Source organism: Macrotis lagotis, chromosome 2 (assembly GCF_037893015.1).
Source record: "Macrotis lagotis isolate mMagLag1 chromosome 2, bilby.v1.9.chrom.fasta, whole genome shotgun sequence".
Lineage (NCBI taxonomy): Eukaryota > Metazoa > Chordata > Mammalia > Peramelemorphia > Peramelidae > Macrotis > Macrotis lagotis.
In genome coordinates this window covers 111,323,662-112,293,661 of record NC_133659.1, presented here as the reverse complement: position 1 = coordinate 112,293,661, position 970,000 = coordinate 111,323,662, and the positions used below count along the sequence as shown (strand labels likewise).

Below are 970,000 nucleotides of genomic sequence, written 5' to 3'. Positions count from 1 at the left end.
GAAGGACAACACATCAAGTGCTTAATTAGTGATTGTTGAATTGAATTTCTCCCTTGGATTCAACATTCTTCCAGAATAAGGTCAACAATACCAATCTCCTAATTGGCTCTGCTTTCCCATGTAAAGATAAATATCCTGAAATTGCCTATCAGTATAGCATGACTGTCACAAGCAGGACAAGCAGGAGACTGAGAGAAAATTTCTGAATTAATCATATCAATGTAATTCCCTTCTGAAGTGCCAATTGCTTATTAAGGAAACAATGGATTCTGATGCCCAAAATATCACACAGAGTCACATATTCTAAGTAGCAGCTCCAACTCACCTATAACAATCCAAGTCTAGATTCCTCTACAAATCATTAATCTCAACTCATTAGAGGTCTATGGGACCACTACCCTGCCTAATGGTGAGTTACTTCACCCATAAACAAATACCTTGGCAACCAGGAGATAATGCAGAAGAAGAATCAGAGAAGAAACTGATCCTTTTACCCACATTTGTGGTTTCTTTCTTCCTCTTTTGAGACCACATCTTCATTTCTCAAAATAATCACAGCTTGAAAGAAAATTTTAATGGGCATGTGGGAGGTAGGGTGGTCAAATGATCAACCTACTGGATTTGCAATCAAAGGTCCCAGTCCAAATCTCAGCTATGCCACTGAGTAGTTCAGTGACCATGGCTTGAGCAAAGTTTTTAACCTTTCTGAGTTTCAATTTCCTGATCTGGAAAATGAAGGGATGGACTAAAAGATCTCTAAAATTCCTTCCTGCTCTCAGTTTTATGATACTATGATGTTTAAAAAAAAGAGAGAGAGAGAGAAACTAGGACATTTCACCCCCAAGGTTAAAAGCATCCTATTGTTCTGTCCTTAAGAAAGTTCTTTGGTCTTCTTGACAGAATTGTAGGGGTTTCCTTCTATCTTCTGGCAAATTTGCAGTTGTCTTTCATTTTGATACTGTCTGCAAGAAATAAATATATTTAATGTATATATATATATATATATATATATATTATATATATTATATATATAAACACGTACATGAATATGTTTATACACATAGAATTATATACATATATGTATATATGTGTATTTTGTCTTTGTGTACACACATACACACACACACACACACACACACACACACACACACACACACACACACAGAGCTTCCTCTAAGCAAAGTGGCCAAAACAGGGGTTTAAAGAGTGAGGATTTTAAAAGGCCAACTGGAAACAGTGTTATCATTTCAATTCATCTGCGGTTTGTTTTTCATACTTTATGTTTCTTAAGAGACCCTGTTTGTTCATCTTGATGTGTTATATACTCTGCCATAAAACGGGGACTGAGTTACCGAGGCAGGGGCTGGCAAGGTCAGGAAGCTGTAACAAAGGCAACGTCATGCCGAGCCCGCCAAGGTCTGGTTGACACATTCCAGGGGGGCCATCAGCCTATCTGACGTCACTGTGTGGGAGAGTTTGCTGGGAGTGAAGGCTGTGTGATTCTCTGGCCTCTCAGACACAGGGCAGAAGAAACGCTAACTAAGGATCTGACTGGAGGACTGGCCAGAGACTTCAAGGGTCTATGTACAATGGGTTCCTACTCTATAAGGGCCTTCAAGTCCATGCTGAACAGATAAGAAACAAAAGAGGTTTTTTTCCTTCATGTATTTGCTAGATGCCTGCTCAGGTCGCTTCTAAATATGCCATTCTGTGCACTGAATTCTAAGCATTAGGATCATATGTATGCAAGATGATTTCTATTCTTTGGGTCTCTCTGAAAGCTGGGCTCATCTCACATAGTGGAGGCAAGAGCTTCATTACATTACGTGCTATTAGGACACTTCACAGATTTCATCAGAATTTTTGGTAGGAATTGTTAAATCATCAGGGCCAGGCTACTGTCACACTAACTGGAGTAGGAAATGGCAAACCAGGTGAGCATCTTTGGCAAGAAAACCCCAAATGGGGTCATGAAGAATTAGACGTGGTACAACAACACAACTTTAATTCTACAGCAGAAGTAGGATTTGAATTTACTTCTTCTGACTCCAAAACCAGAACTTCCTGAATTTCTGTGGTCCTGGGTCCTCAAAGCTGGAATTAACCACTATTCAGAGTGAGATATTGGCCATAACTGTCTATCAGCTTTGGAAAGATGCTAAAGCTTCTGAGGGGTCTACAAGAGAAGGTAGCAACTAATATTAGGAGTTTTCTTTTCATGGCATTCCCTATATCAGTGAAACCACACACTAGTTACTATCCACTATCCTTAATTAATATTATTATTTATTTAATTATTATTTATATTAACTTAATTAACCTAGAGTATCACGACTTATTCAGTCCCTCCCTCTAGGTGTCCTTTAGGACTTTTTATCTGGTCCTTGATTTCTATGATCATAGCATAAATTCCATACATAGTTTGGGGATTTTTTGTACATATATTACATTATTTCTTAAAGACCTTTCTCCAATTTGTCCATCTAATTGAATGAAAGCACCCCATTACTTTAATGTACTCACAAACTTTACTTAGTTTCTCTGTTTATAAAATGAAAGAATAGGACTGGATGACCTCTGAGATGCCTTCTGGCTCTAAATCTATGATCCAAGCTATTGCAAACCCTCAGGAGAATCTCTGCTGGGTTTGTCAAAAATCCTCATGACATTTCTCATGTGCCATGTCAGCAAGCTTCTAGGTTAATAGATCTCACAAGGGCTTCTGTTTCTAATCTGAAACATCATTCTTTAGTGTCTTAGACATATACACAGTGCATAAGGGTCAGGCTTGAGCATACAGAAAACTGTTAGAGTAGCAAGAGACCACAGAGACCATCTCATCCAATTTCCTCACTTGACAGATCAGACACTGGAGGAACAGAGAGGTGAACAAGGTTTACCCAGGTATGGCAGAGCTAGAATTCAAATTCTCCATCTAGTGATCTTTCCATTGGTCCTCATCTGTGCCACAGATCTAGAAAATAGCCCAACCTTGCTGCATCCATAGATGAGCAGTAGTGTATAGTTTACTGAACTTGGAGTCAAGAAGACCTGAATTCAAATCTCACCTTAACTCATTAATAACTATGTGACCCAGGGTGAGTCACAACCTATTTGATCCTGAACTGTCTGCTCTCATATTTATTTACTTATGCTTTCAGTACATACAACAGATCAAAGAGCAAAATCTACCTTAAAGTGGACGTGACTTTATTATATCCATCTGTAAAAATAATAACAGCACATACCTCAGAAAGCTGCTGTAAGGATCACATTTTACACAGGTACGCTCACAAGCACACATTACACATATGTCTGTCTAGAAAGTGCTTTTACAAACCCTAAAATTCTGTATAAATATTTAGTATGATGATGATTATTGCTCATCTGGACAAGCAAAAGCAGGATAGATGTCATGTAAGCAGTTGGATTTAAAGCTATTTAGGGAAAGTTGTTCCAGAAGAAACAAGTATTATGACCTCAGTACACAGCCATGCCCACTCCTAGATGATGTTCCTAGCAGGGGAACCCAGCAGAGAAGGACTGGGGAACTAGAACTCAGTCTTGGATTCACACATCACTTAAGCAGAGAACAAAGGTGGGCAGGGGTTGGCAACAAAGATAGATTTTAAAATATCTCCTGCATTAGGCATTTAGAAAACACCAACCAGCTGGCCCTGCTCCTTTGGTTCTGTTTGTAACTCTCACTATGCACCTGCTGTCTTTCCAGTAAGATCCAAGCACTATGGTTTTTGGTTTTTGGTTTTTGTTTTAGTTTTTTTCCCCCTAATAAGCCAAAGGGCAGATCACCTTGTCCTGTTACATTCTGTGCTGGTGCTTTTCCTCCAAACCTTGGGTCCCAGCTCATTGATTTTCCTCAAGAACACATGGCAATAGTGTGGCAGTGACTTCCCCCAGCTAATGCTTTAATATTATTCAAGTAACAACTGAGGAAATGAAAGAATGATCATAAATATCAAGATGCAAACCATCTTTTCCTTCTCTATTTTGGGCTTCAGAGAGAGATGGTTGCAAGGGTAAGGTCTTGTTCCTAGATGCATAAGTGTCCTGTTAGGAAAGTCTGGTTGGACTGAACAAAGTAATTGTGAATTGTCAAAGAACAGCAGGAAGAAACAAAGAATCTACCGTGTAACAAGGATATGTATGTATGTATGTATTCATGTAAATGTATATATGTTTTATATTTATGTGTATGAATGGTATTTATATACCTATGTTCATATGTTATTACATTGGTGTGCAAAGTGTATGTCTATGTATTATGTGTGTGCATGTATATGCATTTCTACATATCTGCATGTGTATATTTATGTATCTGTATATTTATATTCATGTATCTATTATGTATCAGGCAGGATGCTAAAGGTTGGAGATATAGTGAAAGGCACGAGACAGTTCTTGCCCTTGAGAAGCAAATAATCTAATGATGGCAGAGCACATACAAACAAGCTGAAAAGGAGGGAAGGGATGAGATATCCAGCAAGGATGTGATAAAGTCCTACAGCCAGGTGAGAAAGGGTCTGATGAAGTGACAGTTTCAGAATTGATTTCATCTTGCCAAGTGATAAGATTCTGGAGATCATGAAGTCCAGGAAAATCCCCAGGTGGAAAATAAATGAAGTGAATTCTCCAAGGAGGTGCTTTTCAATGCCCACATTCTCCAACCAAAGGAAGGGAGGAGCCCTGGTGCAGGAGGTACTGTGGAGTTATGAGTTTCAGAGCTGATTTCATTTTTGCAAGGTGATGAGTTTCTGGAAGTCTTAAAGTCCAGGAAAGTGGCCCAGTGAGAAATGATGAGGAAAATTTCCAGAATAAAGATCTAAAATGTTCCTTAGTAAGAGTAAGTAAAATTCTCCAAAGAAGTATGGACAAATTCCTAAGATACTGGGTCCTTCTATTCTCTTCATCAGGAAAATACAATTAAATTTAATTCAACAACTAATATATGCCGATTCTGTATGGTACTTAGGAAACCCTTCAAATGTAAGTCTTCTGAAATGTACCACAAGTTTGAAGGCAATCTTTGAGCTAGCATCCACTCAAAACTACACTTGACAAGCCTCTACCATTGCTTCTTTTACCAGATCAACCAGAAGACCCACTATTTCAAAGTAAGCAATATTTGAATCATATAGGAACATTCCACCTCCTAGCAAAGAAGCTACAAAAATAACTAAAGAGAATATCTTCAGTACCCATAAAAAGGAGAAAAAGATCTCCAACAACCAGGAGCTATGAATTTGCACTTTACCACATGAGCTCTCTTAAGTTTGAAGGACCTTTACCCTGCACACTGTATATGAACTAACTGGGGAGTGGTACACAGATTTTTGGGGGTAGTGTTTTGTTCCAACTATTCTTAGCTGACTCCCTTAGTAAATATTATCATTCAGTTGTTTTCAGTCATGTCCAACTATTCGTGATCCCATTTGGGTTCACTTAAGTGATTTTCTGTTTCCTTCAAACTTAAAAAACTGAGCAACAGGCTTAAGTCACTTGCCCAGAGTCACACAGCTAGTAAGTATCTGAGGACTGGAACTCAGAAAGATAAATTTTTCATGACTCCAGTCCCAAAACTCTATATGATCTAGTTGCCCAACTTAGTAAATACCCCTTTAAAAAAAGTTAATTGAGGAGCAGTTAGGTGGCTCAGTCCATAAAGCACCAGCCCTGGAGTCAGAAGGACCTGAGTTCAAATTTGACTCCAAACATTTAATAATAACCTACTTGTGTGACCTTGGGCAAGTCACTTAACCCATTGCCTTGCAAACAACCACCCCCCAAAAATGTTAATTGAATCTGGCTGACTAAATGATGTCATTGATAATCATGCCAGCACAAGAGCACTGGAGTGCTATGGTGCCCTCCCTCAAGTCTCAGAAATACCCCCTAAGTCCTCAGGGAATGGAGTAACTCTGCTCTGAAGAACCAATTAGTCAGGGAGACTCTCCTAAGCTTCAAAGCCCTACATTCCTTCATAATGTAAACCTTTAAGCTTCTTTTTCCTTTCCCCCTGAGTATATCTTGGGGAGGGCAAAGACTCCATCTGCCTCATCAGACAGAAGCATTTCTGAGGGCAAGGACTGTCTCTTTCTTCAGAAGAGGAGCTACCTGAAATGAAAGACTTGGATTGGGGCTTCCTGAGGACAGGAACTGTGTGTCTCTCTCCTATCAGATGGAGAAGGAAAGGGAATAAGTAATGCTATAGAATGCACTATGTCCTGAGCACTGTGCTTCTTACCAATATTATCTCATTTGATCTCTTCAAACCCAGTCTCCCCACTGCATACAGACTAAGGCTTTGCAAACAATGAGTTTGTAATGCAGTGGGTGTCCTTCTGACTCAATGATGTGACAGATTCAGTTTTTGCCCTGGTTCTGAGATTCTTGAAAGAGATGATTTCACATTTAATCCAAGCTGGAGGAGTCAGTTTTTCTTTCTGACTCACCTATGATGCAAGAAGAATTGCTTTAGAAAGTCCCTGCTGCTTGAAGGACATATGGTACCCCTCCCCGCTCCCCAAGTCCCAGACTAGGGAGTTTGTCTTTTTCCATCTTACAGTGAGTCATACCCTATTCAGCATTCTACTCATGTCTCTGATGCACCTTGGCTCTGGGTGTAAAGAGGATAAAAATCTATAGCCCCTTCTGGTCTGGCAAAGCTGTGGCTGTTGCAGCAATTTTTTTTAGCAATTCCTTCCATTGTTAGGAAGCAGTCTCCCTAGAAATGAGCCAGGAGGACAGAAGCTCTCCCTAGATCTGAACTAGAGCCAGGAATCAAATATGAATTCTATGACTTGGGACTGCAAAGCTTCCCTTTACACTAACTTTTGAATGGTAGACAAAGGGGTTCTGGATTCTTTAAATCTGCAAAAGAATCTTATACAAATCACTCAAATAAACTCTGGTTGATACAAGTGCACCTCACATTTTTAGGGTTAAAGACTCGTTATATGGTTTCTTTATGGTCTGGAACTCTCAAGGGATGGATTGCCTCTTCTGTCAATATAGGTTGGGTCCTCTGCAACTTAGAGTCTTAGGGATCTGCTTAGAACACTGAGAAATTTAAACTCATCTGAGGTTGCACAGTCATTTTATATCAGAAAACCAACTTTCTATCTAGTTAACAATGCTTTGAGAGCACTCAGGGTATGAAGCAATGTAATAGAGTGGAAAGTGCATTGAATTCTAGAGGCAGCTCTGACCCTTACAGCTGTATAACATTTTAGAAGACTCCTGGCCTGGCTCAGATTTGAGAGCCATTGGCTAGTCAAAGCACTTCGTGTACTAGCTCTATGATCTTGGGGAAAGTCACTTCTCTCAGACACCCAGTTTCCTCATCTGCAAATTGAGGGCAGAAGTGATACTTTCAATGACTGTTTCATAAGCTTGGGCTGAGGAAGGTGCTTTCTAAACCTAAACATTCTATAAAAATGTGAGAAGCTGATTTCTGAGCTTCAGTTTCCTTATCTGTAAGATTGGAATGATAATACCTGTCCTTATTTATTGTGAAGCAAATGAAGCAATATTTGCAAAAATACACTTTGTAAGCTGTCCAGGCTATAAGGAGTAAAGAAAAGGATTTTGACTTAAAATTTAAACTGGCCCTTGTGATAACCAAAAGGGACACTTGAGGAAAGAGGCTGTTTCCTCTGTGAGATGTTCAGATTCTGTGCTCTTGACAGGTATCAGTGCCCTTGTGCCACTGTTCTGAGGGATATTCTGACCCTGGTTGCTGTGCTATCTGCTCCTGGGCCATCCCCGGACAGAAGGAGCTGTGGAGGCAAGCCCTCTGGTTCATGACTCATACTGCAGCCCCAGCTTGCTCAACTTTGAGCAGATGTGAGTAAAGTACATGGTCACACACACACACACACACACACACACACACACACACACACACACAGACTGATTTCATTCTATAAAGTGATTCATTCTATAATGTCAGGCTAAAGTTGAGATAACAGGAACTAAATAGCAGCTGCCCCTCTTCTCCTCCCCTCCCAGGCAGTTCTGGTTAGCACACACCATGGAGTGCTGGGTCTGGCCCCTAGCCAGTTTGGGGGAAAAGTGACTTGATCCTGAAGGCCTGGGATGACGCAGCAAACTCTGGGTGGTCCTAGGCAGTGGCAGGCCTTCAGGGTGCTGCATCACACCAAAGCCCCAGGTCATTTGAGTTAAGAAATACATGCCAAAAAGAAAAAAGAAAAGAAAGAAATACATGCCTGCACTGGACTTCATGGAGTTTTATGCTCTTACCAGAACAAAGTGGGCCTGGGGGTGAGGGGCAAGGGAGGGTACTGCTATTTATGAGGAACTACACCAGTTTAGTAGTCACTCCCTGGGGACCCAATCCTCCTGTACATCTGCAAAATGGGGAAATAGCTCACAGGGAGTGTTGCATGAATAATAATAGATAATAAATACTATTTATAGATCACACATTTGTATAGATAACATCTTGTTTACTCTAGGAGTTAGGTGCCATTATATAATTATTTTCATTTTATAAATGAAGAAAACTGAGACTCAAACAGGTCAAATGACTTAACATAATTGATAATTATTTAAGGAAGAATTCAAACCCAAATCTTTCAAGGTTTTTGCTCTCTATTATACCACATTGCGTCTTTTAAAATTTGTAAGTAAACTCCAAGACCTCATAGGATTAATGAGTAAAGAGACGAAGAAAAATTGGCAAGAATTCCTAATGACTTCAAAGCATGAAGACCAAATCTGTGGTTTCATTGACATAAGGTGATCTCTCTACCAGTTTAGGTTGACACTTTTCTACCATTGATATGATTGATAAGATTGAATTACTTAGCCAGGATCATGCAAGCTAGTATATATTAAAGATAGGACTTGAACCCAAGCTTTTTGACTGTTAAGTACTCTCTCCTTCCAATACTCCAAGATGGTATCTCTTAAGACTATAGGCTGCTTATTTTGGTATTCAAAAGAGGGGTTAACATGTTGGTCAGTCCTCATTACTACAGGCTGTTGAGTCCTTGCTTAGGTTTCCCAACCTGTTGGACTAGGGCATTAAAAATAAAATTTAATTAATTTATCTAAAATGATGTATTATGATATATTTTAATGAAAAATGATTATATTTTATAAAATAAAAAATAGTGAGAAAAATGACATTGTTTTCCATATTTCTGCAAATCTCTTTTAATATCTGCTTTTTTTTCTTAAAAGATGGTTGGATACTCACCTCTGCTTCTGCATGCCATCTGTTACAGTGTATTATTTTGGTTGAAAGAAAATCTGGCCTTTCCCAGATATGCAGTTGGAAAAGGGAGGGGCCTTTTAATAATGCATATAAATTCTTAGTATTACTGTAAAAATACTTTTGATTTCTAGGTCTCCCAGATCTTTCTTGTCTCAGGGAGTCCCAGAGGTCTTCAGACCATATTCAAGAAGTGGTGATATATCAGGGGTGAGGAACCTTTTTTCTGCCAAGGGCCATTTGGATATTTATAACATTTGAGGGTCATACAAGCTTATCAACTTAAAAATTAGCCTGCTATATTTGATCAAACATTCAAACTTAAAAAGCTCCTAGATTTATTGAGTTTCGAGTCCCTTTTGTAGTTGGCTTGGCAGGGCCAAACCAGATGATTTCTTGGTATAATTGAACAGAACTCTGAAAGAGAGTCAGACACCAAGTAATTATAATGATCAATCTTTGTCTATGAGAATTGATAATAAAACACACCTCCCTCCTTTAGATAAAGATGTGTGAGAGGGAGCAGATGGCTCCCCTTGTCACAAATGATCATAGCATCAGTTGGTTTTACTTAAATGTTTTTCTTTGTCACAAGAGAGGACTCACAATGTGAAGTGTTTCTAGAAAGGACTGTGACATAAAGAACAAGAGATCTCAATGAAATTTATTTTTCTAAAATATTCTATTTGTGTTGCATTCTGAAAGCAGACTGGTCCAGTGCATTTGAAGTGTCCAAGCTTTTCCATGTTTCTCATTCATTATTTCCTTTAGTGCAGTAATATTGTGATTTGTTAAGCAATTCTCCCAAACCCACATTATTTTTAGTTTTTGTTACCCCTAAATTGTTGCTATGAATATTTTGGCACAAATGGGGCCCTTCTTTCTATGTTTGACTTTCTTGGGGCATGTATTTGATTAGATAGGATATTTAAACAAGGAACACAGCCTTGATTTGAATTCTTTCCTCTACCACTTATTAGTTTGTGAACTTGGATAAATCATAATCTCTTTAATGTTCAGTTTTCTCAAATATAAAATGCAGATGATGCTATTCAAACTATCTACATTAGAGGTCTTTGTGCAAATAGCTTGTAAATTTTAAAATTAAATATCAATCATTATTATGTAACAATTTAAGCTGTCCAGAAAAGGAATAGACTGCCTTAGAAGAAATAAGCCAATCATATTGAAAGTATTCAAGTAGGGACATGGTCGCCACTTATTGGAAATGTTCTAGCTCAAGGATGGAGAACCTATGGGCCTCAGGACCTATTGATCTGGTGTTGTCAAGGCAACTGTGGGTGAGACTCAAAATTCAATAAATTAGGAGCTTTGATTAAATATTTGACCAAATATAACTCTTGAATTATGTTATAAATATCATGACTTGGCAGAAAAAAGATTCCCCACCCATTTTCTAACTGGAAGTCTTTTTCCTAGGCTCGTGACTCTGTAGTACTTGAATGATTTCATAGAATGATATGACCTCAGAGGTCACCTAGTTCAGCTCATACCTAAGCAAGACTCCCATCTTTAACATAGTCCACCAATTGAAATGTTAACCTTTCCAGTTAGGTCCCAGAAGGAAAACAACAACAGAACTAGGAACAGTAGGTAGAAACTCATTCACTATTACTTGCTATGACCTCTGGTGCTAAGAAGAACACCCTGAAATTTGCTTCCTCATGGGAGTCTTGCAAATACTTAAAGATAGCTATTATGCGTCATCTCCATCCTTCCCAAGCCACTTCTTTTCCTGATGATTACTCCTAGATCCCTAGAGGTAGCCAGATGATGCACCAGATAGCGAGCTGAATTTAGAGTCAAAAAGACCTGAGTTTGAATCCTACCTAGAGATATGAGGCTAGGCAAGTCACTTCACCAACTACAGTCTCAATTTAACAATCTGTAAAATTATGGGAATAACAATAATGGTATCTATCCTGTAGTGTTGTTGTCAGGCACAAATGAAGTAGAATATGTAAAATATTTTGCAGACCTTAAAGCATTCTCTAAATACTATTTTTCATTACTGTTGTCGTTGCTGTTGTTATTGCTATTATTCAGTTGATGTTTAAATGATAGACTTACACGTTTTCATGACCTCATTCTGCCTCCCATGTGAAAAATGAAATAATATAAGATAATGACAAATGATAATAATATTTATTTAGTGCATTAAAATTTACAAAGCACTTTATTAAAAATAATTTCTTCTCACAGAAACCTAGGACATAAGTATTATTATTATCCCCATTTTGTAGATGTGGAATGAAGTTGAGAGAGGTTAAATAATTTGTCCAGTATCATTCAGCTAAGAAACATCTGAGATCAGAATTGAACTCAAATCTTCCTGATTCCAGGTGTATCTCTTTCTACTGGACACCTAACTGTCACAGAGAGACTTCATAAGGTTAAATCTAATTGCCAAAATTATGACAGAAGAAATTATTGCTGTAAGTTTGGAGCAAGGCAAATTCACCATTGACTGGTGAATGAAGTAGAATGAAAAGTAGAATGGGAACCAGCTATCAAAGCTAACTAAGATTTGGATTGATGGGGGGGGGGCAGGGCACGACTAGGTAGCACAGTAGATAGAGCCCCAGTCCTGGAGTCAGGAGTACCTGAGTTCAAATCCGGCCTCAGACACTTAATAATTACCTAGCTGTGTGGCCTTGGGTGAGCCACTTGACCGTGTTGCCTTGCAAAAACTAAAAAAAAAAAAAGATTTGGATTGATGGAAAATAGAAGAGGCATTACAAGGAGGACTTATAAAACTCCTAGAATTTTAGGTTACTATGTGCTGCAGATAAGTGGTGGTATTCATGATCCACAAGCATTCATTTTGTACCTTCTTATTCAAGACAATAAAGGACTCATAGGTAGATGTCTTCCCACCCCCATCTGTGACTATTATAGATTGGAAATTCCTTGCTTTCAGGAAGCAGATAGGAAGAATTCTCCCCTGGATATTATTTACCACAGCACTACACATTGTTATAGAACTAGAAAAAGTCATACAAATGGAAAGGATTATGGAGAGTTTGATGTTAAACACCTTCTCTGTAGCAAAACTGGTCCAGATTGTTAATGTTGTTTATCCTTCACTCTTGAAGAGGAAAGGTGATGTCTTTACTTGCACAGGAATTAGATGGAGTTGGATAGAATGAGTTATCTCCTTTGCCAGAAAGAGTAGTTCAGACAAAAACTGGGATAAAGGCTGAATTGCCAATGCCCAGGTCACCCTCTTATAAGGAATATTATATAGCCTTCTCCAATAGGATAGTTCTAAGCAAAGAAGCTTTCCCACTGTCTGTACTGAAGGAATGTCAGAGCACTAATACAAGGTAACTGATTTCCATCTATGAGTAAAACCTCACATGATACCTGTAATTCAAACATAGCCAGAAGTCTTTATTTCCCAGAGCCATACAGTGTCTTGAACATAGTAGGTACTAAATAAATATTTATTAAATTGAATTACTTTCCACTATTTAAAAGAAGGCAACATGGTAACATGGGAAGAACATTGGACCAACAGTAAAAGACTTGGTTCTAGTATTTAGTTTCTCATTTAGCTGTTTGATAACCATATATTCACTTGGGCACATGGTGTAATGGGTGGTTAAGTGATGATAGATAAAACACAAGCTCTGGTGTCAGGAAGACTCATCATCCTCAGTTCATATCTAGCCTCAGACACTTACTAGTTGCATATCCCTGGGCAAGTCACTTAAATCTATTTGCCTCAGTTTCCTCATCTGTCAAATGGATTGAAGAAGGAAATGGCACTCCAGAATCTTTGCCAAGAAAACTCCAAATGGAATCATGAAGAGTAGGATAGGACTGAAAAATGGAAAGAACCCTGGCCTTGGAGTCAGGAGGATCTGTGTTCAAATTCTACTCCTAATACTAGCCATGTGACAATAGGCTAGTTACTTAACTTATACATGATTTATTTATCTGTAAAAATAGGGATAATAAAGCACCTACCTCACAAGGTTGTTGTGAATCAAAACAGATAATGAATTAAAAGAACTATATAAATGTGAACTAATTTTTAAAATTATTATTAGACATATAATAATAGGTAGGTCACTGTGAGTTTTCTCATCTATAATTAGATTAGACTATCTAATATTTAAATTTTCTCCCAGTTCTAGCATTCTGTGATTCTCTTAAAAAATTTGGGTGGTTTGAAGAAAAGGACCTGTGATAGAAGTGAGGGTAGCCATGCTTTTGGGGGCCGCCATCATCATCCATCTTAAACACCTCCCATGTCATTTTTCCTTGTTGCAGATTGTGTTTCGGAAGATTAGTGATGTGAAGAGGGAAGAAGAAGAGAGAATGAAACGGAAGAATGAGGCCCCTCTGATCCTGCCCCCAGACCATCCGGTCCGGAGGCTTTTTCAAAGATTCCGGCAGCAGAAGGAGGCCAGGCTGGCAGCAGAGAGAGGGGGCCGGGATCTGGATGATCTGGATGTGGAGAAGGGCAACATTCTGTCAGAGCATTCCTCTGCAAACCACACAGTGGTAAAGGCCAGTATTGTCACTGTTCGGGAGAGCCCAGCAACCCCTGTCTCTTTCCAGTCAGCATCTACCTCAGGGGTATCAGACCATGCCAAACTACATGCCCCTGTATCTGAGGGTCTGGGTCCCAAGGGGGGTGGAGGGGATTGTCCCAGACGCAAAGGTTGGGCTCGTTTCAAAGATGCCTGTGGAAAGGGGGAAGACTGGAACAAAGTCTCCAAGGCCGAGTCAATGGAGACACTTCCTGAGAGAACAAAGACACCTGGGGAGACCACCCTGAAGAAAACAGACTCTTGTGATAGTGGCATCACCAAAAGTGACTTACGCTTGGACAATGTTGGTGAGACCAGGAGTCCTCAGGACCGTAGCCCTATCCTTGCAGAGGTCAAGCATTCCTTCTACCCCATCCCTGAGCAAACTCTTCAGGCCACCATGCTGGAGGTGAAGCATGAGCTGAAAGAGGATATTAAGGCTTTGAACAACAAAATGGCAAACATTGAAAAACAGCTCTCTGAGATATTAAGGATATTAACTTCCAGAAGATCTTCTCAGTCCCCCCAGGAGCTGTTTGAACTATCAAGACCCCAGTCCCCAGAATCAGAGAGAGATGTTTTTGGAGCAAGCTGAGGGGCCCATTTATTTAAAAATAAAAATGAAAACATAAACATTGCAACCCCTCTTCCAGAAATATATATGCATAGAGCTAACATCTTCTTCTCAAAATAAGATTTTCTCATTGATAGAAAATCAGTGAGGGACCAGTTGATCCAGCATGCCCCCCCACACTCTGGACAAAGAGGAATTTGCCACCACCCTGCAAGATGGCAGTTACATTGGAAGTATCTTAGCACAAATTTGGAAGAGGGGGTACACTGTTCAAATAGTATATTTCTTTTCTCCTCAGTTTGGACTTTTTTTAAACTTTCACAATATTTGTAAAAAAAAAAAGAAATATAGAGGGGAAAAAAAAGAACCCATCAGCCTTTTGAAGATTGAAGTGGGGTGGCTAGGGATGTGTTCACAATTATGTGACCTTTAGATCCTTTGCCAAGTCCCCAAAGACTCTGAAGGGTATGAGAATCACTCATACCCTTCTGCTGGGCTGCCTTCCTGTACATTTGTACAGCCAGTATCCAGTGTCATACCATATTTTCATATCATAAGAATCATTTGTAACAAACATGGGGAAAAGGAGGGAATAGGTGGGAGGGTAGAATGCCTTTTATCCTTTCATCTGTCATGATCAAGACCAAAAGACAGATGCAAGTTTTGTGCTTCCCACCAAAGGTTGGAATCATAAAGCCATGGAGATTTGCCACTGGGCCTGAAACCCAGTGGGTTACTTGAGGATGTAAAGCCCTCTCTCTTGGTCTGCAACCAGTGACTTGGATTTTTATGGGTCTCCTAACAATTTCTGGGTCCCCAAGGCTATTGAATGCCTGCATAGAATCCTGATCTTTCATTTCAAGAGTTAAGAGTTGAGCCAATTGTTAGAGGTAGGGAGATAGAGTCTCCTTACCCAGGATCATTAACAGGCCAATTTTTTTCCTGGAGATCTCATATGGACACTGGGAGCCTCTGAGTGGTTCCAGGATCCTAATTGACTCCTATCCCTAGGTGCAGTTCTCTTTGCTTTACTCTACCTTTTGAATACATACATACATATATATATGTATGTATGTATAAATGTACAACCCAATAGGAAAGGAATGCCTATGAAGCATTCCTTGGGGTACACTGGAGATGAAAAAAGTATCAAGAAACCAGATTTGACTTTTTAAGGATGATGATATTTTGTGGCATGTATGTTATGTTTTTGATATAATTCTCAATAGAATTGGCCTTTGCTTTACCATTGTCCTTAGTCAGAAATCCTTGTGGAACACTTATAAGTCCCCCAGTTGCAATCTCATAAATGTAAATCCTTAGGTTGACTTATAAGATCTGCTTTAAAAATTAATGGAATACCACATTAAATAATGAGTTCCCCAACACAGGAGGGATTCAAGCAGAAGCTGGATGACCACCAGTTGAAGATAGAAAAGGGGATGCCTTCCTTGGGCTCCCCAAACTCAGTTCAGAGTTGAAGGCCATTGTGGGACACATTTTGGAAATGTCAAACCCCCTGTGTCTTATAATTCTTAACACTAGAAAAAGTACCAGAAAGCAAAGGGGGGATATGTTTTCATATTTAACTGGAAGGATAAAAGGAACTAGCATTTTGAGAACAAGAGTGTTGGAGAGCTAGTTCAGTCTATGCACCAAAAAGGGCCCCACATCCTGGCTCATAAATTATCAATGCAGGAAGGCCCTATCCTACCTAGCCAACAATTGTGATCCTTATCCCATGATTCTTGGGGACTTTCCAAAGCAACTGGAGTGACTTCCCTAAATAGTGATTTTCTCCAGCAATATTTTGGGGTAAAGGGTAAATATCACTTTTAGAACCAGAGATGATTCTGGAAGATGCAAACCTCTGACGCAGGGTAAGGTTGGCAGGAGGTGTGCCCTGCACAAAGGGGACAGGGACTCCAAAAAAAGATTAGACGTTAGAAGTTCAGTATTGAGAGCTTAGCATTAAAAAGCCCATGATTGGAAATGCAGCTGTATCTTAAGCATTGTTGGCCAGCTGGCCAGACCAAGCCTATCAGTGACACTTGAGATTTTCTGCTCCAAGTTTTAATGAAAAGCATCTTCTTGCCTGGACTGGTGGGGGGGGGGGGGGATAATCACAAAGTTGCTACCTTTTGCTTATGCTAGTTAACAACCTGACATCAGTCCTCTTTAGGACTTTGAAGTTATAGTGAGTTGATGTTCCAAAAGCACACAGTGCTTCTGAAAACTTTTTTTGTCAGGTACCATTCCTTTTATATTTCTTCTGCATCCAAAAAGGAAGCACAAATGGGCAACTGGGTGGCCTTGACCTTCCTGTTGCTCCCATGGCCAGCACTGTCAGACTCTCTCTCATTCTACCTAGCTTCAGAGTCCAAGGATATAATCATTCCCAGGATGATGTCAAAAAATGAAGAGTTTTAATTTGAGGATGATGCAGTGGCTCTAACGCTGACTCAGTGTTACTTAAGTCACGGACAGAATCACATATGAGGAGGAGACTTACACTACTGTGAGGACAGATGCTAGTTGTTTTATAAATTGATTAAAGCTTTGCAGAAAGCTGTGCCTTCCTATTTTCTGTCCTACTACCAATTTGATACATTTTTTTTGCCTGTCTGATGTTTAATCAATCTCTCCATAAGCATTTATTAAGCCCTTCTTAAGGACTAGAAATTATACTCAGCATCATGGATAAAAAGACAAAAATGAAATAATCCCTTCCGTCAAGGAACCTCTCTCCTAATTCACCATTTATTCCATTGCACCTCACTTAGAGGAAAGTGAGCAGAGCACACCTGTATCTACATCTCCCAGGTTTCTGAATTCTCTACATGCTTTGGTCATTTTTCTCCTCCTTAGAAATAATGAGAAAGTTGTAAACTATGTCTCTAAAACCTCATGTCCTCCCTTTTCTTAAGCAGGACATATTGCATGAAGAAGAAAAATCTACTTTCAGGAAGTATCTGACTAGAGACTGTACTTGCAACCTTCCAGCTCCATATTTCTTACTTCTTTCTAACACAGTACAAGGATCTAGCCAGAAGCAGTGTTGAGCCAGTAGGTCTAGCCATGAACAGGCCTATAGATTTCTTTTCCCCTTCTCCCATTGCCTGAGAGGCAGTGTGATGCATTTATAAACATTTAGAGTTAGAGGATCTGAGTTTGAATCCTGCTATTTTTAGCTGGGTGACCCTGGGCAAATTAATTCATCACTCCAGATCTCAGTTTCCTGATCCATGAAAAAATAAAAGGATTGAACAAGATGATTTCTAGAACAAGGGTTTTTGACTTGGAGTCCATGGATCTCCCTTGCCCAAAGGTCTAGGGAAAAATTTTTAAGGGGTCTCTAAACTTGAATAAGAAAAATAACCTTATTCTCTAACTGAAATTTAGGATTTAATTTAATTATTTAAAATAATACTCTGAGAAGGGGGTCCGTGGACTTGGTCCAGAGATTGCTAAAGGGGTCCATGGCAAAAAAGGATTAAGCATATCTGTTCCAAGATCTCTTTATACTTGAAATTTATGATCATGTGATCTTACTTCATGACACGGACAAATTTGCCTGTTAAAATGCAATTCAGGGTCAAAATAGGCTTAACCTTTCTTGGCTCAGATACTAGCTCTTGACCTTGTGGAATGATCTTCTTTTTGGGATCATCCTCTGGAGATGATCATTATATTGTCACTGCTCTATGTTCCTAGCCTAGAAATCCCTAGGGAAGTGTTAAACATTTTACAGATGTGCTCTCTGTCCCCCATAAATCTTTCGTCCTAAAGGTGGCTCCCTTAGCTCTCCAACAGCAAAGTCCTACAAAGTCTTAATTTCATAAGATAATAGATTTAGAACTGGCCAGTACTTTAGAGATCATCCAGTTGTCTAATCCCCACTTTTTACTTCAAATCCAGGGTCTCTTCCCCTGCACCATGCTGTAAAGACTAGGGAGCACCCCCACACTATTGCAGAAACCCCTGCCTCATTTGCTGAGTTTTGTATTGGGGAGAAAAGGAAGAAAATTCATTGAGACCAACCTAGAGAAGACAATTCCTTCATCTAACTCTCAGTATCTCAGAGTCTGGATATTGAAGTTCAACTTTGAGTGGGAGCCAAGGTACATCCTGAAGAAGTCTAGGCAGGACATTGTCCATCTCTATGTGTCTTCTGCCTTTCATTTGTCGCCATTGGTGATTTAAAGAGAATTCCATCATTTTTCCCATGAAAAAATATTGAAGGACTTCTTTTTTCCCCCTTCTATTTTTGGGTTTGGGTTTTTTTACATTTTGTATGCATGCCTGGCTTTGGTCTGCCTTTTACTCCAGTCGGTCTTCTGCCAGTCCACTCTGAGTGATCAAGTTCTGTCCAAGTGCTTTAAATAATAGTGAACTGTCTTATTAGCTGCACTCATGGTCAAGGTGAATGTTGATCCCACTGGAAATCAGCTGTGGAGAGATTAGAAAAACAAAACATATTCTCTTTCTTGGAGGACAGTTACCTTTTAGCTACAATAAAACACAAACTTCTCTTTGAAAGTTATTCACAGTGAGGTCTTGCCTGGCAGAATTAAAGGCTCCAACAATCCTGGTAGTCTGGAGGTGAAGGTGGAGATCTTGTCAGAATCTTCACTCCTTCAGCCCTTTGCTGTATGTGTCAACCATGTTTTATTTTATTTAAGCATTGGACTTAGGTCTTAGTCCATGGAGCTAAATAGTCAGCCAAGTGTTAGAGGGAGAGTTTGAATGCAGGTCCTTTACACAGTTAGTGATCTTTTCCCTATTCACTGGGAATTCAGACATAATAATTCTGTTTCCTATGGGGAATGTCCACAGGAAAGAAACTTCCAAAATCCTGTTCTGGAATAGCATTTTGAGTGCCACAGGCACTTTCTAAAAGTGTTCAAACTCTTTGATTTTAGAGTTTTTATACCTAATAAGCTGAAATTAGGGGGTGGGCAACAATGTTTAAATGCAATGTGATCAATACAAGCATCTACAAATTTTCTTTTAAAAGTTTATGAGTGTATCAAACTGTTGGAAATATTTTCTCTTTTTCCTGACCTCTTTCTATGATACCCTTTTCTTGTTCCTACTATCATGTCTGATGGACAAATGTGTTATTTTTTCTGTTATTATTATATTCTCTTAGATATGCTTTGGGGGTAGAGGCTAAAGTGAGACATCAATAAGAGGAAAATGAGTTTTCCATCTTTGGGTCAAAGGGAAAGGAACTAAGTCAAATTACTGAAATCTTGGATGCAGCTGTAGCCTAAGATTGAGAGAAGACAGACATAATCAAGTCTATGTTCCAATTCTCCCCTTTAATCCTAGAAGCCCAGATAGAAAGCACTAGTTCACTTACATTCAGCCTTTGGCAATTAGAACATTTAGCCTTAAGACCCTTGAGTTAAATTTTACTCTGATGAAACTGCCAATTCCCTTTTCTTTAGTACTTGGTAGTACCCAAATTGGAGATCCCACTGATGATTTCTGGGAGAACAAAGGAAATCCTCTCCAGTAGGTAATTAGTCCTATTTTTCCACTTACTGCCTTCTAGTTCATTTCAATAAAAAATGTCCTTTACTGGCCTCTTCTCTCTTTCAGATGGGGAGACAATCATAGAGCCAATGAATACCATCAGACAACTGAACCATCCTTTTATTATAGATGTTAATATTAGGAAAAGGTTCTTTACTTTTGGAGGTTGTTTTTTTTTAAAATCCAAAGATGGTCATAAAGCCCATATATCTAGAGTTAGAAGAGGCCTTGGAGATCATCTAATTAAACTCATCTCATTTTGCACCTGAGGAAGCTGAGGCCCAAGGAGGCTTTGTGATTTACCTAAGGTTGCATAACTTCAACCTAGGTGCTACAGTAAACAGGATCTTGAGCTGGGAAGGGTTTCAGAGGTCCTCTAGTCCTAAACTCTTATTTTACACATGAAGAAACTGAGATCCAAGCATTATATGATTTGCATAAGATCAGAAAGAAATTTGGGGAGGGAAGGAGGAAAGGAAAGGAAATTCTATTGTACACACTGCCTCACCTAAGGAAAGAAGGATCAGGTTAGGATAGGGTTTATGGCAATCATAAAACCAACACCACTAGGCATCAGACATTGGAAGCAATACAAACCCTATAGAGCCCACATGAGTTCACTGGAGTTAATGTGATTTTTCCCATGGTTCAATTTGTTTCAAGTGGAACTAGTATTGCGTGAGTCTCTAAAACATGTTACTCCAGTTACAGCTCTGGAAATGGATCTGCTGGGTTTCTACTCCTCTCGAAAAACTTTTTTCTTAGAGTGAATTTTTTTTTCTTCCCTCATCAATGACCTCTGAGTCATCAAATTCATCTAATGAGGAGGTCAGGAATCCTGTCTCTCATCGAACTGCCTAGATTAAGAAAGATGCCAATTCCTCATGAATGTATTATCTAATTATTCTGACCCTTGGTCAATATTTGTACATCTGTCAAAAAAATGTCCATGTTTGCTATTTCTCTAATGCTGCATGGACCCTTTGGCGTGGGTGCAGCTCCTTCTCCTGGGGCTTCTCCGTATATCACACTTCTTTTAATTCCTTCCTCCACAAAGTTTCCAGGTCCCTTTACCTCCCCCTGTGCATTTGTCACTTTGTTCAAATGGGCATGAATAAAAAAGTCGTGCAAATGAGCAGATACTATTTTTATGGTCAGCCAAGGACGCTGCCAAGAGCTCTCCTGTATTGTATATCTCCAGTTTGGGAATTTTCAGAGGAAAATGCAGGCACCTCCATGAAGAATATTCCCTTCTCAGACATTTTTAAACAAGCACAAATAAGATTTGTAAAGAAGTTTAATTTTATTTATTATAGTAATAAACTATTTTATACATGATGTTTGTTCGTTTTCTTCAACCAGTCTGAAGCCCTGTGTTCACTCTGGGGATCATGGAATGATGTGGGGAGGGCTCTTTCTATTCATTCTCAAATGACAGGTGCCTAGACAGAACTTGAAGGGCCTGGAGAAAACACTGAGTATATAACATATCAATAGAAATCCTTGATCACAGTAATATAGATGTAGAGATGGAGATGGAGGTCATTGGTTGCAAGCTCTCCCCATTTTGCAGATGAGGGATTCAGGCACAAAGAGGTTGAACAAATTTCTCAGTGTCAGAGTTAGCAAAGGTCTGAAGTGGAACTTGAGAGTCTTGTTTTCCGCTCCAAGTTCAGTTCCCTATCCATGAAGCCAAATTCCCCTCATTTTACAAAACAGGCAAAAATCACTAGGTTACGGGGAGAGGCAGACTTGTCACCAGAACCAAAATCTTCTGACTCCAAGTTGTAGGTATTTAGAGCTGAAATGACCTATTTTAGAGATTCATTAGTCCAATCCTCTAATCTTACAGATGAGAATGAGACCCATAAAAGTGAAGGAGTTTTCCCAAAGTTTACATAGACTCCTCCAGGATCAGGATTCTGACCTGCAAATCCAGCAGTCTCCCAATACCCTTTGCTGCCAATCTACTAGTTGTTATTAAAATGGAACTTGAATCTGCTGTTCAGGAAAAAAACAAATGGAAAGTTCTATTGGCACTTATTCTGCAACAGGAGTCTGTATCGGTGAGTTCATTCATGTGGGTAATTCTTTTACAAGGGAAGAATGCAACCCCTCTACATGTTCTCATCCCCTGTCTCATTCATGCTTTCTCATCAATCCCCCATAAAAGATCCATGATGAATCATAAATTCTAGATGCACCACATATTCTTATCAATTCAACTAACACATACAGTGGCCTAGACCTAGCAAGGCACTGCAGCCACAATTTTCATCAACACGAACTGAGATTTTACACTCCCTCTATTTTACCATGCACAGTTCTCCATCTCCTCTTCTATTTTTCTATCGCCTTCTTTCCTCTCCTCTCTTTATGTTGCCATGAAATTAACCTATTATTCACCTTTTTAGAATAGATTCAGTAGTGCCAAATTCTTGTCCTAGAGGATGGGAATAAATATGATTTGGAGAAAAGACCAATAGTTATTTCAAACCAATTTCTGGTGAATAAAATGAGTGATCAAGTAATAGTGTTTTGGGTAAAATCAAAACAAAACAGAATAACAATACCTATCATCTATTCCAGTCTCTCTGTCCCTATGGCCATAACTCAGTTCTCAAAGAGGAATTTCTAAAATGGCAGTATCATTTGCATGTGTATATCCTGTAAGCATCCAATATGAATACAGTATAACTTGATGGCTAATGTGCTTATTATGGAGCCAGCCAAAAGGACCAGAGTTCTAAGGAACTCAGGCCAAGTCCTTTAAACTATATGTGCATCAGGGGACTCCTAGTCTTAGATTTACTACTTATCAAAAGATGGGAGAGAACTCTTCCCCTGGGCTTGCGATTCCAAGCCATTTCCATTACATTTGAAAAGGACAGCAATAATTTGTCAATGAAAACAAGAGTCTTATTCCTTGCACAAAATAGGTTTCAGAATAAATGTTTTTGAATTCAACACTTTGTATTTACAGAATAAAATTGTGTGCTCTGTATTTCTAATTTTAAAAGTCTCTGAATTTAACTTTTTTTTACTCCTTGAAGATAAGAACTAAGTTACTATTTACCTGCTCTAGGCCCTCCATAATTTTTCCTGCGGGTCAGCAGCTCTTAGTAGAACAAAAGGTTCTGAGTCTTGCTTTAAATAGTATTTATGAACATAGCATACTTAGTTGGGAGCTGGGGAGGGTCAGGGAAAGGAGACAAACTGTGAGGCAGCACTGCCCACTGAAGCTCAGACTAAAGCATCTCTGACATCACCATGTACTTCAACTGGGGGAAGAAGATTGGATTTTTTGAAGACTTGTGCTGCATACTTTTTAGTTATAGATCTATTATATCAAGCTAGTGAAAGCTGCATTTGGAGAAGAACTATATCCTGTAAAAATAATATTTATATGGTTCTTGAAGGTTTTCAAAGCATTTAACATATAGGGATGTCAAAAATACACACGTGGATATATAGATACACACATAGATACGTGTATGAATACATGTGTGCATAGATCTATAATTTGAATAGGGCTAGAGGAGAAAAGGTTTGTGATTTCATTGGAAAAGAGAACTTCTACATAAGGAAATTCCCTCCACCAATACCTTTTCTACAATTTAGAGTCATAGTGATTGCCAAAGGGCAAAGCGAGATTATGTGACTTGCCCAAGGTCACACAGTCAGGCTTGAACCCAAGTATTGGGACTTGAGCCCAAATGTTTCTCATTCCAAGGCCATCTGTTACACAGTGCTGACATTTCCCTTTTATCCTCTTGCAACACACCATTCCTCCCCAGCAGAATTACAGTTTGTTTATTCCAGGTTCTACTATATGAAAACACTTCCTGCCACAAATGGAGAATGTCCTAACCCTTTCTGCTCTGCCACTACCTATATTTCTTTGGACTCAGATCTGTGATTTCATTGGTATTTATCCTGTCAGGAAACTGAAAAGATTTAGCATGGCATAAGAGGTAGAAGACTCTCCTCAGAATCAGGATGATCTGGATTCAAGATCTGATCCTTTCACATATTGACTGGGTGACCCTAGGCAAGTCACTTAACTTTTCATCATCACCATCCCCCAGATAATAATCTAAGATTATAATTTGCTTAAGTAGGTAGCAATCTATAGCCCCAGGATACAGCTGGAAATAAAGTAGAGATCATCTAGTCCAATCTCCTTTTACAGATACAAAAACTGAAATCCAGAGATAGGGAACAACTTATCCAAAGCCACACAGATGGCAAGTAGCAATATGAGATCTGAACATGAGTCTTCTGACTTCACACTTTCTACCACACAGCTTGATCCCAATAGGAATAAATCTAAGGGCTGGAACTGACTTCAACAGGTTCTCCAGGCCAACTCCCTAGATTGCCCAAGGCCAATGGGAATGTGACATTTCAGATGTTAAATGTCAGATGCTCTTGCACTGATAGGCTTCTTTTCTCAAGCAACTTAAACTCATTAATTTAAAAAATAAAGAAATCTCAGGGTAGAAGAACAGGGATAAGAATTCTTATCCCCATATTATTCTGAGGAACAATAAGGGAAAGAAGGTAAAGAAAAGGCTCCAGATAATCTAAAGATTCCATCCTCGGCACCTCCCCCAGGTCTCCTCCTCCTCACAGTCAAATAATAATTCTGTAAGGACAAAATATAATTAATTCAATTAACAAATTAGTGACAATGAATTAGAGAATACTTTAAAAATCAATGCAGTACAATTATTTTAATTTTGATGCAGTAACTCCTCCCCTTGGATAACCATGTATTGGTAAGTAGAAACACCAGGGTGCCTATTTCAATCAATCAACATCTTTTAATAAACAGGCATGATTTATAATCAGGCTGAAGATTTCTTATATTTTCCAAAGTACCCCCAAATTCTTTTCTCTTCTAGGTAGGTTAAACATCCTTTTCATCTACAGTTAAAAAATATAAATATCAAAAGTAACTTAAAGCAAAGAAAGGATTTGCTCCAGGAGATCCAGTACATGATTAGAATTCAAGAGTAATTCTTTGTAGATGGTAAGGGGCTTTGATGTGTCTTTTGGAGATTAATTTGTGCTAGTTGGATCAAGTTCTGGATAGATACAACATCAAGAGAGTCTAGAGAAACTCCAAAGAATTTGTCCTGATCATCCAAAGTGAAAAACCCGAGTGGATGCAGAAGACTGCTTGTTCCTGAACTTGTCCACCATTATTATATATTGGACAGACAATATAAATAAACAAAGTGGGTCTAGAATTAAACAGCTGGAGGACAGTGGACTGGATTGCTCTCAGGAAATTGTAAAACTCTTTTTACAATTCCAAACTTCTCATAAAAGCAAATGCCAAATTTTTTTAACATCAAGAATTTATTCTTGGTTCACAGAGGTTTGGTGTTAGCATCCCTAGAGGCTTTACTCACTGGATTTAGTAACTCCATGTGGACTGGCCAGTAGGGGGCGCTGGTTGCTTTTTCTGGAGTGGCTGTGACCTTGATTTGAGGCCCTCTCCCTTGACCTGGAGGTTGTGGTTAAAGCTGCTGAATACTTTTATCTTTGAACAATGGTGGGCTTTGCCCTTAGGGCAAGGTAATTGCTCTCCCTTTTCACAGCTGAAGGAGCTCTGCTGCTCACACCTGAGCCTGGGGCAAACGTGGGCTGTAATTGTGTTTGTTCTGGGAAGAGGCTTCAGCTAAAATGAAGGTATGAACTCTGAGTTCTCTGGATCAGAGCGGCCCAGGGATCAATGTCTGCAACTCTCCAGCACTGGAACTCACCCTCCAGCCCTGCCTGCAAGCTCCAGACCATCTTGCTACCACCAATGCCTCTGCTCCCTAGTTGGCCCATGCCCCAGTGGCACATCAGGCCAGTCCCGTTCTCAGACTCTCAGGTTCTCACCCTGTCCTGTGCTCCCAGCAGAGTCCACCCTCTGCACCTAGGCTCACCCATGATCCCGGAAGAAAAATCTTTAGGTAGATGTTCTAGCTTCTCTTTCTGGGTTTTGTTGTTTAGATTTCTGTTAAGAGGTTTGTTTCATTTTATTTATGAGGGAAGATCAGGAGACTTTAACACAGTGCCTGTCTTCTCTCTGCCATCTTGGCCAGAAGTCCGAGAACAATAATATTCCGTAATATTCATGCACCATAACTTATTTAGCCATTCCCCAATTGATGGCCATCCCCTCAATTTCCAATTCTTTGCCACTACAAAAAGTTGCTAAGAATATTTTGGAACATGTAGGACTTTTCCCTTTTTTATCATTTCTTCTGGAAATAGACCTAGAATGGGAATTGCTAAGTCAGTTTTATTGCTCTTTGGGCATAGTTCCATATTGCACTCCAGAAAGGTTGGATCCATTCACAACTCTACCAGCAATGCATCAATGTCCCAATCCTCCCACAATCTCTCCAACATTAATCATTTTTCCTTTTTCTTATCTTGGCCAGTCTGATAGGTGTGAGATGATACCTCATTGTTGTTTTAAATAGCACTTCCCTAATTAATAATGATTTGGAGCATTTTTTTCATATGGTTATATATAACTTTAATTTCTTCATTTGAAAACTGCCTGTTCATATCCTTTGACTATTTATCAATTGGAGAATGACTTGTGACCTTATAAATTTGATGCATTTCTCTATATATTTTAGAAATGAGACCTTTATCAGAACTAGTTATGAAGATTGTTTCCCAGCTTTCTGCTTTCCTTCTAATTTTGGCAGCATTGATTTTTATTAGAGCAAAACTTTTTAATTTAATCTAGTCAAAATCATTCATTTTGCAATTTATAATGTGCTCTAATTCTTGTTTGGTCATAAATTTATCCTCTTTTCATAGATCTGATAGAGTATTTCTTGGTCTATTAATTTATCTATTATATCACTCTTCATGTCTAAAGCCTTTCCCGTTTTGACATTTTTTTTGGTATATGAGATGTGGATCTATGCCTAGTTTTTGCCATACAATTTTCCAGTTTTTCCAAAAATTTTTGTCAAATAGTGAGTTCTTATCCCAGAAGCTGATGTCTTTGGGTTTATCAAATAGTAGATTGCTATAGTCATTTATTATGACTTCTTTTGAACCTATCTTAATCCAAAGATCCATTATTCCATTTCTTAACCAGTACCAGGTTGTTTTGATGATTGCCACTTTATAATACAATTTTAGATCTGGTCCTTCAATTTCTTTTTCTTTTCTTATTTTATTGGAAGTTATTTCCATTACATATAACATTTGTTGATGTTTTAGAAAGATACTATTTATTTTAAGGAAAATTCCATGTATTCCTAAACTTTCTATTGTTTTTAATAGGAATGGATGTTGTATTTTATCAAAGGTTTTTTCAGCATATATTGAAATAATCATATAATTTCTGTTGGTTTTGCTATTGATATGTTTAATTATGTTGAGTGTTTTCCTAAACTTCCATCACTGCCTACCTGGTATAAATCCTACCTGATCATGGTGTATTATCTTAGCAATAACTTGTTGTAGTCTCATTGCTAAAATATTATTTAAGATGTTTTGCATCAAGCAAATCTTTTTTTATAGGTAAACTGAAATGTATAAGCCCATCCGATCAAAATTACAATTGATTCCCTAATTATCATCATAATACAGAAGATAGAGAATAGACTTGGAAATAAAGGATTCTCCTGACACACATTGGCTATCTGACCCTGTGCAAGTCACTTATGGACTCAACAACCATAGGTAGGCCACTTAAACTCTCTGAGCCTGTTTTCCCATCTATATAATGGAAATAATAATTGCTATAATACTTAATTCAGAGAGTGGTAAGGATTGAATAAGACTGTGTCTCAGTTTCCTCATATGCAGAATGAGGGAGTGGAACCAGATGAGTCTATGAATTCTTCTGAACCTGTCCCATAGATCCTACCAGCTGGAGTAGAGAATCAAGGCTGACTTGATCAATTTGCTCAGGTTTTTAAAAAAAGGATGAGTCAATGCAAATTTTGAACCCATCTGTAATATAAATGTATATATATATATACATATATACATATATAAAATTTATATATATATATATATATATAAACCCACATACATATTTAAGCATCTTTCAGTTTTATTTTTAAAAGAATGTACTTGAGACATAAAAAGCACAAACTGCAAAATTTAAATGGGCTATGAAATTCCATTCCTTTTTTTGTGATTCTTTCTCTTTTTAGGTTTCATGTTCAAGTTGAGCAACCCAATGATATTTAGTACATCTATAATTCCCTGGTAGAAGACTAGAGACCTTCAGTAAGTCAGCCTTTTACAGGGCAGCTCCTTTATCTTACTTTATCAACTTTCAAGTGGGAGACTAAAGATAAAAAATGGCAAAGACCAACAGGATTACTTTGGAGTCATCTCCCCTCGGAATTACCTATACAGTTGACCCATATCAGGAGGACAGAATTAAAGTGACTAAATTTGCTGAGATTTTTCAAAAGAATGAGAAAGCAGGTTTTAAATACCATCTGTACTATACACATACATACTCTCATACATACATATATAATATATATTATATAATATATATTATAAATGTAGCTTTCCATTTCTTTTTCAGAGAAAATAGTTATATTTTTTGTTTCTTCCTTAAGGATGTGATTTCTCTCTCATCACACTCAATTTGGATCAATGTACAACATGGAGACAAAATAAAGACTGACAGATTGCTTTCCATGGGGGGGGGGAGGGAAGTAAGATTGGGAGAAAAATTGTAAAACTCAAATAAAATCTTTAAAAATTAAAAAAAGAAATAAAGTAACAAATAGGAAAGTTTCAAATTAGTGTTTAAAAGTAAGTTTTCTCCTTAATTTTTTTTTCCTTTTGCTGACTTTTCTAAGTTGTTTGCTAAAACTAGAGACTTCATCTGATAGAAAATATTACATTTCCTATCCTTTTTCCCCACTTCTCTAATGAAAGGTGAAGAGCTCCTTTTCAGTATTAATTGTCTGGGACCAAGATTCTCATAATACAACAAACTTGGACTACCCTTTAGGATGTAAAATAGGTGTGCTTTTAAAAATCTACAAACAGCAACACATTTAGTATTGTGACAATTCCTTTATTCTGGTCGGGGGGCGGGGGAGCAACTGTAAACCATTGTGGGAGTTGAAAAAAGCCTACATTGTATTGCTGAAGAGAGCTAAGTTATTCATAAGTTGATCATCACACAATGTTGCCTATTACTGTTTACAATGTTCTCCTCATCCTGCTCATTTCACTTTGTATCTGTTCATATTAAATTTTTTCAGGTTTTCCTGAAATCCACCTGCTCATCATTTTTTTATTGAATACTAGTAGATAAATGGTAAGTCAGATAGATATAGATAGATGAATTTATGAATAGATATGGGCATAGATGAATAGATAGAATAGACAGACATAGATAGTAGATGAAATAGATAGAATAGAGAGACAGATAAAGAAGAGGAAATAGAACAATCCTTTATTAAGTTCTTACTATGTGCCAGAGTCTAGGCAAGATTCTAGGAACACAAACAAAAGAATGCTAGATAGTCTCTGCCCTCAAAAGAATAATATTCTTTTTTTTTCATAGTCACAAAATGATACATGGGTCATTTATTGAGGTCTGATTTGAACATGCTGAATTTGTGAATGAGACATCCAACAGGCACTTGATAGGGCCTTGGGCAAGAGGTTAATGCTTTGGGTATAGATTCAGAATAATCTATGTAGAAATTTCAATTGAATTCTGAGAAGTGAATGCTATCATCAAAAGGAAAGAATGGTGGGTGGCTAGGTGGCTCAATAGACAGAGCACCTGCTCTGGAGTCAGGAGTACCTGAGTTCAAACCAGCCTCAGACACTTAATAACTACCTAGCTGTGTGGCCCTGGGCAAGTCACCCAACCCCATTTGCCTTGCAAAAAGCTAAAAAAAAAAAAGAGAGAGAATGCCCAGGAAGGGGGCAGAGTGGATGAACATATATATATAAATACTCCCATAACAAAACAGACAGGCTTTCTACAATCAGCCCATTTAAGGAAGACAGACCAGGAGAATCAGGTTAAAGTGTTAATAAGTTAATAAGTGTTAAAAATCCTAGCTAAAGGTTTCAAGTAGGAGGAGCAAAGACAGAGGATATTTATAACCTGGGAAAACATAGTTTCAGTTGAACAATGGGATTGAAAGCCTGACTAAAGAAGAGAAAAAAAATTAAAATTAAAAAAATAATAGTAATAATTGTAGGTATGGATGGAGTACAAGCCCTGTAGCCATGAGCACCCAAGCCCACATCTGGCCACGTACACCCAACAATCACCCAGCCATGTGACATGCAAGCCACCCAAACCCCACTGCCCTGCAAAAAATAAACAAAAGAAAAAAAAAGACCAAAAATAATATAAAATAGTAATAATAGTAGGGGTGGCTGGGTGGCAGACAGAGCATTGGCCCTTAAGTCAGGAGCACCCCGGTCTAAATCCAGCCTCAGACACCCAATGATCACCCTGCTATGCGGCCCCAGGCAGGCCACCCAGGCCCATTTGCCCTGCACCCCCCCAAAATAATAATAATAAAATAATATGCTTGAGTTTTTGTTCCAACACCAACAACTCTGTCACAGGTGGATCACATTCTTTATGATAAGTCCATGGCAAAAGTTACTTCCATATTTTTCCACCATTGCCATTGCTGATCGCAGCTCCCTCCTTTGGTATTTCTCCACTACCATGTACTATATTTTCTCTCTCCTCTCACTCTGACTCTGCTGTAGGGTAGCTGAGTGGCTCAGCAGACAGATCCCTGGTCCTGGGGCCAAGAAGCCCTGAGCCCCAATAGCACCCCTTAGGCCAAGCATCCACCTGGCCCTATGGTCCCAGATAGGCCATCCAATCCCAGCCCCTTGCAAGAAGTAAAAGAGAAAATGTGTTATATCTGACCATTCTCCCCCCATGGCCCATTCTCTCCTCCATCATTCACATCCCCCCCTTCCCTCTGCTCCCCCCCTCCTCTTCTTACTCCAGATGCCTGTACCCCATTGAGTAAATGCTGTTTCCTCTCCTAACCACCTCTGATGAGAGTGAAGATTCCCTCATTCCCCCTTGCCTTCCCCCCCTTCCATATCATTGCAATAGCTCATTGTAATAAATAAAAATCTTATTATATGAAATATCTTGGCCTATTCCTCCCTCTCCTTTTTCTTTCTCCCATTACATTTCCCTTTTTTCTATTGACTCCATTTTTACACCATATTTTATCTTCAAATTCAGCTTTCTCCTGTGCTTCAACTATAAAAGCTCCCTCTACCTGCTCTATTAACTGAGAAGGTTCATATGAGTATTATCAGTGTAATTTTTCTTTGCAGGAATACATACAGTTCATCATCATTAAGTCCCTCATATTTTCCCCTTCTCCTCCAATCTCCATGCTTCACCTGAGTCCTGTATCTGAAGATCAAACCTTCTGTTCAGCTCTGGCCATTACAATAGGAACATTTGAAATTCCCCTGGTTCACTGAAAGTCCATTTTTTTTCCCTGGAAGAGGACATTCAGCCTTGCTGGGTAGTTCATTCTTGGCTACATTCTAAGCTCTTTTGCCTTCTGGTATATTATATTCCAAGCCCTACAAGCTTCCAATGTGTTCCTTATGCTAAGTCCTGTGGGATCCTGACTGCAGCTCCACGATATTTGAACTGTGTCCTTCTGGCTGCTTGTAATATTTTCTCTTTTACTTGGGAGTTCTGGAACTTGGCTATAATATTCCTAGGGGTTGGTTTTTTGGGATCTCTTTCTCGGGGGGATTGGTGGATTCTCTCCATTTCTATTTTGCCCTCTGCTTCTAGGATATCAGGGCAATTTTCCCGTGGTAATTCTTTGAAAAATGATGTCAAGGCTCTTTTCCTGATGTCATGATTTTCAGGTATTCCAATACTCTGGAGGCCTGGACTAAACATGTTTACAAACATTGCCTAACGATGCCCCAAGAGGTTCTACTGGTGTGAGACCTGTGCCAGTTTAGGAGGATCATGGTTAAGCCTGGAAGCAAGGAACAAAGGCAAATATAAAACATGGGGTTTTAATATTTTCAAGAGTGGGTTGCTTTCTTCTTGTCTATGTTTTTTATTTCCCTGGACTGGAAAGTTAGGTGAATGGACACAGATTCCAACTGTGAAATTTGGAGATCAATATCCCAGAACCTCCTGTTGGCACCTCCATAGAAGGCCCAGGTGCCCAAGTTTCAGTTCTGGAAACACTTAACTGGAATTAATATTCATTTCTCCTAAGGAGGTTGGGAATGTGTCTACCCCCTATGGAACAGGTAGGAAATAGAATCCCTAAAAAAAGTTTTATTCTCAAAAATGTCCCTAAATGAACATGGCAGACTCTATGGAGTAAACTGAAAGCCTTTCAGAAGCAAAGAGTGAGAAGGACAGGCCAAGAAGAATTACAATAGATTCCAATGCCCTTTTCCTACCTTTCCTGTATGAGCAGTGACTTTCTAACTGGTTTCCCTGCCTCCCTTTCCAGTCTATCCTCCACTGAGCTGCCAAAATAACCTTCTTAAGGCATAGATGTGACCATGACATCCTCACTCTAATCCTTCACTGGCTCCTTATTACCTTTAGGATAAAATGTCAAACAAACTGCTTGGCATGGAAGGTCTGTCATAATTAGATTCCAGCCTAACTTTTCCAACCTTAACTCATTTTACTCCTCTTCAAAATTCTAATCCAGTCAGATTGGACTCAGCATCCCATCTCTAGCTTCAGTGCCTTTGCCCATGTAGATAATGCAGGGACTGTCACTCCTTTCATAGTTGAAGGACTCCCTACAATAGTATGGGGAAGAGATATATTATGTCAATTAGAGGTTAGAATTAGCACAGACTCTCTGATTGGGGCTGCTGTTGAGTTGGGAAGTAGAGTCTCCAAGGCAGCTTCGCAGGGGGACTGAGCTTCCTCAAGCAGCAGTCCACTGACCAGCACCCAGCCAGCTAAAGTGATAAGAAGTCAACATTGCATTCCCTCCTCAACTCTTCTCTCTAAAACCTTACATTTAAAACTCAATATAGATGCCACCTCCTCTATAAGAATTCCTGGAATTCACTCCACCCCCACTACAGTTGCTAATTCTCTCTTCTCAAATCACTTTTTACTTCTCTGTGCACAAATTATACTCATTAGTAGAATATAAGCTCCCTGAGTCAGAGAGGAGTCCAGAAGTGGGGCAGGGACCAAATATATGCATGTTATCTGAGTAAAGTCCTAAGAAGGACAGAGCAGATACAGCAAAAGAACCAGACACAGAGCAAAAGAATGGAGAAGGTAACAAGTTTACCATAGGGCTGATGTTAAAGGAAATTAGAACAAGGAAGTGTGGAGGAATGTGAAGGTAAAGTGAAAGTGCATTTGCCTCCATGGCCTGAGGCAGAAGAAATAAAGAAGTATGTATTATCAAGAAAAGCCTAGGATCACCCCTACAGCACCTAGGGAAGAGATCTCAGTAATATAAAAGGCCATCAAAAAAGCAAAAGATCAGGGAGACAGTTTGATGGATCTAAGAGCTGAGTTTCAGTCATATCCTGTTATTGAGGAGCCAGATCCTTTTAATCCAGGAAACGTTAGGTGAAGACTTAAGCCACTAGATATAAAAGCAGTCAGAGATTTAAAGAAGGCAGTGGGGGAATATGGGGAAGAGGGGCAAGATCACCTTTTGTCCGGCTATAATTGGATACTCTTGCACACTCCATATTAACACCTAATAATTAGAAGCAGATAGAGCATGTTTGTCACCCAGACAATCTATTTTTTGGATGACAGAGTTTATAGAACAATGTAGATGGATGGCTTTGAGGCATGCACAAGCTCCCAATGCCATCACAAATTATGAACAATTAAGTGACACAGGTCAATTTTTCAATAATGCAGACCAACTATATAATGGGTTAGAGACATATGAAAGAATTGCTACCTGTGTAAAGAATGCTTGGGGATGTATTCCAATACAAAATAAGCAATAACCATTTGTACTTATTAGACAAGGAAATGAGGAGGCTTTTGTAGGTTTCTTTGCCTGGTTATAGGAGGCAGTAGGAAGAACTTTAGGAGATAGAGCAGGAATAGATGTATTAATAAAACAAGTAGCATGGGCTAAGAAAATGCTGATTGTCAGAAAGCAATGATTGGCTTAAGAAGGGATGCCACCATTGAGGAAATGATTCAAAGATGTGACAGAGTAGGGGCTCAGGTGTATCATGCAGAATTAATGACAGAGAGGCATTTGCTAATAGGCACATTAGAAATAAAGAGAAATGGAATTGCTTTGTTTGTGGAAAAACTGGACATTTAAAGAAAGATTATTGGAGTGCCCAAGGAGCTAAACTCAGAAAGGTTAGGGCACATCATCCTGCAACCTCTGTGCCCAAAGTGTGAAAAGGCAGGACATTGGGCATCAGAATGTAAACAAGGAAATTTAAACGGAGAAAGGGATCCTCCCCCAGGGGCCCTCAAAAACAATCTTGGGATATGAAAGTTCAGGACCAACAGGAGATGGAATGAAAAACCAGTATACAGCTTTGGCAGCAAACTGACCCATATCAAATTATTGATGGTCAAAAGTGTTGGGAAATTTAGGGTGCCTCCGCATACTTCTACTGAAGTACCTATTCACCCTTTACAATTAATCGATGAGGAGTTTGTAATCATTTTGGCTCCACCTAGAGTATTTAGTAAAGCCCGTGAGTGGGGAAATTTTCTCTGTTGTAATAATGAATGCTAATGATGATGATAGCTACATAAATGAAAACCAATGCATAGCCAAGTTATGTGTTTTTTCAAGATCTGGTATAATTAGGAAGGAAAGTGAGTTGAAAAGGGGGTCAAAAAAGAGAAACCGTAATGAAATTATGTTTACAACTACAATTTCTTCAGAAAAACCTCTTTGTGTGATCCAAATAGAAGGAATTGCTTTCCTAGGCTTGATTGAGTAAATGGGATGGGATAGTGTTCCCCACACAAAACTGGCCACACACTTGGCCTAAGCAAGTTGCTGATACTAACCTAGTAGGCATTGGAGGTAGAGAAGAAACAGAAATTTCTTGTCAACCCTTGAAATGGAGAAAAGATAAAGCAGGGACTGTCACTCCTTTCATAGTTGAAGGACTCCCTATAATAGTAAGGGGAAGAGATATATTATGTCAATTAGAGGTTAGAATTAGCACAGATTCTCTGATTGGGGCTGCTGTTGAGTTGGGAAATAGAGGCAGCTTCGCAGGGGGACCGAGCTTCCTCAAGCAGCCGTCCACTGCCCAGCCAGCTAAAGTGATAAGAAGCCAACATTGAGGAATCAGCCCAAGTGGAATCCCTGAGGCAGAGCTGCAGGGGATGGCTCAGCAGGAGTCTGTACTAGCGCCATGAACTGGATGCAGAGATCCTGCTGGCTGCTCCTTTTGGCTGTGGCTGCTGGCCTGATTGCACTTTGCCTTAAGCGTGATCCAAACCTCTAAACCCACGGGCAACTTTAGAGACTTCTTGTCATTGCCAAAGACCCTGAAGCAGAGCCTGACGTTGAAGCTTCGCTCTGGAAGCCACAAGTTCCACTTTTCCGTGTATAGTCCCGGGCTTCGAGATCGAGATCCTTGCTCCAGCAGCAGAGGGCTGTGAATTGCAGGTTCCTGTGTTGAGAGTGGAAGTGTCACCTGCTGTTGGACAGTTTGTTATGGTGATGGCCACTGTTCACAAGGGCAGCAACTCCAGGGTGTACAGGTGTTAACCTCTTAGGTGATCTCAAATGCTCTCTCTCATTCTCTGCCTTCCCACCCTCTGCATAGGGAGGGGGGAGGGAGAAGGGAAATCCTCTTTTTTGGAACTTCAAAACTCAAGCTTATGTCTCAAATGGAATGCAGGCTTCACTACAAGGACAAGACCCCTCCAAAAAACTTATTTTAGAAATCAAGGACCCCCATGCCTTCTTCCTGGTTCAGGAAGGAAGGAGGGTTGGGCAATGACTATGTTTTTCAATAAGTTATTGATTGGGAAGCTTCGTGGTTCAATTAGTTTAGGAAAAAAAAAGGAAGAAGACTTTTTCTAGAACTGGGAAATTTGGATTTTGTCTTTCAAATACAGTCTGTACCTATGGTTTATATTTCTGTTGACTGGTCTTGATTAGTCATGTATGTATGTGTGTATTTGAACATCTATAGGGCATTTTACATCTCTCCAGTGGCCTGGAGAGGTGGGAGAATGTTTGTATATTCTGAGATCTGGTACTGGCCAGAATATCAGTCTCAGCTTGGTAAATGTGATACAAGAGAGTTGTTTCTCTGTTTGTGTTAGTGTCTTAAACTCGTGTGTGTGTGTGTGTGTGTGTGTGTGTGTGTGTGTGTGTAATTCAGATCTGAAATAGTTAAATGTTACCTGAGTTAAAAGTTGCTCCTTTTAGTTTGAATTTTGAATTTGATTGCTTTGAAAGGTTTTTTTGGTGGCAAAAGAAAAACTTTGTAATCTTTGTTTTTAAGTTGGGGATAAAATGTATTTCAAGGAATTATGGGAATATTGGTTTTACTATTGTTTAATTGACATCTGTACTATTTTTGAACTTTTGTTTACATCTTGTGTAGCATTCATGCAATAATTTTATTTCAAAAACAAGAAGGGGGATATGTTGGGAACTATTGTAAATTATTATTATCATCACCTGGTGCCTTTGAGCATCAGAAGGTTGTTTTCCTAAGTACTATGGGAGTGGGAGTGGATTAGAGACTGGAAAGGTATTTAAGCATTTTTATTCTGATAATAAATGGAGCACTTGGAGATTTTGAGGGAGAAACTTGTCTCCTTTGTCTTTCTTGTCTCCCATCCCTCCAAGGATCACCTGGGAAAGATAAGGGAGTCCAGAAGTAGAACTCCACAATCATCAAATACTTTATCATATCCTGAATTTCAGCATATGAAGTTCTTGCTTGTTCAACCTAATTCTCTCTCTCTTTCCTTGTCCCAGATCCATCTTCGTCTTTTGGAAGAAAGTGAAAGGAAGAAGGGAAAAAGGGAATGAATTTCTAGAGGATTTTGTAATCCCTGCAAAATAGGAGTCCTTAACCTGGGATTCACAGAGGTACTCCTCACCCAAATAAAAAGATTCCACAGAGGGATTACGGGAAGTCTTTGAATTTGGATGGGAAAACAATTACACCTTCACTAACCTCTTTTGTTTTTGTAAGGCAATAGGGTTAAGTGACTTTATTAAATGTCTGAAGTTGAATTTGAACTCAGGTCCTTCTGACTCCAGGGCTAGTGCTTTATCCTTTGCACCCTAGCTGTCTCTCATTAGCCTCTTAAATGTTTCCCTCAATTATTTATACATAGGCAGCCAGATCACACAGTGAATAGTCATAAAGACTTGAATTCGTCTGACCTGAATCACTAGCTGTATCTCCCTGCCTGGCTTGATTTTCTCATGTGCAAACATGGATATAATAATAGTATCAGTCTTTGATGTTGAGGAAAGTAAATGGTATCTGGAAAATGCTTTGCAAATCTTAACATGCTATCTAAATGCTTGCTATTATGGCTATACTGTTATCTTTTAAAATTATTTTTAAAAACACTATTATCAGAAGGGATTCATAGTTTTTATAAGATTACCAAGGAGTCTATGACACAAAAAATGTTATGAAGTCCCAGGCCAAAAGTAAGGGAGAAAAATGATTGTATTTCTCACTGTAATGTAGGAAAAGTCTGCATGTGAACCTACAAGATTTTGCCATGGCATAATCAGATATACTAAAACATTTTATATTAGTGTAGCACTTAAATTACTTCAAAACTATTTTATATCTTTAGTTTTACTTTATCCATGCAATTGCTGTTGGAGTCAATTAAAAAGTGATTATTGTAGTCATCTTATATACCAAGATACTGAAGGTGTGACCTGCCTAAGTGAGTGAGCAGTCGAGTGAGTGAGTGGAGCGGGCAAGCAGTGAAGCTATGACACAAGTGTCATGATGAGGCCATGGCTGCCTTTGGTAAGCTTTCAGTTTAAAGAGGGATATGAGACAAAAATCACACCCACATATCCACACTGGAACAAAAAAAAACAAGCCAGAGAATCATGCTGCCCAATGTGGAAGTTGTTTAGTAGTTTTTCAGTCATGGACAACTCTTCATGATACCATTTGAAGTTTTCTTGGAAACAATACCAAAGCAGTTTGCTGTTTTCTTCTACAGTTCATTTTTTAGATGAAGAAACAAGTAACTTGACCAACATCACATAACTAGTATCTGAGACTGAATTTGAACTCAAGAAGATGAGTATTTGAGCTAAGCATTCACATTCCAGTCATTCCCTTATATCATTCTCATTGTTGATTAACAACATTGATTTTCTTACTTGCACTGAGCCAATGAAATAAACCAGAACCATTTATTTAAATTGGGATGTTGGAGAAATGGTTCTGGGAGCATGATATGGCCTGCTAGGAAGTACATTAGACTATCAGAAACCAGTATTTCAGATGCAGCAGGTTCTGGGGCTTCAGAAAGGTCATTCAATTTCTTCTTGTCTCTGTTTTTTTTTTAATGTAGAAAATAGAGGGAATTGATTCTTGACATGACTATTTCTCTGAAAAGAAAGGGGAAGAGGAAGAAGAGGAGGAAGAAGAAGAAGGAAGAGGAAGAAGAAGAGGAAGAAGGAGAAGGAGAAGGAAAAGATAGAAGGCTAAAGAGGAGTGTACAAGGGAGACCTGGAGCAAGTGTTTCCCTTCTGAAACAATAAGTGCTAATTTTTTTAAGAAACAAAAGTAATATCATTTAGATTAATGGCAGCTAATGGCATAATGGATAGAGTTCTGGCCTAGGAGTTAGGAAGACCTGAGTTAGAATCCTGCCTCAGACACTTACTTGGTGACCCTGGCAAGACATTAGCTTCAGTCTCAGTTTTCTCCTATGTTTACAATGTAAAGAATAATAATAGCACCTACCTCTTACAAGGTTCTTGCAACGATCAGATGAGACTTTGTATGCATGAGCCATTAATTGCTATGACATAGGCCCATTTCATTTGGGGTTACTCGAAACTGTGATTTTTCTGAAATCATGATATGACAATTTTCATGTCAAAGAACATCATCAGGAGAATAATATTGAGAGAACAGAATCTGGATTCTTTATTGGGAGCTTGGGAGCATTGAGTGCAATGTAGCCCACTCTCCACTCAATTCTGGACCCAAACCACTGTCTAGCTGTATCACTAGTCCAAGAGGTAACTAGATAGCTACATAATAAATGAGATCAATTGATCTTTTCAGAGAGATAGGTAGGTCAGGAATTAATTTCTCTATTTTCTAGAGATGTAGAGCAATTGAATGATTCTTCTGATGTGTATATGTGTGTGTGTGTGTGTGTGTGTGTGTACTCAGTCTTTACTAAATACACACATACTATATCTCAACTGGTTTTCCCTTCAACTGCATATTATAAAGTGTGGTGGGTTGAGCTGGGTTTTTTCAACTGACTAAACCTAATCATGAAGACCCTGTAGTATTCTGGGGATGGATGCAATCAGCACAATGTCATCAGCAAGTGGGAGCAACCATAGAACTTTTCTGTTGTCAGGAGATACTGATTTTATTTGGAATTATAGGAAAGGTGTAAATCTAATTGACTATGAAAAAAGGGAGATAAGTTCAGACAAAAAGCAAGGAGACACTGGAGGAAGCAGATGTCACTTTTCATTTTGTTTGAGTAAAATTTAATAGAAGCAAAGCTTCATAAAAGAGGAAACGTGAGGGTTACAATTCAAAGAAAAGGAGAGACTTCAGGAGTCAGAGGCATAGGAGGGAAAGGACACTGAGGCATATAAATGCACATGAACATAGGCATAAGGCAAAGGCAGAGATGGGGAAAGGACAGGAAAATGGGCAATAGTAAAATGTAGAGTATGCAGAAGGAAGGAATATGCTGTAAAATTAGAAAGGTAGTTGAAACCACATTATAAAAGCTTAACTGATAGGACCAGAATTTATACTTTGTTCAGAAATGGGGGAAAGACTGAAGACTTCTGTTGTGGAACAAAGCAATCAGAAGAATGTGAGGAAAATTACCAGGCAGAGGCTATGTATCTGTACAATACAAACTCAGAGCTTTCTCCTAAATGTATCCATATGTGATTATTAATGTTGCTTATGGAAATATCTATCATTTAACTGTCATGTTCCCCTATGTAAACAAGGGGTAGGAACCCACCTCTGTTGGCAAAATAAGGAATCACATGTGATGATTAAATTGGAAAAAAATAAAAGTATTAACTCCTTAGCCTGACATATCATGGAAAAAGTTTTATTCTTCCCTATCCTGCACATTTTGACAGAAATGCATGACTGGCTTTGTTTATTCTCTATTGAAGAAATAAATAAAACGGCACTTAAGACAGCTCTGAAGAATACATGTTAGGACATGAGGAAGGCATCCTTCCTTGAGATATGGTTGAAATGTTACATAAATACACTGGCCAGTAGATTTGATTCAATTCAGTTCAGAAGCATTTATTTAGCACTTGCTTTATTCTTTGTACTACAAATACCAAGACAAAAATGAAAATAGTCTCTGTCCTCAAGGAGCAGAGGAAATAATATTTATTCAGAGGCATAAATATATAATATATACAGAATTATATACAGAACACTAGGAATCAGGGAAGGCTTCCTGTAGGAGCTGGCACTTGAGATAAGCCTTGAAGAGGTAGATGAAGGCTCTTTTGAGTACAACTGATCCACTTTCACTCTCTCTCTCTCCTTCCTCCAGCTCTATTGGGAGTGAGTCTCTCCTTTACAATTATTGAGTATTAGAATTTAAAAATTAGAAGGGAAATTATAGATCTAGTATAACCTAGCTGAGAACATGAATTCTCCCTACAACATTCCTGCCATTTCTTTGCACCTCTTTGATCAACATGGTGGGCCATGTAGCAGAGTTATCTGGTTTTTGTTTATTCTGTATGTATGTGCACTATATTGGTCCATAAATCTCACTCCAAGATAACACGTATAATCCTAGTGTGTTTTTAAATCTCTTCAGTGTTGGTATACAGTAGGCACCAAAGATGTACACAGAATGTGGGCCAAGTGGTATGACACTATATGGGATGAGCATTACCACTGTGACTTCCTTAGGCCCATTGTCCATATTCTATAAATGCTTATTTGGGAATTTAGTGTCCATTGAATGAATGAATGAATGCCTAGGGGAAAAGATTCTCAGGAATGGTAGAATGTTATATTCCCTCGATCAGTAAATGTTGTAGCTTTGAAAAATATTATCAATTTAATAACTATCAAGAAAAAAACACATAAAATCATGGGATGTTCTAGTCACCAATAAGTAAACATGATTGCTTAAAATTGTATTAAACAAAATTACTATCAACAAAAACAAATGAAACAAGAGATAAAAATCATGAAAATGTTAGATTTACCAAAACAGAGCCAAATTAATCAGAAAATAAGCAAAGAAAATGCTTCTGTCCTATGTTTTCTCCTCTCCCTTTTTTCCTCCTCTCTCTTTCTTTCTTGGTTTCCTTTTATATACATATTTTTGTCACTACCTTAAACAAAGAACAATCTCTTGGTGTAGTGGAAAGAACACTGAATATAGGATCAAATAATTTGGGTTTGAATCCCAACTCTGTACTTAGTACATGTGTGATCTTGAGAAAGTTAATTTGTTTCTCCAGGTTTCACATTTCTCCTATGCAAAATGAAGATTTCCAAGAGCCCTTTAAACTCCAAAGACTATGCTCCCATACATGAACTATAAACAGTGGTGTGTGGTAATTATTTAACAACAGGCTCTACAAGGGGAAAAAATATCCACTACACAATTAAGTTTAATCTAAATTATTGACTTTTTCTCCATTACTTTCTCAAATCTAGACAATCAACAAAACAATAAATCTAGGCCTGGTTTGTAGTGGTTCCAGCACATCCCTGCCTCTGTAAGTCTCTTATTACTCTAATTTTTTTTTTAAATATAAAATTCTTCCAGTTTGTAAACCTGTTTTGTGATTTCAAATTCTTAGCCTCAGGTTGGGCTCCTCTGGAGATGTCTTGGACAGGCGCAATGAAGGTGATAGAGAAGATGATTCCTGAGTTCCCTTCATAGAGTAGTCCTTCAAGTCAGAAATCATGATGGAGAGCCCTCTGTGTTGATGGTTTCATTGTCTGAAGTCTCTTCTCATTCCAGTACATTCTCCACTCAGATGTCAGAGAGATCATTCTAAAATAGAGGTCAGACCAGGAGTAGGAGGTAGATAGTATTAATCTCTGGCATAGGTCTGAGACCAGGCAATGCCCACATGGGAGTAGGAATACAGGAATGCCATGACTGAGAGGTTCACCCAGGGCCAACCTGTGAAGAAGAGAAAAAGGGGAGAGTTAGAGGTCCTTGGATTTTAGTTCAGTGTTAATGCTCACACAGGCCTTGCCTCTGTCTTATGAAGAGCCTCAAAGTCCAAAGTTCTTTACCCCAACAGATATGATCATTGCTAATATATGCAATACGGATGATAGAAGATATGTAAATCATCCTTGTCATAATCACCTTCTTTATCACCACCACATAATAAACTGAACTGGAACCAAAACCATTATCACAGGCTGAAATGTTGCCCCAAATCACCCAGACTTAACACTGACCCAGAAAAAAAATCTTAGGAATGACATTTGAAATCTTAGGCAGACATAGCAAATTCTCAATCTCTAAGTAAAATTCAGGGAACTTGAAGAGGAAATACAAATTTTGAGAAAATAGGATGAACTGTATAACATCCCCTGTCTGCTCCTAAAGTTATAAAGAGAAACCTTTCAATGAGTTTATAGAAAACAAAACTATATAAATACTTTTATAAAACTATAAAAAATTTTTGAAAAATCTACCTTTTCAATAATCTTCACAACAATAAACATAAAAGTATATTAAAATAACAACTTATTCCAGGACAGTTTCTATTTGTTGCTATGTGAATGCTCACCAAAAGATTTGAAGAGCTATTATATGATAATAAAAATAAATAAGAAAAATCCTTGTGCCAAAGATGTTTACAGTAAACCTACAGAAGTTGAGTTTACATCCTGTTACTTTTTCAACTACAAAAAGGTTACTATAAACACTTATACAAGAATTCACAGAATATTAAAAATTAAAAAAATAATAGTAGCAAGATAATAACTTGTAATGGAACCATTTCTATGTGTACCCCAAAGGATAAAGTGGGGATGCGTTTTTTTTTTCTAATAATAATGATGATGGTAATAGCAACAGAAACAACTCTAAATTCAACCCATAATGCATGCCATATGGAAGGCAGGAAGGAGGCAGCAAAGTAAGAAAATGCCAGCAAGGATGGTTTATAGAGGAGCAAAGAATCTAGAAATAAAATGGAGATATCTCTTTTTCTTTTTTCTTTTTCATTTATTTATTTTATTTTCATTGATATGCACATATATAATTTTAAGTTACAAAATTTCCTTCCCATCCTCCCCCCTTAATGGTGAACAGTCAGGTTAGCATTGTACATACATATTTTGATAAATATGTTTATAAATTAGCAATTTTTGCTATGAGGATTGAGGGAAAGAGATACATAAGAGATAGTGTTCATCACATTCTGAAGGGTTGGATTTTTTTGTGAGTTTTGTTTTGTTTTGTTTTTCTTCCTCTGGATGGGGATAATATGGTCCATAGTCTAATACAGTTGTTCTAGATCAATGGACTACTGAGAGGAGCTGCTTCCATCAAGATTGTTCATCTCACAATGTGGTTGGTTATGTGCACATTGTTCTCTTGATTCTACTCCCTTCACTCAGCATCAGATACTGTAAGTCATTCCATGCTTCTCTAGAGTCTGACCATTTATGGTTTCTTATAGAACAATAGTATTACATAATATTCATATACCATAACTTATTTAGCCATTCCCCAATTGATGGGCATCCCCTCAATTTCCAATTCTCTGCCACTATAAAAAGAGCTACTATGAATATTTTGGAATAGGACTTTTCCCTTTTTCTATAATTTCTTCTGGATACAGACCTAGAATTGAATTGCTAAATCAAAGGGTATGAACAGTTTTATTGCTCTTTGGGCATAGTTCCATATTGTACTCCAGAAATGTTGGATCCATTCACAACTCCACCAGCAGTGCATCAATGTCCCAATCCTCCCTCAACCTCTCCAACATTAATCATTTTCCCTTTTTCTCATCTTGGCCAATCTGATAGGTGTCATTGTTTTAAATAGCACTTCCCTAATTAATAATGATTTCAAGCATTTTTTCATATGATTATATATAACTTTAATTTCTTCATTTGAAAACTGTCTGTTCATATCCTTTGACTATTTATCAATTGGGGAATGACTTGTGAAATTATAAATTTGATGCAATTTTCTCTATATATTTTAGAAATGAGACCTTTATCAGAACTAGTTATGAAGATTGTTTCCCAGCTTTCTGCTTTCCTTCTAATTTTGGCAGCATTGATTTTATTAGTGCAAAACTTTTTAATTTAATATAGTCAAAATCATTCATTTTGCAGTTTATAATATGTTCTAATTCTTGTTTGGTCATAAATTTATCCCCTTTTCATAGATCTGATAGAGTAGTTCTTTGTCTATTAATTTACCTATGGCATTGCTCTAAATCCTGTACCCGTTTTAACCCTATTTTGGTATAGAGGATATTTCTTTCTCTGTAATTTTTTTTTCTATAGATTTTCAATCCTCTCTCTCAAAACCCAAATATATTGTCATATAATTACAGACATTTCATCACTTTTACTGTCTTAATTTATTACAGTAGTAATAAAGCAAAGATGTAACCAATTACTTACAATTATATTACTAGGATTTGAGTTCACAGCTCCAGTCACCTGTGAAATCACCTCTCCAAAAGCTGGGGACAGATGCATAGAATGGAATACTCTCACCTATGTGACCACTGACTCCTCAACTGGAATAAGCAGGATCTTTCAGGAAGGTAATTAAGCCTAAGGAATCCTATTTATAATCTTTCTTCACAAAATAAGATTTAAGAAGTGTTATTTCAAAATGTTTCCAGATACTTTCTCCATGACAGCTAATTCAGTCTTTCTGGAAAAAAATTGCTCTAATTCCTTTCTGTGCCTCACATCTCTCTCACAATTAATTCACTACAAGTTACAATAAGTTATTAAACAACTTAATTACTTCTTCCCAATCATCATCCTTCTTGACTTTTTTTGGCAGCCTTTGATACTATTGATTCTCTTCTTCTCCTGGATACATTCTTCTCTCTAGGTTTTCCTGAAATTGTTTTCTCCAGATTCTCTTCCTGAGGAGTCTCCTTTGCTGAATTTTCATCGAGATCTTGTCCACTAACAGCATCCCCCAAGACTTTGTCCTAAACTTTATACTATTTCCTAAAATCTCTCCCCACTCAAGACCACTCAAGCTAAGCTTGATCACTTAGCTGTCAAGGTGATTTCCTAAAGTGGAGGTCAGATCAGGTTAACTACTTCTAGCTCATAAATTCTAATGGCTCCCTGTTGCCTCCAGGATTAAATATAAAATCATCTGCTTGAATTTTAAAATTCTTCATAAATTTTGCCCCTATCTTTCTTGTTTTTTTTTTATTTTTACTTCCTGTTCCTCACACAAGATATTCCAGAACCTGATTGAACATTTTCACTGGCTGGTCCCTATGCCTAGAATTTTCTCCCTAATTGTCTCTGTCTCCTGGCTTCCCCTGCTTTCCTTCAAATCTAAACTAAAAAAATCTCATCTTCAACCTCTCCCAGTCTTTATTCATACTGCTTTCTTTTTAGGATTATCTCAATTTATAACAAATTAATATCTAGATATTAATATTTCTAGATTCAAATATATACACATAAATATATATATATATATATATATATATATTTTTTTTTGTACATAGTTGACTGCATGTTATATCTTCTGTTAGATGCTAAGTTCCTTAAGGACAAAGACTGACTTTTCTTTTCTTTATATTTGAAAGTTTTCTTTCAAGGGTTAATAAATAACTAATTCCTAGAATGTAAATGTAATCCTTAAAATATCCTCAAGAGCTCAAGTGGTAAACTGTGGTGGACCTGAATTATTATTATAGACTGAACTGTTGTTTATAATTGTCAAGCATAATATTGATCTATAAGAATAATGTTTTTTAATAGATATAGTCATGCCAAATACTTAAAATTTCTAAAATGTGAGGAAGAAAAAGATTTCAAAATACAGAAACACAATTGAAGAAACTGGCCTCATATGCATGTTGAAAGCACCAATCTCCCAAGGTAGTTATGTTGTTTAAATGAGACAATACTTGTAAAGTGCTTAGCAAAACATCCAACACATAGTGGGCACTTTAATAAAATCTTATTTCCCTTTTTCCTTCTAGACAGGAGTTTGATTTCTTATATATTGTCTCTGCTCCAAGTCACATAGCTGGTAAGTATTTGAATCTGATTTTGAATTCAGGTCTTCCTAACTCCAGGTCCAAACTTTATCCACTGAGCTATCTTAGGAATTTTTCTCTATTGTTATCAGCTATGAAGTTGCATTATGGATGTTTTTAGAGAATCTATAGAAGATGAACACATTCAAATGCTTTTATTCAACTAAAGAAAATAAGCATTTTATCCATCTATTCAATAGCCTGCAGAATAGTAAATATAAAAGAATAATAGCAGGATAGCAACTAATCCTGGTTCCAAATATATATGAACTTCATCAAAGAAATGACAAGAAAAGTGTTTCTAAAATGAGGATTAAGATGAGCTTACTTATCAATATTTTTTCAATTATATAAAGTAATAATTTTATCAATAAAGCAGTATTTATTAAAATACATGCAGGAAGAGTCTGCCAAAAAACATAACAGAACAGCAGGATAGGATACCAACTTGCTGCAGGATTTTTATTTGAATTCCATTGCATAAGATGAAATTTGAATAATAACAATAATTATAATAATAATAGTTCAACTTTGTACAGTGCTTTAAGTAAATACAATTAAACTAAAATCTAATTTACAGTGCACAAAAAGCTTTCCTCAAAAATAGTTACTGTCAGTATCTTACAAATAAGGATATTGAGGGACATTTAGAACAGCATAAATAATAAAGGACAGAGTCAACAATCTAATCTAGGCCTGGAAACCTCACAGATGTCTATGTAAAGTAGAAAGAGAGCATTGGGCCAAGTGTTAAAAGACCTATCTAAACAACTTAACTTTTTGCTCCATGTCTAAATCATAGCCAAGTAATTTATCCTTTCTCTTCCCCAGCTCTTTCAAGAGTCAAATGAGATAGGAGGACTAGATCATCTTTGACATCCCTTCCTTCTCTGAGATTCTATGACTTACTGACTTTTAAGACCCTTCTAGTTTTGGGGGTATTTTTGGCAAGGCAATGGCGTTAAGTGACTTGCCCAGGGTCACACAGCTAGATAATTATTAAATATCTGAGTGTGGATTTGAACTCAGGTCCTCCTGACTCCAGGGCCAGTGCTCTAGCCACTGTACCACCTAGCTGCCTCCCTTCTAGCTGTAATGTGTTGATATTTCTTTCATCTCTGAAAGATTTTTCATTTAAAGCAAATTATTAGACTTATTTTCTCATTGATTTCCATTGGAAATGCATTCTCACAACACAAAGTTGGTCCATATTGAAAATCATATTTAAGAATTCAATAGATCTTTAAGAACTGCATATCTATAAAGGTAAAAAAATTAATTTTCTGGAGAAGACCCACATCAGAGGCCAGAATATAAATACTGTACTAATATTAAGAATGTATTACAGATTGCTTCATTTGTACTAGAGTCACAGAAGCGGGTGTGTCTGGTCATTTATGCTTAATATATGTCTCTCTCTCTCTCTCTCTCTCTCTCTCTCTCTCTCTAAGTCAATGTAAATATATCTTTTAAAAGCATTTAACTATTCATTTTTAAAGAGTTTATCTTGTGTGATTTCTCACATTTGTTTTTTAATAGAGCTTCCCACTGAGTGTTCATCATTTTTCTGGATGTCCTCTGCAAGTTTGTTTATGTCTGTATATCAGACCTTAGTAGGTCCCTTTGGAAATCATTTATGTCATGGTATTGTCAGGGAAATATTTAATGCCTCTAATGATGATGGGGGGAAAACTTCCTTTACCCCAGCAGAATCAGAGAAATGAAAAAGGTGTGAGATGAAACCAATGTTATTTTTCTTTATCTTTTTATTTCTAACTTTCAATTTCTGTCTCATATTGGCACTACCTGAGAGTGCCTGAAGGCATCCTCTGGGCAGATGGAGGAAGGATCCACCCCAGTCTAGCGCTGGGACTTGCTGTCTGCCCATCAGAACATCAGGAGCGCTTTTCCTCTCTGCCAGATGGGCCAATCTTGCCAGTAGCAGTCCCCCACCAGCCAATGCTGAGACACAAACACCCCAGGGCTCTCCCCATCAACAACTGCTCTTCCTTTCCATGCTGCCTCTGGTGGGGGGGAAAGGATTGATGGGGTGTGGGCCAAGGAAGGAAGTCCTCCACACAATCAGCTGTGTTTGTGATGGAGAGGCAGCAGGGTATTTGGTAAACAATATGCCCAGAAACTTGCCAGGGTGGCCAGAGAATGGATGTGTTTAATCCACACAAAGCTGCTACTAGGGTGCTTTTCAACTCCAGGTTTAGGGTTTGTGACAATCAAGGACAAATAACAATGAGCCATCTGGAAGGTTTAATCTAAGACCTCTAAGGAGGGTTCTATTTGGAAAGCAACAGAATGGATTTTTTTTCTTTTTTTTTTCTTTTATGTAGTAGAGGGATGCTAGGAGGGTGAAATCAATTTAATTTCGATTCAGCAAATATTTATTAAGCACCAATCAGCACCATTGCTAAGGCACTAATAGGCCCTAGGGATGTAAAGGCAAATATTAAAATCTTTGCCATGAGACAATCAGGAAAGTATAGTTAGGTGGTGCAGTGGATATAGTGCCTGGTCTGGAGTCAGAAGGACCTGAGCTCAAATCCAGCCTTAGTGACTTACTAGCTACATGACCCTGGGTAAGTCAGTTCACCCTATTTGCTTCAGTTTCCTCATTTTTAAAATGAATTGGAGAAGGAAACAACAAACCATTTTAGTATCTTTTCAAAGAAAACACCAAGTGGGATCATAAAGAATCGGACACAACTAAACAACAAAAGTAAGAAAGAGTTGTAGATCTGGAGTCAGAGGCCCTGGGTTCAAATCCTACTATGGGCACTAAGCAGCTCTGAGATCTTTGTCAATGACTTCATATACTTTACTTTGCTTATCTAAAAAAAATTACCCTTCTTTCTTTGAAAATTCACTACTATTAAATCAAATGGCAGAAATTCAATTAAGTGCAAGAATAAACTGTTGCCTAATGAATGACATTAAACAAGTCATTTTTCAGACCTCCATTTCATCTATTTCCACAAGAGAAACAATGATGCCTTTTCTTCCCTTTTAAGAATGAAGGTAAAAAAATCTAATGGGTGAAGGTGCTTTGAAAAATAACTTTTGCATATATGATATATATGTTTTGTTTGTATAAAGAAGATACACTTGTTCAGATGATTATATATGAAATCATATTCTGGTGAACTTGTCATTTTTAGAGGATATAACTAATGGTTATTTAGGACAACTGGATGGAATAGTGGTTAAAGAGCCAGATCTGAAGTCAGGAAGACGCATCTTTGTCTGGCCATAGTCATTTAACTAAATTGTGACTGTGACCAAATCACTTCACCCCATTGACATCAGTTTTCTAATCCTCAAGGATCTGGAAAAGAAAATGGTAAAACCACTCCAGCATCTTTGCAAAGAAAGCCCCAAATGGGGTTACAAAGAGTTGGATTCAACTGAAAATTACTGAAAAAGAACATTCTATGTATACTTAAATGTATGTCTGTTGCCCTTTCTGACAGAATGGAGGGTTCCTTGAAGGCAGGCATAGTTTCATCTTCATCTTTGGAAGCCTAACACCTAGCATAGTATCTTGGAGTCAGATTCAATTGAAACACCTCAACAACAAGAAGAATCTATGGCTATGGCTGGGGGGGGGGGGTTCAGAAAGTCTGACAAGTAATCTGTGTATACTTTCACCCTCAAATAAACAAGTGAAGATTAAAAAGTAACAAGTCAGTGTTTCCAAGCCAGTCTCCCTATTGGAGAGAGAACTTGCAGGGCTCTTTGGTCTGTGGCTACTGTCTGTAGTGCTAGAATGCAAACTGCTTGCTGGTAAGCATTGCTTCATTCACAGTATCTGCATTCCCAGAATCTAAAAGATACTAATTCTAAGTGTCTGATGAAGGACTGACTAATTCATTGAGTCAGACACACCAGGATTTGATCCCCTGGATTCAAACTTGCACTGAGGATTTCCAATGGTCTGGAACCAATCACTATAACTTAAAGAATTATAAGGGAATTATAATTTATTACAGAACTCAAATACATGAAACCCTTTCCCAGGATTCTGTGCACTCATCAGGACCTGGTTGCTTGTTGATTTATTACTTGATGCCATGACTCTACCCTAAGCTGGATGTCCCATTCCCCATCACTCCATTAGATTCATGATGACATTTTTCACTTGATTAAAATGTGCATTTTAATTTCATTTCATCCCACTACATGGAGCCATGTTATTTTATCCATGTCAAATGGAAGAAACAAGGCGAAGAGGGGGATTGAATCAAAACCTTCCCTCCTAAGCACAAAAGATTCCCCAATTACAGAAGTTGGAAAGAGGCATGTGAGTGTATATAGTGTTAAAAGCTAGTTCTAAGTATACATTATGTAGGTTTGTTTTACAAGGATTTCTGAGCAAAATTCAGACCGTTGTTGAAAGCAGTGATCTGAGGGGGCAGGAATCATGGAATCAAGAATTCATTCTGAACACACCAGCTGTTTGAACCTGAGCAAGAAGTTTCCCTACACTACTCTCTGTTTCCTCACCTGGAAAATGATGTTGGTTCAGATGAATGACCTCTAAGATCTCATATTAATAATTAAAAATTATAACAATAATAGTGTTATGCCCAGAGTCCTAGAGCTTACAAAGTACTTTATCAATATCTCATTTAATTCTCTCACTAACCTTGTGCATTAGGTGCCATTATTATCTCCATTTTAAAGGTGTGGAAACTGAGGCAAACAACATTAAATAATTTGCTCAGGGTCACACAGCTAGTAATTGTCTGAGGTAAGATATGATCCCAAGTTTTCCTGACTCACTTCGCTCAGACATAAAAAAAAAATTCATACAGTCCTATTTAAAATTAAATTTTTTTCAATCAGTAAAAATCTCCTTCATTTCTTCCTTCCAATCCCTAACAGGAAAGAAAAAAGTAAAAAATTTCCATTACAAATATCTATTGTCAAGGAAAACATATTTCTGCAGTGGTTATATTCAAAAGGGTAAATCTATATTCCTGAGTCCATCACTTCTCTGTGAGGATGTAGGTAGCATGCTTCCGTGTGAGTCCTTTGGAATTCTGGTTGGTAATTTTGGTTAAACAGTTCTCCCAAATCTCTGAAAGTTGTTTGTCTTTACAATGTTGTTATCATCTAAGTTGTTCTTTTGATTTTAATTCATATGGTAATGCAAAGTTTATAAAGAACATTGTAATAGAGCATGTCTAAACACTCCACTATGCCATCACTTACTTTCATGTAGCACATTAAGAATTTCAAATGGCATGTCAAAAACAGTTGCCTAAATTATTTTAACAGGGTAGCTAGATGGCATAGTGGATAGAGTGCTGAACCTGGAGTCAGGAAGATCAGATTTTAAATTTGACTCATACTCTACTTCTTGTGTGACCCTGGGAAGTCACTTAACTCTTGACCTCAGTTTCCTCATCTGTAAAATGAGCTGGAAATGACAAACTATTTTAGTATCTTTGCCAATCAAATCTCAAATGGGGTCATGAAGACTTGGACATGATTGAAAATGACTGAATAACAAGAAGAAGCCATTTTGTTCTGTACGTAGAAACTCAGGAGATGGTACTTGCTCACTTGTATTCATAGGCACTGGAAACTTCCTGCCAAAATCTAGCAAAATCTTCCTTTGTCATACCTCTATAGACAATGACTTCTTTTCCATTCTGAAAATAATTAATAAAAAAATGATGCTATTGGTGATAGTAATGATAATAGTACTTCACATCTCTATAGCACTAGGAAGTTTTCAAAACAGTTTAAGACATAATGTCTCATCTGTTTCATATAAAAACCCTGTGAGGAAGGCAGGGTCATACTAATTTTACTGGCAAATTAGGAAACTGAGGCACAGAGTTCAATAATCCTTTAGGTTAAAAAAATCATTCAATAAGCATTTATTAAGGATATGCTACAGGGGCAGCTAGGTGGCGCAGTGGATAGAGCTCTGACCCTGAGGAAGATCTGAGTTCAAATCTGACCTCTTAATAATTGCCTAGCTGTGTGATCTTAGGCAAGTAAACCCATTGCCTTAACTAAATAAAAAAAATTTTTCCAAAAGGATATACTATGAACTATACTAAATACTGGGGGGTGAAAATAAAGGAGAGAAGTCACTATCCTTGCTCTCAAGGAGCTTGTATTTTCATGGGGAAGACATCATACAATTAATTGTACATATATTCCATATCTAACAAAATCTGACAAATTGATGTTAATGGATACCCTCTGGCTACATATCAGGGAGTGTGTCTATGTGTGGGAAAGAGCTAGAGAGGATATAAATATATCAGAATTACAGAATTTCAAAGTAGGGGTGATTTCAGAGGGTCTACTATAGCCTCTGTCTCACACCTGACAAGTTGTCATTCTGTCTTTGTTTGAAGACTTCCATGGGGGTAGGGGATGGAGGAGGGGGAAGGGAGAGATTAATTTTCTTCTTAGACATTCCATTCCCTTTTTTGGGTTTGTTTTGTTGTTGTTGGTAGCAAATGTTTTCTTAGAGAATGCCAAAGGAGGCGGAAGGGTCATATTGGAGCACTATTCTGGAGAAGGGAATCAGGAAAAAATGCTCCTCTAGAAACATTTTGGGGAAATACTTCAAGCTAATGCAGTCCTGTAGATCATCATACAAAGTCTTCAGTGGTAGAACTTCTCTGTTCTATACAATAGGACACATGTTTGATCTCTAGTCTTTTCTGCTATTCTTTTCTTTTCACTTTTTTTCCAATCAGTTTCCTAATCTGCTTTCCTTTCCAAAAATGCTCTTCTTAGAATTAAGATGGCAGCAAAACAAATGTCTCACCAAGAAAAAGTATGAGGATTCTCCTGAACAGGACACTTTAGGTAATTTATTCTCTGGGTCCAGTTCAGACTGGTGAGATGGGAGGAAATATTGTCCAGGGAAAGAAAGCATGATAGAAAGATTTAGGGTAGAATGGCATTTATGTGGATGTACAATAGGGTCAATGCTATGTGGAATTATAGGAAGTTGTTTTGTTTGTTTTTTGTTTTTTAGGTTTTTGCAAGGCAATGGAGTTAAGTGGCTTGCCCAAGGCCACACAGCTAGGTAATTATTAAGTGTCTGAGGCCGCATTTGAACTCAGGTACTTCTGAATCAGGGCCGGTGCTCTAACCACTGCACCACCTATAGGAAGTTTTGAAAGTGGAATAATTAATTTAATTAAAGGAGTCTATGGATACTATATCATAGTATAGGGGCAACAGCACCTAGCTTCAAATTCCTCCTTTGAGATATAGTATCTGGTCACCTAGGGTCAGTCATTAGGCCTTTCTGAGCATTAGCTTCCACATGTATAAAAGTAAGAAGATTGAATAAGATGGGCTCCAAGAACTCTTTCAGGGCACTTAGGTGGCACAGTAAATAGAATTACTGGATCCAGAGTCAGGAAGTGTTGAGTCCCCTTCTGGACTCCCTCAATCTTTCCCCAGGTGAGTGTTGGAGGAGTGGGAGACAAGGAAGACAAGTTTCTCCCTATACACCAAGGTCTCCAAGGTCTCCGTTTATTTACCAAAATACCAGCGCTTAAATACCTCCCCAGTCTCTAATCCACTCTCAAGGACACCTGGTGATGATAATTTACAATGCTCCCACATACAACAGTCCCTAACAAAGAAGATCTGAATTCAAATCCAGCCTCATATATTTTCTAGTTATGTGACCCTGGACAAGTCATTTAAGTTTCCTCATGTATAAAATGGGTTAGTGAAGGAAATGGCAAACCATTCCAGAATCTTTGCCAAGAAACCCCCCAAGTGGGGATTTCAAAAGAACTAAACAAAAATGAAAAATCTCTTTCAGTACAAAATCTATGATCCCTAAAAATAATAATAATAAAAAATTTAAAAGTTAAAAACTAAATCTATGATCCTATGATACTGGCATTTTGTATATCTGAATAACTATAGGTAACAGAAATCAGGTAGATTGTACAATATATAATAGCAGTAGCTAATAGGATTTGGTAGGTGGAACAATAGTGCTAATCAGAAGCTTACATGTAAGTTGTATAGTAATATTGCTAATAAGGTATTGGCTCTGATGAGAGTTAGCTAATTGGATCTGGGTAAGATGGATAGGAAGATGTCTGGAGCTAATAGGAAGTAAATAGTTTCATTGAACTGAAGGCACTTCAGCCGAACAATGCACAGGCAATTACATTAGTCACAGAGGATTTGGAATCCAGACACTAAGGTATTGAAGAAAAACTGTCACCTAGTGTATGGCAGAAGACAAAGGGATATGCTAAATCTATTTTTACTGAGGGTTACAAAAGAATCAGAAGCTCTCTATGAACAGTTTTGCTTAAAAAGGGAAATGATGTACAAATATCAGATTTATATTTACTAGAATATATCTGCATCTATAGCTGATTTATATGATGAATTCCATAGATAAATAAAAATTGTAACAGCTGATATTTATAAAAATGATTTATAGTTTCCAAAGTGCTAGATACAGATATATAAAATGTCATTTGAACCTCATAATCACTCCCAACCTCTCCATCCAGGTGAGGTAGGCATTATAGTTATTTTATCCATTATACAATCAAAGCTTATCGAGGATAAATCATATTGTTTGTAATCACATAGGGTTCCTAAATGTCAGAAAGGAGATAAACCCAGGTTTTTCCTCATGCCTAGTTAAAGTTTTTTCCTTTGTATCATACTACCTCTTGCCAAGAGAAATGAAGATATTAAAATAAAGCATTTCAAAATGTTTTATTATTTCGAAAAGTTTTGGTCTTATAATAGTCATCTAATTTCTGAGTCTGGTGACCTTCCAAGGTCAGAATGTATGAGTGGTCACTGGATTTCATGCTTACTCTCACTCTCATTTTATCCCTATATGATCCATTCTGTTAGATAGTACATGGAGTATAAAAAAAGATCTATTCCCTTAGCAATGAAGCCCAGTTCCTGAAGTGAGGAGGCAGTATGTTCCCTTTCTCATTGCTGATTCCACACAAATCCTCTTCATTAAAAAAGATCAATCCATCCTAATGGGAGTGGATTTAATTGAGTTGCTGAATAGTATATTGGCTATCAATTACCTCATCAGCTGCTGTTGCTGCACAACTTGCATTGGACTCCCAAGTTACTGACTTCAATTTAATTCAGGTTCTGAGGACCATTCTTAGGGCTATAGTAGAGACAGTGATAACCACGACACAATGCCCATTTCTATAGCAACAAGGACTGCCAATTTCAATCTAACCATTAATTACTACACTTTGAGGGGAAAATGACTTAATAAACAACATTTCTTTTATTTCAGTCAATTTTCTCACTGCATGTGCTGATCTTGACCATCTTCACCCAATACAGACTTTTATAGGAATCTCCTCTATGCACAAATGACAATAACATTATGGGCAATAGAGTTGTTGGGGAGGGTGGAGAGATTGGGGAAATGAAATATGTTAGCAGGAATCCAGATTTCCAAATAGCTCTGGACAAATCCAAATGGCTCTCAAGCTCTCTTCCTGTGAGCTCTCTTATTGTCTAACTACTAAGGTAGAACTATCTGCCTTATTCCCCCTCAATGATTTTCACAATTTAAGTACAAATTGCATTGAGTTTTTTTGGTTGTTGTGTGGGGGATTGATCTTTTCCTTCTTAATGAGAGACAGTATGTTTTGGGGACTAGAAGGACCCCCAAGTAAAATATATGCTGTTCAAATGCTTGTCACTAGCCATTATGCCTTCAAAATAATAAGTAATGGTTAGTGTAAGATAGCATTTTTGCTGCAATCTCCACAAAGGAAGAAAATGTATCTTGGTTATCTTTTTTCCATTTATCCATAACATGGGAAGTCAAGCAATGAAGACCTCCCATTTTTGGTGTCAAGGTTCCAGAAGACAGGGTCAAATGCAGAACTAGACAACTGAGTTCCACATAACATAAATTATTGACAAAAATAAAAATGAAGGTATCATACCAAAATCCTTTTACCAAACAAATAATGATTAGAGACAAAGTAGAGAAAGAAAACCAATAACTTTAATGAACATTAATGCAAAAAATTAAATAAAATATTCATAACTGGTCTATACCAACATATCAAAACATTGACAAGTTATCGAGACTGATTTGTTTATTCAATATTAGAAAAATTATGTATATAAAGGACCATATTAATAATTTTAAAATAAAATCATATGACTATTGAAAGATACAGAAAAGGGCTTATGATAAAATAAAAGATCCATTTACATTAAAATCACTGAAAAATATAGAAATAGACTTTTCCTTAATATGACAAATAATATCTATCTAAAACTACAAGTTGTCGTTAATCTCTAATGGAGAAATGTTAGTGATCATTTCAGTAAGATTAGATTTGAAACAAAGATGTCCACTGACACTGTTTTATTTTTGTCTCAGCCTCTATTGTCTCGAAGCATGGCTGTCACATGGTGGGGACTTAGCAGATTCTTGTTGACTGAATGGTTGATTGAACAACTCTGTGAAGTGGGCAGTGCAGGCATTATTATTCCTGCTTTATAAGAAAGGAGACAGAGGCTAAAAAGATGATGTGACTTCTTCATAGTCACAGCTATTAAGTGATAGGATGGGGATTCAAATCCAGGTTTTCTTTTTATAAGTCTCTTAACTCTTATTTATATGAAGAATCATTCCTATTATCATGCCACAAGAAATATTGAGTTGCAATACTCAGAGTAATTTGAGAAGTCTTTTATGAATTTAAGCAGAAAGAAGACAGCATATTCAAGAGAACAAAGAAAACAATGTTAAAATATGCCAGAATACTGGTCTGTTCAATGGACAACTTTAACTTCTGAGGACTGATGGTGAAATATCATTCCCTCATTTTAGTACAGAGGCAATGGACCTTAGGTACAGAATAAAGAATAAGTAGTCAGACAACCAGTTTTTTGGTTGGCTTTGCTTATTAAGTATATGTATTTCACTGTCTGAGGGTGGGTTCTATTATGGGGAGTTCAAAAGTCTCAGTGGAATAAAATAATACAACATTTGCATTTAATATTTTCCCCAATAAACAATTTTTGATATTCCCTTAATTTTGAGCTCTGAATTCTTCCCCTCCTTCCTTTCCCCCTCATTGAGAATGTAGACAATTTGATAAAGACTTTATATATGCACCCATGGAAAACACATTTCCATATTAATCATGTTTTGAAAGAAAACATAGGCAAAAAAAAGACAAAAAAATAAAATACAGTATACTTTGGTCTGCATTCAGATTCCATCACTTCCTTCTCTGGAGGTGTATAGATTTTTCAAGGGCAGCTATGTGGCACAATGGATAGAGCACTGGCTTTAAAGTCAGTAGGACAGGAATTCAAATCCATCCTCAACATTTGCCACTTACTAGCTGTGTGACTTTGGCCAAGTCACTTAACACTGATTGCCTGGCATCAAAGGCCATCTCTAGCATCCCCCCCCATTCAAATCCAATTCATGTTCTTGTTATGACATCACCTCCCTAATGTCATGGTCTTCTTCACGAATGAAAGACTATCATCGTCATATAGATTTTTTTTAATCATAAGTCCTTCAGAATTATCTTAGATAAGTCATTCAGTTGATCACCATAAAATATTGCTATGATTGTGTATAATCTTCCCCCATTTCTGCTCATTTCACTTTGAGTCAGTTCATTTAAGTATTCTCAAGTTTTTGGGAGATTATCTTGCTTATCATTTTTTGTAGAACAAGGGGATTCCATCACAATCATATACTATAACTTGTTCTGGCATTTCCCAGTTGGATGAGCATCATTTCCATGTCCAAATCTCTGTCACCACAAAAAGAGCTGCTATGAATATTTTTGTATAAATTTGTCCTTTCCATTTTTCTTTGGTCTCTTGGGGATAAAAACTAGTAATGGTGTTGCAGAGTCAAAGGGGGATATGTGATTTTTTAAAGTCCTTTGGGCATAGTTTTAAATTGTTCTCCAAAATATTCAAACTAGTTCAAAACAGTACCAACAGTACATTAGAATCCCAATTTTCCCCACACCCCACTCTAACATTTGTCATTTTGCTTTTGATTCCAGTATGCTTTTTTTTGATCACCCCCAATAGGATGACTGTGAATTAGTACCTCACAGCTGTTTTGATTTGCATTTCTCTAATCAATAGTAATTTAGAACATTTTTTCAGATGACTTTTGATAACTGATTACTTCATACAAAAACTGCATGCTCATATCCTTTGACCATTTATCAATTGGGTAATGGTTTTTTCCAAATTTGATTTAGTTCTCTGTGTATTTGAGATATGAGAAATATGCTATAAAATTTCCCAGTTATGATTACAGTATATATCCCTTCACTCTATTTCCCTGTTTTTTCCTCTTCTCTCTCTCCTTTCACCCTGTCCATATTCAAAAGTGGTTTGCTTATGACTATTGTCTCCCCAATCTGTCCATTCTCCTATCAGCACCTCCCCACATTTTTATCCCCTTTGCCTCCCATTTTCCTGAGGGGTAATAGAGATTTCTAAATCCATTTGACTATATGTTATTCCTTCTTTGAGCCAATTCCAATTAGAGTAAAATTCAAGCATTCTCTTTCATCTCCTCATCTTCCCCTCTTCTATAAAAGCTCTTTCTTGCCATTTTATGTGATAATTTATTCCATTCTCCCTCTCCTTTTCCCCTTATCTTATTGCATTCTTCTTCCTCATTCCTTAATTTAATTTTTTTAGATATCCTCCATCATATTCAACTCATCCCTGAGATCTCTATGTACATTTCTTCTAACTGTCCTAATAATGAGAAAGCTTTTTATGAGTTGCAAATATCTTCTCATGTAGGAATGTAAACAGTTTAACTTTACTGGGTTTCTTACGATATCTCTTTCCTGTTTATCTTTTTTTTCACTAACTTTATTCCCTTATTTTTTTCTTTTTGGTCTATTCTTTCACAACTGTGAAATTCAATAATATGGAATTATGTTTTACATGGTAGCATATGTATAACCTATATCAAATTACCTTCCATTTTAGAAAGAGGGCATGGTAGGGATGGAGGAAGAAAAATTTGGAATTCAAATTCTTGTAAAAAATGAATACTAAAAATTATCTTTACATGTATTGGGGAAAATAAAATACTATTTTAAAAAATAAAATCTTAGAAGGATTATATGCTTCTAAGAGTTGAAAGTTTTCTTTCAAAATAACATGATCAGAATATATCTATAATATACACACATATAAAATAAATACATGGAAAGAATGACTAATACAATATGAGTGATAAAAGCAAAATCATCACAGCAGAATATTGCACAATGGTAATAAACAAGTTTGGATACGAAGTTATGAAAAAATATCTCCCTTCTTTGCAAAGTTTGGGGATTGTACAAAAGGAACATCATATATTCTGCAACACTTGACTATACGTATATTAGTTTGTTTAGATTGGTGTTTTTTCATTCCTTTTAAAAATTATTATTTTTATTAAAAGTGTTCTCTTTGTGATCTGGATAGTTATGAGATATACTGAGAAATGAAGATGATGCAAAAATGAAATATCTTGGATATCATCCCTCACTCCACCCCTTTGGGAGCATACTCAGTTGACATTCCTGATCATATGTGCAAATTTAAGACACATAACTGGATGATGTCCTCCTGATCTGTTGCAGATCCAGGACTTCTTGAATATCTAAAGAGCTAATCCCCATTCCCAGCTCTCTGCTTCCTTTCCTGTTGGTTGGTTTTTGGTTGGTTCTTGTCCTTTGTTATTGAAGAAGAGCAAAATGACATCACTATGTTCGAGACAAATTACAATGTGTCCTACTATGGTTGATCAGAATATGAGCTCAGAAAGTTCTCCCACAGGTTGAACACCAATTGCCCATGTGAACATCTGGGGTGGGTACTCTAAACTTACAGATGTCATGTTTCCTTTAAGCTGCTTTAAATCTGCCTTCCTCATAGAATGGAGTACCCTCACACCATGCTGGGTGGTCCTGTGCCAGTGTCTCCCATGCTATACAATCAATTCTAAAGTTCTTCAGTGAGACCTTCAGGGAGTCTCAGTATCACTTCTTCTGACCCCCTTGCGAGTGCTTGCTATGTATGAGTTCTCCATAAAATAGTTTTGTTTTTTTTTAGCAAGCACGCATTTGACATTCCAACAACATGTTCAGCCCATCATAGTTGTACTCTCTGTAGTAATGTTGGAATGCTGTGAAGTTTAGCTAGAGGAAGGACCTCAGTGTCTGCTATCTTCTCTTGCCAGGTGATCTTCAGAATCTTCCTTAAGAAAATTTAAATGATACTGATAGACTGTCCAGGTTTTACAGGCATATAGCAATGAGGTCAGCACAATGGCTCTGTAGACCTTCAGTTTGGTGGTCTTCTCTCCCATACCTCTGATACTTATTAGTTGTGTGACCTTGGGCAAGTCACTTAATCCTGATTGTCCAGCATCCAGGGCCATCTCCATTCATTTTGATTCATATCTGGCCACTGGACCCAGATGACTCTAGAGGAGAAAGTGAGGATGGTGACTTAGCACAGCCCCCCCCCCCCCACTCAAATCCAATTCATGTGCTTGTCATGGCATCACCTCCCTGATGTTGTGATCTTCTTCAAAAATAAAGGGCAAACATTATTCCTTTCTGCCAGGGATGTCACTATAGATATACACTTACATAAGCATTTTTTTTGTCATTAATTATAAAGGACACTCTTTGAGGACAGGGATTTATTTTTTTCTTTCTTTCTATGCTCAGTATGAAGCACAATTCCTTGCATATCACAGGAATTTAATGCATGTTTTTGAATCAAATTGTTCCCTCTTGTAAGTTATATCTTATATGACTTTCTGGCTTCTGATCCTATTTAGTTTTCTATGCTTCTCTTGAGATTTGCATTTGAAAGTAAAATTTTCTATTCAGCTCTGGTCTTTTCATCAGGAATATTAGAAAGCTCTCTATATTATTTAATATTCATTTTTCCCATAAAATATTATACTCAAGTTTGCTGGTGGATGATTTTTGGTTGTAATCTTAACTTCTTTGTCCACCAGAATATCATATTCCAAACTCTATGATACTTTGAGATGGAAACCTGCTAAATCTTGTTATCCTGACTATAGTTCTATAACATTTGGATTCTTTCTGGTTGCTTGCAATACTTTCTCCATGACCTGGGACTGCTAGAAATGTGGCTACAAAATTTCTGGAAATTTTCATTTTGGGAATTACTTTCAGCAGGGCAATTTAGTAGATTCTTTCAATTTTCCCTCTGGTTCAGTGAATATAAGGGAAATTTTCCTTGATAATTTCTTTTTGCTCTATTTTTTTTATTTAAGACAATGGGATCAAGTGACTTGCCCAAGGTCACACAGCTAGGTAATTATTAATGTCTGTGGCTGGATTTGAACTCAGATCCAATGCACCACCTAGCTGATAATTTCTTGAAAGATAATATCTATGTTCAGCGTTGATGTGAAGAGGTGGGAAGGAAGGGTGGTAGAAAAATGTGTAACATAAATATGTAAGTAGATGAATTTTGAAAAATTTTCATAACATGCAATTGGAAAAACAAAATAAAAGTAAAATAAATTACACATCATAGGAAAAAAAGAAGAAATGTGTAGCCTAGATTCCTTTTTTTTACCATAGTTTCCAGGTAGTACAATAATTCTTAAATTATTTCTCCTTAATCTATTTTCCAAGTCAGTTGTTTTTTTTTCAATGAGATAGTTGATATTTTCTTCTATTTTATCATTCTTTTGATGTTCTTTTATTTTTTCTTGATATCTCATGGAATTATTAGCTTATACTTGTCCAATTTTTACTTTTTTAAGAAATTTGCTATTTTAAAAAAAATTTTTATTTAAGGCAATGGGTTTAGGTGACTTGCCAAGGTCACATAGTTAGGCAATTATTAAGTGTCTGAGGCCAGATTTGTGCTCTGGTCCTCCTGGCTCCAGGGCCAGTGCTCTAACCACTGTTCCACCTAGCTGCCCTTAGTCTATTTTCTAATGTGTTATTTTCCTTTTTTTTTTTGAAAGGCAATGGGGTTAAGTGGCTTGCCCAAGGCCACACAGCTAGGTAATTATTAAGTGTCTGAGGTTGGATTTGAACTCAGGTACTCCTGACTCCAGGGCCAGTGCCCTATCCACTGCGCCACCTAACTGCCCCCTAATATGTTATTTTCCAAAGTATTTTTGTGCCTTCTTGACCAATCTATTAACTTCTTAAATCATTTCTTGCAACACTCTCATTTCTTCTCCCAATGTTTCCTCTGACTTTCTTAGCTAATTTTTAAAATCACTTTTGAACTCCTCAAGAAATTTCTTTTGGCCTTAATATCAATTCAGATTTTTCTTTGAGACTTTGTATATAGAAGTTTGACTTTGTTGTCTTCTGAGTGTGTCTTGTTCTTCCCTGTCACCATAGTAACCATCTATGGTCAGGTTTTGTTGTTGCTTTTATTTTCCAGCCTACTTCTTGTCTTTTAACTTTATATTAAAGTTGGATTCTGTTTCTAGGGTGAAGAGGCCACTGTCCAAGCTCAAGATTTTTGTACAGCTGTTTTCACAGCTAGTTTGGGGGGTTTGTAAGTATTCAATTCTTCCAAGGTAGTATGATCTAAGGAAAGGTATGTTTACTATTCTCCTGGCCTATGTTCTAGTCCATGAGCAAACACAAGCTCTCCTTTTTGCACTGGTACTGTGACCAAGGTCCTCAGTCTGATGTAGCAAGTGCTCTGCCTCACACTGGAATGAGACCCATGCATGGGCAATGCAATATGCTCCTATTACTAGTGCCGGCAAAAGGACTCCTGTAATATCCTTCTGATCACTTATCTGACCCTGTTGGGGTTTGAGAATTATGGAAGATACCACTGGTAATTCAGTTGCCCCTAAGATCTGCTGCTATCTTGGTGGGTACTGACTGTGTTAGACTGCACTCCACTCTCACCCCAGTGCAGCAGGCCTTTCCTGCCTACCTTCTACTATATCTTGGTCTGGAAAATTGTTTCATTCCATTCCTGTGTGTTCTGCCAATTAATTTTGAGACATTTAAAAGTGTTTGGAGGGAAATTTGGGAGCTCTCAACTGAGTTCTCAACCATTGCTGGCATCTAATATAATATTTTGTAAAAGAATTATGCATTCTCAAAATCTTTTCCTTCCTTTACTTATATTCTATTCCACTAACTTCTCTGAAAGTAAGTCAGTAGTAACTGTGAGGTCCTATCTGCTCCCATTTCAGTAGAACAAAGAATACAAATGTCATGAAGCCAAAGTCATGATAACAAGATTTGGCAGCTTCCATGTTAAAAGGTTCAGAGAATATTGATATTGGAATATGATATTCTGGTGGACAAAGTAGAGATATATCTCTGGCTCATCTTGCTTTTTAGCTATTCTTCTGAAGCTAGAAATTTTTATTGCTGAGTCTTTTCTTGGTTCCTATTTCCTGGGGATTTCTAATTATTTCTTCAATTCTCCTCCCCTGGACTATGCTGGTGTCTATTGTTTAGAGAGTAGTGGATATGTGTAGACAGTTAAAAATTTTTACCCTTTCTTTCCAGTATAAGATTCCTTTTGATTAGAATTGTAAGACTCCAAACAAATGCTATATGCTCTACATTTTCAAGAGGGGACAGCATATTTGTCTATTTTCTAGTCCTCAAGGTAGGGATATAGGAATATGTATATAGGTGAGTGCTTAACATTAATGACAGTAGATCAGTGTTTCCAGGATTTTGAGTCTGTTCTGGCAGAAAAGATCACAGCTTAACATGAATGACAGCAGATCAGTGTTTCCAGGATTTTGAGTCTCTGTTCTGGCAGAAAGGATCACAGCCATGACTCCATGTCTTCCTGATTCAAAGACTAGACTTCTAGCCACTGGGCTCCCAAATTGTCACTCATACACACACACACACACACACACACACACACACACACACACACACACACATTTACACATAAGTTTTGATCAATGCATACCAAATCAAGAAAATATGAGCGGAATATTTTTAAATAAAATTAATTTTAGATTGCTTTTTAAATAGTTATCCATAATGCTCTATGGTTACTTGACTTATATCATGCATGGAACAACTATTACCCACCCAACCTATCTGCACCTTTTGCTGCTCCTGCTAAAAAGATGAGGAAATGACATAAATGTTCATTTCTTTCTATTTTGAAAAAAAGCAGAAACATAACAAATAATACTATAAATTCTCTCTAACCCTTGAAATCTGCCTTCAGTCCTTACTACTTTAAAAAAATTGTTCTCTAAAGTTCACTATTGATATGATCACCAAAATCCAAGAGTCTTCTTTCAGTCATTACCTCCTTGCCTTTTCTCAATATCTGACAATGCTGACCATCCCATATACTTGTTTCTTCCCTGGCTTAAAAGATATTATGGTTACCTGCATCTCTTATATACTTTTTTTTTTTATCTCTGCTGGGTATTTGTTCCCTTCCTATTTTCTTAAGTTTAGTGTTCCCCAAAGATTTGTTCTCCTCATCCTTTTCTCCTTCTATAGTCTATAGTCTTTTCCCTAATCCTCATCTCTCTACCAAATTCCAGATCCACATCTCCAAATGCTTTAGTATATTTCTATGCAGGTCTCCCACTAACACTTCAAATGCAACATAAGCCTTCCCCCCTTAATAATCTTCCTAAACATGCTCCTCCTTATTACTTCACTGTTTCACTTTGACATATCATCATTCATTCAATTACCCATGTTTAAGATTTAAGGTTAGCTTTGTTCTGTCTCAGCTTTTATATTCTAATACAAATTACCAGCTCCTGTAGATTTTAACCCTACAATATATTTTGCACCAATCTCTTCCTCTATTCTCATTGCCATCCCTATCCCAATATAGGTTCTCAAACTATAAGCCTATATAATAACCTTCTCATAGATATCTCACCTCCATTTTCTCCTGTCATCAACCCATCCTTTATAATACACTACTGACAGATTTTTCTTTCTTACACATAGACCCAGTTAAGTTATCCTTGTGTCACCAAGTATTCAATGATTCCCCATTGATCAATGAGTAAAATTTGATATATGTTGTCTAGAATTCAAACCTATCTATAATTTGGTGATTTCCTGCTTGTTCAGTCTTATCTCATACTACTTACTATCTTTCATATTCTCTATAACCCAGATACACTGTACTATTCTTGGTGGGGCAGATAGGTGGCACAGTGTGGATAGAGCATTGGCCTTGGAGTCAGGAGGACAGGAGTTTGAATTCTATTTCAGACATTTGATTCTTATTAGCTATGTGACCTTGGGCAAGTCCCTTAACCCTGATTGCCGGGCATCCAGGGTCATCTCCAGTTGTCGTGATTCATATCTTGTCATTGGACCCAGGTGGATCTGGAGGAGAGAGTGAGACTGGTGATTTAGCGCAGCCCCCTTCACTCAAATCCAATTCATTAGCTTGTCATGGCATCACCTCCCTGATATGGTCTTCTTCAAAAATGAAGGAGAAACATTATTACTCTTGGTGCTTTTCTGCTTCCAATAATTTAATCAAGCTTTTCTCTCTGCTTAGAATGCCCACCCTTCTGTTCTGAATAACAATAACAACAATATCAATAAATCATATTTGATATGTCTTTTAAGATTTAAACTCAACTCAAAGTTCATTTCTTTCATAACTTTTCATAATTCTCATTTTCCTTACCTAGACCTCACATAGAAATTTTCATTTCCTGCATGAATTAATTAATAATGGATGAATTAAAAACGTTTATTAAGTGTTTATTTATTGTGCTAAGTATCATTAATGGCTGAGTAAAGGATAGTTTGGAGAGGGGAAGACTTGACAGAGAGACAATTTGGAGGCTATTGTAATGGTCAATCTGAGAAATGACAAACTAGGTCAGTGACTGAATAGAGAGAAAGAGATGCATCTCAGAAAAATTGCAGAGAAAGAAAAAATATCTTACAATGATCTAGAAATATGGAGTGAGGTTCAGGGTCAAGGATGATAACTGGGTTTTGACTTTAGATTACTAGAAGAGTAGTTTTGAAAATAATAAGCAAATTTGGAAAAAAAAAGAGTAGCTCTGGGGGGAGAGTAATAAACAACTCTGAGTTTGAGATGTCTGTAGGACATCTACTTTGATAGTTCCATTAGGTAGTTCATAATGTGGTACTGGAACACAGGACCGAAAGTAGCGCTAGATATATAAATCTGGGAATCAACTGCATAAAGATAATCATTGGTATGATTTTGGTAACTGTTGAGGTCACCAAGGAAAAGAGGATCAAAAGAAAAGAGGGCACAGGACACATCCTTATAGGATGTCCAGTTATATTCATGTTACAGTAAGTGTGGCAGAGATAAAGAACCAGTAAAGGAGACTGAAGAGTCCACACAGGTAGAAGGACAGCCAGAAAGAACAATATCATGAAAGTCCAGAAAGGAAATAAAGCAATATGGCTAAAGACTGGGGAGGAAAAGGCCATTAGACTTGGCAAGTAAATCATTAGAAGCTTTGGAGTGACTCCTACTTTAGATACTTAGTAGCTACGTGTCTTTGGGCAAATTACTCAATTTCTTTGAGCCTCAAAGTCTTCAGGAAAATGTAGATCATATCAACCTTGATGGACTCGCTCATTCCATCAGTGCAACAATGAGGGACAATCTTGGGGTATCTGCAATGGAGAATACTATCTGTATCCAAGAGAAAGAATTGTAGAGTTTGAACAAAGACCAAGGGCTATTACCTCTAATTTAGGGGAAAAAAAGTTATATTTTATTGTCTGATCTTGCTAAATCTTTTACTTTATGTTTCTTCTTTAAGGATATGATTTCTCTCTCATCATATTCAATTTGGATCAATGTATACCATGGAAACAATATAAAGACTAGCAAATTGCCTTCTGTGGGAGGGTGGGGGGAGGAAAGTAAGACTGGGGGAAAATTGTAAAACTCAAAATAAATAAAATCTTTTTAAAAAATGTAGATTATAATTGTGCCTATCTTCTGGTGTTGATAAATGGGGCTCTAATAATATAATGTATATCAAATATTTTACAAACATAAAAGTGCTAAAAAAGTGTGGCTTATTATTATTATCATCATTTGTTCCTTAATATTTTTCAGTTCTTTTTATTATTGCATCATTGCTAGAAGAGAAGCCCACCTCCCAAATTTTCTTCAGAGTTTCCCAAAATGAGAAGTAACCTGAGAACTTTTCCTTGCCTCATTAAGTCTCCAAAAATACTAACATGGTCTTATTTCTGGTGACATTTTCCATTTTGAGTCAACCTGAAGATCAATATTTCCTTATTTAGAGGATGTGTTCGTGCATCACAGACACTGACCAGCATATATTGCCCATCCTTGGCCCATTGGGGAGCCTATTCACTGTGGAGAAAACATCTCCTAGCCCTGTCAATTTTTGCTCCATCATATGAAACCCGCTACATTGCCTTCATTTATTATTCAGTTTGCCTTTCTGCACTGCTGGACTCATTAGAGGAACTGGTTACTGACAGCACTTTATTTTTAAAGATGTCAATGTTCAGAGTTGATGGGGGAAATGATAAGGTGCCTCAGTGGCTTTATTTCAATCTTATTTACATCCCTAGTCTCAGCTTTGAGATATCCTTAAGCTATTCATCAAATGGGCCTGAACTTGAAGCTCTTCCTTAGAGGGCTAAATTTAGAGCTTTAACCTTAATAAAGCTGTAGGACAGACATATTTTCCATCAGAGGGCTACCTTTTTTTAAAGAGAACATAGAGGGGAAAGAAGTAATTGTGGCATTTTTTGCTTATTAATTTGCATGCCCTTTTTTAAATACATGGAGAAATGAATAGAACTTTTAAAGGACTGGGATCTAACCATTTTAGAGCTAATTTGAAACAGCAGAGTAAATGAACCATTAGATTTACTACCCTTTGTGCTCCAGAGGGCAAAGCTAGGACAATGGCAGATGTAATAGAGAAACAAATTTCAACACAATACAAGAAAGAACTTTCTAATAATTAGAGCTATTTTAAAAAATGGAATTGGCTTCTTCATAAAACTCCCTTGAGCAAGTGAAGTTCAATGGGAAGGAGGGAAAGATTTCAAATAAAAAAAAAACTTGAGTTTTTCATCCTGCCTCAGACACACCCTAGCTTTGTGATTCTGGGCAAGTCACTTAACTGTGCTGTGGTTTTCTCATCTGTAAAATAGGGATAGTAACTGCATTCACATCACATGCTTTTTGTGAGGATCAAATAGGTTAACATGTAAAGTTTTCTTAATATCTGTTGTATAAAGGTTAATTATTAATATTATTATTATCATGTTAAATTAGAATCTGTCATAAATACTGTATAAGGAAAGAGGTTAAAGACAGAGGGGGAAGTCCCCACATACACAAATATTCATCATAGCAGTTTTTGTAATAGCAAAGAACAAGATGGAAAGTAGATATATAATGATTTAGTAATGGCTAAATGAACACTATAATTAATGTTATTATATTAATATTATGCTGTAGGTCATGACAGGCAGATTTAGGGGAAAATAAGAAAACTTGTAGTGGATACAATTCTAGACTGAGATTAGGAAAATTTGTTCAAATCCTGCCTCTGATACTTATTAACTGCAGGAGCCTATGGACAAAACATTAAACCTTTTTTGTTCTCATTTGTGAAATTAATGGCTTGAACAAAATGATCTCTGTGATCTTTCCCAATTTTAAACCTATGATTGGGGCAACTTACAATTGTGGGTCCAATTCTTTAAGCATGAAGGGGAAAAAGGTTAAATTAACTTTCATAAGTACACCTATCTGAGACATAGGTCTACTCAGAATTGTAAAAGAAAGTTATCCTGACTCAAAGTTCTGAGACTGCAGCTGTTCATTTAGAATGTGATATATTCCAGTTGAACTCATTATTTTTCATCCCAAATCTACCCCTCTTCTCAACTCCTCATTCCCTCTCATCTACCTATATCCAATCTATTGTCAAAACATCGATTTTACCTTTGAAAAAAGAAGTTGAAAAGACATCTTCAGAACATTTTCAGCTAAACTGAAAGCCAGAAAGTAATAGATCATACAGTTACTATTGAGGATTTGTTTAGATGAGAAGAGGAAGAAGTTAGAAGCAGATTATCCAGCAGACAGACCAGTTTAGCTGAGATATCATGCTCAGTCAAGCAAAGTTTGGAACAATCCACCTTATTGGAGAAGCATTTGGTCAACAGAAAGTTATGTTCCTCAAGGAACTTTGATAGGCCATTCATAAGGCAAACAGAGGACACAAAGTTGTAGAGTTCCATATTTATGACATATCCAAAGTACATGTTTCTCTCACTCGTGTTGTATTTCCACTTGTCCCCACAGACACTGAGAGCACTAGTGGGATAGCACAACCCTGGTTTCTTAGGGAAAAGAGATGCTTTTTATTATTTTGCATATGCTTTATTTGGAGAAGGACGTGGCAAACCAATTCAGTAATTTTGCCAAGAAAACCCTAAATAGGGTCACAAAGAGTTGGACATGATTGAAACAATATTGAAACAATAAATATGCTTTGTTATATGAGCACCTGAGAAATTATTATTTCTTTTGTCATTTTGCTAAGTGGCTAGGTTAAAGTATAAATGTGTCATCATTGTGAGTGGTTGCTTTTGTTAAAATGAACTCTATCTGTGGGGGCTCAGAAGATATGTTAATGAGAAGGGGGAAGTATATTATCAAACAATTAAGTTACCTCTAGGTGTTCCCTAGAGCCCTAGAAAAGTTTTAGTGTAAATTGCAAGAGAGTACTTCTCTGGAAATCTCAATTTACCAGTATGCAGAAAGGGTGAAAAAAAATGTGATTTAGTGTCCTGTGTGAGATGTGTGAGGCTGTACTTTGTGGGTAGTGCATGCATTACACTAGAGTTTGTCCTTCCTATTGTATTAGACAGGGGACATTCAGATATTCTCTGACTGGTTCCAAACCAGCACATGGAGGATAAATGAAATTGTATCTGTCAATGAGTGACTGAAGGGTTTGAAATAGATGGTGACAAGGAGTCTCCTGGTTAGTGGAGGAGCCTGAAGGTCAGATAACTCATGAGCTCCTGAGCCAGAACTAAGTGACCTTTGAGCTCCCTTCCTGATCTAGAACTATGATCCTTGTGATCCAAAAATAATTAGATGGCAAAACCAGGACACCAATTCCAACTCGGCATTTCTTCTATACTTTTATTCCCAGGCTAGGGAAAGAACTGGTGTGGCAAGTAGAAGTCATTCCTCCCTTTCTCTTAACTTCCTTCTTACTGTCAAGTAATCCTCCCAGTCCTGCAGGCTCATAACTTAGAAGTCATTCCAGACTCCTCACTAACTCTAGCGTACCACATCCAATCTGTTGTCAAAACCTGTCAAATTGCAACATCTCTTGTAACATCTTTTCTCAGATTCTTCTGACACTTTAGTACAGACCCTCTTGGACTTGGACTACTGCAATTGCCCATTGGTGGCTCTGCCTGCCTCAAGTCTTTCCCCCACTCCAAATTATCTTCCATTCGGCCACCAAAATGATTTTCCTAAAGTGCAGGGCCAACCATGTTATCTCCTCTACTCCACTGATTTCTATTGCCTCCAGGATCAAATACAAAATATTTTCTGTCAAAATCCCTTCATAACCTATCCCCTCCTACTTTTGCAGGTTTCTTATACCTTATTCTCCCCTATGTACTCTCATCAATTACCAATAGCTATATTGCTATTTTGTGAACAAGACACCTTGTCTCATGGCTTTGGGCACCATTTTTAGCAATACCCCAGGTCTGGAAAGCTCTCCTTCTTCATTCCCACCCATTGAATTCTCTGGCTTCCTAAAATCTCATCTCCTCAGAAAGCCTTCCCCGACTCCTTTTAATTCTAGGGCCTTCCCTCAATCATTTCTTATTTGTCTTCTATACAGCTTGTTGGTACATATTTATTTGCTTGTTGTCTCTACCATTAGATTGTAAGATTGTCTTTTCTCTCTTTTTTTATCACCAGAACTTAGTACCTAATAGGTACCATAGTACATAGTAGGCACTTAATAATACTAGTGATGGTCCTTCATTCTTGAAGAAGACCATGACATCAGGAAGTTGATGCCATGACAAGCACATGAATTGGATTTGAATGAGGTGGTGCTGTGCAAGGTCACCAGAATCACTTTCTCTTCCAGAGTCATCTGGGTCCAGTGGCCAGATATGAATCAGGATAACTGGAGATGGCCCTGGATGTGGGGCAATCAGGGTTAAGTAACTTGCCCAAGGTTACACAGCTAGTTAAATGTCAGAGATTAGATTAAAACTCCTGTCCTCATGATTCCAAGACCAATGATCTATCTAATGTGCCATTAATAAATGTTTACTGACTGACAGGAAGCATAAGTGGGAATAGGTCCAAGGTCTGTCATATTGCTAAAGGACATATGTGGCCAGAGACTCCCCTTTAAGTCCTTTAGTTCCCACTATGTGGGGGAATGGGGCTTAGGGTTATGCCTAGAAAACAGTTGGGGGGGGGGTAAACTGGATAGTGTTGGGTCTGGAGTCAAGAGGACTCATCTTCCTGAGTTCAAAGACAACTACAGCTGTGTGATCCTGGGCAAGTCACTTAACTCTTCTTGTCATCAGTTCCTCACCTTTAAAATGAGCTGGAAAAGGCAACAGCAAAGTACTGCAATATCTTTGCTAAGAAAACCCCAAATGGGATTGGACACAACTGAAATGACTCAACAATAACAACTTATGCCCACTTATGCTAAAGCAAGAAGAGTGTTCTACTCTGTGAGCTTTTAAGTTAAAATGAAAAGATGACTTCCAATTTATTTCACGAGGGTCTCTTTGTTGCATCAGTCAATAACTGATTCCCCCTTGAACTTCGAGTAAGATGAAGTAAAGAAAATTTTTTTTTGTTCCCATCAGTGCCTATAACAGTTTGAATTCACAACAAGAATTCCCCTGGAATTCCTAAACTGAACCTCTATTTCCTGTCTGGGAGACAAGCATTTCTGGTCTTAAGAGTTTTTTGTTGAGCTCAAAAGGTCCCAGTGTTGGTGGCCTAGGAAAAGATATTCTCTGCAACTATGATTGTTGTCAAGAAGATGAGACATGCATATCTGGCTGATCTTGTAGTATTACTTATAGCATTATTAATACAGTGGTAATAGGAAGAAGTGGGAGGAGGAGGAGAAGGAGGAGGAAGAGGAGGAAGAAATGGAGGAGGAAGAGAAGGTAGAGGAGAAGGAGGAGCAGGAGCAGCAGCAGCTGCAGCAGCAGTAGTAGATAGGGATAATGCAAACCTGAGATAAATGAGAAACATGTATTCAGTCATCCCACAAGTCTGTTATCTTCTGGGAAATAGAAAAAGAATAATGGACTACTATTTGCTAATATATGCTCACAAGTCTTTTTGTTTTAATAACTTCTTTTGTAGTTAAGAAACTAGATGGCTGTTCTATACCTGAAATGGAACATAATTCTTTTTAAGGGGACCCTACACACATATGTAAGCCTGGAAGACCTGAGTTCTTGTTTCAGAACCTTATCAGCTATATGACTCTGGACAACTTAATTTATCTCAACTTCAGTTTTCTCATCTATAAAGGGTTGATATGAGAATTAACTAAGATAGCATATAAAAAGTGTTTTGCAAATTTTAAAATGCCCAATAAATGTTAGTTATCATTATTATTGTAATACCTAAACTTGAAGAGATTTTTTTTTCAGAACTGGGTGGAACAAATTCCCCCCTCTCTGCCATCTGTTTTCTTTTGAACTGAACCTAGTCTATTTAAGCCCAGTTCTGGGGTCTCTGTATGGGAAAACTTCCCTCATACCTCAAGCTGCAGGAAAATCTCTACAGGGAAAAAATTAGCCTCTGAAACAAACTCTCTGCCTCAAATCTTTCTCCATTCCAATTCATTTTCTACACAGCTGACAATGTGACTTTTCTAAGGGTCTATGTTAGCTCCCTGTTCAATAAACTCCAGTTGCTTTCTATGACCTTGCTAAGTGCCCTTTTCTTCACAAACAAAGCGACCACCCTGGCTCAGTCCCTTATTGCTTTTCCCTTGGACTATTGCAATAGCATCCTAATTGGTCTTCCTGACTCGAATCTCGCCTCACTCCCATCCATCTTCCACAAAGTAATACCCCTAAAGCATAGTTCTCTCTATATCACTCTCTGTTCAATAAATCCCATTGGTTCTCTGTTACCTCAAGGATCAATATAGACTATTTTGTCTGACTTTTAAAATCCTTCATATACCATATCTCCAAACTGCCTTTTCACCTTAGAAATGATTCCTCACCACACTCTCCATGATTTAATTAAGCTGGCCTTCCTGTTGTTCTTCACCCATGCCTTGGTCTACCTTGTCTACCTTGGTACTTCACCCATGCCTTGGTCTACCTTGTCTACTTTGGTACTTTTTATAAAAGTCATGGTCCCTTATGACTGGAATTCTCACTTCTACTTTTTAAAATTCCTAATTTCCTTCTAAGCTCAGTTCAAATATCATCTCTTACATGAGACATTTTTTAAACACTTCTGTTGTTGGTACTTCCTGTCCTCCAAAAAAATTACTTTAATTTATTTTGCATGTATTTTTTATATTGGCAGTTGAGTGATAGAATGTTGCTGGGTCTCATCTACAAGGCTGAATTCAAATCTGGTCTCAGACACTTACTTGCTGTGTGACCCTGAGCAAGTCATATTTAGCCTGAAGAGGAAAAGACTCAGAGAAAAAAGGAAAGTTATTTTCAAGTGTATGAAGGTCTGTCACATGGAATAGGGACAAAATTTGTTCCATTTGGACCTAGTGGAATCCCAGGAGGGATTTGGCAACAGGTACAGAGAGGCAAATTTAGGCTAATGCTGAAGCTAGACACTTATCAGATATGGACTAGTGGAGATTTCTTTTGGGCATATATTAGACTACCAGCAGCTGGGTTCCCTTCCAGTGTTCCATTGTTATGATTCTATGATTCCTGGACAGGCCCAGCTACTTCCAAATGAATCTCCATGTTCACAGTGCTACAGTTGACAGAGGAATAGTATATGTTGTGTTGGGGAAAAGTGCCTATCTCTTTCACTAATTTATAGAGTGATCTATGGCAAATCCTAAGGTTGTTCTCTAACGCAGTGATTTGAAGACCTCCATTAGTAGAGGGAGGGAATTTTGTCATCACATTAAACTAAAAGTTTGTTACTATTTAGACTGTTGGTTACCCATCAATACACACACACACACACACACACACACACACGCGCACACATACATACACACATACTTTTATTTATTCACACACATGTTATTGCTTTGTTATTGAGTCATTTATTTGATGTTTGACTCTGTGATACTATTTAAGGTTTTCTTGGCAGAGATACTGGAGTGATTTGCCATTTTCTTCTCCAGATCATATTATAAATGAGGAGATTGAGGTTAATGTGACTCGTTCAAACAGTTAGTGTCTGGGACCATATTTGAACTCAAGTTCAAAAGACATAATTTCTGGGTCATTAATCATTTTATTAATCATTTCAGCATATAATTAATAAAAGGGGTCAGTGACACTCTCATTTGCCAAAGACCCCTCATAGAACTCACTCAATGCTTATATACCCTTGGAAGAGTGTGCAAGTCAATTCTGGTGGTTTAACAACTAATGAATGAATGGATATTATAATAATGAGATCTTGAGTATGTGAGTGATCACTCAGTCTTGATCAAAGAGACTTACCTATAAACATATCATCTGTTTGACAAAAAGGGAGAACCCTCATTTTCCCAGACCTGTCTGAGTAAAATGCAATGGGCTGGAATCTATCAATTCATCTAAATTCAAACTTTGCCTTTTGAACAGATGTGAGTTCCTCCTCTCATTATCAGTCTTGTACTTCAAAAGGCTACCTGTATGATCTGCAGGGGTTGATTTCTGAATTAGGAGGTAGAAAAGGGGAAAAACCTTGGTTGTTATTCAATAATCATTTATTAATCTAATCATTTCTGTCAAGGCCCAGTACTCTATCCACTGTACCACTTAGCTGCCCTACATGAATAGATATATATGTGTGTGGAGATATATACATATAGATAGACAGATAGATAGATGTATATATATATATATATATACACACATGTGTGTATATTTTAGATGCTACAAATGGATAGTAAACTGGGTTCAAAAATGGAAAGAAGCAAGAAAACAATTTGGATCACATTTGGGAACATATAAAATATTTTCAATAGTTCCAAGTTCCTCACTACCATAAACATTCACTTCTTTAATGCCAATCTTCCTTTTATATTGCATTATAAATAATGGAATGCCACTATAACAAAAAACAAAAAAAATTTTTGTAACCTAGGAAGCAATGGGGAAGTTGCAATATGAGGATAAGCAGGTGAGGAAATTTTATCAAGGACGACTTAGCATGACAAAAGTGGTGTAAGACATCTTACACACTTGACTACCAGTAGAAAAAAGAACCAGAGAAAGTTCTGCAGCATAGATAAAGTCTCTAAGGAGGATGAAAAGAAAAACATTGACAACAATTCTATGGGATTAAATGGTATAGGGGAAAGTGTATGATTTATATCTTTAGAGAGAATTCACATTGATGAGCTCACAGGTTCACCAAAGGAGACCAAAGAGTCACAGGGAATTAGAAAGTACTTAACCTGGAATCCATGATCTTAAAAGAAAAAAAATTTTGACAACTTCTATTTTCAGCTTTCAAAAACATTATTTGGGGAAGGGGTCCATAGGCCTCACCATGCCAAAGGGGTCCATGATATAAACAATTTTAAGAATTCATGCTCAAGTCCAACTTCGTTGCTTTACAAATGAGAAAAAAATTGAGCTCCTGTTAAGTAATTAGTCAAGGTCTTATAGGTATTAACAGATTTCTCCCTCTTTTGTTAGTGTCTTGTTATTTTGCCAAATTTAGGCTTTGAGCAACTTGGCTTTGTGTGTCTGGCAGATTGCTGGTTTTAATGGAAGTAGAAATCATCCCACCAAAATCAGTGATTGATTCCTAGTACTTTCTGCCTGGTTCTAGATACTGTGTGTGTGTGTGTGTGTGTGTGTGTGTGTGTGTGTGTGTGTGTGTGTGTGTGTGTATGGGAGAATGGGATAAGGAGGAGATGGAGAAGAAAGGGACAAATTTAGTACCTGCCCTAGAGGCACATTCAATTTACACTGAATAATCATGGAGGCGTTGTTGGGTGTTATATGTCTAACCTGCACTATCCAGGTCTTAATAAATCACACAGTTTGCAGTCAATTTCACAGTCTGATGAAGCGAGCCAACCCCAGAGCTTGACCCTACTTCTCTGCACTGGCTCCACAGGCAGCATGTCAGGGAAGCATTTTTTTTAAAGTGAAATTATTTTACATGAAAGAGGACAAACCATAAAAGGAGGCCTGAGCCATCAGACATCATTCCACTTCTGCAGCTGATCCAAGGCACTGGAAAAGTCTGTGCCCTTGCTAGCACTTAGGGATGATTATGGGGAATTGCAAGCACAGTACCTTTCATATAGGTGATCAATGACTGGTCAAATGGATGAAGTAATTATAATGAATCACAGAATCATGGAATTGGAGAATTGGAAGGAAGTCTAGTGGTCCTTTGGTACAACTCATATACAAAAGGAATCCCAGTTACAATATACGATCAATAGTCATTAGACCTTCACTTAAAGATATCCAAGGGAAGGGAAGCCTACCACTTCTTGAGGGAGTCCATCTTTTGGATATCTCTGGTTATAAGGAAGTTTGATTTTTGTTATTTTTATTTTCCTTACATCAAGCCAAAACTGGTCTCTTGCTGCATCTCTGTCATGGTTCCTGGTTCTGCCCTCACCCACAAAATATCACAAAGTGATTTGAGGGAGAAGACACTAGCAGCTGGAGTTATCAGGAAAGGTCATGTGGAGGAGGCACTGTCTGAGCTAAGACTTGCATAAAACTGTGTAATGTGAAAGACTCCTGTGAGGAAGGCATGGTGAGAAACTGGTGTAAAGACATAAAGTTGGAGATGGAGGGAGATGGAGTATCTTGTGCAAAGAATAGCAAAAAAGCCAGATTGCTCAGACCTTTGTAAATGTGCACTGATTCATCAGCTACTTGACTGACAGAACGGCTAGAAGGGGAGTCCAACTTCAATGTAAAAGTCTCTGACTTTCAGTGAAAGGCTGCTTCTTAGGCCCTTCCCTAGAACTGTCATGTCTTCTCAGGCTGGGCAGGAATAAATAACAAAAAGTAGACCAAGTTAGGGCCTCATTAACAATGGCTGTTGGATACAAAATGCCAAATCAATTCTACATTCAATGTCCTGGTCCCTGTTTGTTGACTTAAGTGAATTGACCCAATCCCTCAGCATACATCCACTCAAGACCATGAATCCAATCAAATACATATTTATTAAATGTCTGTGATGCATAAAGCATATGTGTAAGGAAGCTAATAGTGACTAGAGTACTAGGCGATGAAGTCAGGAAGACCTAAGTTCAAATTCAGCCTCAGATGAGACTCTCTAGGTGTGTGAGCTGGGCAAGTCACTTAACCCTGTTTGCTTCAGTTTTCTCACCCTCCCCCCCCCCCCACTACCTGTATTGCATAAGGAACATCTGCTGTGTGAATGATGGACACAGATGATCTCTTCATTGTCCTTCTTCACACATTTGCTGGTCTCCTACCTATTCCTACCTCCCTGCTACCATGAAATTTGCTGTTTTTCTCTGTCTTGATTTCAGAATGCCCAGGCTCTGGTCCTAGCCAGGAACTTCCTTGGCAGAATTCTCAAGGTTCTGGAAAGCTTTGGGAAGCAACATGGTGTGGTAAGTAGGGTTTTTGGATTTGAATTCTAAGGATTTCAGTTTCAATCTTGGTTGTGTCACTTACTGAGGCAATTAAGAAACATTTACTCAGTGTCAGTTACGTGGAAGGCTATGTGGATACAAAGAAAGGTAAAAGACATTTCCTCAGGGACATCACACATACACATACTGGGAAGACAGCACACAAATAATGTACTAGCAAGATATATACAAGATAAATTGGAGATAATCAGTGGAAGGAAGACACTAGCATTATGAGGGACTGGAAAGGTTTCCTGGAAAAGGTGAGAGTTTCACTGGGATCTGAAGGAAGTTGGGGAATGAAGGCTATATGACCAGCCCTATGACCTTGGAGAATTCACTTCAGCCCTTCCAGTTTTCTCATTTTCATCTGTAAGAAGACAGGGAGGGTTAGGCAAGCTCTAAAATCTCTTCAAATTTTTAAATTCTATGCCCCCCAAGAGTTTGAAGACCTTATCTGTTTATAGTCCCTGGGTGGTAGGACAGTTTGTTATTCTTTCAAGAAAAATTACGTATCTGTCCACAATGTAATATATTATAATCCTTTCTGGGATCTTTACAAAAAGTTTTCTTTCCCAACACAGCCCTTGAAGGCTACTCCTCTCTCTCTGTTCACAATCTAGATTTAGGCAGTCCTTTCTAGGACTACTGCACATAATTCTCATTCACACATCTTACATTTCAGCCAAATTGGTCTCCATGATGTACTTTATCCATGACTCTCCAGTCTGGCAGTTAACCCCATTTGCCTTGCAAAAACCTTAAAAAAAAATGGGCTTTCTCCCATCTCCATGTTTTTGCAAGCCTAGAAACCTTTCTTGTTTTGCCCTCCTAAGAGTTCCCAGATCCTTTCAAAGCACAGCTGATGTCTCATCTTGCCTTTGTTCATATATCTTAGGTATCAGAATATCTCACACCCCCAGAAATTACTCTGGTTTTACTTTTCCTGTTTTTAACTAACATGTACACAAGTTTTGTCTCTCAGTAGAATATAATTTCCTTGAAGGCAGGGAATGATTGCCTTTTTTTCTTGTAATCCCAGTACCCCAACAGTGTTCTTGTGAGGATAAAATGAAATCATATTGGTCAAACAATTTGAAAACTTTATAGCACTGCATAAAATCTATTCATTTTTCCCCTCTGGACAAACAGGATTATTAATATTATGATAGCAAACACTGGGCTACCTCCTTCAATATTTTTTCTATATAGAGTACTAGTAGTGACATTCCATCCATATTCAGTAAATGCTTGATGTAGTAATATAACTGGGAAAGGGAGCATAGCTGGCGCTGGCTGAAGATATCCGCATGTGCATTCACAATTCATTTTAATAAAATGAAAACTTACGAAGCATCTATTTATGTGAAAGGCCCTATCCTAGGAGCTGGGATTTAAACTTACCCCTCAAAAAAAAAAAAAAAAGGAAAGGGTTGGGCTCTTTGATGCTTCCTTTTCCCCTTGAGGGAATGGGTATAGAAACATGCAGAGAGACTCAGGCAAGTTTGATGTCAGAAAAACAAAGAAGCCAAAAACCTTTCAAACAATAACAACTAGCCCAATAGAGAGTCAGTTACCTGGGGGAGTGGTAGGTTCCACTCCCACGGCCTCCTCAGTGGAGGTCTACAAGAAAGCTCCCTTGTATAGGGTACTTGCGAAAGAGATAAGTTGGACTGGATGGTCCAATCTGAAAATCCTTCCTAGCGCTTCCAGTTTTGGAAATGATGTCAGGATCAGAAGGTGCTCAGAGATTGTTTATTTAACCAAACCCTCTCATTTTAAAGACAAAGCCATAAAGGAGGAGAGGGAAATAGTAGGAAGAACCAAGACTAAGTACAAGCCAGGACTCATATTTTCCAGTATCCCTAAGTTCTCTATGCCCCAGTATCCCAGTTGAAGGTTCTGAAATATCTCCCTGCCAGGGACTAATCACCAATTGCCCCCAGGCCAAGATGCCTTAACTGTGACTTATCTGAAAGGGGCTTATCTGATATGTTCTTTTTCCTAAAGCAATTGTTAGATAAAGTGCCCCAAATTACCTGCCTTGAAATTCTGTGGAAAAGAATAGAGGGGAGGAAAAGAAAGGAAAGCCATGTTCTCAACAATGGCAGTTTTTCTCTCTGGGCTCTTTGAAGAGACAGTGAGTTTGGTATGGCAGCCGCCACTTGGGGTAAGGAAGGAAATATTCTTGCCTGTCAAAAATGTATTTCTCACTTCATTGTTCCTACTCACTGTGTCTGCAAGTCTATTTTACTCATCTCTAGGCTGAGAAATTGGAGCAATTTGATAACTAGAGAGTTATTGTATTTATTGCATAAAAAAGTAGCAGGTAAATGATGAGACATTTAGATTTCAATGAGGTGCCATATTTCCAAGATGAAGTCAACTTTGGGTTCACTGTAGGTCATGCTTTTTGAGTATTTCTCTTTTTTTTTTCCCATCTGAGAGTAGGGAAGAGCTTAAGCTTTCACCTGATCCTTGTGGAGTGTTTCTTCATCAGGTACCTAGGAGATGTAGTAAATAGAACACTGGACTTGCTCAACCTCTTTTCCTCATCTACAAAATGGAAATAATAATAGCACCTTCACATGGATTTTTGTTAAGATCAAATGAGATGGGCTATGAAAATTACTTTGTAAGTCTTAAAGTAGCATCTAAACACAAGAAATGATTATAAATGGTGTTATTCATCATGACCTAATGGATAGAAAATTGGACCACAGGTAGCAAAGTTTGTTGTTATTCAGGTAATTTCAGTCATGTTCTATTCTTTAGGACACCATTTAGGATTTTCTGGAGTAGTTTGCCATCTCTTTCTCCAACTCATTTTCCTGAATTAACAGTTTCCTCAGTTAACAGAGTTATGTGACTTGTTCAAGATCATATAGCTAGTAAGTGTCTGAGGTCAGATTGGAACTCCAAGATGAGTTCTACTAATTCCACATCTGGGGTTCCCTCTACTGTTCCACCTAACTTCATTTAATTTCAAGAATTGAGACATCCTGGCTAAGGGACCATGGGAAAAATTACTTATCAGTGCAGCAGGGACCCCTTTAGGAATACACCTTTTGCCCATCTGCAAATGTGGATAACATTTGCTTATTGGGAATGTGTCAAATGAGAGGCTTATGAAGCTTGAAGTCTTTGGAATGCTTCCTGAACCAGATTAAACTGTAATTAGGAAGTATTTAACAAAATTAATAAATATGCAGCATAACATGAATAATGTTTATTTGTGGTCTTTTAAGGGACCCATTTCTATTTAACACCAATGGTCTACACCAGTGGTCTGAACCCACTAAAAGGGCAGTTTTTAGGCTTCTATGAGAAATGACCTTACCACTTGGACTTTATGAGCCATAGAATCAGTTGAGCAAGTTTGGGGCTTTGTTGCAGTTAGCTTGAACTGTGTTTTCAATGGTGTAGGGAATTCCCAGTGATACAGACTGGGAACTCCTCTGTAACTAATAGTCTTCAAAGTATTACCTGGGGGTCCTCACTTCATTCATACTGGTCACATGGAGACCATACTTTACTAAGCCTTCCTGATTCTAAGGCTGTGTCTCTAAATACATGGCAGCCTTTCTGACTAATTGGTCAGTTGAGGTTGGCAGTCCTACAGACAAATTTACAGTATTTTTTTCTCCTTTTTTCAGGGGTAAAAAAACTGGGTGTCACAAATAGAAGTGTACTTGGGAAATGTGCAGAGCATTTTAGGTAAAGAGAGGGGAGGTCTGTGGAACATCAGTAATTTTAGTAGCCAAATTGCATTATGCACATGTAAGAAGTGTGGGGTCATGAAATGCCCAAAGTCTTCAAACAAGAAGCCTGTACTTGAACCCTACCTCTGGGTCTTTGCAAATTGAGTGTAGGCTTTTCACCTTTACTTAGCCAGAAAATAGGAATAAGATTTAGCCTACCTACCTTGGTTAGCTAATTGGTACAGTGGTTAGAACTCTGGACCTAGAGTCAGAAAGACTAATCTTCCTGAGTTCAAATCTGTCCTCATTCACATACTAGCTGTGTTATGTTACTTAAGTGATTTAAGTTTGTTAAGTGACTTAACTTTGGTTGCCTCAGTTTCTCCATATGTAAAATTATCTGGAGAAGGAAATGGCAAACCACTCCAGTATCTCTGCCAAGAAAACCCCAAATGGGGATATGAACTGTCAGACAACTGAACAACACCAACAAAAAGCTGTGTGACCTTAAGCAAGTCACTTAACCTCTATTTTTCTCAGTTTTCTCAACTAAAAATGGGGATAATAAGAGTCCCTATCTCCCACTTGCTAAGAATTAAATGAGATAAGATTTGTAAAAAGCATAGTACCTGTTACAAAGTTGGTTAATAAATGCTTGCTTTCCTGCCTTCTTCCCTTCCTTCTTGTGGTAAGAAAAAAAAAATGTGTTTGGATTTTTTTTCAATGCTTCACATGAGCAGCTAAATTGTGTAGTAGATAGAGCACTGGCCCTGGAGTCAGGAGGACCGGAGTTCAAATTTGACCTTAGACACTTAATAATTACTTAGCTCAGACCTTGGGCAAGTCACTTAACCCCATTGCCTTGCAAAAACCAAAAAAAAAGATACCATATAAATGTGACATTATTATGTTGACTGTTGGATTATTTGGGACAAAGATAGAAAACTAACTTCCTCCATTTGGTCTCAGTGCCTCTCTCACAATGGGTAGTCATTGGCGGGGAGTAGTAGGATAATCCCAGGGTCTTGGCAACCGTGGGAGCTCTTCAGTACCTCAACCACATCGGCCTTAGTAGTACCATCCCAATTTTAGTGGCCAAATTATACTACCTCAGAACCAAGTGGTCTAGTAGTGTTAAAAGGCACAAGTCAGGGACAGAGGGCTATATCATTGTGCACTCATTCTCTGTTTCAGTCTGTCTCTCTGTCTCTGTCTCTCTCTGTCTCTCTGTCTCTCTGTCTCTCTGTCTCTCTCTCTCTCTCTCTCTGTCTCTCTGTCTCTGTCTCTCTCTCTCTCTCTCTCTCTCTCTCTCTCTCTCTCTCTCTCTTCTTTCTCTGACTGTCTCTGTCTCTGTCTCTTTCTCATTTCCAAATTCCTGAACTGTCTCCACAAGTTTGGCTCCTTCCCAGTAGCCCTGTCTCTCAGAGAGACTCCATAGGGCCATGTGTCATTTAATAGAGAGATTTGTCTTGTCTTAGAATAATAGAATCAGAAGCTACTCACACCATTGAGGGAGAAAGAGGAATAGAAACTATGAAATCAAATCTCAAACCTCTCTTAGCAGGCAGGTTATATATGACATGGTCAGGAAGATCTGAGTTTGAATACTTTCTCAGACACTTACTACTCGATGACCCTACATAAATTGCTTAATCTATCTGCCTCAGTTTCTTCATGTGTAAAATAATTCCAGAATTGTTGGGAGGTTCAAATAAAAGAAATTATGTAAAGGGTTGTGCAAACTTTAACACCCCACATCATAAATGCTATGGGGTTTGATTTGGTCTGGTTTTGAGTTAAGCTTCATTGTTAACATACTAAAAGTTAGTTTACTTCTTTGAGATAAAAATTCTATCTTCATCTGGAACAATGTACTACGGCTAGGGGCTAGACTTGTGATTTCATTGATATAAGGTACTACAGGTTGAGGAAACTCCCTCTGTCAATGTAGGTTGGCACCTTCTCTGCCACTTAAACAGTCTTTGAGTTGTCTAGAGCATTGAAAGCTTCCAAGACTGACCCAGGGTCACAGAATTACATGTGACCAAGACAAGATTTGTGCTCTGCTCTTGATGGTCCTAGGGTCTTCTCTCTGTCCACTGCACCATGACTGCCCCTATGTGTTTAAGTTGTATATATATGTTAAGTCAGAAACAACCACCTAAGTTATATACAAAAACTAAATGATCTTATCTATTACTGAGAGTTGTTAGAAATATTTGGGAACACTATGCTGCTCTGAGAAACTCCTTCAAGAAGACACAAATAGCATGAGACTCTTCTTAGGACTTATTCCAACTTGTGGAGAAAGAACTTAGAAGTTGCAGACATGGGGGCGGCTAGGTGGCGCAGTGGATAAAGCACCAGCCCTGGAGTCAGGAGTACTTGGGTTCAAATCCGGTCTCAGACACTTAATAATTACCTAGCTGTGTGGCCTTTGGCAAGCCACTTAACTCCATTTGCCTTGCAAAAACCTAAAAAAAAAACCCTAAAAAAAAAAAACAAGAAGCTGCAGACATTAAGGGGAAGTTGGCTTCTCAATATGTCCCCAATTTCCTGATTGCCTCTCTAGAAACTTTCAGGGAATTTTCCCTTAGGTGAGATTTGGAGCTCTTCCTTGGTTTCAATGGAGAAATCTCACTACCCATTGGAGAGTTTGCTCACTCTATTTTCTGATATGTGATAATTTGTAAAACTTCTATGGATTCTGTTTGATTTGTTGGATAAAAAAGTTTATTCATCGTTCACTATTTCTAATGGTCTTTTATGTAACCAGTATTTGTAACCAGTATTGGTGGAAAGAGGTAAACCTTTGGTTATAAACTTGGGCAACTTCTCCTTCCCCCTCTCTACATCCATGCCTCTTAAGGGATAGTGGCCAAGGAATTAGCTTTCTGTTTTGAACAAACAGATCATCAATATTTAGGGGATAAGGTAATACAGATATAATTCCAATCTAGTATCTCAGAGACTGGAGGAAAGAGTGCCTGGTCTTATTTCATTCTATGCCATTTCTCCCACCTCCAACCCCCATCTCAAGGAAAGAATTACAAACTCTCTCTTAGGACCAAGATACTAGAAATATCAGTAGTTTGTGTATAAATACCTTATATGGGTAGTTACAGCCAATCCTATAGACACATAAACTCATCTTTTTACTTTCTTTGACCCAGGTACCAGAGAAAACAGTCTCCCTGCCTTGAAGTCTCTCATTCTAAAGGTCTGGTAGGGAAGGTCAGTTTTACTGTATAGTTTGGGCTGAGTAAACAAAATCCATTTGACCCTTTGAGAGTAAGGCCTATCTTAAGCAGAAAAGTGGAGAGAACCTTTCTGTCTTCCTCATTAACTCTGAAAATCTAGATTTCCTGGCATTTCCAAAAAGTCTCTGCAATAGGCAGACATTTATGAGCCCAGAAAACAATAAATGTACAGGAACTCTTTTTCTTTGTCTGAGGAGTCACTAGAAGATGAAAAACTTGGAACAATTCTCCACTAGGGAACAGGGATATGACAGCACATTGTCTGAAGCTTGGTAGAAAAGAAGCAAATCATACACAATCTAAGTCTAGCTCTGTGCTCTAAATTAATTCATGGCCTTGTATTCCTCAGGCTCTGGAATACAAATGCCAAACTGTAATCTGTCTGATAGGAATTCTTTTCTATATTTCCTGAAATGACAGTACTGTAACCAAAAGATACCACTGGGACTAGACTCCAGGGCATAAACCACTGCCCTTCTCAGGAATATGGTCTCCTCTTCCAGACCATAAAGCAATAATTCAAATGAGAACACCTGACTCAGCTCTCCTCCAAAAAACACACATTTAATAAGAAATTATCGCCAGGTACTCTGTTAGGTTGAGAGGGTGAAAGATGGATGAAAAAGTACATAGTCTCTGTCCTCAAATCATTTATAATTTAATGGGAGGAATATGATATGTATATGAATGAGCAGAATACAAAGTTGAATTTGTCTTAGTGGGTGTCACGGAATTACTGACACTAAAGTTAGATCCTGGATCTAAGCTCAGTACTTCCTCAAAGATTCTAGGATCTAATATTTAGTTTGGAATTTCAAGCTCTTCAGAAACCAGCTCCAGTTTACCTGACTAGCCTTATTACCCATAACCTCTTTTCATGCACAGTTGACTGAGACGAACTTCCTAAAATGGAAATCTATATATGGTAATCCATTTCCCACTTCTGACCCTTTTTATTGGCTGACCCCATGTCTGGAATGCAATTACTCTTAGTTTTGCTTTTTAGAAACCCTAGTTCTTTAGGCTCACTTGATGCCTTTTCTGATTCTCAAAGCTGTGAGTGCTCCCCTCCTCCACCATCAAAATGATTTTGTGTCTATTTTGCATAGATCTACGTAAATACATTTATGTCAATGCATTCTTGTCTCCCCTAACTGACTATAAGCATCTTGAGAGCAGGGACTTTCACTTTTGTCTTTTTAGCCATAGTATAATGTCATATAACCTGATAAAATGCTTGCTGATCACAGCCTGAACAAATGAGGGACAGAAAATAGGAAAGCAGTGTTGATTTGTCTTTTTTGGCTAGCACATATAAATGGAGTGATGATGACATATACTGCACAATCAAATTGATTGTGATTATTCACTGCAGAGGAAGCAGATATTCTAACACCTGGCCTGGTTTTACAAATAACAAATAAGGAGAGCAACCAGGAAGGGAACATCTCCAAATTTGGAAGAAACCTCCTTGCAATATGGGGGTGAGGAAGGGGCAGATTGAAAACCATTTATTAATTTTAAAAATGCAAGTTAGGCTTGCTTTGGACTTTATCTTAACTTAAATATGAAGAGACAAACCAACTTTTTCATGTACTTTTGTTCTATGAGAGCTACGTTCCTTTGGACAAGTTTCTCTCTCTGGACCTCAGTTTCTTTATGAGAGTAATAAAATTAAACAATATCTAGGGTCTCTTCCATTCCTACCATTCTACAATTCCATGAAAACCATATGAGAAATAGTGTCTAAATCACTGCAAATCTCTAATTTTTACTAGGACAAAAGATCAGAGGTTATTCATCTTGCAACATAAGGAACCAATAGTGTTACATTTGTATTTGTATATCAATTAATGACATATAGAGGATCAAATGGTACGGTTAGGTAGTGTTTCAGCCGCCCCAGCTGATAAGGTATCAACCTAATGTCTGTTAGCTCTTATCAAAGTGACAGCGGAGGTTGTTATGGGGAAGGAAAGGCCCACAAAGCTTGTTCTGAGATGATGTAAAGAAAACAAAAACACAAAAAAGGGAATCAGAATTGGACCAAGATAGAAGTCAAGACAATGTAGTATATACAGATAAAGGGAAATGGCATAATAGTGTAGGAAGCCTATACTTGTTATTCCCCAGTAATTAGACAGGACATAGTGAGTTTCCCTATGAAGACCCACAACCCAGTACTTATTGGTGTAATGAAGAGCAGTTATCAGCAAAGCTATAACATCGGGAACTGGTAAGGACCTTAAAAACCATAATAGCTGAGCCTAGAGTTGAGTGGCTAATGGCACAATGTTACAGTACAATGGGACAGCAGTGAGAAGAAAATATTTGCATCTAATCAAGGAAACTGTGTTTCTTTAACCTCCTGAAGAAAGGGAATTGCTTTTGGACTATTTGTTTTTATTAGACATGGTCCCCAGTTCATGTAATGGCTGTTGGAATATATTTGGTTTTATTTCATTTTTCATTTTAGTTATGAATAAAGAACTAGTTATATTTAAACCATACCACAGTGATAAATTCTACTGAAATGAAGCCATGAAAGGAAAAGAGCAGTTTTCTCTCCCAGTAAGTAGAATCATGCTAAATATTAAGAACCAATTAGTATCTAATTAGAGACTCACACTCTAGTAACATGAGCACTCTAATCTACAGCAGTCAAGGATAGAGGTAAACAGCTTTCTGAGAACCAGTGAGAGTTTGATATGTCCCTAGAGTACTAGTAATACTAAGAGTAGAGGATAACTACTCGGACAAGCAAGAAACTGTGAACCCTTGGTGTCATCATCCAGAAAGGTTAGACACTTGGTCATCACTGCCCTCTGGTGGTTAGACTAAGATGATCAAGCAACATTTTAATGTAAAATTAGAAACCAAATGGGAGATAACTCACTAGAGTAGAAATATAGGACAAAACTGAAAATATCCTTAATTGAAAAATAAGGCAAAGTATTGAGGGGAGAGTGATGGTTTGCTATACTCCATCATATCCAGAGAATGGAATTCAGTGCTTAGTACTATGCTTTAGTAAGGGAATTAACAAATGAAGTTATTTTTATTATTGAATAAGGAGTCCAGAGAGGGTGAGTCTAAAAAGTTTTAATGCTAAGATAATATGAGAAAAGCCAAAGAGAGAAAATCAAAATTCAACCCAGATACCCACACAGAAGAGGAAGGAATAATGCTTTTTATATGATAAACTACAATATGATATATGATATGGATATGAGAAGGCGATTGGAGGCATGTTATTTGAAGACTCATTGAAGAAATAGTATAGAGATAGCTTGGGGGAATTGAAAAGAAAGTGGAAGGACAAGATCACCATCTTTGGATGTCTGAAAGACTATCATATAGAGAAAGGATACTATTAGTTCTGCCTCACTTCAGAGAGTAAGATGGGGAGGTTTTAAAAACTGTCTCAAAAGACAAATGGAGGGGCAGCTAGGTGGTACAGTAGATAGAGCACCGGCCCTGGAGTCAGGAGGACCTGGTTCAAATCCAGCCTCACACACTTAATAATGATCTAGTTGTGTGGCCATGGGCAAGCTACTTAACCCCATTACCTTGCAAACACCTAAAAAAAAAAAGACAACTGGACTACCCTGGAAAGTAGTTGGTTGTTCCTCAATGAAAGTCTTTAGGTGAAGGTTTCTTGAACCCTTGGCAAGTGTGGATTCCTATTCAGGGCTGGACCAAATAGCTTCTGAAGCTCCTCTCAACTCTGAGAATATGTGATTCTAATAGAACTGAGTTAATGGAGTAAGGTCTTAACTTACACAATAATTACATTTATCAACTACTGGAAACTTTTATCTTTCTAGGTTTCTGTAAAATTTCTCTCTAGGTTCTCATATCCATCCAGCTATTCCCCAGTCTTGTTTGCTGACTTTTTCTCCAGGCCTATGCCAACTAACTACAGATATCTTCCAAGGCTCTGTGGGGGGCCCTCTTTTCTTTTTATTCTATATTATCACCATTGGTCCAATGAATTAAATTATCTCTATGACATCTAAATTCCTAAGCACCTAGGTGGTACAGTCAATTGAATGTTGAACCCAGAAGACCTGAATTTAAATCCAGCCTCAGTCACTCCCTAATTATGTAACCCTGGTCAAGTCATTTCATCTATATATGTCTCATTTATTTCACTTATTAAATGGGAAAATAACAATATTTACCTCCCAGGAATATTGTGAGGATAAACTGAGATAATGTTTGTAAAGCACTCTGCAAAGTTTAAGGTGCTATATAAAGGTTAGCTATCATCATCATCTATCCAGCCATAGTGTCTTTCTTGATCTCTAGTAATGTATACATCTCTGGCTTATTCTTGGACATCTCAAACAATATCCTATAAGTATCTCAAAAACAAAATGTCCAAAACAAACTACTTTTTCTTTCCCTTCTCTTCCCTTTTAAATTTCCCTAGGTAAAATCATATGTCCAGTCATTCAGGACTGAAAACACATTATCATCTTTGACTCATTCTCACTCACCCCACATAGTTAAACAATCTTTCCCTTCATAACATCTCTCTGGAAGTGTGGGGTGATTTTATTCAGTCCCACTGGACTCAAAGTGATAAGAGGCTGATTAATCTTCAATTATTGACCTTAGATTAAGTGGGGAAAGACCTTAAAACTACAATGAGGTTGTACAACACTGGTATTCTGAGAAGTTGAGGAAATCTGGCTTTGCCCCATGGATCATCAATTTAATTGAGAAGAGAATGAATTCAGAAAATGGAGCGGGCAGCTAGGTGGCGCAGTGGATAAAGCACTGGCCCTGGAGTCAGGAGTACCTGAGTTCAAATCCGACCTCAGACACTTAATAATTACCTAGCTGTGTGGCCTTGGACAAGCCACTTAACCCCATTTGCCTTACAAAAACCTAAAAAAAAAAATGCAAGTATGGCATTCAAGCACATATCCTAGAGGAGCAAAGGTAGTATTTACCAGGGTAGAGAAAAGACCTATCAAGGAAAGCCAGTAGCTCTATAAATATCTTAAGAGTAGAAAGACATGGGCAGAGGATAATCCCAAGAAAAGGTTTCCTTAATTTCCTCTAAACTTATCTATTCATCTGTCTAAAACATAATTTTCTGTTCTCTTACTCAAGCATTTCTAGTAAACTGAATTCTTCCTCAACCACAAAGAAGCCAGGGTTAACTAAAACCCTACCTAAATGTTAGGCATTCTCCTAATTAGGGGCTCAAAATGATCATAACTGAACTCAGAACTCTTTGTTTAAAATAAACTCTAAAGCTCAAGAGGAGGAACCAGTATATTGCCTCCTAGGTTTAAACAAGCTCATTATTGTAAGAGGATGTTACAGCTCATTTATGTTCCCTTGCCTGTGCTCACACAGTCACAAAACTAGATCATGCCCTCAACATCTCTCATGTGGACCATTGCAATAGTTTTCCAAATGGTCTCCCTGCCTCGTGTGCCTCCCCATTCCTATTCATCTCTCACCCAGTAGCCAAGGTAATTTTTCTATATTATAGATTTAGTCATGTGCCCCAGTTCCTCAGTGAGTTGCAATGGCTCTTTATTACCTCCAATCTCACCTTAAAACCTTCTCACTCTGGATCATTCATCCTCCCCTGTTGTCTTCTTAACCCTGGAACATCTCTCTACCATGCTGGCTCTCTTCTTCCATTGGTGAGTTCTTCCTAAGGTCATCATTTGGAGAGACACTTAGGCTGGTCAACCAACATTCTCCACCTAGTTGTTCTTCTGACTTTCTGGACTTCAGCATTATGTCCTTAAGTGGCTCCTTCATCACTTTCTCACCTTTTGAGTTCCCTCTTGTGTTGTCTTCCTTGGTAAGGCCCTTGAGGTTTGGTACTGTCTCTTTGCAACCCTAGTATTTATCACAGTGACAGGAACATAAGCTCTTAATAAATACTTATTGCCTAGAGAGGATGATGTCAAGGGTAAAGTCGATTAGGACTGTCTAACTTCCTCCAATTCAGGGAGAGAGAATGTAACCTCTGATGGGTTCAAAGAAATGAGCAAAGCATGGTACTCTTCAAGTCCATGACCATGCCTGACAACCAGTTTTATGACCATCTTATAAAAAAGTCAAATAGTTATAGCAACTAAAATAATAGCAGGTATTTATGTAGTATTTAAAGATTTACAAATCTTTTCACAAACAACTCTTCCAATTTTCACAACACTGTGAGGTAGAAATTGTTATATATTGTTATAGATTAAGAAACCAAGGCACAGAGAATTAAGTGGCTTGTCAATAGTCATTTTGCTAGTGATAAATGGTGCTGGTGGTAAAATTTGAACACAGGTTTTTTTACTAATTCAAAGTCCACTGTCCTTTTACCTACACCATAATGACACAGGATGAAATAAATGACTTGCTTCCAGAGTCATTGTTTATAATTAAAATGGAATCCATTAAAGGCCCCAGGCAGGTTTTCACTCAACACTATACTGAAAGCCACCCAGAAAAAGATAGCAATGACAGTTTTACTTTCCCAGTTACCATAATGACCCCATTTGCACATTCCTGGAAGTTTCGAGAAGTGCCAAGACTTCAAATATAACTTTAATTACCTTTTCCTCAAAGAGCCCCATAAAAATGACAAACAGGAATAAGTTTCTTGCACATGCATGTCTCCTGGGCTGATGTATAGATACAGGGATCATCATTTCATTCTGCAGGGGGCCGAAGTGCAATTTATTTGGAGCATGAAGCAATCAAACTGGCATTCAGAAACCTCCCTTTCTCTTCAGTCATGGGTGCAGAGGATTGGTTCTTTCAGCACTGAATGGGTAATGCCAACTTGCCTCTTGACAGTTACTGTGCCTCTGATCACAGCAATCTAACATGCAACCTTCACATTCTCCTTGTTCCCTTCTCCCTGAAGTGGGAATATTTTTGGATCCCTATTTTCTTTTATCTGTGTTGTAGTTTAACACATTTTGAAAAAATAAATTTATCCTAGCCCAACTTGAAGAAGGGATTACCATAGTCAATTATCAATTATTAGCTAGGTCCTAACCTTGATGGATCCCTATTCTCCCCATCATGGATGCTCCTGCCTGTGATGAAGGTAGTCATTCATTTGTAACCTCTGTGTCAATATTCTCCTATAAATTCTCTATTAGGACCTACCCAACCTAGGAAAGACTCTTCTAAATCTTTTAAATATTGTGAAAAACAAGGTAGTGCTTATAAATTGCAAAAGAAGCATCATAGTATAGTGGAAAAAAGTGCTGGCTTTGGAATCAGACACCTGGATTCAAATCCTGCCTCTGATACATAGGCAAATCATTTAACCTCCTTGGACATCAGTTTCCTCATTGGTGAAATGAGGGTGTTGGTTCTCTGAGATCCCTTGTAGCCCTAGATCTAGGATCTCTTTCCTAGATTCCAGATCCCTAAGTTTTCTTGCTCACCCCGTAACTGGTTCACTTCCTTTTTTAATTGAACTCTTCCTGGATTAGGTCTTTCATACCCATTTTTTCATGGCATCATCATTAGTCATATGCTGTAGTCTATTCAAAATTACCATGTGTCTTTCCATTGAACTCTGGTTCATGCACAAGTGTAATTCCTTGGTCAATATAGATAAATAGATTCTTCAGAGATCTGATTTTAAAAATTATTTAGGATTTATCATCATCTAGCCTCACCATGACAATATTGTTTTCTAAGAAATTAACATATTAATATTGATTAATCATCTTTCTGCTTATGGGTCTGTTTTGCCCATTTTACAATGAAATCCCCTAGAGGTCAGAGAAAGGATGGAAGGCCTGTTTCCTAGAACCCAGCACACTGCCTCTATGAGCACAAGAAAGTATTCCAGAAATGTTAGTGATTGATGATAATGATAGTGATTCGTTTATTAGTTTCTGGAACATTAGAATGTAACATAAACATGAGTTATCATTATTATAATCTCAAGGACCAGATGAGGGTAAGGTCCTATTAGAATGTGTCAGGACTGACTAAAATAATACCCCTAGGATCTCGGGTAGATGGGTAGAGAAAGAGAATTTTAAAGTGGAAAGAAGGAAAATACTAAAGTCATTTGTTCATTTTGTTTTCAAAGAGATGGAGGAAGGAGGCTAAGGTCAGGTAACTATTCCGATTCCTCTCTATATTTCAAGGCCTGTTTGTTAGGATATAAAGCAGAACTGGTCACTGTGGATACTCTCTCTGCTAGCTCAAGAAAACTTCAGCATAACAGGTTACCAACTCCCAAAATGACCCAAGATAATCAGAGTATCTGGATGGGAGGCTGCTATTCAAGTAACATGTTATTCAGTCAGAAATTGAAATTGGTAAGTGACTTCCCTTGAGGCTAGCTGCTAACAGCTTAGAGGAGTTTCTAAAGGGATCACAACAAAACTTGAGGCCTGAGGTCATCTCTGCTCCTGAACAGGAAGCACAGAAGAGACAGATGCTGGACAATGCCAGTGTTTCCCAGGAGGAAACAGGTGGTAGAAATTATCTGTGGCCTGAGGCTAAGAAGACATAAGGGATATGGCATTTTAAGTCTGAAAGTTCACATTGTTATATAGCACTTTCAGTTAGACCCCACTGGAAACAGCCTAGACCCCCAAACCTAAGAGTTTTGGGAATAGCACTTCTTTCTAGCTCAGTGTACATCAAGAGAACATGACAGCCTTGATTCAATATTAACTTGCCTTTTGGAAAAGGGATAAAATATAGGGATGGTGGGATAGGGTAAGTATGAGAAGGATGCTGATATTCAGATCTCACAGAGCTTTAATCCAATTACTATTCTACTTAACAATACTAACTAGAATTTCTATAGTATTTTTAAAGTTTGCAAAACATTTTACACAATCTCAATGAATCCCCTAATAGACCTATGAACCTGAGTATCACAGGCATTATTTTGATAAATATAGGAGTCCTCTGAATGATAGGACCCCTAAGACTCAAGTGACTCAAATCATGCTTTCATCCTTTACAGCAATTATCTAGAAGGACACCTCCTGTGGAAAAGATAGCCATCCCCACCAACTACCATCCTTGAGGCAAGCCAGTTTAACTGAATGTCCAAGACACCCTATAGGAGAGACAGGAGACAGCTACTTCCAAGCCAGTCAAATCACCAATATCTGTTTAACCACCATCTTCAGTAAGACCCCACTGGAAACAGCCTAGACCCTCAAACCTAAGAGTTTTGGGAATAGTATTTCTTGTAGCTCAGTGACCTCAAGCAACATCTTAGGAAGCAACTCTTGTGAAGATGTAGTCTGGCAACTGCTCTTTTAGGATTACTAGTCACAGCCACTGAAGACTCTCCAAAAATGTTAGTGTGACCAAAGTCAATGTCAAATGATTCCACATTGGAAACAAATATGACATAAAAATCAAGTCATTTACTTTACCACTGTATCCTAAGGACTGTGGGGCCTTTCCATCTGACTTTAAGTTGAAATCTTCCAGATATGTTATCTACCTCATTAGAATATGAATTCCTTGAGAATATAGACTGTTTTATTTTTTTTAATTTATTTATTTTCAATTTTACGGTTTTCCCTCTAATCTCACTTCCCCCCCACCCCCCACAGAAAGCAGTCTCTTAGTCTTTGCATTGTTTCCATGCTATTCATTGATCTAAGTTGAATGTGATGAGAGAAAAATTGTTTCTTTAAGGAAAAAAATAAAGTATAAGAGGCAGCAAAACTACATAATGAAATAATTTTTTTTTAAATTAAAGGTAATAGTCTTTGGTCTTTGTGGTATTTTTTGTAAGGCAATGGGGTTGAGTGACTTTTCCAAGGTCACACAGCTAGGTAATTGATAAGTGTCTGAGCCCACATTTGAACTCAGGTATTCCTGACTCCAGGGCCAATGCTATCTCCACTGTGCTACCTAGCTGCCCCTTGGTCTTTGTTTCAACTCCACAATTCTTTCTCTGGATACAGATGGTATTCTCCATCACAGGTACCTCAACATTGTGCCTTATTGTTGTACTGATTGAATGAGCAAATACATTAAGGTTGATCATCACCCCCATATTGCTGTTAGGGTGTACAATGTTTTTCTGGTTTCGCTCATCTTGCTCAGCATCAGTTCATGAAAATCCTTTCAGTTGCTAATAGAACAATAATGTTCCATCACATACATATTCCACAGTTTATTAAACCATTCTCCAATTGGTAAACATTCACTCAATTTCCAATTCTTTGCCACCACAAAAGGGCTTCTATGGATATTTTTGTACAAGTTGATGTTTTTACCCTTTTCCATCATCTCTTCAGGGTATAGACCCAGTAGTGGTATTGCTGGATCAAAGGGTATGCACATTTTTGTTGCCCTTTGGGCATAATTCTAAATTGCTCTCTGGAAAGGATGGATGAGCTCACAGCTCCACCAACAATTTATTAGTGTCCAAGATTTCCCACATCCCTTACAACACTGATCATTGTCTTTTCTCGTCATATTAGCCTTTGACTGTTTTACTTTTGACGTTTTTATTCCTGGCCCTTAGAACAGTGCTTTGTATGCAGTAAGTGAATAATAAAAATACTTCAATTATTCATGCCCATTTTACAGATGAGGAGACTAAGGTTCAGAGAGGCCTTCAGATTTGCCCTTGATGACTGAGTGTCAACTAGGGGATCTCAACCCAGGTCTTTGCTGATTCCAAATCCAATGCTCTTTCTACTATATCATTTTGCCTTTTGAGAGGGTAAAGATGAGCAGACCTGAAACTCAGCATGAAACCTGACTTACTAGAACTAACAACTGAAGTTTTAGGTATTCTGAACACTTTAAGAGAGGCGAGAGGGAGTAGGGTGGAGGGTAGGAGGTGGGGAAAGGAGATGGGGAGGAGGAAGCAGAGAGGAAAAGAGAGACAGAGATAAAAGAGACAGAGAAAGACCGCTATCCAAAGATGGACCATATTTCGGACTCAAAGACAACATGTTTTGTCAATAATTCATTGATTCTCTGAGGCTGTTCTCAATGAGCAAATCATCCCTGAGCTGTCTGACAAGCCAGGAGCTGGGATTTCTAACTAAGAGGCCCACTGTCCTACTCTCTCCTAGACTCTGACTTTTTATTGTTTCTCTTAGTCACTATTAAGTAAAGGCTTGGTAACAGGTCTTCACCATAAATGAACCAAAGCTTTGTTTAAGTCACTCCAGATTTGAACAGAATGGAAAAGACTGTTATTTATTTGTTTGTTTGCCCTAAATGGCTCTTTGTGTAAAGAAGGGAGGGAGAGAGAGGAGAAGGGATTCATCTTGTTCCACCACAGTAGTTATCATTACCAATTCTCTGGCTTCTTATCAGAAAACCTTTCAGCAAGGTGTATAGCTTTCATTAGACAGTACTTTTTAAGCATTCTCAAATTCAGGCTTGGGAAAAAAAGTGGTGTTTCCCTCTGAGTATGGGGATACAATACTCCAGAGGAGATGGGCTAGAAATGGAACAGGGCTGATAGGAAGAGAAACCAAAGTGCAGCATTTAAGGAAGCAGAACATGAAAGTGGTTGTACCCAAGACACTCAAACAGGGGAGAACAAAAAAAGGATCATTCCAATCCAGCAAACTAAACAAATTTCTATACTAAGTACTGGGTGGGGATTTAAAAGATAAACAAGTTTTATTTTCTATTCTCAAGTAGGAGAGGGAGAAAGTTATGATTCCTTGGTACATACTCAACTTCTGAGACAAATATGAATTATTTCCACCTTTTAGCCAACACTCTGACAGGTATTCAAAAGATACATGGGGCATCACTAACCAAGGAGAGGGGGAACTGTAAATAGTAAGTAAACTGTCTCTAAGTGATATTAAACATTCACTTGAAAAATCATTTAAAAAATTCAGATAAATGAATCCATCATCTATACCAGATGAAGTTTCTAGATATTTGAAAAATCTGCAAGTTTACTGAGATTTTCAGTTGTTATATATGGGTATCTAGCACAGTAGAAATAGGGTGAGCTTCCCACTACAAAGGCAAAGGATTTTCCTCCATCTCTAATCTATATGAATTCTCTCTGTCTCTGTTTGTTTCTGTCTCTTTTCCTCCCTATCTCTCATTCCTCTCTTCTTCTGTCTTTCTGTCTTTGCCTCTGCCTCTCTCTCTGTCTCTGTGACTGTCTGTCTGTCTGTCCCTCTTGTGAAATACAATTCCAAAGCAAAACAGAAAGTTAATAGGGTGGGTGTGAAATCAATGATTCATGGGGTTGCATAGGCCACAGTTTCATCTATAAAACCAATGTGGTTAGAAGATGATTTCTAAAGCTCCTTTAACTGATCCACCCAGAAGATTTGGAAATGTAAACAGCCCATATGTATAATGCAGTCTGAGTCTGTTCCATTTGGGGCAAAGCCTGATTTTTTTAAATAGTCTTACACTATCTCTGAATTAGCTTTCAGAGCTTCAGTCCAGAGAACATTTCAACATCAGCAAAGTCAGCCTGAGTATTTGACTAAGGCAGAAAAATGGGAGCTCTTTGTTCAAGTTACAGACGTGTAGCATTGATCGGTCTGACTGCATGGTTCCCAGAAAAGGAATAACTAAAGAAAAGAGTAAAGACTGTAAATAGCTATAAAAGGCACATGGGACTCCTTAAGGATAACCAGTGAACTGCTACATTCCCTTCATTATAATATCTGTAGAAGATGCTCTAACATCAGAATCCTAGAATGATACACTAAAGGCAAAAGCAAGAAATTTTGTTTTATTTTTCTATCCTGGTGCTGGGGATGACTTTTATTTGGGTGAACAGACTTGAAAACATGGCAGACTAAGTAAGGATGTCTCTTCATCTGTTCACTTCCCAACAAACACATTCATAAGAGTACTAAGAAGCTATTCACTAAAATCCAAACCTCTTCCAATATTCCCTATTTCTTAGGTGGGTGACACTATCCTTCCAATCCCAGATTAATAAATTTAGATTCATCCTTCATTCTCCCCTCTCACCTCCATATCCAGTTGTCAATTCTAGACTCCACTTCCATAGCATTTCTTATAGTTATCCCATTCTCTTAACTCAGCCACCACCGTTGTTTAGGTCCTCACCACCTTTTCCTCAGTTTGTGGCAAGAATCCCCAAATTGGTATTTCCCTCTCCCCCCACTTTAAGTGGGTATTTCCCTCTCCTCCCCACCTTAAGTCTCTTCCCTCTCTAAGCCATCCTCTACATCTGCTCTAAAGATTTTTCTAAAGTTCTGAACTGACCATGTATCAAATCTGTTTAAAAAAGTTCCAGGAGCTCCTGTATCCAGTGAAAATATTATAAAGGTAAACTGAGGTAAGTTTTCTGGGCAAGATAATAGTTATTGTCAATGAGATGCATAACTTAATGAGATGGGTGAACTATTCACTGAGGTCAGTGATCCCATGGGAGTGAAAAGACTATATTTATTCAAACCTTAGAAAAGGGAATAGGGGTTTGGGTATTAAAAAAACACCCTATCATAAGCTACAGCTTGGTAAAGTAGACTGACCTACAGGAGCATGCCCCCTCTTTGACAGGAAAGAAATGCTAATTACTTTATGAGACTCAGCTGCCTCTTCTAATCTTCCTTAGAAAACTATTAGAAAACTTCCTTAGAAAACCCTAACCAATATCCCCTCCCAGCCTTAGCTTTCCTTTGGAGATTAGGCATCACTAACTTTGAGGAGAAAAAGGACAAGAGAACTATCCCTGGGGAGAGACTTAGCTCAAGCTGGTCCTTCTATTTATAAGTAAAGGTCCCACCTTGAAATGGAGAGTGAACATTGGTAGCTTCAGGGGCTAAGAATGTTCACATCTGCCTCTAGTTTTAGTTCTCATTTTGAGCTAATTTGAGAAATAAGGTTTGACAAAATGAGGAATAACTGGGTTGAAGATTAATATTGGTTATTAAATAACAACATAATATTAATTATTCTTGTTTGGCAATGACTCCAGATGGTTTAAACAGACATCTCCACTATTACCTCCACTATTTCTCCTCTTTCTTCTCTTCCTCCTCCTCCTCCTTTACCTCAATATCATTTTTTAAAACTTCCTTTTGTCAGCCTTGATTTTTTGCCAGCCTCAATATATTTTGGGATTTTTTTTTTACCCTCCCTTAAGTGCTCTTGTTTCCTTCTATTGTTACATACACTTACCTAGATCTCTGTTTATGCCCTTAGAATTTCATTTTGAAGAGATTCCCATTGCTCCTGGCCTAACCATCTCTATAGGATGTTAGGCATGAAGTTTTATTTATCATTTCTCTCAAAGTCTGTCCTTCGAAATCTATTTGCAAAATGTTAGGTTGCATATCAGATTATGTCCACTTTTCCTCTGCTGCTGCATCAAAAATTCTTAAATGAAGTGGTCATTTCCACCCAAGCTTTCCATCATTTCCATACCATCAACCAGTTACTCAGTAAAAAAAAAAAAATCAGGTCCAGAATATAAGAATTCCTCCCCTGTTGGATTCTCTTAACTTCTGAAGGATGAATTCATTAGCTGTTCTAACTTTGGCAGCAAGAAAACTATAGCAGATGTCCAGATAGCCAGTCCTCCATCTCTACTAAAGCATGCTCCTTTCCAAGATTATCATCTGTCTCCTGAATGCCTTATCTATTTCCTCTTTCTGTCCAGGTGGTCTATCATATATTCTGATGAAAATATTGCTTCTGTTTCTGCTTTTGTATTCTTCACCCAAATGTTCTTTTCCATGCTTTCCTCCCTATGCTTCCAGAATCTTATATGTGTATATTTTCTTAACAGACAATGCTGTTTCATTTACCTATACTCATATTTAAATGTTCCTTAATAATCATTTTGTCTTAATTTATTTAAAGAATTTTTATTTTATTTATTTATTTTATTTTATTATTATTTATTTTATTTATTTATTTGGAAAAAAACTAGTATCTTGACTGATTTAGTGATACTGTTATTCTTTGGCCAAATGGAGTACACTTTGTATACTCTATTGTTCAATGGGGATTCACTTTAGAAAGGTCAATGAGAGGTCCAGAGAAGAGTGATCACAATAATGAGGAATGTCATATGATAACAGAGGCAGTTAGGGATTAACAAAAAAGCCCAGAAATAAGACTTTGGTAAAGCATGATTTGCTGACTTCAAGTATCTATGTGGCCATGAAACAGAAGATGGTTTGGACTTCCTTTTTCTGAGATGCAAATGGAAGAACTAAGGATAATAACTATTGTAGAGAGGCAGATTTAGACTTGATATAAGGAAAAACAACAATTATAGGGAATTGAAAAAAATAAATTTTGTAGGTGGTGGGTAGTTCTTTAAACAAAGGCTGAATTATCAATTCTCAAGAATTTAGGGTCAGGTTATCAGAGAAGAATTTTGAGAATCCTTCCAATTCTAAATTTTATTACAGCTTAGACTCATTTCTTTTCTTCAGTGAGATATCTAAGCATAGTTGTAGAAGTCAGCTGCTCATATTTTCAAAGTAAAATTTTTATTTAATTTATTTATTTTATTTAATTTAATTATTTAAGCTACCTTGCTTTATTAAAACAGTGACAAATATATAAACAATATGTTCATTTCCATACATTTGTACCCAACATGGTAGTATTTGACAGAAGATACCCAGTCTTAACCAAGAATAATACCTACAATGCAAGTTTTTTCATTGCTTCAATTTCTTCTTTGAAGGTACCTTCTTTTTTAGATCTACATATGTACATATTGTTTCTTCTATTAGAATGTAAGGTCCTTGAAGACAGATACTATTTTGCTTTTCTCTTTATATGCTCACTGCTTAGCATAGTGCTTGTACATAGCAGGTGCTTAACTTATTGATTCAACAAAAATGTTCCTTAACATAAAAATAGAACACTAATTCATTAATTTATTGACTGTCTTAAAGAGAAAACAGTATATATTCAAGGGGAACCATCTGTAGAAGGTCTTAGCACAAATTTTTTTTAGGGCTAATTTCCTCCCCCAAAACCCCACTCCTTGTATTAACTCTGGGCATTTGTATACTGGCTATCCCTCATGCTTGGAGTTCTCTCCTTCATTCCCACTTCCTAGTTTACCTGGTTTCCTTCAAATCTTAGGAAAATTCTACATTTTTCAAGGAGTGTTTTCTGGTCCCACTACTCTTATAGCCTTGCCTCTGAAATTATCTCCAATTCTTCTTGTTCATATCTTGTTTATACACAAGATTTGAGAGCAAGGACTATTACTGCCTCTTTTTTGGTGGGGGGTTCCTAGTACTTCCCATAGAGCCTGGAATATTGTAGCTGTATGCTACTTGGTGTTGCCTTGGTGGAATATGCAGTGCCATTATAAATGGAAGTAAAGATAGTGGGGTCAGGTGGACACAAGAGAGATCAACAATTTTAACATTCATCTAGTAACAGATGCTGTGCAAATTATTTTTATAAGATACTGTTCTATGAGATAGTGTGATTTAATAGGAAGTCTACTGGATTTTGAATAAGGAGATAAGAGTTCCAATTCTGACAGCTTTGTCAGCATGAGCAAGTCCCTTAATCTCTTTGTATCTCAGTTTCCTAAAATGTAAAATGAAGGAAAACATTACATTACTGAGGAGCCTGAAGTTCAGATGTGGAAATCCTGGCAGGTTTCAGACTACAGCTACAGGGCATGGAATGTGCTAATTGACCTTCTGTTTCTCTCTTTTTCCCCCCATTGATCAATGTCAAAGACAAATACCACCTTTAATTTATCTGAAAATTAGCAAACCAAGCAGAGCTCTCTCAGCACCATGGTCAGAGACAAGTATGTGCTGATAAGCATTTTTTTCTCTCTTGCAGACCTTGTGCTGAGCATTCCTCCTCCTAGAATGTAGTAGAGATATATATAGAGTCCTCATATCATGACATTTAATCAGAGAAATTTCATTCTTTTCCTCAAGAATTTATAATGTGACAATATATTTTACATGGCATTTCCCTGTGAAGTCCCTGAAAGAGCAGCCCAAACCAAAAAAAAAAAACAAGTTAACAAGTACATTAAAAAAAGAAGAGGGCAGGGATATATCTTTCCTGGAAGAAGGGAAGCTAAGCAGAACTAAAAGTAATGTGGAGCAGTTTCGAGCATGCAGGAGAGGAGTATGGAAAATCCAAGTTACATCCTGTCTAACAATGTGAGGTTCTGGGAAATGCTTAAGAATTTCACTATCATTATGCTCAACATACCAGTTGGAATCAGTAAGAGAAAGTGCCTACTCACCTTGAGGCAGGCTCCTCCTTATTTATGTATATCTGAGAAGATAAATTAAGTCTAATTGCCTGTGGGGCATGGAGGTGAGCACATTTTACTTTAGCATTCATCAGAGAGGACACTGAGAGGTAGGGATAGAGCTATTTTTTAAAATTATTTTTAGAAGAATGTAAAGTATCATTGTGTCCTTGACCTCATTTGTCCCAAGAGAGAGAGAAGAAAAGGTTCAAAGTCTAACTTTAAAGATGATTCCTAGCAATCTAGGGATAGTCAGTTAAATTAGGAAGGACTCAAGCACAGGTTGCATTTGGGGGTTGGGGGCGGGGAAAGGCAGAAGAGTGCCTGAAGGCATTTCATTGTGTATGCATTTAAATGAATTTTGCAGCCTAGTCTTCAGAATTTCAAAAGGATAGCTTTCAGAATTGTGCTTCCCGGTGTCACACAGAAAAGTTTACTGAACTGAACCTTTAACAATTTTTATTATTGTTATTTTTATTCAATCATTTTCAGTTGTGTCCAATTCTTTGTAACACCATTTGAGGTATTATTGGCAGACACTAAAGTAGTTTGCCATTTTCTTCTCAAGCTCATTTTACAGGTGAAGAAATTGAAGCAAACAGGATTAATTGATTTGTGGAGGGTCATACAGCTAGTTAAGTATCTGAGGCGGTAAACAAACTGAGACAGGGGAAAGGCCTTAGTTTTAAAAAGCCAACATCTCTCACTGCTTTGGGGCCATCACCAGTTATCTTGACCCACTTCTTGTTGCTGGATTCTGATCAGTGACTCTGGAGGAGAGAGTGAGGCCAATGACTTCGCACAGCTCTGTCTCACTTAAATCCTATTTACTTGTATGTCATGGTATCACCTCCCTGATGTTACAGTCTTCTTCAAGAACAAAGAACAAACATCATAGTCATCATCTTCGTCACTGTAAGTCAGAACATCACCCTCCTGATGTCACTGATCCTCTTCCAGAACCAAAAACTAATAACAGCAATAGGCTGAGTGCAGAGTTGAACTTAGGTCTTCCTGATTCCAAGTCCACCACTCTATCTACTTTGCTTTTGTCACCTAGTCTTCCCTAAATTTAATATTATTATTATTATTATTATTTTATAATAACCTCTACAATTTAACTCAAACTTTACAAACAGCAAAGTGGAAGCAAAAAATTTTTAAAAAAGCAATGTTGTGCTCCTCTCCTGTTTTCTCAGTGTCTACTTTATGGAGGTACAAGAGACAAAGGATATTATAAGGCAAAAATCTCAAAAGAATATAGCACAGAAATGAACCTGCTGGTTTGGAAGAGTTCCTAGAGGTCATCAATTAAATCCCAGTATTATATAACTTCTTTGAAAAAAGAGGTTATTTTTTTTAATGTTGTCTATTACCTAAGGCAATACTTTTAAACATTTAAAACATGTTTGTTGACTAAATGTTTGCCTTGAATTTACTTTTTAGTGTCAAAAACAATGAGTCAGGAGACTTAGGTTCAAATGCTGGCTATGCAATTGACTAGCTGTTAGAGCCTTGAACAAGTCACTTAATTTTTCTGGGTCCCTGTACCACAAAAAGAGAGCTATACTAAATGGTCACTGAGGTTCCTTCCAGCCCAACTTTTATGATCCCAAGAATCACCTAGGCAGCTAGAAACTAAGTAGTTCAATGGATAAAGTGAAGAACATACCTTAGATACTAGTTAGTATGACTTCTGCCTCAATTTCTTCATTTGCAAAGTAGGGATAATAGTATCTACTTTCCAGGGTTGTTCTAAGATCAAATAAGATATTTATAAAATGCTTTTCAAAACAAAATGCTATATAATTCATCTTCCTCATTCTCATTATCACCTTGTCCATTGGGAGGCCTATACCTCAATCCTAGCCAGCCAATTCATTCTTTTCTATAAGGGAAAGTGGGCAAAAATAAGAGGGAATACACACACACACACACATACACACATAGATTTATGTATCTCTGTGTATACATTCATATATGCACATATATATTATATATATGCACACACAGAATATAATATTAAAATGATTCTAAATGTGTATTTAATTGTGTATTTAGTATGTATTTAGAATCACTTTAATATTATATTCTGGAAAATCATGAAAATCAATCTAAAGTTTCCTTGCCTCTTACTTTTTTACTATAGCAAAATAAATTCATTTCTACAACTAAGATAATGGGAAAGAAGAAAAAAAGAGAAACAGTTCTCTTTATATGGAGGATCTAATCACTTTCCTTTGCAGAAGTTTGTTAAGGTCTACTCTTCCTCAAGTTTGTGATAAGCAGTTTTAATCAGCCTCAAAGATCTGACTTTACTTTGAGAGGCCAAGATCAGGAGCTCAAGGTAAAAGAGAGAAAATGACTCCTCTTAACTGGTCCTCATTACTGGAATAAAAATGACTCAAAAGTGACATTCCCTTGCTGGTGGATTAGCAGCAACATTTTCACACCCCAAAGGACAACATATTGTGGCCATAGAGCATTTGCCTAGATTACCTAACTGAAAAGGTGCTAACCAGGGTCCTAATCTTATTTAGTCAGTGATATTCTTAGCACTAAATTTTGGAGACTGTTGCCCCTTCCAGGTTAATGAGAAGAGGAGTGTTCCACAGATGATCTAATCTTTATAGAATATTTCTCTGCTAACAATTCAGTGTGTCCCAATTTTGGGGTGATTCACCACCTAAGCTTTCCTTACAATTTAAGATAAAGAATATACATTTCTTGTCTCTAGGATGACTAGAATGGAGCTAACAAACTTTCTGATTGGCAGAACTCTTACTAAGGCAGAGAGAGAGATTTAGATTTTGCCTGAGGGTAAAGAAATTTAGAGGGTGCTAGAAGCTTTTTGTACTCTTTTAGCAAGTATAAATAACTGAGTTTAGCATCTAAATAGCAACAATAACCAGTCAGTTAAAATAGGAAACTATTCCCAGCTCTTCTACTACCAGTATTTCAAATGAAAGTCTCCTTGGTCAGGTCAGCAACCTGCCTCTACTTCTGGTAGTGACACTCCCTAATACTCACTTCCTAGTATCCTAAGGACCACAGTCCAAAGGGTTATTGTCATGGGGATGGAATTTCAGTCTCCCAAGCTTAGGAGGACAATGCCTTGTTCTCTCCCCCTACATGACCTTAGGCCCCAGTGACTGAAATATGTCTCCAAATTCTTCATTGCCAATAACTGCATTTGTCTTAAACCATCCTGAGGGCCAGCTAGGTGGCTCAATGGATAGAGCACCGGCCATGGAGTCAGGAGGACCTGAGTTCAAATCCAACCTCAGACATTTAATAAGTACCTAGCTGTGTGACCTTGGGCAAGTCACTTAACTCCATTGCCTTGCAAAAAAATATTTTTTTTTAAGCCAATATGAGGGATTTCTTGTTCCAGGTCCCTAAGATTGCTAGTTCTAATTCTATCATACTCTGTCTCCATTTTGCATCTGCAGTTCTGCTTGGCTTCAATTCTACGGAACAAAAATGCTCTTCCCAGGATAAGCTCATCACTTCTACATTTGCCCCTTGATGCTAAACTAAGACTTGGTTGTCCCCACTTCTTCTGCCTCTAGTCCTCTTAGTATGACTTTAGGTAGAAGGTGGAGTACCACACTCTTCCTTATGCATTCCTTTATAGAGGATAGACTGGACTTTCAGATCCTTCAACTCTGATCTGCAGTTCTGCCTGGTTTCAGTTCCTCAAAATAAGAAGTCCTCTGGTGACCTGCTCTTTCCTCCCTCCCCACTTTTTTTTTGTGCTCCTTTGTATGTTATCTTTCCCTTTAGATTATAATCTCCTTGCTGTCTGGGACTATCTTTTTGCTAATTGAAATGGGCATTTAATAAGTGTTTGTTGAATTGGATTGAAACTGGGCTAGTTTAAGGTCAATATTTTCTGTTAGTATTTAAGAGACTTCATAACCTGATCCTTCCTTTCTAAGTCTTCTACTTTACTCACCTCCAAACACTCAATTATCCAGTGTCCTTGGTCTTTTGGCTGCTGCTTACATTCCAAGCATTTGTGGGCTGTCCCCATAAGTGGCATCTTCTCTCTGCTTATCTCTGAGTTTTCAAGACTCAGCTCAAATCCTACCTTCTATAGGAGACCTTGGCTACCATACTCCTCCACTAGTCCTTCTTCTCTTAGGTAACCTTCCATTTGTACTATATGTCCTATATGTATAGTTGTTTGCATTCTGTCTCCACTATGAGAATATGAGCTGATAGAGCATAAGAATCATGTTTTTACCACTTTCTATATCACCAATGCATACTTAGCCCAGAGTCTGGCATACAGTAAGTACTTACTAAATACTTGCTTTTTGACTGACCATGGAGGGTTCAAAGTGGCTAATTTCCATACAAGTACCTGAGAGCTATAAACCAAAAGTTATGTAAAATGCCCCTTTTACCCATTTTAAACCATTTGACTGAAGTTGGAATTATATAGTTGGGTTGGTTCCAAGAATCTAAATTACTGGAATCCGTTTTCATATACACCAATTGAGTTATTTAACACAAAACTCAAGTGTGCTGGATGTCTGAGTCTGAATAAATTATATAATCATTATGCTAGGAACGGCCTGTTTCTAAAAGGCTTGGTCCCAATGTCACTTTAACTAAACCATAAATTTCCTCAGTATTTCTGCATGCAGGCATGTGAACTCATAAGAACTCAGTACATTCAGTCTTCATGTTTTGCATAATGCAGGTTCAAGGCTTCATTCTATTTAAAAATGTATCCTGTATTATGTGTTCACGTGTGTGGCATATATATTCTCTTATTTCTCTGGAGAGAAAACAAATATGCACCAGGAGCAATAATTAACTGCAAGAGAAAGCATATGGCACAGTACATAATAAATCAGCTCTTTAAGCTTTAAAGCTAAGTGTATATGGATTTAGGGTCTCTGGGTAATAACTGAATGCCACTGAATAATCAGATCAAATATTGGGAGAAGATTGAAAAATCTGTGGGTGAGAGTAATAGACTTGGAGGAGGCAGAAGTAACCTGAAAACAAGCATACTTTCTTCATGACTAGAGGGACCCCCCCCCCCATGCTCCCCAGACAACCCCAATCTATTGACCAGAAGGGAGAAGACTACCTAATATTTAACTAAGACATTTTCTCATTTCTCCTGGAAATAGACTTTGCTATGATGAATCTTGCAGGACCGGCAAATTAATCCTATATTTATTTCCTTCCCTGTATATTCTCACCTGCCACTTGGGGGGGGGAGAAAAAAATTGATTTTCTTACATAATTTTATAAAGGGCAGGGTAGGATTTTGCCAAAACCTAGGAGTACACTATGTACAACTCTTTAAGAGTCTCAGTTCCTAATCTGTAACTTTCTTTTCCAGACTTCCAGAGAACAATGCCTGTCTACAAATTCTATGTTCTAGACAAACTGGACTGCATTTCCTGAACTAGATATTCCATCCATCACACCTCTGAGAGCTGTCCTTCATGTATGTAATGAATTCCATTCTCATTTTTACCTTTAAGAATCCCTGCTTTCAGGATGGTTCAATATTAGGAAAACTGTTAGTATACTCAATTATATCAATAACAAACCTATCAGAAATCATATGATCATATCAATAGATGCTGAAAAAGCTTTTGACAAAATACAGCATCCATTCCTATTAAAAACACTAGAAAGTATAGGAATAAATGGACTGTTCCTTAAAATAATTAGCAAGTATCTATCTGAAATCATCAACAAGCATTATATTCAATGGGGAGAGGCTAGAGGCATTCCCAATAAGATCAGGGGTCAAACAAGGGTGCCCATTATCACCACTACTATTCAATATTGTATTAGAAATGTTAGCATCAGCAATTAGAGAAGAAAAAGAAATTGAAGGAATTAGAATTGGGAAGGAAGAGACAAAACTCTCACTCTTCACAGATGACATGATGGTCTACCTACAGAATCCCAATCATCTAAAAAACTACTGGAAACAATTACCAATTTTAGCAAAGTTGCAGGTTATAAAATAAACCCCCATAAATCCTCAACTTTTCTATATATGTCTAGCAAGAAACAGCAGGAAGAGCTAGAAAGAGAAATCCCATTCAAAGTAACCTCAGACAGTGTAAAATATTTGGGAGTCTATTTGCCAAGACAGATTCAGAATCTTTTTGAAAACAATTATAAAACACTTCTCACACAAATTAAATCAGATTTAAATAACTGGGCAAATATCAACTGCTCATGGATAGGGAAAGCTAATATAATAAAAATGACAGTTCTACCAAAAGTAAACTATCTTTTTAGTGCCCTACCAATCAAAATTGAAAAAAATTACTTTAATGAGCTAGAAAAAATTGTAAGTAAATTCATATGGAGAAATAAAAAGTCAAGAATTGCCAGGTGCTTAATGAAAAAAAGAGCAAACGAAGGTGGCTTAGCACTACCCGATCTAAAATTATATTATAAAGCATCAGTCATCAAAACTGTTTGGTATTGGCTAAGAAATAGAGTGGTGGACCAGTGGAATAGACTAGGTGTAAAAGCAGGAGATGATTACAGTAATCTGCTGTTTGATAAACCCAAAGAGTCCGGCCATTGGGATAAAAACTCCCTCTGATAAAAATTGCTGGGATAATTGGAACTTAGTATGGAAGAAACTTAGATTAGATCAACACCTCACATCCTTTACCAAGATAAGATCCAAATGGTTACAGGACTTAGACATAAAAACAATACTATAAGCAAATTAGAAGATCAAGGATTAGTTTGACAGATCTGTCAATAGATCTTTCCACCGATCTGTTAGATCTATGGAAAGGGGAGTAGTTTATGACTAAGAAAGAGTTGGAGAACATCACCAAAAACCAATTAGATGATTTCGATTACATTAAATTAAAAAGCTTTTGCACAGATAAAACCAATGTAATCAAGATCAAAAGAAAAGTAGGAAATTGGGAAACAAATCTTTACAATTAATGATTCTGACAAAGGACTCATTTCTAAAATATACAGAGAGCTGCGTCATATTTTTAAAACAAAAAGCCATTCCCCCAATTGACAAATGGTCAAAGGATATGCAAAGGCAATTTACAGATGAGGAGAGCAAAGCAATCCATAGCCATATGAAAAAATGTTCTAAATCATTAATTATTAAAGAAATGCAAATTAAAGCTTCTCTGAGCTACCACCTCACACCTCTCAGATTGGCCAATATGACCAGGAAGGATAATGATCATTGTTGGAAGGGTTGTGGGAAATCTGGGACACTATTACACTGTTGGTGGAGCTGTGAACTCATTCAACCCTTCTGGAGAGCTATTTGGAACTATGCCCAAAGGGCAACAAAAATGTGCATACCCTTTGACCCAGCAATACCACTACTGGGTCTATACCCTGAAGAGATGAGGTAAAAGGGTAAAAACATTACTTGTACAAAAATATTTATAGCAGCCCTGTTTGTAGTGGCAAAGAATTGGAAATCCAGTAAATGTCCTTCAATTGCGGAATGGCTTAGCAAACTGTGGTATATGTATGTCATGGAACACTATTGTTCTATTAGAAACCAGGAGGGATGGGATTTCAGGGAAGCCTGGAGGGATTTGCATGAACTGATGCTGAGTGAGATGAGCAGAACCAGAAAAACACTGTACACCCTAACAGCAACATGGGAGTGATGTTCAACCTTGAAGGACTTGCTCATTCCATCAGTGAAACAATTGGGAACAATTTTGGGCTGTCTGCAAAGGAGAGTACCATCTGTATCCAGATAAGGAGCTGTGGAGTTTGAACAAAGTACAAGGACTATTCCCTTTAATTTGGAAAAAAAAAAAACAGATATCTTATTGTCTGATCTGGGTACTTCTGAGAATTCTGTTCTCTTTAAGGATATGATTTCTCTCTCATCACACCCAATTTGGATCAAGGTACAACATGGAAACAAAGTAAAGACTGACGGAGTGCTATCTGTGGGGTGGGGGTGGGGAGAGAGAAGCAAGATTGGGAGAAAATTGTAAAACTCAAATAATATCTTTAATAAAAAAAAAGAAAAAAGACTCCCTGCTTTCCTTTAAAAAAATGAGTTACGGTGGATTCTCCTCTGTGAATCTTTCCTTAATCCCCTCCAACAAGAGACTTCTTTTCAAATTTACCTAGTAAACTTATTGTTGAGTCATTTCAGTCATGTCCAACTCTCCATGATCCATTGGCAAAGATCCTGAAGTGGTTTACCATTTCTTTCTCCAGTTAATTTTACAGATGAGGAGCTGAGGCAAGTAGAGTTAAACGACTTGGCCAGGGCCATATAAATATCTGAAGTTTGGTTTGAACTTAAGTCCTCCTGACTCCAGATCTGTCACTCTAGCCATTGTGCCACCTGGCTGCCTAGCGTATTATATTTATTTATACATTATAAGATCCTTGAGGGCAGACAGTGTTTTATTTTTATTTTTAACACTTAGAACTGTGCTTTACACATAATAAGCTCTTAATATTTAAAGATTGAGCAATCTCATTTCACAAATGAGAAAATTGAGGTATAGAGACAATAAGTGACTTGCTCAAGCTCACATACATCTAGCAAGTGGTAAAATGAGGATATGAATCCAGGATCTAATCTAAGACCACTCTTATACAATAAGAACTAATGACTTTCTAGTATCTTTTTTATTTTAAATTAACAAAAGCCTTTTTAGATAAATGTGAGGGGAAGAACCTTTGGTCCAGTAGTACATGAGTTTCTTTTCCTCATGGTTGGAAGTGTTTGGAGAGTTTCAGGTAAAGTGATTTTACACCCTGGAATTGCTGCCACAACCCTGCATCAAAAGAATCTTGCCATCCAGCTGTAGAGGGAAAGCAATTATGACTTGGTCAGTCAGAGGCTAGGAAAAATTGAAGTACAGAAGACCAAAGACACCACACCAGAATCTATTACGTACAGCTGTATGTATATGGTCCCACAAGTAAGTGACTTAGAGAGATCTGGACTATAATTGTTAGCTGCTAATTCTCTTTCTTCTTCCTCTATCCTCATTTATATAATGAAACTATCAGAAGAAAGTTGTAAGGAATTACTAAGCACATATAATCTTAACATTTCATAAGAATGAACATGTTTATTTGGCAGAGGAAGACCCAGAGCAAAAGCTCATCTGTCCCTGCTAGCAAATGCAGATATGGGGAATTAAGATTGAAAAAAATGTCCATTATAGGTAAAACTAAGGGCATATGCTGAGAACATAATCTTGCCACCAGATGGCAATCTCTACTAATTGGTGAACTCCTGCCCAGGTCATTCTCCCCTTGCCCAAGACAGGAATGAGTCTCTTTTCAAAGATCTGGTGGAATGGACAGTTCTAACAGCATAGTCTGGAATTCAGAAATAACTAAGAAAGAGACATACAACACCACTACTCATATCAAATTAAGCAGAGATGCACTGTCGGGCTGTGGGAGAGTGATGGGTACCATAGTCCATCCACCCCATCAACAAGAGTAGAGGCAAAGTGATGAGGGGAAGGTAGACTAGATGACACATTTTGTCTGGATGAATCAACAGCATAGATCGAACTCTCTCCATGGGAGCTATGTGGAACTAGACAAAGGGGGAAATGCAATGAAATATGAACATCTCTTATTTAAAAAAACCAGAATCTAAAAAAAAAAGCCCTACTTGGAAAATTAAGAAGCTGATTAAAATATTTGCCAGTGTCATTGATCTACCTAGTTTATATCTTCTCAGTTTTAAGAATAAGATATTGGAATCATCTTTTAAAATAATCTCCTGAACTCTCACTATAGTGGGTTACTTTTCAAGAACATCAGTTCTGGACTATTCAAAACTTTTAAAAAGTAGCTGCAAAGGTGTAAGTTCTGGTTAGTTATACCCTTTTTTGCTGAACTTAAATGGAAGAAGTTGAACAGACTGTTCAACTATCTAGCCTTCTGATGTTTCATTGAACATGTTGCTGATCTTGGTGTCAGGGAGTAGATTCTATTATATTCTGTATCCAGTTTTCAACATTTTGTTACTTGAATGAAAGCCTTGCTGACATGCTTCTCAAATAGGATGATGACATAAAATGAAGAAGTTTGGATAGCAAGTTGGAGAGCAGTTGGGATCCCAAGAGATCTCTGACAAGGTGTTCTGACAAGTTAATAAAGTGTTCTGACAAGTTAACAAGGTGAATTTAGTTGTGATGCAATGTAAGGTCCTCTACTTAGATTCAAAAATTGCACTATACAATTTGGAAAAGGAAAGGAACAATGCATCTAGAAAGCAGTTCATGTGGAAAAAAAAACACTTAGTATTTCTAGAGAACTACAAGCTTAGTGAGTCTGTAGTTTGATGTTACAGATGAAAGAGGTGAGATCTTGGCTATTTTGAGAGAGAACTGTGTGATATTCCCTGTATAATGTTCCTTAACCAGACAATGCAGTTGGAATATTGTGTCCAGACCACATTTTAGAAGAGACAGTGACAAGTTGTTTCATAGATCAATAAAGAGGCTCTTATTCATGGAAGCCACTGAGCTGAATGAATCAGGGTCAAAAATATAGCCAGGCGCAAATTATCAATATTTTTGAATTGGTCTTCAGATACCACTATTTAAAGTTATAATTATGAAAATGTGGTCATTAATCCTTGCCCAAAGGAAATATGTTGTGTAAATATGAATAATAAAAACCAGGGAATTCTTTATTTACACTAATTATGACCTACAAGACTTTTTCAATGAGATCTAACTGTTCCAGGTCAGAAATTCTTACCCTAGGGTCTATGAACTTTTTTTCATACTTGATAACTGTATTGTCAATATATTTGATTTTACTTGTAATCTTAGAGTTTTATTTTATGCATTAAAATACTATTTTGGAAAAAAGTCTATAGTTTTATTAGACTGTCAAAGGGGTCCATGACCCATTAAAAAGATTAAGAATTCTTGCTTTAAGGAGATTAACCAAATCATCCACATAAAAAAAAAAGTGTGAATGAAGAATACATTTTTTTCGAGATTGTGACATTATACCCACTGATTGGACACATCAGTTTAGGTATCTTGGATATCACTGAAGGTGAATAATGAATTGGACCCAGATATGACTGGGCTAGGAAGTGTTTAGGAATCTGCACAGTATCTGGGCATGTTTCTGCAAGAACCATCTTAAGAACCTTACTATTCTGCTCCTGATCCTATATAGTGTGAACTATGAATCAGAATAGAATTTAAAAAGCCAAATAATAGGAATCTTAAAGAGAATTAGAAAGGTGCATACATGGAGAATGTATAACAACTGTAATATATTACCAATAATATTTGATGAGGGTGATGTTTCATTTCTCAGTCTTGTCTAACTCTTTATGACCTCATTTGGGGTTTTCTTGGCAAATGGTTTGCCAGTTCCTTCTCCAGCTCATTTTAATGATAAGAAACTGAGGTTGGAGCGGCTAGGTGGCTTAGTGGATAAAGCACCGGCCTTGGAATCAGGAGTACCTGGGTTCAAATCCAGTCTCAGACACTTAATAATTACCTAGCTGTGTGGCCTTGGGCAAGCCACTTAACCCCATTTGCCTTGCAAAAAAACCTAAAAAAAAAGAAACTGAGGTAAAGAGGATTAAGTCAGGGTCACATGTTAGTAAATGTCTGAGGTCAAATTTGAACTCAGGAAGATGTCTTCCCAGCTCCTAACCAGGTACTCTATCCACCATGCCAACTAGTTGTCCCATTACTAATAATTCATATTTCCAATGATTTGAGAAACAGAATAACTGACATGATTAAAAGAATGGATCTACCATGAAATGATAATCCCTCTACATGGAGGATATTCAATAGTGCAGAAGTAGAACACTTGAAAGCATGACTTGTTATTCTCACCTTATTATACTATCATTTTCACAAGATTAGCAACCTTCTGGGGTGGCTAGGTGGCACAATGGATAGAGCACTAGCCCTGGAGTCAGGAGTACCTGAGTTCAAATCCGGCTTCAGATACTTAATAATTACCTAGCTGTGTGGTCTTGGGCAAGCCATTTAACCCCATTGCCTTTTAAAAACCTAAAAAATTAAAATTAAAAAATTAAAAAATAAAAAAGATTAGCAACCTTCTTTGCTTATGATGATTTTTCTCTTGTTGAATTTTGAGCAAAAGACTAGTGAATTTGTTCATGATCTCCTAAACAGACTTTGAAAGGGCATAGTGATACAATGGAGAGCTTGTTATGGAGTGCTGGCTTGAATTTCAGTCTAGTATATTTTACTTTTGTGTCACTAGACTCAGGAAGACCTTTCTTAGTCTTATAATCTTAGCATTTGACTCTGGGCAGGTTACTTAACTTTAGTTTGTCTCAGTTTGTTCAATTATAAAATGGAAATAACGATAGCACCTACCTCCCAGGAACAGTTAGGTGGTGCAATGAATGGAGTGCTGGATCTGGGGTCAGGAAAATAGACATTTACTAACTGGGTGATCCTGGGCAAGTCACTTAATGCTGTTTGTCTGAGTTGCTTCATCTGTAAAATAAACTGGGGAAGGAAATGGCAAACCACTCCAGTATCTTTCCCAAGTAAACCCCAGATAGCATCATGGAGAGTGAGACATGACTGGCAATGAGTGAACAACAATAACACCTCTCAGTATTGCTGTGAGGATCAAATAAGCTAATATTTGTTAAATGCTTAGCACACTGCCCGGACCAAATTGGACACTTAATAAATACTTGTTTTTCTTCCTCACTCTTCCCTTCCTTAGGCAAATCATTTAACACCCCTGGGCCTCAGTTTCCTCAACTATAAATTGGGAATAATTTCTGTGTTTGCTATCTCATATATCTGCTCTAAAGAAAGCACTTTATAAACCTTAAAGCACTATATAAATGTGAATCATTATTATTGTCAGCTATGATTCTTTTGAGTCCTCATAAAAACAACAAAGAAAAATACCTTGTCCATATCTTGACTTTCAAGTTTGTATAAATTACATATTTCTATGTCTAATATCCAATTCTAATCCAAACATCACTGGGCAATCTGCATTACCACCCAGTCCCTTGGTACATGGTGTTTCTAGAATCTTTTGCAATTAGCTCTGATTTATTTAGATTCTGTCAGCTAAATCCAGTAAGCTGTTCCCTCTTCTTTTTCCAATAAAGCTGTCTGGCAGTGCACACTAATAAAACTAATGAAGGACAACAAGAAAACCATCCCTTTAGGCAGCAATGATTCTCATTCTCTCTCTCTCTCTCTCTCTCTCTCTCTCTCTCTCTCTCTCTCTCTCTCTCTCTCTCTCTCTCTCTCTCTCATTCTCTCTCTCAAAATGATTCACTCCCCAAAGTAAAATGTGCTTCTCTTGCCTTCAAGCTTTGCACCTCTATCCTTAACACATTCACTGATATTGGTTCTTTATAAGGCAGCAACCTTAGCTGATTTGCATTACTACAGGCAGTTTTCTATTGAAAGTTCTCAACACTGAAAACATCACATTTCTGGACCACAAAAAGAAAAACAATACTGAAAACAAGAGAACTTCCTTTTACAGAATCAATATTTCTCCAAAACTTCAAGCACAAATCATTTTGTTTTGATCAATCATATCCCATTTTCATACTCATTTATGAATTTAATTAATAAATCATTGGTATTAGACTTGCCCTTTGCTTTTAAAGTTCTCTGTGCACACTTGTCCCATTCCCAAGGTCTATAGAAAGGAGTATAGGAACTATAAACTAATCCATTTCCTAAATGGATTTAGGAAGTTGGTTATATAAAGGAATCTTTATAAAGTGAAGACTATAGTCATCTTCATAATGTCAACATTTTCCTGGAATTTTTATGCTGTTTCAAATCTGGGGGTTTTTGATGCCTTTTTAAGGCAAGAGATTAATTTATAAATAGCTTGGTATCTATCAATCCCTGCTTCCTTCAGGGAGAAGGCACAATCACAAAAGCATGGACTACGTACAAAGTGATGAGTATAGTAAACCATCCGTTGGCCAAGTTCACTAGGAAAGAGCAACATAGTGTCCCCTTGGGCAGCAGGAGGACTTGGGTTGAATCAAAAAGAACTTTACAAGTCATCCAATCCAAAGATCTCATTTTATAGATGGAGTTACTGAAACCTAGACAGGTTAAGTTACTTTCCCAAAGTCAAAAAAGGAAATAAACAGAACTGAAATTTGAACCCAGATTCTCTGACTTCAAATCATGATTCTTCTGGTGATAGTGTGCTAGAGCACTGGACCTGGAGTAAGTAAGACCTGAAACTTTACTAGTAGTAGGGTGCTGGGCAAGTCACATGATCTCAGTTTCCTGCTCTTTAAAACAGGAATAATAATAACACTCGCATCCCAAGATTTTTTGAGAATAAAATGAGAAAATATTAGTAGAGTGTTTTGCAAGTCTTTAAATTCTATATAAATGCTAATTGATATTATTAGAATTATATTTTATATTTTATATACACAATGATAGTAATAATTAATAATTATTCATTATTATATGTTACCATGAAGGAAAGTAGCCAATAAACAAGGGACAGGACTTAGAATTGAAGGGATTGAGTGATTTTCAAAAAGGTAATAATATAAATATAAAACTATAAGAACTTTAGATATCACCTCATTTGATTTCCTTACATTTTACTGATCAGTAAACTAAGGCCCAAAGAGTTACACTGTTTAAAGTAAAACTCTAGCTAGTGGCAGAACCTATGCTAGAGCACGAGTCTCAAGACTCATTCCTAGTCCCATGATCTTTCCACTTAACTTCATTGCCTCTAGGACAATCAGATTAGGCAAGATGTCAGATTTGAAAAAAGCTGTTACCATTTTTTGAAAACCAAAATTACATTTCTGAAAATTATGAGTCCTCCAGAACACTGATTGGACCATATAGAGGAAAGAGAAAGAGAGAATGGCTTTCCATGGGTGGATTAACTATTGAAATAGCTATCCCCCTGTTCTTCACCTACCAAACTCATTTACTCTCAACATAGCTATCACACAAATTTTTTCTCTATTATCCATTTTTAAAAATTTCACTTACAATAACTGACTTGAGGAAATCTCTTTGGATTTTCTAACTTGAGGTAAATGAATGACTAGCAGTATTTCTTAGCATGGTACTTTGTATAATAAGTACAACTGAATGAAGGAAAGGAAAAAAATCCAAGATATTTTATACACATATTACCTATTGAAAATGTCCAGTGATGGAAATGCTATGGAGGAAGAGCCATTTATATCTGCATTCCCCATGATGTGTATCCTTACATTCATCCCCCTTTTCCATTACTTTCTCTGAGAATTAGAATCAAGTCATTGTAACCATCGCCACTGAAGAGGGTATTTTTTTAATGGATTGTTCCATTGCGCCACCAACTATATTTGTGACTTCTGAGAATAGAACTCTCTTCCCTAACTATTTCTGTCCTATATGTTGTTTCCCCCATTAGGGAATGTAAATAGGGTGGAATGAAAAGAAGCTGAAGGCAGAACATAATCTTTCTTTTGTTTTGGTATTCTTACAGGTTACATGGCGCTTGGCACAAAATAGGGCCAAGATAAATGCTTTTCATTCATTCAGTCAGTCAATCAATAGGTCATTCCCTTCATACAAATTAAAGTGTTTGATTCCTCCACTCATGAAATTCTTCTACATGTTTAAATATAGGCTATCCTGCTTTAACACCTAGTTCTTCCACATCAATATTGTCTTAGATTTTAAGTTCCTAATAGGCAGGGACAGTATTTTTTTTTAATTTCCAAGTTCAGGTCACAGATTTGCTGCATTTGGAAGGCTATGCTCAGAGATAATATTTTAATCACGATGGTGTTGAAGATGACTAGATATACTATGCCAGCAATTTAATGACTTCAGATCCCAGCATTAAATAAACACATCAATTCTGCATCTTAACTTGGGGGCAGCCTGAGTTTGGGCATTATTTTGTATTCTTCTAAATATTAATCACCCTCAAATTACCTATGTATAGGTCAATTTTAATTCCATCATCTGGTATTTTTCTGAAGAACTACTTTCAATGTCTTGTCAGTATAGGTTTCAGAAATAAAAAGATATTTCTGATATCTGTCTAGACTAAACGTAATTGGGGGATTATGGAATACAGCTGCTTTAAATATAGTTACAGAATGTACTCCAAAGTCAAATGGATTATTCACTGTTATTGAATTACATGTTTGCATACATATATATATATATGTACATATATATATATGTATGTTTGTGCACCTGTATACATACACATAAGCACTTTATTATTTGTCTCAATTAAGGTAGAGGTAATTGTTAAACTAGAAAGATCACTGTTCTTGGAATCAAAGAATGTACACTAAAATCCCAGACTTTCAACAAGTATGGCATTGAGTAAATCACTTACATCTCTGGACTTGTACTTCTAATGCCTTTCCCAATACTAAACCCATTGTCTATCAACACCATTATTGTTCAAAATTACAAGGAAGCAAAACATTGGTTGCCATTTTCAACTCTGCTCTTAGCAATGCAATGAGAGAGAAGAGGAGTAATAGATCACAGGATCACAGATTGGAAGGAATCTTGGGAGGTCATCTAATTCACTCACAAATTGTATAAGTAACCAGATGGAAGCCCTGAGAGATCAAGTATATTTTCTTTATCATATACAAAATAAATGACAGAATCAAATTTCAATCTAGGTTCTCTGATTTCATCTTCAGCAATCTTTCCACTATACCACAAATGGAGTGTTGTACTCATCTGATGATATAGTTAAAATACCGATGGGACTGGTTATAAAGGTCAGCTACCTTCTCAGCCAAAGGCAAGTTGCCAATAACATCCAAAATGCTGAAATCTCAGGTCTCTCTATATAGAAACCCAAGTCTGAACTAGAGAATCTGAGAAGAGATAAAGGAGGAGAAAAGGACATTAGCTAAGATAGGCAAGAGGTGTTAACGAATATCACCTGCATGCCAGACATAGAGGGGAAAAGAGACACCAGCAGACATTGTGCTAATCAACAGAGACATGAAAAAGACTGATTTGATTAACATAGCTGAATCAGATCAGGCCAACCTTGAAATCATCCAACGCAGTTTAATAATGAGGAACACAGTTACCAGGTGTCAGCCCTGTGGTGAACAAGGATGGTAGACATGAAGAACATGTCACCATGTCACATTTTCTTAAAATTCTGTTTTTTTTAAGGAAGGAAACAAAAAATAGAAAACCCCCTAATGTGTCATTTTGCCTATATATCAGAAAGGAGGTGAGATCCAGGTGCTCTTGCCACTCTGAGCTCTCCCAGTTCTCCATGGGCCCCTTATATTTATTCATATGCTTAATGGATTTCCACAGTTTTTTCTCTGGGGAGTTCCATAATCAGCCGTTTCAAAGTATGACAACATAAGACATACCAGAGAGAGCAATCAATAGTCCTTTAGTTCAATACTCTCCCATTTGACAGGCAGCAAGGGACTCTGGGGGATAATATAGGGCACACTCTCCATGATACAGACCTAAGAGATTAGGAGTATAATAAAAATATCATTAATATGCCTATAATTGCATCCTTTGAATTTATTGCTCATAGATTTCATAGTTTCCCAAAAGTCTTAGTGTAGTTTAACTAAAAAACTTAAGACTTTTGGGACACCCTGAATAAACCCATTTATATATCTTTTAAGCATATTACTTTCAGATACAGACAGTTCTTCCCTTTTCATAAGGAGACCTTGGTATCTCTATGTAAAGTGATTTTTTTCATAATGCAAATTTGCTCACACATGTGGGGAAGGGAGGAAAGGGAAGAATCAGGAAAGGTGCCACAGGCCCAGGAAGAGAGTAAGTCAGCACATGGTTCATAGACATGTAGGGTTGAGGACAGATATGCAGGCTGATGGACAAAACTGTGCAAAGGGTCTTTTCTTGGTGTAAGAGGTGAATCCATCCATCACTGGGTGCTTTTTAAAAAGATTTTTGGTGGTGGAATGCTGAGTCAAGCGGCAAGAACAGAGAAAGAGGTAGCACAGTGCTGTATAGTGAATATTGGGAGTTTTTTTTGAATGCCAATTTCTTTCATAATTCATAAAGCTGGATTTGCATATTGCAAATTTACATAAAAGAAATACTGTCAGCATAGGCTCTTATATTACATATCCCCCAAGGGAGTAAACCTATTGATATTAGGGGTTCAAACTGACATTCTTTAAACTTTAGGAGATGTACCCCTTGATTAGTGTTCAGGGATCAAATGCTTACTCTATCTTCACATTCCATGATTTTGATCACAGTCTAAGTGATCCTAATTTCTTTTTTGCTTCAAACTCCTTTATAAGCACAAGGTCAGCCAAACAAATAAAAGAAGGGGGATGTGAACCTCACAATGCAGAACATTGAGAAAATGCAGCATCTGATCTATAGCAAACCCACTAAAAAAGAAATGGAAATAAAAATGGAAAAAAAAAATTCAGCTTCTCAGTAATCCCATTATTTGATTTTTTTTTGACCTTCATCCCACTTACAAGAGTTTACTGCTGATCAGTCCTCTCCAGAAATGGGATAAGGGAAGTGAGTTCTACTATGAGAATTAGCTGGATAGTTCTAGAATGATTTAGAAACAGCAGCTTTTTCATGCTTTACCTCCCAACCCCAACCCCCATTCAGTAGCATCTGAGCTCTGGAACAGCAGAAAATTATAACTCTAAACCCAAGGACACCTAAAGATACCATAAAAAGGGAAAACTTAAGCTATACTTTGGGCACACCTCTGAACTATTCCCCCAGCTTCACTTAACTTCTAAGCTAATCACATTTAGGCTAGTTTAAACAAAGAAATATCTATAGTTGTATCTACACTAGTCTGCTTCCCTTAAATACTCTGGTTAACTATAACTTTGGTGACAACCAAAACAGAATCAGCTTCTATTTCCCCCACTCCTTCTTCTCTATTTCACTAAATCCTAGCACACAAGAGTATCCTAGAGGAGTCTACTAAGTTCTATCGTGATACACCTCTGTCCTGCCTGTGCTCCTCTCGGCTCCACTAGACTGACAAGGGTCCATGGGCTTGTGCTTATTTTTCACACAAAATTTGAACTTCTGTTGCAGCTTAATCAACAAAGAAGTGGCAGTTTAACCCATCAAATAGCATTTATTAGATGCTTTCTGTGTGCCAGGCTTTGTTTATGGTGCTGAGGGTTACAAATGAATGAAGTAATTCAAGGAGTTTTCAGTCTAATGAGGGAGATATACACATACATACATACATATATATATATATATATATATATATATTACACATATTTATATGTATTATTTGTGTTATTTTATATAATATTAACTATAAATATATACAAAATAATTATGACATTGTTTAGAACACTCACCTACAGGGGGAGAGAACCAGAAAAGTTACATGTAGAAGATATTGCTTGAGTTACATGTTAAAGAAAGATAGAAACTCTCTGAGGCAGAGGCCAGGAGCAAGTACATTCCATGCATGGGATGATGGCCAGTGCTAAAACAAGGAAATCAGAGTGAAGAAGAGAAAGAAGATCTTTGTGCCTGGAATGCAAAATGCAAGGGAGGGAGTAATTTCCATTGAAGTTGGAAAGATAGGTTTGGGCCAAGTTGTGAAGGGCTTTAAAATGTAAATTCAGGAATTTGTATTTTATGCTAGAGAGAATAGGGAATCTCTGAGGCTGAGCAAGAGATTGAGATGGTCAGATCTTTTTGGACTGGAGCAATAAGAGACTTAGAGCCAGGAGACCAATGAAGAGGCTGCTGTAATAATCTAGGTCAGAGGTAATGAGGGATTAAACTAAATTGACAGCTGTATGAGTGGTGAGAAAGAGTCAGGTGTGAGAGATGTAGAGAAGTAGGGATGGCAAAGTCTAGCCACTGACTACATATGAGCTTTGAAGAGGAATCTAGCATAATACTAAGGCTATGAACCTGAGAAGGCTGGGAGTGCTTTCAACAGAAATAGGAAAAGTCTGGGTGAAAAGATAATGAGTTTATTTTTGGACATGTTGAATTAGAAATCACTCTAGGACATTCAATTAAGAATGTCCTTTAAGGAACTGGCAATGTGGAACTGAGGCTCAGGGGAGACACAGGGTTAGGAATCATTTAAATAGAGATGATGGTTTAACCTATTCTCTTTCTTCCTCTGTACAATTTCTCAAGGTGATGTTACCTTGAGAAACTGTACAGAGGGAAAAGAGAATAGGACAGAATAAAGAACAAGGAATAGTACCTGTCAGATTGATGGGAAGAGGAAGAACTCATGACCAAATGAGAGATCGAGAGTCTAATGAAATGCCAAATCGGTTATTTTGGTTATATTAAATTAAAAAGCTTTTGAATAAACAAAAGCAAAGCAACTATGAAGGAAAGTAGAAAGCTGGGAAGCAATATTTACATCAAGTGTCTCTGTTAAAGGACTTATTTCTCAAATATATAGAAAAGTGAGTCAAATTTATAAAAATACAAGTCATTTCCCGACTGATAAATGGTCAAAGGATATGAATCAAAGCAATATATAGGCATATAAGATGGGCTCTAAATTACTTTTGATTAGAGAAATGCAAATTAAAATAAGTATGAGATACCACCTCATATATGACAAAAAAGAAAAATGATAAATTTGGAGAGGGTTTGGGACACTTACTGTGGAAAATTGGTGGAGCTCTGAGGCAATCAAACTGTACATGCCCTTTGATTCAGCAATACCACTAATAAGTCTGTATCCCAAAGGTATCATGAAAAGTGGAAAAGACCTACATATGTAGAATTATATAGCAGCTCTTTTTGTAGTGGCAAAGAATTGGAAATTGAGGGGATGCCTATCAACTGGGAAATAGAAAAACAAATTATAGTATATGGATATGATAGAGTATTATCATGCTATAAGAAATCATGAATGGATGGACTTCAGATAAGCCTAGAAAGACTGAGTTAAGTGAGCAGGACCAGGAGAACACTGTATACATTAAAAGTAATATTGTGTGAGATGGTCAACTATGATTGACTGAACTTCTTTCAGCAGTTCAATGGGCAAGGGCGATTCTAAAAGACTTGTGATGGAAAATGCCATCCACATTCAGAGAAGAACTATGGAATCTGAATGCAGACCAAAAAATGCTATTTTCACTTTTTAAAACTTGTTTAAAAACTTTTTTTCTTTTCCCCTTTAGTTTTTTTTTTTAGGTTTTTTTTTTGCAAGGCAAACGGGGTTAAGTGGCTTGCCCAAGGCCACACAGCTAGGTAATTACTAAGTGTCTGAGACAGGATTTGAACCCAGGTACTCCTGACTCCAGGGCTGGTGCTTTATCCACTATGCCACCTAGCCACCCCTCCCCTTTAGTTTTGATTCTTCTTTCACCATATAACTAATATAGAAATATGCTAAACATGATTGTTCAATTTCTTGCTGTCATGAGGAGGAAAGGGACAGTGGTAGAAAAATGAGAAACTCAGAAGTTCACAAAAGATGAATGATGACTATCTTTACATGTAGCTGAAAAAATAAAATAATGTTTTAGGGGAAAATAAGTAAATAAAAGGACCTGCATGTGCAAATATATTTATAGCAACACTTTTCATGGTGGCAAAAATTGAAAATTGAGGGGATACCCATCAATTGTGGAGTGACTGAACAAAAGTGTAATAGAATTTTATTTTGCAATAAGGAATGAACAGATAAATTTCAGAAAAATCTGGAAAGATATATATGAACTAATGCAAAGTAAAATAAGTAGAACCAAGAAAACACTGTACATAGTAGCAGCAATACTGTGTGATGAACAACTATTAATGACTCAGCTCTTCTCAGTAACACAATGATTCAAGAAAAGTACAAAGGACTAATAGAAGAAACTGCTATGCATATCCAGATAACTAATTGATAGACTCTGAATGCAGATCAAAGCATACTTTTTTCAATTATTTTATTCTTATTCATGGTTTTTTTCTTTTGATTTGTTTCTTCTCCAACTGAGACTAATATGGAACTATGTTCTACATGATAGTACATATATAAACTATATCAAACTGCTTACATTTTCATAAGGAGGGAGAAAAAAATTGGATTTCGAAATCTTGTAAAATTGAATGCTAAAAATTTTCTTGATATATTATAGAGGAAAAAATAAAATAAAAAAAGAACTTTGGGGAACATCTGCAGTTAGGGAACATGGTAAAGATGATGAACTAGGAAAAGACATTGAGAAGCAAAGATGAGACAAGTAGCAGGAGAACCAGGAAAGTAGTATCAAAAAAAAAAAACAGAGGAAAAAATATCTAGGAGAAATTGATCAGTAGTGTCAAATGAAGTACTTCAGTTAAGAAGGCAGAAATTCAAGGAAATGCCACCATGTAGGTCAATTAAGAGATTGTAGATAACTTAAAAGTTTAAGGGGAGAAAGAATAAATATGCCTTTAAATATAAACTAGAATATAAATACCTTTAGGGCAGGAATTTTGTTTTGGTTTTATAACCATGTAATCAAGTACAGTACTTTACACTTAATTGATTATTAACTAGTCAACAAACATTATATGCTTACTATTACTACTATATAACTAAATAAATGTACTGTATAAATGCTAAGTAGCATTTATTTATATAGTGTTTTAAGGTTTGAAAGTACTTTACAAATATTATCTTATTTGATCCTCATGACAATCCTGGGAAGTAGGTGCTATTATTTTAGAAATGTGGAAACTGAGACAAATAGAGGTTAAATAACTAGCTTAGATCATACACTAAGTGTATGTATTTGTCTGTGGATGGATTTGATCCCAGTTCTTATCAACTTCAATCTATCCACTATATCACCTAGCTGTCTCTAATAATAAGCTCCAAAATAATGAGAAATAAAGTATTATAGCTTGCATTTTTTGAAGGGGAGGGAACTCAATGTCTAAGTACTTATCATACTTCTGGAGTCATAAATAATGAAGGTCTGATGATAGATTCAGTTTTGAATGTCTCAAGGGAGAGAGGGAAGAAGGAAGGGGAAGGGAAGGAGAGAGAGGAAAGGGAGGAAGGGAAAGACATATGGAAGGGAGGGAGGAAAAGGAAGTGGAAAGAGAAAAGGAGGGGAGGGAGAGAAGGAGAGAGGAAAGGAGTCAGAGAAGTAAAGTATGGAAGGAGGAGTGGGCGAAGGAGGGAGAGATAGTAGGAATGTGGTGAGAAGAGGGAAGGGAATAATAGAAGAGAAAGAAAGAAAGAAAGAAAGAAAGAAGGATAAGAGGGAAAGAAGGATAAGAGGGAAAGAAAGGAGGGTAAGAGGGAAAGAAAGGAGAGAATAATAATAATAATAATAATAATAATAATAATAATAATGTTTGTCATCATTCATTTTTTTTTTAGGTTTTTGCAAGGCAAACAGGGTTAAGTGGCTTGCCCAAGGCCACACAACTAGGTAATTATTAAGTGTCTGAGACCAGATTTGAACCCAGGTACTCCTGACTCCAGGGCCGGTGCTTTATCCACTACACCACCTAGCTGCCCCTTGTCATTCATTTTTGAAGAAGACCATGACATCAGGGAGGTGATGCTATGACAAGCATATGAATTGGATTTGAGTGATGGGCTGCTGTGTTAAGTCACCAGCCTCACTTTCTCCTTCAGAACAATTTCAGTCCACTGGCCAGATATACATCAAAAAACTGGAGCTAATCCTAGATGTGAGGTGATCAGGGTTAAGTGACTTGCCCAAGGTCACACAGCTAGTAAGAGTCAAATGTCTAAGGCCACATTGGAACTCCTGTCCTGCTGACTCTATCCACTGTACCACCTAACTGCCCTTAGAAGGGAAGAAGGGAAGGAAGGAAAGAAGGAAACATTTACTAGGTACTATTTACTGACTACAATGTGTCAGATATTGTGGGAGATAGGTGCTTGTAAGGTTTATTATGAAGAGGATTCCTTTTCAGACAAAGATTAGATGAGTTGGCCTCTGAGATCCCTGCAAACGCAATACAGAAATTCTGTGATTCTGAGTAAAGGTCAAACTTTGCCTGACATTCAAGGGCTTAAATAATCTGATACCATTATATCTTTCTCCTACTCTTTCAATTTTTCCATATTATGCCAAAGTGAACTGCTATCTCCTAAACAGACAACATACTTGCCCACTTCCATGTCTCTGGTCAGACTGTTCCCTATCCCTGGAATGAACTCCCCATCCCATCTTTGCTGAATTTCAGAACATCCTTAAAAGTAAAATTCAAATGCTATCTCTTCAACCATCCTTTTCTTGGTATCATCCTGTGGTAATATCCTCCTTTATAGAACTCAAACAAATTTTTTACTTGATACCTCTCTTCCCTTAATTGTTAAGAGAACATAATAACTTGTTCATGAGTCTTTGCTCCCTACTGGACAGTATACTCTTTGAGGACAATAACCTTGTCTCATCTAAATAACACCCTGTCTGCACCTATCACCTATACTAACTACTTTTTTTTTCAAAAAATTAATTTGAGTTGACTATTTTCTTAACCTTTCTGGCTTGTATCTTGTGCATCCCAGACTCGCTTCAGAATTTCTTTACTGGAGCTGATGTTTTCTCAAGTGCCCTCTTCAGTTATCCATCCTATCAGGTTGGTGGCTTTAGAAGAGAGAAAAGTTCCCAAGAAGTCAGCTTCAGATGCTGGAAAGGAATATTATAAGAAACTGCAAACAAATTGGATCTAAAGCTGGATCTTTAAGTGGAACAGTTTTAATGCCTCTCAGACCAATCAGATTCCTTCTAGCATTGCTTGAGAGAAATCCTCTGCTCTTGGCACCATGTTGCTCTGTGAATTGTAGGTGATTGGTCACTGGCTGAAGCTTGACAATTTGTTTAGTTATCCACACATAAACTCCACACCTCTGATTGCTTAAGGGATTGAGAGGTGCCTGAGCTCCAACCCTAACTACCATGTGATTCCACAAACTTTCCTAAAATTTTACCTGGAGGCAGAGACAGACAGACCTGTGTCCGTTACTCTCAAATTAAAGTGATGAGAAAACAAAGAAGTTCAATGAGAGAGAAAAATGCATTTTTGTTGCTTTTATTTTTAAGCAGATATGAAGAAACATTTATATTTAAATGTAAACTGATTTTGGGGGTGGGGTGGGATAGTTTTCCCCAAGAATGCTAAATGACTTCTGATAGTCTACTAGGTGATTTCTAATTTCTCCCTACTTCCCCCAAAGGATCAAAGGTACCCCCTATAACATTAGCCCATATACAGTTTCCATTTGGATATTTATTGCCTGGTTAGAATCTAGTAATTTTTAACATAAAAGGGGCAATCTATATGTGTCTGTGTATAGCTGTATCACACATATACATATGTATGTATGTATGTATGTATATATTTATGGGTATTCACAGGTATGTGTGTAAATGCATGTGTCTATGTATGTATTCACATATATCTTTATATATTATCATATATTCTTTTATATACATTCATGGGTATAATGTTTTTATATATATGTATATGTATAATATGAATTATCACTTTCTCTGCTTTTTTTTTGATAGCTTCTGGAAAATCCACAAGCAGTAGGTGAGTGTCACTAATGCCTATCAAGGTCACAAGCAAATGAAGCAGTAACTATCCAGATTTGTGCTGCTTTGAGACCCAAATAGAACTAAAAATAGCAAATGCTTCCTTCCCAGGGCAGGAGTGGGCAGCAGCTGTAGGATTAGGAGAATAAAGCAATGAGGGGCCATGTAGGCTACACAGCCTGTCAGGATGTGGTCTGGGAGACAGAAGTGGGCCCTGCCTCTCAGTGAAGCCAACAGCACAGCTGCTCTGGGGAGAGAGAAAGCCTTGCATCTTCTGGGTTTGAATGTGTTTGGCATGCAGGTCCTGACCAGGAACTTAAGTGACTTTGACCAGGAATTTAAGTGACTTGCCCAAAGTCATAGAGATAGTAGACACAGAACTTGGGTCTTCTGAATGCAGTCAGCTCTCTTTCTATTATAAATATCACCTCCAAGAGAGGTGACATTTTATAGCTTAAGAAACTGAAACTAAAGTAGATAGAGCAAATTTCTTAGAGTCAAAGAGGTAGCATCAATGTCATAGATGGAGTTCAAAGCAATTCTGAGCCAAAGTCCAATGTTCTTTCCACTAAACCCAGAAAAGAAAGTAAGACTACAGTTTAGGACACTTCAGATACAGTGGTAAATGCTCTCAGTCTCCTTGCCTGTTGTCCTTCATTTTAGAAAAGTTGGGTAACATACAAACTTCCATTCCAGTTTACTATTTTTCTATTTAATCTGTCTCTCATCTTAAAGCAAGTCCTATTCCTTCAGCTTCTGTGATCTGGCCTATATGAACCTAGAATTTCCAAGACTGTTTTCCCCTTTGTTTCCTATTAAAATCATGTATTCATGTTGCCTTCAACCCCAAATATACATGCCCTTGATCTGATTATAAAGAGAGTTGTCTGAGGACACTTGAGTAGTTAAATGACCTGCCTATGGTCAGATGTGACAAGACATTGGATTTGAACCCAAGACTTCTTGACTCTAGCACTGGTTAGTCTTCCACCTGGGGCTGCTGTTCAGGCAAAATTATGGAGGAATAGTCAATATTCATCTTTGGAGAAAGTTTCCTCACTAGGAATTCCCTCCGCCCCCCCCCCCCCCCCCAAGCCCAGGTCACTAGTTACACAAAAAGTTAATGCTAGTTAGCTATATAATGTTTTCACTTTGTCACATGTATCTCTCATATTACTCAGAATAAATTAGTCATTCACAGTTACTTTTCAAACAAAATTGGTATTACTATATACAATATTCTCTTGGTTCGACTTAACCTTGCTCTTCATTATCTCATGTCTCTTCATGTTTTTTCTAAAATCAGCCCCCTTATCCTTTCTTAAAGCTCAGTAGTATCTCATTAAATCATATTCTACACTTGTTTAGCCAATCCCCAATTGATTGGCATCCCCTTAATTTCCAGTTCTTTGGTCAGAGCTCCTAGAAGAAGAAGTTTTAGTAATGTGTGGCTTTTAATGTCTAAAGATAACCCATTAGTAATAGAAGAAATGGCAGGCAGTTGTGTCATCATGGAAAAGACACAACGAGACAACAAGAGAGATCTAGATTCTAGTCCTGACTCTGTGATGAACTTATATTTCAACCTTCTCCTCTAGAAAATGAAAAAAAGTCTCTATGACTTGGAAGATCTCCCTCAACTCTGACATTCTGGGAGTTTTGAATATAGTGTGGATTGTTTCTTTTTCACCATCCTGGTATTTGTCTTCTTGTGCTCCAAGTAGGCACTTAATAAATGTTTATTGCTTGGTTGGCTGATTGATTGACTGACTCTTTCTCTCAACTCCTAAGGGCACTACTAGTTCAGGCCCTCATCACCTTTTGCCTGACTACTGCAATAGCCTGCTAATTAGTATCCTTGACTCTAATCCCTCCCTTTTCCCATTCATTTTCCACAAAGCTACCAAGCTGATTTTCTAAAGCACTGACTGGTTGGGTCATGTCACTACCCTCGTGCTTCTAAGAACAAGTATGAATTTCTGTTTGCCATTTAAAACTCCCTACAATCTAACCCAAACATAACCTATACAACTTGAATACACACTACTACTCTTCACATATTCCAGTCCAGCCAAAATTGGCAATCTATCTTCCATCTCTGCTTTTTGTATACCGCAATTTGCCTGGAATGTATTCCCTCACCTCTCCTCCTAGAAGCTCTAGTTTCTTTCAAGGCTTAGTTAGCTCAAGAACCCTCTCCTATATAAAGTCCTTTCTGACCTCTTCAGATGCTATGCTAGGATCTTTCTCTTAAAATTATCCAGTATCTGCTTTATAACTAGTTTGTTAATAGATGTATATATGTACATATTATCTCCATTAGCTGGCATGTAAACCCCTGTGTGCACATTATGTTTCATTTCACTACCTTCACAACCTGTTAGTTGACTATTTTTCATTTTTTTCTTTTTTTTTTTTTTTTTAGGTTTTTTGCAAGGCAAAAGGGGTTAAGTGGCTTGCCCAAGGCCACACAGCTAGGTAATTATTAAGTGTCTGAGACCGGATTTGAACCCAGGTACTCCTGACTCCAAGGCCTGTGCTTTATCCACTGCGCCACCTAGCTGCCCCTAGTTGACTATTTTTCAAGTAGCAAAGATGCATTACTTCAAATCGTGCCTATATTTTCTCACCAAATTCTCCTCAAGACCAACAATATGCAATTGACTTGGAACAAGGCTTAGAATTTTAAAATTTATTACAAAGCTAAATGAAGCATGTGAAGTTCCAGCTCTATTAACATTTAAATTTAACCAGGTGAGTTACTAACACCATGCAGAAACCAGATGGAAGGTAACATGGAGTAATTAGATTTGAAGTTAAGCCAGGAAGATTTGAGTCCAAATATCACTTCTAATAGCTCTGTGTGACCATGGACAAGATAGTTTATATAACTGAGACACAATTTTCACCTATAAAATGAGGGTGGATGATACTTGTTGAACCTAACTCTCCATGTTGCTGTTATATAAAGACTTAAATGAGGTTATATAAGTAAAATGCAAAAAATTTAAAAACATCATTTAACTTTTTGTTATTACTAGGCATAGTGGATAAATTACTGGACTTTTGATTCAAGACGATGTGAATCCAAATCTCAACTCAGTCACTACCTAGCTGAATGACCTGAGCAAATGAGTTCAGTTGTTTCCTTTATATCTGTTTCTTCATGACTTCACTTGGGGTTTTCTTGGCAAAGACACTGGAGTGGTTTACCATTTTCTTCTCCAGTTTCTTTTTTTTTTTTTAGGCTTTTGCAAGGCAAGGGGGTTAAGTGGCTTGCCCAAGGCTACACAGCTAGGTAAATATTAATAAGTATCTGAGGCCGGATTTGAACTCAGGGACTCCAGACTCCAGGGCCGGTGCTCTATCCACTGCACCACTTAGCCACCCCCTCCAGCTTATTTTCAAATGAGGAACTGAGTCAAACAGGATTAAGTGAGCTGTCCAGGGTCACACAGCTAGTAAGTGTTGGATGCCAGATTTGAACTTAGGTAGATGAGTCTTCCTGACTCCAGGCCTAGCATTCTATCCAGTAGGCCATGTAGCTGCTCAGCAAGTTGTTTCACCTTTCTATAAGAGAACTCTCTAAGTCTTATTTCTTCATCAAAAATGGCAATTATGGCAAAACTAAGTTTAATAGTAATAATAATAATTCAAGGTTTGTTGTGATGATCAAAATGACATAATATAGTGTTTTATAAGCTTAAAGCACTTATACACACACACACATATAAAATTTTTATTGTTTAATAATATTGGGTGTGGAATGAGAAAGATCTGTGCTTGAAGCTCAATTTAGATGCCTCCTTGCTGTTGGATTCTGGTCAAGTCACTTAACTTCACTCCATTTTAGTTTCTTCATCTGTAATATGGAGATAATGATAGCATCTATCTTCCAGAGTTGTCATAAGGATCAAATGAGATAATATGTATAAAATATTTTGCAAACATTATTAAGTCCTCTGCAAATGCTAGATATTAGTAATAATTAATTCCTTCTTTATTGCAGATATTGCAACTATTTTAACCAGTTTTAATTGGTTTGACTCTATAGGAGTTGCCTCAAATTCAGCAGCCAAGGAGATAAGACCGATTTGCAAATCAGCGTAAAACTGAAATGGTGTATCCTCCCTGTGCCTATCACAAATAGAGCTCTGCACAGTGGGTGCAGAATCCTGGCCTAACAATGAAATCTTGAGCAGTCAATAAACATTAAGACCCTACTATGAACAGTTACTATGCAGAGACAATAATGAAATATTTCCTGTGCTTATTAAGTAGTTTATAGTCTATCGTGGGAAAGCTTCTCTAGAATCCAACAACTATATTTTAGTTCACGGAACCAGAATCAATCCTCAGAAATACATATACTGTGTTTCACCTCTGTCCAATCTAATACACTTCATTTATATTTCTTTGACTCTCAAATATTCAGGAGCAGATAATTTCTTTTTATTGGTGATTCAAAAGATGTGGAAAGGAAAAAAATACAGTTTTTATTCTTCTAGCAGCTTTCTTGGTTGTCTGAGAGCATGATTATATTGGAAAAAAAGAATTTTAAGCAGTCTAATAAAACTCAAGCACAAACCAGAAAGGAAGAAAATCATCAGCCAAATGTTATTATTACACAAGAATGTCTGCCATAGCTCGGAGATCTGATTTATCGGGTTAGCAGGGGCTCGCTACGTGTGGGCTGAGAGAACTACAAATAAATGGAGTCCTGCATGTGCTAGCCCAGACAGTAGCTAAACAAAACTGTCAACTCAAGGGTTCTCATATTAACCTGTAGGTCAGAAAGAAGTGAGCTGTCTCATCATCCAGCTCTTCCTGAAACTCCCTAGCCTAGGAACCTTGGCAATTTCCTCTTGCATCAGTCAGGTTGATGGTCACCAACACAGTATTTTGTAACTGACTGAGGCATAGGAAACAATCCCTAAGATGTTCTAACATCTCATTTATGGATGGATTTATCATTGATTAACTGACCTTCATCCCACTTCAATTCATTTCAACAATATTTGAGTGGCCACTTTTTATCCACTCCCAAGAAGCTTAGAATTTAGTAGGATTTGAGAGGAAACAAAGTTTTATTTATATTCTCATCTTGTGGCCTAATTCTCCACTTACAGCAATGAATTTCATGTGTTTATTCTCTAAAGAATTAGAATAGGGGTGGCTAGGGGTGGCATAGTAGATAGAGCACCGGTCCTGGAGTCAGGAATACCTGAGTTCAAATCCGGCCTTAGATACTTAATAATTACCTAGCTGTCTGGCTTTGGGCAAGCCACTCAACCCCACTGTCTTGCAAAAAAAAAAAAAAAAACCTAAAAAAAACAATTAGAATGACTTTCTTTTTTCAGGAAGGACATCTCAAACTCCACATGTCCAACCAAAATTCATCTATTTCCTAAAACCTACCCTCTTCTGAACTTCTTTCTACCACCATTTTTTGAGCCATCTGAGTCTACAACCTTAGTCTTTTATTACCTGTCTTTCACCCTCACCCAGTCTGCAATAAGCTGCCAAGTTTTGATAATTCTACCTTCACAACAACTCCTGAGTTAACAAGGTGGAGTAGTAGATGAAGCACTGGACCTGGAGTCAAGAAGTCCCAACTTCCAATTCATCCCCAGACACTTTTACTAGCACCTCTTTATTTCTTGGTTTCCCTCCATTGTAAATAAGGATAATAATAGCACTTGCCTCCTAGGACTGTGGTGAGGATCAAAAGATATAATGTTTTTCAAGTCCTTAGCACAGTGCAGGCACAGAACAGGCACCATGTAATAATATATACTCAGTCTCTTCTCCCTTCTTCCCTGACTCCCATTACATCTGTTCCCTTCTCTCTACACTTACAAAATCATTGCCTAATCCAGGTCCTCATGACCTCCTGTTTCTTATCTAGTCCACTGTCTAGACTATTCCAGTAGCTTTCAAATTGATTTCCTTTATCCTACTTTTCTCCTCTCCAAAAAATCCTCCATTCAGCTGCCAAAATGATCTTCTTTCTACCTCTGACAGGTATGACAATATCACACTCTGCTCAGAAAGCTCCAATTGCCTCCAGGATCAAATACAAATTCCTTCTCAATTTGGCATTTTGTCTTTTACCATCTGGTGCCTACCTAACCTTTCCAGGCTTACTTCACATTACTTTCTTTTACTTATTCTATGATCTAATCAAACTCTTCTACTTACTGTTTCTCAGGCTATTGCCCATCTTTGGTCCCCCATCCCTCCTCTGTGCCTCTTATAATCTCTAACTTGTACCTTGAGTACCTTGTACTCAAAGCATTTCCTTTTACCTCCAATTGTTAGTACCTTTCTACTTCCCCACCATAAAATTATACTCTATTTTTGTTTTGTATTTATATACATATACATTTATATGTATATATGCATATTATTTTCCTGATGGAATTAAACTGTAAGCTCCTTGAGAGTAGGGGCAGGTTTTTTTCCTACTACCACTGCTCAGCAGAGTGTCTGAAACATAGTAGAGGCTTAATGTCTAGTTATCGATTGATTAGGAAATAATCTCCTTTACTTGATGGCTGTATTTTTTCTCTGAATGTCTACAGCCTCAAATAGTGACTGGGACATAGTAGATATCGGTAACGATTTGATTGATAAGAAAACCACTTTAGCAAACTTGATGGAGCGCTAGAATTGCTATGTCACAGCCAAACTTCTTTAAAACATATTCCTAATGCCATTGTGGACAAAAAAGGTATATTGAATTGTTTACAGGCTCACTTAAAACAGGCTCAGCAAACACTTGTATTTAGGTGAGGCAGTATGATGAAACAGAAAAAGCACTGGACCAGGAGCCAAGAGAGGCCTGGATTGAAATCCTACCTCTTAAATTTAGGATTACTGAGAAATGGAAATATTGTCAGAAAAAAATGAGACTTTTTTTCTTTTTCCTTGTCTTTATCCCTTCTCTTACAACTGTATACTGTTATTATTGTTGTTGTTCACTTGTTTTAGTCTGTCTAATGCTTCAAGACCCCAATTGGGATTTTTTTGGCAGAGATACCTGAGCAGTTTGCCATTTCCTTTTCCAACTCATTTTACAGATGAGAAAACTGAGGCAAATAGTTAAGTGACTTGCCCAAGGTTATACAGTTAGTGCCTGAGGACAGATTTGAACCCAGGAGGACAAATCTTTTTGACTCAAGGGACTCTATCTACTACACCAGCCAGCTGACTTATGTAATGGACTACGATGTCATTGATTTTTAAAAACCTAAAGCCTTTTCACCTAGCTTTAGACTTTCCTTATTTCTAATGAAATCTAATGAAATCTCAAAACACGTTATAAATATGTACTCATTAGTCAGGAAAAGGCAGAGGTCTCACTTCTTACAGTGTGAAGGAATGCCCAGGGTCGAGTCTGAAAGGGCTTTCCAGGTGAGGGCAGCTGTATTATTTAGGATGCTACCATATCAAAATTCCACAAGCAATTCAACAACCAAGTGTGATGTACCACCTACAGCAAGGCACTGCATTAGGCACTGGCAGCACAAAGACAAAAATGAAAGGATCCTTGCCCACAAGGAGCTTTTATTCTTCTGGGGAAATAACACTAACACAGATAAGTAAATACAGAACAAACAAGTTTCTGTTGATAAGTGAATCAGAAAAAAAAATCTCATGTAGGAATTGGTACTTGAACTGAGTCTTAAAGGAAGCTAGGATTTCAAAGACGCAGAAATGAAGAAGAGAGAGCATTCCACACTGCTAAAGAGCTACCCTAGAAAGATTCCAATTTATTTATTGTCATAAATAAAACTTACATAAAACAATGGGCCTTTACCATTCATAGGACTCTTCTTAAGACAATAAAAGCTGGCATTTATGCTTTTATTTGTACTATTTTCTTTTGATCCTCACAAAAGCCCCAAGATGTAAGATAATCATTTTAAGATGAAAGAATGGAGAGACAGAAAAGAAGTTAAGTGAGGTGCCCATAATCACCAGTAAATGTAGGAGGCAATTTTTGAACCCAGATTGCTTCACCTCCAAGTCCAATGTCTTTTTCTACTTCATCCTTCTACTTCATCATTCTAACTATAAAATGGGGTTAAATGGTCACTACTTGTTCCTGCTCACTCCCATGGGTGGTTTGACATGCAAAATTCTGTAACACTGCTGTGAGTCAAAGAAAAGAAAAAAGCATTATCTAGAAGGAAGGGATTATAATGATGGAGTAAGGAGGAGAAGCTTAACATGAGCATTTCTTCTCTCTTCAAAATAAAATTCTGGTCCCAAAAAGTGAGGTGTGAAAAGGGGGAGAATACATTTTAAGCCATCACAATCCTCCAGACGAAGTGCAATGTCCCAGCTGAGTTTTAAATAAAATGCCTGTCCTGTGTTATTTAGCTCAGAAGGCAGCTGAATGGCCCAGATAGGCTGGTAATCTGGGGGGAGGGTGGTAGGAGAGAACGGGAATTCTTCCCCAGCTAGAAATGGCATGCTAATACAGGGTCATTAAAGATTCTGCCCTCTAGAGGAAAATTGTTGGTTTCTCTTTTAATGAAGTCTTGGAAGGGGAAATAACAAATTCCCCTTTGACTTGGCACTAGGCCAACCAAGTTCAAGCTCCTGTTCAATAGGAAACTTTGGTGTTGAGTTGAATCTTCTAAATAAACCCCTGTAATAAGTGTGGGGAGAGCAAGTCTTCTGCATATATACTGGTATGCAAACAGACATGAGACTTAGAGGTGTGTGGAAAATGTAGCAAGAACAGGATATTTGAAGTCAGAGAGACAGCAGTCGAGGTTCACAGTGGTTAGAGCTCTGAGTCTCAGGAAGACCTGAGTTCACATTCAGATCCAGACACTGATTAGTTGAATGACCCTGTACAAGTGATTTAATCTCTACCTTACTTAATTTCCTCAGCTGATAAAAGGGGATAATTGCAAGGATTGTTGTTAGGATCAAATGAGTTATTTGCAATATGCCTGGCATAGTGTCTGGCACATAAAGGAGCTCTCATTCTCTCTTCCTTCTTCCTTTCCTCCCTCCCTTTCTTCCTAAACTCCCTTCCTCCTTCCCTCCTTCCCTCCCTTTCTTCCCTTCCTCCTTCCTTCCTCTCTTCCCTCATGTGACCTTGGATAGATCACTTTTTATCTTGGACCTTCAGTTTCCTTATCTCTAAATGAGACATTTAAATAACTTTTCAGAACCCTTCTAGATTGTGACATACTGCACATGAACAAGACCATGTTTTATTTAATTTAAATAGAATCAAGTATCTAGAACAATATGGTGTTTTGTGTTTGCTAGATGGCTGCTTCATGAATGAATGTCCCCAGGTATCAGGGCAATAACATTTATACTTGGGCTTTACCCCAATGACAGAAATAATACCTAGGGAAAGGATCATTGAATTCATTTACTAATTGGGAGTAGGGGAAGGTATCCTCTGATTCTAAACTCAATGTTCTTTATGATACATATTTTCTCTTCATGTTATTTCCATGAGGTAGGTAAAATATGAATAATAACCCCTGTTTCTAAAAGTGAGGAAACTGCTACCTAGAGAAGTATCATAGCTTATTTAAAAGACACAAAGATTTCCAGTGTTCTTTCTACTACATGAATTTTTCTTCCATATATTTCATGTTGTACCAATGAATCAGTACCACTGTCTTACAGATGAAGAAACTGAGAACCAGAGGTTAAGTAACTTCCCTGAGATTACATAAACATATATGAGAATAAAACCCCAAACTCTTGACTCCTATGCCAAATTTGTTTTCCTTGGAGCAAGGGAAGGAATGACTTCTAAGAACCCAAAGGAGAGTTAGTGAGTTTCAGTGATTCTCCAGTCCTGGGCTTATACCTGCCTAGATAGTCACAGAAATAGAGAGCAGAGGGCTCCATTGGAATTTCCTCCTGTGCTCTGATTTCATAATGTAATCAGGAAATGTTGTTCCAGATAATGTTGTCATAGGAAGATGGGCTCCTGCTGGGTGATAAACTCTGAGGTAGTCTCTGGATATTAGTGAAAACAAACATGGATTAAAGCCTCACATTTTCTGCCAATGCAAGAAATTATCTCTCCACAGTTTACTTTATATACTGAGAACATGTCTATGTGTCCAATGCCAGTTGGCCTTGAGGGTTCCTGGATGTCAGGAATGGAAGCTGAATTGAAAAAGGGCAGCTGTTCACTTGGCCAATAGTAAAAAATGGAAGTACTAGTGCTTACAGATAAGCCATCAATCCTGGAGTGGGAACCAACTTGCTGCATCTATGCCTATGGCAACATTCTCATCTGGGCGGAATAGACAATGGGTCAAATTAAAAAATTATATATACATATATATACACACACACATATATACATGTATGTATATATACATGTATGTATATATACATGTATGTATATATGTATATATACATATATGTGTGTGTGTGTATATATATATATATATATATATATATATATATATATATATATATATATATATATATACATGGTATAGGAAATTATACCCAAGATAAGTAGATCTAAGAAAGATGATTTTGGGGGTTTTGGGGGGGGGGAGGAAAGTGAATCAGGAGACAGATACAAAGAAACTGCTTAACTGAAGTGAATGTTAATTCTACGGCTGTCCAAATTAAAGAAGCTACCACAATTTCAACTGGTCCTTCATTAAAATCAGGTAATTGTTCTATTCTTTCTTAATCAATTCTCAGTCCTACCTGCAGCGCTATGAATATTTCCTGCTACAAATGAATTCCAGAAAAAATAAAGTATTCAGCTCCATTTAGTGGCTTAGGGTAAACCCTTCAAGATTTAGCATCTTTCTCTTCTACTCCTCACTTCAACTGATATCTCTCTTCTCTCTCTCTCTCTCTCTCTCTCTCTCTCTCTCTCTCTCTCTCTTTCTCTCTCTCTCTCACACACACACACACAATCTCTTTCTTCCCCTCTCATTACCTCTTTTACTTTCCAGATTTATATATAGTTATCAACATATACATCCATATACACATATGTGTGTATATATGAATATGTATGCATAGATACCTGTATATATGTGTATAAATATACATGTGTGCATATGTGTGAATCTTGAATTTATCTGGCTATTTACATTTTATTCAACCATTAGAATGTGAGCTCCTTAAATACAGGGATTAGCTTTTGCCTTTCTTTGTATCTCCACTGCTTAGCACAGTGCCTGATCCATAGTAGAAACTTAATAAATATTTGTTAACTGGTTAAGAAACCAGAATCATAGGACCATAGATTTAGGGCTGAAAATGTCAATTATCATCTAGTCCAAACTAATCATTTTTATCAATGAAGAAACTGAAGCATAGGAAGAGTAATGATTTGCACAATATAATTGTTTTAGATATTGAGAAGATAAATTACACTTCCCTAAGATCATACAATCAATATATGACAGGGGCGGGGCTTCTCAGAGTCATAAATCTAGAGCTAGAAGGGACCTTAAAATTCATCTGATCCTCTCCCACCCCATGTTACATTCAATTTAGGTCTTTGAGACTCAGAAGTCAGCTCTCTATCCACTATTCCTTGCAGCCTCTCTTATCAAGATTAACTTTACTATTAGCTACTGGTGTAGACTTTTACAATATAAGGTAACGAATATGGAGTAACTAAGATGAATTTTCATATTACTTTCTAGTCATCACTCACATTATTTTGAATGGCAAATATTGAGAGAGGAATAAAACACAAAGATGTATGCTAGCCCAAGAAAATGTCACTGTCGTGGAGATTTCATGTGTATGGTCGAAAAAAGAAAGAAAAAGTCTCTAAATAGGAGGGTCGCCAGATGGTCATATTTATGGATGACATTAAAATGATTGGATTATGCCTCAGTATACTATAGGATATGCATAGTGAGATTAAAAATCACTTTAAGACTAGTCCCAATAGCCATCTCAAGCAGGTAAAGAATGCTTGTTGTTCAGATTATGAGATGAAGGTGGTGGTGTCCTCTCTATCAGAACATTTATTTTGGATAGGTATCACAAATTGATAATGAGCATGGCCCAGAATTGAAGAGGAGAAAGAGTATAGAAAATTTCAAGACATCTTCAATAATTTCTCCTTGACATAAAAACTCATCCTTTTCTGTGTTACCTTGTCTAAATTTCTTAACCTCTTTGAGGGTGTTGGGCTTAGATGATCTTACAACTCTAAACCTATGAATTTATTATGACTTTTTAATTGAGCATTTGTTTAATCATTCTGGACAGAAATAAGAAGTTAAGAGAAGAAAGTAACTAACATGACTATAACTTCTAGCCCAAAGATCCCATTCTTAACAGCATCCCATGTATTCCAAATACATCAAGTGCCCCATCTACAGCAAAATATTTATCAGGGTATTTTTTTGAAGTAGGAAAGAACTGGAAACTAAGAAGATGTACATCAATTCCAAAATGACTTGATAGATTATGAAACCTAATGAATGAACCTAATAGAATATCAATTTATTGCAAGAAACTACAAATATAAAGAATATAGTAAAGTGTGGGAAGACATATGAATTGCTACAAAGTGAAATAAGTAGAACTAGAAAAGCAATTTATATGATTACAAAGCAATCAAAACTGAATGATGTGAAATTCATAAGAACCAAAAAAGTATATATGGCTATTTTAACATATTTTATTATTTTAAGAAGGTACTTTTTTCCCCCTTTCACAAAGAATAGGACTATTACTATCAAATAATGCATTTAATGTTTAACTTAGTTGATATACTGTTAATTCCATAGTTGATATGTTATATTAGTCAACTTTCCCGAACTATTTTTTCTATTCGTTTTTGTAAGAGCTGGCTCTTTGGGAAGGGAGGGCAGAAAGAGTGCTATATTAGACAATGTAAAAATAAAAATTCAACTTTTTAACCAATATAATAACTATTAAAGTGATTTTCTTTAAGTACAGGCCTGATCGTGTCACACAAAGTCTTCCACTCACTCAGTAAATTCCAGTAGGGAATTTTTGTCTCTAGGAACAACAATAACAAAATACGACATATGGCATTCAAAGATATTCATAACCTAGCACCTTCCTATTTTTCCAGTCTTCTTATACCTTACTCTTCAGTCCTCTGACACTGGTCTCCTGGTCAACCTCTGCTGGGAAAATGCCTTCCCTCTATTAATTAGTTCTTATTCATCCAGTATATAGTTTACTCTTTTCTATGTGTTCACAGGTGGTCTCTCCATAGTTTGTACGTTCCTGGAGGACAGAGACTATCTTTTGCCTCTTTTTTTTACCTCTAATACTTAGCACAGTGCCAGATGTGTAGTAGGTGCTTAATAAATATTTATTAATTGATTAACTGAAAACATGGAATATGATTTAATCATGTAATTTTCATATAGCATATCTGGCTAGTGGTTGCCCAACCCCCCCTCTGGAGATGGATCGCTCCATTTTTAGATAGCTCTAATTGTAGGATGCCAAGTTTAAATAGGCCTCCTTGCAACTTCTATCCAGTGCTCCCAATTTTTTTTGCCCCCTTTAATCTCTCTCTCTCTCTCTCTCTCTCTCTCTCTCTCTCTCTCTCTCTCTCTCTCTCTCCCCACACACACACATATTATAGTCCTTCAACTATGGAAGACAACTCTAATGTTCTTTGATTCTTCTCTTTGTCTATATTAAATATACCTTGTTGTTTTAACCTTTCCTCATAAGACTCAAGGCTCTTTGCCATCCTTGTTTCCCTTCTCTGGTTATCAATGTCCTTAACTTGTAGTATCTAGAACTGAACAGGTTTCAGGATAAGGACAGAGAACAGTGGGAGCACTATGTACCCATTCCTAGAAGTCATGTCCTTCCTAATACAGTCCATGATTACATTAAATATCAAAATCATTACACAAAAGGCAATGGAAGTATGCATGGTGAGTAAAAGAATAAAGAAGCATTATGAATGGTTTCTTGCAAGCAGGAAGAAATGTAAAAATTTAATCAAGGGAATGAATAATTGAAAAAGGAAATGTACAGTCATATAGTGAGTATGAGATAACAGAAACAGAGGTATATATTGATAGTCATAAAACATCAAAAAAACTAAAACAAAGAATTTACAAGAAGATATGAGTAAGAATCCCACAGAATGAACAAGGCGAGGTGGGGGTTAAGACCACCAACAGTGGATGAAATATTTACATGAATAAGATCACAGATCTATCAAAGTATACAAAAGTGGGAGCTCAGCTGTTCATTCAACTCTTCAATAAGATGAAATACACAATGAGTGACACCACCTTGAGTCATCCAAGGAAGCCTATTACTTTTCTTTACAGGATTCTGATGTAAAGGGGTACACAGTTGGGAAAGGATTGTAAGTATACATTCTTTGAGAGTAAAAGATCTTTCTGATCCTATTTCCAGCTCTATGTAATGCTTTTAAGTTCTTTTAAAGATAGGTCTTAAGAATGTATTTTTGTAGTTATGATCCAACCATTCTAGAGTACAATTAGAAACTACACCCGAGGATCATAAAACTGTATGTATTCTTTGACCCAGCAATACCCCACTATTAGGTCTATATCCCAAAGAGATCATAAAAAAAGGAAAAGGATCCACATGTACAAAAATATTTATAGCAGCTCTTTTTGTGATGGCAAAGAATCGGAAATTGAGGGGATGTGCACCAATTGGGAAATGGCTGAAAAAGTTGTGGTATATTAATGTGATGGAATATTACTGTGCTATAAGAAATGACAAGCAATGATTTCAAACAAAAACCTGGGAAGACTTATATGAACTCATGCAAAATGAAGTAATCTAGCAGATCTAGTTGAACCTGCAACACGGTTAACAGCAATATTTTATGAATATTTACTATTAATGACTTCCTATTCTTTGCAATACAATGATCTAAAAGAATTTCCAAGGATTTATGATGAAAAATACTATCCACCTTCAACGAAAGAACTAATGAACGGAATCCAGACTGAAACATGCTTTTTAAATTTTTTTTTTTATTTTTGCAAGGCAATGGGATTAAGTAAATTGCCCAAGCTCACACAGCTGGGTAATTATTAAGTGTCTGAGTCTGCATTTGAACTCAAGTCTTCCTGACTCTAGGGCTGGTACTCTATCCACTGTGTCACCTAGCTGCCCAATTTTTTAAACTTTTAAAAAAATTTCTTAGTTTTTTTGGGGGAAGTGTCTGTGTTGTTTGTTTTGTTTTATTTTTTAGCAACAAGGCTAATTCAGAAATAGAATTTTGGTGACTGCACTTGTATAATCTATATCAAATTGCTTGCCTTCTCAATTAGGGCAGTGAGAAGGAGAAAGGAGAAAAATTGGAACTCAAAATTTAGGAAAAACTTAAAAATTGAAAAAAAGTTATTTGTCTTTATGACATTCATTTCATACTGGCATTCCTCAAAGGATCATAGGTTTAGTCCTGAGATCATAAGATTAAACCCTTAATTTTAGAGATGAGAAATTTGAGACACAGAAAGTGACTTTTCTAAAGTCATATGGCTAGTAAATGTATAAGATGGTATTTAATCCTGGTCTTTCTTGCTCTCAGAGTAGAACACTATCCACTATACTAGATATAGTAAATAACTAATACAAATGTATAAAGCTATTTTTTGAAGGGAAGGAGAGGACACAATGTGTGATTTCACTGGTAAAGAAATTTCCTCTATCCATGTAGATAAGTATTAACTCTGCAATTTATAATCTTAGAGAGCTGTCTGATGTACCAAGAGGTTTGGGGATTTGCCTAGAGACACATAGCAAGTAACAGAATAGGAGTATGAACCCAGCTTTCTCTGATGAATAGGCCAGCTCTCTATCCAGTACTCATACTCCATGGCAACAAAAATCAGGGAACAGATAATGCCACTGGTTGTATTATCCTTTCTGGAAGGAATTAAGCTTCCCTTTTCCAATTGTAGGAGCTGAGGCAATGCTGACTGATTAAGAACCATTTACAAAAATGACACCTTAGAACCCCAGATAGAAATTCTGCCTTTTCCTCAAGGGTGTCTTAGATATGGACAGATTCAATTCAATATATAGTTATTGGACTAATAACTGAGGAAGATAACAAAGTCCTGATAAGACAAAGTCCTGCCCACACCAATTTTCAATCCTTTTCTCAGGAAGATGAGGAACCTGAGTCCTGAGAAGTGAAATCACAAATCACACACTAGTTAAAGTCATTTCTGGGACTAAGACCCAGGTCTACTTATGTTGAGTTTACTAAAATCAGGTGAGGTGAAGTACTCTTTCCACTGTACCATGCCAACTTCTCTAGGGATAGATGGTAGAAAATTGAAAAAAAAGTCTGCTTCATATTAAAAAAAAAGCCCAGTAAAACCCTATAGAAAATAGAATAGAGACTTTTAAAAACACCACTTTTGCAGTTAAAATAGAAGAAAAGTAAAACCTGTGATTAAAACCCTGAACTGAAAGAGATAAGCCTATGTCATTTCCTTTGGTGCTTATGGGATATTATTGGAGGCTTCTGTCCATGGAAATATCTGAATCCTTAATACCTCACTTTTTTTCTCTGCAAATATCTACCTTTCATTCACAGCAGGGCTTGCAAGTCTCCCAAATGAGGCTTTGTTTTCCAGGTCAGCTTGTAATCAAATCCTAAGGCCTTCATTGTGGTGAAATTTTATTCACATTCCCAGGGTGAACTGGGAAACACAGAACTGATGCTCAGTTTTAATTCTGAAAACTGTAAAATTATAATGATCGTGCTTCGTCCTAAAAAAGATCTGAGAATGCACCTTCCTCCCCACTCCCATGACTGACTTCTTTGCAGAGGAGAGGAACTATGAGTATAGAACTCTACATATAATAATTGACTTCTCTGGTATATTGGTTAGTTTTAATGAACTTCTTTTTTTTTCCTATTTTTAATTCTTTGTTAGAAGAAATTGTTCTCTGGGAGGAGGAAGAGAAATATATCAGAAAATGTAGGTGGTATCAAAACAAAAGATATTAATATAAATTACTTTTTAAAATTTAAATTCTCTGAATCTAGAAGGAAAGAAAGAGGTATCTAGCATTGTTTCTTTCCTCATCTTCAAATTATGTGATCTTTTTGTGTGTTACATCTTTTGGTCAAGGAATCAGTAATGTAAATGAGTTTTTGGGGGTAGAAGTGAATTTAGGTTAGTCCACCTCAAGAATTTCTTAAGCACCTACTATGTCTAAGGCATTTATTAAATACTAGAAAATGAAATAGTCCCTTCCCTTAAGTAACTTATGTTCTGTTTAAGGAAAACAACATATAAACACATAATAAAAAATCTTTATATAAAGTTAATAAATCTATATATAAAGTATATAAATCTATATTTAAAGTAAATAAAAACAATTTGGATAAAAGTAAAAAAAATATATTGGGATGAAGCACTAACAGTTGGGAGAAGTTAAAAAAAAGATTTTCTATAGAAAGCACTGCCTGAGATGGGTCTTAAAAAGAGCTGAAGATTCTAAAAGGTAGTGGTGAGGATTCTAGGTATGAGCATTCCAGGTATGAGGGATACCTTATATAAAAACTCAAAGACAGAGTTTGAAATTTAGTATATGAGAAAAAATAAATAAGCAATTGTTTTCCCTCCTTTATTGAATTTTCAATTTTTTATTTCCATTCTAAATTCTCTTCTTCTTTCAACCCACTCTCACCCAATGGGAAGTCAAACAATATACCAAATTATATATATATATGTATATATATATATATGAAGTCATACAAAACATATTGCCATTTTATAGAGAAAAAAGCAAGAAAAATTAGGAGAAAAATTTTTATTCAGGGTATAACTCATAGTCTATTCAGTTCTCTTTCTAGAAGTGGATTGTATTTTACATCATGAGACAAGAAGACAAGTTTGGGTTGGAACATAGTGGTTGTGCTAGGAACTGGACATATCATTTCACTTCTATATAAGCAGGCTGATCATTTCCTTTGCAACTCAGTCTTACAGAGTTGTCTAAAGCATTGTCCTTCCTTACTTCCCCTTCCTTCCTTCCCTTCCTTTGCTCTCTTCCTTCCCTTTGCTTCCTTCTTTCCTTCCTTCCTCTTCCTCCTCTCCCTCCTCTCCCTCCTTTTCTTCTGTTCATATACGGAAATCATATCCTTAACTGTGGGTACTCTGCCCAAAGGAATATAAATTTTGATCACTAAAACCTCAAAAGATATCTAGGGTTTACAGGATACATATTTTTTTCTTCCCTACTTATTTATTCTATAATTTTTAAAAACAATGCTTTAAATTCAAATCACTCTAACTCTCGCTGATTGGCCCACAGATCCTAACCCAAGTCTCATTTGGTCATTATTTGACTCAGAATGAGTATAAATAGAAATTGCTTCTGGTTTGGGCCAGAAATATTGAGGTTCTTTCCCTCCTGGATTGACTTTTTTTTTTTGACTAGTTAAAAGAGGCCATTTTTTTGCCTTATTTCTTACCAAGTATTAATCAATGAATTGGCACTTTCCCTCAGTCTGACTTTTAAAAGGTCAAACTCTCCTACTGCATCTGGGGTCAACCCCAATCATCTTGCTCTTTATCTTGACAACTGGACCCAGATGACTCCATCAGGAGACTCTCATCAGAGAGAGGTACCTTTGCACAGCTCTGCCTCACTTAAATCCAGTACACATGCAAATCAAGACATCACCTTCCTAATATCATTGTTCTTCCTGAAGAACGAAGGACAAACTACAACAATAATAAAGCATCAAGAAATTAGGTGACCTGCCCAAGGTCACACAAGCCAGTACTCAGCTTTTTCTGACCTCAACATCAGTTTTCTATTATGTTATGTAACTATCATCATATGAAATTAGTTTGGTAAGATGAATCCTCAGTAATTAGTACAGTGTCCATCACATGATATCTCTTTAATAATTTCATTAATTGGTTGATTGATGATAGATTAAGTCTTCAGAAGAGTTTGATCTGATATCAGATTTCACTCTCCAGGCTGAAGTACCAGAGACCCATAGGGAAACCCTAGGGCATCCACAAGGACACAGTACCAGGCCAGGTCTGTTGACATGTTTAGTCTTGGACTATTTCTAACTCTCACCTGGTGGCAGGACTGCTGGAATTTTTGAGTCCTGATCTTACTTTAGTGGCTTTATATGTGGAAGAGAATAGAGAGTATCTGATAAACCATGCTTTGATTTTGCCAAATGAGAAACTTGGATGAGATTTGTGATGGCCAGAACATATAGTAATTGAAGAATAATGGAAGAACTCGGGAATTGGTTGTTCTCTATTGGGGTATAAGAAACGATCCTTCCCATTTCTCCTCCAAACCTATGCACTTATTCCCTCTATTAAAATTTCTATTAAAGCTTTTTTCAAAAGAACCATGAATACCTGATAGTCAAAAGATCATTCTCCCACTCACCAAGAGTTAATTATGGAAGTAAGATGGAGAGATGAAGGCAGAGCAAGAATGTGCTAACAGAACTGCCTATTCTAAAGATCAGTATTGATCCTGCAGCCCTAACTGCATTATTTATTTCTGTTTGGAACACAGCAAGATACATCTGGCTCTCTGGGAACCTGGGAAAGAAAGGAGTAGTAGACCAAGTATACCCAACCTAAGAATACCCTCACCAATCAAAACCAACAGGCAACAGGCTATAGCACTGGAGATGGAAAGGTTAGCAACCAAGAAAGTCAATCAATTCTCTTAAAAATTTGGGAAATTGGGCAAAATAGCACCATGTCTGAATGGTTCTAATTCCCTCAGGGAGCTGGTGTAACTATTAGTCACAGCTCAGAGAAGAAATCTTGACTATAAATAAATGATAATCAACGAATGATATGATTTTCTCAGCAGAACTTCCAAGTAGACACCTCCCTTCTGTCAGCACACAGCTGCCCACTTCATTTAACTGGAGTTGTTGAAGTGATCCATTTAATGTACAGTTAACTAAGAGCCCCAGCCAAACAGATTTTTATTAATTGAAAAAAGTTAAATTTTTTAAAAGAAATTAAACTTTAGGTTAAAAGTAATATTAAATTGGATCTATGGGGGCAGGTAGAGATGGTGATCTTTGAACCTTTATACTGGAAATGAGAATCAATTGATAGCAGTGATTCTAGGGGTCTCCCAGAACCCCAAAAGGATTTTCAAGTAACTAAAAGGAGCAAAGATAGAGTCATTAGTGTAGACTAGGCTACTCATACACTGAAGTAGCTTGGGAGAGAAAAAGGAAATTAGAAAAATACTAACAAAGATAGGAGAAGTGGTATGAAAACATATAAGGCTTTGAGAATCTATTGAGATACTATTTGACATTAAAATAAAAGGATCATAGATTTAGAGCCAGAAGATACTTCAGAAATCACCTAACAGAACATCTTCATTTTGGAAAGAAATTGAGGCCAAGGAAGGCTAAATGATTTGCCCATGATTACCCATCAATAATAGTTCTTCACAAACACTTTCTCTTTTTTTGCTTGTGACAAAAGTTGGAGGAAAGTGCTTTTGTTATCGTCCACTTTATGGATGAGAAAACTGAGTCAGAGAGATATTAAGTGACTTGCTCAGGAACGGACAGGTACTAATTATCTGTGGCTGAATTTGAACTAAGGTCTTCCTGACTCAGTCCCACATTTTAGCTACTGCATCATCTAGATGCTTAGATCAAGTATCCAGGAAGTGGCAAGATCAAAATTTTCATGTAGCTCCTCTGACTCCAAATCCATCACCTTTTCCACTATACCATATTTCTACTTCATTAGATGAAAACATCTAATAGACTCATGAAAATTGGTTTCCCTCCCTAGTGAATGGCATGCATGTTTAATGATGCTCAAAGGACTAACAATGGTACTGTTGTATTTCTTGAATGCAAGGCACACAAACTAGAACACTGGACTCTAGATCAAGAAGACCTAGGGTCAAATCACATTTCTGACTGTTAATGGTAACATGACCATAGACAAGTCACTTAGGAGTATTGGGGCACAAGCAAAGGGAATTCCAACCCCAACCAAATATATGACATGGGCATCATGAATTTGACAATATAGCATTGGATCCCATTCTAGATCCTTGATGATGGTTTGGCTTAGAGATTGAAGAGTGAACCCTATCCAAATTTGCAAAGCCACTTCACTTACCTTGTAAGAAGATTCTGTTCCAGTAGATTTTCCCAATGTCATTCCCTCCAAGAAATACCAGGTTAGACAGAATCAGCATCGATGTGGAAGCACCAGCTAGGATGGCATGCAGTCGACGGCAAGTTTGTGGAGAGAGATGCTGGACCTGTCCCAAAACAACCAGGGAAATATTTATTACTAAAGGCTAAAATTGCTAAAATCCAAGAGTACTAGATTTTTCAATGAGGAAAGTTGAGTTGAAATTCTGATTTAGCACAGGGTAGTGAAGACTGAGCACTGGTCACAGAGTCAACAAGATCTGGGTTTGAATCTCACCTCAGACACTTGCTAGCTCCATGATGCTGGGGAAGACTCATTACCTCCATCATTCTGTTTCTCCATCTTTGATAATAGTGCCTTTCTTTATAATAGGGCAATTATGAAGATGGAACAAGATCAGGTAAATCTTAAAGTGATGTGTCAGTTTTAAAGAAAGCATTATTATTTATTAGAGCAGCTATTATTTATAGGTGGTACAGTGGATAAAGCACTAGTCTTGGGAGTCAGGAGAACAGTAATTCGAATCTAGCCTGAGATACTTGTCATTTACTAGTTAAGTGACCTTGTGCAAATCACATACCTCTAATTGCCTCACATGGTAATTTTCAGTTGTCCTGATTCATATCTGGTCACTAGACCCAGATGGCTCTAGAGAAGAAAGTGAGGCTAGTGACTTAGCACAGCACCCCCTCACTCACATCCAATTCATGTGCTTGTCATGGCATCACCATCCTGATCATCGCCTTCTTCGAGAATGAAGGACAAACATCACCATTATTATTTATTACATGGCAATTTTTATTTTTTTCAATGAAGGATCTAGATTTATTGATTTTATATTATTATAAGAATTTTATTATAAGAGTAAACATAAACGCCCCTCTCCACCAAGAAGATGAGAAACCTCAAGAACAGTGAGAGAGGGAAAAAAATATAGTTCAGTCTGTGTTCAGATTGCAGTGGTTCTGTCTCTGGGGTGAGTTGCTTTCTTTATCATAAGTCAACCAGACAAGTTGCATCAATATTTTTCCCACAGTTGTTATTACTAGCTGTATTTCCCTCCACTCTATTCCTCCCTACTCTCATTTATTCTATTCTCTCTCTCCTTTCATCCTGGCTCTGTCCAAAAATGTGTTGTAACTGAGTATTCCCTCCCACAATCTTCCCTCTTTTCTATCCACTATTCCCCCCTTCCCTCCCCCCATTCCCCCTTATCCCCATCCTTTTCTTTTTGTTTTTCTTTAGGGTAAGATAGATTTCCTCACCCTATTAAGTGTGTATGTTATTTCCTCTCTGAGCCATTTCTGATGAGAATGAAGGCTCACTCATTCTCCCTTACCAACTTACCCTGTTCCACTACATTGAAAAAGTCTTCTCTTGCCTCCTATGTGAAATTTCTTGGCTTATTCTTCATCTCCTTTCCCTTCCTCCCAGGACTTTCCTTTATTACCCATTGACTCTACCTTTTTACTATATTATACCATTATATTCTATTCTTTCCTATGCCCTGTCTATATATGCTCCTTCTAACAGCTCTTATAAATGAGAACGTTCAAATGAATTATCAATATCTTATTCCCATGTAGGAATACAATCAGTTCAATATCATTAAGTTCCTCATAGTTAGTCCTTCTCATTCACCCCCGCTATAGTTCATCAGAGTCCTGTACTTACAGATCAAACTTTCTGTTCATTTCTGGTTATTTCAATAGCAAGGTTTGAAAGTCCCCTGTTTCATTGAAAGTACAGCTTTTTCCCCTGAAAGACAATAGTCAGTTTTGCTGGGTAGTTGATTCTCATTTGTAAGTCAAGATCTTTTGCCTTCAGGAATATCATATTCCAATACCTACGAGCCCTTAATGTGGATGCTGCCAGATCCTATATAGTCCTGAATATGGAATGTCAGTAGTTGAATTGTTTGTTTATGGCAGCTTTTAGAATTTTCTCTTTGATTTGGGAGTTTTGGAATTTGGCTATAATATTCCAGGAAGTTTTTCTTTTGGGATCTCTTTCAGGAGGTGACCAGTGAATTCCCTCAATTTCTATTTTACCTTCTACTTCTAGGATCTCAGGGCAATGTTGCTGTATTATTTTTTGAAGAATGAAGTCTAGGGGGCAGCTAGATGGTGCGGTGGATAGAGCACTGGCCATGGAGTTAGGAATACCTGAGTTCAAATCCAGCCTCAGACACTTAATAAATACCTAGCTGTGTGACCTTGGGCAAGCTTCTTAACCCCATTGCCTTGCAAAAAAAACCCTAAAAAAAAAAAGAAAAATGAAGTCTAGGCTCTTTTGCTGGTTGTGCCTTTCAGATAGCCCAATAATTTTAAGTTATTTCTTCGGGATCTGTTTTAGAGATCAGTTGTTTTTCCAGTGAGACATTTCACATTTTCTTCTAATTTTTGGCTTTTTTGGAAGAGTTTTATTTCTTCCTGATTTCTTGCAAAGTCATCAGCTTCCTTTAGTTCCATTCTGCATTTGAAGGAGCTATTTTCTTCAGAGAGCTTTTTTATCTCCTTTTCCAGCTGGCCAATTCTGCTTTTTAAGGCTTTCTTCTCCTTGTTGCTTTTTGTTTTGCTTTTTTCCATTTGGCCTAAACTGATTTTTAACATATTATTTTCTTCAGTATTTTTTTTTGTATTTTTTGACCAAGCTTTTGATTTGGTTTTCATGATTTTTTCTGCATCATACTCATTTCCTTAGCCCGAGACTAATTTATAGCACTTTCAAGATATTGGGAGTTTTTTGGGAACACCCCACTGGGACCTTTATTCTTCTAAGGTTTTATGCTCTCTTGCCTGTGCTCTGATATGAAGATGACCACAGCACTCCCCTCTGTCCTGGAGCTTTAAGGAGGAGCCCTGCTCGGCTAGCTTAGTATGGAAGCCCAAACTGCAACCTGGATCTATGACAACCGGCAGAGTCCTGCCCCCAGGGACAGTAGAGAAACTTCTGCGGTCTCCCCTGACCCCCTTATCATCTGTGGGCTGTGCTCTAGAGGTGCAGGCTGGTTTATCCTGATTCTTGTTACAGGTTCTGTGGCTGGTGTTCCTCATTACACACTTTCTGGTGCATCAGAATTCTCTCACCACCCCTTCAAGCTATTCCCAGGTTGTGTTGCAACTGGGGCTTTTTCCCAACTCCCAGTCCTGATGAAACACACATTTCCTGTGGAAATTCTAAGTTATCTTGAACTGGGAAAATGTATCAGTCTTTCTGTGGGTTTTGCCCCTCTAAATTTTGGCTAGAGTCATAATTTGACTGCTTTTGGAGTTTTTTGGGGAAGGAGTTCCTGGGAAATGCTGCCTTCATGTTACCATCTTGTCTCTGTCCCACATGGCAATTTTTAGCAATTCATTTTAACTCCCTTAGACTCAGTTTCTTATTTATAAGACTAGATTCCTCAGAATCCTTCAAGCTCTCAATTTCATGATCCTCTATCAATAGAACTTTTCTTTAAAAAAAAATTTGTACTAGGGGCGGCTAGGTGGTGCAGTGGATAAAGCACCGGCCCTGGAGTCCAGAGTACCTGGGTTCAAATCTGGTCTCAGACACTCAATAATTACCTAGCTGTGTGGCCTTGGGCAAGCCACGTAACCTCATTTGCTTTGCAAAAACCTAAAAAATATTGTACTGGCATCTTTTGTTTTTACATTGTCTGATTTTCCCTATTTTTCTTCTCTTCTCTGACTCAAACATAATAGAATTTTTTTTAAAGAAAATCAAAGGGAAAAAATCTTTAAAATCAATCAATATATTGAAAAAAAGCAAATTTTGAGGTTATAAATCATGGATAGCAAGCTGAATCTGGAGTCAGGAAGACCTGAGTTCAAATTTTAGCCTGACCCTGGGCTAGCCATTTAACTATCGTCTCCTTGAGTTTCCTCAACAGTTAAGACAGTATAATAACAGAATCAAATTTCCAGGGTTCTTGTGAGGATTGAATGTGACAGTATTTTTAAAACATTTAACACAGATCCAGATACCTAGACATTTACAATAACAATGTTATAACAATTATAATAATATAATTTTTAATAAGTATTACATAATAAATATTAATAATGATAAATGTTTGTTCTTTTCTCACCCTCCTGGAAGAGCCCTCTCACTTCTGCAGAGGGTTAGGGTATTCTATCTTCTGTCTATTCTTTGGGGTCAAGAAAGCATCTTAAAGTGAAATTCAAACCCAAGCCTTGATTCTTAGACAGGTGCTCAATGTTCACTATCCTGTGCAACTTCATTGAAAATCTAGTGCTCTCAGGTTTTATTTAGTTTCAATTGTTTGTGATAGTTGCTCCCTTCCTTTGTTTTGTTTTTGTGGGGCAATGGTGTTAAGTGATTTGCCTAAGTTCACACAGTAAGTATCAAGTTATCTGATTCTAGATTTGAACTCAGGTCCTCTTGACTCCAGGTTCAGTGCTCTATCCACTGCACTACTTAGCTGCCCCTCTTTTATATTATTGTAGTCACTGTCTACTGTTTTCCTGATTCTTTACTTTATTCATTAGTTCTTATAAATCTTTATATGTTTCATTCTATTCATCACATTGATCATTTCTCATAGCAAAGTAATATTTGTTACCTTTGAATGCCACAATTTGTTTAAGTCATTTCCTAATTGATGAGTACCTAAATGTTAATAATTCCTTGCAGATTTTTTTCTCTTAATATGTATAAGCTCTTTGGAATGTTACTACTCTCAGAGCAGTCATCCAATTCAAATGGCTATTAAAATGCCTCCCTCCTGCAATAAACCTTCTGGAATTTATCTGGGGAGCAGAGATAATGTCTCCAAATTCACTACCCCAATGCTCTCCTAAAAATGCACTTACCTTTGCCACATACAAACTAAATATTTTGACTGTCTATTATTTAAGCCCCCCCACCACATACACACTATGTTTCTAGATTCTCTGTATGTTTGAGTCTAATTTCAAATTCTGGGGAACCAAAATTGTATTGATCAATTTTTCTCTACAGAACCTAGCAAAACCCCATGTAATCCATGTTAGTTGGCTCATTGGGTGAGAATATGTGCTAATGATGTCAAAATCAGAAGTTTGATCAACTCTATTGTTTATTCTCCAGTTCATTCTAAGTTCAGTCATGTCTCCTGGATGTATGAGACATAAATCTCATGGGGAACATATGAGAGAAGATGGTTTTTATTCCCACTATCAGAAAAAAGTCTCAGAGAACATGTCAAATTCAAATACAAGAAATACTATATGGAAGGTTATGTACAAACATTAATAAATGAGTTTTTTCCTAATTTATAAGTAATTCAGTTTGTTATTACATTTAATAACTGGCCTTGATATACATAAACATATCAAGTATCTGTGGTTTTTAATCAATGTTAGATAGTTTTGATATAGGAACTCTCCGCTAACATACACTGCAACCTATTTATGACTTACAATGCCATTCCTAAGCAATTACACCAAGGTTTTCTGACTCCAAGTTCAAGATTTTGTATTTGGAAATTTGTGAAGCACTGTACATGTATTATTTCATTTGAGCCATTCCCCTATGACTATAGATGTCACAAGAGCACAAATTTAGAGTAGATTTGAATCCACTTAGACTCCCATATTATGCAGATGAAGAAACTGAGGCCTATAGAAGTTAAATAGTTTTTCCAAGGTCCCATTGATAGTAAATGGTAAAAATATGATTTAAATTTGGGTCCTCCTCCTCCAGAACTTTTCATTACACATGATGCCCCTGATACTGATATTCTCCTTTTAGCAAAAGAAAATGAGGCCTCAAGTGGGGAGTGGGGGGGGAGTGACTTGCCAATGATCATCCAGCTAGTAAATATCAGAAGTTATATTTGAGCTCAGATCTTCTTGATTCTAAGGAGAGAACCCTATTTCCCAGGCTAGCCTGTCTCCTTCCCCTGCATTAAAGCCCTACTCCAATGTTTTAGCATCGAATGAAGAATCCTGCAGCAGAGCATAAATAGGGGGCAATTCTTCAAACCTGGTAAAGTTTTAAGTATAGGCCCAATGACTGAACTGCCACCAGAGAAGTAGCCTAGGTAAGTTTGGAGATGTCTATCTATACAACACTATAATCATTCTAAATCCAAGAGGAATTGCATCAGCAAACTCACCAGAACTTAAAGTAATGAAGATATCCTTACTACAATTCACTCTTTCCCCTCCCTTCCTCCTCTTACATTATTCATCAGAACTTACAAAAAAAAAAGCCAAGTTTTTATTTCTAAGCACCAGCTGTTCTGGCCACAGGTGCCACATGTGTAATCACTAAATGTAAACAGAGGCTATTAGGATGCATCTGTGACAGTGTCACTCCACCTGGCCTAGCCATGCTTTAGAATTTCATGTCTAGCATAAGGAATTCATATGATTCAGCCCCCAGATGCCTCAGTCCTCATGCTTTCTCCAAATATGCCAAATTAATCCAGATCCCTGATAAATAAAAGAAAGGAAAGAGGAAAATATACAATATAAAGCTATGGTAGAATCTGTTTATATCTTGCCACCTATTATGCAACAATGTAGAAGCCTGTCATGCTACTCAGATGGAAAACCATGGGTCAAGACTCCTCAAATGGTCTTTGTATGGAGGTGTCTGATAATCCTTCCTTATTTTTCAGAGTTAAAAACTGAATCATAGCTGGAGGGACTTTGAAAGATCATCTAATTCAACTCTCATTACACCAGTAAGAAACAGAAGTGGAGTGACTTGACTAAGCTCTCATAACCAGTAAATGCACAACCAAGCATGGAACCCAGGTTGTTTGCCTCCAATACCAATGTTTCATTAAATCATCCTCATCTATACTTTATTTGTCATTGATTCCTCAGTTAAATGATCAATAACCTCATGTAATTAGCTATATGTAGAAAGGGTTCTCCATCAGAATTCCCCAAAGCAATATGCTACCTTTTGCTAGGGTCAACCCTGACTCTCCAAACTTTTTTCTCCATCATTTCCCAGAAGTTTTCTCACCCTGGAAGATTCCCTCTCCAGCCCCTTCTTCTGTTGGTCAGGTCATCCCAGAACCTCCATGTTTAAAAAGTGTTCAAGCCAGTCAAGTTCACCTCATTCATCTCCCAGCTCTGCTACTGCCTCTCTGAACCTTTTTTTTAATGCCATACTCTATTCATGTGCTTTACCAAAAACCCTTTCAGATTTCTCTTAGGTTATCTTTTTTTCATTAGAATGTAAGCTCCACGAAAGCAGGTCCTATCATTTTTCTTTGCTATTTTTTGTATTTGTACCACTGGTGCTTAGCAACATAGCTTGTAAGAACTTAATAGGGGTGGCTAGGTGGTACAGTTAATAGAGCACTGGCCCTGGAGTCAGGAGTACCTGAGTTCAAATCTGTCCTTGGACACTTAATAATTACCTAGCTGTGTGGCCTTGGGAAAGATACTTAACCCCACTGCCTTGCAAAAAAAAAAAAAACAACTAAAAATTGTTTTGGGCAGCTAGGTGGCGCAGTGGATAAAGCACCGGCGCTGGAGTACCTGGGTTCAAATCCAGTCTCAGACACTTAATAATTACCTAGCTGTGTGGTCTTGGGCAAGCCACTTAACCCCATTTGCCTTGCAAAATAAAAAAAAAACCCTAAAAAAAAGAACTTAATAAATATTTACTAACTTGAGTTGCCTTCTATAAGAGGCTTTTCCTTCATTCTTTCTTTCTTAGCACTTCTCTCCCCCTCCTAATCCTCCTCTCAAAATGGGTTTGTGTTTATTTAGTATATTTAAAAATATTTACCTATCTGAATACCTGTTGTTTTTCCTAAGAAGAATGAAAGGCCCCTTAAGACTGAGGACTATTTAATTTTTGCCCTTGAAGACCCCCGGTGCCTAGCATAATGTTTAGTACACAGGTGTTTAATTAATACTTGTTAAACTGCATTCAATCCAAATAAGAAAACAAGGCTCTTAAGAAAGTTTTCATTGTAGCTAATTCTCCTATGCATCATCTGCTGTAAATGCAAGCTCTGTTGGTTTCCCCTTAAAAAAAATAGCTTCTGTATCCTGAATCCATACCACCTGGGTAGGGGGAGGTGATTGTAAACTATATGAAATATGAGAGGTAACCTGTCTGAGATTACCAATAGCTAATATTTATGAAGGGATTTAAGATTTGCAAAATGCTTTATGGATGCTTTCTCAGATGATCATAAACCCTTAGGAAGTAGGTACTATTGTTATCCCCATTTTGTAGATGAGGAAACTGAGGCTAAAAGAAGTTAAGTGACCTGAGCAGAGTCACATGGTTATTACATGACTAAGATAGGATTTGAACTTAGGTTTTCCTGACTCCCAAGTCCAACCCTCTATCTAGTGTACCACATAACTGCCTCGTTTACTGAGGAAAAGAGACAAAATGCAAAATTCACACACATTTATTTGAGAAGTGATCGTATTTCATATGATCACAGATTCATAGATCATTACCTGACAGAGACCTCAGAGATATTTAATTCAACTCCCTCATTTGACAGATGAAGCTACTCAGGCATAAAGAATTCCCCCAAGATCACACAGCTAGTATATATCTGCGGTGGGACCAAGAGTTCCTTAAGAATACAGATAAGAAACAAGAAACTGGTTTAAAAAAAAGAAGCTTCTCTGATAAAGGTCATTCCTTAGTTGATAAATGGTCAATGGATATGAATAGGCAGCTTTCAGAAGTTATTAACAGTCATATAAAAAATGCTCTAAATCACAACTGATGAGAAAAATATAAAATTAAAACAACTCTGAAATAGTACCTCAAACCTACCACATTGACTAATATAATGAAAAATGACAAATGCTAGAGGGGATCTGGAAAAACTGGAACACTAGTGCACTGGTGGTAGAGTTGTGAACGACTCCAACTATTCTGAAAGTAAATTTGTAACTGTCCAAAGGGCTATATAACTGCACATACCTTTAGTTAAGGCAATATGACTATTACCTCTGTATCCCAAAGAAATGAGAGAAATGGGGGAAAAACTATTCATAAAAATGTATTCATTGCAACTCTTTTTGTGGAGGTAAAGAATTGAAAATGGATGAACATATGATTGTGATGGAACATTATTGTGTTATAAGAAATGGTGATTTCAGAAAACCTGGGGAGACATGAACATATGTAAAGTGAGGTGAGCAGAACCAGAAGAACATTAAGTAACAGCAGTATTGTAATGACGAACAAGTGTGAAAAACTTAGTTTCTCTGATCAAGGCAACAATCTAGTTGAATTCCAAAGGACTCATGTTGAAAAATATCCACTTTGACAGACAGTACTGATGAACTCAGAATGCATAATGATACATTTTTTAAAAACTTAATTTTTAGTGTTTTTGTATTTTCTTTTGAAAAATGGTTAAAATGAAAATATGTTTTGCATGACTTCAGATGTATAAGCTATATCAAATTGCTTGCCTTTCAAAAGGAAAAAATTGTGTAAATGAAAAGAGAATTTGTTTAAAAAACTTGCATGTGATTGGGAGATATTTAACAAAATAAGTTAAAAAGATTAAAAAAATAAAAATAGGAAAAGCTGTGAACCTTCTGATGCTATAAATTACAGTAAAGTATGCATGGTTAACTCCTACTAATGTCTTCCATGGATTCCTTACTGTGGCAGGAAAATTAACCCTAGGTTTTTGAAAATTTTACTGATGAAACACAGGTCATAATTCTGTCAGGTACTGTCAATCTGAAAAGTCTTCAAGTATATCCCTGGAGAGGAGCTGTCTGGCTCTTATGTGAGAACTAGCCTAATTAAGTCCATGGAGTCTCATTACTAGAAAGCTGGCTTTTTATCTTTTTTTTTTTTTTACTGACCACATCAACCCATGAAAAATGATCTCATATAGCAAAGCATCTTATTTTGGTGTCTATAAACATCTTTTAAAATATTTTGATAACTATATTTCAATATACTTACTTTCCTTTGTTATCCTTGAATTTTATTTTATGCATTTAAAAACACTGCTCTGAGAATGGAAGGGTCCATGGGCCTCACCAGACTTCTAAAAGAGACCAGGTCAAAAAGGGGATTAAGACCCCTGGCCTAAGGCAGCATGTAATAGAAAACATCCATGAAGAAGTGTTCATTTTCTTGAAGGGTCACATTTCATTCCATTTCCTGAAGACTAAAAGTGTCTGCTGAACATACAAGTCAATGCTTCTTTTAGAGGAATTAAAACTCAACCACCCAACTGGGTTGGATGTGATGTTGCCATGGTTTAGAAAAGGGTAATGAAAAGAAAAGGCTTGAAGTATTGATAGCTTGTAGCCATAGTTCATTTTTTTTCAGTAATGTCTGATAGAAACCTCATTTGGGGATATTCTTGGCAAAGAGAATGGAATGGTTTATCATTTCCTTCTCTAACTTATTTTACAGATAAGGAAACTGAGACAAAGAGGGTTAAATGATTAGCCCAGTCAGTCAGCTAGTAACCACTGCTCCTCTATACATAGCCCTTAGAAATGAGAAATTTCCAATCTACCAGTCTACTTTAGCAAAGATACCTCTGGGCATCATGGATTAGCAGAAACTGTCTGGAAAAGAGTTAGGGAAAGAATGTTATTCAAGGTGGCATTGTAATTTTCAGGAGAGAATATGCAAGAAACTTCCCCTTGGAGATCTCCAGGAAGGAGCTATATATGCAGGAAACTCTTAGAGACTTCTTAATAGCTTTCATTCTCTGCTTGATTGTAAGATCATAAATTTAGAGCTGGAAGTGACTTAGATGATATCTGATCCAATCACTTCATTTTAAAGGTGAGGAAACTGAGGTCCAAAGGGGTGACTTGGCCAAAGTCACACTGGTAAAAGTGGCAGGGATGAGATTCAAGTCAGGACTGGAATGACAAGGTTTTGTGGCTGTAAATCCTGTTTATCACATTCCCTGAATGCATTATTGAGAAATATTATATTTCCTTTCAATATTTTCTGAGGTAAACATGTACTGCTTTCTTTACTGTTGTCAGTAATGCAGTGTAGAAACATGGGAAGAAAACTAAGTCTGAAAAAAAGTCATATTTCAAATCTCAGCTCTGCTGTTTGGTATCTATGTGACCTTGGGCAAACCATTTAACATCTCTGGATGTTACTGTCTTGCTTTGTAAAAGTACTGGATTGGATTAGGAAGATCTCTAAGGACTCTTGTACATCTAAAGCTATGGTCTTATATATGTAGCAATATGACTTAAAGTCCCCAAACACCCTCCTTTTATATGAGGAAAAGAGCAGTTTGTAAGAGACAGTTGAAACCAGCTACAACATCCTCTAATCTATAAAACTGAAAGGAGGGCAGTCACAATTTTTGGGTTTTTTTGGTACTGGAATGATGAAATGCTAGCCAATTTTTATCAGTAGCAACTGAGTATGCTGATTTAAAAGAAAAAAAAGAAAAAAGAACAATAGTGCTGAAGCCAAAAAAGCTGCAAAAAAAAGTGAACAAGATTTAAAATAGAAACCAAGAAACATATAGCCAATTCTCAGTTAATAGATTCTAAAGGGGGATAAAGAATGTCATGATACATGAAATCTACAGGAACTCCAAACTCCAAAGACCTCATTTTAGCCAAGAGGTTCATCTATCTCCCCATCAAAACTATATCTGCTAATATGGAGTAAAATTAGAATTTTAGAACTCTTATTTTTCCATTAATACAAAACATAGGAAGAATTCAGCTACAAGGAAGTTCTAGTCACACTGGCAGAAGAACCATGGTCAAGGTCAAAACTCAGTAAGGTGACCAGGACTTTGCCCTAGGCTATCAAATGTAGAAGGCATTGATAGAACACTTTTAGTCCTTCAGTAACAGAAATCAAAGAGCTTAGCAACTAGTTAGCAAGAATTATTGATTAAAATAGAAAAAAACTTTGAAATGGTAGATTGATGTGAGATCCTCCCCAGCTCTGCTCCCACCTGAGGAAGGCTTACACCATTGAATTAATGATTGTTGACTCATTTCCTTAGGTGGTATTATCCTCCCCCTCACCCTGCACTGAGGATACATCAGTTGCTTGTCATAGCTGAAGTTTATGTAGTTTACTTTAGGTACAAAAACATCTTAATTTACATTATACCTAAAGTCACATACAGCTGTCCCTGACTCTACTGAATAGATGTATTCTGAGAAACTTGTGTTCACATTGAAATTTTGTAAAGAGAATCCTATTTTTTTTTATCAACTCACTTGGTTATGGTGATTGTTTATTTTCAGATCATATGTTTTTCATAAAGTACAGAGTGGTTTTTAATATTTTAGCTTTTTAGTTTCTTTACCTTCTTCCTCTTCAATTGAACTTGCAGTTCATATAAATACTTAAGTCCACCAAGGGAGCTAACTATATATATTTATTTTAAGTAAGTTTTACTGGTGCCTTTTCCTTTGTTTTGTTTTACATACTTTTTTTTAGGTTTTTGCAAGGCAAATGGGGTTAAGTGGCTTGCCAAAAGCCACACAGCTAGGTAATTATTAAGTGTCTGAGACTGGATTTGAACCCAGATACTCCTGACTCCAGGGCCGGTGCTTTATCCACTGCGCCACCTAGTTGCCCCAAATATACATGTTAACATATATGTGTAATATTCATGTGTATATATCTATATCCATAGACAGATGATAGATAATGTTTGCCCCCAATACTGTCCTCACTTTACTCCCAGAGCTAAGTTCTCCCCTATAACAAGGACAGTAAAAACAATTGAAAGAATGTGATACTATATGGAATGTTCTGTATGCTTCATTATCTTTTCTCTGTACTTGTATTCATTTTTCAATGGAGGCATTTTTGTATGATTTTTATATGTCTATTTAGGCTCAAGTTCTCTCTTTGATTAAAATATAAATTCCTTGAGAGTCAAGACTATTTCTTTTCTTTTTGTCTTTGTATCCCCAGACCTTATTTAGTACCCATTGTCAAACATAGTAGACCTTAACAAAAGCTTAGCTATTGACTGACCCAATGAATGACTGTCTTACTTTTTTAAGGGACTTTTATATTTTTATAGTCAATGAGAACATCTTCTTTTGGCTCTGCTTTTTTTACTCTATCAGTTTATGCAAATCCTCTCATATTTCTTTGCATTTCTTCTTACTGAAAATAATGTTCATTCATTTACTACTGTTTATATAGTTCTGTCATTACCCAACTGATAAATAGCTACTTTTTTTCTAGTTCTTTACTAACATTAAAATTGGGGGGCGGAGCCAAGATGGCCACAAGAGAAGAACTCTCCTAGGCGCTCTCTCATAAAAAAACTATAAACTAAGGACTCTAACTAAATTTTTGAGAGACAGAACCCACAGAGGGACGCAGTGAGGCAGTACTCCTACTCAAGGTAACCTGGAAAAGAGCAGAAAGGCTCTGCTCCTAGGGGTTGGAGGGGCAGCCCGCCAGAGGGGTGACCTCCCCAGAGTGAAAGAACTTCAGCCTCCCGGAGGCAGCCCCAGGGTGCTGGGAGCCGTGGCTCACAGCAGCAGGGGAGTTTCCTGAGCTATGCCCCGGGGAGCACCAGGCACAAATTGGGGGAACAGCGGGGGACCTCTGCCAGAGCGAGCACATGAAGCTCAGCCCGCAGGGCACATAGCAAGCAGCATGGCTTCAGCAGGGCAGATAATGGGAGATAATGGCAGAGCCGGTAAGCAGGAGCCCCCAGGGCATGAGCCCACTGAACCTAGGGAAGGGAGTGAAGAAAGAGACTGCCGAGCTCTGTCCCTGGAACAGGACTCTGGGGTTCTGACCACATTCAGATCCTGATCACAGTCTAGCCCCCACCCATAGAACAGCAGCCCCCCCCACCTCAGCTCCATTGCAGAGGGGGGCACATATGGTCATTCACAGACCAAGAGGGAGGACAGAGCCTCACACACTGAGATCCTTGTGGATCAGGAAGCACCCCCAAAACAGGCTAAGGCTGGGAAAATGAGCAAGCAGAGAAACAGGAGGAACATCATTGAGAAATATTTTGCATATGAGCCCAAGAAGGATCAAAACACTCAGTCTAAAGATGAGGAAGCACAAGCTCCCGCATCTAAGGACTCCAAGAAAAACAGAAATTGGGCTCAGGCTATGACAGAGCTCAAAAAAGACTTTGAAAATCAAAAGAGGGGGTTAGAAGAAAAACTGGGAAAAGAAATGAGAGAGATGCAGGAAAAACATGAAAATGAAGTCAGCAGCTTAGTCAAGGAAATAAAAAAAAATGCTGAAGAAAATAGCATGCTAAAAACAACTTAGGTCAAATGGATAAAACAGTTCAAAAAGTTATTGAGGAAAAGAATGCATTGGCCAGATGGAAAAAAGAGACAAGAAAACTCTGAGGAAAACAAATCCTTCAGACAAAGAATAGAACTCAAGGAGACTGCTGAATTTATGAGAAATCAGGAATCAATACTTCAAAGCCAAAAAATGAAAAATTAGAAGAAAATGTGAAACATTTCATTGACAAAACAACTGATATGGAAAACAGACTTAGGAAAGATAATTTAAAAATTATTGGAATACCTGAAAGTCATGATCAGGAAAAGAGCCTTGACATCATTTTCAAAGAATTACTACAGGAAAACTGCCCTGATATCCTAAAATCAGAGGGCAAAATAGAATTGGAGAGAATCCACAGATCCCCCAAGAAAGCGATGCCAAAAAACCAACCCCCTAGGAATATTATAGCCAAGTTCCAGAACTCCCAAATCAAAGAGAAAATATTACAAGCAGCCAGAAGGACACAATTCAAATATAATGGAGCTGCAGTCAGGATCACACAGGACTTAGCAGCAACTCCATTAAAAGCTCGTAGGGCTTGGAATATAATATACAGGAAGGCAAAAGAGCTTAGAATGCAACTGAGAATCAACTACCCAGCAAGGCTGAATGTCCTCTCCAGGGGAAAAAAGATGGACTTTCAATAAACCAGGGGAATTTCAAATGTTCCTGTTGGGATGGCCAGAGCTGAACAGAAGGTTTGATCTTCAAATACAGGACTCAGGTGAAGTATAGAGAGTGGAGGAGAAGGGAAAATATGAGGGACTTAATGATGATGAACTACATGTATTCCTGTATAGAAAAATGACACTGATAATACTCATATGAACCTTCTCAGTTAATAGAGCAGGTAGAAGGAGCTTTTTTTTATTAGAAGCACAGGAGAAAGCTGAATTTGAAGATAAAATATGGTGTAAAAATGGAATCAATAGAAAAAAAGGGAAATGTAATGGGAGAAAGAAAAAGGAGAGGGGGAGTAGGCCAAGATATTTCATATAGTAAGATTTTCCTTTATTACAATGAGCTATTGTAATGATATGGAAGGGGGGAAGGCAAGGGGGAATGAGGGAATCTTCACTCTCATCAGAGGTGGCTAGGAGAGGAAACAGCATATATACTCAATGGGGTATAGGCATCTGCAGTAAGAAGAAAAGGGGGGGACAGGGGGAAAGGGGGAATGTGAATGATGGAGGAGAGGATGGGCTATGGGGGAAGAGTGGTCAGATATTACACATTTTCTTTTTTACTTCTTGCAAGGGGCTAGGATTGGATGGCCTGTCTGGGACCATAGGGCCAGGTGGATGCTGGGCCTAAGGGGTGGTACAGGGGCTCAGGGCCTTGTGGCCCCAGGGCCAGGGATCTGTCTGCTGCACCACTCAATTCCCCTACAGCAGAGTCAGATTGAAAGGAGAGAGAAAATATAGTATGGTAGTGGAGAAATACAAGAGGAGGGATTTGCGATCAGCAATGGCAACAGTGGAAAAATATGGAAGTAACTTTTGCGATGGACTTATCATAAAGAATGCGATCCATCCGCGACAGAGTTGTTGGTGTTGGAACAAAGACTGAAGCACATTTTTCATTATTATTATTATTATTATTATTTGGGGGGGTGCAGAGCAAATGGGGCTGTGTGGCCTGCCTGGGGCCATATAAGCAGGGTGATCATTGGGTGTCTGAGGCTGGATTTAGACCCAGGGGTTCCTGGCTCAAGGGCCAATGCTCTGTCTGCCACCCAGTCACCCCTACTATTATTATTATTTTATTATACTTTGGGTCTTTTTTTCCCTTTTTTTTGGTTTTTTGCAGGGCAGTGGGGTTGGGGTGGCTTGCATGTCAGAGCTGGGTGATTGTTGCGTGTACAGTGCCAGACATGGGCTCAGGTGCTTCTGGCTCCAGGGCTGGTCCCCCGTCCATTGCACCACCTGGTCATACCTACAATTTTTACTATTTTTTTTCTTTTTAATTTCAATTTTTTCTCTCCCCTTTACTTTATCGCTTAAGCAAATCTACATTTTTTGAGGGCAGGGGTATTTAGTTTACTCTTACACAACAATATTTTATTAATGTATAAAAATCTTTATTTGTACAAAATGAGAATAAATAAATATTAAATACAAAAAAAAAGAAATCAAGAGTGATGGGATTTCAGAAAAGCCTGGAAGTATTTGCATTAACTGACTTTGAGTGAGATGAGCAGAACTAGAAGAACATTGTACACCCTAACAGCAACATGGGGGTGAGGATCAACCTTGATGGATTTGCTCATTCCATCAATGCAAAAATCAGGGACAATTTTAGAGCACCTGCAATGGAGAACACCACCTGTATCCAAAGAAACCTGTGAAATTTAAGCAAAGACCAAAGTCTATTACTTTCAATTTTTTAAAAAAGTGTCTTATGTACAACATAACTTTGCTATCTCTAATATTTTATTTTCTTCTCAAGGATATGATTTCCTCTCAACACATCTAATTTAGATCAATGCATAGCATGGAAACAATATAAAGATTATCAGACTGCCTTCTGTTGGGCGATGAGGGGAGTGAAGGGAGGGTGGGGAATAATTGTCAAATTCAAAACCTTACAGAAAAATGATAGGTATATTATTGGAAAAGTATAAAATATTAAGAAAACAAAAAACTAATATTAAAATTGCTGTGGGGGGGAAGGAGGGAAAGGGGGGGGGAATTGTAAAATTCAAAAGCTTACCAAAAAATAACAGATAGAAACTACTATTTCATATAATTGGAAAACAAATAAAATATTTATATAATAAAAAATTTTTAGAGAACAGGAAGTAGTTAAAATGGAGTCACTGATTAATGGGGCAATTTAACACTGACATGATGAGTTTGTTATTGGTATACTTTTTTTTTTTAGTTTTTTCTTTTACAAGTCAGTGGGGTCACACAGCTAGGTAATTATTTTGTGTCTGAGATCAAATTTGAACTCAGGTCTTCCTGACTCCAGGGCTGGTGTCTATCCACTGCACCACCTAGCTGTCCCAATTATGCTTTATAAAGTATACTTTAAAAAAAAACAAGCTTTATGACATGAATATTCAGTCCTTTTTGTTCTTTGTATTAGGCAATGTTGATACAGAAAATAAAATTTTTTAAATAGGGAAAAAAATTGCTGCCTTGAATAGTTTGGTGAATTATAGATCATTTTTCCTATCTTTGATTTCCTTGGAGTTTATGACCAGGAATGTGGCTAGATGCTAGCTATTTAGAAACTTGAAAATATGAGCTTGTAAAGAGAGCAGTAAGGAGGACAAGGAGAAAAATTTATACATTAATGACAGTATTTTAAAGACAACTTTGAAATAACTAAGAACACTGATCAATGCAATAACCCAATATAAATCCAGAGAACTCATACATTTACCCATCTTCTGAAAAAAAAGAAAAATGACTCATGGTGCAGAATGATACAAATATTTTGGGGCATGACCAGTGTGGAAATTGTTTTGCTTGACTATGCATATTTTACAAAGATTTTGTTTTTTTATCGAGGGTTGGATGGGAGAGAAAGAAAAAACATTAAATTACAAAATTAAGTAATCCTATGTGAACACTTTTGTGACAAAAATTAATAACAAATAGTGAGCACTAGCTAGGTGCAATACAATGGGAGAGGAATTACATGGCATACAAGGATACAAAAGACATGATCCTTACCCTGAAGTAACTGTATCCCATATGATTGGAGAGACAAGATAAAACAAAATAAAAAGGTGACTAAAAATATAAATAATAGCCTATAACTGCCACTACTATTATATACTGTATACTATTATATTCAAATGAGTTGTATGTATCACAAGTGCTAAGAGTTCAGAAGTTCAAAAAAAAGAGAATGAAAAGAAATCATAGTCACAGATCTAGAGGTGGTGACCTCAGAGGTCAACTAATTCAATTTCTTCATTTTACTTAATGAGGAAACTGAAACCCAGGGAGATTAAGTAAATTGTCTATGCTTACCCAGGTATTGTCCATTAGTATTTGAACAAAGAATTCATGTTCTTTCCTCATCAAAATTTTCCCTTTTCTGAACTTCTCTAATATTGGGTTCTTTTTTTATCTTAAAGATACTTTAATGTCATTAAATATTTCCCAATTACATGTAAAACAATTTTAACATCATTTTTGACAATGAGTTCCAAATATTCTCTATCCTTCCATAATTCTTCTCTCCTTGAGAAGGAAAGCAATTTAATATAGACTATACATGTAAAGTCATGCAAAACATATTTCCAATTTAGTCATTTTGCAATAGAAACAGAAAAAAAATCCCAAGAAAAATGAAGTTTAAAAAGTATCCTTCATTCTTCTTTCATAGTTCATCAGCTCTCTCTCTCTCTCTCTCTCTCTCTCTCTCTCTCTCTCTTCTCTGGAATTGGATGCATAGCATTTTTCAACATGGGTCCTTTGGAACAAAATAGCTGTCTTTAACAGTGAGTTATCCTTAAAGTATAGCGTTTATGTACAATATTTTCCTGGTTCTACTTACTTCATTTTGAATGAGTTCACATAAATCTTCTTATGTTTTTCTAAAACCAAATTATTTATCATTTCTTATTTTTTTTAATATTTTATGCTTTTATTTTTAAATTTATTTTTCCAGTTACATGTAAAAATAATTTTAACATTTTTAAAATTTTGATGTCCAAATTCTCTTCTTCATTTCCCTCATTGAGAAAGCAAGTAATTTGATATAGGTCATACTTGTGCAGTTGTACAAAACATTTCCATATTAGTCATATTGGTGAAAGAAAAAACCAGACCAAAGAAAGAAAAATAAGAAATTTTTTAAAAGCATGCTTCAATCTGCATTGTGACTCAATCCAGTCTTTCTCCAGAAGTAGATAGCATTTTTCATCATTCAGTCCTTTGGAATTGTCTTGGATCATTGTATTGCTGAGAATAGTTATTATTCAAAATTGATCATCATATATTATTGCAATTATTGTGTATAATGCTATTGTATATTCAATATTGCTATTGTACCGTGTACATTGTTCTCCTAGTTCTGCTCATTTCTTTTTGATCAGCTCGTGTAAGTCTCTCCAGGATTTTCTTAAAGCAAATTGTTCACCATTTTTATAGGACAATACCATTCCATCACAATCATATACCACAACTTGTTTAGCCATTCCCCAATAGAAAGGCATCCTCTTGATTTCTAATTTTTGTCAAAAAGAGCTACTATAGATATTTTTTGAACATAAAAGTTCTTTTCTTTTTTAAAAAAAACCTCTTTGGGACATAAACCCAAGTATGGTATTGCTTAGTCAACAGGTATGCATAGTTTTATATAATTTAGTAGAGCTTATTTTTTTCAAATAATTTATATAGTATTGGAATTAATTGTTCAATGAATGTTTGGTAGAATTCATTTATAAATTCATCTTTTCCTGCTTCTCTATTATTTTTGGTGACACCAGTATCCTTCCAGTCACATAGGCTACATCCTCAGAGTCCTCTCACTCAATATATCAAATCTGTTACCAATTCTTGTCTCTTTCTAAACATTTCCTATATTGGTACCTCTTCACTCACACAGCCACCATCCTCATATAGGCTCTCACTATTTCGCTTCTCAACTACAGCAAAAGCTGACTGCTTGGTATCCCTTCCTTAAAGATCAGACCATGGCACTTCCCACCCCCACTCAACCAAATCCAATGACTCCCTATTGCTTCCAGAATCAAAAAGTAAACCCTCAGAATGGCACTTAGATCCCCTTACAACTTGACCTCTTCTTATCTTGCTAGTATTCTTACACTTTATTCCCTTCTAGTCTTCTTGCTATTTCTCATACAACTGCATTATTTTCCAAATCTGTGCACAGATCTGTCTCTACCTCCTGGCTTCACTGGCTTCCTTCAAGATTTGGCTAAAATTTAGTTTTCTTCAGAAGAACACCTTTTCCTGGTCCCACCCACTTACCTTACACACACACACACACACACACACACACACACACACACACACACACAGACACAGAGACACAGACGGACATACAGAATTTTCCTTCTGAAATTACCTTCCATCAATTCTGCACACAACTTACGTATACATACTAATTTACATATTGTCTCTCCCATGAGAATGTGAACTCCTTGAGTGAAAGGACCATTTTTTTTTGCCTTTAACTATCATCAGAACCTAGCAAAGTGCCTGCCACTAAGCATTTGATAAATATCTCCTGATCCACAGATCCTAGAATCTAGTCATTGATCTTTCCCTTAAACCTCACTGCCTCCCTAAAAGGACTTTTTCACCAGAGACTCAGAGATGGGGTTGAAGAAGGGAAGGACTTGTTCCACGTAAAGGAGGGGCATTTGAGTTTGACATTTGAAATAAAAAACTGACATTGGTGTCAACATGGCCAGAAGGACTCAATCTCCAGTATTTAATGACCTGGAGACCAGTCAAAATAGTGCCCTTAATCACTATCTCCTCTTCCCACTTTTCTTTCTCTCCTGCCACTCAATGTGTGATTGACTAGTTATGGGTGCTGTTATCAGCATGGTAAGAACCCTGATCAAATGATTCCTCTCCTATGTAATAATTGGAAAATTTACCACCTCTCAGTAAGGCAGCTAGGTGGCACAGTGGATACAGCATTGGGTCTCAAGTCTCGAAGGCCAGCATTCATATCCAGCCTCAGACACTCACTATGTGCCTATAGGCAGGTCATTTAACTTCTCTTTGTGGGTTTCCTCAGTTGTAAAATGGGGATAATAGTATCTAACTCAGAGGACTGTTTTGAGGATCAAAAGAGATAATATTTGTAAAGTTTTTAGGACAGTATTCGGAACATAGTAAATTCTAGATAAATTCTTTTCCCCTTCCCCTCCCCCTCCTTTAGCTCCCATATCCCTATGTTCAAACACAGGCCCTCCAAGACAAAGATTCTTTTCTTCTGTTGTCTCTCTCTGCATGCCTTCCATAACCACTTCAATCATTTTTGTTGTTGCTGCTTAATTATTTCATTTATGTCTGATTCTCTGTGATCCCATTTGAAAAACATACTAAAGTGACTTGTCATTTCCTTCTCCAGTTCATTTTATTGAAAAGAGACTGAGACAAATGAGGTTAAATGATTTGCCCAAGGTCACACAGTTAATGTCTGAGACTGGATTTGAACTCAGGAAGAGGAGTCTTACTGATTTCAAGTCCTGTACTCTTTGTACTGCATCACCTAGATGTCATCAGTCATACATGTCTACAATCCTCCTCCTTCCCAGTACCCACCCCCTAACCTCAGTCCCTTGTAGCTTTTAAAATCTCTATTCTATAAAAAAGAAGCTCCCCATCATACTAGATCTCCTTGCTTCCCGTTTTCCACAAGCAATCTATTTTCTAGTGCTTAATAATGTTGTCCTTCATTTTCACAGAAGTCCACGATGACAAAGAGATGATGCCAGGGCAAGCACATGAATTGGAAATGAATGAATGAATGAGGGGGAGCTAGCTAAGTCACCAGCCTCACTTTCTCCTCCAGAGCCATCTGGAATGACCAGATAAGGATCAAGATGACCTGATCTATCTGCCCTGGATGTGAGGCAATCAGTTTTAAGTGACTTGCCCAAGGTCACATAGCTAGTTAGTGTCTAAGGTCAAATTTGAACTCAGTCCTCCTGACTTGAGAGCTGGTGCTCTACAGAAACCTGGTTCTCTCCAGAAGACCTTATCACCCTGGTTCTTGAAGGCAGGCAGCTCCTTCTCTCAAGAGCTCCAACACAATGGCCAAGAAGAAGAGTGAGCCTATTTCTTGCTCCCCTTGACCACTTTCATTTCCTTTGATTCAATAGCTGAAGAAGAGGAGGCCCTTCTCCTTTTCAAAGTCAAGCCCTACTATTTTTTCCTTAATCTCATTCCTTTAGGAGTCTGCCTCTTCTAATATCCCTTTCTACTGATCCTTTCCTAGTTCATTAAATAGACTTCACTGAAATATCTTACTTGATAGCTCATGTCCTCCTCATTGCCAAGCACCTAGAAAAAGAGTTGTCTGTTCTCTTTCATTCTATTCTTACACCACTCAAACTCCTTAAATGTACTGACTTCAAGATTTGATTGAAAAACATTCTTTCCAAAGGCAGTGGGGTGAAGTGGCTTGCCCAAGGCCATACAGCTAGATAATTTTTTAGTGTCTGAGGCCATATTTGTACTCAGGTACTCCTGACTCCAAGGGCCCACCCTCTATCCACTGTGCCACCTAGCTGCCCTGGTTTTGGTATTGTTAAGAAATACCCTCTCATGCATTTTCTTCTCCTCTGATTTCTGTATCACTACTTCCTACTTTCAGTTTCTTCTCTATCATTTCCTAAATTCAGGTATTCTTCAAGGCTCTGAGTCCTCTTTTCTTCTCTCTCTTTATGTTCTACTTTGATTATCTCATCAGTTCCTATCCATTCAATTATAATCTTACTTTCTCTTTGCTTTAATTTCCACATTCAGCTATGCCCTATAAGGTCACCTTTGGCTCAAAATCTATAACCCTAAGAATGAATTAATGAATGTATTCTGCACCTTTGTATTTTTACCATTTGCCACAGTGCTTTGCACATACTAGTCACTTAAAAATGTTCATTCATTGAAACCAATCCAATTCAATTAAATCTATATAAAAAGGACAAAGGACCCACAAGAGTGGTTTAAGTTCATTGCTCTGAGAATGAGTCTCAAACTCCATTTTTAGCAAGAAAAATCTTTAGATGTCTGTGAGGCCATGGCATTATGGATAGAAAACTGACATTAAAAGTCAGGAAGAACAGGGTTCAAGCCCTACCTCTGTCATATAGTACCTTAATGACTGGGCAAGTCATTAGCCTCTCAATGTCTCAGGTAATTCTAAAATTATGTTTCAGAATAAGTGCCAATTTGCTTTCAGAGAGGAACTTCCCATACAAGACTCCCCAAAATGGAAGAAACCACATGTTTGGCCATAAGAATAGCTAGAGACATATACAAATTGTTCCAATTGTCCAAGAACCAATACTGGTTCTATATTCTGCAGGGAACTAAAAACAGTACTAATAAATTTCTGCCTTTAGTCAGTCATATAATTTCCCTAGGCCAACAGACTGCCTCTAATAAAGATGGACATATTCTTGGAGCTGGTGGATAGGATCCTTAGTTGTTCACTATGATATGCCCTTTATGAGTTGAGAATGTTAAAAATATACCCTGATCATCCCTAAATAAAGATTCAGAATAATTAAGTGCTATAACAAGAAGGGATAACCCTATCTAAGACACAACTGGAAATAATGGAAAGAGAATCAAGAGACCTGGGTTTGAAACTTACCTTAGACAATTGTTAGCTATTTGACCATGGGTGAGTCACATTCTCAGAATCTCTATTTCCTCATTTGGTATATGAAAAATCATATTTGCACTACCCACATCACAGGGTTGGCATGATGGAAATGATTTTCAACCCCAAAGTGGCAAATAAAATTGAGTAACTGAGTCTAACATCCTCAATTTATACTTGAGGAAGCCAAGGTGAAATTTCTTGTGGAAGAACATGTGGCTAGTTAGAAGTCAAGTAAACATTCTATACTATCTATGTCTTCTGACTCCAAGCTAATATATTCCTACTTCAGGGACCCTTTCAGAATCCTTTCTGAACTATGTGGTTTTTCACCTGTGTAACCATTCTGGAGTTCCATGTTCAACTCTTTCTAACCCCAAAACTCAGATTTCTGGTTTACTGTTCAATGTCATGTCCCTGGAAAGCATCAAATTGGCCAGGGGTGAGTAACCCTGGGTCATTGTATTTGGAATCAGGGTCAAAAGTAAAGTGGAATTTTGAAGAGAAAGCAGGGGTGGAATGGCAGATGGGATGCTAGGGCCTGGGAGAAGCCTGTTAGGAGCAATTCTACTGATTCTCCACAGGGACGATTGGATGTGGGGATGGGGCAGGGATGAAGGGACTGGGATGAGCATCTGGGAGAACAGATGGACTAGAGGAAAGGATGCTGGAGATGACAAAGGTTTGGCAAGAGGGACCCAATTCTGTTTATTTTTAAGTGGGGGAAGAAAACTAAAAATAGAAACTGGGTGGGTTTGAGCAGCTGGACAGAGTTCTTCCATATAATTACCAAAGTGTTTATTTTTCTATTGAAGGCAGAATGCAAATAGCTAGGAAATGACAAGAGAAAAGACTGGTAAAGACTAGGGTCAATGAGCAACTCAAAGAGGCCACAGTGCCTGTCATTGTGACTATCAAAGGCTAGGTCCTGATCCAGAACAGGTGGAGGGAGAGACCATAACTTCAACAAAAGATTCTGGTGGCTATCTTTCCTCTGTGAAGCTTTCTTGAACTAACTCTCTACTAATCACAAACCTGCCACAGTAGCCATGTCCAATAGCTTTTCCTATTCTATGATAAAATAGAAATGTCTCTTTGGGTTTCAAGATCCTTTAAACCTGGCCTCAACTTATCCCTGCAACTTCAATGGAAACTATGCCCCTTCTCACTGTAATCTAACCAACTGGTTTTCTCTGTTTTGATAATAATCAACACTCCATGTCCCATCTCCGTGCTTTTTTCACTGGCAGCTTCCAGTGCCTCAAAGGCACTCTCTTCCCTTCTGCCTCTAAGAAACTTTCTTTTCCTTCAAGATGCTACTTAAACACTGCAGTTTCATATAGATGGTTTTCTATATAAAGCCTTTCCAGATTCCCTGAAATATGTGTCCTTTCTTTCCAAATTAGCTTAGATTTAACTTTGAATTTGTTTCTATTTCTTCTGTACATATATTTAATATGTTTTTGTTGTCTCCACAATTAGGCTGCAAACTCCTTATGAGTAAAGATTATTTTATTTATTGCAGTTGTCTTCTTAGCACCCAGTAAAGAACCTGGCATTTAGCTTCGTGACCAACTGATTTCTTTTCTCGAGGAAGTGTTATTACTATTTATGGGTATAATTCTAATTCCTTCAATTTCTTTTTCTTCTCTTATTGCTGAAGCCAGCATTTCTAAAATAATATTGTGGTGATAATGGGCATCCTTGTTTCACCCCTGATCTTATTGGAAATATTGCTAGCTTATCCCCATTGCATATAATGCTCGCTGATGGTTTCAGATAGATACTGCTTATTCTAAAGAACAATCCATTTATTCTTATGCTTTCTAGAGGTTTTAGTGGGAATGGGTGCTGTATTTTGTCAAAGGCTTTTTCAACATCTATTGAGATAATCATATATAGTTAATTATACTAACGGTTTATATATAGGTTATAGTATATCCTACTGATAACTTGCTGTAATCACTTTGCTAAAATTTTATTTAAGATTTTTGCAACCATATTCATTAGAGGAATTGGTCTATAATTTTCTTTCTCTATTTTGACTCTTCCTGGTTTAGGTATCAGCACCATATTGGTTTCATAGAAAGAGGCAAAGTTCCATCTTCACCTATTTTTCCAAAGAGTTTATATAGAATTGGAACCAATTGTTCCTTAAAGTTTTGATAGAATTCACTTGTGAATCCATCTGGACCTGGATATTTTTTCTTAGGGAGTTCAATAATGGCTTGTTGAATTTCTTTTTCTGAAAATGGGTTATTTAGGTATTTAATTTCCTCTTCATTTAACCTGGGCAACCTATGGTTTTGTAAATATTCATCCATTTCACTTAGATTATCAAATTTATTGGCATACAGTTGGGCAATATAGTTCTGGATTATTACTTTAATTTCCTCCTCATTGATGATGAGTTCACCTTTTCCATTTTTAGTATTAGTAATTTGGTTTTCTTTTTTAATCAAATTAACCAAATGTTTATCAATTTTATTGTTTTTCTCGTAGAACTAATTCTTGATTTTGTTTATTAGTTCGATAGTTTTCTTGCTTTCAATTTTATTAATTTCTCCTTTACTTTTTAGAATTTCTTTTCTTTTTAAATATGTAAGGCAATGAGGTTAAGTGACTTATCCAAGATCACATAGCTAGGCAAATATTATGAGTCTGAGGCTGCATTTGAACTCAGGTCTTCCTGACTCCCAGGATGGTGCTCTATCCATTATGCAACCTAGCTGCCCTAGAATTTCTAATTTGGAATTTAATTGGGGATTTTTAAATTGTTCTTTCTCTAATTTTTTTTTCAGTTGCATGCTTAGTTCATTGATTTCCTCTTTCTCTATTTTACTCATATAAACATTTAAAGATATAATATATCCCCAAATAACTGCCTTGGCTGTATTGGTATGTTGTCTCATTTTTGATATTATCTAGGATAAAATTATTAATTCTATCTATAATTTGTTGTTTGATCCACTCAGGCTTTAAAATGAGGTTATTTTGGGGGTTTTTTGTACGGCAATGGGGTTAAGTGGCTTGCCCAAGGCCACAGTGAGGTAATTATTAAGTGTCTGAGGCCGGATTTGAACCCAGGTACTCCTGACTCCAGGGCCAGTGCTCTATCCACTGCGCCACCAAGCCACCATGGTTATTTAGTTTCTAATTAGTTTTAGGTCTGTCTCTCTATGACCCATTATTACAAGTGATTTTTATTGCATCATGATCTGAGGAAGTATTCCCTATTGCTACCTTTCTGCATTGATTATGAGGTTTTTTAATGCCCAAGTACATGCTCAATTTTTGTGTAAGTGCCATGTACTGCAGAAAAAAAGTATATGTCTTTCTATTCCCATTCAATTGTTTCGAAAGGTCTATCATGTTTATGTTTTCTAATATTCTATTTACCTCCTTAACTTTTTTCTTGTTTATTTTATGGTTAGATTTATCTAAATCTGAAAGAGAAAGATTGAGGTCTCCCACCAGTAAAATTTTGCTGTCTATGTATTTCTGTAACTCATTCAGCTTCTCCTTTAAGAATCTGGATACTAGATCACTTGGTGCATACATATTTAGTATTGAAATTGCTTCATTGGGGGGGGGGTGGCTAGGTGGTGCAGTGGATAGAGCACTGGCCCTGGAGTCAGGTGTACCTGGGTTCAAATCCGGCCTCAGTCACTTAATAATTACCTAGCTGTGTGGACTTGGGGAAGCCACTTAACCCCATTACCTTGCAAAAAACTAAAAAAAAAAAAAAAGAAATTCTTCATTGTCTATAGTACTTTTAGGAAGATATAGTTTCCTTCCTTATCTCTTTTGAGATCTATTTTTCCAGCTGCTTTGTTTGAGATAAAGATTGCTACCCCTGCCTTTTTCACTTCAGCTGAAGCAAAATATATTCAGCTCCAACCTTTTACCTTTATACTCTCTCTCTCTCTCTCTCTCTCTCTCTCTGTATGTATGTATACACACACACACACACACACACACACACACACACACACATGCTTTTAATGAATTTCTTTTAAGTAGCATTATGGGTATATTTCTAATAATTGGTTTTTTCTTTTCTCCTCTATTAGATTATAAGCCCCTGGAGTGAAGGAACATCTTTTAATAAATGTATGCTAAGATTCACAAATCCTGTATGTGCTCCTGATAAATGTTTGTTAATTAACTTGTCTGTTCTCTCCCCATTTTTCTTAGAACAAGTTATAAAGATCATACATGGGGAGGCTAGGTGGAGCAGTGGATAAAGCCCTGGCCTTGGAGTCAGGACAATCTGGGTTCAAATACAGGCTCAGACACTTAATAATTACCTAGCTGTGTGGCCTTGGGCAAGCCATTTAACCCCATTTGCCTCGTAAAATCCTAAAAAAAATAAAATAAAAAAAATAAAGATCATGCACCTTGACCCTGCCAAATTACCACAAAAATACACACATGAAGGTCAATCTTCTGCAGAGATAGAGTAAATCTAATAAGGAACAGAAATTGGACATATGCCTAGAGACATGTGAATCTTAACAAGAAGACTTTAAATGGAAAAATAAAGGAGGAAAACTGCTCAACTGACAACTAAGTGAAGTATTACAGAGGGTACTAGATATGAAACAGAGGAAAAAGGAGTCCTAAAGATGTCTAATAATTCACAGGAGATAATATCTAGGAAGAGGAGCAGTAATAATAATCTAAATAACAGAGATAAATATTAAGCAAAGTGAATTAGAGATCTCGCATGGCTATAAATAATGACTTCAAAAGTATCATTGAGGCTGTGAGATGTAACATATGACTGAAATATGGTAATGGAAGAGTATACCTTATTCAAGAGATCTAAGCTAAATAAAAAGGATGGTGAGATAGTTATGTCTTCAAAAAATACAGAGATCTGAGAAATGGAAGGAGAAAGTATAGTAGAAAATAAATTAATAATGGTAAGACAAAGAGAAACAAAAGTAAGAATGCAGTGGGACTTTGAAGTAGACTTCCAAAATACGAGGAAATGGATGTTAAGTTCCAAAAACTGAGAAAGAGAAATATTTTTGGAATTAATGAGTTACATGCACCTGCTAGAAGTATTGTCTTTGCTTAAGCTGATCAGTAAATAAAATCCTAACTTGCCTTAAGAAATTTCAACTATCAAAAAGGTATAGGAGATGATCAAGAAAAAATGTTTCAGGTCTGATTCTGACTAGGAGCACTTGGTAACTAAAATAAAAATTATGGTAACTTAAGGAAAAGTAACCATGCCTTCTGAAATTTATATCTGTGAAAAAGGATTTTAGAGAAATGATAGGTAGGATTCTTTGATTTAAGATTGCTTTTTTTCTTCCAACTATAATTTAAGATTGTACATGGGTAATCTGCTCCAGGGAGTTGGAAGGTAATTAAGAAGAAAATTCTAATGTCATAGATAATCCTAAAGGGAGAAGCTGCCTAAAATAAGACCCCTCTGGATTCACAAAGAAATAACTGAACCACTTGGAATTTTGAAAGGCATGTTCAGAAGGGAAAGGCAAAGTCAAGTAACTGAATATAAATGCTAGAGTGCAATGGTTCAGTAGGAACAATGTCAAAAAAGACTAAACTTCAGGAAAAAACGTCATGCATGAGCTGAATTCTAAGAATGAAATCGTTTAGGGTTATTTGGGGGCAGGGATGGCAAAAGGAGATCAAGGAAAGGATAGTGCCATAGCTCAGGGTAGAAGGAACAAAAATAATGTACCAAGAAAAGAAGATAGAACTGCCTAACTCCTTTTTTGCTTCTATTTTCTCTACCAAGGAAAAAAAGTGTTTTTGGCAGGGAGAAAATGAAGAAAAATGGTTAAAAGGCTACTGAAATCCAGCATAAGAAGAGTTTGAGAACTTCTCACTGTCTTCACTAAGTTCAAATCCCTAGCACAGATGAAGTTGATTTCATATTAGAAGATGATGTAAGGTTTGTTAAAGTGCTAAATCAAGAAAACTGAGAACAGAAAAGATAAAGACAAATTTTCTATTTTCAAAGAGTAAGATGTAAGGTGGACTTTTCAAACTATAGAGTCTCTAGACCATTGAACCTGATTTGAATTTTCAGTTCAATTCTAGAACTATTATTTAAGGAGGGGAAGCAGCAAAGTATGGTGAACATAATGAGATCTGGGTTCAAATCCCACCTCTAATGCTTACTAACTGAGTGGTACAGAGAAATCAATTGATCTCTATATGCTTCAGATAACTTTTTGTTTTTAGAATTTAACAATTGGATGGTTGCAATCTGTGAGAAAGAGGGAGTTTCTACATTGAGATATTCTCATTCTGATGAAATGATAATGTATCTTTCCTGAATTTATTCAGGTATTAGTAAAGGAATAGTTAATGAACATTTAGGAAAGAAAATGGTGGTCAAAATGTGAGTTAATCTAAAAAAAGAAAACCCATTAGACTAAACTGATTTCTTTTTCCCAAAAGATTAATAGGTCTGACTGACAAGTAGAATACCTCAAACACAATATACTTGAGTTTTAGAACAGTGTACCACGATTTATTAGGGGATGTGGAGGGAAACAGACAAGTAAAGGAGGAAAGATATTGAAGTACTTGAGTATGTGGCTAGGAATACACTGTTTAGGGAAACCAAGTTTATAAGATGGGTAAGTGAATGGAAGGAGTTGGAGAGGAAAAATGGTCTAAATTCAAGGCAAAGAACAGGAAAACAAAAAGGGAGGTTAGGGTTGGATAGAGCTTTGGGATTTATCAATATCCTTCTTTCTTTTTTTGTAATTTAATATTTGTTTATTCTCATTTTGTACAAACAATGTTTTTTTATACATTAATAAAATATTTTTGTTTAAGTGTAAACAAAGTACCCCTCCCCCAAAAAATATAGACTCACTTGACTGATAAAGTAAAGGGGAGAGAAAAAAATTAAATTAAAATAAAAAATAGTAATAATTGTATGGCCAGATGGCGCAGTGGATGGAGCACCAGCCCTAGAGCCAGGAGCACCCGAGCCCATATCCAGCCCCATACACCCAACAATCACCTAGCTGTGTGGCATGCAGGCCACCCCAACCTAGTGCCCTGCATAAACCAAAAAAAGAAAATAAAAAGACCTAAAATAAAATAAAATAGTAATAATATTAGGGGCAGCTGGGTGGCAGACAGAGCACTGGCCCTTGAGCCAGGAGCACCCGGGTCCGAATCCAGCCTCAGACACCCAATGAACACCCTGCTATGTGGCCCCAGGCAGGCCACACAGCCCCGTTTGCCCTGCAACCCCCACAAAATAATAATGAAAAAATGTGCTTCAGTCTGTGTTCCAGCACCACCAACTCTGTCATGGGTAGATCTCATTCTTTATGATAAGTCCATCACAAAAGTTACTTCCATATTTTTCCACCATTGCCATTGCTGATCGCAATACCCTACTTTTGTATTTCTCCACTACCATATACTATATTTTCTCTCTCCTTCCACTCTGACTCTGCTGTAGGGTAGCTGATGCAGCAGAAAGATCCCTGGTTCTAGGGTCAAGAAGCCCCGAGCCCCCATACCACACCTTAGGCCCAGCATCCACCTTGCCCTATGGTCCCAGACAGGCCATCCAATCCCAGCCCCTTGCAGAAAGTAAGAAAGAAAATGTGTTATATCTGACCACTATCCTGCCATGGTCCATACTCTCCTCCATCACTCACATTCCCCCTTTCCTCCTGTCCCCCCCTTTTCTTCTTACTCCAGATGTCTATACCCTATTGAGTATATATGCTGTTTCCTCTCCTAGCCACCTCTGATGAGAGCGAAGATTCCCTCATTCCCCCTTGCCTTCCCCCCTTCCATATCATTACAATAGCTCATTGTAATAAAGGAAAATCTTACTATATGAAATATCTTGGCCTACTCCTCCTCTCCTTTTTCTTTCTCCCATTACATTTCCCTTTTTTTTTCAATTGATTCCATTTTTACACCATATTTTATCTTCAAATTCAGCTTTCTCCTGTGCTTCTAATAAAAAAAAGCTCCTTCTACCTGCTCTATTAACTGAAAAGGTTCATATGAGTATTATCAATGTCATTTTTCTATGCAGGAATACATGCAGTTCATCATCAAATCCCTCATATTTTCCCCTTTTCCTCCTATCTCTATGCTTCACCTGAGTCCTGTATTTGAAGATCAAACCTTCTGTTCAGCTCTGGCCATTCCAACAGGAACATTTGAAATTCCCCTCGTTCATTGAAAGTCCATCTTTTTCCCTGGAGGAGGACATTGAGTTTTGCTGGGTAGTTGATTCTCAGTTGCATTCTAAGCTCTTGTGCCTTCCTGTATATTATATTCCAAGCCCTATTCCAAGCCCTATGATCTTTTAATATAGTTGCTGCTAAATCCTGTGAGATCCTGATTGCAGCTCCATGGTATTTGAATTGTGTCCTTCTGGCTGCTTGTAATATTTTCTCTTTGATTTGGGAGTTCTGGAACTTGTCTATAATATTCCTGGGTGTTGGTTTTTTGAGACCTCTTTCTCAGGGGTATCTGTGGATTCTCTCCATTTCTACTTTTCCCTCTGCTTCTAGGATATCAGGGCAATTTTCCTGTAGTAAGTCTTTGAAAATGATGTCAAGCCTCTTTTCCTGATCATGACTTTCAGGTATTCCAATAATTTTTAAATTATCTTTCTAAATCTGTTTTCCATATCAGTTGTTTTTTTCAATGAGATGTTTCACATTTTCTTCTAATTTTTCATTCTTTTGGTTTTGAAGTATTGATTCCTGATTTCTTGTAAATTCAGCAATCTCCCTGAGTTCTATTCTTTGTCTGAAGGATTTGTTTTCTTCAGAGAGCTTTCTTATCCCTTTTTCCATCTGGCCAGTTTTGCTTTTTAAAGCATTCTTCTCCTCATTAACTTCTTGAGCTGTTTTATCCATTTGACCTAAGCTGGTTTTTAGCATGCTATTTTTCTTCAGCATTTTTTTTGGATTTCTTTGACTAAGCTGCTGACTTCATTTTCATGATTTTCCTGCATCTCTCTCATTTCTTTTCCCAGTTTTTCTTCTAACTCCCTCATTTGATTTTCAAAGTCTTTTTTGAGCTCTTTTGATTTTCAAAGTCTTTTTTGAGCTCTGTCATAGCCGGAGTCCAATTTCTGTTTTTCTTGGAGTCTTTAGATGCAGGAGCTTGTGCTTCCTCATCTTCAGACTGAGTGTTTTGATCCTTCTTGGGCTCATATGCAAAATATTTCTCAATGATGTCCCTCTGTTTCTCTGCTTGCTCATTTCCCCAGCCTTAGCCTGTTTTGGAGGTGCTTCCTGAGCTTTGGGGACACTCCCACAAGGATCTCAATGTGTGAGGCTCTGTCCTCCCTCTTGGTCTGTGAATGACCATATGCGCCCCCCTCTGCCATGGAGCTGAGGTGGGGGGGCCCTGCTGTTCTGTGGGGGGGCCTAGACTGCGATCAGGATCTAAATGTGGTCAGAACCCCAGAGTCCTGTTCCAGGGGCAGAGCTCAGCAGTCTCTTTCTTCACTCCCCTCCTTAGGTTCAATGGGCTCATGTGCTGGGGGATCCTAATTACTGCTCTGCCTGCTTTTTTTTCTGGGTCTGCCCTGCTGAGGCCATGCTACTTGCTGTGTGCCCTGAGGGCTGGACTTCATGTGCTCACTTTGGCAGAGGTCCCCTGCTGTTCCCCCAATTTGTGCCTGTTGTTCCCCAGGGTGTGAGTTAGGAAACTGCCCCCCCCCCCCCCACTGCTGTGAGCTGCGGCTCCCAGTGCTCTGGGGCTGCCTCCGGGAGGTTAAAGTTCTTTTGCTCTTGGCAGGCCATCCCTCTGGAGGGCCGCCCCTCCAACCCCTGGGAGCAGAGCCTTTCTGCTCTTTTCCAGGTTACCTTGAGTAGGAGAATTGCCTCACTGGGTTCTTCTGTGGGTTCTGTCTCTTGGAAATTTAGTTAGAGTCCTTAGTTTAGAAGTTTTATGAGAGAGTGCCCAAGACATGATCCGCTCTTGTCACCATCTTGGCTCCGCCCCAAAATAACATCCTTCTTTCTTTCTCTGCTCTGCTCTCTGGGCAAGGAATAACTCTTCTTTTGCTAAGGTTATCTCCTCTATTTGTGTCTGTGATCCTAACCTCTCATATTTTCCAGATAGTTTTTCTTCATTACACATATGAGGAAACAGGTACAGAAAGGTTAGTTTAGTGACTTGCCCAGAGTCATGAAGCTAGTAAATAACTGAGGCAGGATTCAAATTTTAGTCTTCCTTTGTTCTGTCTGAGATCTCTAGACAAAAGGTAGAGATGCCAAGAGCTTCAATTTAATTTATAGTTGAAGATTGGACCCCTCTCTGGATTTTGACTTCTGGACTTCCAGCCAAGATTGCAGAGAAAAGACAGGCACACTACTAAATGTCTCCTGATCTTCCCTCATATAGAATATGAAACATACTTCTTAACAGAAATCTGATCTACAAAACCCAGAAAGAAAAGTCAGGAGAAGAATATCTACCTCAGGATCTGTCTTCCAAGAACATGGGTGAGTCCCAGCACAGAGGGTGGATTCTGCCAGGAGCAGGGAACACAGTGAGACTGGGAGCCTGGATTAGCCTTGGATTAGCCTGATCAGTATCAGGGCAGTAACCTGTGAGCCTGAGGGCCTGAGGAGCACCAGCTTGATCTGCAGCTCTAGCCTGGTCAGCCAAAGGGACACTGGCCAACTAGGGAGTAGAGGCATTGGTTGTGGCGCTGACCATCTGGAGCTTGTGGGCAGGGCTGGAGGGAAAGTTCCAGTGCAGGAGAGGTACAGACTTCAATCCCTTGGATCCTCTGGTCCAGAGGAATTCAGAGTCCTTACCTTCATTTCAGCTGAAGCCTCTTCCCAGAACAAACACAATTACAACCCACCTTCAACTGAGCAGCAGAACCAGCTCAGCTGTGAATAGGGAGAACGATGACCCCATCCCAGGGTACAGGACACCACTGATCAAAGATAAAAATATTCAACAGTTTCAATCACTCCCTCCAGGTCAAGGGAGAGGGCCTCAATCAAGGTCACAGAAACTCTAGAGAAAGTAACCAGCACACCCCTACTGGCCAGCTGGAGATATTACACTCAGTGAGTAAAAGCCTCTAGGGATCCTAACACCAAACCTCTGTGAGCCAGCCCCTCCCCAACACAAGGTCTTAGGATAATGAAGAAAGGAAAGCACAAAGGAGGGTCCATAGAAAAATTCTTGGAAGGAAAAGACACTAACTTGGACAGACCTAGACTCTCTGAGGAGAATATGACCTACTCTCCAGCACAGAAAGACTTCCTTGAAGAAATAAAGGAGTTTAAAAATGAATTGGAAAAATTTGGGAGAGAAAATTAACACTTTGCAACAAGAAAACAATTTTCTCAAAAGTTAAATTAGTCAAATGGAAAACTCTTACAAAAATAGAATTGACCAATTGGAAAAGGAGTTGCAACTCGGAAATGAAGAAATTCTTCTCTAAAAAAGAATGGAGGCTGTGGAAACTAATGATTTCATGAGACAGCAAGAATTTGTAAAAAAAAATAAAACAAAAAAAAAATCGAAAAAATGGAATAAAATGTAAAATACCTCATCAGCAAAACCACTGACCTCGAGAATAGATCGAGGAGGGACAACCTGAGAATTATAGGCCTTCCTGAAAACATCAAAGAGAAAAAAAAGCCTGGACTTAATATTACAGAATTTAATGATAGAAAACTGCCCTTATATCATGGAACCAGAGGACAAAATAGTTACTGAAAGAATACATTGGCCAGTCCGGGAGCAGCTAGCCGCCTCGCGTCCGGGGTACCCCTCCGCATCCTCACCAGCCACCTCGCTTCCAGCCCAGATTCACACCAAAATGGAAACTTATGTCAAGGATCAGCTTATTTTGAATGTCTTAAAGGAAGGCCAGGTCCCCCATAACAAGATCACTGTTGTGGGGGTTGGTGCCATTGGCATGGCATGCGCTATCAGTATCTTGATGAAGGACTTGGCTGATGAACTTGCCCTAGTTGATGTCATAGAAGATAAGCTAAAGGGAGAGATGATGGATCTCCAACATGGCAGCCTTTTCCTCAAAATACCAAAGATTGTTTCTGGCAAAGACTACAGTGTAACTGCAAACTCAAAACTGGTTGTTTTTACTGCTGGGGCACATCAACAGGAGGGAGAAAGTCGTCTTAACTTGGTCCAGCGAAATGTGAATATTTTTAAATTCATCATTCCCAATATTGTTAAATACAGCCCTAATTGCAAGCTGCTTATTGTTTCCAACCCGGTGGATATTTTGACATATGTGGCCTGGAAGCTGAGTGGCTTTCCTAAAAATCGTGTTATTGGAAGTGGTTGCAATCTGGATTCTGCCCGTTTCCGTTACCTAATGGGGGAGAGACTTGGTATCCATTCTTCAAGTTGTCATGGATGGATTCTTGGGGAACATGGAGACTCCAGTGTTCCTGTGTGGAGTGGTGTGAATGTTGCCGGTGCATCTCTAAAGAATCTTTATCCTGCTTTGGGAACTGATAGTGATTCAGAAAATTGGAAGCAAGTTCACAAACAGGTGGTTGACAGTGCTTATGAAGTCATCAAGCTGAAGAGCTACACCTCTTGGGCCATTGGCTTGTCTGTGGCAGATCTGGCAGACAGCATTATGAAAAATCTTAGGAGAGTGCATCCAATTTCCATCATGATTAAGGGTCTATATGGCATTAATGAAGATGTCTTCCTTAGTGTCCCTTGTGTCTTGGGGCAGAATGGTATTTCTGATGTGGTGATGGTAAATCTGACTCCGGAGGAGGAAGCCCGTTTAAAGAAGAGTGCAGAAACTCTTTGGGGAATCCAGAAGGAGCTGCAATTTTAAAATTTTAAATGTGCTTCCATTTTACTGTCTTGAGAACATGACAGTGATTAAGGGATTGTGTATGATGTGCTATGATCAAATTGTTCCTCTGATTTAGTAATTGAACACCAGAAATGTAAAACTTAAGAACACACTCTAGACTCTAGACTTCCTAAAGTTAGAAACGGGGAATACAATGTGACTGTTTGTTAAACCCTGTTATTTGCAAAGTGATGCTGGATCAGACTTGTACAGTCATAAACATAGTTACTGTCAAGCAGAACCACAGGTTATGTCACTGCCTATTTTGTAGGTGCTAGTTTCCAAAAGGTCCATAACATTCTTGGACACAACACCATACATACTAATAAAGTAGCAATACTTTATTGATACATTTTATCCTTCCATCCATTAGAGCTCTTTAGCATGGCCCCATGAATCACCTTTCCAGAGGACCTGATTTTGTCTACTTATATATACTATTTCAATAGTTGTAAATTTCAATATTATATAAAGATCTATGTATGCACAACGATGCAACCAATTCAACAAGTGTCATACTAACCCAAATACTGAATAAACAACAAAATAACTGGAAAAAAAAGAAAGAATATATTGATCCCCTCTGGAAAGAGATCCTAAAATGAAAACACCAAGGAATGTTATGACCAAATTCCAGAACTATCAGATAAAAGAGAAAAATACTGCAAGTAGCCAGAAAGAAACAATTTAAATACCAAGGAGCCACAGTAAGGATTATTCAGGACCTGGCTGCATCAACATTAAGGGATTGAAGGGCCTGGAATGAGATATTCTGAAGAGCAAGGGATCCTGGAATGCAGCCAAGAATCTACTACCCAAAAAAGCTGAGCCTTCTCTTCCAGGGGAAAAGTTGGACTTTTAATGAAATGGGACACTTCCAACAATTCCTGATGAAAAGACTAGAGCTAAAGAGAAAATTTGTACATGAAACAGGAGGTACAAAAGACACATGAAAGAGTTAAAAAAAAAGAATAAAGAGGAAAAAAAAAGAACTGCTATCCAATAAGATGAAAATGGCTATAACCCAGTAGGAAAAAGATTCTCATAACTCTTGAGAAATGTAACTCTATCAGAGAGAAAACACTTAGCCAGAAGGAATGGACACTCATGACTTATCCATGGGACTGCTGTCCAATGGGAAGCATTGGATATCCCTATTTGGGAGAAAGACTAACTTGTAACTATTAGAGAGAGAATATGCTTAGCCAGAAGTGATGGATAGTCATGATTTTCTGAGACTCAGAATGATTTAAAAACAATATCTCCTTAAAAGGGGGGACAGGAAGGAGATGGGAGGATGGAGGAGACTGAATGGGGTAAATCTCATTACATAAAGTGGTACAAAAGACCTATTGTAATAGAGAGGGGAAGAAGGGAGAAGATGGGAAACACCTGAATCTTCCTCTCATCAGACTTGGCTTAAAGTTAACTTACACACACTCAGTTAACCTTTCAAGTATTAAAAGGGGAAAAGGGGAGGGGGGACGGAGACAGGGAGGGGAAGAAAAAGGGGAACTAACAGAAGGAAGAGAAGGAAAAAGGGAAAGGGAAAAGAAAGGGGAGGGGGAGGATATAGGAGGGCAAATGCACTGAAGGTAGTGGTATTCAGAAACAAAATACTGGGGAATATTGATAATGTGAAAAAGGGGGGAAAATACAATCAGAGGGAAGATAACTTAGAGGGCAATAAAGAGTTAGTAATTTTAACTTTGAATGTGAATGTAAGCAAATAAATGTAAGCAAATAGCAGAGTGGATTAAAAACCATAATCCTACAATATGCTGCTTACAAGAAACTCATTTGAAGCAGAAAGATACATATAAAGTAAAGGTAAAAGGTTGGAGCAAAATACATTTTGCTTCAGCTGAAGTGAAAAAAAGCAGGGGTAACAATCCTTATCTCAGTCAAAGCAGCTGCCAAAAATAGCTTTAAAAGACATAAGGAAGGAAACTATATCCTCCTAAAAGGTATCATAGACAATAAAATGATTTCAATATTGAATATGTATGCACTCAATGGGATAGCATTCAAATTCTTAGAGGAGAGGCTGAAAGAGCTACAGGAAGACATAGACAGCAAAACTCTACTGGGGGAGACCTCAACCTCCCACTCTCATATTTAGATACATTTAATCATAAAATAAACAAGAAAGAAGTTAAGGAGGTAAATAGATTGTTAGAAAACCTAGATATAATATACTTATGAAGGATATTGAATGGGGAGAGAAAGGAATACACTTTTTTTCTGCAGTACATGGAATTTACACAAAAATTCACCATGTACTAGGGCATAAAAACCTAATGATCAACTGCAGAATGGCAAAAATAGTTAATATATCTTTCTCAGATCATAATGCAATAAAAATCATATGCAGTATTGGGCCAAGGAGATATAGACCCAAAACTAATTGGAAACTAAATAACTTCATTTTAAAAAATGAGTGGATCAAATAACAAATTATAGAATGAATTAATTATTTCATCATAGATAACGACAATAATGAAACAACATACCAAAACCTATGGGATTCACTCAAAGCAGCTGTCAGGGGATATATTATATCTTTAATGCTTATATGAATAAATTAGAGAAAAAAGAAATCAATGAACTAAATATGCAACTAAAAAATTAGGGAAAGAACAAATTAAAAATCCCCAAGTAAATACCAAATTAGAAATTCTAAAAATTAAAGGAGAAATTAATAAAATTGAAAGCAAAAAACTATTGAATTATTAAATAAAACCAATAGTTGGTTTTATGAAAAAAACAATTAAATTAAATTAAATTAAATTAAATTAAAAACAATAAAAATTAAAAAAAAAAACCTTTGGTCAATTTGATAATTGATCATGCAATAATTCAACATTATGTACCAGACACAGGATACAGTCCTTGCCCTCAAGAAGTTTACTTTTGACAGAGTAAAACAACTTGTAAGGCAAATAAAGTAAACCAGTTATACAGGGAGCTAGCCCCACTTGTATATTAGTGTGAAAATAATTCTTTGTTTGAGAAAGGGTCTCTTTCTATACCTCAATTTTACTTCTCGTCCTTCTCAAAGAAACAAGCAAAAAAATGATTTGCTGTTGTCTACTGGTTCAGACATTGACTATCCCCCAAATGTTAGGAAGACTCCAGAGGCAGACTCCAGAAGCAAAAGAAAACTCGGTGTCAATTTGGGTACTTCATCACTTGATGCTAATTACCAGAATGACACTGATATAAATCCAGTGCATATGAATTGAGTCCAGCAGCTGCTTGCTATGCTTTTTAAAGCAGATTTTATTTCTAGGACCTTAGAAAAATGTGAAACACTTTGGAAGACCTATATGCCTCTTCTTTCACAAAGTCTTTACATATGCATATGGATGTACATATATTTACTATGAATATATGTGTGCATAGGTTTATACTTGGTATTTCTTGATAATTACATTTGCAGAAAAAGGGAAGTGCTAGCCTCTTCCAAGGATTGGTGAGACTACTACTGTGTTACTTCCATTTAGTAAGAGAGAATAAACTAGGTTTTCATAATGCAAAATCCCAAGAGTGGATATGGTGCATATCTGCTTACCTCAAAGGTTGTGGGTTTTTGGGGGGGGGCAAGGCAATGGGGTTAAGTGACTTGCCCAAGGTCACACAGTTAGTATTGTCTGAGGGCAAATTTGAACTCAGGTTTTCCCTGACTCCAGGGTCAGTGCTCTATTCCCTCAGAGTTCTGTTACATACAAATGTTGTACTCTCTGCTCTGGCAAACTTCATCTAGAATCATCAGCTGCTGGCTATAGGTTTGAGGCAAGACCAAAAATCACTGGATTTAGAGTCAGATGCCAACTCTGCTATGTCTCAGCTGCCTAATAATAGGAAAATTATTACCTTTCTGGAATACAGATGCTTCATCTATAAAATGGGGTAATAATATTTACATTCTACACCTCCAAGGATAAGAGGAAATCCTTTCTAAACCTTAAATCATTGCAGAAATGAGTCAATAGTTTCCTTAAAATTTGTAATGGAACAATGCAGGATCCCTTAAATTTATATAACAAATATATTCCTATGAAGTTTTCATTATCATTGTAGTATCAATTGCAATAAAAGTTATTGAAATAATAAAACATATTGCAAAGTAAATTCTTTTTTTCACATTGACTTCCAACATAAAGCCAATCAAACAAGCATTTATTAAGTTCTTACTAAGGGCTAGGCAAAATTATATGTTATTTTCAGGGAATAGTAAGTAAACTCTACATAGAATAATATGGAATCAGCCTAGTAAGATAACTTGAGGCCAGATTGTAAAGGGATTTAAATGTCAGACATAGGAATTTACATATTGTCCTAGAGGCAATGAGTAAACACTGATGCTTTTTTGAGGAGGGAATATATATGGTCAGATATATATTTGTACTTTGGCGGGGGGAAACTGGTTGCTATGTGAAGAATGAATTTGGGGGAAGAGAAATAATGGAGGTCAGAACAGCAATTACCTGGCTATTTTAATTACTGTTAATTACAACTAGAGACCCTGAGGGCCTGAATTAGAGTAGTGGATATGTGAATGGAGCAGGGAGAGATCTACTAAGACTAAGAAACTTATTGGATATAAGGGGTAAGGGGGAGGAAAGACTCAAGGGTGATTCTGGATGATAATTGGAAAGAGGGTAGGCAATACTTTCATTAGAAATAAGGAAGTTGGAAAGGAGTTGGCTCTGAGAGGGAAGAATAATGAATTATCTTTTTAGTATGTTGAATTTTGGTTGGAGATGTCAAATAGGCAAGAATTAATGAAGCATTAGAGTTCAGGAGAGATGAGAGCTGAATAAGCCATTTTGGGAAAACATGATCTGGATATAATCATTGATCCCAGGGGAGCTAATGAAGTCATTTACCAATAGACAATGTAGAAAAGATTCCTTTACATTATATAAGCAACAAGATGGCAGACTTGGCCTTTTTCCAGTTTCCACTCTCAAAACAAGTGGGTCTAGCTCCCTGTATAAAGTATAAGTAAAGTATAAGAATTATTGGCCAGAGCTGTAATGATTACACTTGAATCTATAGTAAAATATAAGAAAGTAAGAAGTAACAAGGTATCAACAGCCTTGAGAAATAACCAAGTAGAACACTGATCCTTAATGTGCTCACTTAACACTCCACTCCCACCAGGCTCCATACCTCTGCTGTGAACAAACCAATCTCCCAGACTTGTACTTTGGGACCCCCCATCCTGGGGGATTTCACTCCTGTTGCAAGGACTCTGTGGACAAATCCCAAAGTCTGTCCATCTCCCCCACCTGTTACAATAAGAAGCAGACACCGATTCTGCCTAGCCTGGGCAGAATGTGAGACTGTAGGAGTGTGTTTGGGCTAGGGTAGGTGGGATAGAGAAGGGAGAGAAGGGTTCATTACCCTTTTCAATAGTTCTAGAAGTTCTAGAATAGATCAGAAGAAAAGCCAAGAGGCTTTTCATAATTCCTTCTGAGTCTAGACAAGTTAAAGATGTTAATCATCAATCAATCAGCAAACATTTATTAAGCACCCAGTATGTGCAAAGCACTAAGGATGCAAAGATAAAAGTGAAAATACTTCCTGCCCTCAAGGGGAAAGGGGGGAAGATACACTACTACCTGATATTAACTGATTCATATTCTTCCAGTTGCTCTGAGATTTTTAACCTCAAACTAGACACTTAATTTGCCCTTATTACCCATATCCAATCAGCTGCCTAATTACCTCAGACCCATCTGCCCCTTTTTCTTTGTTGACACAGCCATTACTTTAATTCAGGACCTAACATGAACTTATTGAAAAAAGTCTCCTAAATGGTCTGTTTGCTTTCAGTCAATTTTTCTTGCTAATTTATCCTTCCCAATAGCTCCCAAATAATCTTCCTAGAGAAACCACACCACTCCCTAGTTTAAAAAACTTCTAGTGGCTCCCTACTGTATTAGGGATAAAATACAATCTGGCTCCAGCTTTCATTTCAAATTTATTTTATACATATGACCTCTATATTCCAACCATTTGTTGTCCTCCAAACTGTCTTCAATCTCCTTGTGTTCCATACCTGAGAAATATTCTGGTTTTATTTCTTATTCTTAGGATCCTTAATTTTCTTCAAGACTCTTCTCATGTTTTACTTCTTCCTGAAAGCCTTTCCTGATTTCCCTCCTCATACCATCTGACCTTTATTTATTTGGGTACATAGTATATCCATCCAGGAAGAATGCAAGTTTGGTAAGGGGAGGCACTGGGTTTTTTTGTTTATTTTCTCTTTGTGTTGTCAGGGACTAGTGCATTGCCTTGGCACATAGTAGGCACTATAAATACTGGTTGAATTGAATTGGACAAAACTTGCAGCTCCTGAAAAACAAAGATGGCCTGCTTTACAAAATACTCACCACCAGCTATTCTATTAAATTGATGGATAGTTTCAAAGGAATGCCAAAAATGCCTTTGCCACAGTGACTGTGTTTCAACTAATGTGTGGAATTGTTGTCAGAATTCCATCTCTGAGACTAGGCAGGTTAAGACACTGACTCTGGATCCCTACAGAGAAGAAAATGTACATCCAGTGAATGCCACAGTATGCCTCCTGCATCATTAATGATCATTATGAGCAGGGCATACTAAAGTAGGGTTCCAAAGGGTCATAATCAGCATTGGAACAAACTGTTCACAACAAAATATGTTGTTTTTCAGATGCAGAAAATCAGACCTTAGAGGTTTATCTGAGCTCTGGGGAGATGGGGTAATGGACTAATTTTGTGCATAGGGCTATTATGTTAACTAAATACTACCATGTTTGGCTAAGTGGATTATATTTCTATCCTTCAGACAGGCATTCACGATCCTGCATAATCTGATTCTCCCCTTCCCAAAATTGAGACGACAACAACAACAACAACAACAATAATAATACTAAATTGTATGGGGATGATTTGGAGAACTTTAAAGGGTTTAGACTTCTGATTTCAGAGCCATGGGGAATTTCTGGTGTTGAAACTCCCTTCAAGGGGCACATATCTACATTTTACAATCTTAAGAGAATTCCTGGGGTATAAAGAGGTTAAGTGGCTTGCTCACAATCCCACAGCTAGGATCTGAATTTAAGACTTCCTGACTCCTAAACTGATCCTCAATTTACTAAGTGGTGTTACGTCTTTCATTGATGAAGAAACTGAATAATAGAGATGAGGTAACTTGCCAAAGGTCATACAACTACAGTCAGGGTTAAGATTTGAATCTAAATTCCAAAGGTCTTTTTACTATATCACAGATTGTGGGAAACCATAAATACAGATTAAGAAATATAAAAATACAGTTATACATACTTTAGGACACAAATCCTTCACTCCAGTCAATCTTCTCTCACTATCATACTCATTCACTGCCATGGAAGAAGACTTGAATGCCATAATCCTTCTGGGTTTAACCTAAGTTCCACCTTCTCCAGAAGATATTATTGGGAGTGCTCTAGCTTTCATTGATCTCCTATTTCTCTCTAACAAATACTCTTATGTAATATTGTCTTTCCCACTTATTTTTAAAAAAATTTAGCAGATACATGTCTTGAATTTTACTTAACTGTTATTTGTGTGTTCCAGATGGTTCGTATATATTAAAGGAGTTCTAATCCAAGTATACATTGGCTAAGATGGCCACTGAGATCTTTTTAAAGGCCTGAAATTCTTTCATTTTCTAATCTCCCCCAAACTGTACTGTACTTCCCTAGAGGGAAGAAATTAATGTTTGGATTCCTTATCTCTAAAATAAAAAAAAAATCCCTACCCCACCAATATTACAGGTTTATGATGAAGAACAAATAAAATAACATGCTAAAATGTCTTTGGGCCTATGTTTCATAAATATTAGCTATAATCATCATTTCCATCCTCCTTATAAATAAGTTGCTCCAAAGTGAAAGAATTCAGGAATCAAATTAATAAAAAAAAAATTAGTGAATGCTCACTATTCCCCCAGACCTGACAAAGAAGCTGCAAACAAGTGCAAAGAATATAGAAGCTACAGATCCTCCTTGGAGGAAGCAATTTATCTGTAGATAAACATAGAAAGTTCAGATCGCAAATGAAAAGCTGCATGCAGACATGGTGGAACATGCCTCTGGATTGATAATACTAGGGAGGCTGAGGTCTGTGCTCAGGAGTTCTAAGTGGTAACATAGTTAAAGCTTATCAGGTATCCCCACTGTCCAGAATCACCATGGTCAGTCCCTGTCATCAGGGGACCATCAGACTCTACCTAAGACTCCAGATCTGAAAAACAAAGAGGTCAAATTTCCTGTGCTGATCTTATGTTTTAGTGGTCCATGCATTCCCAGATATGGCAAGGGAAGAAGGAAGGGAGGGAAAGAAGGAAGGGAAGGGAAGGAAGGAAAGATATAGATAGGAAGAGACATAGAAGAGAAAGGGATGGAGAGGGAGGGAGGGAGAGAGGGAGAGGGGAGAGAGATAAAACACAGTTCTCTCAGAAGAAATTTTAAAAGAAAAAGAAACAAGATATAAATCTTTTCCAAAATGAAAATGGCTTTACAAACAAGTTGCCTTTCTCACAGAACAAGTTAAACTAGGGATATAGGTGCTACCTTCCACATTTCAATTGAACATGGTTTTCTGACCAGGTCATCTTGACATTCTCAGTGCCAGTCTCAACATACCTGCCAAACTGAATGATGAGTTATGATTTCATGACATGACATACCTATAAGTGGGCTCTATGTTACTCATCTTACAGGGAACTATATATTAACAGGAAATGGTCTCTGAAATTCAGTGGATTTGCTTTCTAAATCCTCACAGTCACACTAATAATTTCAACTAATAAGGCACAACTGATCTGAATGAGACAGCATGGTAGAGCATGAGTCAGAATTACAGTGTCAGAATTGAGTTGGAAGGGACCTTTAAGAGATTTACTAGTTCTGAGCCATAATTAGGAATTACTGAACCTGGGACTTATGTAATTAAGTAGGTTGAAAGAGAACATGTCTGGGGAGGGACATGGGGATGCAAGGTTATGATCCCAAGACTGTCCCATGGTAGGGAAATAGATTCCCAGATATTTCTATTCAGCATAAACTCCAAATATTCTTTCTGGGGAGGTGACTGGAGGAAAATCAGGCCAAGTCATAGAAAACTCAGATGGAGCATGAGAAAGTCTTCAGATTTCAGCTTGGCTGACAAACAAATTGCCCTGCATAGACATTAATGCTTGGTGTCTCCAAATGGAAAGTGAGATACTGGTTCCTAAGCTTGACAGCATTATATAAGCCACAGAAAATATCTACCCTAATTGCTAACATTTGCACTGCTATCTAAATGACAGTAAAGGAAAACTCAAGATTGAGGTTCATATCTCTTTGGAAAGTACTTACTAGGGGGCGGCTAGGTGGTGCAGTGGATAAAGCACCAGCCTTGGAGTCAGGAGTATCTGGTCTCAAACACTTAATAATTGCCTAGCTGTGTGGCCTTGGGCAAGCCACTTAACCCATTTGCCTTGCAAAAACCTAAAAACATTTTTAAAAAAGTACTTACTAGTGACCTGAATATATTTGCCTATAAAGGAGAGTCTGAGTCAAAAAAAAAAAAGATTTCACCCATAAAAGCCCTGTCAATAATGGCATGGGTGATGATTTTTATCACTAACCCCCTAAAAGGAATTGAGGGGTATATTAATGGTAAAAAGTGAGCCTAAGAGAGGGAAGGTGTCCCAGGAGGAGGCATGGGAACAGAATGCTTACAAGGTAAATGTAGTGCCTGAAAGGCATAGCAAGGAAATATAGGCCCTCCCCAGATGTGCCCTGCCACAAAACCATAGTCATACCCACTCTAGCTATGTTCAAAAACCTTAACCGGGAAGATAAGAAAATGTAATCCCTCTAAAAATAAAATAGACTCTACTGATCACTGGAACATTAATTTATTTTCTAGCCTTATTGTACTGGCTCACTTTCAATTCCATTGGGTGGTTCCCAAGTCAGCAGTGTCATGGTGCAGCTGAAAGTTCTTAGATAGCTTTAGAGTCAGATTTATTCTCATAACTAGACACATGCCCATTCTAACTATGTGCAAGTCACAGCCTTTCAAAGAATCTATTCCCCGCATTTGTAAAATGGTGATAACACACTACTTCATAAGATTATTTTGAAGAAAGCACTTTGCAAAACTAAAAATACTATATAAATGTGGGCTGCTTCCTTCATTAGCTCTATAAATAGAAATGGTCTTTGCCCAAAAACCATATTAATGGGATCCACCTGAGGGCAAGAGATAAGTGCTAGGTGATAAGGGGAGGAGTAGTCATATAAATTTGAAATTACTCAAGGAGGTGGAATTATTCCCCTTCACACACTCTATGCTCAAGTCATTATAGCCTTCTTGCTATACTGCTTATACAAAATTCCATCTCTGACTTTCATGTCTTTACAGAGGCTGCCTCCCATGGCTAGAATGCTCTTGTTCACATCTCTCTTGGAACCCCCAAACTCCTCAGATTAAGTGGTATCATATTTTCTTCAAGAATCTTTTCCTGATCCCCTAATTATTAATTTCTACCCTCAAAATAATTTTCTATTAATTTTATACTTATCCTGAACTGATATATCTGTGAACATAGTATTATGGATTAGACATTGAACTTGGGAATCAGAGAGTCCTGGATTTAAATCCATCCTAAAACTCTTTCTAGATGTGTGATTCTGCGAAGGTCAATTAATTTTTTAATGCCTCAATTTCTTTATCATCTCATCAGGGGAGGCTTCTTTGGTCTCTGAAGTCACTTACAGCTCTAATCGATGATTCTATGAAGAAATTGCAGCCCCACTCAGGGACAGGAACCAACTCACTTTTATATTTATATCCTAGGCATAAGATAAATATCAATCAATTTATTAGTAAGTATTTCTGCACTGAGTATTGCTGAAACACAAGTACAGAGAATGAATGAAGGAATTTCTATTTGTAGTAGTCATTTAATAAAGGCTTAGTGATTGATTGGAAACTTGGGGAGAATATCTAACTGGCAATAAAGCAAAGCTCAAGTTTGAGGTTTCTCTCTGCAGGAAGTATTTACTAGTGACCTGAATATACTGAATATATCTGCTTATAAAGGAAAACTCAAGTCAAAAAGAGTTGCCAAGAGCCCATGTTCCTACATTGATCTTTAAATGTATCTTCACTATCAAAAATTTTCAGTACAGAATAAATTCTAGCTACCCTGGGGATAGCAAGAACAGAGGAAACAAAAGCTGTTCATTCTTCAGTAATTTTGCTAGCCCCACCTAACTCATGAGTGCTCTGAAAATGTCTTTTGTCAGTTTCCTACAGATTTGCTCTTCAGTGAGTCACGACTAATAGTCTCAACTCATAGAACTATTGGGTACCATGAGGGTTATTTCCTTTCTAATTCCTTCTTCTCTATATCCATTTTCTTCCAAGAGCTTCAAAAGAGAATCCTAGCTTTGCTGGACCGTTTAGAATCTAACCTACTAAATAAGAAAAAAAGTCCAGAGAAAGAGATCCAACAACCTCTGGTCTTCTGTGCTTATAGTTGAACATCTCAGTAAAGAGTTTCTTAACCTAATTTCTCAGCTGCAGCATGAGTCAATTTCTTTTTCTTTTGCTTTCAGTAAAGACAGAAAATAAGTTCCCTCTGTGTGTTTTGGCATAGACTTACAGAAGACATTTGTTCAGGTGGAGCCAAGATAGCAGCAGGAGAAGAGGCTCTCCTAGGTGCTCTCTGCAAAATATTTCAAAAATCTTAAAATTATGACTCTAACTAAATTTTTGAGAGACAGAGCCCACAGAAGTGAGGCAATTCTCCAGCCCAAGGTAACTTGGAAAATAATGGAAAAACTCTGTCCAACAGGGTTAGAGTGACAGCCCACCAGAGTAAAGAAACTTCAGCCTCCCAGGAATAGCCCCAGAGTGCCTGGGAGCCATGGCTCTCAGCAGCAGAAGCAGTCTCCTGACTTGCACCCTGGGGAGCACCGGCCACAACTTGGAGGATCAGCAAGGAGACCTCTGCCAGAGTGAGCCCAAAGCCCAGACCCTCAGGCAGTTGTGGTAGTCAGCATGGTCAGCACACAGCAATCAGCATGCCCAGATCCAGGAAACAGAAGCAGGAATCAGCAAGCAGGAGCCCCCAAGCAGCCCACCGAAGGTAGGAGAGTGGAGGGAGACTTCTGAGGTCTATCTTCTGTCCCTGGAACAGGACTCTGGGGCTCTGACCACATTCAGATCCTGGTTGTATTCTAGGACCCCCCCTCCCATAGAATAGGGACCCCCTCCCAGCTCTGTGGGAGAGGGGTGCGCTTGTGGTCATTCACTGACAGAGCCTCATACAATGAGATCCTTGTGTGGGGGGTGTCCCAATAATACTCAAAAGCTCAGGAAGAACCCCCCAAACCAGGTACAGGTTGGGGAAATGAATAAAGAGAGAAAAGAAAGGAAGCAGACCATTGACAAATACTTTGTCTATGATCCCAAGGAGGATCAAAATACTCAATCTGAAGATGAGGAAGTACAAGCTTCTGCATCTAAAGACTCCAAGAAAAATGGAAGTTGGACTCAGGCTATAACAGAAATCAAAAAAAGAGTTTGAAAATCAAGTAAGGGAGATAGAAGAAAAATTGGGAAAAGAAATGAAAGAGATACAAAAAAAAACATGAAAACGAAGTCAGAAACTTAGTCAAGGAGATCCAAAATAAAATGCTGAAGAAAATAACATGTTAAAAACCAGCATAGGTCAAATGGATAAAACAGTTCAAAAAATTATTGAGGAGAAGAATGCTTTAAAAAGCAGAATTGGGAGGCAGCTAGGTGGTGCAGTGGATAGAGCACCAGTCCTGGAGTCAGGAAACCTGAGTTCAAATCCAGCCTCAGACACTTAATAATTACCTAGCTGTATGGTCTTGGGCAAGTCACTTAACTCCATTGCCTTGCCAAAAAAACCTAAAGAAATAAAAGCAGAATTGGCCAGATGGAAAAGGAAATAAAATAAGTTTTCCTCTCTAAGTAAAACAAATCCTTCAGATGTGAGCATGGAGCAAAAGGAAACTGACGACTTTATGAGAAATCAAGACACAATAATTCAACACCAAAAGAATGAAAAATTAGAAGAAAATGTAAAATATCTCACTGAAAAAAACAACTGATCTGGAAAACAGATTCAGAAAAGATAATTTAAAAATTTGGGATACCTGAAAGTTATAATCAAGAAAAGAGCCTTGACCTTGTTTTTGAAGCATTCCTACAGGAAAATTGCCTAATATCCTAGAAGCAGAGGGCAAAATAGAAATTCAGAGAATTCACTGATCTCCCCCAAAAAGAGATCCAAAAAAAAAAAAAACACCCAGGAATATTTAGCCAAGTTCCAGAACTCCCAAGTCAAACAAGCAGCCAGAAGGGCACAATTCAAATATCATGGAGCTGCAGTCAGGATCACACAGGATTTAGTAGCAACTACATTAAGGGTTTGTAGGGCTTGGAATATAATATTCCAGAAGGCAAAAGAGCTTGGAAAGCAATTGAGAATCAACTGTCCAGCAAAACTGAACATCCTCTTCCAGGGGAAAAGATGGACTTCCAATGAAACAGGGGAATTCCAAATGTTCCTGCTGAAAATGACCAAAGCTGAACAGAAAGTTTGACCTTCAAATACAAGACTCAGGTGGAGCATAGAGAGAGGAGAAGAGTAAATTATGAGGGACTTAATGATGATGAACTGCATGTATTACTACATAAAAAAAAATGATGCTGATATTGCTCTTATGAGGCTCCTCATTTGGTAGAGTAGGTAGAAGAAGCTTTAATAGATGAAGCACAGGAGAGAGCTGAATTTGAAGATATAATATATTATAAAAATGGAGTAAAGGGAACTACACTGGGAATAAGAGAAAGGAGAGGTGGAATAGGTTAAGATACTTCATATAAAAGTCATTTTTTTTTTTTGCAATGATATGGAAAGGAGGGAAAGTGAGGGGGAATGAGGGAAACTTCACTCTTATCAGAAGTGTCTCGGAGAGGAAACAGCATACACATCCAATAGGGTATAGAAATCTGGAGTAAATAGGAGAGAAGGGGAACAGAGGGAAGGGGGGGATGTGAGTGATAGAGGAGAGGGTAGATCATGGGAGAGAATAGTCTGATATAATGCATTATCTTTTTTACTTTTTGCAAGGTGCTGGGATTGGGTGGCCTGTCCGGGACCAAGGGGCTGGGTGCTTGCTGGGTCTCTGGGATGGTATTTGGGCTTGGGGGCTTCTTGACCCCAGGGCTTGTGCTTTGTCTGTTGTGCCACTTGGCTGACCTACAGCACATTTTGGAAGAGGGACAGAGTGAAGGGAGAGAGAGAGAATATAGTATATGGTAGTAGGGAGGAATGGATGGAGGGAGTTACAGTCAGTGGCGGCAACTGTGGAAAAGTCTGGAGGTGGCTTCTGTGATGGATTAAGAAAGACAGAGCTGATAGTATCAGAACACAGACGAAACACATTTTGTTCTCTTTTACTTTATTTCTCATGAAGTTCTCATGTGAGGGAGGGGGTATTATGTTTGCTCTTAAACAAGAATACTTTAGCAATGTATAAAGAATTGTGGAGTTTGAACAGAGACCAAAGACCTTTAGGATATGATTTCTCTCACATCAAATTCAACTTGGATAAATGTATACCGTGGAAACAATGCAAAGACTAGGACTACCTTCTGTGGGGGGTGGGGGGGGGAAGCAAGATTGGGGAAAAGGTTGTGGAACTCAAAATAAATAAATAAATATAAAAAACATTAAAAAGAAGACATTTGTTCAGTTTTGCAAGTACACTAAGTGGACAGAATGCTTTAAGAGTCAGAGTTCTGGTTTTGATAGTCAGAGGACACAGGTTCAAATCCTGACACTGTTACTCAATGCATATATGATCTTAGGTAAGTCATGTAACTTTTCTGGCACTTAATTTTCTCATCTTACATGAAAGAGTTGAACTGGATAACCTCTAAATTTTCTTCTGATTCTAAATCTATGCCACTTTGATCCTAGAAACAAACAGATGGAAAGGAAAAATATTCTAAATCTTTTGAATGCTTTCCTGAAATTAGAGATTGGTTTCTGGTCATATCCTCTTGTATACTGTGCCCACATTAGACCTGTTCATGGGATAAGGGATTAAGAGACAACCATATGACTAGATATTATAGAGAAGGTACAGAAAAAAGCAGGAGATGCCTGCATTAAATTGAGGAAGTTCCCATTTGGAAGTCTAAGTCACATTAAGGAATAATAGACAAAAGTTTAGTAGTAACTAGAAAATCTTTATTCCATATATACATACAACTGGAAACCACTGCATGTTTGAAAGAAAGAAAATGTTAATTAAAAAAAAGAAATTTCAGGAAGATAATTCTTGCTTTATAATTGTTCAGTGAATAGTTGTTTCAATTCAGTAGCTATGGGATATGTATTCACATGGGGAAAAAATCAAATGGTTGAAAAATGCAAACCAATAGGTAGACAATGAAATTTAGTTATACAGGCAATCCACATTGGGCATCAGTACTACAATCATGAGAAAATGGGCAGTAAACTGAACCCACAATAGAATAAAAGAAAAAGAAGAGGATGAATTGGGAAATTTCTTCAGTTTCCATGATCTTAAACTTCTTTCTGGCCTCAAATCCATATTTTTTAAAATATTCTTTCAGTGATACTTTGGGATTATGGATCATGGAACACCACAATTTCTAAAGACTCAAAATTTTGAATGATACAGTACAATAAAGAAATGGATGATGAGTAAAATGGCTGAATCATATTTTCACTGATGACTGATGTGTAGTAGTATATACAATGTCATCCAGGAAATGCATTATTGGAAGAGAAAATGGACAAGTCATACAGTGAATACAAAAGATCATCAGTTACAAATGAAAGGGTCATGTGTTATGTTGATAGTCATGAAATGTAAAAAGCCTCTAGCATATTGACAGATCTTCAAAGAATATTTGCAAACAGGTGTCACACAACCATTAAAATACAAATGTCATCCTTACTTTTACTCAGTTGGCACTCTTATTATGTCTCTGATCAAATATAAACTTCTTTGTCATATAAAGTATTTTACAACATACCTCCTTTCTACTGTTCCAGTCTCCTTTTACATTACTACCCTCAATACACTCTAAGGTTCACCCATATTTGTGTACTCAACATGGTACTTCATCTCTGTGCTTTATTATTCTGTGCTTGGAATGTTCTCCCTCCTCACTTCTGATTCTTGGGGTTCCTGACTTCCTTAGATTTTTTTCCTGTTCCTTCTATGAATGTTGCCTTTCCATGTAGTTTGACAGCTATACCCTTTTATCTCTGTATACCTTAACACTTGTCATAGTTCTAGGAACATAAAAATGAATACTTGTGGATTGATTGATCAAAGACATGAATAGGTAAAAATGGATTGTCCATGTGATCATGAATCCAATGCCATGTACCTGCTATGTGCAAGAGATTGTGCTAGATTCTGGGGATTCACAGATGAGCAGTACACAATCTGAGAGAGAAGCCTTGTTAGGACCTTGTTGGGAACTCTAGTTATGGGTGGGAAGTACTATCTAGGAGATTTTTTAAAAGCTTAAGGCTAGGTTCAAGGAACCAGTGCCTAGAGGGAGGAGGCATATGAGAGAGATAGGAGGGATAAACTGCCCTTTAAGATGATGGTTGAATTCAATAACTAAAAGTAGTGTATGGTTTTTAGTATCCACTGACCTGAGAGCATGGCTAATAGCTTAGAGAAAGGAATTAGAGACAAGACAATATGAGTGGGGAAAGCTTTCAGGAGGCAAAAGAGTAGTCTGGGTGGAGACACTGTGTTAGGAACACCATTGGAAAGCTAGGTTCAGAAAGAAGAAAGATGAAAAGCTAGCCCCTTGGTCACAGGGTAAAAGAGATGTAAATGTAACGTGCAATTTCATTGCCAAGGACAGAATCAGCCACTATAATCTGGCAAGGGAATTTAATTCAGGCAGATCAATTAGAAATATAAATGAAATCCTGGGGGGGAGGCAGGGCGTGTAGAGAGAGACGGTGGAGAAAAGCAGCTTTGGGAGAGAAAAGGATACAAAAAGAAAAAGAAAAGTAACACATAGGAAATAAAAGCACATAGGCCCAGAACATTGAGTTATCTAGCAGAATGTGATGAACATACAATGCCTAAAAGGGAAAGCACAGTTCTAAAAAGTAATTGATCCTAGGAGGTTAGGAATACTGTTTGTTGCTCCAGGTTCACAGCCAAAAATTATGGGAAATATAGGCAATACAAAGTCCAGGAAGTGTTCTAGGAAACTCACAAAAGTGGACTTGATTGCGAAGTGCTGCAGTACCCTGGGCTCCCAATACTGCAGCTAAACATTGTAGAAGTAGGCAAAAACACTAAAGAAGTTTTTAAATAAATAAAAAATCATTGGAAAGATTCTATCAAGCTGGAAGGGTTTTGTCTTGGGGATCAATGATAAACTGCCCATCTGCTATCTGAGAACCAGCTCAGTGATGTTCAGAGTTGTTTAATCACCAAAAAAGAAAGTTATTGGGCAATGAATTTTTTGAGCTATGGCAACCCATAAATACTATGCACTAAAAAATGCAGGAACTCTGATACACATCATTGGAGGGGGGCATCTCACAGTGATGAAATGTCAAATCCAAAAATTACTTAACTGCAATCCTTTTGTATATATTTTCTTTAATGTTTAGCAATGAATTCTTTATTAAAAAAGAGTTTATTAAAAAACAGCATAGAGTCATATAATCTTTTCAGGGAATATATCCTAAGAGAGAAAGGAAAATGACTGAAATGAAATCTATAATCCAAGAAGTAGAAGTAATTCAGTTTATAAATAAGAGATAGAGCAATAAATATGAGTAACACACAGACACAGACACAAACACACACAGACACAAATACACACATACACACACACACACACACACACACACCCTCTCAAACACAAAAGAGGGAGGGTGCCAACAAAGCAAGATTTCTGTCTTGCTGAGTAGATGACGAAAGAAAAAAATGGCACCCCATGGAATCTCAGTGGTCCTTGAAACTTGTGGAATCATAAAAGGAGATAAGACAATCTGACAAATAACAAAATAAAAAAAGTAGAAAGTGATAAGTGAACCAGGAAGCTACAATAGCTATAAGAGTTAAAAGGTGAGAAATTATGTTTTATAGAAGATGTAGCATCTGAGCTGGCACTTGAAAAATGGAAAGGATTTCGTCAGAGAAAGTGACTGAAAGGAAATGGATTTTAGCTATGGCAGAAAAGCATAAACAAAAATACAACATCAGGAGAGGGTAGGATGTGTTGCTGATATATTTAGTTCCTGAAAGGGCTGTGTGAGATAAGGTAGTAATGGTAGCAAAGGAAAAATTGGGGAAGGCCTTGAATATTAGGCTGAGGTATCTAAACATTTTGGTGTGCTGGAACCAGCTTTATTTAACCTGTTTGTGAGAACCGATTGTTAAAATTTAAAGGTGAGCATTTATATCTCAGAAATCAGCAACTGGTACAGATAAGAGCATGCTTTATTCTTTTATCTAGATTTAAAAAAGTGTTATCAATACAGATTAAACAAAAAAGCATGTATGCATACATTGGGGGTGGGTGGGAGGTGAGGTGCTATTAAACATTTACTGACACATCCCTGTATTGTTCTAAAAATATTGCTTGAACTCAGCAGGCATAATAGTAAAATGCTCAGGGAATGAAATCATCACCATACTGGAGGTCTCATGACTAGAGGCACAACAACAACGAAGACAACAATAACAGCCACAACTGGCATTTATATCATTTTTTTAAGATTTGCAAAGTATTTTAACTCATTATCTCATCTGAGCCTCACAAGAGCCCTGCCTATTTCCCTGAAATTATATTTTATTTAATTATATGGTGAACATTTTGGAAGTTTCTTTTGTGTTAATGTTGTTTTTTTATCTCTAGTACCTAATGGGGGGCAGCTAGGTGGCACAGTGAATAGAGCACCAGCCCTGGAGTTAGGAGGACCTGAGTTCAAATTTGACCTCAGACACTTAATAATTGTCTAGCTGTGTGACCTTGGGCAAGTCACTTAACCCTACAGCCTTAAATAAATAAAAAATTTTTAAAGTACCTAATGAATATCTGCTGATGGGTTTCCTGATGCTGCTCCTCCCATAAAATGTAAGCCACCTGAAGAGACTATTTCATTTTCATATTTGCATCTATTTGTATCCTTAGAGGGATTTAATAGGTCCCTGTTGATTGATTATATTCAAGATATCATTTGTCCAGGCTTGCCTCTGATAATATGAGGTCCTGTGCACCAAAATCTTTGAGAAAGGAGAAGGATTTCATCAGAGAAAGAGGCAGTGAAAAAGAAGGAATTCTAGCTATGACAGAAAAGCATAAACAAAATACAAAATCAGGAGAGGGTAGGATGTGTTCAAAGGATGATGAACAGGACTGATAGGACTAAAAGGTTTCATTAGAAGGTGTCAAGGAAGCCCAGTGCCTCAGAACCATCTCACAATCAGTCTTCCCCCCTCCTGCCTAGCCTGCCCAGCTATTATGCCAAGACACAATGCTCACCAAACTGGCATGAATGAAGGGAACTGAAAGAAGCTTCCGGACTCCATTCTCCATTGTTACTCCTACCCAGTTCAGCGCGGCCCAGCACCACAGATAGTCATGCCCTCCATGCCAATAACTCACAAACACAAAAGTCATCGCTGTAGAAAACAGCATTCCCAGCATTCCCCTACGGGAGCCTCCCATCGGAATATAGATGTATCTGTGAAAAAAAGAGAAGGAGGAATATATATATCTTCATTCATTAATACCTTTTACATTCAACACCTAGGTAACAGGTTGTTTTTTAAATGTTGAGGCAGCTGACTCAGTGGATAGAGCACTGGATCTGGAGTCAGGAAGACCTCAGACACTTCTTAGATGGACAAGTCAATAAACCTCTGATTGTCTAACAAAGGAATCAGCTAAAGAAGGAAATATCAAACTACTCCAGGATCTTTGCCATGGATCACAAAGAGTTTTAAATGTTGTCTGGCTGCATTAAATATTAAATTGCAGTTCAATTCAACATCATGATTCTGTAGCAAAGGAACTAACCAAAAAGAAATTCCTATTGAAAGACCATGAGGCTATACTCTAACATAGTCACGAAAGCTCAAAGTATCCTTAGAATTTTGACAAGGAGCTGCTAAGAACCTAGGGGCTCCAAGAAGTTGTCATCATCATCATCTTTCCAGAAGTCATCTCAACTCTCCAATTTGGATTTTGTGGCCAATTTCTAACCACCATTATCAAACTTGTCAATAGCTCTCTGTTGTCCCTTCCTGATATACTGTCATGTCTCTACAGTTTGGGTTGGCTAAATCCCTTACAGTCAAGAGAGAATACAGTCCTCTCAAAAATGATTATATTTCTGATATGGAGAAAATTTTAAAAAGGGTTCCTATCATTTTCTTCTTTCCAAAGAAAGAATATTCTGAAAAAAATCTATATAAATATCTAATGACCAATTATGTTTGAGTCCAAAGCTAACCTCAATCACTGAGTAGTTTGTGTGACCCCTGAGCAAGTACTTTCTTTTGGACTCAGTTTCCTCATGTGTAAAGTAAAGATAATAATAGCACCAACCTCCCAAGGTTTTTGTGTGGATAAAATGAATTAATATTTGTAAAATGTATTATAAACACTATATAAGTGCTAATTATTATTATAAATAAATAAAATACATATTTATAAAGGAAACATATATTTAAACACAGTTATCAAAATATTTTCATAAAACAAGTTCACAGATTCCTAATAAAAAAAACTGCCTTAAAAAAGTACTCTATTGTCCTTTTCCCACCCAATTTCTCTGATTTAAAATTCAGACTCTTGTGTATCCATTTCTTTAAAAAAAACCATTTAATTAATTAATTTAGCTTCACATTGCTACAATGGTCTTATTGTAAAAGTAAATGAAACCCCCTCCTCCCCTTACAAAGATAGAGAAATCTCAAGAAAAATAAAGTAAGGGGAAAAAATGTACTTCAATCTGTGTTCAGATATCATCGGTTCTGTCTCTAGGATGGATTGCATTCCATTTCTTTTAAAGTAAGGCATACTTTAAAGTGTTAAAGTTATTCATATAATCATACCTGCTATGTCACTGGTGCACGCAGTTTGGCTCAATTCCCCAAAGGGGGCATGGTGGTGAAGAAGAATCTGATAGCCCCATGCCATCTATTTTAGGTATCTCTAGATAGTGTAGCTCTCTCATTCTCTCTTCTATATGATACCTTACAGAAATCTCAGAAAATTTCTTTTATTCTAGCAACTAATCAATAAAAATTTTCTAGGAAGACTGAGGTATATTGATTTAAAGTCTAAAGAGTGACCTAATCCCCAACCTAAAGATGATCATCCATCTGACTTTTCTCAACCTCTAGAAGGTAGCAAGCACAACAGAAGACCTGTGAAGGTCATCAATAAATTGATAAGTTTATGTTATAAATGCTTCCAAGTCTGGGGTCAATAGAAACAGTAACACACCTTTTCATGAATATGTGCAAATTGGGAGGGGTGAAAGTCCTTCCAGTTGAATTTTCTCCTGGAAATTCCTAAGACTTAAATGAAAAGTACAGTGGAATAATCCTTGTAGTTAAAAGAACTTTTGGTTTCAATGGCAGTTCTGCCATCTACTAGCTATGGGACCTTGGACAAGTCTCTCCATCTCTTTGGGACTTATTTCTCTTGTCTGTAAAATTAGAGGGTTGAATCAATGATGTCTAAGGGAAACTTCTCTCAATTCATTATCTTAATTTTACAACAGAACCAAACATAACAATGGTACAACTTTCCACATAAAAACAAAATAAACATATTTCTAATTATCAATGATTGGGTAACTTTAAAGTTTGAAATATTGGCACTCAGGGTAAGCTTCACTAAACTCACCAAGTGAAAGTAGCATGAAATAACTCTTGAATCATATTTTTTTTAGTTTTTTGCAAGGCAATGGGGTTAAGTGTCTTGCCCAAGGCCACACAGCTAGGTAATTATTAAGTGTCTGAGACCAGATCTGAACCCAGGCACTTCTGACTCCAAGGCCAGTGCTTTATCTACTATGCCACCTAGCCACCCTAATTTCAAGTACAAAGTCACTCTAAGTGGCACCCAAAAATCCTCTGATATCTGGAGAAAGTAATACCCTATCATTTATTAGTAGGAAAAGATTCAAGCAGAGAAATGCACGCTCTTCTCCTTGATACCTTCGTATCTTGAAGTTTTTATGACTGTTCTCTCCTAATTCTTCTCCTATCTATCTGACTCCTCTTCCTCAGTGTTCTTTGTTGGCTATTCATCTAGGTCAAATATGCTAATTGTAAGAGACCTCCAAGACTCTGCCCTTGGCTCCCTTTCTTCCCTATTCATACTATTTCATAACAAAAATCTCAGAAAATTCCTTTTATTCTAGGATCTAATCAAAGACAATTTCCCCTAACTCTGAAATGTGCTAAGTATAGAATTTGAAGATGGGTCTAATCCCTAACTGAAAGATGAATGTCCATCTGCCTTTATTTAAACTCTGAAACATCGCAAACACAATAGAATATCTGATAATGATAATATATCAACTCCCATGGATTCAATTACGATAATTTTAGAAATCTACTTATTCAGTCCTAAGCTCTTTCCTGACCTCTTCAGCTGCCTACTGGACATCTTGAACTGGATCCTTTGCAAACATCTTAAACTCAACATGTCCAAAATTGAACTCATTTTCTCCCCATCCTGACCAAACTCTCCCCTTTTCCTATCTCTAGTTACTACAGAAGGTATCATTATCTTCCTAGTCAATTAGCCTTGAAACCTAAATGGATCCTCAACTCCTCCATCTCACTACTTCTACTTCTACAACATTTCTCATCTATGCCCCCTTCTCCACTTTGACACTGCTGCTGTCTTGGTGCAGGTTCTCACTTCTTCCTACCTGGAAATAGATAAATGGCTTCTTGGTTAGTCTCTCCAACTGAAATCTCTTCCTATTCTTAATCCAGTCCCTGTTCAGTTATTAATCTTTCTGAAGTGCAAGTGTGACCATGTCACTCCCCTATTTGATTAATTCTGTTGATTCCTGTTGCATTAGGATCAAACATAAAATCCTCTTTTTTGGCTTATATAACCTTCCTTAACCTGATCCCTTCCTACCTATTTGGTCTTTGTAATCCTAACTCCTTTCCACTCCTACAGGCTCTTAAAATCCAGTGACACTGGCCTCCTTGGTGTTTCTCAAAAGGGACACTCCATCTGTCAACTCTTGAGTGCTTTCACTGACTTGCTCACAAGTCTGGAATTCTCTCTCACATCATCTCTGCTGTCTACCTTCTTTGAATTCCTTCAACTCTGCACTAAAATAACACCTTCTGCATGAAATTTCCCTATTTTCCTTTAATGGGAGTGCTGTCCTTCTGTTGTTTATCTCCATTTTATCCTGTCTATATCTTATTTGTACATAGTTACTTACTCATTGTTTACCCCATTAGACTTAACACCTTAGAACAGGGCTTATCTTTTACACTTTCTTGCATTCCCAGCACTTTGAACAGTGAGGTGCTCATTAAATGCTAGTTGACTGACCTCACAATTTACTGAGCCATTAGGGCTAATTAGAAATTGGCAAGAATACTGGACCAAGATGGAATTAATACCTCTGAATCACAGGGTGTTAAAGCTGAAAGGAACCAGAGAGATCATCTAATTCAACTTGCTTATTTTATAGACTGAAATAATTGAAGTCCAGGGAGTTGAAATGATATACCTCCCCCACACACAAGAATTAAAGACTCATCTGCCAAAGCCCTAAGAATTATAGAATTAAAGAACTATCTCTTTCCCTACAATCCTAGACTTTACCTCACCTATTAGGGACATTTCCTGAGGGCTAATTGGTTGGTGTTCAGTGCTCAAATTCTACCTCCTAACTTAACATAATCTAAATAATCTTCCTCATCTAATCATGTAGGGAGTGGTTAAAAAAGTATCCTAAGAGTGATTAATGAAGTTCTTCCCATAACATAGAAAAAGTGTCATTCAACCCAAGGTCCAGTTCACAAGAAGAAACCTTTCTTCAAAGTGACTCCTTCTGGGTAGTTAGTTAATAGGAACTCAATTTTACAATTCAGTCAGTATTTATTAATCATTACTATGTTCAAGGAACTGGAGACAATAAGACCAACTTACTTCTTGTCTTCAAGGACCTTACACCTATTCTGAATTCCTCTAGGCAAAATTGCTATTTCATTTATAAGCTCTATATTGCTAGTTGCCATTTCCCCTTGCTGCTGGTACTACGGGAAGGGAAATAGGCATTTGTTTTTTCTTTAAAACTGACATCAGATTAATCTTTGTGGAGATGCCCCTTCTGCTTTTCCAAAATTCAAGACAGAATTATGGCTTAAGATACTTGTACTTGGCAAAGGAAATAAGGCAAAACACCAATCTTTCAAGCATACAGAATCACTGAGTTGCAGAGCTTAAGAATTCTCCTGAAAAAAAATCTCTCAGACAAAACTAATCCCTATTCTCATCTTATTAGCACCTGCCATTGTCTTCACATGGTTGATCCTGGAGACCCTTACAGTTCTAAATCTGTGATCCTGTGTTCTGTCATTTTGTCTGGGAAGAAATCTTCACCTATGTCTACCAGTTAGCTTAGTGAACACTTGGCTTTCAGTGCTTTTTCTCCTGGGTCTTGAGATGCTACTGTTTTCTCCCACTTTTAGAAATCATGATATTATAAATATTTTCCACAAATCTCTTAAATACAGAATACACCTCCCATTTTGTCTTCCCTACCCTTCAGGAACAATAATATATAAAGAAAATATATTGAATCTCTTTTCATCTGTTTCCTTTTTATTTTTGGCAAGGCAATGGGGTTAAGTGGCTTGGCCAAGGCCACACAGCTAGGTAATTATTAAGTGTCTGAGGCCAGATTTGAACTCAGGTCCTCCTGACTCCAGGGTTGGTGCTCCATCCATTCCATCACCTAGCTGCCTCAATTGAATCTTATTAATACATAATTCCTATCTCAAAATGTGAGAGTTCATTTCTTTTTACTTTGTTTGACATAGTATCAACAATTATTAGTATCCAAACTGGATAAAAAAAATAAAGACTACAGGCTTCAACATTTGTAAAGGGAAGACCTAATCTCAGAGTTATTATATAAAAACCTTTAAGTTAGCAATGTGGTAACATCTGGTTTTCTATTTTATTTTGGGAGCTCTCCGAGGTACTGACCAAGCTATCCTAAATCCAGAATGAAGGTTCAGTGACTTGATACTGGTTTGACTGTAATTTGTTTTTGGGTTGCCTTAGTTTCAAACCTACATCTGATCTGTTACACAAATATACAATCCAGTATACATCTTTGGATAGCAGACTAGACATTGCCTAATCTCTCATTCTTAGGAAAAAAGCCACAGATAAACTTACAACCAGTTGTTAGTGGGGAAGGGAAAAGGACCAGGGGACCAAGGGTAGGAAAGCATGTAATATGCTCTTAACATCAAGTTGGCTTCATGTATCCCATAAAGGGATTTTAATAAGTATAGCCAGCAGTTGGTTAATTGGAGTCTGTAATTTTTATAGTCTCTAGGAGACCATGAGGGGTCGGCTTTCAAAGATTTGGTACATTTTGCACTGTGTAATCCTCAGTCCCTTTAGTGAAAAATGCAGGATGTGAGTCTTGTATTCCACTTTGAAAAATTGCCTATTAAAAATACTGTGTCCTACTTGGCAAACATAGTGATGTGAAATTTGCAAAACAGAAATTAAACTCTAACTATACTTAAAATATCTAAGCTTCTAAGCTCATTTAATCAAATGTCAACATTAAAAGATCAGATCATATGTCTCCATTATTCATGGCTGGTGGATCAGTTGATGCCTGGTGTTGAGGTTATTTCAAGATCAAGCCCCTTTTAAATCAAGCAATTTTGCACAAGAATAACAATATTTTTCCAACCTCACTCTCAAAGTCAGCCATCTTTTAGGATATAGTGTGAGGCTAAGGAATAGGGTTTTTCAAATATATGACTCTTTTTTTTACATGAAGGACAAGAAAAAGGGGTGAAGAGTTTGGGTAGGTAACATCATTCAGTTGCTACAAATGTCAAGAGAACAAAACAAAATAACCAAAACCATATATTTCATTTCACATACCATCTTTAATTACCATCTTCCTACACAAGGTATATCAAAATTCTGTCACTAACCATCAAGTTTTCTGGATAGGATTCATTCATACACCAAAAGCAGGGCTTTAGCGGGGGGGGGGATATTAGGTGATTTGACTTGTTTTTCTAGAGAAGTTCTATCACATAAAAATATTAAACTTGAAACTTTTGCCATGTTGAACTTGGATTTCTTTCAAGTAGTAAGTACTTCCTCCCATGTGCACTGTGCTAATCAATGGATATAGCAAGACAGATTTTTTTTAAAAGGCTATAATCTCATGGAGCTTACTTCTCCAGAGGAATATAAAATGTAAGTAAATGGAAGCTAACTTGAGAAGGGAGAAAGGATTAATAGTTGTGAGATTAGGACAGGTTTCATGAAGGAGATAACACCTGAGCTGAAATTTAACAGAAGCTAGGCATTCTTAGCAGAGCTAAGGAGGAGGTGTGTTCCAAATCTGGAACTCAGCTTGTATAAAAACAGAGAGGCAGAAGATAAGAATACTGTTTCTTGAATGTAACAAACAGATTAATTTGGCTGTAATATTTTCTATAGAAATGAAGTTTCATGTATGGTTTGACTCAATTGGTCTCTGGGGTCCTTTATAGCTCCAAGACTCAACTTATATATATCCCAGTGATTTAGCTCAGTTGGATAATGCTAAGGAGGAAAAGGCAATTCAACTTAACAAATATTTATTAATGTCTACTATTATAAGGCATGACACAAGTGCTAGAGATAAAAGGACAAAAACCACAAAATAGTCCTTCATTTCAAGAAGCTTTAGGAAATTAGTTAGACTCTGGTCTAATGTCAAAACTGCCAACCCGTATCACTTCAGAAACTCACTGCTTTCTAGGATCATAAAGGAAGTAAAGAAAGAGAAAAATGGGATCTATCTTGGAAGTAATTTCATTTTGTTTCTTTGGTTTCAAAAGAGAATAGAAATAAGAGGGAATTAGAATATACCAAAGAAGAAATGAGGAAGGAGAAGGAATTTACTATTTCTCATAACTAGAATGAGCCTGAAGAAGAACAAAAGAAGGTAGAAATGTGGGGGAAGGAAAGGTGGGTTGAACAAAAGGACAGAAACACATCTAGAGTATTGGGGAGGAAATTATCACAAGTAAAATCTGCTTCAGAAATCAATAATAAAAAGGAATTAAAAGGAGAGAGAAAGGAAATGTAAAAAGTAATCATTAAACTCTGGTCTGATTGGAAAGAGGAGGATCAGAACAAGGAGATCAGAACACATTCCTTTTCTTTCATTTTCTTCTTAAATAAATATGAGAGCAGAGATGAGACAAAGAGAACAAAGATATAATTAGATATGGTGGAAGGAAAAATACAGCTAAGGTTTGTAAAACATTTTATATACATGTTCTCATGTATATAACCATCCCATTTAAAAAAACAAGAAAAATGAGGTGGAGAGAGAGGTTAATATCTACTAGCTAAATATAGCTAAAATAGCTACATATATCTAAAAAAATAGCTAAATACCTGAAGTGTTAATAAACACAGTTCTTCCAAATTTGAAGTCTGGGTCTCTATTTGCTTTATCAAGTCCACTATCAACATCAACATTTAATATAAATGTATGCATATACATTTATATACACACACATAAACTTGCATGTAAGAGAGTAGGTACTTAGTGGCAAAGTTATTAAATACTTAAAGGAAAAATTAATTGAATTATATAGTTAAATTTAATGTTATCTCTTTCAGACCCAGATGAATATGACAAAAAAAGCAAGAAAGAAGTTAAGGATCTGAAGAGAATTTTAGAAAAGTAAGCTATGACAGATCTCATATGATTATTTAATGGGAAACAGAAAGAATATACATATTTCTTAGTTTGGTATATATTTCTTAGTTTTGTTCTGACAAAAAATGATCATGTTCTAGGACATAAGAATCTCATAAACAAAGAGAACATTTTATTAATGACAATACAATAAAATAATTTTGAAAATTGCAAACTTAATTGGAGATTAAATAGCATAATTTAAAGGAATATGTGGACCAAATAAATAATTGGTCCAAAGAAATTCAAAGGATGTCTACTATCACCAATAACATTTAATATAGTTCTAGAAATGTTAGATACAGTAATAAAACAAGAAAAGGAATTTAAGAGAATAAGAAAAAGAAAATTAAGACAATAAAACTAAGCAAATAAGAAAAATGATTGCTTTTAGAAAATTATGTAATTGATTATTAGAGAAGCATAGTTCAATTAAAGTTAATAGAAACAAAAACTTTATCAAAGTAGCAGTATTTAAATAAACTAAAAAAAAATTAGTCTTTCTGCTTATTTTTTTTTTAGGTTTTTACAAGGCAAATTGGGTTAAGTGGCTTGCCCAAGGCCACACAGCTAGGTAATTATCAAGTGTCTGAGGCCAGATTTGAACTCAGGCACTCTTGACTCCACGGCCTGTGCTCTATCCACTGTGTCACCTAACCGCCCCCTTAAAATAAACTTTTGATAAAAGCTATACACAAGAGGTTCTGTTTTACATATAGCTCTGTTTTTCCTGTGATTTGAATATGGAAATTTGTTGATGTTTGTCCAGAATAAAAAAGAAATTTATAAAGTGATCATTTAAAGACTTGTACTTATTCACTGTTAAAATAAACTTTCATAATCAAATTATCAAATACTATTATTATAGCTGTGCTAAGCAGAACTCCGTCAGTCTGATTTTTTATTTGAGTAGTATTTTTTCTTTAAATAATCACAACCTTCCCACCACTGCAAAGATTATTGTTTTAACAAGTTTTGTCCCCAGAATAAATTTCAAAATTGGCCTTCAATTACTCTCCAAAAAGGATACTCTATTCTAGGAAGGCAGAGATGTAAGAGAGAGGTAGTATCATAATAATATTCCACTTCTATTGTCTTTCTAACTTATCTTCTATGAGGAGATCAGGTCTCTGCTCTCAGGGAACTTGGATTTTATTTTATTTTCTACTTTTTTTCTATATACAATTTTATTTTTCCAGTTAGATATAAAAACAGTTTTTTTTTAAGGTTTTTGCAAGGCAAACGGGGTTAAATGGCTTGCCCAAGGCCACACAGCTAGGTAATTATTAGGTGTCTGAGAGTGGATTTGAACCCAGGTCCTACTGACTCCAGGGCCGGTGCTTTATCCACTGTGCCACCTAGCCGCCCCTAAAAATGGTTTTAAACATTAGTTTAAGTTCCAAATTCTCTCCCTTTCACCCTCCTGAATTGAGAAGGCTAGCAATTTGATATAGTTTATACATGTACAGTCAAGTAAAACTTTTCCATAATAGTCCATGTTATGAAAGAAAACAAAGATAAAAATAAAAACCTCAAGAAAAATAAAGGAAAAAAGTATGCTTCAATCTGTATTCAGATGCCATCAGTTCTTTCTTTGGGGATGGATAGCATTTTTCATCATAAGTATGTCAAAGTTATAACTTGAGTCCCTATATTGCTGAGAATAGATCGCTAAATTATTCACAGTAGATCATTTTAAAATATTGCTGTTACTTTGTATATAGTACATTTCACTTTGCATCAACTCATGTAAGTCTTTCCAGGTTTTTCTGTTTATCATATCCCAGAGCAGAAGAGTATTCCAATACAATTATATAGAACAATTTGCTCAGCTATTCCCCAATTGTTGAGCATCCACTCAAATTCCAACTCCCTGACACGAGAAAAAAAGTGGCTCTAAATATTTTTGTAGCTCCATTTCCTCTTTTTTTATCTTTTTGGAATACAGACCTAGTAATGTTATTTCATTATACATATTTTCTTATGCATGTTTCACAGCCCTTTCGGCATAGAGCCAAAACTGTTCTACAAAATGGTTGAATCAGTTCACAATTATAGCAATAGTGCATTAATATCGCATTTCCTATATCCCCTCCAAAATATATCATTTTTTCTTTTCTGTCCTATTAGTCAGTACCTCACAATTATTTTAATCTGCATTTCTCCAATCAATAGTGAATTAGAGCATTTTTCATATTCTTATCAATAACTTCATTTACTTTATCTGAAAACTTCATATATTTTGATCATCTAGCAATTAGGGAGTAGGTCTTATTTTTATAAATCTGACTTCAAATGTGTTTGAAAAATGAGAACTTTTTTGGAGAAATCTGCCTCAATATTTTTTCCACAGTTATTTGTTAACTGTATTTCTCTCCATATTATTTCTACCCCATTTATTCTTCTCTCTCTCTCTCTCTCTCTCTCTCTCTCTCTCTCTCTCTCTCTCTCTCTCTCTCTCTCCTTTCACCCTGTCCCTCCTCAAAAAAGTATTTTGTGTTTTGCTTCTGACTATCCTTTCCCCTAACTTGTCATCCCTTCTGTCACGGTCCCCCTTTTCTTTTATCCCCTTCCCCTTCTACCTTCCTACATGGTAAGATAGATTTCTATATCCATTTGGCTGTGTGTTATTCCCACCTTAAATCAATTCTGATGAATAAGGTTCACTTCATTCCCCTTCATCTTCGAGCCCCTTCTCTTCCACTGTAAAAATTATTTTTGCCTCTTTCATGTTACATAATTTGTTTCATTCTACTTTCCCTTTCTCATAGTACATTTCTCTCTTACCCCTGAATTTTATTTTTTTAGATCTCATCCCCACATATTCAACTCAGACCTATGCTCTCTTCTTATATATACTCCTTCTAACTGCCCTAATAATGAGAGTTTTTATGAGTTACAAGTATTATCTTCCTATGTAGGAATGTGAAACATTTAACCTTATTGAATCCATACATTTTTCTTTTCTGTTTACCTTTTTTGCTTCTCTTGAATTTTGAATTGAAAGTCAAATGTTCTGTTCATTTCTGGTCTTTTCATCAGAAAAGGTTGAAAGTCAAGTTCCCTATTTCATTGAACGTCCATCTTTTTCCCTGAAAGAGTATACTCAGTTTTGCTGAGTAGTTGATTCTTGATTGTAATCTAAGCTCTTTTGTGTTTTGGAATATCATATTCCAAATCCTTCAATGTAGAAGCTGCTAAATCTTGTGCTAAATCTTAATGTTTTGCATGATATGAATTGATGCTGAGTGAGATGAGCAGACAATTTGGGGCTGTTTGTAATGGAGAATACCATCTGTATACAGAGAAATAACTGTGGAGTTTGAACAAAGACCAAGAACTAATACCTTTTTTTTTTTTTTTTTTTTTAGTTTTTGCAAGGCAAATGGGGTTAAGTGGCTTGCCCAAGGCCACACAGCTAAGTAATTATTACGTGTCTGAGACCGGATTTGAACCCAGGTACTCCTGACTCCAAGGCCGGTGCTTTATCCACTATGCCACCTAGCTGCCCCATGACTATTACCTTTAATTTAGGGGAAAAAAAAACTGTTATCTTTTGTTTTTATTAAAGACGTTATTTATTTTGAGTTTTATAATTTTTCAACCTTGATGGACTCACTCATCCCTTCAGGGCAACAACCAGGGACAATTTTGGGCTATCTGCAGTGGAGAATATCATCTGTATCCAGAGACAGAAATGTGGACTTTGAACAAAGACCAAAGACTATTACCTTCAATTTAGAAAAAAATGTTATATTCTTATGTAATTTTGCTATCATTTATACTTTATTTTTCTCCATTAAGGATATGATTTCTCTCTCATAACATTCAACTGAGATCAATGTATACCATGGAAACAATGTAAAGACTAACAGAATGCCTTCTGTGGGGGGTGGGGGAGGGAAGCAAGAATGGGGGAAAAATTGTAAAACTCAAAATAAATAAAATCTTTCTTTAAAAAATGTTCCCCATGATACTTAAAATGTTTCTTTCCGGCTGCCTGTAATATTTTCTCCTTGACCTGGGAGTTCTAGAATTTCATTTTATAATCCTGAGAGTTTTCATTTTGGGATTTCTTTCAGGAGGTGATGATCAGTGTATATTCTTTCAATTTCTATTTTACCCTCTGGTTCAAGAATATGAGGGACAACAATTTCTTGAAAGATGATGTCTAGATTCTTTTTTTTTTTGATCATCGTTATCAGAAAGGCCAATAATTTTTTAATTATTTCTCCAGATTTATTTTCCAGGTTAGTTATTTTTCCAATGAGACATTTTACATTGTTTTCTGTTGTTTTTTTTCATTCATTTGGTTTTTATTGTTTCTTGATTTCTCATAATATTAGCTTCCATTTGCTCAATTCTAATTTTTTGAGGGATATTCATTTTATTTTTTATTCTCATTTTGTACAAATGGTATTTTTTACATTAATAAAATATTCTTGTTTAAGAGTAAATGCAATACCCCCTCCCCCCATGAATATAGACTTGCTTGAGCGATAAAGTAAAGGGGAGAGAAAAAAATTAAAATAAAAAAATAGTACTAATTGTAGGTATGGCCAGGTGGCGCAATGGACAAAGCACCAGCCCTGGAGCCACGAGCACCCGAGCCCACATCCAGCTCCGTAGACACAACAATCACTCAGACATGTAACATGCAAGCCACCCGATCCCCACTGCCCTGCAAAAACCAAAAAGAAGGGGAAAAAAAGACCCCAAATAAAGTAAAATAGTAATAATAGTAAGGGTGGCTGGGTGGCAGACAGAGCATTGGCCCTTGAGCCAGGAGCACCCAGGTCCAAATCCGCCTCAGACACCCAAAGATCACCCTACTATGTGGCCCCAGGCAGGCCACCCAGCCCCATTTGCCCTGCACCCTCCCCCAAACAATAATAATAATACAAAATGTGCTTCAGTCTTTGTTCCAACACCAAAAACTCTGTCATGGGTGGATTGCATTCTTTATGGTTAGTCCATTGCAAAAGTTACTTCCATATTTTTCCAACGTTGCCATTGCTGATCGCAACTCCCTCCTTTCTTATTTCTCCACTACCATGTACTCTATTTTCTCTCTCCTTTCACTCTGACTCTGCTCTAGGGTCACTGAGTAGCACAGCAGACAGATCCCTGGTCCTGGGGCCAAGAGGCCCTGAGCCCCCATACCACCCCTTAGGCCCAGAATCCACCTGGCCCTATGGTCCTGGACAGGCCTTCCTATCCCAGCCCCTTGCAAGAAGTAGAAAAGAAAATGTGTTATATCTGACCACTCTCCCCCCATGGTCCATCCTCTCCTCCTTTATTCACATCCCCACCCCTTCCCCCTGCTCCCCCTCCTTCTTACTCCAGATGTCTATACCCCATTGTGTATATATGCTGTTTCCTCTCCTAGCCACCTCTGATGAGAGCAAAGGTTCCCTCGTTCCCCCTTGCCTCTCCCCTTCCGTATCATTGCAATAGCTCATTGTAATAAAGAAAAATCTTATTATATGAAATATCTTGGCCTATTCCCCCTCTCTTTTTTTCTTTCTCCCATTACATTTCCTTTTTTTTCTATTGACTCCATTTTTATACCATATTTTATCTTCAAATTCAGCTTTCTCCTGTGCTTCAACTACAAAAGCTCCCTCTACCTGCTCTATTAACTGAAAACGTTCATATGAGTATTATCAGTGTCATTTTTCTATGCAGGAATACATGCAGTTCATCATCATCATCATTAAGTCCCTCATATTTTCCCCCTCTCCTCCAATCTCCATGTTTCACCTGAGTCCTGTATCTGAAGACCAAACCTTCTGTTCAGCTCTGGCCATTCCAAAAGGAACATTTGAAATTCCCCTGGTTCATTTAAAGTCCATCTTTTTTTCCCTGGAAGAGGACATTCATCCTTGCTGGGTAGTTCATTCTTGGCTGCATTCTAAGCTCTTTTGCCTTCCAGTATATTATATTCCAAGCCCTATGAGCTTCCAATGTAGTTGCTGCTAAGTCCTGTGAGATCCTGACTGCAGCTCCACAATATTTGAACTGTGTCCTTCTGGCTGCTTGTTATATTTTCTCTTTGACTTGGGAGTTCTGGAACTTGGCTAAATTATTCCTAGGGGTTGGTTTTTTGGGATCTCTTTCTCGGGGGGATTGGTGGATTCTCTCCATTTCTATTTTGCCCTCTGCTTCTGGAATTTCAGGGCAATTTTCCTGTAGTAATTCTTTGAAAATGATGTCAAGCCTCTTTTCCTGATCATGACTTTCAGGTATCCCAATCATTTTAAAATTATCTTTCCTAAGTCTGTTTTCCATATCAGTTTTTTTTTCAATGAGATACTTCACTTTTTCTTCTAATTTTTCATTTTTTTTGGTTTTGAAGTATTGATTCCTGATTTCTGTTAAATTCATCAATCTCCCTGAATTCTGTTCTTTGTCTGAAAGATTTTTTCTCCTCAGAGAGTTTTCTTATCTCTTTTTCCATCTGGCCAATTTTGCTTTTTAAAGCATTCTTCTCCTCAATAACTTTTTGAACTGTTTTATCCATTTGACCTAAGCTGGTTTTTAGCATACTTTTTTCCTTCAGCATTGTTTTTGGATTTCTTTGACTAGGCTGCTGACTTCATTTTCATGTTTTTCCTGCATCTCTCTCCTTTCTTTTCCCAGTTTTTCTTCCAACTCCCTCATTTGATTTTCAAAGTCTTTTTTGAGCTCTGTCATAGCCTGAGCCCAATTTCTGTTTTTCTTGGAGTCTTTAGATGCAGGAGCTTGTGCTTCCTCATCTTCAGACTGAGTATTTTGATCCTTCTTGGGCTCCTATGCAAAATATTTCTCAATGGTCTTCCTCTTATTTCTCTGCTTGCTCATTTTCCCAGCCTGGGCCTGGTTTTGGGGTGCTTCCTGAGCTTTGGGATACTCCCACAAGAGTCTCAGTGTGTGAGTCTCTGTCCTCCCTCCTGGTCTGTGAATGACCATATGCACCCCCTTCTGCCACGGGGCTGAGGTTGGGGGGGCCTGCTGTTCTGTGGGTGGGCCTAGACTGCAATCAGGATCTGAATGTGGTCAGACCCCCAGAGTCCTGTTCCAGAGGCAGAGCTCTGCAGTCTCTCTCTTCACTCCCCTCCCTTGGTTCAATGGGCTCATGCCCTGGAGGCTCCTGCTTATGGGCTCTGCCTGGTTCTGTTTCTGGATCTGGGCTGCTGAAAGACCATGCCCGGGATGCTGAAGTTCTCTCACTCTGGCGGGCCACCCCTCTGGCTGCAGCCCCTCCGACCCCAGGGAGCAGAGCCTTTCTGCTCTTTTCCAGGTTACCTTGAGTAGTAAAACTGCTTCTCTGGGTCCCTTTGTGGGTTCTGTCTCTCGAAAATTTATTTAGAGTCCTTAGCTTATGAGTTTTATCAGAGAGCACCCAAGACTCGATCCTTTCTTGTTGCCATCTTGGCTCCGCCCTTCAATTCTAATTTTTAAGGAATCATTTTCCTCTGAGGTTTTATTTTTTGGTTCCTCTTTTTTCCATTTGGCCAATTTTTCTTTTTAAGGCATTCTTCTCCTCATTGGCTTTTTTGTACTTCTTATCTTTTGGCCTATTCTGTTTTTTAAGGTGCTATTTTCTTCAGTATTTTTTTGTGTCTCCAAGTTGCTGACTAATATTTTTTTCTGATTTTCTTGCATCATTCCCATTTCTTTTCCCAATTTTCCCTCTATTTCGCTTTCAAAATTCTTTCTGAGCTCTTCCATAGTCTGAGACCAATTCATATTTTTCTCAGAGGCTTTGGATGTAGAAGCTTTGACTTTGACTTCTACTAAACATGTATTTTATTCTTACTTGTCACCACAGTAACATTCTAAGGACATAATTTTTTTTTTCTGTTTGTTCATTTTCTCAGTCATTACCCCATATTTCAACTCTGTTTAGTATGGCTCTGTTTCCAGGATAGAGGAAGCAGTCCCAAGTTTCATGAGTTTTGTGCAGCTGTTTTCATAGATACTTCTAGGAATCTGTAAGTATTCAATTTTTCTAAGATGGTATGATCTCATGAGAAGTGTTTACTACTCTCCTGGCCCATTCTCTGGTCTGTAAATGAACAGAAGCACTCTTTTCTGCTTTGTAACTGTGGGCACAGACTCTGATGTTCTAATGCTCCTCCTTCTCCTGGGACCACTAAGACTGTGATACAGATCTCAGTATGGGCAAAGTGACAGAATCCTGATTCAATGCTAGCCAAGAAACCCTTAGTAATCTCCTTCTGACCAGTTGTTTGACCCGCTTATTGTCTGTGTCAGCTCCAGAAACAGTTGCTGCCCGTGCTGATTCAGTGGTTCCCACATTCTGCTCCTGGTTTGCTGGGGCTGGGTTTGCACTGGCAGGGCTGATGCTGTACTACATTTCTCTCTCATCCTGGTGCAACAGACTTTTCTTGCTATCTTCTCAGTTGTCATGGGATGGAAAATTATTTCATGCCATCCTTTTTTGTGTTTCTACCACTCTAGAATTTGTATAGTCATTTTTAAAAAGTTTTTGGAGGGATTTGGGGGAGAGCTCAGATGAATCCCTATCTTTACTGCTTTAGCCAGTCCTTTTCTACAGACCCTGAGTGACTAGTCATTCTCTCTTTTCCAAACTTAATTGTAGAATAATCTAACTCCAACAAAATACTTACAACTTGACTTTCCTGCTTGGGAATCTATGTTGACTCCTGACTGAATCCAAAATTCAGACCCTTTAACCTTAACTTTCCAAAATCCCCCATCAACTCCCCTCTTTCTCATTCTCTCTATCTTAAGTTCAACATTTGATTTATCTCAATACTGACTTTCTGCTCCAGTCAGTCAATAAACATTTATTAAGCACTTAATATATCCTAAGTCCTGGTGATACAATTAATATAAAAACAGTCTTTGTCCTTGGGGAATTTATAACCCAAAAGGAGAAAATAACATATAAAAGTAAAAATGAAAAGTAGATGAAGAGGTACCCAGCAAGGGAGAAAAATGGAAAAACCCAAGGAAGTTCAAAAGCAGTATACTTTGTGGGAAATGGGAAAAAAGTCTCGTTTGAGCATCAACCTTAAATAAAAGTCCCAGAGCCCATGCCCTGACTTCTAAACAATAAAATCTGATCATTACTTCCTACAGGCAGTTCATTCTTTCCCTCCTTAGGGTCTAGTTTGCTTAGCAGGCTTGAATGGCTTTGTGGGAAGCAGAGTCATATAGTAGAAAGAGCACTGAATTCGAAGTCAGAAACTCTCAAATTGAACCTAAGTTCTATTATTTGTGATTTGTGTAACCCTGGATGATTTGCTTTCCTTCTATGATCTTCTATGATATGAAATTCAGGATGATTTCTAAAAAAAACAAATTGCTTGCCCCATGGATTTTGGGAAGGATTAAATGAAATCCTGTATGTGAGGCAATTTATAAATGTAAGGATGCCATATAAATTTCAGTCAATCAGTCATTTGATAACTGTTTATTCAGTGCTTTCTTTGTATCAAAGTATTAATCCCTGGGTAAACAAAGAAAAGCAACCTTCCTCTCCCAACTTCCCACAATGTCTGCCCTCAAGAAGCTCCCACTCTAATGGAGGAGATAATATGCAAACCACTAGATACAAACTACACAAACAGAAGATAAATAGAAGATAATCTCAGAGGGAAGGCACCCAGCAGGAAGAGATACCAGGAAAATCCTCTTGCTTTAGATTGTGTATGAGCTGAGATCCAAAAGAAACCAGGATGCAGAGGCAAGGGAGAGCATTCTTTCATTCTTATCTCTTGAGTATGTAGGGAATCAATTAATGAAAAGGCAAAAATCCAGAGATAAAGTATTATGTGTAAGAAACAGGATGTAAAGGATCACTGGATCATAGACCACATGAAAAGAAGGGGAGTGTGAGAAGAATGAAAAGGAAGGAAGGAAGGAAGGAAGAAAGCTGGCTATAAAGGTCTTTAAACGTTAAAAAAGAAAGGATTTTATATTTGAGGCAGGAGGTAACTGGAAGTCACTTCACCTTATTGAATAGAGAGATGAATGACATGTTAGACTAAGAATTTAGGAAGATCACTTTGACAGTTGAATGGAGGATGCTCTAGAGTGGGAAGAGACTTGTGGTCAAGAAATATGAACCAGAATGCTGCTGAACATGAGGAAATGAAGCCTTGAATCAGGGTGTTGCCTATGTGACTGTAGAGAAGGGGGGGGGGGGGGGTTAAACAAAGAATTATTACAAAGTTAAAATCAGCAGTACTGATCGGATCTGCCTAAGTGTCATTGGTAAAGAAAACCATATTTGGGGGGGAGAGAGGGGGAATAAGCAGAGAAAGGGGTCCCAACTTAGGACACATCTGAATCAAGATTCAAGCAAATGCAAAACAAAAGTCAGATGAGGTCACCAGTGATTTTTCAGTGCCATAACTCAAGGAGCTGAGAAGGAAGATAGAAACTAATTCTAAGTGTCAAAAGTTCCAACTATACAAATAAACTACTGTTTTTATATACTACTTTTATGTGTGTGTTGGGGGAGACAATGAAAAAAACCTTCAGGGTTTGCCATATTTTCTAAAATGCCAAGTCTTTTTTTAGTGAGCCACCAGATAAACATTTCTAATGGGTGAGTAGAACTAGGAAGAGTGGCTCTAAGGAAACTCCATGACTTTTGGGGAGGAGGAAGGGTATAACCTCCATACATTTAGATGAGTCAGGATAGAAGAAGCAGAAGAAGCAGCAGATAGAAGGAGAATAAGGAAAAATCAAAAGATAAAGATAAAAAGAGAAGAGAATATCAAGGGAGAAGGGATCTTAAAGTACTGCCTAGTTTACCAATTGTTAGCACCATCATTTTTGTTTTGAAGAAATTGCATAAATCAGGTATAGTTCTATCAAAAATATCATACTAATGATGAAAACATCATGGGTCAAATTTTTGTAAAAATCATTTAATTTTTACTTCTCAGATGAAATCTGGGTAATGACTTGATTTCTAAACTTAGAATGCAATTTTGCAAATATTTATTAGCTGATTACAAGAGCAAATGGGCAAAAGAATATGGATATTATAACATAGCAAGAAGAGACAATGGAGAGTGCTGGACTTGTCCTCAGGGAAACCAGAGCTTAAAATCCTGCCTGAGAAATGTGCTGGCTGTGAGACAGTGAGTAAGTCACTTTAGCCCCTCTGCATCAGTTTCTGCATCTGTAAAGTGAGGATTTTTTTATTCATTGTATTTTTGCATTCATTGAGCTGCTGTAAAGATCAGATGAGTTAATATATACCAAATTTTCAAAGCTTAAAATACTATATAAATATTATCTTTTTTTATTATTTATCATTATTACAATACATCCTTACTTTTAAAGTCATTGATAGCAAGTTTCAAGTTAGAAACTTGAAGTTCAGTCAAAAAAGCAAATGACATCCTTCACTCCTATGGTCACTGTGTCCTCTTACAGGTTTAAAGAGTAATATTTTCAAAGTCAGGTTAAAGGACCTGCTCCAAAGATCAGGTCCTGGATAGAATGCTGGAAGCTGGAAGGGGATTAGAGTTAGACTGATCATAGGTGTAAAAGCTAGATGCTTTACTACCTCAAGCAGCAACTCCCCTCTTCCCCCGCCCCTGCAAACATGCTTTAAGGGAAGAAGAATCCCGAACCTACCCTAATACCAGCAAATAAACTCATCATTTTGTCATTTGACTGTAGAAAGATGGATGTGGGGAAGGCTGACATGATCAAAGCACAAGCAAATGTGAGGGAGGGAGATTATATCTTGGTAGTGGGTTTGGCACCTCACAGATGATAGAAAGCACAAAACAAGTTGGTGATAAGAGCCCAATGCTTACATCCCTTTGTAAAGAAGAGATCACAGATTCAGAAACTGGGACCATGGGTTTAGAGGAAAGCTAAGAATTCAAAGAAAACATGTTAATTATGCATAGGACCAAGGATGTTCAAACAAGAAATCAGGGATATTCAGCAAAGACCACAACTACGGAATTTGTGTGTTGAAATGGAAGTTAAAAAGACAAGTGGGTAAAGAATCTGTATGAGAAATGAAGCCAAGAACGAAAAGTCATACTGGTCTTTGTAGTCTAGGACTTCTGATGCATAAGCACCTCAATGAATACAAAAATATGCTCTTAGAAAGTTGGGATAAAACAAATCTTTGTAAACCAAATCTTATTTTCTCCCTATAGCCATAGCAGAGCTATAGATTTATTGAACTGATTCTCCAGCTATCAGAATGCTTAAAATTTTAGCTTTATATTTCACACATTCTTCCTACCCTCTGTCAAGAAGTTAAGACCTATATAATATACATATATGTATGAGTTTATTGATATATATTATAGACAATGATAGCTGGTAGAAGCTACACATCATATATATTATTTCTCTGGATCCTCAAGAGCCCTGTGAGGTATATGTGAGAAGTAGTAGCCCTTCTGGATAGATGGGTAAACTGAAGCTTAGACAGACTAACTGACTTGCCAGTGGTTACACAGTTAGTTAGAGTGAGAGGTTGTCTTTGAATATAGGATTCTACTGATTCCAAATCTGGTCATATTTCCACTATACTACATTGTCTCACTAAATAAGGATTAACTATGGATTAGGTAAAATTAGATTTAAAGCAAATTTATAGTAAAAAGGAGCAAGGAGAGGAAATTGCAAAGAATCAAGTTTAGGCTAACAACTCCCTTATATCTTTAGTGTGCAAGAAGATGCCTTGAGATGTAGAAGCATTTAAGTAGAGACTGGATAACTACTGGTTAAGTAGTTTATAGTGGTACAGAGCCTATGTCAAATCATGCCCATTTTACCTGGGTATAGAATTGGTATAGAGGGCTGAAGTCTCTTCTTACTCCAAAATTCTGTGAAATGCAAAAATCTTTCTTGTAATGAAATGAAATGAAATGTTCTCTTCCCTACCAACTTATCTATGCTTAGATTATATATATATATATATATATATATATATATATATATATATATGTATATATAATTTTATCAAGTGAAGTAAATTGGAGCTTCAGGATAATCAAACGGTTCTTTGGAGAGTCCAAGTAATTTTAATGCTGACAAAAGAAAAGGAGGAGAAAATGTCAGTGAGTGCCATCTGGGGGCACTCTTTCAAAACTCTGCCCTTCAAATGTGTCTCTCTGTATGAAGGCAAAAACAATGCCAAAGCTAAAATGAATTTGGGAAAATAAACCAAGTGAAATTTCTTGCTGGCTGAATTGATGAGGGAGCTCTTTCCACAGATTGAAATCGGGGCTATGACAAATCAGCTTTGACAAGTCTGTTTCAAGAGGCTCTCGTTTATCATAATTATGATACATCATCTCTATCAGAGACAGCACCTTTTAAGAATAGGCACTGGAAGGGAAAGCAGATAATGCTCTGGTCTGAGCTTGAATGACAATAATTCTGCAAAAGTGTACAATATAAATAAGCCAATACAACATTTACAGAAACATAAAACAAGGACATTATCACAGTCTCAGGTACACGCAATCCCATTCTAAGCTCTCATACTTCAGTGCAGGGAAATACACCTAGATGATACTTATTCAAAAATCTTTTGGCATTTGAATAAACCTCTCCTGAGTGAATATTAGGGATTAATATTTTAAGGGCTGGCATTTTCCAGAGGCAATCTAAGGAGGCTAGGAAATGGGGAACATAAAAGATAGAATCTTCTTCAGATTAAAATGTCACCATCTATGAAAGTACAAATGATAACTATCTCACAGACAATAGCTATAAAACAAAATATCCATTCATCCAGCCTGGCAAATAGTTTCCTCTCACGAGCAGGGCAGAGAATGAAACCATGTTGATGTGATAGCATTATATTTTATAGCCTGGGTGGAATTTCTCTCAAGTAAGGGAGTGTTGAGGTGGATGGTCTATGGGTTGGTAAATATGAGACCATTATTTTCCTATTTAGGGACAGGAACTGAAATTATTATTTTATTATTATAGAGTTCCTGGGTGAGGAAACCTCCTCTACCAATTCATACCACCTTCTTCTCTGAAACTTAGCCTTAAGACCCAAGTTATCTTGAACATTTAAGTTTAGGTGGCATGCACAGGATTACATAGCCAGTATGTCAGAGGCACATCTTCCTGGCTTTCCAGCCAGTTATATATATATATATATTTCCTCCCTTTACTCTACACATTGTATCTTTTATTCAGAAAAACTAGGGATGGCTAAGAGAACTTTTCTTACACTCAAGCAAATGGGAAATCAATCTCTGTTCATGGTCAATGCAATTACAGAAGTAGTCTCTTTGGAATTGGGGAAAGAGGTGGAGAAAGGGAAGGCTGAGAAGAAAAAGAGAAACAGATTCCATTTGGGATTTAAATGAAAATTGCATTAATGCCAATAAAAGTATTGGCCCAGTATTCAGGTGTTGCTACCTTCAAGACACAGAAATAGAAAGACTTATCCCTTTACTAATTGAAAGAATGAAAAATTAAGGAAGAAATTTTAGGAGATAAGAGAAATGAATTTTCATTTCAAGAAATATTTCAAAGTTTCACTCAGTAATGTCCTCAAGTTTCACTTAGTGATGCTCAAATATTAAGTTTCCACAAGGGAGATGGGTAGACACGTTTTTCAGGAACATATGACATATGGGATATAACAGCTTTTCTCTATGTACATTCATCTGTGAAACAGTAGAGATATTAAGGTTTTAAAATAGTTTAAAATATGAAGCTTGATAGAAAGAACCAGTAAGGGTAGGTGTCAGGAGCTCTGGGTTCTAGTTAAGTAAACCTAAAAAAATTATTTACCCTCTTTGAGGTTTAGTTTCTCTTTCTGGGAAGTATTAGCATACCAACTATATCTTTCAGGATAAAAGATAAGGATCAAATGAGTTGAGATGAAAAAAAAATTTAAGTAAAATATTACTCAAAAAAAGAAATATATTAAATGCTTAGTTACTAATTTTAATCAGGAAATGGGGTTTCTAGTTAATTATATTATTTTAGTTAATAAATGTATCATAATATCACTTATCACTTTTAAAAATTAGAATATAAAGAATAGACTTAAAAATAAAAGCACAAATAAAACAAGAGATCCTTCTACATGTTTCAATTATCTTGGGAGGATTATTATGAATCTTTATCGTACCTGAACCAGACAAGAATGGATGTGCCAGAGAATACAGAATACTCACAGAGTGATGGATAATGTATGAAAAGGTTTTATTTAATACTTCCTATGTGCTAAGATTTAGACATACAAATTACAAAAAGTGTTTACTGCAGTGACTATAACCTATCCAGTGAAGATTTATTATAATGAGCTTGGCCAGTTTTACTCATATATCGTTCTAAGAAGTAGTGGGGTATGGTAAATAGAGAGCTGGCCTCAGAACCAGGAAGCTTCAGTTCCAACTCTAAAATAACCTGGTTATATGACTCTAGACAAATCATTTAACTTTTCTTTGCTGCAGTTTTCCATCACAATAAAATGAGGGGACTGAATTCAGTGACTTCTAAAATTTACATTACATATTGACAGATGATATGATGATATAAAAATTCTCACTTGAGCAAAGTGGAAATCTCAAAACTACCCAAACATAGTTTTCAACATTCCTATGGATTCCTACAAGCCTGGCCAGAATGGAAACTGAGCAATGTTGAACTGATTCTCGCCAGCTCTATAAACACCAAATTATTTTTTAATGTTTCATAAACTAAATAATAAAAGCAGAATTAAAACTCATGAAAGTCATTTGTCAGTCCAGAATCAAAATATAACACAGCATCTTTTACCCTGCTGGTAATCAATTTCTGTGTACTCAGGTTAAGATTTATAATTTATTGATAACTCATAGATTCCTGGATATTAGAAAAGTATCTTAGAGTTAATTTTAAGTTGAACTTCTTCACAATGAACTAAGAGGAAACAGAGAAGGGATAACATTGGAAGATCATGTAGCTAGTCAGCAATAGAGACAGTTAGAAAACCCAAAGTCTCCCTATTCACAAGCCAACCAATTTTTCCTCTATACTGTGATGGAGGGGATGGAACTGAATCTGTGATTCCTCTGGTCAATAAACTGTCTATTAATGTAGATCATAACTTCTCTGCAATTTATTGACAGAGTTGCCTAAAACTTTCAGAGGGTCAGTCACCTGCTCATTATCACAGAGCAAGAAAGTATCTGAAGAAGGCCCTGAACCCATGTCTTCCTGACTCCAAAGATAGTTTTACATCCACTATCCCAAGCTACCTCTTAAAACAAAAAGAATCATCCCAAATTGGGGGGGGGGGGTGCTATTCAATAAAATTCAGCCTCTTCTAAGAATTAGACGAAGAAGATTATAGGTAAGATACTTAGCCCTCTTATTTGAGAATTTAAGGGACATTAAAAAGACCTCCAGAACTAAAAATAGCTTTTCTATGACAAGGAACCTATAATTCCTACTACTAGGTACTTTTTTCTATTTTGATAACAAAGGCCTCTGCTTAAATGAATTTTTGAAAAAAGCAACTGAGCTGCCATTACCAAAAAAAGAAACAGGTTAATTTGACAGTTAACTTGACAGTACTGTTTAGATAGTGTTTTAACAAATATTTGTTTGAGCTAATAGGATAGCTGAGAAGGTAATAAGGGGAGAAGTATATGGTTGAAATCTTGGTAAGAATCATGGATACAAATGGAACAAGAAAGTCCAAGGTACTTTTAATAGAGCAACTTCAAAGAAGAGAAGAACAAAGAAGGCTAAATAGAAGACAGAAGGGAATAAAACACTGACAATTTCACAATTTTAGGAGAGAGAAAGTACTAATATTCTACCCTCCAGAAGTCTCCTGAACACCTGAAGCAGAATTTAATGACCATTCTGGGATTTCACTGACAATTGTATTCAGGTATGAAGTTGTAGGCTCTTGGCTCAGACCTATTTCTTCAACCTTGGCCCATGAGTTCCCATTTGTCTGAGACTGGCCTTCTACAAAATCATAAGGACCTTTACAGTGATTTCTCCAGGATTTCTTTCCAGAATAACCTCATGTGGCTGGAATCTTCCCAGTTTAACCCTAAATACATATTCTAAATACAATCCATGTTCTCTGACCCAACTTTCTCCTATAACATAAAGCAAGTAATTAAATTTTCTGTTTCCCTGTTTTGTTTCTGTTTTAGATCAGAACAGAAATTCTAATCTCCATTGATATCTTTTATTTTTTACTAAACTTTTTTTCTGTTTTGTATTTATCACAAAAGAAAATAAAAATGTGCAAATGAGAAATGAAATAAAATGATTAAATATTCTTTCTTCTCCAAGAACATATCAACACTCTGTAATTTCATTGATTGGAAATAAATTCAAATTTTCTAGAATATCTTATTGGGATAATATGGTCACTTACCAAATAGTCATACACATTCCAAAACAAACTTAACCCCAATCATATCCCACACCTGGGTAAATATACAGACCATTCTCTATTCAATAAATGCTACTGCTTCCTAATTGGTTCCAAAATCAAATATAGAATCTTCTGTTTGATTTTTAAACATGACCCCTTACTACCTTTCCAATCTTCTTATATCTTTTTATTTTCTATGTATTCCACACAAATGGTTTTGAACTCAAATAGAAACAGAGCTACTAAACTATATATACATATATATATATATATATATATATATACATATATAATGATCCTTGTTGACCATAAATTAACATAGAAAATCACATGCAAACATTATCTGTGTTCCATTATATTTTTATTTTGTTAAATATTTACCAGTTATATTTTAATCTGATTTGGATGGCATTCAGAAATATTGTGGGTCACAATTTGGCCCCAGGCCATTATCTCTGCTTAACAATCTGTTGTTCCTCACAAAGAACATTCTGATATCTGATTCTGGGTATTTTTATTGACTATCCCTCATCTCTGACACGTTCTCCCTCATTTCCAAATCCTGACTTCCTTCATTTCTCAAAGTTCATATCCTACCTTCTCTAAGAATCCTTTCCTGACCCCCCTTAATCTTAGTATAATTATCTTAAATTTGTCTCTAGACATAGATATATATTACTTGACCATAATTATTTGCATGCTGTCTCTCCCATTTGGCTTGTGAGTTCCTTGAAGACAGTGAGATGAATGAAAAGACTGAGAGACAGAGTTTCTGGGTAATTAATAATCAATTTGTTGATTGGACTAGCTGATAATCGAGGGTCACTGGTTTTTCTCAGTAACTAAAGACCTCTAATGGAGACACTGAATACCTTCAAATACTTTTAGAAAAGGTGCCCTGAGAGATGAATAATTAATGAGGGATTAGGCATATTAATGAATTATATAGGCTAAAAGTCTTCAACCCTCCTGCTGAGAATGTGGCTTGATCATGAGACACAGATGCCTCCAGCAATCTGGACAAAGAAATCCATCTCTATACAGACCACTCTGTTCAATTTTCTCTCACATGAATTAGGTTACCCTAAACATCAATGGGGGTGCAAGGACATGGGTTTAATGCTTTGGAGCTAAAATTCACTTAGATTAGATTCTGTTTACACTCTAAATAGAAGTTAGGTCTCCTAGTTGAGTGATCCCAAGAACAAGGAGCATGTTACAAGAGGATTTGCATTATCTTACCTAATAGCAAAGTCCTTCAGAGACTGACTTTTAGGGGTTGGTTCTTGAATAAGGAAATAGAGAGAAAAATCCTTAAACCTAATAATTTAATAATTGATTATTAATATAACAGAAAATAATTTTCCTCAGCAGGAATCTTTTTTTATCATTCTTTATATTTCTAACACCTGTAAAGTACAAGGATTGCTTAGATGAGCTCTAATGTCCCTTTCATTTCTAAAATCTATGATTGACTCTAATATCAGCAGAAACATACAAGACTGGGCAATATAAGAGATCCCTAGTTCTTTTTGCAAAGCCTTTCCCTCTTTACACCTGTAGGAACTTTGTACTGCACCTTCCATCCTCCTCCCTCCATCTTTGGTAACTGTTTTTAAATGAATTTCTCTGAAATTATGAACTCTTCCTTATAAACACCCTCATCTTCTTTAATAAGCTGGGTAAGTGTTTTCCCTCCCACCCCAACTCCTTTCCAATGTCAACAACGTAGATTGGAAAAATACACATTGCTTCCCAAGTACCTACTCTAATTAGAGATCGTGTGATTTGCATTGCTAATATATTTCTTGTTATTAGGTGTTCTAGAAATAAACCCCCTATTTTCTAAATGCTCAATGGCTACTAAAAAGCATGTATCATAATTCTGTAATTAAGGTTCCATCAATAATATCCATTCAAGTTCTCTAGAAAAAGCAATAGAATAGGGAGTTTTAACTGAATCCCTGATCATATAACGTTATAATATGTTGCATATTTCCCTTTGTATATGAAAGGGAATATTTTAATGGTATTTTAATATGTCTATATGGAAGATTCTGTGTATTGGAAAACTTTTGGTGCATTTACTCTAAGTGCATAATCAATCAATATCAATAAAATAACTTTAATATGCCAGATACCAAGTAGATCATGGGGTAGGGGAAAGGGGCAAAGGGAGCATATGTGATGCCTATGTTCAAGGAGCTAATTGCAGTTAAGGAGACAAGAAGTGCATATGTAACAAGAGATTATTATGTAAAGTGATAATGCCATAACAATTTGCTGTGCCTAAACTGAAACTGCAATTACAGTAATCTTTAATAATCATGGGGCATGCCTGACACTAATTATTATAATTCTTTAAAAGAAAATCTTAACCTCATGAATTAGTCTTTTTTTCTGAAATTGCAGTTGTGAATGATCACTATCATAAAATATTAACAATCTAAGTTCAGATCATAGATTTGCTACTTATTACCTGTTTGATCCTGGTTAAAAAAAATCATTTCTCTGAACCTCAATTTCCACATCTGCAAAATGGGCCTTGGATTATATTTCCTTTAAGATCCCTTTCAGTTCTATATCGATGAATATTATAGTTTCACAGAACCATGGAATGTTTAAGTTGAAAAAAATGTTTAAGTTGAAAAAAAATACCCTTCACTAGAATGTAAGCTCTTTGAAGGCAGGTATTATTTTAATTTCTGGATTATGGATAAACCAAGGAGTTTTCAGAAAAAAAAATTTCTGCTTCAATGATTACACTAAAGTCTTTGACTAGGTACATTATAACAAAATGTGACAAGTCTTTTTAAGAGATATCTTCTGGGAAAAAAATTGTATGCAGGCAAGAAGCAACAGTTAGAAATAAACATGGAATAACTGATTGTTTTAAAATTGGAAAAGAAGGACAACAGGTTGCATATTGTCACCTTATTTATCTTAGATGCAAAGTACATCATGAGAAATACCAGACTGGATCAATCAAAAGATCAAATTAAGGTTGCCAGGAGAAATAGCAACAATCTCAGATATGCAGACATCTCATGGCAGAAAGTAAAGAGGAATTAGGAAGTCTTTTGATGAGGGTGGAAGTGGAGACTATAAAGCCTAGTTTGAAACTAAACATAAAACAAACAAAAAATAACTAAAATCTTGGCAATTGGTCCCTTCTCTTCCTGGCAAATAGAGGGAAAAATAGAAGCAGTGTCAGATTTTATATCTTGGACTCAAAGATAGGCAGCAATATCAGCCATGAAATTAAAAGATGTTTACTCTTTGGAAGGAAAGCAATGGCAAATCTAGGGAGTATGCTAAAAATCAGAGACATCACTTTACTGACAAAGATGTGTGTAATCAAAGCTATGGTTTTTCCAATAGTATGTCTGTGAGATTTGGACTATAAGGAAAGTTGAGCATCGCAGAATCATCACTTTTGAATTATGGTCCTGGAGAAGACTTTTGATTCATTTGGGTAGTCAGGAGGTCAAATCAGTCAATTACTTAAGGAAATTAATTTAGATTATTCATTGAAATGTCAAATACTAAAGGTGAACTTTAAATACTTTGGACACATAATGAGAAGTTGGAACTTATTGGAAAAGCTACTAATGTTAGGAAAGATTAAAGGTAAAAGGAAAAAGGGGACAACAGGGGATAAAATGAAAACAATAAATATTCAAAAGATAGTGGAGGGGGCAACTAGGTGGCACAGTGAATAAAGCACCAGCCCTGGACTTAGGAGGACCCAAGTTCAAATGTGACCTCAGACATTTAATAATGGCCTAGTTGTGTGATCTTGGGCAAGTTACTTAACATCATTGCCTTAAATAAATTTAAAAAATATAGTGGTAGGGGCAGCTAGGTGGCATAGTGGATAAACCACCAGCCTTGGAGTCAGGAGTACCTGGGTTCAAATCTGGTCTCAGACACTTAATAATTACAGAGCTGTGTGGCCTTGGGCAAGCCACTTAACCCCATTTGCCTTGCAAAAACCTAAAAAAAAAAATATAGTGGAGGAAAAAAAGTGTGTGCTAAGGTCCATAAAGTCACCAACAGTCAACATGACTAAATAACTGAACCACAATAACCATCTCAGCATTTGGCACATAGAAAGTCTTTAATAAATACTATTCATTCGTTCATTCATTCATTCATTCATTCCTGCTTCCTTATGCCTGTAGGCAGGTACAGCTGCCAGTAGGGATTGTTTCATTCTTTGTAGATGTATTTCCACACCGGGAACATCATAAATACTTGTTAATTGATTAATTGACACAGCAGTTTTCCAAGAGGTCTAATCTAACTCTAAATCTATGATCCTATTAATCTATACTATAATTTATTATACTATTATAATGGAAGAAAGTCGTAAAATACTTGTATATTAGTAGGTTTTAATTCAGTTCAATTACACTAAACTCATTATTTATTAAGGACTTACTTCATATAAGATATTAGGTCAGATGCTGGTGAATAAATATAAAAGCATTTTTAATCACTTAGCATGTGGCAAGTACTGTGTGAGAGCTGAGATACAGACAGATCAGGGAAATGGTCCCTGCTATCACGAGTTCACACTCTAACTGGAGAATTTAAATTAGCAATAATCATTGGTTCATAGAGTTTCTAGTCTAATTTGACAGGAATGTACACAAATGTACACAAATAGAATCTAGATCTAGAGCTGGAAAGAGTCTCTGAGATAAGCTTATCTGTCTTATCTTCCAAATAAGGAAATTGAAATCTAAAGAGGAAAAGATCCAAGAGTTCATGGGCAGATTTGGATTTGAATCTAGATTATCTGATGACAAGTAGAGAATTCTTTCTACTATATTCAAAATCCAGGGGATCTCAATTCCTATAAAATCAAATACAGACATTTGTGTCAAGCAGTTAAAACTCTTTATAATTTGTTGTCTTTCCAACCTTCCCCTACATTCTCTTCTTCCTGCACAGTTCAGTGAACTACCACACTTCACCTAAACTGTCATTCTTGCTGCTCCTCAAACAAAAGACTCTATGGTCTGAAACTTCCTCTTCATGTTTGCTATTTAGATCCCTAGTTTTAAAGCTTCTATCTTCTATATGTAATCTGTTCTTATCCCAACTAGCTATGAGTGCCTCCTCCCCCAAAATATTACCTTGAAATTGTTATGTATATATACAAGGTTGTGCTGATAAATATTTAATATCTGGTTCTCCTACAACACTTTTTTAAATTAAATGTGATCTCTATCATTTTCTCCATTAAATTCTGAAGTCTGGACAATTGACAAAGCAATGAATCATGACCTAATCTGTATTCTTTGCCAATTCTGGAGTTGTAAATGCTTGTTCTGAAAATTTAGCAATGGGCTCTCCTGAACCAATTCCAGGAAGCTCTAGAACATTCCAGAAATATGTGTTCTTCAAAGGATTTTTGATGCACAGATGTAGAGAGTGGACATCAGTACTAAAAGGTTTGTTAAATGACTCGGTCAAGTTTACAAGGTCAATTATGTGTTAGAGATGGGACCTGATCCCAGATTTCTTGTCCTACCAAAGCTGGCTTTTTATTCATTAGTCAGTCTGCCTCTCAGTCAACAACTAAGTATAAAATTAGAAACTGGAAATGACAAAAATTCAAACTTAAAGATGAAAGATTTTGTTTTTACTGAATGCCTTAGAAAATTACTTTCAATAAGAGATATACCAATGAATTCTACTAATGAGTAGAATGATAAGTTAATAGATGACAATGACAATGAAGATGAAATGGTTAGAATCAGAGGGAAGAAAGAAATGGTGATAAGAAAAGAAGATACTCCTACAAAATAGCTGGGATTCCTACCACTACCACCACCACCACCACCACCACCACCACACACACACACACACACACACACACACACACACACACACACAAACACACACACACACACACAAACACACACATCTTCAAGTGAATTCATAGCAGCAGCAGGTACAGAAGCAGATATCTGCATTGTTTTAAATCAACTTTTGCAAAGTGTCTAACACTGATTCTAATGATGGAATAGAAAGATAACTCCATCCATAGGGATATGTGGCACCAGAGTTTTGATGATCAGGTGCATTTTAAAATGCTTAGCACAGGGTAGCCCTACTAAAACAACAGAATAAAAAAAAATGGGGTTAGCCATTTAGAAAAATGTAGCCACTTCCTCACAGAAATTCAGAGTTGGAAGCAATCAAGATCATCCGATCTAAAAAAACTGAAGAACAGGAAAGAGAATAAACTCAGTGCAGGTTTTATTATAACCATATCTTCTTCATATTTAACTACTTGGGTTATTTTTACAATCCTATAGCTGTCCATGCCTATATCTGTTTTTCTCAACAAAGAGTATCACATATCACATGATTGCAACAAAAGAGTATGAGTGTAGTCAGGAGGAAAAAAAAATAGTCAACTTGAAGTCAGGTGAATTGATTCAAGTCAAAATCTCAGCTCTAATACCTACTGGTTCTGAGACCTTGGGCAAGACAACAACTCTCTCCCTATCTGTAAACTGAGAATTATACTACTTTGACTGCAGTACCTATTTCATGGGGTTATTTTTTTAAAAAGCATTTTGTAAATCTAGAAGCATGATACAGATATTGTACTTGTAAAGCTCTACTTTGTTTTATCATTGTAGTGCTGAAGTGACAGAGTCAACAAAGACTATATTTACAGAATACAAGCTCAGCAGGTTCTATTAAGTTCATAACCTGTACAGTTAATAGTGGTATCTTCATGGATGAAATAATGGATTCTTGAATTACTCATGTATGTTAATGTTAATGTGAGTTATTATTAGTGTTAAATCAGGATAGGATCGTTGATAACTATTTGCAACACTTCTTTTTCTGTTTTGTTTGTTTTAAAAGGCAATGAGATTGAAGTCACTTGCCCAAGATCACACAGCTAAGTAATTATTAAATGTCTGAGGTCAGATTTGAACTCAGGTGCTCCTGACTCCAGGGATGTGTCACCTAGCTGCCCAGCAACACTTCTTTGATTCACATGGACAACATTCAAAGAATGTGCATGTTTGAAGAGGTATTAACAGACAAATATGAAAAGTCCAATCCAAGGAATGTGAAAGGAATCCCTGTTATTACATATCCTATAAATAGTTGTATGCCTTTGCTGGAAGATCTCTAAGGAAAGAGAATCTGTCACCTTTTAAAGCAATTCTTATCATTTTGAAATAGCTCTTATTATTAGGAAGTTTTTCCTCATATCAAGTCTAAATTTATCCCATTGCTACTGGGTTCTATCCATTAAGGTCAAACAAAAAAAAAAAACAATTCTCATTTCCTTTTTTTGATGTTACTATGCCAGTTAATCAGAGAAGTTGTTATAGATTTGTTAACTTAGATTGTAGCAAAACATTTGAAAAAGTCTCTCAAATTATTTCTGTGGAAAACAGAAAAGATGTCAGTTAAACTAGAGAGAGCACAGTTGGGTAAATATGAAACTACTTGAATAAATTGATATGAAAAAGAATAGGCCTGTGTCAATTTGATAGGTTCTCCCTATCACAGTGCACCAGTAACTCCACAAGATCATGGAGTCTCCTTCTTGGGAAAACCCCAGATTCCCTCTGGAGGGGGCCCTAATATCTTTAGGAGTCTATATTTCTATATGCAAGAGTTTGTTACATTTCTTGTTTTCCATGCCTGAAACATCTTTTCCCATAACCTCTATTGACATGAAATCACTTGCTAATCTTTAGTCTCATTTTTTTCAACAACACTACAGGTATAACCACTCTACTGGCACCATATTATCTCCAGGATCAAACCAAAATACTCTAGCATTCAAAGCCCTTAATAACCTGGCATTCTCCTCCCTTTTCAGTCTTCTTATATCTTACTCACATAATATACTCTTCAACCCAGTGACATTGACCGTTTTGCAATTTCTCACATATGCCACCACATCTTTCAACTCGAATCATTTCCTTGGATATCCCTCATGCCTAGAATTCTTTCCTTCCTCATCCCTATCTCCTGGCTTCTTTGGCTTCCTTCAAATTCCAGATAAAAATCCAAAAATTTTACAGGAAGTCTTTTCTGATTCTCACTTAATGTTAGTGCTTTCCTTCTGTGGATTTTCTCATTTATCCTGTATATAGTTGTATTTATGTGATCTCTCCCATTTAACTCTGAGTTTCTTGAGAACAGAAACATATCATTTTGCCTTTCTAAGCATTGCAGTTCCAGTGTATAACACAATGTTTGGCATATACTAGATGCTTAATAAATGATTGTTGAATTGAATGTTCTTGCTTTGACTAGTCAAGTTGATGTTAAATCAAATGAGGGGGGGGATGGAATAGTAGATAAGAATGCTTCTATTCCTGTTTTAGAAACAATTAAAGTAACAGAAAGATCAAGGGATCAGAAATCAAGAATTCTGGTGCTGGTGCCACCTCTAATTTTTTGTGTGTGTGACACTGAATATTGTCACTTCCAACCTCTGAGCCTGTTTTCTCATCTCTAAAATAACAGAGAGCAAGCAGATGATCTCTAAAGTCTCACCCAGCCTTGACCCTCATATGTGTGTGTATGTGTATGTGTATACACACACACACACACACACACACACACACACACACACATATATATATAATTATATATGACTTGTATTTCTCAAAAATTGAAGGGGAAAAAACCTAGGAACAATAACATAAAAAAAGTTTTGAGGTGTTGAATTTGGAATCAAAGGACTTGGATCTTAGTTCTGACACTTGCTATCAATGGCTCTTTATTTAAAATCATTCATTTATCTGACCCTTAGTTTCTTCATGCCTGAAATTAGGTGTAGGAAAAAAATGGTCTTCCTAAGGTTCCTTGCATCTCAAAATCTATAAGACTATGAATGAGAGAACACTGAACTTACTCATCTACAATATGAAGATCATAATCTATGCTATACCTACCTCACAGGACTGCTTGAAGAAAACACTATGAAAAACCTTAAAGTATTATGGAAAAGTGAGTTTTAGCTCCTATATCCATCCAGTGAGGAATTATATCCATCTTCCCCTGGTGAAGCTAAGAGAATGTTGCTATTTATATTACTCTGAGGAGATAGCAATAAAATGATTAACTGTGATCCTCCTTAACTTCTGTGTATCACTGATGATTACTACCACCTTCTTCTAGATACATTTCTCTCCTGGTTCTCATAATAGTAATGACTTTTTTTTATTTTTATTTTTTTGCAAGGCAATGGGGTTAAGTGGTTTGCCCAAGGCCACACAGCTAGGTAATTATTAAGTGTCTAAGGCCGGATTTAAACTCAGGTACTTCTGACTCCAGGGCGGGTGTTTTATCCACTGCGCCACCTAGCCGCCCCCAATAATATTGACTTTCAATTCTCCTTTCTTTCTTTCTCAGAATCATTCTTGGTTCTTCATCCATATCACACCAACTAATCACAGATCCCCTAAGTTTTATGTGGAGCTTCCTTCCCTTTTCACTCTGTGCTTTCTCATTTGGTATTATCAACAGATCCCATGGGTTCAGTTATTTTCTCTAAGAAGATTATTCACAGATTAATATATCCATCCATACTTTCCTTGCTGAGCTACAGTCACACATTTCCATTTGGACATCTCAAAGTAGTTTCTCAAATTAAATATGTCAAAAATAGAATTTAGTCATCTTCTCCCCACCTTCCACCATCATGCCACTTTGCAAGCCTTTCCCTGTTCTGAACTTTCTATTATTATTATTAATGAGGGTACCAGTAACCCTACCCAGGTTCACAACCTCCATGTCATTCCAACTCCTCAATAAGATACCTAAAATATCCATTCCATAACCAAATTTTGTCACTTCTCTATCCACAGTATGTCTCATGATTATCCCCTTCTCTCCATTCATATAGCAGTAATTCTAGTTTAGCTTTTCATCACCTCTCAATAGACTTCTAGCTGGTCTCAATACCACAAGGGTCTCCCCACTTGTATACATCTTCTACTCAGATATTAATGTGCCTCCCTCACTAGAACAGATACTCCTTGAAAGAAGACAGCCTTCCTTTGACTCCCCAAAGCATAGTGTTGTGCTTGGTAAAATCATACCAAGTTCTTAACAAATGTTTATTGACTGACCAGCAGTCTGACTTATAAGACTATGGACTTGCAAGAACAAAGGAGATTTCAGTGGAACTCAAGTGGTTTGTTTGATCTCTTGTGCTACTGCACTTTGCTAGTCAAGATGAATAATAGTTTTCCAACATTTGCCAAGTGGCTTTATTTCAGTTCTGAACCCAAACAGAGCTGTCAATACTTTGGAGCAAAGGACTGAGTCCAGAAATTCTAATTATACACAGTGAGAATTCAGCAGCACAAAGCAACAGGTAGAAAACAAAGCCAAAAGTGGGAGGTGGAAAGAGGGGGGGGGGAAGGAGGAAAGCATACAACAGAAGGAAAGAAAAAGAAAGGAAGAAAGAAAGGGAGGAAGGAAGGAAGGAAGGAAGGGAGAGAGAGAGAGAGAGAGAGAGAGAGAGAGAGAGAGAGAGAGAGAGAGAGAGAGAGAGAGAAGAGAGAAAGGAAGGAAGGAAGGAAGGAAGGAAGGAAGGAAGGAAGGAAGGAAGGAAGGAAGGAAGAAAGACTATACTGAAAAGAGCTACTTGAAAGACAACTGACTAGGGGTTCAGGAGACCAGAGTTCTAATCCTGGATCAACTATATAACAGACAAAGAAGTTTGTATAAATCAGTTTTTGGGGGTCATAGCTTCTTTATCTATTAAAAATGGAAGGATGAGATAAGGAGTTCTAAAACCATCTTTGCTCCTAACATAGTTCTATTCTTTGCCATGCAGAATTAGGCTGACTATAGGACAGTACAGGAATTAGATATGTGATATAAAGTCTAAGTTCCATATAATTTATATCACTTCTAGCAAAACTCCTGGCTAATCTTTTGAAAATTACTGAACTATATTATCAGTAAGGTTCATCTCTTCTGTCTATAATATTCTATAATCATAAACTGCCCAAAGTTTTTCCATCCATGAGCTCCTAAAATGGCCTGAAAAGCCCAAGATAAAAGGTAATTCAACAATCCATCTACCTTTGAGAAACTTGTGGGCTTTTTCCCTTACTAATTCCTTCTCTACCCAACATTCTTATCCAAAATCAATAGGCAACTAACAAATAGTTCAGGTCTACCAAGCAACAGATTAGAGCTAAAGTTGGCTCTTGGCAGGTGACAAATAAGTGACATTTAAGACAAATACCTTTGTTTCTGTGCTAAGTATCAGAGCAATTGAAAAGAGTAACAGTCAAACAGGAGATTTGGGTTCCTAATGAAGCTTTCTAAAAGAAATTTAATGCGGGCGGCTAGGTGGCGCAGTGGATAAAGTTACCAGCCCTGGAGTCAGGAGTACCTGGGTTCAAATCCGGTCTCAGACACTTAATAATTACCTAGCTGTGTGGCCTTGGTCAAGCCATTTAACCCCACTTGCCTTGCAAAAAAAATCTAAGAGAAAGAAAAAGAAATTTAATGGTCTCATATTTGGGACCTCACCATCTTTATCCTTCTTTCTACAATTCTTGAAGAGGCAGAAAACCCCATGCTTCCTTAAGTTATTCACCTTTAACTGACATCAGTTTAAAATGCCCATGGTTAGTTCCTATTATAATGTCTTCCATAAGCCCTACTCTGGAACAAGAATTACTTTCTCTTTCTTCTCTCTTCAGAGACAAGGTCACTAAATATTGTATTCATGAGTTCAGGTCATTTGTTGATAGAAAAGTGACAAACTGTTACCCCCATAGGAATTACCCAGGAAAAAGTCTCAATGTCCTTTAGAAAACTCCATCTGCCCATCCCCATTCAAACTCCTGGATATTTAGCTTTTACTACCAATAGTGGCCCTCACTTACTACACAAAGAAATAAAGGGAAATTCATGGAGACATTTCACAAGATAACCATAAAGTTATCTTACTCATTGAAAAAATATGAAGCTTAGGGCTCAGGAAATAGGCTTGACTTGGTCCACCACATCCTTGAGGATAAAATGAGCAAATGGGGGCGGGGTGGCTAGATTGCACAGTGGATAGAGCACCAGCCCTGGAGTCAGGAGTATCCAAGTTCAAATGGACCTCGGATACTTAATAATTACCTAGCCGTGTGGCCTTGGGCAAGACACTCAATCCCATTTGCCTTGCAAAAACCTTTAAAAAAAGGGGGGGGGGTAAATGGGAACCATCTGTATAAAGCCCAATTGTAGCTTAAATTTTTTTTCAACTAGCAAATTCTCCTTCTTAAGGAAAAATATGTCTCCTACTGCTCAAGAAGTTCCTGTGTCAAAGCAACATGGCTATTTGGGTGTGGAAGAGAGGGGAAAAAAAAACTCCCCTTCCCAGCCCCACTCTGATATCTGGTAGAGGCAATCACATTTCCTTCCCATATGCCTTGAATTCAGGAACACTCTCAAAGCTTTGCTATTTATATGTCAAAATTTTGCTCTATCAAGTTAGATTGCTCCATTTTAATTAAGTCAGAGAAATATATTCCTATTTCATAAAGAGGTCACCAAATGTGACTCCATTAACACTTTATGGTCTTTCTAGGTTGAAGGTAAGAACTGTTGAAAAACTAATTCTCCTACACATTTGAATTTCACATTAGCCCCATGAAGCAAGTGTTCTATATTTTTATCTTAGTGCTAAGTATATGATGATGATGATGATAATAATAATAATAATAATACCATTTTACAGAAGAGAAAAATGAGTCTAAGCCAAATTAGGTGATTTTAAGATCACATAGTTACTAAGTGTGAGGGGAAAACATTCAAACCCAGGACTTTTCAAGGCCAAATTCAGAACTCTATTGGGTTATACTGTTACTGTAGAATTAGTTGTAGGCAGAGCTAAACAAATACATTTTCTGAAGTCCAAGTTGCAATGATTGGAAAGCTTTCTGAAATTAATACTGTCCTTTCCTTTTTAAAAAACAGAGACAAATAAGATGGCTTCTCTTATCAAAACAGGGACCCAAAACATCACTCTTAATAAGCACATTTATTAGTGGGAAGAAATTTCAATCAATATTAATCAGACTCGGCTGGCTCACTTTCCTTTACAAGGTTTAATAAAGATTCCTATCCCTTCTCTGATTGCAGTTCATATACACATACTAATGAGGTAACTAACCAAGCTGTAGAAAAATCCATTCTCTTGGTCTTTTTAGGGGTACCAACTGGCATTATTTCTGTCTCTCTTACCTCCTTCATCATTTAATGGAGGCTATGAGATCTAAGATCTGAGGTGAGGATGTAAGGTGGATAAGGCTAGGATTTGAGTCCAATTAATCCTACACAAAGAAAAAGAATAGTCACAGATCATGTTAATATTCTTATTGTTCCCTGTATAAAGCTAAAATTGATAGTTCATATTTACAAAGGGCAGAGTGTCAGGTCTAGAGTTAGGAAGATGAGTTCAAATCTGGCCTCAAATTTTACTAGCTATATGACCCTGGACAAGTCACTTAACCCTGCTTGCCTCAGTTTCCTCATTTGTAAAATGAGCTGGAGAATGAAATGGCAAACTATTCCAGGATCTCTGCTAAGACAAATGGGAGTACAAAGAATTGAATACAACTGAAAAAAGTCTCAACAACAATTTCCTAACAAAAGTGGCAGTGCAACGTAGGTCATATCAATGTTTTGTCAGTGTGGGAAGTCCATCCACCATCTAGGACTTAGAGAGTTGAGAGAATTTAAATGTCTTGCCAGTAGGCACTAGATAAGCCAGAGATAGAGACTGAAACTAATTTTTTTCCTGACTCCAAGTCCACTCTGCCTTACTGAAACTGGAAATCATATGATGTTATTTTGCAGACTAGGCAAGGGAAGTTCAGGGAAGTTAAATTGCTTGCCCAGAATTACAGAACTGATAAAGTGTAGAGCTAGAAATCAAATTCATATCTTTTGATTTCAGGTACAGCATTCTTTCTCTTGACTCAAGGGAACAGTGTTTAATGGCTTGTTCACAAAGGAAGCTTCATAAAAACTATGAATGGTGCAGGACAAACCTGCTTGCCCCCATTATTAGAAACTAATAATAGAAAAGACACAGGTAAGATTGACAGGCTTCCACAATATGCTAGTTACCTCAATTTCTGGCACATATTATGAACTTAATAAATGTTTACTGACAGTCAAAGGCAGTGATCAGGGATCTAGTTTTTGAGGATAGAGCCAACTGAAATTGAATCTCCTCTTTGGAATAATAATAACTTTCATTTATAATGTTTTAAGGTTTACCAAGAGCCTTCTTCACAACAGAGTAAAGAGTAAACCCATTTTGCAGATAAAGACACTCAGTGGGATCAACCAATTTGCCCAGGGTCACATAGTGATGATGTACACTGCCTAGCACATAGTAGGCTCTTAATATTTATTGACTGACAAAAACCAGACCTTCTGATTTCTAATATTAGTCAACTCCAGTAGCAACTTATCATCTCTAAGATCAAGTATAAAATCCTCTTTTTGACATGTAAAAAAGTTTTATAATATGATTAGTCTTCTTATACCTTTTTCTCACCCACTTCCCCCATTCCCCATACTCTTAGCTTCAGTGACATTGTGGGTTTTATCATTTCTCACATGAAACATTCTAGGTCCTGATTCTGAGCATTTTTCACAGATTTTCCCCATGCTTGGAATTCTATTCCTCTTCATCTCCATCTTTGACTTTGAGCTCCCAAAAAATCATTGATTGTTTTAGTCTTTCTTTGTATCCCCAACTTTTAGCAGAATTCCTGGGTATTTAATAAATGCTTGGAAATCAACTCCTAAGAGCATATAGCCTGATCCAAGATGTGCTTGAGTGATAACAGCTCTACTTTCAAAGATTTCATAACTGTAAGCTCAGACTTCAACTCCGGTAATTTAAGATAAAGAAATTCTGTCTATCCCCCAGAAATTATCTGAAAATCATAAGACTTCAATTTGCTTATAGATGTGGTCATAAAATTCTTCACCCAATCTGGCTTTATTTGCAGTCAAAATATTGCTGGGGGTGGCAATGCTTAGGGTGATGCACTGTAGGCAAAGAAGAACAGCTACATTTATCTACAAAAGCAAATATTCCCTTCCTTAAGATGTATGTTTCTGAGGATTAGACAATCACCCTCTGAGAAAATACTTGTCAAGAAAATAACTATAAATGGTCATTGTTTCTCTCTCCTAACACACTGCTTAGCCTCCTAAATTAGACTGTCTTTGAATGGACCAAGGTATGCAGTACCCTGATGATGTATGGCTATAAAAATGAAGCCTGCTACAGAAGAAAAATTTTCAGTAAAAATACAGATCTAAATGATGAATATTTTATCTGAGGCAAAAAAAACAATTTCAGAGACATTTTTAATAATATGTCAACCTCAAAGAGTAGTGGAGAGGGAGATTACAGAGAAATGAAACATAGTCATATGCCTCAGTCTCAAAAAAAGAGAAGTGTAACCTTGCATTTAGGATGAAGGGATGGGGAAGTAGAGTGAAGATGGCAAGAAGAATAAGGGTTCTTCAGCAAGTAGTAATACTACTTATACTTAGTGTTTATGTAATATAGTTTAAATGCTTTTAATCTGTCCTATCTTGTCCTACAATCCTTGAATGTCAACCTCTACTGAAAATAGGGAAGGAAACCTTCAAAGTTGTTACTGAGGATGCAGCTATTGTTGACATTGTGACATGGAATCCCTATCACCCAGTTCTCAGTATGTACTGGGCCCAAGACCTATGGCAACATGCAGTACTGTCTGGTGCAAAAGATTTCCCACAGAATATACTCAATACAGGAGAATAAATACAAAGGTTATCTATGATATCATAACTCCAAAAGTCATACTATTCTGGCACAGAGAAATTTTGCTAGGTACTTTTGCTTTCTTTCCTATTATGATTATTAGCTTTTTATCTACATAATAAAATCATTTTAGGAAGACCAACCCAGAGATTCCAGGTCTGTCTTCCTTATTGTTATCTTCTGTCAAAATATAGCATCATAGTGGAAAAGAGTTCACCAAAGGACCTGCTAGACACATCCTTATTCATATGATGAATTTGGGGACCAGAGGAACTTTTTATAATGTTATTTTTCCAATTACATGCAAAGACAGTTTTCAACATTTATCTTTTTGTATGCTTCTGAGTTCCATTTTTCTACTTCCCTCCCTTCCCATCTCCTTCCCCATGACAGCAAGTAATCTTATATAATTTATACATAAACAATCAAGTTTAACATGTTTCCATATTCATCATTGTTAAAGAAGAATCAAAACTAAAAGAAAAAAACAAGAAAAAGAAAAAACATAAGTTTTAGAAAAGTGAAAATAGTATGCTTTGGTGTGTCTCCATAGCTTTTTCTCTGGACGTGGATGGCATTTTCCATCACAAGCCTTTTAGAATTGTCTTTAATCACAGAACTGCTGAGAGGAGCTAAGTCCATCGCGGTTGATCATCACACAAAGTTGTGGTTAATATGTACAATGTTCTCTTGGTTCTGCTTCAGAACTCTTAAAAGAACCTCCTCTGTAAAGTTCTAGGAACTGGAAGTTCTGCTCACACTTGCCCCCAAGCCGTGTTTTGGAACTCCCAATCTCCCAACTCCTGCTTATTTATTAATTAATTCTGGAGTCATACAAGTTCTGCATCCCAAAGAGATAATACAAAAGGGAAAAAAAACTTATAAGTACCAAAAAAATATTTATACCAGATTTTTTTGTGTGTTAGAAATGGAGAGGATACTTAGCAATTAGGAGAATGGCTAAACAAGTTGTAGTAGATGAATGTAATGAAATACTATTGTGCTATAAGAAATAACAAACAGGAGGAATTCAGAAAAACATGGAAGGACTTAAATAAATTTGATGCAAAGTGAAGTAAGCAGAACCAAGGAAACATTGTACACAGTAACAGCAACATTGTGGCATGATCAATTGTGATTGACCTAGCTCTTCTCAGTTATATAATAATCCAGGGCAATTCCAAAGGACTTATGTTGGAAAATGCCATCCACCTCCAGGGAAAGAACTTGTGGCAGCTTGATCCCCCCATATTTTGCTCAAATTTCTTTTCTTTTGGCCTGTTTCTTCTTCCACAATATAATATGGAAATATTTTACATGATTGCACATGTCAAATTGCTTACTGTCTGAGGGAGGGGGTAGTAAGGGAAGGAAGAAAAGAGAAAATTGGGAACTAAAAAGAAAAAAATATTAAAAGATTCTGGAACCAAAATATTATCCATCTGCAACAAACACATTTAAGTTTTCATTCATATATGTATGTGTATATATACATATATATATATATATATATACATACATATACACACATATGAAATGGGAAGTAGTAGACTTGTGATTTCACTGGTGTGAGAAACTCCTCAGTGATAAGACATGGAAATATATTCTTTAATGTCCAGGATCTTAGAGAACTTCAGTGACTTAATCAGGGTCCCCTCATGTATTTTAGAGGTAAGACTTGAAGCTAGATCATTCTGACTCCAAGGCTAACTATTTAATACAGTATTCTATCCACATATATATATATATACATAAATATGCACAGGTATGCACATGTGATAGACATGATACTTATCATACATTATATTATACATATGTGTATATGTATATGTAGATATTATACAAGAACTGTTTATCTGTCAAATAAGGGAATGGAATTGATGACCTAGAAGAACTCTGCCAGCTTAAGATTTCTTCCAACTCTGACTCCTATGGTTTTTGTATGCTTTTGAATTCCATGTTTCTACTGTCCTTCCTTCCCTCCCCTTTCCCCATGACAGCAACTGGACTGCATAACACAATACATAATAAAAATTCAAGGTTATGACAATACTTGAGATAACACATCCTATCCCTCAGGATCCTCCTCATGTGTATCTTAGTTGTTCTGCTTTAGATTATCAATCCTTTGAGAGTTGGGATTGTGTCATATATGCACAAGTGTGTGCTGGATTTTGCTCTTACTGCTCAGGAAACCCAACTATTAAGTGTGAACACTTAGACTTCAAAACTGGTAAACTCTACAGATCAGGATTTGATTTATTGTTTTGTGATTTTTTAGAGACTAAGGCTCAGCAAATTTTCACCCACATCCAAATTCAGCCCTGAGCCTATTTTGAAAAGGCTAATGATGTCTTTTTACATTTTTATAATAAAATAAAATTTTATTTTTATTAAAATGTTAAAAATGACCTAAAATGTAAAAAAATTAATCATTCTTAATTCACTTGGAAACAAATGGTAGTTTCTAGACTTAAGAAAATGATAAATAAAATGTTAGTGATTCAGATTTTAAACTCAAAATGTGTCAAGGATACTTTTTTTTTTCCAGAATACTGATTGTTAAACATTTATCAGCACACCCTTAGGCTAATGTCTTTACATCCCCAAGTTGCAATGCTTATTGTATCCGTGTAATACACATTCACTGAATACAACTTACTATCCATCCACAATCTAGTTGGTATTCAATTAATAAAGCAATCATTTGTATTGTTGTTCAATTGTTGAGACACGTTCAGCTATTTGCGACTTGCATGGTGTTTTCTTGGCAAAGATACTGGAGTGGCGCCATTTCCTCCTCCAGTAAAGTAGAGCAAACACGCCCACATATTGAGTATTGGAAGTCAAATTGTAACTCAATTCTACTTGACTCCAGCCATCATTCTATCTACTATCACCTAACTGCCTCCAAAAAAAATCAATAGTTTCCTTTAATAGTAAGTTAAAACTAATTATACTTTTTTAGTGTCACTATTTTAAAGTCATTTTAAAAACTCAATGAAAACTGAATAATTTCAGACATGTTCATGACAACTTCATTTTTTTTTATCCTCCTTTTAGCCTTTTTTTCCCCCATCCTTGGCCAGGTCACATGAATTGAAGTTCACTTAGAACAAATTCAATTATTCTTAAGCACATTATCTCCTCAAGCTGAAACAATACACCACTACCAGTATTGGAATATAAGTGACTACTCTGGACCCCCACTGCATGAAGGCTAGAGATATTATATTTCACCCATCCCCCAGAGTTCTCCAGTATTCTCAAGGTGTTGGAGAAAGATTAGTCTCTGTCATTGACTAAAGCTACCACTGCTCAATTTGGGGAGATTCCTAGCACCTCCAGTTCCATCTAATTTTGATTAAGCATTTCCTTATGATAAATAAACTATCAGATTAGCTTTCAAAGGAATCTTTACTTTAAAAGACCTCACCCCACCCCCCAACAGTTGGGAATATAATCCCACCCATACTCCCTCAATCTCTATTAAAGACAGAGGGATTAGGTTCACAGTTTAATTCCACAGATGATAGATCAATAGATAGATAAAGATATATAACCTCAATTCTACCAAGTTCCAAATCTTAAGTGACTCTGAACTTGGGTCTGAGCACCTGATTTCTCTCAGGGTTTTTCTGTTGTATAGCAATATTTTGCCTAGAATCCTGGCTCCAAAATTTCCATGACTTAAGTTCTTACATCTTAAAACTCTAACGTTTGAGTTTAGAACTATAAAGAACAAATAATATAGATCAAAACTGCAAGGTCATTTCTTTGTATCACAGGGCCCCACAGAGAAAGAGAAGATAATTCTTTTCCCATTCAGCATTAGAGGAAGAGGATTGGAGAAGAGAGAGAGAAAGACAGAGTGAAGAAGAGAAAGGAAAGAGGAAAAAAAGAAGGAAGAGGAGGAAAAGAAGTAAGGAGAGAAAGAGGAGAAGAAGAGGAAGAGAAAAAAAGGGGAAAGAAGAGAGAAGGAGAAGGAAAGAAAAAAAGGAGAGATGAAAAAGGGAGGGAGAGATCTTTATGTTGTCTTGAAATATCCTATGTAAGGAACAGTTATAGATGTAGAGCTCGAAGGGACCACAGTAGCCATGTAACATGACCCTTTCATTTTACCCAGAGAGGCAAAGTGAAGGCCATAGGTAGTAATTAGAAGTACTTAAATTTGAACTCAGGTCCTCTGGTTCCTCTTCAGAGTTCTTTCTACTGTGCAAGCAAAGACACTTAAGAAAGACACTTAAGAAAGACACCAGGGAGGAAAATTAATTAAATACATAAGTCATTAATAACATAACTCATACATAAGTTCAATAAGACATGCTATTATGAAAGACACAGACTTTTTCCCAAAATGCTCTCAAAAATGAAAAGTTTCTTGAAAAAGGAGCTATGGGAACTGAAGATTTTTCCTGTAGCCTAATACTGCTACTACCTGTTGACTTTATATATCAACCTTGCCCTTCTCAGCTCAGTTTACTAATACAAACAAAATGATCTCCCTGTCATCAGTTAGAATAAAAGTGAGGAGAAAGCTGTCCTCAAGATCATCAATAATGGTTCTGGGTCTGCATTACAGTTTAAAAAACTATTTTCTTCTAGTCATAGATTATGAAGTTGAATGAAAGGAAAAATTGCAGGTTAAATGGCAGCAAGAAGAGGATGTTTTTCTGTCAGAGCCTATTTTGCCACATTTTATGGAAAACTCTACATCAGGCATCCCTGAAATTATCATGGAAGTCAATAGGAAGATGAGATTTATTTCACAAAACTGCAAATTATATAAAACTTTTCAAGAACATACTCTTTTCTTTTTAAATTATTGTTTGTCCATTTAAATACCCAAAATATCCATTTTTCCAAAGCAGATTGAGAGCTGATAAAACAATGTTTTCTCCTCAATAAACTGCTCATTAATGTTGCTATGACATTTAAAGTTTTAAATGGTTTTATGACTTGAGATTAAAAAAGAATTGTGCCAATAAATTTATTATAACTGTGAGGATTCCTGGCATTTTGATTAAGCAGTTTCTTATGATAATAAAGTTTTATTTTGAATAATGAAGGGAGGAGAAAGCATTTATCACTTTAAAAGTCACTATTGACTGGTCTCTGGAGCCAACAACCCAGCTGCTTCTCCTTAGGGATTACTGGAATATTATTTTAAATATAATACCAATCCTAGGGCACAGTTGGAGTTTTCTATGTAATTACTAAATCTGGACTGTTGCTTTAAATGGTGCAGAGTCATCAGAATCACTCTGAACAATGCAGAGCTTTCTCCTTCCATCTACCACAAGAGGATGGCTATGAATTTTTGGTTAGATTGCTGCCAACATGTTCATTATTCACAGTGGTAAATTTGCAGAGAATTTGCAGGAGGATCTCTACCATGACCATTTAATGCAATCAAATAGCACAAAGAACACTCAGTTTCTGACTTATTAATAAAAATGTTATTGCTAAAATAAAGATCTATGACTAATGGTAGATTCTCAAAAATCATCTTATCCTTTGGCTAAATGTCCACCCTTTAAACCTAATTAAAGTTGCAGTTTAGAAAACCATTATTTCTATGAATTAGGGGTAATGACAAGAAATAGCAAAAGGATCATGAGCATCTCTGTCCTTATTGCCACTGTGCTTTCCTCATCTTCAGTGACTCCTTCTATAATCCTGAAAAATCTCTTTATCTCATTCATATAGCCATTGTATGTTCCCAATAAGAAATATCAGATATATTTCCTGCCCCAAAGAAGCTTAAGATATAATATAGTTGAGAGGAAAGTGAAGGGATAGAGTTTCTAATTAGCTCAGTATGGGGTAGAGAGGATTGCTGCTATTTGTCCTTCATTCTTGAAGACTGTGACATCAGGGATGTGATGCCATGACATACAAGTGAATTGGATTTGAATGAGGGAGTGCTGTGCTAAGTCATCAGCTTCACTTTCTCCTCTGGAGTGATCTGAGTCTAGTGGTCAGATATGGATCAAGATGATTGGAGATAGCCCTGGGAGGATAAGACTACAAAGAAAAATGTATGCATAAGATGGAGATTTTACATTAAAGAACAAAAGGAGATGAAGATAACTTGGTAGGTTCACTTCAAATCATGAAGGACTTGAAAGCCTGACCAAGTGTGAGCAGATTGCTGGGCCTTAGCAAAGAGGACCTCCATCTTTGACCACTGATTGACCCATCTACACATCAAGAAATTCTTACATACCAAATAATCAGTTTATTAGTTCCATTTAGGCAATAAATGCAAGGGGTCTCTTGATCATAATCTAGCAAACTTCAGCCAACCCAAGCAGGCCACGTTAGTAAACTTTTCTAATCACAATATCCTTATAGTCAATGGGGTTGGAGGGGAGAGGGAGATGCTACAGTCTAGGTCAACTGTTAATTCATCTAAGGTACCTCTCTTGCTCAGTCCCTGTGAAGCCCAACAATAACAATTAAATACAAGGGCAGAGATCCAGGACTATAGGCTCTCCACAAGGGTATGTAGTTTTAAATTTTAGTTAATTTTAATTATGAGATAATATAAGCATTTCTCTAACAGCGTTCAATAAAAAAGCTGATTGTACATGAAACTACAAATCTACTATGCACAACTTGTGATTCTTTTCAAATATTCAACAAAATTATCATATACATTTCTTTTTTCCCCCCTTCTTCACCTCTTCCCTAGGGATGACTACCATTAAAAACAGAGATAGATAGATAACACAAATATATGTAAAATTATTTTATACATTCTTTCTCTGGATGCAGAGAGCATTTTATCATATGTCTTTTCTAGCTAATTTGGTTATTTATAATAGAAAACATCCACTCAAAGTCATTCTTTGAACAATATTACTATTTCTGTATACAGTGTTCTCTTGGTTCTACTCATTTTGCTCTTCATTATTTTATTTTATTTTATTTTATTTTTTGCAAGGCAAACGGGATTAAGTGGCTTGCCCAAGGCCACACGTTAGGTAATTATTAAGTATCTGAGACCAGATTTGAACCCAGGTACTCCTGACTCCAGGGCTGGTGCTTTATCCACTATGCCACCTAGCTGCCCTCTTCATTATTTTATACAGCTCTTTCCATGTTTTTTCTAAAATCACTGAACTCATCATTTCTTAGAGCAAGTATTATTCTATCCCAATGTTATGCTACAACTTGTTCAGCCATTCTCAAATTTCCATTTCTTTGCCACCACAAAGAGAACTACTATAAACATTTTAGAAAATATAGGTTCTTTTCCTTTTTCCTTAATCATGCAAAGAGACCAAAATGGTGGTACTGCTGGGTCAAAGGATATAGACTATTTGGGCACAATTTCAGATTGCATTCCAAAATGGTTGGACAAGTTCACAATTCTACCAGCAAAGAATTAGTGTCCCAATTTTTCCATATCTCCTCCAATATCTGTCATTTCCCCCATCTATCATTAGTCAATCTGTTAGGTACAAATGGTAACTCAAGGTTATTTTAATTTGCATTTTTCTAATCAATAATGATTTAGAGCTTTTTTCATGTGACTATAAATTGTTTGGATTTCCTCACTGGAAAACTGCCTGTTCATATCCTTTTACCATTTATCAACTGGGTAAGTATTACACTGTATGTCTGCTGTTGTCCAAGCTTGCAACAATTGAAATAACTGATTTATGATTCTTTTATCACTTTGTTTTGCTCCGCATCTTACCGGTGATCACCTAATACAAAATCAGCTGTTAATAGAGTAGTTTGGTGTAATAGATAATGGAGTCAGTTCAGGTTCTTAGGAAGAATGGTAATATGAATGTGTTTTATGACCTCTCTACTTTACCACCCACAAAATATCCTTTCCCCATTGCCCCAATTCTCTCTACCCCTATCAATAACTAATTCCTGATTTTAGACACCATAAAACACAAACATACACACACACACACACACACACACACACACACACACACACACACACACACACACAATTTCCTGGATGTTCCTATTCCTGATGAGATGTGTCAATCTGCTCCTATACAGACTCATTTACCATCTTTCACAACTACCCTTTTAGATCACCACTTCCCTTGTTGGATGTTTCTCCCTCTAGAATTTAAACTGAGGGCTGGGACTATCTCTACATTTTGTATCTCCAGAATCCAATGTTTGGCATATAGTAAACATTAAATAATTATTTTTATTCATATATTCATAAATTTGGCATTAGTGTGCAAGAACACACTGAAGGGAAAAGCTAGAATTCAGTGAGATGAACTAAGAAACTTCTTTAGAATTTCAATTTAATAAAATGAGTATTAATTAAAAATCTATGAATCAGGTACTATGTGTTAGGTAATGAGAACATAAAGATAAAAAGAAAATTATTCCTTGCCTTCAAATACTTTACATTCTATTGGGAGAGCTAACATTTTATCTAAGCAACAGGAAAAGAAGGTCTTGATCAGAATAGTAGCAATGAGAATAGAGAAGGAAAGGACACAAGTGACATTTCAAAGGAAGAAACAAGTCTTGGACACAGATTAGCTACAGTAGATGATACAAAAGGGCACTTCTAATGCCAGCTGAGGAGACAGGAAGAAAAACATAAAAATAATAAATTCAAATGATATACTTCCTCATTCTCCTTATCCTTTCTCCTTACATTTTTAACTCTTAGTCATAGACTACTGGATATTGATTTCCTATATGGTCAATGGCAAATCAATATTCAAAATCAATAGGAGTCAGTTTGAGTGTACTGTGCCTCCTAACCTCTTCATCAATCAGAGTCAATTATCAACCTTTATTGGGCATCAACTTCTTTGAAGATTTAGCGTCACCTCCTATATGAGGCATTTCCTGATCTCTTCAATAATGGTGCTCTTTCACCTCCAAAATTGCTTGCTGTTTATTTTATATATTTTTATGTACACATATGCATCTGTGCTGTTTCCTCTAAAAGAACATAAGCTTTTTAAGGACACAGACTATTTCACTAGTCTAATCAGTAAGAATTCATTAAGTGACTACCAATTATTTGCAAAGTCCTGTGGGAAGTGCTGAGAATACAAAGGAAGGCAAAAGACAATCCCTCCTCTAAATGTCTAATAGGGAGACAGAAGACAACCAACCACTGGTAAACAAGATATATACAGGATGAATTGGATATAGTCAACATAGGAGAAAAACAGAATTAAAGAAGATTAGAAAAGGTGGTATTGCAGAAGGTGGTATTTTAGCTTCTGGATACAACTTAATAAATATGCCTTGACTAATCAATAAATGATGGATAAATGGAACTAATGAAGAAAGAATGACAATTTTTAACAATAGTTTTATAGGATTTGCTCAGGATCACTAAATATCTATCAGTGTATCTATATAACAGGAAGAGGGACAATAAAATCTTAGCTTTAGAGATGGGAGAGACTTTAGAAAATTGTATAGTTCAAAGCTTTATTTTTCAAACAAGGAACCTGAAGGGAAAAATTATTTGTCTAATAAAATAATGATAGCAACAATAATATTAATGAAATTGTAGGTATATTTATATGGTGATTTTTCCCCTTTGCAAAAGCACTTTACAAGTATGATCTTGTTTTATCCTTACCCTTGGAGGTAAATACTCTTATTATCTCCATTTTATAGTTGAAGAAACTGAGACATAGAAATTGAGTTACTTGTCCAGGGTCACACAGCTAATAAATGTTTAAAGACATATTTGAACTCAGGTCTTCCTGATTCCAGGTCCAGCCTCACCACCTAGGTGCCTCCTATCATGTTGAAGGAATGAAAGTAAGGATTCATTCTGGTCCTCTAAAATCCAAAACTAGCACTCTTTCTGTAAAACCTTATTGATCAGGGGGCAGCTAGGTGGTGTAGTGGATAAAGCACCGGCCTTGGAGTCAGGAGTACCTGGGTTCAAATCTGGTCTCAGACACTTAATAATCACCTAGCTGTGTGGCCTTGGGCAAGCCACTTAACCCCATCTGCCTTGCAAAAAAAAACCCTTATAATAATTTTGACATCAATGAAACTGACTAGAGATCAATATGGACACATGGTTTAGCAAGGATCATATCCAATGTTGACTCATTACATGGTATTTTCCCCAAAATGCAGATGGATGGGTTGATTAATAATAAGAAAAAAGTTTGAGCCATATGAGGTTAGGGGAAGAGATAAAGAAAGGAACATACCCTGTTCTACTTCAGGAAGTTTATATACCTTAAGAAAACAAAAATCTATCCCTTGCTCTGTACAGAATTACCAACAATCTCTTAATGATCAAAAATAATTTTTTTCTGATTATTTTTGCTTCTGATTTCTTCACTGAATTTGACCCTGTGGATTACTCTCTCCTGAAGGAGGAAAAAGCTCTGATTATATGACTAACTTGAGATAATCCTAGAATCCTGGAGCTGCCCATGTCATCTATAATACAGTTTAATGAGCCTCAGTGGGAAGGGACACTAGCTTATAAGAAAGTGCATCAGTAATAAAGCTTCTTTTCTTCAAGGACTATAGCTCAAGAACACTTCCTTGGTGTTACCAAGCTTTGGGCAGGCTTGCCCAAACAACTGAACCCAACACAGAAAGGATGAATAAGAAGAAAGGATCAACTGATGATGATGATGGTCTACTGTTGACAAAGGTAGAGTTGATGTCTGGAGAGGAGTGGAACATTTTGGGATGGTGCATGAATATTTCAACACCAGAGAGAAAACATCAAATGGAAAAGTGCTACAAAAATGTACATCAGGATTTCTTCCAGAGACACATTGTCTCTGGATCATATCTATATTCTTCTGTATTTTACTTTATTAAACTTTTCCCAATTACATTTTAATCTGGTTCTCCAGGGGGAAAAAAAAAACACCAGTTAACTGTGTATTTGACAACTCTGCTCTACACTTTCTACCTGGCTTCCATCAGTAAGATGAAAGATTCAAGTTGAGGATGAGGAAGCCAAACAGAGATTGTCTCTGAGCAAAGTTTACTCTCATGTTAGGCTTCTACCTTGGAATGCCCTGTTAGTACCATATTCTCATAACAGCACCATATGGTGGGCATGCTGGAATATATGAGCTCAATAGTTTTGAAGTGTTATTCTCGATTGTTCATTGTAAAGTTTGATCCTTACCTATTCAGTCTACCACTAAAGGCCTTTGAATTAAAAAATTAATTTTTTTAGTTTTTGCAAGGCAATAGGGTTAAGTGGCTTACCCAAGGTCACACAGCTAGGTAATTATTAAATGTCTGAGGCTGGATTTGAACTCAGGTACTCCTGACTCCAGGACCAGTGCTCTATACACTGCTCCACCTAGCTGCCCCTAAAAATTTTAAATTAATCTTTATCAAGACAAAAAAAGTAGAGTATAGAAAAAGGTACTACTTTCTCAACATAAACTCAGTAATGTAATTTGCAGTCAGTCAGTGTAAAATGAGCAAAGGCTAACATTGGAATCAACAACCTAACAGCTGTTCTTCCATACAGAGATCAAACATCTGAACCTGGAGCAGATACTGTAAAACAATGTCAAAAGTATAAAGCAGGTATCTCAGTTGGTAATTAATTAATGAGTATTAATGCACTGTTAGTAAGTTAGTTGGTCTAGTCATTCTGAAAAACAACGTGGAACTATATTCAAAATCTCATTGGTCCAGTAATACAACTATTAGATCTATAGTTAAAAGGATCAAAAAAGAGGAAAAGGTCCCAAAAATATTTAATAGCAGTTTCTTAGAAGAAGTAAAAACAAAGAAAACTAATGGAATGTTTATCAATTGGGAAATGGCTGCACAAATTTTGGGTATTATTATGTTTTAAAATTTATTTATAATCTAAATTATTTTATTATTTTCTATTAAGCATAGATGGATTATAGTAATTATATGTCCAGCCACTTCCCAATTGATGGGAATTATTATTTTATAATAGTATTTATATAATGCTTTAAACTGGCAAGGTTTACAAATTTTATATCATTTGATAATCATAAGAAGGCTGTGAAGTAGGTGCTATTATTACACTCATTTTACAGATGAAAAAACTTAATACTAAGAGACATTAAAAGACTTTCCTGGAATCATATAGCTAATAAAAGTCTAAGGCTAGATTTGTCCATATTCCTAATTCAGCATTTACCACTTTACTGCCTATAAATGTAGTGGAATAATACTGTTCAATAGAAAAGTCAAAAAAGGTCAGTTTCGGAGAAATCTAGCAAGTCTTATATGAACTGATGAAGAGTAAAGTGAGCAGAGCAAGAACAATTTATTTATTTTTTATTTTTTTGGATTTTTTTAAAAAACAATATTTTTATGTATTTGCTTTTTCAATTTCATACAATGGTTGTTTTTACCAATCATTTTTTGTAAGGTTTTGAGTTTTACATTTTCCTCCCTCCCTCTCTTCCCTCTCCCCTCCCCCTGATAGAAAGCCATCTGATTTAGGCTCTACATTTATAAGCAAGCTATACATAGATCCATATTGATCATGTTGTGAGAGAAGAATCAAATCCAAATGGAAGAGAGAAAACATTAGAGAGAAAAAACCAGCATAATAAATAAGACAAATTTTAAAACAAGATAATAAACTTTAGTTTTCATTTAAACTCCACAGTTCCTAAGTCTTTTAAAATTGTCTTTGATTATTTACTGCTGAAATGATTAAGTTCATCATCCTCCTTGATCATTACCCCATATTGTTGGTGTATAATGTTCAAGAAGAACAATTTATACTAAACAACATGTTAATAAACAAACAATCATTAAAGACTTTAAGAACTATGATTTATTCAATGATCAACCAGAACTCCATGCTACCCATCTCCTGGCACAGAAGTGATGAACTCAAGACACCAAAGAAGATATACATTTTTGAACATCACTAATATGGGGGTTTATTTGCTTCCTCATGCATATTTGTTACATAGGTTATGTGGGAGATTAGAGAGTAAGAGGTAGAAGGAAGCTGGTGATAGGATTTCCGAGAACAATCATCAAAAAAGGAAAAGAGTCATTGAAGCATTTTTATGCACAGAAAGAAACAAAAGGGAAATCAGAATAATTCACAAAAATTCATTATGAATTTAAAAAGAAAAGCAAGTTCCAAATAATAGATATTTGTAATCTAATATACAATACTCCTATTATGTTTATGGTTCATTTGATTTACTACTGAAATTCAAATAAAAATAATAAAATTTCAGGAGGAAAAAAGAGGATTATTTTTTTACTAAGAGATAAGAATAAAGGAGACAATGAAGGATAATGTGTGGGATTATGAGGTATAGAACACAGGAGAAAAGAGACATGCTTAATATATTAGATAAAATTTGAGGGGAGTTCCCCTGATGAAAGAGGAAGAGAGAGTTGTATCAATGACTTGAGAACAAAAGATAGGGATACTATGGTGAGTGACATAAGGAGTAAGTGAAAGAAGAGTTAAATGATTGCCATAAAGCATGAGCTCCAAATTGAGGCTGTATTGTGTAAATTTAGAGAATTACTTTATATAACTAGAAAAAAATAATAAAATTCATCTGAAAGAACAAAAGGTCAAAATACCAAGGGAATCAATGAACAAAAATGTGAAGGAAGGCAGTTTAGCAGTACCAGATTTCAAACTAGATTACAAAACAGTAATCATTAAAACAATTTGATGCTGGAAAGGAAATGATAATACATGAGTGGTGTATCAATGGAATAGATTAAGGTACACAATATACGGGAGGTAATGATCATAGTAATCCAGCATAAGTGGGGTAAAAACTTATAACAAAAATCCATTGGGATAATTTGGAAAAGTTTGACAGAAACTAGGCAGGGACAACATTCACAACTATATACCAAGATAAGGTCAAAATGGATAAATGTTTTAGATATAAAGGATAATGCCCTAAGTAATTTAGGGGACCATGAAAAAATATACCTATCAGATCTGTGGACAGGGAGTTTATGACCAAACAAGAAATAGAGATAATGATTAAAAATAAAATTGATAATCTTGATTATAGTATATATATTTTGCATAAACAAAATGAATGCAGCCAAAATTTGAAGGAAAACAAGAAATTGGGGAAAATTTTACAGTACATTTTTCTGAAGAAGCCCTTATTTTTCAAATATAGAGGGAACTGAGACAAACATAAAAATAAGAGCTCATTCCCCAGCTGATAAATGATAAAAGAATATGAACGGGCAGTTTTCAGGAAAAAAAATCAAAGCTATCAATAGTCACATGAAAAAATGCTCAGAATCATTACCTATTAGAGAAGTTCAAATTAAAACAACCCTTAGGTACTGCACCACAGCCATCAGATTAGTTAACATGATGAAAATGACAAATGTGGGACAGAATTTGGAAAAATTGAGACACTAATGCACTACCAGCAGAGTTGTGACCTAGTCCAACCAGTCTATAGAACAATTTGAAATTACATCAAAAAGGCTGTTAAAATTGTGCTACCCCTTTGACGCAGCAGTATCTGAATCTCAAAAAGAACAAAAAAAAAAGGAAAAAATACTTATTTGTATAAAAATATTTATAACAGTTCTTCCTATGGTAGCAAAAAAAAAAAATGGAAATCAAGGGGATGCCCATCAATAAAGGGAAAAAGATGATTAAGTAGTGGCATATGATTGTGATGAAATACTATCATAGATACTTCGATTGAGACAATTGATTCAGGATGAAAAATGCTATCTAATTCCAGAGAGAAAGCTGATATACTCTGAATGCAAATTGAGGCTTACTTTATTACTTTAATTTTCTTGAAGTTTTATTTTGTCTATATTTTCTTTTGCAACATAGCTAATATAGAAATATTTTGCACAACCTTACCTGTATAACTGCTATAGATTGCTTGCCTTTTTTTTTTAGTTTTTTTTGAAAGGCAAATGGAGTTAAGTGGCTTGCCCAAGGCCACACAGCTAGGTAATTATTAAGTGTCTGAGACTGGATTTGAACCCAGGTACTCCTGACTCCAAGGCCAGTGCTTTATCCACTACACCACCTAGCCGCCCCTGATTGCTTGCCTTCTTAAGGAGCAAGGAGGGGTTAGAGGGAGGGAGAGAATTTGGAACTCAAATTTTTTTTTTCTATTTCTTTTTCTTCTATTTAATTTTTCATATTACTTCAATCATCATATTGTAGAAGTAAACATAATCCCATAATATACACATACACAAAGAAAGAGAAACTTCAAGAAAAATAAAGTGAGAGAGGAAAAAAGTGTGTTTCTGTCTGTATTCAAATACCATCAGTTCTGTCTTTGGGATGCATAGCATTCTTCATCCTAAGTCCATCAGAAAAATTGCTTCAATGTTTTTTCCCACAGTTGCTATTGCTAGCTATATTTACCTCCATCCTATTCCCCCAGTGCCATTTATTTTATTCTCTCTCTTACTTTTCACCATGTCCATGCTCAAAAGTTTGTTGAATCTGACTATATTCTCCCATAATCTTCCCGTTCTTCTATCACCTACAGCCCCCTCTTCTCCCTCCTCTCCCCTGTCCTCTTTTTCTCATCCTTTACCTTTGCTATGTTCCTCTGGGGTAAGATAGATTTCTATACCCAACTGAGTGTGTATGTTATTATTCTCTCTGAGCCACTACCAATGAGAGTGAAGGTTCACTCGTTCCTCCTCACCTTCCCCCTCTTCCACTCCATTGCAAAAGTTTCTTCTTGCCTCTTCTGCCTCTTCTTTCCGTTTCTCTTGGCACATTTCTTTCTCACCCATTAACTCTATCTTTATAATATATAATACTTTCATATTCAGTTCCCTCCTGTGCATACATATATTATATATATATATAATATATAATATATTCCTTCTAATTGCCCTAATAAATGAGAAGATTCATATGAATCATCAATATTGTCTTCCCATGCAAGAATACAAGGAGTCCAACATCATTAAATCCCTCATACATTGCCCTTCCCGTCTACCTTCGCTATGCCTCACCTGAGTCCTGTACTTGAAGATCAAACTTTCTGTTCAGCTCTGGTCATTTCAACAAAAAAGTTTGAATATCCATTGAATATCCATTCATTGAATATCCATATTTTACTCTGAAAGAGGATGTTCAGTTTTGCTGGGTAATAGGATGTAATCCAAGCTCTTTTGCCTTCGGGAATATCATATTCCAAGTCCTATGATCCCTTAATGTAGAAGCTACTAAATCCTATGTTATCCTGGTAGATTTTTGAATTGTTTCTTTCTGGCCTCTTAAGGGCAGTTAGGTGGCACAATGATAGAGCAATGACTCTAGGAATCAGGAGGATAGGAGGTTGAATCCACCTCAGGCACTTGATACTTATTACCTGTGTGACTTTGGGCAAGTCACTTAACACTGCCTCACATACCAGGGCCATCTCCAGTCATCCTGATTCATATTTGGTCATAGGACCCAAAGGAGGAGAAAGTGAGGCTGGTGACTTAACACAGCACCCTCTCACTCAAATCCAATTCATGAGTTTGCCATGGCATCACCTCCCTGATATCATGATCTTCTTTGAGAACAAAGGACAAACAATATTCTGACTGTGTGTAATATCTTCTCCTTAACTTGGAACTTCTTGAATTTGGCTGTAATATTCCTGGGAGCTTGCATTTTGGGATCTCTATCAGGAGGTGATTGGTGGATTCCCTTAATTTCTATTTTTACCCTCTGCTTCTAGGCTATTTGAGCAATTTTCCTAGATTACTTCTTTCTAAAATGAAGTCAAGGCTCTTTTTCTGGTCATGCCTTTTAGGTAGCCCAATAATTTTTAAATTATCATTTCTGAATCTATTTTCCAGTTTAGTTGTTTTTCCAATGAAATATTTCACATTTTGTTCTAATTTTTAATTCTTTGGTTTTGGTTTTATTGTTTCTTGATTTCTCACAGTCATCAGCTTCCCTTAGCTCCATTCTACATTTGAAGGAATTATTTTCATCAGAGAGCTTTTGTATCTCCTTTTCCATGTGGTCAATTCTGCTTTTTTTAAGGGCATTCTTATCCTCATTGGCCTTTTGGACTGCTTCTTTCATTTGACTTGAACTTTTTGTTTGTTTATTTGTTTGTTTTGCAAGGCAATGGGATGAAGTGACTTACCCAAGGTCACACAGCTAGGTAATAAGCGTTTGAGGCCATATGTGAACTCGGGTCTCCTGACTGCAGGACCATTGTTCTACTCATTGCACCACCTAGCTTGCCCTCCTGAACTGGTTTTTAAGATTTTATTTTCTTCAGTACTTTTTTGTATCTCCTTCACCAAGGGTCTGACTTTTGTTTTCATGATTTTCCCACATCACTCTCATTTCTCTTCCCAATTTCTCTTCTACCTCCCTTACTTGATTTTCAAAATCCTTTTAGAGCTCTTCCATAGCCTGAGACCAATTAGCATTTTTCTTAGAGGCTTTGGACGTAGCAGATTTGACTTTGTTATCTTCTGAGTGTGCATTTTGACCCTCCATAGGGCCAAAATAATTGTCTATGGTCAGATTTTTTTTCCTTCTGTTGTTTGCTCATTTCTCCACACTATAACTTGATTTTCAACTCTTTGTTAAGGTGGGACTCTGTTGTCCCAAGGTTTTGATAGTTTTTGCTGCTGTTTTCGGGACAGCCCCTGCCCCCAGGAACCTTAATTTCTTCAAGTTCTTATGAGAGGCTCTAAATGCTCTCCTGGCTTGTGAATGACCACAAGCACTTCCCTCTGCCCTGGAACTGTGAAGAGCATCTCTGCTCCACTAAGACAGTAAAGCTCCATTTCCTTAGCCTGGGGATCCATCCAGATTGCAACTTGGATCTGAGTATAGACAAAGCCACAAAGTCTACCTCAGACATAGCAGAGAGACCTCTGCAATCTTTCCCAAATCCCTTATCTTACATGTGCTGAGCGCTCAGGCAACAGCTGCCAGATGATTCCCTACTCCTGGCTCCTGGGGCTGAGTTTGCACTGGACTGAGCTCTGCATTTACTATGATGCAACAGAATTTCCTCACTGACCTTCCAAGTTGTCCTTGGCAATCCCTAGGCTAAAAGATCTGGAAATTGACACTGCTTCCATGGATCCAGGCACCCCCAGGAACCCAGGTAAACCAAGGGACCAGGTGCCTCTTGGGCTGTTTCTGGATGACAGGAGCCAGTTTGCTCTGGTGACCCATGTGGCCCTTTCCAAAATTGTGTAATAGACCCTTCCCGTGGATCTTCCAAGTTGTCTTGGGCTGGAAAATTATTTCACTAAGTCTTTCTGTGGGTTCTACCAATTTAGAATTTGGTTAGAGTCATTATTTAATCTTATTTAATCTTCCAGGAATTCCTGCCTTCACTCTGCCATCTTGGCTCCACCCTCAAATTCTTTTTAAAAAATTTCTTTGGTATTTTATTTTCCCCAAGTTATATGTTAAAAACAACTTTTAACCTTATTTTTCAAAACTTTGAGTTCCAAATTGTCTCCCTTTCTCCCTTCCCCCCAACTCCCACTCCTCCAATCCCCAATTGAGAAGGCTATTATTTTGACATAGCTTATATGTATGGTCAAACAAAACAATTCCATGATAGTCATGTTATGGAAGAAGACAGATAAAAATAAAAAACCTCAAGAAAAATAAAGTAAAAAAAGTATGCTTCAATCTGTATTCAGACACCATCAGTTCTCTCTCTGGGGATGCTGATTGGGATCATTGCACTGCTGAAAACAGGCAAGTCACTGACAGCCAATCATATTACAATACTATTGTTACTTTGTACACAGTACATTTCACTTTGCTTCAGCTCATGTAAGTCTTTTCAGGTTTTTCTGAGAGTATCATTTCCCATAGCAAAACAGTATTCCAATCCAATCACATGTGACAACTTGTTTAGTCATTCTCCAACTGATAGACATCCATCTCCCCCCCCCCCATTTCCAACTCCCTGCCACCAGAAAAGAGCTGCCATGAATATCATTGTACATATAATTCATTTTCCTTTTTTTTATCTTTTTTTTTTAGGGCATACATGGCTTCATAGTCCTTTGGGTATAATAGAACTCAAAATCTTAAAAAACATAAATGTTCAGAAATTTATGCATAATTAGAAAATATTTAATGAAACAAAATTTTTTTAAAAAAGTAGAATTCTCTAATTGATAAATTGGGAAAGGATATGAACAGGCTGTTCTCAAATGAAGAAATTAAAGATATTTTTAGTCATATGAAAAAATGCTCTGTCATTAATGATTAGAAAAATGCAAATTAAAACAACTCTAAGGTGCTGCTTCACACCTATCAGATTGGCCAATATGGCAAAAAAAAAAAAACAACGAAAAATGATCTATGTAGGAAGGGATGTGGGAAAACTGGGACACTAATGCATTGTTGGTAGAGTTGTGAACTGTTGTCAACCTTTCTGGAGAAAAACTGGAAACTAAACAATTTGGAAGTATGTCCAAAGGACAATAAATGTGTATACCCTTTGATTCCTTATACCTCTGCTTCAGCACAATCACTGCCCATAACTTACAATATCTGACTCCTGGGAACCTCTAGGTAATTACTTGTCCTAGGTACTAAACTTCTGGTATACTATCTCTTTCAATATCAATAATAGAAGAAATGTTTGCACTGAAAGCCTTGTATACTCAGTATAGAGGACAGATTACTTCCACCAATCAGAAAGTCTTCTGTAACTTATGGTCTTAGGGAGCAACAGTGAACTTAGAAGGACAAAGCCTTGACTACAGTCATATGGCCAAAAAGCATCAGAAGCCAAACTTGAACCCAACTCTTCCTGACTCAGAAACTGTCCCATTTTGCTCCACTGCCTTTCAGCAGATATCACCATTGTCATTCACAATGACCAGTGTTGACAATACAAGACCAGTTAGGAGTGACTGGAATTTGGGCTTTGGCCCAAATGCATTTATACATTTGTAATGACTACTGATTGTTTTTATGTGGATTACCTGGATATTTCCTGCCCTTTTTAAAAACTCATTAACCCTTTGAAGGTCTCACCTCCTTTACTAATTTCATTTTTATAGCCTATAGATCAGAAGATAAACAAGCTCATCACCTTTGGGGGGGGAGATATTCAATTATCAATTTTGTTTATCTCCCTAGGAAAGAAATGTGATCAAAAGTATTCTCTCAGTGTGCCCCTAAATAATGGGGTCCCTATTCACTCTCATCATTAGGATAACTTTGCAATATCACTAGCCAGAGGATATGGCTTTTTCTTATAAATATAGTCAAAAGTTCTCCATATATTTCCCTTTCCCTTCCCCATCATGTTGTTATAAAAATACACTATTTCACTGAGGTGTGAAGGGAGAAGAGGTAAGTTTTATCAAACTTTGGTAAGTTACATATACAAATGGTCTGTTACTCAAAGCACAGGTTCATACATAAATTCATCTGTCACCTTAACATATCTATTTCTATCTCCCTCTCCATCAACTGAATAATATTTTCTGCTTCTGTTTCTTTTTTTCATAATTCTTCTCGAAGCATGATGAGCATATTTATAGTGCTTAATATATGCTAGTTGGTATGTATTATCTCATTTGATCCACATAACAGCACTTGGTTAGTGCTATTAATATCTCCATTTTAAACACTTTGAACAAAATGAAGCAAATAGAGGTTAAGTGACTTGTCTAGTGTCATATAAGTATTTGAAGTTATATTTGAACTCAGGTCTTTCCTGACTAAAAACTCAGAACTTTATGCATTATACCAACTAATTACTTCTAAAGAATTATACCTTTTCTGACTAGTTCCTAGATATCCCTCAACTCTAGATAGAAACAGTTCTCTAAACAGATGAACCACAGCTCAGTGGATACTCTAGATTCTATCTATAAACTTAAAGTGAAATAAACTTCCCCTTCTCCAAGTTTCCTTACACCTCTGCTTCAGCACAATCACCATCTATAACTTCCAACATCTGACTCTTGGGAAACTCTAGGCAATTACTTGTCCCAGGTACTCAACTTTTGGTGTACTATCTCTTTCAGTATCAATAATAGAAGAAATGTTTGCACCGAAAGCTTGAAAGCTTTGGAAACTCTGACCATAGCAAAAACACAATTGCTTTCAGTCGACCTAGTATGGTGGAATTTTCCCACCAATTGTGAGCTTGCTAGTCAGAAATATTAAAGAGCAAAACAGGTCAATTCCAGCTGGAGCATTGTATCTACCTGAGAGCTTTCTGTTCATTCTCAACATCAGAGGGCAAATGGAGAGAAGCTGGGGTGGCAACAGGACAAAGAAACTAGAAGATTCTCAACTACTCTCACATTTGGAATTCAACACAACTTCACTATTTAGTTTGAAATATGAATCATAATATCAAATATACCTAGATTCTGATTTTTTATGTTCCATGTTTCCATTTCCCTCCATCAGTGGAGATAATAAAAAAAATTTGTTCCATTCAATGTGTAAAAATTCAGATCTAGGACAGACCACTCAAAACTAGTTAAAATCTTGTACATAAAATTTACTAGCCCTATTAACCTACATGACAACCATCTTCTCTCCCAATAGATGTCCACAATACTTCTTTCATAATTATAAGGAAAAATAAAACTTACAAGTCATAGAGCATGGTTTCATGTGATTTTTATTTCATCCAATGCATACTTTGGTTTAATTTATAGGTATGACTATAGAGATAACTATTCTGATCATTAATGCTTCTTCATTCTCCTTTAAGTATAACCTAAAAATCATAAGAACAGGAAATTAAACTCTACAAAATGGACAAGTCATTGGACAAAATCCAGCCCCTAAGTCTTAACAAACAGTAGGGCATTGAACTTTTAATGAGCACTGTATATGCATGTCAGAAGAAAGAAACTGACCCCCTACATCCAGAGAGGGTAAAAACTGGAAAGTTGATATGTTATAATACAATAAAAATAACTTTTTGCACAGATCTTTGCATACTTTTTCAAGTTTTCCATTGAATCTGTAGCTTCATAAAAACTGTAAGATAAGTTGCAGAAATTATTCTTGTTTTATAGATAAGAAAACTGAAGCTTTAATGGGTTAAAAAACTAGTAAGAGGGTTAAAGAGTAAATTAACAGTCCAGTCAAGAATGAAAGAAAGAACTTCCAGTATGTAAGGGAGTACTCTCTAAACATCATTAACTGTAAAATCTTATCAGAAATTTTTTTCCACTGCTGAGTATGCTGAGGAATTGGAGGTGATTTTTCCTAACAATATCTGCTGCTGGGGTGAAGAGTAGGTTATAATTTCCATTTGGGGGGGGGGGGTCAGTGCCTAGCTCAGAAAGGGAAAGACTGGGAGCTTGCACAATTTTGAAAGGGGATAAAATGGTTGAGTATTGGGCTGTAGAGAATGAAGCATAGATATAATTGTGTTGGAGAAAAGTCCAATGATTGGTTTTGTAAGGGGGTGGGGTGAGGGTAATGGGTGCAATTTATATTTTTAGTCTCTAATTGGTTGATCACAAATCCTTTGGGATTATACTATGAAACCCTAAGAAAGTCTCAGACTAGGGTTTTCTTTCCACTAAAATATAACATTTCCCAAGAGCTTTGTATGCATATAGCCAATATCAAAGAAAACATGTATTTAGTAATTAATAAGCATCTGTCAATACAATGCCTATTTTGTCAATAGAACCAAACAAGTCAAATTTCCCATCACTCAGAAATTTATAATCTAAGATAGATAAAATGAGTAAAGATCTTGGGAATGGGAAATGATGAGTTTTCTTCCTAACAAGTTAATACAAAAAAGTTGAGGATAAAAGTGTGTACTAGATGTCTAAGAAGAGTTTGGGGAGCTTTGTAAAAAGAGGTTGAATGGGTCAAAATAACTCAAATACCAAGAGGACAGTGCTAAGCTTCCACACTGCATATCTTGGATTCTGTGGTTTTAACGTCAGCTCCTTCCATTACCCTGTTCTCAAAACAATATTATTTGGTTAATATTTAATGTGCGGCTCATCAAAAAGTACATTGTGATGATGGGTAAAGCAGGGTAGTTAATCCATGTGTGAAGCAAAGACTAGAATCAATCAATCTATCAAAGCAATAGCTGATATTCTTGGGGTTGGTCCACTGGCACAAAATCAGGGATTTATTTTGATCAATTTTGGAGCCCGGAAGACCTATCTAAAGACATTGGTATAAAAACTTGCCAGTGGAAGGAGGTACAGCAACTTTGGAAATGTACTTATTATCATGGTGATTATAGGGCCTATCTAAAAGAGTCCCTTGGAAGTAAGGAGGTGATCTGGGAGTTGTTCTCTAGACTTAAGGGCCTACTCAGAAATTTGAAGATATCTCATCAAAATAAAAGAGGAGGGATTGAATGCAATAAAGTCTGAGATTTCTTCAGTAGAATAATATAGATTAGACTGTGTCTCTTCTGCCCCTCTTCCCCTGACAAACAACTTTTGGGATATCAGTGAATGTTATTAGGACCTGAATGTAAAGACCAAACTGATTTTTGTTTCTTATCTACTGAATCTTCAGGAAGGAGACAATTGTCTCAGATTGGATTAATTAAATTAGTTTAAGGGTTTAGATTGTAAAGGCCACATTCTTAACTAATGAGAATGGGTCTTTGGCTGGAGGGGGGGGGTTGCTTTAGGATACAAATGATTCTTGGATCTTTTGCCTTTGCCTCAGTCTCTCTCTAATTGACTGGGGTCATTTCCTCAAGAAACCAATAACACTTTCTCTTCATATCTTTAAAAAAACAATACCTGAAACAGAAAAGTTTATGTTTACAATGCACTTTACATACATTATCTCTTTGGGAGTTGGGACAAACCTGTGAATTAGGATACAAGTATTATATGTCCTCTTGTAGAGATGAGAAACTGAAAGAAGGTCTGAGAAATCAAGTAATTTGTAATGTGATATAAACACAACTCAGACTCAGATTCAGCTCTTCTGACTCCAGGACCAGTGTTCTTTCTTCTAGACCATATGACTGCCAATCAACTGTCAGACACAAATTTCTCAAAGATCTACTATAAGCAAAGTAGACATTATAAAGAAACAATCAATTGACACCCACATATTTTTAAAGGTCTTTTATATGGAAAATAAACACCTAAAATTTCTGTTACTTTTCAAATGTATCCTTTACCACCATCTTTAAAGTCAAGTCTTCCTCACTGGGCTATTTCATTGGTGGTAGTAATAATAATAATAATAATAATAATAATAATAATAATAATAATAATAATAATGACAAATCTCACTTATATAGTACTTGGTATTGCTAGGAACTGTCCTAATCACTGTATCATTATTATCTCATTTGATGTTCACTACAGTCCTTCAAGGTAGGTGCTGTTATGATATGCATTTTATAAATAAGATAGCATCTTCAACCTTACAAATTATAGCTAATAAATACCACGAACCTTGATTAAACAGCTACTGTGTTCAAGGTACCACGATATGTGCTGGAGACACAAAGACAAGAATGAAACCAGCTCTGCCTTCAAGGAGCTTATATTCTAATTAGAGGACCCAATTGGTACACTGATTGAAGATAGGGAGAATGCTGGCTAAAATAAGTAGAAGACCTGAGTTTGAATCCTGAATGATTCAGGCCAGAAGCATTTAAAGTGTCTCAATCTCAATTTCCTCATATGTAAAATGGGGATAATAATAGTTGGCTGAAGTAAGCCAGACATTTCCTTACAATCTTGTTTTATGCTATAACTGTGCTTTGCAAATTAAAAAGAATTTGTATTATTTTATTTTGTAAATACCTCAATAGTACTCTCTCTTAAAAAATGAGCAATTAACCAAAATTATCTGAAACAATGACAGAGTATATAATACTCTACACTTGTAGTCCATCACCTCTCTACAAAGAAAAGTCTATTCTGGCATGTATCAACTGAGAGCAACACTAGTCATTGTAGTTGATCTAAATTCTATTCAATTATATTAATCTTCTCATTACATACATAGTTCCCTTGATCCTGATTTCTTTACTCTAAATCCAATCATATGTCTTTCCACTTTAAATTCTTTGAATTTTCTTTGAAGCCTTCATATTTTTTTTTACAGTACAATAACATAACATCATATTCATATGCTAAATTACTTTAGCCATTTCTTTGATGGATACATATTTTGCTTACAGTTTTTTAACAGGATTAAAAGTACCACTATGAATATGTATGGTATATATATATATATATATATTTAAGTCTATCATTGACTTCCTTGGGATATATTCCCATAGTTGTATTGCTTATTTAGCATATTGACATTTACTAAATTTTTCCTTATAACAAACTGTTTTCCAGAATAATTAACTACCTTATAGTTGTAAGAACAACATATTAATATGCCAGTCTTCTCAAAGTCCCTCCATCACTGGATATTTTGGAGAGAGATATATAAGGGGGTAATCATTGCAAAAGAATTCTTCTTTTCACAGTTACTGCTAAGGTAAAATATTCTTCAATAGTTATTAAATTATAAACTGCCCATTCTTTACTTGACCTACTGATCATAAACTATGAGATACCCCTTCCTCCACCACAATTTCAAGTCATCCACCAAGGCAATTCCCCCTTTACATAAATAAGAACCTAATGGAAGGGTCCAAAGAATATTTCTATCATTCCCCTTTAATGAAATTACATAACTATTTTAGACTAGATATCACAGGTACATTTTCCCTCTGGTTGGAAGTAATTCATAATGGAAGCAATTCACACCTATTCCCTCCTAACTCCTACCCATGCACTCAAAGGACTAGAAGCACCTTGTGATGCAGTGACAATCAAGGTCTTGCTTTACTTGCAACATAGTTTGTTACTTTGAGCAATCTCAACTATATCCTTTGAAAATGCCCTTCTAATATCAATGACTAAAATAATTACCTTATAATCTTCTGAATGTTTATCTACCCCCTAAGTAAGGCATTTTTACTTCTTCATTTTCATTAATTGTTCTAATCTGTCCCAAAATGCAACCATAAAAGGAGGCCCCAATTTTCCCACCTGAGGATTTTAAGATATGTAGCATAAATAATGAAACAGTATTCATTTGAGACTGACTATTCTATTTTGTTATTGAGTAGAAAACTTGTTCCATATGTAGGGGGAAACAATTTATTAAAGAAGCAAATAAATAACCCAATCCAATGCAACCCAGCAAGGATTTCATGGGGCCTACTGGGTACAAGGCACTGTGTTAGGTACTCAGGATACAATACAACTTCTAACCTTGAGTAATGTACACTCTACTAGAGGATGATAAGCTATTGTTCTAGTTCTTTATTTTACCAGTATAAGTAACTTCTGGATATGTTTACAAATCATTCTTAGCAAATCACCAAAATAAGGCCTCTATGAGATAATACTTTGTAAGTATGTCATTTCTTTAAAAATTATTCTTGGGCGGCTAGGTGGCACAGTGGATAAAGCACTGGCCCTGGAGTCAGGAGTACCTGGGTTCAAATCCGGTCTCAGACACTTACTAATTACCTAGCTGTGTGGCCTTGGGCAAGCCACTTAACCCCATTTGCCTTGCAAAATCCTAAAAAAAAATTATTCTTAAGACAAACTTACTAAAACAAACTAGCCCCTAGTCTATACCCCAATTAACCCACACTCATAAAATTTAACTGTTTCTTTTCTTCAGGACATATTTGCTTTCCAAAAAACAGTCTGTCTAGTTTTGCTACTAGACTACAAGAATCTACCTAATAAAATCATACCATCTATCCTAAGCTGGGAGATGAGATAATCAAACTGTTTCTTATAGATGGTTACTTCAAGTCCACAGGCACAATATTTTCTTATGCTACCAGATAGCAACATTGCCATGTTAACCCATCATTGTCTCCTGGAGGCTTCAGAACAGAAAGCCCAATCTTTTCACAAATGAAAAAGCAATTGGGGTTCAAGATGATATTGATTCATCTAAATAAAACACCAAGGCAGCAAACAGAGCTTCGGGATTTTATTAATTTTTTGAACCAAAGATGGAAAAATAAACAAAAGAAATTCCTCAGAAAATAGCTACTGCACATGCTGGAGCAGGTCAGAAATTAAAATACATTTTTCAAATGTCAGAAACACCAGAGATATAGAACTGTGATTAATATACTATTGTTGGGACCAAGGTTTAATCCCCTTAGGTCAGGGAAGGGTCAGAGGAAATAAAATAAAAGTGGGGTAGGGAAGAAGGCATTTCATGGACCATCTCATTTGATCCTTACCAAAACTCTATGCTACAAGTAGTACAAATAGTTTGATTCTCATTTTACAGGTACGGGATCTAGCCTCAGAAATGAAATGATTTCTGATAACCCAAACAATACACTATTACTCTATTCTTTCATATACTGCATAAGTTGTGGAGCAAGGAGAAATTGTTAGGATGGACATGGATAAATGAATTTCCAAGGAAACCAAAATTTCCCTTTTAATCAGTAATTCTAAAGCCAGACGCTATCCAGTCTGTCTATTAGAACTGTTTATAACACCTACGCAAAAACTGACCATATACTAAGACATAAAAACCTCATCATCGATTGTAGAAAAGCAGAAATAATGAATATTTCCTTTTCAGACCATAATGAAATAAAAATCACGTGCAATAGTGGGACATGGAGAGACAGACCTAAAACTAATTGGAAACTAATTAATCTCAATTTTAAAAAAGGAGTGGCTCAAACAACAAATTATAGTTAGAATTAATGAATTCATCCTAGACAATGACAATAATGAGACAACATACCAAAACTTACGGGATACAGCCAAGGCAGTTAGTACTGGATATGTTATATCTTTAACTACTTACATGAATAATATAGAGAAAGAAGAAATCAATGAAATAAGAATGCAACTAAAAAAATTAGAGAAAGAACAAATCAAAAACCTCAATTAAATACCAAATTAGTAATTCTAAAAATTAAAGGAGAAATTAATAAAACAGAAAGCAAGAAAACTAGTGAACTGATAAATAAAACCAAGAGTTGGTTTTATTGAAAAAAAAACAATAAAATAGATAAACTTTTGGTTAATTGATTAAAAAAAGGACAGAAGAAAACCAAATTACTAGTATTATAAACGGAAAAGGTGAACTCAGCACCAGTGAGGAGGAAATTAAAGTAATAACTTGGAATTATTTTGCCCAACTGTATGCCAATAAATTTGATAATCTAAGTGAAATAGATGAATATTTACAAAAAATACAAGTTGCCCAGGTTAAATGAAGAGGAAATTAAATACCTAAATAACTTGATATCCAAAATAGAAATTCAACAAGCCATGAATGAACTCCCTAAGAAAAAATCTCCAGGACCAGTTGGATTCACAAATGAATTCTATTAAATATTTAAGGAACAATTGGCTCCAATTCTATATAAACTCTTTGGAAAAACAAGTGAAGACAGAACTCTGCCTTACTCCTTCTATGATACCAATATGGTGCTGATACCTAAACTAGGAAGAGTCAAAACAGAGAAAGAAAATTATAGACCAATTTCCCTAATGAATATAGATGCCAAAATCTTTTTTAAAAATCTTAGCAAAGTGATTACACCTAAGTTATCACTAGGATAATACACTATTACCAAGCAGGATTTATCCCAGGAATGCAGGGTTGGTTCACTATTACAAAAACTGTCAGTATAATTTATTATATCAATAACAAACCTAACAGAAATCATATGATTATCTCAATAGATGCTGAAAAAGTCTTTGACAAAATGCAGCACCCATTCCTACTAAAAACACTAGAGAGGGTAGGAATAAATGGATTTTTCCTTAAAATGATAAGCAGCATCTGTCTAAAAACCAGCAACAAGCATTATACACAATGGGAATAAGCTAGAGGCATTCCCAATAAGATCAGGGGTGAAACAAGGATGCCTGTTATCACCACTACTATTTAATATTATGTTAGAAATGTTAGCTTCAAGATGATGAAAAAGGGTAAAACATCACTTGTACAAAAATATTCATAGCAGCCCTGTTCGTGATGGCAAAGAATTCTAAATAAAGTAAATGTCCTTCAATTGGAGAATGGCTTAACAAACTGTGGTATATGTATGTCATGGAACACTATTGGTCTATTAGAAACCAGGAGGGATGGGAATTCAGAGTAGCCTGCAAAAGACTTGCATGAACTGATGCTGAGTGAGATGAGCAGAACTAGAACATTGTACACCCTAACAGCAACACGGAGGTGATGATCAACCTTAAGAAACTTGCTCATTCCATCAGTGCAATAATCAGGGACAATTGTAGGGTAACTGTGACAGAGAATACTACCTGTATCCAGAGAAAGAACTGTGGAGTTTAAACAAAGAACAAAGACTATTAACTTCAATTAAAAAAAGTTGTCTTATTTGCTATCTCTAATATTTTACTTTTCCCTCAAGGATATGTTTTTTTCCCCTCTCAACACATTACATTTTTGATCAATGCATAGCATGGAAACAATGTAAAGATTATCAGACTGCCTTCTTCTGTGGGGGGTGGGGGAGGGAAGGGAGATTGGGGGAAAAAGTGTAAAATTCAAAACCTTACCAAAAATGAAAGATAGAAACTACAATTGTATATAATTGGAAAAAAAATAAAATATTTATATAATAAAAAAGAGAATGGCTTATAAGAAACAAAATGGATGAAGTTGAGTTTAGCCTTCTTTCATCTCCCCTCTCAGTTGACCCTGCCATCATTTTTCACCTCCCTTTCCCCAATCCCTGTCTCTCAGTTAACATCAATGCTAGAATTGAAATAAGTTACAAGTCAGGGCAAGAGGAAGAAGGGAGAGGTTGTTCCCAGATCATCAGCCACTGAATTAAATACTGAACTTATTCATTCAGTGGTTTTGGAACTCCTAAGAACAATAGTAAGAATAAAGAGTGGCTGACAGAGATGGATTTCTGAAATTCTTTTTAGCTCTAACATCCTGTAGTTCTAGAATCCCTTCTCAGAGGGCCCCAGAATCTCCTATTTGGAAAGGATCTCACAAATCATCTAATCTAATCCATACCTGAACAAGAATCCCCAATATAAGATCCTCAAGTGGTTAGTGGACCTTGGATTGGAATGTATCGGTGATGACTAACAGGATTTCCTATAACATCCCATTTTACTTTGGGACTGTGGTCATGCAAGGGTATACAGATTAGATTTTTTTTTAAGGTAGTAGAGTAACGAGTATATAAACTCATAGAAGAGTAATGACAAGAACTGAGAGAGCATTTGAGTATTTGAATAAGTAATCATTGAAAGGAGATATTTTGTAATGGTGACATTCTATTTTTGTTGTTGTTGTTGTTACTCAGTTATTGCATTTATGCCCAATTCTTCATTTAGGGTTTTCTTGGCAAAGATATTCTCATTAGCCATTGAAATTTAAGTTCATTTTCTCCTGATTTCTACTCAAAGGTCACCAAGAACAGCTATTTCTCCATTTAATTTATACTTCAAATACAAAAAAAGATGTCACTCTTTAGGATTCTTCTTCTTCTTTATGCTAACATTTAATTTCTCAGAGAATTTATTTGGAGTCAGAGGATGGAGGCTCCAACACTAGGCCTGTCATTTAGTATGTGAAGGCAATTCACTTACCCTGCCTCATACTGTTTCCTCATGTGTAAAATGAAGAGGTTAAACTAGAGTCCCTAAGATCCACCTCCATCTCTGGAATCTGCGATCCCATGACTCTAAGAGACTAAGAGTCCTAAAGAAAATAATATGGGAATTGAATCATAGAATGTGGAAGGGTCTTTATAGCATTTAGTCCAATCTTTGTGAAAATGAAATGAAATGATCATTGTAAAACTACTTACTACAGGGTCTGATAAATAGTAAGCCCTATATAATTGTTCACTATTACTCCTGCTACTACTACTACTATAAATAATTATAATTATCATATTATTTTCTACAAATTAAAAACCTAGTAGTAGTGGTGATGGTGATAGTAGTAATTTTTATTATAATCATGTTATCGTTTACAAATTAAAAAACTACAGTTTAGGCAAAATAATATAAGATCATACAATTGATAGTTATAGAATCAAGATTAAAACTGAAGCATCTCTATTTCTAGAACAAGAGGATAAGAGGAACAATTCCATCAAAGAATTTTTTCCCTAAAATTCAAGTTACATGTTATAGTATTCAGTTTGAGATCCATTATGACCAGAGGAACCTACTCAGTTACTATTGAAAATGGATAGCTATTCCCTATCTTTGTTTCTTTCTCATTCCATAGAACATATTAATTTTATGGAAGAATGAATTGCTTGTAAGTTCTCTGACTCTGGAATGTAACCAGTTAGCAATTCCTCAAATGTGAGACTCAATAGAAACTAACTCTACTGGACTGGATACATATAGAGAAGAAATAACAGCAGGATCCCCAAATCACTAAAGAGTACAAGATTTATTTCATCTGACAATGCAAAGAAGCAAATGGGTGACTCTGAAACACAACTTCAAACAACACTGGACAGATCTGCCCTGTCTGCAACTATAAAGAAAAGGAATGTGATTTAGTTTGAACTAAAGCTTTAAGTTGACTGAAAGTCTTATTACTACCTAGATAAAATAATCCTTAAACATTTTAGAAGAAATCAGAAAAAAGAATAATAGAGTCAGTGATGCTTGGTGTTCATTAAGACTTCCTAAACCCTTTTCTTAAGAATGGAGAATTCAATCATCCTGAGACTGCCACTCTGATCAGTATTTTTTCTGATCTATAACTGGTCAGAAGCTAGATAGATTTAGCAAACTCTAATGGGTGTAGTTCTTGGTTAAAAAAATAAAAGATTTTATTTTAATCACTGTTTTGTTTTCAGTAGTTCCTGACTCTTCATGACCCCATTTTAAATCTTCTACTACAGCTGCAAAGAAAGTGCTTCATTCAACAATCTACATCTGCCCAGAGATGTTTGTAGAGCTATTTGAATTGTAGCCATTTTAAGTTGGCTCAAAAATGACATGTCTTTTTTTTTTCCATGAGAAGTTAATATGTCTTTAAGAGCCCAATACCCATTCCTACACAAATGCTTACAGGGTTTATTCATGAGGAAACATTGATCTAATTCTCCCTTTAAGAGAATCGATGTGACAAACATAACCTGATTATGCAGTTCACAATATGCCTATTTTATTTTGCTTTTTCATTTCCCCCTCCCCCCCCAAAGTATGATACGATTAATGCTCTCATTCCACTTTCTTCTGGCACTGATGATTCTTTTGGCTTCTCTCTGTATTACTAGAGTCTTAGCTTACCCTTCTTCCTGAATTCATTATTCACATATCGAATTCTGTAAATGATCATAAACATATTACCTCACTCTTGGTAATAAAATACTGATAGTCGTTAAAAGATTTTTTTATTGTTATCAATAACAAATGTGAACTGTTTAAAGAAAAAAAATAAATTTTCTACTAGATACTAGAAATATTTCTCATTTTCTTCTCCAAGCCATTTTTTCATTGATATTTTATTTTATTTTTCCAATTGCATGCTATGAAATTTTTTCAGCATTCATCCATTTGCATGTTTGTAAGTTACACATTTTTCTATCACCCTCTCTTTCCACCCACCTCCCCTCAGTGGCAAAGTCTAGAAAAAGTAGAACATGTTTGTTTAATATTTTTACATATTAAATAATTTGTGTATGAGGAATTAGGACTGAGGGAAAAGAAAGAAAACCATGGGCTAAGAAAGAAAAACATAAGAAAAGGTTTTTTTTTAAAGTGAACATAATATCCATTCAGATTCTGTGAGGTTTTTATTGTTACTGTTTTTTCCCTCTGCACATGGATGGCATCATCCATAACAGGTCTCCTAGGGTGGTCCTAGATCTCTAAACTGCTGAGAGGAGCCCCATCCATCATAGTTGATCAACTCACAATATTATTGTTATTATAAACAATGTTCTCTTGCTTCTGCTCCCTTTGCTCAGCATCAAATCATTTAATTTTTTCCATGCTAGTCTAAAGTCTGACCATTCATGGTTTCTTATAGAACTATACTACTCTATAACATTCATATACCATAACTTGTTCAGTCATTCTCCAATTGATGGACATCCCCTCAATTTCTACTTTTTTTGGCATTACAAAAAAGAGCTGGGACTTTTTCCATTTTTTATGATTTCTTTTGGGTGAAGTGACTTGCCCAGGATCATACAGCTAGTTAGTGTCAGTTACTGAGGTCAGATTTAAACTCTGGTCCTCCTGACTCCAAGGCCAGTATTCTGTACACTGCACTATCTAGATGATACAGTGAATAGAACACTGGCCTTAGAATCAAGAAGATGGGAATTCGAATCCAGCCTTTGACATTTACTAGCTGTGTGACCTTCAGCAAATTACTTAACCCTTTTTGCCCGGCACCCAGGACCATCTCCAATCATCCTGATCCATTTTAGGCCACTGGACCCAGATGGCTCTAGAAGAGAAAGTGAAGTTGATGACTTTGCACCCTCTCACTCAAATACAATTTATGTGCTTGTCATGGCATCACTTCCCTGATGTCATGGACTTCTTTGAGAATGAATAACAAATGTTGTTGTTGTTGCTGCTGTTGTTAGTACCATATAGGTATCATAAAAGGAATTTGGCCGAACTTTTATTTTTTTAAATAGTTAATGTAGAATTGGAATTGATTATACCTTAAATGTTTAGCAGAATTCACTTGTAAATCCAACTGGACCTGGAGACTTTTTCTTAGGGAGTTTATTGATGTTTTTTTCAATTTTTTTTTTCTGAAATGGAGTTAAGTATTTTATTTCCTCTTCTGTTGATCTTGGTAGTTTATATTTTTCTAACCATTCATTCATTTCACTCAGGTTGTCAAATTTATTGGCATACATTTAGGCAAAATGTCTCCAAATTATCACTTTAATTTCCTCCTCATTAGTGACAAGTTCTCCTTTGGATTTTTGATTCAGTAATTTTGTATTCTTCTTTCTTTTTTTAAATAAGATTAGCTAAAGTTTATCTATTAGTTTTTTCATAAAAACCAATTCATAGTTTTATTTATTAGATCAACTATTTTCTTGCTTTCAATTTTATTAATCTCTCCTTTGATTCTCAGAACTTCTAATTTGGTAATTATTTGGGGATCTTTAATTTGTTTTTTTTCCCTAGCTTTTTTAGTTGCATGCTCAATTCATTGATTTTATCTTTATTTCATTCATATTAGCATAAGAGGTGTAAAATTTCCCCTAAAAACATCTTCGGCTGCATTTCATAAATTTTGGTATAATGCCTCATTGCTATCATTTTCTTGAATAAAATGGTTAACTATTTCTATGACTTTTTGTTTGATATAACTCATTCTTTAAAAAAATTAGTTTTTTCCAGTTAATTTCTGTTTTTTTCTTTCCATGACCTTTATTTCATGTAATTTTTGTTATATCATAATCTGAAAAACAAGCGTTTATTATTTCCACCTTTATGCATTTGATTGTAAGAATTTTTTGCCCTTGTATATTCTCCAGTCCATTTTACTGATTAAAAACTGAGGTAAACAGGGCTAAGTGCTCAAGGTCACAGCTAGTAAATGTCTGAGGTAGAATCTGAACTCACAAAGAGTAGTATTCCTGACTTCAAGACCAGCATTCTATCCACTGTGCCACCTAACTGCCCTGAAAAGTTATTTAATCGACATAGGAATCCTGTAAACCAAAGTCCAGTAACAATAATATGAGTAGTTCATATTTATTTAGCACTTCTTGGTAAAAAAAGTATTTTCACATTCAAACATTCACTATTCATTTTCTAAATAGAGGTTAATCACATTTGGTATGCAAAGCATTTTGGTTAAGAATTGGAGTTGTCGGTTTCTGACTTTGCAGAATTTATAGTATAAAAAGATAATATGATAGAAATACAGAAAATTATATACAAACAGGTCTATGATCTCATGAATATGGATCACAGTTCATCCATACCTTTCATCCTCTACAATTTTTATTCAAGTTCACTGAAGGAATTTTGCCCAATATACTAGAGTTGTTCTTTTTTGCTAGCATTACGAAGATAGCATTGAGGTACATAGCTAGCTATACCAGTTATCCCTCATTCTTATCATGACCAGTCCAATTTTTTTAAAATTTACATTCAATTGATGACATCTTCTACTTAGTTTTTCTTCTCAGTTCCTTATTTTTATTCATTAAACCCTTTCATACCCACTATAAATCTATCCATTGCCCTCTGAGGCAATGGCATTCTTTTGAATTCTTTGAAGTCTCTCATGTTCCATGATGTATTCCACATTATCTACATCTATGAAATATTGGTATTTAAAATGATGGATCTTTGCTTCTAAGAAAAGTATGAGGATCATTAAAAGAATTTTACTACTTCTTTAAGGCAATCTTAAGTGAATTGCTTCCATTTAAATTGTCTTAGGAAGATTCTGAAGATCACCTGGCGGGAAAAGATTCCAGACACTGAGGTCCTTCTTCAGGCTAAACTGCCAGTCATTCCAACATTACTAAAGAGAGTGCAACTACAATGGGCTGGACACATTGTTAGAATGCCAGACATACACTTGCCAAAAAATCTTTTTTTTTAAGGAAAACTCTCAGGCACTCACAAGGAAGTCAGAAGAGATACTGAGATATCCTGAAGATCTCATTGAAGAACTTTAGAATTGATTGTTACAGCATGGGAGACACTGCTGCAGAACCACCCAGAGTGGCGTGTCCTCATGAGTGAGGGTGCTGCACTCTATAAGGAAGGCAGAATGGAAGCAGCTCAAAAGAAATGTGACATTCGTAAGTTTAGAGTATCCATCCCAGGTGTTCACATGGACTATTTGTGACCAACCTGTGGTAAAGCATTTTCAGTTTGCATTGGCCTGATCAGTCATAGTCGGACACACTGTAACTTGTCTCAAACATAGTGATGTCATTTTGGTCTTCTTTGATAAAGGATGACAAGAACCAACCAACCAACCAACCAAGGTAATCTACCCTTTTGTTTAATTCAGAAATCAGATCACTTTACAGTTAAACTGTTGGTATAAATAAACACACATATATAAACTATATATATATATATATATATATATATACATATGTGTATGCAAATATATGTTTATACATGCAGATGTGTATAACATGTCCTAAAGCTCCATTGATATAGGATTCTCTTCTCATTGGCAGACATAAATGCCCCAAGTCGATATGAGGGGTAGGGTGGATTTGATAAGAGCAGGAAAGAATTCATTTTATTTGATCTATTCAGTTTCTTCTGACTTCCATCCTTGAAAGAAAAGATTTAAACTACTCCTCAGGACACTGGGAAAGGAGAATAGTTCTGGGAATAAGTCAGCATGAGAAGAGCATGACTCTATTATGTCCTATCCCCACTTTTCTGCATTAGAGACTTGAGGGAAATTTTCTTCTTAGGTGAGGCTGGGGATGCTTTTTCTCTGTTGAGCTGAGATATCTTGCTCTTAATGGGAGAGTCCCTTTAATCCATATTGGCTGATATAAATTCTCTGGTGTATACTTCTCTGGTTAATTGGGCTATAGATTTGGATAAATAGACTTTTCTGATATTTGTTATGTGTGCCTATTGAATAGGAAGGAAGTCACCTTGAGGTCCTCCTTTTTCATCAGCAATCAGGAGTATAACTTGCACTAAAATTTATATCATGTAAACTAATAATATTTAAGGGAACACATAGTTCTAATCTAGTACTCTCTTTCACCTAAGTTTCTGGTACCAAACTCCTGCTTCCCTTCTTCATAGGAATCAAAATCTCCTTTTGGAGGAGGGGGTAAGGAGAAAAAAGATACTAGAGATTTCTATTTTAGCATCCCTATGAGCCACATATTCAATATCCCACTCTACAATGCAAGTATGTACACACACACACTCACATATACATACATATTGTTATATCACATATTATGGTATATATGTATATATGCATATACCTATGTATATATGGTATATATGTGTGTATGAGTATAGACAGTTTCTATGGGTATATCAAGATTTAAACAGAAGATAAATCTTTTTCCATTTAATCTTTTCCATATGGATGGTTAAGCCAAACTCTTTTGAGTGGTTATAGATCTCTGCTATGATGTTCTGCAATGTTAATGCATACAAGATGAAGAGAATATAATAATACTATGCTGATTTTTTAAAAATTTTTATTTGATCAGTAAAGAAACTAGTATTTGCTCAGATGAAGCTTCTTTCCCCTCTGCCCCCAATAGCATATGTTAGACCCAGGTCCTTCCTTCTTCCCCTCTTTTGAAAGGGGTTAGCATTTTCTAAAAGGAGTTGAAACTGTCCCTAGTACCTCACTGGATCCAGTTTCCCCAAGTCAACTTCCTGATCATCTAAAGGCATAAGAGGTCAAGTCACAGATAGTTGGGGACCCTCCATCTTGGTGGATTTATGAAAATCATACAAGTCACCATGTCTTTTACCATACTTTATCCTGATGACCAGACTTCTTTCCAGATAGAGACATGGGAGAGACCAGGTCCAGAAGCTAAGTGCCACTAAATGTCTTTCTTGAGTACAAAGGAGACTTCCTTTGTTAACTGTTTAATGACTGACAAGCTTCATTTAGTTGCAAACTCTAAACTGAACTAAGAGAGTATTGGTGTTGGAGTCACCTCTGACAACTTTCTTTTTTTTTAAATGCCACATTTTTATTTCATTTATTTATTTAATTTATTATGAATTTTACCATTTTCCTCTAATCTCGTTTCCTTCCCCCACCCCTCCCCAGAAGGTAGTCTGTTAGTTTTTACATTGTTTCCATAGTATACATCGATCTAAGTTAACTGTGATGAGAGAGAAATTATATCTATAAGAAAAAAAATAAAGTATAAGAGATAACAAAATTACATAATAAGATAACTTTAAAAAAATTAAAGGTAATAGTTTTTGGTCTTTGTTCAAACTCCACAATTTTTTCTTTGGGTGCAGATGGTATTCTCCATTACAGATAGCCCCAAATTGTGCCTAATTGTTGCACTGATGGAGTAAGCAAGTCCATCAAGGCTGATCATCACCCCCATGTTGCTGTTAGGGTGTACAGCATTGTTCTGGTTCTGCTCATATCGCTCAGCATCAATTTATGCAAATCCTTCCAGGCTTCCCTGAATTTCCATCCCTCCTGGTTTCTAAGAGAACAATAGTGTTCCATAATGTATATATACCACAATTTGTTCAGCCATTCCCCAATTGAAGGACATTCACTTAATTTCCAATTCTTTGCCACCACAAACAGGGCTGCTATGAATATCTTTGTACAAGTGATGTTTTTAACCTTTTTCATGATCTCTTCAGGATATAGACCCAGTAGTGGTATTGCTGGGTCAAAGGGTATGCATATTTTTGTTGTCCTTTGGACGTAATTCCAAATTGCTCTCCAAAAACGTTGGATGAGTTCACAGCTCCACCAACAATATATTAGTGTACCAGATTTCCTATATCCCTTCCTACATTGATCATTGTCCTTTCTGGTCATATTGGCCAGTCTTAGAGGTGTGAAGTAGTACCTCAGAGATGCTTTAATTTGCACTTCACTAATAAGTAGTGATTTAGAGCAATTTTTCATATGACTGTGGATTGATTTGATTTCCTCATCTGTAAATTGCCTTTGTATATCCTTTGGACATTTGTCAATTGAGGAATGGCTTGTTTTTTTTTAAATTGATTCAGTTCTCTATATATTTTAGAAATGAGTCCTTTGCCAGAAATACTAGTTGTAAAAATTGTTTCTCAATTTACTACGTTTCTTTTGATCTTAGTTATAGTGAATTTGTTTGACCACTTTGGTTTTGTTGTTGTTGTTGTTGTTGTTGCTGTTTTTTGCAAGGCAATGGGGTTAAGTGGCTTGCCCAAGGCCACACAGCTAGGTAATTATTAAATGTCTGAGATAAGATTTGAACTCAGATCCTCCTGACTCCAGGGCCAGTGTTCTATCCACTGTGCCATCTAGCCACCCTAACCACTTTCTTAATGGTTCCCTTCCAACAAGGTATCTCTCACTGATACATCTAAATCATTCAAGATTGATCAAAAATATTAGAACAGAATACTATATGCACAGATATGGTCCTTTCAGACTTCAACAAATTTCTAGGTTGTAAAGACAATGAGCTATAAGGGCTGTTTCCCACTCAAACTGCATTTGCAAGTTGTGGAATGGGGGCTCATTTCTATGCCACATTGAGACTGCATTTTCATCTAGAAGTGGAAGAGTCTCTTTTAGATGTTAGTGAATCATCCTGAGCTTCATGAAATTTGTAAGACCTTGAGAAACTTATTGGTAAATCTTTGACACTGGGTATGTAAGATTTTAAGGAAATCATTCACTGTCCCTGGACCTCCATTTCCTCAATGTTAAAATTAAGTAACTGGGTTTTTTTTTGGGGGGGGGGTTAGTTTTTGCAAGGCAATGGGGTTAAATGGCTTGCCCAAAGCCACACAGCTAGGTAATTATTAAGTGTCTGAGGCCAGATTTGAACTCAGGTACTCCTGACTTCAAGGCCAGTGCTCCATCGACTGCACAACCTAGACACCCTAAGTAACTGTTTTTGATGGTCATTGAGGTTCCTTCTAGCTCCAAACCTATGATCTCATGAAAGCCATATGGTTCTTTTTTCTATTAGAAGAACATATCTGAAAAATTGCTGACCAATAATGAAAGAAAGATTTAGCATTTAGTAAATACCCATTATGTACTAGATAGAGTGTAAAGTACTTGATTATTATTTCATTTGATCCTTACAACAAACTTGGGTGGTTCCTGCTATTATGACTACCATTTTTGCAGTTGAGGAACTTGAGGCAGAGATTGATTAAATGACTTGCCCAAAGTCAGGCCAAATTTAAATCACGTCTTCCTAATTTCTGCCACCAGGGAAGAAGAAAGAGAAGAAATGGACTGAGAAATAGTGTAACTTGGGGAGTGTGGTATCAGTTTGGGGAGTAAACATAAAATCCAAAATCCAGGGTGGGAAAGGCAGACCAAAACTGCAAAAGGCCATTGGTGCCCTTTTAGAAGTTGCAGCATAGTGGAGAGAATGAAAGCTCTTTTGGAAAATGTTGATAGAATAGATAGTGAGGAAGAAAATACATTTAATGTAAAAGACTTCTCACTTAATGTTGATCAATATGGGAAGGAAAGAGGCAGGACAAAGGATGAAGGGGCAAAAGAAGTTTATGTTAGGATTAGGGAGATTAGACTATGGTGGCAAGCAGAGGACTGAAACAGCAGCAAAGGGTAGATTGAAAAGCCAGGAAGTGATAGAAATAACTCATATCAATTTCTTAGGATAAAAGAACAGAGTGATTCCCCAACAGGGAAGTGATTTGCCCATCATGACAAAGAAATTAAATAGAAGAGCAGAGAGATTGAGAGAGTATTATTATTCTCACATAATAACTGAGACTCTGCAAAGTTTGTAAAAGCTTTATTATAATTTTATATATGTGACCCAGAACAAGTCACTTAACCTCTCAGTGGCTCACACAATTCTCTAAAATGATTAAATTGTAGAGAAAATGCTACTTTGTATTAGTAGAATAATTCTGGAGAAGAAAATGGCATACTACTCCACTATCTCCACCAAGAAAACCTCAAATGGAATCATGAAGTATCAGACACAACTGATAATGATTAAACCACCACAACAACAAATTCCTCATTGGTAGAGTTCCTTAAAATAAAATCATTGATCTAATCCAGTTTTTTTTAATTTTTACATTAAAAAAGGGAATGCAGCTAGGCTAGGATAAAAAGCTATAGAGTGGGTAAAATAACAGCAACAACTTATCTCTGATAAAGATCTGATATGCAAAATATATAGAGAATTTGTATAAGTACAGAGTGTCTCAAAGGTTTTACTGACATTTTAAGCTATTAAAACTTAAAATAGACTAGAACTTTTGGAAACCCTCACATAAATTCAAAAGTCATTCCCCAACAGACAAATATCCAAACAGTAATAGGCAGTTTCCAGAAAGAAGGGCAACTGATCAACAACTATATATGACAGGATTTTCCAAATAACTAATAAGAGAAATTAACATTAAAATTACTCTGTTATGTCACTAATCTGATTGGTAGAGATGACAAAAAATGAAAATACAAACTGAAAACTGAGGAACTGCCCATCAATTGGAAAACAGCTAAATATGATTGTGATAGAACACTACTGTGCTGTAAAAAATGGAAAACATGGAAAGACTTATATGAACTAATGAAGGGTGAAATGAGCAGAACTAAGAGAATGTTGCACACACTAATATAGCAATATTGTTCAAAGAGTAAATGTGAATGACTAAGCTAGTATGAGTTATATGAATATTCAAATCAACTACAAAGGACTTATGAAAGAAAATGCTATCCACCTCCAGAAAAAAATGTTAAATGAAACTATGTATTGTATATTTTCACATGTGTGTATAAAATATTGACCTACAAAAATAAATATTTAAAATGTTTGAAAAATAGAAATAATAACTGTGGAGGGTATGAGAAGACAAGTTTATCAAGGCACTACTGATAGAGTTGTAAAATTGGTCCAACAATTCTTGAAAAAAAGTTTAAAAGTATATTAGACAATAATTAAACTCTGATCGAGCATATAATCATTCTAGAGGAAATAATCCAAGGTGATCAAAATCAAAAAGAAAGATATGCCAAAAAAAAAAGTTACAGGAGCAATGAATGCAAAGTATGAGAATGTCCACAATTTGAGGAGTTCTAGAACAAATTGCTGTTGGTGAACATTATGAAATACTATGGTGTCATAAGAAAAAACAATATGAAAAATTTAGATGAAATGTGTGTGAAGTGATGCTCAAGAAAATAACCAGAAACAGGAAACCAATTTACATAACTGTAAATAATTTACATTACATAATGACTATAATAACATAAAGGAAAACAATACTGAAAGATATCTGAGCTGTGATATATCTCATCTTGATTTCAGGGAGTTGGTGGTAAAGCATGCCTTTCCCCTCTTGCATGAGAGGTAACAGATTATGAGATCATAGATTTAGAACTCAATAGGACCTCAAAAACCATCTAGTCCAGTCCTCTCATTTTACAAATGAGGAAAATGAGGCCCTGGTAGATAAAGGGACTTACTCCATAGATAGTTGTCAGAGTGTGAAGCCAGCTCCTCTGGTTACAGAGTCAATACTATTTTCACTGTACAGGATGTGTACATACCTTGTGTTTGCCTACACTAGAGCATGGCATTGACTAACTTAAATGTGAATCTAAGTCATGGCACCCAAATTAACTCAGGTTTCCAGAGAAGGGGGAAATGTACACTCATTAAGCACCTACTATGTGCTAAGTATTATGCTAGGCATAATTTTCATTTGATCCTTACAACAACCCTGTGAGATTGGTACTGTGATAATTTCCATTTAACACTTAAAAAAACTAAGGCAAAAAGACATTAAGCAATTCGCCTAGGGTCACATAGCCAGTCATTTAACTGCCTCTAGGTGAGAAAATGATCTCTTCTTGGCTTTCAAGACTTTTATAGGGGCAGCTAGGTGGTGCAGTGGATAGAACACCTGGAGTCAGGAGTACCTGAGTTCAAATCTAGCCTCAGACACTTAATAATTACCTAGCCATGTGACCTTGGGCAAGTCACTTAAACCCACTGCCTTACAAAAACTAAGAAAATAAAAAATATATAAAAAAAAAACTTTATATTTGGGTTTTTTTCAGTTATTACCTAACACAAAACCTCCACTCTAGTTATGCCAGTCTCTTTAATCTCTCAGAAATATGTTCATGTTCTTAGTGTTTCTCTAACCCACAAGGCTCACATAATTGAGAATTCAATAATGTAATTATTTTCCGCTTCAGCTGTTAATTTCCCATTGATTAGTTTTGCTTTGGCCGACTAGACTGAAAGGTCCTTGATGTCACTGGCCATATCTTATGTTTCTTTTTCATATTTCCCATAAGAAATTACAAGATAAAACATGGCTGTTCAATAATGGATGTTCAATAAATATTTTTTGGTTTATGTATTGGTAAATTCTGAGTCTAGGAAAAGAGAAAGAACTTTAAAACCTGTGAATGGTTGCAAAGGTCATTCAGTCCTTTGATATGGTTGTTCACTTAAGGACTGACTTCTTTCATATATTTGGTATAATGGGGAAAGCACTGAATTTGGTGTTCCTGGATTTGAGTCCAAATTCTACAACTAGCTATATGACTTGAGAAAATTTCTCTCACCTCCTTAAGCTTCAGTTTCCTTATTTATAAAATGAGAATAAAATACTTGTAATAGAGTGCTGTTATGATCAAAGGGTTATTATATCATATATCCTGTGGTTTTGGGGTTCTTGCTCCCCTAATCCTACTCCAAGTTTAATTGTCACATAATTTTAGTGATGAAAGGTACCTTATTTAGGTCATGGCTTAGGATGCGTCTCCAAATTCATATAATCAATTCCTCCCTCTCAGTTACTATACAGAGATAGGATTGCCTTTAAAAATTTTCATTTGACAAATGGTCAAAAGATATGAGGAAGCAGTTTTCAGATGAGGAAATCAAAGTTAGTCTTAAAGGAAAAAAAAATGCTCAAAATCACTATGGCACCACTGTTATGGTTCCAGAAGATCACTCTTTGTTCCTTGGGTCATGGATGCTGGGCTACCTGTAAAATCCAGCCTAGGATTCTGAGACACTCATTAATCCTCTGGAATCCATGGAACATGGAGATACTGAAACCAGATGGGCATCTTTTGAACCTCACAAAGTTGAGAGCAAAAGGAGTCTATCCTTTCACCTAGACAAGAATAAACAGAGAGTTTAAAGATCAAGGCCTGTGGCCTTGGGCAAGCCACTTAACCCCATTGCCTTGAAAAAAAAATCTAAAAAAAAAACCCCAAACAAACAAACAAAAAAGATCAAGGCCTGTTTCTTGGGAAACCTGATCTCAGAGGGGAAAAGGCCCTAAGACTTTTGTTCTTTTAATCAGGATCTCTCACAAGGCATGATTAGCAAAAGAAATCACCAAATGAAGCAAAGAGAGACTTGTCATATGTATTTTTTTTGAAGTCCTAAAAAGGAGTAATTTTATTATATTTTATTTGGGAGATATGATATATTATATTTTATTTTTTCCAATTACTTATGAAAATAACTTTCAACATTCTTTATAAAAAATTTTTGAATTCGAAATTCTCTCTTTTCCTCCTTCCTCTCCCCCTCATTGAGAAGAAGATAAACAATTTGATGCTGCAAATTGTTTTGCTGAGTTTTGAGCCTACTTTTCCTACAGAGTGAGGGTGACTACTGAAGAGGTGAGTTTGACCACAAAGTATTGGAGAAATTATCTGTACTTTGTTCTTGCTCTATCTGTAAAGCAAATGTTTTTATAGAGACTTTTTTTAAAAAAAGAAAAAATGCATCAAATGACAAAATTCAGACTATTGAGAAGAATTTCTTTGCAATGGAAAAAGTCAGCTTCTCTAAGATAAGCAGTAGAGCTTAGGGTGACTATAATTTCAAAATAGATGGGAACAGTACACATTTTCAAATTAAATTATCACATGACCAAGAGAGCCTACTCCCTGATAGTATATTAGTAAGGTCAAAAGATCTAGATTAATATTTGATTCAAGTGCATGGGAGTCAAAACAAGTCAACCAAAGATCATGTACTTCTCCTGAGATAAACACATCATGAATAACAGAAAAATGTCCATGCTACAGACATGTGACAGCCTATCTAGTTCCTCTAGATTCAGGATATTAACTGTGTACTAAACACACCAAACACTTCTAATTCATCCAATACAGGCCTAGTGGATTTTTTAAAACTATATTTTATTTTGTTGCTGTAGTTGTTGTTGTTGATTCATGGTTTATCTTTGGAGAGGAAAGAACATTTATTTGCAATAGTATCTGTATTAGTAAATTATATATATATATATAAATATATCATAGAATTTAAGGGAGAGAACATTAAATGATAGCCATCTATCATTCCCTCATTCTCCCCAAATCAGGGCTCCTTCAGTAAGCCAAGGACAGCCTTGGTATTAGGAAGTCAAGTACAGAGGACAGTAGAATCATAGAATGTCAGAACTGGCAAGGATCTTAAAAATCATCCAGTTCAAACTCTTCATTGCACAGATGGGGAAACTGGGGCTGAGGGAAAGAGACAAATCCAAAGTCATCAACCCTATTAAGTAATATCCACATGGCAAAATGGAGGGGAAAACTAAACCTATTTGGTTTTATTTGGACCTATTTGGAAAGAACTAAATTCAAATCTGACTTCAGGCTCTTACTAGCTATGTGACCCTAGATCCTGAATTAGCATCAGACAAATGCAGTAAAAAGAACAATATGTCATATGAAAGAGGAAAGACAAGAAGAAGGAAGGAAAGAAGGGAGGGAGGGAAGGAGAGAAGCTTAACAAGAAATCAAAGGGGAACAAAAGGAAAAAACAAAGAAAGGAAGAAAGAAAAAAGATAAAGGAAAGAAGGGAAAAAGAAAGGAAGGAAGATGAATCTTGTCAATTCTCCCCTCCTCAAGATACCCAAGATACTTTCTTTCGCTTTCCTAAAGCACAAATATAACAATGGCACCATTTTACTTATGATCCTTTTAGGACTTTAGTATAAAATGCTATTGCCTTTATCTGGCATTTATTTAAAGTCCTTCACAATAAAGCTCTAATCTCAGTTTTTAGGTAGACACTCCTTATCATACACCCTATGTTTCAGCCCAAGTATTCTGCTTGTTTTTCCTCCTAGAAAAGACTCTCTCTTCCATTTCTTTGCCTTTGAACAGAGTATCTCACATGTCTAGAATATACTCTATTCTAATCTTTGCCTCATAGAAATTAGGCTTCTTCTTTTAGATTGCAGCTCAAATATCACTTTCTTAAGGAAACCCCCACTTGCTAACCTCAGTGCCCTACCTTCAAAAAATTCAAAGGTTTTTTTTTTTATTTTAAAGTTAGTTTGTTTTGTAGATCCTATTTCCTCCTAATAGAATATAATGTCCTTGAGGGCAAGGACTATTTTATTTTTTTGTTCTTGTATTACCTGTGCTTGATCAATAATAAAGATTTACTATGAGATCCATTAATTACATTTCATTGTTTTAACAGAATATATTTTTAAACTGTGAAGTTCTGTGATTTCATCATTGTGATTATTCCCTTCATCCACAGAAATTCAAACACTTCTCTACTTTAGTAAGATCATAGAATCATAAAGGCTAGAAGGGACATTTCAAATATTTGAGTTCACTCTCCTAATTCTGCAAATGAGGAAATTGAAGCCCAGAGTGATAAAGTGACTTGTCCAAAGCCACAAAAGTACTAAAAGGAGCAAAATTAATATTTTAAGTCCATCCTATGATTTGAAATTAATTTGTTTTTCTACTATACTATGCTTCCTCTCATCTTCATGAGCTGCTATTGCTGGTATGGCTCCCATACCTGGTAAAAAGATTTCTACATTTAGCTAAGCTTCAATTAAAGACACATAATTCATTCCCAAACCTCTGCCAGAAGATTTTCCATCAAGATAGAAACTTCCACAATTTTACTCAATTAGCACTGTCTTTGAGAACCCATGGTAACACAATACTGAGAAGAGTATTGGAGGAAGGATTTGGGGAAGAAACAGAATACACACACACACACACACATATACATATATATATATATATATATATATATATATATATATATATATATAAACTTAATGGAAAAACATAAAACAAAATGGAATGATATCTATTAACAAAGACTTGTTGATGGCTAACCATCTATTCAAGACTGTAGTTTGGAGGAAAGTCTAATAAGGAAACGTGTAATCAGGTAAGCCTTCATGAAGGAGGTAGGGCATCCTCTTTTGCAGAATGAATTAATTAGACCAAATGTTTGCTAAAATTCTTTTCAGACATAATATACTATGCATAAGTTGTAATAGACCTTAGATGATCATTGACCCAAAGCAAACCTATAATAATCTATAAAACCTTTTCTACTAAAGGTAATTACATCAAAAAAAAACTTTTATATCTTCTCATCATCATACTTTTCTCTTTATCTTATTCCTTTTCTCTTTCCTTCTCTCTGGTTTTGGACTGTATACTCTAAGCTTCCAAAAGCCCTATCTGTGACAAGTAAAGCTGTCCAAGGTACAATTTAGAGTGTATGGAGTAATGACAGTGAGAATCTAGTGATGGGGGGAGGTTGAGCTGAAAGATAATATTAATATTGGATTAAATGTAGGAAGTATAAAAGAATGAGTAGTAGAAACTCAAGAGTTGAAAGCAACATCAGAAGTTGTTTTATTTTTTTAATTTACTTATTTTTTCACTTTACTGGTTGGTTGGTTCTTTTCCTTGATTATCAAAGAAGACCAAAATAACATCACTATGTTTGAGAAAAATTACAATGTGGCCAATTGTGGCTGATCAGACCAATATGAGTTCAAAATACTCTACCACAAGTTGGGCATAAATAGTCCATATGAACACCTGGGGTAGGTACTCTAAACTTACATGTGTCACATTTCCTTTGAGCTGCTTCTCTTCTGCCTTCCCCAAAGAGTGAAGCACCCTCACTGATAAGGGCACACCATGTGGGGTGATCCTGTGCCAGTTTCTCCTAAGTTGTACAGTCAATTCTAATGTTCTTAAATGAGAAGGGTATTTCTGTATCACTTCTTCTGATCCCCTTGTGAGGGCTTGCCCTGTGTGAGTTCTCCATAAAAAAGTTTTTGTGGCAAGTATACATCTGACATTCTAACAACATGTCCAGCCCATCATACTTGCACTCCCTGTAGTAATGTTGGAATTCTAGGCAGTTTAACTCGAAAAAGGACCTCAGTGTCTGATATCTTCTCCTGCCAGGTGTTTTTCAGAATCTTCCTAAGACAATTTAAATGGAAGTGATTCAGTTTCCTGACATGGTGCTGATAGACTGTCCAGTTTTCATAGGCATATAGCAATGAGGTCAACAGAACAGCTCTGAACAGCTTCAGTCTAATACTTTTTCTCTCCCATACTTTCAGAGCCTCCCAAATACTGAACTAGTTCTGGCAATGTGAGCGTCCACCTTATTGTCATGGGTACTTCCTTAGAAAGGACACTTCCAAGGCAAGTGAACTTTTCCATAGTACTCAAAACTTCTCCATTTACTGTAATTGATGGTTACACAAATGGATGATGTGGTGCTGGCTGATGGTGTTAATTGTCAGACCAAAATTAGCACGAGCAGCAAAGAATCAATCCATACTTTGCTGTATCTCAGCTTCAGAGACTGTTATTAAATGCACAATCATCTGCAAACAGACAAGCATGCACCAACACTCCCTCCACTTTGGTCTTGGCTTGTAACCTTTACAAGTTAAAGAATTTGCCCTCAGTGTGGTAGCTGACTTTGAGGTTATGTTCATCCTCATTGAAGGTATTTGATAACATGGCTGAAAACATCATGCTAAAAAGTATGGGAGCAAGGACATATCCTTGTTTAACTCAATTGATGACTGGGAAATTTTGAGAGCATCGTCTGCTATCCAGAAACCCGGGCATATATGCCATCATGATACTGACGTACAATATTGATGAACTTTTCCAGGCAACCAAATTTTGATATAATTTTCCATAAACCCTCATGACAGATGGTATCAAAGGCCTTGGTTAGATCTACAAATGATGTTTATAGACCTCTGTTCTGTTCCTGGCATTTTTCCTGGAGTTGTTGGGCAGCAAACACCATATCGACTATTCCTCCACCATTTCTGAAGTCATATTTAGCTCTCAGGAAGGTGAACAACTTTCAGGTGAAGGATCAGTCTATTGAGGACTCTGGAAAAAATCTTACCAGCAATTATTAAAAGAGAAATAACCCTGTGATTGTCACAGGACAATCTATTCCCTTTACCTTTATAGAGATGGATGATGGAGACATCCCTGAATTCTTGGGGGATAACCTCTTCATGCCATATTACCTGGAAAATTTCAGTCAGTTTTTGGATGGGCAATGGACCCCCCACCTTGTAGATCTCAGCTGGAATGGAATCAGCACCAGGTGCTTTGCCACTTGAAAGGAGCCTAATAATATTCAAAACCTCTTCTTCAGTGCTCAGCCCATCTCTTTAGGATCAAGTCCCTACAGTTAATCAATGTGGATCCATCAGCACTGAGTAGTTGAGATGCACCATGTGTCTTTGGTCCATAAATAGCTTTCAGGGTATCATAAAAGCATTTTGTTTTGTTACTGTCTGCATAAAACTGCATTTCATTTATCTTATTTCTGAAACAAGAGTCTTGCATTTCTCTAAGCTTTGCTTGGACTTTACTTCTAATGGAATTAAAAGCTGCCTTCTTAGAAATGGATGAACTGTCATGCTGGCAAACTCTGTGGAGTTCTCATTTTTCATTTAGCAGTGTCTGTATTTTTCCATCATTTTCATCAACCAGTCTTGATGTTTGAGAATGGTCTAGCCAGATGTAAAAGTAGATATAATCCCCCCTCCCCCCACAAAGATAGAGAATCCCAGAAGCCATTTTAGTTACCATATTCCTGAACAAGAAGCCCCATTTCAACATCTTGGTAAGTGGTCATAAAGACATTTATCTAAAAACTCCAATAATGGGGATCTCTCTACGATTATTGTCTCATAAAGTTGTCTTGGAGTCACTAGCTTCTTTTTTGGGTCGATTCTAATTTCATGAAGTCCATTACTTGGGTAAGGTGTTATACTTCTTATGCTAAGCTGTCCTCTAAATCTCCCTATTTCTATTGATACTGCTTCCATACTCCCAGTTACCCAGACATAATCTAAATGTCATTTTTACTAGCTCCTTTTTCATACTACCCACATCAAATCAGTTGTCAACTTCAACTGATTTTTCCTCAGCAAGGTCTTTTACATCAATCCCAATGCTATAGCCTTAGATTAGGTTTACACTAGTGTAAGAACCTCCTAAATAGTTTTTTTAAATCTCTGGTGTCTCTCTTCTCTAATCCATTCTTAATATCACTATCAAAATGATATATCATATTCATAGTTTTCATCATGTTTCTCCCCTGGCCAAAAATTTCCAGCGGCTTCATACTTCCCTCACTATGAAAATGAATATGAAATTTCACTGATATGGGTACTTCCTTCAATGATGTAGATTATCAAGTCATTCCATGTGTCTCATCCATGTTCTTCCATGGAACCTAACCCAATATGCAGAGGCCTTCTACCTAAATTTTTTTTAACATTTCAGTGGCAAAAGTAGAACACTTATGCTGGGATCTGTTACTCTTTCCCTCATTCCTATTATCCAACCCTCTACCACTCAATAAAGCAGTGATTATACATTTCTCACAGTAAAAAAATATAAACTTTTTAGTCTAAAATTCAATGTTTTCTATAATTTGATTAAAATTTTTAATCCCAAGACATTTAAAATGGAACTCATCATCATTTTCCCCCAAATCATCTCCTCTTCCAAAGATCTCTGTTACTGTCAATGGCACCAGCTCTCTCTGTCACATAGATTGATAACTACTATGTCATTCTCAAACTCCTCACTCTCACTCATCTCACATATCCAGTTACTTGCAAAATCTTGTCATTTCTATTTAAATCATCTCTTCCACCCCCATTTCATCCTGTTTCTCCCATCTTTGTGAATTTTTAAAGATGTTTCCCCATGCCTAGAACAAACTCTTTCCATTATCTTACTTGATCAACTCCTTTTCTTTATTCAAGATACATATTCAGATATCTCAGATACCTCTTCTTCAGTTCATAAAGACTTTCCTGACCCTCATTCACATCTAGAATAAATGAATTCTTTCTTCTCAAATCACTTACAGTCAGCACTTTGGCTTTTGGTATTTATCACACTCTACCTGTATTCCTGATGCACATTTCTTAATTCCCTATTAGATTTTTTTTCTATGCAAAAAGTCATTCTTTGATTCAATTCTTTCTTATATCCCTTAATCACAGAATGGGTTTTGCCTCAGTCAAACTGAGACATGATAAAGACCTTAGCTTAAAAAGATCAAATTCTTCCCCTGCAACTAGGGTCATCTCTGATCATTCTGATTTATCTTTGGGCACTAGGACTAGATGGTTTCAGAGAAGAAATTGAGGCACAATCCTCCCTTACTTAATTCCAATTCATTTGCATTTCATGGCATTACCTCCCTGATGTCATGGTCCTCTTCAAGAATGTAGGACATGGGCAGCTAGCTGGCACAGTCAATAGAGCATTGGCCCTGCAGTCGGGAGGACCTGAATTCAAATTCATCCTCAGACACTTAATATTTACTTAGCTGTGTGACTTTTGGCATATCACTTAACCCCATTTCCTTGCAAAAAAAAAGAAAAGAAAAAAAGAATGAAGAACAAACAATCACCATAACCCACTACGAGAGAAAAGGCATTTTCATCTTTGTAATCCTAGTACCACAAAGAAGATAATTGATTCAACACAGTCCTTGGTCTCAAGGAATTTGCTTTCTAGGGGAAGGTGTTAAAAAAGTATAAAAATAACTAGAATATAAATAGAATATACTAAGAGTGAAAATAGAAGATAATGGGTCTTCAATACTAGGGGTCTTTGAGCAGAGGTTATGTCAAGGATCTTGTAGAAAAGAAGCCCTGTTCAGATGTGGGTTAGACTGACAAAACCTTTAGATCACTTTGATTTCTGAGCTTCTGTGATGTAGGAGCAACAAAATGTGATACAGATATCAAATTATATAGGGGGTGGTGGCAGAGGTAAAGGCATCTGAATCATGTAAGACTTTATAAAGAAGGTGGCATTTGAGTTGTGCCTTGAAGGGAAGAGGTAGGATTTCAGGGAGCAAAGATTAGATAGGGAGCACTGAAGATAAAGACAATAGTGTTAATGAAGGCATGAAAGCCTTAGGCATGTATGAGGATCAGGGAATTGTCCAATTTTGTTATAAGATAGTGTATATGCAGGAAAACAGTACATGATAGGGAAAAATGAATTAAGACCATATGAAGTTCCTAGAATTCTAAGCATTTTTTTGTTCATGTCATTACTTCTAAATTCTTTATCACTACTATTTTTCTGAGTCCAACATTTATGTTCCAATTTTGCTTTCCTCTGCAAATTATTGAACCCTAAAAACAATACTGTATTGCTTGGAAGGCGGAGGTATTTCTGCTTGTTCCAGTGGTTGTGGGGTTTGTTTGATTTTTTTTTTTTTTGCTTGTTTGTTCATATACAAACACTGTTCTCCAGTGGATCTGGTTTTGTGAAAAAGAAACAACTGCAATATTTGAATAACCATGTAAGGGAAAGAAAAGCCAGATAATACCATTTTTCCTCACTTCAGAATTCAATAATTGATACCTTATCAACCCAGCAGATGTTTTGTTATTAAAAACCTGTACCCATTCCAGAAGCTCAGAGACATTCCAGACCCTTGGGAGGTCCCTGAGCCAATTCACAGAATAAGAACAGAAGTTCCTACAAGAGACAGTCATCTCAATGTAACCCTTCTATCCCAAGAATAAAACCAAGTTTCAAAAGAGCAAAATCAAATAAAAGTGTAAATGTTAGTGGCAGTTCCCATTTTTTTACTTTCTCAAATGTGTTTCTATATAGGTAGGATCTGTGTTCACTAGGAGGTACATGCCTTGCAAACAGTAAATTCAATTCAGAAATCTTCTTGGCCAAGACTAAATACAGTGATCTGTTCCTGAACTTTCTACTTCCACTGTCCATGCTAGGATCTCTAGAAAAAGGTCTCCTTGGCAAAGCTGCCCTAACTATAAATATTACCAAATCTACTGTAAGATTTAGTTCAGCCCAACTCTCTGGATAAGACAAAAAGGGTTCATGTAGGTATGAGGGTAAGGTAAGCAAAACATCCTGCCCAAAGCAGATTCTAGGAAGGAGATCCAGGGAATTACTTCCCACACTATCAAGAAAACTCCCTATAACTCAATAAAGTTAAGCCCACTCAGAGCAGGTGAGGAGAAAATTCTGAAAAGGAAAGTGGATTAGGCACTGTTTGTTCATTGCCAATAGAGACAACTGCAATGGTTAAGTAAATAAGAAAGATATTACCGAACAGGCTGTGTATGATGTTAAAAACTTTTCCTAAAAATCGTAAACAAACTATGGTTCCCCATTCAACATAAAACACTAACAATACTTTGCCCAGAGAAACAAAATGGAATTATGGCAGGGGGTCAGGGATTAAGGAAAGGAAGGAATTTAATTAGAAGATCTGGATTCAAATCCTGTATTGTTTACTTACTAGTTGTATTACAGTAGACTCTGGACCATCTATTTTTACCTTTTAGAGACCATTTCCTTATCTGTCAGCGAAAGGGTTAAATTAGAGAATGTCTAAATTCCTTTCTCATTCCATATCTTATGATTTACTATATTTTGTATGATTCTTTAAAAATTTTCAAAACATATGCTCCTTACCGCTGTCTGATAGAATTTCTTTCAAGACACAGCTCAAGCATAAAATCTCTTGTGATTTCTATAAATTACAATGTCTGCCCTTCCTTCCTCCCAAAATATCTTTTACTTATTTGTGTTTATTTGTATTTATTCTCTTTTTATTTATTCTATATATACTTACTTATCTTACCCATTTACTTTGCTTTTCTTTCCCATTAGAATGTAGTAAATTCTTGGTGAAAAAGGATTATTTGATTAATTTTATTTGTAGACCTATAATGATTCCCAGAATACAGAAATCACGCAATAAATATTTGTTGATTTATTGGTGTGTGTACATATATGTATATATGTGTATATATATATATATAATATATACACATATATATGCTTAAAGTGTATCTACTTGTGTTCATCTTGACCAACATAATTTTGCAACAACTGTTAATATATTATCTAAAACTATTTCTGATATGAAAGAGGTTTATAAAATGATTTTTACCTGACGGAGTTTTATACATTATATTATCCTCCATAGTTTTGGGAGGAAAAACCCACTGTCACTTCATTCCATTGGTTGTCCATTGTTTTATGGAACCACTTGCATATTTCAACAAATACACTGTTTTATCAAGACCAAATAATGATGTTAAGATAGAGAATGTCTGTAATCCAAAATTAATTTATCATTTCATTTTATCTTAATGATAATTTTTCCACAGAGGTAGTGTAGATAACAACCTCCCCATTTCAGAGGTATGGAAATTGATATTCATAAAGGTTAAGTGATTTTTATCTGTTAATCTATAGAAAGTCTTGGATTAGAACTCAGGCTTTTCAGATTCCCAGTCCATGCTTTTTCTCATTAATAAGAAACATAAAACTTAGAAGTTCTTGTGGATGCCTAAGATGTTATCTAAGTAATTATATGAGTCAAGTAAACTTATTTTCCTCAGCATAAAGTTTGATTCCTTTTAGTCATACCTCTATCTAAAGCTATTCAAACCAAACATTCATCTTTTAAATGAAACACTGGATGATTCATCCACTCATGTTAGTTAAGATTCATGAAGTCCTTTATAAATGATTCAGTGACCCTAATCCCTCCTTTTCATTTTATTTTGGTTAAGCTTTCCTAGAAATCTAACACCATGGGAATATTATTTTTTTGCAAGGCAATGGGGTTAAGTGGCTTGCCCAAGGCCACACAGCTAGGTAATTATTAAGTATCTGAGGCCAGATTTAAATTTAGGTACTCCTAACTCCAGGTGCTCTATCCACTGTGCCACCTAGCCGTCCACCATGGGAATATTTTAAGGAAAAATGATTGCCAACTGCTTTTCTCCTGATAGTCAGTGTTTAATACAAGATTAAATGTAGGTATTTTCTCCATTCCTTTTTATTCTATGTGATTCTAATCTGTTTTCTCATTAAATCCAACAAAGTAAATCCATTCAATATACTAAGAGCCCTTTTATTGTTTTCTTGAGGATGGTGGTGTTATCCTAATTCAACTTGACAAATAATTATTAAGTACCCACTAAGGAAACAGTATCCTTCTAGGTTCTGGGGACATAAGGATGAAAACTTTTATAGTTACTGACCAAATAAGAATTCAGAATCTAATTAACCTCAGGGATACTATTCAGGCTGAACATCTATGTTGTCCCATTCTTGCTATATGACTGATTTTTCTCTTTTTCCAGCCATAAGTTCTTCATAATTTATATGTATTTCTACATATTTTACATGTATTTCATCTTTAAGTAAGGTAGATGAATCAAGTGAACTAATCTGCCTATCCCATTCTACCTCAAGTAAATGATAAAAGGCAACACTTTTGCATCTTAACTAGTTGCTAATGGTTGCAATGGAATAAAATCAAAGACCTGTGAAAACACCTTGATTAATTTAGATGCTTCTGATGGCTACTGGTAGAACTGTAAGTGATGTTGCTCAAGAAAAGTGTTTGGGTTGGCTGAGGAAACTTGAACATTCCCTCAATGGTCTTCTATAAAATACTGAATCATTTTGGGTGGTGAGAGATTTGAAATGAGGACAATGTGATCCAGTTAATCTTCCTGAGAAGGAATTGCAGGAATGTGGGAGGGAAGGAGAGGAAACTTTTGAACTTTGGCTTCAACCTTGGTCCGAGGGAGACCTTGTGAGTTTAGAAGGGTCTCAGGAGTTTGGGCTCCGCTTTTCATTAGCAACCTATCTCCCCAATATGGAAGCTTCTGACAATAGTGTGCACATCAGAAACCATGAAGAGCTAGACACATTCACAGCTCTATGAAGAATCTAGCAAAGAATCCATAGCATATTTCTTGAATACTTCATGGAAGGAAGAACAGGACTTCTAGCAATGAGGATCTGTGAATGACCCTTGACTCCATAAGTTTTTTCTTTTAATGTTTTTGCAAGGCAAATGGGGTTAAGTGGCTTGCCTAAGGCCACACAGCTAGGTAATTATTAAGTGTCTGAGACTGGATTTGGACCCAGGTACTCCTGACTCCAAGGTCCGGTCCGTGCTTTATCCGCTACACCACCTAGCCAACCGGAATCCATAAGTTTTTAGACTTAATTTCACTCTGCTGAACTATATGTGTATTGATGAAAGAGTGTGTCATAATTTGGGGGTGGGAAGGGAGGAGAGGACAGTTACACCAATTCTTCTTACTATAGCACTTCATTTAAAAAATACCTAACAAATTGATGACACATGAGCTATATAGCATTAGAAAACTATAATCCTAACCCACTCAGGGCTAAGTATAGAATACTGAAGGTACAGTGCATATTCTGGGAGTACTGTTGATTTGTGTGAGTAGATTTTGAGATAATAACCTCAAAGCATTAGCTACACATCAGAGAGAGAGTGAGAGAGAGAGACTACTTCCTCTACTGATACAATCCTCTAAAATTTAGCAGGCGGTCTTTGTTTTTTCCTATGGCCAAAAATTTCATTACACTTTAGTCAATCTGGTAATAATTTAGATAAGTTTAGCTATTCATATCATCGTCTAAAAATATGCAAGTCTGTCCCCCACATTCAAAGCCTTATCAGCTTGGAAGACCTACCACAAATCAACTTAAAAGATACCTTAGTTTTAGAGAACATGGAGTCATTTCTACAACACAATGGGACACTGTGGAAGAAAACTTTAAGGGAGGACATGCTCTTTCCAAACACATTTAAACAGAACTTCTATACTTAAAGGGAAAAAAATAAAGAATGGGAATGGTTTGGATTATTATTTTTTGAGGCAAATAAAAGAATGGTGGAAGTTGTGTAGTGCCTCAACTGGAAAAAAAACAAAGAAATGGGTTCACTGAATCAACAGTTTATATGAGAAGAAAAGGAAGCAGTATGGCTGCTTAAAAAAAAAACTGAGGGAAAGCAATGATGGAAGTCAGAACCAAGTGAAAGGGTGGGCTGGTGCAAATTTGTTGCCAGAATGAAAATAGTTGTGGACTGCATGAATTGAACCAAAAATATAATACTATTGCTTCCTTCTCTGACAAGAATTTGAGCTATATTAATAAAATAAAAAAGCCATCTTGTTTCTTATAGCACACTGAAGCTGCTTTATTTTTAATCGCTTCTTTCTATTTTTCCCTTCTGGTCTCATATCAAGTTCTGTAGTCAACTATATTCTTTAAAGAGATTCTTTGAGGAGACTCCCTGAATAACTTTGCTTTGATTTATACCAAACTCAGGAGATGAGAGTACATTGATTTTTCCCACAGTCATCATAAACTAAACACCATACACAACTTCAATACTAAAAATGCTAATTTTTCTTTAAATGTGACAGCTCCCTCTTTACAACCCAGCCCTGCTGAAAAAAATAAAAAGATAAAATCAACTTAAGTGGAAGCACATCTTAACTGAATAGTGTGCTTTGCAAAGATCCTTAAGAGAACCTGGCTTGGTTATAATTTATGCCAATTTAGATAGATCCTATCCATCAAAGCAAAAGACATTGCTGATTAAGTTTAAGTAGGCTGAAGTTATATTTATGCTTAAAAAAAACAAACATTCAATAAGTCGTCACTTAGTCAAACATAAAAGCCTCTGCATACTAGGAAAGCATCCTCTCTTCCTTGTGCAAAGGAGGAATATACTTTTTTTTTTGTCCATAGGATCACAAGATCATAGATTTAGATCATAAAGTGATGGAAGGAGACTGTAGATGAAGTACTAAGAAGAACATAAGTGCTCAAAAGATCACAAGACAGGCAATTTATTTACAGGCATGTAAGCATGTAGCTCCCCAGACCTACATTCCCATGAGCAGCGTAGAATACTGTGGAATGTGTACCCCAATTGAGAATCCAAATCTCCAGGTTTCAGTCCTTAAAATAAATTTTTGTTTCATAGGGACTCTGGGGCAATCATCAAGTGATCTGGACTGCAACCTTTCCTTACAAAGGCAATGGTTAAGAACATTTGTTAACCTTTGCACACTTGGATTAGTTAAAGTTTGTTGAAGTTTATTTGAAATCAGCAGAGCTTTGGATTCCTTGAATAAATATAGCTGACTATACTAGTCTAGGGTACGAAGAAACATCCTGGTACATAAGTGGATCAATTACCAGTCAAACACTGAATCACATCTATCACATACAGTCTAGCAAAAAGTCAATCCTTCAGTGACCTTAAATACCATCTAATTCATTTCATTTTGCCTCATTTTGCAGTCATTCAACAAACATGTATTAAGCACTTACTCAAACAGGTTTTTTACTAAGCTGGGGAATACAAAGAAAAGAAGAAAGTTTGCATGCTCCTGAGCAACACATCTTGTAAAATTATAGGTACAAACAATATTACAGTTAGGGGAAAATGTGATCTCAGTGGAGAAATCAGAAACAACTGGTGCAACTAGGGAAGATTTCTACAAAAAAGTGAGATTTTAAAATAAGTCTTGAAGGAAGATGGGAAGAAGTGAGGCAGAAGTGAGGAAAGAGGGAGCACTGGTGGCCCAAGGGGGTTGTGCTATAGGAGGTAAGCATCTGAGTTTTCCAATTCCTCCATAAAGATTTCCCCTGGATTAATGAGAGTAGACTTGATCACTTCTCCTACCAAGTTTAACCATGAAATGCCCTTGAACATCTTTATGGATCTCGATCCTATGCTTTTTCATCCTTGTCTTCACTCTGCATAGACTGTGCATACAGTTTTATTGTACTTTCCATATACCCATTCTGTGAACATGCATACTATCAACTGTTGACTATATAACTTCATCTCTACCTTTTAGAATTCCACCTTTCCTTCAAAAGGCAGTTCAAGTGTCAACTCCAACACAAAGCATTTTTTCCTTCATATTACTCATTTTTCTCCATCTAGAAATCACACTGGCAATATTTTGCATGTACTTTGTATTTCATAATTTATGTATATATTGTGTTTCCCTAGTAGATTATAATATCTGAGAACGGAAATTGTTTTGTTTTTATTTCTCAACAATTAGCAAGCATATATTAAGCATCTACTACATTCCAACCACTGTGATTAGTGCTAGAAATTACAAAGGCAAAAGAGAAAAAGTCCTGCCCTTTAAGGACCTTAAATTTTAATGCAAGATGCATCAGATATAAACTGTACAACACATATGCAAATTAAATACTAGGTAACCATGAAGGGACTAAGGTAACTTTGAAGTATACATTGTAGACATTTATTAAATACTTATTGAAGGAAATTGTCTTGATTATAAGTTTCTTGAGAGTACCTCAGGTGTTTTTTTTTTCATCTGAAAAGAACCCTGAACAGCATCACATTCAATTAGGAATTAAGCAAATATTCTTTGAGAACAATAATGATGAACACTCTTTAGAAACCCATTCAATTATATAAGAGAGACTAAGATTCTGGAAGAGACACCTGAGCAACTACTTTCTACAACCTAAACCACATTTCATTATTAACTGCTGTGTACACTTCTTTAGCTGAGATTCCTGCCTTCAAAGCACTGTTTAATGAACAATTTTGAACCATTTTAATTTAGGCACTATTCATTAAGCATTCAGAATAGCTGATAGTTGCAGAAAGCAGGCAACTTTGTAGGATCTAAAGAAGCTGAGCAATCTTGCTTACAGTTTTTTGATTAAACAAAATAATTTCTCTAGTTTATTTGTATCAGATCTTGAGTCTAAACCATCCTTGATGAAACCATCTCAGACCTTCTCAAACATGTAAGGATAGTAAAAGGAACTGGGACTGTGATTTGAATGCCATTAAAAACTTCCAGTTGAGAAAATTCCCTCTATGCAGGTGAGTGAACCAGAACTTTAAGGACTAGCCCAGTCACTTGCCAAGTCAGGATGCTTTAGAGGTTCATTTTCCTAACCTTATGGACAGCACTCTATTCACTATAGCCAATAGTATAAAAAAAATGGACATCTCCCATTATATTAACTTGAAAAAAATCACAAGTTAACATTACCTATGCTGCTGTGCTGTTATTTATTTTGTTAAACATTTCCCAATTACATTTTAATCTAGTTGGGCAGTTCTCAGGAGTGCTGGGGGATACAAGTGACCTACAGGTTGTAAATCTATCACCTCTGTAACACATCATGTGGCCTTTTTCAAATGTGTAGCTCTATTTTTTAAAACAGTATTTGCTTTTTTTTCAATTACATATAAACACATTTTTCAACATTCATTTTTTAAGATCCTGAGTTCCAAACTTTTCTTTTTCTGTTCCTTTTCCCCTCTCCAAGAGAGCAAGAAATCTCATATAGGTTGTATATGGGCAATCATGTAAAACATATTTCCATTTTAATTAACACATGAATATTCTTAACCTTAAGGCTTTATCTGTCAGTGTGAACACCAAAATTATCGGATTTCATTAAAACATCATTTAATTCAATGTGGAGAAAAATGCTAAAACAATTGATTGATGTTTCAATCCAAGCTGATAGAATTATTCACTCTCAACTAGCTGTTGTAACATCTGTATTAACATCTATATAAAAACATTAATGGACTACACTTATGGGGAATGATAATATAGGATATGTACACCTTTTTTAAAAGAATGTCTTTTCATTACTTGCATGAAAAACTAATGATAGAATTGATTCTTTGAGCCACAAGAAGAATAGTGCTATTTATGTTTCTGAAAAATGCATTGTTGGTAGTCTTTCAAAATGTTTAAGCAAGAGAAAAAATACTGCAAATTGCTATGAGCAAAGAACTGTTCACAGATAAAATTAACATCTTACCGGATTAGGAAATTATGGAGCCCAACATCAAAATACCTGCAAGAAACAGAAAAGGACACACATGTCAATAAAAAGTCCTATCTGTGAAGACTAACATGACAAATAAAAAAGGAAAGGGCTAGAGAGTGTAGGAATAAATGGACTGTTCCTTAAAATAATTAGCAGTATCTATCTGAAATCATCAACAAGCATTATATTCAATGGGGAGAGGCTAGAGGAATTCCCAGTAAGATCAGGGGTCAAACAAGGGTGCCCATTATCACCACTACTATTCCATATTGTATTAGAAATGTTAGCATCAGCAATTAGAGAAGAAAAAGAAATTGAAAATTAGAATTGGGCAGGAAGAGACAAAACTCTCACTCTTTGCAGATGACATGATGGTCTACCTAGAGAATCCCAAGAAATCATCCAAAAAACTACTGGAAACAATTAGCAATTTTAGCAAAGTTGCAAGTTATAAAATAAACCCTCATAAATCCTCAACTTTTCTTTATATGTCTAGCAAGATACAGCAGGAAGAGCTAGAAAGAGAAATCCCAGTCAAAGTAACCTCAGACAATATAAAATACTTGGGAGTCTGTTTGCCAAGACAGACTCAGAATCTTTTTGAAAACAATTATAAAACACTTCTCACACAAATTAAATCAGATTTAAAAAACTGGGCAAATATTAACTGCTCATGGATAGGGAAAGCTAATATAATAAAAATGACAATTCTACCAAAACTAAACTATCTGTTTAGTGCCCTACCAATCAAAATTGCAAAAAATTACTTTAATGAGTTAGAAAAAATTGCAAGTAAATTCATATGGAGAAATAAAAAGTCAAGAATTGCCAGGAGCTTAATGAAAAAAAAAGTATAAAAGAAGGTGGCTTAGCCCTACCTGATCTAAAATTATATTATAAAGCATCAGTCATCAAAACTGTTTGGTATTGGCTAAGAAATAGAATGGTAGACCAGTGGAATAGACTAGGTGTAAAAGCAGGAGATGATTACAGTAATCTGCTGTTTGATAAACCCAAAGAGTCCGGCCATTGGGATAAAAACTCCCTCTGATAAAAATTGCTGGGATAATTGGAACTTAGTATGGAAGAAACTTAGATTAGACCAACACCTCACATCCTTTACCAAGATAACATCCAAATGGTTACAGGACTTAGACATAAAAACAATACTATAAGCAAATTAGAAGATCAAGGATTAGTTTGACAGATCTGTCAATAGATCTTTCCACAGATCTGTTAGATCTATGGAAAGGGGAGTAGTTTATGACTAAGAAAGAGTTGGAGAACATCACCAAAAACCAATTAGATGATTTCGATTACATTAAATTAAAAAGCTTTTGCACAGATAAAACCAATGTAAGCAAGATCAAAAGAAGTGTAGTAAATTGGGAAACAATCTTTACAACTAGTGATTCTGACAAAGGACTCATTTCTAAAATATAAAGAGAGCTGCGTCATATTTTTAAAACAAAAAGCCATTCCTCCAATTGACAAATGGTCAAAGGATATGCAAAGGCAATTTACAGATGAGGAGAGCAAAGCAATCCATAGCCATATGAAAAAATGTTCTAAATCATTAATTATTAAAGAAATGCAAATTAAAGCTTCTCTGAGCTACCACCTCACACCTCTCAGATTGGCCAATATGACCAGGAAGGATAATGATCATTGTTGGAAGGGTTGTGGGAAATCTGGGACACTATTACACTGTTGGTGGAGCTGTGAACTCATTCAACCCTTCTGGAGAGCTATTTGGAACTATGCCCAAAGGGCAACAAAAATGTGCATACCCTTTGACCCAGCAATACCACTACTGGGTCTATACCCTGAAGAGATGAGGTAAAAGGGTAAAAACATTACTTGTACAAAAATATTTATAGCAGCCCTGTTTGTAGTGGCAAAGAATTGGAAATCCAGTAAATGTCCTTCAATTGCGGAATGGCTTAGCAAACTGTGGTATATGTATGTCATGGAACACTATTGTTCTATTAGAAACCAGGAGGGATGGGATTTCAGGGAAGCCTGGAGGGATTTGCATGAACTGATGCTGAGTGAGATGAGCAGAACCAGAAAAACACTGTACACCCTAACAGCAACATGGGAGTGATGATCAACCTTGAAGGACTCGCTCATTCCATCAGTGCAACAATCAGGAACAATTTTGGGCTGTCTGCAAAGGAGAGTGCCAGCTGTATCCAGATAAGGAGCTGTGGAGTTTGAGCAAAGTTCAAGGACTATTCCCTTTAATTTAGAAAAAAAAAACAGATATCTTATTGTCTGATCTTGTCACCTCTTAAACTTCTCTTCTTTAAGGATATGATTTCTCTCTCATCACACCCAATTTGGATCAAGGTACAACATGGCAACAAAGTAAAGACTGACAGAGTGCTTTCTGTGGGGGTGGGTGGGGGAGAGGGAAGCAAAATGGGGGGAAATTGTAAAACTCAAATAATATCTTTAATAAAAATTAATTTAAAAAAAGGGAAACGGAAGAGAAAGGAACACTCATTTATTAATTGCTTACTATCTTTCAAGTACTTGCTACGTGTTTTGCAACTATCTCAGTTAATGTTTGCATCAAGCCTGTGAGGTAAGTTCTGTTAAGAACATCATTTTGCAATTGAGAAAACTGAAGCAGACAAAGGTTAAGTGATTTGCCCAAAGTCACATGGCCTGTAAGTGTCTAAGGCTGGATTTAGATTCATGTCTTCTGGAAACTACTCTTTCATCATTTATTTGATGGTAGTTTAAATCTTTTAACTATCCTAAGAATTAAATCTATTCTATGAATAATAGTAATTAAGAAAAGAAAAATAAAAAAGGAAGATTACAGAAAATATAAAATCCCAGAGAAGGAAAAGATGAATCTCCCTGTGTTCACATGTGTGTCAATGTCTTCTGAATTCCTTTAATAAAACTAGTCTGCTATAAGGATGAAGTAATCTGTTTATCAAGACATTTTATTACCTTCTTTACAAAATGCATAAAGCAAGGGATGGGGAAAAAGGAAGTTTAAGAGGGATTCTCTAATTCCCTCCCCAGGTTTAATGCATTTTGATTAATTTATGTGGTGAGGTAAAGAGCTGCCCTCCTAGAATTCTAAGGAACATTGTTCTTTCTTATTTTATATTTTCAATTCCATGTAAATAATTAACATTCTTTTTAATTTTTAATTTTTAAATTTTAAATTATTTTTTTAATTACAATTTAATTTTTTTTCTAAATTCTCTCCCTTCTTTCCTCCCTCTCTCCTTGAAAAGGCTAGTGTGAAATGATCAAAGCTAATATTATCTCTGACTTCTACCAAAATGATTTTTATAATCAAGTTAGTTTATGCCTGAACTCACCTCCTCAAGAAAGTAGTTTTTCTTCTGAGTTAGTTTAAAGGTGTGGTTGAAAAGAAAAGGCAATATCATTCATGCCATTAAGCCCTGAGGCACTGTTTGTAGTCTTTAAGTTCCAACCTGCTTAACCTAGTGCCACCCTCCAAAAAACATGTTCTTTGTCCTTGCCTGGCCTTATTCTATAAAGGGAGGTTTGATCTCCCCGCAAGGGGACAGCAAACTAGATAGTATTGCTCTCCTAGTCAGGAGTTAAAGAGGTAGAAGATTCCCATTAAAAATAATGAATTTTCAGAGAGGGGAATCATTAGTTGTACCTGACAGTCAACCCACTTTTCCTATAACCATTTTAATATTCCCAAACTGCCCAGACCCTCCTCCTTTTCTTCATGTCAATAAAAAGACCCTCCCTTCTCATTTGGGTTTTTTTTGGCTGAAGTTGTCAACCACTTTGGTAACCGATATACACAACACTGTTAACAAACTTATCTTGCTCAGAGTATATACCTAATTCTATTTTCATTGAATTTACACACAGAAGAAGCAATTTGATAAAGGTTATACATGAGCAGTCCTGCAAAATATATTTCCATATTATCCAGGTTGTGAAAGAAAATACAGAATAAAAAAAAGTAAAAAGTAAATATGATTTGATCTACATTCAAACTCTATCAATTCTTTCTCTGGAGGTAGATAGCATTTTTCATCATAAGTCCTTTAGAGTTGTCTTAGATCACTGTATTGTTGAGAATAGCTAAGTCATTCACAGCTGATCATTGTATAATATTACTATTACTGTGTACAATGTTCTCCTGGTTCTGCCAATTTCACTTTGTATCAGTCTAGCTAAGTCTTCCCAAGATTTTCTGTAATTATTCTGCTTGCCATTTCTTAGAGTATAATAGAATTCCATCACAATAATATATAATTTGTTAGTTCATTCCCCAATTGGTGGATGTTTCATTCAATTTCTAATTCTTTGCCATCACAAAAAAAAGTTGCAATAAATATCACTAAACCTGGAATCAGGAATACCTGAGTTCAAATCCAGTGTCAGACATTTATTAGCTGGGCAAGTCACTTAACCCTCAGTGACTTGCCTCAGTTTCATCATCTGTAAAATTAGCTAGAGAAGAAAATGACAAACTTTTCCAGCATCTTTGCCAAGAAAATCTCAAATGGGGTTAGAAAGAGTCAGACATGGCTGAAACCATTGAAGAACAACAAAAATATCCTTTTCCTTTGACCTCTTAGGAATACAGACCTAGAAGTGGTATTGTCAGGTCAGAGGCTTTATATAGTTTTATAGCCCTTTGGGTATAGTTCTGAATTGCCCTCAAACATGCAACATTTGCCTTGCTGTCTGACAGGAGGGAAGTGATATCTAAGAGTTATATTAATTTGCTTTTCTCTAATCAATAGTATTTTAAAGCATTTTTTGGATTATTTCAGACTATTGATAACCTTGATTTCTTCTTCTAAAAATTGTCTTTTCATACCCTTTGGTCATTTTTCAAATGGGTAAAAACTTGAATTTGGATAAGTTTGACTTAGTTCTCTATACAGTTAAAGCCTTTATCAGAAAAAAAGAACTTGCTGTAAATTTCCCCCCAGGTTGCTGCTTTCCCTTCAATCTTGTCATCTTGAATTTTGTTTCTGTAAAACCTTTTAAATTTAATGCAATCAGAATTATCCATTTCACATCTCACCATGTTCCTTATCTCCTATTTAGACTTAACTTCTTCTATAACCATTTTTTTCTAATCCTTAGGAACCCTTCCTTCTTTTCCAATTCATAACCCTTCCCACCTTCAAAAGTAAATTCTTCTAGAAATCTTTCCAAGATTAGACTCTATCCATTATCTTCAGACCTAAAGTAGAAGTCAATTAGAAATGTGCTATCGACGCATAACTGCTCACAATTTTCCTTTCTTTTTAAGTATTATTATATATTATTTATATCTGTACCTCTGTAGTGGATGTTACATTACAGTGTAAATAGCATCTCTTGTTTCGATTGTCCATAGTATATTATTAGAAACATGGCTGACACTCAACAAATTTTACTTATAGTTAATGTAGTACCCAGCTAACAAATGTTTATGGAGGTTTGATTTAATCAGGAAGACCTGGGTACAACCAACCAGTCCTGCCTGTGATCACACATTAGTTAAGTCACTTAAACTCTCATCGACATAGTAAAATCTGTAAAATATAAGCTCTAACAGGAATTGCATTAGTGAAGGGAGTTTCTATAATGGGATTTCAAACAATATTAATGCTGAAATCACAGCGGCACTTTGAACAACTGTGGAAAATCCACAGTAATATAAGTACTGATATCTTTGGTCTGAATCAAAAAACATACATACCCAATATCCTTTGTTTTTTCCATTAGTAAGATATGCTCCTCAAATTCCTGCTACCTATATGACATAGTACTATGCACCACGATCCAAGTCACATTGCACTCCCATCTTAGAATTATTTACAAGCCTAAGTAATGCAGATAGTTGTGAAAGAGCTGGCATAAATAGGAACCAGAGCGTCAGCTGGTGAGGGGAAGGGTAACAAAGGAGTAAAGGGAGTATTAATATAGCAGTTTTGAAGCTAGGGGTGAAAAGCTTAGTCATGTAGAGTCCAGTGTTTAGGAATCATTTAGAGATGGGTCCTAGTCACCAAAGCAATGTCTCACTTTGCCTACGCAACTTCTTGAGAAAGTATCATGAATGCCTTGATAATATGCCCAAAACACACATGAAGGAAAAGGAGAAATCAAGATGTGAGGATCTGGGGGGAAGGCAATGGAGAAGACATAAGCACATCCCAGAGATAGCTAAAAGGGAAAGAGCTCAATATGGTGGAAAAGTGTCTACCTAAAAACTTTGTGCAAGTACCTGAGTCTTGTTCACAAATCCCCAAATGTGAGAATGAAGATAAACCTGATCTCTGGAGAATCTAAGCTGTGATCGAAGTAGGTAGAACCAAGGAGGAAGGAAATAAATGATAAACAACCAAAAATAAAGTGGAAAAATTTCAAGACTCAAAAAAGAATGAGTGAGATAGCTTATACAAAAACAAGGTCACAAGCAAACAAATGAATAGAAAAAAATTTTATGATGGAAAATAAGTTAAATAAACAAAAATTACATAACAAAATGAATAGGTCCTATACTAGGAAAGAAAATAAATTAATATTCCCATAGAGAATCCCATACTACTCTAGAGATCATGGAAGGATAACAAGAAACTCTAGAATAGTTCAAAAGAGAAATAAAACTTTTTAAATGAAGTATTCTAAATGAAATTAGGTCAGAAATCATAGGTCTCAATGTATAATTTTAAAAGACAAATTGGAAGAATAAAGTAATTAAAAGACATAGTAGAGATTTTCTCCAAAAGAACAGTCTCTGAAAGATAATTATATATTTGAAAAAAAATAAAGAACTGGAAGAAAATTTGGCAAAAAGGCAGCAAAAGGCAAAAACTACATTAAAAAAAAGAATTCTATAAAAGTCAAAGTAACTGAACTTGAAGAATATATGCACAAGATAAGTTAAGAATTATAGATTTCTCAGAAGAAAATGACAAGGGGTAGCTAGGTGGCACAGTGGATAAAGCACTGGCCCTGGAGTCAGGAGTACCTGGGTTCAAATCCGGTCTCAGACACTTAATAATTACCTAGCTGTGTGTCCTTGGGCAAGCCACTTAACCCCATTTGCCTTGCAAAAACCTATAAAAAAATGACAAATAATACTTGAATAGTAGGAATACTATTCTGAATACTGAATAGCAGGAAATAATACAAATAAACTTCCTGGAACTTTTGAATAGAAACAAGAAAGCACTAATCAATCAAATTCACAGATTGCTACCAGAGATAAAAAAAAACCCACACACAAATCTCCAAGGCACATAGTAGTTAAATTTTACAATTTCTCTAACAATCAACTAATCTTGTAATTATCCACAAGAAAGACCTTTATTTATTATTATTGAAGAAACATCAAATAGTAAAATAAAATTCAAGCTTATTCCATGGTCATAAGAAATCAAGAAAAAAAAGTTAAATACTATATTCCAAATAAAGTATAGAATATCAAATTGAACCTAAAATAATAAAACAGCCATTCAATCAACAAGAATTTGCTGAGAAAGGGGAAGGTAGTGAATATGTAAGAAAAGAAGAGAGAATTTTGAACAAGTACAATGGAGAAGGAATCAATCAGGCCATAGTAAAAGGATGTAGTAATGAGTGTCCCTTGGAATTAGATAATGTAAATTAGTAAAATCTAATCAGCATTTTTCTTGACTTTCTCCAGTAGTATTCAGCAGCATGTGATTAGGGCAGAAAAGGCAGATAGTGGGTAAAGCCTAGCTTTGGGGATGTAGAAAGATGTGGGAACACAGGCTATTCTAACAGCCACAACACAAATCATTTCCAAGTAAACCGCCACCTGGACAACCTCAGGAGCTGGTATGCTGTCCTGAGAGATAAGGTGTGTCGGAGTCCTTGGGAGCTGGTCATTCCACCCCACAGCCCAAGGGCACAGGACACAGCTGTGTTTTACCACTTCCCTCCAACATACCCCCTTATCCTGTAACACAAGATGCTGCACGTACACCGCTTGTATACCTCCATTCCCTCATTTTCTTTGTTCTACCCTGGAAGATCTAACAGTATATATGTAGAAGCTAAGCAGTAATAAATTTGAGCTGGAGGCATAAGGCAGTGGTGGCTTGAATCCTTATTCTCAGCTCCCCTCTGGGAGGGAGGTTGTTGCTGTGGGCCCCAAGTTGAAGCAAGCCACAAGAGAAAGAAATGAGTTATAGGGAGTAAGGTGGTTCAAGGGAGAACACAATATGAAGTTGGACTAGTTAAGTGTAGAAAGAAAAGCAAGACCAGGGAAGTGTTGATAGACTGAGAAAGGAGAAAAGGGTGCAATGACTAGAAGTTATGGTGAAGACAAAAGATAGGTTTAAGAGGGTTAGGGAACAGGGTGTTTGGGTTACTTAAAATGAGACTAGTTTGAATCATACCAATACTGCTATACTCACTAGAATCATAACTCCTTAGAAGGAAACATTTGGGAGTAAGAAAGGTGGGCCATGAATTCATCTGTCTCTGTCCTATTCTTCCACTATTTCTGACCTTTGAGTCAATTGTATCACTTCCCATTTTTCTCCTCACCACTTGTTTTTCTATGATAAATCTAGTCTCAACTGAAAACCCTGGCATCCTCCCTCTGAGTGACTAAAGGTCTGAACACATTCCAAATTGCATCTGGATTAAAAAAAACGCAATCTCAGAGTCCAAATTGTTTATGTCTTGTTTGAGGAACTTTAACTACTGCTGTAGATACTGAATTTTCAATTCCCAAGTGACTGATATTGCATTACCTGGGTTATTTATCATTTATGGCTTCACATGCCAGGTAGAGAGATATTTCCCTGCAAATCATGTTATTGAGCTTTTTTTAAAAATCCCAAATGATCCTGGTGTGTGAATTGTAGCAAGGGAAATCAACAAATCATCCACGTAGTTACCAGTGCCATCCTAACCAACACTTATCAAGTCCTTATAAACTTGAAAATCTTATTGAAAATGCAGTAATTTTCCAATGATTCGGCAGGAGAATATTCACTTCTTATACCACCATTCTCTAAAATGAACTTGATTTTCCCTAAAGAATTCAGAGAGGGAACCTCTCTCCTGAGAATCTTCTTGCCTGGGGTCCATCCCTTGGCATATGACTATTATTTGGTAAGGGAATGTATAAAACAGATAGCTCAGCTTGTTTCTCTTCATCTTTTCCAGCACTAAGGATGAAGAACAATATGTGGATCACATTTAAATCCTCTCTAAATGAGGAAAGAAGACTTGACCCTTTTTGAGAGATTAACATTATAACAGAACATTGACAAAAATTTTTTATTAGGTGATCCAGAGATACAGAAGTATTTTCAAGCTAAAAAAGGATGTAGGGTAACCCAGATCATAGATTTAGAGTTGAAAGAGACTTTTCAAAATATTTAATCCAATCCCCTTAATTTAAAGATTAGAAAAGTCTTAGGAAGCTTGAGATTTACCCAAATTCAGACAAAAAGCAAGAGATCCAAGGCAGGATTATTGGAGTAACCAAACCCAAAACTCTTTTCCATTATGCCACACTTACTATGAGGGGAATTGTTCTTTTCTCTATTTATTTTTATTTTACCATATGCAAAGCAAACAAGTGCCTACATTATGAGGAAAATTAAAAGATGCCATGGTTTCTGCCTTCAAAGAGAATGTTCAATGCTGCTGCATTGAACGATGCTCACATAACAACTTACAAATAATTACAATGCAACATAAATATCATAACACCACAAGAAAGAAGACAGGCTGTATACTAATTATACTGTGCCTTCCCTGCAAGTCAGGGGTAGGTGGAAGTTGCAATCCCAGTAAGTCAACATATGTCAAAGGCTCTCTTTCTGACTTCTCTGCAGGTTAGAAGCTCAAATTCTTTTCCTTCCTTTACTCTTCCTAACTCAAATATCCTGTCCTCCTAACCTTTACCTCTCTGTTTCTTCCCAGATCTTAATCAACATAACCTCAGTCTGAAAACGTGATCCACACTCCTAGTGTTCCCTTTATTTAATTACTCACATTGATGTTCTTGATTCTGGGCTGTACCCTGACTTTGATCAACCTATCTTTAGTGATTTGGTCATATTTCTTGAAGGAAACATACAGATTAAAAAAACGATCATTTTAATAGCTAGCATTTATAAAAGGTTTTAAAGTTTTCAAAGTGTCTTATTCATGTTATCTCACCTGACTCTCACAACTACCCTACCAGATAGTGGGGTATTTGTATAGGTCAGGAATTTGAGGCTGAGAGAGCTTAGTGGCTTGCCCAGGTAAGTAATTTTTTTTTTTTAGGTTTTTGCAAGGCAAATGGGATTAAGTGGCTTGCCCAAGGCCACACAGCTAGGTAATTATTAAGTGTCTGAGACCGGATTTGAACCCAGGTACTCCTGATTCCAGGGCCAGTGCTTTATCCACTGCGCCACCTAGCTGCTCCCAGATAAGTAATTCTTAAAGGAAAGATTTGAACTTCTAGAATATAATCTTGTAGAAAAAAATGATTTCCTGGGGAATATCAACTTTGATCAACCAGCAGTGCAGCAGATCAGCAGTATAGGTCCCAAGCTCAGCTCAGAAGACAAAATTAAAGTCCTGGGAACTCTGGTGCAAAGAACTAGTCCAGACAGGGCTAGATTGGGTTACCCTAAAACAGGGAACAGACATGAAAGTCCATAGGCAAGCAGTAAGCCAGGGGCCTCCAATTCCAACAAAAAAAAGCTTGGGACTATTTCTCTTTGCCCTAGGAGCAGAGCTCAATTGTCAAAATGAGCAAAAAAGCCCCCAAAAGTGCTAACTATAAAACGTTATTATTCTGATAGGGACAATAAAAATGTCATCTCAGAGGAGGAAAGCAGTGACAAAATGCCTGCATGTGAAAGCTTCAAAGAGGTTTTTGAATTGGTCTCAAATTCAAAAAGATTTCTTGGAGGAGCTCAAAAAGGATTTGAAAAACCAAAGAAGAGAGGAAAAAGAAAACTGGAGAAAAGAGAGTCATGCAGAAGTTATGAAAAATTGGCCACATGGAAAAAAGAAATCAACTCTTCTAAAAAAAATTAACTAACTGGAAAAAGGAATGAAAACAAATGGAAGAAAACAAAACCCTAAAAATTAGAATTTGACTTTGATATACTCCAAGATTCCACCAAACAAAAGAAAAAGTTGAAAAAATAGCAGAAAATGTAATGGACCTCATAGAAAAAAATAACTGATTTGGAAAATAGGTCTGAGAAAATTTATGAATTATTGGTCTACCTGAATGCTTCAACCAGAAAAAAGAACCTGGAAAAAATCATGTAGAAAACTGTCATGGAAAACTGTTCTAACATCCTAGAATGAGGATTAGGGTTTTTTTTAAGTACTTAAAAGAAGGACTAAATCCTTCATCAATCATCCCTAGAAAGAAATCCCCAAATAAAAACTCCAAGGAATATTGTAGCCAAATTTCAGAATTCTCAGTAAAGGATGAAGCTGATAAGTCCTGTGTAATATAGTATTCCAGACGTCAAAGGAGCTTGGATTATAACCACGAACCAACTACACTTAAAAATTCAGCATATTCTTTCAGGGGAAAAGATTATTATTGTTATTATCATTTTTTTTTAGTTCTTGCAAAATAATGAGGTTAAGTGGCTTGCCCAAGGCCACACAGGTAATTATTAAGTGCCTGAGGCCAGATTTGAATTCAGGTACTCCTAACTCCAGGGCTGGTGCTCTATCCATTGAGCTATCTAGCCACCCCCAGAAAAGATTAATTTTCAAAAAAAGAATAGAGAACTTTCAAATTTACCTATTAAAAAGGCCCAAAACTGAACAGAAAATTTGATCTTCAAATACAAGACTCAATAAGACTAAGAAAAAAGTTAAGACTAAATGGGCAGACAATACCTGTAACTCTGGATAATTATATTTCTCTTAAGGACAGTTAAAAGAAACATTAGATAGAGGGGAGGATTTACTTGAACCTATGAGGGTTGCAATTCAATTGGGACAGTTGGGAGAGGGCACTCAGAAGGTGTAGTTATAAATTGATCATGATGGTAATAATACTTATAGTTCTTAAGAATTATGCTTCTATCAGAATAGTTAAAAGGAGTATACTTTGACAAAGGGTGGAGTTACAAGATGGGTATAAAAAATTAAGATGTAAAAAAAGGATTAAAGTAGGAGAAGGAGGTATAGACATTAGACAATAATTATCACTGTGTGAACAGGAACAAAGAAGCTATTATAATAGATATAAAGAAGGGAGAGTATAAGTACCAAGTAAATCTTATTCTCAACATATTTGACTTAAAGAGAGAGAATGCTATAGAGGCCCAATGGAGTTTAGAAATTTATTCTGCCCTATAGGGAAGGGGGGGAAGGGAGACAGAAAAGGACAGGGTGAGGCTATAGGCAATCAGAAGCAAATCATTGGTGAGGAGAGATAAGGAGAAATAAGAAAGAAAATAGTGGGAAGATAGGATGGAGGTAAATGTTTTTTGATATGATTTCTTTCTCTTTCATCTTTTTTTCCCCTTAGTTCTAATTCTTCTATCACAACATGCCTAAGATGTTGTGAAATATGTTAAAAATGATTGTTAACAACCTATATCAGATTATCCACCTCCATGGGGAGGGTGGGTGGGAATAGAAAAAAAATGTGGAATTCAAAAGTTTGCAAAAAGATGAATGTTAAAAACTGCATACAATTAGAAAAAAAAAGAAAGAAAAAAGAAAAAAATGGAAAATTTAACATAAACTGATGCAAAATGAAATGAACAGAAGCAGGAGAACATCATACATAGAAATAGTAATATTGTAAGAGATCTACTATGAATAACTTGGCTATTCTCAGCAATACAGTAAAAACCTTGGTTTATGAGTAACCTAGTTTCCCCAGACAAGGAAAAATTTCTCACAAAATTTGTCCTGCAGGACAAACAAAAATTTTCATTATGAACATCATGTTTGGACTTGAACAATTTGAGAAGGGATGACAATCAATTAGGGAATTTTTTTTTTTACTTTCATATGTCAAACACCTCAGGTCAATATACTTTCCAATTGATCTCATTCAGCACTGACTCTTTGTGAAAGCAGCATCACTTGCTCTTAACAGTACTATTACAAGTGTGTTCTACAACAAATTGTATTTTTAACGATAGTGCAATGCTAAATTTCCATGACATTCTGAAAAAACATCACAAACATGTGTCATTAAATAGATTCCTAGTCAGAAGCAAATGTAAAGAAAAAAAAATCAGTAAGTCAAAACATGAAAGTGTTTCTAAAAATCAAAAAATAAGTGAAGGCAGTTATGTTAGTTTAGTGAACGTACCATAAGAGAAAACACCCCAGATGTTGAAATCCCTAATGTTCTCATGAAAGGAGATTCTCCTCCAAGCAATAACCCTTCCTCCTCCTCCCTCTCATTTCCCTCATGACAGTCATGACTCTTCTTTTTTTATTTTTTTAAATTAAGGCAATGGAGTTAAATGACTTGCCCAAAGTCACAAAGCTAAGCAATTATTGTGCCTGAGGTTGGATTTGAATTTAGGTCCTCCTCACTCTAGGGCCAGTGTTCTATTCACTGCACCACCTGGCTGCCCCCAAGTCATGATTCTTCTCAAAGGTAAAGTGCAAGTACTAACTGTTACTATTTTATTTCAGGTGCATTAGTGACCAAAAACTTACTTAAAATTATAATTATTTTTATATTAATATTTTTGAGACTGTGGTACCAATCATCTGACTTTACATTATTTCCTATGGGAAAATTCGCTTTGCAATATGAATAAATCGTATACTTATCACAATATGAACAAGAACAAAGAAGTTATTATAGTAGATGTAAAGAAGGGAGATTATAAACACTGAGCAAATCTTCTTTTCAATAGATTTGACTTAAAGAGGGATGTGAACTGATATAGATAGCCAATTGAATTTAGAAATTTATCCTGCCTTACAGGGAAGTGGGAGGGGGAGGGGACAGGAAAAAGATAGTGTGAGGCTGTCAGCAATCAGAAGCAAAATATTGGTGAGGAGGGATAGAATCTTGGAACAAATTAAATTCGTAAACTGAGGTTCTACTGTACAATGATCCAAAAAAATTCTGAAGGATTTATGTTGAAAGGTGCTATCCATCTCCAGTGAAAGAACTGATAGAGTCTAAATGTATATACTTTTCTTAACTTTTTTTCTCAGAAATTTTAAGTCTGTGATTTTCTTTCACAGAATCAATATATAGAAATATATGATCTATGTTAAATTGTTTGCTTTTTCAATGGGGGAGGAAAGGAAGAGAGAAAATTTAGAACTCAAAATTTTAAAAAATATTAATATTAAATTGGTTTTTACATGTTATTTAGAAAAAATATTAAGCTCTTTTTTAAAAAAAGTATATGAACATGAAATTGGAAAACTTGTGGGTAATGAAAAATAAAGGGAATGACAATCTGTATGTAGCTTAAGGTGGGATGATAAATGAGTGAATTGAGGAACTTCCAGGTAGAGTGGCTAAGGGAGTCAAGTTGCAAGTTGAAGTCTTCCTAGAGCAGGGCAAGTGTTGGTGAGGAGATGCTGACAGATGGTGAACAAGGTACAGAATTTCTCGAGGAAGGAAAGGAAGTATCCTGAAGGTTGGGAGACCTTCAGCTACCAGAATTTAATTGACTGAGTGAACCTTCTACTATAAAAGTTTACTGGGTGATGATGGCAGAGAGTGAGCTTGGAGGTGGCCACAGGGAGCAAGTATTATTTCAACTTCCCCACCTCTCCCAAAGAGGGGAGATGAGAATGACTGACAGTACAACCAGTGCTTGAAAGGGTATCCAGGGAAGATGAGTCATCAGAAGTGATCCAAATCTCTTTGGGAGCAATAAAATGAAAGGAGTGGGAAAGGAAAAGATTTAAAATATAAACAAGCTTGTTATCTATGTAACAAACATTCCAGAGAACACCAGAGAGTTGTAGATAGCTTTAGAATGAAAAACTAGACAAGTTGAGTTGAAGAGAATGAGAATAAAGAATTTTGCAGTGAGGGACAGAGAATTGGGTTTCAATATTGATAGCTAGAAGTTCTTGGTCACTGGGATAGAGAGAGTATGACTATATTGGAATCTGTAAATCATTGGGGAATAAATTAAGATGGACATTCTTAAGGGTGTGGCCTCAGCATGATGTCCTCTGAGATTGCTAGATAGTTCAGAAAAGAGGAGCAATGAAGAGGGAAAGCTGATGAAGTGGCTTTTCTCACTTTATTGGAAGAGAGCTGAATGGAATCAGGATCTTCATCTCTTTCATGGAGTTGTCAAAACTTAAATCCTATCTTTAGGGATGACCTTTGTTACTTTTTCCAATCACCTGGTGACTTCCCCTCTTTTAAATATTTTCAAAATCAATCTATCAATTTTCTCAAAACTGTCACCTTCTACATGGAACTCCATTGTATATACTAAAATGAATCCATTTGTTTTTTTCTCTCATTTTTTATTTAAGCTATTTATACTTCCTCCCATAGCATAGTGGTGACTATCCAAAAGGCTGACTCTACTGTCACTGATGAAAATGTTTGTTGTGGAAATTTTACAAATTTTTCCTCAGTTTTTAATATGAATACTATTCTGATTCTAATGCTGTCCTTAAATATTCTCAGAATTATCTGATTTGAGTTTCATGTCAAATGTGCATGGGGTCATAGATTTAGAGCCTAAATGTAGCTTGAAAATCATCCCAACCAATCACTTCATCGGGGGGGGGGGGAATTAAGTCAGAGAGAGAAAAATCAAATGCCCAAGGCTTTTTCCTCAATTTTCAGTTCTCATATTTAAGTTTTATTTTCACCTTGGTCTCTTTTGTTTTTTATAAAAGAATTATCTTAAAGGTACTTCATAATATGTATATATAGTTTGGGAGGGTAGGTAGAAATGCTTCAAATAGCTTTTATTGGACATCCATCTTTTTTTTTCATTGGTTATTTGGTTCAATTTTAAAGGATGTGTCACATGGGGATACATCTTAAACATCTTGGCTATTCAGAAAACAACATCCTATTTCATTCTGAAGTTTCAGGTGATATTAAATAATCTTGTATTATTCATATTTCCTTTTCTTTATATTGAAAGTCTTTCTATTGATCACTTGCATAACTATTCATTTATACTTGGAATTGTTAAATCTACCTACTATGTATCTCAGGATTTGCAATATAGAGATTTTTCTGAAGACAATCTACGAATTATTTTGATACTTTCTTTTCTTTGGTGAGAAATTCTTAGCAATTTTCTAATATTATTTCTTATATTATAGTATTCAGGTTTCTTATTTTCTTCTGAGAGACAAATAATCCTTAAAATAATTCTATCTATTCTGTCTCTGATTATCAAAATGTTTTACTTGTATAGAGATAGTTTTCTTGTAGCACATCTATTTTTTTTCTTCCTCTAGATTGCCCTTTATTTTAGGGTATTTGTAATCCTAATTAATTGTTCTCCCTTTTGTTTCTTTGATAAGTCTCAATATCACGATTCAGGTTTTTCTTTCCTGCTTATTACTTCTGCTATCCAGGTCATAAATTCTGCTTTCAAAATTCTTATTTATCTCTAAAAACTTTTGGGAACACTCTGCTGTGGTTCCATGCTCTCTTGGAAATCCACACAGTACTGTCTCATAAAGTATTGCTTCATTTTCCTTCATTTTGCAATATTTATTCATAGGTGTCTGGACTCACTTATATGATCTGAAGATTAATATATTATCTGTTATGACCATATTCCATAATGGTTTTTTGGCTTGTACTCAAGGCTTTTAACTGAATTCTCTTCCTCCTGAGGTAATTTTGTAATTTAAATCTTTTTCCTCCTTATTCCCCCACCACCACCATTCTCCATTGATGGAATTTCTGACAAAGGCAGTATCTCAAAATTGTCTCAGCCTCCTCACACCTTGAGAAATTTACTTTTCACTGGCTTCAGTCTTCTCTCCTCAAATGACTTTTAAGAAGACAAATCTGGTCTCAGCTGGATGCCAATCTCCTTTCTTTTAGATTTGATATAATCACATACACAATCTGGTATCCTATCCCAGCTCCCTGTGTTACTTAGTTCTCTAGCTAAATGGTACTACATATCAGGGTATATGCTGCTACCCAGCAAGTGTATGCTTCTACTTTTCCCTGCCTTCACATCTTTCTCTCAGGATGGGGTGAGAGGGGCAGAGTTGGGTTTTATTTTGAGTTCCTGCAGAAGAGTGGGGTGATTCCAACAAGGGTAAGTTAGACAAAAATTACAGGAGAAGCAAGGGAATAAATGAGTGAATCTTCACATAAACCCATGGATTCTACTGTGTAGCCATGCCTAAGCAAGGAAACTATTGGGAGACGGAATGACGAATGAGGAGGCCATTAGGAATTAGAGAGTAACCTTCTCTGCTATTAATTTATCAGATTGTTACTTTTTTGAGGTTCTTGGTGTCTTAGTCTTTTGAGGTAGATCTAATTGCTTTCTCTCTCACATATAATTTTTATTTTGGAGGTTTGAGAGGTCATGAGAAACAGAAACTGTCTAGTCCTCATCTCATTGGTCATATAATACAGCAATTACATGATACATTAAACATGATTAAAAATGCATTTTATTTAAATCAAATCCATACAGTTCTAAAAAAGAATCAAAAAAATCAAAAGAAATGGGCCACAGTAAAATAAAACACTCAATTTGATCTTATATGGATAATTCAAAGTAGTAGGAGTGAAATTCTCTGAAATACTCCTATGTAAATAAGCTCTGAAAGATGGAACAGGTTTAAGCATAAAAAATGAAAATGGCAGATGTTTCTGTTGCTAGATAAAGTGACTTCTCATCAAATCTACAAAGTGATTCCCAATAAATTGATCTGATAAGAATGTTAATTCTTATCTTAGCCAGACCAACATATTTCATATTCTATCATCTATGAAGACCAGAATAAATGCTATGCTATCAAATTCCCTGTCTGTTTTCAAAACTGAAAATGAGCCTCCATCACTGAAGTAGAAGTTCAGTCTACAGGTCTACAATTCAGTAAGAATAGATCAGAACATAGCTAAATACACCAAACGAGCCAAAATGTCCCTAAATTATGTTTCTCTTGTGATGTCATTCTAGTACGGGGTATGAGAGTTAAAAGAGACCTTTGACATGATCCTGCTACTCTCCTGCTTTTACAGATGAAGGGAACATAGACTCAGAGAGATTAAATAACTTGTCTACTATCACATAATATCAGAGCCAGGATTTGAACCCAGATCTTCTCATTCTATACCAGTGAGCATTCCACAAGTTAAAATCAAAGCAAAACAATTATACCTCATTCTTTTAGAAAACAGCCTTTTTAATACCTATATTATGGATTCCTGCTGTGCTAAAGCATACTAATTTTATGCCTGTTATAGCCTGTGATCCTCACAGGAAAAATAGATAGAAAATACATCCTTTTGGGGGTAAGCAAAATTCTTGTTGTCTGAGAAACAGCTGCAAAGAGTTTCGTGTTCTATACTCCACACCTGGCTCTGCCAACAGCTATAACTGTCACAAGTCACAGGGTGATTCAGTAGTGCTGGCACACAAATGTAGCATTGCCTTTGGTAGGTCTCTAGATCCATACAAAGATATGAGAGTTCTGGTTGGCTCTTTCATACAGCAAAGGTGGAGAAGATGATCCCAGCTGTAGACCACATCTTGCTCAACTAAGTATGGAGAAGGCACGTAGTCAATTTGTAATGAATTCTTTGTCCATGGATAAACATGAAACCAACTAATTCATTATCAATAGCAATGCACAACCCAGTATTGATTTATTTAAATCAGCTCCTTTTCCATATCTAAAGGATATGATTTTAAAGGATGGCTGTTACTCTTATTTGGACCTTAAAGCATGCCAAAATGAGCTTAACAAAATATTTTGTCCTTGTGTTCATTTCTTTCCAATAGCCTGCCAATTTGTTCTCCCTGCCTCAAGTCTCTTCACACTACAATCCATCATCCACTTAGTTTTAAAATCAATCTTCCTGAAGTAAAGATGTGAACAATTAATCCCCCTACTCAAGAAACTCCAGCGGTTTCCTATAACCTCCAGGATTAAATATAAAATCCTCTCCTTTTAGCATTCAAAGTTCTTGGCCCCTTCTGCAGTAGAGTGCTAGGGTCAGTTAAGAAGATCTTAGCTCAAATCCATCCTCACAGATGCCAGAGGAGCCAAGAGCCAAGGTGTTCAGGAGGCAGGAGAGGATCAGAAAAAAAGTCAGTGATATGTGTGAGGACTAGCAAAGAAACCAATGCCACCGAATTGTAGAGCTCATAGAGAAGTAATATATATAACAAGAAATATATAATATATATGTAAATATATAAGTATATAAGTAAATATATAATATATAAGTAGTATATAAGCAATATATAAGAAAAAAAGGAAAAAGGGAAGGAAACAAAATATTTATTAAGCACCTACTATGGGCCAGAAACCATGTTAACTCCTTTACAAATGTTCTCTCATTTGATCCAATAGGCCTGGGAAGAAGGTTCTATGATCATGTTCACTTTACAGATGAAGAAATTTAGACAAGTCTTAAGCGACTTGCCCAGAATCACAGACAATGTCTGAGGTCATATCTGAACTTAAGTAACTTCCTGACTCCAGATCCAATCCTTTATTCATTGATCCTCCCCTCACTGTCTCAGAATACAAATGGATCAACTTGAGTAAATTCTAGGCTAAGCTAGGAAAGGTTTTGAGCATATAAAAAGTAAGAGACTATATGTCTTTTCTAGAAAAGAAAACCCTAGCTCTTTTCATTTGCAGACATTCCTCCCAAGAATGGTTATAGATTGAAATGTTTTTCATCCACATTTTAGGAAGCATGCCTATACCACCCCTCCAGGAAGGATTTCCAAACTTCTAAACTACAGGACTATAGGCTAGATTAAGGGCTAGCATTCAACAAGCTCATCCCCATTAACTTGCTCACCTCTGTCAGTATTAGTTGGCTGCTGTAGTCTCTTTCCTGTCACATATACATAAGAAGGCTATGCATTTCTTTACTTAGAAGCTGGTTACTTGGAGGACACACTAAATCAAATCACTGAGTTATAGTAAAGTTCAATCATGGTGCCCAATACAAGTACTTAACTGCAGAATTTAATAACAGGAAGAAACTTTATTCTCTTCCACTGCTATCAAAGAAAAAGTACATGATTGTTTTAAGTCTGTAGCATTCACCATCTAAATTTCTCCATACAGATATCCATTAAATTCATTGTGTATTATTGTGAAGAAAGAACCACAAATGGCTGCAATTTATTTTCCCAAATATACAACCAAAAATAGGATCATTCATACAATCTCCCATGGACAAGTCAACCAGCAAAAAATACAAAGGAAAAGTGATTTTCCCTCCTATGGTAAGCTACAAAGAAAGTCAGAAAATAATCCAGGTTTCCTAATTCATAATCTATTACATGAGCAAAATTGATAAGTCGGACTAATTCAATTCAACAGTCATTTATAGAAAAACCTACTATGTTCCAGAAACTATGGGAAGCACTGAGGATAAAATGACAAAAACAAAATAGATCCTTCCCTCAAAAAATTTATATTCTACTGGGGGGTTGTAGGAGGATCGATGTACCCCAAAACATATATTAAAATAGATATGGTTTACTAATAGGATCACAGACAAATGAGGAAATCAATAAAGGTCTTTGGAGGGAGCTGTAGGTTCTAGGAGTGGAAGCAAAAAGGGAAGATATAGATATATAGATATAGATATAGATATAGATATAGACATAGACATAGACATAGACATAGACATAGATATAGATATAGATATAGAGATGGAGATATAGATGGAGATGGAGATGGAGATAGAGAGATATATAGACATATAGATATATATAGATATACACATATATATTAGACATATTTTCTACAGGTGTAGAAATAGGAAATTATATTTAATAGAAAATATAAGATAGGCCATTTTGGGTAAAACACAAGTAAGCATGAGGTAGAATTGTATTTAAACAGCCTAGATATATGTATATTTTTTTCAGAGTAATAATGTGAAGAATTTTAAATGCCAAAAAGAGAAGTTTTTTTTTTTTTTAATTCATGAGGCAAAGGAGAGTCATTAATTTTTCTTGGGCAAGGAAATGATGTGGTCAAACCTGTACTTTAGGAATGTTAATTTGGCCATTATAAGGATAGGAAAGAGAGCTTGAATGCAGAAGAGAGACCAATCAAGAAGTTACATATTAAATTTGGCAAGAGGAAATAGACTAGGCTGAAGATCATGGAAATGGAGACATAGATATAGATGCAAGAGACTGAAGAGAGAATCAATAAGATTTGACAAATGAATGGACATAGGTGATGTGGAAGATGAAAGAGCTGAAGATGCTAATTTGCTAAGAAAAATAACAGACCTTCAGTGTCCAAATTGCAGGTACATCTCCAACCAGAGTTGTCCTTTTTCACATTCTGGTTGGTCACATGATTTCAGCACAATCTAGAACATATCTGATCTTCGTCATGTCTATCCATTACAAATCTCATTTTTCCCCTGTTCTTTCCTCATCTGGCAGTGTACATGCTGTAACCAAAGTGGCATCACAGTCAACTGACCCCCACAACTAAATCTCGCTGAGAGAGAGAGAGAGAGAGAGAGAGAGAGAGAGAGAGAGAGAACCCACTTGAGGAAACAGGTAGAAAAAGATGAGAAAGTACATGGGAAGTTTAGACCCTAGCTGGCAGCAAGAACATATTCAGTGAAGTGCCCCAACTGTCAAGTCCAATAAAGAAATGGGAAATTAGTATTTTTGTCCCCATGAAGAGAATCAGTATAAGCCTGAAAAATAGAAACAGGGAAAGCAGATTATCATACTGGAGGCTCATCGAGGCCATCAGGTGAATCTATCTGTCTTAGAAGTAATATGAGGAAATGTCCAGGAATATGTAAATCATTCTGTATGTGTGTGTCTGTGTATGTGTCTGTGTATGTGTGATAGGAAGACAGAATGCAGAACTTAAGAGCTTAAAACTTTAGGACAATTTTATAAGGAAGACCCAGAGGCTCAGAGAATTGACTACAGGTCATATAACTGGTACCTACAGAGTTTAGGCATTGTCAACCCTAGGTCCTGTGTTCTTTCCATTATAGGATAATGCTAGCTAACTATAACATTCTATATGCAAAGAACATTTCTAGCCAAGCCTCTTTTTTGTTCCCTACTTTCCTTTATACCCTCTGACTGATTCTACTTGGCTCTCTTCCAGGCTGCAGCCTCACCACCTTCACCACTGGGATAAATTCATTCTGGCTCACTGCCTGAGTTCCATCCTCCTCTCTCCTTCCCAAAGGAGTTAGTGGAAAAAACAGAATGTATTCTTTCCAATGTAGCCTGAGTTAGTCTGAGGTCAAGAAAGACACTTCCCCCAAGAAGCCTTCAATCACAGTCTACTCTGTGCAACTCAGAGAATCACAGAATGTAGTAGATAAAGTATGGGCTCTGGAGTCAGGAGAACCCCAGTTCATATCCAACCTAAGACACTTATTAGTTGTGTGACCTGGGCAAGTCACTTCACTCTGTTTGCCTCAGTTTCCTCATCTGTAAAATAAGCTATAGAAGGAAATGGCAAATGACTCTAGTGTCTTTGCAAAGAAAACCCTAAATGGGGTCATGAAGAGCCGTACACCACTGAAACAACTGAACAACAAACAATCCTATAAAATTCAAGGTTTTGTTCCTGAGATTTTTCATTTAAAAGATTTAATAAATTTTGCTCCACCTTGATTTACAATGTACTATTACTTTAAGTACTTAGGTACTCTGCAACTTTTTGGGATATGGAAAGGGCCACTTACCTCCCTCCTGTTCTTCCTTCCCTCCCACCTAGAGGAAGCTAGTTGGCACAGTGAATAAAATGAATAGGGCCTAGAATCAGGAAGACCTGAATTCAAATATGACCTCAGCCACTTAATAGTTACATGACCCTAGGGAAGTCATTGTCTCAGTTTCCTCATTTGTAAACTGGGGATAATAGAGCCCATCTCCCATGGTTGTTGTGAGGATCAAATGAGAGAATAATTGTAAAGTGCTTAAGCCCAGTGCGATATCAGTTATTATCATTATGTAATCTGGGTTGCATAGGGGTATTCTGCCTACAACTACTTAAGTAAGATTCCACATTCGTGGAGAGAATGATTACTCACTTGCTTATGTGAGGGAAGACTTAGATAGAGAGTTTTGGTGAGATTGGATACATTCTTCTATTGATGTTTCAAGATAAGACACCAATTCCATACTTCATCAACCCAGGGAGAGATAATGGATTCTGAAATACAGACATATAGCAGCAGATTCCTCAACATGGTCTAGCTTGCTTCCCAAACCCTTCAGGAAATTCCTCTTTAGGTAAGATCCAGGACTCTTCTCTCAGCTGAACTAAAATATCTGATTTCTAATGGGAGAGTTCACTCTGTGTATTTTTTGACATATTCTAATCTTGAAAATTTCTGACTTTTCTGCTCTCTTCTTGGTTGCATATTGTCCTTATCATCATTAATTATGATGATACTTTGTGCAACTAGCATTTATTTGGTGGGGAAAGAACAATCCTGTGAATGTAAACCTTTATCCTCTTTCCCTTTAAGGGAATATAGCCAGGAATCTAATAAAAATCTAGTGAATCCAATAAAAATCGTTTCCCTGGACCAGAAATTTTGAGGGGGAGAAAGAGGCAGAGAGAAAGAATTCTAGCCCGGTATTTGTTTTCTCTCTCAGAGAATTGATCCAGCTCAGATTTAATGATCAATTTTACTAAATTTCTGTTTTCTTCCTTCTTTCTGTTGTTGCTGTTGTTATTAGGAATGCCTCTCTAGCAGAAGAAAGGAAAAACTTATCATATAAAAACAAATCATATAAAATGTATAAATATATATATATAAAATACATAAAAAACAAATCATATAAAATCATATAAAAACAAAAAACTTATCATATAAAAACAAATCATATAAAAACAAAAACCATCAATGCATTAGAAAGAACAAAATAAAATAAATAAAATTGATAGATAAAAGGAATATTTGATTAAGACAATTTAATTTAAGCCCTAACTTTGCCATTTCAAAATTGTAAGATTTTGAGCAGCTTTTCTTGGTCTTACCTATACAATGGAGATAACAAGATCTGCAGCACTTAGAACAGATTGGTTGTGAAATTTAAATGAAATCTTTCATTTCCCCACTTTTATAAACCCCTTCATTTTACATCTACCATCCAGTGACACTGGCTTCCTGGCTATTTCCCAAATAAAACACTCCCTCTCTAGGTTCCAGGAATTTTCTCTTTCTGTCCCCATAACTGGAATGCTCTCTCTCCTCATCTCTGAATCCTGCCTTCTACCAAGTCCTACCAAAAAACCAACCTTCTAAAGGAAACTTTTCCCAATCCCTCTAAATTCTAGTGCCTTCCCTTGGTGGATCATTTCTTTTTTATCCTACACATTGTCTGTTCATATTAGTTTGCATGCTGTCTCTCACATTGGACAATAAGTTCCTTGAGGACAGGGATTGTCTTTCTTTCTACCACCAGCACTTAATGCAGTGCTTGGTCAGAGTAGACGCAATAAATGTTTCTTGACTCTAAATATGACACTATGTACCCACCCATTTTACATCTGATTTGCAGCTAATTCCTCCTATGGATGTTGTTTCCCTCTTTGTCATCAGGTGGCAACCAGATCTCAGTGAGTGCAAGGAGATGGAAGCAATAAGAAAATGAAGTCAAATTTGGAAATTATTGAGTTTATATTCTAAATGGCATAGAGAAAGGTGTGGGTAAATCTGCAGTGGGACATAAGGGGACAGATTAAGGTTGAGGGAAAAGGAGCAGCAGACAATTCAGGTTAAAGGGAAGAGTTGTTCTTCAAGTAGATGGAGACTCAATATCATAGAAATGGGAAAAGGTTATGAACATAGGAGTACACTAAACATTGGGGACTGAGGCAAGGCAGGTAACAATAAAAGCCTGCTGATGAATGCAGGTATTCAGAAGAGTTGAGGACAATGATCTTTCAACTACATGACCTACAGTGTTGTTATGACTCAGCAAAAGTTGTTAGTACTATAGCCTGAGCCTCATTGTCTATTGGGGAAATCCAGCAAGGATAAAAAAATTATCAGTCCTTCTGAAATCCCACATAGCAGAGGCTGGCCCTGTTGTATCTTCCAAAGGATCAAGAGGTCTGTGAACAATTAGAAAGTGAAGGAGTGATCATTATAATCTAAAATAGGTTCATCAGGCATCAATGCTAATCTCATTTCCTTAAAAAATGATTTGTACATTTTGGGAATGCTATAAAATATACACTATGTGGATTTCATCAATGAATCAGAAAAAACATCTTTAACAGTATCCATATAGATTGAATGATGACATACTTGGGGTAGCTGTGGAATTTAGTTGACTGAACAGACCAAAAGATTACTGATTCAATATCAAACAGGAAAAGAAAATATATAGTTTTATAGTTAAATTACAATAAAACCAAGAATGAAAACCATAAAACAATATATCTAATGAAAATTGACACAATTTAATAAAATGTTAACATTATTTAGAACTGCAAGTGATATCAGAGATCATCTGTTTCAATTCCTTCTTCTCTACTAAAGTGGCCCAGGACTCCATTTTTGGACCTACTGTGCTCAGTTTTTTTTTAACCAGTGAATTTGATGTGAGCAAATACAACATGTTTACCAAATCTATGGATGTTACAAAGCCAAGATGGAAAATTACCATACCAGTCAGGAGAATCAGGATCTAAAAGAAGGACAAGTTGAGCTGGCTGCATTGAATCCAGATGCAATTGAATACAGATAAATTAAAAATCTTATATGTGGATTTTTTAAAAAAAATATTCTTTATGTTGAACAGGACCAAACATAAATGGCTAGAGAATTGTTCACTTCAAAAAAAATATCTATTGCTTTTTAAACACTACAAGCTGGATGGGAGTCATCAATATGATTTAGCAGACCCAAATGTAATATGATCTTAGACTATATTCCATAAATTCAGCAACAACTTCAAACAATATTTGTTAAACAAAAACTGAGAGCTAAACAATGAAGAAAGCAGAAAACCTAAATACAAATTTGCTGTCCTTCACCCAGATCATAATCTACTAGGAAAATATGACCTTTCCAGGATCTGTAATTCCTTCTTCATGCTCTTCACCAACACAGATCATGATTGCTCTATTTAGTTAAGTCATGTCAACATTATTAAGTGTTGACTTGGTGGCAGGCACTGTGTATTTAAGCACTGGAAACAGAAGAAAGCCAAAAACAGTCAGTGCTCTACAAGGCTGAGACAAAGTATCTGGTAACATATCTTCTTTAATGATATTTCCACTGATTAAGCCATAACTATCTTTGATGTGGAGTCATTTGACAGGACCAAGGACTTCTGTGTTTGAGAACTTTCATTTCAGGGTTTTTGAGAGGAAATAGGACTGTAGCATCTGTGGCAGTAGTTGCCAGTCTCATCTCCATTGGGTGATTCCACTAAGAATTGGGCTAAAGACAAAGCCAGTGGTCTGAGGTAGCACTGTTCAGCCCTGGGCTCTTGGGCTCAGAATCTTCCATCTAGGAGTTTATGGGAGCTGGGGCTCAAGGTGGTGCTGATGGTTTGACTTGTCTGGCATGTGTTGATTCCTGTTTCTCTCCCTCATGGTGACTTACTGCTTTGGCTTGACTGACTTGTCTGTCCCTTGTGTGGCAGATGGAGATGGCTGGATCCATCTCCTGGGCCAGATGATGGCTAGGGGACTGAGGGAGAGAAAGGGAAGGCAGCAGGCCCTTCATAAAGAGAGACTTGTAAAAGGATCTGTCACTCAGATTTTTCTTTTAAAAGATTTAACAGACATCATTTTAACTATTATCATATGCAATCTTTTGGGATATGGAAAATGCCCTTTCTTCCCACCTTCTTTTCCTCCTTCCATCCTTCTTTCCATCTACCAGAAGATAGATGGTACAGTAACTAGAGTTTCAGGGTTTTGTGTCAGTAAGACTTGAGTTCAGAACCAAACTCTTACTTTATAGAGTTACTTGACTTGATACCCTGTACAAGTCATTTAACCTCTATCATTTCATTTCCCAACCTCTAAAATAGAGATGAGAATAGCACCTACTTCATAGGAAGGATTATCATGAGATAATACCTGGAAAGCACTCGGTGTAGAGTAGATATGGTTACATAGTAGGAACTTAAGGTTTTTTCCCTTAATCTTCCCCATTTCTTTTAACAAGATCTTAGCTAAATATAATTTAATTTTGTTCCTAGATTCTGTTGCTAATGTTAATGGTATTAATGTTTTGTCCCCACTGATGAGCTTATGAGTGGTTTAAAAACAAAGGCTCAGGCAGCTGTGCTTGGAAATGATGATTGCAGGTATTTATATAATATTTTCAGGTTGAAGAAATGTTTCATATCTATTACCTAATATAGTTCTAACAAAAACCCAAGGAGGTGAGTTTACATTTTTTGTAGTGGTGCTTGCTCTGCCCTCCCTCCAATTCTTTTGCATTTGTGTTCTGTAGATTTTGAATGTAAACTTTTTTCATTTTATTTATTTTTAATTAACTTATTTTTCCACTACATGTTGAGCCAATTTTAAAAAATCATTTCTGATAAGGTTTTGAGTTTACAAATGTAATCTTTTTGATAGAAGGGACTTTCTATTTTTACCTCTAGATCCTTAGCACTCAGCACAGTATCTGACATACTAGAGGCAATCAAGCAACCTTATTGAATTGAGTCCCTGTAATAATTAACATTTATAAAATCTATGACAGTTATGGCTGAGGAAACAGTCTCAGTGAGTATAAGTGACTTAATCCATGGTTATATAATAAGCTAGCTCTAAAAGTAATTCACCAAAGGCTGGATGACCACTTGTTGGACAGGATGGAGGAAAGGGATTCTTGTTCAGGTACAGATTGGGTCAAATGGCTTAGAGGCAGTTTGGTGATGCAGTGGATAGAGCACCCTTCTTGGAGTCTGAACAAGTCACTTAATCCTGATTACCTTAGCTATCTCCAAGTGTCCTGTTCCATAACAGACCACTGGCCCCAGATGGCTCTGGAGGAGAAAGTGAAACTGGTGACTTAGCACAACACCCCTCACTCAAATCCAATTCAAGTGCTTGTCGTGGCATCACTTCCCTGATGTCATGGTCATCTTTGAGAATGAAGGAAAAACAACAATAACTGTGACATCCTGGGCATTGACAGAGGCAGGATTTAATTTAACCTCAGGTCTCTCCTGATTTCATGTCCTACTCTCTTTTCCACCACAGCATCCTGTCTCCAAAAGTTTGCAAAATTCTATTCATTGCATATATTGGAAAAGAATAAGACAAGATTGTATGGAAAATTAGTCCAGAAATTCTCTCTGTATCACACCAAGATAGTGTAAGCTACAATAAAGAAAAACCAAAATGAGAGTTATAAGAGAGACGATAAAATATGATACACACAACAAATGCGATAAAACCTGAGAAATGTCCTTGGGGAAAACTCAAGAAAATATAAAAGGTACAGTGTAATGTACATGAACAATACATTTTATTTTACTCCAATAAGGCACGTTTAAGGCTGGTATAATGTAAAGAACTTTTGACAGCCTTCATATTTTTTCTTTCAAGTGGCATTGATTTTTCCTTCTCCAGCAGCTACATTTTATTGTATTGAATGGGGGGGGGGGGAAGGCAGCCTCCACCAAACTCTACTGCATTGCAGATAATTTAGGTAGCAGAATCAGCCTTTGAAGGAAAGATTCAGTATGAGGAAATGACATATAAGAGCTCAAATTTACCTTTAAAATGTCAATAGCTAAATTGACATGCTTCTATACATAAAAGGAATCTCTGATATCACTTAGACCTTAACTTGTATCTTTCTGATTAACTCATTCTTATATGAATACTGTATAAATAGCATTTTAGTGGGTACTATTGTGGTGACATGCAGAAATTTGTCCATTTGCAGAGAGGTAAATAGTCTTCTTGGAAGAAGTCAAATGACACAGTCTAAGAGAAATACTTAAGGTCATTCTAAAAACATCAAAATTACAAAGAACTTTTAATTAGGGGAGTTTTAATGGAAATATCAACTTGTTTCTCATTTGAGTTAAATAGAATAAACAAAGCAATGAACTTTATGAAATATTTAGCCCTTATATATTTTAATATAAGGACCTAAACACAGAGAAACTAAGTTCAGTGACAGTTCATTTCTCTAACATTTGGAAATAAAATATCCTACATAAGTTAATTTTGCAGATGATTAAAACTTCTCCCTTTAAATGACAAACTTCACACAGTTACGGTCTCAAAAATCAATTAGTTGTTGGATCTAGTCTAATTCATACCTTACCAAGAATTCCCCAAACAAAAACCCCAACAAGTGGTCACCTGACCTTTATTTGAGTACTTACATTGATGGGAAACCATTCTATGAGGCAACCCATTTTAGTTTTGGACAACACTAGTTGTAAGATTTTCTTTATAAGAGTGAGTTCAAATGTGCCTCCTTTCAACTTTCATCCAGCGTTCCTAGTTCCTCTCTCTGCAGTCAAGCAGAAAAGTCTAATTATTCTTCAGTGGAATCCTTCATTTATGTTTATTATAATCATATCTCTCCTTTACAAGTTTTTTCTTCAAATTAAGTTTCCTTAATTCTCTTAGTTGATATGTTCTCACCATCTTTTTTGACACTCTTCTGGCTACTATCCAGCTTTTCAATGGTTTTCCTAAATATAATATTCAGAACAGAACATAATACTCCACCAGTCTTCACCAAGTCCTCCAAATTAAAAAAGGTTGGTATTGTCTTAGTCTATTCTCTTGCCCCATGTCTTTTTTGTCTCATCAGTTATCAGTCAATTATTCTCCCATCTTAGTATCTCATGTCTGTTCCCTTCTTTTTATTCCTATTGTATCCATCCTGGTGCCTACACACAATTTAAACTACTCAGTCTCATATTCAAGGGCACCATTATATTTTTTCCAGCTTTGTCTCATAATCTTTCCTTACTTAAATTGAACTGAACTATTTATTTCCCTCTATCATGCTTAATCTATTACTGCTTCCATGCCTTTTTCAGTACTGTTTTCCTGCCTGGAATTTCTCCCACTACATCTACTGAATTCTCTTTTATTTAAGGACAAAATTGGGCACCACTTCCTCTATTAAGTCCTCCCCACATATACATTTTCTTTCTTCCTGTGATATCACCTAGACCTTAACTTGCATCTGATTAATTTATTTTATTACTTTGCATCAAAATTAATTATATTCTCTCCTAAAATATTCCAGTTCCTTGGGGCATGGAGGTGACTGGATCTTTGAGGGATATGTCAATGGAATGTGGGTTCTGACAGGTCAAGTGTTATCCTCGAATTTAATTTGGTGTTGTTGGTTCAGTTGTTTCCAGTCATGACTGACATTTTACGACCTTATTTAGGATTTTCTTGGAAGATACAGAAGTTATTTGCCATTTCTTTCCCCAGGTAGTTTTACAGAAGAGGCAACCAAGGCAAACAGAATAAAGAGACTTGCCCTGGGTCATACAACTAGTGTTTGAGACCAGATTTAAACACGTGAACATGAGTCTTCTTGATCCCAGGCTCTATCCCTGAGCCATCTAGGTGCTCACATGTCCTACCTACCTCCTTGAAAATAACAGTGAGCATTTACATAGCACTTTAAAGTTTGCAAAGCATTTTATATATGTTAACTTATTTGATCCTTACAAGACCATGAGAAAGTTATTATGCCTATTTTTCAAATAAGAAAACAGAAACTAACATAGGTTGAGTGACTTGCCAAGGGTCACACAGTTATTAAGTATCTGAAGCAGGATTCAAATTCAGATGTTTCTGACTCCAAGTCTTTGGCTCTATCCCCTGAACTATCTATCTGCCCTTTAAGTTAGAAAACCTTTGAATATAGATTCAGTGGTGAACTCAAGGATCAGCGGTGCTAAGTGATTATCATTAAGTGATTCCAGGATGCCTCATTAAGACTATCTCTTTCCCTTACCCCAGTAGTAGATTGGTGATACAATTGATAGCACAGGCATAAAATCAGTAAGACCCCAGTTCAAATCAAGCCTCAGACACTAACTAGTTGTGCAGCCTTAAGAAACCTCAATTCATCTCTCTTTCCCCAGTTTCTACAATAGTAAAATGGGAATAATAATAGCCCCTTTCTCCCAGGATTGTTGTGAAGATCAAAAAGGATAATACTCTAAAACCCAAAGTACAGTGTCTAACACACAGTAATCACTATGTATATGTATATGTACGTGTACATGTATGTATATGTATATGTACATGTACATGTATAGGTATATGCTAGCTATTGTCACCACAATAAGTAATCACAGCATTTCAACTCTGCCCTATATCTCTCACATCTGATCCATTCTCTCCACTCCCACGGTCACCCTCCTCGTTCATCATGTTCAGCCTCTTAATTGGTCTCTTTGCCTCAGATTTCTCCTAGACTCCGATCTGTCCAGAAAGGAGCACATTGCAGAAGGACAGCTTTGAAAGCTACAAGTTGAAATTATGACATACTTAAAAATTAAGCAGACTGTACATAAGAGAAACCTGCATTTCATTACACAAAGAATAGGCATGAGTAGGTCACTTCCATCAATAAACAGATAGTTCCCTATTATCTCTATGATCACATTCAAACTCTTCTGTTTAAAACTTAAAATCATTTGTACATAACCTGGCTCCAACCTACCTTTACAAGCTTAGAAAGATTAGATTCCATTCATGGTCCCTTCAGAGCAACCACACCCAGAGCATCCAAGACAACACTCAGAACATGTCAAGTACTCAATATTTGTTCTTAGTTACTAATCATCTACTCTTACACTTTTAATTGTCAACTTTACTTTGACTTCTTAATGCCCACCCACAACTTCTATAGAGGTCATAGCACCTTGGCTGCACTGCTACAAACCATGTCCCCTAGAACCAAACTTCTCTCAACTTAACAAATTTATTCTAAACTTAACAAACAATTCTAAACTTACTAAACAATAGTAAGTGAGCATTTCCTACAGAGAACAGAAAAAGAAAGACTATGTAAAATGGCAGGTCCCTGCTTTTCTTTTTAAGTCATAATTTCAACTTGTAGCTTTCAAAACTGTCTTGCTACACTGTGCTCCTTTCTGGACTTGCTTCTGTGCTTTTCTCTGCATTAAAAAAAGATGACTCAATGACTCTTTTCTGTTTTCTTTCTCTCTTATCCTATCACCCTACCATCCATTTCCATTGGAAAAATAAAGGAAATGTATTTGTGAGATGTAATAATGACATGTAATAAGGACACAAAATCAAGTACAACAAATCTTTACTTCTCCAGAGAGACATCTCATAAATACATTTCCCAGCCAAAGGAAACATCCCCAGAAAACATATGGATGGCCCTTTGGCAAAGCTGGTACTATAAAGCACTTTGTAGTGTGAAAAAATACATTCTTCAAAGCCAGAGAAGGGAATAGGCAATGAAAATATTATTATGCAGATTTTACAGAGGCAGAAATAAGATAGAGGATAAAGGGAGATGGTACACAACTAGTAATTTAAACTTAATGGAAAAAACACCTGCCCACTCTGGAGTCATGACACCGTAGATCTAGAATTGATAAGGATCTTAGAGACTATTAGCATCAAGTATACCCCTCTCTTTTTCAGATGAGGAAATTGAGGCAGAGAGGTTAAATGACCTGCCCAATATCATAAAACTAGTAAATCTAAGGCAGTATTTGACCCCAGGTCATAGATTTAAAACTAAAGTGGACCATCAAGGCCATCGAGTCCAACCTTCCCCATTTTGTACAAGAGTCTAAGTCCACAAAAGGGGCAAAGAATTTGAGGCAGGTTTTGAATTTAATTCATCTGCATAAACCCTGCTCTACTAGACATCTTTTGTCAGGCAGTCTAGCATTAGTAGACAAGGTAATGGGCTTGGAGTGAAGAGGAAAAAGGTTCAAATCTCACCTCCAACACATTTTATTTGTTTTACCTCAATTTTCACAGCTGTATCTCAGTTTTTACATTTAAAAGGTTATCCCTTCTAGTGCCAGAGATGTGATCAAATTCAATACTTGATCACAAAAACCTTCTCCCATCCCTACTAGGAGGGAAAAAATGCCCAAAGTCTGTTCGATCAATAGTCATCAAAGTCAAATTTGTAAAGTATTTAGCAGAGTGCCAGATATATTCTTGTTTCCTTCCCTTCCTCCCCTAGTAGTACACAACCCTATGAGAAAGTTGCCCTATTTATCATTATTATTTAATTCACATAATTGAGAAGGTCTCTGCAGGAAAGATCATTTAAAGATTGCCTATGCTACATCATGGAGGTCTCAGCTCACCACTGCAATCAAGGAAGGACATAGGAAATTCTGATTAGGGAAAAAATGTCCCCAAAGTACCCTAAGTTTCTTATTTTGATTGTTGTTAGTCATGGCTAGCAGACAATATTAAGTCTAGGTTTTGCATTTACCCCATCTTTGACCATGGATTTCCTCATTAATGCAATGCATCTACCAGTATCAGTGGCTAATTGAAACCTCCTAGACAAAAAAAAGGCCTGGAATGAACATTATAATCCAAACGGGAGGGCAGCGAGAATGAGGAAGGCAGGGTTTGGGAGAAAGAGCATCAAAGAAAGGCATGGCAAATGCAGATGAGAACAGTTGTTGCAATGGCCACTTTAAAGAGGTAGAGTCCCAAACAGGTGAGGTGTGGGATTGAAACTTGATTTAAAAAGCAACGAGCTCTGAACTTTAACAAATCATGAGGAAATAAATTGCCTCCACGAGTCTCCCAGACATTCCAGCTGCCAGCAGTTCCCCAGGCAGGCACAAGGATCATAAATTTGAATGAAACAAGTCATTTCTCTTTTAACTACCTGTCTGCACCTCCAAATCACCTCCTTGGGTCACCTTCCATTTTGAACTGAAATGGTTAGTCTGGGTTCCCAGGTGAATCCTTTAGAAAAGTTTCAATGAGGCCAACATGAAATAAAGAAACCAGAGAAATAAAACCACATAAGAGTCCAGCTAGCCCCAAAATCTCAGCAAACAGGCCAGGTTTTAGTCTCTAACCAAAGACTAGTTAGTTCACTTAGTCAATGTAAACATTTTCATTAAGTGAACATTGTCTTCTCATGCCCAAGCTCCTGCTACAGTGTGGGATAGATTTAGAGAAAGCAATCTCTGGAGTTATTGCTGGAGGGTATCCACCATTATTACTGTTTCCAGTCCCCCCCAGCATGAATTTGCATGAAATGTAACAAGACCCTACTGTTATCCCTTTGTCCCAGAAAGAGGTAGGTGTAGAATCAGGATTTAATAGAAACTAGAAGGCAGTATAAATAACACAATAGAAATGTGAAACTTAAAGTAAAGAGACCTGGGTTCAAATCCCTTCCTCACTCCTTACTTTCTTAATTCACCACCTTTGAGCCTCAGTTGCCTCATCTACAAAATAAGAAGACTACACTATATGACCACTAAGATCCCTAGGAGATCTCTAAATCTAAGACCATAGTTCAGTCAGAAACCTTCCTGAAATGTGGGAGATCAGCAAAGACCTTATAATCAGGATATTCTGGTATAGGCCATGACATATGAGCAAGAACAGAATTATATTCTTTGCATGAAACCTCCCTTTGTGTTGTCAGACTAAAAGTTCATGATTAAGTCTATAACTGTCCAGCAAACAAACTCTTAGAATGCAAGAAAAAACAGTTTATCTTTATCTAGAGAGAAAATCTTCTATAAGGAAGAAAAATTTATTCAAGTGGCTACTATGTCCTAGGGACTATGCTAAGTGTTTACAAATATCTCATTATAAGTATACACACTGCAAACAAACAAGGTTTAAAGAGAGCAAGTCCTTAAGAACAAACAGTATTAATTCAACCACCAGGGAGGGGAGAGGAAGACCATGTCGCAATAGCAGTATTGCAAGCACAGGCAAAACAATAGCAAAATTCTATCCACTCTATAAGTGGGTCAGTGAGCTAGACAAGACCCTAAATGCTTAGGATTATATTCACTTTGGGGTGGCAAAATCCTTCACTTGGAATCAGCTAGTAGCAAATTCAGCTCCTTTGGTTCCTTTTCTCCCCTTAAAGCTCAAAATTTCTTTTTACTCCTCCAGTGCAGCTTTTCCTTCATGCCCTCATTACAGCTGGGAAAAAACTATATTTCCTTGACAAGAGGGACTATGCAGAAGCAGAAGCTGGGAACAGAAGGCTTGAAATGGAAAAAAGTCTTTCAAAATTTTTTTTCCTGCCCTTCAACACCATATAGTTCAAATTGTACTTGAATGAAATACCCACTGCAACATCCCCAACAAACAAACAAACAAACAACAACAAAAAACAAAAAGGGTTGCAGGAAGGAAGGAAGGGAGAGAGGAGAGGGAGGGGATGAGGGGAGGGAGGAAAGAAAGAGGGAGGAAGGGGAGGAAGGGAGAGAGAGGTGGGAGGGGAGGAAGGGGGAGAAGTAAGGGAGGGAGAGGAGGGTGAAGGAAGGAAGGAAGGAAGGAAGGAAGGAAGGAAGGAAGGAAGGAAGGAAGGAAAGGAGGGAGGGAGGAAGAGGGAGAGAAAGGAGGGAGAAGAATATCACTGAAACATCTTTTTTAAAAATTGCACAGAAGAGAACAGAAAGGAAGAAAAAATCAGAGACAAACAGGACACCTTTGAATGCTACAAGTTGGATTTACATATTAATAAAGAAACAAACTTACAAATTGAGATTCAGTTTCATGTACACTTTTTTTTTCTGTTCTACCATGTAAATAAAAATACCTTTTGATTTGCTTTTTGTTTTTTTTTAAAAAAACAGATGCGGCTGAGAGTGGTGGCATACTCCTATACAGTCCTTGTTACTAGCTAGGCTGAGGTTGTCAGAACATTTGAGCTTGGGAGTTGTAAGTTACAGTAGGTCTAAAGCTGATCTTATTTGATACTAATATGAACAGCCTTCAGGATAAAGGGACCACCAGGCTTCCTAAATGGGGAAAAGGAGAAGGGGAAGGGGAAGGGGAAGTGGAAGGAGTAGGGAAAGGGAAAAGGAAAGGGAAAAGGAAAGGGAATGAAGCCATAGCAAGGTCTAAATTAGAAGCCAAAATTATTAATTAAACTGGTCCTGTCTAAAGACACAGCCCTGTTCAAAACAAGAAGCTCAAGTTAAGGGATCCAATGCACAACAGGATCAAAGGATGAGAAATTAAAGACTTGACAGTGAGTGAACAATAAAGTACTAGACTAAACCAGTAAAATTCCAATATGTCACATGAACTTTTCATGCCAAGCCATGCATGGTTAAGCCTCACCTTCAGATTTTCTGAATTCCCTTTAGCCAGAGAACTCTCAGTTCTGCCAAAACTCTCATTAACTTCCATGGCAACCTTGGAATACAGAAGCAACAATCGTCCATCCATGTCTTTTGGTCTAGAGCTTGACCTTTTCCCATTATGCTAGTGGCCATTCAACTAGAAAGTATACTTATCAGATGTGCCAGTTATATGCATCAAACCTGGAGAGAGGGAGGCCAGTCAGCAGGCACCATAGTTCACTCAAACCTTCTTAAAGATTTAGCACCAATTCCTGCCAACCCTGAACATTCTAAAAATAAATTAAAATGCACCCAAAACTACATTCATAATCCTGCTGACCCCAAGGATTTCTTTCCTCCCAAAATTACTTTGTATCTATTTTTTAATTTTTTTCCCTATACTTTTGAAAGAAGGGACCTTCAACACCATATAGTTCAAACTGTACTTGATTGGAATCCCCACCACAACACCCCCAACAAACATCCAGCCAGCCTTTATTTGAAAACCTCCAAAGAGAGGAAACCTGCTACTCACTGAGGTAGACCATTCCATTTTGGAATAGCTCAAGTTGTTAGTGAGCTTTGGATCACAGAAAAATCTAAATTTTGTGCCTTTTCAACTCTCATCCATTGCTCCTGTCTGGGTCTTCTGAGGTCAAATGGAACAAGTCTAATTCCCCACATGACACTCCTTCAAATATCTTTTGCCAAATACAATAAAACAAAAATTTTCTCTTCTTGTTGAAAATATCCCCGATATCTTCAACCAATCTTCATAAAAAGGACATCTCCTTATCTTATGGTCACAGAGGCCAAAATTCTCCTAATGTTATTCCTCAAAGTTAGATAATCAGAAGTGAACATAATTTTATATAAGAGACATGATCAAGGACTCCAATAACTGCCTTCATTTAAATCTCAGCTAAAAAAAAATTGATGTAACTTTAGGGTGCTTCAAGAAAGGTTTGGTCTCCAGGAATAATAAAATAATAATTCTTTAAACTTTGCTGTTCTCAGACCATATTTCAAGTGCTATATTCAATTCTAAGTGCCAAAATTTCAAAAGGATACTGATAAACTAGAGAGTATCCTTAGAAGAGTAACCAGGATGGTAAGGCCAGGCTATTTGGCTGAAGGAACCTAGAGAAGAGAAATTCAGAAGTCACAGGACAGCTACCTTTAAGTATCTGAATAGCAGGCATGTGGAAGACAGAGTAGACTTGTTCTTTTTGGTCCCAAAGGGTAAAGCCAGGAACAATGGGTGGAGGCTACAAAGAAATAAATTGAAGTTTCATGTGAACCCCCCCCCCAAATTCTAACTATTAGGAGATAACTGCTTTAGGAAATACTGGGATTCCCTTTACTTGAAGTCTTCAAGCAGATCTCTACCATTTATTTATAGCAGAGATTCATTTCAGGCATGAGTTGGACTAGTCAGTCAATAAATAAACTGTGGTATATATGTATGACATGGAACACTATTGTTCTATTAGAAACCAGGAGGGATGGGAATTCAAGGAAGCCTGGAGGGATTTGTATGAACTGATGCTGAACGAGAACCAGAAGAACATTGTACACTCTAACAGCAACATGGGGGCAATGATAACCTTGATGGACTTGCTCATACCAACAGGGCAACAATCAGCACAATTTTGGGCTATCTTCAATGGAGAATTAACATCTGTATCCAGAGAAAGACTGTGGAGTTTGAACAAAGACCAAAGATTATTTATCTTTAATTTTTTAAAAATGTTATCTTACTATGTAATTATTATTATTATTATTATTATTATTTTATTATTATTATTATTATTAATTCTGCTATATCTCATCCTTTATGTTTCTTCCTTAACGATATGATTTCTCTCTATTACATTCAACTTAGATCAATGCATACCATGGAAACAATATAAAGACTAACCAACTGCCTTCTGTGGGGGGTGGGGGAGGGAAGCAAGATTGGGGGAAAACTGTAAAATTCAAAATAAATGAACTATTTCAAAAATAAAAAAATAAAAAATAAACATTAATTAAGTCCCTGACTATGTTCCAGGCATGATGACAAGTACCAGGGAATTCCAAAAGAGGCAAAAGACAGTCCTTGCTCTCAAGACAGTCACAATCTATTGACTAAGTGGCCACTGAGGTATCAACTCAAAAAGTCTATGTTCTCTCTGAAATCTAAAAAACTGAATGGCTAGTTCTATGAGAATATACCAACAACTTTCTTTCTAGCTGCATAACTAAAGTATAAGCCTAATCAGCTAGCCTTGGGACAACAGTTTTTCATAGACATAGGACAATGGAAATCTGGAGAGAAATCTGCCATGCTGCACTTGTTTCCAAGATGTTTTCCATTTTTATGACCACTGATCGCTAAACTCTCCCCATTATATTACCTATTAATCTTAATTCAATCTTCTAGAGCAGGAGCGCTTAACTTTTTTCTTGTCACCAACTCCTTTAGGCAGTTTAATAAAGCCTGTGGACCACTTCTTAGGAAAATAATTTGTTGCCAACATTTATGATTCATGATCAAATGAAATGATCAACTTGATTTAGAAGCTACTGAAATAAAGATGTAATTTTGTCTCAATCAAGATCACAATCCTCCCAAAAATCTATCCATGGGTCATTTGGGTGTCCATGAACTCTAGGTTAAGAAACCCTGCTCTAGAGTAATACAGGAAAAAAAAATAAGCTCTTATTCCTGTCTTGTTTTCTCTCTTTCAGGTAAATTGTTTTTCTTAGGTGAAGACAAAGATTAATAGTGGAGAGAGCTTAGTGATCAGATGGAAAACATCTTAGAAACAATTGCAGTATGGCAGACTTCTCTAATGTTTTTTGCAAGGCAAAGGGTTAAGTGACTTGCCCAAGGTCACATGGCTAATTATTAAGTGTCTAAGGTTGAATTTGAGCTCAGGTCCTCCTGAATCCAGGGCTGTCACCTAGCTGCCCCAGGTCATGGTTTTTAGACTCTTTTGGATTCTAGCCATCTCCCTCAAGTCATTCTGTAACTTTTTAGAATCTCAGCTTGTTTCTAGAACTTCATGCATATAATATTCCTGATGATCTCTGCTCAGAAAAAAAGGAGAGAATGATATCCTTGATCTGAACTCTATATTTCAATTAATTCAGTCTCTATTTATAGCACTGATAGCAGATAGTCTCAAAATCAGGAAGACCTGAGTTCAAGGATGGCCATTGGCATGCACTAGGCATATGAAGTTAAATAAGATGACTTCCCTCTCAAAGGCCCTCAGGTAACTCTCTAAGATGACAAGTCAAAAAGCAATTTACACTGTGAAGAGGAGATCCCTCAACCAATAAAATCAAATACCTTGTCTAAAAAATATATTGCAGTCTTAGAGTTTTTTTAATTATTTATTTATTTTATATAGTTTGTCACATTGGTGGGTCATATTAACATTTGGTCAATGAAGATACTTAGACTTTCTTGACACAGACTACTGTCAAGTCAAATTTACCCTATATTGCAATTGTGAAACCTTACTTCCTTAACCTCAAATACATTTATCCTTATTCAATTTGGTCAATTTGTTGATTTACTGAGAACCTTTAAAATTCTGATTTTGTCATCCGATGCCCTCTTAGGTTCAACTCCAAATTTTGTGTCATTTGGCAATCTGATAAATAAATCTGTCATCACCTTAGTCAATTAAGAGAAAAAACTAAATAGGACAAAGACCAGAATAGAACTTTCTATTTATGTTGCCACTGATATACCAATTAAATCACTTTAGGTAGTTTGACAACTAATGCATTAAGTTAGGGGAACACTGTATCATACTATCATCAGGCAGTATTATTGTCTCTTGATCACAAGGTTATCATGACAGAACATCAAATACCTTGCTGAAATAAAATAAAAATATACTAGAAGCAAAACATTTCCTTTGTTATCAACTAGCAATCCTTTTAAAGAAAAGGGAAATGAGGTCATTTAGGTGTGATTTGCTCAGAATGAATTTAGTCATCAATACTGTTTTAGAAAAATTTTCACCAATAATTGGTTTTGGAATTTTTTCCACAAAATCACAGGCTCTAAGTGTTGGAAGGGGACTTTGAAGGTCTGATGGACCTACTGCCTATTAACCAAAAGGAAACACACCCACCAACAAGTTGTCATTTAGACCCTGCTTAAACAGCTTCAGAGGAAGGGAACATAGTATATCTCAAAGCAGTGCATTCTCCTTTCCAATATCTCTATGGATTAGAAGGGCAGCTGGGTGGAAAGAGCACTGGAGCTAGAGACAGGAAGCTGAAGTTCAAATCCAGCTTCAGATACTAGCTGAGTGACCCTGAACAAGTCATTTGATTTCTGTCTGGCTCAGTTTGCTCATCTGCAAAATGGGGATAACAGCACCAAGCTTATTAATAGCTTGTTGTAAGGATCAAATATGATAATAATCATAAAGAACTCTGCAAACCTTAAAGTGGTGCTTGCTCCCTACAACTTCCACCCATAGGCCCTAGTCTGTCCTCTGAGGTCAAACAAGACAAGTTCTCCATATTACAAGTACTTGAAAATAACAATGCATCCCCGTCTACTTCGAACATCCTTTCTTCTTTCAAATAACCTTCACAGGGCACATACTCCAGTCCTCTCACTATGTTGGTCCCCTTTGGAGATCAACATTAGGTTTTATCAGTGCATGGTTTCTATGAGTTCTTTTCCTCTTTTTTTGAAAATCAGAATCATTTATACCCAACCTCAATCCTTTGGCAGGTCTTCCATCATTTTGGAGGATAGCTACAGAGCATAAAGTATCATTTTTATTTCATGTCTCTTTGGCTCTAAGCAGGTGGAAGAAGAAGCCAACATTTCCCATTGGGCTCTCTATGCATGATTCCTTGCCATTTTCTCCTACATAGTTATTCCCTGGCATCCCACTGAGATCACTTGTGAGGACAAACTTTTTCTCAAAGGCCAGAATACTCCTAGAGCTCTTTTGTCTTGACCAAGGGACTCCCTATATCTAGCTGTGACACAATGACAAGCAAAGAATCCCACTCTGCAACACTTCTACCAACATGTCAATTCATTAGAACTTTCCTATGCCATCTTCACATTGATCCCTTGAAGTTCCCATGTCTCCCTCAGTCAACTATCCAAGTTCCTTTCTCTCCAACCTCATGCAGAGCTTCCTTTGATACTTCCAGGCAGGAGAACAAGGGTATGAGTGGGGGGAACCAAACTCAATTCCAGGCAGTTTCTCATGTTATTTAGTGTAGAAGGGTAGTGGGGAAGAGGAAGCCTTCTCATTTCCCCTATTTCAAAGTTCCTCTCACTAATGGAACTAGAGAGAGATTGAGAAATTTCAAATCTTAGGGAACAGGAAAAATTTTAAACCTAAAGATTTAGGTTTAAACATAAAGATGGAGAGAGAAAAACATTCCAGAGAAAACAACAGGCAAATGAGAAGACTGAAATACAGAAGTCAAGACACAAAACCACAAAGAATCAGGAGAAAGTGATAGAAAGGTAGGTTACAAAAATGGTCAAGTTATAAGGAAGATCAGTTTGTATATTCCCACTTTTTTATATTTGTTTGATTCACAGAATATCAAGGTATGACCACACTTGGTCTCAGAATGGGGAGACCTGAGTGCACATCTGGCCTTAGACATTAGCTATTTGATCCTGTGTATGTCACTTCAGCCTGCCTCAGTTTCCTCAACTGTAAAGTGGGGCTGATCATAGCACCTACCTCAAAGAGGCAGGTGAGATATATTTGAGATATATTAGTAAATAACTTACAACCTGGCACATAATAGCACCTAATAAATATTTGTTCCATCCCTCTTTAATAAGGACCAGTCACATCAATTGACAAAAACATCATTTAATAATAAATATTTTTCTCAATATGTTCCTTATAAATTTGCAAATGTATGAATGTTGAAAAACTACCATAGCATGTAATTGAAAAAATAAAATAAAATATCAACTAAAATTAAATAAATATTTTCTCCCTTAAAGTACATTATGCAAATGCACATTAAATACAAATAATTACAAGCAAATATTATTACTTTAATTTGAAATAAAACTTTTCATCTGACTACTAAGTAAAACAGCATGGTTCAAGGTTTTCTTAAATTCTAGCTCTTATAGAATTAAACAGCAACTATATTGTACCAAGCCAAGCTCCAAGCAAGAGAGTCAGGGCTTTATGTGAGGCAAAATTAACTTCAATTGCAATGAACCACATTGGTAAGATTCCTCAGTTTCAAATAATTGACATCCTGACATCCCCTCACAATGCAGTCAAGTTTAGTGGTTCAGACTTCCTATGTGAATATGACCAAAACTGACAGGTTTGGGGACATATGACACCACTGAGGAATTAGAGGATGGAGGAGATCAAGACCCAGGAAATATTTTTTAATGGAGAAATTCCTCCTTTTTTCCCACTAAAGCTGGAACAAATTCTGATTCAAGAAAAGAACAAAGATAGAAAAAGTTCAGCATTCATCTCCAGAATTCTCAAGATATTAAAATTACAGAATAAAGTCTTTTTTTCCCTCTATTTTTTCTAGTGTATCTGGGAAGCTTACCCAAAGAAGAGCATATATTATCGGTATAATATATATCACATACACTAGCTTTATTGGTATATAGTATATAGATATAAACTAGCACTATTGGTATATTTTAACACACACACACATACACTATTGGTATATTATTTATATATATATACAAATATTTATATACATTAGCTCTATTGATATATTTCACATACACACTTATGTACATATATATATGTATATATATATATACCTATATCTATATATCTATATCTATATATACAGGTGTGTATGTATGTATATATACTCTCAGTTCTTCAGTGTGAATGTAGGAAGTTTAGGGGCTAAACTCAACTTAGCAAGTATGAGGACTTGCAACAGATGAGGAAGCCAGGAGTACCCTGGGTATGGCTGATTAGAAAGTGGCAGTGGCAGGTAAAGATTTTAGTTGTTAGTGCTAAGAGCTGAGGATCTTGAACCAAGTGAAAAGCACATAATTTCTGTATATACTGGCAGGGAGAAGAGGAATAGGCTGGGCTGGCTGAGGACAGAGTACAGGATTAATGGGACATCAGTTAAAGGGGCCCAGCCAAGAACATACCTAGAAATAAGAAATTGGGTTTGGGCTATAATAAACTAAATGGAAAGAAGAAAAAGCCTGGGAAGCTGAAAGCTTCAGTCAAAATCATCATGAATAAGCTAGAAAAACGTGGACAATCACAGAGAAGAAACTGTCCATTTGTAAGATTCCAATGTTTATAAATTGAGTACAGAGATTAGAGTCAAGAAGCCCTGAGTTCAAATCCTGTGTCAGATACTAATTTATGATCCTGAGGAAATCTTTTAAATTCTCCTGGATTAAGATCTCATATCTATAATGTAAGGGGATAGACTCAAGGCTCTCTAAGCTTCCTTCTAGCACCAAACCTATGACACTGTGATTGTGCATATCAATTAGATACCATGCCCTAGCATTTTACAGTACAAACCAGGACCTATATACATGTCACTCTTTTATTCTGAACTAGACTACAGACTGCCTAGAATATTCAATGTTATTCTAAGTCTTATCTATAATATCTGCTGATGATCTCTGAGGATCCCATAAGTCTCTAACACTTGAAGGAATAGAGAAAGGTCATTACTTTCTAGCCTTTCACATTTGAATCCTATAAATCAGTTTTACAAGCAAGCCCCAAACCCTCAAGGTATAGCACCCCTCCTCACTGTGGCCTCTTTTTCACTGATCACTTACCACTCCACAAAGAAGATTTGACATTTAACATCTGGTGAGCTAGACTGTTGAATGAATGAAGGCCATAGATTCAAGTGACAGGTAGGGAAAGTAGCCAAAAGGAAGCAATTTAAAATAATTATATGGCTTCCAGTCTAGAGGGATGGCAGACTGCATTATTGCTTCTTTTCATATTCTATGGAGATTGATTTTTTCGTTATTAAAGAGAATTCAAAAGGCTTTCAATGACTTAAATATAATTAGTAAATCATTTTATTTCCTAAAGATTATCAGAACCTCATAGCTACTGGTTTTAATGACCCTAGGAGCAGCTCTTCTGCCTGTTGTGGATGCCAATGAAACAATGACTATGCAACCCTAAGCCAAACTATTTGTAGAACACAGACAACTTGTCATCCTTTGAGTCAAATGTTTTCCTTTGTAAAACAAAGTCAGAAGTTTCTGACATTCTGAATCTGCAAAGACTTAGAAAAAAAATTTTTAATTAAACAGATTTTTGTTTTCCATCTTGTTAACACATTCTTTTTAGTCTTCTCAGGCAAGAAATCTATATAATTAAATCCCTATTATATGAAGGAAACAATGTGTGTGTAGGTTGGGTCAATCAGTAATGACTGGATCATATATGCCTGAAAATTGTCTTAAATTCACAGTCTTAGGAAAGCTATTTTGCTCTGTCTCAACATGCTGCCTGTCAATTCAAACTGAAGCCTACTTAAGTCTCCCCTTGCCAATTTGTTCAGGAAGAAAAAATGCCTAATGATGGCAAAAGGCTAGGACTATTGTGACCACTGAAAAAAATGTCCAGTTTCTAGGTGAAAGCCTAAAATTATCAGTAACATGAATAGCCCTTTCATTGTTTGTGCAATACATTCCCTTACCTCAAAATGCCTGAGGAAAAGAAATAAAGAGCAGATTAGAGAGATTTCATTATTAATATATGCTAACTCATAACAGCCTTAGGTGAGGTGTACAACAGTACACTCACTTTATCAGAATTCAAGTAGCACTCCTCTTGAATTGATCAGCCAGCCCAATCTGCTTATCTATGGAACAGTTAAAGAGGAAACTCAAGCACAGAAAAACAATTAACAAATGGATTCATTAGGGTCCTCTTTCCACATCTGCTAAGGCAAGGCAAGATTTTTTTTTTAGTTTTAAAAAGGACCATTAATGACCACAAGTACAAATGTGTTTAAGCTTCAGTTATCTTGAATTGTGTAACCAGGCCCTTGACTTGGTCAATACTTTCCCATATTGATACTGTGATCTGCCTGGGTCTAGGGCTGGTCAGACAGACATTTCTGCATAAGGCAGGGACATCATTAGCATATAGCTATAAAAACTTCTCTCAATCAGAGACTAGGTACCACAAGCTTATTAGAGATAGCTAAATACTGACTTCCTCCCTTGACTTCTTTGGCTTTTCCCTCTAGTGAACTCCTCTTAACCCTTTTGGAATAGGCTCTTTTGTTTACCCCAAAGCATTCTACCTGCCTTACCTGCCTTACTCAGATAGACCTTCTCCAAGACAACCTGACCTGATTAGCACACTACTTATACACTAACAAATACTCATTCTTCATAAAACATAAAAGGAACTATAATTCATAAATTTCTTTTTTATTTTACATATTTATATAATAAAGAATTTCTATAACAGTACAATAAAAAGATGATTGCACATGAAACTACAAATCTACTTTGCATGACTTGCTCTTCAGCATACAACAAAATTGTCATGTAAATTTTTTTTCTTCTTCTCTCCCTTCTACCCACCATAGAAACAGCTTCCAGTAGACAAAAATAGGAATAGATAGATAGATAGATAGATAGATAGAAAGATAGATAGATAGAAAGATAATAGATAGATAGATAGATAGATAGATAGATAGATAGATAGATAGATAGATAGATATAGGCATATAAATATATATGGGTATGTAGCATCCCTGAAATTTCCAATTCTTTCCTACCACAAAGAGAACTGCTATAAATCTTTTAGAACATAAAAGTTATTTTCTTTTTCCTCTAATCATCTTCAAAAAGATAACAAGTAATGGTATTGTTGGATCAAAGGGTAGAGGTAGATTAATAACTCTTTGGGCATAATTCCAGATTGCTTTCCAAAATGGTTGGATCATTTTACAATTATACTTACAATGAATTAGTGTCCTAATTTTTCCACATTCTCTCCAACATATATCACTTTCCCCTTCTATCATTTTTAATATGTCAATCTGGAAGTTGTAAAATGAAATCTCAAGGTTGTTTAATCTGCCTTTCTCTAATAAATAATGATCTAGGACATTTTTATAAGATTAAATTATTTTGATTTCTTCATGGGAAAACTGCTTAATTACATCCTTTGACATTTATCAATTGCGGAATGACTCATATTCTTATAGATTTGTCAAAGTTCCTTTTATATTTTAGGTATGAAACCTTTATCTATAAACTATCTTTAAAATATTTTCCAAATTTTCTGCTTTCCTTCTAATCTTGGCTATATGTTTTTATTTGAACAAAACCTTTTTTTAGCTTAACGTAATCAAAATTATCCATTTTGCTCTCATTTCCTAATTTATAATTTATAAAACTCCTTCATTACTTGAGACATCATAGAATCCTACAGCCAAAAAAAGTCTCAGGTCTTCTAGTTCAGCTATTTTATTTTATAGATAAGGAAACAGAGGCCAAAGAGACTATGATCTATACAAAGATCAAGGAGATTATATTACAAAAAAAAAGGAAGGTGAGATGAGCAAAATAAGTCCCAGAGAAGTACAATTAAATGAAAGACTGAAAGGTCAACTATACTACCAAGAGTAAAGACTAAACTAACCTCTCATATGGGGAAGCTGGAATTGCAAGGCAATGTCTCTACAATTATTTGCTTGACTTGAACATTTGGAAGAGGACGTGAATTAGAAGGGAATAATAACTGAAAGGGATTTGTAGCAGTAAGATTATGTTGAACAATCAAAATGATACTTTGGAAGAAAAAGGAAGAGAAAAAAAGAGTAGAAAAGAACAAGAAAAACTAAAACTAGAATTAGAAGAAATTATATTAATCTTGGTATATATTCTATGCTGGATCCCATCCACTTGGATGAGGGTGGAAACAATTATCAGGAGAAGAGAGAGTCAGTTGTAATAAGAGAATATATATAAGTCAGTTGTAATAAGAGAGTATATAAATAAGCTCCCAAGACTCAATGGCCATTTCTGATTTCACCAAGGGAGTAATCCTAGGAGATCAAAAGTCATACAGAGCTATGTTCAGAGTCAATACTGGTAGAAGGTTCTAGAAAAAGAATAAAAGCACAAGTAAAGCAAGAGACAATTTTGATTAGAACATGCCAATATCCATGAAGATAATAAAATTAAAATCCATCAGGGTAATATATATGATGTCTACAACAATGTAAATGGAATGAACAAATAATCCAGAAGAACTGAAATATTGCAAAATTACAATAAAAAAGTATAGGTTTTCCTCCCAAAAAAAGAGACATTAGAATATATTTCCTTCCACTCATTGACCAAAGTGGGAGGTCTATGGATAAGACACGTTGTCTTTATTTTTTCAGATTTTTTTAATGTTACTAATTGAGTTTGTTGATTTTTTCTTTTTATTTAAAAATACTTTTTTCTTATATAGAATGGCTCTCTGGAAATGGATAGGAGTACTGGGAGAAAATTAGGTGATTTCAAAATAAAAATACCAATAAAATTGCTTTCTAAAAATAAAATAAATTAAAGATAATCAATTAAAAATAAAAATTACCCTTGTCTAAAGATTTTGAACTAATCTGAAAGAATAGCTACTTCTGCTATCAATTCTAAAATAATATATTAATCTCTATTTTTCTGATCAGTCCAGGAAGGATTTCTCCATTTAAGTAATTAGGGTAGACAAAGTACAAAGGGAAAGGCTCCTTGATTGATCCACCTAAAAGCAGCAGCTTCTTTTCATATTTCCTAAAGAGATTATAATATTGATCAAAGGAAAGAGGTCTCTGATTATTTCAAGACACCAGTGATCAGCTGAATAGGAAAGGGGAATCAGCAAAGAAGAAGAAGCCCTTGACAGGGAGCTTTCAAAGTGGGACTGACTGGTTTTAGGAAAATGATTCTCCATGATTAAGTGACATTGTAAATATCCTTCCTAAAACCCCTATAGACATTACTTCAAACTACCTTTATGGGGAAGATATGTGTGAGGGCATGAGAAAACTCTTAACTGTTAGGACCTTTTTCCCTCTCAAACAAAACAATACAGGATTTTGGAATAAAAACAAATTAGTAGTATTTCTACAGATTTTTATTTATAATGCAGAGCACAATGCTAATTGCTTTTCTTTAACGTAAGACATCCAAAAAAGAAGGTAACTTTGAGGTTACAGAGTTAATCATCAAATCAGTATTGTGGCTTTAGTCTGAATGAAGAATTAATATAATTGGTTACATACCTCCTGAACTCAATTTCCCCCATAATATATAAAAATAGTTTGCATACCAGGAAAAAATTTAGAGGCTTGGTCTAAGTTTAATAATAATAATAACAACAACAACAATAATAATAATAACAGTAACAACAGCAATAATGCATTTATATGTAACACTCTACATTTTGAAAAGGACTTTCTAAAATCCTGGGAGGTGGGTACTCTTATCCTCATTTTACAAAAGAGGAAACTGAAAACGGAAGTGAAGTGAACTGCCTGGGGTCACAAAGTTAGTCAGTATCTGAGGTTCAGTTTGAACTCAGGTCTTCATTATCTGCTTAGCAGTGCAAGAGAACTAAATTTGGAGTTAGAGACATTACTTTCTAGGTATGTGTTCTAGAGCAAGTTAGTTAACCCCTAAGTGCCTCAGTTACCTTATAAATAAGATGAAGGTGTTGTGCAATTCTAAATTCTAAGATCTTTTCTAGCTTTTGATCTGTGAATCATTATCATCAAGCAACCATTAGTGGCATGGTATTTATATTGTTATGACTTAAAGGTTTTAGCAAGGAATGTGAAGTGTATTTGAGGCTCAAGTTCACTCTTTGGGAAACTGAGGAAGAAAAAAAAAACCAAAGTATCATGCTTTTCTCAATATATTCTTTCCAGTATCAATTCAATTCACTACTTCAATAGAGGATAAGCTGGAGAAGGCCAAAGCAGAAAGGGGAATAATTAACTATTAGCATTAAGTGTAGAACAGTTTGTGTTTTTGTATTCTTACCAAAAGACTGGGTATCCACTGGCGTAGAAAGAACTCTGAAACCTGGAAATTTCTCAGAAGAAAACTACTAAAATGCAGCATATATATATATTGATGAAGGGATATAGCCCAAGGGAACCTATTAGAAGGTTAGAAGGGCAGAGCCTTCTTACCATAGAGGAAACAACTGTTAACAACCATAGTTATACTTTGACATAAGACCATGGTGTCAAGGGAACTAGACACTTAGCAGTAGGATGGGCTCTGCTGGGAATTTCCACTCTTCTAAGAGAGAAATAACTGTGGTACCCAAAACTACAATTTGTCATGCCCCAGGGGAATCATGAGCTTAACAAGAACTCCTTAGTAAATATGAGCCTGACCTCATTCTCTGGAAACAAAAGAAGGAATTGGGAACCAGGAACACTAATCCTCAGTTATAATTTTTCCCTCCAATTCAATTCAAACCATTTAAACAAACATTTATTAAACAATTACTATATGCAAAACACTACCCTCTCTAGATATGTCTCTTGATATACTGTTACTTTTTCAGACTCCCCTTCATCACAACTCTTGGCTCTGGTTGATTTTTTGGTAAGTATATTTCTACAAACATAAACATCATCAGAAATACTTAAAAGTATAATGGTAGGGGAGGCTAGGTGGCATAGTGGATAAAGCACCGGCCCTGGAGTCAGGAGTACCTGGGTTCAAATCCAGTCTCAGACACTTAATAATTACCTAGCTGTGTGGCCTTGGGCAAGCCACTTAACCCCGTTCGCCTTGCAAAAAAAAAAAAGTATAATGGTGTCTGGGATTAAGAATGGAGCCTAGATAATCCATGACTATGGATAATTCACAAGTGGATAATCAAGCAATATTTTGATTCATTCAATTGCACAAATATTAAACATTAGTTCTCTAAGAAATTTCAAAAAACATCCCCAACACCCATATTAACATAGAATTTCACAGTCTGAAGAAATGACCTACTCTATGCTTGCCCACCCCAGTTCCAAGTCTCAATTTGGGGAAAGTGAGAGATTATTATCCCCATTTTACATGAGTCAATATATGCAAATAAGTTCATTTATTGGACTAGACAGAGATGGAGTAGTTGAGGAAGAATTTCAACAATATTCTGCTTGCCATTATGGTAGTAATGCTACAAGCCTCAAGCAAATCTGATTTGTCATTAGACCTGCTTTTTAGTGTTCTAATTCATCTTTCAAACTATTTATTATATACACACACACACACACACACACACACACACACATATATATATATATATACATATATATATATATATATATATATATATATATATATGAGATTTTGCTTTGCCTATTTGAAAAATCCCAGCACTTCAGTCACCACAAAAAAAAGATCATTTTGTGGGCTTTGTGCTAGAACAATAAGAGAGACAATGGACATCAGATGTTGCAATATTGTCCCTGAGACAAATTCCTGAGTGGTAAATTCATGTGATATATATTCAGCTCCTTATGAACAATGACCATCCTCCCCCACCAATCTAAACTGCCCTACACATAAGCAATTGCTTCATTTATGATTCAGACTCTCATTGGAAAATGAACTCTTACATCTGATCTCCAGAATGAAAGTAGATCTGGATATAGGCAGAGACAAAGAGAAGGAAAGTGACAAAAAGCCTCTGTCACGAGCATACTACACTTTTTAAACAGTTAAAAATTCATTTAACAAACTGATTGAAAGTCCATATCTAATTAAATCTAAAAGAGGTATCAACCTGAAATTCAAATGAGTTGACACTTAAATTGTATACAAGGAAGCTTTTCCATGCATGTCTTTAATAATGTATTACCTACAATGTTCTCTGTATTCATTAATGCTTTCCAAGCAAACGTGACTGGAATTCTTTCCATGCTGTTTCATATACAAATATACTGATGAAAGTAATTTGTTGAGTCACATTTTTCCTTCCTCCTATAAGATACAGTTCTCAAGGGCTAGCACTCTAGCTATGTATAAGGTGAAAATGAATTAAATAGAAATATCTATTATTGAAAGATATTGAACCCTATAAATTATAGTTATCCCTCATTTCAAGAAAATTCATTTTTTCCAAATTAAACTTAAAAAACAGAAATAGAATATTTCATTAATTCATTTAAAAGGCTAAGAATTAAATAATTATTGACAAGTACTTATCACTCAAATAAAATATCCCACATAAGATAAATGTAGGGATAATATCTCATACTATCTTATGAAAAAATGGAGAAATATAGGCTGGTTATGCTACAGTTATTGCAGCTAGGTATCACAATGAATAAAAACCAGACCTAGAGTCAGGAAAATGAGTCAAATACAGTCAGATAACACTTACTAGTTGTGTGACCCTGGGGAGGTCACACAATTACTCTGTTCAAAATTTCCTCATTGGTAAAATGAGACTAAAAAAGAGAACAAAATGAGATAATATTTGTGAAGAAAACTTTTTATAAACTCTTAAGCACTACAGAAATGTTTGTTGCTGTTGTCCTTGTTGTAGTTGCTTAGTGGCATTCACAATTGGTTGAAGAGTCATCTGCAATTTGATATCAAGTGCAAAAGTCTAAGATAAAGGGATTCGTGCTTGGTCCAATATTATTTAACATTATGTTCTTAACCATGACTTAGGAAAAGGCATGGATGACATGCTTATTATCAAGTTTTCAGATGACACAGAATTGGAAGGGAATTCTGACAAGAGTTAGATGCAAACAGACCTTGGCAGGCCAAAACATTAGTCTGAATACAATACAATATCAATACAATTCAATACAATGAAATTTAATAGAGATAAACCTAAAGTCTTATGCTTGCATACAAAAGATCAACTTCATCAGCACAGGTGGTTGGAGGCACAGGTAGAAAACATTTTGCTTGTAACAAGATTTGAGGGATTTAGTGAACTGTAAACTCAATATGAATCAGCAATAAGATACAGCAGATAAAAAATGCTAATGCCAACATGGGCTGCATTATGGAAGACAGAGCTTCCAGGAATAGGGAAGAAAAAGTCATGCTGTATTACTGCTCTGACTCTATCTAGAATGTTGAATTGAATTCTAGAGATGAAAATTCTAGAAGGGCACTGATAAGTTGAAGAACAGAGGGGTACTGCTCTTGTAGCAAAGGGCCTGGAGTCCATGCCATATGAGAAATGGTTGAAAGAACTGATAATGTGTAGCCCGGAGAACAGAAGAGGTAAGAAAACTTAAGAGTTGATGTCAAGTACTTGATGGGATTTTATGGGGAAGATAGAAAGAGGACTTGGATTAGTGTTATTTGACCCCAGAGAAAAGAACCAGAAACAGAAAATAGAAGTTGAAAAATATCAAAGTTTAAACTTTATGCCAGGGAAAATTTTCTAACAATGAGAAGTGACTCAAGGTGAAATGTAGTGCCTCAGGTGGTAATGGACTTCCCCCTCACTGGAGGTCTTTAAGCAGAAACTGGATATCCCTTTGTGAGGGATGTTATAGTGGGAATTCTTTTTTTATACTATGGGTTTTACTAGATGCCTGCAACTCTAAATTCTATGAATCTGTGATTAACTAGTTCCTGGATGGCTCCACAGTACAAAGAGCACCCAGCCTGGAGTCAGGTAGACATCTTTCTATATTCAAATCTGGCCTCAAATACTTATTACAGTTTTGTGACCCTGGGCTAATCATCTAAACTGTTTGCCTCAATTTCCTCATCTGTAAAAATGAGCTGGAGAAGGAAATGATAAACCATTTCAGTATCTTTGCCAAGAAAATTCCAAATGGGGCCACAAAGAATTAGATATGATTGAAAAAAAAGACTAAACAATAACAACAAAGCAAAAATACTGGTAAAATAAGAGGTTTCAACCCAGTCTCTATTAGGCTTTTATAAATAATCAGACAGAAGAAGAAGGAAGAGAGTTAAAAATAGAATCTATTTTGATGCTATTTAAAGCTAAAGATTTAATCTAAAGAAAGAAAATCTAAACATTTTCAAGTTGTGAGTAGATGATTAGGATCCATGAGCAGACAACATTACCTGAACAACAAATTATAGCTATTACACTATTTAACTGCATAAAGACTCTGAAACTATGAAGATTGAGTATAGGTGAACACCACAGTTTGTGGTTCAGGAAGAAAGCTAGTTAAGCTTGCAACTTGGCTGTTCCCCAAGACCCAAATTCCTTATTTTAACAGGACTCATTCAAGACATTCAGGATCAGAATGGGGACTGGAAATGGCTTTCTAGTGTTGGTTCAAACAAGACAGTCTTTAGGGTCCATATCCAGTAGAAGCAGAAAATGAGTGATAAGGCTACTTTGAGAAAGAAGCAGAGGGATAGAGAGGGGGCAAATGGCAGAGGAGGCAGAAAGTCAATTTCAAGAATTCAGATTAGGAGAATGTTTTTTAAGCCAATTGAAGAAAAGATCAAGGGAAATCAAACCAGGCAAGAGGCTGCCTCAGGTCTATCCGGATACCCCTGATACCACAATCAAGGTTTCAGATGACCAAATATCCCCACTCTTCCCAGAAGAAATCTTTTACAGCACTGAATATACCAGTATCTAGGTCCATTGACTAAAAGGTGAGCTTAGGATGTTGAAAAGTTCAAGAAAAAGGTAAATATGAGTAAGTATGATCCTGTGGCCTAAAACATTAAAAAAAGAAAGGGGCATGGGAAGCTTTGGAGACTGAAATTCTAAAGATGTCATCAATAATGAACTTAGTGAGAAAAGAAAAGGGAATAAAGAAATTTATAATACTTGCAGAGGGACCTTTTCAACAAGCTTAGTTTTTAAAAGTACACTTGTGAAGATGGGAATTAGGGAATTTAATTGAAGACAAAAATAAAATTTTTTCAAGAAAAGTGTCAGAAAATTCAGAATGAGTTGAGTCTTTTCGCAAATGCAAAAAGCAGCAAGGGGAGATGTTTTAGCTATGTTGAGGGCAAATACAGGAATGAAGGAATAGATGTGCTACTTAGAATGAATGTGATTATAATAATGGATGAGAGATGGAAAGTGGAATTGCTCAGGTCCTATTCTGTTTTTCTATATCCAAGAAAATTATTCAGCTCAAAAAGAATGAAGTAGGTGGTGCAGGGTAATTTGGGTAGTGCAGTTGATCCTGGATAGGTCTAGAAATCAGGAAGTGAGCTCAAATCCTACTTATAGATACTTTACTAGCCATGTGACCCTGAGCAAGTCACTCTCAGCCAAGAAAACAGATTAAACTCTAAGTGCAGATGGAACATATTTTATTTATTTTAGAGCGTCTTTTTGTGTGTATGTATTTTTTTTGCAACATGTCTAATATGGAAGTATGTTTCGCATGGAAAAAATTTCTTTGTTGCAGTTGCTTCATTTTTATAGTTAACATATTATTCTCAATTACCTCAAATGTCCCTTCTAGCTCCAAATCTACTATCTTAGCAAAATGGCTGACTGAACATTAAAATTCTATATTATAGTTGAAAAAGCAAGCAATTACCCTAAAAATGTTCAAATTATGTGATTTAGACAATATTTGTACTAGAAATGTCTCTGTATGATTTCTGAACCAATACCAATGACCTCTGAAACGCTGCAGAGAACAGGATAGATTCCATAGAAACAGGGCAAATGATATGGTTATAATTTTCAAAAGGGAATAGAAGGCAGGATTTCAAATGATAGATCAATGACATCAACTCTTGAATGAAAGCAAAGACTATGGCTATAGACCTTTACTGGAGCAGACAAAATAGGTGGGCACAGGAAAGGTCATAGATAATAGGCAAAATTGGCAGGCAGGACAAACAGAATATTTAGATAATGAGCCAATTAAGATCAGACAAGTTAGAAAAAGGGGACACAGAGACCCAGACTAAGTTATAAAAAATCTCATAGAACTCTCTCAAGAGGACAAGATGTAGATGAGATTTCACATTATGTTCAATTTTTTTTAATAGAATGCTCAACCTAGAGAAGGAAAAAAGGAGTTTCTCTGAAATGAAGGTTTTTAAACTGATTAACAGATTTAGTTAGATAACTAACTAAAACTTAAATCATTATTTTCATAAATCTGAAACTGAAATTTTTCATTTCCTTAGATTAGAATTTTTTTTAAAATAGGAACAGAGACTTTCCCAGACTGTGTCAAAGGGACTGATAGTACAAAAAGGTGAAGAATTTTAATAGCTCTGGATCTATTAGAATTATAAGAGACTTTCTTCCCAAGACAAGAGCCTCTGGATCAAATGAGATAATATATAAAATGCCCTTGGCAAACCTTAGAGTGCTAAATAAATGTTAACTGCTAATTGTAAGGTGACAATCAGCAGGTGGCAGCAGTTGGAATGAGAAGGTATGCCATGGTGCACAAGACAAGCAAATATAAAGAAGGATTTCCCAGCTCAAGAGAGAAACAACATTTCAAGTCCTGAAGTTTATCATTGGCCAATTTATTCCCCATCCAAAAGAGGTGAAAAGGAAATAAGAAAAAGCAATAATGGGGTTTTGCCTTCTCACCTGTCACATGGAGCAAGAGAAAAGATGTCCTTCCTTCTAGCTCTAAAATATGCATTATTCCTATCCCATTTGAAAAATTACCCCCCCCTTTTTTTTTCCAAAATAGCTTAAGGAGCGAATTCTTTAGAATGGTGGTCCATAGCCTAGGGATAGTTGATTTCCTGATACGTCAACAATTAGTTGAAATGACATATGGCAGACAAGGGGTATAAGAGGGGATGATTTTGGTCCTGGCTGTCTGTGTTCACACATCACATAATGTGGACAGGAGTAGAACACAAGGACAATGAAAAATAGAAACTGTATTAATTGGATCAAATGATAGAAGAGGAAAAACTTTACACATTGTTAAGGAGGAAAAGCTAAAGTCCTGACCAAAGGTACTTTCAGAGAAGGAGGAAAAAGATGAGGAGAAAAAGGAGGAGGAAGAAGAAAAGAAGAAGAACACAACGAAGAAATTGGAAACTACTTAACTGTATAATAATAAATAGTTGAACAAATTGTGATATATAAAGGCATACAACCAGCCTTTAGGAAACAATAAATATGCAGAATTAAGAGAAATATGGAAAGACATAAAATGATGAATAACAAACAAGTATAACTAAAATAATGATGAATGAGGAATTTAAGAAAATATGAGAAGACTTGCAGAACTTTATACCTTGGTTATGATCATGCAAATTTAAAAAGCACTAAAAGAAAAGAACTTTGATGAATTGCAATGACCAGTCTCACTGCTAGAGAACAGATGACAATACTCTCTTCACTCTGAGGTAGAAGACAATGGACAAAGTAAATAGACCATATCTTTCAATGTCATCTCTGTAAAGGTTTATTTTCCTTAGTTATTTTTCCCTATTATAAAGCATGATTCAATGGTGGAGGAAGGGAAATCATTAGGAAAATGACTGTCAAGGAGAAACAACTGGTATCAATACATATTTTTAAGGCTATCACCCTTAGCTAAAGGAGTGAGATATTAATAGATCTTTTGAGGAAGATAATTGGGTACATGCGCTGCTTCAGTTTTCCAGTAACTCTGAACCAATAGGGAACAAAAATTCCACTTCTCTGACAATTAAATGTCTGAAACCCAATTATGATAGCTACAACATATTTATTTCTCAATGGTGAAACATTATAAGAATCAGATCCAAAAAAAAAAGATGTAAGTGGAAGAACATTGTAATTTTCTTTGTTTTATTATCTCCCAGTAAAGAAAGACCTCATTTAAATTGCTTTTCAATGAAACAACTTTTTTCATTTATCTCCCTACTACCAATGGAGCTGGATTCATTTCCTCTTGGTAACCATTTCTTAATACAGCAGCATTTTTAGTGCATTATGATTTTAAACTAATTGTTACTAAAACATTAAGGAATATTGTATTAAATAAGCAAGATGAGATTGTTGAGCCTTTGGACCCATTAAATATTTTGCATTAACACAGGGTTCATGTTCTGGATGGTGAATTATGGTGCCAAAACTCCTACAAGTAACAATCTGAACATTTAAGTTGTAGCAACATTCTACAGTATCTTAGGCTAGAACCTTAAGCTTCACAATAGTTTGAAACTAACTTTAACAGGAATTCTTCATATCATTACCTCCTTTCTAACCTTAAAAGGAATTCATATCATCACTTCTTTTCTTTTCCAGAAGACTGTAATCTCCTACCAACCCTTCTCTAAGCTTCAATTCCTTCATATCCAGTTGCTGCTATCATCAGTCCAAAAACATGATTATTTCCCCCATTCTTAATAAACCCTCACTAGATTTCAACATTTCTGCAAGCTGTTATCTTGTAACTCTTCTCCCTTTCTCAGCAAAATCTATCATTTGAAGGTTGAATAAAACTGTCTACATTCAATGCCTCTACTTCCTTTCTTTTCTCTCTGAAACACTCTGGAATCTGACTTCATTATTCAATTGAAACTACCATCTCCAATGTGACAAGTGATCTCTTTTTACCAAGTCTGTTTGCCTTTTCTGAACTATTTTCCTTCTTGAGCCCTCTGTTGCATTTGATGCTGTTGACTCCTTCTCCTAGTTCTACATTCCGAGTTTTCATTAGACCCTCCAGCCTGACTATTCCTTCTCAAACTCTTTTTCTTGATCTTCAACAAATGCCTTCATATATCTTCATATCTGTGGGTATCCCCCAGGAATTTCTCCTTGTCTTTTTTCTCTGTCCCCTATCACATTGAGATCATATAGATTCAAGATATCATCAATATATCAATCCCTAGTCTCTTTCCTGAACTTCAATTCCACATTATGCACTGTAATGTGGACATTCTAAAATGAGTAGGACCAATCAACTAACACTTATTAAGTGCCAGCCAATATGCTAGATATTGGGGCTCTCATGATAAAAATGAAACAATCTCTTACTTCCAAGAGTTTATGTTCAACTCAATGTAAACATTTGGCAGAAAATATTAACAACACTCCTGAAAACCTGTAGCCCAATATCAAAGCACAAAATTCAGAGAACATCACTCATAACTACCCACTATAAATTCCACCTTTTTTTCTAAAAACAAAATAAAACAACTATTTAATAGAAAAGGCAAACTGACTCACATATTCTAGAAAACTTAGGTCTAACAGTCAAGAGCAACAAAAGGAAATGTAATGATACAGTTTAGTCATAATGGATAAGAATGATATCTCGTCCAAGATAAACACTATACTGAGAGTTTAACTGCCATAATTTTTCTTGCTAATTAAGAGAACCATCCACTACATTGTGGATATCTTCTAATTAGAATTATAGTCCCTATTTCAAAGACCTCTGCTACCGAAGTTATAGCTATAGATACTATAGTTTTATGAGTCAATTAAATGTTTAGGATTTGGCATTTGGAACTGAAACTTTTTGAAAAATAGAGAATTAATGGATATGGCTTGAGAAAAACTGTGGATAAAACAGAGAGAGAAAGAGGACAAGGGAAAACTTTCTTGAAAATACTGGTAAATGTTATCTTATAAAGAAACAAAGAGAATGTTATGAGGGACGAGTCTTGAGAGAGAAAAGTAAGAACAAGAATTAGTGTGACATGGAAAAGATTGGTTTCCTGGTATAACAGGAAAGAAACAGGAGTAGTCAGAGAGAAAAAGGAAAATGGAGGGAATCTTCTTTATGAAATCACTGTAATCTTTATCTTTCAAATATTGCAAAGGGATTTTATTTAGTATTATAAATTAATGGAATAGTATGGTATTCTATTTTCAGAAGTGAAGAAAAGCAATCTGTATTCACATTGATGGTTTAAGGTGACTCTATGATCTTTCTCATAGCTAAAATAACATAATTATTTATCTGGCACTGACTTCCTTACTGTTACTCATATAAGATACTAGATCTCTGAACACTAGGTATTTTCTTTTTTATCTTTATAATATGACCTTTATCTTTTTTTGGTTTTTATTTATTTTTCAATGATATATAAAGATAATTTTTGACATTTACTTTTGTAAAGTTTTCCCCCTCCCATCTTTCTCCTCCCTCTACCCTAGGATAACAAGTGACCTGAAATGGGTTATACATGTACAGGTGTGTTACACATACTTCCATTTTAGTCATGCTATATAAGAAAAATCAGAACAAAAAGGGAAAAATCATTAGAAGAAAAAAAGCAAAAGACAAATTTTAAAAAGTGGAAATAGTATGCTTTTATCTGAATTCAGATTCCATAGTTCTTTCTCTGGATTTGAATGTCATTTTCCATCATAGATTTTTTAAAACTATCTTTGATCACTGTATTGCTGAGAATAGTTAAAGTCTAGGATAGTTGATCATCACACAATATTGTACACTGTTCTATTGGTTCTGCTCGCTTTACTCAGCATCAGTTCATATACGTCTTTCCAGGTCTTTTGAAATCTGCCTGCTCCTCATTTCTTATGGAACAATAATATTCCACAACATTTCTAAACCATAACTTGTTAAGTCATTCCCCAATTGATGAGCATTCCCTAAGTTTCCAATTCTTTGCTACCACATAAGGAGTTGCTACAAATATTTTTGTACATGTGGGTCATTTTTCCTTTTTTATGATCTCTCTGGGACACAGACCTGACACTAGGTATTTTCAATAGCTGTTGCATTGTCTCGAATTCTCTTGCTGATTTTTGCCTCCTGTCTTCCCTGGCTTTCATCAAATTCCAAATAAAATTCTACTATATACAAGAAGTCTTCCCCCAAATTCTAGCTAGGTGAGTTAGAATCTATTCTGCTTATATCTTGTTGATAAATAGCTGCTGGATATTGTCATTTCCCCCCACCCCCATCAGAATGTGAGTTCCTTGAGGCTTTGGGGTTTGTTTGTTTTTTTGGCCTTTCCTTATAATTTTAGTAGCACAGTGTCTGAAGTATAACAGGTTCTTAATAAAATAGACTTGTAGAATTGTAGGTTTGACTCGACTAGACTTTTCCATCTTTAATTCATTGGTTGTAAATCAAAAATTCAGAACTTTCATATTTATTTTCCTAGGATATTAAGAGTTTTGATGGCTAGAGATATAAATAACTACTTATCAGAAAGAATGGTTTTTCAGTTTATTAAATATATTTTATTTGATCCAAGCCAATACTTGATGGAATGGGGTAGGGGTTCTGAATTTAATTGGCTGAAAAACATTTTGAATTTTTATTTCTAAATGAGGAAGTATCTAAATATACTCTTGAATTAGCCTAGAATTCAGGCATTCTCAGTTCTATAACACTTTAAGTCTCCATAAAACTAACCTACAAGATAGGCACTGCATTTATTATTATCCCCATTTTCCAAATAAGGAAATAAAGGATCAGAGAAGTTATAAGCATATTCAACATTCCAAAGTTAGTAGTGCCAAAATGGGATTACAGTTGAACAATGCAAGTGTTATTGGGAAATATGTAATTCTAGTCTCCACAATCCCCTCAGAATTCTCCTAAGATGCTCTAAAGGCTCTCCAGTACCATCTGAAGATCTCTGATTAGACTAAAGGAAGTGACTTATCCCAACCTCCACTAACTCACCAACAAATCATAGTGATGCTGGCACCTTGACAATGCCTCTAATATATATTTTTAATTAATTTTAAAAAAATCATTCCAAACACTACCACTAGCAACATTTCCCAGAAATACAATTGCATTTTCTTTTCCAACAACTGAATTTCAAACACTAAGTTCATTTCCTTGGGCATGCTTGTCCAATAATTTGGAGAATCTATATCTCTTGAAGATCTCCATATGACTACTTGTACAAGACCAGTTACATTTATATACTGCCTGACCAAGGAATAAGCAATAAATCAGCAAAATACTGCCCTTTGAAACCATTAGAAATTAGCCAGATGTCTGTTATCAGTCCCTATCAGAAGCTTAGAGTCATTCCTAGAAGGAAGACTCAACAGTTTTATATGTTCTGAGCAAATGGAGAATGTTGTATGCTTTATGAGAACAAGAATTCTAACAAGAAATGGGGAATGCAGACAAAGAAATACAAGGAAGTGGAGAATTTCATAGACAGGATAAAGGTCAAGAAATGAACCTTGTGGTCTATAAATGGGCTACTTATTTGTGTTGTATTTCTGCAGTTGTAAGGATACTTAGATTAGAATACGTAGTTAGATAGGCCATCCACCAAGTTATCCCATCACAGTATATTTATGTATACTCAGATATGAGTGTGTATACACATACATAGATACATACATATATCAGATGGATCAGGGAACCATGATACAACAGAAAAGGTGCTGAACTTAGGGTCAAGGAGTCTGTATTCAAATTCTGTCTCTATTGTCCGTGTGACTTTGGGCAAATCACTTACCCTTTTGGGGTCTCAGTTTCATCATTGCCAAAATGAGGCAATTGGATAATTTCTTGGTTGCTTTCTGGTTCTAAATCTCATCTCCAGATGCTCGTTCTAAGAGTCACCAGATTTTGGGAAAGGAGAGAGGGAGGGTAGGAAAGGGAAGGGAAGGAGAAGGAAAGGACTGGGGAAGGGGGAGGGGAAAAGTAGAGGGAGGGAGGGGAGGGGAAGGGGAGGGGGAGGGGAGGAAGAAAGGAAGGAAGAAAGAAAGAAGGAAGAGAGGAAGGAAGGGAGGGAAGGGGAAAGAAGAAAGGAAGAGAAGGAGGCAGGGAAGAGAGAGAGAGAGAGAGAGAGAGAGAGAGAGAGAGAGAGAGAGAGAGAGAGAGCCAAAGAATCAACTCTTATAGAGAAGGAAGCAGACAAACCCATCAATTGCCAACCAACTACCACATATAGGGAAGACAGTCACCCTACTTAAGACACCCAAGGTAACCTGAGGAAGAGAGAAGAGACAGAAGAAGCATATGTCAGATAAATCAAATCACTGTCCTCCCTTTGACCACCATTTCCTCTCTCTTACACTGACATTACCTCTGTTTTAGACCTTCAGCACCTTATTCTGATACTACTTCAATAGTCTAAAGTCAAGAAAACTCATCTCCCCAAGTCCAAATCTCGTCTCAGATACTCACCAGCTATGTGACCCTGGGCAAATCACTTAACCCTTTCTGCTTCAATTCCTCAAGTGTAAAATGAACTGGAGAAAGAAATGGCACATCACTCTAGTATCTTTGCCAAGAAAACCTCAAAATTGGATGATGAAGATTGAACACTACTGACAATCTCAACAATACTAGTTGGCCTCACTACTTCAATTATCTCCCCATTCTTGTCCATCCTCTACCCAACCGTCAAATCAACACTCTCAAAGTAGAGGTCTGATAACTCCCGCCCCCCCCCCCCCAACAACCCCACCATTCAATAAACTCCAATGGTCTAGGTGGATAGATGGCAGGCCTTTCACCTCCCAGATCAAATATAAAATACTATTTGAACCTCAAAGTTCTTTATAACTTGGTCCTCCTTTGACCTTTCCAAACTTGTTATACTTTATTCACTTCTCCCCCCGTCACCCTCCACTAGATACTCTGCCTTCCAATGACATTGGTCTCCTTTATGTTCCTCATACAAGATACTCCACTTTTCAACTTCAGGCACTTGTATTGGATGTCCCCTCCTCTTCTCTGCCTTTTGGCTTCTTGGGCCCTTTAAGTTCAATTGAAATCTCTCCTACCCCACTAAAGCCAATACCTTCCTTCTGTAATATATCTTGGATTAGCTTGTTTGCACACAATTGTTTTTATGTTTCATAATAGTTTTCATGATTAGATTGTGGCCTCCTTAAGAGAGAATTTTTGCTATTCTTTGTATTCTCAACACTTAGTTCTTAACACACAATAGGAGCTTCATTAATGCTTCCTGACTTAGTTTAGTTAGTCTCTTTCCTTACCTAATCCAAGGAGACAAAATTTCATTCCCTATAGCTTTTTCTTTTCAAAGAAAAATAAGAAATCTTGTTTCAGACCTTTCCTCTATGAGAAATCTCCCTCCTCAGAGATATATAGCTGTCAAACATAATTGTCATACTAGATTCTGAACTGAATCTCTTTTATTCCTTCAAATTTGTGGCATTCTCCTTGGTCTGACTTAGGGGAAGATCTTCAATATGTGATAATGATAGTAATTAAATAACATGAAAGAACATGTATTTCTTACTCTATAATCCTTATAGGACATTTCAATCTCATTGAAATTGTGGGAAGACACAATATTTTGACAAGCTGCCCACTAATAGCCAGGAATAGATGTGCAAAGAAAAGAGTACAGACAGGTAGAATTGCCCCAACATGGTACATTGCTCTGGCTGTCATTATATACCAAGGGACAAGAAGCCAGAGTGACAGTGGTGATCAAAATTTCAGAAAAGTCAGATGATTTTCATCTGTGTCCAGGACAATTCCCAATTGTACTCAGTCATAAATGCAACTATTGCCTGGCAGCAAGAGACAAAATAGATGAGGCAATGAGGACTTATATTCTTCAGTTCCTTCCTACCCAAGGAAGTCTATTATAAGTCTCTGAGTAGTAAGCAGAGTTGTTTTTCCTAAATTGAGGTACAAAAATGGTTTTGGAGAATGTCAATATTGAGTGAGACAAAGATTGAAAGGCAATAGAACAGATAAACACATATAGTAAAATCAGCTACAGATGTGGCTCTGGGACAGAATATGGAATCAATACAAGGTATATATGTAACACAAAGCTTGGAGAGATTTTTAATCCATTAGAAAGGGAACAAGAATTTATTAAGCCCCTATCACTTTGATAAATACTTTACAAATAACTCATTTGAACATCAAAACAATCTGTTGAGGTTGATACTCTTATTATTACAGAATAATTGAGGAAATGAGTCAAAGAAATTGAACATCTTAATTCAGTCAAAGAAACTAAGTCACTTCATTCAGATTAAGTGATGTGCTTAGAGTCAAAGAGCTAAGGATTTGACCTCATGCCTTCCTGAGTCTAGGTCTAGAGCTGTATCTACCACATCAGCTAACCACCATGCAGAAATTGGTATCATAGCAGAATGTGTCTTGGAGTCATAGAGTTCTGGAATATCAGATGAAGATGAGAAGGAAATTCAGGGGAAATTTGGTCCAATAATCTTATTTCCCAGAAAATGAAAATGAATACTAACAAAAATAAAGTAAGTTGACCAAGGGTACATAGGAGTAGTTGGATTTTTCAAGAGAGAAAAGATCAATGAATAAACAAGTATTATGGAGAGATTTCCAGGGCAGAATTAAGATGTTAATGAAAAACTAGCAGGCTCCCAGAGCTTTTCCCTGAACAACATCAAATGAAGCCTCTACACAGATGTTAAAGCTACACATCCAATAAAACAAAAAAGATCCAATTGTAGACATCATGGAGATCTTCAGTGACAGTCTGTTTCAGGGGGAAAGGGGAAGTAATGCCCAGCTAGGCAGGAGAGCAGGAAAGCCAGTGGGAGACTTTTACCACAGTGTAGCCCAAATCCTGGCAGCTAGACAGCAACACATGTACTGGCAGGTAGCTAGCAAGTCAGTAGGGAGGGTCCTAACCCCAGCCAAAATCTGAACCCTGGGAACACTGAGGCAAAAGACAAACCATACATAGGCAGAACCTGGATATTTAGGAGGAAACAAACCTCATACATAGCTTCAGTGATGTGCTATGTCTGTCTGCTACTTAAGGAATGTATATGTAGGTATGGAAAGTTCTTTTCCTTGGGTAGCCCAGAGGAAACTGAATGCTTGGCTTGGGCAACTCACCAAATAAATCTATGATAAAAAGAAAACTGCAAAATATCCCTCGATTATGTGAAGTCTGTTTCCAATGCCATAATGTCAGAGGGCATATTAGGCCATAGAAGGAGTTAAAAATTATTCCTTTCAATCCAACTATAGTCATTAATTTAATTCCATGTATTTCAAATATAAAAAGTCAACCATCAACTAATGAGTTGGCAGACTGTTAGAATAACTGAACCACAAATTAAAGTAGAATATCCTTTTTTTTCTTTATTATAAGGGAAGGTTCACCAGGGTAGAGAAGAGGCAGGAAGCATATCCAGAAAAGACTGGCTTAATTTAAACAAAAAGCATCAATAACAAATTTAAAAATAATAAATTAATTAAGAAGAACAACCAAGGAAACTAACTAAATGGAAATATAGCTCTCACAGTGAAGAAGAAAATGAAAGATCTGACATTTTATATCCACAACAGGAAACATCATTTGATGGGACACTTGATCTTCATATCTCACAGTGTTCATTCTGAGCATAACCTAAAACAACCAGAATGAAATCTGTATATCTAATGTAGAAAATAATCTAGGCAGGACTCAATGAGAGAGTCCAAACTGCTGCATGATCAGTCCAGTACTCTAGAGTATCCTCCACAGAGGAACTAAGGCCTTCCATGAATATGAAACTGTCCCTAGAGGGGGATTATCTTTGCTGAGTCCCTCTTATCATGCTCTTCCTCAAATTCCCACTGGCAAGTTGATCCTCCAAGAAGTGACTATCCCAAGGCTCAATACATTTTGTGGATCTTAATCCCTAAAACTATGATTTACAAACCTCCACCAGAGCACTAAACTTTAATAGTCAGTTAGTGGATTCAACTATCTATATGACCCTGGTCAAGTCACTTAATCTTGTTTCCCTCATTTTCCTCAACTCAATTCCTCAAAGTCAGCAGCTTCACTCTTTTAGAGTGGGCAAGTCACTTAACCCCCCATTGCCTTGCAAAAAGCAAATAAACACTGGTCTTGGAGTCAGGAGGACCTGAGTTCAGATCTGACCTCAGACATTTAATAATTGCCTAGTTCTGTGACCTTGGGTAAGTCATTTAACCCAACTGCCATAAATAAATGAATGAATGAATGAATGAATGAATGAACAAACAAATAAATAAAAACTTTAAAAATGGAGTCAGAATGCAGATTAAAGCACACTAGGGGCAGCTAGGTAGCATAGTGCATAGAGCACTGGTCCTGGAGTCAGGAGGACCTGAGTTTAAATCCAATCTCAGACACATAATACTTATCCAGCTATGTGACCTTAGGCAAGTCACTTAACCCCATTGCCTTGGCAGAACCAAAGTCAAAATGACTGGCAATGGCTCAGGATACAGTGGATAACCTTGGCATCTTTGATGTCTGACCAAGTTCTCAGAGATCCACCATGCCTGCTTCAGCTGTCTTCATGGTCACTGGAACAAAGTTCTCATCTGTCCATTCCAAGAGGGTATTCCCATGCTTGGGGTAGATATCTCCCTAACTCATCAGTGGATTTGAGGCCTGTGGGTTTCCCTCAACCTGACCTGTCTGAGAAGATAATTTTACCAGGGTGTGACTGCTACAGATGCTACAACTTCTTGGAGCCAAAGGCTAGAGTTGGATGAAAGGTGGACACCAAAGGTGGATGAATATCCCTGAAAACACATGGTAAACACTCACATCAGAGGTGCTAGTCTTCCTGGAACCTGCCATACACCCAAAGTGTCACTGGTAAGACAAAGGAGCAAAGGGGAAACCAAGGGGACACAGGTGAACAAGGCTACTCATATCTCTTGCACTTCAGGGCTTCGTGTGGTATCTTCATGCTGCTATCCCTGAGCACAATGTCTCTGCTCAGCTGGGCTCTCTGGACCTGTTCTCTTTGCAGCTCCACTCCAAAAGCTAAATTCCTCAAAGTGGTCTTCTGCTTCAACAGACAAATGATGCTCTTCTGGCTGGAACAGGGTCTTCTACCACTAGATGCCAAGAGCAACAGATGCAAAGGAGCAGAGACAGAACCCTGTGTGTGAGGGACAGAAAGGGTAAGTTTGTCTGGACCACAGAGTGCAGTGAAGTAAGGAAGGGAGCTTATGACTTTATGAATGATTTCAAAGTCAAACAGAATAGCTTGTATTTTATCCTAGAAGCAACAGGAAGTGACCAGAGTGTATTGAATAGGAGAGTAATGTGACCAGATCCCTGTTTAAAGGATGAATTGACTTGGGAGGAGTACAACTTGAGTTGGAGAGACAGGAAGACCAATTAAGACACCACTAAAGGTAGAGGTTCTAGGACTATCAAACTTATCTCTTTTTTATTTTATTCTTTGGAGAGGAAAACTATATCTATGGCCTGATACTCATCGCCTAGCTGAAAGAAAGGAGATGGGATCCTGCCCGTTATTCCCCTGAGGTGGAGTAAAACACCAGAGAACCTAATCATTCAGGAAATGCAGAGGGCAGGTTGCATGAGATAACAGAGACAACCAAACTACCACTCTGCACTTCATTTTTATAGCTAGAAATCAAATAAGACAGGATGTCTTATGTGAAAACTCAGCCACATAGTATCATCTTTATTGGCTCTGGCAAAGAACACTTAAAACAGGTCTCACCCAAAATTAAAATATGTGCATGGAAAAAAGCAGAAAATCTACAGTTTTTCAGGTTTTTATAAGGCCAAAGAAATACTAAGCTGATAGAAACACACATATGTGCACTCACTCTTCATTTTCCATCAGCTGTTCTGCTAAGTTCTGACTCCACGAACATCATTCCCCTAAGATAACCCCAACTCATCATCATGCAGATCAACTCAACTTGGAGACTCAACAACTTCTCAGTCCCCTCCACTGCCTCTCCCCTCTGATTGGAAAGCTAGAAGATAGAGCAACAAAGTCCTCTCAAAGTCTTCTTTATAAGGGGCAACTAGGTGGTTGCAGTGGATACAGCACCAGCACTGGAGTCAGGAGAACCTGAGTTCAAATCTGAACTCAGACACAAATCCAGCCTCAGACATTTAATAATTCCTTAACTGTGTGATCTTAGGCAAGTTACTTAATCCCATTGCCTTCCCCCCCCAAAAAAAATTCTTTATGGAGAGTCTAGAATGTTCCAAATAATTGTTCATCTTTCATTGTCAGCTATACCCTAGGCTGGATACCCACCCTTTTCAGTTTTCTTTTGTGAATTGTCTTCCAGTTGTCTTATTTGTATCCCAAACATTAACTGAGAGATGATGCTATGAGACACTTGATGCCGGATTTCTTCTATTCCATGATCTTGTTTTTAGGCTTTTCTGGTTAATATGCGACATGGGTAGAAATGACTCTTCTTTCCTTTAAGTCTCTTTTTCCTGTCAAAGCTATCTGACAGGTGGCTGCCATCAATCAATGTATTGCTCAAATGCATAAGGATCCTTCTCTTCAAAAAAAAAGGGAAGCTGAAGGGGAAGAATTTGGATCTCAAAGTTTTAAAAATGAATATTAAAAACCATTTTATATGTAATTGGGGAAAAATTACTAAATTTTTTTGAAAAAAGGAAAACTGAAATTTTGATTACTAGTATCAATTAAAAGTCAAACCTAGCAGGGTAACTTTTTTTTTTGCAAGGCAATGGGATTAAATGACTTGCTCAAAGTCACACAGCTAGGTGATTATTAAGTATCTGAGGTCAAATTTGAACTCAGGTCCTCCTGACTCCAGGGTCAGTGCTCTAAGCTGCCCCCACAAGATAACTTTTAAGTAATCTTTGAATGTCTTTTGAAAATTCTTTCCTCCATCCTATTTTTTCCTTCTATGAATAAATTAATGAAGTGAGACAAAAGAGTCAGGGAAAAGAACCCTGACCTGAACATCTTTGTTTGAATCCTACATCTAACACCTACTTGCTCTGTGACTGGGGTCAAATTATTTTACACTTCTCTTAGTCTCAATTTCCTTATCTGCCAAAGAATGCAAGGAGAGTTAAACCACCCCCCTCAATAGCGCAATTACTAAATCCTGGTCATTCAATACACTGTCATCACTCTCTCTGTAGAGCTCTGGATTTAGGGGTTTAATGTAAGGAGACACAGGAAAGGAAGGCAGTGTAGTCAAAGTTATTTATAAGGTTAAGAGAAGAGGGAATAAGAGGAAAGTTTGCCTTGATAAAGGGTAAGACCATTTTGGTTCATCCTTTAATGTGTTAGAGTGGTGCAGGAGAAAATGTCATCCCTTCTGCAGGTCATCTTGTCCTTCTCTCTCTCTCTAAAGTAATTTCATCATTGCTTTACCTTCCTGTTCATACCTTTCTGTGTGGATCTTAACTCACTTCTCATGCAACAATTTAAAAATGAAATGACATTTCAAAGAAATTTGGGGAGAAAAGCAATTCCTTGCTAAGCAGTGGTGCTGATCAGGTTGGATAAAATTCCAATCATGGAGATGACAGATTTTCTCTCCATCTCTGTGGCATAAATAATTATCCAACTGAAGGTACTTGGGCGGGGTGGGGGGAATTAGTGAGTATCCTGAACTAATGAACTCCATGAGGTGAAATGCTTCATGTAACAAGAAAACCAGCCACATCTGGAAAGGTCACTCAAGAAAGTACAAGAAACCAAGAGGCCAGACTGAGCTACTGGGCTGGGTACTGTGTTTGGTCCTTTGTCATCTTGTCTGATAAAGGAGGACCAGGTGAGTGTTAAGGTTCTTTTCAGCTGCAGTATTCCATTACTGCATTCCACTATTTTTTTTTTTTTATCATGTCATGGATGATTCTGAAAGTCAGATGAAACCTTTGGATCCCTTCTCAGAATAATGTGCTTTGAGGCATTAAAAAAACACAAGAAATCAATTACAATGAAAACACTAATATATATAGAGAGATATAGATATATAGATATAGATATAGCTATATAAATATATATTTAAAGTTCACAGATCCCAAAGTAAATTTAGAAATCTGAAGATTTGTATGTCTTCCATCTTTAAAATGAGAACCACAATGTTGCTGCCTTCCTGTGTCAAAAATTTCATTAGAAAGTTAAGTTTTCAGCCTGTATACTCTTACATGGGTTGTGGAGTTGGATCTCATAGATTCTCTAGATTAAATTATTCATTTTAGATATAAGAAAACCAAGATGCACAGAAGAGGAAATTATATACACAATGACACAGCATTAAATGGCAGAGCCAGTAATCTTTGTACAAGTTTCTCCAAACAATGCTGTCAAGGGGGTTGCAATTTCTAGTTTTTAAAAAAATGACCTTGGTGAATATTCTTCATCTTTTCAGCCAAAACAAAGAAATACTCATGAACAAGCTGAGTTAGGGCAAAGGAAATGAATTTTTTTATCATAAGTGACTAGGGACTATATGGAATTTATTCTATCCAAGAATTTAGCCAGATTTAATTATGAATAAATTCAAAAGATATTTACATAAACTGATGATGACAAGGATCAAAATGTGTTGCTAAAGAAAGCTAAGAGGTTAGAATGGAAGAAAGCAAGAATTAAGTACCTATTATAGTACAGGCACTCTGGTAAGCACTTTACAAATATTTAATTTATTCCTCACAACAACCCTGGAAGCAGGTGCTATTATTATTCTCACTTTACAGTTTAGGAAATTGAGGCAGTCTGAGGCAAGGTTTAAATTCAAGTCTTTCAAACTCCATACAAAGGAATTGTCTACTATATTATCCCTTTAGGATATGAGACATCCCCGATTCGATTCAATTTGGTTCAGTTAATTTCAATTTGACAAATGTTTATAAAACACCACAGGGAGGTGATGCCATGACAAGCACATGAATTGGATTTGAGTGAGGGGATGCCACACTAAGTTACCAACCTAGGTAACTTAACCCTGATTGCCTCCCACCCAGGACCATCTCCAGTCATCCTGATTCATATCTGGTCACTGGATCCAGATGACTCTGGAGAAGAAAGTGAGGCTGGTGACTTAGGCACAGCCTCCCCCCCCCCCACCCTACTCAAATCCAATTCATGTGCTTGTCATGGCATCACCTCCCTGATGTCATGGTCTTCTTTGAGAATGAAGTACAAACATTATTATTATTGTAAAGCACTTAGATGATCCTCTGTCAGATGTTAGCAATAATGATATAATAACAAAAATAATAACAAAAAAGTTTTGTGCCCTTACTGAGCTTACATTCTATTGGGGAGGCTATAATGTATACTCAGATAAGTAAATTTCCCTTAATTCTCTGAGCTCCTTAACAGCAGTGATTGGTTTTGAGTTTTTTGGAGGGAGGTTGCCTTTCATTTATTTTTTAATTAATATTTTATTTGTTTTCCAATATATACAATAGTAGTTTCTACCTATCATTTTTGTACGGTTTTAAATTTTAAAATTTTGCCCCCACCCTCCCTTCCCTTCCCCACCCCACCCCCACAGAAGGCAATCTGATATTCTTTACATTGTTTCCATGCAAAACATTGATTGAAATTGAATGTGTTGAGAGAGAAATCATAAACTTAAGGAGAAAATAAAAATATTAGAGATAGCAAAATTATATAGTACATTAAGATACTTTTTAAAAAATTGAAGGCAATAGACTTTGGTCTTTGTTTAAACTCCACAGTTTGCCATCTGGACACAGATGGTATTCCCCCCATCGCAGGTGCTCTAAAATTATGCCTGTTTATTATATTGATGGAATGAACAAGTCATTAAGGTTGATCATCACCCCCATGTTGCTGTTACAGTGAACAATATTCTATTGGTTCTGGCTGACTTTCTTTTATATGCAGTGCTAAGCACAACATTTAATACCAAATAATTGCTAATTGACGGACTGACTAAATATAAAATATATAAAATTATAAAAACTAATTTCTAGAAGATAATTCTTAAAAACCAGAAGGGGATCAAGAAATTCACATGTAAATGATCCCATCTTCAAAATATGTTTTGCAAAAATTTAAAGCTTCTAAGAGATGGAAATGAAGAGGAGGGAATTTCAGACATGCAAAACCACTTAGGTAAAGGCATGGAGATAAAAACAGAATGCATGCACAAAGAATGCATGAAAGGGGGCAATATGAAATGAGACTAGAAAAGTAGAGGGCAGGTGCAGAATGCTGAGAGTTTAAATATCAGATGACAGAGTTTGCATTTTGTCCTAGTTATAATAGGTAACTACTGGAGATTTTAAAGGAGGCAAATGATACAGTCAAATCTGACTAAGGAATATCAATTTGACAGCTGCATGAAGGATGGGTTGGAGAGGGTAGAAATGCAAGAGAGGCATAAGATAAGCTAGTTCATGCTAGAAGTGGCAAGGACTTGAACCTAGGTAGAGGAATGTGAGTGGAAAGAGAGAGAGATGTGACAGAAATGCTGGGAGATAGAATTAATAAGATGTGAAAACTGATTGGATCTGGGTATGTTTGGAAAGTGGGAAGGATCAAGAAATAACCATGAGGTTTCAGTACTGGGTGACTGGAAGGACAATAGTGCCCTCAATGGAAACGGGCAAGTTTGGAAAATCAATGGATTTAGTGGAAAACTAAGTTCTACATTGATCATGAATGAATGAATGAATGAATGAATGAATGAATGAAGTACTTATTAAACATGCTGTGACAAATTCTATGCTTATCTATGTGGTTGTTCAGTCATTTTTCATCATGTCTGATTCTTTAGGGTCCCCTTTTGGAGTCTTCTTGGCAAAAATGCTAGAGGGGTTTTTCTATTTCCTTTGCCACTTCATTTTGTAGTTGAGGAAAATGAGGCAAACTGGATAAAGAGACTTACCCAGGGCCACATAGCTAGTGACTGAGGTCAGATTCGAACTCAAAAAGATGAATCTTCCTGACTCTAGGTCTGGTGCTCTTTTCTTTGCTTAAACTGCTGCCCAATTCATGGAGACACAAATACAAAGAGGATGCAGTCTACAGCCTAAGCCCAACCTATGGAGTAATCTGATAGTGACACTCTCTACCAATAAAACAAAACAAAACTCCAGGGAGACTATGCATTCGAGATTACAGTGATCAATGCTGCAAAAAATTATTTCTATCATAAACCCCAAAGAGCCTTTTTCTCTGTAGAGGTATAAGAGTGAGGTGATGGGAAATTTTTTAACTACATTTTTCCATACATAAGCACAAAACATTATAATAATGTTTCATCAACTATGTGGAATGACAAGATAATATCTGATACCACAGGGAAATTTCTATTTTATAAGACTCCATTGAATTTATAAGCACTTCTTTTTCTTTTTAAAGAGTTTTCTCACCTATCTCCACAACTTTATAATATACCACAGAGGGATATGTACCAAGGAAAATTATCCATTTACTTTAGACAGATGAATAAAGTAAAGCAGAGAATGGGCAAGGAAACGGCCCAAGTTCTTAAAGGGAATTATCTGGTGAAGAAAGAGCTAGAATTAAATTTTCCAAACTGCCATCCTGGGGTTTTTCCCATCATACAATCACAAGGCACTTCAAGAAAACATAACTAACCTCCACATTCCAGTGAAGCTGTACATTGTGCTAACACATCGGGGAAGGGCAGGAGGTTGAAGTCCATCCAACTGCATAGCCAAGGCAGGAACACCAAAAAGGACCAAGTACTTCACATAAAAAAAGAGTACTTGAGCTAATGCTAATCCCCCTAAAAGACAAAGAAAGTCATTAAAAACACCTGATGGTCCCCTCTATTGGCAATAATATTCTAACAGAAATATAACACCACCATTCCCATCTTCACTTCCAATCTGCCCATTACAAAAGCCAAAACAAAAAGCATTTTCAAAAATCTCTTAGTGAATCATCACTCTTTGTTCTATGAATAATCTGAGTTAGCAGGGATCAAATATTTAAATCATCTTTATTAATGGTGTCAGGGAACAAACTATCACCACATTTTAGATAATATGTCCCTTAGCATTCCTATTTCAAATGCACAAAGGAAGTTCATTCTTTAAAATAATTCCAATGAATCCTTTTGTCTAATAAAGAGATTTTTAAAATATAAATCATTGCACCCTAAATTTTTATTGCAAGGCTTTATACATAAGGCCAATTGTAATGGCTGTGTAATGCTATAGTTATCTCCCACACTTATTTATTTTTACTACTACATGTAGCTTGTATTCTCTTTAAAATATGTGATCAACAATTAACAGACCAAGAGATACACTATCTTTCAGATCTATGGAAAGGGGAGAAAATTTATCACTAATATTTATTGCCAAATTTATCACCAAAAAATAGAGTACAGAATGAATGATTTTGACTATATTAAATTAAAAAGGGTTTGTACTAATAAAACCAATACTGCCAAAATTGGAAGGAAAACAGAAAGGTGGGAAATAATTTTGACAGCTAGGGATTTTTATAAAATCTTCTAAAATATATAGAGAATTGCATCAAATTTATAAGGTTACAAGTAATTCCCCAAAAGATAAATGGTCAAAGGATATGGACAGTTTCCAGTTAAGAAATTAAAGCTATATATAATCATATGAAAAAAATGCTCCAAATCCTTATTGATTAGAGAAATACAAACTAAAACTAATATGAGGTATTACCTCACATCCATCAGATTGGTTAAGATGACAAAAAGGGAAATCATTTGGTATCATTAGTACTAGCTCCCTCTCTCCCTCTCAAACTTTATCATAATTAAAAAATTCTCCTTTTTACAAATAGACATAATTAAGCAGGATAAATTAAGCATTGGTCACATCTGAAAATGGTTATCAAATTTTGCACCTCTTATTCTTGGATGTCAAAAAGGGAATATTATTGTTACAATATTCTGTTAGTATGCGTCCTCTGGAATCAGGATTGGTCATTAAATTTTTTTCAGAGTTTTTATGTCTTTCACAGTTTTTTTATAATGTTTCAGTTATTATATAAACTTCATTCTGGTTCTATTCATTTCACTCCACATCACTTCATGCTACTCTTCTCATTCCCTTTCATCAATTCTTATAGCACTAAAATATTCCTTTACATTCATATATTTTAATTTGTTCAACCATTCAATGGACACCTCTAATTTTGAGGACTTTTTCCTACAGCAAAAATACTACTATGAATATTTTTGTAGATATATCCTTTCTCTATTTATTTGATCTCTTTAGGATATGCATCCAGTAGACATATTGCTGGATCCAAAGATTATATATAGCATAGTGACATTTTGGGTTGTAATTCCAAATTGCTTTCCAGAAAGGCTAGACCAATTCATAGCTCTACCACCGATGCATTAGTGGGCTTATCCTTTCATAAGACTTCCAACAACTGTCATCTCAGGAAATCTTATCAGTGTGCACTGAAAATTCAGTTTTAATTTGAATATTCATCTTATCATTAGTGACTTGTAATATATTTTCATATAGTTGTGGATCCTGTGGTTTTCTTTCCTTGGGAAGCACCTGTTCATATTTCAAGACCAAAGAAATGAATGTGATCTTTAAATATTTGGATCAGTTCCTTATATATTTTGGTTAAGGTACCTTTATCAGAAAAATGTTTCAAATTTTTTTTCCAGTGTTTACTTTCTAATTTTAGCTTTACTCACTTTATTTTACAAAATATTTTTGAATTCTGTAACCAAAATTATCTACTTTATTGCTGTTGATCCACTTTATCCCTTGTTCAATCAAGAATTCTTTCCCTATATATCACGGCAACAAAAAAATAAAATCTCCTTATAAAGTAGTTCCAGAATTCTGCTATAAAAGATCGAAATAAGTCTGTTTCTTATCTTCACATGAAGAAAAGCTTAAAGAATTAAAGCTAAATCAAGAAGTTTTATTAAACACTTGCAGAGTCGCAGTAATTGTGCTAGATGTTAATGATACTTAAGAAATGAATAAGTTGGAGAAAGTGAAGATGGCAAAGTTAATCAACATTTTTATAATACTTTCCCAACACACTTCTTCCACAACTAAAAAAAGTGTCAAGAAAACTGACAATTATAAGGTAATTATTAAATATGTACAAAAATATGAATATAAAAGAACATAAAATATAATATTTTAAAATCTCTATATTTGAAAGAGAAATTTAAAAGTCCATAAATTTATTCTCTAAGAGGAAAAAAACAGGAAGCAAATGAAATTTTATCAAATATTACAGAAGTTGTTTAAAAAAAGTAGCACAAGAATCCTACCAAATTCTACATATTCTACCATATCATATATAATGTTTATATATCATATGCATATAATCTACCATCTTCTATAATATAAATACGGTCTTGATACCGAAATAAGGGAAAGGCAAAACAGGGAAAGGGAACTATAAATAAATTTTCCTAATGAGTGACTGATACAAAAAATGTTAAATAAAATAACTAGGAGATTACAGAAATATAGCACGAAGATTTTATATATCATGACCAAGCTAGAGTTATATTAGGATGCAGGGATTGCTCATTATTAGGAAAACTATAAGCATAATTGTCCATATTAACAATAAGAACAAAATATATGATAATTTCAACAAATAGGAAAAAAGACCTTTTGACAAAATATATCATGTCTTTCCTATTTAAAAATACTAGAAAACAATAACAAATGTATGTTTTCTTAAAATGATTAGTAGTCTCTATCTAAAACCAAGAGCAATCATTATCTGTAGTGGTAATAAGTGAGAAGCCTTTTCAAGAAGATCAGGGATAAAGCTAACATCCCATGCTGTTGTTGCTGTTTTTGCTTAGATGTTTTCATTCGTGTCTGACTCTTCATGACTCCACTTTGGGTTTTCTCAGCAGATATACTGGAGTAGTTTGTCACTTCCTTCTCCAGCTCATTTGACAGATGAGGAAACTGAAGCAAACAGGGTTAAGTGACTTTCCCAGGATCACACAGCTAATAAAGGTCTGAGACCAGATTTGAACTCAATCTTCCTTAATCCAAGTCCAACATTTTATCTATTATGCTACCTATAATAGATACTTACTAATAGTTGAAACATGGATCTCCATTGTCACCATTATTATTCAATATTGTACTGAGAATGCTAGGTATAGCAATAAGATAAGAAAATGATATTGAAGGAATAAACACCATAGGGATAGGGGAACTATCTTATTGTAGATGATATGTAGAAAGTCCTAGAGAGTCAACTAAAAACCAGTCAAAACAACAACTTCAGCAATGTTTCAGGATATAAAATAAATCATATAAATCATCAAAATTTCCACATATTACCAACAAAACCCAATAGGAAGAAATAAAAAGAAAAACTGAATTTAGAATAACTACAATATAAATATTTTCTATTTGAAGGCATATCTGCCAAGGCATACACAAGAACTATATAAACACAATTACAAAATACTCTACACAAATAAAGATACAATCAGAAAAAAAAATATTGTTTATGGGTAGCTCTGACAATGAAAAAGGCAAAACTACTTAATTTAGTTTACATATTAAGGGTCATACTGAACAAACCACCAAAGAATTACTTTATAGAATTAGAAAAATTTTAACAAAATTCATCTGGAAGAACAAAAGATCAAGAATATCAAGGGAATCAATGGAGGCAACAAAAAAAGGAAAGAGACCTAGTAATAGCAGATATCAAACTATGCTACAAACCTGTATTCACTGAAACATTTGGTACTAAATAAGAAATAGGTTGATCAGTGAAATAGAATATACAGATATACATAGAAATAGATATATACAGAATAGAAATAGATATACAGAAGCAGATGAGCTTAGTAACTTACAGTTTGAAAAACCCAAAGATTTCAACTACTGGGGCAAGAACAAAACTTGAGGACAAAAACCATGGAAAACACTGGAAAGTAGTCTGGCAAAAACTAAGCCTAAACCAACATTTCACATAATATAACAAGGTATGAAGTAAGTTCAAGGAAGCTCAAAATAGGTGTATAATTTAGACATATTCCATTAGCTCAATATATATACAGCATCTATGATTGTTCAGAGCAGTTCAGTAAAAATAAAAGCATAGAAAACCACCTGCAAAAAAGTTAAAAGTGATCAGCAATGAGGCTTCTTGGGGTCTTAGGAGATTCCCCACCTAAGTCCTAAAAACATATTCTTCTTGATTAAAGGTTCTGAGCTCCTGAGTTCTCTAGGACTGACTTACAGATTAATACACCTGAGATAAAGTTAACTTCAAGTGGCTCAAATCAGCACTACTTCCTTGCTGATAATAATGTTGTGTGCGTGTTTGTGTGTGTGAGACTCTGCATTTGTCTGAGTGAATGTATGTGTATGTGTGTCTGTGTGTGTCTCTAGAGAGAACTGCTTCCTCAGTTCTAACGGTATCCTGGATCACAATATAAAAGATGCCTCTGGTTAGGGGAAGAAAAAATAATATATTCAGTAATAAAAATAATGTAAAAACAAAAAATAGCAAAATTAAATAAAAAATATGACCTCTCAGAATTCAAAGAAATTTTAGATAAAGGCAAGTAGATAAGGTTTAGAAAACAATAGCCAACATTTATGAAGTTTTTTATGTACTTTTTTCATTTGAGACTTAGTGTAGTCCAGTAAGGTCGTAACTGCAGAAGAATTGTAAATTAATGAGATGCCCATCAGTTGGGGAATGGCTGAATAAGTTATGATCTATGAATGATATGGAGTACTATTGTTCTATAAGAAACCATCAATGGTCAAACTCTAGAGAAGCATGGAATGAATTACAGGAACTGATGCTGAGCAAAGGAAGCAGAACCAAGAGAACATTGTATACATTAACAATAACATTGTGAGATGATCAGTCTTGATGGATGGCAGCTTCCCTCAGCAGTCCACAGAGCTAGGACAACACTAGGTGACCTGCTATGGACAATGTTATCCACATTCAGAAGAAAAAATAAATAAAAAAATAAAAAAATAAGAAAACAAAACCAAAAAACCCTATAGAATCTGAATGAACACTAAGTTCACTTTAGAAATTTTTCTCTTAAGGTTTTTTTCTTTCTTATCTAATGGTTTTCTTTCTTTTCCCTCAATCCTAATAATATAATATATATATTATATAATATAATATATTTATATATTATATTATGTATTATATTTGTTATATATATATATATATAATAATCCTAATAATTCATACAGAAAATGAATAATCTGTGAACATGTTAAAGAGAAATGTGTATGCACAATATTCACCAGACTGTTCACCGCTGAGGGGAGTGGGGTGGGAAGGGAGGTTGGAAGGAAATTATGTAACTTAAAAATATTCATAGGCATTTAGATGAATGTTGAAAAACTTTCACAATATGTAATTGGAAAAATAAAATAAAATATCAATTGGGAACAAGGTAGGTCCTGAAGGTATTAACACCCCCATTTTACAAATGATGAAACTGAGATTCAGAGGATTAAGTGACTTGCTCAGGGTCACACAGTTGGGTTAATGTCTAAAGGAAGAATTCAAATGCAAGTCTTCCTGATTTCAAGGCTTTTTCTCTAGGCATCAACTCAACAAGCATTTATTAAATGTCTACTCAGTGTTGGTATGCTGAACACTGAGTAGACAATGAAAGGAAAAGAACTACCCATGTTTTCAAGGTGCTCAGTCTAAAAGAGGAAAACATTCCAGCAAAGGGACAAAACCAGTGAAAATACCAAGGCAGAAAATGGAGAATTATAGAACAGCATAGTGGACAGTGTCACTGGATCACAGAAAACATAGAAGAGAGTGAAATGCAAGAAGATTAGAAAGTCACACTGTACTGGTATTTAGTCGCACTGTACTGGTATTTAGGAAGCTCTTAGGTCAAATCTGGCTCTGATACTTGCTATTCGTGTGATCCTGGGCAAGACACCAAAGCTTTTCCCAACCTCAGCCCTATTCTTTGTAAAATAAGGATAATGATACCATAGTATTTATCTCATAGGGATGTTTATGAGGCTCAAATGGAAATAACAACCAAAAAAAACCCCACCAAGGGTTTTGAAAATGTTAAAACACTACGTAAATGTTAGTTATTATTACACCAAATGACTATTCCACATCTTGTTTTTTTCTGTTGTTTTGGTCATGTTCAGCTCTTCAGGACCCCATTTGGAATTTTCTTAGCAAACGTACTGGAGTGGTTTACCAAAATGGTAAATTCATTTTATAGATGAGGATGCTGAGGCAAACAGGGTTAAATGATTTGTCCATGTTCACACAGCTAGTAAATGTCTGAGGCCAGACTGAACTCAGGTCTTCCTGAATTCCACAACATGCTTTAGTTTAATCAATCTCAAATATTTATTAAAACAATAGGATTTTCTATCATTCTGATCTTTTCCTTTTCTTTCAGTTCTTTCCCCAAAGTTCTTCTACCCTTAAGTAATACAGCTAACCAATCCTTCCTAAGTTTCATGAAATAATGAAACAAAATTTTTAAAAATGAGCCAAAAACAGTAGAGAAAACTTAGTCTTTCTTTTTTTCCCTTTGGCAGCTACAACCTACCTGGACCTTTTCTTTTCTAGATGTAGAACATCAGGAGTGGTCAGGGTTCAGATTATGTTGAGCCCTTTAAGTGAAAGAACTATTGATCCTAAATATAAAAATTTGTAGATTAAAAATCTAAGAACTCTAGATAATCCCCAGGTAACAGTTTTAGTCTCTTCTCCTAACCACCAAACCAAGGCAATATGACACAAAAAAGGCAGAGCAGGCAAGAACAATGGATTTGGAATCCAAGGGCCTGGGTTCAAACCCTGCCTCTACTACTTAAATACTTATATTGTTTAAACTTCTCTGGATCTCAATTTCCTTATCTATAAAATGGAAGGGAATGGATTAAAATGCCCTCTAAAGCACCTTCAACTTCTAAGTTCTCTGATCTGCCTAGCCTGGAAGTTTAAGAGGAAAAAATAGCCCCACCTCAATATAACTTCATTTCCTTTATTCAGTCTCTACCCAGCAGACTTATAAGCAAGGGGATATGGGATAGGAAGGAAGGGAATGGAATAAAACAGACATTTTGGAAGAAGAGAATTATAGAAAAAAGAGGAAGAAACAAAATTTCAAGATAAATCCACAACCTCACTAATGAGCTTCTGAATTATTAAAAATTGACTGAGCATGAATAAATATTTCCTGTTTGGAAAAAAAAAAACATGGACCCTTCTGACTTAAAATGCCTTCCCATAAAAATCTGTTTATAATAATAATAATACAATGAACCTTCCAACAAAATGTTAAAAATCAGTTGTGACATTTTATCACCATGTTATCCAAAAGGGAACATGCAGGGAATTCAAAGAAAAATACAGTACCACATAATTTAATCTTTCATTTTTACCAGCAAAAGAGCATAGAGATTTTGTACAATGACAACTTGACTCATTAAGAAATACTGCTTTGTTAGCTTCAGGAAAGATTAGTAGTTACTGAGTCCCCTGATTTTAGTGCCCAGTTCTTATATGAAAATCAAGCCCTAAGCTAGGAAATGCAAAGAATGCTGCTAAAATAAAGAATTCAGTGAAATGCACTGGAAGGCATTTTTATTTAAGAGTAAAAAAATAAAATAAATAAATGAACCAGCCTGAAGTACAAGGATATTCAATAATTCCTCCTACTGCAAATCCACATCTAATTCACAAATTTACCAGCATTCATTCTGAAACCGTCAAAGTGATTAGAAAGTGTTTGCATATTTTATCTACTTGTTTATTCTGTAGGTTTATCATAAACTGCTCCCACACCAATATTGTTTTGGGACTCAAGGTTTATGAAAGTAATTAAAAATGCAAGAGATTTCCAGTGCCAAGATGGCGGATTAAAGAAGAAACCCACTGAAGCCCACCCAAATTCCCCTCCAAACAACTATTAAACTGCCTCGAAATTGATCTAGAGAAGAGAAGATGTTTACCAGTCTACCAAAAAGAATGGTTTCACTAGGGTGGAGGGGAGTAAGGTTCAAGAGCAACAGCAACAGCCAACCTCACAAGGGACCTAAGGAAGGTTTCACGTCTAGCCAATCTACCAGTGAAGTCTTGCCCTCCTACAAGCTAGTAGTTCCCAGGACAGTGAGTAGTCTGTATAAAACAGTAAGACCCAATACCAATCACCCCACCTCCTGCACAATCCACCAGTAAGGTTTTGACCCCATTACTGACCAGTACCAAAATTTTACATCACAACTGACCAATGGCAAGATCCCACCCCTAGAATGGACCAGTAGTGATGCCCTGTTTCCATAGCTACCCAGCAGTAGAACCTCACTGCTGGGGTGGACCAACAACAAAATCCCTCCTTCAGGGCCAGGTACCAGAAAGTAAATTATCCCACATAAAAGAGGCATGAATTATAATGAATGGGAAATTGGTGGCAAAGCTTAAAACATACTCTCATCAAAATTGGCTCAAAGAAGGAACAACATAAACCGTTGGTTATAGAAATCTATCTTATTTTATTAAGAAGTTAAACAGGATGGGGATAATAGTAGAGGAAGAAAGGACTCAAAAAAGGAGAAGGTAGATTGGGGAAGGTGGTAATCAGAAGTAAAACATTTATGAGGAGGGAAAGGGTAAGAAGGGAGATTAACAAGCAAAAAATAGCATGGACAGTGCAACAATCAGGGACAATTTTAGGATATCTGCAATGGAGAACACCATCTGTATCCAAAGAAAGAATTGTGCAGTTTAAACCAAGACCAAAGACTATTACTTTGAATTTTTAAAAAAGTTATCTTATATAATTTTGCTATCTCTTATATTTTATTTTTCCCTTTAGGATATGATTTTTCTCTCAACACATTCAATTTTGATCAATGTATAGCTTAGAAACAATATAAAGACTATCAGACTGCCTTCTGTGGGAGGTGGGGGGGAGGGAAGCGAGAGTAAGGGAAAATTGTAAAATGCAATAAAAAAAATAGCATGGAGTTTCACTGTTATAACTATAAATATAACTATACTATAAATTATCATAACATCACAACCATACAAAATTAGTTATCATAACTATAAATGTGAATAGGATAAAATCACTCATAAAACTAAAGTGGATAACAGAATAGATTAAATACCAGAATCCTACAATATATGGTTTATAAGAAACACATCTGAAGCTGAGAAATACACACAGAGTAAAGGTAAGGGACTAGAATAGAATCTATTATGCTTCAAATAAAGCAAATAAAAAACCCCAGGGGTAGTAATAAACAAAAAAAAGCAAAATATGGAGTTAATCAAAACAGATAAAGAAGGAAACTAGATCCTGCTTAAAGGTACCATGGACAATGAAGTCATTTCAATACTAAAAATATAGACAACAAATGGTGCAGCATCTAAATTTTTGAAGAAGTTGAATGAGTTACTAGAGAAAATAGATAATAAAACTATAATAGTAGGACACCTCAATGTTCCTCTCTCACAACTGGATAAATCTAACCAAAGGTAAACAATAAAGAAGGTAAAGAGGTGAATAAATTCTAAAAAAAGTTAAATATGATAGATCTCTGGAGAAAATTGAATGGGAACAGAAAAGAATAATACCTTTTTCTCAGGAGTTAATATAATTTACATAAAAACTGACCATGTATTAGAACATAAAATCTTCAAAACAAAATGTAGAAAAGCAGAAATAGTAAACTCATCCTTTTTAGATTATAATGCAGTAAGAATCACATCAAGTAATAGACAATGGAAAGAAAAATTAAAGTTAATTGGTAATTAAATAAACTAATCTTAAAAATAAGTAAGTAAAAGAACAAATCATGGAAATAATCATTTCAACAATGAGATAACAATACCAAAATTTATGGGATGTAGAAAAAGCAATATTTAGGAGAAATTTTACCTCTCTAATTGCTTATGTCAATAAAATCAAGAAAAAGAAGATTGATGAACTGGGTATGCGACTAAAAAAAACTAGAAAAAAGACCAAATTTAAAAATACCAATTAAACATCAAATTGGAATTCCTGAAAATCAAAGGAAAGATAAATTAAATTGAAAATAAGAAAGCCATTTAACTAATAAATAAAACTGGAAGCTGATTTTAGGGGAAAAAAACAATAAAATAGATAAACCATTGATTAATTTCATTTAAAGAAAAAGGAAAGAAGAAAATCAAATCACTAGTATCAAACATGAAAGGGTGAGTTCATCACCAATGAAGAGAAAATTGAGACAATTGTTAGGAGCTATTTTGTCCAATTATATGTCAATAAATTGGAAAATCTAAATTAAATGGAATGTTTACAAAAATATAAATCAACAGAAGAGGAAATAGAATTGTTAAATAACACAATCTTAGAAAAAGAAATTGAACAAACTATCAATGAATTTCCTAAGAAATAATCCCCAGGATCAGAGGGATGAACAAGCAAATTCTAGCAAAATATTAAACAATTTTACAAAAAGTGCTGGGAAAATTAGAAAACTATATTAAGAAACTAAGTACAAATTAAGGGCAACTAGGTATCACAGTGGACAGAGCACTGGTCCTGGAGTCGGGAAGACCTTGGTTCAAAGCCAGTCTCAGTCACTTTAATCCTATTGCCTTGCAAAAACAAACAAACAAAAAAGACTAAGTACAGATCAACATCTCACATCACATATCACCATAAGGTCAAAATAGATATATGATTTATACATAATGGGTGATATAAGCAAATTAAGAGAGCAAGGAATAATTTATTTGTAAATTTAGAACCAAAGAAGATATAGAAAGCATTACAAAATGGAAAATGGATCATTTTGATTACATAAAATTTAAAAGTTTTTGCAAACAAAACCAATAACCCAAATTAAAGGAAAGCAGATAACGGGGGGGGGGGGGGGGGGGGGGGGGGCAGGGAAGGGGGGAATTTGTAACAAGTATCTCAGATAAAGGCCTCATTTCCCAAATATATATATATAAAGACCTGTGTTGGATTTCTAAAAATACAATTCATATCCCCTCAGGATATTAAAAAGACAAAGAAATCAAAGTTATCTATAGTCAGATAAAAAAGTACTTTCAATCACTATTGATCAAATTAAATTGAGCTAATTAAAACAACTGAGGTACTACCTTATATCTTTCAGAATGGCTAATATGACAAAAAAAGAAAAATGTTGAATGCTGGAGGGAAAGGAGGAAAACAGATATTAATACACTGTTGGTAGCACTGTGAATTGATCCAAACATTCTAGAAAGCAAATTGGAACTATGTCCAAAGGATACAAAATTGTTTAAACCCTTGATTCAGTAATAGCATTGCTTAGGCCATATCCTAAAGACATTCAAAAAAAGGGGAAAGTACATATTTGTACAAAAATATTTGTAGCAGTTCTTTCTGTGGTGGCTAAGAATTGGAAATCAAAGGCCTGCCAACTGAGGGAATAGCTAAAAAGTTATGGTATATGAATATAATGGAAATATTATTTTGCTATAAAAATGATAAGCAGGATAATTTAAGAAAATCCAGGAAAGATTTATATGGAATAATGCATAGTGATGTGAACAGAACCAGAAGGATATTATACACAGTAATGGCAATGTAGCTCAATGAAGAACTTGTGAAAGACTTAATTATTCTTAGCATTATAATAATCCAAAATAATCCCAAAGGATTAATGATGAAACATACTATCTACTTCCACATAAAGAACTGATATTGAATGATTCAGCCTGAAGGATGTTGTTTTTAACTTTCATTTGATTCTTCTTGTATAAAATGACTTAAATAGAAATACTTTCCATAATTACACATATATAACCAAATCTGATCCCTTACCATCTCAGGGAAGGAGGAAGAAGGGGTAGAATTTGAAACTCAAAATTTTAAATGAAAATGTTTAAAAACTGGAAAAATGAATGGATTAAAAATGCAACGATGATCTTTAAAGAATTCTTCAGGATAATAAAATGGCAAACTCTGCATTTACTTTAACTTTCCATAGTATCTCATTTGGAGAAAAGTAATGTTTTATCCAGAAAGTGAAAAACTTTATCCCTTGATAAAATTAAGTTCCTTGACGTTATGGACCATTTTATTTTGGTTCTTCTAAATATGTACAATGATTGGCATAATATGAAGTCTTCATAAGATGCCTGTTGAGCTGAAATAAATTACAGACTTGAGTTTTCTGAAATAGTAAAAAGTAGGATATCAGAAATATATAATGATCTTGACTTTGTCAAAAATCACATCATAATGTTTTCAAATTGTGGTGCTGGAGAAAACTCTTTTTTTTAGGTTTTTGCAGAGCAAATGGGGTGAAGTGCCTTGCCTAAGGCCACACAGCTAGGTAATTATTAAGTGTCTGAGGCTGGATTTGAACTCAGGTACTCCTGACTCCAGGGCCGGTGCTCTATCCACTACACCACCTAGCTGCCCCTTGGAAAAGACTCTTTTGAGAATCCCTTGGCCAGAAAAGAGATCAAATCAGTCAATTCTGAAAGAAACTGATTCATTGGAAGTACAAATACTGAAGCTGAATCTTAAATACTTTGGCCACTTAATGAGAAGAAAGGACTTATTGCAAAAAAACACCTATATTAGGAAAGACTGAAGGCAAAAGAAGTGAACAGTAAGGAAGAGATTTAGTCATGGAAAACTGCAGAACACACAGAACAACAAATATGAGCTTGGATGGTGTTTGGGATATAGTGGAGGATAGGAGGGCATGGCATCTTATAGTCCAAGAGTCACGAAGAGTTGGATACAACTGAATGATGGAACAACAATAATAATAAATAACAAAAACAGAAATAAAACATCACACCATAATAGCATGGTATGATAAAGCTAAAATGGCCCTAGAAGGTTTTGCCCAGTCCAACCATTTTAATAGGCAGGGAAAATGAAACTCTGATGAAGGAAGTTGCTTCAAGTCACAATTAGTTAGTGGCAGAGCAAGGACTAGAAGTCAGGTTCCTTGATTCATTGTCCAACACATCTGTGCTTAACAGAATTTTAAGAGTTTTAAAGTGGAAAATGAATCAAGAATCCATACACAATATTGGTCTGCCTTCAATATTGGTCTATCGTCCCTCCTAAGCATACTAAAAGCCTTTAGGGTTTGGGTTTGGTTTAGGAAGAGAGTAGCAACTTAATACATTCTCTGAGTACTTGAAGCTTTTTAAAAAATAATTTAGTGGATAAATAATTATCTATAGTCACAGAGTGTTGAATAAGATTCAAGTGCAAACTGCAAAAATTCTCCTTGACCACTGAAAAGACCTTCTTGTCCACTAGCATAATAGCATATGACTTATTTCCTGGAGAAAGTCATTTTGAGTCACCTACCATCATCCACATCACTCCCTTTTCTCAGAGATTTTCACACAGAGAAGAAGAACATCAATTTTGAAAGCTTTCAACATTAACAGGTGTCAAGGCAGGGACCTGGAGCAGATTCTTTCTCAAGATTACTTCCAATTTAAGGATGAGACCATGATGTTTATCACTATTCCCAGTGGTGCTGGGCTGGACTAGGATGATGACAAGTGAGTTACTGTTCTCTTCTCAGGTCAGAACAATAAGAAATGGGCTTACACTGACCAGGGATGGAGTTAAATTAGCTAGAAAGGAGAATTTTGCATTAAAGCATTCTGTTGGTTTCTGAAATATGGTGCTGAGACTCCTGTATCTCCCTACATTCAGATGAATATTCACCTGTCTGGAAGAGTAGAATGTTATTCTATTACTGAAGCACATTATATACAATGAACTCTGGCCATCTTCAGAGAGGCCAAATTTATATGAAATAAATCATTCAAGAGGAAGCAATGCATATTGCTTAGACAGCCTTCCACACTACCTCTGCCACCTGTATGACTTTGGACAAGTTATTTAAACTCCTCAGAGCCCAGATAACTCTCTAAGACCAATAACTATAAAAGTTATTGGTCTGCATTAGTAAATGTTGTTTCCTCATTCAGAATCTAGAACTAGTTCAAAAATACAATAAATTTGAAGTTTTAAACTAGATTCATAACTCTGACAGAAATTCCACTGATTTTCAATCCATGGTTCACCAATACTTTTGAAATTGCCATATCTTATAAGCAACAGCTTTTTTAAATTCATATTTCAAAGGAAAGTTCCACTCCTCTTTAAAAATCTTATATGTTATATGTTTAATTTTAAAATGCAAGAAAACTAATTTTGCCTTGAGAATTCGGGGAGATGCTTTTAATAGCTTCCTGAGTGAGCTAGAAACACACAAGAATGTCACAAAATCAGGACTGGGTAAGACTGCCTTAGACAATCCATTTCTGGTCACTAAAAGAACCTCCTAGTATTCCTGGGTAGGCTCAGGAAAGGACTAAAGGAGACTAGTCAAATAATGTCTCCTTTGAATTTTTCAAATGTCTCTTGAGTATTTACTGCCACCTGCTGACCCTTTGGTGTATTTCTACCAAGAAATGATGGCACAAATCTCTGGGTTTGGTTGTTTTTTTAACCAGATATCACTGACTTATCTTTTTTGTGATTGAGAATTTTTTTTCTGCTTTTAATTTTCCAAAGAAATTAAGAATGGTGAGAATAAATAAGATAGAATGCTGAGCATATAAACTGACAACTGAGAATAGTGAAAATCCCTAAAAGTCTAAAGGAGAAGAGTATATAAGAGAGAAAGTTTGCAAATAAGGTTTCAAAACCAGCCAGAAGAACTTTAAACAGCAAAGATTCTACAAGTTTGCTTCTGGAGTACTATGAAATCATCTGTTTCCTATGTCACTGAAGAAATACCCCTCTAGGATATACCAACCCTTTACATCCCAAAGTTCTGAAGTTCATAACATAAAATATATGACCTCTTCCCTACTATTTTTTATAATTATAGATTCCTCCCCCGAAAAAAAACCCAAAACCTAGATGCTCAAATACCTCAAAACACAAAAACATTTTGCAGGAAGTAAAATAGTTACTTATCATCTGAAAAACCCAACACAGGTAAAAATCAGATGCAAAAAGAGATTGTCTAGGCAAGTCTCAAGTAGTAAAAATCTTTCCTTTAGAATGTTAAGTTCAGATTTTTCTGAGCTGACATTTATGACAGTTTTTCTCACTGTAGATTTAGAAATATAATCTTATTCGAGCCCAGAGAAAGGATCTGATGAGCTGATTATCTGCAAAGCTTTGCTATAAAGATTGCATGCTGGCCATTTTAAGAGTGAGTGTGTGTGTGTGTGTGTGTGTGTGTGCGTGCACGCTATATGAGCATATATGTACACATATATATATTCATACACATATAAGTACACACATATGCTACTTGGTATCATCATATGGATATAGCACATATGATAAACACATGTCTATTGATGTGCGTACCATATGTACCTATAAACACAAGCACATGCATGCACACACATGTTGCACCCAAGTCCACATAATACACACGTGTGTCTGTATATCATACATGTGTCATATTATTCACACATGTGTATGTTGTGGACTTGTGCATGCTGCAACAGGCATTGTGTTGTTTGTATTGTGTAGACATGTGGTGCACATGTACACATATGGTGTAATGATAATTTACATATTTTATATCCATGATATTATGAGTACATAATTTATAAGTACATATTTTATATTCATGATTATATTAAAACAATTGTCTATTAATTCATAATTATATATTTATATCATATTTTAAATTCTCATTAAAAGTTACCTTCCCTTTTTATTATCAACAGGCTGTATTGGTTTATTTGCTTAAATACTGGCAGAGTGGAATGTTATCTGAAGCACATTACAGACAATGAACTCTGGCCACTTTTAGAGAGGCCAAATTTCTATAAAATAGTCATTGAAGAGGAAACCAAACATATTGCTTAGAGAGCCTTCCAGACAACCTCTGCTACTTGTATGACTTTGGGCAAGCTACTTAAACTCCTCAGAACCCAGGTAACTCTCTAAGACCAGTAGCTATAGAAGTTATTGATCTGCATTAGTAAATGTAGTTTCCTTTGCTAAATACTATAGCAAACACAAAGTATGAGCAACCACAAACAAAAGAATATGTTTCTTGCCCTCTAGGTATTTATAATCTAAGAAAAAAAATCCAATATGTAAGTTGAATACAATATTCTTTCAAAGATTTAGAAAAGATTTTTTTTTAATCTAACTGGTGGAGGGTGAAAGGGTGTGCTGAACTTCTTGATTCAAGGATGGGTGATTGCTGCTGTACTCCACACTAAGCAATGTGAGATTCCAGAAGGAGATTTGAGTTGAATTTCTATGAAAGTGATTAAGGTGATTGGGCAGATGAGAAAGGAGTTAGGGTGAGGCTGGTTTTTCCAGTCACTACAGAAGAAAACAGGTAGGACTCAGAACGGGGGTTCTTAATTTGGGATTCATAAACATGTTTTTTTTAAAAACATTTTTCTATAATTTCAATACAATTAGTTTCTTTTGGAATATTAAAAATATATTCTAAGGAGGAGCTGATAAGTTTCACCAGCTTGCCAAAAATGTCCACAACATATAAAGATTAGAAAGTTCTGATTTAAAGGAATATTTCAATTCAGTAAACATTTATTAAGCTCTTCTTGTATTCTAGGCATTGAAATAGGAGTTAGGGTAACAAAGACAAAAAACCAACTAAAGAACTGGGTAGGAAGAAGAGGTATGGGGTTGGGGAAGTTACCACTATAACATGAATATAGATCAGTGAATATGAAATGCATACTAAATAATTTGGGAGAAGTCAGATGATCAGAAATTGGGGAAGGGTCCTTACACAAGATCCTTTCTGATCCCCCACCCCCCGAGTTCTTGGTTTTGGGGAGGTTTTTGTTTTTTATTTTGTAACCTTAATACCCAGATCAATACAGGCCAAACTAGAAAGGGCTCAATAAATGTTTGTTAACTAACTGAAAAAGTCACCCCCTTTAGCTGACAAAGATTCAAAGGTTTATTTCATCATTTTTGAAGAGCACAGCCAAAGCCAAAGAGGAAGGAACAAAACCAATGAAGAAGGCTGACTTGAGGGGAGAATGGGGATGGAGGAGCAGCAAAGAAGAGCTGGAGGAAGACAGCAGGGACTCATTTTTGCAGTAAGGTATGGGATTGCTCTTATCATGCAAAAACAATCACTGAGCTGCCCACTGAGCACTCCACATCGAGTAGGTTTCCAATTTAGCTACCCAGGAGGCCTCATTTACTGATTCTTAGGCAATTCAACAACAAACTCCAAAGATTTGGGGGAAAAAACACAATGTTGCTCTTAAAGAAATCTGGCTTCAGCGCCTCTCCTCTGAGAGCTCCTGGCCCCTGAGGCTTGTTTCTTATGTGCTATCCAAATGCCACAAAAGCTCCAGTTCCCAGCTATCTCCTGGCGGGTCCTGTTTCCTGATGCTGGGTGAGTAGAGGTCCTCTAACTCAAGTATCGGTTATGTTCATTTCTATGCACTTCACAGAAGGGAAGATGCCAATAGGGACCGTACACCAAAGACAAATGAGACTGATGATTTTGTAACTCTCAGTAGCAGCCACAGGACACTGTGGGAGCCATAATTAGCCAAATGAGAAGCAGAGTGGTGTCACAGAAGGCATACTGGGCTGTCAATCAGGAGGCCTGGGTGCTCTGCCACTAACACCATATGACCTTGGGTTACTCCTTGGGCTTCTGCAAAATAAGGTAGTTAACCCAGGAAGAAGCCACAAGATTTTATAATTCCAATTCTTCTGCAGAATCTCATGGGGTTCCAAGTACTCACTTGGAACCTGGGAAAAGGAATGCACAATGCATCAGCAGTACCAAAGAAACCTATTTTACAATCAACGTTTATGGGAAGATTTCATTTGTGAATACCAGACCCTGCAGAGGTATTAGAAACAAGTATTTTTATTCCTTTCTAGCAAATAATTTTCTTTGATACCTTGACCATGCAAAAGTCATTGCCTAAAATTACTGAAGCATTACTTCTTATGAAATTCTGATCCATGTTATTTAAAAGAGACACAGACCTTGTCCCTAAAATCCCTGGCTATAATTTCATTTTAAAAAGTAGCACTGCAATTGCTACAAGACTGTCTTACTTGGGCAGATAAGACAAGTTCAAATCCAGGAAGCAGATAATGTCCAAGAAGAAAAAACAAGGTTATTGATTGCATTTGTTTTCTTAACCTCACACTAAGTTTATTTAATTCTCTGTAACTGAAGTCTCAGGATACCACTACAAAAAACACCAAAACTCATACAATTATAATTTATCACTAGAGTTCAAAAAACATGTTTATATAGAATTGGTCTTAATACACACAGGAGCATTAGTAAGAGGAATACTGGTTCTAGAGAGAGAGTACCTACATTACAATTCCACCTGCAATGCTTACATTAGGCAAATAATTTAACCTCTTTAGGTCTGGGTTTGTATAACCTGACAGCTAGGTGGAGTACAGTGGTTAGACAGAGCTATACCTGGATTCAGCAAGACCTGAGTTTAAATCCTACCTCAGACACTTACTAGCCACATGACTTTGGGTAAGTCATTTAACTTCCCTCTGCTTCAGTTTCCTCATTTGTAAAATGGGGTGACATCACCTACCTCCTAGAGTTGCTGTAAGGATCAAATGAGATAATATTGTAAAACACTTAGCACAGTATCTGTCCATAGTAGGCAATTCATCAATATTACTTATTACTTTACTCTCCTGTTGTGAAGAACCAATGAGATAACAGATAAAATTATTTTGCAAACCAAGTACTACACAAATGTTAGCTATCATCATCATCATCATTATTATTATCTATTAAACCAGGAAACTGGATTATTTGGCCTTTGAGGTTCTTTCTAGCTTGAGATCTGTGAAAAGTACCAACAAAAGAACATGCTACCCATCTGCAGATCACTGATGATTTTAGTCAAAGCAATATAAATTCAGCCACCTCATTATAGCTGCCTATCACATAAGATATGACCATGTGTAACACATGGGAACTTTCTCACTCATCAGAGTCTAACTGGGTAAACCAGATTCTAGGTTCTTTGTAGGTCAGAATCTTCTCTAAACCATTTGTAGCTCATTCACCTCGTTAACTCCAACCTGCATGTTTATTTATCCTAGTAAGGCAAAGGACATGTGGTTCACTACAAAGGTATATAAAAGGCAATTATAATAACAATAAACAAGAGAATATTCCTCCACAAATCTTAAGCTTGTTCTACCACAAATCCACAAGCATACACTCTTTGGAAAGAAGACTTGTACAGTATACACATTCACACACATTGACAATTGGTTACTAAGCTACAATGGCCAGGGGAGATCATCAGAGGGCATCTCCTGTAGAGGAACAGACCCAGCAGAATAATGTGATGGCATCACAAGAAGACTAAGGTCATTATTTGGTCTGCCATATCAGTGTTCTACATATATCCTTTCCTTGTTTGTGCAGCTTCCATAAAGCTGCTGTAGATATACATATATATATATATTCACTGTAAGTATATATTTGTGGGAAAGTGAATTCAAGATAACTTTTCAGCATATTCTATTCTTACTAAGCTATTTCACAAAATGCCTTTGTGTAAACTGAAAGATTAGTAAAAGTAAAACACATGGAGAATGGCTTGTGAGCCATGTGAAGAGGGTTAATTAACCAAAGAGTACCTAAGAACCTGGGATGCTAACTGGGGGTCCTTACATACGTTTCACTCTGATTGCCACAAACAGCATGATAGGAGGGAATCACTTGTTCTGTATATTGTGGAAAGTAGTGAAGTATTAGTTTTATTGTCCAGAATGGACTGTATACTCTACGACTCTTGAGTTGGAAGGAGTCCCTTCCAATTCTTGAGACATAAGTTGGATTCTAAAGGCCCAAAGTGAAATCAAGTCATAGAGAAGAAGCAAGGAATGGACCAAGGAAAAAAAGATGAAAAACTTTTCCATAGTTCACATTAAACCCCATGTTATCACTGAATTTAAAAGTCTCAAAATTCAGTATTACAAATGTCAACCTTTACACAGAAGCTAAAACCGCACATCATACTGCTAAGCAACAGAGTTAACTCTATGGAGAAAAGAACATGATTCATCCCATATATGGGTTTCTGCACCCCCCCACACACATACACTTTACAAAGAGAAATAGGATGCCTCCCCCTAAAAATGACCAAAGAATCACAAAGGTTTTGCAAGCATTAATTTTAAAAATATCAAAGAACTCATGGGTTTATCACAACTACAGTTAATTCTAAAAAATAAAATAAAATATGAATAAAACCAAAGAGATAACAAATATTATATGCATACAATCTTTTTTCTATTTCATTAGAGGAGAAAAAACTAGAAACATGTGCCCGAGTCTCCTCTAGTAGGAGATCAATATTAGTATGGGCAAATCTCAATACTTATGAGGCATCATGCAAATAAGAGGTGACAGCAAAAATGAGACAAATTTGATTCATAGCAAGATTTCATGACTGGAATGTGAGCACTACAGGTACTGATTCAAGCTCAGAGGAAACTTGGTGCTGGCATGAAACAATTCTGGGATTTTGCCATGGCTGAGTTCTTCTAGAGGGTGAGCACAAAGGATTGTGGTTACATTAAGTCTGAGGCACAGCTTGTTTCCTGGAAAACAACTCAGGAAAACAGGGTGTCCCCTAATAGCAAACAGGAGTAAAAAAAAAGAGATGGGTGCTTTTGATAGTAGGAATTAGATAAAAGTCAGAAATTAGATATCAGAAATCATTATGAGTACAGAAACATAAGTTGGAATCAGACTTTTTTTTGGGGGGGGGGTTGCAAAGCAATGGGGTTAAGTGACTTGCCTGAGCTCACATTGCTAGGTAATTATTAAGTATCTAAGGCAGAATTTGAACTCAGGTCCCCCCCCTGACTCCAGAGCCAGTGCTCTTAAACATTGTGCCACCTAGCTGCCCATTGGAATCAGACTCTTGATCCCCAACAACTTCTTAAGGGTCAAGTAAGCAATGATATTTTCAAATCACAACTTGTTAATGCAAGAACTAAGAAGATTAATCTGGATATAACAAAGCCCCAGGGAGGGCACTAGATGAGGTCAGGCTTCTTTCAAAAGTGATTAAACCAGCTGGCTAAATAGTATGACTCTTCAACAGTCAAAGTTTGCCTAACCTCCAGATCTCAATAGTAACATATGTTCCGTGGACAGTCTTGTTCAGTCTCACACTTATGTTCCAACTTAGTGCTTTCTTTCAAAGGAAACACAAAGGGAAGGAATACTGTTGGTTGTACAACTCTGGAGGTCTATGGTACTCCAGGTCCAACGTGGGGTGTTTGGGATAATCACTGATCACAAAATATGTGTCAAGCCACAATCCAATTCACTACCAGCAAACAAGGCAGGAATAGTAAATCAAATAATAATGCATTTAAGTAAGGTAAAGTGCAAGAAACCTAACAAGGTAAAATAAATTCATAAGATCTTTCTCTGCACTCCCCCTCCCCAAAAGAGAAAGAACAAATTCTTAGTCTGATGGGAAAGGGACTATTACTTCAGACAACTCATGATCCTGAGGTTATATTCAAATATATCTTGCAGCTCTATCTCTTCAGGTTTAAAGAAACTCCAGAGCTCAAATAGAGCAACAAATAGACCAGACAGGTAAGACAGAGAATGTTCTCTACAATATCCTCCCCTAAAAATATCTAGTAACCTACACATTAAAATCTCCAGGAAAGAAGAATACAATACCTGTTGAGTTAACCCATCCTACTTTTGAATGGCTCTTAAATGCCAGTATTTTTTTTTCTTTTTTGAACTGAAATCTTCCACTACCCAACTAGCACTCTGAATGAGTCAGGTGGAATCAATCTAATATACAGGAAAAATTATAAGTAATTAAACTAATCTTTCCAGTTTCTCCTAAGTCTTCTCTGCTTCAAGATAAGCATCTCTAGGTTCTACAATTTATCCTGTCACAGCATGGTCTCCAGTCTCCTCACTATCCTGGTCCATCTCCTCAAAGTTCTAGTTTGTCAGTGTCTTTCCTTGAATATGATGACCAGAAATAAACTTAACAAAAATATAGGCTGATCAGGGCAGGGTGCAGTGAAAACTATAATTTCCTTTTTTCAGGACACCATGATCTCTCTTGCCTAGGATAGTACAGGTTTTTCTGTTTTCCAGAGAAGATGTTGACTCATTCTGATACAATTTCCATTACCCCACACACACACACACCTTCCACCCCGATCTTTTTTTTCACATCAAATATTGTCTAGTAACATCTTGACCAATTGCTTTTTGGACATATACTAGATGTTCCAAATACAATTCAAATTCAACGATTCCCAAACAACTCATCCTCACCCCCAAGCTTACCCTCTTCCAAACTTTCCCATTATTGTTGGGAACACACAATCAATCTTCCCATTCACCCAGGCCAGAAATTTCCTATCATCCCCTATTCTTGACTCATATACACTCCTCCAGATAGCTAATCTATTGTTAGATCTTGACAATTCTATTTTCACATTTGTCAAATACATGCCCTTCTCTCAACTGAGATTATATCTGAACAGTGCTTAGCAGAGTCTCTGGTTTAATAAACACTATTATTATTATTATTATTATTATTATTATTATTATTATTATTATTATTATTATTATTTTATTCTCTTCCATACACAATGTGATCCAGCAACTGGGTCCAACTTGCAGTCTCTAGAATATAACATTCCATTTCCTATCTCCATGCCATTTCACTGACTATCCCTCACATCTAGTGTTCTATCTTATATCTCTATCTCTTGGTTTCCCTGGTTTCTTTCAGATTATTTTTACACAACTACTTGTATGCATTCTCTCCAATTAGATCATGAGATTCTAGACACCAGGGACTATCATTTTCTTTTCTTTGTACTCTTTGTATTCCCAATTTACCCAGCAAATGTACTTAATAAATGCCTGTTGACTTGATGGCTATTATAATTGTCCTTGATGAAGACATGAGAATGGAAATGGGGAAGCTTTCACAAATGATATTCTATAGCAGAATACATTTTTATGATCATGCAGTTGACCAAAAGATGTTGAAAAGATATGATTCCACTATTCTTGTTGTTACTGTTGTTTGCTCCAGACCTATAATTTCATCAGTGTAGGAAATTCCCAGTTTACAAAGTCCTTTCACCAATGTCAAGCAGCAGCAACCCAAGTAATTTATGGACTTAGAAGAGAGTTGCCTGAGGCATTGAGAATTTAATGGTCTCACAGTTACTATGTGTCAGATGCAGATATGAACCCAGGGCTTTGTGATTCCAGAGGCTAGCCTCTCTCTCTGCTACACTACATTGCTTCTCTATTGTTCATTGAGTATACAAATCACTTGTTTCAGCAGAACAATAACCTATTTGAAAGCTTTTTAAGCAGTTATATTCTAGGAAATGTTAAAAATAAAACAAAATTCCTTGAAAAATACAACAGAAATAAAGTATAACTAAGGGTCCATCTCCCACACAAAGTCTTTCCTAATCTCTCTAAAAGTTAATGCCTTTCTCTATCCCCTAACCCAAATTACTTGCATGTATTCCACATTTATGATATAGATATATAGAAACAGTACACTCACACACATATATGTATATACAAATATGTATATAAGTATGCACACATACATGTTGCTTCCCTCTAATACAATGAAAGCTCCTTGAAGGGAGAAATTATTTCATGTCTGTTTTAGCAGATTGTCTGCCTGATACAAAATAGGAAGTCAATGCATTCTAATTGAACTGAACTGAACTTTCCTGGAGTCAGGAATAACTGAATTCAAATCCCATCTCAGACACTAGCTCTGTGATTTTAGGCAACTAACTTAACTTCTTTTTGCCTCAGTTACTTCATCTATAAAATGGTGAAGAGAGGGTTAATAATAACACCTCCCAAGCTTGCAAGGATCAAATGTAATAATTATTGTAAAACACTTAGTACAGGGTCTGCCACATGTAAGTGCTATATAAATGTTAACTATCATTATTAATTACTGATATCAGGCAAGCAAGACATAGATTTGCCAAAAGTGTTGACCTTAATAAAACATGTCCACTTTAGAGTCCAAGTGAAAACAATATTCCCTAAAGATGACAAGGTCCTTCAGATGCTTTGCTTGTGGATGACACTGTGTTACTTATGTCAGTTCTCAATGAGAATAACAATCATCTAAAGAGTTTAGTCCAACCCTTCACCCAGGAACAACAGAAAAGTAGAAATGAAGAATGCCCATTGTCTAAAATAGATTCTACTACACAGTAGGATTGACTATCCATACAGTTGGTCCACGATGAAATATATCTGAGGCATAGTACATAAGCAATGATGTGGGATCAGAAAAAAGAGAAAAGACTAAATTGCTTTTACGTAACTGTATAGTACTCTTAATGACTTCAAGCTTCTTGCTGAAACAAAGACATTTTGAGCAGCAGTATTATTTCAGTGGTGTACAGCTACAATGAAATATGTAATGAAATATCATAGTCTCTAAGGAATTAAACTTTCTAGTCCTTCAAAGGGCAATGGTAAAACAAATGACGGGCATGAGAAAACTGTAATTTATTACCAATGAGGAACCACACAGGAGGTAATTTGAAAGAAATATTCGTGGAAAAAGCAGGTCACCCAGTTTTGAAAGGAGGACAAAGGAGTAAACAATAGACATAAATTCAGAGAATACTGGAAAGTTTTTTATGAACTCTTACAGAATAAAATAAACAGAACCACAAAACACAATGACCACAAGGAACTCCTCTATGTTGCAGGATCAATTCAGTCTTAGAATTCACACTTCATCAATACCTCCCTGGCCCAGGGCCTCGGTCTCACTGGGATTGGAGGGAAAGCAGACAACTCCTACCAGAGTCTCCACTTGAGGTGGGTACCCAGACCAGCCCATCTTCATTTCCTTCCTCATCTGGAACTTATTCATCATGTCCTTCCCCTCTCCCCATTTTCCTTCCTCATCCCCCCTTTCAGTTTCCCTTCCTCTGTAACCTTAAACTATTAAATTGTAAACACTTTAAGGTACTCTTAAGTGACTGACTTTTGCCTTTCTTTGTATCACTAGAACATAACACTGTGCTTGTAACATAGTATTTGACTGATAATGTAAAGTAAAACAATTCTGGGAGCTGCTAGGTGGCATGATGGATAGAACGCTGGCCCTGGAGTCAGGAGGACCTGAGTTCAAATGCGACCTCAAATATTTAATTACTTAGCTGTGTGACCAAGGGCAAATCAGTTAACCCCCACTGCCTTGCAAAAAAAAGTTCATTACCATTCTCCATAAGGTTACACTCAGCTTTACAGAGTAAGTTATTAAAAAGAACAAAAACAAACAAAAAACCAATTCTGAAAAAGGTTTTCTGTTTTATGTGTGTATGTATTATGTCTACCTAAAAATATACAACTATTTATAGCAATTCTTCTTGTAGTAGCAAAGAACTGAAGACTAAGCAGTGTCCATCAATTGGGGAATGGTTAAACAATGTGATATATTAATGTAATGGAATATTATTGTACTTAAAGAAATAATGAAAGATTATTTCAGAGAAATTTGAGAAGACTGTCATGAATGAATGCAAAGTTAAATGAGAAGAAAGGGAAAACATTTCTACTATAATGTCAATGTCATAAAAACAATTTTGAAGGACTCAAAATCTTATTAATACAATGATCATTCAAGATTCTAAAGGACCCTTGATGAAGCATGATCCACCTCTGGGCACAGAGAGGTAATGATGCACTAATGTACTGAATAAGATGAACATTTTAGACATGACCAATACACAAATTCATTACACTTAATGACAGTTATTTGTTACAAGATTTTTTGTTTTGTTTTTTGCTTTGATTTTGCTTTTTATTTAAGAGAAAAAATAAATGCTTGACAACTGAAAAAAGAAAACTAATTTGAAAAAGAAAAACCATTGAGCACTGATCAAAGTAAGATGAATCATCATGACTTCAAATGATGGATGAAGTAGATGATCCATCTCTTGTTGACAAAAAGCTGATGGAACATAAGTGAAGAGAAAGTTTACTATTTTGAGCATGACCATTGTACTGAGTATTTTGTTGACTATACTTGTTTGCTGGCAGAGGAAACAGTAAGTGGGTATGTACAGGGAAGTAGAAAAAGAAATAAACAAAACAGTTTTAGCAATAACTTTAAAAGTACACAAAAGAAATAAAGAGTTCAAAAGGAAATAGAAATAGGGCATTTTTATTACTATCATATTATAGTTGAAATATGCTTAAAAAACAAGTCCATTTTTATACAATCTTCTTTTTTCTCTTACTTTGTACAGAAAATATTCATATTTGTTGAAAATTGTTAAGTTTATAATGAAGAAAACTTAAAATTTAAAAAAATAACCAATGAACATTCCATGAAATCCACTCATGAATTGCTGAGAGGGGTGGAAGAAAAGAACCTATAAGATCCTACTATGTGTCAGCCATTGTTCTAAGCATACAAATATTATCTCAAATGATCAAGTTCAAGGGAATTAAAGATAGGTGACAACACACTGGGTGGACCTCTCATGCAGGAGTTATTTTTTAGGGGTTTTTTTGGCAAGGCAAATGGGATTAAGTGGCTTGCCCAAGGCCACACAGCTAGGTAATTATTAAGTGTCTGAGACCACATTTGAACCCTGGTACTCCTGACTCCAGGGTTGGTGCTTATCCATTGCACCACCTAGCCGCCCCTCATGCAGGAGTTATAAGAGAAAAAGTACACAACAAAGATATATTCACATTGATGAGATCACAAATTCACTGAGCTATAACTGTAGTTTTTTAAATATAGTATAATATCAGATTATTTGGGATTTTTCTGGCAAAGATACTAGAGTGATTTGGCACTTCATTCTCCAATTCATTTGACAGATGATGAAACAGACAAAAGTTAGGTGACTTACCCAGGATCTAATAAATTTCTGGGGTCAAATTGGAATTCAGGTCCTCCTGGCTCCAGAGTTAACACTCTATCCACTGTCACCTAGCTTCCATAATATCAATCATGTTCCAATTATGAATCCAACCCCATCAAGTCTCAGAAATAGTATGTAAAATTGTTCTCCTTGCATTAAGTTCTCTTGTTCACAGAAAGGTGTTTCCTTCAGCCCTTTTAACTGTTACCCTAGGATGGAAACTAACTTGTATTTTATACACATGTAGCTATCATTTTGGTACTGGGAGAAATACAGTCTACTTTCTGTAGGTCACTGAAAAAATTACCTTGCCCACTATACCTATTTGAAACATGATCTTCAAATCCTTTGTCATTCTTATTTGATCTCATAGTTAATCTATTATGTTTTGATGTTTAAGTCACTAGAAATTCCCTTTTAAAAAAGTTTAATTTATATATGTTAGACTTACCAACTTTTTCTAATAAGAGTATATCTCTTTGAATGGCAAAAATGACATTCCTACTAAGTCCTACTACAAACAAAATCAGTTTAAGGCTGGGTACAGTACACAAACAAAAACCTAATTACCAGTCAAATACTTTCTAATTAAATCTAATGAAGTATTTCCTTCTCCTCCCACTGAAGTTGCAGATAACTATTTGCACTTCCCTCACTACTTTGTGGTCTTTGAGCACTGTTTTTATTCTAGTTTTATCATGAAGGGAAATTGTTAGTTTAAATAAAGCTTTAGGTCTCAATTAGATCTGTTCTACAAATACTGGAATGAGGATTTATTGGGCTCCATTTATCCACACCAGTTTTGAAGTGATACAAGAGTACAATTCACACATGGTTTTTAAAGTCAAATGTATCTTCTCTTATATATCATCATGATTGTTCCAAAAACAACAACAACCTAAAAAACCCTCTGGCCAACAAAAAAATATCATAAGGGATGAAATTATTCTATATATGTGTGTATGTATGCATGTATATATGTGTGTATATATATGCATATGTATATAGATAGATGATATCTTTAGATAGATGGATAGATAAAGATATCTATGTGGGATGGATGGATGGATGAAGGTAAAACCTTATTCAATTAATTTTTTAGTGATTATTCCCTGATTGGCCAAGCAAATTTAGTGTTTGGTAAGTGTGTGTGTGTGTGTGTGTGTGTGTGTGTGTGTGTGTGTGTAGACAAAGGAGACAGTAACTTAAAAGGATGCACCTGACAGTATTTTTATGTATGAAAAATATGTCTCATCTATTGGTCTGTGCTTGTTTACATCCCATCTCTTATACTTAGCATCAATGAAACTTGGACCAAATCACTTCATTTTCTGCTTCAATAAAATAAGGGGATTGGATTCAGTGATCACCTATGGCTCTACCAGCTTCTAAACATATACTTCTAGTAACTTGTTGCAAGTATAAGTTATCCTTAGGTCAGTGTCTCTCAACTCCTTCTCAGAGCAACCCTCTTCAATTACTTGATAGGATGAAGAATTAATGATCATCCCCATCACTGAACTCCATGCCTAAATGTATCTTCAACTAAGAGAAGGCAATCAGCTTTTATTATTGGTAGCAACTGATTATCTGAACAATCTTAGATAATCTGTCTTATTTTCCTGAAAACTTTCAAGGACAGAAAAGAGTAGAATTATGCTATCAATAGAGTTAAGCTATCACACCTTTCATATTACCAGGGAAAGCAAGTTACCTAAGGGTATTATGTATTTGTATCCTTAGTGCTTAGCACAATGCCTTGCATGTGGTATGTGTGTGTGTGTATTTGTATATACATGTATATACATGTATACATACATGTGTGTACATACATACACCCACATATATATAATTTTATTTCATTCATTAATTTTATGTATTATTCATTTATTACCTGAATTGCATCTGTCCAATTAAAATCTCTTATGATGCCATCTAAACTTATTTAATTTGTTGGGTCTTCTAAAAACTAAACAATAGCCATTCAGCATCAGGGTCCTAAAAATCTTTTCTATAACTACAGATAAATAAGTTAAATCACCTCTTAGCTTTCTCCTTTCCATGCTTAAAAACACCATTGACCCCTCTCACTTCTTGGAAACCTATTTCTTTTAGTCCATTTTCTCAAGTCACTGTCCAGCTTCTCCAAACTGTGACACAAACTGGACAATCTACTCTGAAGAGGACTTGCCTAACACATCAGATGGTGGATTTTCTGTGGTTAGCTGAATAACTGCAATGCTACTTTGGGGAGTAATAGCTGAGCGACTAGTAAGACAGTGACATGGGACCTAAAGTGTTCACTCTCCACTCAAAACCATAGCCATTCAATGTGGGTCTACCAGCTTCTTCTCAAGTCTTACCTCTCTCTGTCTGGGAGTCTGGGCTCTGAGCTTCACTGGAAATTGAGTCAGAGGATGGGAGAGTAAAGACAAACACCATTTTCCAAACCAAGAAAGAATAAAAATAAACTAGAAGAAATTTTACTTTGAAGTCTCCAGGAGAGTATTAAAAAGACTGAAAGGAAAACAAATGCAACCCTGTTGCTATGGCACCCCTAATATCCTCTTAATTACAGTCGGGAGAACACACATTAACAGATAGGCCAGTTTTACTGTTACTTTTTCCAGTTCTATATATAAAAGGATTTAATATCATCCACATAGAGTTTATGATCATTCTTCTCACCTGAATAACTGTTCTGCATGAACCCCTGAAAAAAATGTCCCAATTTCCCATCGATCTGAATTAACTGTGCAGTCACTATTCTTGAAGTAATAAGGAATTAAATTCAATTGATTTGAACAAACATTTATTAAATGCCTGCTGTGTGTGAGGTGCTGTTATGAGGTAGAATAAAGATAAAGTTTGGGTAATATACATTTCCCACCCTCATTGATCAAGAATATGGATGATATAGTCTTGGAAGAGGGTAAGACAGAAACAGATAAGCATATAATCTTACAAGGCAAGCACATTACAGAGATAAACGAAGGAAATATTCAATGAGATACAAGGTAAAAAAGTTGTGTTTTTTTCTGACAGGGGAAATGAGAAAAGGCTTAATGAAAAGGATGGAAGGTATATGAGCTTGATTTAAAGGAAAAGGGGGTGAGAGGGAAAGAGAGAAAAATATAGGGTATGTTCATGGCACAAGGGAAATGGAAGGGTACATTCTGAATTACTATTGAAGTGGGGAGGGGGGGGATGAGTGAAAGTTGGGTTTAAGAAGACTAGAAATGTAGAAGGGAACTAGGTTATGAAGAGTTTTAAACACCAGAGGTCACAGAGATGATAAGAAGTCACTGGCGCTGATTTAATTGGAAATGGGGGGGGGGAGACACAGTCATAACTGCATTTAGAAAAATCACTCTGCTAGCCAAGTGGAGAGTGGACTGGAGTCAAAAGTGGCTTAAGGCAATAAGATCAACCAGAAAGTGAATGTAATAGGGCAGAGATAAAGTTAAAAGTCTGCAATTGGGTAGTGGTATTGTCAAAGGAGAGAAAAGAGCATATGGGAAAATTTAGATTGGGACATATTGAGTTTACATTATCCAGTTTGGGATGTCCTAGAGGAAACAGTAGACATGAAACTGGAGCTCAGGAGGGAAGCTGGAGGTATACAAATACATTTGAGAAACACCTGCATAAAGATTATCATTGAGTCCATGGTAACTAATGAGATCAACCAGCAAAATAGTATAGAATAAGGAAAGAGGAAAAATAGGACAGAACCTTGGGAAATGTTTAGCAAATGTGACCTAGATGAAGATATATCAAAGGAGACTGATGAATGGTCAGACAAGTAAAGGGAGTACTAGGAAAGAACAATGTCACATGAACCTAAAGAGAAGAGAATACCAAGGAGAATGGTTGATAAGGATAAAGATTGAGGAAAAGTCATTAGATTTGGTAATTAAGAGATCACTGGTAATTTTGGAGAGGGGGAATTTCAGTTGAATAATGAGGTTGGTAGAATGCAAAGTTAAGAAGAGAGTGAAAGGAAAATAAGTGGAAGTACCTTCTGTAGATGATCTTCTCAAGGAGTTTAGTCAAATCAGGGAAGATAGATATAGGAAAATGACTAGTTAGGGTTGATGAATCAAGTTAAAAGTTTTTATTGAAGATGGGGGAAATATAGGGGTTAGGATGTAGTCAGCAAGAAAGCAACAAACAGAAAGAAAGAAATTCAAGATTAGTGGGAGGGTATATTAGAAGGCAAGCTGGTAATCTGCTGTAGAAGATAGGATGCGAAAGATTCATTTGTTTTTATAGATGGGTTTGCCTTAGCAAGGATAATGACTACCTCTACATGGGAGACAGTGAAGGAGATTGACAGAATGCATCAGGGTAATGTGACATAAGGAGATAATGTGAACAGGGATAAAAAGGCTTAGACAATCTACTATAAGTGTGAGACTAATTGATAAGAAAAGTGTAAAAGGATTGCCTTGCTGCAGTGAGGGACCAGTTGAGATCATATAATATAATTTCATAGTGGGTATAGCCAACACAATTTTATTATTCTCTAGCCTCATTCAGCAAAATATGAAAAGGAATAATGGGAGAAGAAGATGGTAGGAATAATCCAGGCTGAGGCTTAGTAGGGCAAGACCTGCAAAAGAAGAAGGGGACAAGAGACTAGAAAGAAAATAATGAAGAGGTAAACTGAATTTCTAAAGGATCAAGTTATAGAAGGGAGGAGAATAGGTAAGACAAGCATAATGGCTTCAGAAGAACTGGAGGATAAAGGAATTGGAGGTTATAGGGAAGACAAAGAATATAGTTAAAGTTAATAAAACAAAAGAAAAGATAGAATGACAAGAGTCTATGATAAGATAAAGAAATTTTAGAGTTCACAAACATAGAAATGGTGCATTTTGAGGTGATGGCAAGATCAAGGGTTTCTGGAGTTGTGGTAAGGTACAGTAGGTCATGGGAAATGAGTAAGATGAGTAAGGAAGTGGGAAATTAGGTTATTTGAGTGAGTATCAATATGTTTGTTAAAGTCCCCTAATAAAAGGACATGAATTATGGAGGAAAGGAGGTGTAAGAGCCAGTCATTGAATGAAGGCAAATGTCCTGAAGTCAGTAGATAGCAGCTATCAGAATCTTTATTGAGTTAAAAACTCAATATTTTTGAATGAACTTCAAAACAAAAATGGTTACCGAATTATGGTGAAAGAGATAGAGTCTGAAAGTGGCAATGGAGAACAGAGCATTCTCAACTCCCTACAGTGAGCAGCATCAGTGTGTGAGTAAAAGTGCAAGCAAAATTGAAAAGTTGTGTTATCAGAAGGGAGTCAAGTCTTAGTGAGCATAAGAAGAAAGGAGTGAGAAAGGAAAAGTTTTAAGATGAAAGCAAATTTGTTTCATATGAAGCAGCTATTCCAGAGAACATAGTAGAATGAACAGGGAGGTCTTAAGTAAGAGGGTCAGGCTGAGAGAGATAGAATAAAGAAGCTAGTAGTGGAGTGTACAGAGTAAATTGAACAGAAACGAGAAGAAATTATACAATAACATTATAAAGAAAAACTTGAGAAGAAAAGACTTGAGAAATCAATGGCAAAGCAAAATCAATGGCAAAGGACAAAATATGATGAAGCATGGTAACAATCCCCTGACAAAGATGAAAATAACCTTAAAATGCAGAATAGGATATAGTCTTGGACATGTTCAAGGGTTTTAATATTTATTTTTCTTGTTGTTCAGTTAGGTGGAGAAGTGGAAGGAAAGAAAAAAGAGATATGTATTCATTGAAAAAATAAAATAAATTATGAATAATGAAGGGATCATTAGGTGGCTTCTGAGATCTCTTCCATTTCTATGTCTCTCATCCTACCTCACCTGAGATAAACCTACAAATTTAACTAACATCTCTAAGCAAATAACTCAAAAATGTATATTGTATATATCTATGCCTCCAGCTCTAGCTTCTTCCCTGAATTTCAGTTGTACTGGACATTTCAAACTGTATATCCTGTTTTTTAGACAAGTTCAACATGTCCAAAACTAAATTCATTATTTTTCCCTTTCTAAATAATTCCCTCTTCCAAACTTCCTACTTCTTTCAAAAGCAGCATCATTGGGGCTGCTAGGTGGTGCAGTGGATAGAGCACTGGCCCTGGAGTCAGGAGGAACTGAGTTCAAATGCAGCCTCAGACACTTAATAATTACCTAATGTGTGACCATGGGCAAGTCACTTAACCCCATTGCCCTGCAAAAAAAATTTTTTTTTAAAAAGCAACATCATCTTTTTGGTATCACAGGTTTATAACCTCAGAATTATGTCCTACTCCTTACTCTCCCTCCCCACACATATGCAATCAATGGCTAATCTTATCATATCTACCTCTATTACATTTCTGGCACTTGACCCCTTCTCTCTACTCACAAAACTATCATTTCAGTTCAAGTCTTTTTAACTTCTCATCTAGACTAAGTTTCACCTTTCCAACATATCCTATACACTACTGCCAATGTAATTTTCCTTCAGCACTGATCTCACCATGTGACTTTCTTATTTAATCAATTCTAGTGAATCCCTAAAAGTAAATCCTCTATTTAGTTTTTATAACTCTTCACTAACTGACCCTAACTTGCTTTTCCAGTCTCACTGGACATTACCCCCTCTCACACTTCTTGCTCCAAACAACCTGATCTTCTCTCTGTTTCTCACAAATGAAACTCTTGTTCTCAAAAAAAAATGTATATTTTACCAGGGGAACAAAATATTCACAAGGAATTGTAAATGTGTAATTTAAAAAAGAAGAAAGCATTCATAGCTGAGGCAAATCAAGAAAGTCTTTATTCAGGATTAAGTCTTTATTTGGGATTTGGTATGTCTGAGCTGGACTTTGAAAGATGATAAGGATTGCTGAGAGATGGAGATGAGAAAGGAGTAAGTATACTGCAAAAATAGAGAACTGCTTGTATAACTATACAAGCATCGGGGCAGGGATCAAATGTTGAGTTTAGAGAGCAGCTGGTGGTGCAGGTTAGCTGAATTATAGGATATATGAAGGGGAACATGTTTGATAAAACTAGAAAGGTAGGTCAGAATCAAATTAACTTAAATACCAGGCTAGAAAGGCTTGTATTGGGTGCTACAGTAAACAGGAAAACAGTAAAGGGTTTTTGAGCATGGAAATTGTTGTGCCTATCACTCCCTAGCCTTTCACTGAAAGCCCTCTAGTATCTAATCATATCTTATACTTCTCTCCTTTCTGTACTACTTGCTCAAACAAAACTGAAGTCTTCTGTTGCCCATACACAATGTGCATTTCCCTGCTTTCATGCCTCTGCATGAAGCATTTTCTAGAACAATACCTCCTGTTAAAATCCTCATCTTTCAAAGACCAATGGAAGAGTAAATTCTTCCATGAATCCTATCATATTATAGAAGTGATCTCTTTCCTCAAAGTAGTTTGTTAATAGTTTCCTTATGCATTTATAGTATTTTGTTTTATAATCATCTGTGTTCATATCTGTTACAAGATCTTTGAAGGCAGGAAACATGTATTATTTATCTTTATGTTTCACCCACTATTTCTTATAAAGTATCACATATTCCATAGGCACAAATCAATTATAATAGCACTTTTTCATAGTGGCAATTAAAAATAATTATAGCCCCATCCATTTGGGGAATAGCTCAGCAATTTGTGGTTTATGACTTCCAATATAAGAAATGATGGAAATAACAAATACAGAGAATCCTGAGAAGTGTTGTGAACTAATAGAAAGCAAATTAAGCAGAACCAGGAAAACAATATACAGTGTCTATACAATAAAAAATGGACAGAACAACAAAATAATCAAAACTGAATGCTGTAAAATGAAAATAACCAAGTTTGGTCACAAAACAGTTTTCCTCCCCCCTTTTTTTTTATAAAAGTGACAGGACTATGGATATGCAATAATAACAGTCCTGGATAATGTCTTTAATTTTGCTGATTATTTTTTTCTCTTTTTTAGACTTTGTTATCAGGGGTGACTTTCTGGTAGAGATAGAGGAAAGATGTTAGGAAAAGTATGTGACATAAAAATAAAATATAGCAATAAAATCACTTTTAAAAATAAATATGCCATTCAGTTTATTTAAACAAGAAACCTAAAATGCAAAGTAATATTGTATAGCCCAAGTATTTAATCATTAATAATAAAAAGGAAAATTCAGAGTTAATCACAGAATCCTATAAATAGATTTTTTAATAAGAATGGGATTAGGTGTTTTTAGGAAGGTTATAGTTAACTACAAAAGAGTTAAAAGTGGAACAGAATGCCAATTTAATAATAAAAATATCATCTACTTGTTTTTTTGGCTGTATCTTAAAGTTTTTTAAAATGTTATATGTATATGTTATTTAGATTGATGAATACTGTTTTTTTATTTTATTTTATTTTTCTTGAGGTTTCTTTTTTCTTGGGGGAGTTGTATTTACAACATTTACAACATATCTATTGTGGTAAAGTTAAAAATATACTATATACAAAATCTAAGGAAGAAGTACCAAGACCTCATGTTTTGTTTCTTTGTTTTGAGTTTTGTTTTGCTTTGCTTTCCTTTTTGCATTTTGTTCCTTAATTGTAGGTACTACATTTTTCACAAACTAGTTGATTTGACTTAGCATATAATCCTTAATCCTATCAGGCTGTTTGATTTTTAAATCATATACTTCTTTTAAAAAAACAACAGCCACATATGAATTAATTCGAAGAGTTTTGCTTAGAAAAAGAAATACAAAAAAAAAGTTCGGTATCTGTAAGGTTAAGAGCTTTTGTCCTTCAAAATATATTACTAGCAATATTCAGTTAAGTATCAGTCATGTACAACAGCACAATACTAGGCACTCATTTTACAAATACAAAAATGAAATTGTCTCTGCCTTCAAGGAGTTTGAACCCAGATGTTCTTGGCCTTGGGACCATCCCTTTACCAATAATTCTATGATGCCTATGGCATATAGTAAGCCTTATGAAATACTTATTAAATTGAACACATAAGTATTTTAAGGAAAAAAGGATACCAATGTCTTAGGGACTCAGGAGAGACCTGTAATAGAAGTGAACATCTAAATGGAGTTTTGAAGGAAGCTAGGGGATGCTGAGATGCTAAGAAGTAAGAAGAACATGCATACAGGTATTAGGGTCACCCTATTCAAAAGCACAGATATAGAAATTTAGAAGATATGCCTAAATCATTTCTATTCTTTTTAAAAAATAAAAATGAAAAGAGATTGAAATATCTGTAAGATGATGAAAAGTAACAGAATGGTGATGGTAAATTGCTCAGGAGACAACACATTTCCAATTGGCTTAAAGCCTCAAGTTTAGAGTAATGGACAGAATACATAAAAATATTTAGCTATATTGGGCTAACTTGGGCATCATTTTTTGATACAGATAATAAATGTAGAATGACTTAGATATAATTTTAGTGTAAAAATAAGGGGAAGTGTGAGAATTTTTCCCCATTGGTAGTTTTTAGGAGTAAACCTGCTCAAAAGTATTGGGATGGTTTTAGAACTTAATGAAAAGAATTAGGAGGCCCCTATTTTATTTATCCCTCTCCATCTCCAACCCTAGATCAAATATCTCATTATGATTCAACTGTACAGAATCAACTATACAGAACTTTACCATCTTAAATGAAATATAGAATTTCCCCCAAGAACTTTCTTACTTCCATCAGTTAAAGTCAGTAAAGATCTTAGTTTGCTTCAAAAGACAATGTTGGTCACTCTGCGCAGCTAAAGACCATTATCACATTTGGTTAGAGCATTAAATAATTAATATAGTTAGAAGTTTAGGGTGTGAACCCTCTATAGGTTTGCTAGCTTGTTTCTGGTCTCCAGACACACATCATAGCTTTATAGGACTGGAGTCAGCCATCTAGGAAATATGTGTCACAAAACTGGGCAGTTAAGTGGTACATTGGATAGAGTACAGGGTCAGGGAATCAGGAGGACCTGAGTTCAAATTTGACCTAGGGCCAATATGATCTTGGGCAAATCATTTAATCCTGTTTGCTTCAATTTCTTCAAATGAGGTGGAGAAAGAAATAACAAACCCCTCTAGTATTTTTTGCCAAAAATAAAACCCCAAATGGAGTCATGAAGAGTTGAACATGACTGAAACAACTAAACAAAAGTCACAAGATGGATGGGAAAGAAAGAGTATGGATAGAGGAGTTTTTATTGGTGGAAAAACTACATAGTCACTGGGAAGAGTAAATGATATGAAAAAATCAATAAGATATTTGTCAAAAGAAAAAAAAGCAAATTATTTTTACTTACCTAAGGCCCAAGAAGGTACAGCTTCCAGAAGGAAACTACTACTGTAGAGAGCATGCATGTACATTAAATGAATCATTAGTTCAGCCAACCACCACCAGCAGAGAAGGCGGCTTACTCCCAGAACAAAAATGCAAAGATTGCCCTTTAAGGAATAAGATTCTTGATTCTGCATCTAAAAAAGGAAATGAAAGAAGAAATTAGACTATGTATTTTTAAAAGAGCACATCAAGTATTTTCTCTAATAACTTTTTAATTAGACATTCAGACAAGTATTTTTACTGTTTTCCCAATAAAAGACTATTTTGGTTGCTCTGGGCTTGTCTTTTTTTCTTTTTTATATTTTTTCAATACAGTGGAGATAGGTGACTTGCCAAGGTCACACAGCTAAATAAGAATTAAGTGTCTAAGTTCAGATTTAAACTCAGGTCCTCCTGACTTTAGGGCTAGTGCTCTATCTACTGTGCCACCTACCTGTTCAAGAGAGATTATGTTCGAGGTGGCTAGTGTGGGGTGGCTAGGTGGCACAGTGGATAGAGCACCGGCCCTGGAGTCAGGAGTACCTGGGTTCAAATCCGGTCTCAGACACTTAATAATGACCTAGCTGTGTGGCCTTGGGCAAGCCACTTGACCCCATTTGCCTTGCAAAAAAAAAGCAACTAAGAAAGCTTATGTTCTACTAGCACAGCCATCAATTATCTATATGCACATCAAAGAAGCATCAAAGAAAAAAATATAGTGGAGAAATGAAATAATATTACAAACCAAACCAAAATGACCCAAACTGGTATTTCCCTACATTCTACTGAATTCATATTTACACTGTTATCAATGCAAGAAGGAAAAACTCTACTAAAATGGTTTTGTTCAGAATTCTGCAAGTAATAGGATGATGGTTTTCTAAATGGTGGGGATACACATAAGAGAAGAAACCACAGATTCTGAAAACCATTGTGAGGTTTGATGCAAAATCTCTTGGCATTTCTATTGGGAAGAAATACAACCCTGCCTACACCACAAACACATACATACATACACACACAAACACACACACACACACACATATACATCTTCTGTTCTCTGAATTTTACAAAGATGACAAGATTTCATTAAACTAATGGTTGTCTTGAAGGGCAGAGGCGGAGCTAATGAATAAATGATGAAGTTGAGTCTCTGAAGATATTAAATGGTGCAGGAATAAAGGATAAGATCTAGCATTTCATAATTAGGGCTTAAGACATTAAATAAAACAATGAAAAAGTACAAGTTTCTAGGGAACTGAAGTCTAAAGGCAATTTATTTCTTTTTCCCTAAAGCATTCAGGGGATTGGCTCCTCAATTGCAATGGGGGTGAGTGATACTGCCCACAGAGGGGAAGGTGAGCTCTTGAAGCTAGTACATTTATTTTTCTTCCATTTAAAAATGTGCACATTCAATCATTTTCTCAAATTGTCCTCCCACAGAGAGATGCCTGGCTAAGTCATCTTGGCTAGATAAGTGACATTACAATAACCTTAACAAATAGCTTTCTACCTTTTTTCATCAGCTTTGTTAATTGTGCTAAAGAAAGCTCTTTGCCTTTACCTTTTCTTTAAAAAGAAGTTAAAAAATATGAATTCATAAAACTATTGAAAGAAAATAGTTTTTAAAAGAAATAAATTCACTTTTTTTCTCCCATTTAGTTTACCTTGATTCACCTCAGGTGGAGATTTTAAAAAGCAATTGCATAGGAGGTTCTACAATTGTCTGAAAAATAGAGACCACATTGCAGAAGTAATCTTATGGACATCTGTTGTGGTTCACCTCATACCTGACCAATATGTCCTTTCAATAAATTGTAGAAATAGAGGTCATGTAGTTTTTACTTGGACATTTCTAATGTAAGAAAACCCATGATCTCCCTAAGAAACCCATGCCACTTTTAGAAAATCCTCATTGTTAGAAGATTCTTCCTTACATCAAGTCTAAATCGATCTCCCTGAAATTTGAGCCATACTAAAGGAGCTTGATTCTTCTTCCACTCTTTAGTTCTTCAAATACCTGAAAATTTCAGTCTTGGTTGACCCCCACCCCAATATGTTCTCTTTTATTTTCTGACCGATGTTTTTTCAAGGTTCTTTCAAACAATCCACACGTACCATATTCTCTCATTTGAGTATTTCTCATTTGCTTCTTTCAACCATCCTAGTTACTTTCCTTCAAGATTTGCTCTAGGCTAGGGTGCTAATGTCTTTTCTAAAATGTAGCTCCCTGAATTTAACAGTACAGTACATCCATTAACTCTCTCATATTAGATCCTATGTCTGGTATGTCTCATTATAACTAAGGATAGCACTAATTTTTTTTTGACTGTCATTCCACACTACTGACTAAAATTGAGCTCATATTCCATTAAAACCCTCGATTTTATCCACAATCAATATCCAAAAAATATTGTTGTCTAACTTTATATTCAAACTTTACCAATTTGTAAAATGGCTTTTTTTGTACCCAAAATAAATTTCATCATATTCAATTTTCCCCATCATTCTAGCCTGATCTTGGATCCTCGTAGCTCTCATTAAAAGTATTCCACTGTTCTCCCTAGCTTCCTATTACCTGATGGAGGTAGGAAGGACATGCACTCTAGGTCTTGATTAATAAGAATGTTGACTAAAGCAAAGCACAGATCTCTGAGACATGGTACAACAATCTGCCTCCTTCAAAGTTGGCAATGACACATTTAATCATTTAATTCTTTGGATTGGTTACTTCAACCAATTCCAGATTCACCTGGTAGTACTATTAACTATCCCAAATCTCTCTTTTATACAAAAGTATAGAATGAGAGCATGGGCAGCTAGGTGGCACAGTGAATAGACTATTGGACCTAGTGTGAAGGAGATTAAAATCAGGACTCAGATGCCAATTAGGTGTGTGACCCTAAACAGGTCACTTAACCCTGTTTGTTTCATTTTTCACATCTATAAAATTATCTGGAAAAGGAAATGGCAAACCATGCCATTATCTTTGCCAAGAAAACCTCAAATGGATAACAAAGAATTGGACATCATTTAAAAAAACAACTAAACCAAAAGATAGCATGAGAGATTTTGTCAAATACTTTACTGAAATTGAAATATATATTATGTCTGTGATCCATTATCAGCCTAGTTATTATTGTTGTTAGTTTTGATGGAGGAGAATCGGTGATTTCAATAGTGTTAAGAGTTCTCCATGGAAGAAACTTCCACTGCCAATACTGATCAGCAGCAATTTATAATCACAGAGAATAAGTGTCTCATCCAAGGTCACACACCTGTTGTGTCAGAAGTAGGACCTGATTGACTTCTACCCACTGGGCAATGCTGCCTCTCTGTTATTCTAGATACACTGAAAAAAAGAAAATGAGATTAACCTGACAAAGATCTGTCCTTGATCAATCCATACTGACTTTAATGACCACTGCCTCCTTTTCTAAGTGCTCACAAATCAAACCCTTAATATCATATTCTAGAATTTTGCCCAGAACAGAATTCAAGTTCATTGGTCAATTGTGTCCATACTACATCCTCTTCCTTTTCTGAAAATTAGGACAACATTGTCCTGTGATACTTCTCTTATTCTTCAAAATATTTCAAAAATCATGGAAGAAAGCCTTATCATCATATCTACTAGTCTTTTCATGCCTCCAGGAAGCAGTGATTTGAATTTATTGTCTTTCTGTCTTGTCATTAATCTCTTTTCCCCTCCATGTTAACCACATTTCTTTCATAATTCCTTCCAAGGGTTGTTACACAACATTTGTCATCACTGTTATTTTTTCCACTACATCCTTTTGCACACTATACCAAATTTTGATTTATTCAGGAAGTAAGCCTGACATGTTTTCATGGCTTGCCAAGTCAGAATCATTTTGACTGTACAACTGTAAACAAAACCTATCATGGAATGATCAAGGACAAACTAGTCATTAGGCTAAGAGGCTATAAATATGTCACCAATAGAGATTGATGCTCAAGGAACTGGCATAAGTAAGATGGGGGAGAAGAATCTCCAGAGGACATGTGATCCAATATCTCACTTTGCCTGCAATAAGATCACTTGAGATCAATAAAATGGTATATCTTGGCCTTCAAAATCTAGATTTGGACTCAAAGAATTCTAATTACAAGCTCTTCTATCTATCACCCACATAATTTTGGTCAAATCACTTGACCTCTTGAAGATTCAACTGGACCAGATGATCTTTTAAGTCCCCTCTAGGTCTAAATCCTATGATTTTGGAAAATCAAAAATGCTCTACTTAAAAGGTCAAGGCCAGAGGAAAATGATGGAATGAATTCTCCTTAACCAAAGCATTTCTCAGATTTCTAAATAAGCAGTCATCACAGGGATTTGGGGACCCTGAAGGGGTACTTACACATCAACCACCCAGGAATGAGAGTGTCATTATGGCATTCATCCAAAGAAAAGATGGCATCTGCCTCTGACATGAGCTGTGATAGCAATACAGTATAAAATGGTCCATTCATTCTTCTAGCAATACATCTGTACATCCCTGATGCTTCTCCATTCCAGTCAATCAAATACCAAGCCTTTGCCAAAGGACTACCCTCCACACTCCCTACCAATCCTGCTGGTTTAAAGAGTACAAGCAAATGTAATTAAAATGAGACCTTGGAGCATGCTCTGTAGCTGATTAGTTTCCCAATAATGACTTTTCCAATTCCCCACCTCAGGCAGAATTTTCCTACCATGTTTAATAAGGCATAAGCATATGTCACATATGAAAGGAGTTGGATTTCTCACCAGAACACTCTGAATGCTTTCTTATTTAGAAAGGCAAAAACGAGTGTTCTTTAATCACATAAATCACAACCTGATAAAGTAAACAATTTAATGTTCCATTCTCTTGCCTTAAAAAAGGAAGGTAATTCTGCCTTTATGCTACTAAAATTACTGAGGTGTACTTATACCTTCAATCTAGTCAACTCCCTTTTATTTTTAAAATTCGGTATTATTCCTTGTCAAGCCTGCAGGAAGAATAAACAGGCAGAGCACAGTTCACCTAATGAGCCCTGCTGTTCTCCCGCCTGCATGCACAATGTTCTATTTGAGATATTCCACTGTGGGGAGGGAGTAGAGGGGGAAGAGAGTCGATCTTAAAACTGTTTGAAAATGTCATCAATGTGAATTTCTGGTTAGGGCTAAACCAAAAACTACACACTGACTCATATGCAAAGTGCATTTTAAAGCACATTATAATAAAAAAATCTCATTTCTTGTAAATTGCTTAAAAAGGAATATCTAGGCCCCTTACTCTCTGCATGATGTCCTGCTGATTAAGAAAGACAGATCTCAAAGATGAAAAGCCCTTCCCTTTTACATTCATACACAGAGCACTAACAAGAGATTTCTGTCCTAGTCAAGGTTGAACTGGATTATAGGCATCAAATACCCAGTCCAACAACTACAATTCTCCTGAATGTTGCAGAGCATAGATAATGTCTGTATGCAGTCAGAAAAGCTTAGTGTTAACTAGTTTTAAAAGATGAACTAGTTAACTTCTGAAGATCCCCTGAACCCTTGGGATTCTATAAGTCTATGTTTCTCTATGAGATAAACATTTGGGAAAACAGAACTAGAATGGATAATCCAGATCTGTCTCTAAACTGCACCATTCCATGACCTCTTATTCAACTTCTCTTTTGGATACTTGAGAGTAAATGAATGAATGAGTGAATAATGGATGAATGGAGTGTGGGAATAGAGTGTGAGGAAAAAGAAGACTCGTGTGATTGAATTGTCAAATGTGTGAAGGTGAATAAATGGATAGATAGATGGATGGATGGATAAATAAATAAAAGTTATATAGTGTGTTAAGGGTTTCAAATCACCTTAAATGTAACTTCCAATGGTATTCACAACATCCCTATGAAGTACCTGTTATTACTATTCTCTATTTGAAAATAAGGAAACTGAGTTTGAAAGGATGTGTAACTTGCCCAGAGTTACACACTAAGTAGGTATCTGAGGAAACATTTTAATTCAAATCTCCCTTACTTCAAGGCTGGCACTCTATTGATGGTGCCACCTAGCTGCCATAGAAAAATACAATAAGAAATATTATTTCTTTGACTTGACTGACAGTCAGTCAATAAATATTTATTAGTCATCCACTTTGTACTAGAAACTCAGCTGCAAGTAGGATACAAAAATAAAACACTGTCTCTGCCCTCAAGGAACTAACAGTTCAATGAGTGACAGAGACAACTTACACTTACATACAAACAAGTTACACAGAAGATAAATAAGGAGAGAAAAACCAACAAATGGAAGGCACTAGAATAGAAAGTCATTCAGGAAACCAGACTCATCAAAATTACACTGTTTCATCTTTCTTTTCTCCTCTCCTGTACAACAACCCTACAGTCACAGGAAAAAAGAAGAACAGTTTTTAGGAAACCCCAGAATAAAGATCTAAACTCCTTACACTATAGGATACATATTTGTATCTTCATACCAGGAAAAAGACTAGTGTTCTCATTTTGGTTTTGAGAAATAACAGCTACTTTCCAATTCCCATAACTTAAATGCCTTGCCTCCCTAATTGTATTAATATAGATTTTTTTTTGTAGGATTACTTTCAGGCCAAAGATTCTATGACAATAAGTACTGAGCAAAAATCTCACCCTTCTGCCAGCGAGAAAATTTAAGCCATGTATTCCCACTGATGGTGATTCACAGAATAAGAAATGATAAAAATACCCAAGAAGAAACTGTCATCGAGGCTGGGGGTCTTCAACACTGTTTTGTCATGGATTCCTTTGGCAATCTAATAAAATGTATGGACTTCTCAGAATAATGTTGTCAAATACATAAAGTAAAATACATGTTTTCCTCAAACTGTGCTGTCTTGTATCTTACTTTTTTGTCTATACTCATTCAGCTACAACCTTAATTCAAACCTCATCCACCTATTGTAATTACTTTTTAATTGGTTTCTCCATCTCATCTTTCTCCATTGTAAGTCTTCCTCCACACATCTATGAAAGCAACTTTCCTTAAGGACAGATCTAATCCACTACTCAATTCAAGTGACTCCCTATTGCTTCTTATCCCTTTAGATAAAATATCTCTTTGCTTGGCTTTTAAAGTGTTTTACAAACTGACCAGAAGCTAGTTTTCCAGCTTCATTATACATTATCTCTGTCATACATTTAACAGTCCATTCACATAAGCCTTCTCCTTGTTCCTCACACTCCTCCTATTACCATGGCCATTACTCCATGGCTGGAATTTGCTTCTGCCTCCCCTCTGTCTTATAGTATTCCCCACTTCCTTCATTCCCACAAGTGCTATTAATCTTCTTCCCTAACTTTTATTTAACTACTTTGCATTTAATTTATATTTAATCAGTTCATATTTATTTTACACAAACATATCTTTTCTCCTAATGTCTCCTTGAGATTACGAATTATTTCATTTTCTGTATCTCTAGGACCTAACATAATCTAGCATATAGCAAATGTTTAATAAATGTTTCTTAAATGATGGACTGAAGAGCTATCTTATATTTTATATGAATCATTTTTAAAAGATGCAAGAAAGTTTGACTCCAATCTCTACATATTTACATAGTTATATAATTTAAACTTGTAAATACAACATAATAAGAATATGTATGGACCTATGATATATTGGTAAGGAGAACTCCTGGATCAGGAAATTCCTTCCACCAATGTACCTTCTAATCATAGAGAGTTGTCTAGAGTATAGAGTAGATTGACTTTGCCTCTGGCCAAACAGGGACTTCTATATGTGTGAATCAGTTCTTCCTGAATTTGAGGTCAGCTCTCTGTCACATTCCCATCAGAGTAGAAAGACAAAACTATAATTATTTTTTGTCTCCAAAGTACATTTGGGTTTTTTTGCATTTTTTATTATATAAATATTTTATTTGTTTTCCAATTATATACAATAGTAGTTTCTACCAATCTTTTTTTGGCAAGGTTTCGAATTTTTCAATTTTTCCCCCTCCCTCCCTTCCCTCCCTCCTCCCCCCCCAATAGAAGGCAATCTAATAGTCTTTACATTGTTTCCATGATTTTCATAGATCAATATTGAATGTGTTGAGAGAAAAAAATATATCCTTAAAGAAGAAAAAAATATTAAGGATAGCAAAATTATGCAATACTTAAGACAACTTTTTTTTAAATTGAGGATAATCATCTTTGGTCTTCATTCAAACTCCACTGATCTTTCTTTGGATACTGATGATATTCTCCATCACATATTGCCCCCAAATTGTCTTTGATTATTGCACTGATGGAGTGCACCACATGTTGTTGTTAAGGTGTACAATGTTCTACTGGTTCTGCTCCACTCATTCAGCATCAATTTATGCAAGTCTTTCCAAGCTTCTCTGAAATCCCATCCCTCATGATTTCTAATAAAACAATAGTGTTCTATCACAATATGTTTAGCATTCCCAAATTGATGGACATCACCTAGATTTCCAACTTTTTCCATTATAAAGCTGCTATCAATATTTTTGTACATGTGAGGTTTTTACCCTTTTTCATGATCTCTTCAGGATATAGATCCAGTAGTGATATTGCTGGATCAAAGGGCATGTACATTTTTATTGCCCTTTGTGCATAATTCCAGATTACTCTTCAGAAAGGTTGGATCAGTTCACAGCTCCACCAACAATGCATTAGTGTCCCAGATTTCCCACATCCCTTCCAATATTGATCATTATTATTTCTGGTCATATTGGCCAATCTGAGAGGTGTGAGGTGGTGCCTCGAGTTGGTTTAATTTGCATTTCTCTAATCATTGCATAATCTCTAATTTAGAGCAATTTTTCATATTACTATACATAGCTTTGATTTATTTGTCTAAAAATTGCCTTGGCACATTCTTTGGTGATTTATCAATTGGGGAATGGCCTTTTTTGTTTTATAAATTTGACTCAGTTCTTGATATATTTTACAAATGAGTCATTTGTCAGAAACACTAGTTATAAAAATTGTTTCCCAATTTTCTACATCTCTTTTGATCTTGGTTAGAACAGTTTTGCTTGTGCAAAGGTTTTTTAAATTAATATAATCAAAATTATCCAGTTTGTTTTTTATAATGTTGTCTATCTCTTCCTTGGTCATAACCTGCCCCACTTTACCATAGATCTGACAGGGGAATTACTCCTTTTTCTCCTAATTTGCTTATAATATTGTCTTTTATGTCTAAATTTTGCACCTATTTGGTTTTATTTGGTGTAGGGTGTAAGATGTTGTTCTAATCCTAGTTTCTGCTATACTATCTTACAGTTTTCCCAGCATTTTTATCAAAGAGTGAGTTCTTAGCCCAGAAGCTGGATTCTTTGGGTTTACTAAAAAGCAGATTACTATAATCATTTCCTGCTGTCTCTTTGGCACCTAATCTATTCCACTGATCCACCACTATATTTCTTAGTCAGTACCAGACAGTTTTTATGACTGATGCTTTATAATATCATTTTAGATCTGGTAAGGCTAAGCCACCTTCTTTTGCATTTTTTTTATTAAATCCCTGGATATCCTTGACTTGTTTCTCCATACAAATTTACAGTTTTTTTCTAGCTCACAAAAGTAATTTTTGGAAGCTTGATTGGTATGGCAGTAAATAAATAGTTTAATTCAGATAGAATTGTCATTTTTATTATATTGGCTTGGCCTATTCATGACCAGTTGATATTTGCCATTATTTAGATCTGATTTTATTTGTGTGAAAAGTGTTTTAAGGGTGTTTTCATAGAGTTTCTGAGCCTGCCTTGGCAGGTAGACTACCAAGTATTTTATGTTGTCTGAAGTTATTTTAAATGGGATTTCTCTAACCTGCTGCTGTATCTTTTTAGTAATATATAGAAATGCTGAGGATTTATGTGGGTTTATTTTCTGTCCTGTGACTTTGCTAAAGTTGTTAATTGTTTCCAGTAGTTTTTTAGATGATTTTGGGGGTTCTCATCTGTAAAGCGTGAGTCTTGTTTCTTCCCTCCCAATTCTAATTCCTTCAATTTTTTTTTCTCTTCTCTTATTGATGAAGCTAACATTTCTAATACAATATTGAATAGTAGTGGTGATAACAGGCAATCTTGTTTCTTGCTAGGAATGCTTCTAGCTTATCCCCATTGCATATAATGATTGCTGATGGTTTCTATTAGATACTACTTATCCTCTTAAGGAACAATCCACTTATTCCTATTTCCTCTAGTGTCTTAGTAGGAATGGGTGCTGTATTTTGTCAAAGGCTTTTTCATCATTTGTTGGTCTTGTTATTGATATAGTAAATTATGCTTGACAGTTTTCCTAATATTGAAACAACCCTGCATTTCTATAAGTTCTGTTTGGTCATAGTGTATTATCCTAGTGATACCTAGCTGTAATAGCTTTGCTAATATTTTATTTAAGACTTATTTTTTTTAATTTATTTTTTATTCTCATTTTGTACAAATGTTTTTTTACAATAACAAAATATTCTTGTTTACAAGTAAACAAAATACCCCTCTTCCCCCATGAATATAGATAGACTTGCTTGGGAGAAAAAAGTAAAGGGGAGAGAAAAAAATTAAAATTAAAAAAAAATAATAGTAATAATTGTAGATATGGACAGGTGGCGCAATGGACGAAGCACCAGCCCTGGAGCCACGAGCTCCCAAGCCCATATCCAGCCTCGTAAACCCAACAATCACCCAGCCGTGTGACATGCAAGCTCCCCGATCCCCACTGCCCTGCAAAAACCAAAAAGAAGGGGAAAAAAAAGACCCAAAATAAAAAAAATAGTAATAATAGTAGGGGTGGCTGGGTGGCAGACAGAGCATTGGCCCTTGAGCCAGGAGCACCTGGGTCCAAATCCGGCCCCAGACACCCAAAGATCACCCTGCTATGTGGCCCCAGGCAGGCCATTCAGCCCCATTTGCCCTGCACCCTCCCCCAAATAATAATAACAAAAAATGTGTTTGAGTCTTTGTTCCAACACCAACAACTCTGTCATGGGTGGATCTCATTCTTTATGATAAGTCCATCACAAAAGTTACTTCCATATTTTTCCACCATTGCCATTGCTGATCGCAACTCCTTCCTTTCTTATTTCTCCACTACCATGTACTCTATTTTCTCTCTCCTTTCACTCTGACTCTGCTGTAGGGTCGTTGACTGGCTCAGCAGATAGATCCCTGGTCCTGGGGCCAAGAAGCCCTGAGCCCCCATACCACCCCTTAGGCCCAGAATCCACCTGGCCTCATGGTCCCGGACAGGCCATCCAATCCCAGCCCCTTGCAAGAAGTAAAAAAGAAAATGTGTTATATCTGACCAGTCTCCCCCCATGGTCCATCCTCTCCTCCTTTATTCACAACTCCACCCCTTCCCCCTGCTCCCCCCCTCCTTCTTACTCCAGATGTCTATACCCCATTGCGTATATATGCTGTTTCCTCTCCTAGCCACCTCTGATGAGAGCAAAGATTCCCTCATTCCCCCTTGCCTCCCCGCTTCCATATCATTACAATAGCTCATTGTAATAAAAAAAAATCTTATGTGAAATATCTTGGACTATTCCCCCTCTCCTTTTTCTTTCTCCCATTCCATTTCCCCTTTTTTCCTATTGACTCCATTTTTACACCATATTTTATCTTCAAATTCAGCTTTCTCCTGTGCTTCAGCTATAAAAGCTCTCTCTACCTGCTCTATTAACTGATAAGGTTCATATGAGTATTATCAGTGTCATCTTTCTATGCAGGAATACATGCAGTTCAGCCTCATTAAGTCCCTCATGTTTCCCCCCTCTCCTCCAATCTCCATGCTTCACCTGAGTCCTATATCTGAAGATCAAACCTTCTGTTCAGCTCTGGCCATTCCAAAAGGAACCTTTGAAATTCCCCTGGTTCATTGAAAATCCATCTTTTTCCCTGGAAGAGGACATTCAGCCTTGCTAGGTAGTTCATTCTTGGCTGCATTCTAAGCTCTTTTGCCTTCCGGTATATTGTATTCCAAGCCCTACGAGCTTCCAATGTAGCTGCTGCTAAGTCCTGTATGATCCTGACTGTAGCTCCACGATATTTGAACTGTGTCCTTCTGGCTGCTTGTAATATTTTCTCTTTTACTTGGGAATTCTGGAACTTGGCTATAATATTCCTAGGGTTTGGTTTTTTGGGATCTCTTTCTCTGGGGGGGATCGGTGGATTCTCTCCATTTCCATTTTGCCCTCTGCTTCTAGAATATCAGGGCAATTTTCCTGTAGTAATTCTTTGAAAATGATGTCAAGGCTCTTTTCCTGGTCATGACTTTCAGGTATTCTAATAATTTTTAAATTATCTTTCCTAAGTCTGTTTTCCATATCAGTTGTTTTTTCAATGAGATATCTCACATTTTCTTCTAATTTTTCATTTTTTTGGTTTTGAAGTATTGATTCCTGATTTCTGGTAAATTCATCAATCTCCCTGAATTCTATTCTTTGTCTGAAGGATTTGTTTTCCTCAGAGAGTTTTCTTATATCTTTTTCCATCTGGCCAATTTTGCTTTTTAAAGCATTCTTCTCCTCAATAACTTTTTGAACTGTTTTGTCCATTTGACCTAAGCTGGTTTTTAGCGTGCTATTTTCTTTAGCATTTTTTTTGGATTTCCTTGACTAAGCTGCTGACTTCATTTTCATGTTTTTCCTGCATCTCTCTCCTTTCTTTTCCCAGTTTTTCTTCCAACTCCCTCATTTGATTTTCAAAGTCTTTTTTGAGTTCTGTCATAGCCTGAGCCCAATTTCTGTTTTTCTTGGAGTCTTTAGATGCAGGAGCTTGTGCTTCCTCATCTTCAGACTGAGTATTTTGATCCTTCTTGGGCTCATTTGCAAAATATTTCTCAATAGTCTTCCTTTTGTTTCTCTGCTTGCTCATTTTCCCAGCCTGGGCCTGGTTTGGGGTGCTTCCTGAGCTTTTGGGACACTCCCACAAGGGTCTCAGTGTGTGAGGCTCTGTCCTCCCTCCTGATCTGTGAATGACCATAAGCACCTCCCTCTGCCACGGGGCTGAGGTGTGTGTGTGTGGGGGGGGGCTGCTGTTCTTTGGTGGGGCCTAGACTGCGATCAGGATCTGAATGTGGTCAGAGCCCCAGAGTCCTGTTCCAGGGGCTGAGGACAGAGCTGGGCAGTCTCTCTTCACTCCCCTCCCTCAGCTCAATGGGCTCATGCCCTGGGGGCTCCTGCTTACTGGCTCTGCCTGCTTCTGTTTCCTGGTCTGAGGGAATGACCAAGCTGCTGGCTGTGTGCCCCGAGGGCTGGGCTCCACGTGCTTGCTCTGGCAGAGGTCCCCCACTGTTCCCCCACTTTGTGCCCAGTGCTACTCGGGGTGCAGCTCAGGAGACTGCCCCGCTGCTGTGAGCTGTGACTCCCAGCACCCTGGGGATGCCTCCGGGAGGCTGAAGTTCTTTCGCTCTGGCAGGCCACCCCTCTGGTGGGCCGCCCCTCCAACCCCGGGGAGTAAAGCCTTTCTGTTCTTTTCCAGGTTACCTTGAGTAGGAGAACTGCCTCACTGGGTCCCTTTGTGGGTTCTGTCTCTCGAAAGTTTAGTTAGAATCCTTAGCTGATGAGTTTTATCAGAGAGCTCCTAAGACTCGATCCCTTCTTGTCCTATTTAAGACTTTTAAATCCATATTCATTAGGGAAATTAGTCTATAATTTTCTTTCTCTGTTTTGACTCTTCCCAGTTAAGGTATCATCACTATACTGGTGTCATAGATGGAATTAGGCAGTGTTCTGTCTTCATCTATTTTTCCAAAAAGTTTGTATAGAATTGGAACCAATTGTTCCTTTAATGTTTGATAGAATTCACAGGAGATTTTTTTCCCTAGGGAATTCACTGATGATAAGGCTATTTAGGTATTTAATATCCTTTTATTTACCCTGGGTAATTTATAATTTTGTAAATATTCATACATTTCACTTGGATCATCAAATTTATTGGCATACAGATGGGCAATACAGTTCCAAATTATTACTTAAATTTTCTCCTCATTGGTGGTGAGTTTACCTTTTTTCATTTTTGATACTAGTAATTTGGTTTTCTTCTTTTTTTAAAATCAAATTAACCAAAGGTTTATGTATTTTAGTGTTTTATTCATAAAAACCAACTCTTGGTTTTATTTATAAGTTCAATAGTTTTCTTGCTTTCTGTTTTATTAATTTCTCCTTTAATTTTTAGAATTTCTAATTTGGTATTTAATGGGGGATTTTAATTTGTTCTTTCTCTAACTTTTTTAGTTGAATGTTTGGTTCATTGATTTCCTCTTTCTCTATTTTATTCATGTAAAATTTAGAAAAATAATACATCCCCAAATAATTGCTTTGGCTGTATCCTTTAAGTTTTAGTATGTTGTCTCTTTATTGTCATTGACTTGGATAAAATCATTAGTTCTTTCTATGATTTGTTGTTTGATCCACTCATTCTTTAAAATGAGGTTATTGTAGTTTCCAATTAGTTTAAGGTCTATCTCTCCATGGCCCACTATTGCACATTATTTTTATTGTATTATGGTCTGAAAGTTAACTATTCAATTCCTTTCAATGAGATTTTTATGTCCTAGTACATGTTAATTTTTATGTAGGTGCCATATACTGCAGAAAAAAGTGGTATATTCCTTTCTATCTCTGTTCAGTTTTCTCCAAAGGTCTATATTGCCTAAATTTTCTAACATTCTGTTGACCTCCTTAGCTTCCTCCCTGTTTATTTTATGCTTAGATTTCTCTAATTCTGAGAGAGGGAGGTTGAGGTATCCCACCAGTAAAGTTTTGCTGTTTCTGTCTTCCTATAACACATTCAACTTCTCCTCTAAGAATTTGGATTCTATACCTCATGGTGCATACATATTTACTATTGAAATTGCTTCATTATCTATGGTATCTTTTAGGAGGACATAGTTTCCTTCCTTATCTCTTTTAATGAGATTTATTTTTGCAGCTGCTTTGAGTGAGATAAAGATTGTTACCCCTGCCTTTTTTACACTTCAGCTGAAGCATAACATATTCTGCTCTGGCCTTTTACCTTTACTCTGCATGCATCTTACTGCTTCAAATGCATTTCTTGTAAACAACATGCTGTAGGATTCTGGTTTTTTAATCCACTCTATTAACTGCTTCCATTTATGGGAGAGCTTGTCCCATTCACATTCAAAGCTATAATTACTAACTCTTTATTGCCCTCCATGCTATCTCTCCTCATGTATTTTTCCCCCTTTTGTCACCTTATCCCTAATCCCCAATATTTGGCTTCTGAATACCACCTCCTTCGGTAGTTTACCCCCTTCTTTACAACCCCTCAACTTTTTCCCCCTTTTTCTTTGCCCCTTCTTCCTTCCCTTCTTTCTGTCAGTTCCTCTTTTTGTCCCTGCCTTCCCCTTTCCCCTCTTAATACCAAAGTACATTTATTATAGTTGGCTAATTGTTTGGTTGGTTAATTAGTTCTTGTCCTTCATTACTAAAGAAGATCAAAATGACATCAACTATGTTTGAGACTAAATTAAAGTATAACCTGTGTTAGAGCATGCTGATAAGACCAAAATGAGTTCAGAATGCTCTAACACAGGTTGGGCACAAATAGTCCATGTGAACACCTGGAGTGTTTACTCAGAACTTACATATATCATGGTTCCTTTGAGCTATCTTCAATCCTACCTTCCTCGCCAAGTACAGCACCCTTACTAATGAGGGCACACCATGTTTGGCAGTCCTGTGCCAGTGTCTCCCATGCTGCACAATCAATTCTAAAGTTCTTCAAAGAGAACTTCAGCATTTCTGGTGTCACTTATGATCCCCTCATGAGTGCTTGCCCTATGTAAGCTCTCCATAAAATAGTCTTTTTGGCAAGTACATATCTGGCCTTCTAACAATGTACCCAGTCTATCATTGTTGCTCTCTCTGTGGTAATGATGGAATGCTTGACATAAACTGTCTCAAGAAAGGAAAAAGAAAAAAAAGAAAAGACTTCAGTATCTTCTCCTGCCAGGTGATCTTCAGAATCTTCCTAAGACGATTTAAATGGAAGTGATTCAGTTTCCTGACATGATACTGATAGAATGATAGTCCAGGTTTCACAGGCATACAATAATGAGGGCAGTACAATGGCTCTGTAGAGTTTCAGTCTGGTAGTCAGTCTAATACCTCTTCTTTCCCACACTTTTCTTTCAAAGTCTCCCAAATACTGAGCCTCTGGCAATGTGAGGAATGGTAAAAAGGTATGGGTAATGTCTTTTGATTCATGCTTAAATTGGATTTAAGTGAGACAGAGTCACACAAAGTCATTGGCTTCCACTCAGAATCCATCTAGTGAAATCTTGTCATTCCAATCATTAAGAAACTGAGACCAAGGAGAGTGACTGATTTGGTCAAGATCACACTGTTCTTTTTCCAACCCTAAGGTCTTGAAATTCTATACTCATACTTGCCTAAACAAAACAAAAACTAGGGAGGGCATTCTCACTGATACAATATGGAGAAAGAAATTATTTACAAAAAAAGGGAAGATTTCCATTCCAAGATTTACATTAACCCCCTCAATGATTTAAAAATTAATATTTTTGCCAAAACAGATTTTAAGGTGGAATATTCTGACAGAAAAAAAAGGGGGCAGGGAGGTGGCACAGGAGTCAGGAGTACCTGGGTTCAAATCCAGCCTCAGACACTTAATAATTACCTAGCTATGTGGCTTTGGGCAAGCCACTTAACCCCATTGCCTTGCAAAAAAAAAAAAAAAAGAAATAGATATCTCCTGAAAACTACCTACCAATACAAATACTCAAATAGATATTTAATTCAGGCAACAGCAGTACCCATGTGTCATTACCTGTTTGACAAACTCTAAAAAGTTGATGATGGGACCATTGTGCAAGACTGGATAGTAAAAGACATAAGCCAGTAGCCAGAAGAAGGAGGAGGGGGAACCCTTAGGGTGCTCTTCTTGCCAGCAGAATTCAAGGCTGAAGCTGGTGTAGTACAGGCATCGAACCGTCAGGGTGAATTGAAGTAAGTAATACTCATTCTCCGTTTTATACCATCCTCTCTGTAACATCCAAGCAAAGAAGAGGGGAAAGACTTTTAACACTAATATCAACAACAACAGTAACCACAATAATAATATTTAAACAGTATTCTATGGGTTACAAAGCATCTCTCATACATTGTCTTCTAAGATCATATAACAACACCATCAGGGCAGGAAGTGATACAAATGTTCACCAAACTAGGACATTGGTTTTTTTTAATTAATTGACTAATTAATTTTCCAATTGTATGTAAAGATAGTTTTTAGCATTCGTTTCTGTAAAAATTTCTCCCTCTTACCTCTTACCCCTGCCCACCCTAGGATAGTAAGTAATCTGATATAAGTTAATCATATATAATTATGTTACACATAGTTTCATATTAGTTTCACTAGGAAGAAAAATTAGAACAAAAAGGGGAAAAATCACAAGAAGGAAAAACAAATTTAAAAAATGAAAATAATGTGCTTTGATCTATATTCCGATTCCATAATTCTTTCTCTGGATGTGGATGGTATTTTCCATTGCAGGTCTTTTAGAATTGTTTTAGATCACTGTATTAGTGAGAAGAGCTAAGTCTATCATAGTTGATCAACACACAATGTTGCTGTTAATGTGTACAAGAACATTGTGTTTTATTGCCATCATGAGCTTCATTTTATATGTCCATTTGGAGACTAGCAAAAATAATCAAATGAAGAAAACCGTATGCATGATATGAATCAAGGGTAGACTCAGTATTCTTACAGAAAATTTCTAAAAGGAGACATTGCTATGGAAAAATATAATCTTAAATTGAATTATCACACTCAACCAATTCAATTTCATAATTTCATTTATTAATCACTTACTATAATTAGGCACTGTACTAAGTACTGGGGCACCATTGTGAAAAGGTGAGGGAGAGAATACTACTGTGTATAGGGAGCAGTTAACAGTCCAGATTAACTGGAATGGGGAGAATGGGAAAAGGACTGATATGTCTAAGTGAAAGAGAGTAAAATAATACTAGAAAGTTAAGCAGGAACCATACTGTAAAAGACAGAGTGAAGAGCTTGCATTTTATTGTAAGGTAATAATGAGCCACTGAATTTTTTTGTTATGGGAAAACATGATCATATCTCTATTTGAAGAAAGTCAATTTTCTAATTATATGGTTAAGAATTGCAGGGGGCAGCTAGGTGGCGTAGTGGATAAATCACCGGCCCTGGGGTCAGGAGTACCTGGGTTCAAATCTGGTCTCAGACACTTAATAATTACCTAGCTGTGTGGCCTTGGGCAAGCCATTTAACCCTGTTTGCCTTGCAAAAACCTAAAAAAAAAAAAAAAGAATTGCGGGATTGTAGGGGGGGGGGGTAGCTAGGTGGTGCAGTGGATAGAGTACCAGCCCTGGAGTTAGGAGGACCTGAGTCCAAATCTCATCTCAGGCACTTAATAAATGGCCTAGCTGTGTGACCTTGGGCAAGTCACTTAACCTCATTGCCTTAAATAAAAAAAATAAAAAAAATTAATTAGAGACGGGAAGAACCTGGAACCAAGAAAAGAAATTAGAAAGCTAATTCAAAAATCTTGGCAACAGGAAATAAGGACCTGAACTAAGATTATATGAATGGAGAAGGGAAAAGAGACATGTGGGAAAGAACTGACAAGCTTCAGTAATTAACTGGTAATGCAAATTGAGGGAGAAAAAAAATCAAGGATAATTTCAACAGAGTGAACTTGAGTGACTAGAAAGATATCGTACCCTTGTTAGGAATGGGGAAATTTAGAGAAGGGGAGATGCCTATCCTCTGAATATATAGCAAGAATCATAGAATCACAAACTCCCATGTTTGAAACAGACCTCAGGAACCAGATATTCCAAGTTAGAATCGAAGTAAAAATACTATCTAGAACTACTTCTTTGATCTGGTAATCTAGAAACTACTTCAAAAGCTCCAGTGATGGGTACTACTCTGCCTCGCATTCTGCTTTAGTCAAATTGAATCACTGGGAAATTTTTCTTCCATTGACACTTCTTAAGTGCGAGCTATATGCAAGGCACTATGCCAGATATTAATTCTCAGAGTTTCTAAGGCAGTAAGTTATTGATATTGTCAACATACAATGCATTGTAAAGGGTCTTACTTCATCATGATTTCCCTCCTTTCCTCATCTGTAAAATGAGGAGGGAGGAGTCAAAGACTTTCTAATTCTAAGTTGATGATGCAGTGGACTATGAAAAAAGACACCTTCAATCATTAATAATTTCAATACAAATGATAACAACTTTGAAATATTATGTCTTATTCTTCAAAGTGATAAAAATTATGAAAGAGAAATAGTCAATTGCTAGAGTAGTTATAGATAGAGAGAAGTGCAAAAATGCTGTTGATGGGGCTTTTGACTTGGTTCAACTGTTCTGTAAAACAATGTAAAATGTAACCAATTCATACTCCTTGATTTGGAAATACAACTATTGAAGGACCAAAGGACGCAAAAAATAGAAAGACCAAATATACACTAAATTACTCACAGCAGAATTTTTGCTATGGTAACAAAAAATTGGAAACAAAGTAGATATTCACTGATTAGGAATGACTGAACAAATGCAACAAATGGATTTGATGGAATTCTGTTACACCACAAAAAAAGGATAGATATAAAGAATTAGTTGTAACCTGGCAGAACTTACATTAAGCATACAGAACAACATAAACAGAACGGAGAGAACAATATGCATAATGACTACAACAATGTAAAAGATGACATTATAACACTGGCAAACTCTGATTGACTACAATAATCAATCCCAGAGAAATGATAAGACAAATGCCCTTTCTCTCAATATGGTAGTGTAGTCCTAAATGCAGACTGTGCTCTATGCTGTCAGAAACTACATGTAGCCATGTCAGTTAGTTTTTATTGAATGTTCTTCTGTGTTATATATCCAGTGGGGGAGAGGAGTGGTGATTTAAGAAGATGTGACTGCATTATTAAAATAATAATAATTTTAAATGTTAATGTCAACTTGGAGATCATATTCTACCATACAAAGAAGAAGGGAAGGAAAAGCAGAGGAAGAAGAAAGCCAGTCTGATGGGTCCTGAAATACTCACTCAAGCCATTAGGTGAGATCTAGGCTAAGCAGATGACTGGGTGACAGTCAAAAGTATCAGTGAGTTAATAGATAAATCATCCCAAGAGGGTTTCACTTATTAGCACAATCAGCTCATACTTTTAGACTTAAGGAGGTTTCCCCAGCTTCCCAGCATATTTCTGGATCATTATAATCCAGTGTGGTCAATTGAGATGTGCTAACAAAATGCAAACTCATTTTAAAAGCTGGACTGAAGGGAAAAAAATTGGAAAGGGGACCTTCTGGTAAAATAAAATTATCTAATATATCCAAAGTAATCATTTTTAGTTATACATACCATTGCCATTCCATTAGCAAGGACACTTTGGGGATCCCAAGAGAGAAAGTTTAATGCAATGCCTGACCCTGTACCACTGAACATTCCTTTAATTGCAGACCAAATGAACTTACTTTACCTGCTGAATGTGTTTGGGGTCTATCAGAAATCCTCCCTGGATAAAAAGTACCTCTTGGATGCCTTCTTAACTTATTTAGCATTCCCCTCACAGGGTTAGTGTGAGATCTGGAGTGATAAACATAGGTAAACTTATCTGCAAACCACAAAGGGCCATATACAGGCTAGTCATTTTTTTTTAGTTTTTTCAAGGCAATGGGGTTAAGTGGCTTGCCCAAGGCCACACAGCTAGGTGATTATTAAGTGTCTGAGGCCGCATTTGAACTCAGGCACTACTGACTCCGGGGCCGGTGCTCTATCCACTGTGCCACCTAGCATGTGGCTAGCATATGCTAGTCATTATTAAAGAGAAAACCACATGGTACAGTGAATAAAACGTTGGACTTTGACCATGATGTGAGTTCAAATCCTGCCTCATATCTTAACGAGCTCTATGACCCTCACAATCTCTGTCTGCTTCCAATTCGTCAACTACAAAACAGGAATAACAATAGCTCCTATCTCCCATGTTTGCTGTGTGAATTCAACAAGAAAGTATATATAAAACTCCTAGGACAATGACTGGCATTTAATAGGTTATTAATAAATGTTCCCCTTCCCTTTTAAACAAACATATTTAAAAATATGAAAAAATAAATAAAATTATTTTAAAAATAATATCTGTTAACAGTCATGGTACTTATTATCTCTGTGAACTTGGGCAAATCATCTAACTTGTGTTGGCTATGTAGAAAAAAGGAGTTCACAGATCAGAAAACCACTAGTGTCTGATCCAACTCAATCATTTGATATAACAAATTAAACTGTACAAAAGACAAGGAGTACGTTCTCCCTTTCCTCTCCCTATTCCCTTAGATTCCTCTACTTCTAGGGCCAGTTAAAGTCTAACCAGTACTTGAAAGATACTCTGTACCAGATTCAGGAAAATCTCCAAGAATACACTGTAATCTATGAGAAAACAAGTCTTTAGCAGAGGTATGCAAAGTTGGGAAAAGTGTAGCTCCCAGCTCAGGATGCACTTTGTATAAATTGACACTAGAGGGAGCTCCTGGAAGGTTTATGGATAGCAAATCCTGCTCTTGGCTCCAGGCTCCAAATGTTTAGAAAACTCCCAGAGGAGAAGGCTGAATTCACATTTACCAAAAGGTTCAGAAATCCCATCTATTAGCATGGGTAACAGTAAGCATCCTAGGCCAAAAACTAATATTAAATCTCAATGAGCCTGCCAATGAGCCCTTGCCTTCTTCTCTTGTGGTCAAGACTTTGCTTTGGATGCCAGGTCCAGTAAACTACCCTTCCTATTTTTGTCAGGCCCAAGTCCCTGCCTTAGTTCTCTGACTGGACCAAGAGTCATACAAGGGCCTGAAGCTCACCTATTGCTTACCTATAGTTCCATCCACTGCCTCCTGGCACAATAGTTGACATGGCTAAGACTTCAGTTTACTGCCTACTTTCAAACCTAAAAGTCAAGTGCCTGCTTGCCTGGCCTGCTTACATTCTTGTCTGGCGTAAAACCATCAGGTTTGCCCATCCCATCCCCACAAATTGGTCTTTTTTTCTGGATCTCAGTCATCCATTATCTATCACCTTCCAACATTAATGAAATACTTGTTCTGACCCACTGCTTTTGCATCAAGGACAGGTGCAAACAGGCCTTTTCCTTAGAGACCTATCACCCTTTAATCCAAGTAGTCACACTATTCCTCTTTGCAAACCTTTAATAAAACCCTCATTGAAGTTAACCACACTAGAGCTTATGAATAGAGTATATTAATTGGTTTGGTATATATATATACACTTAGTAGGCTGCCAATTCACCTATAAAAGAGAAATATGGTCAAATATCACTCACTGAAAATGAATGAATGAATCAATGAAGGGGGTGGAGGCACACTATCTGTATTAGGGGAAACTCTAACCAAAGAAGAGGATAAGAATAAGAGTTTGAAGGAATTGTACTATCTTACAGTTTAATGGCCTTATTTTACAAAGGGATTTTTTAGAGATATACCATAGTATCATAGTATCTTTGATTTAGAGCTAAAATGGTTTTGAAAGGTCACCCAGTCTAACCATCTCATTTTACAAATGAGAAAAGGAAGACCAAGAGAAAATTAACATTTCCAAAGTCAATCAAACAAGTAGTAAATGGTAGAGTCCTAGTTTAAACCCAGATATTTGGGCTCCAAGGTCAGTACCCTTTTACCTTTTTTTTCTTTTTCCATTCTTTGGAACAAATTATTTCATTATGGCTTAGAGTTTTCTCCAGGATCATGGATACATCTGATGGCACCATGAATAGTTCATGGATGGAGTCAGGAAGACCTGAGTTCAAATTTTACCTCAGAAACTTACTAGTTGTGTTACTTTGGACAAGTTATTATTTACCTCAATTCCCTCATCTATAAAATGGGAGGAAAATAAGCATAAGCATTTGTATAAGACCTGTACTGTAAGAAACATTTGGACAAATTCTGAATGAGAGAATTCTTTTTTTTTTTTAAAAAAAGAGTATTAATCAAAAACAAAGGTTGAAGATATATCAAAAGAATCTTTAAATTCTTGAGACTTGCATGTAAAAGGATTCCCTCCATTTCTCTGTGTACACTATTAACTCATTTGATCCTCACATTAGCTCTGCAAGGGAGGTGCTATTATAGCAATTTGACCAGTTGAGGAAACTGAGGCAAAGGGAAGTTAAGTGACTTGCCAAGGTCTCAGAGTCAGTAAGGCCACCTTTGAACTCAGGTCTTCCTGACTCTAAGCCCAGGGCTCTATACCAAGCTGCCTAGGTAGAAAATAGGATAATAATATCCCTACTTTCTAGGGCTGCAGTGAGGATAAAATGAAATATTTATAAATCACTTTGTAAAGCTTAAAATGTTATATTAACATTACTACTATTATTAATACAGCTATTATTAATATTAAAGCTTTTAGTAGAAGAGCCAGGAATTAAACTAACATTTTTGGACTCAAAAACTCAGCATTCAATATTATTATTTGAAATATTCAAGTATTGGGGTGGAGCCAAGATGGAGGCATAAAGGCAGCATTTCCCAGGAACTCCTTCCCCCCAAAACTTCAAAGTCCAACAAATTATGACTAGCCAAAATTTAGAGGGGCAGAAGCCACAGACAGAGTGATACATTTTCCCAGTCCAAGATAACTTAGAAGTTCTGTGGGAAAGGTGTGTTTCACCAGGACCCGGAGCTGGAAGAAGCCCTGGTCGCAGCTCAGCCCTGGAACAGCTTGAAGGGGCGGGGAGAGAATTCTGCTATACCAGAATGAGTGGCCACAGAAGCTACAAAGAGAAACTGGAAAAAGTAGCCTACACCCTCAGAGACATTAAGGGGGTCAGGGAAGACTGCAGAGATTTATCTTCTCTCCCTCGGGGTAGGACTCTGCTGTTTGTCTACACTCAGATCCAGGTTGCAGTTTTGGCTTCCATACTAAGGTAGCCAAGCAGGACTCCTCTTTACAGCTCCAGGGCAGAGGGAAGTGCAAGGGTCAACTACATATCAAAGCACAGGCAAGAGAGCATAAGACCTTGGAGTAATAAAGGTCCCAGTGGGGTGACCCCCCAAAAAAAACCCAAAATCTTGGAAATGCTGTGGATTGGTCCTTAGACTGAGGAAATGAGCAAATGACAGAAAAAGAATCTGACCATAGAGAATTACTATAATCCCATGGAAGATCAAAACACATACTCAGATGATGACAAAATCAAAGCTTCCAAATCTAAAACCTCCAAGGGAAACAGAAAATGAGCTCATACTATGGATTAGCTAAAAAGAAGACTTTGAAAAGCAATTAAAGGAGGTGGAGGAAAAATTGGGAGGAGAAATAAGAGCAATACAAAGAAATCATGAACAGCAAATAAACAGCTTGGTGAAAGAAATACAAAAAAATACTGAAGAAAATAACATGTTAAAAACCAGTTTTGGCCTAATGGAAAAAACAAAACAAAAGGCAAATGAGGAAAGGAATGCCTTAAAAAGGAGAATTGGGGGTGGCTAGGTGGCACAGTGGATAGAGCACCAGCCCTGGAGTTAGGAGTACCTGAGTTCAAATCCTGCCTCAGACGCTAAATAATTACCTAGCTGTGTCGCCTTGGGCAAGCCACTTAACTCCATTTGCCTTGCAAAAACCTAAAAAAAAAGCAGAATTGGCCAGCTGGAAAAGGCCAGCTCTCAAGAAAATAACTCCTTCAAATGTAGAATGGAACTAAATGAAGCTGATGACTTTGTAAGAAATCAAGAAGAAATAAAATTCTACCGAAAAAGCCAAAAATTAGAAGAAAATGTGAAATATCTCATTGGAAAAACAACTGATCTTGAAAACATATCCAGAAGAAATAATTTAAAAATTACTGGGCTATCTGAAAGCCACAATCAGGAAAAGAGCCTAGACTTCATTTTTCAAGAAATAATACAGTAAAATTGCCCTGAGATCCTAGAAGCAGAGGATAAAATAGAAATTGAGGAAATTCACTGGTCACCTCCTGAAAGAGATCCCAAAAGAAATAAATTCCAGGTATTAGAGCCAAATTCCATAACTCCCAAATCAAAGAGAAAATTCTAAAAGCTGCCAGAAACAAATAATTCAACTACTAAGGTTCCACAGTCAGTATTACACAGGATCTGGCAGCATCTACATTAAGGGCTTGTAGGGAGTGGAATACGATATTCCAGAAGGCAAAAGATCTTGGTTTACAAGCAAGAATCAACTACTCAGTAAAACTGGACATCCTCTTTCAGGAGAAAAGATGGGCTTTCAGTGAAACAGGGGACTTTCAAACTTTCCTATTGAAACAACCAGAGCTGAACAGAAAGTTTCATCTCCAAGTACAGGACTCTGGTAAACCATAGAGGGGGTAGATGAGGACTAACCATGAGGAACTTAATGATATTGAACTGTTTGTATTCCTGCATGAGAAGAAGATATTGATAACTCCTATGAACTTTCTCATTTATAAGAGCTGTTAGAAGGAGCATATATAGACAAGGTACAGGAAGGAGCAGAATATAATGGTATAATATAGTAAAAAGATGGAGTCAGTGGGTGATAAAGGAAAGTACTGGGAGGAAGGGAAAGGAGATGATGAAGAAGCTAAGGAATTTCACATAAGAGTCAAGAAAAAGCTTTTTCAATGGAGTGGAAAGGGGGAAGGCAAGGGGGAATGAGTGAGCCTTCATTCTCATCAGAAATGGCTCAGAGAGGAAATAACATACACAATAAGGTAAGGAAATCTATCTTACCCTAGAGAAAAATGAGAAGAAAGGGATGGGATAAGGGGGAATGGAGGGAGGGAAGGGAGGAATAGGTGATAGAATAGAGGGAAGATTGAGGGAAAGGGTACTCAGATACAACACACTTTTAGACAGGGCCAGGATGAAGGGCAAGAGTGAATAGAATAAATGAAAGTGGGGAGGAATAGAGTGGAGGTACAGCTAGTAATAGCAACTGTGGGAAAAATATTGAAGCAACTTCTCTGGTGGACTTAGGACAAAGAAAGCAACTCACTCCAGTGACAGAGCCATTAGAATCTAAACACAGACTGAAGTACATTTTTTTCTCTCTCTTACTATTCTTGAGGTTTCTCATTTTCTTGGGGGGAATGGGGATTTATGTTTTCTCTTATAAAAAAATTATTGTAATAAAAGTAATAATAAATTAAAGTTTACTTGTGAACAAAAAAGGAAAGAAACCAGGAGGGATGGGAATTCAGGGAAGCCTAGAAAGATTTGCATGAACTGATGCTGAGCAAGATGAGCAGAACTAGAAAAACACTGTACACCCTAATGGCAACATGGGGGTGATAACCAACTTTGATGGGCTTGCTCATTCCATCAGTGCAATAGTCAGGGACAATTTTGGGGGGTATCTGTGATAGAGAATGCCATCTGGATTCAGAGAAAGAATCATGGAGCTTGAAAAAAAAGACCAAAGATTATTACCTTTAATTTAGGGGGGGGGGGAACCAATTATCTTACTATATAATTCTGCTATCTCTTATACTTTATTTTTCCCCCTTAAAGATACGATTTTTCTCTTATCACATTCAACTTAGATCAGTATATACCATGGAAACATTGTGAAGACTAACAAAGTGCCTTTTGTGGGGCGGGGGGGGGAAGATTAGGGGAAAAATTGTAAAACCCAAATAAAATAAATTAAAAAATAAATATTCAAATCTTTACTACTTATCAAAGTACAAGTTATATACAGCATCAAGGTAATGAAAAACTGCAATCCTTGAGATCAAAAGAAACTCTAAATGTGAAAATCCTCTAAAAAACCGAGAATATTACTTGAAAACAAAAAGGTTGAAGATACACCAAAAGAAGCCTTGATTCTTTGTGACTTGTGTGTAAAATGATTCCCTTTATGCTTCTGTTCACTTTTACACTAGATTTCTCCTTCTCAGAAATACCCTGACAATCCACAAAAGAGGTTGTTTTAAACTTTCTATTCAAGAATGACCTTATCTTTACAGTCATCTGATTACTGAAATTTTCCATAATTTGTCTAATTGCTAAATCCAAATCCATGTCTTGGAAGGGAGACACCGAGGGAGGAGACCAGAAGACATGAAGGTTATAGTTGTACATTACCTTAACATCTTCCAGAGCTTGAACCTGCAGTGTGGAAAGTAGCAACAAGGAACACAGCCATGACAAGAGCACGGACCGGAACTGAGCCACGGAGAAGGAAATGATGGTATGGAGGAAAATCATTGCCAGGCCATGAGCTCCCAGCAGGTACCAGCAGACACCCATTCCATAGATCATGAGAAACCAAGGTCTGTGCTGAAAAGTGACAGCAAGGAGGAGAGAGGAAAAGGTGGGGGGAGGGGGAGGGAGGGAGGGAGGGAGGGAGAGAGAGAGAGAGAGAAGAAGAAGAAGAAGAAGAAGAAGAAGAAGAAGAAGAAGAAGAAGAAGAAGGAGGAGGAGGAGGAGGAGGAGGAGGAGGAGGAGGAGGAGGAGGAGGAGGAGGAGGAGGGAGGAGGGGGAGGGGGAGGGGGAGGAGAGGAAAGCAAGAAAGCATATATTAAGAGACCAGGAGAAACAGGAACATGGAAAGGGAGAGAGTGTTGAAAAGAAAAAGGAGTTAAAGGAAAAGGGAAAGAAGAGAGAAAAGCACAAAATGATAAGATTGGAAAGACAGAGAAGCAGGGAGGGAGAAACAGAAAAAAGAGAGAGAGAGAGAAAATAAAGACAAAGAGGAAGGAGAAAGATAAACAAAAAGAAGGGAAAAGGAAAAAGGAAAAAAAGATGGGGGAGGGAAAGAAAGAGAAAAAGGCATTAGTGACTTCTGCTAACAAATATGATACAAGTAAAATATATTTTTCGGTGACATGAACCAAATCTGGCACATGATAATCTATGAATCAAACTGTAACCCATACAAGCGTTATATTCATAGGGACTGTCTACATTAATTCTGGAAGAGGGCACTGGTTTTCAAATAATGCTGAGTCCAAGTGGAAGTTAATTCTAGAAGCAACTGGATTCTGATGTCTTCTTCCCCTCCAGATTCCTCAAGAACTATCCAGGAACTTAATTATCACTGCCTAATAACTACAGAGCAGGTAGGTGCCAGGCCTAGAATCAGGAACACATGAGTTCAAATCCAGCCTCAGACACTTACTTGATGTAAGACCCTGGGGAAGTCACTTAATACTATTTGCCTCAGTTTCTTCATATGTAAAATGAGCTAGAGGAGGAAATGGCAAACCACTTCAGCATCTCTGCGAGAAAGAAATCTTAAATGGGGCTATGGAGAGTAGGACACAGTTGAACAACAATAATTACTCGCAGAGTGTCTTCTGTACAATTCTGGGACCTGCCTCATTAAGATTTTTTTATTTTTTGAAAAAAGAGGGTCATAGATCTTCGCCTAAAAGGTTTATAATTTCATATCATAGACAAAGGGAAAATACTTTAAATAATCATTCAACAAACATTTAAATTTCTATTTTGTGCCAGAAACCTGTGGTAAACATTGAACTAAATACCTCTTCCATGAATTCCTTACTCATACAATCTCTCTCTCTCTCTCTCTCTCTCTCTCTCTCTCTCTCTCTCTCTCTCTCACTCAACAAGTAAGCATTTTTGATTCCTGTGTCATACTGTTAACTGCCCCAGCTTTCTTTTCCTCTCTTCTTTTGTGTGTTGTACTTAACCATTAAATTGTAAGCTTGAGGGCAGGAAATGTCTTTCTTTTTTGTATTTGTATCTCTAGTGCATAATAAGAGTTTATTGAATATTGACTCACTTTAAGTCTGAAGTCCACTAAAACTCCTAGACATCTTATTTGCCCAAACAGCTGTCTTATCATGCCTATTCTACTATATTCTTGTGAAGCTAATTTTCTGAAACTTTATATTTATTTTTATTTCATTTCATCCTATTAAACATAATCCATCATTCTAGTTTGTCAGAATTTTTTGGCACCTTGAACATCAAAAATTGTTTTAGTTATTGATTTGAACTTTGGATCATCTTCAGATTTGACAAGGATGTCTTATATAATATCATCCAAGACACTGATTAAAATCAAGTTAAAACTCACAAACAACACCAAGTCAATGACATTCCATTAGAGACCTCTCTTCATGATTAACACTGACCCATGAATGATATATTGTTCTTTGGATTAAGTCATTTAACCAGTTTTGAATCCAAGAAAATGTCTCTTCAAGTTGTACATAAGGATTTCAAAAAAGACTTTGTCAAATGTGTTGCTGAACTCCAGTTAAATTATAACTAAGGTATACTCTTCATCTAGCAGTCTAGTAATTCTGTCCAAAAAAAAAATCTATGAGATAAATCCTGTCTTAGACCACTGGGTCATTATAAGAATTATGGGAGACAAAGGGCAACAAAAATGTGCATACCCTTTGATCTAGCAATACCACTACAGGGTCGATACCCTGAAGAAATGATGAAAAAGGGTAAAAACATCACTTGTACAAAAATATTCATACAGCCCTGTTTGTGGTGGTAAAGAATTGGAAATCAAGTAAATGTCCTTCAACTGGGGAATGGCTTAACAAACTGTGGTATATGTATGTCATGGAATATTATTGTTCCATTAGAAACCAGGAGGGATGAGAATTCAGGGAAGCTTGGAGGGATTTGCATGAACTGATTCTGAGTGAGATGAGCAGAACCAGAAAAACACTGTATACCCTAACAGCAGCATGGGGGTGATGATCACCCTTGATGGACTTGCTCATTCCATCAGTACAACAATCAGGGACAATATGGGGCTGTCTGCAATGGAGAATACCATCAGTATCCAGAGAAAGAACTGTGGAGTTCGAACAAAGACCAAGGACTATTAACTTTGATTTAGAAAAAAAAACTGATATTGTCTGATCTTGCTATCTCTTATACTTTGTTTCTTTCTCAAGGATATGATTTCTCTCTCATCACATTCAATTTAGATCAGTGTATACCATGGAAACAATGTAAAGACTGGCAAATTGCCTTCTGTTGGGGGTGGGTGGAGGAAGTAAGATGGGGGGATTGTAAAACTCAAAATAAATAAAATATTTTTAAAAAAGGATTATGGGAGATAAAATTTAGGATATCAGAGGGAGGTGGGAGGGAAAGAATGAGGATTTGAAAAATCAAAGTAAATGTAATTTAAAATTTTGAAAAAATTATGAGAGATATTAGGTTAAAATACTTTGAAAAAGCTTTAAAAAAACATAAAAAAGCATTAGGGAGAAGTGGGAGGGGGACAGAAAGAGATTGTTGTTATTTCATTAGTATAAGGAACTCCCAGATAGAAAAATCATTACCGATGGAGATCAGCTACAAGTCTATAAATAGTCACTTTAAAAAAGGCCATATATCCAGTATCTGTTGGCTCCAAGTATTCCTGATTCTAGTGGATGGCTAATTATTCATTTTACTAACATACCTCATATACATACATGCTATCCCAAAAATGTTAGCATGGTTTTAAGCTATTTAAGTAGATGTCTATGTATGAAGATATATAAAAAGACAGATTTATGGGTATCAATATATTTATTTCTTTTCTTTTTTTAGGGTTTTTTTTAGATTTTTTTTCAAGGCAACGGGGTTAAGTGGCTTGCCCAAAGGCCACACGGCTAGGTAATTATTGTCTGAGGTCGGATTTGAACCCAGGTACTCCTGACTCCAAGGCTGGTTCTCTATCTGCTGCACCACCTAACCGCCCCTTTTTTAAGGTTTTTTGCAAGGTAATGGTGTCAAGTGGCTTGCCCAAGGTCACACAGCTAGGTAATTATTAAGTGTCTGAGGTCAGATCTGAAGTCAAGTACTCCTGACTCCACGGTTGGTGCTCTATCCACTGTGCCACCTAGCCACCCCCTCAATATCTTTATTTCTAAACATTTAAAGATGTATACATATATATATATATACATGTATATATATTACATATTTATGTATATATATAATGTGTATGTATGAATATATCTCTCTAATATGTAGAGTCTCAAAGTTATTTTAACTCATATATCTACTCAGATATACTTATGATAAAGCATATATATTTATGTGTATATATACACTTATATATGTATACATGATTTATAAGTACACATGGATAAATATACAGAATTATAACTTTGAGAATCATCCTAATGTCTCATCATGATGGGAGACTAGCCTAAACTATGAAAAACTATACCAGTGTGGTCCAGTTTTTTGGCAAATCTTATGCTAATTTGAAAAGACTTCAAGTATAGGTTCAGCAACAAACTGTAGTTCTATTATTGATGGTTTGAGCTCAGAGAGACTTGGCAAACACAATCTCAGTCTCAGGTAATAAATTATTTCAGCCACAGCATCTCATTCCACTAGTCAACTAAGGCATGGATTGGTGTTGCATTCCATATTACTTGAGGGAATGACCATACCAATACAATCATGGGTCCAAAGTTCCAGAAACATAATCCCACAGAATATGAAGAGATTGACTATTTTGGTCCTCAAGTAGACACACACACACACACACACACACACACACACACACACACACACACACATCTTTAGACCCACATGAGTGCAGACAAATAAAACTCCCATTATAAAGTCCACTGGCAAACATTAATGATTCACTCATAAATATTATCTAAATTGCTCACATTTTCCATACCTAAACTCCACCCCAAGACACAACATTTAAAGAAGCAAGAGCCAAACCAGATATGCCCTTTTTAAGTTTCAGGGGAACTAAAAAAGTAGGCTCATTTTCTTAATATATTTTTCCGTCCCACTACCCACAAAAAACAGTCACATGAATCTGCTTCAAAGTTTCCCCTAAACACTCACTTCTGGGAAAAGACCAAGGATAGGAAATCAGGCAGCCAAAGACTATTTTTGGAAAGAGTTATTAACAACTAAAACAAGAAGGTACTTCTTTAATATGACCTACCGCATTTGACACTTAGAATTCTTCTCTGTGTATGCACAGCTTCACCCATAGAGAGCTAATTACTTTTATTAAATACAGTTCCCATTAAATTAGAAAAAAGGATCTATTTGTTGAGATTTGATTGGTAATTTGCCATAACCTGAAGCTGCCTCAGTCTGGGAAAGACTGAAACAAAATGTAGGAAAATTTCCATGGTGCTGAGCCATCACCATCTGCTTGAGTGGCGATCTGGATTTTAACACATGTTCTTACAGTGTGTTCTTGAACACCGCACACACCCTATCCCTGCCATCACCACAAAAAAAGTGATTAAATGCTAAAAACAGGAGCAGATGGCATTTAAAGCTCCTTGTCACTGATTACACAAAAGATATCCCTTCACCTAACCTGAATCAACTCACTCAATCCCTTTAATTAGCATAAGCCATTCCCAACCATATAAGCTAATGATGAAGAAGAGAAAAGGAGGAAAAAATATGACTAATGCAAAAACAAGAGGTAAAAATGTGATTATTTTTTCGCTCACATTTCTGTAGCTTTACACAGAGTCTATAAAATGTTTTTCTCACAACAGCTGAGTAAGGGAGAGTTTAAATATTATCATCCCCATTGTACAGTTGAGAAAACTTAAGCTTCAAAAGTTTAAATGACCTGTCTGGACGTACACAGCTTAATAACTCTTAGAAATCAGTGCTCAAACCCAGGATTAACTCCTAATACTGAGCTCTCTTCTAGTCAACCATGGCTGTTGTCCTACAAAAACAGATTCTAGAATATGAATGGTAATAAAAGCTATGAGCATTTATAAAGCCTGTTATGGTTTGCAAAATACTTTACAAACATCAGATTTCATCTCTAAAATGATGCTCATTTTACAAATGAGGAAACTGATGCAGAGAGGGGTTAAGTGACTTGCCCAGGGTCATACGACTAATAAGTATCTGAAGCCAGATTTAAATTCAGGTCTTCCTGACTCCAAATCCAGAACCCTATCAACCATACTGCCCCAATGACAAAGAGTATACTAATGTCTAATGATAAATATGCCACAGTCACATGAATTATTACATATTATATATAAAACATCATTATGTGCACTCATATCCTCAGACACATAAGTATATATGATAAAATCTTGTACAGAATCAGCATTCTATAATGCTTCTATCTGATCTGTCCTCTGAAATAGCTGCAAAAGGGGCTACTAAATATACTTGGCACTGGAATACAGAAATATTCACTAGAAAATGATCACTGGGTTGTACCCAAACATTTAAACAGTCATCCTTTCTGCTCTCATCCCTGACCCATTTCCTGGCTCTTTCTTCCTGACAGTAACCCAAGATCAAGCCAAGCAGTGGAGAAAATTTGGTCTGAGAACAGACATGATATATTGCTTAATGGTGCAAAAAGTAAGACAGAAAGACAGCTCTCTTGGGGAACTGCCTTGACTTTTCTCTATGTGTTTCCTGGAGACATCCATGGACCAGAAGTTTACTGACTGACTAAGCCATCCCCCCTCAACTGACATCATCAGTTTAATGAAACTTTATCTACCTATTAAAAATATCTTAAAAACCATGTATTCAGAAGCCCTCACTGTAATAATAATAATAATCACAAATACTTCCATATTTTTTAAATGAAGTTAAAAATAAATATAACCAACATACTTCCATATACAAAGATTATACTGACTCACCTTCAACAAAGTTCAAGCTTTACAGAGATAACATAATGTAGTGGGAAGAGTATTAAAGTGGGAATCAGAAGAAATAGGTTCGAAATATACCCCGATAGTAAATGTGGAACTTTGACAATCAATTGATCAATAACATGAATTTACTAAGTGCCTAATGTGTTAGGGCTAGATTAAAAAAAAAAGAGGGAAATTTTAGTTTCTGGTCTCCACATGCTTAATTGAGAAAAACAAAATGCAATTTACAAAGTATTGCAAAATAATATAGGGAAAAGTCATTGGAAGCTGGAAAAATCAGAAAAGTTTCATGTGGAAGAAGATACTTGAACTGAATCTTGAATTAAGTAGAGATTCTAAGAGGTGGAAATGAGGAAGACCATTCCAGGTGAGGAGGAAAGGCATGAATGCTAGGACTGAAACACCAATATAACTGGACTAGTAAGAATTTAAGAAGAATTTATTTAGAGCCAACTATGTCCCAGACTATACTAAGCATTAAGGACATATAGAAAGATTAAAACCAAAAGGGGTTACTAAATATACTTGGCACTTGAATAGAGGGATATTCATTAGAAAATGGTCACTTTCTGCCACTGCCACTTTTTTTTAGGTTTTTTTTTTGGGGGGGGGTTGCAAGGCAGATGGAGTTAAGTGCCTTGCCTAAGGCCACACAGCTAAATAATTATTAAATGTCTGAGGCCGGATTTGAACTCAGGCACTCCTGACTCCAGGGCCAGTGCTCTATCCACTGCACCACCTAGCTGCCCCTCACTGCCACTATCAAAGAACATCAAAGTCTAATAGGGAAATAAGATGACAACAATTACATATACTCAAGATATATATGTGTATATGTATATATATATATGTACATATATATATATACATACATATATATATTAAATTGGAGTCTCAGAGGGAAAGCACTAAGATTAAGGAATATATAGAAAAACTTTTCTGCAGAAGATCAAACTTTATTTAAACATGGAAGAAGCCAGGGTAGCCAAGAAGTAGAGAGGAAAAAGTAAGAGAGTTCCAGGTATGGGAAACAGCTATGAGAATTCCGGAATGGGAGGTCAAGTGTTGTAGATTAGTGTTACTGGATTGCAAAGAAAATAGGGAAAGTAATGTACACAAAACCTGGAAAGGAAAAAAGTCAAGTTTTGTGTTCCTTTAAAAGTAAAGGATTTTTAATTTGATCTGGAAGTATTAAGTACCCACTGGAGTTTACTGAATAAGGGGATGACAAGGACAAACTTGTATTTTAGGAGGATCATTTTGACAGATGAATGTAGGATGGACTGGAGGTGGGGGTGGGGAGAGATGGAATCAGGAAGGTCCACCAACAGGCTACTAAATAATTCAGGTGTATGGTGATGAGGATTTGGACCAGAATGGTGGTAAGGAGAGGGGAGGAAAGAAAAGAAGGGGGAGGAGAGGAAAGTAGAAAGGAGAGACGAGAAGAAAAGGAGTATATTTGAGAGATGTTACAAAGAAAGTAAAAATGATAGGATCTCACAACTGATTGATAAAGGGGAGTGAGAACGATATCAATGATGACAGCTAAATTGCAAATTTGGGTCACCTGGAGGATTGTAACAGAGAAAATAAGAAGAGGGGTAGGTTTAGGAGAAAAGATGAATGCAGTTTTGACTTTAAGATGTCTTCAAAACATTCTCTTGAGTATTTCTAAACAGTAACAGATGCAAACTTGGGAGTTAGGAGAGTGGTTAAGACTTGACAAATAGAAGATGACAACAGGAGAAGAGCCCCTCTTAGGTGCTCTCTCTGTATAATATTTTAAAACTTATAAAATAAGGACTCTAACTAAATTTTTGAGAGACAGAACCCACAGAGGGATCCAGTGAGGCAGTTCTCCAGCCCAAGGTAACCTGTAAAACAGTAGAAAGGCTCCACTCCACTGAGTTAGAGGGGCAGCCTGCCAGAGTGAAGGAACTTCAGCCTCCAAGACACAGTTCCAATGTGCTGGGAGCCCTGGCTCAGGGCAGCAGGTGGTACAGTTTCCTGACCTACACCCAGAGGAACATCAGGCTCAACTTGGAAGATCAGCATTTGTGATGGGGGGACCTCTTCCGGGGTGAGCACGTGAAGCCCAGCCCTCAGGGCACTCAGCAAGCAGCATGGCTGTGACAGCCCAGATCCAGGAACCAGTAGTAGGTGGAGCAGGTAAGCAGGAGTCCCCAGGCAACTGAGCCTTGAGTGCTCAGCCTAGGTAGGGGAGTGGACAGAGACTTCTGAGATTTGTCCTCTGCACCTGGAACAGGACTCTGGGGCTCTGACCACATTCAGATCCTGATCAGTCTAGGCCCCACATAAAATAGCAGCCCCCCCCCCCAACCTCAGCTTCATGGCAGAGGGGTGCATTTGTGGTCATTAACAAACCAGAAGAGAAGACAGAGCTTCACATACTGAAATCCTTGTGTGTGTGGGGGGGGTGTCCCAATAATATTCAAAAGCTCAGGAAGCACCCTAAGACCAGGCACAGGCTGGGGAAATGAGTAAACAGAGAAAAAAGAGGAACACCTTTGAGAAATACATTGTCTATGATTCCAAGAAGGATCAAAATACTCAGTCTGAAGATAAGAAAGTACAAGCTTCTGCATCTAAAGATTGCAAGAAAAACAAATTGGGCTCAGGCTATGACAACGCTCAAAAAAGATTTTGAAAATTAAGTGAGGGAGATAGAAGAAAAATTGGGAAAAGAAATGAGAGAGATGCAGGAAAAATATGAATAAGAAGTCAGCATCTTAGTCAAGGAGATCCAAAAAAAAAAATGCTGAAGAAAATAACATGTTAAAAACCAGCTCAGGTCAAATGGATAAAACAGTTCAAAAAGTTGTTGAGGAGAAGAATGCTTTAAAAAGCAGAACTGGCCAGATGGAAAAAAAGATAAGAAAGCTCTCTGAGGAAAACAAATCCTTCAGAAGTAGAATGGAACTAAAGGAAACTGCTGACTTTATGAGAAGTCAAGACACAATACTTTAAAACCAAAAGAATGAAGAATTAGAAGAAAATGTGAAATAGCTCATTGAAAGAAACAACTAATCTGGAAAACAGATTCAGGAAAGATAATGTAAAAATTATTGGGATGCCTAAAAGTCATGATCAGGAAAAGAGCCTTGACATCATTTTTAAAGAATTCCTACAGGAAAATTGTCCAGATATCCTAGAAGCAGAGAGCAAAAACAGAAACTAAGAGAATCCACCAATCTCCCCCAGAAAGAGATCCAAAAAAACCCCAGGAATATTATAGCCAAGTTCCAGAACTCCCAAATCAGCATTTCTTTAAGCATCTCTTTTCACCATTAATTCTAATAATAGCACTACATCCAGATTATAATAACTCAATTTCCAGTTTGTTATATGAGGAACTAGTAGTAGTAGTAGTAGTAGTAGTAGTAGTAATGTAGTAGTAGTAGTAGTAGTAGTAGTAGTTGGTGGTAGTGGTGGTAGTGATAGTAGTAGTAGTAGTAATAGCAGCAGTATCATATTATAAAGCAATCTCAATACAGCAAATAGAAAATATATATGTGTGTGTGTGTGTGTGTGTGTGTAAATTATTTTTAAAAGGCAAAGAAAAAGGTAGTAATGGCTATGGAACCATATGTCTACTTTCTCTTCTCTAAGAAATCTTTGATGAGAAAGATCAATAGCTATATTAAAGATATCCTTTAAAAAAACTGAGGAGGGAACAAACAACTTTCTGAAGGAAAGGAACAACAAGTTTCCCACAGCAGACTAAATCTGTATTTTCACACAAATAACAGGAAGGTACACTGATTAGATGGTCCTATTGTGTCAGCTGAATGACTGGGGGGAAAGCACTTGACTCCTTGGAGCAAACTGAAGTCTTAATTGCTCTTCTCCTAAAATTATATTTTCATAACATTAAGAGCATTTAAGATTCTTGATAAATGTTACCACAGAGAAAGATTCTGGTCACCAACTCTCTGGTGATTAGCATCATGGAAGGCATAAAACAAGGAGAGATGTTTGTCAGAAATGTTTGTTATTCTTTTGTTGTTATTGTTCATCCTTCATTCTTTTTTTTTTGCAAGGCAATGGGGTTAAGTGGCTTGCCCAAGGCCACACAGCTAAGTAATTATTAAGTGTCTGAGGCTGGATTTGAACTCAAGTATTCCTGATTCCAGGGCCGATGCTCTATCCACTGCACCACCTAGCTGCCCTTCATCCTTCATTCTTGAAGAATACCAATGATACCAGGAAGATGATGTCTTGATTTGCATGTGAACTGGATTTAAGTGAGGCAGAGCTGTGAAAAGTCATCACTTTCTCAATCACAAGGAATTTGAGATGACAAAGGGAAGGAATTTGAAATGAAATTGATACCCCCTTTCTAATAAACAGAGATGATTGGTTACAGCAGATGAAGCCATGTGGCCTTCCTAAGAAATAGTTCTTAACTTCCTTTCTTTTGCTATTTGAGATTAATTCTCACTATTCATATTCATATGGGGTCAAACAAAAATTAATTCAACTCTTACTAGCTATGTAACCATGGATAAGTCACTTAGCCCTGTTTGTCTCAGCTTCCTCATCTGGAAAATGAGCTGGAGAAGAAAATGGAAAACTACTCTAGTATCTTTGCCAAAAAAAATTCAGATGAGGTCAGGAAGATTTGGACATGATTGAAACAAATGAACAACAACCAATTAAAGCAAAAATTACACACATACACACATATACATATATATGTATATATTTCCACCCCATTTCTTCTCAACCTGAGTTGCTTGGCATCCATTTTTTACACTAGTTTCTGGGATCTGGGTGATAGCAAGAAGTGCCTGAGTGACAACTTCGTCACTGGTTTGCTACTAGGAAGGAAAAAAAAGGGAAAACAATATTGGCTAGAACGTTTCTTGGCAACAGTTTTCAGATTTAGCTATGTGGATTAATTCTTTTTTGTATGTCTGCCCAGAAACTACTTAACGGGTGCATTGTCTGCGAAATGCAAAAAGTGAGTCGACTGACAATTTTCATGGATGGTATAATTTATTATGCCACTCTCTAATCAATTGCAGCTGCAAGCAAACACACACACACATGACACATTTGTCCCTCATCAGCTATATTATCAAAGTTTGGTTTTATAGGGAGCAAAGGCCTCTGAGAACAAACAAAGGAAATTTTAGGCCAAGCTTAAAAATACAGTGCTACAGCAGGTTTGGAAATGTTGGTCCAAGAAAATAATTAACATTTAAGACCTCAAGCAAATTAAATAGACTCTTCTAACTTTCAGGAGACTAGTGAGTAAATTCTCTCTTTGGTTCTCTGCTGACTTTGACAGATGAGTTTGCTCACCTTCACTATAACTAAATGAAAAGTCCATTAATCTTATCGATGCTTCAAACCAAGTTAGCTGAGTTAGTTTGGGCATGGTGCTAACTGACAGTTATAGAGAGATTTAAACTTTGAAAAGTAATGTATTTACATGATCTTTACATCATCTCATTTGAGTCTTCCAGCAAGGATGTATGTGAATGTGTGTGTTTGTGTGTGTGTGTGTGTGTGTGTGTGTGTGTGTGCATGTGTGTTGGGGAGGAAGAGGGTTACACAACTAGCAAAGATCTAAGGCTGGATTCCAACTAAGGTTTTCTTGACTTCAGGCCCAGTGTTCTATCCAATGTATCTCCTAACTGCTTCTGTAATGGTACTAGAGATATCCCATTTTACAGCTGAGTAAACTGAGTCATCAAGAGGGCAAATCATTCATCTATGGTCACAAAAAAGTGTCAGTAGCAGGATTTGAATCATTTCTTCCTGATCCCATTTCTAAAACTCTATTCTTTGTGCTACATTAATGATGATTATCTATTGAGTCAGTTAGTTTGCACAAAAATTTCTATTCCATGGTCATATTCTATTCCAGGCTCCTTCTTATCCTACCCGCAACTAGGTAGCTTGAAAAAAAAAATCACATTCGAGATTATTTTTAGTTTAGTAAGGATAAATGTTCCAGGTGGTGCTAAGGTAATTAGATTATGATTTTCAAAATGCAAAGCAATTATCTAAGCTTGCCCAATACGCAATCCAATAATAAGTTATTTTTCAGAATTTAAAGCCATCACTTAGTCTCCATTTCTGTAGGGAGATATTGGGAAACATCTAAGGAAAATGTCATTTAATTCCATTCATAAGGGCTGGGAAATCTCAGTGGTAAGTTTGAATTCTATACTAATTGCACAACTAAAAAGAGAAAAATTCAACCTTCCCAACAGACTGCCTTACCAAATGCATGTGAGAAAACATGTAAAGAAGAGAGAAGAGGGAGCTAGAGAGAGTAAGAGCCTATAGAAATCTAAGAAGCTACAGACAGATATTCTGAACTACTGAGTCTCCATCCTATCCCCCCCCCCCAGTTGTCCACTCTTATTTGGAAAGAGAAGTCACATTAAACATCTGTGCCTCCTGGGCTTGGGACCAGGAAGCTCAACTGGCTAAAATGTTCAACTAATTAGCATCATATCAGGGTTCAGTATTCTTAAGGGACAATAACTTCACACAGAGGAAGATGTATTTCTCAGATTCAGACTGTACCCCTAACCTTATCTAACCCATTCATAAATATATTTAACTGACAGAAAAGAAGACCAGATTTCAGGATGGGGTATAGTTGATAAAAGTATGACTATATAGTTCCATGTTAATGCTACTTCATTCTTGGAAAAAATAACTCAAGCAAATTTCTTATTAATAATAATATTTGTCCTTCATTTTTGAGAAGAACACAACATCAGGAAGTGATGCCATAACAAAGGATGTTATGCTAAGTCTCCAGCTTCACTTTCTCCTCCAGAGTTATCTGGGTCCATCAACCAGATATGAATCAGGATGACCGAGAGGGTCCTGGATATAAGGCAATGAGGATTAAGTGACTTGCCCAAGGTCACACAGGTAGTGTCTGAGCTTGAATTCAAACTTCTGTTCTCCTGACTCCAAGGCCAGTGCTCTATCAACTGTGACACCTAACCACCCTAAATAACCTATTAACATCAATGTCAAATGCTATAAAAATGAATAAAAATGTAAAAAAGACAGCATATTAAGAGAGATAACTGAAAGATCCAGGAATGTTAGCCTGAAGTAGACTTAAAACTTACAGCAGTTTTCAAACACAGGACTATACTATGGAAAAAGAATCAGATTGATTGCATGTAGCTCCCAAGGTCAAAACTTAACAGAATGGGTGAAAGTTAAGAGATTTCGAGTTAGCATAAGGAGGGACTTTAAAACAATTAGAACTTATAAAAACCAGTGGATTTTTTCATTAAGAACTTTTCTGTGCCTTCAAGGAACTTACAACTTAGCAAACGAGAGAAGACATGCACAAATGCAGTTTTGCCAACTGCTCAAAACTAATTTATATGGTTTTCCTTAATATAGACCTCCCAGTGTAGAATATTCCTCCACTTATGAATATTGGCCAAGAGTCAATGAAAGGTTAAGTGACTTGTCTGTGTTCACACAGCTATTATATTAGAGTCTATGCTCAAACCCAGGTCTTCCTGATTTAGCATCAGGATGAAGGCTAGCCCTTCCTTCATTATAAAATGTTGCCTTCCAAAGTTATAAGCTAGAAAAGCCACACATTATTCTAACCATTTGACAGGCATGGAAAGTGAGATGCTTATCAAGGTCACACAATAGCAGCAGCTGTGCTAAAATTTCCACAGAGTTTCAAGTTATGAAGGGAGAAGGGAAAAGGGAAAAAAACTCACAAGCAATGAGAATTTTTTTTTAGCTTCAAAAAAGTTGAGGAGAAGAGCATAGAAACCTGAGAAAAATCAAAACATAAACTTTTTAGAAATGTCTTTACTTTTTTGGTCAAAAAACACAAAAATATTTGGTGTTCAACTTTGCTCAAAATTATGGAATTTGGTATGTGATATTCAATTACATTTTTACTCATTTGGTTTTCTCTTAAGTTCTTTCTTCATTTTCATTACAGATGAAGTTTTAAACTACTGAACATTAGGTAGTCTTCCCCAACACTTTTTTTTTTAGTTTTTGCAAGGCAAATGGGGTTAAGTGGCTTGCCCAAGGCCACACAGCTAGGTAATTATTAAGTGTCTGAGTCCGGATTTGAACTCAGGCCCTCCTAACTCCAGGGCCAGTGCTCTATCCACTGTGTAGTCTTGCACGCTCTCTTTGCTTTAGCAGTTTATAAAAGCAGGCAAAAAATAATTGAAAACAGAAGAAACTATCTGCATTGTGGGATTTCACATAAGGAGTTCCCAGTGACAAAATTCCCTAGTAGTTGACAGTCCTAGAGAATTGCCTAGGCCACAGAGAAGGTAAGTGTTTTTCCCAGAGTTACACTTACAAATGCAAGACTCTGGCGTGCAAGGCTGCCTCTCTATCCATCACTATAAGTGTCATCTGTATACTTTTATAGAAAGCTACAAACTTTATGAAGCACTTTATGCTCATTATCTAACTAACTTTATCCTCACAATCAACCTTAGGAGATCTTCCTGAAGGTGATAGCTTGAAACTCCAAGGCAGGCTAATCACTTCTCACTCCCCCTTCCTTGGAGAAAGCCCTTGGATATTTTACTTTTCAAGTAACTGCTTCATGACCTCTAATAATGACACTTACATATCAACTTAATGATGACAAAACACCATGCTAGACTCTTGGGATACAAAAAATGAAATCATATCAACCCTCAAGTAACTAATCATGTACTAAGAAATGGTTCACAAACAAGTATGATGAACATAAATGAAAAATCTAAATGCTGTAGGAAAATTTGAGGAGGAAGAGACCCTTTTCAGCTAGAGGGATCAGAGAACACCTCTCAAAGAGAAGACACCTAAATTGAGCCCTCAAGAGAGAGAGAAGAAATGTTAAGAAGTAGAAATTTTCACCTGAAATCTCATCACCAAGCTGATCGACTCAGTTTTTGATACTCAGTACCTACTGAACTCCCTCAGTTGCCTCTCCACTCTGACTGGAGGGAGCACTAAAGTCTTCTCAAACTCTCCAGGAACTCTTCATTTTCCATTAGCAGGTCTATTTGGCTTAGATTCAATGGAACATCTTGCCTCCATGCCAGGTGCCACATCCCCTGAAGGGCAGCTTATTTTTGTGTGATGTACCCCCCCCAACCTCTCATTAGACTGTAAACTCCTTAAGGACAGGGGTTGTCTTTTTTCTTATTTGTATTTCCAGTGCTTAAAAAATATCTGGCACATAGTAGGCACTTAATAAATGTTTTCTGAATTGAAGATAAGGAAGGAACTAATCATAGCTCAAAGGACAGACATCAGGAGGGCAAGAAAAAGAAAAGAAAAAAGGATATTTTGAGGTTCTTCTATTCTGTTTTTCAGACTCAGAGGCCTAAATTTACTTTTAATTTGGAGCATGATAAGGTTTTTGGATAAAAGGAGAGATGGATAAATTTCTCCTATCCATGTTTCCCAACATATAGCAACAACTTTCTAAATGGCTGGATTTGTGGGAAGCAGAAGCAACAGCAGAGAAATTAAATAAAGTTTATCCATGCATGTACCTTAATGAGGTTTACTGAAGCATATTCTTTTTTTAAAGTTAATCTTAGCTCCAAGGTCAGAGTAGGAGAGCAAGGAAAGGGATAGAGACAGGATATTTTGTGGTGCTTTCAGTCTGCTTCCACTTCAGGTGGACATCAGAACTCACAAAAGCCATCTGGATCCCATAGGCATCTGCTGTTTCATTTCAGCTAGTTGGCATGACTACACTTAAAGTGCCCACACACACACACAACTTTTCCTTTTTATGTAGAAAAACTCCTATCTTTGATGTTTTTCTCCAGTTTTTCCTAGCTTCCCAGGAGCTCTAGGGTAATTATTGTCTCTAAGAAAGGGTAATAATTGTCTCTAAGAAAGACGAAGTATTAAGTGCTACCTCTATACCCAGAATTAATATTCAGAGTCTCTGATCACTGTAATTGTTGGGGGGACAAGTTTCAAAGAATAGTAAAAGCTAAAATATAAACATTATCTCTAGGGAACTGAAGTAAAGTGAACTCCCAGAATTTGGGGTGATTTATGAACTGTGAGACAAGATTTTTCTCAGAAGTCATCAACTTGAGTACCAAAGTGATGGCTATAGACTGGGATGAAGAATAAAACTATGAGAAGGTGACTTGAAAATAGAGGAAAATTAACCAAGACGACAATAAATGGTAGCAATAAAGATGTGGACAAGGTAATTTGGACTATACTTCCAAAGAGCAAAGGAATTTATAAGACAATAGAAGAAAGAGGCTCTGACAGTGGGTCAGAGAGCAAGAGAGAAACAATAACATACTGTAAGAGGAAAGAAGACTGTTCTTTCATAAGAATGTCGACTTTCAGCTAGTGTCAGGAGTGTAATAAATGTAAAAGGAAAAAAGAACAAGGACCAAAAAAGAGCTTGCTATCACCAGAGCAGAGGTTATCCAGAATGGCAGAAGGGGAAGAGGTTAGAAAGGGGGATCACTGAATGGCATAGTGATGAGAGGCCAGGGGGGAAGAAAGCAGAAGAGAAAGATTCAAAACCATGAAGTGAACAATTCTGAAACACAGGGATATTAGAAGAGGAAAGAAATTAATTCCCACACTTATGATTCCTGAAGAAAGAAGAAAACTCCAGGCACAGGGATTGTTCAAATCACTGAATGTGCTAAATTATCTGACACTAGCCTAAATAAGCTGTTCCCCCACCACCGTCATTCAGGCAAAACAGAGCACCCAGCAAGAAAAGTCCAGAGGACTCAGAGTTGTACCAACATTTAGAGAAACTAGCAGATAAATAATTGTTAGGGAAATATTTTCAGTTAAGTTACCTAAAGGGACCACTGCACATGCACACAAAAAAATCAGACAACAAGCCCTATGTTTCAGACACTGTGATAAGTGTTGGGAGAAGAGGCGAAAAAACAGTCCCTTCCTTCAAGGAGTTCACAGTCTAATGAGGAAATGATACAGAAACAACTGTGTACAAACAAGACAGATAAAATACACTGGAAATAATCTCAAAGAAAAGACATTCACTTTAGGGAGGATCGGGAAAGACTTCTAGCGGAAGGTGGGGGTTTTACTTGAGATTCGAAAGACAAGGAAACCAGAAGGTGGAAATGAGGAAGGAGCGGTTTCCAGGCTTGGAGAACAATCCGATAAATTCCAAGAAGTTGGGAAGTGGAGCTTGTAGGAGGAGATGCAGAAAAAGGATCAACACCACTGGATCATAAAGTATGTGTGGGTGTAGTTACTGAAAGATTTAGAATTCTTAATGGACTGTGCAAGAATAACAAAGAAGGAATTTAAAAGAGAGGGTTCAAAAAAGGAAAGGACAGATTTTCAGGAGATGTATTTGTAATAAATTATTTGGATTTCTCCATCATGTTCCAGGAACCTTTTCATTTTGGAAGATCACCTCAACCTTAGAATTCACACTTCATCAGGACCCTCAGGTCCCATGGTTCTTCCCTCTGATTGAAGAATGGAAAGCATCTCCCAAAATTTTCATTTCCCACCAGAATTCTCTATCATGAACTCTATAGGTTACCTTCCTCTCTACCTCTACTCCCAGAATTATTATTTGGAATCTCTGATCACTGTAATTTTGGGGGGACAAGTTTCAAAGAATAGTAAAATCTAAAATATAAACATTATCTCTGGGGAACTGAAGTAAAGTGAACTCCCAGAATTTGGGGTGATTTAGTAACTATGAGACAAGATTTTTCTAAGAAGTTTCCCCTCCACACACACTCACTAGAATGTAAGCTCTTTGGGAGCAGACAGTGTCTTGATTTTTTTTTCTTGCATTTATATTGCCAGCACATAACATAGTAGCTAGCATAAAACACATAACAGATAATGGAGAGAAGGGAATGTTATTAATATCCTATATCTAGATTTTACCAAACCATTCATCAAAGTCTCTCATGGCAAAATACAGCATCCATTCCTATTAAAAAAACATTAGAGAGTGTAGGAAGAAATGGACTGTTCCTTAAAATAATTAGCAGTATCTATCTGAAACCATCAACAAGCATTATATTCAATGGGGAGAGGCTAGAGGCATTCCCAATAAGATCAGGGGTCAAACAAGGGTGCCCATTATCACCACTACAATATTGTATTAGAAATGTTATCATCAGCAATTAGAGAAGAAAAAGAAATTGAAGGAATGAGAATTGGGAAGGAAGAGACAAAACTCTCATTCTTTGCAGATGACATGATGGTCTACCTAGAGAATCCCAAGAAATCATGCAAAAAGCTACTGGAAACAATTAGCAATTTTAGCAAAGTTGCAGGTTATAAAATAAACCCTCATAAATCCTCAACTTTTCTATATATGTCTAGCAAGAAACAGCAGGAAGAGCTAGAAAGAGAAATCCCATTCAAAGCAACCTCAGACAATATAAAATATTGGGGAGTCTATCTGCCAAGACAGACTCAGAATCTTTTTGAAAACAATTATAAAACACTTCTCACACGAATGAAATCAGATTTAAATAACTGGGCAAATATCAACTGCTCATGGATAGGGAGAGCTAATATAATAAAAATGACAATTCTACCAAAACTAAACTATCTGTTTAGTGCCCTACCAATCAAAATTCCAAAAAATTGCTTTAACGAGTTAGAAAAAATTGTAAGTAAATTCATATGGAGAAATAAAAAGTCAAGAATTGCCAGGAGCTTAATGAAAAAAGAGCAAAAGAAGGTGGCTTAGCACTACCCGATCTAAAATTATACTATAAAGCATCAGTCATCAAAACTGTTTGGTATTGGCTAAGAAATAGAGTGGTGGACCAGTAGAATAGACTAGGTGTAAAAGCAGGAGAGGATTATAGTAATCTGCTGTTTGATAAACCCAAAGAGTCTGGCCATTGGGATAAAAACTCCCTCTTTGATAAAAATTCCTGGGATAATTGGAAGTTGGTATGGAAGAAACTTAGATTAGACCAACACCTCACACCCTTTACCAAGATAAGATCCAAATGCTTACAGGACTTAGACATAAAAAAACAATACTATAAGCAAATTAGAAGATCAAGGACTAGTCTACCTGTCAGATCTATGGAAAGGGGAGCAGTTTATGACTTAAGGAAGAGTTGGAGAACATCACCAAAAACCAATTAGATGATTTCGATTACATTAAATTAAAAAGCTTTTGCACAGATAAAACCAATGTAACCAAGATCAAAAGAAAAGCAGTAAATTGGGAAACAATCTTTACAACTAATGATTCTGACAAAGGACTCATTTCTAAAATATACAGAGAACTGAGTCATATTTTTAAAACAAAAAGCCATTCCCCAATTGACAAATGGTCAAAGGATATGCTAAGGCAATTTACAGATGAGGAGATCAAAGTAATCCATAGTCATATGAAAAATGCTCTAAATCATTAATTATTAGAGAAATGCAAATTAAAGCTTCTCTGAGGTACGACCTCACACTTCTCAGATTGGCCAGTATGACCAGGAAGGATAATGATCATTGTTGGAAGGGTTGTGGGAAATCTGGGACACTATTACACTGTTGGTGGAGCTGTGAACTCCTCCAACCCTTCTGAACTATGCCCAAAGGGCAACAAAAATGTGCATACCCTTTGACCCAGAAATACCACTACTGGGTCTATACTCTGAAGAGAAGATGAAAACGGGTAAAAACATTACTTATACAAAAATATTTATAGCAGCCCTGTTTGTGGTGGCAAAGAATTGGAAATCAAGTAAATGTCCTTCAATTGTGGAATGGCTTAGCAAACTGTGGTATATGTATGTCATGGAACACTATTGTTCTATTAGTAACCAGGAGGGATGGGAATTCAGGGAAGCCTGGAGGGATTTGCATGAACTGATGCTGAGTGAGATGAGCAGAACCAGAAAAACACTGGATACCCTAACAGCAACATGGGAGTGATGTTCAAACTTGAAGGACTTGCTCATTCCATCAGTGCAACAATCGGGAACAATTTTGGGCTGTCTGCAAAGGAGAGTGCCATCTGTATCCAGATAAGGAGCTGTGCAGTTTGAACAAAGTGAAAGGACTTTTCCCTTTAATTTAGAAAAAAATAGATATCTTATTGTCTGATCTTGTTACCTCTTAGACTTCTCTTCTCTTCTTTAAGGATATGATTTCTGTCTCATCACACCCAATTTGGATCAAGGTACAACATGGAAACAAAGTAAAGACTGACAGAATGCTTTCTGTGGGGGGGGGGGGGAAGCAAGATTGAGGGAAAATTGTAAAACTCAAATAATATCTTTAATAAAAATAAATTTAAAAAAACAAAAAAAAAACCAAAGTCTCTCATGGTCTTTTTCAGCCTTCTTATTATACTGGCCTCCTTCAAGACTTATCACATCTATAAGAGACTTTTCCTGGTCCCTTCTATTCTGCTTCTAGCCCCTTCCACTGTCACTTTATATGGTGGTGCATATAATTATCTAGGTGTCTCCTTCATGGGAATGTGAGCTTCTTGAAGGTAGTCTCTCTTTTGAGTAACATAGCACTCGACATAAATCAAATACTTAACAAATGCTTGACTATTTTTGTGGAAAAGTGGAGGAGGGTAGTATTATTTGATGGATTCGGAACTGGGAAAATGGCTAATGTCAACTTGAAAGAAGGTTCCTAATGGAAGGTCCTGGAATTTGTGCTTATCCCTATACTATTATGAGTCTCTTTAATGACGTGAAAATGGAGGGGTTTGGGGAACAAGCATTTATGAAGTTTCTACTATTAACTAAGCTCAGTGCTAAGCACTTTATAAATTTGATCTTATTTGACCCAAAGATGGCATGCTGATCAGATCTGCAGATGAAGCAAGATGAAGAGGGATGGCTAGCAAATGATCCAAAATGATCTTGGCAGGCTAGTACACTGTCTACTAAAGCAGTAGTTGTTACAGAGAGAATGATTTAGGCTTAACCAGAAAGAAAATTAGAATGGGTTGCCTTAAGTGGCAGTGAATTTCTGACCCCAACTCTTTACCAGCTCTTATCTTCATTTACAAAATGGAGATCAGAGAATTATAGATTTAGGAATGAAAGGACCCCAGAGATCAACAAGTTCCAACACTCTCCTTTTATAGATAATGAAACTGAGGTACAAAGTAGCTGATTGATTAGCCTAGCATCACACAGCCATTAAGTGTCTGAGGCAGGGTTTGAATTCAGTTTATCCACTGTACCACCTAGAACTCTCTGCCCTTCACAGGGCTATTGTGAGAATCAAAAAAAAATGTATATAAACTTCTAAGCAAACCAAATTGATAAATGAATGTCAACTATAATTATATTTTTATAGGAGGTTCTACTTTTATTCTAGCTTCTCTCTGCTATTGTTAACATATTAAAAACTGGGTAAAAGAAATAATAAGGGATGCTACAAGGGCACAAGAGAATCAGCCACTCTAGCATCTGCCATAATTGATATTATTGTTAAACATTTCAAACCTCTTATTTTGCAGTTGAGGAAAAAAAATAAGAACCAGAAAGGTATGATTTACCCAAAATCAAAAATCTAGCCAGTGTATAATCTTGCTTTCCTGGTTCCCAGTTTCCAGTCCCTACCCACAACCCTCACCCCAGGATTCATTCTGATATACAAAGTACAGTTTCATGAAAACAGTTGATTCTACCTGGGCCATTTGGTACACAGCATCTGATTGTGAACTTTCTGATTCAGATATAGTTATATAAAACAAAGAAATGTTTTGGGGGGATATAGGCCAAGTGATAGTAACTGAATTCAATTTAATTTCAGTTCAACAAGCAATTATTAAGCATTTACTATATGCCTGCATTGTGCTAGTGCTTCAGATTTAAATACAATGGGGGGCAGCTAGGTGGCACAGTGGATGGAGCACTGGCCCTGGAGTCAGGAGGGCCTGAATTCAAATCCTACCTCAGACACTTGGGTAAGCCACTTAACCCCATTGCCTTGCAAAACAAACAAACAAAAAAAAAGGTTTAAATACAAGGTACCTATTAAGGGTTTTATTTATAGTTCCAAAATAAAATTTACGAACTAAATCCCTATAATTTTTAAAAGGGGAGAGTTAGAAAGGTTATAGGAGTAACCAAAAAAAAAAAAAGGTTTTTCCATCTTAGTTTAGACAAATTTTTTCCCTAAACTATCTCTTCTCTAGCCAGTGCTACTTCTAAAATCCAACTTAAAACTCATTTCACCAAGGGGGAGGCAAGGCAGAGAGGTTTGTCAAAAGTTCCCTATGGGGGCGGCTAGGTGGCACATTGGATAGAGCACCAGCCCTGGAGTCAGGAGTACTTGAGTTCAAATCCGGCCTCAGACACTTAATAATTACCAAGCTGTGTGGCCTTGGACAAGCCACTTAACTCCATTTGCCTTGCAAAAAAAAAAGCTTTCCTAAACAATCAACTTTTTTCTTTTCTAACAACAAAAATATTTTCATATAGGAAAAAAAAAAGATTGAACAAGGCAGTAAGAAAATTGTCTGGTTTATATCCTTCCCTGAATTTCTTTGTATTTTCTCCTGTGTTAATTTAATTATTTAACTTAACGTAACAAAATGTTTTCCTCCTTACCTTTCCCATGAGTAGTATGGCAACTTGAGATATAATTACATGGCCAAGAAAAAGCCAGACCAGTTCCTTCTTCCCCCATTCCATCCAGAAACTCCATTCAAAGTCAGTAGAGTCCTAAAATGCGTCAACAGGAATTTATTAGATGGTTACTCAGGGCATCTGAGCAATAGTATTGAAGAAAAGCAAGACTCAAATATTACAGTTATTCTCCTAATAAACATATTTTGTATGGCACTTTTACATAAATTATTTCATTAGGTCCTTACATAAACCTAGGGGAAAAGGTTATATTGTAAGTAGTTAGTACTGAGTCAGGGTATCAAATGGGACCTAAGTCTCATGTTCTTTTTATTGTACCATGATATATTACACTAGAAGAATAAGCAAAACATGAACCAATTCTTGCCCATCCTCTACTCAACTGTCAAAGCTATTTTCCTAAAGTATAAAGTTGACCACATCATCCCTCTCCCTCCCCATTCAATAAATTCTGGAGTTACCCTATCACCTCTGGAATGAAATGTAAAATCTCACAGTCTGCATATACCTTACATCCCTCCATCCTATCTACTCTGATTTCCTGACCTCTATTTTGTATCCCCAGAATGCTGTCCCTTTGCTCATCTACCTCATGGCTTCCCAAGCTCCCTGAAATCCCACCTAACACCCTACCTTCTGTAGGAAGCCTTTCCTTATCCTTATTAATTCTAGTGCTTTCCTTCTGTGAATGACCTCCAATTTATTCTCTATATAACTTGTTTGCACGTGTCTCCTCCATTACATTGAATATTCTTTGTAAGCAGATTGTCTTTTGCCTTTCTTATGTCCTTAGTATGCTTATATCCTTGGTAAGCTTGCTTTATTATCTGGCATATAGTAGGTACCTTAATAAATTTTTATTGTCTTACTCACTGCTAATAATAAAACACTATCAATAATGGTCCTGCTGAGCCCTTTAATGGATATATTTCCATTTCCATCACTAAGAACTGATTTCTCATGCCTCTGAATAGATGCAATACTTTATATCTCTCTTATTGTACCTCATAGTTGTCCACTTATATTCAACCTCATTTTCTATCTTACATTGTTCTTACTTATATAATGTCTTATTAAAATCAGTCTGGCAGAGTGGATGAAATATCAAGCTCTAATCCTATCTCAAATCCTGTCTTGAATATTTACCAGTTACTCTGAAAATCACTCAACAAACCTGTGTCAGGTAACTCCCCTGATTTATTTTCTAAGGACAGACATTTAGTTTAAGTCATAGATGGCCCACATTACAAATGAAGAAACTGAGGCTCAGAGCATAAATTCTCAAATGTAGGGAGTGTAGGGTCATAGACTCAAATATAAGGTAAATATCAGCAAATTAATTCAGAGATTCTTCTAATGTCTCCTTCTCCCAACTGTACCATCACTCTAGGTTCAAGATTCTATCTTCTTATATTTTGAACCCCACTCATGCTAATGGACAAACATACTAGAAACAGCTTTGTGAAATGCATTCATTAAGATATTTCTTCTCAGTTCTGCCAACAGTTCTCCCCCAAGCACCCCTTCTCAACTAATGCAAATACATGACCACATTTCTTAGTCTATTGGAATTGACTTCCTGTCTGATTTCCTTTCTCTTCATCTACTAGCTTTCAAAGACTTTTCTAGGGAGCTTTTCCCCTACACAAAACTAAATGAAGACTCCACCCAGAATTAAAGCTATGGATCCCACCAAAAAAAAAGACAAGACCCAAAGAAGTTTTCAGTGGTAGACATCATGAAGGATCTTCAGTAAAAGATCTGTCTCTTTGGGGGGAAAGGGGATGTAAAGCCCCACTAGATGGGAGAACAGGAAAGCCAGTGAGAGGCTTATAGTCAGTGCAGTCCAGGTCCAGATAGCTTGACAACAGCATAAGTCCCTGCCATTAGATAGCAAGCCAGCAGGGAGGATCCCAACCTCAAACAAAGTCTGAACCCTGGGAAGACCAGGGCAAAAGATAGGACTGAATTGGGAACAAATCACTGCATAGACAGAACCTGGACATAAAGGAAGAAACAAAACTCAGCCTAGATTGCATAGGCAACATCTTGGTCATCAACAAGCTAGGGATTAGATCTCAGCCCCAGCATAAAAAGCTTGGGTCTATACTCCCTATGCCCCAGGATTTAGAGTTCATACATTTCAAGATGGGTCAGAAAGCTAAAAGAGTGCTCACTATAGAAAGCTACTATGCAGATAAAGATGATAACAATGCCACTTCGGAAGAAAAAAAAACAGTGAAAAATTACCCACAGGGGAAGTCTCAAAAGAATCTATGAATTGTACTCAAATCCAAAAGTTCATAGAAGAACTTAAAAAAGAATTTAAAACCCAAAGAAAAGAAGAAGAAAAATGGAAGAAAGAAATGAAAGTCATGCAGGAAAATTATGAAAAAATTAACCACAGAAATCAACCCCCTTTAAAAGTAAAAATAATCAACTGGACAAAAGAATATATCTCTTCAAAAAATAAAATCAACCAACTAGAAAAGGAAACACAAAAGCTAACTGAAGAAAATAAAACCCTAAAAATTAGAATTGGACAAATAGAAACCAATGAATCTATGAGACTAAAAATCCATCAAAGTAAAAAGGCTGAAAAAAATTGAAGAAAACATAAAGTACCTTTTAGTAAAAACCATCAACCTAGAAAATAGATACAGAAGAGATAATTTACATATTACTAAACTACTAGAAAACCCAAATCCAAAAAAAGAAAAGAACTTGGAAAACATCTTGTAAGAAATTTTCAGGGAAAACTGTCCAAATCTGCTAGAGCAAGAAGACAAAAAAGGCATTGAAAGAATATATAGAATTCCTCCAAGAGAAAAAGCCAAATTCCAGAATATTCAAATAAAGGAGAAAATAATGCAAGCAGCAAAAAGGAAGCAATTTAAATAAAATAGAAACACAATCAGACTTCAACATTGAAGGACCAGATTACTTGAAATACCATATATCAAAGGGCAAAGGACCTTAGATTACAACCTAGAATTTACTACCCTGCAAAATTCAGAATATTCTGTCAGTAGAAAAGATAGATGTTTAACAAAATAGAGGACTTCCAAAATTTCCTGATAAAAAGATCAGAACTGAACAGAAAATTCAATCTCCAAATACATGACTCAAGAGATGCATAAAAAGCCTCCTAAACATTGAGCTAACTAAGTGTGTACCTCCCTGGAAAGGATATTGTCAAGGTATGTGAACTTGTCCAAAGTACTCAAAACTTTGACATACATAAAGACCTTTGAAAGAAACTCATCAATGGGAGAAGAGAACTAACATGGTAGAGAATTGTTTCAGAGTGTAAAGGCTCCAGGTATTGAGGGAAATTCCAGAGTGGGAAGACAGTTAAATCAAGTTGGTCATCAGATGATCAGAGGCACAGCTAGAAGGGGTCATCTGTTCAAGACACTCAAAATCAAGTTTCATATATAATCTTATTTTGTTCTTATTTTGGGTACAGAAGAATTTGTGTGAATGATTCCCAAGTTCCTAATTTAAAAAAAAAAACTTAAAGAAAGACTTTTCTGGGGCAGCTAGGTAGCACAGTAGATAGAACACTGGTCCTGGAGTCAAGAGTACCTGAGTTCAAGTCCAGCTTCAGACATTTAATAATTGTCTAATTGTGTGGCATTGGGTAAGTCACTTAACCCCATTGCCTTAAGTTAGTAAAATAAAATAATTTTTTTTTAAATAAAATATCCCACTCACCACACCTAAAGCCCTTAGTTTTTTAATATAGTATTTTTCTAATTACATATAGAGATTCTTTTCAAGATTTCTTTTTGTAAAATTTTCTCCCTCCCTTCCCTCCCCCCAAGACTGAAAGAGATCTTATATAGGTTATATATGCACAATCATTTTTAACATATTTCCATACTTGACTGTGAAAGAAAAATTAGATCAAAAGGGAAAAACCATGAGAATGAAAACAAAAAACAAATTTTTAAAATGAAAATAGTATACTTTGATCTATATTCAGACTCCAGAGTTCTTTCTTTGGTTGTTAATCGTATTTTCAATTACAAGTTAGAATTGTCTTTGATCACTGTATTGCTGATAGACTTAGATTATTATGTACAATATTCTCCTAAACTCTTAAGTTTTACAATCACTCTCTAGTGAACCAAAGGGATATCAAGCATCATTTTAAAAATTTAATTTACTTTTAATTTATGGAATGGAACAAGCATTTCTAAAACATAGTATAATAAAAACATGATTGTGCATGAAACTGCAAATCTAGTTTACACAACTTGCTATTCCTTTCAAATATACAGCAAAAGTATCATGTAAATTTTTTTCTTCCCTTTCCCCTATAAGTATCATTTGAATGTAGAGAGAAAGTTACACAGTAAGCATCCTGCAAAGCTTCAGAAACATAAGTTATAGAGTCCTCTCAGAGCCTTGGGAAACTGCGGTAAGGTCTCATTAATAGGAAGCCAGTAAACCTGGCATCAAAAATACTGGGCTTATGAAAGTTAATTTACCTCTGTGAGCCTCAGTTTTCCCCTCTGTATAATGAGGGGGGATGAATGTAATGATCTTTAAGGTTTCTTTCATCTTTTACATCCTGTCTAACAGAGCAGATTCTTACAGACCTTAGAGTCTTGCTTGCATAACTGATTCATTGTATGACAAAAAAAGGATCCATCTAAAGGAAAAACTTTGCTCTCCAAACTTCAAGTTTTTCCATTTAAAATATTTACTTCAAGGAAACTGTCTGCCTAAAAAAGCGAAGTCAACAAGTATAAGAAAAGAGATTCAGGTAAATTGAATTGGACTATAAAAATATTGACAGACTTTCCTCTCTGAGCAAAAGTTCCATGGACTTCACATTTTATTTCCTCCATTAAGGTAGAAGAAGGGGGCCTTGCCCATCCATGTTCAGGGGCAAAGTATGGGGCCACTTTCCTGATATGTTTCTCATACATATAAACCTAGAAAGTACTGCAGAAGTCATCTCTCTGGTCCAATTCCTCTCATATTTTAGGGGAAGATTCCAAGGATCAAAGAGTTTAAATATTAAATACTCAAGGTCATACAACTTGTCAGTTAACAGAGTCAAGAACTGATCCCAAGTTCTTAGACTCCATATATAGGATTCTTTCTTCCATACCATTGCCTCTCAGTGACAAGTCTATACTTCTTAGTCTATACTATGAGAGCTCAGGAGCATACACCAAGTGAGTATATTCTAGCCAGAAAACATGGAAATGTCAGGGAAAGATTTATTCTGTGGAGAAACACCTTCTTGAAAGTCCCTCCACAAGGCAGCTAGGTGGTACAGTGAATTTAGAGCACTGGCCCTGGAGTCAGGGGGATCTGAGCTGAAATGCAGCCTCAGAGGCTTAATAATTACCTAGCTGTGTGACCTTGGGCAAGTTATTTAACCTCATTGCCTTGCCAAAAATAAAAGAAAGCCCCTCCACAACATTAATTATGCTGAGGTTTAATATAATCAATCAATGAGCAAACATTTATTCAGCATCTAAATGTTAGGTACTGAAAATGAAAAAACTTTAGTATTTTAATAAAATAGCTCTGGCCTTCTAGGAGCTTTTCTTCATGCACAGAGCATTAATTGAGGAACTACTATAGCAATTAATGTGAAAGAGGTATATGTTGGACTTGTAATTGAGATCTGGGTTCAAATCCTGTCAGTCGACATAGTTCTGCAAATATAGATAAATCTCTTTACCTCTCTGAGTCTAATTTTCTCATCTATAAATTGAGAATGTTTATGCCTTTATTACCTACATCACAAATTTGTGATGAAACAAAATGTGATGAAAGAAAAATGAGTCCTATATCACTGTCAATTACTATTACTAGGTCCAACAAAAAAAATGGTCCTTGATTTCAAGGATTATATAGTCTAGAAAGAAAGAGAGGCACACAAATAATGTAATGAGAGGGTGGAATTGATTGTTTTTACTTAACCCTGCCATATTTGAAATGATGACAATCAATCAGTCAAGCCTTAAACAAAAAAAAAAAAATGGGCAAGCCTAGAAGTCAGTTCCAATTCGCTAAGAGACTTGATCACATCCTAAAAGTCCCATGTAAAAATGTCAAGTTATATGGAATGAGAGAATTGCAGAAACTGAACAATGTTCTAGTGAAAATGTATGAAAAGGAACCAATTAAACCAATAAAGAGGGGAAAAGTGAGGGAAGAAGAGCGGTCTCAGCTTTGATCTTTGATCTAAATACATGTCTAAATACCCACACCCAGACAGACAAACACACATTTTGGTCAGAGGAGGACTTTGAGATCTATAAAGAGTGCCAAAGATGTGAGACTTCTCATCTTCCTATCAGTGTCCCAGTGGCATCCCTAGATTAGCCAATAGCTGAAACAATGTATATATTTGGGGCCAAGGGTAGATTAGGCATAAATTCATACCTCTATAAGGAAACCACCACACCATTTACCCCAATAAAGGAAAAGGGGCGGCTAGGTGGCACAGTGGATAGAGCACCGGCCCTGGAGTTAGGAGTACCTGAGTTCAAATTTGGCCTCAGACACTTAATAATTACCTACCTGTGGCCTTGGGCAAAGCCACTTAACCCTGTTTGCCTTGCAAAAAAAAAACCAATAAAGGAAGAAAAAGAATTTCAGCAAACAGGAGCTAACTTTTTATATATGTTCTTTAGAGCCCACTTTCCCCTGGACTCTGTAAGTTATTGATCATATCATAGAATTTTGAGGGTGTTTTATACCAACTGATTTTATCCTTAAGCTATTTAAGGTCACCCAACTAAACTAATTCTTAACTGATAAACTTGGGAAAAAGAGAGGACTCACCAATTGGGGTTTGAACCAACTGTATTAAAGAATCACTCCTGTCTCCTCAGGGATAACTTTAGAGCCCTGAGAGGTGGATGAAGTCTTGTTCCAGGATCTGATTCATCTGTGAGAATGGGAGTTGGGGAGAAAAATCGCCTGATATTCCATGAGCTACAGTAGAATGTAACTGTCAAAAGACTTACAATGGACTCTGGGAGGAGATTACTTCCATCCTGAGGTCAGGGAAGGTTTCCTAAGAAGCAGGCATTTTGAGCTAGAGTTTCACTCAAATCTAATGCAATTCAAGGCTGTCCCATAGTTTAGTCCAAATACTGTCTTCCCAGACCATGGGTTTCATTAGAACAGATACCATGTTTTCACTAAATTCTGCATCTCTAGCATACAACACAGAACTCTGCCTATGGTATATATGGAATAAATAATTTGATAAACTGAATTTTTAACATGGAGCAGCTCACATTTACAAAGTAATTTACCAGTGAAGAGATTTCACATGGATTCCCTCATTTGATTCTCACAATCATTCTGAAATAGGCAGGGCAACAAATCCTATCCCTATTCTTCCCAAAAGAAAGTCACAGAAGGTTAAGTGATTTACCCAAGGTTGCATAACTAGAAAGTGGTTAGTTGGGGAAAGGAACTTGGGATTCCTAGCTGAGTCTAACACTTAGATTTGTGTCACTATCATCAAAATACTTATGCTTTTGTTTTTAAGAGACACTATGTTGGGTATTGTGCAAAATTACAAACATGACCCCAATTTCTAGGAACTTACACTCTCATTACAGACCTTCTGAATCATGAAAGACATGAAAGTAATTGGCAAAGGATATTACTCAACTCCAATGCATGTCTCCCAATAACTGCCATCTACCTCATTTTGCAAATAGGAAGTTGAAGGTGGATCCTAAAAGGTTTGATGCCTATTAACTTCAATAGTTCCTGCTTTCCCTACAAATTAGCATCAAAAAAATATTCAAGTGGAAACTAGGTGGCACAGTGGATAGAGCATCTGCCCTGGAGTCGGGAGTATCTGAGTTCAAATCTGGCCTCAGACACTTAATAATTACCTAGCTGTGTGGCCTTGGGCAAGCCACTTAACCCTATTGCCTTGCAAAAAAAAAAATAAAATAATAGTTTAGATATGGAAATCTAAAACATAATAGACAGAAAAAATGAAGACATAATTATGAAGTAACTCATTTAAGTTCTTTAAATACAGTCTCTCATTAGAGCCTCACAAGAATCCTGTGATGTGGTCATTTCTCACTTCTCACATATTATCACATAGTATCATACCCATTTTCTAGATGAAGAAACTGAGGTAAAGGGAATAAATTCTCAGAGTCTAGGGCACAACAATGGAATCTCTGTCTCTGTGTCCATGTCTATGTGTATCTCTGTCTCTTTCTGTCTCTGTCATTCAGTCTGTGTCTCTGTCTCTCTCTCTCTGTCTCTGAGTAATAAACTTAGTTAAGAAAGTCTTTTAGTGAATGCCCAGAAATTAATAGGACCCTATATTCAGAGTCCGAGCAGACCCTATAGATCATCCTGTCCACTTTCATCATTGTTCAGATGAGGTAACTGGGGACAAGAGAGAAGTGATTCACCCATTGACATACAAGTAGTAAGTTAATGAACCCCGTCTTCTGCCTATAAATTAATTGTTCTTTTCACTGTATCAGGCTGCCTGGAATATCTCTTCCTATTTTCCCAAGGCTACTAAAAGTAGGTAAAAGAGTTATAAAGAATTTCCCCTCAACAGACAGTCCTAACTTAGACAACGTTCTGGTTTCAGCAATGTCTTGACTTGCTACCACCTCCCAACTAATGTATTTGTTTTCTAGCTGCTATCCCTGCTTCTAGAGTTTCTCATCTTCAGTCCATCCTGGACACTGCCTTCAGGACTGTTCTCAACACATTAATCACCTGTTCCCTTCAGAAACTTTTAGGGGGTCCCCACTAGCTAACTAAACTCCAATTGGATATTCTAAACTTCCACAATTTCACCCCTAGCTATCATTCTGAGGTTATATCCTATCACCCCAATAAACAAGAACTCTGCTCCCACTACAATGACACTCCAAAAGCAAGCTGCACAAGCTCCAAACTCTTGCTTGTGTTCCGCACCACCACCTGAAACACTCTCCATCCTTTCAATCTAGCTTAAGCTCCCAAATTTCAAAGGCTCTGTAACTTGCTGTGCCTACCATGATGATCACAGGTAACAGAGAATCAAGGTTTGATTCTAGAGAGGGAGCCTGAGAAGCAACTATCATATCCAAGAAAGGCAGCAGGCACACAAATTATCCACTCCCAACCCAAGGAAGTAGTGGTGAAAAATAACAATACAGGACTCCTTCAAGACTGTAATTAGAATGAGTACATTTTAAATCCTTTAATGAGGATCTATTTAAAAGCAATGCAGTGCTAGGAGCATAGTAATTCCAGCTACAATAATGTATATTAAAGTTGTTGCAATTATAAAACTCATAATTGGATCTTGAAATCAAGCTAGTGGTCCAGTGCTAGATGAGACATCACCTGTCCCAGCCCCTACTTCACAGCACTCCTTTGATGCTCTTTGATGAATGGCCTGCAGGGCAGAAGCATTATTTTGAAAAAAAATTAGAGTCTTCAAAGAAGGCCCAAGTCACTTGGATACCCAAGCTAAGAATAATGGAATAGGACCCTGGTTCTGTTTTGTTGGTTTTTGGACCAGAAGCAAAAGCATTTGCCAAAAATGTTTTCATTAATCAAGAATGAGACTCAGGAGTTTGAAAATGATCAGATACTATTGTAGTTCACATAAATGATCTGACTAGTAATCCAATGACATTATTCCCATAACCTGCCAGGCTCCTTCTGGGAAACCAAAGTCTTTGGGTTTGGGATGGGGGGAAGAGGGGGAGTGTTTCATGTTGCCATCAATTTGTCAGCAGAAAATCATAAACTGGCACTTTGCCTGGTGTTGCTGGAGTTCCATGGTGCCTCAATGATATGGGAGGGCTCCACATCCATAAGGCTAAGGACTTTCACAGCAACCAGTCCCTCACTAGAAGTGCTGTTTTCTATTAAATCAGTGTATGGGGTATTAATGGTTCTGGAAAAGGCAGTGAGAAGGATGTCTCAGTACATTCCCCTCACTATAATCAACATAATATGCATATCATGGCATCACTCATTGATATCATGGTCTTCTTCAAATATGAAGGACAACAATCATCATCAAAGACTCAGTTCAAATCCCTTCAGGCCTTCTCAAATCATTCCTGAATCAAGTTCTCTAATCAAATTCTTTGTTTTCTAACATTTATTTTTTACAAGATTATGAATTCCAAATTTTTTCCTTCCTCCCTCTCCAGGTTGGCAAGCAATCTGATATATGTTATATATACAAAATTATGTAAAACATATTCCCATCTCTTACCAAAATTATTAAGAAACTTGCTCTCTTAGACTTCTCATTTGACATTTATTGCCTTTTACATGTCTATCTGTGAATTTAGTAACCTTTTTTTGTGTTTCCCCTCAACTTGGTTGTAAACTTTTCAAGACTAAGACCTTATATCTAAGTCTGTACCAATACTATGCACATTGTAAGTGTTCCTATATGATGACTGATAATAAAACCTCAGGGCAGCCTAAAGTCATTTGGATTCTTTGTGACTTACCCATAAAAAAGATTATTTAATTAAGTTTAAATTTTAATTGTTTAATTTTTTTAGGGTTTTTTTGCAAGGCAATGGGGTTAAGTGGCTTGCCCAAGGCCACACAGCTAGGTGATTATTAAGTGTCTGAGACTGCATTTGAACCCAGGTACTCCTGACTCCAGGGCCAATGCTTTATCCACTGCACCACCTAGCCACCCCTAATTGTTTAAAATTTCATAAAAGTTTATTTTTTAAAACTTTTTTAAATGTTCCCAACATGATAGCCCCACATTTAATGTTTTTAACTGCATTTCCATATTCTACAACCCCTAAGAAGGGTAATCATTTTTCAAAGGAATGACTCAAAATCCATATTGGTACTTTGCAAAGGGGTAAGGTACTTTGTGAAGGACAGAGGGAGGATTAGAGGTAGAAAATTCCTATAAAAATAAGATTCCGTAAAGAAAGCCTGAAAGGAGCTGGAGAGTAAAAATCTATGCTTAAAAAAATCCACTTATCTAGGACTCTACACTAATTATAACAAACAGGACCCAAAAGGTACCAGTCCTATTCCTTGAACTGTGTGTAAAACTAGTGAGCTTTGGGTCTGTCATTTACTATTATTATAATTCTAACAACAATAATACATACATACAGGGTATTCCAAAAGTCTTAGATAAGTTTAAGCCATTGAGCTTAAGATACTGAAGTCAAAAACTACACTAAGACTTTTGGAATACCCTATGTGTTAGCCAGTATTATTGTTGTTAGAATTGTTAGAGACTTTTGGAACATTCTCAGCAGCCCTTTACAATTGAAAAGCACTTTGCATGTTATCTCATCTGATTCTTACAACAATCCTATGAGTTAGATCCCATTTTTATATGCATTTTATAGATTTATATACATGTTACACAGCAAATTGAGGCTTAAAAAAGTTAAGTAATATGCCCAGAGTAATCAAGTTGATAAATGGCAAAATCAGTCTTCAAACGCAGGTCTTCCTGACTCCAAATCCAGCACTTGATATGTTATGTCATCTAGCTGCTTCAATGAACAATTTTATTTATTTCACCAGAGTCCTTCTCTAATGTCTCATCATGGCATGGAAATGACCCTGGATCCTCAAAGGTTATGCCCGCAGGAGGAAAGGTACTAAGGTGAATCATAATGATGAGTGAATATAAGGTTAACAGAAGTAAGTAGTTATATAAGAAGAGGAAGACTATGAGTTGGAAAAGATCCTGTTCTGCAATTAAAAGACCTGAGTTCAAATTCTCATTAGTTTTTTACTAGCTAGGTAACTCTGAAAAAAAAGTTACTTAACCTCCCAGTTTTTTTTTCCAATCTGGAAAATGAAGTTAGACCAGATGGTTCCAGAAATCTCTTCCAACTCTAAATCTTACAACTGTATCTTATGACTGTAGTTCTGCTATCCAGAGTCTAGCATGGCTAAATTTGAAGAGCATCATTAGAATGGCAATAAGTTAATGAATTTTTCAACCACAGTAAATCTCCAATTCTACCTCCTAAATTAGTTTTTTCCTAATTTTTTTCCTAAATTAGGAGTTACAATCTGCATAGAAATAAGGTCTAAATGACTGAAGGTTGAAAATCCAATTAATATTCAGTGAGAAATGAGAAATTCATTTCTCCAAGTGAAAGAAGGGAGAAGCCTAGAGTCTACTCAAATCACTAATAAGAATTTCTTGAGCCAGTCATTAAATCTAAAAGGCTCCTTCCAGCTCTGAAAAGATGATTTCATGATCCGGAGAGATCCCTGAAGTAATAATGTTGCCATTCTCGTAATCTTTATTGATAAAATATTACAACTCATGTATTTGTTAAACTTTGAAGCTTCCAAAAAGTTTCTGTCTACAACAACCCTGTAAGATAGATAGCAGAAGAGAAAGTTCAGCTCCAAGAGGTTTTAGGGATACTATTGTGTTTCAGAATCTTGTCTCCAATCTAGTACTTGTAAATCCAAAATCAGGGCCCTTCCCATTATTCCATAAATATGGAGAGAAGTGATATTAAACAGGCAAAAAGGAAGAAATCAGAAAGAGTTTTAACCTTTAAGTTTAAACACATTTTTTCTCAGTTGGAAGAAAGCCTGAAATGACTAAGGCCAGGTCAGTGGAATGAAGAAGGCTATTACCACATCATGGCAAAAACCCAAGGCAGCTACTGAAACTACCCATATGAAACAGAGACATCTATCCTGCAGCTGTGGCCAATTATACCAGTTGTGCTGCTCATTTTAAAGAACCAGATTCTCCCAGGGCCAAAGTTAACCATTCATGAGTTCCTGATCACCACAGAAACTATAGTATGGTGTCCAAAATAGCTATGGTGGTATAGCAGAAATGATTAGAACTGAAATGTAATAATTTGTGGGAATTTAATGGGAAAGAAACTCTACTTTGTGACTACCAGATGAAGGGAGGGGTAACTATGAAGGCTCAAGTCTATGGCAGTTGCTAACAAGACTGTTACAAGAAACATTGACAGCCAAATTTGTAAATGAGACTTTTGACTAGCCTGAAGTTCTCTCTTTTCCTGGTTTGTGTACATAGACAGTTTTAAGGCTGGTTAGATTGATCCATTTTATCCTAAAACAAAACTAAAGAGAGTAAAAAAGATGTTTTATGTCTTCTTAAAAAGGAGTTCAATTCTATCATTATGTACTAATTCTGCTGATCTTAATCACTAAATTAGGTCATTCTTGAGGTTGGCTCAAATTCATCATCTCTACATCATCAATTTTATAAGCATATACTGGATTATTTAATGATGTTTGTTCTCCAAATTTATGATATGATATCAAATAGAGTTAGGGCCTGGAAGGCTTTGTTTGATAGCAAACAATGTGATCCCACTAATCTTATGCTCAAGGAATCAGAGTTCAGAAACTTGGGATCCCAATTTCAAAATCCTAATTAATGCCAAGATCTAAAGACTTGGCACTGAATTTATAATAGCAATATGCTAAGTATAATCACTCCCTATTATTTGAAATTTTCTGAGTTACAAGAGAAAATGCTGCAAATGCTAGCAAATTCTCAGAAAGATCAAAAGAATTTCAATCAATCATCAATTGATTATTAAAGCTACTATACAGGGAAAACTTTGCTAAAAGCTGGAGTTTCAACAAAAAGCAAAATAGTTCCTGCCCTCAAAAAGCTTACCTTCTTCCTCTGCAACAGGCATTAGCACATAAGTTACAATTATCTTTATTAAGCTAGGATTTAGTTGGGAGAACCTTTTGCCTTCCCTTGCCAGGAAACAACCCTTCATGTCACTTCCTACAGTATCCTTATCAATCAATCAGTCAATAAATAAACATTGACTAAGCACCTAATATATTCCAGAAACTATGTTTAGCTCTGGGGGATACAAAAAGAGGCAAAAGACAGGCCAGGCCCTGCCCTCAAGGAATTTACAATGTAATAGGATCCCCAATCACTTCTGCCCTCATCCTACTTCCAACACCCCTTTATGTGTTGTCTTATCCCATCATTACATTAAGTTCCTTGAGATCAGGTACTATCTTGCTTTTTGTTTGAATCATTTTCCTAGCACTTAATACAATGCTGGGAAAATGCTTAATAAATTCTTTATCAATCTCTCTCTCTCTCTCTCTCTCTCTCTATATATATATATATATATATATATATATGTATATATATATATATATATATATATATATACATATATATATATCAATTGACAACCTGGATAAATTTGACCTTTATAAAGAATTAAACTAAACGTCATGTTAATCTTCAGAGTTTATTCTAATAAGGGACAAATGTTAGCCTCCAGAATTTAGTCTCAAGAAAGAACAAACAGAATTAGATTAACGTACATGTTTATTAGATTTCTGCAAGTTAGCCGATTACACATACATGTGTGGGTCTGGAGAGAAAACCAGATCTTCAAAATGGAGTTTTGGTGAGGGATTCTTATACAATTCCACTAAAAGAAGGCCAGATCTATTAGAGTTGATTCTGAGCCTGTCCATCAAGGGAGTGGACTCAGGAGAGAGCTCCATATCAGAAATTCCATTAGGTTAAAAGGAATGCCTCCTCCCAACTCCAGGATCTTTGTACCTTCTCAGTTTTGTTAAAGAATTCCACAAAACATATAAATCTTTCCCCTCCAGGATATCAGTACCATCCAGTGACTGTTGATACAAAAGGGAGATTCATATTTGTAATTAGAGAGAAAGAAAAAGCAGACAAATTTTATATTTATTTTTAGGTGTTGTCAACACTATTCATAAGTATCCTACGATTTTATCACAGTTTAAGAAAGTATACTTGTTCTCTCACAGCTGAACATGTGATGTCTTATGATCTATAACTTATTATATCCAAAAGTGACCACAATTTTTATTCAAAAATAGACAACTAGGGTACCATCTCTATCAAGATGATCCTGGTCACCAAGGCCCAGAATCTTATAGAGATCTTTGGTACACACTGTCACCAGTGTAATCTTTCTATAAATCACTTTCATTGAGTCGCTATCCTACTCAAAAAAAATAATAGCTTTCCTTGTGAACAAGGTAAAATCTAAGCATCTTGGTTTGTCATTCTCCATAGATTTTCCCCACTCTACTTTCCCAGATGTACTCCTTCCATGGTTGGTTTATTTGGACATAATAGATTGCTGGACATGAGGCGGGAAAAGATCTGACAATTACTAGCAATGTAATTCGGGGCAAGTTATGGACCACCATTTTCTTTATTTACAAAAAGGATAATAAAGCTTGTGTTATTTACCTCAAAGATTTGTGGAGAAGCCCAAATAAGATAATGCTATGTAAAATATTGCAAACTTTAAAGAGTTTTATAAATACCATCTATTACTAAAGTTATTAGTACTCTAATCAGACTGGGAAGTTAGTGCTCACAGTCAGGTTAACAATTAAGTGTCTATTCTAATCCAGGCACTATACTAATTGGTCATTCATACATGCAGGAATGCCAATTCATACTGATGGAAGCTGAAAATCAATCCAAGTACTCTTGAAAACAATGTGGAATTGTAAATTGTAGTTGTACAAATGTAAATGTACAATTGTAATTGTAAAATTGTAATTATAATGGTACAATTAGGAAATTGAACATAGAATATTATTTATTCTATGATTAAATTGTTATTCATATAATATTATTAAATTAAAAGGAAATAAATTTATGATGATTAAAAAGTCAAAACATCAATAAAATCTTATTAAATGAACAATTATTATTTATATTATTTGATCCAGAGATTCTACTACTGGATTGATTGACCATAGTAGGTGACAAAGTAAGAAAAGCTTCAGTTCACAAAAATATTTGGAACAGTGCTATTTATAACAAGAAAAAGTTCTGTCCAAGGCAAAAACAAACAAACTGTGGCACATGAATATCCTGAGTTACTATTATGCACAGCAAATGACGAATATGAATGATTCTGAGAAACATGGCAAGATCTATGCAAAGTACTGCCCCCTGGAAACATTGAAATGAAATGATGCTGATTGAAGAAAATGATAAAAAAGAAAAATAAACACAAGGATTGTAACAATGTTAATGAAGATAATACTTCTATAAGTAAATGAAACTACTCTCAGTCCCAATCATGTTATTATTATAATTATTTTATTAATAAGAAATTCATGTTTATATTAATACTAATTATTTATTATAAACTATCTGTATACTTATTCATGATGCTATAGCATCAAAAGAAATCAATAAAATATATTAAAATACTACCAATTAGCATTTACAAAGTTCCTTAAAGTTTATAGAACACTTTATATGTGTTAGGTCATTTGATCCTTACAGTAATCCTGGAAGGTAGTTAATATTATTATTCCAACTTTACTGATGAGGAACCTGTAAGAAGGAACTAATGATTAGGGAGCCAAACTTAGGCTTGTAAACTAAGCCAAGAGAACAATTTACACAATAACAACAAAATTGGAAAAGCAAAAAACTTTGAAAAACTTAATAACTGGCCAATATAATGACCAACTATGATTCCAGAGGATTTGTGACAGACTCTCTTGGCAGAGAAGAAATGGATTAAGGATGACTTGAGACATAGCATTTTTATATAGGCCAATATAGGAATTTGTTCTGCTTGACTAGCTATAATTGCTACTATGGTTTTTCCTTTTCTATTTCAATTGGAAGTTGGAAGAAGGCAGAAGAAAACAGAATTTTATTAACTGAAAAGAATTAATTTGATTTTTTAAAAGAAAAAATATTTTCAAAGGACACTAGCAATTGAGAGGAGGAAAAGTCTTCATACAAAAGATGGGGTTTGGACTGTATTGAGAGGAAGAGACAGACTGTAAGTGAGAGGCATAATAGACATGAGGGATATTCAGTCCAGAGTCATGAAGATGGGAGATGGTGTTTTCTGTGAGAAACAGAAAGCCCTGCTTGACTGAATTGCAGAATGAAAGAAGAGAAATTATGGACAGTGGGAATGAAAAAGCTAGGGTGGGACCAGAAACATTTCTTATCTCTCTGCTTATATAAATATTTCCCTTCTTTGAAGACTCAGTTCAGGTGTTACCTGCTCCATCATGCCTCCCCTGATGCTTAAATTGAGGGGTAACCTCTCTCTCTTTCCTTAAATTTTCTTAGTCTTTGTATCTCTTTTTCATTATTATATTATTCCTTATATCATACTTACTATAACACCTCCTTATTAGATTGCAAGTTCCATAAAGCCAAAATTGGGGGGGGGGGTAGTGGGGAGGGAGAGAGGTTCCACTTTTTGTATTAGCACTACCTTAGTACAGGGCATTGCATATAGTAAGCATTTTTTTAAAAACTTCTCAAGATATTCCAGGAAAGGATCTGGATGTACTAGCAAAGGATCTGGATGTATCAGTTGTTGCATAGGGATTATTGTACTTCATATCACTTCCTTGGAGCTATAGTTGGTCCTCCACAAGAAGTGAAAACACATAAGTCTTGGGTTTTATTTATTTAGTCACATATTAAGTTTTTGGTGTATAGACAGTATAATACTAAAGACCAGAGATGGGGGTAGGAGGTAGAAAATACAAAAAAGAAATCTACAAGGGTTTTACAAATATATCAAAAACCACAAATGCAATTACTGGGTGTCATCCCCAGTACAGCAATCCCTCCTTTAACATAGATGCAATCTATGAGATTTTTTTTAACAGAATGAACAAGAAATCACTTTGATTCAACTTTCAAGACCTGAATACAATAAATAAAAAGACTTTTTCAATCAAATGAATAGCAGATCTAGTAGCATATTCTCATGAAACTTGAAATGCCTGTTCCAATAAACTAGATAAGAAAAGGAGGACAAGCAGGAGAATGAGGAAACAGAAATTCTTACAGGCTGGAAGGAAAAGTAAGAAAAGAAGCATTTATTAACTACCTACTATGTATTAGGCATCGTACTAAGTAAACACTTTTGAATTATTATTTCACTAGTTCCTCATAACAACCCTGGGAAGTTGCTATGTTGTTGTTGTTCAGTTGTTTCATTTGTGTCCAACTCTTCATAACCATATTTGGGATTTTCTTGGCAGAAATACTAGATTGGTTTGCCATTTCCTTCTCCAGTTCATTCCATTTTCCAGCTCCACCAATGAGGAAACTAAAGTAAATAAGGATAAGTGATTTGCCCAAGGTCACACAATAATAAGTGCCTGAGGCCAGATTTGAACCCTGGAAAATGAGTCTTCCTGATTCTAAGTCCAGTGTACCCTCTAGCTTTCGCCAGGTACTATTATTTTCCTGATTTCATAATCTCCATTTATCCTCAGTTGAAGAAACTGAGGCAGACAGAAGTTAAGTGATTTATGTAACCAGAATCACACAGCTAGTAAATGTCTGAGACTGATTTGAAACACAGTCTTCCTGAATTCAGTCCTAGCACTCTGTCCACTGTGCTACCTACTTCATAAGTAGAACAGCAGAAATTATATACAAATCCCTTCTGATGTGACATTTATCAGTGTGCTATAATGTCAGATATGCCATGGAAATATTGCCATATTAACCCTTTTCTCACCAACTCAGTTTACTTTATTAGGGGATTTTTTTTTCCTTCCACAGCAATGAAACTCTAAGTATAGAATGGAACTCAATGGAAAAAATAAGATTCATTTTATAGGCCACTTTGCTAGAATACACCAATTCCAAAATGTGACAGAAGTCTTTATTACTTTCTGGTCAATCTCACACAAAAACAGCAAACTAGAGGAACTACAATATGGAAGGGTCACAGGTGTCTGTCCAAGGTGATGGATGTGAGTAAGCTTTTAAGGCACTATGCAGTGTTGTAAGCCCTCCTGGAAGATCTCCCTTAATGCTCATGGGAAGCAAACGCAACCTCCAGAGGAGGAAATAGGTTAATTTTACATTGAGGAGGAGCTTTTCTCTGGATGAACTCTGACTAATGAGTCATTTAGCAATTATTGGAAGGATTTTCTTTTTCTTTTATAGATGCTTTGCTGTTTCTAAAAATAATCTGAACTAAATAAATTAACTGCAAATGATTTCGAGAGACAAAATTCTCTTCCCATCTAACACTTTCTCTGTAACTTCATTTAAAAGTATTTAGTTGAAATTTTCTTATTTGCAGGGAAGAGAATGCCAACATTAGTGGAGGTCAAAGGCAATGATAATGGAACAACATTACTGAGACCAGTGCAAACTGAATAAGGCATACCCATTCTCTCCTTTATATCCCTCAAACATATAAACTGAATCAGGTGGCAAGGGTTACAGTTCCGAAGGGAATGGAAAATGATGGGAGGAAAAGAAGTGACATCTCAAGAGAATGAAACTATTGGCTAACAATGGCCAACAATCTCTAAATTAGTAAGCATTATTTCTAAATAAGAAATGACTTTCTAAAACTATTTACAGAAATTCCTAGCTACAAAGAACAGTTGTAGGCCCACTACCTACTCCTAAATCTTCCTGGATTACACAAGTTCTTCATAGTGTACTTAAATTAACAAATCAACAAGTATGAATTGAGCACCTAAAAAGGTGGGTATGGAGGATGCAAATACAAGAAATGAAATAATGCATATATGTACATATATACATATATATGTGTATATATATTTATATGTATATATAAAATCCCTACCCTACCCATACAGGGTTTTCATTCAAATGTATCTGTAATCTATATTCTATCTATTTCCTTTCTTAATGGTTTATTGTTCAATTTTGTAAATCCACATGATTGTTGCTTCCCGAGTGATATCTCCCACCATAGAAACTTCCCTTGTATCAAAGAAATCGATAAGCAAAACGAACTAACTCAGTGACTATGTCTGGCAGCACATGCAACATCAAGAGTCTATCATCTCTCTGCCAAACAGGAGAAAAAGATATTCATCATCACTCTGTGAAATCAAGATTTCTCCTATTCTTCTGGACTGCACTGAAATTTCATTTTCCTATTTTTTCAGCAGTATCACTGAATGTGGAAATTCCAAATATGAGAGTTGGACAGAAGTGTGGTGGTCACTTCATTCAAGCCATACCTGAAAGAGTAGTCCTTCTACACCAGCTCATCAGATGTTCAGAAAGCCTGCTACTACCAAAGGATCTCCAGTAATGGGGAACTCACTACCTCCCAGGGTAGTTCATTCCATTTCTAGATAATTGTTGGAAACAATTTTTATATATTTAGCTTCCATATGCCTCCCTGCAACCCTTTCCCCCTGCTCTCAGTTCTGTTCTCTAGAGGTAAAAATAACAATCTATAAAATCAGGACAATGTAATGAACTGCTAACAAGCCCTATGTAACCAAAACAGTCATAACTGTAGGATTAACTGACTCATAGAAGATGTTATTACATAGACAACCTTAGGGTGGTCATAATAGTTAAATCCAAGCAATAAAGAGTAGCCTAGAGACAAAAGAGCTGAGGATATGAAGGAGCTACTGGGTTCAAATTAAACCCACAAATTGCTGGGAAATGTCAGTTATCTCTTGACATGAAGTCCTGTGCTTCCTGTATTATGAACAACTGGAGCTTTACAAAATGCTTAATGATATTAATAATAGTTAAGTAAATGAAGGTTGCTCAGTTCACACAATTACTGTCAGAGGCCAGATTTGAACTCAGGTTGTTCTGACTCCAGGTCTAATTCTCTATCTACTGCACCACTTAGCACTTAATATATATATTATATCTTTCAACACTAAAAAATACTCCAGGCTTTATATATAGATGAGGGACTCAAGGATGTCAGTGATGTGACCACTGTCACACAGCTGCATAAACAAAAAATGAAGGAACAGGTGAGTACATGCGCAAGACCAGCTCAACCCTTAACTAAGATGGCTCAACTTTTTCACATAATTAACACCATACATTCTCACAGACCACAGGAATTTGTTTCTTTGGTTTTTAACAAAAAGATATGCATATAGGAATTAGGATCTTTATTTTAAAACATTATATGGAGCTTCCAGCCAAGATAGCAGGGAAAAGACAGACACTGTGCTAAGGTCTCCTGGCTTTTCCTGATAAATGATATGAAACAAAGCTCTTAACAGAAATTCGATCAAAATCACATTACATAAAGAGGTACAAAAGGACCTATTGCAATAGTGGGAGAAGGGAGGAAGTGAGAACCACCTGAATCTTACTCTCATCAAATTTGGCTTAAAGTTAACATAAACATACTTGGTAAAGTTAAGAAACTTATCTTACCTTTCAAATATTAAAAGGGGAAAGGGGGAGGAGAAGAGGAAAAAGAGGAACTAACAGAAGGAAGGGAAGGAAGAAGGGGAAAAGGGAAAAGGGAAAGAATGGGGAGGAGGGTTGGATATAAGGGGGCAAGCACACTGAAGGTGGTGCTATTCAGAAACAAAATACTAGGGAATATGGATAAGAGGTAAAGGGGGAAAATACAAACAGAGGGAACATAGCATAGAAGGCCATAAAGAGTCAGTAATTATAATTTTGAATGTAAATGGGATGAACTCTCCCATAAAACTTAAGCAAATAGCAGACTGGATTAAAAATCAGAATTCTACAATAAGCTGCTTAGAAGAAACTCGTTTGAAGCAAAGAGATACATAAAGAGTAAAGGTAAAAGGTTGGAGCAAAATATATTATGCTTCAGCTGAAGTGAAAAAAGCAGGGGTAGCAATTCTTATTTCAGACAAAGCAGCTGCAAAAACAGATCTCATTAAAAGAGATAAGGAAACTATATCTTCCTAAAAGGTATCATAGACAATGAAGCAATTTCTTTTTTTTCTTTAAAGTTTTTATTTATTTTGAGTTTTAAATTTTTCCCCCAATTTCACTTCCTTCCCCCACCTCCCCCCACAGAAAGCACCTTGTCAGTCTTTACATTGTTTCCATGTTGTACATTGATCCAAATTGAGTGTGTTGAGAGAGAAATTATATCCTTAAAGAAGAAACATAAAATATAAGAGATAGCAAGATCAGACAATAAGATAGCAGTTTTTTTTCCTAAATTAAAGGGAATAGTCCTTGAACTTTGTTCAACCTCCACCGTTCTTTATCTGGATACAGATGGTATTCTCCATTGCAGAGAGCCCCAAATTGTCCCTGACTGTTGCACTGATGGAATGAGCGAGTCCGTCAAGGTTGATCATCACCCCCATGTTGCTGTTAGGGTGTACAGTGTTTTTCTGGTTCTGCTCATCTCGCTCAGCATCAGGTCATGCAAATCCCTCCAGGCTTCCCTGAATACCCATCTCTTCTGGTTTCTAATAGAACAATAGTGTTCCATGACATACATATACCACAGTTTGCTAAGCCATTCCCCAATTGAAGGACATTTACTTGATTTCCAATTCTTTGCCACCACAAACAGGGCTGCTATGAATATTTTTGTACAAGTGATGTTTTTACCCTTTTGCATCATCTCTTCAGGGTATATATACCTAGTAGTGGTACTGCTGGATCAAAGGGTATGCACAGACAATGAAGCAATTTCAATACTAAATATGCACCAAGTGGTATAGCATCCAAATTCTTATAAAAGAAGTTGAATGAGTTACAGGATGACATAGACAGCAAAAACTCTACTGGTGGGAGACCCCAATCTCCCGCTCTCAGATTTAGATAAATCTAACCAGAAAATAAACAAGAAGGAAGTTAAGGAGGTAAATAGAATGTAGAAAACCTAGGCATGATAGACCTTTGGAGAAAAGTACATGGCACACAAAAACTGACCATGTACTAGGGCATAAAAACCTAATAAGCAAATGCAGAAAGGCAAAAATAGTGAATACTTTCTTCTCAGATCATAATGCAATAAAAATCACATGGAATAGTGGGCCAGGGAGAGATAGACTTAAAACAAATTGGAAACTAAATAATCTCATTTTTAAACAATGAGTGGATCAAACAACAAATCATAGAAAGAATTAATGATTTCATCCTAGATAATGACAATAATAAAATAACATATGGAAACTTATAGGATACAACCAAGGCAGTTATCAGGGGATATAGTATATCTTTAAATGCTTACATGAATAAATTAGAGAAAGAGGAAATCAATGAACTAAACATGTAACTAAAAAAATTAGACAAAGAACAAATTAAAATTAAATATCAAATTAGAAATTCTAAAAATTAAAGGAGAAATTAATAAAATCAAGAGCAAGAAAACTATTAAACTAATAAATAAAACCAAGAGTTAGTTTTATGAAAAAGACCAATAAAATTTATAAACTCCTGGTTAATTTGATTTAAAAAAGAAAGAAGAAAACCAAAGTTCTAGTATCATAAATGAAAAAGGTGAACTCACCACCAATGTGGAGGAAATTAAAGTAATAATTCAGAATTATTTTTCCCAATTGTATGCCAATAAATTTGATAATCTAAGTGAAATGGATGAATATTTACAAAATTAATGAAGAGGAAATTAAATACCAAAATAACCCTATCTCAGAAAAAGAAATTCAACATTATCAAACTCCCTAGAAAAAATCTCCAGGGCCAGATGGATTCACAAATGAATTCTATAAAACATTTAAGGAAAATTGTTTCCAATTCTATATAAAATTTGGCAAAATAAGGAAAGATGGAATTCTGCCTCTTTCTATGACACCAATATGGTGCTGATACCTAAACCAGGAAGAGTCAAAACAGAGAAAGAAAATTATAGGCCTATCTTCCTAATGAATATAGATGCAAAAATCTTAAATAAAATCTTAGCAAAACTATTACAGCAAGTTATCACTAGGATAATACACTATGACCAAGTAGGATTTATCCCAGGAATGCAGAGTTGGTTCAATATTAGGAAAACTGTTAGTATAATTAACTATATCAATAATAAACCTATCAGAAATCATATGATTATCTCAATAGACACTGAAAAAGCCTTTGACAAAATACAGCACCCATTCCTACTAAAAACACTAGAGAGCATAGGGATAAATGGATTGTTCCTTGCCTGGTACTGGCTAAGAAACAGAGTGTGGATCAGTGGAATAGACTAGGTGCAAAAGAGCAGGAAATTATTATAGCAATCTGCTGTCTGATGAACCCAAAGAGTCTAGCTTTTGGGATAAAAATTTTCTCTTCAATAAAAACTGTTGGGAAAATTAGAAATTAGAGTAGTAAAAACTTGGATTAGACCAACAACTCACATCCTATACCAAGATAAGATCAAAATGGATATACAATTTAGACATAAAAGACAATAATATAAGCAAACTAGGAGATCAAGGAATAGTTTACCTGCCAGATCTATGGAAAAGAAAGCAGTTTGTGATCAAGGAAGAGGTGGAGAACATCATTAAAAACAAACTGGATTCTGGGGCGGGGAGTAAGATTGGGGGGAAAATTATAAAACTCAAAATAAATAAAATCTTTAATAGAAAAGAAAAAAACAAACTAGATAATTTTGATTACATTAAATTAAAAAGCTTTTGCACACTGGGGCAGCTAGGTGGTGCAGCGGGTAGAGAACTAGCCTTGGAGTCAGGAGTACCTGGGTTCAAATCCGACCTGAGACACTTAATAGCCGTGTGGCCTTGGGCAAACCACTTAACCCCATTGCCTTGAAAAGTCTTTAAAAAAAAGCTTTTGCATAGACAAAACCACTGTAACCAAGATCAAAAGAAATGTAGCAAACTGGGAAATAATTTTTACAACTAGTATTTCTGACAAAGGACTCACTTCTAAAATATATAGAGAACTGAGTCAAATTTATAAAAAAAAGGCATTCCCCAATTGATAAATAATCAAAGGATATGCAAAAGAAGATGAGTCATATGAAAAATTGTTCTAAATCATTAATTATTAGAGAAATGAAAATTAAAGCACCTCATACTTCTCAGACTGGCCAATATGACCAGAAAGGACAATAATCAATGTTGGAAGGGATGTGGGAAATCTAGGACACTAATACATTGTTGGTGGAGTTGTGAACTCCAGAAAGGTTTTTCTGGAGAGCAATTTGGAATTAAGCCTAAAGGGCAATAAATATGTGCATACCCTTTGATCCAGCAATAACACTACTGGGTGTATACCCTGAAGAGAGCATGAAAAAGGGTAAAAACATTACTTGTACAAAAATATTCATAGCAGTTCTGCTTGTGATGGCAAAGAATTAGAAATTGAGTGAATATCCATCAACTGGGGAGAAACTAAACAAATTATGGAATATGTTCGTTATAGAACTCTATTGTTCTGTTAGAAACCAGGATGGATGGGAACTCAGAGAAGCCTGGAAGGACTTACATGAACTGATGCTGAACGAGACGAGCAGAACCAGAAAAATATTGTACACCCTAACAACAACACGGATCAATCTTAATGGACTTGCTCATTCCATCAGTGCAACAATGAGGGACAATTTGGGGGTATCTGCAATGAAGAATACCATCTGTATCCAGAGAAAAAATTGTGGAGTTTAGACAAAGACCAAAGATTATTACCTTTAATTTAAAAAAAGAGTTATCTTATGTAATTTTGCTATCTCTTAGATTTTATTTTTTTCCTTAAGAATATGATTTCTCTCTCATCATGTTCAACTTAGATCAATGTATAGCATGGAAGCAATGTAAAGACTATCATACTGCCTTCTGTGGGGGGTGGGGGGGGAAGGAAATGAGATTAAGGGGAAAACTATAAAATTAAAGTAAATAAATTTTTAAAACATATGATCCATTGTATTATACTTTATTATATCTTATTATATGTTATTACATCCCTATATTTTATTATTATATTATTGGAAAAATGGATTACAATGCAGCCACAAATAAACATTAAGTTCTATATGCAGCCCTTGACAAGTTTTTGTTGGGTGATGTGGCCCCGAAGATCTAAAAGGTTGAATAACCAGGCTCTCTCTGTAGGAGAGAATAACCATGCTCTCTCTAGATAGAAAAGTCAGAATCCTGGCCATTGCTGAATGGCATCTGCATGAAAGGTCACATCAGAGCAAAATCCAATTTTTCTGCTAATAACACAAATTAAAAATTCAAACAATTTCTTAATCTTTTCTCTGTTTAGACAACAATAATAGCTAAAATAGGAAAGCTGGAATAATCTTTGAGGACACAGAACAAAAGGAACAGTGGGTCTCAGTTTCCACTGCTCCATCAGATACTCATTATAATCTTTTTGGGGAGAGAGCACACTTTCCTGCTTCAGGGGTGGAGCCAGACTTATCCCTATAAGAAAACAAACATTTCTTTTGAGGACATCATCATTATCATAAGTTAGCATTAGTGTAGCTCTTTAGGTTCCTCAAAATGTTTTTATTCTAATGAGCCTGTGAGGTGAAAATAAGAAGTATCATTCCCATTTTACAGATGAGGAAATTGATGATCTGAAAAGGAAACCACTTGTCCATCCATAGTCATACAACCAATAAGATCTGTACCCAAGTATATCAATCTAAATCATCAGTCTTTCCATTTAACCCATGTTGTTATTCTAATGATTCCTTGCATCCTAAGCTTGAAGACCTTTCAGGTATATAATAAATGAATTTTGTCTGATTTCTTAACTGACTGGAAATTGCAGTAAGAGCAGCACATCTTTTAGAAAGCCATTCACCCCCATCACCACCTCTACCACCTCCAAAGAAATAATGTATAAATGGCACTTTGTGGTATGCTACAGCACATGAGTTCTATAGTTGGTCTTCAAGGTACACAAGAAAGAGTTCTGCATTTGGAATCGGAGGTCCTAGATTCAAAACTCAACTTTACCATTTACTACCTGTGTGATCCTGTGCCTCGGTTTTCTTGTCTCTAAAATGAAGGCACTGAGTTAAATAATCCTTAAGGCCCATTCCAGTCCTGTTGTTGTTAAGTCTTTTTCAGTCCTGTATGACTCTTTATGACCTCCTTTGGGAGTATTCTAGGCAAAAATATTGGAGTGATTTGCCATATATTTCCCCAGTTCATTTTACAAATGAGGAAACTGAGGCAAACAAGATGAAGTAGCTTTGCTCAGGTTCATACAGATAGTGTCTGAGACCAGATTTGAACTAAGAAGGATATCTTCCTGACTTCATGACCAGAACATCCACTGCACCAAAAAGCTGCCCTCTTCTAGCTCTAAATCTATGATGATAATTAATGATGATGATGATGATGATGATGAAGATGATGATGGTGATGGTGATGTGATGATGATAAAGAAAACAACCTGAGTATGTGGTCATTTAATAAAACATATCAAATAAAACTTCAGAGGGGTTGGGAAATGTAAGAGAATCCAAGGATTTCCATGAGGAAAATGTAAGAAGATCCAAGAATGATAGAAGAAAACTAGGACAATTGATTCTACATTTTGTCTCCATCTCTGGGTTTCCTTAACCACCTAAAAATCCACAAGAGGTCAGTCTCTACCTACCAAGACAGTGCCTTTGGCATCTCAGCTTCCCTTGTCCCATATTCTATTCTCTCAAAATTCCAAGCTAAATGGAATGTATTTTTAACAATATGGTAAGGAATTTCAGGGCGTAGTTATTCAGAATTTTGATTGGTACTAGTTAGATAAAATCACCTGGAATCTTGAACCATATTAAACAAGGAAATACTTATAAAAGCATAAATCAGTCTCACAGGGCAGTGTTTCTCTATACAACAAAGGTCCACTCCTAAGTATAGTCCCAAGTTATCACTTTCCTGGAAGTATTCCCCCCAACATCTGATCTCTGAAAAAAAGGGTTCTTGCCTACTCCTTGGGCTCTATCACTTATATTTTAGCACATTGAGACTTCACTCACATTATAATCACAGAGATCTGACTCTTAATACCTCTGTGACCTTGGACAAGTCGCTTAACAATGTTTCTTCATGGTAAAAAGCAGGGTCTGTGATAGATAGCTTCTGAGATTCATGCCAGCTCCGGATCTAAAATTATATGAACTCCTAAGACATTCTTTGTTCTTCTTGTTCCTGAGCTCAGATGGAAAATATTTTAAAGTCAAAATTTAACTGATACCATAGCAATTTCCTAATTATAAGGAAGGGTTTTTACCTCCTAGAAAATTATATCTCCCCTCTTTTCTATGTACCAGTCCTAGACCTCTCCTTTAGTCAAATTCAGATGTTCATTTTGCTTTACTTATAACCCAACATTAATGCAAGTCTTGAACATGCCTATAATCCCTGCAACTGGGGAAGATAAGGCTATTAGATCACTTGAGTCCTAAATCTATCATCAAGGAGCCCCAAAAATGTTAGGGTGGGAGGAGATATTAGGCTGCCTAAGAGGTAAATTGATCAAGGTTAGAAATAGAGCAAGTCAAAATTCCCATGCTTATAAGTATTAGGATAGAGCCCATGAGGGCTTATTGTACTTCCTACCAGAACCAGATAAAGAGACCTAGTCTCCAAAAAAAGTAGTTGATATAAGTGACTCCAAGTAGACTATATTACTAAGATATCACACTTTGGTTTATTCTGGAATTGTTAATCAAGGTAAATCCCATGCCGACATTTTCTTCCAATATTTCATCAAGGTGATACTGGATTCTCAAAGAATTTACCAACAGAACACAAGACAGTAGATAGATCCTAAACAGGAAAGGTTCCAAATACCAGCTTTGAAAGAGACTATATATGCCTATTGTCCAAACCCAGTCTAAGTTCAAAGAGGATCAGTTTTAATGTGGGATGATGAATTTTTTGCTACTCAAAAAAAATTTCCTATAATGCAAAGAGGATAAAGTTAGGAGGGTTAGAAGAGAATATCCATCTATCAAATCAAATATCTCTGAAGTGACGTATACAAGTAGTTGTTGAATAGCAGGGGATGAGAAATATTCACTAAAAAATAAAATAAAAAAAGGAAACAAATTGGGTGGCTTCCCAAAGGAAGAATTTTGTCAAAACATGCACAGAAATCAGGATTAAAGGAAATGAATAGAGATGTGATCTCCATTAGTGGAAGATCTACTATGTATACAAGGAAACACTGATTAATCTATAGAATAAGGATAATAATACATTCTTTGCTTAAAGATTGTGGGCTAGGTATCCTTCAAGGTCCCTTCCAGGTAAATGTTCTGTGATACTAGAGCTATTCTGCCTGGCTTCCTCCTTTTTTTCCTTCAGACTCAATCACTCTTTGGGTCTCCATATAGTTGTCCTCCATTCCTATGGCAACTATTTATTTTCTGGACAATACATGTGATTTCATTGGTAAAGGAAAATCATATTGCACCTGCTTTGCAACTTAAAATCCTAGAGGGCTGCTAACAGCATTGAGTCCTCAAAGCACAGTACAGGGACTGATACAAAGCTTAATAAATACTTGTTAAATGATTGATTTGAGACTGGATCATCCCTCATCTTCTACAGAACTCTACAAATAGTCATAGTACTTAGGAAGCCCCAGGTATCAAAAAATTCAAAGTCCCACAATTTGGGGATAAGTACAGCAAATTTTATCCTCTGAAATGGAAACCAACAAGTTAATAAGAACCAATATAAACGGATGAGATTAGTCAGCTCCAGAAATGATACAATCTAAGAAAATAAATGTGTTGCAGATGAGAATAGGGTATCTCCCAAGCTGGAATCTCAGGATTTGGAACCTAACTCAGCAATGGGATCCCAAAGGGGTATTTAAACCAAATAAACAAATGAATTGATACCTTTAAATTAAATCAATTCATTAGCAAAAAAAATGTTTATATACTAAGAAAAATAAATACTCAATCCCAAAAGGGAGCAGGACTCAGTTCTACTCCAGGGAGTTGTTATATCACTCCTCACTGCCCAATGCATACAGCCTCTTAGTGGATGATCCCATTTGGATTTCTCTCTTTTTTAGTACTTCCCATGCTGCAGTTTGCTAGCTATCACCCCTAGGCTTCTATTATTCTCTCATTTATTTATTCAACAAATATCTATTAAATACCTGCCATGTGAAAAAGGTGCTTGATATACAAAGAAAAAAGCAAGTTCTCAAGAGTTTTCCTTCTATAGAGAAATAGCATGTATAAGACTCAAGTTAAAGTAAATACAAATATTGAGAAAATAATTCTACCATAGAGTCCTAGGAAAAGGAGAAAACTTTATAATGGGGCAATTTAAAAAGGTCTTCTAAGAGCATGTTGTCTAAGCAATGTGTAAGAAGACTGACAAGGAAGGAGTTAAGGTTAAGAATGACTGTGAATGCCATACAGAGTATTTTGTTGTTGTATGATTAAATGGAAAGTTTAGTAAAAACTAACCTGTAAAATTGTTACATAAAAATGAAATATTTTCACCTAGCCCATCAGTTTACACATCGAAGGTGATAAATAAACATTTAATGAGGGCATTACTTCCATAAGAAGTAACTTGGGGGCTAAGTATTCAAGGATATTTAAGGTTCCAAGATGGAAGGAAGGAAGGAAGACATCCCAGGCATGGAAGAAAGCCTATAAAAAGGAATTAATTTGTCTAAAAGACAGAGTAGTGGAGAGCATGCTCTGTGAACTCAAGCAAGTCACTTGCCCTACTCTGAGGCTCAGTTTCTTCATCTCTAAAATGAGAGATGGGATTAAGATCATAGAAGGTAGAATTAAGAAGGGGCTTTAGATATATACCATCAAACTGAATCATTTTATTTTACAGATGAGGAAACTGAGGTTGAAAATGAGTGATTTAATCAAGATCTCCATCATTGTTAAGTGATAGAGCTAGAATCAAATTTCCAAATTTGGATTTTAGAGAGCACTGAGCCTGGAGTTAGGAAGATCTGGATTTATATTCAACCTCAGACATTTGCTAGTTGTGTGAACCTGGAAAAGTTACTTAACATCTATTTACCTCAGTTTTCTCAACTGTAAAATAGAGATAATAATAGTCCCCTCCCTCCCAGGGTTGTGGGAATCAAATGAGACAATATTTTCAAAGTCCTTAGCACAGTGTCTAACTTGTTTGTTGGTTTCCTTTCTTGCTTCCTTAACTGAGATACTTTAGATGGTCATTCATTTATTTGCAGAAATGGATATAATGACTGTTTCCTTCCCTAAAGCTTCGAGATATAAATTATCTCTACTTAGTGAAGGGAAAGAATAATTTGATAGGTGGTCCCCAAGTCTAACCTGAACTGAACTGCACAGAGGATGCCATCATTCTTGGATAACTTAATAGAGGAAGGAAAGATTCAAGAACAGAGATACCCCTTGGCAAGTGAAAAAAGAATATGTCAGGTTTTGGAACAGGTTCAAAGGCAGGAATAGAACAAGTGGATACAGCACAAGTGATTTGGAGCAATTGTGCCTTAGAGGAACAGAAAGGTGGGCGAGGGCACAAGGGAGTGGGCTGAGGAATCCAAAGTAGTCCAGGGCAACCTAGGGAAGGGCTTTGAAGTTAGGGTGAGGATCCTGGACTCGATTCACAGGGCATGAGTAAAGTTTATTTAGTTATTCTCATGGAGGTAGGCTATCCACAAGTTGTGCCTTTTATCTGAGGGTAGCTCTCCTGGGGATCTCAAAAAATAAAAAAAAAAATACCACCACTTCTTCTTATCTTCAAAGAATAAAACCAAATTGAAGACTTGGCAGCACTCTAATATGAAACTCTCATTACTGCCTTAACTTGCCCCTTAATACTGTGGAGGCACTCAAACCTTGGAAGCTTAGTGTAACTTATTGTGGCCTGTCTAGAGGTAGAAAATCATCACTTCTTAGAGCCATAGAACAAGATAATATACCAACTAACAACAAGCAAATTTGAGTTTCCTGAACTAGGAAAGATTACATGAAGGGATCTTATTCAGGTAACCTGAATTTTAACAGCTTAAAAAAGTATACTTTCCATTCAAAGAAATGACTTTATCCCACTGAATCACAAGGGAATGCCTTTTATTCTCTGGAGTCTAGAAAGCTCTAATTAAAGCAACTCTAAGATACCTTTCAGATTGGCTAACATGACAAAAAAGGAAAATGACATCATGCTGGGGTGGATGTGGAAAAAAAGTGGAACACTAATGTACTGTTGGTGGAGTTGTGAATTAGTCTAACCATTCTGAAGAATAATTTGGGTGAAGAACACAGAAAGAGCTATAAAACTGGGCATATCTTTTAACCCAGCAATATAACTACTGAGTCTATATCCCAAAAAAAAGCAAAGGGAAAATAAACCTATTTGAACAAAAATATTTATAGCAACTCTTTTTATGGTTGGAAAGAATTGGAAACTGAGGGATGCCATAAATTTGATTGTCATGGAATACTATTGTGATAAAAAAAATGATTAACAGGGGAGCTAGATGGCACTGGCCCTCAATTCAGGGGAACCTAAGTTCAAATATAATCTCAGATACTTATTAATTACTTAGCTGTATGACCTTGGGGAAGTCACTTACTCCTTTACCTTGCAAAAACAAATCAAAAACAAACAAAATAACTGAAGTGAAGGAACCTTTCAGAAAAACCTGGGAAGACTTAATGAACTCATGAAAAGTGAAGTGAGCAGATCCAGAGGAACATTGTACACAGTATCAGCAATATTATAAGGATACTCAACTATGATACTAATCAAGACAATGATCCAGACAATTCCAAAGCACCTATTATGAAAATGCTATTCACCTTCAGAGAAAGAAGTGGCAAACTCTTGAGTATAGATTAAAACACATTTTTAACTTTCTTTTTCTTGGGGTTTGTGTGCATGTTTTCTTTTGCAACATGACTAATATAGAAATAGGTTTTGCATTACTTCCCATGGTTAATCAATATCCTATTGCTTGCCTTCTCAAAGGGGAGGGGAGGGACAAATAGGTGGAATATAATTTGGAACTTAAATTTTAAATGAATGTTTAAAAATTTCACACTATTGATTAATTTTTCAAACAATAGAAAATAAAGAACAATTTCAATTATATTAGTAGAAAAATTGCTCTGTGTACAAAATACAAGCTACTACAGGAAAATTTAGGGGTTTTTTTAGGTTTTTGTAAGGCAAACAGGGTTAAGTGGCTTGCCCAAGGCCACACAGCTAGGTAATTATTAAGTGTCTGAGACCAGATTTGAACCCAGGTACTCCTGACTCCAGGGCCGGTGCTTTATCCACTGCACCACCTAGCTGCCCCAATTTAGGTTTTAAAAAAGATAAATTAGGAGCTCATTATTTGTATTACTCAATTCTATAGTTTACAATAAACTTTAAAAAGGTCTTTAAATAGCAGCCTCCAGAGGCATTAAAATGTTTGTTTATACTCCATTAATTCTTGCCTCCTAGGGATGCTGTGTAACACAGTGGAAAAGAACTCTTGATCTGATGTCCAAAGATGCTCCATTATTTTACAACCTTTATGAATTTCAGCAAGTCTTTTACTTTTTCTATGCCCTAGTTTCTTCATGTGTAAAATAAGAGGATTAGACTTAATAACCTCAAAAGACTCCTTCCAGTTTTAAATCTGATGATCCTTGAAACAGAAAGATCAGAGAAACATAAAAGTTCAAGAGGTAGTGTCACTAAAGGTCACTGAAGTTGAATCAAAAAATTAGAATAACATTTTTGCAGCAGAGAAGATCTATGTTCAAATTCTAGCATTATTACTTACTTCCTGTATGACCTTGGAATTCAATCTGTCTTTCTGTACTCCATTTTCTCATCTGTCAAATGGAGGGGAGTGAAGAGTGGAGTAGTTGACTTCTGAGGTACCTTTGGGCTCTAGCCATGATCCTATGACCTCTAATACAAAGCTGGAGAACAGCTTCAGTATACAAGAGTTCAGTTTAGAGACAACTTTTCCCACAATGAAAGGTAGGCCCCTTATAAATGAATAAATTTATTTCATAAAGCAAGATATATGTGTTTAAAATTTTCCATCAAGAGAAGAGCTTCTCCTCTGTGGTTTCAATAGTCAGGAGAGAGAAGGGAAGATGCCAGGCATGAAAGCAGTTGATGACATGAATCAGAAAAGGCATCTGGCTCACACCATTCCAGACACTACCCATCCTCACCCCCCCCCTTAACATAATGCACCTTCCAGAAAACACCACAGCTCCAGGATGCTGCCAGAAGCCTGGGGTACAAAGTGTTTGCCCTCATGAGGCCTTAAAAAAAGCAGATGTTGGGAAAAAATGAATAAACTAGATGTGGAACCCAAGTCATATTACATCCAAATATCAGTGTCTTGATATCTCTCCCAGCTACTCAAGTTCCCCTGTCACACACAGCTTTCTCGGCAAGGATAGTCATCCTTAGCTCCTCAAAACCACCAGACTCAAATATGGGAGATATTTCCTGGACTGCAACATATTCTCTCAAAATCATGTTCCCCAAAAGCAGGACCATTTGCCAGGGAGTAGAGAGGAAGGTTGTTGGCCCCAATCTACCTTTGCCCTACAAAAACTCTACTTCAGCTGATCTTGCTTTACTGTTCCCAGAAAGCCCTTCTGGGAGTCAGACTTTATACTTTGCTCATCTTTTTCTCCTCTAGAATGCCCCCTGCCTATCCAAATCCCCACCCATTTTTCAAGGTTCAGTTCATCCTCTGTCTTCTGTGAAGCTTCCTGATGAGTCCAGCACACAGTAATCTCTTTCTCCTCTGCACTCACATGGTATTTTTCTTCTACATTATAGACATAAACATACCAACTTGGGACATTGCTTATATTCTTGTCTATGTAATTAAACAACCTTTTAAAGGTGACAATGGATCTCTGCCTATATCTCTTTGAACACATACAGCACACAATACAGTGTTGTATCATAAATAATCTCAAAGACTATTTGGTGAGTGGAAGGATGGATGGATGGAAGAACAGCTAGGTGGTACAGTGTATAGAGCATTGACCTTGAAGTCAGGAGGATGGGAGTTTGAATCTGAATTCTTACTAGCTGTGTGACCTTGGGTAAGTCACTCAACCCTGATTGTCTCATATCCAGAACTATCTCCAGTAGTTCAGATTCATATCTGGCCACTGAACCCAGGTGGTTCTGAAGGAGAAAGTGAGGGTAGTGACTTAGCACAGCCTCCCCCTCACTCAAATCCAATTCCTGTGCTTATCATGTTATCACCCATCTGATGATATCTCTCCTAGCTACTCAAGTTTCCTGTCACACACAGCTTCTGCAAAAATGGTCTTCTGCAAAAAAAGACAGAGAAACATTATGGATGGATGAGTGAATGAATGAGTGGCAATCATAATGAAGCAAGTGTTTGGGATCCATGAAACAGTTATTTTTCCACAAAGACACAAAGCACTAATGATATGAGCTTTAGGACCCTCTATCCAAAGAATTGATATTGCAGCATCACATTATGAAGTCATCCCATTCTGGACAGGTTCTTTGATGAAAAGCTACAGAGTGAGAGCTGAGAATTGGCAGTATTTCAGGAGGCACATTCCTCTGTCCTGAGGCAACAGGACAAAGTAGTGCCCAAGCCTATTAACTTGAAAATGGAATCAGTGGTAGTTTCCAGAACTTGTTGGATCCTGACCTTCTCCTCTCCTAAATCAAGATTCTCACAACATGCTCAAAAGTGTTTCTTTTCAGATGAAAGTCTCATAATCTAGTCAACCTAAAAAGAGGGTTGTTTTGTTTCTTCCACTGGAAAATGTGATGAAATCTTCTATAACATTTCTGAGTTATGACACCAATTTTTTCTGTTGAATAAAAATAAGCACACACTCAAACTTGTGTTGCTAAGGCAAATGGTTTAAGCCACAGTACCTGAGGGCTTTGTGGTATATTTGCTGCTCAATTTCTATTTTTTAAAAAAAGAAGGTACATGCCAGGCAAATCAAACCAATACCTTACACCAGGCCCCAGTGGAAATAGCTCAAGAACCTGAATCCAAGAGCATTGGGAATAGTAGCACCTCTGACCCTGCTTCCAGTCTAGACCCAGAAGACATTACTAAAAGAAGAATCACTAAGAGAAAGGGAACCCATGTTCCTAGCAACCACCCCCACCAATTGTGGACTAATTGCAATCAATTGTCATAAAGCCCAAGAGCCCCAAAAGGAGCTGTCCTTCCCACACCAACAGATACCCAGTCCAGTTTCTATTATCCCTTCAAGTAACCTCTGTTGAGATGTAACCTAGTAATTATTTCTGTTAGTGCTAAAGCCCCTGCCTTCTCAGCAACAGAACTACTAAAGACTTGGAGAAGAAAGTCCTCACCATCAAATTCCTTGACTTTTTTTGTCAAATGATTCAATATCAGAAACAGATAGAATTTTAGCAATAAAAATGGTATTAAAGAAGAATTACCATCTGCTTTGCCACCAGATCCTAAGGATTATGAGATCTTTCCAGATTGACCTGCAGCTGAAACCTCTCATTGTCTCCTCCATTTGCCTGTGATATTCGTAAGAGCTATTGTATTCCCTAGGACTTAGAAAAGTAATTTCCACACTATGGAATTGCTTTTCTTTTGTTTTTTTTTTAATTCATCATTCATTTTAAATGCCTGTAAAAAGCAGGTAAATGTAATATTTAGACCCAGAGATGTCTAGTTTGGCAGAGGAGTGTTCCACAAAATAACAAAAATATTAAATTAAGGGGCATTTGATTGTATTACAAATAATTTCTTTTCTAGAAAGATTCAAAGCATGGAATCTTTAAGTAGAGAGAACTTAAAATGTATTCACAGAATTTCAATCTACACTTAACTTGTCATGAGAATATTCATAGGATACAGTCAAATGTGCCTTAATGAAAAATCCAAGAGTTCAGAAATACTCTCATGTAAATGTGACCCTTACTTCACTATTATGCAATGAAAAGAGCCCTGGTTGGAAAACAAAGGATTAAACCCCACTTCTGGACCTATTTATCTGTTCACTGGGTTGTTTCTTCCCCAGTTCCCACCACAGAATATACTTCTGGGTACGTATGGAGAGTTTCATTGTTTGTATTTGTATACTGGGCACCAGAGTAGGTTTTAATAAATGACTGCTGATTGACCTATGTAACCCTGGGTAACTTCCCTTCGGTAGGTTTAGCTTCCTCATCTATAAAATTAGTTTGTTGTACTAGATGACCTCCAAGTCACTTCTAGCTCAGGCTCTATGGTTCTATTATCTAATTATACTACATAATAATTTGGTATGAAAAAAGATTAGTAAAGAAGAGAAAGGGATTGCATGTAAATAACTTATAGTAATATTTCTTCAGCATACGTAGTCCCTCTCCCATCACAGAAAACAACACCTCTGTGATAGATACAATAAATGTCAATGATCTGCAGTTCACATAATGATGAGTCTCTCTGCACTTAATTAGAATAACCTCAGACAACAGATTTATATTTGGCCCTAAATCAAGCTTCCTAAATGGCTTTCCTGAAAACCATTTCCTTGGTAGGACTTATCTGAAGATCTGCACCCTGGAATAATCTTTAAGAGCACAGGTACATCTTTATCCCACAAAAACACAGCAAAAGTGGTACTTCTATGGGGCAGCTAGGTGGCACAGTGAATAGAGCACCTGCCCTGTAGTCAGCAACACCTGAGTTCAAATCTGGCCTCAGAAACTTAATAATTACCTAGCTGTATGGCTTTGGGCAAGCCACTTAACCCCATTGCCTAGCAAAAAAAAAAAAAAAAAGAAGAAAAAACTAAAAAAAGTGGTACTTCTAAAAAAGTAAATCATAACTAGATCAATTTCAACCTCTTTCCCAAAAATGGAAACCAACCTATATTTGTTATGATTCAAAGTAGGATTTTTCAATTCTCAAAAGCTGAAAATATCAGAACATTCTTCTTTAGCATTTTTGAAAAGACATGTTATTAGGGTAGATATTTCCATCACCAAAAGAGACTGAAAGAACTCCACATATGAAAAGTTTTTCTTCCCCCAAACAAAAGATTCTGCGACCAAAATAAAACCCCAAGCGATAGACTAGATCGATCTGTGAAAACTATATTCACAGCATCTAGGCAAGGGAAAGGATAATCTCAGTGATATACACAGAAGTATATCTTCAGGCTATATAAAAAACTATTTATTAAATAGTGATGATGCTTGAACAAGCAGCACTAAGTGGCCAACCTTATGGAGAAAAGTTTCTGTAAAATTAATTAGGCTGATCTTCTTACAAGTCAAGAAGCATTTATTTTTAATATTGTTTATTTATTTTGTTAAATAATTCCTAATTACATATAAAAAATCAACATTTTCAAAAATTCTGAGTCTCTCCCACTCCTCCCTTGCCCCTTTAAAAAGCAAGAAATATATCAGACATGTGAAGTCATGCAAAATATATTTCCATATTAGCTATGTTAACAAGAAAAAACATCAAAAAAAGAAGGAAAAAAGAAAGAAAAGAAAAAAATCTAAAGTATGCTTCAACCTGCATTCAGAGGTCATCACTTCTCTCTCCCTGGAAATAGATAACATTTTTAATCATGAGCCCTATGTAACTATCTTGGATCATTGTTTTGATCTGAGTAACTAAGTCTGTTTGCAGTTGGGAATTCTTACATTACTTTTGTTACTATGTACAATATTCTGGGTCTGCTCACTTCTATCATGGGTTTATATGAGACTTCTCAGATTTTTCTAAAATTATCCTGCTCATCATTCCTTATAGTATTCCAGCACAGTCATATATCCATGGCTTCTTCAGCCATTCCACAATTTATGGGAATTCCCTCAATTCCAATTTTTTTCCTACCATGAAAAAAGCTGTTATATTTTTGTACAAATATGTCTATTCTCCCTTTTCTTTGATCTTTGAGATAAAAACCCAGTAGTGGCATTGCTTGGTCAAAAGTGTAGACAGTTTTATTGGGTGAAGTTCCAAATTGTTCTCCAGAATAGTTAGACTAGTTCCCAACTCTACCAACAATACTCATGTCCTAATTTTTTCCATATCCCCTCCAACATTTCTCAATTTCCTTTTCTATTATGTTAGCTAATCTATTGGGAGTTGGGTAGTATCTCAGAGTTGTTTTAATTTGTATTTCTCTAAACAGGAATGATTTAGAGGATTTTTTTCAAGTGACTAATGAGAGCTTTAATTTCTTCTGCTAACTATCTCCTTTGACTATCAACTGGGGAATGATGCTTATTTTTATAAATTGGGCTCAGTTTCCTGTATATTTGAGAAAAGAGACCTTTTTCAGGAAACACTGTAAAAAATTTCCCAGTTTCCCATTTCCTTCTAATTTTGGTTGCACGTTTTGTTTGTACAAAAGTTTTTTTTTTTTTTTATTTCATGTAATTGAAATTACTTGTTTTACTTCCTGTGGTCTTCCCTATCTCCTTTTTTATCATAAACTCTTCCCTCTAGAAGAATCCCATGCTCCTCAAATTTACTTATAACATTACCTTTTATATCTAAATCATTTATTCACTTTGATCCTATCTTGGTATATGGTGTGCAATGCTGATCCCTACTAGTTTCTGCCAAACTCCTTTCCAGTTTTCCCAGAAGTTTTTGTCAAATGAAGAGTTCTTACCCCAAGAAGCATTTATTATTTGCATTATATGCCAGACATTATGTTAAGTACTGGGAATACACATAAAAGCAAAAAGGAAATCATGTCTTAGAACTTACCTTCTAATGGAAGATGACAGCACATAAAAAGGAAATTGAAAAATAAAATAGGAGGAGGAAAGGAAAATTACATTGAAGAAAGAATAAAGAAAGTCTGGAAGAATGAAGACAACAGCCTGGAGAGGAATTGAAGACATGGGCCTGAGTCTTTTTCTTAAAATAGTGGCCCTAGGAAAAGTCAGTTAACCAGAGGAAGAAGCCAAAGGGCTAAGGATGCTTCCAATAAGTCCAGACAAATATTTTGCTACTGGTACCATATCTTACACTTTTCCAGACTGGTAGATCCATAAGAATTCAGGGCTCATTAATACAGTCTTGAATGAACATAGGTAAACTGCACATGATGATATACCAGGAATGAGAAATTTTAACAGAACTATAAATATTTTATAATAGTTGGAAAAAATATTGGGGCCATTGTGTAGCAAAAAAATAGGAGACCAAGAACATGACTCTCTACACAAAGGTAACAAAAGGTGGGCTGACAAGAAATACTGGAAACATAATAAAGGAGCATTTCTTTCTCTATATATTTCCAGTCTTCTTGCATGTTATTCTCCTCTATGTATTCTGTGATTTGATATCACTATCCTCCTTTCTGCTACTCATACAGGACCTTCTATTTCCCAACTTCAGGAATTTTTTTCCCTCCATTCCTGGAACTTTCTCTCTTTCCATATCAGCCTCCTTCCTTGCCTTCAAGTCATAGCTAAAATCTCACCTTCTACAGGAAGCTTTTCCTGATCCCCCTCAATAGTTAGTGCCTTTCTACTAGAGTTAGTTCCAACTTATCCTGTGTATATCTTGCATCCTGTAAATCATCCTGTAATTATTTGCATGCTGTCTTCCCCATTAGACTGTGAGCTTCTTTATATTTTTAGAGCTTAGCATGGTATCTATCACATAACAGATGCTTAATTTGTAGATTTGACTCTCATGCAACAAAAGGGACATTTCATTCTTAATATTGAACAATACACTAATAATAATAATATGGGAAACAAAGGAGATGCAATATATTCAACCAAGAATACAAAGAGAGAATAACAGCCATTCATACATCTCTTACCTTCTTTAATCCTCCAAATAAAGCATCTGTCTCCAGTCCAAACTCTTGGTCCAGTGCCTTTTCATGTTCTGGTAAAAAAGAACATCCATTAATCAGATAACTGGTTAAAGGGAGACAGGTTCAACTTGCCTTGGATGAGCAGAACCTGCTCTATGTTGCTATGTATGTGTGTACATGCGTGCATAAATAAGCATAAATTCTTGCCTGGGTTCAAAAAGTAATTTCAGTAGTATAACATAAGGGAGGCTTGGCTATGCAAAAGTTCACCTGAGGGGCGGCTAGGTGGCACAGTAGACAAAGCTGGAGTCAGGAGTACCTGAATTCAAATGCAGCCTCAGACACTTAATAATTACCTAGCTGTGTGGCCTTGGGCAAGTCACTTAACCCCCTTTGCCTTGCAAAAAAAACCTTAAAAAAAAAAAGTTCACCTGAAACAGAGCCAGGAGTTTTTAATGGACTCCATACCCGACATGAGTCAAGACAAAAGGTTACTGCCAACTTAATACTAAATTCACAATGCATTCAGAACAAGGAAGAAGACAATCCCACTGAACTCTGCTCTTATCAGACCATATCAATCTATAGTCATTTGTTAAATATCTACAATGTGAGGGGCATTGTAGCAGACACTGGGGATAGACACAAAAGTGAATTCATACATATAGAAGTAGATAAAGAATAAATGCAAGAGTTAGAAAACTCTGCATACCTTTTGACTCAGTAATAACACTACTACTAACACTACTGTATCCCAAAGAGATTTTTTTAAGGGGAAAGGTGGGATGGGAAGTTTAAACTAAAGGATTAAACTACTTAGTTTTCCCTAATCTGGAACCACACAGTCATTCAGAGATAGAAGGGACCTCAGTTTCCAGGAGTGATTGGCATATTGTAGCAGGTAATTTGAGAATGGATCATAGAATTATGATTAAGGTCTGTTAAAGGTCATCCTGGTCCAATCTTATTTTACAGATGAGGAAACTGAGTATAAAAGTAGATTGCCCAAGATCAAACAGATTGTAGGTAATAGAACCAGACTTCAAATTCAGGTTTTTCCACTTTGATAACTCCAGAATTTCCTTCCTCTAAAACAGGACTACCTGACTAATCTTACAAAAAAAAAAAAAAAAAAAAAAAAAAAAAAAACAACATCATGGCATTTCCTTCTTCAATTGCCTTAAAGAGTTCCCTACTGTTTCTCAATGCTTGGAAACTAGGTGGTACAATGGACAGACTACCAGACCTGGAATCAGGAAGACTCATCATGAGTTCAAATCTAGCTTTAAACACTTTCTAGCTGTGTGATCCTGGGCAAGTCATTTCACTCTATTTGCCTCAGTCTTCTCATCTCTAAATTGCAGATTGTTCCCAGATTGCATCTCCACCCAGATTACTGCCTGAGAGTATGACTGTATAATTTGAGTCAGAAGTTTTGCTTTTCCAAATTTCCAAGCTTCTGGGTCCTATGCTCATTCCATTAGAGGCTGAAGGAAAGAGATGGTCAAGATGGTGATGATGGTGGTGGTGGTGGTGGTGGTGATCTTAACTGTTTGCCACTTATTGCCTTTTCCCTCTCCATCAGAGTACACTTCAGCTTCAGCTAGGAGAAAATGGCTTGCCTTCCCTAAGAGGTAGCAGTTAGCTATTAAAGGGATTGACTCCCTCTTCACAGGAATGGCTTCGCTGGAAGGGAAGGTTGTGGTTATGAGGGTTGTGGTGATCTGGGTAGTGTAGCAACTTCTCATGGCTCTTGTGCCCAAATGCCTGTTGATGGCAGTTGGTCAGAAACTATTGATGATGGTGATGAGAAAGGTAAGCCCCTTCTCCACACTGAATGAATAAATAAATACCTAGCATGGAATAGAGTTAGTATAGGGGATGGAAAGAGGCAGTTAAGATGATAAAATTAGACTCTATTCCAGTACCTGAGTCAGCAGGCTTCTTTGTTTGAAGCTTTATGAATCCCTAGAACATGAGACACACCCATATTCAAACAAGAGAGCAAAGGCACATTCCAAAGCCAAACAGAAGTTATGTTTGGATTATTGCCAAAGCTTTCCCCTCCAGGAGCAAAGGTTAACACCAAGCTAGACTAACTGTTGAGAATACCACAGAATATAATCTGTCATTTACTGGGGTAAAGCCCTCATTCTTCTAAGGAAAGTAGGGATGAGGGTCAGAAGACATTTTCACAGGGAAGTTTAGAATGTATCCTTCCATATAAACTTGAACCATCTTCTTTCTCAAATGTACATCCCAGACATCTGGGCTAGACATCTCAAAAAAATGGTACTCGGTGATAGCAGAGGTCCAACCCCTAGAAAATCCTTGTCTAAAAACTACACCAAAATAAAATATTTTGTGAAAATAAGTCTCCACCTTCTTCCTAGAGTTTCTCTTCCTAGAGTTTATCTCTTTTCCCTACAAATTCACAGATTTTAGAGCCAAAGCCTCAAATGAAATAAGCTGAACCAGCTCACAAAATCCAATTATTAAATTACCTATGTGAGCATTTATACTTTTATACAAATGCTACAAATCAAGGTCTGATTTATTGTTTTGCTGATTGTCTAGACTTAAGAAGGTCATTAAGAAAATGTTAATAATGCAGATTAAACTAAAAAATATATTATGGGGTTTCCCTGTAAGCCCATTGTTAAATATTTACTAGTATGCTCTCAAGTCCAAGGAATAACACTTTCTATTTAAAAAACAAACAACTTTCGTTTGTGTACACCTTTGATAGTCTGGTGAAACCTATGGACTCCTTTATAGAAACATGTGTTATTAGTTTTTAAAATTTATTTTTTCCAATTACATACAAAGATAGTTTTCTACATTCATCCTTTTGCAAGTTTTTAAATTCCACAATTTTTCTACCATCCTCCCTTTCCTCTCCCCTTTCCATAGCAGCAAACAATCTTATATAGGCTGTGCATGTAAAATCATGTTCAACATATTTCCATATTAGTCACGTAAAAGAAGAATTAGAACTGGGAGGGGGAGAGTGAAAGTCATGAGAAAGGAAAAAAAACATAAATTAAAAAGAAATTTTTAAAAAGTGAACATAGTATGCTTTTCTCTTCATTCAAACTCCATAGTTTGTTTTTTTCCTCTGAATGTGGATGGCATTTTCCAGAGCAGGTCTCTCAGGATTGTCCTTGATCACTAAACTGCTACCTTCATCATGGTTGATATTTCATAATGTTGTTGTCCATATGCATAAAGTTCTTCTGATTCTACTCACTCTATTCAGCATCAGCTCATCCAAGTCTTTCCATGCTTTTCCAAAATCCAGTCACTCATGATTTCTTACAGAACAATAGAATTCCATCAAATTCAAATATCATAACTTTTTCAGTCACCCCTTCAATTGATGGGTATCTCCTCAGTTTCCAATTCTTTGCCACCACAAAAAAAAGCTATAAATATTTTTGTACATGTGGATCTCCCCCCCCCCACATTTTATAGTAGCTTTTGGATACAGAGCTGGTAGTGGTATATGCAGTTTGATTGTCCTTCGGTCATAGTTTCAAATTGCTCTCCAGAATGATTGGATCAGTTTACAACTTCATCACAGTGCATTAGTGTCCCAGTTTTCCACATCTTCTCTAACACTGATCATTTCCCTTTTTTGTTATTTTAGACAAACTGATAGATACGATGTGGTATCTTGGAGTTATTTTAATTTACATTTCTCTAACCAAAAATTATTTAGAGATTTTTCCTGACTATAGATATCCTTAATTTCTTAATCTAAAAATTGTCTGATCATATTCTTTGACTATTTATCAATTGAAAAATGAATTGTACTCTTATAAATTTGACTCAGTTCACTGTAGAAATGAGTCCTTTATCAGAAACACTAGATGTGAAAATTATTTCCCAATTTTCTGCATTCCTTCTGGTCTTGGTTACATTGGTTTTGTTTGTGCAAAACCTTTTTAATTTAATGTAGTCAAAATTGTTTGGTCATAAACTCCTTCCCTTTCCTTAGATCTTCCAGATAAACTATTCCCTGTACTCCTAATTGGCTATGGGATTACCCTTTATATCTAAATCCTGTACCCATTTCGACCTTAACTTGGTATATAGGATATGAGATCAGAAACAAGTTTTTAATGCCCACAGTTAATAAGGTGACAAAATGGTTATCCCTGGGTCTGGAGTCAAGAAGAAGAGAGTTCAAATCCTGCTTTAGACACACTGTTAAGTCATGTGACCCTGGACAAATCAATTAAATTCTCTGTTTCTTCAGTTGTAAAATAAAGATAATATTAGCATTTTCGACCTAGGACTGTTGTGAGAATCAAATGAGATCATTGTAAAGTGGTCAGCAGAATATCTGATGCATAGTTAAAGTTTGATAAATGCTTTCTCCCCTTTCTAAATACATTAAAGACATAGGACAACAAAGGAAACATTTATATTAAAATATAGTTATATTGGTTTATTAAAACACAACTGAAAATATTTAACAGCTAACTAGAATTTACATAGCATTTTAAGGTCAGCAACATGCTTTGCAAATATCTCTTTATCCTAATGATAACTTTGGGAGGTAGGTACTATTATTTCCATTTTACAGACAAGGAAACCAAGGTAGTTAGAGTTAAGTGATTTGCCCAAGGTCACACGAGCTAGAAAGTGTCCTGGATCCCAGGTGAAGAACTCTTACCTAGTCCCACCCCTCATTTTATATAGGGGTAAACTGAGACCAACAAAAGAGAAAGTGACATAGGTATCAAGTAACAGAGCCAAGATCAAGTCTTCTGATTCCAAATCCAGTGCTCTCCAAAGTACCCTGCTGCCCTCCCCTAGATGCAGCATCCACAATGTGCCAGTGTCTGTATCCAATTAATACAAGGTTATGATGATAGCAAACATCAAATATATAGTGCAATCATAACTTATAGAATCGTGTTATTGTTTTTTAAATTTATTTTTAAATTTATTTTTTCCAATTACATAAAAATAGTTTTCTACATTCATCCTTTTGCAAGCTTTTTATATCTGGGACTACAGCTAATTAGAAGAGTTTGAATAATTTCAATTTAGGTTTTCAAAATCCAGATTTGCCCAAATTGTTATTAGAGGAATGTTCATAAATTGGCACACATTCTTTGATGCAACACATTTTGGGGAGATACTATATAATATATACTATATAATACCACCATTCCCTTTCTTTCCCTAAAACATTCAAACATCAAAAAAGCAAGAGAATTATCAACACTCTAAAGAAAAAAACTATGACATCATAAAGAAAAACAAATCTGACCAATGCCATTACCAACCATGCCTCCAGAAGACCAATGATAAACATGTTTTTCAGTTCTTAGTGGAGAAAGAAATTTGATACATAAGACATACATTTTTAATATGGTTAATGCATGGATTTGTTTATCCTGACAACATGCATTTGTTAGAAGAATTTTTCCCTAATTTTTTGAAATCAGAGTTTTTGATGCTTTTTTTTTGAAAGTCACTTTTTTGAAACACTTTTTTGAAAGTTTCTATATACTTAGTTTCTATATACTAAGCAGTATGATAAGTACTAGAGTTTATATTCTAATGATAAAGAAAACACATGAAAAGAAGCCAAAAAAGGTGGGTAGGAGAGAGAGAGGGGGAAATAAGAAGGTACTTCCTTAGGAGCATGGTTAAGGAAAAAATTCTAAGAGAAGCAGATCCAAGAGAAAAATGAAGGATGCATAGAAAAGAAACAAGGGCACTTCAGAGACATACCCAGACAAGCACAGTTTATAACTGTGTTGAAACTTTGAAACAAATGGCTTTAAAAAAAAAACATACAAACTATACATTTCACATGAAAAATTTTCAATTTATTCCTAATCCTTAAAGGCATAGCAAAGAATCCAAAGACATCTTAAAAGGAAAATGGAAAGACCTAAGGGAGCCCTAACTTCTAACTAAAGATCCAGCAAGTAGTCTACAGGATGAGTCTGGAACGTATCCTCTGTATCTGCAATGCCCATAGAGGGCAGCATTCCATAAATATCTCTAGTTAATTGGTTAAACAGCCACCTCCTGTCAAGTGTCTTCCATTCTATTTAATGATGATACAAATATAGTCAATTCAATGTTTTTAATTGGTTCCCAAAAAACTAGAATTAGAAAAAGAAAAGGTTTCCTGGAAGAGAAAGTGGTATTGAGTCTATACCCTGAAGAGATGATGAAAAAGGGTAAAAAACATCACTTGTACAAAAATATTCATAGCAGCCCTGTTTGTGGTGGCAAAGAATTGGAAATCAAGTAAATGTCCTTTAATTGGGGAATGGCTTAACAAACTGTGGTATATGTATGTCATGGAACATTATTATTCTATTAGAAACCAGGAGGGACAGGAATTCAGGGAAGCCTGGAGGGATTTGTATGAACTGAACAAGATGAGCAGAACCAGAAAAACATTGTAATATCAACATGGGGGTGGATGATCAACCCTGATGGACTTGCTCATTCCATCAATGCAACAATCAGGGACAATTTGGGGCTGTCTGCAATAGAGAATACCATCTATAGCCAGAGAAGGAACTGTGGAGTTTGAACAAAGACCAAGGACTATTAACTTTAATTTAGAAAAAAAAAACTGTTATCTTATTGTCTGATCTTGCTATATCTTATCTTTCTTCCCTAAGGATATGAGTTCTCTCTCATCACATTCAATTTGGATCAATGTATATCATGGAAACAATATAAAGACTGGCAAATTGTCTTCTGTGGGGGGCAAGGGGAGGGAAGTAAGAGTAGGGGAACAATTGTAAAAACAAAAATAAATAAAATCTTTAAAAAAAAAAAGAAGAAAGGGGCAGCTAGGGTTGCATAGTGGATAAAGCACCAGCCCTGGAGTCAGGAGTACCTGAGTTCAAATCCGGCCTCAGACACTTAATAATGACCTAGCTGTGTGGCCCATAAAAAAATAAAAAATAAAAAAGGAAGAAAAAGTGATAAATCTTATACAAAAAATAAAATCCTTGAACACTGAAAATATTGAACAGAAATCAATGATTTCAAGTCAGGAAACCCTGAGAAGACAGATTATCTTTGACACTTGTTAAATTTATATTAAAATCACTTCTCTGAGCCTTAGCCAACTCTAGAACAGAGTATAACAGATTCTCATAAAGAAGGAATCTGAAGATCCTTGACATATAATATTACATTTCTTTCTTTCTTCTCTTTTTTAATGTTATTTTATTTTTTCCAATTACATGCAAAGATAATTTTCAACATTCATCTTTTTGTAAGCTTTTGAGTTCCATTTTTCTACCTCCCTCCCTTCCCCTCTCCTCATGATGTCAAATAATCCAATATAGGTTATACATGTACAATCGGTATAATAACTTTTTTTTTAGGTTTTTGCAAGACAAATGGGGTTAAGTGGCTTGCCCAAGGCCACACAGCTAGGTCATTATTAAGTGTCTGAGGCTGGATTTGAACCCAGGTACTCCTGACTCCAAGGACTGTGCCTTATCCACTTTCTCCACTTTATCCACTACACCACCTAGCCACCCCTTTTCAATGATCAATGAGTTACTATTCTACTAAAGAAAATGAACGTTAGTTTGAGTATTCTTTTTATAAATAAAGTCAGAAGACATTCTAAAATAGTTTTGGCTAGGGGAGCTAAGTGCTGTAATGGATAAAGCACCAGCCCTGGAGTCAGGAGTACCTGGGTTCAAATCCAGCCTCAGACACTTAATAATGACCTAGCTGTGTGGCCTAGGGCAAGCCACTTTAACCCCGTTTGCCTTACAAAAACCTAAAAAAAATAAAAAAATAAAAAATAGCTTTGGCTAAACAGAACATTGAGTTCTCCTTGTAGAGATCAGAAAAGGGAGCTGGCAAGGACCTAAGCCACAAGAAATAATTTCATGGGCATTTGATCATCTCACTGGCAAGAAGACTGTCAAAGAAATAACTACTTGGGAGCAAGAATTACCTTTTACCTTTCTTTGTATTCCCAGAACATATTAGGTGCTTAATAAACCATCAGAATATTCAAGTATGAAACTTCTAAATAGTACTTTCATCAATAAAAACATCGGAATTCTGAGCAAGTGGATAACATCACAAAAATTAAACCTGACTATCTACATAGATAGACACTAACAGTTTACTCCCATTTGGGGAGTAGCTGTCATCTGTGAGCAGGTGGATCACTAAGTGGTTAAAAGAAAATTCAATATCAATTTCAAATTAAAATAAATGATTAAGATGAGAAGACACTCTGTCAGATTGCAGCAGTGTTTAATTAAGCCATCAACTCTGAAAAAAATGACAAATACACAAAGACCAAGATTCTACCATCATTTCTTAGAGAGTTCTAACCCATGCAAAACAACAGTGAGAAACTGTTTTAGACACATATATTTAATGTAGTTTCCAAACAGAATGATAGGGCAACTAAGGTCCACATTGCTTTAGAATATGTTCTCAAAAGCAAAGTAAAAATACTGAAGGGCAAGGCACAGATTGTAAGCAGTGTTACCTTATAAAATAGCACAAAGTAACTCTGGGTTGAGGGACAGCTACTTGGCACAATGGATAAAGTTGCTGAGCCTGGAATTAGGAAGGGTAAGTTTAGATCTAACTTCAGACATTTACTGGCTGTATGACCCTGGGCAAGTCACTTAACTCTGTTTGCCTCAGTTTCCTCATTCTTAAAATGAGTTAGAGATGGAAATTGCAAACTCCTCCAATAGCTTTGCCAAGAAAATCCCAGATGGGGTCACCAACAATCAGATATAACTGGAAATGACTGAACAACAATAAGAGTCAAAGTGGTTCAATATCAACTAAATCAGATCTTTTTAAGAGTAATTATAGACGAAACAACAAATAAATGTGAAATGGCATAAATCTGGTGACATTTCTACAGCAATCTCTCACCAGAGATAAGAGTAGAGCCCTCTCTGTCACTACCCTGACCACTGAACTGTGTGAGTGGAAATTAATTTTAATGCTGTATTATTTGATTATTTTAAAAAGTGTAAGAGTCACTGTTCTGTAAAAAGGTTAACTTAAAGAGAAGCCCCTCACCTACTATGGGATATCAAAAAAAGATTCCAGCTCTGCTCAAAACACCTGGGCAGGACCCCACTCAACTAGGAAATTTGATTCTATTTAGGGTATGAAAGGGGTCCAGTCTGGGTGTGTTCTCTCTCTCTTTAGTGAAAGAACTCCTATCATTGATCCCCTTTGTTAGAGCTTAGGGGGATCCAGTCCACATAGAAGAAACCAAATAGGAAAGAACCTGGTTGGGGTACACAATTGTTAGGGAGCTCAAAACTCATGATATTCTCAGTTGACCTCCCATCCCCTCAACAATGTGATCATGGGAAAGAATTTCTAGCCCATCTCCTCATTAAATACCCACCAATCAGAGTTCACTTTCATTTTTCAGAAGAGTTCTCTGTCAAAAGACACAGATTTGATTTAAGATATTCAGAGTCTCCCTTGTCATCTTTTACCAAGAGAAACCATCAACCATGAATGTCTTGATTATTGGCTAGTCTAATAGATTATTAATAACTGGAAACTTTATCTCTTGGGGGTTTTATTTGTAAGAGTAATCAATAATAGTACTTAGGAAAATAAGTTCAACCTGTGAACAAGGTGGAACTATAGGCTAATGTCATTATGTAATTAGGTGGATTCAGAACTAGCTAACCTGTCTCAAAAAGTGATCTCTAATAGTTCAATTTGGAGAAAGCTCACTAGGAAAAGACCCTAACTTTTTTAATCAATGATCTGGCTAAGGCAAAAAAAATAAAAATATCTTACAATTTACATCAGGTTTTAAGGTTCACAAAGCCTAGGTCTTCCTGACATAGAGTTTAACATCTCATTCACTATACCATGTCACCTCTCTCATTCAGTAAATGGATGACATTCTTACAAATTTGTTGATGACACAACAGTGAGAGGGAAAGATTATACGACAAATGATTCAGGATCTAAAACTATCTTGACAGACCAGAATGTTGAATGTCAGGTCAAAAGTGATCAGATGAAATTCAATAAAAATGAATGGAAAGTCTTGGGCCTGGGTTTCATGATTCACTCACTGTACAAGACAGGAGAAGCAGAATTAGATGGCAGTTCATCTGAAAGAACATGGGAATTTTAATTGACTTTATAAGTCAACAGTGTAATGTAGCAATCTTAAGCTCAATTAAGAGGAGCACAGCAGTCAGAACTAGATAGATGATGTTTTTGCTGACTGAATATGAAGACTATACACATATATATATATTTATATATATATACATATTTATATATATATATGTATGTATGTATGTATAGTGTCATTTTTAGGACAGCACTGACAAACTAGTCATGGGCTACAAGCAGGACAACTGGAATGGTGAGGAGACTTAAGGTCATGTGTCATAAGAGGATCAATTTAAAAACTAGTTAGCCCAAAGACAGAAAGACTTAAAAGGAAAAGCATAAAAGAAGTCTTCAAGTAACTGATAGGCTGACCTGTAGCAAAGAGATTAGATCTAAGTTTCAGAGAAAGAAAGGATTTCAAAAGCTTTCTAATCCAATATGTTCAATTTATAATTGATGAAACTGAAGTAGGGAAAGGTTAAGTTACTGGCCCAACATCAGAGGTAGGATCTGAACTTAGGTCCTCTGACTCTGAATCCATCTCCCTTGGTCCCCCAAGGCAGAACTAGAAAAATAAGGTTAAGATGAAGAGAGGTAGGTTGAGATGGAAGAAAAAAAATTCCTAACCATTAGAGTTTCCTAAGTGGAGTGGATAAACTTGAGAAAAAAGTAGTGAGTTTCAGGCTTCACTTGCAGACTTTAAGTAAGAGAGATGATCACTTGCCCCATATGTGGCAGAGGGGATTTTTATTAGGGTACAGGCTGAACTCCATGGCTTTTTAGTTCCCTTCCAATTCTGAAACTGTGAGTTGAGTCAGTGATTCTCACTCTGGGAAAATAACTGGATCTGACCAAATAACACACAGGATCTATGCTCGGAGTGAAACAATTTTAAAAGGATTCAAGAATCACGTTTCAATATATTTCAAAAGAAGAAGGGGACAGGGCAGCAAGATGGTGCAGGAGATAGAGCACCAGTCTTAGAGTCAGGAGAACGCGAGTTTATATCTGGTCTCAGACACTTAAAACTTATTTAGCTATGTGACCTTAACCCCATTGCCTTACAAAATTTTTTTTAAAAAGACAGAGAAGGGGATTCCAGAAAAGTGGAAAATATCACAAACAATATATTCTGTTTAAAAAATAATTAAAAAGACATTAGCAAACATTAAATTGTCAGCTTCTTCATCTTTAGAAAATCTTTATGAGGTTCATCTGTATGTGCATCAAGGGTTTTTCTTCATAAAAAAAACATAGAAGGAACAGCCATCTTTTACGTCAACAATTTTCTATAGCAGACCTCATCTTCACAGTCACTCATATGATTGTGAGTATCATTTATATAGGACTGAATGGTATATAAACTGTCATTTATAGATCCCATAATTTCAATTTTTCATGCATTTGACTTGGCAGAATAAAATGCAGCTTAAAGGTTACTCATAAGCAATGTATTTCCCATCCATATACATATATATATATATACATATATATATATATATATATATATATATATACATATTACCACTACTGGGTCTATACCCTGAAGAGATGGTGAAAAGGGGTAAAAACATCACTTGTACAAAAATATTCATAACAGCTCTGTTTGTGGTGGCAAAGAATTAGAATTAGAACATCAATTAGAATTAGAAATAAAGTAAATGTCCTTGTCAAGTAAATGAGGGATGGCTTAGTAAACTGTGGCATATATATGTCATGGAACACTATTGTTCTATTAGAAACCAGGAGGGATGGGAATTCAGGGAAGCCTGGAAGGATTTGCATGAACTGATGCTGAGCAAGATGAGCAGAACCAGAAAATCACTGTATACCCTAACAGCAACATGGGGGTGATGATCAACCTTGATGGACTCGTTCATTCCATCAGTGCAACAATCAGGGACGATTTGGGGCTGTCTGCAATGGAGAATACCATCTGTATCCAGAGAATGAACTGTGGAGTTTGAACAAAGACCAAGGACTATTAACTTTAATTTAGAAAGAAAAACTGATATCTTATTGTCTGATCTTGCTATCACTTATACTTTGTTTCTTCCTTAAGGATATGATTTCTCTCTCATCATATTCAATTTGGATCAGTGTATACCATGGAAACAATGTAAAGACTGGCAAATTGCCTTATGTGGGGGGGGGAAGTAAGATTAGGGGAAAAATTGTAAAACTCAAAATAAATAAAATCTTTAAAATATATATATTTGAGTTCTATGCAAGATTTGGTGTCAGAATAAAAATTTTATAAGAGCAAAGATTTAAGTCTGGAAGGAGCTCAAAAGATCATGTACTTCAAACTATTCATTTTACAACTTGGGAAAAGGGAACCATCTTAGGTAAAATGACTTGCCCAAGGTCATAACAGGTAGCAAGGTACAGAGGAAGAATATGCCCAGTTAATTAACTTTGCTGAACAAGCTACTACATATTAGCCACAAGTGAAGTATAAAACAGGGCTTTGTATGTTTATCTCCACTGTTTCCCAATGTCATGTAGAACCATCCTTCACAAAGTCAAATAGAAAATTATTCCCCTAGCTATGGAAAGGAAAGTGTTTCTGCTTTACAGGTGACATTTGTGCTATAACATTTCCTCAATAAAATCAATTGCAATCAGAAGAGATCAGTCTTTATCTTTGCTAAAAACAAATTTGATAAAAATTCTCAAATCGCAACACAGTTTGTACTAAATCACTAAATCAATCCACCAGAGTCTGAATATCTAGCAATATATGTATTTTGTGCAATAAGCTAAACCCAAAATTGAATACAAAGAGAGCAGCATGGACTTTATTTATGAAACTATCTCCCAGTGCTTTCATTGTTCCCAGGCAATGTTCCCAAAAGACAATCTTCTTAATATATAAATACCTTTCTGGTGATACCATATAGTTGAACATCATGGAACAAACACTATGACCTCTAAAAAGTCAAACTGCAAGAGACCCAGGAAGCAATGATGAACCACAATAGATGTAATCATACAGTATATGAATAATGATGACCTGAACATGAGACAAGACATAGGAAATGCATCATTCCATGTGCATCAGAAAATAAGAATGAGGAATAAAAACAGACAGAATCCATTACTCTATATGTCATAGCCAACCAAATTCAATAAAAAAGCTATCTACATTCACCGCCTCCAACTTCTGCTTTCTCTCTCTCTCTCATTATGGTTTGGCCTTCCAACCTCATCTTTCAACTGAAACTTGTTTATCCTGCTTCCCACCCTCTCCTCCTGGATACATTCTCCTCTCTGAATTTTCTTGATATTACATTCTCCCAGTTCTCCTCTACCTCCTTCTCATTCTCCTTTGCCCTATCATCATTAATATCCTATCTCTTAATTATGGGTATATGCCAAAGTTGTGTCCTGGGTCCTCTTTTCTCTATATAATCTCTTTTGCTGACTTCATCAGTTTCCATGGATGCAATTATCACAACTGATTCCAAGATCCATTTCTTTGTCTCTAGCCTGACTAGTCTATCCACTGAACCACCTAATTACCCAAGGGAAAAATAGATAACAGAAACTGTTACTCTAGTAAAAAGTAGTAAAACACTTAATGACCTCAATAAGTTCAAATCACAGGCCCAGATGTGGGCCTCTAATTTGTTTGTTAGATGATGTAGGAGTCACTACTGGGCCACTATGATCTTTAAAAAACTGTGGTTATAGGGGAGGCTAGGTGGTGTAGTGGATAAAGCACCAGCCTTGGAGTCAGGAGTACCTGGGTTCAAATCTGGTCTCAGACACTTAATAAGTACCTAGCTGTGTGGCCTTGAGCAAGCCACTTAACCCCATCTGCCTTGCAAAAATCTAAAAAAACAAACAAACAAACAAAAACTGTGGTTATGGGGGGGCGGAGCCAAGATGGCGACAGGAAAGGACTGTCTCTTATGTGTTCTCACTCAAAACTTATAAACTAAGGACTCTAAATTTTTGAGAGACAGAATCCACAGAGGGATGCAGTGAGGCAGTTCTCCAACCCAAGGTAACCTGGAAAAGAGCACAAAAGGCTCCACTCCTCGGGGTTGGAGGGCTGGCCGGCCACCAGAGCGAAAGAACTTCAACCTTCCAGAGGCAGCCCCAGGGCACTGGGAGCCTCAGCTCACAGCAGGGAGGGCAGTTTCCTGATCTACACCCCAGGAAGCACCAGACACAACTTGGGGGGATCAGTAGGGGAACCTCTGTCAGAGCTAGCACGTGAAGCCCAGCCTTCAGGGTACACAGCGAGCATCATGGCCCAGGCAACCCAGATCCACAAATCGGAAGAAGCGGTAAGCAAGAGCCCCCAGGGCATGAGTGCTGAGCCTAGGGAGGGGAGTGGAGAGAGACTGCTGAGGTCTGTCCTCTGTCCCTGGAACAGGACTATGGGGTTCTGACCACATTCTGATCCTGATTGCAGTCTAGGACCCCCAAAGAACAGCAGGGCCCCTCCCACCTCAGCCCTGTGGCAGAGGGGTATGCTTATGGTCATTCACAGACCAAGAGGGAAGACAGAGCCTCACACACAGAGATCCTTGTCCCACTAATACTCAAAAGTTCAGGAAGCACCCCAAAAACAGGCACAGGCTGGAGAAATGAGTAAACAGAGAAAAAAGAGGAACACAATTGAGAAATACTTTGCCTATGATGCCAAGAAGGACCAAAACACTCAATCTAAAGATGAGGAAGTACAAGCTCCTGCATCTAAAGATTCCAAGAAAAACAGGAATTGGGCTCAGGCTATGACAGAGCTCAAAAAAGACTTTGAAAATCAAGTAAGAAGAAGAAAAACTGGGAAAAGAAATGAGAGAGATGCAGGAAAAACATGAAAAAATGAAATCAGCATGTTAGTCAAGGAGATCCAAAAAAAAAGCTGAAGAAAATAACATGTTAAAAACCAGTATAGGTCAAGTGGATAAAATGATTCAAAAAGTTATTGAGAAGAAAACTTTAAAAAGCAGAATTGGTCAGATGGAAAAAGAGATAAGAAAGCTCTCTGAGGAAAACAAATCCTTCAGACAAAGAATAGAACTGAGGGAGGTTGATGATTTTACAAGAAATCAGGACACAATACTTCAAAACCAAAATAATGAAAAATTAGAAGAAAATGTGAAACATCTCATTGAAAAAACAACTGATATGGAAAACAGATTTAGGAAAGATAATTTAAAAATTATTGGAATACCTGAAAGTCATGATCAGAAAAAGAGCCTTGACATCATTTTCAAAGAATTACTAGAGGAAAATTGCCCTGATATTCTAGAAGCAGAGGGCAAAATAGAAATTGAGAGAATCCACCAATCTCCCTGAGAAAGAGATCCCCCCAAAAAAAAAACAACTCCCAGGAATATTATAGCCAAGTTCCAGAACTCCCAAGTCAAAGTGAAAATATTACAAGCAGCCCAAAGGACACAATTCAAATATTGTGGAGCTGCAGTCAGGATCACACAGGACTTAGCAGCAACTACATTAAAAGCTCATAGGGCTTGGAATATAATATTCCAGAAGGCAAAAGAGCTTAGAATGCAACCGAAAATCAGCTACCCAGCAAAATTGAACATCCTCTTCCAGGGAAAAAGATGGACTTTCAATGAACTAGGGGAATTTCAAATGTTCCTGTTTGAATGGCCAGAGCTGAACAGGAGGTTTTATCTTCAAATACAGGACTCATGTGAAACATAGAAAGTGCAGGAGGGCAGCTAGGTGGCACAGTGGATAAAGCACTGGCCCTGGAGTCAGGAGTACCCGGGTTCAAATCCATTCTCAGATGCTTAATAATTACCTAGCTGTGTGGCCTTGGGCAAGCCACTTAACCCCATTTGTCTTGCAAAAACCTAAAAAAAAGTGCAGGAGAAGGGGAAAATATGAAGGACTTAATGGTGATGAACTACATGTATTCCTGTATAGAAAAATGATACTGAAAATACTCATATGAACCTTCTCATTTAATAGAGCAGGTAGAAGGAGCTTTTATAGATGAAGCACAGGAGAAAACTGAATTTGAAGATATGTGGTGTAAAAATGGAGTCAATAGATATAAGGGAAATGTAATGGGAGAAAGAAAAAGGAGAGGTGGAATAGGCTAAGATATTTCATATAATAAGATTTTTCTTTATTACAATGAGCTATTGCAATGATATGGAAGTGGGAGAAGGCAGGGGGAATGAGGGAATCTTTGCTCCCATCAGTGGTAGCTAGGAGAGGAAACAGCATATATACTCAATGGGGTATAGACATTTGGAGTAAGAAGGAGAGAAGGGGGACAGGCAGAAGGAGGAGGCATAATGTGAGTGATGGAGGAAAAGATGGACCATGAGGGGAGAGTGGTCAGATATAACACATTTTCTTTTTTACTTCTTGCAAGGGGCTGGGATTAGATGGCTTGTCCCAGACGCTAGGCCTAAGGTATGGGGGCTCTAGGCCTCTTGGCCTCAAGGCCGGAGATCTGTCTGCTGTGCCACTTAGCTACCCTACAGCAGAGACAGATTGAAAGGAGAGAGAAAATATAGTACATGATAGTAGAGAAGTACGAATGGAGGGAGTTGTGATCACCAATGGCAATGGTGGAAAAATATGGAAGTAACTTTTGAGATGGACTTATCATAAATAATGTGATCCACCCACGACAGAGCTAGTGGTGTTGGAACACAGCCTGAAGCACATTTATTATTATTATTATTATTATTATTATTATTATTATTATTATTATTTGGGGGGGTTGCTGGGCAAATGGGACTGGGTGGCCTGCCTGGGGCTGCACAGCTGGCTGATTGTTGGGTGTCTGAGGCCAAATTTAGACCCAGATGCTCCTGGCTCAAGGGCCAGTGCTCTGTCTGCCACCCGGCCAGCCCTACTATTATTATTACTATTTTGTTTTATTTTGGGTCTTTTTTTTTTGTTTTTTTAGGGCAAGGGGTTGGGGTGGCTTGCACGGGGTCACACAGCTGGGTGATTGCTGGGTGTCTGGGCCCGGATTTGGGCTCAGGTGCTCCTGGCTCCAGGGCTGATGCTCTGTCCACTGCGCCACCTAGCCATACCTACAATTATTTTTTTTATTATTATTATTATTATTATTATTATTATTAATTTTAATTTTTTTCTCTCCCCTTTACTTTATCGCTGATGTGGGTCTGTATTTTTGGGGGGAAGGAGGTATTATGTTTACTCTTAAACAAGAATATTTTAGTAATGTATAAAAAAACATTATTTGTACAAAATAAGAATAAATAAATAAATAAATGAGAAAAAGAAAAAGAAAAAAAAAAACTATGGTTATTACTCCCCTTCAACTATATCATAGCCCAGCAACCAGATCTTCTTGCTGTCACACGTCCTCCTGGTATCTGTGTGAAGGTACAGGCTTGTCCTCTCTCTGGAATGCAATCCTTCACTACTTCCCACCTCCCTACGCCCCAAAGAATTCCTAGCTTTTGCTAAAGCTTAGTTTAAATGTTTCCATTCTAGACAATAAGCGCCTTGAGATTAGACATGATTTCATTCATGTCTTTGCATACCCAGTGCTTGGAATTCAGTAAGTATTTAATAAATACTTATTGGTTGAATGCAGCACTGTTTACTCAAGAATAATCAAAAGAACAGAGAAAGGTCTCTACCTCAATGAGAGGCTCCTTCTAGAAAGGATGTACAGAAAGATAAAGGATATGAGAAAGAATGATCTAGACAGGCAAATAAGTATCTATACCAGTGAAGTGATAGATGTCCACCAAGGTATTATAGAATATACAAAGCATTTTCAATTGCATTACCTTATCTGATCCTCATAAGAAAGACAGGGAAGATACTGTTATCATCACTTTATCAAGGAGGAAAGACTGCTAACAAGATTATATAACTGTCCAAGGTCACAGGGCTAGAAAGTGGAGGCAACACTTAGGATCCAGGTGTTTTGGTTCCTATCTAGTGATTTTTCCACTGAATAACTGCTTTACTCTTAAAAAGGAGAAAAGCCATATTTATTATTATGGGGCTATTTCGAGGGCATCTAGGGGAATCAAAAAAATGTAAATGGCAATCTGCCACAGAAGGGGCAAGCTTCATGACACAGAGTTCTTGGCCTGTAGTCAGGAAAAGTTAATTTAACCCTGCTTACCTCAGTTTCCTCATTCATAAAATGAGCTGGAGAAAGAAATGGCAAACCACTCCAGTAGTTTTGCCAAGAAAACCCCCTGGGGTCATGAAGAGTCAAACATAAATGGAAACAACTGAAACATATCAGTGAGTTGAGTTTAAACTCAATATCTCTGGGTCTCAGTTTCTTCATCTATAAAATGATGGAGTGGAAAAAGACAGTCTCTAAGGTGCCTTCCAACCCTCAATCTATGACCCTTTGCTAGACAATGGATCCTCTGAACAAGGAGGGACAACTGTTCACATGCCACCAGGTAGCCAAGCCCAGCCCAACCTCTCTGTTCTTTTTTCCTACTCAAGTACACCCTAAGGGTCTATTTCTAGACAAATTATTTTGTTTCATGAGAATACTAGCTTCTGTTTCTTCACAACAGTAAAAGCCCAACCCATAACAACAATGCAAGCTCTGCAACCCAACCAAGGTCATAAGTTTAATCCTTTCCTGGAAGATTTTAATAATACATCTGTCCCTTTCCCCCAGGCTTGCTCCTTATGATCCTCCTCAATGCTCTCTGTCTCCATCTCTTCTCTGCTACCCCAGTCATCCACTTAAGCTGATAGAGAAGGGGTAAGAAAAAGGTACCAGGGATTTAGTAGTTTGTACTCCAGCTGATAGCAATCTACAGCAGAAAATTTACACAATGTAAATTAAAAGCAATAGGAAAAGCATAAGTACTTTACAGATATTTTTCTCATTTGATCCTCACAACACCCCCTGAGAAGTAAGTGCTATTATTTTCATTTTACAGTTGACTAAACTGAGGCAACTAGCAGTTAAGTAATTTGCCCAGTACTCTACAACTATTAAGTTTCTGAGTCTGAATTTGAACTCAAATGTTCTGGACTCCAAGCCCAGCACTCTATCCATTACATTACCTATCTGCATTTCAAAGCACTCTGAATCCACTCTCTGAGACTTTTTTAAATTGGGGGAAAGCAGCATTACAATAGAAAAAGCAGTGGATTTAGAATCAGGGATTTGGGTTCAAATCCTCCCCTGATGACATCTGTGAGAACCTGACTGGTTAGGTTACTCCCTGCTCAAGGATTCAGTTTCCTTCTCTGTAAAGTGGAGTCAGGCTAGACTTTAAGTCCCTCCCAGTTCAAAAGTATGAGATTATAATAATAAGATAGCAACAATAATAGCTAACATTTCTATAGTGTTTACTCTGTGCTAAGTACTTCATAATTAGCTCAATTTCATTTGAGCTTCACAACAACCCAGGGAAGAAGGTACTTTTACTATACTATACTTTTACAGATGAGAAAATGGAGACAAACAAGTTAGAGTTACACAGGCAGCACATATCCAAGACTGGATTTGAACTTAGATATTCCTACCTACAGACCAGGTACTTTATCACTGCTCTGCCTAGCCACCTATCATACATTGTGTTCTTGTAAACTTCCATTTCTTCAACAAATCCAGGAAGTCATTCTGCCTAGAAACCCTTCCTCACAAATGAATCTCAGCTCTGTTGGGGATGAGGCAAAAGATATACCTATGTTGATATTTTTTGAGGACAGGATTAAGCCTGAGGGTTAAAAGAGAATAGCATAGGCTGAGACAAAAATGAGGGAAGGATTAATGCAAAAGCCATTTGAAAACCTTTTCTGCCTAATTTTTCAAAAACAATTTGTAGTACCTGTGTCATTTGCATATCATAATTACACATCCTATGTTGAGAAGCAGGTTGATAAGGAATGAGGGGTTCTTAATGTGGGGTCTATGAATGTTAAAAAGGAAGAAGGATTCTGATATCTCTATTCCAATATAATTGGCTTCCTTTGCAATCTATTCATTTCCTTTTATGTATTTCCAAACATTGTTCAAAAAAGCTAGGATAAAGCACTGATCCTAGAGTCAGAAGGACCTGAATTCTAATCGGATCTCAGACACCCAATAATTGCCTAGCTGTGTGACCTTGAGCAAGTCACTTAACCCCATTGCCTTAAATAAATAAAAAAAATTTAAAAATGAAAGACCCCTAAGCTTCACCAGATTCCTTGAAGGGTCTACCACACAAAATAAGATTAAGAACATCTGGTACAGATGTTGACAATTGATCTTGTTGTCACTCAGATGTGGGTTCAAACCCTGGTTCTTATACAAAGTAGTTCTATGTCCAGTCAAGTTTTCTAGTATTCCTAGTACCTTTTTAAAACTTTTGCTATTTTCACATTGTGAACTCTCTCATATCAATGAAACCAGCAGTCTAAACTGAAAATAGCAAGCATAGGTATATTGATATGCTAATGAAAAACATGACTGAGTGAAAATAAAATGACTGGTTCTAAAGAAATCAAAGAATCAGACCTGGAATCATAGATTTTGAGGTGACAAAGAACATTAAAAGATAATCGATTCCCTTTTTTTTACAGATGAGGAAACTGAGACCCACAGAGCTACTGAAGTTCTGGTTGTATAAATTGGAGTTGACAAGGCAATGCCCTTATTAGTCATTGAGTAGGAAGAGTCACTGACTCAAATGCACCTTTAAATTGGAAGCAACTCCAACCTTTACTCTGTTTTCTTGACTTCTCACTATGATGCTGAACATTAATCTCTAGCTTGAGGACCACCTTGTGAGTCTGAGATATTTGGAGAGCTAGCACTTATTGGTTGCAGCTCACAGGTGATAGGGAAGAAGACAACTGAAAAAAAAAAGCAACCTAAGCCCTAGACTTACTAAAAACAGTGGTTGGAAATTCTACCTAGCATCCCTTGTGATGAATTTTTCTTTGAGTTTTCTTTGGGGGATTTAACATATTTTAATATCCATTTCATTTAAGCCTGAGTGACTTTCCATACAACAATGGAACAAGAAAACTTCCTACCCCATTACGATAAAAATACTCTCCCTATTTTTCCTAGGCTAAAAGTCTACCTTCAATTTATCCCATATATATCTTGTACATCCCTAGTTTTTTTTTTTTTTTTTGCATGTTGTCTCCTCCATTAGAAGGTAAGTTCTTTGAGGGCAGAGACTGTGTTTTGCTTTTCTTTGTATCCCCCAATATTTAGCACAGTGGTTAGCCCCCATGCAGTGTGACAAGGACAGTTATTTGTACCTAATTACTTCTTTTTATAGCAGCATAGCAAAGCAATCACTACCAGCAATTGCAAACATTTCTGAAAAATGCAAGATGTTTCTCCCTTCCCCATTTCTTCCCCTCTCCCATATACCATTAAGTTAGGAACCATTAATAAAATGGTCCTCAGGGTCTCATTAGGAGCAGACCAGACTTCTCCCTGTGCCAGCATGATTCTCCCATTTTCAGTAAAATTCAGAGCTGCAGTTCACACAGTCTTGAGATTGAGGGAAAGGGCAGGCAAGCAAACACATCTGTTTCCACCTAATGAATGAGTAATAAGCTATGGAGTCTTAATTTCATCAAATTGGAAGTGTTCCTCCCTTGTTACTAGCCCCTGATCAATTTTCACTTTCATAAAAAGTCTGGTGAAGCAGGATTATGTCAAATGGAAAACAAATGGGGAGTCAGAGCTTTAGCTTTTTGGGTTTTGTTGGTTTTTGATAAATTGAAGAAAAACATAGAGATCAACCAAACTTTCTTCAGTTGGGCTAGAGCTCCCTCTAATGGAGAATAATAATTCATAATCATAAAACAAGCTTCTCCCCTTGGAGAGTCCAAGAGTGGTAGGAGGGTTGGATGTTGATTGTCAATCACTACAGAATTTTTACAGTTCCAGAAGTGAGAAAAGAGTGAAGACTGCCAGGCAGACATATGAAACTGAGGATCCTTTCAAGTAGATTAACAGCACTTAGCACTTCTCTGATGACAACCTTCTTACATGAGAATTAGATTGATATGGAAACGTAGATCAAGAGATAGGTTTAGAGTCAGAAGGACACAGATTCAAATCCCATTTCTGACATTAGTTAAGTGACCAAAGAAAAGTCACTTTTCTGAGCCTCAGTTTCCCTAACATGATAAGGTGAGGTTTATGAATTTTCACCATAAAACAAGGTTGTCATATGTCATCAAGAGATTCATTTGCCTAATCAACACTCAACAAACAAGTGACGGAACCCACTCTTATTTTAAGAAAAAATTCAGAGAAAGTCCCTTGCTCTTCTTTTTGCTGTTGTTGTTTTTGCAAGGCAATGGGGTTAAGTGACTTGCTCAAGGTCACACAGCTAAGTAATTATTAAGTGTTTGAGGCCAGATTTGAACTCAGGTACTACTGACTCCAGGGCCAGTGTTCTATCCACTGCACCACCTAGTTGCTCCTTGTCCCTTGCTCTTCTAAAGCAGTCTGCCTATCTTCTGAAAGAACTGACTCAACTTTCACTGGCTCCTCTTTCCTAAATGTTTAAGTTTTGTTAACTGCTTAAGAACGTGGGGGGGAATTAAAAAAAAAGAATATGGGGGAGACATTTCTGTAAAGGAATTGTCACTGTAACTGTAGTTACTACCATCACCAACAATAACTTTCCCAGTTAAAGAAATGACCCAGCAAAGTAATGATTCACCAATTGGAGGGAAAAATGTATATAATTTAAACACTGACAGTGGACTGGGGTAGAAAACCATTAGATGAAAAAAATATTAAACCTATTTCACTTAATAATTACAGTCAAATTAGAAGGAAAGAGAAGGTATCTAGGGAGAAGGGAAAAATAAATCATTCAAGGAGAGTATAATTTCCAATATATAAATCTGTCTCACTGTTTATAATCATTGGAAAAAAATTCAATAAGCTCAAGCTAATATATTTTTTCAGGGAAATATTGGAGAAGGGGGTATTGGGAAGGGTAAAAATAAAATGGGATTGGTTAAATGGAAATTCGTGAAGAGAGATCAAAGAAAAGCCAAGCTGTGACTTGAAGTTAGGGGACAAAGGTCATTAGGCTTGTACCCCTTTTCCAATCACCCTTGCCCCAGTAATCAGAATAGAACATAAGAACATAGAGTGAAGGAATAAAAGCTATCTCCCCACTACAATATCACTCATTTCCTTGTCTGTTTGAGGAAACAGTCTAGGGAATATTTGAAGAATTAAAAAGAGTTTCCAATCATAATTGAGGATAAGGGAAGGGAAGACAGAGGAGAGAATAGTTCAAACAGCAGACATCAACTCAATTTAAGAGTAGTTTGACTGAAGAGAAAAGCAAAAACTCTCCTCTGGAGGAAAAAGAAAAACTTTTACTAACAACAGTAGATTCCCAACACTATATCCAACAACCCAGGAGAAAGTGCATGGATCTGAAAAGCCAGGTGACAACTGTGAAAACTCTCCCACAAAGAGTGGCTTGATAACCACAGTATCCAAAATGTGCTACAAGTAAACCATTAAGTTTCTCTAAAAATAGAGGAATATCTAAAACATAATTGGAGTGCTAAATTGGGAACAAATACAGAATAAAAATTTTTTTGGAAGATGATAATAATGAATGATATGGTGAACCTGAAGTCAAAGATTCAAATTATATCATGAGCATTTACTAGCTGTGTGATCCTGGACAAGGTACTTAACTTATTATAACCTTAATTTTCTCATCTATAAAATGGGAATAACAATAATAATAATAATAATTATTATTATTATTATACATATTATACATTATTATACATTGCCATAGGGTTAAAAATTAACTTGTAAAAATGTCTTTGTTTTGAAAAATATGTGAAGCATTATTATTCAAATGAATGAATTTATGCCTTCATTGATTTAGGAGGGTCCCTCCAAGTGATGTACATCCTATGTCTTATCCATGTCCTCCCATAGGTTCAGGATGGGGGTCTACCTAAAATGGAGGAAGCCTTATTTCCTTTCTCCTGACACTGTACCTTGCTTAGCCACTTGTCATCCCTTGCCTTTACCACATGAATAACTCTTTCTTTTCCTAGCATACATTTCCTTTATATCTTTTACTCTTATTCTGAACAGGTTACATATTGCAGCCTGCTCACCATTCTGTACCTGCCCAGATACTGTATAGCAGTAAGATATATTACTGTCAAATCCCAACTATGACACTTACTAGTTCTGAAACTTTACATAAACAATTTACACTCCTCAAAATTCAGCTTCCTCATTTGAAAATATAGAAAATAAGAGTGCATATATTAGAGAGCTGCAAAGAGAGTCAAATGAGATAAGGTTTGTTAAATGCTTTGTAAGCCATAAAGTGACTTGTAAATGTTAGCTACTACTACTACTACTACTACTACTATTATTATTATTATTATTATCATTATTATTACTAGTAGTACTTAATATTAAATTTATCACCACTATCAAAAGTAATTGTCTTCATTTTGGGAAATAAAGAAAAAATCTTGCTGTTGTGGTTTAGTTTTGTAGGACTGTTTATGATCCTCTTTGGGGTTTTCTCAGCAGAGATACTGAAGTGGTCTACTATTTCTTTTTTCAGCTCATTTTACAGATGAGAAACTGAGACAAACAAAGTTAAATGACTTGCCAGGGTAACACAGTTAGTAACTGTCAGAGACCAAATTTGAACTATGAAGATGAGTCTTTCTGACTTCTATCCACTGTATCACTTAGTTGCCCACAGTTGAGGATTACTGAGGCTATGAACCTGAGAAGCTCTAAAGATAGGCATTTATTAACATCTCTTATAGATTCTTTGCAGATATGATCAAGACATAAAAGCTGATCAATAAGTGACTGGCTTAGAAATGATTAAATGACAAAAGCAAAAGGTGGCACTTGATGGAGTAATGCCAAATAAGTGGGAGGTCTTTAGTAGAGTGCCTTGGGGGGGCCCCCCCTTCTCTTCACCATGAGAGGGGATGAGAGGAAGGTCAATCCTGTTCTGTTCAGTCAATCAGTCAGCAAACATTCATTTAGCACCTACTGCTGGGGATACAAAAAGAAGCAAAAATAGTTCCTGCCCTTAGGGAGCTGACTGCGTAAAAAGGAGGATAATATGCGAAGAATTATGTACAGGCAAGATATGTACTGGAGATAATCAAGAGATATTAGTAATAAGAGAAATTGAGATAGACTTCTTGTAGAAGATGGGATTTTAACTAGGACTTGAAGAAAGTCAGGAAAAGGGAAAGAATTTCAAGCATGAAGGACAATCAGTGAAAATACCTAGCAACAGGAGATAAGGCATTGCTCTGGGGTGGGGGGCATTGAGGAATAAGAAGGTATAAGAAAACTGGAAATGTGAGGAAGAGGCCAGTTGTGAAGAGTTTCTCTCCTGAAATCAAAAGGGTATGAGATAGTTGTGTATCTGAGGCTGCATTTGAACTAAGATCTTCCTGACTCTCTAGGTATTTATTTACAACTCCAAATATGTACAGGATCATATATCCATCTTCAACCATCCTTCATAAAGCATTGGTCCAACTGTGTCACCATTGTATGTAATAAACTCCAGAGACTCCCTATCACCTCAGGATCAAATATAAAATATTTTCTGGTTGGCAATCCAAATGATCTACCCAAACGCTCCAAATCATCAGAGATGGAGCCAAGTTTCCCAGAAGAAAGTCTGCATTTTCCAGTAAAGTCTTGAAATTCAAGTCTCAGGTTTTCTGAGCCATCGGATCTCTTGGCTAAACAAGCTTTAGGGAAGTCTAGGAGATTTAGCATCAGCTAACTTAAGTAGCTAGTGCATTAATAGATGAAGAGTTGGTTATAGAAGGCATATTTCTTCTGCACTGCTCATGAAAAATCATAACTAACCAGCACTAACATAAACTGGAATTATGGAATAGACTGTAAGAGAGAAGATCCCATCACTCTCTCTGGATTAGAAGATGCATTTCTTTTTTTAATTTATGGAATAAAACAAGAATTTCCATAACCCAAGTTATAATAAAAAAAAAGTGAATGCATATACAACTGCAAATTCACTATGTATATTTTGCTATTACTTTTAAATATATAATAAAGTTATCCTGTAAATTCCTGTAAATAGCCATCTCTAGATGTAGACACAAATATGTATCATATATATACATGTAAATTTATATACATTTATATAAATTTATGTACATATATATTATATATATACATGTATGTGAAATCATTCTTTGCATACTGCTCTTTATCAATTCTTTCTCTGGATGCAAATAGTTTCTTCCTTCATATGCCCTTTGTAGTTAATTTGGGTATTTATTAAATGTATTTCTAAAAGATTCTGTACTAAAAACAGTGGGAAGCATCTTTCCAAAGGAAAGTTAATATTCCAGCATGAACCAAATGGATTCTAAGCATTAAAATGATGCTTCTGTTCAGAAATAGCAATGTTATGGAAAATAACATATTTCTAAAGAAGACAGGGGATGAGACATGGCAACAGATATATCACTGAGAAAATATATGATTAAAAAGAGATTGCCCAAATGCAGGAATGTATTTTCCTTGATTATGCATATTTGCTACAAAGATTTTATTGGGGTTTTTTCCCCAGTCAGGAAGAGGTGAAAGAGAGAAAAAAATATAAAACTGATAGTTGGAAAAAAATGGTTAAGGGAACTAGGGTTGTAGCCTGGTAAAGAGAAGTTTTAGTGGTATCCATCTTCAAGACCATCCTCCATAAAGCACTGGTTCAACCATGTCACTGCTGTGCATAATAAACTCCAGAGTCTCCCTGTCACCTTCAGGATCATATACAAAATTTTCTCTTTGGCATTCAAATATCTTCATAATGTAATCAACTCCTATAAACAGAATATTATTGTAATGAAAAAAATGGTAACTATAAAGAATTCAGAGAAACTTGAGAAGATGTATATAAACTAATGCCGAGTGAAGTAAGCAAAACCAAGAGAACAATATACACAACAATGTAATGGAGGACATCACTGAAAGACATAAGGACTTTGATTAATGCAGTGATAAAACATGACTTCTATGGCCTGATGGTGAAACATACCTCACCTCTTAGGAGAAATGAGGTAGACTACAGGTGCTGAAATGGAGCAGACCGTCAAACAGGGCAAATGTGCTCACTTGTTTTGTTTTATTGTACTATTTTATTGCAAGGAAGGTTTCTATTCTGAGGAATTTAGGAAGTTGTCTGGAAAGAAAAAAAATACAGTGATGCTAAGGAATAGCATAGGTAGAGGAAGCTACTTACTCTTCAAGTGTTTTAACACAACTGTGAGAGTATCCCTTGGGGAATATTTTAATTGTCCAGTTGTTTCTGCAAGCAAGTATGATATACAATGTTCTAAATCTGCCACTCATATATCACTGCTATTTTACCTTAAAATCACTTCCTTCTCTTTCTAATAAACGTCCACAAATCTACTTTGTTAGGAAAGGACAAGACACAAAGTACAGCAACTAGATGCAATTTAACTACTTATCCAAACTGTTAAATTCAGCTTGGTCTGTGTGATAGGAAAGGGTATGGGAAATAGCTTTGTGGAATGCATTAATATCCAAGCAGTTTTCATCTTGAGGGAAGGGGAGAAGACTATTCATTCATTAAACAAGAACGATAAATTGCATTTACTTTCCATGTGTTTTCCTGACATATTTCCAGTGTACTGCAGACACCCTCCCTCCTTGCTGTTCATGGTGTTTCTATTTCAGTGGGGATGGCCTCCTATCCAGATCATCGTTTCTCTTCAATACTGAACCCACAAGCAAATATTCTAACTTTGAACATCTGGGAGGCAGAGCCCAGAAGAGCAGCCTCCCTAAGAAACCAGAGGTGAGAAAAAGTAGGGTAGATTGACAAGAGCTAAGGTTTCATTTGAACACTTACAGAAAGGAGTCAATTGTCATGCCCAAAACAAAAATGCAGAGCTAGGAGAGTATAACGGATAGAGTACTGAACTTGAAGTCTGGAAGACTCAAGTTCAAATCATCCCAAAATACTGTGTGACTTTGGGCAAGTCACTTAACCTCTCAGTCTCAGTTTCCTCATCTATAAAATAAGGATAATAATAGCACTTACCTTGCAGAGTGGTTGTGATACTAAATGAGATAACCTATATAAGGAACTTAGTCATAAAAGCTGTATTAAATAAAATATCATATATATTATATATTAACATAAACACAACACTAACATTACTAGATAGCAAACCATGAACTCATATAAAGGATCTGCACAGACAACCTTATGAGAATAAATAGACTTAATGCTTGGAAATTGGCATGAACTCTTCTCTTTATTCAATTATTACCTAAATAAATAGCAATTAAATGTCTACTAGGTATTAAGGCATTTGCCAGACTCTAAAGTTATAAAATTAAATAAAATATGAGCTCTTCCCTCAAGAAGTTTACAACCTAGTTAGAAAGGGAAGACAAGAGTGATTATAATAAAAAAACAGAAGGCTACTGAGCACATAGAGGGGTATGAACAAAGTCTATGAAGTACTAGGAAGGAGAGATCACTTCTTCTATGGGACATGAGAGAATACATCATGGAGAAGGAAATATCTTCAAGGTAACTAAAGGTAGTAAAACTGCTTTCATTTAAAATGCTATGGCATTTTAAGGCAGTAATTATATGTATGTGCTATATAAATATAATATTACATATTATATGTATATCACAATAGACAACTAGGTGGCATAATCAATAGAGCACTGGATCTGAAGTTAGGGAGACTCCTTTTCCTGAGTTCAAATCTGGCTTTCAATACTTACTAACTGTGTGACTTTGGGCAAGTCACTTAAACCTATTTGCCTCAGTTTCCTCATCTATAAAATGAGTTGGAGAAGGAAATGATAAACTACTCCAGTAACTTTGCCAAGGAAACCCCAAATGTTGACATGAAGAATTTGAAAAGACTGAACAAGGACAAAATATAAACATATATATATATATATATATATATATATTTATATATATGTGCATATATGTGTGTATATGTGTTTGTGTATGTATCTTATATTAAATACATACACACACACATGCAAACATGCACATAACCAACTTCCAACACCCTCTTCTTCCCTTCCAGAAAAGGCAAGAAAGCAAATGACCTTACCTCTAGAGACTTTGTAGACTTCATAGAAGGAATAAAAGTGGAAACTCAGAGAAATGATCAGGTAGAGAAATAATTCCCAAGTGGGTAGCATTGCTATTTATTGCAGGATCCTGGAGAAATCCATAAAGTGTTCCTAAAACTAAAAAAAAAAATTGAAGTTATCTGCTAAAGAAGTAGAGACAGGGAGAAACCATTCCCAGTAATGAAAAATATAAGGCCTTATATGCTTGATTTCCACATGAAATTCAAACACAGATTATCAAAAGAATGACTTCTTAGAACTTAGAAAGAGAAAAAAAGGGAACTATTAACTGTCATGAGTGTATATATTCAGAATATCTGGATTTCAACAAGGCATTTGGTTGGTACTCTCATGGAATATTCTCAAGATGGAGAAATATGACCTAGGGCAACTAGGTAGCACAGTGGATAGAGCACTGGCCCTTGAATCAGGAGAAATATGACCTGGATAATAATAAAATTAAGTATGTTTGAAACTGTTTAACTGACAAGATACTGAGTGAATTCATTCAAGCTACTGTGTGAATGGTTAATTCCATATCACCCACAGAAGTTGCAGATATCATTCTGTGATTACCTCAGATCTATCATTTTACATTTATATTTGCACTAAAGGTGTCTTTTATATAGAACAATTAATAAATTGTTATTGTTTATTATTTTAAATTGAACCTGGAGAGAAGTATCTATTAAAAGGTCCTAGGGCTCTGTCCTTGGTCCTGCTCCATTTCTCATTTTTATCAGTAAATTGGCTAAATGATAGAGAGAAAGCAATTTTATAAAACTCATCCACAATGATGAATAAATTTATTGTTAAACCCTTTCCACCACCACAATTTTCTTTCATTTTTAGGAGAGAATACTTACAAACTCAAAACCTTACTTCACTGTACCCAATCTATAGGTTTGATCTGAGAAAATCTGATTCACCTTCTCTTCTAGGTCTATTCTCACTGGTTAGGAGATGCTGAAGCAACTTGTGCTTGCATTTTTATCAAGTTGCTGTTAAAAATGTATCAGTGAGTACCTTACTGTCTTCTCAATTCTGATTACTTTAACCAATACTTTTCCATTGAACTATCATCTTTCACAATCACCTCTGCATATTTCTAATCAAATATTATTAGTAAAATATCTGTCATCACTTAGACATCCTGTAGCATTTTTTTAATCATCTGTGTAATTTATGTCCTTTAAATTCCATACCAGCTGCAGAGACTTATGGAAACCAATAAAAAGAAATAGAATCTAAAAAATCAATATATACAATGACTACAATCATGTAAAAATGGGGGAAAGGAACTAAAAAAAACTAACATGAATATAGGTAGTATGTAATTTTAATGACTTAGCATAGTTGTAAAAATGAGTTAAGAAAATACACCTCTCTTCTTTACACATGTGGGAGTTGAAGAATTTGCATCAATTCATACATTGTCTTACTATGGAGATGTTGATTACTTCTGTTAAACTTTTTTTCCTTTCTTTTTTTTACTATGTCCTTTCTATTTTTTTTTAGTTTTGTTTTTACATATTTACAGACTATGCTCACTCTCTGAAAGGTCTCATAACAAAGCAAAACAATTTGGCAAAAGTAATAACATGACTGTTATAAAAAGTAATAACATGTACTCTTCTAAAAGTACAATGCAACATTCCCCATCTATAGCACCCTCTTCCACTTCTCTATTTTTAATTTTTTCAATAAATATAAATCTATTTTTCTCCTTCTCATCTCCTACCTCATTCGAAATATGAAAGGGAAAAATTCCTTGTAACAATAGGCATAGTTAAGCAAAACAAATTCCCCAAAATAAAGATGTTTCATTCTCCGTACTAAATCTATAGCCTCTCTGTCAGGAAGTATGTTTCATTTTTTAAATCTTTGTTATAAGGATAGCTCTCATAGAGGGTTTAGATATGTTCAGAAATGATGGTGACAGTAATAATAAAAGATATCAATAAAATATTTTTAAAAGAGAAAAAAATGAGAGAAATTGAAAGTTCAGTTTTATAATTTACCAGAGTTATTATCCAAGGATCATAAATTTAGAGCTGAAAAGGTTCTTAAATAACCTAAGTCAATGTCTTCAAATCAGAAGAAATTCCCAAGAGAAGGAAAGGAGAGGGAAGGAAGGAAGGAGGGAGGGAGGGAGAGGGAGTGAGGAAGAAGGGAGAGAGAGGGAGAGGGGGGGGAGGGAGAGAGGGGGAGGGAGAGAGGGGGAGGGAGAGGGAGGGGGGGGAGAGAGAGAGAGAGAGAGAGAGAGAGAGAGAGAGAGAGAGAGAGAGAGAGAGAGAGAGAGAATGAAAGAAGAGAAAAGAAGGAAGAGGAAAAGAAAAAAACTGAATCAAGACATTTTATCCTTCTTCCTCAGGAATTTCCCCTACTAATTAATTGTAAATCTCATAATATGATATGAACATTCATTCTAGATCAATAAAATGCTAAAAGGCAGCATAATGAACTACCCTTGTGTAGACAGTTGTTCACAATCACATCTGCCAAAAGACAGAATTTTTAGCCTATAGTTCTCACAATACAGAAGGTCATAACAACTTACATTAGTATTGTGTCTTATGCTACCCAAAGAAAATCCACAAATGCTAATAGGATTAAGTGTAAGATTGTTATCAATTTTATCCCTTCTTGGTGACTAGTATCATTTGGAGATGAGGACACTGAGGCTCAGAATGAGAAGTGGCATGTTCAATAGCACATCACTCATCAGTTGCAGAGCCAGGAGCAGAACTCAGCTTCTCTGGGTTCCTAATTGAAGGTTCCATCCACTGCACCGCAGGTAGACTATGAAGAACACAAGAAAACATTCCCAATTTCTATCTATTATAGCAACTACATCTCACTTTACCATAGAAGAGATTTAGAAGGTACTTAATAAATATTTACTAATTGACTGATTCATTTAATCTATGCCCACATTCTGATAAATATATAAATCTAATATATATTAGGTTCTAGTCAATTTTTCATTTCATTTCAGAGGCATTTTATTTTCATAGTTTTCCTGAAAACAAAACACACTAATGCCATATATCTAACATTTGCTGGTTTCAATTTTTTTCAGAAAAAAATTTTAACAGTCCAATTTAACTGATTAAACATGAAACCAAAGAAAACATGTAAATGTGATTTTTTTTAAAAATCATAGCATTTAGGGATACCCTCCTAGAAAATTAATTTTAAAGTCAATCTAATGTAATCAAAACACGTAGTCAAAAAATAATAATCAAAAACACATACCAAGAAAATGACCTACCTATTTAATGTATTTAATGTTTAAATAAGGCAAAGGCCTAGCTACACTTCCTATCTGGCTACAACCAAAAAGAAATAACTCAGCAGTTCAATAAAGATAAGAACTCAAGAGAAAGCAAAAGTGTTTTCAAATTAGGAAGATATTAGGAATATGAAGACCACAGCAAAACAATAAAAGTAAGGGGTGCATATGACCCTCTAGATTAAAACTGCAGGGATAATAACTCTGTAAGATGTTTCCAAAGAAAATGAGGACAAGGAACCCACATCCCAGAAAAGACTGTATGGATGGATTCTATTCCAGGTTGCAACCTAATGACAAATAGCACAGAGGCTTGATTTTCTGAATAAGCATAAGGATACAAAGAATCTATGTAAAGTTATCCTATCCTCCAAGAGAATAGAGACCATATTTCAAAAGACTAAGGTTTCCACATATGAGAGGTCTTCCAGTTTCCCACCTTTATTATATTTTAGCTGACCTGTTGTCTTTGGGAGGAGGAGATACAGGCATGCACTGATAACCTTCCTATTTCTGAATGCTATTTGTAGATCAAGAGATGAGAGAAGCCAGACTGATCGGGAAAAAAAAACAAAAAAATTAAGGATGGTGTTGTGATAACAATTTACATTCAGATAGACCTGAGTTCAAATCCAACCTCTAGTCTTCAACACATATTGGTTGTGTGACCCTGGCCAAGTCATTAGACCTTATTTCAACTGTTCAAGACACAGAGAGAATGTATGGGATGGAAACAACATGTTCTCCCTTTTGACACAGAGTCTGTGATTCTATGAAAGGCACAGTAAGTAATGAGTATTATTAATGTTCAGATTTTTACTAGCCCACCTCACTGAATTATAGTGAGGATCAAAATAGTAAGGTACTCTATAAAGTGGGCTATACTCATTTTTGACAATAGATTCTAATATCATCAAACTCCTCTCAGCAATACAAAGACCTAAGACAAGTCCAAAGGACTTAGGATGAAAAATGTTAGCCCCTTAACAGAAAAAGAGGGGCAGCTAGGTGGCACAGTGGATAGAGTACCAGCCCTGGAGTCAGGAGTAGCTGAGTTCACATCTGGCCTCAGACATTTGGGAAAGTCACTTAAACCCATTGCCTTAAATAAATAAAATTTTAAAAAAGAGAGAAAGAGAAGTCTGAATGCAAGTTGAAGCACATTTCATTTTACTTTCTTTTTTCTTAGAGTCTTTTTTTAATCTATGTTTTCTTTCACAACATGACCAATATGAAAATGTTTTGTATGATATACATGTATAATCCATATGAAATTGCTTGCTTTTTCAATGAGGAAGAAAATGTGAAACTCAAAATTTTTTTAAATGTAAAAAATTACTTTCACTTGTATTTGGAAAATATCAAAATATAAGTAAAACCTGTGACGAATGAAATTGAATTGTTACTGTTAACAAACTGAAATCTAAGAAGCAAACAGAAGAAACACAGAAAGAAGAAAAGAACTTGAATATCACACCCTCTATTGGGTGAAAGGCAAAGTGAACAATAATGCAAAAGTCATTTGGGTTTTAAGAAAGGTCAACCCCAGAGGCGGCTAGGTGGCTCAGTGGATAGAGCAACGGCCCTGGCCTCAGACACTTAATAATAACCTAGCTGTATGGCCTTGGGCAAGCCACTTAACCCCTTCTGCCTTGCAAAAACCTAAAAAAAAAAAAGTCAACCCCAGGGAATGGAAAGTCGGATCTGCAGTCAGGAAGACCCATCTTCCTGAGTTCAAATGTGACCTCAAGTCAAGTCAGATGTGACTTACTAGCTTACTAGTGTGATCCTAGGCAAGTCACTTAGTCCCTGTAAAATGAACGGGAGAAGGAAACGGTAAACCATTTCAGTATCTTTGTCAAGATGGACAGATGAAATGACTAACAACACCTCCAATCTTCAATACCCAAGGTTTGCTATAGTTGTCCATAGATAGGATGAATAGTCTCAGCAGAGTTCTGGCTCAAAGGAGATCTTGGAGTAGAGCCTGGATGATCAGTTGTCAGGGATGGCCTCTGTGCTCCCTTTCCAACTCTGCAGTTCTGTAATTATCGCTATTATCAACAGTACCTAAAAGTGGTAAGTCATCACCATTATCACCACTATGCAAAAGTGATAAAAGTCCTTTTAAGGGATTTCTTTTTCCTTACAAGGCCAAGTAATCCAAATTGGGAATTAAAAAACTCCCCACCCAGGGCCTGTTCACTGAATTTCCCTCCCAAGGTGATCCTCTCTTATTGGCTCAATTTAATTCTTAAAATCCAAACAAATTATGGGAATGAAGAGAGGAAATAAAAGGAGAAAGAAAGAGAAGAATAAGGTAAGAGGAAGAGAGGTCGGAGAAAGTGAATCCCTACTCTATGCAAGCAACACCAAAAAAAAAGGGATGGGGACGGGACCCAGAAAATGTATTTCCCCTCCACCATTTCTGAGGTTCCAGGACTGACAAGATGTTGTTATTGTTTAAAACATCCTAGAAATAGAACTGAAAAGAACCTTAGAAACCATCTATTCCAATCCTCTCGTTTTAAAAACGAGGAAACTGAGGCCTTCGGGAACCTGAATCCAGTTCTTTGGACTCCCTCCCCGCCCGCTCTTCACTCATTAATTCGCAGCACGGACGTCTGGAAACATTAACCAGCCAAGCAACACTTTGCTACAGTCGCGCTCTGCAGTAATGATACAATGTGTCGGATTAAGGTTCGCCCAGGTTGGATACAATGAATCCCCGGAAAAGCCAAGGGGGGGGGGCAGCTCTTTCTGAGCTGCCTTTGAAGTTGTGGCCTGGGCCGGGCGTGCAGGGAGGCCGAGGGCGCCGGGGAGGCCGAGGGCGCCGGGGAGGCGGCCGCAACCTTCTGGGAAGCGCCGGGGCAGCCCGGACCTTCAGCCAGTCCCCGGGGCGGAGACCACAAGTTGGGAAGATAAAGAGGAGTGCGCGCGCGCGCGGCGAGGACGCGCCGCCTGGGGCCTGCTAGGAGCGCCCCCCCAGCCGCGGGGTCGCGGCTTTCGTTCCCCGAGCTCCGGAGCGGGCTCTGGAGGCCCCGGCGCCGCTCTCGCCTGCCTCCCCACTTTTCTCCCTTCTTGCCCAGCCCCCCTCCCACCTGCACCCACCCCCATCCACTTTCCTGGGTTGGGGGGACCCAGGCGCGGGGCTCGGGCAGGGATGCTTTCTGCCCCCAGTCCTCGGGTACGTGAGGAGATGTCAGGTGGGAGGTGGAGGTCAGCAAGGGGAGGTCTCTCTAGCTACAAAGTAAAGCGGAGCAATTTTTTTGAAAAAAATGGCAAAAACCAAAACACCTCAGGGAGCCCCCCGGTCACCGGCTACCAACCTCCGGGCTGTCCCGGGCGGCTGCAGAGACGTGCTCAACCACCCTCTCTCTGCACTTCCGAGTCCAGGCGGGCCCAGTCGGCTTGCAACTCTCCCGGCCCTCCCTCCTTCCCTCCCCCGCTGCCCTTTGGCAGCGCGCCGCCGACCCCTGGCCCGGGAGCTCCGAGCGCGCGCCCCCGCCCGTCCCCCAGCACTACTGCGTGCGGAGAGCGCGCCGCCGCACTGGGGCGAGGGGAGGGGAATGAATGGGGAGGGGGGTGGGGGATAGGCAGCTTCAGGAGCGCGCGGCGGCCTGCCCAGATTTAGGGGTTCTTGATGAGTGGGGAGGGGCACAGCAGCGGGGCGGTGCCAGCGACCCAGGAGTCGGAGATGCTATAAAAAAAGGCCGCTGTTGAAGAATGTCCACGCATCCCCTACTGGCCGGTTAGTGATTGGCCAGTAGGCCAGCTGGCCAGTGGGTAGTGTAGTCTGCACCATCTGCTTTCCACCTCACCTCACCGTGTCCTAGCCTTTCTTTCGGTTTCCCCACCCCCATGTCTACTAAAGCTACCTAGACACTCGTCTCTGCGTTGTCTTTTGGACCCGGCTATGGGTTCAAAAGGAGGGGAGTTCACCAGTGATCCTAAAAATGCAAGGTCTTTCTTCATTCATAACAGATAAATATCATTCAGATGAAAGTTTCTTTTAAAAATTAGTATTCTCACTGCCACTGAACGGGCCTTCATTTTCTCTAACTGGGATTCCAGTAATCGCCTTTTTAATCCAGGAAGGGTCACTAGATTCATAGATTTAGGGACTGAGATCACTCTAGTCAAAACACTTCCTGTTATAGATGTGAACCTGACACCCGGAGAGGTGAATTGGCTTGGTATCTTACATTTCAAGCAGAGAGAGATATAGGGGCCATCTAGTCTAATCATCATAATCATCATAATATAATGATGAGGAAATTGGAGCACAGGTCATAAGTAGCAAGACTACCCAGATCCTTTGATGCTTTTTTAAAAATTTAAGGCAATGGCATTAAGTGACTTACCCAAGGTCACACAGCTAGGGAATTTTTAAGTGTCTGAGGTCAGATTTGAACTCAGTTACTCCTGACTCCAGGGCCAGTGCTCTATGCTCTGTGTCACCTAGCTGCCCTACATCCTTTGATTCTTTTTTTTTAGGTTTTTGCAAGGCAATGGGGTTAAATGGCTTGCCCAAGCCCACACAGCTAAGTAATTATTAAGTGTCTGAGGGCCCATGCTCTATCACTACACCACCTAGCCACCCCAGATCCTTTGATTCTTAAAAAAAATCTCCAAAAAATCCACTGACCTTTCCACTACACTAAAAGTTAATCTAAATTTTGTACCCACCCCCATCACCTAACATGAGACTTTGCCCTAAGTCACTTCATTATCTAACTTGGGGCACTTGAAATGGCTGTCTCTCAAGTCTGGAGTTCTCTCCCTCTTCATCTCCACTTCCCTGCCTTCTCTGTCTTCCTGCCATTGTTAGCTAAATTCAAACCTTCTGCAAGAAGCCTTTCCCACCCTATCTTCCAAGGGCCTTCCCTTTGAGATTATCTTCTTTCTATCCTACATATGTCCTTTTTTTTGCCAATAAAGTTTTCATATTTTCATCCCCTGGTCTTGGCTTTGGAAGAAGAAAATGGAGATGACAAATATGATTTGAGATATGTTAAGAAAACATCCTACCCAAACATGGTAGACAACTTTCCAGCTCCTCATTCTGACTTTTCAAGCAAAATGGAGATGCCTAAATGTCCTTTTGTAAGTGAATTCTTATGATTCTATTGCTGCCACTCAATCAAAGAAATAGCATCAAGCCCTGTGCTATGTGCTAGGATTACAAAGAAAGGCAAAAAAGACAGTCCCTGCTCTCAAGGAGCTCAGTCTGAGAGACCAGGGAAGCAAATAGAACACAAAAGGGGCATGATGTATGAGGATCAGTTGAAAGAACTAGGGATGTTTCACCTAAAGAAGAAGAGACTCAGGGAAATCAAATAAATGCTTGAAGGTGAGTAATATTACTATTAGAAATGATTGTTTTGACCTGGCCCAGAAGGCTGGGCAAATCAAAATGCATGCAAGTATAAGGAATATATATAATAACAATAATGATGATGATGATAAATTCCTGCCAGAAAAATGGATATTTTTTTTACTCTACATGACTGAAATGTTGCAGTTTGTGAAAAGGAAATAAGCATTTATATAGGCATAGGCATACTAGACCCTGGATTAAGCACTTTTACAAATATTACTTCTTTTGAGCTTCACCACAACTCTAGAAGGTTGATGGTATTAATATATCCCCATTTTAGAGCTGAAGAATCAGTCAAAAACAGAGTTTTAGTGACTTGCCCAGGGTCACAGAACTAGAAAAGTGCCTGAGATTCGATTTGAACAAGTCTTCCTAACTCCAAGTCTAGTATTCTATCTACTTTACCAGCTCTAAGAGGAAATTCCTGTTCAGCTACAGATACCCTAGATGGTCTCTGGGGTCCTTCCCATCTCTGAGGTTCTGAGATTCTATGAAATGGTTGTTGAAAGCCTAGGTTAAAAAGATAACTTCAATTCTCTGAGTTTATTTTTCTCCTCTACAAAATAAGGGGGATTTGGAATAGATGGTTTCTAATATCCTTTTCTGGGCAACTAGGTGGCACAGTGGGGCCTGGGATCAGGAAGACTCATCTTCAGTTCAAATCTGGCCTCAGATATTTACTGGCTATATGACCCTAGGCATGTCACTTAACCCTGATGGTCCCAGTTTCCTCATCTGTAAAATGAGCTGGAGAAGGAAATGGCAAACCACTCAGTATCCTTGCCAAGAAAATCCCAAAAGGGGTCACAGAGTCGAAGATGACTGAAAACAACTGAACAAAAAAAAATTCCATTTCTAACTTCTATTGAAAATGAGTGAATTAATTAATAAATGGTGAAAGGTGCAGGATAATTGTGGCAATGTTTATATGCAGTTTTGGTGACCAACTATGGATACAAAATATTAGCAAAAGAAAAATGTAACAACTTCAAGGTGAAATTGCTAACAGTACCAAGTTCTACAAATGACAGCTGTGGACCATGGGAAAAATATTATGTATCAGTCCTTTCAACTGTATACACAAAGATTGTTGTCTTGTAAAGAAGGAGAATAACTTTAATATTTCTATTGAATCTGCTACCCAGAATCAGATGCAGCAGATCTGTTTACAGAAATCCAATGGATTTAATTGCAAATGTGAGACTACATGGGTTCAAGGGTACCCCAAAGAAGAAGGGAGTCAGAAATTGTCTAAGGTCAAAAAAAGTCTGAGTTTTAAGTACACAGAGCAAGCCAATTTGTTGTGCTACAGCTGATTTATACTTTTCATGTGTCTCTTCATTGATCTTTCTGGTCATCTGAATTGTTGATTCTTCTGAGATTATAATGCTTAAAAATTTACAGTCTTGTTGAATCACAGGAAGAATACTATTATTTAAGCAATGAGTTTGGGTGGCAAGGAGCAACTCAGAATGGTTTGCATTACAAAGCTTTCTAAAAGTGGTACTATCTGCCTTCTTTCCTGTTCAATCCTGGGTCCAGTTTAATTGTCCATTTGCAATGTCTTTCTGGGATATATGTGCACATGGGCTAACTCAATGGATTGCCCATCCAAATTCATCTTTTTTCCCCCTGGATAATACACACTCTTATTGCATTTTTCCTTTGTGAATTACTAGGCTTATCAATTTTGAAGGGCCATGGATTTTATTAAGAAAATTATTTCAAGTTAATAAAAATCAACAAAATGTTGCTCACAAACAGGAGTTCTTTGTTGAAGGCAATTAAGTACTCTTTTGAGAAAAGAAAAGCATACTCTGCCATCTCCCTTTTAGATAAAGGCCCAATGGTCTTCAAATACAACCTTTTTAGAAATGCTGAGGACTTTCACCTAGTAAACAGACTAAGAAGAAAAGGTCTTAGTGTTTTTTACCTGATAAGAAGAAACTGACTTGCTCTTTTCAGGATGTTTGACTTTTTTTTTTAAGTTTTTTCTCTATCAAAAAAAAAATCCTTATTCCAGAAACCAAACTAGGAAGAAAGAAGAATCCCAGCTAACTTGTACCCACAGGTTAGTCTTTGTTTTTTTTTTCACCTCAACTTCCTTTTACATTAAGGTCAAGGATCTGTGTCAGAATAACAGCTTGCACAATCACTAGAATGTCTATGCATTAAGGTTTAAAAGCACTTTGAATAAATGTTATCTCATTTGATCCTAACAATATCCCCTTGGGGTAAGTGCTTGATTCAGGCTTAGGGTTAATAGTATCTTTTGATTCTTTGCTTAACATCAGCACATGTTTATAATCTGCCCTTCCAACAAACTAGCAAGGGTTCAAAGCCTATTCAACTTTCTCAATTCTTTTGATATCTCATGCAAACAAATTTGAAGGAGTATTGGAGGGCCAATATCTGAAAGCCCAACCCTACTTTTTCTTTAAAAACTTTAGGGGCAGCCAGGTGGCACAGTAGGGGCAGCTAAGTGCTGCAATGGAGCAGGTAGGTGAAGCAGTGCATAGAACACCTGCCCTGGAGTCAGGAGAACCTGAGTTCAAATGCGACCTCAGACATTTAATAGTTACCTAGTTGTGTGACCTTGGGCAAGTCACTCTTAACTTCATTGCCTTGAATAAAAAATTAAAAATAAAACTTTAGTCATTTTTCAATCATATCTCACTCTTCATGACCCTCTGGGGTTTTCTTGGCAAAGGTATTTGGATGATTTGCTATTTCATTTTCCAGCTCATTTTACAAATGAGGAAACTGAAGCAATGGAGTTAAGTGGCTTGCCCAGCTAGTAAATATCCAAGGCCAGATCTGAACTCAGGAAGATGAGTCTTCCTGACTCTAGGTCCAGTACTATATCCACTGCACCACCTAGCTTACTCCTTAAAAGGTATTGAGACAATTAACACAAAAGTCTGATTTGAACTCGGTAACCTTGTGTCCTGAAATCAAGTTGCAATATGAGGAGTAATCTTCTAACTGATCAACCAACATGATCAACACTGAGGCAAGAAAACTATAGTTAACTGAACTAATGTTCCATCCTTGCTAAGTATGCTTTCCATACTATGGCTATGTAAATTTGCTTTTGTTAAATGGTATATCATAGGCAAATATGTCATTTCACTCCAGTTCCAAAGCAGAAGCCCAAGACCTGCCTAAATTAGGCCAGCCTACAACAATGTAATTACACTAGAATGAAATCAGTATAGTAGGAAAAGCATTGCCTCTGGAGTAAGAGGATCTGGGTTTAAATGCTGCTTCTTATGCTTATTACCTATATGATCATGGGCAAGTCACTTAGTTTTTCTCAGCCTCAGTTTCCTGTTATGTAAAATGAAGGAACAAGCTTGATGGTTGCCAAGGTCTCTTACCACTCAAGATCCTATGAAAATTAAAGTGAAGGAGCAAATTCATTCTCTTTCTCCTGTTTTTAATATACATATGTAACCAGAAATGAATTGGGGGTTTTTTATACAAAGACAGCTGGTGCCTCATAAATAGAGCACTGAGTTTAGAATCATGAAGACCTGAGTTCAAATCCAACTTCAGAAATTTACTACTTACATAACCCTGGATAAAGCACTTCATCTCTGTTTGCCTCTATTACTTAAATGTAAAGAGGCCTGACTCCAGGCCTGGTGTTCTAGTCAAACATCCTGAAAAGAGCAAGTCAGTCTCTTATGAGATAAAAACTACCAAGACCTTTTCATCTTAGTCTGTTTACTAGGTGAACAAACCCCATAGGTTTATTTAACTAGATAATATTTGTTAAAAAAAAAATACTTAGTAAAGTGTCTGGCACATAATGGGTAAAATATAAATGCTTATTTTCTTCTCTTTCCATTATTATACAATGCTTATATGCCACATTTTATTGAAATCTATCTTTTATCTTCTTTGAAAAGGCTTCTTTGTTATCTCATCTTTTGAATTATGCCTCTTTCTGTATATTTAGTGTTTAGCACATAGTAGGAGCTTAATAAACACTTAAAAGACCACTTTTCTTTTATCTAAACCTATATTTTTTTAATCTATGGGAGAAACAGCATGACATCATGAAAAGAACATTGGGCTAAATTGAGACATAGGTTCTAGTCACAGACCTGCCTCTAACTTACTATGTGTGACCTCGATTAAGTTTCTTATTGTCTTATGGTCTCATTCCTACAACAAGGGGACAGAACTATATAATCCAGAGTCTTAAAGTTCTATAACTTCAAAGTCAATGTTTAGACACAGAGTAGATAAAAAGAAATGAAGAGCATAGAAAAGAGCAAATAATAGCCAGCCTCCTCTGGGTAACTGAATCTTTATTGGAAAATGAGAATCACTGACTTTGGACAAAAAAAACTCAGTGAAAAACAATATAATAAGAGTTTCTCACTCTTTCAGTTTAGAGATAGAAGGTAGTGTGAACCAAAAAAAGACTAAAAGTATTTTGGATTTTTCTTTTTTGGTGAAGTAATTAGAGTTAAGCAACTTGCCCAAGACCACACAGCTAAGAAAATTTCTGAGACTGAATTGGAACTCAGATGTTCCTGACTCCAGGCCTGGTGTTCTATCCACTGAAGAGATCTAGGGGGGTGGGGGGAGGTTTGAAAGGAATTGGGGGTTAAGTGACTTGCCTAAGGTCATACAGCTTGTAAGTATCAAGTGTCTGAGGCTAGATTTGAACTCAGGTTCTCCTGACTACAGGGCCAGTGCTCTTTCCACTGTACCACCTAGCTGCCTCCATTGAAAGAATTTTTAAAGGGCCAAGCTACAGAACAGAAGAAACTAATTTGAGAATCTAAACTCCCCTTATAAATATCAATGAGGGCATTTAGAAGGTGGTCATCTAAAACCTGGAAAAAAAACAGATGAAACTGAGAGCTCTTTCACTGCTAGGGTCCTTGTGAGCAGGTAGGAGAAACAAGCTTCTAAAAATCTTTGCCTCAGTAGAAGCCAGGGGCTTTCTATCTCAAAATCAGACTTGCTTTGAAATACATCCAGAATACAACTGAAACCTAGTATCACCAGAAGGTTTTAGATCACATTAGTGAAGTGAGAGAAATGATTTGGAGGGAACCAAAAATAAACTCTAGTCTAGAATAAGTTAAGTGGAAATTGATAACAATTGACTAATATTAGAATGAGGGTACCAACCTCTTCCTAGATGATTATATTCTTTTATAAATCTAAATGCAAGTGATATTTTCACCTGAGGTCAATATAAAAATACAGATATAAACCATAAACTGGTATTTTTAGTTAAATACCTTTTTATAGAAAGTCTTATCAAAAAAATAGAACCTATATATTTTTTCATTCTATCTACCTGTTCATTTGCAGCCCTCTACCTCTTAAAAGAATATAGCTATGTGCAATATAGCTTAAAAGAATATAGCTTTGTGCAATAAACAATACAAATGATAGTATCTTCACAGAATTGTGCCAGGCACTGAAATAAAGAGATGCTTAAAATATGAGCCCTGACCTCAAATGAATTACAATTCAGCTGGAGAATAGGATATATATATATACATATATACATAAAAAGATGATTATTATGTATATATAATTATAATATACTATATATTCCTATTATATATGTTACATAATATATATACATATTCTATTCTATTCTATTATACACATTATACATGCCAGTATGTGCTAAGGATCAAATAAAGAGGACAAACTCTAAGAGTTCAAAGTAAGGATAGATTGCTGTGAGCTGAGAGTCAGAAGTCTGTAGAATTTTAAAACAGGATATTGTAGCTACCAATGATTTAACCCGTTTAATATTTGCCAAGCACTCTATATACATAATGGTGCCTGGCCCATGGGATGTATTTTGCTAAATAAATGTTTACTGATTGTTTGGACCCTCATTAGAACTCTGTGAGATGGATACCATAGGAACTATTATCTCTCATTTATAGATAAAATATTCTCAAGATTTAGAAAAGTTGCCCAGGATCACAAAACTAACAAGTATGAGAGGTGGAAGAGGTGGCACAGTGAACAGAATGCCAGACCTGAAGTCAGGAAGACCTGAGTTAAATCTGGACTCAGACAATTACTAACTGTGGGACCCTGGGTAAGTCACTAACCCTGTTTGCCTCAGTTTTCCATATTTGTCAAATGAGCTAAGGAAATGACACATTTTTTTCAGTATCTTTGCCAAGAAAACCCCAAATGCAGTCAAGAAAGGACAGATAGAACTGATAAAACAACAACCAGAGGTGGAATTTGGCCCTAAAATTCTCTTGGTTCCAAGCCCATCATGTATTCTGCTATATCACAGTGTTTCTTAAAAGAAAGTTGAAATGATAGAAAAGTGGAAGCAGCGAATATAGACTGCTGCTTAGAGAGTCTGGCTATAAAGGGCTGAACTTTGCAAGTGGAGGAGGGGAGAAGACAGTCCAGTCAAGGTTGTCCAGTGAGAAGTGATTCCTTTAACTTCATGATCTCTCAGAGAAGATGGCCTCTTTAAGGAAGATGTTTCTTCTGAAAGGACTAAGAAAGCCCAAATCCTTTTTTTTCCTAGCTTGCTCTTCACCCACCTCAAGAAAACATTTGGGGCTGCTTAATAATTCTGATTTTCTAAACACTAAAGATACCTCTGAACTTATGAATAAAACCAACTTTAGAGTTCAAAATAGAGGAAAGAGCCTCTTCAGAACAGATTTAACACAGCCTCAATTTTCTAGAACAACGAACTTTTTGTCCCATGTTTAAGACTGTGTTTTCTTACCTTGCCCTGTCAATGGCATCATTGAGAAGAGAGTAGTGACATTACATCCATCTGTCCCCTCCCTCCCCCATTCTATGCAGGTCACAATTACATTAATTGGATAGGGCATTTGATAGCTGATGACTGGGGAAAGTAAGGAAATGGTCAGAAATATGAAAACCATCTTTAGCATCCCTTCCTTCTTTTCTCTGTTTCTCCTATACCTGAACATTTCAGGTCATTTCAAATTGGGGGGGGGGGGGCAGATTGGTATACTTGGTAATGAATCACAGTTTATCATATAGAAAATGAGAAAGCTAGACTGGATGTTCTCTAAGGTCCATAAATCCTATGATTCCTTAAACCTATATAATAACCAGGGCCTACTTTCTGTAGGAATCTAGAGTTGCTGCAGGAAGAAAATGAATCCTCTAGATGGCTGCAAAGGATTGGCTGATAAGCCAGAGTTGCTTTGTAGGTTTGACAAAGAAAGCAGAAAACCCTAATAGAATCAGAATCAGACAGAAGCTTCCAGGCCTATTCTTTCTAGTGGGCCACTATTTATAGAAGGGTAGAGACAAAAGACTTTTGTTTAAAAAGGGGGTGCTTCTATTTAAGAAAATTCAACTTAGGAAAAAAATCCTATTTAGAAAAGTTAGCATAAAGCGATTTTTCCTATTCTCAACAGATTTAAGTAGCAGTTTCTCATATTTTTAATCTTTCATTCATAGATGACTGCTTTCTTAACAGGACCAGAAAAATTTTAAATGGAAAGTGATGGGAGTCTTTGCCTATAAAAGATAAGTCAGAAGTAAAATTTAAAGCATGACTAAAGTAAGTATTGAAATCAATTGGAATAACAGAATTCATTTTGTCAAAATAAGATCTACACACTATATTTTCTGAAAGGCTCATGTCCATTGCCTAGAGTGAGGTACACTTATAAATATGGAGTTCCCAGAGAAATGAACCAATCAACAAGTTTTTATTAAGCACCTATTTTGATTCTACATACTGGGAACAGGAAAAACAAATTTCAGTTTTCAAGGAGCTTACATTATATTCTCTTACATATGATCATTTAACTATGGGGTTTTCCTGAGATATTATTTTAGTGGAATTATGAGGCCTCCCCACCCATCCCCTGGATAATATATAACATCTTGGGAAAGAGTGATGAAGAAGAAAGCAAAAGAAAGGGAATTGAAGATTAGAGGCTAATGTATTTCATTGATAAAAGAGAGGTATCTGTGTTCCACTGAAGTGGTTTGCCATTTCCTTTTCCAACTCATTTTACAGATGAGGAAACTGAGGCAAATAGTGATAAGTGACTTGCTCAGGATCACATAGCTTGTAAGTGTCTGAGGTCAGATTCTTGACTCATCAGGAAGATGATTTTTCCTAACTTCAAGCCTTGCACTCTATCTACTGTGCCATCTAGCTGCCTGACCTATAACTATACCGACACCATAGTGGAACACAGACACCAGGATAGGAAGGACCTTTGTACAAAATCCCAGAAGTGCTCTTGGACAGGGATATAAGCAAACATTAAACGATACAGGTAGTCAGAACCAGAACAAAATTTTTTGTGCCCTTTGTACCCTTAGACTATGATGGTACACTCACCTGGCCTAGGTTTGGGTATGAGCAGTAAGCTTATTTCAGTAGAATACTTGTAGACTCCTTTCTGGCCTAGAATTCCTTCCTTAGTTACTTCTCTGCAGGCCAGATTGGAGGCTGGAGCTAAAACCTAACTGCTCCTATTGTGCAAGTCACCTAGCTACTGTTCTCTGAACTTAAACCTCTCTGACTTTTGTAAACATACACACACACACACACATACACACACACACACACACACACACACACACACACACACACTTACATTTCTTTTCCATTTCTTGTTCTCATACTGGGAATAGTAAGTAGTGATCAAATCAGTGTTAGAATTGCTTTTGGATAGGGGAGGTTATCTATAGCTTCATTCTTGCTCCACTCACCATCCTTGTGACTCCCCAAAAGTGACTCCTGGCCTCCATGTTCCTCTATATTCTAGATCTTCATTTAAAAGGAAGTTTACAATAGTTTTTCACCTTAAAATGCCAACCATAGCCAAGTTTCCCTGGATTCTGTATGTCAGAAACAAAACTACCAGTTAGCATCTGTTTCTAATCCTTACACATGTTTTAGCCTCTCTCTGCTGGATCTGGAAGCTCTTCCTGCCTGGCACACAGCCTCTCCCTTAACTGAAGCACTCTGAGTGGTATACTCTTGCCCAGACCCTATCCCCAGTGTCCTGAGGCATTTGTCTGTGCCAACATGGACTGAAAAAATGATTCACCATAATTTTTTCCTTGGATTTTCCAATCAGGATTCAATCTGGTATGTTTTCTTTATTTATTTGGAAAAGATAGGATTTGGTTTTTTTAGTTGCTGTTGTTCTTGGGAGGGAGAGGTTGATGGAAGGTTAGGTACAATTGCTGTATTTCTTCCTGCTCCTCTGCCATCTTGGCTCTCAAATCACAATGGTGTTCTAAAATGCATAAAATAAGATTATTACATTGCCTCCACCTCCGCTGACCCATACGGAGAATGCTATCTATCCTTCCCATCTCCATTTACTGATTTACAAGATCTCCTTTAAAACTCAGCTGAAATGTCATCCTCAATCCAAGTGTGGCAGATTAAAAAGTAATTGAGAAATGTTTAACAAAATAAATAAAAATACAATAAAAGATAGACAATCTCACATTTTAAAACTCCAAGGATCATCATTATGTATGCTTTAATGGGCTCATTTCTATTTGGCTTTGATACCTCTGTTCTCCAGGAAGTTTTTTCCAACCTCTCCTAATTCTAGAGCCTTCCCTTTCTTAATCATTTCCTATTTATCCCATGTATAGCTTGGTTGATCATATTAATTGGCTTATTATCTCTCCTATTAGACTATGTGCTCCTTGAGGGCAGAGATTCTCTTTTGATTCTTTTTTGTATCTCCTGCTTAATCCAGGTCATATAAGTAGGTGCTTAATAAATGTTTATTGACAGGAAACCAGTTTAATAAAAATAAAAATGTATATTTTTTGGCTTTCACATTCATGGATCCCAAAATTAGAAGGTCTCTAAGGTCCCACCCAAGTCTCAAAGGCTCAAAGAATCTGAGAGTTGGAAGGGACCATCTAGTACAACCAATACCTGAACTAAAATCCCACCTACAATTACAGTCTATAAATGGCTTCCTGGTCTAGATATACTTCCTTTACTTTATTCTTGGGAAGTTGACTTTGGAACCCAATTTAAGTCTTTATATTTTTTTTTCTGTTAAATTTCATTTCCTTAGATTTGATCCAGTGTCCTAGCTTTTTAAGATCGTTTTGAATTCCAATTCTTTCATCTCTCTCCCAGCTTTTCTTCTTTCCTAAATCCTATTGTCTTATAAATTTTCCTTTCCTCTGAACTTTAACAAATATCCAAATTGTGGAAAATAACCACCATTTGAGGGGAAGTCCAATCTGGGTTTCCAGAGTGGTTATGAGAAGTTTGATAAAGAGTGGAAATCATAGTTACAGAGTACATTAAAATGTTCACAATGAGGGATTTCCTTTAATGGGAGAGATCTTTCCAACAATGTCACTGTCTGGACGATCTGCCCATCAATATAAAATCAGCCAGTAATGATTTTAATTCACTACTTTAACATTTGGATTGGCATAATTCTGATTGCCAGGTGGAAATGGAAGGCTGGAGTTTTCCTCCATCTCTTCTTCCCTTCTGTTAATTCAACAGAAGAAAATTCCTTTTAGAGACATTTGATCCTGAATCAAATATTAGCTCTGCTACTTACTATCTGACCTGAGACAAATCACTTAATTTCTGTGTGCCTCAGTTTCTTTTTCCTGTTAAATGGGAACAGTAATCTGTAAATTACATGCCTTGTCATAATTATGAACAAAAAGATTTTTAAATGTGGAACAACAGGGAAAAAAATCACATAGTTTCAGTTACAAGTCCTGGGTTTGAATCTCAGATTTGTCATTTATTAGTTCATGTGACTTTGGACAAGTCATGACACGTTTGGTTCCTCATCTACTAAAAAAGAGAGAGAGAGATTGGACTAGATAACCTCTTAAATCACTTCTAATCCTAAATTCTTTGATCTTATAGTCCAATAAAATGTCCAAGCAAAGTCACTGGAGAATAAAGAAGGTTAGAGAGGTGCCTTCTAGCTGGAACCAAAGCTTTCCCAAATGGATTCATGCTTCCAAATGACTCTACAGTGTTTATGGTTCTGCCTTCCACTATAGCTGAAAAACACATGGCCCCCTCCAGTTTAAACGTTCTCTATCAAGGCAACAATAATGAAAAACAACTCCCTCTAAAGTAGAGCTGGCTCTGGGATAGCTAAGGAGCAACCTTGGAGGTTTGTTTATTTATTTTCCCTTCTCTGGCAAATGCTATCAAAATGGCAGCCACTACTTGGATTCCCTGTTGCCAGTGCCAGAGAGCTATTGAAGATGTTTAGTGGCCAGAGGATATCTCTCTGGCTAATTATAGCAATTTGAAGCCTAGGCTTACATACTTGTGGCTTAAAGAGGTTGACAAAATCATTCTAGTCTGGAAATCCTACCCTTCCAAGTAAAGCAGGAAAGTTGATACCATAATGAGAAGCAGTATTAAGCCCATCCCTTTAGGGCACCCTTGTCTAACACAGGGCCCTGTGACATTGTTGGCTTTCAATAAAGGTTTGTTGATTGACAAGTCCAACCAACTGGTTGACATTTATTCAGAAAGTAAGAATCTCATTGATTTAACAATACTTGACTAGAAGCTATAAAAATTTGTTCAATTAGATCATACATGTAACATGGAGTCCAGGGTCTCCAAAGAGGATCAGTCTCTTTCTTTGATTCACTTCCAACACATTCATTCAATATTCCAGGAAAATCTTTATATAACATAGTTCTTATTCTCAAATGGGGAACCTAGTAGAGCCCCTTATTCTCATTTAGGCATTCAATGTGTAGATTTGGGAATCTTCTATTATGTATCTCCACATTAAAAACATACAAAGGAATCATAAAAGTTCATTAAAATGGTACAGAATCAATTAATCAGTAAGTATATATTAAGCACCCACCCTGAACCAAGTACTAGACATCAGTGAAACAAAATAAAAAATGAAACAGTCTCTGCCTTCCAGGACCTTAAAATATATGCAGAAATATTAATCAATTAACAGACATTTATTAAGCATCTAATATATGCCAAGCATCATGATAAAGTACTTATAGCTCATTAAGCTACTCTCCCCTGGAAAATAAACACACTTTGGGATAGCGGGGGAAGTTTCTAGGGAAGCCCCATCTCCAATGGTCTGCATTGTCTGAGTATCGCAACAATTTGATCATGAAGGGACAACTAGGTGGCACTATGGATAGAGCACTGGCCCTTATGAAATTTGGACAGTATTTGAATTATCTTAGCAAGATTCTGAAGATTACCTGATGGGATAAGGTACCAGACACCGAAGTTCTTTCTTAAACTAAACTTCCAATCATTCAAACATTCCAATCATTCTACCACTAAGAGTACAAACTATTATGATAAGACACTGTACAAAGACAAGGAGTTTACATTCTTATCCTCAAGGTGTTTGCATTTTTTTTTTTAGTTTTTGCAAGGCAAACGGGGTAAGTGGCTTGCCTAAAGCCACACAGCTAGGTAATCATTAAGTGTCTGAGGCCGGATTTGAACTCAGATACTTCTGACTCCAGGGCCTATACTCTATCCACTGTGCCACCTAGCTGCCCCTAGGTGTTTACATTTTAAAGAAGATATAGCACATAAAGGAGACTGGAGGCCAGAAAATGGGATTTTCTTCTGAAGAGTCACAGGAATGATGTGGAGCTCTAGTGAGGCTATGGTGAGGCTTTTGCTTCCTGAATCTGGAGGACCTGAGTTCAAATCCACCCTCAGACACTTACTAGCTGTATGACTCTGGACAAGTCACTTAAGCCTGATTGCCTTGCATTCAGGGCCATCTCTTAGTGGTCTATATCTGGCCATTGGACCCAGATGGCTCTGGAGAAGAAAGTGAGGTTGGTGACTTAGTGCAGCACCCCCTCACTCAAATCCAATTCACATGCATGTTATGGCACCACCTCCCCTGAGGTCATGGTATTCTTTGAGAACAAAGGACAAACAACAATTCAACAGCATCAGGGTTGCCAAAGTCTAAACCTCTTACCATTTCCCTCTCTTCTTTTTGCCTTCCCCAAACACTCCTTCTCCCATTACTGTAGGGTAATACTCTATTAATGAGCTTCCTACTTCTTCAAGGAATATATTATTAAGGAAATTATCTCCCTATAGGAGGCTGGTATTTGAGCTCTCAAATTCAATTACTCTTGACTGGGTTACATACAAAGCAATTCCCAAAGTTGGTAGTGCCCAAGAAAACTCCCTTCTTTAGCTAGACATAGAAAATTTTACATCAGACTTGTAGTTCAAGAGCAATGTCCTTGAACTCAGGCCACATCCAAGTATGTTTTAATCACTGCATGTATTTCTGCTGCAAGTCACAACCCCCTGCTTCTGGTAGAAGGAAAGGAAAAATTTCTCTCTTCTTTTTTCATTTCCCCCCCTCCAAAAAGGATGATGATGTTTTTTGCTACACAATAGTCTAGAGGTCCAAGAAAGAGAGCATACTCAAAAGTTTGAGCTCATGGGTCAACTGATATTGCTATACCTTAGGGTAGGGGCAGCTTCTCTAATAAGCTGCCAGCACCACTGACTCTCCTTTACCAATCTTCTTTTTTGTTTCTTTGTTTTTGCAAGGCAATGGGGTTAAGTGACTTGCCCCAGGTCACAGGGCTAGGTAATTATTAAGTGTCTGAGATCAGATATGAACTCAGGTCCTCCTGACTCCAGACCCCATGCTCTATTCACTGTGCCACCTAGCTTCCCCCTTTACCAATCTTCTTAAGGATACTCTCAGTCCCTCGGAATCAATCAAAAGAGTTCTCTGCTTTCTTTTATCAGTGGAAACATGTACATTCCCAGCTCCCTGGAAGATGCCCTCCAGACAAAAGGCTATGCTCTTTGATCATGCTCCATAATCATCTCAGCACATTAGTTGGAGAACTCAACAAAATTATTAGGGGCTCCCCACTAGGAGACCAAAACTCATCCCTCTTATATAAGTTTAGAGTTGGGATGCTTGAGATACCATTTAATCCACCTCTCATTTTTAAAAATTATATAAATATTATATTTGTTTTCCAATTATATACAATGGTAGTTTCTATCAATCATTTTTTGCAAGGTTTTTGAATTTTTCTCCCTCCCTCCCTTCCCTCCCCCTCCCCCAACAGAAGGCATCTGATATAGTCTTTACATTTATTTCCATGATAGATCCAAATTGAATGCTGAGAGAAGAAACAGATCCAAAAGGAAGAAAGGAAACAGAGATAGCAAAATTATGTAATACATATGGCAGCTTTTAAAAATTGAAGATAATAGGGGAAGCTAGGTGGCGCAGTGGATAGAGCAACGACCCTGGAGTCAGGAGTACCTGAATTCAAATCTGACCTCAGACACTTAATAATTACCTAGCTGTGAGGCCTTGGGCAAGCCACTTAACCCCATTTGCCTTGCAAAAACCTAAAAAAAAATTGAAGATAATAATCTTTGGTCATCATTTAAACTCCACAGTTCCTTCTTTGGATACAGATGGTATTCTCCACCACAGATTCCCTAAAATTGTCCCTAATTATTGCAATGAAGAAGTGAGCAAGACCATCATGGTTGATCATCACCTCATGTTGGGTTAAGATGTATAATGTTCTTCTGATTCTACTCATCTCACTCAGCATCAATTCATGTAAGTCTTTCCAGGTTTATATATACCACAATTTGTTCAGCCATTTCACAATTGATATGTGTTCCCTCAATTTCCTGTTCTTTCCCACTACAAACAGAACTGATATGAATATTTTTGTACATGAGGATTTTACTCCTTTTCATGATCTCTTCAGTATACAGACCCTGTTGTGATATTGCTGGATCAAATGCAGTAGTGTCCCAGATTTCCCAAATCCTCTCCAATATTGATCATTATCCTTTCTGGTCATATTGGTCAATCTGCAAGGTGTGAGGTGGTATCTCAGAAATGCTTTATGCATTTCTCTAATCAATAATGATTTTTCACATCACTATAGGTAGCTTTGATTTCCATGTCCGAGAATTACTTTTGCATATCCTTTGACCGTTTGTCAATTGGGGAATGACTTGTTTCTTTTACAAATTTGACTCAGTTCTCTCTATATTTTACAAATAAATCCTCTGGGCCACTCACTAAATCTTTCAGAACTTCAGTTGCTCCATCTGTAAACTACTAACCTCAGGAAGTTGTACATGAGATAAATTATGTGAAAAAGCTTTTTTAAAAAAAATTGTGACTATTTAAATAAAGGCTTCTTTCATGCATAGTATCTCACTGAAATGCCATCTAACCTTGCCTAAAATAAACAAACAAACCAAAAACAGAAACTTAAGTAAAAATTAAAACAGCCCATGTCACATAATATGCATGTACCTGAAAAGAAATTATGTGGAAATATCTATCACTAATACATATTATTTTTACATTTATTAGATGCCACTGTATGTATGTGCGATCCAACTGTAGTACAGAAGAACAATTACTATTTTCATAAATCGTGGTTTTTTAACTTATATAACTAACTGGATATCAGTTCAAATAAAAGATGTGCTTTGATTGATGACCATTAATTTGTAAATTAAAAATATTTGGATTTTGCATGTAGTTTCCAATATCTTGAGTCTTATATTTTATACTAGCAAGCCAAACTAAGTATTTTTTCCTATGGCAACATTTCTGATCAAGGCAGAAGGTTTTAATTAAATAAGAAACCAGCCTTAGAAACATTTATAATTAACAGAGTTGCTGGTTGTTTTTCCCTGCTATGTTTTATGATGTTTGTAGATTTGCACACCAACCTTGTACTTAGCTCCACAAGGCCATTTGGAATAGTTTAAGGCCACTCTAAATTTTGATAGAATCATCACCATACCTCGCAAAGGTGCTGATACTAAAATAAATCTAAATAGAGTAAGCAAAATAATAAAACCTATAAGAAAATACTTTATTAGGTTTAGTAGCTCAGACTTCAGCTATTGATCATTGGTGTGTAATAGAAGGAAGGGTAGGGTTCCCTTATTCCCTTCAATCAATCATATAGTGCTCTCATCAATATAACCAAAACTCCACTCAAAGATATATAACTATCAGAGGTCCGAAAACATTATATAGGTCTATACTCTTAAACTATAAATCATGAACCCCAACCAGTGAGCTCACTTCTAATAGCTAGTGGATTATCTCAAAGCAAAAGCATTTACTAAAACACTATTTCTCCAATAAATCTGAAATACTCTCCAACAAATACACACTGCATCTATGAAGAGAGTGGCCACAAGCTCAGAATGAATTGGCAATTAGGCATCCATATGTCCATGGAATCTCACATCTCTGAAACTTCTCTTTTTGTAGAGTCCTTCTACAGCTACCCCCTGGGCACAATATCTCTGCTGGATAGATGGGTCTTCTTATTTCTGCAGATCAACTCCCAGCTGTAAGGGCTAGTTCTCTCTTGAATCCAATGTCAGTTATTTTCTCTCCTACTAGGAGGTTGAGAGAACTAAAATGAAAACATCATTAAAACTGCTTTTCAGTCTGTAAAGAGTGTGTCTGACCCTAACTTGAATTATTTGGTTCTATGAACTCCAAATCAGGCCTCAGACACTGACCACTTACTAGCTGTGTGACCTTGGGTAAGTCACTTAAGTCTGATTGCCCCATATCCAGGGCCACCTCCAGCTGGCCTGATTCATATCTGGCCGTGGACTCAGATGGCTCTGGAGAAAATGAGGCTGGTGACTTAGTATACCATCCCCCTCACTCAAATCCAATTCATGTGCTTGTCATGGTATCACCTCCCTGACATCATGAAGGACAAACATTATCATTATTATTATTATTATTATTGTTGTTGTTGTTGTTGTTGTTATCTTAAATTACTTGGTTCTATGAACTCTAAGATACAGCATATTTTACTGAATGAATAAATTTGTTGCCATAGCCATTGATGGGGGGGGTGGGAAAGATCTCCTTCCCCTAATGACTTATGATAAAGAAAAGAAGTCATATTGTATAGAACTGCTTACTACATTTAATATCCTTCAGGGCATGGCAAACTTAGCTTTCAAAACAGGTGACTTGAATATTGCCATTCTTCACCCAGACACTGGCCTGATTCCATTCCATATCATTCAGAAGTTTTTCACATTTTGTAAAGAGATGATAGAATGTAAACAAGTGCTTTGTTAGTTTAATATTACCTCTGTTAACTGTTCCTTATTTACTGTGATTCCATAATCTAACTAGAGGTGAGATTGAATTCCTTTCCCCTCTACCCAGAAGAACAATTTATATTTGTATGCCCTATGATTTAAAAAAAGCACTTTATACATTTGGGATCAAGCTAGAGCCAGAACACAACTTTTTACAGGTTGTATGATCCAGACATCTCACTCTATAGATTACGAAATTGACATTCAGAAAAGTTAGGTCCTGGGCAGCTAGGTGGCGCAGTGGATAGAGCACTGGCCCTGGAGTCAGGAGTACCTGAGTTCAAATGTGGTCTCAGACACTTAATAATTACCTAGCTGTGTGGCCTTGGGCAAGCCACTTAAACCCATTGCCTAGTGAAAGAAAGAAAGAAAGAAAGAAAGAAAGAAAGAAAGAAAGAAAGAAAGAAAGAAAGAAAGAAAGAAAGAAAGAAAGAAAGAAAGGAAGGAAGGAAGGAAGGAAGGAAGGAAGGAAGGAAGGAAGGAAGGAAGGAAGAAAGAAAGAAAGAAAGAAAGGAAGGAAGGAAGGAAGGAAGGAAGGAAGGAAGGAAGGAAGGAAGGAAGGAAGGAAGGAAGAAAGAAAGAAAGAAAGAAAGAAAGAAAGAAAGGGAAAGAAAAGAAAAGTTAGGTCCTTTGCCTAAGGTAATAGGAAAAGGAGTGATGTAGTTGAAGATAAACAGCTAAGATTTCAACTGATGTTTTCTAATTCCAAAGTCACTTTGCTCTTCAGTAGATCACACTCTCATTTAGACTTAATGACAACCTTGTGGGTAGAGAAATACAAATATGATTTTCCTTATGGAATAGATGAACAAAATAAGACTCAGAGAAATTAAATTGCATACCTAAGGCTCCACAGTCAGTAAGTGGGAGAGCTGGAGTCCTGATCTATTATATTACAAAGATCTTGTCCAGACCATTAAACATATTCAGAACCGATGATCAACCTTGATGGACTCGTTCATTCCATCAGTGCAACGATCAGGGACAATTTGGGGCTCTCTGCAATGGAGAATACTATTTGTATCCAGAGAAAGAACTGTGGAGATTGAACAAAGACCAAGGACTATCAACTTTAACTTAGGAAAAAAAACCTGCTATCTTATTGTCTGATCTTGTTATCTCTTATACTTTATGTTTCTTCCTTAAGGATATGATTTCTCTCTCATCACATTCAATTTGGATCAATGTATACCATGGAAACAATGTAAAGACTGGCAAATTGCCTTTGTGGGGGGTGAGGGGAAGGGAAGTAAGATTAGGGGAAAAATTGTAAAACTCAAAATAAATAAAATCTTTAAGTATAAAAAAATGAAAAAACATATTCAGAACCATCAGCTATGTCTTTGGTAAAACTAACAGCTTAGGTAACCATCAGTTGTTTCTTAGGAGACAATTTCTATATTCTGTTTTACCTAAGACATAGCTGGTAGTTCTGAATTTGTTTAATGGCCTGAACACGATCTCTATAATTCGGTGAGGAGGGAAGGGGAAAGCATGGGATTTGCTCGTGTACCTAGTTATGTGTTATCTCCCCAATAGAATGTGAGCTCCTTATGAGCAGGGACTGGTTTTGTCTTTCTTGGTATCCCCAGCACTTACCCCAGGGCCAGGCACATACATAGCAGGTACTTATTAACTGCTTGTTGACTGACTGATTGACATGTCTCCAATACAAAGAACATCTATACCAGCTCTTCCATCTATGCTATTCTCTAGAGTATGCATCTTCACCGATAACCCAAGATAACATTTTTTTCTGGCTCAATTTCCCAGACATAAGTGAATTATTTATGTGCATAGTTTAAATGCAAACAAGCTCTATGAAGAATTCCTGAATCCTTTGGAAAAATATGAGAGTGTAACTGTGACTATCCTATTTTGTTTAACTTTGGGTATTTTCTCTACCCTGAACACATCAGGATTTGACTTTGAGCTGGTACATTTCCCAGAACATTTTTCCCCAAACTATTAAGAAGAAAGAATATTTTGATGTATATGCAAATGGGTATTTACATTTACTAGATTTTTTTAACCTTTCTAAAGTACTTCCCCATCATTCTTTTAACTTTTACTCCAGAAGCTCATCTGAGGGCCCTAAGTCTACAGCAAGTACATTTCACTGTCTGGAACCAGTTTCTATCATTCCACATTGCCCCTCTGCTAGATTAGTAAGAATTGCTTTCAACTTAATACTCACAGCTGTTTGGAATTCCACATTTCTGGTCTGTTGACTAGCAAAGCCCAACTGGGCAAGCTGTACAGTAAACAAAGGAATTTCTGCCAGGGCTGGCATCTAACAGTACTATGATTTGCAAACATGTTGAATTGCTACTTTATACAATAAACCAAGCACACAATAGAAAATAGATTGTAAAATCATATTAAACTTATTTATCCCCTTGTAGTGAATGTGTAACACTATTGCATTTTACCTATGGAGGAATCACTATCAAAAATGAGCAGGCAGAGTAACGACCAGTCAAATTATGACTCTACAGGTTCTTACTACCTAACCTTACTCATTGAGATGAAAGGACTTGGCCAACATCATTCAATGAGTGTCAGAGTAGGGAGTCGAACCTAGCTAGGTCTTTCTAATTTGAAGACTACAGGTGCACAGGCATACACATACACAAACACACACAAAGTACATGGATGATATACTAAGTGCTAATTGAAATGTAAATTTAAAAAATTACCCAACACTAGGTCCATAAACAACACACCTATATAATTATAGTTATATTCTCATTTCTACATTTTTGGGCTATACCTTTATGATTATTTTTGGTTCTTTCCTGACTTTAAGGCAAAGGAAGTGATATCTTTCCCATCATACTGGGAGATCTCTCATGGCCAGAGCTATAATCCCTCACCCCAAATCACAGAAAGATGCAATTTGCTAAGAAGATGGAGAAAACATGTTGGCATAAATCTTAGATATATGATATGCTATATTACTTGCTTCCAAATATTGAGCCATTTTCACATTTCTACTATAATGTAAGCTCCAGGAGGGCATGCATGACTTAACTAAACATGGCATCTCCCTTAAGACTAAATTTTATTGGAATGGACTCCATTGGAATGGATTTCAAGGAATTTCATTGGTTCAGAGAACTCCTAAGTGAAGAAATTCACCTTACTAATGCAGGCAAGTTTACCTTCTCTGCAACTTAGAGTCTTGGAGAGTTGTTTAGAACATTGAGATGAAGTGACTTGTCCAACATCACACAGAGTACAGACTTGAATCTAGGTCTTTCTAGTTTTGAAGACTACAGGCACACAATACATAGGCATACACATACATACACATATAGTCTATAGAGGAGGACTTACTAAGTCCTGCTTGAAATATAAATGAAAAAAATAATAGGACAATCAAAACCAAATGACAAGAAATTACAATGGGGGGAGTCTGAACACCTTACGCCTCTGATCCAAAGAAAAGATGGAGAGAGCACCTCATCTCTACTTTGCAGAAGTGGAGAACTGAGTGTGGAACACTGAACATTGTGTCAAGATTTTTTATTGTGTTAGCTTTGTTGTGTTAGTCTTCTTTGGTTCTTTTTATGGAAAATGACTCTCTAGGAGGGATCAAAAGAAGGCATATTTTGGGAAAAATCAGGAATACCAACAAAAATACCAACAGAATTTAATTTGTTTAAATTAGTGTTGATTGGAATGTAATGGAGTTTACAATGCATGTGGTCAGATGAGCAGGAGATGGAGACAGAACAAAAAGTGATTAAGAGACAGGAGACATCAGAAGTAAAGGTGGTGGATAGATAATTTGCCCATATGACTGCAACAATTTTTGGAGCATTTTTTCCACCCTGAATTTATGTGCAATTCAAGGGTAACTATTCCATAGGCAAATATAGTGGGTTATTTTTCAGAAGGAGAAATTGTAAAAGAATATGTCGCCCCTTCTTTTTTTTTGCCTCCTGAAAGTAGATAATCTCCATCTAGGTGTCTATTTACACTGCTTTTCAGCAATAAAGTGTAACATTACCTTAATAACCTGCTCATCTGAAGCAGAGAAGACATTTATGTTATCGTGATGAGAGGCATTTACTCCAAGGCACCTTCCCCAAACAGCAGAAGATCGACACCACTCTCTCAGAAGACTTTTTGAACTTCTAAAAATATTCCCAGCTGTGGCATGTGATCTAATACAGTGGCAAACTCAGTTCACTCTTTCTGTAGTTTTTACATTTTTAAAAACAGTGAAACTTTATTTTAAAATTTAAAAACAATTGAGCCATATGAAAAGAGGTAGGAGGCCCACCCTTGATTTATACTTGATTTATTCTTCCCTGACACTGTCACCATTTTCAAACTTAAAAAAAAACCCACTTTCTATAAGAAAGGATTCAGTTTCTAGCTATCAACACCTTCCATGCCTTCCCAAGAAAGAGAAATAAAATAGACTTCACTGGGAAGAAAGTTTGCCTGGAAAGAAAAACTCATCTGGGGTAGAACATGATTTGGTAATATTATCTTAGTGCTTACAATCAGCACATCTGATAAAGGATCAGTGGATTTAGAGTCAGAAAGATCTAAGGAGATCTTTTAGTTCATTTTATTCATTACAAAGAAGAGGAAACAGGTCCAGTTTGGCAAAGGAAAGATTGGCAAAGGTCACACAGGAGGTGCTTTGCTGAGCTGAGATTCAAACCTAGGTCATCTGCCTTTAAATACAATGGTCATTTTCCTGAACCACAAATGTTCCTGCTCCTAAGAGAGAACAGTTCATCCAGTTTTCTAGTTGATCTCATTCTTTCCAAAATGACCTCTTTGTATTGTTCTGATTAAGTCACTGCTGGAGAAGGAGCAATGAGGACGTTTCCAAATGTGCCCCCTCCATTTCTTTTTTCTTTTTTCTTTTGACACCTGTTCAAAAATCTGACTTTATTTAAAGTTAGTGTTCAAGATGAGCCATGCCCACAACCACAGGGCATTGTTCTTGGTTCCAGCGACTAGGAAGCTGTGTCTCAACGTGTCCATAAAAAGGAAAGAGAGCCAATCAAAGAAACAAACAAAAAGAATTGTAGACAGACTTAGGAGTGATTTTTTTTTCATAGCCATGGCCTGGGGCATACAGTGCTTTTGTCATCAGCAGCCAGTATGGTATAATCATGATGAATGCAAGCAGATGCCTTCCTTTTGACTGTCAGCAACAGGCAGAGGCATGAGGTATTCAGACTGCTGGGAACAAGATGGAGGGAACAGCATGCAGGTGCTATCTCTAGGGAGCGACACCTGGAAATCCTGTTCAAGCAGAAGCGATAATTAACCAAGGGACACACAGAGGCATTTTTGAGCCTGGAAAGGCTGCTGTTGATCCAGAACTGGCCAGCACCATCCCCTCAAAGGAAGAGAGAGGGAAGTATTGTACATTGCTGGTACATGTAAAAGTGAAAAGGGATCTCTGAGTCAGAGAACCGAAATCATGGTGGTCTCAGAGGCATTTTAAGGTTTTGTTCCTTGTGTTTGAGTTCTCTGCAGCTCTCTGAGGTAGATTCTTCATTTGAGAGGTGTTTTAATACAATCTTAGAAAGTATATAGTACAAAGAAACATGGTACTCAAAACAAGACTATGAAACAAGTCAGTTTTATTAAGATGATACTCAGAAAATAAAGGCACAGTCAGGGAGGATGAATGGACTCAAGACAGATGCACTAATGCAGCCTTGGAGAGAATGACTATGGACCTCAGTCAAACTAGCAAAATTTTTTTGGGTGGGGAGGAGTTGGTTTAGACCATCAGGGTTAAGTGTCTTACCCAGAGTCTCAAAGCTACTTAGGTATCAAGCAACTGAGGTCAAATTTGAACTCAGATTCTCCTGACTCCAGGGCTGGTGCTGTATCCATTGCACCACCTAGTTGCCCCCTAAACTAATAAAAATCTAATAGTGCTTTTTTCTGGATCTATCAGAACAAGATATTGGGGAAAGAAAGTGAAGAACCTGAACCTAGTCATCTAGTGTGGGGAAGAAAGAATCCTGAAGAGCTGGAGGCTAGCTTATATTCAAACTCTCCATTGATGGGGAAAAAAAGGTGTTTTAAGCCCATTATTACCAATATTATTCTGAGAGAGTTACTCAGCTTCCCTGTAAAGGGGTTTTGAACTTTCCTGAGACTTCTTTATTTGTTGGGATTAGGAGGAATTACAAGAGAACACCCAAAAGGTTTGTTTCATAAATGAGTTTCTCAAGGAAAATGGCCTTCAGAGGGACCCTCATCTTGTCAGTCTTAAGTTGGAGAACACCCTAGCAACATTGCAACCAGATTCATATGTCACCCAGGCAGAGAAACCAGTGATGAGGCAGCTGCCTGCCTGAAGCTTCCAATTGAAGCCTTGTCATTTTCTCTGAGATTGTGAAAAACCTTTTTTACTGATCCTTCCCTGCGCCCCCTACCCATTCACCTAATCACTTTTATGTTTAGACATGACAGCTAGGGAAATCACTTGTGTATATAATACAAAACTTCCCTAATGACTCCATTTGACAGTGGTTAGACTAAAGTTTATCTTTAAAGAGTTTCAATTTATTCATTTTTAAGTAATTTGAGGATGTAAACAAGATTGGAGAGGACCTATTCAATAAATTTAAGAGGGAGAAAAACATTTTAAGATATTGTATTTTAGAAATGTGTGCTGTTAATTATGAAAAGCCAGACTGGGTGAGTCATCAAGAACAGGTCATGTCATACCGACCTTATTTCATTCCTCTCCTCCCCCAAAGGTTACTAAATCAAGGGAATTCTCTAAGAGTAAACTAGCATTTCACTAAAGCATTTGACAAGGCTTCTTTTTTTCCTTTTTTTTGCAAGGCAGTGGGGTTAAATGATTTGCCCAAGGTCACATAGCTAGGCAATTATGAAGTGTCTGAGGTCATATTTAAACTCAGGTCCTCCTGACTCCAGGGCCATTGCTCTATGCCCCATGGAAAGGCTACTCATGATATATCCTTGTGGACAAGATGGTAAAATATAGACTAGGATTAGAGTACAGTTAAGTAGATTCAGAAGTATTTGAGTGACTAGACCTAAAGAATAGATGAAAATCAACCTTAAACACATAATTTGATCTGTTGGGGCACTAAATTTCCCAAGTTTTAAATGATGGGATTAGACTAGAAGACTTCAATATGTCTTCCATCTCTAAAAATTCTATGATTGTCATAGGAATTGTTTTCTCTCTCCTACATCCCCCTCTCTAGCACCAGGATTTTTGAATTGCCTTTGCCAAATGTGTGTATTACATGTCCCACTACTATTGTAGTTAGAGTCAACTCTTCACACGGACACCTTGCCTATTTATGAAAGAGTGAGTCCCACTTTTATTAGGGAATGTTTTGAATCTAATATTCTTACTATGCCATTTGAGTAAATAGCTTTGCTACAAGCTACTTGTTTCTCCTGGCCTATTGCTAATGGGAACTACACTGGTGGGACCTCATGAGCTATTGTAGTATAAGGAATGTATCTTTAGAATCTGAGACAGTAGCCACTGTTTATTTAACTTACCCTGAATAGCCTAGGGTGAAAGCTCCACTAAGAGATAACTTATAGCTTTGGATTTTGGTTGATTGATAGTTTCTCATATTTCTTGGCTTGAGGAACATTTAGAAGAAATGTCAACACATAATAAACTCAGAGGTTTTTAAATAACCAAAAATAAATTGATTCTCCCCAGGGTAAGAGACCTGTCTCTTTTCTCCACAAAGTCTAACTCAGATCACCCAGAAATAATCTGCATTTGAAATATCCTCACTAATCTGGTTCAGGTCTCCTGTCATACTGCCCTACTTCATATATAATTTTGCTTTTTGATTTCTTCTTTTTACTTGTTTTATTCAATTTCTTCCATACAAGTTCCTTCTCCATGGTCAAGATCAGTAGTACCCTGGGTATTCTGCACTCAGGTCAAATTTAAAAATCTTAAGGTTTTAGGATTGTGCTTTCTACCACTGAACAACCAACACCAACCCCCTTCTCTCTTTGTTCCTTTTTCAGCCTTTGGGGGGAACTCACAAGGTGAGTGTTTTATTGATTCCGAGTCATCTTCCATGATGTCAAGAATGTACCTTGCTCATTTCCAGCGTTCTTAGAATCAAGTGACTTCCAGTGATGCATGTGGTGAAGTGCTTGCATGAACAGAGACTCTTGTCTGGCATGACGAATTAGCTGTGACAAGAAAATTGGCAACTGGGCGGGAATAGCTGTCCACTCAGCAAACTTAAAAATATGTAGGCTTTAAAAGGAGAAGTTGTGCTAATGTACCATCTTTCTCTGTGTTGGAAATATTAGGATTCTTAGATCTCTCTCTCTCTCTCTCTCTCTCTCTCTCTCTCTCTCTTTCTCTCTCTCTGAAATCTCAGATTTCCCTCCCACATTACCCACAGCATCTGTGGTCAGCAATCAATATGTAGTATGTAACCACATGTGCTGACTTTGACAAGTTTGAGTATGGACTTCAAGTCTCCAGATGCCCTTTCTGCTTTGTGGTCTTTCTCTCAGCACAGTAGTCCTGGGAGAGGTCATTATAGTTTTGGAGACAACTTCATGATTTCCATTGTGGGACTGGGAGCTGGTTGAAGAAGAGAAACAACTCAGAAGAGATGATCACCACCAGGAGAAAGAGCCAAAGCTATGCCCTAGCTTGGTAGAAAACGTGAACCTCGAGTAAGTTGCTTGAATAGTACCTATTCAGCAGCAAGATCTTTGTGCTGTTTCTTTTTTTTTTTAATCTTTATTTAAGGCAACTGGGTTAAGTGACTTGCCCAAGGTCAAGTAAATGCCAAGCTAGGCAATTATTAAAGGTCTGAGATCACATTTGAACTCAGGTCCTTCTGACTCCAGGGTTGGTGCTCTATCCACTGTGCCACCTAGCTGCCCCTGTACTCTATTTCAGTGCTTTAGCAACCTCACATGGAGGAGAGATTGCTCTGTTGTGTTCTAGATAAATGTCAATGAGCACCTACAAGTCTTTTGCATTTTAAATATCTGTGGTTGAAGAAATAAATGGTTGTTCTATGACTAAAACATTTTGTATTTTGGATTTCTTTCTAGAAGGGAGTCTATTAATAATCCCTTTAAGGGAGTCCCTAGATATAACCCAAATCTCAGTATTCTTAGAGATATTTTACTGAGGAGCAAAGCATTATGGAAATATTGTGACCCTCTCTTTGGGGTCAGATTTCCCTTGAATATGAAATCAGTCTGTAAGATTCTAGAGCTGGAAATGGGGTGAGTACCTTGGTCTTTAGGTCTTTGTGTCTATATTGGGTCCCCTGGCAAAATGTGAACTCTTTGTGAACAAAGACTGTTTCATTTTTATCTTTGTATTTCCTAGCATAAGATGTTGGCTGTCTCTTTTTATGATGGCTGACATAGTAGATACTTAATAGATTGATTTACAATAATCATTTGTGAAATGATCAGAAAGGAATGCCCAAGGAATTACATATTCTGGAGATTCCCAGAGAATCCTGGGAAAATCTCACTGGCATAAAACTGAGGAAGTTGGCTTTACTATTTATTAAACTAACCAGCCAAGGCTGAAATAGTAATTAGAATAACTGTAATTTATGTAGTACTTCAGGGTTTTATCAATTCATTTTTCCCCCAAAAAAGACAAGCTTCTTCAGTGATGAGATCTCAGAGCAGTTAATCTTTGAGATAGCACAGGAAAGTGGAATTCTATTTCCAGGTCAACTACTGACTGGTCCACATACATGGCCAGTCATTTTTGTCTCTGTGGGTCTCAGTTCCTTATCTACAAGATGAAGGGGTTGGACTAAAAGAGCTCAGACTAAAAAAATCTCTTTTATGAGATTTCAGTGACAGGGTTAGGCATTTAGGATTAAAATTAAGATTAAAGTTAGGGTTAGGATTCAGATGAATGTCTGAAAAGCATTGCCCCACTGTCTGCTGTGCTTTAATTAGTCATTGGTTATTTCAGTTATTAGTAGCTGTGGATATTCTAGATTTTTCCTGACCAAAAAAAGAAGGTACACACAGCATATTACATGATCTGAATGCACATATTGTAATTATCAGGTGAGGAACACCTGGTCAGAGGGACCCAGTGGCTTTGGTTCCTTTGGATCGGGGTAACTGAATAAAGCTCTCCTTTGATAGTCTCTATCCAAAGCCCCATTTACTGCTCTAAGGATGTACCAGCTAGTACAGTTTTCTCTGGAGTGACCTACTCAGTCAAGATGGCTTCCTTCTTTTATACTCTGGAACAAATGACTGTCATGCAGCTACAGAGAGAATCTGGATATATCTTTTTATATTTTTAAGAATTAATTTGAGGGGGGTGGCTAGGTGGCACAGTGGATAAAGCACCGGCCCTGGAGTCAGGAGTACCTGGGTTCAAATCCGGTCTGAAACACCTGGCTGTGTGGCCCTAGACAAGCCACTTAACCCCATTTCCTTGCAAAAAACCTAAAAAAAGATTAATTTACTGGGGCAGCTAGGTGGCACAGTGGATAGAAAACTGGCCCTGGAATCAGAAGGACCTGAGTTCAAATGGGGTCTCAGACAATACTTAGCTGTATGACCTTAGGCAAGTCACTTAACCCCCTTTCATTGTAAAACAAACAAAAAAAAGAATTAATTTACCTCACAAATCATTACAGAATAATCATGTGGAAAAGTCACAAGATAAGATGTCAGTCTACCTTCATATCATATTCACAGGGATACATGCTATATGAAGGCACATACATACATAGACACACGTATGACTGCTTTTGATGTCTTTCCATTGGATTCTTCCTACAAATTTCCTTCATCATCCTCTTCCCCTACAAATATACAAATATGCTATTCCCAGTCAGGATAGGCTCCCTGATATCATGGTCTTCTTTGAAAAATGAAGAACAAACACCATTCCGAATACCAGTTCCTACTCTAAAAACAGAAGGCCAATTAGAAGTAGCTATAGATATGTTCCCTCTACAATAACTGGTCAACAACCCCTCTAACACTCAAAATGACCCATACAATATCAGAGCACCACTGAACCAACACAGGGGCAGTTCATAGAGGAGGCATCTGGTCCTCCCAAGCAAATCTACAGAGAGCCTCCCTTTATATTCGTCCTTAGACCACTAAACAATTGCAGGGTAAAGAATGGAGAGGGATGATCCCTAGAATGTTATTTGCTCTTTTTCAAGGCACCATATGTGAATGGCAGCCAATCTATTTTATGGAGAGCATACAAGTCCTCATCAAAGCAAATTTCTATATTTTTTATTTTAATTAATTAATTAATTAAATTAATTTTAATTGCCAGGATAGATATTAGAACAGTATTGGGAAGAAGGAAGAAGTGGAAGTCTAGATTGGTATCTCCCACTTTAAATATTATGACAAAAAGAAAACACTCTAGCACCCTGAGAGAATAGAAAGAGCACTGCCCTGAGAGGCAGATTATCAAGGCTCAGTTCCTACAAATGCAAATTGGGTAGTCTTCTCTTTACTGAATCAAGGTTCTAGTTCAGGTTACTTACCTGCAAAGAGGGTTAGTCCAGAAGGTCACAAGAGTCTTTTCCAACTCTTTAAGACTATAATGGTGTGATTACTAAAATCTTCTCTGGAAATCTTCCCATGAATTAAAAATGCTCAAACCTGAAAAAAAAATCAACCTCTAATTACAAAGCTAGAAGAAATGGACTTATTTGCTGTTGCACTTATTCATATTACTTTTCCATTTCTTTGGACTAACTTTCCATCTTAACACCAACAGCTCTATTTATTTAACACCAACAGCTCAAATAAATAGATAGATATAAATGAATGACTGGATAGATAAATAAGTGAATGAATGAATGATTTGATAAATGAATAAACTGATCGATGAATAAATAAACAAAAAACCAAATAATGATATTCAAACACAGAAAACAACTTGGCGGGGCCTTGTGCCCCAGGCAACCTGGGTTTAGCCTTATTTCTGGGTGCTGCTAGAACTGCTGACATTTCCATCATCAGAGATCAGTGTTGAGAAGCTCCTCTTGATGGGCAGAGGCATCTTTCTGGATTTTAATGAGTTCATTTATTGACTCTTTGCTGTGACGAAGATTATAAATGTGATGGGTGAAATATAAAAAATAATTAGTCCCAGAGGTGAATCCATCCCCTATAATACATCTTTTCTTTCCCTCAGTCTGCTGAAAAGTTTACTGCTTCCAGATGTGTCTGATTCCAGTAACAGAAGGAGCTGGGTCCTTGTGAGATGTAAACTTGTTGGGGAAAAACCTCTGTTCTGAGGCACTCACTATTCCAAGAAGTCATTTTTGAAGGGAAGGGGTCCAGAGCTCCCTCCTATCACATCCTTCCTGTCTCTCCCTGGGGCCTAATACTCCACAACCTGATAATTGAAAGGCCTATGGCAGCTCCTGACAGGCCCTTCACATTAATCATCTATTAATTGATCACTGCTAATTCAGAGACAGGTAACCTCACTTTTTTATGGAGGCTGTTGGAGATCAAACAGAGAGAGAGAGAGAGAGAGAGAGAGAGAGAGAGATCAGGGCTTCTCCACATTAACCATGCTCTGGAATGGACAGCACATCTCCTCCACTTATCAAGATGGATCAGCTTCCCCAATATATTTGTGAGCCAACAGTGTGTCAGTGGTGCCTTACCCAACTAATACATTGTCAGTCAGCAAGCATTTATTAATGTCCTCGAGGAGCTTATATTCTAATGGGGGAGATCACATAAAAATAACGATGTACATATAAGGTGTCCCCACTGAGACTTCTGGTACATCTTGTATATAGGATAAATGGGAGGTAAATTCAGAGTAAGGCACAAGCAGGGGACCAGATAGAAAAGGCCTCTTCTTGAGCTTCATGAGTCATCAGGGACTGGGCTTTTTGCTATTACTGCATCTCTTCCGGCTTCTAAGGTATTGTTCTATACACAAGAGGTGCAAAATAAATATCTGTTGTTTCTATTATCAGCTGGGAAAGATGATACTCAAAGGCCAGATTTTCTTCATTGGGAACCCCTAATTTCAGGGCTAGGAAAATCCTCAGAAGAGATCAGGGCTATTTACTGTTGCTCACGGCCAATACTACTTTTCCAAGATCTTGGATTGGTTTTCCTTCTCTACCTAGAATGCACCTCCATTCTCTTATTGACTTCTTAGAATCCTTAGCTTCTTTTCCAAGCTCAGATCTTACAAGAGGCTTTTTTATATCCTTCCAGAAGCAACTGTGGGCACTTTCAACCCCAGTATCTGTTCCCAGAAAATATTAGTCCTTGAGGGCAAGGACTGAACCTGCTATGTTTAATAAAAGTTTCCTAGCCTTCAGTCAGCTAGGCAGCCTTGAGGAAAAAGTGCTGGGCCTGGAGTTAGGAAGTCAATCCAGTTAGAATCCTACCTTGAACATTTCTCAACTCTATAAATCTGGAAAAGTCATTTTAACCTCTTTCAGTCTCAGTTTCTTCCTCTTTAAAACGGTGCTCATCATAGCCCTATTTCACAGGGTTGCTGTAAGGATCATATAACACATACAAAATTGAAATGCCAGTTAATAGCACTATTAGAACAGCCAAAACATTTTCCCCAAGTAGCTCACTCCAGTGTTTTGATACTTATTAATGATATCTTGAATGTCTAAAATCTTCCATACCCAGGATCTGCCAAATGCAAAATTGTTAAGTAGACAAAATGACGTCTACTTTGGTGATCATCACTCCTCCTTTCCAGTTCGCCTTTTCCCATTCTTGGAGCCCTTGCTGTCCCTAGGCTCCTATCCCTTGTCCCTAGGTAATTGTTCTTGCCTAGCTCTCAACTAGTTCTTACCATGGTATAAACTTCAGCCTAAGCTAAGTGGAGTTATGTAGATGGGGAGCCAAGAGGGAAAGAGGAGTTCTTCATTCTGATTCCATATCTGCCACTAATTAGTTCTCAGATCTTACACAATACACTCTACCTTTTCAGGTCCTCAGCTTTCTTCTTTACTAAGCAAAATATAAGTATTCCTCCCAGGGAAACTTGCCTTTAACCACTCAAGATTTAATAAAATTAAAGAGTTACAAAATCAAAAATATAAGGAAATAAATTTCTGAATTTTTAGCCACCATGGAGAACACCTCTGTCATCACATGATGCAAGCAAATGCTTAAATTCAGTCTCACTCTAACCATGTTTACTAAATACAAGCTTCCTGCTTTAATTTAAACTCATTCTCTGAACAAATGGCAAACAAATTATCAGTACCTCCTTACTACATCCTTTGAAGTTTTTTAACTCTGCCAGAGGAAAGGGTCTGGTGGTAGTAAAAGTCAAGGGAATCAAAATGGAAGATGGAGTGTTAAAAACAAATGAACTGAAGATAACTGGGCAATATAGTGTGATGGAAAGGATACAGGATTTAGAATGTGGCCCAGGTTGGAAATCCAATTCTGCTAAATATCAATCCGCCAGCATAAATATGACAAGACCTTCAATGCTATAGCTGGAGAGTGCTTTGAAGATCTAGTCCAGATGGGTCTTAACCTTATTGTGTCATGGACTCCTTTGTAGCATTCTGGTGAAATCTTGATGCTTCAATGAATAGAACACTGGTCTTGACGTTAAGAGAAGGAGAGCTCAAATCTGGCCTCAGGCACTTGCCACTTACTACTTGTGTGACCTTTGGCAAGTCATTTAACCCTGACTGCTGGCATCCAGGGCCATTTCCACTCATCCTTATTCATATCTGACCATTGGACCCAGATGACTCTGGAGAAAAGCTAAACTTGACTAGAGGAGCTTCTAATATAGGTCCAGTAGCTAAAGTCAGAGAAGCTCATTTACAAAGGATTGGGTGCCAGGTGATGAATATTTTGGCCATGACAACTCATGAAGACACAGAGCAATCTTGTGGTTTGTATGGGTGGAAGAAATAGGCATCAGTGAAATCAGAGATCCTTAATATATTGAAGCAGATAATGAATCACACAATGACTGTCAGACCCCTGGGGGGCCAAATATATGATTATAACATGAAGCAAACATGCATATGATTGATAGACAGGGAGACAGATAAATGATAGTCATTCTAAACTCTATACATTGCTTAATGTCCATTAATGATAAGAAAATTTGTAGACTTGATAGTAATACTTCTATTCACAACCAAATAATTTGTTTATTTAGCTGATGGCCTCCAGTAAAGATAGTTGCTATACCAAAAGAGTATTTGCTGATTGGACTTTGTTGATACTTTTAAATCATAAACTGAATTGTTGGTATTTTCAACCTTTTTACCAAACTAACAGACTCTAATGAGGATTGGAGTTGACTGGCACAGAAATGTCAACACAGGTACAGTCGAGTACTATGTAGTTATTGATTGACATTAGCCAAGTCAGATGTCACTTTCTGGAGGAGATTGTAGCATACCAAAGTTTCAGATTGCAGGCATTGTGACAACCCTGATAGTGTGATTAGAAAATTGAACGGAAAGTTGCACCAGAAAGGGAAAGGAGCTGCTAAAAGAGGATACAGTTTCTGAGCAACATGGGCATAGTTATCCCAGGAGGGAAAGGGGAGAAGGTGAGACAGATTGGAATGAAGACACCTTCACAGAACTGACTGGGCAGGGGGACTGTAAAAGGAGACCAGTTATCTCTCTTGGGTCCTGAACAGAAGGTGACTCCTTCTCTTTTTATAAGCCCCATCTCCAAATCTCAGCTCAGACAGAATAACAGAATTGAAGGAGGAATTCCCATCTAATTTGTGTGTCTGTGTGTGTCTGTGTGTGTGTGTTTGTGTGTGTCAGAGACAAAGAGATGGGAAGGGAAGAGAAGAGAAGAGGGGGACAGAGAGAGAGAAAGGGAGAGAGAGAGACAGAGACAGACACACACACACACACACACACACACAGAGAGAGACAGAGAGAAGAGAAAAGAGAAGAGAAGAGAAGAGAAGAGAAGAGAAGAGAAGAGAAGAGAAGAGAAGAGAAGAGAAGAGAAGAGAAGAGAAGAGAAGAGAAGAGAAGAGAAGAGAAGAGAAGAGAAGAGAAGAAAAGAGAAGAGAAGAGAAGAGGAGGGGAGGGGAGGGGAGGGGAGGGGAGGGGAGGGAAGAGGAGGGGAGGGAAGAGGAGGAGAGGGAAGGGAGAGAAAGGGAATGGGATAAGGAGGAGAAAGAAGGCTGGCATGCCTGCCTAAAAACACTCCAGGATAAACCTCAGGCCACTTAGAAAGTCTCTAGGGACTTGGGCCACAACTGCTACCTCCTTTCAGGGAAAGTCCAATCTTTCCTACATTACCTATATGTAAACCCTTCTTAAAAACCTGGCAAATTGCCCACTGTATAACTCTGACACTTTTCTTTATCAGTCATCAAAAAGGATTATTTTGAATCACAAAAAAGCTGGGAATGGAAGCTCCAGCTGGCAAGGAAAGGGAAGAGTGAGACCCAACTTCCTGATATGCTCATGTCACCCATGCTGGGGGTAGATTTGGAGCTGAAAGAGCTATCCCTGAGGTCCCAGGTGGGAACACATTCCATTTGAATGAATGAAAAAGCATTTCTTAAGTGCTATCACTGAATATACAAATAGAAAAGACAGTCTGTTCTCAAGGAGCTCACATTCTAAAAGGGACAAAAAGATACAAATTGGAAAGGTCCCAGGGTCTTTAGGATGCAGCAGCATAATGCATCTTCTTTAATGTCATTTCTATTACAATATACAATTATATTGCATAGTATACATTATGTGTACATATACATAAATATACATATGTGTAGTATTTTATATGCACACAAATATATATAATTTAGATGAACTATTTGACAGTGCCAAGAATTTAAAGAATTTCATTTTCTAGTCTTCAATAAGTGTGACTACTGAAAAGGTGAGAGCTATATCACCTGCAGAGGAAGTTGCTAGGTTACAGTCTGTAAGCATTGCTGCCCTAAACTAGATTGGAAACAGGGTTGGTGGTCTGGGGAATCCTGCTCATTCCCAGGGTTCTTTGGCTTCCCAATGGTAATGTTCTTGGTGGTAATGGAGATTTTGGGTCCCTTGTTAAAAGCTCCTTTCCGTAATGTCTGCAGGATCTCTCATTGAGTAGATGCACAATAAATGTTTGTTGATCAACTATTGGGATTGAGGCAGAATCAGAACTAGTGGTATGGGAGGCATTGCCATTCCGAGAGCTCTTGGGTTCAGGGTCCATGGTTATTGCCACCAGTGAGAAGTAGAAATGCCTAACTTTTTTGTGTCATACACACAAATACTGCTTAACTTTTTTGTGTCATACGCACATACTTTCCATCTTCTCAATAAATTTAAGACTCATATCCTATTCTACCTAGCTGTTAAGAAATGGTTATAACCCTGATCTTACCATTACCTACAAGTGTTCCACATTCATCTTAATTTTGAAATTCCTTTATCTGATCATAATCTTTTATGATTCCATCTTTCCCTCTACTTTATGACCCTTTGTCCCTCATTTTTACCATTATATCTAATCCCTCTACTACTCTATTCTATCACCCTGATATTGGCTATATTTACTCTTTTTCACACTATCTCTTAGAGAATTACCTGAATATCCACATGTATAAGATGCACCTTAATTTGAGGGCCCCAAATTTGAAAAAAAATGTTTATAACATAAAGTTATTGAACTCAAGTTTTATTCATCATGAAATTCAAGGACCTTCTCCTCATAACTTTCAGGTATCTTTGGGGCAAGTCTGGTGCATGGATGCATGCTTAGTCCATTCCATTTCATGAACCTGAAGCACCAATTGTGTCCTCCTTTGAAATCAGTCTCTTCTTTTTCATCAGCAATTCTTTTTTTTTTTAAGATTTTTGCAAGGCAAATGGGATTAAGTGGCTTGCCAAGGCCACACAGCTAGGTACTTATTAAGTGTCTGAGGTCAGATTTGAACTAAAGTACTCCTGACTACAGGGCAGGTGCTCTATCCACTGCACCACCTAGCTGCCCTTCATCAGTAATTCTTTTGGGCCTCCTGCTGAACCATCTTTATAGACACAGGAATTCCAATGGTCCTTTGCTCTTCCACCCATCTCTTCAATTCCCTCTCTAACTCAGACCATTTGGCTGACTTGTCTCTCTTGGCCTTCTTCTGCCAGGGCATTTTTCAGTAGGGTTTCTTCTTCCTGTAGTCAGTCTCAGATTGTTTTCTCAGTTGAAGGAGGACCAAACTGCCATTCAGCAGCATGATTTCTATTCACTTTTGCAGACTAGATCACTTTGAACTTGAATCCAGCACTGTACAAAAATTTTTTCTGAGTCTTTCTGGGAAGAATGTGGCAAAATGTAACCTAATATAGCAATAGCAAATGCAAAACAATGAGCACAAAGTAAACAAGCATGAAAAAGTGGGAAATGCAAGTAAAAAAAAATCTACAATCATTGTGTAAGATGCTCCCAGTTTTTAGACCCCAATTCTTTTTGAAGAAGTGTGTTTTTTATACATAGGGAAATACAGTAGGTCAATGCTTTATTCTACTCTGCCCTTAAATTCCTTGCCTTCTATTTATAGAACTTTTTGCTATGCTCTAACCCTGGATTACTTCTGATATGTACCTCCTTCATCCCTTTTTTTGTCTTTTGAGGGGACATTGGGGTTAAGTTACTTGTTCAAGGTCACAAAATTAGTGTCTGAAGTCAAATTTAAACTTAGATCCTCCTAACACCAGGGCCAATACTGTAGTCAGTGTCATCCAGTTACCCCAACCTCCAAGGTTCCTAAACACATGCTCCTGAATGGAGCTGGAGCAAATGATGAAACTGGATCCATTTCAAATTTACATCATCAAATCTCCATCAGGCTCTTGCCTCTTTTCAGACATTAGTGAAAAATAAGGATGTAGTTTTTTCCCCATACATATTCACAAACACCCTGAAATCCATATGTGGAGTCCAGGTGAAGAACCCCTCCTCTTACAGGAGAGGGTGATTGAAGTATTTCAGCCATACTGACAAATAATGCTTCATCTCTCTTCCTCAGAGTGTCTTGTTGCTTCAGCTAGGCTGATTAACCAACTCCCTCAGTGGCAGCTGGTTGGCAGGCAGGTGGAGGTGGTAGTGTCAGGGATAGTGAGACTTTCCACAATAGTTGCTCCCTTGGAGTTAGATCAGGTTGGAGTCAGGACTGTTAATCTAAGGGCCACTGTTCTTAAAGGATTTTGGGGTTTATCAGCCTATGGGTGACAACTCAATCCATTGAGAAAAAAATGCACTTACTTGTATCTTTCAAAGACTTGTAATTTCACTGATACAGAAATAAGCAACCAGACCCAAATCAGTACCCTAATACACATTGTTTATTACCTGATGCCAATTGAGAAATGCACACACACACACACACACACACACACACACACACACACACACGAGACCTCAAAGTGCCATAGACATAGAAAAAGTCTTTGATCATGATAATCATATTCCTCTCCCCCATATATTCTGGGGCACTGGTGTCTAATTCAAAAAGAATAGGGGCCACACTGAAAGATCCTTTTTTTGCTTGTTTTTTTTGAAGGCATTGGGATAAGTGACTTGCCCAAGTAATTATTAAGTGTCTGAGGATGTGGAGAGCAATAGGTAACTATGCCCAAAGAGCAATAAAAATGTTCATTCCCTTTGACCAAGCAATTCCAATTCTAGGTCTTTATTCAGAAGAAATCAGGGGCAGCTAAGTGGCACAGTGGATAAAACACCGGCCCTGGAGTCAGGAGTACCTGAGTTCAAATCTGGTCTCAGACACTTAATAATTACCTAGCTGTGTGGCCTTGGACAAGCCACTTAACCCCGTTTGCCTTGCAAAAAAAAACAAAAAAAAAGAAGAAATAATAAAAAAAAATGGGGTAAAGTCCCACATGTTCCAAAAATATGCATAGCAAACACTTTTTATATTGGCAAAGAATTGGACAATGAGGGGATGCCTATCGATTGGGGAATGGCTAAACAAGTTATGGTACATGAATACTATGGAATACTATTGTTCTTTAAAAAACCATAAATGATCAGACTCTAGAGAAGCATGGAATGAGTTACAGGATCTGATGCTGAATCAAGGGAGCAGAACCAAGAAAACAATGGATATGTCAACAACAGCAATGTGAGATGATCAACCTTGATGGAAGCAGCTCCTCTCAGCAGTTCAGAGAGCTAGGACAACTGTATTAGATAGGCTGTGGATAATATTATCCTCATCTAGAGGAAAACAAAACAAAAACCTTTCAGAATCTGATGAACACTTTATAAAAATTATCTCTTATATGTCTCTTTCCCTTAATCCTAAATCCTCATACCAAAAATGACTAATCTGGAAATATGTTTATCAAAAATATGTATGTACAGTGTTAACTTGACTGTTCACCACTGAGGGGAGGGCTTGGGAAGGGAGGGTGGAAAGAAATTTTGTCACTTAAAAAATATACATATGCATATAGATGAATGCTAAAAAATAAAAAAAAAGATTAACTTAAAAAAAATGTCTGAATACAGATTTGAATTCAGGTCCTCCTGAATCCAGGTCTAGTGCTGTATCCACTGAGCCACCTAGCTACATCCTTATGAGTTACAACACAGTTTAAAAAGGTCATCTATATTTTATTATGTTTTGAATGTTTTGTTAAATATTTCTTAATGATATTTTAGTCTTGCTTGAGCTGCTTACAGTAGACTGGCCTGCAATATCTCCTCTCTATGGTATGACCATATTAGCTTAAATTGCCTTTCCTCATTTATGACTCTCTGACTTCTGTCTCTGAGTCTTCAAAATAGCTGTATTCCATCCCATTCCTGGAATGTACCCTCTCATTGTTTCTTTGACTTAGAATCCTTTATTTCCTACAAAAATCAGCTCAAATACCGCCTTCTGCAAAGAACTTTTCTGGTCTCTTCTGTTATTGGTGTCTCCCCCTTTAAGGTTTTTTTGTTTGTTTTTGTCAATTAGTCATTTCTGACTCTTCTCAAACTCAATTGGGGGTTTTCTTGACAAATATATTAGAGTGGTTTGCTATTTCCTTCTCCAGGTCATTTTACATGTGAGGAAACTGAAGCAGACAGGGTTAAATGATTTGCCCTGGTAGCCAATAAGTATCTGAGGTTGGATTTGAACTCAGGACCTCCTGACTCTAGGGCTGGCACTCTGTGCACTATACCACCTAGCTGCCCTACTTTAAAATTACCTTTCATCTAATATATATATGATATCTCCTCCCATTACTCCTTGAAGGCAGGGGTTTTTTGCTTTTTTTGATTTTTCTTTGCATCTCCAGGACTTAACACATATAGTAAACACTTAATGTTTGCTAGTTGCTTTAATCGATGACCACACACCTTTATTTATAGAACATAAAGCATTTTCTCTAGTTACTTCATTTTTTTTTAATTCTTGGAAGAGAGAAAAGAGAATATGATGCTTTTCATTTTACATGGGGTAGAAAAAGTCTCAGAGAAAGGAAGGGATGAACTTAATACTTCATAGAGCTGTCTCTGCTTGCCATCTGATTAGTCAGTGCAGAAGATAGCTTGCATACTATGATGTCTCAGGGGAACTCTAAGAGTTACATAATGCACAATGTCAGAGTTGGAAAAGACCTTAATGACAATCTAGTCCAATAAGAATCTTCTCTGAATTATACTTGAAAAGTAGTTTTCCAGCTTCTGCTTAAAGATATCCAGCAAGGGGAAAACCCATGACTTCCCAAGACATCCCATTCTATTATTGGTAGTTTTAATTATTTTTTTCTTGACAGCAAGACTAAAGTTGCTTCTTTACTATATCCACTCATTGCTTTGTTTTGTACTCTAAAGCCAAAGCAAAGCCTCTTCCATATGAAAGACCTTCAAACATATGAAAAAAACTATTGTACCCCATTTTAAATCTTCTCTAGGTTAAATATCCCCAGTTACTTCAAATGATCCTTATGTAAAATTATTTCTAGTTCCTTCACCATATCAGTTGCCTTCCTTTGGAAGCTTTATAGTTTATCAATGTCCTTTCTAAGATGCAACACCTAGAAATAAATAGAATACAACAAATTGATCTGACAAGAGCAAAATTCAATGGAAGTATCACCTCACTATTTCTGGAAGCTCTGAGCCTCTCAATGGAAAACTGATCACATTAGCTTTTTCAGCTGCCATATTATTCTGTTAATCCATTGTTCTTGTTTTTGTTGTTTTGCTGTTGTTCAGTTGTGTCTGACTCTTTGTGACCCCATTTGGATTTTCTTGGCAGAGAAAGTGGTTTTCTATTTACTTCTCCAGTTCATTTTATAGAGGAAGAACTGAGACAGACAGGGCTAAAGGGCTTGCCCAAGGTCATACAGCTGATAAATATCAGATGATGGATTTGAATTCATGAAGATAAGTATTCCTGATTTCAAACTCACTACAACACCTAACTATCCCAACTGAGCCAAAATTCCTAAATCCTTTTTCAAATGAACTATAGTTTAGCCATACTTTTCCTATCTTGTTCTTTTGAAGTCAATTTCTCAGTCATATGATTTTGTTTTATTAAGTTTTATCTTATATTTAGCTCAATATTGAGTCTATCAAGTTTCTCTTTTAATCTTGATATCCAGCATGTTAGCTATGCTTTCTAGTTTTAAGCCACATGCAAGTTTGATAAGTATAGCAAAGTATAGCAAATCTAATATTTGCTTTTATCCAAGACAATGATGAAAATGTTAAACAAGAATAGAAAAGGGGTGGCTAGGTGGCACAGTAGGGCGACTAGGTGGCACAGTGGATAGAGCACCAGGCCTGGAGTCAGGAGTACCTGAATTCAAATCTGACCTCAGATACTTAATTACCTAGCTGTGTGGCCTTAGGAAAGCCACTTAGCTCCATTGCTTTGCAAAAAAAAAACAAACCCTAAAAAAAATGAATAGATACCTGAGGCACACCACTGGAGACCTCCTTCCAAATTGCCATGATTACTCGGACACTTAACAAATTCTAATTCTATCTTGTATTATCATCATTTATTTCCTCTACCTTTTCTACCAGAATAGCATAATAAACTTTAACTATAACTATTGCTTTATAAAAATGTAAGAGTAATTCCTCCAAAAATAGAAATAGAGTTTGTCTGACATAATCTGCTTTTAATGAAACCATTTTGGTTCTTTGTGATAATCATTTCTTTATTTAGATATTCATTAATCATTTCCTTAATAGAATTTTATACAATTTTCTTGGGAATTGAATTTAAGCTCACTGACTTATAGGTTGCAGATTCTTTCCCTTTCCTTTTAATAGGCAATGTGGTATAATGGAAAATGGGCTAGATTTGGAATCTGAACCTGAGTTCACTGCCATTTAACATCTCTATGACTTTGGTCAAGCCAGTCTCTCAGTTTCCTTAATCTATAAAATGAGATGTGTCCTTTCCATTTTTAAATTTATGAGTCTTATTTTTGAAAATCAGGACATATTTCCTTTTCCAGCATTCTATACTCTGAAATTTTACTGATAGAGGTTAAGTAATCACATCTGTCAGTTCTTTCTCTACCCAATAATATAGTGAACCTGGTGACTTAAAGGGAAGTTCTACCCTATCCTACCATCTCTTTGCTTATCTTGAGTATCAACTCCCCAAGGGAAATTTGTGTTCTGTTCTTTTCAGTTGAAGAGTCATTGTTCATAGTAGAGAAAAACAAAACAAAATAAGTTATTTCTTCCATTTTCAGTCACTTTCTATTTATAATATATCCCATCTTTGATCTTTTTCCTTCCCCTAGTTTTCTAAGTCCCTAGTGTTTCTTTTTTAAAAAAAATTTTTCTAATTAATGTAAAAACAATTTTAAACTTTCATTTTTAAAAATATTGAGTTCCAAATTCTCTTCCTTTCTCCTTCAGCCCTCCCCCCCTCAATGAGAAGGCATGTAATTTGATATAGGTTATTATGCATATAGTCATGTAAAACATTTCCATATTTGTCATGTTGTTAAAGAAAACACAAGACCAAAAACAACAACCAAACAACAATAACAAAAGAAAGAAAAAAATAGATTAAATTTTTTAAAAACATGCTTTGATCTCTGCATTTAGAATTCTTAGAAGGTAAGTTAAGAATTGTCTCAATTATTGTATTGCTGAGAATAGCTAAATCTTTCACAGTTGATCATCACACAATATTCCTTTTGCTATATATATATATATATATATATATATATATATATATATATATATATGTAATGCTCACCTGGATCTTGTCACTTTGTATCAGTTCATATTAGCCTTTTTCAGGTTTTTCTGAAAGGATCCTACTTGTCACATATGGAATGGAATCACAATCATATATTACAACTTTTTCAGCTGTTCCTCAACTGGTGGGCATCTCCTCGGTTTCCAGTACTTTGACATCACAAAAGAGCTGCTATAATTTTTTTTACAAGTAAGTTATTTTTCCTTTTCTTTGAGATACAGATCTAATATTTTTCCCTAGTCTAGCTCATAAGCCTCAGTTCATTCTAAACTTTATCACTCCTGTCACTATTGTTATAGCATTATAACATACTCTTATAGCCCCCTCTTTTAGGGTTTTTTTTTTTTTGCAAGGCAATGGGGTTAAGTGGCTTACCCAAGGCCACACAATTATTAAGCATCTGAGGCTGGATTTGGAGTCATGTACTCCTGACTCCAGGGCTGGTGCACTGCGCCACCTAGCTACCCTCTTATAGTCTTTTTACATTATCTGCTCTTGTAACCATCTTTTTTACCTATCCTTTTAAAAACTAAGTTGGTCTGTGAGTTCTCTGATCTCTTCAAACATCACCCATTTTTCCTCCTTGATGTGAATTGTTGTCTTTTGAGTCTTCAGATTCATACTTGAAAATTTAATCGTCCTCATTTTATTTCCCTATAGAATTTCAATCTACCAGCTCTTTCCTCCTTCTTTTGGATCCCTTAAAAAAAATCTGCTCTCCAAAAATCTAAGGTGAATAACAGTATAACTGGCTTTCCTCTCCTCAATCACAAACTCTAGGAGTCACTTGTCTTCAGAGTTCCCATCATCTTTGCCCCTGCAATTAGCTCTGCTCTATTGGTAACAATCAGATCCAGAATAGAATTCCTCCTTATTTGATCCTCCATCTTTTGAAGGGTGCAATTATTATAAAAGCAAATCAAAAGGTCATGTGCTTTGACAAAGAGAGCGTTCCAAGAAATATCTTGAATATTTGAAAACCCACTTCTGTAATGTTACACTTCCGTTTCAAACTTGCAATGTTTCCTAAATGCTTCAACTATTTCCTCTTTCTGTCCAGGTAGTGTATAATATATACTTCAATAACAAAATCAGTTCTACTTCCCCCTTAACATTATCCACTTCCCTCCTCTGGTTCCTGGATTTGCTCACAAATATAGTTTTGTGTCTTTTTAATGCACAATGTTACTCCATTCCCCCACCCTGTTTATCTTCTTGTATCTTTTGGATAATTGATAGTCAACCAGAGACTCACAAAGAATGAATTTCATCCTACTAGGTTCCAATGATGCCTATAAGGTCACATACTCTCCTTGTTAGAATCTCTTTCAACTACAATTCTATTCCCTCTCTTTCTCTAATTTGATTCTTTCCAAAATTTCCTCTCCCCAATTCAATGTATGGCCCCCATAATACCCCCAAATTCCAAAATCATCTTCCCATTTAGCTTAAATTGTTCTCTATCTCCTTCTCCTACATTATTTTTTTCTCCATGAAGAGAGAGTCCAGGCCCAAACTTCTGAACCACCATGGTTTCTGTTTTACAAGGTAGTCTACTTTACAATGAGCTTTGTTCCCTCCAAGACAAAATGGTCTAAACCTGCCAAGGCCATACTACATTAAGCTCTGAGGTATGGAAAGATCCTTTTGAGACCCTAGGAGAGTAATTATTTCTGATTACCAGATAGAGCAATCTGTCTTGCAGGCTCTCCCACATGAATTCTGAGAGTAGTAGAGGGGACTACTCAGAAAAGAAATCTCTGAAAATCTTTCTTCTCCCTATAGTAAATACACACATAAATATACACACATGACCACAGACTGAACTAATGTCTGAAGCAGGGAAGAACAATCAGAAAATGTATGTATGCAACATGTGTTGACATCTCTAGGCTCAAAGCAGGGCTTACAGACTCAGTATTAGATCCCGATGTCCTCACTTATTAGATGAGGTACCTGAAGCCCAGGGAGATTTAAGAGATCTTGGCAAGGTTATAGAGATGGTATGGACAGCTTGGTGACATCATAGTGCCTAGAGTGTTAGGCATGGAATCAGGAAAACTCATCTTCCTGAGTTCAAATCCACTTCAGACATTTACCACCGTGTGACCCTGGGCAAGTCACTTATCCCTGTTTGCTCAGTTTCCCCATCTGTAAAATGAGGCTATAGAAGACAATGACAGAATACTCCATTATCTTTGCCAAGAAAACTCCAAATGGTGTCATGAGGAGTCGAACCATACTGAAAAATAACTGAGGAACAATAATAGCAATTAATATACAATTAATAACATCAATATAATTTTTATTGTGTCCATGCACCCTGGTAAGCACTTTACAATAATTATTTCATATGATCCCCAAAACAACCCTGAAAATGTGCTATTATTAGTAGTAGTAGTATTATTATACCATTTTACAAATAAGGAAACTGAAGCAAATACTGGCTTAATAACTTATCCAGGGTCATACTGCTAGTAAGTAACTGAGGCTGGATTGGAACTCAGATCTTCTTGACTGCAACCTGGAAGCTGCCTCAACATGGAGTTAGCCATGAGAATGGAAGCCAAGGGAGGCAATGTGGTAGAGTAAAAGTATTGTAGGATGAATTTTTTGTGAATTTGGAGACAGATTACCTAAGTTTGAATTCTGACTTTGCCACTTACTATTGAATAACTGAGCAAATCATTGAACTTTTTTGTACTTTAGTTTCCTTCTCTGTAAATCAAAGAGTGGACTAGATCAGGGTTATCAAACCTGCATACTAGATTAAAATATAATTAGGAAATAGTAACAAACCATATAAAAGTACAATAAAACATTAATAACTTATATTTTATGGAAATTTATTGACATTGAAGGAACATCTATCAATGGAGGAATGGCTGAAGAAAATTATGGTACATGATGATGAAGGTAGATTTCAGAAAACCCCAGAAGGATTTATATAAAATAATGCTGAGTGAAGTGAGCAGAACCAGGAAAAGATTAAACACAGTAATAACAACATTGTGTGATGATCAACTGTGATACACTTAGTTCCTCTTAGAAATACAATGATCCAAGACAATTTCAACAGATTCATGATGGAGAATGTCATTCATATCCAGAGAAAGAACAATGGAGTCTGAATATAGATCGATGCACTTTCTTTTCACTCTTGTTTTTTGTTTTTTTCTTCCTTGTGGTTTTTCCCTTTTTTGTTATAATTCTTCTTTCGCAATATGACTAATATGCAAATACATTTAACATGATTGTATATGTATAACCTAAATCAGATTGCTTCTTCTTTTGGGAAGGGAGAAGGGAAAGGGAGAAAGGGAGAAAAATTTAGAATTCAAAATCTACAGAAACAGATGTTGAGAATTATTTTTACATATAATTGGAAAAAATAAAATGCTATTAAGTGGGGAAAATTCATGATTTTTTTCCAAACTAAATCAATATTCTGCCTGCAGATATCCTTACTTATGGATTAGTGATCCCATTTCTAATCTATCTAATCCAGTGGCACCACTGGTTTGGATGAACCATCTATGATCCTATATGCAAAGATAAGTACATTTTATCTAATTTACTAATCTCTAAATCTTGCACTGTCCTTGATTTTGTTGTTGACATCCTGTGATATTCATAATCTAAGGCATTAGACTAGAATTAATTTTCTTGACTGCAGTAGGAGCATGTGGGTGGAAGAAGATTGAAAAGCACAGCCTCTGGAATATATTTTTAAATTGATCAGCAAGCATTTCCTGAGTGCTAATGTGCCCAGTCTTGTGTTAGGTATTGTGAAAAGTACAAAAGTGTAAGACACAGTAAGGAGCTCACACAGTCTAGAGGGTGAAACAAGGCTTACATATGTCACACAATTAGAGAAAAATGTCCAACAGCATTTAAGGAAACACTAATCCACATGCTCCATTCTTTATGTGCATCAGGAGTTCAAAGAATGGGAATACCATAAGTGGGATACTCATAAAGGCTTTGTGGAAGAGAAGTATCTTAGCAGATTTGGAGAACTGGATAAAAGGGGAGGTGCAGAAGACATTCTAAGAGCATCATAGTATATTCTCAATCTAGCAATACATATTAACAAAGTACCTACTCTATTTCAGGTATCATGCTAAACAATAATGATGCACAAGCAATAAAAAGAGGAAACAATTCCTACTATGTACATATAAGGATGTATAGAATAAATACAAAATAGAAAATTCTTAGGGAGGGCAGTAATAATGGAGTGGGTCAGGGAAAATGCTTGAGTGGCATTTCAAGGAAGTTAGAATGAGTAGGAGTTGAAGAAGAAGGACACACCAAGCATGGAGGAGGAGACATAGGAATATAGAGGCCAGTCTGACTGAATCCTAGTATAAGATGGGGAATCATGAACAATGACACTGGAAACAAAGCTTGAGGCCAGGTTGTGAAGGGCTTTTAAAGTCAAAAAGAAGAGCTTGAATGACATGGAGATATATTAGAGGTCATATAGTCCACCAGCACCCACCTCATTTACAAGTGAGAAAACAAAGGCCTAGAACAGTTAAAGGACTCATTCTAAATCACAGAGTAAATAAAACATAGCTGGAACTGAGTTCCTCAGACTCCAAAACCATTATAAATTTCATTTTACTCTAGGCATCTGCATGAAAGTACCTAGATAAGAGAATTTCTTTCACTTTCTCTCTGGGCTCTCTTTTTTCTTGGGAATATTATAGGAACCAGGGAGAAGAAAAGCATCATGCATGTGCCTGTTATGTATGAGATGTATTGCTATACCAGAAATTTAGATTTAAAGCAGTACATTTTACTAATTTTACAGATGAGGAAAAAGGGTGGGAGGGAGAACCACCAGGAGATTAAATGATTTGTCACACTGGGAAAGAGGTGGTAGAGACAGATTTGTACCCCACCCTGCATTAGTTAGGGAAACTGAGATGGATGCCACAGAACAGAAATATCCTATTCCACACAGGAGGTCTGGCTTAGGCATCCTCATGACAGACTTGCAGAGTCCTAGTCTGGGTAATCAGCTTGCATTTCTGACTTTATTCTTTGGTTCCTTCCTCCAGATTTTCAAGGGAGAATGGCTTCATGCCTTTCAATCAAAGAAAGGGTTGGAATTTATCCCAAAGGAACTGTTGGGTGAGCACTAGAGATTAATAGGTACTCCAAAGAGAGATGTGATGAGAAGCCAACCAGAACCAGTCAATTCTCTATTATCAATGGATGGGTTAACCACTTTGTGAAGCATCTTTGTTATAACCAAGTTTTGGGGACTAAGCTGGGGAGATGGGAGGAAGTTTCCACAACTAAACTGCATGGACTTCTGGGAATTGTAGTCCTATTGGACAGGGCAAGTTCCCCTTGACCTGGAGAGAAGGATTGTGAGAACTCAGGAAGGAGAGGATTGATGCAGGCAGTCTGTTTTCAGTGTTTTTGCTAAGAGGGTAAGCCTAGCTGCTGAAGCATAATGTCACATTGAAGAGTGACAGTTAAAACACAAACAAGAGAAAGATATTTTTTCTGTCAGGATTTGTCAAAGTGAGATTGGGACTGTGGAATCATAGCATTCTCATTCTCTCTCTCTCTCTCTCTCTCTCTCTCTCTCTCTCTCTCTCTCTCTCTCTCTCTCTCTCTCTCTCTCTCCCACCTCCCCCACCCCGTGTCCTCAGATCCCATCTTTTCAACCCTCAACATGCAGGCTGGAACGTGCAGGATCTTCAAAAAGATAATGCAATGCCTGGAGACATTAGGATAATGTAATGCCTGTAGACATTAGACATTTATTCCAAAATTTTTCTGTTCTGTAAACTCATTTTTTATTTTCAAATCAACTTAATAACTCATGCCAATAATATAAAACCATGATCGATCATAACTGCTTTATGATGTGTGTATGTTCTTAATTTTGAACAAGGTGGCTTCAATGGAAAGAGTCAGTAAATGACTTGTGCTTAGATACAGAGAGAGAGAGAGAGAGAGAGAGAGAGAGAGAGAGAGAGAGAGAGAGAGAGAGAGAAAGAGAGGGAGGGACAGAGAACAAAAGATCTGAGTGACCAGGACAGAAAGAAAAGAATTTTCCCTGTACTCATTCAAGGACCTGAATCATATGAAAGGGACTCTGGTGGATTATGATTTAAAAATAAATTCTTATAATCTCCTCCACAGTTTATTAAACCATGTGATTGGGCCCATTTACCCTAAGCTAGGCAGAAGTCATGAATAAACAAGAATATAAGCATTCAAACTCTGCAGCAGGGAATGCAATTCCCAATGGGCTGCTTGGTCCTGTTGTTCAAATGTCAAATGCACATTTGCCTAAAGACTATTTTTATGGAGAATTCACAAGGCAAATATTCACATGGAGGTCAGAAGAAGCAATACAAGGACATCCTAAAGGTCTCTTAAGAAGTTTTTGGCACAGGATAACCCTTCATGGTATGTCAAAAAAGGCTATGGGCAAAAGCAGAATTGAGGTATCTCAAAAGAAAAGTGAGACATCACCATTCCCAATGTTCATATGAACTATTTTAACCCAACCTGTGGTAGGGTCTTCAAAGCTTATTATTATTCTGATTCATCACAATCAGATACCCCATATGTATATTGACTGATGTCATTTTGGTCCTCCAAGTAAAAATGCCAACTACATAAGGAGCCTTGATAAAAACAAAATTTTCTCAGAGGTAACTAACCTGACAACTTCACTCTCACTGTCTTTTATTTTTTTTATTTTTATGCTTGACAGTCCTAGGTGAAAGGGAGGTTTGATGGTAAGGAAAGTACCACCCATCAAGCTAAGGGAGGCTTTGGGAGTAAACATGCTCACAACAAAAGGGCAAGGCACCTTGAGCAGGACCTGTAGAACCAACTTTGTGTATCAGGAACACTTTGGGTACATCACAAAAATATGGATCCCAAACTGGCTTCCCTTCTGCCCCCAAGGCCTCCGTTAGGCCAACTTCCTAGAAATAGTGTCTACTCCAAAGCTGCCAACTCATTTTAACAACAGCATAGTCCAAATATTGAAACAGAAGATTTGTGACTGCTGGGCCTCAGTTTCTTCACCTGTGAAATGAATCAAGGAAGTTTATAAATTCATTCTAGGGAAACTGCAACTAATGATAATGAAAAGAAATCACTTGTGTTTCTAAGGTACTTCAAGGTTTAAAAATCACTTTCCTAACATCCCTGTAGGGGATGTAGAGGGGTAATTTATTTCTAAGAAGAGAAAATTCTCTACTTATGCAGAGATCCCCATTTGCCCTACAAATAGTCTTGCTTGAGGAACTAAGAGTTAAATGACTTGACCATTGTGAAACAGCCAGTATGTCAGAATCAAGAGGCTGGCTCTCTATCTAGCACCCCAAGCTAGTAGTGGTTGTCCTCCTGTATTGAAGAAGATCATGACATCAGAAAATATGACTTGCATATAAGATTGATTAAAGTGAAAGTATGTCAGAGCAGCTAGGTGGTGCAGTGGATAGAGCACTAGCCCTAGAGTCAGGAGGACATGAGTTCAAATCTGAACTTAGACACTGCCTAGTTGTGTGACCTTGGGCAAGTCACTTAAACCCCATTGCATTGTAGAAACCAAAAAAAAGCACACAAAAAGTGAAAGTGTTGTGCAAAGATGCCCAGTGGTCTGATAAAGTCTGAAATCAATAAGGTTGATGATCAATGGGAGAATTAGATCTTTCCCCTATCATCTAGCCTCTTCCAAGGTACATAGTCAGGCTACAAACTTTTCTCTCAATGGTCTAAGCTAGAACTCACTTTCCCAACCCCTTCTGGATGGTCCTGTCCTTCACCTCAACCTACCTCAGTGTATGTATTCTTAACTCCATTTCTCATTCTCCTGAGGAAAAAACAAATTCAGTGACTTGCCTTAGGGTTGCGGATTAGCAACAAACAAGCTAATGTATGTACTCTGCAGAATTCCTGTGCTCCAGAAATATAATATTATTTTATAAGGAAGCTTGGAGTTCATCTAGCTTCTTGGAATTCATCTAGCTTCATGCCCACATTTTATAGATTAGGAATTATTTAGGCCAGTGAATCCAAGACAAACGAGTCATATAGACCAAGATCAAACAATCAGGAAAAGAGCTAAGGTTTAAACTCAAATCTCTTAAACCTCAAGTCTTTCCTTTCCCTTAAGCTAGGCCTGTTTTAACCCAACTAGTAAGTGGCAAGGCTAGGGTTTGAATACCGGTCTCTCTGCTGAATTGAAAATCAGTGCTCCCACTCTTTCCACTATGGTCAGATGCACCCCAAAGCCAGTTATTGGTTCTTCTTGCGTTGTTATCCTCTCTCAGAGGTCAGATGAGCTACTGGTTGCTTCACTTTGGGTGCAGCTCAGAGTCGACACCATCACCAGATTTCTAACCCTCTGACACAACTGGCCAGTTAAGCCTGAATTGAACTGGGACATTTACCTTTTAACCCATGTATGGGTCAAAAGCCGCCAATTTCTGGTGCACGGAGATGGTCGGGGGCCAGGGACACCACCATCCTCCCCAACAGCTGTGGGGAGACACAGGGAAGGTCCCACCACGGCGCAGTTCCCCGGGGCCGGTGGAAGCTCCCTAATTGGGCTTTAGGATGAAGCCATCACAGGAGACACCTCGGCCACGAAGACTGGAAGCATAGGGGAGAACGCGGAGACCGAACCCCCCGCGTGATTCTGAGCCGAGGCCCAGCCCCGCTCCCCGGGGCTGCTGGCCCAGGGTCTGGCCCGGCTCCTGTTCCGGGAAACCTGGCCTCCACCATCTCACCTCCTCCCCCAGGGGCCCTGGTTAGCCCGAGCCCACGAACCCGCCCTCCCGCTGAATCGCAGTGGCGGAGAGACTGGGGTTCGGGCAGGGGCGGGGGCGCGGCTGCAGCCGGCTGGCCTGGGCTCCGGGGTCCGCGCCCCGCGTGTGCACACAGGGGCCCGCGGAAGGACGCCCAGCGCGCTCGGGAACCGCTGCCCTTTGTCTCCCAGGACGAGGGAGAAAAGGAGGAGGCGGAGACAAGAAGCCCAGGGCCCCCAGAGGCTGGGAGGGTGGGGAGGGGGAGCAGAAGGTGTCACCTGACCACCTCGCGGGAGACCTTCCTCCACAGCTGGGGAGGTGGTCCTGCTAATCCCCTTCCTGAGAGCTGGCTAATTGCTGCCGCCGTAGACTGCGGGATGAAAGGGAGCGGGGCCGTACGCCCACGACGCCTGGAGTCATGTTATTTGCTGCTAAATTAATATAATTATATTACCTAATGCAGAAACCACGTTAGAAACTCCATCTCTGTGCCCCAACCAGGAGCAACCTTTAATGGGTTAAAGGCAACATATTGGTTTAATTCCCCGACCTCCACCCCTCCCCTTCTTCTTCTCCCACAATCCCAACCTCCCTTGCAAATGTCAGAAAGAAGTGATCTAAACCAGATGGATGATTTGGGGTCCGCATTTTCGGGCGGCTCTGCTTTCACAGATGTTTTGTATTAATAATGTACAGTTGTGACAGGAAATATGGTTTAGAGTCCTGGAAAAACATGAAAGCTAATTCCATTACCCCTTTTCATGGTAACCTATTTCTTCTCAAATACTCAACTGGTTTGGATTACAGTGAAACCAGAAGACGAATAATTTGGCCCCAAGCATTAACCTATCAGTACTTTCTCGATCTCACAGTGACTAGGATTCTGAGACCTTCCCCCTGCTACCTGCAAAGGAATCTTGGGGACAAGATGGGGATGGGGGTGGGATGGGACGGGGATGGGGGGAGGTCAGGAGAACACGTTAGAAAGTGACCAGCTACATCAAGTAGTAGATTATCCAAATTGATTAAAATTCAAATAATAAGTAAGTCGGTGCAAGGCACTCACCCCTCCATAGAGATTTTATCCATTTGACCATTTTATGAATTTTGTGTTTTAAAGCTTGAAGGAACCATGAGGATCAACTAGTCTAAAGCCTTCATTTTTTCCCCCAGATACAGAGCCTAATAATGTGTGTCCTTCATTTTAGAAGAAGACCATGACTTCAGGGAGGTGATGGCATGATAAGCAGGTGATTGGCTTTGAGTGAGGGGATGCTGTGCCTCACTTTCTCCTCCAGAGCTATCTGGGGCCTGTGGCCAGATATGAATCATGACAACTGGAGATGACCCCTGGATACAGAGACAGGATCCCAAATAAATACAGTGACTTGTTCAAAGTCACACAGGTGATATGATTCAGAGCCAAACTCTGAATTAAACCAATTCTTTTGGCTTTCTAACCACACTTTTTTTTAACATCCCACAGCCATAGTCATGTTTATTAGATCAAATGGAAACTGATTCCTTCTTTTATCTCCTACCTGGGACACTACCTCCCAAACTTCTCTCTAGCCTTTATCCTCCTTTTAGAACAATTTTTTTTTTTAGATTTTTCAAGGCAGTGGGGTTAAGTGGCTTGCCCAAGGCTATATGGCTAGGTAATTATTAAGTGTCTGAGCTCAGATTTGAACCCAGGTACTCCTGACTTGAAGGCCGAAGGCCGGTGCTCTATCCACTGCGGCACCTAGCCGCCCCTAGAACAAAATTTAAAAAAAAAAAACACTTTTATACCCTAAGAACCAGATAAATCCTGGTAATTGATCTCTGGAGAGAGATTATTAAGGAGTTAAGTGCAACACTTTCCAGAACCATGGCATAATAAGCTTGAAGTTAAACAAATGCACAATTTGTTATCTGTATTTCATCACTTGATGCAATTCAAGCAACTGGTTCCAAAATGGCTTTACTCCAGAAGAGGAGAAAAACAGACCCTGGCAGATTACTAAAATAGCTCTAACACGTCCACTGACAGTTATACCCTGTTACTGAAAAATTTATACACACTCCATGTCCTCTTGCATACACACACATGCATTTACACATTGAGGAGACCTGCTTGCATTCTTCTTAATGAACAGGATTCCACTCAACTGGTCTGTGTACAATGCAAACCAAAGAGAACATGCCAATGAAATGGCAAAGACAGGCTGTTGACAGCCTAATTGGCTCAGCCAGAAAAATAACAATCAGAAAGTTGATAAGAAAGGGATCTCCCTAAGTAGAAAAAGAGGAAGCAAGGTGGGGGGAGGGGGGAGGAATACTCCTCACCTTCTTCTCTTTCAGGTATGTGGAGAAGACAAGTGAAACTTTATTTACTCATCCTTATTGCGGAGGATATGCATTAATGAAAAGCCCAGATTTTATTTCAGTTGGAAGGAAAATACAATTTGGTTATTTGGAGGCATGTGTGGAGGAGAAAACTAGACTCTAGAAAAAAAATAAAGGTATGTATGGGGAGGGTGAGGGGAGAAGGGCAAAAGCCTTGGAATCAGGAGGACCTGAGATCAATTGTGAGCTCAGATACTCACCAACTGTGTGACCCAGTCCAGATCATTTAACCATGAAAGAAAGAAAGAAAGAAGAAAGAAAGAAAGAAAGAAAGAAAGAAAGAAAGAAAGAAAGAAAGAAAGGAAGGAAGGAAGGACAGGGAGGAGGGAGGGAAGGAAGGAAGGAAGGAAGGAAGGAAGGAAGGAAGGAAGGAAGGAAGGAAGGAAGGAAGGAAGGAAGGAAGGAAGGAAGGAAGGAAAAGATACAGATGGTTTAGAGGTAGAAGGCCTGGATTTGATCCTGCCTCCATACTAGCTATTTACTTCTTCTGTATATCAGCTTCCAAAATCTTACCTAGAGCTAAGTTCAGTGATCCACAGGATAAGATTACCAAGTAGAATCTTGCTTTAATGTAGAAGTAGAATGGAATTGTGGAAGAAGTCAGGGCAACAAGCAATTATTAAGCACCTTTAATAGGTCAAGCACCTAGAACTCTGGGAAACAAAGAGGTGAAAATAGTCCCAGTTTTCAAGGATCTCATAGTCTAATGAGGGAGACAAATGCAAATAATTATGTACAAATTGTGTACAGGATAGAATAGAGGCAATTTTAGACAATACACTTTGCAGAAGTGGATACTTTAGTTGAGACTTGAGGGTAGCTAGGAGACTGAGAAATAGGAGAGAGTTCCAGGCATGGGAGACAGGTCCAGACATGGGAGACAGTAAAAATAACTAATCAGTAAATAAAAGTGTCATTTTGAGAAGCAGCAAGTTCAGTTTCCTTGGATTCCAGAATATGAAAAGAAGAGAAAAATATGAGATTAGAAAGGTAGGGAGGGGCCAGGTTAGAAAAGTGTTCCATCACTAATTAGTTGGGCAGTCAATTCACAGAATCATGTAGGTTTAGATCTGGAGGTCATCTGGTGCAAGCCCTCATTTAACAGATGAGAGAACTGACACATGTAAAGAGAGGTTAGGTGATTTACCTGAGGTCAAATAAATATTAAAGAAACAGAACTAAGATTTGAGCCAGATGCTTCCCACCCCCATCCTCACCTCAGTCCAAATTCAACTTTCTTTTCCCTGAGTTACATTGCTTCTCACAAGTCTTAGTTTCCTCTTCTGTAAAATGAGTCTACTAATATCTACCCTACATATTTATAAATCGTGAGGATGAAATGAGATAATAGTATTTTTATGTAGCCTAGCTATCTGGAGTTAGCCATACCCATAAAGCTTCACAGCTGATCCCGAGGAAGAAGTGGTGTAAGATGAGGGTTATATTGGCAGTTTTCAAGGAGAAAAGACAGAAAGAAAGAAGATGGTAATTGGCAGAGAGCCTGCTCTCTTCTGGCCCTGCTGGGGCTGTACCCTTTGAATATGAACAAGCTCAGTGGCAGACAATGAGTTTATATGGCAGTGAGAAACAGGGAGAGGTGAGGTGTTATGAAAAGGAATGGCATCTAGAAATGCCTAGCTTAATCAAGGAACCTCAATGAGTAGCTGGTGCCTTTTTCTCCCTGCAGGTTTTAATCTAAACCCCTCAACTGTGTTTCTTTGAACTTTGGTTTAGGACTGATTTGGGGAAGCTAGAAGGAGAAGCCCATGGTGGTTGATTTAATGTATTTGGTTTTATTACTTTTCCTTTTGTTATAATCAAAGAACTGTGTACCATCACTCTGTGCTTTTGTGAATCAATTCTATTAAAACAGCAGAGACAAGAGTTTCTTTTCCTGTAGTAGAAATGGAAGCTTTGAGTCAAGAATCTGATTAGACTAATCCACACTAAATTCTTAAGACTAAGGAGATAAGAACTGTCATCTACAAGTGGGGCAGACTATGAAGAGTAAAGTAACCTAGTCTTGAGAGCCAAAGGGAGTAAGATATCCCAAGAGAGCTGTCTTGTGTTGAATGGAGTACATAAATGCTAGGGATAAGCTTATAATTGATTATATCTTATCTTATCTTATTACTTAAACAAGATCAGGCAACAGGCCAGCAGCACCTCCTGGTGGTTAAATACCTGCTTTAAAATACTGTGCTCCTTAGAACTAGAAGAATATTGTACACTTTAACAACATTGTTGGATGATCAACTATGATAGACTCAGCTCCTCTCAGCAATACAATATGAAAGACAATTCTAAAAGACCTGAGATGGAAAATGCCATCCACATCTAGAGAAGGAACTATGGAATCTGAATACAGACTGAAGCATACTAATTCCACTTCTTAAAATTTGTTTTTTGCTTTTTGTCTTCTCAAAGTTTTTTCCCTTTTATTCTGATTGTTCTTGCACAGCATAACTAATATGAAAATTTGTGTAACACGATCGTACATGTATGACCTATTTCAGATGATCTGTTATCCTAAGCTGAGGGGAGGGAAGACCTGGTAAGGAGAAAACTTTAAAAAATGAATGTTAGGGCAGCTAGGTGGTGCTGTTCTAGAGTCCAGAGGACCTAAATTCAAATCAGACCTCTGACACGTAATAATTGCCCCGCTGTGTGACCTTGGGCAAGTCATTTAGCCCCATTGCCATAAATAAATAAAAAAAATTAAATGAATGTAGAAAACTTTCTTTTAATATAATTCAAAAGAATAAAATTACAATTAAAAATATCTTGGACTCCTTAATTAATTTCAGTTTCCCCCCTTGAAGTTGTTTATTGTAATCTTCTTGAGGGTAAGGACTGTCTTCTATCTCTTTTTCTATCTCCAGTGCTTAACACAGTGTCTGACACATGGTAAGTATTTAATAAATGTTTATTGATTGGTCAATAAATCCTCTAAGCATTGATGATACATTAATGAACTTCTAGCTAAACTTTACTGTAATTAACACAAATTCTGAATGAATGAAATCCATTGCCTCCTCTTTCCCATCCCCTATTCTTTCCTCTTTATAAAGAGGAAAGTACTAGCAACTGACAGACTATGAATCTGATGAGATAAAATATTCCTTTATATGTTTATTTTTAAGTGAAGGAAGATGTAACTTGGTGAGATGGATTACCTGAAGGCACTTTGGAGAATCAAGGCCAGTTGGAAACTCAATCTGTCATAATCTGGGCAGGACACTGATGACTTCTATTGGTTAAATAGTAAGGGCTCAGAGTTTTCACAACTGAACTAGAGGAAGAAGTGATGTAGGATGAGGCTAGGTTGAGGATTTTAAGGAGAAAGAGAAGATGGTAACTGGCAGAGAGCCCACTCTCTCCTGGCCCTGCTGGGTCTGTGCCCTTTGGACATGAACAAACTCAGAAATCAGAAAGAAGGATGGGGTAGCACACTGGTGAGAAATACTGAAAAAGTAGAACAAGTTCAATAATTAGGAAATTTAGGAAATCAGTGAAATAGGGAAAATTTCTGAGTTGCTACATGCAGTAGAAAGGATCTAAAAACGTGTTGTTACTGTTATTGTTTCATTTCCATGATATTTGATTCTGTGATCCCATTTGGGGTTCTCTTGGAAAAGATACTAGAGTAGTTTTGCTATTTCCTTCCTCAGCTTATTTTCCAGATGAGAAAACTGAAGTAAACAGAATTAAGTGACTTACCCAGGGTCACAGAACTAGGAAGTCTGAGGCCAGATTTTGAACACCATGCCAACTAGCTGTCCTCTAAACATTTAGCATGGTACAATGAAACAGACACTAGATTTGGAATCTGATCAATCTGATAATAGACCATTCCTTAGAATGCCTCCTAATTCAATAATACTCTGTAACATCACTCCTCTCCTACTCCTTAAACCCCCCCACACACACACACAACCTGCATCACAGTAGCGAGTTAGGGTCCTAGAAAATCAGCTGATACTATTTTCAAGATTCTAGGCATAACCTTGTGAGTATACCCCTAACACTATTTCATGAGCTCTTATGTGCTTCCATGAAACATCATCCTGAAACTTCAGTATGTTCTTTAGCAAAGGCATTTAAATGGAATAGCAAGAACAATTTCCCCCCCAAACTAGGAGCATATTTTCCTCCACACATACTCATTGTCTATGGTGGGAAAATGGGCTTAAAGTATAATTCTGCAATATACAACTTCAGAACTGCAAAGTTTTGATATGATTCTTTTTTTCTTGAGAAGATTCTCATGCAATTTCTTGCAGAGTGGTATTCAAAATGCTTTGATGCTCAGTTAGACTGCTTCCTTATAAGTCTTGGTGTCTTGGTTGGGCAGGTCATTTCTGCTTCTGGGCTGGCTGAGAGGCAAGTCACTTGGCTGCAGTGTTGACTCCTCACTGGGCTCAGCTGCCTTGGGGCTGATCCAGATAGATCATTCAGATGCTTCCCAGCTGCCAGACTGAGCCAGAAAGGTTGCTTTGCTTCTGGCAGATGCTACCCATCTGGTACTACTGCTCAATCATTGGATTCTTCTCAGGACATGGCCTCTCTGTGGAACAGGTCAATCTAACTCTTCAGTGAGCAACTGCAGTCTTTCTAAAACTCTACCACTGTCTTGACAGGAACAGTTTTATAGTGCTTTTGTCAGATGGAGTGGCATAATGTTCTTTCAACTAGAAAATGACCCTAAAGCTAGGACTGGCATTCTTAAGTTGCAGCTCTGAGGCTTATCAGGCAAGAAGCAGGAAAGGTCCAGCCTCCTCAATTTAACTTCCTCCCCCATTCAAAAAATCCTTTCCTAAGTAAAGATTTAAAAACACACACACACACATACACACAACTGACATGTGGATGACTGGTCTCAATTAAGTCAATTATACTTCCCTTGCTGCTTTTGTGATATTACAGGGCAGCTAGGGACAAAGGTATAAATTTAGACATTCCCCTCATTGGCAATTTAACTATTCAACCTTAAGACCCTTTCAAAGGGGAGAAGAGTCTGTTTTTTCATACTTCCTTTTTGAAGAGGACCAATGACATCAGGGATGAAGTCTTGACTTGTCTGTGAATTGGACTGAAGTGAGACAAGTTGCACAAAGTTGTCAGCTTCATTCTCTCTTCTACAGTCATGGTAATCCAATGGTAGGAAATCAGGCAGAACTGGCCTTTAAACTTTTTCACTGAACACTGTCTCAGCTTAAAAAAAATGAGCATACTCTTCCACTATGTGTACATTTACTAACAATTATGCACAATGCAAGAGTTTTGCATCTATGTAGATTGCTTAGATTTAATTTATAGTAGTCATTGAGACATAGGATCTAAAGTTTGGACTGAGTCCTGAGGAGAGGAGAACCAGTATGAGAACTGGTTGGAGGAGGTAATGAGAAAAGGGGAAAGTAAGTCTTTGGAAAACACTAGGCTAGGTGATCTTACCATTGGGATTCAAGGAGATACTAGGTTAGGATTATAGCTAAATACTCCTTTCTCCTTCTCCTCATCCTCTGCCCTCACCAACTATTATTAGTATATTGTTCCAGTAGGTGTCTCTTAAGTAGAAGTAGCACTTAAACTTAGCAGTTTGACTCCCTAGCACCAAGTACTAATAAGACAAAATTCTATCATGAAGTGTGACTAGCAAATAAACCCATTTATCCAAGCAAATAGAAATTGGACACATATAGATCAAAACATACCCGAACATACACAGAGTGAATGAGCTCTTCCATTAGAATTGATGTCTCAGCTCAAACCAAGAGAAAAAGACTTCGATTTCACTGCTTCCTTCTAAATCTCTAGAGAGATAAGGTAGAAAACAGGGAAATGTTAAGCAACCTACTTGACTGTAGTTTTCAAAGTCTTTCCAGCTGGCTGGGGTTGGTTTCAAAGTGAGTGCCAATATATCTACAATAAACCAATACTCAGCTACTTTTTTCTGATGTTATCTGCACAGACCATGGACTATAATAAGGGATAAGAATAAAAACTGTGTTTGTGATTTTGTTAGTGTAGGAACTGTCAGATTAGGCAATTATCTCTACCAATGCAGATGGGCACATCCTCTGCAATCCCATTTTGGGTTTTCATGGCAAAGATATTCAAGTAGTTTTGACATTTTCTTCTCCAGCTCATTTTTACAGATAAGGAAACTGAGGCAAACAAGGTTAAGTGACTTGCCCATACAGTAAATGCCAGGAGTCAGATTTGAATTCAGAAACATGAGTACTCCTGACTCCTCACATAGCACTCTGTGCACTATGGCACCATCTAGCAGTCCTTTTAGTTTTTAGAGAATTGCTAAAAATAATAAGTGGTTAAATGACTTTCTGAGGATCACACATCCAGAATGCAACAATCTTGATTTGAACATTCATTACATCACACAGCCTCTTTCAGCAAAGTAAATTTCTTAAGACATGATTTTTGATTCACTTTTTCATTCATTTAACTAATGGTTGCTACTGTAGGTATCTCCATGACTTTCAATACATTGGTACATCTTCCATCTTATACTTCCAGAACATAAATCCTTTGAGGACTAGAAGTGGGTCTTCATTTCCTTGGTGTTTCTCAACACAAAGCCTTGCACAAAATAGTTGGAGCTTACCAACTTTGAATTGAATTTTTTTCCAAAGGGATAATCACTATGATTATTTCTTCTACTCTCATTTTGCTCTCGGGATACTGGATCCTTGACTCAAATTTCCTCCTACTTTGGGATCTTGGGGGATGAATCAGGTTAAGGGAAAGTATTTTGGTATGTGATCTAGTGGAAGCCGGGGATACGGGAGCTCCTTGAGCCATTGTAGTCCAGATATTATCCATACCATGACCACATACTGTCTGTTCCAAATAACCTATCTACCTACCAAGTAACCTACGTAAATTATTCATGTGTTGGAAGGCCTGGCAATTGCAATGAGAGAGGAAAAAGAAATAGAATGAATCAGAGTAGGGAATGAGGTAATAAAATTATCTTTTTTTTTTGCAGATGATATACTTGGAAAATCCCTAAGACTCAACTAAAAAGACAGTGAAATAACTGATACATTGAGCAAAGGATAAATCGTTACCATTCTTATATATCACAACAGAACCCTGTAAGAAGAAATAGTGAGAGATATTCAATTTAAAATAAATCTAGACAGTGTCAAATAATTGAGTACATCTGCCAAAACAAATCCAGAAACAATATAAAAAAATAATACAAATAAAATTAGATTTAAATAATTAAAGTAATGGTTTCTAGTAGTAGCAAACATTATTCCTGGGGATCCCACTATGCTGTAACAACTTAGGGCAATCTTCCCCCAAACTGGCATGTGCCACCCCAACAGAAAAATGTAGGTAGTACAATTCCCCAAGGTCTTGGAATTGATCAGAGATTACAAATGTCTGCTCTGAATCCAGACCCTAAGCAAAAACTCCTTCAAAAGGGACAAAGAAATCAGTCTTTTCCATTTCCTTAGTATTTCTTTTGATGACTTCAGTGGTCTCTCTTTCTCCTGAGGGTTGCTGTTTACATAACTGTAGCCCAGAGGACCAGAGGCCCTCACTGGAAGAACTGGTTCTAGAGAACCCCACATTGCTCTTTTTCAGGGTAGTCTTTTCCATTCACAGGTATTCCTGTGATTCTAACACAGAGATCTTTGTCATTACTGGACTAAGTAATTAGGGAACTCAAATGCAAAGAAAAGTTCAAGATAAATCTAGCTCTTGAGTCTCTTTGGAGAAACTCTGGCATTTCAAGATCTGGTTTATTTTATTCTTAAAAGACCTTCTAATTGGTAAAACCCTTACATGAGCAGCTGCAATGGGAAGTGTACTGTATACAAAATAACAGCAATATTGCAGGATGATCAGCTGTGAATGACCTACCTTTTCTGGCAATGCTGTGACTCAAGAGAGAGCTAAAGGACTTATGATAAAGAATACTATCCATCCCAAAGGCAGAGCTGATGGCATATGAATACAGATTGAAGCATGCTTTTTTTTTTTTTTCACTTTATTTTTCCTTAAGGTTTCTCTTCTTTTAGCCAGGATGGGGTAGGGGGTATGTTCATTTTTACAGCATGACTACTGTAGTACTCTTGCTTTGTCAATGATGGGGAGTGGAGTGGGAGGGAGAGAATTTGGAACTCAAGATTTTGGAAGTGAATATAGAAATTTGTTTTTGCACGTAACCGAAGGGCAAAAATAAAATAAAAATAAAATTTTAAAAAAGACCTTCTGCTCCCTTGCAAGCATTCTAGCTGCCAAGATAACAAATATAGAAAATTTAATTTTAATTTGACAAAAAATTGTGGAAAGGGCTGGTATATCTTGAAATTACCTCAAAGATCATTTATTCTAGTCTTTTTAAATTTTTTAGCCTAGGAAACTGAAGTCCATGAAATTAAATGACTTGTCCATAGTTACATGGGTTGTTGTTTTTTGTTCTTCATTCTGAAAAAGGATCTATGACATCACAAGAGGACTGATGACTTGTTTGCTAAATTGATTTTAGTGAGTCAGAATTATATAGAATCAGCCTCGATCTTTCCTCCAGTCATTGAAGTCCAGGAATAAGACAAAAGTCAAGAAAACTGGCAAGTGTTAGAGGAAGAACATGAACCCAGAGTCAGTGCTCTTTTTCTTTTACTGTGTTGACTATTTGCTTAAATAAGTGGGGAAAAAAAAATCTTTTTTCCCCTTTCCAAAGGGCATCAAGTATGACTCCTCTATAATGGGTCCCAGTTTCCCAGGGTTCTATAAATGCCAGATGACTCATAATATCCATGAGAATGAGCTCTACAGTTTTGCTCCTCCTTGTCATAACTCTGGACTTCATCATTCTTTGGGACATGTAGCTTCTTGTTACACTGGTCTCTCTTTCTCTGTCCCAACTCTCAATCAGGTTATTCTCACAAAAATTCTGTCTCCTTTTCCCCTTTCTCTTTTTGAGGATTTCATAATACAGACTCCATAAGCCAGGTCTTTGTGCAGTATTGTTTCTCTGAAATATCCCCTGACATTTGGAGTACAGCTACATCTCAGTCAGACTTGGTCTCCTCATCTGCATGGTTTCATGCATCCATCTGGATCTTTCCTCAGAAGTCTGCATAATCTCTCCTACATGAAGGTTGCATCTTTCTTAGGCACATACAAAAAACATGGGAATCTTCCATGCACAGTGTCTTATCTGACCCACTACTCATGTGCCTATTAAAGACTGTCCTCCCTGTATTTCCACATGATTGTTAGTACCTGTTTTCCACTTATAAAAGGAATATATCCAAATAACCAGAAATCTCATATTAAAATGCTGATAGCTCCCCAGCAGAGGGCTCCCCTCCTCCACTGGAGGAACTGTCCAATGCAGGATGACCCCCCTCAACACCCCAATTTATCCACAATAGAGAGATCTGTTGGATTTGTTTGAAAAGGCCTCCAAAAAGACTAGCTCATACTTGCTGGAGGTGACGAGTCCACTGTTTATTTTCCCTACCTCTAGATACTAACAGAGAAACAATAGGAGGCTTGTGAACCTGCAAATCTTCTGAAGCCAGAAGCTTGGTGTAGACATAATAGGACTCTCTTATTGTCCAAGTCAATTACTTCCTGATGCTTCTTTGGTTGGGCAGCTATGTGGTAAAGTGGATAGAATGCCAAGCCTGGAGTCAGGAAAATTCATCTTCCTGAGTCCAAATCTGATCTCAGATACTTATTATCTGAGTGACCCTGGACAAGTCACAATTCTCTTTGCCTCAATTTCCTCACTATAAGACAGACTGAAGAAGGAAATGGCAAACCACTCTAGCATATTTGCCAAGAAAACCCCAAAAAGGGATCATGAAGAGTTGGATACAATTGAACAAGTTCCTTTGGCTAATTTCAGTAGATTGACTCTAGTTTGGAGTGTGGGAGAAAGGGCAGATTTCCTAATCTGGGGCTAAAATTGAGACTCTTTGATTGATTGGTTCCTAAGGTCCTATTTTAGAAAGCATTATCAAGGAAAAAGAAGTCCTTGGCCTTATGAAACAGAGAAGTAACCACCCGTTCTTTGGTTTAAGACATCAAACATCTCAGCAAGAGGGCGGACTTTCCTAGGGATTAACAAAGCCTAGTGTAACACAAGCACAAACACTCAGAGAAAGCTTCCCAAGACTTAAGACTCCCCCCAAACCTCCCTGTTATGCCTGGCTCTTTTACTCTAATCTTCTTTACAACACTATTTACTGCTGCATATCCAAAGAATGAAGATTAATTTAGGAATATTTACCAAAAAGGCTTGGGCTTTCCTTGCCTTTATATGCTTACAGAAAAAGTCTGAATACTCTGCTTCCCTAACTATGGTAGTAAGAGTTTGTTGAAGGAAAGGGGCAGGGGGAGAAATTTGCATTTTAAATGAAAAATTCTAGTTGCTTGGTTAACCTTATATTGATTTAATTGTGTTCCAGACTATTCCAGATAATTGGAAAATCAAATTCAACAATAGTGTATTAAAAACCCACCATGGGTAGACTCCAATACTAAGAAATTTGGATGTGATAAATAGGAAGGAAGAGATGTTACCCTCATTAAATTAATTCCATTCAATTCTACAAGGTCTAACTACTATACTCAAAGCTCTTTGCCAAACTATGAAGAGATACAAAGTTTAGGTAAGATAGGATCTTGCTCTCAAAGAGTTTTGTTCAGTAGCGTCCAACTCTTTGTGATACCATTTGGGGTTTTCTTGGCAAAGTTATTGGACTGGCTTAATTCCTTCCCCAATTTATTTGACAAATGAGGAAACTGAGGCAAAAAAGGGTTAAGGGACTTGCCCAGGGTCACCCAGCTAGTAAAAATGTAGGTCAGATTTGATCTCAAGAAGAGTCTTCCTGACCCCAGGGCTGGCATTCTGTTCACTTTGCTACTTCCCCTTCCAGGAGTTTAATCTAACAACTGATAGTATACTAGACTTGGGTATCCAGCAGTTAGGTAAGGAAGACCTGAATTCAAATTTGACCTCAGACACTAACTGGCTGTGACACCAGGCAAATCTTGTTTGCCTTGTTTGCCTCAGTTTCTTCTTCTCTCTTTGGAGAAGGAAATGGCAAATCACTCCAGTATCTTTGCTAAGAAAGCCCTAAATGGGGTCAGGAAGAGTTGGACACGACTAAACAAAGATATAAACAGCAACTAATAGGGAGATATAATACAAAACAATGAGACTTTTATAAGGATTGTAAAATTTGCAAAGCACTTTGCCTTTTGTGAACTCATTTGAGGTCCAAGGGAGGAAAGGTCAGAACAGACAGAAATGCTCCCAGGCTGTGGGGGACATGCTATATCCCCCTTGGAGAGCTTTCAGAGATCACAGCTTGGGGGTAGGCTGCATTCTACTAGCCAGAGCCACTCTATTCTGATGCAAAACTTTGAAAGGAAAAAAAAAAACAAAACAAGTTAAACAGAGACAGGCCAGGGGATGAGGCAAGCGGAAGGAATGGTACAGAGGGGGCCCTTTGTGGGGGAAAACAACATTTTAAAAGAATCAAAAAAAAATTTGAGCCAACAACCCCTCACTTACTGCAACAGTCTCAGCCATATAATTAGATGTGCTGGGGATGGGGAGGAGGAGAGAAAAAATGTGAATTACCACAGAACACCTGGCAGAGTCATTTCCAACAGCTGCAGAGAGAAGCCTGCTGGTTTCCAGGGGAGCCAAGAGGTCAAGCAGAAGTTCCCCCCCCCCACTCCCTCCATCTCTGTGAATTCCCTGCTTAACACTTGACAGAATTCTTTTTCAGCAATGGATGGAGCTAGGCTGAACTCTGGGACACAGACTCAGGTTCTGATGACAGGGGGATCCCAGGGGATTCTCCAAGACCAAGACGGACCTGACCTTCAGAATGGAGAGCCACACAGACAAAGACACAGAGAGACAGAGACAGAGAAGGAGCACTAAGTAGTCAAAAGAACAAGATCATCAATTTCTTAAACAATTAGAGAAGGTATCATGGCATGGTGGAGAGCACTTGATTTAGAATAAAAGGATCTGTGTTCAATTCCTGCCTCAGTCTCTCTTGCTGTGTGTGTGTGTGTGTGTGTGTGTGTGTGTGTGTGTACATATATACTAGTTAGGGCAATTTTCTTTAACTCTCAGTTTCTTTAGCTATAAAAGAAGAAAGACTAGATTATCTCTAAGATTCCTTGAAGTTTGAAAATCCTGTGAAAAAGCAAGGTTGGGCTGAAGGCCCAAGGGTGGAGGGCAGAGAGAGTAAAGGAAAGGTAACATGAGATACAAGGCCAAGGCAAATCCAAGATAATCATTCAACCTAGACTCATCTTGAGCATATGCAACATAATTCCCAAGCAATCACCTCTGCTGATTGTCTGAGTCATCTCCACATTTCTCAATAAATCTTACTGAATTGTTCAAAGAGATGCCTATTTCCTCTCATTCTTTCCTGGAAGATGCCACTATCCTTACTAATGATCCTTCTAATACCTTTTCTGTCCCCCTCCCCTCTTCTTTTCTTCACTACAACTACCCTTGGTCAGGGGTCACATCCTGGGATCTTATCATCCCTTGGAGTTCTTTCACTTCCAAGGTTATAATGATAAATACTAGAGTTGGCAAAATTCTTTTGTTGATTAGGGGTTTGACTTAATGAGTTCATCAGTCAATCTAGGTCTTACTGCCTGTAGTCCCCTTTCTACCCTCTGGAAGAAGGAACCTAGTTTGACTAGACTGTATCAGTTGACATCCTCTCATACCTTAGATGGGCCCCTATTTCTGCTTAACATTCATTTCAGTCAGAACTATAATTAAATGGAGCAGTAAGGGCTCTTCTCTAAGGACCTACATGATGAGGGTGGGGAGGGGGAAGAGAGGCTAGAAACTTCATTTTGGCTGGACAGTTAGGAAGCCAATTAAAAATTAATATGAGCAGTAGGTAACTAGGTATTTTTTTTTGGTGGTGCTAAACTAAACAATGGAGAACTTGACTACCTTCCCTATTTGACTCCACCTCCCATTTTGTCTTGAGATTCTCAGCTAGTCTAAGCTATGCAGACCTTTCTTACCTTCAGGGCTAGGCGTGAGGGTGAACCAACCTATCTGGTCTCAGAAAGTCTACTGGACCTTGAATTGCCCCCTTTCTGAAGGCAACTCAATGTCTATAAAAAAATTTTCCCCCTAATTAGAACAGAGTAGGAGGCTCCAGGATATTGAAGTTTCCCCTAAGATTTCCCCCATAGTAGTACATATTTTCCTTGTTACCATAAGATCTGTTCCAGCTCCCTATTATGTTCTCAAAATGTTATATAACATATGGGGATGGCAAAGAGACCCCCCCCCCCAAAAGGGGAAAAGACCTACTAATGCAAAGACATTTATAGCAGTTCTTTTTATTGAGGCAAAAATTGGGAATTGAGAGGATTCCCATCAATTGGGGCATCCTAGGGGCAATGAGGTAGCTTAATGGATAGAGAGCCAGGCCTGGCTGTGTGACCCTGGACAAATCACTTAATCCTGGTTACCTCAATTTCCACATCTGTCAAATGAGCTAGAGAAGGAAATAGCAACCTACTCCAGCATCTTTTCCAAGAAAAGCCGAAATGGAGTTCCAAAGAGTCAGATAGGACTTAAATGATTCAATGATGACAACAATGACCATCGATTGAGGAATGGCTGAACAAATTATATGGTATATGATTGTGATAGAATACTACTGTGCTAAAAGAAATGACAGGCAGGTTGGTTTCAAAAAAGACTTAGAAAATCTTGGATGAACTAATACACAGTGAAGTGAGCAGAGCCAGTTGAACATTATATACAGCCACAGCAATATTGTAACAATATTCGACTGTAAAAGACTTGGCTATTATCTACAAGACAAAATGAAACAATTCCAAAAGACACATGATGAAAAAATGTTATCCACCTCCAGAGAGAGAGAGAAGTGATGAACTCTGATTGAATGAAACATACTTTTTTCTTTATTTTTCTTTTGTCTGTGTAGATATGTATGCTTTCTACTGCAACAGGACTAATATGGAAATATTTTGCATGGCTTTGCATTTCTAATTGATATCATATTGTTTGCTTTCTCAAAGGAAAAGGGAAAGATAGCAGGGAGGAAGAAAATTTGAAACTCAAAATTTCTAAAAATGAATGTTAACTGGCCCTGAAGTCAGGAGGACCTGAGTTCAAATGTGACCTCAGACACTTAATAATTGGGCAAGTCACTTAACACTACTAACCTTGCAAAAACAAAAAAAGAACAAAAATGAATGTTAACAAAAATTTTAATCTAATTTGGAAATAGTTAAGAAACAAATAAAAATGTGTTTTAAAAAGTATGGGGATAGAAGTCAGCACCTCTATCGTTTTATCCATGGGAATAAATATTTAGCTACCCACTACTTGTATTCATTTCTCTATGTCTCCCAACTGCTTTCCTTACAGAGTGACTGTTGCAGACTTTTTTTCCATTCTGCTCTCTACTTAGCCCATCTTATTCTCAGCAGATGACTTTGTCCACTACTTCACTGAAAAGATCTTTCTACCTCTAGCCCTTCTTCTTCACATATGTCTCAGCAGACTTACTTTTCCTCTTTTATAAGGCTATTTGAACTCTTGATCCCATCCCCTCCCACTTCCTTTGGGACTCCATCAATTATTTCCTCTTTCTTGCATCTGGAATCTGATTCTTTCCCTGCTGCTTTCAGACTCATATCTTTCCAGCCAACCAAAAGAAATTCCCTTGGTCCTGCTCTCCCTTATCTTTCAGTGCTCAATATCTAAAAATATACTCCCTAACCCCTTGCCAAGATAACTCCTATCCATAGCAATATACTATTTGCTTTACTAAAGATTACAAGTGATTCAATGCTAGATTCTTTCTTTTCATAGTCCACATTATCTTTGACTCTGTTTCATTTGATTCTGATTATTATTTCCTCCTTTAATATCTCCCCTCTTTTGGTTTCAGTGACACTGAAGGTTCAGGTTCTCCTACTTCTCTCAGTTTCCTACTATTAACATCTAAATATAGGTGTGTCTCAAATTTCCATCTTTGTCTCTTCCCTCCATTTCTGATCATTCCTTTCTTGGTGGTGTCATCTACTTTCACCACTTCATTTGCAGATAAATCCCACAGAATCAAAGAATTTTAGACTTTTACAGTTGGAAACAACTTCAGAAGTCATCTATTTCAGCCTATAAATGAATAGAAATCTCTGTAGCATCCCTAACCATATGTATTAGTTGAACATTTCATTAGTATATTTTTTAAAAGAGAATATTTGTTGAATATTCAATTACAAAGCAAATTTTTTGTCATCAAATTAAAGTAACAAAAATTTAATTACACTTAATTTTTATGATTAATAGATATACTATTAAACTATACTTGTAGTTTCAAAGTCATAAACTTAAGCAAAAATGACAGTTTTTTCAGACTTTACTATGGAGCTGAGTATATTCTGCACATTCTATATCCACATTTATATCCCTACTATGTGGTCATTCAGGCTAGAGAGAAGGAGTTTACTACCTCCAGAAGCTGCCCCACTGCACTTTGAGATGGTTCTAATTGTTCGGAAGCTTGCCCTTAATAAGTTCACATTAATTGATCTCTTTGATTTTTACAAAGCATTTTCCTCATCACAACTGGGTGAATGATATAGACAAATAGCATTTTTGTTTTGGTCTAGAACATGAATGGACTTAGAGGAAATTTTCTCTACCAATCCAAGTCTATAATTTTTCTGCAACTTATACTCCTAAAGAGTGTCCTGGATCACTGAGACACTAAGTAACTTGAAAGGTCACAATTCATATGTGTCAGCAGTGAGACTTGAATACACATCTTCCAGAGGTCAGGCCTATCACCCCTTCATCTCTCAGATAATATTATATCCATCTTACAGATGAGGAAATCAAGGCTCAGGGATATTAAATGAAAATGCAATTATTAAGCACTCTATTTTAGGCATTGTGCTAAGTGCTGGGGATAAAACTGCCCTGAAGAAGCTTCTATTTTTTTTTTTTAGGTTTTTGCAAGGCAGATGAAGTTAAGTAGCTTGCCCAAGGCCACACGGCTAGGTAATTATTAAGCGTCTGAGACCGAATTTGAACCCAGGTACTCCTGACTTCAGGGCCGGTGCTTTTTCCACTGCGCCACCTAGCCATCCCTTAAAATCTAATCTTTTTTTTTTTTTTTAGGTTTTTTTGCAAGGCAAACAGGGTTAAGTGGCTTGCCCAAGGCCACACAGCTAGGTAATTATTAAGTGTCTGAGGCCGGATTTGAACCCAGGTACTCCTGACTCCAAGGCCAGTGCTTTATCCACTATGCCACCTAGCCACCCTAGAAGCCTCTATTTTTAATGGGAGAAAATCACAAAAGAAGGGGAGCTTGAAGGTATGGTTTGGAAATGATGGGGAAGTGGTATGTGGGGCCTGATTCTGAGGACCTCAGGGTGGAAAGTCCTTTATCAGAACACAGGGTTCCTAGGGCAAAATCCAAATTCTGGTAGGATAGGAATGAGGCAGATGACCAGAAAACAAGCAACAGGGTTTGAAAATGGCAAGTAATTATTTTTTTCTGAGGTCAGAAATAGTAAATCCTGGAGTCAGGATGCAAATTCAGGTTTCTACGGAGTCCACATTTAGTATTCTTTCTACTAGGTAATAACTGCTTCCTTCCATCCTCACATCTGTATTTCTAACTCCTATCTTTCTCAAACGCTCCAGACTCACTTTTTTTAGGTTTTTTTTTTTTGTAAGGCAAATGGGGTTAAGTGGCTTGCCCAAGGCCACATAGCTAGGTAATTATTAAGTGTCTGAGACCAGATTTGAACTCAGGTACTCCTGACTCCAGGGCTGGTGCTTTATCCACTGTGCCACCTAGCCGCCCCAGACTCACTTTTTAAAACCTCATTCTGGATTCTTCCACATGGATAATCCATGATAGATAGATGAATAGATAAATATATAAGGAGAAATAGAGAGATATAGATAGATATAAATTGCTAGACAAATAGATGATAGAGAAGTAGACAGAGATAGAAATATAGATAATGGAGATGCATAGATCTAGATAGAAATGACTAGAAATAAATGATAGATATACAGATGGAGAAACAGAGATAGATAAGAAATAGATATATATAGTTATAAAATGATAGAGATAGATGACATACAGACATAGGAATAGACATAGATAGTAGATGATAGATATGGAGATAGATAGATGGATGGACAGATGGATAGATAGATCTATCAGGCATTATGCTAAAGGCTAGGTATGCAAATAAAAGCAAATAAGATAGCTAACAAACTCACATTGACATCCCTTCATATTCCAATCCCAACCTATTTTGACTTTTCTCCTGTCACTGGTCTTCTTTGATTCTGTGGGAAAGAGTAGGATTGGCAACTTTAGCACTTCTCTTCCCTTAAATGTCACCCTGTGAGGTCATTGGTCCTATTCAAGGTTGAAGGAACAATAACAGCAATTTTTTTCAGACTTATTTCCCAATGCTCCTTCTTCAAGCATGTAATAGTCTAGCCAAACTTGAGCGCTTACCATTCCTGCTTCTATCAGTATGTTTATGCTACCTCTTGATGTCTTCTCCCCTAAACAATGAAAAGAATATTGACTATATAGTAAAAAAAAAAAAACCACCATGAATTTAAATCATGCCTCTGGTGCTTAATATGTATGACATTGGGCAAATCACTTCAGATCCCAGTGCTCAGTTTCTTTATCTGTAAAATCAAAGGGTTGGATTAGATGCCCTCTTAGGTTCCTTCTATCTCCAGATCTATGTTCCTGAAATCTTCACATATTGAATTCAAAGTCCATTTCATATCTCATTTCTTACACAAAATTGTCTTTTCTCTGGCCAGCTAGCCAAGCTAGTTGAACCAACTAGATCTAAATTTCTCCTCTGAGTTTCCATTGAAATTTGTACTTTGATAACATTTGGTAGTGGGCAAAACTATAGATTTACTAAGGAGATCTGGATTTGAATCCTGAATGTCACTAATTATGTGTCCTTAGCCAAGTAGCTTAATGGATCTGAACTTTAGTTCCCTTAGCTACAAAATGGAAATAATACATTACTTACTTACCTCACAGGGTTGATATAAGAAAGGTGTTTTGTGAATTTTAAAATACTATATAAATATGAACTAGCATATATTTGTTCCTCTCTTATGACACATACTATATTTTGGTATTACAGCATGAAAAACTTAGAAAAATGCTTTGCTAAAATCTATATGTTATATTTATACTATTACTCCTCTGTATCATTCAATCCTATTAAGAAAGGAAGTTAAGCTAGTCTACAATGTTTGGTTCTTGGAAAAAAATCATACTTTCTCAAATGAATGAATGAATGAAAAATATTTATTAAAGACTTTCTATGTGCCAAGCCCTATGTGAAATATTCAGGATACAAGACAAAGCAATACTGACTTTACCTTATGAACATCACATTTTGAAGATAATATATGAAGGGGTGGCCAAAGAAGGGAGATTTCATCTGGGGAGGCCTAAAGATGCTGAGTGGAATAACAGGGCAAACAGTTGACATTTCCTTTCCAGAGGTAATGGCAATGGTGATTTTATTAAAGTTCTCAAAGCAGAAAGTAAGAAGGAGTCAGATGAGAGAGTAGAGGTCATGTGGTAGAACAGAAAATGGCAAGGTGAAAAAGCTATATAGTCTCAAGGAGTGATTTAGCAACTTTCAACTATAGTTCTGGAAATTCCATTTCATTTGAGGAGTAGAGAGCAGTAGGTGACAAAGTAGAAAATGTCCAGATTAAGAGGAAGCTGCATGTTTAATAACTATCCCATTCATATTTAATATTTTATGATTTTTCCAGGAATAAAAGTCAATCTTATTGAATTATAATCTTCAGACTCTAATCCCTTTCCTCTTTGAAAAATCATGTCATCACCCAAAGAGCAACAAAAATGAACATACCTTTTGATCCAGCAATACCACTACTGGGTCTATACCCTGAAGAGATGATGAAAAAGGGTAAAAACATCACTTGTACAAAAATATTCATAGCAGCCCTGTTTGTGGTGGCAAAGAATTGGAAATCAAGTAAATGTTCTTCAATTGTGGAATGGCTTAGCAGACTGTGGTATATGTATGTCATGGAACACTATTGTTCTATTAGAAACCAGGAGGGATGGGAATTCAGGGAAACCTGGAGGGATTTGCATGAACTGATGCTGAGTGAGATAAGCAGAACCAGAAAAACACTGTACACCTTAACAGCAACATGGGGGTGATGATCAACCTTGGTGGACTCGCTCATTCCATCAGTGCAACAATCAGGGACAATTTTGGGCTGTCTGCAAAGGAGAGTGCCATCTGTATCCAGATAAAGAGCTGTGGAGTCTGAACAAAGTTCAAGGACTATTCCCTTTAATTTAGGGAAAAAAACAGATATCTTATTGGCTGATCTTGTTATCTCTTAGACTTTTTCTTTCTTCCTTGAGGATATGATTTCTCTCTCATGACACTCAATTTGAATCAATGTACAACATGGAAACAAAGTAAAGACTGACAGATTGCTTTTTGTGGAGGGTGGGGGGAGGGGAGTAAGATGGGGGAAACATTGTAAAACTCAAATAAAATCTTTAATAAAAGGAAAAAAAAAGAAAAATCATGTCATCATTTGACCTTCTTCAGTCCTGTGGTATCTTTGCTTTTCTCCAGAGCAAAAGTACCCAACAGGGGGTCAGTAGGCACATATGACATTTCATTCAGGATCTTGGGCTGTAGTTCTTTTGGACCTAAGAACAAGAACTCATCAATGTACTCTCTTATTATTTATCTTTCTATGTATCATTGGTTTCAATTCCCTATACACCCTATTAGGATAGAGATATCACTTCTGACTGGAGGAGGGAAGGGTAAAGAAAGGAGTAGAGAAAAAGAGAAAAGGGAAGATATTAAAAGAGCAGAGAATTGAATAATGTGTCTGAGTGTATATGTATATCTCATACACATAAAGTAACATCATAGCATTAGAAGGGCCATGAAACTGTCTGGAAAGGCAGTAAGTTGTAACAACAGCAATGAATTTGGTGCAAGAGAGCATTTTGGTTTTGCTTTCCTGTGTGTTAAGGACTTAATAGGTAAATCACTTCCCTTTGGGTCTATTTTCTCTTATCAAATGAACTGAGCTGTATGATTTCTAAGGTCAATTCCAGTGCTAATTCTTATGAATGTAATCTAACCTTTTCATTCAGTGATAAAGATATTTGGGTACAGAAAGGAAAGAAACTTGCCCTAAGTCACATAACTACTTAATGACAAAGGTGACACCAGACTCTTATCTTCTCACTCCCTGACCAGTATTTTCACCATCCCTTTAAACTTTTTAATTAAGTATTCTCTCAGTTTCATAAAAAAATGTGCATATATCTCTAATATATGTATATTTACTAACAATAATGCATAATGCAAGAGAATTACATTTGATATGCGATTTGAACTGCCCCTAAAGAGAGGAGAATCAGAATGAGAACTGGATGGTGGGGAGAGGATGAGAAAAGGGGAAGGCAAGCTCCTGGAGAACACCAGGCTGGAAGATCTTACCTCCAGTATGTAAGGAGGTACCAATTTAGAATTATAATTCAATATTCCTCTCTCTTTCCTCCTATTCTCCTATTTTTCCAGTAGGTACAAAGTTAAAAACATTTTCCTAGCCTACTCTTATATGAAGAGAATATCCCTTAACTAGACTCGACAGTCTGATTTCTTTGCACCAAGCACTAGAAACACAAAAGTCTATCATGAAGAGTGTATAGCAATAAATCCATTTATTCAAGTAAACAGCAAATAGAAAATGGACAAGTATAGACCAGAATATACCAAATAACACACAGAGTGAATGAGTTCTTCTATATGTCTCAGCTCAAACCAAGAGAGATTTCCATTTCACTCATGGGAAAGTTCCCCCCAAATCTCTAAAGAGATAATCAGGAGCAGGTTAACCTGCAAGATTCTCTTGCTTGTCTGCAGCTTCCAGAGTCTTTCCTCTTTCTTTTCATCTATCTGGAGTTGATTTCAAAGTGAGCGAAACTACATGTGTTCTCCCGAAAATGAATATCTTCTCTCTTCCCAAAAGCTTTCATGCCAACTCGGTCCTTCACAAAGGTTTGTAGAATTATACTGTCCATAAAATAAGAGTCTCCTTATACATATGTAGCTTTATACAAAACATCCTAGGCTTGGAAACCAGTGTTATATACAATTATGAAATTTATATAAAAATGCAAATAAAAAGGATATGTTAAAGATGCATGTAATAATATTTTATCTAGGAGTAAATAGTGAGCCACTGGAATTTATTGAATTGGGATTAGGGAGTGAAATGGTCAGATCTGCTCTTTGGAAAAATTACTTTGGCAGCTGTGCAGTAAATTTCAGCAGAGCAATAAACTCCTCCCAAAGCCTCCCTTTATAGAGGGCTCAGAATTTTCCAGTTAACTCCATTTCCCATCAGCTACTTTACTTGATTTCAATTCCATAAGCATCATTCCCCCCTCCCCAGCTTTCCGCTGGCATCTTCCCTTTCCTTCTCCCCCTTTTTAGTTTCATTTTTGTATAATATATTCCACCATTGGAGGAATTAGAACAGGAACTGTCTTATAGTAGGCATTTCACAATTGTTTATTGACTAATTTACTGACTATGGGTAGGATGGATTGGATTGAGGAGAGGTTTGAAGCCAGGGAATTTATTTAGAAGCCATTGTAATACTACAAATAAGAGATGAAAAGAGCCTGAACTGGAGTAGTGGGTGAATGGGAAGAAAGAAGGGAATAGGTACAAGGGAAAAGTTGTATAAGTAGAAACAAGATTTGCAAGTGATTGAATATATGGTTCGCAGGAAAGTGATGAGACAAAGATGGCACCAGGATTTTGAATCTGAATGACCAAAGGATAATGGTACTTTGGATAGAAACAGGAAAGTATAGAAGAGGGATGTGATAGAGGTATAAAGGGTACATAGAAAGATATGACAGTAGTTTCCAAACACTGGTTTGTGAACATAAGTTTGCAACAAGGGTCAAAGGAGTTTATAATAAAAATTCTATAATGTCTCCTTAAGCTGAAAATAATTGCTCAATAAAGTTACAAATATATATTTCCTCTGTAAAAACAGGCAAGTGCATGTTTAAAGCATTATAAATTTGTTTCCACAGCAATATGAAACCATCGTTATTCTGCATACAACGATCATGGTGTTTACATAGTGATTACATCAAACCATGACCACTTCTGACTAAGCGCTATGTGTTCTTGCAGTTTCTCAACCTATCATCAAATTGTTTCCAAGCCACCACAAGGATTTGACATTTGAGCCCAAACTGAGTCCCAACGGATGGCTGGCTGCCTGCAGATATGTCATTTGTGTTCTGTACCGAACCAGAGTAGCCCCTATTCCCTCCCCCCATCACTCTGAATTGTACCTCATCAGCTGTGTAGTCATGTGATCAAGATGTTACAAACATTTTCATTCTTGCAGCATATATGTCAGACTGTGATTGAAACCACAAAAATCTATGATATCTGAGCATCTTGAAACCATCACAAACCATCTATAGACTCAACTCTTAATGTTGCCTCTCATTATAGTATTAAGGTTATAGGGAATTTAAACAAATTCTATTAATTGAGATATTAAGAGATCAGAGATAACTGGGGCCATGGCCAGTCATCTTGACCTTTGTCTTGCCTCTGTACTTTAATAATTTTGGAGGAGAGAGTGAGGTTGATAACTGTGATGCTCTACTTCATTTAATCCAATTCATTTGAAAGTCAAGACATCACCCTCATGATGTTATCTGTCCTTTTAAAAACAGAGGACAACCAACAGCAACAATACTCCACTTACATTACTATAATTGAACTGGTTGGTAACACTGGTCATTGTTCAGCAGAGTTTCTATGATAATGTAGCCAATAGTAAAAGAGAATGAAGTTATGTCTTGAAAGAAATCTCTCTTTATAAAGTTTACTTTATATACATTGTTTAAAATGAAGCAATATATTCAAATGAATTTTAAGCTCATTTAGTCATTTAATATAGTAAATATGAGAGAAGTAAATGTTTTATGTCATTACTAATCATTTATTTTCATCAGTTGATTAGGTGGCTGTTTTTTTAAATGAATTTCCATTTCTTAAAAAGAGAGTTTGTAAAATTCTCTTTCCATTTTTCACCACATTTGTGTGAGCAAACATTCTCATTGTTTTCTTATTTTTACATCAAAATACTGACATAAACTCAGTGAAGAATCATGTTTAAGACTTTGGCATTGAATCAAATTTTATAAGCCTTTGTTCAAATAAAAAATTAACACCAAAATTAAGTTTACATGTGATTATTATATTGTGTACACTTCTTCAAAGTTGTAACTTATTTTATTTAAAATGTTATATTCAACATCATTTGTAAAATAAAGAAATTTATATGGAGTCATGCAGACTCAAGAGTAGCCATATGAGATCTTGTTGGATTACTCTTTCTTTCTTTCTTTCTTTCTTTCTTTCTTTCTTTCTTTCTTTCTTTCTTTCTTTCTTTCTTTCTTTCTTCCTTCCTTCTTTCCTTCCTTCCTTCCTTCCTTCCTTCCTTCCTTCCTTCCTTCCTTCCTTCCTTCCTTCCTTCCTTCCTTCCTTTCTTTCTTTCTTTCTGGCAAATGGGTTAAGTGACTTGCCCTAGGTCACACAGCTAGGCAATTATGTGTCTGTGGTCATATTTGAACTCGGGGCCTCCTGACTCCAGGGCCACTGAGCCACCTAGCTGCCCCCTTGTATTACTTTCAATTCCTTCAGGATGTCCCACAAAAAATATCCAAAATTGTTTTATAACTGGAGTTTCATAAAGCACTATCATAGCCACCTAAACTTACAAAGGAGTATAATTGTTCATTCCTTATTTTTTCTCTCTTCCCTCCCACCCTGTATCTAATCTGTTATTCTCCACTGATCCTATCACCACTGTGGAATAGGCTCTCATCACCTCACATCTGGACTACTGCAATAGCCTTCTGGTTAATCAACCTGCCATAAGTCTCACTCCACTCCAGTTCATCCTCCACTGAACTGTTACATGGATCTTCCTAAAGCATAGATCTGACATGCTATCCTCCTGTTCAATTAACTCCAGTTAATTGTCTTTCTTGTGTGCAGGATTATATGTCTATTTATCTATCTACCCACCTATCTAGCTAGTCTCTCTCACTCTCTCTCTCTCTCTCTCTCTCTCTCTCTCTCTCTCTCTCTCTCTCTCTTTCTCTCTCGCTTCCTATCTGCCTGTCTATCTTTCTATCTGTCTCTATCTATCTATGATGTTGGGGTGGAATAGGAATGAAGGAATACATGAAAAACATATGACTTGGTAATATAGGAAGCCATAAAGACTGGTATAGCTGAGAACCAGGTTGTTAGGTAGAATCAGGGACCAAGAGGTATTTTTTTATATTAACACGTTCTTCATTTCCACATTTTTTAAAAATAGATGCCTTTTGAGTTGGACTTTTTTATTTTTGCATTTAAAAGACCTTAGTTCTTTTATTATATTCCCAATCTCCCCACCTGTATTTCCATAGACATATTCCTTGTGAAAAGAAAAGGCAGCTGAACAAAACCAAAGGGCAAAGCAGGGACATCTCATTCTATTCACAACATCCCAATTTGGCTCTCCCCACCTTATTACCAAGAGGTAGCTCTTCAAGATTTCTGAAGACATTTTGAAACATTCATCAGAGCAAGGTAATTTTTGACTGGCATCCCAGACACCAGCACAAAGGTGTTGGATATGGAACTTGCAAACAACAGTTTTACCATTTCCTAAACCCAAAGAAGCTTATAACTTTATTACTGTTAATGGGAAAAATTTGAATGGACTAATTCCATTACAAAAGAAATATTACAAGGAAAATTAAATCAAAAGCTTTGGAAAGTCAAACAAACTATTCTCCTCTTGTCTGCTTCCATTCATTGCCATTGAGATTTATTAAGCAGCTTAGCTTTTCTGAAAAAGAATTGCCAGATGATAGAACATACCAATTCTTTGAATTAAAAAAAGTTTGACAAATATCAACCCCTGATCATTATTGCATCTCAAGACATTCTCTTTTTTTGATTTACCATTTATCCTTATATAATTTTATAGGTATTATCCTGCTTTTCCAGAGCTAGAAGTGATCTAGATCATCTGATCCAATCCTTCCAGGTAACAAAACTGTAGCTTAGGAAGGGAAAATGTTCTAGCCTCAGTCATCCAGATAATGGCAGGGCTCAGACCAGAACTCAAGTCTCTTGACTCCATCTATGCTCTTTCCACTAGCTCTTTCAGAATTGGTATTAACTCAAGAAGTCATGTTAACATAATAGGGGATACAGTTCTACAAATATATCCCTAAGGAAAAGTTTCTAGATTAACCTTATCTTTCTCTGACCAATCCCTTGCTCTCTGTCCTACAATCTACATTGATGTATATTTGTGCTGTTTCATTATAATGGAAAAAACCTTTAAAATTAAAGTAAAGAAGTCTCAATTTAAATCCTGCTATTTATTACCATTATAATCTTGAGAACATCACTTTACTTTTGGGTACCTCAGTTTCCTTATTTATGAAATGAGGGTGTTGGATTAAATGACCTCTAAAGTCTCTTCCAAATCTAACTTTCTATCATTGTGCATTTTTGCATTTATTAATATATTGCCATTTAATTGTTCTTCAATTACTTCACAAGATATTCATCTTGATATTTCACTTCCTATAACTGAATACTACATATTCTTATTATGAATAATCCTTTTTATGCTCTAGTTCGAGACGCTATACAAAGAGCACTAGGTTCTGTGGATTTAGCTTGCCTCTTCTATAATCCTAAATAGAAGAAATGAGGTTTATAATCCAAAGAAGAAATTTCTTGGGAATTTGATAACAATACACCAGTTTTCTCCATGATTAAGAATGAGGATACAAGAAGTTCCTGGCCAATTAATCAAAGAAGCTTCAAGACACTTAAAAAGAGAACCTAACAGGGTACAACTTAGAGGACACTGGGACATTAGATATTACCCACCCTTCAGCCTCTTCCACACTCTAAAATAAGCTAAGTGGCTCAATGACTAGAGAGCTGGGCTTGGAGTTGAAAAAACAAATCCAGATCTGACTTCAGACACCTACTAGTTATGTGAGTCTGGGCAAGTCACTTAACCTGTGCTGGCCTCAGTTTCCTAAACTATAAAATGGATAATAGCACATACCTCCCAGGACTGTGGTGGGCAAATGAAATAATATTTGTAAAACACTTAGCAGATTGTCTGCCACCTGCTAATAAATTATATGTAATGCATAATAATAGTGCTTAATAAATTCCTGTTCCCTTACTCTTTCCCCCCTTCCCACAATCACTAGTTCTTAAAATTTTGCTTTCCCAGAGTCCTGACACCTCTGATGAGAATTCAAAAAGCCTGCTATTAAAATACAAATACCTCATTGATAGACACAGACCCTGCCTATTCTGGCAATCTAAGAATTAAGAATTTTCACAAAGGAGTCTGATGGGCTAGTAATGTAGAAAGTAATGGACTTATAATAGGGTGTGTTTATACAAGGGAAAGTCCAAGATCTAAAACAATCTACCTGAAGTGAAAGCATAGGGAAAGGATACAACCAAACCTCAGACATTTTCATGATCTTCAGGTCATGGTAAGAGGAAAGAGGTATAAACAAGTCCTAAAAAGAGGCTTCTGTTTCATCAGCTATCATTCAGTCTTGACTTAATGGGGAGGGCCATGGGTTTGATAGAAAGGTTCATGTCTAATTGGTCACAGATCTCTTCTATCACAAGTAAGGTGATCCTAGGTATTACTAAGAAAATGCTCCCTATTTAAGCATGGAACATGGAAACTTCCAATATGAGTATTGCATGGCAACTGGTTCACCACTCCAAGTTCCATCTACAAACAAACAGCCAAGACTTAGCAATTTTCTTTTCTGCCTTTCACAACTTCCTTAGCATAGTCCTGGAGCTACTGACCAGGATGGCCAAAGTCCCTAGCCCTCATGTGTTAGAAACATTTGAGACATATTTCTTTCTTTGGGTGTCCTTTACACCTTGTAGTGTAAAGTTCACTGATATTTTTATTAGATACTTTCGTAAACTTTTTTTTAATTACAGCCTCATAATACATCAAAGACTTCCATAAACGATGGTGTTTATAGTACAAAGTGAGATATGAGCAAAATATGCTGCTCTATGTGGGTTTCAATATATGTATTTGTCTTGTATTTGTACAATATCTTGGCTTGAGAATATGCTCCATAATAGATCCTGTATCTATACAATCATTTCTCTTGCAAGGTCCAGCATATAGTAAGGACTCCATACATTTTACTACACTGTTCCCAGATTACAAGTTATCTGTATGTGTTCCTTGACTCAAAGATGATATGATAACCTATTTAAAGGGCAAGAGGAAAAGGAATCAGTAAAGGATAAAGAAGTTTAGACAGAGACTAGATGAAGATCCATAGATGAAGCTATTGTGGGGGGAGGGAAAGAGTAGAGAGTCATATCTAGAAGGTAGGGTTTGTCCACAATGTCAAAGAAGGATGAAGACAGAAAAGATTTTTCAATAAGCAGTCATCATTAGTGACCTTGGATAGATCTGTTTCTTTTGCTTTTTGTCTTAGAGATATTAACATGAATGACAGCAAAAAATCAAATTATTAAATCATTCTCTTCCTCTTCATTTATAAATGGGTGCAGACTCCCCTACTTGTGGTGAAAGGGAACTCCCAATCCAAGATGAGAAAGGATTTTTTAGTGAGTCAGTCTCTAGTTTGTGTTTTCATGGCTCAGTATATGGGTAGCTGACCCTTGTCTCTTTTTTTTCTTCCTCTCATACCTCTGCATTTACTGAAGCTCCTACTCAGATTATGGGCTAGGACTGACTCAAACTGACTCAATTGGCATTTAGAATGAAATGATGTAGAACATCTCCATCTACAGCCACAATTATTTAAAAATAATTTACTTAGCCATAGCATGGAAAGGATATTCAGCAAGTATATATTATTTTGTTTGGCACAACTTCTCTGCCTTTGCCTTTGCCAAGATGGTTTAGCAGCTCCTGCTGTTTTGTACCTAGACCACTCTTTCAAAGGTTCCATCTTCAGTCCCTATATTTAATTAAGTCACAAAGATAGTTTCATTCACTTTTTTTAGGTTTTTGCAAGGCAAATGGGGTTAAGTGACTTGCCCAAGGCCACACAGCTAGGCAATTATTAAGTGTCTGAGACCGGATTTGAACCCAGGTACTCCTGACTCCAAGGCCAGTGCTTTATCCACTATGCCACCTAGCCACCCTCATTCACTTTTTAAGGAAAAGCTTAATTAGCCTACATGGGAATAGGGTCTTAGGATAAATTATTTTGGCCCATATGGCATGGACCCTACTCTTCATTGTTCCGATCATAACCTTCTGCCTCTACTATCCACCTCTGATGTTGCTGCTTACTGATCTCCACTGCAAACCTGCTAAAACTGTCATCTGTTGAGGGAATGTGTTGCTTTTTTCAATATGATACCATACCCATATCAACATGCCTTAGGGATAAATCAAGATATTTTCAGGGTTCTATTATTGTTGTTAGCTCTACACCCAACTAATCTAGAGGAAAGGGGCTTTCAAGACTTTGCTTTTGCACTCCCCCCCCCCAATGAAAGATAATTTAAGCTTAATGAATTCCATTTACCTCTTCCCTGTCACGGGTTGAAGTCTTTTGTCTTCTTACCATTGGCCTCCATCTACACTGAAAGAACCTCCATGAGGCTGGAGATACTCCTTTTCACTTCTACTTTAAACTAAGATCATGTTCCTTGCTGCTAGCCTTGGAGCCTTCTTTGATGATCAAATCAGACCACAGGGCGAAATTGTTCTGGAAAAGGCAAGGATGAAAGATGTCTTTGCATAACATACCCCTCATTATATAAACATAATATTCAAGTTTTTTTTGTTTTTTGTTTTTTGTTTGATTTTTACAAGGCAATGGGGTTAAGACCATACCATTAACCTGGTTGGTGTGGTCTTCAAAATCTAAGGACAATTATTACTAGTAGTAGTAGTAGTAGTAGTAGTAGTAGTAGTAGTAGTAGTAGTATTTTTTGCAAAGCCATGAGGTTAAGTGACTTGCCAAGATCACACAGCTAACCAAGTATCATGAGTCTGAGGTCAAATTTGAACTCAGGTCCTCCTGACTCCAGGGCCAGTGCTTGATTTATTCCACCATCTGACTGCCTCCTAACTATTATGATGATGATGATGAGCCCCAAATGCAATGCTGCATTCTTTCACCAGGCAAAGGTATTTGCCTTTCTTATATGAGAAAGCTTCCTTCTAGCCTTAGTTTTTTTCCTATGAATTCTTTCTCAAATTTTCTTTCCATTTTACATACACTTGTTTGGATTTTCGCAGGTGTCCCAATTTCATTCTTTTTCTTCTTTTTTTCCTTATAATTTAATATTTTTCCCAATGACATGGAAAAACAATTTAATACTTTTTGCAAATTTTGAGTTCCAAATTCCCTCCCTCCCTCTCCCCCTCTTGAGAAGGCAAGCAATTTGACATAGGTTATACTTGTGTAATCATGCAAAAGGAGAGATCTGCCTCAATAAGAGAAGTGAGGGTAGCAGGCAGATTGCTAGGAGGCCACGAGTGGGTGGTGAGGAAGTGGAAGCAGAGAGTACAGACTTCTCTTTCTAGAGGATTGGCAATGAAAGGTAACAGAAAGATAAGAAATTAGCTTGAAGGAATGTCAGGGTTATCTTCCCAAAATATCCAGTGCTCTTTTTAGACCACACAGATTCTTCCAGGAACAATCAGGGGACAGGTCTCAAGAGAGAGTTCATGCTCATCCATCTGTGCAGACAGCATGAGAGCAAAGACAGAGAAAAAGAGATAAGATGGTCTTAGGATCCATAAATCTAGAATTGAAAGGGACATGAAGATTATCTTGTCCAAACCCTTCAGTTTACTATGAGGGAAACTGAGATTCAAAAAAGTTAAGTGACACTTCCAGGTCACACATTTAAATTATAGAAGAAACACTGGAAGTAAGGTTTCATAATTCTAAATTCAGTGATTTTTCCATCATGTTACCATGATAAATAGCTCCAGAGAGAGAGAGAGAGAGAGAGAGAGAGAGAGAGAGAGCTAAATTGAGAGATAGAGACAGAGACAGAAACACAGAGAGACAGAAAGACAGACTGAGATAAACAGAATCAGAGAAAGACGCCAGCTAGAAACAATCAGTTCAGAGAAAAATGTGTCTGTGGACAACAAAGAAGAGGGAAGAAGGGAAGGAAGAAGAGAGAAATTGAAAGGGAAGACCAGATGAAGTTAAAGAGAGATAGAGTCCCAGAATCAGACAGACAGAGGAGGGAGATGAAATCAAATACGTCTGCCTCTTCTGAGCAGCTTGGCCAGAATATGCTGTTGGGTTCCTCCTCCCCCTGCCTCCCAGCCTGCCCTGCACTAATAGAAATCAGACGGGAAACTCTATCCTCGCTTGCATCACTGCCCTCCCAGCTCCTGGAGGATGCCTGGCTTTGGGCTACTGTGTAGGATGGGAGTGGGAGGTGATGGCGAGAGACTTTGACTGAAGATCTCCACCTCACACAGGAGAGAACCCCTCTCAGATGCTCTTCCCTTAGGCATCCATTGTTATGGTGGTGGCTGTTGTAGTTGTTGAGGCTTAAAAAAAAGTGACTGCTTGCTTCCACGCCCCCAGGGCCATCTGGACAGGATGCCTGGAGAGAAAGTGTTTGTGCCTCAGGAGTTTTAGGAATGAAAAAGCTAATCAACCCCATATGTAAAGAAAACCTCCTCTCTTCCTTCACATCCCCCCCCCCCCAGAACCACCAACTTAAGTTGGGCCACCTCCATTTTCTATTGCCTCTAAATCCAGCTCCATTAACACCTGAAAGGACATTCTTACATTCTTGCCTCCTGTCTTTCATGAGAAGACCTAAGTCTTATAACATTTAATTTTGCCCCATAGGAAAATTTCTGCATGACAGAGAGACTGAGGAGGGGGGTGAGGGTGGGTCCATGTTTTCTTGACATGCCCCTGCTTATGACTGAGGACTTGGAAGAAACTCTCTGACTCTCTCTCTCTCTCTCTCTCTCTCTCTCTCTCTCTCTCTCTCTCTCTCTCTCTCTCTCTCCTCTCCCTCCTCTCTGTCTCTCTCTTCTCTCTGACTCTCTTTCTCTGTCTCTCTCTCTGACTGTCTTTATCTTTCTGTCTTTCCCCATGTCTCTCTGTCTTTGACTTTGTTTCTATCTTTCTCTCTGTCTCTCTGTCTCAGTCTGTTTCTCTCTGTCTCTTTGTCTATCTCTCTGTCACTCTCTGTCTCTGACTGTCTCTTTCTCTCTGTCTCTCTCTTTCCATGTCTCTCTGTCTCTGACTCTGTTTTTCTCTTTGCCTCTCAATCTGTCTGTCTGTATCTCTGTCTCTGTCTCAGTCTCAAACTCTCTCCAACTCAAGTCCCCAGGGCTTGAATATAATCCCAGAGCCTTTGCCTACATCCCGTCCTTCCCCTACACGGAAGCAATATAGGAAAAAACCCTCCTAAATCCAAGTTAGATCATACAACTAATAATACCATGCACTAACTATGGATGAGCAGCAGCAGGTAGAGAAATGGTGGGAAAATTCAATCCTTAACCTCAGGGAACTTCCAATGATAGGAAGTTCCAATCTGATAAGGAGTCAGAGTACACATACATGAAGTAAACAAGAGACAAATATAACAAAAACTTAATAACAAGGAAATAAGTAGCAGCTGGACAGAGCTATAACTAGGAGTTATGATTCATTGTTGTAGTGCTCTCTCTGAAAGAAGAGAATGTGTGTAGGGATGTGTGAAATTTCTTTCTGGCTTTTTCACTAGATTATGCTGGGAAGCATAGACTACTCTACTGCTATTATCCCCTTCACTCCCTGCTACCACCATGTCCTTCCCCTCCCTTTATAGTAACACTATTGCAAAACCAAATTCTTTGATTTTTCCAAAACCAGCTCATAGCTTACTTCCTCTTCAGAAAGCATTTGACAGGTAACTGGACTCAATTCCAATTCTCCCTTAACTCTGTAGAATCCCTAAGTATGTGGACAAACACAGTTTAAATCATTATTCATTTGAAATTGATTATATATTTTATATGCCCTAGATTGGGAATTTTCAAAGGGGTAAAAACCTGATCTTCTCCTCTCTCCACTGAACCCTAAACTCTCAAGGACAGGAGTCCTGTAGTTTTCCTTTTTTCACATTCCCCCTGAAGCCCACTCTAGGGTTGGGTAGCCAACTAAGTAATCAATCAGTCAATCAAACAACCCTCTTGGAGAATCCTCATCCTCAGCAATCACCTATGCTGAGATCTTCTGCTCTGGCTGCTTCAGGATGTTGCTGTTGCCATGGAAAGAGAGCAAATGAAACCCAGGGGAAGTAGCAGGGAAATCTCTCCAGCCTCAGTTCTGTCACATGCAAAACAAATGGTTTGTATTCCATAATCGCTAAGATCCTTTCTGGCTCTAAATCCTTATCCTATAACCCTAGGGCAATGAGCAAATCAATCAACAAGTATTGATTTAGAACTGTGGGAAATAGGGGAGGGAAGTGTTAAGACACAGTCCCTAGGATGGAAAATGGAAAATTGATATGACCAAGGGATGTGGACTCAGAGATCCTAAATTCAAATCATGATTTTTTTCCCACTCACTACCTGAATGATCTTGGTACTTAATCTCTTTGAGTCTCAGTTTCCTTACCTGTAAAATGAGGACAACGGTTGGACAAGACAATTTTTCAGATCTTTTCTAGCTCAAAACAACCCACACCCACCCCACACACACACCACACACACACACACACACACACACACATACATACACTCTCACACACTCTCATACTCACATTCACAAATTTGTATAAAACTGGATTGTGATGATAATGTACAATCATGTATCAGGTAGGGGCTGGATATTCAGAGTCCTTTCTACCATCAAAATTCTATGGTGAAAAGAAGAAAGATGAACATCTTTGCAGAGACTAGGCACATTGGCTGTAGAATATTAAGTTTAATGCTAGATTTGGTTAACTTTTGGGAGGATCTTTGTTATTGTTATCATTGTTTTTGTTTTGGCCTCTTTACCCCCCAAATTTAACACAGTATCTTAGTAAAATTCTTTTTGATTTAATATTTTTCTTTCTTTCTCTTTTAAAAAATTTATGAGGGCAGTGGATAGAGCACGGACCCTGGAGTCAGGAGTACCTGAGTTCAAATCCAGCCTCAGACACTTAATAATTACCTAGCTGTGTGGCCTTGGGCAAGCCACTTAACCCCACTGCCTTGCAAAAAGCTAAAAAAAATTATGAGGAATGGATCTCTAGAAGGGGGTAAGTAGAGCAATATCATGAAAAATATTCATGATATAAAAACAGAAAGATATCAATAAAACCTATTTTAAAAAATAAAAGATTCTATGGTGAACTAAAATGGCGCAGTAGTTGGAGGGCTGAATTTGAAGTCAAGAAGATAATGGGTTTGAATTATTAATGAGCAAGTTATTCTACGTTATGAAAGCTCCCTGTCCCCATTTTTGAAATGGGAATGATAATAACTGAACCACCTTCCTCATAAGTTTGTTGTGAGGCTCAAGTTAAACGATGCATATAAACCTCTTTACAAACTTTAATATACTATATAAATGTCAGTGATCATTATGACAATAGTTAATAATAATGGCTAACATTTATGGGGAACTTACTATAGGCTTAGTGCTTTACAATTATTATCTCATTTGATCTTCATAACAAACCTAGGAAGTAGATGTTTTTATTATTCCTATTTTATAGATGAAGAAAGTGAGTCAGTCAGTAGTAAAGTGATTTACCCAGGATCACATAGCTGGTAAATGTCTGGGGCTGGTTTTGAACTCAGATCTTCCCGACTCCAAGGCCACAGTTCTATCCACTGTACCCCCTAGTGGCCCATTTTAGATAGCTCTATGATTCAATTGGAATAGCTTTTCTCATTCCAAGCTCCTATGGAGACTCTGTGATTTACAGCATCATCCAGGATATGCCCATTGATTCAAGGTTCTCCAAAGGAACATGCATTCCCAAGTCTTTCCTGTAAACCTCTCCTCTAGCCTGTTTTCCTGGCTTTTGTTCTCCTTTTGCTCTTTCCCACTCTCCAGTCTAGTCATATCAATGTGGTGGAAAGTTGTGATATTAGAAGCAGCTTTGTGGCACCATGAAGAGTCTTGGCCTAGAGTCACAAAGTCCCCGAGTTCAAGTTCAATCTCAGGTACTTACTAGTGACCCTGGGGCGAGGTACTTCATCTGTCTCCCTCAGTTTCCTCAACTGCAAACCCAAAATGGAAATAGCAGTGCCTATCTACAAGGTCTGATGCGAAATTCAATTAGGTGATATTTATAAAGTACTTTGCAAACCTTAAAATATTAAATAAATGCTATTATTATTGTTGTATGGATTCAGTCCCCTTACGTGATAAAAATGATTTTATTATCTGCATGAGGATATCATCCATGAGATCAGAGCAGCACTGATCTTTCCCAAATCTCATCTCCCTTTCTTCTCCCCCAAACCACCCAACACCAGTGCCCTTAGACCATGGGATAACCCTCAGGACTCTGGTTGAAGTCCTGAACTTGAAACAGTCAAAAGAAACTCTACCCTATACTTTACTTGAAAAAAAGCTAGTAATACTGGCCTGACAGCTCATGTGTCTATTAGCATGTTAATAGAACCTCGTTAAATCAGACCCCACAGATTCAGAGCTGGCAACAAACACTGCTGGCAAGAGATGAGCTAAAGTTTGCCTTTGCCCTTTTTTTGTGAAAAAGGAGGTTTACTGAGCCAGTGAATAACTCAGATTGGGGAATTGTAGGATTCAAAAAAGAGATTATAGAGATCCTTGGGGATACCCTCTTATTCCACTGATGGGAAAAGAGGAGCCCAGAAAAGTGAACTTAATTGATTTGTTCAACTAAAGTTGCAGAGCTTCGATTTGCAGCCAGGCTCCAAAATCAAAGGATCTCTTCAGCACAATCCACTACCCCACACTGCCTCCCTCCTAACCTTGCTAAGAAAAAAGAAGAAAACTATTTCCAACTACTTTAGCTTCTTTAGCCCCATTGGTCTCTTACTGTTTATTGTTCAGTTATGTCAACGTTTTGTGACCCTATATGAGATTTCTTGGCAAAGATACCGGAGGAGTTTGTCATTTCCTTCTCCAATTCATTTGATGGATGAGGAAAATGAAGCAAGGTTAAGTGGTTTGCCCAGGATCACACAGATAGTAAGTGTCTGAGGCCAGATTTGATCCCAAAAAAGAGTCTTTCCCAGAAATATCTACTTCACTACCCCTTCAAAGAGTTTACAGTCTACAAGGGACAAACAACAGTGAGGATTTGAACTCCAAGTCCTGAAGCTATCCATCATCCTTCTACCCAGGCAGTTAGCAAGATATTACAAATGATCCTTATCTATTCATTAAAGGAACCCCAGCAGGGTTTCTACTTGCAAATGCCTCTTAGACCATTTCCAATTATTGCATGCACTTGAAAGTATTACAGCTGTACATTTTTTTAAAAAAAAATGTACAAGTAAGACCTTCACTAAGTCATCTTAGCCTTCCTTGCCACCCCCCCCCCACACACACACATCAACTGGTTTGAATTATGTATATTTGCCTGAATCTATTTTTAAGGGGGGGGGGAAAGCAACAAGAACTCAGGAGGGACGCCTCCAAGAATCACACCAAGGAGACTTTGATAAAGCCAACGTACACACATATCCTTCTCCACGTGGGGAAGGGTGCCCACTGACACACACTGTCAGGAAGGGGCTTGGGAAGAAAAGAGAAAAATTCAGCAGCTGCTTCAAACATCTCTGAGCTAAAGGGATCGAGAGCAGGAGAGAGGAAGGGGAGTCGAGTGGGAGGAGGGGAGAGGAGAGGACAGAGAGGGAACCTTTCCAAGCACAACATAAAAGGTCTCGCCCGACGACTCTGGATTTCCTCTTTGGTACTTTCAAAGAACGTGTCTCTGGTTCTGTTTGGCTCAGTGACCAGCAGTTGTGGGGTGTGGTTGTGGGCTCCTTTTCCCTCTTCACAGTAACTCTATTGTTTAAAACTGCAGCCAATTTATGGAAAGAGGTGGAATGTTTATGTAACTGACTCTGCTTTAGACAAGACGTTTCAAAGGGAGGGGAAAAAAATGACTGATGGAAGGAGGCCAGTCCAAACAGGATTTTTCTTCCTTTCTGGACACAGATGTTGGAAAAAGGAGAAGAGACAGAGACAGACACACATAGACACATACACACAGAAATGCACATACCCACAAGGACACAGATAGAGATAGATCCTGTGGAGGTGGGCTGAGCCAGCAATACCCCCATGCACATCCACCAGTGGCTGCATTTGGGAAACTGCTGTTTTAATTAACTAGGTCAGCCCACTCCAAAGGCCAGGCCTGGTGTGTGCTTCTGGCTCCTGTTAGCTAGAAGTGGGTGGGGTGGAGAAGGAGGAGGAGGAGGAATGGATCCCCTGGAGAGGGATGGAGGAATGGCTCACCCCAGAGCCAGGCCAGAGGCAGCCAGAGCTGCCAAGAAGGCCAGACTGCAGATGGGGAATATTTTGCTAAGCACAATGCCCCACTGCCTGCAGGACCAGACAGCTGCTTGAAAAAAACAGCCCCATCCAGGAGGGTTGGCAGGGTTTTCTCTCCCTTCCTCAACCCAGCCACAGGGAGTATCAAGTTAGGGGGTGATTAGTCACGCCTCTGTACTCAGTGCCCCAGGAAACAGAGCTCTGACCTCTTCGTTGAACACTTATTGGGGGCGGGGTGGGGGAGAATTGGAGGGGAAAGATAGCTTTTTGTTTAATGAGAGCCACTGTCCCTGCCCTGCCCTCAGAAAACTCCCAATCTAAGGAGGGGGAGAAAGCCTTCCTAGGCAGAAGAGCTCCAAGGCTGTCTTTTAAGTATCCTATGGTTACAAAACTGAGGTGGAAGGAATCTTAGAGGTTGCCTACAAGGGCTTCTGAACCACAGTTCCCTTTGGAAGTCTGGTGAAGACTTGGAATATTTTTTTTCAGAATCATGTTTTTTAAATAAAATACAGAGTTTGGCAAAGAAAACCAATTATGTGGAAATGCAGCTGTCAAAATATATATAAAAAAGCCAAGTTTCCAGATTCTAGATTAAATACTTCTGATAGATGAGGAAACTGAGGCTCAGAAATGACTTTCCTAAGGTCACACAGATGTTGTTGGTATAATAGCATCTGACTCCAACATTCTCCCTCCTCACCTCTACCTCCTAGCTAGAGCTTCCGTGGTTTTCTTTAAGACTCACCTCAAAAATCTCAATAGGGGACCAGTTTCTCCCAACTGTTAATACCTTTCCTCTTTCAAATTATCTTTATTCTTTATAGGGCTTCATAAGTGTAGTTTGGTGGGGAAGTAAATGGATCTAAAGACTATTTGCTAAATTCAAATCTAGCCTCAGACACTAACTGTGTGACCCTTGGGCAAGTCACTTCACCCTCTTTGCCTCAGTTTCCTCATCTGTAAAATGAGCTGGAGAAGGAAATGTCAAAACTATTCCAGTTTCTTTGCCAAGAAAACCCTATTTAGGATTATGGAAAAGAAGAAATAACTGAACATCAACAACTTTTTTTCCCCTGTATGTAGGTACTTATTTTTATATTGTCTCCTCCTTTAGGATGTATTCTTCTTCAGAGGGAAGACTCTTTTTTGCCTAACTTTGAACACCCAGAGTGTAGCACAGTTCAGTTTTAATATTAATACTCATTTACTGACTGTATCACATGAAGACATTATTCTCCCCATCAGAGAGGATATGGGGACAGAGAAGAAAGAGGGAGAAGGTGCTCACTTACACGGGGCAGAGTACTGGATGAGGAGGCAGACACGTGTAAATCCTGCTTCGACCACTTACTATGTGGCTTTGGGTTAATCTCTTTATTACTCTGGGTTTGTTTCTTCATCAATAAAAGGAAGGAATTGAAATAAACTTAAGGATTAGTTTACCTGATTGGAGTAGCAACCAGAAAGATTTTATGGTTCATAAGGTATTGTGGGAAAAGAATTTTTAACTGCTTGCCTTACCTGCCAGGAATCACTCTGACCAAGGTAGGGATTTTTTAAAGCAAAAGGTTTGAAGAGGTGTTAATCTTGGCATGAATCAATGTCTAAATCCCACTCTTCCCCCTTCACATTAATCCAAAGATCTTGAAGGTTCTTTCTGGTTCTTAAATCTATGATCCTGTGAAATTAAATAGACTTCAGATCCTTAGAATAATGCCATGAAAACTCAGGTGAATGAGCATTGTGTGAGCTGAGTGAGTGGATCCCAAAGGGGGTGCAAAATAAAGGTTTGATCTGATTAGGGGGTAACTAATTAGGAAAAGCTTCCTGGAAGATATTCTGAGCAGTGGTCAGAAGGAAAGTATGGATATGGATTGACAGAGGAAAGGCAGGAAAGGCAGGTCAGTGTCAGGGACTCCTTTGTCAATATAATAGACTCAAGATGATGAGAGTAATTTTCACTCACCTGTGGGAGAGTCATGCTGTCCCCACAATGGGATAATAGTGCCCCGGGCTGAGCTGCATCCAAAAGTAGAGCAGAATCAAATGGTCCTCTTTACTTTCCTCTCGACAATCTCTCATTCCAGCTCCCATGTGTTCAATTATCACAGCTATGCAGTTGACTCTCAGGTCTCTCCTTTTAGTCGCCATCCATATATTGAATTATTGTCTGTTTTAGAGATCTATCACCCTAGTCTCCCTACTCATTCATAATCAACTGCCAATTGGACATTTTATTTTATTATTTTATTTTTAGGTTTTTGCAAGGCAAATGAGGTTAAGTGGCTTGCCCAAAACCACACAGCTAGGTAATTATTGTCTGAGGCTAGATTTGAACTCACATACTCCTGACTCCAGGGCTGGTACTCTATCCACTGCACCACCTAGCCACCCCAAATTGGACATTTTAAACAGATAGGCCTCTCAAATTAAACATATTCAAAACAGAACTTATTATCTCTTCCCCTGCTCCACCTGCTCTTCTGTGAGCCTTCTCTATTTCTGGTGAGGACACAAACATCTTTATAGTCACCCACAGTCACAACTTTGGAACCAGCTTTAATTCTTTATTCTAACTCACACCAAATATCCAATCTATTGCTATTTCTTGTTTCTACCTCCAGTCTGTTCTCCTTCCCACTCCCACAGCCACCACCTTTATTCAGGATGTTTTCATCTCTTAGTTGGTCTCTTACAATGGCTTCTAGTCTGATGAACCTATGGTTCAATTGTCTCTCTCCCCCCAGTCTCTCTGAAATCCAATTTATCCTCCACACAGCTGCTGAAACAATTTTCCTAAAGCTGAGGTCTGATTATGTTTATTCCTCCACTCAACAAACTCCTGTGACTCTCAGTTGATTCAAGAATCAGATGTTATCTCCTATCTGACTTTCAAAAGTCATCATTCACTATCAAGTCCCAATCTATCTTTTCAGGCTCAATACACATTATTCTCCTTCACAAACACTGCAATTCAGTCAAATTAGTCTTCCTACTGTTCTTTCTATGTGACACCCCATTTCTCATCTCTTTGCCTTCATATTGGCTGCCCTACATTCCAGGAATTTACTCCCTCCTCATGTCTACTCTTAGAATCCTTAGTTTCCATCAATGCTAAGCTCAAATGACTCTTTATATTTGCAGGGTTTCCCAGTTCTTTTATCTACTGGTGTTTTCTCCACAAAATTACTCTTCCACATCTGTCCTTGTATTTCTTTGTACCTTTTGGCACTGAAGATGCTTAAAAACTTTTTTTTAACAAATATTTTATTTATTTTTCCATCTATATTCAATGATAATTTTTACCAATCACTTTTTTTGGCAAGAGTTTGAATTTCAAAATTTTTCTTCCTCCCTCCCTCCTATCCCTCCCTCCTGGCCCCCAATAGAAAATAGTAATCTGGTATAGGCTTTAAATTTGTAACCATGCTATAAACATCGATCAAAATTGAATGTATTATGAGAGAAGAATCAAATTCAAATGGAAGAAAGAAAATATTAGAGATAAAAAAATTACATAATATATAAGGCAACTTTTAAAAAATTTAGGATGATAAAGTTTGGACTTCATTTAAACTCCACAGCTCCTTCTCTGGATATAGATGGTATTTTCCATCACAAGTCCCTTAAAATTGTCTTTGATTATTGTACTGCTGAAATGTTGTTAGGGTGTATAATGTTCTTCTGGCTCTGCTCATCTTACTCAGTATCAATTCATGCAAGGTTTTCTAGGCTTTTCTGAAATCCAATCCCTTAAGATTTCTTACAGAACAATAGTGGTCCATCACATACATATACCACAGTTTGTTCAGCTATTCCCCAAATAAATGCACATCTCCTCAATTACCAATTCTTTTCCACTATGAAAAAAAATTGCTATGAATATTTCTGTATATGTGGGATTTTTACCCTTTTTCATGATGTCTTCAGACCCTGTTGCGGTATTGTTGAACAAAGGGAATGCACATTTTTATTGCTCTTTGGGCATAATTCCAAATTGCCCTCCAGAAAGATTGAATCAGTACACAGTTCTACTATCAATGCAGTAGAGCCCCAGTTTTTTTCACATCCCTCCAACACTAGTCATTATCCTTTCTAGTCATATGATGATGTGAGGTGGTACCTCAGCAATGCTTTAATTTGCATTTCTCTAATCAATAATGATTTAGAGCAATTTTGCATATGATTATAGATAGTGTTGATTTCTTTGTCTGAGAATTGCCTTTCCATATCCTTTGATTTTAATTTTTGAAGTTGAGGGTTGATCCAGAGAGGTTCAATGTGGATAATTCTCCAAGACCTGAAGAATGGAAGGTTCATTTGAGACAGACACAATGGTGTGTTCTCAGAGAGTATGAGGGGACTGTCAACTGGGCTCAAGGAATGCTGCAAAAATCCATTTTAGATTACTGACCATTTTGGAAATGGGCTCAGAAGACTGACCTCCCTGAGCTAGAAGATCTTAGGAACTATCTAAAAGAGCTGTTCACTACCAATGCTGTCATCAGAGTCTCACAGTCTTAATCACCCTAAATAGCAGTAGTACATCGAAAAACTACGGATATGTGTTGCCCATTGGACTTGGAAAGTGAACTGAAATAGAGCAATAAACCACGATGCAAGTTCAAGATGTTTATAGATGCCTGACCTGCTAGCCTGGCAGTTAGCTGGCTTCAGTGCTATACCTGAAGAGGGATTGCTGCCCAAATCCCCATGGCCAAAGAAGACAAAGAGTTTGTACAGCCAGATTCTACTTATATGAACAAGGGACCTAAGGGATCTTGGGAACAGCTGCCACATTTCAAGGACTAACAGAGAAGCCCTTTGGAGGCATGAACTGCTACCTAGAGGCATTGGTATATCTGAATGACTTCATTGTATTTGGGAATACAATTGAAAGGAATGGGAAAAGCCTTTATTAAGCCTAGAGTAAATGCCAAACACTGTGGTAAATGCTAGGAATACAAATGGAAAAGGGAGACAGTTCCACTTTTAAAAAACTCACATTTTAATTAAAGGAGATAATACAGAAGAAAAGTCCAGCTGCAGGGAAGATGGCAAAGTCCAGGGGTCCACAGGAAGCACTGTTGCCAAGAATAGAACTTGGTGGGATTTAGTGGTGAAGATCATCTTTGGGGACTTGGGGACTGGGCTAAGGGAATTAGACAATCAAGTCCCACCGTTGGGAAGGCTTTGAAAGGACTCAACCAGAGATCATTCCAGATGATTGGCAAAGATTGTGAGCTGCTTTCAGAGAGCTTTGTCTGACCTTAGAAGGGGCCATAGATGAGGAGGAGGTATCCATATTGCTTAATGTATTAGGGCTTATTATTTTTACTTCTTGCAATGAATAAGGGACTATGTATGTTTATGCCATCCTTATGCAATTAAACTCTTGAAATATATATATATATATATATATATATATATATATATATATATACATAATGTATAGTGGATATCAATCTAGGTTAGGAATTAAGAAAATTTGAGTGACTTCTTAATATCTGTCTCTGGGTAAGTTCCAGCTGCCTGCCTCAGTTTCCTCAAGTGTAAAATGGAAATAGTAATAACATCTACTTCTCAGGGCTATTGTGAGGACCAAATGAAATAATATTTGTAGTGTTTAGGTCAATACCTAGCAAATGGTAGAACCTTAATAAAAACTTGTCCTTCACCAGACTTTTAACCAGTAAGTGGGGGTTAAGTGAGAGTTCATTTGACTAAATTCATTCTCAGCCCTAATGAGACTAATTTCAACCTAAAAGAATCAGAAGAGAAACAGAGAGAGAGAGAGAGAGAGAGAGAGACAGAGAGACAGAGACAGAGACAGAGACAAAGAGACAGAGAGACAAAGAGAGACAGAGAGTGAGACAGAGACACAGAGAGAGACAGAGACAGAGAAACAGAGAGATAGAGACAGAGACCGAGAGAGAGAATATGAGAGAGAAATAATTTAAATCTTTGAGAACTAAATATTACCCTAAAGCTCTCTGTGGTATTAGGAAGAGGGCACAACCCTGGGATGAACATGTGATTGACAGCACTTGGCTCTTATTACTGTTTAGGATTAGGAAAGTGGTCAGTAATACCTTTGGTATTTAAATACAAACTTGTAGCTTTATTCAAATTTTGAAGACACAACTGTGCCCTCTCTAAATCTTCTCCAATCCAGTTTAAACATGTCTAGTAACTTACATCATCATCAATAATAATGATGATGATGATGATGATGATTTACAATGTTTTAATGCTTAATGGTTAACATTACCTATCTTTACAACCATTCTCTGAGGCAAACGGTATGAATATAATTAATTCCATTTTACAGATGATGCTAAAAGAAATTAGGTGATTTGGCCATGGTCACCTAGCTAGTAATCATCAGAAGCAGCTGATTCTACTTCACCATACTGCTACTGGTCTTTAATTTTCTCCCTGTATTGGTCACTTTTGGGCATCAGCTTACGCAATGATATTCAGCACCAGGAATGTGAAGACAATTAAACTGTAGCACTTGACTAAATCAGTTTTCTGAACATTCCTCAGTTTTCCCACAGAATTTGTCTGGTCAGTCTGCTTTTAATGTTAAGTGACTCATTATTTGATACAGAAGGCCGGAGTCATTTGTGGACAAATGTTGAGAGGGAGAAAGAAAGCCCTGGCAGATACCAGTGAGATGCATTGGGGATATAACTAAAGAAACTGAATGTCACTAAAGCTGGTACTCCTGCTCCTCCTGACATTGTGAGACTCTGTAACACAATAGCAGAATACACAGAGCGAATGACACTGACCTCTGACTGCTCTTTAACTTTCGATTCTGCATTCCCAGGCCTCATTAACCCTTCCATTTCTGTAGTCCTCTCACACTTCATGGAAAGTGAGGATAGGTAAGAATGATTCTCTGCCTTTCCTAGGCAAGAAAAGAAAAAAGACACCTAGAGAAAGATAATGAAGGCTAGTCCATAGGTCTTTCCTAGTAGGACTGAGACAAGAAGCCAGATCTCTTAACTCCTAGTCATGGGTTCTCTCTACTGGATCCTGTTGTCCCTGTTATAAAGACAATTGTCCCCCTCCTCCATTTGAGGTTCCCTCCCTCAAACTGAGATTTCCACAAAGAGGAATAAGATATTTATCTCATGTTTCCATTACATCCCCCTTTCTCTCCATTCTTTGCCTTTCTGTAATGGGGGAGGCAACAGTTACTTGCTTCTAGCATTAAACATGGTTAGCCTATGGGTATCTAACTTGAATATAGAACTAGGAACAAACCTTAGGAGTCATCTAATCAAAACTTTCATTTTGATGATGAATAAACTGAGATATAGGGAAAGGAAGGGACTCATCTAAGCTTAGAAACTTGAATCCAGGTCTTTTAACTCCAAGTCTATTGCTTTTTCCACTATACAAAGCTTCACTGCCTTCTGAATCTCTATGGAACTCTTATCTCTGCATTTCCTGCCTTCTCTGCCCCCACCACAGATATTATATATATATATATATGCCTTACAAATAGAGACTTATATGCTTTTCCTTTCCCTCTCAGCATATTTCTGTGTCTATCTTCCCTATCATCTTTTCCATGTTTCTCCCTATGTATTTCTTCCAAATATACTCTTCTTCTGTTTCTAGCCCATGAAATACAGTCATTAGGGGTGGCTAGGTGGTGTAGTGGATAAAGCACCGGCCCTGGAGTCAGGAGTACCTGGGTTCAAATCTGGTCTCAGACACTTAATAATTATCTAGCTGTGTGGCCTTGGGCAAGCCATTTAACCCCGTTTGCCTTACAAAAAAACCTAAAAAAACACAAAACAAGAAATAAAGTCATTATATGTCAATGTTCCTTCCTCAGATGACTTTACCTCTCTATAGTACATGCTCCTTATCCAGTCCCTCTGCTCCTATCTGGAATATATTTATAGGGATGACCAAAAAGATCCAGTCCACTTGAAAAAATTACATGGCATTGATCTTTGTCAGAAAGGGGTGCCTTCCTTGAAGTTGGATATATGTAATTATATTCTTTCTGAAGAACATATGATTTAATGAAATGCTGGAGAAAGTCTTGAGTGGTCTCAATGTCTAGATGCCATCTTGAAAAAGGTAGACAACTGATTATCTCTAAGAATTATGGCAATGACTATGTCTTATTGTTTTTGACCTCTCATTTGAGGCTCTCAGAATTTTCAGATTTCCTGTAAGATTAAAAAAGAGATTTCTCTCTGCCACTCCAGTAGCAGTGGTAGAAATGTTTGCTGGTTTAAGCAAGGTAAAGGACCTAGTCTTCTATTTTCTATTTTTTTTCTCTGAGCATAGGCTATCCGTCAATTATCTTGGAAAAAAGACAGTGCCAATAGCAATTTCCTGGATTAAGAGTTCCACACTGGAACATCAGTCAAGTAGAGGAAAATCTCTCTTGGAGGGATACTTCTTGGAGATGATCACCATCAAAGGAACCTTGTGGCTAAAGGTTTGAAAAGAAGCATGCCCCTGCTTATCAGATATCTGGACCTTGTAAGTGCAGATTTGAAGTGAAAGTGAATTATCTGTTCTGCAGTTCCACAAAGTTATGTTTACCTTTTGAGAATAATAATGGACTAATTGAGATATTTCATGGTTTCTTTTGTATTTCAACACACATTTAAGGTCTTTTCTGTCTTTAGTATTTTCTATGGTAGAAGTAAATAACTGTTCTTTACCTGATACCAATATCGTATTGGAGAACTTTTTCTAGAATGGGCTCTACCCACAATTTGGGAATACTCTAGTCTTGAGTTTTATCTAAGTTTTATTTTATTATTCTCTTATAGTTACTCAAGGTTTATAGCAATGAACCAAAAAACCCCCCCAAAAAACTCAAAAGAGACCTGCCTCACCTCATTGGGATGAGGCTCCAAGCAAGACAATTGAGATCTGAATGGAGCTGGGAACTGGATCTCCCTGGCAGGAGTTACCTCCCGGGTCACCTGAACCACAGTCAATTCCATTGCTGACTATGAGTCAGGTTCTAAAAATCCACTTTATTCAATCACCTTCCTTTGCCTCTGAACCTTCTCCAAATCCCCAGTCTCTTCTCAGGTCACTAGAGTTTCCATACATTTATTAGGTTTTTTTTGTTTTTTTTTTTTAACAAACACTCACTGTTTATAGAGCCTTAAAACCAGGCAGGTCTGAGGGTGCTCCAAGTGTGATGCTACCTAGTTAAACAAAGTGGGGTGGAGCTTAGCTATCCATAGGAAAATGTCTCTGCCTCTTAATAGTTGGCTTGAATCAACTTTCAGCATTCATGTGCTACATCAAAGGAGGGGGAATGATGGAGTCCATGATTATTCCAGGTCTGTGCCTCCCCTCCCTGTCAGTTATTTTCCTGTGACAAGACCTCACTTGCCTTCCACATTCTCCCTCTCTGAGTAACCAAGACAATGAAAGGGCCTCGGCTCTGTTCCCAACAAAGTCCTTCACCCTAGCAGCCTTTGCCAGCTCCAGGCTCCCACCCCTGGCCTCCCAAATCCCCATCCTAGCACTCTTTGCTTCCTACTATCTCTTTACTTATGGACAGAAAGAAATGGGATGGACAGGGCTTGGAGACAGCAAAGCTCTCCCAGAAGGGCTGATTGGTGTTTTCCCATAGATTTCTTCTTAAGTGGAAAGCATCAAAATTAAACATCCATTGAAATAAATCCAGAACTCACCTCTTCAGAGGATGCTAACTGTACATGAATAGAGAATCAGTGTTCTAACAAAGAAATGTTACCATTGGCAAAGCTAACACTTGGGACCCACAGTGCAAAAGAGATGATGATGATGATGTAAGTAAATGTACACAATAGTTTGCAAATCACTATCTTCTTAACAATTCTATGCCCTATGTATTGCAAGTTATTATCCCCATTTTGTAAATGGGAAGACTGAACTTCAGGTTGAGATTATTTGCTCACAATGAAGGCTTGAACTCAAGGCTTCTCAATGGTAAGAACAGGGCTCTTTCTACTATATTATTTTTCTTCTCAAAGATGTATTATCTTAAATCTCCCAAAATCAGAAATAATTCAAAACATGATCTGCTGATGCCTTTTCTTCAATAGATCTCCAGGCTAGTCCCCATTGCTAGACCCTTGATCATGATGCTTCCGGAACTCAGGAACCCACAGTTCTTTTTCCCCCCAGAAAATTTAGAATACAATAATTCTTTGACACAGATCCCATTGTGTTTAATGGTTTTCACTGTTCCTCTGTATTGGAGTTAGATAGAAGGGGAGGGAATGCCAGGCATCTCTCTTTGCATAATGCCCTGATATTTGGTGCAGAGTTTTAAAAATTTGAAGCACTTTATATTCATTATTTCTGAGCCTTATGCAACTCCATGAGGTAGAGAATGTATATCTAGAATAAATTCTCTAAGGATCTACATTGCCAACAAGTGATTATTGCTCACCGTTCTCCAATAAATTGGAGAAGAGCTTTTTTCAATGAAGTCCACTGCCTATTTCTGGTGTCATAAATGGCAAATTTCAACACTGACCCAGCCAGGGGCTACCTCAGAGAGCAGTGAGACATCTGTCTGGAGGGACTTGTCACTGCCTGCTCAGGTTGGCTTCTAGTAACATAAGAAACATAATCCTTAACTTACCTCCCAGTGAGGTGAGCTGTGATCATGTACAGGCTGAGGCAAGACACTCAGAAAATTAAAAACACAATGCAAATGTGAGTGAATGTTAAGAATTTTTATTTGCTTATTAACCCTAGGAAGGCTTGTCCACTCTGATCTTTTGGTTTGAAAATTGGGCCCAATGCCAAATCAAATTATAAAGGGGCTTGATGAGGAACAGTATTGGTTCCTACCACAGGGGTCCTAGGAGGTTTCACTATCTTGCCTTTAGAAATGACACTGTTGTTACATAAAATTGTGCTTTATTAAAAACATAGCCAGATAGCAACAGTCTTATAGCAAGTCCTATGAATATTAAAAAGAACACTTTATTTGATAAGCTGAATATATATATATATATATATATATATATTACATATTTACACATATATATGAATGACAGGCCCTTACCTACTGCTCACCTAAGGAAAGTTCTGTGCTTAATTATGTGAAAGCTTCTATCTTAGTAAGAGACAGGATTTTTGCTATTCAGTATTCACTTGAATATGATAGATTTATACTTCATACTCTATAGCAGGACTTTACAAATGATTTAATGTGCTAATAGCTGTAATCAAGGCAGAAAACCTTAAGCAATGATCCTTGAGGATAAAAAATTGTAAAGTAGCACTCATGAATTTGATAATTATTCTTCCTTTATAGGCATGTTTAGTGGCTTTCATGTCCTTAGGAATAATAGGAATAATAGAAACAACATAGTTCAAGGTATCACGTACCTGTTTAAAAAAAGAGTCTATAGATAATTGTTGAAATTGCCATATAAACTGCCATATAAACAGCAAATGCTGCTCATTGCCCCCCACTATAAATATAGGTTCAGCTTTTCCCCCATCCGGAAATCTCCAGATAAAAATTTAAATTTTTAAAAATAGATCACTTAGGCCAAGAGTATTCAAATTATAAAAAAGTCCTTACTTTGAAAAATTCTCCTTTAAATATCCAAGATCTCCAAGTTAAAAAAAAAGTGTTCTTTTAGAGATCTTCAGTTATTTGACAGGGGGTTCCTGGATTGGGCAAAGAGCAAACTGTCCCAAATGTCTTAGTGTAGTTTTAAGCTTTAGTAGCTTAAATTAAGGGCCAATGTCTCTTTATTAGGAACCATTGTCTCTAATGGGGAATGAAGAGAAATCATTTTTAGCATTATAACATGTTAATGAGGGAAAAATAGGAATTCTACTTACAAAAATTTTTAATAAGCAAGCATCAGGATAGCAGTTACAGAATGAATTGCAGTATACTTGCAAGCTACTCTAGAAGAAGGAAGTAATATACGGGAAATACAATCTTGACTTTGGGTTCCAACATTCCTTTCATTCCAAAGTACCTCCTTAGTACTAAAAAATAGAACTATGATACTCGACTTTGTTTATATGTTTTTGCTCACAACTTGGTCCTTTGTGGTGTACTTGCATGCATTTATGAAGTACCATCTGCATATTGAATCTCATAATGGGCCCTTTAGGGAGCAAAGAAAAAGAATCCACAAAAGTAGAGAAAATATGGGTCCTCTCTTGAAATTGCTAACTATCAATTTAGTTGAAAAGAACACCCACAAACATTCATACCTAGGCTGGTCCATAGAAGAACAAGGATGAAATACTAAAGATGGGATATCTAAGTATAGAGCAGCCAGAGTGAGGGAGTGGTTAATAGATTAATGGGAGGAAGCTTTCTGGAGGCCATGAGTCTTGAGTTGGATCTTGAAGGAGATGACACACACATAGTTTGGCAAAGAAGGTGTAGGAGGACAAAGGCAAGAGATGAGAACATACATGTCCTATGGGAGTGAGAAAGTCAAAAGTAAGGGACATAAAATAAGAGTGGAAATGTAATTAGAACTTTATTTTCCTCATTGCTTTATAATACTTTTATCTTATTTGATACTCATTGAAACCCTGGGATGTGGGGGTGAATTTTTCATCCATTCATTTATCTTTTGTCTTTCTATCAGACAGCTATCTCTCTATTATATATTTATTTATTCATAAATATAGGTAGGTAGTTAATTAGTCTATTGGATTTGCTATTTCATTAATAGCGGCAGCTCTCTGAGGATACAGTTATTCCTTCCACATTGTGATTTTTCCCATCTCAGTTGTGATATATCACAGGTATGCATAGGAAATTAAATGGGAATTTTTAGGAAGTTTTTTTGGCAAGGCAATGGGGTTAAGTGACTTGTCCAAGGTCACACAGTTGGGCAATTATTAAGTGTCTGAGATTGGATTTGAACTCAGGTCCTCCTAACTCCAGGACTCTATCCACTGTACCATCTACTTCCTGACTTCTAGCTTCCCCTTTTTAGGAAGTTTTGCAGAAGCTGTAGACAACACAGAAAAAGCTTAGAAACTCAGAAATAGGTAAGCTATATGTATAGAATTGTATAATATCAGCATATTTTATCTTTTAATACCATAACAATTCAGACTTCTCTGATAGATATGAAGGGAGAGTCAAAACATTTTATTCTGATTTTTCAAATCATCTAGGAAGGATGGGGGGGAAATACATGCCCCCAACCCCCATGATATGAAAGATATAACAATAATTTACACTGAATTACCTGAGGGCACTGAAAGATTAAGTTCTTTCTGTTAGGGTCATATAAGCCCATATGTAACACAGTTCTGAGGCTTGCTGTTATTCACCATACTTTTTCTCAAGGGTTAATATTATCCCTATTTTATAGAAGAGAAAGATGAGGAAGATAAGGGTTAGATGGCTTGTCCAGAAGTTACACAACCATTAAGTAACTGAGGTAGGATTTGAATTCAGATCTTCTTGAATCTAATTCTAGTACTCTATTCACCATGGAATGTGATGAAAATCACCTTAGAGAAACATATAAGACTAAGAGTTACCAAAAGACAAGGGAACTTTTTGTCTTGCTTCCTTTATATCTTTCTCTAGTTCCTTGAGTCCTGTGTATACAGTCCTGAGTGAAAGACTTGAACAAAATCCAAATTTTGACTCATTTTGACATGCAAGGAAAACTCCACAATTTAGTTGTTACCAAACCCTGAAGGTAACCTTTCCTGGATCAGATCCAGGGCAATCCTATTCCCTCTCAAATTCTCAACCCTATTGCTTAAAGACAAAAGCCTACCATATGACCCTCACTCCCTTTCCCCAGACCCTAGCCCCAAGTCCCAACCTTAAGTCAACTCAATCACACAACTAGCCCCAGGGTTCTGTCCCATCTCATTCAACCATGACTAAGATCCATGGCTTTTCATTGCACCCTTTGAAGACAGATCTGCTGGGAAAATACTTTTTTCCTCCACCCAAAACAGTCCTTCATTACTGACATGTCATGTTGCCCTGCCCTACAGGACTGGACTCGCTGGGCCCTAGAGGTTAGCATGCAGGTGGCTGCCCACCTTCCGGCTTCTCTTGCCTGTCCAAGTTCATAGGGAGCTTGTGGGCAACACTGGCAGTTACATGGGGTGGATTTAATTCCATTAATCATGGCATAGTTAAAATCACATATTGAGAATTTTGGGGGTGGTTAGCTGAAGGAAGTTCTACAAGGAATTGGAATCAGATAGGATGAGCAATAGGGAGCTTCTGAAGGTCCTTTATTAAAAAAAAGTTGCACAAATGATAAGTTTATTTTTATTTCTAGATCTAGAAAGGGACTTTAAAAAATCACATTATCACATACTGGCAGAGATGAGGCAGTTGAAACTTGGGGTTAGAAATGGCTCACCCAAGGTCATTCAGGACAGAATAGAAAGTATTTATATTTGCACTTTTAGTTTTTCAAAGCTCTTGATATATGCTAGTTTATGTGATCTCACAAAACTCAGAGATGTTATTAATCTCCATTGTATAGATGAGGAAATTGAGACTGAAGGAAATTAAGAGACTTGCCCAGCATCACTTGGTTGGTAAATATCTAAGGCAGAATTTGAACTCAGGTTGTTCTGACTCCACATACAAAATTGTTTCACCTAGTTGGTTCAGTTAGTTTTTGAAAAGGGAAGACCAGAGGCAGCATGAATTCAGAAGAAACTAGGTTCAAATCTTGAGTTAGACAATTTGTTAGGTGTGTGAACCTGGGCAAGTTCCTTAGTCACAGTCAATTCATTTATAAACTGAATAATGATGACCTCTAAGGTCTGTTACAGTTATCAACTGACAATTCTATGACCCTAAATTCATAAATAGCAACAGCATTCTATATGGCAAAACCCCAAATCTATGTAGGTGTTTTTGGCTGCTGTATTAAGCAGTTAATTCTTTAAGCTAGCTGGACTGCTGCCTAGCCATTCTTCTCCAATTGTTTGCTTATTCAGTTGAATTTTGGACCCCAAAAGTAAGGTCTTACTTTGATTCATATTTGTTGTTGTTCAGTTATAATTTGTATCCGATTCTTGGACACAGTGGTGGAAAAACCACCATTTTGAGTCTTTTTGGCAAGATAGCTGAGGGGTTTTCTTCTCTTTCTCTAGCTCATTTTACAGATAAGGCAAACAGGATTAAATGACTTGCCTAGGGTCACAGTTAGTGTCCACAGCTAGATTTGAACTCAAAAAGAGGAATCCAGCCCCAGGTACACTATCCATTTTACCACCTAGCTTCCTTGATTCCCTATTATACATCCAATAAGATTTGACCTTGATGTTCCAAATTTTTGGTTCCTGACTTTCTCCTCCAATATTAGTGAGGATCTCTCCTAGCTTTGTAACACCTACAAGCTTGATAAGCCTTTCAGAATATAAGGTCCTTAAAGGCCTGGCCTGTTTCATTTTTTATTTTTGTAGCCTCAACTTTTAGCACAATGCTAGATATACCATAGGTACTTAATAAATGCTTGCTAATTTATCCATAACTTTATCCAATTCATTGAAAATGAAACTATTTAACAGCACAGCTCCTGAGACACCAATTTCAAATTGACATGGAAATCATTAATAACTACTTTTTGTCTGGTGTTTGAACCAGTTTTGAATTCAATTAAAGTACTCTCATCTGGCTGACCCCTCCTTCCCATTTTTTTCTCCATAGAAATAACATGAGGAACTTTGGCCAATGTTTTCCTAAAATCAAGGTAAGCTACATTTAACAGCATTCTTCTGAGCTACAAAACCAGCAATGCTGGCAAAAAAAAAGGAAAGAAAGAAAAATGCTGTTAGTCTGGTCTAACCTGTGCTTGATGAAGTCATGTTGGCTTTGTGAGTTGGCCACTTCATTTTTTAGAAGCTCATTATATATCCTTTTAATAAAACATTCTAAGATATTGCCAGGAATGAGAGTCAAATTGGCCTTCTGTTAGCGGTTTCTTCTGTTCCTCTTAAAAGGGGCTTTTTGGTCCCCTAATGCATCAGCACCTTTTCAACATTTGATCTGTCAAGGAACACTGGCAGTGCTTCAGTAATCACATCTGTTAATTCATTTAGTGCTCTGGGATTTAGGTCTTTTGGGCCAGGTGACTTGACCAAATCAAAGGCCATTAAGCACTCTTTCTAACTAGATTGCTACCTTTCTGAAGTATCAACTCCTAATCAATGGCCTTTTTTTCCTTCTATCCTTTCCAGTTCAAAGATCATTTTCCTTGCTAGGAAAAAATGACAGAACAAGATAGAGTCAACTTAGTAAAGAGGAATGGAGTTGGAGAGCCTGTGTTTGAATCCCAACCATTCCATTTATCAACTGTGTGACCTTGGACAAATCACAGCCTTTCAGTCCCTCAATTTTTCATCTGTAAAATGAAGGGATTGGAGTAGATGACCTTCTAGATCTATTAAGATAAAAGAATACTGTCTGTTCAGTCCTCATTCCATTCACCACGAAGAGTGGCCCTATTCTGCATCCCAAAGCAATCATCAAAAAGGGGAAAAGATCCATATGGACAAGAATATTCATAGCAACAAAGAACTGGAAATTGAGAGGATACTCATCGATTGGGGAATGGTCGAACAAGTTGTAATATATGAATATAATGGAAAGTTTTTTTTAAAGAAATGATGAGCAGGCAGATTAAAAAAAACCTGGAAAGAATTACATGAATTGATGCTGAGTGAAGTGAGAAAAACCAGAACATTGTAGACCTTATTAGCAACATTGTGCAATGATCAACTATGATAGACTTTTCTTCTCAGCAATACAGAGATCAAAGACAATTCTAAAAGACCTGAGATGGAAAATGCCATCTTCATCCAGAGGAAAAACAATTGAATTTGAAAGTTGTATACTGTTTTTACTTTTTAAAATTTGTTTTTTTTTTTGTATTTTCCTTCTCATATGGTTTTCTCCTTTTTGTTCTGATTCTTCATTCACAGTATGACTAATATGGAAATATAGTTAACACAATTGTACATGTATAACCTATATCAGATTATTTGTTATACTAGGGTGGGAAGGAGAAAGCTTTACAAAAATGAATGTTGAAAATTAACTTCATATATAATTGGAAAAAATAAATTTATAAAGAGTGACCTTGTCCTTTAATCCTTTTTTACCCAACTTGCTTAACAAAGTTAGCCCTCTTTTTACTGTCACTAGGTTTCCTTACTAGCAATTCGATTCTGAGTTTTAGCAAACCTAATATAATTTTATAGGATCATAATATACTTTTATTTTTATTTTCCATTTCTTACTTTCATATCCAGATTTTGTATATGTCTTTTAAAATTTTAATTTGGATGCTGAGCTCCTCATGCATCTACACTAATCCCTTTAAAACTCTTCTCTTCTTCCTCATTAGAATTGTTTTTATTGTTATTTCAGAATTTATAGGACCATAGATTTAAAACTGCAAGGTAAATTAGAAGTCATTGAAATCAAAATCTTTCATTTTATAGTTGGAGTAGAGGACTAAAGATCATCTGGGACTCAGAGAAGATAAGTGACTTGTCAAAGATCACGCAGATGTAGTTGTATTTTAGTTGTGACTCTTCATGTTCCCATTTGTGGTTTTCTTGGCAAAGGTACCTAAAATGGTTTGCCATTTGTAGTTCATTTTATAGATAAGGAAATTGAGGAAAAGGATTAACAGGACTTGCCCAGGGTTGCATAGTAAGTGCCTGAAGTCACATTTGAATTCAGTTCCTCCTAAGTCCAAGGTTAACATTCTGTTCACTGTGCCGATCTAGCTCCCATAGATAGTAAATGGCAAACTTGAGACTCAAACAAAAGTCCTTTGATTAAATCCAGTACTCTTTCCCCTGACCTGATCTTGGAAGGTTCCTTTCTCTTTAGAGGTGACTTTTTAAAATAGTATTTTAATTCATGGGATCTTAACTTTCCTTCTAAACCTTTTGAAATCTGATCTTCTGAAATCTAGGGTTCATGTTAGATAATATTTGACTTTCTCCTCTTCTATAACATATATTAATATAGTAGCATCCGTGAGCTCATGCCTCCAATTCACACTTATCCTAGCAGGCTACCTTGGGAACTAGGAGTAACCCTATGGTAACCACCAATACTGTAACTCACAAGCCCCCGGGATGTTTCCCATTCCTATTCCCCCAATGTTTCCCATTAAAAATCAGTCAATAGAATCTCTTAGAAAAAGCATTTACTCAAATGGCATGGCATGGCATGGCAAAAAGAATAGTTATACATGGTTATTTATACATGTAAAACCTATATTAGATTGCTTTCTGCTAGAGGAAGGAGGGAGGGAGAAAAATGTGAAACTGAAAACCTTGCCAGAAAATGATTGTTGAGAACTATGCTTTCCCATAAACACACAGAGTCTATGAGGCTGGGGAGAGAGTGGAAAAAACTGTATGGATAAAGGTAGGAAACACAATGAAATTCACAGCCGTGACTGTAAGGAGCTTCTTCAGAAATTTTCCGGATGGGTTAGATCTTGGTGAGATGACTCATTCCATCTCTCAACTGGACTTACTCCTCAAAGAGCACATCTTTGGGAATAACCTGGTCCAGGCCAGACATGCCACTCAGCTGTTTGACTGGTTCATTATCAATTTATTACTACTGCCAGGATTGAACAACAGATTACTTTGGAGGCCGAGCATTGGTTGCCATTAGGCTGAATAAAAGGGAATGAGTTTGATTCCTTGGATTTATTTCTTAATAGGTACTTGTAGTCCCCACCACCTCGCACTCTCCACTGAATCTCTGGTTCAGCTTAATATTATCATAGCTAGAGTCATTTGGTATTCTTTCATAAAAGGGAAAACCTTTATCCTAGGATTGACAGAAGTCCTTCTGTTTTAAATTTCTTGGGCATCTGAGCCTTGTCATCTCCCAGGAAAAACTGGAAGAAGTATAGTCTCTCTTGTTTAATAATTCTTTCTGGTTCAAAGATATATTACTACAATGCAGGACCCCACCCTTACATATGGTGACCAGTTACATTTCCCAGATGTCTGTTGGGGTCCTCTTGCAAATAAATGTCTTGGGGAAAAGATAGTAAGATAGTTTGTGATCTGTGACTCCCTCATTGTCTTTCTTGGGCTTTTCAGATACAACTGAGCTACTCAAAGTCTAGACCATTCCAAGAAATGGAATACTTCATTTAGACCTAAAAATCCCTCTTTTTATTTCATTAATGTTGCCCTTCACAATCTTTCAAGTCTGCTAAAATCTAAATAGTGTAACGTTTAAATTGCCCTAACACAAAGATGGAGTGGTCATCTCTCCCAAAGGGACCACTTTTATCCCAATTTCCAATTCCTTCTTTCTGGTAAAAATTGGACCCAGATTAGAATTTCTCCTAGTTGAATTTTCCATCTTTTGAAGAATGAAATTGTCATTTAAATATTAGGTGATCGATCTGCTTTGACAAATAAGAGTTCTATCAGATGTCTAAATTATTTCATGCCCCAATATCAGTTTGTGAACTGTTTCTCAACATTTTCATCTTTCTTCTTTCTGTGTTAATGGTCTGAAAGATATTCCAGATGCTATTACTTCTGTTTCTGCCCCCATTTATCTTTGGCCACATCCAAACTTGTCTCCTCCATCACGATCTTTGTTTCATATCGATTACTAACTTTATTTTGTGTATTTGTGTTTGGGTATCTAAGGAAAGGTGTTCTATCTTTTCTTGGATTTTGTCTTCTGTAAATTTCCAAAGGAGTTTTTTTTTCCCTTCTGATATTGTAGCTATTTTCCATAGCACTTACCTTGGTGACTTGAAATAGGAACTTTTCCCTTTCTGTTTTCAGCTTTTTTTAAAAATTAGAATGGAGTACCCCCCACATTGCAACAGAAGCCAGTGTGGCAATTATACTTCAGTACCAAATGTCATACAAACCTATATACTGCCTTAGGACTTAGATCCAGCTAGAAAATTTAGAAAATATGTGATCTCTATATATTTATATATGTCTGTGTGTGTATATATATTCATATATGTGTATATATATTTCATTTCTAATAATGGTTAAAATGTAGATAATGATAAAAAAATAAAAACAATCCCTTCCTTTAAGGAGTTAATGATCTATTTGCAGAACTACAACTGAGCAATGGTGGGGGAGGGGAGATGGAAGAGAGAGTATTCAGAATTGAAAATAAAACCGAATTTTAAAAAATTAGAAAAAGAAATGACAGTGACCAATAAAAAAGAGTATATAAATAGATAATTAATTGCATGTAATAAAGAAGAAGGAGGTGTTTTCATGCTGCCTCCCCCATTAGACTGTGCTTTGAGAGAAGAGATTTCTTTTTGCCTTTCATTACTTAGTAAATGCTTGTTAATTGACTTTTAGCTCTAAGTAATAATAGCTACCAGTTAGAGAATACTTTAGTTTGGAAAGTGCTGTGCTTTTTTATCTCTTTTCATCTTCACAACAAGCCTTCAGGGGAGGTGCTAAAATTATCTCCATTTTACAGATAGGGAAAATGAGGTTGAGAAATGAGTAGCTTTTTCAGGGTCACACAGGTAGTTAGTATCCGAGGTAGAATTTGAACTTGGGATGTCCAGTGCTCTTAACCTCTGTAACAACTAGAAGAATAAGAGTAGTTGCAAAAGTCCTCATAGGAGAAGTGAAATTTGAGCTAGATCTTGATGAATGACCAGAATTTAGATAAGAGAAGGCACTTTAAAAGTAGGACTTTCCTTGTGAGTAGGTAACAAGGCAAATCTAAGAGGGGCAAAGGGTGAGCTGAGATGAGGGAAGACCTGTATCATCCTTCTGTATTTGTCTTCCTCCAATATCTAGGTAGCCAAGGTTACATATAATAATGGATCAGGTTTATGGCTATAGAAATGAAAGTAAGCACTGAAGAGGGCTTTTGAGAAGAAAGAATAAAATTTGGTAAATGATTCTGAATTGAGAACATGAATCTTCACCATTTTGACAATCTTTTCCCTCTCCTCACTGAGTTCCAAGAGTTTAGGATGGGTGCAACTCCTTGGTATTTTGAGCCATACCCTCTCCTATCATCCCCTATATATCTAAATATGTAAAAATATAGATGTGTGTATATAATATACATAAATGTACATATATACATATATATTTATACACATAGTTTATACAGATCACATATTTTCTAATATCAAAATCCATAGTCATTTCTTTTTTTTTTTAGTTTTTTTTGCAAGGCAATGGGGTTAAGTGGCTTGCCCAAGGCCACACAGCTAGATAATTTTTAAGTGTCTGAGGTCAGATTTGAATTCAGGTACTCCTGACTCCAGGGCTGGTGCTCTATCCATTGTGCCACCTAGCCTCCCCGTATAAAGTTATTTCTTAACCACTGTTACCACTCCCTATAAAAACATGGTAAGGCCTGGAAACAGTACTCCACATCATTTAACTTCCAAACCATGATGCTACATAGGAACGCCCCTTTCCATCTTTCTCATCTCTTTTAGGTATTATTTTCTCTTATTAGAATGTAATTTCTGGGGCAGCTAGGTGGCGTAGTGGATAAAGCACCAACCTTGGAGTCAGGAGTACCTGGGTTCAAATCTGATCTCAGACACTTACTAATTACCTAGCTGTGTGGCCTTGGGCAAGCCACTTAACCCCATTTGCCTTGCAAAAACCTTAAAAAAAAAAGAATGTAATTTCTTTGAGGACAGGGACTGTCTTGCTTACTTGTATTTTTTTCCAACATAGTTTCATACATAGCCTGGTATGTAGCATAATAAATACTTTATTATCCATCTATTGGTCTCTCCATTCATTCACCCCACTCCTCCAATCATAATTCTATCTGACTTCTCTGACTTCTTCTCTGACCAAAACCATTCCTCTTCATATGTTATCTTCTTCTGTTAGAATGTAAGTTTTTTAAGGAGACGATGGACTATCTTGCTTGCTTGTATCTCCTTCAATTAGTAAGAACTTAATTCCTTCATTCATTTACACATAGTAAAACTAGATCTTACATATACTCATTATCCATTTACAATCCTTCTAAATCCAGATACTGCTTTGAGCCAGGATATATATTTGGACTGTCCCAATCCATAGGCAGATCCCAAATCAAGAGCCTTAGTATCATCCCTCTATATTAGTCTTCCTCTAATATCTGGGTAGCCAGTTTTACACATAATAATTCATACAAAATACACATAATAATTTGCAATTATATAATTCTTTTAGGCTCACACTTCTTGCCTTGGTTCTTTCAAGGGTGTTGTCACAACATGAACTATTATTGCAAAAAGTTTAAGAAAAAATAATCTAGCTTGCTCAGGCCCCCAAAATATAATCCATATGTAAGAGGTGGTCCCCCCATAACATGGAGGGTCCAAGTCATTTACAGTATCTCCCTGGTTTATTTGTGTCTACTCAGGCACCACCTATGGAGTGTCAATCTATAGCACAACTCCTTTTCAAGAATGATCATCAGATTTAGCTCTTCTCAGCAGTTTGGTGATCAAGAACAATTCTAAAAGATTGTAATGGAAAATGCCATCCACGTCCAGAGGAAAAAACTATGGAGTTTGAATGAGACCAAAGAATATACTATGTTCATTTTTTAAAACTTGTTTTTAAAAAAATATCATTCCCATTCATTATAATCCTTCTCTCACAACAACAGGACTAATATGTAAATATGGTAAACATGAGAATACATGTACAATCTATATCAGATTACTCACTGCCATGGGGAGGGAAGGAAGGTAAGGTGGTAAAAAATGTGGAACTCAAAAGCTTATAAAAGCTAAATGCTGAAAACTATTTTTACATGTATTTGGAAAAAATAAAATAGAATAACAAAAAAAAAATAACCAGTTGCCCCCTTAAAAGCAATCATGTTCACAAGGTATTACACATGCAACATTTTATTTTATTTACATAAAAAGAACATAGAAAGGACTCATCCCTGAGTCCAGAGACAGTCAAAAAATTTACTTACCTTTCCTCTTGGCCTTAATCTCCCCTTATAGAACCATATAATTTCATAGTATTACTTGGGCTGGGAATTCACAGAAGAAAGGACTCAAGGTTTCCTTCATCCTGTTAAGGTTCTGCATATTTTGGCTTCATTTGCTGTTCTCCAAAAGATAGTCTTTTGCTGATTATCTCTCTGCTTGTGACTCCTTTGCTAGCCTCTCTCCTCTTGGCCTTATATCACTCCACTGTGATTGTCATTTGTTCCCAGCAACCAGCAAGGTTACCATTGCTTGTCCCTCACAGGTGTATCCTTAAGGTTTCTCCTTCTCCTTCAGGGATAGTACCAGTTTTCCAGTAATACAACTGTTGCACGTGCCTAGGATCTGAATACCCCTGGGTTAATTGAAACTTTTCAGCTCTTTTAGACTCATGGTTAGAATGACTTCAGGTTATTTAAAACTTAATGTTCCTTCACCTGCATCCAATAGCTTTGTCCCTGAAAGTATCCCCTCCCACCACCAACTCATACAAAGAGTCTCCTTAATTGGCTATAGGAATATAGTGTTGTTTCCCTCTAAGATAACTGTATTTTCCACTCAGGTATAGTCTTGGTGATTCCATCTGACAACTCCTCTATCCCTTAGCTTAGTTAGCATCTCCCATTGAATCTTGGAGTTTAGTGGGTCTCTTACACTTCCTCTACCCACTTTTCTTCCCATCGCCACTCATCTTCAGCAGCTTAGGTCAACTCTTCTAGAGTCTTTTGGAGGGGAGGCTTGTTGGAGGTACCTGTTACTGTTTTTGGAGGGGATGAACTTGGACAGTGACAAAGATTCATACCCTGGCTATATCTGGATGGGGGTAGAATAAAAAGGATTAAAGTCAAAGAAAATGGTAGAATGATGCTGCCAATGAAAAAGAAAAACCTTCTAGTAGTCTTCCACCATGAACCTCTTATGTCTGCATACACCTGCCCTTGGGTTTTTATTCTCATTTAGTCATTCAGTTGTGTCAGACTCTTCAAGAACCCATTTGGGCTTTTCTTGGCACAGATACTGGAGTGGTTTGCCTTTTCCTTCTCCAGCTCATTTTACAGATGAGGAATTTAGGCAAGTAGAATTAAGTGACTTGCCCAGGGTCACATAGCTAGTAGCATCTGAGGCCAGAAGATGAGTCTTCCTGACTCCAAGCCCAGTAGTCTATCCACTGCACCACCCAGATGGCCTGGGCACCCTTCAATTTATGGGCCCCTCTTCCACTCTGAACAAAAGACTCAGTCATCACCCATTTGTCTTTCCCTTTTTTCTACTTTTGTGAAAAATAAGATTCCCAAATTGCCTTTAATTAGCTTTAATAAGTCTACTTTTTTGCTAATTAAAACAATTATTTTTCAAAAACCACATTTATTGAAAATGAACAGAGTTGTTCAGATTTAAAAGTCAGCATTTTAAAAACACCCACTACCATCATTCAGACTTAACCCATTCAGATGTCTTGCTCTTAGGTCAAACCTTAGCCAGATAGAAGACTAAACTACAAATAGCTACCTATTTCCCAAGAAATATCAAGTGACTGGTACGATCCTCAAACTCTAGCTCCTTTTCTGCTCAGGACAAGCAAGGAGGACATAAAATTGCCTATTTCCTTTTTTTCCTGGCTCTCTCAGTTAGAATCAGCTCAAATCTGGTTTCAGACGCTTACAAATTGTGTGACCCTGGGCAAGTCATGTAACTCCATTTGCCTCAATTCCTCATTTCAGATGGGAAGATGCAAAAAATGAAAACACCCCTGCCCTCAGGGAACTTATAGTCTAGCTGAGAGAGACAAGAATAAATATAGATATATAAAATAGCTTGAGGGAAAGGCATTAATAATGGAGGTTGGGGGGAAGGATCAGGAAAGATCTTAAGTGTAAGTTGTACTTGAGTTGCACTTACAGGAAACTAGGGATTCTGAGAGACTGAGGTGAAAAGGGAATAGATTCTAGGAATAGGAGACAGTCATTAAAAAGACAAAAGTTGGAGTATCATGTAGGAGGAACAGTAAGGAGGGCAATTTGATTCCACTGCAGTGTATGTGGAAGGAAAGGTTGTAAAAGACTTTCAATGCCAAAGAGAAAAATATACATTTATGCACACACACACACACACACACACACATACACACACAGTAGTTGTGTGACCCTGGGAAAGTCATTTAACTCTCTTTGCCTCAAACAGCTGCAGAAGGAAATGGCAAACCAATCTAGTATCTTTGCCAAGAAAACCCAAAAATGGGGTAAGGAGAATCAGACACAATGGAAATGACTGAACAAAAGAAATTTAGTTTGGGCAACTATGGAAAGGATGGATTAGGGAGGGGAGACTTAAAACAAATTAGGAAGTTATTATAATGGATCAAGGGAGAAGTGATAAGAGTTTGATTTAGGATAGAGGCTGTGAGGAGAGAGAAGGGAAAGCATGGGGTTGATGTTGTGGAGGTAGAAACAACAAAATTTGGTAACTGCTTAGTATGTGAGGGGAGTGAAAGCGAGAAACTGAGGATGAAACCAAGTTTCTGAACCTGGATGACTGGGATTGGAGAAACCTTCCACATAAACAGGGAAGCTGGTTTTGGGGGGAAAGATAACATCATTGTGGGACAAACTAAGTTTGAGATGTGGATGAGACATCTGATTTTAAATGTTCTAGTAGGCAGGCGATGGGCTGGAAATATAGATTCTGGTAACAATAAGTGATCGGATGGAGCCAGCTGGAGCTCTCTGCATTTGTTAGAAAAGCCATTAAACCAACAATCTCCCATCTTTTGTCTCTTATTTCCCTGTACCTTTCATCTATGGTCATGGATTAACTGTCTTAAAATGAGCCTGTTTTTAAGAGCCTTCACATGAAGAAGCCAGGACTTGGGTCAGCGAGAAGAAGCAAAACAAAATCCCTTCTCTAACCCACTTTCTGCAGACGGTGCTTTCTGCCAGCATTGTCCCCACCAACTTCTCATGAAAAGAACCCTCTATTGTCTCCTGCACTAGACGGGGGGCGACAGCTGCCTAGGCCCCCTCTTGGCTTCCTCCTCTGAGCCCAGTGCCATGCACCCTCCCGCCCCATTCACCCTCCAAGGAGCAGGATGGGGAGAAGGGATTGGCACTTCCTAGGTGCAGGGATCTTCAGGCCTGGGAAGCTCTCTACCTGCAGTGCCCAGTTGGAAGTCTGCTTCACTGCCTGACAGAACCAGGAGAGGGAGAGCCCCAGGGCCCTTATGCAGAGCTTCAAACTGTACAGGGCCATGCTGTACTGTGGCTCTTTGTTATGCTAATGATTCCTTCCCAGCTGGTGCCAGCTGCTTGCACAATGATAGCCCGGAGTCAGAGCCAGTCCGAGCCAACCCAGAGAAATGAGGGGGGCAACCTTGCCTGCTACCTTTGATCCCTTGGCCAGCTACTCTCCAGAGCCCAAATCCTCAGTCCTGACCCAACCAGGAACAGCTTGATAAATGCCACTGAGAACATTGGGAAGGCACTGTGCCCATCAGGTGCCCTCAGGGTGCTGATTGATTCCTTACGACTGCCCAGTTTGTCCGACCTTCAGGTGCCAGGGCTGGACAAAAAAGGAAAACCTAACTCCACGGTTTCCACACCATGCCCATGAAAGAGAAACAGCCTCCTCCCAGACCACACAGCTAATCCTCCCATAAACCTAGAGCAAATAAGGGGAGAGGAAGAACAGGCTGACTACAGATGTGGTATGCAGCCTCGGGGGATCCCCAAATTAAAACTCGTGCAGTGAAAGAGTTTGGACCACCACCAAATGACACTAATTGGGTTATGGGACCATAATCTCGACTCATTCCAAAAAAAAAAAGAAACTCAGAGTCACAGCTGCAAGTTGGAGGATTATCTTCATAAAAAGAAGGGAGGGGGGACGCTTGCTATTTTATTACTCATAAACACAAGAGAGAAGGGGGTCCGCTGATCATCTCCATGGTACAAACTGATTGTCTGAACTGGGAAATGATCTTGTGACAGTATGAGCTGTTTTATGTCTGGTTGGTTGTGTGTGTGTGTGTGTGTGTGTGTGTGTGTGTGTGTATTTTTTTTAATCATATTAAGACACCATGGGGGAGGACAGCCTATCTGGAGGAATGGATTACAGACATGACAATAACAGCCATATGTGGGAAAAAAAAAAGAATAATTTCAGACAGAAAAACCTAGTGTTTGGTTTGGGAAGAGAAATTTGGAGGAAGTTCTTATAATTTAATTGGAAAAGAGAATTTCTGGGGAAGGGAAGATAGAAAAACTGAATAGTATATAGAAGAAGAAAAAAGCACTGAAGAAATATTTCCTCAGAAAGCATCACATTGATCTGTAGAATAATGGGATTTTAGAGAAGTGGAAGAGGCATTAGAGATCTTTTATTCAGATGCTTTCAGAATAATGGAGGACCAGAGTGAGGTGACTTGTCCAAGATCACATAGCTAGTTTATGGAACAGCCAGGACTAGAATCCAAGTCTCCTGACTTGCAATCTAATACTAGTTCCACTTATTTGGTTACATTTTCATGATTAAATAAGAGCAATTTAAATAGGTCTTATGTAGTGAACAAATTATTGCCCATATCATTTGAGTTTGACAATCATTTACTCAGCTCCTAGTATGTGTAAAAAGACACTATGAGGGCAGTGTGGAAGCTATAGAAATAATTAAGCTATGATCCCTGCATTTAAAGAATTTTACAGGAAAAAATAATAGAAAATGAAAATATTGAAATTATGCCAAAATCATCTGAACTATGGGCACTCTTCCTTTATAGGATATATATATATATATATGTATGTATGTATACATAAATAATACACATATCAATACAAGTTCACAGAATCTCATAATTAGAAAGGGTCTCAAAGACCTCTGGTTCAGGGGTTCTTAACGATTTTGGGGTCATGTCCCTCTGGTGATCTAGTGAAACCTTCGACCCCCTTTTCATAATATTTTTAATACAAAAAACAAAATGCACAGGATTACAAAGAAAGCCTATTAAATTGAAATGTTATAAAATATTTTTGTAAGCTAATTAAACCCCAATAATACTACTCTGATCCAAACCCATACTTTCTGATTTTTCTCCATAACATCCCTGAAAAATTGCCATTCAACCCATGTCTGAATCACCCTCCAACCCTTTCATAAACCTACTGCATTGCATTCTTCATCTTGAAACTTCTCTGTTTGGTTCCCTAGGCCCATACTGTAGCCCTAGCTTGGGACAGGATAGTTTTGTAGTGTTAGCTATCTTCCCCCTAAGTGGAGGATTGGTATGCGGTCCTGATCAGGGAAAAAATATTTCCCAAACTAATTAAGGGGAGTAATCTGAGAGGAGAAACTGGGAATGCCCAAAATGAGCAGCCTCCCCTCCCTCCAGTTTGTGCCCTTTTGTCTCACGTCTTCCCTTGTGTAAGTGAAAAATAATAAGGAGTTTTGCTTTCAGATCATGGGCTGGTCTGCTTCAGATCCTAACCCCCCCCCCAAAAAAAGTTATTGCAACAGACTGGCTCTGGCTTTAACTAATTATTCAATTGATTTAAAATAAACAAGCAAGCAAACAAAAAATTCTCAAGCAAGATAAAGACAAGCAGAGATTCCTTGAACAATGCACTTGAAGCATTAAACTATCAATGACTACTCTGAATTTGGTCACTCAACTAGTTCCAAATTTATGTCACTATTATCATCTATCTTATCTCCTCTTTGGCTTTTTCACCATGAGTATCATTCCTTTGATTGTGAATCTAGCAATGAAGACAAAAGAGAAATGAGATTAAAGAAGTCTCTTGTTGAAGTCATTCTGATCCTTCATGATCATTAGTTTCTTTTCTGGATATTCATTAAACCATCTTCTTAATAATTCATTTGAGCATTTTGCCAAGAAACACTATCCAGCTCAGTAACCTATAGTTTTCAGGCACTACCTCCCATTTCCCTACTTTTTTTTTTGAAAACTAGAATATCATTTATTCTTCTATTAATTCAGGACCTCTTTTTATTTTCTATGGCCTTTTATTGATAATACTCTGGAATCTTTCCTGCTTATGCCACTATCCATCTTACTGCTACCCTCCAAGACAGGCCACCAGAGAGAATGACCCCTGGAAAGAGGCAAGCCCCAAAGTTCTGGGCTCTTAAGATTTCTTTTCCACCCTCCCCATTTTTACCTCATGCTCTAGTCAAGAACCAATATAATTGCCCTCTGGAAAGTGTTCTTCAATGGACTTCTCTATTGTTCCAGTCACCATTCCTATGACTCACCAGCCCAAAACACCTTTCTCTGGTTATCATTCCCCCAAAAGTTTTATCTCCAAATAGAGAATCTGCACCTGGAAGGTAGAGGGAGCTTGGCTTTTGTTATTTGTATTTCCATTAATTTAAAATGGGGATTAGCATATAATCAACGGGCTTTCCTTCTGGTCTGTCAACCTGCCTGCCTTCCTTCCTTCATCACTAAGAGTGGCCCTATAAATATCCACATCGATCCTATGAGATTGGAAGATGCCTTAAGGATTCATTCGTTTAATCAGTGAACCCTTATTAAGTGCCTAATATGTGGAACATATTGTATACAGCTTTTATTCTCATTTTAGACAAAGATCCCAAGACCTTAATTGATTTGCCTATAGTTCATGCTAAAAAGCTGTAGTGTGGAGAAACTCTTCATCTAGTGAATCCATTAGTCCTCTCTCAACATATTGTTATAAAATAAAAATAAAAACCCTAGAATTATAAAAGAAACCAATTCTATTGTATATACATATATATATATACTATTTATGTATAATATATACATGTTACATACATACTTCCAAGAACCCTTATGTCTAGCTCATGTAATCTAATTCTTCACCTGAATACAACAGGACCCCCTGAATTATTGTTGCTAGATTTTAAAAGTAATATCTGAGACAAGTTAAAAAAAGTTTTCAATGAATCGGACCACAGAAGTTATGCCTTCTTAAAGAAGTACAATTTCCAGAGATAGTATATCTTCTAGATATTAAAAAAAAGTTGACTATTATCACCTAGGCTATACTGAGGCAATGACTGGGTAAAAAAAATCTCATTTATTTCTATAACTAATTGGTATCCCACTTTCTAGAAATAGTAGTTGCATGAAGTATAAGCATCATAGAAAAGGGTTTAGAAGAAAAAAAGACTAAGTCACATATGTTTGGAGTTCTTAGAACCTGGGGTCCACAGACTCTTTTCAGGAGTGAATAGATAGATTTCAGGAGAGGCTATGAATTTGGATGGGGGAAGGAAATTGTATATGTTTGCATGTATGGATTTATGCATATACACATACCATATATAACTGAATATTACATCCTTTGTAATTCTATGTACTTTCTTTTATGCACTTAAAAGGAAGTTTCCCAAGACCTTGTTTCATTTGACCCTCAATGCTTTTTAGTGTCAAAAGACTAAGAGTTTCCAGTTAGTGGGTATGGTAAATTTTTGCTAGTCTGCAAAGATAACAAAATTCTTTCTTTAAAACTATAATTTTTAAAAAATCTGACATCTAATTCCCTCCTTTTTTCTGGTTTTCATTTCCTACATCCCAAGAGCATATCCTCAAAGCTCTGGAGGGAATGGCAATTCTCAATTAATGGTAGAAAAATTTAAATACTTTACTATTCCAAAGTCTAGTTTGGATTAGGGAAAAAATGGCCTAGCCCCAGTGATCCAAATAGGATAGGATGAAAACTCACTGCTTTTCATGGTCTAATTTACTCTTGAAAATTTATATGTATGCTTAATTTTTGTAAACAATTCTATTTTAATTATATGAATACTCATAACTTAAAGGAACCTTGCAGTGAATAGTTTTTTTGGTAATGAATATAATTCCTTTTTTCATGAATTTGGATTGCTATATAACAAATTTTCTTAAGAATAGGTTACATCTGTCTTCTCATCCTTATAGTTGGGCTACATTTACAAAGTCACAATTATTCCAGGAACACTGATTTGGTCTATCTTATTTATTAACAGGGTCAAACCTGGGGAGGGTATTTTGACCAATTTGACCAATGTATCCACATTGTTGCTCAAATCCTGATGGGTTAGCAGACATTCAGCTCCAAATTTGAATTAAGTCCCTACGTAATTATGTGTTGGTTGTATTGTCTGCTGAATACAGTTGGCAAATATTCCATCTGTAGAGTACTTAAAAATAAAGGAGTCTTGGGGTGGCTAGGTAGCACAGTGGATAGAGCATTGGCCCTGGAGTCAGGGGTACCTGAGTTCAAATTTGACCTCAGATACTTAATAATTACCTAGCTGTGTGGCCTTGGGCAAGTCACTTAACTCCATTTGCCTTGCAAAAAAAACCTAAAAAAAAAAAGAAAACAAAACAAAAAAGTAAAGGAGTCTTAGGTATTGATTAGTCTAGCTCATCATAGAGGCTAACTCAGTGAAGAGTCAGTGTTCATCCCCAAACAAAACTTGAAAAAAATTACCTATGTTTGAGTTAATGACAGTTAGCTTTCCTTTGTTTCTCAAAACCCAGGATTATATTTATCCTGGCCATTAAAATCTAAGAAATACTTAAAACCCATAGCAATTTTGGATCTTGATAGACTGGCTAACATAGCACTGAATGGTGTTTTTGTTTTTGCTGTTCTTAGACTTAATCCAAGATCCTTATTGCCACCATCAATTCCCCAAGAAAATCAAAAGGAGGGCTCTTCACAAATATAAAAAATGGCAAAAATAAAATAAAACATATTCTTACTTTGCTTCTTTTTAACCACAGTACAAAACAATGGAATTGTTTTCTAATAATGAATCTTCAGATCTCCACTTTTTTTTTCTTGAATTTTAAGACAAATGATGGTTCTTCACTATTTTTCTTCCTCTTTATGAACTCATCCGTGTGCAGCGTTTTATAGAAAATGAGACATGTTAGTACAGTTCCAGGTGGCATTTCAGAGGGCTCTCTCTACTGACCTTTTGATTAAACCTCTCCACAAGGGTATGCTTTATAGTTGGGGTACGTCTGCACTAGTCTGTGAAGATTGCCCAACTTCTCTCTTCTTTTCAGTGGTGTCTGCAGAGGAAGACAACATATCTTACAATCTATCTTCAGGACTGAACTGAGATCCTGGGAAGGAGGGAGTAGCTGCAGACCCCACATCTGGTGCTTGGATTCAGTTGCTCCTCTGTAATGACTTGGTTAGAGACAGAAATGACTTGGTAGTCTATGCTATCACACTCCTGGGCTACTCACCACCTTAGGCTGCTTCTAATTCTCACATACTAATATCATTGCTTGTCCCCATTTCTTAGGAATCTTGAATAAATGTGGCTTCTCTTTATCAAAGAGCTACCAACTTATTTCATGGACAAAGGCAGATGGCTCTGAATGCTATAAATGATCTTTTTTTTTCAGACTCAGAATTGCCTTTTAGAATTATAGAACCTCAGAGGACATCCAGTCCAATCTTTACCTAAATCATAATTCCTCCTATAACCTGAGTGGTCATCTGCTAAGAGGTAATCTTGCTTTCCAAGGCAACTCATTTTATTTTTGGCCTGCTTTGATTAGGAAGTTTCTCCTTACGTCCAGCCCAAATAGTCTATTAATTAACACATTACTTAATAACTTCCATTGCTCCTAGCTCTGCCAAACAGAACAAGTTTCCTCTTCCCCATGACAACCTTTCAAATATCTAAAACATCCACCATTTCCCTCCTAATTTGTTCCCTGTTCCATGACAAACCTCTCTGACTGCCTTCAAATAATTTACATATGGCATGCTCTTGAGGCCCCTTACTAAACTGATTAAACTGATTGCTCTCCTATGCTTGCCCTGCAATTTGCCAACATCCTTCCGAGAATGTGGAATGTAAACAGAAGATGATAATACAGATGTGGTCTGTCTGACCAATACAGAGTATGGTGGGATTAACACCTCCCCTGAACAGGAGGATATCATACCTGCTAATGGGTGGAAGATTATATTAGCTTTTTGGGTTGACACATCACGTTGTTTGGACACATTGACCTTGAATTCCATGAAAACCCTAAGGATCCTTTTCATGTGAACTGTTGTTCAGACAAATTACTTAAACTGGATTAACTGCAAAAAAAAGGTTATGGATAGTGACAGAGGGCTGTTTATCTTCAAGAAGATGGACTTCATGGAAATGGTGTGCAAATGATGCTAGACTAGTTTGTGCAATTCTTAGTTTAGTCATCGCTCAGTCTGTCACAGACACTGAAGTGATATGCAGAAACAGGAAATTACAGACTATTTTAAACAGCATGTTTTATTAAACTTACTTGCTGATGCATTCTATGGTAGGATGCTAGGTTTCAAGTGTTCATCACCTACATCTCTGCAAAAGCTTTTCTCTAAGTACAATCATCTGCCTAATATATGGCATGTATACTAGGATGGAAAAATCTCTACTGTGGTTACTATTTCACCCCAGGTCATGTAGCTATTTTACATAAAAAGAATAATTTATAGCTCTACTGAAGGGAATACACCTTACTGGAAGAAGTCTCTCATGCACTGTATAATCCTAGGAAAGCAATAGAAATGCCTCACAGAGACTTTAAAGTTCCCGAAAGTCTTTATTCTGAATCCCAAGTCAAAACAAAGCAATCTTAAAAGGAATACCAGTTAAGTGTACTTAGAAATAGCCTCATCACCTTATTTTCCATTTCAAACTATATATCTTTCATCAAACCAATACTTCTACCCCCCCCCCCCTTGGATAGTTTTGTAGCTTTAGACATTTATGATCACTTTTGTCCTGAATCTTTGTTTTTTTTTCAAGGCCTGTTAAAGCTAGAAAATATAGGATATAACAATGAGCTAATTTTAAAATAAGGGAACAGGAATGAGAACAATTTAACAAGATGGGAGGAGATAAGTTGAAAAGTAATCAACATTAACAGAAAGGGGAAAGTGGGTATTTTTAATCTAACTCAAATTTGGTTTCAAGGCTACATTTTTGTTAGGAAGGGATTAAGACTCTGGTTTCATCGTAAAAAAAATTCTTAACACTATCTTTTAAATTTACTCTAAGGGGGATACCAGACAAAAGACTCTTCTTCTGTGCTTGGTTCTTGCTACAAATATCAACATTTCAAAAGATGTACAATTTCATTGGTCAGTCCAGTGACACAAACAATGACAACTACCCACATTTATAGATATTCTTCATCAGGTCACGTTACCACTTCTGCTTCCATTTACCCCATTTTTAGTGGCAGACTTTCAAATGAATCTACTGCATGGCTTGGATTCACAAAGGTTTTCCAGCTTAGAACAATCTATCAATACTTGTACTCAATGGACTAACTACTTTGGAGAACTAAAGCCAAACGATGATGATGTAAGCAAGCATCATAGGGACTTTACTGGAGACCATAATAGAATTATTAAAAAAATAAAACCATTCCTTGAAACAAAAAAAAATGCTACGTTCTAACAATAGACTCATACATTGATCTTACTTTACATAACTGATGTGCTCCTCAAAAGTTGCATGCAATAAGACCCTAAATTCCCAGGTCTAAAAAAAAATGCTTTCTGTTCATTTTTGAATGATTATCAATAAGTAAGTGGAACATCAAAGTTTTTCTGCCCTTTTTTTCTCATCCTACCTTTTTCTCATCCTACCATTCATACCTGTTAAGAATCACAGAGAACATAGATTTACAACTGAAAAAGGTTTTAGAGATTATTTAATTCAATCTCCTCTTTTTAGAATGAAGCTGTGGTCCAGAGAAGGCAGGTGACTTACTTTCATCAATTAAAGGAGCCCTTGGGAAAGGGTTTGGGAAAATAATCTGTGATTCCTTTACAATAGGTTTTTAAAAAAAATAAAAGGATGAATTGATTTTTTACTGGGTCACGTATAGCCTATGAAAAGCAACCCGAGTATTGAAAATGACAGTGTTCCTGCATTCTAAAGTATAGGGTCACAAGACTACTCTTAAAGAAAGCAGTTATAGCTGGTTATAGAATGCAAACATGCTGATGCCCAGTTTGAAAATATATGATTCACTTTATATAAAGTTTATTGTAAAGAATGTGGTTCTGGAAAAATCAATAAGCAGGCCTTTTTTTCTTTAATCTTTGGTTAGAAAGGGAAAAAAATCACTTGATTAGCCTTTTTCATATTTAAATTATGTTATTGTTATAAACATGTTACATTTGATAGATCAAGTTTCAACTAACTTTCCCTCTCCTTAACAAATGAATATAAAATTAGGCTTTAATTTATATCTGAATTTTTGATTTTAAAAAATTGGAAAAAATAATATTATTTAAAATGTTAGATATTTAACATTTTCCTAAAGTCCGCATGTTATAATGGAAACAGATATTATGAGAAACTTAAGGTTTCATATATTTTTTTAATGGATAAGATTTTTCAAACCAACAAAACTTACTTGAAAATGCCAGAAGTCTGCCAGATAAGTTATTTAAAACACTGTACTACACCTTATATAAAACAAACTTCTTTGGTTACTATCCACTTCTTCTAGGCATTTGTCAGTACTGTGGTGGTGGTGGTGAGAAAGAAAAGGGGGAGAGAAATATATATCCAATACCCATTAAAGATATAAAATCTTAATGAATTTTGGTCATTTTAATAAATATATACCAAGGAAAACCTCACTTTACTACAATAACACGTTGGTATACAGGCATCTAATATCTAACATCAAATGTTTATCAAATATTGAAAGTAAAGAACAGACATTATTAGACTACTCAGCTATAACACAAGAACATGTTTAAAAAAATTGGTCCTTGTGGACAATTGTCCAAATGATGATCCTACTCATACACTGTATGAATGAGACCTATATTTAATATTAATAGCAATAATTTTTTTAAAAAGCTTTTATCTTGGAGAAATTGGGAAGGGTGGAGGAAACAGAACATATTTATTTCAATCATTTGCTATCTAATTCCTGTGAAGTGCTGTTAAGAATGTCCAAGTCAATTCCCAATCTTGTAAATGGAAATATACTTTAACTAGAAGGCCGGTTAGGGGATAGAGAAGAGTAAGAAGGATAGATAATTTGGACACTTGAAAATGTATCTGCTTAAGTTAAGAGATGAAAATGAAGAATTTTGATCAAATCTATTTTAACCACTGTAAAGTCAAGTCCCATTTCTCCAAAATAACTTTTCAGAAACTAAAATCTTTACATTCAAGATAGAACCTTATTGATCGCCACATCATTTATTAAGATTGTGCTTCTTAATTAACAGCAAAAGTCATATATAAAAAAACCACATGCTTTTTTTTATAATCTAAAGGAGTGAAATTATGCGAAACAGATTGAAGTATAAAGCATGCCACTGGTTCATGAACTTCATTATACAAAAAAACATAAACAAACAAACAAAAAAAAAACAACAAACCCCAGCAACAGACTGTTGCCATAGAAATGCACAAGCAGCTAGTGCTGGTTTATAACAGATCTCTCTATTGTTTCCTCAATCCCTTTCTAAAAATGCCAAATCCAAAAGCAACTGGGCATTGAAAAAAGGAAGAATAGAGATGTCGAATAAAAAGTTGAACTCAATATTTCAAATGTAACAGTTTTCGAACAATATTGATCCACCCTGTGTGTTATTTTCTGTTTGTTAAATCCCTGCTGTAACTCTGATTTTTATCCTTAATTTTCACAATGGCAAAAATTAAGATAAAGTAAGGCACCAAAAAACGCCCTGTATGACAACAGACCTCCAAAAACCTCTTTACTCATCACAGGCAAGCTAGAGACTTGCACGTGATTACACTCCATGTCGTTTGTTTTTTATTATGGTTCCATAAACAGGTATGTTTCTTTATGTTTCATCCCAATTTCTTCTTCAGTCACCCAATACTGTTAAATTTCAATATTTAACAGTGTCTATACCAGAGTGTGAAGCCAGCTCACCTAGGTTCACTATATTCAGTCCATTACTCAGAATAAATACTGTTTAGTATAGATGAAGCAGATAACCCTAGCTGGAAATATTTGGATGTGCTTACCAAATAACTAGCTAATCAATTGGCAGACTTGATGACCTTTCTTAGTCAGTCACAGACTCCTTGCAAGGCAAGGGACATATAAAAGGGCTCCTTATCCCCACTCTGATCTACTGGTCTTTTTTCTGTTACAAAACTAAGATATACTTGTAAGCAGTAATTCAACTGTTTTCTCTGTGAAATCTCCATATTTATAAGTAGCTCACTGATGCAGATTGTACAGATGTTTTATGCAATCTGCTCTCCAGGCATTAAAACTACACGACATGTTCATGGCATAATTGTATCAGTTGTACAAAACTATAAAATCCATTCAAAATAAAATTTATGATAGCTAATTGATCATGCTGTGCATGCTTCAAAGTTACAGCAAAAAGATGGCTCATATTTTACTTCCTTTGCTGCAGCACAGTTTATTACTCGGTAAAGATTCCTTTTTCCTTAAGGATTTTTTCCAAGATTCACTTACATTGCTTTTTTCATTACACTCAGTCTCAAAATAATCATAAAATTTGCCTTTACATTCAAGAGCATGGTCGCCTCTCATCGGTTCCCGACTTAGGGTTATACCATCTCTCTCAGTTTCGTTACTTGCTTTCTCATCATTTAATTTGGCCTTTTCCTGAATGCTGGGAGACCTGGCATTAGTAATGAATATTTCATTGGCAGGTATCTGGTCATCACTTCTGTAAAGAGGTGCACTGCTTATGCCGTAATCCACCTGGTGGGAACAGCTTGGCAAAGACATAGGGGTAGAAGAGGAGGAGGAAGAGGAGGGTGAGGCAGAAGAATTTCCCCCATGAGCACTAACAGAGAAAGGTAAATTTAGGTAGTGACCACCACATTCTTGGTAGAAGCAGCAGGCATGAAACTTCTCACAGTCCTCTTTTGTCATCCGGATCCGTTTTCGATAAGGACAGTCTTGGGCCATGAACCACTCCTGCGCAGAGGCCCCACCAAACGAGCAGGCAGAAAAGCACCAGTTATTCTGCATGATAATTTCTCCATGGATCCTTTTCATTAAGTTATTTATAAGCACAGATCTTCGGAGATATACTTCGGGGTCGTCGATAAACTTCAGTTTTTCTAAGGACATGTAAAGGATGTGAGCTCGTTCCTCAAAGATAGAGATGGTCTAAAATCAAACAGGACAAGAAGGGGAGAAGGTTTAGAAGCTGACCAGGCCAAATTTGGACAACCAACCCAATACAATGCCTTCTCTATCTACAGGTATGTAGATTTTGTGGATTTATTTTTACAATCCCCATCCCCACAGAAGGCCTCTGTTCACCCCTCAGCATACAGATTGCCCTGCTCTATAGTGATCCCTCAAGATGACCAAGCAAATTAGCAGCCCATCTCTCTTTTTCCAAATATACCTCAGAAGGGAGGGAAATTTAGGCTTCTTACTGCCCCAGGATTTTATGACTGGGGAAAATTATTAAGATGCAAAGATGCAGCTAATAAGGAAATTTCAAGAGTGTTTCAAATCTAAACTTTCAGGAGGCCTCTTACTCCAAGTCTAGTCAGTTGAGACTAGGAAATTATGGCTTTAAACCTTTCCTTCTTTTTAATCCTTTCTGCCTCATGCTTGCAATTAGACAACAATCAGCTAGGAGGATCTACCACTTGAAGTGGACACTAGGAATTGGGGAGAAATGAAGGAGAAATCAGAGGGCCTATTATTTTATTGAGTGATTTATCAATGGACACCTAAACCTTCTACTATTGAAGATCCAATGTAGCTATAAAAAAGTCATTAAAAAACTGAAAGTTTTTTTAATAATAAGTAAATAAATAATGAATAAATAAATAAAATTGATTAACCTATTCTCACATTTTTATGGGAAAATTCTTTCAGTTATCAAGAAAGGTAAACTTGTAAGTTAGCATGTTAAACCGTGAACTAAGTCAGTCTATGCAAACTAAGGGCTATGAATATATATAGTGATCACATACATATCATATATGTATGCGATGTATCAATGAAACATCTTCATAATGACAAAAAAATCAAAATAATCAGGAGAGAAATTAAATTTACAAATTTCTCTCTATATATCATATCTCTGATGAATTCAGTAGACATTTTAAAAGAAGGAAATCTTTAAATTTCCAGTTTCAAAAGTTCTTTGCTATCCCTTGTTTTCCATCTTTCCACTAAATAAATTCCAACACAGACACACACAGAGAGATCTGCTTCTATGTCCATGGGAGGTTTGGGCACACTTATTCAGGAACACCTGTCCTATATGTTTGGATATAGCACTGATCACAATGGAAGCTACAGGCAGATAAAGAATCAAAATGTCTATTGTGACTGGAAAGTCTGGAGAGTAATCCCAACCTATAGTTAACACTAAAACAATGAAACCATAAGAAAAATTATCATTCCTTAAGATTATTTCATTCTGTTATTTCTAGTGAAAGGAATCCCCACCTCTTTTTTTCTGAAATTACCTCTGAAAATTAAACATCTCCTTGCAAAGTAACAATTAATGTGGCCTAGAACTGAATCATTTTCATTGCTTGGGTGGAACAATTTAATTTCTGGAACGGCATCAAGCAACTCTTCCTAAGTATCTTAAACTCTTAATAAAAATGTCTATTTAAAAAAAAGCATACTTTATGGTTACAGCTGCTGAGTGGTGGGTGAAAATCCTCTTCTTCCACATACTTCCTCTTAAAGTATGTGATCTTGGATGTTGTGATAGGATTTGAAATTCCCCTGTAATGTGATCCTGTGGTAATAAATCAGATATGACAAATGACATGCGGTTTGCCAGAGGTTCTCCAAACAAAACACTTTCCTTTCCTTTCCTACTACAGGATAACTCTGCTCCATATTTGTCTGTACATGTGGTGATTAAAAATAAACATTTGTCATAATAGTAACTATCTCACAGAATCCTAGGCCCTGAGTCTTTTTCTAAGTCAATGTCAGTGAAAATAGTTTGCTGAAGCACAGCCTTGAACACTTGCCTTGATATTTTCAATTGGAAAATTTTCACTCTTTATTTACAGGCAAACAGCAGAATTAGTGGAAAGAATCCAAAAGCTCTGAGTTATAGTAGTTTTATTTTCAAAACACTTAATAAAACCCATGAGCCTATTGAAATGGTAACAGCAGTGTACCCAAGTACATCTCATTGTATCTGTGTACATAGGTTGTTTCTCTTTCCCTCCAGCAACCTCATCTGAGCAGGGCCACAAAGTCTACAGTAAGATAGTAAGGTAACTATTATTTACATAGAATGGTTACCCTTCCTGAAGGGTAACCCTAAGCATGTGGCCCTAAGCATGTAAACAAATCTGTAAGACTGTGTAACTTTGTATTTCAAAAACTTACTTTTCTTACATACAAGGTTCAAATGAGCACAGGTCTATGTATTTTATCCATAAAATAGATTTTGATAAAAATGAATAAGGATATTTTAAAAATGCAACTTCATGAGATCAAATTCTGTACCCTTTTAACTGATTTTAAGATTGTCTTACATTTCATGTTTTACATAATTTATATTTCAGTAATAATTCAAAAAAAATTACTTTATAAGAGCAAGAGAGACAGCTATAAGCAGGAGAAACAAACTGTTATTTTGTGGCATTAAAAAAAATGCTCTAACATTCTTTGTAAAGCCAATCACATGCTCAGCCGAAAAGAAAGAGCTCAGAACTGCTAGCCAAAAGTACCATTTCTTTTTATTCCATTGGATAAAGATTTCATTGTCAAGCCCACCAAGGGCTAATGTAACTCTAAGAAAACCATATGCTTCTATAGAGGGTGAAATTAAAACCAAAATGTTTGCCCCAGGTTTTTTCCAGGTTAGGTTTTTTACATATTAATTAAAAAAAAAAACCCAACAACAGAACCAGATGCAAGACCTATACAAGCCATACTAGTCCATGGTGATAGAGTTACACTACATCCAGTTCTTTCCCAGTAAAGTCAACATATAGCCCTTCAGGAGCATCCCAGTAGCATCCATTCTGGCCATCCAAAAGGAAGCCCCAGAGGCACCCGGTTGGAGCTTGCCCCCCTCAGCCCCTAGTCTGGCTTCAGAATGAAGCAGGTGAAAGGGAGGGACAGTACCTGCCAGAGAGTGGCAAGCCCCCCTGTCCCCCGGTGGGGGAGCCTGGAGAGGACTTGAGGGGCTGGAGGGGCTGTAGCAGTCGGATTCCCATAGTGTCTGGTACTCTGCAATTTCGGCAGCTCCTTCCGAAACAATAGGATCACAGAATCTATTCATGGACAGAACCAGAGTCATCTCTGACAACCTTAAATCTGGAAAAAGAAAAATAACCTTAATCAAAATCAAACTAGAGGCTCGTGGTGGCATTATCTTTCATTCCTTTGCTTTAATCTCTAGACTTTCCTTCAGTTTCTTAAATATTTTCTATTTCCAAAAGAAAAGGGTAAGAGCCCAGAGCTAAACTCTCTTGGCAAGCTTTTCTTTAGTTCAGCCCCTCGTTCAGCAATCTGCATTTCATGGGCGGATCTTTAAAACCCCATTTCTTATTGTTCTCCAGATTCCCTTCAAGCCCTCTCAGAGAGCTGCCTGGCCTCCTTCACACATTTTCCTCAGGACCTTCCCACAGAAAACTCACTACTGAGAAGCCAAAAGCCTGCATTTTCCTTCTATTAATAATGGAAAATCAATTTTCAAGACAGTCCCTAGAGGTTTTCCTTTAATGAAATCCGTTAATCAATCATCAAAGAAAAAAAAAAGCAAGCCCCCTAGTACGATACCAACTGATGCTCACAGGTCTACAAATCAGTTCAGTTGTTTTCCACTCTCCTCGAATTTCCAGAAATGCTGCTTCCTCTATAACATCGTGGGGTGCCCCCCTCCCTTTTCTTATCCAAAAATGAAGCAGACAGAGACACTTGGTAGTTGTTTCCACTAGCCCTGATCGGACTGAACTGGATCTGCCTCCAGTCAAAACACTGTGAGATTAAGACAGAAAATTGGCTCCAGTTTCAAGCCGTGAGTTGCAATCCCATAGGAGCCAAGCACAACATCAACTGAGCAGGCAGAATATTAAACAGGAGCCAGGGCTTCAGGGCCAGAGGCAGCCCACGACTTCTCACATTGCAAAACCTAGACACAAGAAGAAAACTTTCCGAAGAGACTTCTACAGGGCCAGTGGCTTTTTCTCTAGCTCATTCCTTTAGTACAGAAATAAATGCAGTCAGGACAGGGAGTCTGGGTTCCTACATATCCCTGTAGGTTATCCCCAACCTCTCTCCTCCTTAATCCAAAAAGTCCCTACTATTTCCCTAAGGAGAAGGCCATAGCAAACCACTCAAGTATCTTTTCCAAAAAAACTCCATGGACAGTACTGGCATGGTATGGTCCAAAGGGTCAAAAAGAGTCAGACATGAGTGAACAACAATGATCTCCCCAAGGAGAAATTTCTCTGCTTAATTCTTGAATAGGTTTGGGGGAGGGAGGATCTTGGCTTAAAATTAAAATTTTTTTTAAAGTTTCCACAGTAAAACTGTGAATGATATTGGCTTGCTCAGTGCACCAAAATAAGGTATAGCTAAGTCCCAATTAGGGCAAATCAGGAATCTCCTCAAATGGCTTCATTATTCAAATTTGCACTAAATATTTCCATCAGGCTGGAACCAGTTCCCTTATTTCACATAATTTTATATCTTTGCATAGGGCAAACTTTGAGAGACATTTATCCACTTTATGAATATAAATATAGGTATACAATTGGCACTAATCGGGACTTCACACCATCTTGTCTCAGGTAGGATATCAACTGCTTGATTTCAGAGAAGACAAAGCTTCTTCCATCCCAGGACCTAGTTTAAAGGATTGTCAAAGAGAATGATGACAAGCTTACATTCTTTTTAACACTGACTGTCTTTCACAACTTTCAAATAGAAAGGAGAGGTCCAATTTATGCTTTCCTCTTCAAATGTGCAAACTGGAATTCTCTTAGGAAAGGAAGAGATCTACAGAAGGATGACTGTCTGATTAAATATTCTCACATATCTGAATGTTCTCTAGAGGTCCTATTTAAGATAAAGAAAATGCAATCAAAAGAAATAGAACAACTAAAATGATATTGGTTTTTGAACCTCAAAGCACTTGACCCACACTGCTGTTAACTCCACACCTTGCTATTATTTCTCAGACTCAATTAATTCTGGAGATAAAGCAAAGCTAAGAGGTCAAGGCAGCTTCCTCGAGGTAATTTCAGTCCTGAGTTTGGCTTTGAGATCATTCATGTTTCTAAAGGAGTCATTTAGAATGATCAAGGAACCTCACTGACAAATCCTGCAGCATTTACTCTTAAGAAGTTGAAGCAATGCTTTAAAAGAAAGAGGTTGTGGCACATGCCATCTCTCTTGCTTACAGTCATCACCCAAAAAATTTGGCCTGAAGAGATTGAACAAAGGAAGTCATCCTGTCTTCCCTTCCAACTCAGCACCCTGTGGTCAAATCTCAAATGACAAGTTCCCTGGGTGACATTCATATATATACCTAAGTCTATCTATTCTACTAGACAGCTAGATGCGGACTGCTAGGACCAACGAGTTCATAGTTTTTCACCTGTCAGCAGATTTCCCTCCCTCTCTGACTGGAGCAATGTTTTCCATAATATTTATCTTTCCATTTGATTCAAACAATCAGGTCCACACAGACTTGCTTGCATAATACATACAACTAGAGACAAGTCATAACTTCCAATTTTCAACACATTATAGCAGTTATTTTATTAAAATGAGCCTATGCTTATACCTAAAAAAAAGGAAGCAAATGATCTCTAGGTATTTCTATACGACAGCATTGTATTTCTGTCACTTTGAATTTTAATTTGACTAGAGTTTGTTAGTGTATATATATTTTTTAGGTTTTTTTTAAACCTTAACAAGTTTTCCATTTTGAATTAGAAATTTAATCACAATCAAGTATACACTGGGGAAACTCAGTACTACAAGTGGTTTTTCACAGCTTCCTGAAAATAGAAAAGAACAAAAATTTGAAGGTTTTTTTTTGGGGGGGGGTGTTGTCGACACGGAGGGAGTGGGAGGAAGCTGTAAGGAGGCTTTTGCAATTACTGAGTCTTTTATGGGTCAATATTTCACTTTTACTATTGAATTAATAAAGTAATGGGTACATTACTGAACTATTATGAAAGACTATTTGCTTATGTCAGCTCCTTGCCGTAAGTATCAATGATTTACACGATTTCATTCAAAATATCTTTGAGTGAGGTAACATTTCCAATGAGATTTATATTTTAATTCTTCCACTGGATTAAGAGGATTAGGCCTCTGCAGATGCTATTACAGAATACAACCATCAAAGTTGGCATTTAAGGCAGGATTCTTTTTAAAGAGAGGAGAATTTGAGGCTTAAAAGGACGTTAAGTGAGTGGAATGACACCTACTGGCATCCTCAGAAAGTTTAGGGTTAGAATGTCAAGCCTTGGCAGCCTCGGTTCCGAGTAGTTCCCATTTTCTGTTTTTCCCCCCCTCTAAAGCCATTATAACGTTAATTGGAGTACATCCACAACCTCACGAGTAATGATACCTAGGAAACTGAGAAAGGGACCTTTAAGCCCGGATTTTAGCAAAATTTTGAAAAAGAGGGGAAATTCAATGAAAAATCTCAGATTTCTTTCCTTGAAAGCAAGGAAATCGTCTTTTAATTCTCTAGGGAGCTTTGCACTCCGGGGCTGCCGCCCCTTCAATGCTGTGACCAAAGCAAAGGAAGGGATGAGGCACCACTTTCGGCCCCAAGCCCCGGGGCCAGGGTCAAGGCCACAGCCAAGGGGCAGCTCGCCCGCAGGTGAACACCCCGGAGCGGGGAACAAAGGGCGAGCTGCCGGCGCGGCCGCCCCCCGAGGCCGGCGCTCCCGCCCCCCGAGGCCGGCGCTCCCCGCCAGCTTCCTTCTAAGGGAAACAAGCACCAAGGTGGGAGGATTCCGAGGCCGTGAGTCAGGGCGGCGCAGGCCCGGCCCGGCCCGGCCCGGCCCGGCCCGGCCCGACCCGCGCGGGGAGGCCCCCGGGCGGGGAGGCCCCCGGGCGGGCGGGGCTGCGCCGGCGCCCGCCTCCCGCAGCGGCCCCCGCGGCCGGCCCCGCGCCCCGCGCCCCGCGCCCCGCGCCCCGCGCTCCGCCAAGTTGCCGGGGCCCCGGGAGGCGGCCGCGGCGGCGGAGGCGTGGACGCCGCGGGCGGCAGCCGGGCCCCGCCGAGGTGAGCTGAGGACAGAGCGGCCGCCGCCTCCCGCCAAGCCCGCGGCCCGGAGGAGGGCGCGGGGCGGGGGCCGGGGGGGCCGCTCAGGGATTTCTTCTTTTTCTGGCAAAAGCGCGCTCTGCCGCCCACGCGCCTCCTCCTCCTCCTCCTCCTCCTCCTCCCGCGGGCGGGGGGCCAGCCTGCAGCCGGGGGAGGGGAGGAAGTGGCGGCGGGAAGGGGCTCCCGCCCCCCGGGGAGCACGAGCCCGCGCTCCTCCCCTCCCCCGGCCGCCCGCCGCGGGAAGGGCCGGCTGGCATTGTGTGGGTGCCCCCACCCCCCGGGGGCAGCGGGCAGCGCCCCCCGGCCCGGGCCGGCTCTTACCGCGGGTCAGCCGGGAGCGGCCCTGGGCGCCGCCGCTCCTCCTCCTCCTCCTGGTCTCGCTTGCCCGCTCCGGAGCCCGGGCGGCTGGGCTGGGCCGGGCTGGGCCGGGCCGGGCTGGGCTGGGCTGGGCTGGGCCCGGTTCGGCTGGGCCCCGGGCCGGAGCGCGAGGTGGGCGGCTGCTGCCCCTGTGAGCCGCCGCCGCCGCCGCCGCCGCCGCTCCAGACACTTATGATAATGAGCGGCGCAGCCGGGCGCGGAGCGTGTGAAACCCGTCCAGCCTGTTTCCCATTTCCCCGCGGGTCTCGGAGGAGCGGGTTTCAGGATGCCCCCAGGGCGAGAGCGCGAGCATGACAGGCGCGCCTTCCTCGCGCCCTCCCTCCTCCTCCTCCTCCTCCTTTACCTCCTCCTCCCGCCGCCGCCGCTCCTCGGCTGCACACGGGGCGCCTTCCCTTCCCCCTCACCCCCACCCCTGCCCGCCCCCTGCCTCCTTCCCTCGCTCCCCCCGCCCCCCACTCCCGCTCCGACTCCCGCCGCCGGGGCCCGGGAACGCGCGGGCCGGGCTCCAGGCCGCCGCGGCCCGCCGACCCCGCGCGCTCCCAGGCTCCCGCCCTCGCCCCGGGGCCCCGGCGTCTCGGGGCCCCGGCGTCGCGGGGGCCCGGCGGGGGCCGTGCGATCCCCTTGCATCCTTCCGAGATGCCCCCCCACTCCCTCCCTTTCGGGGGCAGTTCTGCCGCGGTTTTGCTTTTTTTTAAATCAGTGCCTTTCCCACCCTCTGCAAGACTTTCCTCTCTTGCCACGGCAAAGGGAGATGAGAAACAGATGTCTCGCAGGGCCAGGCAGCCAGAGTTTCCCTCCTCTTTTTCTCTTCCCTTTACCCCCCAGCTGCACATGCACAAAATAGCGTTTGTGGTCCCACTGCACTTGGATCGGCATCTTCTCTCGTGAGGATGAGGGAATAACGGGGGAAAAATCAGAAAAAAGAAAACCTAACCCTAACCCTTAGAATCACCATATTTTTGCAAACTTATTTTACCCTTAAAATAGGCCTAACTGGCGTTTGTTTTTTAAAGCATGAAATCCACAACTTCTGCCAAGGGACTCCCTCCCTAGTCGAGATGGGTCATTTCAGGTGTAATGGAGGCAAACCCTAAGCCTTTTTGCAGGTAGAGAGACACCCTAGCAGAACTGCACCTGCACCAATGTGCTACAAAGACCATAATGTTTGTTTACCGCTACTCTGCCAGATGTGCTAAATATAACGCTTCTTTAAGGCAGTGATCCTCAGCCTGCGAACACCCAGCCTCTTACTGCCTGCCTGGCACCCTAGGAATCAGGGAGATGCTCCTCCGCTGAAAATCAGGGAGGGAAAGAAGGAGATCAAGGACGGGGATTAGCATTTGCAAATTGAACTCTATCTAATTTGCATGTTTATTTCTTAGAATTGTAATTAAATTTGTGTAATAAATGTTTTCCATTTCATTTATAGACTTAAAATTTGGGTGACTGACGTGTTGTTAAGTGAATTTATTTTTTTAATGCACACATAGTTTATTCAATAAGACTGCAAGCATTATAAATGTTAAACGTAATTAAAACTAATTTGTTTTGAAGACTTTTGTTGAACTTCCGTACTTTAAAGAATCTCAGTGGTTTTTAAGTGCATTAGAAAGCTGAGAGGAGGGAAATTATGCTGAAAAGAGAACAACTCAACAAACTATTTCAGGAGCTAGACTTCATTTTTCCAAATGGTGTTCCAGGGCTGCCTGTCGAAAACCTTGAATTGGGCACCCAACTTGCATACACTCAAGGCCATATTAAATTGCATTGGCACATGCACGATTTAGGCCATTATGATGGTAATTTGAGAACGGCAATGATGCCATATTGTGCTATCAATGGGAGTTCCATGCCCAGATTAAGGGGAGGCTATAATTTTCAATGGGGGGTGGGGGTGGGTCGAGGGTGGGTGAGGAGTGGGAAGAAAGGGCATTTAAAGCAGTGTTAGTACTTGCCTATCTAAATCAGTATCTAAAACTAGAGAGTGCCTAACTCAAATAAAGACTAAATGTGAGGGCTTGAAGGCATGGCTTATTATTGTTTTTATCTCCCTGTATTAAAGTTTTATAGCATTTAAAGGACCGTGGGGAAAACCCTACACACACTTGGCTGTATTGAAATACATAAAACGAAAAGGAGCAAATTAAGCATAAAATTGAGAAATAACATAAAAATAAGTATCAGCCACGGGTTGCACGCACACCTCTGGAGCTTTGGCTGAGAGGAAGGAGCCTTTCGGGAAGCTGGCATGCTCGGGGGGCGGGGCGGGGAGGGCAGGGCCGAGGGGCTCTGCCGCCGAAATGCTGCAACGGAATGACATCACGACACAAGCATCGCATCATTGTAGGGCACCGCTCTTTCTTGTGGGGCTGGAGCATGAACTTGACCCTGTCCCGTCCTGTTCAGATCCGTCCGCATGCTTTTGCTGTCAGCTCTCCCGGCCCCACTCGTAATCTCAAGCTGAATTCCCTTTCTGAAACTCGATGCCCAAACGCTGACAGCCCGGGACGTGTGTCTGCATGCACTAAAAGGCAATAAAACGTCCACTGAGGAAGAATCGCCCTTTCTAATGATGAGGTGGCTACACGGAGGTGACCGCAACACTGTGGCTAGTCATGAAACATTCACAGTGAAGTGAGTGTCCTTTGTGAAGGGAACAAGGTTCCCTCTTTGAGTTGCTGTGGTTTTGAAGTAACTCTCCTGTGGTTTGACAGGCTGACCCTCCTCACTTCCACTTTTTCCCCTAGCTTTCTTCAAGTCTCCACTCAAATCTCACTTGTTTTTGCTTTTTTTTTTTTTTTTGCTTGCTTGTTTGTTTTTCAGGAGGCCTTCCTCGGTCTCCCCAGCTGCTCCTGCCTTTCAGTCTCAGATTTTCTCCCATCTTCTCAGGAGGCATGTTGCATGAACCTAGCTCCAGCTCCTTGAGAGACCATGGGTTGTTTTTAAAGTTTCTCTCTCCAGAGTTTAGCACCCTGCCTGATCCGATTAATAAATTCATTTTGGGGGCGGCTAGGTGGCCTAGTGGATAGAGCACCGGCCCTGGAGTCGGGAGTACCTGAGTTTAAATCCGACCTTAGACACTTATTACCTAGCTGTGTGGCCTTGGGCAAGCCACTTAACCCCATTTGTCTTGCAAAAACAAAAACAAAAACCTAAAAAAATCATTTTGGTTAATCACTTGATACTCGATTTAAAGCCATAATGCTATTTATCTTCCTTTATAAGGTTTCTATTCAGAGCTTAAAGAAATTTGGAGATTATCCATTCCAATCCTCAAATATTTATAGATGAGGAAACAAGGCTGGGGCCGGGAGAGAATCTTGCCCAAGGTGCGAGGACCTGTCTGGTCCTCAGACACTTGACACTTGCTGCTAGTTGTGTAACCCTGGTTAAGTTATTTAACTCTGATTGCCTCATCCAGGACCATGGCCAGTCCTGATTCATATCTGGTCACTGGACCCAGATGGCTCTGTAGGAGAAGGTGAAGTTGGTGATTTAGCAAGCTCCCCCACCCCCTCACTCCAATCCAATTCAGCTGCTTGTCATGGCATCACCTCCCTGATGTCAGGGTCTTCTTCAAGAATGAAGGAAAAACATTTTATACTCCCCCTACCCCCTATTAATAAAACCACAAATACCTTCAGATGTGTAATGTCACAGAAGGAAGTAATTATTTTTTTTCAATTAGCAATAAGAATGGGAGGCCTGAAATGCTGGAAATCATTTCACTGAGAACTTGACCATCCTTGGAATAGAGAATCTTTCTCTGGTTGTCTTTGTTATTTCTCTTCCCTTCTTGCCTATTCTAGACTTTCATTCTTTGATTCATGGCCCTGGTACTTATTAATTCCTTCTGTAGTCTCTGTATTCTTCATGTAATTAAAGCTTCTAAGGTACCTATTTTAAGTTCTCTCTTCTAAACAGTTTCTATGTTATTGTCTTGCCCCTTTCTCCCCCCACCTTTTCTTTTGTGCACCAGAAATATGCAGGAGAGAGAGAGAGAGGATATAAATATTGCCCCATGTTAGGAATTTTCCTGTGTCTGTGATTGTGTGGTTCATTAAACTATCCCCATGATTATTATTATTATTTCATTGGCCATGAAATCTCCTCTCTGGGTCCATATCCTCTCACTCTCTGAGTGTTTGTGGCCCCCAGGAATTCTCTGATTTCCTCTCCTCCTGAGGCAGCCTGCAGTCCATGGAGGCTCAACAATCAGTGGAAGACTAGTGCTTACATTCTCTAATGTAGACCATATCCATTATAAAGTCCCCATCTTCCAATACAGAATATCTCTCTTTCCCATGAGAGTGTTCTTCAGGGGAAGCCCTTCCTGCCAGTGAACTGAGATTTTCCCTCTCTTTCTGTTTCAGTCCCTTCCTATCCTTCCCTGTTTCCTATAGGTTCTCAAAGGGAGAATCTTAGGAAATCTTGATTTAGAATTGCAGAGAAATTCAGATTCAATAATACCAATCTAAATGAATAAAAATTCAGTTTTAGAATATTTTAAAATCATGTTTATTTATACTTTCTAATGCATACAGAGATTAGATAGGCAAAGTACAGGTTGTTAGGGTAGGTAGAGCTGCAAAAACATTTTTTTAGAGCTTTAAGGTTTAATTAAAAAAAAAACCCAAGCACTTTACATACCACCAATGTGAGGTGAGGAGGACAAAAAATTATCACTCCAATTTTATAAGCGAGGAAATGAATACTCATAGTGGTTAAATGGACTTGTCCTAGGCATTTCTCCCACGGCCTCATGGGTTCCAAATCCAGTGTTTTTTTTAATACCACCACATCTGCCTTTCCCAGACAGAACTGCAAAGGGGACAACATTCCTAATAACCTGTCTCGTAGTCCACTCCTCTTCATTGGCCTTCTAGCCTAACCAAAACGTATTCCTCACAATGTCTTCTGCTCTATCCATTACCTTCTCAAGAACCCAAGATGCACCCAGATCTGCTGTCAGTACTGAGTTGTCCAGACCCATGCTCTCCTGTGTAATCCAGCAAAATAACTGAGGCTGTCCTGTTAGCTCCAAGCCAGCCTTCAGCATTAGCACCACCCATGGACACAATTGTGAAATTCCCTTTGAGCATTGCTAGCCTCCCTTTTCTGAAATGTAAGTTCTGTTACCATCCAACTGTTCTTCCTTTAAAAGCCACTCAGGAAAGATTCTGTCAAACTTATCTAAAATGAGGTATGAGTGTGTTGTCTCTAATAGGAGTATCTACATTTTGACATAATATAAACCTGTACTGGTTGGAGCCAAAAAAAATGAAGCTTTAATTGTGAAATTTCAGGTATTTTGGAGGATGAAGTGAAGGATTTTTAGGGGCAGGGAAGGCCCTTCTAGAATTCCAAAAATCACAAGAAATAAGTGTATGCTTAAGTCACCCAGTCACATAATATTAATATTCAAATAACCATCTAAGTTAAGTGACCAGATAAAGAAATTCTGGAGAGGGAAGGTATTCCTGCTGCTATTTTGCTGAGTAGAACACTAGAGGTTAAGTGTCTTGCTCAGGGTCACACAGCTGTTATATGTGCACCATGACCTGGACAGAGGTGTGTTGCTGGCTAAGACCAGCTCTCTATCTATTGTAGCACATAATTAACCTGTTACTTCTTCCCATGAGTATTTGCATTTTAAAGCACTCTTGAATAACACAGTATTTTAGCCCAAGAGAATTAATCTCTATTGGTGGAATTTCAGGCATTATGGCAGGCTTCTGAGTTACTTAGCAGGAGACTCTTTTCCTCAAATCATACAAGTAGGCAGCTGCCACCTATACACAATAACAGCCTACGATTAGGATCTCTTCTTTAAAAATAGATAAGAAGGATTTTTAGTTAACATATCAATTGTATGCAAAATAGCTGCTACTCAAGTGATTTTTAAAAATTGTTCTCTCAAATATTCCATATCTTCATAAAATATTACCTAAGGGCCATGAAGAAAGACACATCCAGGCTTTGTCTGCACCAAGTTGTGAAGAATGTGCAGGGTTTGGATAGGTGGGAAGAACCAGAGAGGGTAGTCAGGGAAGAGCCGCCATGAACATCACAGCATTGATATGGGGTTACTCAGAGGAGGAAGGGGGCTGAGTGAATTGAAGATTGTCACCTTTCATGCCTCGTTGACTGTAAATGCTGGGTCCATTGACAAAAACAGGGAAATGAGGTAGGAAACCTGGTATGGGGGTGGGAAGTGGGAATGGCAGTGAAGGAATAGTTTAGTTTTTATACCTGTTGCATTGACCTAAATAACCTAGATAATATTATCTTTGGGAACATTCCCACTCTTTGCCTACCTTTCTCCCAAGAGAAAAACAAAACTACCTAATAAAAGCAAACAAAAACCCTCTCCTTCCTTTCCATGGTCTACCAAACCAAAGAGCCAAATAGTCATGCCAAAAGTGTCCATACAAACTGCATTGTTTAAGGGATGTTCATTGTTGAATACAACACAAGTGCTATGTTTCATTTAGAAAGGGCCTGCTGGAGAGAGATTGCAGTTTGTAAGGAGATTCAAAGTAGATATCTAATTATCGTTATCACAAAATAACCAAATGAATCTAACCAAATTCCTAGTCTTTAAAAAGACACAAGATAAGGGAAGAAAAAGATTACAAAGAAAGGCCATCTTTGTGGGGATAGTATCTCTACCACTAATAAGCTTTTACAATTCTTTTTTTCTGGTTCTCTTATTTTTTTTTGAATTTTATTTTTATTTAAGGCAATTAGGGTTAAGTGACTTGGCTAAGGTCACACAGCTAGGCAATTATTAAGTGTCTAAGGTCAGATTTGAACTCAGGTACTCCTGACTCAGGGCCAGTGCTCTATCCACTGTGCTACCTGGCTGCCCCTGATTCTTTTTCCATAGTTAATAATGCAAATCAATCAGTCAACAAGTATTTTTAAAATAATATGTTAAGCACTGGAGAAACAAAGAAAGGCCACAGACAGTCCCTGCTCACAACTAACTCACAGTCCAATGTAAACAACTATGTAAAGAGATATAACATGATAAATTGGATATAATCAGTACAGGCAAAGCAATTGCATTAAATGGGGTCAGGAAAGACTTTTCATGGAAGATGCGATTTTTGTAGTTAAGAATCAAGGGAAGCCTAAGAGGTAGAGATGAAGAGGGGGGCTTAGTAGGAGACAGCCAGTAAAAATACTTAGAATCTTGTGCAAAGAACAGCAAGGAGACCAGTTACACCAGGGATCACAAATGTGTAAAGGGGGTAAAATGTAAGAAGATTAGAAAGGAAGGAGGGATCAGAATTTATTGAATTGGAGGATGTAGGGTAGAGGGTAGACATAGACGCGTGACTTCAGAAGATCACTTTGGTAACTAAGTGGCAGTTGGATTGGAAAAGGGAGAGGGACCTGAGGCAGGGAGACCAAGCAGGCAGTTATTATCATAGTCCAGTCCAGATGAAAGAGAGCCTTCTTCAAAAGTTCTGTAATCACTAAAATGGTCACATTAAGGGAAATGTAGGCATCGTAGCATGACTTTATGTGATTGTCCTCAAAGTGTGGTTCAGGGACCTTTTAGGGTCTTCAGGGTAAAAAAAAAATCATAATAATATTAATACATAATAATACTAAGGTCCTCCCTTTTCTAACTTCATGTCAAGGTGAGACTGGGTTTTTTCCTTATACTTCAACTAAAATGATAGGGAAACAGATGGAATACAGAAGCCAGAGAATCTAGTTGTTTTCTAATAATTAAATTATATAAAATAAGGCCATTCTCATTAATTATTTTATTTGTTCATTTATAAAATACAATTATTTTTCATAAAATATTTTTGTCTGTGAACATGTAATAGTTTATTATTATCTTTAAATGACATTAAAATTTTATTTTTCAATATCTAATATGGTAATATTAATAAATATAACTCACATAAACAAAAACTCCCCGGGATCCTCAAAAATTGTAAGTGTGGATCTTAAGACCAAAAAATTTGGAAACCGCCAATCTAGTGAAAAATCAAGTCAGAAAACTGTTTTCAAACACCTTTTCACATACTTCCATAGTCATCATATAACCTCTTGGATCTTTTTCCCCCCTTATTTGTAAAATGTAGATAATAATACTTGCATAAACAATCTCACAAATGGAGAGTCATTTGCAAACTCAAAGGCACTATATCATTGTAAGTCCTTATTGATCAGTGGTTTCTACTTTTTGATCATATCACCATCAAAAAGATTTATTGAACAATTATTTGATTTATTAGGTACTGTTCAGAATCATTCAATCTTACATGAAAGCAAACATCTCTTCCAGAGGTTTCTTTGTACCTATACTGTTTGCTTATTTTATTTTTTACCTTTAGTATGCTTTTTAAGGTGATGGAAACAAAGAAGTTTTAGTGGCCTTCAAGGGGCAATATTTTTAGCAGAAGCAAAATGCTAGGTGGCATAAAACATACAACAGTAATAATTAGGTTAATATTTATATTTCTTTTGTCAAGTGTAATCATTTCCACATTTTACACAAATTGCCTTGTTTTGTAATTGCTTTTGAAGTCATTAATTCCCATGAGTAAGTGATTATACTTGAATTTCACAAGCATATTTGAATATCCTATGTCTTTATCTCCTAGCAGGGACCCTATCTAATTCTTTATAGCTAAGTAAGGTATAAGCTCTTAATTCAGATAACAAATTAATATCCTTTTCAGTCAAACTATAGGGAGTACCCTGGTTGTGAATTTGCTAACTTCTATGGACATTGACTACTGTTTGGATTTTTATTTTGAAGATCATACAAAAGTGTGTATGCATATGTAAATATGCATATTACATATATGTGTGTATGCATAAAGTATATATAAAAACTGAACTGACACTATTAGCAGTAGGTGTCAGAGGAAGAGAAGTGTGGAATCATGTTCTCTAAGGAGTTGCCTGAAAAAAAAACAAATTGATTTTCAAGCATTTTACTTTGCATCCTACTTTCTCAGTAGTTTTAAAGTGTGTGGGCATATCAAGACACATAACAAAAACGGCTTATGCCATTAGGAAGATTTATTCATTTCCAACAATGTAAAGGGAAAAGCATACAATTGTGGGTGAGAGGAAAGGAAAGAGACCTGAAGCAGACATCACCTGAGTGGGAAATTACACATCACACACATACAGAGAGAATACTGCTCTGACAATTTAATTGTTTAATGGGAGGACTAACAAGGAATCCTTTCTAAAGTAATGGAACATAAAGGCTTTCTAGAGAAGTTAATATTCTGACTGCATTTGATGGGTGTTTCCCATTTGTGCTGTTCTGCCCTAACAGGCTCCTGGTGATTTGATGGGGGTGCGGTTACTGTATCTCTAATAACCATATCTGGAGAATGCCTTAGCCTGTGACCTCAGCCAATAAAGCAGTAAATCCCAGGTCAAAATTGGCACCAGAGCAGCTGCTGACATCAGCTGGAATGCTGGCAAGTTGAGGACCTTTCTCGGGGTGGGGGGGGCTGGAGGCTGGGTGCTCAGGGTCAGAGGCCCCTAGACTACCTTATCTCTTTTCTCTGATGGTTCCCTAGGCCAGGTTGTGGTAGTATTTGTGCTGAGAGGGGTGGCCTTTCAATGGGACCAGACTTCTTGCTAATAAAATGCACACTGTTTCAGATGATATCTTGTGAATTGCCATCTTGAGGTAGCAGTCGTTTCTCTTCATATTTCCTTATCTCTCTACCTTACTCCTTCTTTTGCTTTAATTGGATCTGGACATTTGTTGTCTGCCTTTTGGTGGTAGCACCCTCCACAATGCATACTACTCATAAAAATCAACATTTCCAGGGATTCCAAAAATGTTCAAATGGATCTCAAAAATGGTTCCATTTTCTGAGTTTCCATACTAAAATAAAGATTTTTCTCTTCATTACTGCTATTATTTGGCTCTCTGAATCGTGTTTCCCTGACTCACATACCCCAAAGGGGGCCAATGACTTGGAGTTCAGTTCCCTTTCTTGTGGGATGCGGGTTCCTTTTGGCTTCAGTCTCTGGGGCTCCCACTTGTGAAAGGAGATTTGTGTCTTTCAGTTGGGGAAAAGGCTTAGTCAACAGAATTCAAAACAACAGACTATTTTTAACACAAGCTTTATGTTCCACAGTTGTAGTTCCCACTTCTATTATCATTACTTATTCATAGGGATTTAGTCCCACATAACACAACCCTTCTTTACAGGAACAGGCTCAGCAAAACAAACGAACACATGCAAACGCAAGCTCTGTCCTAACATTGGGAGACAATAACCCTGCTCTCTCCTTGCTCTGTGTGGCATTAGAATTAGTACCTGTGGGACCATCATCATTGAGAGGTAGGTTACCTCTGTTTCAGAAATGCCAGTGTAACAGGATGAGATTTGGCAGCTTGGGAAAGGCATATGAGACACAGGCGGCTGAACTGAAGAGGCAGGAGATGTATGATCTATGAAAAAGAAGGTAAAAAAGGAGGGGGATGGAGGAGGATGGAAAAGACAAAGGCAGATTTCAAAGCTTTTATTCCCTGAAACTCAGAACCATACAGGATCCCCCATTTAAACCATCCCCCCTTACTTGGACAGTATAGCCCTTTTAAAAAGGCAGGCCCTAATTTTAAAATGCTATATCTGTGGTTAGGATACACACACACACACACACACACACACACACACACACACATACACAAACACATATATGTATATGGCTCAAAGTAGATTCTGAATAAATATGAGTTGATTGATGAATCTATAGAATACCAGTCCTCAAGGAATTCATGCTGCTTTCACTGCAGAATCTTTTTTCCTTTACACCTTAGCAGATGAGGTAGCCATGTATTGAGGAAGGTTTAAGGTACAGTCAGAGGGATCATCATAGATCTCAAGTTGAAAGGGACCACAGGTCATTTAGTCCAGCCCTCTTCTTTTAAACATGAGGAAACCAAGACCTAGAAACCTGGAATGACTTGCCTAAGGATGTAATTTCTGAAGCAACCTCAGAAGCCATTTAGTTCATGTCCTTACCTGAATAAGATCCCTACTACACAATAAACTGACAAGTAGTCTTTGCCAGAAGACCAGCTAGAGGCTGCCCATTTAATTTTGGAATAGTTGTAATGGGTAGGAAGTTTATTTTTACATCACACCTAATTTTACCTCTTTGTGATTTTTACCAATTATTCTTCATTCTGTCTCTGGGATTAAATCAAACAAATCTAAATATTCTTCTATATAGCAAATCAACAAAACTATATTATCAGTTATCATGTCTATTTGGTTCTTTAATTCAGTTATCATGTGGTATAAATTTTGAAATCCTTCTCTATCCTCAAAACTTATCTATGGATACTCCCCAGATAAGCAGTGTCCTTTCTAAAATGTGATAAACAAAACTCCAGAGGTGCTATGACAAATGCAGAGGACACAAGGACTATCAGTGTGGGAGAGTTGGGGAGAACACTGGATTGGAATCTCACCTCAGAAACTTCCTCACTGTGTGATCCTAGGTAAAGAATCTGGGTCTCTGCACCTCCGTTTCTTCACCTGCAAAATGTGCTTGGTAATCCCTAAGATCCCTTTTCAGCTTTAAATCTATGATCCTATGACTTCCTTATTATTGGATATCATGTCTTTCAGTGTACCCTAAACTACTTTCACTTTCTTAGCTTCTAGAACAAGCTTTTGGGGCAACTTAGGTGGCTCCATAGAGTGCCCACCCCTCAGTTCTAAAGACTCATCTTTCTGAAGTCAAATTCATCTTCAGACAAAAAAAATCACTTTAGCCTGTTTGCCTCAGTTTCCTCATCTGGAAAATGATCTGGAGAAGGAAAGGACAAACCACTCCCAATAGCTTTACCAAGAAAACCCCAAATAGGGTCACAAAGTGTTGGCCACAACTGAATAGAGCCTACTGCTTATTCATATTAAGCTTAAAATCTATTGTCTTCTGCACTAGTCTTTCTGCACTTGGACTGTTGTGTTAATTTATGTGTATCACATTTTAAGAAGGACACTGGTCATCTGGAGAGTGTCCAGAGAGAAATGCTGAGGATAAAGAAGGGCTTCAAATTTATACCACATGAAAACCTGATTAAAGAACTAGGGATGTTTAGTGTGGAGAAAAAATTTAGAAGGGACATGTTTTTAATGATCTATTATTTAGAAGAATATTTAGATTAAGATCCCCAGATTTTTTCCAGATAAATTTTTGACTATTTGTCCTACATATCTTGTACATGAGAAATGCTATATATAATTATAGAATAAAGAATTATGGTTAGAACTGGGATTCAACTTTAAATATTGTTTATCCAGTCGATGAGCTATCCTTTCCAAGACTGTTTCATCTGGGAGACTGATCAATCAGAAGCTGTTCTTTTATCTAAGTCATTTGTAAAAAAAAAAAAAATGTTAAAAACAGCACAGAAGCAAACACATTACATTCCCCTTGAAATCTACTTTCAAATTGATTTTGGTCCATCAATACCTACTTTTTCGGTTTGATCACTTAATTCCTTCCAAATTCACCTAATTTTTCTATTGCCCAGTCCATATCTCTACCTTATTTACATTAGAAAAGATGCCCCCAAACATAAAAGACCATCAGTTGCTTTTTAGAATCCCTTCTCATAACATGATTTTATAAAGGATTAGATTATCATTATTACTGAGATTATTTCCTAATTAATTTGTAATGGAAAAACAAAGTGACTGAAAAATATATCATAATATATATGTCTCTATACAAGGTAGCATGTCACATTAATCCATTAACTAGGACATCTTAGACAAATACTGCAGATAGATCATGGAGCAAGCTAAGAAATGAGCAAGAGAAAAAGAATGGAATGGGTTGCATCTGAGAATTTTGCAGTGTCTTTAATGATCCTAAACTACTCATTGCAGAAGTGTTTATCTCTTGAATACCAGTATTCTTATAGTGATGCTATTGGGTTGCAAATAATGGATAACCATGATTGCAGAAGAATTACAATGACAAATAAATTGAGAAGATGAATGGGAGGCATAAGTTAATTGTCACATGTCATTAATGCTGAAAAAAAAAGGGATAGAAAAGACATTCCAGAGAATATTTATGACTAGAAAGGAAGTGGGCCTATCATAGGGCAAGAACAAAAAACAAAAGATGAAAAGCCAGAATAAGACTCATTTATTAAAGACAAAAATAAGTCTTCTAGTTCAAGGGGCAGAAGTTTTATGGGAGGATTTGTGGGAAAACATAGAAAAGAATAATAGAAAATGAGAAGACATTCTGATCTGAATTGATAGAAGGAATATATCCACACATCCTGAAATGATAGTCAACAAAATATTGAAGTATAAAAGTAAAAGAGAATCAGAGAAAGTAAAATGACTTAATGTGCTAAGAGAGCCAATGTTGAATCCAGTGCTTTCAGTGAGTTTGTATTCATCTTGTAGGCAGAAATATCTAATGGCCTGACCCTTGCAAGAAGTGCTTAAGAAGGTTTGGGCAGGGGCAGCTAGGTGTCGCAATAGATAGAGCATTGACTCTGGAGTCAGGAGGACCCGAGGTTGAATGTGACCTCAGACACTTAATAACTACCTAGCTGTATATCCTTAGGTGAGTCACTTTAACCTCATTGCCCTGCAAAAAAATTAAAAAAAAAAGTTTGGGCAGATGCTATGTGATAAACATTGGTGATACACTTCATTCACCTGTGGTCCACCACCTGCTCCAGACCATGTACTCTCACTCTTTGTTTATTGATCACTAGGCAGACCTCTCCCAGATCTAGTTCAGTTCCACTGAATATCATTGAGTCTCTTAAGTCACCATCTCATGACCAATTCAAAACATCTGAATTCAGTTCTAGATACTTTGGAGTTATCATTTAATTCCTTTTTTTTTTTTTGACTTTTTACAAGGCAGTGGGGGTAAGTGACTTGCCCAAGGTCACAGAGTTAGATTAATTATTAAGTGTCTGAGATCAAATTCAAACTCAGGCCCTCTTGACTCCGGGGATGGTGCTTTATCCACTGCGTCACCTTAACTTCCCCATTTGATTCCTTTTGATAATAATTTTGTTGTTCAATTATTTCATTCACATCTGACTCTTCATGACCCCATCTGGGATTTTCTTGGCAAAGATACTATAATGGTTTACCATTTCCTTCTTCAGCTCATCTTACGGATGAGGAAAGTAAGGCAAATGGGGTTAAATGACTCACCCAGGGTCACATAGCTAGGAAATGTTGGATTTATGCATAATAATTTCTAGTTCTTATATAGAACTCTAAAATTTACAAAGCACTTTACAGACATTATCTCTCTCAACACAATAAACCCAAAAAGGTAGATGCAGTTATTATCCTCAAAGTCACTTGACCTAACCCATATTACACAGATAGTGAGTACGGAAGGGAGGATTTGAAGTGGGTCATCTGGACTCTAAGACCAACACTCATGTTGGGCTCTGAAGAGAAGACAAATATAAAATAACTTGAAACATATTTTCCATTATAAGACACCATAAACATGCTTTGGTAACTTCCTAGAGCTAATTTATTTTTTAAATTTTTATTAAGCAAAAACATGATGAGTGAAAAGGGAACTAGGCTAGGGATCAGAAGAATTGTCTCTCATTTTGACCAGTCTTGATTCCTTGGATTATACATTTATTCCTCGAAGTGGTTCCTCATTTGTAAAGGGTTGCTTATGTTTGTTTTCCTAACTCAAGAGATTTCTTGGTGGCAATTTGGATATAGCCAGAACTCAGGAGTCAGAAAGATCCAAGTTCAAATCCTGCCTCAAATTCTTACTATGTAATCCCTGGGCAGGTCACTCACTCAGCCTCATTCTCTTCATCTGTAAATAATAAGAGCCCCTACTCCCAAAGGGCTGTTGTGAGGGTCAGATAAGATAATACACTTCAAGTGTGGTGCAGATTTTAAAGCACTATATCTTTTGAGCTATGATTGTTTGGATCAAATGATATAATGGATTCAAAAGCAGTTTGCAAACTATAAAGGATTATATAAATGTAATTTTTATTATTGATTTGTTTATCCAAGGATAAATAATCAAAAGTATCACATCAGCCTATAAATGCTCTTCCATCAGTGTATGGCCTCTCCTTGGAGCATACGCTGAGAAACCTAGTCGAGAGGCAAATGAGTGGGGAACTCATGTGCCAGGGTAATGATAATTCTGAACTGCTGACCATTTTCCTGGTCCTTTCAGAAACAATATACATCATGTGGAATGACTTCTCTGCCACAGTTGCTTAACTGCTGGTCCTCACTCTTCTCTTGCTGGTCAAAGCAAGTAAAAAAAAATGTTCCTTTTTCGCTCTTGAGCCAAGGAAACAGTGATAAGATCATTTGTTTCTCTAGTGACCTTTACAGGTACTAGGAGAAAGTCTTATGCTCTTGCAGTGACAAGTAGTTCTATTTAAGTTGGGGAACTGCCAAGCTCCTGGGACCTACCAAGAGTAAGGGATACTGCTCCTCCAAGCTGCAGGAAAGCACAACTCACAGCAGACCAGAAGAAAAACCTGCCTTTCCTCCTGGGTTACTCAGAGAACAGCCCAAGTTGTAGACCTCTAATATTTCTTCACACAGCTGCAGAATTCTGTTCTTTTTCCACTACTGCCTATCAGAAAGGTGATGACCCTCTTCCAAGTTCTCCCCAAAACTGCTAAAGAGTCAACTAAATCATCTGGAAGTTTATGTGTTTATTCCTGACTTCTGCGAACTCTCTGGAGCTCAGTTTACTATTCTGATTTTTTTTAAATCTGTCTCTTCCAGTACTTTCTTCTCTTGGTGGCTTCTCATAGCTTCCACTCTGTCTTAAATCAAAACTTCACTTATCATGAGGTAAAACTCAGAAATCCATCTTTCATCCAAGTATGAATCTAATAGTCCTTATACAAGCTTATCAAGATCTCTAGGAATTTGTTTGTCAGTTATAATCCTTAAAACTCTAAAAACAGTCACATGCAGATGATGGACCTCCGTGCTTCACAATCAGGTCCTCTCACATTCATGTGAAACCATTCTCATCTGGGGCTCAGAACATTGTTTACAGAACTTGCTATTGGCAGAACTGAGCTGGCAGTCTACTATTATCAGTCTCTTCACATTTTATCTGGGAGATTGTTGTGATTTTCATAATTTTTTATACAAATGTATTGTGATTTTCATAATTTTTTTATACAAATGTATTTTCATCTGCTCTATCAGTAACAAAAGGGCAAGTACCTTAGAGAGATGATGAGACTCTAGGAAAGGTGATCATCATTGTTTAATCTATTTGCCCTCCATTGGTATCTCTCATTCATTCATTTGATAATGATGATAATGATTAAGTCTCTCATTCTAAAATCCTTACCACTGAATTTTTTTTTAGGTTTTTGCAAGGCAAATGGGCTTAAGTGGCTTGCTCAAGGCCACACAGCTAGGTAGTTATTAAGTGTCTGAGACCAGATTTGAACCCAGGCACTCCTGACTTTATCCACTGTGCCACCTAGTCGCCCACCACTGAATTTGATAATAATGTGTTATTGAAAAATACTTAGGGAGATTTTTGAAAAATTTTCCATGACATGTAGGGGGTTTGGTTTTCTTTAAATATCTAAATTCATGCCAAATTATTTAACTTCTCCATTTTTTCAGCCACTTAGCTTTTATCATTATTATTGCCCCTTTAAGAAGCTCAAACTGGATTTTTCTTGATGAATTACCAGTGAAATTAGGCATAATGGGGGATACAGGGGATAACTGTTGACTTAGTGTGGGAGTATTTTGAAACTTCTAATTCCTAAAATCTCCCTTTAGCTTTCCTTAGAATGACATCCCCCTGTTGAAAATCAGCTAACTAGTTTACTTGTGCTTTGCTACAAGCATCCAAATAATGCTGAAATGCATTCATTCTATTGATAAAACATAAAACCTAAAGCTGCCATGAAGGGATTTGAAGACTTCAATTAATTAGAATACAAGTGAAACATCTTCTATTGACCACTTTAATCATACCCAATGGAGAATGCAGCAGCAGATTCACAGAAGCAATCATAATCTTATTATGGAAAAAATAATAACAGTAGTTAGAATGTATGACTCTTTATGGTTTGCAAGTATTTTGCAGAAATGAATTCATTTGATCCTCTCAACAACCCTGTGAATTAGGTACTATTATTAACCCTATATGACAGATGAGGAAACTGAGGCACATAGCGGTGAAGTGATTTGCCCAGCATCACAAGTTAGTAAATCTCTGAGGTAAGATTTGAACTCAGGATCAGTGCTTTATGCACTGAGCCATCTAGCTGCCTATTATATGAAAGAAGGCCTTAAATTTCTGACATCATTATCCCCTCACCTCTTGTTGGAGATCGTGTATAGTTATGGGTTAAACAAGACTGCCTCTGGGGTCACTTACAACTTTGAAATTTTTTGACTCCTATTGATCTTGAAACTCATGGAATTTTTATCTATAAGATCATCAAAATATGGTAAGATATATCAAAATAACTGTCTACATTTTATTGATATAATGCATTTTAGAAATATGCAGCTCCCATGTACAACTTTTGCCAGATTGGTCTCTGCCATGGGGAAGGGGGAGGGAGAGTGGTAGAAAAATGCAGGACTCATAAAGTTGCAAATGGATGAATGTTGAAAAACCAGCTTTGCATGTAATTGGAAAAAAAATTAAAATTAAAAAAGATATATGCAACCTAGATTGAGATCCATGTTCAAATTTAAGAAGTAACTTTCTTGTATATCTCTTCTATCAATTTTTTTTCAAAGATAGAAGAATTAAGGAAAAATTCCCCTTTTTAGTCCAGTGAGGTTGATCTTAACTTTGTCTTTCCTAAGTGCATTACTGGGAGACTAGAGGCTGGAATCGAGATCCCCAGTGCAGAAAGCCTTTTTTTTTTTTTAAATTTCTTTTCTTCAGAAAGACTTTAAAAGCATTGGCAATGACTTGTCTGATAAATTTATTGTACTGAAATATTTTTAAAAAGAATATTTGCCCAAATTAGCAGAAATCAGAATATCCCATTATTAAAAATATTTGTAGAATATTCCATATCTAAAAGGGTAGGGTTTGGAAAAAGTAATGCCCTTGATGAATCTAAACTAATTTAAGATCTAAATTATTCATAGAAGAGAAAATTAGATCATTTATTTATTCTTTCTTCAATATTTCCATGAACAGAGAATTCTCTCTTCCATTGGTCACTTAGTTTTCAAAGAAAAGAGGAAAAAGGAAGGTTGGGTAGACAAGCAAAAGGGGAAGGTAGAATAAAAACTACAGAGCATATTCAGCTGGACATTTGTGTCCATTGCTCCAAAATTGTTTACATTTTTCCTTTCATTAGCTATTTCCTTTCTGTTATTTGAATATTGCATTTTTATTCTGTCCTCTAAGTGAAATGCAGTGATTTCCCTTGAAGATGAAGCTTTTTGATACAAAACCAGTCAGTAAAAAAGAAATGAATCTTCAGAAGTCTGGGGAAGCAGACCTATGTTTACATGGCAACACTTCCATACACAGCTTCACTTTTCCTCTTTTGGCCAGCGGTAAGTAATTATTCAGGGCAAATCCTAGAGAAGACTAATATTTTCAAAGCTGTTTTTGTTTTTCAGTTTCTTTTTTTTTTTTCAGCCTTCTGCTCATACTCCATTGCCATTCTTTCCTCAATCAAAAAAACCTCAAACAACAGCAACCCTCCAAAACCAAAAATCTCATCTTGTTAGGCTCCTCATGCCCCTCTGCTTTCTCACCACTTTATCCGTCAGGCTAGGGAAGGACCTGCTAATCAGTCATTTTTACCCTCAGTAATAGATTATTGTTTGTCAAGTTAATCTACCAAATGCACATTCACATTAATGAACTGGAATACCCAGATAGATTTCAGGAGGTCTGGGAACTGGGGAAGAAAAAAAATACAGCTATCCCTCTCATATGGGGGGGAGGTGTTAGGGACTCCTTCCCTCTTCCCCCACCTCCTCCACTCCCATCCCTGCAATCTAGAAAAATCCTTGTCAAAATTTTTGGCTCTCCCTTTGTACCAGAGAAGAATTTTTCCTCTTTCTTTTATGGAGTGTTTACAGTACTTTTTTGTAAAATTTGGGTTAAGTATTTGGTCATAAGCTCTGTATTGTCTAGTGGCCTTTTATTTGTTGTCTGCAGCTTCCATAAAACTTCCCCAAAATTCTCATTTAATTTCTTATAACAATATATCAGAACCACAATGGGGAAAAGTCATGATGTGGAAGGGAGAAGTGTATTGCATCTTTGCTTTCTCAAGCCTCTGAGAGATAGGCAGACCATTATTCTGGGAAGAGGCCCACCAGCTTTATCAGCCTACAAAACAGGGCCTGAACACTAAACGCCTCAAGTGGGCTCAATTCAATAGATCAGTTTGAGCCATATCTAGCATCTTCCACACAGAAAACTGGTGAGACTGCTGAGCCATCCATCCTTTACCCTTCATTCAAACCTTTCCCTTTCCCACCTCTGCCCCAAGTCTCCGAAATATATGTCTAGGATGTATTTTGGCATTTTTGACAACTGGTTTTAGTGGATATTCAATGATTTGTCATACTAACTCTATTCCATCTCCCTACAGACTTCTTTTTAATATTATTATTCTGTAGTTGTTCTTATTTTACTTACATGATTTCTTCCTCTGATTATGAAGTTTTTTAATTCATCTCTAGCTTAAAGAAAGCATCCACATTAGAAAGCCCCTTAGTGACTGACAAGAGGTGTTTGAGGCTTAGGCAGCTGTTACCTGGCTATTGCTTCCTCTAAAAGTAGAGGTAGTAGAGGTAGCCAGTAGACTCCTGACTTCTACTCCCAGCTCTGCCACTGGTTCCTGGGGTAACTTTGCTGAAATCACCTTTCTTCTCTGGCCCATGATTTCCTTATCTATAAAATAATGCCAAAGGTCTCTTTTGTTCTAAATGCTATGAATGATTCTGCTTTTCCTTTCGGTAATAATAATTTCCAGCAAAGATAGGGAAGTAGCTTTCTTTCATTCTCTCTCTGTCTCTGTCTCTCTGTGACACACACACACACACACACACACACACACACACACACACACACACACACACACACAAACAAATAGAGCTTTTCCCTAGCACAGTGGCTCTGTCAAAAGGCTTCCTTCCTACTGTTGTTACTTTCACAGTCAGATTGATTTATCTCAACATATTGCCTACTCTAATTAGGAAACCCAAGTTTATGATCAACAGAACAAAACTGGTTTGGTGACCCAGCAAGAAAACCAGGCCTTAACTGAGATGCCTAGGAACTGGAGTCAGAAAATCTGACTTTGAGATTCAGATCCAGCACCTAAACTTAAGGTAAGAAGTAGTAGAAGAAAAGGGGAAAAGAGAAGCCATTTTAGTAAATAAATGAACTACTTAATAAGAGTCATTTAAGTTCATTTTCCTCATTTGCAAAAGAAAAGTAATACTCTCCATCTTGCAACATTGGGGAATAAATGAAATAATAGATGTAAATAATTATATAAATGTCAGCTATTTATTAATTTGATTTAATAAACAATGATAGTGGCAGTGAACTAGGGCCCAGGTTAGGTAAATTTTTTTTTAATTAATGGCTCATTTTACGAATGAATGGCTTATTTACATTAGTCAATTTATATTATATCAATTCTATTATTCTGACTGGAATTTTTTAGTTCTATTTTTGTTTTGCTTTTTTTTTGTTGCTTTGGGGTGGGGGAGGGCAGGGGAGAGAAAGCAGAACTATGATATCACCTGTATTGAGAAATCCAGGTATGGAGATGCCCTCTACCAGAGGTAAAAATAAAAAACAAAAAAAATGAAAAAACTCACCTGCAATTTATAATCTCAGGGAGTTACCTGGGAAGTGATGATTAAAAAAAAAAAAAGATTTGCTCATAGGCACACAACTAGCAAATATCAGAAATAGGATTTGAACTCAGGTCTTTCTGATCAAGGCTTTCCATTTATCTATCTAGGACTATCATGCTAATTCTCAGATACTGATTATTCACATTTAATATACTGCAGAGTCTAATGTCCTAGGAATTTAAGTGACTTATCCATACTTTGTAGAATTGCTATGTTTGAATACAGTCTAGGGCTCTTTAAGTTACCCTGAACTATTTTGTTAATGAAACACTAACTGAATTTCCATGTTCCTCCTTTCATCTTTACGGTCATGGTGAAAGGGTATTTTATTCTTTCTTGAACTAGTTATTATGTACTAAACATAAGAGGAGAGAAGATTGCCCAAATGAGCTTGTACCAGAAAAGCTAACAATGGTTGAGCATCAAATGCTTGTGGGAAAGGCTGTCTAGTCACATTGATAGGTACATTGGTGTTATTCTTACCTCCCTAATAGAGCTGTTATGAACATGGAATCCTTCCATTTTCCATTTCAACTCTAGGCATTGATATTCCATGAGCTCCAGTGTGCATGCAGTGTAAATGCTTTTGCATCATTTTAAAGCCTTTGTTGTTTTTGACTGCAGCCTTTGCAAATCATATTTAATTTTGTTTATCTAGAATGACAATGAAATGTTTAAAAAAATATATTCTGTTCACACTTCACACTCTTATAGTAACAGACGAGCCTTATGTACTTCTGTCCTCTGAGGAAGCTTATGGTGAAACAGGAGAAACATTATGAATAATTAAAAATGATAGTATTTACTCCAAGAGAAAAATAAATCTTTTAGAAATCTCTGCCTGAAGAAAGCTTTACAATCAGGTATCATATCTCCTTATAAATTAATTGCAAGTCTTCTCAAGTAAGGAGGGATTGCATTTAGTTAGACATTAATGAGATCGATATGCTCTATTAATGAGATCAATAAATCATTTGATTATAAAGGTGGGAAGACTGTGGTTTTGGTCACTTTTTGATAATATTTTGCTTTGATAATATTTTTCCCCTCTTCCTTTAGTGAGCTAACAAGTTAGTACTCAGTGTCACTTGGTTGCATGGAATTGTGCTAAGAACTGTTGTATAAACAAGAGGCAGCGTCTATGCCCTTGGCTTCTCTTTGTCTGGCATCAGCAAGGCATGGCACCATGGCACACTGCCAAGGCTGGGCAATGTGACATCTGGTGACAGAATGTGACAACTGATACATCCTAACCTGTATCTCAATGGACTGATGGTCAGTCTGACCTTTTCCCCCAGATCTTTCACCTTTGTTTCTGCAAGGCAATGGGATTAAGTGGCTTGCCCAAGGTCATACAGCTAGGTAATTATTAAGTGTCTGAGGCCAGATTTGAACTCAGGTACTCCTGACTCCAGGGCCAGTGTTCTATCCACTGCACCACCTAGCTGTCCCCTAGACCTTCCACTTTTGATATGATCGCCACCAGCTTTAACACCAGGACTGAGTCAGCTGGCCATTCATGGACATTTGCTTTACTCTGTTGGTACTCTCCCCAGCTCACCGGACCCTGTTCTCTAAGGCATAGGCTCCTCTTAGGGCAAACCCATCCTAGAGTAGCCCTGGTCCTTCACAAAGAAAAGAGAACTCTCTGGGTTCCTGTCATCACCTAGCAGTGTCTGTCTCACCCTCCATAGTTGGGGATCTGAACCCGACTCCCTTTTGATTGTCCAAGGTAATGGAGGCTATTGCCCATCCCTTTGGAACAGCCCTCACCTGAATCTTGGGACTGACTCACATAGAAGCCTTCTCCACTCTGGCCTTCAGAGGAAAGCCTGTGAGGAAAGGTCCATCGAGAGACAGGTTAGGATATATCAAGTTGTTCCATTTTCTTGCCAGATCACATGCTGGTGCCTGCCTGGCACTGGTGGTGTGCCCTGGTGACTCACTGAAATGGGAAGAAGTGAAACCTATTCAGGGCCAAGAGACTCCTGTGGCAGTCAATCAATACTGGTAGTCCTGTTTCCTATCAATCAGGTCATGGGTGGAATGGTTCAGGTAGAGGTGTGTGAGGAGCCTTACACAGCATGCCACTCATTTTAATAAACATAATTGTGCAACAGATGCCACCAAGCATTTGGTTGGTTAGGGTGGTCCTCTTCAATACCAAAGTCAGCTAGTTATATCTACCTTCATGGAGTTTAAACAAAGAAATTCCACTCTGAACTGCAGAATATAGGAAATTTACTTTAAAATTGTTTTGTTAGAGAAAGATGAGAAGTGTTGACAACTTGACATCTACTTTATTTTTTGGTTTTCTTCTAAACCTTCCTTAAGTGAAAGAGATATCATATGATACAGTGGAAAGAATGATGGACTTGAGTTTGAAATCTGACTCTCTTATTGTGTGTGTGACCTTGTGACAATTTTCTGTAAAATGAGAGAGTTGGATTAAATGGCTTCTTGGGCCTTTCTTTGTCCAAATCAATGAATTTATGGTTCAGGAATGATGTGTTACAATAGCTTACATTCCAGAGGTGAATCAGATGGTCCCTCTAAGTTCCCTGACAAAGAGAAAGTGGCAACAGGCAAATGTCAAAGTATCTATATTATTTAATAATAATAGTTAGCATTCATATGGAATTTTTTTTGCAAGGCAAATGGGGTTAAGTGGCTTGCCCAAGGCCACACAGCTAGGTAATTATTAAGTGTTTGAGGCCAGATTTGAACTCAGGTACTCCTGACTCCAGGGCCGGTGCTCTATCCACTGTACCACCTAGCCGCCCCCAATTCATATGGAATTTTAAGGTTTGCAAAGTATTTTACAAAGAATATCTCATTTTATCCTCACAACAATCCTGGGAGGTAGGTGCTGTTATTAGTCCCATTTTTCAGATGATGAACAGGAGGCAGGCAGGGGTTGTGACTTCTCCAAGGTCCCACAGCTCCTAAAGAAGTTGGGCCAGAAGGGAACTTAGGTCACTATTGGGCTACTTACCTAAATCTGATAATATGTAGACTCTATGTCAGCTTAATGTCACAAAATCTCAGAGTTGGAAGCCAATGCAGAAATATATTGGGGTTATTAGTGTTTTCATGTAAAAACTTCAATATTTTGTTGGACTGTGGCCTTTGTAATGTGGGTATTTCCTCTAGTGGAAAAGCCAACAATCCATCTAGATCTTCTAATTCTGTGCCAGCTCTTCTCTGTCTTCCCAGCTCAATCAACTTGAAATATTCTCAATGAATAGCCTTGTTGAGTATTCTTCTCCTGCTATAGTTCAGTAAATCTCATTTTTCTCACTGTTGAATGAAATATGAGATCTTACTTTGCTCCAGTAGTGAACACAAATTATCAGGAAGCTGGCATAAGTCAGGCCCAATCCAGAACACTTGGTTTTGGTATAGCCTGGAGAGATAAAGTTCTAGGAAATGTTCTGGACAGTCAACATAAATTAGGGTAAGATCTTTCATCAAAGGGACCCCATCCTGAACAAGGAAGTATGGGTTAAAGGAGGCTATATGTCTATTCTCCCATATCTTCTCCAGGAGATGATAAACCTTAAAGCCAAGGCCCTCAATGAGCAGAACTTGGAAATTCTACATATTCTAAGTTAAGCATTTCTTCTTCTTCTAAAAGAGCATCCTAGTGCCCCAGGCAAGGACTGCAGCTGAACCTGAAGCTGGAGATGGTAGTAACTTTAGCTGCTCACTGAGATGTGAGCCCCAAGGGTCCTGCAGATAGATCCATCCAGGAGAGATACCGTGACCTCCCTCCCTTTTTTTCTTTCCTCCCTCCCTTACTTTCTTCTTTCCTCTCTCCCTTCTTTCTCTTCCTTAGGCATACTGGTGATCCCAAATCCCCCAGGCTTACCTGGGCACCCACTTGCCTTAGCCTCTCCCACCATGTTTTGCCCTTTGGCTCTTTCAGTTGATCTCTGGTTCTGGCTCAGTAGCAGGTACTTCTTTTCACCTACTCTCACTAATTATGGCTAAATTTATAGTGGAGAGGTTAATATAGTATATAGATTATTGCCTATTAATTTTGCTACTTGGTGAGATTGTACATGTCATCTTTTAGCTGCTTGTTTGAAGACTGTATCAGACTAAAATCTGCCTCCCTATGACTTTCAGAGACGAAAAGTCCAATGAAAACTGGAAAAGCCACCCTTCCATACAACATACCCAATAAGTGGTCATCCAGCTTTCCTCTATCATTTCTATCTATCTATCTATCTATCTATCTATCTATCTATCTATCTATCTATCTATCTATCATATCCTGCTCATTTATCCCTAGTTTTGCTCTGTAAACTTCACAGTATAATGAGCTAATCCCTTTTAAACATGACAGCATCTTTACATGTTTAGAGATACTGATCATGGTTCCCCAAATCATCTATTTTCTAGGATAAATTGGGTTTTTTGTTTTGTATTGTTCCTCATGTAATATGGTTTCGAATTTCAGTTTGTTCCCATTACTCTAAACATGTGGCACCCAGAATTAAATATGATACTCCAGACGTAGTTTGATCAGTTCTGAGTAGAATGAGACTTGGTCTGAACCCTTTTCTTCTTTTAATGAATTCTAAAATCACATTGGCATTTTTGTTGGCCACATCAAAGTGTTGGCTTACAGTTAACTAAAATCTCTTTTTTTACGAATAACTTTCTAATCAAACTTCTTCCATCCTGTTCTTGTATCGCTAATCTTTTGAACTTAAGTACTAGAACTAAAATTCATCCTTATTAAATTTCATCTCATTGGATTTGGTCCATGATTCTGGCTTGCCAGAATCTTTTTTTGGATTTTGATTCTGCCACCCACTATTTAGCAATAAAGACCATCTATGCCTCTTTCTCAGGTCACTCATTAAATAGTGATACAGGAAAGGATCAAGAACAGTGGGACTAGAGACCTTTTTTCAGAATGCTACCAAATACACGAATACACTAATCATTTCAATCTCTATAAATCTAACTAAGCTATTATCTAGACCACATTTTTCTATCTTTTCCTCAAAGATAAACGATATTAAATTAGGATGTAGTACCATATATAGCATCCCTCTGATTTATTCATTTAACAACTCTATCAGAAAAGGAAATGTAGTTTCTTTGGTGCAATGTGTTACAGATAAACTGCATCTTCATAATCATTCCTTCCCATCTAATTCCATTCAATGATCCATTCTATATTTTTTGAGGGGAAGGAGAGGGAAGGAATAATGGTCTTTGGTTAGACAGAGCCTATCTCCCTCCTGCCTCCTTTTTTAAAATTGGGATATCTTTCAACCTTCCTTTTCTAGTATTTCTCTCTTTCTTTGAAGGTTCTCAGAGATTATCCACAGGGTTTGAGCAATCAGATTTATAAATTCCTTTTTAAGAGCCCAAGGATGTAATTTATCTGGGTCTAGAGACTTGAACTCATTTAGAATAAACTACTATATGTTATTTATTTTTATTTCATTTAGTTAGTTTTACTCACTTTGATTTTGAATTCCTTTTAACCTTTGTTCTATTCTCTTTGGTCTGAAAATTCCTTGTCAGAGAAAACAGAAGTAAAACAACAATTGACTTTTATCCATTTCTCATCCAGAAACATGATAGCAGGTCTTTTCTTATTCCAAATATATTTTAAATACGTTTTATTGTCTTTAGCATCTTTTCCTCCAATGATCAGCTCATTTTGGATGCTAACTTTCCTCATATTACTTAAAGGTCTGAGACACTCTTGTATTGTTCCTTTGTGTCTTTCTTTCCTTCTTTGAATATATCATTTTTCAGGCCTGAGTTCACCTGAAGGTACCCTTGGTGATCATTTTTTTCTCTTTAGGTGTCTTTTGCTTTTCTTTTTTCTTGAGATTATTTACTCTCAGAATTTTACCTTTGGAAGCCTTATGAACCTCTTGAGTCAAATTTACTTTTAGAATCTCAGGCCAGGAGATGATAGCAGCTAGTGCTAAGCCTTTTCCTACAGGCCTATTTGTTCAATTGTTTTGTGACCCCACTTGCGACTTCTGTGACAAAGATACTGGAGTGGTTTGCCATTTGCTTCTTCAGTTCATTTGACAGATGAGGAAACTGAGGCAAATAGGGTTAAGTAACTTGCCCAATGTCTGAGGCCTTATTTCAACATTAGATCTTCCTAACTCGAGGTCCAGTACTTTATCCATTGTGTTACCAAGCTGCTCCCATCTAGATAACAAGAGCCTTGAAATTAGAAGTTTTCTAAGGCTAAAATTAAATCTCTTTTTCATCTAATCTAGTTTTGATTCAAAGTTAATATTCATAGATAACTATTAGTGATTGGGTTAGAAATTTTTGATAATTTCTTTTTGAATTCCTGATAGGGATACTGAGCCCCATAAACACATTTCAGACTCTCAACAAAAGATCCCAAAGAAGCATTGTAGAGGTTAAGAGTTATTCACTCCATTCCTAAGATTCTCCTTAATAATAATAACATACAAATGAAGTTGACCCAAAACAAAAATTAGGTGAAAACCCAAGCTGGTTGCCCTTTTCATTTCATGTCCAGAGTCCTGACTTAATTTTGAATACCGGCTATCAACCAATCCAAAAACTTTTCTGTCTTTCTATATACCAAGTTTCTACCAAACTCCCATTAGGATCAGTTGGTTTCAAAACCAACATAAAAGTAAAAATGATGAATATTGTAAAAAATCATGAACTAGGATTATATGAATTTGGAATTGGTGAGTACATAAGTAACATCTGGGTTTCCTACTGTCTTAAATGCAAAGGGATTAGTTTACTAGGAAAATAAAAAGTGTAACCAGTTGGCATTGCTGTGGAGAACTCATGCTTCTTGTTACCTCTTCTCAAAAGGCTCTTTCTTCTAAGAACATGCCCATGTCCTCTCACTAGGCCAGGTTTGGGGCTTACCCTTACCTTTGACCACCACCTTGTCACTTAACCCTTTCTCCTCTCTACATCAGAGTCTGAAGTTTTTTGTCTCTTAGCTAAGCTTGAAGCAAATAGATCATAGTGGACAATGAGCTAGGGGTCTCATTGGTGCTCAGGTCCATGTGGGTCCCTTTCTTGGATGCTCTAGATAGCTTATTAATGTGTTGTTTTTTTTTTAAATAAGAATCATTACAACTTCAGATCCTTTAGAACCTTCAGATCCAATTTGAAGTAGGATCACTAGGATAGGGTAAGTCCCTTACCCTACTTATGTCTGTGAGCCACAGACAGCCCCTTGCCCATTTACACTATCTGTAGGCAATTAAAGATAAATCCAACTCAAAAGTAATTTTATCTTTATCTAGACATAGCTGGCTTTAAAGTACTATTGAAAACAACAAAGACTGGAAAAGTACAGAAAACTCTTTATTATATTAGCCATGCTTTCAGACTGAAAAGGAGAGGAGAAAAATTGGAGATAGACCATTTTTTCCATCTCTCTCTCTTCAGTTTTTAAAGGGACTGTCATACATGGTAGGTTCACTTGATGTTCCATAAATGGAGGCTTGCCTTTGACTCTTCAGTCATAGCTGCCAGTCTTCTCTTCCGTCTTCATTGCTGTCTTCTTCTTAGTGGTTGGGGGCTGGGGTGGATTGGAGAGAGGTGAGAGGGAGGAAGAGCTATTACTGACCAATCAGTACTTCCACAGAATAATTTAAAATTATTGTTGTTCAGTTACATCTATCTCTTTGTGATCCCATTTGGAGGCTTCCCAGCTGAGATACTAGAGTGATTTTCCATTTCCTTTTCCAGCTCATTTGACAGATGAGGAAACCTGGGTAAACAGGGTTAAGTGACTTGCCCAGGATCACACAGTATCACAGACTGGATTTGAACTCAGATCTTCCTAACTCCAGGCCTGGTGCTGTATCCACTGTATCACTTAGCTGCCCCCATATATTAATCCTCACACATTCCTTCCACTCCTTAAAAGCAGGTCCAGAGATTTCTGCTTGGCAAAAATTCACCCCACTAAGTCTATTGTTATGAAGATCAAATCAGATATTTGAAAATCTCTTAGTTTACACATAGGAAAGTTGTCAGTAAATACTGGTTCCCTTCCCTTTCCCTGTGTATAGGCCAAAGTGTTAAAAAAATTCAATTAACTATTTTATAGTTAATTTTCTAATTCACACCTCTTCCCCACTTTGTTTAATTTAGTAAAGTTTTACTGAATACAGAACCACAAGCCCATGAGGAGCTCCACCAAGTAGCTTTGAATTTAGGTCCTTTTAGAGTGTTCTGCATCTTATTGGACATCCTCAAAATCTTAGGGCAGTTAGAAGGTCTTCAAGCATAGTCTTACTGCTGTCTTAAGCACTTAGAGCAGAAAAGTACTCCAAGACTTTTGAGACACCCTGTATTTTTAGATGATGAGGGAAATGGAAGTATTTAATAAACAATAAAGGATTAAGTAGACATGTAGCAGAGCTCTCAGGTCCCAGTGACATTCAGGAAATTTTCTGATAAACTTAATGTGAGTCTAGAATTATAGAATGGAAGCATAGCTTTTTTTTCAGTGTTCTTGGGTGACTGAGCTGCTAATTGACACAGAGATGTTCTAGGGCAGGAAATGCTATTTTCTTTGGGCATCTATACATCATCAGATATCTAGAAGGTATCATGAGTCCATTGGGGGATGGGAGTACCCAAGATCCGTTGTGGTTTTAAGTGAAGCCTTGGAGATGATTTGGGGATCCAAACTGGAGGTTCATTGAGATAGAAAGAAGCATGTCCAATATGAGCTATAAGAAACCTAATAGGAGTTAACAGGAATTTCAGATCATAACTCAAATAAGTGTTTAAATTAGGGAGCCAAGAAGTATCAAAAAAAGGAATTCAAAAGACAGACCTAAAAATGCCTAGGTAAGAGAGGCAGTATGGTGAAGTCTATGGACCTATTCTCAGAATAATGTCATTAAATGCATAAAATATATAGGGCAATTATATTGAAATAGTTATCAAAATATCTATTTAGAAAAAAACAAACAAGTCAGGTTGAGAATATCTATAGACTTTTGTCCTACTTTTCACTAACAACCAAAATCTCTAGACACACTAAAAAGAATAATTTAGAAAATTCTGGTATTGGATGGTTCTGTATGATATATTAACTCATAATTATCTTACCTAAATATATAATTTCTGAATTTGTATATATCCTTTTTTATATTTGTAGTTATTCTTTCCCCTTGTGAATACATTTTCCCTAGAAATGCTTTCTTGTAGTCTGGAGTTTTTGGCAGATACAAACAAAGAAGGAAGTTATTAGTGTTAGGATTCTACCTGAGTTCTTAGGGAGAGAAGAAGGGAGCTGAAGAATGGGAAAAGGTAATAAAGCAGTCTCAGGAACCAGGGATGTTACATGGGTTTGGAATTTCAAGGATCAGGAAAGTTTAGAAAATAGTAAACAAGGAAACCTTGGAGCTTAAGGGCAAGCTTGTCAGAACTGGCTTTGAGAAGGTGCTGGCATCCTTGGAAAACCCAAGTCCAAGACTATGAACATAGAAGGGGCTTAATTATTATTTACTAATGGACTGATGAAACAATGGTATCAGAGAGGGAAGCAGGAAACCTAGAGAGATGCCTTCACTAGGTCAGTTTGGTGCTAGCTACACTTTCCTGTATTCTTGATTCCTAACACCTGATGTTACTTTGACAGACTATGTAAGAAACTAAGACTTACCTGAGCCCAGACTGTGATAGAGAGAGTGCCCAGCACCTCCTCCATTTCCCACCTTCCTCCTTTTCCTCCCTAACCTCCTTAAAGTTTCCTTAGTTAAGAAAAAGTCAACACATGACTAATTCTAATTTTAAAATATAAAAACAAGTTACTCATTTTAGATAGTACTTTCAGGTTTATAAAACATTGTCTTCACAAAGTACAAATATGATTATTCCATTTTATGAGGCTGAGAGGTTAAGTGACTTGTCTAGAGCTAGTAAATGTTGAGGGAAAGACTTGAACTCAAATCTTCCTCCCTCCAAGTCTAAACTGCTGTGCGGTACTTCTCTGTGACTCTGGGCAAGTCACTTCTTCCTGCATCAATGTCCTCATTTGTAAAATGGGGATAATAAGAATACTTATCTGTTAGGGCTGTCCAGAGGATTAAATGAGTTTTGATTTGTAAAGTGTTTTGCAAACCTAAAACTTCATTCAAAAGCTGACTATTATTATTAAAGGCCAGGGAAATCCATTGGTCACTCAATGATTTCAATGTGGTTATGGGTATGGGCCTGGAAATCTTATCTAAACCATAAACTATGAAAAACCATAGAACTATTAACAATTAATTCAGGACACACAGCTTCCCTCGTGGTCTCCTGGTTGCATGTGTGATAGTATCAGAGAGGTGCTCCTAGGTGGGAATCCAGGAATCCCAGGGATAGAGCTTACTCCTTAGGAAATCTGCTAGAACTGGTCATAGGGGCTTGGGATCCATTGCTGTTGGTCCTTCAGTTGCCCTATCTGCTCCTGATACCCCTTGGGTGAAGGATAATGCAGAAAACGTTTACTGTCTCCTGGGTGTCTAGGGAAGAGAGACTGATCAGATTCCAAGTGACTTTTAGGCACAATGAACCATGCACGTTTTATTACATTTATTCAATTGAGTCATACTCGTAAATGGAATATTTATAAGAAATAGTGTCAAAAGTTTTGACAAATATAGTTCTTAACCCATTGCCCGGAAACTGTTTAGTCCCAACACAGATTTTAAATATTCAAAGATATGGCTGTTACTAAACTTTAAATATGCATGTACTGGTGATAACATGTACTTTATGAGCTGGCTTTCTATTATTAATAGGATGAGATGCAAGGCTTCTAATTAGGCATGAAACAAGCCACTGTAAACTTAGCACATTGCACATAATCTTTTTAGAGTTACTGCAATTCTAAATTATTTTTCTAATACCCCCATGATTTATTAGAGGATCTCCGTGGATGCATCTTATTGCTTCATACTGGAGCTTCGAGTCTGGCCTATCTTAATGTGGATGATGACCCTTTTGGGTTTTGTAAAATATTATCTAAAAATTCTAAATGACTCATCACACTATGCATGTAATACCATCAGGTTCATCTGTATTGTCTCCTTTAAAGCTATATTACCCAATTATCTATCTATTCTTATAAGAATTTGTATATGAATTTGTTGTGCTCAAAGTTACATCTAGAGAAACTTGGTAGGCAAGGGAAAAGGGAAAGAAGCTAAGGATGTTAACTTGATTGGTGATCCAGTATTCCTATAGTTGGGAGTTGTTTTCTTGCTTTATAATATGCTTTATTTTCCTCTTCTCTTGGCCTCTGCATTCTCTGCTCATAATTAGTTTTCACAACTGCATCTGACTTCAGCTGGTTGTATGACTTTGGACAAGTCTTAATCTCTTACTTAATCTCTTACATCTATACAATGAAGGCTTTAGCTGAGGTGATAGGGAAAGTTGCTTCTGGCTATATAACATCTAGAGTTTATACTGTGACCTCAAGACCTGAAAAAATACTTGTTACATTACTTATATAACTGTAGTTTTGTGTAGAGTTTCTGAAGGGAATGTCTTTCTTTCTCTATTCTATCTCCTCCCAGTAATTCACCTCTAAGTGGCATAGTGGATAAGGAGCTAGAGCAGAGTTAAGAGGAGCCAAGTTTAAATTCTGCCTCATTAGCTGTGTTACTCCTAAACTCATTTAACTCGTCTCAGCCTCAGCTTCCTCATCTATAAAAAAAAGAATAATAACAGCTCCTGCCTTAGAGGGTGATTATAAGGATTAAATAAGATAATACATGTAAAAATGCTTTGTAGATACTAAAGCACTATATTAATGCTAGCTATAGTATTAATACCTCTGTACTTCCATATATGTTTTTTTCTTGTTATAAGTATTCTCTTCTTTGGGGTGTGGGGTGTATTCAAGGAAGACTAATACCTCTGGTGTGAGGGCTGCTGAGCCCTTTTCAGGAGGTCTACCTGAGCCACCTACCTCTTTTTGTTTTTTTTTAGATTTTTTGCAAGGCAATGGGGTCAAGTGGCTTGCCCAAGGCCACATGGCTAGGTAATTATTAAGTGTCTGAGGTCAGATTTGAACTCAGATACTCCTTACTCCAGGGCCCGTACTCTATCCACTGCACCACCTAGCCACCCCCACCTACCTCTTACCTGTAGCTCCAAGAAGTTGTAGCATGCACAGTGGCCATACCCTGGTAAACTGTTTTGGCAGGTGGGCTAAACAAGGTTGAGGGTAACTGAGGGGTAACTCAAATCCATTGGTGAATTAGGAAAGGTGTCTACCCCAAGCATGTGAAGTCTTCCACAGGTGGAATGGACAGATGAGAATACTTGTTCCAATAGTGTTGTAGGCAGTGAAGAAGGTGCCATAGAATGCTTAGACAGCAAAGACACCAAGGTCATACATTGCATCTAGAGCTATCACCAGTTGTCTTGACTCTGTCTTGCCACACTGGAGCATGATGACTTTGGGAGAGAGCAAGGTCGATGACTTCATGCAACCCTACCTCACTTAAATCTAATTTATGGCACACATCAAAAGAATACACAAGGTGTCCCAGGTCAGACAGTTGTTTCCCCTTGAAAGCAGCAGTGAGATTCAGCTGCCCCTTAGGTGACTGAACAGCTCTTTTGAGAATCACACTGCTCACCTCCTGCTGGGAGGAAGGGACTAGAAAAAGGTGCCCTAAAAATTGTCTGCTTACCCAACCCTCGTCTGACTACCTACTGCAGGTGGGGGGATCCCACAGTGAGTTCAAGACACAAAAAAATCTACAAAAACTTCTTCAAAAAAAGATTCTACTCTATCGGTGCATGGAATGTGCACACCCTCATAGACAACACATGATCCAATAGACCTGAAAGATGAGAACTCAGCAGGTGTCATATCTAACTAACAGCTCTGAATGAAACAAGGCTGGCAAATGAAGGCCAGCTGACTAAAGTCAGAGCTGGATACACATTTTTATGGAGTGGCAGAGCATCGTGAAGCTGGGGTAGGTTTGCAATCAAAATTAATGTAGTCAACATTCTTGAATGTCTACCAAAAGGAGTGAATAACAGGCTCATGGCAATGAGATTGCCACTTTCAGAAAAACACCATGCCACCATCATCAGTGCCTATGCTCCCACCATTATGGACACTGATGAAGTCAAAAAAATTTTTGTGAAGTCCTGGAGACCCTTATCATCAATGTGCCAAAAGAGCAAAAGCTTATAATTTGGGGGGACTTTAATGCTAGAGGAGGCTCAGATTACCAGACATGGCAGGGAGTCCTTGGAGGGAATGGAGTTAGAAACAGCAACAGTTGTGATCACCTACTACTGAATACTTGAGCATCTCATAACCTTCTTATCACAAACACAAACACTTCCTGGATGTATCCTCGTAGCAAACATTGGCATCTAATAGACTATGTGATATTAAAGAGAACAGACAGACAGGATGTGAGAGTGACAAAGGCAATGTGGGGTGCAGTGCTGGACTGATCACAGACTCATCCTCTCTAAGCTAAATATTTACATTCAACCCAAGTGGAAGCCCCAAGGAAAAAGGACCACTATAAAAATTAATATTAGGAGTTTAGAATGTCTCTCTGAGTGGAAATGGTTTATTGCTAACTTGGGAGGGAAAACTGAACCCACACATACTTGGCAAGAGAGTGGGCAGCTTTCAGAGATCTGGTGTATGGCACTGCATCTGCTCATCTTGGGCCAGAACACTCACAAACATCAAGACTGGTTTGATGAAAATGAAGTTCCAACTGAAGAAGAGATTTTTGATTCTATTAGGTTCCTTTCAAGTTGCAAAGCACTTGGTGCTAATTCTATTCTAGCTGAGATCTACAAGGTGGTGATGGTGGTGGGGGTCCATTTCTCATCCAGAAGTTGACTGAAATTTTCCAGGTTATGCAGCATAAAGAGATTATCCCCCAAGAATTCAAGTATGCCTCCATCGTCCACCTCTATAAAGGTAAAGCAAATAGTTTGTCCTATGACAATCACAGGGGTTTTTCTCTTTTAGTCATTCAACCCAAGTGGAAGATGATCACCTCCCTGAGAGCCAGTGTGGCTTCAGAAAGAGTCAAGGAATAGTGGATATGATGTTTGCTGTCTGATAACTCCAGGAAAAATGCCAGGAACATAACAGAGGTATGTATAAAACATTTGTAGATCCCACCAAAGCCTCTGATAGGGTCAGCTGAGAGGGTTTATGGAAAATTATGTCAAAATTTGTTTGCCCAGAGAAGTTCATCAGTATTGTGGGTCAATCTCATTGACAGCATGCTTGCCTGGGTTTTGGGTAGTAGATGATGCTCTTGTGATTTCCCAGTCACCATTGGAGTGAAACAAGACTGTGTCCTTGCTCCCATACTTTTTAGCATGATGTTTTCAGCCATGTTATCAAACACCTTCACTGTGGAGGAATATGGCCTTAAGGTCAGCTAATGCATTGATGATAACTCCAATTTGAAAAGGCTACAAGCCAAGACCAAAGTGGAGAAAGTGTTGCTTCATGATCTTCTGTTTGCTAATGCTTATGTGTTGGGAACTATTGTGCATTGGGAATACTGTAAATTATTATCACCTGATACCTTTGAACATCAGAACCTTGTTTGGTTAAGTACCATGGGAGTGGGAGTGGATTAGAGACTGGAAAGGTATTTAACCACTTTTATTCTGGTAAATAAATGGAGCACTTGGAGATCTTGATGAAGTACTTGTCTCCCAGCCCTCAAGAAAACAGGTGCTCCATCAGCCTGCACCACACCATCCAACAATTATAGCAAATGGATAATTTTGAATACTATGGATAAGTTCATTTACCTTGGCAGTGTCAGGAAACTGAATTGCTTCCATTTAAATTGTCTTAGGAAGATTCTGAAGATCACCTGGCAGAAGATACCAGATACTGAGGTCCTTTCTCGAGCTAAACTGCCAAGCAATCCAACATTACTATAGTGAGCATATCTACAATGGACTGGGCATGTTATAAGAATGCCAAAAACACTTTTATGGAAAACTCACACAGGGCAAGCACTCACAAGGGGGTGAGAAGCAGCAATATTGAGAAACCTGAAGGTTTCCTCTTAAGAAATTTAGAATTTATTGTGAAGCATGGGAGACACTGGGCACAAGACCATCCAGAATGATGTACCCTCCTTAGAGAGGGTGCTGCTTTCTGAGGAAGGCAAAATTGAAGTGACTCAAAGGGAAATATGACATATGTAAATTTAGAGTAAGCACCCCAGTTGTTCACATGGAGTATTTGTGCCTGACCTATGGTAGAGAATTCTGAGCTTGTATTGGTCTAATCAGTCACAGATATACTCTAATTTGTTTCAATCATATTGTCATTTTGGTCTTCTTTGATAATGAAGGACAAGAACCATTCTCTTTTTTGGTGCAGACCATAACTCACACTTGTGATTTTGTTCTGTATGATTCTCATTTATGTTTCCCCACGGATGCTGCACCAAGGATCTAGGGACCAACCCCCATGTGCTGGAGATCTTCCCTTAAATTTTTTTTAGGCTTTTTTTTTGCAAGGCAAATGGGGTGAAGTGGTTTGCCCAAGGTCACACAGCTAGGTAATTATTAAGTGTCAGAGACTGGATTTGAACCCAGGTACTCCTGACTCCAGGGCCAGTGCTTTATCCACTGTGCCTAGCTGCCTGGATCTTCCCTTAAATTTTATAGGGAGCAGTGCTCTTTGTCTCTTTGTATTCCCCTTTCTTTTTGTTTTACATTTTATTTATTTAAGGCAATGGGGTTAAGTGATTAACCCAAGGTCACACAGCTAGGTAAGAATATTAAGTGTCTGAGGCTGTATTTGAACTCAGGTCCTCCTGACTCCAGGACTGCTGTTCCATCCACTGCACCACTTAACTGCCCCCATATATCCCTTTTTCTTACTATATGACCAACCTACCTGTTCGTACAGTTACGTGTTTCCTCTTGTTGCTTGCATAAATTATCATTGATAATATATTGCAATGTACCCTTATATTTTCATTGACTTTAGGGTTACCCACACTTAACATATAGCATCATCAGGAGATCATTTGTGTTTAAAAAAGTTTTTGTGCATAGGATCATGGCTTAAAAGTTTAGAATTGCAGGGTGGCTAGGTGGCACAGTGGATGGAGCACCCACCCTGGAGTCAGGAGTACCTGAGTTCACATCTGGCCTCAGACACTTAATAATTACCTAGCTGTGTGGCCTTGGGCAAGCCACTTAACCCCATTTGCCTTAAAAAAAAAACTAAAAAAAAAGTTTAGAATTGAAAAAGACCTCAGCAATCAAACCCATCCCCTCATTTTACAGATGAGAAAATTAAGGCAAAGAGAAGTTCAGCAGTCTATAGTTTTCTGACATTGTCAAATATGTATTCATAATCACATTGAAATCAAAGCATGGCTACTGAGGTTTCTTGCTGAAATATTACAGCAAAGCAGATAGAGCACTAGACTTGAAGTGAGGAAGATCTTTCCTCCAACACTTATGAACTGTGGGCAAATCATTTAGCCTTAGTTTGTAAAATGGAATAATCATACATGCAATACCAATCTTACAGGATTTAGATGAAGAAAGTAGTTTATAAATCTTAAAGTACTATATACATGTGAGTTTTACTATTTTGTTTTAAAATGTTTGCCAAGCTTGTGTTGCTCCTTTGTCAATGGAGGAAATTTCAAGAAGGTTGAAGGAGTTGGGCAGGAGGGAAGGAAGGAAGGAATATAACTTGGAAAATGGATTGGCCCAGAATCTCATAGATAGTATCTGAAGCAGTACTTGAATCCAAGTCTTCCTGATTCCAAATCCAGTGCTTATGCCTAATTAGCTTGGGGTAGTGAAAGTAGTAACTTAAAAGTCTAGCCTTTTCTCTTCCTTTTCTTTCTTTTTCTTTTTTCAAGGCAATGGGGTTAAGTGGCTATACAGGCCACACAGCTAGGTAATTATTAAGTGTCTGAGGTCGGATTTGAACCCAGGTACTCCTGACTCCAAGACTGGTGCTCTATCCACTGCACCACCTAGCCGCCCTCTTCCTTTTCTTTCAAATCAGCCTAGCTCACTGGCAAACTTCAGGAATTCTCCCAAATATAAGCACTAATGAACTGGCCATCCCATTGTATATCATAGGCTACTCAAGAGACAGTTTTCATTTATTCATTGTTTCATTTGAGAGAAATGATTATTTAATACATCAATAACTAATAATTGAATTAGGGTTAAGGATTTTTTTCACTTCCTCTTCCAGAAATCAACTACTATGGGAAATCTTGGGAAAGACTTACCCAGCTTGAAGGCCAGTATCTAATCAAAGCGAGTAAGGAAATTCTAAGTTTAGGTAAATTGTGGATTCCTGCTGTGTTTACTCAGACAGTTGATACTCATAAGTCTCTTTGACCAAGAATGAATGTTCAGTATCACCAAGACCCTCACTGAAATAAGTCTGCTTCTCATTATAATATTCATTCTTCTCATTACTTAATGATCAATCAGAGTTGATTTCCATCCTCTGGTAAAACCCTTCCAAAGACCTTAAAATCAGTATTGAAGATTTCACAGGTTAATAGATTTTGATCTAAGAGAGAAGAGCAAATGACGATCCTTTCAGTAATAATATGCTAGCATTATAAATAAAATGATTAATTACCCAGAAACTCTCTTAAAATTCTTATATGTCACCCATTTTTGAGTAAGCATGGATTTCAATGAGAAGACTCTAGAATATTCTAATATTTCATACAATCAGTATTATGTCATCTGCAAACACCTGCAATTGGAGTATCTGGACAAACTTGCCATCTATATATATAGATCATCTTTTGGTTTGAACATTGCTTCAAATATCCTCCCTGATAGTGGTAAACATGTCTGGTAAGCTTACATGCATCTCCCTGATTTATGAATTGACTTGACTTTAATTATCAAAGGAGTAATGAATAGAATTCTTTCAATCTTTGCATCTGACAAAGAATCTTGTATTATATTTATATTTGCACAAGTCTTCTTCCTGCAGAACAAGAGGATATTTAGTATTATCAAATCTAATGATTTGTGTAATCAACAAACAGGATCATGGATTCACTCTCTTTTTTAGTCAATTATGAGACTATAAACATGTAATCTGCTATAGAAAATAGTTTTTGAAAGTCTGCCTATCTTCTCATAGTTTCATCAAGGATACCTCAGGACATATAGACCATTTCTGTATAGATTCTGTAAAATTGAAAAATGGGGTCTTTTAATATGTAGAATTAGTTATTTCACTTGATTTTTAGATAATCATTAAAGTTTTCCCCAAAATCTTATTCTGATGCTTCTCTATGATGTTGAGGTGAGCCTGAGCTCTTAAGGACTAATCCAGAGGATAGAATGCTCTGACAGATTCTTCTAATTCTGGAAAAGCTTTTGAGTTCATTTTTGGCACCAAAACAAATCTGCTTTCGGAGATCCCTTCTAGCCATCATCATCATGTAGGCTCATCATCAGTAGGCTAGTCACATGATAATGAAGTCTTTGACCAGTGAAATCCATGAAAGAAAGAAAAATACAAAATGGAGCTTAGTTTTGTTATCCACTGTGCCACTTAGCAGCCCAACTCTAGGTAGTCTAAATGTGGGATCCTTTTTCTAGTAACCCATTGAGTGAGAGGATTGAATTATATCAATACTGATATTCTTGTAGGAGATAAAATCAGATCACTCAAGCAACTAAACAAGAATGATTTTACAGGTTCTCCTGGGGAAATCAGTAAGAGAGATGACAGCAACCAAATTCAACAAGAAAAAATTTCATACAACATCTAGTCATCTCTCATTGCAATGCTTATGATCAACATCTGTAAAAATAACCATAAGGAAAATAATTGCATCTAAATTCAACAAAAGGCTTGCTAAAATACTCCCAATCAAATTAACTGACATGGCTTTAGAACAGAAGTGAATACTTACCAGGCAACTAGGTAGCACAGTGCATATATAGAGTACTGGTCTTGGAGTCCGGAGATGAGTTTTCCTTAGTTCAAATCCAACTTTAGACACTCAGCAGCTGCATGACCCTGGGGAAGTCATTTAAGCCTGTTTGTGTCAATTTTCTCATTTGTAAAATCAGCTGGAGAAGGAAATGGCAACCCACTGCAATATCTTTGCCAACAAAAGACCCAAATAGGGTCACAAAGAATCAGACACAATTGAAAAATGGCTGAATAACAAAATTTACTTATTGACTTTAGATATTTAATGACTTTAGAACAGAAGTGGATCATAGAAAGAACATCAAGAAATAAATTGGTAAACATGGTTGAAGAATAATATAAGAACCAATGATGAAGTATGTTGCTTTCCTGCTGATAGGGAGGTCATAATGAACTCAGGGTGTAAAATGAGACATTTCTGGGATATAGTCAATAGTATTTTTCCATTTCCTTCTCCAGCTGATTCCACAAATGAGGAAATTAATACAAACAGGCTTAAGTAACTTCCCCAGGGTCATGCAGCTGCTGAGTGTCTAAAGTTGGATTTGAACTCAGGAAGACTCATCTTCCTGACTCTAAGACTCTATATGCACGGTGCTACCTAGTTGCCTGGTAAGTATTCACTTCTGTTCTAAAGCCATGGAAGTTAATTTGATTGGAGTGTTTTAGCAAGTATTTTGTTGAATTTTGATGCAATTTCTTTTGCTTAAATATGTAGATTTATTACAAGGATTTTTTTCCCCAGTAGGAACAAAGAGGAGGGAGAGAAAATAGATTTTGGTTAATTAAGATAATTTAACAAAAATAAAAATAAATGAATAAGAAATGAGAGACCAAGTGCTTATAGATAATACAGAAAAATCACATGTATAAATCACAATCACTTTCTTTGAAAAGAGAGTCTAGTCTGGTAGTGCTGGGCAAAAATCAAATAACTTCATAAAAAATTAAACAGTATATTTTTATGGACAAGAAACATAATGTGTTAAAATTCAGAATCAAAACCAAAGAAAGAATTTTAAAAATGATAAAATGTTATTCTAACTTGAACTATTTAAACAAGTTGTTGATGCAAAAAACTGGGAAAATGAATAATGCATAGATGATCATTATTGCCTAAGGAAATTTAACTGGTAGAAATCAATTGCTACAATGGGGAGACTGAAAGAACCAAGAAACTATTTCAGTCAATTAACTGTTTCCTTACTAAGAAGAGAGATACACAGCCAAGGCAGCACTATTTTAGAATATATAAACTTTTTTTTGTAAAATCTTATAGAGGATGGTAGAAAATTAAGATCTGTTTACTTTATAAAGCATTAAGAGGCAGTGAAAGGAAATATAATTATACAGAAAGACCAAATTGAGGCAGAGCATTCTGAAATCATTTATGGATGAAACTGGAAGAAAGACAATGAACAATAATGGAATATTATGCTCTGTCTGTCCAACCACATCCATATTATTGTATTCAGGTACTGGTGCCAATGCTTAATAAAGTCACTGATGAACTGGCATTCACCCAAAGAAGGGCACCCTACACTGTAAAGGACTTTTGAGTATATATAAAGGTCAATTACAAAACTAAGGATAATTAGAACATAAGAATATTATGTCTTTAAATATCTGAAGGACTGTTATGCAAAAAGTGGGCTAGCAAAACATTTCCATAAAATTTCTTATGCAAATGTCAAAATCAGACAAGATTCCTTGAAAGATATACCCACAGAGGTAATGCTGTTTGGCAGCTCTCTCATTATTAACATCAAGTGTGGCATAAAATATAAGAGTGCTATGCTTGTCAAATGCTGTTCTCAACTGCTATGAAGGATGTCTACCATAAAGACCAACTAAAGGATCCTTTATACACCCTCCAGATGTTTCTGTCTCCATATGGTATTATGCTGATTACATCAAGTTCTGGAACACTGAAGATTCTTGTCATTGAGATCCATAATCACTCAAGAGTTTTGTCTAACTGTCTACTTGAGGGGAAAAAAAAGTAGATGAAGAATGTTTATTTCCAGATTATGGTATACAGTTTAGAGACAACCTACAGAGCAGACATACACACATACACTTGTTATCTCTCTCTCTCTCTCTCTCTCTCTCTCTCTCTCTCTCTGTATATTTATGTATGTATATATATATATATATATATATATATATATATATATATATATATATATATATCTTGTATCAACACTAAAGGTCACTAATAACTAGATTAGCTTGGGGAAATTATAAAATGTTTTTAATCACTCTAAACTTCTCCCTGAAACAAAGATTCATATTTTACAACATCAATATTCTTCTGGTGATACTATATGGCTATTTATTATGGAATATCCAAACTTCCAAATAATTAAAGGTGAGTTACCCAGAGAAGCTCATGATAGTTGTGAATGGTTTGCACCATATTTTCAATGTAGAATTACAAAAGAGAGGTAAATATTTCTTCAAGAAGGTTGGCCAGTCAAAAGATGAGAACAAGAGGTAACCCAAGGACAGTGTATGATCCATTGTTATCTGCTTAGTGTCAAGAGATATCTAGGGAGGAAGCAGTTTGTAGATTGGATTCCAATATGGAGCACTTGGGGAAAGACATGGGAAAGATGTGTAGGAAGAGAAAGAGTGGAGGAGTTAGCATGAATTATTAGAGGGAGTCTTACACTGATGAGATCACAGATCTATTTAATATTAGCAAATATAATGACGTAATTTCTAAATAATGTACTCCACAGAGCAAATGCAGTTAATTCTCAAAAAAAAGTTAAAGTCTATAAATACACAGCAAACCAGCTGAAAGTGGCAGGGGTTGGATTAGATTATTAAGTCACTTATAGCTGAATCATTATGACAATATTAATAGCTTGCTCATGTATAATGCTTTAAGGTTTTAGCAGAGTTTTACAATATTATCTCATTTCATCCTCACAACAACCCTATGTGGTGGGTGCTATCATTATCATCACCATTTTATAGAGGATGAAACTGAGGCAGAGAGATATTAAGTGGTTTGCCCAGGTTCAAGGAGTGGGAGCATGACTAAGGTTGAAGCTCATCTTGATTCTATGTCCTATAGTCTATCCACTGAGCCACTATTAACATTTAGATGAAGACCTATTCCACATTAGGACCTACAATTGAAACCTCTTTTTTTTTTCAGAGAAAAAACACAGGAACAAAATGTTATCACTGAAAGACAAAGGACAATTCAGATGGATAAAACCATGCCAAAATGTGGGCCAATGCAAACAAATGACAAAAGAGAAAGGTGACAATGTTATCTAGATAGCTTCAGAATGCTCCAAAAGCACACATTCCTTACTGAAATCCCAATAGCCAATCATCTAAAAGAGGGATTCTTCACTTGAGGTCCATGGAATTTAAAAACATTCTTTTGGAAATTGCATTTCAATGCAAATGATTTCTGTTGTAATTCTCTAAAAACATCCATCCTAAGAATGCTATTCTAAGAAGGTCCATCAGCTTTTCTAGACTGACAAGAAGATACAGACTTCAAAAAAAGCTTAAAGCCTCCAGATCTAAACTTAGAAAAAAGGTAAAGAGGAAAAAACTATGAAGGCACTTAATGTTTATTGATTGATTGGTTAAAGACACAAATAATCATGGATTTAAAGCTGGAAGGGACTCTAAAGGTTATTGAATCCAATCCCCTATGTCTATAGATGTGGGAAATGGAAACCTAGAGAAGTTAGAAACCTTTCCCAAGGTCCACTAGGAAATGATATTGGGAAGGGATTCAAACTTAGGGCTCCTGACTTCACAGGCAGCAGCATATCTTACATGGCACAAAATAATTCACTGGCCCACTTTAAACTCCAAATTATACAGTTATGAATAGGAATTTTAAAAAATATATATACATTTATTTATAGGAATTTGTTTAATTAAATTAAAAATTAAAATTATTTAAAAATTAATTTTTTTAAAAAAATTTAAAATTTTAAAAATTTTAAAAAATTTGTTTAAAAAAATCAAAGAAGCTGCACTCCCACCACAAAGCTATTTTTCTTACAGTAGGATAAAAGAAGCATTTTTGTAAAACCAACTAACTATGTGCTGGTCAAAGGACTTTGACAAAGATCTTATTTGATGTCCACAACAACTCTGTGAGGGAGTTGCTGTTAATTATCTTCATTTTGCAGTTAAGAAGACTGAGGCAAACAAAATTACTGACCTGAACCATGGTTGATAAGTGTCTGAGGCTATATTTGAACTCAGGTCTTGCTAACTCCAGGTTCAGCAATCTTATCTGTTTTACTACCAGTTGCCTATAGGATTTTAGCACTCATTAATTTTAGCATGATGTAAGTCAAAATAAGCTGAGAATATAATATGTACTTAATAAAATTTGTTGAATTTTTTTACCAAAAAACGTACCAGAATACATTCTTCTTTTAAAGTTAATAATTTTAAAAGAAGAATGTATTCTGGTACTTTTTTTTTGGTAAAAAAAATTCCCTACTTTTAAAAATAATACAAGAGGAGGGCAGCTAGGTGGCGCAGTGGATAGGGCACTGACCCCAGAGCCAGGAGGATCTGAGTTCAAATTTGGTCTTAGACACTTAATTACTTAGTTGTGTGACCCTGGACAAGTTACTTAATCCCATTGGCTTGCAAAAAAAAACCCCAAACCCAAAAAATAATCCAAGAGGGATAAAGATATTAGATCAGAAGGAGTAATTCTTATTAATATTTCAAAACATCTACTGTTCCATCAACATGGGAAGTCCTTCCTCTCTACCCAGAGCAGATTTAAACCCCCTCTCGGCCTTTGTAGAGGGTCTTCATGTGAAACTGTGACCAAAGATATTCATTGACGAGTTCAACCTTGGGGTATGGGCTGGATCTCAGGTGATGATGGGCTCCTAGGAATCAGGCCTCATGTTTATAGGATTCCCCAGTGCTGATTAAGCCTTCAATCTCTACACTATAAAAAGTGTTGGAGTAATTGTTCTTATAGAGGAATACATGAAAAAGTATCTATTGGGCATTAACTCTATGCCAAGAACTATCCCTAAATGACATTTAAAATAATGGTGAAATATAATAGAAACACAGACAATGCATATTCTTACCTTGGGGCAGAGGAGGAGGTGTCTCCTACAAGATTAGGAGAGTTGGCCATCTTCCTACAGGGAAGGGGCTATGGAAGGACTAAACATTCTCAACACAAGTTCTTCCCTGCTGAGGCCATACAGCCTTAGTCAGCAGCCCCAATGGCACAATCAGTTTTGGCATCTCTCTAGAGAGGGATAGGAGAGAGAGATTTGGAGAGTAAGCAGCTGTTGGAGCTGCAACAGAAACAGATGTTGGGTTGGAGGGTATTGGATGAGAAATAATTTTTATTGCCCTCTCTCCTCAGGGACTCCCCATTGAGGGTCCACTCAGGCTGTGATCTTCTCTTAAGGTTTCTACTCCCAATCTAATCTCCAGAATTGGAGAAAACCCAATTGCTCCCACTACAATGTAGCCAGTCTGCAAGGAGCCGATGAGAGTGGTTGCTGGGGGTTTGTTGTTGTTGCATTATGTCTAAATCTTCATGACCCCATTTGGACTTTTCTTGGTAAAAGTATCAGAGTGATTTGCTATTTCCTTCTCCAGCTCATTGATTGAGAAAATGGAGGTAAACAGGGTGAAGTGACGTGCCCAGGGTCATGCAGCTAGTAATCTGAGAAGCTCTATCTGAGGCAGTTATTACAAGACTCATTTTCCTGAGTCCAGACCTGGTGCTCTATCCACTGGACCACATACTTGCCTTGCTGAGGATTTTAGTATTAAGGCAAAGGACTTAGTTCCACTGGTTTCATTTTCTTCTGAGAAGCAGAAAGCTTAAAAATAAAGATTACAAATAAAATTCATAAAATGCTCTGAGCTCCCAAGCAATCTGTTGATTATGGATATTGGAAAGAAAATTTCTCAGCTAGGGGAATTTGTTGTAATCAGTTATGCACAGGTCTACTTTTGTTAAATTCTCTATAGAAAGATTTCTTAACCTTTTTGGTATCATGGACCCCTTTGAGAGAGAAGCCTATGGACTCCTTAAAATGATGTTTTTAAATGCATAAAACAGAATATATAAGTTTACAAGGAAAATCAATCAAATTGAAATAGTTATTAAAATGTTTTAAAATGAAAAAAAACAAATTAATAGGCCTTAGGTTTAGAATGCCTGATTTACAACAACAACAAAAAAAGTAATACCAATTTGGGATTTAATTAAAATAATCATTTTTTAAATCTTGAAAAGCAGTGCTTAAAAATTCAAATAACCATGAAATATAATGGTAGGGGTAGATTTCACCATTATACTCTCAACTAATTAAACATTTGTTATGCCCAACAAAATCAAACTGAAATGCAAAGTCCAAAGCTTTAAATTCTGTATACCTCTGGAGTTATTTAGGGAAGTTCAGCCTAATCCTTTGTTGCATACCTTCCTAAAATCTTGTGCTAAAGAGTCTTAAGGAAAGATTATCTCAGAAAAATCTGGAAATTAACATTCTTCCAAACTTCCGAAAACATGGTGATAACCAGCAGATTTCACTTAACAGCTCTTAATTTTCTATCTGTCTTTGTGCCTTACAACATTGTACCTAAAGAAGAAAATGAAAAGCTAATGCCTCCTCTCTGAGAAAAAGTCTGGTTCTCGCAGAATTCCCAGAGTTAGAATGGGAGCTCTGCCCATAAGGATTAGGTATCTGTAGGTTGCTAGAAGTCATTCTTACCCTTAGGTGAAAAACCAAAATATCCTGTATCAACAGATTTTAAGTATTCTTAGGCATTCCTAACATAGGTCCACACATAAATTTCCTCTGAGTCCTTGTTCTATGGGACATCTAAAATTTTCCCAACAGACCTTGTCAATGAATTACTTACCCTTCACTGTAAAGCCCCAGAGAAACAATGGACTTACAAAGAAAGATCAGGCACTTGGGGTGATTAATCAGGTTTTTAAGACTCGAAGGCAAATCTTATTCTATCCTAATCATAGGAATCTCACTCAAATTGTCTTGATTCATGTCAAAAATCAGAAAAGGAATCCAGTCTCCCTAAATGTATAAAAGAAATACTAAACATTTATGAGCTATGAAAATGTGATCTTCGTGAATTGCTTGGCACCAGTATTTTAGGGATTTGAACTTTTATATAGCTCCTAGGTTTCATCTCTATAAGGATATGGTAATACAACAGATATTAATACTTAAGCATTCAAACAAGCAAAGGTTATTACAAAGAAACTGGTCTGACTTGTAAAGAAACACAATGGAAACAGAAGGTATAATTATGCTGTAAAGCAATAATAGAAAAAATGCTAATTTTTCTCTATTGGATCCCTAACAGTAAAACTAAGGTATCAAGAACAAAAGTCCCAGATGGAGAATCTCTCTGCAAATGGGAGGGACTCAAATTATCCTGGTTAAAGCCTGTAACATCCCTTCTGGCAATTTCCCCAACTTACACTTGAATTGATAGGTCTGGTTCTTAGAAGTGGTTGACACCCATTTCCTCATGGATTCTAAAGATAACCTTGTGAGCAGTTTTGAAGAATATGTATATATGTATATATATATATATATATATATACATATATATTATATATATATATAATAGATATATATATATATCAAAAGCCTTCATTAATATTCTTCCCAATGATTATCATCTAGGACTTCCAATTAATTAAAGACAATTAAAAAAATCTCCCCAAACAGGGAGCACACTCACATCTTATACACATAAAGGACTTAGGGAGAATGGGACGATCTCCAAACATTCTGTGGTCATATCTGGCCACTGGACTCAAATGACTTCAGAGGAAAGATTGAGGCTGGTGACTGCACAGCACCCTCTCACTTAAATCTAACGTGCAAGTTATGACATCACCTTCTTGATATCATGGTCCTCTTTAAGAATGAAGGACAATTGCTCTTTGCTTTGCTCCAAGGTTTAAAAGCTACCTTTCCTCAGTGTGTTAGTTTGTCCTGAGTATGTTTTTTAGATTACAAGGCAGATTTTCCATCAGCCACCACCTCTCCAAGTACACTGCTACCAGCTCCAGTGGACATTGCTACTGATGCCAGTGCCAACTCTAGATTTTGCAATCATTTGAAATTCATAGGATCAATGGTACTGGGATGGGAGGGGGAAATAGGAAAGAGGTAGAGAAAATACTTTCCTTCCCCTACACCAAGGAATTCTTCACTGTTTGGATTCAACCACCATCCAACCAGAGACACTAATTTTTCTGGTGTCTCGAAATAGGCATAATTCAATCACTCCTTTCTGGATTAATGAGCCAACTGGTGAGCCATGGAAAGGAAAAACATGTATAAAGCTTAGAGGCATTCTCCTGGAAAGTGTGTTCCATCTGCTGGTGCTGTCCTAAGTCACTTTCACCAACTCTGTCCCTCTCCAGAGAAATTTCAAAACTGCCTAGTAGAGGAAAAACTTCTCCCTTCAGTTCTGATACTGATAGCTTTTTTTCCTTCTGACATTGGAAGAAATATAACTTGGAGTTTATAGAGACTTGGGTCCCCTTGCAAAACAGCTCATTCATGCCTCGCCTCAGAATAACTAATATAGCAGGAAAATAAGCAACTGTATTGGGTAAGAGGAAGGAGATGGAGATAATAAGACATTGCTTCCAGACTCCAATCTTCATCCTAAATCACTTTCTCAAAAAAGTCTAAACAAAGTTTAAACCTTTCAAGACCTGCTGAATGAGCCTAGTGCTATTGGGGGGTGGGGGTCTTCTCTCCCCACAAATGTTTCATTCCTTACTGAAAATCCCTTTAATAGGCAGAAAATGTCTTTCCTTCATTCATGAGAGGAATAAAGACTTTAAAAGGCAAGTATTTGAGAGTGAACACTTCAGTATGAATGAGGCTTCACTGACGCTGGTCAAGAAGTTTATGAGTTATCACCTGTTTATCAGTCCTTGCTTCAGACAAATTTTAGGTGCCTGGAGGAGGGACAGGGGACCCTGCCCAGGAAAAGTGTGAAAAAAAGGGATTTTGAAGTTGAAAAACGAACCATATCTATGCATAGCAGCTGAAAGGCAGCAAGAGGAAGGAAACAGACATTCATATAAAAATTTCTATATGGTAGGTGGTTCAGGGGATAGAGTCCCAGCCTGGAGTCAGGAGGACCTGAGACCAAATCTAACCTCAGTCACTTACTTGCTTATGTGACCTTGGGTAAGTCATTTAACCCTGATTGTCTCTCATCCAGGGTCATCTCCAGTCATCTTGAAATATATCTGGCCACTGGACCCAAATGGCTCTGGAGAAGAAACTGAGGCTAGCGGTCTAACACAGTACTCCCTTGCTCAAATCCAGTTCACTTACTTGTCATGACATCACCTCCCTGGATGTCATGGTCTTCTTTGAGAATGAAAGGCAAATAACAACAGCTATATAGCAGACACTGTGCTAAGCACTTTGCAAATAAAATCTCATTTGATTCTTACAATATGGGAAGTTCTGTTATATTCTCTTCTTTTAGCTGAGGCAACTGAGGCAAAAAGTTTAAATGACTTGCCCAGGTAGTAAGTGTCTGAAGTTGGAATTGAACTCAGGTCTTCTGACTAAGGTCAGCAACCTATTCACTGCACCATCTAGCTGCCTTTAGAACTGAAAACTGGACACTGGGTCTGGAGTCAGTCTATAATTGTATAATGGAGCTTCTCTTAACTAAGTTTTTACTATTCCTTATAATAGGCCATCCTAACCAGATCAACAATGCTGCACTGTTTGTTGGAGGTCATCTGGAGGTATTTACGATGAACTCTGACAAGCATGCTCTCTTAGACTTCTTATTGTCCAGGCATCTGAGCATGTTATAGAAATATAGAAGTCAGACATTAAAAATTATCTAACTAGGCAGCTAAATGGTACAGCGGATAGAGTACTGGCCCTAGAGTCAGGAGGACCTGAGTTCAAATCTGGATTCAGACACTTAATACTTAGCTGTGGGACTTCGGGCAAGTCACTTAATTCCACTGCCTTGCCAAAAAAAAAAATCTAAGGCAATTTTTTTTCACTTTATGGATAAGATGGAGTCCTAGACAGGTGAGGGGAATTTCTTGAGACCAGACAGCCCAAATCTCTTGATTTCTAGGTTAGCGCTCCCTTCATCAATCACCACTTCATTCCTAAATCCTTGGCTGCTTGTAGACATGAGTACTGAAAAAAACATTTTGACCAAAATATTTGTTTTGGTATAGAAAAAGGAGGTTGCAGACGATTTTGATCCAAACACAGGATTTCCATCTGTGGAGCACTAGTAATTGCTTTTGTGCAAATACACCTAGCATCATAGTTTGCGTAATGTCTATTAATGGCATACTGCGATGTTGAAATATTCACATGACTGTGAACTCAGTCGGCATTCCACTCAAGTGAAGAGTTCAGCTTAGGTAGCAATACCCCTTCTTTGGATTTCCTTTGTTACTTAAGATAATAGTTTGTTCCTATCCCCCCAAAATGCACTTTAGTTTTAATTGTAAGAAATAGGGGGCCAAGAAGTGGGCTGTTCCATGGGAATCCTGAATAATATTCTATAACACTTCAGGTTTCTGAAGTCAAGAGTCGGGAAGAACTGTTAGTTATTAATTATCATTGGGCATCATAGGAATGTGTTTGCAGAGGCAATAAAGCAAAGACCATGACCTACTGATAGCTTTCTAGGACACAGCTAAAAGTTTTGAAACTTTAAAAAATATGAATAAATTCATTGTTCCTTTTTAAGGCTTTCTCTTCACTTTGGGGCACACCTATGGGAGAGGGAGGAAGATTTCTTTGTTAAATTTACAAAATAGAGAAGTGGAAAAAAAAAAGAAACTGAAGAGGAAATTAGAAGTATGTTTATATTCAAGAAGAATACATTGAACACTGCTTTCAAGACTTCAACCATAATGAATTATTGGTGGGAGGGTAAAATATCATATCCAGGAAGAAAATAGTCTTCCTAACACATGTTCACTCAATTTTTGCAATGAAACACATTGTAAAGTTACTAGAGTTGCTTAATATTTTCATATTTACATGTTAAGCCTTCAAAAATGCTGTTAATTTCCTTTTAGCCTCTCTGAAGTAACCAGTTACCACACAGTAATCTTAAACTTAGCAGTATGGTTGAACCTGTGTCCTAATGCTGCTCCTGGAAAAGTTTATTTATTTATTTCCCGGAAAGGAAATAAGTACACCCCCCCCACCCGTTTGTGAAAGAATAAAGAATCGATTACGACAGCTAAGCTTAAAATGCAATTGACTAAAAATAACTTAAAACTGTGTTTGGAGAAAAGTCGATAGATATAATTTTGCATCTTTTCACTCATTTTAAAATCATCACTAATTCCATTGACTAACCTTATTTGATAGATTTTGTATAAAATTATCTTGTACAATTTGCCTTATTTGGAGGTAAAAGTTTTTTTGCAGGGTGTAAGATGCTCTGAGGCTTTTGAAGCTCCACTTAGCATCAAAACCCTTCCAAAGTCAGTGTCTTAAATTCCCTTAGCAAGTTAGACCATTTTTTTTCTCATTGTTCTTAATCAGAGGAAAAGTTTGAACTTGCTTTACTCATTCTTTCCTAATCTTATCTTGCTTTTTCGCTATGCATGGCAGAAGTTGAAAGAAACACATTTTTTCACATGAGTAAAAAGCCTGCTCCTTCAGAACTTTCTCTTTTCAATCAGGGAATAATTTACTACTCACAACTTCAAGAAAGGTTCCTGCTCTACCTGACAGTTTTTTTTAAAGGTTTTTGCAAGGCAATAGGGTTAAGTGGCTTGCCCAAGGCCAAACAGCTAGGTAATTATTAAGTGTCTGAGACTGGATTTGAACTCAGGTACTCCTGACTCCAGGGCAGGTGATCTATTCACTGTGCCACTTAGCCACCCCTACCTGACACTCTTTTAACTTCAGTTAGGTAATATGTGAAGTTGAAATCAAATAGTAAGGTATGCTATATAATTAAAATACTTCCCAGCTAATTGCCTTATCAATGTTTCAAACTTTTAGAGCCTGCCTTGGGGACAAGGGGGACGTTAGAGGAGCATATTGAAGTTTACAAAGTCCAAAGCACAGCTGTGGAAAGGAAAAAATGTTGACCAGGTTGGAAGGAATTCACCAATGGTAGAAGGGGGCCTAGTTGGTGCAGTGCAGTTCTAGGGTGAGGAAGCTCAAGGTGAGGCTGTTGCTAACCCAGTGCTGAAATACTGAAAGTCAGAATCAGAGCTGGGTGAAGAGGAAGAAAGAACCAACTCAAAAAGACAAAGGCCCTAGGCCTGTTTTGACTGGCCACATTTTAGTCTCAGATGGGAGATCTGCAGCAAAAGACCTATACTGTCACTTTTTCTACCTTTCTCAGTGACTATAGGGTCATGTACTCTCAGCTTCATAGTGGTTTAAAGAATTATAGGCTTTCCGTCATTCTCCCCAACTCACCTTGTATTTATTTTGAATATGCTTATATTCACATTGCCTCCTTTAACAGAAAGTATTTCTTTGTAGTTTAATTAAATTTTATTTCATTTTCATTTTTTAAAAATTTCTATCTTTGATGCTTAGTATTTAATACATAGTAAGTTCTTAATAAATGGTTATTGCTTGCCCCATTGGCATGGCTTCTTATTATGACAAAAATAGATTTTTTTCCAGTCAAATATGTACAGGAGGGCTTTTACATAATTTTTTGTGCACAAGTCACTGCTGTCGATGTCCTATAGCTCAGTTAGGTCATTTCCATTGCCTTTTAGGCTAGATGTAATTTTGAGCAGCTTAGGATCCCTCAAAGTATTATTTACTAACCCAGCTGATGTGCCTGCCTAGGATACATATATGGAGGGACAATTCAATGAGTTATTTTTCCAATTAAAGGCCATACTATGGTAAATAAATATTTTTTCTTCAAATAGTTTTTCAAGCAATTGGCCAGGCTAATCTCCTTTTGGATTATCCAGGAAGACAGTGAAGATGATATGACATCTTTTGGGGCTTGATGCAAATAAAGCAGTGTCACAGATGAGGGAACATTTTCATCATTAGGGAGTCCTTCTTTAGTTTGGACTCTATTCAGGACATTTTCTCACGGTGAATATTGTCAGGTGAGTGGGTGAATGAGTGAATGTGTATGTGTGTCCGTCCCTGGGCAAGTGAGCAAGAGAGACAAGAGACAGAGAGCTCCCAACTAGCCATTGCTTTCCACCCTCACATCCCTTCACTTCTGTTTTTAATCTCCTTTACACCTTGTCAAGTCAATCTTCTCTCTCCTCTCACTTTCCTTCCCCCTCTGCTCTCTTCATCCCTACAGCTGAACGCCAATGGAGAAATAACACAGTGTGCCAACTCAGTTCACTGCAAATTCTAACATTAAAATTTCATAGACATTCACTGCCACGTGGAAGTTATTTGGAAATCAACTAAATTTCTCCCTCTTTTTGTCACCTTTGTCACCCTCACCTTTCTGACTGGTCCACTAAAATTTTATGTGGGTACCCAATGGTGGCAAGGCAATTCTTTTATACCTCCTCCTAATTGAATCATTACTTTCTCTCTTCCTTCCTTCTCTTTTTTCCTCTTCCCATATAAGAAAACATACTCTTGCCTGTGGGTATTCTGTCCAAAGGAATATAAATTTTGATAGCTGAAAGCTCACAAAATATAGTGAGGTTTACCGGTTAGATTTCTTTTTTAAGGACATGCCTTAAATCCAAATCACTCTGGCCCTCACTGATTGGTCTCAGCCCAAGTCTCAATGGGTCATAGTTTGGGTTGTGTTGGTGCAGAGTGATTGTAAATAGCAATTGTTGCAATTTGGGACAGAAACCCTGAGGGTCTTTCCTTCCATATTGATTTGTTTTGTTTTTGACTGGGTAAAAGAGGTCATTTTTGGCCTCACTTATTACCTAGCATTAATCACTGATGGTTATTGCCTCAGACAAACTGAAACTTGGAAAAGACCTTAGCTTAAAAAAGGCCAAAGTCTCCCACTGAATCCAGGGCCACCTCCAGTTTTTCCTATTTATATCTGGGTACTAGGCCTAAATGGTTCCTGAAGAGTGAATGAGCCTGGTGATTTTGCATAAGCTTGCTTTACCTAAATCCAGTTCAATTGCAAATCATGACATCATCTTCCTGAAATCCTGGTCCTCTTTGAGAATGAAAGATAAACAATCACCTTCACTTCCAAGATACTTTTCAATACATTTTTGAGAAACTGCTATCTCCAGGTTCTCCTACTTCACTGAGCACTCCTCAGTCTCCTTGACAGGATGTTCATCTAGGGCATCCTTAGCCCCCACAGGTACCATACTATGGACAATTGCTTAGGCAACCAACTACCACCACAGGGCAGGCATGCCAGCCTAACTTAAGCAATAAGAGAGAAATGAGGCAGCATGTTCCAAACAGGTTAAATCACCACCATTTGAATACTATCTCCCCTTGGACTCTTTAGAAGACCAATACTTCTACTCCAGACTCACATAATTTAACATGTGAAACTGATATGATTTTCTCAGGGGAAATGGCATTATAGAAGAAGAATTAACTTGTCACTGTGGTAGCCTAAGGACCATGAAATCCTTCTATTTGACCTGCAGCTGAAACCTTCCTATGTGTTGTCTCTCTCATTGAAATGTAAACTCATTCATAGAAGGGAATATTTTACATTTGCTTTTTGTGTGTCCAACACTTGGGGGTGGGGGGAGTGTCTACCCCAAGCATGTGAAGTCTTCCACTGGTGGAATGGGCGGATGAGAAAACTTCATTCCAATGGCCATGAAAGCAGCTGACTCAGGAGCTGTGGAGCACTTAGAAACTGGTTAGACATCAAAGACACAAGGTCACTGAGAGTCATTACCAGTTATTTGACTCTGTCTTGTCACTGCATTATAATGACTTTGGAAGAGAGTGTGAGGCCAATGACTTTGTACAACTATGCCTCATTTAAATCCAATTTATGCATGAATAAAAATCACTCATACCACCTTACCATTCCTATTGGGGAACTCACACAGGGCAAGTGCTCACAAGGGGGGCAGAAGTGAAAGCTGGAAAGGTCTCTCTTAAGAACTGATTATGCAGCATAGGACCACCCAGCATGGTATACCCTCATCAGAGACAGGGCTACGCTCTATGAGCAAGGCAGAATTGAAGCAGCTCAAAGGAAAAGTGAAATACATAAGTTTAGAGAACCTACCCCAGTTATTTATATGAACTATTTGTGCCCAAACCCTAGTGGAGCATTCTGGGCTCGTATTGATTTGATCAGTCACAGTTGGACACACTGTAATTTGTCTCTAACACATGTCATTTTGGTCTTCTTTGATAACAAAGGGCAAGAACCAACCAACACTTAAGACAGTTTCTGGCACATAATAAGAACAGTATACTTTATTCATCCATTTACTCTCCCTGAGGATCTTTCCTTTCTCTTCTCCCTCAATACTAATTTGCCTGCTAATCTCATCAGCTACTACGGATAAAATTATCATCATCTAGCCCTAACTGGAAACTGACTTCCAGACCCACAGCTACAAATCCTTAACAATTTGTCCCATATACAACATGTCCAAAACTGAACTCATTATCTCTTCCTTTTTCCCAAATCTTCCCTTTTAAATTTTTATTAAAGATATTGAGTTTTACAGTTTTCCCCCCAATCTTGCTTCCTTCCCCCCCCCCCCCCCACAGAAGGCACTCTGTCAGTCTTTACTTTGTTTCCATGTTGTACCTCCATCCAAATTGGGTGTGATGAGAGAGAAATCATATCCTTAAAGAGAACAGAATTCTCAGAGGTAACCAGATCAAACCATAAGACATCTGGGGTTTTTTTTTTCCGAATTAAAGGGAATAGTCCTTGTACTTTGTTCAAACTCCACAGCTCCTTATCTGGATACAGATGGTACTCTCCTTTGCAGACAGCCAAAAATTGTTCCCAATTGTTGCGCTGATGGAATGAGCAAGTCCTTCAAGGTTGAACATCACTCCCATGTTGCTGTTAGGTTGTACAGTGTTTTTCTGGTTCTGCTCCTCTTACTCAGCATCAGTTCATGCAAATCCCTCCAGGTTTCCCTGAAATCCCGTCCCTCCTGGTTTCTAATAGAACAATAGTGTTCCATGACATACATATACCACAGTTTGCTACACCATTCCCCAATTGAAGGACATTTACTAGACTTCCAATTCTTTGCCAACACAAACAGGGCTGCTATAAATATTTTTGCACAAGTAATGTTTTTACCCTTTTTCCTCATCTCTTCAGGGTATAGACCCAGTAGTGGTATTGCTGGGTCAAAGGGTATGCACATTTTTGTTGCCCTTTGGGCATAGTTCCAAATAGCTCTCCAGAAGGGTTGGATGAGTTCACAGCTCCACCAACAGTGTAATAGTGTCCCAGATTTCCCACATCCCTTCCAACAATGATCATTATCCTTCCTGGTCATACTGGCCAATGTGAGAGGTGTGAGGTGGTACCTCAGTGAAGTTTTAATTTGCATTTCTCTAATAATTAATGATTTAGAGCATTTTTTCATATGGCTATGAATTGCTTTGATCTCCTCATTTGTAAATTGCCTTTTGCATATCCTTTGACCATTTGTCAATTGGGGAATGGCTTTTTGTTTTAAAAATATGACTCAGTTCTCTGTATATTTTAGAAATGAGTCCTTTGTCAGAATCATTAGTTGTAAAGATTGTTTCCCAATTTACTACTTTTCTTTTGATCTTGATTACATTGGTTTTATCTGTGCAAAACCTTTTTAATTTAATGTAATCGAAATCATCTAATTGGTTTTTAGTGATGTTCTCCAACTCTTCCTTAGTCATAAACTGTTCCCCTTTCCATAGATCTGACAGGTAGACTAGTCCTTGATCTTCTAATTTGCTTATAGTATTTTTTTTTTATGTCTATGTCCTGTAACCATTTGGATCTTATCTTGGTAAAGGGTGTGAGGTGTTGGTCTAATCTAAGTTTGTTCCATACTAACTTCCAATTATCCCAGCAGTTTTTATCAAAGAAGGGGTTTTTATCCCCGTGGCCTGACTCTTTGGGTTTATCAAACAGCAGATTACTATAATCCTCTCCTGCTTTTACACCTAGTCTATTCTACTGGTCCACCACTCTATTTCTTAGCCAATACCAAACAGTTTTGATGACTGATGCTTTAGAATATAATTTTAGATTGGGTAGTGCTAAGGCTCCTTCATTTGCATTTTTTTTTCATTAAGCTCCTGGCAATTCTTGACTTTTTATTTCTCCATATGAATTTACTTACAATTTTTTCTAGCTCATTAATTTTTTGGAATTTTGATTGGTAGGGCACTAAACAAATAGTTTAGTTTTGGTAGAATTGTCATTTTTATTATATTAGCTCTCCCTATCCATGAGCAGTTGATATTTGCCCAGTTATTTAAATCTGATTTAATTTGTGTGAGAAGTGTTTTATAATTGTTTTCAAAAAGATTCTGAGTCTGTCTTGGCAAATAGACTCCCAAGTATTTTACACTGTCTGAGGTTACTTTGAATGGAATTTCTCTTTCTAGTTCTTCCTGCTGTTTCTTGCTAGTTATATATAGGAAAGTTGAGGATATATGGGGATTTATTTCATAACCTGCAACTTTGCTAAAATTGCTAATTGTTTCCAGTAGTTTTTAGATGATTTCTTGGGGTTCTCTAGGTAGGCCATCATGTCATCTGTGAATAGTGAGAGTTTTGTCTCTTCCTTCCCAATTCTAATTCCTTTAATTTCTTTTTCTTCTCTAATTGCTGATGCTAACATTTCTAATACAATATTGAATAGTAGTGGTGATAATGGGCACCCTTGTTTGACCCCTGATCTTATAGGGAATGCCTCTAGCCTCTCCCCATTGAGTATAATGCTTGTTGTTGGTTTCAGATAGATACTGCTAATTATTTTAAGGAATAGTCCATTTATTCCTACACTCTCTAGTGTTTTTAATAGGAATGGATGCTGTATTTTGTCAAAAGCTTTTTCAGCATCTATTGATATGATCATATGATTTCTGATAGGTTTGTTATTGATATAATTGAGTATACTAACAGTTTTCCTAATATTGAACCAACCCTGCATTCCTGGAATAAATCCTACTTGATCATAATGTATTATCCTAGTGATGATTGTTGTAGTCGTTTTGCTAAGATTTTATTTAGGATTTTTGCATCTATATTCATCAGGGAAATAGGTCTATAATTTTCTTTCTCTGTTTTAACTCTTCCTGGTTTAGGTAGCAGTACCATATTGGTTTCATAGAAAGAGTTAGGCAGAGTTCCATCTTTCCCTATTTTTCCAAAGAGTTTATATAGGATTGGAGCCAATTGTTCCTTAAATGTTTGGTAGAATTCACTTGTGAATCCATCAGGCCCTGGAGATTTTTTTTAGGGAGTTCATTTAATGGCTTGTTGAATTTCTTTTTCTGAGATAGGGTTGTTCAGGTATTTAATCTCTTCTTCATTTAACCTGGGCAACTTATATTTTTATAAATATTCATCCATTTCACTTAGATTATCAAATTTATTGGCATAAAGTTGGGCAAAATAATTTCAAATTATTATTTTAACTTCCTCCTCATTGGTGGTGAGTTCACCTTTTTCATTTATAATACTAGCAATTTGGTTTTCTTCTTTCTTTTTTTTAATCAAATTGACCAGAGGTTTATCAATTTTATTGGTTTTTTTCATAATACCAACTTTTGGTTTTATTTATTAATTCAATAGTTTTTTTTGCTTTCAATTTTATTAATTTCTCCTTTGATTTTTAAAATTTCTAATTTGGTATTTGATTGGGGATTTTTGATTTATTCTTTCTCTAATTTTTTTAGTTGCATGTTTAGTTCATTGATTTCTGCTTTCTCCAATTTATTCATATAAGCATTTAGAGCTATAATATATCCCCTGAGAGTTGCTTTGAATGAATCCAATAGGTTTTGGTATGTTGTTTCATTATTATCATTATCTAGGATAAAATGGTTAATTCTTTCTATAATTTGTTTTTTGGTTCACTCATTTTTTAAGATGAGGTTATTCAATTTCCAATTTGCTCTGGGTCTATATCTCCTTGGCCCAGTATTGCATATGACTTTTATTGCATTGTGATCTGAGAAAGATGTATTCACTATTTCTGCCTTTCTTCAGTTGATCATTAGGTTTTTATGTCCTAGTACGGTCAATTTTTGTATAAGTTCCATGTACTGCAGAGAAAAAGGTATATTCCTTCCTATCCCCATTCAGTTTTCTCCATAAGTCTACCATATCTAATTTTTCTAACAATCTATTTACCTCCCTAATTTCTTTCTTGTTTTATGATTTGATTTATCTAGATGTGATAGCGGGAGGTTGAAGTCTCCTACTAGTAGAGTTTTGCTGTCTATGTCTTCCTGTAATTCTTTCAGCTTCTCCTCTAAGAATTTGGGTGGTGTCCCACTGGGTGCATATATATTCAATATTGAAATGACTTTATTGTCTATGGTACCTTTTAGGAGGATAAAGTTTCCTTCCTTATCTCTTTTAAAGCTATCTATTTTTGCTGCTGCTTTGTCTGAGATAAGGATTGCTACCCCTGCTTTTTTTACTTCAGCTGAAGCAAAATATATTTTGCTCCAACCTTTTACCTTTACTCTATATGTATCGCTCTGCTTCAAATGAGTTTCTTGTAAGCAGCATATTGTAGGATTCTGGTTTTTAATCCACTCTGCTATTTGCTTATGTTTTAAGGGAGAGTTCATCCCATTCACATTCAAGGTTATGATTACTAATTCTTTATTGCCCTCTGTGCTATCTTCCCTCTGTTTGTATTTTTCCCCCTTTCCCCCCTTTTAACCATATTCCCCAGTATTTTGTTTTTGAATACCACCCCCCTTTAGTGTGTTTGCCCTCCTATATCACACCCTCCCCTTTCTTTCCCCTTTCCCTGTTCCCTTCCCTTCCTTTTGTTATTTCCCCTTATTTCCTCCACTCCCCTTCCCTTTCTCTGTCTCCCCTCCCCTTTTCCCCCTTTTACTTCTTGAAAGGTTAGATGTTTTATAAGTTAACTGAGTATGTGTAGGTTGACTTTAAGCCAAGTCTGATAAGAAGAAGATTCAGGTGTTTCTCCTCTACTCCCTTCTTCCCCTCTATTACCATAGGTTTTTTGTACTTCTTAGTATAATGAGATTTGTCCCATTCAATCCCCTCCCTCCTCCCGTCTCTTTCCTGTCCCCCTTTTTAGGGAGGTAGTGTATGTTTTTTTTAGATCACTCTAAGTCATAGAAAATTCTGAGTGTCTGTCCCTTCTAGTTCAGTATATTCTGTTGAATAGAGTCCAAATTCCTGAGAGTTATTAGAGTCTTTCTCCCCAGTGGAGTTAAAGCCAGTTACATCCCATTAGATATCAGTCTCATGGATAGGTCATGGATGTCCATCATTTCTGGCTAGGTATATTCTCTCTGTTATTACATTTCTCAGGATTTCTGAGAGTCTCTACCCCCCCCCCCATGCTGGGATATAGCCAGTTTCAACTTGCTGGATTGCATTTTTTTCCTTTTACTGCCCCCCCCCCCCTTTTTTTACCTTTTCATGTGTCTCTTGAACCTCCTGTTTGATATGATATCAGAATTTTTTGTTTAGCTCTGGTCTTTTCATCAGAAATTTTTGGAATTCTTCCATTTCGTTAAATGTCCATCTTTTTCCCTGGAAGAGAAGGCTCAGCTTTGCAGGAAAGTAGATTCTTGGCTGTATTCCAAGCTCCCATGCTCTTCGAAATATCTCGTTCAAGGCCCTTCGTTCCCTTAAAGTTGATGCAGCCAGGTCCTGTGTGATCCTTACTGTGGCTCCTTGACATTTAAATTGTTTCTTTCTGGCTGCTTGCAGGATTTTCTCTTTTATCTGATAGTTCTGGAGTTTGGCCACAACATTCCTTGGTGTTTTCCTTTTAGGATCTTTTTCTGGTGGGGATCGATGTACTCTTTCAATAACTACTTTGCCCTCCGATTCCATGATGTCAGGGCAGTTTTCCATCACTAGATCCTGTAATATTAAGTCCAGGCTTTTTTTCTCTTCAATGTTTTCAGGAAGTCCTATAATTTTCAGGTTTCCCCTCCTCGATCTATTCTCAAGGTCAGTGGTTTTGTTGATGAGGTATTTCACATTTGCTTCTATTTTTTTCTATTTTTTTATTTTGTTTAACTGACTCTTGCTGTCTCGTGGAGTCATTAGTTTCTGTAGACTCCATTATTTTTTGGGGGGAGGAGTTTTCTTCATTAACCTTTTCCAATTGGTCAATTCTACTTTTGAAAGAGCTTTCCATTTGACCAATTGAGGTTTTGAGAGAATTAATTTCTTTTTGCATTTGCTCATTTGAGGATCTGAGAAAATTGTTCTCATTTTGTAATTGTCCAATTCTACTTTCTAAGGTTTTGTTTTCTTGTTGCAAGGTATTAATTGTCTCCCCCAAATTTTCCAGTTGATTTTTAAACTCCTTCCTTATTTCTTCAAGGAAGTCTTTCTGCGCTGGAGACCAGATTGTATTCTCCTAAGATGTTCCAGGTCTCTCTGGGTTGGGGTATTTCGCTTCCAGGAATTTTTCTATGGATCCACCTTTCAGCTGACCCTTCTTCATTATGCTAAGACCTTGAGTTGGGTGGGGCTGGTTCACCTGGGCTTGGGATCTCTAAAGGCTTTACTGAGTGCAGTTTCTCTGGCTGGCCAGTAGGAGGTGCTGGTTGCCCTCTCTGGGGTGTCTGTGACCTTGGTTTCGAGGCCTTCTTCCTTTGCTTGAGGGAGGGATTTGGAGCTATTGAATTCTTTTGCCTTCAATCAATGGTGGGCTTTACCCTGGCCTGAGGTGATTCCTCAGCTGGGCAGGTTCTTTTGCTCACACACCTGGGCCTGAGGCAGAAATAATTTGCATTTGTTTGGGAGGAGGCCTCAGTGCAATGGAGGCATGGGCTCAGAGTTTCTCAGACCAGAGGAGCCCAGGGATGGTGTCCGCAGCTCTCCTGCACCAGACCTCTCCAGGCAGCTCCTTCCCCAAGCTCCAGGGGGACAGCACCAACACCAGTGCCTCTGCTTCCCCGCGGACCCAAGCCCCCTTTGTCCAGCCCCACCACTGATCCAGCAGGTCCGGCTCTCAGGCCCTCAGACTCCCAGTTCCGATTCAGCTGTTGGTCTGGCTGATCTTCCCTGGGAGCTCAGACTCACCTGCCAGTACTCAGCCAAGGCTGCTGCGGGAGACAAATCCTGAGGTAGATTTTCCTCTCCTGGCTTTTCTTTCTGGGTTTCCTGGTTCGGATTTCTTTTAAGAGGTTTGTTTCATGTGATAGATGGGGAAGAGATCAGGAGACTTTAGAACTGTGCCTGTCTTCTCTCCGCCATCTTGGCCGGAAGTCCTCACTTGGCCAGAAGTCCTCCCCCTTTTCTTAACTATTACTTTGGAGAACATTACCATCCACCTAGTTGCCCAGGTTTACAACTGAATTGTCATCTTCAATTCTCTCAGCCTCCCTCCATCCCCTTTAAAAATTCTTCATATAAGTTTACAGGGTAACAATATTTCAAAAGAAATATGTACTCACTGTGATTATTTGGGTCATTATATACAATAAGTTCTAAAATTTTTCCCTTACATTTCAGAGTGTAGTGAGATGTAGAAAATGAGAGAGTATGCAGGAGAGAAAGGAGAAAAAAGAATGGGAGCTATTTTGAAAGACTTGCAAAGGATACTTATTAAAAATTCATATTGGCCCATCACCTCAATGCTTAATCTCTACTTGGTTCAAAGAATGTGAGTATATTTAACATAGAATGCAAATAGCACTTTGTGTCAAAACATGCTAGATCCATCTAGTCCATTATTTTGTCTCTGACAAGTGGTAATGAAGTCTAAGTTGTGAGGGGGTACATCATTATCCTCTAAGATAGAACCCTTAAGGGGTTAGGGTAGTCCTACAAACAATTCAGTTTCTTTTACTATTAATTCATCTTTCAATGATAAATTTGGAGGGGAGTGGAAAAATAGGAGACACTAATGGATTGTTGGTAGAGTTGTGAATTGGTTCAACTCTTCTGGAAAGGAATTTGGAAATATGCTTCCAAAGCTATTAAATGGTACATGCCCTTTGACAAGAAATATCACATTAGCTTTATTAGATATGCTATTAAGTATTTTAGGTAATAAGCCAAAGAGATAAAAGATAAGGAAGATGATCACTATGTACAAAAATATAGTAGCTCTTTTTGTAGTAGAAAAAAAATTGGAAATTGAAGGCATACCCATCAATGGGGGAATGGCTGAACAAGTTGTGGTATAAGATTGTGATGGAATATTATTGTAATATAAGAAATGAGAAACAAGATGGTTTCAGAAAAACCTGGGAAGATTTGTATTAATTGAAGCACAATGAAGTTAGCAGAAGCAGGACACAATAACAGCAATATTGTAATGATGATCAACTTTGAAAGACTATTCTAGTAAAAACAATTCTAAAAGGACTTGGATGAAAAATGCTATCTTAACTCCAGAAAGAAAACTGATTAACTTTGAGTGCTGACTGAAGGATACTTTTTCCTTTTTTCTCTTTTGCAGCATGAATAATTTCAAAATGTTTAGCATGACTTCACATGTATAATTGTCATATTGCTCACCTTTCCACAGATGGAAAGAGTTGGGAGGGATGATGAGAATCTAGAACTAAAAATTTTTAAAAATGAATATTCAAGGGGCATCTAGGTGGCACAGTGGATAGAGCACTGACCCTGGAGTCAGGAGTACCTGAGTTCAAATGTGGCCTCAGACACTTAAGAATTGCCTAGCTGTGTGACCTTGGGCAAGTCATTTAACCCCATTGCCTTAAATATTTTTTTTAAAAAAAATGAATGTTCAAAATAATTAAAAACATTAATTCATTTTGAATAAATTTAAATCCTTACAGAACCTATTATCAAAACTATCCTTTGAATTTATAGAGTTCTGAAAGTTTACAAAGTAAATATCAAACAAAAATCATAGTAAAGTTGCACAACTAGTTGACCTTTGAGGTACCTATCAATTGACATCTCATGATGTTGTTTACTACACTTGGTAAAGTAATACTTTCTTTAGTTGGTTCTAACATTTGCTTTTGTATTTTTCAAAGATACCCTCCTTCCTTTAATTCTAATGTTAGGTGAATTTGCTCAATAAGACCACATTTACTTTATCATATTTTCATGATTACAAACCTTTGATCATATCCCTGCTCTCAAAATGTTTTACCTTTTTTTAATAAAGAAATTAAATGGTTTGGTTTGGTTTTGAATCTTTATCTAGCAGGCTCTCCATTTTTTTTTTTTTAGGTTTTTGCAAGGCAATTGGGTTTAAGTGGCTTGCCCAAGGCCACACAGTTCGGTAATTCTTAAGTGTCTGAGGCCAGATTTGAACCCAGGTACTCCTGACTCCAGGGCCGGGACTCTATCCACTGTGCCACCTAGCCACCCCCAGGCGATCGCGATCTCTCTCTCTCTCTCTCTCTCTCTCTCTCTCTCTCTCTCTCTCTCTCTCTCTATATATATATATATATATATATATATATATATATATATATATATATATATGTTTGTTTTATTTATCACAGTTTTGCAGAGGGAGAGAATAAGATTTCATAATTCCCCCCATAATATTTAATTACAGTGACCAGAAAATTTTAATTTGGGAGCCAATGATAATATATTGGCCTGATGTCTTTGAAGAATTCTCTATTTACCTAGGTCCCTTTCTTAAGGAGCAACCTGTCATAATGGAGAGCACTTGTCTGTAAAACATGAGTTTGAACACTAACTTGGGATCTTACTCAGGCAAGACATTTAGGCACTTTGGCCTTAGTTTCTTTATTTGTAATCTGTGATATTAACAGTACCCAGCTCTCAAGGATGACCTCAGAATCAAATGGGACAATCTATGTAAAGCACTTTTCAAATCTAATTAGATATATGTTGGCCATTGTTGGAATGTAATAATGTTATTTTAAAGTGAGGTTTTGAAGATTTCTCCTTAAATGCATTCTTTTTTTTTACTTTTCTCATGCAGAAGCTCATTCGTTTTATTTCAACCTACTATTTCAGGTTAGTTGGGATTTTCATCCTTACTTGCTAGGCATTTATTTTATTTTTTGGTGGGGATTCAGCATTAGGCAGAGGATTGGTTAAGATGGTCTTCTGGGTACTACTAAATTCTAAGATTCTGTGGCCTATAGGTTTTTGAATCTAATGTACTATTAGATTTTGGTATTTTTTTATTATTATAAAACAACTGGCAAAATATATTTGCTAAATACATGAAGACGCTTTAAATTGGGAATGACTTTATTTTCAGATGAAAAAAGAAAAAAGTTACTAACAGTAAATATTTTGCATATTGGAGATTCTTAGATATGACAGTATAGTTTTAACAAGTAATTTCTGACAACAATCTCAAATACAATGATATGACATGACATTTAACTGCATGAACTCCCTCTGAAAGCACCACCTAGTTCGAAACATACCATACAATGTACATATATACCAATAAACCACTTTTTTTTGCTGACTATAAAACTAAATAAAATTATTTTGGTGAATATTTGTGAACAAATTTATTATTTCTGCTTTTTTTCAGCTTAAAATGTAATAATGGATACTCATAATATCTGATGAAATGGAAAAAAATTCAGTGGTGAGTAAAGGATAAGATATTAGCCTTCTGTCTTATAGCTGAAAGATAAAATCAATTTAGTTTTTAAACAGAACAATTTCATGCATTTCATTGCTAGTATCAGCAGAAAGCAATAATGATTTCTAAAGAAAAAAACAAACATGATAACTGAGCATCAGTATTCTATTTCAAAAAATTAATTGGGATGGCTTCTGGTTAATTTATGGGACTAGGGATTTTAAAGACAGTTGGTAACTTAATAATAATGTGATGACTTTAATTTCTGTCAACTTTCTAGAACCTGAGTTAAAATTCTTTTTCATGTGAGAGAGAATGCTGGCAAACATGGTCTTTTCAAAAATGATTCTACTGATATAAAATCTTTATTAATGAAAACAGAATGGGCAAGAAAATGAAAAATGAAAATATTTTAACCAATTATTTAATTGAGATAACTAGCCAGCAAAGTTAATGAAAGAATTAAACAATTAAAACTGGTAGAGATGATTTTTATTATGCAAAATCTTAAAGTGACAACACTGACAAATTCATATTAAGTGTGGTGCTAGAAAAAAGTATATATTATATAGAATAGAGTTCATTATACTATTATCAAATTGGACTTAAAATTAGAGAGATTCCTTTGAAGATGTTTAGTTTTTAATCTTGGTTATTTATGAACTATGTAGAACAATAATAAAATTTTAAAAAATATATCTATAAATAATTCTTTTTGGGGTCCAGAGTTAAGTCACAACTTAAAGATACAATGGAAATTTTTTGCTAATAATAATATGTGACCAGATTAAATGAGAGTCTTTCATTCTCAACAGTGATTTATAATATGCTTATATATTTGTTCATGGAATGCAAAATAATTATTATGTAAAAGCCAAATGAAAAAGTCGTTTTTCATCGAATAAGAATAAGGGTTATTCTTTGTGTAACACCATAGGACAAAAGTCAGAGACTTCCTTATTAGATTTCTCATAAAGCACATTTTTTTTAAAGTAAGAAGAGGGAGGCAAGTAACTTTTAACCCACCAAGTAAATTTGTAGTCTATTATGAAAAACTAAACTGCCACTTAAGACCTCCTTAGACTAATCAATTGAAGATATTTCTCAAATACATTGACACTGTTTACACACCAGGACATCAATTTGTCTACATAATACAATTTTACAAAAGAACAAAGAACCGAAAGAATCGGTGCTATACAGGCATATAAAAGTAGGTATATGAATACAATTTTAAATATAGCACATTTCAATAGACAAACTCAAACTAAAGTCATTAGATATGTACTATTCTACAGAATGGACTGCTTCACACACCCATATATTTATATCTTTTAATGAAAACGTGAATTAAAATGTGACAAAAAACATTTCAACAACATTGCTGATAACAGCACAAACACTTGTATTTACTAATGAGATCAGTTATTGGTTTAGACTCACCAGCAAACAAGTTGGAAATAATTAAAGACCAAGACTTTAATCAGCAGTATATTTCCTTAGGATAAGATATAATTTTGCTCATGGAGCATTTAAACTTTATACTATTAGATCCACTGTTACAAAAATAGATAAGAAAGCTCTGTAAGAAAGTACACATATCAAGGAGAAGTTGCTCCTCAAAAAAAGCAAATTAAGGGAAATTCGAATAAAAGATTTCACTAATTTAAGTTTTTCATGAAAACTGCATTAAAAATACTTTTGAGAAATGAAACAGTATTAAGCATTAATGCACCTTATTATTTACAGAAAAGAGGAGTGGCCCCAGTGACAATCACAGGCCTAATCAATCATAAAATGACCAAGGACCACTCCTGGTCCCCCCTGATAAATTTAACTAAAAGGTAACATTTAGAAATTTTATTTCAAAATTCTAGTAAAAACTTAGCCAAAGTTTAGCTGTCTCCTCTTCTGACAGCCATGAAAATTCTTCCAAACATGGTGCTACAGTAGTATTCCCATCTTGAATGAGGTGGAAGGAACTGGTGTAGGGTGGGGGGAGGAGAATGGGTAGACACAGTAAAAAAAAGTCAAAAATATTTGCAGTATAATTTTGCAAGCTAAGCAGTTGTTGGAATTTGTTTAGGAACAAATTTGAAATTACTTAAAAAACAAAATGGCCAGTCAGTTGGATTTCATTCCATTCTAACACATACATATCATCCAAAGCTACTGTGGCTGTCTCATGAGATATAGTGGACAGTGGCACACAGTTATGTTTCAAATGCTCAAAAAAGACTACAAATAACCTGTATTATAAAGCCCTGATTTTAGTTCTCTGCTTTTTGGAATTGCATGGTTAAATGGATGTTTGGAATTATTTCAAAATTTTTATTCACTAAGCATATACTTCAGATAAAATATAAATGTGCAAGCTGGGGGAAAATGCAAACCAATAAGAAAGAAAGAAGGAAGATTTACATACTTAAAATTCTTGATCCAGTTCTTGGCTTCTACCCCATTTATAATTGAAATCACATTTAGTTGTATTGCAGGCGCCATTCTCTATCAGTCCTCTGATCTGCTGATCCTGTTACACTTTGGGGGTCTTGTCTCCTGTTGGGTGCTTGTGTATTACTTTCACCAGTATTAATGGGTATCATGCATAGGCATCACAGGAAGACTGACCCCCTTAGGGTATAAAAGGTCTGGTTGTTAATGAAAATTACAGCATGAGGAGGAGGAGGAAGGTTACCTACTCAGAAAATGACAAATGAAATGCTGTTAAGAAGCTCCCAGCAATCCTTTCAAACAGATGTGAAAGACAAAGGAAAAACAATAAGTCTTAGAGATCATAAGGGAAAGCCGGTTCCTCATTAAACAATGTATTCATATTTAATATCAAGTGCTAAGTACCATGGTAATAAGCATTTTAGCAATAACTAAATATATAAACCAATTTCAGAAAATTATTATTTTTTCAAGGCATAATGTGGCATTATATTTCATCTATTGGGTATTCATTTTAAACACAATATGTGTCAGGTGAGAGATCACATGCTAAAAGAATAAACTGAATGGTGTTTAGGGTTTTTCTTTTTTAAAGGAATCTTGAATATTCGGGAAGACAAACTCAAATAACAAGCAGAACAAGCTAGGTTTACTGATAACTAGAAGAGTAAAGAAGCTGATGGGAGAAAGGGTCCCTAAGTAGTAAGACAACTCAAGATATAGATTATCAAATTGACAATGGAGAAATGTCAAACTCTTGCATAACTGCCATGGCAGTGATTTTCTTCTAATAATTAATTATTTAGGAATCACCACAAATTTTGTGTGCTAAAATCAAAATGCAGTAGTCCAGCACAAAAATTATGGTAAACTTTTTGGTGGATTTACAATTAAGTCCCTTCCCAAATCACCTGATTTTTCTTTTATGTACTATTTCAAGACAAATGGATTTAGTTTTAAGGCTTCTAAGTGAAAAGAGTTGGAGCTGGGGTGCTTCTCCTCTTCCTGCTAATCTCCCACCTCTAACCCCAAGAGGGCAAAATGTTTATAAAGGCTTGGTTTCACTGGCTTTTGAAATGTCTTAAGGTCAAATGGTAGACCTTCTGAGTCCTCTTATTGGCTAAACAATATGACTGGGAAAATGTTAGGATGCCCCTATTATATTCAGATTATGAATCAATGTGGCCGCGATAAACTTACCTCTGTCTTATAAATTCCAAAGGCACTGAGGAAGTGGTCAGGGGACAAGAATGGAAAATTAAAATGGAAAAACAAAAACTTTGCCCATTTTTATACTAGTGTAAACATTAAAATATGAGAGAAGTTTTCTAATTCATTTTGGCCACCAGATTAACATATTCAGTCAAACACAATAGTATTATGATTCTATTTATTTGCTATTCTCCTCAAGATAAGTCCAGATTATTGATAAATACACAGAGAAAAAGGGCCTAATCATATTTTCAACTCTTTGTGATGGATAACTAGATTAATTTACATCTCCTAATAATCTTATTTGTCCCTGGATCTATGAGTAGAAGGCTCAGCCTTTCAGGAAAAAAAAAATCCTCCAATGAGCACCTGCAAACATGCATTCAAAACAAGCAGCTTCTTCAGGAGAGAAGGAAGAATGGTCAGATTTGAAAATAAGGGAAAACAGAAGCTGAGACAGTGTCTTATCTATTTCATCTTTTTAAGAAGAAGAGGAGGAGGAACCTGGGGTCTTGATTTAATATGTCACTTAAAACCAAGACTGTAACAGAGAACAAAGCCATGGAAGAGACAGAGCTTGGAGAGGAGCTGCCAGGAATGATATTGTTTCTAGTAAAGAATTCAGAAGTGCCATATCCCATGGGGTATGTTGAAGCTGGTGCCAATAATCAAGGTGTGTGCTGCCCATAGCTTCTCCCAAACATTTGCTCATTTTTTTGGATGGTAGGAGGTTAAGAATTGCAATTGTGGATTCAAATGCTATAACCCTCACTGGCCACTAACTTGTCCAACACGTGACTGAAATCCCTTTATAATTTTGCCAGTTTTTTGTTTTATTAGCTCATTTCAAAGACTCTTAAAGTAAAAGGGGAAGCCAAGGAGGATCTACTATTACTTTAAGTAGCCCTGAGTAGCTCAGGGAACCCCAGATCTTATTTTTCCACGGTGGATGGAGCTTTGGAAGAATGGGGACTCTTGAAATTAATCAATAAATATGTCATGAGATCTTACTATGTGCCTAGAACTTTTGAAACAATAATGTTTAAAATGTTTGAAACAATAATGTTTAATCTTGCCCTCAAAGCATCATGGAATATTAGAACTGGGAAGGGCTTTAACCAAGTCTTTCTACAAATGAGTTGGCATATGAGGTATATGTACTCAGGGAAAGGAAAACTGAAAGTCTTCTATATTGGTGAGAAATCCTTATTCAGTTTTGTGCAGCTCCTGACCTTGGCTTCCCTCAATCTCTTCTTCCAAGTCACTATTTAGAGAATTAAAAGCAAAGTTCTTCTTGAAAGGATGGAGCCACAATCATATGAACTACTTTTAGATGTTGAGGACCCAGGGTCTTCACCCCTGAAGAAAAGAAAACAGTGCTTAGAAAAAGATGTTGTGAGATATTTGTTTTGGGTGCATATTTAAAGTTACATGACAAATAAGCAGTGTACATAAAAAAAACCCTTTAATCTCATTTAATAAATTTGATTTGAATCCAAGGATTGGTAAAGGATATTAAAACCAAAATCAAAAGTTTTCAGTGAGAAATTACATAAAATGAATATATTCTGTTATGGAACAGAGATGAGATTATGGCCTAAACCAAGAGTCAGTGCAGTATTTTCACTATTCTACAAGCATAGGTGGAAAGAGGAAGAATTTCTCAAGATAGGATTCTCAGACTCAGAGCCTTTCCTTGACAAGCACAGCAATCTCCAGATGGCACAAAAGATAAGGGCAGGAGGTCTTGCTACTATTTAATTTTTTAAAAGACTATTACAAGCCTCCTACTTAAAAGGTCAACCTTGTTACTCTGCATGGTAAAAAAGGAATGATGTGGTTTGTTATGAAAATAGTTTTCAGAATGATTTTCCTGCTGTTTCTACACCATGAAAAATGTGACCTTGTCTTGAAACTTCCTTTTAGATAAATATCTTTTGAGATCCTTTCTTTGCCTCATATTTATCATCTTAAGAGCAGCACAGTGAAGAAATATTTGAACAATAATCTAAAGATAACTTTCAAGATCCATAAATCCCACCATAATAGGGTTCATTTATAGTCATTTCTTGACAAAGGTTTATGTTGAATTAGGGTAGTTCTCCAAAGCAAACAGGTTCCCAAATTAAATTCCTCTCCTTTTTTTCTCCCTCTTTTTTTAAATAAAGGAGAAAAAAATCCTAATACTACTAAACCTCATACAATTTCACACATAAAACTTCTTTCACTAAAATGCTAACCTAATGCCATTGAAGCAATTTTATTCTTAATCAGTAAATTTTTCTCTTTAGAGAAATTCAATTCTGCCCTTCACACTTGGGCAATGAATTTTTTTTTTTTGGAGAGTAAGGGGGAGAGGGAAGGACAGTAATGTATATTCCATGGACTCAAAGGGAAAAATGCCTATTTCTTAATCCTTCCAAGGCTTTACCCTGAAAATATAGGATTCTGCTAGCAGGCAATTGGTCTTTTCTTGTGTACATGTTTTTGCGCAAGCAGAAAAAAAGGATGAAGGACAGAATGCACTCTATAAAACATTAGAACAGGGAGATAGCCATTCCAATTGTAGTCCCTTCAGGACATGGTCAATAGAGATTCTTCCCTGTATATTAAAAGTTATTCTCTGCCCATCTTTCCTGCTTAATCCCAATGTTGGTTTAGCTTAAAGACTGGTTCTCCTTTCTATGGGGAAGAAAATCTGAGATTATAAAGTTGATAAAAATCTTAGATACCTAAATCTTAGATATTTAAAAAAACCTTAGATACTTAAAGTGTTGTAGAGAAATGTGTAGAAATACTACACATTTGCAATACAAACTAGTAAGAGTAAATTAAAGAGAAACTCTAATACTCTCATACCTCTAACTTTTATTCCTTAGCTTTTTTTTTTCTGTTCATATGCAGTGCTGATATACTAATGAATTATTTTATAACCTGGAACACAGGGATCATTTGAGACAGCAAACACTCCTGGTTTTCATCCTTGGTTTGCAAACCTTTTCCTGGTTCTATGTATTTCTCTAATGTCTCCTTATTTTGGTGGAAGGAAATTCAATGGTGGAAATAAATGTCACCTGTTTTATGCCCACATTTGGTACCTATGATTTTGATTGTTATAAATTGCTATGTTTTAAAAATTCATATCTTACAATGTTCAATATCACACTTAATCTTGTGTTCAGAAATGTTTCCTGGTGATGATAACAATTATTACACCTATATCAGTGTAGCTGATCTATTTTAAAGTTAGAAGTGATAGATGACAAAGAAAGTAAGATGAGGAAAGGAATCAAAAAAATTACAATAGAACAATAACAGAGTTTCAACTTGGAAACTGCCTGAAGATAGACTAACCCTATGTAGTCATATGTCAACTAAATGCAAAGATATTTTTGGCCCTTCTATTCATATCATATACCATGTAGTTGTAGAGAAACTTTCTAGATATGACTGTTCTTACAGCATCTGAAATTCAGAACCACTAATTGTCTTTCTATATAATAGTTCACATGTTTCCAGGATCATGCATAAGACCCAAATATTAATGTGCTTTTTTCTCAAGTCTTCTGTTTTCCTTTTGACTTATTTCTAACTCTATTTATTCTTCCTATACTGGAGATGAAATCACCTAGTAATCATTTTTATTTCCAATTTACTAAAAATGTTTTGAATATTTACAAAAAAAGGGTCATAAGAATTTAAGTTCTACAAGCTTGGTTCCAGAATAAAAATTAACCAAAGGTACAGTTCTCATCAATTTAATTACCCATCTATCTGGTGAATGTTTTACATGGACTGGCATTTTAGCTATTTTTTAATACTATGAAACATAAGTTATTTTTGTTACCATGGTAGTATTTGAATGCCTAATGGACTAAAATATAACATGCAAATAAAATTTCATGGGAAATATGCACTAAAGCACTAAGAAACAAGGTTAGGCAAGAAGACTTTTGAAAGACAAGAAGAATCACTATTGGCCCAATGTTCTCTACTGATTTGAAGTGTACCTTCTGTTTCCTGGGCAGTGAGAAAACCCTGTGTCTTGGAGCTCATTTGGTTGATGAATAAAGGCTGGAATGGCAGGAGCAGGAGCTTACATGCCACTTAATTGCCATATACGATCTTTCTCCTTTTATTGCAAAACTTAGGGGTTTTTAACAAAACAATAAGAAACTGAGTTTTCTATTTCAAATTTCTAAATCCATACCATACTGCACACCAGTGGGCCTCTGTAGTTGCTGTAATTACTAGGATATAAAAATTTGCCTTAAAGCTTCATGAAAATTAAAGCACAAAAAAAACCCAGCAATACTATCTTGATATATTAAATCTGGTAGAATAAAAGGGGTCTCTTGAGTCCTATTTAAGCCTTTTTTTCTAACAGAAAAGAGAATCTTTTAGAAGTAATTACTCTGAGAACCAATACTATTTTTGTCAATCCACAGTATAAGATATGTATTTTGCTATATGTATGTATGTGCACGTGTGTATCTTTATTTGAGGAAGAAAAGAAGTAGGTATGGAGTCATATTTAGAATCTAAGCCAAAAGTTAATTCTGAGTTAAGGAAGCAGAGAAGAAACAGAATTCACTAGGTTGAACATTTCCAGCATTCTGATACCCTCACTCTTTCAGAATCTAGAGATGGAGTTTATGTTAACTTTTTGAACATAAAGGAATAGGGGTCTTATTTAAAAATTTTCACTTTCTTATTTTTTAGATCTACAAGTTTCTGATTAGAAGTTGTCTGGGAGATCCTGGACACATACATACCTCTCTTGAGATTTGTCTGAAAAAAAGGCAAATTTAACTAACAGTTGGCTAGTGGATTGTTCACTCAAAGGTAAAATAACAAGGATATCATATGTCTGAGTAAGGCTTATTATGGTTACAAATAAGGCTGATACTTCCTTTTATTGGGGATATTCTAATGAACATTAAGTCAATCTTTACAATGTCAAAATTCTAGTTGTGATTTCTAAGTAAAGATTCCTAATTTCTTTCAAAACCTCCTTCTACACTGTTGCTGACCTTGCTTAAATTATGTCTTGTGATTCACAGATGATTGTAGACTAACTCATTTATAAAAATCCCGGAAAAAGCTCACTATTTTAATGAAAGAATGAATTTTCCCATTATTGAATTATTATGAATATGCATTCATAAACTGCAATTTAACCTAATAATAATTTTTCTTATAATTCATATGGAAGAATGAATTGACCTGTCATCACTAAACTGTTAACTTATTGAACTAAAAGGTAATCAAGGTTTACTGAATTTTAGGGATTTACTTGCATGATCCTTCTATAAACTCAAATTCAAACGAAATTTTCTCTGAGGATGTTCTGCTAACATATGTTTGTACCTTAGAGTACACTAAGAATCTCTTGAAAAACCATACGGTATTTTTCAGTATTTGCTAAACACATTTGTTCTAATTGGCCCTGAAAGGAGAAAGGGCAAAGGAAAGGAACTGTGTACATAACTAAAAGTGACAATATTTAAGAGCAGAGTTATAGACAGCCAACAGGAGAAGAAGCAAAATAGGACAATACTTAATGCTACTTCCAACCAAGTTTTTCGACTTTAAGAAAACAACCCAAATGAAACACCTTTGTCATTTAAAAAATTAGCACATAATATACAACTTTACATAGTTCAGAGGAAAAAAAAGATCTCATCACACTGTTCTGAGGAATCCTTATGTTTATAAAAATTGAAGGCCTAATTTTGCAAATACAGCTTTCTCAAGTTGTATGAGCAAATTTAACAGACATGAAAGGCACAGGATGATGTTACTTTGAAGAACGTATTTGTAAATTTCATAAAAATTAGTCACATCACGAGAACCATCAGGAGTCTCAGAGCTGTCTTTAACCTGAGTTTGGGACTGAATCTGAGACAGGGATAGTCTTTGCATCACAGGTTAATATCTGAGGGTAAGACTGAACACTTAGAGAGAAGCTTCTTTTTTAATATGAATACTTATTTTGCTAAAAATAATGTTCATTACTAAATGCTAGTACCAGACAGTTAAAACTTCATCACACTGGATTGTGGTTTTTTTTCAGCAGCTAACTTACTATAGTTCATTGATTTTAAAAATATATTCTTCACAATACTGGCATTTAAAATAAATTAATAATCAATTATTGAAAGAATTTTAAAAGTCAAGTCCTGCTCTATGAGCTTCCTATGTTGGAATACATGACTATAGGAAGTACTTTCAACAGAAAGTTACATAATTCTACAGTACAACCTGTCTAAGAAGGCTTGCAAGGGACCAGTACAGTGACTTGGTCTCTTTGGGTTAAGCAGAAGCAGAGGCAAGGGGGAAAATGACTTGTGTTCAAGTGGAGCTTGTCCCCATGACATGCTGAAGAAATATCTTCTTTTTGTCAAAGTATACCTGCTTCCACTTAGATGTAATGCTACTGTGATGTTTAACAGAGAAATGAAGCATAATAACATACGCAAAGAGAAAAAAAAAATCTAAAATCAAATGATTTTTCAATGGGATTAAATTTCTTCTATTAAAATTGATTTAGATTTCTTTCAAATTGAACGCAAATTTCTCATCACTAATACTGGGTGTCGGCTGGTCAAAAAAATATTTTATGGAGAACTTTTAGAACAGTGCCAATATTCTTACAGTACTGAAACCAAAATTCTCCATTTTTAATTCATTGAAAATTCTAGTTTTTAATAAAATAGCTAGCTCTCTAGTAGCTAAAGTGAAATTATTATTGTAAAAACCCAACATCATATGTTTAAACCTCTGGAGAGTTGTTAGCTTGATCATGACCATGTAAGTTTCTCATATTCCATGAAAATTTCCACCAGAGAAATGGAAAATCAATGAAGAGATGATGTATTAGCTGTTCTGTTCCATAGCACTTTGTGCATATTTTAAGGTGGAATGTTGAATCTGATACTTCTGTGAACTGCTCTTCTAGTAGTGGCTAAGTAAAAACAATCTTTTGGAGCCAGAAACAAGGCTATATTGAGTCGCAATTGCCCTTTGCTCTGTCCATTACGACTCTAATAATGAGTGCCATCTACATACTTGTTGTCCTTTGGATTCCTTCATTTCAGTCCAATGATTGAGTTCTTCTTCTCCTGAGCTGTTGAGACCCAGGGAAATCCAACCTATCATCTCTTTTCGTTTCATGCTGCGTTTGTTATACACGGACAGTATAAGGGTCACATCTGAAAGTTGAAATAGTGCCACTTGAAAAACAAATGTTTCCTTGTATATGGGATTTGGCTGTCCTCTGCGGATGGATGTCTTGCATTTGGACATCTCTTGACCCATGGAATTCAGAAGAGTTAACTTAACATAAGTATCTACAGGGGGGGGAAACCAGAAACAACATTTTTGGAACATTAAGTAAAAATAACAAATTTTAAGATATGCTAAGATGACTATGTATTAACATTCTCTAAGGATATGGTGTATACCATGTTAACTGAAGAAAGTTCAGTCTATTCTACATTAATACAATTATTGTATAGTGTGAATATAAAGTGAAGAGGAAACTGAGAAGGTAAAATAGTTTTGGTAAAATGATAATATAACCTCAATATTTCTACATGATTATAGTGGTACCCTAAGTTAGAAATTTTACTCAAAGGTATACTTCATAATCCTTTCTCTTAGCCTCACATTCCGACCACCACCCCTGCCACCTCTGCCACCCCCATTTAGCTTTACTAAAGCAGAATTTCATAGCATTATTAAACATTTAGCAAGCTCCAATTAGCCACAACACTATAAAGCATTCCACTGTGCTTTTAGAGAATAGGAATAAATAAACAAGTGGGAATGAAGGCAACTGATGAAAAGGAGGAGAGTAACACATAAATGCAAAGGAGACATCAAAACAGCTTAGGATGAAATGCCAAAAAAATCTCTGCATGGATGTGGTTTTTTTTTAATATTTTTTACAAAACATTTAAAGACCAAAATGAAGCCAAATGCATTAGGTGCTCAAAGTTTAGAAAACCAAGTAAAATGTTCTCTTCTCTATTTTCATGCAAGAGTACATTTAATGTGCTTTTTGGGGAAAATAAAATAATGCTATAGGATTCTTTTCACAACTGAATGTGAAATTTTGTGATGTCAGCTAATATTTTTATGAAATATAAAAAAATGGATGCAATGTATAGTGTATAAAATGAATTTTACTTATGCATTGCTTTCTATTACTTGGGTGATAAACCTTCTCTTTGAAACTTATGTTCTAGTTCTTTTGACCCATGCAAATGGTATATAGCATATTGTTTCATCATATATATGTGTATATATATATATATATATATTTCATGATAGAATTTCAATTAACATAGAAGGAAATTGACATGCTTCTAAATAAAAAGATCAAACTTTATTTCTGCTGTATGAATCAAAATAAAGTTATTAAAACATTAAAATTATTTACAAACTTCGGAAAAAGAAGCTCTTTATATATTTGTAACTTTGTAGGTGCTCTGAATACCATCATCCATAATCAGAGATAAGTCTACAGTTAGTTGTACTTAAAAGTACCACAGATAATAATGTGCATTTTCTGGAAACCAACATGGTGGACAGCTTCACTGCTGGCAAATTTTAGGGTTTGCTTTTTTTTTTTTTTGCATGAAAAGACAACATCCAATTAGCCTCTACAGGAACTCACCTCGGATTATATAAACCTGTCCACCTATCAAGTGTTTTAGACAACAGAACAGTCCATCTGACAACAGGGGGTGGAAAGCAGTAAAAGAAATAATGACCAGATGTCAATCGTTGGGTGAGAGAGGGTCAAAGGTTAAAGTTAAAGAGGAAACACTGTTTACTGGAGTGGAAGAACACAAAGTTTTAGCAGTTTAGTTCAGATAGAGGATTGAACGAAAGGGCTGTTGGGTAAATTTCATGGAATGAAAAAATTTTAAAGGCCATTGTGTAATCTTTAGAAAAAAATTACACTTTTAAAAGGGGACATCTTTGTAACATTAGCTATGTGATCTAAAGCACATTGAACATAGAAAGAATCATGCAAATGATCAGGCTATAATAGACTGAAGAAGGGCAATATAGAATACTTTTTGGTAATTTTATTCAACCTTAAGTTTATTCATGCAAAATCTAGCATAAAAATCTAGCATAAAAGTACATTATTCCCAATATAAAATAGAAGTAAATTGTTTAAAATGAAAATGATTCAAAGTTAAACATCAATTCTAATATAATTTTTGTTTTAAATAGTTATTTTAGATATAATTTGATCATTCCAAACATAATTTAATCTAGCCTTTGGTCTAATTATTTACAGAATGCCTATATATTTTTGGAAATTGTAGAGAATATACTCAGAAAAAGCAAAACTTTTAGTTAAATTATAACCCAAATTTGCATCTTTAACAAATGACAAATTGTATTTGGCTTACCAGTTTACTGTCAATAATCATTATCAATCAATTCTAAAAAAATGATCTAATTCTAAAATAAGAGTAATGTAACATACTTCTTATTAACTTGAAAATTCTGTCCTGTCTATATTTTACATTTTTATTAATGATTAAGTATAGGCGACTATTTTCATCAATAAATACAAATTGTAATCAACTACTGATTATTTAAGGAGTTATTGTCTATTCTGTGTATTAGATAATCTAGTTACTTTTTTATCTTTTGGTCCCTTGGTTTTAGGCTGTTGCACAGCTTTTCAGTCAAAGAGTAGTTAATGGAACAACAGGAAGGTCAATCCACGGAATGAGTTTATTCTCCTGCAGGATATAGCACACCTAATTAAAGACTTATTTGTCAAAGACATGAAACTGTAAACTTAGAATATAGATTTCATTTATCATGCTTTTTCCCCAAATTATATTAATATCAAAATTAAAGGTTAATTAACTACTATATGAAGTATTTACTCATGTAATTTCCTCCTTGTTCCTTGACATTTTCACTGTAAAATATGAAGGAGAAAGGTTTAAAAAAAATAAAGGAAAAAGATATTAATGAAAGCATCTTGGTTCTTAACACTACTGCTGATGCTGACAAACCTCATTCATCTTTTTTTTTTTTTTTTTTTTTTTGGTTTTTGCAAGGCAATGGGGTTAAGTGGCTTGCCCAAGGCCACACAGCTAGGTAATTAATTATTAAGTGTCTGAGACCGGATTTGAACCCAGGTACTCCTGACTCCAGGGCCGGTGCTTTATTCACTACACCACCTAGCAGCCCCCTAATTCATCTTTTTTTTTTTTTTTTTAAGGCAATGGGGTTAAGTGAATTGCCCAAAGTCAAACAGCTAGGCAATTATTAATTTCTGAGGCCGGGTGTGAACTCAGGTTCTCCTGACTCTAGGGCTGATGCTCTATCCACTGCATCACCTACCTGCCCTTTTCATCTTTAAGATTTTTTCATTCCCATTTACTAATGAATAACAACATTCATAATTACATCTTAATTTGTTGCAAAGTTAATTGAAATCTATATCAAATATTTATGAAATATTTCCAAGTGATTCAACAGTTGATTACATTTTAAGATTTTAAGTTTTATTTAGAGGTTTAGAACATTTTGGCCAAGGAAAGAATGACCAGTTAGTCCCTCAAGCTCTACTTCACTGCTTATGATTTTCAGTAGTTTCAAGCGCACTTATAAGACCAGAAAAGTCCTTCCCTCCCAAGATCCCAGTCTAGGACAGTTGGATGGGGAAATACAGATAAAGGTGGCAAGGAAGGAGGGGCAGTGAGGCAGGGACAGGGGTAGGGGCAGAGAAATAGCAACTAGTATTGAAAAGAAGACTTTTAACTTTATCTTCCCAAGGATAAAGAACATGTACCTTAGAGAAGTTTCTGCTGACAGCTATTTAAGAGTAGAAAAAAATGTAAATGGAGAATTACCTGGGGAAAATAATCTCTTCTCAAAATGTAGTAGTAAAAGAACATAAAGAGAAAATACATGAGTAAATACTATGGCTTATAATAGTATACTCAGAGAAACACAAGGATATCAACCTTTTATGTAAGAACAAAAGTTTTATATAGGTCTATTAACTAATATACTTTAAAATGCTTTATTTTTTCCTTTCTGGCATTAATAGTTAAACATTATGATAAAGATAATTTATTCAATTCACCATAAAAAATTAAGTCTGTCAACTCATAACTAATATTTTGAATTTCAGATTCATTTCCCAAATGATTAGAAATGGAAAACATGAAACAGATTAGTTGATGATTGTACCATTTCATTTTTATTGGGTAGGTCTAAATGATAGGATTGAAGTCCCTAACACTTAGAGAGTCCCAGAAGTATAAAAAGTATTAGGATTAAAAAAAATTTTTTTTAAAAAGATTTTCACTCACTGGGTGGTCTGTTTGCTGCCAAGTTTTTGAAGTGGCTGCCTTTTATCACTTCAGCTGATAATCTGCCAGTTGTGGCATTATAAAGCAGGCCAATGAGGATTTCTGGAGTTGAGCCATGTTCGAGAGACTGACAAGAAGATGTACTTTCACTACAGGACATTTCTGACATGCTCATCTGGGAGCCACAGCCCTAGAATCATAAAGAAAACTTTTAGAAGTATTTTGTGGAAAAGACAATTTAAGGAATGCATTGTTAATATTGTACTTGCTGTTAAATATGTAAATACGTAACTCTCAAGAACAGGCATTATAAGGACAATTTTCATAGCATCAGGCTAGAAAAGAGGTTACCAGTATATTTTGGGTTCTCTTTGGTTTCATAAAAGCTAGAAGTAAAAAAGAGATGAGATAATAAAAGATTCAGTAAATTCTCTCTCTTATACACACACACACACACAAACACACACACACACACAAACACACAAAGAGCTATCTTGCATATGACAGGTAATCAGAGCTTATTACTAACTGTCCTTTTCAAATGGGATCAGGGTCAAAATCTACAGAATGATTCTTTCTGTATCCCAGATGTTAATAATAATTAATAGTAATTTATGTTACAATAAAATGCTGCAATGATATACTTTTATATATATTCTCTGAGTTATGAACTTATTAACATGCAAATTTTCATTGAGATAAAACAAAATCCAAACACTCATTAAGATTCTAAATGAGCATTTCATGAGAAGAAACTATGTCAGGATGTTATATTTTGATTTTTGAAGACCCCAGTGAAGTAAAATCTAACAAAATTATAAGCAGGTTTTTCTATATTATTTATCTTTCTCTTCCCATGGATGAAAAATTTCTATTTTTCTTCTGAAACTCAGTAGTTATGAAGAATCTAGTGCTTCTAAGTTGATATCTATTGTTACTTATCCTTGCATATCAAATAATGTCTAATTGGTAATTGAATTGATCCACTGGATTCATTTTAATAAAACTGTAAGAATAGCTTCTGCAACTTTAAAACTTGACCATAGACTAGAAAGCCAATAGATTTTCTATATATTTCACGAAGCAACGTACAAGATATTGAACATTTTATATTCCCAAATCACTGGGCACTTGGAGACACTTTCATCTCTTTGGCTTGATATATATTTATGAATGTAAAAAAAATGGAGAGAGATACAGTTCAGCTATCATATTTCATCACATATATTATGGGGTCAAATTATGGGGTCTGTATAGTTGATGTGTTTTCTATGCTGGGCAGCATCTATTAGGACATTAAAAAATTTATTTTCCATGTAGTGTTTCCTAGTTAACCTAGAATCAGATAACAGAAAAACAACAGTTCACATTTATATAGGCCCTTCTCATTTACAAGTAACTTTCTTTCCAACTGTGAGATGCAATTATTATCATCATCATTTTGCAGATTAGGAAACTGAATTCAGAGGGATAAATAATAACTTGTCAATGGCAGAGACTGTTAGTAAGTGACCAAGTTTTCTGACTCCCATGGAATGTTTTGCATTAATACAGATGATATAAGGCTGTATTTTAGCAATATGATGATTTTTGAAAAGGGTTATGCAAAAGGCTTTGGGAATTCAATAGAAGTATGGTTGATTCCTGTTCCCCCTCAACTAGCCAATTGGGAAATTTCCCTTCTTTTCCTTCCGTTGTCTGCCCCCAAAAGTATCTTTGAAAGTTCTGCAGGATCTCAAGATCCACAGAAGTTTAGGAAGATTTGTGAAAAAGAATGGTAAAAGAGTGTCATTCTAACAGGTTTCATTCTGTTTCAGCCATGGGGGAAAAAAGAACTAAACTGGATCACCTGACTTTTCCAGAGAAGTCAAAGTAACTATCTCCCCATGGCTGGCACAGTGGTACCTCTACTACAACAAAAACTACATAGAAATAGAATGATTGTAGTAAAAGCAAATTAAATATGGATACTGTATACTCAAGTGGTTTCTCTCCTCGGAATATTCCTCAGGGCATGCTGCTCAATTCGGGGTATATCCAGAGATCTCTACCCACTCTTTCTACAGCTCCCATCATTAATTTATAACTGGGGCTTGCCTAGGTAGCAATAGCTGTTGGTGATTAACCCACCGTCAAACAAATTCCAGTCATTACTACATCTACTTAAAGGAGCAGTCCTACAGGCAAATAACAGTAAAAGTATCACTTTTTCCCAAACCTACCCAACATAGTATCCTGTTCCTTTCTAGCACTTTCCCTCAAGGGTGAAAGGGTTATAAGACATTCTATGAAGGTAGAAAAAAATTTTTTTTTCATCAGGGAGAAGCCAAAGAATAAACTGCATATATTGTCTCACCATGTTAGAATTAATTATGCCCATATTTCTATAAGTGATGCCAATATGTCAAAAATTAAATGAGAAGTTTAAAAACCATGAATTCCTCAAACAAAAGGCACAAAAACTTTTTAAAAAATAAGTATAGAAGCTGTACTATTATTTCTGCTTTTACATTATAAACACAAACTGGTTTCAATTTGCCCATAAACCTCTCATATTTAACAATTCCTTTGGAATTCAAAGCACTGTCAATTATTGTAAATTTTAAGATTTTAATGTTAAGTGAGTTTATTTTCATTGTCTCTAAAAGATATCTTGGATGTAATTCTATTTGAATCATATGCACAAGCTGTCCTTCATGTTTTTCTGAGGTTAGGGTGAGGTGGAAGGGGAATCAAATAATGTTGAAATATTAAAAAAGGCAGGGGGTGGGGATAATTCCCATTCCCATGCCAGAACTGCCACCTCCAGTGAGCTTTACTTCCTATAATGTTGCCTCTTCCTCGGGGCTTTCTCCATGCCCCAGGGAAGTGAACATTTGGAAACTTGGCTTGGAGAAGATTGCTGGAGGCAAAGGTTGGAAGAATCTGAGCAGCAGGGGCAGCCAATAGCTGCAGTCCCAAAGAAACCCAGCAAGAAGGCCCAGGCTATTGAATCTCCTAGTGAGGTAAAAGCCCTGGAAAGCCTGGGGGAAGAAAACTCTGCAGAGGGCTAAGCCTTGCTCCAGTTAAGACCAGAATAAGTAGCACAACTTTACCTGGTTCAAGTGCTGTGGGCAGCAGCTGGCTCCTTTGATTTGGGCTCTCTTCCCCTTGGCTTTGGACAAAACTTTTCCTCTTAAACCATGCACTTTGTATATGTAAAATGAGGGATCTTCATTAGCTGAACTCTGGTGGTCCCTTCCAGCTCTGTACTATAATCTAGAATTCTACTGTGCAAATTGAATTAATGGAGGAGAGACATGCACTGTGGGAAACCTTTGGTTGTCTTTCAGCTCAGTACATTTTTTTTTCCCTTTGAACGATTTTATTTATTTTGAGTTTTACATTTCCCCCCCTAATCTTGCTTCTCTATCCCCATTCCCCCCAGATGGCAATTTGTCAGTCTTTACATCGTTTCCATGGTATACACTGATCCAAATTGAATGTTATGAGAGAGGAATCATATACTTAAGGAAGAAAAATAAATATAAGAGATAGCATGATTACATAATGAGATATCAGTCCCCCCCCCCCCAAATTAAAGGTAATAGTCCTTGGTCTTTGTTCAAACTCCACAATTCTTTCTCTGGATACAGATGGTATTCTCCATCTAGGATAGCCCCAAATTGTCCCAGATTGTTGCACTGATGGAATGAGCAAGTCCATCAAGGTTGATCATCACCCCCATGTTGCTGTTAGGGTGTACAGTGTTTTTCTGGTTCTGCTCATTTAGTTCAACATCAGTTCATGCAAATCCCTCCAGGCTTCCCTGAATTCCCATCCCTCCTGGTTTCTAATAGAACAATAGTGTTCCATGACATACATATGCCACAGTTTGCTAAGCCATTCCCCAATTGAAGGACATTTATTTGATTTCCAATTCTTTGCCACCACAAATAAGGCTGCTATGAATATTTTTGAACAAGTGATTTTTTTACCCTTTTTCATCATCTTTTCAGGGTATAGAACCAGTAATGGTATTGCTGGATCAAAGGGTATGCACATTTTTGTTGCCCTTTGGGCATAATTCCAACTTGCTCTCCAGAAAAGTTGGATGAGTTCACAGCTCCACCAACAATGTATTAGTGTCCCAGATTTCCCATGTCCCTTCCAACATTCATCATTATCCTTTATGGTCATATTGGCCAGTCTGAGAGGTGTGAGGTGGTACCTCAGAGATGTTTTAATTTGTATTTCTCTAATAAGTAATGATTTAGAGCAATTTTTCATATGACTGGATCACTTTGATTTTCTCATCTGTAAATTGCTTTTGCATATCCTTTGACAATTTGTCAATTGAGAAATGACTTTTTTATTTTAAATTTGACTCAGTTCTCTGTATATTTTAGAAATGAGTCCTTTGTCAGAAATACTAGTTGTAAAGATTGTTTCCCAGTTTACTACATTTCTTTTGATCTTGGTTATAGTGGTTTTGTCTGTGCAAAAGTTTTTTTAATTTAATTTAACCAAATCATCTAGTTTGTTTTTAGTGATGTTCTCCATCTCTTCCTTGGTCATAAACTGCTTCCTATTCCATAGATCTGACAGGTAAACTACTCCTTCATCTTCTAGTTTGCTTATAATATTGTTTTTTATGTCTTAATCTTGTATCCATTTGGATCTTATCTTGGTATAGGGTGTGTGAGGTGTTGGTCTAATTGAAATTTCTTCCATACTAACTTCCAATTTTCCCAGCAGTTTTTATCAAAGAGTTTTTATCCCAACAGCTGGACACTTTGGATTTATCAAACAGCAGACTATTATAATCATTTCCTGCTATTGGACCTAGTCTATTCCACTGGTCCACCACTCTATATTTTTTTAGCCAATACCAGATGGTTTTAATGACTGATGTTTTATAATATAATTTTAGATCTGGTAGGGCTAAACCACCTTCTTTTGCACTTTTTTTTCATTCAATCCCTGGAAATTCTTGACTTCTTATTTCTCCATATGAATTTACTTACAACTTTTTCTAATTCGTTAAGGTAATTTTTTGGAATTTTGATTGGTAGGGCACTAAACAGGTAGTTTAGTTTTTGTAGAATTCTCATTTTTATTATATTAGCTTGACCTATCCGTGAGCAGTTGATGTTTGCCCAGTTATTTAAATCTGATTCTATTTGTGTGAGAAGTGTGCTGTAATTGTTTTCAAAAAGTTTATGCCTTGGCAAATAGACTCCCAGGTATTTTATACTGTCTACAGTTACTTTGAATGAGATTTCTCTTTCTATTTCTTCCTCAGCATAGGTCTCTTCCTCTCCATAGGTCTGATTTAGCACTTTAAACTGAGCGAAATATGTATTACATAACAGCAATACTAATAGGCAAGGGAATAGTCAGGCTCATTTAAGATCCCAGTTCTTTTGACCAACTCTTTTTCTCTCATTTGATGTTTGTTCTTCATTCTCAAAGAAGATCATGACATCAGGAATGTAATGCCTTGACAAACACATGAATTAGATTTGACTGAGGGGGTGCTATGCTAAGTTGCCAGCCTCACTTTCTCTTCCAGAGCCAACTGGGTCCAGTGGTCAGATATGAATCAAGATAACTGGAGATGACCCTGGATACCAGTCAATCAGGGTGAAGTGACTTGCCCAATGTCACATAGTTAGCAAGTGTCTAAGGCTGGATTCGAACTCCTGTCCTCCTGACTACAAAGCCAGTGCTCTAAGGGACAAACAGGAATTAAAAATGACATCATAATGATAGTGAAAAGAATTAACAAAGAATTTGGGGGGAGTTGCAAGGTAAATCTTAGCAAGATTTTGTTGTTCAATTGTTTCCAACTCTTCATGACCCCATCTATGGTTTTCTTGACAAAGAACTGGAGTGATTTCCCATTTACTTTTCCTGATGAAGAAACAGGCAAATGGGTTAAGTGACTTACCCAAGTTCACACAGCTAGTGTTTGAGGTTGGATTTGAATTTATGAAGATGAGTCTTCCTGGTTAAAATATCGGAACATTACAATTAAGATAAACTGATAGTAGGGACAGTACCTGGGAACTGATCTACATAGAGAAAGAAGGGCTGATCAGAGGAATAATCAGTAGCCAAAAACCATTTATTTAGTACCTACTATGTATCAAACATTATGGTAAGCATTGGCTACAAAGGAAGAAGACAGTTTAGGCTCTCAAGAAACTCAGAATCTAATGGGATAATACATAAAAAGAAACTAAAAAGGGTGGTGGCAGGGATTGGGGGGGTTGGGAGTTGGGGTTGGTGAGGGAGGTTTGTAGCCAGCATAGCCAGGGTGGGAAATTATCTGAGAAAGAGGGATTTTTATCTTGCAGGCTGATTTTCTGGGAACCCTTCTCAAATGGGGGATCTGGGAAGAGCTCCTTTCAAAGGCCTTATTGAGCAAAGGGCATCTGACAGCCAAAGAGGCTGAAGGAAGTTCTTTAAAAAAAAAAAGAGATGAAAGCTGTGGGCAAGACCTAAAGTCAATGTATCATAGTCTTAAGCCAGAGGTAAGAAGTTTCCTTAGGATAGTACCAGATTACTTTCAGAAAACAAATACAAATATGGGGAGTCTGGGTCAATAATTGGTGGCCTTATAATTTGAATACTTTAGTGAGTTAATTTTGGATTGGGACAGGCTTTAAAGACAGCTTGTTTGGAACTGAGCAGTTGGATGTTGCAGTGTATCCACCAAGCCTGGAGTTCGGGGAAGACCCTGTTCAAATTCAGTCTCAGTCACTAGCTCTGAGACTGGGCAAGTCACTTAACCTCATTTGCCTTAATTTTCTCATCTATAAAATGATCTGGAGAAGGAAATTCCAAACCATTCTAGTGTCTTTGCCAAGAAAACACTAAATGGGTACATAAAGAGTGGGACAAGACTGAACAACAAAGTCTGGAACTACAATGCAAAAAAACACAAAAATTAAAGGTGTCTTTTGGGTGTCAGTAAAATGTCATGATAAGGAGCAGCTAGGTGGCTCAGTGGATAGAGCACCTGCCCTGGAGTCAGGAGTACCTGAGTTCAAATCTGGCCTCAGACACTTAATAATTACCTAGCTGTGTGGCCTTGGGCAAGCCACTTAACCCCATTGGCCTTGCCAAAAACCTAAAAAGAAAAAAGTCATGATAACTATATGATTTCCTTGTTAAGACTACAACTTATAAATTACCTAGGAAATAACTCCCTATAGAATTCAGGGATGCCTGGAAGGATTTGCATGAACTGATGCTGAGTGAGATGAGCAGAACCAGAAGAATATTGTACACCCTAACAAGCAACATGGGGGTGATGATCAATCTTAATGGATTTGCTCATTCCATCAGTGCAACGAACAGGCACAATTTTGGGGTATCTGCGATGGAGAATACCATATGTATTCAGAGAAAAGAATAGTGGAGCTTAAACAAAAATCAAAGACTATTACCTTTAACTAAAAAAAAAACCTCAGTTATCTTATGTAATTTTGCTATCTCTTATACTTTATTTTTTCCCCTTAAAGATATGATTTCTGTCTCATCACATTCAACTTAGATCAATTTATACTGTGGAAACAACGTAAAGACTAACAGACTGCCTTCTGTGGGGGGGGGGGGTGAGGGGAGGGAAACGGGATTAGGGGAAAATTGTAAAATTCAAAGTAAATAAATAAAAGAAATAACTTCCTATATAAGAAAATCTGCTTGGAAAACTGGAAACTAGTATGGTAGAAATTATGCTTAGACCAACACCTTAGTCCATATTCCAAAATTAATTCAAAATAGATATGTGGATATTAAAAACTATGACAAAAGATTAGAAGAGAGGCAGATCATATGTCTTTTATAGCTATGGGAAGGTGATGAATTCTTAACCAAAATAAAAACAGAGGAAATCATAAAAGGTAAAATAAATAATTTTGATTATATGAAACTGAAAACCTTTTTTGCATGAATAAAATTAACTCTCCTAGGATAAGATAAGAGGTCAACAATGCCAAATATCTCTGATAAAGGTTGGTATCTAAAATGTGTAGACAACTAACAGAAATATGTCATCAAAAGCCATTCCCCAATGGAAGAGCAGTCAACATATGAACACATAAACAAATGATTCTCAAAAGGATAACTGCAAATTATTTACCAACATACGAAAGAATGTTTCAAATCTCTAATAAGAAAAATTCAAATAAAATAAACCTGAAGTTTTACTTCACAACCAAAAATTGACCAAGATAACAAAATGTGGGAATAATCAATGTTGGGATGTTTCAAGAAAGATAAGTATACTAATGCAATTTCTAGGAATTGATGCAACAATTTTGGGAAGCAATTTGGAAATAGAGAAAGTGATTAAAATTTTTGATGCATTAATTTCACTGCTAAGCACATACCCCAAATGAAAGCACCCCAAAGAGAAAGATCCCATGACATACCAAAATATTTATAGCAGTATTTTTTGAGGTAGCAAAGAGCTGGAAGTAGATGCCTGTCCATTGATTGGAGCATGGCCAAACAAATTGTGGTCCTTAAATGAATGAAACTTCATTGGCTAAACAAATTGTGGTCTATGATTGAACAGGACTTTATTATACTGTAAGAAACAATATACTTAAATGAAGAGGCATGGAAAGACTTAAAGAGATGCAAAGTGAACTAAGCTGAACCAGAAAAACAAAATACATAAAAACTAGAATTGTAAATGGATAGAAAAACAATATATTAAAACTAATGACTGCAAAATTCTAATGACCATGCTTAGCTCAAAGGTAATACCTTAAAAGACATCTTTCCTCCACTCCTTTGCTATCTTTTGGCAGACTTCTTTGATATCATGCTTAGTTTTATGGAAATTTTTTCCCTTTCCCTTGTTTTCATAGTTTTTTTTTTTAATAAGGGATAACTTTCTGAGAGCTGGAGAAGGAAAAATATATAAATAAAAACAAAAGATGTCAATAAAAATTTATTTTAAAAAATGTAAGCTGCTTGAGAATAGTTGTTTCATTTTTTTATCTGTGCTTCTAGTACCTAGTCTAGTTCCAGGCACATAATAGAGGTTAAATAAAATGTTCACCAACTGAAGTCACAATCAACAGAAGGAAGATTGTTTTATTTTACAAAAAAGGAACACAGTGGAAATAAAAGCAAAAAAGGCTTAACCATTTAGTCATGATATATATTTAAATTCTGATGCCTCAACAAAAATTTTGTAGAACTCTCCTCCATAGGTCAACTTCTAATGGGTCACCAAAACCAGAACCTTCTGGATAATAATTGTACCTGCTCAATTTAGTTATATTTCAAAAGAGCAACATTTTTCTTTGATTTAACCAAGATATTTATAGTTTTGAATACAATTATTTTAAATGTTATTTTAAATATAAATGGAAAAGTTTTTAGTAATATTTTTACTGGAAAATGTATGGAATAATAATTAACAAATCCTGAACACTCAATATCTTTTAAAATATCCTCTAAGTTTTTGGGTTAGTTTTTATTGTCTACTGAACAATGGTGATATCCTTTTATTCCTAAAAAACTAAATTTCTTTTTTTAAAGATAGTGCTGCCCCCTGGTGCTCCTCGTTTCTTCTGTATATAATATATATAATAATTCTGAATTCCTTTGTTTAATATTGAAGTTAGAAGCATCTATATTCCAGACTAGAAAAATGATGCTCTTCCAGGCATATAACACAAAGATGTGTTTTATATATTATGTAAAATTACTTAGGATCGTTTAAGAACTATACAAAATACAAAAAAATTAAATACTTTACTTCCCCGAAGTTCAATATTGGGGAATTTGGATATTTTATTTAAAATTATTATTTTATCTCCTTGTTCATTAAGTTTTAAAGTATTGCTGACACCTTGTGGAAGCTTTTGAAAAAAATTTGCTCTAACTCCATTTTTAAGAAATAATTACTTAGGTTGTTTTTAATGTTTGGAACTTTAGTTTATTTTAATTTTTCAATTACATGCTTTTTGTTAAGCGTTTGAGTTCTACATTTTCTACCTCTTTCCCTTCCCTCCCCTCCCCTCTCCCTATGACAGCAAGTAATCTGAGATAGGCTATACATGTACAATCATGTCTAATTCCACTTTTAATCAATCATTTTTTAAATTTTTTTTCCCTTATTGCAGCACATCTTCATGAAAATCAGATTTTTTTTAACTCACCCTACTGATGTTGCATCTCCTAAATTCAAATAGTATTTATACTATTGTTGTTTACTGTAAATTTTCTACCTCACATAAAATCATGAGAGTAAATTAACAGTCAAATGTGTTTCTATCTACTTACTAGACATATGCTACCTTAGCTTTATCTCAAGCCCAACATATTCAAAACCAAATTTATAATTTCCCTCCCCTAATATTGCCATTAATTCCTGATTTCCCATCCCTATCAATGCACTTTAATTATTTTAACATCAAGGTTTGAAACTTTGCAGTTGTCTTTGATAAAACTTTCTTTATCCCCAAGATCCAATTAGGTATGTGTCTGCCAATCTTTCCTTCAAAATGTGTCCTGTATCTGCTATTTCCACTATCACCACAACTGTCAAAATACTGCTGGAATACTACATTAATCTCCTTCTGGTCTCTTTGACTCCAGCCTCTTATCCCTCCAATCCAAGCTGCAATACTGTTGCTCGATTAGTCTTCCTTAAAAACCACCTTTGTCATGTTATTTCCCTGCTAAAGCATTTTAAATGGTTGCTGATTTCCCAGCATACCAAGTTTAAATTTCTCCAATGATTTATTTTTCAAGGTCTATGATTTCTTCCCATTCTATTTGCTTAACTTTTCTTATTATCCCCCTCACCAAAATTAGTTTTGCCACAAAAGCTTCCCAAATAATCCTGTCTGTGACTTTGCTGTTTCTTTTTGCTATGTTTTCCTTCTTTTTTGATCTATGCTATCCATTCTAACCAAGACCTCTTCAATCTCTACCTTCTCAGAAAATCTCCTTTAATAAGCTTATTTCTGATTGATCTTTCCTTTTTTATAAATATTTTGTTTTCCAATTACATACAATGATAGTTTCTACCAATCATTTTTGCAAGGTTTTGAATTTTACAATTCCCCCTCTCCTTCCCTTCACCTTCCCCCAACAGAAGACAATCTGATATAGTCTTTACATTTGCTTCCAAGATATGGATAGATCAAATTTGAATGTGTTGAGATCCATATGGAAGAAAGAAAAGAAAACCATTAGAGACAATAAAATTATGCAGTATATAAGACAACTTTTTAAAAATTGAAGATAACAATCTTTGTTCTTTGTTTAAACTCTGGATACAGTTGGTATTCTCCATCATGGATCCCCTCAAGTTGTCCCTGATTATTGCACTGATGGAATGAGCAAATCCATCAAAGTTGATCTTCACCCCATGCTGTTGTTGGTGTGTACAATGTTGTTCTGGTTCTACTCACCTCACTCAGCACCAGTTCATCCAAGTCTTTTCAGCTTTCTCCTGAAATCCCATCCCTCCTGGTTTCTTATAGAACAATAGTATTCCAACATATACATAGACCATAATTTGTTCAGCCATTCCCCAATTGATGGACATCCCCTCGACTTCCGACTCTTTGTCACCACAGACAGAGCTGCTGTGAACAGTTTTGTACATGTGGGTTTTTTACCCTTTGTTCATGATCTCTTCAGTATGCAGACCTAGTAAGTGATATTACTGGATCAAGGGGATGCACAGATTTATTGCCCTTTGGGGATAATTCCAAATTGCTCTCCAGAAAGGTTGGTTCAATTCACAGTTGAGCATCCCTTTCTCTGAATTCTAAGAACACTTGTAATCTGTATGAAAGTGGGGATTGAGCAAACTTATTTGTGGTGATTGTTTATAAGGCAATGAAAACATATATACCCACATGGGGATTTGAAATTAGAGGTCCTGTGTTTGAATCCTAGGTTCTACTATTTACTGCCTATGTTACCAATGGCAAGTTACTTAAATTCTCTGGGCCTCCATTACCCTGTCTTTACAATGAGTGGTTAGACTAAATACTCATTTCCTTCTTCAAAATTCTAATATATGCACACTTAAACCATACAAAGAGAATCCATATACTTCTAAAATATCATGCATGTGCCTCTTTAGTAAACTTAAAAAAATGAAACCATTTTTTTCTTCTGGATGGATTTGAAATAAGTCTAGAATGTAGCACCTGAGGTTTGTTAGAAAAAATAATTTGTTATCTTATGTAATTTTGCTATCTCTTGTATTTTATTTTTTCCTTAAGGATATGATTTGTTTCTCAACACATTCAATTTTGATCAATGTATATAGCATGGAAACAATGTAAAGACTATCAGACTACCTTCTGTTGGGGGTTGGGGGAGGGAAGCGAGATTGTGGGAAAGATTGTAAAATTCAAAAAACAATCAAAAAAGAAAATCAATTCCTAACAAGCACAGATTAAAACAACAACAACAACAACAACAACAACAACAACAACAACACTAAACTACAGTGTCAGTTCCCAGAAGCTGAGAATTCTAAGTCCTTTGTCCCACCAAAAGACTTTATCAAATGAGCCAAAAAAGTCAAGTAGGAAAGAGGAATTAGTAAATGGTTGGTTTTGTTTTTTTTAAGTCAGTTTAGGATTAGAGGGTAAATTGAGAGTACAGAGGTTTTAGGAACTACTAAAGAACATGTTGGAAAGGATAGGAATAAAAAAATTATATTTCCTATGGGTATCTCTTAAAACTCAAAAGACTAGGTCTCCAGAGTTGACATCCTCTAGTTTCTAGGTATTCTGTGGGTCTACATTCCTAAAACTGGACCTCATGAGGCTCAACAGTGGGTTGACCTTTAATAGTCAGCAAGTAGACACAATTAATCAAAGGCAAAGGTTTTAATGAGTAGCTACCAAAGAACAGTAGCTACCAAACATACTCTATATATTCCTTGGAAACATACTCCTACAATTCCAAGCCACATCAGTGTGAAGAGTAGGCACATCTCGAGAATACAAGTAGAATACCAAACTTAGTGAGTACATAGAACCAAAGAAACTCATGCTTTGGCATTGTCTCAGTGTTGTTAACCTCATGGTGTCCTCCTATTACACTTGCTAGGCACATCTTTTCTGGATATGACATCTGAATGGGTCTACTATCTTATAGATGGCCTGTTTCCTACTAAATTAGCAGCTATACTACAAAATGTCCCAACCAATGTGTGGGGAAGGTAGAAATCTCTCCTTTTATAAAGGTCAAATTACTATTCCTATCAAGGAATGGCTGGATTTTTCCTATAGCTGACTTTCTTCTTTGGTACCAGGGATTCTTCAGGGATTGTTTTTTTTTTGGCTTCACCTAGTTCTTAGGAAAAGTGCTTTGCTTTTTAAAGGGCCAGAGTCAAAACTATTCCTTGGCTAGCCATAGTTTGACTTTTCATGCCATCAGCATAGTTTAACTGCCAGAGCTGAAGATGGCAAACGTTCCCCCCTTCATTTCAAAGTTTTTGTTATGTATCCTACACATTGATGATGTAAAATTTGTTAAAAAACAAAAACTTAATAGACATTTTCCTTATCTTTTCTGCATATTGTCCTTTTATTTTATCTTTAAATGACTTCAGGATGCCCTTGCTTATTTGGAACTTTTTTAAAAATTGGTTTTACTTTCTACTTTTTATTTCCATTTTATAAATTCACACTGTTCACATTCTTCCTTCATCCAGTTAATATTCTAAGCAATGCTACTTTTGCAGCTGTACTTGTCCATTTGATGAGTAAAATATTTGCTGTAATTTTAGGCTTTCTCCTAGCAATTTATATCTTTAAATTTCTATATGAAGTTACTGAGGTCATTATCTACATTCTTCTACCCATAACCATTTTTTCAATAATTTATTAAAATACAAAAGATTTAAAGGTTAAAATTTCTAGCCTTGTTTTCCCTCCATTTCTTTTCAGTATTTTATGAGAAAAAATAACTCAATGAGAACATAATTTTTAAAATGATGGTACATAGAAAAGCTGATTCCAGGGAGATGATTATGTCAATAATGAGTTATTTTTATTTGTTAAAATGATTGTCATTTTGTGATGTTATTAGGTATATACCATGTTTAACATAATCTGACTTTTCTTAAAGAAAATATTCATGATTTATAAGTATGAAACTTCTATGTAGGTCTACAATTTTTTGATTTCTCTTTTTTCTTTTTTTTTGCAAGGCAAACGGGGTTAAGTGGCTTGCCCAAGGCCACACAGCTAGGTAATTATTAAGTGTCTGAGACCAGATTTGAACCCAGGTACTCCTGACTCCAGGGCTGGTGCTTTATCCACTACTCCACCTAGCCACCCTGATTTCTCTTATTCTTGATCCAGATTTTCTGTTTTTTTTAATTTACATTTTTATTTATTTAGACATTACTAAAATAGTCTTGTTGAAAGAGTAAACATAATCACCCATCCCCCCACAAAAATAAAAACCTTACAAGAAATGAAGTGAAAAAAAGAGGAAAAACTGTGCTTCAGTCTGTGTTCAGATACTATAAGCTCTTTCTCTGGGGAGGACCACATTCTTTATCATAACTTCATCAGAGAAGTTACTTCCATATTTTTCCATAGTTGCTGTTGCTGATTGTAATGCCCTCCATTCATTCATCCCCACTACCATTTATTATATTTTCCTTTCTCCTCTTCAAAAGTGTTCTGTGGGGCAGTTGAGTGGTGCAGTAGACAGAGGTCTGGTCCTGGGGTCAGGAGACACCAAACCTACATCCCACCCCTGAGACCCAGGAACCATGCAGCCTGGTGGTTCCAGATAGGACACCCAATCCCAGCACTTTGCAAAAAGTAAAAAAAAGAAAATGTCTTACATCTGACTATCCTCACTTCTATCACCCACATTCACTCCCCCTTCCCCTGCTTTCCTCTTTTTCCTTTAGATTTCTATGCCCTGTATGTATGTATGTTGTTTCCTCTCAGCCATTTCCAATGAGAATGAAGGATCCCTCTTCCCCTCACCTTCCCCACTTCCAGACCATTGCAAAAGCTTTTTGACTCTTTTACATGAAATAGTTTAGTTTATTCTACCTCTCCTTTTCCTTTCCCCCCGTACATTTTCCTTTCACCTACTGACTCCATATTTTACCTTTAAATTCAGCTCTCTCCTATGCCTCATCTATAAAAGCTCCTTCTAACTGCTCTATTAAATGAGAAGGTTTATATGAGTATTATCAGTATCATCTTCCCATGAAGGAATATGGACAGTTCATCATCAAAGACACTCATAATTTACTCCTTTTGTCCACTATCTATGCTTCACCTGGGTTCAGCTCTGGCTGTTTCAACAGGAACATTTGAAATTCTCCTATTTCATTGAAATCCCATTTTTCCCCCCTGGAAGAGGATGTTCAGTTTTACCAGGTAGTGGATTCTCAGTTGCACTCCAAGCTCTTTTGTCTTTTATATTCCAGGCCCTACGAGCCCTTAATGTGGATGCTACTATGTCCTGTGTGATCCTGACTGTAGCTCCATGATATTTGAATTGTTTCCTTCTGGCTGTTTGTAATATTTCTTTTTGACTTGGGAGTTCTGGAACTCTGGCTATAATATTCCTGGGGGTTAGTTTTTTTTGGATTTCTTTCAGGAGGAGATTTGGTGGATTCTCTCATTTTCCATTTTGCCTTCTGCTTCTAGGAAATCAGGATGATTTTCCTGTAGAAATTCTTTAAAAATTAAGTCAAGGCTCTTTCCCTGGTTGTAAATTTCAGGTAGCCCAATACTTTTTAATTTGTCTCTCCTGGACCTGTTTTCCATATCAGTTGTTTTTCCAATGAGATATTTCACATATTCTTCTAGAGTCTTCATTCTTTTGGTATTATTTTATTGTTTCTTGATTTCTCACAAAGTCATCAGCTTTCTTTAGCTTCATTCTACATTTGAAGAAGGTGTTTTCTTCAGAGAGCTTTCTTATCTCCTTTCTCATCTGGCCAATTCTGCTTTTTACGGCATTCTTCTCCTCATTTGCCTTTTGAACTGCTTTTTTCATTTGATCTAAACTCGTTTTTTAACATATTGTTTGCTGCAGCATTTTTTGGATCTCCTTGACTAAGCTACTGACTTAGTTTTCATGTTTTTCCTGCTTTTCCCTCATTTTTCTTCCCAATTTTTCCTCAACCTCCCTTACTTGATTTTCAAAATCTTTTTTGAGCTCTGTCATGGCCTGAGCCCAATCCTGTATTTCTTGGAGGCTTTGATTACAGAAGCTTGGACTTTGTCATCTTCTGAGTGTGTGTTTTGATGCTCCATGGGACCAAAGTAATTGTCTATGGTCAGGTTCCTTTTTTTGTTTACTTATTTCCCCAGTCTGTGCCCTGGTTTTGGGAGTCTTCCCGAGCTTTTGAGTATTATTGGGACACCCCCCACAAGGACCTCAGTTCTTTTTAAGGTGTTATGGGAGGCTCTGGTCTGTGGATGACCACAAGCATACCCCTCTGCCCTGGAACTGTGAGGAGGGTTTCTGCAATGGCAATGGGGGGCCCCGACTGAGACCAGGATCGTAATGTCAACAAAACCCCAGAGTCCTGTCCCAGGGACAGAAGAGAGACCTTGAAAGTTTCCCCTTCATCCCCTTACCTTCCATGGTCTGAGTGTTCTGGGAGCAGCTGCCAGGTGGCTCCTGTTGGGTGGCTCTATGGGCCTGCTTCTGTGTCCTGGGCTGCACTGGGCCAGGCTGGCCTGGCCTCTGTGCTCACTCTGGCAGAGGTTTGCCCTCTGATCTTCCAAGTTGGGTGTTCCCTGGCTTGGCAGGTCAGAAAACAGAACAACTTCTGCTGCCAGGGTGCTCCAGGGACCCAGGTGCCCTGGGGCTGCTCCCAGAAGGCTGGACCTCCTGTCCAATGATCCCCCTCCAACCCTGTGGAATACAGCCTTCCAACAATCTTCCAGGTTATCTTGGGCTGGAGAATTGCCTCACTGGATCTTTCTGTGGATTCTGTCTCTCAAAAATTTAGTCATAATTTTTAAAGAGTTTTGAAATATTTTGGAGAGAGCTCCTGGACCCCCATCCATATTTTCTAGCAAAATTTCTGACTTTAATCCTTTCTTTTGCACTGGATCAACTGGATTTAATTTTTTATTCACCAAGTTAAAAACAATTTTATTGATTTCCTTTTTCTTTATATCATAGTCATTTCAAAACTTCCCTCCAGAATGAATTTTCCTTGGTGACAAATCAAAACAATTTTAAAAATCTGATAGTGACATATGACAAAGTGTAATTGTTCTTATAATTATAATTATAATTCAGTTTTGTAGTTGTCTCACTTTTTCCCCCTTTCTTTTCTTCTTTTTGCTGTGCAGGGGAAGGAAGCTTTTATTATCTCTGTAAGAATTCAACTTTCTTTTATATATTTTTTTTTCATCTGTATACCTGTATATTTTTCTATTTGCAGTGCTTCTTTTTTACTTTTTTTTTTCATATCAGTTCATACAACTCTGCCCATGTTTCACTGAATTCTTCATATTCAGCATTTCCTACTACACAATAATATCCCTGTCATGTTCTTCTGGGAGACCTATGATCCTTACAATATTTCTACTCATCCCTGTCTTCAAGATCAGTATGTTTTGCCTGAATAGTTAAGCACATTTTCTTTTAGTATCATTGTTTTATTTCCTTCTGTTCTTCTAGCTTGTCCTTCATGACTGTATATTTGCATTCCCAGTCTATTGTTCTCTTGTTTCTTTGGTTAGATGTGCCATTGCAGACTCCAGCTTTTCTATTTTGACATTATTTTTATTGTGTAGGTCACAAATTCTGCTCTAGTATTTTTCATTTCTGTTTTGAATCTCTCAGGGACAACTTGGTTTTCCATGTTCTCATGCCCATGGGGTCTTCTGTTTCATCAAGTCCTGGATCATTTTTTTGGTATGTTTTGCAGTATTTATTCAGAGATGCTTGAATTCATTTACTAAATCTAGATGTCATATTTCATTCTGTTATGAATGTTTTCCCTGCTCATTTATCTGTTTATGTGCAAGGTCTCTGAGTTTTCTTTTTTACTGAGATCTTTGGTAATTTCATTCCCACCTTCCCATCTATCCCCATTCTCTTTCTGAAATCTGCCCCCCCATGATGGTTTTCTTAGGGCTGGACCTTGAAGCGTTCCAACCTCCTTCCATGTTGGGCAAGTTCACCAGCTTACATCTGCCCTGAATGACTTTTCGGGAACTACGACTGGTCCCAGTGGATACTGTGGTTTTTCCCCTCAGTTTAAATGGAATGGTACACTGTTGTCCACCTTCCCTAACACACACACACACACACACACACACACACACACACACATACACACAAAACACACAAACAAGAGTAAACTGTCTTCATATTTTGTCCTCCCCCCATTCTTCAGTACAAATATACACAAACATACACACACTTACACAGAGTGTGTCTTCCTATCTTGCCCTCCTCCCTCCATTCCTCTGTTCTCTAGCTCAACAACACCAGTTCAGAGAGCTGCTGCACTGCTACTGCAGGGTGATTCACTTTGGTATTTGCAGTTCAGAACTTTGCAGTATTTGTGTGATGGGGTCAGAGTCCCCTGATGGGCTGGGCTCTGAATGTACATCACAGTCAGAGCAAAATTCTGCAGCTGGAAGATGCTAGAACTGTTGGGAAAAGTGAAAAGTCACCAGAGCAGAAATCAGGTTTCTACCAATGGAGAGAAAATATAATGTCTATAGTCTTATAGATTGAGTGCTAGATGTCAAAGAAGAGCAAGATTTGAATTAGACACTATCTATGGGACCCAAGGCAATGATACTCGAAATATAAAACTGCCTTTATTACTTATATTCCTTCCCTGTTCAACTCAGTTCAAAAGTCTTCCTTCCACAAGAAGCCTTTCTTGGTTCTCCATCTCTTCCCTTCCCTCTGAGATTATCTTCTATTGGCATTTTATGGTGAGTAAAATGTAGCAATGGAAACTGAGGCACTTTTCCTGAGCAATGTATCAATAGTGACACGTGGTTGTAAATAAAGTAGGTCAAGTGATTTGCATGAGGAGAAAAGGAGTAATTCTGGGTGATTAAGGTATCTTACAATTGGTTACAGTTGGGAAAAGTAGGTTGTTTTCAAGTGTGGATGATCATTTCCCTCTCAACAATTAAATGACTGTTAATTGTTTTATAGGATTCATCTAACTTTTGTAATCTTGGCTAGGAGACCAGAACACCCAACTTGATTTCTACGAAGAGGGTAAGGTGGTGGGGAATCAAACCTCCTCTAATTTTACAAGGAGAGAGAAGGATAGAATTGTCTTTTGGGAAGGGCTCCAGTTTAAGCTGATTCTGGTGTAAAGACACCAAAGAGATGACTCAGGTTAAACTGGTTAACAAGCAAAAGCCCCAGGGGCTAGTTCTAGGAGTGATAAGGTCATTTCCTGTCAATCATACCTTTAAGCCAATTCAGGAGCGAGTATAATTCAGAAGTGAGGGGAGGATTAGCATCTCCAGAGAGAAGGCTTTCCAAGTCATTTTCAGGGATGAGCATCCACTTTCAGTGTCCACTTGTCAACCACCTGTCAAGTGTCTCACCTGTGGTTCCAAGAAATTGAGGCATGCACAGTGGTCCCACCCTGGTAAACCCTCTTGGCAGACAGGCTAAAACCAGAATTAAAGTAACCAACAGGCCTCAAATCTGTCAGTCAGTTTGGAAGATGTCTACCCCAAGCATGTGAAGACTTCCCCTGGTGGAATGGGTGAATGATAAGAATTTGTTCCAGTGGACATGAAAATAACTGAAGCAGGTGCTGTAGGGTACTTAGAGCTTGGTCAGACAGACCTTGAAGCTCCTAAGGTCATCTACTGGATTTTGATGACTTTGGAAGACAAAGTGAAGCTGTTGACTTTGAGCAACTTTGCCTCACTTAAACTCAAATCAAGTCATCATCTATCATTGGTCTGATTTAAAATGAAGGATGAAAAACAAGTCATTTCAGAGTAGGAAAGCTTAACTGAGAAGTGAGACTTGACAAAATGGGAATAGGGCCAATTACAGTTTAGAATCAAAACAGAACAAAATTTTAATTTCCTCAACTATAAATATATGTGATATAGATAGTCATTTACATGTTATTCCTCCCATTAGGCTGAAAGTTTCTTGAAAACAGTAATTGAATTTTGGACTTTCTCTGTTTTTCTCACGGTTTAGTAAAAGTATCACATGGTTAAGGTTTAATAAAGGCTTGTTGAATAAAAAACAATAATCAATGTTTTGGGACTACATTTTTTACTTGTCAATTCTGTTGTACTTACCTGTTTTCAACTAATATAAAAGTTTTCATAATTACAATTTAGTGGTCTCAATCTACATCTTAGTAGGAAGAAAACAACCAGTTAAAATATTAGACTACTAGTGTTCAGATATACCACAAATTTTGAAAACAAATGCCAGATCAATACCATACTAAAAAAACAGATTAATATGAGATATAAAACACAATTTTAACAGCTTTAACCTAAGCTACCTAATGAAATGAGAAAAGGATTTGTAAAAAAAAAACCCAATGGATTATTTTGATTTCTTTTAGTACTTTAAAGAGATGTAAATTTCATAAATCTGCCAAAAGATCACCAAATACCTGATCTTCCCTCCAAGTGGACACAAATGATAGGCATGAGTAACACTGGCTTGCACATTAATTCATTTGCAATACCTTGAAGAAGAGAATAGGAGATTATGAGTTGTGTTACCCATAAAACAATAAAAAGCAAAGGAAGAAATAAAGAAATGCATTCTTTGAATAACTGATGTGAGTTACTGTCTCCTCTTTATGTCATCCATGATAAAAAAAAATCTTATGTCTCTCATCCTTGGATGTGCCACTTGCATTTTCATACAGGAGTAAAAATAAGAACCTCTCCTTTTTGGTCAATGAAAATACAGGGAGGAAGGAAGCAGAGAAAAAGAAAGGGCTAAAAGAACCAATTATATTGGATCATCCTCAAAGTATTTACATATAAAAACTAGAATGAGGACATGATAAAAATGGAGCAGTTTTCAACCATTCTGTAATTGCTTTTATTAATGAAGACAGTGGAACCAAAGACTTGATTTAGTACTTGGTGTGCTACATAAGGAAGTAGAAATGGTACAAAAGAAAACAAAAACTGGAAGACACGTTGAACCAAATGCAGTATTCAAAGAAGAAATTGTACTGGAGATGACCAAGTTTAAAATGTCATGAAAAAATTTTCTCAAGATATTTAAAAGATACCTGTTCTCTTCTTGGGGGGATATATGGGAGAGTAATTGGGAGAAAAACATCATACATGGTATTAATACCCAGAAATGGTGAACAAAGGTGACTAATGATCCATATACTTATTTTGTGATGTCTACAAATTCACGAGAATGATCTAAACATATATCAAATGTATCCTTAAGAAAGAGTAGTTTCAGCTGAATGAGGAAGTCCAAGGCAGATTGAGGAGTTGTGAATGATGTCTAAATTACCAAATATTGCCTTTTCTCAATCCTCATTCTTGCTGATCGTTCTAAAGCCTTAGCCACTACCAATCCAATTCTTCTTCTTGATATTCTCTTTTTCTTTAGGTTACTATCTGCTGGATCCTGTCTGACTTTCTCAGTCTCTTTCATCTAGGTTCCACCTAACTGTGGAGATTAGAGCATCATAGAGTATGTGGAGGGAAGTAGAATGTAAGACTGGAAAGGTAGGAGAAGGGCAAGGTTATGGAGGGACTTTAAAAAAAAGGATTATATAATTAATCTTGAAGGTAACATGGAATCACTGGGGTTTATTTTTCAGACCTAGATTTGACATGGGCTTTAGAAAGCTTACTTTGGTAGTGAATGGAGCACAGACAAAGAGATTTAAGGCAGAAAGGGCCAACCAGACAGCTATTGCTGTTGTCCAGCAGAGAGTTAATGAAAGCCTGAATGATAATAGTGGCAGTGTCAGAGGAGTTAAAGTATTAATCAGTAAGATTTGCTTTTGACTGGATTTGGTGGGGGCGGGGTGCAGTAGAGGGGTGGGGAGTAACAGTGAAGAGACTAGTTTTAGATATGAAGTTTAAGATGCCTATAGAACATCCACTTTGACATATCCAATGATCAACTGGAGTGTTTATTGCTTTTTTGATGAGGAGCAAAATTCAACCATATAAACTTTCTAAATGAGTGTCTCCCACATGATTTCTTAATCATCAGTATCAAAAAATGTATAATATTTTAGTCATTTACTTGCCAAAAAGGTTTGCTACTCTTCTTTGAGGATGCCTAGCATAGAATCAAATGGAAATAGGAATGGTGATAGTTGTAAATGGCTGTGTTCATCACAAACCCATCAGAATACTACGCAACTCCTTAATGAGATCTAATCACTTAAAAGTTTGGTTTAACAATCTATCGAGGAAATAAATAAGTGGACAAAGAATGACTATTATCCAGACTATGATATGAAGTTATATGGATGGACAAAAGATCCATGTCCAACAGTGCTTATATTTTGGACACAGACTGAAGATGGACATTATACTAAATATGAGAGAGACAATAGCTTGCATTTGAAAAACTTTTCTTTTAATGATCTTAAGCTGCTCCTATCCCATCTTTTTTAACAGCAGCCTGTATTCTGATACCATGCTATGGCTGGACAGAGTGGTATGAAAAGGGATCTATTTGGGACATAATGCATTTGTTACTTTGGGCAAGCCATCTACTCTTTTGATGCTTAGTGTTTCTATCTGTTGGGAGTTGGACAAGATGACCTTTGAAGTTCTCTCACTTTAATATAGATCCCATAATGATAAATCATAGAAGAACATAATTTCTAAAGAATTTAAAACTTTAAGTGACTCAAACAACAATGGGGAGAAGTATGGGTGGTCATAAAGAGGCTGCAATATACTGAGAATAATGATTTATGTGCAAGAAGAGGTACAAAATTATATTTTAGAAAATATAGGACTGGAAAAGGAGGTGACTGGTCATACAGTAATTATAAAGTATAATAGATGGACTGCTCATGTACTTAATGTTAGATAATTAGAAACGTAAAGATGGGATCAGGATGTACCCTTTACAGAAGGAAACAGACTGGATATGGATGGCTTATGATTTGCATCGTTAGATCATTCATAAACTGATTGCTGTAATAATTCCTGGCTAAAAATACTAAAAAACAAAATATAACAAACATCCTATATGTTACTTTACATTTCCTACTTCTATCAAGTGCCACAAGTCTTAAAATGCTGTATCAATTAAAATTAAAAGCTAATATTTTATAACAATGTAAATTTATTATAAAATTGAATATACTTATATTTTTCTTTGATATTAACAAGAGTTATTAAAATAGAAATGCCCTTTAGTGTTAATTAAACTATCCAAATAAAATGGGGCATTCTTCTAAAAATATTAATATATTTTCACAAGATTAAAATTCAGTCATGAAGATAAAACTACCAAAGATGAGTCAAGAAATTTTGCTTGCTGTTTTTGAAGAACCAGGTTATGTGCTGCAGTAATTAATAAGCTCATTTGTGAAAATACTGAATAAAAATAGAAAAAATCTTGAACTTAATGTTAATTTATAGTCAGCATTTTAGTATAAATTTATATAGTTGCATTTAGCATTTTTAAGTGATAGTAACACTTTTCTCAGGTCATAAAATAGACCATTAGAATATTAGTTTCCTTTCAAACTTCAGATGTCATAAGTAATTTAGTCATGAAATGCAACAGAAAAATATGATTTATGTATTCATAAAACTCTGAATATTGAATTTTGGAGATCATTTGTGCAACTTCATTGCAAATTCCCTGGCTGAGTTATTTTACACAATGTTGATATTACTGCTGTTTGTGTTAGTCTCCTAATAGAGATTTCAAAACAAGTCCCAAGAAAGGAAATGTTAATATTCACAGAAATAGTAATGTTTTTTTATTTCATTTGGTCATAATGTACATTTGTTTGAAATAAAATCTGTAAATGAAATCTTTGTTCATTCCATCATTTTTAAGTATGAATTTTAGAACATTCCAAGTGGGGATATAGCATAAAGATGGCCTTGAGTGCTATGAATGGGCCACTTGGTATATCTTGACAAGATTCATGCTCCTTAAAGACCAAACACAGGAAATGTTGTATATGTCAATTTTTGAAAATTTAGTTCTAATGACTTCCAGTGTTGCAATAAACTTTCATTAAAGAGGCTGAATCTAAGACAAATCTCATTTAAAATATGCCAGCTTACTCTTAAAAAGCAATAATTAAATAGTTAAAAAAATTTTAAATGACTATATATATATGTGTGTGTGTGTATATATATATATATATATATATATATATGTTTTTGCAAGGCAATGGGGTTAAGTGGCTTGCCCAAGGCCACACAGCTAGGTAATAATTAAGGTCTGAGGCCAGATATGAACTCAGGTACTCCTGACTCCAAAGCCAGTGCTCTATCCACTGTGCCACCTAGCTGCCACAAATGACCATATATTTTTGTTGTTCAGTTGTTTCAGTCATGTCTGACCCTTCCTGATCCCACTTGGGGTTTTATTGGGAAAGATAATGGAGTGGTTTTCTCTTTCTGTCTCCTAATCATTTTACAAATGAGGAAACTGAGACAAATGGTGACTTGCCTAGGGTCATACAACTAGTAAATGTATGAGGCTGAATTTGAAATCAGATCTTCCTGATTCCTGGGATCCCCTGGTACCATCTAGTTGTTCTTACTGTATTTTATATCATTATGTATTTATATTAATAAAAATTATTATTACTATAGCTAACAATATATAGTACCTTAAGGTTTAGAAGGGGGGTGCCATTATTAGCCCCATTTTGTTCTTGAGGAAACTGAGGCAGACAGAGGTTGGGCCTTTATCAGGAATCTCCAGATAGTAGTTGTTAAGGTTAGATTTGAATTCAAGTCTTCCTGACTCCAGGCCCAGCACTCTATCCAATGTGCTATTTAACTGCCTTTAATTTCACTTAATCATTAAATATTTTTCTTTCTCCACTCTTGAAAAATATGATTACATAAGCTAATCAATTAAATATATCAAACAGATTTAAAAAATAATGTAAAACATAAAGCTCAATATTAAAAAAGCAAACTCCAGTGACGAATAAGTGGATTAACTTACCAGCACAATAATAATAATATCATCTTATATATAATTCTATATAATAGGTTTCTGGCTTTAAAAAATGTTTCCATAAACATTACCTTTTCTCTCTTCTTCTACACTATCTCCTTTTCTTACTCAGAAGAGGAATTACCTTCTCTTGTTCTTTAAAAAAAGTGGTCACCTTATAAAAGTTCCCTTTTCTCTCTTCTACACTTCAAATCCTTCATCTCTCCCCTCTCCCTATTTTTTTTTAATTTTAAAAATTTTTTATTTAAAGCAATGGGGTTAAGTGACTTGCCTAGGTCACACAGCTAGGTAATTATTAAGTTTCTGAGGCTGCATCTGAACTCAGGTCCTCCTGACTCCAGGCCGGAGCTCTAACCACTGTGCAACCTAGCTTCCCCTCCCCTCCCCTCTCCCTATTGATATATCACTCTCTTTGCATCAGTTTCCTTTTTTTTTAGGTTTTTGCAAGGCAAATGGGGTTAAGTGGCTTGCCCAAGGCCACACAGCTAGGTTATTGTTAAGTGTCTGAGATCAAATTTGAACCCAGGTACTCCTGACTCCAGGGCCGGTGCTTTATCCACTACGCCACCTAGCCGCCCCTTTGCATCAGTTTCTAATGACTCTTCTCCTTAGCAAATTTCTAATGAGTCTTCTCCTTAGTAAGGATGCTTCCATTTGTATTTAAGATCCTATCTCCTTCACCTCCTACCCCTAACCATCTCCTGGAGAAGATCATCTCTTGGTTATTACTTCTCTTATTCTTATTTTCAATTTCTTCTCATCAGATATAAATGTAATCTGCTTCACTAAAGAGACATGTTCATGCTGCTCATCCTTAAAGAACCTTCATTTATCCTCTCCTGAAATTATCATACTCTATCTACTATTTCTTTCATAGTATATGAAATAATAATTCTATCTTTCTACTTCCATTTCCTGAGTTCTCACTCAAGTGTTAGTAATCAGAATTCCAAACCCGTCACTAGACTGAAACTCTTTTCTCCAATGTCACCAGTGATTCTTTAACTGATAAATCATTCCTAAATCCTCATTCTTTTTGCAATTTTTGGAAGCTGTAGCCACCTTTAACCACTCACATTTTTGATATCAACACTATATCTCCATTTATCCAGGTTCATGACGAGCACTTAAATAAAATCACTTTGGCAATAGTAGAGGGTAGACTAGAATAGGGGAGAGAATCAAAGTAAGGGCTATGAATTGGAAGGAGTTGGTATAGAACTAAGGTAGTAATTGTGGAAGTATAAAGGAAACTCAGGTGAGAGATGTGGACATAGATGTGGCAAAGTTTGACAACTGAATGAATATATGAGAATAAATGCTGAGGTATTAACTTAGGAGTCTGGTGATGCTTTTTCACAGAAACAGTGAAATTTGGAAGAGGGGTGTGTTTAAGGTGAAAGAGTTCTTTTGGGCATGTTGGATTTGCAATATCTCCAGAACATCTATTTTAAATGTTAAAGAGACAACTAATGAGCAAAGTTAAAAGTTCAATGGTTGCATTTGTTTTATATATAGAGAGGAGGTAACTCTCATTTCATGCCACCCCCTGCCATAAAAGATCATAGATGATCTCTTCACTGTGATTTGGAAGAAGGTAATGCTGCATAGAGAGTAACACAAATGCAGGAGACTTTAATGCCCCTCTATCAAAGCTTGAAAATCTAACAGAAAGACAAATAAAAAATAAAAAAAATGAACAAATTCCTGAACAGATGTGACTTGGGAAATATATGTGTTTCTCAGCATCATTTGATTCCTTTAGAAAAATAAACTAATTACTGAGTGCATAAATATATGCAAAAGAGCAGAAATACTAAACCTACAGTAAAAATAGTACTTAATACAAGGAATCCCTAGAAGCAAAAGAGAAAGATCTAAAAGGAAACTTAATAATGTTCATTTGAATAAATTAATCAACAAAAAATCATAGAAACAATAAAAATGCAATATGATAATGAAATGATTTCAAAACATATGGGATGCAGATATAGTCCTGAGAACAATTTTATCTCTGAAAACATATATAAGCAAAATAGAAAGAGATTTATTCATTATATATATACAATCCAAAAAATAAAACATCAATAAACCCAAAATACACAGAAAAAAAGAAATTACAAAAACCAGGAAAAAATGGAAAAATTACTGTTAAAATGATAAAAAAAACCCCAAAAACCTAAAAGCTGGTTCTTTGAAAGGACTAACAAAATTTATACTCTTGGTTAATATGACCGAAAGGGAGAAAAAAAAATTGTGATAGAAATGAATGGGCAAAATTTTGAGAATAACAACACTTAGCAGATCTTATTAAATGTAAATACAGGTTAACTGCATATTTAGAAAAAATGAGCAACTAGAAAAATCTAATGTAATAACATATGAAATATAATACCCTTAAATCTTAAATATATCTTATATGCCCCAATCTCAGAAAAAAACTGAACAAGACATAAAGGGTCCACCAAAAGAGGGAAAAACACATCTAGTTAACAAAAATTCACAGGAGAATATCACATCCATTGGAGAAATTCACATGTAAATATCAATTAATGCTTTTATTAAATTTGAGAAAGAAAACCTAAGTTAAATATCCTTAACACTAAGTTAAATATCCTTTAAAACTATTCTCACATAGTAAAATATCAAATCTCTATGGTATTTAACATTATGACACTTTCTCATTGGTGCTTACCAGTTTATCAATGTCCTTAATATACTTTTTTTTTTTTTTAGTTTTTGCTAGGCAATGGGGTTAAGTGGCTTACCCAAGGCCACACAGCTAGGTAATGATTAAGTGTCTGAGGCCTGATTTGAACTCAGGTACTCCTGACTCCAGGGCCAGTGCTCTATCCACTGTGCCACCTAGCTGCCCCCTTAATATACTCTTTTCTTTTTATTTCACTTTTATTTGCACTCTAATGTCATATTTACTCTAGTGCCATAAGCTTTTGTTTCTTCAGTTTCTTCTGGGATATCTTTTTCTTTTGAGCAACTTCCTCTTCTGGTTTAGGAACAATTTGTTCTTTTTCAGTAAGTATCATCTCAATATGGCAAGGAGAACTCATGTATGGGTTGATTCGACCATGAGATCTGTAAGTATGCCATCTCATTTTGGGAGCCTTGTTAACCTGGATATGCTCAATGACAAGAGAATCCACAACCAAACCCTTTAATTCAGCGGTGCTCTTTGCATTTTTAAGCATATGCAGCAAGAACTCAGTGATCTTTTTTGGTCAACAACCCTGTGTCCAACCCCACTGCTTAGCCTGGGCACACCTGCCAACTCCACCATTATATCGACAGAATGGAACACATTGTTTCTTCAATGTGACATCTTTCAAATACTTGGTAGCTTTTTGGATGTGCATACCCTTGATGGCTTGAGCTGTTTCACAGGTGTTCTTGAAGTGGACCTGGAGATTTGAACCCCTTGCATGATTTTGTGGGGTTCTCTGGATCAAGAGAATACCTCACCATTTTAAATGATTACCTAGGACGGCTCAAGGGAAGAGGAAGAGCAAAGGATTTCGGGATACTTGATCCTTAATATACTCTTAAATAAAATCAGTTTTGGTTTGATCAAGGAAGAGAACTGGCAGATTATCCATAAACTATATTTATTTTAACAAAGCCTAAGATTATATTACCTTTTTTGGATGGCATAGTAGAGAATTGATTCATATGGGATAGTAAGTCTACCAAAACCACATTTTTCTGATAAAACACTATTTTTAAAGTTGATTCAATGAATACGTTAGCCACTCAGACTTTGTACAAAAACAAAAAACAAAAAAATCCAAAAACAAAAACCCTAACTCTCACTATCTCAAGATGAGATGGATAACATGTTTTTATCATGAATTCTTTGGAATTGTGGTTGGTTATTGAATCAAAAAGTTATTATGTCTTTCAAAGTTCACTATCTTGAGGATATTGTTATTATTGGATAAACTGTCCTCTTGATTCTGCTCAGTTCATTTTGCATTAGTTCATATAAATCTTCTCGGATTTTTCATCATTTCTTACAGAACAAAAATATTCCATCACATTCATATATTATAACTTTTTCATTCCAAAATTTATGGACATTTCAGTTTCCAATTCATTACAAGCACAAAATAAAGATATAAACTAGTTCATAGCTCCACTAACAAGTCTTCCTACTTTCTGACAGTCTTTCAGCACTATTTTGTCATCTTTACCCATCTTCCTCTAAAAACTGCTTATTTATGTCTACTGATAATTTATTAATTAAGAAAAAATGACTCAGTATGTATTTAACTTAGTTCACTATGTACATTCATCAAAGAAATTTGCAACAAAGATTTTTCTCCCCAGTTTCCTGTTTTTCTTCTAATTTTAGTTTATTTTACCTCTCATGAACCATTCTCTCTCTTATTTGGTCATGATCTTACCCTATACATAGATCTGATAGGTAATTTCTTCTTTTTTCATGAATCTGCTTATGATATCATTCACCATGTCAAAGAGCTAGCTTTTGCCCCAATTGCTGGGACCTTTGCGTTTATCAAACATTAAGTTAATGAACTCATTTGCTTCTGTAAATTGTATGCCTAATTAATTCCGCTTATCAACTTATCTACTGCCTACCTAGCACCAAATTGCTTTGGATTTAGTTTAGGTTGATATCTGGTTTGGGGCAGGAGGGTGGAGGTGATATACAGAAGCAACTGGGCTGGAGTCAATAAGACTGTCTAAATTCAACTTTGGCCTCAGATATTAGCTGGGTGCCCCTGGGCAAATCAGTAAACCCTGCTTGCTTCATTTTCTTCATTTATAAAATGAGCTGGGACTTCCAGCATTGTTTTAATTTCTCCTGGCTTTTCTTCAGAAGCAACATTAACCAAGCCTTCATGGGAGGAGTGTGGATGTACCCAAAGCAGAGAATAGAGACCCAGCACAACAACAGCAGGGTAAGGTGGGGAGGACTAACTGACTCCCTTGGCTGTGGGAGTAGATGTAGGTGGACTGGGAAAGCTCCAGTGCAGCTAGCCCAAACCACAATAGCCTGGTATTTCCCAGTGCAAACAGCACAAAAATAGCCTCAGGTGTTTACACCTTTCCCAAAGACCCAGTGTGTGGGCAGTGGACATCTACAGTAAAAGTATCCAGAGAGAACCTCTGATTTTTCCAGCCCCAATGGACAGCCCAGACACAGCCCCAGGCAAAGGGAGTAGGTGGCTGACTTCCTTAATACAAACAATCCAGATAGAGCTTCTGGTGTTTCTTACTGGTTGGTCCACTGGGTAACCCTAAGGAGTTCCTAACATCTAAGGTCCCAGGCCAGTAAGCCAACCTCAACACTGAAGGTCTTCGAGCAAGCTCTCTTTCCCCTATCCCTTGAGATGAATATTATATCCCCAAATGCCTTTTTTTTTGGTTTGTTTGTTTTTGCAAGGCAGAGGGTTTAAGTGATTTGTCCAAGGTCACACAGGTAATTATCAAGTGTCTGAAGTCACATTTGAACTTAGGTCCTCCTGACTCCGGGGACGGGCTCTATCTACTGTGTCACCTAGCTGCAACATATCCCAAAATGAATAAGAAAGACTAAAGAAAAGCAGAGTCTGTTGAATATTACCTTGGAGATAAGGATACCACTTAGAAAAGGAGGACAGAAAGGATGCTATATAAGAAACTTCAGAGGAAAATATGAATTGGTTTCCATCCAAGAAAGACTTTTTTTTTTTTAGGTTTTTGCAAGGCAAACGGGGTTAAGTGGCTTGCCCAAGGCCACACTGCTAGGTAATTATTAAGTGTCTGAGACCGGATTTGAACTCAGGCACTCCTGACTCCAGGGCTGGTGCTTTATCCACTAAGCTACCTAGCCGCTAGCAGAAAGACTTTTTAGAAGAGTTCAGAAAGGAGTTTAAAAATCAAATGGAAAATCTGGAAAAATAATGCAAAAGAAAATTAACATCTTGCAACAAAAAATGACAGAAGAAAACAATTGGACAAAAATGCAAAAAATACAATTGGACAAATTCAAAAATTCTCTCAAAAACACAATTAGGGGGGCGGAGCCAAGATGGCAACACGAAGGGATCCAATCTTAGGAGCTCTCTGATAAAAACTCATAAACTAAGGATTCTAACTAAACTTTCGAGAGACAGAACCCACAAAGGGACTCAGAGCAGAAAGGCTCTGCTCCCCTGGGTCAGAGGGGCGGCTGCCGGAGGGGTGGCCTGCCAGAGTGAAAGAACTTCAGCCTCCCGAAGGCAGCCCCAGGGTGCTGGGAGCTGCGGCTCACAGCAGCAGGGGAGTCTCCTGAGCTGCACCCCAAGGAGCACTGGGCACAAAGTGGGGGAACAGCCTGGGACCTCTTCCAGAGCGAGCAGGTGGAGCCCAGCCCTCAGGACACACAGCTAGCAGCTAGGTCTTTCCCCAGCCCAGACCAGGAAACAGAAGCAGGCTGAGCTGGTAAGCAGGAGCCCCCAGGGCATGGGCCCATTGAGCTGAGGGCGGGGAGTGAAGAGAGACTGCCTAGCTCTGTCCTCTGCCCCTGGAGCTGGACTCTGGGGCTCTGACCACATTCAGATCCTGATTGCAGTCTAGGCCCCCCCATAGAACAGCAGCGGCCCCCCCACCTCAGCCTGGTGGCAGAGGGGGGCACTTATGGTCATTCACAGACCAGGAGGGAGGACAGATCCTCACACACTGAGACCCTTGTGGGAGTGTCCCAAAAGCTCAGGAAGCACTCCAAAAAACAGGCTTAGGCTGAGAAAATGAGCAAGCAAAGAAACAAGAGGAAGACCATTGAGAAATATTTTGCAAATGAGCCCAAGAAGGATCAAAATACTCAGTCTGAAGATGAGGAAGCACAAGCTCCTACATCTAAAGACTCCGAGGAAAACAGAAATTGGGCTCAGGCTATGACAGAGCTCAAAAAAGACTTTGAAAATCAAATGAGGGAGTTGGAAGAAAAACTGGGAAAAGAAAGGAGATGCAGGAAAAACATGAAAATGAAGTCAGCAGCTTAGTCAAGGAAATCTAAAACAATGCTGAAGAAAATAGCATGCTAAAACCCAGCTTAGGTCAAATGGATAAAACAGTTCAAAAAGTTATCGAGGAGAAGAATGCTTTAAAAAGCAAAATTGACCAGATGGAAAAAGAGATAAGAAAACTCTCTGAGGAGAACAAATCCTTCAGACAAAGAATAGAATTCAGGGAGATTGATGAATTTACCAGAAATTAGGAATCAATACTTCAAAACCAAAAAATTGAAAAATTAGAAGAAAATGTGAAATATTTCATTGAAAAAATAACTGATATGGAAAACAGACTTAGGAAAGATAATTTAAAAATTATTGGAATACCTGAAAGTCATGATCAGGAAAAGAGCCTTGACATCACTCTTGAAAAATATTAAAAACCCATGTTTGATATTTGCCTTTGTTCCTTGCTTCCAGGCTTAACCATGATCCTCCTAAACTAGCACAGGTCTCGCACCAGTAGAACCTCTTGGGGCATCATTAGGCAATGTTTGTAAACATGTTTAGTCCAAGCCTCCAGAGTATTGGAATACCAGAAAATCATGACATCAAGAAAAGAGCCTTGACATCATTTTTCAAAGAATTACCACAGGAAAATTGCCCTGATATCCTAGAAGCAGAGGGCAAAATAGAAATGGAGAGAATCCACCGATCCCCCCAAGAAAGAGATCCCAAAAAACCAATCCCTAGGAATATTATAGCCAAATTCCAGAACTCCCAAGTCAAAGAGAAAATATTACAAGCAGCCAGAAGGACACAGTTCAAATATCATGGAGCTACAGTCAGGATCACACAGGACTTAGCATAAGCAACTACATTGGAAGCTCGTAGGGCTTGGAATATAATATACCAGAAGGCAAAAGAGCTTAGAATGCAGCCAGGAATCAACTGCCCAACAAGGCTGAATGTCCTCTTCCAGGGAAAAAGATGGACTTTCAGTGAACCAGGGGAATTTCAAATGTTCCTTTTGGAATGGCCAGAGCTGAACAGAAGGTTTGATCTTCAGATACAGGATTCAGGTGAAGCATGGAGATTGGAGGAGAGGGGGGAAATATGAGGGACTTAATGAGGATGAACTGCATGTATAGAAAAATGATACTGATAATATTCATATGAACCATCTCAGTTAATAGAGCAGGTAGAGGGAGCTTTTATAGTTGAAGCACAGGAGAAAGCTGAATTCGAAGATAAAATATGGTGTAAAAATGGAGTCAGAGAAAAAAAGGGAAATGGAATGGGAGAAAGAAAAAGGAGAGGGGGAATAGTCCAAGATATTTCACATAATACAATTTTTTTTATTACAATGAGCTATTGCAATGATATGGAAGGGGGGAGGCAAGGGGGAATGAGGGAACCTTTGCTCTCATCAGAGATAGCTAGGAGAGGAAACAGCATATATACTCAATGGGGTATAGACATCTGGAGTAAGAAGGAGGGGGGAGCAGGGGGAAGGGGTAGGGATGTGAATAAAGGAGAGGATGGACCATGGGGGGAGAGTGGTCAGATATAACACATTTTCTTTCTTACTTCTTGCAAGGGGCTGGGATTGGAAGGCCTGTCCGGGACCATAGGGCCAGGTGGATTCTGGGCCTAAGGGGTGGTATGGGGGCTCAGGGCTTCTTGGCTCCAGGACCAGGGATCTGTCTGCTGAGCCAGTCAACAACCCTACAGCAAAGTCAGAGTGAAAGGAGAAAGAAAATATAGTACATGATAGTGGAGAAATAAGAAAGGAGGGAGTTGCAATCAGCAATGGCAACGCTGGAAAAATATGGAAGTAACTTTTGTGATGGACTTATCATAAAGAATGTGATCCACCCATGACAGAGTTGTTGGTGTTGGAACAAAAACTGAAGCACATTTTTATTATTATTATTTGGGGGAGGGTGCAGGGCAAGTGGGGCTGGGTGGCCTGCCTGGGGCCACATAGCAGGGTGATCTTTGGGTGTCTGGGGCCAGATTAGGACCCAGGTGCTCCTGGCTCAAGGGCCAATGCTCTGTCTGCCACCCAGCCACCCCTACTATTATTACTATTTTATTTTATTTTGGGTCTTTTTTTTTCTTCTTTTTGGTTTTTGCAGGGCAGTGGGGATCGGGTGGCTTGCATGTCACATGGCTGGGTGATTATTGGGTTTACGAGGCTGGATATGGACTCGGGTGCTCGTGGCTCCAGGGCTGGTGCTTCATCCATTGTGCCACCTGGCCAAACCTACAATTATTGCTATTATATTTTTTAATTTTAATTTTTTTCTCTCCCCTTTACTTTTTCACCCAAGCAAGTCTATCTATATTCATGAGGGGAGGGGTATTTTGTTTACATGTAAACAAGAATATTTTATTAATGTAAAAAAATTTGTACAAAATGAGAATAAAAAATAAATTAAAAAAACAATTAAAAAAAAAAGAAAATCCAGGTGCAAGAGAAAAAAAAACACAATTAGAATGAGAAAAACATAACAACTCCTTTAAAATAGAATTGAGCAACTGGAAAAGGAAACGAAAAAGCTAAATGGAGAAAATACTTCCCTGAAAAATAGACTAGGGCTGGTGGAAGTTCATGACTTCATGAGATACCAAGAATCTGTCAAAAAAATTAAAAAAAATGAAACAAAAAGAAAATGTAAAATACATTATTGGTAAAACAAATGAACTGGAAAATAGGTCCAGGAGAGATAATCTAAGAATCATAGGATTTACTTGAAAAACCATGATCAAAAAAAGGACCAAGAGAGGTTGCATTCTTCAGAAAATAGTTAAAGAGATTGCTCTGGTATCCTAAACTATATGGTAAAATAGTAATTGAAAGAATCCATCCATCCCCACCTGAAAGGGATCCCCAAATGAAAACTCCAAAGAAAATTGTAGCCAAACTTCAGAACTATCAGATCATAGAGATAATCCTGCAAATGGCCAAAAAGAAGGAATTCAAATACTGAGGAATCATGGAAAGGATTACACAGGACCTGGCTGCATCAACTTTATAGAATTGAAGGGCCTGGAATATCATATTCTAGAGAGCAAGGAAGCTTGGATTACGACCAAGAATCAACTATCCAGCAAAACTGGCCTTCTTTTTCAAGGGGAAAGATGGATATTTAACAAAACAGATGACTTTTAAACTTTCCTAAAGAAAAGACCACAGCTGAAAACAATTTGATTTTCAAACAGGAGATTCAACTTGAAAAGGTAAACAGGGGAAAAGAAAAAGAATGCTATTCAATAAGATTAAACTGGTTACATCCCTATCTGGGAGGAAAATTCTCATAATTGTTGAGAATTATAATTCCATTTAGAAGGAATACACTTAGGCTGAAGGTATGGCCATCCATGGTATGTCCCTGACTTTGATGGAATGATTTTTTTAAAAAATTAAGACTTTAAAAAAGGGAGGGCCTAGAAAGAGATGGGAGGAAGGGGTGCATGAAGAGATGCAAAGGACCTATTAAAATATAGGGAAAGAAGAGGAGTGAGAACTGCCTGAATCTTACTTTCATTGGATTTGGCTCAAAGAGAGATTAACACACACACACACACACACACACACACACACACTCAGTTGAGTTCAGAAATTTATTTTACCTTTCAAGTATTAAGAGGGGAAAGGGGAAGCAAAGAGAAGGAGGGATTGATAGAAGGGAAGGAAGAAGGGACAAAAGGAAAGGTGAAAGAAAAGTGAGAATGGTGGACAGAAGGGAAGACACATTGAGGGAGGTGGTATTCAGAAGCAAAACACTGGGGAGGAGGGATAAGGTCAAAGGAGAGGAAAATGGAGGGGACATAGCATGGAGGGTAAGAAAGTAAATAATTCTAACTGTGAGTGTGAATGGGATGAACTTGCCTATAAAATGGAAGTAGATAGCAGAGTGGATTAAAAACCAAAATTTTACAATATGTCACTTACAAGAAACATATTTGAAGCATAGTATTACATACTCAGAATAAAGGTAAAAGGGTTGAGTAGGTACACCTTAGTTTTGGGGCCTGAAATTTGAAAAAAAATGTATTACATAAAGTTACTGAACTCAAGTTTTATTCATCATGAAATTCAAGAACCTTCTGCTCATAGACTTCAGGCATCTTTTGGGCAAGCCACATGCTTAATTCATTCTATTTCATGAACCTGAAGCACAAATCAGTTATTTCTTTTTCATCAGCAATGCTTCCAGTCTCCTGCTGAACCATCTTTGTGGACACAGGAATTCCAATGGCCCTTTGCTCTTCCATCCCTCTCTTCAATTCCCTCTCTAACTCAGGCCATTTTGCTGATTTGTCTCTCATGGCCTTCTTCTGCCCTGGCATTTTCAGCAGGGTTTCCTCTTCCTGCAGGCAATCTTGTATTGTTTTCTCAGTTGGAGGAAGACCAAACTGATGTTCAACAGCATGATTTCTATTCACTTTTGCAAACTAGGATCACTTTTAACTTGAACTTAGAACTGGATGAAAATCTTTTTTGAGCCATTTCTGGGAAGAATGCGGCAAAATGAAACCTAATATACTGGTAACAAATGTGAAACAATGAGCACAAAGACAACGATCACAAAAAAGTGGGAAATGCAAGTTAAAAAAAATCTACAATCACTGTACAAGAGGCTCCCAGCTTTTAGACCCCAAATTTTTTGAAAAAAGAATGCATCTTGCACATGGGGAAATACATTATGTATACACACACACACACACACACACACACACACATATATACATACATGCTTCAGCTGAAGTGAAAAAAGCAGAGATAGCAATACTTATCTCTGACAAAACAGCTGCAAAAACAGACCTTATTAAAAGAGATAAGGAACGAAACTACATCCTTCTAAAAGGTACCATAGACAATGAAGTAATTTCAATACTAAATATATATGCATCAAGTGGTATAGCATCCAAATTCCTGGAAGTGAAGATAAATGAGTTATAGGAAGACATAGATAGACAGTAAAACTCTACTGGTAGGGGACCTCAAACTCCCTCTCTCAGAATTATATAAATCTAGCCATAAAATAAACAAGAAGGAATTTAAGGAGGTGAACAGAAGGTTAGAAAATTTAGGTATGATAGACCTCTGGAAAAAATTAAATGGGAATAGAAAGGACTATAACCTTCTTTCTGTTCTACAAGGCACCTACACAAAAACTGACCATGTGTTAGGGCATAAAAACCTCATAATCAAATGCAAAAAGACAGAAATATGGCATGCATCATTTTCAGATCATGAGGCAGTAAAAATCACATGCAATAATGGGCCATGGAAAGATAGAACTAAAGTTAGTTGGAAACTAAATAAGGTAATTTTAAAAAAATGAGTGGATCAAACAATAATTCAAAGGAATATTTAATAATTTCATGTAAGACAATGACAACAAGGAGACAACATGCCAAAATTTATGCAATACAGTCAAAGCAGTTATTAGGGGAAAATTTCTATCCCTAAATGCTTACAGGAATAAAATAGAGAAAGAAGAGATCAACGAATTAGGCATGCAACTAAAAAAGTCTCAGAAAGAACAAATTAAAGATCCCCAATTAAATACCAAATTAGAAATTCTGAAAATTAAAGGTGAAATTAATAAAATCAAAAGCAAGAAAATGATTGAACACAAATAAAATTGAGTTGATTTTGTGAAAAAAAATAGATAAATCTTTGGTTAATTTGATTAAAAAAGGAAGAAAATCAAATTACCAGGATCAAAAATGAAAAAGGTGAATTCACCTCCAATGAGGAAGAAATTAAAGTAATATTTTGGAGCTATTTCGCCTGAACTATATGCCAATAAATTTGACAATATAAGCAAAATGGATAATATTTACAAAAATATAAACTGTCCAGGTTAAAAGAAGAGGAATTAATTAACCCCATCTCAGAAAAGGCCATCAATGAATTTCCTAAGGAAAAAAATCTCCAAGGCTAGATGGATTCACAAGTGAATTCGATCAAACATTCAAGGAACAATTAGTTTCAATTCTATATACTATTTGAAAAAATAGGTGAAGAAGAAGCTTTGCCAAATTCCTTCTATGATTCCAATATGATGCTGAAACCTAAATCAGGAAGAGTCAAAATAGAGAAAGAAAATTATAGACCAATTTCCCTAATGAATATGGATGCAGAAATTTTAAATAAAATATCATCTAAGTGATTATAGCAAGTTAGCACTAGGCTAATACACTATGATCAAGTGGAATTTATACCAGGAATGCAGGGTTGTATCAATATTAGGAAAACTATCAACAACAAATAAAACAGAAATCATGTTAATCTCAATAGATGATGGAAAAGTTTTTGACAAAATACCTCAGCCATTCCTATTAAAAAAAACACTGGAGAGAATAAGAATAAGTGGAATGATACTTAAAAAAATAAGCAGTATCTTTTTTCTTTTTTTTTGCTTTTTGTAAGGCAATGGGGTTAAGTGACTTGCTCAAGGTCACACAGCTAGGTAATTATTAAGTATCTGAGGCTGGATTTGAACTCAGGTCCTCCTGACTCCAGGGCCAGTGCTCTATCCATTATGCCACCTAGCTGCTCCAAGTAGTATCTATTTAAACCCACCAATAAGCATTATATGTAATACAGATAAGCTAAGAAGCATTCCCAGTAAGATCAAGGATGAACACTTAACTCCATTTGCCTTGCAAAAACCTAGAAAAAAAAAGATCAGAGATGAAACAAGGATGCCATTATCACCATTATTATTATTCAATTTTATATTATAACTGTTAGTTTTAGCAATAAGATAAGAAGAAGAATTTGAAGGAATTAGAATAGGTAATTAAAAACAAAACAAAACTCTCACTCTTTGCAGATGATATGACAGCATACCTAGAGAACCCTAAAAATCATCTAAAAACTACTGGAAACAATTAGCAAAGTTGCAGGATATAAAAATAGTCACATAAATCATCAGCATTTATATGTGTGTGTGTATGTATGTATGTATGTATGTATGTATGTATAACCAACAAGACACAGAAGCAAGAGGTAGGAAAAAGAAATTCCGTTTAAATTAGCTGCAGGCAAAATAAAATACTTGGGAGTCTACCTGCCAAGGCAGACTCAGAAACTATATGAAAATAACTATAAAATATTTTACACACAAATAAAATCAGAACTAAATAACTAGGCAAATGTCAACTGCTCATGGGTAGGCCGAGCTAATTTAATACAAATGACAATCCTATCTAAATTAAATGACTTATTCAGAGCCCTATCAATCAAACTTCCAAAAAATACTTTATGAGCTAGGAAAAATCATCTAAATTCATAAGGAATAAAAGGTCAAAGATATCAAGGGAACTGATTAAAAAATGCAAAAGAAGGTGGCCTAGGCATACCAGATATAAAATTATATATAAAGCATCAGTCATCAGAACTGTTTAGTACTGAAATGGATTAGGTGCAAAAGGAACAGTAGAGAATGACCACATGTAATTTGCTGTATAAACCCAAAGATTCCAGCTTCTGGGATAAGAACTCACTCTGATAAAAAATGCTGGGAAAACTAAAGATAGTGTGGCAGAAACTAGGCATAGATCAATATATCATACCATAAGCCAAGATAAGGTCATAATGGGTATGGAATTTAGTCATAAAAGGTGATACCATAAGTCAATTAAGAGAACAAAGAATATTTTATCAGATTTAGGGAAAGGAAAGCAGTTTATGACCAAAGGAGAGATGGAGAACATTAAGAAAAACAAAATGATTAATTTTGATAACATTAAATTGAAAAGTCTTTCTACAAATAAAACCAATGCAACCAAGAGCAAAAGGAGTGCAGTAAACTGGGAAACAATTTTTACGACTAGTAATTCTGACAAAAATTCATTTCTAAAATATAAAGAGAACTATGTCATTCCTCAATTGATAAATGGTCAAAGGATATGAAAAGGCAATTCTTGGACAAAGAAATCAAAGTTATCTATAGTCATATTAAAAAATTGCTCTCAATCATTATTGATTAGAGAAATGCAAATTAAAATATCTCTGAGATATAACCTCAACCTCTCAGATTGGCCAATATGACTAAAAAGGAAAAATAATCTATGTTGGAGGGAATGTGGGAAATCTGGAACACTAATGGCTTGTTGGTAGAGTTGTGAACTGATCCAACCATTCTGGAGAGCCATTTGGAATTAAGCCCAAAGGGCAATAAAACTATGAATACTCTTTGATTCAGTAATATCACTCCTGGGTCTATATCCCAAAGTGATTATCAGAAAGGGTAAAAAAATACTTGTAGCAGTTCTTTTCATAGAAGTGGCAAAGAATTGGAAAGTGAAGGAATGCTCATCAATTGAAGAATGGCATATGAATGTGATTGAACATTATCATTTAATAAGAAATCATGAGGGAAAGGACTTCAGAATAACATGGAAAGATCTGCTTGAACTAATGCTGAGTTAAATGAGCAGAACCAGAAGAACATTATATAGACTATCAGCAATATGGGGTGATCAGCTATGATGAACTAGATCATTTCTGCAGTATAATAATCAGACAATTTTGAAAGACATGGGGCAGCTAGGTGGTGCAGTGGATAGAGCACTAGCCCTGGAATCAGGAGGACATGAATTCAAATCCAGCCTCAGACACTTAATAATTACCTAGCTATATGACCTTGGACAAGTCACTTAAAACCCCATTGGCTTGCAAAAAAAACTCTCCAAAATCACAAGACAAATAAACAAACAAAAAAGAGAGATGGAGAACACAAGGAACTGTGGAATTTCAATGCACACCAAAGTTTACTATCTTCAATTCTTTTTAAAAAGTTGTCATATTGTCATTTTTTTCTAATTTTTTTCTCTTCCACTTAGATGTGATTCTTTTTTCACAACACGAATAATATGAATCTATGTTTATAGCTGTATAGGGTGTAGATTGCTTTCTGTCAGAAGGAGGGAGGAAGGTGGTGGGAAGAGAGAAAAATGTAAAAAAATATTTGTTGGAAACTACCTTTACATGTAGTTGGAAAAAATAAAACATTAAAAAAAGTTCAATAAAGAAATGGCAAACCTCTCCAGTATCTCTGCCAAGAAACATTTGATGGGGTCAGGCAGAATTGGATATGAATAGAAAATGACTCAACAATTGTTAGGTTCCCTATCTTCCCATTTTTCCCCATTGATTCCCTTATATTGACTTTTTATTCCTCCTCATGAATTTTATTTTTTTTTCAAGCTCTAAAAAGCAATTTTTTCATAGTTTGATTAGTAGGATACTGAATAAGTAAATCAATTTTGATAGTATTATCATTTTAATAATATGTGCTTGGTCTATCCACAAGAAATTTTTATTTATCTAATTACTTAGATATGTATCAAATTTGTGTGAAAGGTGTTTTGTAATTGTTTCCATATAGTTCCTGTATAAATTTTGGCTGGTAGAATCTCAAATATTATATACTGTCTAGTTATATTTATTGGAATTTCCCCTTTCAATCTCTTCTTACTGAATTTTGTTAATAAAATACAGAAATGTTAATGATTTCTATGGTTTTGTTTTATTCCTGGTAACTTCCTGAAGTGTTACTTATTTTGATCGATTCTGGGTTCCCTAAGTAAAACATCACATAATATGCAAAAACTTGCATGATTTACTTGTTGCTTGTGTTTATTCCTTCAGTTTCTTTTTTCTTATCTTAATGCTAACATTTCTGGTATAATATTGAATGATGATGATGATGATGATGATGATGATGATGATGTTTGCCCTTCATTCTTGAAAAAGACCACAACCTCGGGGAGGTGACACCATGACAAGCACATGAATTGGATCTGAGTGGGGGGAACTGTTTTTAAGTCACCAGGCTCATTTTCTCCTCCAGAGTCATCTGGGTCCAGATATGAATTGGGATAACTGGTGATGGTCCTGGATGAGAGGCAATCAGGGTTAAGGGACTTGTCCAGGGCCAAACAGTTAGCAAGTGGTAAGGGTCTGAGGCTAGATTTGAACTTCTGTTCTGATTCCAAGGTCAGAGCTCTATTCACTGCACCACCTAGCTGCCTAGACATCCTTGTTTTATACTTCACTGGAAAACCTTCTAGCTTGCTCTTGACTTTAGACATTTTTATTTTATAGAAAGAGCCATTTATTCCTCTGTTTTATAGGAATGGATGCTATATTTTGTGAAAATTTTTATTGGCACATATTGAAATATCGTGATCTTTATTAGCTTTATGCTTTAGTTTTCTAATCATCGAGTCAGGTTTACATTGCTTATATAAATCCAGTCTAGTCCTAATGGATGATCCTTTTAATGTATTGTTGTAGTCTCCTTTTTAATATATTTTAAAAAATTTGCATCAATATCCATTAGAGAAACTAGTCTAAAATCTTCCTTCCCTGTTTTGGCTCTTCCTGGTTTTGGTATCAAGGCCATATTTGTGTCATAAAAGCAAACCCTTTTTGTCTATTTTTTTGTCTGTTTTTTTCAAATAGTTTACCTTCTGTTAGACTTGTTATATAAACAGTTGACTGATTTCCCTTGAGATCCATTTGGTTCTGGGGTTTTGATTTAGGGTGTTCATGTCTGGATTGTTTGATTTTTTTTCTAAAATAGTATTATTTAAGTTCTCACTTCCCTTTCAATTTGGACAATTTATATTTTTGGAAATATTAATCCTTTTCAGCTAGACTACATGCATGTAAGTGTTCTATTTCATTAAATATCCCCCCATCCCCATGTTTTTTCCTCTGAAGGATCATACTGGGTAGGTTATTTTTGCTTATAAGCCTAGGTCCTTTGCATTTTGGAACAAATTTCAAGCTCTTTACTCTTATAAAGATGTGTTTAATAAATTTTGTGTTATCTGGACTGTGGTTCTTTGGCATTTGAATGATTTCTTTTTGACTGTTTGCAATATTTTCTCTTTGATCTGGGAGTTATGGATTTTGGCTATAATACTCCTGAGAGGTTTCATTTTAAATTCTTTCAGGAAATAACTAGTGTGTTCTTTCAATTTCTACTTTGTCCTCTGGTTTTAGAAAGTGATTTCTTGAAATGTGATGTCTAGAATTTTTTCCCTCTTGACTTAGAGATAGTTTAATAATTCTTAAATTATCTCTTCTCAATATGTTTTCCAGGACAGGAGTTTTCCTATGTGAGATTTTCTTTTCCTATTTTTGGGGGGGATCTTTTGGTTTTTTTGTTTTATTATTTCTTGATGTCTCATGGGGTAATTACCCTTCTTATGACCAATTCTAATCAGTAAGAAATTATTTTCTTTATTAAGCTTTTGTATTTCTTTTTCTGGGTAAATTATCTTTTCATATCTTTTTCCCCCCCCTTAGTTCTTGTCTCTTTTCCTATTTTTTTCCTCTACTGCTCTTAATTGGTTTTAAGATGATTTTCAACTCCTTTAACTCTTGCTTTAACTCCTCTAGGAATTCTTATCAAATTTGAGTCGCAGCTGCATTTTTCCTTTTGAGGTTTTGTTGTAGATGTTTTCAAACCATTCTCTCCTTCAGTGTTTGTGTCTTGAGCTTCTCTCTCATCATCAATAATTCTTTACAGATGGAGGTTTTTTTTTTTTGCTTGTCTTTGTTTATTTGCATATCCTTCTATCCTACTTCTTGATTGTGGACTTTGGCTTTGCACACTTCTGGCAGAGGGGCAGGGGTTTTGTGTTGAGCTTCTGTCCTCTTATATCCTTCTGCTGCTTTCACAGATCTGGCTGGTAGCCTGTAAGCTATCAGAGCTCCCAAAGTAGTGTGGTACAGGATAAAGTCTTTTCATTGACCTAAGGTCTACAAGGTTCTGATTTACATTTGGTTCTGTTGGCTTATTTCTGGTTGGAAGTTTTAGTAGACTGCTTTTTGATTCAGCACATCTAAACTGCTGAGTTCAAACCCTTGGGACTGAGATGCTGTGAGCTGATTTGGGGACCAGAGCCATATGGCCCACATTTAGTTCTCTAAAATTGTTCCTAGGGCCAAAGCTTATGACTCCTCTTTCCATGCCGGATTTATAGGGGATAGGTGTAAGAAATGCTAAATAGCACTTAGTCCTGCAACCAGTGCTTGTGAAGATACTGGGATTTCCCTCAAGATCCCCGGTTCAGCCTTTACTTAGGCTGGTGCTGGGTGCTGGCATGCTCTCTGCCAGCACTGCTGCTGAACCAGATGTTCCTGGCAGATGCCCACCCCAGGGTATTTGACCTGTTTTTGTTTTTTTGCAAGGCAATGGGATTAAATGACCTGTCCAAGGTGACAAAGCTAGGTCATAATTGAGTGTCTGAGGCCGGATTTGAACTCAGTTCCTCCTAACTCCAAGGCTGGTGCTGTATCCACTGCACTACCTAGCTGCCCCATATCTGATCTTTTTGACCTCTCTATACTGCCCTGAGCTAGAAAAATGGCTTACTATGACTCCTGCTGTCCTGATTAAAACTCAACCTAGCACATTCTTTCGATGCTTATTAAGAAGATAAGGAGGAAGAGTGACTTTCTTGACTCCACTCTCTTAATTTTATATCCCCCTTGTCACAGTGGAACTTTCAAACTTCTGCTTCTTTCTTCAAATTTCTCGTACTAGGTGGGGTGGAGCCAAGATAGGTGGCATGGAGGCAGGAAAACCCAGAAGTTCTTCCCTAGACCACCCCAAATACCTCAAAATTATGACTCTAAATAAATTCTAGAGGGGGGACCCACAGAAAGACCAAGTGAAACAATTTTCTGTCCCAAGACAACTTGGAAGATCTGTGGGAAGTGTCTGATGTGGGGGTTGGAAAGAGCTGCAGCACAGCAGGGGCCACACTGTGCTAGGATAAACCAGCTTCAGTCTTTCAGGAACTGCCAATGGGGCACCTGGGACCCTGGAGACACTTGGATCTGGGGTAGCAGGAGTTGTTTCCAGACTTCTCAGCCCAATGATTGCCAAAGACAAATTGGAAGGTCAGTGGGAAAACTAGTACACCAGAGTGAGCATGGAGCCAAGGCCTGCACAGGTCTCAGTACCCTGAAAATGTGCAGAGTCGCAGCTTCTTCCAGAATTTTCAGCCTATAGATGGTAAGGGGATAGGGGAAACTGTAGAAGTCTCTGCTGTCTCTGGGGCAGGGCTCTGCTATTTGCCCAAATTCACACCCAGGTCGCAGTCTGGGCCCCATGCTACAATAGCCCAGCAGGGACCCTCCTCACAGCTCCAGGCGGGGGGTAGGGGAGGAGTGCTGATGTCATCCACAGACCAGAGTACAGGCAAGAGCCTCTCCTAAGACATGGGAGGAATCAAGGTCTCTGGGGAGGTGTCCCAAAATACCTCAAAAGTTTGGATCACAAATTAGGTTACCAACGGAGGAAATGAGTAAACAACAGAAGAAAAAGAATCTAACCATAAACAATTACTTTGGTCCCATGGAGGATCAAAATACATATTCAGAAGATGACAAAGTTAAAGTTTCTGCAATTAAAGCCTCCAAGAAAAATAGGAATTGGTCTCAGGTTATGGAAGAGCTCAAAAAAGATTTTGAAAATCAAGTAAGAGAGGTACAGGAAAAATTGGGAAGAGAAATGAGAGAGATGCAGGAAACTGAAAACAAGTCAGCAGCTTAGTGAAGGAGATACAAAAAATGCTGAAGAAAATAACATTAAAAACCAGTTTAGGGGCGGCTAGGTGGCGCAGTGGATAAAGCACCGGCCCTGGAGTCAGGAGTACCTGGGTTCAAATCCGGTCTCAGACACTTAATAATTACTTATCTGTGTGGCCTTGGGCAAGTCACTTAACCCCATTGCCTAGCAAAAAGCTAAAAAAAACCCCCAACCCTCCCCCCAAAAAAACAGTTTAGGTCAAATGGAAAGGCAAATGAGGAGAATGAAGCCTTAAAAAGCAGAAATGGCCAGATGGAAAAGGAGATACAAATTCTCTCTGAAGAGAATAATTCCTTAAAATGTAGAATGAAGTTGAGAGAAGCTGATGACTTTGTAAGAAATCAAGAAACAATAAAACAATACCAAAAGGATGAAAAACTAGAAGAAAATGTGAAATATCTCACTGGAAAAAACAACTGACCTGGAAAATAGGTCTAGAAGAGATAATTTAAAAATTGTTGGGCTACCTGAAAGTCATGACCAGAAAAAGAGCCTGGACTTCATTTTTAAAGAAATTCTTCATGAAAATTGTCCTGAGATCCTAGAAGCAGAAGGCAAAATAGAAATTGAGAGAATCTACTGATCACCTCCTGAAAGAGATCCCAAAATAAAAATCCCCTGGAATATTATAGCCAAATTCCAGAACTCCCAAGTCAAAGAGAAAATATTACTAGCAACCAGAAAGAAACAATTCAAATATCATGGAGCTATAGTCAGGATTACACAGGATTTAGCAGCATCTACATTAAGGGTTCCTAGGGCTTGGAATATATAATCCGTGAGGTAAAAGCTTGAATTACAACTGAGAATTAGCTATCCATACCCAGAAAAACTAAACATCCTCTTTCAGGGGGAAAGATGCACATGCAATGAAATAAATAGGGGACTTTCAAACTTTCCTGTTGAAATGACCAAAGCTGAACAGAAAGTTTGAGCTCCAAGGATTTAAGTGAAGCATAATGAGGATGGACCATAAGGACTAATTATGAGGGATTTAATGATGTTGAACTGTGTCTATTCCTGCATAGGAAGAAGATATTCATATGAACCTTCTCATTTAAAAGAGCAGTTAGAAGGACCATATATAAGGCACAAGAGGGAATTGAATATAATGGTCTAATATAGTATAAAGATGAAGTCAACGGGTGAGAAAAAATGTACTGGGAGAAAGGAAAAGGAGAGGTAGACTGGTCTAAGACAAAAGAGGCAAGGAAAAGCTTTTGCAATGGATTGGAAGGGGGAAGGTGAGGGGGAATGAGTGAGACTTCATTTTCATTGGAAGTGACTTAGTGAAGAAATAACATACATAATCAATAGTTTACAGAAATCTATTTTACCCTAGAGAAAAATGAGAGGAAAGGGATGGATAATGGGGGAGACAGGGGAGGGAAGGGGGAGTAGGTGAGAGAAGAGAGGGAAAATTGTGGGAGAGGGTAGTCAGATACAATACACTTTTGAGGAGGGACATGATGAAAGGGGAGAGAGAATAGAACAATTAAGGCTGGGGAGGAATAGGATGGAGGGAAATATAGCTAGCAATAGTAACTATAGATTTTTGAAAGGTAATATGGTTAAGTGACTTGTCCAAGGCCACATAGCTAGGTAATTAAGTGCCTGAGCCCGGATTTGAACTCAGGTGCTCCTGATTCCAGGGTCGGTACTCTATCCATTGTGCCACCTAGCTGCCTCCAATAGCATTTGTAGGGAAAAAAATTGAAGCAACTTCTTTGATGGACTTATGATCAAAGAATGTGATCCATCCCAGAGGCAAAGATAATGGTATCTGAACACAGACTGAAATACACTTTTTTTCTCACTTTATTTTTTGTGAGGTATTTCTATCTTGGGGGGGGGGGGAGATTTTATGCTTATTTTTACAATGACTATTGTAGTAATGTGAAATAAATAAATTATATGTAAAAAAAAATTCTCACACTTTTCCCTTTCCCCACCATCTCTGGTGATAGACTCCTCTTAAATTTCATTGCTATCTATATGCTCCCTTTCTCCCAGCAGTCTTCCTACATCATCTCCACCCATCTCTTCTTCCACTCCAGTATCTGAAGAGGTAGCTCTTTCCCTGGCCAAGCCTAAATCCTGTACATGCACACTTAATCCTTATCCTTTTCTTCTTCCCCAGAAAACTTCCCTTTCTCATTACTTATTATATCTTTACTCTCCTTATGAGCTAAACTCTTTGAAAAATCCAGTTATTGTTCAATTCCTCTACATCCTCTCCTTTCAGCTTTTTAAACTCCCGGAAAATACGGCTTCTGACCTTATCAAATTCAAGGGAAAGTGTTCTCTCTAAAGCTGCCATTGATTTCTTAACTATTCAATCTAATGGTCTTTTCTCAATCCTCTTGACCTCCCTGCATCATCTGACACTGTTGATCACTAAATAGATACTGTCTTTTTTCTTGCTAATCTCTCTAGTTCAGGGCCTTTTTATTCTCCCCGGGTTACTATGATAAACTAATTGGTTGTCTCTGCCTAGTTTCTCTCTATTTCAAACATTTTCCACACAGTTGTCAAAATGATTTTCCTCAAGTACACACCTGACCATATCATTTCCTTTTTCAGGAAAGTTCATAGTCCCTATTACCTGTAGTATCAAATATAGACTCTGTTTTTCAAAACCCAAGTTCTTTCTACTTTTCTAGTTTTCATCTACATTACTCCTCTCCATTCACTATGAAGTGACCTCTTTTGTTGTTCAGTTGTTTCCAGGTACATCTATTTCTTTATGACCCTATTTGGGGATTTCTTGGTAAAGATACAGAAGTGGTTTGCCATTTCCTTCTCCAGCTTATTTTATAAATGAAGAAACTGAGGCAAAAGGAGTTAAATGATTTGCCCAGGGCCACATAGCTAATGTCTGGGGTCAGATTTGAACTCAGGAAAATGAGTCTTCCTGACTCCAAGTCTAGCACTCCATCCACTATGCCACCCAGTTACCCCATGGTCTAGCCCTATCAGCCTACATATTTCTCAGACTTGTGCTTCATCTCTCATCTCTAAGCAAAGAATGCTCTTGTTTCACCCATGTTTCTTAGAATCCTTGATTCCTTCAAGACTCAGCCCAAACACTGATTTCTGCAGGATGCCTTGCCAGACCTCAGTTTCTAGTGCTTTCCTCTAAGGTTAATTTGTATGTAATTTATATGCCTATACATGTAGATGTTGTCACCTTCATTATCACATAAACTTCCTGAGAACTGAAATTAAATCAGATTCAGGATTGAAACTCAATGCAAACTCATGAACCATGTGACATTCAATAAAAAAAAATTCAATAAGGATTCAGGTGGACACAGACATGGTTTTACTCTCACCTGCATTTGTCACAACAAGATCAGGTCAGAAACATGTGTTATCTTTCAGAGTTGTGGGAATTTCAGCAAGCTTCTCCATTGCCCCCCTTTTCATCTGCCACTTGGTTTCATCTCCATGGAACAAGATGGCCCTGTACCAGTTAGCCCCTTCTCCCCACTGCACCTCCCCGATCCAGCTTCATTTTTTTTTAGGTTTTTGCAAGGCAAATGGGGTTAAGTGGCTTGCCCAAGGCCACACAGCTAGGTAATTATTAAGTGTCTGAGACCAGATTTGAACCCAGGTACTCCTGACTCCAAGGTCAGTGCTTTATCCACTATGCCACCTAGCCACCACGATCCAGCTTCTTCTTGTGCTGTCTTCCCCCATTAGATCCTGTCTTTCTCTTTCAGTGCTTAATACATAGTAGGTGCTTAATAAATGTGAGGAACAAGGACTACTCCTAAATTGGGTCTTCTATATCCAAAGATGCCTGGAAACCATCCTCATGGCCCTGTCTTTCAGATCAATCAAGTTTTAAGAATGCTTTCCTTCACCCTTTAGGAGATGAACAATTAAACAACTAAAAGAAATACAGTAAAGCTTAATAAATTCCTGTTGACTGCTAAGTATAGCAGGATTGATTTTGCTCTGACTTCACATAACCCTATCCAAAATGGAAATGAGGTTAGTCTAGCCAGACTGTTCTCTATTGAACTAGGCCCATTGTCTTCCATAACATTTTAGAATTTTGCCTTTACTTAACGTTAGGCTCACTGACCTGGAGTTGATCCATTCTATTCTTTAAGCAGAGACAGGGTGCCATGGATAGTCTGATAGAGCTAGTTAGAGTCAAAGGGAAGTGGGTTCAAAATTTGCCTCTGATATTTGCTAGCTATAATGATATGACTAAGTTACTTAACATCTCTGGGTTTTAATTTCCTCATCTGTAAAATGGAGATAATGCTTCTAGTATCTACCCTATAAGGTTAGGACAAAACTCAAGACAGTGTGTAAAACCCTTTGCCAGTTTTAAAATGCTACATAAAGTCAGTTATTATTATTATTATTAATTATTATTATTTTCTCCTTTCCAGTCCTGTGGGATCTTTACAAGATCTTTCAAAGACATGATTTTAACAATCATTCCTGATAATTTGCTGACTTATCATGGGATATGATGCATTTGGACTTGGTGACTTTTAAATCATCAGCTAGGCCTTCTCATCTTTCTACTCATCTTGTATTTCAACTGTTTGTTAGTTAAAAGTTCATTATTCATGTATAGAGTAAACAAAGTAGAAGCAAGTTGAGCAATTTAGCAATTTTGTTTTCTGTCCTTTTTGTTGCCATCTTTCTGTGGGCATCAAATAAAGGTCCTCCACCAAATGGGAGAAATTTAAAAATCAAAACTCAAGACTTTTTACCATTCTTAGTAAGCCTTACCTGACTCAGCTCACAGTAAGTTTTGGTAATGCTGACAATATTCTTAACTGAGTTGTTCTACACATCCTTTGCTGTCATCACTTCTGCTTTCTGTACATGTGTTTTGGAGACATAAGTTGGTTGATAATTATTCTGCATACCACACTGATCTCTTTAATTTTCTTCCTCTTCTTCATTTCCCTTGCAGAATTTCAGTCTATGGGATTAAACATTTCTTTTATTTGAACATTATGAAAGAGTCTCCTGACTTCTACATGTAAGATTTTTGCCTAGATCTTCTCTCATTGTAACAAATTCAAAGTTGGGGCAAACACTTTTCTCCAAGGCTCCCCTTCATTTCCACTCCAGTCATTCTTTCCTTTTTGCCAATCAGAATCAGAAGAACCCAGAATATAAATTCTTTGTAATTTCTTCTAAAACTTGAAGGATGAAATTGCTATTAAGGCAAGCTGAGAAATTAAAAGTTGCTCTGTTTTTTGTTTTTGTTTTGCAGAGAGTGAGCTCTGAGAGATGGTTAATTAATCCACAGGGATTATATTAAGCTCCCACTATGTTCCAGGCACTATTCTAGGCACAAAGATGTAAACAGTCAGAAAAATGATATTCCTGATGACCACGAAACAAGTTAAATGAAATAAGCAAAATCAGGGAAATAATATAGACAATAACTATAACAACATCAATGGATAGAAAAGCCAATGGTAAAAATGGTAAAATATGAATGTCATAAAACTATAAAAGAACAAGCTTGGCCCCCAAAAAGAGATAAGAATTCATTTGCAGAGGTGAGATACAGTGTGGTACATAGAAGATGATTATAGAATATTGGTAACATTAGGTTTTTAAAATATATATTAAATATATATTAGTTTTACTGAATTTCTTTTTTTTATTTTTTAAAAATTCCTTTGCTAGAAGGAATTCTTCTCTAAGAGGGAGGAAGAGAAAGGATAAGAGGGGAAATCCAGGATGTAAAAACAAAGGCTATAATCTTTTATTAAAATCTATGTTCTTAAAAAGTGAAATATACTAAGAAATTTACAATCCATTGGGTTTAGGGAGAAAACGTGTGTATATATAGATAGATATATGCATGTGTGTACACTATATATATATATATATATATATGTGTGTGTGTGTGTGTATGTATGTATGTTTGCATGTGTACATCTACAAGCATATTTCTGAGGTATGGTGGGTTTGGTTCCAGGGCACCTCAATCAAGCAAATACTGTAATAATATGAGTCACAGAAAGTTTTTGGTTTCCCAAAGCATATAAAAGTTGTGTTTACATTATCCTAATGTTAATCTATTAAAAGTATACATTCGGGGTGGCTAGGTAGTGCAGTGGATAGAGCACCGGCCCTGGAGTCAGGAGTACCTGAGTTCAAGTCTGGTCTCAGACACTTAATAATTCCCTAGCTGTGTGGCCTTGGGTAAGCCACTTAACCCCAACAACAACAACAAAAAAAACCCCTAAAAGTGTACATTGTATTATACTAAAAAATCCAATGTACATTCCTAATTAAAAATATGTTACTGCTAAAAGATGCTAACTATCATCTGAGCCTTCAACAAATCACACTCTTTTTGATGGTGGAGGGTCTTGCCATGAAGTTGATGACTTGCTGACCAATTAGGGTGGTGATTGCTGAAGGGTAGGGTTGCTGTGTCTTAAAATAAGGCAACAATGAAATTTGCTGCATTTATTTATTATTATCTTCTTTTAACCTTAATACTTAGAAGCTATTATAGAGTCATAAAATAGTCTAACTTCAGTATTATCGTGTCTGGAGGGAGAGAGAGAGAGAGAGAGAGAGAGAGATACTCGGGCATGACTGGCAAGAGAAGTCAGAACACACAGCATATTGATTAGATTGTTAACCATCTTACCTGGGCCCCAAAACAATTACTATAGTAACATCAAAGATCACTGATTACAGATTACCAAAACTGATATTATAATCATAATAATGAAAAGGTTTGAAATATTGTGATTAATTACCAAAAGGTGACACACACACAGACACAATGTAAGCACATGGTGTCAGAAAAATTATGCTGACAGACTTATTCTTGGCAGGGTAATCACAAATCTTCAATTTTATAAAAAAAAAAAAACCCAAACAATAACAGTGCCCCACAATACCTGTGAAGCACAATGAAATGGGTTTTGCTTGTATTGAAAAACAGATGTAAACTAAAAGGGACCTAGCAGCTGAGGAGGTGAAGGTGGAGAGAGGCAAAAGCTTCAAGTAAAATAAATGTCTCATGTGAGCTGAGTGTTAAAGAAAACTAGAGATTCTAAGTAGTGAATTTCAGGCATAGGAGGTTGTGTATAAAGACATGAACATCAAGATGGAATGGTGTTTATGATAAATAGTAAGAATGTCAATTTTCCTGGATTGTAGTATGTGTGAAGCAGAGTAATGAATAATAATAAGTCTAGAAAGGTAGAATAGAGTCAGGTTATGGAGGGCTTTAAATACCAAAAAAAGGGGAATTTATAATTACTTACTCCTAAAAGTAAAAAGAATTCATTTTAATTTATCTGCTGATTAATCACCAGACTTAATAATTCATTAGGGAATGAAATGGTTACATTTGTGCTCTAGGAAAATCTCTTTGGCAGCTGTGTGAAGAAAGATTGGAATGCATATGGATCAAGATGGGAAGAACAATTAGCAAACTACTGAAATACTCTAAATAAGAACTGTCTGAACTACAATAGTAGCCAGAATGACAGATGAAGGTAAGAGATACTTCAGCAGTAGAAATAATGATAATTTAAAATCCATACCATATTCCTATAGCAAGTTGGCAATCTGCTATTTGAATTCTTAATTATCCCTTCAGCCCTGATTTTCCTGTAGCATACTCTGGAGACAGTATCACTTCTGTTTCTGTCTCTATGACCTTCAACCAAATGTACTCCATATTAAGCCCTTCTCTCTATTCCTGGATTTGCGCAGAATAAGAAATTTTTATTCTATATTGTTTCTTTTTTGAACAACTAAGTTCTTTATAGTGACCTATTCTACATATGAATGTCATCCTGTCATATTTCAGAGATAGATATGAAGTCAAATTTGCTAAAAAAATTTTAACAAGATTTTCCATGTTTTGAACCTTATATATTTCATTTTCTCAGGCTTGAAGTAGTTCTTATTCAATGCTACTACTTCTGCCCTTTAGGGCTAAATAAACCAAGTTTAATCGCTCTTACCAATAGCATATATAAAAACCTATATACTTTCAGATTAAAGACATCTTTCATGTCATCCATTCTCTCCTTATCCCCAGCTTCAATTTAGTATTTTATTTGTTAGGTTAAAAGTCTTTGTTTCTTTAAGTGATTCACTGATGCAATTTCCAGTTCCTATATCATCTTGGTCACCTTCCTATTAATGTATCATAGCTTGTCAATGTTCTTTTTGTTTTTTTATTTTTCAATTTTTTTTTTAGGTTTTTTGCAAGGCAATGGGGTTAAGTGGCTTACCCAGGCCACACAGCTAGGTAATTATTATTAAGTGTCTGAGGCCAAATTTGAACTCAGGTACTTCTGACTCCAAGGGCTACTCCATCAACTGTACCACCTAGCTAGCCCTCAATGTTCTTTTAAAAATGTGATAATTAGGAAGTGGAGTCAAGAAGGCAGAATCAAGATAGTTAAGCAAGAAGCAATAATTTTATCTTGGGGGCAGCTAGGTGGCACAATGGATAGAGTACAGGTCCTGGAGTCAGGAGTACCTGAGTTCAAATCCGGCCTCAGGCACTTAATAATTGCCTAGCTGTGTGACCTTGGGCAAGTCACTTAAACCCATTGGCAAATCAAAATTAAAAAAAAATTTATCTTAGCTCTTCTACTGCCTCCTCCTCAGGAAAAGTGAACCAAAGTTAATTCTAATTGATAAAGCCAAGAAAATATCATAGTCAATAATTTTCATAGCACAGAGCAACTAAAGGAGATAGACAAAGAGGTCTATAAACACTGAGACTGGAGAAGTGAGAGCAGTGTGGCAGCAGGTGAAAGCAAAAGTTAAATGAGTTACAAGAGGAAATTGTAAAACTATGACAATGGAAGACCCCAATATGCCATCTTTCATACCTAGATTAATCTAATTATAAAAAAAGAAAAAAGTTAAGGAGATGAATAGAATTTTATTATTTTTATTTTTTTAGGCTTTTTTTTTTTGCAACATGATGGGCTTAAGTGGCTTGCCCAAGGCCACACAGCTAGGCAATTATTGTCTGAGGCCGGATTTGAACTCAGGTACTCCTGACTCCAGGGCTGGTGCTCTATGTACTGCACCACCTAGCTGTCCCTCTCTTGGTAGATGAATGGAATTTTAGAAATGTCAGATATGATAGATCTCTAAAGATTACTGAACAGTAATAGAAAGAATTATACCTATTTTTAAGATGTGCATAGTCATACCTTCACAAAAACTGACCCTGTATTTTGGCATTAAAAACTTCACATACAAATGAAGAAAAGCAAAAATAATGAACACATATTCCCTGAATAATAAATAACAAAAAAGGTCTTCAAAGCACAGAATAAAAGAAAGACATCAACAAATTGAGAATATAACAATAACAAAAAGCCCTTTAGAAAACAAAATTTAAAATTCCCAATTAAATACTAAAATAGAAATACTGAAAATCAAAGCTGAGCCCCAAAAAATTGAAAATAAAAGCAAAACAAAACACCACTGAACCAATAAGTAAAGCTAGGAGCTGTTGTTATTTTTTTTAAAACAATGAAATGAGTAGTTAATTAGCTAATGATCAAGGAAAAAGAAGAAAATCAAATTTTTAGTATCAAAATTGAAAAGGATGAATTTACAACCAATGGAAATAAAATAAGAATGATTATTAGGAGTTATTTTGTCTAACTATATGTTAATAAAATGGGGACACTAAATGAAAAAGAAGAAAATTTATGGAAACATCTATCTAAATATAAATGATTAATATTGGGGTTTTTTTTGCAAGGCAATGGGTTTAAGTGACTTGCCCATGGAGGTCACACAGCTAGATTAATTATTAAATGTCTGAGGCTGGATTTGAACACAGGTCCTCCTGACTCCAGGGTGGACGTTCTATCTACTGCACCATTTAGTTGCCCCAATATAAATGTAAATTCACAGAAGATTAATAGATGAGGAAAAAAACAGTAACTGCTCTATCTTAAAAAAAATAAATCGAACAAGTCATAAATGAGCTTCCTTAAAAAAAAAAACCCAAAACCAGAATCAGATAAATTCTAATTCTAAAATTAGAATTATCTAGAATTTACTTAGAAGCTTAAATAGGAACAGAAAAGAATTACTTAGGATCAACCCAAATGCTCAGATCACAATTTTTTTTTTTTTTTTTTTTTTTTTTAGTTTTTGCAAGGCAATGGGATTAAGTGGCTTACCAGCAGCCACACAGCTAGGCAATTATTAAGTGTCTGAGTCTGGATTTGAACTCAGGTACTCCTGACTCCAAGTCCAGTGCTCTATCCACTGCACCACCTAGCTGCCCCCAGATCACAATTTTCTAAGTAAATTCTAAGATTCAAAAATAAATAATTCAAATATTTAACTGCTTAAAAAATAGGCAAAGTAGAATTTCTACCAAATTCCCCTCTGTGACATAAATAAGATCTTGACACCTAAATCAGGGACAGTTAAAACAAAGTATAAAATTATAGTTTCATTTCCCTAATGAATGTTGATGAAAAATTTGAAAAATACGAACAAGAAGATTATAGCAATTCATCATAAAGATAATACATCATATGGGCTGAATTTATATCAGGAATGCAGAGCTGATTCAGTATTAGGAAAACCATGAGAATATATGACCATATCAATAACAAAAATAATATTTCAATACAGGCAGAAGAAAAGCTTTTTACAACATACAACACCTAATCTTGTTAAAAATACTAGAAAGAATAGGAATAAATGGAACTTTTCTTAAAACGATAAATAGTATTTATCTACAACAAAGAGAAAACATTGTCTATAACAGAGATAAACTAGAACTCAAGTTTTCCTGCCTACAGCTAGATGGCTCAGTGGATAGACCACTGGGCTTGGAGTCAGGAAGACCTAAGTTCAAATTCAGCCTCAGGCACTTTCTAGCAAGTAACAACTTTGGTGTGCCTTAATCCATTTTAGAAGAAAATGGCAAATCACCCCAGTATCTTTGCCAAGAAAACACAAAGTCAAACATGACTAAATAACCATACAACAAAAACAAAAACTTCCTGACTCCAAATATAAACTCTATCCCAAATTGTGCTACCTAGGTGGTTATTCATTTATTCAGAGCTGGTATTTGAGGCAACCTCCTAACCTAATATAAGGAAAGGGAGAGGAGCCAATAGTGTCTCAAGAGAAGGCTCTTATCTCAAGTCAAGTCTTGCTTGGAGATAGTATGGAAGCCAAGGTAGAAACAGGTTGGTATGGAAGAAATCAGGGCTAACCCCTGCTAGAAGGGATATTTCCCACAGAAATTCCTACTGGCTACAAACAGAAACAATAAAAAGAAAATCCCTAATTTCAAAATAAAAATGCAGGGAGTCAAAAATGGCCTCAACTTTGGCCTTTGTATTAGATTTGTTCTCTTTGATTTATATAGGTTTTGAAAATTGTGATCTGAGCATTTGGGTTGATCCTAAGTAATTATTTTCTGTTCTATTTAAGCTTCTAAGGTAGTAGTTCCCTAACAAAATCTTATATTTAAAAAAAAATGGCCAGGTTGTGAAAGTACTCTATGCTGCTGGGCAACAGAACTAAAGAACAGAAGGACCAGGGGTAGGACATGAAGTTGGGGGACTGTGTGGTACTCCACCAAGCCTGAAAGAAAGAGCCTAATACCCAAAAGACAGTTTTTTCTGTCCCAAAGGAACCTTAGGGCATAGACCAAGGTTGTTTAACCATAAATTGTCCAGCCTGAGAGGAAGTTGAGAAGCTTGGCAATCTAGCTACTAGTGAAATTGCCATCAAAGGAGAGGAAGTCAAAAATGTAGGTAACAGAGGAAATAGGGGAAAAATTCTGAAAATACCAAAGATCCAGGAGGAAGAAAATTAAAAAAAAAAACAACCTTGAGTTTAAATAGATAAAGTGTTTAAGTGGTACAAAGGGTAGAGAGCCAGGCCTGGAGTCAGGAAAACTTGAGTTCAAATTTTGTTTCAGACACTTACTGGCTGTGTGACTCTGGGCAAGTCACTTAATTCTATTTTCCTTAGTTCCTCATCTGTAAAATAAGCTGGAGAAGGAAATGGTAAATCATTCCAAAAACTCTGCCAAGAAAACCCAAAATAGCATCATAAAGAGTCAGACATGATTGAAATAACTGAATAACAACAACAAGTTAAGACGGAGAAGACATTAATAGCTTCTAGGTTAAGTAAAAGAGTTGAGACATCTATGATTAAGTGTTCTAAGACAAAGGTAAAATGAATGGTTCAACTTTTAATGAGGCAAAGGATTCTACTTTGAAGACAGAATGAAATGACTGTACAGTATTTCTGAATGACTTAAAAAGAGAAATAAGAATTGAGAGTAGAATTTTTGGCCTCTATAGCAGAAATAATCGACAAAATAGAAAAAAAGTTCAAATGCATAGTAGCAAGTTGGAATAAACAAACAAAAGACAGAATAACTGATTGTGAATATAAATATATGGAAGTGAATGAAGCATAATCTGGAAGAAGACAACCAAAAGCAATAGTATTTTAAAAAATATGATCTCCATGCAAGCAAAACAAGATGATTTTGAAGGCTATATATGTAAATATAAACTAAGGATTATAAATCATACAGAACATTACACAGCAAAAAACAAAAACCAAAAAAAAGTGACCATGACAGTACAAGAAATAATACAAGAAAACTATCCAGAATATTTGAATATAGAAAATAAAATGCCAGCTGAAAGGATTCACAGATCACCTCCAAAAATCAAAGCAAAACAAAACAAAAATGCTAGGCTGAAAATTCTAAAACAAATTAGCCAAATTGAACAATTCTAATAACAGACAACAAAATCTGTAAGCCATCAGGAGATTTTCAAATATAAAAGAAAGGAATTCTGAAAAATATAAACTATTCTGTACCCATCAAAAACTGAAGGAGAAAACTGAATTATGCATTACAAAGAGCACTGATCTCAAGATACAGATGAACCTAATCATAAGTGAAAAAAATATGAACTTTCCATTAAAAGCTTTTGAGACTTTCCTACAAAGAAAACCAGACCTGATGACATTATTTGTCCTTAAATACCTCCCACAAGAGAGAAAACGAGCTCAGCAAACAAAAAGTAATGAAGGATGACAAAACAACAACAAAATAACAAATAATTTAATTTTTTTCTAAATATATACATATAGAACACACAAATGAAAGTAGAAGGCAAGTAGAAGCAGAAACAAAGACTTAAAATATTGCCATCCATGGATGAATGCATGTTTGTTGTAGGACTAACTTACCATATACGAGGGGTGAATAAAAAAAGAGGAGAGGAGGAAAAAGGTGGAGAGAATGATATGATGCACCCTAATCATGTCAAAGGCTAACAATGAAAAGAAAATACTCCTATAGTTTTTCAGCATTAAGAGAATGGTGGGAAAATACAACCATTAATGAATGCTTCTATGAGAGACTAGAGATAGTCTAGAAAGGGAAATGGAGGCTTTACAAAGGTTATCTTCAGGAATTTGGTACTTAGAGAGACTACTCATTCCACCATGAGGGAAGGGGAATCAAGATTCCTTTAGACACCTGACTTCCTGAAGAATGGAAGAACATAGAACCAGGGAACAGATTTTTGAGGCAAATAGGAAAAAAAAGATCAAGGAGAAGACAAAGGTCAATATTGAAATGCATAATCAAAGTCATAGCTTCAAAGATTCTTAAGAATAGGTAGGGCAGGATCCTCTCACCTGAAGTAATTGGTATCTTTCTAAAAGTGAGGCACAACAACAACAACAAAAAGAGGGGATAATAGGGGGCAAGATGTGCAAGGAAATAACAGAGTTGAGAAGAGGGAACCCCAAAGAGGTACCTTCAAAGATTTAATTCCATGAAAAATAAGGAGAATAAAGAATAAGAGTGAAGAATCAAGTAATAAAAGTCTAGAATAGACAGAAAGGTATGATAAATGATGATGATGAGAATAAGGGAAGGAAATCTTTCTGAGGAAAAGACATAGAAAATGAAAGGTAAAAAACTAAAAAAATTAAAGGGAGAAAGAGGAAAGTATTTTATATAATTCCTTATCTGAGAAGATAATAGAATGGAGCAATAGGTATAGGAAAAATTCTTTATCAAATTTCTTTAATAAAAATTTGAAAAGAAACAATGCATTGATACTTTATGCACATTATATATGCATGTGTACGTACTCATACCTTCTCCCCATTAAGTACTTGATAATACAACTTAATTTTTATTCCCTCCTAAAAGCACTTGTCTTTAAAGAGAGGTCTCTTGAAAAACTAATAAATTATTAATAGCTTTAAGTAATTTAACTTACAAATTCAGTTTTAAGTCCATAGTAACTTATGTACTAAAATCCTAGATTACCCCAATCTTTGTATCCTATCATATAGCTTTAAAATATGTATATGGAAATTATTTTTATAGGTTAAGCACAGTACAGTGGGATAGTATCCTTTTTTGGGGGCCAAAACAGTCTTTAAAATAACATAATAATAGTAATACTGGACAAGAAGATCTGTGCTGTTATTTAGAGATTCTAGCTAGTTCAAAATGTGTTCATAGTTCAGACTGTTTTCCATAAGTTAAAACTACATCCTCTCCCCAAATGTGCAAAGTGAGCTAGTCTAATGTGTTTCTATAAAGCTATAAAGTTTTGGAATGTGAAAAGAAATTATTCCCTACAAGTAAACTATATCAGAGAAAATCTAAAACAAAAAAGAAAACTTTGTATATTAAGGCTTATCAAATCAGTTTACACTAGAGAAAAGTTTAATTTAGCCTCATTGTAATAATTATGTGTCCAAAACTGTCAGACTGGAAAAAGAAAACCATGCTAATAGCTAAGATGCAGACTATAAAAATAATTCTAGCTCTAAGAGGTAAAGTCAACAATCATTATGTATCTATAACAATACCTCAAACTTTTAAAGGAAAAAAATAATAATAAAGTAGTTTAGGCATTTAATTAAGAAATTCTAGGGGGAAGATTCTTTCATTTAAAAAAATCATTCCATCTCAGGATGCATTAATTACATCAATTACACTTTTGAGTGAAAAATTACTTTTTGCATGAAGATATCTCTATGAATGCTCAAAATCTAAAATTGTATAGTTACTTTATCATTATTATTCAAAGCCAAAATTCTAGGGAAGCCCACAATATGAAGTAGCTAGAGAAACACACTTTTTAAAAGACAGAAACAATTTTGATCTGGTTGCATGACACATTCAGAACCAGAATTATATTTTGGCCCAAATTGTTTCTTACTTTGAATAAAAGAAAAATGTCATAAAATAAAAATAAACATAAAACAAAATGTTGATAAAGAATAATAATTTTTGTCTCCTAAATGTTGACAGATTTTATAACAAAGTTAGATATGTCAAGAAGGGAATATGCTTTATAAGACTTTTTTTTCAATTTAAAGTTTTTTTTTCTAAAATTATACTAGGGTTTACATTTGTATTCTTTGAATAAAATGAATATATGAATATTATTCTAAATTTTACTGAAAATTTTTTAATTCTGAACTTAAATACCAACAAAAAGGTATTTCAATATACATAGTAGGAAAAAAGAATTCCATATGAAAACATGAAACTGCATTTCATATGACTCAATTCTTTTCAAGTATATAATAGACTACACATTTCTTTCAAAAATTAGAACATTAGTACTGCATCATCTCTACTTTCACTTAGCACACTTCATCATCACACATACATTTGTTCAAACTTCCCTTTCTAGCTTTCTCTGTTGTTTTATGTTTACTCTTTGAACAGAAATATTTCAAAATTCTCTATTCTTTGGGAAGACCAATTTTCCTCTCAGTACATTTATACCCAACATTGTAGGCTGATATTTTTTTTGGTTGTATACTTTTCTCTTTTTAATAGTATATGTAAAGATCTATCATTTTTTGGGGGGGTGGAGAGTATCAGATTTTGTGTGATCCTGATTGTGAGCCCTTTTAGAACATGAACTATTTCTTTTGGGCTTCTGGGAGGACTTTAATGTGACAGCTATGGAGTTTGCATATGACATTTCTGGGAATTTTCCTTTTAGTGTTTCAAGTGATCAGTAGATTTTTCTATTTTTATTTTGCCCTCTAGTTTTAATAGAGCTAGGCACTTTTCATTTATGATTTCTTGATAAATAATGCCTAGATTTTTTTGGGGGGAAAGATGGTTTTCTTGGAGTTTGATAATCTCTCCTTCAAATGTTTTCCAGGTAGTTGTTTTTTTTTAAATATCAGAGCTTACATTTTTTCTGTTTTTTTTTTAAGTTCTAGTATTTCTTGCTATCTTATTATTCTATTGATTTCTGATCATTATATTCCAGTTTTCAGGAAATTTGTACTTGGTTGTTGTTGTTTTGAGACTGGTACTTCCTCTCTCATACAGGCTGGAAGGGCAGGGACCCCTCAGGGGTTTGCTCTGCATGGGAGCTCTAACCTATTTCATTTCTGACTTGGGACAGTTTGCCCCTTCTTAAGCTGCTCAGTGGCTCCCTTGATATAATTGGTGGGGAATTTAGTCCAGACATCCAAATGATTTAGCCCCCTGCAGTTCAGAGTCCTGGGTTACATATATGTCTTTGGGGAGATTTTGGGGTGGGAGGCCAAAAACAAGGAACTGGATGTGGGGTACAGGGAATTGTGTTACCTATCTGATCTATATCTGTGTCTGTCTATCTATATTTGCACACAGAAAGGGAAGAGGAAAGATAACACAATTCTGGGCACAACATCCATCTGTCTCAGCAGGATCTCTCCTCCTACATCTCCTGCAAGATCCTCCTGAGCTCTAGCCTCTGAGGGAAAGGTGGGACATTACATTTGACCCGATGCTTTCCTTCTTTATGTATGTCCTCTCAGGGAAGAGAAAAAGACCTCCAAGGGCAGGACCAATCTTCCTCCTCATACAGAACACACCACTGGCTCTCTTCTGGGAAGAGAGGAGGATTCTTTCACATCATGATTCACACACTCACACTTGTTCCTGTCCCACACATTTGATGATTTTGAAATCCTGAAGGACATCATCCAAATTTAATTACTGACTTCTCAATTCCTCATTCTCAGAGTCCTACCCTGAAATCTCAACCAAAGTCTACTAACTCATTTCACTGAGTTTTCTGGAATGTCTGTTCCACAGGCAACAAACTTGCTTTCCTTTCCTCTTTCACTTCTTTCATCTTTTGTCAATTTGTAGAGATGTCCCTCTTAGCTGCACTGGGTGAGGTGGTAGAGTTGAAGAGTTGGAATACTCCTAGCTATCTTTTGCTATTTCCAGGTTCTTCTATTTCCATCACTGAGTAATGTTCCTCTTTTGGAGTCCATATAATTCACATCTTTCACCCAATCAAAATACTGGTAGTTGATGTCAACACACTTCTAGGACAATCTCTTTCCTTTCACACACAAAGAATTAAGTATTTGGGCTCAATCTTTATCTCTTCCCCAATTCTGCCTTCATAAAAGGAGAACTGAACATATACAAGTTATACTCCCTCAGATACTCTTAATTTCCCAGTTCCTCAACCAAGTCACTGCCCATGATCTACTCTCTCTTACTGACTCAAACCAATCACAATGATGGTCATACATGTGACTGTGCTACTACCTACAAATATGCCACACTTCCATGTTCAAGAACTCTGAAATTCCCTTATCTGATCACAAATCTCTACTTTTCTATATCAAACTCTACTCTTATCTACCCTCTGACCTATATGCCCTCAGTTCTCTTCCCCTATACTAGTCACTTTTCCTCCTCTCCCTATCTTGATCCCTTCAGATGAACTCTGCTCTGTCCTCTCTTCTTGAGCCCCTTGCTCCATTATAATACTGTAGATTGCACCCTGTGAAGTCGTAGTCTTAAATTACCTCCACCAGGTACTGTTTTCCCTCTTAAACACACACACTGTTGAATGAAGGTGGAGAAAAATGATTCAAATATTCTGATTGGGTTCACTAGAGATGCGGTCAAATTCCTTTCACAGCTTCCTTATTAACTTACTATATTATTCTCCATAGCAGTTCTACCAAACCTTTATTCCCTCTTCAAAAGTTCCCACAGCTCCTCTCTATCTATCTTCTCAGCTGCGAACCTCATCTCATGTTATTGAAAAAACTGAGGCCATTTGCCGTAAATTCCTTTTTCCTCATCCTATTTCACTCAGATGCCTTCTGGATACACAGTTTAAGGATATTGCTATTCATTCATTTCTTTATATTCACATTCAGTGGTAGGATAAGAAGCCTCATACAAACGTATACATGCTCTCTCTGCCTTTCTCTCTTCCCAGGTAGTATATATCTGTAGTTACTTTCATTGTATTTCTATAAAGGAGAGCATTATTTGAATCCTTTTTGTTTCAATGTTTCTTAAGTTGTCCCAATTATAGGGTCTGCTACTCAGATCCAAATTTACCCTTGTCACAATCCTTAGCTGTACCCCCAAATTATCAACTAGTCTTCTCTTTCCACTTAATTCTTAATTTCTTTCCTCAGGGAAAACTGAGTGTTAAAATCAGTATCTTGTAAAAGTAAATTATATAAAAGATAATGGAATATAACAATATGAAATTTTTTCTCTCCTTTTCCTCCTTTGCAGTGAATTACTTGACTAAAGACTTACTATGATTTAGTTTATGTATGTCTAGGTTACCTGAAATCTCAATTTTGCCTCCGGTATTTTAGCTTTTGCCAAACAAATTTTCTGTATGATATAATCATCTTAAGATCTGATATTTAAACTTTCCTTTCAGTCCCTAATGGATTAAAAACTTTAAGTCAGATAAAGACAAAAGGTTCCTCCTTTTTCCCCTGCAAGATTGTCTGAAAGCAGTTCTTCAGATAATTATTAATCCTTTTTGTCTGGAATATATGCTTATTTACTTTTTTTCTTTGAATAATGATCCATAACAGGTTTGTAATGGCTTAATTTTATCTTGAAAATAGGCATGTCTAATGTTACTGATTATCTAGGGAGTTGAATTACCCATACATGGCATTTTTCTTCATATGGCAATCTTTAGGTATGAGGAAAGTTCATGATGAACTATTATTTTAAACTACTTCATTCTGAATGTCACAATTTGAAAAATATAGACATTAACAGAAGTAGTCATAAGAAACTAACAATAAGTAACATGAAATAAGCACATACATGTATTATAAGCACATATTATGAATCTGAAGAGGAACACATATTTCAATTATAGGCCTCAAGTAAAAATGAATATAACTGAAAAAAGAATCATATTTTCAATACACTAACCTACAAAATCATGCTACTTTTGAGTCACTGTCAATCAGTCAGGCAGTGAACATTTGCTAAGTTCCCGCCATGTGCCAGGCATTATGGTAAGCTCTGGCAATACAAAGAAAGACATCCCTGCCTGTCCTGGAGGAGTTCACAATCTAGTAAAGGAATACAAAGCAAGAAGGGGAAAATTGCAGCCTCCTTATCTTTAAGATCCTCCAAGCCTCCACGAGATCTAAGCTTCCACAATTAAGTTTGTATTTAAAAGTTCCTTTGAGAGTTCTTTTCAAATGACCAGTCAATTATGTATTTTGTGGTGCTTGTCCAGAATGCTTGCATTTTTAAACTCTAAATAAATCAGTATCCTGAAAATCAAATCACTAATATGACCAATTCATTTGCAGTATGTGTCTCTCCAAATCAATTTTTTTTCTTCAGAATTTGATTACATGAATAAAAGAAGATCACACAATATATTTTTGAAGTGCAAGATACCTGAAGTGGCCTATGGATTTTATGATTCATGGTTTTGACAAGAAATGCTGCAACAAATGACATACAGAAAAACAACAAAGTTCATATTTCTTGATAAAGGCAGGGTTTGAACTGGAATTTGAATGATGGATAAGATTTGGATAAGTGGAAAAGAAGGTTGAGAACATTTCAACATGGGCAAAGGTATGGAAAGAGGAATAAATTTTATTCTAAAGATATTGGTAAGTCATTGAAAGGATGATAAAAATGGTATTTTTGGTAAATTAATCTTGTTGGAATTTATAAGAAGGAGGACTAGAAAGATGAAAAAGCTGGAGGTAGATACGTTAGAGTTACAGGCAAAAATAATATGCAAAAATGTATTACAAAAAATGTAAATTAAATTTTTGTAAATCATAGCAATCAAGAGAGGCTTATTTAAAACAGACAAAATTTTAAGGTGAATAATCTATAAATTAACTTATGAAAATACTTTGCTATATAATAGGAAATTGTGATATCATCTGTGTGGGTATACTCTTAATTGAAACAAAATTGCAATTACTTCATGTCTCATTAGTTGGTTTAAATAATAGGCTTAAAGAGTTACTGTGGCCAAAAGAAAAACAAATCATCACCTGATGGTCAGACTGCTGAATTAAGCTATTTTAATTCTCAGATAACAGATATAATCTGTTGCTGGATTCATAATCAAAACCTTTCCAATTGCCAAAAGTCTTGACTTGTTCAGCCCGCTGCATTTTCCATTTAGAATCCTTTCAATTCTCCTGATCATTTTTCAGTCTTTTTTTAATCTCTGAAGATCACTGTCTAATCTAAGCATATACATCATAGATCTATATGCAGTCAGTAATCCTTCAATGTTCATGTTTTGATGAGGCTCTGGAGGAGGACTTTAGTGGATTTTATATGAAAATATGCTTTTTACAGAAATTAGATAATTTACTAGGTTAGCCTAAGTTTAAATGAGATCCTATCATCTTCATAAATTTTTAATCTTAGATTATCTAAGGGGTCTCAAAACTCAAAATTTAAATGTACTGAGTGAAAAAATCAGTAAAATGGTATTTATTCAGTGTCATATATACAAAACAACAGTGAAAGAAAATTTTCCCATTTTTAGTTAGTGGCTGTGGCATATGGCTTAAGAATTACATTTATAAGGAAGCTGGAGAATGTCCAAAGAAAGTCAATTAAAATACTCAAGAAGATTGAGAGGGCACTGGCATCTTCTGATCAGTTTAAGATTTTAAGTCTAAAAATATGAAAGGATATGATAGAGGTCTATAAAATCATGAAGGGTAAAGGTAAGGTAAAGGTGAAGTTTTTTCCAATTTTTCAAAGATTTGAATGAAAGAGACAGTTCTTGAAGTCTGAAAGAGCTAAGTTTTCAAAAGTAAACGTGGATTATAGGAACAGCATAGCTTGTAGATCTGGGTAGACAAGGATGTTCTAGTTAGAGTACATGCCCTCTAACTAGAAAATTTGCATAATTCTTAGGCAAATTCTAAGTCACATGATTATTTTAACTCTAAACCAAATCACACACACAGTTTTAAAAAACACCTTATCTAAGTAGAAAAACAGGAACATTGAATTATGGTAGAACTGTAAATTTCAACTATTTTGTAAAGTAAATTAGAATTAGGTTAAGAAAATGACTTAAGAAGTCCATTCCCTTTCACCTAGAAGTTCTCCTGCCATGTATAATATGTAACTCAATGACAAAAAAAGTCTTGAATGCTTATTATGTGACACAGTACTGTTTTGCATTTTGAATTAGAAGACATTCATAATAGCATTTTTACAGTGGTAAAGAACTAGAAACAAAGATGAATGGGGAATGGATAAACATGTTGTAGTAGATGAATGTAATGGAACATTACTTTGCTTTAGGAAACAATACAATAAATAGAGAAGTAGAAGATTTTGATGAATCGATGTTACCTAAAGTAAACAGAATCAGAAAAATAATGTACACTCAGGCTACAATAATTTAAATGTGAAGAATAACATAGCACTTGAAACAGAATGCTAAAAAATGTTAATGATGAAGGTCTGACCCTAAAGAAGAGATACATGAAGTAACTTTCCTTCCTTTAAAGCAGAGGAAAACTATGAGTGTGAAAAACTAAAGGTAATGTGAAACTTTTGACATGGTAGCCTTTCTTTCTCTTTCTTATATATTAAGGGATGATTCTGTGACTCTGAGAGAAATGATATAAGATACACTGAGAAATGTAGGAGTTGTAAAAACAAAAGATAGCAATACAATTCATTAAAAATTCCATTCCTGGTGGTTGGTTAATCTCTTTAATGGCACTTTTTTGTGTGTGGGTTAATGGGGTTAAGTGACTTGCCCAAGGTCATACAGGTAATTATTAAGTGCATGAGGCTGGATTTGAATTCAGATTCTCCTGTTCTATCCAGTGCACCACCTTGGTTCTCCTAATGACAATTTTTTTTTTAGGTTTTTGCTAGGCAATGGGGTTAAGTGGCTTGCCCAAGGCCACACAGCTAGGTAATTATTAAGTGTCTGAGATCTGATTTGAACCCAGATACTCCTGACTCCACCACCTAGCCGCCCCTAAATAGTTCTACTTGTTAAGAAGTTTGTTCTTAATTCTAAACTTATTTCTAGGCAGCTTCTCTCCCATTGCTCTGATTTTTTCCATATAAAGTCAGCCAGAACAAATCAAATCATATTTAAAATTACTCTCTGCAAATACTTGAATCCTAGGGTTCTCCACTTCTCCAGATTAAATATCCCCTATTCATTTTACTAATCCTAACATGAGATGAATTCCAGGACTTTCCTTTTTTATTATAAGTATTCTTTCTACCTAATGCAGCACCCTGAATTACTCTACTTTAGATATATGACAAGGGCAGAATGTAGCTGAATGATCCCATAAGTTCTCTTAACGGTTTTTTTTTTTGCTTGTTTAAACTGTTATGCCACAATATTGATTCAATGAGCTTGAAATTCACTTAAAACTCCAGGTTTTTCTTCAAACTTGTGGATCCTAGCACTTTTTCCTCCATTGCAGAGGTATAATGGAGGGCCTTTGAGATTAGTACTTTTAACCCCCAAAGATGAAGATTAGTACAGGACTCCAAAGGACCTAGAGTGAAACCAAGTAGTGCTGACCTCATCCTTCTCCCCCAACAAATACACACAATTATAGAAAAAAGTATTGATTCAGGAACCAATCTGGATGAGTAACCAAAAGAAAACACAAAATGGTACAAAATTTACTGGACATCTAAAGATCTCATAAAAGAAGTAAAAAATAGCTCTATAACAATTGCAAGCTATAGACTCAAAGGAAAAAAAAAATTGGATTTCCCTAAGTAAAAATGAAAAAGACAAAAAAACCGAAAATCTCTGGAAGGATAATTGAAAGGAGAATAAAGAACTTAAAAGAGAAAATGGTAAACATCTCAGAAGAAATAGACTTTCTGTAAATAGAATAGACAAAACAGAAATCAACAACAGTATGACAAAACAATAGTAGAACAAAACGAATTGGAAAACAAATCAAGGAAAGAGAATTTAAGAATCATTAGATTCCATATATAGAACGGTCCCTCCAAATAAAAGTTTAGAAACTATATTTGAAGAAATCATAAATAAAAATTGTCCAGCTCTATTAAAACCAGAGGGCAAAGAAGGAAAGAAACACAATCACCCCCTGAAAGAAAATTCAACAAGTTAAGTCCCAAGAACATTACAGGAAAAATCTAGAACTCATCAAATTGGATTTTTTAAAAAAAAGAAATTTTGTTTAAGACAATGGAGTTAAGTGACTTGCCCAAGGTCACATAGTTAGGCAATTATTAAGTGTCTAAGATTACATTTGAACTCAGGTCCCCCTGACTCCAGGGCTAGTGCTCTATCCACTGTGCTACCTAGCTGCTCCCCAAATCCTGGAACTCTTATGTAAAGAAAAAAATCCCCTCAAGCTTCTAGAAACTAGTTCAAGTACCAAAAAACCATAGGCAGCATTGCACAAGATTTGGACACTTCTAGCATAAATAAAAGGAGATCTTGAAATGATATTCCAAAAGGCAATAGATATAGGCTTACATACAAGGATAACTTCACTTGATAAGTTCAGTATAATGGGGGGGGGGAATAGGGGTGTAGAAAAAATGGACTTTTAATGGAACAAAGACTTTTTAAGCATTTCTGATAAAATGGTAATTGCTGAGGAATTATGAAATACAAAAACATTGAAGAATGCAGAGAAACACAGAAAAGTGAGCAAAGGCAGGTGTTGTATGATGATATAGTGCTAACACTCTGATAAAGAAAGAAAAAACAAGAACTCTTGTAGAACTTTAATACCTTCAAATGATATGGAAAGAGTTAAAGAAGAAAAACAGTCACTGGGAGTAGCATGAATTGGTTCTGCTTTAAGGTTCTTAAGAGAAGAAAGAAAGGGAGGGTAAAATGAGGATTTTATTAGTTTAGAAGGGAGGCAAAATGTTGGATGCAATTTGTAATTGATGTGCTTGAAGAGAGTATACAAACATGAAGAAGAGTGAGCATCAGCTGAACCTCATTTTCATCCAAAATGGACAAAGCAGAGTAATACATACACATATATAGAGTCTGATGAAGAAATATATTAAATTCAACAGAGGAAGAACAGGCATAAGCAACAGGGCTAAAAGCCCCTTCTCTATAGAGAAGTCAGCAGTGCAGTCTGCAGAAGGAAAATAAAAACCGGAGAGATGGTCCTCAACTATTTGTGCTCCAAATTCTTTGGCAATTATGAAATCTGGGATCACATATATTTCAGAATTTTTTCCCTCTTTTCTTCTCTTAATCAAGTTGTTTACCCTGACTCTTATTTTTATATTGAATTTGACCACAATCTCTTTTAGTAGCTCTGGTATTTACACTCAAACCAAGGTTATTCTCTTTAACTGAAAACTTTTTCCTCTTGTTTTAATGCATGTATGAAATCTTAACTGTTACCTTTGGCTCTTCCTTCAAGTCCTACATATGCAATATCTGCAATATTCATATTTTTACCTTGCTTCTTTCTACTTGCCACTATCCTGCTTCAGGCCTCTTTACTGTCTAGAAAAGCATTCTTACTAGTTTCTTCACTTCTATATTCATCCTACTCCCCATTTCTTTTTCACAATTTACAGATATGACCACAGCACTACACTATTTTAAAAAAATCTTCAATAGCTCACTATTTCCTGTCCAAATTCCTTGGCCAGTCAAAGAGTCGACAAGAATGTATTAGGTGTTTATAATGTGCTTGGGAATTCAAGGTCCTCTTTATAAACTGTCTTCCAACTGCACTTGTGCACCTCTATTTTCTCTCATCCACCATCTTTTCTAGCACTTTATTCTGTAATCAGCCTGAAGCACTTAACTGTTCCAGGAACACATCTCAGGATTTTTTGCCATTGTCCTGGAGGACAATGCCTCTTCATTTCTACTTGTTGAAATTCAACTCACCCTCAGATGACTCACTAGTTCAGGTGCCACTTATGTCTTGAAATCTTCCCTGATCCTCCAGGATGGAAATAGAATCCTCTTCAAAATTCTAATTACATTTGATTTCTATTAGATTTATCCCTCCTTCATCCCCTTGCAGCTGCACTGCCAGTTCATCTCCCTCAGGATTTCTCTTCCATACCACTGACATGATTTTACCATGAAAACTTCCTCTAGTGCCTGGCTATTTCTCCACCAGAGGCCTCTGCCACACCATCTGACAGGCTGACTTCTCCAAGGGGCTGCAGGTTGAGGAGTTGGCCCAGGACAAAGACATCTTCAATGTCTTTCTCTGCCCTCCAGCCCCTCTCCAGATCCCTTTAGTTGCCGTCTTTCCCCTTGGCTCCCTTGAGAACAGACGACTTTCTCTCTGGTTCTTGTCTTCCCAGAACTGCACAGCTTCTTACACAAGGAGGAGCCTAATAAAGGCTTACACTCCGTTCTACATGATGGTTTATCTGTCACCTCTTCTGGAATGAAATCTTGAGGGGAAGATGCCTGTTTGTAAACTACTGGAGCCAGATGGAACCTGAGAGAGGCTGAGAGAACCAAGACTCAGAAGTGACACAATTATTAAAATTACTCATCTAATAAAAACTGGGGCCATAACCTGGCTCTCAGGATTCCCAATTCCAGGGCAATTTCTGCCATCTTAAGCTGCCTTTACCACCATACTGTCAAACTTATCTCTGTGTTTCCTTCACCACTGGGTCTCATGATCCCCTCATATTAGACATTTGAATGGGGAAGACGGTATGAAATCACCCACAATGACTTCCAAAAGGGAAAGAGAATTCTATAGAGAAGTTACAGTGCAGTCTGCAGAAGGATGAACAACACTGGCCAGGGCCACCTCCAAAATCCTGAAGAACCCTTTTTGATATTACTTTTTTTTTTTTATAAAGACATATTAACACGATATAAGTCTACTCTCCATGAATGAATATATCATTTTGTAGGGCAGTCAGGTAGAGTAGTGGACAGAGCACTGACCTTGGAGTAAGGAAAATGGGAGTTCAAATCTGCCTTCAGACAGACTTACTACTTACTTGCTGTGTGACATTGGACAAAGTCACTTAGCCCTGATTGCCTTGCATCTAGGACCATCTCTAGTCATCCTGATTCCTATCTGGCCACTGGACCCAGATGACTGTGGAGGAGAAAGTGAGGCTGGTGACTTAGCCCAGCAGCCCCCTCACTCCAATCCAATTCATGTAATTGTCATGGCATCACCGCTCTGATGTTGTGGTCTTCTTCCAGAACGTAGGACAAACATTATTTTGTGAAGTAAAGTAAGTGTCAAATGGTATCATGAAGGTTCAAATCTTGACAGAACTTATTGCCCAGAGGATGCAATTTTTAAAACTGGTGAGAGGCATGAAAATGCTCTATCTTTGTCCATGTAGGTTAGTTAACAAGTATTTACTGGGTATTTCTGAAAAAGATCTTTTTATGACCAGTTAAAACTTTCAGCTGCTTTAACTTAAGCCCAAACTTTCTCCTTTTTCTGTCACAGACATGGAGAATTGATTTATACCTCTTTTAAAATATCCCTTTGAATAATTCAATAATCTGTCAATGTGAAAAAAAACAAAGTCCCCATCTCTGATAGAGATGAAGACATATGCTAACATGGTTTGCCAATTCTAGGGTTTTGCCAGGAAATGCCAAAATTTTAAAATAAAATTACTGAGAACTATGTCAGCTGTAGTTTACACATTAATTTGCAAAACTTTAAAAAAATATGCCTCTTCGTTTTAAAAAACACCATCACCACAAATTGATTAGACATTATAATATTCTTTAATTAATATGAATCAGGTTCAAATATCTTTCTAGTTTATAAAATTTGAAAATGCAAAAAATAAAAGATCCAAAATAATAACAATAAAGCAAACTAGGGAAAGACCAATTAGAATTGAAAAATAGTTGTTCCTAATGACCTGGAACTTTGAAATTATAAAATAAAAGAGAATATTTTACAATATGATCACCACCATGTGGAAAACAGGTTAAAAAAAAAGATGGGCTGCATATGCATTCATATTTCATATGTTAATTAGTCAAGGACATGTGATTTTTTTTCAGGATAGAAATCCCTTCAGCTAATGCAAATTTTAAGCTATCTATAAACTATCTTAGAAATTTCCTAAGGTTTATAGAGGTTAGTTTACTCATGGTCACACAGTTGATAAGGCAGAATTTTAACTCAGACCATCTGAACCACCAAGTCCAGTCTTTATTTATTATATTAGTCTACCTATGACATAAAATATATACTTTGTTTTATATGTGTATATTATACATTTAAGGCAGTATTCATATATATTGTAGATACATATACACATGTATATGTATATGTATGTGTCTGCACATGCAGACACATACCCTCTTCAGAGGCTATTTTGTTAGATACTTACAGAAAGACTGTATGAAGGTTCCAGAATGACAGGTAATGACATCTTTCCTTGAAGATTCAATTTTGTTAAATAAAAAATTTTCTCCCCCACAATCTTTTCTTTTTTCATGCGACGTACACCATATAGTCTAAACCGAACTGCATAATTTCCAATCATTTCAGATTCGACATGGTTAAACTTGAATGTTTCTGTGAAGACAGGGCACGGCCCCCGCTGGACACTTGTTTTGGCTCTCTGTTTCTTTATGGGCAGAAGAACAAGATGCACTTGCCAGCAGTTGCTGCCGGTCCTGTTATATGTTGGGATGTCTGTGACAGCTGTCACTGTTACTAGGAGCTTCTGTTCTTGTGAATCATAGTCAAAAGTCACATCCAGGGTGCCATATTTAGCTTCTGGCTCAGGATCAAAAGGTTTAGGAAGTTGTGAAGACGATCCTTGAGCTGACACATCCTAAGAAAAAGAAATTTAAATGTCAGTTCTTAAGTCCTACTATTAATCTATTAGAGAAGCATATACCTGACCTTTCTTTAAGTTCTGTGTTGTTAACATGACTTTAATTCATTTGTTCAGAACAAAAAAAGGACAAAAGGATATATCTATGAGGTTAAGGTAGTTCATCTAAGGAGTGAAACTACCCCCAAAATATTAATCTTTTTAAAAAATCACAGAATTTCCTATTTCACAACTTTGATTTTCAAAAAGGAAGAGGGGAATAATCTTTGTAAACAGAAATTTATAAAATTTAGAAAACTTCCAATGTTTACTTTCAAAATTACGAACATGTTTATTAGCCTATTATTGAGTTGAATTGCAAATCTTGTGAAATTTGTGGAACTATTTTCCAGGACTACTCTGAAATATCATTACTAATGATGAAAAAAATTCCTAAGGCTTGAAAACTAAAGGAGATTTAATTGGAAAATATAAACATTATGATCTCAGAAAATCTTCCTCCAAACACTCTACAATGCAGATTATATTTACACCCCATTTTCATAAGCAATTGTTAAAAATAAATGACTTCATAAATTCTTTACTGATAGATATTTTTGGAATTCATAAAATTCTTAAGAAAAAATTCAGTTTTATAAAGTTGCAATAAAAAAATGAAACAAGCTTTTGGGTTTTTTTTTTGCAAGGCAATGGGGTTAAGTGGTTTGTTCAAGGACACACAGTTATTATTAAGTGACTGAGGTCAGATTTGAACTCAGATAGATACTCCTGACACCACGGCTGGTGCTCTATCCACTGCGCCACCTAGCTGCCCCCTGAAACAAGTTTTGTAAGTAAACAGAAAATCTTCCTGTTATTATATCCATTCTTCTCTTGAAGACTATCAATTACCAGCCATTCCAACCACTGTGGGCAACCCAGGAATGTCAGACAGAACTGCCTACCTTTCATGATTTTCCTCTATCAACATCTACAGAAGAGCATCCTGTCAGGCTTGACAGAAGTGGATGAGACTTCTTAGGAAAGGATATCAAAATAAGATATACCATTATGTCCTTTTGTAAGGGTCCTGTGACTGTTGACTGCCAGAGCTCCATAACTTCTGACCCAGGTGCATCTGAATAAGGACTCAAAATTCTATTTTATACTCTTATTTAATATTTTGCTTTTCTTCAAATTACATTAGGCTTTTTTAAAAGTTTGAGATCTAATTTTGTCCCTCCTATCTCCTTTATTGAGAAGGCAATTTGACACAGTGTGTGTATGTGTATATATATATATATATATATATATATATATATATATATATATATATATACACACATACACACATACACATATATATCATGTTGTGAAAGAAAATACAGACCAAAAAACCCCTAAGAAAAATGATGAAATAAAAAAATGTTTCAGTCTACATTCAGATTCAATCATTTTTTTCCTTTGAAGAAGAATAATAGCCTTTGCTAAGAATAGCTAAGTCATTCACAGAAAACTATCATAAAATATTGCTGATTACTGTGTACAAAGTTTTTGTGGTTCCACTCATTTTACTTTACATCAATTCGTGTCTTTCCAAGTTTTTATGAGAGTATCCTATTTATTATTTCTTGTAATACAAAAGTATTCCATCACAATAATATACCACAATTTGTTTAATTATTTCTCAAATTATGGGCATTTTCTTAATTTCCAATTCCTTGCCACCACTAAAAGAGCTGCCAAATATATTTTTGTACATAAAAGAAACTTTTTCTTTTTGTTTTTTTTTTTTCATTTCTTCAGGATACAGGCATAGTAGTGTATTGCTTGGACCAAAGGGTATACAAAGTTTTACAGACCCCCTTTGGGTGCTGTTCCAGAGTTCTCTCCAGAATGGCTGAATCTGTTCACAAATCTCCCAACATTGCCTTTGTGGCTCAATTCTTCCCACTTCGCTCTAACATTTGTCATTTTCCTTTTCTATCACGTTAGTCAATCTGGTAGGTGATAAGTATGGAGTGGTAACTCAGAATTGTTTTGATTTGCATTTCTCTAATCAATAGTAACTGAGAGCATTTTTCATATGACTATAGATAACTGAAGTTACTTTATCTGTCTGTCCATATCCTTCGACCATTTGTCCACTGGGGAATGGCACTTAATTTTATAAATTTGACTCAATTCTCTAAATGTTTGAAAATTGAGGGCTCGATGAGAGAAATCTGCTATAGTCTTTCAGTTATGATTACTGTGTATTTCCCTCCATGCTATTTTTCCCATTTATCCTCTCCTCTCTCTCTCCTTTCATCCTGTCCATCTTCAAAATTATTTTACTTCTGACTAGCATCACTAATTCACTCTTCTATCAGTCTCTTTCTTCTTTTCCCCTTTCCTTTCTACTTCTCTCTTATGTGAGATTTTTTATACTATTCTACCTTTCTTTTCTCCTAGTTTATTCCTTCCTCACTTCTAAATTTTATTTTTTAGATATCATACCACCATAATCAACTCACACATATGCCCTCTGTCTATGTATACTTCTCCTGCCTGCCTGAATAATGATAGTTCTTAGAAGTTACAAATACCATAATCCCATGTAGGTAGGTAAACTGTTTAACCTTATTGAGTCCTTTGTTTTATTTTTCCTATCTACCTTTTTTTTCAGGTTTTTTGCAAGGGAAATGGAGTTAAGTGGCTTGCCCAGGGCCACACAGCTAGGTAATTATTAAGTGTCTGAGGCTGGATTTGAATTCTGGTACTCCTGACTCCAAGGGCCGGTGCTCTATCCACTGCGCCACCTAGCCCCCCCCCATCTACCTTTCTAATGCTTCTCTTGAATTTTGTATTTGAAAATCAAATTTCCTATTGGCTCTGGTCTTTTCATCAAGAATGTTTGAAAGTCCTCTTTTAATTTAATTTAATTTCTCCCTTTGAAGACTTATAGTCAGTTTTACTGGGAAGATGTTTTTTTTTTTTTGGTGGGAAGACGATTATTAGATGTAATCCAGAATATCACATTCCAAACCTGCCTATCCTTTAATGTAGAAGATGTTAAATCCTGTGTTATCTTGTGGCTCTACAGTATTTTAATTGTTTCTTAATGGCTACTTAAAATAGTTTGTCTTTGTCCTGGGATTCGGCTCTAACATTCCTGAGAGTTTTAATTTTGGGTTTTCTTTCAGGAATTAATTAGTGGATTATTTCAATTTCTATTTTTCTCTCTGATTTTAAAATATCCGGGCATTTTCCCTTGATTTCTTGAAAATTATGTTTTTTTCCATTATGGTTTTCAGAAGGTTAAATAATTCTTAAATTGTCTCTCCTCTACTGATTTTCCAGTTTAGTTGCTTTTCCAATGTGATACTTCACATTTTCCTCTATTTTTTCATTCTTTGGATTTTGTTTTATTGCTCCTGCTGTCTCACGTATTAATTAGTTTCCACTTGTCCAATTCTAATTTTTATGGGTTTATTTTCTTCCGAGAGTTTTTGTACCTTCTTTTTCATTTGTCCAGTTCTGTTTTTTTTTTTTTTAAGGCGTTCTCTTCAGTGGATTTTTGTGTCTTTGTTAAATACCATTTGGGCTATTCGTTTTTTAAGATGTTATTTTCTTTAGTAATTTTTGTGCCTCCTTTACCAAGCTGTTGACTCTTTTTTTTCATGATTTTTTGGTATCACTTTTATTTCTATTCACTATTCTTTCCTCTACTTCTCTTATTTGAATTTAAGAAGCAATTTTGAGTTCTTCTAGGAATTCACATTTTTCATTGAGGCTTTGCATTAGCAGTTTTGACTTTGTTGATTTCTTGACTTTCTATAGTCAGGGTATTTTTTTCTTTTTTTCTTTTTGCTTTTTCCCCCAGTCATTTCTTGACTTTTAGCTGCATATTAAAGTTGAGCTGTGTTCCAAAGGGTGGATGGGGTACTGTCCCAAGCTTTAGCTCTTTTTCTGTAATTGCTTTGAGAGTTAGTTCTGGGAATCACTAAGTTTTCAATTCTTTTATATATGTATATAATCTAAAGGAGGAGTGTTTACTTCTCTCCTGGCCTGTGCTTAGGTCTGTGAGTGACCACAAGCACTCTTTTCCACCCTGAAACTTTGACCAGGATCTCTACTCCCTTGTTGCCATAAGCTCTAGTGTCCCAGTGATCTTCCTCACAGTGGAACGACGACCCAGATCCACTTAAGGGGAATACAACAGAATCCTGTCCCTAGTGCCAGCAAAAGGAATTCTTTAATCTCCTTCTATCCACCTGTCCAACCCCTTAGCATGTGCAAGTCATAGCTTCAGCAGCCATCACAGCAAGTTCAGTAACCCTAAAACTTGCTGCTAGTTTTCTGGAGTCTACCATTCTCACCCAGCTATAACAAATCTTGCCTGCTGAACTTATAAGTTGTTTTAGCCTGGGAATTGTTTCACCCCATCCTTTTTTGTGTATTCTACCATTCCAGAATTGATTTTTGAGGTGTTATTTAAAGTTTTATGAAGGGGAATGAGAGAGCAAAGGTGAATTCCAATCACTTCTCCACCATCCTGGATCTAACACACTCATAAGGTCTTAGCAAAAATGTAGCTTTTGAAACTGTTATTTATTTTGTGACATAAGAGTTGTTGTTGTTGTTGCTATTGTTATTCAGTCATTTTCAGTTGTATTTAGTCTCTTCATGAACCCGTTTGGGATTTTCTTACATACAGGAATGGTTTGCCATATCCTTCTTTTAGCTGATTGTATAGATGAGGAAACTAAGGCAAACATGATGAAGTAACTTGCCCAGAGTCAGACAGCTAATAAAGTCTTGGGCTGGATTTGAACTCAGAAATATAAGTCTTCTTGACCTCAGGCTCGGTACTCTAGTCAACAACTCAGCTACCTGTGTCATTTATATAGAGTATTCATTACCAAGAGCTTTGATAAACTTGGCCTAAAACTAAGCAGACTACGACACAATCCAAAGCACAAAAAACATAATCACAACACAAGAAAACTGACACAGATTCCTGAAAACTATATTAGTTTATCACTATATATATATATATATATATACACACACAGTCAACAATCACAGTATAAATCCATCAATCTAGAGACCCGATCCCTCTGCAATTTTATATGGGGTCTATATTATTGGGGGGCAGAGTATCGTTCTCTGGAGTCTTGAAAAGAGATGTCTTTTTGGCTTCCAGAGCTCAGTTGTTCTGCCTCCTTAGCTTCATATGAATCTGAGAAATGATTCTATGAATAACAGTAGCAGCCAGAACTAAGGTAGGTGCGTGTATAATGAATGAAGTGAGTGTTAATTCTAAATAGGTGCTTTCACAGAGATTTCAGTTTTATATCAGATTTTTTATATCAGATTTTCTTCCTCACTAGTTTAGAACTTTTATTCAGTCAGTTATCTGGTATAGTAGAAAAACTACCTTCTCTTTGATCTTAAAATTAGTAGGTCATGATACTATAGATTTAGAACTAAAAAGTTCCTCAGGACAAATTAAGATTTCCCAACTCTCATTTTTTACATATGAGGAAATTGAGAAGTGAGGTGGCTTACTCAGGTTACACAGAGGAAGAGGTAGGATCTAAAGTCTTGCCAAGAATTCAAAGCAAGTGATTTTCCCACTCTAGTAGCCTGTCCTTTTTTTTTTTTTTTTGGCAAATGGGGTTAAGTGACTTGCCCAAGGCCATACAGCTAGGCAATTATTAAGTGTCTGAGACTGGATTTGAACCCAGGTACTCCTGACTCCAAGGCCGGTGTTTTATCCACTACTCCACCCCGGTGTTTTATCCACTACGCCACCTAGCCGCCCTTAACCTGTCCCTTTATATCAAGCTGCCCTTGGGTTGGCTACACTATAAAGTTCAGCTATTGCAAGACTAAGTTCTTGAAAGTTTAGTTTCAAAGCAGAAAATCTGTCTCATACACATATATACATGATACAAATATATACACATATATATCATATGCATATATGATATATATGTGTATGAATATATATACAATAAAAACATTTTAGCTTTTATTATTTCTTAAAAAGTCTGAGTCTTATCATTCTTGGTACACTGTACTTTCTTTCCTTCAAAGGATATTTTTCATTTATTTAGAAATTCATTTTCTAAATATTAGTAGTCATCAAGGTCCACAATGGAATAGTTTTAAATTGTAATGATAAATTATCAATTTAAGACAAGAAAAGGAAAAAATATCAATTTTTTTTCCCAAGAGTCTCAAAAATTTATATGAGCACCCTACCTGTTCTGTCTCACTTTGGTCTGAAAAATAAAACAAACACTGAAATATCCCCAAATCAAATTTTACTATAAATTCAAACCTTATAAGGGAAATAAAGAGAATTAAATCCATTTATGTTTAAGTAAAAAATAAAACTTTTATTTCAGGCATATTAAGTTCTTGTTGTCTATCTTGAGCTAGAAATATAATTCCCCCAAAAGGAAAAAAAAAGCAATTACTCTAGATGATATCAATGTTACCAAAATTCATTATATCAAAGGACTGACATTCCTATTTTAAAGTTAAAGCCATAATGGTGGCAAGTCTATTTGTATATAAAATCTTGTCTTTTTTGCCTATTTATTCTCTTTTCAGCATTCTAAAATACCAGAAGAGTAGGACTCCCAGATATGACATTAAGTGGCTTTTGTCAAGAATGTAAAGGCTACATTAAGGATGCAAATTGGGACAACAAAATACCACAGACAAGGTCAAATATATCCACAGTGCTGCACTGTTAACCAAAAAAAAATTATGTACCCTTTACTTACTTCTGGGCTAAGAACGGCAGTACTGTCACTGGGCACATCCTCTTCATAGCCTTTATTATGAAAACTTTCTATTTCATGCCCTGTACTTCCTTCGCTTGGGCATTTATTGTATGAACATCTTGGGCTGTTGCTACAGTGAGAAAATTCACATTTACTGTCCCCAATTTCTGAAGGTGTACATGAGAGATGTGGAGAGCCACTATCATCCTGATATGGTGGTGGCTGCAATTCATCCAGTGGAGGTGTTCTTCTCATTCTTTGAATGCAGTTTGCTGTGAATGAGTGAGAATTCTTGTTATACTTTAATTAGAGCTTTAATTTTTTTATATAATATGTGGTAGACTTATATGATCAAAAGATTTCATTGAAAATTTCACATCATTTTTGGACTACAATATTTATAGATATAATTTCTCTTCCGTTAATTCTGAGAAATAAAATCATTTCCCTTCTAAATCCTTTAAGCCTGTAAAACAGGGAAGTGATAAAGTATTTTTTGTTCCATTGAAAAAGACAAAATTAAGGACAAAATTAATTAAGGACAAAATCAATGCTGAACCAACATAGAGACCACCCAAGGAAACTCAGTATTACTAGTCAAAACTGCTTTTTTTCCCTCTTTAAGGCTAAAAAAACTCCTATTCTAACTCACATGTACTTCACATCTATAACGTTATTTTCATGCAAAACCATGTGAGCAGCATCCTGACTCACACCCTATGATCTTCAATCTTGTTTTATCTGAGGATTTCCTCAACGATCCTTCAATAAGCACTTATTAATCACTTTCTATGTGCCAGGTACTGTGTTAAGATCTAGAAGTACAAAAAAATGCAAAAGTACAGTTACTGCCATTAAGAAACGCCAATTCTACAGGGGCATACAACACATCAGTAACCAGGAATTTGAGTTGAGTTGTGAGAGAAGCCTCCAATTGAAGGTGAAATAGCAGAGAATCCAGGATGAGGAAGAAGGCAGTCTGATCAAAAGAGTAGGCTATCAAAGGAAGCAGTGGGCTAGAATTGAGGGTTATCCTTGATGAGGATATGAGCAATGAATAAAATAAGTGATATTCAACATTGGACCACATCTTTATCACTTCACAATTAACTGAATATTTAGAAAATATAAGATTCCATTGTGTTTATTATTTGTTCATTAGGAGGAAGTATTTGATCTGCAAGAATAAATGCCACTTTATGGCTTTTTTTTACAGGAATATTTTATCATTTATATCAGAATCACTTAAGATTTCCTGGAAGATATAACAATAGAATTAACCATGCAAAATAATTTTCTGGTGATAAACATGAGGTGAGACATGAAACAGGGATATATATGTTCACCAAATATATCCACCACTGTGAAGGAGAAGATGCAGCACAAAGTTCAAGTCAAAGGGAGGATGCCTGTGGAATGTGAAGTCTTTCAGATGCTCCTAGTTGTAGATGACATGCTGTGGATTTCATTTTATTCCAGAAAACATCAGAAGAACCTCTTGGAAGAGACCTGTAACTACTCAAAGGAGTAAGTCTTGTCTAACCACACAAGGAAGTAGATTGAAAATGTATAAGGCACAGCTTGCAATATGCATTTTTTTTAAAAAATGTATTTATTTAAGGCAATGGGTTAAGTGACTTGCTCAAGGTCACACAGCTGGGCGATTATTAAGTGTCTGAGGCTAAATCTGAACTCAGATCCTCCTGATTCCAGAGTCAGTGCTCTATGCATTATGCATTTGAATGAATGCCCTATCAAACCTGAATACATATCTGGGTCAGATAAGACATATAGACAATAAATTAAGCCTACTATTGAATAGGTAAAAGTGACTGGTTTGGATTGTCTTTACTGATCCTAATCTCACGATAGAAAAGGTTCATCTTTTTTATACTAATATTCTAATTACTTATCCAATGTGTTGTCAATTCTTGATACTAAATGATAGCAAAATATGGAATACAAATGCCCATCACATTGAGGCTAAGTACTAGGCATGTGACTGTATGAGCAGGTTACAGCACGGAACCAGTGAGAAACTCTGAAGATGTGTAGGACCTGACTAAAGGATAGTATGACAGGAAAAAAAAAAAAGATGGACTGGTTCTAGAACAAGAATGAGGGATGACAGGGATCTTGCCAGAGGTGTTCCCCTGGTATAAATAAAGAGTTAAGAATAAGTGCTGAAGACCTTTAGCATGAGGAAGGCTTTCTGGCAAGAACTTATGGCATATATTCCACAGAATGAACAGATACAGAATGAAGTCTGCATAACTGGAGGGAACCTTCAAATCAGTGAGATCTCAGATCCATTTCAATACTCTAATCATCATATAAATATTTCTCCAGGCTCTGCTAACATATTATTCTGTATTAGTGAATACAAGTCTTCCCAGGCTTCTCTGAATTCATTTCTTTTGTCATTTCTTACATTACAATAACATTCACGTACTACAACTTTTTCAGTCATTCATCAATTGTGAATTCTTTAAAGTTCTTTATTACAAAAAAACTCTGCTTTGAATATTTTTGCATATTTGGGTTCTTTCCCTCTCTCTCTCTCTGATATCCTTATAGTGTATATCTAGTAGTGTTATCGGCTAGCCAAAGAGCTTGTAAATAAAAATATTATTATTAATAATGATGATGATAATGATAGCTGTCATTTATATAGTCCTTACAATGAACGAGGCAGATATTGTACTAAGGGCTTTATCATTATTGTCTCATTTGATCTCCAAAATGCTAATGGTGGGGGGGGGCAGGTAATAGGATTTATCCTTATTTCATGTATAATCAGATCGAAGCAGACAGAGGTTAGGGGACATGCTGATTTATACTCAGGAACTGCTGGCCACAGGCTGACCCTCTCTCCACAGTATCACTTGGCTGCCCCATAAAGTATAGTGCCTCTGGGTATAGCTCCAAATTATTTTCCAGAATGGTTGGAACAATTCACAGCTCCATCTCCAGTCCACTAGGACACCTCCCTGGCCTCAGTAAGAGTACCCCCTCACTTGTTCCTGTAACCTAAAGCAGTGGAAACAGATTTGTGGTTTTGCCTTTTATGTCATATTGCTGGTTCAGGATGCCATTTTCTTTATCAATCTGATAGGTATGAAATGAAATCTAAGAGAAATTTTAATTTGAATGTCTATCATTATTGATTTTTTTCATTCCATTTTTTTGCAAGGCAATGGGGCTAAATGACTTGCCCAAGGTCACCCAGCTAGGTAATTATTAAGTGTCTGAGGCTGGATTTGACTTCAGATCCTCCTGACACCAGGGCTGGTGCTCTATTCAATGCGCCACCTAGCTGCCCCCATTCCATTTTTTTTTTTAGGTTTTTGCAAGGCAAATGGGGTTAAGTGGCTTGCCCAAGGCCACACAGCTAGGTAATTATTAAGTGTCTGAGACCGGATTTGAACCCAGGTACTCCTGACTCCAGCACAGGTGCTTTATCCACTGAGCCACCTAGCTACCCCTCCATTTTTTTCAATGAATATTTTACTTTCCCTTACAATCTAGAAACTGAAAAGATTCTCCTGAGCCCTTTTACCTTCTCTTTTAGGAGAAATACTAGCCTATAACTAAGTTTTGAGTAGAGATGATGTCATGTAGCCATAACAGAAACAAATGCTGTGCATTCTCTAAAAGTGACTATAAAGATCTATACAATGGTTGGAAATGAGTCCTTCATCACACTTGCCATTGACTCTTGTGGAAAACTCCCTTGGCTATCTGCTCACTGGTTTTATACTTTAAAAATAACAATCTTCTCATTTTTCTTATAAAAACAACTAGCTGATATTTCTTGGATGGAGCTAAGATGATGGCATAAAGCCAGGACTCTATGAACTTTTCCCGCAACAACTTTAATGAAACCTCTAAACAGACCCTAAAGTGACAGAACCCACAAAAAACCAAGTGAAACAAGTTCTCAATACAAGATATCTTGGAGGAACCTCAGAAAAGGTCTCACATGGGTAAAGGGGAATGAAGTTCGGTATAAGTGGAAGAGTTGGGAAACCAATGAGAAGCTCTTAGCCATAGCACAGCTCAGGTCCAGGTTCAGCAGGCCAGTGGTAAAGCAGGAAGGCAAATTCAAGTCCAGGAAGGCTAGTGTAGCAGATGGGACTGGGTCAGGCTACTCTAATGCAGGGAATAAACAGAAAGCACCTGAGATGCCCAAGATGAAAGCCAGGTCCCTGGGCCCTAGCACAAAAAACTTGGGATTATACCCCAAGAGAAAAAAATGAGAGAAAAAAACAAAAAGAGTGTTAACCATAGAAATCTACTGTTCTGATAGAGACCATCTCAGAAGAGGAAAGCATTGACAAAATACCCCATGTGAAGTCTCAAAGGGGTTTATGAACTGGTCTCAAATCCAAAAAGACCTCTTGGAAGAGCTCAAAAAGGATTTTGAAAGCTAAGAAGAAAAATGGAGAAAAAGAAGTAAGAGTCATGGAAGAACTTATAAAACCTCTCAGATTGGCCAAAGTGACCAGAAAGGATTAACTGGGACACTAATGCATTGTTGGAGGAGTTGTGAGCTGATTCAATTTTTCCGGAGAGCAATTTGGAATTATGTCCAAAGGGCAACAAAGTGGTGCATACCCTTTGATCCAGCAATACACCACTACAGGATCTGTATCCTGAAGAGATCATGAAAAAGAGTAAAAATTCCACATGTTACAAAAATATTCATAGTAACTCTTTTTTGTAGTGTCAAAGAATTGGAAATTTAAGAGGATGTCTATCATTTGGGGAATGGCTGAACAAACTGTGGTAAATGTATGTGATGGAACACTATTGTTCTATAAGAAGTCATGAAGGATGGGATTTCAGAAAAACCTGAAAGACTTGCATGAATTAATACTGAAGTGAGTAGAACCAGAAGAACATTATGCACACTAACAACAGCATTGTCTTTGATGGACTTGTTTATTTCAGCAGCACAGTAATCAAAGCCAATTCTGAAAGACTTGTGATAGAAAATACCATCCAAATCCACAGAAAGAACTGTGGAGTTTAAGTGAAGTCCTAAACTTACTATCTTCCATTTTTTAAAAATTGTCTTATGTCTTATGTTATTTTGTTATCTCTAATGTTTTCTTTATTCCATTTGTATCTGATTCATCTCTCACAACACATTCAATTTCAATCTACGCTTAGCATGGTTACAAATGTAAAGCCTGTATTGGATTGCTTTTTGTTGGGGGCAGAAGGGAGGGAAGAAAGGAGGGAAGTAAAAAAATTGTAAAACTGAAAAACTTACAAAAATAGATTGGTTAAAAACTACCATTGTAGGGGGCAGCTAGGTGGTGTAGTGGATAAAGCACCGGCCCTGGAGTCAGGAGTACCTGGATTCAAATCCGGTCTCAGACACTAAATAATTACCTAGCTGTGTGGCCTTTGGCAAGCCACTTAACCCTGCTTGCCTTGCAAAATAAAAAAATTATCTAGCTGTGTGGCCTTGGGCAAGCCACTTAACCCCATTTGCCTTGCAAAAACAAACAACAACAACAACAACAACAACAAAACTACCATTGTATGTAGTTGGAAAAATAAATAATACATTTATTTAGAGTCATGGAGAAGAATTATGCAAAATTGATTGAAGAAAACAATAACTTTAATAGTAAAATTGATCAACTGGAAAAGGAAACACAAAAGCAAATGGAAGAAAATACAACACTACAAATTAGAATTGGACAAATGGAAATTAATGATTATGAGAGACCAAGATTCCATCAAACAAAACTAAAAGACTGAAAAAATAGATGAAAATATAAAGTACCTCTAAGGAAAAACAACTGACCTGGAAAATAGATGCAGGAGAGATAATTTACAATTACTGGTTTACCTGAAAGCTGATGAGGCTGAAACTCCTTGAAGCCTATTACTTTAATTTTGGAAAAACATGTTTTGAACAACTTGTTTAGAAGTACTGAACATCCTAAAACAAAGATGTTTTCATTTCATAACTATGACTCAGGATCTCATTATAATAGTCAAAGAAGTAAGTAGGCTTCCATTTTGAAAAAGTAGCAACTAAAATACACTGTAAACAGTCTCCTTAGGATAACAAAATGCCTACAAGCAGTATAAAATGAGATAATAATTAACTGTGTAGCTATATTCCACTTTACACCTTTCTACAAAAAAGATTGGAAGATACAAAAATGATTTCCTCTGGTAATCTCTATGTAATTTAGAAGAATCTAAGTGTCCAACTATCAGCATCATTTTGGCTTAACTGAGTAAATAAAATAATTCTATGACTTTTTTACTTTGATAAACTCCATTATATGTTGCCATGGGAAACTTCATAAGGGTTGTGTGACAGTAAAGGGGCTCTTATAGTCGATCATCTCCATCACCAACTAGAGTGATTTACAAATGTCAGAACAGCAGAAATATCTATGGAACTTTTTAACTATACCCTTTTAGAAAGCTTACCTCTAAAAAACCTTAATATTAAACTATATTTAAATGCAGATATTAAAAAATCATGTATACAAAGTCGAGTCACATTCTTCTCCATAATCAAGAAAACAATATCAACATAATATAAAACTCATCATTATTTAATATAAATAATAGTTTTTGGAATTATAATAAGTGTTAGCCAATATACACTCTACTTTTTTAATATTAAGAAGTACCTAATATTCTGCAACTCTCTTTACACTAAAGTATAAGTTATTTATGCAAATAATAAAAGAATGAACTGCATATAAAAATGAGAAATGCCATCCATTACTTCATATTTTGATTGAAAAATAAAGACTAACAGAGGTATAACTTTAAAAGTTGATTTATCTCTAATGTTCAATATGATCAATGCCATTTGAGCACAGTATCAACACTTTAACCAACACTGGACAAACAATGATCTTGTCTAGAGTGGCAGCTCTGAAGTTTCCTTCTGACTTGGTTCAATCTACTATGGCTGCTTGATCTTAGCTTTGCAATCAGAAAGTCACCAACACTGCTCTCTCTTGACATATCTAACCCAGGATCCCACCTCTACTACTCTAAAGCCTGAATAACAGTGAAATATTTTGGCTTACATTTGGCAACATTTTAACTCCAAATGCTCTATGGCAATTTGCATAAGGGCTTACCTCTCCATGACCCATGGCAACAAACATCTAGGCCTAATCATTTTTCAGACCTGACCTGACCCTCCCCAAACCCAATCAGTAGTAGTTGTCAAGTTGGGGTTTGATATATACCAGTTACAAATCCTCCTAGAAAAACAGATTTTTTTAAGTGGAAGGAATTAGGACTTTGCTATATGTGTGTGTGTGTGTGTGTGTGTGTGTGTGTGTGTGTGTGTGTGTGTTTCTGTCTGTCTATATGTGTGTGTGTGGATAGTCTGTGTGTGTGTTTTTCTGTCTGTCTATATGTGTGTGTGACAGACAGAAACACACACACACACACACACACACACACACACACACACACACACACACGAACTATCCAGAGAGGTGCAATATCTTTATTTATATAGTTACATTTATATATGCAGTTTAATATATATGTAACTATATACATGTATAGTTACATATATATGTATTTCTCCTTCTGGATTACCTCTCTAACTCCAACTTCCACTCATGGGTTGAATCCTCATAGATCAACTATCTCCAGATCAAAGGGGTTTTGTTGGTCCTCATGGTGGGTAAACTCCCTGAGGTCATCTACATTCTCTTCTCTCAGTCTTCTTAACGCTGTATGATATGGTTTTCTACCTCATTATTCAACCAAAATTACTCTGCCAAAAGTTATAAATGAAATTCTAATTTCCAAATCTGATGCTTTTCCTCAATCTTCACTCTTCTTGACCTCTCTGCAGCCTATGATACTGTAAAATCACCTTCTCCTTGATAATATCCTTTCTCTAGGTTTTTGGGAAACCTACAACTCTCTCCTATGCTTATCTACCCAGATGACTGCTCCTTTTTCCAGTTTCTTTTTCTGGATTTTCAGTCATGTCCAGGAAGAAAAAAGGAAAAGCCTTGGTGCCTTCTTCCTTTTGCCTTTTATACTGTTTCACTAGATGGTCTCATCAACTCCCATGGATTTAATTACCAACTCAATGCTGACTAGTGTCAAATTTACTTATTCAGACCTAATTGTAGATGACCTCTGATCTTGCACAGTCTTCCAAACATCTGGAACTGGATGTCTAGTAGATTATCTTAAACTCATCAGGTCCAAAATTGAATTCATTACCTTTTCCACTGAATATTCTTCCCTTCCAAACTTCCCTATTCATGTACACACAATTGAAGGCATAACCATCCAGTCTCCCAACATAACAACATAGACATCATCAACTCTTCTTTATCTCACTCAAAGAATAAAGGTTAAACACCACATCACAGTATTCCTAACTCACAGGAAATCAATGGTCAGAAAAATTAGAAAATTTAAAATGGACTATCTCATCACAGTAGAATTTCCTAATACAAAAAAAAAATGAAAATAAGGCTACAAAAAAAGTATGTTTCCAGGTGGCTTATTTGTTAGCCAAGAATGAAAGCTGTTTACAGATGGTGAAGTAATTAAATCATTTTAGATTACATCAGTCAAGGAAACATGTCCAGAGAAAATAAACTTGTTTAAGACTCTGTCTTTGGCTCAATTAAAATCATATGTTCATTGATTGAAATAAGTATTTAGTGGTAGCTATCTGTGGGAAACAATTTCCAAAGATGAAATATATAAAATTTCATTACCAATCAACATTAACAACAGATTAACATTAACAGATAAACATTTTCAATCAGTTTTGACAATAGGGAGCACTAACTTTGTTATTAAGTGAAATACTATGTCCCAAAACAGAATTCTATTCTTATTAGTAGAGTGTTAACAAAACAAACAAGTATAATCAATTATTATAGTTTGAATTTCATCAACAAAATATTGGTTGAAATTTGTTTTATTTTTTGCAAGATAAGTACTTATATAAAATATCTTCAATTTTGCCTCTTGGCCCACAAAGCTTGAAATATTTACCATCTGGACTTTTACAGATTCCTGATCTAGAAAAAATAAATCATTTTAAAATGGAATCTAAGGACTCTCTAACAACAACAATAAAATGAATACCTAATTTGGTTTGTTTTAAAAAACTAAATAAAATTAGGTGGGGGGGAAGTGCCAGCTATTTGCAAGAGACAAAGTAGAGGGAAAAAACCAATTTTTTTCACAATTTGGTTAAAATAGATTTTCATTTTCTCTGAGACAGGGAAAAGCCTCCAAGAACCTAAATGGTATGCCTCAAAAACTAAGAATCAATAGCAGCCACTTCTCTTCAAGACAGAAAGTCATCAACAAGACCTGGAATGGATTCAAAGGAAATGGTAGTGGGGCAGCTAGGAGGCACAGTGGCTAGAGCACCGGACTGGGAGTCAGGAAGACCTGAGTTCAAATCCAGCCTTAGACACTTAATAATTACCTAGCTGTATGACCTTGGGCAAGTCACTTAATCCCACTCTCCTGCAAACCCCCCCCAAAAGAAAAAAGAAACAGTAGCTAAATATTGTTATCTTTTGGTTGTTGAGATGGATGACAATAAAAATGTTTGTTTTTCATCTTTTATCTATGTCCATTTATATGTGGTTAAATTTGTTGAGTAAAAAGGGAAAAAGCGACCATGATAAAATTAGAGTTACACATACAAATATCATCTCACACACACACACACACACACACACACACACACACACACACACACATCCCCTTCTCTTTATTTGCAACTATCATCCTAATTCAGGCCATCATTATCTTTTGCCTCAACTATTGCAACAACTCTTTTTTTTTTTTTAGTTTTTGGGGTTAAGTACAACAACTCTTAACAGTCTCCCTAAAGTAATCCATTAAGTGGCTAAAGTGATTTTCTTAAAGAAGTGCAAGTCTAATTGGCTTACTCAGAATGTTCTCATCTCCCAAAAGCATGGTGGATGGTGTCATGGAACTATACTGATCTGGTGATCAGACATTTCCTAGCTTCATTCATTACACTTATCTAGCACTGGGTGACTAAGCTGTTTCAGAATATGTAGCAAACTAGGCTCAGTATTGAACTATGGTGCCTGGGCAAGGAAAAGTGGATTTCTTGAGCAGAAAAGAACATGGGTCTGGATTTTCAGTAGATAAAAGGGAAATCGATAAGTAGCCACTTGGCACCTTACTATAGAAATGTCTCAACTGCTCTTTATCTAGATCTCCAAAAATTGAACCCTACCAACTTTTAGTGGTCAACTATTAGTGGGGTCATTTTATCAGTGGTCCTAATTTTCCATCTGACATTTAGATTAACCTCAGGCAAAAGACAAGTATACCAGGAGCTCCTCAAAATTGGGAACCAGTTCACTGTTGTCCTAAGAGATCCAGCCTAGGTAGAATAAGGACGTGGAAAAAGGATATGTGTGTAAGCCCAAACACAAATATCCATACCCCAAAAGTTGTTACAAATTAATTCAAATGCTTAATGAGCACAAACCTTTAGAAGATTGTGGAAGAGTAGAATAGTCCTCATTAAAGCTACTCTGCTGGAGTCCTATATATTATTAGTGGGACAAGTACATTAGAAGTCCCTTGATTTGCCCAAACCATTCTACAATTAATACCAAATAGAACTGCATCACAAAAAGATTTAAGGAAACAGTTATTATATTAAAAACATATACACATACACATATGTTTACATATGGGCATATATATATGGACAAAGATCCATACATATATGTGTGTGTATATATACTCAGATACACACTAAATAATACTTTAAAGACTACAATGTGTTAAAAAAATTTATTCAATGAAGGGTCTCTGAAGAAGTTAGAGAATAAATAATTTAACCCTAAAGAATTGGTGAGTCAAAGAACAAATCAAGGAAGCAATAGATGATTTCATTAAAGAAAAAGGCTCTAGAAAAGCACTAAAACAATTATCTACCTCCCCAATCAACTAAACACTGATGTAGAAATTCTGAAAATCAAAGAGATCAACAAATTTAAAGCAAAAAACAAAAATAACCCCCCAACTTAGTAAACTGATAAATACAACTATAGCACTTTTAAAAAAACTAATAAAAATTGATTAATGGTTCATTGACTTAAAAAAAAAGAGGAAAACCAAATTATAAAAAAAAATAAAAGCAGAATTCCAAAGAAACGAAGAGAAAATAAAGGAAACTATTGGAAATTATTGTGCCCAATTATATACTAACAAAATTAGAAAAGAATGGATAATCAAGAAAAATATGAAGTACTTAAATTAATAAAAAAAAGAAATAATTGTTTTTTTTCAAATAACCAAATTCAGAAAAAAGATATTGAGTAAGACATAAATGACTAACCAAAGAAATCACTTTCAGGACAAGAAGGCTTTGCAAGTGATTTTTATAAAACACTTAAAGAACAATTAATTTGAATACTACATAAATTGCTTTTTATACTACATAAATTGTTTTTTAAAATTGGAAAAGAAGGATCCTTTCTGAAGCCTTTCTATGATACAAATATGGACTTGATAACTAAAATAGGGAAAGACAATGTATAGGAAAAAAGTATAGACCAATACCCTGTATGAGTTCTAATATAAAATTTTTAAATAAAGTATTAGCAAATAACGACAACATATCAAAACGATTATACACTATGAAGAGACTGAATTTATACCAGGAATGCATAGTTTGTTCAACATAAACAAAACTATAAGAGAAATTATAAACAGTAGAAACAGATTTTTAACATGGTATATAATGTATTTTTGCACTGCTTTGGATTTCCTTATTGAAGTTCTATGGGGGGGGCGGTTAAAAAATTGATTTTCTGCAATATCAGAGAGTTGGTTCCTCACATAGTCATTACAAGAAGAAGCATGATATGAATTGTTTTTACAGGATGGTATTTTAGAGTAAAGGCAAGGGGTTCTTGGGCCCTGGTCCCCCAGTTATCCTTCCAGGCTAGCAGGGTAAGGGTGGGTGACGTATCATATTTATATGGCTGTGTATGCCAGAATAGGGGTGAGTTTTGAGGAAGATGAAAAAAGTGCCTTCTAGGTCTTAGTTATCCTGCTAGATGGGAACTAAGATAGAAGAGGGTATTTGGTAGCCCTCTGGACAGGGTTCCTGATTGGAGAATGTGATAGTCCCAGTTGTCAACAAAACATAAAGATTCTAGATTATACATGAAGAAAACAAGATAAAGAGATTCTGTGCGAAGTCTTATGTTACATAGCAACATTAGACAATATTGTATAGGATCCATTTCATCCCATCTCTCTTACACAATCAAATGGTATCTGGAAAAGGATGGCTCCATGTCAACTTTGCTTTCTTTCCTTACACTAAATGCTCAGCCCCTTATAATCTGTCTCATAAATTTAGCACTTAACTGAAAGTAGTCTCTCTTCCAAGTTACTAGGGATTTCTTTCTTGTCAAATCCAAAGGTCTTTTCTCATTCATTATGTTTCACAATGCTAAATGCACTCTCCTCCAGAATCCTTTTTTCTGGACTTCTTTGACATTGCTTTCTCTTCATTAGCCTCCCACCTCTCTTGTTATTTCTTCCATATCTTCTTTTACAGATTCAAGTACTACCACCAATTGTGGGTGTACTTCAAATCTGGGGACATTACGTGACTAAGATGTTGACTAAGATGTTGGTAAGCTCCAAGAGACACTCCACATTTAGGAAAAGGGGAAAGTCAGAAGGGGGGGGGGGCAAGGGGGAGAGACAATACATTTTGTTTTGATTGGACATCAGTTTTGGTTATATCCACTGATGATGATGTCTGTACACCAGTTCCATTTTGATTCTCTGTTTGGTAGTTTTTCCTCAGTTTCTATGGGTTCAATTATTATCACTAACTCCTAGGTGCTTCTCTCTTGAACTCTAGTCCCAAATCAACAACTACTTAGTGGATCAGAGATAGTGCTGGATGTGAGGCAATCAGGATTAAGTGACTTGTCCAAGGTCACACAGCTAGTTAGTGTGTGAGGCTGGATTTGAATTCAAGTTCTCCTGTCCTCAGAGTTAGCACTTTACCCATTGCACCATCTACTTCCCTCAATTGTTGTCCTGATTCATATCAGCTACTGGACCCAGGTGGCTCTGGAGGAGAAAGAGAGGCTGGAGATTTAGCATGGCACCCCTCACTCAAATCCAATTCATGCACTTGTCATGGCATCATCTCCCTGATACCTTGGTCTTGAGTAGGAAGGCTAAACATCATCATCAGTGGATATAACCAAAATTGATGTCCAATCAAAACAAAATTCATTGTTTTTCCTCCCCCTGCCCCCATTTCTGACTTTCCCCTTTTCCTAATTGTGGAGTGTCTCGAGTTAACCATTATCTTAGTCACAAAATGTCCCCAGATTTAAATTCTTGCTACTCTTAAAACTACTATCCTTCATTGGCTGTTGTAATAATCTAACAGTTCTAACCAGTCTCTGTCTCAAATATAAATTCCCTCCAATTCTTAACTACTAAGGTAATATTCCTGAAGCATATGTCTAACATGTCATTTTCCTCTACCTAATTAACTCAATGGCTCCATATTCACTCAAAGTAAAATAAAAACTCCTCTGACATTTAAAGTCCTTTAGAATTTGACTTTAGGCTATCTTTCTGGATTTACTGTACAAAAATGCTCCCTTTAATATACTCTTTATGTTCCTCACAAATGATATTCCTATTCCATCTCAAACCTCCAGCTGACCCTCCTGCTTAGAATGGGCCCCTTTCTCAGTTATGCCTTTAGAACCCACCCCACTTGTTCCAAGCTTGGCTCAAATGCCACCTCCACTCACTCGGGCTGCCTCACATTTATTGATGAGGTCCATGTATGTAGGCTCCTTAAGCGGAGGAAGTATCTGATCCTTTGTGTCTCTCTGCCAGACCCCCAGTTAGTCCTGACTGAGTCTGAGGAAGGCTCCACAACCTAACCTCCTACTCAATACATCAGTCATGGTGATGACTCAAAGGCACTGCTCTCTCTGGATGGAGGAACATCCTCACCTGACAATGTGACTCATGTAAGCACTGTTGAGTGCCTAGGTGTTCATGTCAACTGAAGGATTCCTCTTTTCACAAAATGAACAAATAATACACTGTTCATGAAGTTGTTTAATATTTGATATTATCACAATGTGATAAATCTATGACTTGACACTTCCAAACCAAAAAACTTAAAGCCTTTATAAAAATTATAACAAACATTTTACTATTTGAAGGGAAGACTATCAGTCAATAAATATTGATTAAGTGCCCATTTTGTGTCAGGTACTGTCCTAAGCCCTAGGGTACAAATACAAATAAAAAACTGCCCCGAAGGAGTTTACAATCTAATAGAGGTAGTGAACACCCAAATAGAAGCTGGAAAACAGACAGGAAGGGAAGGAGAGGGGAGGGGAGCACCTGGGGGCAGAGATGCAAAGGAAATTCAAGATGTTCAAGCACCGAGATGCCATCTTGTCTCCCTCATCTCCTTAACTGGAAGTTTAGGGAGGGGGAAGTTAGGTTATGAAGGGCTTTGAATGACAAATAGAGAATTTCATTTTCCATCAGAGAGATGACAGAGAGCCAATGGAATTTATTGAAAAGAGAGGGAAAGGGAATAAACATTTATGTAGTATCTACTATGTTCCAGGCACTGTGCTAAGTACTTAATATATTATCCTTAATATAACAGAAAAAATAACTAAAGGGAAAATATATAAGTAAACAAATTGCTGAAAGGAAAACTGAGTGATCAACATAAGGTGTCTTATAAATGGAAAGCTAAAGTATGTATATTTTTTCTTCAGAACTGCACAGAAATTTTATTAAATTGACTGTATTTTTAGAGCACAGATTGTACACATAAATGTAAAAAGTAATAATCAATTCATTATTTATAGGACATATCATAAAAATAGTGATCCAGAACCACATACAAAAGACAATTCTAAATGATTACACCAAAGAACAAATCATAGAAATAATTATGTGAAAGAAAATGAAAACAATGAACATACTAAAATTATTAGGGTTCAGTTAAAGTAGTATACAGATAATTAATGAACTGAATATGCATTTTAAAAATCAGAAAAAACAAATAAGTAAACCAAAAATATACACAAGATAGGAAATATTTTAAAAATCAAAGGAGAAATTTGAAAAACTAGAAACTAAAGATTATATAAATGATAAATTAAAAGCTAGTTATTTTCAAAAAAAGACCAATAAAATTTAGGAACATTTAGAAATTCTGATGAAAAAGAGAGCAGAAAATAAATAAACAGAATAGGAATAGGATGAAATCACAACAAAAGGAGAGTAAAAAGAATAATCCAATTCTATTTCTGAATAATCAGGAACAGTTATGCTAACAAAACTGAGAACACAAAAAGGAATACAATGAAAATTTAAATTACTCTAACAGAATACCAAATAGAGATCTTATATAATGCAATCTCAGAAAGGTAACAGAACTAGCTAAAAAACACCAAAATAATAATAATAATGATAAAGATAAAACCCCTGGTCCTAATTGATACACAGGAGAATCCTATCAAACATTTAAAGAACCATAACACACAAATTACTTCTAAAAAATTGAGCAAGAAAGCACTTTAGCAGAGTCTTTTATAAGCAAAATATAATTCTGTTACCTAAACCAGGGAAAGATAAAACACAGGAAAACTACAAACCAACATCATTAATGAATATTTATTCAAAAATGTTAATAAAATCCTTTCAAATAGATTATAGTAATTTGTCTAAGAAATAATCCATTATATCAAGATGTATTTATATCAACAACAAAAGGATGATTCAACATAAAGACAATCATAATAATCATATTAAAAACCATATGTCTATTTCAATAGAAAAAACTTCTGACAAAATGCTAAAACAAAAATAAAAAACCCTACAAAGTATAGACATAGAAAGTCCTTTATTATTATTATTATCAAAAGTGTATATTTTATGCAATGGGAATACTAAAACATTTCTCAATAAATATGGAGTAAAAGAAGGATATATATTTTTCCTACTGTTATCTGATACAGTTCTGGAGATGTTATCAACAGCAATAAAACAAGAAAACAAAATTAAAAGCATAAAAAGTAGAAGTCATCAAAACCATCCAGTATTGGTTAAAAAAAAATGAGTGATCAATAGAACAAACTAGACATGAGAGAATTAGAAATACTTTAACTCAATAATCCAGTGTTCCATGAATTGAAAAATTTATGGAAAAACTGGAAAGGAATCTGGCAGAAACTAGGTTCAGAGCAGCTCCTTATACCACAGACCACAAAATGCTCTAAATGGATACATAATATTCAGTATTAAAAATTATTAGCTCTCTTTAAAAGTTAGAAGAAAAGCAGATTGTGTACTTCCCATGTGGCCTAGGTAAGAAATGCATTCTCAAAGTAGAGAGGCAATTATAAAAGATACAATAAATAATTGATTAGATGAATTGAAAAAGTTTTGCACTGACAAAATTCATACATAAATATAGATAAATATATGGTATTTCCCAAAAGATGAGCAGTCCAATGATAAGAATTTAGAGTTCTGAAAAAGAATTTCAAATTATTAATAACCATGTGAAAAATGTACTAGATCATTAACAATAAGAGAAATGTAAATCAAAACAACTGTGAGGTTTCATCTCTCAACCCTGTAAAATGATGAAAATGAAAATGAAAAAAAAGATAGCAATAGTTAAGAAGGATGAATTGTGGGAAGACAGGCACACAGATGTATTGTTGGTAGAGATCAACAGTCACTTTGGAAAGCAATTTGAATTTATACAAATAAATTCACTAAAACATTTATTTCCTTATGATTAGAGATTCCATTACTAGTTTATACCCCACCAAGGGGGCCACTGAGAAGAAAGTTCCTATATAGACTATTTATAGCAATACTTTTTTTGTGATAGCAAAGAATTGGAAATAAAGTCAATGCCCACCAATTAAAGAATGGCTATACAAATTGTGGCAAATAAATGCAAATGGAATATGAGTATGCTGTAAGAAATGATGAGTACAATGACCATGTAAAGATCTACATGAACTGATACGGAATTAAGCAAGCAGAGTAAAAAAAAAAATATACACACACAATGACTAAAATAATATAAAACTTACCCTACTCCCCTCAATCAAAAGTGACTATTGCAAAAATTATAAAGAAGACCCATGTCTTAAAAGATAATATACATTTTTAGAAAAATTGTATGTAATAGAGACTCATAGTTTTTAAACACAATATTATTTCTATATTTCATATTATGCTGAAATGTTCATGTTTCCTGACATCTATTAAGTTCATAATAATTTTTATAAAGACTTATTTGGACCAAATTATAATGGATCTTAAACACAAAGTATATCTTTGCAAGTATATATTTGATCCTGAAGGTAACATGAATTTATTTTAGTGAACTGAATGACATGAACCCACATTTTCAAAAAATTTCTCTGGCAGCTGAAAGATTGAAAAGGGAAAGAGAGCTGAGGCAGGAAAACTAATGAGAAAGGTATTGCAATAATCCAAGGGAGAGGGTTTGATAAGGGCCTGAACTAAAGTACTATGTGGGTAGAAAGAAAAGCAAAGATCCTGGATATATTGTTGAAGGAAAAACAACAAAGTTTGATAACCAAATGAAAACATTTCACTTTATGTAAAAGATGTGTATCTGAGTTACAACTCCCAATTTTCTGAGTTTAATCATATTTTCCTCTCACATTAGTCCATATGACATACTCTACATTCCTGCTAAACTCACATACTTGCTGTTGACCATATATAACAGTCCACCTCCTTACTTATTTCTTTGCACATGCCTACCCCACCTCACTTCTGTTCTTGGAATTCCTAGTTCTCTCAACTAAATCTTCACCTTCTAGAAAATAATCTTACTGCTTTTCATAGTTAATACTTTTTTCACCCCCAAAACATTTTGTTTGTAATTTGCCTATATTTACTTATAGATAACATGAAAATGTTGTTTTTCTCCCTAGTAGAATATAGATTGCTTCAGGGCAGAAAATTTTGCCTTTGAATCCCCAACATTTGGCACATCAAGAATATTTAATAACTATCAGTTGAATTTAACTTAACTGTCAAGCACAAAGTATTAAATAAAAATAAATAATTGTATGCCTACTTTGAACAGATAGCTCATTTTTTTCTTTATGACAAGGATGAAGGAGGAGATAGTGGTAGAAGGCATCTGACTAATGTGCGATGAGGAGATTAAGAAAGAATGCTTGTTGAATGGGTTCAGTTTTTTGTGGGGTGGGATGGGACAGAATATGAGGCAAGATTCTTAACCAAAAGTGTAGGAAGAGGGGAACCATTGAAGGCTTAAGGAAAGATTAAAAATTTTTGAAAAGCTTCAGTGCTAGGTGAGACAGTGAATCAATTAGGGATATAAGAAAGGACTCACTTGCTACAAAGAGGATGCAGTTGGAATCTATATTTGTAGTTGCCATAGTACAGTTTCATAATTTCATCCAGCTTTAGTCAAGAGCATAATAGCAGCATAGACAATGGATGAGAGAATAATCCAAGGCTGAGGTTGACAGGGCCAGTTCAGCAAAAGAATAAGGAGACCAGGAAGTCCAGAGAAGGCAATGGGGAGCTGAACCTGGCATCAGGATGATGCAGTAAAAGCCTATTCAATAATAATGTCTTGAGAAAGAATTGAAACAGGAGGGATCGTAGGTTGAAGTGAGGACTTGAGTCAAGGTTTGAGGTTGCAAGACATGGAGAGGAGGGTGACAACAGATAGTTAAGGGAATGTCAGAGTTTGGGAATATCAAAGTGACACATCTGAAAATAATGTTGAGATCAAAAGTATGACTATCTGTGTGCTGCTGAAATGCAATAGAGAAGGAGGTCTTGAGAAATGAGTAAGCTGAGGAACTCTAAGGTTAACTTATAGGTATAAGTATCAATTTATATGTTAAAGTACAAGGGCAGGAGTCAAGAGGAAAGAAAAGACTGTGCCAGGCACTGAATAATATGTTCCTTCTAAACAGGGTGAGTGTGTGTGTGAGTGTGTGTGTGTGTGTGTGTGTGTATATATACTCTGTCAGCGTTGTATTAGTTAATAATCACATTCTACCAAGTCAATGATATGCTGATGATCAAGTCCAAGATTAATAAGAAAAATTACAAATACAAATTACAACTTTGAGGGTACTTTACATTGATAAAAATAATTGTCAACAAAACTAAAATCAACTTATCTAGTGCTGTCCTTTATTCAGTCTTCTACTCTCACATCATCAACTGAATGTCATAAAATGGATATTCCAAAGATACCTTAAACTCAACATTCCCCAAACCGACTCACAAGCTTAGTGTCATTCTTAATTCTTCACTGTTCTCTTCCCTATCCAATTTGATGTGAAGATTTGTTTCTTGCAGATGTCCTCATATCTCTTCTGTGGCCTAACATAGGCCCTCAGTGCCTAGACTATTGCCTCATTTCCCCATTCCTGTCCATCTTCTACTCAGATGCCAAAGTAATCTTCCCAAGGCAAAGGTCTGGCCATTTCACTCCTCTATTCAATATGCTCCAATAACTTTCTTTTATCAAAAGGTTAAAACATAAAATCCTTGTTGGGTCCTTCAAAATTTGAACCCTTCCCTTGTCAATCTTCCTACACTCTACTTTCTCTTCCCTTACTCTACAATTCAGTAGCACTGGCCTTTTCAACTACTTTTTTTTTGCTATTCCTCAAATATAACATTTCTGCTCAACACTCAGATCAAATGCCACTTTATTCAATTAGCCTTTTCCAGTTTCACTCCCCACTGCTAGTGCCTTCCATATGAGATGACTTCCAATTTACCCCCTTTAAATAATATCTTTTACATACATAGTTGTTTGTATGTTGCCTTCCCCATTAGAATACCAGTTGCTTAAGGGTAATGACTATATTTGCCTTTCTTTGTATTCTGAGCACTGATGCATGGCATCTCACATATAATAAATAGCTAATAAATATTATAGCAGCTAAATAATAATAATACTACAAAATATTATGAAAACAGCTTTAAATATTTGTGCTTCTGGGGGTTTTATTTTTCTGTATTTTTTTGCTATTTTTCAATCAAATAAAAAAATGTCTATTGAGAGATACTATGGTATATTAGAGAACGTCCTGGAAAAACAATTGGAAGCATGGAAACCAGATCATGGTTCTAATACTTAGGAGTTGTACAACCATAGCCAAGTTTTCTCATTTGCTATGGACCTCATTTTCATCATTTAATCAGGCCTGCACTGCCTATATCATTATCTGACCTGTGACTTTCATCAGAGGAAATTCCTAGTGAGAAGCTTCCTCTACCCAAAGCATATCTTACCTTCCTTGATAATTACCTGGGGCATTTGAGACATTAGTTTGCCCAAAGTCACTATTACTTTTTATGCTAGGAAGGATTTAAACCCACATTTTCCTAAGGACAATATTCTAGTTTATAAGGTTTTATGTGCCTTATGTACCTTCTTCACTGAGCAAGAAAATTTAGTTGGATCCATACAATAATGCTTTCTCTTTTGTAATATCAGGGTTCAAAAAACAGTTACTGAAATCTTTTAAACTTATGAATCATATAGTATATCCAATTAAATTAGCACATAAAGAAAAGTCTATATGAATGATTCTAAATAGAATGATCTGAGGGTCTTATCTTTCACTCAATATTCACTGAAAAGGCAAAATTAACTTCCATGTGTAAATTTAGGATAACTTAGTTTGGTGTTTTAAAGTGAAACATGAAATTTAGGATTAAAAAATCAGGCCATTATAGAATAATTTTGTGTTTGGGGGGGGAGAACTTATTCATGAGAACTCTTTTCTTTTAATAACTATCATACAAAAACCTACTTTTGGAGTAATAATTAAATGAATTAAATTATTTGGGGGGGGAGTCTAGTCAAAATTAATATAGATTACCTCTTGTATATAGTAATGCTACAGAGTCTCATAAAATGAACAAATTTTCCAATTTATCACCCCAAAGATCTTCTATGCCTTTAAGACTTTCAAAGGTACCACCTATTTTCCTATCATTAAGATGTCCTACACTAATGGTTCCTTCAAATTTTGTTTCTTGGAAGGATCCTATTAGAACCATAAATTTGCATGAGAACTGAAAAACTATTCTATGGCTAGACAAATCATCTTGAGGTGTTTGTGAGTATTTTTAGCCTCTTCCTTCCTTACTACATTACCTTACTGATCTAACTATGAACCACGTCATTTAGAATGAACTATTATTACATGAAAGATCTTATAAGAAAGCTGACTATATGTGTACTATATAAACCCTTCTATATCATTGCAATATAGTTCATATAATTTTGAATATTTTTGTTTCTGAAATTAAGTTCAAAGTCAAATATTAAGTAGAATGTGCACAAAACTTGTCTGCTAAGCTGAAAAGTGTCATTTTCTGATGACAGCAAACTTTTAAAAAGATAAATTTTTGAAACAGCAAAATACACTCCTCCTTTGATATTTTATTAACAAGTAATACATATGATAGAAAAGAGACTGCATATAGACAGGGTGATCTATCACCTTAGTTCAAAAGAAATCATAAATGGTGTTTTTGAATGACATTGACTATCAAGAGACACTTGTAACAATAAAGAAGATGATTTCCTGTAATACAAGAGAGAAACAGCTGGGGAAAAGCTATTTCATACTTAACCACTTAGTTCAGTGGTTAATTTAGCAGGGCAAATATGCTTTGTATCCATACACATCACAATTATATAGGCTTCACACAGGAAGAACTGATGCAATGAAATAAACAGAACCAAAACCAAGAAAAAATAGCACTGAAAGACATTAGAACTCTTAACAATTCAATGAAAAAATTAATTCTGAAGATTAATTAGAAGTTATGAAAGATTATATAAAATAATTCTAGCCTCATAAGGGGTGTGGTTATCTGAAAATACTTTTAAAGAGTCATCAATAAAATATTTCTAAAAATGAATTATTTGCTGTAATGAATTTTCACTTAAAAATTTGAAATTCTAAATCAGAATATGAATTATATGTATAACATTTCAATTATAACAGATACTAATATAATTTTATTGATTTTATTGTCTACAACATGAAATATAATTTTTAATATAAAATTATTAATTATAATTCTTAGTGGCCTTTTATAAATAACAAACAGAAAAATTTAGGAGTTTTTTTCCTCTTTTTTTATTTCTTGGAACCAAATCACTTATCTAAGAATAAAATCTATTAATGAAGCCAAGTTCAATATGTAACAATATAACAAATACTATATGTCATAAAATTAGTAATAAAACAATACATAATACAAATTTAATTTGTTAAAAATGTTTAGAGACAGAGTATGATGATGATGATGATGTTAACAATTTGTTATTTTGGCAGTTCATGGCATGAAATTAAAGAATAAACTAACTAGAATTTACTTAAGACAAACAGGCAAGGGGAGTGATTTTAGTTTTATCAGAATAAAATATTTTCTTTACCATTCAGTAATACTCCAACTAAAATTTCTAAGGAATTTTATTATTTTAGTTTTATACAATTTCATTTAGCCAGATGCTTCAGAAACTAATTTGAATTAGCAATGGTTAGGATCATCAAACAGTACACATTTCATATTTGATGTCATATCGCAATTATGGACCTTGTAATTCAGAAAAAAAAGCTTTGTTTTGTTTTGTTTTCAATCAAATTGAAGCTATACACAAGAATGCTTGATTAAAATAAAGACTAAAAAATGAAAATCTATTCTTTCAATGATATTTTGGCCACTGTCATAAATTTATCATTGATGAACTTTATTATTTTTAATGAAAAATGAAATGACACTATAAGAAAAGGGTAGTATGCTAGAATTTTGATTAGCAATCACAGCTGCAGCAGAATTAGTTTCTATAGCAACAGGGAAGAAATAATGCTTTGAATTGAAATGCAATACAAGATTATTCTTTACAAACCTTAATTTCAGAAGAAAACTTTTCATAAGAGAGATTTATAAAAGAATTTACTTCTTATAAGTTTTTCCTTATTAAATTATTTTATTCACTATGAATCTATAATGGAAAATATTAATTATTTGTTTACTTTTCTGAATTCGGATTTTATTCAAGTTCACCACTTTCCAAAAAAGAAATGAAAATTATATATATATATATATATATATATATATATATATATATATATATATATATATATCTGCAATGTAAGAATCTGACCTCATTCTCATTTGAATTTCAAACTTTGAGTGTATTAATCTTATCTACTGTATGTAGACAAGTATATACCTTAGGAACAAGTGTAAGATACAAAGGAAGGTTTTAGAGATGTAATTTTAAAGAAATTGCCTAAGTACAGGAATTAAAACTGATCTGAAAATTCTCAAACTTATGATCTTATGAAATTGAGTATTGTTGTCTCTTTTAATCAATATGTACTTGTGTGATTATTTTTAAAAATGGCATCCTATTAGTATGTGCAGAATGTGTACACTTCTCATATTGGCAAGATTAAAAAAAGACTTTCAGGTTAGCCCATCTTGAAATTTTAAGTGTTGTCCGTGATATTTCTAACAGAATGAAATATTGTATATATCTTCTCTAGTTCTAGTTATTTTAGTAACTAATTAAAAGGTATATACCTGAACCTTTTATGTATTTTTGCCCTTATAATGAGACCTATTACTGTGGCTCACTCTATCCCTCTGAGTTCCAAAGTATCTTTGCAGTTACCATGGATACCAGTGACATGCTTTCTTTCACAACTGCTTTTATGTGCCTTATCAAACACCGGAAAACTGACACAGTAGGAATCTGATCCATCTATACAGCATGAATTTCTAATTTCTTGGTAACACTTCTTGAGTTATATTTTTAAGAATTAGAATATAGTATATATATCTTTAAAAATAGTTTCCTAAATTAAGCAAAACCCCACATTATTTGCAACTTTAAACAGCTTGCTTTAGTAAGAGGAAAAATTAAACATAAAAGTGAAAGAATTGTTACAAAACCAAAGTTCAAGGCAAGATGACAGGCCACTGAAATCTTGGAGAAGAGATAGATTTTAAAGTAATCCTAGGTTTCAAGATATTCATTGATAAAATACTGGCAATATTAAAAAAAGGATAATGGGCCATTGTTCTATGAATACAACAAGAAATTTGACAAAGTATCCATGAACTCATAAACAAGTAGCATACTTTTGTATTATATAATGGCTGTAAGATAAATGCCACAAAAACATTTTAAAATGGAAAACTGAAAGTTAATAAATGTACTCTGATACAATGATCAGTTACAGTTGTAATCGTCTGTTATGATATCAGCTCTAAGACATTTTCTTTACCATATTTTCCCATTTTTGTATTAATCTTGGATTCCTTAATTTTTATCTCTTTCCTGTCAATAACATTTTTTCTTTGTTTTAAATGGAACTTGAACTCCTTTACCTACATACCCACAAAGGTCCATTTTTCAGCTCCTCTTTCCATGTTGGAAGTTGTATGTGGAAAGATATTAAAATAATAATTCTCTCCAAATAAAGTACAAATTGACTTTTTTTTTGAGAAATAGCAAGAGTTGTTTCATTTTGTCAAAAGGATACAACACAAATATAAGATATTATCAGACTATATGTGGCCATATTTGATTTATCCCTATAAAATTATATAATGTTCAGCTACGAACAAATCATATAATATTTGTCAGCTATATATTGCTCCTTCCATCACTTTTTGATAGGAAGATTAAAAATAAAAGCTTTGTAGCAGATAAAATTCAAGCACACTTTTTATAAAGTCGACAAGACTGGCTTAATATATTAAGTTTTGTTAAGGATGGAGCCAGAATCATGGTGTAACACAGTTTATAAAATGAAGTTCAAGAGTTAATATTTATTGCCTGTGCTCAGTTTATTTGTTCCTGCCAATGGAGTGGTCAAAAAATGGTTTAACTGGTGAATAAAGTACCCTTGAACAAGTACCAGCTTAGATCTACAACCTCTGGTAGTAGGAAGTTGTAAGATTTGTTATTCTAGTGTCTCCTTAGGGAATATGAAAAATTCTAAGAATTAATGACTGAGACAGACAAAATATATAAGAAGGAAACAGATAAGAATGAAGATGAATTATTGCTCTTGCTAAAAAAAGGTATAAAAGAACAACAACCAAGTCTTCTTGTCTATATTACTCTAAAACCCCAATATCTGGAATATGGGTTCAAGAGGACTTAAGTATATGCTTTTATTCTTGTTTGTTTTTTAGGTTTTTGCAAGGCAAATGGGGTTAAGTGGCTTGCCCAAGGCCGCACAGCTAGGTAATTATTAAGTGTCTGAGGCCAGATTTGAACTCAGGTACTCCTGACTCCAGGGCTGGTGCTCTATCTACTGTATGCCACCTAGCTGCCCCTATGCTTTTATTCTTGATTGCATTCATTTGGCCTACTCATCAACTTCTCTATTTTCTACAGTCAGAAAGTTCCCACTGACAATCTCAGTATTTTCCTTAGCAAAAGCAAATCTAAATGGTATCAGATTCATAACCGCTAAAAATTTTCATCTTTAAATGATTCTAATTTAGTAACAAGAGTGCTGAAAATGCGTGCTTGTCTTTCTAAAATTCAAGAACATGATTCTATGTGATAGATAGGTACATACATAGTCAATGGGGTAGAAAGTGGTTGACTTAAAGATGGGGAGGCACGATCCCAGGTAGCACAGAACTGAGTAGTTCAGAATATTTTATAGAAGATGGCAACAAAAAGCATACTAAAGAAAATGAAGAGCAAAAAATAGCAAAATAGCTGTCTAATGAGATTGTATAAATAGCTGAGGAAAGAAGGAAAGTGAAAAGAGAAAGGGAAAGATATACCCAACTGAATGTAGAAAGGTAAGTTTTCTTAAATGAACCATATGAAGAAATAGAAGAAAATAACAGAATGGGAAAGCAAGAAAATTAGATATATCAAGGGAGTGTTTCATGCAAAAATGGGCAAGATAAAATACAAAAATGGAGAAGATTAATAAGAAGAGACAAGAATACATAAAAATCATGTAAGAAAAATCTTAATATTACCAATAATCATGATGGTATGGAGAACAAAGTCAAATAGTCCTTAGAATGCACTCCTAACAATAAGGTTAGCAGAAGTGATGGAATTCAACTGAGTTATTTAAAATCCTAAAAGAAAAAGCTGCACTTGATATGCCAGCAAATTTAGAAAACTCAATAGTAGCCACTGAATTGGAAAAGAAGGACAATGCAAAGGAATGTTCAAATTACTTAACAATTGTACTCATTTCATATGCTTGCGAGGTAAAGCTTGAGATTCTGCAAGTTAGTCTTCAAAAATATGTGGTCTAAGAATTACCAGACAGCAGGCTGATTTTCAAAAGAGGCAGAGGAACTAGGGGCCAAATTGCCAGTATTTTCTGGATTATAGAGAAAAGGAGTTCCAAAAAAACATCTCATGTGTTTCATTGACTTTATTAAAACCATTGGTTATGTAGATCACAAGAAAATGTGGCAAATCCTCAAAGATATCAGAGTACCAGATTATCCTGACTGATTTAAGACTGGGAAAGGAGTATGACAAGGCTGTATATTGTCATTATATTTGTTTGGTTTAGATGTAGATTAAATCATATAAAATGCCAGGATACATGAATCAAAAGTCAGAATTAAGGTTGTTAGGAGAAATAATAACCTCACATATGCAGATGATACTACTCTGATGGCATAAAGTGAAGAAGAATCAAGAAGTCTCTTGATGAGGGTCAAAGATGAAAGTCCAGAAGCTGACTTAAAGCTTAACATTAAAAAACTAAGATCTTGGCAATGTCCATCACTTCCTGGCAAACAGAGATAGAAGAAATGGAAACAATGTCAGATTTAGATTTGTGGGTTCAAATATCATTGTGGCAGTAAATGCAGTCATAAAATTAAAAGATGTATTCTCCTTGGAAGGAAAAGTATGGCAAATCTGGATAGCATACTAAAAAGCAGAGACATCACCTTGCCAACAAAGGTTCATTTAGTCAAAGCAGTAATGTATGGCTGTGAGAACTGCACTACAAAGAAAGCTGAGCACAGCACAATTAATACTTTGAATTGTGAGATGGGAAAAGCCTTTGAAAGTCCCTTGGATAATAAGGAGATCAAATCAGTCAATACTTAAAGAAATTAATTCTGACTACTCATTTGAAGGACAAATATTGAGGTTGAAAGCCTAAATGCTTTGACCACATATGAAGACATGTCTTATTGGAAAGATTTTGGAAAGATTGAATGCAAAAGGGGACAGGATTGGCAAAGGATGAGATGGATAGATAGTGTCATGGAAGCAATGAACATGAGCTTGAAAACCTTTGGTAGATAGTGGAAGAACAACATGAGAATCACGAGGAGTTGGATACAACTGAATGAATAAGCAACACAAAAAAGTTCAACTTACTCTCCTGACATCTCTACTTCCTCACCAAACACCTTCCCATCCTGGAAAAATTTCTTGCTCTCTGACTGGTCATAGATCACCATTTCAGGAGGAGACCCACACCTGATCATTTCTTTGATTTATTTTTTATATTATTACAATAATCTTGTTGTGAAAATAACCCTAACCCTAACCCCCTCCCCCCAAAAAGAGAGAAACTCAAGAGAAGTGAAATAAGAGGGAGGGAAAAGTATACTTCAGTCTGTGTTCAGATTCCATAAGCTCTGTCTCCGAGATGAGTTGCCTTCTTTATAAGTCCACCAGAGTAATTGCTTTGATATCTTTTTGCATAATTACTATTACTAACTCTATTTCCTTCCATTCTAATCCTCTCCTCTCTCATCTATTCCATTCTCTCTCTCCTTTCACCCTGCCCCTGATCAGAAGTGTGTTGTATTTGTGTACCCTCTCCCATGATCTTCCCTCTCTTCTATCACCTATTCCACTTCCCTCCCCTCAATTCCCCCTTATTCCATCCATTTCCTCTCATTTTTCTCTAGGGTAAGATAGATTTCTATACCCTATTCAGTGCATATGTTATTTCCTCTCTGCGCCATTTCTGATGAGAATGAAGGCTCACTCATTCCCCCTCGCCTTCTCCCATTCCGCTCCATTGTAAAAACTTTTTCTTGACTCTTATGTGAAATATCTGAGCCCCTTCTTCCCCTCCTTTCTGTTCTTCCCAGTACTTTCCTTTCTCACCCATTGACTCCATCTTTATACTATGTTATACCATTATATTCAATTCCATCCTGTGCCTTATATATGTTCCTTTTAACTGCTCTTATAATTAAGTTCATAGGAGTTATCAGTATCTTCTTCCCATGTGGGAATACAAGCAGTTCAACACCATTAACTTCCTCATAGTTAGTCCTTCTTGTCCAACTCCTCTATGGTTCACCTGAGTCCTATACTTGGAGATCAAACTTTCTGTTCAGCTCTGGTTGTCTGAATAGGAAAGTTTGAAAGTCTCGTTTCATTGAAAAAAATCCATCTTTTCCTCTGAAAAGGGATATTCATTTTTGCTGGGCAGTTGATTCTCAGTTATAAACCAAACTCTTTTGCCTTCCAGAATATGATATTCCAAGCCCTATGAGCCTTAATGTAGATGCTGCCAGATCCTGTGTAATCCTGACTATAGAGCCATGGTAGTTGAATTGTTTGTTTCTGACAGCTTTTAGTATTTTCTCTTTGACTTGGGAGTTTGGGAATTTATAATATTCCTGGAAGGTTTTCTTTTGGGATCTCTTTCAAGAGGTGATTGGTGAGTTCCCTCAATTTCTATTTTCTAGCATCTCAGGGCATTTTTGCTGCATTATTTCTTGAAAAAATGAAGCTTGGGGGAGGGGGGCAGAGCCAGGATGGCAGCATGAAGGCAGGAATTCCCAGAAATTCATTCCACCCCAAAACTCCAAAAGCCACCAAATTATGACTCTAGTCAAAATCTAGTGGGGCAGAACCCATAGAAAGATTGAATGGCACAATTTCCAAGTCCAAGACAACTAAGAAGATCTCTAGGACAAGTCTGTTCCACCGGGACAGAGGACTGGGAAAAGCTGCAGCGCAGTCACAGCCACAGAGCAGCTCAGCCAGGCTGGACACCTGAGTCTGTGGCATAGGGGGTTGTTTAATCATCAGGAATAGCTGGAATGGGTGGTGAGAGATCTCTGCCATGCCAGAGTGAGCACAAAACAGAGCTACCCAGCAAGTCCAGAGCTCTCAGCCCATAGATGGTAAGGGGATCAGGGGAGCCTGCAGAGGTCACTCTGCTCTCCCTGTAGTAGGACTCAGCTGTTTGCCCACACTCAGATCCAGGTTGTAGTATGGGCCCCACAACACCACCATAGTGGAGCACGTTCTCTCCTCACAGTTCCAGAGCAGAGGGGAGGGCCTGAACACAGGCAAGAGAGCAGTCAGAGCCTCTCATAATATCTTGGAGGAATTAAGGTCCCTGTGGGGTTTCCCAAAAACACCCCAAAGCATTGGAAGTATAGTTAATCGGTCATAGGCTGAGGAAATGAGCAAACAGCAGATAAAGAAGAATTGGACCATAGAAAAATTACTTTGGTCCCAAGGAGGACCAAAACACATACTCAGATGATGACAAAAATAAAAGCTTCTGTATACAAAACCTCCAAGAGAAATAGAAAATGGTCTCAGGCTATGGATGAACTCAAAAAAAAAAGACTTTGAAAAGCAATTAAGGGAGATAGAGAAAAATTAGGAAGAGAAATGAGAACGATGCAAATCAATCATGAAAACCAAGTCAACAAACTTGGTGAAAGAAATACAAAAAATACTGAAGAAAATAATGTTAAAAACTAATTTAGGTGTGGTGGCTAGGTGGCGCAGTGGATAGAGCACCAGCCCTGGAGTCAGGAGTACCTGAGTTCAAATCCGGCCTCAGGCACTTAATAATTTCCTAGTTGTGTGGCCTTGGGCAAGCCACTTAACCCCATTGCCTTGCAAAAATCTTAAAAAAAAAAAAGCTAGTTTAGGTCAAATGGAAAAAGCAAAACAAAAGGCAAATGAGAAGAAAGCTTTAAAAAGCAGAATTGGCCAACTGTAAAAGGAGACAAAAAAGCTCTCTGAAGAAAATAACTCCTTGAAATGCAGAATGGAACTAAAGGAAGCTGATGACTTTGTGAGAACTCAGGAAGAAATAAAACTGTACCAAAAAAAATTAGAAGAAAATGTGAAATATCTCATTGGAAAAACAACTGATCTTGAAAACAGATGCAGAAGAGAGAATCTAAAAATTATTGGACTACCTGAAAGTCACAACCTGGAAAAGAGCCTAGATTTCATGTTTCTTTTTTTTAAGAAAGATTTTATTTATTTTGAATTTTATAATTTTTCTCCTAATCTTGCTTCCTTCCCCCCCCCCCCACAGAAGGCAGTCTGTTAGTCTTTACATTGTTTCCCTGGTATACATTGATCTAAGTTGAATGTGATGAGAGAAAAAACATATCCTTAAGGAAGAAACGAAGTATAAGAAATAACAAATTTACATAATAAGGTAACAATTTTGATTTTTTTTAAATTAAAGGTAACATATACTTCATTTTTCAAGAAACAATACAGCAAAATTTCCATGAGATCATAAAAGCAGAGAGGAAACTAGAAATTGAGAGAATTCACCGATCTCTTCCTGAAAGAGATCCTAAAAGAAAAAATTTCAGGAATATTATATAGACAAACTCCAAAACTCCCAAGTCAAAGAGAAAATACTAAAAGCTGCCAGAAACATGCAATTCAACTACCATGACTCTATAGTCAGTATTACACAGGATCTGGCAGCATCTACATTAAGGCTTATAGGATTGAAATATGATATTCCAGAAGGCAAAAGAGTTAGGTTTACAACCGATAATCGATTTCCCAGCAAAAATGAATATCTTTTTTCAGGGGAAAAGATGGATTTTCAATGAAAGAGGGGACTTTCAAACTTTCCTATTCAAACTACCAGAACTGAACAGAAAGTTTGATCTCCTAGTACAGCACTCAGGTGAACCACAGATGGGGTGGACGAGAAGGACTAACTATGAGGAAACTGATGTTGAACTGATTATATTCCTGCATGGGAAGAAGATACTGATTAACTCCTATGAACTTTCTCATTTATAAGAGCAGTTAAAAGGAACATATATATGGCAAGGAGGGAATTGAATATAATGGTATAACATAGTATAAAGATGGAGTCAATGAGTGAGAAAGGAAAGTACTGGGAGGAACAGAAAGGAGAGGAAGAAGGGGCTAAGATATTTCACATAAGAATCAAGAAAAAGCAGCTTTTACAATGGAGTGGAATGGGGGAAGGTGAGGGGTATGAATGAGCCTTCATTCTCATCAGAAATGGCTCCGAGAAGAAATAAAATACACACTTAATAGGGTATAGAAATCTATCTTACCTAGAGAAAAATGGAAATGGATGGGATAAGGGGGAATGGGGGGAGTAGGTGATAGAAGAGAGGGAAGATCTTGGGGGAGGGTTCTCCAATACATCATACTTCTGATCAGGGGCAGGGTGAAAGGAGAGAGAGAGAGAGAGAGAGAGAGAGAGAGAGAGAGAGAGAGAGAGAGAGAGAGAGAATGAGAATGGAATACATGAGAGAGGAGAGGATTAGAATGGAAGGGAATAGAGTTAGTAATAGTGATTATGCAAAAAGATATCAAAAGATATCTGGTGGACTTATGATAAAGAAAGCAACTCATCCCAGAGACCAGAGACATTGGAATCTGAACACAGACTGAAGTACCCCCTTTTTTCTCTCCCTCTGTTCTTGAGGTTTCCCATTTCTCACAAGATTATTTTAATAATATAAAATTCTAAAAAAGATTTTTTAAAAGATTTAGGGATAGAAGGAACCTAAAAAACAAAACAAAAAAAGAGAAATGAAGTCTTGGCGCTTTTCCTGATCATGACTTTCAGTTAGCCCAATAATTTCTAAATTATCTCTTCTGGATCTGTTTTCTAGGTCAGTTGTTTTTCCAATGAGGTATTTCACATTTTCTTCTAGTTTTTTCATTCTTTTGGTATTGTTTTATTGTTTCTTGATTTCTCGTAAAGTCTTCAGCTTCCTATACTTCCATTCTACATTTGAAGGTGTTATTTCCTTCGGAGAGCTTGTTTATCTCCTTTTCCAGCTGGCCAATTCTGCTTTTAAGGCATTTTCCTCATTTGCCTTTTAGACCACTTTTTCCCATATGTCCTAAACTGGTTTCCAATATATTATTTTCTTCATTTTTTTCTCTCATTTTTGGTATTTCTTTCACCAAGCTGCTGACTTAGTTTTCATGATTTTCTTGCATTGCTCTTATTTCTCTTCCCAATTTTTCCTCTACCTCCCTTAACTGTTTTTCAAAGTCATTTTTGAGCTCATTCACAGCCTGAGTCCATTTCCTATATCTTTTGTAGGTTATAGATACAGAAACTTTGACTTTGTCATCTTCTGAGTGTGTATTTTGATCCTGCATGGGACCAAAGTAATTTTCTATGGTCAGGTTCTTTTTCTGTTGTTTACACCTTCAGTCTATGACTGATTTATTGAACTTCTAAGGCTTTGGGGAATTTTTGGGATGCCCCACAGGAACCTTAATATCTCCAAGATCTTAAGAGAGGCCCTGACTGCTCTCCAGTTTGTGGATTATCACAGGTCCTCTCCTCTTGCCCTGGAGCTGAGGATGATCCGTATCTTGGCTATGTTAGTATGGGGGGCCCAAACTGCAACCTAGATCTGAGTGTGGACAAACAGTAGTGTCCTGCTCCAGGGAGAGCAGAGAGACCTCTGCAGTCTCTCCTGATCCCCTTACCATCTGTGGGCTGCATGCTCTGGAAGAATTTCCAGTTTTCTGTTGCAGGTTCCCATCACAGGGCTGCTCTGGGGTGGGTAGTGACCAGGGCTCCACTTTCACTCTGGTGCTGCAGATTTCTCTCACCGTGCCTTCAAGCCATCTCTGGCAATCCCTGGGCCAAGAAGATTGGAAACTGCTCCCTCTGCTATGGACCCAGTTGCTTCCAGGGACTGCAGCTCTTTCCAACCCCTAGTCCTGGTGATACAGACCTGGACTGGGAAATTATATCACTCAGTTTTTCTGTGGGTTCTGCCCCACTAAATTTTGGTAAGAGTCATAATTTGACAGCTTTTGGAGGTTTCCAGGAATTCCTGCTCTCATGTGGCCATCTTGGTTCCAATCCCCCATACCTGATCATTGCATAACCAACTCAACTCACTTTACAGATTTTTTTTATGAATTCCTTATGAGTTGGAGCTGCTTTGTTCCAGTATAGGTACTGTGTGGAAGAGTTCCTGGTAAAGTCCTCTCTGGGTTAAGAAATGTTTTTTTCAAGAAAACCTTGCATTCTAAGGGACCCAGGACACCCTGTTTTTGCAATAAGAGTACCCCATGAAACCCAGTCAATGGGCTAAAAGGGAAGGAAGGTTAGAGTGGCAGAATTGTGATTAGAATCTTTATAAACCAAGCTTATTATGCTTTTGAATGGGGCTCTCTGAGAGACACTATCTTGGTGTGCCTGAGAGTCTGCCCTTTTTCTCAAGAAAAGTAAATAAAAAAACTTTCCTTTGCTCAAACAAGCCGCTGAAAATTCCTTTTAGTGTATTTTTAATCACACAAAGTACCCTTTCTCCCCACAGCTCAACCCTTCTACTTTCTAGCTACTTTCAATGTATTGTTTTACTTCATTAGAATGCAAGCTCTGAGGGTAGGGACAGTTTTTTTTCTTTTACTTATACCTCCCTTAGCAAACATCTAGTATTTAGAATCTATTCATATCCTCTATTTTCCTCCTTTTTAACACTTCCTCTGTCACCCTCCCTTAATCTCCCCCTATTTTTCCTACTTAAGATCATCCTGTACACTAGATTAATTTTCCGGAAATACTACCATCATCATGTTGCTCCCCAGGAAAAAAATAATTGCATCTTGTTAGAGTCTTCCCATTGTTCTAGCCTGTTGGGATATTTTTTGTGTACTGTATTTGTTATATAACATATTATTCTCTCCAGCTTTATGTCATCTAAAATGTGGTAAATATACCACCTACATCTTTATCTAAATCATTCATAAAAATAGTGAATAGGAAGAAGAGTTACTGAAAATTGTATGTTATAGCATGAAAAGGATTAAGAAAGAAATTTTAAGTTGGCTTTACTGTGGTGACAGCACAATTATCTTTATTCCTAAAAAAAGGTATAAACCAAAGATACTGAATGACAAAAGAAAGAAAGAAGAATAGGAAAGAAAATATATATACAATTCTGCCTAGGTTAATGTTTTGTTTCTCTCTGAGATAATTCCTTTACTGGAGGAAAGAGGTATGTGGAGGTGTAATTGAATAACAACCTGAAGTTTTTGGGTTCTTCTTGAGTTGCATATTCATAGTTTGGTTTTATTATTTATTTTAAAATATTGTGAATTTACTATTCAAACATACTATATTAAAGCATTAAAACATATTCCAAAGCTTGGAGAAGTTTGTTTTTTTCCTAATTTGGCAAATAGACTGAGAGGGAGTGGCTATCATTAGAACTTCTGACATTTTGTTGTAGTTGTTTCAGTTGTGTCTAAATTCTTGGTGAGATACTGGAGTAGTCTGCCATTTTCTTCTCCAATTAATTTTCAAGATGAAGAAACTGAGGAAAAAGTAATTTGCCCAGGGATATACAGCTAGTACCTGACAAATCTGAACTCTGGTCTTCCTGATTCCAGGCTTTAGTACTCTACATACTGTGCCAACTAATTGTTCACTAATAATCAGAAAAAATATACATTAAAGCAATGGCAAATTTCTACCTTGAATCTATCAGACTTGCAAGATGACAAAAAAGGTAAATGACAATTGTTGGAGGAGCTGTAGGTTAACAGGCATTTTAATTCATTGTGGGTATAGTTGTAAATTGCTTTAGACATTCTGGAAAGCAAACTACAAGCACACCCAAAACTTTACTAAACTTTTAACACAATAATACTATTATTAGACTGATAACCTCATGGAGATCAAAGAAAGTGAGAAAGGATCTAAATACAAAATTATTCATTGCAACTTTTTTTTGCAGTAGCAAAGAATTGTAAATTAAAGGGTTATCCAACAATTGGGCAATGGCTGAGCAAATTATAGTACTTGAATATAATATAATACCAAAAGAATTAGGGAGAAAGGACTTCAGAGAAATGTGGGAAGATTTGCTGACAGAGTGAAGTGAGGAAATTAAGTGAATGTCTTTCAATTGAAGAATGGCTTATCAAACTGTGGTATATGTATGTCATGGAATACTATTGTTCTATCAGAAACTAGGAGGGATGGGAATTCAGGGAAGCCTGGAGAGATTTGCATGAACTGATGCTAAGTGAAATGAACAGAACCAGAAAAATGTTGTACACCCTAGCAGCAACAGGGGGTGATGATCAACCTTGATGGACTTGCTCATCCCTTTAGTGAAACAACCAGGGACAATTTTGGGCTATCTGCAATGGAAAATATCATCTGTATCTAGAGAAAGAATTATGTACTATGAACAAAGACCAAAGACTATTACCATCAAATTAGGAAAAAGAACCATAATATTATTATGTAATTTTACTATCTCATACTTTATTTTTCTTCCTTAAGGATATGATTTCTCTATCATCATGTTCAACTGGAATCAATATATAACATGGAACCAATGTAAATACTTTTGTGGGGGGATGGGGAGGGAAGCAAAAATAGGGAAAAATTATAAAACTCAAAGTAAATAAAATCTTACTTAAAAAGATCAATGTTAAGAGTGAAATGAGCAGAATAAAGAGAAAAATGAATACAATAGAATCAATATTATAAAAACAAACAACTCTGGAAGATTTAAGAATTCTTACTAATGCAATGACCTGCCAAGATTCCACAGTACTAACAATGAATAATTCTACCCATCTCCTGACAGAAGAAATGAGATATTTACCTTTTTATGCATTTCTTACTGTTGCATTTTTATTTCAAAGTTTTTATTTAGCTTTGGCTTTTTCAACAGTATTTCTTAGAAGTACTCTATTTAGGGGCAGCTAGGTGGCACAGTGGATAGAGCACTGGCCCTGGAGTCAGGAGGACCTGAGTTTAAATTCTGCCTCAGACATTTAATTACCTAGTTGTGTGATCTTGGGCACATCACTTAACCCCAATGCCTTGAAAAAACCAAAAAAATAAAATAAAATAAATAAAAACAGAAGTCCTCTATTTAATGTCCATTTCCTCCTTCTTCCCTCTCCTTTTATTTTCTATTCAAGTTTGCTGGGTAAGTTATTCTTCAATATAAGCTTATATGGTGGGTGGAGCCAATGGGATGATGGTGCAAAGCTAAGAAGCTCCAGGAGCTTTTCCAAAAAAGAGCTTTAAATGAAGCCTCTATGCACACCCTTAAGATACAGATCCCACAAAAAAAAGAGTGAAATAAGTTTTCAACTTAAGATACTGTGGTAGAACTTCAGGAAAGCTCTATCTGACCAGGGGAAAATGGAAGTATAGCCAAGTGTATACCAGCATAGGCCAACCTAGAAGACAAAGTTCAAGCCCAGGAATGCTGGTGATTGGGCTACCCTAATGTAGGTATGCTTCATAGACAATGCCAATAGGCAAGCAGAAAGCCAGAGCTACCTAAAGGACAAAACAAACCACTGCATAGGCAATGTCACCAGTGAACAATAAGTTAGGGAACAGATCCTGACCCCAACACAAAAAGCTTGGGATTGTATTCCCTGGGCTTCAGGAGCAGAGTTATCAAAATGAGCCCAAAAAAGTGCAAATCACAGATAGATACTAATCTGAAAGGGATGATAAAAATGCCATCTCAGAAAAGTAGTGACAAATTCCTATCTGTGAAGCCTCAAAACAATTAATGAATTGCTCTTAAATCCAAAAAGACCGCTTAGAAGACCTCAAAAAGAATTTTAAAAGCCAATGAAAGGAGGAAGAATGGAAAAAAAGAAATGAGAACCATGCAGGAGAATTATTAAAAATTGACAGAAGAAATCAACTTCTTTAAAATGTAAATCAACTAAATAGAAAAAAGAAATCAACACCTTTAAAATTAAAAGTGACCAACTGGTGGAAACAAAGTAAAGACTGACAGAGTGCTTTCTGGGGGGGGGGGGGAAGCAAGATTGGAGGAAAATTGTAAAACTCAAATAATATCTTTAATGAAAATAAATTTTAAAAAAACAAAACTGACCAAATGGAAAAGGAAAGAAACTCATCTAAAAGTAAAATTAATTGACTGGAAAAAGGAAACACAAAAGCTAACTGAAATTAGCTAAAAATTAGAATTAGACAAATAGAAACTAATGATTCTATGAGACACCAAGATTCTATCAAACTAAAAAAGACTGAAAAATAGAAAAAAATATAAAATATGTCTTAGGAAAAGTGACTGACCTGGAAAATTGATCCAGGAGAGATAATTTGTGAATTATTGGTTTAACCTGAAGGCCTCAATCAAAAAAAGATTCTGGAAAATATCTTTCAGGAAATTCTTATGAAAAACTGTATCCTAGAACAAGAAGACAAAATAGTCCTTGAAAAAAATCGAACAATCACCTCTAAAAAGATTCCAGAATAAAAACACCAAAGAATATAATGGCTAAGTTTTAGAATTCTCTCAGCTAAAGGAAAAAATACTGAAAGTAGCCAAAAGAATAAACAAAAATAACAAGGAATAGTCAGAATTACACAGGACTTATCAGTTTCAACATCAAAGAATCAGAGCACCTAGAATGATATTCCAGAGGCCAAAGGTCCTGGGATTACAACCAAGAATCAACTATCATGCAAAATTTAGCATACTCTTTCATTGGAAAATATGGATTTTCAACAAAATGGAGGACTTTCAAACTTATCTGATAAAAATACCAGAACTGAACAGAAAATTTGATCTTCAAATACAAGACTCAAGAAATGTATAAAAATGTAATTGGAAAGGGGAAAAACATCAATAACATTAAACTGTATAAATCCCTACACAGAAAGGTGATACTTTTAACTCTTGAGAATTGTATTTCTCTTAGAATTGTTGAGAAGCATACTTAGAGAGAGGGTATGGATTTAGATCGATTATGAAAGTAATGATGCTCTTATATTTTAGCTCATAAGAATTGAATATAGTTGGAGGGAGTATAGTTGGAGGGAGTATACTTTGAGGGTATGGGGATAAATGGATTTTGAAGTCATTTTGATTTAAATGATACTTTAGCTACAGTTAGAGGGAGTATACTTAGAAAGGGTGGGTATAAATGGATCATTAAATGATTTAGAGATCATGAGAACTGTATTTCTATAGAGGTTATTTATAAAGAGGGTGCAGAATAAAATGATTATAATTTGATGATACTTATGGCTCTTGAAAATTGTATTTCTAATAGGCAAGTTGAGGGGAGTGTACCTCGATCGATATAGGCTAGGTATGAAGTGTCTATGAGATAATGAAGTTTATAAATCAATCAACTCTTGGGATTTGTACTTCTATCAGAACAGATAAAAGGAGTTTATTGTGACAGAGGTTGTGGGTATAAGATGGGTTTAAAACAATTAAGATATGAAAAGAAGGATTTCATGAAAGGAAGGCAAGGTATTAGAGGATAAATAACAGCACATGAAGAGGCACAGAGATCTATAGTGGGAAAGAAGGGAGGGTGCAAGCACTAAGTAAATTTTACTCTCAACAGATATGGCCAAAGGAATAACATACATGCTCAATTGGTTTAAAAATTTATTCAACTCTAGAGGGTGAGGGAGGGGAAAGAGGGGAAGAAGGGACTGATAAAAGGGAGAATAAAAGTAAAAGTAAAGGTAAAGTAAAAATTAAAAAGAAAAGTTAAAGCAGAAACAAAGAAGAAAAGGGAAAAGGCTTTTAGAAAGAAGAACTGGTCAAAAGCAAGCAATTAGAAGCAAAACATTGATATAGAGGGATAAGGGGAAAGCAAAGAGTAAAGTACAAATGAGAGAAGATAGCATGAAAGGAAATACAGACGCAATGATCATAATTGTAAATGTGAATGGAATAAACTCTCCTTTCAAACAAAAGAGAATAGCAACAGAGTGGATTAAAAACAGAATCCTACAACATGCTGTTTACAAGAAACAAACTTGAAGTAGCAAGAGTCATACAAAGTAAAGGTAAAAGACTGGAACAGAACATATTATACTTCAGGTAAAACCAAAAAAAAAAAAAGAGTAGCAATCCAGATCTCAGACAAAGTAAAAGCAAAACAGATTTAATTAAAAGGGAAAAGGAAGGAAACTACAACTTCCTAAAAGATACCATAAAGGCAGCTAGGTGACACAGTAGATAGAGCACCAGGTCTGGAATTCAAGAAGATCTGGGTTGCAATTCGGCCTCAAACACTTGATACTTATTGTGTGACCTTGGGCAAGTCATTTAACACCATTGCCTCAACAACAACAACAAAAAATAGACAAAGTACCATATACAATTAATCAAATATTAAATATCAATATCAAAATTAAACATGTGCCAATTGGTATAGCATCCAAATCCTTAAAAAAATTTTTTGTTTTTGCTTTTTGTAAGGCAATGGAGTTAAATGTCTTTCCCAAGGGCACATAGTTAGGTAATTATTAAGTGGCTGAAGCTGGATTTGAACTCAAGTCTTCCTGACCCTAGGACTTGTGCTCTAGCCACTTCACTACCTAGTTTCCCTGAGCATCCAAATTTTTAGAAGAGAAACTAAATGAGCTATAGGAAGATATAGTTGGCAAAACTATATTATTAGGGGATCTCAATCCCCCCTCTAGAATTATATAAATCTAACACAAAATAAACAAGAAAGAAGTAAAGAAGATGAATAGATTTTTAGAAAAAAAGTTAGATATAACAGATCTCTGGAGAAAAGTGAATAGAAATACAAAGGAATATACATTCTCCCGTGGTACAAGGCACCTACACAAAAACTGACCATGTACCAGGCCATAAACACTTCACAATCAAATGCAGAAAGCAGAAATATTAAATGCATCCTTTCCAGATCATGATTACATGTAATAAAAGGTCATGGAAAGATAAAGTAAAATTTAATTAGAAATGGAATAACCTAAATTTAAAGAAAGAGTAGATTAAACAACAAATCATAGAAATAATAAATAATTTCATCCAAGATTACAACAGTGATGAGATTATCTTAACAAAATTTGTGGGATACACACAAAGCACTTATTAGCAGAAATTTTATATCTTTAAATGCTTATATGGATAAAATATAGAAAAAGGGGTCAATGAATGGGGCATGCCACTAAAAAATCCAGAAAAAAGACAAATTTAAAATTTCCAATTAAATACCAAGTTAGAAATTCTGAAAATCAAAGGTGAAATTAATAAAATTAAAAGTAAGAAAATTATTGAACTAATAAATAAAACTAAGAGTTGGTTTTAAGAAAAAATAAATAGATAAACATTTGGTTAATCTGATTTAAAAAAAGAAAAAAGAAAATTACTAGATTCAAAAATGAAAAAGGTAAACTTACCACCAATGAAGAAAAATTAAAGTAATAATTTGTAGTTATTTTGTTCTAAATGTATTCCAACAAATTTAACAAATAAATGAAATGGATGAGTATTTACAAAAATACAAGCTAAAGAAGAGGAAATAAAATATTTAAACTCATTTAAGAAAAAGAAATTAAAGAAACTAGCAATAAACTCCCTAAGAAAAATCTCCAGGACCAGATAGATTTACAAATAAATACTAACAAACATTTATGGAACAATTAATTCCAACACGATATAAACTGTTTGAAAAATAGATAAAGTTCTGTCAAATTCCTTTTACGACACCAATATAGTACTGATACCTAAATCAGGTAGAGCCAAAACAAAAAATTGTAGAACAATATTGATGCAAATTTTTAAGTTAAATTTTAGCAAAGAGATTATAATAAATTATTATTAGAATAATACATGCTAATCAGATATGATTTATACCAGCTAGGAAGGATGGTTCAATATTAGGAAAATAAGCAATATAACTGAACATATAAGTCACAAAATTAGCAGATATTATATGATTATCTCAATAAATGTTGAAAAAGTCTTTCACAAAATACAGCATCCATTCCTATTAAAAACACTAGAAAGTATAGGAATGGAGTTTTTCTTAAAGTAATAAGCAATATCTATCTAAAACCATCAGCAAGCATTACATGTAAGAGGGATAAACTAGCAGCATTCCCAATAAGATCAGAGATGAAACAAAATGCCCATTATCATCACTATTATTTAATATCATATTATAAATGTTAGCTTTAGCAATAAGAGAAGAAAAACACTGAAGGAATTAGAATAGTCAATGAGGAAACAAGATGTTCACTCTTTGCAGATGATATGATAGTATATTTATAGAACCCTAGAAAATCAACTAAAAAAACAGTTGAAACAATTAACAACTCACTTTAGCAAAGTAGCATGATAAAAAATGAACCCACATAAATGACCAACATTTCTTTATATGACCAATAAAGCCCAAGAGCAAGAGGTAAAAAGAGAAACTCCATTTAAAGTTAAGTGTAAGGACAGCTAGGTGCGCAGTGGATAGAGCACTAGCCTTGGGACAGGAGGGCCTGAATTCAAATGCAACTTCAGACAATAATTACCTAGCTGTGTGACCTTGGGCAAGTTACTTAACCCCATTTCCCTGCAAAAAAACAAAAACAGGCACAATTTTGGGCTATCTTCGACAGAGAAGGCCATCTGTATCCTGAGAAAGAATTGTGGAGTTTGAACAAAAGACCAAAGACCTTTAATTTCTTTTAATTTTTTGCAAGGCAAATGGGGTTAAGTGGCTTGCCCAAGGCCACACAGCTAAGTAATTATTAAGTGTCTGAGACCGGATTTGAACCCAGGTACTCCTGACTCCAAGGCCGGTGCTTTATCCACTACGCCACCTAGCCACCCTGTACCTTTAATTTTTTTAAAAAAATCTTATCTTATTATGTAATTCTGCTATATCCTATACTTTATGTTTCATCGTTAAGGATATGATTTTTTTCTCATCACATTCAGCTTAGATAAGGGCATACCCTGGAAACAATGTAAAGACTAACAGACTGCCTTCTGTGGGGGGTGGGGGAGGGAAACAAGATAGGGGGAAAAATTATAAAATTCAAAATAAATAAAATCTTTCAAAAAACCAAAAACAAAACAATAAAGTGTAGACTATAAATACTTGAGAATATATAAATAAAGTTGGGGAAAACTCATGTAAATAAAGATCTAAACAATTGGAAAAATGTCAATTGTTCATGGGTAGATCAAACAAATATTATAAACATTATAATTCTATCCAAATTAAATTACTTATTCAGTAGAATACCAAAAACAATTTAACAGATCTGGGGAAAATAGTAACAAAATTCATCTGAATTTACAAAAGGTAGGGAAATTATCAAGGGAAATTGAAAAAAAAAAAGTGAAGCAAGATATCTTGGTCCTAGCTGCACCAGATCTAAAACTATATTATAAAGTGACAGTCATCACAACTATCTGGCATAAGTAAGAAATAGAGAAATGGGGGACAGCTAGGTGGTGCAGTGGATAGAGTACCAGCTCTGGAGTCAGAAGGACCTGAGTTCAAATCCAGCCTCAAACACTTAATAATTGTCTGTGTGGCCTTGGGCAAGTCACTTAACCCCATTGCCTTAAATAAATGAAATAATGAAATAACATAAAGCAAGATATAGAGAAACGGATCAGTGGATTAGATTAGGTAGTAAATGACTATAATAATCTACTATCTGATAAACTCGAAATTAGCTTATGGGATAAAATCTCACTATTTGATAAAAACTACTAGGAAAACTGGAGAATAGTATAGTAAAAACTAGGCATAGACCCACATCTCACATTTGATACCAAAGTAAGGTCAAATTGAGTACAGAATTTCTACATAAAGGGTGATAACCACTGACCAATTAAGAGATCAAAAAATACTCCATCAGATCTCTGGAGAGTGGAGTCATTTATAAGTAAACAGGTGATAGAGTATATTATAAGTTGTAAAATGGATAATTTTGATTATATTAAATTAAAAGTTTTTGCACAAATAAAACCAATGTAGCCAAGATTGGGAGGAATGCAGAAAGCTGGAAAATAATTTTCACAGGTAGTCTTTCTGATAAAGGACTCATTTCTAAAGTATAAAGAACTGAATTAAATCTATTAGAATACAAGTTATTCTCCAATTGATAATTGGTCAAAGGACATGAACAGGCAGTTTTCAGAAATTAAAGCAATTTAAAGTATTATGAAAAATGATCCAAATTATTTATGATTAGAAAAATGCACATTTAAAACAACTCTGAAGGTACAACCTTACTCACCCCTATTATTTTGGCTAAAATGTCAAAAAAGGAAAATCATTAATATTGCAGAGGATGCAGGAAAATTGGGACATTTAATGTGGAGTTGTGAACTAATTCAACCATTCTTAAGACTAATTTAGAACTATGCCAAAGGGCAATAAAATTGATTCTACAATACCACTACTAGGTCTATATCCCAGAAAGATCATAAAAAAAAACAGGAAAAGTCTCACATGTTCAGAAATATTTATAGCAACTTTTTTGTAGTGGCAAAGAATTGGAAATCAAAGGGATGTCCATCAAATGGGGAATGGCTGAACAAGTTATGGTATGTGAATGTTATGGTGTACTCTAAATCATTTTCCAACTTATTTCCAGTTGATTTTAGAGAAGCATGGAAAGACTTGCATAAACTGATGCTAAATGAAGTAAGCAGAGTCAAGAGAACATTATATATATATATTAACAACATTGTGAGATGATCAACTATGATGGATACAACCCTCTCAGCAGTTCAGTAATCAAAGACAATTCTGAGAGACTTGTTATGGAAAACACGATCCACATCCAAAGGAATAATACAGAGTAAAGTATACTATTTTCACTTTTTAAAACTTCTTTTATATTTTTTCTTTCTCATGGCTTTTTCCCCTTAATTCTAATTCCTCTTTTACAACATGACTAATATTGAAATATGTTAGACACAATTGTACAGGTAGAGCTTTTACCAAATGTCCACCACCATGGAGAGCAGGGAGAGAAGGAAGAGTAGTAGAAAAATGTGGAACTCAAACTTGCAAATGGATGAGTGCTGAAAACTCCCTTTCCATATAATTGGAAAAATAAAATAAAATGATAAATACTAAAAAATCGGCTTATATGTTTTTGTCTTGTACAATATCTTATTTCAAGTTCTTCATTCCTTTAAAACAAGGGCTGTTAAATTGTGCATGGTCCTGACTGAACATCTTTGGTACTTGAATTCTTTCTTTCTGGCTGCTTGCAATACTTTTTTTTTTTGACCTAGAAGCTCTGATTTTTTTGTTCCAGATTTTTTTTTTGGAGTTTTCAATCTGGGGTCTCTTCCACGAAGTGATTACTAAATTCTGTTGTTACTTTGTCCTCTGGTTCTAGGAAATCTAGATAGTTGTCTTTCTTCCATGATTTCTTGAATTTGATGTTTAGGGGGTTTTTTTGGACATAGGTTTCAGGTAGTCTAATGATTTTAACTTTTCTCTACTTGTTCTGATTTTTAAGTCAGTTTTTTTTTTGCTTTGATATAACTTATACTTTCTTCTACTTTTTTCAGTCTTTTGACTTTTGCTTTTAGTACTTATTGTTGTCTCATGGATTTAATAACTTTCTTTGGACTAATTTAATGTTCAAAGAGTCATTTGCTTAGGTAAGCCAGTGTGCCTCTTGTGCAAATGTGAGTACTACAGAATAAGCTTTAATTCTCTTTCCAGGTGCACAAAACTATAATTTTTAAAATTTTTTTCTTTGATGCCCTCATTTATTATATTATTTTAAACTCTTGCTTCATTTCTTAGAGGAATTCTAGTTGAACTTGTGTCCAAATTATGTTTTTTCTTTGAGGTTTTCCTTGAAAATGTTTTTAAGTGTTGCTGTCTTCTGCATTTATGTCTTTGGTGACTCTCTCACTATAATAATGCCTTATAGAGGGGATTTTTCAATTTTAATTCATTTTTCCAGCTTTCTTACCAAATTGAGTCTTTGTGTGAGGACCAGGTCATGTGAACTTTTGGAGGAAATGTCTAGATTCTTATTTGTATTCTCCTGGGTCTTGCTGCTGTTTTCTGTAAGTACTGAGTTCTGTGTTCTTCAAGAATCTCTGGGGCAAAATAAATCTTCAAACACACACACACACACACACACACACACACACACACACAAATAGCTAGTTGGGCTAAAAATATCAGAAGGGCAAAATTTAGAGTTTTAATGGATGTTTTCAAAATTAAATTTACCTGTCATCTTTAAAAAAAAAAAAAGAATCTCTGGGGCAGTTCAAGATTGGGACCTGGACCTGACTCTTGCAGTGATACCAAAGCTATCTGTTTCAGGGTACAATGTGAATCTGCCCCCTGGATCTGAGCTTAAGAAGCACCTGAACTCAGTTTGGGACTAAGCCACACTACAGTGGGCTTGCCCTTTTTCGGAGCTTCAGCAGACTGCAGCTAGATCCCATCACTCTCAGCTAGCTGGAAGCCTCCTTCTGTGAGTTGGGGGCTAGATCTGAGATCCTGTTCTACTTTAGAGTGAGAACCACAAGGCTGCTGATAATTCTTCTGTTCTTGCTTCTTGAAAGGTACACAATCTCAGGCCTGTGACCACTCTTTGCTTTAGTCTACCATTCCTAGACAAAGGGCCCTTCTTAGCTTGCAGTGGATCTGAAACTTGATTGTGGAATATGAATGAAAGAATTGCCAGTTGGCATCTGTTCCTGCTCTCTATAGTCCCCTTTGGGCTAAATTATGGTCCTCCTCTTGCCCTAATGCTTAGTTCCAGTCTCATTTAGTCCTTACACTGGAAAGCTCAGTCCTCTTGGCTAGATCTAGTCACCAGTGTTCACAGTCTGTTTCTAATGTTAACCTGGGTTGGAAAAAGATTCAATGTTATTTTTCTCCTTAAATGTACTAATCTAAACTTGAGCTAGTACATTTTCTAAATCTTCATAGAACAGCTCTGGGGGAAAGGACAGTCTGTACTGCTTTTTTCCTTTCTTCACCAGACTGTCTAGTCTGAAGTGATGGACTCAATATGTAAAATGAGAAGCATTTTTGGAAATGGGGAATGTGGAATTTCTTCTACTTTATGTATATTTATTACAAGAATGTTGTTTTCTTTTTTAATAAAGAAGGAAGGAGGAAAAAAATGAATACTTGCCAATTTTTAAAAGTAAATGTGTTAATTGAGGAGAGGGATACTACTTGAATCAGGAGAGTCCCCATGTAAGAGGTGGTCCTTGAACTGAGCACTGAAGGAAGCTAAGGATTCCAAGTTGGAGGTTGGATCTGGGAGACAGAGAGGGAGAGTCAGCACTTTATATCCACGCTTTAACAAAGAGACTGAGAAATCAATTGAATATTCAATATAATATTCCTACAATGAAGATATCCAATGATTATATATATATACTAGAGTTTCACTAATGTTTCCTCATGAACTTGATGCAAAAATGCCTTTTAATTCAGACTATCTTATCAGAGATCTTTTAAAACTAATTAATAAACCCTTTTATAATCCTTAGGCTGAAATACTGTGTTTAAACCAAAAAAAAAAAAAAAATACAACAAAGATCCACTATATTATTTCAGAAAAAAAGATTTTAAAAATCAGAAAACTAATGTATAGAGAACTCCTAAATAAATAAATGAATGAATGAATGAATGAATGAATGAAAATCACTGACTTAAAGGTCAAATCCAAAGAACACTCTGTTTGCTATCTGAAAGAATACATTTCTTTTATCCAAATCGAGACTAAGTTAGCACCCCAGTCTTTTAGCCCAAGATGCCTGGCAAGCTGAGTGAAGAACATTGTCAAAGGCTCCCAAAACCAGTACTTCCCCTGTTTGGTCCTGTACACTCACATATCTTCTCACTGTTGACTTGTCACTTCTTACGGAGACACAAGTTTAGCCTAAACCTTTCTCCAACAATATTTACTTCACTGAGGTGAGATTCTGCTGGGCAGAAGAGTCAAAGCTTTTTGACTGGACCCTAAACTGTGATTTATTTTTTTATGGGACAGTATTTGTCTCTGCTCTTGTAATATAGAATAGTGTTCTTCTCTCTTCCCCAAATGTTCCCCTCCCCCACCTTATGGAATGGGGCTGGATATGACAGGGTATATTTTTCTGCTCAAGAAACTTCATTTGCTTTAGGATAAAACATAAACTCTTTTGTTTGACATTTACATTTCTTCACAATCTGGCTCCAACATATCTTTCCACACAAATTTCACATTACTTTTTGCCTTGTGTATATACTTTGCTGGGCTAGCCTACTTGGTGTTCCTCAACACAATAACCCATTTCCCACCCCCTTGCTTGTTATGTTTTCTCTCATTTCTACCTCTTCGCAGTCCTAGCTCTCTTCAAGGTTATGTCCTTCAAAATGCCTTTGCCAATTTCCTCAGGTGTTATGTCCTGTCCCCCACCACTATCGACTACACACACACACACAAACCCTACGCCCATAGTATGTATATGCATCTGATATTGTTGTTCACTAAAAAATAATCTGTAAAATGAGGGGAACAGACTTGAAAGTATTCTAAGGACCCTTCCAGCTCTAACTCAAATCCATGAGAATAGGAACTACCTTGCTTTTTATTCATATCCCCAGATCCTGGCTCACACCATGATTGATTCTCTTGTTCTCTTTTAATAACATTCATCAATAACCTATATATTTTAGGCAGGGGTCAATGTCCATTTCTTTGGAACTTTTTAGTTAGGACTTCATTTATACTGTCTAGATGTTGTGATGCTCCACACTGACAACTCAGGTTCTCATGGTAATGTAGGGATTCACTGCACATTTGACTCTATATGCCCATTTAGGATGCCCTATGTGTTACCTGATCCACTGGGCAAGTTTTAGATAATTTAGAAATTTTCACCTAGGAGAGTTTCATTTTTCATCTGAATTAAAAGCCATTAGGTCTCTCTGGGTAGTGGAATCAATATGAAACACTTTTAATGCAGGCCATTTAATATTTAAAGGCAACATTTTCAAAAACAAGGGGAAGTAGTAAAGGCCCTCTTGAAAAAGAGCAATGATGATTTTAGGAAGAGAAGTTTCATTACTGGAGTGAAGCTGAGGAACTAGAAAATGCAAGTATAGGCTATTTTTTTCTTTGATTTTTGCAAGGCAATAGTGTTAAGTGACTTGCCTAAGGTCACACAGTTAAGTAATTATTAAGTGTCTGAGGCCACAATTGAACTCAGGTCTTCCTGACTCCGGGGCCAGTGCTCTACCTACTATATCACCTAGCTGTCCCTAGGCTACTCTTTTTGTGAAGACTGGTAGTAAAAGTTAGGAGGGCATAATAGAAAGTTTGAGAGAAAAGTTTTAGGCTAATAAGTATGTTAGTAGATGGACTGAAGGGAAATAGTGGAGTGGAAACTAAAGTGAAAGAAGGTAAAGTAGTAAGAAAAAAACATCGTAGAATGTGACAAAGAGCACATGTAGAAAGGTTAGTCTTATAAGGAGATGGAATGAGTAAAGCAAGAGTAGAAAACTTTTTTCTGCCAAGGACCAAAACTTAAAAATTAGCTTGCTATACTTGGTAAAATATTTAATTAATTCACCCCTAAAAAGTTGCTATATTGATTGAATTTCAAGCCCCACTTGCAGTTGCCTTGGCAGCACCAGACCAAATAATTTTGAGGGCCTTTATATGGTCCATAGGACAGACCTTCTCAGCCCCTGGAGCAAAGGGTGACTGAAGAGAAAAAAAAAAAACATTTATGAGATGAAGAAGCAGGAAACTGATGGAACTTAAACTTATTTTTAAATGTAAAGTATATAAAATATTAATTGTCCCCCCAAAATAGAGTTGTTCTTATTAAGTGACATTATTGGATTAGAAATGTAGAGACATTTGAAATGGCATATTAAGTAAATCATTATTATTAATATCACATTATTTCCATATGATGTTTTTGCATCCTTCATTTTCAAAGTAGACCATGACCTCAAGGAGGTAATGCCAAAACATGCACAAGAATTGGATTTATGTGAGGGATTGCTATGCTAAGTCATCAATCTCATTTTTCTCCTTTAGAGCCATCAGGGTCCAATGGCCAGATATGAATCAAGATGAGTGGAGAGGGTCCTGGATGTAAAGTAATCAGGGTTAAGTGACTTGCACAAGATCTCACAGTTAAGTAAGTGTCATGTGTCTGAGGCCAGATTCGAACTGAAGTCCTCCTGACTCCAGGGCTAGTGCTTGATCCACATGGCACCACTGAACTGCCACCAATAATTGTGGTAAACTCCATTAGTCTGTAATTGGATTAAACTTGATTTGAAACAGAGTGGAGATTTGTGAAATAAACAATAAAATACCAAAACAAAAACAAAACAAAACAAAATAAATGCACAAAAAAACACACAAACCCTTCTCAGCTGCAAAAAGCTACCCTGTACTTTACTTTGCAGGAGACAGGGAGACACCCAGAGGATAGATTATTATGTATAAAAATAAAGTGTCAGATTTGGAAGCAAGCAGTTAGTGCAAAGTAACAAAAAAGTAGGAAAAGGAAGACAATACAGTCTAGGGTTACTTATCTAGCAGCAACTATCTGTATTTTAGCACAAAGTGTTATTACTAATTACCAAAAGTTAAAAATATCAAGAAAAGGTTAAATTATATGTACTCTTTGAGGTTCTGTATCAGTAAAAAATGAAGTAATGTTTTAAGAAACTCTAAACAATTCATTTTTGAAAAATGTCCATGAAAATTGCTTATAATGAAAAGTTTTGTCCCATAAAATTTTAGATGATTTAATTGTCATTTAAACATAACATTATCTGTAGGAGGCAGTGAGATACAACAGTAAGCATACTGACTGCGTATCAGAGGACAAAGGTTCGATTTGTCGTCAATTTGTGAAGCCATTTTAAAATTTTAGAAAACATATAAATTTAAAGTAAGAATCTTCTGAATGTAATTACAATTGCCAGTAGTCACTGTTAACACTTACCATAAATATTACCCTGGACCTTAGTTTTCTCACCTGTAAATGAAGGGTATAGATTGGGAGCCTTTGAGGTACAGGTTGGAATTCCTGGTTTAGGAAGTTCTCCTTACCAACAGACACAAGCACTTTCTGTGTTATTTAGAATCAAAAAGGATTTGTTTAAGGTCACAGAGCCCTCGATTTAGAAGCAGGATTTGATCCTATCAAGGTTTTCCTGGCTCTGAGGGCAATTCTATATCCATCACACCATGCTGTCTCCAAATTACATACTGAAAAACAGCTTATTTTAAATCCACAGGTTTCTAGGGATTTTAAAAAAGGCATCATCAATTGATAAAATACTGAACATTTATTTTAAAATTGTAGTAGGGAATGTTCTTTAGAAAATTATAGCCAATCATGCCCACAGATTGTGTTCTCTAGGACAAAAAAAAAAATGACAGAAATAAGATGGATAGATGGAAGGAAGGGAGGGAAGGAAGAAGGAAAAAAGGGGGGGAAAGGAAGAAAGGAAATAAGCATTCAGTGAGGGCCTTTTATGTGCTAAGTGCTTTAAATATTGTCTCATTTGATCCTCAAAACAATCCTGGAATTGAGTTTTCAAGAGAAGGTTTGGTGCTATTATTAACCCCATTTTAGAGACAATGAAAATTAAGCAAACAGAGGTTTAAGTGACTTGCCTAGGATCATGCAGCTATTAAGTTTCTGAAGCTGTATGTAATTCAAGTCTTCCTGGCTCTGGGCCCCATGTTCTATCCACTGTGCCATCTAGCTGCCTCTGAAGGGATAAAGTCCCATTCATCTTTCTGTCACACACACACACACACACACACACACACACACACACACACACATCAACGGATCATGCAGAAATGCTTAAAATATATGGCAAGTCATAGATAAATATCCAAATAATATTAATGGAGAGGAATATTAGTAAATTAACAGTCTATTTTTGTTTCTCTTGTCAAGAATAAATCCATCAACATTGACTGATTCCATTACTTATCTGTACTTCTGATACTTCAAATAGCTGATATTTCATTGATTAACTCCTACTGACACCAATTGTAACCTTGCTATATCTTAGCAGAAGATCTGAAAAAAAATTACTCTTCAGTCAATCTTGAGATCAATTTCTCTGCACCTAGCTAACCAAAGATGCCAAGATTAAATGAAAATGATGGAATGTCACATATATTTAACAAAAAAACAACAACATACCTTGGTAAATATTTTCATAACCTTTATTTACAATATCTTACCATTCCTCATCCTAAATGACTCAAGTCCACATTCTTATAAATTCTTCATACTCTACCCAATACCTTGGACTCTTTATTCTTAGTTTCAACTGTTTCAGGAGTACTAATTTACAATTTAATCTTTTCATCTACACTTTATCATTTTTGCAGAATATACATATATATACATATATATATACATACACACACACACACACACACACACACATATTCTCCTATCTTATATACAACTTCTGGAATGCAAGCCGTCATTTGCTGCAGTCCCTTTACACACATCATGCATCTTTCAAATTGACCTTTGGGTCATGCTGTAATCATAGTGTTAGATAATTTGTGGCCATAGAGCATTATCAGGAGAAAAATGATGCTAAAAAGATGAATTTCTGTGACAATGAGCAGTTTGGAAGATGTGAAAGGAGAGCACAATCTCTCAAATGTAATCAGCCAGAAAAATTACTCCTATGCAGGAATTAAATTAAGGAATTATCCTCTACAACAGAAATGTAAAATTAACTCAAACATATAAAATTTTAATAGTCCTTCCATGGTACAAACATGAAAAATATAAAAGACATGTGTAAAAGACATATGTAAAGACATATGCACTAAAGACATAACCACTAACTACACTGAACAGCATTTAATATGCCTATGGAATCAAGAGATACCATGGCACAATAGAGCTGCCTATGGGATAAAAAAGTGCCTGGTTGCAAGCCTTGCCTCAAATACATACAACTTATGTTACCTTGGACAAGTTATTTAATCTCTGTGACCCCAGACACTTCTCTAAGACTTTAAGTTGAAAAGCCTCTTTCCAATTACAGTGGTAGAGAGAGTTTTCTCATCCTGTTCCCTACCCCAATGAAATTGCAAAGCATGCATGCCTCTCTATCTCCATGGAACATTTTCAAAATAATACTATATATTCAGTGGATCCAATATGAAGAATTAATCTGAGGTGTTAGAAAAATATTTATGATGAGCTAGGAAAAAATGGAGTTTTCTTGACAATCAATATTCCATATTTCATTTTAATTGTATTATAATTTAGTATACAGAAATTACAATATTTAAAAAAGTGATAATACATTAGTACAAAAGCAGTACTCAAGATAAAAAAGTAAATATATAAAATAATCTATTTGTATAAAATGAAAAATAGCAGAATCTGAATACATGCAAAATTACCCAACAGTTTGAAAAAGAAAAAATATTTCTTATTGGTGTCTTTCTATATTCTAATTCTACAGGGTCAACAATTACAGTGCAGATTACTGACCTAATTTATTTATCAAGATAGTATCATTTGCACTTGTAGAATACAAATTATTAGTAACCATACTTGCTGAAATTTTCTCGGTATAGTTCTACACTGCAAGAATCCAATTTCCAAATACACTCTGAGTTATTAGTTCTATTTTTAACCTGCCGCTCATATACTGTGTGTACTTAAAATTCAGAACATGTTTACATTATCCATCCAGCAAGCTAATGGAACTGCACACACCAGACAGTCATGCATAATTCAAATCAATATCCTCAGGCTTGCAACTCTTAAGTCAAAGCTGCCTTTAAATAAGCTGGGGTGTGACTTTAACAAGAATAAAGTGTATCTAATTTTCTTCTTTATCCCCCCAAATTGATACATTTTGCAATGGAACATCATAAGTGTGCAACCACTGTATAATAATACATTTGTAAACTAAAAAAAAGAGATAAATAACAAGTTGAAAAATAAACAAGATGATAAAAATATTCTTGGAAAATCATTTCTACATGGAATAGGATGGAAGGGAAAGGAAAGGAGGAGAGGAGCACAGCTGAATAAGATTCAAATAAAAAAGGTCAGAAGATAAATGATTAGGAATTTTACTAATAGAATTATGGATATAAATTATCTGGAATTTCTTCATTATATTATATGAAAATAAATTATGAAACTGGCCAAAAAGTCTCAATTTAATCCCTACAAGTAAAAACAATATTACTGGATTTCCATAACTAACAAGTTTGTCTAGAAATGGCCCATGACTAGAATAGCTTAGGTCTTGCAAATTAAATTTGAGGCTCGTTGGCAGAACATGTGGAGATCTCGGTTGAATTCCCATCATGTCAGACTCTAGTCTCTCACCTCTGTAGTGGATAAAATGCATTTTTAAAATAACAAGAAAGGAAAGAAAATTGGATTTTACTATGTAAAGGTCTACTTTTCAATGAGACTCCCAATAAAAATTGGCTGCTTACCTGAAATATTTTATTTAATAAATTTATTCTTAGAAGCAAAGTAAATTCTGAAAACTAAAATGTTAGAACATGTTGAAATTTTTCTCTTAAAAATTTGAAAACTGACTTTTCATCTAAAGAAGACCTCTAGTTACAAAAGACATCACTGCTCAAGCATCTCAATTCAATTATGAGAATGAATCTCATATTGATCTTCTTTAACATAGACAGACATACAAAACATAATATCCTTTGTAATGCCAGTCCATTACCTAACAAAGTCAAGGTATAGCAATTTGAAGGGCAGAATATGTGGAAGAGAGAAAAAAAAATTTTTATAGGCATTTATAATTTTTAGACATTTAAAATAATGACCTAAACATTAAATGACAAACCTCTAGACATTTAGTAAAACCAAAGAAGTCCTTTCAATGAAGGTAGAAAATTCCAACCTTATAATAGCTCTATTCACAGTGTTAAACTACAGTTTCCTAATTGAAACCAAAGAAATAATTGATCTTTTTATGAATTCAAGAACCCAGAATTAAAGAAGTGCTAATTAGTCAAATCAGGTCTTCAACAAAAACAAAAACAAAAACAAAGAAAGAAGTAATGTTCTAAATTCTTTCAACATTTATTGTGAAAAATAAAGCAGCAAAGGAAGGAGTGTGCATGTGGAGGTAAGGAGGGATAAGAGAAAAAAGGCAGTTATGACATTTCAGTAGTTTATGAGTTATGAAAGAGTTGTATAGAAGGAAAAAAATAACAATTGCATTAATAATGCATGTTTAAAAAATCTAAAAGAGTTGTTCCTTATTGGTATCCTGGTTTTAGAAAATTCAGTCTTAAATATTTAAATGGGTTAGTGAAGATGTCTAAACTCCTTAAGTTGTTTAGAATCTATGAAACAGGTTTGCTGATATACAGAAAATAGTTCTAAAAGGTTTTAAATTCACCAAGTATTAGTGACTTTTATTTGGAAGTATAATCAATATTTATTCTTTCTTTGGAGAAATTTTTCCCCTTTTCATAAACATATCCTTCACCCAATTTTAAATGATCTATTCACACACTTTAATGCGCACCAAGGACCCATAAATTGTTAATTCAAGGTTTTCTCCTGCTTATTACTATACTGGTTTTATAATCACAAAAATATTCAAATACTACACTATATTTATATTTATAAAAATGTTATATTCTCCAAGACAATCCTTAATGATAAGTTAATAATGATGCCAATAAAAAAGAATTATAAAAGGTAAAAAGGTAATTATATAAAATAAAATAGTCATAAAGTATTCTTAAGAAAGACAGAATTAAGAAGGATCAGAAAAAAGTTTCCAGTAGAAGGTGGAATTTTAGCTTGGACTTAAAGAAAGCTGGGAGGCAGAGAAAGGAGAACATGAGAGAGAGTCATTGAAAATGACAGTAGTTGGGAGACTGGGTGTCTTGTTCAAGGAACAGCAAGAAAGTGAGTAAGGCTGGATTGGAGGGAAGGAGGGAGGAGGGAGGGAGGGAGAGAGAGGGATGGAGGGGAGAGAGAGAGAGAGAGAGAGAGAGAGAGAGAGAGAGAGAGAGAGAGAAGAGGACTAGAAAGGTCGAAGGTGGGAAGAGGGTTTTTGAATGGAAAAGAAAGGATTTTATATTTAAACCTTTAAGTAGACAGGGGTTTACTGTTATGGGACTGATATGGCTACTGGCACTTTAGAAAAATTATTTTCATGGCAGAATCAAGAATATAGAATGGAGGGAACATTTGGGCTGAAATCTCTCAACATTCCCCTCCAAACAACTTTAAAATAACTCATTGAGTAGAATTATGGAGCAGCAGAGCCAACAAAAGATTGAGATAAGACATTTTTCCAGTCTAAGACAATTTAAGAGGCTGGAAGGAGTGGTACTAGATGAGAGTTGGCTGGGAGCACTCACCAGCAATATCAGCCATGGATGGATGTGGGAACAGCAGCAACATTAGCAACTGTTCTGGGAGCTCTCACGACCCTGGGATAGTAAGGGGATTGGACAACTGGTCAAAAAGAGATCACAGAGAAACTCCTCTGGGAACCTTGAGCTCGTAATCAGTAACTACTTGGCAACTTCACTGCCTATCTACTTTCAAGGCAAAGAAAGAGGAAGGGGTCCTACTTCCTGGTTGTACCTGCAACCTCCTGAAAGAGGAGCACTGGAAGGGGAGCAAGGAGGATTGGATCATACCATCATAGGCATCATAGGACCACCAGAACCAGTTGTGAAAACAGTAGGGTAAAATGAAGCCTAGGACAGTGACATGACTGGGAGTGAGCATGTGAGCAGAACCAAACCCTAACATAGAGTTCAAAGTCAAAAAATAGGTTGGAAAAATGAGGGGGGGGGGGAAGAGAAAAAGAAAGTGATTATGAATAGCTCAAGAAACAAATTGAAAAGAAGAAAACCACATGAAAACAAGAAAAATGCAAGTCATACATAAACCCAATAAGAATTCCTAAAAGGCTTAAAGAAAGACTTTTTTAAAAAAAATCTAAAAAAATCAAATATGAATGGTAAAGAAAAAATTGGGAAAGAAATGAATGATACAAGAAAATTATTTAAAGATAATTAACAGGTTGGTAAAAAGGCACAAGAAAGGGGGTGGCTAGGTGGCGTAGTGGATAAAGCATGGGCCTTGGAGTCAGGAGTACCTGGGTTCAAATCTGGTTTCAGACACTTAATAATTGCTTAGCTGTGTGGCCTTGGGCAAGCCACTTAACCCCATTTGCCTTGCAAAAAAAAAAACCTAAAAAAAAAGGCACAAGAAATACTGAAGAAAATAACTCCTTGAAAAGCAGAATAGTCCAAATGAAAAAAGAGGCACAAAATCAACGTGAAGAAAATAATTCCTTATAACAAAGATAAAACAAAAGTTAATGAATCTATGAGACATCAAAAAACAATAAAAAAATTTAAATAAAAAGAATATGAAATATTCTCTAACAAAAAAGACATAAAACAGATCAAGGAAAAATAAATTAAGAATTATGGCCTACATAAAAAACATAGTTTAAAAAAAGTCAAACATCATAATCCAAAAATCATTAAGGAAAACTGCTCCAATATTTTAGAACCCAAAAGCAAAATAGAAACTGAAAAAATTCATTCATTATCTCCTAAAAGAAATTGCCAAATAAAAATTTCTAGGAATATTATAGTCAAATTTCATAGCTCCCAGGTCAAGAAGAAAATATTAAAAGCAGCCAGAAAAAAAAAAAACAATTCAAACATTAAGGAGCCACAATCAGAAAAACAAAAATTTAGCAGCTTCTGCATTAAAGGATCAGAGGACTTAGAATATGATATTCTGGAGGGCAGAGGATCTTGGATTACAACCAAGAATAACCTACCTACAAAAATTGAGTATAATCCTTCAGGGGAAAACCATAAATGTTTAATGAAATTAAAGAACTTTCAAGCATTCCTAATGAAAAGATCAGAGCTGAAAAAAATTTTGATTTTCAAATTTAAGATTCAAGAGAAGCATGTAAACATAAAAGAAAAATCACATTGTGGGATATAAGTTTTGTACTGGTTTACATTCCAATACGAATGGTGATCTATGTGACTCTAAAGAACTTTATCATTATTAGGACAGTTAGCTGTGCAGGTATGAGTCCATTGTGTTGGAATAATCTCAAAAAATGAAGGGATGAGAGGGATACATTGGAAGAAGGGGGAAAGGTGAAGAATAAAAAGAAGAGTAAGATAATCTCTCATAAGAGGCATTCAAGAAAGACTTTTTTAGAGTGGCAGGCATGGTTTGAATCTCACTCTCTTCTGAACTGGTTTAAAGAAGGGAAGACAAGTGATTTTACTCAACAGGGAAACAGGAAGTGAAGGCACTAAGAGAAAGGGGGTGAAGTGATATAGAGGAAGGATTAAGGGAGACAGAAACAAAACAGACTTTAGGGGAGGGAAGGGGAAAGGGAGAGGAAGGGCGAAGACAGAGATAAAAAATAGGATGGAGGAAAAACAGGATGGAGTTAGTAATCATAACTATGAATGTAAATGTCATATATTCACTCATAAAACAAGAGATAGATAGACAGATAGCTCAATGTATTAGAAACCAGAAGCCAACAGTAAGTTAAGAAGAAACACACTTGAAACAGAAAAACATACACAGTTAGAACAGAATGTATTATACTTTAGTTGAAGTTCTAAGACAGATTGGAATCATGACCTCAAAGCAAAAGCAAAAATAGACTTAAGTAAGATAATCAGTGAAACTACATTTTGCTTAAAAGGTATCATAGACAATGAAGTAATATCATTACTAAACATGTATTTAGCAAATGCTATAGAATCTAAATTCTTAAAAGAAAAGCTAAATGAATTACAGGAGGAAATAGACAGCAAAACATTATTAATGGGGACCTTGACTTTGCCCTCTCAAAAGAAAAAAGTTAAGGAGACAAAGAAAATTTTAGAAATGGTAAATATGACAAACCTCTGGAGAAAACTTAAAGGGGGGGGATGAAGGAACCTATCTTTCCTACACCTACACAAAAATTGACCATGTTGTAATTGGGTGTAATTCCAAATTGCTCTCCAAAAAGGTTGGATGAGATGGCAACTCCACCAATAATGTATTAGTGTCCCAGATTTCCCATATCCCTTCCAACCCTGATCATTGTCCTTTCTGGTCATATTGGCTGGTGTGAGGTGGTACCTCAGAGATTCTTTAATTTGCATTTCTCTAATAAGTGAGACAAACAGAAACAATCAACAACAAGAAGGAAAGACTTCCTGAACTCAAGCCACCTCAGCACTTAATCTGCCTGTAAAATACTTACATCCTTTAATATTTCTCTTATTGAAGGCTTAACTATTAAGAATTCTAAGGTGAGAAGCCTATTCAGCCTGATGCAGGCCGAAAAGGACTCCTCCCAAAACTGGTTAGGTTAATGATCAGACTAAGAAAAAGAAATATTTAATTAATTCAATTAATAAGCATTTTTTTCAACTCACCTTTGACCAGGAGCACAGGAAAGGAAGAAGTTAATGAAGGCCTGAGTGGTCTTAAGATAATAATTTTCCTGGGTGTGTCAGAAGTTAAGTAACTATTAAGGATATTGTTCTACAATCAGGGACAATTTTGGGCTATCTGCAATGGAGAATACCATCTGTATCCAGAGAAAGAATTGTGGAGTTTGAACAAAGACCAAAGACTATTACCTTCAATAAAGAATATTGTTCTAAACAAAGCTATTAAATGAACTTCCATTAAGCAAGGTGAAATTCTACCCTTTTGGGTTGTGTGTCAATATAGAAAGGCTTATAATTTGAATAACTTACTACATTAATCTGTGGCAGAATAGTGTGCCCCATTTTTTTTCTTTTACATTATGTAACTACAGATCTCTTGGTTGAAAGAATAGTCATAGTCCTGGGAATATTATGAAGGAGGCTTTTATGAAACCATTAATAATTTTTAAAATTTTCTTCAAAAACTTTGTTAAAATTTTCTTCAAATTTAATTTGCTAAAATTATGTATTGATTTGTTGTTATTTTGATAGGCAAGGACTAAAGAGATTGGAGAGGAGGGTGAATACAGTGGGCAGATGCTTAATTTTGGTTATTTTGAGTAAAACAAATTAAAAAAAATACCATTACAGTCTGAGCCAACCCATTCTGTATCACATTTAATATATATTAATATTATATTATTGCTAAATCTAGACCTTTGTTCACTATTATGATAAGCATGTGATTGCCATGAGTTAAATTATTTTAGGAAATAAAAAAATATCTTCTACATGCTTTCCTAAGTGGCAAGTTAAAAAGTTTTAATTTATATAAATTTTTGCCTGTTAAGAGGAAGATTTTTCAGTAACAATGTAATAGAAATATACTTCTCTCTGATTGAAAAATAATAATAGAGATTTGGTGACTCAATGGAGAAATTTTCTTTTGCTCTTTTTGTTGTGTAAAAATGAAAAAAGGGAGAATAAGGAAGCTGAGACCACTATGAATTATTTCAGCAATAAGCTATGAAGATATGATTTCTCTAAAGAAACAAAGAGAGAGCTCTTGAGAGTGGATGTGAGGCCTCATCAATTAAGACTTGAAAAAGTCATGTATGAAGTTGCAAGAAAATAAAACATCAGAAGTACAAAAGCTCTGAAACAAGGTGAATTTGACAGTGATTGCTAAGGGTAACAGAAGGAGTTTTTTAAAGTGATGTTTGGATCAACAAAAGTATCAAAAAAAGCTAAGAAAAGTTGTCAGTGGTAGATTGAAAGATGTTAATGGGTAGCAGTCAGAAATCTACAGAATTCTCATTCGAGTTTTTTCCCCCCAGGGACAAAAGTGGGGAGGAACAAGGAAGACCTGCAGTTGGAGTGGGAAATGATGACATGAATGGCATGGGCACACAGCTCTTCAATATTCTCTCTTCAAGGGATGGGAGAACTGTGAAGGTGTGACTATGTTGCTCTGTAGTCAATGAACTAGTATTTATTTTAGACCTACAATATACATAGGGATTATACTGGGCACTGTTAGGAAGTTTTCCCTTACATTAAGCCTCAATTTGCTTCTCTAGAACTTTGATCCATTGCTTCCAGTTCTGACCTTTGGAGTGAAACAGAACAAGTATAATTCAACTTACAAGTAAAGTCTTTCAAATGCTTGAAGAGATTTGGGAACATGAACCCATAAGCTTTCTCTTTTTATTTTGTTCATCATCTCCAGTTCATCCAAATGAATTTCACATGGTATGAACACAAGGCCCTTCATTATTCTGTGCCCTCCCTTCTGAAATGTTAACAATATCCTTTCTAAAAATGGAACATAAGCTGAGCACAACAGGAAAAAAGAGGGATATGTTAACTTCCCTAGGGTCAAATATGTTTCAAATGGTAGTTGAAAATTGGTACTTTTCTTGGCAGTCTAACAATACTGTTGACGCACAAAGTTTGCATAGTACTAAAACCCCAAGACCTTTTTATACTGGTTGATATCTCCTCTATGACATAAGTTAATTTTTAACCTTATTATATACAGAATTCCCAATAAGAATATCCTTATTAAATCTCACCATGCTAGACGTGACCCAACATTTGAACCTGTCAAGATCTTTTTCCATTTTTTTTTACTTATATTTCCAATTAAATGTAAAGATAATTTCAGTCTTGAAAGTTTTCTCCTTCCCTTACTCCACCCTGGGGGGGTAGCAAGAATCTGATAGAAGTTACACATGTACAATTGTATTTCACATATTTCCATATTAAGTCATGCTATGAAAGAAGAATCAGAACAAAAAGGGAAAAACAAATTTTAAAAAGTGAAAATAACAAACTTCAATCTGCATTCAGATTCTATATATGGTTCTTTATCTGGATATGGCTAGCATTTTCCATTACAGGTCTTTTAGAATTGTCTTTGATTGTTATATTGCTGAGAAGAGTTAAGTCTATCATGGCTGATCAGTGCCTAATGTTGCTATTAAGGTATACAAAGTTTTCCTGGTTCTGATCACTGCATTCAGCATCCGTTCATGTCTTCTGAAATCTGCCTGCTCATCATTTCTTATAAAAATAATAATATTCCATTATATTCATATACCACAACTTGTATGACCATTCCTCAATTGATGGGCATCCTTTCAATTCCCAATTCTTTGACACCACAAAAAGAGTTGCTTTGAACATTCTTGTACATGGGGGACTTTTTTTTCCTTTTTTATGATCTCTTTGGCATACAGATCTAGTAGTAATATATCACTGCATCAAAGTATGCAGTTTCCTTGCCCTTAGGACATAGTTCCTAATAGTTCTCAACTTCTAGTTTATATGTTCTAAGAAAAATAGGAGATGAGTTTAGTTTGATATGATCAGTTCCTGATGAAATCATACTGGCTCTTTGTAATCACTGCTTTCCTTTATGAGTCTGTGCTTTCTGTGTGAGTCAAGAAAGCAGCAAGGAAAGGGTTTGTCTCCCAGAAGCACAAGGACAACCCTCCCCCCAGATCCATAGTATCATGGATTACAAAAGCTGGGAGTTTGGAAGGACCTTAGAGTGATACCATATCCAAAAGGAATCCCCAATATAACAGAAGTGATAAAGAGTCATCCAGCTTCAGCTTAAAATAATATAAAAGAGAAGAAACCCATCAACTCTCAAGGAAAACCATTTCACTTGTTTGATAGCTATAATTATTTGAAGTTCTTTCTGACATCAATCTAAATTTGCCTCTTTCAACTTTAAACTCCTGCTTCTGCTCCAGGAGCAAATCAAATCTTTCCTACATATGATAGTCCTTCAAATACCTAAACATAAAGCTTTTGTGTGCATCCTATGGTTTCTCTTCTCCATAATAAATCTATTTCTTTCAATATGGTATGGATCCAAGACCTTTCATCATTCTGATTGTTCTCCTCTTAGATATTCTAGAGATTATTGTTCTTCTTAAACTATAATACCCTTAAACCAATTTCCAGATAAGGTTGACATCATTAAAATAAGGGCTAACGTCGTTAAAGGGCTATCGCCTCCCTATTTCATTTTTTTTCCAGAAAGATTGTATTTTGAGTTTTACAGTTTTTCCCCCTATTCTTGTTTCCCTCCCACACAAAAGGTAGTCTATTAACCTTTACATTGTTTCCATGGTATACAGTTCTTTGACTCAGCATTTCCTGAGAAAAGAATAATTTCCTTAAATTTATAACCTGTGAAAGTCAATAGAAAAATCAAGGAGAGGTATCCTGAGAGTATTAAAAGTTAATTATTTTGGAAATACTACTGATTTGAAAGAAGGGAGGGTATCAAATCAAAGTAATGTATATACTGTATACACTGTGTATATATGTATATGTATATATATATATATATATATATATATATATACATATATTGTGCAAATATTCATCCATTTCACTTAGAATGTCAGATTTGTTAGCATGCATTGGACAAAATCATTTCAAAAAACTGCTCTAATTTCCTCTTCATTGGTGGCAAATTCACCCTTTTCATTTCTGATATTGGTAATTTGATAATCTTTTTAAAATCAAAGGATTAATTTTATTGGTTTTTTTTCATAAAACCAGTTCCTAATTTTATTATGTCAGTGGTTTTCTTTCAATTTAATTAATCTCTCCTCTGATTTTCAAAATTTTCAATTTTAGTTTAAATGGAGATTTTTAATTTTTAAAAATGTTTTAGTCACATGACAAATTCATTGATCTCCTCTTTCTCTATTTTATTGCTATAAGCATTTATAGAGATATAAAATTTCCCCTAAATATGACTTTAGCAGAATTTCATAAATTTTGGTGCACTGTCTGTCTCATTGCTGTCATTCTCTTTAATAACATCATTATTTCGATTTGTTCTTTAACCCACTTGTTTTTAAGCATTATTTAGTTTCTGATCATTTAAAATCTATCTTTTCATGGCCCTTTATTGAATATAATTTTTATTGAGTTATAATCTCAAGAATACATTTATGCCTTCTTATATTTAATTGTGAGGCTTTTATGTCTTTAATACATGGTCAGTTTTGTGTGAAAATGGTATATTCCAACCTATCCCCATTCTTATTTATCGTCTGGTTAGACTTGTCTAGTTCTGAGAGGGGAAAGGTTAGGTTTCCCCACTAGTATAGTTTTACTGTCTCTTTCAACATTTTAGTTCTCCTTTTAAAAATCTGGATGATGAGCCATTTGGTGAATGTGTTTTACTTTATTGTTAGCAAGATATAGTTTCCTTTCTTCTCTTTTTAAATTAGATCTATATTTGCATTTGCTCCCTCTGAAATCACAGTTGCTATCCCTATATTTTTCACTTCAGCTGAAGCACAATAGTCTGCTCTATAACTTTTATGTGTGTCTCTCTGCCTCAGATGTGGTTCTTGTAGACAACAAATTGTGTAGGATTCTGATTTTTTATTCACTCCGCTGTTCCTATTTTATAGAAGAGTTCATCTAGTCACCATACATTTATGATTATTACTATGTATTCCCCTCCATTTTATTGTCCACTGATTCTCCTTTTACCGAGTCCCTCCCTCACCACTGCATCTTCTTCTGACCACAGCACCTCCCTCAGTTTGCCCTTCCTTCTACCAGTTCCACCCCTATCTCTAAAGGGTGAGATGCGTTTGATACTCAACTATGCAGGTTTGTCATTCCCTCTTTCAGTCAATTTCAGTGAAAATACATTTCAAACAACGCCCACTCCCCATCCCGTCTTTAACTCCAATAAAATAAGCTGCTCATACCTTGTTATAGGATATAACTTACCCTCATTCTACCTCTCTCTCTTCCCTCTTCTCCCAGTGCTATCCTTTCTCACCCCTTAATTTTGCTTTTATAACACTATAACATCAAATTCAGTTTTCTGTATGTGTATATTCCTTCTAATTCTAATAGTGATAAAAATTCTTATCATCTTCCTGTGTAGGGATATAAACAGATTATCTAATAGAATCCCCTATGCTTTTCACTTGTTTTGAAAATCAAATTTTCTGTTCAGCTCTAGTCTTTTCATTAGGAATATGTGAAAATTCTGTAGTTCATTAAATATTCATGTTTTTTCCAATGAAGGCTTATTCTCCATTTGTCTGGATAGGTGATTCTTGGTTGTAATCCTAGTTCCTTTGCCTTTGGAATATCATATTCTAAACTCTCCAATCCTTTAATGTAGAAATTACAAAGTCCTGTGTAATCTTGACTATAGCCCCACAATATCTGAAATTCTTTCTGGCTGCTTGTTGCAGTATTTTCTCTTTAACCTGGGAGCTCTGGAATTTGGCTATAATATTTCTTGAATTTTTCATTTGGGGATCTCTTTCAGAAGGTGAGCAATGGATTCTTTCAATTTCTCTGGTTGTAGTATATCAAGGCACTTTTCATTGATAATTTTGTGAAAGATTGTATCTACATTCTTTTTATAATTATGGCTTTCAGATAGCTGCAAAAATTCTTAAATTTCTTTCCTTGATCTATTTTCCAGATCAGTTTTTTTTCCAAAGAAATATTTCACATTTTCTTCTACTTTTTCATTTTTTTAAAATTTTGCTCTATTGTTTCTTGATGTCTAATGGAGTCATTAGCCTCTATTGACTCAATTCTAATTTTTGTTTTTGTTTTTGAAAGGCAATATGGTTAAGTGACTTGCCCACAGTTACACAGCTAAGAATTAAGTGTCTGAGGTAGGATTTGAACTCAGATACTCCTGACTCCAGGGCCGGTGCTCTATCTACTGTACCACCTAGCCACCCTGTGAATGATCATTTTTAAGAAATTATTTCTCATTTGGATAAATGCTTCCCCTAAATTAAAGGCTATAAGTGAACATTCCTGATGACAACATGATAAATTGAAAGTTTTCTTGGGAAGGAATGTCTTGTTACATTCATTCATGTAACCAGTTGATTTTTACTAATCTTGCTGTATTTTCAGAACATTCTATACTAATAACTGTGAAGAACAATCAAGATGGGAGGAGTCCAATAAAATGAAGACTGGTTAGCAAATTTCACTAATCAGAATATCACTTTTTTTCTGAAGTTGAAGCAGAATAAATTCTGATTATTTTTAGAAATTTTCTTACAAGACAATAATAGTGTCAACTTGCCTAGGGGCTATCCACTGAACTTTGTTAAAAAGATGTATATACACAAAAACATACATGTACACACAAACCAAAAGATAATCTGCATGTGTAAAAATTGTTTTTTTCTATTGTGTTCTTATTTGAAAGAAATAAAAATATGACCATTTCGAAAAGTGATTTAAAAAATAGAACTATGTATGTTTTTTGTTATATCATGGTATTTGTATTAATAGGTTCAATATAAATTTTTCCCTTCACCCCACCCCCACATATATACCTCCATCTACACACAACCACACCCACCATACCCCTGGAGGAAGGTCTCATTATTTGATACTCCCTCTTCCCCCACCCCATGTTTCCCCACCCCCTGGGCCAAAAATTCGGCAGAGGAAACTGGATATCAGGCTAGCAAAAATTAGGTTTAAACTAAAATTTCATCACATACAATGACCAGATGACACTGGCCTTCTGGCTATTCCATGGACAAAAAAAAAATCCACCTCTGGGTTCTGGGCATTTTCTCTCTCCCTCCTCAACTCCACCAACTACCTTCTTTGACTTCCTTTGTACAGGTGTGTTTACAAGTTGTCTCCCCCAATAGAATGTAATAACAGGGACTGTCTTTTGCCTCTTTTTGTATCCCCAGAACTTAGCAGTGCCACAGTAGGTACTAAATATATAGATTAAAATAATCCAATAAGCTTCAAATATAAACATAAGCTAGGCATAAAAGTCCTTATCAGAAACAAATTAGAGAAGAGAAGAACAATACTTATCACATTTATGATAGAAGAGTTTATGATCAGACAAGGGATAAAGAAGATCACAGAAATAAAATCAGCAAGTGTAAATTACTTAAAATCGGGAAAAAAAGGTTTTTATACAAAGTAACAATGAGGTAAGGGCAAGGAAATGAAAATTTGGAGGAAAAATTTTTGCAGCAAGTTTATCTGACCAAAGTCTGATATCCAAAACATACAGACATGCCTCAGCAATATTGTGAATTCAGTTCCAAATGGCTGGAATAAAGCAAATATAATAAAGGGAGTCACATGAAGCTTTTGTTTCCCAATGTACATAAAAGTTATGGATTACCATTACTATAAAATGAACTGATTTGAATATATTTAGAATAAGAACCATTTCTCCCAAGAAATAAAAGGTCAAATATGAATAGACATTTCTCAATGGAAGAAATTATCAACAGTGATAGGAAAAAAGTATTCCATATCAATAAAATTTAGAGAAACGCAAATGAAAGTAACTAGACTTCAATCTCACTTTCATAAAATTAGTAAAAATAACACAAGTAGATTCATGAAAAATTTTTTTTTAAGTTTTCTATTGTGACTTTATTAGGATAATTAACCATTTCTGTTTTTAAGCAAGAAAAACAATCATTTGGACCACACTTCTCTTCACAATTTACTTGCTATTTAAAGCATTAGATCAATAAAAGATAAGTTCTTCACATTTTTATTGGCAAAGTCTTATTATTATTTTTAAAATTCTGTCAATTTAATTGGTCAAAAAGAATTTTAGTGAAAATTTCAGTTTGTAACCAAAAATATAGTGAAATAACAAATAATAGAGAAAAAGTGACATCTTTGATAATTACAGCAAAATTTCCCCTAATTATACAGAAAAGTATAATTACATTGGAAAACTGATATTTCTTTTAATTGTGGATCTCTAAAATATGCACTGTTTCTCACATTTTCCACTCAAACGTGTAGAAAGGTATAGGGGATAGATAGCACAACTCCAAAATGCAGACTTTTTCTTCATTGATTACATTTACTGGAAAGATATATTTCCTGGGAAGATTAAGATCAAATTAATCCAAATGTCTTTTCTCTAGTAAATTTTTACAAAAAAACACCTGGCAGATTTTTTCTAAATAAATATAAATATTGTTTCTAATATTATACAATTAGATTAATCCTTGAAATTTAAGTGAGAAAATGTTTGTCAAGTGGATCTACCCATGGAGACAAGACCTTCCACAAGTCCAAACAGTTCTTAATCATACCTCTGAGACTCAGATTACACTAAGATACTTATATGCAAACACATCTTTGTATAGGTATGCCAACAAACTCTTGTCGAATGAAGTATGTATGGTCCACTGCTAACTTGGCTTCCCTTATGTGAAAAAAAATTAAAGAATAACAACTGTCTCCTCCATTTTTAAATAATAAAGTTGAATTCATATTTTGTCACTTTAATTTTACTTTATTTGACATTGAAGCTATGATGGTCAAGCACGTGTAAATAAAAAGAAGGACTTGTTATGGACACATAGGAGACCTTTCCATAACACAGTACTACCTGGTTGAAAACCTTAAAGTATAAAGACAACTAGAACAGTCCCTTTGCATCTAACTCTTCATCTAAAATAGTGAAATAAAGCACTGCACAATGAACTTTATCGATATGAAAACTTAAGAACATTATAACAGAAACACAAACTCTCATTTTAAAAATGCAATTAAAATGCTTCATTAATTTCTTGTTATCTACCTGTTGAACGAACCCTGAACCATTTATAATGCCTTTTGCCTTTCTGTCAACTCTGAATAATGTATTATTAAATGACTGGAAATGCCATTGTTTGTCTGCTTGTAGAGCTTTTAAAATCTAAAGCTGGCATCAAATGGTTTACCCAGGGGAAAAAAAAAAACCAGGAGGTTGAATATCCTATAAAATGCTGTAATTATTGCACAAATAAATTGCTCATAAAGACTCACTTAACAGTCAAGAGCTCCAAAAGAATTCAATGTCATTGTTAGCACACTTGATTAAATAAAGTGCTTGGTTTAATTTTAGTTCAGAATATAATCAAGGAAATTTGAGTCTACATCTGGAAAAAGAATGGGTCAGCTCCAAGGGTATGCAGGAGCCAGCTCATACTGGTTAATGAGAGATGATTGTTAAATTCTCAATGTGAGCATTGTCACTTTGGAAATGACAAGTACTACAAATAAAGACTTGATTTATAGTTTTGTTGATTGTCTAGACTCTTAAGAAAGTGATAGAAAAAAATGTTGTAATGCAGATTAAACTTAAAAACGTGTGATTCATACTTTTTTGGAGAGCCAGTAGTTAAACATTTATCAGTACACCAGTGGCTCTAAGCTCTATATATAAGGCAACCAAGTGGTTTATATAGGTCTTATCAGAGGAGATTTTTGAGAAATAAATTCAAGGGCTCTGATCAAACAAAGAAAACAAAGAAGGCAGATACACAATATTATTTAGTTTCTACAAGAATTTTGATACTTAGATGCCAGATATTTTTACCAAATAAACATCTGAAAAGGCATTTTCTATTGTCTATTGATTCTACAAAAAGATAAATCATTTGCATAATTATTTCTGATCTTTTCAGATAAAAAAGAGTGAAAGGTAATATGGTATAGTGGACTGAGAGCTGCCTTTGGAGTTAGAAATCCCATTACAGCCTCTGATAAATAATAGTTGTTCATTCCTGGGTACACACTTAAAACTATAAATACCACTAACAATTCTCTAAGATTCTGTTGCAGAAAAGAAACTAATCTAAGGCAGTAGACCCAAGTTTCTCACCAAAAGATGCTTATATTACTGAAATTACAGTTCCAAGTTTTAAAAATATATGAATGTATATGTGCAGAAATACTGTTATCAAAATTGTTACAATTGTCATGATGTTTATATTTTAATAAATATGAGGGTTAATTCACATATAATATCAAGAAAAGGTTTTAAAGCAATTATACATAACAAAAATTGTTTAGTTTACATGGTGCTAAATTCCCCCAAAATTTGGAAACAGAAAATTTGTAGTTATAATACCATATTAGTTCACCATATGAGCAATACTTAATTTGATTCCATAAACAGAGATTCTATTTAGTTATTTGTCAGGAAACAAAAAATAAAGCAACAATGTTTCTAAAAATAAGCTTAAATCTAAATCTAGACAGAATTATTGGATATTTAAATAATTAAATGAAAACTTTCTTTGCTATGTTTACTATTACTTCAGAGATATATTGCTATAGAAGGCTTTCTTCAAAGCCTTCACTTTAAGGTGAAGAGTATTTAGTATGCTTTCCTTCAAAGATTTCAAAATGCTGTTGAATTATTGTTTGTTTCTATATTCTCTTTTGTATGTTTGTATTACTATATGAAAAAAATAAAGCCACAAAGATACGACATGTGATTTTACAACGTATAATGGGGAATCAAAGACAAATTAGTCATGTCTCTATAAGGAGCTAGCAAAAAGATTATTCATATCATAAAAATGTCTCAGTTCAAATATATTTGAAAATATATTTGAAAAGATGGATTAATTTAAATTTAAGTTTCTTAATGGCAAGAATTTTTTTATATTTTGTTTTTATATCTAGCATCTAGTACATATAGTGTTTATTGATAAATATTAAATGAACTTCAAAATCAACTAGATTAAGGTTATTCAAAACAAAGCATCTAATATTTTAAGAAAAATACTTGTTCTGAATTTACAATTAGTTCTAAAGAATTGTTATTCTTTTTGATAAAATTTTTCCAATTTTCTACTTCTTTAATTTTGACTGTATTGGTATTATCTGTGCAAAAACTTTAATGGAATTATAATTGCCTATTTTGCCTCCTGTGAACTTCGCTATCTCTTGTTCAGTCATGAGCTCATCCCAATCTTAGTTTTAAAAAGTATTTTTTTCCATGTTCCTCTAATTTGTTCATGATGATACTCTTTATGTTCACTCATTTGGAACTTGACTTGATAGATAGTGTGAATTGCTAGTTTATACCTAGTTTCTGCTAGACTGCTTTCTAGTTTTCCCAGCAGTTTTTATCATATAGTAAGTTCTTACCCCATTAGCTGGGATACTTGGGCTTATGAAATACTAAGCTGCTGTGTTAATTTATTTTTATATCATATAACTAATGAATTCTACTGATCAATTTATTTCTTATCCAGTACCAAAATATTTTGACGATTATGACTTTGCAGTATGGTTTGAGACATGCTACTGCTAGGCCTCCTTCCTTTCTACTTTTTCATTAATTCATTAACAATTCTTTGCTCCTTCAGATGAATTTTTATTACTGTATTCCTCCAGATAAATATTATTACTTTTTTCTAGTTCTATAAAATTTGATCATTGAAGAAATGAATTAATTGAGGTAGAATTGTCATCTTAATTATACTGGCTCAGTCTATCCTTTGGCAGTTAATATTTCTCCATTATTTAGATATCTGTGTAAAGAATGTATTTTTGTAAGTTATTTATATAAAGACTGTTTGAAATTGTGTTTACATACTACCTGTGTTTGTCCCAAATTCCCAAATACTTTCCATTATCTGTAATTATTTTACAAGAATTTTTCTTCCTGTCTCTTCCTGTTAGATTTTGTTGGCATTATAAATGCTGATTTATGTGTTTGTTTTATGTACTGCAACTTTTTTGAAGATGTTAACTGTTTCAATTAGTTTGTTTTAATTACCACTCTAGGCTTCTCTAAGTAAACCATCAAATCATTTTGCAAAAGAGCCATACATTTTATTTTTTATTTGCTTATACTTGTTTTTTCAATTTCTTTTTTGTCTTATTACTAGCTAGCTTTTTATTGTACTATAGTAAATAGTAATGTGATAAATTGATACACTTGATTTTATTGGAAAGACCTCTGACATATTTCCTAATAGATAATGTTAGTTCTCAGTTTACAAAAAAAAGTCCCCTAAATTATCTATCCCCTAAACATACTATTTAAAATTACCTTGGCAAAATTACATTAATGAACCTTAATGCTTACCCCAAAATTTTTTTGTTTTTGTAAGGCAATGGGGTTAAGTGACTTGCCCAAGGTCACACAGCTTAAGGCAAAAATTTTTAAATCATTTTAATGTATTGTAAAAAAATAATTCTGGCAGGTGTTTTAAAATACCACAATATTACACTCTGGGTATCTGATATTCTTTTAAAGAGCCAAGTATATCACTTTCACCAGAACCAGCTCCACTCTTCACACATTTCTAAAACAGAGTCTACCACAATAAGTTTTGTGGTTGCAGGAAACAAGCTGTTTAAGGCTTTTTTGGGAAACTAAGTGCTTTTAGAATTATTTTCAAAATGATTTCAACCATCATCTTCAAAAATCTCTTCTTGCCAAAGCATGTTGGTTGCTAAGAATCTACAATTTTAAAGTGTTTCTACCCAAATATTTTGGATGTTAGTTTAATGTATGCAGCTGCTCTGTGTTGCTCCTCTTTCACCTGATTTCCATCTTGTGCTTGGGGCCCCAATTAAAGCTCACTATATTGAGCTCACCCTAGCCAGTTGACCATGCCATCTTCCTGTCAATCCTTTCACACCTGTTTTCCACCTCTTGCTCCAGAAACAGTTAATCGTGTCAACAAATTGCCTTTGGGATGACATCACTCCATTGCCCTATGGCCACCCCCATCATCCCTGCACCTTCTCCTATCTCAAGCCACCACTGCTCTGAATGCTCTGTCCTCCTCTACTGGAATGTCAGCCCCACAATGGAAGGGACTTTTATTTATTTATTTATTTGTTTGGCACCTGGGTACAAAGTATGTTTGGTAAATGCTTGAGTATTCAAGCATTCATTCATTAGCTCATTCATCATGGGGTACTGGAAATGGAGACACAAGACCTGGATAAGACTCTTGGTTCTGACAATAGTTAGGTGACTGTGAGCAAAGTACTTCATGCTTCTATTCAATTTCTTTATTTAGAAAACAGGAATAATAATATTTTTACAAAACATTGCACAGAGTTGATGTTAGGAACAGACTTCATAAACAATTTTCAAAAACCCCACGAAGTACTATAGGTTTCTGTCAACTCTGATTTTACCATTCTGATGATTCATAGACAGGCTAACTAGACAAAGAGAGTTTAATTTTAAGGGTCTCAGGAAACCACATTATTTAGAGTTAGAAGGCAATTGAGTTAACATGAGTGTGTGTGATTCTAACTGATAAAAGATAACTATAAAAAGTTGTAACAGAGGAAGGAAGGAAGGAAGGAAGGAAGGAAGGAAGGAAGGAAGGAAGGAAGGAAGGAAGGGAGGGATCTCTTACTTCCCAGTTCCTATCTTCTCTACCTCTCGCTCTGGGAAAAGCATTCAAATCAATACTTTCCTAACCCCTAAAAAGAGTTATGTCAATAAAATACCTTATAACAATTCACCATCTCTAAGATTTCAAAGACCAAAATCCTTCCCTAGTCACAACCATTGATATGGGTTCATATCCTGTTAGAATATGTTTCCTACTTTTTATATTTGTATCCTCAGTATTTAGCACAGTTCCTGATACGTAGTAAGCATTTTTTTCTTAGGTTTTTGCAAGGCAAACAGGGTTAAGTGGCTTGCCCAAGGCCACACAGCTGGGTAATTATTAAATGTCTGAGACCGGATTTGAACCCAGGTACTCCTGACTCCAGGGCTGGTGCTTTATCCACTATGCCACCTAGCTGCCCCTCGTAGTAATAATTTAAATTTTTTTTTTCATTCATTAAATTGGTATTTGTGGTGTCTGTTGACAGGTTATTGGCAAAGTTCCTGTGAAGGTACCTATGGAAGGTTTTTTGATTCTACTTTTGGATCTTAGAAGTTTCATAGAAGCCATTTACCATCTGCTGGTAAATCACTTTGAGCTCCATTCAGTAAATACGTAGAGTGTACTTGTCAGCCTTTACTATTGCTGGGTGAAATACTGTTCGCTTGTTCTAAAAGTATTTCTGGTGGGGGCGGGGAGTCAGTGGTCCAGTGGTTCAATGACACGTTGGGGTTGGGAACATGGGAAGGGGCAGACCTATGGGAGTCAGACAGATGAGAGAGGACAAGCAACTCATGGAGGTCCTATCTCTCCTGCCATGTGAGTCATATGATGCTGGGCTGCCTTTGTCTTCTGTTAGAAACCATTTCATTCCAATGGATTCTGGTTCTGTTGTTACTCATGTGCACAGAAAATCCCAAATAAATCTCAGAGTCAGATACAACTGAAAAATGACTGAACAGCAGAAGAAACATAGGATGGTAAAGGCAATGGAAAGTCCAGATGGCATTAACCAGAAGTTGAAAGAAATGCTTTTTTCTACACTGGACGTAGAAGGGAGATCTGAAAGTTTGGATTTTTACCTTTAAGCAGGGATGTCATGATTAGTCCCATTTTTTCTAGTTTCAATAACTGAAGCTATTGATGTTATGTGTTCATCTAGATTACAAAGCCATTTTCAGACAATTTCAGAAGAGAACACATTCCTGATTCCTAGAGGCTCCTGATTTCCTGTATTGCCTCTCATTTGCATGAGGTAAAAAGCAGAAGAATCCTCCACAAAAGGATACTTCTGTGGTTAATGAAGGACAAAGTATGTCTTTTCTAGTACATTGTTTTTTTAATCATCAAGCATTTACTCTGGCACCACTGCTTAAGCTCCTTGGCCACAGTCATCAGGTATGTTAGTGCTCCAGAGCTACCTGTCACTTGTTCAGCTGATTAGGGCCATTTCTAGCTCACAGATTGTGGCTTGGGTCTCACTTATGAAAACTACTCAGACAAAATAGTCACACTCCCTCCACCCCCACTTTTGAAATAGGCCAATGGAGCCAGAGAGCAAAATACACCCTAGGTGAAATATCCTTTTGGTGTTACCATGGGATCATATCAAAAATTTTGAAGAAAGTACATGCATCCTTGTTATCCCCTTATTCCTTGGCAACAGCTTTCTTTGACAGAGACAATGCTTTTGAGAACAGTCAGTCACCTGAATACCTTTTCCATTCTCCTGTTTATTCAGGTTAGGCCAAGTTGTCTTTATAGAATGTCTCTGTTTTCAAGTACAAAATATAACTGTTTTATTTGAAATGACCTGTTTCTTCACACTAAGGTGAAAATACTATATTTTATCTTTTTTCCTTTTCTGTTTATATGTATCTTAAAGATAGTTCTTTTAAAATATTTCTATAGGCTTTTTACCTCTTTATCATGCACTCTGAGATTATCAGTCAATCTTGTTTTTCCCTTTGGTAAGGAAATAGTATTGATTGTGTACCTATAATATAGTAACAGCCCCTGTGTTTCATTACTATTTTATTAGTTTTTGTTATGATGCTTTCTAAATTTGGTATGGTACATTTATTCATTTTAAAGATATAAAGACTGGTATTATATGGGATTAAGTTATTTTAAATGTATTTTTTCAATGAATTTTGATATAGGAAGTCATTAAGTATCAATGTAGTCGGTCATAGCATTCTCCTCAACATGCTTTGCCTGGAGATGACCAGTAGATTTGTATTGTCTAAAATCTACTGGCTCAATTTAACTATCAGATCCAATATCTTAAGTCTTTAGTATCTATCTTTCTGTGCATATATTAATAATTTTGCACTTGAGTTTAAATGACATTTTGATATCATCAGAAAAAGATTTCATGAATTAAAGAAAGGACTTAAAATGGAACTTTGTGTATGTGTGTGTATATATCTACATGGGGGCAGTTAGGTGGTGCAGTGAATAGAACATCAGCCCTGGAATCAGAAGGACCTGAGTTCAAATCTACTGTCAGACCTGACAACTTGGAAGCTGGGCAAGTCTCTTGACCTTGAAGTGCCTCCCATCCAGGTCCATCTCCAGTCATCTTGATCCATATCTGGCCACTGGACCTGGAAGCTCTGGAGGAGAAAGTGTGACTGGTGACTTAGCTCAGCACCACCCCCATTCAATTCACATGCCTGTCATGGCATCATTTATATGATGTCATAGTTTTTTTTGAGAATGAAGGACAAACATCATCATCCACTTATGTTAAATTATTAATAAGATGTTAGGATGTGATCTCCTCTTTAACTTGGAAATCATATGAATGAATGAAGGATAGAGTAAGCTTTTGCTATGCACAAAGTATTGTGCTAAGCTCTGAGGATTCAAAAAAAGACCATCACTGCTTTCAAAGAACTCATATTTAACAAGGAAAAAAAAATTAGGTTTCAGGTGCAAATCAGAAGAAAAGATTCCATGGTTCTTGGGAGGCAATGACAAAGTTAATGCCTCTTCTTTTATGTCATTTCCAGTGACAAAAGCATTTTATTTTCTGATTATGAACCATTTGACAATGCCAAGGACTTCATTGGCATGTACTTTCTGAATCACATACAATATAGGGTTCATCTAGAAAGTAATAAATTTGAACTCTTTTTGACCTCTTAACACCTCCTATCTCTTTCCTTTTTTATAACTTTTTAAATGCTGTCAACAATTTTTTTTAAATCTATCACTACTCACCAAATACTTTCTTACTCCCCCAAGTAAGAAAAACACTACCCTTAAACCAAATATATTTTTTGTATCATATTTGATTCTGTTAAGAGTTTTTTATCCATCATGTTGATATTATGAGCACTTGCTGGGAAGAACTATTAAAACATTCTTCTTAAAATTTTATGGATCAAATGTTACATCTAAGAGATAATGGGAAACTTCCATTTATGATGAAGTTACAATTCCAGTAGAGTTTTCTTGTTTGAGTAGTTTAGATTACTTCTGAGTTCTGCAGTTTCTCCTCTTCCATGACTGATAATAATGTATTAATCTAGCCAACATTTTTTTTTCAACAATGTGGTGGCACAGTTTCTATAATTTCCCTGCATTCTAAATTTAGATTCCTTAAAGATAATCCTTCTACTGATCCTGAGGAACTATTATTAATACCAATTGTACCAATTACCTTTTCTCCCATTATTTGCTATCATACTGTTGGACAAATTCATGTGAATGTCACTTAAAGAAGGTCCTTTTATTTCACTTTTGGATTTCAGCCAAGACAAATCCTGACTGAGCAGAGTGACCAAAATGAGGAAAAATTACAGAAACTGGGCATTACAGAAACTAAGAAAACCAGGCAGTGCTGATTAGGCCCACTTGGGAAGGGACATATGGGAAGATGACAGTTAACACAAGATATAAATGGGTTATAATTGTAATTACAATGATCATCCTTAAGCTCTCATTAATTTTACCCAAAGGAATCACCTCTATGTTGCCCCTGGAAGGAAGATTAATCAATATCAATGGCCCAGACTTGGAATTTCTTGCCAAATCTACTTTCAAAACTTATACTGATGAATGCCTGGGATGTTCTAGGTATTTGTGTGATTTTTTAGTTTCCCACTAAAATGGTTGCTATTGGGTGGCTCTTCAACTGATATGCCCTTAATTTCTCTCCATGTGGACCCATTTGAAGGTAAGTTATTTAACTGACTTCCACCTGAAACAGATAGCAGTCCTTATATACAGTCTCCCTAAAAATTAGGCAAGAACAATGACTTCCATAACATATCATGTCCCTCCAGATCACAAATAAGATATAATACTCAATTTCTCACTTTCTTCTCATTCTCACATTCAATCTGTTCCATCAGTTCTATCTTCAAAACATTGTGCATTTCTGGTGTTCTCCTCTCCTGTGACACTTTCCACCCTGGTGCAGGCCCTCAGCAGCTCATTCATGGCTTCTGCTATAGGCCACTTGTTTTCCCTGTCACAAGCCTCTCCCCATTCCAGTCTGTCCTCCACTTAGCTAACAAGGTGATCTTCCTAAAGAACAACCATGTTACCTCTCTCATCATTTCCAGGCTAAATACAGCATCTTCTGATTACTTTTTGAAACTTTCCTGGTCTGGTTCCCCAACTCTCTGTCTAGTCCTCTCACCTCTTGCTCCTCCACAGATTCTGTCATCCCATGACTCTGGTGTCTGTGCTGTCCTGGCTCACATCTGTTCCATCTCCCCTGGGCATTTTCAGTCACTGTCTGCCATTTGTGGGATGTTCTCTCTCTCCAAGCTAAAACCCCACCTTCTACAAGAAGTGCTCCTACTCCCCTTTAACACAGGAGTCTCTGTGCTAGTTGTACATTACCTCTACCTTATCTAATTCCTGACTTGTTTAGACTTTGCCATTTGCATGGTTATCTCCCTGAGTTCCCTGTGAGCTCCTGGAAAACAAGGACTGTGTTTTGGCTTTCTTTGTATTCCCCCATACTCAGCACAGTGCCTAACACATGGGAGGTGTTTGTTCCCTGACTTATTGTCCTAAATGCAACAAGCTGGAAGCTCATGCCACTTCAAGCCCTTAAGTCAGATGCTGAGGACTTCTGAATTCAAGCTCCTTCTTATCAACAAAATGACAGAATACTGTGAAAAAGAGACAGTATCAACAAGCTGAATAATGTCTGTGTAAATAGTTATTACAAAGGACACTGAAGTTAGATTTGATGTGCTTCAGTCTCTCCATGTTTTCCTTTATGGACTTTATCCCATGGAAAAATTTAACCTACTGGAACTGAGTGACATTTTGTGGAAATTATCCTTAACACTGTATTATTTTTCTTTCTAATAAGACTACTCAAACATATTTGCAGGTAAAAGGCTTGGCTCAAATATTACTTAAGAAGTTGCTGCAAGAGGGGGAAAAAAGCACCAACAACAAGGATGGACCCTGATGACCCATCTTGACTATATCACAGAAAACTCAGCATCATGCAGTGATACTCCAAGGATGCCTATGGTCTTACAATACACCCCAGATTCTGATCTTGTTTTTATATGCACTATCAAATTTGCCCTAAGTCAATGAGTGAATAAAAAATAGAATGTGAGTGAGGTCATCAGTTCTCCCACCTGCTTACTGCCTCTTTTAGGAGACCACATCCTTTAACCAAGTAGCCACCAAGACCTTTTCTATTTGTTGAAATTGAATGCTTCATATGAAATTTACAATCATATATATTAACCCTACCCAAATGACTACATGCTTGCTCAAATGAAAGATAAGGGATACTATATTGTACCTTTTAAAGCATGAATAAGTAACTTTTACCAAATAACTTGCTAACAGGTAGCCTTATAACTCCCAAACAACATAATCTAGCATTAATTGGTTTCCTGAACAGAAGAGCTTAGAGTCTACCAAGGCCATTCCTATTCATGAAGATGATCAATCACATTGATAAATATACTTGAAAAAAGTCTGCATTCATTGGAATTTACTGTTTGTTTCAGAACCTTCTGTCCTCTTACTAAAGTTTTCCCTAGTCAGGAAGGATAAATCCATTAAATAATCTCCAGAGGAGGAATTATCCTCCAATCTACAAAAAAAAAGGTCAATTTTCCTGTATGTTTTATTACTTAAAAAATAACATTCTAGAGATTCTTCACAGGAAAAAAACTGATAAAAGATAAAATCAAAGCAAACCAAATTCTATATAGCTATAAGTTCAAGTCTTTAATTTCATTTTAGTATGATCAAACTTACACTTTGTAGTTTAATCTATGGCAAGTCACTAAACCTTTGCTTCTTAGTTAAGCTAAAAAAATGGAGAGGATCCCATATGTGTGAAGGTATTGCCAGCAGAGATCAAATTTCAGAAGATTTTTAACAAGCTACAAGTCATCAAATAAAGACATAAGGGCAGATTGTGTGTCTTATTTGAGAACTGAGGTAAGAATCCTGAACTTTAGTTGTGATACCAGTTAATGATTTTTTTGACCACAGAAATTAAAACATGAAGAAAGGGATGAAATCTGAGTCAGTGGATTTAGTACTGATTCAAATATTTGAATCTGTGAGATAAATATATTTATAAGGCCCTTATATTTCATAGTTATATAAAATAAAAAGTTGTTATTAAAAATGTTTAAAGTTAAAAAGTAACTTTAAATGACTTGACTTAAGTTTAAAATTTAATCAATATAGACTATTATTATGATCACAAGGAAAAGTGTCTAACAGGTGTGAATATATATGTTTTATATTCACTGAGATAAGAGTGATAAAAGAAATTATTTTTAATAATGGAACAATAAAATAACTTCAAAAATCATCTTATAACTTCAGCAATCTACAGCTATCTTACAGTATACAGAGTTCGATAAGAGATATATAATAAACCAATAATATCTATAGAGCTTGTCATCCTAGGAATCACTTCCTAAATATTGAGTATTTGTAAAATAGGCAAGGGGCTTCCATCAGGTCCTAAGCCAGTGGTGGTGATGGTGCTGGTGGTGGTGTTGATAGGTGGGTAGGCAGTTTTTTCCCTCTTGCACTGGCATTTCAACTAGAAGTTGAAGAAAAGATCTGAAGCTGTTTCAGTAAAACAGTCAAATTAAGACAAATTAAGACCTACTATGTGAAAATCTTTAAGAAATATCAAAAATAAAAGGAGTCTAAGTATTAAAGAAAAGACCAGAGGGGAAAAGGTGGAAATGTAGTACAAAAATAATTTCACAAATCATGTTAAATATTCGTTAATTTCCCCTAGATTGAGTTATTTAGATGCTATCCTGCTTCTGTAATAGCTTATGCCAACTGAAAGATTAATATGGCCACCTAGAGGACAAAAGCATAATAATCAAATATACTACTATGTTTTCTTATTTTTTTCAGACTATCTGAAACAAAAGATTCAGATTTTTATCTTAAAATGAGAAATAACTATTAGACACACACACATATACACATAACTACAAACAAAAACTTTTTAATAACAAAATTCTTCTAGTGATACCATATGGTTGTAAATCATGAAATACATTATTATTATTACTATTATTATTATTTTATTAAACATTTTATTTGAGTTTTGAGTTTTATAATTTTTCCCTTAATCTTACTTCCCTCCCCACAGAGGGCAATTTTGTCAGTCTTTACATTGTTTCCATGTTGTACATTGATTCAAATTGAGTGTGATGAGAAAGAAATCATATCCTTAAGGAACAAACAAAGTATAAATCAGACAATAAAATATTAGTTTTTTTTTCTAAATTTAAGGTAATAGTCCTTGGTCTTTGTTCAAACTCCACAGTTATTTCTCTGGATACAGATGGGGAATACCCACTTTCTAAAGAATCAAAACTGAAGGTAACACAAAGGTTAGTGGACACATATACAAGGTAGGCATAAGCTTATTACTTTCAAAACACTATGCCCAGGGGGTGGCTAGGTGGCGCAGTGGATAGAGCACCGGCCCTGTAGTCAGGAGTACCTGAGTTCAAATCCAGCCTAAGACACTCAATAACTACCTAGTTGTGTGGCCTTGGGCAAGTCACTTAACCACACTGCCTTGCAAAAACCTAAAAAAAAAATTGTGCCCCAAAAAACTGTGCAAAAGATATCAAAAAAAGAGATGTATAACTACAAAAGGAGGTAAATCATATGACAAAAAGAGAGATGACAAAAAAGACTCCTCCACTAGTACCATATTTTAATTTCCAGCTAGTTAGAACTTCTCTGAAGTAATTACAAACAGGAAGAAATTGTCAGGAGTCAGATGATGAACACAGGAGGACTGTGATTTGAACTGTGGGTGTGGATGCCCTCATTGATAAGATCATAGTCATTTATAAAAACCTCTAATAAATAATGTAAATATTGCACCTTTGGTCATCATATTCAAATATTACACTACTAGATGTGAGTGGAAAGGACAAGGAGTTCTGGGCTAATGGCCTCAAATTTTTCAGCATTAGATTTGAAATATTAGATAAATTCCACAACTGGGAAAGTCAGGGAAAAGTTCCAAACCTTTATGAAAAGGTTTAGAATAGCCTCTATGGTAAGAGAAATAGAAAATCAGTTAGGGAGACTTTAAAAAAATTTTCTTACCATAGAGAGGGCTCAATTGAGATTTGTAGTGGACTTCTAATCAGCACATTTTGTGATTTTCTCCTTTTTTTGAGAACAGAAACAAAAGTGCCAAATAATAGAAGTAATCTGAGGCTGGGCTTTGGCAAAGGTTGATCAGTGATAGGACAATGGTCAAGAGTTTCGAGCATAAAGTTTAATGAATGACTGAACTGATTCATCAAGGGATTCAGAAAGGAAAGGAAGGTAAATATTGCCAGTGATGGCCTATGAAAAGAACTAAGGAATAGTGGGACTGGAAATTGTCATGAAGATGTAGAAGAGGGTTATAGAAAAGGCAAGGAAAAGGAAAAGATAGAATGATAAAATATTATGATAAGATCAAGGAATTTCAGAATTCCTGACCATGGAAATGGAAGACAGGCATGATGGGAAGTTCAAGAGTATGATCATCTGTATGTGTGGCTGGCACAGAATAGAGGCATGGATTATAGGAACTAAGTAAACTAACCTGAGGTATTAGAATAGTTGAAGGAACAACAATATGTATGTTGAAGTTCTCGAGTGGAAGAGCAGGAATTAAGATGCAATGGTAAGTGAAGGAGAAGGTCCTAGAGGTAAATATATAAAAGCAACCAGAATCTAGATGAAGCAATAAATTTAAATTGAATGCTCCTCAAAGGAGGAAAGTCTACTACTGAGTGATAGTGGTAAAACCTATAATTGGCAATGGGAAGCAAGAAGTATTCTGATTTTCCCACCACATTCAATGAATTTAAATACAAACAACACCAGAAGGGTTGGTCAGGGACATAATGTCAATGAAAGGGAGCTAGATCTTAATGAGAGTCAGAAGATGGAGGAAGTAAAACACTAAAAGGATTAAGATAATATCAACTTTATTAATTCTACAGAGAGCACAATGGAAGAAAACAGGTAGATATGGAATGGAACACTGTGGGAATGGGGTGGGGTTAAGGGATTAGGATTAAGAGAATGGGCCATGGAGTACAGCTTTTGTACAATGACAGCAAGGAGTTCAGAATCACTGGAAGGGGTTGAAGGATGCTAACCACTAGATATGAATTCAGACAGATTATCATTGGCTAGAAAGAGGTTCTTTGAGGAAGAGAGGTGATAGGACTGTTCAAGGTTTTTCTGTTAAATTCAAATTCATAGCACATAATAGTGCATCCTCTGAGGCCCAGGAGTTTCACCCTAGAGCAAAAAGGACAGGCAAAGACATGACTGAGGGAAATACATATAGGAGACAGGAGTCCATATGGGAGGGAAGTCCCTATAGGAGCCGATTCTGGTCCAAGAATAACTGGGAGGTGGGTAGTCTGGATCAGAGCTATTACAGTCATTACAGGGCTCATTAGGAAGGCACTGGACAAAGAGGCTGGAACAGATGTCTTAGAACCAATGCTGACAGCAAGACTCTCTGAGAAGACCTGGAGCAAAAAACTCTCAGATTATTCACAATTTGTAATCTTCCCATGTTAACTCACAATATAATAGCTACTTGGTCACCTAAGAGAAATGTACCACAAGAAGCTTTACTTAACTGTCAAGCCTTTGATACTAGTACCCTGTATTATTATTTATTTAAGTAATCTATTAAAAAAACATTTGTTTAGATTTGATATTCATAAATGGTTCTAAAGTGTCTCACAAACACCCCAAAACTAACTATAAATCATCAAGCAGTATAGAATTTGATATAATAAATAGTATCATACCTTGACATCAGCAAGGATTCCACATGACCTGGTAGTTTTCCTCTTTCAATGCTTTCGTCAAATGTTCCATCATTAAAACACTGATCCCTCTTTCAAGTTTCACTTTAGTACTATTTACCTGTATAGCCTATTTCTACACTTTAGGTGCCTATGGATATACCTCAAACTCATGGAATCATGAAGTCCAACAATCTCAAGTTGAAAAAGACATTAGAGGACATCTAGTTCAACATCTCTGACAAATGTCAATCCACTTCCACTTAATCATTTGCAGAGATGAAGAACTCATTATCTCCACAGGCAACTGAATCCATTTTTAGTCATCACCTATTTTTAAAATTATTTCCTGACATTGAACAGAAATGTGACTCTCAGTAACTTCTACCTATTTCTACTTGTTCTACTCTCTGGGGTTCTAAATAATATCTAATATGTCTTCCTCTTGATAGTCATACAAATGCTAGGAGACAACTAAGATAACTTCAAGTCTTTTCTTTTCCAGGTTAAACATGAGCTTCAAATGATCTTTACAGTGTTATGATCCATAATTCCTTTATCATACTTGTGATCCTCCTCCTCCAGGTGAGTTCCAGTTAGCTCAGCAAATATCTTTCTGAGAATATCATCACCAGAAATGAACAGAATGCTTTAGATGTTATTTGACTAGGGCAGTGTATATTAGAACTATCAATTTTCTAACTCCAAAAACTTCTTCTTCAACAAGTTTAAAACAATTATCATTTCCTCCAAATCTGCCCCACATCCTGACTTGCCTAATTCAATTCAATGAACATTTATTAAGCCCCTACTATGAGGAGGGCACTGTGGCTGGTACTGAAAAAAGACAAAAATATTCTACTTGTTGCCTTCAAGAAAAATACCTCCTTCAGGCTTTAAAATCTAATAGTCCCCTATGAATTCTCCATTGTTCCTAACATCCAATCACCTTCTAAGTCCCTTTGATTTTTCTTCTATTATGTCACTCATAACCAACCCTCCATTTCTAGCTTGCTTGCATGCTTCACATAATTTCAAATGAAGAAGGAACTTAGGAAGTCACCTAGAAAAAGTCAAAATTGTCCAAGAGTCTTTTACCCGCTGCTATCAGATTAATCTTCTTAAAATGTTACTTTCATTACATTACTTATGAGGTAAAAGTTTCAACTCCTTTGTCTCCAATCCAACACTTTTTTCAATCTAAACCAAATTTATATTTCCTGCCTCATTTTTCCCACTATTGTTATGCCAATGCTACCCAGCTCATTTTTCAGACAGTCTGTGTTCACCTGTAATAACCACTCACCCTGCCTGGGATTGCATCCTCATCCCCAAAGCCTTCCTTACATTCAAAGTCCCAATCAAGTCCCCTCAGGATTTGCTCCTCCCCCAAACTTCTGCATAAATTCTGTCTATACTACTCAATTGGAATTTATCAAATACTTCTGTCTGTTTTTTGCTATATTTTATGTATAAATATTTTATCTCCATGATTATTTTTGTAAGATTATTTTGCTACACTGCCTAGTGCCTGACACACAGAGGGTATGCACTACCTAAGTGACCAGCTGATAATCATAACTATGAACAAGAGACTTACAAGACACTTATCAGTCATTTAAAAAGCACTTATTAAGTATCAACTATATGCCAGTTACTGAGTTGAGTGGGAATACAGAGACAAAAATGACAATATAAAATTGTGGACATGCTAATGTGGAATTTTAACATGGATGTGTTATCAAGGTAAAAAGGGAGAGAAAAAGAAATATTTACCAATGAAAAAGTAAAAATAAAAATGTTAAACTATTTTTTATGATTCATATAGAACTGCTCCAAAATTTAGGCAAAACCCACATGTTCCTATAACATATACTTGTAAATTTTTAAACTGCCTTCAATTCACTGAAAAGAATTTCCCATCTTACCTTCATCTATTGATGCTTCGCTACTATATCCATCATACTCTGCAGACAGAGGACTATATTTTTGTCTGGTCTCCCAAACATAATTCTTTTGCCTTCCACCTGCCACTGACAGCCGGGAATTATGTGTCCTGGACAATGCTTCATGGTATTTACCCAGTGCTTCATCTTCACTCTCAGAGGATGATCCATGGTGATCTTTATCCATGTATGTATTATCTATTTTGAATAAATAGTAGTAGAAAATTGTAACTTCCATGTAAAAATGATCATAACTTAATGAAAGTACTTTGAGTAAACCTGAATTTAAGTAGTTTTCAGAAACATGAAAATTTTTATTATAAAAGCAGAGGGGTTCATGTTAAAAAATTTATTCTAAAAAAGATTGTTTTCATTCTTACTATGTTAAAAATGCTGATTATAGAAATTTTCAGGAAATACTTAAGAGTAGGGTGACATATCTACTCATTCTTCATAGACATGAAAATACCCTAGTTGGCTTAATCATCTCAGGCTACTATCTTTTATAACTTTCACATCAGCAATAAAATCTCTTAAGAACTCTATACTGGTCCCTTAATCTTAGATTTACTAAGGTAATAAAAATAAAATAGCTGACAGGTAGCAAATAACTGGTTAAAAATGATTCAGCACACACAAGGTAAAATGCAGCTTTCATTTTACTCCTCACTAGGACAATTAACCCAAATTTGGTTTGGGTTTTTTTTTTTTTTTTGGTTTCCATATTTGTGTTACTAAATGCCTATAGGATAAAGCATTCCATTTCCTTAATTCTCCAACTGACTTCCAGTTTCTTTCTTCTTCCACTTTAAGCAACAATAACATTTCTGAAATTACCCAAGGACAGCAAACTAAAACATAAAAAAATTTAAATTCAGGAAACTAATGGAAGAACATTCTCCAAAAGTAATCTACTCCTCTATCTGGCATTCCTTCTTATAGTAAATTTGTCTTTTAGTAACCAGTGTTTCATTTTAGATCATATTTCAAAAATTCGATGAACATTTATTAAGAAACTACAATACGCAAGGCCACTGGTTAAGCACATACATGGTGCTATGAATATTAATACATATAAAAGCTAACAATGATAATGCTTTTAAAGTTTTTGAAGCTCTTTACCCACAGTTTCTCATTTAATCAACACAACTTACTATTATCCCCATGAACAGATAAGGGAAATAAAGTTGAGAAAGTTTACATGACCTGCCCATAATCATAAAACTAGAAAATGAGGTGAGATTTGAAACTAAAATACAAAGATAGATATGATATAAACTCTGCTCTCAACAAACTTACAATCTTTTGTAATCAGGGAACAATACATACACAAATAACTAAAATACAAAGAAAAGTGAGGGAAATGTAAAGGTTAAATGTAGGCAATTGTTATAAAATATATAAGGAAATTATATTCTAGTGGAGAAAATTATCAGTACAAAGAAAAATGTTATAAAATTAGAATAAAATAAATACATAACAATTTAAAGTAATATAAAGTCAGATGAGAAAGAAATTATTTCCAATTTGGGGGACAAGGGAAAAGCTTCTTATATGTCTACCAAAAAATCCTCAATATAAGATTAAAAGAGTGAATTATATGTATTAACAGACAAATATATATATTATATATAAATAATATATATGTTTTTGAGTAAAGACGTTTTTACACTGAATAGAACGTTTCTTAACAATTCATACCAAAATCATTACTAACTAGATTGTAAGATTCTTAAGGACAGTTTTTTATGCCTATTCATCTTTGTATCCTACACAGTACTTTAAGTGCAAACCTTGCACAGAGAAGATAATCACTAAATATTTATTGAAGGATCAAGCATAAAAATAACTTGATATATTTATAAAGATGTAAGAAAGAAAAAATAAATTCACAAGAGGAAAAAAGTTTTTATTCAAAAGAATAAAGTAAAACTTTGAAAAGTTATTCCTATTAAGGTAACAGGTTTAGGTTCTTTAAACAATGCTCAAAATAACTGATATATTTATAACAGATTTGAAAGAAAAGCTAACACTTTAAAAATGTTACTCAATAAAGAATACTTTTTAACTTAATTTTTATTATTTTGATATACATATATATATATATGATATCAAATTGCTTGCCTCCTCAAAGAGGGGAGAAGAGAAGGACATAATTTAGAACTCAATTTTTTTTAATGGAGATATTGCTAACTATTGAGAAGAAAAATGTCACTCAATAGGAAGATTCAGATCAGTCTTAAAATAATTAAAAACACATAGAGGCAAGATAAGAAATTTGGAAAAGTCAGAAAGAAATTCGATCACCCAGATCAATGTCAAAGTACCTCACCTTTTTCTGGTACTTTCTCAATATATTTTTCAACTTTATTTTTTGATTGTCCTTTATTAGCAAAAATGATTTCATTTTTCTTTGTTTTTACTTCTATTTTCTCCTTGGAACATTGCAGAGTATTTATCTGATGAAGTTCTTTGGAATTTCCCAAACTAATTACTGAGGATTTGTGTGTAACTTTCTCACTTGATGATACTATATCTTTTTTAAAAATAGATTTTTGTGTTGCATGCCTATTAATATTCAACATATCTTCTGAAGACTTTTCGTTTCTTGAATTCTGACTTCCTTTTGTTCCTTTAACATGCTTTCCTGCTTTCTTCAAATCAACAGATACCTCTAAATCATTCTGTCTGTTTTTATTCTCTTGAGAAAAAGAAACATCTTTTTTATTTTTGCTATTTCCCAAAGATATAGATTTAGATTTAGTATAATCTTCTCTTTTGTCATTATCTGTGATATTTTTTTGCTCCTGGGTGAATTTATTTCCAAAAGTATTTTTCTGATTTCCATTCATTTCTCTCAATTTTGCCTCGTTCAAATGTTTCTTATCATACACTGAGTTTTTAAGCCCAATTTTTGTATTTCTGTCCACAACTAACGGCTCTTGACATATGTCCTGATTAAACTCTGACATTCCATTTTCATTAACATCTGCTTTCAAAAGAGAATCGCCAGCATTATTAGTATCTTTATATTTTGGTTGGTTTTGCTGTCTATCCTTCAAATGTCCTACTAGTCTTTCTTGATGCAGATCTTTATCTGTCTTGGGTGAAACTGAAGAACTATAAAACTGTGTGTGTTCTATCAGAGGTGTCGTTTTTTGGAAACTGTTATTGTTTGAACTTTGTGGTATTGTGGCATTTTCTTCCTTGGTAAGGAGAACTGTATCATCTGTTCGAAAAACTTCATCTTCTGTGCGAAAGCCATTTATCATACTTGTTACCTGTTCAGCTACAGAATCAGTTAAGTTATAACTGACCTCTCCAACGGCACTGGTCAGATCTCCTACAGCACAACTCAGATCTTCTACTGCACTACTAATTGAGTCAACCAAAGAAGACACTGAAGGCAGATTTTGCTGAAAACTTTTGAAAAATGCCATTTTCTAGCTCTCCCTTAAAAGATCCAATAAAGATTTTTTGTCGTGTTCAAAGAAAATATTATCCACCTTTGAGGAATGAAAAATTTTACATTTACTTAATTGTTGACTTTCATCAGTTTGACAGGTACAATGGCATCGCATTTTAGTTTTAATCTTCTAGGAAATCCCTTTTGAATCAAGAAAAAACATGATGATGTAAGCATCATCCTTAAAAAGTTGAATCACATTAAACACAATTTTCCTCATTCTACATCTATTACATTACATACTACTGCATTTTATTCTATATCAGCAAAAAAATTGTTAAAAAATCACTTTTATTACATATTTTCAATTTGGTTCACTCTATACTCTGATCATCTACACATGTTACTGATGAGTTTCTTGTCTCTTTTTAAAGTGGAGAAGAAATTGAGGAGGAAATTTAATTAACTTTTCACATAAAAGAAATTAATTCTTTGTCACCAAATGGCTGTTAAAATGATATGCCCTCATACCCTAGACCTGAATTTCTTCTAGGTAATCCATTGGTAATGGTCAGATATTTAGATGTGAGTCTGATTGATCCTAATCAGGTCATAAAATCTTCCTGACTTTAATATAATAGCATGAAATTTGACAAGTAATAGATTTCTTTTATATCAAAGAAACACAATGGGACTATCACCATCTATGTTTTTCAAAAGCAAGAAAATCAATCTCTTCTTCACAGAGCATTTTCCATTCTAGCTATGGCCTTGCAGAATCATACTCAACTGATTACCACATAGGAATGACTGCATCTTGGATCTAGAATGCTCAGAAGATAAATGAGTTTCTTTTACTCATGTACAAAGTGAATAAAGAAATTCCATAATTGTATGGGTAATTCCTCTTAGAACAAAAGTTCTAAAGTAAGAATAATGTCCATGTATGTTTTATTAACATTCTAGTAAACTGTGGTATTTAATAAATTTTAAGTAGCAATAATCTTATATATACATATATTGCTAAGAGGGAAGAACACTATTCTCAAAAATTAGGAGTCACACTAAATATATATAAAGAGGCAGGATCAACCAGCATTCACATGGATAGAAATCGAATCTGCTTCTTCTCCCGTGAAGAGGTCCCAAGAGACTTTCTTTTCCTCCAGTTGTGGAAAGGAAAAGGTTTGGTTAAAATATGGATTTCCTGTAAGGCCAAAAGCAAAAAGTTCTAGATAGTTATTTGGATCAAATTCTGCTTCTGGCTTAATATATATCTTTGAAAAAATTCCCTTTCTCCTAGATGAAGTTTTTAAAACACATACCCTTTCATATGGTATAAACACCCTTTCATAAAAATATATTTTTATTCCTATTTGTGCAGGACAATATCAATTACTAAGTATCTAGATACTTTTAAATAAAATGCAACTTATTAAATAGTCAAGTTAGCATTTTATCCTTGGTTCAGTGTAGGGTTGGATTTACCTTCTCATTTTGGTCTTTTGAAAACAATAAAGATCTTATTTCTATTTTGGCAATGCAACATAGTAACAATCAGATTTTTTTAAAATAGGAAGGCTATATAGTTACTTACAAATTTTATCTTGTGAATTCTCCCTTGTATTGTATCCTGAACCAAGATCTGGAAAGCCACCAACATTTTCAAAACACAACTTCTTGTTAATATAGAGAAAAAGAAGCAGCATCAAGATTATGAACACCCCAATAGCTGACAGAAATCCAACTGCCTCTGGAGATACTAGAGAGAAAAAAGTCACAGTTATTAATATTTATGCAACTCTTAAAAAGGTTACAAATAAAAAGGAAATACCAATGCATCTATTTAAGTTCATGTTTTATTCGCAGTAAACCTTTACAATTTTCAAAATCCCTCAATACTGGTACATAATTTAGAAGTTTTGACTGATTCTGATTTTTTTCATCACATGATTTGATGCTGGATAGCAATGCACTTGCCAGAGACATTTTCTATGAATTCTACTGATAGCTGAAGCATTCAATACAAAAATATAAAACTACAGAACCCACTGAGCAATATTATTATATATTTACCTAGTTAACATGGTAAACATTCTGTTATTTTCTAATTCATTAAACACAATTGGGTATAGAATTTGTAAATTTATAGATTTTTGACAAAGGTCAGATAGCACTTTAGTAATTGTCAGCTGAATAGCGGATGAATTAGAATGGAGAACAACTTGAAGCAGGGAGACCCAATGGGAGGTTACTGCAATAATCCAGAAAGAAGGCAGTAAGGGCCTGAACAAGGTAGTGATCATATAAAGATAATGGGGCAAATAGATGTTAGGATTGTGGGTCAATAATACTTGGCAAATGTTTAGCCAGTGGAGATAAAAAGCAGGAAAAATAAAGAATGATTCCATTTAGAAGAATAAATTTAATGAAGTATCGGAGAAAGGTGCAATCATTCTACTCATCTCAAAAACCACATATGTCTTTCTTCTGCCTACCAAATAAAAGTCTGAAATATTTAGCCCTCCAGAGAGGATCTGAATAGATCTCATCTGTCACTTAGTACAAATCTTAAAAAAGGCTACTTCCATGCATTTATTTTTCATGTCCTTCTCTCATTATAGAATCTTTGCCATGACTCTCTCTTCATATGTCTATCTTTCAAGAGGGAATTCAAATCTCACCTCTTCTCAGTGGTAATAATTTCCCTTCAATAGTTACTGCCTATACCAAATGATGCTTGGGAAATACTATCTATCAAGATAATGAGGATCTGCACTAGAGGAGTGGAAGTGACAAAGGAGTAAAATGGGACCTATCCAAGAGCTGCTGCAAAAGTGAGGCTGACAGGCTTTATACCCAGGGAAGGGTTGAAGATGATACCTAGGTTGTGAGTTAGGGGGATTAGGAGAACAGTACTGCTCTCTATAATAGTATGGAAGGTAGAAAGGGGGAAAGAGTTTAGGGAACAAGATAATGACTTTTGTTATGAATATGAATTTAATATATCTAGTAGACATTCAGTCTGAAATGTCAGAAAGGCAGTTGGAGATGTGAGACTGGAGGTTAATAGAGAGTTCAGATTGGGACATGATAGATGAAAATCATCTGTACAGAGATGGTAATTAAAACCAAAGAAGCTGATGAGATCACCAAGTGAAGTAAATAAAGGGAGAGAAGAGGGTCCAGGAAAGAACCTTGAGGTGCATCTCCAGTTACAAGGTATGTCCTGGTAGAAGATCCAGCAAAAGAGAATGGAATGGTCAGACAGGAGGACAACCAAAAACCTAGAGAGTGGGGTCTCAGAAACCTTGGAAGAAGAGAGAAGAAACCTAGCAAGGAGGAGAGAGAAAGGAATAATGCCAAGGTTGCAGATAGGTCTAGGAGAACAAAGACTAAAGAAAAGTAAGGGAATTCAATCTCTCCAAGTCTCAGGGCTATATTCTATGTATCCTTTTGCACTAACTCTACCATAAGTCTGGAATGTACTTCTTTGTTGCTTCTACCTCTCAGTAGTCCCTCTCTTCCTTTATGAAGCAATTTGGGACTCATTACCTTCATCAAACTTCCTGATCTTTCCAATGACTAGTGTCCTCCTTCTCAAATTACTTTATATTTAACAAATTTTTATATATATATTTATACTTAATTCATTCCATATTTATGCTATAAATGTGTACTATATATCTACATACATACAAATATGTACTATATATCTACATACATACCAATATAACATACATATTTGTCATTTCCCTCATTAGTATATAAGTTCCTTATTAATAGAAAATATTTCATTCTTTGGTCCTGTATCCCTAGGACCTAGCACAATGCCTAGAAAACAGTAGCTGCTTAATAAACACATGTTGAGTAATTGAAGATGATAACATAGTCCAAAAGCACCCCTTCTCTCTCCAAAGAGGTTCAATTCTGGATCTCCCTTCTTTTTCTGAGAAGCTAGCACTGCTCAAGAATTACTCCTCTCTCTAAAACTCAATCTTTAAGTTGCTAGTGCATTAGCAGGGTTGGTGCTTCTGGCCCTACTTTTCTCTCACAGTTGCTAGTGAAGCACCTTATATAAGGCTGCCAAAAGAATTCCCTCCTTTCTCTAAAAGTCTGGGGTTGAGTAAATGTCACATAATTCCACTCTCCTAGGGGTAATACTGATGAAAGCATCCATAAGCTTCTTCCTTTCTAGCACTGGGTCCAGCCACTTGGGGACTACAAACTCAACAATTTATCATAACTTTGACTGCTATTGCTCTTGGGTTAAAAGGTTGCCTTCTAAAAAGCTGACTAGAGGTCTGGATGGCCAGTCTGTCAGTGGAATTTATGTGAATGTAAAGGTACCTGTGAGGGATCAAATTCCAGTTTGAGATCTACCACCTTTACTTTAAAAAAGAGGGAAAAGTGGCAAAAAAGGTCAAATTTATTATTTATCCTTTTTTTCTAAGACAAAGTACAAAAAAGAAACTCTGTTCTAGTCTAAGTCAAACAATTCATCCCCCAAAACAAGCAATATAATCTATGACAGTTCCAATACTCTGGGAACTGGGATAGCTTTTACTAAGATACTGCTCCATGAAGATTAGGCTATTTTTTTCCTTATAGCTACTGAAACTGCCTGCAAAAGCTAACTGACTTAAAGGATTAAGGATTAGGTCACTGAAGTGGTTCCCTGGTCATCTAAAGATGCAAAAGGGCCACCCAAGTGCAGCAGGCCCTTCAGACTTAGTGTATAGGTATGTATACATATAAATGTAACTGTGTGTATGTATGTATATATATGTGTGTGTGTGTGTGTGTGTGTGTGTGTGTATGTATGTCATTATACCTTGCTCTTATGAAAAAATATATATTTGGGGAGAGGGTGTTGAGGTGGGGAGAAGAATGTAAGGATAGGATAGAAATCTACATAAGTCAAGTACTGTATCCTATATTTTGCTAAATCTTGAAAATTCTATTAAGTGTTTCATTATGTTCTGATATTAAACTTAAATTATCAGGGAAATATATTATTAAACAAAGAGCTGAGCCAGAACTGAATAGGAGGAAAAGAAGAATGAGTTGGACTGAATTTAGGAAATTATATACAGTTCTCCAGAATTCCTGCAGGACAAAGAATCCTAATTTTTGTCCCTCTATATGTAGCATCTACTAGAATGCTTATTCAGTTGCTTTCAATGGACCTCAAGTTTCTCTCTGAAACAGACCTATCTTTTTAATACCATTATTCTTCCATGATGCAAAATGACTGCAAGTCCTAGAATATAATCTCTGAGGAGCTGAGGTTGAAGGTTAGGATAGGTATATGCAGATCACAACATATTACTCATGAGGAATGATATAGACAGTGCCACAGAAATGTATGAACAAACAGAAAGGACTGCCCAACCATGTAGAAAGAGACTACAAGGTGGGAGGTTTGCATTCGCTATTGAGATCTACTCAGTGTCGGCTCACTGGATAAATCCACTTTGGAGGATTTACAGGAAGATATTGACCAGAGTTTCATTAACATGGAAAGTCTGCATGCACTACAATTTGTATCACTGAATGGAATAACCATAATTAATGAAATCATAGAACTATCAAAGTATCAAGAGAAATGGAAAAAAATTCACAAATGTTATTTTCTCTATTCAATATTACTTTTAAAATATTCTAAAATAAATTCCTAACTTCCAGTTTAGGCCTAGTTTGAAAAGTGAATATTAGAAAAAAATGTTATCAAAAATGTCTACAAATAAATTCTATAGTATAGTGTTAATTATATTCTCAAGTGAAAAGAAAAAATAAAGTCCTACCAAAAAGACTAAAATGCTACCTTATTCAAGTTACCTGATTAATAATTACTTATACCAACTTCAATGGGAATTCTCTTGTATCAATTTTGAAACAAGTAAAAGGTATCACTCATTTAGATAAATGTTAATAATATATTCAATAATATAATCCTAATTTATATTCTAACAGTGTTAGTAATCAGAAAACAAATTTTAGTTTTCTATATGTATGTTGTATTGATATAGAATTATAGTTAATAGAAGATAAAAGTATGAAATTAAAAGTCAAATCAAGAGTAAATATAACTTTCCTTCTAAGTTGCTGCATGCACTTAAATTCTTATTTCATTGCCTGATTATATAGTATTCTAAATGTAAAAATAATAATCAATATATAGTGGTTGCCAAAACAAAGGTAACTGAAATTACATTATCTTTTTTTTTTTTATCATGTTTTACCATTGCTTTTAAATGCAATTTGGGGTCCTTATTTAAATGCACAAATTATAATTTTAAATCAAAATAATACTAATTTCTTTTAGAAATGATCATTAGTTTTCTTGTACATAATTACTTTGCATTAAAACACTTTCTGACTAATTATAAACAAACTATATTCCATGGAATTAATCTATTCATAAAATTAAATCAAAATTTTAAAAAAAGCAACTTAAAACCTACTCTTTCTATGAATTCAAAGAAAAATTTAAAATACAATAACTTACTATTTGCAAAATGACTGCTGTAATTCTTATCATGCTATATCCTTGTTGTTCTGTTCTCCTGTCCAGTCAAACATGAAACTGTCAGGTTATCCAACCACATGACAGGGATACTTTAATTATTCAAGCCATAGATGCAATTTTATCTCCTCCACAAATTTGGGGATTGTGTGAGAAGCCATCTGAGTTTTTAAAGTGAGTGTATTTTTCTATCAGTTGCAATTATATATCTAGCCTTGAAATTTTTTATGAGTTTTTTTTTTTAGGTTTTTTGCAAGGCAAATGGGGTTAAGTGGCTTGCCCAAGGCCACACAGCTAGGTAATTATTAAGTGTCTGAGACCGGATTTGAACCCAGGTACTCCTGACTCCAGGGCCCGTGCTCTATCCACTGCACCACCTAGCCACCCCTGTAGCCTTGAAATTAATCTGAGAGTTTTAGAAATTATTTCATTCTGATTTTGACATTAGGTTGATAATTAATATGTATTTACTAAGTACCAACTATGAATCAGGAACTGTACTATGATGACTGAAAAGATAATTGCTCCTACAGGAAATTAAATGTGGATACTTATTTCCTTTTGTTGTTATTACTTAAATTCTATAAAATGACTATTTTCCAAAAATATTTGTAGAGGAATGCAGCTATATTAGAAAACTAGAGGGGCGACTAGGTGGCGCAGTGGATAGAGCACCGGCCCTGGACTCACGAGTACCTGAGTTCAAATCCGGCCTCAGACACTTAGTAATTACGTAGCTGTGTGGCCTTGGGCAAGCCATTCATCCCCATTGCCTTGAAAAAAAAAAACCTAAAAAAAAAAGAAAACTAGAATCACCTCATACTGACTAATAAAAGCACATGATTATAAAATTATTTAGTTTATAAAAATAAAATGAAAATATTCAAATTTAATAGTAAATATTAAAATTCTTGAGTAACTATGATAACCAATTTTAGGAATAATTTATCTTTATACATTTTACTTTATTGCCATGAATCAACTGAAATGGATCAACAGAAGCTTTTCAGCTAATTAATTTCCATATTTAAAGACCTGGAGTTAGAAAGACCTGACATCATCTAGCTTAACCTGCACCCATGCAAGAATCCCTTTTACACTATTCCCAACAAATATTCATCCAGCCATCAAAGTCCCAACAAAACCCATTACCTCCCAATTCAGCATTACACTTTTTGATCTTTCTAATTGTTAGGAAGTTTTCCCTTGAGTCAAAGCTAAACTTGCCTCTCTGCAACTTGCATCCATTACTCCTGATCTTTCTTCTGAAGCCAAGCATAAGAAATCTAAATCTCCTTCCATGTGGTAGACAACTATTATGTCTCCTCTTCTCCAGGCTAAATACCTCCAGTTCCTTCAACCAATCATATAATAAGTACCTTTACTATCATGATAATTTCTTCTAGATTTTAGTGTGTTAGGGTCCTTCCTAATAGTATGATAACAAAATATTATAATACTCTAGAAACCAATTCTTTTTTCTGAACCAGTGGTAAACCTATTGACTTAGAAAACTATGAACTAATATTTTGTTTTATTGTATTTTCATTTATTTTGTTAAATGTTTTCCAATTATACTTTAATCTGGTTCTGGCTATACTGGAGAGTGTTGGAGCTGTGGGTTGGACAATTTAGGTCTAGTTATCATCTGCCCAGAAACTAGGACAGTGGGGCAATCAATAAGGGGCTAGGCCTGATGGAGAGAGAGAGGAAGAAAGAGACAGGACCCAAAGTATAAATCAGGCAAGCAGACTGAAGTTAGGCTTGCAGCCAGCACTACTTCCTGTCCCAGTGCTTAGAACCATTTCTTAACCCCAAGTCACAGGTCTGGCTGCTAACTGACTTTGCCTAAAACCAAACACACAAACAGGCATATTATACTTTATGGATGGTTTGAAGAATTCCAGAAAGGATGATCTTAAGTATATATAATTTTTATCTTCCACAGTCTTTGAAGCCAATTGTGGCTCCAAACTTAGCTAAACAGTACATAATTCCACTATATCTTTCCTGGCAGCCATAACACTGTTGACTCATATTAAGCAAGCAGTCTACTAAAACTCCACATCTTTTTCACAAAACTATGGTCTAATCATGTTTCTCCCATCTTGCATTTAAGAAATTTGCTTTTCAGTTAAAACATAAGACTATATTACCTTCTATTAAATTTAATCATATTAGATTCAGCCCATTATTCTAACCTGTCAAAGAATCACAGGGCGGGGACTCCTGGGTCACTCCAACAAGATGGAGGACTAGACATTTTCTCTGATCCTCACGACCTCTCAAACCTCTCCAAAACAGAAATTATGTGCCAAAGATTAAGCAACTTCAGCTGTCTCCATGGTCTAGGACACCCAGAACCTAAAAGAAGGTTAAAAAAAACAAAAAACAAAAAAAACATGAACTGAAGCCTACCCTGAGCTCACATAGCATCCACAATCCACCCCACACTGCCCACCATGCTACTGGCAGCGAGGCTGCACGAAACAACCCAAGGACCCAATCCACAAACTTGAAACAATGCTCAACCCCACAACCCCAGTTCCATCCTCTCCCATCTTTCCAGTGCCACGGATATCTGGGCTCCTCAAAGGCCAACTTCCATAAGGATCTCTGCAGGGGAAGAGAAGCACAGAGAAGAAGGGACAAGATACATATCTGGGCTTGACAGGAAGCTCGACCTCATTCCCACCTCCCCTTCCCCATCCTATAGCTTCACAAACTCTAGAAACAAGAAAAGATACTAATTGAAATCACATCTTCAACAAAGTTTCTAGCCACAAAGTACTCTGAAAAATCAACAGAATTTCTATATAAACAATGGAACCCAAGAAAAATAATAAATGGAAATCTCATTCCAATTAACTACAAAATATGTAAAACACTTAGGAATAAAAAAATCTACAAAAGCATACAAAGGACTTGTATAGATTCAATTACAAAGTACTCCTTAAAGAAAGAAAGCAACTTAAATAAATAGAGGAATATTCAGAACTCACTACTAGGCCATGGCAATATAATAAAAATGACAATATTACCAAAAGTTAATTTACTCTTTCAATCAATGCTATACCAATCAAATCATCAAGTGGACACTCAAAAGAACTTAATTAAAATAATGATGTAATTCATTTGAAAAAAATTGTAGATCATCAAAATGATGAAAACAAAGGGTAACCACTTGCAGAGTACAAACTATATTATAAGGCAGCAGTCATCAAAAACATTTGGTAATGGTTAAAAAATAGAGAACTAGACAAGAGAAAATCAGAAATTATGGAACTCAATCCAGTATTTGATAGAGTGATAAATATATATTACATAAAAAAACTCCTTTCTTTTAACTGCTAGAAAAACTGGAAAATAGTCTAGCAAATATTAGGCTTAGACCAACATCTTATACCATATTCCAAAAATACATTCTAAATGGATATGTGACTTTAACAGTAAGGAAGCAGATCATACAGCAATAAGCAGATGTATTCTTAATCAAACAAGAGACAAGGGCAATTATAAGAGATAAAATGGATAATTTTGATTACATGAAAGTGAAAAGCTTCTATAGAGATAAAAATTAATATAATTGGGATAAAAATAAAATGCACTTTTTGCACACACACACAGACACACACACAAACACAAAACAAAGAGCTCTCATAAGTGTACTTTTCTGCAGACTTCTACATAAAGAAATTTTTACACAATGTGAATTTGCTCTTATCCACCTTCTTCACTTAGCCTACATAACAGTGCATACACAAAATAAATGTCTTCATGTAAGTCATAAAATATCCTAAAACGATAATTAACATGATGATAAACAGACTTAGGAAAGGCAAGTTAATGACAAAATATTCAAAATACTGCACATCAAAGCTAACACAGCTGTTATCCCTTCTTCTTCCACTGTACCTAGCCTTTATCACTGGTGCTTAGAACATGGATTTTTTTCAAAATTCTTCATATAAAGTCAAATTGACACAATACAAATTCAGGTAAAGGGAGAACTGTCTGTAGTCTGATAGTATTTTGAATCAGTATTAATGATTCTGGCCTATGGTTTTTGTTCTGTGTTTTATCCTTCCTTGCTTTGGTATTAGAATTTTATTTTTCAAAAACATTCTGGCTAAGCACTTGTTTTCTTAATTTTTGAGAATAATTTGTGAAATATGGATATTAATTTTAATTTACTATAAAATTTGATAGATTTCTCCTGTGAATTCACTGGATCAGAATTTCCTCCCACCTGCTTTAGTAATTCCTTTAGAGAAGGTTCTGCTTCATTTTCTGATACTGTATTATTTAAAATATCTAACTGATCTTTTAAAAGTTTGAGTTATTATTTTATATTATATTTTTGAACATATTTTTTGTATTCTCATTTTTGTTAGCAAATAACTGCATAAAATAATCTGATTATTTTAATTTCTTTTGTTTTTGTTAGTTTACCTTTCTTTTTCCTTTTTTATTGATTTTATTTTTTGCCATATTTAATCATATTAATTTTTTCATTTTGTTAACATATGCTTGTAATAACATGATTAATAAGGAAATATGTTTAACATAGTTATACATGTATAATCTATGTTAGACTGTTCTTTGTCTGGGGAAGAGAAGTGGAAATACAGGGAAAGAGAAAAAGGTGAAACTCAAAATCCTACCAAAAAATTATTTTGAAAACCATCTTTACATGTAGTTGGAAAAACATTATTTAAAAAAAATCAAAAAAGCATGTTTGTAATGATATGATTATTACTCTGAGAACTTCAGTTAAATCCCATGTATGTTTTACACACTTAATAGGGTATAGAAATATATCTTACCCTAGAGAAAAATGAGAAGAAAGGGAGGAGTTAAGGGGGAATGGGGGGAAGGAAGCGGGGAATAGGTGATAGAAGAGAGGGAAGATTGTGGGAGAGGGTACTCAGATACAACACACTTTTGGACAGGGACAGGATAAAAGGAGAGAGAGAATAGAATAGAGTGGAGGGAAATACAGTTAGTGATAGCAACTGTGAGAAAAATATTGAAGGAACTTCTCTGGTGGAATTATGATAAAGAAGGCAACTCACCCCGGAGACAAAACCATTGGAATCTGAACATAGACTGAAGTACATCTTTTTCTCTTTATCACTATTCTTGAAGTTTCTCATCTTCTTGTGGGGGGGGTATGTTTACTTTTATAACAAAATCATTGTAATAATATAAAATAAATTAAAAAAAGAAATTTTGTATGTTTCACCATTATTTTCTTCTTATAAACTGTTAAGTTGTTCAATGGTGTATTCTTTGACTCATTCAATATTTAGGAATTTGTTGTTTGTATTTGAGTCTGTGCTTTTGTTTGTGGTCTCTAGAAAAATGACAATTTTTATAGTGTTGTGGGCTATAAAGCATATACTTACTATTTTGATCCTTTTACATTTGTTTGCAAATCTATGCCCTAATACATCATCAATTTTTTATAAAAGTTGCATGAGAAATTTTGGTACATAAAGGTCCTTTTCTTTTATTTACTAGTACAGATCTAGTACTGTTATTGCCGGATCACAGGATATGTATGTATGTATGTATACCTTAATAGCCTTTTGGACATAATTACAAATTGTTCTATATAATGATTGGACTAGTTCACAATTTCACCAAAATTTTCAATAATGTACCTATTTTCTATGATTCCTCTCAGCATTTGTTGTTTCAGAAAAATAAGATGCCATCAGACTCATTTTAACTTGCATTTCTCTAACTTATAATGAATCAGAACATATTTTCATATGACAATAGCTCTCATTTCTTCTGAAAATTGTGTGTTCATATCTGCTAACCATTTATTGATTGGAGAATAATTTATTTTTATAAATTTAATTCAGTTTTCTTATATATTTGAGAGAGATACTGTAAAAATTTTTTTATATTACTTCACTGTCTATGGTACCTTTTATCAAAATGTAGCTTCTCTGAATAGCTCTACTTCTGCTTGTTGTCTTATATCTTGATTGCTACCCTGCCCTTTTAACTTTGGCTGAAGATCATAGATTCTACTCTAGTCCCATATTTTAACTGTGTCTATTTCAAATGTGTCTCTTGTAAACACCATGTACATATATGAACATATTTGTACACATATATGTGTGCATAAAAATAAATAATAACCATTCTTTAATAGATAAAGTGGTCAAAGAATATGAATAAATATTTCTTAGTAGATTCACAATCACTTCAAAGAATGCTCCAAGTCTTTAATAATAGGGGAAATAGATATCAAAGTAACCCTGAGATTTCACCTAATATCCTGAAAATTGACAAAGATAAAAAAAATGGTAATTATGGTCAATGTTGGAAAGGTTCTACAAATACAGAATCACCAAAACACTGTTGGTATAGTAGTGAAATGGTATAGCCATTTTGGAAAGACAGTTTTAAATTATGTAAATCTAGTGACTATAATACATATATATCCTTTGCCATAACTCTATTAGTTTGCTTATATTCCAAGGAAGGTAAGAAGAAAGTTTCTATGTACACCAAAATACTGACAACAACACTTTGTGTGATAACAAAAGATTGAGAACAAAGCAGATGCCTATTGATTGGGGAACAGCTAAACAAATTATAGTACATGAATGCAAAGGAATATTATTGTGCAGAAAGAAGTAATGTATATGATAAATACAAAGAAGCATGTGTTGAGACCTATGTGAAGAACTGATGATGCAGAATGAATTAAGCAGATTCAAGAAAGCATTATGCACAATAAATGCAACAATTTAAATGGAAAGAATAACTTCACATACAAAAAAAATCAAAAGTGAATGTAACAAACATACAAAGATCAAACATGACTCAAATAAAGAGTTATGAGAAGCTAGACACCCCCCAACCAACCCTTCACAGGGATGGGAAGTCCACATATTTTTAAACTCTTTCAATGTAATGATCAAGTTGTACTGACTTTTAATTTGCTTTTAAAAAATGAAATTTGTTAAAACATGAGATACCTTCTCACACTCATCAGTTTTGCTAAGATGACAAAAAGGTGAAAAGATCAATGTTGGTGACATTGTGGAAACACTGGGGACATTAACAAACTGTTGATGGAATTGTGAACTAATCCAACATTCTGGAGAGCAACATGGACCTATGCCCAAAGAGTTCATACTCTTTAATCCAGCAATAACAATATTAGGCCTATATCTAAAAGAAATCATAAAAAATGGAAAAAGTCCCACGTGTTCAAAAATACTTATAGAAGTTGTTTTTTATAGTGACAAAGAATTGGAAATTGAGGGGATGCCCATCAACTGGGAAATGGCTAAACAAGTTATGGTATATGAATAGTACTACTGTTCTATAACAAACCATGAATGGTCGGACTTTAGAGAAACATGGAAAGAATTATATGAATTGATGCTGAGCGAAGGAGCAAAATCAAGAACACTGAACACATTAACAACATTGTGAGTTGATGGATGCAGCTCTTCTCACCACTCAGAGAGCTAGGACAACCCTGGGAGACCTGTTATGTATGGACAACATCATTCACATCCTGAGGGAAAAAACCCCAACAAAGAATCTGAATGAATACTATGTTCACTTTTTTAAAACTTCTCTTATGTATTTCCTTCCTATCCCATGGTCTCCTTTCTTTTCTCTTAATCCTAATTCCTCACACACAACATGACTAATTTGTAAACATGTTAAACACAAATGTACATGAACAAGTTTTACCAGGTTGTTCACCACTGAGGAGAGGGGAATGGGAAGGGACATATGCAAATGGAAAAATAAAATATCAATCAAAATATAATTTGTTACATGGAAAAGATGGCATAATAACAGGGAAAATTATGACGACATAAAAAACAGAAGTCATTATCAAAAACATTTTAAAAAAAGAATCAAAGGGCAACAGATGGAGAGCCAGAAAAAACCATAATGGTCATATAATACAATGATATAATTTTGAAGTGAGGAAGACATTAACTCAGAGAAGTTAAGTAAACTGGCCTAAGGTCACACAGTACTAATTGGAAGGGTCATAACTTGAACTAAAGTCTTCTGATTCCAAATACTGCTTGAATTCTATGCCTTCATAGAAGTCAGTGATATTCCATCTAACAAATATTTAAGTGACGTGATTTCTATGTCCAGAAAGCCATGCTAAGTGCTAGAAAAGAGCAAATAGTATAACAGGTGAATAAGATCCTTAAAAAGATAATTAAAGATATTACAAGTGCATCAGAGGCATACAAAGTAAAGTTACATAAGGAATCATAGTGGAATCATAGTTAAAGGCAGGGGAAGGTTGGGAAAAGCACTGACTTTAGAACTGGATTTTAAAGGAAAGGATTCAGTTAGCAGACAAGGAGAGAGAAGACATTATAGGCATGTTGTATATTATGAGCAGAGAAAGAAAGCTTATTTGGGAAACAGAGTGATCTGGTTTAGCAAGATCTTAATCCAGTAAGAATATAAAACAAAGCTGGAAAAGTAGAGTAGCAGTAGATTATTCAGGGCTTTGAATGCCAGACAAAGAAGTGAATTTTAAATAGTCAAAAAAACCTAATGAAGGTTAGTGAACACAGAAGCAATGTTACATATACATACATATGATAAATTAGGTTCATCATTTTGAAAGATAGAAGGGGAAGAAGAAAGTAGAAGATGGAAAGTTAGCACAATAAGAGGTTTCTAGGACAATAACTGAGCATATAATCAAAACATAAACTTCAGTGACCTGAAAAAAAAGACATTTAATGTGGAATGTCTCCATTGTTTTGAATGCCAGTGTAACAACTTCTATTTGTGATTCAATCACTAACCACAAAGAGAAAGAATAAAGGGGGGAGTAGGTATGGTCCATCTTTTTTATGTTTAAATCTTAAGACTCAATATGAAATTATATTTCTATTCATTAACCTAGAAGATATAATGTAGGCTCATTAGTCAAATCCCAACCCAACAGTATTTCTCAGAATGCATGATTTGAAAATGAGTTTATTATGCTATTCACCACAGCCCATATCATCTTTCTGAGAGGGTTATCACTGTCATCCTCTTCCTTGCTCATCATCAGCAGACTGGAATTTTCCCCTTCATATTACACTCCTTGATTTACCATATATCACACCCACTCCCCCACCTAATATGGTAGATAGGGCATTAAGTGTAAAGAGGCAGAACAGTTACAGAACTAGAATGTTCCTGCCCCAAAAAATCTAACCTGTTTTTATAAGACAAGCTAAGTATGCTGCCAAAGAACTACAGGGATCATATGTGCATTTGCATGTCCAGCTGGCTTGCGACTATCAACCTTTCAGAATCAACCTAAAGAGACTTCCAGAGCACAGGGATCAGTATTATTTAATACCTTTCCCAGTGACCTAAATGAAAGAACTGTGAGCATATTCATTAATTTTTCAGGTGATCACTTAAACTGGTCAAGGTTGCAAATGTGTTGGAATACAGGAACAGACTCTGAAGTGACCTCGATAAATTAGAGAAACAGTATATCTAAACAGGAAGTTTAACTGGGATCCTGGTAAGCCAAGACCATGGGAGCACAAAAATGAAACATTATACATAGAAAAGATTAATTAGGCACAAATAATGCATGAACAGTCACAATGCAACATTAGTGTAATAAGATATTAATAAGAATTCATTACAATACTTAAAAAGACAAATAGGAATTTTTCAGTATTAGTACTGGAGATCTTGAGATTTAAAAGCATAGTCCTTATCCTTAAAAATCTTATCATCTAGCAAGGAAAATGAAAACCTATACCTATATTATAATTCAAGATAAAATGAGATAAGCGTATAATCTTACTACAAATATACTCATCAATCAGATCCTTATTAGTGAGGTTTTGATTTCTAAATTGTAAAAGGATTTGGGAAAAAATGAAGGAAAAAAAAGGACATGGTAAAAATCAGAAAGGTTGGGGCAGCTAGGTGGCGCAGGGGATAGAGCACCAGCCCTGGAGTCAGGAGTACCTGAGTTCAAATCAGACCTCAGACACTTAATGATTACCTAGCTGTGTGGCCTTGGGCAAGCCACTTAACCCTGATGTCTTACAAAGAGAGGAGAAGAGAAGGGAAGAGAAGGGAAGAGAAGGGAAGAGAAGGGAAGAGAAGGGAAGAGAAGGGAAGAGAAGGGAAAAAGAAGGAAAGAAAGGAAGGAAGAAATGGAAATATTTTGGCAAAAATTAGGTCTAGACAAATCTTAAGACAGAAAGTTGAAAACATACATGGCCTAAAATCAAAAGAGAATGAAATTGCAACTATAGTTTTAAAAAAAACTATAAGACAAAAAATTTTGATGACAGAAAATTAAAAAGTTTTTGAAAGAACAAAATCAACGAACAGAGAATCAAAAGGGAAATGGTGTCGTTCAGTCAATTCAGTTGAATCTGACACTTCATGATCTCATGGATCATCCTTTTCTTTGACAAAAACACTGGAGTTGTTTGCCAATGGATTAATATAAACAGACTTGCCCAGGTCACAGAGCTAGGAAGTGTCTGAGATTTGATATGGATAGTTCTTCCTGACTCCAGGCCCAGCACTCTATCCCCTGAGCCACCCTGTTACCTCCTAAAAAAATCTTTGCATCATATATCACAAATAAAAGTCTTATCATCCATAAAGTGGCCCCAGTAGAGAAGGGGCCGTACATCCCAGTTACCATCAATGCCAATTGCTAAACTAGTACATTTATGGTAAGCCTTTTTAAAAAGCCTGGGAATAGTAGCACTACCCCCCCCCAATTCCCTGCAGCTCCTGCAACCATTTTCCAGGGGGACAGCCCTTATAGAGATGTGACTTCACAACAGCTTTTACAGATGTTTGCCTCAAATGATTCAATGGATGTAATTTTAGTGATTATAAATGACAATGAAGAAAATGCAGTATTAAATGCTTTACCACTATAAACCACTAGGCCTGACCATAAGACTGTAGGAAGTGCAACTGAAACCTGTCCTTTGTTTCTGCTGAAGTCCCTTAAAACTCCCAAATTCTGATTCTATACTTTTATTGTCTCCTGATAATAGAATATAAGCTCCCAGGGAGCAGAATTCTTATTTTTTCTATTTCTATCATCAATGCTTTGCATGTAAAATTATTAAATGCTTTTTTATTAATTCATATGCAAAGTATATATGGAACTGACACAATGAAGAGTTATTTTCCCAGAAGATAAATAGCCAAAGTATATGAACAGTTATCAAAAGAAAGACAAACTATAAATAACCAAACATAAACGTACCCAAAATCTCAAATAGTAAGAGAAATGCAAATGAAAATAGCTCTAAACTTTTGTCTCATAACACGAAAACTGGCAAATATATCAAAAACAGCACAATCAGTCACTGTAAGAATGGTTGTAGCAAGGCAGGTTTACAGATGCACTGTTTGTGGTCCAGCTGTTATGGATATGCTTGGTGCTACACAAGGAAAAGGAACTAAACTGTCCATTCTTCTACTGTACAGATAACTCAGGAATTCAAAAACAAAAATAAATTTCCAATATAACAAAATATTTATAACAGCAAAGAACTGGACAAAAGTGACTAATGAGTGAGGAATGAATGAAAAAACAGCATATGAGTTTAACACAATAAAGTGCAGTTAAGAAATGATGACTACAAGAAACCAAAAAAAAAAGATCATGACAACAACATAAAAGAAAATTATTGAAAGGATTTCAAACTAAGAATTTACTAAAAGACTAAGACCAAACATTTAACTGAAAGTACAGATAATAAAACATACCATTCTCACAGCTGAGAGGTAGAAGACTACAAGTACAGAGTACTGTATACACTGTCAGATTCAGTCACATATGTTCTGTTTAATTGTTTTGTTTGTTACAGGGAAGAATTCAGCCTGAAAGGGGCAGAGGGGAGGGTTGAAATAAGTACAAAAGCATCAATAAAAGTGTGAGTGAGGTTTTTTTAAAAGAAGAAATGGAAAAGAAATGCTTCAATAATGATGTTCAGTACATAAAATATTATTTTGAAAATTATACCACCATGGAAAATAGAATAAGAAAATATATTTAAATTAAATAGCAATTTTAGATCTATGAAAAAACTGATTTGCATGAGTAATTAAAGACCAAAGCTGAATTTCAAAAAAGGCTTTAGGAATAGGAGATTTAAAGATCTGATAAAAATTTGACTAAATAAAAGATATAGAATAAGGGAGTCAAGAATATTTGGACCAAAACTGAGCAAACATTTTTAAAAATAAGGACATAAAGAGTTATATTCAGGTGGATGAAAGCATTTATTACTTTTTAAGAAGATAAATACATTTCCAAAAAGAAAAAATGGCATAAATATAAATATGAAAATACTATAGGAACATAGAAAAGTACAAAGACCTTAGTGAATTAGAAACATAAAGCAAAGAACAAAAGAACAAAAAGGAGGTGATTTTTCTTCCCACAATTGAATTGTAAAAGACAAAGTGAACAAAAAGAAAAAGATATTTATAAAGAATTTCAGTATTTGGGAATGAAAAATTAATATTCAAATTTCTATATAAATATGTGTATATTTCCCCATTCAACCACTTAAGCAAAATATACATTTTAAGGGGGAAAAAAGTTTTCCCTGAATAATTCCCACATTCATATTTTCCCCCACTTAGCAACATCAGAACTCCCTCCATTCTTGACAGCACAAAGAGTTAACATAAAGGACAGCTGATTACTTGCCACTGTGGAGGAGAAAGCTAGTTTGTCTCTATGATTTGCTCCTATCTCCCCTGGGCTTGGGTGAGAGGCAGCCAAACTGTAAAGCATCCCCTTCAATCATTCTGCAAATTATCTCCTTTTCTTTCTGTCTCTCAAACACATATGAAGGCTCCATTAAAAATTATTAGCTCCAAGCTACGAGAAATCGCTGAAGGGAGAAATGTTAAGAGAACTGAATTCTACCATTAATGTCACCCCTAAATACTGTGCAACTCAGTGAGCTGCTATTTTTAAGTGAAGTAAGAACTCAAAGCATTAAGAGAGGTTATATACACCGAGTTACCACCCCGAAAATTCCCTTCCTTCACTCTTGGTTTTCCTTTTGCCCCACAGCCCACACCATGGCCAACACACACTTCAAGGAACCAGAAGCTTGAACTATCAGATTCATAGACCACATCAAACTTCAGATGACCAGGCACTTCGTGATTGAATTGGATAAAGATGTCAATATGCAAACTTTGATCTAACTGTCCCTCCTAAATGTTAAAAAGAAAAAAGCTATCAGGCCACTGAGCTATTCTAGCTAAATCAACTTCATCACTCTTGTACCTCCCACTTCCAATAGACAATTGAGCCTTCCAAGAATTGGGGCAGGGGTATGGACAAACAGTGAAAAACTCCAGAACTGGCAGATGAAGTGCTATATTTGAGGGGCTACAAGGGGAGTCATTAGCATTGGCTCTTAGAACAGGTAGAGGGGAATTAAGAAGGGTATAGGTTACAGAGGTCACCAAAGTCAAACAGATCATATTTGTTCCTGGAGGGAAATGGTAGTCAGTGGATCTCAGTGAGCAGAGGGAGTGTCATGGCCAGACCTATACTATATAAAAATCACCTTGGCTGCTGAGTGTGGATGGCCTCAAGTGGGCAGAAATTTGAAGAAATGAGACCAGTTGAAAGGCTATTGCAGGACTCTAGGTGAGAAGTGAAAAAGGCCTGATATAAGGTTGTAGCTGTATGAATTGAGAGATGGGATATATTCAAGATGAATGTGGGATTATGAGGATGTCTGTTGTGAAGGTACAAGCAACAAGATAATTAAATGAATATATGGGATGACTGAAAGTACAGAGTTAAGGATGACACTGAGATTCTAGACCTGGATACTTCAAGGTGGCCATGGTGCCCTAGAGAGTAATAGGTTAAGTTCAGAAGTCAAGAGAGTTTGGAGGAGATAATGGACTTTGTTTGGGACATTTTGAAGTTCATATACATTTAGGCTAAAATGTCTAAGAAGCAGTTGGAGATGTGTGACTGGTTATATACCTCATCAGAAGAGATAATGCAGATGCTAGGAATAAGTGAGAGGACATAAAGTGTAGATTCCAATTTTGGCCAGCTTTCTCAAGCAGATTATTATGAAAGAGAGGAGAGTCATAGGCTCATAGCTAACTAACATGCTAGTTCAAATAAGAGATTTCAAAGAGTCATTTTAGTGACTACTTTACTAATCCAATTCCCTCAAAGATCTCTACATTATTTCCTTCTCATTTTCATTAGAGTCCTTTATCTTCTCCTATTTCTTCTTTCACAATACTCTTCCACAAAACCCAGAAGTTAAAAAAAATTGGACATGGTGAATATATTGGGATACCTGGGGTGAACTGGAGATATAGGCATATGGAGCCTGTGTGTAGCTGAGAAGAAAAACTAGGAGTGGATAAATAGAACTTGGTGACATCTGCATAAAGATAATAATTAAGCCCATGGGAAATGATCACCATAGAAAAGAAATGAAGGGAGAAGTGGGCACTGGGGTACATTATTAGGAACTGTAATGATGATCAAGCAAAGGAAACTGAGAGAAAAACAGGAGAACCAAGAGAGAATAGTGCAATGAAAACCCATATTACATTCAATGATCAAAGCCTCTAGCACCCTCTACTGGCTGGCCCACGCAGCGTTATTAACACCGTCAGCAAAGCCTCTAGGGATTCCAACACCAAACATCAGTGAATCAGCCCCTCCCCCAACACAAGATCTTAAGAAAATGAAGACTGGCCATTGAAAAGGGGTCAATAGAAAATTCCTAGAAGGAAAAGACTCTAACTCAGAGAGAGATGCAGACCCTCTGAAGAGATTATGATTTGCTCTCCAGCACAGAAAAACTTCCTTGAAGAAATCAGGAAGGAGTTTTAAAAACAATTGGAAAATTTGGGAAAAGAAACCCAAGAGAAGATTAAATTTTGCAACAAGAAAATAAATCCTTGGAAAATACAATTTGACAAATGCAAAAAAAGAAAATAATTCTCTCAAAACTCAATTGGTCAAATGGAAAAGTCTTTCAAAAATAGAATTCATCAGTTGGAAAAGGTGTTGCAAAGGTAAATGAAGAAAATTCTTCTCTAAAAAAGTGGAGTCTGTGGAAACCAATGATTTCATGGAGACAACAAGAATCTGTTAAACAAAACCAAAAAATTGAAAAAAAGTAGAAGAAAATGTAAACTACCTCATCAGTAAAACCACTGACCCTGAGAATAAATAAAGGAGAGATAATCTAAGAATTATTGATCTTCCTGAACACTGAAGAGAAAAGAAAACTGGTCTCAATATTACAGGATTTAGTGAGGGAAAACTGCCCTGATATCATGGAACCAGAGGGCAAAACAGTTATTGAAAAAATGCATCAATCCCCTCTGGAAATGGATCCCAAAATGAAAACGCCAAGGAATATTGTGACCAAATTCCAGAACTATCAGATAAAAGGGAAAATCCTGCAAGCAGCCAGAAAGAAACAATTTATATCAAGAAGCCACAGTAAGAATTACTCAGGATCTGATTGCATCAACTTTAAGGGATCAAAGGGTCTGGAATGCAATATTCTGAAAAGCAAGAGAGCTTGAAATGCAGCTAAGAATCCACCATCTGGGGTGGCTAGGTGGCACAGTGAATAGAACACTGGCCCTGGAGTCAGGAGTACCTGAGTTCAAATCTGGCCTGACACTTAATAATTACCTAGCTGTGTGGCCCTGGGCAAGCCACTTAACCCCACTGCCTTGGGAAAAAAAAGAATCCACCATTTGGCAAAACTGAGCCTTCTCTTCCAAGGAAAATGATGGACATTTAATGAAATAGGAGACTTCCAACTTTTCCTGATGAAAAGACCAGAGCTTAATAGAAAATTTGGATTTCAAACAGGAGACTCAAGAAACACATGAGGGCAGCTAGGTGATGCAGTGGATAAAGCACCACTGCCTTGCAAAAATCTAAAAAAAAAAGAAACACATGAAAAAGTAAAAAAAAAAAGTGGGGTGTAAAAAAACGCTGTTATCCAATAAGATGAAACTGGCTATATCCTGACTTAGGAGAAAGACCTTAGTAGCTCTCAAGAATTGTAACTCTATTAGAGATCATTTAATTAGCCAGAAGAGATGGACATTCATGACTTATTCAAGAAACTGCTATCCAGGGGCGGCTAGGTGGTACAGTGGATAGAACACTGGCCCTGGAGTCAGGAAGACCTGAGTTCAAATCTGACCTCAGATACTTAATAATTACATAGCTGTGTGGCCTTGGGCAAGTCACTTAACACCATTGCCTTACCAAAATAAAAAAGAAAGAAAAAAAGAAACTGCTATCCAATAAGATGAAAATGGCTATATCTCTACCTGGGAGAAAGATTCTAATAACTCCCAATAATTGCAATTCTATTAGAAATAATATGCATAGCCAGAAGTGATGTACACTCAAGACCTTTCTGTGACTCAGACAGAATTATTTAAAATAATATCTCCTTAAAAAGGGGGCCAGTAAAGAGGTGGGAGGATGGAAGAGACTGAATGGGGTAAATCTCATTACATTAAGAGGTACAAAGGACCCATTTCAAAAGAGGGGAAGAAAGGAGGAAGTGAGAACCACCTTACTCTCATCAGAATTGTCTTAAAATTAACATATATACCCTCATTAAGTCAAGAAACTTACCTTAAAAGGGGAAAGGGGGAGGGGAAGGGAAGGAAAGGGAGAACCAATAGAAGAAAAGGAAGGAAGAAGGGACAAAGGGAAAGGGGGGGAAAGGGGAGGGGGGTTGGATATAGGAGGGCAAACACATTGAAGGTAGTTGGTATTCAGAAACAAAATACTGGAATTTGGATAAAGAGAAAAAAAGGGGGAGAAATACAAACAGAGGGAAGATAACATGGAGGGCAATAAAGAATTAATAATTATAACCTTGAAAGTGAATGGGATGAACTCTCCCTTAAAAGTAAGGGAATAGCAGAGTGGATTAAAAAGCAGAAGTCTACAATATGCTATTTACAAGAAACTCGTTTGAAGCAGAGAGATATGTGCAAAGTAAAGGTAAAAGGACTGAGCAAAATATATTTTGCTTCAGCTGAAGTAAAAAAAGCAGAGGTAGCAATCCTTATCTCAGAGAAAGCAGCTGCAGAAATACCTATCATTAAAAGAGAAAAGGTAGGAAACTATCCTCCTAAAAGGTACCACAGACAATATAGTAATTTCAATATTAAATATGTACGCACAAAATAGCATCCGAATTCTTAGAGAAGTTGAAGGAGTTACAGGAAAACACAGACAACAAAACTCTATTAGTGGGAGTGGGAGAACATCAGCCTCCTGCTCTCAGATTGAGATAAATCGAATCATAAGATAAACAAGAAGAAGGAAGTTAAGGAGGTAAATAGATTGCTAGAAAACCCAGACATGATAGACTTATGGAGGAAAATGAATAGGGATAGAAAGAAATATACTTTCTTTTCTGCAGTACATGGCACTTACACAAAAATTGACCATGTAGTAGGGCATAAAAACCTAATAATCAATTGCAGAAAGGCAAAAATAGTAAATACATCTTTCTCATATCATAATGCAATAAAAATCACATGCAATATTGGGCCAGGGAGATATAGACCCAGAACTAATTGGAAACTAAATAACCTTATTTTAAAGAAAGAGTGAATCAAACAGCAAATTATAGAAAGAATTAATTATTTTATCCTAGATAATGACAATAATGAAACAACATACCAAAATCTATGGGATACACTCAAGGTAACTGTCAGAGGATATAGTATATCTTCAAATGCTTATATGAATAATTTCAAGAAAGACGAAATCAATGAACTAAATATGCAACTAAAAAATAGAGAAAGAACAAATTAAAACCCCCCAATTAAATATCAAATTAGACATTCTAAAAATTAAAGGAGAAATGAATAAAATCGAAAACAAGAAAACTATTGAACTAATAAATAAAAACCAAGAGTTGGTTTTATGAAAAAAAAAGAATTAAATTGATAAACCTCTGGTCAATTTGATTAAAAAAAGAGGAAAACCAAATTGTTAGTATCATAAATGAAAACGGTGAACTCACCACACCAATGAGGAGGAAATTAAAGTAATAATTCAGAACTATTTTGTCCAACTCAATGCCAAGAAATTTGGTAATCTAAGTGAAATGGATGAATATTTACAAAAATCTCTAAGTTGTCCATGTAAAATGAAGAGAAAATTAAATATCTACATAACCCTATCTCAGAAAGAGAAATTCAACAAGCCATTATTGAACTCCACAGGAAAAAAATCTCCAGGGCCAGATAGAGTCACAAGTGAATTCTATCAAACATTTAAGGAACAACTGGTTCCAATTCTATATAAACTCTTTGGAAAAATAAGTGAAGACGGAACTGTGCCTAACTCTTTCTATGACACCAATATGGTGCTGCTACCTAAACCAGGAAGAGTTAAAATAGAGAAAGAAAAATATAGATCTCCCTCATGAATATAGATGTAAAAATCTTAAATAAATCTTAGCAAAATGACTACAAGTTATCACTAGGATAATACATTATGACCAAGTAGGATTTATCCCAGGAATGCAGGGTTGGTTCAATATTAGGAAAACCATCAGTATAATTACTTATATCGATAATAAACCCATCAGATTATATCAATAGATGCTGAAAAAGCTTGTGATAAAATACAGCACTCATTCCTACTAAAAACACTAGAGAGCATAAGAAAAAAATGGATTGTTCCTTACAAAAATAAGCAGTATCAAACTGAAACCACCAACAAGCATTATATGCAATGGGGATAAGCTAGAGGCAATACCAAAAAGATCATGAGTGAAACAAGGATGCCCATTATCACCACTACTATTCAATATCATATTAGAAATATTAGCTTCAGCAATGAGAAGAAAAAGAAATTGAAGGAATTAGAATAGGGAAGGAAGAGACAAAACTCTCACTCTTTGCAGATGACATGATGGTATACCTAGAGAATCCCCCAAAAAATCATCTAAAAAACTACTAGAAATAATTAGCAACTTTAGCAAGGTCACAGGATATAAAATCAACTCTCAAAAATCCTCAACATTTTTATATATGACTACCAAGATGCAGCATAAAGAACTAGAAAGAGAAATCCCATTCAAAGTAATTTCAGGGGGCAGCTAGGTGGCGTAGTGGATAAAGCACCGGCCTTGGAGTCAGGAGTACCTGGGTTCAAATCCAGTCTCAGACACTTAATAATTACCTAGCTGTGTGGCCTTGGGCAAGCCACTTAACCCCATTTGCCTTGCAAAAACCTAAAAAAAAAAAAAGTAATTTCAGACAATATAAAATACCTGGGAGTCTACCTGCCAAAATAGACTCAGAAAATATTTGAAAACAATTACAAAACATTCCCACACAAATAAAATGAGATTTAAATAACTGGGCAAATATCAACTGCATGGCTGAGCAAATATAATAAAAATGACAATTCTACCAAAACAAAATTACCATTCAAATTTCCAATCAAAATTCCAAAAAATTACTTTAATGAGTTAGAAAAAGTTGAAAGCAAATTCATATGGAGAAATAAAAAGTCAAGAATTTCCAGGGATTTAATGGAAAAAAAAGTGCAAAAGAAGGAGGCTTAGCCCTACCAGATCTAAAATTATATTATAAAGCATTAAACACTAAAACTCCCTCTTTAATAAAAACTGCTGGGATAATTGGAAGTTAGTATGGAAGAAACTTAGATTAAACCAACACCTAACACCCTTTACCAAGATAATATCCAAATGGTTACAGGACTTAGACATAAAAAACAATACTATAAGCAAATAAGAAGATCAAGGACTAATTTACCAGTCAGATCTATGGAAAGGGGAGCAGTTTATGACTAAGGAAGAGTTGGGAGAACATCACCAAAAAACCAATTAGATAATTTCAATTACATTAAATTAAAAAGCTTTTGCACAGATAAAACCACTGTAACCAAGATCAAAAGAAATGTAGTAAATTGGGAAGCAATCTTTACAACTAATGATGCTGACAAAGGACTCATTTCTAAAATATACAGAGAACTGAGTCATATTTTTAAAACAAAAAGCCACTCCCCAATTGCCAAATGGTCAAAGGATATGCAAAGGCAATTTACAGATGAGGAGATCAAAGCAATCCATAGTCATATGAAAAAATGCTCTAAATCATTAATTATTAGAGAAATGCAAATTAAAGCTTCTCTGAGGTACCACCTCACACCTCTCAGATTGGCCAATATGACCAGAAAGGATAATGATCATTTTTAGAAGGGTTGTCGGAAATCTGGGACACTATTACACTGTTGGTGGAGCTGTGAACTCATCCAACCTTTCTGGAGAGCTATTTGGAACTACGCCCAAAGGGCAACAAAAATGTGCATACCCTTTGACCCAGCAATACCACTACTGGGTCTATATCCTGAAGAGATGATGAAAAGGGGTTAAAAACATCGCTTGTACAAAAATGTTCATAGCAGCTCTGTTTGTGGTGGCAAAGAATTGGAAATTGAGTGAATGTCCATCAATTGGGGAATGGCTTCACAAACTGTGGTATATGCATGTCATGGAACACTATTGTTCTATTAGAAATCAGGAGGAATAGGAATTCAGGGAAGCCTGGAGGGATTTCCATGAACTGATGCTGAGCAAGATCAGCAGAACCAGAAAACATTGTACACCCTAACAGCAACAGGGGGGGTGATGATAAACCTTAATGGGCTTACTCATTCCAACAGGGCAACAATCAGGCAGAATTTGGGGCTATCTTTTTTGAGAAAGAATTGTGGAGTTTGAACAAAGACCAAAGACTATTACCTTCAATTTTTTTTAAAAAAAAAATGTTATTTTATTATCTTATTATGTAATTTTGCTATCTCTTATACTTTATTTCTTCCTTAAGGATATGATTTCTCTCTCATCACATTCAACTTAGATCAGTGCATACCATGGAAACAATGCAAAGACTAACAGACTGCCTTCTGTGGGTGTGGGGGGGAGGGAAGCAAGATTAGGGGGAAAAAATTGTAAAATTCAAAATAAAATCTTTCTTTAAAAAAAAGCAAAAAAGATGTTGAGAGTAATCCCAAATTATAGTGTTCCAAGGTGTATGAGAGGATGGGGAAAAGGGCCTGATGGAGGTAGAATTCTAAGGTCAACAACCTCTTAGTTCAGGTTCAGTGTTGGAAAGAAATGAGACACTTTGAAGTTACTGAATAGTTAAAGTAGTTTTGCTTTGCCTCAAAATAGGTGAACTAGCATCCAGCTAGGACCAACTCTGATGCTCCAAAAGTCTTTTGGTTGGAGACTGAGGCTCAAGAAATAAGAACTGTGCAGCATGGGACCAAGAAGTAGAGACAGCTTTGAGGGCTCACCTCAGGGTAACTCCAATCAAAAGGAGAATCAGAAATTAGTAATATACAAATAACAAAAGCAGGGGAAGACTGAAATAAGAAAGATCTCGGGGGAGAGGGGAAAAAACTCAATCTTGACCTTGAGCATAAGCAGGAAAATCAACAGGACAGATATTAAGTAACAGAAGACAAATATGGCCTCCAAATCAGCTAAATGACATCTATGAAACAATATTACAAGGGAAAATCAATCAGAACCTGATGAGGCAGAAAATTCAGTGGATTCCTAAGAAAGCATGGAACCACAGAAGAATGTTTTCAAGTCATTTTAAAAGAAAAATGAGAATTGTGAAATCAGAATTTATGGCACATATGGCAGAAGTAATGAGCAGATTTTTAATGCATTAAAATGAGCATTTATAATCAATATGTATTATGCACAGATTATGTATTTTGACTTATATAATTTTTATGTTTAAAGAATCAATCACATATTTATCTTTTTAAATAGCAATACAATCAGTATTGTGATTTCATGAATGCAGAGTCTCTCTCATTCAATCCTAAAAGTCATTGAGACACCCTACCCTTGAAAATTTTTTATCATTCTTTGGTCAACCTGATGATGAACATCTCTGAATTTTTCATAGGTCTCTACACAACAGATTCCAATTTGACATCAACGATAATAAAGAATTAAAGAATCCTAATGTCTAGAGAAATTCTTAAGTCCATGCAAGTTGATAAATTAAGTCAGCATATATAAATATTCATATACAGAGAAATATATTAGACATTATGCTTGCTGACATATCATTTTTAAATTAGCCATTAGATGGCGCCACATAACTGCAAAGGTAACACTATTGAGTTCTGTATTTTTTAACCCAAGTCTTCCCTTTCAAGTACAGCCAAACCAGTCTACTCATTCTCCCAAATCCTCCCTGCTATTAAGTTTCTCTATTATCTCTATTATCTTTCCACTCACTCAGGCTCCTACCTTTATCCACTGACAAGCTCATGCTTTCACCCACCATATCCAATCTGTTGCCTAGTCAAATCAAATTTATTCTAACACTCTCCTATGCACCCCCTTCTCTCCACTGTAACCGCCCTCATCACCTCAGATATGGAGCCTGTTCATTGGTCTCCCTGCTACAAGTCTCTCTCCAAAGCATTCCACTCAGCTGCAAAGTGATCTTCCTAAAATGAAAGTCTGACCAGGTTAGTCAAAGACTAACTGCTCCCTCACTCTGCCTTTCCAATCCTCGGAGTCCCGACTCTGACCTCCTCACTAAATTCTTCATACAATAAACTTCATCTCACCTCCATGCATTTTCATTGGCTGTCCTCCAATGTCTGGCATTCTCCCCCTCATCTCTGCTTCCTGGATTCTTTCAAGTCCTAGCTAAAGACTTCAAGGTAGAGCCTTCCCCTCTGTTGATTATCTCCAATGTATCTTGTATAGATCTTGTTTGTAGGTAGTTATTTACAAGGATTTACAAGAACTTTTCTTAGGGTCTAGCCTAGTGCCTGGAACATAGTGGTTCCTTAATAAATGCTTGTAGAATGACTGCCCCAACCTCCAATATATGCAAAATAATTCTAGGAAGAATGGTTATTCTTATCGTCAATCCTGTCCAGAGCCTAGTACTGGACCAGAGAACAGATAAAGAGGGGCAGAGAGAGAGATAAGAGGTAAAGTCTTACTTTAAGAAGTGGGCATACAAACATGCGTGTTTGCCACTATTACCAATGACTTTGTGATGAGGAGTAACTAAAGGATGTAAAGCAATCTTCATACACTTTAAGGGCAAGGGGAAGCTAGGTGGTACAGTGGATACGAGCACCAGCCCTGGAGTCAGGAGTACCTGAGTTCAAAGGCGACCACAGACATTTAATAATTACCTAGCTGTGTGACCCTGAGCAAGTCACTTAACCCCATTGCCTTGCAATCCCCCCCAAAAATATATATTTTAAGGGCATCAGGCTAGAATTGCAAAGTTTTATAATTTCTAAGAGTTCTCAGTGGCAAATAATGAGATCCAGAGCCAAGGAAGGATAAAAACTACCCAAGAAAAGCTTGGATGGGGAATTAGGGAACCCAAAGGTCAAGTAAGAAAGAATATTTTTAAAGTAAGATGTATAGTTGTTGGAGTTTGAAGGGAGGGGAGAAGAAAGGAATGAGATGCTCTGAAAAATCTATTCATATGTTGAGTTCCCAAATCATTCATTAGGGGATTCCATTGTAGCAGAGCTCTAGAAGTGAGGCCAGAGCAATCACTACATGTAGGGAGGGTCACATATGGGATAAAGTTGGGGACCTTCATATTTTCAGCACCTTCTTCCCTCCTCAATATTCTCCACCCGATTTTCATTATGGGATACCCTACTTTCACTACCAAAAAAGGGGTGGTTTTTTCCTCTCATTCATTCTTTTTTGTAGCATTTTTTTTTTAGGTTTTTGCAAGGCAAATGGGGTTAAGTGGCTTGCCCAAGGCCACACAGCTAGGTAATTATTAAGTGTCTGAGATCAGATTTGAACCCAGGTACTCCTGACTCCAAGGCCGGTGATTTATCTACTACACCACCTAGCTGCCCCCTCCTCTTATTCATTTTAAACTACAATTGCATAGTAAGTATTTTCCTAACGAGACACTTACATTTGAGACTAGTTTTATAGGATATTGCATTTGTTGATTTGCAGACACTCAATACCACAACCTGTTGTATAACTGAAGCCTAAAACTGAAGAAATATGGACTAAAATGCTGGTGCCTACCTGATAAAAATGCCTACCACATCTTTCTGTGTTTAGATAGAACCAGAAAGCTTCTTTTTCCTATAAGATCATTATGTCCTCTAAATCTATAGTATAAGGTTTGCCTTTTTTTTTTTAAGTTTTTGCAAGGCAGTGGGGTTAAGTGGCTTGCCCAAGCTCACATAGTTAGGTAATTAATTGTACAAAGACATCCTTCTCCCTGTCTGTGGCCTGTTAGTATAGGAAACAGGACTTCTCTCGATACATTGGGAAGCCTTGACCCTTTAAAGATTATTATCATCATAGAAATCACTTTACCTATGATATAGATCATAGAGAGACAGTTTAGCTTTACTGTAATGTAACAAATGTTGTCAAAATACCAAATTGTAGCACTGTTGGAAATTTCTGCAATGCCAGTGGTGCATCGATTACATGGGAAGGACCACATCTAAAGGTCCAAGGCTTCCCAATGTATGGGGAGAAGTCCTGTTTCCTATACTAACAGGCCACAGACAGGGAGAAGAATGTCTTTGCACAATCTTCTCACTTCAATCAACATAATATGCATGTCATGCCACCATTCACCTGATGTCAAGATTTTCTTCAATTATGAAGGACAACAATTAGTCAATTGTTTAGGAAGACTTGAGCTCCAATCTGTCTTAGTGTAGGGCCTAGGCTAGTTAGTCAACCTCTGCTTCCCTTTTTCTCATCTGTACAAATAGAGATGATAATAGCACTCACCTCCCAAGCTTATCTAACATCTTTACAAAGTGCTCAGCATCTGTGGAATGTGCTATATAAATCATTATTATTGCTGTTATTGTTTCTATTACATAGTCACCCACTGAGGATAGTATACCATCTTAGAAAACCACAAATTTACATTATCTGGGTATTCTGCAGTTCAAATCCAGTTACAGACAAGTTATGTCACCCTGTTTGTCCAGTTTCCTCATCTGCAAAATGAGCTGGAGAGGGGGCAGAGCCAAGATGACGACAAGAAGGGATCAAGTCTTAGGAGCTCTCTGATAAAACTCATAAGCTAAGGACTCTAAACTTTTGAGAGACAGAACCCACAGAGGGACCCAGTGAGGCAGTTCTCCTACTCAAGGTAACCTGGAAAAGAGCAGAAAGTCTCTGCTCCCCAGAGGGGGCGGCCCACCAGAGCCAAAGAACTTCAGCCTCCCGGAGGCAGCCCCAGGGCGCTGGGAGCGGCAGCTCACAGCAGCGGGGGAGTCTCTTGAGCTGCACCCCGAGGAGCACTGGGCACAAAATGGGGGAACAGCCTGGGACCTCTGCCAGAGCAAGCAGGTGCAGCCCAGCCCTCAGGGCACACCCAGCAGCTTGGTCTTTCTGCAGCCCAGATAGGGAAACAGAAGCAGGCTGAGCCAGTAAGCAGGAGCCCCCAGGGCATGAGCCCATTGAGCTGAGGGAGGGGAGTGAAGAGAGAGAGACTGCAGAGCTCTGTCCTCTGCCTCTGGAACAGGACTCTGGGGCTCTGACCACATTCAGATCCTGATCCCAGTCTAGGCCCCCCCCTGGTGGCAGAGGGGGGCGCTTATGGTCATTCACAGACCAGGAGGGAGGACAGAGCCTGACACACTGACATACTTGTGGGAGTGTGCCAAAAGCTCAGGAAGCACCCCAAAACCAGGCCCAGGCTGGGAAAATGAGCAAGCAGAGAAACAAAAGGAAGACTATTGAGAAATATTTTGCAAATGAGCCCAAGAAGGAACAAAATACTCAGTCTGAAGATGAGGAAACACAAGCTTCTGCATCTAAAGACTCCAAGAAAAACAGAAATTGGGCTCAGGCTATGACAGAGCTCAAAAAAGACTTTGAAAATCAAATGAGGGAGTTGGAAGAAAAACTGGGAAAAGAAAGGAGAGAGATGCAGGAAAAACATGAAAATGAAGTCAGCAGCTTAGTCAAGGAAATCCAAAACAATGCTGAAGAAAATAGCATGCTAAAAAACAGCTTAGGTCAAATGGATAAAACAGTTCAAAAAGTTATTGAGGAGAAAAATGCTTTAAAAAGCAAAATTGGCCAGATGGAAAAAGAACTAAGAAAACTCTCTCAGGAGAACAAATCCTTCAGACAAAGAATAGAATTCAGGGAGATTGATGAATTAACCAGAAATCAGGAATCAATACTTCAAAACCAAAAAAAAATGAAAAATTAGAAGAAAATGTGAAATACCTCATTGAAAAAAACAACTGATATGGAAAACAGACTTAGGAAAGATAATGTAAAAATTATTGGAATACCTGAAAGTCATGATCAGGAAAAGAGCCTTGACATCATTTTCAAAGAATTACTACAGGAAAATTGCCCTGATATTCTAGAAGCAGAGGGCAAAATAGAAATGAAGAGAATTCACCAATCCCCCCGAGAAAGAGATCCCAAAAACCAACCCCTAGGAATATTATAGCCAAGTTCCAGAACTCCCAAGTCAAAGAGAAAATATTACAAGCAGCCAGAAGGACAGTTCAAATATCATGGAGCTGCAGTCAGGATCCCACAGGACTTAGCAGCAACTACATTGGAAGCTTGTAGGGCTTGGAATACAATATACCGGAAGGCAAAAGAGCTTAGAATGCAGCCAAGAATGAACTACCCAGCAAGGCTGAATGTCCTCTTCCAGGGAAAAAGATGGAATTTCAAATGTTCCTTCTGGAATGGCCAGAGCTGAACAGAAGATTTGATCTTCAGATACAGGACTCAGGTGAAGCATGGAGATTGGAGGAAAGGGAGAAAATATGAGGGACTTAATGAGAATGAATTGCATGTATTCCTGCATAGAAAAACAACACTGATAATACTCATATGAACCTTCTCAGTTAATAGAGCAGGTAGAGGGAGCTTTTATAGTTGAAGCACAGGAGAAAGCTGAATTTGAAGATAAAATATGGTGTAAAAATGGAGTCAATAGAAAAAAAGGGAAATGGAATGGGAGAAAGAAAAAGGAGAGGGGGAATAGTCCAAGACATTTCACATAATAAAATTTTTTTTTATTACAATGAGCTATTGCAATGATATGGAAGTGGGGAGGCAAGGGGGAATGAGGGAACCTTTGCTCTCATCAGAGATGGCTAGGAGAGGAAACAGCATATATACTCAATGGGGTATAGACATCTGGAGTAAGAAGGAGGGGCGAGCAGGGGGAAGGGGTGGGGATGTGAATAAAGGAGGAGAGGATGGACCATGGGGGGAGAGTGGTCAGATATAACACATTTTCTTTTTTACTTCTTACAAGGGGCTGGGATTGGAAGACCTGCCCAGGACCATAGGGCCAGGTGGATTCTGGGCCTAAGGGGTGGTATGGGGGCTCAGGGCTTCTTGGCCCCAGGACCAGGGATCTGTCTGCTGTGCCACTCAGTGACCCTACAGCAGAGTCAGAGTGAAAGGAGAGAAAATATAGTACATGGTAGTGGAGAAATAAGAAAGGAGGGAGTTGTGATCAGCAATGGTAACATTGGAAAAATATGGAAGTAACTTTTGTGATGGACTTATCATAAAGAATGTGATCCACCCATGACAGAGTTGTTGGTGTTGGAACAAAGACTCAAGCACATTTTTTTGTTATTATTATTTGGGGGGGGGGGTGCAGGGCAAGTGGGGCTGGGTGGCCTGCGGGGGGCCACATAGCAGGGTGATCTTTGGGTATCTGAGGCCGGATTTGGACCCGGGTGCTCCTGGCTCAAGGGCCAATGCTCTGTCTGCCACCCAGCCACCCCTACTATTATTACTATTTTATTTTATTTTGGGTCTTTTCCTTCTTTTTGGTTTTTGCAGGGCAGTGGGGATCGGGTGGCTTGCATGTCACACGGCTGGGTGATTGTTGGGTTTACAAGGCTGGATATGGGTTCGGGTGCTCGTGGCTCCAGGGCTGGTGCTTCATCCATTGTGCCACCTGGCCATACCTACAATTATTACTATTATTTTTTTTTAATTTTAATTTTTTTCTCTCCCCTTTACTTTTTTTCGCCCAAGCAAGTCTCTCTATATTCATGGGGGGAGGGGTATTTTGTTTACTTGTAAACAAGAATATTTTATTAATGTAAAAAAATTTTGTACAAAATGAGAATAAAAAAAAAATTTTTTTAAATGAGCTGGATAAGGAAATGGCAAACCACTCCAATGTCTTCACCAAGAAAACTCCAACAAATCCTTAGTCCCTGTGGGGAAAATCCAATGTGTTCTTTAATGGCTATAGAAATCACCTTTCCTTCTAAAATGGGAAGCTTAATTTTCTTTTCCTTTGAAGGTACTCAATGATTAAATCTACTCTGGGAGTATGAATGAGAAATAAGGAAAGTTAGGAAAGGAGATCCTAGTGGAAAATGGCAAAGTGCCCCAGTGCTTCTCCCAAAGCAAGTTTATGGGAACCAAGTCAATATAGGTGGGTTGTTGTGGGGTGGGGGAGGAAATTAGGTCTTAAATCCCTTCAGGGAAAGTTCTGTGAAATCTAGAAATGTCTATAGGAAACACAATTCCTTTAAAATAGGAATTTAACATATTTCCATACTAGTCTTATGAAAGAATCAGAACAAAAGAGAAAAAAAAAACATGAGAAAGAAAAAACATAAAAGAAGTTTCAAAAAAGAGAAAATAGCATGCTTTGGTCTACATTCAGACTCCATAGTTTTTTTCTCCAGATGTGGATGGCAGTTTCCATCACAAGACTTTTAGAATTGTCTTTGATCACTGTATTGCTGAGAAGAGAATGGTATCTTAGTTTTGATAAAGCTCACATTTCTAATACAATACTGAATAAAAGTGGTAATAACAGGCATCCTTATTTAAACACTGATCTTATTCAGAATGCTTCTAGCAAGGTTCCATTAAATATAATTTTTGCTGATGGCAGATATTGCTTATTATTTCAAGGAAAATTCCATTTATTCCTTTGTTGTCTAGTATTTAACAGGAATGTTGTTATAATTTGTCAAAATCTTTTTCAGCATCTATTGAGATAATCATGTGATTCTGTTCATTTTTTATTGATATGGTCAATTATGCTGATTGCTTTTTCTAATATTGAACCAACTGTATTTATTGCTGGTACAAATCCTACTTGGTCAAAGTGTATTATTCTAGTGATAAATTGCTATAATCATTTTGTTAATAGTTTACTTAAAATTTTTGTATCAATATTAGGGAAATTGTCTAAAATATTTTTTCCATTTTGGCTCTTTCTGATATAGGTATCAACACCATATTGGTGTCATAAAAGGATTTTGGCAGAACTTTGCCTATTTTTTTTTCCAAATAGTTTATGGAGGATTGGAATTAATTGATCATTAAAATGTTTGGTAGAATTCACTTGTGAGTCCATCTGGCATTGAAGATTTTTTTCCTTTAGGGAATTCATTAATGGCTTGTTCGATTTCTTTTTCTGAAATGGGGTATTTTAAGTATTTCATTTCTCTTCTGTTAATCTGGGTAATTTATATTTTTTTAGATAGTCATTCACTTCACTTTAGATAGTAAGATTTATTGGCATACAACTGGACAAAATCACTCCAAATTTTAATGTTCTCCTTTTTCATCTTTGATACTAGTTATTTGATTTTCTTCCACGAATGAATGATTTGTCTCTTTTATTAGCTTTTTCATAAATCCAACCCTTAGTTTTATTAGTTCAAAAGTTTTCTTACTTTAAATTTTATTAATCTCACCTTTGATTTTCTGAATTTCTAATTTGGTATTTAATTTGGGATTTTAAATTTGTTCTTTTTCCCATCCTTTTTGAGTTGCATGCCCAATTCATTAATCTCTTCTTTCTCCATTTTATTCATGCAAGCATCTAGAGATACAAAATTTCCTCTAAGAAGTGTTTTGACTAAATTCCATAAATTCTGGTATGATGTCTCATCACTGTCTTGGATAAAATTGATTATTTCTTTGAGTTGTCTGATCCAGTCATTCCTGAAAATTAGGTTATTTAGTTTTCAATTAAATTTTAGTCTTACTTTCCATGATCCTTTATTACATGTAATCTTTTTTTACAACAGGATCTGAAAAGGATGCATTTAATATTTCTGTCTTTCTGTATTTGATTGTGAGGTTTTTAATGCCCTTTATCAAGTCCATTTTTGCGTCATCAAATTGTGGCAATTTGTATGCTGCTAATTTGTAGACATATTTCTTTCTATCCCTCTTCAATAGTCTCCAGAGGTCTATCATTAATTATTTATTTTGGTAGCTAAGATTTACCTAATTTTGAAAGAAAGAGAGAGAGAGAGAGATCGAGGTCCCCTTGCTATCTATGTATTCCTGTAACTCATTTCACTTCTCTTCTATGAATCTGGATGCTATACCACTTGCATACATGTTTAGGATTGATATTACTTCATTGTCTATGATTGATACCTTTTAGAAAGCTGTAATTTCCTTATTCCTTTTAATTAGGTCTATATTTACTTTACTTTTTCTGAGATCAAGATTGCTATCTCCTCTGCTTTTTTTACGTCATCTAAAGCAAAATATATTCTGCTCTGGTCTTTTACCTTTACCCTATGGATATCTCTATGCTTCAAAAGTGCTTCCTATAAACAACATGTTGTAAGATTCTGATCTTTAATCCACTCTGTTCTCAGTTTTTTTGGGAGAGTTCATCCCATTCACATTCACAGTTATGATTTCTAACTTTATATTACCCTCCATCCTATTTTCCCATTTGTCCTTTTTACTGTCATTTCACCATATTCTTCCTCACCAGTGCTTTGCTTCAGACCAACACTTCCCCTCAGTCTGCCCTCCCTGCTATCAATGCCCCCTCCCTTTTCTTCCCCCCTTTCCCCTCCTAATTCCCTGTAGGGGAAGATAAATTTTTAAACTCAACTGAGTGTTTATGTTATTCCCTTTGAGTCAAATCTGATTAGAATAATATTCAATTCATACCCCCTTCCTTCTTTCCCTCTACTGTAATTGGTCCTTTGCAACTTTTCATGTAATATATTTTACCCTATTCTGTCCCCCCTTTCCTCTTTTCCCCAAAACAATCCTTTTTTATGCCTTAACCTTAATTTTTTTATATCATCAAATCAAAATCAACTTTTGCTCACAGCCTCTGTCTAGCTATATTCCTTCTCCTAGAGATATTGTTCTCAAAACTTAAAAGAATCATTTTCCCAGGCAGGGATGTAAATAATTCAATCTTACTGTGCAACATTTTTTCTTTCCTGCTTACCTTTTTATGTACCT

The 970,000-nt window shown here is 36.5% G+C and overlaps 4 protein-coding genes, 1 long non-coding RNA gene and 1 pseudogene across 13 annotated transcripts in view; 3 read left to right on the top strand and 3 right to left on the bottom strand.

Moving 5' to 3' along the window:
• Nucleotides 1-14,662, top strand: part of KCNH1 (potassium voltage-gated channel subfamily H member 1) — a 543,149-nt gene extending 528,487 nt beyond the window's left edge. The window contains exon 11 of the mRNA XM_074222595.1: nucleotides 13,556-14,662. Coding sequence (XP_074078696.1) covers nucleotides 13,556-14,413 — 858 coding nt within the window. The 3' untranslated portion in view covers nucleotides 14,414-14,662. The remainder of the gene's footprint in view (nucleotides 1-13,555) is intronic.
• Nucleotides 14,663-40,431: 25,769 nt separating this feature from the next.
• Nucleotides 40,432-545,873, bottom strand: HHAT (hedgehog acyltransferase). Of its 2 annotated transcripts, XM_074222592.1 has the most exons (12): nucleotides 545,773-545,873; nucleotides 539,127-539,265; nucleotides 509,877-509,944; nucleotides 469,297-469,410; nucleotides 446,181-446,375; nucleotides 435,835-436,050; nucleotides 418,995-419,166; nucleotides 381,339-381,489; nucleotides 307,649-307,684; nucleotides 205,288-205,489; nucleotides 149,161-149,305; nucleotides 40,432-42,308 (listed from the first exon to the last, which is right to left on the bottom strand). In XM_074222592.1, exons 2-12 carry the CDS (start codon nucleotides 539,215-539,217, stop codon nucleotides 42,217-42,219), a joined length of 1,482 nt encoding a protein of 493 aa, XP_074078693.1. In that variant the 5' UTR covers nucleotides 539,218-539,265; nucleotides 545,773-545,873; the 3' UTR covers nucleotides 40,432-42,216. The 2 variants fall into 2 exon arrangements, with proteins under 2 accessions (XP_074078693.1, XP_074078695.1); XM_074222594.1 differs by lacking the exons at nucleotides 509,877-509,944; nucleotides 539,127-539,265; nucleotides 545,773-545,873 and adding an exon at nucleotides 476,152-476,541.
• On the top strand, nucleotides 184,613-185,641 carry LOC141513093 (L-lactate dehydrogenase A chain pseudogene; annotated as a pseudogene).
• Nucleotides 360,267-425,819, top strand: LOC141513095 (uncharacterized). 3 transcript variants are annotated; one of them, XR_012475702.1, is made up of 5 exons: nucleotides 390,043-390,090; nucleotides 397,467-397,677; nucleotides 398,707-398,833; nucleotides 406,522-406,633; nucleotides 425,612-425,819. It is a non-coding gene; the product is annotated as an uncharacterized LOC141513095 (long non-coding RNA). The 3 variants fall into 3 exon arrangements; XR_012475703.1 differs by lacking the exons at nucleotides 390,043-390,090; nucleotides 425,612-425,819 and adding an exon at nucleotides 360,267-360,358 and having other exon boundaries at nucleotides 406,522-406,754; XR_012475701.1 differs by lacking the exon at nucleotides 425,612-425,819 and having other exon boundaries at nucleotides 406,522-406,754.
• Nucleotides 545,874-665,162: 119,289 nt separating the features above from the next.
• Nucleotides 665,163-682,834, bottom strand: SERTAD4 (SERTA domain containing 4). Of its 2 annotated transcripts, none has more exons than XM_074222591.1 (4): nucleotides 682,738-682,834; nucleotides 678,252-678,443; nucleotides 676,784-676,899; nucleotides 665,163-675,293 (listed from the first exon to the last, which is right to left on the bottom strand). In XM_074222591.1, exons 2-4 carry the CDS (start codon nucleotides 678,424-678,426, stop codon nucleotides 674,541-674,543), a joined length of 1,044 nt encoding a protein of 347 aa, XP_074078692.1. In that variant the 5' UTR covers nucleotides 678,427-678,443; nucleotides 682,738-682,834; the 3' UTR covers nucleotides 665,163-674,540. The 2 variants fall into 2 exon arrangements, with proteins under 2 accessions (XP_074078692.1, XP_074078691.1); XM_074222590.1 differs by lacking the exon at nucleotides 682,738-682,834 and adding an exon at nucleotides 678,923-681,939.
• Nucleotides 682,835-753,591: 70,757 nt separating this feature from the next.
• Nucleotides 753,592-970,000, bottom strand: part of SYT14 (synaptotagmin 14) — a 248,320-nt gene continuing 31,911 nt past the window's right edge. Inside the window, exons 2-8 of one of the 5 annotated variants that reach the window (XM_074222588.1) lie at nucleotides 940,835-940,997; nucleotides 933,702-933,866; nucleotides 928,681-928,896; nucleotides 844,085-844,356; nucleotides 836,871-837,320; nucleotides 763,423-763,612; nucleotides 753,592-759,411 (exon numbers count right to left, since the gene is read on the bottom strand). In XM_074222588.1, coding sequence (XP_074078689.1) covers nucleotides 759,098-759,411; nucleotides 763,423-763,612; nucleotides 836,871-837,320; nucleotides 844,085-844,356; nucleotides 928,681-928,896; nucleotides 933,702-933,813 — 1,554 coding nt within the window. In that variant the 5' untranslated portion in view covers nucleotides 933,814-933,866; nucleotides 940,835-940,997 and the 3' untranslated portion in view covers nucleotides 753,592-759,097. Of the gene's footprint in view, nucleotides 759,412-763,422; nucleotides 763,613-836,854; nucleotides 837,321-844,084; nucleotides 844,357-928,680; nucleotides 928,897-931,030; nucleotides 932,306-933,701; nucleotides 933,867-940,834; nucleotides 941,303-970,000 lie in introns of those variants that run through there. The other 4 variants (XM_074222589.1, XM_074222585.1, XM_074222587.1 and 1 more) reach the window with 4 other exon arrangements.

Bases quoted from the DNA above. Each gene is read 5' to 3' on its own strand.
- HHAT (XM_074222592.1), bottom strand. From the start codon at position 539,217: ATGCTACCCACTTGGGAATTATTTCTCTACCTGATCATTTCTCTGAGT. The intron at 419,167-435,834 runs GTAATGACACAT...TTCCTTTTTTAG, and splicing joins TTTTAGAGTTTGTCAAACAG to ATGCAGAATCAAGAATCTTA. The intron at 149,306-205,287 runs GTGAGCATTGTG...GTTTTGGGACAG, and splicing joins CCTTCATTCATGCCAGTTTG to GTCCAGCATCTCTCTCCACA.
- SERTAD4 (XM_074222591.1), bottom strand. From the start codon at position 678,426: ATGACTCTGGTTCTGTCCATGAATAGATTCTGTGATCCTATTGTTTCG. The intron at 676,900-678,251 runs GTACTGTCCCTC...TTATTACCACAG, and splicing joins GGCTTGCCACTCTCTGGCAG to GATCACATTACAGGGGAATT. The intron at 675,294-676,783 runs GTATGCTTTTTT...GTTTGATTTTAG, and splicing joins TCAGCAGCTGTAACCATAAA to ACCATCTCTATCTTTGAGGA.